The 1,153,149-nt window shown below is 35.6% G+C and overlaps 1 protein-coding gene and 1 long non-coding RNA gene across 2 annotated transcripts; one reads left to right on the forward strand and one right to left on the reverse strand.

Moving 5' to 3' along the window:
• Positions 1 to 97,159: 97,159 nt before the first annotated feature.
• LOC140251733 (uncharacterized) lies at positions 97,160 to 98,825 on the reverse strand. Its single transcript, XM_072335798.1, has one exon. It carries the CDS (start codon positions 98,681 to 98,683, stop codon positions 97,160 to 97,162), a length of 1,524 nt encoding a protein of 507 aa, XP_072191899.1. The 5' UTR covers positions 98,684 to 98,825.
• A 193,449-nt stretch (positions 98,826 to 292,274) lies between these two features.
• Positions 292,275 to 780,906, forward strand: LOC140252048 (uncharacterized). Its single transcript, XR_011903520.1, has 6 exons — positions 292,275 to 292,536; positions 344,351 to 344,467; positions 486,505 to 486,557; positions 616,338 to 616,404; positions 729,575 to 729,615; positions 780,749 to 780,906. It is a non-coding gene; the product is annotated as an uncharacterized lncRNA (long non-coding RNA).
• The last annotated feature ends 372,243 nt before the right edge of the window (positions 780,907 to 1,153,149 follow it).

Raw genomic sequence — 1,153,149 nt, forward strand, 5'->3', positions numbered from 1 at the left:
ATTAGGTACCTATGTACATCATAAATAAATAAAATGTAGAGGATGTGAAATTAGTGTTAATCTTTCTTCTCAGGGGCTGCTTGTCCATAAGTAAAAAGGACTTAAAGATGAATAATCAGTATCTGTAGTTTATTCAGAGCTGATGCTGTCAAATCTAGCAGGCCTAGTTTAAAAATACATGCATATACTATTTCATTTCTTTTCTATATAACTAACTCCTCCATTTAAATCATTTTACATAGTGTACTATTTCTAATTATTTTGCTACCACATAATCACAGAATTGTTGGAGTTGAAAGGGACCTCCAAAGATCATCTAGTCCAGCCCCATGCTAAAGCAGATTTTTTGGAGTAGGTTAAACAGGAAAGCATATGGGCAGGTTTTGAACACATCCAGAGAAAAAGACTCCACAGCTTCTCTGGGCAGCCCCTTCCAGTGCTTTGTCACTCTCAAAGTAAATAAGTTCTTTCTCCTGTTCAGATGAAATTTGCTGTGTTCCAGTTTGTGCCCACTGCTCCTTGTCCTGTTGCTGGTCGCTACTGCAAAGCACCTGCCACCATCCACTTGATACTTATGGACATTGATACCCCGCCCCTCGCCTCTCAGTCTTCTCTGCTCCAGACTGAACATTCCCAGGTCCTTCAGCCCTTCCCCAGAAGAGAGTGTGTAAGAAGTGTGATCCAGTTTAGGCTTAGGGAGAGAACATCCCTTCTTCTACCTAATATGGAACTGAAACAAAGCAAGAGCAGCTTTATGTTCATTGTGCTATTAAATATCTGTCAAAATACACACATATTGGGAAATCAATTTCTCTTCGAAGATATCTTATGTATTTAATATCTTTATGTCATATAGCATAGACAAACATGCTACCCATACTTACTGCTTGCCAACATCCTACAGTTGAACACTGAAATAAACAGATTCCAGGGTTTAAGTAAACATGAATACTTTTTGTTCTTCTGAATATACTTTACATTCTCTACCATTTATTTTTTCTTTCACACTTTTGAATGGTATATACAAATACTTGTGAAACTATTGTGGGGAAACATGATTGACTATCAGTTCCCAGCTTCTACATTGTGGCAGTCAGTTTAGAAGATGAACATCCCACCATACATCCTAAAAAAAACCAACAACACTAAAATATCTCTCTATATATCTGTTTCACTCCTGAAAGGGATGAAGATTTTTGTTTGCTTATGACAAGCTTCTGGAAGGACTTGCTGACATAAATGTCTTGATCAAATCTGTAGGAATGTCCATGTCTCAGAGAATTGCTGAAATACTTCATTGCTGGGATGAAGATAAGTAAAAGCTGCTGCAGATAGAGAAGAAAACTTCAGAAAGCTCTAGAGACAACTTTATGGTATCAATCTGTTATGGTAATACAGTTTTATGCAGAGATTTACTTGCTTCTTGTAGACTGAAATACCCTGTTTGCTTCTATCACAGTCTACCTTAGACTGTGTATTCTTTATTTAAGTACTGTTTTTGTCAGATGAACAGACAAACAGGCAAATGTAGTTATATATTTCAGAAGAACAAAGGTACTGGAATGATTAATTAGGAAAACAAACAAACAAAGCAGGAAAAATAAGACAAACCTTTTCCCAAGAAAAGGAAACATTTGTAATGGCTTCTCTAAGCATACTCCTTTATAATGTCAAATATTGCCTCCCCACAACCACCACCAACTTCGGAAATGCTGATCCACACATCTGAATGCTAAATTTTATTTCAAATTAGTCTTGTAAGAACAGCTGTATTTCTGAAGAAGAGGGACAGCTTAGAGTAAGTGTATTCATAAATGTAGGATGTAAGGACCTCATTAGTTATCTTCCTTAGTAATATTGTCACTTAATAGGAAAAGCAGCATACAGGGCATAATCCTGCCATTTTTTATTACAGACAAATTACCTCTTCTAAGAGAGGATGAAAACAATCACAGTTTCATTAATTAATAGCTTTCATTTAGAGAAGGAGATTAAATATTTCTGGAAGAACAAATTTCAGCATGTATTTCAATCATGTTGACTACCTACCTAAGACCATTTCTAGATAAAAAGGTATATTGGATAAGACAGTTTCACACTACCCATATCCTAGTTTCTTAGCCTTTTTTTAGGCACTGAAATTTAAATGAAAACTTACCATTTAAATTAGAACTGTTCCCTCTTCCTCCCCCTTATTTCTTTCTTTCAGTTCTCAATTTTGACTAGAATGCTCTAAGAGCAGCACTTAAACTAATTGCAATTTCTTGCTTTTGCTTCACCCACCCTTTTCACTTTTCACTTTGTATGTTCATATAAAAGGAAGGGTGACCTGCTTCCTCTGAAGGTGATGCTAATGCAGTTCAATAAATGGCAGGGAGAACAGGGTGACCTGAAATGGTCCAAGTCATATCAGAAAGGCGTTTCATTTTTTTTCTACTATGAAAGTGAGATTTTCCTTTAAGCATGTTTATTGAGCTGCAGTAGCATAATGTGAAAGTAACATAGACTTAAGCAAGATGACCTCATTTATCATTCTGGGGTCAGCTGAAGATCTCGGAAGCCATCCGAACACCAGTTAAAGAAATACAATTTCTCATGGAAGAAATTTCTTAATCCCTTTGGGATTGACTCTTCAAACTACAGCACAACTGCTGAAGGAAAAGCAAAGCTTTTATGTTCTCTCTCGGCGTTCAGCATTTGCACAGCACCTGTGCAGAAAGACAGTTGTAGTCTGAAGAAATGTTAACTGTGTTCAGCAATATGGAGAAAAACTCTACACCTGCTCTGATCTCATAGCTGCTAAAGAGGAGGAAAAGTGGGCACCACAGCAGGAAAACGTGTTTCACCAGACTATCTATCAGGATGATAAATTTTCAGAGGAGCACAGATGTTTGGTTACAAGTGTCTACACATAAATAATTCTAAAGGCCAGTATTTTTAGGCTTTTAGTTACTTCTGGTAGCCAAAATTATTCAAATGTGCTTAAGAACAGTATTTAGAAGTAAACGATGAGGGGGTAGACAAGACAGTCAGCAGCTAACATGGAAATGTGCCTAAGGGTTCAGAGCAAACAGTGCTTCTCACAACTGCTCCATGTCTCTGACCATATGTTGTTCATCTGTTCATCTCCCCAACCATTCATTTGGACTAGGATGGTGAACTGTGCCAAATAAGCTTCCAAGGGAGTTTTCTTTCAAAGATATAAAGGTGGAAGGTTGTATTATCTGAGCTAAAGTAATCTGACCTCTCCCCTCCAGGCACCTTTGAGTAAAAACAAGATGGAAAACTTCAACAAATGTTCTGTCTTTTTCAATCACTTTCTTGTCTGGCCCAATTCCTCATCCAGATAGTTTACTTCTATAGTCTCTCTAATTTTCTTTTCAAGGCTATTGTTTCACTGCCCAAATCACCAAGTGCTCATCTCTGTTAGCAAATTTCAAGTTAGACAAAGTTTTCTTGGTTTCTTCTACTCCTGGAAATCCTGCTGGTGTAGATCAGTCAGCACACAGCTGACATCCATTTTATAAGAACAGACAGAATTTTGTAGTTGCTACTAAGAAAAGATATTTCTAAGAATAGTTTATCATTAATTATTTTGAGGAAATATCCAGATGCTGTTTTAATTCATTTAATGGAGTCTCCTGGCTCAATTTTAAGTCGTTTTAATTCTTTTTAGTCTCATATCAGTTTCTTTTGACTATTTCTATATCTTTGATCATTTCCATTATTTATTGCATATTGATTCAACAGTAACATGAACACAGTCTGCTTTCCTGGTAAAAGGATCTCACTGCTAATACTAGCTTCACCTCTTCCAGTCCCAAAAACAAAGTACTTTTTTTCATCTAATGTACTTTTTTTCTTAACTGGGAAAATCGATCCTGCTAGTGAGGTATGTCTTTTGTGGATTCTTAATAAAACAAATAGCAAAGAATTCTGTTCACTTACATGCTGAATGCACAAAATACAGATGTTTCCTTAATCTGAAACTCACTTTTCCCCTTTTGTACTGCATCCCATTTTTTTTTTTTTTTAATTGTTATTATTTTTTTGTTGTTCTCTTCCCTCCTGAGGCCCAGCTTCACATGGGCATGGGCAGCATAGACAAGGCAGGACCTACGCCCAAGACCAGCTGGCTGGTTCCTCAGTGGTTTGCTCTCAAAGACACCAAAGACACCACTGGCTCAGGCACTGTTTCTGTCTCTAGCTGCTGAACCAGAATGCCAGAAAAGGTACTTCAGCTGTTTGCCCAGACTCTAAGGCAGCTAATGCCGATGTCTGCATCAGTGAAGTACACAACTATCCATTAGCAGAAACACATCACTGGGTGCTACCAGCACTTTAAGCATCATTTACCTCTGTACTGAGACAAAGGCAGATTCTTTAGTTTGGGGATTAGGCTCTTTCCATTACAGCAGGACAAGAGCCACCTAAACTCAATGTACAACTTTTTGTTGTCTGGTAAATAACAACATGTCCACAGAAATCATCTACTGTTTCTTTCTCCCAGTTTCTTTCTCTGGGCTTTTTACTGTTATAATTGTTGAGGTATTTATTATTTGAAGGAGTATTTACCAGCAGCAAAGCAACAAAAACCAGACTGTTTGTCTTTTACTATAGTTGCCTGGAGATCTTAGCAAAATGAATTCTTAATCATTTTGGAGATAAATGAAAGAGGGATTTTGAGTTCCTTTAGAAAGTATATAGAGTTTAGCTAGAATTAAAAGTATACCTTGTAAAATAATAATGTTATCACAGTCACAAGGCATGTTTTGTTCCTAATATTTCCTCAGCTACAGCTTTATGAGGAACAGTAAAGAATCAATAAAGCCTAAGCCAGTTTCAAATGTCAGGGTCTTTTTTTCCTATTTTAGTCACGTGTAGCATATAGAATGCATAGAACAGTATAACCCTTTTTGTTTTCAAACTGTTACCATCCTGATACCCCTCACCAATTTCCAGAAAAATAAGTCTGTTATGTTTACATGTTACCTCACAACATGGGTATCCAACCTTTTGGCTTTGTCTATTGAGAGAATAGGAATCATCTTGAGTTGCATGTAAAATATATATTATAACATACATACGTAACAAAGCTTTTAAAAAAAAAATAAATCATTTTTATTAGAATGTGAAAAACAGGATAACAAACAAGCATGAAAACATTGGTATATTTGACTGTTTTTGTTTTTTGTGAAATTAATACATTAATGTCTGGTTAGGTGGAGGCAGCTACAATTCTTTGAGAACTCTCAAGGCATTCATTAGAGATTTTTGATGAAGGATTACTTTTTCTGTGCTTCCTCCTTGAAAATGCTTGTTCACAAATATAAAAGCAACAACAGGGTTAAGATGTGATTGTGAAAATCATGGGCTATTTTTCTCTGTTAAGGTAGGTCTTATAAAGGTCTAGTGAAGAGTTACAATTAGTTTTTTTTCTTTGAATTGCACACCTGATGGCAGCTCTATACATTCTATTTGAAAATGTGCAGGTAATCTATTTATGTCAACTGAAAATGGAGTTGTGAATATTGCCAAAAATTGATGAAAACTATTCTCAAACCCCATGATCACAATGGAAAACATGGCTGCACATTTTTCACTGTTTACAGGACAGTGTTTAGCCAAAGATTCAAAATGCATGAAATTATTATTGAGCTTGCCATTATTTAAGTTTCATTTCAAATGCTGCTATTATCTGAAATGCTGTTTCTTCAGATCATCTGGCTACGTTATGGTGAGACAAAATGATTTTAGATTATTATTTTATTTATTATTTTAAAACATGGCTGACACAAAAAGTCAAGATACTGTTTAACAAACTTACAGTTTCTCCCCCAATCACATTTGCTACCACATACCACATATTTTTTACCATAGAGTCTGCTCTAGTTTTAACTTTTAAAAAAGATTTTGTTGAGATGATAGACTTTTTTTTCAGTTCCCCTATTTTGTCATTACAAAGAATTCCTTGATGCGCATCTAATTTGGCAGCACATTTTTGAAAACTGATGTAACTCCTTTACAAATCAAGCATACTGTCTTGATAAAAACAAAGAAAAACTCATCTGTCCATTTTTTGTTGAACACTCTTCCTTCATCCCTGATTTTTCTTTTTCTGAGTTCTGTTTCCTTCTGCGAAACCATAATGTAGGTTGTAATATTAGCACCCACAATTGCTGAATTTTTGTCAAGAAGCAGCACAAGCATATGCCACACAGACTACACATGGGGTTCAGTGTGACAGAGTGCATGAGACAGGTGTCAGAGGCAGAGTCAGCACACAGCATGCACTTCCCTTCCCCTGATTCCAGCCCACACAATGCCTACCACACACAGATGATCTGATAGTTACTGAGTGATGGGCACACACCCAGGGCAGTGCCACAGTCATGATCATGAAGGTCAAGGGGTGGCCACATGGCAAACTGTGCTGGGCTGCGCTTGGCCTGCAGGCTATGGGTTGGACATAACTGCCTTACAACAAAGTAATTCCCACTACCAATAACACAGTTTCCTATTACAAATAAATTCATAGTACATAAGAAAACAGTATACTTCTAAAATTATTCTATTTAAAATTTCATAGTGGCTTTGTTCAACTTGTTTTTCAAAGGAAATTATATTTAGTCCGTGATGAACTGGAATTAATCCTATGTTATTTGACTTTATGGCCTTAACATCAAGCTGTTTATTCCTTTTATTCCTTTCATAGATATTCAAAGGGTTACAGATGTGTTTTCTCTCCACTCTTGCATTCATACCAAAGCCTTCTCAACTCTTCATCTCTCCTTTCCTATTTCTCTCACATACTTTGCATCATTAATCTAGTATCACACACAAGCAGGCAAATTTGATGTGGGAAGCCAAACAGGAAAAACTGGACACCCTCAATCATTCTAGCTATATCCTATGCTTTGTGCGCTTTCCTTCTTAACAGGCCCCTGTGCCATGTCACACCATCTACTGCTCTTGGTGTGACTTCGTTACCATCATGCACAGGAAATATATCTGATATATATTTTTAAAATCAAAACCATATTAATTTTTTACAATAAAATCCATAGTTTGTCCTCCTCCTTATTATGTTTAAAAACAGCAAATCACCTCTTTTTCAGCTTCTTCTTCTTGCAAATGGCTTTACTCAACCATTTAAAAATAAAAAAACTCTTCTGGATAAGCACTGTGTCAGATGAAAGCCTTCCAAATTTAAATTACATTCTACTACTGTAGCACTTTTAGTATCTCTTATATATTCTTAAATTTTCAATGTTTGGATCAGATTTGAATATAGTTTTCACATTTGCATATTCAGATGGAAATTTATCTAATCGATTACATGATTCTTGTTGTAAAATGGGATATTAGCAGTAACATTTATTATTGGTATTGTATTAGTGTCTATTAGTACAATCAGGCTAAAGACCTCACAGAATTAATCAAGAAAAAGATAACTCCAATTTGACGAAAACCTAAGCAAGAATCCAGAAACACAGGTGTTTAGCTGAACATATTTTCACTTCTAAGATCAATTCTCATACTGTATTTGATAATCCACCTTCTGTATCCATATATTCCACACAAAACAGGGGAGCGATAAGGAATTTTCTTTCAGTTTTACCTTTTTAAACCAAAAAGGCACTGAACGGGAAAAAAACCTACAGGTTTTGTTGTTGTTGTTTGTTTGTTTTTGTATGTATTTTTACTAAAGCCCCAATAGAACAGCGGAGAACATGGCTTAAATAAGATGAGCAGGCATAATACTAGAAATAAAAAAGAGATCACGGACACTGAGTGTCTTCAGTGCTGTCTCAAAAGAATCTCTTGCCTGGTCCACTTCTACCTAGAAAGAGTCAAGGTACCTTCCAGACACTGCACAAGATAAGGTCTACAGTGCTTCCATATTTTAACTCCCTCTCTCACATAGATATCTAAAATGTCAATTGCTCTCAGACTTCAGTCCTCTTTTGGATGTCATTATCCAGTAAGCTCTGGACCTCTCCTTCCACCAACTGTTCTTTAGTCAGAACAGGAAATACACAAGATACTTAGCACATACTCAGACATTCAGTGTTCTTATTAATCCAGACACTTTTGTACAAAGCAAGCTAGCAGACATCTGGCAACACTAAGATATTTAACTTACCTGAAAAAAGAACTCTCATGAAACTACTCACAAAACAACCTCATACACAAGTTTTAATATTCTCTGTGTTACCCTTGACACTGCTTGAGGCAGATCATAAATGGAAGTTATATAAAATGATTTGCAGCTGTGAAAATTAGTTCACTGCACAATTTGCATAAAGTATTGTCCATGACATTCATTGAATATCACAGTAATAGTCATATGAAGGTGAACACCCATATGCTTGCAGGATCTAGGCCTAAAAATATAGGTCACCCAAGTCCCCTTGAGACTCCGTACCTTGCCATCTAATTAAAACAAAAGGGTTCTGAACCAAAACCATATCCTCCCCACCCCTACAACTAAGAAGATGATGGATTGGATTGTTTTGTTTTGGTTTATTTTACCATACAGGTTCTACCTGAATGTTGATTACAAGCAGCTAATTGCAGTGGGAGCAGGCCTTTACTTTTGTTTAGGGCTGGATAATCTTCAATCTTATTGCAGATCCCATCTGTATCCTCACCACAAAGTCTTTGTACAAACTACATCAGAATATGTCTTCATAGCTATTTTTAGACAGCAAGAAATTCCCACTTTTCCTTTGTTTTCCTGATCTGCTTCCCTAAATTGCTCTTTTTCTGATGGACATATATCTCTCTTAATGCTCTTCTTGCAATTTAAATAGTTTTCCCCCATTATTCTTCATGATATGATGATACATTGCAGCTCTGAAGCATCTTGGTGAGATGCAAAATGAAAACCAAGAACCTACAGCATCAAGTAAATAATTACTTCTTAAATCTTCATTCTTGGTTTATTACTTTGGAGGCATCAATTAAGCCTTTACTCTTTCTTTTAATCAGGATATTTATGCTGAAATTTAGGCAGTTTTATGTTCATATCTATAACTAATTCTAAATACCTCTAATTTCAAATTCCTCCAAGGATTTAATTTTATGTCTGTAGAAAAACTAATACTTCAATTAATAGATACTAAAAAGAGTTAAATACTTAGTGAAAAACAAAAACTATATGTGCAATACATTAGCAAGAGAAGAATGTTTGTCCACCAGCAAAAATATCATTACAGTGCCAGACTTTATGCTCAACCTTACAAAATTCTCTTCCACCCTCTCTGGCAGACGATGTACAGTGAAAAGTTCAATGCACTTCAGATTTGAAAGACAGTATGAAGAAGTGAAGGTACAAGTAGAAGCATCAGAATGTAGAATAAATATTGCTACATATCAGCAAACAAATGAGAGAATGTACCGCAAAAAATTTATGACAACAATCATAGAATAAAGAGAAAAATGCATCTTCAGCTGGAAATAAATCATTCTACAACATGAAGAGATCATAAAAACAAATATCAGGAAGCCGTGGAGACAGCAGAACCTCAAATTGTATCTACTGAACAATAATAAAAAGTGGAGCCCACAAAAGGTAGTGTACATTTCATACTTACAACAAATTGCTCTTACATGTACTTTTGTATCAGCAAAAAAGAAAAAAAAAAAAAAAAAAAGGCTTTTCTTTGCCTGAAAACTCCTGTGGGAATAATACAGGTATAGTTAATTAATTTGATGACAGTACTAATATTTTAAATTTGTTCTTGTTGCAGAGGAATTTAAGTGCAGTGAGAACAGTACCAAACCACTTATGGATATATTATTCAAAAATATCCCTACTAAGCAGGATGAGCACAACAGGAGAATGCAATTGATATTCTGCTGTTTCCAATCTGCAACACTCACCACATATCCAAAAGGATCAAGGCTCCTGCCCCTTCACTCCAGCTCAGACAGGATGGGCGGGGTTCTCCCAGTAAGCCAAAGTGCTCTCACTCCAGCTGCATCAACGCCTCATTCTGTGGTCTGGCCCCAGTGTTTCCTGGCTCCATCCCAGGCCCATCCTACTCCATAACAGGTTCATTTATGTGTTTCTCAGCTTTCCCAGCCTAATAAAAGGGGGTTACTCCTCTTATTTCTTAGTTTTCGTTATAAAATGTTGGAAGTTAATAACAGTTGTAACTATTCCTTCTTCATTTTTCAGATAAATATTAACTCTTCCAGTAAGGGCTGGACAATATTTTTATGATAGTCAAATATATAATGAAATATAAGTCAATGTTATGCTTGGCGGGGGCTTTACTTTCAGATAAGCTTCAGTCTGTGACAACTGTAGATTATACAGTGTGTTTTGTTCAAAGTTCACTGATTATTTTACATGAATGATGTCATAAAGATTAATCAACTAAATTTTTAAATGTTTATTTTTTTGTTTGTTCATTCTACCTTCTCTAGCTATATAATACAAAGGTTTGTTCATTGGTTTCTCCTCCAGTGTGCTCTGCCAAATTGTTTCTGGAGATTCAGAACTACTGCAGTTAACAGCCAATACAAGGATAGTTTTGAAAACTCTTTTATCTGGGTTATTAGTAAAAGGATGTATGGGAGATTGGTAATCACAGCCTGAACCTCTGATTAATCAGCTGAGGCAAGTATGGGGTCAGCTGTGGGAGCACAGGTGAGAGTGATGTAGCTGTGCTCCCGGAAGGGGTGGAGCTTGACTCCATCCCCTCTGAGACCTCATTTAAGGGCTGACTCCCACTGGAGCAGTATCTCTTGGAGATCGCTCACCAGGGAGGACTGCCTCAGCTGCTTCAGTCAAGGCACCACCGTTGGTGAGTTTTCCCTTTACTCATTCACTTATATACCTTCTGTACATTTTGTTTCCATCTGTACATTTAAAACCAATACATTTGGCGAGCCAGGCAGGAGCCTGCAAATATCGGAAAAAAAAAAATGTCTTTCCTATGGAATGTGTTTAGCTGGTTCAAGGGGGAGAAGATCACCCCCTTAGGGAAAATCCTCCCTGGACAAATACCAGGGTTTGAGGCGTCCCCATATTTTCAATTAGCGACGATTATCGAACAATGGGGGCCCTTACGGGTAACGGGCAATATGTCCCCTTACCATCTAACTGAATACTTTCAGGGGTTGCAAAAAGATATTTTGACAACCAAAGAAAGGCAAATGGCTGCATCCATGGCTGCTTGGCCTTTATTGAATGCTTTAAATCAGGCAGAGGTTAAATCAGATAAGATTGAACATGAAAATCAATTATTAAAAGCCCGCATTGAAAAATTGGAGGGCGAAATTAATCTATTAACGGGGAAAAATTCATCATTTTTTTCAAACACCCCCCAAATTAGATATATTACAATGGATGATAGTAAGGATCCTGAAACATCGGATCAAACTAAGGTCACTAAATCTGACCTAGAAGAGCCACTTAAGACGGACTTATTAGAAGTCCGTCCTATGGTAACTCAAAAAACAAAAAAAGTCCAGGAGCGACCAGCAGGGGTGCCTCCTGATCAATGGACCCCTGCTGACTCCTATTTACACGTAACAGCACGTCCATACACACCCACCGAACTTATGGATCTAGTACAGCGCTTCAGGCAAAGACCGAGGGAAAGTGTCCCAGCCTGGCTGCTACGATTATGGGACTCGGGAGCAGAAAGTGTAATAGTTAACGGCTCCGAGGTATCTAAGCTAGCAACAATAACAGTCCATCCTGCCCTGAGGCAGAGATTGTACTCAGGGTCCCAGTTCCCTGAAGAGAATCATTCAATCGTAGATTGGATAATGGCTGCCTGCCGTATGGTATGGTCAAATAAAACAGACATGCCAATACATACAGGAATGTGGTCTTCTATGGAAGACCTACAAAATTATATCCGGGAACTAGGCATGCGAGAGGCTGTCTATGAAGATGTATCTGTTAGTCCGGACATGGTGAAGTTTTCCGCGGGAATGAGGGACCTAATCTTACAACAGGCTCCCTCACATATGTATGGAACATTGGTTTCTATATTGAATCCTTTAGTGGCCGCAGAGGCAGCAGTCCAGCATGCTGCCCAATTGGTAGCGGACCTGGGGGAAACGGAGCGCCTGAGAACCAAGCGCAATATTAGAGTAATTGAAGATTCTGAAGTTTTTCCAATAGCCCGAGCCAGGAGATCGGCTCCACGAACCCCTCGGGCGGGACCCATTAGGGTGTCCCGAAAACAAATGTTTAATGATCTACTCCGAGCAGGTGTTCAATTTGCCAAAATTGATGGGCAGCCCAATCACGTTCTGCTTCAGTTGTGGAAACAGCTGAAGGATGAACAAAAATTTCAAAACCGCCCCAAAAGACCGGGGATAAGGCTTATAGAACGACGACCAACAACAGTTTGGAATCTAGAAGACTTTATCGTGCCAAATAGGAAAAAGAGGCCACCTCAGGTGCCTCGGGTCACAGTACCAGAGGCATCAGAGGTAAAAGACTTGAATCTGGCCCAGTTTATGGCGTGATGAGGGACGTCAGTCACCCTAGGGCCTCTAGACGGGACCGGAGGCCCTATGTGGAATTGACAATATATTGGTCCCGAGAAAATGTGCAGAAGGTTATGGCCCTCGTTGATACTGGGGCGGAAACATCTATAATATATGGAGACCCAACAAAATTCAGAGGGAACAAAGTAATGATTGGAGGCTTTGGGGGACAGACCGTTCCAGTCACCCAAACTTGGGTAAAATTGGGGGTCGGGCGCCTCCCACCACGGGAGTACAAGGTATCTATTGCTCCAATTCCGGAGTACATATTGGGAATTGATATCTTGTGGGGTCTGGCTCTCCACACAACAGTGGGAGAGTTCCGGTTGCGGCAGAGATGCATTAGTATCCGGGCAATTCAGACAATATTGAGAGGCCATGCAAAACATGAGCCTATTTGTCTGCCCAAGCCACGTCGGATTACTAATGTAAAACAGTACAGACTCCCAGGTGGGCAGGATGAAATAACAAAAACAGTGCAGGAATTAGAAAGAGTGGGTATTATAAGGCCTGCACATAGCCCGTACAACTCCCCAATATGGCCAGTGCGAAAATCGGATGGAACATGGAGGATGACAGTGGATTACAGGGAATTAAACAAGGTCACGCCGCCCGTTCATGCAGCCGTACCCAATATTGCCTCCCTAATGGACACACTAAGTAGAGAAATTAAAACGTATCACTGTGTCCTAGACTTAGCGAATGCATTCTTCAGTATTCCAATTAGTGAAGAATCACAAGACCAGTTTGCATTCACATGGGAAGGCAGGCAGTGGACTTTTCAGGTTCTGCCGCAAGGGTACGTGCATTCACCTACTTTTTGTCATAATTTGGTGGCGCGTGATCTGGCTAAGTGGCAGAAGCCACATAATGTAAATTTATATCATTATATTGATGACCTCCTGTTAACATCCGATTCATTAGAGGCGGTGAGACAAGCAGCAGATTTATTGATAGCTTATCTGCAGAAGAGAGGGTGGGCTATAAACCCACAGAAGGTGCAAGGTCCGGGGCTATCTGTAAAATTCCTGGGAGTAATTTGGTCCGGAAAAACCAAAGTACTACCCAGTGCAGTAGTGGATAAAGTCCAAGCGTTCCCAGTCCCTACAACATCGAAACAGCTACAAGAGTTCTTAGGTATATTGGGGTATTGGCGCTCCTTTATACCTCACTTAGCTCAGTTGTTGAGGCCATTGTATAAGCTTACCAAGAAGGGTCAATCGTGGAACTGGGGGAAGGTAGAACAAGATGCTTTCCAACAGGCAAAGCTGGCAGTTAAACAAGCCCAGGCATTGGGTATATTTGATCCGACCCTCCCAGCTGAACTAGACGTTCATGTTACCCAGGATGGTTTTGGCTGGGGCCTGTGGCAACGCCAGAGTTCTGTTCGAACCCCCATTGGATTCTGGTCTCAGGTTTGGCACGGAGCAGAAGAAAGATACAGCATGATTGAAAAACAGTTATTGGCTGCCTATTCAGCGTTACAAGCGGTAGAGCCAATAACGCAAACAGCAGAGGTTATAGTTAAAACTACATTACCGATCCAGGGGTGGGTAAGAGATCTAACTCACCTTCCTAAGACAGGGGTGGCCCAAGCACAGACGGTAGCACGATGGGTCGCCTATCTAAGTCAAAGAAGCAGCCTGTCTTCGTCTCCACTCAAGGAGGAATTACAGAAGATCCTAGGCCCAGTGACATATCGCAGTGATACGCCGAAAGAACCAATGGTCGCTCCACCAGAGAAGAGCCCTGTTCAGGAAGGAAGATATCCTATTCCTGAAGATGCCTGGTATACGGATGGGTCCAGCAGAGGCAACCCGAGCAAGTGGCGAGCTATAGCATACCATCCCTCTACTGAGACAATCTGGTTTGATGAGGGGGATGGTCAGAGCAGCCAATGGGCAGAATTACGAGCCGTGTGGATGGTTATAACTAAAGAACCTGGTGATGGCATCCTGAACATCTGTACGGATAGTTGGGCCGTGTACCGGGGGCTTACTCTGTGGATTACGCAGTGGGCTACCCAGGAATGGACTATCCACGCCCGACCGATCTGGGGGAAAGACATGTGGGTAGACATTTGGAATACAGTCAAACACAGGACGGTATGTGTCTACCATGTCTCTGGTCATCAACCCCTGCAGTCACCAGGAAACGATGAAGCGGACACACTGGCCCGAGTTCGATGGATTGGGAATTCACAATCCGAAAATATTGCCCGATGGTTACATCAGAAGCTACGGCATGCTGGACAAAAGATAATGTGGGCAGCTGCTAAAGCATGGGGGCTGCCTGTACAGCTATCTGATATCGTCCAAGCATGTCAGGACTGTGACGCTTGCTCGAAGATGAGACCAAGACCGTTGCCTGAAACAACATCCCACATTGCTAGAGGATATAGTCCTCTTCAGAGATGGCAGGTTGATTACATTGGGCCCCTCCCTCGGTCTGAGGGGGCGAGATATGCCCTGACCTGCGTTGATACTGTAAGTGGACTGCTGCAAGCCTATCCCGTACCAAAGGCAAATCAAGCATATACAATTAAGGCACTCACTAAACTGATGTCTGCATATGGGACACCTCAAGTCATCGAGAGCGACCAAGGGACTCACTTTACTGGAGCGATGATACAGCGCTGGGCAGAAGAGAACAACATTGAATGGCGATTCCATCTGCCATATAATCCAACAGGGGCAGGCCTTATTGAACGCTACAATGGTATTCTTAAGGCTGCCCTGAAGACAGACTCCCAGTCCCTGCAGGGGTGGACAAAAAGATTATACGAAACCCTGCGGGACTTGAACGAAAGACCTCGGGATGGCAGACCCAGTGCTCTGAAAATGTTACACACTATATGGGCCTCCCCTCTTAGGATTCAAATTACAGGTGCTGATAATGAGGTAAAACCGCAGGTTGGTAATGACAATAATCTTCTGCTCCCTGCCCCTGAGAATCTAAAACCAGGAATCCATAAGATAAATTGGCCCTGGAAGGTGCAAGTAGGACCCAAGTGGTGTGGCCTACTTGCACCTTGGGGGAGACTATTGGAGGTGGGAGGTTCAGTTACCCCCTCGGTGATAGGTACATGGCCTACTGACATCGTGGTCAATACTCCGGTCTTTATTGCTAAAGGGACACCCATCATGTCCCTATGGCAGATCAGGACTCCTCCTCTGGTGCCAGATATAGTTATACAGCCACAGATATCTGGCCAGAGAGTATGGTATCGGAGGCCGGGACATAATCCGGTGCGAGCAGAAGTATTGACCCAAGACAAGAATACGGCCTGTATCTTGCCCTGGAGGGCAGACCTTCCTCTCCTGGTACCCTTGAAACATCTGTATTACTCTCCCTAAGATTCTAAGCCTCTAGGACCATCAGAGAACAATTTGTGTGGACTGATGAAACGCAAATGGACCTGCACCTCGAGATGGCTTGTCTCCAGTAACATCTATCAAGCACTGGCCCACGGAAGATCGTGAATACCCATCCAATCATCATTTGAATAACATCAGCATTCGGTGCGACGGGAAATTGTATCAGCGTCGCGTTGGGTCTCTGTGATAAGGGAAAACTCACCTAATCATTGGTTCACGCTGTGAAGGGGTGGAGTGTATGGGAGATTGGTAATCACAGCCTGAACCTCTGATTAATCAGCTGAGGCAAGTATGGGGTCAGCTGTGGGAGCACAGGTGAGAGTGATGTAGCTGTGCTCCCGGAAGGGGTGGAGCTTGACTCCATCCCCTCTGAGACCTCATTTAAGGGCTGACTCCCACTGGAGCAGTATCTCTTGGAGATCGCTCACCAGGGAGGACTGCCTCAGCTGCTTCAGTCAAGGCACCACCGTTGGTGAGTTTTCCCTTTACTCATTCACTTATATACCTTCTGTACATTTTGTTTCCATCTGTACATTTAAAACCAATACAAAGGAGTAAATAAATTCATCTGATTTCATTTTAAATCCACACAGACATGTTAACTGAACCACAGAAATTATCAGATTCCTATTGACTTAAGAAAGCCTGTGAAGAAAGGATAAAGAGTAGAAGGGAAAAAGAGAGTATATATAGAACATAGAATTAAATGAAAATGACACAAAAGCAGAAAGGTTTTGGTTTTGACCTACTCCATTTTCCTTATTTGAAATGAGTTGTTTTGACATTTTAAAATGGACTTCTCTTCAGAATCGTATGAGATCAACTCGTCATCCATGTTAACATATCTTTGAGCTGCTGTGATGTTAAAGTCATTCTGATTGGATCACCTTCTTGAGATTTTATTAGTGGAAGTTCTTTCATGTGATATAATGTAAGATATCAGGGTAATGGAAACCCATCTCATTTCCTCTTAGGTCAGACATGCTGAGGAAGAGGAAAGGAAGTTATGTTTTATAATTCTGCTCATTCATTTTCAATGCTTTTTTAGAAAACATGTATCAAATACTACAGACTTACAGACTCACACTAATTTTGTATTGCTATTGCAACATGATGGAAAGCACAGTAATGACAGCAGAGCAGCAAGTTCCCAGGGTGCAGCAAATGAGAATTTGCTGAAATGCAACAGCTGCAAGCACAAAAATAAAGAAGCTGCTTACCTTCAGAAGGCCTCAAGTATGCAGGGATCTCCAGCAAGATACCTTTACCTCCACTGTCAGCCCTTAAATGAGGTTTGGGAAGAGCATTGTACCTGAGCTCCCATGGGCTGGCCCTACCTTCCTACCAGGTGCTCAGACACTGGTTCAAGCCACAACTACATTTCCACTACAGCTATCAAGCAGTCACATATGTTTTTCCCAGTTCCAGGCAAGTGGGCTCTCACATTCTCTCTAGCAAATAGGATTTTAAAAACTGAATACAAATTAAATTCAATTATTCTTTATGTTATTGCTAGTATTTGCGTTTCATTCAGCTCAGACCACTGCCATTTCACACTTCCTTAATGCTTAGCTTCAAACTGTATTCTCAGATGCTAATCCAATACTGCATTTTTAGCCTGACATTTCTCCATCTGGACCTTTTCACCCAAATTTCACAGGGTTTATCATTACCTTGGCTATTGAGAGTCAAGACGTTTGCATTTTTATGCTTCTCAGGCTCCTAAACAGACAAGTCACTAGCATCCTTTCAAACACTCTCTGCTCTTGCTTTGAGTTATCAAATGGAGCCTGGTGGCTTTTGACTCTTCTTGCTTTTCTTTTTTTCACTGCAGGTATTCTGGAAATTTGACTACAAACCACGACCACATACACTTGTTGGTGAAAAGGTTCTGTGATAAAATGTAAAGTGAACAAACAGGAGTATAAATTTGCTGAGCATACTGCCCTTGTATAATTTGGATTCTGAAGGATTTTTTGCAGAATGATCTTTGCAATAGGAACAGGATCCTGAGCAGGATTCACTCAGCTTAGTGTTTATATTCAGGATCTAACTGCCATATCCATGTTAAAGGAAGAATCCAGTCCTTCCATATTCATAATTGCTGAAATAATAAATGCCATCTCCTACCTCAGCAGCTTCACAAGACTAGCCCTGAGGATTTTGTTTGTTGATTTCTTTCCCTTCACAGCTTAAATTGTTCAGAAGATTCCACAGGAATTCATTAGCTGTTTTGGAATACCAAAAATGTATTTTTTAACGAATCTGCAATTCATTTAAAAAAGAATGTTACAATCTGGCTGTGAAGCTTGTGTTATATCTAGACTTTCAGAATCCTTGAATCTCATGTTTCATGATTGCATTTTCTTGTAAAAAATACATGATACCAGCTACCAGAAGAAGAAATAGGTGACTCAAATAAGAAAAACATAAAAAGTGGGGAAAAAAAGCAACAACAACCAGACAATATAATTTCATTTGTCTCTTCTTTTTATTTTCCCCCAGTATTTAATGATGTTTCTCACTGCTTATTTATAATTAAAAACAGTGGGAGAACAAGAAAATCAAAACAAAATATTCTACTACCATACTCAAAACCCAGAAAAAAATATGCATTGTGGTTGGTAATCTCCCAGGACAGTCATTTTAGCTTCACCAATATAAGTGTTTCTTCTTAGTTGGCCTTTATTCAGAAGGTAAAAGCTACACTACTTTATTAAAAGGACACTTTGAACTTGTTGTAAAGAGTAAATAACAAGAATCTAGGCACTGCATAAAAGAGAATGATGAGCTGTGACAATGGAAAGAAGAAATTTTATTTTCTGAACTAGAAGTCAAAATTCAAATTACAGAATCCTTAAAGCTGGAAGGGACCTTTAAAGGTCATCTCTTCTAACTCCCCTGCAATGAAAAGGGACATACATAGCTACATCAGGTTGCTCAGAGCTCCTCCAGTCTGACCTCGACTGTGTCCAGGGACAAGGCATCTACTGTATCTTTGGGTAATCTGTGCCAGCGCCTTACACCCTCACTGTGAAAGGCTTATTCCATGCATTGAATCTAAATCTACATAAATCTACTAATCTCCCCTGTTTTAGTTTGAAACCAATCCCCTCATCCTATCACTGCAGACCCTGCTGAAGTGTCCATCTCCTTCTTTCATGCAGCTCCCCTTTAAATACCGAAAGACAGTTCTCATGTCACCTCAGAGCCTTCTCTTCTCCCGGCTGAGATGTCAATGCTTCATTGACATACGCAGCATTTTTATAAAAGATGGTTGAAAATGTTTTCCAATATACTGCAGACTGACTGTCCAAATGACTGAAACTAGATTCATATTGAACTTGAATATAGATCAAATCTAAGAAAAAAGTTTCAGAAAAATAGCATACAGAGGTTTTCTTCAGCCTCGTAAAGTATCAATAGATATTTAAGGTTAAAGACAGCCTTGTTATTTCAGTGACAAAGTAGAGCACTGATTTGCAGAAAGTGATTGGCAAGCTCCTTGTACTGCTCAGTGTTGAATTCTATGAAATATCAAGTACATGGTGTCTTACAAGCCTTGAAAAGAAACAGCAAAATGTCCAGAAAAGAACACCTTCCCTTTAGACTTCAAAATTGCATTATATTTTATATTGAAATAGACACACAGGATATTTCTTCAACTTGACATCCAAATATTACATTCTAAATACTTCTAGTGTCACATTCTCTAAAATCCTTACTTATGTTTTCCAGAATAGGCCAGAATTTTCAAGAGGAATGCATATACCATTTTTAGAGAATATACAGTCTGTTCATTACTTTTAACAGACAGAAACAATTGTCATGAGTCCTTTATTAGAGTAAAACTATGCAAATGCATAAGACAGAAATCAAATATGCATTGCTAAAAATACAAATACTTAAGGCCAAACTAGGTCTTTGAAGATTTTCAGAGCAAGTAAAAAGAAGCCTGTTTCCCTCTTCATTCTGGTGAAGGCAAGAAATGGGGTCACTTCTTTGAATTTCACAGTTATCTTACACTTGGGTTTTTTAGTTATCTCAGGCAACTCACTTATATAATTTGACAGTTATGGGATAAACATTATTGTGAGAATGCTATTATTGTTAAGACAGTTCAGAAAAGTGGCTTGGCTTTGTTGTTGTTTGTGAAATAAGAGCATCACATACTCATTCTTAAAATGTGATAAAAAATAAGGTTTATTGCTTAATTTTATTTATTTGTTTGTTTGTTTGTTTTCTGTAATAATAACACCTCAATCTTCTTCTGCAGTCACAGTAGATCTAGCCTGTGGGGCAACAACAGAACTATAGGTGAAGGTAGAATATAGTTAAGGCAGCCACAAGGTGCTCAGTTTTTAAAGAGAAAAATATTAGCACTAGAGATGAACTTTTGTTCTTCTTGAAGAGAATAGAAGGAACAACTTCAGCTCATAAGAAACAGAAATGAAATCTAAAGATCTATTTGTAACAATTATCTTGGTATCAAAGAAAACCTTGGAAGCTGTCATTTGCTCTTTCTTTTCCCTCTGCTCTTTCTGTTAGTTTCTGACAAACAAGTTGTAGAAAAAGTGAGTACAAACATTGACTTTTGGTGATAATTAATTTCACAGAAGACATTTATTTTCATCAGATAATTTTTTGGTTGGTTGGTTGGTTTTAAAGAGTAGTTCGATAACACAGCTTGTTCAGCAGAGGAACATTTTTTTGCTAAAGGTAGCTTTTGAGTATCACTGAGAATGAGAGTCAATGGAAATAACAGAGTGACAATAAACAGTTGAATTGGTTCTTTACCAAATAAAACTAAAGCATTCATAAAAAATACCTCTATGTACAACAGAGCTCTAGAAGAAGAAAGGAATACTAGCCCTTTCAAATTCTTCATGATTAAACTTCATTCTTACTGACAATATACATATTGTGTGTTGCACAAAATAGCTCAAATAAATGAGTAAACTGAACAAAGTTTAAGATTCCATCACAAACACAGGCCAAACAATATCAGAAGACTAAATGCAGGATCTGATCAGAAAACTTTCTTGGGATAGTCTTATCCTTGCTGTGTATATTTGACAGAGCCAATGGCAGTAAAGAATAAACTGGCACATTCACAGGAAAACTGCTAGTTTTGCCCAAATAAAAGTCTAAGAAAGCTTTTAGGTGAACTAAACACTAAAAAAGTCTAGGAAATGAAAGAAAAACCTGCCTCTGGTTATTTGAATTCCTCAAAGGATATTACAAGGAGTAAAACAGAAGTACATATTTCACACAAGGGGGAAGTACTGAGTTTAAAAATTACTGGGAGTTTTCATTCTCTTCTCAAGGAAAAATCTCAAAAGCCTAGAAATCTGAATGAAAATCAAAGCAATTGGCTTAACTACTGAGGTAGACCACAGGTTCAGTTCTGCCTTCTTAACAAAGTGATAGTGCTTCTTAATATTAAAGATGGGCACATTTAAAAAACAAGCCTCTTGCAACTTAAACTATACAAGAGATGTCTGTCAACAGCTGGCCTGGATCCATAGCTAGTATTAGTTAATGTGCTTGTTCTAATTTACAGAAGCAGACACTGACTGTTATTAATTTTACTTATGAGCTGATTCTGAGCATCATCTAACTTCCTGACTTCTGACTGTAGCATAAACACATGAGGTTTCCTGCTCAGCCAGAAAAATTCCTGTTCAGTCCATGTACATGAACTTGGGTGCTCAGAGGCTGTTTGGAAAGTTCTGTCTGTTATGAAACACATAAATCTCAGATCGATGCTTTTTGTACCAGGGCAATATATATCATCTATGGTTGCCATTTAAATATTTTATTTTTATCCCCAATACCTGGATAAATCTGCTACCAGTACGTTTTCTCTAGATTGTTACAGATGATGTTGCAGCCTACCTTTAATGTTTTTTAAACCTTAACCTTAAAGTTCACTGATGCATGTGCTGGAAAATTGATATTAAGCTTGTTCACCCTTAAAAAGGCACTATCCTGATGATCTTTGTCATAAAGCAGAGGTCTGACTCTAAAGACCACCTGTAAAATTTTATAATATTGTATATGAAAATAGCCTTATCTATTAAAATAATTTCCCCACTTTGGTGGGGCTCTGCATGTATTCATGAACTACCCAGTCAAAACTAATTCCAAGTTCAAAACATAAAGCAATATGAGAGAAATGAAAATATACAAATATGCTTATAAATTATGGTTAATCTGAACATTTGTACTTTTAGTTATGTGATGTATAATTTACAGGAAACACAGACCAGGTTAAAGTATGTATTTAAAGTGCCTATTCAGAGAGAGTTTTAAGCTTATAAATATGAACAACAACAACAAAATGAAACAAACACAAAAAACACTGTCTTCTGGGTTTGCACTAATGAAACAGAAGAGTTGCGATATGCAGTAATGAGTATCAGAAGTAGAGAAGTCAGTGGAGCAGATTTCTGAGGGATTAAAGCTTTTCATGGTGTATGTATAAAGGAAGAGATTTATTAAAAAGAGTTGCTGAGGAACAAAAGGAAAAAATGCCTTTCTTTTGAAATACATTTTCCCTAGCCACCTTAAGAACAGTAACAGTAAATAGGAAAGCTAAGCAAAGAATTACTTTAGTATGTGCACTTGTAAAAAAGAAAAGAAGTGCAAAAAATCTGGCCAGCTGGTAAAAAGAAAAAAAGTAGAATTAATGTGCCTTTGTGTATCAGATTTGCAAGAATGCAAATACTGCAGCTTTTGGTCAGCTAGTTTAGAGATTAATTTCAAACAAGTGACTTTTTTTTTCCTTAAGGAAATGGATTAATAATAGACAGGTCATAAGTATGCAAACAGGGCTGATTCTGCCATAAAAGCAGAATAGGTTGCCAACTAGAGCAGCAAAATATCGAGGGCAGCAAAATTAATTGTGAACATAGTTTGTGGGTCTGCAGATTTTTTTCTGCATTGTCTCCAAATGTGTGTCTTTTTGACTTGTATGCTATTGAATGGGTCATCCAGTGGATCCAGTAAATTTGACATAAAATGGACATTTGAAACTGCAGAGATATTTTGAAAAAAGCCTCTGTATTATCATAAAATATATTAATGTGATAAATGTAACTTTTCTTGAAACACATAATTACCAAGAAGCCTGCAGATTTTTCCTTTCAAGTTTCCCTAAATTACCACCTAAAAGAACAAAGTTAAATGCAAGAGTTTCTTTCTTCTTTATAAAAGAACCTCAGATGATTTGTGGACAAAAACAAACAAACAAACAAACAAGCAAGCAAAAAGAGGCATACACAGGCACAGAAACAACACAGCAAAACAGATGACTTGATAGGATCTTTCACTTCTCAACTTGAAGTGCTGCTTCCTCCTCCCATTGGTGGAAAATGTTGGAATTCCACATGAAGTTAACTAAGTGGTACAGATGACATAAAGAAAAATGTGTAAAACTCAACTAAATGGACTTGAAATCAAAAAGCTGTTGTATTAAAAAATAATTAACAGAAACTTTAAGATCACTACGAACTCATACCACCATCCTTTACTATTTCTATGTGCTCTCTGTCTTTGAAAGAACAAGTCACATTTGTGCCTTTGCATTTAAACAGTCCTGAAAAACCTAAAGTTTAAAAGATATATGAACAGCACTTCATAAACTCTTTGCAAAGAATTCATACATAATCTGAAGGAAAACAGCTGTAAGGGAAACAATTTCTTTGTTTGCTTGTGAAAATTAAAGATGGAAGGGAATGAAGAACTTGGGAAGGAGGGAATGAAGGACTGAAAAACAGAAGGAGGAAGGAGTAGGGAGGAGAGAGCAAGAAAGGAAGGAAGGAAGGGAAGAAGGAATTGAATTTTGTGCAGAATAACTCAAAGTGGGGTGAAACGAAAAAATATGTCTGAGCAAAGAAAGAAACATTTCTACTTGTCAGGCAGACATGATGAGAGGATTGCAGAGTGAAGGCCAAGACATATTTGAAAAATTCTTGTATTTCCAATTGTTACTGTGGGGTTTAAGTTGGCAATGACATACTGTTTTGGTATAATAGCAGTCTGCTTTCATTGTGTTCAAGACTCAGCAGATATGTTAAATAAGTGTGTTAGGAACTATGTTTATTAAATAAATTTCAAAAACAAATTTTTTTTGTGCTACTTTATGATATCATTTATATAAGCCTTTACATCCACCAGTGTCTAAGGGTTTACTATAAAACCCAAGTGCCAGGATTTGGACATTTGGGCACTAAATAGACATAAAATGTCAGCCATGATATGATGATCATAATTAACTGATTAATAGTGCACAATAAATTACAATAGTAACTTTATCTGAATGAGGAAGTAATCACTTTACAGACTACAAGTTTAAATGCATATTGTGCAATGTTAATGTGACCAAAGTAAACAAATGGTGCATTTCAAAAACACATTTAATCCTTATACTTCCACATATAATTTTATGTCTTGCATAGTTTGAGGTGTATGAGGGCTGTTCTAAAGCTACTGCCTCTGATTTTCTTGGCCACGTTGTCAGAGGAGAATGTTGGTAGTATGACGGCACTGGTTGAACCAGAACTGGTGGGAACCTGTATTTCATAGCATGTTGATGCTATGTGACAGATGCCTGCAGAGGGACATTTTGACAGAATGGCATCTGACATGGAAGTGCATACAAAGCAAAGGTGTGTCACTGAATTATTCCATGCCAAAAAACATTACCAAATGACATTCATCAACATTTGATGAATGTCTATGGAAATGAAACAATGGAATTTTAGTACAGTGAAACTGTGGGTGGTGCATTTCAGCAGTGGGAACAGCAACTCTGAAAGGCAAGATACATTCTGGATAATCATGTACTGCTGACATATCATGAAATAAAGAAAGTCTCAATCAGTTCTTCTGTGTGAATTGGCTAATGATGGTGACTATGTTAAAAAAATAGTGCTTTGTAGCTGAAAGTTTGTTCTAACAAATGGTGTCATTATGCTATTTGTATCTGTTGTATTTTCCAGAGAAAAAAAGTAACAGGTATTACTTTCAGAGTGACAAGTGCATAATAAAAATAAAAGAGACTTCTAAAATACATGTGAAAATTCATTTTCAGCAGTTGATCAACACTGTTTTAAACTTCTAGCCTTCATTTATAAACTATGAAATGCTATATTTAAAAGGCTTAATTTTTGTACATCTATCTCTGCATTTGAGTAAGTTGTGGCAGTTTTATGTCAGTGAAGAGCCACAGTTTATCACATGCTAATAAAAGTAATGATTATTATTTCTCACAACTTTGTATTTAGCTCAAGACCAGTCTAAATATGGATGTGTGTTTATGTACACACATTCACTGGTATATAAAAGAATATATATCCATCTATAGGTAAAATGATCTTTGTTTTTTTTTAAATACATTACTATGTGGTAGACTACATCTTTCTAACAAAATATTACTGGCAAGCATTACTGGCTGTTTTTAATTTTCATACAATCTTATTTTCACTTTCCTCATCCACTCCTCATCCAAGATAAAAAAGTAAAATTGCCAGAGCACTGTAGTAAACGAGTTTTCTAAATCTTTTTTGGTACAATTATAATCTTTTATCACAAAGGAAAACTAATTCACTAGATAGCTCAAGTATGGGACTGATACTAGTAAATAATTGCCAATATAATGTTGAGGCTCTCCAGGAATTTCTACTGACCAATCAATATGAGTGAAACACCCATTAAATCATTAGCTACTCAGAGGAGCTGAGACTGTGACTCATTTGGAATGATTTATTTACTAACTCTATCCCATACAGAGGATTAGTAAGTTATTGAAGTCCATCAAATCATCACCAAAATCTTCATTTCCATACCAACAGCCTGATACTTTGCTTAAGAACAGACTATGCACCTGGTTTCCCACTTCTGTGCAGTTTGAATAAAAATTATCAGAACTTGCTATCTGGCTGATCATTATTTTTGGGGGGACTGATCTATCATTTCACCATCTGTAATGCCTATATTAGCTTTCTGTGTACCACAGAAAATTTGTCATTGAAGCCAGTGAATAAATTTTGGCAAAGTTTTATGTAACTGTTGGGACTCAACTTATAGCAATGGGAAATGGCCATGTGAGTACTGGAAGAATTCACCACAACAATGGCTCAGGTCTTACTTACTGTACTGGAACAGCTCTGAGAACCTGTTTGTGATTTAAAGACACTTGGAAGTTTAAAGGACAAAATTCACTGTTTTGGAGAAGAAAAAAAAAAAAAAAAAAAAAAAAAAAAAGGAAAACAATCAGTGAATCAGTGTGGGAGTAGATATAATTGATTTGGATGACAAGATGCATGCTGCAATTGTTATCCTGTACTGTGGCAATGGTAGCAGAAGCTCTGTAATTGAAAACTGAGTGGTGAGAAAATTGAAGGGTTTTCTCCAGTTCAGAAGAGGTTGCTATCACCTTAGGAACTGACAATTTCAGGCTTTTATATCTTCATGTTGCCAGATTAGCTGATTGAGAAAACTGTTGATATTTTTGTGATGCTATTTACCTCCATATCTTGGATATCAATGTAGAGCTAATTTTCATTGATTCGAGTTTCCAAATTCTGATAAGAACACTGATGTCTATAAGCTCATCTCTAATCCTTTGTCTGCTGCCTGAAAACCTTTCAGACAAATAAAACAAAAAAATGAGAAGCGATGTAAAAGCTGTTTTTTTCTTTCACATGAGTGTGTGAAATTAAAAAGAAAAACAGTTTTCCATTTATGTGAGGTTTCTTTGACAAATATATGAATCATGATTACCAATCAGTAATAATGAACAGCAAATACATGCATACATAATGTTATATGCACATGTATATAGGTGTTAATTTCATCAGGATCTTCAATACAAAACTCTGAAAGATTAAATGGAGCTACATTACTACAACCTAAGAGTTTGGAGAAAACATTTTGCAAGACACTACACAATGTCAGTCCTTTAATCTTTCAGATAAGGCGTGTGATTGGAACATATTTTTCCACCTTTCCATAAGTAGTACAGCTGTTTTTGCTCAGTGAGAAAAGCAGGAAAAGATGTAGGGCAGGAGGTGAGCCTAAGTTATATAAGGAATCAAATCACAGGCTGAGGACGTCTGAGCAAACCTTCATCCTACATGCTAGTTTCTTCATTTTTGCAGAACAATTTTTCTGTAAGTAAGTCATTTCCTCTGTTTTTGCAGCTGAACAGAATTCAAAATTAAGTTCAAGCAATGGAGAACTTTCTCTAACTCACAACTATGATCAATGAAAATGTGGTCAGATCTGCAGCCTGCAAGCAACAAATAAATTCAGGATTTAAATTGGTAGAACAATGTACAAACTAAACAAAGTCAAAGCTCTTCATCAAACTAAAATTTGGATATACTTTAAAAAATGCATCAAGGTAGAATGCAATTATCTCAGCAAGAGCAGAATCTGCTGCTTATCTTCCTATTCCTTTTCTTCTCTTTTCACTTCTACCACACATGGTGTTACCTAAAAGTAGTCTCAAGGAGGAGATCTGGTTGACAATCAGAATTTCTGCTCCCTGGAAGGTCAGCTACGATTTCAGCTTTCTACCACTTTCCTCACAGTTTAGCTCAGGAGAGGCTGGAGGAGAAGTGCTCCCACTGCTTTATTTAAACTACGGCCTTACTAAGGAAGATCTGCTGGACCTTTACAGTGGACTACTTCACAGTGGTTGTATGGTCATTATGACTGTTTCTAGACCCTGCCTAAGGGTATTTCTCTACCCAGCCATTTCTACAGATTCTTAAACTATTATCACAGTTTGCATGAACTCACTCACTGTATTCCCTGATTTTGATCCTGTCTCTTTATGATCTCTGTGCAGAAAACGAATTGGCTATAGTATACCTAGGTGTTACTAAATGTTACTTTAATGCCTTTTCCCTGATTGAGGACTATGTAGGAGATTCAGTGGGACTGCGGTCTGCTATGATACTCTTCTTTTTATGCTGTAAAAGACTCTCCCAGTTAAAGATGGCAATGTGTCTTAAAGTGCAAGATGAAGGCACTGTTGCTGCTCTTCTGGCTGACCTCACAACAATATGCATGCACGGACCTACCTATTGTGCAAGCATAAAAAAAACTTATATGATGGGAAACAAATAAAAGCTCTGGCTGTAAAAGTGCCAGAGGGACATGTTGATTGATCTGTGCACAAAGTCATATTGCTCAATGGGATATGTTTACCTTCGGAGTTTTCACAGGAATTAATAACTACAGACTGTTTTCTCTAACTTTCTGTGCTAGTAAATGTCAGAGAGCAGACCTGCCCAAATAATAGGCAAACTAATTAAAAAACTCATTTAAATGAAATATTTTATTTCCTTTTCTATTTTATAGTTGTTATATTAGAAGTGTAAGGCAAAATATCTCAGCTCTGTAATTGAAGGAGCTGTACGATCATCTGATATTAATCAGACTTGCAAAGATATTACTACATAACATTTATGAATAATCTTGAGATACGAACAAATATTTTCAGAATGCCTTTTAGCTGGTGAACGTTGAGTCCAGAATGTGTCATGATTAGCAAAGGATTAGCGATTAGATTAGCAAAGAGATCTGTGTGAGTATCTAGTACTGAAATAATATTAAGAAAACAGCAAAAACCTAAAATCATTTTCAATACCTGGAGAATCTTTCTCCATACATACTGGATCAATTTTGAGCTGTCTACTCTATAATAGGAAAAGTAATTTTTCTTTGTAAGAATACATCCCTGTCTGAAATTTGTCCTCATGTTCCTTCATTTCAAATATTAACAATAACACTTCAGTAAAGCTGTTTAAATTCTCCCACCAAAAACTCATGCACATCACAGATATTTGTGATGTAATCCAGTTGTGTCCTATTTGATCTTCTTTCTGCCTGTCCTTTTCAGTTTAATGGAATGATAAGGTTTCAAACATCAGGGAAGAGAAACAGATAACATAAAATATTGTATCTCATGACTTAATGTTACACTGATGTTGAATTCTACTGTTGTTTCATCATCTTTCTTTCAAAACTTATGCTCCCCTTTTTTCTCTCTTCTTCCTTTTCATCCTTAATGGCAGCACTTTGAGAGTAAAATTTTCATACGCACATAATTTGGAAGCGCATCTAAGACAGTGGTTGACATACAGCAGGAATGTGCACGTTAACTTTTACTTCTCAGTGGAAAAAAGAAATAGGAACCAATGAGAAATTCACACCACGTTTACTATTTCCAAAATGTTCCCCTTTGATTTAGCCACCTACAGAAATAATAATGTCTCTCTGGAAAGACCTGCTAGATTTAAAAGTTTCTTTCAAATCTCCTTGCAGTAGAAAAAAATGATGACATTAGAAAGAGAAGTTCCACACAGGAGAGCTTTGGTGCTGCACTGTTCTTGAAATGCCAAAGTGGATTCAATTCAGAAATTGGTCTAATCTATCCCTTTTTTTTTTTTTTTTTTTTTTTTTTTTTTTTTTTTTTTTTTTTGTAACTTGGTATATTTAATTTCAAAAATTGAAATAAGGGAGAAGTTTCTATTATTATTATTATTTATTATTTTTTTAATGAGGAACCCGTAACTTCTGCTGCATATGTGCTGTGCTTTAACCTGTCAGGCAGCTAAACACTACTAGCCTTTTGCTCATTTCCCCTGCTCCCAGTGGGATGGAATGAGAATTAGGAAAAAAAAACAAATAAAGGTAGAACTCATACTCAAATATAAAATCTATGTACTTGGACAGAAAATGAAGAGAGAAATAACAGTGATGATAATAATGTGTATGTGTATATATACTCTTTTTTTGTATGTATACACATGGCTGGGCATCAGTCAGCTTGCTGTGAACAATTGCTGCATGTATCTCTTTGTTTTGGTGTAAATGTATATATGTACGTATTTGTATGTATAACTATACATATGTGTATGTATAGATATGCATATAAATAAATATATACACAACTGGGAGCTTACTATGTAGAACTATAACTGGGAAATTCATACATCTTCTTGCCCAGAAGAATAACAAAAACAACCATTTTCAGGGAAAAAAAAAATAAAAAAAAATCAGTCATATTTTTGTATTGGTAAGGTTTAAAGGTGAACACTGTGGACACAAATCTGGGTGATGCAAAAGGGGTTGGGAGATGAGAGAAAGAGAGCAAAGATTCCTGTGCATATCTGAGATCTACTCATTTCTGGTTTACTTCATGCTGCTCTTTCCTCAATCTTAGCTACCACTTTATGTTTGCAGTGAATTGCTTCCTGATATTTAGATGGAACCTCTAGCATACCAGTTTGTGCCCACTGCCTCCTCTACCGACCACCACTGAAAAGAGCCTCTCTTCATCTACTCTGCATCCTCCCAGGGGATTAACAGACATTGGTGAGATCTTCCCCAAAGTCATCTCTTCTCCAGGCTGAACACTCTCAGAACTACTATCCTCTCCTCAGGGCACATTCCTGGCTTACATTTTTTGGTATCTGCTTTTAACCAAGACTTCCCAGTCCTTTTCTGTAAAGATACTTTAAGGTGGTTGTCCCCCAGCATCAGTGCCAGAGGCTGCTCCTCCCCAGGTGATGGACTCTGCACTTCTGAACTGACTGGAACATACAAATTACAGCACTGTATTACAAATCCTGTGTGAAATCTCATGACCCAGTAATTTTATTAATGAAACTAAACAGTCTTTTTAATGTCAATTTTTGCTTCTTTAGACTAAGGTGATTTTCCAGCATTATCCATCATTGCAAGACTTTTACCATTTGAAACAATAGTTCTGTTACAAGAAGCTTTGATTATTCTCACTTTTGTGCTTTTTAGCTTTTATTTTTCCTTCCAATGGTCTGTTGGCTATTATTACAGCTTACTCACCAGCAGACAAGAACAAATATATTAACAATGCAGAATCCATGGCAGGCAATGGAGATGGTGAATTAAGAAAACAAAGAAACAATTTTATTCCCAGTAAAGAAACATGCCTGCTTTATGAAAATCTTCCTTCATTACTAACAGTTACTTCAACTGTGTGAAACACCTGGAGTTTAGAGTAAATTGCTGACTTTTTCCATGTTGAGGCAGTCCCCCTTCTATCATGTTTTCCAGCTTATAAAATACATGATGCTGCTAGTGAAATAATAGTAAGTTTAATAAAAAGAGTTATTTCAATAAATATTTATTACTAGACAAACATAGTCTTATTTCTTCTGCTTAAGTTGATTGAAAGGTAGTGTGAACTTTTTTTTTCCCCATAAATTGCAACTGTAAAATAAAATATATATTTATATATATATATACACATATATTAAAAAAAAGGAATTCTGAAAGCTTTGTGATTACTATGTGTGGGTACTTGAAAGGAGGTTAAATTTAAGAAGAAACATTAAAGAAACACTATGTATAAAAACTGACGAATTAATGGTTTATACTAATGTCTGCCATAGCACAACAAAATACTGGCATTTATCTCTAATTTGCATAGAAATACACCAAACAAATCTATAAGTATTAGGTATGCTGACACTTTTCTCTGCCAAACAGTTATTTCTTCACTGACATATCAGAAACTTCATCTGTATTTACTGATGATAAGAAAGAATAATGGTTTCTACTAACACAGTGTAGCACCAAAACACTTTTTGATCATTTGCATTTTAGCAGTATTTTGCCTTCTCCCATCTCTCTCTACCTGTCCTCCCCAAAATTCTTAGATCCTTACATCTCTACATCCCTAAATCATACTTTGAAGATAATAACATATATTCTTTCACTCTCTTAAGACTGCTCCCCATTTCCTCAAGGGCTTGAGTTTAGTCTGTAAACTGCATGTCTTCTGCTTTCTACAGGTCAGTGACTCCAGATTAGCACTTGAATAAAAAAATTTCCAAACCAATAGGTCTTTCAAATGAATTGCAAACAAGGGTTGGAGGAAATTAATAAGACCTGGTAGATTTCGTATTTTAAAACAAATGAGATTTTAATTGAAACAGCAAACATTCCAATTCCACTTATGTCACAGCTTTACAGTATAACACATTAAAAACAGCAAAATAGCAGCTGTTTTGTCAACATTTATTCTTATTATTCTTTTTAATGTCTTTGTTAAAAGATAGCTATTTTAACAAAATTACTACGAGGTGAGTGTATGGTGCCATTCTGTATTCTAACGAAAACCATTAGCCAAAGTTCGGAATCATGTAGGTAAAAACATACAAAAAATGGCAGTTTCCTAAAAGGAGGAAATAAACAGCCAAATCCAATGTTTTCTGCTCCCGACTGAGTTTCCTATTAGGAAAAAACTCAGTGTCTGCCTGGCCTAAATCTCTGCCTATTTTCTATTATGTTCTTAATGTTTACTCATGCTACAACTAGCGAGCACTTCTCTCCTAGTTTTGGTCCATTGTATATTTTGCAGCTCCACAGTGTTTCCCAAAGGAACAAGTGAAATAATCATTCACATGTATCGTACCTCAGCTCTGCTTTTCTTCAGACAAGACCCTCCGGCTTCTTGGTGTCTGAAGAAAGTTAATCGAGGCTTATTGTGTTTAAATGGAGCTTTCTAACTGACACAAGTTTTCATCAAAAAGCACCATTTCATTAAACACCACATTCTCACCTTTGAAAGCCTATTCATGAGCTGACTCCCTGAAGCTTAGTGTGGTTACCATGTCTCCTGCTCTTGAGTTCAGGGATGGGCTTTCTGGAATGTCATTGCTCTAAGGCAGGCACCGGTATCCCAAATCACAGTGTAATTGATGCCCCATTCAGGCCGTGATCACTGCACACTTCGCAAAATTATTCAAGCACTGTAAGTCCCAGATACACCAGAGCTACTTCTTAACAACTATTTTGCTGAATTTGGCCAAGAACTCCCCTTCTTCCCCACCTACTTCTCTATCAAGAAAAGTTTAATTTAGTCCACAAGAGTACCCTTTAATTAAAGACAGGTTAGCTCAAATATGGCCACAGCAGATGCTGGTGTAAGTCCAAATTTGATTACGTCAGTAGATATATTTTATGTATTCCTGTGCTAGCAAAGATTAGCTTTGAACTATCTCTAACAAAGACAATTTATTCGTGCCTTTGAACATTCTCATGTCTAAATCCTTGCCATATTGCTTAATTCTAATTCTTCTGTAGACATGCATTTTGCACTTCTGCCACCCAGCTCTGATTGCAATTTTTTCTTATCATTTGCCAAGAACAGCTCTGATTCCCACACACAACCTTGCTTGGTCAGGACATTTAAGCCTGTTATTATTTCCATTTCAAAGCACCTTCAGCAAAGTAGCAGCAGCAGCAGCAATTCATCTCTTCACAGGATGCCATCTCTGTCTGTAATGACTGTTTCATCAGTGTCCAGGACAGAACATGTATAGCCCTGACCAGTGTTTTTCTTTCCTTCTTCCTTCACTTTCTACAGCTTTTCAAATTTTGCTCTCCAGATGAAATGTTGTTGGTAAACTACAGAAGCTTACTCATTTAAATTTGGTTTTCAATCATACAGAGATAATATGTATTATAATGTTTGGTACTAGCATGATTCTTTTTGTCTGCTAAATGAACAAACAAATTTTTCTGTTCAGATAATATTCTTCCCTTATAGACATTAACATCTCAAGATGATAATGCCAATAAACAGGTACAACCAAAAGGTTCAGGCATGCAAAGTAAAATATGTAATTATTTATTACTTTCAGCAGTCTGTTCACCTTCCTTGTAATGTGCTTTATAAAAATAATATTTATCATCCTGATGTTATGATATTCTATGTAATTATAAGTATTAACTGTAATTATATGTATTAATCATTATATTTTTATTTATGCATACGCACTTATTTCTAATTTAATTAATAGAGCTTTTGCATAATATACACAAGCACTAGGATATTAGTTTGTATGCTGTTATCACTATTGGTTTGCACTTGTTTGAGGGAATAAAAGTGCATTTCCTTCTCATAACATGTAGGTTACTCCAAAAGTAATACTTCCTTTTTATTTCCATGGAAACTGCAACAGATTCAAAGAGCAAAATAACACTATTTGATAGAGAAAATTCCCAGCTACAAAACACCACCAGAATATCTACTGCAACACCACCAACACCTGCCTCTGATTCCATGGGCCAACATACAAAAACAAGACATTACTTTTGGAGTATCCCTTGTACATTCCTTTGTTGGTTTTTTTTTTTTTTCCTTTGCAAAACTTGGTGTAACAGTTGAGTTTTTTTTTTTTTTTCATGCTACTGAATAAACAAAAGTGAAAATCCGATCACTGTGAATATATCCTATGACATCGGACTAGATGGTCTTTGTGGCATTTTCCAACTTTAGTGATTCTACAATATTGTGAACATAATAGTGAGGGTTAGATCAGCAATCTTTATTTTATGGTCTTACTGACTAATGCAGCAAATTTGTTTATCAAGGTCTTGAGTTTAATACCATAAAACCATCAATGACAATGCAATGACAATAACTCTTGTCAAGGGTTAATTGTATGCTTATTTTCTTTCCTAAAGCAGAAATGTTTCTTTGTTTATTGTTTTTATGGGAATAGATACTGTATTTTCTAAGTTTGTAAGGATTTACAAGGTACTTCAATGAAAAGAATGACAAAACTCTTTTTGAGGAAACAAAATTGATGGTTCTAGTCTCATGAGGATGCAGAAAAATCAAAGGATGTTCACATGGATGTGCTCAGAGCAACTATCTAATGCTAAAGGTCCTACTTTTCTCATCAAATTGTCAGGCCTGCATTTGCAAATGTCACCTTGTTAGAATATCACAGTTTGGAATTCTCATGGGATAATTAATCAACACATTTCAATGTAATTAGTCTTTACAATATGACATGTTAATGTATATTTATAATTGAAGTACTTGAACTACTGTCAGGTCAATGTGTGTCATTTACTATTCTTCACACCATTCATACGTTTTGAAAAAGACCATAGAAAAATGTCACTGTAGCGCAGAAAAAAACCCACATGATCACCAAAAAAAGCTTGTTAAGATAAACAACTGGAAGTATAATATAATATGATTTTTGCAGGCTTTCAAACTTCAAGCATCAGTTATAAGTATGTGTTGTGACTAATTTAATAGCTCTTTCAAAGAAAAACATAACCAGCAGTTTGTCCCAGTCGTTCCTGAGAACGATAAAACAGTTCAACAAAGAATCAATGTGTGTAGTACTACAGCAAGATCAATATGGGAGTCACTAATGAAATGTCATCATTTGCCAACAATTTTCAGGTACCGAAGATGCTTTAGTCATTTGTCATTTTAAATAATTTTAAATCTTTTACCTTTTAGTAAATATCAACATCTTTACTAATGACTATGAACAAAATCTTGCACCACTGAAGATCAATATATATCACTTGAGTTAAGTTCAGTGAGGCTAGATTTTCACTCCAGGTATGTGATATTTCACATATAGAGAAAATAAAGTATTTCAGACCATAAATTTGGGAACCTGAATATGTGCTATTGCTTTTGTATGATTTGTGCAACACCTAAATTGTTAAAACATTTTGTTTTAAAATATAATGCATTTTCATGTAATGCAATTACAAGAGGAAAATAGAGGAAGACAGTGGGAATTCACTATTATTTTATCTTCCTATTTTATCTTCCTTACCTAGAAAATTATGATGATTCTACAAACAAAAGAAATCTTACTAGAATCATGTGCCTGAGAATCTTCAAAGAGAAGTTACAGACATCATTTCATGAAATTATTTCTCTTTATGACTTGAAACGTGAGTTTCTTCCCAATATCTACTTAGACTGGATATAAGGAAGAAATCCTTTACTGCAAGTGGTGACACACTGGAAAAGTTGCCCTGAGAGGTTGTGGGTATCCCCTCCCCAGAAGCACTCAAGGCCACTCTGGATAGGGCTTTGAGCAACTTGGTGTAGTGGGGGTGTTCCTGCCTACAGTAGGGAGGTTGGAACGAGATGATCTTAAGGGTCCATTCCAACCCAAACCATTCTGTGATTCACTGATAAAATTATCTAAGTTATTCTAAAGAGAAAATAACATTTCATTTTGTTATGAGCTTAAATAATGCAGTTTGAATGAAGTTAAATCACTCAGTCATAAAAGTAAATATTTTAAAAGTTCTACTTAGAAGACTTTTTTCATTTATTTTACGTCTTTTTTCTTAATTCTTTATTTCTATTCAGAATTGCATTGTTGGCACATACTTTCACTGAAATATTATGAAAAGAAATATTGTTGCTGTAATGTCTCCCTCAGAAAGAAAAGAAATCAACATTATTTCTGTACAACTCTCACTTGATCTTGGGATTTGTATTACACATTTGGCAGCAGAGTTGTAACAGATGCCATCTGTAAGGTCTTGATCCTCGAATTTTGGAATTTATGCCTTTCCAAAACAATAAAACATTTGATTTGTCACTACAGAGACTTTTTGAAGCCAGTTTTTCAAGCAATAAACTGGATATTCTTTCTGATTCTGACATCCATCATCTCCATGAAAATCCTCTCCATTCTGTTTTTAAATAGTTTTGTGCTATAAATTTATACCAACCTTAATTTGTATTGATAATTTTTACATTAATTCCCAGGAAAACTGTTGAAACGCATACTGGAACTTCTTACTGTGGCACAGAATAAAGGCTTAGTTCCACTACCAATTATTTGTTTACTGTATGTTTTACTAATCTTTGTTCTAGAGCTTCTCCTACTTTACATGAACTTTGGTGATTGGCCACAGCACACTTTTAATCTATAGTTTTGTCTTCTAGGCCTGACTTGGACAGAAGTATAGATAAAATTCAACTCCTTGAGATTTTTAGACAGAGAATCTTGAAGATTGAAATGATTCTGTGTTTAATATGTGCCATGTATTAGAAGTTGGACAAAGATCTCATCAGTCAGTACTGCCACTTCCCCACATTTTCCATCCCTCTGGACCTGTCAGGCCTTATCACAAATTCATTCAGATTGGAATTTACATAGTGCTAAAATCCCCATTCCATGACTTTTTTTCCTCATCTGCAGTTAATTGTCCTCAAAAGAGATATCAAGTGTGTCGTTGACTTTAATTCTGTAAACCCTAATTATTATCAAATTGTGTTTTTTTGTTTGTTTGTTTTTTAAGTTGTTGTTGTTTTTAATATCAGTGGTTAAAAAGTCTACTATTGAAATATGAAAGTACATGTGTACATCTCCAAGTTCTATACTGTAGCCAGTACTCCATTAGAATTTCATAAGTATAGCATCCACTTTTTATCCTTGTAAAGACTGTACTTCAGGCCAGAAGAGAGTTTGTTATGAATCTCAAGTAATGGTAAGATTCCTCTGAGTAAGTTTCACTCAAAAATCTCAAAAAGTAGATGGTGGATCCTCACTGAATCAGTAATAAAACACACACTGACCTCAACTGGTGCAAGAAATGCACTATATCAGCTTTTAAAATCTATACATTACATATAGGAATCTGCATTTTCTGGAAAAAACCTCTCCCATTTTGTAGCACGTTTTAGGACCCACAGACATTCAGTACTGACTCTTGTCCTGAAATATATTCTGATAGCCAAGAGGTTGCCATGCAAAGCCTCCAGAACTACTAAACTACTAGAGAAACTTGACTATAACTTTCAAAAATGTTATAAATATTCTATACGCAGAAGAATACTTATATAATGTTTACAGCTCTGCATCATTCATAAATAATTTGAAGCCTAAGCAAAGCACAGGCACATTTCTTTAAACAGATATGACATATTTTCTCTTACGGTTTCTGGAGCTACTGTGTTACTGTATTGCCTTTATTTTCAACTTTAATTATCTTAAATGAAAAGTATGTATCTGATATAAGGAAAGACAAGTTTAATATCAAATTCACTCTCAAGGGTAGAGAGTGAACAGTAACAGCTCTGATCTTTGTAGAAAATGTAGTTCTTTAAGTGATATTACGAAAACCACTGCTACTTATATTTATTTGATCTTGGACTGTTACTCACCACAAGCTTCCACTGTTTCAGCATCCAGTCTCAAACATATTGTAAGCAGGGTTTGAATGAATTGGATATATTTGTTTGAAGTGAAGTTTTGCCAGCTTGTTTTCAAACTGCAGCTGGGTCAAAACATGTTGGCTTTCAAATAAGGGTTGAAGTGTCCACAGATTCTCCAAACCATGTCCAACACAAAGCAACAGCTGCTGAGTATATCTCCTAAACCACGGAGCAAGAGGCAATTAAGCCACCAAATTCCAGCCACTCAGCTGGAAAGTTAATGCACCAAAACTACATTAGTGTCCAAGCAAAAGAAAATCATCATGAAAAGGACTTTGATTATATTGTCATGTTGAGTTTATTTGATAGTAAGAAAAAAATAATAATAATCACAAGAGACTTCATAGTTTGACAAGGGTGGTTTTACAAAAAGAAAACACTGCTAATTTATGTCTCTACATATTTCTAGTTATATTATCTTTTTTATTTTTTTTTTAATTATTCAGCATTATAAAAAGAACTCAGCATTAATATTCTCAGCCAGAAATTCCCTGGAATTCATCTCCCATTTTTAGAATCAGAATAAGCAGCCTGTTTTGAGAAGACCTCAGCATACTAGATATCTAGCAATTTTGAAAAAGAAACAGACCATAAAAATTTAACCTATCAGAACACCGAATCATTTCAAAATATTTAAGCAGAGGATTATCTTCAAACAATTGGAAATCTGTCCCATCAATTTCAGAAGTCACTTATAAATACTTTGTACAGAAATCTAAGCTTATATTTCTATAATTAGGCTTAGAGTGTGGTTGACAGTGACAGTAAAAGCCTAGGTGAATAACATGCTTAATTATTTTTTTAATAGTTGGAGGAATGTAGGGAAGAACGGGAAAAAAGGAAAAAAGGAAGTTCATGAAATGAACCTGAAAGAAAACCTGTCCACTTGGGAATAAATGTTATCATGACATGTAGAGATGCAACAAGGAAGAGTAAGGCTCATTTGGAAATTAATCTGGCAGAGGTGGTAAAAGACAAGAAGTAAGGTTTGGAAATTTTGTTTTTATTGTGTGTGTGTGTGTGTGTGTCTGTCTGTATTTGAGTTTTTAAAATTACGTCAACAGTAAAAGGAGAACTAGGGAAAAAGTGGGTTTTCTACTGAATGCGATAAGTACTTCAGTAACAGGGGACATTGAGAATGTTGAGACACACATTCTTTGCTTCAGTCTTTACCGCAAAGACTGCCCCTTGGGAACCCCAAACTTCAGAGGTAAGAGAGAGATTCTGGGGAATGGAAGACTTCCCTTTACTTGAGCAGGATATTGTCAGAGAGCAACTAGACAAAAATCAACCAGCACAAATCCATGGTCCCCAATAGGATGCATCCATGTATGCTGAGGGAGTTGACAGAAGTGATGAACCAATCTCTATGTCTTGGTGAATGGGAAAGGTGCCTGAGGACTGGAGCCAATCCAGTCTTCAAAAATGGCATGAAGGAGGATCCAGGAAACTACAGGCCAGTCAGCCTTCAGCCTCATCTCCACCCCTGGAATAGTGATGGAACAACTTGTTTTGGATGCCGTCTCCAAGCAATTGGAAGATAAGTTGATAAGGAGAAGTCAATGTGGATTCAAGAGGAAATCTTTTTTGATCAGCTTGGTACCCTTCTAGTGTCATCACTAGCTGGGTAGATGAGGGGAGAGTAGTTGATTTTGTGTACCTTGATTTAGCAAGACTTTGACACTGTCTCCCATAATGTCCTTGTAGTGAAGCTTAGAAAATGTAGGATGAATGAGAGGATGATGAGGTGGATGGACAACTGGGTGACTGGCACAGCTCAGAGAGTTGTGATCAGTGGCACAGGGTCCAGCTGGAGGCTTGTAACTAGTGGAGTTCCCTGGGGGTCGGTGCTGGGCCTGGTCTCGTTCTACATCTGCATCTATGACCTGGGTGAAGGGATAGAGTCCCCTTTCATTGAGTTGGTAGGAGTGTCTGACCCACTGTAAGGCTGTGCTGCCATTCATCAAGACCCGGGCATCATTTTGGGCTGAGTTTCAATAACAGCAAGTGTAGGAGTCCTGCACCTGGGGACATATAACTGCATGCACTAGTACAGGTTATGGAACAACCTGCTGGAAGGGAGCTCTGCAGAGAAGGACCTACAGGTTCTGGTGGATGACAGGTTGTCCATGATCCAGCAGTACTGCCTTGTGGCCAATAAGGCTAAAAGTATCCTGGGATGCATTAAAATGGGTGTGACTGGCAGGCCAAGAAAGATGATTCTCCACATCTACTCTGCCCTAGAAAGGCCACATCTGGAATGTAATTTTCTCTTCCCAGTTCAAAAAAGACAAATCTCCTAAAAAGTGTCCAGCAGAGGACCGCAATGATGTTAAATGCCCTGTGGCATCTCCCATATGAGGGACAGCTGAGAGACTAGGGTCTGTTCAACCTAGACAAGACTGGGAGGAAATCAGATCAATATTTATAAACTTCCAAAATGCAGAAGGCAATTGGATAAGGTGAGGCTCTTTTCAGTGGTATGCAGTGATAGGACAAGGAGCAAAGGCCAAGAACAGAAACATAGGAAGTTCTACATAAATATGTAGAAGAACTTCTTTACAGTGAGGCTAACAAAGCACTGGAATAGGCTGCCCAGAGAAATTGTGGAGTCTCCTTCTTTGGAGATATTCAAGATCCATCTGGTCTCCTACCTGTGCGCTGTCTGGTTGCTACCTACTGGAGGGAACCTGATTCAGCAGCGGGGCTAGACTCAACAATCTCAAGAGGCTCCTAAGGGCGGGGGGGGGGGGGGGGAGCGGGAAACGAAATGAAGCTCTAATGAACATTGCTCCTGGAAGACAAGACTCATATCAGAATTTTATCCATAAGATATCTATTTAACTTAAAGATATCTATCTAGCTCCAGCTACAGTAGTTGAAAGGATCCACTATAGGAGAGTTTCCTAACATAAACAGATGATTCCTTCTTGAAAATGCCTCTTTCTCACTCCTAATTATAGAAGGGTCATTGGCTAGTAGACTGTATCAGCCAATTACTTTTCATCTGGTTGATATCACAGAAAAAAAAGCTAACTGTATATGCTAGTGGGCAGATTGCTCCTCTCTATTTCTTGGTCCGCAGAAGTCTACTGTTTTAAAGTGACCTATGATGGCTATATGAAAGCTGTTAATCAAGCCTGCATTAGTTTACTTCTTTGTACTCCACAGTACACGAAGAAGAACTAGTCTGAGTTGCCCAGACAGAATTATTAGACTGGGAATTTTGTCATGTGTGATAATGAATACAGCTAGAAGACAAATGTCTGATACCATTCTGCAGATATATTTGTCCTCCACAAAATGAGAAGTCTCCTGACCTTTCTATATCACTATTTTTCCTCATTTTGCTCTTTTGTAGGAACAAGTAGCATATATGAGCTCTAACAAAAATGATGCATTCTGCTATTTTCTGTTCTCAATCCTCATTTGATAAATCCAGTGTTCACCCATTAACTTTTTTTCCAAAGATCATACACAATGAGAAAATTATGGAGATTGTAGTATTTGAGTGGAATAGCTCCTACTGGTGGTTAATATAGAGTAATGTGAAAAAATAAAGGCAGAACAAAGGTACCTTTATATTGTATTTCTGCTTTTTTGTACAGAACTAAAATATTCTTTATTGCTCTTACTTGCCCCTTAAGATTCACTGTGCTTTGGAAATGGAATTACTCTCCCATCATTCCAACACTTCCACAATCATAACTGGAAAAACTGCAAATGGAATGAAAGGGAGAAACTGGAAGAAAATAAAAGTAATGCATTGTATACATTCTCATGTGTTATAAAAACCTTAGCTAAGCATTTTTTTAAAAAATTGAGTATTATTCTTAAAATTGCAGAACTTTTCTATGCAAAGGAGTCATTCTGCCAGGGGGAGATGTGCAATATTATACAACCTCTAGCTTCACTTGCTATGGTCAGCTGAAACTAAAAATTGCAAAAAGATGAAGTGCTCCATTAAATCCCTGTTTTATTGTATAAGTGCCCTTATGAAATTGTATAGCTATACAATAGCATTATATCAGACTAGAATTAAGGCTTACAACAGACGTTAAGCCACAGCATTACAGTGAGCAGATGTAAGGCTTATTTAAACCGGATTTTAAAGTGAAATATTTATGAACTGATTTAAATACTAATGAACAGGCACTCCTACAACTGTCAGGGCAGCAGAATGATAGATATGTTACGGAGAAATCTCTATGTCATATAACTGGCCATTTTTCAATACTCTTGGACGCATATTTCTTAATAATACAGGTAGAAGATTGTCAATGAACAAGGACAGGAGAGTTAATCGATTAGAAAAGTTTCCCTTCCTTTTCATCAGTGCCCCTATTTGCTTTTGCAGCCTTTTTCCACTGTTTCCTAGTTGCTCTCCCTTTTCTTTCTTTTTTTTTTTCTTTTTTTTTTTTTTTTTCCCCGCAGTACAGCTTATTCTTAGTTGTCATTGAAGCCACAGTTTTCTCATCCATGCTGCATGAATGTTAGTTTACTCAGTCTCCACTGGAACTTTTAACTTACAAGAAATCTACAGTGCAGTAGATAGGACAACTGCCTACTAATTACAAAACACAAGTTTTGCTATTTCTATGGACAATCCTCCAAAAAAAAAAAAAACAAAAAAAAAAAACCACACACACAAAAAAACAAACAAAAAACAAACAATAAAAAACCTTACACCTTTACAGCATCCTTGTAGTCCTTCATATTGTGTATCACACTACTTTATACATACGTAGGATGTTGCACTAAAAGCAGTCCTTTGGCACATTTCAATACTGCCTTATCACTAGCACTTAGCTCACTGAGTAACGATGTCTGACTCAAAGGCAAGTCACTTGGGACACCAAATAGGCTCAGTCCTACTTTTTACAAAGTTTGCAGGCAAACAGTTACTCTAGAGAGTGTTCAGAGATGGCCTGCGCCAGTATTCTCTCAGATGTAGTGCAAAGGACAATACTGGTGTAGCAGTAGAACTGCAAGAGCAATAGAAAGAATAAGAACAACCAATCAAGCAGTTCCACCACTAATCTAATCACTTATTACATTCCTTTATGTTTAAAGTGGATTAATAAAGCCAAAATTCCTTTTTGCCCTCTAACATTTTCACTTTTAATCTGACTGTTCTAACTAAATACAGAAGTGAAACATTTCACTTGCAAAAATAAGTAGATAAACAAATGTAATAGAGAGGATCATTAAATAGTGCACAATGATTGAGGGAAAAAAAATAATTAAGCTTTTTTTTTTTTTTTTTTTTTTTTTTTTTTTTTTTTTTCTTGCTGATACCTGGTGAACATTTTCTAGGTTCTAATTTAAGGATAATGATTCTTGAATTATTAAAATAATGTAGTTTTCTTTCAAATAAATGAATATAATTAAGGAATTAGGTAAATATTACAGTTGCTATTGAATATTTCTTCAATTCTGTAACACATCTTAGTAAAAGAAAGTAAGATATTGGTAAAAATAACTAAGTAAGCAAAAAGTTTATAAGTGTGCATGATCTGTCAAAAGTGCTAGCAAACTGATTTGAAAACTCCCAACTCACACCTGGTGTCAATGACAATATACTTTTTGATTCTGAATAATTTTTTTGTCATGTCCAGATCATTTTCCATCACAAAAATAGCTACTTTATTAAATAATGAATGGGTGTAGTTAAGAACATCATCATGAAGATAATTCTTAGTGATAGATACACTGAGAAAAGACTGTTAAGAAACCCAAGCACCTCCCTAAGAGGCAGGTAATATTCTTGCTTCATTAAGAGTACAAAAGTGCTTTAATTATTGGATTTGAAATGTTGAGCAAATTATATTTATATTGATCAGCACAGATTTTTAAACAGATTTTAAAACAGATTTTCATAGCATACAAGAACCTGTACACACTGTGTGCGGGTTGAGAACAGGATATCCTCTGAGCAGATGTAGTACTATCATCAAATTTTCCAACATGATGATACGTCTTCAGCAAACTCTCTCTTATTAATCTTATGAAATTAAATTTTTTGTTGTTGTTTTAATAGAATAAAGCGTCCTAAGATCAATAAAGATTTTTTGAAGTATTTTAATGGCACTGTGTAACGACTCACATCTCTATGCAATGAATGCATAATAGGTGCTGAATGAAACTGTAATATTTTGGCTTTATAATATAATATATAAATAATAAATATTTATAATAAATAATAAATTTATTAAATAATAATAAATTTATAATAAATAATAAATTTATAATAAATAATAAATATAATATAATATTTACAGGTATGAAACGAACTAAGCAATGGAAACAGAGCAACCAGTTTAGAAATTCTCAGATAGAGTTACTCCTATAAATCTTGACTTTGCCAATTATTCACTTCACTCCCACTCAGTTTTTTGTCACATTCTTAATAACTACTTTCTTTCCTGTAGGGACTGTGAAGATACTTGAGATTTAGCAGTTCCCTCTTTATCCAGAGAAAAAAGCCTAGCTAGACAGACCAAATCTGTGAAGGAATGAAACAGAAGAATCCAAAACATGCTGCAATCCTTTCCTTGGCTGTTGATCAAACTATCTCAACTGAATATAATTAAAGGAAATGTTTTTTCACAAGCATTTTAAAAATTACATACAAGTTCTGGGAGATTCAGATTCTTCTTGCATTTGTGAACATTTGCAGGCATTAATTTAATGAGTAATATTAGCATACAATATACTTTCCACATGCTATACTTCTGGTGTTTCTGATAGATGTTGGAAATGAATTAAACAATTTTTGTAATTTCTACCTGGCAGTAACGTTAAAGGCAAATTTTATCTCTTGTGCTTTACACTTCAGTATTCTAGTTTGTTAGGAAAATAATTTAACTTTTTATTATTTCATTATTCCAGTATTAGTTGACTATTATTCAACATAAATTTACACCAGTGCACAAACAAAACTGATATTATCTAACTTAATCCCAACTGAATTCAGTTCAAATTTTCTTCACTATTTCAGAAGTAGTAGAATAGGAACTGCTTTAACATCTGAGATTGGTGTGAATTACCATAATCCTGAATGCAGCTTTAACTCTGTCAAAGCAAAATATGTTGAGTACTTTCCCATTTTACAGTTTCGTGGTGAGGTGCCTCACTTGTCTGTCTCACTCTCCCTTATGGAAGGACATTAATAGGAATATCTAGCAAAAAGGGAAAATGATTTAGCTTTCCACATTAAGACTTCAAAGATTATTTCAAAGGTGAAATGTATATTAATCATGTGATTTCTTTTTTCATTTAAAATGCATCCTGAAATTATTTGTTTGAATGTATCTCAAATACTGAATACATATGGCCTTTGGAAATATGTCATAAACGACTTAATTTTTGTTGTTGTTTTTCACCCTATTTATCCTCTACAGACTGCTCTGCAGTGCCATTGGAAATCTCACGATTACCAGAAATGACAGGTCATAATCCTCAAGTCTGGTCAAATTATATTCAATAAAGGACTAGAAGGTTGAAAGAGGCAAAGAAAATTCAATCCAGTGAGCATAACTTTCTAGGTCATCCAAGTATTAGAGAGTCTTCTCAAAGCAGGACAACCTCCAATACAGTCCTAGTTTTAGAAAGATGTAATCATCAGTCATTAAGAATCCACTGCAGATGTGATCCTCTTTACTAGGGGACCATAAAGCATGGACAGTTTGCAGCCCATTTCAGATTCTACTCTTTTTCTCCAGAGATTTATTTTCTTGCTATTTCAGGTTGGATTTTGATCACTTTAAAATGTTGTGAGATAATCATATCAAGATTAAAAACCTGTCTTATTCACTTTGCTGTATATGTGTAATTTAACACTTTTCACCCTTCCCATGTTGATACTGGTGCCTACAGTAGAAACATACATCTTCTCCATTTTGTAATTTTCCAGAGCTTTCAGTTGTTCTGTGGTGCTGCTACTAACTGGTCCCCTTGCCTGCCAATACTCCATTCTATCAAACATCTTTTTCTGCCTACTTTCTGGTTTCCACTGACGGCTTCACTGAGACTATGGATCTTATTTCTGTAGTGTCTATCCTAGAAGATTCCTTCTTGTTGTAGATGTGGTAGAGATTTTTTAGAACTCTTCATGAGAGATTAGGGTTTTTAAAAAGTATATGCTCAAAAGCTTTATTGATGTTTATATCTGAAAATGTTTCAGATGTCTCTGTTAAAACTACAAGCATTGCACAACTCATATACTAACCCTAGGATAACATTTAAGGCGTGTAATTTTATTTTATTTTTTTAATGCTAGCTATAGCTCTCTTTTATTCCTAAGTATTAATTTCCTAATACTAGCATCATTTCATTCTTAACTCCTTCACTGACTAGCACACTGTGAAAGAGGTAGATTAACTGTCTTGTTTTCTCTATATCTTCTTCCTCACAATGGGATATTGGTGCTTAGTATGTGAGTAGTGAGATTTGTATCAACTTAACTGACTGAAAGCTTGCTTGGTCTGTTACTCTTCATAGATTGTTTAAAACTTTTCAGAGAGGTCACTGGTAGACATTTGCTTCTGGTTCTGCCTTTTTATTTAGTTATTAATTCATTATTTATTTATTTTCTAAGCCTATATACATTTTCATAAATTAATGGGAACTTAGTCCTATCAAAAGTTTCTTTGAAACAATCTGACTTTTTATTATTATTATTATTTATTTATTTATTTTTCTGTATGTTGACTTCAATTGTGAACTTAGTTTTTAGCTTTTATGGTCCTGGTCATCTGCTAAAGAGATTTAGGATATCCAGAAATTGAAATAAATTCTGTTGCAATTGCTAATGCCACAATCCATTTTATTTACCTTTCTTCCTCCATTGAACAGTTTTGTTTTCTTACTGCTGATTTTTGCAGTATTCTCTCACTGGTTTTACCATTTAAGACTCTTATTTTTCAAGCAGTGGCTACTTTCCACATTTTGGACATTAATGGGTTAGCTTATTGTGGTATATGTTTGCCTCTCCTTTGACTTGATTCCCATGGGGAATGTGTTAAGTGTTACATACATAACAAAACCACAATTGTTTGCTCTTCATTACTGCCTCTTCATCCACTCTCCAGAATGCTTGCTTATTTAATTAAAAGATTAACTTGACTATGAGAACAAAATTGGGTCTTTACACAGATTTCTGACCAGAGAAGGTTTATTTTTCTTCAGTTTTGAGCATGGACAGAGTTAGCTGGCACCTTATACCAAATAACGGGTGCAGGTGCTCTCTTTGTTTAATTGCTGAGGAATGTTCTTTTAATCATTTTCCTACTCAGTTTCACCTTCCTTTCTAAATAAAAATGGTAAAAATATACAAATGTTTGCTATCTCCATTTCAAGAGAAGATTTCAGTTTCTGGATAACATACTACATGCACTATGTACATAATAGTAAAATAAAAAATATCAGTTGTAAGAAGAAAGGTTTCTTTAGAAAAAGAGAACTGAAAAAGAACAAAACCAGCTACCATTCAAAAGATAATATAAAACCTTAACTGAAGAACTCAACAGGTTAGGCTTTTTTCATGAATAAGAAATAACAAGCCTCATAAACTTCTTACTTAGTATCACAAAGATATCTCAAATATTACAAATTGTTTTTTCTTAAAAACACCTGAAGTAAATATTTGCCCGTAAGAGACAAATTTAATTAGGGACTATTTTAAAAATGGCTTTTTATTGAAGAACTTGTTACAAGTAGAAACTTTTTATTGATTTTGTCTTTCTTAATGCTTTGCAAAATTGAACTGATTAACGTAATTTTACAGGCAGTTAAAAATAAGAAATGAAATAAGATTTGTTACAAAGCAGTAATCTATTCATAATGTAAAACTATATTTAAAGAGGTTACAAAGAGATTATATACATATATGAATTATTCACTGAAAACAATGTATCCTCTGAATTTGGCCTCAGAGTATGATTGCCAATTGTCATTTAGCAGTTATGAATTTCACTGAAGCACTCTGTTGGTGAAATCTGATGAATCTGATCTGAAATTATCGGATGAATTCTGCTTCAGAATATTTTTATACATGTAGATTATTTGTAAACTCCCTGATGCATTACTTTATTCAGATACTTGGTATACAGATTTAGTTACTTGGTTAGTGAGTAATTTTGCTTTGGTTACTTACAAATATCATTTTTTTGTACTTCATTTTTGCTGAACAACATTATAATTGGGAAATTTGGAATAAAGTTCAATCAATCCCTAATCAATGTGTCTGTAAATCTCATGGCAATTTCTTACCTTCTTTGCAATTTTTACTTTACTTTACTTTATTTTTAGTAGAATAAAAATAGCGTGACACAAGGCTGACAGCACTCAAAAACAGTGTAACTATAGTCAGGGTCAAGATGCCAGTCTTTTCCATAACATGAGAAGATGGGAAGTAATAGCTTTAATAGAGGAAAAAATACACACCATCTCAATTTAAAAAAAAAGGTACTGCAATAAAAATAAACAAACAAACAAATAAATAAATAAAAAGGAGAGAGAGAGATAGAGAATATTGAATACCACAAGCTATGTATGGGATTTTCTAGTGGGTTTGCAGCTGTCATCAGCTGTTATTTTGAAGCTGAAGTCTGGAAGAAGGGAAAAAGCATATACAAGCCTAATTATTTTCTTTCTATAAGGCATTTTCTTAAGGCGTTTTCTTTTTCAATTTGTTTTTGTAAAATTCATACATATTTACACCACTTACGTGACAGAGCTATCAGCTTTTGTCTCCATTTTTCTAGTAATGTGAATGCTTGTTCTCATGGTCAAGACAACAGTTGAAAAGCTAGACTTTTGAAATCCTAGAGCCTTTTTTTTCCTACTAACTTCATGAAGTATATGAATTAGATTCATTTTTCCCAATTTTATTATTCTACAGCTATCCTTTTGACACATTCGTTCATCACATACAGTTAAACTGCTTTCTTTAAAGAATATGCTTTTCTAGTCTTATTGTCATACCACCAGCAAATTGGAAGCTTGCTATGCTGTGCTAAGTGGTGATCAAATAACAGGATTTCACACATCAAGAATTCAATGGATGTATAAAACTTTTACTTTCTGTCACTATTCTCACTATTTTCTGTCAGTTACAAATGTTACATCCATTATTGGACTAGCTGAAGTACAGTAATTTTTTGTTTAGAACTTTATCTAAGTTTATGAATTAATTATTTATGTACTTTCGACGTGGTGTAGTCATGATACTCCTTGTCTCACTAAATGCTTTGCTGCCAGGCTGGTAAAGAAATTACTGATTAATATCATATGCAACATTTCACTTATTTACAAAAAGCACTTGTTTAACTGATCAGTCTCTATATTTGTCAACAGCTGTTAGCATAATGTCAAATTATTGACACAGCAGCTTTGTCTATTTGTCCTTAAAAAAAAAAAAAAAAAAAAAAAGAAGAAGAAATCCATTTTCTTCATAAATTTCCCCTCTTGTTGAAGTTCTACTCTAATTTTTACCATCATTCACAAAGCAGAAACTGTTTGATTGTATACATCGTGCCTCCTGATATTTGTACTTACCATTACAAGTGACCAGAAGATAAAGCCAAAAATAGTTATGTGCTAGACAGACATAATCAACACTGTGCTGATTTGTCATTAGTGTGTATATTTATGTTCCTATTACATATCTTCAGTCAAGTACATAATATTTTAAGAATTCAGATTTATTTCTTTTTAATGGCAAATAACTAAGTACAGTTATGCTCTCTCTCTATATACTCCAAAATAATAAGAGTGTTGCTTCCCAGACATTGACTTATGTTTGCTTTTAAATTCTTGCTGTTGCTGGGAGATTCACTAGTTTTGTTTTGTTCAGTTTGGTTTTTAAACTTAAAATTTCCAGGGTATTTTATAAGTACAGTTTTCTTACCAATGGTTTGTGGGTCAATGTACAATTACCTAAATTGTGCTGATTTTAGGAACTGGAGCATGAATAATTTCTGCATTCCTGTTTTCTTTATCCTACCAGTCCTGATTTTACTTTGTCTTCCTTCCCCTCTTTAACACATGCACAATGACCTGGTGCCGCAGCCACTGCAATTTGAATATTTAGATTTGTCAAACAGCATTTTCTAGCCACTGAACTGGATTTCTTACTGATGCACTTGCTCTATACAGGCATAACACAAAACTTGTGAAGTGTTTGCAGAAAATGTGTTTTTGCAGAAAAAGCATTTTGAGTCTCTAGCAGTCTTTACTTAAAAGCAGAAAATAAAATTAAGAAATTAAACTGCACCCATGCTTCACAGAAGACTGTGATTTTATGGCCATTTAGCATTTTTTAAACTTTTTATTTGTTTGTTTGTTTTTTTCTTGCCAAGTCTTTCCCTGAGCCACAGATGTCATTTCCTATTCAGCTGCTGCACTGTTTCTTCCAGACACCCTGCAGATCATATGGGTAACATTCCAACCCAAATTGGATCATTTGAGTAACTGATAACTTCTCAAAATCTGCTACTGTTTTCTTTGCATTCTTTACTTTACTCAGTCGTTGTTTTTTGTTGTTGTTTGTTTGTTTGTTTGTTTTTAATTTTCAACCTGAAGTTCACAGCCTTAATAAAGGCTAATAAATAATTCAGGTTTTAAAACCTTGTCTCAAAACAATTTTTATACCCAAAATGATAAATAACACCCAGTCCCGTACAGCCATTTCTACTTTGTTATTTCATGCAAGATGCCACAATACACTTTTATAGCTTTTGTATCTTATTTTCCTTGTCAAAAAAACTGAACATTAACATTTTAATGTTCATTTTAAAGGAAAACCTTTGAATTTCTCCCCTTCACAGTATTTAGAATTTGGAATCAATGGTACCTTTTCATATGGCCTGAAGACAATTTATTGGAAGCTTTTAAAACTCTCAGTGCTGTTTTCAATACAAATAAATAATTCAGTGTAGTAGAAAGGAAGTGATTGAAATATTGCTGGCCAAGGGCTTCCAATTATCTTGGGCAGGTTTGAAAACTGGACTTGTGCATACTACTTATCAATGAACCTTTAAATCTGGAGAAGTTTGATGTAATTAAAAACACTTTCGTAACTCAAAGGTTTGAATGTTTTACAGCACTGAATACAATAGGAAAGAGATCCCCAGCAGTACAAAACAAGGCCAGTCATGATGGTTTTGTCATGGTGTTTCACCAAATCCTACCTCTTCCCTTTCATACACACATATTTTTTCTCACAGCACTGCTGGAAGTATTCCCAGGTCTAAATTATATACTTACACTTATACATTTTTTTGCTTTTCCTTTTTTTTTTTTTTTTTTTTCCTTTTTTGTCTGCTGGAAATCCTGGAGGGTCTTTGAGAGAGAAAACAGCAGAACTTTGGGGAACTGAGAAACAGTAAACCTGTTTAAAGGACTTTCAGGAAATTCTGTGTCTCGGAAGACTTCTGTTGTTTTTCAGTAGCCTAAATTTATCACAATGGAATCTAATTTAATATAAACTAATTCCATAAAAAACATCCAATTTTAAAAAATATTTTAAACAAACCGATCTCTGCCCCATGAAAATTGTACTGTACTCCAGAATGCCACATAATATAAATTGTTTACATTCTACATTAGATTTTTAAATGTATTGTTGCAATACGAGCATTTTCTACTTGCATGCAATGTACATTAAAAAGATGAATGAATGCTTGTGAGTCATTTTGGCTTTCTGGTCATTGCTCTATAATATAGTATCTTTGAGAGTCAGGTGTTTCCTCTATCCTCCTTCTGTCAGGGCTTTGGATATTGGAGAATCCGTACTTTTATCTATTCATTTCTTTACTGCCATAGCAATCCCATTCCATATTGAAAATTGGTCTACTCTGAAGTTTAAATAGTGTTTTACAATTTTTATGGTTTCTGTATTCATAGCGAAAGCTAAGATTTATGATGCCCTGGAGAGACCACTTGGTTTCAGACCTTCAAAGACTACATTAAAAAAAATGGTGGTATCCCTGCAACTAATCAGGAATTCATTATGAAATATAAACTGTACAAGAAACATAACAGTGAATACAGATAAGGAAAATACATAGTATATTTAATTTGTGTTATGAATACGTATTGCATTTGTGGAAACTACACTTTCTGATCATAAAGCATTTTTAAATACTTGAGGTACTTCTGCCCGAACGTAACTCTCAAACTCATGTCAAGTATTCAAACCATTCTGCTTATATCACCATTCAGGAAGTTGCTAAACACCTCCAGGGTATTCATCAGCTGTCTTACAACAGAAATATTTGTTTTTTTCTTTTCTTTTTTTTTTTCTTTTCTCTTTCTCATGCTGACTACTCTTGATAACCTCCTTTTCTTCCAGTTGTCTGGAGATGGCATCCAGCACAAGCCGTTCTATCACCTTTCCAGGGTCAGAGGTGAGGAAGACTGGCCTATAATTACCTGGATCTTGCTTCTTGCCCTTTTTGAAGACTAGAGTGACACTGGCTATCCTCCAGTCTTCAGGTGCCTCCCCCATTCTCCAAGAACTCTCAAAGATGACAGAGAGCGGTTCAGCAACCACCTCTGCTGGCTCTCTCAGCACCCGTAGATGCACTCCATTGGGTCCCATGGATTTATGAACATTGATGTTGCCTAGGTGCTCACGGGCTACCTCTTCCCTGTTCCTTTTACTGTTAACATATTTTAAAAAGCCTTTTTTATTATCCTTTATCACTTTTGCCAGATTCGATTCCACATGGGCTTTAGCCTTCTTCATCACATCCCTGCAGGCCCAGACAACATTTCTATTTTTTTCCCAAGTGGTCAAACCCTTTTTCCAGAGTTCATGGACTTTTTCCTTCCCTTTGAGTTTGAGCAAGAGCTCCTTGCTCATCCATGCGGGTCTCCTGCCACCCTTTCCCAGTTTCTTGCTTACAGGGACACACTGATCCTGAGCTTGGAAAAAGACCTGTTTAAATACTGACCAGCTCTCACAGGCCCACTTACCTTCTAACACCCTAGCCCACAGGATAGTTCCAGGTAGGTCTCAGAAGAGACCTTGCCAGCCAGTCTTTCCTAAAAAGCACATAGCCCTCCATGACAACACTCCAGTCATGCGAGCTGTCCCACCACGTCTCCATGATTGCAATGAGATTATGGCCTAGTGACCACATGCAGATCTCCAACTCTCCCTGTTTATTTCCCATGCTGCATGCATTAGTGTACATCACTCAGTTGATACAGTACAGTTTATCTTTCTCCAGCAAAGACAGCTGCTCATGAAGCACTTTGATTAATATGACAACCCCGGACTGAGAGATTTCATATCTTGTATCCATTAAATTACAGGGCCATGTATCTGGAATACGTATCACCATATGAGGCTCACATCTAGGCTTTCAGCGCTGAATCTACAGATAGACAGTCAACAGGTGTACAAGTAGAAAAGACTGAGGCAAATGGTAAAAAAAAGGCCAAATCAGTTCAAACTGGGAAGTGTATTTGCAAAATAACTTCTTAAAGTTTAGAGAATAAGACTTGTAGATATCAAAAGAACAATCACAGAGAGAACAATTGGACAACATGCAGTGTTTTGGAAAGAGTAAGAATTGCATGGTTAGAGCAGAATCACTAGTAGCTCATAAGGGTTGTTGCACATCACTATAAAGTTTAATATGTATGTTTAACAATAATTTCTTACATTTCAGAGATATGGCTATATAATAACTTGCTATCACTGCTATACACTTGTGCAATGAATATTTATTCAATATCTTACTTTCCTAAATCTTTATGTCACTTCTTTATTATAAGATTAGAAACATATCTTGTTCAGATATATTCAAAGCACTGCAGCATTTGATACATGGACAGAGAATCAGTTGACACTACATATACACATCCTTTGGCCTAAATGAGCCCTGCAAAAGTCATATTGATCCTTCTTGTTAGAACATTGACTAAGACCTTAGTAAAAAGGCAGTTATGCTCATCAAAGTTGAGGTTCACAAGTGATCTTAAGATTACTCACAGTACAGAGAGAATCTAAAGAGAATACCTTTATTTTTTCAGTCTGATTTCTTCCGAAGGTATTGTTGTAAATCTTGGCAAAACAGTGTACTGTTTGAGAAACAAATCTGTGTTTTAAAACCTCTAATTAGCATCCTTGCCAAGACCTCATGTAATGATTATCAGATAAATTGTTCCAAGATGAGAGCAAAATAGTGATACAGAAACTGGTCATCCAGATTCTGTTCCTTGGTTTCATTCTGGTTTTCAGAGGCAATGTGAACCTCTTCTATACTCAATTATATACTGCAATTATTCTCATTGCTTCAGAAGGAAATCTGCTCACAAAGTACTAACACCACACCTGTAGGAAGTTATTCACCATTTCATTTAATTTACCAAAATAAAGTGCTATTTAGTCTCACTAACAGTAACGTGAATGGCAAACATGCAGTAATTAGGAAAGTGTGGGTCACTGCTGTCCCGAACATTTGTACATGGCTGTAACACAAAAGTATTTTTTCTGCAAGAAATAGAAGGGGACATGTTTGGTAATTTCACTTCTAAATGCTGGATGTAATCCACTGAAAAACCTACACAGTCCTAGGACTTCTGTGAACTACCCTTTCCTATTTATCAGAGATTTCCTATCTGAGAGTCTGCTAGTGCTTAAGAAGCATGAGAGAATCTCCAGAACAATGCACAGCTGAAACAAAACATGCAGACTAGCAGTAGAACATTTCAAAGGTTTTGATACCAACTACAAATGGAGCATGATTTTTTTTCCCGATTTGAGCCCTTACGTGGCTCAGAATTTCGCCCTGAAGTCCTATCCTGTTTTTTCCAACACATTTCTGAATATTTTAAATAGCTGCCATTCTTGTTACTGTTGCATGTTTACTGAATTTCTTTCAGTTCTCAATCATGTTTGAATTCAGATATTATGGCAAGAACAGATATTTTGTCATTTTAGAATATTCATACAGCCATTCAGCTGCTTGAGATGATGGTATCTTGTACTGCATGCCATGACACAACATTGCCTTAAAAGCAGTTACAGGAATTTTCACTTAGTGAAGATGTGCAGACTGTATTTCCTTGATTTCACTAAGCTGTTTCCTATTACTTATTGTACTCCCTTGACATCAATAAATTTCATAACAGTTTCTAGATTTCAACTATTACACTATCTAGATGGAACAGTAAATCAATAATGGATGAAATACAAATCATATCTAAATGTTGTAATATAGGGGTTTCAGTTTGTTTGTTTTGTTTTTGTTTTTGTTTTTTTTTTTTCCTTAAGGTGTCTCACTCAGTAATCACTGTAATATTTATTGGGGGTGGGAAAAAAAAAAAAAAAAAAAAAAAAAAAAAAAAAGCTGCAAAATCAATAATAAATTGCCATGAATATATGAAGATATTTTCATAAGCATAGAGAGCAGATGTGGGAAGAAAAAAGGTGCTGTTACTATGCATGTACTCATAGATCCTTATCTTTGAAAACACAATTAATTACTGTTCTTTGTACCCTGTTTTCTACATTTCCTTTGAAGCTCCCACTTTCAAAACCAGACAAAATTAGGTTATACCTTGTTGAAACAATAACAATAGGTGTTAACATTTGTATTCCAATAGATCTGGATATTTCATAGTTTTGCTTAGGATAAGTTTTTAATGTGATAATTTCTTATGTATTCATTTTAATGTTTTACTCAAAGGGAAGCAATAATTGAGTGGTAAACCTTGATATTACAGTCAACATGACTGTATTAAAATTAAATACTGGTATAGATGCAAAAAAAATACAAGCTCATTTCTGATTCTGTGTTCCATATTGTTCTCATTGGGAAAACAGGAAATAGGAATTTACAAGTAACAGATAATCTAGCCCTAGACTGCTTGCTGAAAGATGATACTCAAATGTAACTCTCTTTCCACAATTTCATATAACCATACTTTTAATTTTATTCAAAATACAACAATATCAAAAGAGATTTCGTAGTTAATTTAAGTTAGCGTTTGAATGAATATTTTTTTTCCCTTTCCTTCCTTTCCCTTTCCTTCCTTTCCCTCTCTAAAGTCTCTTTTCTTTCAATAATCTTCTTTAGACTGTACAGATGAAAGCTGACTGTCTTACCTGGCAAAGGAAGCTTGAAATATTTAAATATACATGTATATCCTACAAGTATCATGAAAAGAATCTGCTATTGCAAGCTGTTTTCTTCATGATATAATGTACCAAATGGCTTGCTGAAAAACTGGACAAATTCCAGTTGAACAGGCACTACTCAAATTGATAGTGACAGCTCATTTTGAAAAAAAAAAAAATGTTATTTTCAAGTGATTGATATGAACTCAAAGGGGTGTGAAGTACAGTGGTCATATTGTTCATGAGCTGCTGACAGTTTGAAACATCACTAATGCTGATTAGAAAGAAGCCAGGACACTGCAGTTTGCATTCACATTAAGCTTAGAGATCACATTAAATTATTTGCTTCATATGAACACTCAATACTCTAAGATATGCAAAATATATATATATATATAAATCAAATTTAAATGACCTTTGTATCCAGAAACTCAGTATCTATGAGGACAGTAGTGAGTGATAAAAAAGTAGTAGGAGATTATTAATGGATATTAATTGAATTGAGCAAGTGACCTTGATGATATTCAGTTCTCTAGTGAAATGCAGATTTGTTAAGAAAGAATAAAATTAGAAAAATAAACATTTGAAAATGGAACTCTAAAAAACTTGTGTACATTGTTCATTGTTCACTGTGCACACTTTACCTCTGCATAGTAAAGATGCTGTTTGAGAAAGCTTTTCTAGCATTTATTTACACATTCCATATTTCATCTATGCAAATGTTAATATTACTACAATTAATTTTTAAAAGCATATTTTCTATGCACTTTCTCAAATTACAGTGTTTTTAGAGACCACTAAAAGAAAGTAACCTCTTAAATATACCTTTATTTCTCAAATAGGCTCTGTAAACTGTCAGCATCAGGAAAGGTAGCTCCCATATCCATCCCACAGTGCCTACTGGGATTTCTCTGGCGGGAGGCCACTGTGGTGTACCCCTTCTGTTAGATGTTTCCTGCTTATTAAAACATAAGTACTATTACTTCACATTACCCACATATGCTCCAAAATAGGATGATAGTTTTAAAGTTGTCTGAAATTCAGGCTATTCCACACCTACACAACAGAGAGAGTCAAAAATACTCCTTTCTCCTATATGTCAATTTTGTTAGCTTTCAGTCAGTTAGAAAAGGAAAGACAGAGAAAATGAGTAGTACTCCAGGGTAAAAAAGACACTTTTTCCTCTCTAGAACCTGCAAATACAAACCAGTCCTCTAGAGTCAGACGACAAGCACAAAACCCCATCACCAGCTATTTACGGAATTCAGAAGGAGAATCACTATCTATCTTGTCTTCTTACATACCAAGTGGTGAAGGCAGACATCTTTCCATATATCCAACCTTCAAAAAAGACTAGTGCATTTTTAAGTCCAGAGATAAAATGAAGAAGTTCTAGGGTACAGGACAGTAAGCTTTCACTTTTTCTATATTAAAAAGGAATTTAATCCAGTGCAAGAAAATACAAAGAATTTCATGATATGATCAGTTTTGCATATTCTGACCACACAAAACTGTTTTTGTATGAACAGTTTTTATTTGTTCTGTTCCACAGTTATTCAACAGAACCAACCAGTGCAATAACCACCTTTTGAATGTCCCTATTTGAAATGCAAACTGTTTATCAACTTTACACTTACTAATACAGAAGAGCTTGGGTTATTTCTTTGTTTTGGTTTCGTTATGGAGCATGAAGCATGGATGTGAGACAAGGTACAAGCTGAAACTGATCAACAAATTCAGGCAAAGTATAAAGTATCACTGGTTAGAAATACTCATCTATAGGTTGAAATCAAGGGCTAACATAAAAGGATAGTAGGCAAGTTGTGTTGACCCAGTGAAAGTTTAACTATCATTTTCAGTATTTATGCAGTAAGTTTTCAGAATTACACAGGTAATATTGTTGCTGGAGTGTACTGCTATGGAGTATTGTTCAATGTGCAGTGTTATATTTTCCTTTTCAGTGCCAGAGATTTTACTATTTCTCTGTATATTATATAATTAAATGATTATTTTTTTAATGTTTTGCCATTGCATACACAGTGCATGAACACAAAATCTTAACTGAATTCCTTGATATAATAACCCTCATGTACAATTTAAGAGGAATGATGAGACACAGCAGTACCAGCTCTTATTAGTTTTGTACGCCTTCATTCTCCACTAATAAAAAGTTTTGAGTACACAATGACCTTCTACACCAATAGTTACATCTTCTATGAGTAGAAATTAATTTATTAATTTTATTACTTTAAAATTAAAAGCATATAGTTCTCTATGTCACTTCAGTCTGAACAGTATATCCAGTCTTGTGGAAAGGATATGATAGTAGCAGTAAAGCTTTTGTAAATTTAGTGGAGCAATATCTCTAAAAGCAGACAGTACAAAATTCTGGGATGGGAGCAAAGAAATTGTAAGTTCCTGTTTGATTCACTGCCAGCAGTAATAAAATCTGTCAGAAAGGCATTGTTGTACGTACTGCAAAGTCATAGATTTGTGGAGTGTTATCACTTCTCCACAAGATGAGATCTAAATATCAAAGAAATATGTAAAGCCATTGAAAAAACTCGGCTTTCCCCCTCAGGAAATAAACAGGAGCCATCATTTAATAACTGCCACAATATCTTTACAACAATGGAAAACAAGTAATGGTACAAAGCAGGTTGCTGCTCAGAGAATGGTTCACAGATGGCTAAACAAATGTTTAGATACCCCATATCCCACTGAACCTTTGGTTTAGTAACTGCTGTGCTATATATATATAAGTCAGATTTTTGCCACTAGTTTCTATCTAGGGTCCACAGTTATACATATCACTACAAAATGTGTATGGTTGTTCTACATTGTGTAAAGACACAAAGTATAATATTCGTAATGAAGTTTAGGAAATTAAGCTACCAGATGAATTTCTATAAGGCTTCTTGAATATAGTATAAATATGTATGCAAGTGTGCATTGTAGCTTCAGTCTATTGCATCTTTTCAAAAACATTTATCTTCAAAGAATATTTGATTATTTCTAAGAAGTTAACTTACATCTGCTAAGCAATACAGATTCTTTCCCCTTCTGCAGATTCTTTCACATTGCTTTCAGTAAGAATTTGTTCTGCATCCTTCTTCAGAACCGAATGAAAACACATAAAAGCTGAAACTAAAAACAGAAGACTACAAGAATGACTAGTAGCTAAATACAGCACAGCTACTTTTACTTGTTCCTGAAAAAGCAAGAAGGAAGCAACAGAAGTAAAAAAAAAAAAAAGAAAAAAAAAAAAAGAAAAAAAAAAAAAGAAAAAAAAATAGGAAACAACGTCATAACTTTTGTTTAGTCTTTTTGACTTTTGTATAGACTTGCAATAAAGAGGCAGCTGAAACCTCATTAATAATTCAAATTGTTCTTTGTGCCCTTTTCTGTTGGGTGTATATCTTGAATTGTGGGGGAGACAAATAATTTCACTATTTGAAGTCAAAAGAAATTTGCAAAAATATTGCTACTTTGTAAGATTCTAAAAAAGCATAGAATGGTTTGGATTGGGAGGGGCCTCAAAGATCATGAAGTTCCAATCCCCTTGCCGTAGGCAGAGCCATCAACCTCCAGATCTGGTACTAGGCCCAGGGCTCCATCCAACTTGTTCTTGTACACTTCCAGGGATGGGACATCCACAACCACTCTGGGCAGCCTGTGACAGCACCTCACCACTCTCTCTGTGAAGAACTTCCCCCTGACATCTAGTCTAAACCTCCCCTCCTTGAGCTTGAAACCATTCCTCCTTGTTCTATCAGTATCTACCCAAATAAAAAGTTGGTTCCTCTCCTTTTCTAATTCCCTTTTGAATACTGCAATGAGGTCTCCTTGCAGCCTTTCTCTTCTCCAGAGTGAACAAGCCCAGCTCCCTCTGCCTGTCTTCACAGGAGAGGAGCTGCGGACCTCTGATCATCTTCATGTCCCTCCTCTGGAGGAGGAGCTGGAGAGATGTGACTTACAAAAGCTGAAAAAAATACCCAGTAAATCTAGGTAATTCTATCAGGTCAAATCCTCTAACTAAAGTTTTGTGTAAGGATGTGAGAAACGCACCTAGTTCCACCCAGTTTGTTGTGTTTATCATTTTTCTTGGTGGTGGTGGTTGCTTTTCTGTAGTTTGTTTTGTTTTTTAGAAATATCGTTAGCTACATATTTTGTTCGGAGTTCAGTGCTTATTTGAGTATCTACTTTGAAAATCACGGTTCTCCAAGTATGGTGCTTTTAAAACATGGAATTATACAGCACTTTAACTGTCCTTGAGAATCTTTACCTGGTAAAGCTTGAAACTAAAGAAAAATCTCATGGACATTTAGACTGTATTTTTTCCTATTTAAGTGCTTTTAACACACTGAAGTCCTTTCTGTGGGTACTCAGCTATACACTGTTTTCCCTTTGACTTCAGCAATATTCAAAGGCACTTAAGATATGGTTATGTATGTATCTATACATAATCATAAGACTGCAATAAGCCATATTAGCATTCACAATACTTGAATAAGTCAATTTTCCACTTTGACTATTCAGAAACTACAGCTGCATGTAGCTCTCATCTGGAAAATTCCATGGTTTCCATTAAACCTACTCCTGTGTTTCCCAGTAGGATAGTAGATGGAGTGAACAAGCAATGTAAAGAAGCACTGAGTAAGAACATGCTAAATAAGCACACTGGAGACTACATTATTTAAAAAATAAATTAAATTAAATTAAAAAATTAACTAACCTTTTATATAAACCTTATCATCAAATGTACAGTGCGAGAAAATAACTTTTCTGTTAATCTACTATCTTTGCGCCCCATGCCCTCAACATAAATACAGTCTAGAAAGCTGAAATTGGTTTATTCTGTCCTAAATATGTAATATTTCTTTCTCCATGACCTTAGTCCTAAAAAAATCCTGAAATGAGTATGACAGTGTTTTATTACCATAAGTGATTAGGTAAGTCCCAATTTTTTTTCCCTCAGTTATAACAACTAATTAGAAGTAGCTAACATGCCTGCTGCAATTAATGCTCAATTTTCTACTTAATATTGTTGTTCCAAAGTTATCAGTCATGTCAAAATGTTGGTTATCAACCTGAAGTTCATAAAAACAATCTTCCAACTGAAAAGTTTTGCAAGTAGCAGCCAAATGTAATATTTGAAACCATATTTCAGGAAGCAGGAAAAGGGTACATATGGCACTGAGGGACATGGTTTAGTGAGCATGGTGGTTATGGGTGGACAGCTGGACTAGATGACCTTAGAGAACATTTCCAACATTAATGATTCTATAATTCTATGATTCTATAACTCTTTATTATAACAACTGGCTTAAAGATTATTTGTGCTTGAAAAATCTTTTAAAAGATTTGTGCTTTTATGGATTACTCCAAAATAGAGTGATAGACTGTCATCTGCTGTTCTGACATGTATTACCTAGGCTAATAAAAATATTTTTAATAACACAATACAACTAGCACATTTGCAGTGTATATCATTGCTAAATTAATTGATAAACACTAATGCAGTAAATGAATGGCCAAGTTTTAGACTATCTATCTACCATGTATATGTAATTTGCCTTAGCCTCTCTTGACTTTTGAAAACTTTGTTAGATCATTTCCTTTTCTAGGTTTTTGTCCCTCTGTATCACTAAGAAACCAAAGCACTAACAGCTGTGTGTCTCTGGGTTAGAAGTTTTTGTTGAAAGCTCAAGCTTGCAGACAGAGTTTAGATGAGATAAATTCTCTTGTTTCCCTCCCTAAACTCAGTTCTCTTCAGACCTGAAACAAGTTTTCTTCTCTTTTCAAACAACTTCTGTGTTGTGAAACCTTTTATGAAATGTGAGAGAACATAGATATACTTTATATTTCTTGTTCAGTTTTTCAGATAATGCTAGAGGTTGGCAATTAGGAAAATGACTTGACCAACCTGATAGGCTATTATGATGTCATCACCAACCAGGTAGATGAGGGGAGAGCAGTGGATATTGTGTACCATGACTTCAGTAAGGTTTTTGATATTGTCTCCCACAATATATTTGTAATGAAGCTTAGAAAGTGTGGGATAAATGAGAGGGTGATGAGGTGGATTGACAACTGGCTGACTGGCACAGCTCAGAGAGTTGTGATCAGTGGTGCATGGTCCAGATGAAGGCTTGTGACTAGTGGTGTCCCCCAGGGGTCAGTGCCGGTCCTGGTCTCATTCTACATCTGCATCTATGACCTGGGTGAAGGGATAGAGTCTACCCTCAACAAGTTTGCTGACAATACAAAGCTGGGAGGAGTGTCTGACACACTGTAAGGCTGTGCTGCCATTCAGTAAGAACTGGACAGGCTGGAGAGGTGGGCAAAGAGGAGCCCAATGAAGTTCAACAAGAGGAGGTTAGAGTCCTACACCTTTGAGGAACAACTACATGCACCAGTAGAGGTTAGGGAATGATCTACTGGACAGGAGTTCTGCAGAGGAGGATCTGGTGGTCCTGGTAGTCAAAAGATAGGTCACTGAGCCAGAAGCTTGCTCTTCTGATCAGGATCCTGGGATGCATAAAAATTATGTTAAAATTATGCACAGTCTGTATTTGTGGCTAGCAAATCATGAGAAGTGATCCTCCCTGCCTAAACTACCGTGGTGAGGCCACATCTGGAATATTGTGTTCATTACTGGGCTCCTCAGTTCAAAAAAGACAGGGATCTCCTATAAAGTGTCCAGTAGAGGACCACAAAAGCTGGACTACAATAACTATAAAGGGCCTGGAGCATTTTTTGCTCAAGGAAGGGCTAAAAGACTTAGGGCTATTCAGTCTAGAGAAGAGAAGCACAGCCTAGAACAGGATGCCCAGAAATTTGGTAGAGTCTTCTCTGGAGATATTCAAGACTTGTCTGGATACCTCCCTGTCTGACTTGCTGAAGGCAATGTTCTTTAGCAGAGGGACTGGACTTGATGATCTTTAGAGGTTTCTTCCCACCTCTACAACTCTGTGATTCTGTGATTCTGAAAAGACTAAAAGAATAAAGCATGTTAAGGAACATACTTATAAAATTAAGGAGTGGTAAACAACTTGAAAAATGAACATATGCACAAAACAGTGTCCTCGTGTTTGATGTCTCAGTGCATCAGAACGATTGGATTTTATGGTCACAGTAACTAAGATTTTGCAATATGGTTATTGACAAGAGAAAAAGAAAACAAGTAAGTCATGTTCTGTGATACTGTTCATATGAAATTGTATAGATACAACAAATATTCCTTCAAGGAGAATAAAATACACTTTAAAAGTTACTTTTATTCCCTAATGCCATCTCCTTTACTCAAAAATTTCAGTCTTTGGGAGCGTATACAAAGAAGTATGTTGAAAAGATATAAAATACAGAGTTAGTGGGTCTAGCAACAGTAATAAATATCAAAAATGTGAAAAGAATACATATACAATAGTTAGGAACTCAAGATGCAGTGAGTTCAACTATGATGGATAGACTTTTTTGAAAAGCTTTTCCATCTGAAAAAAAGGCAGCATCTTTTTAATAGAAGCATGCCAGATGATTTAGGAGAACATCCATTAGTCAATCTGATAACAGACACTGTAGTCTACTGCCTGTAATGCTATAGTGCCTAGATCTATCAAATAGTTTTGAATCATTTTTATAAGGAAGCTCAGTGGGCACTGAATTCCAGCAAGAGAAGGGGAAAGGAAGAAGACTGGAGATTGATGATGTGTATCATTCTGTTCTCTTAACGGATGATAGGGCCAATGTAGTTCCATTACGCCAGACTCAATGAACCAAGTTATGAATTAGCAAGTTGCTGTGTTAAGAAACAGTTATTTAGAACAGCATGTGTTAATCTATTATTTAAAAAAAATAAATAATAAGGCATATGTGAAGTGCCAGTACTACAGAGTAAATCATTGAGGCTCAACTGGCTGAAAGATGGAAGCAGAATCCTTGTTTATATTTAGGTACTCATCCAAGATGAAAGAACAAAAAGAATGTAAGCACAATCTGTCAATCAAGTGCTAGTCAAAAGTCAAATTAATCATAGTTTTGTTCTAGTAACTTCTGATTACCTACATGGAATATTTAGTAAAGCTGCAACCCCTACTCTGTTTTCTCTCGGTATTCCCTTCTTAGTATTAAAAAGGAGGAGAGAGAAAGTATTATCATCTTCCACAACCATTCTTAAAGGTCCCTGAACAATATCATTTAGAATTTGGTTTGTCTTATGTCTGTTTTATAGCTGTAAAACAACAGGTATAACAATACCTGTGAAAAAGATTCATAATGGAAAATTCTTCTAATTCATTCTGAGTGTGGGACAACCATATATATGATCATACACTTCTTGCTATTCTCTAGAAAATTAAGGAAAAGTCTTGCTTTAAATGTAATAAAATACAACCAAAGCTAAATTTTTCTTTAAAATATTTTAGTTCTTTGTGAAATTGCAAATCCTTGCAAAATATCGCAAAAATTTTCTCCTGATTATGGTGTTAAATCAAAGCTCCTCTCCTTGTAGAAGTTTAGTTCAATATTAATGCTAGCCTTACCATGGCATTTCAAAATTAAAAGCCCACATCATCTAACTATTGCTACATATATGACTTGTGTTGAAATGAATAAGCGCTCTACTTACACAACTGATGATATAATTAAGATTCCACATTTTTTTTTCTGTGCCTGCTGGTTAATTCTAAGATTAGTGTTCAGTTCAGTGCTGAGCTTCAAACAATGTTTCAATATCACACTGAAGAGAAATTGTTGGAGTCCTCAACATTAAATCAATAGGTCTTTTGTCTTGTTCAAATAATCAAGTTTCCCTCAGGCAAAACCCATGCTGATCCCCAGTGTGAAACTAGTTATATTTCTTGTGGACTTGGATATGACATGTTATCTAATAAATTATTGATACTATAGGTTATAAACACAAAGGAGATTATTTAATAAGAGTACAGATTTTTCCTGTCTTAGAGTTCAGTTTAAGGTAAATGGAAGAAATAAAAAAGAGCAATAAAAGGAAAAAAAAAACCAAAAAACTAGGTCAACTGGATTGTGGAAAATGACCTACAATATATGTAAGATATTAAATGCAAAGATGACTATTGTGCATGTAAATTAAAATATTTAGGAAATGAAATCAAGAAGAAAAGAGGGAGGAATGGAAGTAACTATGGCTAGAGACAAGCCCTCACAACATGAAATCTGGTGGAGACTGTCATAAGTAGTGCTTATTATGATCAATAATTTTGGAAGAGTCAGGCACTAGCAGAGCAAATAATTGCTTCAATTATGATTAAAAGAGGACTTCAGGGGCAACATACTAGATTATTCATATTATTGCTCTAAGTTCAAATCCAATTAAAAATTCAAGATTTTACAGAATTGCTTTCTCTGAACTCTGCTAAAACTGCATTATCTCTCAAGTTTTGTCATAAATATATATATTTATTGGAAGTCTGTAGTGGGTAATATAATACATTGTGAAGAGCAGAATATACTAAAGGGGGACTATCCATTAATAAATCGGAAGAAGTCTCAGGTAGAGAAGCATGGCAGAAAGGTGGTGTGAAATACTATTCCACTACATGGAGATGCTGGTGATCACAATCAGATGCCAATCCAGTAGAGGCAGGTAAAAGGCACAAATATTTTGCACATTCTGCAAACAGTAAAGGAGTTGCTACTTCAGTAATAGCTCCTTTGCATTCCTACAGCTTCCTACAGAAACTTGATGGAGTAGCAAATATACTAGATATTAACGTGTGGATCAAAACAAAGCTGTAGTCACGACACCCTTTAGAAATCTGTTGTGAGCACAAAGCAATCAATCATTTATAGCCAGCAAGTAAGAAAAGGCATTTAAATCCCAGTCATTTAAATCTTTTTTTTTTTTTTTTCAATAATTTAGGTGCTTTTTTTCCATTTCATCTTAAGACGATAACATTTCTTAGTAACTTGATAAACATTTACAACTCTTATTATGATTTAATAGAGGAACCTGGAACTGCAGGTCAGAGTTACATAGGATCAATAGTGCTATGTTGCAAAACAAAGTGCACTTCAGTATTTTATCCTATAACATTATGAAATTCTTCCCTTCTAACTCTTCACTTCAATCTTCATTTTTTTCAGTTTTCTTCACAAAAGACATCCTTTAATATCAGGTCATCTTTAATTGGCTTTGAAAGTGTATTCATACAGAATTTTCTCAGATAACCTTTAACAGTTTAAACGGATTAAATTTTAACGTCATTTATGTTGGAAAGGTGTTCAAAATATTATACTATTAAATATTTAATGACATCATTATGGAAAATTTAGCTATTTCCAAACCAGACTCAGGAGGCCAGGAGTATCACTGCACACTAGTTTTTCAACTGTTAAAGAGGTCTTCTGAGATTTGTACTCTTTTTCAAAATTTAATAATATGGTTTAAGTTGCTGCTAACTTTGCAAAATACTGTACTCTTGCACAGATGTGACTGTTAATTAAAAATTCTCTTGTGATTGTGAATAGGTTTCAGGGAGATGTTTTTGTTCGTGTTTGCATCATTTTAGAAAAACTGAGTATTCAAGCATTTGAGTATTCATAAACATAATACACCTAAAACACTACAGTCAGTCCTAACTACTGCACAGAATGATAAGAAAATCATATTTACATGTAAGTGCCGTCAGTGGCTCATATTGCTGTCACCAAAGGAATTTATCTATGGTTCTTGTCAATCAAGCAGTTCAGTAATAACACTTCCGTACAATTCTCGTAGAGTACCTATTTTTCAAAATATCTTCAGATATCAAGTGCCCGAACGAAAACAAAAAAACAAAACAAAACAAAACAAAACAAAACAAAACAAAGAAAGACAAAAGAAAAAGGAAAGTTTATTTTGTGAGTGAATGAAAGTGCTTTAAAGAAATCTTAAAATTTTCAAGAGGTTAAAAAAAAAAAAAAAAAAAAAAAAAGGCAGGTTATTATCAGAAATCAAAAGAAAAAGAAACACAGCTCAATTTCCCTTTAAGTGAAGAAACATTAAAAACATACTTCAGACTTGTGAATTAAAAATGTGTTGTCACATGAGTAATAGTAATCATAATAGAATATGGAAAGAAAAACCTTACATGTTATAGCAACTATTGGAGAAGAGAAACATGACAATACTTTCTTACTCTCAAGACAACATATCTTTTCAAAAGATTTTGAATTTTTTCAAAACATATCACAAAACAGGAATCCATTTGCTAGTTTCCTCATAATTCTGTTAAAGCATAACTCAAATGTAGTATTTGGAAAGCACATTATAGTATGTTTCATATATATATATATATATGAAAACATCATCTCTCTCTTTGTACAGCAATTGGACCTGAAAGTTTGTTTCTGTTGTTACCACCTCCTCAGTAAAATATCTGATTATTCTTTCTTCAGGGGTAAAGATTAACAAGGCAATAATGTGAGTATGCCACATCCCAGGGTAGGGGTGACCAGATTCTCAACTCCCCACCTGATTAGATTAAGGTGAAACTGAAAGTCAAGGTCCAAACACAATAATTGATTTTAATGAGAATCTCTGTGCTACAATTTTCCTAAAATACTGGCACTCTTACAATTATACTCATCAAAGCTATGCAGCTAAATTATGCTATTTTGTAAGAAATTGAAGTAAGCGTTGTGTTACTTAACAGCCTTAATAAAGAAAAAAGGTATTAAAAAGAGTGAGGCAGGCAGATAGGCAGAGAGAGATCACTGGTCTAGGTTCCAGTGTTGCTCCAAGAGGGGGTCCTGAGCCTATGAGAGTGCTTGTTGCACAGTTTCAAAATACTGAAGCTTCAAAACTCCCCAGAGCTTCTCTCAGAAATCCTTTTATGCCTGCTAATTTCTGTCATGTCTTCATCCTACAAATGAGTTTTGTCTGCCATAAACAAGTTTGCAGCCAAATCTTCTGCAGCAAAACAGGGGAATTTTGGACGGAACAAGGCCATCCTGTCTCCACAGGACTCCTTCATCCGAACAAGTCTCCAGCCTTCAGTTTGTTGTCATGGAAATGGTCTTATGTTTGAGAAAATTCCAAGCACACCACAGAGAATATGTTTTTCATTGGTCAGCAACTGAAGTGAATAATATTAAGGAGCTTGTTGCTTTTTTCCCTATGTAAGTAACTTGCACAAATGTCCATGTTATGCTACATATTTTTTTTACCAAAATAACCAGAAAATAAATGAAACATTTGGGGATTCACAGATAAAAAATGTTTAACTCAGAAGCTTCATTATCATATATGACAGTTTTCAGTTGTATAAGTGCACTAACAATTCAACAAAAATATTCAACTTTAAAATAACTTAAAATAATATGCTTGCAAAAGATAAAACAGTCTCATTAGGCACAACAATTCATTAGATTTAAATTCATTAGATACTTTCTGAGTATATAAACATAAAAATTTCCAGAAATGTCCTTTGTTCTGATGTAACTTCATAGAAGTAATATGCTTTCTTTCCCCTCTGTCTTTCTTGCAATATATGTACATGTTTCAAGATCTGAACTCAGGGGAAAAGTACTGATTTATGGATCCCAAAGAATGTGATGAGTATTTGTTGACAACAGTTCAAGACTTGGCCATTCCTTTGTTTTTAATTCAATTGATTAGAAAAGTACCAAAGTAAGAACATAAAGTCCCAACTTAGCAATTAATCAAGAACACATAAAGTGTGCTGAATAATTTTGAAGTCTTGTGATAGAAGACAAGAATGTAGTACTGAAAAGGGGAGAAATAAAGAAAGTAGGCCATGCTATTTCAGGCAACCAAAATTTGCCAATTCAGACAAATATACATAGTAATTTAAAATAAATAAATAAATAAAATAAAAATGGCAATGTTGATGTATAAAGCAGAAATATGGATTTGATATGTACCATCTATAAAGGTAATTAAGTGCTAAATGAGTCATCAACGATATACTTCTGGTAGTGTGCCAGACACTAGACTGTTAGTTACTATGGAAAAAAGTACTTACAAGGTTTAAGCATACAACAATAATAGAAATGTATAGGATTCCTGCTCATTCCTGCCCATACATCAAAAACTGATGAGGAAAACTCCTGACTCTATAACTGAACTGGGAAAAAATAAACAACAGGAAAGAAGTATATACAGCTGGCCAAGAGAGTAGCTTCTGAAGAAACTCTGCTTTGTTTGCCCTCTTGCCTAAGAAACACAGTAAGACAAAAATTTCTGCAGAGTGTAGTAAACAGTATGTTAGACTGAGCCCACTGTACTACAACATAAAAGTTTCAGTACCTTGCTACAGTTTTTGTTTTATTTATAAAAAATATTTCTGAGATTTAAATTATTAAAAGCAGTAGAAACAAATTCAAAGGCATTTCCTTTTGACATTTTGGATAGATACGAAAGTTCTGCAAATGTAAGAAAGGTAATACCACTTTTTGGATGGTGATTCTCAATTTTTTATCAAGTCCACAGGGAAAACTACAATTGCTCCCAGTCTGTTCTTCAGATATTGATATACTGTAATTACTGCACATCTCTATGCTAAAAAATAGGATGTGTAGAAAAAGACTGTGTCATCAGAATCCTTAAGCAAACAGTTTCATGAATGTTTTTCCAATAACAGTAGTGAGTCCTCAAAAAAAAAAAAAGGTAAGTATTTCAATTTATTTAGACGTGTCTTTAGATAAATGAAATAGATTCAACTTTATATAAGTAAAAATTCAGTAAAAATAATTTAAGTTTGATATTTTTCAAACATGTAAGATTATTTTAGCAATGATATTCTCAGTGAGGACTGAACCCTAACTTCAGCTCTTTTAGGTGGAAGAATCACACAATGTATCAGTCTACAAAGAATAGCATTATTACAGTTTGCTCACCACACAGGGCAGTACCATACTGGAAGGAACAGCTCTTTTGGGCTGACTGAAAACAGAGTAACAAAAGGTTGCCATTTGCCCCTGGAATATCCCGGGTTTGTGCTATTTCTTCATTGCACACATGCTACATCCCATGGAGGTGTTTGTCTCCCCGTGTTCCCGCAGAGCTTCCCTGAGAAGTACTATGGGCTTTTCCTTCATCCATCCTACTGGCTCAAAAGAGACACCTTTTCTTCCAGAGTTAATGGCTGAAAGTCACTAACTCCTGACACTCTGCCCTAGACACAGGTCTAGCTTCCAGACTCTAATTCTTCTCAACTTCATTCTGAAACTTTCTCAGATATTTCATGATGAAATTACAGGACTGTGTGCTAGAACTGAATACATAGTTCTGAGCCTAATTTAGTGAACTGCATATTCAAAATAAAATTGATATTGTGTGCTATTTAGCCAAAAGTAACTAGCTCATCCTTGATAACAACTATATTAGTTTCTGTGTATAGTTGATTATATTAGATGAGGAATGGGAAAGAAGAGGAAGAAAAGTACTACACTTTTGGGTATTCTCAATAACTGCTTGAGGAGGGAATTAAGCCACCCTATTTTATTGCTATATTGGGGAACAAAATCAAGGCTGTTTGAGAAATTTTCTCCATATTCAATGAAATAGGAAGATAGTCCTTCTCACTTCCTTGTTCACTACTGAATGAAAAACAGTTAAGGCCTTGACAAAAGTCACAGAAAAGGAACTTGAATGTGTTCTTCATGTTTCACTGTGTCTGTATCAATCCTATTTTTTCATCAGCTTGAATATAAACATTACTCCTCTTCCAGAAAGTATTGCCAGCTGACCTCTCACATTTAAAAGCCTAATGTATGGAAAACAGAATGATAACTACATACAAATAATCTTCTGTTTTACGGTGCCACACTTTTGAAACTGCTTGCCACTTTTACACAGCACAGCTCTTTCCTCAGAGCACATTTTGAAATAAAAACTCATTCCTCCTATAGTAAACTACAGGTCACTTCTTTTGTTTCAATTTTTTTCTTTTTTTTTTTTTCTTTTTTTTTTTTTTTTTCATACAACCAGGAACAAGGTCAAATTTTGTACACTACCAAAATCAATAGGAATCTTCCATTAGTTTTGATAGGATTCAGTCTCACCTTAAGTAATAAGCTGGAAATCTCCACTTTTTATGTTAATTAATTCAAAACTGCACAGTATCTATATGATTTACTTGCAACAGTACAAAAAGGGGGTGACAAACAATGTCCAAGTGGCAACATCTGAAATCGTTTGAAGATATGAACTGCATGAAGAGTAGAGTATAATTATAACATATGGTTACATAATATTTAAAAAATCTATTTATAGTTACATTTTTTAAAGTTTAACTAGAAATATCTACATGTAAAACTACAGAACCAAATATACTATACATGTGCTTAGTCCAAGTCATTTGTCAGTTTAAGACCTGAAGCTGGATTGAAACACATAATGAATACATAGCTAGGGTACAAAATGCATCTAAAGTGACATCATGAAGCACAGTTAATGGGATTGTCTTAGCTAAGGCTATCTGATAATATGATAATCTGTAATGAGATTACACAGAAATAATCTCTTTATAAAATAAATAAATGAATGATATATATCCACCATGCATGAACAGAGAACCAAAATGTGCTCAAACATTTTAAGGATTTCTCTAACCCTTTTAGGAGATAACTATTATGTATATAATTACATATTGTGTTAATAATGAAGGGGGGGGGAGGGGGGAGGAAGGGGGGGGTAGGGGGGGGAGGGAAGGAATATACAGGACAATATTCTGTTTTTGTGATTGGCATGTTTTTTGAGGAAAAAAGAAAAAGGCAAATAATTAGTTGCCTGAAAACTGCTTCTGTTTGGAGCACACTACTGTATACTACAGGTATGAGAATCAAATGGAATTCTAACATTTAGTACTGAAACTGCTGGGTTGGAGAATAAGGCCAAAGAAAAATGATTTGCCATCCCGCTGACTGAATGACGAGGAACGACTGGATGTTGTGTTGAGGGAAATGGTTTAGTGGGAGTTATTGGTATCAAATAAGTACACTGCAGCAAGATGTTGTATTGAGCTCTATCAGACACTGAGGTACATGGAAGCTGTAAAATGGAAGGTTAAAATAGAGGTAAGGAGGCATAGATGTAGATCATTAATGGTTTAAACCTTTGTTTGTATGCTGTTTGCAATTTTGGAAAACTTCTTCCAGCCACTTGCTTGTGATGCTATTTGAAACTGTACAGTTTAGGCTAGAGAATTTCAGGAAGGCTATAGTGGGAATTCTGTGAAGATACTGTTTATCTCATTGATAAGTCCAAGCAATCATTGGAAATGTGACAAAAAGTGTATCTCTGTAGAAGCATTCAATGATGCATTAATTATTGTAGAAAGAGAGCTCAGATGCCTTCATGCTGTAAATATCATCATGTGTCTTCAGTTTTGCCTTACTGAGCAAAATTTAATATCAATATTGTTTACCATGAGATAGCTGCAGAAGAACATTTCTGTCTTGCTGGGTAGTGTGAATTATCTGCTTAAGTCTCTCAGGCTGGCCCAGAAGTGTGTGGTAGCAGAGACATTTTCTGGTGATAGCAGAGGCATTTACTCAGGAAGTGAGCTATTTCTACTCCACATGAAGCACTTGAAATATCATTTAATTTGGCTTTGAAATACTTAAACCTAAGCATCGAAGTGGTCGGTATCACAGATTCAAAGTCAGAGATCTAACAGAATATTTTGGCTCCTAGGGCACAGAATTCCCTTTGGTCTCCATGCCTTTCCCACAGCTACAGCAGAACCCATGCTCTTTCCTAGTCAGACAGGGTTGCTAGCAGCAAGCAGGACTCCTGATATTTGGCATCATTCAAGGGCCTCTCGGTGTAAGTGTCATCACCTTGTCTTTGTAATAGCTTTATCTTATGCACTCTTGTCACTGCTTGATGAGAGAACGTTGTTTGGAATTATATAAAAATGGAAGTTTAAAAAAATCCCGAAGTGAAAGAGTAAGCAGTTATTAAAAGAAGCACAGGTCACAGTAGAAAAGAATATATAGGAGATAGATAGTGCCTTTTCAGTGTCCCAAGTTCCATAGAATTTGAGGTGTTCAGTCATTCTACAGGGCAGGCAGACTCCGAGATTTTATTCTTTTCATTCATCAAAGGGCTTTAGAATTTTGGTCACATTGGATTACCGTTTGAAACAATAGGTGAAGGACATCACTTTCACACACTGGAATTTGGTAAAGGAATATCAAAAGGAAATCAAAGCAGATTATACCTTGTAACAATGAAGTAAGTCCGATCATTACAATAGGAGCAGGCCCAAATTAAGTCATTTCAGACTAATTCCAGTCCCACCCTGTGGATAGATCGCCTGTCAGAACACATTAGGTCTGTTCCTGGAATATATCCTCTAGTTTAGTTTCTTCCAGAGTAACCCAATGAATGTGCTCTGAGGCTGTGAAACAAAGCACAGTAAATGGGATGGTGGGGACATATAACTGCACTCCTGATCTTAGTTAAAACATTACTGTAAGACATACCCCCAAGGACTACTGAGAAAAATAGTGAAGTTAGTTTATTTTCTGCTTTTAATGCTTTAGTACAAGAGAAAAAAAGCGCAGCATTACTTCTAGCACAGGAAAATGACTGACTCTGTCCTCCTCTGCAATTACAGGACTATTCTGAAGTCAGTTGAGCTGAAATGCTACATTAAGCAATTTCCTAAAGCTGATTCATAAGCCAATTTAGCATATGATTTTTTAAAAAGAATTGGTCAACAGTATTAATTTCAATTAAAGCAGAAAGATTAAGGACCAAGTCAGAATTTTTCACGCCTATAAAAGTAGGCTTAATATGACAGCGTGGAATCTTCTCTTAAATAGGGAAGGAAAGTATTAGGCACACACTACGTATTTCCAGGACCTATGGAATTAATAGGACTTGTCAGTTGTGACTTTGCAGATAGCATTTGAAGCAAGTGAGCATATTCTGGTCATATACTTATTCTATCTTAGGCAACAGGCTACAGATGTAGTGACACAGTAGAAAATAATAAGACCTCTCTGCCAGGCTTCTGGTTATCTAACAGTAAAATAATGGCAATCACAGTAAGGAACTTCTGCTTAATTGAGACTCCTCTATCCAAACTAACTCAGATTATTACAGAGGAAAGTAGTTGTCCAAATCTATTACCTCAATTTCTCTCTGATGTAAAAACAAACAAACAAAAAAACCCTTATATAAAAAATAAAATACATCCATTAACATCAAAACAATAAACAAATGGCTGTAAATGGTAATCAAGATGCCTTCTCTATTTGCCTGAGAAAATCCATGTTCAACCCTCACTATTGTGAAAGCCCCAAACTTTTGGTCCATCCAGGAATCATGTTGGATCAGATAAACTACAGACGCATTTGCACGTATTTGTAGCTACTTGTAAAGAGTTCCTTCACTTACAGACTGACTAGAAGCCTATCTGTATCTCATTTGTGAATGACTGCTAAAATGAAGCAGTAGTATAAAGCAAATATATGTCCTACAGCAACTGGCAACTACAGTAAGCTGGATGTCTTCTGAGCGTATAGAAAGCAACTGACATAGCTACAATTCTTTAGGATGAACTCATGCTGGTATGATAAGGTTTTAATTTTGCTTTAAGATATTTTTTCTTTGTGGAAACAGAAATCTGGAAAGCGGATTTATGTTATGGTATGCAATTTGACAGCTGGTAACCCTGCATTTCTTGAATATCAGAATAGTTTAGCAGTCACCTAAACAGATACTTTACTGTCCTTTTGCCTGCTAACGCTTTTTTACATCATCTGATAAAGATTTCCACCGTTCTGCATACCATAATATGTACTCACTGTTCTAAAAAAAATATATCATTTAATTGTATGAAAATAAGTTAATAAAATGGAAATCATTTATAAAAATCAGTGTAAGAAACTTGTTACTGAAAATATTATTTTCTGCTACAGTTACAAGCAGCAATCACACACTAAATATATTCTTATCAAGATGTTCAGCATTACAGGATGACTTCAGTCCATTGTGCCCACCTCTCTGGTGGGCTTACAAGTTGCTTTTGAATTGCTCTCCCAAATCTTGTCTAGGAATGCCTATATAAAACAGAAGGTCACCAGCAGGCTCAGCAGAGTAGGGTGCCAAGCCTTTATTTAAGATGTCAGCCATGCAGTGTGCCACCTAAAGAGGTCACCCCACTACTCTCTGAATTTTGAAAACACTTTTATGCTAGTTTATTCTCTTCAGCCCTCTTGGGGAAGACTGCCTCCCGCTGTAACAAGATTAAACTCATTCCATAACTGTCTGGACACTATCTTGGGATCTTGGCTGGCTTCTTGCCATCCTGAAACCAAGATGAAGCATCTGCCATGCATTATCCAGTCTTGGCATATGTATCCCTTAAGAAAGGATATTGTGACATAACCAGTGGAGCACAAAAGGACCTTACTGACTTAAGGACTCACAAGGCTATTGCCATCTGTTTATTAATTAGGTGCACTAGCTTCTGATTTTTACATATGGAATCAACCAGACAGTTGGTGGCTCATCTCTCCAGAATAAGGAAAACAGTTTTAAAAAAAAAAAAAAAAAAAAAAAAAAAAAAGAAATTAAATGTCCTTGTTTGAATTACTCAGTACTATATTTCCTTGTGTTTAAAATTCACATGATTATTCCATTCCTTTATTAAATGTATTGGATGAATCCTATGTTCTCCTGCTTCAAATTTGTATTTTGTGAGGGAACACTAATATAGGACAGATTGGAAGTTCCAGATTTCTTCCTCATAGTTTTTACGTTTTCTTCCAACATGACATGTTGGTGGGTTTTGTGTGTTTCTTTCAGTCAGGACCATAATTACTCTCCATGTAGAATGTCCCACTGAAATAAACCATGTAAAAAGCAATAAGTAAAAATTTCCTTTTGATATTTGAATATATGGTTATATATTACTTGGCTGCTTGTAAAATATGCCCAGTAAAATCCCAATTAATGTGTGTGTCTCTCTGGAACAGTGTACAGCAGACAAATGGTGCAAACAGTGCAAATTCTGGGGATTTTTACTAAAAAAATACATCTTCATTCATACAAATCTTTCCTAAATATAAATGCCTTGAATAGGTGTATAGTTTGCTCTATCTGAAATATTTACATTCTGTATCTTCTTTGTACTTTGCTTCTCTGTCCCTTGGAAAAGAGCATTCTCTACAGAATGAGTCTTGACTTCTATGTCTTTTTAGGTACACCCTTCAGTGGAACAAGGCAGCGGGAGATTACACATGGCTTTTCCTCTCTGTGTCCCCCTAGACCAGGCAAGATTCTCAAGTGGCAATAAGGCAGATGCATACTGAGTGTAGTTCTACTGACCCTAAGAGCCTAAGAATCTCCATATTTTTAAGTAGGAGAGTTCTTCATAGAGCACTAGATTGATAGATAAGATCCTGCTTTACAGTTGTATAATTTTCAAGCAAACAGCTCTTTCAATAAAACTATTTGTGCTCCTGACACAATAACAATGTGGGAAACAACTGGGGAAAAGAACATTGCCTGTTACTGTGGTAAATCCTAGCCAATTTCTTCAGCATTTTTAATTATTTAAATATAAAATGCATCATGACCTCTAAAACCAGAGTGTTTAAGATTTGAAAAGGTGTTTCTCAAATACCATACTATACTGTTTCAGGTAGGACAGACCGATCCATATTTCTATTTGCAGAATATCTTTATTTTCAAGATATGGAATAGTTCCATGGACACTGAAGCAGATCAGAAGGAAACTTGCAACATATTAAGTCTGAACTTTAAACCTCAATTGAAATGATGGAAATAATGGAATTATGCATGTAGATTTTATAGAGAGTTTTAAGCTTCAAAAACAATCTTTTATGGCATCACTTACAATACAGAAGTTGCTCCAGAGCATTAATGTCAGTTATCATGAGCCTATGTAAGTTAACATAATTACAGGAAGGGATGAGACAAATGAGGCAAAACTGGTAATAGAACTTTTTTTCCCCTGTAACCATTGTATGAAAATAAAGTAATCTAAGCTTAGGGAAAAAGGTATACTGCTAATTTATGAGCTGTCCAACATGAAGAAGTTTGTAACCAATAAAAGAAATAGTCAACATACACACTAATTTGGAAAAAATAAATTGCTAATAGAGAAAACAAATACAGTTTGTTTGGTTGGTTGGTTTTTTGTTATCTCCAGTGAAGGAGATAAACGTATCCCCAACAGATATGAATAATGTCTTTTGTTGCAAAATGGATGGATCTGAAATCCACGTAAAATATCAAAACTGGTGTTCTGGCATCAATACATTGAGATCTGAATAACAAATCCTTTCGGGATTAACTTTCAGACTGTGATTGCTCTATTTAGCAGTAAAAAAAATATCTTTTTCAGACGAAGGCTGCTGTACAAACTGCTTGTTCAACAGCTTCTTTGATATGCAGTGAAGCTGTACAGCATATCTTTAATAAAAAGCATAAATGTGGGTTGTTTGTTTGCTTGGGTTGTGGAGGAGACATAAAAGAATGTCTCCTTTAATCAGTGAGAAACTTTGTTTTGTAAAGTAACTTTTGCTCAGGCACTGTAAGGGATTGTGTACAGAGATTAAAGACCCATCACGTACAAAAGCAATAGTCTTAGGACTGTGCATTCCATTAAGGACACGTACTGACTTCTTGTAGTGAAGTTATCCACCTGCAGATGATGTTTTCACCAGCTGCATTTGACCATATACACCTTATCTACAACCCAACTATAAAACTCCCTTAGTGCTCAAAGATTATCACCTGCCTTAGACCTTCTCACAGATTTTTCTGTGTCAAATGCTCAAACTTTCCAGTCTTTAAATTACTGGGTGAAACAATCTTAACATCCAGCACAGATTAGTGGTTGAACAACAAAAAAAAGCTGTATATCCATAAAACAATATGTTTTGAGAATACTACTGTTATGAGGTTAGAGGTATATTCTGCATCAGAATATTCTTCAGACAAACTCAAATTATCTATTTCATTTGTAATTATTTATGAACTTATATAAATATTGGCAACTCCTTTGTTAAAAATACTTTCAAAATAGATCATGTATTAAATGTCATCACCTTATAGCACATTAATGACTCCAGACAAGCACATTTGCAAACCTACTGAATAAGGAAAGCAATTTTTTAAAGTTTATTGATTTGTCTAAAGTGTTAAATGACATAATGGCCATACACTAAAGCACTGAATAATTTAAATAAATCAATGTTTTCTGAATTTCATACAAGTAAAAACTATCCTGGGCTATAAAGCAAATCAATAAAATAAAAAAAAATAATAATAAAAAAAAAGAAAGTACTATATGATGACAAATGTATGGGCTGACAATAACTACAGCTAAAAACACATTTTGTCATTGTAACAAACAACTTCCAGTCACCACCTTATCTACATTATTCCCATGAGAAAACATGATACTACATAGCAATTGATCTTAGCGCTTAAATAACTTTTCATTTGAATGAAAACTCACTGAAGTATTAAATATAAACTTCTTTGAAACTATTATCATTTATGACTGGATATACAGTAGTTATATATATTTACTACTATAAGAGGTATTTCATATAGTTTATGGTTCCTAAACAGTGAAACAGACTACAGGTCTAAAGGAAGCATCATTTCTGGTCTGGAGTGCCTGCAGTAGCATTTCCTTTATGTAATTTTTTAGATTAAAAGGGCACATTTCACGTATTAGTATTTTAAATATATATATATATTGACAAAAATATATTCCTGATATATATATACATACATATATATATATTTTGTCAATCTTCTAGAAAGCTGATTTTTTTTTCTAAGAGTTAAAAAAATGAAAACAAACAAAAAAGTATTTATTTTAAAATTGTTTGTAGCATTTAAAATCAAAAACTGCTTTAATTAATTTAAAAAGTTCAGAGATAATAAATTTCTTAAGACAGCTGATGATACTTGTTACATTCACATTTATGAAACTATTACATTCTTTCTAAGTACAAAAGTTTAAAGGCAATTTCTGTTTATAAATTGCATAATACTGTAGAGATATGTAGAGATAAGTGGACTTTTAAATGTGTTCTACAAATATTATGGTGAACTTCTGAATACAGAGAAAAATGCTACCTTCCTTTAAGATCTACATCTGAAACCTGGAACAAATTTACTTTGGGAAAACATATGAAGAACTATCTTTCTGAGAGAAGGAATGAATGAAAAAGCCTTCAGTGGTAATATCACAAATGTGGTAATTTAAACAGCTGTATTTTATATATTTTTCATATATATATGAAAAAGGGGCTCCATTCCTCTAGTTACTTGTTTTCGTGTTGTGTTTTGTTTTGAAACTTGACGTGCATGTATATCGCATTTTTAAAATAGAGTTTGACTATATTGTCATTTGAGAATTATCTTGATTAACCAGCTATTAATGTCAGAGAATTTCCATCAAAAACACGTGTGTGGAATTGTCAGGAAAGCACATACCCTTGGAAACTGACTTCAGTGATGTACACTGAAATTTCCTATTCAAGTCAAAGTATTTAGTAACAGTAAAAGACTTGATACAGAAATTCAATATTAACAACATACAAAATAATTATATCTACTTTATATGCCCTGTGTCTATTTTAATGTTCCCACTACACAGAGAAGAGTCAATTCTACAAATGATTTTTATGACTACGATATAAAAGGGATTGGGTAGTTTTTTTTTATTTATGATGCACTTGTAAGTAATGAGGAAGAGAATCTTTCTTTTCTAAAAGAAAAACAAACACTGAAAAGGATAGCCTTTATAGTCTGGCTATAGCCAGAACAGAAATACATTCTGAGAGAGGTCTTTTTCAGAATGTACTGGATTCCTTTTTTAATTAAACCTCCATAACATTACCAATATCTTCGCTTTTCCCTAATTTGCTACATTAATGCAGTTGCTTGATTTCATGAATATACCATTTTGCTCTAAGACTAAGCTTGCAGGGGTGGTTAGTATTTCCTACAATTAATTTGCTATGTAGAGGCTGGAAATTGGCACACCAAGTAAAGGTTCCTGCTCTGTGTTAGGAAAAATAACCCCTTTTCATTTTTCTTCCATTTCCTAGATCAAATGGTTTTCCTCTGTATTTCAATTCAACTTCAGTAACAAGTCCTTCCTATTCTGATCTCTTAATTCTGTCTCATTTCAGTCCTCCTTCTTTTATGGAATACAGCCTCTGTAAAGGGCAGCAATAACATCCAGAGTAAATGCAGTGAGCAGTGCATGGCTAGATTACAGATACTCTATAGAACTATAAATGTAACTACAAAAGAGCAAGTAAAATTCCTCGTTTGTGTAAAGTTACCTGGATTCTCAGCCTTCTCACTGGCAATGAAGGTCCAAAGGGAGATTATGAAAAATAGGATGTGAGCATATTTGAAAATGTAACCCTTAAAAAAAGTAACCCTTCAGTGAAACATTGCTATATGTAAACATATGTAAATTTGCACTACTTTGCTGCTTATTCAAGATATTCCTGAATCTTAGCATTTTCCTTTCAGGATTTTCTCAGCCTGTTTCACCAAGGTTCACCTAGTTCTCAGATCCTTGAGTTGGATTTCATGATGAGACTATGCTGGGTTATGGTCATAAATCATCTATGGAAGAAATCTATTGATCATTACATTCATTCATTCATATTATATCATGTCAAATGTGGTCTATGAATTTGTGTTCACACAGCTGAGATTTGATCCAGGAAGTAATTTTGTCAGTTCTTCATTAACACTGGTGACATCAGTGACTGGTAACAAGAGTAGTACTCAACAGAAACTTTGAACATTTCAGCAGTTAGATGGGTTATCAAAAGATGGACTATCTAGGAAAACATTTTAGGCAAAATAAAACTAAAACTGGACACAGTAATTAGTTTTGAAAACAACCCATGGATGAAAAATGAAATTCTTGCTTAGAGAGTACATCTTTGTATTTTGTTTTCTTTACTTTTCAGCCTCTTATCATTGATGTAAGCTGTGAACATAGGATATTGAAACTACTGGAGGGTGCAAATCTTTAAAATGAAGAGTTAATTGGACCTCTGTAAGTATACAGAAGTTACAAGTAGCAGACAAAAACAGTGAGCTGAATAGAACACAATCATTATGGTGGTAAGCATTGCAGACTAAATGTAAAGGAAATTCATGTACAAAATTGTGACTATACCCTCGATAAATTATCAAGTGATATTCCCCATTCAAATGTCATTTGCTGCCATAAGCTGTAAATGACCGTAACAATGACTGTAAGTTCCTGTTGTCAGTAGTATGGAATGAAGTGAAATGGAATGGAATAGAGTAGAAGAGTTTGAAGGGATAGAGAACAGAAGAGCAGAAACAGAACAGAATAGAATAATAGTTGGAAGGGATATACAAAAATCATCAAGTGTAACTGCATGACCACTTTGTTGCTAACCAAAACCTAAAGCATATTATTATGGATATTATCCAAATGCCACTTGAACGCTGAAAGACATGCCATATCAACCACCTTGCTAGGAAGCCCTTTCCAGTGTTTGACTACTCTCATAATAGAGATTTTTTTTCCGTTCTGAACCTCCCCTGGCACAGCCTTGGGTTACCAGGGAGAAGAGATCAGCACCTAATTGTAAGCAGTAGTCACACACTGTTTTTGAAATCCAAAACTGAACTTAGTGATATCAAATGAGGTAAGAAGAAGGTAAACAGAAGAGCAAAAGAATTTTCTTAAGAAATTAAACCATTTAAGTACTATTGCCACAGTACTCTAGTATTTAGATTAGCTTCGAAGAAAGACTGTAAGGAAAACTATAACTATTAAATCAACTAAGGACATTAACATCATTAAAATCACAAAAACTTATTAAGATTCTCAAATTTATGTTGAAGGAAATAGGCATTTTTATGATTATCTTTCCATGAATAAAAGAGGAATAACTTATAACAGAAACAATTTTTACTGTCTTTATCTGCAAAAATTATTAAAACATCTTATCTATGAACTATCCTCCTTGGACATAAGTAGAGGATACATAGTTTTTCTATTCCTGCTCAAATATACTATTATAATCCTCAAGAAAGCAGTTCTGATACTTTTTTTAGTGTTAGATAATTATCAGAAGAATGTATGCAATATATAGTACATATGATTTATAGTTCTTTGACAAATCTATCAGTATAATTTAAGATAGGTTATTTTTTTGGCAATATTACATCCTTGAAAGATAAAACATACAGAATATTATCCTGCATGGCCACCAAAATAAAATAAATAAAATAAAATAAAATAAAATATGAATTTTTAAAATCATAATTAGCAAATTCTTCTTAAGATACCAAAACAAATTAATTTTGTATTTAATCATATTTAAATTTTATTCTTTCATTTTAAAAAATACTCGTCTCTTTTCAATAATTCTTCAATGAAAAAGTTCTGAAAATGTTAATGGCTCATTTAGTTTGTGGGCTATTATCAAATCAATTATACCAATAAAATAGTATTAATAATATTGACTTCCTTTTTTCATTTGACATATTAATTATGTATTTCTGAAGACCTCTGCAGGCAGCACTAAAACTTTTAGATGAGCTCTACAGTTATTTGAGTCTTCAGATGTCAAATTACATGTGCTCCTGAGTCACAGTAAATAAGCATGATAGCAATTCTGCCAGAAAATTTCAAAGCACGTATACCCAAATATATGTCTCCACAGCTAGTCATTCATGTGACTTTGAAACAATTTCAGGCAGTCCTCTTGGATGTTAATCTGGTTGCAGTTTTCACTGTAGGAAGTGGCCATTTTCTGGTAATGAAAACCAGTTGCAAAAATGAGCACTGAGGCTCACACACAAATCTGAAGAAATATGAATCTTTTCGCAACTAAGTATCCACTGCATTTTAGAGAGTTTCACATTTATTTTTCCTAATACAGTATAATTCATTAACTGATTTGACTTCTACGTTATGATCTTGGCCTTACAATTTAGTTGCACATTGAAATACATTATCTTTGTTTTTTAAACAGGAACTATAACACAAATACTATCAGAAGCTTTTGGCTTTGTTTTTCAAATATAATCCCCTTAAATGCTTATTATGTCTTGTTATGCATATCTAAATTTTTTCCTGCAGGTGATCGTGAAGACATTAAAGGCTCTCTGTTACCAGCTTAAAAGCCTTCTGGCTTGCTTTTTGTTTGTTCCCTTATACTTTCCCTACTTATGCCTCGACTCTTTACTAAAGTATTTTATGACAACATTATGAATATTTATTATGAGTTAGAAAAAGAATTGTAAATTATGTTCATTTACTTAATCTCTTTTCACTCCTCAGTTTTCTGCATCAAAAGTTGAATGTGTCCCTTAGGGTCTTCCATTCAATGATATTATTATCAAGAAGATAAATATGCAAGAGCATACCTAGGTACTTTTTAGTTGCCTTTATGTTTATAGATTCCTACCTGTTGGTAGTCAAATGATAAAGACAAGCTCAGTGATTAATTTTTCCACTGTGGTAATCACATTGATTTAGTTCATATTCATGACATTTCATATTGTTAGCAGTCAACGACCCCAAAGTAATACAGGAACAGTTTTGGCAATCCAAAGCACAACCCGACAATGCATTTACAACTGTGACTGTGTTCTTATTGTGCTGAGACTGAAATGTCAATTACGTTGGGAATGAGGGAATAGTGCATGTATGGGGGAAAAATAGCATATATGATTATACTCAAAAGCTAAGCTATTGTTATTGAAAATCAGCATTTCAACTACAGTGCATAAGGCCACTGAGAAGAATAAATAAATAATAAACATTGATAATTCAGAAACTACAGCACAACGTGTACTCAAAACATGTCAGATGCCCATAAAATGAACCCTAAGGGATTAATGAAGCACTGTGTTATCATTTATCCAAAGATTTGCAACTATAAATCACAGTGATGATGGTGATAGATCTGTTTTTCAGAAATAAACCTTCTAAGTGATGTTTTTAGTAGTTCAAAACACTAATATTCACTTCACTGTTTGGTTTTAAAGCCATGAGTCAAAGTCTCTGCTGCCTACAACTGTAGAGTAGGTACAGCTGATTTTTCAACATTTCACTATGGCTGCTGGTTGTGAGCTGAGTTCATGTTCTTAGATTTTGTGTACATTACACATCCATCTGTTCCTCCATCTGGCAAATAAAAATAAAAATAAATTAAAAAAAAAAAATAAAATCATAGGAATGCTTTCTAAACTCTTTTCACCACTGCACCAGTTGTTAGCTTCCTGCTGATAGCCGTGGTACAGACTTCCTTGGGTAATTATTTCAAGCAGAAAATAGCCAACCCACTTGTTCAAAAGTAATTACTAGTTCAATTAGCTATCCAGCAACAGGTAATCTTTTCTTAGGATGCAGAAACAGAAATGTTAAAATATTTGTGTAACTTTTATGTAAGTATTTAGATAGCATCTGTGTAACTTTATATCTGCATTAATTTTTGCAACTGAAACAAAAAGTAACACTAACAAAAAAAGATTCAAGCTAGAAAAGTAATTGTGAATGGTTATCAGAACTTTTCCAAGCCTTTTTTGTGGAAGCTTTAGCATTAAATCTGTGCTTTCGTTTCTTCATCGGTGACTTGAATGTGAGCAAACAGCAGAAATATATTAACAAACTGAATTATATTGGGAATTATTATTAAATCAATTAAAGGACAGTAATAGCAAGGACATGAATAATCTGTGAGCTTAATCAGAAGGTTGGAGTGAACATATTCGAAGTTAATGGAAATATGAACACTATTTATTGTCCGAATCTTTGTTAGCTAAGCTCTTTCTAGACCACAAAACCTTGTATTGTGATGCTGAACTGTTCCTATTTTATGTTCTTACAAAAAAACAAAGAGAAAGGATGTCATTTATTTGGATATTTTTCTATGGAAAAGCTTTACCAATAGAATGATCATGTCCCAGTCTCAAAGACAAGGACTTAGAAGGTTTCTCATTGATTTCAGCTATCTATGTTCTAGAAGAGAGGGTGAAGTCAAGATTCCCTGAAAAGCCATTGTCTGATCTGGATCGTCTCTCATACTTGGATTACCAGAAAAGTAGTATTTAGAATACCTTAATTGTCATCAATGAAAAACAAATCAGCATCAAATGAAATAGCTCAGCTACTGGGATATGTCCACACAATACTGCCACAATCTGGTATCACCACAGCACGATAGCTAGAAGACAGGTTTGTAACTATTAGTATGGAACAGCTGTTTTCAAGCCACACGGAGAAACTAACCACAAAGTCACATATTACTGAAGTAGATCCTGAAACCTTGAGATGGACACCTCTGCTAGTTTCTAATGCTTCAATTTCTGAAGAGAGAGAGCAGAAAAGGAGGCTGAGGTTCTGATGCAAGCTACCTGCTAGGAAGACAAAGAAATACCCTCCACAAGAACTAACAGTAGGCAATCAACTGCAAATGCACCATCTGAAGAACAAAACAGTCATAGAAAAGCATTGGCTAATTAATCCAGTGAAAAATAAAGCACAATCAGGATGGTATGACTGGGAGGAACTGTGAAAGTTGGCACACTGAAAGAGATTTATGGACGGTAATGCACAGCGAAGGTGAAAACAGACCTGATTTATCAACAGAAATAATAAAGTTGCACCTTATCAGTGGCTGCAGTTACCTACTTTTCTTCTTTGAACAGTTAATTCCCAGTAGATGCACCATGTTTGTCTAAATATTTCTATTTTTTGCATATTACCCTAAAGTAATATTACTGTCAGAATATAGGCTCCCGTAAGGCCTGGTCAAGACTAATACAGGAAGTCTTAAATGGTGGAAGCTTCATTTTTGGATGGTCTACCTGAATTACCAGTATATTTGGCTAAATAATTCACTATAATGAACAATGTGGTATCAACAGAGAGATGGCCTTACTAACCCAACAGGATTTCCCTGTTTCTGAAATCCACAGTTCTTTCTTCAGCACTTTTATATTTCAGAAAATATAAATAATTATTAAAATTATGAATATTCCACTCAGCTTTAAAAATACTTTTAAAATCTTAACCTTAGAAAAACTTACTATTATTTTACTGAGTTCCATGAATGTATCAGACAGAGTGATCATATCACTCTGATATGATGTTCTATGTGGCACAGAGAAAAATGCTTCGATCTGTGAAAGAATTCCACTTTGCAAAGCCATTTCTTCCTAAATACTATAAATCTTTTTTAGGCATTTTAGTTTTACATTTCAGTCATCAAGCAGTCAGTATTTCAAAACACTTTCCCGTGTCTTGGTGTCTTCGAATTCTTAATTTCTTTGTGATTATGCACTCTATAATAATTGCCTTTGTCTTATATAGAGTTCATATATATATAATGCATTTATATATGCAACAATACTCAATCTATAGTTACTACATGATTTGACATATGATATATACAAAGATCAATCAAACACTATCCCGTATTGCAAACATGCTTTTTGATTTTATATTTTTTTTACAGATGAGAAAATAGCCTACAAAACATAATTGAGACTTTTTTTTTTTTTTTTTTTTTTTTTTTCCTAGACCATTAAAAAAGTTTTTCACACAACTGCAAATAAGAGATAGAGACAGTAAATATTTGAATAATGAGTCTGGATCAAGCTGTCTCAAGCTTCCTATATATATAAAAACCATCCATATCCAAGGTGGTTAGGCATACAAATTATGTAAGTGTTCCTACAATGGCAAATCAGTCCTTTCTATAAGGTGAGAGATAGTTAATATGGACTTCCTACACATTTATAACACTTGATTCACACCTACCTAATGTGGAAAAAAAAAAAAAAAAAAAAAAAAAAAAAAGTTTTATTGATCATAGAATCATAGAATCATAGAATTACTCAGGTTGGAAAAGACCTTGAAGATCATCAAGTCCAACCGCAGCCTAACCAGTAGCCTATCTCTTAAAAAAAAAAAAAAAAAAAAAAAAAACAAAAAAAAAAAACACAAAACAGTACCACAACAACAAACCTCTGCTAAATCATATCCCTGAGTACCACATCCAAACGGCTCTTAAACACATCCAGGGATGGCGATTCAACCACCTCCTTGGGGAGCCCATTCCAGTACCTAACCACCCTTTCTGTAAAGAAGTTCTTCCTAATATCCAACCTAAACTTGCCCTGGTGCAGCTTGAGGCCATTTCCCCTCGTCCTGTCACAAGTCAGTAGTGAGAAGAGACCTGCCCCACTCTCACTGTAAGAACCTTTCAGGTACTGGAAGACAGCAATAAGGTCTCCCCTCAGCCTCCTCTTCCTCAGACTAAACAGCCCCAGCTTCCTTAGTCTCTCCTCATAGGGCTGATTCTCCAAGCCCTTAACGAGCCTCGTTGCCCTTCTCTGGACCTGCTCCAGTACCTCCATGTCCTTCTTGTGCTGAGGTGCCCAAAACTGGACACAGTACTCGAGGTGAGGCCTCACCAAAGCTGAGTACAGGGGCAGGATGACTTCCTTAGTCCTGCTCACCACACCATTCCTGATACAAGCCAGGATGCCATTGGCCTTCTTGGCCACCTGGGCACACTGCTGGCTCATATTCAGCCGACTGTCCATCAGCACACCAAGGTCCCTTTCCGTCTGGGAGCTTTCCAGCCACACCTCCCCAAGCCTGTAGGGTTGCCTGGGGTTGTTATGACCAAAATGCAGGACCCGACACTTGGCCCTGTTGAAACTCATTCCATTAACCTTGGCCCATCGATCAAGTCTGTCCAGGTCTCTCTGTAATACAGATCTTGATCTTGATAATACACTGATGCTTCTCTGAGCTGAAAAGTTATCTGAAATCTGAGTGCAGACCTGCCTATATGTTTGGCTGCAGTGTAATGTAAGCAAGTCTGGTTAAACTGAATAGTTTGGCTACAAGATGGATTTAACTACAGAAATACAGATTTACGTAAGATAGTCTAGTAGAAAGAACAGACTTTTAGCTTTGGTACCGATAACATCTAACCATGAGGAAAAAAGTTGAAAGTCAAAGCTAATTAATTCTCCATTTATAAAAAATATTATAATGGAATAAGAAGAGATTGTCATTACAATTTGATTGGGATTTTAAAACATAATTTTTAACTGATATATAAAGTTTGATATTGAACTTCTGGATTACCAAGGGTCATGAACGAAAAACAAATGTGCAGTTTACTGATGTAACCTTCTTACATTCTAAATCTTTCCACAGTATGAATACATGTGCATGAATATGTATTCAGAATATATGATTTAACTTATGTCATATATTAATCTCCATATATTTCCATGAATTTCTTACTCCGAAAATAGAGTAGGAAGAAGAAAGGCAAAAAATAAAATCATCCTTCAGATAATTAGAGCTTTCAAAGGAAACTGAGAAGGTGAGGTTGAAGAAAGAATATATTTGGAAACCAAAGAAATACTTGCAAGAGTTAAAACACAGATCCAATCTAAGGTTTCAGTCTGTTGCTTTCCTTCCTTGAAATATGTACAAACATATAAGGGAAGAGGCAAGGACTTTGACTGGTACACTAGTATTTAGATCTGGCTGAGAAACACCCCTGCACCCTAATAAATTTTCACTCATTTGAGCAATATGCAGTACCAAGAAGCTCTCTTTTGAGAGACATCTTTTGTTGCTAGGTTAACTGTCTTTTCCTCTGTAAGACTTCACTATGGAGTACTCTTTTCTGAAAACAGAAAAATCTGTAAAAATACTGTCTCACAAGCCACAATCTATTGTGGCTTTTTTAGCTGGCAGAGTCAAATTTGGATTTAAGTTACATCTGAAACTTTTCATGTCTTTAGTAATCTGTACCTATAGCTTTGCTTTTTGCCCTGCTGTTCCAGTGCATCTGGAGATTTAATTAACAATATTTCCAAAGCAGCACAGAATATGTACAAGAGTGTGTACACATGAGAGTGAATGAGTGAGCATGTATAACTACAATTTCAAATATTTATTTTTATCTTCACTTTGAACAAGTATCTTTCAAGAATACAGGAAAATATAATGCTACAGAAACCATTTTCATTATAATTCTTCCAAGAACAGACAATATTGGTGGCAACCATACTTTTAAATTTGCTTAATTGATCTAGCTTGGAATTAAGTTACTGTTTAACACAAATAGCAAACACCACGAAAACTCATCCATGCTTTCATGGTCTGGGTATTTTGCAACACAAATGACTGTTTTGCTATGTTTATTTCCAACTGTAAGGTGACTCCTTTGACCAGTTTTGCCTAAATCACCATATATCTTGCAGTAGCACAAATAGAAAATATCCCTGCCACAGTCCGTGCCCCAGGAAAAAATCAGTTTAAGTGAACAAACCATCTTCTTTCACAAACTAGTCAGCTCTTTTTCAGCTCTTCCTCCCTCTATTCCCACTACACTCAACTGTCTGTTTGGCTGCAGACTGTTTAGCGTGGAACATGGACTGGTGGACACTGCTCAGTACTTGTTAGCTTTGTAAAGTAACCTGAATTTTGTGAACAACCTCCATCAACAAACGCAACAACAAAACAAAACAAAAGAGACAACCATGGGCTCAGAATTTATTTTTCTCTCTGCAGATAATTTTGCCTTTGATTAGATAACTTCATTGTTAGCAACTATTTTACATTGCTTCTTAGAGTGTCAAACCTGAAGAAACAATAGTGCCTTTGTAGTTTCTAGATTCCATAAAGGGATTGAGGATTAAAGTTTACAGTACTAACGGTATGCAGGAGAAAAAGATACTTAACTTTTTTAAAGTGCCAATTTTCATTCAGAAGAAATGGTGAGACTGAGATATTTTGTAAAGTAGCATGTGTGGTAACTGGAGATAACTGCTCAAAATATGCAATATATTTAAATGGAGAACAGAAAAGAAATACTTCCTAATTGTTGGTGTCAGTGTACCATCTATTCAATAATTGCCATGTTCTTTCCTTTGGCAAATGCTATACATCATACAATCCACTCCCGTGAGGCTGTAATTGAACTCCATTAAAAAACAAACAAATAAAAGAAACCCCACAATAAATACAGCACTGAAATAAATACAAAATTGAGTAATTTGCACATTTGATCAATCAAACCTTGTTTTGTCTGTTTGAGTGTCTAATCTCAAAGTATATGTAATGATGTATAATTATCTTTCATTGGCTTGCTATAATGAAATTTACCAACAGTTGTCACTATACACGCTTTGTTGTGATGCCTGAAGTTTTAAACATTGCAGATGGCAAGAAGAGAATGTTTAAGAAAGTGTTTCTAGAAAAGTAGCTGCATTTAAAATACCATTCTAGCTTTACAGTACTGTTGAGATGACTTGACTGAAATGGTATTTTTTTTCCACCTTTAAAAGCATTCACAAATTCTATTTAATTGTATTGCTTTGTGCCTATCTTGCACAGAAAGATTACATTCCTTCTCAACAGGCTTACAATTATTAGTGATATGTGAGTGAATTGCCAGCCTGATGCATATTGTAAAGGACACAGTTCCTGCTCCAAAGGACAAAAAGCCTCAACATTGTATTGTGCCTTTTAAATAAGCTCTCCATGGAAAATTATCTGAGTGCACGTAGAAATGAAGCAAACCACCAATCAGATGACAGGTTCTGTGGAAGCAGCTCAGCTGGACCAGGGTCCCTCAGCTGGAAAGATTGTGCTTCAGATTTCTTCAGATCATGTGAAATGCTTCAAATGAACAACTGGGGAGAATACTGTAGGCAGTTCTTCCGCTGCACAGGCTAATTTAAGTAACCTCCATAGCAAGAAAACACTGTAAAACAATACACGTTGCTGCCTGCAGCTTAGGAGTCAGTCCTGCAGTTGGTTTGATCTTAGCTAACCTTTAGAAACATACTTTTAACTTCAATCACACTACAGCAATGTCCAGGCTGCCAAGAGTCTGTGGAATCCCCACCCTTTGAGCTCTTCAACACAACATACATAAAGCAAAGCTGTCCTGCCTTGTGCTGGCAGTACTCCAACTCCTAGATGCCCATTTCAAACATTTAAGGGATTCCAGAATCCCATATTATCTTCTACCTGCTGTGAATCACCAGTGTGGGTGGGGTTCCTTCAGTTTTTCAGCAAACAATTGCTGCTGAGAGCAGACAGAAAAATATTATTCTATTACCTGCCCTATATTTAATGCTTCTTGCCCACACCCCACAACCACATTAAACAAGAAACAAACAACAAAACAAAACAAAAAAAGTAGAACTATATATTTTTCCTAATGAATAGAGTGCTTTTACGCCAGTGGCTTTAAAGAGATTCAAAATAGTATCCAAGGAAGAATTCTGCAAAAAATGTTGAATCAAAACTATATTTATTTTGTAACCACAGCTTAGATAATTTTTTTCATTAGTGACAGTACTGCTTTATGATTTATTACACTGAAAGAGATATCCATTCTCTCTTTATAATGTCAGCACTGTAGGATTAAAAAAAAAAAATCTTACTCCTGCTTACAAAGATGTTTTCCTAAACACAGATAAATGCAATGTCTCCTTGACAGTACAGATGAAAATACAGAAGCTATACTTCAAACAGCTCTTAGAGCCATCTGAAAAGATTAGCAACTCTATCACTCTACACTCTTGGACATAATCATATTGAAGTCACATTGGCTAAAGTACATCTAATTGTGAAGGAAACAGGTGCAGATCTCACACAATTGCCACTGTTCTCAGTTATCCACCCACTTATTGCTTTATGGAAAAAAGAAAAAAGAAAGCTTTAAAAACAAATATTATAGCCACAACTGTAATTCATTCCATATCATAAAGGTAGTCTTAAAGTCAGACACTTCTCACTCACATACTCAAGATAATACATATATACCCACTTATATACCTACTTGTGCTCAGAAAAATCTGCTTCTAGTTGACACTGTTTAAATCATTAAGTCAATGAGAGCCTTAAGCAATTTTTAAAACACAACTATCAGATCTGTGATAAAAGAAAAAAATGTGTTCTTTGTATTCTTGTTTTTTTGCCTCTGTAAATTGATGGGCCCATTTGGATGCATTAGGTGTTCGCCGGACAGAAGAAGGAACTGCCTCAGATGAAGCTGAAGGTTTTGAGTGATGTTACAGATTTCATTGCTAGTCTGCAAGGTAGGAAAATAATTAGCTCTACCTCTAGTATTCTCTATTTTATTTCTTTTGTGATGTATAATGTAGTATATTTTATCTATCTGACAAGATTTAATATGAAATCTAAGCTAAGAGACAGCTGCATTCACACACAGGATCTACTGAATCCATTAACTATTTCTAATTAAAAATGCTGTCAAAGTTTTACTAGCATCATGTCACTTTGCTATTTATTATTCAACAATAACAGACTGAAAAAACACACTTCCACTTATAATTCTGTTGAGGTAGCATTTATAATTAGTATGTTATTTGAAAGTACATATTACAAACTGACAACACCTGGTAAATTAATGCAGGCTGATGTGGCACTGATAGCAGGATCAAGGTTATAGGTTTTGAAATAAATCCCTTACAAAGAATAAAAATAATATTGTGTAATCCATTTCAAAAATCAACTGCATCTTAATGCTTTTTGAACTTTGCAAGAATACTACCATGGCACAGCAGTGACGTCAAAAACAATTATACCAAAACTGTCAAAACCTGACAGATTTAATAATTTATCTTGTACTACTGCAACTTGTCTTTGTATGCAGATGCAGTACAAACCTCTGAAAGAGATAATGGATTGTTTCCATTTTTATCCAGAATTATTAAAATTTATATAACGACTCACTTCCAAATTTGGTTTATTATGAGCTAATTATATCAACATTTGGCATAAGCTAGTATGTTGTATAAATAATAATTTGGTAGTTAGCTGGAAAAGATGAGTAATTCATTCTCAGACCCAACTATGTTTTTTATGCTCAGCACTAGATAGAATTTGATTTATTGCCCTGAGAGTAAAAAACACTGTATTATGACAGCACTAGAGACCATTTTATGACCATACTTCACTGGTGAAATTTTAACATCAAATGAGAGGGAAGAAAAACAAACATTCATTTCCACCTGCTGGTATTAATGTTTACCTAACAACAATAAAAACTCACAACCATAGCTAAAAATAGAGGAACTTCTAGACATTCAAAGGTACACTATTTTTAAAGGTTATTTTTCAAGAAAAAACCCTCAATAAGTAGAAATACACTCAGCTGTGCTTGTTAGAATTACACTGTCACTTTTTGTGCAAGCTGCTCAATAGGAATCTCTTTATCCAGAGATCATTATCAGCATGAATACATGTTGTGAGTATAAGGTTAAAATAGTCCTTAACCTTTTTGGTCATTTAAATGTAAATATTGAATATGAAACCATACATACAATATAAAAGTTTCCACCAATAAATAAATAAGGAAATGAAGATACTTGTATTAAAACCTTGAAAGCTTGCCATTCTGTTAAAATTCTCTCCATTTACAAGATACCTCGGGGTTTCAATATTTTCAGTGTACTCTTATGAGTAATGGTACAGTGTACGATTTTTTAATGATTTAGTAGGAATCCAGAGAGACAGGAAAACAAAGGATGTAATTAGAGGTGGCAACTATCGATTAAAAACCCTTATCCAGTTCACTTAAAGAACAGAAAATGATAAATGACATGATTTTATCATTGGACAGAATGTCAAAAAATGGTGTTATTTCTCATATATCTCTACTGTGAAGTTCTCTGGAGAAGCACAATAGGCTATTTGAGGGCTGAAAAAGAGGAGGAATGATGTTAGTGGTGTTTCATAACAGAGATGTGGGAAGGTACAAAAACAGAGGAAACTAAAGGCACAGGGAAAAAATCCATCTGAATCTATGACCTTATCTATAATGAAACCTTAAATTATATTTTAATAAAATAAGGTAATCAATACATGGATTCATAAAGTTATTGATAAATATTTATTATTTTATCCCATTTTACAATTTTTCTAAGAAAGATATTCAGTTCCAAGAATACCAATCTCAATTATTTATTCTCACTGCCAAAATAAGAACTCAGGAGGTTATATTAATCTCTGACATAATACTAATGAATGCATTGAAATCACACGAGGTACGATTTTAGCTCATAATATTTGATGGATACCAAATTTTGGCAAACTAATTTCTCCTGAACATCATTATTTAAAAAGGGAGGGAGGGAGGGAGGGAGGCAGGAAGAGAGGAGAGGAGAGGAGAGGAGAGGAGAGGAGAGGAGAGGAGAGGAGAGGAGAGGAGAGGAGAGGAGAGGAGAGGAGAGGAGAGGAGAGGAGAGGAGAGGAGAGGAGAGGAATATCCATAAAAGAGGTGAATTGTAAATCTCATACTGAAGTGATTCATCTACAGATTAAATGACTGTCAAAATATTTCTCTGTCTAGCTTATTAATAATGAAATAATCTTTTTTTCTATTTTTTTTCTATTTTTTTTTTTTATTTTATTTTTTTTTTTTTTTTGCATTTATAACATAATAACCTCTTCTGCAGCACAAGAAATAATGTCAGAGCTGAGCACAACCTCTTTCATTTCCATCCTATTAAGTGCCAAGACCAGTTAGTCCATGGAACATACAAGGAAAAAGGAAAATCCACTCTTCTTTGGACTCTCACAGTTTAAAAAACAAAATGTAACATAAAAATATCAAACTTGTAGCCTCTATAGTATTAAATGGTGTTTTTTTTTTTCAATTAAATCAGCAATGCCCTGACAACTTTCAGTTTGGTTTTGCAGCTTGGCAGAAGAAGTCATTCTTCCATACTCTGCATCATATGTCACCCTTTACGTAGTTGTCTCGCTCCAATTAAGGAGTGAGGCAAGGTTCTTTTGATAAATTATGCTCGGCGTGAGATTAAGAAGAGAAGCATTCAAATGTTGATCCGACCAGTTTATTGGGAATAATAGACGGCTGAGGGGATGGGGAAGGGAGAGCGGCGGATACCAAAATTAGGGTGATGGGGAAGGGAAAGTGGGCGATAGGAAAGGCGGAAAAGGCAAGAATTACGGAAAGCGGGGAAAGTCACCTCCTGAACGCAGCAGCGTCCCGTTGCACGTCGTTTCGTTGGACCAGGAGGAACAAGCGCAGGGGAGAGCCGCAGCAGAGGGTCAGGCCGCAAGCAGCAGATCGGTGCAGCGCAGAGCGGGAGGTAGAAAGGGCAGCGAGGTATCGGGAGGCAGCGAGGTCTTACGGAGCAGGGTCTCGGGCAGCGAGGTCTCACGGAGCAGAGTCTCGAGCAGCAAGCCCAGGTGAATCCGTTGTCCGCCGTAGGAAGACGTTGGAGGAATCTGAAGCCAGATACCTAAGAGTTCTTCATGCATGCATCTTCTTCAGCATGCAGGCGTTCACGTAGTGAGGCATCTGATGTCAGACAACCTCCTTGTTCATGAAGAGAGGCATCTGATGTCAGAAAACCTCAACCCCCAAAATCCATGGTTTGTCCATGCTCTTTTTATCCTACTTCTTCCCAGCCTTCGGGACATTTCTGGAAGGCTTGGGTAAGAGTCCTGTGAATACCTCGGAGATGGCCCTCTTCCTTGAGATAGGCCCACACAAAAGACCACTTAAGGGCCATTCATCTGTATCTTATCTCCCTTTCGTAGCTCCCGGACTTGTCCATCTGTCATCTGTCTGTCATCTGTCACGTTCACCCTTAAACAAAGGGGGTCTGGAACCGTGGCTCTGACTTGCCTGGACTTGTCCTTCTGTGTGTCTCTGGAACCTTGGCCAGGCTTCCCTGAACTTGTCCATTTCAGCAGACTTTGAGACAGTAATGTAAAAAGCATGGCCTCTTACACCACCCCGTGACTCAAAGTTTGCTTAAAAAATGGACCACTGCTGATCCAGGATGGTGAGAGAAAGATAGTAAGCATGAGGGAAAAAGGAGAGGGCAGGGGAATTAAAATGTTTCATGCAATCATTACAAAGGATTTTTCCTGCTTGGTTACAAATGTTGCACGGATGTGCTCGACTTTCTCATCACTTGATGAGGTTACAAAATACATAGAAGATACAACATGTTGAATAAGTTGAACAAAACATGGTATCATACATGGAAGAAACAGTAGAGTTGCGACAACACACAATAGATAAACATGGTATCATACATGGAAGAAACAGTAGAGTTGCGACAACACAAATCATAAAAGTAATCCCAGAAACATACACATCTCTTGTCAAAACTCAGACACTTTCCAACAACTGTGTTTTGGATGGAACTCCTGAACTGATGTGTTACTGAAAAGCATCAGTGCAAAGGGTTTCATGATAAATTTTACTTTTGTGACCACATCTAAAAGATATTAGATGAGTCCCATTGCTCACTTCCCAATTCGTTAATAATTTGGAAACACCATGGAGGAGTTACATGCAAATCACAATCAGTTTAACCAAAAGGGGTGAAAGAAGGGGTCAGAAGGAATTATACCACTGTGCAGGAAGTACCAGAACGCCAGGATGATCTGAAAAAACAAAAATCTGAACCAAATTGTGAAGTTTTAACAGATCCAAGGACTGATATCAATCACAACCCACAACAAACCAAAACATAATATTATTGCTTCTAGCATGATCACATCTTCAATTTTTCTGTCACAAAACACAAATGGTAAAAATCAGCTATAAGCCATTCTGTTCAGTCAGTGTCCCACGGGAATCTTCTGAAAAATAAAACAAGACAACAACTTGCCCTTTTGGGGCTTTGTTAATACAATTAAAAAACGAGGGAACAATTCGGTGAGAATATATTTTACATTCCTCTTTTAGGGGTGTCCTTAGCCTTCCAAGGATTCTTGTTAAGGTATTTCATTAATGTTAGGGGAATTGTCCTCAGGTTAGCTGAGTCAATTGACACAGGCTGGCCAGTGTTTCCCTAGTTTATCAGCTTAACTGTATTGTGACTCACAGGGGTAGCTGGTAGGAGTGGTGAGGCCTTGGGACAGAAGGTGTTAAATGGAGAATCTTCTCCTTTTGTTGTGAGCTTTCTAACAAACATCCACCCTTCCCCCCCCCCCCCCCCCCCCTAGCTCACTTGAGGAGGGTGAAGGAATTAGTTTCCCAATTTCTCAGGTATCTCTTCTGTAACTGTGGGGGGGGGACACTAGGAACTGGGGTCTCAAGTTTAGTCGGCCAACTGGTCACCAGCATCTCGAGCCTATCTGTTGATAGTCCATTCATTAGATCTCGAGGAATACCCTTTTGCAGGCCCAGGGTCCATAGTCTATTACGTTTGTGAGCAATGTTTCGCCTACCTGTTCTTACTGGCAATGAAACCTTTTCCATTCTATTAAGTTTCGGGCTAGGTGGCCTAGGAGCAAGGGTGGCTGCTGCAAGCCTTACTCCCTTTGGCTCAAATTTACTGGTAGAAGCCACGGGCCCAAATTTCCTTTCATAATTAATCAACTCTTGGGCAACCTCCCCCCATGTCCATACCTTAAAACCAGACTGTAAAGAGCCTGAAGTACTAGCTCCTTCTAAAGCAGCTCGAGCTCTCTCTCCCTGGGACATGGCCTGTATTTTACCTTGTAACTGTATACCAATAGGTTTCAGCGATTCTGGAAGCCCCCTAATTAAAGGAGTCATCCTTTCAGGATCAACAGGCATCATCATGGGGGATTCGTGCCGTGGCTGCAATTTCCTGTCATACATCATTTGCAGACAGGCAGCCTTTTGAACACTTTCAACCAATTGATCCACTGTCCCATTAATAGCAAGAGGGTCTCCCCTTTCTAAAGGGTTGAGACCACCAGCCCAGTAAGCAGCCCTCTGTGTTAGGGACCAGGGAGCACGATTGTTGCCGGTAGTTAAAAATACTCCTGGCCCCCAATAACCCTCAGCCTCCTTTTCGGTTAGCATTATTTGGTCTCCACCAGTTAGACTGACTCTCCATACATACTCCGTTTCAGATTCTCTTGGAGACCGGCTAAAATCCTTTTTTAATTTAGCTAGTTCAGTAGCTGAGAAAGGGATTTCTTTAACATTCATTTGAGGATCAAGGTCCTCACCATTATCGAAGGTATATTCAGTTTTTATAAGAGGACGCAGAGGGGCTACTGGGGTTTCATTATCAAAGCTTTCTTTTGTTTCTCTCAATTCCTCCTGAGGATAGATTTTCTCTTGTGGTGCACTGTGGATAACAGTGTCATCCGTATCTTTATATGATAAAATTTCCTTAAAAGCCGTTTGTAACAACACCGAATTATGCTTTTCTCTATTCAGTTGTTCTTCTAGATTTCCAATTTGGTTTTGCAGAGCTTTTACGAGCTCCTGTGTTGCTTTAACCGTTTCTTGTAACGACTGTATTGTCTGGTTTTCCGCCTTAAGCTGCTGGTCTCGGAACTCCACGGCTGCTTTTAAAGCAGCACCGAGTACCGCACAAATAAATGATTTGCCTTTCCCAGCTCGGGTACGAGCCCCATGTTGCAAAACACAAATGCGGTCCGAAACAGCCTGCAAATTATGCCAATTTTCTCGTGCCCAGTCCAACCCTGTTAACGATGGCCTAGACGCATGCTTTTCTAGCAAATCAAACAACATATTTTCACCTTCCATAGCGAATATACTTTTACTCACTATCAAGACAACAAAATCTACAACGAAATCTACACTGAGGGAGGAGGTGACTCCTTATCTCCTCAGAGAGGCAAACACTTAGCAAAACAAAACCAGCAACTGCTCAAAACACTCCCTTACACAAAAGACCAAAAAGATTCAAATCAACACTTCCAAAGAAAGTGTAAACACCTCAATCGCTCCTGGCTATCCTGTCAGGCCACGAAGAAAAACTTCAACCTTCAACTTATAGGTTTCTCAAAAGTAATAAACTTCTTGGAGAAGCACACACGTCAAAAAATTACTTCCTCACTTCCCCAAGAGGCGCACACACAAAACTTTCAAATCCACCACAATGCAAAATAGTCTTCCCGGGGAGGCACACACATATAAACAAAAGCAAATAATCAAAATTAATTCATACGTCCCCGAGAGGTATACACGTAAGAGAGACAGCAACAAAGTTTCAGGATATGGAGCGGTCTTCCTGGAGAGGTGCTCACGTCAAAGAAAGTTATCAAATTTGTCGCTCCTTGCAACTCCAGGAGATATAGACAGAAAAGTTTTAGAGAAACTGGAAGAACAACACTCTCACGACGATTATCCTGCCGACTACGCCAATAAAAATGTCTCGCTCCAATTAAGGAGTGAGGCAAGGTTCTTTTGATAAATTATGCTCGGCGTGAGATTAAGAAGAGAAGCATTCAAATGTTGATCCGACCAGTTTATTGGGAATAATAGACGGCTGAGGGGATGGGGAAGGGAGAGCGGCGGATACCAAAATTAGGGTGATGGGGAAGGGAAAGTGGGCGATAGGAAAGGCGGAAAAGGCAAGAATTACGGAAAGCGGGGAAAGTCACCTCCTGAACGCAGCAGCGTCCCGTTGCACGTCGTTTCGTTGGACCAGGAGGAACAAGCGCAGGGGAGAGCCGCAGCAGAGGGTCAGGCCGCAAGCAGCAGATCGGTGCAGCGCAGAGCGGGAGGTAGAAAGGGCAGCGAGGTATCGGGAGGCAGCGAGGTCTTACGGAGCAGGGTCTCGGGCAGCGAGGTCTCACGGAGCAGAGTCTCGAGCAGCAAGCCCAGGTGAATCCGTTGTCCGCCGTAGGAAGACGTTGGAGGAATCTGAAGCCAGATACCTAAGAGTTCTTCATGCATGCATCTTCTTCAGCATGCAGGCGTTCACGTAGTGAGGCATCTGATGTCAGACAACCTCCTTGTTCATGAAGAGAGGCATCTGATGTCAGAAAACCTCAACCCCCAAAATCCATGGTTTGTCCATGCTCTTTTTATCCTACTTCTTCCCAGCCTTCGGGACATTTCTGGAAGGCTTGGGTAAGAGTCCTGTGAATACCTCGGAGATGGCCCTCTTCCTTGAGATAGGCCCACACAAAAGACCACTTAAGGGCCATTCATCTGTATCTTATCTCCCTTTCGTAGCTCCCGGACTTGTCCATCTGTCATCTGTCTGTCATCTGTCACGTTCACCCTTAAACAAAGGGGGTCTGGAACCGTGGCTCTGACTTGCCTGGACTTGTCCTTCTGTGTGTCTCTGGAACCTTGGCCAGGCTTCCCTGAACTTGTCCATTTCAGCAGACTTTGAGACAGTAATGTAAAAAGCATGGCCTCTTACAGTAGTTTATACACTTCTGTTTTTGTCCTGCTGGATCCTGTTCTTGAGTCTGTAGAAAGTGTAATCTGACTTCACAATCAACACATCTCATTATACTGACTCAGAAAATAGTTGGTAGCCGCACTACAGAAACTAATGGAGAAGTCAAAATATCTAACTTTAGCTTTACATGCTGGCAGGTTTTTGCACATAATTTCAGTGAAGTTATCAGTATTTCTATTACCCAGTTGTAAAATGGAGATAATAACATTTCTCTGCATCTTAATAGCAAAGTTATTAAGTCCTACCATCTTTTTTAAAAAAAAATACCTTAAGCAGTTTTGGATATTTGTGGGTTTTTTTAACAGCTAAATATCAGAGTGCAGGAAATCTTCCTAGCCTGTATATTCAGGGAGATACTTTTACAGCTGTGAAGAAGGCTCTATAAAGGGAGCATGTTAAGAACCAGTATTTACTGTACTTTTTAGCAAAAAAATTCAGCAAGATCTGGTCACTGTTTCTAAGTGTATAAGCATAACAATCAAGCATATTGAGCATATTGAGGGCTGGAGCATCTCTCTAATGATGAAGGGTTGAAGGGAGTTGGGATTGTCTAGCCTGGGGAGGAAGAAGGCCTCAGGGAGTCCACACTGCAACCTTCCAGTATTTGAGAGGAGCTTTCAAGCAAGAGAGGGACCAACTTTTATGCAGGTAGATATTGATAAGACAAAGTGGAATGGATTTAAACTGAAAGATTAGGTTAGATATTAGGAAGAAATTTTTTACTCAAGGAATGGTGAGGCACCAGCACAGGCTGCTCAGACAAATGATGGATGCCCCATGGTGCCATGCACACCTTTCCTCTGCTCCTCTGGGTGCTATGATCATTGATTTCATCCTCCATTCGGGAGTATGGAGGTTGCTACAGGTGGCCATCACCACTTCAAATACTTCAGAAATATGGTGTTTTTTTCCACTGATCTACAGCTTCACTTCTTTGTTCTCTTAATTATCCTGAAAACCAGTCTGATCCAGACCTGCATGTTCTAAGAAGTGATTATTATTGGACTATCTGCAGCACTGAGTCCCAGTGTCAAGCCTGTGCCCCATCTCCTATCATTCTGGGCCTGTACATTTATACAGTGTTTATACACTTTTGTGTTTCTGGGTTCCCTGCTTCGGACAATATAATACCAAACTTTCATGCAGTTTGTTTCCATAGTGGAATAACAAAGTGTTTCCTAAGATAAAAAGGATCTGGAAAGTAGACACCAGCAATAAAGACAATTTGAGAAAGTCATTTATAAACAATTCCTCACAAATGTATACTAAGCTGCTCAATATATCTGGATAAAATTTACTGCTGATCTAAATAAGAACAAATCTGTTAGTTTTACCCCATGTGTTGTGTTTTAAACTGGATAACACGGTTTCCTAGGACATTCATTCTTTAGCTATGAAAGTATGCAACAGTTGTAGTGTGACTTTTTATAGGACTGTGCTTCTTATTTTGTTTTAGTTGTGGGCTGATCCCTTGTTTTTATAATGGAACTCAGCTGTGAAGAAATGGCAGTAATGTCTCATTCCTGAAAAAATTCTGTTCCATCAGGGAATTTTATTATTTATTCAGTGCAATGTTTCTTTATTTTCTTTTTCATTGCTGAAGTACTTTTTCTCTGCTCTTGGACAGTTAGTCAGGTACATCCATACTGACAAATGGAGCGAGATACCTTTGTTTTTATCTCCTAAGAAATCCTGAAAATTAGGAAGTTTATTTTTAATCAAAATGAGTTTTAAACAGTCAAATCATCTTAAGGGTAACAGAGATATTTTTTGCTGAATCTTAAATGTGACCAGCACTAGAACACATGCTATTTGATGAAGCTTGGAACAGAAATGTTTTTGTCACAAAGTCTATTTACAGTTAGTAAGAAATGTGAAGGGTCAGTGTAGTCCTGAGATACTTTGCAAAAATCTGGTAAATACTCTAAACATTTTGAAGAGTCAGATCCCATCAATTTCAGTAAACTGTGCTTCAATATTAACAATTTTTACTTGCAACATATAGTCTAGATAGTATTGCTTTCTGTATTTCAGAAAGAGACAAAACATCATGGGTGTCCAACCTTTTGGCTTGCCTGGGCTGCACTGAGTAAGGAGGAATTGTCTTGGGCTGCATATACATAAGTAAGTTGGTTCAAAAGTAACGTCTCCAATTTATTTCCATGGAAATGGAAATAAATACAAAGAGCAAAATAATGCTATTTGATTTAGCAAATTCTAAGCTACAAAACAGTATTTTTCAACTCAGTCACCATTAGCTATGCATTTTCTCCAGCAATGAACAAGAGCCTGCGTGTCATGCTTGTAAAGATCAACACTAGCAGAGGTGACCCACTGTCGCCACTGCTGAAACACAACACCCACTGCCTCAGTGTGCTCACATCCACTCTTCAGTCTCCATAAATGTTCAGCAAGCATCAGTGAATGTCAGTGGGTGCCATTTTTTCCACATGGAGGAATTCAGTGACATATTTTTGCTTCATACGAGACATTTTGTCAGATTATCCCTCTGCTGCCATCTGTCATATTGCAACAAAACATAAAGGGATATTGGTGGGAAGGTCTGGTCTGCTGCCATACTACCAGCATCCACCTTTGACACTATAGGACAACATCGTAAAATAGAAGGCATACTTTCAGAGTAGCCATCAAATTATACAATATCATTAATACATAAATAACAAAACATATTAATTTTTAATATTTTTCTTTAAATGTTTTTTTAAAAGAGGGTAAGAAAACCATAAAAATAGTAGATTTTGCAATGTTGTTGTGAAAACAATACATCAGACTAGTTCAGTGGCAGTGGCTGGAATTCTTAGTGAGCCCTTGTAGGTGTTCATCAGAGATTTTTGATGAAATTTTACTCTTCCTGTGCTTCACCCTTTACAATGGTTGTTCACATGTGTGTGTATTAACAAGATTTAATGACATGAATAAGGTGTGACTGTGAAGCAAGAGATATTTCTCTCTGGTAAGAGAGGTCTTATGAATGTCTGGTAAAAAGCTACCATCCAGATTTTTGAGTTGAATATCAGATTCCAACTCTATTCATTCCATTTGAAGATTTGCAGGTAACATTTGTATATCAACTGGAAATGGTGTCACAAACATAAGCTGTTGGATTTTTTTGTCAATCCTGAAACCTACTGTCAAATTCCTTTATCAAACCTGAAAACACAGCTGTATTTACTTTGCTATTCAGAGCCCTGTTTATATCCAGTGTATCAAAGTGCATACAATTATTTGCAATCACTTGAGTTGGTACTGGCCAGCATTGCCCTCTCCATGCCCCAGTTTCTGTTATCAGAGCCTAAATAGCACACTGACAGTTTGGTTATTGCTGGGTTGGCCACATTTCCAGCCAGGTCAGGCTATAAGCTGGACATGCCTGGACAAAATGGGTACTGCAATGAAACCAAAGAACTGTGGAAAATTTAGCAAGTTATAAACTCTGAAAACAGGGCTTCTACCACAAAGAGTTGCCAAGATTTTTGCTGTTTTTTAATATAAAATATTCAATCTAAATTCAGCTTTAGTCTCTTCCTTCAAGTGTGAATTGGAAGGACTCATTGGTACCACTGTGCATCAAGCTGCCCTCTCACTTCCCCCAACCCCAGAAGAACAGCATGAGAAAACAAGATAAAAAATATCTCCCTCCTCTTCACACCTTTCCTCTGCTGCAGAATGAGGTCCCTCCCATAGGATACAGTCTCACAAACTGCTCCATTGTTCACAGGGTTCAGTCCTTCAGTTACAGACTGCTACAATATGGGTCCTACAGTTCATGCCAGAAAACCTTTTCCTGTCTGGGCTGCAGGTCCCTACAGGATGTATGCACTAGTTACATGGTAGGCTCCTCTGTGGCCACACATGGAAATCAGCTCCACGTAATGCCCATGGGCTGCAGGGGAATGGCCTCCTCCTCTGAAGGCCTCTCCTGGGCTGCAAGGCCAACTGTTCCACAGCTGGAGCATCTCCTGCCCTCCTTCTGCACTACTCCAGATGCCTGCATGGCTGCTTCTCTCACATACGCATTTTCTCAGTCCTGACTCACAGCTAATACGCAGTATTTTTTACCCTTTCTCACATATGTGATCACTGAGATGCCACCAGCTTCACTGATGAGGTCAACTTTGTCCAGCACTGGGTCCATTTTGGAGCTTACTGGAACCAGTAGCACCTGGTCTCTTCTCACAGAAACCCTCTGTACTACTGCAACAACTTTGTTTCAGAAACAAAACCTAAGCAAAAAGAAATACCTTCTGCTTAAAAAAACCCCTGAAAAATACTGAAAAAAAAGTTGGAAGATAAGAGTTCCTTACTTTTACCATAACGTAGTAAACTGTCCTAGGCATTAAAATGGAGTCGAGATTTCAAAGAACATCACGGATGTGTATAATTGACAGTTTTTTAGTATTATTAGCTTGGACTTTTCAGTTTGGATGCTCAAAGTTCCTCTCACAATGCAGTAAGGAGCAGGGTGGGAGAACTGAGTAGGCTTATAGCAGGGAGCTGAAATAAGAGATATAATCTGTCATGACATCTTCTGGTTTTGTGACAAAGAATCCTCCACACATTTTTTCTTCATGAGTGCTCCTTCAGGCCTATACAAGGTTTCTAAAGAACAGAAATCCAGAACATACACAGGATCTGTAATACTGTCATGTAGAATAAATTGAGCAGTCACTTTATAAAGGATGTAACACTATAATAGGATGTTATTTAACAGGACATCATTAAATGTTATAAACCATATCTTCAACATTTGACTGCCTCTTTAGAAGTATACAAGTAATTAATAAGACATAGTTTAATTAATGTGGCTCAGTGTTAGCAATTTACTCGTTTGCATTTAGGGGCATTCTAAATAATATATTAATGGCCCAAATTATCTTCTCAGGATTGCGTGGAGTTATGTTCTCATAAACCTGGAAGACCTTGATTGACCTGTCATTTTAACAACTAGTACTTACTGAAGTATATTATGTGCAGTTATAATTTTTGTTAATGCTTTCCACTGTCTACTCACAGAATTCTTGTGCAGTCCTAGATCTCTTTAACACAAAATATAATCTTGACCACACTCTGATCAAAGTGTATAAAGGAAAATATTGCAACCCCACTGAAGAAAAACTTTCTTCCACAAATTAAGCTCTGTGAAACCTAATTGTCTGTCCTTATAACTTCCTGTTTTCAGTGCCTCTTGTCAAACTCTGAGCAAATTTTTTCTATTGAGAACTGGTTGATAAATAAATAAATAAATAAATAAACAAATAAAGAGAGCTCTTCACAATAATGTTTCAGACTTCAATTTCATTTCCAAGATTTACCGTTGTTACTGTTAGGCTCATTTTAATGAGAGAGAAATGATACATTTGTTTCTACATGTAAAGGTTACTTTGGCCTCTGTATTTTTTCAGGAAGGCACAAGGACCAAATATCCATTCCTCTGTCTCTCTCAGAATCTTTTTATAATAGTTAGCAAGCATCACATAAACAGTCCATCATCTGTATTGATCCTGAACTGAACAAGTTTATTAACTAAATATTACACAATAGAATTTCAAAAAGACACTAGTGCTTTAGCATTTTCTGGAGCCCATTTTACAGGTAGCTTCATAAACAAAACCCACAGCTATATTGATCTGAACCTCACAAGAGTGAAATAAAAGAGGAGATGTGAACTTTTCTGAGATTTCTAGTAAAAAGACAGAGACGGACTAACTACTGAAGAAGTATTAGATGGATCCTGATACTGAATCTATCCACGACCAGAGTTTTAACCTTCCTCAACCTTTATAGTAACAAAGGAGGAACAGACAGAGAGACCATTACAGAAAGCAACTTGCCATCTCTGGAAATGAGATTATGTACTTTTTTAGTTCCAATAACATTTCTGGTCACACAGGTGGAAGATCTTGAAAATCCTTTCTAAAGGAGACTCTTAAAGTGTCCTTCTAACTTGATTTTGACTATTAAACTTTGCTCTAGTTTGAGCCAAAGAATTTGCAAATTAAATAATTTTAATAATAATATGGAATACAATTTGTTTTGGCCAAATTATTTTTTCAGGAGAAAATAGAACACTTCAGTGTTGCTAAACATTTGTAGATATTTTCAGGAATGCTTTATGTGAAAGTGAGTAAGGAAGAGGGAAGAAAACAACAAATTTCTTGGCACTGTTTAATAGAAAAAAATATTTCTCAATATTAAAAAAAAAGATTATTATCGGTATTATTTCTCAGAATTGGAAACATCAAAGTCAAAATGATCCTAAATCTAAGTGGGCTTTATGAAACATTTTCTTTAGCTGTGATCATTTTATTCAGAAAAAATAAATAAGAAATAAAAATAAGACTTTATGTTAGTTTGAAATTAGTATTTAAAGACACATGGAACTGCACTGAGCAGGATGCACAAAAAAACAGTGCAAAATTGATTTTTAGGAGTGATACTGTTCTCCTCTGAAACATGAGAACTATAGAAGGTATTGCCTCTCTATGTGCTCTAGTAGAAAATCATCTATTTTCTCCAGTAGGTTCTAAATTTCTATTTGAATTTGAGTGGGTTCATCTTCCTACTAGCTGTCATTGTTATGCCCTTTCCTGATTAATTAATTAATCTTTTATTTTCACCTTGTAGAAACATTTATGGACTGTAATCAAATCACCTCCTTATTTTGATAAGATAAATAGGTGAAGTGCTTTCAGTCCCTCCAGATCCATCAAACTAATGTCCATATGTCTCCCTATTTACCTTACTCATTCTTTTAATGGTAATCATCACAAATATACTTCAATATTAGCCTGATTGATACATCATATCTATAGTAAGTCAACACATGATAATATTTATGTGTAAATATATAAAGATAAAACCAAGTAATTGCTTTTCCACTGTCATTCCGTATTTATATGCCCACGGATTGCATTAGACAATACTGTTGCAACATGACAAAAAGTTTGGTGTTCTCACTGACTCCTACCTTCAGTTTATATATACTTCAACTGTATTGAAGTGCACTTTTGTTTGGTTGATTTTAATCAAAAAACTCCTCCGAGTTGGCCACTGACATGACTACGAACATCAGGTCCCAAATAAGGTCAATTATAGCCCAAAAACATCAAAAGAAAATTTCATACTTTTTTTCCTGACCACCTTCCTTTATATTCTGAACATATAATGTTAACCTCTGAGATGCCATGGACAATAATCCAAAGGAGTTACAGAAGTATACTTACACATAACTCAATTTGTGGGAAACGTAAAACTATTATTTCAGACTCTCTTCTGAATCTTGCTCACTGACATAATTTGCTGACATTTAAAATTACAAGCATAATTGACACTTTTTCCACAAAAGGATTTCAATTAAAAAATGCAGTAGGAGGGAGAGAAGAATCTCACTAGGAAGAGATAATATGAGCTGTAAAACCTTGGAACAATAGAATTCAATCTCAATAGAATTCTTTATTTAGAACATCTTCCCTCCTGTGTGAATACCTTTAAAATTTTGTTTAAATATTTCTCTCCAAATGAAATATATATATATATATATATATAGGCTCTGGATTGGGCCAAAATCAGTTTAGCCTATTGACACAAGGAAACTTATTCCTCTGGAACCTAATAATGCTTCTCAGATATGAATGTCAAATGCAATGCAGTTTGTAATTACCAATTTCCTTTTCTGGGATAACCACAGTTTTCAAGAATGTACATTTTCCATTAAAAAATAAGTATAATTCAATGTTGTTTTGTGATTTGCTGTAAATACAGGAACCTCACTGATGCCAAGGGTCTTCTGAGGGAAGCTCAGGACTAGTATAACTGACCTCTCATTCCTGAAAACATTCAGTGAAAAACATTCAGCCTATTTCTCTAAAGCTTTGTTTCCAAAAACACTGGGTTATGACCACAGTACTTATGCTTAGCTAAGTCTGTATGGAGAGGCACAAATAAATATACTTGGAATAAAGATTCTTTCATTATTAGCCAAGTCTACATCTCCCATAATATTTTGAACTGTTTTAAAATATGGTAATCATTTAATAGCAGGGCTTCCACATTTTGTAATCAGATTATCCTTCCTCATTCTTCTCTTTCTAGGATGAAACAACACTGTGTGTTAAGGAAATTTTCATTTAATCTTTGATACGTTTCTGTTTTTTTCACCACTATTTTACTTCTTTCTTCAGTAATTATGCGTTCTGTAATGTGTATTGTAGCTTTTTCCTTAGGAGAGAACACAAAAAGAAGCTATGATGAAGGTAAAGCAGTGGACCAAAGAAGTGTGAGATCAAATCTCACAGTTCCCTTGGGTGGAGAAGTATTTTCTGAAGTAATGTAAAATGAATAAAGTCAGGAGAGCAATATAATAGGTAGAAGGTTTATATAAATTTGATTTGCAGCATCTTTAAATAAAAATGGCAAGGAGCAGATATTCTGTGAGTTTTTTGGGAGGGAGTAATTTATAATAAATTTTATTATACCTGGTACTAAGACAATTAAAATTTCATTGTCCAACCTTTTTAGTTAAAGTGTTTGGCAGAATTTTCAGCAGGCACTGATAACTTGCTCTGCGAATAAACTAGCAAATAATATTTGTATCCATGTCTAGTAGATCCTTTAAATATAAAAGACAGGAAAGCCCACATCAGACTAGAAGATAACCCAATCCTAAATACTGCCAATATGTAATATCTAGGAAAAGGTTTAACAGGACATGCATGCAGTATTTCCCAGAATATTCTCTCAGCCTCCAGCAATTCGCAGCTCAGCAATTCTGAACAACGTCATTTTTTTTTTTTCTCTTGATAGACTCTTCTTGTGTAATTTTTAGCATCCACATGAAGCAGTTTTACAGCTCAATTACTTTTCTGAAGTGCTCCCTCCTGTTGCTAGTTGCATTAAGTACAGCCCAGTTCCTGTGTTGAAGAGTCAATAAACTGTACCTTCCTGTTCTCTTTTTCCATGGCTTTCATGACTTTCATGCCTCCCATGAGTCATCTGTTTCACCATTTGAATCTAAATCTATTTATTCAGTCCTCACAGGAATCTCCCTAAATTTGATGAATTCTATCTTTTTTCATATTTTTCTAATATGCCTCTGTTTTAGTTTGGTTCTGTTATTATTTCAGCCTCTTATTTGAAAGTGGCACACAAGTTGTGAATGTACGATGTTCTGCTTTCCATGTCCATCAAGATGTAACATTGCTTCAGTTTTTTTGGGTACTACTAAGAATAAAGCTTATATTTTCATATTTTCATGTTTCAGAACTTGACTATCAACCTATTTTACATGAGCTTCAATTAAAATTTGAAGTTCGTGGTCTTAATGAACCATGTAAATGAATAAAAAAACCGTAATGATAGCTTTTAGTTGTATAACATTCTATTACCAAGTGTTTAACATTCTTCCAACTTTCTTGATACTTAGTCTTTCGTTAATATATTTCAATCAATCTCAAGAAAAAAAAAAAAAAAAAAAAAAAAGGAAAAATTTAGCTGCATTAAATCACAAGACTATATTGTCTTCTGTTAACATGTTAACAGTAGAGTTCAACATCCCTCGTTTAAAAGGAAAGGAGGGGAGGGGAGATCACTGATTGTTTACCAACTTTAAAATGTTACTTTACAACTATGCATGTAGATTACGAAAAAAACTGCCAAAAGATTTACTACATAAAATCAGATTTTCTTCCCACTACGATTATTCTCAGATGTAAATATTTAGAGGTTACACAAACAGCTATTTCTTCAAGACACATTGCACAAACTTAGCTGAAAATATTCTCAAAAAGCTTTTTAGATTTTCATAACTATTTCATCATTGCAAAAAGAAATAACACTCTTTTCTATCTGATGTGACAGTTGTGGCACCTTAATTTAAAACCATAGGTTTATTCCTCAGTGTGATCATTGTGAAGAAGGCCAGAAGAAAATCCCACAGACAGAATAAACCACAAACAAAATGCTTAATCCGATACCTCTGGCTTCATCATTAATTACCTCTCAAGGGGCTGGGATGTCAATAGATAGTGATCTGGCATCTTGGAGTCTTTGCTGTTAAATGCATGATCAATACTAAATAGAATTTTAACTGCCCATGATTTAATTAGGAGTAGTTCCTTTTATTCTGTATACAATACCAGAATGCTACTCAACATTAAGTATGAGAGAAGATTACCATGTCAGTTGTACATTCACTACATTCTGAGACTTTGCAAAAAAAGATTGGGAAAGCAGCCTGTGTTTTTACACTTTTTCAATTGGCTATAATGTGCAAGGAGTCAATCTTCTCCTTCCCTTCACACTAAATTAATCTACAAATCTGCAAGTGCAGAAGATCCAAAACTACAGTTTTACATTCTAACTATTTGGCAGTTCCAAAAAAGCAGGTACTCTTAGTATTTTAAATAGCATCAATGAATTTGCTAGATAAATTTTCAACTGGAAATAACTGATCCCACACTCTCGAATATTCAGCCTATCCTTGTGCCCAAACAGGCACAGGAAAATAAAGTATTAACATTTTACTAACTGTAGAACATCAGGTTGGGTGGTTTGTTGTTTTTTTTACAAGTACATTTAAACAAGACACCTTGCTTGTCTTGTCAAATGGTTTACCTGAATTCTTAGCCTGCTTCTGTAGAAGAAAACACAACAGTTATAAAAGAGAAGGCTGTTATGACTTCAGAAAATTGACAAATTGCAGGGCTACAGAAAATAGAGATAAGCGTGTGAAGAATATGAAAGCAAGAGCACATTAACAAAGACTAATTACAGGAATAAGACGGCAGTGCAATTAATGATGGAAGAAAATAGAAGGGTTTGATATATGCATCTACTCTTTACTCAGAAGGAAAGAGCATGATGAATCCTCTCATCATGCAGTGAAGATAAAGGGCTTTCCAGTCCATTAATAAGCAAAGAGGTATAAAACAATATATACACGACGTAAACATTTCATGATGATGGAAATTTTCAATAAATCTTGGAATTACTAATTACTAATAATTACTTCCGTAGTAAACATGATTTTAAATACTCATCTTAGAATCAGATAAGTCAGTTAAGAAGTCTATTTTATTCAGTAATATAGAACGGAAGCCTAAGCTAATTTACTATACACAGAGGTCAAAAGAGAAGTAAGAGGAACCCTACCCACTGTGTCTTCCTGTTAGTGCTCCCTGAAGACAGCACAGGAATATACTGTCAGCTAGAGACATACTCTGCTCTTTAATTCTATGTGCTGTCCCTGCATGTAAAATTCTGAAGTTATTTTTATTGGTTGCTATTGAATATTTATAGAAAACAGCTGGTCTAATTCTATTGAGATTTTTCATAAGATTGTACGTCTCAATTCATCTGTCACATTCCCTGTAGAGCTGAAATACTAGCAACAAGCACTGAGCTCCATCTTGGTGGTTCTGGAGCACAAGGCACTATATTATTATTATGGTTTCAATAATATGTAGCGCCTGGGAGGGCTAGTTATCACCAACTACTTCAAAACAGAAAGAGGAACTCTTATTTTCCAGCATAACACCACAAGGAATTATTGTTTCTCTTTTTCCCAATTTGACAGGGATTTGAGTGACCTCTGTCTACAATTTCAGCACTATTATACAACAATAATAAAAACAAATAGAAAAATCACTATTCTTTATTAAATCATTAGTTAAAGGAAATACGTGATAGTTTCACACAAAAATTACTATTATTGTAATTTTCAGAGAAGACAAATCCTACTGCAGTACCACGAAGAACTACAATCTTTTAGAATGGTTTTCAGCAACATTAGAGAATCTAATGATTATTAAACTGCAGCAATCTCTTAGTATATAAACTTACATTTGTTCTGAGTGGGTCTTGGCATTTATCAGCTTTTAGCAACATTAATTCATTACTAACAAATGAATAATTCCTTGCTAATAAAATCGTTGATAGGAGCAAGAGCCTGGAAACCATCACTATTTTTGCCTAATTATTCTAATTCTGGAAGATCACAGCTTACCTTTTCCCTCACAGATATATGAGCTACACACTAGAAATATTATTCCTTTCAAGAAAACACCATTGCATACAGATTAACAGCCTGCCCTACAGGTCACAAATACCAACCATTACCACCTCAGGCAATTTTAAACAAAGTCAAGATTTACTGTTAGTCTAAGTTTAACCATAGAGACGTTAGCGTATTTATCACAATGATATTAAGTTCCACAGGTCTGATTGCCCAGTTATTCTGCTCACTCCCAACAGTGACACAAGGAAAACCAGTACAAGTAACCTTTCTAACACTGAATTCTAATTTTATTATCATTCATGATATTTGATGAAAGTGACTCATCCTGCACAAAGCATTCTGCAATACTCAGTAACATAAGACAACTTTACAGAGTTTGTTAGTTAATGCAGTAAGAGAGGATGGATGTCAACATTGCAATCTACAGAAAATTCCAAGAGTTTAAACTACAGAAGCAAATACTTGCTGAAATAATTACAACTAAACAAACCTGATGAAGAAGTAGTAGCCAATGCATGGCAGAAAAAAAACATGCAACTTACACTGCAATCTAACAAGAACTCTACTCACTTAGCTCAAGAAAACTTCTTAGAAACGCTGGAGTGTACTGCAAGTGTTTCGCTGAACAAAGTTGTCCCTAGTAATCAATAGAACCAAGTTAATAATAATGGACAAAAAGAAGGCCGAGGTATTAGGTGTTTTTTTGCCTGTCTTCATGGGCAACTACTCTACACAGAAGGAAGGTGGGAACTCTGGGAGCAACGACCCTGCTTTTGTAAGCAGAAATCAGGTTTAAAACTGCCTGAAGAACCTAAATGCCCATAGGTAAATGGGTTCCAGTGAGATATCAATCACCAAGCCACTCTCAATATTCAAAAAGCTATGGCAATCAGGTGAAGTCCCCAGTGATGGGAAAAAGGCAATAACACATTCATATTAAAAGAAGGGTAGAAAGGATGATCCAGGGAACTACTGACATTTCAGACTCACCTCTGTGCCAGGGGAGATCACAGAGCAGATAAGAAAAACAGCATGGCTTTACCAAGCACAAGGTCTTGCACTTGAGTAGTGGCAAACCTCGCTATCAATACAAGCTGAAAGCCAAATGCATACAGAACAGTCCTTACAAAAAAGACCCAGGGTACTGGTGGATGGGAAGAGGGATGAATCAGCAATTTGTCCTCACAGCCCAGAAAGCCAACCATATCCCAGGCTGCATCAACAGAAAAGTGTGGCCAGCAGGCCAAGGGTGCTGATCCTGCAGCTCTGCTTTGCAAGACGTCACCTGGAGTACTGTGCCCAGATGTGGAGTCCTCAGAACAAGAGAGACATGGACCTGTTGGAGCACATCCATAGAAGGGCCACAAAATTGACCCAAGGGATAGAACACTTCCCCTGCAAGGATAGGCTGAAAGAGCTAGGCCTGTTCAGTTTGGAGGCTATGAGATGACCTGGTTGCAGCCTTTCAGTATCTAAAGGGGGCTGTAAGAAAGAACTGATTCCTTAAGAGGGTCTGCTGCAATAGTAGGACAAAGAGAAATGGTTTCAAACTATGATAGATTTAGTTGGATATTGTAAAAAAAAAAAAAAAAAAAAAAAAAAAAAAAAATTATAAAAAAATTATAAGGGTGGTGAACTGGCACAGGTTGCATAGAGAGATGGTGGAAGCCCCATCCCTGGAGACACTCAAGTTCAGGCTCTGAGCACCTGACAGAGCTGTAAGTGCCCCTGTTCATTGCAGAGGAGTTTGACTAGATGGCCCTTGGGGATCCCTTCCAACTACAACAATTCTATGATTCTATGAAAGTTAGAAGAACTCAGTAGAGTTTAAATATATTAATGACATTTATGCCTGTGGATATGCATTCTTCTATTTTTCAGCACAGTCTGTTTGTTGGCAAAACTTTTGTAGTATTTCAAACACTTCTGATATTTAGAAAATGCTTCTTCTGCTGGATAGTACATGCAAAGACAGCTTTCCATATCCTTCATAAGCCGTAGCTGGAAATAACACTTTTCTGAACTGCAGCTGGTTTTGAAAAATACTGATAATAAAAGCTTGCTTCATTTTTAATGGACTGTGCATCTGGTTCAACAGTCTGGCAGCCCCTTAATTCTTCAAGACAGAAGCAGTTTGAGTTTTCCCTCTAATTAGAATTTTTGCATTTTGCTTATTTATTTTTTCTTATTTTATTTTGTCTGCGATGGCACTGAAATAAATGCAAACAATTCTTTGAAACAAGATGACGTAATACTTATCACTCTAAAGTGTACTTCTTCAAACGTTATTTTATAATAAATTATCAGAAGTTTAATAATGAAACGCTGGAAAAAACTAAATGTAGTTGAAGTATTAACATTTTTGTCACAAGTCAGGACCATACGTAGTGTCAAAACATTTTATTCATACTAAAAAAATAACACCTGTTAATTAGTGCAGTACAAGAAATTAACTCTCATACGGCACAAATAAGCTAAGTTTGCCAAAACACTTCCTTGTAGAGTTAACTAATAAAAATAAGCAGACAATATAAAAGTAGAAAGGAACACCATTAAACAGCATTTTTAAGTATCTATCACTTAATGTCTTTGTTGTTGATGTTATTTTGTTTTGTTTTTTGTTTGTTTTTTATACAAGTCTGCATTCGTAAAATTAAACAAGGGAAAAGAAATCATGAAAAAAAGTAAGTTTAAGTCAGAGACCTCAAAAGGGAAAGGACAATTTAGTTACAGGAACCACTTCTAGAGGTCTCTGTAGATGCTGACAGGATGGTTAGAACGGCAAAAAAGATACAAAGACTACAGAGACAAATAAAAACTATGCCACAGCAGAATACAACACTAAGAGCATGAAGGTATTGAGGGTATTATGATTTTACAGAACTTATAATCAAAATGGGAAACGATAAGAATTGATCAGGAAATATGGTGGAATTCCTAATAAAAGATATTTTTATTTTCAATGTCTACATCTACCAACACCAAAGCAGTTACTTGGTCTTATTGCAGATGCTCACAATAGAGTATAAAGAAAACAGGGAGTGACTGGATTATGTTGGAGTGGTAACACATCTGGGAGAGGTATATCTACAATGGACTGGAAAGTGTGTGATTTCAGGTTGTCGGAAATAACACCTTTATGTTTGAAGGTTTATTTCCATGTTTTAAATCTTTCTTCATCATTCCCTTTCTGTCGAAGTATCCAAGTGCTTGCTACACCACTGAGCATGGTAATGAGACGAGAATGGAAAAGGCCTCTATTTATTGACACGACACATTATAAAAATTGTTTTGTTCTGAAAAAGAGTTAAATTCCCACTGTGTGTACCACATAAACATAGATAAAAGTATAAGGTATTTTATGAAAAGGACAGATGGAAAGACTTAAGATATCTTTCTTGTTTTACTGCTGCAATCTTAGAATACTCTCAATACAAAAATCAATACAGTAATTTCAACAATAATCAGTAGCCAAATATTCTAACCTATAAATACAGTGCTACAGAAAATACTTTTTTCCTGCGCTGATTCCCACAAGTGAAATTGGGAAGTCCCACGGTAGCTTTTGCAAGCAATAAATCATAGTGGAAATAAGACTGTGAAAGATATAGAATTTTTCTAAATATTTCATGTTCTTCAACATAGAATGGCAAGTATTTAAGGATAACAGAAATTTGTCTGAATGAGAAGCTAAATGAGACTTTGCTAATTTAACAGATGCTCAAACAGAATTTGAATATATAAATACTTCATCTCTCACTTCAGCAAAGAACATCACTGACAGAACGATAAATGGAAGGATTTAAACTTTAAGAAAACTTATTCTGGAAATATTTGGAACCACCAACATTTAATGGAATAAGCTAGCGCACCTCATTTATATCTGCAAGGTATCTCAATATACATAAAAGTACAAGAAAATCCATATGTGGATTTCTCTCATGCTCACCCTTCCACTGTTCTTCTGCATCTTAAGTATGATAGTCTAGGAAAGTATGTACAATGAACTGTGACTATCCCAAGGCATGTACTAGGAAGGGTATAATGTTGATTGTATCCTTCTTCCTCATTTTTAACTTTCTTGTTCCATAGGCTTTCCTTTCTTCTTTTCTTAAAAATGGGAGCGATGCTTCCCTTTTTCCAGTCACTGAGAACTTCGCTTAACTTCACAGTACTGTATTATCTGAGAGAGTTCTTTTAACACAGAGCAAATAGCTGCTATTACTGTTTGTTGGCTAAAAAATACATAAAACTAGATATCCCACCACAAAGTTACATCTACATAAAATGAAGTCAGTAATAATGACTTGGTCATTGCTATTACAAGCTAAAATAAAACTCGAAATGACTCAAGGTAAGTCCTGGTGAGTTTGAAGCCTGTGGTGTTAGCTCAAATCCTGTAAGTCTGTTACAACTGCAAAACAATAATCCACGGGCTACAAGGCTATGCTTACACACTTGTCAAAAGCAAAGGCTGCTCACAGTGAAGAAGAAAACAAAAGAGAAACACCCGCAACCTTACTCTATTTAGAAGCCATTTCTTGGTTCTGAAAGTCTCACACCTAATGCTACACTGCATTACGCTCAGAAATGATTGTCAAAAATATTTTTTGGATAAAAAGCTTGTATTTCTCACGTCAGAAAACAACACTAAACTGACTGAAAAAGTTTTAGGCACATAGAAAGGTTTGTAACAGATGAACAATTGACACTGATATCTCATGCATTTCCTTGAAATGGACTTTCACATACATCACAGTAAACCCACAAAACTGGCTTTCTCTGCTGATCTCCTGTTGACATTTTATCGACACAGGACAAGATTTCAGAACTGCTGTGCTCCTGCTGTTTCTAAGTGATCCCTTCTTTGTATGCAGACAGAACAGAAACAATTAGAATGTAACCTTAACAAACATTCATAACAATGGCTTTTCACACTCATCATTGAAAAATTGGGGGAAATGCCCATCATAACTACAGCAATCACATTCCGGATTATTTAATGATTTGGGGTAGTGAAAGCCACATCCTTCCTCTGAAACATCTCAAATACATTTATCTGATAATAAACCTTGGTCTAACTTGCACAGAGAAGCCTGCAATCAAACGTATTTACCAAACTAACTCATTCAAACCTCAGAGAATTACTACTTAGAACTGTAAAACCCACCATACCTCTCTGTACCATTTATACATGTATGATACATTGATGTTCTGCCAATTACAGTGCATACCGGTTTAAATCTTTCATGATAATTTTAAAAGTAAAAGATGGAAATTAATGCTAAGTTTCTTCTTTGCAAAGGATGTATCAACATTTTCTGAACATGAAGAATCAGAGGAATACAAGAAGACAATGCAGTTTAATTCAGTTAGTGTCCACAGCAATGCATTTGTCATCTTTTTTCTCATAATAATAATTAAAAAAAAATGAAACAGCAACAAGAATTGATAAGTATGAACATAATCCAGGGTGGTTTTCCAAGTAAGAGTTAAAGGCAAAAAAATAAATACTAAAAGACATAAAACCTGAACTATATTTATCTGACAAAAACAATGAATTCACATAAGTATAGATAAAACATTACATATCTCTAGCTTTAGAAGTTGGCTTGAATTTAGTGGCGTTCTTTACCAAATCACTGTTTACTATTTTACAATTTCATGAAAATATTTTCCTATCAATAATTTTATGAGTAGAAATATAGAAGTAGTCTTATCTCAAAAATCTGCTATCTTGCAAATGCCGATGACAAAGTATTTATAGAATAATTCTACAGTGCTAGAAACTAAAATGCACAAAACTAGTATGCAATTTAAATAAAAAAATAGCAGACAGGTTTATATTGCCTCTATATTTTGACAAAACACAGTGACAGCTTTTAAGAACTGTGGTATACATATGCTCACTAAGGAGATGAGAAGGAACTGCATTGCCTGAAGAGCATTATAAGGAATTATAATGCAATTGCAAGGGGTAATAAGTTTTCTTTGGCCAAAGAACACGATGAATTAGTGACTTTCCTGATGGTTTTTGTTGTTGTTGTTTTGTTTTTAATATCAGGCCTTCACAAGGCTCTTCAACTCTATAAAGCAAACTTTGGAAGCTACACACCTTGGAGCACAGATGGCTGGAATTCTAAAATCATTAAGGTTAGAAAAGACAACAAAGATCATCTAGTCCAACTATCAGCTCATCACCGCCAAGCCCACTAAAACACGTCACCTTAGCACATCAATCCTAAACATGAAAAACTCCACCACTTCCCTGGGCAGCTCATTTCACCACCTCAGCACTCTTCAGGAGCAGTTTTTCATAACATCCAACCTGAATCATCCCTGATGTAAGTTGAGGCCATTTCCTCTAGTCTGATCACCATTACCTGGGAGAAGAGGCTGACCTCTACCTCAGTACAACCTCCTTTCAGGTAGTTGTAAAGAGTGATAAAGTTACTCCAGAAACTCTTCTTCAAAATAAATAATCCCAGTTCCCTCAGCCTCTCTTCCCCATAAGATTTGTGATCCAGACCATTTACAACTTTATTGCTCTTCTCTGGACACACTCCAGGGCTTCAGTATCTTTGTTGTAGTGAGGTGCCCAACAGTGAACACAGAACTTAAAGTGGAGTATTACTCCGAGTAAGAGGGACAATCACCTCCTTGCTTCTGCTGACTGCACTTACTTTGACATAAGCAAGGATCCACTGGCCTTTCTGACCACACTGTTGGCTCACGTTCAGATGACCATCAACTAAAACCCCCAGATTTCTACCACACAGCCTTCCAGCCACTCTTCCTCAAGCCTGTAAAAATGGACAGGGTTTTCACATCCAAAGTGCAGAAGCAGACACTTGTCTTGCTAAAGCTCACGCAATTGGCCTCAGCATATTTATCCAAACTATCCAGATCTCTCTGTAGGGCCTTCCTATCCTCAGGCAGATCAGCACTTCCTTCCAACTTGGCATTGTGTGCAAACTGACTTAGGGTGCATTCAGTCTCCTTGTCCAGATGAGGAAGAGCTATATTGGAAGAACTATATTAGGCAAGTCACCCCACACCAAGGGACACCACTTGTGACCAGATGTCAGCTGGATTTAACTTCATTCACCACCACACTACAGACCCCACCCTCAAGCCAGCTCTTTACAAGGCAAAGAGTATGCTTGCTGCCAGGTTCTCTGGGAAAATACTGTGTGAAACATAATAAATGGATTTATTGAAGTTTAGGTAGATTATGTCTGTAATCTTTAACTTTCTTTTTTTTCCCCCTTCAATAAAGAAGGAGAATGGGACTATCTTGATTTCAGCAACAACTTCTTTCATGGATGGGTGGCACCCTAAGTGCTTTTAAAAATATCTATACCTCTGCTTTGCACATGTATAAACACAGACTCGCATGCATCTGTGAACTTAAGAAGATCTGCAGTGAGAAGCAGTAATAAATCTTTCCCACAGTACTTGAGCAAAAAAAAAAAAAAAAAACAACACAAAAAAAACCCCACCAACCACCTAAAAATATGTACCATTGGGTGTTTTTGTTGTTGTTGTTGTTTGTTTATTTTTAATAATGTGGTTAAAAAGACTTACCAATCAGAAACTGTATTTTATTTCTGAAAGGTAAAACAGATATAACAGAATAAAACAGAATGAATCACTGAAGTGAAAATATGGTCAATCTCTAGTTTTGAATAAATAACTTTTTTTTGTGTGTGTGTAAAACATTTGATTACAGCTCCTGCTTTTTCACAGTTTTTTTTTCTTCAAAATGGAAAATGTTCTATGTGAAATTAATAACAAGTGCTGTCATAGATAAACAAGTGCCATCACATAAGCTAAATGAATCAAGCTGCTAAAATAACTGGTAAATAAGAAACCATTTGATCAAAAAGTCAAACAGGCTAGTATCAAAATCAGATAGAAAATTCAACAGTCTGCTTATCTGTTACAAGAAGATAATTATTTATGAAAATAAGAAATGTTCATTTTAGTAATTTCTACCTCAAGTACCTTGTCAACACAAATAGAAAGCAGCTTAGAAACATACCATGCATGTGCACTTGCATCGCAAGTATGACTCAATAAAGGAAAAAAAGAATTTGAAGTTAGGGACAATAATTCTCACATAACTACACAGTCTGCAGTAGAGAAGTTTTGGAAACTTTCATCTAAATGCTTATCTAGAAGGAGATAAAACATTTTTTGTCAAAATCTGCATTCTGTCATTCTACAGGTCATATGCAGAAACCTATCAAAGAGTGTTGTTTAGAGCTTGACTTTCTGCATATTCAAGGTTAAAAGAGAACTGAACTATTTATTTTAGAGTACAACTGGTTGTAATCTATTTTATTTTGGAAAAAACCTGAGCTACCAGAAGTTTGTTTTTGTTTTTTAAAAAATAAGGGAATGGTGGCAGAGGAAAAAGTCAACTAAGTCAGACTTAGTCAAGTTAGACCTGCAGTGCTAGCAATGAACTAATGAATTAATGCAGGTTTGATTTAAAAAAAAAAAAAAAAAAAAAAAAAAAAAAAGCACAAGACAATAACTGATGTAAAAACTAACTCAAGTTATTCTAACTAGTTAATCATAAATGGCTCAAAATTATTTTCAAAAGACCTACAATTTTTCATTAAATCATTTTTCCCCAAGGTCAGTCATTCTCATATTAATGATTTGACAGTCTCTAACCACAGAAACCAAAATTAGTGCTACTTATTTTATAAAGAATAATAATGATAACAATTTGGTTTCAGTATAAACCGAGACTCAAAGATAAGTTTCTGAAAAAGGAAGTGAACGTGCAATAAGTAACATGATACTGTAAGCTATCTAAGAAACTTAACCCACACAGTAAGAGCTAATAGGTCAAGTATTGCTAAGCTTAGTCAGGCGAGTAATGTCATCTATTTCAGTACAAGTCATACAAGGAGAATGATACAATTTGACCATCATGAAACCTTAAGCAATATCCGTAATAGAACAAATGTTTGACAGATGCTCACAAGAGCAATTATATATTCTGTAGATCATGTAGTATTTTTTTTTAATGACTAGAAAGCAGATACATTGATTTTTTTGTAGTCAGTCTACCTTTTTTTTTTTTTAATCCCAGTTGCTAAACTAACTTTAAAGAATGCACTGGAGTCACTTTTGTCAAGTTTCCCCTCTTTTCTCTTTCTTGAGCACTATACTTGCTTGCCACGGTAGACAGTGAGATAAACAGATCAGTCCTAAATTATTGTATGTTTGCTCCCTTATCCATGTTTGATGCCAGGTGTTTATTAAAGTATAACCTATAACAAACCCAAAAATATAATTCCAAGTATGTTTTCACCTCAGAACAGCCAGCCGTTTTATCTCTTGCAGTTTTTTAAATTAATCTCCCATAAATTTTGCTGCTGCTTGCCTCACTACAACTCCTTTCTTTTTGATAAAAAAACATGTTTAATCCTCTGACTGATATACCTGTAGTGAAGATTCTTGCTCTGAAATGTAAGATAAAGATGAGTTGTTTGGTTTGGGGAGGTTTTCTTTTTTTACTTTATTTTATTTTATTTTTAAACAGTGGTTCAGATGCCAGTGCCACGTTTTTTGCTGTTGAGTTACACCTGTTTTCGTCTAAAGGTACTCACCTAATGGTTCAATGACATTTAATTTCATTCCTATTTCTGTTCAGTTTGGTAGCATTTTTAACAGTATCATACTGCTTTAATTTCTGTAAAATTAGTTGCTGAGTATTTTAAAAACCTTTCAAATTCTGGAAAAAAGAATTTAAAGTAACTGCAGGAATATTCATTTAAAGATTGCCATCAAGCTCCCCAGGCATTATTATACAGCCACTTTTAAACCATGAGAAATGTTCTTCCTGGTCCATTTCAATTGCATTTTTCATTAGTGATAGTTCTTCAAAACCGAACAGGTTACAATAATATTCTGATGTGATAATTACTATTCATTCCAAATTTAAAGCAGTTGCTCAAAAAAATAGTGAAAACAAATTGGAACTGCAGGCATCATGCTTATCCTAGTCCTAAATTTCAGAAGCAAAATGCTAGGACAGGTTGGGTTGGTACTCCAGAGGTCAGACTGATATCTACATGGTCATTCACTCCCTAGATAAGCTTCATATATCTATCTCCAGTAAATGCTTTTTCCAGCTCAGGTAATCGTTTCTTTCTAGAATAAGGCATGCATTGCATTCTGTACTTATAAACAACAGCAACAAAATGAAACAATTTTGAAATCGGTACTTTCTAATATCTTAAGAGAATCAGCACAGCTGGACATATTTTATTTGATCCTTCTGTTTGAAGTAGTTCTTAACTAGCTCAAAAATTAAAGCTTTTAATGTGGTTTCTCTTATTTTTTTTTCTCATGATTTTTAACAGAACTCCACATTATTGTAGTACAAAACAGTAAGATGTATTATAATAGCAACTCAGCTTCTCACACTAATTCAATGTAAAGATTTCAAGTGATCTTATCTGCAAGTTCTTCAGGAAAAATATAATACGTTTATTCTTCTAACTTCTTTTTTAATACTCTGTCATAGGTGGAAGGTGTAATCTACAGAATACCTCTATTTTCCCATAAAGTAAAACTTAAAAGATGAAGTTCCCTGTAACAAGCATAGATAGTTCTCTTTTACCAAGAAGCCGTGACCTCGGAGAGATAAACATTAGTTCCATAAAGCAATTATTTTCTGACACCTCAGCCTGAATGTTTTCAATTCCCTCTTAAGCCTACATGTTTTGTCAGTGACAAGATGCCTAGTGCAAAACCAAATAGTTGTTTTTTATTCCCCGCATCTTTAGAAATATGCATATATTACGAAAACGCTGCCAGTTTTCATTCTAACAGATGCAACATTTTAGCCAACATCTAAAAGAAATACATACCTACACATACTGGAAACTTTTACATGTCTATTTTCCTAGTCCATGCTGAACCCAAACCGACATCAGTATTTTACAATCAATTCTCTTCTACTGCAATGAATTCACAACATCTGCTTATAAATTCAACATCCTTCTGTACTTCAGCTTATTAAGTTTTTGATAAGATGACTGTGATTACCAGTAGGTGTATTTACCCTAAAGTGTTAGCTGAAAACAGTCAGACACAGAAAACTTTGCAAGAACTCTGGGAACGGGATATGACTGAGAGAAATGTAATAATTCCTTTTTCTCTACATCTGTCTAAGCCTTGCTCATTAATAGCATGCTAGGATGGCACTAAGCTATGCTTTTGAAGTCTGAAGAGACAGCTGCCCAAGTTGCCACAGAACTTTGTGAGGCCAAAATATTCCCACTTAATGGACATTACCAGGTTGTTCAGAAGTTACTTTGTCAAGTAAGAGTATATGGAAACAGTCTGAATTGAATTTTATATTATCATAGCTCAATGCCTCCATACTTTTGTTCAACAGTAAGAGCCTTGATTATGAAAGAATTCACAACTATAACAAGGATGTTGGCATTCCAGATGAAAGAGGGTTTCTTCGTTTATCTATTTAAATCAGACTTTCAAAGTGCTTTGGAATTTGAATTTTCAGAGGAACAAGCTCTTAATAGCTGATAATCTGCTTAGTGATCATATACAACTTCACAGAACTGTACAGTCAGCTGAATTGGAAAGGTCCAGCTCCTCTGAGGTGAACAGGGACAGCCACAGCTCGATCAGCTGCTCAGAGTCCCTCCAGTCTGATCTTGAATGTCTCCTGGGACAGGCACCCACCATCATATCACCACCATAGGTCTGAGCAACCTATGCCAGTGTTTTACCACTCTTCCCTCTTTAGGTTTGAAACTACTCCCCCTTGCCATATCACATCAGAACCTGCTAAAGAGTCTGCCCTCTATTTTCTTTAGCCGACATTTAGGTACTGAAAGGCTGTAATCAGGCCTTCCCTTCTCCAGGTCAAAAAATAAAATAGCCATGTGGGGTATTCACTGATTGCAATAAATGATTCTTTTAAAGTAATGGATACTTATGTTAAAGGATTGAAATTATTAAGATAAAAACCTTCCTGCATCAGCTCAAGCAATGTCCTGACATGCCAATTACTGCATTTTGTATGCAACAAAAAAATATTTCCTGCACCCACGTTCCATAAAAATAAATAAAAACAAACATGAATAAGCATCAGGTAGTCATCAACAGGAGGAAGATTTAGATAAACTGCAGACAGATTAACGGGACTGGAGCCATAGGAGAGGGAAAAAAAAAAAAAAAAAAGAAAAAAAAAAAAAGAAAAGGTAGAGAAAAAGAAAACTGCAACATTCTGAACATGAATTATCTATAACTATCAAGTTTCTGTAACAGAGCAATAATTCTGCAAAATCCTTTATAGGTCCACAAGAACATTTTGTATTTATCTAATATAAACATATCTGCAAGGAGTAAATAAATATCTTGCAGTTGCTATGCTGCAGCTGTCCATGATCTATAATTGGATTAATAAATATATTCTTTCATGAATGATTAGTCACAAGTTGAAGTCACAGAGCTGAAACCCAGCTCCACAGCCACCCATAAAAACATTCTTACATTATTACTTACAGACAAAGTATTAAAAAGATGTCAGTTGGTTGTAAATTTCTATTTTATACATATTCATTTTACCACACATTAAATTTATTTTTCCCATTGTAAAACTAGATCTCACGACTTGAGAGAAAACAAAAAAAAAAAAAAACAACAAAAAAACAAAACAAAAAAACAAAAAAACAAAAAAAAAAGTATAAACATGATTAATAGGTTACTTATCTGCTTTTCAACCCAAATTTAAGACACTGGAATTATTTCTGTCTCATTGAAAAGAGCCTCATTTACTCCTCTCTCTCATTTACATTTTAATTTTTGTGACAACTTATGAAAGTCTTTTTTGCATATTTTTTCATAATGGATTTTTACTACTTGAGCTGGACAGAATCTGAGAATAGTGAAGATGAAAAGGTTATAACATATCAAAAAAAGTGTGTCAATAAAAATAATACTGGCTTCTTCAATGAATAATGAAAGCTGCTCCTGAATGCAGAGATTTATTTAAGGTTCTTTTTTACATTAAGAAAATTGTTTACAAATCCTCTGGTTAAAATATGATATTTTCTTTGTATTCAGTTTCATTTTAGAAACAATATCAGAATAGAATTTTTATTTCATTTTTATTTTATGTTTTATTCATTCTACATGGCCCTTTTTCCAAAATGATTTATTAAAATCTAATGGAAAAAGTGCAGTCTTTGACATAATGAGGTTGGTGGGAAGGTATCCTAATCTTTTCATTAGATGTTCAGAAAGAAGTTATTAAACAATTACAGAAGTTAGGAAGTACAGCATGAATATTTTTAATGTATTTATGGACAAGTGGACTTAGGTGTCTGACAAATGAGCAGACAGCCTTACTTTAGAGATGGACTTTTATATAATTACATGATAAGAACATGTCTGAAATAACAGCATCAAAAAAGATTCTATGATCATGGATGACCAGTTTAAGTTGCCAGTTTTGAGTTCATCAGTTGCTATCTTGAAATTACATCACAGGTGAGCCACTATCAGAACCTACTTTATTGATTACTTTTATTCTTTGCACCACAGCACACACATCTCAGCTCACAATCTATGACAAAAGGAAGTTGAGACACTTTTCTTGAAGACAAATACAGAAGAAATAAGAGATTTCATGCCTGCTGTTTTCTTAAGTTAGATAAGAATTTCAGCTGCCTAGGGCACATGGCACTTTAGCGGCCCGAGATGAACTGAAATGAAGTACTTTGATTAAGACATAGTTCACTGGTATGTCTTAGGAGTTTAAAACTGTGCATAAGCATCAAGGTGTGCAGACCAGTGACAGTGCCTCTGTAGACACAAACAATGAAAACATTTCAGAACTTTTCTTGGTTATTGCTAGTCTTCAATTGTTTTAAACTTCGAGCTCTAGTCTGGTCCTAATGACTACCAGGTCATTTGCAGCTAGCATTTGCCTCTGAAGCACAGTCCAGTAGTTTCATCCAAGACAAATCCAGTTCATATATTTCAAGACCACTTAATACAGACATCCTCCTCCTTCAAAGATATTTCTTTATTGTATGGTAGTTATAATGCAAGTCGTATGAATTAATAAGTACCAACTTCCAATTGTCCACTGCCTAAAAACACTACAAAGTTCATTACAAAATCAAGAGAAAAAGATTATTCAAAAAATGAAGGAAACACTTCTGACACTCATTTTTCTCAGCCTACAGAGTATCACCAAGCAATTGCCTAGTACAGATCAGTTAGAACAGAGTACACAGATTCTTTTGCTGAGGGCTGAAATGGAAATCTGTGCAGACTGTTAGGAAGGAATGGATACAAACAGTCTCACCAATGTCATGGACACCCTGCTTTATTTCCAAATTAAAACAAGAACTTTGGCTGGAACTTTCATGCCCGCTGAAGACAAAGAGACATGCTATCACTGCCTGACACATGCTAAGTCCCACTGAAAAATTATTCATCCTCCAGTACGTGCTTCTGCTTATGCTCAAACCTCTCCATGTTCTCCATGTATTACCAAATCTTATTCTCTTCCACTCTGTATTTTCTTTTGGACACCTGTTTTTCATGCCTCTCTGCTAAGAGTTCTCTGCCCAGTTTTTATTAGGAATTCTCCTTTTCTTCTGAGAGAGAGATTGGTCATCATGTCTAGCAATAACATTAGGGAAAGTGCAGCGAACTCATCATGCTTTCCCATGCCCCTTCCAGAAAGCTTAAAATGCTCAGGAAATACAGCAATTTTATGAAATTCTCTCTCACACACCCATTCAATGCATAAAACCTGCTAATATTTAAAGTGTATTAACAGCATATCTTTTTCTGTTGTTGGTATCAAGAAAAAATACTGGAAAATATCCAAATCCCTCCAAAATCTGAAGCTGCATACTTTCAAGGAAAGACTACTAGAAATAAATACATGAATAAATATTCCAAGATATCCTATGGGTTTTCCCTCTACCTCACTCTCAGAGATAATAACAGCTCAGTACCATATCCTGTAAATAAATAAAATTATTTATCCTGTGTGTTTAAGAATACAGAAGGAAATATTTACAGAAGTTTTACACTGTGACCACTAAGTCATAAGGTACATACAATCTGATTTTATAAAGCAAGCAGCTGAATAACTACAGACAGAGCATAACCCGCAGACCCCAAGTTGATCTTTTGAACCCCAGGTCTAATTTGATGCAACACAGCTGTGCGACCTTGGTTCAGTCCTACTGAGATGACTGCTGTTAAGCTATGAGAAGACACAAATGGAAACCACACAAAATAAGTAATAACAGAAAAGTAAGAAAAATTGTTCCGGTGACAACAGTTGTCAACTTAGCAAATCAAGAGGAAAAAAAACAGGGATGGAAAATACAGCCTTGCAGAGAAGCCAGGAAATTTGAACATGACAAATCTGCAAGATGAAAGGCCAGACCTTTTCCAGGATTAAGGGAGGTGACACTCTGACCCCTGATGGACCATTTATTGGCTAGCAGAATATATTCACAAGTATTAGGGCTCATGGGAACAGTGTTTAACATGGTACCATACTTACCAGCTATATGTATTAGCCACACATTACTGGTGTATTTTTTATACCCTCCTTGCACAGTGCCTCTGAATTGGGTGCCGAGAGAAGAGCATCCCAGTAGGAAGGGATACAGAGCTGATAGAGAAGGCTGATAGCCTTGGTCCTCTGGGCTGAAAGTTAAATGCTTCTGAAGGAGAATAATGAAACATATTAAGGACAGTTATGTTTTGGTAGATTTTCTTCAGCTGTGCATCGTAATACAGTGAATTTCCTCAGAGAAATTGCCAATGCCTATTGTCTTAAATTAAGACATACTGGAGAGACAATACAAAGGGAAAAAATATAAGTGTAAAAACAGGCTAAGCAGATTGAAGCATATCTGATAGAAGTTTTGCTAGAATGGAAAAAATCTTATAATCATTCTGTGTTGACTTGAGCTTGATTTAAATTCTTAAATTTCTAACATTCTTTATTGCTCTCTTGAAAGGGAGTCCCTCTGGATATTAACAAGTCATCATACAACCACATTTTCCTCTCTTGGTTTAAATATGGTAAGGCCCCATATCCTTTTCCTCTCCTAATTTAGGTATCAATCATTTAAATTGCACTTAAAAAATTAGTGGGTTTGTTTTATGACTGTCCTTTGTGATCCTAACAGAGATTATCTCCCAATCCTATAATTCTTTTCTTTATATTCAAGTTCTTTCCTGATACATTGCATTGTTTTCATAGGTCATGACAGTTTCAGCTCATTCAGTAAGAGAGGGTTCTACCATACTTTGATGTCTCATCACTTCTGAAACATCATCACATCAATAACATCAGTTAATTTAAAGAAAAATTAAAATAAAACAAGCCTCTTCTCCCCTAAGAGTTCCCTTAGATCACTGAAATCTGAAAAATCCATCCCTGGCTGAAGGATTTACCTTACCCTACCAATCTTAACACTCAGACAACATTGATTAAATCTTTTCAGTACTTAACTCTGGATACAAAGATCTTCACACATCTAACAATTACAGTTTCAACATCTTAGTTATAAAACTGAAGTGATCTTTATGCAAGAGTTGTGGGTAGGCACTGTATAAGAACTCATTGAAGGCATATTTTATTACAGTGCACTTAAAAGCCGCTTGAATTAAGATTCTGGAACTTCAGATCAAAAGTACACAAAAGCAGAAGAAGTGTTCTTAATAACAAAAAGCATCTGGATTTATTTTGTAAATTATTGCCTAAGAGATGAAACTTTGGAAAAAAAAATAAAAATGCAAGAAACTGGTTAAAAAGGAAGGTCCATTATGGGAAACAATTCTGTTAAGCAGGATGCATAGAGCCTGAATATTTCACAGTTCCAATATAATAATTTACTAGCAGCTGAAAGGAAAATACACACCAAATAGCCATGCGATAAAAAGAACAAGGTTAATAAAATTACTTTCTGGATTTACTATGCCAGAAATCATTCACATCAGGATAGCATAGGAAGAGTTAATGACTCTATGGTATTTTCTAACTACTCCTAATTTCGTCAATGTTGTTTTCATCAAGAGAATTGTAACGTAAAAGGCGCATTCAGTTAGGATACATGTTGGCAGTGCTTCTTACTGAAGAAATACTATTAACAGTTACATAATAAAAGCTCCCAATAATTAGTACAAAACAATTAGGAGGCACTTAAGGTTAACACTTACCTGGTCTGTATCTCCTCATTTTTAATTTGGCTTTCTACCAAAAATAATGTGTTTGACAAACATGGACTAATTATTTAAATGGAGAAGCTCCCTACAAATTGTGCCCTTTGGAAGTCAATTTAATTAATGCCAATTAAAATTCCTGACTGAAAACTATAATAGTCCTCCTATTTTATTTCACCTTTCTCACTAAAGCTTACAGTAGAAAATAAGCTAACATTAAGCAGCTGCTTAACGCCTCTTGGCAACTGTAGAATGTAAAGGCGTTCAGAGTACTTCAGCATGCCATCTGTGTGCATGCCTGCATTTGTGTGTATGTATGTGTATACATGCATCCCAAAATAAATAGTGTCTGGTCAGAGCTCCTGCCTATTAGATGACTTAAAAGTATAACAGTTAAAGAGGCCTTTATGACCATTACCTCCCTCCTTTCTTTATATTATAAAAAACATATTTTACCTGTGATGCAAGGACAGCTGCCTGCAAGAATCCCTGTATAACTTCTTTCTATTACTAGATTGTTACTGTTCATTTGGTTTTTGTTTGTTTTGAACATTAAAAATTAAAATAGCAGAAAAAATGTGGTAACTTCATGAGTTATAATCTTTGCTCCTCAGACCCTACTGATATAAGTGAGTCTAACAAGTGATTTCATAGACATGAGGAAGAATTTGAATTCTGGTGCTCTAAACTCTAAAACAAATAACATTATCACATTTACCAGGAAAAATGTACGTCTGGATAACCTTATTCTAGAATTATATGCAATAATCATTAATAAACATAATAAAGTATATATATGCTGAAACTTCACTTTTTCTCAGTTCATGTTATTGAACAATTACTGTAACTCATTATCTGTCTTCTTCATACAAGTCACTTCAACTATGTTAGTTATTAACAGCATACATGAAAATGCTTATAAATTAAGCTTGATCCATATTTAAAGTGATTTTTCTTGTCATAGCTATGTAGTTGTCCATACATGCAGGGAGAAGTAAATCACTATATGAATGTACAAAGTTAGATCTTTCATAGCACAGACCACAGATTTATCATTACAAACAAACAGAAACTAAATGGTATTTCCATATTTCTTTAATGTTAGTCTATTTTAACTTATTAAGCTATCTTATTTGTATTCTGGGAGAGTCAGAGCATATATTCATAAGCAAAAAGCATGTATATTGTACCCTACAAACAGAAGGCAGATGTTTGAAATTTCAAACAAGTAACAATCCTCCTCCAGTAGCAGTATTAGAAGTATTTGTCCACAGGCTTAAATAGTATTTACTTTTATTTAAAAAAAAATTGCATTTCTGCAAGATGTGGAATTTATGCAGCGTGTATATCAAGTCAGGTGGATTCCCTCCATTCAGGCTTCTCTTCTTTCTTGTCTTGGAAGTAAATAAGTGATTCATTCATCTTACCTAGACAATTATTGAAAGCACTTAAATTAGGTATACAAGACATCATCAGCTTCCTCCTCCTTTTTACTGGAAACAACTAATAGAGATCTATTAATCTATGAAACCAGTTGATTTCTGTATGTATTCCAACTTCTTTTCATTAATTACACAAGAAAACGGCTCTGCATGTAGTATAGCTATGCAGAAGTTATAGAACTTACTGAAACAAACCAACACCAAAGAGTCACTTCAGTGGAAAGAATAATAAAAAGATTATTTAAAAATGTACAGTGCTTTACATATATATACACACATAGCAATGTCCACAGATTATACTTAATCTTATGTGGACTTCGCACATTATTATACTTGAAGGGAAAAATATATGCAAAAATATACTTTTTGTCCTATTTGGGAAATTCCTGTGTTTTTGTTTCTATTTGAATAACACATTCTCTCCTGTGCCTGATGTCTGAGAAGTAACAATATGGAACTAAAGATTTTCTTCTTTCACCACGAAGATTAATGAGCTTGTCAACTACTAGATAGTATGCAAACTTTTCCGTAACAAAATTATCTACTATATTTTGTTATACAACCAAGAGAAGCAGCAATGGGGTCTCAGAATAAGAAAGAAGTGTAATAAGAACAGATGCATGTAGGCAGTCTTAGGTCAAATGACATTATAAACTTACATTACTAGTTCTGCTACTATCTCTGTTCGACAGGACAGTTGATAATTTTTTATAAATGTGTCCTTTCATGTGCATCCTGCACATTCTGCACCAGTTGTCACTTTTCTTTTAAATCATTTGGTATTTCACTCTTTGATATATAGTTTTTCAAGCCAACATACTGTCTCTTCACTCATAACCCCACAACTTCTCTACTCACTGGAACCCCATATGTCACCAAGTGTAGAACAGCCAGAACTCAGAACAGTGCTCAAAACCATGACTCAAAATATTAACAACTGTCAAGAGATCACTAGTTTCTCTTTTCCCAACTGATTTTAAAACATGCTTAAACATTATTTAACATATACCTAAAAAAGCTAAGTGAAATTAAATTACATTGCCATTTATTACCTTCTATTCTCCTTTGAAGCAATAACACTGATGTTGAATCCACTAGATTATAGAACTGGAAATACACTACAGAACTGCATGTAGGTGATCCAAGAAAAAAAAAAAAAGAGAGAAGGCGGTGGCATTTAGAGTATTAACTATGAGTCTAACAATCAGCTGTGAGTCTTGCATCATCACTAGCTACTCAAACAAAAAAAGATCATCACTTACAGAAGTTTTCTTACATAGTGTCCATCACCTCTGCAGTGAAATCATAAAAATATGAAGATGTTAACAAGCACTTTATCAGTAGCTGTAAATAATGATAAACCATGCTACCTTTTCTACCCAATGCAGGAACAATACTGGGTTGACCCTAATACCAGAGATGTTTTGGAAAAAATAATAATAATAATAATACTTTTTTTTAGAAATGTGATAGGACACTATCATTAACTTCAGCTTTTTCTGACACAGAAGGAAAATACAAGGACAAACAAAACAAATTAAGTGATGGAATTCCTTTCATATGCACACTTCCACAACACATTACTGTTCTTCACTCTTCATGTCCTATATTCTCTTATAAAATTGTTAGCCATAGGCTTAACTGCTCTCCTATTTTTCCTAACCTTCAAGATGTACAAGCACTCTTGTCATTTTTTTATTATCCACTCCTGTCCTTATGAGCCAAGTCCTGGCACATGTGCTTATTTTTATCACTGATTCTTTCCTGGCTTTAGACACATATATAGCAGCATAAATAGCATAATTATTTTTGCACTTGTGCAAAAAAAACTAAAAATTTGTGACAAAACCCTGCAGTTCAAACAATTGCTTCATTTCTTCATCTCTTTTCCCCTCCATCAAAACCTGTGAATGAGCAGCAAGAGAAGATAACATCAGCCTGTAACAGGGACTGAAGTACAGACTTCTAGAAAAAGCTAAGAAGAGTAAAAGAATAAAACCGGGACTCGAACGGAACTGCATTTTGAACACTGACAATTTTCTTGAGCTGTACTGAATAAACATACTGTGTACTGTTGTCAAATTCCTATGCACAAAATGTATAGGATTTTTTCTGATTAGACTCATTTCAGTAATCTAATTCACAGAGAAAGTAATAGCACCACATACCTTATGGAAAAGTTATCATGAATGCCTTAGTCTTGTGGAAAAAAGTATGGGCAATGGAATAAGCTAGATGAACAAGGCTGAAAAGGACAGTTACATAGGACAGTACTTTCATTATTTAACAAATAATTTTTTTCCCAAGCTCCATCCTCTCTTTTTTGATTCACATGAAACCTGTAAAAACACAATCTATGCATGACAGATCTATAGAATCTCAGATGCTAATTAAAGAATGTATATTTTTAGGAAAGTAATGGAAAAAAGTCTTTATGGTGGATTGCTGCAATTCAGTACACGAGATGAAGAACAATGAAGCAGCAGCCACCAATTAACATCTCAACACCTATCACACTCACACTATGAACAATAACATTAAGCTATTTAATTTACTTCCTATTCATAAAATTATTTTCATACTATAGATAATGGCCTCTGCAGGCTATTACTACAAATTTACCGTGAAATTTCAGATATTACAGTCTGTGGAAGTTATTTGTTCATGTATTCACAAAAGACCATAAATAAAGTGCAGAAAGGTATATGAGTCTTTCTGAAAATTACTTATACTTTTGTTTTTTCCTAATTCCCCCTCACCATACAGTGTTAATTTTACTTTGCATATTATCATTTTTTTAATATATCAGTGTAAAGTTGCTTTGTTTATCTGTCCTTAAAAAGGCAGACCTTTATTTTCTGTTTCCTAGTAAGGGAAATCTTAAAGCAAAATGACCCAGGTGGGCCTCTTTAGCACCACATTATCCCTAGTTCAGACATACCCATAAAGCCACCACCATGTTCACTGACTTTCTTGCTTTTGTGCTTGATAGATTTGGCTGTCACGCTTCTGAAACAGTTTCATTTATGTTTTATGCATGGCACCAAGTAATGCTTTCTTGCTGCAGCAGTGACTAACAGTTTATCAAATGTCAAGCTTGGTCTATGTCAATATCCCCCAAGTCTACTGCTCCTACAGCTGTCAATGGAGTAAGTTTTGACAATCTCATTTTACAAGAGTGCTGTAACACAGTAGCATTCTTGATTGTGCTACAATAGAACTTTATATAAAACATTATACAGATTTTTGTCTCCAGCGGTCTTGCCTGCAAAAACAACTACAGCTCCTCAAAAACCATTTTTAGAATGTAAATTAGCTATCATCTAGATGATCCATGGTAAGAAATTATGCTTCTTTTCTCAATGCTTTGGAAATCTCTTGGAAATCAAGTTCAGCAAGCCGCAGTAGTGCAGTTCTGCAGGATATCATTTGTCACTTCTATTGCTTCTATTAAGTTTAAAACAGACTTTTACTACTTTTCTATACATTCCTTCTGACGATGGGGCTGCTCGTAGTACACAAAGATACACAAAACTTTACATCATGTCTCCTTAACACAGTATTTATAGTTTGCCCTATATACATCATGTATGAGACTCCTCTGAAAGTACTGCCTCTTACTTTATGATGCTGGCCTATGCTGTCAGCGGTGGATGTTGGTAACATGGCAATAAGAGGTTGTACCTTCCTAGCAACACTGCCCTACATTTTGGTCCCTTGCAACATGTGGAAGCAGAGAGACAGTTTGACCAAATAGCATCTGGCACAGGAGTGTTTATGAAGAAAGGTGCATCACTGAATCCCTCTATGCAGAAAAAAAATGGCACACACTGACATTTATTGGCACTTCCTAAATGCTTACGGAAACCAAACAATGGACATGAGTACAGTGAGGCAGTGGGTGCTGCATTTCAGCAGGGGTTACATTGACAGTGGATCACCTTCTTTGATACAGATACTTACATGCTCAGCATGGAAGCTCTTGTTCATTATTAGTGAAAATGCCTAGATAGTGGTGGTAACTGTGCTAAAAAAAAAAAGTGTTTCATAGTTGAGAATGTGCTGTATTAAATAATGTTGTGCTCTTTGTAGCTGTTGTAGTTTCCATGGAAATAAGATAGAGGCATTACTTTTGGAGCAAAGTAAGTACTAAATTACACGTTATTGTGCTTTTTAAATATTAATTTCAACTAACTAAGAGCAAAGTCTTTTGAAACTTAATGAGTCCTCCCTTTTGTGAACATTGATTTCTACTAGAATTTGACTAAAAATGAGATATAATTCCTTGTGCCTTTATTTTGCATGTCATTATTTAGGTTCCCACCTTCTACAATGCTAACCTCTGGAGCACTGTGCTTGCCTTTGTTTCTTTCCAGGAAAAAGAAGCAAGGAGTCTTTGTAGAAAGCAAGAGGGATATAGTCACCACCATAGATACAGCGTGGTTTGTAGTTCAGTCATTGATCTTCAGTAGTGGTGGCTTGTCATGTCTTCTTGTTCTGTTGCTGAGTCAGCTCTCCTTGGAATGGCAGCTTCTGGCTCTGGGATCTCAGCAGAACTTCCTTTGTTCCCACCTTCCAGGCCTTGCCAGCAGATAAGAGGGAGCAGGGATGCCCACTTGCATCCTGTTTTTCACAAGACACAATTCTATCATTCCTCAGTTTCGCCAAACCAAGCTGGAGCTATTTAGTCACAGGCTAGATCTTCCACCAGTAAACATTCCTGAGCACTCTCTTCCAGTGACAAACAGCTCTGAAGGAGGGTGCTTTCAAATGCCCACAAAGTGATGTTGATTGTCACACCGCAGCACCCATCACTTGCCTCCTCCATAAATCAGTGAGAATCTTATCACAAGAAATACCTGGCTTTGAGCCAGAAAACAAAGAAGGGCTCTAACATCAAGTTTTAATGGAAGTGGGTGCAAATTTTCTTACAGAGTATCTTTAAGACAACTCAACAGATAAAACCTCCAAGAATTCAGTGCTCTCTCTTTCATAGAAGTCTTAAGGAGCACTAAAAATTTATTTATTTATTCCATAAACATATTCCCTTCCTTTTACACACATTGCACCTCTTTCCTAATACTGCTTCCATAAACTGTCAAATCTGTTTCTCTGTTAACTCCTGGCACAACCTGTTCAAACACAGGTGGGTGTTTTGGAAACTCAGCATTCTTTGGCAAGAAGCTCCATACAGCCATCAGTTATGCTGGGTGATAAACCATCTCCATTAGATAGTTTATACATTAATATACTGAACTCTAGTTCTTGTATTGAAAGCTGTGGTGAATGGCTGCTCTGTAGCCTGTCTTCTCCATGCTCCTGAATTTGCAGACTGCCCCGATGCTCAGTAGGTCTCATATTCCACAATGCAGACTCTTGTATGATAACAGTTCCATTATTGTGCAATCTCCCATAGAACATCAGTCTTTTCCATTTTTGTCACATGAACCCCAAAGTAAACAGAAAGGATATTACACTGTCATTAAGGTGTGAGCCAGTCACAAATCTATAGGCTGGAAAATGCATACTGATCAAATATGAGTTAACTGCTAACAGGTATTAGCTATGTTAAGCTACCATACACCAAGAGCCTATTTCAAATTTAACACTCAAAACATATCAGTGACCTTCCTGTTAGCTTTCCCCTATTTATAATTATCATCCTTGATCATTTACAATAAAGATACACAGCAAATTTTGCATTTCATTGAAATTTATGCCTCCTCCACCAAATTTTTTTCACAAGCCAGAAAGTTCAGGGTACCACTTGCTGAATTTTATCAACCCATTCCTTCAGATCATCAAGGTGATTGTTGTGGGTTGACTCTAAGTCAGCAGCATAGCACCCACACGTTCATTCTCATACTCTCAGTGGAATGGAGGAGGAAACTAGAAGAGCAGAAGTAAGAAAACTCATGGTTAAAGAGAAAAACAGCTTAAGTGAAGCAAATTGATGCAGAGAAAAAGAAAAAGTGAGAAATGATACAATCACACACCACTGTCCACAAGCAGGCCAGCCAGTCTCTGAGCAGTGACCATTTTGTTAGACAAGCACTTTTTACTTCATCTTTCTCTACTCCAGTTTTTACTCATATATTTAATATTCCTAACGAAAATCTGAAGTACCAGATACACATCAAGTTGTTAATTAGTGCCTATGCTCAGCCATGTTGTCAGTTTTCCACCTCAAAAAAGTCCAGACCATCTTCACAGTTTGGTTTGTAGAACATTATCTGGCATTGCTTTGCTCTTCCTTAGTTTACAGGGCCACTTCTCTTAGAGACTGAGATGAAGCTGATAAAGCTTGTATTTCCCTTTTCCTTCTTCAGAATGGGTGTGACATTTAATGCCTTCTAGTGTCAGTGGCATGCCAGATCCCCATGATATTTCCAAATTGACATAAAATAACACTGCAATGACATCAGCTACCATCTGCAGCAGCCTGGTTTGCACGTTTCTGAATTCCATTCAATTACCAGTCTTGTGTACGCCCAGTTTGCTTAAATGGTCCCTAAATCAATCTTCATCCTCTTCGACCAGGTGCCAAAAATTAAATATTAGTATATTTCAAGTGATATTCCTCTAAGCTTTTAAATGCTTTCTCACTTCCAGACAGTTTTGCGATCAAGAACTAAGAAAAATATTAATATATTTTCTACAACATAAGTATAATCTTCCTGTAAGAAAAATTAAGTACTGAAAGATATTATGCTGTATATAGCACTATCACCAACATCTGCATTAAAATCATATCCAGAAAAATCTGCTAATGAAAACGATTTGGTAAAACAACAGACCTCTTGAATGTCAAATATACTGAAACCCTAATAATCAGTGGGTTATAACCCTAATAACTTCTCAGCTCCAAAATATTAGAGTATCTGTTACCAGATGTGGTTCTGTTTATATTTAAGAAAAGTTCACATTTCAATCTGCTTAAAAGCAAATAAAGATTCTAGTTGTCGGCTCCATTCCACGCTCCACATGATTAGACACTATATCGATTGTTAAAAAATGGACACAGCATGTCAGCTTTCGGGTTTTTTTCCCCCCCAAAGAGCAGTTTATGCAGACTAGGGATGCAGTAATGCACTATTGATAATGGCTGTCCAATCCAATTTTTCTTCTTTATTACCTTTAGCAGATAATTTTCATGATGTGTAAGAGTAAAGTACGTTTGTCTTAGCATGCAATCTTATTAACCCAAGTGCTAAAACTAATCATAATTTACTTTTGGAGATCTCATTATAAATCTGTTTTGAACCTTTCAGCACTGTTTCAGCCTGCAGCTACATTGGTGATATTTCAGATCACAGCTTCCTCACTTCAAAGTAAACATTTGTAAGAGCAGGTAGAAATTCTCCATGAGGAGACAAAGATTGTTCTTCGGAAGAACATCATTACTTGGCAAATTGTCAGCAGACAAATGAAAATCTCAGAAGATGGAAAGCTAGCACGCTGCTGACACCGAATAGGAAGATGAAAAGTAAGGAGGATAACACAAAATTGTCGCTTGGTATAAAATGCCAGCAAGAGGCTGCAGCATTGTTTAAATTGACTGCTTCCACTTCAGCAGCACCCCTGTTGTGTCCATAAGACTAAGATGCCACAAGAAAAGCATGCACTGTTTTCTAGAGCACTGGATGTTTTTGTTCTATGTAAAAGGACTGAATTAGGAAAAATCCAAAACCAAAAGATAAAAAACACAAAAATGAAGCATTTTATTTTAGTCTACAGCACAGTACTTGCTCCCCTTATCAAGAAAAACAGAAAGTTCAGTTTTATTTCAGACTCAGTTCTGCCTATTCCTTCTTATATTTACTAAATGCCTTCTATATAAAAGCCATCAAATAGAGATAAATCAAGAGATAGATAAACACACAGGTATGCGGACAGAAAGATAACGAATAGCAAATACTGAGAACAGACACAGTGCTGTTTGTCATTGCATTAACGCAGTTGACATTGATTACTGGGAGTGCCAGAACAAAATATTTTCACAAATCTCACTCTTGATGGTAACATCAGCAAAACAGATGAAGGATGAAATAAACTCCCATTTTTGTAGTGAGGAAAAATATAAAGCATACACATTTATTCTGGCCAGGTCTGTGTCTGGTATTACTGTACCTGATCTACAGAAAACTAAGTACCTATCCTCCAATCACATTGGTTTGGTACAACTATGATAAACTCCGAATTCACATTTCACTGGTAAAGCATTTTATAAGAAAAAACATATGCACTACTAGTGTATGACATACAAGACTTGAATGAATAATGTCTGCCTAGAGACGAAATGTATACCAATTACTGTCAGTGTGAACTGGCATATGCACAGTTTTAATACCATACACTATGGTTGTGTAAATTAGTCAAATTGGTACTGGTGCTGATAAGAAACCTCTGAAATCATCTACCAACTGTCAACATCATCCATCCCTACTAAACCATGCCATCCCCCAGTGCTACATCTCCACATTTCTCGAACACCTCAGGAGATGGTGACTCCAACACCTCCCTGGGAAGCCTTTGCCAACGTTTAACTATTCTTTTGAGTGACAATCTTCCTCTACTATCCAACCTGAACTTCCCCTGGTGCATCTCCAGGCAATTCATATCTTTTACCAGTAACTGTAACCAGTGAGAAGAGGCCAACCCCCATCTCAGTACAACATCCTTTCAGGCAACTGTCAAGAGTGATAACGTCTCTCCTGAGTCTGCTCTTCTCCAGACTAAACAATCCCAGTTCCCTCAGCTAATCCTCCTAAGACTTGTTCTCCAGACCCTTCACAGCTTCACTGCTCTTCTCTAAACATGCTTCAAGGTCTCAATGTCTTTCTCATAGCGAAGGGCCAAACACTGAATGCAGTACTTGAGATGTGGTCTCACCAGTGCGAAGTACATGGGGGATAATCACCTCCTGCTGGCTGCACTATTGCCAATAAAAATCAGGATGCCATTGACCTTCCTAACAACCTGGGCACACTGCTGACTCAAGTTCAGCCAAGCAGTAACCAACACCTCAAGGTACATTTATTCCATACAGTCTTCCAGCTACTCTGTCCAAAACCTGTAGCAATTCACAGTGTTGTTGAGTTTGAAGTGCAGGACCTAACATTTCATTTCCCATAGGAAAGAAAAATAGGAACCGTCTCCCCTCTGTGTGTGTATATATATACACATATATATATACACACACAGGAACTGTCTTCTGACTACAGCAGAACCAAAATAAAACACCTTTTTCACCTATGAACAAAAAAATCTTTTGCTTGTTTTCGTATTTAAAAAAAATAAAAATCAAATACATTATTAAGGACCTAAAATGTTTTAAACAGTATGAATGTACTAACTTTTAGAAAAATTCAACAGACACGAAAGGATAAACATCACCTTGTAGTTGATTCACAGCAAACCTACTACACTACTAATTCTATTATGGGAGATGAAAGATGTTAATTTACTGCTGAAATGCACATTAGATTATAAAACAAAAAGATAAATCAGGTACTTAAAAATTCAGAAGCAAGTAGGAACGCTGAACAATTGCAAAGTAAAGAAAGGAAGTTCAGTAGCTTATCTACACATTAGAACAGAAACACTGAAGTTATGACTAAAACAAATGGTACCAACATTAGTTTGTAAGAGAACAAAACTGTTTCTTTTGGCTTACAAATCCAGCACTGTTTGGATTTTTTTATACACACAATTGTGCACAAATTACATTTTTGTACATCAATTTTGGCTTTAGTAGTCAAAAGTACTATGAAAACAGCATTCACAAAGTACACGGTTGGGATAAAGAGAATTTGAAGTTTGAAGATCAGCAGGCCTGTCTTCCACCCAAGCATTTTTAAATCATACACATAACTCCAGGCATAAACCATAATTCTAAAAACTAATATAACTACTCATTTTAAATTCATGTATAGTATTCTTACTGGGGATTAACTTAAACCTGCATATCTCCATGTTGAATGTATATGAACTTTCTTAAACAAGACTGAAACTGAGAGGGAATTGGCCTAATGGTGCAGTCCTGAACTTAGATTTTGCCCTGCAGTAACTTAATCAGGAGGAAATATGTTCACAGGTGGTCCTACACCACCCTTACTAGACCAGGTGATTACTGAATTACTCTTAATTTCTGACTGGCAAGTTCGCAAGCTTCCTTTCAATACAATGACTTTAAATCTTTGCAGCTCTCAGTTCTTAGACATGGAAGGCTCTGAGAAGCATGTTTTTTCCCCAAAACTGAACACAGATTTTAGGAAGTCTCTTGTTCCTGCTGCATTTCTTTGTTTTACTACTTCAGTTTCTTCCAGTCCATCACTGCATATACATGCCAGCATCTGAACAGCTTTAATCTGTAATTTCATCAAAAGAATATTGTTCCTTGAGCTGAATGATAGCTCTTCTATTTTTTTCTGGCTTTCAGACTGTAATCAGAAGTCATTAGTTACGTTTCAAGTCAAAATCCAATAAGGATACTTCTTGGCTCTGAATTGGTAACTTCTTCTTGCATCCTTGTGATGCTTGATTTTTATATATATTTCTTATAACACTACTGTTCCCACACACCCAGATTTATGTAAATATTTACCAGTGTATGCTCAGACAAATTGGAAAGAATCTAAATATTTACAGTTACAGTTAAAACACTCTGTGGGAATTAAATAATGTAATATAACAATGTTGCACAGGCTGGCCCAAGCAAGCAGAAAAGTACTGAGATCCTGAAAACTTCATGTGACATCTCGGCAATTAAAAGACTGAAGGATACGTGGGGAAAAAATCTGACAGAGAATGATGCAAGGAATCTATGACTAAGAAAGCATAAAGACAAACAGTATTTAAGAGCGTCCAGCATCTGAAAGAACTAAACACATCATGCCCAAGTAAACCTATGTGCAAATGTGATGTTGCGTTTAGAGTTATTAAAGATTAGGTATAGAAATGTCAGCAAAAAATATCATATACCAGTACTAGAAACAATCTCCTTCATGAAACACATTTGCATGTGTGTACATATATTTCTACATGCTCTTCTCAGCAAAATATAACCTCAGAACTTTACATGGTAAGAAGTGGGGCAAGGACTTCTCCTTGCAGAAGAATCTCAATGCCAAAAATCTATACAAAAATTACTCTGAAGCATTGTTTATCCAACAGAGAAGTTGAAATACTAAAAATAAAGCAATTATATATTTAAAATGTACCAAAACAGAGAAATGAGGCTCCAGAGGAGAAAACACAGAGGTTGATGGAACTACTGATATATTTTTAAGGTAATGGGTCCACCTTTGTTCAGCTAGTATACATCAATGCTACACTGATGTCATGCTATAAGTTAGTTTGTAATATTCTGCTACCAAAATATCAAGTGAAAAATCAAGAGTATGAAGAATAAGAGATATTAGATATAATACACTTCCCAATTTTTGATTCAGCACATCCTGCCTCACACTTTGTACACTACAGATAGCCTTACATGGAAGCATATAGCTACTTCTTTCTGAATTTCTTCATTTGTTCTTTTCCTTCTTGCAGTTCTTGCTGCAAGGAACATGCCATTTTAGGCTTATACACTAGATGCAAAATAGACCAATGTTTTGGACAAATCTGTGCATTATTCTCCACCACACACTCATTTTGTCTTTCAAAACATTATTGTTGTCTGCAGCATGAGCACAACAAAAGTTATAAGTACCATATAATTAAACTCAGAATTTTGTTCAGGCAAAAAAAAAAAAGCAAAAAAATATTCGGAGACACCTCCTATTGCTGTTATTGCTTGTAGAAATTCGGTGAAACAGATTTAAGGACATACTACAAAGTTACTCTATTTTCCCATTTAGATGTTTGCTCTCACTGTAATCCTCAAGATTATAATTCTACATAACATCTAAACATTAAAAACAAAAGACGACGACTAGATCCTAGATAGGAAAAATAAATAAATAAACCACTGATCCAAAATAGGACCAAAACTCCATACTGAATATGTATTAGTGACTGATTGTCATCTAAATCTTCATTTGAAGGTGCCTAAAATTGTCAGATACTCCATTCCTTGCTTTTTTCAGCAAGAGTATCAATAAAATCAGTAAAGGAAGGAAATCTTTATTGTTTTAAGTGCAAGCAGCTTATTCAGCTGAAATAAGTACATTTTTCAGAATGGTGAACTATGCCTCCTATTGTACTAAAGATCTTTAAGTAAAACAATGCAATAAGCCCTGCAGCAGAAAGGCCCAATAATGACCAGGACTATCACTGCACTCAAGGACTCCCAAGAAAAATAGCAACAATAAAACAAATCCTTTGATGGGTTGTAAATTAACTGGCAATCATCTCATTTGAGCACTTGCTTGGCCACTGAATTATACCAAGGTCTGCTGTGCTTGCAGTTTCTTCCCAGTACTAGAAAAAAATATAGTCTTTCAATTAAGGGTTTTTCTCCTGAAGTCTTTCACTCTCTAATCTTGTTGTCCAGAAATTCACTCAAACTCACTCAGTGACAACATCCTACCCACCCACACTACCTATTCACTACCCTTTCACAATTCCTGTGTTTCTCTTAGCAAAACTTAATTCATCAATCAGTTGTATCAGTAAAGTTTGCTAATGCTGAACATCAAAACATCTGTTCCCTTTGACTTCCTTGAAGAACTGCTGACCTATTTGACATTTATTTGATCACAGATCTAAGGAAAAATAATTTCTAGGCTTACATCTGCACTGCATCCTGATGCAAGCAAACTGAATTTTGCTGTACATCCTGTCATAGTCAATCAGAATTGATAGTCCATCTCCAGTGCATATATACTCAGCTTCTCGTACTGCCACTCAACATACTCAGTGAAATGATATACCCACAGAAAATTCACTGCTATAGACAAAGTATGGCTGAGTCTACCCAAACGGCACACACAGATGGCATTGAAATACCTAACACTGAAATTTTGTTGTGTTTGAAAGTAGTGATAAAACAAGAACACCACTTCTGTGAGAACTATTTTGTTCTATATGTTATTTTGTATAAGCATCTAGCCTTCAAGGTCTCTCAAAATATGATTTCCATCACCAGTACTATTTCCACATACTATACAGAAGATACACTCCTATTTATTTCATATTTTAACTAATTTGTTAAATTACATTATGACAGAGGCTAATGAGTCTCTTTCATAAAGAAAGCACAATTAAACATTTAAATTCCTCTGTAATGATTATAATGGAACTTGTAATCAATAGATACTATTGCCTAGACATGAGTTTGACCATAAAGATTAGTGACAAACTGATTGTTAATCTACTGTTCTTATGCTAAAAGACCAACAAAAATCTCTAGAAGCTAACTGCAGGAGATTATCTATTCTACATATTCAATCCAACAAAATAGATCTGTCAAAAATTTCTGACAAATTCCTTTCAAAAAAATCATTCGTGAAAGACATTCTTTCACCTTCTTTGAAAGCCATTTAGACCTTTATTTAACTAATGAAATACAATTTTTACCAGAAAAGTAAAACAAAATAAGCAACAAAATCATTTCCTTATGTTCTCTGCAGGAAAAACAGTAACCCTTCCTATTACAGTCTTCGAGACCACAGACTGCCCTGAGTTGCAAGTGATACACAGGAATCACTGAATCCAACTCCTGATTTCATACAGGACCATACAAAATTGAGAGGTATCAAAATGCATCTTGAATTCCAGCACTCCATGGCTGACCATTTAAGAATCTCCTCCTACCACTTAACATGACCCTCCCCTTATGTAGCTCCATACTGTTCCCTAAAGCCTTGTCCCTGTAAATGGTATCAGTGCTGTGCCTCATGAAGAAGCTGCAGGGCACAAAATCAACATCCTGAAAGAGCGTCATGTAAACTGTCTATTAAGAACTATCAGAGATACTGTTGAGCCATTAACTCTGTATCTTTCAATGACTTACTTGAAGTTCCAGGAAAGGCCTAGCTTCAATCTATATTTATAGACATATATAGCATATTCTAAAGTTAAATCACTCCTTTGTTAAAATTCACAGGCAAGGTAGAAAATGCCAGTCTACTCTACTTTACACTGCTCATCCCAAATGTATTTAGTTTCAGTGGGTGAATTCAGATTATTTTCTTTTCTGCTTCAAATAACGTTAATGCATCTGCTCACACAAAGCACGCCCTGCCCTGTGGATATATCATTAAAACAAGATAATTGTGTAAACACTAAAACTCAAATCTAAATCACATTGAAAGTTCCTGGCCACACTATATACAAGCTCCTTACAGGGATACAGAAGAAAAAAAAACTTCAAAGCATCACAGAAATTTATGCAGAACTCTAGATATCCATGAAAAGGAAATGCAGCCATCAGGGAACAGCGACAAAAATTTTTGCCTGCTAGAGGTTACTTATATACGGCAGGTACCTACTGTACTGTCCAGGATTCAAAGGCTCTGTGGCTACTTGTAGTCCTGTACTTTGTAACTAATTAATACTACAGGTTGCTCTGATCATGAAGTGAAGTCTTGCACATAAATGGAATTCAAACATCCAGGGGTTGAGTATAGGTCCTGTTGTTTATATTCGTACCAGAAGTGAAATGTTTCTAAAAGTTCCAATCTTTTCCAATTAGCTTCCAGTCTATGCCTCTAACTAATTTTGTGGCATTTATTTGTGACTATATTCATTCGTTAGATTTTAGAGGTTTTTGCCACTTTATAGTGCACATTCACTTTGCTTACTACTATTAAGAGCAGTTTTTTTAGAATGGATGCAGTCTTTCTTAGGATTACATTAAAGAAAAATCAAGAGTCATCTGCGGGGGGGAGAAATAAAAGCATTTTATTTGATTACCATTTTCAAGGAAGATGTAATTTGTTTTCCATTCGTTGCATTCATTCATTCAAGAACAAAATAGCAGTCTTGGAGAAATTAAAGACCATTTAGGTGTTCTTAACTGAAGAGCACTACCAGCTTGAAGAATCTGTCTTTCTTTTCAGATAGATGTATTCGCTGATAAGTAAATCAAAACTTCCATATTTGAAATAAGAAAGATATTAAAAATAACTCTTATCAGTAGAATACTAAGAAAATTGTCAGACACCTTTAAGCAGGCAACTAGTGTACAAGAGAGAAATCCATTCATCTTCAATAAGAAGGGGAGAAAATCATTCCCTCAGCCCTCTATATGGATTTTTTTTTCTTTGCTTCCTCAAAATGATGGAAAAGCATATAAGACTGCAATATAAAGTACATTTTATTTGATACAGTCCTTAGGCATATGTGGTCCTTCAGAATAAAAAAAAATACTTCCATATATTATCTAAAATGAAAACCTTGCCAGTCTGCAAATGTAACAAAAGAAAGGGATTTCAGTGCAATATGATAAGACATTACATTTTCCTTTTCCTAACATCTCGGCTTAAGTTTAGACTAATACACATGTAAGAGCTCTGCACTTTGGAAAAAAAAAAAAAAAGTATATAAACACAAGGACCACTGTTTGCAATGTTCTTATAAAATGTACCCTGTTCTCATAACTTTTGGAAAGAGAATGTATCATCAGAAGAATAATATTTAAGACATTTATTACACACTGTAAAGTAGTGCTTGACATTCTCCAAGGAAATGTAAAAAGAAAAGCTGTTAATCTGAAAGTCTCCCAACAGCAACATAGGAACTTGCCACTTTATTGTTTCTACTTAAAGCTCACAAAGTACACTGAGTTATAGCAGGGAACACCTTTGAACTTCAGTGCACACATAGCTAGTTCCCCTCTCACTCACCTCTAGCAATTTCCATTTAGAAATAGGAGCCCTGCCTTTATGGTATGACACTTCAAAACAGTGTGTAATTTAGCATCTTCAAACTTTCAGAAAAACAGGAACATACTCCAGACTTTACAGCTACTTGTGAAAAAGCAACACAAAACTTCAGTGCTAAATGATTCAACCATGGAAACAGCATTAAAAAATAAAAGCCATTCTCATACTCAAGCATGATGCTGAATTCATTTTACTCAGTTGTGCCTTCAATTTCTTGAACAGAAACCAGATCCCACTTTAAGCCAACCAGTTAACAACTTACATGAGGTCTTGATGAAAATGTAACACCGAACATTCTCTTTACTAGTAAGTAAACTTGAAATAGCACTTGATTCTGTGGAGAATGCTGTCAGCCCTGGAACCACTCTGTTGATGCAACAGAAATAGTCTCCAATTCCTTCCTTTCCAATTTGAATCTGGTTCCAAACTCAGACCTACCTGAGAAGTTAATCTGTTACATAATCTCATTTTTTCTAAGAATTATTACTCTCCATTCTATATGCAAGAAAAATTAGAGAGTAACCTTAATATTAGTATTCTTTTACAATCTATTTTGTCCAAAGTTCACGTATTACTTTTGAAAGCATGCAGATTCAGAATGAGTAAAATATTATTAACCAGTCATGACTAATAGTCCAAATTTTTTTATATGCTTCTACAACTCTTAGAAAATCCAGGCTTTGCCAATAAATTAAACAAACTGTACTTAAACTCATTTGTTCACAGTTGCTATTAGTAGCGGTGGAAGAAGCATTAGATTCTGTTCACATGCTTAGGCAGAAGATGCTTACCAGCTGTTTTTTCCTGTATACCATTTTGTCATACACTGTAAAATAAATACTACCAAAACAACTGACAGAACATGAGCTAGATGAGTGAGAACAAGAGATTTTTTTTTATTGAACTTCGAAAACTGACTTGTCTACTGTGATATATTCTGCTTCAACTTTATGATTAACTGAACTTGATTTGGTAAATCCAGTCTTACTATATTTAGAATATAAATACATCAAGATCACCATTATTAGGCTAGTTCCTTTTCAGGAAGATTAGAAATTAAGATTTATATATTAAATTTTGGTAATTGCTTTTTGTCAAATAAATACCACAGTGTGTTGACTATGAAAACATTTCAGAAATATTTTACAAATAGTACTAAATTCCTTAGTCTTATTTATGATGTTCATTTTATTTTTAGTTTACAAGTTTGTTCTATTTGGCTTGGCTCTTAACTATAGATGTAGAGGATTTTTTCTTTCAAAATGTGAGTTTTAATAGCTTCTGTGAATGAGAGAGAGAACATGAGAACAAGAGACTCTTGGAATCCACTAAAGGCACCTTTCTGGGTTAGTTTGGTGGGACAGATCCACCAAAAATGAGGCATTTCTGAACATGGTGGTCACTAAACGAGAGAAGATAAAAGTTGAGATTGGAAACAGTTTGGGCTGCAGTAACTGTGGTCTGGTGGAGTTTGTGATCCCAATGAACACTAGCCTGGCAAAGATTGAAACTAGGACTTTAAACATCAGGAGAGAAAACCTTCCATTTAAAGAATTATAGGACAAAAGCTCATGGGAAACTCTCCTTAGTGACAATGGTACAGAACAGAGCTGACAGCTTTTGAAGGATGCCTATCTGAGCTCTCCATCCCACAGAGTATGAAATCAGGCAAACAAGGCAGAAGACCATAATTCTGCAATTGTGGTATTTATGAATATATTAGGACAGGTTTGTCCTACACTCAGTCCATGTGTTGCTTGTGATCTTCAAGTTAAACACCTGGAGATAATTAAGCATATAGATACTGTAACAATCTATTTGTTATTTAATTGCTTTCAATTGTTCATGTAGAAATCAGGTTTCCAGACAGAAATAGTTCACTTTAAAATACCATTTTTGTGCTTTTCAATCACAAAAATGATGTGATTAAAAGGAGCAAGCAAGCTATTATCTACGTTTATTAAAGCAAAATCCATTTCAAGTGTATTCTAATTCCAAACCTTACTCTAAGAAGTAAGAGATTAAAGATATTTAAAATGTTAATACTTAATATATATTCCATCTACAGTACAATAAGTCTACACAATTTTGGTTACAAATGAAAGACATGGGGCAGAAGTCTGTATCATGATGGTAACCACTGAAATATTCTGGAATTTAAGCACATAGGTTAGCTTACTAAAAAAAAAAAAAAAAAAAAGTACTTTTTTTTAAAAAAGAGTAAAACTGTATTAGGCTTAATCGGATTGAAAAGTTCTTTTTATAACTGCTAGTGAACTAAGTTACTCCTTGTTTCCTTCTTTATCAGACATTAAGCCATCCTGAGATGAATTTCTACTTGTTGAAAAATCCCTTAAATATGCAGTTATTTTCAATATCTCTGTTGCTAAGCTCCAACTCATTTTAAATTGCTATTCTAAAAGTGTTCATGTTTTAACAATTACTTTTAGATATCTATTTTCCAGGATATACATTGTAACTGGAAGTAGTACCTTGGCCTATTAAAAACTGCTTCTATAATCACAAGTCACTTACGTTAAAACTCTGAATGAACTGACTTGCTTCTTGAGTACACTTTCTTAAGCATGAGATATAATGAATTATACAGCATTTCAGAGCTTGTAAACAATTCTTTCTTAATTCTAGTGAAAATTACAGTAAAATCTCCTGTAACATAACTGGTTCCAAAGAAATCGTTTAAATTATGTCATGTGCTGTTAAAGTAACAGTTCTCTGGGGACTATCTATGCTGACCAGATCTAAGACAGTTAAGCTTGTTTAGATCTGTTTTTTCAAGGGCTAGGCTGAATAGAAGTTATTTCATAAACGAATGCAGGAATGAAGTTAAGTTCCACTCATTACCAAGATGACATATGGAAAGTTTGTAGTAGATATATTTGACTTCTGATTAATGAAGACAGTTCAATTGTTGCTCTAGTACTGTCCTTTGCTGGGATCTTGCATCATCTTCAGAGAGAAAAGCATTAATAAAAGCCCACTGTACAATGTAAAAGAATGAAAGCAGAAGGAAACAAACGTCTTCTCTTCTGCCAGTCAAAATAAGAACTGCCACAACCACACTGGAGTAGGACATCTTACTTGATTCACAATCAACAAAAATGCAAGATAGTTCCATCCTAGTAACAACAGAAATATTCATTCAATGGAAAAAGTCCTACAGCAGGAGCACATCCACATCTTCACTTTGGGTGGAATGGGCTCTGTTGAAGTACAGCACATCTTTACTCACTTACTTAATCTGTAACTTCAGAGTCAGAAGCCTAATCCAAAAACTGGAAAGCAAGCCTTGTGTGACACTATAGACAACAGAACACCCTGCACAGCATAGGAAAGGATCTCCGATCAAGACAGTACAAAACAGAATCTCTGAGGGAGCATTTAATGATTATCGCTTAATACAAGATGCCTTGGTCTGCACTATCAAATTAAGCCTGCCTCAGAGACCAACTAGAAAATCACAACCTAACAAAAGTCTGGGCTACAAAAGATGGAAGGTTGCCAACCAGGGACGATTCTTGAAAATTCTTCTGAACCATTTGTGAAAATGTTGTGTTGTCATGTCACTAATGCTATTTAGTTTACTAATATACATGTAGCTTTTATTTCCTAGGAAAAGCATCATTCAGTACAACAGCTCCACATCTGACAACATGAAGTAGGAAGAAATTGACCACAAAATCAGTTTAACCTCATCCTCCGGAGAAATCTACATACAAACAGAAACCAAAGATTCAGAAGCTGACTTCCCTACAACTACACATGCATTACAGCTACAAAAGTCCACAGTAGAAGCATCAGGTCTAATACACATATCACAAATGTTATCATGCAATACTGCTTGCACAGGTACTTAAATAAGGAATTAAAACACTACCATGTTAGTTTAACTTTAGTGTAACACCAATCTGCTGTATAGTGCTTATTCTCCACAAGTCTAATCATTATATTTTCTTTCATACTTTATTTATGTAAACATTGTTACTGTTTTCACTTATTACTGCAGGATGAGCAAAGACTTGAAGAGCACAAACATTCGTTGCCACAAAAACTAAAAACAAATGGCAGAATGTTTCTGACACATTCCTTAATTCATATTCACAGCTTTTAGTCAACATGCAAAATTATGACACATCTGCCAACAAAGCTATACAAATCTTTTCTAAAAAAAAAAAATAAAATCTTACATATTTCACATCCTAGCCTTTGGGCAATTCTTAAAGTCCATCCATTTTGCACTGTATGTTTTGAAAGCCTCTAGTCATTAAAAAGCAGTAATTCTATTTTAAGTAAGTATTTCCATTTGGCTTAGAGATCAAACCATGTTTTTCTCATTTAGTTCATAACTCTAATCCATTCTTTTCCTGACTGATAAATGGATTCTCAGCAATTTGTAGCACTAGCTTTGTGGTCTAACCCAGCAGGTAGCTGAGTACCACACAGTCATTCACTCACATCCCCTCCCCATGGAATGGGGGAGAAAACCGTGAAAAAAAAAAACAAAAAAGCAAAGAACTCATGGGTTGAGATTAAAAAATACACATATTTTCTAAGACAGAAAAGGAAGAGAAAAGAAATAAATAGTAATTATTATAATATCATAAGTATTTACAAAACAAGTGATGCACAACACATTTACTTACCACCTGCTGACCAGTGACCAGCCATTCCCTGAGCAGTAGCTTCCCCCCTTGGCACTCCCTACAGCCTTTAAAGTATTTTGCATTATGTCACATGGTATGGAATATCCCTTTGGCCACATTAAGCCAGTTGTTCTGGTTCATTCCCTCCCAGATCCATGTTCCCCTAACTCCCTCCATGACCAGGCAACATAACATGGAAAACAGAAACATTCTTGGCTCTCTGCAGCACTGATCAGCAACAACTAAGACAGCACTGTGTTATCAACATTGTTTTTCTCCTAATACAGAGAACTGTACCAACCTGAAGAAAAAAAATTAGAAAATAAAAAAATCAACTCCCAAGCCAGAATAACAACATGCGCTGGTCTGCCTTCTTACACTTTCACTAAACATGACTATATCTTTTAGCTCCATACCTTAAATTAATACCAACCAATCATAACCATCAGAACTATAAACACAATTACAACCCTCTCTCTTTGCTGTCCTCCACCACCCTTTTCCAACCAGGAACTTTCTAATCACATAAATCAGGAAAACTTAACAGCAACATATCTATCCTAAGCAGCAAATACTCAGTACAGATTTTATTTACTCTCCTTAGTTCCAGTCTTTGCGATGCACATTACACAGTTATTTTGCTATTTAGAGCTCAAACAAACAAAAAAACAAAAGCATGCAGCAAAAAAAAGGCAACAACAGTGCCCTCTGATAAGACACAGGCACTACAGAACAATAACAAATAATAAGAAAAGTGGCTCACCCCTTCTGACAAGCAACAACAGATCAAGAGCAGTACTATTTATCCAGAAAGACACTGCCCATTCAGCTGCTGACCTTTAAATGACAGTGAGGATGGGTGGATATGGCTCCACTCCTGGTCAGTCTGGTGCACTGCTTGCACCTACCTGATCTCCCTGTGTTAGCCATGCCTTCTCACCTGGTGCTCAACCATCGGTTCAGGCTGTAACCTGGCAATTGCACTGCAAAAACAATGACAAACAGGAAAAAATGAGTACCTTTATCTAGGGAACATATACCTCACAATTCACAACTGATTTCCTTAAATCAGCACCTTTGTTATGAGACACCTACATCAAAATACATTTTTTGCTCTATAAATGTGTGAAATCAAAATCCTTTATGCGTTGAAAATCTCATGAGAAAACAGGTTCAGTGAGTGAGGCAGATCTTGTTTATTTTCAAAAATCTTGACTTATCAGCTGTCTAGCTGTTATGCTCAAGCACCCACAAGGTTGGATGAGGTTCTTCAGTACGTAGAAAAAAAGATCAGGCAGATTTGGCAGTGTGCAGTAATCAGAAACTTAGGTTTCCAAAATACTGTATATATTTTTGATGTTTTTATTTTTTTTTTAATTTTCAGGAGAGGATGTCTAGATTGTTCATTAACAAAAGTGAATGCGATAGATACTTCAATCAGTTAATATGACTCTAAAATGACTCTAAAGAAGAATAATGTTTGACCGCTGAAGAAACATACAAAAATATTTATTCCAAAGTAATTTAAACTGATTGGTTTTTCATTACAAACATTTCAAAATGGAAAAATATAACCATTGTATATAAAGTATAATAAGTGTCATCAGTCATCTTAGATCATAAGGAACTGGGCTAACTTTCAATAAATTGCAGTAATGGCAGTGCTTTGTTTTGGTTTGGGCTTTTTGGATATGAGTGGTGTGCATGATATTGCTCTCCTTGTAAATAACACAACAGTATGTTTTCTTAAAAATCATGGGGGGGAAAAAATATATGATCGCTTAATGAAAGATCAGGTGATACCCAGTAGAACAGGAAACAGAAAGTTGAAAAGCAAAGAAAAAAACAGCCCTGCAAAATAGAATATTTTCCTTTTGAAAAGCATCTTGCAACATTGAGCAAGATATTCTAGCATGCTCTGATAGTTCTTGACAATTCTAGTGAAGGAAAACAGGAAATATATTTTACCTGACTAGCACATATCTGCAAGCTACTACCGTTTACTTCATATTACTTCATCATGAATTTAAAAGCCCTAACTTTTCCTTGACTTTTTGTTCTGAAGTTCAGATAGTAGCTCATAACAGCGAAGTTTCATTTTGTTTAGTCAGTGCACATTTTAAATAAATGAAAATTATAAATCAGTATACTAAGAAAATTACCAAGATTCAATATACGGATTTTCTTTAAGTATAGAAAATCTCTGAAGTGTCCAGAGGAGCTTTCTAAAGGCTGAATTTTTTGCTTGGTTTTATGACAGAAAACATCACTGAGCTGAGACTGCTATTTTGAATGAGTTTGAATATTAGTTTGAAAGGATTCTGAAAACTGTTCATAGATACCATTCAAACTTTCTTTTTCTTTTTCTTTTTTTTTTTTTTTTTTTAAATAAACATTTGTTTCTTTTCAGTGTTAGATTTTTCTAACCTGGTGTTTTCACAGTGTCTCTACATGCTTTTTATGTCATGATCTCTGATGATTTCCAGTAAGAGAATTTAAGAATATTTGCTTTAAGAGAGATGAAATATAATCATCAGAAGAACTATGCAGGTTGCCTTGAAGTCTGTTCTCAGGTTTGTTTTGGTCTGCATTTGAAATTCAAGTTACTGTTTAAAAGATTTTATGTTCTTAGTTAACAAAATCATTTGTGCTAACGAAGTACTTCCTCTGATGTATTATTGGTCCCTAAGGCAACAGTTTCACAACACAGAGTATAACCAGGTCAAATATACCACTAGTTTTATGTTTCTATTGCTCTTAATTAATTTTTAATGTCTTTGTAATTGAAAAATATTTTTAAAGTTTTGTCACTTACATACATTAATTATAGTATAGATAAGCCCTGCTCCAAAAGCAATGCTTCCTATTTTATGATGTTGGCCCACAACACCAGAAGTGAATGTTGGTAGTATGGCAGCAGAGGCTGAACCTTCCCATCAACATTCCAATACGTATTGCTGCCATGTGACAGATGGCAGCAGAGGGGCAGTATGACAAAATAGTGCTTTACATAGAAGTCCTTATGAAGAAAGAGGCATCACTGAAATCCTTCATGCAGAAAAAAAAAAATGGCACTCATTGATATTCATCTACACTTTCTGAATGTTTATAGACATCAATCAAGTCAAGTGAGATGGTAGGTACCACCTTCAGCAGTGGTGACAGCAACAGTGGATCACCTCCACAGAAGCAGATGTATAAGAGTGCTGCATGCAGGCTCTTGCTTATCACTGGTGAAAAAACATAGCTAATGGTGGTGACCATCTTGAAAAAAAAAAAAATAGTGCTTTGTAACTGATAATTTGCTGTTTCAAATACTGTTGTTGTGCTGCTACATATCTGTTATTTTCCATGAAAATACCTAGGAGGCATTACTTTCAGAGCACCCTTCATAGATGTGGCACTGCAGTGCTCCTCTTCACTAACTGAAATTTAGGTAAGCCAAAAGTTCTGATGCTCTTGGTGTAATGCTTCGCTTTCTAGCAATCATTTATTGGATAAAATTTTTTAAAATAAATAAATTAACAAATTGTATGGGAAATCACAGCCTGAACCTCTGATTAATCAGCTGAGGCAAGAGCTGGGTCATCTATGGGAGCACAGGTGAGAGTAATTTAGCTGTGCTCCCGGAAGGGGTGGAGCTCAACTCCACCTCCTCTAAGACCTCATTTAAGGGTTGACCACCACTGAGGCAGCATCTCTTGGAGATTGCTCCCCAGTGGAGACTGCTCCAGCTTCTCCAGCCAAGGCATCAACATTGGTAAGTTTTCCTTTGCATATAACATTTGAATATTTACCAACATCTTTGTATTAGCCACCCCTTACACAAATAAAAATAAACTGTAAACCTTTAAAAAAGTTTAATAGAAACCATAAATAATATGTTTCATGTTGTGGCCCTGCTAGAAAAGAACTGTTCTGTAGTATTTGTTTAGCCAGTGGCTTGTTTAAAAAGAAAATTAAAAATGATTGCTTACCAAAGAATATACCAGCACTCTCATAACACTAATTTTCAAAATTGCTGTGAATGATCACCACAACTAATGGCTACATTAATTTAATTCAAGAACAAGAGTCTTCAAAGCTAAGATTCAGAAGGAACAGGAAGGCCAGTTAGAAGAAAAAATAAATAAATAACCATTCCTTGATTCATCTCATGGGTAAAATTACTCTAGCATCTGAATTAGGTATTGAATGCTAACAGCCAAGCACAAACCTGCCACCCACACATCTTCTTCTTTAATATAAATAATAAGATACTCAAGTGGACTGTTCCAAAAAAATATTTGTTTTGGCAATCATTATTTGGAATCAACGTGTGGCATTAATGTCATTGAAACCAGTGGCAAAAATTCTGAAAAGTAACTTACAAAGTTAGAATAGTTATTTTGAAGACTCAGAACGATTAGAACTATAATGCCTTTAGCATTTTGGGGACGAACAATAAACCATAAGTGTTTTTGGAAGATTAAATTATGAACATTTATTTCTGCCTGCCAACTTCACACAAGTCATTCTCTGAAATATCAGCTATTGGTCATTATAAATATGGTACTAAACAAGCTTCTGGTCTGTTTAGACATGGCACTAGTCATGTACCTTTGTCTTGTTGTCCTAAAGATAACAGTTCCAAAGAACAAATTGAAATAACCTTTTAAACTACTCATTCAAGTTAAACTTCACAAAATGGAGTATTGCACCTTTATATTAATCTATAATGATGTCAGTTTACTTACATCTTCAAAGTATGCACCTGCTTTTTATTTTTTTTATTGCCCTTTTCAAGGGCTTTCTTCTTTAAAGAGATATGTGATACGGAGTTCTGTCAATGTATCAAGCACAATAAGTCTATACAGAAAAAATGTGTTTGAGTGTTAGTTCTCTCTGGTCTACATTGTTTATAAGGAAAGACAGCTCATATATTGCTTGTTATTAATAACCAAGAGTGCTGAATAGCAAAGAAGAAAACTTTCCTCTCACAGAAACCTTTTATCTTGACTCAGCCTAAAGTTAATATACTATAGTCTCAGCTAATAGATGATCAAAGACATAACCCAGTGTGAGGATTAAAGAGAGTTCTGCTGTGACCATCTTCATATATTCTGCACAGCAAGGTATTAATGAAAGCAAAGATAAGTCCAAAAAGCCAATATTGATTTAAAAAATGAAACCGTCTTTTCATCTAAAATAGGTGAATATGACAAAATGTCACCACGCACTTGAGAAACAACAATGAGAAGATAACAGCAGGAAATTAATTAGTTTACAGAAAAAGTGAGAATTTATTGTATCAGGTACTGATTCAGGAATCCAACCCTAGTCAGCAAAATACTTTACTGTATGTTTAACTTGAAACATATTCATAAGTTCCATGAACTTGCTGGGTTATATCACACTCATTAAGTTTAATATTAAAGAACTGATTAAAGCTTAATACTGTTCTTGCTCAACTCAGTGGCTTTCAGTGTAAACTACAGAGGAACTAAACTGCTTGATCCTTGCTTGTAATTTCTCTTTAAAGCTAGTGTGCCTGTACTGTTTCTGCTTAGTCTTATTCCATTTTCTGTTGTTACCCAAATAATAAAGTATAACTGTAATATTTCATTCTTTTTATTTACATCTAAAAATTATGTTTTCAAATATATAGGAATATTACTGTCTGTTATTGTCTGTAGAAAGCACAGACACCAGACAGGATCACCAAGGAGTGATGGAGCACTGGAACAGGCTGCCCAGGGCAGTGGTGGAGTCTCCTCCTCTGGAGATATTCAAGACCTGCCTGGATGTCTACCTGTGCAATCTGGTGTAGTTAACCTGCTTTGGCAGGGGGGTTGGACTCTATGATCTCTAGAGGTCCCTTCAACCCCTATGATTCTGTGATTTATGCTTTACAAGTAGCACTGACTCTGTTCTTCTGTCACAGCAAACAAGACAAAATTTGAGGTTGTGAATTCCTCACTTCTGTGCAAAAAATGGTCTTTCATTATCACAGAAAAATAGACACGGACAACTGTTCTGAATTAGCCACTGCACTGGAAATCCTTATACATTGTAGTTTGGTTTTGATTATGTAGGTCACAAAACGAACTTGCATGTACTGTTTGTCAAAGATTTATACTCTTAAACAAATAAATAAAGTAGCTCTATTCACATGCAAATGGTAGCAAAAAAAAGCTTACAAAAAATATATCTTAAATTTTCAATTACACTTTTAATACAGAAGGGAAATAGAAATCTCAGGATGACTTTTATTTATGAATATATATGCAATGAGCACATTAGAATCAATATCCACTAGTGATAGACGTTAGTTACTCATCAAATATGAAAACTAATACTAACTGAGTACACCAAAGAACACGGTCATAAATTAGATGGCTATATCTCATACCATCTTTATTTTCAAAAGCCAGAGAAGGTCAAACTGGTTATAATAATAAACCTTTTTAAATTATGCCTTCTGTATGTTTTGAAAACCCCAGTGATGTGTCAAGTCTTCAGGCAAACATAAAACACAAAAGTATTCTGCCAGAGAAAACCTACTACAGACAAAACCTACTACTTCCTACTGGAATTTAATGTATATGCTTGAGTTTAATGTATATGCTTGAATTCCTTTCTCCACAAGGTAATACAGAAAAGAAAGCAGAGCACAACATGCTTATGTTTTGTGTACCAGGCTGCTTACAGACTGAGAATGGGACACTTGCTGACAGGAAAAGCAAGGTATCTTTTAGTTCAATAGGAATTCCTACAGTTTGTAAGCGTAAGGGTACTTAGTTCTATTTCTTGCCAAAACTAATTCTTAACAAACAAATCAATGTTTCCTTTGATTTGGTTGGTTACTTCACTGAAATTTCCACTTACTTTATCAACCATTGTGATTTCTATTTGTTATTCCATTTCAGGTTTTCATTTTCCTTCTTCCCTTCTTCTCTCACAAAGAAATAATAGCATCCATCAAAGGACTTTAGTAATCAGAGCAAGAAAAGCATGTAGAAGTACTTCATTTCTTTTGTTTCAGTTTTGAATAAAGATTTGGAGCTATATAATACAAGGCACCATGGGTATTTAATCCTTTATTTCAGAACTCTGATTTTTGTTTTTGTTTAGTTGTTTGTTTTTGTTTCCCACTATTTGTTTTTCTGAGACTTGTGTTCTGCTCACAGAAAAGCAAAAGTGCTTTTGACAGTGATACCAGGTAAAGCATTTACAGCAGGCCAATAGTCACATACAGCAAGAAGAATCAAACACATCCAGGTCAAACTCACCCAGCTTGCAACGGGGTTCTCTAGCTATACAGCACTCCTTCCCAGGGAGTAGCCTAGGTCCCAGAAATATTCTCCCTTTAGCATCTGGCCCTTACATGAGCCCAGGGAAACTCTGCTGTGGGTCCACCCCTTCTGATCATCTGTGGAATGCAGGAGCAAACAATTTGCCTGCCCTTCCTGTGCCAACCACACACCTACCCCAGGTGCTCAATCTCTGATCCAAACCCAGACCTAACAGTTCCCTTGTAGAACTGTGAAGTAAAACAGTGAACTTCACATGAAATGTCTTTCTGAAGTTGTAATAAACCTGAAATTTGTTCTCTATCTATTGATAGAGACATCCTAGTCTGCTCAACTAGCAGAATACATGTATTTTAGAAACTCTAATATATAATATAATAAGCCTATTATATTATAACTTGCATTAAATCTATTATATCATACACATGCTACCTGATATTTTTCAGAAAGTATTGTTCATACAATCCCTTCTATTTGAAGCTCTAAACAAGGAGATCCTTTCAGCATCCAAAGAAACACATTCAACATAGCAATGGGAGTCCTGAAGATAGCTTTTTCAGAAAACTTAGGTACTTGCATATGTTTCATTCTGCTTGTGAAAAATCTCCAAAGAACAAGAAAATTCTTACGAATTTTAATTCGACCCAAGTTATACCAGATGCAAGTCTTAATATTCTGCAATTCTTCAATACACTTTACAACTTCAGAGTAGAAGTCAAAGATTTCAAGACCTCTTAAGATACAACTGCAAAAAATTAGCTGACTGACTATGTCAATACAAACATTCTGAGGCTATGCCCTTCTGTGCCACAATATTATATAAAAGAGATTTACAATAAAAGTAACAAATCTATCAAATTCAGGGCAAGGAAAAGAACTTTCTGTCATAATCCTTTAAAAATAGTATTTTTCTATGTACGCTAACACTTATTTAATACAAATCTGTATGTGTGATTTCCAGGAGAACAGCATATCAGAGACAATTTTTATAGATTTTTAGTTAAGATGCTTTTTCTAAAAAAAAAAACAAACAAAAACCAACACCTGAAATTACCCTTCTATCATACCACACTTATGAAACCTCCATTTTTACAAAACTGAATAAAATGTATCTACCTGTCATTTATGATATGATGAAATCACTGAATATTTTATATGGTGTACGGCCTTTTCAAATTTCTAGGTTCTTGTAATGTTTACAGAGCTTTCCAGATATTTTTTATATACTTCTCCAGTGGCTTTGGAATAATGCAAATTAGAAGTAAAACATTACCTCTCAGAATGATTGTTTTGTCATCTGCCCTCTACTCTGAAACAGGTGACAAAACACAAAGAATGAAGCTGAAGAGTTTATGACTGTGTCCTCTTCTGCAGAATTCCCTTTTTTCCCCACATTGTTCTCTCATTCCTTTACCCTAAAAGATGGTTCTGGCTAACTATTTCCTCTTTGTATCTGTGAGAATAAAGGAATATCACATTGTGGCTGCATAAGAGAATAGCATTTAAAAAAATCCCACAAATAGTGACAGCTTAAGTAATTGATTCTTTGAATTCAAGAAGAAAAGAAATAGCAGGTGAATATTTGCAAATACTTATATCCTCGAATTATGGGAAATGTGAGCAATAAATAAGAAACTATGGCTATATGGAGCTTGAGAATTCAACCTTACATCCACCTCCCCAAGGTAGTACTAGCTATCCCTACATGGTAATAAGAACATAGGATGTGATTTGAAATTCTTGTGATGAAGATGCAAGGACAGATTATTTAGCTTAGTGTTTGTCTATATTTACAAATATTTCCCACTGCCCTACCTAAATCTCTTTTCAGAAAGTTAAATTCATCATTTCAAGTTCTTTCTGTTCCGAATGAAATAAAAAACAAAACAACAATAATCATATTTTCACTCCTTTTGAAGACTGCTATCATACCTATTCCCACACTTCTCTTCTGAAGTAACATAGCTACAGAAAAATGAAAAGTAATTTTGCAAAATTTAGTTTAGAGATAACTTGAGAAATTTGCCTTTTTCAACTACTAAATCTAAATCTTATAGAACTTCAGAACTAAAAGCCAAGAATAAGCATAAAAGAACTCTGATAAGAAATAACATTTTCAAAAGTCTCTGTAGTGTACTTGAAATTAAGTAAATGCACAAGTTTTTATTACATAAGATTACATAAACGGAGCAAGATGATGTTGAATTCCAGTGCATACACAGAAATTTCATAGCTGTCATCTGCATTTTTTTTCTGAAACTACTGTTAAATTTTATATTTAAGATCAAATATGTAATCAGATATGTTTTATAAAGTAGTCACTGTTAATACTTAAATAGCAAATTTTTATTATAATAACTGATAATTTTGTGGGTATGAAAAAAAAAAATTCTGGCACATACTAAATGCTGACAAATACTGCCTCTCTGACAAGGTAATCACAAAAACAAATATTACCTTACTTTTAAATTTGGCTGAAGATCATATTTGTATTATGGCCAATATTCAAAGCAGGGATTTATAAATTCTAATTCAAAATCCTTGTGATATTAAATATTTACTAAATGATACACATTTCTGTTGCATTCTGTGTTTAATTGACAAGAGTTACATCATTTTGAATATTTTGGAGTTAATTTGTCAGTTGGAAGACATTGTTGACTCAACTGGCTTTTTTCTAGACTATCAAGATGCAACTATCTTGAGATTCTACTTTAAAGAGCTATCTACTTGACTGTATATGCTGATCATTTACAGAGCAGCCTGTTGTACTGACAAAAACTCTCAATGAAGGAATTCAACTGAAGCATCCCTGAAATTATAAAAGCAATTCCTGTTTTCTAGAGACCTAAGGGGAAAAAAAAAAAAAAAAAAAAAAAAAAAAAAAAAAAAAAAAAAAAAAAAAAAGCTATTTTCCATGTACTAATGCATTTAAATTTAGAGAATATTCTTTTGCATTATCAACACTGTTCCAAGATTATCGAGGGCACTGGGTGGAGTCGCACTGACATGTGACTGATGAGGTGGAAGTATTAGTATGAGAGCCATTGAACACCATGAAGTTTCATAATACATCATCATTATGAAAACACCTGTGCTGAAGAACATTGTGCTGATGCACAGAAAATCTCTTCTCTGTGCTTGACAGAATTTTCATTTTGCCCTGACATGATTAGAGAGGTGGACAACAATGTCTGCCAGATAAAGTATATGGAAGCTACATAATAGCCTTCTATGCTGATAACACAGTGCAGATTTTCCTAGCAAATGTGAGGCTGAAGGAAATCGTTCCCCTCTTTGAAGTCACTGAACTGAAAAAGAGCCATTTCAGCAGGTATTTTTGAAGGATCCTTCAGTTCTAATCTTCTGTCTGTCTGCAAGATGAAAGGACTAAAGACATTCCAAAAAATAAAAGTTATTAATGAACTCAATGGGACAAAGCATATCTTCAGAAAGTTTGTCGATGAAACAAAGCTATGAATGATGGTTGATGTACCACATGGTTTTGCTTGAAGGATTCAACAGGCTGGAAATGAGCCACAAGGAACCTCAAAAATTCAAGAAAGGAAGACACAAAGCCTTGCAGCAGTGGAAGAATAATGGTATACACTAGTACAATTTAGGGGATTACTGGCTGTAAAACTGTATTTTAGAAAAAGACCTGCAAGTCCTAGCGTCCTGCTGGATACCAAGTTAAACATGAGCCAGCAATGTGCCCTCTTCACAGCCTTCCTCTGGACTCAGTCTATCAAGCCTGTATTTTCCTTGTCCTGAGACCCCAGATCTGGATGCACAACTCCAGCTGAAACCTCCTAGGGTGAAATCATTCCCTTCACTCTGCCAGCCACTCCTTTTTTGATGGAACTCAGGAAAAGACTGACTTTTACATGGATTTTACAAATTCATGTGATCTTAAACAAATTTTGTCTGCATCTATACATGTTAGTCATGCTGCCTTGAAAAGATTAGGTACTTTACTATTATCTCCAAAGCATATTCAACAAAAGACACACAAAGCATCTACACTAAGATATAAACAAGCAAATCCATTCTTCCAATTTTTTTATAGCTGAAGGTGCTAGACTTTCCCCTACTGGTTACTATGGAGATCACAGAACTACAATAGCATCTTGGATATTTTGATATTTGTAGTCTAGTGCCTGCACAGAGCACTATCTTGAAGATCATCTATTGTTTCAACATCTGAATATGATTATGCTTTACATTAAAATGTTATCTTATGGTCTGTGAAAGCATCTTCATAGATGTTGCATCTCCCTCATCTTGCATCAGTAAAAATGGCATACCTTAGAATGTTCAGAAAATAATTGGCAAAAATAATACCTTTCACAGAGTGTGAAACGCATATAGGTATAGAACATCCTTTCCTCAGTATCAGGATCTTATAGATCAGGAATAAGGCTCTCCCAGGTAAAGTACAGAGAACATTAATTCAGTTGCTGTTCTGTATTCAAGCAATTTTGATTCATGGACTGATTGGGAAAACACCAAAGGTTTATAGCTACTTAGTTCCTTTCTTAGTTCTTCCAATTTTGTCTTCAAAGGAGAATTTTTCAAATTAAGGATGCCATCTACAGATAACATTTAGTTTCATCAGATCTACATTTCAAATCAAAGCCTGGTGATGGAGAGCAAGGAGAAAGTTCTTCTATGAACATCTGAGAGATTTTTCAAGTTTGTTCCATCTTCTTCAAAAAATATCTATAGTTTACCACTCTCAGTGAACCCTTAACACTCTGAATTATGCCTAAGGGGCACACTGTGCAAAATAAATATAAAAGGATTTTTGATTAAGACCAAAGTTTCAAGATTTTGTAGGGAAAAAAAAAAAGATGGCACATAATTTGTAACTCATGTATTATATTACTATTAACATCAATTTGAGCAGACAAATTTCAGTATAAGTGTGCAGTGTCCTCTGAGTTATTCAAAGTTGCTATTCGGATACAGAATAGCAGAATTACTTAAGTAATGCTGAAATACTGAAGAAATAAGCAGCAGCTTATTACATTAGGGCAAATTTAACAAATTGGGTGTTTATTTTATAGACTTCTGAAGAGATTTTTTCAAAGGAGCATCTTTCCTAATATAAAAACTTAGTGAGATAGAAATGACTCATTAGGGAAACAGGCCATCATTTTTATTTCCATTTTTGTTTTATAGAATAAATTTCTAACTTTATGTAGAGATCAGTTCATTCTCGTGACATGTGTATATATAACATCTGTTATTTTTTCAGTGTTTCCAATGAAAGCAGCAGTCAAGTAACGAGTATAATTCAAATAATGGTCATTCAAATAATTATTTAAAATCTTTTAGTTAAAAAAAAAAAAAAAAACAACAAAAAAAACTATTTAAGTGAAACTTCTCAGTTGTGTGTGCTGTTTGGGGAAATACTTCAAATACTCGTAAAGCTCTTCAGATAGTATGTCATGGAGATTCAAGGGATTAACCACTTAAATAGCTACACAGAGGACAGAAACGTTATAGAGAGAGTAAAAAATATAATCCGTATTCTTTCTAAGCAGTTTTTGCTCCACTGGTTGGAGCATTTAGTTAAACAAATATTGTTGCTAAAAATCTGACCATTTTCTATCAAAGGCTGTTCCTTTTTAGGGGAGATCAACTGTGAGGGTTTTTGTTCTTTTTTTGTTTTTTCTCTTTTTGATCAGACATTTATTTCTATCTTTCTTATACTAGTAATGAAGCATACTCAGTATTTCAAATACGAGGTAATTTATCAGTCCTTAGAAATGTAATATGCCTAAACAAATGCTCAAAGTTTCCCTAATACCCTACTAATAGCACAGATGCTGAAAGAAATTTAGACACTTTGATAAAAATAGCTGTTTTTTCTCTTAACACTCAGTATCATGAAATCTCTCTTCCATTTGGAAATAAAAATCATGCCAGGGAGTCGAAGCTCCATTCTTTCGTTCTCTACCAGTCCTTAAGACTCTTTGTTTGAGACAAGACGTTGTACAGTAGTTAAGGTCTCATTCTGTAAGGCTCTGTTCTGTCTCAAACACAAGCCAACTTAATTCTTTAGAAGATGTGAAAGTACTGGAAGGAAGGAAGAGCAGAGTGGAATAAAGTAAAGAAAGATAAATAAGAATAATAAAATCTTATCTGTAACATCATTAGAAAATTATAATGCAACCAGATTTTTGCAGACCCAGGAGTTATAAAAGGATTTTGTTGTTATCTATAACAATTATTAATAATTTGAATATGAAGAGCTTATTAAAGTCAAGAATCTTCATGGGGATTTTATTGATAACTTTACTCTTTGGATAGCTATGAATCAGTAGCAGCTTCATTCCAATGTTTCTAAACTCCTCTGCCTCTTCTGTGCACTCGGTGAATGAAACATAATATCCATTTGGCATAACAGTTTTATTAAGTAACGTCCAACTGCATTTCAGAAAATCACTCTACAAAAATATTATCCTGGAATATTTGTGTGCCTCCTGTTGAATAGATCTTAGCACTTGAAATAGAACAGCACTAACTTTCCACTGCAACAATTGCTTCACATTATGTTTGCAATGTTAACAGTGCTAGTTATGATTGAAACTTAATTCAACATATGTTTTGTTTTAGTCTGCAGTATATTAACAGTAGAATAATAATTAAAAAATAAGTAGTGACCCTTATTAAAGAGATAGCTATAAAGTACTAAGTTTATAACTGTGTATTAAGTGATACAATAAAAAATTGAATGTTTTATTACAGACTTACAAAATTACTTTGTGCTCTGAATAAAGCCAAAGGCAAAAGAGAAAAATAAAAACACATCTTAAAAAAAAAGCATTTAAAAAATATATAAAAGGAACTCAATCATAATTGGTTTGTTCATTTTCCAAAATCTGAACAGACTTGGCAGATTTGCTCTCTAGTCCCAGTTGCCAACTGTATGGCAACGTTTTAGCTGTTGGCTTTGCCTCAGGAAAAATGCTTTAGCAGATAAGTCCATCTGAAAGTTTGTATTTTTCAGCTATCACTGCCTCTCTGTTTTTGTATCCATATAGGCAAGATCAAAAAAGTGTTTGGAGATTCAGTAATTAGAAGTTATTTCAGGGGTAATTTTTGAGCAATAAATTACCAGAAAGGTTCTTAAACAGTCTTTACTCTGAAACAACTCCTATAAAGGTGGAAAAATGAAAAAAATTTCTTGTTGAAAATAAAATAACACTGTCATCTAGCTAGACAGCCTTACTATGCCTCTTGACTATAAAACTTTACTGTAAGTTCCTAGAGAGTCCTAATTAATTGTGATGAAACACAATCAATGTCCCTTTACTTGAGAGCATTTTTGGTTGGTTGTTTTTTATTTTTATGAAAAATATATATGCTTTCAAGGAGGTCAATTTTCTTCATGAACTACTTAGTTTCTTCTGCCTGAGTTACTTGCACAAATAACATTTTCACATACGGGCAACGTAGATTTATCCAGTCACGTTGGAAAGGCTTTACTGATAACCAATTGTTTCACTTGATATTTATTCTCCCATAATTTCTCTCCCCTTGTTGGTTACCTTTCCTTATATGTTTAGATACAAAACAACTCATGCACAGCCTGTCTTTCCTTCAGAATTCATGTGACCAGTATTGTGGAGCCAGCATGACTGAAGCCCCTGAATGACAAAAACAGTATATGAGACTGAACATCACTCCTTAATGGTTACTTGATTTCTTTCTCTTTTAATGGAAAGGCACCTTGGCAAATTTACTTCAATTTGTGCTTTTTTAAGTCCTTATTTTTTTTCAATCATTTTAATAAATTGATTAAATTTTAGTTAGAGAACTTTGAAAACTATATGAAAGAAAATCTTTCCTTGACCTGTTTTTCTCTAAGCAGACTTACTTCCCATACTGCATTTCACTGTTATCACTGTCAACAAACACATAACTGAGTTTGGCCCAAGGAACACATGGGGTTTGTCATGCACTGCTTTGGCTGCTAGAAGCAAATCTTCATCTCTTGCTTGCTACAGCACTGACAAAGTAATGAGAGGAAGATGCCTCTGTGTCACCAACATCTAAAAGCTCATACAGCAGAGTGACTGAGACATGCTCCACAGTCAGAAGTTTCTCCTAGACCCTATAGAAAATTTAAAGCTGGGAAACCACCCTAACAAAACTGATAGTGAATAGTTCCAGATATGCTCCTGGGAGTTCTGCCCTGGAAATGCATCTCCATACTCATTAGAGCTCTGTGTTCTACAAGATTAAAAAAATATATTTTAAATGGTTTCTGGGTTTATTGTAGCTACAGAACACATGGAATTGTATTCACAAAACTATTATTATCTCTAGGTATCTAAACTTCTGCTTCTAGTGGTATACCTCAGGGTCATTGCCAATGCTTCCTAAATCTGTAATGCAAAATTTTTCACTGTTCATAAAAAGATGTGGAAGAAGTATCCTCCTCCTCCTTCATACTCCTTCCCTTTAGCTCTTCAAAGTGGTCTTATAACAGTGTTTTTTTTTTTCCACCTGATTCTGAGTCACAGCTAGATTCCTCATTTTTCTGCTCTTTGATAGGACATGTGGAGAGATGAGATTAGATACAGACAGGTATCTCTAAAATCTAGGTTACATTTACCTCTTCTCCATAAGATGAGCAGAGAACTACAGTTTACAAGGATGTGCATTTCTTAGCATTAATGCATTTTTCTGCAAACACGATCCACAGTAGCAGTTTTGGTCAGCTCTCTTTTGTATCTTTCTATGCTTTACTATAAGCCAAAAGCCTATGAAAGAATTTGCAAAAGTGAAAACTCTGAACGATGCCAGTCATGTAACTAAAATAGCATTAGTTCTTTGATAGAAGTTTACAGTCAGATTTGTCACAGTATGAAACTATTTAAACAGGAAAAAGGCTCATAAAGAAAAAAGTTCTCTACTGAAAAAAAAAAAGTTTTAAATCATACAGTTCAATTAAATCATAAAGCCAGAAATAGATCTAAATGATAAAATTTAGATCATATTTTTTGTGTATGTACTAGATCTCCAGGAGCTTTAATCCCATGTAATCTCAATACACTCCAAAGGGACTATATACATAATATACATAATATACATAAAAAAATGATAGCACTCTGCATCTTTAGCTGAGACTTTTCCATATTAAAATAGTCATCATTGTATTAGTGTATAATCTCTTATGAGGTGAGCCTCATAATTAAGACTTAATATAAGAAAAGGAGATTCACCTCTTCTTGAAATGAACAACAGCCAACACTGTATTCTGTGTCACTCTTGTTTCATTGTGATTTGATGTATCATAAGCCATGTCATGGAAATATTCTTGCAGCACTTATATGCAGCTTCTCAGGAAGATCATTTGGAAGCTATACCAAAGACCTACCTTACTTGGGGTATGCATGCTGTTGACTGATACAGGCTATATAGTTTGAATTTTCATCTGATGAAAATGTTTTCTTTAGACATAAAGTAACTTTGGCTCCAAGCAAATCATACCCTTTTATCTGCCCAAGAATCAATGATACATACAAAATTTTCTTTTCTTGACTTGGCAATAGACCTAAAGTCCTAATCTATAGCCAGAGGGTAGAGCTGGCAGTTGTACAAATTGGCGAAGAGCACTAATAGTTTATTTAGCTGTCTTTTCTGACATCTTCGTATATACGTATGTTTCTTCATTTTCAGAAAAGAAAATTCCTAGTTTTGTTTTCAATGACACAAATAATATTTCGATTCATATTATAGTAGTATATACCAAAAGAAGAACTGAAGCAATATAGTCGGTTCACTTGAATGAAATGCAGAGATATTCCTTTAGTTTATCTCTGGCACAGATTATTATGTTTAAGGAAAACCTATGAGAATTCAAAACAAGAGGAATTCTTAGGGTTATGTTTTCTTTCTAGAGCTCCTGTAATTCTCAGTGACAGAGATAAAAATTCTGTGTATATTGCTATGGGACAACATTTGCAAAACAGCTGACTAGGAAAGAGAGATGCTTTCTACTTATCAAAACTTAGTTTTTATTCATATGGGAGAAGGTGAGGAATTAAACACAGAATATTCATTTAAAAATAAAGGAAGAAAATTTCTACTCCCTCAAGTTATCTGTTGGATTTATATATATGTATACACACATATGTATATAAAAATGAAACAATGACAACAGGTTGGCATATAGAAAACAGCACTTAGAGATGAAAAAGAAAAACCACCAAAAAAATGGAAGCATAGGTGAAAACTGTCACTGAGAAATGAAGAAATTAAACACAGTGAAATATAAAGGAAAGATTTAGCTCACTGAAATTCAGAATTGATGTATGAAACAGGAAAAAACAAACAAACAAAAAACTACCACTTTTAAATATATCTGCTTAGATATCTCAACAGACAATAGAGTAGGATGATTAAAATGGTATGTTCCAAACAGACCCCTACAAGCTAAAGCTCAGTCTTTATTCTCTCTCTTATGCATCTATCCACAAACTAGGATATGGGAATGTTGTTTGTTTGTTCATATTAAAGAAATTAAATAGCAGAGACTACACTTTTCTATCTCCTTGGCATTCAGAAAGGGGCAACAAGGACAGAATGTGATATTATTTGCAAGAAGGAAAACAAGGGAGGAGACAGCCAGACAGTCATCATTAGGAAAAGCAGTGAGATTATTCTAAGGCATGGAATAGTTGCAAAATTACACTGGGGAAAAACAAACAAACAATACACAAGTCTTTGGCAATAAATGAGACTATAAATATCTGCTCACTAGTGAAGCCATAGTCTAGTTCTAAGTCTTATTAAACAAAATAAAAAGAATAGAAAACCAGATAAAACTTATTTAACCCTTTTGATATGTATTATTTTGTCTCTAGTTATGCCTGGGAAACTGTATCAAAGGCAAAGAGATGGACCATTATAGCTCTGACAGAAGATATAACAGCAAACCTGCCCACCCAGCCTATTTGTTCTGGTCTTGTTTTCTCACCAGATTCCTTTGAAAAGTCCGTTCCATTCAGTGCAATAAAAACTTTATAAAGATGCACATCTATCTCACTTCATTACATGCTGCTGCGAGGACTTCATAATAGCATGAATTAATTGACTTTTTATATAAACATTTGATGTTTTGCTTCAGAATGCAAATTTCAGGATACAGAATTGTACAGACATCTAAAAACACAATAAGAAGTGATATAAAAAGAAATCCACATACAGCTATCAGAGCAATGTGTTTTCTTTCCAACAGTAGGCTAATACAGGAAACTGCAATTGGTTTACCTTCTTTACCTTCTTCTGAAGCCCAAGAAATGGGCTTTGAAATATGTTTTCTGAGGTTAAGAAGTCTGAGAGATGACAGAACATCAGGGATTACTTCAAAGTGAAGACCCCTTCTAAGAGCCCCCTGTTAGCATTCATTTCTCATTAAAATGATGGATGTAAATGGCTTGAAAACACTGCATGAAATTCTGAAAAGCCTAGTTCTGTTTATCTTTTCATATGTACTTTAAATCACGCACACACAAAAAGAAACAACAAAAAAACAAAATAAACAAACAAAAAAAACCCAATTAAATCAAACTGATCACATCCTATTTCAAAATCTGTAATGTGGAATTAAAAGAATATATTCACCAATCATAGAAGAAAAAAATTATATGACAATAAGGGTCCCAAAGAAGGCGTGAACCTGAAGGCATCTCGACTCTTTTCTACTCAAGATATGCCATGCAAAGGAAAAGGATTTCAGGGAAGCAAGTATTTTGAAGGCTTGCTAGTAACATTGTTTAATATCTTCTAGGCTTTGCTGAAAATGCCTAAAGACTTAGATGTGTACTTAACACCTTCTTAACAGGTTAGACATAGGAATGGAAAACCGTTTTGCCATTAATTTCCTTCTCCAGTATAAATGGTAGAGAGAAAGGGAACCAAAACTCATTCCATTTCCAAATCACCCAAATGAATTCACTGTATCATGTGAGATCCTGTGGTTCTGAGTTCAGAGTGTACTGAAGAATCTTCACATCTTGACTGCGGTATAATTGAATTAATTTTTCTAGAACAGGACTTTTTACATGTAGAAAGCCAACTGAAAAAACACATTGAATGCTACAGATTACAAAAGTTGTTGTTAAATAAAATTAGGAAGGAAAACTGTTTTTTTTATGTAATTTAGATTTGCTTTGATTTTACTTTAAGCCATTTTTTCTTTTTTAAGACATTACAAGTAACTAAGTAAAAGATATACATTACATCTGCATAACTGCAGATTTCTCTCATAAAAACATGGCTATCTATTGATAAAACAATTTCAATGCACAGTCCCAAGTAGCTCATGGTATTTTTTGCCATCTGAAATGCGTAGTCATGCTGAGACCTTTGGGAACTAAGAGACAGAAACCTCAAGGCATCCTGAATTCAAGGCTTTTCAAATCTAACATACTCCAACGTTATTCCAGAAACGCTAAAAGAAATGACCTAACCCATTCTAAATATGCGCCTATGGCCCATTCTAAATTTTTAAGCATTACATAACATTCAGAGGAAAGAGTCCAAGAAGTCTGGTGCTTCTCTTTGGCACAGTACATTTGAGATTCAGGTAACCTAGTTTAAACAAGCAGCATGTTCAGGTACTGCCAATGATACCTGCATGGAATGGTTTCTTATTTGTCAATCTGTGCAATAATTGTCTTCTTTCCTACAATCATGCTTACTCAGTTCGCAAATTTATTCTTACATTTGTCAGAAATGCAGACAACAGCTGTATCTCAACTCTTTTTTTTTTTCCCATGAAAGTATCAGTTTAGATCTGATTACTACAAAACTCACTACTAAAATAAGATACAGTGCATTTATCTGTGTAGCTACATCACATACAGAATAGAAAAACAACCTGCAAATCTACTTATTTTACAGATGCAGCTCTGTCAAGCTTCTCTAACAAAACTTCAGCTTTCAATATATCTACAGTTCACAACGAATGTATAGATGGGGAGGATGCCCAGAAGTGTTTATCTGCCTGGGTGTAGGAAAGCCCTACAGAGGGTCCTGGACAGGCTGGATTGCTGAGCTGAAGCCAATGAGATGAGCTTCAACAAGACCAACTGCCAGGTCCTGCACTTTGGCCACAACAACCCCAGGCAACGGTACAAGCTTGGGGCAGAGTGGCTGGAAGACTGTGCAAAGGAAATGGACTTGAGGTTATTGGTCAATGCTTGGCTAAATAAGAGCAAGCAGTGTGCCCAGGTGGCCAAGAAGGCCAATGGCATCCTGGGTTGTATCAGAAATAGCAGGAGCAGGGAAGAAATTGTACCTCTGTACTCAACAGTGGTGAGGCTGCACCTCAAATACTGTGTTCAGTTCTGGGCCCCTCATTGCAAGAAAGACATTGAGGTCCTGGAGCCTGTCCAGAGGAGGGCTACGAAGCTGGTGAGGGGTCTGGAGCACAGACCTTATGAGGAGCGGCTGAGGAAGCTGGGATTGTACAGTCTGGAGAAGAAGAGGCTCAGGGGAGAACTTATTGCTCTCTATAACTACCTGAAGGGAGGTTGTAGTGAGCTGGGGGTCAGCCTCTTCTCTTGCGTAACTGGTGATAGGACTAGACGTAATGGCCTAAAGTTGCACCAAGGGAGATTCAGACTGGACGTCAAGAAATGCCTTTTCTGAAAGACTGGTCAGGCACTAGAATGGGCTGCCCAGGGAGGTGGTGGAGACAACAATCCTAGAAGCATTCAAGGAATGTTTACACACACTGTGTTGAGGGACATGGTTTAGTGAGAGCTGTTGGTGATGGGTGGACAGTTGGACTGGATGATCTTGTAGGTCTTTCCCAACTTTGGTGATTCTATGTTTCAAATGTATGTATCTGCTGTAGACTACCCAATCTGAAGGGGATTAACAAGGAAGATGGGTAATTTGATACTGCCATATATACTAGCTTTGAACAATAACGATGATTTCCAAAATTAAGTAGAGAAGGTAAGAATTCTAAAGATCTGGAAGAGGACACAGGCAAAAGTCAGAGTTGCAGAGTGTGATCAGACTAGCTAAATGCACATAAATATATTGTGGCAAATTACTAAACAATCTGCAGCACTTAGAGAACAATGAAATGCTAAGAATCAGTCATGATCTTTAAAACTGTGATGACTTAATTTCTGAGATTATTGGCTTACCGAATTATGGGAGTCAGATCTAATTAACAGCTCCCTTAACATCGCAGCATGATACAATATGACATGAAATTCCATAAGAAGAAAAGCAAAAATATGATCTAGATCAAATTCATTTCAAAGGGTTTAATGACTGCAAGAGCAGAAAAGGCATTATTGAGAAACATGTCTCAAACTGGACTGGCAAATCAGCAAGACTATCACAAACTTTACCCTTAGTTTTGTAACATGTTTTTAAGATACTGTGTAACAGTAAACTCAAAGCCTGCACTTATCAAGTACAGAGAAGAAGCCAAGCTTTGTAAGTCAGAGCAAAGGAGAGCGGTATTCAATTCTTGCCAATAACTTCTTGAAATGCACAGAAAGAAGTAAATAACATATCCTAAATACATTCTCTCAGAAAGAAAAGAAATGGACTACAAAACATGAAGTAACAGTTCAGTGAGAAAGTATCTGAGAGCACCATTTTAGCTCATTGCACATGCAGTAACAGCTGCATTATGCTAATAAAGAAGAAAAAAGTAAGGAATTCCGGATCTTTATGTGCATGAATATTAATATTTGAGTTTACTTCAGAGGTAAGATTCTGGCAAAAGTACACTGCAAAGTCCAGCCTTAGTTCAGAAAGATGTAGGCAGAGAAAGGAAACTGCTGAGAAGAACTTTAAAAAGGTGGTAGACCTTAGCAGAGTTCATTACAAAATAAAGTTTTAAAAAGCAATTGCTTCCTTGGAAGTGCTGTAAACAATTACGGGCCTATGAAACTGTGCATGCTATGTAACAGATCATTCAGAATTACTCAGAGTAAAATCCTTAGATTTTACTTTGATTCTAAAACAAAATGAATTTAATAATGGATAAAATAAATGATCTGCCTGTTTTAATATCCATTCCTTGTCAATCACACACCCTATGGAAACACAGTTCAAAATTAGCTCACTGTTCCCAGAGAGTTAGCAAAAATCATTAAAAAGCTGCTTTTTTTATTTTTAACTTAGTAGAATATTTATGATGCTTGAATTATAGCTCATTGAGACAAACATCAGCCAAACACTGACACTCATCCTGAAAGATCTCAAGAACTATTCATTATAAATAATCAAACTATTCATTGTAAATAGTAATCCATTACTTATTATTCAACCTAACTTACTGTTAATTAGATTTAAAGCTTTCTTTCTCTTGACTGACCAGCCAAATTTAGTGTTTTTGTTCAGGGACTAAACTTACACACATATAGACATTTTACCAAATATTTATATAAACTAGGCCAGAACTTACTCAAGTATTTTGACTTTTGGTTTATTCTTTTTCAAATTTTGTTTGTATTAACTGAAACATTTTATCATTTCTATTGCTTGTTACCACAAACTAATCATAACTCCCTGGGAATCAATAAAAGTGTTTTTAATAACACACATGATGTTTAAATATATACATGTGCACACATACTTAAAATGATCAAAATCAACAACATAGACAGTTCTGTATTCTTCATCATTCTGAAAATGGTAAGAACTGATACTTTTCCTGTTTGAACTTAGCAACAGTGGTAATAGTATATTAAGAAACATAAGGCCTACTTAGAACATCCATATTTTGTTTTGTAACTGCAAGCAGTTACCCAAAGATCAGGACAAAAGTCAGGCCAAACACACAGCATAATGTATTCTTTTCATTGTCATTCAGTCAGCCAGTTGTTACTTGTTTGAAGCCTGCTATCCAAAGTTCATTCACACACACGCAGCAGTTCCCCCACATGTTAGGAAAACGTGCTGTTCCAACAAGGCTGCTGAAGCACTCATATTGATTCACATTCCTTCCCTAAGTAATCACCTTTGTGAAAAACTCTTTTTTCCCTTACTTTTTCGACAAGGAGAAAGCTTAAAGATAAAGAAATAGTTTTCAGAGCATGCACAGAAATGAGTACATGCTTGCAGCAAAGTGTAAACCAAAGGAATTTTCAAGCCAAACGGTTCTGAAGAAATTTGTTTCTTCTTTAGGTGATACATACTCCTACTCTGTATTACAATGTTAACAGAAATTACACGTATATATCGATGATCCTCAAATTCTCAAGGAAATACAAAATCTGTACTCATTTTCATAATAAGCAGTAGATGTTATAGCTAAAATTCTACATTTGTCAGGTTTGCTAAGGTTGTCTGAGAAAGGAATGAGAGTCATAGAAATGGGTTTGACTCTGTTATATTTATGCTGATCCTTCAAGGAAAACTTCAAGAAAACAAAGTGACAAGAAATATAAAGTTTTCTCCATAAAATTCAAGCAATAAGTCAAGCTGCAACTGTCAGCATGTTGACTATAACAGCTGCATATCAGCGCAAGTGAAGCCTGAAGCCAGAAGCAAACATTCAAGATGATAAACAGTATTCTGGTTCACTGGCATGTACACAAACAGGGTACATACCTATAAGAGTGCTATTCTAACCCCTCAGCACAATTCCTTTCTGACATGCTGGACACCTTCTTTGCATTCTGAAAAATTCCATGGAAGACCTCCTTTACTGAGAGGACAGAAAAACACAAATGTAATGAAATAATGGGAAAACAACAACAACAGAACAAAACAGCAACAAAAGAAACAGCTTTTTCATTTACATACTCTATTTTTGTTTATCGAACTTGAAGATAACATCACTTATTGCAATGCCTTTAATAAAAACATACTATTTAATCTGTGCCAAGTTCTATAAATAGAAAGACCTGAAAAAATAACTATGAAGACACTTATTGAAATTATGAGAGCTGCTATACGAAAATAATTTGATATAGTACAAGAGCAGTATAAGAGCTTGTTCCATCTAAACTTATAATTACTTTTCCTCACCATAGCATGAATTGAACACTATATTCTGTCAGTAATGATAGATTTGTTTCTATTTCAGAAAGGATTTTATCAGAGGAAGTTTGCCTCTCCAAACCTCACACCAGACAGAAATGCTGCAGATACTTTCAGTTCCTTCCAGACTAATATATTACATATTTAGTAAATAACAAGACCAATATATGCATCACAGCATAATGACTGAAGAAGTCATTTTGATATGTTAAATCAGTGCAGAGAGGAAATCATCTGTTATTTAAACTATAAATTACTTTTTATGGTTTTTATTTATGTAGGCACTGCAAATGAGGTGAGTTTGAGTTAAAAAAAATCCATACTCTAGTAAAGACATACCAGAACTTCTGCAGGTTACGGCTCAGGCTTAGACAAAGATTTTGGATTTGATCCACATTTGCTCCCCAACCCCTAAAAAATAAAAGAAAAACTGTTTACTGCTTTGTAGCACCCTGTATACAGAAACTATAAATGGGCTGGTTAAACAGAACAGAACACACTCCTTATAGGTATACTAAATAAAAAACGGCAATTTGTGAAAAGAAGCTATTTAGCATTTGTGTCACTTTAGGCAAGGCAATGACATTTTTAAAAATTATGTCTGGCAATTTATGCATTTCCCTTCAAAAAGAGCTGTAATATAAAGCTTTCCTTTACATAGACATAAAATCTAAAATGTCACAGAAGGGGAGAAAAAATAGTCCTTTTCTACAATGTTTTGACAGCTTCAATCTTTAAACAGAATAGTCTCAATATCATTTGTATCATTTGCTGAAGTTATGAAAGAGAAAAAGCTAATTATTTAGAATATAACGACACAATGCCTGTATTTTTTAAGAGTTTTCTTCTGTTTTGAATGGGACACAGTATTAAAGGCAACTTCCCTCCACCCAAGTACTTCTTTAAGAAGCATGAACAAAAAATCTCATAACTACTTTATGTGAAAAGTAACAATTCATTTTTATATGATTTAATTTTCATAAAATTTTCTGGACTAAAATCAGTGTATTCAGTTACATATAAAAGAGAGTGAATGGCTGATAATCCGCAACATAGTAACAGATGTGTGTTATTTGTGGTCCATGTCAATGTACTCAAGCAGTCTACAAAAAACGATGAAGTTCTGCAGCAGAAAAAAAAAAAAAATCAATTATAAAACTCTGGTAAACAAATGAATAATTTGAGGTTGCCCTTCTCAATGCACACTGAACTGTTTTGATCAGGCAGCTGTAAGAAAACCTTTTTCTAAAGACAGATACACCTATGTTACATGACAAGGTATGTATCATTCAAGATTTTCTTGTTGAAATATAAAAGATACATTTGACTGCATTTGTGATCCTCTGTGTTTAATGACAAAAACAACATTAGCAGGTAGCAATGTATGGGACACACAGTACTGTTGTTTTGAAAGCCTCTTTGTACAGCAGATACAAATCAGATTATTACAAAGGTTATGCATTATTATTTTCTTTTGGGAGTCAAACCTTATTGAGTAACACATTAGAACGTAGCATGGAAATAATATGATCATTTGAAGAGGCAAAAAAAATGTCTTGCATGATGAAGACAAAAAAAAACACATTAACTATGTATTACCAATAGCAATTTATGGAAAAGATGTACATTTTTCTCGACTGATTTGAGGAATTTATATTGTTTCCTATTGTAGATAACAGCAAATGGCATGTTTCCTACCTACAGTACAAACACCACTGATTTTTTACAAGTAATATTTACAAAAAGCCTTCACTGCCTTGCCACAAAGCGTAAGTAATAGCAAGTGAATTAAATACTGCTTGTGTCCATTGTGTTCTTTTATTCCTCAGTCAATGATAGAACATAAAGTAATGTATCCTCAGGAGATGCAAAACTTCTAAACTGCTGAAAATTGAGCTATCACTGACAACACGCTACACTTTGGTTTTTTTCTGTCTTTAATAAATGACTTGGTTGTTTAACATATGTTAAATTATATGGCTACAATATATTCTATAAGGAAGACTGAAAAGCATTTTTAAAATGAAATTGTCAAATCATACAAATGTATTTGCCATGGCAAATATGGATACAAATATATATATATATTTAATATATATATTTGGGTATATATATATATATATTTATATAAATATATATATATATACCCAAAATATGGATATATAAGACAGTGAGAAGCATTAACCTCTGATGCAAGATCTACATTTAGAGTCTCTAAATAATAAATTATATCTGATCTGAACAGTTTCCAAGAAATTCTCATTGCTATGGTTGTGGGATATCAGTCATGAATTCTTTAACTTAAAATATTGAAGAAAAATATCTCTGAATAATATCAGATATTTACAACAGAAATATCAGAGAAGATGTATTTTTCCATGTAAGAGTATACAGCTTTGAGACTATTATCCCTCACTGTGAGATAATCATGAGCAGCAAAAGTGCAGCAGACTGACTTACACAAAACTGTTCTGTATCTCATGATAACAAATACTGAAATTGTAGTACATTTCCCATGCGGCTGGTGGAATAACATTTCAATGATATCTCACAGTTTTTAATCTCTTTTAACCAGGAATATGTGATGAATTTCCAGATTTAGCTTCTATTATTTAAGCATAAAACATAACAGGACACATTTGCAATTTATACACCCATATCTTTTTGTCCAAGCCGGCAGCAGGTCTGTTTTCCAGTGAGGTCTGGATTTTTACAAAACTTCTTTTATCAATTTCACAGCTGGGTTGGCTGAGGAACAGGGAGGTCAAACATCTTGTCAAAGCTTGCCTACTCTATTGGCCAGTTAGGACTGAAATTTGCTCTGGGCAATTGGTGCCTGTGTGGTTTCACTGAGCATTAGATAACTGGTACCCAGACATTCTGAGAAACCTGGATAAATACTTATGGATTCTAACAGGACACTTTGGTACTAATTACTTGCTACTCGCCCCTTTCTAACTCATTTAACTCCACTCTTACTGAGCTGTAATGCATACATGCATTGTCCATTGTGACAAAGATTTTTGTCAGAACTTCATTCCACAAAAGACTGACTCAAAATTAAATAATTTCCTTAGGAAATCATGTCAATTAAATAATAAAAAGGCATTAAATAATCTCTGAACTAACCTTTGGGAGATTATTAAAAAAAAAAAAAATTAAGAAGACACAATGTTAATTTCATAGATGTTTGAGAATCTTCTCAAATATTCAAACATTCATTCTGTTTTCTCGTAATAGTTATTGTATGAAAATGTATTATTACTACAAACTTTTCAGGGCAAACAAAAATATTTTGTACTGTATGAAACAGCATTTGCTCTGTTCTAAGCTAGCTATCCAGTCATATTACTTAGCGCCCTAATTCCAACAATCTGAAAAATACAGAACTGTTCTTTCTTTGCTCTTTGAGTTCTGATTTTACATATTCTGTCACGAATATTGTTTATGACTTTACATATTCTGTCTCGAATATTGTTTATGACTTTACATATTCTGTCACATCTTTAAAGTATCATTCCACTTTTTTCAATAATGTAAATGACAAAAAGAAAAGTATTTATAACTGAATTTATTGATTTCTTCTAATGGCACTTGGAAAAGCATCCATAGGTATATCTTTTGTTTTTATCTCCTTTAAGAGATTGCTAAGTCACGCAATTCATTCAGTTTATCTGGAATGGCCTTATTGCTCTTGGGCAGGCTTTTTATGATACGCTGAGATCTATTCACAACTCAGAGGATCACTCAGTTTAAATATTTGTTAATTTTCAAAATGAGTCACTCATTGATTCCCTTTTGCCCTATTATGCTGATGATTAATATTTATCTTCCTATTTGTGATTTCTTCTCTTTTGCATTTTTGTTACAAAATAGTCTTTACTAATACAACAACGAACTCTTTTCCTCAGAGGGTTTCTACTTCTTCCAGTGCTCCAGATGGGGCCTCAAAACAGCAAAATAGAGGACCATCACCTCCCTTTCCTTGCTGGCCACCTCTCTTTTGACGCAGCCCAGGATACCATTGGCATTCACTGTTGATTTATACCCAGCCTCTTATCCACCAGAACCCTCAAGTCCTTCTCAGCAGACCTGCTCTCCAGGAGCTCCAGTGTGTATCTAGGCAATCTAGGACTGCCTCAACCCAATACAACACTTAATATCACATTTCAAAGTCATAGTATGATTAGCTAAATGATGGTAAGGACTTAATATGGACAAGAAAAAACTTTTTATCTCATCAAGTTCATTCTGAGAAACAAATATTTTGGTCAAACTTTGATAAAATTGACTTACACAATTGATTAAGTATTTGCAAGTATAGAAGCTAGCAAAAAAAAATCTCCAATAATTGAAAACAAAAGATCAACTTTCTTACAGATTTTATACAAAAGTTTATATTTGAACTGTGATACTATCATTTGTCCTTGATTCACAAACACCTAACACTAAACAGAACATTAAAAATACAATATTCAGGCTCTTGTGCTTTTATTGATTCACTTTGTCACTGGCACTAATTGGACGAAGACTAGGCTCTCACACCTTTGCCCTGTGATGTCAACATAGCTAACAAATCCAAACAAATACATTAAAGATCTGTCACTGTCTACAAAATATATATCTTTTTTTTTTTTTTTTGCCCCAAATTTTGTATTATTGTAAATTTTAGCTGAGAAAAAAATTGAATCTTTCCTATACATTTGTGACAAATCATGTATTTGGGTTTTCATTTTTCAAACAAAGCAGAGAACTCTCCTTAGGAGCCTTTCTTTTGTTCTGAAGTACAGTGTAAACTCACACACTTATTTTTGTGACTGATGAAAAGTTGAAAAGTTACTTAAGATAAAAGGTGTATAGTTAAGCCAGAGAAATGCATGGAAATAAACATATCAAAAGCTAATATTTGCTTTGTTGAATCTGTAGAAGAGGAATAAGTTATAGGCTGCTGATGGTGGACAGAAAGACCAATTAGATGCCACACTCCAAATGAGTAAAAATATTGCAATATTAATTAAATTGTTAGGCTCAAATACTTTTAATATATGTGTAATTATTCTGTATATGACACATCAATCAAATTAATAGTAAAGTTGAATAATAAATTTTTAACACTTCTGAAAACAATTTTATGATTTGCTTTAAAAATCCCAGGAACAGGATTAACTATACTAGCCATAATGGCTTCAATCAAAGTCTCATTTAGTTGAGAATCCTGTGTCTGATTAAGTACATAGGAAGAGGCCTATGAGCATAAAGGGCTTGGAGGTGGTACTTCCCTGGGGTATTCAGGAGTGCTACCCTCAAGAGCTTTCAGCTTGGGGGCTGAGTCAGATGTGTAGCCTTTGTGTACAAAAATTTCTCATGACTTCATGCAAACTACTGGTAAGGAACTCTACACTTATAATTACATCCCTTATGAACAACTATCTACTCTTGCTTGTTACCAGCTAGCTTCGCTCAGTGTGTTGTAGTTCTTCAATTTAAAGAAATCAATAACAATTCAGTCTCTCTTAACCCTTTCCACAGTGCTTATGACTGAATAGTACCCGCCAGATTAGTCATTCCTGATACTCAGTTCCTTTGATCGTTCTTCCCTCTCTCATCAGATTTTTATTTATTTTTTTCAATTCTACGGTAGTTCTTCTTTTGTGGGTTGTTATTGTTTTTGTTTTTTTAAAGAATCACGTATATCAACAGTATTCAATATGTGAGCACTCTGTACATTTAAAAAGAGGTTCTGTTTAGTTTGCTATTTCCTAACAATTTCTAATTCCTCATATCCAATCATCTTATTAACATTGCTGAATATTCAGCTGTGGTTTTCATAGAATTATCCAAAAATTTTTTCATTAGTGAACTAACCTGCTCAGAGATTATTTACTAAAATGTTCATTCTTTCAAAGAATAGACAGTCAATCCCATTAACGTTCTTCATCATCAACCCTCAACTTTGGTTCTCAGTATCCAAATATATTTAGCAAATTTTGTCGTTCAACTTATTACTACAAAATTCCTCAGCATGTTTCAACAACACAGTTTTCAGCACTGATCCTTAGAAACCATACTGGTGATCAATCCATTATGAGAACAAACTGCACATTACTCTTCTCTAATTTTTGAATAAAGCACTTATCCACCCATTTATTTTATTGTCATAGATGCTTAATTTCTTAAAGAGATTTTTGGAAAGGAACTTAGTTAAAGGTCCTTCAGCAATCAAAACTGTATCAGTTTATCAGTTTGAACTTTTCTTGCCTTTTTCAAAGACAACAGCAGGAAAAAAAAAAAAAAATGCCTATCACATCTACTTTTTTGTACTGTCTTGATGTTGGCACCAGAATAATACTAAGGAGGTTCACGAGAGACTTTACTGCTCTCTACAATTCCCTGAATGGAGGCTGTAGTGAGGTAAAGGTCAGTCTCTTTTCCCAGGTAACAGTGATAGTACTAAAGTTGCCAAGGGAGATTCAGATTAGGTATTAGGAAACTAGCATCAGAAAGAGTGGTGAGGAACAGGTTGCCCAGGAAGGTGGTAGAATCACTCTCCCTGAAGGTTTTCAAGAAAAGGATAGATGTCACACTGAGTGACATGATCTAGAGTGTCACAGGCATGTACCAATGGCTGGTGATTTTATTGGTCTACTCAATCTTCATGATTCAATGAAATGAAAGGAGGAAACAGTTATGCTTTTACTGATTTTACTAACGTCTGTCCTCAAACACAGTACCAGGACCGTGGGACATGCAGGAGAAGATACTCCTTGGCAGCATAGGCAGTACATTCAAAGCAAGTGCTGCAGCAGGTTAGCTATTTAAAAGAGGGTAGGCTCTTTCTCTAATTGTATTTTAAAATAAATAATTTATCACCCATATTATCAAGAGAACACATAATACAATCCTACAATGTTTATCAATATAGAAGTTGTATACATTATCTAAATTCATCTTTTGCGTGACTTAAAATTTTTGAAAGGATTAAAATTGGATTGTTACACAAGAGTGAATGTCCTCCACTTCATCCTAGGAGCAAATACACTTGCTGGTGTTAAGTCTTTCCTTATTTTCTAATGCTTCACTAAATTCCTTATTTCTTCAGGGGACAAAGAATGAGACTGGTAAATTAGATGACAGCCCAAACCACCAAAATATTTGAAGGAATTACCCTTGACTATATGTTTTTTATTTTCAGTGAGTCTTTATCTTCACTTTCTGCAAGCATTCAATTGTTCAGAATTCACTAGGTACACTTTTGGCTTGACTGCTTGAGTATTTGCTGAACACAGATTTTAAACTGAACTTCTGATTATCAAATTTGTAGTCTGACTTCACACTGGGTTGGTTAGTTACCATGGATCACATGATATATGGATTTTGATTGCCTAGCATACATTTCTGACACCTATTACAATCAAACACAGTTTGAAATCTAAAGTTAGTCAAATACATGTGCTATTGCACAGAAGTTGGAGCTCAAAATGATGGTAATATTCATAATTCACAATTGAAATAACACACCATGACTTATTTGCTGAAGTTATTACAGAATAATGAATAAATTAAAGAAATGAATCTCTCAAAGAGAGGAAGCTGAGGCTCACACAATTATTTTTTCTGAATTACTTTTAATTCTCAACACACGATAATGTTTTAAGCCAATCAGGCAACAGAGAAAGAATTGACTACACACTACGCAGATAATATTCTGAATACTCCAAAGTGCAAAAGCAGAATGCAGAGATTGACAGCAAAACTACGGAAAATCATAATCATTCTTTGCCTCAAGCTACAGTGTAGATGTTTTAGTAATTATCTACCCTGTAGAGTTACTTTTTAGTGGGGGATGGAGAGCCTTTTCTACTCTTGTATACTTTCCAGAAATGTTTATCGTATGTGTAATTGGTTAGAAATATATGCATTTTGCAATTTTAGTTGATGCTGTGTAATGAGTGTGTAAATATTCCTTTCCCAGAATTGCCTCTTGTGGAACACAGACTGTAAGCACTGTAAATTCTGTTAACTATTTCTTGTCCCACATAGTACAGTGTGCATGTACTTCATATTATGCAAATAACTTCGTTCTTTTGAAATAAAATGGAAAATAAAAGTTCAATTATGAATTGCATCATCCTTTCCCTGAATCAAGCAGAGTAACCTAAATTAGATTCATTCTATCCACTACAAAATACCCACCAAGAATTCACTAAGCATTCAAAAAACAGTGTACCTGCTGTTGTTCCCTTCAATAGAAGCAGGGCAGGAGTTTGGGTTTGTTTGGTTTTTTTATTTGTATTTTATGCTACATTTTTTGAACAGCTAGCACCTTGATCAGTATCCATACAGACCTGTAGCTCTCTTTCAAGCTTACAGCTAAGGCCTGGAAAATGAAAGATATTTCACAGCTTGAACTGGGCCAATTTTTAACTGTAATTTTGATGACTAGTCAAAAACATAAAGCTTTAAAATAATTCATGCCCATACAAGTTTATACTGAGGCTACAGAGATGGCAGCTTCCTTACCCATAAAAATGATGTACAGCATCCTGTGGAGTTACTCAATCAGCTGTTTCCAGAGATCATATCTGCTACAGAGTATGGAAGATCTGGGAATCCCTTTCTAGGATAGGATGTCAGGTTTTGTGGAGCAGCACCAGCACATACAAAAATACTTGGTATGAAGACTATATTCCTTCAAACACATCAGGGAGAATTTTCAGCACAGTGCACTGAGATTTAGCCACTTCATTCTCATTAATGTTAATAGGAGTTGCATGGCTATATCCCAGTGGACTTAACTTTTAGCTGCTCCTTTCAGTTCACATCTGCATACCACCTGCTTATTCAAGGCAGTTTGGTTACTGGACTAGTTCACGAAAGGTGTAATAACAGGAGCTTGCACTGTAGTAATTGAATCGAGGCAGAAGACTCAGGAAATTAAACTTAAGACACTGAGAACCATATGCCAAGTGTAACGCAGTGCAACAGACAAGTTACAATAAATGCACATATTAGTGCCTTAAACACAAGTTATTATTTGAGGAAGTGACTAAAAATACTGTCTGTATATAGCAGCAGCGTAGGGAGATCTACTTTTCTGTGATGCTGGATAAATTATTTCATTTTTCCCTGCCCTGAGTTCCATAGATGGGAATGAGAAATAGAAACGTTTATTGTTAACTAAAACTCAACTGTTCTCAATCCAAAATAAGACATGGTGGACAAAGAGTAACGAATAGAAAGGTAGCCCTATTCAGCACGCAAAATACATCCTCTTAAAGAATGTAAAATACTTTTAATTTTTAACATAAAAAGAACATGCCATCAAGAGTTGCAAATACTTCTTAAACTTCAGAAGGAGCAGTAATGGAAAGTGATTAAAATGTTTATCTTGAGGCAGAACAATCTAGAGAAATCTAGAAATTAAAGAATTTAGAAGCAGCAGCAAGGACATATGTGGTCTCAAATGTGACCATAATAATTTTAGTTTTAGTCAGTTCAGCAATAATGTATCAAAAATAAGCACTACCACTACTGTCTGCTCTTTATGAAATAAAGAATATATATTCTTTATGAAATATAACTTTATGAAATAATCAAAGTTATCCAATGTTACAGTTTTTATTACGCTGCCTATAATTTTGATTGAGAAACCCTTCTGTCAGGATTTCAGGCTCTAAGCTGCAAAGCATTCCAATTCTTGTCTCTAATAATTCCTGAGCACCATGCAGAGTCTGATTCTTGAATATTAATAATTAATTTTTCAGCTTCCTTTGTTTCAGAGAAACTAAGTATTTAGAGAGCAATTGAGAACAGAATTTATGGTCTCACAGCAACCCCTAAGGCAGTAAGTACTGATTGTTAAAATATAGGTCTATTAAACAAACAAACAAATAAACCATCATTAATCCAATAGAGAATTCTAGAAAATCCTTCATCCTCGCTTTCTCCATTTTCTTAGGATGCATGGGAAATTTTGCTCAGCCTACCTCACATTGATTTTGAAATAGCTACAATATACTATTAAAAAAAAAAAATCACTAAATTAATTGGAATCTGATGAAGAAAAATATGCATGTTAACGCAGTTGTTACCAAGATTATTAAATCCTGTAAGTAACAGCTGAACTTGAACACAAACACAATGAACAAACAGTGGGAATCAGATACACTTCTGATTAATAATTAGAACAGAATACTGCCAAAGAAATTTTATGCAGACTTACAAAGCTATTACAAAAATTTTAACAGTTTGAACAGAAATTTAATCTCTCAGCTTTCTTAACTACTCCTCAGTTAAACTCCTTAAACTTCTAACTTCATTTACACAAATTCTGAACTGCTTCTGAACTTGCACTGGTACTAATTCACAATTCTGAAATAACTATTCAGCACGCTCCCTATTTGGCAGATATTGTGGGGTTTTGTTGCTGCTGTGTTTTTTGTTTGTGTTTTTCCAATAATCAGATAGATTCAGAACTGTAATTTTATGTGTTGTGGCGTTGCTAATTCTTAGAAGAAGACACCTAGAGTTGCTTAGATTTAGGATATAGAAGGTTATCAAACTATTCAGATTTTGTGACAAAATATCAGAGAGCTAGGAACTACCAAGAGAGCTTGAGGAAATTGAGAATTTCAACACTGCTGCAGAATCCACAGCATGCGTCAAGTTGTAAGGGTGGCTAATACAAAGATGCTAACAAAGATGATGGTAAATATACAAAGATTATAAGCAAAGGAAAACTCACCAGTAGTGATGCCTTAGCTTAGGAAGCTGGAGCAGTCTTCACTGAGGAATAATCTCCAAGAGATGCTGCCTCAGTGGGGGTCAGCCCTTAAATGAGGTCTTAGAGGAGGTGGAGTCAAGTTCCACCCCTTCCGGGAGCACACTCTCACCTGTGCTCCCACAGCTGACCCATCACTTGCCTCAGCTGATTAATCAGAGGTTCTGATTACCTAACTGTGATTACCGGTTTCCCATACACAAGTGCTTAGAGTCTATATAAAATATTTACAAGTTATATGGCCATACAGGATTTATCAACATCTCTGTGTTGAATATAGAATCATAGAATGGCTTGGGTTAGAAGGGACTTTAAAGACCATCCAGTTCCTACCCCTCTGCCATCCAGCCTAGCTACTACGAACACACTCGAAAGAGATATATTAGCCTCTTCTATTTACAATGTATTTCATAACATTCTGGACTTGCTGCCCAGAATTCACTGATGAAGGTAAGCTACAAAGAATTCTTTCAGGAACACAAGTTTTCTCACATAACACCAGTTGTTTTGTTTTGCCAACATTTGGTTTTCTATTTGTATTTTCTTTTGAATCTGTTTTTTACTTATCACAACAAGGGAGTGGAATAAGTAAGGGGCATTTAACCTTTCTTATCCCTTCTTAATCCTCACTGAAATGAAACAATCAATTTATCTTTGATATTCAGCATCAAGTTTTTTTCATCACATTCACCCTTCAATTGCATATGGGATATGTTACATGATAAATCTTGAAATGTTGATATCTTAATAGCATCAGAACCACCTTAATGCATTGTGTTAAAGTAAATTTTACATTTTGCTTGAAGATATATTCAGGACATTTCCCATCATACTAGCCCAAAAATACAGTGAAGCAAATGTGAACTAAAAAAAAAATAAAAATCAAAGAATCACAGAATGACCCAGGTTGGAATGGACCTCAAGGATCATGAAGCTCCACCTCCCCTGCCTGGAAGGGCCACCAAACTTCCATGTTTACTAGATCAGGTTGCCCAGGGCCCCATCCAACCTGGCCTTGATCACCTTCAGGGATGGGGCATCCACAACTTCCCTAGGCACCCTGTCCCAGGACCTCACCACTCTCCTAGTAAAGAACTTCCCCCTAACATCCCTCTTTCAACTTAAAACCATTTCCCCTTGTCCTAAAATGAAATATAAAATCGTGCATAACATAGACATGTTACAGTTTTAGGCCCAGACTATTAAAAAAACCTTATTTATCCATATCACTCTTTTTATAACATTCTGACTCTCATATTTAGCTCCATTAAAAACAAAAAAAAAAACCAACAAAAAAACAAAAAAACACAAAACCAACAAACAAACAAAAAAAAGAATTCCATGACAGAGATAATAAAGGGGATCACAATGCCACCTCTGTTTTCACTTGAATGAGAATTGAGAACACAAGTTCCTTTAGAAACATGTTGGAAAATAACAAAGTATGTATTGTGGCCGAGAGTCTATACATGTTTTGCTCTGATGTCTGTAAAGCATTTCCATACCTCCACCCAGTTTAAAGATCTGATTGTATTTTGAAGCAATGTCTTCGTTTAAGGTCAAGAAAAACCTTGAACATGTTAATCAAAGTGAATACTTATTGTCATATTTCAATTCTGACATTTAAAAGAAAGTCTTCATGCAAATGAGATATGTGACTGAATTACTAGAAAAGGCTATCAAATACTAAAAACAGTAGCACAATGAGCCCCATTGTATTGACAGAAGTTCTTCATGTGCCTCCTCTAAAGTGCAAATTAGACTTAGATTTGTGAACTTTGAAGTTGAGGAACCCTTGGATGTGTGCTCCTTATTGCATACTGATGTGTATAATAAAATAAAATTTAAACTATCCCATAAAACAAAACATGAAGCTGTTGTTCCCTGCGCTTGTAGGCTCCGAACTGAAGAGTTGGTAAATTCAACAATCTTGTCTGATTACTATTAAACTGACTTTTAAGACAAAACAAAGAAAACATTATTTGGTGATTTATTCTTAGTATTTGGCTTTGCTACTTTCCTCTGATCTGATTTAAAAGTAACACTTTCTTTAATTCACTGGTCATTCTTTCCTATTATTGAACTATTTTCTCAAACATATTTAACCTACAAAAAATTTAAGGGGGTGTTTAACTTGATGAAATTTGATTTGGAACCCATCTGTTGGATTTGCACCAATTCAGTCAATCAGTAGACAAGGGGAGAGCAGTGTAAATAGTCAATCTTGACTTCAATAAGGCTCTCAACACCGTATCTCATAGATCCTGGTAGAGAAGATGCTGATGCACAGGCTGGACGGGCAGACAGCTTGTGCTCACTGAAAACTACAAGAAAGACTAGTGATCAGTTGCTGGAGGCCAGCAAATAGTTGTGTATCCCAGGGGATAACAATGGCACCAGTCCTGTTTAACATCTTTATGTTAAATGAAAAAGGAGAGACAAAGGAGAAAAGGAAAGAAAAAAAATGGAAGGGGTTTGCCGCACGACCCGGCCGGCCCCGGGCCACGTGCTTCGGGAGAGGGGGAAGGGCAGAGAGTGAGCAGGTAGTTTTAACAAAGAGAAAACACAACGGCAACGATCTGAGGAGGATTCGGGAATTCACTGCATGTAACCAAATCAAACAAAATATGAGAGACAAGAGTACCTGAATTAGGAGTCAAACCACGACAGTGCGAGGGAAGCACGTGCTTTTCTCCTCAGCGAGCTGAGACTGCCAGAGACAGAGAGCGACTGGGGTCCGGTCCGGTCCGGTCCGGAGTCCCACCCCACTTCCTCCTTGTGCCAAGTCCTTCGGGAATGCCGCCCCTCCCCTCCGGGAACCCAAAATGTCGGTAACACGGAACCAGAACATTAACTCTTTAACTGCCATTGTTCTGCATGATGTTCTGATGTGGAACATCATCTTCTCTAACATCTGTGTACTAGCCACCTATACACCTTCCAAATTCAAAATGTTCCAAACTCAAAAAGGTTTTATACTTCCATTTATTTACCTTTCTTTTGCATCAGAGCAAATGAAAGGAGAAATAATTAGAACTATTATCTAGGGAAGTACTGGTAAAATATACTAAGGGTTGGAATTCGTTCAGTGAACTTATTTTTAAAGCCACATATAGACTTGGTTCCCAATCTTCACTATAAACAATAAGTAAAGGGATATAAAACTTTGTTTTCCAAGTCTCAGGTGAATTATTTAAGTACTGGAGTTTGGGTAAAAAGGTAGCAGTTATATTACATTTGTCATTTGTTAAGAGAAGTCTGACCAATTTTTTTTCTATTAGAATTTTATGAACTTGTGAATCTTCAGTAGGATTGTTAATGATAATATCCCAGTATCTCCCTTTCTGTCATCTAATCTGGCAGAGTGCTGAAAACTTCCCACTGAATGTTCTTGCTTCCCACAGCTGCCAGGGGTATGTGATAGCATGCAGCAGTTCACAGGTACACTCAGCATTATTACAACTTTGCAGGTCTAGCACCTAGGCCAATTTCAGACACAACACTGGAAAATAGAAACCAAACACTTATCTTTATGCACATTCAGGAAGATTTCCATAAACTGAAGTTCCTTCATGTTCCTAATTGCTCAGACCATTTATACTCAAGGAGGTAGCTTCCTTTGGTGCATAAGAACATCTTGTTGGTGCTTACTGCTAAAGAGAAGTGCTTGCATATGGAATGTAGAACAACACTGAAGAAGAATCTCATGGAAAACAGCTGGTTCAACTAAGAACTAATAACTAAGATCAAATTTTCTCCTAATGTTAATTCAAAGAGATTTATTATATTTTTTTATTATTTTTACTTTTTGATGAAGGTTCTATTAACAGGTAATACCGAATGCTAATTTTTGCTCTAATTAAATTGTGCTTTACTATACTTTAATGTAAGCTGCAAACTGTGGTCATATTATCAGTAATAAAATAATTCAAAGTTTGTATTTGGTAATATTTCATCTTACTAGAAATACTAGAAAATATCCAATAAAATTGCTGTCAGTTGCTTAAGAGCATTTGCTATGAAGATGCTTTGATTTTTTTTTTTTTTTTTTTTTTTTTTTTTTTTTTTTTTTTTTTACTTTAGGAATCATATTTATTAAACAGAAAACTCACTCCTTCAGGAATAAAAATAATTATTTATTAGCAACACATTAGTGACGTTTGGAAATAGATAACAGCACATGAAGAGAAAAGCTGGAAGAAGTTAAAAAGCAGATGACTCTGACTTAAGGCTAACCCTCTGTGTATACACTGTATTTTCAGACTAATAGCATTTAGTAGCTGTTGCTGCTATACCAACGGCACTTACTCCTGTTAAGACTTAACAAGTGGACTCTGTCTATTATAAAATCTGTTTTGACAGTAAACACTCAGATTTACACAAAATAGATTATGGTTAGTTAACAAAGAACTTTCTGGAAAGGCATTCATTGCATTTCCACATAAGTAATAGGAAAGTAACCAGAAGCAGAAATCTAGTATCTAGATATTCTAGTATCGTTAATATCATTTTTCCAGTAAAGCAGAAAAAATAAAAAATTAGCATATAAATTAAAAAAACACTAAAACAATCTAATTTTTACCAGTTTCAAGGAGTCTAAAAGAAAAAATTTTTTAAAAAATTTAAAAATAAATGTTATTGTATCCCAGATTTATAAAGGAGAGAGGTTCGTGCAAGATGAAAAGTATTTTCCACACACGAGGTATCTGTGAGAATTATATGTTAGGTTATTTGATAGTTCCACCTTTTAAAGTTAGGCATAGAACCCATTAAACTGTTTTTCACATAGATATATCAGCAGTGGAGGAATCAATGTCATATTTACTGGATCCATGTGAAGTATGAAGTAAATGGCTTGCCAAAGAGACCCAGCTGTAGTTTACACAGGTTCCAGTGTATAGTAAACTGACTGCTTAAAAAAATCTGAAGTACATTAAGAGTCGGTCAATTGTTACCCATGAAAATAAGGTGTAGTAGGAAAAGCATAATCTTTAACCTGCTTTTTCTCATATTTCCATTCCTTTCTGTAAAAGACAACCACACTTAATCTAAGCAGCACATCTGAAATAACTGCAGTTTTACATCAGTGATAAACAACTTCACTGCTTAAGGAACCAGGTAGAATTTTCTTATTTGCAGCATGAGATGTGATATTCACGTCGAACATATTCCGAGATAATTAGGTAAACTTAGAGATGATTCAACTGTTTCAGTACAAATCCAATGAATTTAATTTTAAAAATGACAGACTTTATTAGACTTTGTTATGCATCATCTCTACTGTCAAGTCAGAATGTAGTTTTTCACAGTTTTTACTGTGACATGTTAGTGGCAGCACACTATCATCTAGATCAAATGTTCCATACAGAAAAATAAAGAAAATATAACATTATAAGGTTATTTAAATCTTAAGACATTATTCTAGAAAAAAAAAAAAAAAAAAAAAACTAAATTGGGATGATTTTGACATTAATAATATGTGTAGGAGTTTAGAAAAAAATGTGCAGATTTTTAGTGATTAAGATTTTAATGAAAACAGAATTTTTCATAGGGGAAAATCCTAACTTTCTGACAAATAAATAAATAGAAATCCAAAAAGCTCCAGTGAGAACAACTTCAGTCTTGAATCCATAACCAATAGAGTACATGTTGTTTTACACACAAGGTAACATGAATTAATTAGCTGATGTAATATTATGACTAACAGATGGGATGCATTAAACAGTGCCAAAAACACTTCAGCAGCTCTTATTTAATACATTCACCTTTAGGAAAGTCATGAAGATTCAAGGATAATGTCATTACCTTTTGCTTTTATGTCTTCAAATGCCCTGCTTTGAAACTGATGTTAACTGTGAAAAAGATTTTACTCAGAGTATTGCCTTTATTTATTGAGTCTATCTGGAAAAATTGTGACATTGTATGAAAATATTGCTAAATCAGAAGAAAAATGCATGCATTAATGTACCACCCTAATTTGAATTTACATCTTTTTAAGAAAATCATTTTGCTGTTCATTTCAATCATAAATGTTGTAGAGTTAAATGCAAAAGAGAGCCCGAAAGGAAAAAACTTTAGATACCTATGCTTACTCTATTGCCACTTGAAGAAATTCCTTATACCTTTTAAACAACAGAATCTTATGTTTTTACTGGTAGTTATTACATATGGTCGAGGACGTGTAGCTGAGATTAAAGTGAACTTAAAAAGATGGAGTGAGCGCTGCAAGTAACTAGTTTTCTCAAGAGCTGAAGATAACAAGCTCCATGGATGATTTCCAAACATGCCTAGTGCAGTAAAATATTTATTAAAATGGATGATACAAACACTGAAATTTGAGAGAAGTGGAACTCTGAAACAGGCTGCAAGAACATTTCAATTTATGATCTTACCTAGTGACTGCTAGGAAAATCAAAGATATAAAACCTGGAAGTAGAAATCAGATATTTTCCTTCCAAACTGCAGCCTGTAGACTAAATGCACGTCCCTCCTAGGCTCCATTTTTCCAGCAATAATTTGCACATTTTCTTGTTGGGATTATTATTTTCTCTTTCTGGAAAACAGTAATAGTCTGAGCAATCACTCACACCTAAATTCCAGAACAGGTTCCTTGAATAACTGATCCATAATTTGAAATCTTCAAATTATCAACAAAAGTAACACAGTTCATATACAATGGCAGGAATTTAAGTCTAATTTAGGCCTTTGCACTTTAATTAAAGAGCCCTTATTTGTTCAGTTACAAGTATTTATATTGTATAGTTGTAATTTCAATTACATAAATTTATCATTACTCAAACACAAACTTTCCTCTGACCCCTCCTTCCTCTAGTGGTACACTTTCTCTTTCCATATCCGGTTTTAGTGTAAATAACCTGTCTAGGGGAAGAGAGTGTATAACTAACTAGTCATTCCACAAGATTATGTTATGCAAGATCAAACAGTCTCTTATTTCCCACCAATGCATTTCTTGTATCTATATATTTCTCTGGTGTAGGAATTTACAAAGGTTCAGGACTGAGCTAGGCACCTGTAGCTGCTGTAGATACATAAACATCAGAGTTTCCCAGGCGCAGAGAAGTCTAACATCAGACAAGGACAAGAATATTTTTAGCATATGCAGATGAAAATTTCCTGGAGAAAATTCTTGTAATTTTTCCTGTTTAAATCCTGCTGTAGGAAACTCAGATTTTGTTGGATCGACTCACAAATACATTCCTGATGAAGGTATGGGTGTTACATTCTGTATAACTGTTTACTGTATCCTGAATCTGAATTTGTATCAGCTTGTACTCTATTCATTTCCCTGGGTTACTGAAATCCAAAGATAACATCTGCTCTACAAAACTCTACTTATTTTACTTCGATGTCTCTTGAACATGATAAAAAGTATAGATTTAAATTTTTGTGTCCTTAAAAAACTGCTTTTTTGTTTAGACATGTCACAGAACTGCATGCATTTAATAAATTCTATTATGCTGATCTTTCTCATACAGTGGTTTAAAAAAAAAAAAACCTCAACAATATGATCTCCTCAAATGTTGGTTTCCTATAATCCATAAATGTTCATTAAATGCTCCACTTTTTGTTAATAAGCTTCACTTTGTTTTTCAGACAGGCAAGTATTCTCACTTCCTTATAACTATGTCAAAATCAGTATTCAAATTGGCTGAACGGCCTCATTAAATGTTATTTAGAAACCTCAAATCAGACAGAATCTAATGATGTACATGATTTCTTTTGCCATAAATAAATCCTTTATGCATAGTTTTGGATTTTAATCCTTTGATACTATATCCCATTAATAAGGACAAAATAGAGAATTTTAAGTGAGAGAAAAAGGGTGTCATTTGTAGTTCTTAATGGTGAAGAATATACACATTTTAAACTAAAAATTTTCTGTACAACCTCATTTTTTTATTAATGATTTAAATTGTCATGTGCATGATTAAAAAGTAAGGCAGATGATAATGACAATTATTTGTGAAATATCTTACACCTTTTTCTTAATGAAAAAGAATGTATAAATGCCTTGGAATGAAAGGCAGTGCAAGTCAGTAGCTCTCATAAATTCAGTGAAAGCCCCATTTCAAGTTCCTGTTGTAAACTAAGTCCTTATTTTAAAATCCTGAGGTCATATTAGTGCATTAAGAGGCAAAAGTTGGCCAGTTTTTCAGGATTTTATTGATTTGTATGAAAAGTAGGTCTGCACTTTATATACACATTGGAAGAAGACAGCTTGAGATGGAGAAAACTAGTGGAGTTTAATACAGGAACCTAAAAACAGCAGATTTGGTATCTCCTTGTGTTACTACCACTGAATACTTCATCGTCTGTAAGTTTGACTCATATTCAAAATGATCACTTCCCAGAATCTACTTTAATACAAGTTTTCTTGCAAGGATTTCTGGATTCTGGTTGCTGATTTCCTGTTTACTTTATGCATCTGGTTCCTTTCACTGCTTATTATAGCTAAAAAAATTACTACATCCTTCAGACATCAGAGACATGTAAGTCTGTTAATTTTATACATATAAGAATGATGCACAGGGAAATTAATGACATATCTAAAGACACATGGGAAGTATTTGCCTGATATCTTAAGCATCTTGTCACCAAAGTAAAATAATTACTAAAATTAGAACAGCCTAGGAGACATCACCAGTCAATCCAAAACTTGAAGTTTAATCCTGAAAGCTTTAAGACTGTATATTTTGACTACGTTATTCATAAAGCTCAGAAAGACAAGAATGTAACTTTAAAAGCTAATTCAGTGTTTCTAAGTCATATCACCCCAAATCAAGATGCCGAAATTGGATATTTCCTCTGTCTGAACCAGAGGGAAACCTTGATGTGAGGGAGTGTCAGCAAATGTCAGCCCTTACAAGCACAGCAGCTTCCAGGACACATCCCATCAGAAGAATGCCCTGAGGGAATCCATTTTTTTTTCTAAAACAACTCACTCCTTCTTCATGAAATGCCTTTGCTTCTCTCTTGTTTGCCCAATGAGTCTTGATTTTATTTATTGCTAAAGAAATCCTGCAGGAGAGAAGATAAGTGGACCTGCCTGCCTGCCTAGTGCCATTGTTAACCCAAGCTGGTGGAAAAAACAGCCCTGCAATTTTCCCTAGCAGTATCTTCACAGCACCAGTGGCTGAGATAGACACAATATTTTGCTGTCACACATCTCCGTAATTCAAGCGGTCTAACTAAAATATTAATTCTTTATGAGAGTTTTGCAACACTTAGCTGCCTGCCTTCTGCATCTTTTTCTTTGTGGACTCCTGGCATTCATCCTACAGCACAATTGAGTCCATAAAGATCAGCAGAGTCTAATTATAAGATTCACAAATGTATTTATTAGCAATAGAGTGAGGTTAATTTCTTGAGTATGTAGGTTAACAACTGGTTAGCTCCCTTTGCTAATGGCTGCACGAGCACACAATTACTCTTAGTAAGATTTAAGAATTCAATTCTACAATGGAAATCAGGGATTGGGCAGGCAGAGTAGCTCAGCAAGATATCAGACACAGCAGAAGCTTGGCTGCTCTCCACTCATGCTTGATACAAGGTAGCTGGGCCATCACCTCACCCTGAGGCAGAGTATCATGACCAAAGGCAGTCAGACATGACACTATAATGGCCAAAGGGCCAGTGAGAGGAGAGGTTAATGCAAGAAATCCACATGCCTAAGGAAAGGATCAGGGCAGGGAGAACTATACCTCCTGGGTACAGGCTGAGGGATTCAGCTGGGCTGAAATGGGGTCCTGGGCCTTTGGGAAGGCCTTAATTACTTTGAGAGAAATGTTGCTAATCTTTAAAGAAAATTAATGCATTTCCTTTAAATCCACTTCTAACTCCTCCCATTTGTTTCAGGTCTATAACTACAGTTTAACAAACCTACCTTGAAATATCCTTCAAAGGAAGTATTAACACAGACACCCAAAATGCTTTGTCATTAAATGTGACAGACATAATAAAATCACTGGGATTTAGGTATGTAAACTTCACATCTACTTTATGTTTACTTGAGTTTAGAGATGTAATGTAAATTTGAATCTTTGTAATCATCATAGAATTGCTCAGGTTGGAAAAGACCTTCTAATCTGTGAAGTATATACTGTTGGCTTAGTTATAGATAAGATGCATTTAGAAAAGTTACAGCCCATTTGTGAAGATGATTAAGTAAATAAAACACTGAAATATTTAATGAAAATAAAAGCCATGTATTTTATTGGATATAAGGAACACAGCACTGGCAGCGATATGAATAAGGGTTTAGATGGCAGACCTGCCTCTCCTACAGCACAGCGTAAAGCAGAAGGGATAAACTGTAGCTCTTAATTACCTCGTGCTTCTATTTTGCAAATAAATATATCAGTCTTTCAGGGAATTAGACAGGAATGATTGTTACTGAGAGAGCTTTCAGAAGGGGGCTACCTCAGGATCTGTTGCCTCCAATGGTATGTTTCAGGGTTCCTGTTTCTGATTCATAGTTTCCACTAAGGCTCCAGAAGAAAGTAAGATTTACATTTCCTTCAGAGTTCAAACTGCTGCTCTGGCACCTAGTTCCTCTTGCAAACACCAACTAAAGGAGTTTTCAAAGCAGGATTTGAGGAGACAAGACAAGCTTCCTGTTAATGAAGCAGGCAAGTCTTTAAATTCCATTGTCATGAGGGAATGTTTTAAATAAATGAAACTGGTTTCACTGAAACTCAGAACATCGCCTTCTCTTTGCAGTCACATTTAAAATGAGAAGTGGCTAACTGTATTTCTTTTTCACAATACCTTTAAGCATATGTATCAGAAAATGGATATATAATGAGTTTGAAAAATGAGTCACTAATTAGAATTATATCATTAGTAGTTATTCAAATGCATTTTTTCTTAATTGCAATATTGGTATTATAATTTCAACTATTAAATGAATGAGCCAGATTAATAAACATCTCCTTCTGTGTTTGGTATACCCATAATTTATTTTATCACGTTCTACTATCCTTGTGTAATGCAGTGCTTCCCTCTCTCTGTCTCTTTTATATAGACTGAATCATGAAGGCTGAATCAATTGTAATCAAACCATCCCAGACACTTGTAGAACATTCCAGGAACAATACCCGGTGACCCAGACAACCACATCTCATCTTAGGCCTTCAGTTTTTATATGTTTAGAATGTTGTGGGCTGTGGTATGCCAGCCCTCCCAAACAGCTGTGGCTTCTTGCTACATTAGCTAAATGTCATTTCAAAGAGAGCAGAGGAATACAAAAGGAAAGAAATTCAAGCAGTAGAGGAAAAAAAAAGAAAAACACAAATATTTTTAAAGCAATACAAAAGCTGAAAACTTCATTTTTATGGATTTCTGACTGCAGTTCTTCAAGATTTTAAAGTATTTTGACAGTTTGTCAAAGATAATGTTGTCCTTGAGGATTTGCCCTGCAATTTTATAGCTACTAGCGTCCCTTATTTACAACTGCATTAAGCAGGTCACCTGCTAGTAGCACAAATGGGTTTGAATGGTGCTGTTTAGTCATTCTTAATAAGAATGCTGGCTAGGAGATATGTGTTCCAAGGGAAAAAGAGAATATAGATGAATTTTGTACATTTCAGAATATGAAGCATGGAAACGTCAAGCTATCAATTAAATTCTCATAATTTCACAGGAAGGAATGATAGATTATCAGAAAAATCTATCATTCTGAAATTCTGATTTTGAAATCTCTAGTAGACTACTATGAGTTCACTGTGCTACAGACTGATTTTCTGGGAGAGGTGTGTTTGTGGGCCTGGGAGAGGTTTATCCCCATGTAGCACTGGGTTTTGAAAGGTTTGCATAGCGGTTTATGCTGGTACATGCTATATTATTCCTATGTAGTTGACATGACAGCCTCCTCTTTATAAAATAAAAGTGTATTATTGTAATAAATTATCTTTGATTGGCTTGGTCACTGTTTGTTTTTTACTATGTAGAAGTATGCAACCAGGTCATAATAATAAGTGGACACTTTCTAACTTGTTACTGAGGAACAGAATGCTAGAGACTGCCTGAGCTAAGTCAGCTGCACAGCAAGGGTACTGCAGTGCCTCCATTGCTCCAGCCCTTCTGTACAGGAAGGTACTCATAACTGAAAGGAGCAGAGTTACAGAGCAGTTCAATGGAAAGCTACAACATCTCTCAACTTCTTCACATAAACTGAGAAAGAAAGAAGGCGATGTGAAAGCACTTTTCTGTTACACCCACGTACATTTCTGGCAAGAAGCCTCAAATGGATGTCAGCATCACAAGCTTGTTCTAATGCACAGCACCAGCAAACTCCCTTCCCTGGGGAACATTGTCTTGAATAATGCAGTTTCCCCACCCCCCCACTGTCTACTGGTCTTTTCAGATCTAGAAATGTGCAATAAGCACTGTAGTTGCAATTCTTAACTTAATTGGCAGTCTTTCAAGTGCAATTATATCTAAAAGGCTGGCCTTTAATCTTGCCACATTGCTACTTAAAATGCCCAATTTTTTTTTAATACACTGACCATATTCACTCATTTTAAATATCACTCTGACAGCTCTATACAACAAAAATCACTGGGTTTGAGAAGTTCATTCAATAAATGGTTTGAACATTTAGAGTAATATAAAGTGGACATTTTCCCTGTAAAAACTGAAGTTGTTTGGTTCTTTCACCAAATTAGCATAAAGTCAAGGGAAATACAGAATTGAAAATATACTTTGTCCATGATCTTGCCCATTTTTGTAAACAGTTATTTATTTTCAGCAAACTTTAGTTTAGCAAGAAGTGAGAGATAATTTATTTCAAAGAACACTGTTGGTGGAGAGGTCTCCTTTTTTTTTTTTTTTTTTTTTTTCCACTTGTGGGTTAGCCACATAAAAGTTGGCAGCTATTCCTGATCTTGCAGCTGGTGGTATTCCCTGTATCTGGGCCAGATTAAGCATGATTACAGCATCCATGCTTCTTAAATCATGTTTGCATCGGGCATTATTTTCCTTAAGAAAAATAAAGTTGATTATTCTATTATTCTGTGACTTCTTGCTTTGTAATTGTTAAGTGTGTAAAAGCACAGTTCATAGGGAGTAAAAGATACTGAGATCACATATTATTTTATATTTCTAAAGAGATTTGTTGACATTGATGACATAATACCCTTAAAATGAGTTTTCTACTTGGTATTATTTAGGAAAATGATTGTATAGATAAGAAAGCATTTTGTATTAGAATAGCACATTATAGTAATAAAATGTAGTCAGATCAGAAAATGTTTGCAAACTTTTGATTTAAGGATGTATTCAAGAAAAAGAGAAGGTATCCCTGAATGTTTTTATTTCAAAGTAAACAGACCATCCTAAACATTCTGAAAACAGACAGACTCCAGAGAGCATTTTACATATTCAGCAACTGCTGTCATTGCCTCTGTAGCTATTCGATTCTGTTTAATCAATAATCTTCCATATTTATCTAAAAGCACCAGACCGAAGGTTACCCATAAAGAAATACAAGAATATTTGAATTGTAATTACTCAAAAATTTAAATGAAGAAAAGAGTTAATGAATCTTTTAAAAACCTGAAAACTTCAGTGTAGTTATAAACCCAGATCTACAAGCATATACCCAGTCTGGTTCTTTCCAGTACTGCCCAAAAATCACTGAAGTCACATCACTGAACAATTATAAATAAATAAATAATCACCTGACTATTATCATTCCTTTCCTGCCTTGGGAGATTCTTTTAATTAATAATGACAATAATCTCTGCTTCTGTGTAACTTTTTCTGTATGATTAATGAAGTGTTTCATAGGTTATTTCAGATATAATATATAGCAGTTACATATGGAAAAGTTAAAGATGTTACCTAGCACAATGTGAATAAAGATAAATATTAAGAGGCAGGAGTAATTTCCACTCCCAGGATTATGAGATGGGTCTAAAGCCATGTCTCCTAATGCTGTTTTCTACTTGCCTTTTCTCCTCTGGATTTTGGCCTTCAGTTGTTTTACTAATAGTTCTTTTTAACGTTTCCTTTCCATGATCACAGAGTCTAGAGAACATTCTTTTCTTTAGAGAGAGGAAAAGATAAATTTCTCACATAAAAACTCATCCCCAGAGACATAGACTTCAAGCAGAGCAACAAATAATTTGAGATTGAAACAAATCAAAACAAATAAAACAAAAAAACTAAACAGAAACAAACCAAAACATCCAGTCCATGAGAACTGAAAACAATTTTTTGTTTCCTTTTTTTCCTGGTTGTGACCTGCAAGAGACCTTTGCAGTTCTAGATGTGACTACAGAAGTAACTTCACTTTTGCAAACTACACACATTGCTTTTTCTTGAATTTTCTGGAATTTAATGAAGACTCGGAACAACTGAGCGCCTGTGCCATTTTTCAGGGGTGTAATTAAATGTTTCTGGACAACATATTAAGTTCCAGTTTCAAAAGATATCAACCTATATTTCTTCAGTTTTGCTCTTTTGACTTACTGGTACGTTTTTCTTCATCACAATGTTGTTTATATTGTACTTGTCACCAAAGCAGAATAGGGCAAATTAAATCCATAATAATTCACCAAAACTGTGAGTTCTATTTTAAGATTAAGAGCAGTTGGATCATTATAATAAAATATTTCCATGTTAAATTTATTGCCTAGGAAATGATTAAAATATTTTTGTAACGATATTAACACTTCTGACATATAGCACATAGAAATAATAAGTTAAAGGGAAGTTAAATTTAATAATGTTCTTCCCGAAAAAAGCTTCATAGCTTTGTGAGACCTTTGTTTAAAGAAGGCTTTTTAACATATTTTTTTTTCTTCAGAGTGTTTTCTGCCTAATTAAATTCACCTCTTCTGTAGTGTAAACAAAACACATGTAAATTCAGCAGGTTCATAACACTTTTGGTGGAATTGCTCAGCTTGACGATGCCCTTTGGCTTCAGTATTGTCTCTAGCCTTTCTATTATAAGTTCCTGTGAAATAAGAAACAGATAGCTTAATATTTTGGCCTCTAACTAAAGTTCGATGGAAACTACACAAGAGATCAAGCACAACTAAGCACTAATATAACTGCCTTCAAATAGCAGAAACAAATTGTCCTTCCTTCCATTGTAATACTTCTGTTTTATACTTCAGAGAAAGGCCAAAAAGAGATAAGGAATGATTGCTTCAATGACCATATAGATCAAATATGAACTTCAGCATATAAGTAAGTATGCATCTAAAGGACTGTGCTCTTTGATTTACACCTGGGCCCAGTGCTGTCATAAATATAAGGTCACTCTCTTTTTCGGTGTCTGAACAAGCCATTACTTTATACTTTATGAACTGTATGCTCTGTCTCTGTACTTTAGGGGATTAAACCTCATCTTCCACTGTTTCCTAAATAATTGATACATCGACATTATCACAACAGAACTCTTCCACAATAGTGTTTCCACTGCAGCCAGTCCACTTCCAATCCGTGCTTGCAAAATAGCGAGGTAGTTTCTAAACTACAGGCCATTTACCTTTTTAAATTAAAACTGTTTAAAAACAATGTACTCCAGATGAAAGCAGGACTGTCTGGTTTAAAAATAATAATAATAATAATAATAAAAAAATTAAAAATTTGTATATTATAAAAATTCAGAATTTCTTGACATATACATGTTTAACTTGATTTCACTTAGAAAAATATGTTGTATACAACAATAGTACAAAACTATGTACAAATTCTTTGTTCAGTATTTTAGTGATCTTTATTTAGGGATTTCATGATTATCATAGAATTGATTGAGTTGGAAAGGACCATTAAAGGTCACTCTGTTCAACCCCCTCTGTGATGAAAAGAGACACAACTTGATCAGGGTGTTCAGAGCTCAGGCGTTATATGTTCTCCATAATGACCTCAGATTACACATTATAATTTTAACCTCTATGAATGACACTATAAGGGAAATTTTAAAACTGAAATGATTTAGTGTGTTTAAAAGAGCATAAAATATGTTCTTACTGTCTGTACTGATAAGAATTCAAATACAGATTTAGCTTTTAACAATATGTACATGTATTTGTTTTTCCCTTTTATGTTAAAGGTTCTGTAGTAAAAATCAATCTGTAGAAGGATAATATATGTAGCAGCATCAATAACAGTAATTCCTGAACTCTGCTAAAGGCCAAACCACTGTAAAAATGGGATTTCATATTATACTTTCATCTTCTTTCAGATAAAAAACTATCAATTTAATTTCTGTTACACATGTATTATTTGTTATAGCTCTGCTGCATGAGCAATCTAAACTAGAATGGAATATATGTGCATATGCTGATAAACTATTTTATTGTGATTTAGTTGTAATTTATCTCATCCAACATAACAGGGAAATGTAGAATATTGGAGTATCTTCCAGATGTATCAGTAGCCAGAACTAGATTTGCCAAAAGCTCATATAATTCCAAATGCTTTTCCTTAAAACAATGATAACAACAGCAGCAACCTAATGCTTCCTAGACTGCTCTATTTTCACTTAGAAGGGTAAGGTGTATTATTAAACATCAGTGTTTTTAGCATGGAGTTATGCATACATGATTCAATCAAATAGGGAACCTCACTTTCTTGGGTGTTGCACAAATACACAGGGAAGATGAACTGTAACTTAAAATATGAAAATAATTAGGATATAATAAACATAGTTGGGATGTGATAAACCATTTTCCATTGCATTTGTTTTCTTCACAAAAATGTGAATTTATTTATTTAATCCTTAATAAAGAACTGTTTTTAATGACTGCATACTATCATGGAAGAAATTTGAGCTACTTTATGCCTACATGTAAAATGTAAAGTGGTTTTGCCATGCTTTTTCTGGACAATACAGTAACTATTTTGAATTACTTATTTTCAACTACTTATTTTCAACTAATTATTATTTTTAACTACTGTTGACATTAAGAGACATACACCATATAGTCTCAATACTTAGTATAAAAATACTGCTGCATCTCTGTTTCTGTGACCTATAGCAGATGTTCCTCACTATGCACACTTAAGTTAGCTTCTATATTAGAAAATATCAAAAGCCATTCTGTGCAGCTTTGTACCAAGACAATGGGATGAAGCATCAAGCACAGCAATCTGGGTCAGTCTGAATCATATTCTTTTCAATCATATTTATTTTCAAAATGAAAATTTCTACATCGATCCTGAAATAACATGTAGTCTGTTTGGTCATCCTGAATTACAGAAATGTTCAAAATGAGAAAAAAATAATTCAAAATAATAAGCTGTGTACAAATGATTGCCAGAAAGCTGAGAGGTGTACAAATGACATATAAGTGTATATAATTTTTCTTCCTCAAAAATATTCTCAATTTCAAAGCAATAACTCTTAGCAAACAATTCTGTGTCACAGAAAACAAGGTAGCCCAGACTTGCAAAGACCACCTTTCATTATGAAGGCTTGAACCACAGAAATTAAGAAAGGTAATTAGAATATCTGTCTTGGTATGTTGACTTTTATGTAGTGGACATCTTGAAGTCTTGTTGGAAATACATTAAAGAGCGAGATATTGTCATTTGTGGGAGCAAATTCCAAAAGAGTGATAGAACATTTCACAGGAGTGTTAAACACTCCAGCCAAGCTTGACAGTGTGCTCCACTGTCTTCAAACCAGTATGGGGTCTCTCTATACACAGTTTTCTGTTTGTAATCTGTTGATACATGCAGATGAGCTGATCAATACTCTCTTCATTTCATGATGTGAGAGTTGTGCATGCCTATCTGGAACACAGCTTGTCTTTCATATTTCTGTCACCACTTCTGAAATGCACCAACCACTGTCTCACTGTGCTCACATCCTCTGTTTAGTCTCTGTAAACATTTGGTAAAAGTCAATGAATGGCAATGAAGGCAACTTTTCCTCATAGAGGAATTCCAAAAAACACTTTTTCTTCATATGCACTTCCATGTCAGATGCTGTACTGTCAGACAGGTCTGCTGCCATCTGTCTCACAGTACCAAAATGTAATCAAATGTTGGTGGAAGGTTTCAACCTCTACTGCCGTAACACTTCATCTGATAGTATAATAAAATAGGATACATTGCTTTCAGAGCAGCCCTTGAATATAGCAAAATCATAAAATATCTGATCAAATTTGAGAGGAACAATATCAGAAAAGAGTACAGCACACAGAAAACTGACAATAAAGTGTCCTTTGCCAGCATGTGAAAATATATACTGTGGATAGTTCTCTGAAAATGTCACCTAAACATTTAGGAATTCATAAGAAATTGAAATAGAACGTCAGAACTATAGTGAAGAAGCTATAAGACGTTGTGGTACAGTCTTAGTACATGGTACCTTGACATGTAGAAGTCTTATGAAGTTATGGAAATTCTACATTAAAGCTATATATTAGAATTTGAGAAAGGCTAGGTGAGCAGAAAGAACAATTAAAGAACTTTTCTGATAGAATTCAAGCATCCCTCTCATTGACTGGAATTTGTGGGATCACACTGAATTTTGTTTTTCTTGTGATTTTTCCACAGGCAAACACAGCCATCCACTGTCTGGATAGATCTGAGCTCACAGAAAGCAAAATGTAAATAAAGATTCTTTTAGAGTAGCTGACATGTAGTTGAGTTTGTTGTTGCTCTTGCCAGGAAGGTAAGGCAGTTTCCTCAGCCTTTCCTTAGTCTAATCCAACAGTAGCAGCTAAATAGTTTAGCTCATTTTCTTTAATATACATAGACAGATTTTACTCCAGAGTCTATCTTACTAGACTTCCCTCTGTCTATAATACTCCTATCCCTATTAATACATTCAGAAAGATTTTCTATGCTAACAAAATATAAATTGAGCTAAGCTGTCTCTCTCCTTCATATAATGTTATGAACCCAATTAACCTTCCTTGCAAAAATGAGAAAAAAAAAATATATCTGAACATTAAATATTGTTTTAATTTGTTTCTGACTGGACACAGTAGTACTGCTAGTTTCAACAAGAAGACAACGCTTTGTTTTAATTGTGTAGGTATCCTGTTCCAAAAACAGCTGCTGAAGGACTGCTTCGAAAATTCAGTATTTTCATTTCAGACTTTTACAGGTATTCTAGTAATTCTCTTTATAGAATAATGATCCAGATGGCATCTTTCTCTAAAGAACGAAGCTTTTTCCTTTCAACCTCAATCCTGCTCATTTTTCTAATAACCAGAGTCATATATGAGGTAATCTACTGCCAGATTCCAGAAAAGGGATAAATTTTTGTTTAAATTATACTGAGAAATCTATGTTTATATTAATAGATCCAATTATATCTCCCATAATAGAATAAGTTTTAAAAATGGTATAACAATTATGATTCTTAAAACACCTGGAAACAAACTAACAAAAAATGGCCCCCTGGCAGCTGTAATATAAATTATACATTTATTTCTATAATTAGGGAAAAGTGCTAAGATTACAGTTGCTGGTTGGGTGGGAAACAGGTTCCTTTCATGTGTAGGAGAAAGGACTAGGCAAAAACTATGCCTGTGAATTTCCTACCACACAGCCTTCTCTCTGCTTGCTGCAGCTATTGACAGCTTGGAAGAAATAAAGCTTAACTGGGAAGGAGAAAAAGTCTCCTTATTGTCTTCTCCAACAGAATGTGCATATATTTTTGCAGACATTTTTAAGCATGTGGGAAGAGTATTTGGTTTATGGTTTTAAGGTCACCAAGCAAGTTTACGTTAAAACATATTTTTAAAAAAGAAATAAAGGTAAGAGATAAATTAAAATTGGAAAAAGGAATGTCAAACACACAAAAGAGTTCTAGAAAGACTATTCATAGAATAGCAGAGGAACCCTTAGAGCGGAAAAGACAGATTGGGAAATGGACATAAGACTGGCATACAGTAGAGAAGACCCCAGATAAACTGCCATCAGTTTGACAGGTCCTGTTTGCTCTGTTTGCTTAATTACACCTAACATATTTAAATCATGCATGTTTGACTGGACTTAACAGACTGCATAAGGATCTGGTTTTACTTGCAAAATTGGATAGAAGAATTTTAAATGCTTTAAAAGCTTGGGCTTTTCTGCTTATAAAAATGTGTTTATTTATTATCAGTCATTACAGACCTTCTGTATAACATCTGCTTCAGTTCAATGAAACACCCAAAAACTATGAATAGTTGCAGGGTTTTCAGCAGACCTATACTTTCAAGCTCAAGCTCAAGACATTTGCTGAGCTAAGGCACAAGAGCTCTAAATTCCTTAGATTAAAGGCAAACAAACAAAAATTGTTTTAAAATTATTTTTGCATTTAATGCTTTAAATTTTCAGTGGAATACACCAACTCTGAAAAGCACCACTCTCCTTAAAATCAAATTAACTTCTAAATGCACTGTAGCTGAGAATTGGTGAAATTTCAGGATATAATCGGAGCTTTTTGTCAATTTACTTTCTTTTAACTGTGTTGTTGTTGACTTTCATTTTCACTTAAAATACACTGAACCCAGTAAAAAGATTTCTTAGGTAGAGTGGTCAACTACAATTGTGCAGGCTGTACGTTATCTGACCTATTCATAAATTCCCTTGGGAAGATGAGCTGAGAAGTAAGTTTGTGTGGTTGTTTCACACCTGTAGCAAGCCATGCCATTCTCTCATTCTCCATTCTTAACAGAACAGAAAAGAATACAGTAAAAAGCCCTCGTGTTTGCCCCTGCTGCATTGTACGGTCCTTCCATTGTGATGCCATTCTTCCTCTCTCCCAGCTACTGTAGCACAGCAGTTTTCCCCTCATTCACTCTGCTCACCCATAGCATACCCAGTGTCACTCATGGCTCAGTTCTGGCAGTAATGGGTCCCTTTCAGAGCAGTGGGAGCTGGCTCTGATCTGACATGAGCCAGTACCAAGATCTGCTCATAGAGGCCACTCCTAGTTAAATTATGGCAAAACATGTCATACTGTTGAGTGACCTATCAGGAGATCCAGAGTTGATACATGATGGATGTGTGGAAGAAACAGAGCACCATGTGTAAAATTATAGAATTGTTTTGTCTGAAAGGGACTTTGGGAGGTCTTTATTTCAACCTTCTGCACAAAGCAAGACCAGAGGACAGCTATGAGAATAGTATCTCTGTATCCAGATCATCTGATGACTTTTGCTGTTTATTAAGCTACTCAAAACAGGATTAATTGTTCTGTTGTTCTTCTCAGAGTTCTAGGATTGTGCTTCTTTTTTCAGTGCTGTGTTATTCAAAATTACTGTATAAGTTCTATTGCCAAAAGGATCTGACACAACATCATAACTTTAAAGCAAGTATGCTGAAACATTTCATAATCCTAAATAGGATGTGTAGAATTTCATGCAATCACTTTCACATTTCCATTCAGATAGGTATATCTGTATTCTTAAAAAAAGAAAAAATATAATAATAAAGAAAAGATCATCATGCATTGTACCGAACAGCATAAAGCATACATTTACTCCTGTTTTAGTTCAATGAAACACTGCCATTAGTGCAAGCATTTCTTTTGAAAACACAAGAGCCAGTATGGATAATGTCTAAAATCCTTTTAGAGCTTAAATGTTAAAGTATTTTTAGAAAATCTAACCAGCTGAAATATCTGTAACTCAAGATTCATTAAAACAGAAGAGCTGACAAGGAGCTTTGATATGCCACAAAGAGTAGCTTTGCTCACACCATTACTGCTTTCAGCAAACATATTGTAGTTTCTAGCATCCTCAGTGCAATGTATGCCAATCAATGCCATTGGTAACTGTTTGCATTTATAAAATAAAAGTTAAGGTCACCTCAGCCTGTATATGAAAATGAGAGATATATGTGAAATGTAATAAATAGTTCAAAATGTGGATGAAATGTTGCTTGGCAACAGAACACTTGTCTAATGCTGGTGTGTCTGTGAGACTTATGCAGTTGTTAAAACAGTAACACTTAGAAGTAGGAGGGAAAGGATGGCAGTAACGATGATGAACATCTCTCTGATCATTATTTAAACATCCCATTCACAGCAGTTGCTACTTAAAAGAAAATACTTGTGGAAATACATCAGCTTTAAATCACAGTCTACTTCTTATGATGGCAGCTGCACTCCTGCCAGTTACTAAGGTGGACATTATTAGAATTCTATTATTTTCTAATTTTAGACTCATTTGCTAATTCAGTTCACAAAAATAACCCACAAATACTTGCTCCATTCGAACACAATGCATAGAATTTATCCCTTATACAAATGATCTAAAGATAAGAACACCATGCTATTTCTGTTGTTGTTCTGCACTTTATGTCAGAGTGAAAAAGCACAAATTACATTTAATTTTCAGTCAGGGAGTGAGAAATCACAGGTCATTTCTGAGGCGTTTGACCTATTGAAATATTTGTGTTAATAGGAGAAGGTGTGAAATGACCCTTACTGGGAATGAGCACTGGGAAAAGATCTGCTACAGGTCCAAATCAGCCTTGTTAGTATCCAAAAGAAAATATCTCAATGGACAGTTTAATTAATTCCAAACTGACTTAGAGTAGAAAGACTTTGGTATACATTTCTGTAAGACACTTTATCTACCTTGCCATCTAGAATTTAAGACAAAATTCTAGCCCTAGGGCATTGGGGTTACTGCCTATGTAGAACTGCTAAAATTACAATAGTTTCCTAAGACATACAATCTAAATATACCTCCATAATATACTGTGTACTCCTAACTGGCTATCTTAAAATAACTATGATCCAGTTTAATAAGGAAAGAAAATTCTGAACAATTTCTCTATTTAGAGTATTTTGATTCAGGTTTAAAAAAATCAAAGTTACTTTTGAGATGAGACTGTCTGTGGCTTTTGAGAAATGTTCAGCTTTAGAGCCCTAAAAATATCAGATGATAATGCATTCCTGTAGATGGTAAAAATATGCTTTGTATACCATAACATAAATTACAAGGTTGTTTATGCCTGTCACTGTTAGTAGAGTCAGGAGTGGTAACAGAAGTTCTCTATTTATTTAAGGAAATTTGCTTTGCATTTTTTCATATTTCTTCAGTATTTCTTCATGCCTATTTTAAATGTATTAATTAAGTAGAAAAAGCATTTAAATGCACTTCTGGAGAACTGAGCATTTTGGGGCTGAAATGGAAAAGCCTGTCTTATCTTACGCTACATCATAAACTATTTTGGAATTACACTTAGCTCAGATAAAGTATGGCAATACCCAGACACAGCAAGCTCAGTGAAAACTGAAATTCTGATTTCATCTCGGAGCTTCCTTCCTGTTATAGGCTCATATTCGCCAGTGTTCAGTATCATTTTGATGTATTGTAGGTACTTTGAGGCTTCAGTTGTTAAGTGGCCGCACGTTAGTGCGTGTATATGCAGCAGAAAGATCCAGTCACAGATTACACACATCAGTCACTCCAATAGCTTCCCTTCCAACATCAGTAGGGAAATGAAATCATCATGGGGAAAAGCAATAATCCGAGGGTACAGAAAATGTTCTACTCTAAATACAGAAGTTTCTTGTCATGTACACTGATCTCTTCTTTCATAGGAGGAACATTTACTTAGGTGTGTTACCCTCCCTCTTGGGGTCATTTGTCAGTCATTTCTAGCTCTGCCAGCAAGATATATACAGCTGAAAAGCAGAAAGCAGTTAATTATTGGCTGATGTACACGGAGATATCTAAGATTTAACAAGCTATTAGACTAAGTACTAATATGCACTCCAGCATGATAAGACAGCCAGAGCCTGTGCTGGCCAGGCAGGCACCAGCCAGGCAGGGAAAGGCCAGCCCCCAGAAGCAGATCCTTTTTCACTGACTCTTTTTTTTTTTTTTTTTTTCCTGCATGATTTTATGCTATCCTATGCTGATGTTTTTCCTCTTGAAACCTTGAGCTACTAAGGATCTGGTCCCAACAATCCCACTCTGGCTGCAGTTTTACCTCTCTTATCTTTCATACCTCTACTCTGCTGACCTCCTCCCAACTTAGCAGCTTCCCCAGAGGTCTGAAGCAAGGTTATGAAGCTGAGCCATATCCAAGCCAGACCTTCACAGGCAGCTGCACCCTGTGGAGAGTGTAAAGGCGCTTACAAAAGGGATCACAGAGAGAGATGGGTACAGGCGCATTTCAGTTCATGACCAAAGGAAGCAGCAAAAGCAGGCCTGACCTCGCAAAGCTGTTAAAATGGCATTGCTTTCCAAAGCCTGCTGACTCTAGTTTTATGCCCTCCAAATCCTCAAACAATCAGTGCTAACAGCACTCCTCACACTGGTGTCATCTGCCCTTGCACACATGCTGAATCCCTTTCAAATGTGAGGAAGCACCTCACTCAGAGGCACAAACACTAGGTTTCAGCATAGCTGATCTCTTACTTGATTCCATTATACCTGTCTCAAATACTGTCATATGTGCTGCAGTACCAGAGATTAAAGTCTGGGAAAGCACTGTTTCATTTCTTTCTCTTCATAGAAGAGAAAGTGTTTTTGTTTTCTACTCTCTTTGTGGCAAGGAAAGATAGTTTGGAAGAAATGAGATCTTTTGTCCGTTCACCTCTTTAGCCTCAAATAAGAAACAGGAAAAGGAACAAATATTTGTCTGTTGTTTTTTTGTTTGTTTGTTTGTTTGTTTGTTTGTTTTTTCTCTTTCTTTTGTCAGAGAGCCAGTCATCCCTGGAATGACTACATATCTCGAGCTGTTGCAAGCAACATAAACACAATCACATTTCTGATAGCTAGTGAAGGGGCAGCAGTTTATTATCCCCTAGTTATTTCCACAGTGTTCATTCTTGAAATCTTATGAAAGCATGAGGAATTTCCTAGAGGCTAGGTGAGCTGATCATTCTCCCTAAAATATCAACTATAAAACAAGCAGGTTGATACCGTTAGGTAATTTTGATGTTGATTCACTTCAGGTCAACACAGGTGAAAGATTTAGGTCTGCATCCTAGCTATATGTGCCTGTATGAGTTCTGGGAATCAAAATGCAACCCTAAGACTGAAGGAACTTTGTGCATATATTGCTTAGTTAAATTACATTGATTAGATAGGGAGCATTTTTGTTTGTCTGCAGGAGTATCTAAGATTACAAATGAAATACAACAGGCTTATTATCCTTCTGTAACTTATCATTTTCCATTTTCAGCAATGTCAGACAGTTCAGACAAAGAGGGTTCTGTAGACAGTACTTTCCCATAGGAAGACACAAACTTCAGTTCACGTGTTTAGCTCTTCCTATAGGCAATGAAATAATTATTGTATTACACTTTATTTTATGTCTGTGCAATTAGGGTTAGCTTGGACATGAGTAAGTGGTTATTGACCAAATCAATAGCTTCAGCAATGTTACAGTGCAGATAAAATAGTTGAGAGAATAAAATCAGTTGTTATATTAACCACTGGCAAAGGATGGTCATGCTATGCACTGAACTAACATTGCTTCATTAAGTTAGATTCAGATTAAGAAGTAGACAGGAAGAAAAGGAAGTTTGTTTTTTTAATTCGTCTTCCATTTCCTTTCCACACTTTAGATTAATTAGAATACACCACTAAAAGAGCCAGACAGTACAATTAAGTTTTACAGCAACCATATTAAATTCTTTAAAAACCGAGCTTCAACTTCCCCATAAATCCCAGGGGTAGTTACAATTAAATTAGGCTTTGTCATTGGAATAACAGAATGAGACACACAATCTGCCACACACTATCTGGTACAGGAACCCTGCTAATAAAGAGAGTGACCTAGCATATTCCTACTTCAAAAACAATGTATCAGTACAGCACTACTAATACATCTTAAAAAACTTCTCTACTGAGAGTGCATGTAAAAGTTATTTCGCGTTTCTTCTCCCTGTACTGAACTGAAGCAGAATCAAATAAGTGTTGTAGATGAATTATAGAATGGATTTCACCTCTTTTATCCTTCCACTTCTTGTCACATTTGTGAAATGGTCATTTCTTTCCACAGGTGTTAGGTGCTAAATAGAATCCTTGTAATTTCCTTTCTCTGATTTTCTGTTTTGATCTCATTGCAAAAAACCTATATTGTACTTTTAGTCAACAGCTCTTCATGAACACGACTTTTAGATTGTCACAGCCATTACAAAGACCTTATCAAATTAATAGCTTATAGAAAGAAGTATTTTAGAAACTTCGTAGGTGATTTTAGCTGTGTTTGTTTGTTTGTTTGTTTTTGGTTTTGTTTTCTGAGGGAATCTTCTGGTTGACCAACCTATATGAGACAAGCCAGTTTGCTTTGCCTTTTATAAAAGCCTGTGGTCTCCTTGAACTAAATTCATAAGGGTTCTGAAGTGTATCCTGGCACAGAAAAATACTTATAGGCAGGATCAAGCCAAAATGATGAGCTCAAGGCTGCCACTAGAATGCACTCTAAGTTCACATCAACTCCTACTTTCTTCTGGTGATTGGCTGACCTGGTGGTAGATCATTCTGTTTTCCTTCATATAAAAAGTGAGGAACCACTATTTTCTTTCAAAACGTAACCAGCAAAAGCAAACAAACAAACAAAAAACCATATATATATGGAGATTGTGCAGTCACATCACTCATCATTTCCAAAGGTGAAAAGGTAGAGCTTTTTCTTTGTCTGATATTTCACATCTCACAAGAGAGTAAGTAACCTGCCATTCGAGCTAAATTATTCAGATACAGAGAGGTTTGAGATGAGTACTCTTGTTATTCTATTAATGTTCAATTGATTAAGCTATTCAGTTAATATTAACTTAGGCACAGAAAGATCTGAATGAGATTTATGCATGAAATACCTTTGCTGACCTGCTTATCACAAGCAGGTCTGAGGTCTATCTCAGTATGCCCAGAAATAAAATTTGAAGCATCCGGACAAAGGCACAGTGACTTCTGCAGTGACTTCTAGCCTGAAAAAAGCAATAATTCTCTATTTGAAAAATGAAAAGAGAAGGAGATAGGAGAGAGAATTTTAATCTTGAACAAACTCCAAAAATAATATCAGGTATTGGAAGTGATGTTTAAGTAGCATTTAGACATTTGCATTCTGATAAATTTTGTTGTATTTTTGCTTGTGGGGTTTTTGTTTCATGGGCTTTAGTTTCTTTTGTTTTGTGAATTAGTAACATATAATCTTGTGACCTTGGAATGCTTCTGGCAAATGCTTTCCAAGCTTATGGCACTATTCAATTGTGAACATCCAGTACTAACAGAGTCCCTATTCTGCTGCCTTTCTAAACACTTTTCTTTTGTCTCCAGGTTATCAGAAAACAAACAAACAAACAACAACAAAAACCCACACTCAAATCCTGCATTTCATGGTAACATCAGTTTGCTATGCATGTTTCAGAAACAACCTCTTCTTGGAGCTGCTTTTGCCACTAGTGCAAAACAATATCAAGGCACAGCAAAAGTAAGTTACTTGCCTAAGAGATATTAATGTAAATTTCTCCAAAAGTGCTTACAAAAGGACATTTGTTTGCAATTTGGATCATAAATATTTTAAAGACAGTCTCTTGCAAAATAAGTTTTCCAGACTATCATTTCAGTGTGTGAAATGATAGCCAAACACAGCACAGATTCAGTGTTTGTTGTCTCACAATGACAATGTAGTCCTGATAGATGCAGATACCTGATTGCTGTCAGTGGAACAATGAGAGATTTTGTCACTGTGTTACATTGTCTACTTCCATAATTTCAAACACAAACAGTATGGCTTAGGTAGCTTTCCTTCTAATAAAACATCAGGATGAAGCACTGGTCAAGGCTATCAAAATTTAAAGAAACAGTGTATTTCAACTCCTGTATTGAAATTTGATTATGAATACTTGACATTTCGCAGATTATGGATTTTTATTTGAATAGTTGATATCTATTTTCCTTGAAATTATATTTAGCTTATGGCATCTGACACATCTCTCATGCTCTGCAATATCTATTTTCATTTCTGTAATCTCTACGACGAATGGCAATGTATGATCACCAGTACAGCACCTTCAAAAGTGTCATAAACAGGCACTTAGGAACTTAATGAAAGATTATACAATTTTCTAGTGGACAGAGTGCTTAACTCCATTAGTGTCATGGGTTGATTAAATAAGCCTACATCATGTTTCAAACACACTGCAACCTACTAAGTCAGCCCATTGGTTCTCAATACATCTTTACTTCTCTGTGGTCATAAAGATGCTGTGAAAATGTTTTTTGAGGTAGCCTCTAAGTGAGATGACTTATTGTGCTACAGTCAAGCCTAACACACCTTGTGGAAATAAAAGGGATTAAGACATACTAGTTCAGGTGTTTCTTGTATAGAAAATCACTGTAAAAGAACATCTTAACAGCACACTTTGGAGGTTTATTCTGAACAGGAAAGAAGAGGGCTCCATGAAGCAGCCAACTGCAGCAGAGTAAGTAATAAGCTAAATCTATATTCAGTCAGGTCTCTATTGTGGTAATATCTTCTTGTAACTTAGATATTTCTCACGAATGATAATATTACCAAGGATGAATTTGATCCCTAGCGTAACATCCATATAGATCCATCTAGCCAGCACATTTCAGGAGCATTTCTGATTATTCAGTTATTCAGTTTATTTCTAGCACCACACAGATGCTACACTAGGATCAAAAAAGAACTGAATGCTTCCAGCAGTATCTCCAGGTTTCATCACATGCTTGTACTGTTACTTATCATGGATTCCTGACAGCAATAAAAAAGCTGGTCACATCAGACATGCCAGACAGCAAAGACAGGAAGCTTGGCATAAATGCAATATTAAGTTTACTCAAAAAACACATTTCTTACATACATTACTTGAATTTTGTGTGGAGTAAAACTTTTAAGTTCCTCAGCTGCCTCTCTGTTGCAATTTTGCAAGCATCAGTGAAGCATTAACTTCTAAAATACATCAGGACTCTGTATCTATTCTGCTCAAAACAGAAACAGAATAAATCCTCTTGTTTTACCCAAATCAATTGCATTTTACTATCAACCTTCCACCATTATTCTATTATTTTTTTATATCTTCTCAGTAGTATCATTGGAATATATTTTTTTTCGTAAAGCTCTTTATTCTCACAGTGACAGAACCTGGATTTTGTGTTGGCTTAAACACCATTGCATAATTCACATAAACATATTTGCTGTATCTTTGATTTTCATTTAAAAAAAAAAAATTAATACTTACAAAGTGTACTAGGCTTGGCTGTGATGGAGTTAATTTGCCTTCAGAGCAACCCATATGGTGCTTCTTGCTTTTTCTTTTTCATTTATGACTAAAACATTGTTAAAAATACACCATTGTCATAGCTATTGCTGAGCAGTGCCTGCACAGCATCATGACCTTCTGCATTTCTCAGTCCCTGAAGCAAGGCTGGGAGTGCACAAGAAGCTGGGAGGGGATGCAGTTGGGTCAGCTGATCAAAACTGGCTACAGGGACTGTCCATGCCATTCTCAGCAATAGAACTTGGGGCGGTGATCAAGCAGATGATGGGTGCTTAGCTGCTGGCCAAGGTCAACCCACAAGCATCTTCAAACTAGAGCACAACCCTTTGTACCGTATTATGTAGTCCCATATTTCACAAGGGATGTTTGATAGAAAAATGTTATGCTTGGATTACATTAAAAGCTACCCCAAGCCCTGAAATTCTCAATTATGATGTGGTCGATATATCATTTCACACATTAAGAGCAGAAATGAAAAAAGTAGAAAATATAAAGGAAGATGAAGTAGGCATGGATTAGATACTCAGTACTGTCAAACTGAAATCTTACAATCCTTTATGTTAACGATAACAGCCAAATAGAGTTGAATGAAGCCAGTATTTCAGCTATGATATTTTCCATCTCTCACTCTTATAGTTCTATTCAAATACTATTAGAAGCAGACAAACAGGGAAAAATCTCACGTGTACTGATGCTAATTCCCAAATCCTGAAACAGTGAGTACAAGTAACAATCTCAGTTTTCACACACTGCACGTTGCACACATTGCAAGCTTGGCAATATTGGGATTTAGTAATACAAAGCTGAATGATATTGCCTGATACTTGAGAGAACACAGAAAAGTTCCTGATTAACTCAGTAGTCAAAGCAGAACTAGCATCAGAAAAGATCATTTTCATGTTATATTTAACTATAACTGTAAATAGTGTCTGAGGCAACTGAGAATGCTGTAAAGTACTTTCTTCAGCTGTGGAGGCTTCATTCTGCCTGCCCATTTTCCCAATGGCTTTTCTGGTTTTGTAACTGGAGGTGCACAAAATTAATGTGCTGCAAAGGCAGTAATGGTTTCAGGGAGACTTCTTTAGTTTATTATTTATAGTCTGCACTGTGGGCCAGGAGAGGGAAGGAAAGCGAGAACTTGCATACTAAAATCAATACAAATAATAATAGCCTCTTACAAGAGAAGCCTCAGGGGCTGAATATCTCTGGGTTCCTTTTTTTACATAAATGATCTCGGTGGATTATTGTTTCAATGTTTTGTGCTGTCACTCACAGTCAGCTAGCAGCTCTCTTTTTGTCCCATGGAAATCTTCTCACTTCTATGTGCCAAAATAAAACAAAATTACACAGCAGCAGGTAGCCCACTGTGGCTTCACAGAATGTCTTCAACAGAACAGCATTACAGCAGAAACAGTAATCCATGCTGTTCATAGGCTCTTTTTCGGATACACACCTTGTCAATCAATGCTGAATTGGCCAAATGTTTTCCTATATCATATTAAAATGTTCTTATACCAGAGCAGCTTGCGGCTGCGGGTCAATTATTTGTTGTGTTTTATTTTCACTTATTTTTAGTGAGCAAAACACACTGAATAACAAAAATATTCATTTGGGCCATAGGAACATTCATATTTGATGACGTTACTGTCAGTTTAATAGGAATATGCATCAAGATTATGCAGGATTCTGAATACCTAGATATTAGGTAAACCAAAGACATTCAGATAGCTCTGAATGTATGCATATAATGTATGCATATAATAATATTTAGTGCCTCCATTTTTCAATAGACATTTTATTTTGCCTGAGGACCCGACTTATTTATATTATTCTAATTAATACAGAGGAGAAATGATAAATTTTCAGAATTTTTGTCGCATTGGCACCACAGATTTATTTTCTTATTAGTAATCTCTGGGTAAATAATCAATGAGAATACTTTCAAATTCTTTTTAAAATTGTATGATTTTTACTGTTGTTTTCAGAAGGTACAAAATCTTGCTTAAATTAAATTACATCGCTTTTTAAAAAGTCTTTGATAACACCCAAAAGTAATTTATCCACTTATTTTATAGAATATACTACAGTCTCTGTATTTTCATATTTTTTTGCTACTATTGTAGGATATTTTGTACTGCTATTTTACTAAAACAATATTATTTGGTAACGAGTGGCATATTTTCATTGTGTCCCTTTAAGTTTGTTGTTCCCTTTCAAACCATTTTAGGAACATTTGAGGGAGGTTAATTAAGATGTCTGCATTTTCTGGATCTGAGAAAGAAGTTAAGCAGTTGGCATTTTGACCGATTTTTGAGAACTAAAATGTTGTTTCCTCTCTAGGGATATTTCCAAGGCAACTATTCAGCTCACCACAGAAGTTGTGGGCCATAGGCAACAACAGCAGTTTTATAAAACTACATAGAAGAAAATGGATGTAGAGGTTTCAACTCAAACCAGAAACTTCTCTGAAAGACCATTCAAATGACATCTTCCAGTATAAGCCACAAGTGCCTATTCACACAATGTTATTTCTTGGAGACTACAACAGTTAGAGAAATAGAAGGTATCAAAACCATGTGGATAGTTTGCTAGATCCTTAAAGCTGTATTAAGGCCTAGCTTTCACTGCAAGCAGCACCTTAAAAACATAAAAGTCTTAAAGCAGCAGAGGTCCTGAATCTGCTTTAACCACAAAGGTTAGGACAGCAAGAACTCCCATTTACTGGATTCTTTTTTTCTTTCAGCATATTTGATAATAGATTTAATAGTCATGGTAGACATCCTATAATGTGTATAATGTACAGTTAGTAATGCTGTCACAAACCTTTTCTCTCTACTGCAGTTTCTAATTTATGGTTATGTACTATGTCAAGTTATTGTTACTTATGTATTTGCCTGCATTTATGAGAAATCCAATTCATCATGTTCTGTTTAATACTATGGAAGTTGTGTGATTAAAGCAGTAAAAATTAATGCTGTTTTTCTTTGAAATAATGGCAATTTTGAAAGTGGAAAAAAATAACACTAATTCTCACAGAGATGTTTTCAGACAAGCTAAACCTCATGACTAGTACTGTAATTTAACTGAAGCACAAGCCAATTGCCTTTCTTCCCATTTAAAGCCTTTTGTTACATCTTTACAAACAATAAACATAGATTATTTTTTTTTTCTGGATATTCCTTACTCTTAAAACAAACAAACAAAAATTATACCAATTCACTTTATAGACTAAAGAATGGTGAAGCCTTTTTAAAATCCAGAATATTGCTAACCACCAACAAGAAGTACTTAATAAGAGGGGTTTTACAGCCAGTGTGAACCAGTGTCTAATTTATCAGTTGCACAAATGATCTGTGCAGAACACATACAAAGCAGGAAGAACCTCCATTTTCTCATCCCCCTGGAAAAGTGGGCCAGGACATTCCCTGGGCCTGGTTGCAGTTTCCAAGCCTTGGCTGGCACTCTGGTTTTACCTTCAGAACACCACTGGATATCTGTGGGCACATCTCCTACTGCCCAGAGCTGTTGCTTTCATTATTTGTGGGCTCTACATTAAATGGTTGGCATAAATTGCTGATGGCCACGTTGGTTTCATCAGCCCAGGATGTCTATTTTATTTTTCCCATGTCTAAAGCTGATAAGCTGTTCCTACTCAGTCTAATATCACCATCTAGCTTTCTATCTCAAATGCCTTAGAGAGATGTAAAGCTTTCAAAAGTTCATCTTTTGATGAGAACTTTTGGACAAGGCTTACCAGTAATGACTACCTGTGTTTCATTTACTCTCCCATTGCATCCCAGAATCATCTAATGTGTGAAGTGGAAAGACGTAGCTGAAGTATCACTTCCCTCACACTGCTTTCAGTTGAGTTAACACCACAAAAAGTCTGTTTCTAAGCTGGGGAATCATCTGAATAGTCTGAACTTATAAAACTGTTGGTCTTGAAGTTTGACAGATATGCTGGTTCTCTCTGTAGAATCACAGAATTGCACAGGTCGAAAGGGACCTCAAGAGATCATCAAGTCCAGCTCCCCTGCTGAAGCAGGTATCCTACAACAGATTGCACAGTTAAGCATACAGACAAGTCTCAAATACCTTCGTAGGAGACTCCACAACTTCTCTAGGCAGCCTAAATCTTTCCTATTGCAATTACTTGTGTCCCAATCTGCATCTTTCACAAATTAAAGCTTTATTTATGTAATTAGAGTGTTAATTAGTTCATGTGCTGTCTGTCTGTAAAAGAACAGTTAAAAGCATTGTGGTTTGCTGGCTGTGAATTTTGCAGTATACTTGAGTGCTGCATGACCTAACCGATTGCAACTGTTACTTTGCTTCTCCTTCATCTCCAGTGCTGTGTATAGGGTGAAGAAATAGCTGCTCGCTCGTATGATTTCAGTGGAGGTTGCTTGTAGAGACTGTTCCCTTGCTTTGCCTGATTCTGAGACTACTAAAGATTTTCAGGTGGAGTCTCACCTAAAGACATTGACTAGATACAACTATAAGGTACAGATTCTTCTGAAGGCTCTCTGCCACATTTACAGTACATTTCATAATAGACTGTGCTTAGTATACAATTCTATATTAATTTGTTTTTCCCTGCAAGCATTCATCAAGTGGTCAGATACCGGTTGTGAAATGTTTTAAGTAAAATGAAAACAGGTGCCACATGTGTTACACTCACTGAAAGAGTTAGGCTTTTTGGAATAATCAGCTCTTTAGGATGCTGTCCATCATGTGTAGGCTTCTCTTTCAGCCAGCATGCGCAGCACTGCAAGCACCCAGCTCTTCCAGGCTTGGAGTTCACTAATGCTTAATGAACTATGAACATATGAATGTTTTTTTGGCAAAAAAGAAAAAGGAATGCAGTACATTTTCTGCATCAGCAACCATCACTTTTCCATTTTCAGCACTCGATGAATGTAAAATATTTGTTATTTAGGACATTTCATGCTCTCTTGCTGACAACACAAGCAGTAATCACGTGCCAGTTTACACTCTACCAGAAGAAAGATGAGTAAATTTGCTCCCATAACTTCAGAAAGAGTATATTTTAAGTAGGGTGCAAAATAATTTCATGTCTTCTGTAAACAATTATCAAAATCTTTGAGATTTATGTCAGAGAGTTAAACAGAATGACTAGGATGCATCAAATGAGGTCACTTGGTAACCATATGCAGCCAGTTTTCTCTTGTGGGTTTTAGCTTCCACTTTTTCTGTGCAGATTACACATGAATGAAACTGAAGGTGTTCTCTGACCCCTCAGCCCCCACTTTTTCAGATATCTAAGAGATACTGAGCTCCTCACTACTAATAAAGTGAGCAGCATTCTCATTTAGTCAGTGTTTTGATTCTTAAGTTACACAAAGCACCTAACATGATGAACTTCTAATCTTAAGTAAAGATATTTATTAATATCCATAATTATTACTATCATTTTAAATTGATATGTTCAGTTCAACCAATGGTAGCTTAATACTCTATCTGTCTTTATATTCACTCATTATTCTTAATCCTTAAAACAGGTCATAAAGCCATAAAGCATGTGGGAGCAAAGAAATTAAATAAGTAATATGTTTTTTCTGAGCAGGATAATTATAAATCAAAACACTTAGATATATGTTTATAAGGTGGATTGATTGGATATCTCTCCAAAACATTCCAATAGCCTTGCTTTTTTTGAGTTGAATACAATTAGCATAATAAAAAGCACATAGTTTTGTTGCTGCACCATCTTATCTCCAAGTGTCAATAGCATTCATATCTAATTTGAGCCAGTCTGTAAAGCTATACACTGAATTCTTTCTAAATGATGAAATGTCACTTACCATGACACTGGAAGCCTGCTAACAAAGAACCTGTATAATGGTCCTTTCTTATTCAGCTCTCATCTTTTATGCCACTGAGTTCAGATGAAGCTGAATTCTAGGAGGCTCTGGAATTTGCAGCACTTAAAAAAACCACACAACAAAGTCAGCCATTCAGACAGTTGTTTAGATTTATATGTAGTCTGTTTGCTCAACCTTGCAAAGTTTGAAATTCACTTATGCTCGTAGAATGCTGTAGACAAACCGTTTAGAAATGTTTTTTAAACCCTTTCCAAGATTTCATCTACATATTTTTATCATATCCTATGTATCACGTTAAACTTAAGGAAGATAAATTACAGTAATGATCTACATTATTTCTTGAATGATTCTTTTTCCATGCTGTCATGTGTATATTGTTTAAGCAGTGCTTCTCTTAATGGAGCATTATCTAAATCACATAACACTTCTTAATGATAGAAAATTGAACTCATTCTTATGTTTGAAAAGTCTTTCAATTTATTAGCTACGGTAAAATTAAAATAGTTTAAAAACAATTGCATTCAAAAATATTTCCATTTTAATTCAGAATGTAACACAAAGCGTGCAAAGAATTCTAATTCTTGTCATTTAGCATTATTCTTTAGAGTTTCTTAAGCCACAAGCAGTCTTAAGAGTAATAACCTTTATTGACTAATGATCAGCTGTATTATTTCTGTGATCCCTCCCCTTCTACCAGCTCTATCTAGTCAGAAGCAGTAGCTAAATAACGTACCTCATCCATACCTCTAAATTTGAGAGATATGGATTTGAAGGGTGGATTACTAGTTGGATAAAGAATTTGTTGGAAGATAATGGCCAGAGGGTTGTGGTCAATGGCTCTCTGTTGAGGCGGAGCTTGGTAATGAACAGTGTCCCACAGGGTTCTGTCTTGGGCTAGTCTCTATCAATGACATAGATGATAGAATTCAACACACCCTCAGTAAGCTTGTTGATGACACCAGGCTGGGTGTTGCAGTTGATAGAGAAGAAGGAAGAGATGCCATCCAGACAGACCCTGAGAAACTCAAAAGGTGGGCCCCTGTGAATCTAATGACATTCACTACAGCAAAGTGCAAGGTTTTGCACTTGGGTTGAAGTAATCTCAGATATGAATACAAACTGGGAGAAGAAATGCTTGAGAGTAGTCATGCTGAGAAGGACTCAGGGGCTGTGGTTGATGAAAAACTTAACACGGGCCAGCACTGGACATATGCAGCCCAAAAGGCCAACAGTATCAGGGGTTCCATCAGAAGAGAGGTGGCCATTAGGATGAGGGAGGTGATTATTGCCCTCTACTCTGCACTCATGAGGCCTCAGCTGAGGACTATGTCCCAAGTCTCGTGTCCTCAACTCAGGAAAGATGAGGAGCTTTTGGAGAGGATCCAGAGGAAGGCCACAAATATGATCCAATGGCTGAAGCACTCGAAGAAGTCTATGAAGATAGACTGAAGGAACTGGATACGTTCAGCCTGGAGAAGAGAAGGCTGCAGGGAGACCTCATTTTGACATTTCAATACTGAAAGGAAATTTATAAATATGAGGGAAGTCTGATGACTGGACAAGGAGGAATGGTTTTAAACTACAGGAAGGAAGGAAGATTTAGATTAGATATCAGGGGAAGTTCTTTGCTTGAGAGAGTGGTGAGGTGCTGGAACAGGTTACCCAGAAGGGTTGTGGATGCTCTGTCTCTGGAAGTGTTTTAAGACCAGGATGATCCCTGGGCAATCTGATCTAGTACTTGATCCAGCAGCTGGCAACCCGGCCTGTGGTAGAAGGGTTGGAACTTGGCGATCCTTGAGGTCCCTTCCAATCCAAACCATTCTACGATTTTGTGATATGATAATACAAATTCTTCCATAACTTAAGGGGCAAATATCAGTACCACTATCTTCCGGAAGTCTAGCTTTCATTTTACTCCTTGCATTGAACATAATGAATCTTCTTGTAAAGAAAAAACAATAAGACTACCCTTTTTCTCAGCTATTTTTGTTTATCTAAACTTATCAAATATTTTATGGTGTTTTTGTTTTTTTTTTTTTCTCTGTTATAAAATTTTATCCAAGGAGAAAATATTTAATCTTTTTTGCTTGTGCATTTAAAACACTGAAGAAAATATTAATAGATACACATGTTCATGTAAATTTTCACTTCCTGAAATTCTTCAAGATATCCTAAGCCAAAGAATGCAACAGGCCAATCGCTGTATTTTATTAAGTCATAAGCATCAAGCTTTTAAATGTTATTTATAACAGATTAAAAAACAATTATCCATTTATATCAATCAGTATATCTAGTTCCAAAATGAAAGACAGCTGCTACAAATTCAGAATAACAATGTATGAGATTTTTTAGTGAGGAAAAAAAAAAAAAAAAAAAAAAAAAAAAAAAAAGTAGCCAAATAAAAATAATGAAATCTGTTTATAAACCACATTAAAGAGCATAAATTACATCAGACTTCTCAACTGTGAAATTAATCGGGACTTTACGGTTAGAATTTCTAATTTTTAGCAAAAATTTCAAGTAATCTAGTAGCAAGAGATCATCTTGATTTCAGCAAGATAATCAAGCAGAAATTGTCTTTAAGACTTTTCCTGTCCAAATGACATGTAAGCATAACAGAAATGTTATTTTCTTATTGAACTCATTGAAATTTATTCCATTTCATAAAACGCCATACTCTTACCTGATATCCCTCTGTTTTCCTACACTCTATAAGAATCAGTTCGTACTCCTTTCTTGATGTTGCTAGTTTGCAGTACAAAAGTATTTCCAAATGTTAGACTCTTCTATCCATTACACCATTTCAGCATATTACTCAAGTAAGCAGTCTGAAGATAAACTGTTCCCATCTCAAGATGACATGAGATAGAAGATGTAATCTTTCTTTGTGGAACTAAACTTCTGATTGTTTATTATTAATAATTATTATTATTTATTATTAATAAAATTCTGTAAGCATTCTAAAATTTTACATATGATCAATGAAACTTAACAGGTACTTGAGGAGATGAGGTGAGCTTGCTTTTAGAAGCTTAAAGCTTTAGTAGATTACTTGTACTCTATGAAGGTAAACTTAGTATTAGAGCAAGGGAGGACAAAGTATTCTAGCTTGGAGCACTGATAAAGGAAGATTTTCATTGGCATTATTATTAAAAGTTAGTGTCTTAAAAGTAAGATTGCTTAGCTTATCAGGATACTATATCCCTACATTCATAGGGGATTACTGTGAGGTGCTTGTTTCAGTGCATGGACCTGTGTACAAAAAGCAGCTTTTTATTCTTTGAGTCTACAGCCCTGTGTGTATTTTTATAGTACGTGTTGGTTTTTCCTTTTTAGAACCAATAAATTACTCATCTGAACTACCAAAGTATAAATATGATGACTTTTTGTCAGGCTTGACTATGATACTATTACAATGAATTATGGATTTAGTGGTTATCTGCTTTGGATGTAGTGCAATAAATCATGATCATTTATGATTGGTTCTGAACTTCATATTGGTTTTTCATATAGTCTGTCCTGCAAAAGCTAGATTCTTTAGAGTTATACTGTTCAAAATGTCAGAGTATTTCACGATAGCATCAGATTGATCTAAAATTCTTTGAAAAGCAGAGGCAAGATAAATAAAAAGAAATTCAAACATACTTGCAGACCTCTTTTCTATTCTGTATACAATTACAAAATAAGAACAACAACAACAAAAATCAGCATGAGCTCAAAATTCATAAATTATTGTTAAATGCAAGAGATAGTTTGATTAGGGGAAAAAAAAAAAAAGTTCTACTTGCAAATTGCCAGATATTTGCATCTACCAGCAATGTCCACATTACAAACAAACAAAAACAAAACAGACAAACCATCTTCAGGGCATATCTGAGTGCAGTTATCTTTCATATCACGAATGTACCCCAGAGGAGAAAAAATAAAAATAAAAATAAAAAAAAAGAAAGAAAAAGAAATCTTACCTTAATCTTACCTTCTTTACGCCCAGTCTGTCATCTTTTCCTTTATCCTCTGTATTATCCAGAAATTGTATCACTGGATTATGCACTGAGCCAGTCCCCCAGTGAAACTAAGATTTTACCTTAATTCTGTTTTATCCCGATTAATTATTCTGTCCTACTATCTACCTCTGAATGTTTACATTTTTTCTCCTGACCTTTTATATTACCTCTGTTTGGCAGGATGCATCTATCTTTGCTTGCTTTTCCTCTCTCTCACTTGTCTACCCCTTCCTGTATTATACTGTGTTTTATTATTTATTACCATAGAGAAGGAAAAGCCCAGTCCCAGTAACACTGAAGTTAGACTTGAGGGATTTGTCTGGTCACTTCATTTGATGAAAGAGAATTTTTTTTTAAACTTCTTATCCAACAGTAAGATATTCATAGTGAAAACTGTTGAGTAACATCTGTTATGAACTGAAAATAAGATAATTTTCTCAAAAGCACACCAATACCCCAGTAGAGTAAATCCTTGTATTTACTTGAAGTTTCATAGGACTTGGGATGCAGAAGTGTCTTCTTTCCCTCAGGGATGCATTTGCACAGGGAGAAAAGAAAACAGTTGTCTCCCTGTCTGTCATCTCAGAACTTGATAGAAAATTCACCACTTTTTGGCAGTAATATCCATCTCAGGTGTCTCTTGATGCCCTTCTTTTCAGATGGCACTGAGTTACTAAGTCACCATGACAGTCTTGTTGCATGCATCCATGTTTAATGCAGCTAACTGCACTGAATGCAGATTAGAAGTTTCTCATTTGCAGTTTATCCCTGCTTTATTGTTACTACTATAATTGTCATCAGTTATCAACGGAAGCATGTTATATGCAAGTTTTGCAAAGCAAGATTCTTTTAGTAAGGAAAAAGATTGGCCTTTCCCTCTGTTTCCTTCATTCCTTACTCACTGAATATACCTCTTTCCCATTTCCTGATTTTGTGTTAACATCCAAAAGTTTTTACACTCCAGGAATTGCCTGAGTAAAAGGTAGAAGAGGGAAGTAAAATTCTCATGAACTTTTCTAATACACATCCAGTTTTGTTTGTTTGTTTTCTACTGATTAAAGTTTACCCCCCAAGGAGCCACCTGGCTCAGAACTGGATGTTAAACAATAAATGCCTCTACTACTTTCTTACACATTAACAATTCTTTGTTAATATTCCATTGTTACAACAGAAATGCTCCTATGTGTTGCCTCTTGCCTTAACTTTCCTTACTTTTATAAGCTAGTAATGCTGCTTAGCCACTGCCCCCTACAACAGAGCAAAGGACAACTCTTTGAAACAAGGAGAGGAATAGCACTTGTACAGAAATGCATCAGCTTTAGCTAGGAGTTACAGACTGAGCAAAGAGAATTAGTATTTGCAGAGCTCATATACATTCTAGCTGCAAGCTAGGAACTTAGAAGACTGTTTTCCACCTGGAGCTGTTTCCTGGAGGGATCAAGCATAGGAAAAAAAGTACTAGTACAGTTAGGCACATTTTCCATTCTAACTCATTTCACTGCCAGCTACTTAAAACAAAACCACTAAGAAAACAATCTATACTGAAAGGAAAACTTGTATAAGCAGACTCCAGTCTCAGCAGGACAGTCAATACAACCATTGCCTCCAACCTGCAACTGATATCCAACTGCACTGTTTGTTAAGCTAAACCATCTGGCTGCAGGGAATACGCTCTGCTGAGAGATAGCTGAGGCTGGGAGCTTCTGCTTCCCAGTGGGCTTGAGTTTGCTACTTCCCAGCTGGAACACAAGCTCGCCAGAGACCCAGCTGCTGTTTGTCAGACACAGGCTAAGAAGCCATGTCAAATGCTCAGTGGGAGTGGATGAATCTACTGTAATTATCGGCAAGCTATTCAACCTCTCACCTGTGCAGGCTTGAAGTCAGATAATAGTTCAACATCCCTAGGTTCAAGCCTGGGGAATGCAATGTTTCTTTTAAAGAAGTAAGAGCCCAAAGTGTTATCAAGCAGTCTGGCTCATGTTTAGCTTATTCTACAGTACCTTCTCACCTGAGTCTGTGAATTCTTATTTTACTGGTTTGACTGGAAAAAGCAGGACTATTCTTCCACTTTCACAGTGTTTCTTTAATTTGACACAGTCTCTGGTATTTGACTCATCTTTGTCAGGCAGGTATGTCAAATAAGTGATTAGAAACATAGGTGATATTTACAAAGCATAATAACCACTTCTTATTTCTCTTCATGGGGCTATCTGACTTACCTCTATCTCACTTAATGAGCTGATTGATTTTTAGAGTTAGCTGTTTCATCTAAATCTGAAGCTAGAATGTACTTGTTTCATTTTTTTAAAAAAATCCTGTATAACCATTTACAGCATCCTTGTTTCTTCATCTGTATACAACAAACACTGCAACAGTTTCCCCAAAGTGGCACTTAAACATATGAGTTGATTTGTCTTGTGATTTTATTAGATTAATTTTTAAAGCTGACAATAATCTACTGTCAATAAATCCTTAGAAATTTGAGATTTTATGGTTCTGTTTGTATTACTAGGACCTCTGATTCCCAACCTGAGATTTTCCTGATGCATGTTGCCAAATACACAGCATCTGTACCTCTAATGGCCTCCAACAAACATTACCATCAAAAATTGCTTGCAGCTGACATCTGAGATTTACTGTGGGTAAAGAAAAGAGCTGAAAGACAGTTTTTTGCATTCTGTTGGCACCTGCAAAATATAACACATCTAAATCATGATATTCCCTTTGGAAGAAAACGTATATTCACAGTTCACAGACGCTATTGCGGTACTTTGGATTAGAGCTTAGAACTAGAAGAGCTTGTGGCGATGGGTATCCTGATTTCATGTAGTGCTAAAAGATGTTTGCTACCTCCTAAATAAATACAAATAATGAGATTCGTATAACACATAATTTTCATATGCTACTCTATGTTTTCACATACACTATGTTCATGTTTGCTAGCAGGTAGCCTAAGGAATGCAAACATGCCAAATGTACTTCGTCCCCAGCTATCGGCTCCTTTTACCAGCTTTTCTTTTTCTCTGTCTGACTGGAAAATTAAAAAAATATATATACAAACAACAGTTGACTACAAAAACAAAAAGCAACAAACAAAACCATCTTAATCCCATACGAGGACACAGAACACATTGTGATGATTATATAGTTAGCTGTGATACATGTGGAAACAAAGGAAATAATCCATGTCTAAATGGATTTCTGAGTAAACGTATCTTAAGGCCTGTAGGGGCTCTCTGTGGCACTACAGACTCACATTAAGAGCTTGGGCCAAGATTTCATCTTTTCTTTGCCTGCAAAGCCAATGCATGTGGGAAAGGTAATTTTTCCTTCCTTAAAAAAAGAGCTGGTCTTGCTTTTGGAAAAATGTCAAAACCTGAAAGCACACCTAAGCAGAGGACCATAAACATGAGCCAAAACAGCAGCAACCTTTCTTTCTAAGGATCTATTAGTTGTCAGTTAAAGTCTGTAACGTATGGCCAGTTCTTCAAAGGGCTCTGCTGATTTCAGAGATTTGTATATATTCCTAATAGCACCTGATGTGGAAGCTTAATTTTGCAAATTGGTGTCTGAAGATAAGTTCATTTTATGGGTGCAGTAAAAAGATTATATCAAACACATCCGGGAAATCATAAAGTTAAAAAATATACAATGAAATATAAACAGTAAAATCTACTATTTCATGCTGCTTTTAAATATATATATAAATGTGCATATAAGGGAAGAGTGATATACTCTAAACCATATTCCTGTAATGTATACAAATGTTATTGAACTCTGAAGGGTACAAAATTAGTCTGAAAAATCAAAGACTTTACAGAATACATTAATATTGGTTGTCAAAATATTAGTGTCCAGGAGCTTCCTGGCAAACTCTTTTCAACTCACCAGTCAACACTTCCCACTATACAGACAAACAGATTCTTGATGTTGAATTCAGAAGCACTAAAGCTAGGAAACATCCATGCTCTTTGCGTACCTTCAGTGCTGAAAGTTTATTGATCAATTTGTACTCAGCACCTCTTCTGATCTCTTAGTTGGAAATTGGTTCAAATAGAATGAGTAAGGACTAGGCAACAATTTCAGAGTAATTAATCTCTCCCAATACTGAATGGCAATGATACATTATGAACAAGACAGCATGTTCCTTGTCCCTGAGTCCTTCAGGGAAATATGAAATAGAAAATGTTTTGGAAATGAGCAGAGAAGGATTAGTGCCAGCAGAAGAAGTATGAAGGAAGCACTCTACTAAATAGACAGCTAGGGACAGGTCTCAGCATGTCAGCAGCAGCAGCAACGCTGCTTATTCTCTACATGCTACTAATACTGTGTTTTATTAGGATTCCACATCCAAGCTATTTTTTATAAAAAGAAAAGACTTCAGAACTCTTTAATGTTATGCCAGTGAGAACCGAAATCCTAGAGATACTGAGACACTGGATTCTAATGGATCAAACATCTGTGTAGGAGTACAGCACATTTAATGATTTGCACACATGCACACACAGGCAAATAATAATAATAATAAACACACACACACAAAAACATCCAAACAACCAACCAAACAACAACAACAACAACAACAAAAACAGAAACAAACAAACAGACAAAAAAATCCTAAAAAATAAAGACTTCCACTTTTGTGGCTGTTTTTCTTCAGTAAATGCATTTTTAAAAAATCGTGGAATAAACAGTAAATAATACAGTATACAAACTGCTAGTCATTTGGTGGTATTTTCTTAACTTGTCTTCTACTCCTGCACCAGTATGCTGCTAACCATACATTTTAGCTGACAGCTGTTACATTTAGTGAAGCCTGCTTGTGATTCCTTATTCATGTTCTCAAGCACCCTTAGAGATAAATTCCAGTGAAACTAAAAGATTCATCTGAAGGGTTGCTAAAATGGCATTAGATAATTTATGAATGCGTTGTAAATGTCTAGATATATCTGATGGCATATTATTATAATGCCCTTACAAATCTTATTAGATCCTATTTTGCTAGCAAGACTTCCAGCAAGTACAATTATCTTCATAGGAAAAAGTAAAAGCCAGATTATGACAGGAGAATCTCATTTGCTGGAAAATCTGACCAAATATCTGTTGCCCTTGGAGGACTGGAAAGATATTCTTGAGCTCAGAGCCACAAGAAGCTGCTTTACCTAGCTGAATTTGTACATGAAGGGAAGGAAGTCAGTCATATGAAACAAAACAAGCTATTTAAATCAGTGCTTACAGTGTAAAGTGGTGTGAAAAAGTTAATGTAATTTGTTTGCTTTATCTTTTTCAAACCTTTTCTTTCTTTTTCCATGAAATGTTTGTCTTTAGTCAATAAGTAGTATGGATAGGCTCTGTGAGAGAATCATGTATGCGCACAGAGTCCCATCTGGTCTTCTTGTCAGTGAAAGCCTGTAGAGTACAATTTTGTTGGTGTTCCCATGTTTATCATGCTTGTAAGGTAGGCATACGAGGTCTCTTTCAAGGACTGTAGACAATTTCAACATTCACAGGGCCCAGATTCATAATAACATCAATGTCTTCAGTGCCCAGGATAATCTCTGTGTGTATTCTTCCATACATGTCAGATCATGTTTATACAGATGTAGAGCTCATTTTCTGTCATCATCATAAATATGGATAAGCATATGACTCAGTTCACTCTTCAAACAAATGTTATCATGATTGCTTCCTGCATCTGTGCATGAATCACTGCCCTCAGTATTCCTTTACATTGGACACTGAAGACTAGAGTAGGTTTTAGTGTGGTTACTGAAGTCAGAATACAGAAACAAGACAGAAGTTCTGCAGAATCATGGATTTGGAATTTGCTGAATTGTGGTCCTGAAGGCAAGGAAACACAAGTGATGATGATGGAAGCCTCGGGGCTACAGCATAGGAAGTCACAATATGCATTTTCTGCAGGTCTATTTCTGTATAAATGTAGATTTGATATTATCACAAGATACTTACATGTCAACAAAACAGTAACAATAAATTAAGTAGTATATGCAGTTTTTAATGTTGGTGTGATACAGCTGTAAGACTCAAGAAGATATTCTTCTGGAGCAACATATTTCCATACATTCACACATGAAATTAATTGTATTTTAGAAATTATTTCAAAAATAATCTGTATTTGAAACTTTTACAAAAATTATCTTAGGGTACACTTAGGTGGTCTCAGTTTCCTCCTGAGAAATTCAATCTGTTGTAACAGAACCATTTTTAGTACTTCATAAATCCAACTTCTATCAAGTGTTTAAATGGTAACTGTACGAAAAGTATTTGTATAAATAACTTTGTACACCTTTATAAACAATTAAAAATATATATGTTTCAAAACACTTAATGGAGAAATATATTCATTTCCTATTGAAAATCTATGTAATTTTTACTAGTATTTGCTCCATTTTTTCTTTTAGTTGTTGTCACATCTTCCATCTGTGGCACAAGAAAGTTATTTCAGTTTAATTTAGGATACAGCTGTTGGCTGAGAATCTCTGTTCCCAGAAATATAGCTTAAAGAAGCACTGTTTGGTAAGTATTTGAATCATGGCAAAAACAGTGCATCAGATTCCACCTTTCACAGCCAAATAAAAATAATGATCTATATGGTTAATGTGGAATCATGAATAAACCAGTGTTGAATTACTTTGGAAATCATTCTGTTTAAAATCAATTGAAAGTTTAATGTACAGGGCAATCCTGCTAAAACCATCTCTCCAGGATCAATATGTAATCATTAATCAGCACCAGATCACATGCTGCAAAAAACTTTTATGGGGAAAAAAAATAAAAACAAAAACAAAAGAACAAAAAGAACAAATAACAAAAAACAAACAAACAAAAAACCAACAAAACAGACTTGTAATTTCATCAGAAAAGTATGCGTCTTTCAGATAAAAGCATGGAAAAGAAAAAAATCTAGGTTCCCTTTTGTCACACTCTAAATTCAAACAGCTTCCCTAACCCCACGGCATTAATTAAGGGGACATAATTCAAAATATAGTTTATTTTATTACACAGTACATGCATACCACACCTGGTAGAGTAGGATTATTTTATTCTTTTTTTATGCTACAGACAAAAGCATGATCTTTAAACGAAGGTAAACATGAGTTTCTACTGGCATAAACGTATTGCAGAGAGGTTTTGGATGCCCCATCCTTGGAAGTGCTCAGTGTCAAGTTGGATGGGATCCTGGGCAGCCTGATCTAGTGTGTGGGAACCAGCCCACAGCAGGAGGGTTAGAACAACATGATTTTTAAGGTTCTCTCCAACCTATGCCATTCTATGATTCTACAATTCTATGATTCCACGTCAGAAGTGCCTGCTCATATAAGATTCTATATCCATAAGAAATCTGGTGGAAAGAGCACTACTAGCCAAATAAATAATTTAGAAATTAGAATATCTAAACAAGCTGAAGTGTAGCTCTGGCACACTGAACATATTTAATATTTCTAGAACCAGATAGATAGATATGCATAGATTATTTCTGTTTAGAAATTAAATTGCCTGAAAAACTTCCATATGCTCTCTCATGAATGATAAAGAGTGTTGTGTTCTTTTTATTTCGATTCAAGCAAGTAAAAATAGCTATCTGTAAACATTTGTGAAGAATATTGTTACTATTTGCTCTGGAGACAGTCTGAAAGTAAAAGGATCAATTTTGTATTGATGTAGTCAGATGATGTCTAGTAACTACCATTTTTTTCAATGGCTACATAATAATCTGGTTCTACTGAGATCAGTATTTCTTTTCATTTTATCATGGAACCCTGTCTAATCATAAGATTATAAACCTGGCTGATTTTGATTATGTTGTGTAAGTGAACTATAGGTCATTATAGTGCCTACCGCAAATACATAGTTTGAAAAAAAAAATCATCTTAGGAAGAATGGATATTGCAGAGGCAATAAATGCATGGTAGGGAAATGCCTTCTCCTGCTCCTTAGAATTTCTGGATTTAAATAAATAAATAAATAAATAAATAAATAAAAAATTCTTCTGACTAAAGAAAGTCTGAAAAGACAGTAGGAAAATATAGAATAAATGCATTTTTTCTGCAACAAAAACAACAAGCAACTCGAAATGTAAACATTTTTAAACATTTTTGAAAATATATAAGGTATCTTTTCATTTTAATTATATTTCAAAACTCACAGCAATTTCTTGATAAGTTAACTCATTCAAAAATGCTGCAAAAGAACACCATGATTCAAAAAGAATAGTGCAATTAAAAAACAGTTTTCAAAAGAGAACAAAACCGACCCTTTCGCATTAAAAAGTTTTTAAATTAATTTGAATCCTGATGTAAAAAAATTGGGCACTGCATCATAACAGTTAATACATTGTAAAACATTAAATTGTTTCTTGATTTTTTATTTATTTTTATTTTTATTTTTATTTTTATTTTTAATAACTTGATTTTACTTTGAATTTATAACTGGTTCATTCGTGGTGGAAGTAGAAGGCTATGGTAACTAATAATTGAGAATGAACTTAAAATTGAAAAGTTCCAGTTAAATAATAGTGCATTTAGTGCTTGATAATGTGCTTGCTTTCTGAAAGATAAATCTAATTTTCTGAAAACACAGTGGACTGAATGAGACCATTTATTCACAGATCCACAGATGATTGAGTGGATGGACCATCAGGAAGTCATCTGAATAAACCTCCTTACCCTGCATTTTTGAGCTCCCCAGAGCAGGTAGTCCAGGACCAAGCCTTCAAAAGGCTTTTGAAGATCTCCAAGGAACTAACATTACTTTTAGAGATTTTGCAGATTTCCTCACTGAGGTCCTTATTTGGAAGAGTTGTCTCATGCCCAGTGGATTATAAAAGCTATCTTTGTTCACTTCTGCTCTTTGAAGAGGAATTGTGTTCCGTTAGACCATTTGTGTGAAGTTATTTTCCATTCCTCTGAACATGTATTACAACATGAACTCATCTTTCTTGAACATCAGTGATAATGATTGAATTGTAAATTGGCCAGAAATGGGAATGTTTGGATAACAAACTCTGACTTGAGCTTTTCACATAGATGTAACAATAGATGAACAGTTCTGAGAAAAAGAATAAAATCTGAGGCATTAGCTTTACAGATGGTGTACTACATATTACTAGCTGTTCTCTCTTCAGCTTTAGTGAGCACAGGAATATCTGAGTAATTAGTGGCAGACAACTTAGATGGTATAATGGTGTCAAAGATCACAGTTCTTTCCATTGGTTTAATAGTACATAAACGTATCACATGATCATATGGATGGCGAAGGCATCGGCACAGGATGGTACAAAATCTGCCAATAGCTCTAACAAGCTCAGCACAGGTGCTGTTAAGTTGCATATTGTTAAAGTAAAAAAAAGATAGTTAAAACTATTTAACTTTTTGACTTTCAAGCTGTTACAGATGATTAAATATAGTGTAGCAGTAGCTATAGGGCATGTAAAGATCATAAAAAGATGAAAGAGACATAGCGTGATAACCCAACAGTGCATCAGCAGTAATGGCAGAACAGTAATAGTCTGCACATTCTACATAGAGGTCTCTTGCTGCTCAATATCCTCTCTGTCACAGACTAGATTAATGAAACTGAGAACTTTATAAAGGTAGCACTTTGCTGCTAAAAAACTATTAACTATCTAATCTTTCCATGACACTAATGCTACCTTTTCATGCTGTAGATTTTTCCCTAGAATTCTTCATTTTCCGTGTACCTATGGAGATCTTTATTGTTATAAATTACTTGTGCTGTATACATGGTAATTTCACTTAATCCTTGCTACTTATTCATTTGTAGTTTGACATTTGAAAAAAAAAAAAAAAAAGAAAAAAAGAAAAAAAAAAAAGGAAAGGAAAGGAAAGGAAAGGAAAGGAAAGGAAAGGAAAGGAAAGGAAAGGAAAGGAAAGGAAAGGAAAGGAAAGGAAAGGAAAGGAAAGGAAAGGAAAGGAAAGGAAAGGAAAGGAAAGGAAAGGAAAGGAAAGGAAAGGAAAGGAAAGGAAAGGAAAGGAAAGGAAAGGAAAGGAAAGGAAAGGAAAGGAAAAAGAAAACGAGTCAAAGGAAAAGAAACAAAGAAACATGGGGACAGATACAGACATCTTTCACACTGTAGCTAGGGGGTTGCAGCCTATTTCTATGATTTAATTTGTATTTTCTGTATATTTATTTCTTCCTCATAATTTAAATTTAAGCAAAAACAATATTTTTCTGTAGGATTGCTTGAAAATTCTGACAGTAAAAAGAAAGTTAGAAGAAACTTGTTCATCTTTATTTTTCACTGCCATTAACCCCTATCCTTTCTCTCACCAGACTGTGGGCAAAGAAGTTATAAACTATGGAGAGAATGCTACTGTCCATGTCATATGGAATTGGTAATGTAGGATTTTAACAATATGAATACTTCTAGTAGATCAAATGGATGCTGGAAGAAATAGTAGTAAAATTCTCTATAATAACAATGCCTGAAGTACCAAAATGCAATTCTCTATGGGTAACCGGTAGTATTTTTCAGGATATGTGGTTGTTAAATATATAAACAATTACTTGTGATGAAAATGCCTGTAGGGCACAGACCACTGTTTAATCTTTACAAACCCACATGCGCTCCTAGAAATTTTGTCACATGGATGAAATCAACTGAAGTATATGATGCCACATCCTAGCAGTTTCTCCTATCCAAACTATTAAATTTGCCCATACATTGTGTAAAAGCCTTGTATTTACATTTTCTAGTTGCACCAAGGAAAAGGAACAAAAAGAATCTCACTGAGTCCTGACTGATTTTTGGATTTCAGCTTCAACTTGGATGATGGTATTAATCATAGTTTCTATTAACTATAGAATTCTAGTTTATAAAACACAAGAAGTTGCTATTAAGAAATTGAGATGAATATCCTTTATATACTTTAAAAAATAAAACTTTAAAAAACAAACAGAACAAACAAAAACAACACTGGAGCAACAAAATATTAGGGGATGGTGTAATGGAGTGTAATGAATTTACCCAGTACTAATCACATCTTCTTTAATCATTATTAGTTCTAATATGTTGCTGATGTTGTAAACAAAAACTGTTGAATTAATATGTTTAAAGTTCTGTAATACTTCTTCAAAATCTATGTCTGTTCATGGATGCTTATCCAAGCAGTCCTTTCAACAATAGTGGGATTACTAGTATAAAGGAACTGTAGAATCCACAATTTGCAATACAGGTCATAAATTTCTTGTATTATTAAATCTCACTAAATATAGAAGGCATTTGAAGGATTGACCTTCGGAATATAAGTAGAGAACCAGAACTGTCTTCCATGAAGTACTGAATGTCAGTGTTTTGGTTTCTCTTAATTGACTCCTGGAGTTTGCAGACTTTCTTCCACTTTTTTTTTTTTTTTTTTTTTTTTTTCCTGTTCAAATTGTACCTGTCAGAAACTTCTACACTTCCTGTGCTCTGTCCAGCATTCTCTATTACAGTATTTGACTTTCTTTGACTTTCTTATAAAAGCCTTGTTTACATATCTATTTTCTTAGGAAAACAAGTCTGTTCATTCCTCATTAGGACCCAGATATATTGTAAATTGCTTCAGCTTTGGGAAAAGGGAGAGGAAGTTTTGTGATTCAGAAATGCACTGTTGAATCCCTGAAGGGACTGCAGTCTTCATTTGTCCAAGCCCTTGTCACATCTCCTCTCCTCCATAATGTCACATTTTTTTAAACATCCTACAGCACTACCTACAAAATTGCTTCATTTTCTCAAGAAACCATAAGAATTGCATTGTTTCGGTGCTACTCTATCAGTTCCATCTTGAGCTCCTGCATTATCACTCTGTCTAGTTTAGCATAATAAACATAAATTACAGGATGGTTGGTTTTTGGACAGTATGAATAATTCTTGTTCAAAAACACATGGTAAAGATATTCCCCAATATATTGCCAGAATTTCTTCTATGAGGCAAGGGCTGCTAGCAAAAAATATTATTGCAACACACTCTGCCTGTAATTTTGAGTTTTGAGGCTGACAGAAACATCCACAAAGAAAAAAAAAGGTGTCCAAGGAATACAGCATTGTAGGAACAAGGAAATCAGAATAGCTGTACAGTTAGCTATACACTCCATAGGGATAAGTAGATTCACACCAATTGACTATTAATTTAGCCAATCATAAAGGAAAAATATAATTATAGGAAAATTAATGTTTACATCATTTTCAGTTTCACAAATTTAACACTATAACTTCTTTATCTAATACTGGAACTAGTTCTGAGAAATTGAGACATATGAAAGTATTAAGGGAACATGGTCAAAGCATTTAAGTGTTGCTCCTCAAAGTGAGTCACATCAACCAATAGTGATGTAAGGGCAATGTTATCTGGAAATAAAAAAATTCAGTCTGAAGTCAGTGTGTACAAATAGCAAACATACTTTAGATTCCAGACCTAGCTGTGTACATAACGGTGCCACTGTAAATATAAAAAATCTACTTTCAGACTGAGAGCAGTTATTGATGTTTGCTTTTTATGAGAAATGAAATTTCCCACAAATGTTTAAATGTGTGTTGTACATATTAGATTAGGTGGTTTTCACAGCTCCTTGATGGAAATTGGAATGCAACTAAGAAAGTAGCACAATAGCATTGTGGACAACACTTGAAGTACAAGAAATCCAAGTTTCAGTCTTTGTTCCCAGTCATGAAAACTGGGGACTTGAAGCAGACTCTCTCATACTGGAAAAGAGATCTTATTCCATTGGCTACTACAGAATTCATTATGATTTTGTGGGGAGAAAGAGTACAAGGATTTTTGGAAAGATTTTGAGTTTTACTTTGCATGAAAGTGACAAAATATAATTGCATGAAATTAACCTCAGAAGAGGTTTTTCACACACACACACACACACACACACACAAAATTTGTATTTTACCTTTTCTCCAGCCAATATTATTTCTAATTCAGACATAATAAAACAAAATGAGTCCCGTAAGTAATTCTAAGAATATATTAGTCTATATTTATGGAAATAAATTCATCATAAGGACTTGCAGCTTTCATTATTGCTCCTAGAAATCCATCTTTTGATATACAGAAAGCTGGGAGTCTCATTCATTTTTAGTCCACTCCTAATTTGTAGGAATGCATTGAGGCTGACATAGGATACTTTCAATGTGCCATAATTAAAATATTACTGAAGCACTATGGATGAGTAGTAGTATATTTAAGAGTGTGATGAGTTTCACACTCGAGAAGGTGTATATGGTTTTTTAAAAGTAAATTACAAATGAAGAACATCCTTCCAAAAATTACAATTTTTATATTTGCACAACTCTTTTTTTAACAAGTTAGAAAATAATTTGCCTTAGTTAAAGATATTTAGTATAATCTTGATATATTTTTAAAAATTATCTTAATAGATTTTCAGCTGCAAGTCTGTGCTATGGCAGCATCTCTCTCCTATTTTCCATCCCTCTTACATTCCATCCCTTTACATTACAGTTCCTGCTAACCCAGATTTTAGTCTGAAGAGGTGAAACTTTTCTGAAAGAATAGAGGGCAAACTGTCAACAAAAATAAATATTCCTAAGTAAGGATCAATAAAACAGAAGGTAAGTAATTCACAGAAATGTTTTCTTCCCTTCAGGGATAACTATTTACATATCGCATAATTACAATCAGTTGGAAATCATGTAATGCTTTTTCAACCGAGACTGAAGTCTGAAATTTTGGACTAATCAATATTCTACATCACTTATTTTTACCCGCTGTTCTATACTCAATTTAATACATTTCATTGTGAAGTAAACTGCAAAATGAACTTCCAGTTTAGTAGAAACCTGATCTAAGCTTGCCAGGGTAAAGGCTATCAACTGTAGAATGTGGAAGCTGGCCAGAAATAAACAGCGACTATCATTTTCATAAATGCTGCCTGCTTCACAGCCAAGAATGTCACCCTCTTCTCTTACAGCACCAAAGTTATCATTTTACTTAAAGTTTACTTTTCAGATTTATGTCCTTGCTGGCTTTTAACATGAAAATCTGTAGTTTATAGTCCTTTATAGAGAAATTTGATCAGTAAGTTGACAAGTAAGCAGACAAACAGCCTATTTGGACTGTGCAACTTTTATTATTGCTATTGTGCTAAATTTGCTTTATTGTATTTTAAAGTTACAAGGCTATCAACACAGAGCCATGAGATAACATCCTGCATTTCAAATATGTGTGTTGAGTGGTATGAATGTTGATTATATTTAGAATTCAAGGCTCTAAGGTTGGACCCATTTCTAGGGCTTTTGTTTGAGAACAAACATGCATATCGTATGAAAAATTCAAAATAAACAGTTACTATTTCATCAGCTGTCACAACAGTAAAGTATGATAGATATTTCACGCAGGAGGACACGCTGCTGCTGTGTGCTAACTGCTGATTACAGTCAGTTCTCCATTAGTTTTGTTTAGACAGAAATACCATTTTTGGTGTCAAAGTAGCTGGGTATGTGTTCACCTGAGGTGCTGGTGAAGCATTGCTGTGCAAGAGGAAAACTAGTTGTTATTGCGGATTGTTGGGGGGGAAATTAAAATCCCACGAAAAGTAAAGAGCTTGAAGAATACGTGCTGCAGTTTTGTTTGACAAGGGAGATTTGTCAAGCTGTCAATTGTACTGATTAACTTAACAACCCCGCAGTATCACTTTTTATCTATCCTTTTGAAGAATTTAAGTAGCATTTTAAACCACTACTTAAAGAGTTTACACAGAGGCAACTAGGAGGGGGCTTTGGGGGGTGGTGGTGGGGAAAGCAAAACCAGAACGTATTATTCAACATCGAAATTTTTACATAAATTTCTTGATGTTATTGTTGTTTTTCTTCAAAATTAAGAACTGCATAAACTTGCATTTAAACTGCACTCAAGCTGGTATGCTACAAAATTTAAAGATGAGATATAGGAAGATATAAATAGGTGGTGTTTTGAAAGTGGAAAGCAGACACCACAGAGCTTATTTATATTAGGCAATTATGTTTCTTATTACCTCTTCCTTTTGTTGCCAGATTGGCTGTTACTCCTCAGAGAATACATATAGGCACTGTATTTTCAAAACTGCCAGTTTGTTTCAGGGATAATGTCAAGGTACACAGAGTTTGAGCAACTGATATTATAATTCAACTGCTCAGTAAATGAAATATTTTATACCCATTTGATCTCAACATATTTATGCAAAAAATAGCCCATTGTTTCACTACTATGACTCCCAACAGTCACCTCAGTGTTTAAGACTGAAGGAAAATTGCAATTGCATTAAGCCAGTAGCAAACCCAGAAGCTGTCTTCTAAGAACCATCTGACATATGTTAATACCTGCAGACTAGTTGCTTTTGAGCTGGTGCAAACATCCATTTCTTACAGACAGGGAAGTATGGACAAATACAAATATTATAAAACTGGCCAGTGAGTGATCAAAGCTGTTATAGTTGCAATGCGCAGCCAGCCTTCGGTAATCTATGCACCCTCCAGCAATTACAATAGTAATCATGACAATAAGCAGAAAGGATTCACTCCAGAGAAGTGCCCCAAAGTTTTGACTTCTTGTGCCATTGAACTGCTTCCCAACAGGGAGGGGTCCCTAAAACACAAGGTCTGGGGTCGGCAAAGTATATAGGCATATATCTATCTACCTATATATATATATGTTCATTTCCAATGAAGTTAGTTCCCTAAAGTATTTTATGTCTGTGAAAATGAATGAGTTTCTTTCTGTTAAGGTCATACCTGAGAGGCAGACCAGTCTGCTGACTGGAGAAACAAGAATTAAGAAAATTCTTTGTCACTCCAATTTATCATATCTCAGACTTTTTCCAAGTTTTCAGAGTATATTCTCATTCAGCAAGAAGAAAACAATCATAGAATTACTTAAAAGGTTATAGCTTTAAGGGGTCTCTCAGCCTCAAGATTCCTTTGTGTCAGGCAACAGTATGCCTTCTAGTAAATATTTCACTAGCATGTTATATAAAATCTTATTTTTGTCATGAACAAAATACAATCTTAATTTCTCAGAAGAAATCCTAATTCTCTTGTTTATAATTCTGTCACTCAAAGAAAAAAAAAAAAAAAAAAAAGTTTTGTCTTGCTCTATTTTATGTAACAAATTACAATAACAAATACAGTTCCCTACTGATTTTTTCCCTCACTGTTTCCTCAATTCTTTTGTGCTTAAAATGCCTGTCAATACTTTTAACAGTTCCTTGTATCTCCAACAAGACTGGCCTTAGGCTGTAGCTTGACAAAGACACCCAGGATACCTCCATCACTTCATAGGTGGCAGCTGTCACCTTCCCAACACTCCCTTTGTTAGGAAAAGCATGTCGCTACTTGGTCTTCCTCTATCTGTCATAAAGTCACCCAGAATGCTTCAACATGGTTGTGTTACCCAGTGCAGTTCTTTCATGGCTTAGAAATAATATCAGAAGTGAGTCTTACAATCACACAACTTTGTTACTTAGGTTTCTGATACGTTTTCTATAAGCACTAAGTTTTAACTGCACAATCACTAACGTGGCACAAGACTATTTATATAAAGTGTGCAAAATGCAAGGTTTAAAAGGAAATAGCAAACAGCACTGTTATAGCAGTGGGAATAGGACTTACTTACACCAATGCTATCTCATTTTCCTCACAGCCACCATCACATGGATATCTTCATCTTCTCTTGTTGATAATAATTCAGCATAGCCACTTTATCCACCATTAAGAATTGAAGAAAAAGGTCCTGAATCATGGCAGTTTTGCAGACACATTGATCAATAATTTCTTGCCAAAGTTTTAAGGTACTAATCTGAAAAAAAATAAAAAAAATTAAAAATAAAAATAAAAATTAAGAAAATAAAACATATTGGGAAATGTTCTCTTCCTTACTAAAGCAATTCCTTTAACTGAAATGAGGGAGGTCATGTGAAAAAAAGAATATAGCCTTACATTTTTTTACCCCTACCTGTGTTACTATCAAAGATAGTGACGGGAGACAGGATGCTGCCCTCCAAACAGCTGAAATCTTTTCTGTATTTTCTTATTGACACTACAGCACTTAAACCTGGTGATATTTAACAGAGTAACTCTTTGGGATACACTTCAAACATAAAAGCATGACAAAGCTAAAGATCTTTAGACTCCAATCCGGAGATGTTGCCTCGAAGATTCTGGCTTTTATACTTTCAGTATTAGAAGTAAATTCATGACAGTTTATGTTTCAATGCCAGAGACTTTATTTTATTTTATTTTATTTTATTTTATTTTATTTTATTTTATTTTATTTTATTTTATTTTATTTTATTTTATTTTTATTGAAGAAGTTCATATTTGTCAGCACAGATCCTGAAGGCAATTTTGTTATTGACAAAGGGATGGGTTAATCTCCTTGAGTTTCCTTTCATCTCCTGAGCGATTATATCAACCAAACATGACTGTTTAGCCCATGCTGTCCTAAAATATCAAAACCCTTTATTGTTTCAGTTCAACTTAAAGTTCCACATTCTAATAACTTCTGACCTAAATCTTATTTTAGCTGAAGACCAAAGCTGAAACCCAGATCTCTGAGAATGTCGGAGGAGACTGAGTATAAATAATCCTGCGTCTTGCCCAAGTCCTCTGCATTCAGGCTTAAGATACGGTCACAGTTTCTGCAGCTTCTCTGTTTAGCAGTATCAAAAATTATTTGAGCTGTAGTGCAAGGAGGGTTTAATAAACTCTTCCTACAATAAGTAGGAGGGTGTTTTTAAGAAAGGAGGGAGAGTAAGTTTCCACAACTCAGAAAGTGAAAACAATTCAAAGCTGCTAAAATGATTTATACATACATGACTGTGCAATAAATGACATGAATTTATTCTATCTTATTTTTTAATTCCTGCTCTTCAACTGGAGTGCCAGACATTTGATGTAAGCATGGCCCATCAACAAAGGGACCTTCAGGGCCCAGTTCTGGACAGGGAGGTGTGGAGCAGCAGCCCTGAGGCAGGGCAGCTGTTAAGGGAACTATGTCCCATCAAGGGAAGGCAGAGGCAGCCTGTGGCAACAACCTAGGAATACAAGCATCAGTAGTGCTGCAGGGAGCAGTAGTCAGCAGGTAAGTAGAGGATGAGGGGTTGAGAAATTCAGATCCAGTTGAACTTGTGCATACAGACTTGTGTGTACGAAGTTGAGTTAACTGGAGAGGCATCAGCGTGGGCAGCATTAGTTCACACGCTTAATCCCCTTTAAGGGTAAGGGATAAAGTAAGCTTCAGAATTATGTGACATTTGGAATCCCCCTCCACATTTCCTCTTGTTTATTCCTATGTTCAAATGCAATGTGGAGTTGCCATTAAATGTCATATAAAACACTGGACAACACACTGCTTTGTGCTTCACTCTGCTACTGCTCTGCTATTATTTGTCCTCAATTCATTGCCTTGGCTTCATTTGTTAGTCACATGAATTTTGTAAATTACTTAAAAGCAATTAACCTCTACATCAGAATAGTATGCATCTAGCAATCAGCAATGAATACTCGAATAAGAATTATATATGCATTTGGGTAATATATACTCATACACCAGGTACTGGCATAGCACAAGGTCAAAGCCTCTAAACCATCAGTGATCTCGAAAAACAAAAACAAAAACAAAAAACCCACACATCTGCAAAGGTGGCATACATTTAATTTTACTGAATCCATCATCTCAGATTCAACTTAAAGAGGCAGCATAAAAAGGTCCCAGCTGCAGAGCTCTGCTCTTATTATTTGATTACAGCTTTCTTTCTTTGCAGGAAAATTCTTTACAGTGCTTCTCATCTCTAAAAGGGACTTCAAATTTTGGTTCAGTGGCTTAGAGAAGTTTGTGCCCTGCTAGACAGGTCTCCTCATGTTCTGGAAAATAGTCTAAGGACAGTGCATCATACTCAGAGGATTGTCTCTCTGAAAAAAAACCCAGAGTAAATAAAATCCACAATGAGAAATCCATATTTGTACATCTGTGCATTTGGTAAGCATAACGCTAAACTTGCTGATTTGATACCATGGGGCATGAGTAAAATCAAAGGCTTGCCAGTATAGTCTTTGCACATAACAGATTATACTAATTATCTTGTAGGGCCAATTATAAATTCTAAGTATTAACTCTTGTTCATCCCAGGTGGGAAAGATAAAACATTTTATGAAGAAAGAAGCAAGAATAAGTAGATTTCACAGAGGAGAAGCACTGGTTTTGTGACAATTATTATGTGCCTATAGCTCTGCATCCTCAGGTGGCTATGTATCCTCATAGAACTGAAAAACAAACCAAACCTGATGACATCATTCTATAGCTGATGGTTTTCAACAGACAAACTATACTTCTGTATGTTTTATTATGATGTGATGCTATCAGTACTGTGGGCTGCTGCAAAATCATCCCCTCAGTTATTATAAAAACCCTAGAAATCCTCATCACAACTTCAGATTCTTTTTCTTTTCCCCTTCTACATTACACTGGGTTACTAATAGAGTTAAAAAAAAAAAAAAAAAAAAAAAAAATCAAATTCCCCTTACTCCAAAAAACAGTCACCTGAACTGTCACATACTCCTCTCAACCGCAAAATGCTATGGGCACTGTGAGGGCACATGTGAGCAGACAGCAGGTACAATCTCTGGCCCAGACCCTTGGTCTTCAGCTTTACAGGTGAGTTACGAAACTCACACCAACCTGGAGCAGCCTGAGCATTGTTTCATTGTCTTTTTTAGAGTCAGGAGACAAAAAGCATGACTTGGGACTTCTCTGTCTCCAGGTCCTGTGTTTGCCCAAGACATGGATCACCTTCATTTACTATCTTGTTTCTGCTAGCTTCTTCTCTTAAGCCTTCCATTGTCTCTGATCTTGAAACCTCAAGCTGAAAACTATCTAAAAGCCGTGCCCTGAGCGCTCCTTTTCACATGGTTGAAAACAAACAAAACAAACAAACAAAAATAACAACAAAAACAAACAAACAAACAAAAAAACAGTTTGTTAGGCTAGTGATGTGGCTTGAGTGACCACAGGGTTTTCTTTGCTGCAGTATTGGTAGCATGGAAGGAAGAGAGGAAAATAGAAAGGCAGGAAAAGGAAATATTCAGAAGTGGAGAAAAACAACAAAGTCGTAGCAGTAAGACAGAGGAATTTTACATGGTGTAGAAAAAGGGAATAAGTCTTTACAGACTTGTAAAATTATGCATCTATATACTCCGCATTTACCATACTAGTCTTTTCAGTTGGCCTTGCTGACCTGCCCTATGGTTCTAATTTCTCATGCTGCCTGTATACTATAATGTCTTTAATTAGATACACTGAGGCCAAGGGCTAAGGCTTTTAAAGGATTAGACATTTATGTAGATAACGATAGCAACCAGAGTTGCATTAGATAAGATTAAACACTTTTTTTCTGAGGAGACATAAGCTTCATATTTTATGGAACAAGAGAAGTTCAACTGACAGAAAGAAGAAAACTTCCCAAAAGGCAAATTATTTCATAATTGTTCACTAAGGGATTCTTCTGCCTTCTTTAAAGCGTGATGCTAGGCTGCACCACAGATAAAATACCACACTCCAAGGATTCATGTTTGATCCTGTATTCCGAACACGAACCAAAAGTATTTTAACTAATACTAACTTATTTCAGTTCGTAATCTCTAAAAACTTTATGACTCTTCTTTTTTTCTTCTCACGCAACAGCTAATTAAAGCAGTAAGATCCATTGCCTGAAGCCTATTACTATTTCATTACCTAACAGTGTTACACAGGTAGTAATAATTAAAAAGTATAATCATAATATTAAATCTCATAGATGGTAATTCTACCCATAAACACAGGCATATAATTTGAGTTTTTAAACACATTTACCATAATAAAAAGTATTAGTAATAATTGTAGTGCATTTAAAGTGTGATTAATGTACATATTAATCATGTTTGTCATGTTAATTTTTGAAAAAAAATGGTAAAGGTCACCTCATTTTTCTCCTACCTTCTCTTCTTTCAGGAAACTTTTGATGGCATGTCATTCTCTGCACTGTCCAGACTTTATTCTTACATTGTGCTTAGCCTTACACTTTTTTATCCTAACTTATTTGAAGTGGACTGATAACATGAAGCCTAAGAAAGAAGGTCAGTTTTGGATATGTAATCTGGGCTGAGAAGGGTCCCAAGATGAATTATTTTTACTTCCAAATATCTGGTATGTGGTTGTGAAAACCATAATGTGGCAGTGTGTCACTTCTACCTTTGAACTGAGAAGCCAGATTTCTTACAAGATGAAAAATAATATTTTATTGTCTTCAACAAGGAAAAATTATCTATCTCAGTGAGTAAGCATGTTGGCTACCTGGACTATCCAGTTTCTCCATTTTGAAGAGTTCTGAATTCATGAAAAAAAAAAAAAAATAAAATCTTGATAGAAATTAATGCTGTTTTCCAATAAGATAAATGATGAAGGCTACATGGTGGAGCAAGTATCTGTAATAACATTTGTTCAAGAACTGAAGCTGAATTTAATGGATGAAAGGTCCACCTTCCCTTGTAAAGGCCTAAGAAGAGGGAAGAAACCATTAGAGATGCACTGCAACTAAGTCCATGCTGAGACAGGCACCCTGTGGATCCAAAACCTGACCCAATCCTTACACTTGACACAACCTCAGTCTCATCACTATGAACCTGTCTAGCAACCTCATCTTTTGGTTCACCCTGGTCACTGTCCTTTGGATCTACTCTTCTCACCTTGCTCAGGTAGCATCAGCTTTGCTGGTAAGGCCATTGCCATCACCTGCCTTGTTACAACTCTCAGCTCCTGGCACCTTGCCATTTGGAGCAGTGGGCCTTCACTTCTTCCTGACATCTAAACACACACACACACAAATCATGAGATTGCAGCTGGAATTGTCTAGGGCACCTGCTGAATGGGGAAGCTTTAGATTCCTCTCCAAACATAACCTAGTGCTTAACTTAAAATGTGCAAACCTTAACTGAAGAGGGAATACAGCTTAGGTCCCCTTGTCATGAAATTGTGTTTATTACAAGTTTGCAAACAAGTTCACCCTCTTCCTCCTCATTTTCTGTGTACCAGGAAATCTTTAATTATTCTCTAAAAAGTGTAATGGCTCAAATAACTGAAGAACATCCTATGACCTTGTTATCATAGGAGTTAGAATTGGCATACATGATAAGATCAGCAAATTCAAAACACTTCAGGCAAATATAAGGAACTAGAAGTGAATCATCTAACTACCTTTAGCTAAAATGGGAAGGAATCTCTCCTGTATCTTGGGATTAGTCTATAAGATGTTCTTTAAAAATACCCACTAGATTTGAATTGGCAGGCAGAAAGCCCAAAGCTATACTTATATTCCCAGTAAGATTTATCTTAGTAAGTCTTGACAGTGTTTCAGGCTTATGTATACAAGCTCAGGGCCAGCAATTTATTGACTGGGCAACTTTTTTTCAGACTAAAAAAACAAACAAAACAACAAAAACAACAAAACAGAAAAAAGAAAACCCAAAAAACAACGAAGAGACTAGTAATAGTCTTTAAGAATCTCCAGGGTGAGATAACAAATGAGGAGGACGTGTGGACATTTCACATGTTAACTTAGTAATTTCTAGGGGCAGACAGAAATTGCTTAATGCACTTCTATTTATGGTACACTTCAAAAAACTGCCTGCTGAGCTGTAAAAGAATTCTGAAACATGTAACTTTTGTTGTTCATTTTTGTTCTTCTGTAGAGGTACCAGAACAAGCAATTTACTTCAGAAAATGAATGCTGATATTTTAACACAACCAGCCAATAAAGCTAACAGTGCAAGAATTCTGATTAAAAAATAAAATAAAATAAAATCCTTGGAGTTGGAAATACAAAATTGTATTCATCAGAATTAAAATTTCTACAAAGTTTCTATAATTATTTTTGGTGACTGATGAAGGTTAATACTACTGACAGAAACTGTAAGATGATATTTTAGGTAGCTAGAATTTTATTAATTTATTAGTATGTTGAGGATTCGTCAATTAAGCATACTTAGTATTAGCATGGCTGTTACATTAAATAGCAAAGCTTCTTATCCAATTATGTTGCAGTGTACAACCCCACTTGTTCCTGCCAGAAGCTTTTGCTTCCTGCAGGGCATACGCTTCAAACAGCACCACCTATGTATTTCTGTTCACAATGGGAGAAAGGGTTTTGAAAAAAATAAGGTTTTCTTTACAGAAGAAAAACAAAAGGCTCTCTTTCCACACGTACTCTTTCAGAGTCATGGAAACTCTGCAGTCCTTGGGTAGGTTAAGATGAGTTTTGTCTTTACAACAAATTGGAGTGAGACAAGTTACTCCTGTTCCATTTTCTTTCCTTGTAGCCTACAATCTGCATTCCCAGGCCAGCCAATCGTATGAAGTTTTCTGCAACTATTAATGCTGGGTTTCTAACACAAAGAAGAATGATACAGAGTAGAAAAGTACATAAGTGCATTGAGTTTTGCTGAACATCAGTTTGCTTTGGAGCAAAAGGCTAGGCTTGAGGTTCAAAGAGATTACATACAATCAATCTCAAATTAAGGTCATAAGGGTACTAGGCAGCAAGCTGGAAGAAAGATTGGCAGGCTGAATGAAAGAGGGAATTAAATCAGCTTTTCAGTAAAAGGGAATTGCTACTTTGTGTTGAATAGTTAAGTAATAGAGAAGTGTGAAGGAAAATGAGAAAAAGGTGAGCCCAGAGTTCGGAGATCATCCAGAGCTAGGATCCTTCTTTCTCTGAGCTGATGGAAATACATTGTCTTCAGTAAGTAGAGACTTCAGGCTCCTACCAGTCAGGAACAGGGTCAAAATTGGGAAACAAAAGTTGACTTTTCACATAGCTCTGTCAGAGGCAGCTTTCACAAAGAATTGACTTCCCTAGATGACTAGAGAAAGGAAGTCTAGGAACTGTAAAGAGCAGCACCAAATCCCAGGCAAAAATATTTTTCATCCTTTCCTGCTTTAGACCATGCAATATGCTAGGATTTCCCTGTGAATAAAAGAATAGCCTCTTTTACACTTTTCTCACCAAAATATTTTTATTCTACGTAAAATATTTTTTTCTGATTATATTTCTTACTTTCATAGTGACCACAACAATTACAAATGAAGAAGAAAAAACATTCTATTGCCACTTCTCTCTCTTTTTTCTTTTATCAGATAATCCAGCCTGATATTCGACTACACCAAAAAAGGCAAACCACTACCAAACCAAATTACTCTGATGAGTATTAGGAATTATGTTGGGAATTTCAAATGAACCTAACACTTTTAGCAAGTCTTTGCATGTTTCTCTGTTCAGTGATTTGGTATACAGTACTTTCAAGAATGATTTGTACCAAGGAAATACTAGGGGCAAGAATATACTAGGGAGCAAGCCAGCTGGGCTCATTGTGAGGGCTTTAAACTGGAGCTGACGGTGGAAGGGTATGTATGACTGAGTGACAGAGAAGAGCCAGAGAATGCTGCAACTATAGGAAGAAGTAGGGAAAAAACTCGGATTTGTCCAGGAGGTCTGTGGAAGCACTCCTCTAGGAAGGTATTATGTCTGAAAGTCCACCTCAGGATCCTTTACATCGATGCACACAGCAAGAGAACCATAAGCAAGGGGAATTAGAAATGGTGTTGCACTTGGAAAACTATGATTTTATTGCTATCATGGAAACATGATGAGATTATTCATGTAAGTAAGTGGAACACCACCAAGAACTATAAGCTTTTCAGAAGGGATAGGCAAGGTAGGACGGGTGGGGCAGTTGCCCTCTGTGTTAAAGAGTGGATAGACTGCAAAGAACTCCCTTTGAAAAAGTCAGGAACAGGTGAAGAGCTTGTTGTCTACTTGGAATTGTGCAAGGCCTTTGTCATGGTCCATTACTACATCCTTATCTGTAAATTGGACAGATTTGGACTTGAAGGGTGGATTATTTGGTGGATAAGGAATTGGTTGGAAGGTTGCAGCCCAAGGGTTATGGTCAACAGCAACATGTTCAGGTGGAGGCTGGTAATGAGCAGTGTCCCACAGGAGTCTGTCTTTGATCTGTTACTCTTGAACATCTTTATCAGTGACATAGATGATTGCATTGAGTGCACCCTCACCAAGTTTGCTGATGACACCAAGCTGGGTGACGCAGTTGATAGAGAAAAAGGAAGAGATGCACCCACAGGAGCCTTGATAAACTCAAAAGGTGGGCCCTTGTGAATCTAATGAAGTTCAACAAGGTTTCACACTTGGTTTGAGGTAATCCCAGATATGTATGCAAACAAGGAGAAGAAATCCTTGAGAGCAGCCCTGCTGAGAGGTACTCAGGGGTACCCCGTGGTTGATGAAAAACTTAACAACAGCCAGCATTTTGTGCTTGCAGACCAAAAGGCCAGTGGTGTCCTGGGTTCCATTAGAAGAATGGCCTGCAGGATGAGGGAGGTGATTATCACCCTCTACTCTGCCCTCGTGAAGCCCCAGCTGAAATAGCGTGTCCAAGCATGGGGCTCTCAAAACAGGAAAGATGTGGAGCTTTTGGAGAGGGTCCAGAGGAGGGCCACAAACATGATTCAAAGTGTGGAGAACTGGAGAACTTTTTCTATGAAGATAGGCTGAAAGAACTGGGCTTGTTCAGCCTGGAGAAGAGAAGGCTGCAGATAGACCTTATTGTGACCTTTCAGTATTTAAAGGGAATTTACAAACATGAAAGAAATCAACCTTTTAGAGGGTTATGCATGATAGAACAAGGGGGAATTATTTAAACTAAAGGAAGGGAGATTTAGATTAGATGTTGGGGAAGTATTTTACTGAGTGGGAGGTAGGGCCCTGGCATGGGATGCCCAGAAGGGCTGTGGATGCTCTGTACTTGGAGGAGGGCCCTGGACAATCTGATCTAGTACTTAATCTAGAGGCTGACAACTCTGTGGAAGGAAAGCCATTCTATGATTCTGTCAAGTCAGCAATATATTTACAATTGCAAAAACTGCCTTAAGAGAGTCTCTGTCCAAGTGACAATCAGATCAGCCTATTAAATGTGTCTGAATTAGTAAAATAAACTGTACCAGCCAACAGTTCTACTCTCTTAACTAATAGCTAATCAATTTTGGATAACCAAACTTTCACAGTCCCATCTTTCTGAAGTTAGATTCTGCCATGATCAGCAATGTTCTATTTATTGACTACAAGCGATGCTCCATTTTATTTATGGAATGTCGTTGAAGAAAACCGCACTGCAAAGTATTGACAATGCTTACAGAAATACATGGATTCTAGGATGACCTTAAAAATGCAGTAGTGACATAACTGAAGACAAAAGCATCAAACCACAACCCATGACTTTTCAAACAATATTTGACAGAGAAACTTCAAAAAGTATTATATATGCAGATTAAAAAACACAAGGCCATTTTAAGGTTAGTGTCTACCCTGAGTAAGTTGAATTTACTGGACTACACGTGTGCTAAACTCGAAGTGTTCTAATTAACTTTTTAAATTTACCTGTGTGTGTATGATTGCGACACATCCCTTTGTAAAAATGTGTACACTTGTTTATAAACAGCAACAAAAAATAAAATAAAATAAAATGAGATGAGATGAAGTCCTTTTTTTCTTGTACTGGAGAAAAGCAGACTAAGAAAAGAAATCAAAGCTGACTCCAGTTAAATATTTACTAAAACACTTGTACCTTTTAATTTTCCTCTTCCATTTTATAAGGCTGACATCCTTCTGTCTAGAAAGAAAGAGCAAACTGATTTGTGCTTGTTACCTGTGCTAGCCAAAATACATAACCAATGGAGATAACTGCTGTTTAAAGTAGATTAAGATAATTAATTTCAAACTTGAAGTCAGGAATTTTGCTGATAAAATTCTGTATCTTTGTCTTTCAGCCATCTGTCTGTCCCTGAATCTGTTTGTACTGGCAAGCTGTTAGGGCTGTTCTGTGAGTTTTCCTACTCTTTAAGGAAATCTCTCTGGGAAGAACATATAGTATCCAATTATCTTTCATCTAACTCACACGTCACTACATCTAGAAAAGAAGAACTGGAATAAAAAGTCAAGTCACAACAGTTACATGAACCCAAAGATTTAGCTTTCTGCTGAACACATTTGTTCCCATTTAGTGTATGCCATGTGACATGTCTGATGATCACGAGACCTGAAAACTTGCTAGGAACACAATACCAACACATAGAGGAGTATGTATAGAGTATGCAGAGTATGTGTAAATAGATACTTTTTTTTTTTTTTTTTTTTTTTCTCCACAGCTTGATGGGAAGATACTTTTTTCTACCTGCCTTTTCAATTGCTGGTAATTTCCTACCTCTTTAAATGTCATGATCAATTATAGTCTGTTAAAAGTGCGGTTCTCATCCCTACTTCCAGTCCTGCCTTCTTATTTATCTTTTTCTACAAATATATTTTTCTTTTAGTCACGTATATTCTTAACTTTTCCCATTTTCCTCCTCTCACCTAGCAAGAAAAGCCTTAAGAACAGAACTGAACATTTCTATCTCATATATTGTCATAATATTCTCCTAGTAGCAAGCAGAGGATATGTTTACTCCTTTCCTTTTGTTTGAAGCACCTCCATGGTTTGCATATAAGAGACATAAAGGCCAGATCTGTTTTGTACAGGGAACATTCTAATTGAATTTAGCTGTGAGAGTCCAGTGAATCTCCTTTGACGCACTGGGCATGTTTTCACAATGGTAGGAAAAGATACTCTTCTGACCATACATGATTCAAAACTTTTAGAGAATACAGATGACAAAGATTCTTGACAAAAAAAAAAAAAAAAAAAAAAAAAAAGTTTTCATATTTCATTACTACTTTATGCCTAGTTAAATCAAATTTCTTTTCCCTGTTGTGCCTGGAAGAAAAAGATGAGTCATTTCAGCACATGAAAAGTACAACCAAATGAAAACAAATTCTTGCAAACAAAAACATGTTGAGAAGCCACCTTAAGAGTAATCATAGAATAATAGAATCCACAGAATTGCTTACTTTGGAGAGGACCTTAAGGATCATCCAGTTTCAACCCTCCTGACACAGACAAGGTTGACAATCATTTGATCAGGCTGCCCTGGTCCTATCTAACCTGGCCTCGAGCACCTCCAGAGATGCAGCTTACACAGTCTCTTTGAGCAACAAGTTCCAGCACCTCACCACTGTCTGAGTAAAAAATTTCTTCCTAACATCTAACCTATATCTCCCCTCTTTTAATTTAAAGTCATTCCCCTCTGTCCTATCACAATCAGACTGTATGAAAAGTTGGTCTCCCTCTTACTTGTAAGCTCCCTTCAAATACTGGAAGGTCACAATGATGTCTCGACACAGACTTCTCCAGGATGAACAAGCCTAACTCTTTCAACCCTTCTTCATAGGAGAGGTACTCCAGCCCTTTAAACATCTTTGTGGACCTGCTGCTCCAACAGCTTCACACCCTTCCCGTACTGATGGTCCCAGATTTGGACATTACTCCAGATGGGACATCCCAAAGACAGAATAGAGGAGGACAATCACCTCCCTCTTCCTGCTGGCCACACCTGTTTCCATTCAGCCCAGGACACAATTGGCCTTCTATGCTGCACTGCTGCCTCATGTCCAGATTTTAGTTATTCAGGACCCACAAGTCCCTCTCCACAGGGCTAGTCTCAATGAGTTCTTTTCCCAGTCTGCACTCATATCTGGGATTGCCTCCCAACAAGTGCAGCACCTTGCAATTGACCTCACTAAAACTCATTAGGTTCTCATGTGCCCACTTTTTGAGCCTTATTGAACCTGTCCACGTCTCTCTGGATGGCAACCCTCTTTTCTGTTGTGACAACTGCACCACTCAGCTTGGTGTCATCAGCAAACTTGCTGAGAGCGCACTGAATCCCACTGTCTATGTCACTGATAAAGATGTTAAAAAGCACCAGTCTCAAGATGGACCCTTGGGGGATGCCACTTGTTACTGGTCTCCACCTGGACATGGAGCTATTGGCCATTACTCTGGCTGTGACTTTCCAACCAATATTCACTAAAAAGACCAGCCTTCAAATCCATATGTCTCCAAATCCATAAATGCTTGTTATCCCACATGTGCAGAGAATTTCCATACAACTTTGACCATCTGCCCTGATCTCTTCCTCACATCCATCATCACTTTGCCACTCACATATATCTTATGTATATCTTAAAATATTATCTTCATATCAATAAAAGTCACAGACTACATCACAAAGGTTTACATATTGATACACAGATTGATAATGATTGGTTGATGGCTTAACTACTTTCATTATAGAACTCCTTATTTCAGTTACAAACCTTTAACATTTTTGTCCAGCTGTCCAGTGTAAACTATCAAGCTTGAACAATTTTCTTCAGATTACTCTATTCATGAGCATGAAGGAACCTGAAACTGTCAGTGCCTTCACTTCTAGTGAAAATGATTTGCCATTCATGTGCAGAAGCCCACCAAAAAAAAAAAAAAAAAATACCATGTGAAAAAAAAAAAAGTTCTTTGGCTGAGTTAGTACCAACTATTTATTTTAACAGAATACCTGAAATAGAACTAGTGTTAATTTTTCTATAGGAAACTACTGGCCTTCCATGGTATTTGATCATGAGAATAAAAAAAAATCCCTTCAGCTCTGATTACATATGCCTTCAAAAGCAGAAAGTTGTCTAATAGGAAAGTATATTTTTCAATAAGATTTCTTGCCTTAATAATATCCTCAATTCCTCTTATGGGAATAAGCAGTTAACTACCATTTTACTCAACTTTATCGCACTATTTCACTTCTTGTGGCAGTCATTTTCACTTTTACAGATACTATGAAGAATGCAGAAAAACAAAATGAAATTATTTTTGCACTGATTAGATGCCTTTTTCTTTCCTTTTAACTTTCTCTATAATTGTGTTCAATTCAATGAAAAATGAAACAGGCATTGTGACAATTATTGGTGTACCACACAGAAATCATGAAGATGAGGCTTCTCTGATTGTGTTGCAGAGTCCTCTGAAGTCAACAGTAAAAGTTCTATTAATTTTCACGGGGGTAGAACCTGATCCCAAGATCAGTGACTTGCGTGAGAAAATTATCAAGATTATACCACAACACTGCTACCTTGTGGTATGACAGAAACTAAAATCATTACTGCTTTTGTGACTTAACCCTGATTCCAATAACAGGGATGCCATATGTCACAAAATGCTAACACCTCAACTTACATTTAAATGTACAGCTCTCTTCCCAGTGTAAGTCTTTATATGATAATTAGTGGAAAACTACCCAGGTTAAAACTACAAAGTTTTAAAAGAAGATGCCAAATTACTTTTCCATTAAAGATTCAATTTATAAGGTATTCATTGTTAGAGATGCTAATTATCTTGCAAAAATTTGTAATGCTGATGTTAGGGAAAATGGATATAGTTTTCCATTAATAACCCGAACAGGTTTGGAACTAGTTTGTATATCACAGATAAAAATACCCTTCTCAACTCCACTATATTTATGTCTCATTAGTTTATGGTCTTAAAGCCCTCCAGGGATTGTCACTCACAAATCCACCTAATGTTTATGAGGTCTAGATTTTGCATTTGGATCTCTAATTTAGCCAACAGATATGGAAAATCGTATAGATAGAAAACTCCCTAGTGACTACAAAGCAATAGGTTTTAATAGAGAGGGCAGAAATAGTAAAAGCATAATGTTTAATATAAGCATAATGCTTAGCACATTAATGGTAAGCTAAGTGTATCACCTAGGAGGAAAGACATTCACTGTATTTCAGATAAGTATAATACTATCCCTTCCAGAATGGTTGGCTTCTAATGATAGACAGTTTAATATGGTTGCGTGTTAATGTCATCCAGTTTCTGTGGAAGAAGGTTTATTAATGGAGCATTTTCTACACAAGCATAGGCAAGTGAGGATCAGCTGCTTTCAGAAACGATAGCTCTAAACCTTGGGGACCTGTGGGCCAAAGTTCTCATAGGCTGCCACACACTCTAACAATACTCTGTATCTGGGGGTTGGAACTAGATAATCTTTAAAGTCCCTTCCAATCCAAGACATTCGATGATTCTATGGTTTATAAACACTATAAAAACAGCCCTGTCATAAATACATGACAATGGCAGGGTTCAACAACATAGCTCCCAAAATTACAGGCTGCATAGTGCAGTGAAAATACTGTGTGGTTAGTATTCTCCAAAGCTTATGTTAAATGTACATGAAACTAGCCTTTCCTTCCGTTTTCTACATCATTGCACATGCTGCAGTTGACAGATACAAAGACATAGAAAATTATTTGTCTTCTTAACTGTTATATTGGGCATATAGCCTCAAAACAACTACTGAGATACCTGTTAAGTAGAAGATATATATATTCTTTTCATCCAAAAAGAGAGCTGTGGCTCAAAAGAATACAAGTGAATAAAGCAAAGGTCTGAAAAACTGGACTGGAAATATGGATTTTTTCTGAAAGTAAAGATTTAGGGAAGAATATGAAGATATTTCTAAATAGATGGACTGGCAAGAGCAGCATCTTAACAGTGAATGCTAAATGAAAATTTCCAGTAGTCTCTACAAATGCTGAAACAATAATACAAATAATACATAACTCATGCCTATTTTGGCATTAACTGTATATATTATTTTCTGTATGAAAATAAGATTCAAACTAGAAGACCCCAGAGATTATGTTTTCTTTTTTAACTCAGTGTTATAAACTCCATTTTACCCCCAAAGATATAACTGAATAGATAAGATAGTTCCCGGATGAGTGATGAGTGAAGCTTTTTTTTATTATTATTTTTTTTTTAACAAGGATTCCAATTTTACTGGGATTGTTTTATTCACCTAGGAATTTTGAGGTGAAAATGATATGCCTGGTAAAAAGCAATGTATCACACTCACAGTTCAGCTCTGCGAACAAGACAGATACTCACATTATTGTTCTGCCTGCTCTGTGTTAAGATGAATTCAAATATAATATTACTGCCCTGATAAATATATCCTGAGTTACATAACATGCATAATATACACATCTGTACCATAATTCTTTCAAACTAATACTGAAGCCAGCAGATTAGGTATTTTATAAAAGTAATATTTGTAATAAAACTTGCTGGCACTAGCAACCTAAGAGCAGATGGGGTTTTGCAGAGAGTATATAATGATGATTCATTGCAGTTAGTACATCCAGATCCCCTAGATCTTCCTTCAGTTTAGTTCTTTCTTTGGTTTAAACAATGATTACCTGGCAACATAATTATTTGAACAGCCAAGCAAAAGCAATGTCAGCCATCTGCTAAACGATTAGCAGATATAAGCAAGCTTTATCTTTCAAAAGCAGATTCTTTCCTGCAATGCCACTTACTGATGTGAAATTAAATACCCGTAGTTAAAATGTTTCACTTGATATGTTCTCTATTGAGAAGCTGGCAAGTGATCCTTGACTGATAAAACACATTTCAGAAATGTATCAGCAGGGAAGAGAGGGAGACGATTTGATGATTAAAATACTGAACTGAGTCTGAGAGCCTGGGACAGGCACTGACAACCCCCTGTGTACCAGAGAACAGCGTCTCCCTCTGTCTTGGCTGCTCTGATATGGAATCAAGGAGCAGTGAAGAAAAAATTATGAATAATTGACAGATGCTTTAAACTTTGATAAATTACACTTTGCTGTGTTAATCCCACCGTACCACCTGATACAAATAAATAGGTCAGTTTCCTTTAATTAACTGCAATTACTTTTCTAGATAGGAACAGTAGAAGCCATATTTCAAACTATGGCAGCAAGCAAGAGTCCAATTGCCCTACATCCAGACCACTCCATTCTTGCATCTTGCCTTTGGGTGCTGAAACGGGGGAAAGATTTCTGCTGAGCCTCAGCTCCATCCATCCACAAGCTGTCAGGGACACTTCTTCAGCCCTCTCACCATAAGCAGCCTGCAAGAGATGCTGCCTGGTAGGTAAAACCAAAAGCAAACAGAAGCAAGGAGGACTTGGCATGTGTTATACAACCAATGCAACCCATGGTTTACACTGCCTCATCGTTATTGGTTTTCAACTCAATCACACTGTTGGTTCTCCAGTGCAATTTATGCATCTCTAATATCTAAAAAAGACACACAAAACAAACCAGAACTAGAAGGAAAATTTGAACTATATATTCTTTTTCTGAAAGAAAGGGAAGATACTACAAGTGGGTGCTCTGCAGATGCTCTGAAGATCTTAAGCAGATTTGTAAGCTACTGGGGCAATGTTCACAGCATCAGATGGCAGCATGAGAGCTTTCATAACTTTTTTCCCCAAATAAAATACTGCTAAATTCTTTCCCCACTTCATTTTTACTAGCCAGTTTAACAACAAGTTTGAATTTATTAAACAGTTCTTCAAGCTTGAGCTTGTTTTATGTGTAAAAATAAACACTGACTGGTATGAATACCACTTACCATTTTTCATATTTTAGGCACAGGGCATTAATAAAACTAAATTAAAAGGACTAAACTGGTTTATTAACGCTGATTTTGCTAGATTTAGAGGAAAAAGGAGTTTGTTACCAAATTAATACTGCATTACACTTTCCTGTTTCTGCTGCATTCCCCATGTCTCACTCTGTTTATCTCAGAGTATGAGCATACCCCTGAATTAAATGGAAAATCAATCACAGAAAGAATCACAAAAGATTTTATCTGAAGATACAAGGAATGTCTGTGACTTTACTGTGGTAGCAACATGTATAAAAAGGAAGATATCTACCTGGAGTCAAATGCAAAAAGCTTCATAGAATCATAGAATATCCTGAGATGGAAGAAATCCACAAAGACTGACAAGTCCAACTCTTGGCTCCACAGAGGACAACCCAAATATCAGACCACGAGACTGAGCATGTTATCCAGATGATTCTTGAACTCTGACAAGTTTAGCGCCATGACCTCTGCCCTAGGGAGCCTATTTCAGTGCCTGACCAGCCTGTTGGTGAAGAACCTTTTCCTGCTACCTATCCTGAACCTCCCCCGTCACAGCTTCATGCCGTTCCCTTGGGTTCTATTACTGTGGTCACCAGAGAAAGGAGATCAGCCTGTACTCCTATGTTCCCCACACGAGGAAGCTAAAGACTGTGATGAAGTCTCCCCTCATCCTCTTCCCTAGGCCAAATAAACCAAGGGACCTCTGCCTCTCTTCATGTGTCTTCTGATCCAGAACCTTCTTCATCTTTGTAGCGCTCTGTTGGAAACTCTCTAAGAGTTTTATGTAATTTTTTGCACTGTGGTGCCCAAAACTGCACACCATACTGAAGGTGAGGCCATGCCAGTGCAGTGTAGAGCAGGACAACCACTTCCCTTGACTGGCTCACAATTGCTGTGCTTCTAAATTATGTAAATTGAACTAAATTATGAAAGACGCTGTCAAAATAAGATTTTTCAAGTTACACTTTTATACCTGCTCTGTAAAATATTTCTTCTTCCTAGAAGGCATTTCCATGGGGACAGTCCAGCTGTACACTCTTATTTGTAGGAATGCTACACTCTTATTTGTAGGAATGCTCCACTCTAACTTAGCAAAAGATAACCAGAAGAGTATATCAAACTTGTTTATCATAGAGTAAAAATTTAAATTTCTTAAGTGTTAAAAAATAGGCATAATTGCTTTTAATTGATTATCATTTTCTTTCCAGGCTGAGAATATAAAATATAGTGTACATAGAATATACTTTTAATTCCTACAATAAAATCTGTAGAAACAACTTAAATACTCTGCTTGCAGAGAAATGTCTTTTCTATAGTAATAAACCTTAAAAATCCTCTTTGTTCAGTCTGCTTTGAGTACTTTTAGTAGTAAGCCTTTGTATTTACTAATAGGAAAATTTCCATACAAAAGCACCGGTAGAGCTGATCACAGACCAACACAGATTAAAAGCTTTACATTCAAGTATTTCAGAGTGTTATAACAATTTATTTAAAATAGCCTTTATATTTGGATTTGATAACAATGGCCACATTTCTCATTCTCTTGTGCTTTGTGATAAGAACCTGATGAGGCATTTTGGCTTGACGATTTGGATGATCCCTGTGTGCTAAGCAAAATCCAACCTTGCAGAGGAATACTGGAGTCTCTACAGGCCTTTCAGGCACTCAGTTTTATCTTCTCTCCAGTAGCAATTGCAAACCTTTCACTCTATTCAGCTAATGGAGACGTGTTCTTTGCTGTACGTAACGGCTGAGTTTAGAAACTGTAATACAAAATTTTGTTTCTGAGGAGATATGTTACAATTCGTGGCAGAAAAGTGAGTAGTAGCAAAAAGATAGCATCCTATTTCAAAAAATTATGTGTGCGGTACATAAAAGTCCATTAGAATGTTTGATTCTTCCTTTTCTCCTTTTGACAGATGCAATTTTCATCGAGAAAATGATCCCCTGAAGAAAAGAGATGGAGATGAATCCAGTGATTCAAGAAGGTTTAGGAAATGTCTTGTGCAATGGGAGTAATTCATATAGATGGGTCCTTAAGGAGAAATCTTTAAAAACATCCATATGTTTAGAAAGACATTATAAACACCTGTTATAACCAAAGTTGGAGATGCAGGAATTTTTTAAAGTTACAGCTTGTATTTTTGCCAAGAGAATTCCAGATCATTTCAGGTCACTCCTCATTGACACACATTTATAGCATCCACTTTGCACCAGGACTTTTGGGTAGGGAGATTTCCTTCTCAGTTACAAGACAAAGCCTGAACTTCACAGAAAGGAAAGTGAGTGCACTTGTGCTTGTGCTTTTTTTCCTCTCTACATCTTCATTTGTAACCTCACTCACAGCTTTGTGAAGCTTTAAGACACTTTAGATCAATCCCCTTGTGAATATACATGTACTAGTTTACTTATTCTAAAGCACTCAACAGCTGAGATACACAAGCAAGACAAAGTTTATACCTGCATGGAATCTACCATACAGAAGGAGCTTAACTCTCATTGATCAGTAACCATGAAGAATTTAAGTACCTTTTGCTTCAAGTCACATTAATTAAATTTTGATTTTAGTGAAATCATATGATACTGCATCAAAAATTCACATCATCTAAAATTCGCATCATCTTCTTTTAAGTCCACCAAGTACCTCCATCATTTTATCTTTCCTAACATCATTTTACATCAGGATTTTTAATGCCAGGTTTTAAGCAGAAAATGAAATAAGAGATTAATTACACAGTTGAATAGTTTAGATAGACAAGGTTGAACATGCAGACATTTCTTCAGCACACTATGATTTTATCTTTTATTTGTATTTTATTCTTACACTTTTAAGGAATTACATTGTCTGTAAAGTAGACAGAATTCCTAACATTGTAAGTTTTCAAAAATCAGCTGAGACAAACATCTGGCAGAAGTAAATTAGGTGTGGCTGACCTTGATTTGGAGGATGAGAGATCTATTGATTGAATAGCCACTTGGTGCTACTTGCTCAGTTTTTCTATGATTCTATGGAGAAAAGTTGAGAAGCAAACTTTAAGCAACTGCTTGCAGTCATAACACTACTTCTCTACATCTTCTGAAAAGCAGCTGTTCTGGTATCTGAATTACCATCATAAGGCACATGTTTTCAAGAAAACGTAATAAAAAAGTCATCAAAAGTCACACATAATACAAAGGTTTTCTCTGGGAAAACCTGTTCCCATTACTTAAGATATATTACTCTTTAGTGTGTGTATATTAAGGTGTTTATATTCATTGAATGTGAAATCTGTTTCTAATTCTGTGCCCAAAATACATTAAGAGAATGCTAAGTTTGCAAATACAACTTTAACTCTGTTTTCTTGACTATCTGCACATAAATACATAGTGAACGTTGAATAGATTATAAAGTGGCATTCTTCTATTTTCCACAGAGCCTCACCTTCAACCGACAGGTGCTCCAATCAACTGTTGCACCTCTTGTTATGTTCCTCATAAAGTAGAATAAAGTGATAAATAAATTACATCTTGAAATGTTTTAATGGCTATTCACATTTAACAATTTACTTGCCTGAACATCCTATTCTATTTAAATAAAATGTTAGTAATAAAATTAATCCTGATATAGCCAGTTTTCTTAACCACAGCAACTATTTAGTAGCCAGTAATGATCTTTGTGTACTGAAAGAGATTGTTTTAAAACTACTGCTAATAGCAAAAGATATCCAGCTGAGAAGATGACATAAAATTCCAGCAAATGGTAAGAAGATTTAAGTCTGTGACCTCATGGAATTTGGAGTCTAAGGAGGAAAGCCTCTGTGCTTATAGCACCAGTTTCTGTTTCTGGGTGGTTCACAGGACGTAAAAAAGAAAGACCTCAGCAGCTCTGCTCTATGTATGTGCCAACGACTTTCATCACACATTAAATTGTAAGCAAATAGGTTCTCTGATTCCATGCTTTATCTTTCTTCCACAGCTAGCAGCAACTTGAACAAATGTCACAAAAAGAAAGTTATACATAGGAGACAGGAAGGAAGAGAAGAGGGAAGGAGAAAGGGTATTGCTATTATTCGTCTTACAGTGTAAAAAAAAAAACAAACAACACCCTTTCTATTGTACAATGTATTAGGAATCATTTAAAATATTTTCAGTGATAAATAGATCCAAATAAAATGTTTCACTCTGTCAATAAGGAATGCAAGCATACTGCTGGTCCAGATTTAGTAACCAGTTTGCATCACAGAGACCATAAAAACAACAAAAAGCTCCTCTGGTTTGAATTTACTCCACAATGACTTGATCTTTAATAACCCACTATAGCTACTGGCCATTGTAGTACCAAAAATAAATTAAAAAAATAATAATAATAATAATAAAAGGAAACAGTGAACAGAGAATTTTTTGTTGTTGTTGAATTAATTGAAAACTGATCAATGAACAATGTAAATAATTGTCCAGAATTTTTCCCTCATTCACAGGAGTTTTCAACATTATCTTGTATATTAGTAAGATATAAGCAAACACTGCCTCACAATTAGTCTTCCAAAACACCTGATACTTCCAGACTCCTGTTTACTGCAGTGAACATGAAGCTACCAACATGACTTTGAGTAGGCCGAAATGCCTACATTTTGTTACCAGTATTATTTAAGATCACATAAAAAACAGCAAAGCATACATTTGCATTACTCTGTGCAAACCTTTGCTAATTTTCATTATAGCTTGAGTTAAATGCACATTTACAAAATAATTGCATTGGTTTTGTAGACGAAATATAACTTCTGACATTTTACAAAACCAGCAAAAGCATAGAACTGCTCAATGAGGTTTACTATTTCAGATACACCAGCTTTCTCTTCCAACTCCTATCCATGTTGGACTTTAAAAATCAACCTGAAAAAACTGTGTTCCGCTATAAAAGGTATTTACCTTAATTTGAACTAGCAATAATCCAAACTGTTGTTACATGAATTGTCACCAGGGATAACAAATACCTTAATGCCTGGGTAAATAAGTGGCATGCCAAAAGCATTTCCAAGAAATTAAATAATATGTTAGGAAAATGATGAAATTGAAAGTAAGTTTTTGGGTGTTGAAGTGTTTCTGGGTCCAATTTACAGTACGACTTTTAATTGTATTAAAATTCTTATTGACTTAAATTAGACACTGTGGAGTACTGCATGATAATGAAAGCAATGTGCTTTATTTTAGATATGTTGAATGAAATAAACTCTTTTTTGTAAGGAAAAATCTGTGTTCAGTAATGCATTGCTTCAGGCTAATCTTCAGTTGAAATGATGAAGTAATGGTGAAGCTGTGTGGTGCGGTTGACATGCCCGAGGGATCAGATGCCATTCAGAGAGACCTAGACAGACTGAACAGTGGGCCCAGGAGAACTTCATGAGGTTTAGCAAAGCAGAGTGCAAGATCTTGCACCTGAATAGTGGCAACCCTTGCAGGAGGATGTAACGATGGAGCACAGCCCTGCCAAAATGGACCTGGGGGTACTGGTGGATGGCAGCTGGACATGAGACAGCAATGTGCTCTCACAGCCCAGAAAGCCAACCGTAACCTGAACTGCACCAACAGAAGTGTGGCCAGCAGGTTGAAGGAGGTGATCCTGCCTCTCTGCTCTGTGTTGTGATACTTCACCTGGAGTACTGCATCCTGATGTGGAGTCTTTTGATCTGCTGGAGTGGGTCCAGAGGAGGGCCACAAAAATGAGACAGTAGAACACCTCTCTTATGAGAACAGGCTGGGAGAGCTGGGGTTGTGCATCCTGGAGAAGATAAGGCTCTGGGGAGAACTGAGGGTGGCCTTTCAGTATCTAAAGGGGGTTGTAAGAAGGAAGGGAACAGACTCTGCTGTGAAAGGACAAGGGCATTCAAACTAAAGGAGGGCAGGTTTAGACTGGATATAAGGAAAAGCTGTTTACAATAAGAGCAGCGAGGCACTGGCACAGGTTGACCAGAGAGGTGGTGGCTGCCCCATCCCAGGAGAAATACAAGATCTGGCTAGACCAGGCTCTAAGCAACATGATGGAGCTGTAGGCATCCTTGCTCACTGCAGGGGAGTTGGACTAGATGCCCTTTAAGAGTCTCTTCCAACTCAAACAATTCTATGATTCTATAAGAAACTAATTGCACTGTAAAAGAGCCAATGTTTGTTCTACTTTTGATTCAAAAAGAAATTTTCTTCCTAGATTGAAAGCTTTCCCAAGAGCCTGATTCCTCACCTAGTGATCTTTTTCTTAGAGGTTACCTGAGACACTCTGTCCTTGAAAAGGTAACAAAGCCAATATTTTTCTTATTAAAATAATAATAATAAAATAATAACAATAATAAAATTGATTTTGCTTTCCAGCTCTTTAGGTATCAGTGATTTTTTTGTATCATGTTAAAAAGCTCTTGTGGAAATTCTAATTCAGCTAGTACAATATCACATACAAAGAGTGTATAATCCATTATTTTCTGCCAAAGGGTATTTTGATTCCACTAAATGATGTAAGTTGTCTTTTAAACATTTCTGGATAGATTCTTCCACAAAATGTAAGAGATGGCTATAGATAAGCTTAAAAGTAGTGCATAAAGGAAATGGAAAAAAAACAAAACATTTAATTCTACTGTATGATTTTGAGGATAATGGGAAAAACTAACAGCTGTAACTGTGCTCCTGTTTTGTTTTTTTTTTGTTTGTTTGGTTTTTTTTTTGTTTTGTTTTTTGTTTTGTTTTTTTTTCATAGAGCAAAAGGAAATGGCAAAAAGTCACACAACCTCACTGGAGATTAAGAATAAATGTACCAAAATGGGGAGAAAGGCAAAGGCAAAATAATTCTGAAAGGTAAAACTCTAGATGACAGTCATCATAAAGTCAGTCAACTGTGAAGCCCCATTTCAGGTGTTAGAACTGAAAACAGCTACTATTGTACCTGTAATAAAGGCATTTCCTCATATAACCTCTTGATGCTTAATGGTGATTATTAGGATGGTAGATGAAGTAAGAGAAAGAGCAGGAGGCTACCTGGCCTTCAGCTACCTGGCCTTTAACAAGCCACTGGTTCTTCGGTGTATTGATAATCAGACTGGCATTGCAGGGGCATGTTCCCAGCACAAAAGGGTGGTCTCCTCAAGAAAAAGAAGTAGTCAGAAACTGATTTGACTTGATAGCCCAAATCACTTCCTGTTCCTTCAAGCCAGTGGTTTTTGTAGAACAACATAATATATTACAAACACATACTCCCTCTGTCAAGTGAATGCGGTTTATCTGCAGAAAGACTTTTCCAACTGTTATCTCAAAAATAATGAAGTGTAAAACTCTTGCCAAAAGAGTAGTTTTGTTTTCCTAGAATAGAATCACAGTTTACTCTGTTTTTCCAGGTAGGAAGAAAGAAACCACCTTCAGTCTTGTTTAAGAAGATGAGAGATGAGGAGGGAAGTGAAGCAGATTGACCAGTAGTATAATGAAGGCAATACAACTTCACTAAACTCAGACCAGAGTATTATTTAAACACACAAGGAAGACTGATGATCTGTTGTGATGGAACTAAGTGCTTGTGATCTTGAACTTCTATTTTTACCTGCTAAATTGAATGTAGAACTCTAACCCTTACATAAGTGAAGTAGTAGAAAATTTACAAATGACCAGGCAAGAGTAACTTTTGATGTAAGTTACAATGCTTTGATTTGGGGTGGGTGGATGTAACAACAGCTTGCATGCAAGCATATACTTCAGTGTCAAATGAAATAGAGACAGTATGAAGTGATACACAATTACTGGAAGTTACCCTGAGTGGTATAATTCAGTGTGAGAAACAATTAATCCATGTATTGCTAGATAGTGCTAATGTTTTGCTAAATATCAGAATGCTTCATCTTTTATTTACAAAGCCCAATAATGAGAACAGAAGCCAGTGCAATCACAAAGCAATCCACTTGGTGCAGTGTACACGGAGCAAACCAGGAAGCCAGCTCTCTATACTCCTACACCAAGAAAGGGTTCTCTTAAACAGGCAGATGAAATACTACTCATTCTTCAGAATTAAATCATATTTTTAAAATGCTGAAAATAAACTTATCCTCTATTCATTTCTTCATGTATTTGAAGTACATATCTCCTTCATACACATATACCAGGTTACATATATATAAGTAAATAAGTACAGCTCTGCATGTATATATATAATAGCAGATATCAATAAGATATATATAAATTTTATTCTAAATTCATATATATATATAAACTTTCAATGTTCTGGCTACAAACAGCTTTTGCTTACTATTTCTTCTTACCCTTTGCTATTGATATGCTGCCATGATTTAAAAACTAGTTTAATTTAATCACTTACAAGTGGCAGTGGTTGGAGAATTTGAGAACTGATTCATTTTTTTCCTTAATAAGTGATCTGCTCACGATGAATACAGAAAGCAGTCAAAAGCATTAAATTAGAGAAATATACATGCAAACTATGTAAAATTTTAAATGATGGATCAAAGCTTATTTCAAACCATTGATCTACATCCAAATATTGTTCTGAATAGAAATGATTTAATATAACTTTCAACCTGAGATTGAAAAACACTAGTGCATTCATGACCATCATCATATAGCAAATCACTCATAAAACAAGATGTGAACATAAATAACATGAAAATATAACAAATCTTGCTGTATAGAAAAATATTTTATTCATAATGCATAAAAATATGCATTTGTATGCTGAAATATACTAGTAGGTTGTATACACTGAAATATTCTAACACATTTATGATAAAAATTATTCAGCATACAATGTACTCATCATGTGGGGAAATGTATTCAAGCTGTTTACGAAAATTTCAGATTGATCTAGGCCATTGCAGTTTTCCAAGGAGAATGTCTTCATTTAAATATATGCATATATATATATGAATACTAGATTGCAAAACTGAATAATTCAATCAGGTATTAATATCTAGAGACGAATCCAGAACTTTCTAAATGTTCTATATTATCAACTCAATGCTGACTATGAATGCATTCCATCCACGAGGCAGCTTTGCTTTCGTAGTTAAATCATTTGTTAAATTTATGGGTATTAATTTATATTTATTGTTTTTTTTTTTTTCATGAAATGGCTTTTTATTATACAATCTATCATTTTTAACAACTTCCCTGATGGTTGTAAGGAGATTTACAAATAAGACAAATAAACATGAAATACTTGTTTCCATTTTGCACTTTTTCTGTAAGGCTTCAGAACCAAAGATTTGAGTGACATAAAGCAAATTCAAATCTATAGTATTCTCCAGTAATCTGAAAATGATACAGAGAAATAAAACTTTAAAAATTTTCCTCTCTTTTGTTTCAAGACCTCTCCATGGGGGAGATAAGACTTGAAGCTTCTCATTTTCTGAAGGAGAGGTGGACCAGGCTAGGAACAACTGTCCCTGTCAAATGTTAATTTCAGCTAACTATGTCTATTAGCTGTAAAGGTATGAAGAGACCCTAAAATAAACATTTCATCTCACTGTATTTATTTTAAAGTAATATTGATTTCAATTCTATTTTGACTTTAAGAATTTAGATTGGTTTTGATAGTTACCATTAACCAATTCTCTTGCCCATGAACTATTTTCTACCTTTTTGTTTTCACAATTCAGAACGACATGCAATTAAAGACTTACCTGCGATCTGCCTAGCTAAATCACTATCCAAGGTTTGTGATGGGTCACTTCAGCTACAGTGATTTGTTCTCCTTTCAGGATGCTTTTTTTTGGGTGTGTGAGTGTTTTTTTTAAGGGAAGAGAAGGGAATAAAAAGAACAAAGTATGTGTGCTTACACAGGAATATTCCTCTTTGAGTTTATTTGGGTATACAGGCAAGAGACAAATCACTGAAGATAAAAGACACAAAATACTAGGTTACTATGATAGAAAGGCATCGATAATTCTTTTCCAATTCTCACACCTTTCTCTAGACTCTATTAGAACAGGAGACTAGAACAAGTCATAGACTGTGCTTTCAAATTGCAGATTTTATTTTATGTTTGTTCAATAACCCGTTCCTAATTCTCTGTGTGAACAAATGCCTGTGAGATAGAAGTCTATATCCAGAAGTATTATTGGATAGCAAATAATGAGTGAGCATAGCCAAATGAGCAATAGTTTAAAAATGAACAGTATTCAGCAAAATTTCAGTTTTATCTCCTCTTTTGAATTCAAATAATTGTGGCACAAATAAAATAATTCTGTAATGTTCACAAGCTGATGGGAGAGAGTACTAGCCACGGAAGAAGTAGAAATTATACTGATTTCATATTGTAAAAGATGTTCGCTTAATAAGCCAGAAAACAGAATTTTCATATTGCAAAGAGGTTTATCTTTTAGTTAGAGAAAATGTTTGTTATTATCCTCTGGGTGGTATTCCTGTAGCTTTTGTTTTGATATTAAAGTTATTAAACTTGCCTTTTCTATTCTCATTACCAGAATTTTTTATGGGTAAATCCACTTAAGGAACCTATTGTGCTTTCTGATCAAAGTGGAAAATGAAGCCAGGTTATAATAAGCAATTTAATTTTTAATGAGCTAATCGAGGCCCAAGGTCATAACAAAGGGCATAAATCAACAACAACAATAAGCAAACAACAACAACATACCTAGCATGGAGCACTAATGACAGCACCTTGCACATGACCAGGGCAAGTTATTTGGCAGAGTACATCTAAGAGGTATCCCAGTTGTATTTATTTTTTATTTTCTTTCAGAACTCTACCTAAGTAAGGTGTAGCATATTAAATAATACAGAAGCACATAAAAATGCATGAGACTTGTTTTCTAAAAGAAACTTAGCTAGGATGTTTATTGAATTTAAATCTCCCAAGCTCAAATTTAAATGCTACAGCTACAAGCTGAGTGTTTAACCCTCTAATATCTCTAGTATATACTTAAAAGGTAGTTAACTGTTATTCTGGAGTGCAGTTCTGCCAGAATCCTGCATGTAAGTAACCTCCACTGAAGTCCTTGGGATTTGGCCTTTCAGTCTCTGGAAATAATAAATCAAATGTAAGTGGAATCTTTACATAAACACAGTGTCCTTGCTTTCTTTGCAGTTTGTAAATTAAGTCATCAAATTTTATTACTTTTGAATACTGGCTTGCTTAAGATCTTACTTAGCATATCCTTCAATTTTTACTAGTGGACTTTCTTACAGCTTTCTCTAGCAGTAGAAATGTTTATGATGCTAAGCCCTGAAGAAAGCACTTAATGCCAAAGGCACACATCATTTTACCCTGACAAAACTGCTATGTGTATTGTCAGTAATGTACTTATGAAACATACTGTCTCATTACGGGAATATAAAATTTGAAATTAAATTGCATATACCTTTACATGTAGTAGAACACAAGCAATAGAGAAGACACTGATGAGTTCTGCAGGTTCTACAGGTAGCTTATGGGTCAAGCCCAGTCACAAGATGGTTTCATCTGTTTCACTAGCAATTCCCTAGAGAACAGAAGCAACTGTTTGAACAGCTAATTGCTGCTGGCATGGCCAAGCAATTCATCACTGCACTGTCACTGCCTCTGCTCTCCCAGTGAGCAGGGAGAGGAAGGAAGTAAAAAGGACAGACATCTTTTGTGTTCTGCAAACCACTTCTGGTTGAAAACGACTTGTTTTCAAAAAGAAGGAGAAATGGTATCCCTGCAGAGTTCAAAAACAACTGCCCTTTCTTAGCGAAAGCAGCATGAACCACAGGACATACATGCCTAGGCTCACATCATCCCATAGAGCCCCGAGCTGCAATTTTTTTCAAGTCAAAAAGCAACAACTGAGTTCTGAAGGCAGAAACTGAGGTCTAGTCACTATGTTTCCTGTGATGACACTGACCCTTCTTAGAAAGGTCACACACTTCTTCAAAACAATTTTTTTAGTGAAACATATTCCAGTCCCTCCTCCTCAGCTGTTGAGAGAAGGGAGGAAGGGAGGGGAGGAGAGAAAACGTTGGAAAACATGGAGAATAGGTAAGACAGTAAAGCTGTTGAATCTATTGAATCTGGAAGGGGTATGGCTATCCATATCTCACCAGCAATCCAGTAATGAGATTGGAAGATTACTTCAATTCCCTTAATCTGAAGATGCACAGAAATGGACACACAGCTTCAAACCTCTTTGGGGAAAATAATCCAGATCAGACAGCTCTGGTATAATGCATAAATGCAGTCATTTTGCTGAAGATCTGTTAGAAAAGTCTTACAAAAGCTTTACAACTGCTATTTTAAAAGCTTCAAGAAAATTTAAAAGAATCAAAGTGAATCTTTTAATTAAATCACTTCTGAGTCAATAAATTGATTAATATTTAACACGCGAATCATACGTTTTTGTTTTTGTTTTTTTTTTTAAGTTTTAGTAGATATATTGGTGGGGTTTTTTTGTGTGTTTTATTTTTCTAGACTGTTCCAGACCAAATTGAAATTAAGATTTTGTTTTGTTTTTGTGAGGGAGGATAAATTTGAAGGAAAATTTCTCTCTCTCTTTTTTTTTTTTTTTCCCAAGTAGCCATATAACTACTGCAGAAATGCAGACTGATTCTTCAGTATAAAACTCTAAAAAGCAGTACACTACCTGCTGTTACTTTTTTCGTCTAATTCAATTCCTCTAACTTTTCCTGAGCTCTGTCAATTTGCAGAGGCTATTTCTCTGTTTTCAAGCGCTGTCATGAATTTTGGATTGTTGGCTGAAAACACAAACAGAAAAACAGCAGATGCAGAAAAAAAAAAAAAAAATGATGGCAGTATAATTACATGTAAGATAGTTGCCCAAGACAGTCTTGGGCATGGTGGAAGTAGATGTTCATTAACCTAGAATACAGTTGCACAAATGACATAGACAGTCTTTACATGAATACATAATTGCAGAAAGAACTCTGGAATGGCAGTAAATACAGAGAAATCAATACCATTCCCTAGAGCAAAGAAGCTCAAAAGTCAGCCTGTATTTGTAGTTATCAACATATCCAGCACAGTCACTGTACCAATATTAAAACTTTTTGAATGGCAAGAGAATTACACCTTGCATGCCATTATGACATATAAACTCAACACCTTTACTCAGTAAATCTGATAAATAGTGATGGAAGAGTAGAGAAAGTCCATAGTCTCAGTGCTAGCAGTGATAAAATTTTTTTGTAGCCTAAAACTTGTTGTCCCCTGTATTCCAAATTTGAAGATGATTTGTCTAATTTTTCAGTCTCATATTCTTTTACAATATCTTGACATTGAACCAATGTATGGCCTTGATTTCATAGTAAATTACATTTTAAGCAATGTGAAATCTACGTGGTCTTTCCACACTATATGAAAGCAAGAATCAATTTCACAGCAATTCAAAGGCACCAACAATGTCTACTACCTACAAGTAATCATGATGTAAACTGTGACAATTATTTTGGCATTTCTGTTCTCTGAAGCTAGGAACATCCCAGCATGTCCAAACTGAGCAATTCAATTTCTGCTTTTTTTGTAATCTGTCTTCCCAAAACTTCAATGAGGAGTTAGTAAGTCACACTACATATCTGACCTTTAGAGCCTTACTAATAGTATCAAGTCAAATTGCAGTCTTGCCTGGCTGACTGTTGACCTAACTAAAGGTTTTGACAATGTAAATTACAAGGGACTCCTAAAGCTTTTGCAGATATGTGAAAGCACTGCAAATTTTATCCCTGACACACTTAAGTCCTTTGTGATAAGGTGATGGCTAGACAGGTGGAAAATGGCAAGATCTCTTTAATATCATTAATAGTTTCCATACCATTTTTCATGTTGTCTCTGGTATGCAGATAGAAGCATTTAGTGCCACTGGCAGAACTGTATTCTTTCCTTTTCTTACAGATGCAGGTTGTTCAGTCTGCAGAGATGTGGCTGATTTCTTCATTAGTGAGCTTCTTTTTGCTGATGACTGTGAGCTGGTAGCTCACTCAGTCAATAACAATCGATTTGCTATTGATGACTTTCCTCATGTAACCCATCCCTCTACATTTTCTGTGTACTTAAAAGACAAGGGAAGCACCACACCAACCAAAACAGTGGCCCGACCTCCTGTCCTCACAGCTTTGCACTTAGCAAAATTTTCTCTATCTTGTTGAATGCCTACCTAGATGAACACCATCTAGATACAGACACAGTGCAAAACTGCTGCCATGTTGGCACTTTTAACATTTAATATATTATCACATTGACCATGTAGTCATGTGAATCAAAGTCCCAGGACATGCGCTAGGCTTTGCTTTTTATTTTTTGCTTTTTTTTTTTTTTCTTTTCTTCCTGTCAGACAACCGCAGATATGTGAGATATGACAGTTTATTCTCTCAGCATTGGAGACTCAGTTTTGCATGCAGTGCCTTTAGTATATCTGGAAAATTCAACGACAACATGCTTCTAAGAGTAGAATTCTTAAATAAAGACAAATACTGAAAACTAATGTCCTAATCTTCAAAATTTGGCTGTGATGATGATTACACAATATGGCCAAACTCTTAGATTTTTGTGATAATCTACTGATGTCTTCTTTCACAAATGTAAATGCAAACTGCAATAGCCTTTGAAATGTTAATGACGGTATAATCTGAGCATAAGAAGCCAGTTTATGGGACAGCAGATTTGAAATACTCTGCCTAGTTCTGACTAGCCTACAATGCCTTCTAAAGTTTCATAATGACATTTTGTATCAAGATAGGATTGAATAAATGTTCCTGCACTCACTGGGGAGACAAGAAAAAAGATACTGCTGGCCTATCAGTCAGCCTAATGTCCAGCACCACTTCTGGTGGAAGCACTGCACAGAAGCCTGGCCTGTGTCCTACTGGTGCATGTGTTCTCTTCTGCTACAATGACATCAACTCAGTTTACAGACAAGTGGGTGACAGCTTTTCTGTAGCAGCAGCCCATGGGCTTCTAGTGACCATCAACCAGATTCAGATTCCTAATCACCTGAGAAAGAAGCTCAAATCCATACAGAAGTGCAACATAATGTTCAGCATTTTTGTTGCAACTTTTTCTCTCCACAGACCAGCCCCTAAGTATTAAACCTTTCTCCAAAGGACAACTTGAGCTAATGAGCTCTGCCATACTGTATGTCCATCAGCTAGGCCATAACTGTCTCACCTGTCTCTTGAAATTAGTGGCTACAAAGCAAGAAGAAACGTTATGATTCCCTGAAAAATTAAAGATTTTATTTCACCTGGATTAACTAATTTATTTATTTATTTATTTATTTTTGAGGCATGTGAGAAAACTTCTGTACTCTGTTTTATAAAGATTTTACCACTTATACTTTCTGAGGAAGATCTCTATTTTTTTCCACATGTATTTCTTAACTCTTATGTGTGTTGCAATATTATCTGATGGCTGGATTTTATTTTATTATTATTTTTTTTAAGAAACTTGACATAAATTCTCTTTTATTATGTGAGTTGTCACATGAACTTATTGACTAAATGAAAACCTGCATTTGCAAGGGTCAAAGTTTGTGCTTCTAACTACAGCTTCAGTGGAGTAAATCCATTTAGAAAAACAGTATTCCTAAATAAAATTCCAGAGCACAAGATATTCATATGTTGATATTCTGAATATTAACTCTTCCACATTTAATTTTATATATCATACCAATGTCTATTTGTTCAGACCTCCAATTCCAGTACTTGCTGGACACTTCTCAAGTGTCATACTGGCTTTGAATACTGTTCTACAGCACTTGAGAATTTGCAAAACAATACATAAAGTGAAATCCAAAGGTGACACGTAAATTTCTTATATCTTTCATATTTAGACAGACTATCACTATTATTTCACAATCAGTGATATGACCAAGTAAGGAGAACATGGGAACAGTGTTGCACTCACTGTAGAACATTCATGCAAAGGCATGCAGGAAATCAATAGAAAATCCAGAAATATAATTCTTTGTTCATAGTTTCATGCCAGTTTTAAACACTTCTTTGGCATTACTTAGAAAAAAAAAGATTGCTGTATTCTTTAGTACATATTGACTATTGTTGACTACTTGTAGAAGACAAGGGAAAACACTTCCTCTACAGTTTGCATGAAATTGTATTAAACACTTGCAAGAGCATCACTGTGACAACAGGCTAAAGGCTGAAGTTGTCGTCACAGAACAGAGCCTCGTCTAGACAAGACAGCCGTGCTCAGTCCAGCACTTCCATTTGCTGTAGAAGTTTTGACCACAAACTTTTTTATGGGGAAAATTGATGACAAACTTACTGATGAACAAACTTTTTGATTGCAAACTTGTTGATAAGGAACCCCATAAATCTAGCATGCATAAAAGGATGTCTGAGAGAGGCTTGGAGGGTCTTTGAGACATGGATATTTTGGAACTTCTGGGCAACTGCTCTCACAGACTGAGGACCCCTTGTTAGATGGACCAGTGCTGGTACCTAAACAGGTGATCCTTTTCTGTATCCATCCATCTCCCCAAACTGTGCTCCATCTCTTTCTTTCCTTTTCCCTCATAAAAATGTTAAGTAACACAGTGCTTATTTTGATTTCTTATAAAGTCACATAGTTTAGCTGCACAGCTTAGTTGGATATAACTGTAAGAGTGCCAGTACTTTTAAGGTACTTGTAATACAGAGATTCTCATTAAAACTGATGATTGTGTTTGGATCTTGAGTGTCATTTTCACCTTAATTTAACCAGGGGGGATTTGTGAATCTGGTCACCCTCCCTCTCTTCATGGGAAAGACATGACACCACTTAATAAGTGGATTATAAAAATATGTCAAATGATGAGAAAATAATTAACCAAAAAAATGTCCTCCTATAGAACAGATTACCTCTTAAATGGCACAGTGAACAGAAATTAATTATTTAGTTATAATTTATGATATTTTTACATTTTTTTTAGGAAAGGAATAGTTTTCTTTATTAAGTCTATTCTGGTATACATCGACCAGCAATTCTTGTCAGATAAGACTGAAAAGTACAAATTTGAGTCTGTGCACTGACCATAATGTAATTAATAAAAATATGTTTTTTAAAATACATATTTATATAGTTCCTGTTTTCTAAAGTTAAGTTCAACTGACTTCAAGTTGATGGAAAAATTGCTTTCTGAATGTGAAGACAGACTCTCATTAAAATTAATTTCATGAAAGTGGTAATTTTCAAGTACATACAATCTTTGGAGAAAGTTTAATCTTCATTTTTCTGCATTACAGATCATCACATAGACAATGAAAGATTATGAAATACTTACCCAAAAAGAACAAAAAAAAGAATAACAACACAAACAAAAACACCATATCTAAGGAAACAACCTTCATTTATAGGCTCCAATCCTATTGCTAGCAGAATGCCTTTCTAGAAACAAACCCTAACTAAATATTCCACTTGAAAACACAAGATAAAAAAGCAATGGAAAGGCTTTTTATTTAATAAACACAAATTAAAATCACCTAGAAGACCTCACAACTATTTACTTGAAACTCAGATACATCTCAGGGAAAACCACTACATTCCAAGAGTTGTCTTTTATATATGTATTTTATATATTTTTTTATAATTTTGTTCTCCAACTATACATTTTAGGTTGGGGGTAAGTTTTCTTTTAGCAAAATGTTCCTTTTATTTTTCTCATTATTCTTGCAGGCAAAAGGTAACGCTTCACTGAAGGATGAACCGGATGAAAAAAAAGAAAAATAAGAAACTGGGGAAGAATCGACTCCATCCCAAAGGTAAGCTCTCTTATTCCCTTTTACTGAAGACAGTTTTATTACACTGGCACTTGCAGTACATGTTTCCTTCTTGAGGACCTGTTTCTCTCTCCCTGGCCTAGTCAGATTCTCTGAAGATTGTTGAAATTGTATTTCAATTAACAGCTATGAATTACAGTATTGCTCAACATTTGTAAAGAAATAGGGATATTTATGTAAGGAAAACTCAGGTACAACAGAGCATTTTGGAATGTTTTGATGTTGCCTAGGGATGTTCAGAAAAAAATAAAAATCCTTCCAACTCTTTGATGCTTTCTAGTAAGGAAGTAAGGGAATTAAATTGCCAGAGGAGAGGTATTTTAAAACACAGCCTTGATATTTAGGGACAAAAGAAATCATCTCCACAAATCAAGTGCGTAAATAAAAAAATCCCACTAAAACAGAAAAACAGAACCTAATAAAATCTTTCTTATAATCTACAACATGACACCTTCAGAAAGCAGACAAGCAAATTAAACAAACATGATCTTGCAATTTAATAATCCTCCAAATCTAAGAACAGTTGTGTATTTTTTTACAAAAGTTATTTCAAAATGTCTTTAATTTTCTTATTCAGTTTCTGTGCAAGCTCCAAAATTTGAACCATGAAAATGTTTTCTTTTCTTTTTTTTTTTGTTTTCTCTATTTTATAGTGATCTGTTCAAAATAATCTTTTACTCTCAGTCACTAAGAAGAAATAATGGTTAGCTGAAAAAACTTAGGGAAGCAGGAAATAATAAACTTCCTAATGAACTCACTTGAAGATCTATAGCTCCACCTAGAGAAAGAGCTAGGAGGAGGAAGGAAAGAAGGAGGAGGAGGAAGGAGGAGGAGGAAAAAGGTGTCTTCACACTTGCAAGTGCTGGTTTCAGCTCAACATATTTTTCTTCTAAAGTCGTGACATATTATGTAGTGTTCCCTGTTCTTTCAAAGAAGGAAGAAACAAACACCAATTCTGGTGGAAAATAAATCTTCCTCAGAAATCTCAAGTATGGTATCTAAATTCTAAACAGCTCTTAATGATGAGGTTCATTTGGAAAAACAATACTGAAAAAATAATATTGCAAAATATTTAAAACGAATTTTAAAGGTTTTAGTCAATAGCACTTTACCTATTGATTTTGATTTTTATATGACTTTGCCCTTTAGCCACTTTTAAAATGGAAAATTTAATATGTAAAATATAAACACTTGTTTTGACATAAAGATAAATTATCTAATTTCTGTAATCTATCTCAGCATTGGACCAATGAAGGAAAATACCTGGGAGGCAGACAACAGGTCTTTGAGGCAACATGCAACATTTTGAAAGTCAGAACACAAACAACCTTGATATGAGAAATAATGATGGCCTCTGCCAATTTATTAAATTGCATCTCCCTTCTACCTGTATAAGTTCATTGGTCTCAGTTAAGCTTGAGTTATTTCTTCCCTCAAGTTCTTATTACTTTTGCACAGATGGTCAGCTACTGACTATTTTGTCTCTTAACACAAACCCAGATATCAGTACACAGATTTAATACAAAGCCCTCATTTTTGCCATCTTGTAGAGGCATAAAATGTATTTTGCACTGGAAAACTCAGGTTCAGTCAGGTACTGAAGGGATTACAACTCCTGATTACAGTCTTAAAAAACAAAATGAAGAGTACAGAATGAATACATGAAATACGTCGAAGAGTATATAAAAGACCAATATGCAGGACATTTAGCAATAACCAGTGAATGAGGTAGCCTTAAAATGAATACACAGGTGATAAGTGATGGGATGGGGGAAGCGGGGGTGGGAATGTACATAAGCACAATTCATTATGCTGTACATCACCATCTGCAGTACTACTTTTTCCTTTTTTTCAATATGTGCTTTGGAATACATTTAAGAATTGGCTTAACAATACCATACAGTACTTAGCACTGCAGTACTCCCTATTGTCTTGGAGTACATCTTAGCTTTCCAATTTTAATTTTTTGTTCCTTTTGTTTATGGCAGAATTTGTCAGACTTCTACTTGGAGGAAAGGTGGCAAGGACAGAAGGGGATAAAAGCAATTAACTTAGTGAAATAAAATAATCAACATAATGCCAAACAGCTAGGGGTTTCTTATGTAGCTAAATCAGTACCAGTATCTGAGGGAGGAACTCCTATGCTATCTTTTGCTCCACTGCCTATAGTACTGATTGTACTAAAGATGTATCCCAGATGCTTTGTGCTCCATTGACACAAAGCAGTCATTCAGAACAGAGTACAGCAACTGGGAGAGACACATGAAATCTCTTTGATTTTTTATATAAATTCCCACTCTGATCATAATAGTACGTGTAGAACAATCACAGTTGTAATTACCTCTAAATCTATACCATTATTTTTGCTACTAACACGAATCTATTAACAAGCTTTCCCATTGCACTGTAAATAGGCATTACCGTTGAGCCTGCTTCTGTAGAACAATGTAAGCCAACAGGAGGACCAGTGCACAAAAACTTTTCACTAGCTGATCTCAATGACTTATAAAAACATTAATATGGGAGAAGCATGCCAATGCTGTGGATGAGATACAGACAACATTCTTGCAGTTTAAATATTATGTTTATCTGATGGATTTTGTAGTGACACAAGGAATCCTGAACTGGATTTGGAAATGTAACCTATTTATTTGAATATTAGCATGCTTTATCTCATATGACTGTTCTCAACAGCAAATCTATGACTTTGGATCAGCCAAAAGCTTTGGGCATATTTTAGATGAACTTTTGGCTTTGATATGTTAAAGTTCTTTGCAAAACAAAACAATAACAACAAAAAGAATTTTAAATAGAGAAAAATAAATAGGCATTTCAGAAGACCTTAAATCATTCTCATTCAAAGATCTTACTGTATGAATAATAGAATCAGAGAATCATAGAATGATAGAATGGCTTGTGTTGGAAGGGGCTTTAAAGATCATTCAGTTTCAAACCCCTGCTGTGGGCAGGGTTGCCATAAGTACAACTTTTCCTGCAATAAAATGATGGCAAGTGCGCCTAGAAAATGTCATTGTTATAAACAACTTATGAATTGCAAAATTCAGTACAATTAATTTATGCTCAAATAATATGCATAAATACTGACAACTTCTTGCACATTTCTCTGACTATAGAATGCTTGCACTGGTCTGAAAGCATGCACAGTTTTAGCAATTATTAATTCAACTCAGTTTGATACTATGAATGTTGAATTCCTTGATTCTAGGGAATATATCAAGTCTTAGACATTTCTCAAGGACAAGTCAGGACCCTTCATTATGGATGATATTAAATCAACATATTCCAGAACTAACACTATGATTACCAGAATTTCTACATTCATCTGAAGTTTTCTAAAATATTCTTTAATCCCTGTTCTTCTGTACATTAAATGCTATCCTATGAAAGCAGAACAGCACAAGATTATAAACAGACTAATGAAGGAGAGGTGAAAAAGGAATCATATTTATCCCATTAATGAGAAAAAAGTATGGAATTACTGATGTACAGGTATTTTTTCCTCACAAATATGAGACATGATTTAAATTGCACATGCTATTGAAATAGAAAATATCTCATAGGACTTCTTATTTAACAGGCAGATTTATTTATTTTTTTTCAAGTCTTCCACTAAAGCTTAAAAATATCAGTCCATCTGTGGACATTGAGGGATTAGATTTGCACATGAGATCTTAAGCTATCTAATGAATTTTACTACATGATACGGATAACATTACCTACCTAATACATGTAAACATGAATTTACCACACTTTTAACTTTTTTTTTTCCCATAGGAAAATTCTGAAGAGAAGCTTTGGGAAGAAAACTAAAAAACAAAAAAATAAAAACAAACAAACAAACAAACAAACCCAACACACTAAAATCTGTAGAATTTGAAATAGGTAACAAGAATTCTTCTGAGATCTCTTAGAAAAGCAATACTGAGGATGCTCCCCAGCTAGACCCATCCTACTTCATCTAAAGTAAATTTAGAAAATTATTGTTGTTTTTTTTTTAAATGAGAATATCTTAGAATCATAAGTAAATAAATATACCAATTCATATGATATAGGGGATAAATAATTTACCTTTGTTGGTGACAGACGCAGTCTTTCTTCTGTGTTACTGAACTCTTGTTCCCTAGCAGAATTCAAGATGTCTAGAAGGTAAAAATATAAGACATAAATTAGAAAGACTCCAAAGCAGACTACGAAAATTAAGTAGCCAAAGACATGCACAAATAATGAATAAAGATGAAAAGATAAGAAAGAACTGGTAGTGTGGTCTGAATTTTTAAAATGCTAACATTAGAAAAAGCAAGTAAATGCTTTTTTTTTTTTTTTTTTTTTTTTTTTTTTTTTTTTTTCCACTTTTCTCCAGAAGATGGAGAAGTCATGTACAAAGTTTCTAAACATCAGTAGTAAGGAAAGGCTGGAAAAAAACCCGATACATTGAAAAGCCATACTTCATTAGGCCTAAATACAGTTATCCATGACTTCTGCAGGAGCCCCGAAGTCATCTAGCTGAACTGTGAGTTTTATGCAGTAGTTAACTGAAAATGAGAAAGGCTGCAGGGTAGCAAATCTGCTTATACTATCCTAGCTACAACTCCAAAATCATGGATAACAGTTGTCAAAAACAATTACTTTGAAAGGGCATGATATAGGAAAATATTAAAAACCGGTTAAGATTTTGCTCTTGACAGTAAAACAAAGTACTCATGGGACAAGAGGAAAAGCTTTATCATAGATTAGGCCCTGGTTAATTGTAAAGAGAGGGAAAAGAGAAATTAAATCATCCGTTTTCATTATCTCCAGAGGATAGCATGTTAGTTAATGTGTTATTTACGATGTTTAGTCATGTAAAGGATCAAGAAGTCAGTAGCTGCAATACGCAGAGGACACAGAATTATATGAGCTGTAGTGTCAAGAGAACACAAAGTGGTATGTGAGTGCAGAAAATAAAAGAAATTCAGTGTTAAAGCATGAAGTAACATATGTTAGGAGCAATATTTTAAGCTACCTGCAAACAATGGATAGTAGTAATGGTTGTAATTATCTTTAGTGATTCAGCTGAGAAAAACAAATGCTACAGTTTATGGCTGGTGGCATATAAAGTTTTGCAAAACCAAGCATCACACAAAAGAAAAGCCAAACCACTCAAAGAAACAAAAGCAAACCCACAAACCCACCCATCTCTTTTAAAAGTAATGCAAAATAACATATCTATGTAGGTAATTCCAAAAGGAACAACTCCTATTTATTTCTGTGGAAAATACAACAGATACAAAGAGCACAATAACTCTCTTTGATAGAGCAAATTCTCAGCTACAAAACCTTATTTTTCAACATAGCCACCATCAGCTGTGCATTTTGGCCAGTGTGCTGCACTCCTCAAAACCTGCACCAGTGGAGGTGACCCTCTGTTTCACAATGCTTCACCACCCAACACCTCACTGTGTTAACATCTTTATCATTTTTCAGACTACCCCTCTGCTGCCATCTATTACACAAGAACAAAATTTACCACCAATATCTACTTCTGATGGGCCAACATAATAACACTTTTGGAGTAGCTCTTGTGTATTATATACATATATATAAATTTATAATGCTCTTACATGACATTCATCTCCCAGTATGTGAAATTCAGTTCTCATTATCCCTTCTTGAAAAAAGGAATTAGAACTATAGGTTGTGTAGTGAAACACTTTTTCGTATGGAGACTCGACAATCACTGAGTAAGAGGGCAGACAATGAAACCATACAGAATGACAGGTATCACTACACAGAGCAGCATTTCCAAAAATACTTGTGTGACATAAGCCTTTCAAGTTTCATTTTCAAAAACATTTATGGAACTTTAAAGCAAGATTTAAAATCGCTAATTATCTTTGGTGTTCTGGCAGATTATATGCAAGAAACCAGGTGCTTATACTTAGAAAGGACTGAGAGATGCAATAACATTTTAAGGCAACAAAACAGAAATACAGAGAGATTTTTATAAATGTACCTAATTTTACATAAATGTGTGAGTCTGAAGAAAGTGCATAATCAACCTATGTAATTCAATGCCATAAAATGTTATGGTAGAAAAGTAGGAACACGCATAATAGGATAAAAATAGTAAGGTATAGCTATGGATAATGATATTGGTCACAGTTACCTTAACAAAGGAAAAAAAAAAACTGCATGTCTACTTTGTAATCTAGTTAGTGGTGAGCTTGCACAAGCAAGCCAAATTGTCTGGCAAGTAAGAGTGGCAGCAACTCAGCAGACAACAAAGTCACATAGGTTCAGGGAAGGGGCAGAGGTAGCTTCTTTTCTCCTCAGCAAAGCAGCTTGTTTTCCCTCAGAGGTCACAACTAGAAATTCACTCTCCCAGCTGATAAACTATTTTACATGGAGTAAATTGGTCCGGAAGGCATTACCACAAGTCCATCATAACAGAACATTAAACATGGTAGGGATTTTTTTTTAACTTTCTCAGCAAGACTTCTGGCTGCTAAGGCTTGTGAAAAATACAAATGGCAAATTAATGTTTGAGGGCTGGAAATTCACAGATTATGATTGATTAGAAAACATATAAATAACCAAAGCATTACAGGCTGGCCATGAGAGCTTGATGTGAGATTTTATTCGGCTCAGTCAAAAGGACTGCCTGGGTCAGAACTCCTTTTTCACTAGTCATTGCAGACTGAGACAGATACAATGTTCAGATGGGTGGTCTGAAGAACAGAAATGTATAAAATGTCAGGAAAAGATATACTGATTGTAAAAAGGAAAGAAATCCAAGTGAGGCAACACAAACCATGATTATATATATAGCTAACAGGCATCCTTAGCTGTAGCAGCCGTATAAGTAGCCTCCTTCATGGTGAATTTACTATGAAAGTTTCCAATGTGACATTTCTTGCTGTTGGAAAATGAGAGTGAAAAAATTCTTATGATCTGGTCTAATACTGTATTTTTTTCTTTCATAATATTAAAAGGGAAGTTGTAATCCTATGAATCCTTACTCTAGAATTCCAAAATGTAATAAAGAACTGCTCAATTTAAAACTTTAACATATCCATAAAATAATTTAGTATCTAATTTAATATTAGAATATTTCATATCTACTTTAATGTAAGAATATATGGACATAACTTTGACCAGTTTTATATGCACGAATGGTTTAGAATCTTCTAAAATCTTTAGCAATTAACAAAGGGAATACTAGAAGGTGAAAGAGAAGTGTGAAATGAAAACACAAGTGTTATGTGTATTGGTACATGGAAAGTGTGTTACATGCAAATTTGGAATTAATGTTATCCAGAAACCTGAATCACATAAACGTATTTTAAATAATTACAATTATATAGTTAAAACTGACATTGATCAGAATATTCAAGAAAGAACTAGACTGATCAAAGGTCCTTACATTTGTCTTGTACTTAAATTTAAATGTTTTATTTGGTTAAAACAGAAAGTGAACCTGATGAAAAGATAGATAGGATTTTATTTGAGTACCTGAGGAATGTAGAATAGGTCATTATTTTTGGTAGTTTCCTGCAGTAGCTGATCTCACCATGAAAAATACTTATGGCATTAACACTTTAAAGAGTTCTGGTGGTGATGTCCAGAAGGAAGGATTATTATTCCTTTCTCTGATAGATTAAAATTTTCACTCACATCTGAATTTTCCTCCCTTATCAGCTAACTGATCTCTTTACTTATTTCATATTAGACATTTTCCCCATTTTACAAACAACTTGGTACTCTTCTCCATGGGTTTTCTGGTTTTTCATCATCATCTTATTGCATAAAATGTTGATACAGCATTCTTCTGTCCACTTTATCTACACAACTGAACAATTTAGTCACTCTTCTTCTTATCACTACTCATCTCTACATATACCAAGCAAAAATAAAAATCCTCTAAATGCAATATAGCAGTGTGTGGTGGTAGTTGTGGTACTGCATTAACTAATCTTTTTACAGCACTGAATTATCGGAAACGTGATTATTCTCAAGGGTAAAATCCCAGTTTTCCAAAGTGGGGCTTATCGACCTCATTTCCAAGCATACAGCTATCCACTTAGACATACAAAAGCATTTAGTCCTACCATCCAAACTTCTAACATTCTCAAGGAAAGAATTCACATTTATTTGACAAGACCTTATTTTACAAAATCCTTCTGCCTCAAATTCTAACAGTAATTCAAAGCTTTTGAGCCATTACGTTCTGAATCCCATCTTGCCATTCTATTAGCTTTTCCTTTATAACATGGATCATGTTGCGTGGGATTTCATTTTATTTAAACTTTATTTTTAGCTTTAATAAGACATTGACTATTCCCAGAAGTTTCTAGAGTATTCCAAGACAGTATACATCTACATTTGAATTCAGTTCATCTGAATCAGCTGTTTTACAAAATATTCAGTATAAATATACTGCTTAATGACTCCTTAGAAGCTAACTGCTTGGAAAATACTTCACAATCACTGTGGAATACTAGTACATTCTCTTACTTTTTCCAGGAACATTGTTAGAAATCTGATTTTCTTGAACTTTGAATGGTTCCGTTTTTATATGAGATATTCTTTCCTTCCTAATACAATACTATGTATATATATATTGTCCTTAACTGAGCCATGGCTTGTTCCTTCACCTCACTTCTATTACGTTTTACAGATTCTAATTCATATCAAATTATATTTGCTTCAGACTTTTTACGTTTCTTACTGACTTCTTCATACTGTCACCAAACCAAGATGGGCTTTTAGAAGTTGCTTCTCTCAATCTGGTTGCAGTGACTATTTGGCTAGTTATGAAGCTGATGCTTCTATAATTTACCTTTTAGTCACAACCATGCACCTACTTGCTCATTTATCTCCAAAGAATATGATTCACAACATGTTTGACTTCGAGAGATTATATTCCCTGAGCTATCAGTTCTCTACAGCATTGCTAAGGACTTTCCTCTGTTTACCATCACTTAGCACAATCATCTTAAAGCCTCTGGTCCCTCGGCAACTTTGATGTTCCATTGCAATGATTAATTCATCTTCATCTATCCCAATAAAGTCCAAAGTGGAATAAGTGCATGTATATCCAGCTGGATTCCCAGACTGGATTCCCAAATATTTCTGATTTAGAAGAGTAAATTTCTAATTGTTTCCCCTGACAGCTACCTGAATACCAAATTTCAGCTAAAAATACGAAGCATGCAAATAAATGTTTGCAGACAAGCAAGCTCCACTAACAGAAAAAGGATCAACAAGTAATGAAAAACAATGTGTTTTTAACATTATAAAACATTTGGAATATAGTGCCAAACCAGGTTTGTTTGTTTGTTTGTTTAATGTTTATTTCTCAGTATACATGAGACCTGTGTGCATATAGAATTGTGTAAATGGGATGTTCAGCAGCTACTGCTGCTGCAGGATCACACAGGCTGGAACACAAGAGACCAAAAGTTTGCTAAATATATTAGTTTCAGACCAAGAGTGCTGTGTGAACACAAGTGTAACAAGTGGCCTAATTCCTTGATACAAAAGCAGTAAGTACATTTGTTTCAGAAGAAAAAACAAATTAACATAAAATTTATGTCTACTTGAAACATCTATGTTTCTTTTCTACCTATAAATGTCAAATATCTATTATATCAAAATTCCAGTTGTGAACCATATAGCATCAGACAACTCATTTTAGCAGTTAAGCTCTCTTTCAGTTTGTTTGTTCAGGTATCTATTTCAGGCATCTCTACCATATGAGAGCTTTCATCTTTAAATGTTGCTTGTTAACATCCATTTTTACTACTACAGTGAGATAGCTTTTAGCGCAACTTCTGGATTTCATAAGTTCATAATCCTGTGAACCCTTGAAGTAGCGTTCCTGATCCCAGTGTGAGCTGCTAAAGAGATTCCAAAACTGTGTAAGAGCAGACAGACTGGACAAAAAGGCATTTGCTACAAAAGGAGACATCTAATGGTAGGCCAGCAGATAGTGATTCCCTTGAAAATTTGCCCCAACATTTGGCACTACATGGCTCAAAACAGACACTGAGTCAAAGGGATGCCGATGTGTTTAATGTGTTCATAGCATTTTTCATCCTGAAAATTATTATGTGCAGGTATACTGTCAACATTCACCACGTGAACTGTACTGTATTGTATGGACTAACTAGGAAAACACAGCAGAAGTCTCCCTTTGGGCTATTCCCCTATTCCAGAAAATTAGAAAATCATCTTCTCTTGGGTCTTTCTATCAGGTAATCTTTCCAAATGCAAGGCAGCTTTTATGTTTTGCCTACCCTGTTGTACAACTTCACGTTGTTATTTATGTGGTCAGCAAAAAACACCTGGATAGCAAATAAAAAGTACCACCTCTGAGAAGATTCTGTTATTCTGAACACTTGAACATTTGCGATACAAAATACCTGTAAAAGACAATGTAACTGTGAAACAAAACAAAACAAAACAAAACAAATCTAAGAGGAAAAAAACTGCAAGAGTTACAACTGCAGAGGGGTTGTAACCATTGATTCACTCCAAATCACAACAAGCACACCGCTCAAAGTCTGCAAAACATTCCTAAGTAGCTCTCTTCAGTTTCATCTTCTGCAGCAAGGCTCTTTACAGCAGCATCCACCAACCGATGCGCCAACACACACCACCCAGAAAACCCTTTGGTTCAGTTCTGCAACTCTGACTCAAGAACAGCTCTTTGCAAAAATGCTACTGAGAACCATGCCAGTTCCAACATGTGACCACAGAGAATGAGTATTCAAGCACACCCAAAACAGCTAAAAATGTACTCTTTTCAGATCCCCTTAGGACATATACAAAAAGATGCCAACATACCGATCTGATGAAGGCAAGGAAGCTCATCCTTGCTGCTGAAGGATGTGATACAGGTCTGCTCATATGTGAACATCTTAGAGTTTCAGTAATGACAACGATCTGTATAACATCCCTGTTCACACTCCACAAGATGCTGATCTTGAGTCACTAGAACAGACTCTGAACAATGTCCACTACCAAAGACAGCTGCTCTTTCTCTTTCTATCCAGAAGCCATCAACCTCACCTATGCTTGCATGTCTTCCTATCCTCCCCCAAATAATCTTGCCTTAACTTATTGGGAAATATAAACAGTTGTCAGGCTCTGGATTATTCAAACATAGTTACTTAATCTCAAAATAAAAAGCCTAATTCACAGGGAAGCAATTCACTGTTCTCCAATACAGCAGCAGGAGAGAATCCACATTTTCATAAAATCATAGAAACATAGAATGGCCTGGGTTGAAAAGGACCAGAATGATCATCCAGTTTCAACCCCTCCACCATGGGCAGGGTCACCAGCCACCAGACCAGGCTGCCCAGAGCCACATCCAGCCTGGCCTTGAATGCCTCCAGGGATGGGGCATCCACAACCTCCTTGGGCAACCTGTTCCAGTGCATCACCACCCTTTGTGTGAAAAACTTCCTCCTAATGTCTAACCTAAATGTCCCTTGTCTCAGCTTAAAACCATTCCCCCTTGACTTATTACTATTCACCCTTGTAAACTAACATTGCCCCTCCTGTATATATGCTCCCTTCATATACAGGAAGGCCACAATGAGGTCTCCCCAAAGCCTTCTCTTTTTCAAGCTAAACAAGCCCAATTCCCTCAACCCTTCTTCATAGAAGACGTGCTGCAGCCCTCTAATCATCTCAGTGGCCCTCAAAGGCCACATAGTTTTCTTTGCCATTTTTACGGTGGCTTTCTCCTCTTTCAGATCTACTTGTTGACATGCCTTTATTTGAAACACACAGCTTTAGTGCATGTTTCCAAATCAGCTGGAGATATTCATCTTTGCTTACAGAAAGTTGTGAACAGGTCAGACTGAAATCTTGAATAGCTATCAGATGGGCTAAGGTCAAGGCAACACTTTTCTTAGTGAGTCTGAAGAGGAGAGACTTCCTACCTTGTCTTGCCTTTGAAATGCTCACAGTAGGAAATTTTTCCAAAGCCTGTCTGGCTGAAAGAGCTATTCACCAAATCTTTATATAATTAGACAAGACTACATAATATACTGTTATGCACTTTAACATGCACTTGTATAGAACTCCCGATTCTTTATAACATACGCCAACATACAATTTCTGACACAATTTTCAAACTCAAACTGTTCAATATATATTCTTGCTAGTTTACCAAAGCTTTGCCTGACATATTTATAAATTGTGATCAAAAGCATTTCAGCTACCTGAAAAGAAATTGAAAAACGAAGTGGAAGCCTGTGTGTTCAGCTGTGGAAGAAAAAATCCATCTTTTTCTTTTATTATTTATTTGGAGAAAGCCTCCTCCAGCACAGATAAAATGGCTGGGGATGGAAAACACCATTTGTTTTGGAGAAACTTCTTCCTGATGAGCAGTGTCTCTTTCTATTTAAACAGAACTTTCTCAGCTTTGAATAATTTGAGCCAACATTTGAAAATATTAATGCCTATGTTTCATTTTCTACTGAGATTATTAGATGTATTTCTGAAGTTCAACATATTGCGGAGGATGTGCATCAGCAGCTACACGTAACATTACTACCTCATTAAAGCCCTTAGAAGTAGGCTTTTAGGAGTCCAGTCAGAACTCAGGGAGTAGAAAGACAGTAGAAGAAAGCAGATTTAAAGTTGTATTGGTTTTGGAGGGTGGCAGCGGGGGCTGCATTATTTTTTCATTTTGCAATCTCAATTTGAAACACCTTAAGAAACCAAAATGCCAAACATAAGATCACAAGGATTTAAATGATGAAAGAGGCCAAATGAAAGCAAGTAAACAACACACAATGAAGTTAAAAAAAACAACCCAACAAAACAAAGCATTATGGCTTTGCCTTTTCTTTCTTTTTCCTTTCACTTTGTGTTTTTATGCCCTTTTATGCCCTTTTTTTCCCCCTCGGTTTTCTTTATTGTTGCTATTTATTCTTTGCCTTCTTGCAAATTTCTCAGCTGTGACTCCACAACAGTGAATAATACTCCGCTGCCAAGACTCAAGTACGCAGCCAATATACTCAGTAGCCACCTAATTCCTCATTAGCTTGACTTTGTCAAAGTCCTGTTGAGTTGCATCCTCTGGCCTACTGAATTTATTTTGATGGAAGCAGATAGTCCTATGGGGGGTTTTGTTGTTCTTAGATAGTGCTTCCTATCCTTACTATCCACATAGTCTCAAATCAATCATAAATAAATTGCTTTTAATGGTACTTGAAACTGCTGAAATTTCAAGTGGTCATCTACCATAGAAGGATCAAACTGAATTTAACTGAAATCATCTGGGCTCTTTTCACTGGTTTTGACAGGTGTTAAAAACAGCCACCACAAGTAAAGCAGTAGCTTCAGTTATCTTCCCTACTTGAAAATACAGTAGTCCAGTTAAGGACACACTGTGCTCTTCTGAACCCTAACATTTTATGGATTAAAACAACACTCAGGCAGCCAACTATGTATGTATTGCTTAAATAACATTACATGAAGTTGGCGGCTTTCTTTCAGGCACGGACCACATCTGTCATTTGTATTTAGTTGACCTTGAAGTTCACTGGTTAGAGATGAAACTCACCTATTCAAAGAAAGCCCTTTAAAACACTCAAATAGAGAGATATTTAAAGTGCATTTCACTTTTTAATTTCCCACTGTACTACTTCCATCGAGAATGCGCTGTCTGAACCCAAAGGGATTTCTACGTCTAACTTTCATGCTTTTTGTTGCTACACGGCAGTGACCGCTAGATTGGCAAATAGAATAATTGCCTCTGAGAGACTTCTTTAAGCATGTTAAGAGCATGAACCTCGTTCTTTTTAAGTATCTTCTTAAATAAACGCTTCAAAACAAAGTCAACTATTGATCCAGTTCTTTGAATAAAAAGTTCTCCCAGTTTGACAATACGATTTACTACTGAAGACAAAACGTACATTAATCTTTCTAGTTTATTGTCTTCAGTTGACAAAGGTAGAATTACAGAGTTGCTGCACAAAGAAAGATTTGTACCCTCTGTTTGAAATGGCAAATCTACATAAATTCATTGACTGACTTGGGATAAAAGCAATCTGTACATTTCTACATCTTGTCACCTGAAGAGAAATGGGGATGCAATTTATGTTTTACTGCATAGTAATATTGCCAAATAACTATTCTCTAAGCACCTTTGCAGTTTCCTTGTTTCTCATAGTACTGTGAATTCTTTTTTTTTTTCTTTTTTCCCCTGGAAGTGAAAAAGAACGTGCAGAGTGTTTATGTACTGCTGGGGAAGAAGAGGGGTAGGAATTCTGTTCAGGAACAACAACCAAACAAAAACCCACATCAGGTTATCTAGGAGAGTTTATACCAACTTCAGGGATCACCCATTTCTGTCTTCTGCCACTGCGAAATCTAATTCGAACCTTAGTTTCCAGAGGGAAGAGATGGGAGAGAGGATCACAGGGTCGATATTCCACCTGTCACGTGTGTGTCCAGAGGGATAAAAACAGCCATTGTGGGACAGGAACGTTTGCTCCCCACTGATAGCTGCAGGGGGAAGCGAGGCTCAGACGGATGCTGCAGGAGCGCTGAAGGGAATCCTTCCTTAATGCAACCGTCGCAGCAGCCCTCGCTTATAGTCCCTTCCCTCGCGATAATCGCAGTGTGTGCAGGGCCCTAAGGAGTGGACAGGTGAGACCAGCTGTGCCGCTGGATTTGGGGGCCGGGAGTAAAAGGGAGTTCAATAAGAGAGGCGCTACAAAGGGCCAGTAGTCCGCAAAAGGTGAAACGAAGCTTGATCCGCACCAGTCACACACAAGCTGCAGCGAAGCGACGCGCACCAAGCACACTGCGGCTGGCGAGCCTGGATTCTCCTTGAAAGCCAGCTCGGCGCCGCGCTCTCCGGGAGCACGTATGCAGAAACACGCAGGGGCAGGGGCAGGCCATGCCCTGCCGTGCCCGCTTCTCGCTGCCGCACCGAACACCGGCCCGCTCTCCAGGCACCTCTCATTGACCCTCCCCGCCCGGCTCCACTGCCGAGCCCAGGCTCTGCGCCCTGCCGGGGGGCGGCCGGCTGAGCCTCACTCCCACTCTCTCCCGTGGCCCGGCCACGGCCCCGCACACCCCCGCCCCCGCTCCCGCCCCGCGCCCGCCTCCCCGCGGCGCGCCCGCCCCTGGCAGCCGGCTGCGGAGCGGTGGCCGGCGCGCTGCGCTGCGCGGAGCCGGTTCGGCTGCCAGTGGGGAGAGAAAGGCCGGGGAGGGAGGGGAGGAGTGAGGAAGAGGAGGGAAGGCGTGTGTGCGTGTGCGTGCAGGGGGAGGGTGGGGGGGGAAAAATCAAATAAATAAATAACCTCCGCACCAATAAGAGAGGCAGCCGCTGCCGAGCAGGCTGGGATCGGATGGGAGAGGTCTTTCCTTGGTCGTATTTGTTTGTTTGTGACTGGAGCCGCAAAGTTCGGAGCTGAACGTGTTGCTCGCCGCCAGCCGCCCCGCTCCACCTGCTCCGCTGAGGGGCTGCCGGCCCCTGCCCCTTCCCGCCCGCGGTGGGGCGGAGGGAGCGCGGGGCCGCGGCTCTGGCCGCCTGCCTTTCCTCCGCCAGCGCCGGAGCGGCGACGGCAGGTGAGTGAGTGCCTCGTCCGCACGTGTGCCCGCGCGGCGCGGGGCCGGCCCTGTGCTCGGCAGGAGCCGCTCGCGCGTCAAACTTTGTCTCCCGCAGCCCGGCTCGCCTTGGGCAGGAGGGCGAGCGTGCTCGGGGCTCGTCGGTTCTACGCGGGGGGCGGCGAGGTCCTGCTCCCTGCTAAGCCCTATTAGGCGCGGGGGCGAGCGCGAGCGCTGCTTCGCGCTGCTGCACGTTGCAGCCAAGTTTCGCCTCTCAGTGAGCCGCGCGGCCGCGCAACAGGCGGGGTCCTGCTGGGGGCAGCGGCGGGTCCCCGCGTCGGCGGGCGGACCGCACTCTCAAGGTAGCGGCCACATTTCTTTCGCCCTGCCCTCGGAGTCGCGCCTCTCAGGAAGCAAGGAGAGAAACTTACGTCTCGGGCGGGACCGGACGGGAGGTTCGTAACCCGGGAGATGCGCGGGGCGACCGCGGGGTGGGGGCCTGGCTGGTGGAGCCGTGCGGGGCGCTGCTCGGGGCTCCCACTACAGCCCCACGCGTGCGCTGCGGGTGTGCGGGGCTGCGGCTGCCCTCGGTCGCGCGGCTTTCCCTCGCGGCGGCCGTCATCGCGGTGCCCGCTACGTGCGGGGAAAGGCGGGATTCTGAGGGGAGCCCGTCTTTATTACTGTAGAACGTACAAAAGCGCGGTTGCTAAAATGCTTCGGTAGCAGTTAACAATTAAAAGATTAGTCCGGTGCTCTGCAGGCTAGCAAGGAGCAGACTGTACTAATTGGATAGTTAATGACATTTAAATAGGCTGGCTTTCTGAAAATGTAGCAAGTTGTACTCTTCCAGGGAAGTGAATAGGGGATGAGAATATTTAATAATTTATTGTGGCGATGGCGAGGCTTCCAAAAGGGCTGCAGCGGTGAAGTTGTTAGCGTGGCCGGCAGCACTGGGACGCACGTTGCGCACCCGGAATCCTTCCGCGTGTCCTTGCGCTGCCTGCCCGCTGCTGAGCGCCTCGGGGGCTGTGTGGAGCCGGAGCTAATGGGAGGCACACGTTGTACGTTTTGTCCAGCGAAGCGCTTTTGCATCTTGTATTGGCATCTTGTGTTTTACTGAACCGGTAAGTGAGGCACAGTTTCAGGGCACTTACCACTTAGGGCTGGAGTTTTATGTCACTTTCTACCTCTTATGCTGATTAGAAACTCGCTGCTCTGTGTGTTAAGGCTGGATCAGAGGTGGTGGAGCAGCCTGACTGACTGACTCTTGTCAGTCTCCACAAACTAAGCAGGGAATGTAGTATTTTTCTATAGCAATTGCATACTTGTTTAAACACTGCTCAGTACAGTGGTAAATCAATTTCTGCATGGTTAGACTTTCTTTTCCAAGCTCTTTGTTCTCAAATCTCTAATATTTCTTCCTAACTTGAAAATGTGCTGTGAGAAACTCGAGCAATAGCTGTGTGAACTTGTTGCATTTCTTTCATCTGAAAGTTTTCTCAATACAATGTGGAATGAAGTTGGTGTAACAAGAAGCAACCCAGTGTAATCTGATGGCCGCATTTTCCAGAGGAATGATTCCTGCTATCTGTAGCAAAGACATGTATTGAAGGAAAGTGCCGGTCATTGCATTAAATACGAGATTAAATGTAACAAGTCAAATAGGTTATGCTATTTGCAGAACTCATGTCGAGATTAGCACATTAGTCAAATTCTTAGGTACCTGTGGGCTCTTACATCTGTATACTTCTTCCTTCAGCTTTAGGTTTTGTTTTCTTTTGAAGTAAAAGAAAAAAAAAGTAAATAAAGTCCCAAACCACCAGTCCAACTATGTGCTTGGAGCATGTGCCTCCCGAGTCAGTGGAAATGCTGAGCTTCACACAAGTTATATTCACAACTGTAAAACAAGCCTGTTTCCATCTCACATCAGATGCTGCAGCTTTCACTGGGGAGTCTTTTTGTGTTGTATCCCAGCCTTCCTCTTTTTACTATTGCAGGTGCATTTCTCACGTACTTTATTCTTATATGTCAAAGTGTTCAGATATTTCTTCTGAACCTGAATTCAGTTCTATGCTTTCCCAAATGAGGGTTTCTAAAACTCAGGAATAATAGAATAATAGGACTTTTTTTTTTTTTTTTTTTTTTTTTTTTTTTTTTTTTTTTTTTTTCTCCCTTAGTTCCTGTAAAAGTGTTACCTTGAATTAGATGGAGTTTAATGTTAAGGTTGGATTTCCTCCAAAACAAATGTATGAGTTTCCTCCTCATGTGTTATCGAAGATTTACAAAACACTGATGTCTTGACATCTGTATTTGTGGAGTGTGTCTGGTACAATGTGGAGTATAAGAAAGTGTCAAAGAGGGTTTTTCTGGAGGAAAAAAAACCCACAACTATATATATTAAAAAATGGCTTTCCATAGCACAGTGCATTCTGGTGTAAAGCTGCTTTGGAAAGTTGCATTTGTATATTTTGTATATGTGTTCTGATGTGCATTTCTAAGACAGGTTTTACAGGAAGATGAACTGCTTGGAAAGCACTCTTAGTGAAACACAGATGCCTATTTTCTATGAAATCTCTGTATTTTTCCATGTCATCTTCTCAGCTCTTATTTGTAAATTACACAGGAAGATAACCCACCTTTACTGGGCATGTTCTTCTGCATTGCTTCCAGATTTGACCAGTTGAAGTGCTTCCTCTAAATATTTGCAGTACCGATGCTAAGCTCCATGTCCCTACTAGATTGGTTGTACTTTCCGCTGAAGATAGGTACCTCTTTATATGCAGTTGTGCTTTGCATTTCTAGCTATAGTATGTGTAGTGTCTACTAAAATCACAGCTCAATATGGATAAGAGTAAACTCTAACCTTGGGAAACCCTGAAGTTTCCCCGCTATGGGAGAGGAAAGGAAGAAGTTCTTAATTCCTGTATAATTACATTATCCATACTGCTTGTTAGGTAAAAGAATGTTGACTTCTGGGCAATTGCCTCTGTCCTAACATTAACATGGAGTGTGGTTGTCTCTGAAGCTATGGGACGCATTACGAGTCATTCCAATTAATGCAGGTATTTAGGAAACAGAGATGCAATATATTTTTTAAGATGAAGTAATAATACTAGTTGGAATCTGGCTTCTGGAAACCAGTACTTTAAAAAGTAAAACTACAATATGTTGGCTTCACAGATAGTGAAGGATTTTTTTTCTTTAAATTATAATACTATGTTACTATTATCAATACTATGTATTGATAGCAATTGAAGTTACAAATTAATACATTTTATAGACTTAGCAGAGTTGTGGTTTGGAAGTTATCAGAATGGTAAAAAGCATTACATTACACTTGCATTTGTGCGATGGAGATGTTTTCCTACAAGATGACTTGCAGCTCTGTTGTGTTGCAAATATTTTTGTACTTCTGAAACTGCATTCTTTCATTCAGGTCTGTAAATAAATAAAGTGTGATATGTGAACCTGTTCCTTTTGGATGACTATTTTAGCAGTTCAGTAACGGATTCTATAGGGCTGGTTTTTCATTGAGTTAGTCACACAGAGTAGACTGATTATAGTTTAGCACACATGTGCACTGATACGTATATAAACTCTTGCCTCTACAAGCTTTATAAATATCTGTGTTTTTATTTAATGTCTCAGTAAGTAAAGCAGATGGAGTTTCATAAGTAAGAAGGAATTTGTAGACATTCTTCTATAAGAAGTAGCAAGTGGAGACACCATCAGCATGGAATATTTGTAAATACTTTTCCTCTAGAAATGTGAATGAGTCGAAGATGATGGCAGCTTTATTATTTCAAGTAGCATCTCTAATCTTAAACTATTTCAGTACTGTACCTAAAGGCAGTCTGCCTGCGAGCACTGCTGAAATCTAGAACTCTTGAGAATGTCTCTTATAATAGCTGCTAAATGTTACCATCTTAATTAAGAGGTAATGTAAATGGTATCAAATGTTATGACAGCATAATGGTCTCCTGTTGAATATAAGTTTTGTGGCTTAGCAGACACACTTTCAGAAAACAAGCATATTTCAATACTGTTTGTTCAATAGGAACTGTTTTCACAAAAGCCTTAAATAATCCCCATAGAAATATATATATATATATATATTTTTTTTTTTCTTCTTCAGGGTTCTGTTACAGTACTCTAATAAAGAGCAGCATCTTCTTGCCTTTATTTGTTGAACGTGGGGTCATTTTCTAGAAATGTGTAGGGTCACACGTGTGGTGGTTCCCTACTTCAGTCATCGCACTGATATGTGGAACTTCTGCTAACTGCTTTTCCACTCCCTGTGGAGAAGGAAATGCAAGCAAGGTATTCCAGTATATGCTTTTGTGGCAGTTTGGTGTTGTTGAACGCAGGGTGCAGGCTTGCTGCCATCCCAGTGCATGTGATTTTGGCCTAATGTGGAGTATTTGGATTAAGAACATTTTGAATGTAAAAGAACAAGGTGGATTTCCCTTCTGATGGACATCTGTGATTATAGTTCCTTTATTTATTCACAAATCATTTTGTCTTTAAAGCTGTTAAAAAGCATGTTAATTCAATCACTAAAGAAATATGTAATAAATTGTTTTGGCTCAAGTAGTTGCTCCCACATTGATCTCTACCTTTTTATTTTAAATCTTTTCTCCCCTGGTACAGGGTAACATTGAGCTGTAGCCATAATGATGTTCAAAAGAACATCAGCCATTTTCAAGGGCAGAAAGCAGAGCACAGTGAGGGAAGGTGGGCAGCCAGCAAGGACTCAGACCAATTTTATCTGTGTCCTGAGCAAGTGAGGTAAGGAAGAAAGAGGAATGAGGCATGCGCTAATTGACAGTGTGCTGTGGTCCCTAGGTCACAGCAGGAGTGAAGGTTGTTGAAGTTTGGTGTGAGGCACTTCCATTATCTTCACAGCTAATTCCACTTTATGGCAGGCTGACCGTTATGTGTTTGATTTCAGATGAAAAGGTATTTGAACTGCTAACAACATTATCTGAAATTGCACTGATTTATGCAGTAACAACCATCAAACATTATGACTGATAAAACCCATTTTAGGCCCCGTTCTTGCAGGCTTTGCATACATGTTTAATCTCATGATGAGTTCTGCTGATATTTTTAGGTCTACAACCTGATATAACAAGAGATATAAAATGTAATCTTTTATTAGAAGTAAAGGCTGTTTAATGCTTTCTGGAAACTAGCAATTTGAATTTTGGTGGCTCTGTTTCTGGCAATGAGTCACCTCAGTACTAGTATATAATACACTTTCGGTTGTATACAAGCCCCTGCAGATCATTGGGGCAGACCTTGTTCTTGGACAGCAGAGATTACTAAACCTAATCTTACGTTATACTGAAATAAAAGACCACGTTCATGGGACGTCCAAATCCTATTGAGGTAATTTTAAAGTATTTCTATTTGATGCAGTGAAGGGGGTGAAACTGAAGGTTGAGAATCCAGATGGGTGAGCTGGTGGTCTAAGGGGAAATCAAGCTTTGGAGAAAAGATACAATAGCTGATGCAGATTAATCCTTTATTTGGTGTTTCAGCAGATCTGCTAATTTAGGGTGTGGGCAGAGGATAGCCTGTGAATTAGATACAGTGGATAAAAAGGTACTGTCCATTCTCTTAAAAACTACTGTTAATGTAATTGGATTTTTAGCTGCCTTTTAGATTAAACTGCATATGTGTTCCTGGTCTATTGCAGTAGGAAGTAAAATGTGCTCATTTGCAACTGCAAGACTAAACTAATTAATTTTACTTCATTTTGCAAAAGATTTATTATGGCTTGTGTGTCTCTGGGTAAAAAAGAATAGAATAGTAGATAGTTGTAAGATGCTCTAGAACAAGGATTTTAAAATTTTTAAATTTTATTTTATTTTTTTAAATAAAGATGGTAGGGCTTATTACCTCAATAGCTAGGACTAGCAACACTGAAGTGCAAATGGGATAAAGGTTAGGCTTTACCACTCTTCTTTAGACTTACTGGTAAACACTTACATAGCTTAGTGTGTATTCACTCTGAGATGCTTTTTGATTTTTTTTTTTTTTTTTTTTCTTGCAAAAATTAAGGAAGAAACCACAGGAAAAGAATAAGAGGAGATTGCATGGGATTGATTGGCAAACAAGCAACAGCTGTTAGAACAATCAAGGGGGATGGCAAGGAGTCCTTCAGTAGGAACTGAAGGAGTGAGGACTGGATTTGACATAACAAAGAGACAGAATGATGAGAAGAGGGGAAGTGGTTAAAGAAGGATTTAAAATACTATGTTGTCAGAAGTTCTAGTTAGAAAGGGATTAGCTAACAGGAGGCAGAATTTTTTTAAAAAGTAAATGAACAACCTCTTCTGAGTAAGAGATTTTGTATATAATGTTTTTCTCTTGAGGAGCTTGTGATGTACAGTTGTAGGAGTGTCTGAATCTCAAACGGTACGTGGACTCTTTGGGTTTGAGTCATGTCGGGGAGGACTACTCTCTATGCACAGGGCACACTTTGCTGCCTGGATGCGTCTTTGTCTTCCTGCAGGACAGGAAGAGCTTTTAGCAATTTCTGAAATCTCTCTACACTTGCTTCCTTTTTACAGACTTTCATCCTACTGTCTTTAGCTTTGTTTTCTTTACTTCTGTGCTTCAGGAACACGAGGATCTGAAGATAAAATTGACCTAAACTGAAAACTCCCTGAACCAGTAGAATTGACTGGGGCTGTGATCACACTCAATTTCACACTGCTGCCAGTGTAATGCTGAGTAATATTGTGAAGGATTCTGTCAATTTTTGATTCAGCTGCTAGTTGTCATAATGGTAAAGAATCACAGGGAGGTTCACTATCTTCAGTCAGTGATTGAGAAACTTTATTAGAGGAAAGAAAATTGGTATCTTCTTGAAGACTTTCTTTTTTGTCCTCATTATAGCACTTTCACATAGGATCTTTTCATTTATTGACTCTGCAGATAATTTTCAGAAACTGTAGATAGTATTGAAAGTCCTGGTTCCATACATATTTTTCTTGATGGTAAGGTTAAATTATTCCAGCTCTTTGGCAATTTTTTTCCACCCACAAAACCTTTTCAGCTCAACCATTTAGAGCACTATACAACCAGTTGTCATGTCCTGCTTGCAACTATCTTTGTCATACCATCTGTATCCTGGGACATCTTCTTCACTGGTTCTTTACACCAATCTAAACTGAATAATTGTGTGGCTAAATAAATAAATCTTTTTAACCATATTGAATCACCTTATTGCTCCAGAATAGCTTTGCTGGTGATATTGAGGATGGTGGAGTAAGGGCAGTATTGAACCTTTTAAGAGGAAAGAGGAGGTAAGATCTGTTCTAGCCAGCTTTGATGCCAGAATGAAGATATGGAAAACTTCTGCCTCATACTTTGTATAATTTGTATTCTCTAATCAGAAGGTTTAGTGATGCATTAATCTTTTTTGTATGTTGTAACAGCTAAAAACTCAGTTAGAGAGAAGGATGGGACTCCCTTGTGCTAGATGGCATGTGCATTTGATGTACAGATTGTTTTATCCTTGTAAAGGACATAAAATTTCACTGGTATGCACTTGCATGTGCATTACATCTAATAAAGTATGTGAGAATATATTTTCCTGTTTATAACTTTGGAAAAAGTAGTTGAAGTAAAGCAATGTAAAGATGAATACAATAATACTCTCAGTTGTCCATCTGCCATTCAACCAACTATTCTTTTCAAGGAATTTCATGGCCTTTATATCATATATTGATGTTTCCATATTGCTACTTACATACTGGAATGATTGGAATTAATTCTTTGCTAGTGGAGGTTTCTGTTGCTGTCCTTGTTTACTCAGAGCAACAATCACTTCTCCGAAGTCTTCTCTCTTGCTTTTCTATTTTGGTCTCATCTGTTTCTCAAGTGCAGCTGTATTTCTGCTATTACTGTATTTAGCTGCATTTACAGCTCCTGATTGACTTCACCGTGGTCAGTCCTGACTGCAGCCTCTAGAGCTTTGTGTGCAACTACCTTTTTCACCATTTTTCTGACTGCCTCCTTGCTCTGCATCTTCCTACAGAAATTCTTCACAAGGTATTTTGAGAGCCAAATCTGAGTCTCAGAAATGAGTTTTGTGAATAACTTGTAGCTGGGAAAAAAGCTTTGTTGTTGAATCTGTGTTGCAGCGCATCTTAAGTTTAGAGTAGAAAGAGGAAAGCACAAGGAGAAAATGCAGTAACTATATAGATTTTTAATCTTAAAAATGCAGTCTGTTGTCTGAAATTGCGTTTCTTAGTACACAAACTGGTCTGCTTAAGAGTTCCCAGCAGTTGTACTTGCTTGGAGGAAGTGTATTACTTGTGTTTGTTTTTTTGTTTCTTCATTTGTTTCTTTGTTTGAAGCCAGGGAAAGAAGTGTCAGCTGCATGGAAACCTTGTCTACTTACCCAGGGAACAGGTGTGGACATGATACATAGGTATAAGACTCTATTTTATCATTGCCATGGTAATCCATCTCTATCATACTTCTGGGAAGCTACTTCTAAGTTTAATGTCAATTTACATTTCAGGGAATACCTTGGTTTTACTTCTTCACTGTGGTGAAGATATTCTTGCTTATTAGATGACAGCAGTTTTGAAATGTCTGTCATGCTTGTAACATATCTACAGTGACAAAACCTACACGGGAAAATATAAGCTGTAGGAAATCATGCATATTGAGCAAGCAATTATTTCAGCCTTATTAAAACAAACAAACAAAACCCTTGGAAGTTACCGTGCTTTCCCAAACACTCCTTTGATGCCCCAAGCTTATGAATGACTGAGCACTTCTACACTGTAAAGCTTGCTGAGACTGAACTCTGAGGGGGACCCAGTACAGAAGCTGAGCTGTCATTAGAAAATGCTTTGTTTAAAAGCACTTCATAATCACTGCAGAAATACTGGTTAATAGGCATAAAACGTGTGTCATAGATAAAATGTTTCAGGACTTACAATTTAGATTGCTGCCATGAACTTCATTTACAAAACAAAACCCCTAAATTGTCATCATTTAGCGAAGTCAGTACTTTATTCCCTCTTCATGGAGCAATGTCAAACTCAGATGCCTGAATTCCAGATTAACTCTGTCTCCTAAATGGTTAAAGATATATTATGTAACACCTGCACTTTCTCTAACTGTCTATTATCTGATATAATCATCTTTGCAAAGAGATATGAAAATAACATGTGATACTGAAAGTAAAAAATTTTCTCCACTCTGCTTTCTGTGGTTTTGCTACTTTGAATTGCACTCTTCCTCAAAACTTTTTCTTTGCAAAACTGCTAGAACACACTTTTTATGCTATGGAAGATCCTCCAAGTTTAATTGGTTTTTTCTTTTGGTCACTGCTGTGAAAACAGTTAATTTCAAGTAACTTCTTACAAGATTTGACTGTAACTCACTGATAATCAAAGGTTATACATGATATGAGAGCTGTTAACATATACTGTACATTGGATATACTGCCTGCTGGTGCAAAGTGGTTGTAAACCTTTTCCCATTTGGCTTACATTCTATGTCTGCTCTTTTGAATTGTATGTCATGGTTAAAAAATAGAAATTCTTCAGTTTTACTTGTTAGTTTTCCATATCGTTGATATGAACAAAAAGTTTTTTTTTTAATAGGACGCAATTTTGCTAATATTCATGCATGTTCCAGCCAGAGTTTAAAAACAAATAAACAAAAAAACCTCAACATGTAAATGAGTACACATTTAAAAAATATAACAAAAATTCAACATCAGCTACCAGATCAGCCTAAAAATGCATCATTTTCTGAAGTCTGGTAAAACGTATTTAATAAATGGTATTATAATGAACAAACAAAAAAGGAAACATTATTTTCACCTCTTTAGGTAGCATGTCTGGTTTTGCTGTTAGAGCTAAGATTGTGTGGATCTTTTTTAGTACTGATTATTTCTTACGGCATATTTGAATAAATTCAATTTTAGATCCTTTCGATTTATTTGCTTTTTGTGCAAACAAATTTTTTGATTTTTGAGAATAATTGTTGGCTTTTCAGTAGAAAAAAAATGAAAATCCCTGTATTTGAAGATGGAAACTTGGAAAATAGTAGTGCCGTAGTTCTCCACTGAACAGGGACTATAAGGTGTACACTATTTAGAATGTAATACAGCTCGCTGAATAGAATAGAATTATAGAATCACAGAATCACCAAGAGCTGGGAAAAACCTCTGGGATCATCCAGTCCAACTGTCCACCTATCACCAATGTTTTCCACTAAACCATGTTCCTCAGTATGCCATCTAAATGTTTCTTGAACACTTCTAGGAACAGTGACTCCACCACCACCCTGGGCAGCCCATTCCAGTGCCTCACCACTCCCTCTGAGATAACTAATGTGTACTATCTCCTTTCTTTTGTTGGTTTTCTTATTGTTCTGTTTATCCTCCATATTTTATACTCCTGTAATAAACTGGTTTAAAAAAAAAAAAAAAAAAAGTAAATAATCAGGATCTTTAAATTGGTAGATAAAATAGAAAGGAGATCTTCATCTTTGATTTTCATCTCTGATTGATTTTTAAGGCTGAATGCAGAAAGTAGAGTATTAATTTCTTATTACTTCAGTGAATTTGGAGTCTTTACTCCTATTAAATCTTTATGCTTTAAATGTGTAGCTGGTGAGAAAAGTTATATTATCTGTGAATTTCACATTACACGCTCATTTTCTTTCTGTACACTTCTTGGGTAAATTACCTTTTGGACAGTATATAAAAAGCTGTGGAGAGAGTTTTACCAGTTTTCTTTCCATTGTTTGATGATTTGATATACAGAGGTCCAGCGGAAGCCTTGTTCTCTTTTACTGTGTGTTAAGAGAGCTAAATGTAACCTTTGTCACTGGCTCTGGAGAGCTCCTGTACGAAGTAATTTTCTACTAAATTGAAGGCTTCTCATAGTCAATAATCACTTTGTGATAGACATATATCTTATCTCGTAGCTCAATTATTATACTGAGGTGCTTTCCTGTGAAAAATTCTCTTTGGTAGGCCAGTTGTTTCATTGAAATCCAGCAATGTAGTGGATCAATTGTGTGATACACACATAAAATAAAACCTTATAGTCTGTAGTGAAGTGATGACTGGCTCTGTAGCTTCTGCAGTTTGTCACTGATTCACGCTCTATGGGTTAACGGTAAGAGACCTACTGTGTTGGCTTGGGAAGCTAATTTAATCTACTTTACAATCTGAATGGATTAATCTCTTGTTTACTATGTGCTTTTGTAGTGACATTCTTAATACTGCTTTACAAGACATTTTTCTTCCTGTCCTTTGCTTTTCCTATCTAATGTTAAGCTAAATCTATTGTGTGCCAGAGCTTAAGCTGAAGATGTGCATTCCTTGTATTTATGTTTTGTTGCCTGTGTTGGTCTGAATTTTTCTGGATTTGCCAAGGATGGTCAGGCACACATTTGAATTCAGTGCAATTGTGCAGAACAATCCAGTCTGCCTAGTTAGACTCTCCAGCTCTCTATGCTTTATGAGGAGACTGTTCCCTGGGCTAGACTACATGTTCACTGAAAGGATGCACTGAGCTGGTCAGTAGAAAATGATGAACAGCATCTTGCCCAAAATCTTACATCTCTTCTAGGTTTGAAATACTGAGTCAAGAGACGTCTCTCCATTCAGGAGCTGTAAATTTAATGTTCTTTTTCTAGGAGTAAACATGAAAGTGAAAGGAACTTACTGTTTCTATAACAGTAGAAAGTGATAGTGATTGCAGGGTGTGCTTGGTGCTTGGGGCACCTACATGGACAGCAGAAATGCCAGTCTTTCAGTCTGCTGCCTTCTGAAGGGATATAAATTAATGACTTCTGTGTCTCATAGAAACAGAAGGTTACATCATTGTATTACTTTGTGATAAATGATTTTGAGACAGAAATGGAAATAAGATCATTACTGTGTGATGTAGTGAATACGGAAGGAGTTCTTGGGTGTGTCACTAGGTCACTTCTGCTTTTCTTTTCTAACTCCCCTCCCTGCCCCCCCCAATTGGAATGTTATTGGGCAAACAGATTTTAATCCTGTGAGTAGAAAGTAGAATTTGGGTCTCAGCTCAGGATATCAAAGCTGTCTATGTATGTCTAGACATACAGGTATTCAGTGTCAGAACCGGATATAAAGACTCTGGCATTTAGTTGTTATTACTAAATGTCAGCTATTGTATAAGAAGTATAGCTTCAGAAGAAAGTTTACTGAATTATTTGAGCTGTCTTTTTATTATCACAACATTTTACACACTTTGTACGTGGGTCATTCTGAAAGTAATGCCTCCCATTTATTACTATGGAGAAATATAACAGGTACAAAGAGTACAATAACACTATTGGGAAAATTCTCAGCTACAAAGTACTGTTTTTCAACAGTCACAACCTTTAGCTGTGCATTTTCATCAGCCATGAACAAGAGCTTGCATTTCATCAGTCTGTACTACATTTTAAAATCTTTGTTGGGGGGAAATATTTCTGCTCTTAAGTTGTTCACAGTCGTAACACGTACAGCAGAGCAGAAGCGAGGATAACTTTTGTATTTAATATGACCAATTGCTCTATTACCACTAATTTTTTTTTATTAAACTAATATCCTTGGCTTTCTGCATCTGACTTTAGTGGGCTTTTTTTTTCTCATGGTGATAACATAGTTGTTGTCAATATTATCCCAGTGAGGAAAAGTGTAAATAGCCAGCTGTCTTCTTCTGTTCATTTTTCTCATTAAATATTCTTATGAATATTCATAAAATTCTTAGATTCATTCTTTATCCAACTGTTTTAGGTCATGAAAAATGTACTTACTTGTAAAGGGAGGTGGCATGGCAAAAGATTGGAATGCTAACTGTGCTGTGTTTCTGTGTGATATAAAAATCTGGACATTTGTATGTGCTTAAGCTTCAAATGGAAAGCAAGATGATTTTGTCTAATTACCAAAACAAGAAAGAAATTCATCTCATAACCCATAGCAAAAATGCTAAGTGCTGCTTATTTCTCTGTATAACAATAATGGGCTGAACCGTGCTTTTAAGATGAATGAGCATAGTCTTCATAAAATTCATTTGTCTCATTACAGCTGTACTTGTACAAAGTAAAATGATGACTTGCATTTGTGTACAGGTATTAAAGAAGGCTTGTGAGGCATCGTGGTGCTGTAACCAGAATTACAAATATTCATAAGGCCAGAGGAAGAGAACTTTAAAGAATCCAATTTAGAAGTTTGGAAAACTGTTTCTTTTGTAGTGTTTCAGGTTATGCACTTCTCATATGTGGGCATTACCTTTTGCAGGAGGACTTGGTTAAGGGGAAAGAAAAATCATGAAATACATTGAGCCTTCAACTGTTAACACTGAAAGTGTGTCAGCCAGTTTACTAGAAACTTGTGTATATTTCTCAAATGATGAGGGAGAGCTGAAGATACAGCAATCATTTCTTATAAGCAATAGACAGATAGATAAACTACAAAGTATTGAGTGTTAATGAGGCTGGTTATCATTCAATGGTGGCTTTTTTTTTTTTTTTTTTTTTTTTTTTTGGAGCATTTAAAAAGTGATAACAAGGTAGCTCTGCCACATGTTAACTGAAACTTAATAAATGGGGAATGTAAGTTCAGTTGCATTGTATAAGAAAGCATCAGTGAGTTTGTTGTAGGTTAACAAAACTAGAACTTTGGGAAATTCTGATGTATTTATAAGTGTGCATAGGGGTAGAAAGAAAACACTTGTCTTTTTAGGCTCACCTTTGCCATGGTTTTCTACATAGTATGATAGTATTTCTGGTGAATACACTGAAAATGTAAGGATTCAGAGCAATGATGTTTCTTGCTTCAAATGCATAATACAACTATTTTATAACATTGCTTCTATTGTTTAAATGTATAATATTAATAGCATTAATAACAGTATTATGTGTTATCTAATTGGCATTTTGCACTCATATCAATAATACTAATGGAAGTTATTGTGTATTTGTAAGTTATTAGCAGAATCTATGATGATTTCAGTATATTCCTATAATTAACTGTCTGATGACAAACCACTTTGACTAAATATCTAAATTTGTACTTGAAAATATTTGTCCTATCCATCATCATGCATATTGGTCTGAAGAGCTATTCAGTACTGGGGTGTACAGCTAAAGCAATTTCAAGGATGATGTAAACTAGGTGCAACAAAGGAAAGGATCTTTTAAGGTTATAGGACAGCAAGTTTACGTAAGTCTACACTCCACTTTGTGCACCAGTAGTAAGCTGGAGTGTATTTGGCAAGACTTCTGGGTGAGACAGACAGTTACTACAAGTGTGTACTAACTTGCTAGCGCAGGTATACTCAAGGAGTACTGAGTGGATCTGTTGCTAATAAAAGGTCTAGAAAACTAAAGAGGACAATGGAAAACCTGGCAGGATAACAATGACTCTGCTTATTTGTAAAGTGTTTTGTTTTATTTGTTTTGGTGGAATGGGGAGAAAGGAGTTGACTGAAAACTTTGTGGTACTATGTATACATACACACACACACACACACACACACACACACTTTTCCAACCTAGAGGAGAGGCTTAGACCCCAACAAAAGGGAGACAGACATAGTTCTCCAATAAGTAAAAAGTGTTTACAAAGAAAATGGAGGTGCTCTCCTCATGATGACACACCACTACAGAGCAAGGAAGACAGGCATGTGGCATTTCAGGGGAAGTTATGTCTGAGACTATGAGAATGAACTGTAGCTTGCCCAGAGGACTGTTGGCATTCCCCTTACAGGACACGAGCAGTTAGTTTCACAGGACCTTGGATTATTTGCTTTCAGCAGAATTCAGCAGAAGGTTGGATCTAGACCAGAGATCTCTTCCAACACCAGCTTTACTTATTGCAGAGTTGCAGTATGAAGTTGATGTGTTCCTTCATGTTGCCTAAAGGAAATGGAGGAAGCTGACCCCTTCATATAAAATTGGGAAAGTGCTGAATAGTAGAGAAGTTATTGAAAAGCAAATAGAAGAAATTCATCTTAATCATTGGCAAGTCATTGGCTGAACATGAGCCGACAGTGTGCCCAGCTGAAGGGTATCCTGGCTTGCATCAGAAACAGTGTTGCCAGCAGGAGCAGAGAGTTGATTGTCCCTGTGTACTCAGCACTGGTGAGACTGCATCTCGAGTACTGTGTCCAGATTTGGGCCCCTCACTGCAAGAAAGACATTGAGGCCCTGGAACGTGTTTGAAGGAGGGCAACAAAGCTGGTGAGGGGTCTGGAGCACAGGCTATATGAGGAGATGCTGAAGGAGCTGGGATTATTCAGCCTGGAGAAGAGGAGGCTCAGGTGTGACCTCATTGCTCTCTATAACATCCTGAAGGGAGGCTGTAGTGAGCTGGGGGTCACCCTCTTCTCTCGTGTCATTAGTGATAGGACTAGAGGGAATGGCTTCAAGCTGCAGCAGGGGAGATTCAGGCTGGACATTAGGAAATATGGAAAGGTTCTTACAGTGAGAGTGGGGCAGGTCTCTTCTCACTAGTGACAAATAACAGGACGAGGGGAAATGGCCTCAAGTTGCACCAGGGCAAGTTTAGGTTGGATATTATGAAGAACTTCTTTACAGAAAGGGTAGTTAAGTATTGGAATAGGCTTCCCAGGGAGGTGGTTGAATCGTCATCCCTGGATGTGTTTAAGGGCTGTTTGGATATGGTGCTCAGGGATGTGATTTAGCAGAGGGTTTTTAGAGTTAGGGTACTGGTTAGGCTGCAATTGGACTTGATGATCTTCAAGGTCTTTTCCAACCTGGGTAATTCTATGATTCTAATATTACTTTTCAGAAAGGGTGGTCAGGTACTGGAATGGACTGCCCAGGGAGGTGGTGGAGTCACAGACCCTGGAGGTGTTCAAGGAACGACTGGATGTTGTGTTGAGGGACATGGTTTAGTGGGAGCTATTGGTAATAGGTGAATTGTTGGACTAGATGATCTTTTAGGTCTTTTCCAACCTTGGTGATCCTATGGTTCTATGATCACTAGCACAATTTTTGATGATGCAAATTCAAAAATAAATGCTGGGTATAAGCAACATTTATGTGGTATATATATAACCTGTCATGCACACTTCTGCTGTTATCATTATTTGGGTAGTCTTTACATGGTTGTGGGGATGGAGGGTGATGTTTTTGATCATGTCAAATATGAGTTGCAGAAGAAGCAGAGGTAACAGATAAGTTTTTGTAATCTTCTCTGCAGGAAAAAGAAAAAAAAACAGTTTGTGTATTTTCATCAAATAATTAAGCAAGTGCATATGGAGTCTTGGAATCAGTATCTTCAGCCTTTGCTTTAAGCCAGCTTTTTAACTTTGAGCTTGCAACTACACAGAATACATAACTTGGAAAGACCGCTGTTTTCACTGTGGGTTACTGTAAGGAAAGAAGAAGATTGCTGAGCAAATTTGTGTGAACTGAATTTCTGTGACAGCTGAAATATGTTGCTGGGTTTTTTGTCTTGTTTTCACTAGTTCTGAGGTGTGACTTTGTAGGTGCTTTTGTGTAATGTTTATTTTTGTGGAAAAAAGTGTGAGGGTGTTTGAAGGTGAAAGGAATCCACTGGTTCTCTAGGGTGGTGTATGCTTTACTTGGTGTGGTGAGCAACTACACTCTTGGTGTATGATAGACTCTGGAGAAAACTCTTGGTAATGATGTCTGGATTTCTTTTTAGAAGGAAATTATAGGTCATAGAAGAAGGGAAGCCACAAGCAAACTAACCTGCATTAAGTTAGTGAGCAGGCAGTACAGAAGAATAGGGAGTGAGCTAACCTCACGGTGTGGATAGGATTATTTGGGGTGTTAGCATCTTTCCTGTTGTTTAGTCATATTCAGCCTTGTATGTAGAGACTACAAGCAGAAAATATATATAAACAAAAAGTAAGTTAATTGTGGTGGCGTTCACAAAGATGGGTAGGGTTAAACAAGCTACTTGGCTAAATGTTGTTATGCTCACCATGCTTGGTAAGTACCCCACAAGTCCCTCTTGCAGGTACAGCACAGTCAAAAGATCACACTTAACAGCTGCCTAGAATGTTTGCTTATTGTTGACTAGCTGCGTTTTTTCACAGACTCGATTGAAACCAATCACATTGGCAGTCCTACTGTCAAATCTCCCAGTGACTCAAGGACTCCCACCTAGATTAGCTGTTGTTTTCCCTTACGATTTCTTTTATCTTGAATCCTTGAACTGCTAACAATTCCATCTCAGCAATTCTACCATTGTAATTATGCTGTATGTTTCTGCAGGCTTTCTCACAGCACTTTGTTTAAACTTTTCAGTTTAAATCCTCAGAATACAGACAGCTGAGCGCTGGGGTCAGAGGGGTGTGTGGGGTGAGGTGGTTACAGATGGGGCTACAGAGAGAGAGGGTTATAGAGAGCACCTGAGATATAGAGTGATTAAAAATTACTGCAAGAATAATCTTACTACTTGAATTCAAATTGGAACTAAATGTAGTAATGAAATTATATGAACATGAAGGTCATTCTACCACAACATATCAGCAGAGCAGACCTTTTCTTTGACACCTGAAATATCAAAGGTATTATAATGTAGCAGATGTGTCACACATTTTGGAAGTAAACTTGGACATAGCATTGATTTTTTGAGTGGTGTGCAGCAGTTATACCAATTCTATATTTCATCTAATAAATTGTACTGAATTAGGCCACTTGCATTATTTTTGTTTTCCAACTGGTGAAATCTGATTTATTCCCTCTTCCTTGAATGGATTAACTTAGGATATAATTATGCATGATAATGTTTGGATATAATACATGAACAGGCATGATCCTTTCAGTTCTTTGCCCTAAAATTATTATTGAGTGGTTGACTGAAATTCATGCTTCTGTTGGCTATTTCTTAAGTAAATATTCTAGGTCATCTCATATTGAGAAAGGCTTAACTATTCACTCTCTATGTTGATTAATTGTTTAGAACATCAGCTTCATGTGGCCAGCAGGTTGAGGGGGGTGATCTTCCCCTCTGCTCTGGTGAGGCTATATCTGGGGTATTGTGTCCAGTTATGGGCTCTTCAGTTCAAAAAAGACAAGGAACTGCTGGAGAGTCTACAGAGGGCTACAAAGTTGACTGGGATCTGGAGCATCTCCCCGTATGAGGAAAACTGAGGGACCTGGGGCTGTTCAGCCTGGAGAAAACTGAGAAGGGATCTAATCAGTGCTTACAAATATACAGCAGGTGCCAAGTAGATGGGGCCCGGCTCTTTTCTTTGGTGCCCAGCAATGGAACAAGGGACAGTGGGCAGAAACTGTAACACAAATTTCCGTACTAATACCAGAAATAACTTCTTTACTGTCAGAGTAATGTAGCACTGGAACAGGCTGCCAGAGAGGTGGTGGAACTCCTCAGGAGATATTCAAGACTCCTCTGGATGCTTTCCTGTTTTACCTACTGTGGAGAACCTGCTTTAGCAGAGAGACAGGACTTGATTTCCAGAGGTTCCTTCCAATCCCTATCATTCTGTGATCCTGTATAATGGCATACAGATTTTACAAAGTTAGTGTGATGCATTAATCTGTTATGCTGATATATGTGCTGTTATATATGTATGCTGGTGAGCATATGTATATATCTGTACGTGCTTAAGCTGAAACTGCAATATACCGTTTTATATAATCTGTCATTATTCCTAAGAGTTGTCAACAGTTTCTGCAAGCAGTCAAAACTAGTAAAATCAAGCCATATGCTTTTACCAGCTTGTTCATAAATTCTGACACTCAGACCCTTTAGTCAGTAATGAGTTACATACTTCGTGAGCATATAATCAATGACTACTGAGTGGTTCTCATATAGAGCCAACTTGAGTGATTCCCATGATAGACTGTTACTGTATACGCCTTTGTCAGAACTCAGTTTTCTTTTGCCTCCTCCAACAGCTTAGAATCGTAAATCTGTAAAGCAGAGTGGGATGATCTAATGTCTTCTGCTTATGCCACACATATTTACTCTCCAAGTTCAGATACTACAATTCCTTTTTGGCAGAAACATCCTGAGGATGCATGCTTAATCCATCACAGTGAGAAAGTGGAGAAGTGTTTCCTGGGAGTTTGTGATCGGTACAGGCTGCATTAATATCCCTCAGTACCTGCTTCTCGGTATCTTCAGGAAGTTAGATGTCAAATTGTTAACAGAGCTGTGTATTACAGTCATTGAAGGGAAGCCTGAAGAAGACAGGCTGCTCGTCATATCTTGATAAACATAACAATTACAAGGAAAAAAAACAAAACAAAAAACTGGTCTCAAGCAACTTAACTAAAAGATTAGCTCTGGTGAGATTCAAATCAATAGTATCTCTGCTAGTTATGAAAAATTAAGCGACTGACTTCTGTTGTTTAATAGCATGTTGCAGAGGAGTTAGTTTTATAGGAAAGAGTGACAGTTTTGTATGCTATAGAAAAACAATAAAAGTTAATGATTTATTATAATAGTTCTTTAAAATAACCATGAAATCCAAGAGTACTGTTTGAAAATATGGTTCTGAAGATCTGGAGTTTTATATTTGTGAAGAAAAAGTGATCAGATGAAAAGAGAAAGGAATTTGACCCAATTAAATATTGATATGCATTGATTTGATTTTAGAGCTGGAAATATTTTTTAAATAGTAATGTTGTGAGTAAGAACACAGTTATAGAGATATACATGTGACTTGCCCCAAAAACTCTTTAGTTTTTTAGTGAGAATTCTGTAGAAATCTGAGTAGGTGGTGATAGTTGTTTTTTTTTTTTTTTTTCCTTTTTGCTTTCTAAGAATAAATCAGGAGCAAAGTAGACCAGCAAGCAGATCTGAAGAACTGAAGAATTGAATTAAACACCATATTCTCAAAAGGGTAACTGATAATAACCATCCAAAGGCTTGAAAAGCTAATGACTTTTGGGGTAATTCTATATTTAAGTACAGGAAAGCTGTGTAGGAAACTTGAAAAGCACAGTTTTGTAACAGTACTGAAGCAAATAATCAATACATCAATGACCATAATTATTTTTGAGTATTGCTAATGGACATGATGATTCCAGATAACTTGGTTTGAATTACAGCATGATGAATTAACCTCAGAGAATGATTGAGTTTAGCTCCAGCAATTTAATAGTGGCTTCTGGCATCACAGATGTAAGTGAAACAAGAATAATTATAAAATAATCAGATGCTTGTATAAAACTTGTTCGATCATTGGCTTTCTTTTATGCAAGGAAGTTCCTTGAGAACTTTATAGCTTGCGCAGCAGTTAACCTGCAGAGATGTCAGGTCATACGTACTTCAGCTTGGACTGTGGCACATCCTAACCATGCTTATGCTTCACTAACTCCAAAGTTGCCAGGGCTGTACTGACCTGGTATATCAGTGCAGTCTTTAGTAGCAGCTAATACTTTTTTTTTTTTTTTCCCTATTCCTGCTTTCCTGCTTTGGCCATGTGTACGAATGTAGACTGATGAAGTGCACAGGAAGGTTCAACTTTGTTGAAGTTTGACTCATGTATGGATTTTTTTTTTTTCTCATATCTGGCATGCTCTCAAAAAAAAAAAAAAAGAAACTTAGAAAAATCTCAATAAGAAGTGCTGTACAGTTACATAATGGACATAATGTGGGGCACAACTGGACTATTTTGATCTTTTCATATCAAAGTTATGATGGATACAGCTAAAACGTGGGATGTTTGATTATGGTAATCTAAGAGGTATTTTCAGTAAGAAATGTGCTTCTACCATCCAGAACTTATTTCTTTCCCTTCATCCTCTCCTGTTCTTCCTTCCTTTCCTTCCTTCTTTACCAGAATGTTGGCTTGCTCAAACAAATGACAATAAAGTTAGGATAAATCAGAGGAAATAATATTGTCTACTCATTTGATAATGTCAATCCAGACATCTGAGATTATTTTTCATGCATTCAGGCAGAGAAATCAATCAGCAGTTGCCAGTTTTTGCTGCCACAGTGCTTCATTTCCACCGCAGACTTTATTCTGCTAATAACACAAATGCAAATTGTTGCTTTATTTCTATTGTTTATAAGAAAGTAATAAAGTGAATGGAATATCAGTTTGAGTTTCCCGAAAGCTTGGAAGCTATTATTTTTTTTTTTCCTTACAGAAAAGTTTTTACCTTTTTTTTTTTTTTTTTTTTTTTTTTTTTTTTTTTTTAATATACCAATTAATTGAGTAGGAAGAAGTCTTACTGGTTTATCCATTGAAGGAGAAGAGATGACATTTATGACAAGTGATGGATACTTTTGTCTAATAAGAGAGTTTAGGAGGCATATGGAAGGGTTTTTTTATATACCTTATAGGAGTAAAACTTCTCATTGAAGAAGAAAGACAGGTGACAAATTTGATCAGTCTTTTGTAACCTTATATTCTGCAGAAAAGAATGGGAGGTGCCTAATATTTTCAGACTTCTTCATCTGAGGAGATATGTTTGAGTTGTGAATTGACATCACTCTTGCAAGTATTCTTTCTAGAGCTGTCAGATACAAAATCAAGATTTAAATCTTATAAAAGGCCAACACTATTCAAAGAAAGAAAACTGAAAAGTGCAAAAATATATGGAAGACAATGATAAAAAGCTTAAACATTTTGTGAAAATCTTCCCCAGAAAGCAGGATGTTTGTGCCTCTATTGACTTTAAGGTTTGCTTTGCAGCTGTATCATGGCCTATAGGTAGAATCACACTGTCTGGGGTGGTACAGTCCTCACCATTTACCAGAAAAACTACTACACTATTGTGCTTTGGGCTTTTCACCTTTTCTGCACCTCTCCTTCCCACTCGCAACTGATGAATTTGGGAAATGTGAAGGAAAGTTAAAGCTTTGTAAAGCAAATCATTCTATGATAAAGGCTTTAAACAAAATGGGCAAGAAAGAAAACCTCATCTTTTTTTCTAACAGCAAAAGTGGAATTGATTTGAGACTCCAACAATATATTTTAAAGTCATAGATATATTTAATTAGTTGATGTTTACAGCATTAGGAATGGAACATGACTGATATCATAGTTAGTCCTGCTGGGAGGATATATATTTTCTAAACTCTGATGTCTGAATCACTTCTAGACAGCTTTGTTTTTTACCTGTTTTGTTCTAAATGTATTGCCCATAATTTTGATGCATTTCTTAGTGGATTGGGTTTCTTTTGCCTATTAATTGTACACAGAGGAACTTTGCTTAGTAGTCACTATAATCTATAATACAAGATAACATTGCTAATAAATGCAACCTTGTCTCTGTAGGATTTTTAAAAAATATGTGCTGTGTCACTTTGGAAGCTTTGTTCTTCTACCTTTGGGAGTAAATTGCAAAGATCAGCCAGCAGAGCTTACTTTTTCAGAGGGTATAACTGGCACCGATAATGTACTGTAAACTGTAATTCTGTAGTGCCGTCAGGCTGCAGTCTGACAGGAATCTGTTGCGATCTAGTGACAAGGTTGTATATTTTCTCAATTAAGTGACCGATGTCTTTAGAAGGTGTCTTTGATTTTAATTTTCATTTTCTTTAAAGATGAAAATATTTTAGACTTTTCTAATGTAAAGTTGTGACCATATAATAATAGTATATAACATTTCTAATTTTTGTGGCAGATTCATGGTTTCATTGTGGCAAAGTTCATCTTGGTCTCCAACTAATAACCACACAGTTAAATTGGGCTTTCTTAAATAGAACAGGCTGCCTGTTTTACATACACGGGAATTGTGAGAAAGGTTAATTTTACTTAAAATGTTATTTCTTTATTTGGATTTATTTATGCTTGAGTAGACTATCCTCTATGTAGCGTAGGTGAAAATTTCACTTGAATATTCTGTCTTAATTATTCTCTTAATGGCTTTTGTACTTTGTGGTTAAAAAACAACAACAACAATAAAAATACACAACAACAACAACAAAAAAAAACGCCAGAAAAACAAGGAAGCTTTCTTTTAGTCACAAATAATATTCGAATTTGTTACAATGCACACTGGTTTATTATAGATTGCAAAGTTAAAAACATATAAAACTAATACATGAATTAATACTTTCTTAAATCTTTTTATTGCATGTTAAAAATAATAATAAAAACCAGTGACTGATACATGTTGGGACTCATAGAAACTATGTGATCAGTTCTTAATATTTGAGGAAATGAGTCACTTTTTTTTTTTTTTTCCCCCCTCCAATAACTCAGACAAAGTTAAACAGTGCAACAACCAACTGAACAAACCAGTTTACATTGAACTTCACAAGCGTTACTTTGACTTTTAGTGCCATAGTTCACATTAGCTCAATACCACAGCATTCTCTTAGGACCTGTTTATAGAATGTTTGTTATCAGCAGGAATTTTTTAGAAAGTTCTCAATTCCATTATCACTTTTTCTTAAAAAGTATTCTACTTCTTGAGTAATTTGATAGCATTGCTAGTGGGTTTGTCTCTCTCTGTGGCATCAAGATTTCTGAAAGGTCTTAAGCACCTTTTTGTAGGTTTTGCTGGATTTTAAAGCATTATTTTTAAGATGTTTCAGAAAGCTGTTTTTCTTTGAGTGTTCTTTTTTCTTTAGAATCTTTCTTTTTCATATGTATTCTTCTCTATGAAGCTAAGAAGCTTTTAAATGGAGAACTGCTGGAGTGCAAGTAATCCCAGTTCTCTATAATTGTTCTCAACTGTTTTTTGACACTCAGCATTAAGGTGAAGACAGAGCTTCTGTGTATCTTCTCAATATTTTGCCCTGCTCTGAAAAAAATTACTGAAGTCTGACCTGTGTGTCCTCCTGACACATACTTAATGTTAAATTTCTGGATGGCAGCTGCTCAAAAAATGAACAGCGAAGTCTAACAGGAAAGCATATGAAGTCAATAACTGCGACATTTATTGAATAAACTTTTGTTAAAAGGAATTGGCAAAGTTAGTAGTACTAGTAAGCACTGGTTGTAATGTGAGCAGACTCTAATTCTGGGGGTAAGTAATCTATTTTCTGATGGAAAAAGCATGGAATTGTAGTGGTTGAAAGGGACCTCTGGAGATCATCTAGTCCAGCATTTGTTTTAGTCTTCCCAAACCATCTAGTCAATTAGTGGATTTTTTTTTTTTTTTTTTTTTTTTTTAACTACACTAGGAAGGAAATTGTGTAACAATTTTATCAAGCTTCTCTGTTGCTTTGTGTGTAAATCTTAAGATGAATACTAAAAGTATCTCCATGTAAAATGTTCCATTTCAGAAAGAGATTTGTAGAATCAGAGAAGGCACCAAAATATCTTTTCTCTCAGGGTTTAATGGTCTTTTAAAAGGCCTTTTTTCTCTTGAAAGACCATTTTCCTTAACACTTAAGCCAAACAGGAAGGTGTAATATCAAGAAGAAAGTATTCTGATCTTAACTTAAATGTAAAAACAATGGAGAAAAAATAAGTATGCTCAGAACACTTATGTTGACTAATTTTTAGGTTACAGACTGCTGTCATATACTAGGGTAAGTCTGAATCTTAGTAGTTACTAATACAGTTGTTTATTATTTTTTTCTTAATTAAAGATAGTTTGGTTTTTGTTGTTGTTCATGTCACTTGTTGCTAAATTGACTTCTCTCTACAAGAGCAGAAGATTCTGCTTAATCTACAAGTTGTTTGATTAATTGTAGCTTCTTTGACTGATTTTATCAGTCCATCCCTTAAAATCATCTAATTTGAACTAAAAGGCCACTCTTACTCTAGGAATTGTATATCCATTAATAGCAGTTTGGTGTTCTGACTGGACTGCTTTTTGAGTGTCAGTAGTCACGCTAATGGAGTTACCATTTCTGTAGAGGTAATAGCCAGTCAAACATTTCTAGAAGCCTTGACAGCAGTATACTGCTGCTCTCATGGAGAATACTGTAGCTAGGTAATATGAGTCTTCCTATCAAGTATGCTTCAGCTTTGTTTATTTTCTGTCTCCAAGAAGTGATTTAAGAGAAAGTTTCAGTAGAGTGGAAATCATGACATGTAAAAGGAAAGGAGCTTGCTGATATTTCTGTGCACCAGTATTTGTAATAAATTATTAGTATGGTTTATAGGTGTACTAGCAAGCAACTTCCTGTTTGCATGTCATAATTCATGCACTCTCCTGTTCTGCAATTATAAAGAAGTTGGAACAGTATTTTCTTCCATTCCCAGAGATTTGTTATCTCCAGTCATCCATGTTGATATATATATATCTTACACTCCCTGAACAATATTCTGTATTCTTAGATTTTAAAGATGTAGAGGTCCTTCTGCTTCAGTTTTCATTTGCCTCGCTGTCTTGAAATCATTTATCTTTTGGAGTTCATATAGATAACGTCAGCAGCAGTCATTTCCAGGAGATTTGTACTGCAGCATAATAAATATCTGAATGTGTGATCATCTCCATATAATTTGTTGTACATGTTTTTTCTTTTTTTTTTTCCTTCAGTTACTATTCTCAGAAGTGTACTTTCACTCTCAGTCGACCTAACATTTTTCAGAGAAGGGGAAATACCGAAACAGTGCCTGTTTGACACTGAAGACCCCACTGCTGAATTGCAGTCGTGCACTTCAGAACTATTGAGGAAGAAAGTATGAAATCCAAAACAGAATCAAAAGCTTTAATGCTAAAACAAACAAACAAAAAAAGCAAACAACAACAACAAACTGCAAAACAAAAGCAATTGAAACAAACTTATACTGGAAAGGATGTAGGGGATACTATTAGAAAGTAGGGAAAATTGCAAGTTATGTGTGAGGCTTATGTGGATTGTGTTATCTTTGTAAAACTTCCACATCTTCACTACATTTTGACATGCTGAGGTATTTAATATATAAGTACCTTTCAGGATATTAATTGCAGTCATGATGTATTAATAAGCTGCCATATCTAGATTTTTTTATTTTTTTTTCTTACAGGTAAATGAGAATTCAGTTGAATATTTTTATATCATTCTGTGAAAGAATATAGTACTCTATCAAGTCAATATGCTCTGCTTGTTGCTAAACTTGACAGTAATTAGGATGATAAAGTAAAAATATCTTTGTGTTCTGCCAGTGATTATTAAATCATCTCACTTTTTTTTAACTTGAAAAGATTTAGGTTTGTTTACAGCTGTATAATAAACATGATATAAAATGCAAGCAATTTATATTGAGATGGCAGTTGGGCAGCTTGAAACTGTCTGTAATTTTTAATATGTAGTGTGCTTGAAACCTCTTTTGAACAAAAAAGAATCTATAAGAGTTTGCAGAGCTAAGATAGGAAGGCCACAATGTTTTATTTCCTAGTAGTATATTTGTTGTTTCCTGAAGACTGAAATAAATGTTATCCCCCCAGAACCTTTATTTGAGGCTAGAAACAAGAATTTGAAGAGTTGGTAGTGTTTCCTGTCTTGTGTAAATAGCTTAACATTTTCAAGCTGCAGTGAAGGAAGTTTTCACAAACCCATTTTCTGTCACTTTTCAATTAAAACCTTTATTGCTGACTGAGACAGGTGCAGACAGACAGATGTAAGCTTGTTTGCAAGCTCTGAGGTGGCTGGCTGCAAACTTGGTGTAGGTCCAAATGTGTAAAGCTACAGCAGCTGGGATTTTTGCCCACATATAAATATGGTGTGACCTCTCAAGGGACTCCTGAGGAGGACTCTGTATGGGAAAACAGAGCCAGCCTCTGGGGACTGCTCAAATGCAAAGGGCAGCTTGGAAGGCCTGGAGTGACTAGTCAGCGTGTAACTCAAATTGTCCATACATGGAAATGTGGGTTGATTATGAAAATGAAGTTTCTGTTGGATGCACTAGTGAACCTGGCCAGAATGTTGAAGGGGATAAAGCATAATCACATGCAGAACAATACAGAGGAGATTAGAGAGTTTTGAAGAAGAGCGAATTTCCAAGAAAAGTTTGTCAGTTAATTTGAAGGAATGTAATGCTAAAGAAATATGGGGGTTGAGTAATGGATTTCTTTTTTCTCTGCAGAGATCATAGTAAATACATTGCAGAAAATGAGAAGTAGGCCTCTTCTGGATCCTGTTGTATGCCCCAGGACTGCTTTGTATGTGATGGGCAATCTGTTTTGTCAAAATTTTGATATGCTTTCTGGTCTGCAGTCACTGTTCACATGTGGTATGAGTGATTGATTAAACAAAGCCATATATGAGAAGATGATTTTTTCCTGGGGAGAAGAAAAAAAACACACAAGGTTGTATGAGTTCCTGTAACAAGACCGCACAAGGTTACACTGATTCTTGCATACATTGTGGGTCTGTCATAAGGGAGTTTGGGATGTGAAATGGCTGTCTTTCAGGTGAAAGCAGGTTATGGAATGCCTGTTGAAGCTGAATAGGGGCAAAACTAATGTGATAGAGAGGTAGTTTTTGAATGACAGTTCTTACAGAAAATACTAATGAATGCTGTGAGTAATTACTGAGTATCTGCCAGCAGTTAGCATTAATGCAGGAAATCTGATATCTCCAACTTGATTTCACTAAGAGTGCTTGATCTTTAAAATGGACAAGTACTCTGCTAGTGTTAGTCTACATTAATATAGCCTCCATTTCTAGAAAACAAGTAAAGCAAATGAATCTTGGTCACAGTAGCTGAAATGCCTCTGAAATTTCAAAAAAACTTTGTTTTTCTCCCAGAAAAGTCTTCTTTCCTACGACTTGAAGTAAGATCTTCCTAGCTAAAGTCCAGGAAGCAGTTCTATAACCAGTCACTTCTGTTATGTGTATAGAAATTTAAGATGTTTTCTTAGGGCAGTTGATGTACATATCATAGGAATATTACTTAGGTAGTATGTTTGCTTTAATGCATTTCTCGTAAATATTTTTAATAATGTATGATATTATAGGTATGATATTATTGGTTTTACACACAATAAGAGAAAAAGTGTACCGTAAACAGCCTGAAATGCACAAATGTAGCTGAAAGCTATTCTTGATTAAATGCTTGAGGGAACATTCATTTCTCTGCATGCTTCTGTGAAATTATGTTTTTCTCTGGCACGTTCAGCTACTATTTGTACCTCCTCCCGCTGGCTCTTTTGGCTTTGGCAAGTAAAGAGACATACTGGATTGAAACACTTGTGCACGAGTTCCTAGAACAGGAATAGATTAGTATTGGTTCAATCTATGTAACGTAGGACCCAGGAAAACCAAGGAATACTTGTCTGATATTTCTGATTTAGTCAAAAGGAATTAAAATATGAAAGCAATCACTTTTGATGCATTTTCTGACAAGAAGTGATTGTCAGCTGTTATGTGATTCTGAGGGATATAATGCTCTTCTACAGTTCATTTAGAGAAAAACTTGAAGAATTTAATTAACAACTGTGACTGGGAAAGGCAAATAAGTTTTTGTCCTGCCACGACTTCCTGTTTTGGGGTACGATATTAATTCTGAAGAAGTCTGACTGTGCTATAGTGCTGTTGAATAGATGAGTTCTTTGATGATTTTATATTGCTTGTAGGTGATGAATCATATTTGACTAGTATCTGTCCATACCCTCCACTGTGCCCACTATGGTTAAAACAAAATTACTTTTGAGCAAAAAATATCCCTTTTAGGGAGGGGAATAAAAAAAAAGTGAAACAATGGAAAGTCATGCCATTGTGATACAGCAGGATGTGGAATGATTTTAAACCAGAACTTTTGGACAGTGTAAGACTGCATTCAAGATTTGATATTTCTTGACGGTATAATTATTTTTTTAAAATTATGACTAAGTCAAATAAGTGATATTTTATAATGTACAAGTAGTAGTATCTTCCTTTATCACATAAGGTTTATTCTTGCTTGTTTTCTGCAGAGGATGGGAGGCAGATTTTAAGGCAGAATGATATTTTTTATCATGTGGTGATGTGCTTCAGTACTCCAAATTTTACTGATTCTTTAGATTGTGTTAATCAGTTTTTTAATCTCTTAATAATCGTTAATCTTTAAGTGCCTTTGCTCAGAGAAGATAACAGTTGCTGACACAGTTATATCAGTCACAGAAATGGAAGGGCTGCTCTGAAAGTAGTGCCTCCTATCTTGTTATGGCCTGCAATGTCAGAGGTAGATGTTGATGGTACAGCAGTAGAGATTGAACCTTTCCACAAATATTCCATGACATTTTGTCGCTGTATGACAGGTGACAACGAAGGGACAATCTGCAAAATTGTCTGACGTGGAAGTGTGTATGAAGAAAGTGGTGTCACTGAATTCCTCAGTGAGGAAGCAATTGTCTCCACTGACATTAAACAATGTTTGCTGAAGGCTTATGGAGACCAGATATGAGCTCAGTGAGTTAGTGGGTGGTGCTTAGCAGCAGTGGTTCACTTCCACTGATGTACAAGGAGGAGGCACATGGGCCCTTGTTCATCAGTGGTAAAAATGCCCTGCTAATGGCAGTGAGCATGTTCAAAGAAGTGTTTTGTAGCTGAGCATTTCCTCTATTAATCGCTATTTTGTGCTCTTTATATGTATTGTGTTTTCTGTAGAAATAGGATAGGTAACTTTTGGAGTCAGTCGCTGTAAGTGACTGTCATGGTTTTATGATTTTTGGTTACTAGTATTCCACATCATAACATCATGTAGTGCACTGGGAGTTAAGGTGTTAATGCTTGGGTTCCGGATTTCTACCCAGAAGAGAAGAACTACTACATTCCCTAGGGGGCTTTGCAGTCAGAGAAGGAGATAAAACTCCAAGGTCACCTGATCGGGCTCTTCAGTTCTTCACACTCTTCTCCTTCACCTCTCCTCACTGCTGCCTGTCCTGACTTCGTGCATCACTCCAGTATTCCTGTAAGGCCTACAGCTTTCAGATACTCTCTCCTTATTAACTTCAGTTCTAATTATATTGTATTATAGTGTGTTATCTTGTTTTCCGATACTGTATTTAATAAATTAGTTTGTTTAACCTCAGATCGTTGCCACTGTTTTTAATTATTTTGGGGTCCCTTGTTTTTTGTTTTTTGTTTTTTTTCCAGAGACTCAGATTCTGCAAAATCCCTCTGGCCCTACGGGTCACGGAACTGGGCCGAACCAGCTCATAAGCCATTGACAGGGACAATCATTGGCTATAAAAAGTAATAAAAAATTGTCAAGGTAATTTGTTTATTCTAGAACTGAAGCTTGTTTTAGGCTGAGATTTCTTTTCTTAGCACTAATCTTTTGTTTGGGAATTGTATAATACACTACAAAATATATATAATTACATATCTACTTAAGAAGTACCCAACCAATTGAGACTGTCATGGAGTGGCCCAAACAATATAGAAAGAATTCTGTGAGTTTCTGGAAGCAATGGGATTCTTGATGACTTGCATTTCACAAATAATCTGCAGAGCTATTGGCATGTGCGGAAATGAAATTATTAGGGAAATGAAACTGTTGAATGAATCACCTACTATGCTGTGTTTAAGTGTCTGGTTCTGTTAAATGGAGAACTCTGAATGTTTCTAAAAATCTTAATGCTTTTTCAGTTTCCCTGAAGTTGTTTGTTGTGCTTGTGTGCATGGTAAGGAATGTAGTATTTTGTAGAAGTAAAGTTGAAAGTGAGTGGGGTGGAAGTTACCTATTTAATGTGTACTTCATATTCAGAAAAAGATATAATTTGACTGAAAATACTCCTACAAAGAAATGTAGACTTTCCAGTCTGTTTGTTTTTATAGATGGAATGATCCTTAGGGTAGGGTATTGTAGTAGCACTGAAATCTCCACAATTTTTTGCAAATGAGGATTTTTATAATGGCTAAAGAACAATACAAAATGAAAGTGTGGCCTGGAAATGAGGCAAGGGGACACATATTGTGCTAGGGATTGAAATTCAAGATCTTCTTTCACATGCTTAATATTATTGCAGCTACCTGGGTTTTGGGGATGCTTTTGTGGTATTGCTGTGTCAAACTGCAGAATCCAAAAGCCTTTTAATTTTCAACCATTGTCTCTATTCCCTGTAATAAAAAATGTAGGCGAGAGGATCACTTAAGTGGCAAACTCTTACATCAGTCTTATATTTAAAAAAAAAAAAGAAAAAAAAAAGATATCTGCTACACAAGTTAACTTTCATACAGTTCAGAAATCTAGCTGAGATCTCATGCATCTCAAATATAGTATTCAGCAGCAAAAGCACGGCTATTGCTGTTGTTTGAAACAAGAAAAACCAACAGAATTCAGGTTTACTGGTCTGATCTTTCAAGATATCAGTCTTCAGCAAAACTGACAGTAACATGTAATATAAAATTCACTGAATGACCCTACAGCACTCATTCTCCTGTCTGTGAATCAGACTTATTGCACACAAAATACAGCTCTAGTTGTCTTCAGTCTGTGCAGAATAAAAGCAACATTCAAATGATGCATTGTCAAATTATAGGCTGCTAAATTTTGTAACTAGTATGATGTGTACTGTGTACTTTTCTGTATGTTTAGTGTCATCCAAAATTATTCATGTATTTTTTGTTATGGTAAGCTCTGTCTCTCTTTGTTATATACAACATAGTGCTGAAAGGAAGCAAGAATATTTTGGTACTCTTAAAGTACAGTTGAATCTATCCAGTGATCAGCCTTACAGGAATCTGATGAAGGTACTGGACGAACTTAAACAGCTTTGTCTGTCAGACTTCCTAATGTGTGCTTTGTGAAGCTGCTCCTGCTAGTCTTCCACTGTGTACTTCAAAGGATATTGTTTTCTGTTTCTTAAAAAAAGACTACCATTGTAGGCCCAGATTTCAGGAGATTGAGTTTATTCTCTTCATGTTTCTGGTTTCCTTATATCTGAGCACAAACTGACATTTTACTGAAGTTAACTAAAGTTTTATGAAATTCAGCATTGCTGGGAATGTAATAGAATACTGAGGGAAATGTAAGCTCATGGGGTTTTTTGTTATTTTGATTTGTGGGTGGTTTTGGAGGGTTGAGAACTACTGTGTGGATTTCTGCCTACTGTCATGTACCTGTGCGAAATATATCTGGTACTTGTAAAATACTGTAAGTAAAATGGGAACAAGAAGAGTACATGTCAACTAATAAAACAGCAGTATCTAGAAAAATTAATTCATCAAAGGTTTTCAATAAAAATTGTTAATGGGAAAGGTGCCATTGTTCCCAGTAAGTGTTCATTGTTTGAATTACAAGGTTTTCAAAATTGTACTAATTTGATAAATAGTTTCTATGTCATAATAAACATTCTAGGGTACTATGCTACTATGATTAAAAAGAGTAATTTTTGCATTGGCATTTTTAACACTTTTGAGTTTGTGGTTTTATTCATTTCTTTTATCTCACAGTATTTTCATAGGTTGCTTGCTCAGTTTTAATGGGATTTTTTTTTTTTTTTTCATTGATCCCTTATCTACGTTCAAACAAACATGTATAGTTGTAAGCAGCAAACTTCTGCATTTTGTAATTTTCTGACATTTTCTGAAATTTTGGTTCTTCCAAATATAAGTTTTCTGTTGCATTTAATTCAGTGAGAGCTGATTTTAGTTAATAAACTTTAATGTCTTTCTATACTGTAGAGTGACCATACATCTAGTATAATTAAGTGGCATTACTGAAATTTTTAAGAGCTAGCTACACTGTAACAGTGATAATTTTTGATGTTATTGCTTATTCTCTAAAAAAAAAACTGAAACAGTCTATCCAATCTGTTTGAGGCTTACCTACATACTGCAATGGACCAAAATGGCAATATACTTTCTGCAAAAACATGCCTGTCAACTGCTTATAGAATTTGCAGTTTATCTTTCATTTAATTTTTTTTGTAAAATACTAAAGAATAAGGTAGGTAGATAATTGGTGGGAAAAGAAATATTTTGGTCAGAATATGTAACAGTCCATAATGATTTTTGGGCCTAGGGGTGTGATCAGGAGTCCAGGAAAGTACATCAGCATAGAAAGAAAAACTGTTAGGGCATGGAAAGCAATTAGGAACTTGGATACAAATGTTGCAGCCTGGGGAAGAACATTTGTCTTTCATGGTGGATTAAAACAGCTTCAGCCATTCACATAGCTCTATGTGCTGTCTGTGAATGTGGAAGCTAATTGCATATCACAAAGAAAATATACTGTGTACAGAAACAAAATACATAGGGTACTTAGAAACCAAGATAATAATACATGATATAATGTAAAATGTGGGGTTTCTTAGAATCTTTTCTTTCTACACTGTGAGAGTGCGTGCCCTTTTCCTGCATTTATTCTGCAGGTAAAATAGATCTGTATCTTTTTGTTATATATCGTTAATCATGAAAGCAAAATTTAAACATGTATTGTCTGTTTGCTGTCTTATTTTTTTGACCAGTTGTAAAATGTTGTGTAAATATTGGCAAGTGAATTGTGGACAATTGTGAGCATGCCAATTGGCATACTTTGCAGAATTTACTCAAATATATTCATTTATTAAAAAAATCAAGAATGTTTTTGAAATCAATGAAACCTGCATGAAGCTGTCTTCTACAATTGAAACGAAAGCATGGATTTTCCTTAAAGTAGTGGCAGTAAGTTGATTTAAAGAATGTACTTTAAATTATATTCCTAGATATCCTGTCTTATTTCAGAAAGACTATCCAGTCAAACAAAACATATTTCAAAAGATATTTCCTGATTATTGGGCAGCGAATACAATTGAAATAACTCAAACAAGGCGTTTACTGTATTTTTTTTAATTATGATGAAGACTCTAAAAAAAATAGGTATTAATAAAAAATTATAGTATTCTAAACTGATTTGCAATGCAGAACTTACTTTCTGTTTCCTGAAAATTTGGCCTGTGTTATTTCATCTTGAAACACCAAAATCAATAATCAGGTCTTGAAACCACAGCCACGTTTAAAATAAGAAAAACAGATTTTTAGATTTGATAGTTTATAATGCAATTGAAGTTTAAGCAGAATTTTTCAGTGACTGATATCTTGCTCAATTTTAGTAATGCTTTTGTAATTTGGAATTAAGTATGTATTCTAAATTAAAATCAGAACATGGTTCTAAAGTGAATTTATTTTTTGAATTTATTATAGAATTCTGATTAAGTAGATACAGAACTGAGTCCAAATATAGCTGAAATAATTTATTAACAATATTATTTTTACATTATTAGAATATGAACTTTACTGTATATGAACTTCTTTTTTATTGTATGAACTTAAAGAAAATATAGGCTGATAAAAGTAATATGAGATTATAGATCACATTTGTTTATATCCTGTTGTTATTGTATTTTGACTTTTGCCATTAGAATATGTTACTATACAATTAATTTATTTTGTGACCATTTCTTGAAATTTAGGAATAGTAGCACTGAGCTTTTTCTTCCAGTTTTCCACAGTTATTTGTGTGATCTAGAGAAAATATTAAAAAATAGGAGGCATTACGAATACTGTAATGCTTGAGTAATAGAAACACTTTGAAAATCACTATCTTTCTGAGAAGTAAATTCTATAATGTACTGGTGGACAGGTGCTTGGTATGGTTCTACTTAGATCAAGAGTCATCTTGGCTACCATCAGTAATGTCAGGCTTACAAATCTGGAGTTATTTCATGGAAGGAACAAGTTCTTAAAGGCTATTTTCCTTACTCTTCATAAACATATTAAAGAATTGTGAAGCTGTTGATGGTCTGATGTTGGAGCAATAGTTAGGGGCCCTAGTGCTTCTCTGGTTCTGCAACCTTCTGCCTATGTGCCTTATGGACCACTGGAGAGTGCTCAGGGTAGAGCTGTCCATGAGTAGGCACAGCTAATTTGGACTAGACAGGGTGAAAATAGCTGCACTGGGAGAGAGCTTTGAGAAGCTTTGTTGGGCATTGCTAGCTTTTGCTCATAATTTGCATTTAATTTCAGCTGCTTTTCCTTGGGCTGTGGTACAGGTGGGGTTGTGCTCAGCCTTTATTTTGCTGATCCCAACCTCACCTTGCTGATTTCACTTGAGATGTACTGCCTCAAGAGAAGAGTGTCCAGTAGGTCAAAGGAGCTGGTTGTCTCTTTCTGCTCTGCCCTCACAAGGCCTCATATGGAGTACCACAGAGTTTCCAGAATAGAAAATAATGTGGGGCTGTTGGAATGGGTCCAGAAGAGGGGCAAGAGGCTGGAGCACCTCTCCAGTGAAGAAAGGTTGAGGGAGTTGAGCTTGTTCAGCTTGGAGAAAAGAAGGCTCTGGGGAGACCTCATTGCAGCCTTCCAGTTTTGAAGGGAACTTACAAGCACGAGGAGAACTGATTTATTTATTTATTTATTTGAAACACAATCTAATAGTGTTGGGACAAAGGAGAATGGCTTTAAACCAGGTTTATCCAAACCGCAGGCCACATGCAACTCAGCAGTATGGCCCACCTCCTTCCATCAGGCCATCATGACATGCACCATTTAGCGGCCTGGCCCAGCCCAGGTGTGCAACCATTCCTCAGCTAGAAACAAACAGTGATGTCCTACTTACTCTGTCTGGGCTGAAACCAGGACAGGGGGAGGGTGTAATGCAGTGTCAAATGAAGTTATGGCAAATAATTTTATGCATTTTGATACATTGCTAAACACTATGAACAGTGAAAAATATTCAGCCGTGCTTTCCATTCTGATACAGGAATTTGATATTAAAAAAAGAATATCATCTCGGTATATTTGTCATTCCGTTTTCAGTTGATGTAAATATACCACCTGCCTTTTTTCAAATGGAACATGTAGAGTTGTAATAATATATTTGAGTCAGATGTTTGATCTTGACTATTTACTTTTGTAAGCCCTCTCATACTAGAGAAAAACATTTTTCACTTCACAGTCACGCCTTATTCATGTCATCGCTTTTTGGCAGTATGTACATTTGTGAACTGCTGTTTTCAAGGATGAGGTACAGAAAGAGTACAGTTTCATCAGAAAATCTCTTATGAACACCTTGAGAGATCACTAAGAATTGCAGCCACTACCGTTGAACCTGGGATTGAAACATTAGTTTTACAAAACCAGGGTCAAATTTCCTACTAGTTTCATGTTTTTGTTGTTCTCTTTAACATTTTTTGTCAAAAGAAAAGAAGATTAAAATAAGCATTATTACTTATATATTAACTGTATTATATGTTTGTCTCACTCCAATTTATAGGAGGGAGAGGACATTCTTTGGTATATGTATACCTGACATGAGATTAAGAAACAACTATTCAAATGTTGGTCCAGTCAGTTTATTACAAATCTTAATCAGAAAGACAGGGAAGGGGAGGATGGACATTATTATGAGTTAGGGTGATGGGGAAGGGAAGAAGGGTGATAGTAGAGATAGGAAAAAGAAGCAAGGCATCTTTGTAGGAAGCAAGAGAATGATAGTCACCACCAGTGTGGTTTGTAGTTCAGTCACTGATCTTCAGTAGTGGTGGGCCATCAAGTGTTCTTGTTCCATTGACAATAATGGTGACCACGGTGATGATTTTCAGTGGCAGTACAAACTTATTTGTAAGGCCAAAGTGGTCAAGTCAGCTCTCTTTGGAGTGGCAGCTTCTGGCCCTGAGATCTCAGCAGAACTTCCTTTGTTTCCATCTTCTGGGTCTTGCCAGCAGATAAGAGGAAGCAGGGATGCCCACCTGCATCCTGTTTTTCACAGGACACAATGGTATCATTCCCCAGTTTTCTGGTACCAGGCTGGAGTCTGGAGTCATAGGCCAGATCTTCCACCAGTAAACACTCTTGAGCACTCTCTTCTGGAGGCAAACAGCTCTGAAGGAGGGTGCTTTCATATGTCTGCAAAGTGATGCTGATTGTTACACAGTAGCACCCATCACTTGCCTCCTCCATAAATCAGTGAGAGTCTTATCACAAGAAGTACCTCAGGAAGCAAGCTTTGAGCCAGAAAACAAAGAAGGGCTCTTGCAATGTTTTACGTGGTCTTCTCTGAAAGTAATGTCTCCTGTTTTATGATGTTGGCCTGTGACACCAGAGATGGATATTGGTGGTATGGCAGTGGATGTTGAGCCTTTCCCCCAGTGTTCCATTCCATTTTGTTGCTGTATGGCAGATGACAGTAGAGTGGCAGCCTCACTAAATTGTGTCTGACATGGGTGTGTTTATGAAGAAAGGGATGTCATTGAATTCCTCCAAGTGGAAAAAATTTCCCCAGCTGGCATTCATTGACACTTGCTGAACATTTATGGAGACCAGACTGTAAATGTGAGTGCAGTGAGGTGGTACATGACAGTGGATCACCTCCTCTGGTGCATACTTGGAGTAGGGCATGCAGGCTGTTTTTCATTGCTGACAAAAATACATAGTTAATCCTGAAAAATAAGTTTTTGTAGCTGACAATTTGTTGTATAAAGTTGTGTTATTGGACTCTTCGTATTGGTTCTAGTTTCTGTGGAAATAAATAGGAGGGCTACCATGTTGAAAGGGGTCCTGGGTAGCCTGACTAGTGGATGGCAACTCTTCCCGTGAATCTTTAAGGTCCCCTCCAACCTAATCTGTTCTGTGATTCTATTTGAATTTAATTGGGTGTCCTGTTCTTAATACAAAGCTATATGGTAACACTCAATAACCTTTTCAGTAATGATAGCCTAGCATTAGCATCAAAACATCAAAGATTTGTTTAGGATTTACAACATAGTGATCTCTGTTTCAAGTTCACCTGCAATTTTCAGGTTCTGAACGAATGAATCAATTGAGTTGTGCTTCCTGAAACTTAAACACTGCCATACAATTTTTTTATGTAGCCGGGGAAAGCTAGAAACTGTGGCTCCTTAATATATATATATGTTTTTCATTCACTGCAATTGTTCTCTCTTACACTATAGGATAAAGGATAACTGGTTGGCATGGTTGTCTTCTCCTTATAACAGTGCTGTATAGTAGGGTGCTTATCTTTCTATTGTATATTTATCTAAGGGAGGAGGAGGCCAGTTTCTGTTCATTAGAAAGAACAGATAATACTCCCTACATACTAAAACTTCAGAACAGAAAAGGCAGCTTCCATTTTAGGTGAATGTAGGTTTTTTAAAGTGTTTCAGCTACTTTCAGCTATGTCAGGGCCTCTTCCAAAATTGCTTTAGAAGAACAAGGCTTTGAAATGCTCTAAGGATTTTAATACAGCTTTTAATAAATGAAAATAGCTATCGGTAATACATTAGTACATTATAGAACTCTCAAATTACTGCACCCAGAGTATGAGAAATCACAGTAGGAAATGATGATAAATGTGTTCAAAAACACAGTAAGAATCTGTTTGTTCTTGCCACGTTAACTTAGACTGAGAATAGCGTTACAGAGACAGAAACTCTTGCCTTGATTTTCAGGATATGGTGCTGAAACTGGGACTCCTAGTCACTTCATATTGTAATGAGCAATTGTGTCCGATGATACCACTTGTAAGTTGAAAAATCCTGGAGCCTGTGTGAAATGTATACATGTTGAGAGAATCTTTCTAGCTATGTATCAGCTTTTGTATACTACATGTTGTGGACAGTGTAAGGCAGTAAGGGTGCTAGGAATCAATAGCAATCAGCAAAAGGGAAAACTAGAGAAGGGGATGCTTCCCTGTTCATGCTGGCATCCCGATGTGTACCAAATTCAAGGCAACTCTGTAGAATCAAAGCTATGATATATTTATGTATTCTCTATAATTCTAAGTTTCTCATCAAAGATGATTTTACTGATGCTGGTTTGCATATTTTCATATGGACAGCAAGCATTCTCTCACGGACATCACTCTTGATTTTGGACACATGGGAAGAGAACACACTGAACCTTTACAAAATGCTGATTCTTCTGGTATAAGAAGCCTGGTAAACTACTTTAGAATATAGTAGTAATTAAGGGTAAAGACTGATAAATGACTGAGTAGCATTGTATCATCTGTTGCTATTTCATGCTACAGTACAGAAACATTCATATTGATTGCATTGTGTCATGTCAGTGATTAGATCCTAAAAACTGAAACCAAGTTGTTCCATATATGATACCTAATAAAAATCACAAATTCACAGCAATGTTTTTCCTATGTCCTGAATGAATGAGAATGAGACCCCTGAAAGAAAAAACAGCTCTTTTAAGCTAATTTTTCTTTCTCTATTTCTAAAGATTTCAGGTGGAGGAAGAAGTCCCAGAACAATCCTGTCTCTGAAAAAAATACAAAAACACAAGAATATAAAAATCCCTGAGAAGTGTGGTAGTATGCTTTTTATTTTTTTTTCAAAACCATACATTACATCTCCATCAGAAAAATTGGACATCTGGTGTGCAAAATGTTCTTTCCTACTTAACCTGCCAACTGTGGCAGACACTGTAGAAACTACTTGATTATGATGTCAAAGCGAAAGCACTTCGATATAAAGAGCATCTCATTTATGATCTCCTTTTTCATTTTGCAGGATCTCCTGCCAACTCTTAAAAAAAAAAAAAAAAAAAAAAAAAAAAAAAGCCTCTTTCAATAAGATTTGCCAATAGAAATATCAAATCTTCAAGTAACTCTTTCTCTCTGATAATATAAATCATGTCTCTTCTTAGGATATTTATGATGCCATTCACAGTTTGATGTTGGTTTGACCAGAAGTACACTAGCTGTTGTAGGGCTGAAGGAGAGGCTAAAGGCAAATAGAGATACTGCAAGTTCAGAGATAGAAGCCCGTCAAGCAAATTCAGAATATTTGAAGTACTCTTTGAGAACAGGCAATTTTCATGTTTCAAACATCAATTAGAGATGTAACTACTTTTATTGTGGATACGTTGATCTACTGTAACTAATATATGGTATGTGTGGGTGTCTTTCAAAGTTTGTCCTGTGTTCAGCACGTGAGTAGGAAAAATGTGTAAACATTCTGTTAATGTTTAGGTTAAGTGACAGAGCATAAAAATTGAACTAATATCCAGATTTGAATAATAAGTACACATTTCTACTTTTCACAATATAGTCAGGGAGAACTATACTGGAACAAAAATAATCACACCAAAATGTGGGCTCAAATGTCAGTAACATGTTTTGATAAGATACATGTTTTATCTAACTTATAACTTCGAAGATTATGAATGTCATAGAAAGTTAAGATTTGTTAGACAACATCTTGATTTCGGCCATGTGTGGATCTTTTGTTTTAACGTAGAAAAAAAAAAATTATACAGCTTTCATTCAGCATGTTAGAATTGAAGGAAGAATATCAGGCAGTTATTTTTCTGTAGCTGTTCATGCTTGTAACTAAGAATTTCCTATACTTAATGTATGGAGATGAAAGATCTGTGGTAAATGTATATTTGCCTTTAAATGTACTTTGTCAATCTGCTAATTTACATTCATGTTTTATACCGTATAAATGAAATTCTCCAATACAATATGTGCTTGAATGTGCGTGCTCTCTCTGAAATCACGATTTCCTCAAAATATAAAGAAAATTACTGGCTTATTTGGATTCATAGTTGTACATTACTTAGAGGGTAGCCATTAGTGTATGTTTAGGTTTCTTAGTCTATATGTTCTTACCAGTCATGTGTGTAGTTGATGACTAAAGTGAGTTTAATTATGACATTATTTTACATTAAAAAAAAAAAAAAAAAAGATACTAGAAACATTACGCATCTTCTTAATCAAATGTCTTCAAATGTTAAATAAGAATTTATTATCATGAGTGACTCATTTTGGAACTGCAATGTAATGAGAAAATACTTGCAGTATGCTTTATTTGGTTGGTTATTTTAATTTGGTCTGAACTTGTCACTGTACTTTGACTTTCATTTGGAAAATGTAATGTTTTAAGAGGAAGCTCTAGTATTCTCATTCAAGAAAACTCATGAGCATAGACAGACTTATTTCAGGTCCACAAGCAGAAGAGTCCATTTAATAAGTGGCACGCCTTGGCAAAACTGTGGGTTAATAGGACAGTTAGACATCGACAGTTTTTTAAAAGCAGTTGTTTATTCACTCTGCATATGGAATATTCACGTCTCTTTCACATCATTTATTTTACACTATCTGTGTTGCTCAATAACCTGGCTGTAGTGGTGACTGCTATTGTTTCGTGGTAAGTGAAAGTTAGATCAGTAACCCGTTATTTGAATACCTGTTGGGTAATTTTTGCTGAAAGTCTCAGGTTGCCTCTAACAGTTTTAATATTAAAACCAGTTATGAGAACTTCGTAGTTGCCTTAAACATTTTATGATTTAATTTTGTCTGTGATCTGTAAGTGCAGTATTATGATATATCCCATATATATTTTGTGTTATTTGTTGTCTAATAATACTTGCATACAGGACAGTTAGCTAAATTTTCACCTATTTTAGGTGTCTTTGAAATGCATAAGCAACCTATGATTTCATCACAAAATGTATTTATCTCTGGGCAGGCATAATCAATTTGGGGGAAATTCCAGAACTGATATGATGGCTTCTGCGGTCTACATGTACTGTGAATTTGTATGTACTACTGCAAACATTTTAAGTAATTCAAAAGGTAATCAATACTGCAGGAAAAAAAAGCCACACAGAATGTAAAGTCATTTCTTAAGTAAAGTATGCTATTGAGTACATGCCTGTCTTTTGTATCCTGTGATAAAATATATTCATTATAAATTAAAAGCTAAAATCATAAATTGCATCCCTTTAAAAAAATAATAATAATTTTAATTTTTGTTTTTTAATGAGCCTGTCTAGAGATCATTGTTGGTCAAAGAATGTGGAATTAAATGTTCTGTGATTTTTACATGTATAGTATATATTTAAGATACATTTAGGTACATCATCAATTGGGAATAACCACAACTGTTTGAATTCTCTGAACTGATATATGAGATGTTTGAAACATGAACTGTTGGATGAACTGTTTTGTGGGTGTGAGGAAAGGCTGAGAGAATTGGAGTCATTTAGTTTAGAGAAGGCTCTGTGAAGACTTTACTGCAGCCTTTCAATATTTCAAAGGGGCCTACAGGAAAAATGGAGAGAGAATCTGTATCAGAGAGTGTAGTGACAGAATAAGAGATAATGGTTTTAAACTAAATGAGCATAGATTTAGATTAGCAGGAAAATTTAGATTTAGATTTTTTTAGATAGATTTAGGAGGGTTTCTTGAAAGTGGTGGAACAGATTGCTCAGAGAATGTGTGGATACCCCATCCCTGGAAGTGTTCCATTCAGGCTGGATGGGACTTCAAGCAACCTGATCTAGCGGAAGGTGTCCCTGCTCATGACAGGGCAGTTGGGACTAGGTCTCTTCCAGTTCAAGCCATTCTGTGGTTCTGTGTTAATACTAGGACACTTGAGATCAATGTTAATAAGTACAGATAGTTTATTTAGATCTTTTGGGCAACTTATTTTTCATCAGGGAATGAAGTTTTTTCTTTTTTTTCTTTTTTTTTTTTTTTTTTCTTTTTTCCTATTAAGACTGAATCTTTTTTTATCCCCAGAGTATTTTAGTTGGTCTTCAAAATGTTAGTAATTTGAACGTGGTTTCTTTTGAAGCATTCCCATGGTGTTCTTATAGACATCCTGTATATGAGTCAATTGATCCTCTAGTGTAAAATTAACTAAACATTTACCTAGTGAAAAAAATTAGAAAATATTTTGATTTTACTTTTTTTAAGCACTTTTGAAAGTCTGTTAACTGCAGACAAATTTAGTTTTTTTGTAATTTGCATTTTCTTTCCAGTGTTTATGTACAAGCATTCCTACTCATATTAATGTAAAATCAAGATACTAGCTCAAGAAGTGTGATCTTATAGGTCAATAAATGGTATTATTTTAGGCAAGAATGTAATACTGTGAGTGAAGATAGGGATTTTCTCATAGTCAAAGCACTAATTACCAAAGTATGTTTTTATTTTTAGTGTATGTGCTGATTCAGATTTTCTTTGCAGCTATACATAGCCCAATGTGCACAAGTTTCCTGCAAAATCCCAATCAGGCAAACATGCTTGAATAGCAAAAATTCCGTGTTCCTAAAGAAAATTCTACCTCCTGTGACTGAGACAACTAACTTTGTAGCTAGTGTGAAAACTTGATAGGAATAGATTATAAAAAGAACAAAGATTCTTGTGATGACAGAGCATTGCACTAATCTATCACACCTGAAACTAATGATTAACTCCATACTTTATTGGATAACACTAATGAATTTTAGTATAGCTTCAAGACATAACAGATTTCTCATTTTTATAGCCACCAGCAGACTATATCTTAATGGCATTTTGAAAAAGAATGATAAAGGAGTTTTAAGAGTGGCTAAAATGGATTTCTTCACCCACATAGAAGCCTGGAGTCTATAGAGCTTATTAAAGCACATGAGAGAAGAGCCAAATGGCCATGAGTTTGTAAAGTCCTATATGATACAAAAACTTGTGATAAGATAGGGTGCATCAATTTTGCCCTTTAAAGCAAATTAGCCTCAAAGCTAAATTAGCTTGAAGAGAACATGCAGTAGACTATTTTCTTACATTTCTGGAGATAATACGGATCTTCCAAGCAACAGCTTCAATGCATATGCAGATCCATTCAGATTAATCAACTTGACTTACCTTTTGCTTTTCTCACCATAATATTTACTAATCAAGTTTGTTTAGATTTTCATTTTATGATCTCCTCTCAGCATGGCTCTGAGTACAAATAATCTATTCTTTTCAGCAAGTGAATTCTAGATTTGGGAGAAAAATAATAATTGTTTTCTTCCCATTCTCATTGATACGTATTGATAAGTATTATCCTTCTTACCTGTTCCAGTGACAAATTTTAGTTTAGCAAAATGGAATTGAAATAGACCAAAGCCTTTCATGTGTACACTGAACATTAAGACAGATATCTAGTGTGAACAGACACTGAAAACCACCGAAACACTGATCTAGTTACCCAAAATTATCTATGTTGATAATTTTTTAGATAGTTTAAACTGTTATGTCCATATGGAGTAATGTTTTTTATTGCTGGGGAACAGAACGTAAGATACGTTATCGTTGTTTTATTTTCTAGATTCTGTTTAAGCAGGGGAGTTTGAGGCAACTAAAAGCTGTGTATCTGTTAGTCACTTCACCAAAACACTGTCTTTTGTAATTTAATATTTTTAAAAATATAAATAAATTAGGAAAAAAAAAGTTACTAGTGGAGAAATGTACCAGCAATTAGAAGAAAATCTGTTAGATATTATTGACTGATACTCTAAACAGCGTAAACACGTCTGTGGAAAAATTTCATGTGAAGTTCATGCTGTGAATGACAAACTGTGATTGCGTGAATCAATGCTGCATTTTAAAAAGATTTGTGACATAGTATTTTATATTTAGATTGCTATATGTCTCATCAATTTCTGTATTATTCAAGTAGCGTTAGGCTGCTAACTCGGATACTTCTGTCTTTCCCTCCAGAAACTTACATACTGTTTCAAGTTTGTACAAAAGGTACCTAGATTTCACCTTCCAGCATTTGGAGGAGTATTGAAGCACAGTACTTTGTTTCAGTGTACTGGTCCATAAAGTCTCATGTTGTTTTAATAAAGCTTAGTGAAGTTTCAGCTAGCATTGACAATGATCTTGAACATTAAGGAAAATATATTAAATCTTGATCTAAAAATAGCAATAGAATGAGAGGCAATGGCCTCAAGTTTCACCAGGCATAGTTTAGATTGGATATCTGGAAAAATTTCTTCTTTGAAAGAGTAGTAAAACATTGGAACGTGCTGCTCAGGGAAGGGAGGTGGTGGAGTCAACATTCTTGGAGATGTTAAAGCAGTGTGGAGATGCAGCGTTGATGGGCATAGTGGTGATAAGTTGACCATTGGACTAGATAATCTTAGAGGTCTTTTCATACCTTAATGATTATATTTGTAAGGAATCCAAGTGCACATGGCAACTTGATAAAGCAAACACAAAGACCGAAGACCGATACCCTCCTAGCTGTAAACTCCATTCAGATAGTTGTAAAGAGCAATAACGTCTCCCCTGAGCCTCCTCCAGGCTGAACAGTTCCTGTTCCCTCATCTGCTCTTCATAAGATTTGTGCTTCAAACCCTTCACAGCTTCACTGACCTTCTTTGGATGTGGTCCAGCACCTGAAATAGTATAATATATTGAATATATTTTTTTTACATTTCTTAGAAGTCCAAGCTGGGAAAACAAACAAACAAACAAAACACCACTAACAAAGTAAACCTACCTCCTGACATTCCTCTTGTTTCAGTGTTTCAATTGTCTAAAGGGAGATTTTTGTCTCAATTTGTAACTTCAAAATGGGTATATTCAACAGATAGAAAAATGTAATTACTGTCCTTAAGATAATTTATCACCAAACTACATTTGTGACATCAGTCATTATGAGGTCTAATGCATGTAATTGGCAAATGTGTTTGCATCTCATACTTTATTCTAATTGACATCCACCATATTGCCAGTGACAGCTTTTCAGCCCAGATGAATGCTGTTTGCCAAGAGCTATTACTACTTTGCTGAGATAGTCGTACATGGATACATTATAGTAATGCAAAATTTTGCTATGTTTTTTACTGCTCAGGTGTCTAGGTTCACTACTTATGAATAGCAAGGCTTTGACATGCATCAGGTAGATTCTTGATGGTTTGATGATATGCCACTTTTGAAGGCTTATACAGTACATGAAAAGAGGACTGCTGAAATAGTGAAAGATTTGTGTGCTTTGAAGCACTGAATATAGTTCATGCAAGATGAAACTTTACAAATTACATCTCTGAAGAAAAATGTTTTACTAAAGAAGCTACCATTAGGCATTTTCTCTCTTGTAGTAATAAGATTCAATTTTGTCTTCAGTATTCTTGCAAGAGGACAATGAAATTTAATTTTATGAGTTAGTGAAGGCCATAAGAGACTGTCTAGAGACATTAAATAGTCAGCATACCTGCTGCAGTGACATCCTGTCAAGGTACAAATACTGACCTGTCAGTCCAAGTGGACTAAATCATAATGTACTGCTGTTCCCCATACATAAAGGTTTTGAGTAATAAAGGTAGAATTATTGTACCTCTAGAGATACCAGAATGTTTACCTTTAGTATCTTGGATATTATTAATTCATCCAAAAATCTTTAGAGGAAATGAAGTGTTAGTAAAACACAGTATTACTGCGTTGAAGTAGGTGCATAGTTCAGTTACGTTATAAAAAATACATTGAAGATATAAATGAATATTAAAACATAAAAGTTAATCATTTAACTAGTTTGTGTACACATTGGAACCTAAGCTATTATTGAAGTTCCTTGAACTCTAAAGACTGGCCATGGCAAAAATCAGACCAAATTTTAGGAAAAGATCAGAACAAAGCCTTATTTCATAGTTTAAAGGTGATAACAAGATTCAGAGATGTTTTAAGTTGTTGTTTTCTGATTTTATTGTTCTTTGCAACTATCAGTAACTAAGATTTCCCTTTCAGAAAAAAAAAAATAAAAATAATGAGTTTTGTTCAAATAACTCTTACAAATTCAATAGCTAAAAGACAAAATGCCATATGTGTAGTACTCTACTGTACTTTGGGTTCAGGTAGTAACAACTAAGAAAGCTACAGTCCACAAAGGAAAGAAGACACAATGAAAACATGTTTAGAGGAGATTCTCAGGTACAAAATACTATTTTTCAACTTAGTCACCACCATTAGCCAATTTGTTTTGATGAGCTGATCAAGACATTCTTCATTTTGTAGCATGGTAGCTGTGCATGGCCTTCTGGAACATGGCTTGTCTTTCATGTTGCTGTCACTCTGCTGAAGCACACCACCCACCATCTCACTCTTCTAACAATCCACTGTTTGGTCTCCATAAACATTCAGCAGGAGACAGTGAATGTCGGTGGGTGCTATTTTTTCGGCATGAAGGAATTCAATTCCACAGCTTTGTTTCTTTTGCACTTCCATGTCAGATGCCGTTTTCTTAATCTGCCCACCTGCTTCTAACTGTCACACTGTAACAAAATGTAATGGAACACTGATGGGAAGGTTCTGCCTTGTCTGCTATCCCACCAATATCTGCCTCTGATGTCATGGGCTAACATCATAAAACAGGAGGCATTACTTTCAGAGCAGGCCTCAAAATAAGATACTGATTAAGTTGCAGTTGATCTAACTCTCTTCTTAGGCAGTATGAATTGTATTATGAACTTGATATTTTCTTAATATCTAAGTATGATATACGTGGGTTTCCACAGGCAGTGTAGGATAATTTTGATCTTAGTAATGCAGACGACAAGAATGCAGTTGGCCTATGCTACACTGCTACGGCTACTGGCGTGTGTTCAACTTCTTCACTGGGAGCCCTGGGGCCTTTTCTGCAGAGCTGCTTTCCTGACACTTGGCTCCCAGCTTCTTGCCTCATTGCGTGGTGTGATTCCATCCCAGATGCACATCTTGTGGTTGTTTTTGTTCTACTCCAAGAAGTCATTGCATTTCTCTGGTCTGTTCAGGTTCCTCTGAATAATAGTCCTGCCATCCAGTGTGCTGACCACTCCTCCAGTTTGGTGCCACCTGCAAACTTGCTGAGTGCTCTCTGTCATCCAGATTGTTAATGAAGACCTTGAAGTACTGGCTTCCAGACAGAATTTGCACCACTGATCACTAGATTTTGAATCTGACAGTTTGGCTAGTTTTCTGTCCATCTCTTCATCTACTTGTCCAGCTTATTTCTTGCTAGTTAGCTGATAAGACTATGGGAGGGTGTGCCAAAGGATGCATTTAAATGCAGATACACCACATATGCTGCCTTCCCCATCTCAGCTATTCCTGTCACCTCATCACAGAGGTCATGGCAGTTTGTCAGGCTCTGTCAGTGAAAATAGATGGGGAAAATATGCATGGAGAATTTCAGCTTTTTTGCCTATCTCTTATTGCTGGGATCCATAACAACAGTATCCCCATCCTCTCTGTGGCTGTGCAATGTGGCTTAGTCCCAAGGGGCAGGCAGGAAGACCAGGGGCATTGGTAGGAGAGGTTTGTAAGAGCACATGTGGGGCCTATGGGAAGAGGAGCTGAGGAAAAGAATATCCTGCAGACATGGGAGAAGTGTGAAGTGAGTCTTCAGTCTCACTGAGATAATTTGGGGAATAGTAAAGGATAGGCAGGTAAAAAAGCAGCTTAACATTTTCATGTGGAAAGGGAGGTAAAAAAGGGAGTTTTAAAAAAAAAACTTGAGTTTAGGAAGAGAAGAATTTTTTTTCGCCTCAAGTTCTTCATTACTTGTTTATTTGTGAGCTTAGAGAAATACTTAGTAGAAACTCGAGTGTGTGCTGCTGGAAGATAGATAGAAAAAAATAGGAAAAAAGGGAGACCAGAATGAATAGATTATTTTCTGACAGAATTTTGATAGATATACCTTATCTAGTATGCTATTATTATGGAAGTAGTAGAATTAGAGGGCTGAACTACTTTTCTTAGGATCATTCATATTATATGCTATGGATGGGGTATAACAAAGTAGAGATGGCAACAAATTTATTAGAAAAAAAATCTACACATTAACACAGTCTTCTTGTCAGGGTTTTTCTCATTGTTTTTATTTGCCAAAGGAAGTACTACACCAGCACTTCTTTTAAGCAGAAGAATTTGTGGGGGACAAATGGACTTCTTTGCATTTGTTTTAAGCTTTATGTTATGGTTCTATGATTTTTGGTTACCAGTATTCCACATCATAACATCATGTAGTGCACTGGGAGTTAAAGTGTCAATCCTCCAGTTCCAGCTACCTGTCCAGAAGAGAAGAAGAACTACATTCCCCAGGGGGGCTCTGTGGTCAGAGGGGAGATAGAACTCCTGGCAAGGTCACCTGGTTGGGCCCTTCTCTTTGTTGCTCTTCTCTTTTGCCTCTTCTGTCTGCTGCCTGTCCCGACTATGCACATCACTTCAGTATTACTGTAAGGCCTACAGCTTTCAGATACTCTCTCATTGTATTTGATTTATTAGCTTCAGTTCTGATTATATTGCAGTATAGTGTGCTATCTTGCATTCCGATACCATATTTAGTAAATCCTATTCCACATTCCGTTAGTCTGTCTTATAAAAATACTTTATAGAAAGCAGTAGAAAATTTAGATCCTTATTCTAAATCTAGAAACCCTGAATCTAGGGTGATCAATACATAGGAAATTTATTCAGTAAATTTAGCTATCAAAACTAATTATTCAGAAAATTACATATATCTGTATACATATGTATTTTTTTTTAGAAAAATCAGTGCAATCCTCTAACTGCATGGAAACATCATCCAGAAACAAAGAATAGTCATTGTTCAGTCTTTGATTTTGTGCAGAGACAACTGTCTCTATGAATTATGAAGCCAGCAGATATGCATGCGTTGAAAAAAAACAACAACATAAATCTTTACAAGATGTATAGTAACAACTATGATAGCTTAAGGATGGTGAAATTTCAAAAGCTTAGAAAGGGATTGACAGCATGATGTGGAAAAATGTTCAAAGAACTGTATATATTTCTCTTTACATAATTTCCATGAGGGACCTTAAACTATCAGGCTGTTCTTTCTAAGTCCCTATAAGAGATGATGAGAATGCACAACAAACATAGATTTTAAAGGAACAAATAAAATTCACTCTATCTTTCTCAGAAATACTGCAGCAAGCCTGAAGGTATAGAAAAGAGATAATATAACTTGAATTTAGTAAACTTCAATTTTTATGATCTCAGAGAATTTATTTTACGCAGGTTAGGAAACTGGGGTCTAAATAAGACTGGTTTAAATTCAGCATGCAAGTTCTGAGAAAAAAAAAAGCATTTTCATATTTACTCGTAGAATCACAGAACCACAGAATCATAGTGGTTGGAGGAGACCCCTGGTAGCTGTCAAGTCCAACTCCTGGCAAATAGGTTCTCTAGAGTAGGTTACACAGGAAAGTGTCCAGGTGGGTTTTGCATATCTTCAGAGGAGACTCCATAGTCTCTCTGGACAGCTTGTTCCAGTGCTCTGTCACCCTCACAGTAAAAAGGTATTTTTTTCCTGTTCTAATGGAATGTTCCATGTTCCAGTTTGCACCTGGCATGGTCACTATTTTCCTTCTTTTTCCAGTAGCTCCGTGTCAGGGTTGGATGGTTTTTCATTGATATTCCACATCATTACATAACGCAGCTTATTGGGAGTCAATACTGTAGTTCCATGGACTGTCAATATTTCCTGGTCTCAAAAGAGAAGACTGAATTACAATTCCCAGAAGACTTTGTTTCCATTTCTTTTCATGACAACAGGCCAAAAAGTGATACTGGGCAAATAAATAAAGTTAAATTTTCATAAGAATCTATACTAGGTTTAGGCCCATACAACAATTTCATCAATAGTTTATACGACAGAATAGACAGTACTCTTGGTGCAATCAGAAGACATTGTTCAAGTTGAAAATGATTATAGTAAATTCTAGATACAGTGAAAAATATTAGACATATAATAGAGTTGTGAATGAGCAAAAGCACTAAGTAGGAGTTCTCAGCTGCAAAAATATTAGATGGGGAATCACCTTTAACACTACATGAAGGAATATGGGGACTGTATATTTGCCATGACATGCTGTTACATGTGTAGCCAGTTCCAGACTTTTTGCTGTCTTACATAAATGTTTGCCCTTCTTTCATATCAGCTACAGTACTGCTCAAGAGGTGTTAAAATGCCTGGCAGACATCCTTTGGCAAATCTGAAAACATTTCATGCAGCTATCACCCTTCATGAATTGAGGCATAGCATATTAATTTCTACCAAACCACTTACAGCGTTGATAATCTGTAGCAGATGCACAAAGGGTACTGTCTGAAACTGCTGAGCCTATATCCACAAATCTTTAGGAACCTGATATAAGCACCCAGTTGCCCATCTTATAGATCTGTCCTTTATTTTATTTTATTTTATTTTATTTTATTTTATTTTATTTTATTTTATTTTATTTTATTTTATTTTATTTTATTTTATTTTATTTTATTTTTTAAACAAAACAGCAAAAAAGAAAAAAACAGAATATACATACTTTTGATAGTTCATAAAATTCTTAAAGGCATAGATAGAAGATGTAACCAGGTTTGTTTAGCCTGTAAAATCAGAATTATGATGTTGTTACCAAGGAGATCAGCTTAAATGGTTACCTCTAATGTAGATATGACAAGAAGTAGTGGGTTTAATTTGCAGTAAAGCTTGAATGCAAGAGATGAGATAAAGAAAAGTAAGAATGATTAACTCCAGGACTGAGTTGTTCATCTGAAGTTTGTTTCAGCTTTGAAACCTCAAGCTTTGACTACATGCTTTGAAAGAGATGTTGAACTGGCATTTGTCATACTGGTTTAGAACTGAAGCAAGTTCCTGCTCAACCCTGCTTCCTGTAAGAAATGCTAGGAGATGTAAATATGGCCTCTTTATGCCTAACTCCTGTTACTTCTTAAGTCATTTTCTGTAAAATTCTGCCAACTATGTGAATAGTAATCAGAAGAAGAAACAGAAAGTGCTTCTTCTGTTTCTACTGAAAGAACATGTAGGAATCATGAATAAGCTCTACTGTTAAAATAAACATGACTACTGTTGATTTTACATGTTCCATATATTACAGTTTTTCTTCATGTTGAATGAAAATCTGATTGCACTTTTTTGGAAGGCTGTGTGATTTCACTTCGTGGTCATTACGTTTCTCTTCTTAGGCCACCAGATGGCTGTTTAGATGTGATAAACCCAAAATGCTCTTCTTGCCAGCTGGAAGACTGAAGGACTCAGGGGTCATTTGAGTGCTATATGAGGACAAAGTTTAAGCTTTTGTCTTCTGTAATGATAATCGAATATGGATAAATAATGGTGTGAACTTTGTAATACATTATTACTCAATGCATACTTTTTTGTTTGGTCTTTTATTTATTTATTTATTTTAATTTTACTGTATGTAATGATTAGAATTATAGTATTTTCCACATATGATTGTACTTACTCTGCACTGGTTATTCCCTAGGTTTATCTCCAGAAAAGCAGAACATTCATCATAGGACCAGAATACACTCTGGATTTTCTTCCCACGTGCAGACTACACGAAATGAAGTTTTAAATCCACTTACAACAACACCTTTTTGTAAGTAGATTCTGTCAGTTTGTTTAGTAGACTATCAGTGTGTTATTCAGTATTCAATGAAGAAAATGGCTAATTCAGTAGTTGACCTAAGAAACACTGCCATATATTTATGTGTGCACAAAATATTGAAGAAATAGAAGGATAAAAGCAGAGAGATCTTCTGACAGATCTCTCCCCGCTGCCTTTTCTTAAATTCAGATGGAGAAGTGAAAATTGAGAGTCAAATACTACTAGCCAGTTTTCACAAATGGTAATACTGCACTATATGCAGGAGCTGTATCAATGAAATCACAAGGCAACAAAAGGAAAAAGCAGAATTATGAAATTGAGGGGCTATACAGAGAACAATATTTACTTTGTCTTAATAATACTCTCCCTCCATTTCGCCAGCAATAGAATAACAACCAGTTATAATCTCTTCCATGTTTTGCATTCGTACTAGTAGATAGCACAGCTTAACAACATCAACACTAACAGATGTAGGAAACCTCTTATTATCAATCATTACTCTTAGTTATATTCATGACAGTTATATCAAGGGATAGAGAAAGAAAGGTAATTCAGCGATGGTCAGAAGGACAGTCGGAGAATTGGTTGTGACTGGTAAAGTGACTATTAAGTATTTTTAAAACTGAAATTCATCACACTAGTACAAGCTGAGACACAGACTTCGTTATTATTATGAAATAAATGGATATTTTTAAATACTTTGAATTCACAAAGCATCCAGGCATTTGAGCTTTCAGTTATTTGCAAGAGGTGTTTGAGTTGATGTACTTAGTTTCCTGGTTTCAGAGTTAGAAATCTCATGTATAAGAAAACATCATGGCAGTTTTATGATTTATTGACTAAAAAAAAACATTTTTACTGGTTTATTTGTTAGAACGTCATTTTTGTGTGGTTGAAATGTGTAGAGGTACAGTTGATGAGAGGACAATATACCTATGTTCTTTAGAAGTTTGACTTCTTGAAATCATTAAAAAGTGGACACTGATGTTAACTGGAACATTCACTATAAAGTAAGTAAAATATGGGTTAAAAAGAAAGAATTCTCATTGTATTGAGCATTTGAAACTTAGAGTCAAATAGATATGTTATTTTTGCTCTTTATTTTCTTCTACATAGTATGTCTGCATCTCTTGAAAAAGCTTTTGAAAATGCCTTTAGTCGTTTTCTATTTTTTTTTTTCTCTTAAAGTTGATTTTTCAGAGGAATCTAGGATTTCTGTTTGCCATCTGTTGTTTAACACTCTATTCATTTTTACCATATATAATGGATAGATTTTTCATCTTGGCTTCACAATTTGAAACTAGAAAGCAATGCTTAGATATGCAATCAGACAGTACAAGGATATGTATCAGCGTTAATTTGTTTTTATCTGCATTTGTTTATTTGAACTCTGTGCAAGGAGGGAGATTTTGAAATAAAGAGCAAGTTCTCTGTAGTATGGTGTGACAGCTTTTATGAAAATGAATGGTTGGATGAAGGAGAGTGACAACCTTGTAAGGTCTACATGTAATATCTACAGTGTAAGTTCAAACTATATTAGACAGTGGAGAATGCACAGGGAAGTAAAACATTTCACTTGCCACTATTACGGGAAAAGCTTTTGATATCTTAACACTTTCTTACATACTAAAAGCATTCAAACACCAGCTATGTATTTATTGGACTCAAAGCATCACGCGTATAAATTGCTGCTTCTAGTGGCTCGCGTGAGTGTCTGGATAAACACTGTTTGCATACTCTTTCTCCTTAGTCAAAAACTGATGACCTGGCTGAATGCTGATATTTTTTATAAATATGTGGAGATGTAGAAGGAGGAACTGAACTTCATATAATAGCTGAGTGCAGTCAAGTGAACAAAGTGTTTACCTATTTCATGCCCAACTTTCTGTTTATTGTGCTAGATATGTTTGTAATACTTTAGCATGTAGTAGTTTCTAATGGCAAAGATATTTTTAGCAGTGTCCATTTGTGTATATGAAATAATTGAAGTTCACACAATAACGCATAGTTCAATTTACATGAACGTGTAAACTGGCTCATTTATGAGTCACTTGAGCATGACTGGTGCAGTGGTATTCCACATATGACAGGAAACTTACAGTAACATTACAGATGCATAATAATATTGAAACAAATTGTCCAATACATTTATTTCTTTGACAAAAAGTGATCAATTTTAATTTGTCAAATTCTGTGCTGTTCTCTCTTTGTACTGAAAGTATACATATGAAAACAGACCGTGAAGTCTGGTGTTAAAATTTGATCTTTTGTCAGAGAAACAATTGGTGAGGTTAAATGATAGTCATTGTTAATCTTAAAGTGCAAGGTAGTGGGAACAAAAAAAAACGCTTTACGATGAGTTTTGTCAATCTGTATAATTTTTCAGTTAAGCAGTCATAAATCAAGGAATATTGTATTTTTTGAGGCTCATTAAAGAGACATTATACATTAGAACAGTGAGGAAGTCAGCGTAATGAAATGATGAATGCCTATAACTATCTGTATGTAAATGATGTGAGACAGATTTGCTGGTGCTACAGAGGAGAATAACAATCTATTTGACAGTTCCCTGTAGGTGCTACTTCTGGATACAAGTGACAGATGTTAAACGTAAACCTCTTCAGCAGCAAGCACTTATTAGCACTCAGTAGGGAAAAAATGGCAATATAGAATAAGACAAATAGCAGATAATGCCATTTAAATAACTTTGTTCTTGCAAAGCTTTATTGTCAATGTGAGGTTGGTTTTCTTGTTTGTTTTCATTGACAAAGATTAGGTATGTAAGAGAGCCTTTTGGGATGTTGGAAATTGTCATTTGAAACATTTAAGAAAATTCAGTTTCTGTGATGGCAATACTTGATAGAAAGTACACATATGTCTCATGAACAAACATTAAAAAAAAATCATCAAATTATGATTATTATATATGTTTTGTATCAGTATTGCGCTTATTTGCTGCCAGTACATATTTTATTAGAATTAATTTCAATTCTTGTTTCAATCTTTCTTCCCTGTGATACTGTAGAAGACTGTTGCCCTTCAGATCTATAATATTTGTTCTAAAAGGGCAGAAGCAGTTAATGATTCCAAGTACAGAATGGCAAATAAATTTTAGGCCATCTTATGTTTTTATCACTAGACTGTTTGTCTCAGGCCTATCCTGAGATGCTGCTCCTAGAAAGAGAAAATAGTAATATGTGTGAGATTCACATGTTATAATAATAAAAATCCTGAGAGACGAGAATTGAGTAGTTCAGGAGGCTATCAAAAACACTTGATTTATCTCGTATCTTACTTTGTAATAGATTTGGTTTGGGATTTATATTCTTTAAATCATGAATTGAGACACAAGAATTGATTTTTTTTCAAATTGTCAAAGCTTACTTTAAAGCTTTATTATTATTATTATTATTTTATTTTATTTATTTATTTATTTATTTTTAAGTAGCTTGTCCATAATGATTTATTTTTTTTTATTTTTTTTCCCCCATCTGCCAGACAAACTACTGCTGGAAAGAACAGAGACTGAACAGTTAAAAGCAATGTTATATCTACATGGTTAATTTCCATACTGCCTCATGTCTTTTAGTAATCTAAAATCTCTGACACTATTTGTGCTTTCTCTTTGTTATACTCTGTTAACTGTTAAGGCTACCTTGTGTTGCTTGCACTAAATCTCTTAGGAGCTTTGAATTTCACTGCACCACTGCAGTTTGTAATCTCCTTTCATGATGTTAAATTATCAGCCACATATGCACTGTGTCTGACTTACTGGACATATTTATTGTTCCCCTGCCTATTGTGCTTACTAATTTGTTTCTTTATTGCATTGCCTAGAGTTAGGGAATATTCACCTCCAGTTCTCTGAATTCTTAAAAGAATAGCTAAAGTTTGCTCTTCTGTACATTCTGCCATAACTTATCACCATTCCAGTTCAAATGTACTACCAGTTTAGCAACCTATTTTATCAAGAGGTTACTCTTCCGTAGTTCCTGATTAATGTTCACATAGAACAGCAGCAGGTTCAAGAATCTAGAATGTGAATAAAACTTCAGTGGTGGAAGGAGAGTAAAGACAAATTTAGGTCAGTATTTAAGCAGTACTCCGCAATCGCAGCTCCCTTTTCACACAGTTGATCTTAGATCGGATGTAATAACGGGTTCATAAGTCCAGGAAATGTATTTGTATTCTGTTAATCAAGCCATCTTAGATAAAGACAAGGCTTAAAACTATTGCACAATTTTATCTCCTTCTCTCTGCAGCACAATAGAATTGCAAACAAGAGGGAATTAGTTAGAGAAGAATGAACAGATTCTTTGCTTCATCTTCTGTTCTCAGATGTTCTGAAGTCCCTCTTACACCAGATGCCACAAGCTTTTTAAAAACTGCCTTGCATATCTGGTTGACCTGAAATGTTTTGAAGAAAGTGAAAACACCTGAAGCTGTGTTGACACTAAAAACAAAGGGAAAGAAGGAAGAAGAAAGCATTGTCTTTACTATATGTGCAGATAGAAAACAATTACCTTGGTGATATTAGGGTGTTCACAAAGGTTAATGAATAGTCTAGTATTTGTGAATGGGGAAGAGTTTCAAAGAGTTGCACTTCCCAAAGAAGAAAGGTGTGATGGAGATGAATTATTTGGCCTAGAAGAGCAGATACTAGAAAAGCATTTTCCTTTTCTATTTTATATTTTATAAGAAAACAGAGTGCCTTTGCTGGGAAGGCCTTATGGTGCTTTATCAGCACAGCCAGTACACAGTAGACTTATTTTAATTTCCTCTAAGCTCATTGCAATTTTGCAAAGTACAATACCTGCTTAAAGTTGGATTTTAGAGCAGTTAAGGAAGTTCATGAAGAAGTAATTCTACCTCTTCACAGAATTCAATTGGGAAAAAAAAAAAGAAAAGAAAAAAAAAAAAAAGGAAAAAAGGAAGATCTGCTTTGTCACCAGATTCTATTTGTCATAATCCTACCATGATTTCAGGAAGTTGATTTGCTGTTTCCATGGCAGATGGAAAAAAAATGGGTTTGTGCTATTTGTTAAAAAATAGTAGTAATATCTTCCTTGTATTCTATACAAACTCCTAAAAATATATCTCTATTGGATATTTGTATTCCGCACAATGGGAGAACCAGACGAGCTTTTTCCCTTCAACCACTTAGAGCTTCCAAGATGTAAGCATAGTTACTGAGATGACTGCATCAGAAATTAAATTGAGTCTGTTCTTCGGAGGTCATTTCTATAACATGATCCTGTATATTTCAATACGATGCTCCAAAAAAATCACCGAAAGCCAGACTTCTACTTGTGTCCTTATTTGTATGATTATAAGTCATGATCCTTACAAAGAATAGACTTAGAAATCAGAATTTGCTTCAGTCTGATTTCAGATTTTTTTTTTTCAATGTGCATTTTTAAAGCACAAAGACCATCTTTAAAAAAACTAAAAAAATTTAACTATAAAAAAAAGATAACTATATAAAAATTTTTGAAGTGGAATAAATCTGTGTTCAGGTGGTGCATTTAATTGTGTAGTTAGTAGGCACTGAGCCACACCTCCCAGAAGAAAGATAAAAATTATATTGCATAATTATTCTACGATATTGTCTGAACAGACAATAGGTAATATAAGAGTCTGAGGTAGAATGATGTGTAAGTCTTCTCTAGCATTACAAGTTGCTGGGAAAAAAAGGGGAAGTTAGAAATTTCATATTTTTTATGCTTAATTCATTACAACTTTAGCAAAATTGTCAGATTACAAGGTGTTTTTTTTGAAAATAAGCAATACAGTTCATATTTCAGATTTAAATACAACTAAGAACATACGATATATTTTATTTATATTTTATGACTAAATTTACACGATGCTTTAATGCTTATAAGTTACCCTCTTATTCTAAGCATATACTTTATAAACTCATGTATATATGTTATAGACTATATATTTTGCCTAAAAGGGCAGTAAGCACATACTCTATATACATGTCTATAAATACTGACTAAACATACACAATATAAATTAATACTTAATAATTTTTATTTGTATGAAAACAATTAACCACAGGTTAATAATTTACATTGTAATGTAATTGCCTCTAGTACTTGGAAAAAATTCCTTTGAAATAATTTACTGAACTTCTTTGTCTCATCAGAAAGTCTACTTAAATATAAATATTTCATTGCCTCATTACCTCTACTTAGTGTAAATAATAAATTAAGTACAAGAACATCTATGTAAACAATTGAGAAATAATTTCTTTCAAATTTTTTAAGTAAAATCATCAAAGAAATATTGTACTAAAGAAAATTAAAATGGCAATGCCTGTACATGCTAGGTTGAGAGTTTTATTGCGCTGTCATTACTTTTAAAATCAACTCATTGCTTGGTTTTACTAGAATATCTAAGTAATTTCTTTCAAAGCTTTACATTAGCCATCATTGCCTTTCTTCTTTTTCATTTGTTTTTGATTTAAAGCTGACTGCATATACATAGAAGTCTGATTTTATGCCTCTAACTTGTGACATCATCAATTGTAAAAAAAAAAAAAAAAAAAAAAAGTTGAAATCTCTTGAATGCTGTTTATTTTTCACTTAAAAATCCCTTTGCATAATGCAGTAATGATGTGCTGTAGGACTCATCTAACTATTTCAGCTTTATTTATTTGTTTTTTTAAGATCTGCATACCTTGTTTAAACAGTCTTCAATGATGGTAGTATGAGCTGAGTTCTGCTGTGTGAATGTTCCAGAAGAGTACATAATTAATAAGTTAATATTTTACATCACATAGCACTGTTTTACGCTACATAATAATTTTTTTTTTGAATATATATTTCTAGTAATCAAATATTGAAAAGAACTGTGATTTGCTGTTTATTGCAGTGAGAAAATTTTACTCAAATAATAACTTTCATTGACAAAACGGTTAAACAAGACCAAAGTGCTTATGGATTTTTTCAAGTATAAAAATTTACAGAAGTTTTACAAGCCATTTCCAGGAGATTGGGCCTCTCTGGCTTTTACAAAAAATAAAATAAAATAAAATAAAATAAAATAAAATAAAATAAAATAAAATTAAATAAAATAAAATAAAATAAAATAAAATAAAATAAAATAAAATAATAGAATTTTACTTCAACCAAGGCATTCAGACTGAGCCAAAGACTCAGTCTTTGTATGTGGTGTCAAAATAAAAAAATGGACAAAAAAAGGACAAAAAGATGGTCTTGTTTTTATATTAAACTGAAGAAGAAAAAAACATATGGAATCAGCAAAATATCCCACCTATGCATTGCTTTCACAGCCGAGGATGTCCTAAAATTTACACATTGGTGTAGAATAGAGCTGTGCTTGAACAGAAGGCTGTAAATTGTTCTTCAGTCCTTCTGATACACAAGTATAATTTTATGATAACAGTGAAAGGAGACTCATAAAGAATGGTTACTCCACTGATGCTTTCAAAATTTGATAGCAGCAGGAGCTACCATTGGTTTTCATTCTCAACCATTCATCAGTCTGTTCGTCATTTTCAGAAGCAAGCTATAGTTTTAGAATTTCATTGCCAAATAAGGATTGAAAGTCAAGGCCAGACTATGGAAAATATAGATATGGAAATAAGTGATAACATTATTTTAAGACTTTTAGGGATGTCAGGATATATAAATTTATATATAATTAGTAGTCTCAAACCATCTTCTGTTCTCCATTCTGAGATATGGCAGAATTTTTGCCAGAATGTCATTCTGGAAGTGAAGATAGACAAAAGCAGATTTATGACCGACATTGAAAATGTTGTGAACTGAGCAATAAGACTGCCATCTATTCTAAGTTTCCTCCTCTGCCTTAGAAAAATTTTTACATTCAAAATGGAAGCTAGATTATAGAGAAGATGGGAAGTAAATTTGGTACTAAATACAGGAATGCAGAATAAAGCAATGGAAAAATATGATGATGGACACCACTGAGTAGGGTGATGTATAAAAGAATACTTGAAAGAAAGAATGATAATTAGAGGATTTTTTATTTTTTTTTTCATCTTAACTTTTGAGACTGCCATAACCTGAGGCAAACTGTTTGACACTGCAAAGCAGAAGCAATTATCTATTTTACTGAAACAATTTCCACCTAAAGGAGATGGAAATTAGAAAATGGAAAGATGAAAAATCTGGCTTAGAAATACTGCATTATAGGGTATGTGTTTACAGGCTAGTATATCCAAATGATGCATCATTTTGTAGAGTTGCACAAATAACATAATCAAACATATAGATGTATGTATTTTTGTGTCCATTTATATGTATTTCTGTATAAATTTATTTCTGTAGATGGGTATATCAGGTATTGTACACATCACTGAAAACTGAGTTCCATTACCTGAAATTTCTCTGCCAAAAGTTTTATAAAGTGTTCCTCAATAACAATGCAGTTTGACATTACATTCAAGCAGTAAACCTGTAATAGTCCCTTTGCAGCATAAGTGCGTAGCCTAGAATAGCTCACCCTTTTTCCCCTTTTATCTACTGCACAAGGTATAGCTATGTTGAAGAAAAATGTAGGGTTTTTATTATTATTATTATTATTATTATTTTAAATTGACTGAGAAGGGTGGAAGTATGAAAGAAAAAGAAAAAATAGCTTAGATTAAAATGAAAAATACATCATTTAAGTTCTGAAAAGAATAAAATTAGCCCTTTTGTAGTCAAATAAGTTATATTTTACTCATTACAACTGATATGGTTGCACAAATTCTTTTAAGAATTGCAGTTTTATCTTTACAAGATTCTGGAGTAGTTGATTTACCTGATATCCCTGATAGCCAGTTTCTATTTTAGTAGCTTTATTACTATAGCAAGTAGCTGAAGAGAGCAGGCTTTCCTTTTCTGTCTGGGCAAATTTGAGTCTGCATTTTCCTCAAGAGTGATGATGAGGCTGCACATTTTTCTGGGCAGATGAATGTTGTAATAGTTTTCCTAAATCTTGTATTTTCCTACTGTTTTGGGAGACAGATTAGAAACCACAATTATGTATTAACACCAACATTAGTGTCTGTGTAATATATATCACCAGCTTTAATATCTGTCTATTTTTGAAAGTGACCTGGGAATGAAAAGGCTTTGACTTAACTTTCTTAGGATTACGACTGCCTTAAATGAAAGACTCATTTCTGACTCCCTCTGGATTGACTCCTGCTGGGGATGTAAGAATTTATGGATTGTTCTCCCTCTGCTCAGAAGAGCAAAACAAAACAGAAAATAAGAACCCAATCAGCATCATAAGTAACTGGGAAAGAAAAGACTGAAAGAATGTAATTTCCTTTCGGTCTTCTGAACTCTGCATCATCATTACAAGTTCTTGAAAATTGACTCACCTGTTTACTGATGGCTTTCCAGGGGTGACAATAATCTTAGATGAAATTTCTTTCCATGAAGTTCTTTATCACTGTCAGGTCACTGTGTCGTATTTTTATTGATGAACTGATAATATGTAAGACCTGCTGATGAGAAACACAGAAATGAATATTTCTAGATATGACAAAAGCTTATCAGTCCTTCCTTACAGACAGATTTTAACCTTTAGTACTTGCTCCATTTCTCAAGTTCATTTGTAGATCTTGCTTTCTTAAAAATTCTCTTCCAGCTCCTAAATATATTTGCTTATAGGAAAACTAGTAGAAAAAAGAAATCCTAATCCCTGCTTCATGGTCAAATCCTGGACTTAATGGCTTGTACAGCTATCTGTCAAAAATTGCTACACTCAACGGCCTCCTGTATAAAGATTCTAATGAAGATTTCAGTGTAAAAGTAGTGTATGACAGCTCTGATGATGTCTGTCACCTGGATTCCAGCAAAGAATTCATACCATTAAATTCTGGAAAAGAGGAGTGAAAAGGCAGTTAATATGACTAACATATTTTTGTGACCCATTTTAAGAGCAAATTAACTTTTTACCTGAGTTGGATACATACTTTCCATTCTATTCTGAAGAAATTAAAGTTTTATCCAAATTATTTTATTTCCCATTTGTGAATACTGTATGCAACTTGAACAAGAAATGCATCATCCACTCACAACAAATAACAATATTTAAATTAATAAATTGTTTATAATTATTTTCAGTGAATGAGCAGAGGTTAAGTCTACTCTTGAACATGCACACAAAACCTGATTAAATACATTCTAGAAATTGAAGTGGCATTTTAATCTAATGTCAGGAGTGGAGTATCTCAGTTCCCTACAATAGTCCTGAGAAAATAGTGAGCAAATGAGATTGAATAAGAACAAAAGTTCAAACTCAGTGTTAACCAGCAACTCTTCATACTTTCCCTTCATTGTTCCACTTAGTGGAACTGCATGGCTCTTGGTGCAGTCTCCACCAAGACAAAGTTTTCCTATTTCTTATTTATTTATTTTTTTAATTAGATTTTGTGAATTTGATTCTCATTTCTTCAGAATATTTCTCCAATGCACTCAGAATGAAATTTTCTGTCTTTCTTCTCCTTCTCTCTCTGATTTGCAATTAAGGAATTGTATAGTTAGTGTATATAATATGGTCAGTTTTATTGCCTGTGGATTTTAGTTTAAAATTTAGAGTATCTTTAGTTCAAAATTTAGTTCTTCAAACTTCCTCCTTTTCTCTATTCTCCTATTCCTTGATTTTATGGTATTTAGAATTATTTTTAAGACTTTTTTTTTCTTATATATTAAAATTATTAAAATGTCTTTAAATTTCACCCATTTCAAATAATAAAAGAAAACTTTAAATGAAAACAGAATATAGAAATAAGCATCACATTTATTTAAATAAAACAACAGACTAAGTGATTGGCACTGTAAAACTCTTGGACCAATGCTGACGTACAGGAATGTAATACATAACTTACTTTTCTGCCTGGCAATTGTCAAGGCAGGAGAATGGACCAAATTAATTTACTCGGATTCCCCTAGGCCTATTTTCTGTGGTTCATTTTAGTGTTCTTTTCAAGGGAGAATATAACATTATGTTTTAGATTTCTGCAACTAAGTGGGACTTTCTGAGTATAAAATTGAATTAATTTAATATAAGTAGATCAGGCATTTGCATTTCATTAAGGAATATATACTTTGCGATTTGAACTGCTGTAGCTAAATTTGTTTTGTACAGTATATAACGGTACACATACTATGTTAACGAACTTAAAGTAACAAGTATTGGGAACAGGTTAATATTTATTTTTTTTCCTAATAAGTTGTTTGGAAGTGTCAGTGAAGTAAAGAGTATTAGAGAGTTTGTAAGTGACAGACTGATGGTAAGATGGTATTGGCAGCAGTTGATTTGATGGTTTATCAGTTATACACAAACAACAAATGCCTCTATGTCCAGGTGCAGACTGGTAATAAGTGGTGTCCCCAGGGGTCTGCCTTGTGTCCATTACTCTGTAGCATCTTTATCAGTGATACAGATGGCACCAAGCTGAGTGTTGCAGTTGACACAGCAGAAGGAAGGGATACCATCCAGAGGAACCTTGGTAGAATGAAAAGGCAGGCCCATGTGAACCTATTGACGTTCACCAAAGCAAAGTGCAAGATTTCGCACTTGGGTCGAGGAAATCCCAGATCTATATACAAACTGGGAGAAGAACCTCTTGAGAATAGCCCTGCTGAGAAGGTCTCAGGAGTTGTGGTTGATGAAAAACTTAATATGAGCCAGCAGTGTGTACTTGCAGCCCAAAAGGTCAGTGGTGTCCTGGGGTCTATCAGAAGAGGGCTTGTGATGCTCCATCTGGAATACTGCGTCCAGGTTTAGCATCTTCAACACAGGAAAGATATGGAGCTGTAGAAGAGGGTCCAGAGATGGTCCATGAAGGTGACTGAAGGGCTAGAGCACTTCTCCTGTGAAGACTGAAAGAAGTCTGCTAGTTCAGACTGAAAAAGAAAAGGCTGTGGAGATGCCACATTGTATCCTCCCAGTATTTAAAGGGAGTTTATAAACATGAGGAAAATCACCTTTTTACATTGGTATGTAGTGATAGGACTAGGGTGAATGGTTTTAAATTAAAAGAAGAGAGATTTAGATTGGATGACAGGTGGAGTTTTGTATTGAGTGAGTGGTGAGGTGGTGAAATAGGTTGCCAAGAGAAGTTGTCTGTACTCAGTACCTGGAGGTGTTCAAAGCCAGGTTCGGTGGGGCCTTGGGCAATCTGATCTAGCACTTGATCTAGCAGCTGGCAACCCTGCCTGTTGGAGGAAGGTTGGAATTTGATGATCCTTGAGGTCCCTTCCAGCCAAAGCTATTCTGTGATTCTGGGAACACTTAGAAATCTGAAGATTTCAAACACTTCTTTCCATTCGAAGATAAATTGTTTCTTATTAGCAATTATCATATATTCATTTGCCATAAGTCATTAATAATCGAGTAGCATGTATGTATAAGATTTGAAATTGGGAAGTTAGGAAGGCTGTGTGTAATTCTAATGTACACAAGATCTTTTCACATGCATTTAATATAGTTGAGATATTTGCTTTTTTATCCCCCCAAAATAAGCCAAGCACATCCACATTCAGAACTACTCTACACACAGAAATACAGGGTATAGCTGTACAAATTTAAATACACATTCTCTGTGGCTGTAACTCTTACAGACTTGAGGGGAAAAGATGGTTATCAGCCATTTACACTGATTCCCTTATGACATATTTATAAATCACCTCTCTTCCAAAATGTGTTTGTATAAGGCAGTGAGTGTATAATTCATTTTCATGGTATCTTGAAGATTCAGATCAATCAAAAAAACCAACAGACAGACACCACAGTGTGTGGTGTCAAATTTAAAAAATTAATCATCAGATGAAGTAATTTACTGTGCAAAACCAAAAGCATGATAATGAAAGTTGTGGACTTATTACTTTTTGTTTACTTGCTGTTCATAGAAATAAAACCTAATTTTGTTGACCAGATAAACATTCTTACTTTTTCATGAGCTATTCATGAAAGTTCAACTTAGTTTTCATTTCTGATTTCTTCAAATATTTATTTTCTATTTTCTCCCTCAAGTGATATTTTCTCGGAAATGAGTGAGAGTTTAAATAAAGTTAAACTCTCTTTCTTGCCTTAAATTTTGCAAGTAAATATTTTATGAGTAGAAATAAAATTTGAGTGACTAGGACTGACGTAATCAGGTTTGCAGTATTAACACAATTCCATAAAATAAAGTATATTGATATTTTATTTACCCTTCTATAATACTAACTTTGATAACCTAGTGGGATGAAATAGGGTATGATTTCTAATCAGTCAGAATTAAGTCATGGAGTCTGTCCTTTGGAGAATGTTGACAGAATTCAGCAGGAAAAAATAAAGATTTAAATACATAGTATAAGCAGAGGAATTTGTCCTTTGTCCTTTTCAAGCACTCTCTTGTCTGGAATCTATTCTGAGAAAATGTTGAATTTTCATAATTTTTCAATGTTAATTAACTGCATTGATGGCTCCAGTACATTTGGTAAAAGTTACTGGAAGAGGGAATAGTTGAAATCAGTCTGAACTATTTCAATTTCATTACAAAGAATCCACACAGTTCTTATTTCAAAGTTAGAATCACGTTTGTTTTGGACCTGTATGATGCTGCTGCCAAAGCTGGGATTGCCTTCTGCTTAAATGTAGAAATAGTTTTTAACAGCTGTACTATATATAGCATTTTCCAAACTGACATTTTATTTTCAGTGGCACGTTGCTTCTCAGTTAGGATTTGTGGCCTATCCAGGGTGGTTCCCAGTACATCCAGTAATGAGCAACAAAACAAAGTTACCCTCACTGAAAAATTGAGCAGGCTTTTTAAACTTCTGCCCATCTTCAAAAAGGAGCTCCTGTTACCTGATTGATCAAACTTTGTTTTGTAGCTGAAGAATACATTACATATCTGAGCTTTTGTGTATGAGGCTAGCTAAGTGGCTTTTTAAGGAGCTTCTTCCTGCAGAATGGAATTTTGGGCACATCCACAGAGAAAATGCAGGTTTAATGTTGAGTGATTGCATATTCAGGTTGTCCTTCATTATCTATCACTTCCTTGTCATTTTGTGTTGAGTGATGACAGAGTTTAGTTGCAGACCTGTTACTCTGTTTTACAAGGAGTTTCTTGAGGGGCATGTTTGATATTTTAAAAATCAAAGAAATATACCCCAGAACCTTTTTCTTAAGAGATTGTGATTTTCTTGTGAGATGACCCCATCTTTGATACCGTTAGATCAAAATATATAATTCTTTTGATCTTAAGGATGAAAAAAGGGAATCTTGTTTTGTTCTTGACAAGTTTTTGTTTTGAACTTACTTTGTATTTACATAATACCTTAAATAAACTTTGGTTACGCTTATTTAGAATTTGATGATTCTGAGAAGAGAAAAAATATGGGAGATGTTTGCAACTGGTCATCTGTTTTTATTTGTAGTTTAGGGGAGCTGTTCGATCCATCTTGAACTGTTGATTGAGCACCTGGTGAAGGGGTGTGTCTGGCCCTGAGAACACGGGTGCATTGTTTGCTCATACAAGGGCCAGCCACTGAGGGGAGAGCATCTTTGGGACTTGGGACTTGGGACTTGGTCTGCTCTGCGAGGAGTGTTGCATGACCAGAGAGCCTTTTTGCCAGTTGTGTGAGTTCAGCTCTACTTTCTGTATATGACTATTAACTTATCATGAATACGTGGTATTACTAAGAACCCATTAGAAGGAATTTTGCTTCTTTGTGGGCAGAGTAGTAGTATTTGAGGTAAATGAGAGATAGTAGAGCAGTATCTAACACTCAGAAACTAGACCAACTGTTCTCTTTATGCTGCTTTAATAATGGAAAGCACTTCGTATTTTTATATGGTTTGTATGTGCAAGTTGTATAATTTGAAATGTCTGCCTGTTTTTCACAAGTGGGATTATGTATGTAATTTGTAAAGACTAGACACTGCTGCTTTAAAAACAGAACAGTAGTTGACCTGTCTGTATGCAATTGATTAGGATGTTAGCTGGTGAAAGATCTTTCAGATGTACTAGCTTATGTATATTCTCCTTCAGTTTATCTGTCTCACTTGATCAGAGGTCGAACTTGCTTAAATTTTTATTTGCTTTTCTGAAACTGTAATTTTTCATGGAAATGTATTATTTCTTTGGGTATTTTACTTGTACAAAGCATCCAAGATTAATCAGCACATGTGGAGTCTTAAGGAGAGAAAAGTTAAATTCCTATTGTTAACTCTCAACTCATGCATGAGCAGTGGAAGGATCGCATGGACTGCAGAACACCTGGCTCTTTTCAGTACTTATAGGATTGCTGCTGCATTCTGCTTGTACAACACTGATACATGTTTATATGTTAAATATCAGTTCAAAATTAATGAAAATGAAAATCTACAAATATAGTGCTCATGTGGTCATCTCAAAAAAATTCTTCCAATTAGATTTTACTGTCAAAGAAATTGAATCTGCTTTCAAAAGAACCAACAATCTAAAACAGTGAAATAAATCCTGGGTTGTGTAACATGCATTTAGTGTACTTCAGTGCATTGCCATATTTTATGATGTTTTATCTTTTACATGATGAATCTTTTGGCCTTATTTCATTAAAATGTAGTGTTTTCAGGGAAAACTATTTTTTTCCCTTATAGAGACCACTAGCACAGAACAGTTACAATGTGGGTGAAAGAACTATGTGTAGAATTTCTGTCCTTTGATTCAAAGAATGCTAAAATCATAAGGTTTTTTCCTCCCAGTGTGCGTGTAGAGTAGGAAAAGCATCGTGTTAATCTTGCCAAATTGCAAAAAGCACATTGCTACAAAATACTGCACACTGAGTGCCACAAAATATGTCATATTAATGATACGAGTATTTATGGAAAACTATTCAAAGTGTTTTTGCAACTTCTTTGACATAATATGTGAGCATAGTTTAGTGTTATTTTAAATGTATTCTTAGTTTTTTTCCCCCTTTTTTTACATTAGACGGCTGCTGGAAGCAAGAAGTTTACAGTCTACCTCAATCTTTCTGAATGCATTTTAGGTCACATTGTAACTAGGAAGCCAGATGTGCTAAATTATTATGGTGATATAAACCATATTGTTTCTGCTAGGTAAAAGGTAAATAAACATAAACTGAACCTCACCAGATGCATTAGGTCCAGGATAGATTAGATAATGTTGAGCAAATCATAGAGGAGTTTCAGAAATAATCCAGTGCAAAGCTACAGGCTTGGGAAAGAGTGGCTGTAAACCTTTGCAGTAAAAAAGGATCTGAGTGTATTAATCAACTATCCCTTGAACATAAGCAGCAGTGTGTCCGGGTGGCCAAGACCAATGGCGTCTTGGCTTGTATCAGAAATAGTGCAACCCAGAGGAACAGGAAGGTGACTGTCCCTCTGTGCTTGTCACTAGTGGCTTCAAGTTCTGTGTTTTGAGCCCCTCACTGCAAGAAAGATGTCAAGGCTCTGGAGCATGTCCAGATAAGGACAATGTTGCTGTGAAAGGATGAGAACATAAGTTTTGTGAAGAGTGGCTGAGGGAATGGGGATTGTTTCTCCTTGAGAACAGAAGGCTTGGGAAAACCATATTGCTCTCTACGACTGCCTGAAAGGAGGCTGTGGAGAAGTGGGGTTTGCCCTCTGCTCATGGGTAACTGTGGTAGAATGAGAGAAATGGTCACCAGTGGTGCAAGGGGAGGTTCAATTTGAATGTTAGGAAAAAATTTTCTGTCAAAGAGTGGTCAAGCACTAGTACATGCTGCCCAAGGAACTATTGGAGTCACTGTACTTGTAGGTGTTCAAGAAATGTGTAGATGTGGCACTTAGGGACATGGTTTAGTTGGGCAGTATTGATCATAGATGAATGTTTGGATTAGATGATCTTAAAGATCTTTTCCAACCTTTTCACATTCTGTCTTCTTACACTCTCTTTCAATGTGATAAATCTATCTTTTACTATCCCCTTTAACCTACAAAGGATTGTAGATTCTTTAAAATGTTGTTAGATAAAATCTGCTCTTACCTGCTCTTCAAGAAGCTTTTGTTATACCTTCTTTAACTGTCTAAATACTGTTTCCTTTGGGCTCTTTAATACAAGTTCAGCGTGAGAAAATTAGATAAGTAAAGTCTCACCTGTGGAGCATCCATACAGGCACCATTCACAAGGTTCTTCAGGTGAGGACTCTGAGACAGTGTTGTGGTTTATGTCTCATAGACAACTAAGCACCACGCTGTTTGCTCGTTATCTTGCTGTGGGAAGGAAGAAATCTAAAAACAAGAAAACTTATGGATTGAGATCAAGACATTTTTATAAATAAAGTAAAAGCTGCACATGCAAGAAAAAAAAAATCAAAGTTGGAAATTTTATTACTTCTCATCAGCTCTCAGATATTTAGCCATTTCTAGAGAAGCAAGGCTTCATCACAGATAATGATTTCTTGGAAAGACAAATGCTATGGTTCCAAATGTTCTCCCCTTTTCCTCTTTTCCACCAGATTTTGTTGCTGTACCTCAGGTCATGTAGTTATCCCTTTGGTCTGCTGGGGTCAGTTGTCCTGTCAGTGTTTCTCCTAACTTCCCATGCAGCGAGGTAGTGTGAACAACAGAAAAACTTTGATCCTTCATGAAATCTCAGCAACAACAAAAACAACAGTGTGGTATCAACACTATTTTCATTACAAATATAAACGCAGCGCCAGTATTATCTGCTAGATGATTTTAGATGGAATGTCTTTTTTAAAGACATATTTATGTTACAGGTTCAAGAAGGAAGAATATCTAAACTGTCATCTTTCTTTTTTTGTCTGTCAATCAACATGCACATAGTTGTGACCAGTGAACTCTTGTAATGACTGCCAATGGTTTTGGCAGCAGAACAAGTGAGGGACATGACACTGATAGTGTGTGAGGAGACAAAGGGAGGGAGAAGAAACAAGCATTTTGCCAGTAGGTTAAAGGGGATACTAAAGGATAGATTTATCACATTAGATGAGGGTGTGAGAAGACAGAATGCAAATCAAGTAGTAACTAGTTGTCTTATGGTTCATTTCTCTGTAGTGCTCTTAGATGCTTTTTTGTTTTGTTTTTTTTAAGGTCTTACATCTTGGTCTGAAAAAAATAATAATGCATTAAAGCAGTATCTTTCTGACTAAAACTTCATCAGGTTCATCAGGAGGACCACTTTTAAGATTCCACAAGATTTGTGCAGTCTTAATTTGGCTTTTAGAAACTCCAGTAAGTAGGATTCCTTTTTTGAAATTGTCAGTGTTTCACCAAAGTGAAGTATCTGACTGCTCTTGTCCACATAACTGAATTGTAGGAAAGCTTTTCTTGATCCACCTTCTAATATAAGTTACGAAGAAACTAAAAAAATCCTTAATAACCAGTTTTCAATGTATCCCTTTAATGTTGAAAAAATCTAGTATTCTTGATGTACTATACCAGATAGTGCATACTGGTTTTAAGATATATCTAATAATACTTGTTTATGGACATGATTGTATTAACATCTTCATCTGTTTTCCAACTATGTAAGCCTTCTAACATTTTCTTTTACTACTGTTTAAAAAAAAAAAAAAAAAGTTGCTATTTCTTACAGCTCTGAAGAATAAGTCCCTTTGGTATTTAAACTTCTCAAATAATCGTGATATTCTTCTAATCATGAAAAGAAGTGTTCTGATATTTTCACTCAGTTATGCCTTTAAGCCCATACGCACTAAAAATTCCAGGGCAGCTACTGTAGGTAGTAGGAAGTTTGTGTGCAGTGTTTGGGTTCTGATTGTACGCCTGCCACCATTCAGAGGCACTGTTTGCCTCTGAATGTGCTAGTTTGCAACACTGGCTAGAGTATGGACTAGACTTGTGAGATCTGAAAAGAACCATCTTCCACTGGTCAAGCATTTGTTGAGCTTTACTGCTTTTTCTTAGAAGGAATGGATAACTTGCCTGGTTTTTAGGGGCAGGATAATGTTTTAAAATTCACGACTCAGTGCATAACAGTTAATTTTCAAGCAACACCACCCATCTTGAGATTCATATTGCAAATTAATTCCTAATTGGACAGTCAGTGAATGTGTTTTTTTTAATATGCACCTAGTTAGACTTGTGAGCACTAATCAGAAGAATTCTAGAAATACAGACTGGCCAGCAAAAATATCCACATCTATGGTGCTATTCTGGGACAGTTGCTTTAGTTGGGCACAGGTTGTTGTGTTAGGAGGGGAAATTGCCCTGTTAATTTCTTTGTTCTGCAAAGGCCACTCACAGTATTGAAGCTTCAAGATGGCTCAAATGTCTGCATTAAAATGTCATACTCTACAGCATTTCTTACTATTTAGTTACTGGAAATGATTATGGAATAGAAAGGTTCCCAATGCACTTTATTGCAGAGCCATGAAAGTTGTTCAGATATAATATTATGTAAAATTGTAAGAAACTTTGGCTAGGAGCAAAAAATGAGACAGATGCAATATGCATAGATATTTTGTGTTTTGATAAGATAAAAACCCTGTCTGGTGAATGCACATGATATTGAACTAACTGCTGCCTAGTGAAGAAACATATGTTAACAGATACACATAAGGAATTTTCCAGTAAATTTGAAGTTTAATAATCCAGAAACATCCAAAAGACAACCATAAATGCCAGAAAATAAATAATATCAACAATCCAAAAAGAAGAATAGGGAACAGGAGGGAAAAAAACAAGAAGGAAAATCCATAAAAAGTGATGGATTCACAGATTACTTTGTATATCAGTTACTTACCTTAATATCTTTGTAGTCCTATACTGTTAGAAACATACATCTATTAAATAAGATTATTTTGATTGAAAACAAAGGAAGTCTGAGATTTGCTTAATCATTTTGCCTGTAGTACTTCCAATTCACTTGAGTTTCTTTTGCCTTTTTTTTTTTTTTTTTAACAGAATAACACTATTTTGTAATGATTAATGAAGTTCTGATTTAAAAATTATTTTGAAGAATACACATGTCCCTTAGCTCCAAGGATAAACAGCATACAGTAATAATAATGAGGTAATTCAAATCTCAGCTGGGTAATAACCTGTTGGCAGAAACTTTTAAAGTATGTATCCATCATCTATGAGTATTAACATGAACCAATTTATTTGAAGGATTGGTGGATACTGTTTCTTGATACTCATATTAGGGAGCTTAGAATATCTCCTAATGTTTTAGTTGTATTCTAGAGCATTTTCAGTTGATCTGAATAAAGTGCTTGAACTAGTACATTTGCTTATGTAATTCAATGGGGAAGCAGTATGACTTCAATAAGGAACTAATCGCTGTTTTCTTTTAGATGCTTTCTTGGCTTTTTAGATGAGTTCCAGTTGTTTTTGTTTCTAATACTAAGATGCGGGGGTTTATGGTAAAATATATAGACTTGATCGATGCCAAGGTTAATGGAATGAGTTTCAACAGGGCCAAATGTCGGGTCCTGCATTTTGGTCATAACAACCCCAGGCAACCCTACAGGCTTGGGGAGGTGTGGCTGGAAAGCTCCCAGACGGAAAGGGACCTTGGTGTGCTGATGGACAGTCGGCTGAATATGAGCCAGCAGTGTGCCCAGGTGGCCAAGAAGGCCAATGGCATCCTGGCTTGTATCAGGAATGGTGTGGTGAGCAGGACTAAGGAAGTCATCCTGCCCCTGTACTCAGCATTGGTGAGGCCTCACCTCGAGTACTGTGTCCAGTTTTGGGCACCTCAGCACAAGAAGGACATGGAGGTACTGGAGCAGGTCCAGAGAAGGGCAGCGAGGCTCGTTAAGGGCTTGGAGAATCAGCCCTATGAGGAGAGGCTAAAGAAGCTGGGGCTGTTTAGTCTGAGGAAGAGGAGGCTGAGGGGAGACCTTATTGCTGTCTTCCAGTACCTGAAAGGTTCTTACAGTGAGAGTGGGGCAGGTCTCTTCTCACTACTGACTTGTGACAGGACGAGGGGAAATGGCCTCAAGTTGCGCCAGGGCAAGTTTAGGTTGGATATTAGAAAGAACTTCTTTACAGAAAGGGTGGTTAGGTACTGGAATGGGCTCCCCAAGGAGGTGGTTGAATCGCCATCCCTGGATGTGTTTAAGAGCCGCTTGGATGTGGTACTCAGGGATATGATTTAGCAGAGGTTTGTTGTTGTGGTATTGTTTGTGGTTGTTTTTTAAGAGATAGGTTACTGGTTAGGCTGCGGTTGGACTTGATGATCTTCAAGGTCTTTTCCAACCTGAGTAATTCTATGATTCTACATAGGAGTGTTTTTTTTTATTAAATATAATTTGTCATTTTAAGCTTCCAAATCATTCTACAGTGTCTCTTGGCTTTGAGTACTGGTTAAAGTATACAGGAAATGCGTATAAATGTGTATATGGCATTAAAATGCTTGGATAATAATTTCCAAATTTGTTTTAGAACTATCAAAAGAGCATAGTTTTCTTATGGTAATTTGTTTAAATTTAGTCCGTAAATCAGGTATTCTACTATACAGGTATTTCATTATCTCTTTATCACTTCAAATCCAAGTATTTTGATGCTTTCGAGGTTATTTAAAACTAATCCTGAAAGGACTCTGTAGTGCAACACTTTCAGATACAGCTTGGGGAGCCATTAGGTCCATCTTGAACTGTTGATTGAGCACCTGGTGCCCAGGGAGCACTGGCAATTTGTTTGCACCTGTACGCCACTGGTGACCAAAAGGGATGGACCCATGGTATAGCCCTTCTGAGCTCGTATAAGGGCCAGTACTTTTTGAGAAGTGCTTTAGAGCCAGCAATTCCTCTCACAGGTTGGGTGAGCTTGACTATTTTTTCTGTATGTAATTATTGGCACGCTGTGAATATTTTACTTGGTATCATCAAGAACCTGTCAGAAGCAATTTTGCTTTGTTGTGGGCAGAACATGCGCTAAAGGAGTTTCTATACTCCAAGGCTTTTTTGGGAAAAGAAACTCAAATGTAGAAGTAGCTGTGATTAGGAAATGCATTAGTGATCAAAATTAAAATGCTGGTGTAGATGTACCTTAAAGGTGCTAGACGCCTTTGAGGCAGTTTATGTGTACATAAAAAATTGAAGGGTCAGTGAATGGGGAAACAAGTTACAAGACATAACTGGTAGTTTCTGGGATTACTGAGGGCATCTGAAGGACCTCTGAGTATATTGTGTGGGGAGTATTAATACATAGAGTGCTTGAAATGCAGTATACACGAATTCACAAAGCAAGCAGTGAAAAGTGATTCTCAAAGAGGGGATGTCATGATGTTTACCTTTATACCTTTTTCATTTACAGATAATGTTTCTTAACTCATTTGTATGCAGTCATTTGCATCTATTTTCAGTGCTATCCTGATATTTTGGGGTTTTGTTTTGTTTTGTTTTTGTTTTCTTTAGATGCATTCATTCTACCTTAGCCTATATTTCTTGTCAGTGGTCTATTATACTGAGGCTGATACTTCCATGTCCTTATCATTGTGAGGAAGGAGGTAAATCTTTTGTGGCCTTTTCTTGTCAGAGTGGATATGTCTGATGTGGCAACTTCACAGAAGCATAGTGCTTCTGTAACTGCAGAAGTTTTTCTGTCCTGATTAGTTTTATTTGTAGACAGCACTGACAAACTTGCAGTTTCTGTTCTGGTGAACTTAGATGAAACTGAACTGTTTTCCAGTTGATTTTTTTTCTAAACTGTAATGTAAGATAAGCCTAAAGTTTCCAAGTTAAAATTGTATAATAATTAAGCAGTTTAAGAAATACATACATGTTCTCTGATATTAATTTATTGTTTGAGGATGTGTAGGTTGTAATTGTAGTTGTCTTAATTGTGTATTGTTTCAGTCAGGCAATCCACAGACATATTAACCAGCTTTTAATGGTGCTTTTGCTATTTTTTAATTATTTTTTTATTGTGGCTTCATATCTGTGTTTATTTGGAAATAAAAGCATAGATGATGACATAAGCTATCAGGTTTTGTGTAAGATGTTGTTTCTAATAAGCCTTTCAAAAGAGGTTTTAACTCCTTCAAGTAAAGCCTGTAACTTTCTGAGCCAAAAGTTTTTTATTTTTATTTTTGGGCTTATTGATTACAGGATGAAAATGGTATCATTTCAGATATGTTGACATCAGGGAATATTGCCACTGATTTTAAGAGTAGGTTTTAGGATAGTTGAGTAGTAGGTGAATTCTTCATTTTTGTAACAATATTGACTTATTGTCAAGAATGACTGACACACTCATGTGCTTTTACAAATATGGTGACTTTTGTTTCTAGTTGTGTCATATCACAAGATGATGGGATTCTCATTTTTCTTTCCCATTATAGTTGCGAGTACTTTCTGAAATGTGTTCAACATACATTTTCCTGTTGATTTTATTCATGCAAGAATGTTTCCATGGAGACAGCACTGGAGTTCATTTCCGCCACAGTTCTAGCCAGTCATTTATCTGTAGTTCAGCACCACCACAAATCAACTTTTCTCCCTGTTGTGACAATCCTAAGGTGATTCATTTATGGGCTCTCTCTAGAGTTCATTTCTATGTTTGCACTTACATGCAAAGGAATAGCTTGCTGTTCCTTGATGAATAGTTCTGAAATGCCATTTGATTATAGGCTGAGATAATCTGTTTTGAGTATATCAATATAAAGAAATGTAGAAGTACTTCTGGGGAATAATTCTGAACCTATGTTGGCACGGAGATCCCAGGACACACTATTTCCTATTCCTTGCTCGATTCCTGACGTCACAGCAAAAAATAACAGCAATATTCTTAGTCAGTGTCATGCTGTGAGCCAGTATTGTAGAGTTGCTACAGAAAGAACTTGGCTTCTGGCCATAGGTACAGTGCTTAAGATTTCCAGCACAGGTTTGTCGCCCTAAGGCAAAGCAGTAGAAAGTGGTCAGAGCTTGCCTTCTGAAGAACATGTCAAACAAGCCCTGTTGCATTGTTGGTTATCAATATGCTACTTTGTCATGTGCTAGCAAGAATGTGGAGGCTGTTTCAGGAAAAAAAGCCTGCTGAAGTAATGTTTTCTATTTGTTATTTGTAAATATTAATAGTAATACTAATATATTATTACTAATAGTAATAATTAACAGTAATTATTCTTACTATATTTGAACATAGCTACAGTGTTTTACTAATGTAATTTGAGTTTCATTAACAGTGAAGTATTTCTAAAATAATGGAGCCGTGGCCATAGTATCTGATTAATCTTAAGAAAACAATAAAGGTAAACACAAATAACTTGATACAGAATTATAAAAGCATAAGAAATGCTTTATAGCAAAAGCTTGAGCAGGTAAGCAGGTGACTTATTCTCAAGCATTTTTAAGAAAGATCAAGTCAAAATAAACCCAATATGTTTTACTGGCTCTGTTGCTTAACAGTTACTAAATGAAGGTAGCTGCGAAAAAAATAAAAAGCTAGATAGGGAATTAAATCAGTCACAAAACAAAAATGAAAGATTTAATGAGCTTATGTCACCACTTACTGCCATCATTGTTGGATCCAAATATATTCTATTTGTGGTTGTAGAACATCCCTAAGACTTGGATTTTAATGGAAGTCCTGTGTATTGCTCAGGGATAATTAAGTTTTTTTTTCCTACTAAGGTCTCTCTAACTCCTCCATAATTATTATTAAGAATGTACTCTCTAGCTACTTTGAAGGAGTGTGGAAAGTAAACAGAATGTTGTAGGAAAAACAGTTAAATTATTTTGAACTGTTTTGAAAATAGTTTGTAAATATGTAGTAAAGGAGCTGCTAAGTTCTATGCTTACATTTTATTTTTCTGTTCTTATTTTCTTCTGAGTATGCACAAGTTACTTCTTGAAGGTTGTGGTACATTAAATTCAAATAAAAATACTGTATTTTGATTTCTTTAAGGTGTCTCCAGTGAACTTGGATCTTATCACCTTCTTAAGTTCTTAGGCATTTTATAACTGAGAAGGTCTCAGGTTATCTTTCCTGCCAATTTAAATGTTCAAAAGAAACTAAAAGGGTTTGCAGTCTGTCTTTCTGTGTAATTATATTATGATTTAAATTTCTTGATAATAGGCAGTATTAGTAGTCTGCATTTCTTGAGGCACTGATGTAAAGCATAACCCATCTTCCTTGTGTAAAATCTACTATTTGTCATGGTAATACGTCTAATTTTCTTTATAGTCTTTTGGAAATTGTTTTGAAGAAAAAATAGATGTATTGCATTCTTTCAAGGTTTAAATGAATAATCAGTGTAGAATACAATATTTAATACAGGTTTCAGATACTTTCTGTTTCTCTTAAGGTATACTAAGTAAATTCCATGCTTGTCATAATTTTCTGCTTTTTTTTTTTTTATTATTTCACACTATGCTGACAATAATGCCAGTGCTTGTTAAAATGCAACATGACATTTTTGTTCTAGAACTAGGGGAAAAAAAAACCTTTTATTCATTAATATGATTTTCATGCGATGTTCCTCAATTTATTTTTTTAAAGTGTTTGGATGGTCTTGAGCTATTTGTAAATGTGGTTCCTGCTTTACTTGAACTCTTTGATAGAGAAGTAGCCTTGCTGTGAAAAGTATAGTATTTGTTCCCTCAATAGAGGCTGAGGATGGAAAAAAAAATGTTCTAGACCATTCTGAATGAATGAAATGTTTAGCAGTGTTTGTCAAATGTTACATCCTGGGATAGTTGGGAAACACTAAGTTGAAATACATTTGAATTGGTTCTGTAAATTTACACAGTATTATCTTTTTGTAACTCACGTACACATCTTAAATACAGAGAATTAACCATCTTTAGAAGACTCTTAAATTATGTAGCCTGCATTAGGAATAACCTGTGGGCTCTGAGATTTTTAAATTGAACAGTAGATTTTGCAGATCAAATATCTGTTCTGTATATATCAGTTCTGCAGAATGCCTTTTTGTATGTGTACTTGAGTTGGTATAAAATACTTGCTTCTTCTACTAAAAGTCAATATCTTGTTAGTCTTGATTGGAAGGAGTACAAGTTGTTGGAAATATGGAATACTCTTTCCACACGCATTTGATATAAAGGGGGAGGTATTTCAAAAGCGAAATATAAATCTGAAAGGCTCTAGAGACACTGAATTCATATAATGGCATCATTTGAATTTGCCAGATTCTCAGATTGTTTTGTCCATTTAAAAACTAGCCATGAGAAACAAACCTTTTCCAATAAGCATGCATTTCATGCCTGTGTGATTCTTGATGTAATACATGAGTAGTTTCACTGCTATAAAATTTGAAATAGATGATTGTGTGTGATTGTATATTTTTGCTGGATTCAATTTTATTAAAGATGATATATCAAATAAATAACATTTAGATATATCAAATCTGAATATATTGAGGCTAAATGACAAGTTGCATTATAAAAGGTCAATATTCATAATAATTTCAATAATAGCCAAATGACAAGGGCAGGGTTGTAGTGGTGGGTAGTGTATTTTTCCCTTTTTGCTTTTCTTTGCCTACTTCCCATGAGTTTTAACCATCTCCAAGCCTCTTTGACACTTCTCACTTCAAAATTTTACTTCACAAATTTTTAAAAAAATTCATATACTAATAAGCAATCCATGTATTCATTGTTCTAGCAGTGTTTCTCTAGAGAGTATCTGAAAAGTTTTCTGATTGGTGCCAAATACTGCTTATTAAAATTTGTGTGTTACTTTTGCTATTTGATATAGATTGTATCAGCATCTCCCATTTAGTACAGTTAATTCTTATCCTTTGGGAAGAATAAATTTATTTAGTCCATTAAGTGTGTATAGAAGAAAAATAGCACTTAGCAGTGAAGACACTGTAGTGTCAAAAAATTCAGAATACACTTTGAAGAACTTTATTTTGTGGAGTTTACTGAAAGACTAGAGCAGATTGAATTCCTTATATGTATTCAAGGCATTCCTTCAAGAATACCCAACATCAAGCAGGAGATCAAGCTTATATTAAAAGCACTTTGTAAGAGTTACTTAACGTATATCTCATTTGGTCTTGTTACTTCTGTGAAGTGAATGTGGTGTAAGTTTTCAAAACTTCCTGCAGAGAGAGTGCTGTTACTACTGTACCAAAGAAGACCAAATTCCTAGTACGTTTGTGAGAATTACTGTCACAAAAACAGATACAAACTATGAAGCTATGCCTACTGACAACTCAGCTTGAAATTTCTTGCTGAAGTAAGAAACAGAAGATTGAAAAAGTTTCATCACTCCCCTTGTTATTTCTATTTGAACCATTGTATTAGAGTGAATTGCATCTGTGACAACAATGCAAATATTAAAACCTCACATATCATAGGCAAACTAACTTCTCATTTGCTTTACAAGTTTTGGAAATGCACATATATCTCATGGAAAAATGCTACCAAAAAGTTTAAGACAGGGAAAATATATTTTTTGAGAAAACGTTGATTTTTTTTGAATGTGTGGAAAAGTGTAGTGTGTATCTATATATTTTTTTGAGGTTGGGAACAATGTATTGATTTTATAACAGAAATAGTAAATTATTAACTGACCAAATGACACAGTTCTAGAGAGGTTTGTTATCTGTTTTTTTAGCTATTGGGAATTTCTAGAACTGCTTGTCAATTGGGAACAGACAGGGAATAACAGGAAAGAATGGCTTTTCGATATGACTGATGTTGTCCCATACTGCTGACCATCAACAATTACTATTCAGCCCTATGCTTTGCAGGGCTGTCCCTGCTCAAGGGGAATCCTTGTGGGGGGGATCCGGTTTCTGAATTATCTTGCAAAGAAAGAACAGTTTAGAACATCTAAAGCATGGGATTAAATTGCACTTTCCATTTCATTACATGCATGTCTAAGCAACAAATTACTAATGTTAAAATGCTAATGATAGCCATGTGTGTATTCTGCTGACACAAGTGCATTAAATGGGATCGATTCATTGACCCAACCAAAGGGTCCAAGTCACATTTTCAGTGTATCTTGTAGCATACTGAAAATGGGTTTTAGTTTGCATCAAGCCTTTTTCCTATATGTATCAGGAAATGTCTTAGTGGAGGGGATACTAATTCTATACAGTTTGTTTGTGAAAACAAAGACAAATTATCCAATTACTAAACATACACTTAGAGACAATACAAAGGAACATGCTGATTAATCTAACTGTATAGGGAGAAATCTTTTTCTCTTTAAAAGAGATCCTGAAACGAGCAGCATGGAGATAAGCATAGAAGTGAGCTAAATAAGTAAGAAAACTCGGTGTTCAACCTGAACATCGTTATAAAATGAATATTTTTCTAGTCAACTTGAAAAGATAATGTTCCAAACTACCAAATTCCTTTATTGTTTTTACATGATATATATTATTTTGTGGATTTTTTTTTTTTTTCTATTTGTGAAACTGAATGTAATACTGTACAGTTGACAGTTGAACAGAGGTTAAACCAGATGTTTCGTATGAAAGATTATCATGATGGAAAGATGATCAGTGATAAATGGGAAATACTAACCGATGTCAAAGACTTGCCATAAACTCAACACAGGAGCAATCTCCAGAGAAAGAGATCCTGCCTTAGTGGTAGTCAGCCCTTAAATGAGATCTGGGAGAGGTGGAGTCAAACTCTACCCCTTCCTGTATCACAGCTGAATTATCTTCACCTGTGCTCCCACAACTGACTCATTGCTTGCGTCAGGTGGTTAATCAGAGGTTCAGGCTGTGTTCAACAGTTTCCCATGCAAATACTTACTCAGATACTTTTGGCAAAAGTAATATTTATCAGAATTCCTCAGTAAGATTGCACATTCAGGCACTGGTCTTGGGCCAGTTCTGTAATGAAAGATTTGAAGGATTTTTCTTCCATTGGTTGTTCTGAGAAAACATGACTGAATACCAGTTCTAAATCACAGTTTTCTTAAACTAACAATGCAGTAAAGAAAGTTATCTGTCACCAACTAGCTAATATGCATCCAGCTATAATAAAGCATAAGAAATACGTTTTACACTCGCATAGTCAATTTTTAAAGTAGAATCCTTAGTGTTTCTAGTATCCTTTATATATATATATATATATATGTGTGTGTGTGTGTGTGTGTATATATATATGAGTGTAGCTTTTGATACGCAGAAGTAAAGGGGATTATGTAAAGACATAGTATTATGTAGCACCAGATACTTTTGAAAGTTCATTTAGAGTGTGGAATGTTTCCAGGGTTTGGGAACTGGCATATGTGCCCATTGTCCTGAAGAACCACAAGGAGGATACTTTTGGTAGATTTGTCCAGGTCTATAAAAGACAAGGACATTACTGGATGTAGAAAACAAGGGCAAATTATGCTTCATCAATTTGATAGTTTTGTGATTATTTCCTGGTGGGTAATGAGGGAGTGATGAATTTCACTTACTTCTAAGTAAAGGCTTTTGACTTGGTATCCTATAGCTGTGATGTCCTTTTAGTCAAATGGGAGAGAGAAGGACTGGAGGATCAGCTACTCAGGGTGTTGCCACGATGCATCACAAGTAGCTGGTTGTTTTCTAATGGTGTTGCTTGTTAGAAGAGCTTGTTACTGCTACCACTGTTATTTAATATCTTCATAAATACCCAAAGACTGAGATGAGCTGCAACCTCAGCAATGATGTCAACAAACTGAGGGATTTCCATTTGAACAAGTGTTTGGTAAGCTAGAGAAGTGAGCTGCACAAACATCTTTGAAGTCTGCGAAGGACAAATGCGGAATCAGTCACATGGAATTAAGTAACTGTGAAGCAGCACTAGCTAGGGTTGGACTGACAGGTTTGCAAAAACAGACCTTGAGTATCCTGGTGGACATGTGAACATAAGTCAGCAGGGCACATTTGCAGTTAGCTGCACACTGACTTGCATTTGGAGAATGTACTCTTCAGTTTGAAGGTGAATTATTCCCACCAATTCTATGTTTCTGAGTCTGTACTTGGAGGAATATGTCTAGATTTGGTCTCCCAAATTTCCAGTGGAGAATCTTGATGTGCTCGCCACTAGATCATATGCCATGACATGGATAATTTATTAAAAATTATAGTAATTAAAGCTTGCAGTAACAGATATATTACTGATATTACATTTTTGATACACTAATGACTTCTTAGAATTTAAATGCAGGAAAACACACATAGCTTTTAAAATAATTACTTGATTTTTCTCACAATTCTCTGATAAATTATTTCAGGGGAAAAAAATGGAATAAATTAATTTGAAATATTTGTAATGTAAAAGTTTGCTTTGAAATACAATTTTTAATAAATATGAACTCATAATCATGTTTCATAATGCTTTGCAGAAGTATCATGTAGCTAACATTGGAAATAAATTAATCTTTGTTAGGTATGTGTATGACTGAGTGCTGCAAACAAACCAGACTTCTGTTTCTCAGGACTTTTGATTTTAATTCATATCTGATTGGCATTTGCTCTTGGCAGTTATGATGGCATGAAAATGAATGCTTAAACATGCTGTGTATATGATAAGTTCTTTTCTCCTCAAAGGTGCTTCTGATTAGAGCATTTGGGTAGAAGAGATTTCAGAACTCAATAGTTCTTATGTCATTTAGTCCCCAGCTTCTTAAAATATATGATGAAAAAAACAGGAGAAACTGTCCAGGACTGGAAGAACACACTTTAGACTTTATACTTCGTACTTTCTTAATATATATATTAGAAAAATAGGGAGAAAATTTCCATATGCAAAATAGTGTTCGTAAAAGCAATAACTTTCATATTAGTTGCACTATTCATAAAATTGTTTCCATCCAGATGACAGTGATGGTGTCCTTCTTTGGAGTGATCTGATGGTGAGGTGGCATTTTTTAATATATTTGTGTAGTAGTATATGTCACAGGAACGTTAAATGCTTATTCATGCTGAATGGGTTATTTAATCTGGGGGTATTGCCTTTCCTTGCTATTATTAGTGAACTCTGATGTGATGTTGTCACTTAGTTATCATTTCATTGTAGCTCTGCTTTCAGTCATTGAGAATTGGCCTCTTTCCTTATGCAACATCAGCACAATCTATATATGCCCTTTGGAAAAATGCTTGCAGCTAAGTTAGATAAAAGAATCTAAACGGCAAAGATACAGAGGAAAAAAATAAGTAATAATATTAAAACAGTCATTAAATCTGTAGCGTTTAGCCTACATTCTTTGTTTGGCTCCTGTAAATGTAGTTACCAATAAATTCAAAAAGTGAGGATTTGTATGAATTCTGTACAAATGTTTGCACAGTAAATTAAGCATGGAGTTTTCTGTGCTAATGTATCACAAATACTTTTCCAGTCATTCTGTTAGTATATAGAAACAAAACAAATATTTTCCTGCTTGCATATTAATATTTATGAAGTACATAAAGAGTTTTCATAGATACAGTCAGATTTGTGCCTTCTACATATAGACATCTTCAATATATCAAAAGTGTTATTGTATGATTATAGGGATCACAAAAAAAAAGGAAATTAAAGGGAAGAGAATGGTGGCCTGTTTATCCAAGAAAAATATCATTTTGGAATGAGACCCTAATCAAGCAGTTGGTGGAAGGCAGAAGGCACATACATACGTTTTGTGCTGTAAGCCTATTGTAATTTCAGTGACTGATTATTACTATATTAGGGGAGTTTTATTTGTAACATCGAGTCTTCAGTATGATTTCTCAAGATTGTATGCAGTTTCACTTGAAAAATGCCTAGGCTAGTGTTTCTGTATCATTAAAGTTTTATAAACTGTTTATTGCTTGGAATTTTTGAGTGACTTGCTCTTTCTTTAATTGTTAAATTATAAAAGCAAAATGTTAGAAATCATCGAGGGAAGGAATAGAGAACACACCAGAAATCCACAGTAGACACTAGTGATGCCATATTTACTTCTGCAAAGCTGCGGTCACTGGTTTGGAGTGTTAAACATGTTCCTGGACTAATTAATCGGAAGGACTGTTCAGAGTTGTATAGTGTGTATCCAGACAATAGAATAGCACTTCATTCCCTTCTAGGAAGCTTCAGATTGAAGGAGATGGGGAAAAGCAGTAACTGTCACTGAAGTAAGTACTGTTCAAGACAGGATAAATGATCCTGTGACACTTTTAATGCTGAAAGTCGTTTAAAGGATAAAAAATCCAAAACGCGGAAGCTTTAATTGTTTAGAGAAAATTATTGCTACTTGGCTAAGAAAAGTAAAAAAAAAAACACGCTGTAATAAATGATAATGACCTCAGTTGGGTGCAAACAGTAGTGTGTTCTGTCACTTCCATCAATCTATGAGGCAATTTATTTCTAAGAGCATTAACTGTAGTATGTATAAAGCATAATAAGTGCTGTAAACTTTCTCAGTGTACTGTGAGATTCTGTTTGCTTCTACACAACTGGAATCTTTTCAGTGTCACTGAGTTTCAGAAGTCTTTAGCAGTAAACTAGTTCTTCATATATATATATATTTTATTGAGAAGTCAAAAATTATTCCATGGAACATTTACTGAAATTGTGATTTGGCTCCATTATTCTCAAATGATCCTACTGAGGTTGTGTAATTTTGAAAAATCTTAAACTGATAAGAAAGTATGACATTGGAAAATAGCACCAAGCATCTGAACTTGAGTAATGTAGTTGCATTGAAATTAAGGTTTTCAGTTCTGTTTTAAAATCATGCCACATTTAAGTCCTGTGCAGTCTAAACATTTTACTCTTTCACAAAATGTTGAATATATTATGGAGAAAAATTCTGATGTTCTGAGAAAACAATTTTCATAAGTACAATCCTGAGAGGTTTTGAAGACTTTATGCACTAATGTACGTTTTGTATCTGATGAGGTATTTAAGGTATACCATATTAATATACATGGAGAATCTTGTACTTTCTAAATGATGTTCTGTAAAAAATTGTTACCGATTTTGTTCACCTAGGCAAAATATTGAAACTTGGTGCTAGAGGAAGCAGGAAGTCTTTTCAATAAGGACTCCCAGTATTTTTCTCGCACCATAGCAAGGAAAAAGTTCTAAGAGAGTGTTGAAATGTTTATGCTCCTCTACTTCATTATGTACAGAAATTACTGTTTTAACAGGAGTAGCAAAATATGCAGGGAAGGTAAAGAATTAAAGAAAATGAAGTCTTTCACACAACGGTGATTCTTGTTCCTTGTGGCCACTTATGTTTAATGTGTGTTTTTAATTTGTGGTAGATTCCATCCCAGAACAGTATATAAACTGTATGAATGTTGAGGAAAAAAAAAAAAAAAAAAAAAAAAGATTGCTGTATTAGAGGCATTTCTCTCTGTTTGGATGTGTACTAAAACAGTCTGGTCATGTAAATAATGTGTAGAAATCACAAAGAGTTTTACTGCTAAACAAGAAAAACGAGCTATGTAAGCAATTGTGGAGGTCCACAGCATGAACTCACAAAATGTCATAGCCGTGAGGGGTGCCTCAAGAACAGGTGTGTCCAGGATAAGGGTTTTGTCTTGACATTATTGTTCATGATGTGCATAAATGATCTTGTGCGCATATATCATATGCTGGTGGAAATCTCAGTTTAGATTTTGTAGGTGCAAATTATAAATACATGTAATGTGTTACTTGAATTTGTGTTGAGAAAGTAATTCTTCTGGATGGTCTTTTATTCTTTTTGTTAAATTTGTAATATGGCTCAGCATTCTTGTTTGTTTAATAATGAAATTAAAACAGAAATATGTACAAAATCTTAAAAATCTGAGTTTATTATTTACTTCAGGAATTCAAATATAATTCCATTTTGCAAACATGCAAACAGTTTTCATCCTGACATCATGTGAGATTTTGTATTATAGACACTAGTTCAAAGGTTTTTTTTTTCTTTCTTTTTTTTTTTTTTTTTTTTTTTTTTTTTCCTTAAGTGTTAACAAGTTTTTCCCATTCAGCCCAGGTTCTTACATATGCAAACTCTATGAAGTAGTTGATGTGATTGTTTAGGGCTTAATCCAAATTGCATTGAGGTAATGTAATTTGTTGATAGAAGGTTTAGCTGAAAAATTTGCAACTAAATTAGAAAAATAATGCTTTTGAATGCTTCTGCTCATGGAAGATATATTTTCAGATGAGAAGAATGTAAATATCTGTATTTTCTCACTAGGTTAAAATTTTATAAGTATTTGGATTTTAAGCCAGTTCATGATCCTTAGCCAATGAAATCAATTACAAGCTTATACTTTAGAGAAATGCAATATGCATTTTTAGGTAGCTAAATGTAGAAAAATCCAGGCTAAGTTATTTTTACACATCACTGTGAGTTAAATCTTTGTATGTAGGTTTCAGGTCTGAGGAAGCTGAGTTAGTAGGTCTATCACATTTTCAAATTGTAGTGTAATACATAATTGTCTAAGAAAAATGACTTACTAATGTGCAGTTAAGCTTTTAGTAGGGAACAAATTTTCACATGGAAGTTTCAAGATTTAGGAGATAAGTGTTGTAATATAAAGAGCAAGTCTTGATTGTTATCCTCCTCATGATGTATTTCTCAGCAATTATAATGTTTGCATTAACTGAAATGAAAAATAAAAAGCAAGTTGAGGATGTATTTAAAGAAAAATAAAAATTACACGCTTGTTTTACTTCCTTTTGTATGTGTTGAAGAAAACATTTGACCACAGGATTTGTATTTACTTTGCATGCTCTCTGCTGTTGAACTGAAATGACCTTCTAAAAGCACAGGCAATTTAATGTACCATAGATTTTTTTTTTTCTCAGTGAAGAAGGCACCCTTAGGTTTTGGTTACTTATTTAAGCTATGGAGACCATTGTGCAGCTCTTCTTATCATGTATGTTATTTGTATTTTTTTATATCAGGAAAATAAATGCTGCAAACTGACCTTTCTACCCATACATCTTAAAGGTTTCCCCTCTAATTTGCACAGTTAGTTTTCTTTTCTGATGCTAATTCAGTGTATTGATAGAATTCAGTTAATTTTGATTTAAAAAAAAAAAAAACAACAAACAACAACAAAAAACATCCAGTAGCCCCTCCTTTCTTGTTTTGCCCTTCTGAACAGCTTGTAGGCATTGATACCTATGCTCCAGTTATGGGAATCATCCCACTAGGTTTCAGCGATGGCAACTATATTGTGGTATTGTAGTAGCACAATAGCTTCCAGCTCTTCTTACTTGTTTCCTAAGCTGTGCATTGGTGTAGAGGCACTGTAGCTGGTCTTGTCATCAGCTTAAATTATAACTCCCTACTTCGTTTTATTTTCCTTGATTTTTTCCCTGTTGCCTTCTCCTATTGCCCCAGTAGTCACTGCCTCATCATCTTAGGAGTTCATATGTGCTGCAGTGCTGCCAACAACTCTCAAGGCAGCAGGTCCTCCAAGACCCATACTAGCACCCTGTCTGTCTAGTGGAGCTGTGCCATCTGACACCTTATCATGGGAAGACTCACTATTGCCCCTATCCCATGTGTAAATGCAGAGGACATGTAAAGTCTGGTATGGTGGTGGTAGCACAGATACATACTTTTTATGAAGTCAAAAACTCAATTCTCTGTCTCAGTGAATTTCAGGAGGCTGTATATCTACCTTCAAGTTCTTTGTTTATGCACTTCCCATTGATTCATTTTTATTGTTTTTTTCTTTTATCCATATATTATCTGGATACTAAATATAAGGACAGAACTACAGTTTTTCATTACGTTTTATTATTTCCAATTCCTTATTTCAAGCTGTAGGAAAAAAAAAAAAAAAAAAAAAAGAGGGAAAATATTGTACAGTCAACATTGAAATAAATTTTCTACATACTGAATTGCATCTGTTTCCTTAAATCTTCCTCTCATTCAGTCAGAGTGAAATCTAACCTTGGATTTGTCTGCTTGCACTTTAGTACTTTGCAATACACAACTACAGAAACCTTAAGTTTTAGTTTGCTATTCCCTTTGCTGTTCTTCTCTGCAAGTTCTTTTTCTGGTTTGTTAGCTTGATTTTTGATTTTCAAACATTTGTGTTAACACTGAAATTATATTAATCTCTTAGAAGTTTATTTCTTGATTTTTGAAGTAACGAAGTGTTTCTCTTACTGAAGGAATTCTAGCATAAAATTCTTTATTTTTTTTTGCCTAAAGTGCATTTAGTGTTGCTGGCATGCATCAGTATACTAGGGGAAGTTATAGAGACAGAAAATACTTATTTATCCTAGTAGCTAAGGTCATCATGAACAACTAAATTATTATCTATTTATTATTTTTATTTTTTTTCTTAAAGGAAACATTGATTTTGTAAAATAAATAAATAAATAAATAAATAAATCTAGATGTAGCAGAATTCTTGTGGAAGGAATGAACTCCTCTTGTTCTTTGTGGTGTAGATCTTAAAGTATAGAGGATTTTTTTGCCACAGAGACATATGTAGGACTAGCATTCTGTCAGGACAGTTACTCAGTCTGTGCAGTTATGCTTGAGTTCTTATATGTTATTGGTTGTATATACAGAATACTTTCGTCTTAAGTCAGGAAGTGTTGAAATAAAAAATTTTGTTATTCTATTTTACTCCAAGATAAGCCAGAGCTGGTATTATAAATGGATTTTGAAAACTGTTAGGTGGGATGTGTTTTTAAAACCAATTTATGAGGCAAATAGCAAACAACTTCACATTTTACACTGAAGGACATGTGCTTTTGTATCACCTGAATGCAGATACATAAGACTTCTGTACTGAAAATTACACTGTGTAGTTATTTAGAATTTGCTGACTTTAAAGCTGGCATGGAAGGAAGAACAGTAATTAAATCTGTTATCCTCCCAAGGAGGGTAAGAGATACAGTGTATATAATCCTTTTATTGTATATGGAATGGAGAAATGTGGGCTTAAAAAAGATTAGTGAGTGAATGGTGAGTAAATGGAAGAACTGAAAGCATCAACTACTGTATTATAAATGATATTTGAATTTTTGATCAGAACCAATGTTTGCATTTTGATGTTGAGTTTGAAACTCTTACAAGAACAATTTTTTGAGTATTCACGCAGATGAAACTTAGAAAAAACAAATATTTATTTATTTTTTCACGTAGAAAGGTTCTGATTTTAACCATAATTTTATACTTGCTAATTCACCTTTGTATTATTAATTAGTGTATTTAAGCATGATAATTTTGATTCACTGATTTTTTTTTTTTAATTGCTATGTTCATTGTGCTCTTTTTCAAAAATTGTATTGTTCAAATATATGTATTCTTGAAATTACTGAAAGTTGCAACTCTTGTAAGAGAGAAACTGTAGATTCAGACTTGTTTTAACACAAAGGGAAAAAATAAATGTCTTTAAACCTGTTCTACATAGTTATTATAGATGCACAGTTTAAGTCATTGAATAATTGTTTTTTGAGAGTCCTTTTCAGTAAAAATTGCAGCGGGCTAATTTTGTGTATGAGTGGCTCAGCTTAATCTTCATCAGTGATGAGATTTTCATTCTGGGAACACTGCAAGTGAGAGTAGTTACCAGAAATTTCACTTTGCATGAATGCAAGGGAATTATAAGATGTGTACAGGCTCATTTAAGATCTTATACAAGATGTATACAAGCTCTTTTCTGGCTGGTGGAGCCAGGTTGGGTCACTTCAATGGAGAACTGTAGGGTCTTATAATTTGCCCATTACCAAACCAGATTTATGTGTCAGATTGAAATTTCTGTGCTGAATGAATCTTGCTGAGTTTACTGTGTTTCACTGTAGTATTTTTGAGAAGCACGTAGTGCAAGAATGCTAGAACATATTTGTAGACCATTGATGTATCTTGTGCATCTGTTTGAAACATTTAACATGGTAGGAACTGTTCATGAGCTGCAGTACAAAGTGAACAACCATTGAGTTGCATCAAGTCTTTTATTTAATATGTCCTAATAGTGCTGAGACTATGCTGGCACAGAAGAGTAATGACTCACAAACACCAGAGCAGGCTTTCAGAATCTGGCATGTATTGTCTTGCTTCAGGAATGGATATCGAGGTGGTACCTAATAAACAAAGTATACTTGGTTTCCTACCTGTTTCTTAAAAATGCACTTTAATCCACTCTGGAGGACAATAAGTGTTAGTTATTATGCATGATTTACTGAAACTACAGGTCAGGTTGTTGTGATGGTGTCCTAAGTCTTTGCTTTCAGACAGAAGAGCTTTCCTAACTGTCATACTGTGAGATGGTGTTGTATGGCTGCGAGTACTTTTTCTTACCAAGTTTAATAACATAAACCGTTTATATTAACATCTGTGTATGATACCTTGTTTACATGATAGGAATGTTAATACTGGCACTTAACATTTGTAATGATGTTTTTCTCCACAGTGGATGCCCTCCTTAATGACAAACCTTAATGCATATGAAGTAAAGTTTATTTTATTATTGGCAAAAAATACTGCTGTTCTGGATTTTTCTCCTTGAAGATTATCTCCACTCGTATAGTTAATTGCATCATAATTTCTACAATCTTCTATTTACCTGGGTAACGTTATATAATTGTTTCCTTGCTGTACTTCATAAAGTTCTTTTCCCGTGTTTAAGTGATGTTTAATTAACAGTATTTCCACCATTTACTTCACGCAAATAGTATTTTCTACCTATTTTCCCTGTCTCTTCATGTCCTTAGTATGTGCAGATGGGCAGTATTCTCTTGAATATTTGTATCCCATGAATCACTTTTTTTTCACTTTGATCTGTTTCAGCTGCATTTCTGAGTCACTCATGTTGACTTTTTTTGCACAAGACAACAAATACTGCTGTTGAAAACTTCTTTGCTCTTCAAGCATACAATATGCCTGTGTTTTTTTTTTCTGTTGTTGTTGTTTTGTTTTTTGTCTTTGTTTTTTCCTTATGCTTGATTATCTACAATGATCTTTTCATTGAATTTGGTTTCTTAGGAATGGTTTCTTCAGAATGCACCCACCCTCATTTGTGAGTTACTCACAGTTGGCTATGCACAGTTTATATTCTCCACTTGTCAATTGTTAAGTCTTGGTTTTCTCTCACAAGAACTTTTTTTCAAGGAGTCTTATCTGCAAAATAGATCTGCAGAAATTTTCTCCAATTTTTATATAACTCTTTTCTTTCTGAAGAAGCCTAATGCCAGTATTCTTCATAAAAGCAAGCTTGTTTCTCAGCTTTAGATTATTTACTTCACCCACTTTTATTTGCTGTTCTTTTTACTCCAGAGTCTCTTGATGCTGTATGCCTTGTATATGTTTTAACAAAAACAGCACTTCATAGTTTGTTTATCCTGTTAGATAAACCCTGCTTTGCGGTTGGTTTCAGTGAACAAAGATCTACATAAAACAGGCAGTTAAACAAGTTCAGGTATTTGCAGACTTCTAAAACAAACTTGATTCTTAGTAATGTGACTCAGTCCACATACTTACATGGATTCATAGAACACAGCAAAGTTTGCGTGCTTGAGTTACTCCTGGTATCCCTATTTGGAAACCTGAGCGCAAATTGCCTAGTAGGATCATTTCATGTAATGTAAAATCTGTAACAAAATGACTGAGAGTAGAGACTGTCTTTTTAGATGATAGAGAGAAGCTTTTTTTTCCTTTGTACAACTGGCTGTGTCTGTGCTTTGTCTCTAACTTAAGCTTTTCTCCTAGGAGCAGGAAGAGAAAATAAATAGCTTTTGAGTAGAGCAGCTTCTGAAAGGAGGTCTGGGCTAGGTCAGCTATTTACCTGAGTCATTGTTACTATGTAGCATTCACTTTTTCCTGCCTCGGTGTAGGTGGGCATTTTGTCGTAGTTCTGCTAAACTTTCCAGATTATTAAAGTGAGGGTGGGCTAAGAGCAGCTGGATGGCAATAAACTGCAATCAAAAGCAGGTTTTCTGTTGGAGCATAGTGATAGGAGGAGTGTGTAGCCAAAGTCAGATTGTATCCACAAGAACAGGCAGGAACATAAACAGAAGTAAACAAGTTATCATATTTAGATGCTTTCATGAGCTGTGATGCATTGAGTATTTTAAGTACAGTTTTCTTAATCTGAGTTAATTTTGGTGTTTTCAAATATCCATTGTTTTGAGAACCTTTAGAAGTTTGTTATTATTATAAAGAAGTGCTTCTGCAGAAATAATTTAATGCAGTTTTATTTTGTGAGGTGAAATTGTATGTTTTGGTATCCTTTTCTTCATATTTGAGAATGCACGGGCACAGATTTGTGGTCTGTACTGCAATATGCAACTGGATTGTTTTTCTGCTGAAATAAAATCTGAATTCTGCTGTGAAAACCAGATCAGATGTTTAGCAGGCTACGTTTAAATGTAAAAACTTGATCTATAATTAATATATATAGTTTATGGAACAAAGATTTTACAGAAATGACAGTATATAAATATAACTTTCTGTAAAGAAAAATAGACTTGCTTTTTTCTGCTATAGAGTTTGCATAACTTAAATATTCATGAAGCGCACTAGTTTCACAACAAATCAAATTTAATTAAATGATGCATTTCCACCACTTACAAAAGGTTTATTAAAGGTTTATTTGTTCATGCAAATTAAAGTGTTAGAGTAGAAATCCACATGAAACTTGGCACTAACAATTAAAAAAAAAATACTGGAAGATTTCTCACCTCACTGCAATACCTTGCCATGTTTAAGCTGCTCAGCTTGTCATTTAGAATCTTTAATGAAACCAGGGAGGAGGCTATTTATTTGCATAATAGGACATAATTTGCTGTGGTGCAGTTTTAATTATTTATAGACTGTCTAAAATATTTAAAATGGCATCACTAAGGAGCATGAAATGTTGGATAATGCCTTCATTTCACATTTCCTGCCGATTCCTTTATGGGTCAAGCATTTTATTTCTAATTAGCATATAAGCGTAGCAGCTTTGGAAACATAAGGAAAACAAATTTGTTTCAGTATATTTGCAACTTGAGCAATTCAAAACTGCCAGAGGTCATTGGGAACTATCAAAGGTGCAGAATGTGCCAGAGCGTACAGCCATTAGGAGAAAGATAAAGTAGAGGTGTGTAGGAAATCTACCTTGTGTGTAGTTTTACTCAAGTCCATCTTTATCATTTTTCCTGTCCCTTCTTTGAATATAATTTCCCGCACTGTTTGCCTGTTTCCTCATTATTAAAATGAATCATGTTATTCCTGTGATGAATAGAGCAAAGGAATACTGTTGGAAAAATAACAAGTTATTTATTGTTAGTTTTTATAGCTTGTTTTAATTCACTCCGAAATACTGCTGTATTTTGAGAGGTTTTACTCGCACAAGTATTGCAGACTACCTGCTGTTTCAATCCTCATTGCTGTGTTGACAGCAAGAACAAGAAGGACACATAGGACTTCTTGCTTTCAAGGAAATTAAATGCTGAGTTTATTTTCCTAGTGGTTTGAACTTTGATACAGATTTATATAGACTATCAGATGAAATTTAATCAATTGGGGGAAAAAAGGTAACTACCTGTTTTGTATTGCATCATGCAGTACAGTCCAAAATGATATGAAAAGCAATCATGTTGATGTTATACTATAGATTAGGGTGTTTTTTTGTTGGTTTTTTTTTTGTTTGTTTGTTTTTTCTCTCATGCATCCATGCTTATTTACTCTAAAGATCTGTGCATTCTATATAAGGAATCATGTTGGAAAAGCAATGATCTGTGTATGTGAGTTCTAAGGAGTCACGTTCTTTGTGCATCAGACAAGTCTGGAGGGTCATGAAATCAGTTTGTAGCAAAAAACTGCGTGGCTTAGAATGGTTCAGAATATTTTGCAGAAAAGTTCTGCAGTATGTAATGTTGCAGTTGGCTCTTCATTGTAGCCTGTGTAGATTCCTCTGCAGGGCTGCTGTGCCCTCAAGTTAGGCTGGTTTTGTTGAAAGCCTTCAGAGCAGGCACTCTCCTCCAGGTCATTAATGCAGATGTTGGGCAGCACAAGGCCTGCAGTAACTTAAGTGAATGCTGTATACTAGTATTGTAATTACCCGATTTTACAGGTTGTAGTGCTTTAGTTTGGATACAGCACCAAACAACCTACAACAGGGAGCTTGCTTTAGCAGGAGGGTTGAACTCAATGAACTCTTGAGATCCTTACCAACCCTTGCAATTCCCTGATTTTGTGAACTTAGTCCTACATAATTTGACCTAAATTACTTTTTCTACTTACTAAACTAAATCTGTAGGAAGTTCTAACAGCAATTTAATAATAATTGCCCCCCAGAAAAGTTTCTTCTTCTCAGAAACAAACAAACAAACAAAAACACCTAGAAAAACTAATGCTTTTAATCTAATATATGAAAATATGGGATGAGAAAACTGTAAGGACAGATATTCATTGTATGAAACTGCTGAGTATTTGATATAATCCAGAAATTTTAGTTTACAGAAAGATTGTAGAAGCCAGTTAAAGAAAATCTATTATTAAATCAATGACTTTAAACTTTGTCCATCTACCATTATAGACTTTCAGCCATTTCCAAACTTTAAAAATGTGTTAAAAAATAAAACAACAACAAAAACAAAAAAAACATCTCTATGTGCCTTTATCTCTGAAGCCTTGTGATGTAGCTTCCTGAGTGTGACAGTTGATCTTTGCTTTTTCCACCTGGAACTCTTTCTTTTTGGTCTTCCTGGCTTGCTTTCTTCAGTTTTCTAATGACTTAATTTAGGTCTGTGCAGTCTTCAGTAATTCATTATGTTTTACTATTATTTAGCTTCAAATGAAAGTTTTAAACTAGTTTTTATATTTAAAAACTATGCTTTTATCTGTTCTCTCCTGTTATCAGCTACCAGCTTTTTAGCTGCTTTCTGATGTTTCTTTGATCTTATTTGTCAAAGCAGAGCAGAAAAACATCCTTGATATGTCAGTTAGCATCAATTTTATGTGAAGCTTTTCAAGGTTCAGTTAAACTCGTTACATATTTAACAGATACCTCAGCAATTTTTGTAAGGGCTTCTAAACTTCCTTGAATTGCAAACTTGTCCTCTCAATTGCAGCTCCTTGTATAGTTTAAGGTATCACAATTTATGAGAATGAATGAGTCTGAATTTGTCTTTTTTTCTAGAGAAAAACATCAGCTTACTTTCCTGTTTTGTTTGCCCACAATTGCCCTTGAAAAGTAAAGTTATTGTTGAGGTAGCTTACACAGAGTTCACTTCGACTATATTCGCATGGGATGTCGTCTGCTATGTTATTTCTGTAATTTCAAAGAAATTTCATTGTCTTTCCACTTCAGTGAGATTCCTGGAAATGAGTGAACATTCTATTTGTTTCCAGTGTAAAGCTGTAAAATTTCATTCTTAATATCAAGCTTTTGAAAGGAATTTTTCCCATTTATTCTCAACACATTGATCCTTCAAAATCAGATTTTAGAATTACAGTGACCAGTGCCATGTGGTTTTGACTGTCTTAATTTGACTTGCATGTCTCAAAACAGTAGAGTATTTTGTTGGGAGTAGTTTTAAGAAAATGTGTTTCTGTGATAATTTCAGCATCTAAATAGTTTGCCTGGTTACTAGTTTTTATTACTGCTATCATTTATCAAAGAGAAATTTGCCTGAACAAATTGCCTACTTACAAGAGACAAAGGGACTATTCATTGCAGTTAGGCAGTTGACCCAAGTTTCCTAGTCTGCAGTAGTCAAGAACTATGAGGGCCAATGATATTCTTAGTGCAATTGCTGCAATGGATATGATTAATAAATTACACAAATTTAAGAAAAAATATATATCAGGCAATCAAATGTATTGTTCTGTACTTTTTTTCTCTTTAGTTGTACATATAGATATGCATACTCCAACTATTTGAATAGTATTTTAAATCTGGCTGTCAGTAAGTCATTATTTCTCTCTTTTAATAACAGATTTCTCTTAAAGTTTAGCTTGGCAGCTTATTTCTAATATTTATTCCTTGATAACAAATGTCATTATTTAAGTAGACCTCTGTCCAGACCACTGTTCTTTCTTTTCCTTCCAGAGGTACTGCTCTGCTATGCATCTCTTTCCTTAATGTGTTCTTTGGCCCAGAGACCACCTCTTTCTCTTATATAGAAACATATATAATATCTAAGGTGATTTTGACATGACTCAAAGAGGAGTCTGTTAGTTATGTAGTATGTTTGTGATAAACAAAAAAAGTGTGGAGACAGAATAAAATAATTTTAAATTAAATGCTGTTTTAGAAAATACTATTGCTTTATCTAATGCCACTAAGAAAATCTGGACATTGCTTAATAGTCAGAATTTGTCAAATAGTTACTGAAGCTACACTTTCTTCCTTAAAACTCATCATTCTCCATATCTGTTTCTTGTTGTTGTTATCCTTTTGCATTAGCCTGCATTGCGTGTCATTTTTGGTTGAATTCCCTATAAACATATGCAGGAATCTTGTATTTGTAAGATTACTGTGTAAATTTGTCCATTTGTCTCTCTCCTCTCCCATTTTTCTCCTAGTCTAGTGAATTTCTTTCTGGGGTTAGAAAAAGGCATTCTCTTGAAACTGAGATCTCAGTGAATAACTGTTTTTGCCAGCTTTGCAGAGGGGTACGAAATCTTTTTGGAGTCACAGCTCAATAGCCATTTACAAACCTTCTATTCAATAAAAGCATTTCTATACCTATTATTGTTTTGTAATTTTTTAGTTAATCAAAGTCATTTGTTTTTTGTCTATCACTCAGATATTGAGTAGATTAGTTTTTATCAGCAGTATTTATGTGAAATACGTTGAATAACTTAAACCTGTAGTAATGTAGTTTCATTGAATTTAGTTTACATTGCATATGTTAACAGTGATTCCCTATTTAAAAATGAGACTTAATTCCCCCTCCTCCAGTTTTACTCTACTGACACAGCGATGTTAAATTAAAAAAACACAAACAAGCACCAGAATGGATGCTTTAAAGCATAAAACATAATCTGAGTTTAGTTCCAAATTACTTGATTTTACTGAACTTGAAAAGAATTCTTTAGTCACATAGGAAATGGAGCAAGAATTTCAGTTGTACTATTGTGCTTTTGGCTTAATGTTAAGGAAATCAGAGAGCCAAGATGCTGAAGTTGGTATTATTAACATTCAGTGTGATTGTAGTGCATGTTTGCCTACCTGGATTACTGAGCTGGCATTTCCCATTTATTCTCTGTTCATGTAATTTTTCATCTGTTCTTCATAGATTTAGAGATCTTTTAACATAAATTAGTGCCACTATGATTAGTACTTGATTAGGTGAATGAAAATCAAGCGTCTTTGGCAATTATAGTTATCTTAAACATTGGAGAGCATTGCACAAACAGGATGATGATGACAAAAACTAATACTATAGCTATTTAGAAAGACTTTAGATTATCAACAGTAGATAAGTTATATATGACTAAAACACACTTTGGATTTCTCTTTCTTCTGTTTCATAAATGGAAAGGTAGTATACTGCATCTAAAATCATGGTCTGATATTCCAAGGATTATAAATCTCATTCTTTTTTCTTTATGTGGTTTAATTCTTATTCCAAAAAAAGTTACTTGTATTTTGTATATCACCTTAATAGTTCAGAAGCACTATGCTGCTTTCCATTTGAGTCTTTGGAATGGGACTTATATTTTCTTTTCATTAATGTAACTTCACTTATAGCAATTACTTCTGCTAGAACAGTTTAAAAAAAAAAAAAAAAAAAAAAGTTGGCTTTTTGGCGTTACTCTCCTTTTAACTGGTTTATTTCAAAAATAAATTACCTCATCTCCTTAAAATCATGTTTTAAAGTCTTCCTCCAAATGCACTTGGATTTTCATGAAATATTCAAAATTCTTATGTTAAAATTGTTTTTTCAGATCACATTCTAAGATTGAAAAGCTTTGGCAAGTGTTGGATTTTGTTTTATCTGAGCAGAACCATTAAAAAATCTGTTCAGTGTGTCAAAGTCCAAAAAGAGGGATGAACTACATCCTGAATTGCTTTGTTTTTATGAATTATAATTTGCTGCATGCGAGGGGATTATAGATTAAAAGCTTTCTCTGTCCAGAACTGTTTCTGTCAGTTGGTGAAGAAATGGCATAAGAAGCAAATCCAATATGGCATTACTTTGCATTCACATCCATTTTGAACTTTGCAAAGGGGCATAGAAGCATCGTGGATGAACTTACTTGGATCATATTTTGTGAGCAAGTTGTCTTTTGAGTTATATATATGCCAATTTCAGGAGCCTTTTTTGCTGTTATTTTCTCTTACAGTCTTTACTACTTGCATTAGTCACTTGTAATCTGGAAACTCTAGAAATCGTACTTATTTTTAAATTGTTCCATTTATCCCACCGATTCAAAAATTGCCTTTTCCCCTTCAAGGAAGAAAAGCAGATAAGAATCATTGCAAAAGAATCACAAACCTGTGCTGATACCATTGGATAACAACTGATTGATTACAGAAAATATTTTATTAGAAAACAGAGAAGGAAATTTACTAGAGCAGCATTTTTTTTCCTCACAAGAAAGACACGGTTGTCTAGATAATACACTTGGAAAATATAAAGTGATCTATACCTACTGTCCATCTCCAAAGCAGTTTAAGTACAACCATCCAAATGTTATGAACAATTTACCACAATTTTCTAAACAACTGTTGAGTAATTTTGTTTCCCTAAACTACTTAAAACAAGTTTTCCACTTATGGTTCTTTAAAAAAGTGATAGATATTTTCTTAATCTTCTAGTAGTCATATTTGTTATAATGATCTAAAACTTGGATCTGATAGTATAAATGCTATTTTGTACTCTTTTCTATTCCCTAACTCTTGAATTTTGTATTTCTAACACTTAAGATTTGTAAATATCTCTCTGTTCAAGAATTACTGTAGCTCTGCTATTCTGTGCTCAGAAAAATACCTTATGGTACATTTATGGCCTTCATATTATTAGCAGATTTCTGCAGTAAAACTTCTGTAATTTCATAAATATTGAAAAGCTGTGATGAGCAATAAAGAATCACATGAAGAAGAGAAATTACTGATATTCTCAGTGGATTACCTTTTAGAAAGCTCTTTTGAGGGAAGGGTGGCACCTGATGTAATTGTACCTCCTGAATAAATCATCAAAAGTAGATATAAATAATACGGAGAATAATGCAACGTTGCTATTATGAGGCACTCAAAAGTCACCAGTCCACTCTAAATTTTTTAAAATCTTGAAATTTATTGTAGTATATAGATGTTTTTTCTCTCTCTATTTATGTATTTATGTCTAAGCAGGAGAGAGAGTATCTTGAGGTTATGTTAATTGTAATTTGCATCCTGCTTTTGAAAATAGGCACACCGATGGGAGGGAAGTACTTGTAACGAAAGGTAATTTTTTGTAGTGCTGCATCCCCAAGGGTTTAGCCTTAGAACAAATACCATTGTTTTGCTATAATGCCATCAGAGTTCTAGGAATGAGAGCTTATTTTCTCATGTCTGTGAAGATGGGACTTTATTTGAATGCTCTAACAGGATCAGAACTGTGTATCGTGGTGAAGTTTCCTGAGCAGAGAAGCAACTTAGCTTTCAGACATAAATTAGTAAACTGAAGATTTGTACAATTCTGCTTCAATGGCACACTTAAAATACAACTATCAATTGTCTACAACAGGATTTTATCAATGTGAGAGAAATTCCTGTTTGGAAACAGTGGCTTTGAGAGTTTGGAGTTTAGAATTCATTACAAGTAGACTCTAAGGGGCTACTCCTGGTTATAGAGTGTTTGCGTAGTGAATGTAGTCACTGACATGTCTTGTTGCTGTCATTCCGTCTTTTGCTACCAGCTATCACGTTGTTCTCTGCATTGGATAAGCCCCCATGGGCTATTCATAGAAAGCACATAGCATCTTTCTGGCTTTCACATGCCATCCTGATTTTGGCAAGCTGCATCATAGGTATAGACAGGCATCAACTGACAGTCAGCAAAGATGGAAGATAAGCTGGCTGTGTATCCCCAAAGGGAAATGCATGGCACAGTTTCACTATATCATTGTGGGTCTCCTGCCTTTAATTCCTATCATGGCTCAACCTGGCCTCAGGGTAGAGAAGCTTGCCTCCATTGAAGCATCCTTGCTGTAAGTTGTGCTTGCTTGTGCTTCAGCGGTTTATAGCTACAGCTGTAAAAAATATGTTGTCAAATGGTGAGGTATGTACTGCTAACTTATCCCAGCAGGAAGGAGTGATTCTGCAGGCATAGTTTTTTATTTTTTTTTTATTTTTTTATTTTTTTTTATTTTTTTTATTTTTTAATGGATATTCAAGAAACAAAGAAATCAGGTGATTTCAGAATTCAGAATTAAGATTAGGCACCCTGAAGTACTTGTGAATCCCCATGGCATTGGCACAAATGATACGGATTCATGGGATGTCAGTCAATTTCCATGATGATCATGAAATACAAATTTGACAGAATACAGTCAATTTTACAATAGAATTTCAATAGTTTCTCAGTTTTAACCTCACAAAAATTTCTTACAACTTTCCTTTGCCTTCTTTTAGTGAATTATGCAAGTATATACTTCAGTTAGACTCATATTTAAGTGCTGTGGAGAATCACCAGCTTTCCTAAGCCCATGCTGATGGGTAAAAACTGGTATCTTTTTACTCCCAACTTTCATGTTTATGAATCTATAGCTTGTTACTGTTCAATAACCCCCTTTTGCCCCTGACCTCTCAACTTTCAATACTTGTTCTTTACTCCTATCTCATAGGTAATGTGCTATATATTTGTATACATCACCGCAAGGTTTTTATGTGTATGGGATACATCACATAACCAAGAGATGTAACTGTCTTATTAAACTAGATTTCCGGAAGAAATTTTTTAAGCAGTTTTTCTCATCTCATAGTTTCATTTCCTAGCAAAGAAAAATATTTTGTCAAAGCATTAGTGCATTGCATCTTTTCAGTTATTGTCTTATTATGAAGTATCAAAATGTTTTTTTTTTCTACTGAGAAGGAACTGTTTCATTTGTAATTCCATTAGGTTGCATTGTATAAGTCCAAATAGTCCACAGTTGATAGCAAATAAAGATCTTATTTAGATGTGTATTCTTTATGATCTGCAGCGCTGTATAACTGATGGCATAAAAACACAAAATGGTTCTCATAATACTTGAAAAATGTGATAAACATTAGAACTACTGAAGGAATGTAAGTTAATCTAAAAGCAATGAATGTGTATATGAAACAATAGGTGCAATATTTCAATTTTATTTTGTGCTTTTTAAAATATTTGTTATTTAGTATCTGTAAGAGAAGTCTAAAGTAGTATGGATGACAATGGTATGAGACAAGGATGAAATTATCTTTTTGTTGAAGTGATTAAAGTCATTTTATACTAATTGAATTTGTATTATTCTGTATCTTTTAAACATAATTTGTTCTTAATATTAGCTGATAAAGTTAGAGGATAATGACTCAAGGAAGTTTATTCAGAGTTCACTGACTGATTTTAAGAATCGTGGCTTGTGTGCTGTCTTATTAAGGAGGGCTTAACTAAACAAATCATAAGTGACTTGTAGCACTCATTTAAAATCAAGCTCTTTGCTAATTTCTTAGTGTGATCGTTCTTAAGATAAAGCAAGGAAATTTTTAATGATAATGAAAAGAAAACAGATTTGTATTTGATATTGCATTCACTGGAACATAGTCAACTACAAGTTTAATTTTGCTCTGTATCTTCATTTGTATTTAATCCTTCTGTCACTTTTTAGTGGGTTAAGTATTTATTTAAATTATATAATAACTAATATTTTGATTTAAAACCCTATGCTAATTCTCATTGTGAGGAAAATACACAGAGAGCTTTTAAGTCAAAAGTATTAGAATTATTATTGCCATTAAGTGACATGTTATTACTGGAACTACTAAATGGCTGCCATGATTATACATTTTGCACAAAGACATTCTTTCTTTACATGGACAATATTCTGTAGAGTAACATGGCAGAAAGTTTTGTTAGTATAGGTAGTTAATTGAAAAGAGTTTTTGCCAAGATTTACTGATGCTTATTAGGATAGTTAGGTTGTGTTGCTTCATTATTGAAGTTGCTTTCAGAAACATTACTATCCTCTGTACAAACAGCTTCATTAAAGTAACATGGCTGAACTGATAAATTGCAAGAATTAAACTTAGAAATAAATACTAATGCGATCTTACTTCAACTCTTTTGTGCATGTAAGACAGTTTTGTAAATGCAGAATTGTTTTTTTGTTTGTTTGTTTGTTTTGTTTTGCTTTTTTTTGCGTGTGTGTGTGTTCTTTTGGCTCTTTTTATGATCATATAAAATTTATATCTAAAATTGCGAATGTTACTTCATGAAAAAGTATTCAGTATTCAGTGTTGTTTTCTTTAATGCTTATTGCATGGTGACATTTCATTTTTGTTGTACAATATTGATGTATATATAAACATATATGTTGTATATAAAGAATGCTCAGAATCCAAAATATTTATTCCTTAATAGGGTAAGCATGGCAGTTATCAGTTGAGGACTGGAATGCTTCATGAATGTTTGTTACTCTGTAGTAAATATTAGAAAAGACATCACTTTAAAAGAGTGCTCTTTTCTATAAATGAGTGGAGAAAAGGGAAATAAAATGAAAAACTGTTCCCTAAAAGTCAAATAATTTGAAGTTTACAGATTTTGCTTTTTTCTTTCTTTCTTTATCATTTATTTATTTATTTTACTTTTTACTTTGCCTAATATTATTATATGGTTTTATTTTTTTTGTAGTGAAACTTCTGTTGACCATATTTTCCTTCCACTTGTACTGTTGTTTATCAAAACTCAATATCCCATGTATGAAGTGTACTTTATGTGCCCTGATGACAGGAAGTAAGGTGCTGAATCTTCACAAGTACAAATTGTGCACATGGTAAGATGGATGACTGTAGAGCTCATTCCTAATTATTTTCCAGTCTCTACTGATGAGACTCATAAAATCGGCTGAACATTCATTTTTCAGATAGCTAATGCTATGAAAGGATTTAAAACAATATTTCTGTCTTGTTCTAATCAATACTATATTTGTCCATTTGGCAGAGGGCTTGAACTACTATTAATTGCTTTGGTACAACAAGCAGATAATAAGTAATAGTTTTTAAAGTTCCTGAGGCCTGAGGCCCCCTTGAAAATTGAGTATGACCGACAGTTATGAACTGTGCATCTTGAAACAGTGTGCAATGGTATTTCTGCATTCTTCTGGAAACAGAGTCTTGGGATAATCTAGGCAGTTCAAGTTTAATCTTGCAGTTGTTGGCATAAACTGTCCTGGAAACAGAGTTCTTAGAGTATCTTATACATTCTTAAATATTATTTCTTCCTATACCTTATGCAGCAGTGCACTTATCAGAAAGGGATCACTAGACTTCAGCTTTACTAATCTGTAGATTATATTTTGAACTAAGATAATGACTTCAATTAAAAATATTGAACTATGTTTTCTATCTGAGCTTAGAAATGAAATGTTCCCTTTTAAGCATTGAGATAGAAATATGGTGTTTGCTGTTTTTTATTTTCCCATGTATGTGACTATTGATGTATCTCCTTAATTGGAGGATAAGTAAGGATAAGTATGCTAATGAATTTTCTTAAATTTGTTTTAATAAACGTATAGAAAATAGTATCTGTAAGATGCCCGTAGAATGCTCTGATACATAATGATCTACCACAGGTGGATAGAATAGAGTGTTTTTTCTTCTTGAAATACAAAATTAAAAACAAAGACCCACATATAAATAAAACCAAGAAGTTACATGCTCTACATATGTTTTAGTAAGGATATTGCAGGATGTTGGGTTTTTGTTGTTTTCAATTGTTTAGGACTTTTTAAACTTAATTTTTCTTCCTTTATTTATGTGAATTTTATAATGCACTGTAAAGCATCACAGGGTCATGGCATGAAGGATTCCCTAAGTAGTACTTTAATGTGTACTTTATTCCAGCTCAGTATTTTTCTCTTAGTTGGCTGGAGTAGTTATATGTGATCTGCTCTGACTCTGAAGTATTCATAGTGCTATAGGGAAAAGTCAGACAAGATGAAACCTCTCTGTAATGGTGCTTAAATTCTATAATATTTAGGGACGTATGCAAATTCCTTGACAGCTGAATTGGATTGTAAATGTAGATTAATGCTAGTTACTTTAAAGTGTGGATGGTACAGTGAAAAGAATCATATTTTTGATGTGTGGCTATGATATTTGTAGTAATTCTACTTCAATCCAGATATGGATTGCATGAAGTAAGCTACAGCGGAAAAAACAAACTACAAGTTTTAACAATGCAGCTAAGAGGATAAAATTTCATGCTACTGTATTAGGCAAACAGTACAAAGATCTGTGTGATTTTTAAAATCCATAATGTGGGAACATAAGGAGCCTCACTCCTGTAAGCAGTCTACAAGCAGTAGAAGGATCAAAGAAGAATCAAATTATTGTTTGAATTCACATTTCAGAAGATGAAGCTTATTTTAAATGCTGTGCAATAAATCTAATTTATGTGATCAATAAGATTTTTATTTAATGTGTTGATGATTGAAATATGTAAAAAACTATTACAAGTGGTCTTACTTGTGTCTCATGCCTTTTTAAGTAGCTCAAATAGCAAATGGTGCAACCTGTACACTTGCATTCACTTTTGTGTTAATGGTTTCTCGAATAGATACTGTGGGGCATAACAGGACATGTCTTGCATTAATAATATAAGGCATTTCTAATGCCCTATCTGTCATTTACTGTATAACATAATGCAAAATATTACAAAACTCTGGCGGGTAGTTAGTATCAGATAGTTGTTTGGATATTTGTCTTTGTGAAATACAGCATAAATAGGTTATTATGACCATTAGAAGTGTTAGAAGAACATAAGACCCTCAAGTCAAGCACTCCAAAATTAGAAAGTACTAAAGCTGGAGATGTTTTAGCAACTCTATTTAAGCTTCTTATGGTGCTTATCTGCTAGGACACATCTTTTGTTGTCAGAAAAGCTCTACTCAGTGAAGATTGAGAGATAGGGTAAAGGTGACATATACATCACTGAAACTCTGTGAGAGCTGCCACCCATAGCAATTTGAGATCATCCCTGGTGAAACTATGGAGATCTGAAGTAAAAATGAGGGACAGAAATAAACACTGATATTCACTTAATTTTTCAACATATCTTTTCAATCCTCAGGCAGCGCAAGGTTTCAGGCTTTTTCTAATGCGTGTGTGAAGAAATTTTTTCTTTAATAAAAAAAAATTGATTTTCAAATAGGCCATTTGAAGATGTCTCTATTATCTGAATGATTCAGGTTCTGTTAATTAATTTTACAGTGGTAATATTATTTCCAAATTACATCTGAATCTTATAGGCATAGCAATGAAAAATCACCAAGCAGTCATTACTTTTGGAGGCTCTGTAGAGAACTGGGACATTACTTCTTAGAGTTACTCCTGTTTTTATAGAACTACTTATACAAAGCACTGTTTTTTTTTTTTGTAGATATGAAAAGTCAGAAAATGCAAACAGTTAACAATCCAAAAATATTTTTGACACACCTCTACAGATTCCACTCTTCCTCCTCAGTGCTAGTTCATTCCATCCATCTCTGCTCTTTGGTGTTTGTACTCTGACAAACCTGTCAGAGATTGATCCTACAAATCCTATGATTCCAGTAAAACTTTGTCATACCACTGCTCTGGGATTTTTTTAACCTTTCCTCATCTGTTCTGTGATTTGCTGCTTAGATACTGTAACATACAGGATTTGATATTTTTATGGTATTTTAAAAGCCACAAGAAGCATCAGAAAAAGCTAATTCATCCTCTGTACATGTGGGAAATAGCATGCCTATCTTTTTCATTTGGATAGTATGTGTATTTCATCCACAGTTGGACTGCGTAGACAAAATCATTGAAGAATGTTGATGCCAAACGATGCGAAACTAACTACATCTATGGACTGTAACATTTGTAAACAGTGTCAGTGCAATAAATAGATGCACCATAGTACTAGGCCTTCTCAGATTAAAGTAATTCTTTTTTGTTTCTGGACATTAGAGAGCAACATTATATATTTTCCCATGTGTAAACTAAAATTTGTGAATAATGCCAGTGTTTTCTAATTTTTTTGTAGGAAAGCTGAAAACCAACAAAGTTCTAAGCAGTTGAAAACAGTCTTGAAATGTAGAGTGGTGACTCCCTATAGCACATAAACAGACTTGAAGATATATGTGTATTATAAATGCTATTAGATTGAAATAATCCGTTATCACTCATCATGTCAGTTACTATAGGAAGTGTGTTTTCTTTAGCAACTTGAAGAGCAAGCCAGAGCTGTCATGCTTCATACCTGCTTCCTTAAGTATATTTTTTCTTTTATATTCTACTTATGACTTAGAAGCTGTCAACCTGGATGCTGTTGTTCACTGAGTCTTTTAGTGGGATGTGATGTGTGGCTGTTACAGTCTCCACAAAATTTTTCAGTCAGTTTCCAGAAAGAAGAATTGGCATCAGCAAGTCTGGAGACGCTTAAAATTGTCTAGTCTGGCGTGGTATATTCTATTGACTGGTATTTTTGATCTTCGTTGCACTTAAGGAGAGTCAACCATGAACGTCTAATGTGCTAATTACATACTTATGAAGAATTAATTGCCTATTCAAACTGTATCACTTCTTCACTTTGAAGTAATTTTCCCAGAATTTAAGGCTTCTTTTAAAAAAGAAATTAATTACTAAAACTGAAAGTATTAAATTTAATTTTTTACCATGTATAATACCAGTTTCTAAGTATATTTATCTCTGTGACCAAAATGTCATTCATCATTTTGCTCAATTTCCTAAAGACTGAATATAGCAGTTAATTTTTTTGTGTCAGTGAGCTCTGTAAAATAGTTGTTTGTTGTAATTAACCTGTAACTTAACAGATTACTGTTTGTTTGGCCTCTTCTCTCATGTAACTAGTGATAGGAATAGTGGAAATGGCCTCAAATTGAACCAGGGGAGGTTCAAACTGGACATTAGGGAATACTACTTTTCCAAAGGAGTGGAATGGGCTGCTTGGGGAGGTGGTGGGGTCACTAATCCTGGAGGTGTTCAAGTAATGTTTGGACATCATGCTGAGGGACATGGTTTAGTGAGAGAGTGAGTGCTATTGGTGATAGGTGGATGGTTGGACTTGGATGATCTTGTAGGTCTTTTCCAACCTTGGTGATTCTGTGATTCTATAATTTATTTATTTATTTATTTATTTATTTTAAGGCTTTTCCTTCACTGAAATGCTCATTTCAGAGAGTCTTGTCTCAGTGTTAATCATGTAACTGAGTTGATTACAGCTGAGTTATCTATAATGTATATGGCCTAACTCATAGATCCTTAAGAGCTAGGTAGGATTTCTGCCACTGATGACTGCACTGATAGCTCTTTTAGTAATTTAGCACAAAATGTCCCAGGTTGGAAGAGACCTCAAAGATCATAAATCTCCAACCCCCCCACCACAGGCAGGGCCTCCAACCTCCACATTTAATACTAGACCAGGCTGCCCAGGGCCTCATTCAACCTGATATTGAACACCTCCAGGGATGGGGCATTCACAAATTCCTTGGGCAGCCTGTTTCATCACCCCACCACTCTCTTCATAAAGAAATTCTCCCTGATATCCAACCTAAATCATCTCCCTCAACATAAAACCATTTCCCTTTGTTCTTCTGTTATCTACCCTTCCAATGAGCTGACTCCCCTCCTGTTTATTGGCTCCCTTTCAGTACTGGAAGTCTGCAGTGAGGTCACTCTGCAGCCTTCTCTTCTCCAGGATGAACAAGCCCAACTCCCTCAGCCTGTCTTTATGAAGGAAGTGCTCCAGCCTTCTGATCATCTTTGTGGCCCTCCTCTGGACCCTGTGCAACAGCTCCCTGTCTTTCTTGTATTGGGGGCTCCAGACCTGGACATGGTACTCCAGATGGGTCCTCACAAGGGCAGACTAGAGAGAGACAATAACTTCCCCGTCCCTGCTGGCCACCCCTCTTCTGATGGAGCCCAGGATACCATTTGCTTTCTGAACTGCAGGACTACACTGCTGGCTCACGTTAAGTTTTTCATCCATCAGGACCCTCAGGTCCTTCCCTGCAGGGCTACTCTCAAGGAGTGTTCCTTCCAGTCTCTATATAAGCCTGGGATTCCTCTGGCCCAAGTGCAAAACCTTGCACTTTGCTGTATTGAACCTCATTCAATTCATCTGACCCCACCTTTCAAGTCTGTTGAGGTCCCTCTGAATGGCGTTCCTTCCTTCCACTGTGTCAATCACAGCAGTCAGCTTAGTGTCATCAGCAAACTTGCTGATTTTGTCATTGATGTTAAAGAAAACTGGTCCTGAGACAGATCTCTGGGGGACACTGCTTATTACTGGACTCCACCTGGACACAGAACAATTAATCACCACCCTTTGTCTATGGCCTTTCAACCAATTCTTTATCTATCGGGTGGTCTACCCATCAAATCCTCACCCCTCCAATTTGGAGGTAAGGATGTGGTTGGGAGCTATGTCCAAAGCCTTACCCAAGTTCAGCTAAATGACATCAGTCACCTTCCTTTTGCCCACCCATGCTGTCACTCCATCATAGAAAGCCACTAGATTGGTTAGGCATGACCTTAGTAAATTAGTAACTTCGAAGTTCAGTATCAACTGCTACTACTATTCAGTGCTCCAAAATCTGACCATTTACTTTTTGTGTATCCTAAGCTGTTACTACCCCTATCTGACACACACACACAAAATAAAAAATAAAAATAAAAAAATAATCTGCCTTCTCTTACCTCTCTCATTCATTCATTATTATAATTTAGGAATGTAAGACAGCAGATCAGGTTGTAGGGAAAAAGAGTGTACCATTCTTGAGTTGAGGCTTCAAGGAGTTCAAAGGCATCCCTTTATCATTAGTACATAAAATTAAGCTTTTCCTTCACTGAAGATGAGTAGGATGTCTTAGTGTAAGATGCCTGGATTTAGTTTTGGCTGAAACTTCTGTAAGTTCTGTAACTTCTACTTAATGCTTTTGTTTCTGATTGAGATTGAGTAGTCTGAGAGAAACTTGTTCACTTTTTCCCCTTCACGCTTATCAGAGCATATTTATTTCTGAAGTATGTGTACACCTAGGGTTTATTCAAAGGGTACATGCCACTCAGTCCCCAACCCTGGTTTCACTCCTCACCATCTGTATCTCCTGTGTTGTACCTTCTGCTTGGAACTTATCCTATGTGCTGTTTTTCTCAAAAGCCACCCTATCTTTAATGCTAACCAGAAATTCCAGTCCCCCTCACCGATGACAGAAGTTGCATATAGATTACTTTTCAAGGTAGTATGTAATAGGCCACAATACCTACTGCAGTATGCAGATGTGCACAAATAAGCAGCTGTGGGTCACAGTATGTCTTGGAATAAAGCCAGTGGTTTGCAAGCCACTTAGGTACAGGAGAAAGTATTACTGTCTGTCTTTTGAAATTGTCATACATTTGTTCATAAGTAAATGCCTTAAAGAACATTTTAAATACAGATGTCTTTTTGGTATTTGCTCTGTGTTTGAGAACTGTTGAGTCACAGCCTGAACATAGCCTGATTGGTCACCTGAGGCAAGCACTGAGTTGGCCCCCTGGGATCACAGGTGAAGGCAATTCATCTCATCTGTGTGACCAGAAGGGGTAGAACCTGGCTGTACGTCTCCTAGGCCCCATTTAAGGGCTGACTGCCACTGGGGAAGAAAAAAAGAGCATGGCCAGAAGATGGAGGGAGATCATCCTCCCCTCTCTCCTCTGCCTCAGTGATGCCATATTTAGACTACTATGTCCAGTCTGGGCGCTGCAGTTTAAAAAATACAGGGATCTCCTAAAAGGAGTCCTGTGGAGGGCCATAAAGATGATTAGAATTCTGGAGTGTCTCTTCTATGAGGAAGGGCTGAGTAACCTGGATCAGTGCAGCCTGGGGAAAAAAGACTGACATGGACATGATTAATGTTTATAAATATCTAAAGAGAGCTGGGAGGCAAAAGGATTGAGGCCTGGCTCTTCTTGGTTGTGTGTAGCAACAGAACGAGAAATAATGGCTAAAACTTAAATGAATGAAGTTCCATACAAATGTGTGGAAGAGCTTCTTTATGGTAGGGATGATAGAGCACTGAATAGGTTGCCCAGTGTGGTTGTGTAGTCTCCTTTGTGGAGATACTCAAGACCTTTCTAGACTCATACCAATCCGACCTATTGTAGGGAACCTGCTTTGGAAGGGGAATTGGACTTGATGATCGTTTGAGATCCCTTTCAATCCCTGCAATTATGTGGTTTATAAACATTTTTCTTTTAGAGCAATACTTGGGAGAGAGAGGTTGAATGCAGAAATGAAATAATGGAAGTTGAAAGGGCCCTCTGGGACCTTCTGACCCAATGCTCTGCTCAAGCAGGAACACTTGAATTTGCCTGTCCACGCCTGTGTCCAGGTGGCTTTTGAAGATCTCCAAGGAGACTCCACAGCCTCTTTGGGCAGTCTATGCTCCATCGCCTGCAATGCACAGAAGTGCTACTTGGTGTTCACAGGGAACTTCCTTGCTCCAGTTTCTGCCTGTTGCCTCTTGTCCTAGTGCTGAGCAGAGTCTGTCTGCTTTGGACCCTCCCTTCATATATATATGGATATTGGTGAGATTCCCCCTGAGCTTTCTCCTCTTCAGGCTGAACAGGCTGAACAGTCCTGTCTCTCTCATCTTTTTGGAGAAGGGTTAGTGCAGTACCTTCATCTTGATGGCCATATGCTGGACTCCTCATAGTGTGTTTTGTAGTGAGGAGGCTAGAACTGGATCCAGCATTCCAGATGTCATCTTTCTTGACATTCTTGCACTACCTTGCCCAATGCAACTTTTAAACTACTGTTAACCTTCTTAGTGATATGGACACACTGCTAATGGTTCAGCTAATTCAGAAATATTTATATTTTACTATTCAGAAATAGTTGAACATTGGGTGTATTTTATTTATTTAGGTGGGTAGTTAGGTAGGATTTTAATGGTTTGGATTATGTATGTCTAAGTTGCTCAGTTTTCTGTTTCTTAAATTCATTTAGCTCCCTCTGTTTCACTTTTTCCCTTGAGCTTATGTTGAGAGGAGCTGCTACTGTCTGGGATAATACCCACACACACATTATGAAGTTCACTTGGCTAAGGCTTTAGGCAGAGGGAAGTTCATTCTGCTTGTGCACTGAGCCATGAAGCCGCATGGCTGCAATTAACTTAGCAGTAAAATGAAGTATGATATCTTAGCTATCTTAGACTATGCATTGTGGTAACACTGTGTGATCTCTGTTGGCTAAGTGTTTGCACAACAAAGACTATAAAAAACCTGTTGGTGAACTGTGCTGTGTAAGGCACTGCAATCTTCTGCATCTGCTGACCATGCTGAACTGAGAGAGTTCACCGATGGGATTTTAATTTTAATTTAATTTTATTATTTTTAATAAATGTACCGGACTCTGTATCTGAAAACACACATAGCCATTGTGGATGCCCAGTGGATTTAATTGAACAAAACTGAACAGAAAAGATGGATGAGTCTTGAATCCACCTGCCTTTGGGATGGAAGGAATAGGTGAATGGTGTAGCAAACAAATTTCTTCTAAACTTAGTAGTACCATGCAGTTTCTTTGTTCTTTCTTGTTCTTTATATTCAGGGTTTTGAAATAAATTATGCTTGACTGTTCAATATTGAAGCTAGTCATCTTTCATGCACTAATTATTTTTAGAAGCTTTCCAAATGTTTTGTGTGATGTTTATTTGATTACGGGGTTTTTTTGTGGTTTTTTAGTCTGTTTGTTTGTTTGAAATGAAAAGGCTAACTTTGTCCTTTACTGGCTCTAATTAGGTTTGTGATAAAAAAGGTTTCTATCAGTAAGTAAGCAAGAATAAACATTCATTATTTCTAGTATGTGCATCCTCTGTGTGCCCTCTTTTGGTAGCAGAAATTGCTATCCTGAAGGCAACAATTGATTTAATAATGCATCTGGGATTTTGGTTTTAATTACTGATTAAAAAAACCCACCTAATAAAAGTATTGCACACGAAAAAAAGCCCTATGTGCTGACTACAGTACTGAGAGGTTCTCTAAACAGTGTCTGTTAGAGATCAGACAACTATGATAGAATATCTGATGGAGGATTGTATTCAGGTATCTTAATTAGTTACCCATCCTGTTTCATGTTCTTATGACTACATAAAACAAGAGGATCCTTGGTGTTGTTTTATATAAGAGATTAAATAAAGCCACAGTTGATTACTGTTTATAAATTGACCACACTCCAATTACACTGAAGGTTTGCAAATGGTAATGAATAGCTCATTGACTGTGTCTGTTTACTGTGCACTCTGCATTGATTTCTGGTTTGTTAGGACATTTCACGCATCAGCACTGGAACCACTAGACCTAGCATTCTCAGAGGAACCTGGAAGTGCTGTGGGTCAATAACTGAACCATATACCGTACATTCTCTACTTAGTTCAAATTAATCACTGTGGACCAATTTCAGTGCTAGTATAAGTGGATAGAACAGCATGACTTCCTTTTGATAAACTTTTATTGACAGACTAGAATATACTTTTAGAAATTTGTATCATATTTCAGTTAGAGTTTCTGAAAACATGTCTCTTCTTGTATTCTTAACACTACAGCAGATCCTTCAATTAATAACTCGTTACTTCAGCTATCATTTTGGATGAGAATGTAGAAATGAGTTTGTGCGGGAAGCTTCCTGGATACTTTTTTGCAGAAAAGTCCAGGAAAATCTCTCTTAATCTGGTGTTTCATTGTTAAAAACAGAACTGGTGATGCTGACCCAACTGGATGTTAGTATTGGACAAAACAAAACAATACCTTTGCGTGTTTGATATTTGTTAGTTCTTTGCATGGATAAGATATTTTCATACAAGATTTCATGGTATTGAGCTTCAATAATTTTGGTTGCTTGTTACAACTGTTTTAAGAGAGGGCATTCTCTAAAGGTGAGAATATATGCAATGTTCATTTGATTCTTCTTAGAAAAATTGTATACTGTGATCATTCTAATTGCCAATCAAATTACTTAGTTGTGTCATGCATCAGCAGCAAACATGATATTCAACACAAAGTTTTGAAAGGATTTTTGTGTTATTGATTTATAAAATGGTTTTCTGCTTATGGGAATATTCATTAACTTTTATCAGAAGTAACTGATAAAAACTGAGCATTTGTACAAAAATTAATGCTTCAAAGTTTGTAAAGAGAAGATAGTACGAGATGTTTTGTGTAATGAATGTAAACTTCTGTTTGACTTAGCTGTTCCAAACTCTTTATCTTAGATCATGGCCAAAAATACAGTCACTTACTGAATACTTATTTCAAGTTTATAACAAACTATTTTTTGTTGTGTTCTCTTTGGCTTTCAGCTCATGGTAGTGTGTGATTTCCAGAATTGGATCTTGAAGCTGCAGCATGCTACGTAGCTTGCAGTTTCCAGTGGGATGTCAGGCTTATTAGTTTCAAAAGGTAGTCCAGGCAAAGATTTGACATAGCTGAAAAAGCGTGTTGCCAGGACCAAGGCAGTGTACCAGTCATATGAACAGCTGTTCCAAAGGAACTATTTTCTTGTGTCAGATGACCTCTTTTTGTGTGTGTGTGTGCTGTCCTCTTGTATTATTACATAATTCATGTCATATTTCTCATTTTGTTCATTTCTCTCTTATATTTCTTCAGCTATTGGAAGCATTATTTGTTCAGTCTTTCCAGTGAGAGCCTGTGTGTAGGTTTACCTTATACTGTATTTTTATGAATGATTTCTGTGTTCCTATCATGTCTGTAAATGCAGTCTAAGTTCATATTTTCTTGTTACTACCCAGCTTTGTCATCTCAGCTACTCATTCCTTTCCTTACATAGCTTGAAAATTAAATGTGTCAAACAACATGCAGATATCAGCGCAGCTTTCTAACAGAACGCATTGCAAACTCCCATCCATTAGAAGGTGTATTTTTTACTTAGGCACAGAACATTGAAAGTAAATAATGGAATATAAAGAATATAAGGAAAGAAATTGTTACTACCATGGGAGAAAAATAAAGGAAGGATATACAGCTTACTGAAAAAAAGATTACAGATGCCTAGAAAACATAAGCATTGAGATGAAAAGTACTGAGAAAACCTGAAGCAAAGAAGAAGGGATTTTTAAAACATGTCACCAAGTTGAGAGAGACAGAATTCTGTACCTAGTAGGCTGCATGTTAGCTAAAGGGAAGTCATGGCAGTTAAATAGTTTATAAATTGTGACATAGATGCAACACAGTGAAATAGAGCTATGAGAGATGTTCAAACTTCAGTACAAATGAGGTGAATATAATGAATGATCAAAAGACTTTGTCATACTATTAACAAAAGTATATAAATCTATGAATAATGCAGGAAGGAAATCTAACAAACAGGGATATAAAGGTTACTTTTTCTTAAGATTATACTTAACAGAGTTTAGGTCCCTTACTATTCATAATTAATCATTAGTTCCTTCGATACTTTACTAAAAATGTTCAATTACTAGAAATATTCCTTTGTCATGTCTTTCTCATTGGATGTGTTGGTGATGTACTCAACATTTCCCATCTACTAATCACCCTAATTGTGTTTCTTTCCTCATTTATTTAGTCAGGTACAAAATTGCTAAGGGAATATTGCATGCTCATCCCTGATTTATGTAACAGCCTTCCATTTACATGAGAATTGCATCCATTTCCACTACCAGTAGGCTTTTGAATACTTCCTTAATAGCAGTTTGTGTGTACATACCTGTGTATGTGTATGTCTTCTACTAAATCCTGTTAAAAATCTTTCAACGTGATGCATTCTTAGTTTCTCACTAGCCTGATTTGTGATGTTTTCATTATTAATGTCATGATTCAGAAGGAGAGGAAAACTACCTTTAAGCAAAGGTTTTACTTTTCACATCGAGCCCCATTTTCTCATACAGTAAATTTTTCCTACATTTCTCATTTTGTTCATATCAATGGGAAAGATTTTATCACCAACTTAGTAAAAAATATATATAAATATATAAAGCCCAAATTAGTTAAGTGTTCTAAAGTTCTTCTGTAAAACAAATTATGTCGGAAGATATTATCTAGATGACAAGCCAGTCACTGAAGTGATGGAGACTTTTACAACTTTCAGCCTCTAAGTTTCAGGAGTTTGTTCAAGATAAGAGTTGAACAGTTTGTCATTCTTCCTTCTGTTCCAGTTTTTTGATGTTGAAATGTCTGAAGAATTTTTGTTTATGCCGTTTATTTTTGTGAGGTGCTGTCACAGTCTCCATTCAATTCAGAGCTTGCACTGGCAGCCTTCTGCTAGAATGTGGATTTATTCCTGTTGGTGGTACTTCTTTCATGCAGTGTGGCAGATTCCACTTGAATTTTTCACCAAGTGAAGTTCCAAGAGAATCACTATGAAAGGGCTGCCTTCGCTTGCTGGTGAGTCAGCCCAAAGTGGCAGGGGAACACTTCCAAGTGACTCACCAGATTGTTCTTAAAGGAGAAGGCTCAGATTCCTTCTGGGTTGCCTTAGTACAAAAGATGTATGGAATGAGACATCATGCCACATCAAATGAGACTTCAATACAAATTTAATCATTGAGTTTTATAAAAAGGCAGAACTGTGATTAAGTGCGATTTGAACAGATTTTCTGTATGACTATAGGAAGGTACTTGCATCATTTGCACGGTGGTCTCAGATGCTGGTACTATTCCTTTATTTTATGTTCTTCCCTGATGATGTTATGACAGGACTTTTTTTTTCAGGTGTTTTTCTTCTACTTTCTTATTTTGTCAAACCCTCTTATAATCTTAAGTGCTCTGCAGAAATAATTCTCCTGTTTAGTCTGGATCTCTGTGACATCTGTGAGACAGACCTTCATTTCAAGTTTCCTCCAACCTGTAGATTTCCCATGGCCAAAATTTTGTTTTCTTTCCTACTGAGCTGACTGCTGATGTCAAAGTTATAAACACAGACTTTTCTCTATTTCTAATTTTACACTTTACTTGACTGAATGACAATCGGGCATTTTAATGCTTCTCAAATAACGACGATCCCTGTAAACTATTCAAAATGGAAATGTACTTTACAGAGTATTGCAAAAGCAAACAGACAAACACACACAAAAAACCCGTTAGGAATCTGCAGCTACCATATAAAGGAAATCTGGTTATGAATTTGAATTGCCATTTTGCTGTTTTCTTAGATACTGATCGTACATTTGAATTTAGACTGACAATATGGACTGTACAGAAAAATTGAATGCTAGAAGATCTGGAGAAGTTCCTAACTCTTCAACATCATATGGAAGGCATGTGTGAAACACAGATTATTTTTCTGCATTTTTTTTTTTTTTTAAAAAAAGACACATCCCTTTGTTTTACTTGTAGATAATTTTTCATCAGGTTTTCCTTTTTTGTTATTTCTGAATCCCAGACCACCACTCGCAGATTATATATTACTGATCCCCCGAACTTAAAATAATACAGTAAAAATATTAGCATTATATACATTACATACACTTCTTTCCTTGAAAATGTCTTCCATGAATTACCTTGTTGGCAAGGCAGCAGAAGAAAGCATTTTTAAAATGATACATACAAAAAAATGTGTGTAATCTGATGTCATTTAAATGAATGATGAATGCTGCTGTGTTCTCTTTACTAGATTTAAGAGTGAATCCAGGTGCATTTCTTTGAATATTGCAATAAAATTAGGTAGTGCAATATAAAAATTAATTAATTTCCCATTTGGATATTAATTGGGTATTTATTTAACTGTCAAGCCATTCTTATTTGTTGAAATGCCGGTTTTTAATATATCTCATAATGTCTGCTGGAGGATGAAATTACTCACAAGAGAGGGCCCTCAGAGAAGGATCAATGTATTTATATTAATATAAATTGCCACTGATTAATGACTGCTGTAACCAATAAGGAATTAAATACTTACTGTATTCCTTTTTTGGAACCTAACCTTCCTGTCAATTCTGCAAATTAATAGTAAGAATAATATGTCAAGTACAGAAAGTAGCAGTAGTAACAGTCCAATCAATTGTTGCAGTGTTGGTTTTTTTTTTTGTTTGTTTGTTTTTGTTGTTGTTGTTGTTGTTGTTGTTGTTTTTTCCAAGGGAAGAACTACTATTTCGGAGATGATACTAAAATCAATTTATTATTATTATTATTATTATTTTTTACATAATATCGCTTTGTAGTACAGTGGGATGATATTGGTAGGAGGGGACCTCCAAAACTATCTAGTTCCAATCCCTCTTCTAAGGTTGCCACCCACTAGATCAGGCTGCCCAGGTCCCTATCCAACTTGACTTTCAAAAGTTCAAGTTGGGACTTCTCCAGTGACCCACTGCTCTCAGAGTGACAAATTTCTTGTGGGTCCTGATGGATGAAAAACTTAACATGAGACAGCAGTATAGTTCTGCAGCTCAGAAAGTAAATGGTATCTTGGGCTCCATTGGAAGAGGAGTGGCCAGTGGGACAGGGAGGCGATTGTCCCTCTCTAATCTGCCTTTGTGAGGCCCCATCTGGAGTACCATGTCCAGGTCTGGAGCCCCCAGTACAAGAAAGACAGGGAGCTGTTGCACAGGGTCCAGAGGAGGGCCACAAAGAAGGCTGGAGCACCTCCTCTACAAAGACATGCTGAGGGAGTTGTGCTTGTTCATCCTGGAGAAGAGAAGGCTGCAGGGTGACCTCATTGCAGCCTTCCAGTACTGAAAGAGAGCCTATAAATGGGAGGTTTTATGTTGAGGGAGGGAAGATTTAGGTTGGATATCAGGGAGAATTTCTTTATGAAGAGTGTTGGGAGGTGATGGAATAGGCTGCCCAGAGAATTTGTGGATGCCCCATCCTTGGAGGTGTTCAAGGCCAGGTTGGGTGGGGCCATGGGCAGCCTGATCTAGTGGAGGTTGGTGGCCCTGCCTGTTTGGTTATCCTCAAGGTCCCTTCCAACCAAAGGCATTTTATGATTCTTCCTTAGATCTATTCTAAATCTACCATATTTTAGTTTGAAACCATTCCCACTTGTGTCCTCTCTAAGCTAAATGACTCCAACTCCCACAGACAGTGTTCTGGACATTAAAAAAATATAAATAAATAAAAAATGAAGAAGCCTCATGTATAGCTAGCTGTGAGTCTGATTTTCATAGTTAATCATGAAGTGTACAAAATATGCTGTTGTTTGTTATAACTATACATGAATATCCCTGCAATGACAAATGTAACTGATGCTTGTATACCTGAGTTGGTAGCAGTTGAAAACTCAGCAAGAATATGTACTTAAGAACAAAAGTTAAGGAAACAAGTTTAAATACAATGAAAAACACAGAACACAAAGACATACTGTGTCCATCATGGAGTGAATAGTTTGACAACCACTTTTTAGCTTTCAGACTAGGAAGAAAGTCTAGAAGCTCTGAGCTAGAAATCCTATTTCTACTTTCAGTATGACAGAATTGTGAATAGGCAGTGTGTATTCTCTAGTGTGTATTTCTAGGCCAAATATTATGTTATTCTGAAACTCAAGATCCAGATAACTATTGCCTTATCTAATATCTTTTCTTGATTGAAGGTTGAGGAACAGAACTGTGGTCTGTATTGATGAAAGTGTGCTTGTATGAATGAAATTCTGTATTTGATAGTTCAAAGGACTATATCCTTAGAGGGTCAGATGTACTCCATAGCACACAATAATCCATTTTCACAGAAAAATTTTGTCTGAATGTCAAATTGATACGAGTCACAAGATATTGATAGATAAAGATTACCACTATGCAGCACAATAATAAGTATATGTCAGAGAGTATCCTGACAGAACACATTGCTTCATTCATCAGTAGGCAAGTTTTTCGGTTAACTAGTTTGGGAAGCAATACCCATTCATTCAGAAGTACTCTGAACAGACTCTTATTTATACAGCCTTTTGAAGTTTTTACTAGCTTCTGTTTCAAGATGAAATTTCATACATACCCTTATTTTATCCTCTGTGTTTTTGTGGTCAGTAAAAACAATGTGTAGTTTGGGCTTTTAGGGAATTTGGTTGCCGTCTTGGTGTGTTGATTGTCAGTTCACTTCAATATTATTTTCATGCAGTACTGCAGATTGTAGATGTGTTGCATTATTATTGGTTTGCCCTCATTGTGCATATATAATCAACCATATTCATAAAAACGTAGGAACAGTGACTATTATTTTAGCTCTTAGGGCTGTTATATTATTCTATGCAGTTACAGTAACTTCACATAAACGTGGTTGAGAGATCCCAGCAATGAAGATAATATCGTCTGTAGCTACCTAGTAAAACTTCTGGAGTATAACTGTGGTACACTCGTATCTAGATATTCTTGTCTCCATATTGCAGCTGAATCTATGATGCTTAGTGTATATAAGTTTCTCAGTGTAACACATGTATCTAATAACACAAATAAATAGTTAGACTTTTTTACTTTTTTTTTAATGAAAAAGGCTTAAATCTTATGATTAAACATCTTTCCTTAAACTGTTGTATGCATGAAAAACAGAGAATGGTGACAGGGTTGTGGAATCTTGCATCTGAAAGAAGACCAGAGTAACTTTTTTTTTTTTTTTTTTTTTTTTTTTTTTTTTTTTTTTTGTGCACTGCTTTACTTTAGGGAATATATTGCTACAATTTGTGTCTAATTGTGTATGTATTTAGTAAATATATAGGAAATGGCCAGTACTTAATTTGCACATTCTTAGGTGAAATAAAATAATTAAAGAAGCAGCAGCTAAGGTTTTTAGGTGCCTTTAAGTTACATTAGAAAAGAGTCTGTAACGAGGAGATCCCCTGGTCTGTGGAAAAAGAAGCAATGTGACAGTAAGTGGTCCTTTTTTTTTTTTTTTTTTTTTTTTTAATTTTATTTTATATTTAGGTACAAAATGATTTGCCATGATTTCATGAATATTTTACTACATGAAATGCTGTAATTGCAGATAAGGTGGAGACTGATGTCTTTAAACCAATTGAACTGAAAAGGTGGTTCAAAAGTATTCAGAAATTCAGCATTATTGATAGTTCAGGCTGAAACCACTGTTTCACATTCTGGTTTCTTGTTAGTCAGAGGAAGAGGTGTTAGAATCATAGAATCACTCTGGTTGGAAAAGAATTTAAAGATCATGGAGTCCAACCGTGACCTAACCATAGTACCCTAACTAACAGCCCTCCACTAAATCATGTACCTGAGCACCACAACCAAATGTTTTTTAAACACATCCAGGGATGGTGACTCAGGCACCTCCCTGGGGAATCTTCTTTTTTGACACGCAGCTTATTTTCACTTCTGGTATATATATTCTTGATTATTACTTTTTATTGGTGATATTGTCTTTTAAACATGCTTTAATGCAACTAAAGCAATTCTTACAGTTAAACTGAAGTAGTATTTTGTGATTATTATTTTTTTCCTGTGGATGCCTTTAGAAACACAGAAACACACAGACTGTATTAAAATCTTTCTTTATATTTGCTTAAACACCACCAGATACTTTGACTGTTATTTGTTAAACCTTGGTAAACTTGACTGATGTCTCTACCTTCTAGTCTAGAACTGTACTGAATAACAGACGTTGGTACTTTTAATTTCCATGTCTCTATTCCGTGTCCTTGCCTGATAATTGCTGTGGCATTATGTATGACATAAACTCAACCTTCTCATATTCAGAGTGGTAAAGTAACTTCAATCTGGTGGGTTTTTAATATTCCTGTTGTGTTGGAGTATCAGCCTTCATCACATGTTTACATCATGCTTATGTGCAGAAGGACATGCATATCTAGTAAGGTTTGCACTGAAATGACCGATGAATGAAGGAGAAAAGGTTTAGTTTGATTCTTTATCTTACACATCTCACGTGATTGAGATTGTGATGGACACAAAGTGATTTGTTCAGGTAATATCCACTGTTACGATTCTTAAGAAAATTGTCACCTACTGAAGGAGTGCCATTTCTCATGTCTCTTATTATGCATAATTAATTTCTAACTATTTTTTTCACAGACCTTATTGAAGTAAAATAAAAATAACTATACAGTTTCACAATTTAATAACCAAGGAAGGAGGGCTTTTGGGGAAACAAAACCAAGTTGAGTCTTAATAGGCCCTCTATTTCGGTTTATATCTGAATAACGATAAGAAGGAATAATACGCCAAATAAAAATAATCCCTTTCAAAAAATGTGAGCAGTAAGAAGCAAATTTTTATGGTGATGTAAAAATTTTGAAGACATTGAACATGTTAAAATACATTCATTATACATTCTACTGGTATTTGGCAACAAAAAATCACTTCCATAAATGAATAGAACAAGATTTATGAAATTAAACTGTATTAAGTGATTTCAACTACAAACTATAGTGTAGGTTCTGCCTGTATAGTTTTTGTGCTGCTAATTTTGTCCATTGAACTACTGCCACAATTTTTTTTTTTTTTATTTTTTTTTTTATTTTTAACCTTAGCAAGAAGTTTGGTTTTTGTGGCCTATGTAGATAGAATCATTGAAAACCATAACTGTAGAGGCACAAGAAGTTGTCCGAGTCCAATGAGGGAAATCTGTGGGGTGAGGCAGTAGAAGGAATATCAGATTAGTTATGTAAATGAAACTTAACAATGTCACAAGGTTCCATATATCATTATGACTAGAAGTCCAAAGTCCTACAGTCAGAAGTGTTTAACATTTATAGTAACTTAAACTGAATAATTATGTAGGCAAACTTAGTAATTCAGTGATAAGTCTTTCTTTCTTTCTGTGGTGTTTTGGATCTTCTGCTACCTGATTACTGGTTTTATCTGTGGTTAAAATCAAAAGTGGTAACTCAGTCTTGTGCTGGCCTTTGTTTTGTAATACATGACAAAGCCTGATTTGGCATGGTTTCTGAGGCCAGGACAGTTTTTGCTGTGGATTATGTGCATTTCACAAGTCAAGAAATTAAGGAAATCTGTACAGAGGTTGCTCAAATAGGTGGTGTAATTTCCCTCCTTCAGTGTCTTAAAAGCCATCTGGATTTGGACCTGAACAGCGTGTTCTGCATGGCCCTGCCTGACAGTGTGATCTGCAGAGATCTCTTCAATATTGTCTATTCTGTGATAAGTATCTGATTAGCACTAGTGATTTTCCATACATTTATGGAGAACTTTTCCCACCAGTATGTTATCGATTTATTTCAAAATCCTGCACAGGTTTTTGATCTCCTTCAATATTTAGCACTTGACCCCTTGTGTTATTTCACTGCCCTTTCTCAATGGTTATGGACTGTGAGCACCCCATACAGTATGTCCAAATTTTGTAGGAAAAAGATGAGAAATTCTGTCAATGAGATGTTTTGTTTGTGAAGATTGCTGTGTTTGCCAGTATTTGACTGCTGTATGTACCAAGCCTCAGATGGAGTCTTTGAAACCATGACCAACTGGGGATAAGTTAAAAGTTTACATAAGCAGACTGCAGATGATGCCTGAAATTAATATATTTACTTTATCATAGACATATACTTTTTTATTACTATCTTTTATGTAGTATAACATTTGCAGGCTAATCAAGAAGATCTCACTACACAGATGCTGCTAGAAATACACACCTGGCCCGTATCCCAAATGCCTTAAGAGATCCTGAGACTAGGCAGAGATTCTGCATGATGTAAAATTTTATGGAAAGCATTTTAAAAGTATGCCTTTAATACATATGAGCTATGTGACCTAGATCTGGGCTCTGAATAACCTGTTGTTTAACATAGTAAGTCCTTTGGACTTACTATAGAATGTGAGTCTGTAAGCAAGTAGACTTAAAAAAAGTAGTCTTTAAAAGCAAGAAGATCTGGCGCATCCCTTCAGTGGTGGATGTGCGTTGCCTTCCACCTCAGGGAAACAGCTGTTTCTGCTACTGAAGAGTACAATACTGCTGAGCAACTAGTCTATGCAAATATTGTTCTAGCAATTATTATTTAATGCCTACAGTGGTAAATACTTAGTCACCCTAAGCAGTGTCTTAACGTGAAGAGTGCTTGTAATTTGAGGTTCTATTGCAGCAATTACAAGTAAATAACTTATGGGACTCAGTAGAGCTACACAGCAAATCTTCTCTATGTCATCCAGTATTGTGAAGATCTGCAAATATTCTCATTTTTATTATTATATAAAGTCTAAGGGATTAGTGGTATGGTGCAGGTGTGACTAGAGACTCTGGTAGCCCCTGGTAAAACAAACATAGTACGCAGCCTATTAGAGACAAAAAGTTCATATGAATGGCCTGAATTTTTTATTTTTTTATTTTTTTTTTTTTTTTTTGCATATTGAAAGCTAAATTTTATTATGAATTGGAATCATAAGAAAACATAAAGATTGTGTATTGCTTTACACTTTCATGTAATTTCTGTTCAGTTGATGTAACATAACAGTCTCATCTAAAGTAGTTTTGCCTGTCATTCATCCCTCTAATACAAGAATCGATATTGTCTCGTAGTAAGGTCTAAAGGGTAACGTACATAAATTGTTCTTGGAATCTGAGATAGTGAATCTAGTTTTAATAGATTTTAATTGGTTTGGCGAGATGTTGGACTGATAAGAGAGGTGAAATCAGTAAAAATTCTGATTGAATAACAGTAAATTTCTGTTTCAATGCATTATAAGTGTCGCTAGTGGTTTTGTGTGTGAGAAGTTTTCTGACACTATCAAGAAACCACTGGGCAGTTGAACTAGGTGACCTTCAAGGGTCCCTTCCAATTGTAAGGATTCTATGATGTAGGATTTTCCTTTGCTGCTGTTTGTATTAGTTGTTAATATACAGATGGTGGCAAACGTACAGAAGGAATAAGTAAAGGAAAACTCACCAGTGGTGGTGCCTTGGCTGAAGAAGCTGGGGCAGTCCTCACTGGTGAGCAATCTCCAAGACATGCTGCCTCAGTGGGAGTCAGTCCTTAACTGAGGTCTCAGAAGGGATGGAGTCCAGCTCCACCCCTTCTGGGAGCACAGCTACATCACTCTCACCTGTGCTCCCAGAGCTGACCCCATACTTGCCTCAGCTGATTAATCAGAGGTTCAGGCTGTGATTACCAATCTCCCATGCAGCTGTTACAGTTGTTAATAAATTTGTTCTGTTGTTGAAAGTAACTTAGCTTTTGTACAACTGTTTGTAATTCATTTTGCTGACAACAGACTGATTTTTATTCAAGATTTCAAGATTCTAATAATACTGGCATTGCTTTTCATTAAAAATACCCTAGGTATTCATAATTTAATTTCTTGATTTTGTTGTTGTTGTTTTTGTTGTTTCTGCTTTGAGATTTTTTTTAATTTTTATTTTTATTTTTTTTTTGTCATGTTAAGGTCACTGTATGCAGCAAATTTTGAACGCCTTCTTCTTTTCTCAAATTGGTGGATCAAATTGGTTGGCTTTTCACTGAATACTGAATCATAGGGGAGGGGAGAAGATAGTATTACAAAAGACTGTATATTTTTGTAGAGAGTGTTGATTTTGTATGTGAGGGCTGCCCTTAAAGTAATGCCTCCTATGTTATTAAGTTAGCCATGAATTCAAAGGCAGATGTTGTTGGTATGGCCACAGATATTAAACCTTCCTGCCAGTATTCTGTTATGTGCTGTTGTCATGAGTCAAGTGGCAGCAGAAGTGCAGTCTGACAGAATGGCATCAGATATGAAAGTGCATGTGAAGCAAAGGTGTCCTTGAATTCCTCCATGAGGAAACAATGGCACCCACTGACATTTTTCAATGCTTTCTGAATGCTCCTGGTGACCAAACAGTGGGTGTGAATGCAGCAAGGTGGTGGATGGTGTGTTTCATCAGAGGTGACAGCAATATGGTAGGTGAGCCACGTTCCAGATGGTGGGTATGCACAATTTTCACATTACTAAATCTTAGATTGGTTTGTGTTGGAAGGGACCTCAACAATCATCAAGTTTCAACCCTTCTGTCAGAGGCAGACTTGCTAGCCACCAGGTCAAGTACTAGATCAGATTGTCCAATGAAGAGCATCTTGATCAGTTCATCCATGCACTTTGGCAGATTCTGTCCAGGGAAGTGTGTATGTAGCTGAATACTGGAAACAATGGTGGCAATGTTGGAATATGGGAGTCCCATGAATGTTCACACAGAAACAGAAAGAACACCATATGCAGGTCTGTCAGGGCAAATTGGGCAAACGGGGCTGAAGAAGACAGTTTCTGGGATTGCATCATTACCAGTGATGAGATGTGGTCACACCCATTATGAGTCAAAAACAGTCCAAGGAGTGGTAAAGTGAATTCTTCATTGAAGAGAAGATCCAAGATGCAGCCCTCTGCAGATAAACTGATTGTGCACTGAGTGGACAGAGTGATCTTCCTTGAGTTTCTGGACAATCACTGATAAACCGTCACCTCTGACCACTACATCATGACACTGGCTGAACTGTAGGCTCAAACTTCTAGAGTCAGGCCAGAGAAGACAATAACTTCTCTTGCAACACAATTATACCTGGTTTCATACCAGTTTGGAGACCATGGAGCATGTTGCCAATCTTGGCTGGACTCTCCTACTACCCCCACTGTGTAGTCCAGATTTGATTTCTGATGTTCTTTTTTTCAGGCCAGTGAGAGATGGCAACATTTTCCTTGAAGTGGCATGATTGTTGCAGCTGTGAAATGGGGGGTTACCTTCACTGGTGTAGTGTTTGATGAGTGTGACATGCAGGTTCTTGTTAATTGCTGGTGAAATTCCATAGCAAATGGTGCTGACTTCCTTGAAAAAAATAATGTTTTTAAAGCTGATAATAGTAGCTCCATCAAATAGTGCATTTTCCTCTTTGTATTAGTTGTAGTATCCATGGAAATAAAAAGGAGGTTTTACATTCAGAGTAAACTATGTAGCTTTATGTTATAGAAATCCTTCTCTCCTTTAGGCTATGCAATGAACACAAAGTATTTAAAAATAGAATATTCTTTAGTAAATACTGAAATGTTCAAGTTCAATCATAAGTAGTTTGTGATGTATTAATAAAAAAGAAATTTAATCTGGACTGTTAATTATATTGCTACATGTAATGGTACGCATTTATTCTTACGTAATTCGCAAATTCAATTGTCCAGAAGAAATGGCTGGTAACTATCAGCATGTTACTAATAAATGCACTATTGACATGATACTCTCAATTACCAAACATGGCCATAAATCTGTTTCTTAATGCAAATGTTGAAGGTTGTTACTGGTAAAGCAGTGAGTAGAGGCTGTTTAAACCATGGAAGCCTTTGTGCCAGAGGACTTTTTTTTTCCACTCTCCTAGGTACATGTAAGTCCTAGGATGAGTAACATATTGTATTTTTGAAGGACATATTTATAGTACACTAATTAAAATACCCATTAATACAATTTTTAATTACTAGAAAGTCAGTTAATGTAGATCTACCCAGATACCTCCAGATTTCATAGTTCAATTTGAAAATGCTTTTCACTGTGTGTAGATTTTTAAAGAAATGTCTTTCCCTAAAATATAAATAGAACACATTTATTGTGCGTCTCTGTTAAAACACTGCTTTAATTACTATGCAGAAGTTAATAAACAAACCTACCATATGCTGCCAAATTAGTCAAATGCCAGGGAAAGCTAAATAAAAACAAGGAGGCAAACTTTTAATTACACTCTCTGTAAACCTTTGGCAGTAAGTAATATTCTTTACTTGACATTTTTCTTCAGTGTGAAAGGGCAAAAAGTATGACCAAGCTAATCTGTCAAGTGACAGTAAGAGAACTTTCTAATGCAGAAAGAAGGAAAACACTGAGGTAAAAAAAAGAGATTGGAGTATAGAATAGTATTTTTATTTATGCTTACTTAAACATCTTTATAAACATCCAGATACCTGCAAGTGGTGATATTTTCTTTGACGACTGTTTACTGAGAAGACACTAATTCTAAACTTAAGTGTAATGAAGTTTTAAAATAAGTTTTTAATAAATCTGTGAAACAGAAAACCCACAACCTTCAATAAAACTGATTTATATATATATATATATATATATATATATATTCTAAAGTAATTTGAACACAGCAGCACATAGAAATATAGATAGATAAACTGATTTTGAAGAATACACTTTCTTAATCCCTTATTGGTCCAGAAGATACTAATTATATTCCAATATCACAGAATCACAGAATTGTAGGGGTTGGAAGGGACCTCTAGAGATCACTGAGTCCAACCCCCCTGCCAAAGCAGGCTCCCTACACCACAGTTCACCACCATTCACCAATATGAATGTTAGTATTATGGAGCGCTCAACAGAGTCAATACTTGTTTAAAAAGAATGTGTGAAAAAAAGAAACCATCTTAGTGTGATTATCTTCTCTCTCTTTTTGCTATAAGAGATAACTCGTAACTATCTGAAATAGCATGAGTGAGGTGAAAAGGTCTTCCACAAACCTATTGCCAACTCCTTACCGAATCTGATTCCGCAGGAGAGATGGAAAAATATTCCACAATGTTGCTAGATCAGTAATTAGGGTGTTCTCATAGGTGACCACAAACCCAGGTCCTTGCAGCAAACAACAGGAGTGAAGTAGATTTTCCATAGACATTAGGTTTTTTGATGTCTTTCTCCGTTGTTCAAGTTGACAAAAAACAGCTCATGCAATATGGTTAGAAGGTAACAGCTACATGCAGACTGTCTGTTGGGGGTGCTTTTGAGCACCTGCTTCTCTGGTTGTTCTAGAGATTGCTACAGAGAGTGACTCTGGTTGTTTCAGAGTTCCAGCACCGATGTAAGTTTACAAGTATAGCTTATGAGTTTATGCTTTTAAGTGCTGATTATTGTATTAGACTGAAGTTTATATTCTTGAGGTATTTACATCAGTGACATAAGTGCTGTTGATGCCAATGAAGTAAATTTGTCAGAGCATGGAGGGAAACAGACAAAATAAAAATGTTATTTGACAGAACAGATTCATACAACTGCATGTATTGTATTAGCAATATTCTTCTGTACAAGTGTGCAAGTTGCCTATCGACTCAATATGTAAAGGGTTAATAATTTTATTTGAAAGTTTCTCTCATATAGAGGTAATATCAACTATGAATTCTTAGAGCTTTATAGTATTAAAATACAAATTTTGCAGAAATTTGAATAATCTTTTGCGAAGAATAAGGCAACCCACCAGAAGTTCTCATAGTTTGATGGCTGAATGTCTTCCATAGAGTGAAGTCCCAAATATGGTGGTTGTTGTAACTTCATGTTTTTCACACTGATTCACAATGAAATAAGGATTTAGTTTAGTCCTGGTTATACTAAGTCAATGGAAACAAAGGCTCAATTAAAACTGAGTGATCCTACCTAGTATATGCAGTTGGGTTATTCCACATAGATTTAAGACTGAGTTCTCAAATAATGGAAAAAGTGTGCTTAAAGTAAGTAAACATCACTAATGTTTTTAACATTATTTTATGGAACAAACAAGTGGAGAGTAGTCTTTGTTGTCAAATAGTGATGTAAAGAATGAATAATAGGAGTTGTTTGCATGAATGCTTTTCAGTTGTTTCTATGTTACTTTGTTTGAAATGGAACAAAATTAATGCTCCTTCATTGCTGTCTGAAAAGACAGTAAGATTTTAAACAATACTGCAGCTGACTGAGCTGTTATCGTAATAGGGTATTCATCGAAGTCTTTGCAGATTCACAATGCAATGATTCTCAAGCTGAAATCATACTATTATTATGTAAAATTTTAATTCATGTTATATAAGAACTATATTGAAAGCACAGAAGTACTACTTTATTTATTTTTTTAATCACTGTCTGGATAATGGCTTGAAGACACATCATATAGTGCATATGTGTACTGTATCCTTTTCCGGTCTGTGATTTTACTAATACCTTTTAATTATTTTGTATTTGCTCAAAAAAAAAAAAAAAAATAAATAAAATTTTTTTTCATTCAACTTCAGTATGTGAGTTTATAGTTGGTATATATCCAAAGTTTTCTCTGCTGAACTGTTATGACTGAGTCCATTGGATTTACACTTAATGTTCTATATGGACTCTAAGGAGATAACTCGAAAATTATTTGCCAATTGCAAATGTGAGAAGGTAAAAGAAATCTTTATTTCCTAAGTATACTAGATTTTTAGAAGGGAATCTGAAGTGCTTCATTTCTTAAGTAGTCAAGAGAGATGCATGAGTTGAATATATGGGTGAGATTTCTCTGCTAAATATGTGTGTAATTGTTACTGATTTCCATGATAGTGTTCTGGATGAGCAGAAGGATTATTTGTGCATTGAGAAGACTGTGCTGAATCTGGAGTTCTCATAACCTTTTTTTAATTATCAGTGAAAATAATTTGATCACAACACATCAAGCATTTCTGCTTTCAGATGGAAATTCCCCTTCAGTACAGGTATCTCGGAAAAGCTTTTCTGTGTGCTGTATTTCATAATTATTAATTTTTTTGTTTTTTTACTAGTTGGCTTTCTCTTTGCTGTTACATACAGGACAGATTTATGCAATAGTGTTTCATTTTACAGAAGGTATTTTTGATATCAAATAGCAATGGTCACTATGAAAGAACATGGGCATAGTTTAGACCTCTTTGAAACTGATTTCAGAATCAAATCAGTGAATCTGATTTTTCAGATAAGTATGTATGCTTTCCTGTAGTTTAGCAGTCTGTGGTTACATTGTGTTATGTATAGGATCTGCATCTATCTAAATGTATTTTAAGTTGTGGTTTAAAATACAGTTTAATGTGCAATAAGAATGTTTGCTATCATTCTTGGCTTTAAGTACACACTTTGTGTCAATGATGCTTTGATACGATTATTACAATACTGCTTTTATTCCATGTGCTTTGAGCATTCCATATTTTGGACATCAGAATTCTGCAAGTGTTATTAAGGGATAATGTTTCACCAAGCCTACATTATATGTAACTTAATATAACTTATTTATATATTAATATTATCAATTTAGGTGTGTGTAAACAGTTGTTTTTAGATGTGTATTAGCTTTAAATTTTTTATTAGATAATTTTGAAAACGTACTGCTGGGCTGTACTCAGTATCTATTGAGTGTCACACTGTGCTGTGGCATTAGCTGGGAACCCTGCAGTGCATGAGAATGGAACCAGAATCATAAAGACAAGTATATTTTGTAGCTATATTGGCTAGTCACTGTTAGAGAGACATTTCCTAGGCTCAATTTGATTGTGCATTTTCTCAATATGTTAATATAGAAACAGAATTGTCAGTTTAACCAGCAATTCACTGTTATGATGATTAACAATTCTCACATCACTTTTTTTTGGAAAACATAAGATAAATTTGAGCCAAAAAAATCCTATTCTGAAATTTAAAGTTGATTACACTTACTCCTACATAATCAAATCTCACATACACAGCTAAATCATTAGTTACTTTACAAGAAATGACAATATCCCACTGTGGTTATATAGTGGTATAAGGATTATGTTTTAGCATGTAGTATTGAAAAACTACAAAACCTCCTGCAGATAATTTACTGGTTGCTTAAAAGTATGAAACAGCAATTTAGGACAGAAAACAAATTAGTTTCAGTCCTTCGTAACTCTACAGCATAAAGTAAAATGCAAAGTAAACAGACACAAAAAGACTACTGAACTGTGCGCTTATTTAAGATGTGTAACATCTTTTGGAGTATATCCAAAAGTTTGAGAATAGGATTTTAGCAGTGGGAGACTGTTTTTAACGGTGAAAACAGTGGTATCTATTTCAGAAGGGCTGCTTTATCTGCTTTTGTGGAATTTCTTATGTTATTGAAATTAGCATAACTTCAAAATATTCTCCTTCTGACTTCTTTACCCAGGAATAATGTTTCAAGAGAAACCTATCCCTGGTAAGTAACAGTAATGAATCAAGCTTACTGCAGATATGTAATGGTTCATGAGAGTGTATCATTGTAATTTTTAAGATTTTGCCTTTATTAGTTTGTTCAGTTTACCATCCCTGTGACAATGATAAAGTTTGGACTTGCAGATCACAGTTGTTTTTATTGTCTAGGAAGCTGTGAATTGGTGCCATAAAAATGTGCTTTTAAGTGTATGATATAGAATGACTTGTGAATCAATATTTACTAACCAGAAATCACCTATCTCTCCTTATAGCACATACAGCCATCTGTTTCTCAGCTATGCTTAGAGGTGTACCACACAGATGCGTGGAATAAGACCAATTTCTATAGGAGTGATGTTAAAAACAAGTATATTCTGTATTCTCAAGGGGATAAGTTTTGAATCTGAATATTATCTATCCAGACTCACCTTGATATCTTTCATTACCCCTTAATGAAAGGAAGTTGGTTTGCTTTTTCCTTTGATGCACAAAAGATTTTTTTACTTTACCTAATAATACAAGCAAAAAGAGTAGGAATTTTATCATGCAACTTCATTCATATTTCTATCCCATTGCATCATTGCAGTAAGAAATTAAAAATGCATATATTTATATAATTGCTGTAAAAATTACTGAATGAGAAGAATTATATATTACAGAATATCCAATTATTATTTGCTTCAATATTAGCTAAATTACAAAATAAACTAATTTCATTAGCAATCATTTAATGCAGAATAAGGTCAGTGAGCTTCTCGTGTTTCTGGAAAACACATGTCAAGAATCATATGTTAAAAAATCACTAAATAGCTTCTCTGACTTGTAATTGCAGGGATAAATGATTTACTTGAAGCTGCAAAATATATGTATTATTCATCAGCATTCTAATTCTCCATCTGTGTTGAGATATATTTGTGAGCTACCCTCATCAGGAGGCTGGAATTAAAATTAATGTACTTACACTCATTTATCCGTATTTTTCTTTTGTGAAACCGTGATACCATCATAGACACAGACTTCTTTTAGTTTAGATTGTAAAACGTAGAGACTTCCTAATCCAGATATGGTACTATACAGCTCTTTTAAATACACTATAATTTACTTTTATAAAATTACTATTTGGATACCTTATTTTGTATGATTTTTACAAGAGGTCATGAGATCAGACTGAAAGGCTAGATTTGCTGTTATGTTTTTTTTTTTTTTTTTTTCTTACACTTTTTCCTCATCTATTTTGTTAAATCTTTATCTAGCCTTCATTTTCATCAATGTCTCTTTCCTGATATGCATGCTTGCTTTGGGGTAGGTTTAAATATTGAATCTGTCTTTCTAATCTGAGGTATCTTTCTTTTGCCTGATGCATGGCACTCTTTATTCTTAAAGGACACCTTGCCTGTCTTTGGAGCAGAGCACTGCTTTTGGTTTCTTCAGAATTTTTGTTGGTGCTCTTAGTAGAACTGCAGAAACACACAAGGTTTTGTTATCTCCTTCCAACTTTTTGAAAAATTATTTTAAACCTTTATGAAACAGATGCACAACTGTGTTTCCCTTTTTAGTTTAACACAGTTTCTTACTGAGAATCCTCTACAGTATTTTTCACTTATTCTCATGTTGTCTGGGAGAGCATGGAAAAACCTGTTTTAGTAGGAAGAAACTGGAAGGCAAACAGCATCTCTTGGGATGAAAGAATGCATGCATGGTCTGTGTAGAAAATCTGTGTTATTGTACCATGAGAGATGTGTCTGGGCCTGCCTTTTGGTGTAGAGACATAGAAGTGTTTGTTTGTTTGTTCTGTTTTCATTTTTTTCTAGTAGCCAGTGATGCCAATTCTCAAACTGCCTTTTGGAGCCCTTGGCATCCTTAGACTTCTTTAAAGTTTCTCTGTACAACAATTTAGATGGTCTACTGCAAAAACAGTTTAGGGCTGTGAGAGTAACACAAGTACATTAGAAATATTGCTCTGACATAAAATGCAAAAACATTTATTTTCTCTACGTGTGATCTGTTTGATATTTCCAAATTGATTTCTGTACTGATTTCAGATTTCTGTATTGATTTCAGTTACCACAGAATATGATGGTTGCCATAAGTTTTAGTCTCTGTTGAATAGATACCTATTTTATGCAGAATTGGACTGACAAAATATGTCAGTTTTGAAGAGGAAACATCAAAGTTACTTTACCGTGGAATACTTAACAGTTAAACCTGTAAAGGTAATTTTAAATGTATGTCAAATAATGCCCCCAAAAATGCATCAGTAATGATTTCTGACGGAAATCAGGAGGGATTTCTGTTCATTGCCAGATGCTGTATGACAAAGATGAATTTGATATGACAACAGAAATCATTTAATGACTTCACTTACAACTTTTTTTCTGGACTGCACTTCTGCAGTTTTCCTTTTGCTTACTTTCTTTGCACAGTACAGACTTCTGCCAACCTGAATAAGAAGTCTGCACCTGAAACAGCTTTTCTAATTTCTCTGAAAGACATGGATAAATATCACAGTTTTAACAGTCACACCATGTAGGTGCATTCATGAAAGTGCAACAGGGTTGATAAGGATAGCTGAATTTGTACATACAATGATATACCATGGCTATTTCTGAGATTTGGGAGTGGGTATATCTGTTAATACTTCTCACATTCTGGCAATTCTTTGATGGCTTCTGCTGTCTCTGAACCACACCTTTTTTTTTTTTTTTTTTTTTTTTTTTTTTTTTTTTTTACTTTTTTGAATATGATCGATCTTGCAATACTGAGTCATACCAAGTAACCAAGTTCAGAGATGCTGTGGTTGGTATAGTTTTTCTGAGAGGAGTGGTTGGAAAAGGTTTAGGTATTATTAGAAGATTTAAAGTAAAATACTTTCCCACACAAGAGACTTGAGAGGTTATGGAAGACGAGTTTAGAAGAGATGATCAGCATATTCAGTGGACATCATTTCTTATTCTTTTAAATGTTACTTCTTGAAGAAACTGTTTTTTGCCCAGAGACGCTGTAGATGCCCCGTCCCTCGAGGTGATTGAGACCAGGTTGAATGCAGCCCTAGGCAGCCTGGTCCAGAACTAAATGTGGAGGTTGGTGGCCGTGCCTGTGACAGGGAGGCTGGAGCATGGAACTTGATGATCCTTGAGGTCCTCTCAAACCCAAGCCGTTCTATGATTCAGTGTAGTAAAATTCTATCAAAAGAAATAAGAAATTACTCTGAATGGTTCTACTGTCTAGGCACTATCTTTGTGGTCTTTCTAATCAACTCATAGAGACTGAATATCAGAGAAATAGGTCTAGGGCTCATAATTATGTCCACATGTTTAGCAATTTATTTTTTCTTTCATATTTAAGCTAAGTTTAAGTATATTTTATGTAGGGTTCATGACAGAATAAAACTTATTAGAATGAAGTTTTACGAATAGCAGAGTAGGCACCAGAAGAAAGATGGTGATTTCTTTGACCTTATATAAATGTGAAAAGTGTATCTTTGTACTGTTATGGTATTCAGTATTTTGAGGTTGTAGAATATTTGTTGTGAATGTACTTGGAATCTCATGTATAAATCACAGAATCACAGAATGACCCGGGTTGGAAGGGACCTCAAGGATCATGTAGTTCCAACCCCCCTGCCTAGCAGGGCCACCAAACATACACCTTTACTAGATCAGGTTGCCCAGATAAATGTCTTCTTTTCAGTGTTGACTGTGTGGTGGAGGGCTGACAGCCTCATGTCCCATCAACATTCTCTTTCAATTTTTTTGTAAATACTAATCTTGAGAAAGTCATAAAAGCTGATTTACTTTTTTCATGCTTTTAATCTGATGGGGGGAAATTGCACCACTTAGAATGTTTAGCGCAAAGCAGTTATCATACAGGAGAGGTCAAGCTGCTCAATACTCATCAGTTAGTGTTCAGCACTAAGATACTGCATGACTAACTGTGGAGTAGAATTTGATGTTTAATACAGAACTTTAGTAGGAGTCTCCTCTTACCAGGATGCTCATTTTGCTTTCCCCCTGGAAACTCATTTATTGATAGAGTAGTTAGAAGGTGTAGAAAATCACTTGAAGATTTAAACTCCTTTATTCCCTGAAAAGTTCATAAACTGGGGAAAAAATGAATTTGTTGATCTGTTGTTCAACAGTAATAACAGTATTTTTTTATTTTTATTTTTTGGCTCATCTGTGATGAAATTTTACATCCATAGGAGAGAGGAAAGTAGAAAATCTATGTCCTTTTAGTGGATGACTGACAAATATCTTTAGTACCCCTGTACTGCTTTCACATGTTACTAATGATATTAAGTGTAGGATATTTTGGGGAAAACAAAACAAAAAGAAACAAAACGAAAAACAAAACAAGTAAAAAACCCACTATATTGTAGAAGTAATGCCATTCTTTCCAGAGAGAAAATCTGCTCATGTAAGTTAAAGTAGTCAATAGCACACTGCTAAATTGATTAAGTTCTTCTAATTAAAAATTTTATAGAACAATATAACTAGGCCACACAGAGATAATAAAATAGTTCTTTCTCCACTTTAACAGTTCTTGCATTTCTTTTGAAGGAGTACAGTCACAGCATCCTCTTTTACTCAAAACCCGCAATTGTAATATAGCCAGCAGAACAACCACCTTACCTACTTCTTCTACCCTGAACGTAACCACAAATTAATATTTACCTCTTATTTCTTCGAGATCTGCTTTGTCATAATGTTAATGAAATAGATAAATTAGGCTTGTTGAGCAGCAGTGGCAGACAAAATGACAAATAGAAATACTACCATACTATCATATTACAGATAATCATATTATAGATATATTTTGTTACAGCAGGCTTCGTATAGCTTCCAGGTAAACAGTGTTTATAGCTACTTTTTAGTTTATAGCTACTGTATCTGCCTAATGGTTACTTTGCATTGCACATAAAGATCATATTCAATATACAAAGTTGGTCAGAGAACTTCAGAAATGTCTCAGTTATTTGTATTCCACTTCACTTCTTAGATGAATTGTAACTGGGATGTTGTTGGAATAGAGACCTGTTTTTACAATTTAAATATTTTAAGTAGAAAAATAACATTTAGATCAGGGACAAAATCAGTTGATAAACATACAGTTCATTTTATGTACACACCTTGAAACACACTATATAATGCTGTTAATAATCTTTTAGAACAGTCTTGGCTTTAAACTGTCTGTAATCTGTGAGCTTTAAATAAGACCTAATTCTCACCGTATGGATGAGGTAAAAATTGCTATTTATTTATTTTCAAAAATTAAGTAGATGGGATCTTGTTCCTTAGTAAGTTATGTGACAGTGTAATCAAGTAAATTTAGGATATGATTATGTCATATTCTGAACTACAGTTTCTACTTTTGTAAAGGTTTGTTCTCTAAATGTGTTTTGTAATTTTTTTTGTTATTATTATTATTTTTTTTTTCATCACTTTCCTACTTGTTTTGGTGTAGCCCTTAAATTTAAGGATGGTAAGATCCAAGGGGCACTACCTTAAGGAAACAAAACAAAGATAAGCAACAGTTGAGAGCAAAGTAGCAATTCACTGAAAAAAGACATAGCAAGAAATAGTTTGAGTAGTAAATAAACAAAGGAAAGTGTGAAAATCAGTGGAATGGTACAAGTGAATTGCAAAAATAAAATTAAGAAGTAAGGATGATAACATTTTCCCTGCATGGTATACATCAAGAGTAGCTTGCAGTCTGGAGCAGAGAAATGAAATTAAGCTGACAGTACTCAAATTATAATTTCTGTCATGACAGAAATGGAAAAGGATGGCAAGGCTGTCAGAGAATGAAATACAGAGTAAACCTCATGGACCTCCAATCTGGCCCATAGGTTAAGAGTGATATGAAAGACTTAAAGGGTAAAATTGATTATTTGTATATGACAGTAAGTCTAACCTAAAAAAGCCTTATCCATTTGAATCCTGAGTTTATTTTTCCTTCTTCCTCCCTTGGTAGTAACTTGTCCTCCAAAATCTGCCTAATTCTTTTTATCTTTAGAAGTTGGAAGTAGTTGGAAGTCCTCTGCACAAAACGTTTCACACCTTTTCATTTGACATTCTTCAGATATTTTTCCTTAAGTGCTGTTAATTTTGTACCTTTTTAAATTACTTTTCTTAGTTGTTAGTTTTGTTGGTTTGCATTTTTTTTTCATGCTGTTGTTAAACTATGCCAATACACTCACACATAAATATTCTTAGTAACTAGTTCATGAGATTTATAAATCACGAAACAGGTAAATTCTATCAGAAGAGGTGGTTTTTGGTAGTTGTTGTGGGTTTGTTTATTTGTTTTTCATTATAAATGAGGTACTTAATCATTACAAAGTAAACCTTTATCCTAGCATTTAATCACTGGGACAAGGCAGGAAAAAAGCTGTCTCAAGTTTTTGATTGGCTTTCCTCTGGGGCCAGCTTCTGAAAACTAGCAAGCATATGCAGTTGTAACTGATGCAACATAAATTCTGAAAAATGATGTTACTAATTACCATACCTTGAAACCTCAAACTGAGGAATGTTGACCAAATTGTTCCTTTAAGTTTATTAATGGCATAAGACATTGAATATATTTAAATTTCAAAAAGTGTGCGAGTTTGAAACTACTGCTTCTACTGCTGTACTGAGTCTGGAAATTACCCACTTCGGTTAATTATAACTTTGGTTATAAGCAAGAGCTTATAGGAAATAATTGGTAAGTTGTGAGCTATTCTTTGAAGATTTTTTTTAATAAACTGAACAGTCATTTCCCTATGTTTAGGAGATCAGTTGTGGGTAAGTTCTCTCCACATTAAGTACATTATTGAAGAATTGTTCTGTGTCTGTAATGTAAGTTGAGCTGTTTTGGAGTTAATGATGTCAAACCCAATCTGTTTTTTGACAATCTGTTGCAAATAATTTTCCTTCTGTCTAGTGTTCCCTTAAATTGTTTTTAATATTTTTTTCCATTGCAGTTACTGTTTTATTTTGACAGTAACACTGGTTTTATCCCCTGAGAGCTCATCTCTGAGAGAAAACACGTGTCACCTTCTAGTGTGTGACTTAGATACCAAAAGGAATTAGATTGCATTAGTATAGAACTTCATGCTTTCTTCTGAGCAGATGACTCAAATAGCATTACTTTGCCACAGTGTCCTTCAGAATCTTTCATGTTGAAAAATGTGGGAAGGAAGCATGTGCTATGTATGTCTCATATTACATGATCTTCTTACTTTGAATTCTGTAGGGATGACTGAAGCAATCAGTCTTCTTATAATATACTTCAGCTAAGACTCTTAAAAACTTAAGGAACATTTGTTGCAGTTAGTTGGTTCTGATTCATGCTGCAGGTTTCCATAACAAGCCTAATGGACCAGAACTGGGGTTCTGTGAATTTGCTATGGGACACAGGCCTTTGGCTTGGTACTAATAAAAGTGACATTACTGATTTTCCTAGGTCACTGCTTATAATAGAGCTTCTTTAGGTGTTTAGTATAAGTAAGAAGTGTATTGTTCTTGATTTTCATCTTCTTTTAGGGGTACAACAACTTGTAGAATGAAATTTCAAATAGGAAAGTAGTGCCAAAGCAAGTGTTAGAAATAGAATGAAAATGAGAACAGTGAGTGTTGACTCCAAGACAGATACGTAATAGGGGTGTAGTTCCATTCCACTGCTGTGAATATGTACTACAGCCACTGCAGATGGTGAAGCTAGACATCAACAACACAGACTGTGATTGTTTATTGCTGGACTTAAGTGGAGATGTAAATTTTTGGTTTTTTTTGAGCAATCCATTTGTGATTCTTTTTCAGTATTTCTTGCTGCTGTGAATATCATTTGTACAGATCCAACCATGGTCCTAATCTCCTCTCTGAATATTTTGAAGACCTTCAAAGATGCACGTGAATAAGAGGACAGCTTGGCAGCTATCTTTGTTTTGTAAAAATTGTGTACGTAAAAGACAATATGAAGTTTGGAGTTGAGGTTAATGTGACCAGCTGGGCTAGGTTTGATACAGGCTGTCCCCCTTGCTGTGCATTACATTCTAGGGCATGCCTGGATTCTACACAAAATACTTACTTTAATACTCCAGAGAAAATTCTTCATCATATTAATATGTTTCAAGTTCTGGGGTTAGGATTGCTGTCAATGAGCAGACAGAGGAACAGGATTCATTTTGCCTTAATCTAATACTTTATTCATTTATCCTTCCTAATTCAACATCTAGATATATAATGCTATACATTCATTAACTAAAAGTAGAATTTAGTAACTAGAGGAAAAAGAGTGTGTAATATTGCCTACAGACATCTTATTTACAAAGGAACTACATTTACATTACCAGGACACATACTACAGAAATTTCTAAATGAGCCTTTAAAAATGAGAATGCCGCTGATACCTCATTGCAAAATAACTCTACAGGAAGTGGAGGTGAACATTGTATCAGGATAAGGTTCAGTAATTTCTATTCCAGTCATTAAGAAAGGGAAAAAAATATTTATCTATGAAAATTTAATCACCATAACTTCCATTCAGAATAACATTCTAAGTAGATGTGTCATAAATAAGCAATAAATAACAATTTAAATGACAGTATTAGCACAAGTAGTACTGAGATGTCTACCGTCTCATCTTAATATATAGTTCTTTGCTATTTGACATTTAAATTTTCTGTAACTTTGCTCTCAAGTATAATACATTATGACCATTCTCATTAAAACCAGCTTTTCTTATGGCACTTACTGTATTGGACTCCTACAGATAACATAATGAGGGTAGAATGCATTTTGATTGAGTTACCACTAGGGAGAAATTTAATTTAATTAAACTGATCTTCATTAAAGTATTACATTGAAGTAAAGTAATTATAAAGGCATGTACAGTATTAGAGAATATCTTGCTGTTTAAAAGACAGAGAAGACTCCTTTAGGATGATAATAATTGAAAAAAAAAAAAAAAAAAAAAAAAAAGCTTAATTCCAGCAGTAATTGTCTCAAGACTTCTTAAGCATTCATACCTTTTAAAATAAGATGATACATATATACCACTTAAAGCTAGTGTTACTCTATTTATTTGCAATGTTAGCCAATCTTCCATAGAAAACAAAGTTCTATAAAAGGTCTATAGCCCCATTCTGATTTGTATAAACACCTACTAAAACTTCACCATAACAATGTGGGTGCTGAATATATTTGCATTTTGAAGTAGATAAAAGCACAAAGAAATCAGTTTTTTGAAGGTGAATTACTGTAGTCTTTTAGAATATACTTCATCACAAGTTCTCTTAAGGCGCATTCTCTGTTGTGCTTTCATTTTTCAACTACAAATACAGTTCAGCTTTTTCAGTGAGTCTATGAGGAGGTTAAGGCAGTTTTCATATAATTTATTAGTATTCTGTTTATTTGTCATCTGCCATCACCACTGTTCCTTTTTGTTTTAGGATTAATTGTTTTCATTTTCTCAGGCTCAATTTCCTTTAGTTTTGGCACGGTACCTTTTAATTTCCTTGGGCAACACTGTTGCCTGAATTTTGGACAAAACAGCATTTCTGAGAGAGAACAGTGGCAGTCCCAAGTTGTTGTCTTTGCTCCTTATTATTATGAAGGCAAGTAAAAGTTGTGAGGTGTAATTCTGGTTGCTGGTGAAAATATTTTTGCCCACCAGGTTTGAAATATTAATTCTCACGCATTTTAGTCTGTTGTCCAGTTACCAATACCATCTTTGAATGGGTACTTTTGCAGAACAAAGGTTGAATATGGCCTACTGGATATTGACTGAAATTAACTCAGGACGTATTAGCTCTGCCCTTTCTAGCCTTACCGTTCCTAACCTTGTGATCTATTGGCATTACAGTCTTTATTTGCCCTTTCTGTTTATGTCAGTACTTCAGTTGTTGAAGTAATGATCACCTAATGTTTTTATTCTATTAAATTCAAACCTTTCCTGTTTGTCTGTAGCTGGAAAGTGAATAGAACTGTATGTGTTTCTGGAGTGGAATATCTCTTTTCCATTTCCGTGAAGTATTCATTTCATTATGCCACCTAGATGTCCAATGGAATCAGCCTTCAATAATTAAAAAATAATAATCATCATGAAATCCTCTTTGACAGATTCTGTCAGGTAACTATTGCATATAAATATGAAGTCGCCACAGAACTCACAAGTTAATCAAATGCATGAACAATGTTACTTTAGGCTTACATAAATGAACAAGACTCCTTGAGATGTTTTGTTTTCCATTTTTAAAAAATTCTTCCTGATACTTTTTCTGGTATTTTTGATTATTATTATTATTATTATTAATTTATTTTTTCCCTCCTTTCTATTGAAAAACTGTAGTAGTTCAGTAACACAAAAATCAGTGTCAGGGTTCCATGATACAGTGATATTTATAACAACATTCTGCATTGTTTTTTTGTTTGTTTGTTTGCTTGTTTGTTTTTACAGGACTCTGTTGCAGACATTGTTGAACACTAGAAATATCATAAACAATTAAGTAGTAATTTATAAACAAATCAGATTTGTATCATACAGCTGAATACTATCCTTTTAAAATATAAACTGCATATCCAGTATTTTTTTCCTTGAAAACTTACAGAAACTACAATCTAGAGTGTTATATGTGTATATTCAATTTATATTGTGATGAACTTCGCACTTATGTTTCCCTTAGTATTAGAGGCAGTTTTGCTAGTTAGAAAATCATTGTCTTTGTAGGCTGTTTTCAGACAAAGATGAAAATTTTTTCTATCTCTGTTAGCAATGATGATATGTGCATATATATGTCTGCTTGTACATATCTTTGCATGTGTTGGAGGAATGATTTTTAGGACCTTTACTTGCTTTCTGCCACTTACGAACTTCCACTCCTGGCTTTTCACTGTCTTACAGTTTTCTGAAAATAAGATTTCAGTGCAATTTACAAAAATGAAAACCTCTGAAAAATCTGCAAATAAATTCACAGCTTTCAACTTTTTGCCCCTTTTGTGTTAATTCAATAGTAACATTTATTCGGGAATGGATAAGAGGCTTTTATACTGAGATGTATTTGCATTCAGATCTTAATTCAGTTACTCAGTTTGCTGTAAGAAGGTGAAAAACTGAACCCATAACCAGACAATCCCAATATTTTAATGAGTTATAACCAAACTAAACAGTTTCACTTATCTGAGAATAAAGGCAGATCTTAGACTTATTTCTGAGTTAAGCTAAGCTGCTGTTGAACTATTTTAGCGGAGTAGGGGCGTGAAAGGAAGTAGAGATGGACCTCTCAGGGCACAGAGAGTGCTCATTTCAGTGTTCTGTGGTTTCTTCTGCTTGAGAAGCCTGGAAAGTAGAGACAAAAGTTAGAAAAACCTGGGGGGGGGGGCTAGCTAGAATGTAGGAATATAAAGTTGGCTTAACATCTTCGGTGTCTCTCATTTCACATCTGTTCAAACAATCTCCTATAACAAACATGTAGAAGAGCTTCTTTAAGAATGACTGAACAGGCTGCCCAGGGGGGTTGTGGAGTCTCCTTCTCTGGAGATATTCAAGACCCATCTGGATGCCCACCTGTGTGACCTGGTGTAGGGAACCTGCTCTAGCAGAGGGTATGGACTCCATGAGGTCCCTTTCATCCCCTGTGATTCTGTAAAACCCACAGCGTGGGGACAATTATGACTCTGGAGATAAGCTCTTGTCTTCTTTCATGGTGTAATATATAGCTGACCTGTTTTATATGCTTTCAGAATAGGGTCTTTATATAAAAACATGAATATAAATAATGCAACCATAAGGCTTTCCCATGAGATATTTTTAATAAAAGAGCTCTGTATTAATTTATTCCATCATTTCTCCAATATAACATATGTTTATTCCTATCTGTTGTAAGTCTGAAGAATTTTTTTTTTTTTCTGTTGTAATAGCTTCTGAATTTAGCAGAGCTTAAATATAATCCAAACTTCACAAAATTAAAGGCAGAATTGGTTCTACTGATCTTTTTGCTAACTGCATCTTGTCAATCCAATTTCTGTCGCATATTTGACCTTCCTGCTTAGTCTAATAGGATGAGCTGGAGATTGTATTATAGTCTCATCAAGCAGCAATCATTCAAAATAGCACACTTTTTTCCTCTGCAGGATTCATTACCTTAAAACCCATTTGTTTTATTTTATATTCTACATGACTCTCCAACTGCCTAAAGGATTTACTGCATTCCATAAATAAGGTACTTTAAAAATGTTTCCTGATTGTAGAGTCTGATTCTTTCTTCATGGTCATCCAGTTTCTGTAGTAATATTGCAAGTCCTGTTGATTCTGTGGAGACAGACTGGGTATACAAAGCTATCTAAAAGTATGACTCTAAAGCACTGGCAGAGAGAACATCAGTGTGTAACTGTTAAATTCTGACTGCTGGGAGGGTGTGGCTGATCTGATATGGGGCTTATCACGGTGATGGTTCTTTGAAATTTATTATGTGTAATTTGTGGGTATCTGCACAGGGTACCTCTGGGGCTGGCACTTGGTGTCACTAACTCAGGCCTCCCTGGTCAACAGCACCTTGTGCTCCTGTTCTCTATTAGGATTGTGGAGATGGGCTTTGGGTGGGTTGATTGGCCTGGGAGAAGTCCCGTGGGTAGTTATTTGAGGTTTCCTCCCTTCCCCCTCCCCTCCACCCCCTTGTTGTTGTCTCTCCGTATTCCTTCATAAGAGGGCAGATCAGCTTTGTCACATAACAAAAAAATATATCTTGAATAAGACATAGCTTTTGTTGTATAAATTGCATTGCAGAGATATGTGTTTGCAGTATATAATAGGGTGAAGAGACACAAATGAACATGAGCTTCTCATAAACATGACAGAGTAACTTGATTTTGAATTAATGTGATCTAATTTGTGAGTTTCCTTTATTAAATTTTATCATGTGAATGTCTGATGGCTTTACTAGATCCAAAATATAACTGTTGCACATTGTGGACTTTTCTATTGAAAACAGAATAAGTCTTTCTGAACCCAGAACTAACACTGTCTACAAACCTCATGTCAAACCTACAGCAGTGCTGGGTTCATACTGAGGCTTTTGTTTAAGTCTGAAAGTCGTTCATCTGAACTAGATATCCTTATGAGCTGTTGTCATTAAGATCAGAGAACAAATATTATCTTGTACACACCAGTTCACACAAACATTCATTCTCTGACAAATAATGACTAGAAATTCCATCTGAAATTTAAATACCTTTCTACATCTTTATTTTTTCCTGCAGGATTTTCTGGCTATGGACTTCTAGAGCATATTTCCTGCTATCTCTGCTGGTCAGCATGATTTGTATTTATGCTGGCAAAGTTTTAATTACATAGGACAACACTTAGCATGGAAATCAGTGTTAACACTATGAAAACTAATAAAAAGCTCTCATACAAGTTATTTTAAAGTTCTGATAGTTTGTACGTGAACTGAACAAATGCCAGCTCACAAGATAAAACTTCTTAATCCAAACCAAAACAATGTTGATGTGGTCATCCTCTGTAGAAGAAGAGTGTATTGACAATCTATTCCAGTCTGAGGTAACCGAGTATGGTTGCCTTAGTGTATTTTCCCTTCTCTAGAAAATTCAGATGTATTCTTATCTTTGATTTTAGGCAATCCATAGAATTCTTGCTTACTACTTATGGTATCTGTATTCAAACTAAACTGTATTGGGAAAGTACTGAAACATGAGATGGAAAGAGCATAGCAGTTTCATTTTGTTAATAGATAGGAAAAAAATGCTGCCTTCAAAGAATTGCTGGTGCTTTGAATGGCTGCATTTAATAAACATTTGAATATGAGCTTTTCATGGTTGTGGTGGAGGAAGTGTTACATGACTTGTTGCTGCTCTTGTCCTTTGTCTTTCTTTCATTGTCTAAATCAAATTGCATTCTGCCTACAGATGTGCACAATATTTACTGAAAGTTTAGATCTGATGTACTGAAATTCTAAAGTGATCTGTAGAAAAAGCACAGCTATGCAGACATCCAACTGGAACTCAAAGGAAATTTGATTTTAAAAAATATTTTCAATTAAAAAAAAAAATCTATATGGACTTGTCCAGGACTTGGTAGGTGCCTGGTATCTTACATGTTACAGTAAAAATATAGATATGTTACTACATTTTATATGTAGGAATTTCACTTGAAGTACTATGATAAAACTATAGTAAAATGATTATTTCAATTAGATGTAGTTCATATTTAATTCCAGGAAAAAAACAATGACAACAAAAATGCAGAAAAGCAGCAACAGCAACAAAGTCTGAAGTATTCAGAGTACTATCATTCATATCTCTGCGGATCTTAATTCTTAAGCAGCAGCTGTGTTGCTCTCATTCTCCCATCTTTTTAAGACTTCTGAAAATGTCTCATAACAAACTAATGAGTCTGAAGGACCTGAGTACAAAGAGCTGATTTATGCATAGGAGTGGGATCCTACATATAAAGCCTAAACGGGAGAAGGGAGACAGGTCTCAGTCAAAATCTAGCCTTATGGTGTTTTGAACTCTCGCTTTTATTTCACATTACTGTCCCTTTGTCGCTTTTTTACTTCCTTCTTAGTGACATCACATTTTTCCTTGGCAGTTTCAGTGACTGCTTGTTTCCTCTTCCGTGTTGATGCAATCTGCCTTACATGCCTCACAGCTTGTTGCTTCAATTAACTTTTCAATGGACCCCCTGGCAGCTTGCATTGTTTCCCACTGCTGTTTCCTATCTCCCTGCTGTTTTTTATCACTTTGCTTGTATTCTGGTGATCACTAACTGGCTGCTTGGACTGTTGTTTGGAGCACTGGTGATTTCCCTGCTGATTTTGTCTCTTATTCCCTACAGATCTTTTCTTAAACTTGTATTTTGTTCTCTACCCAGTTTTTATAGTAGATTACTGACCTTGGGACTTTGTAAACCAAATTAAAGGTTCCTACCATTTATATGAAAGAGAAGTATTTCTCTTATAATTTTAAATATTAAAAAATGGTTATGTAGGACAAAAAGAAAATCAAAACAAATAGCCAACAAATTATTAATCTGTGGCTGTATTTTTTCCTGTGGTTCTTTTATTTCTTTTGTTTGTTAGCAGAAATTTTTAATTCATACGAAGTAAACTAAATAGAGAGTACTGTTAATAGTATTGTATTGCTTCTCTGTTTCTCTTTCATGCCTCATTAAGCTTCTGTCCTTGCTTGCAACCTTGCAGCATAAGATGTAGGAATGTTTTTTAGCATTTAGGATTTTTCAGATCTTTGTAGGGAGAGTTATGGTTTCAAGGGAAAGTCAGAATAGAATTTAGTGTAAGTCAAAGAACAGAAGTGATTTGTATGTGCAACGAGTATTTAAAATTAGTTATAACTTAAGTTTTGCCATGCTTCATCATGATTTAGAGCACGTTTCAGAAACACCTTCCTAGCTCCAAGAAAGCATTGTTCAGACAAGCAAAATAGTGCCTGGAAAAATCTGTTAATTGAGACATTTGAGGCCCTCTTCTTTCATGTGTTTAAGACTCAGCTCCTAAACAACGCCAATATGTTTTTTGGTGGGCCTCGTTTATTGATTCTTTTTCAAAACCTTATACAGTCTGCTAAATAGCCCCTAATCTTGATATAAGCTTCACAGCTAGATAGAGTGGTTTTAGAACTAGTTCAGCTCTTGCTTTTAAGTTTGGCTGCTTGTGTTTCCAAAGTCCTCACCTGGTGTCTGGTCAAAATAATGTCACATTTTCATTGATGAAATGGTGCTTCATAATTCCACCAGAAACTGCTCTCTCCCTACTACAGATGAAAAGGAAGGGAAAGGAAGGAAAAAGGAAAGGGAAAGAAAGGAAAAGCAAAAAGAATTGGAAAACAGAAACATTCACAGTGATTAATGATGGACTCCATTCATATACAGATGGAGGCATGCAGAATTGTACAATCTGCTTTAACATTCCTTCTAAGAAAAGCAATTTAGAGTCTATTTCTCTCAGGTATGTGGCAGCATACACTAAATAGAAGCCTGTTCTGTTTATTACCAAAGCATTTAGAATGAACAAGTGGATTCTCACAGGAAATAGTTTGAGAGGTATGAACTTCAAGACTTCATCTCAAGACACTTTAAAAGACTTCATTTGACAATATAATATACTTGTAACGTGCTAAGAGTATGTAACACTATGATATTTTTATTGCTGAGACATTAGGGACTGCTAAGGTATGTTGTTTTTCCAGTTGTATGAATCTAGATTGTCAGATCAGATTTAAATAAACAGCAGGTGATGGTTGTGGAGGTTTATGCTGGATATTAACATTGTATCAATACGAATACTGAGATGCTTTGCAATGTTACAGTGTTGCTGTATCCTTCTATCAGAAAAGTAATAAGTCCTCTAGTGCACTTCATTGTAAATATCTATTGTGAGAATTAAATCTTGAGCCAGTCAGGTGTAAGAACGGATTTTTCCGCTCTTCTTGTTCCCCATGCATCTGGAATGACTGCAATTTGAGTCTGAAAATCTTTGGTGAATGCAAATGGAAGGAATATAGAAATGTAATAGTGGATTCTGTAGAGTTTTCAGTCTCCTACGTCTTAAGTTGCTCCAAAAAAATGTGAATTAGCCTGTTTGTGGAGTTCTGTAGTGTAGATCAAATTTGCTAGTCTACCTGAAACTTCATTTGGATTGTATTGATCCACTGGCAGCCAGCATTTACAGAAATGTTTCTGAATTCTCTGATTACTATGTGGGAGGGTAAGTGTTGTGGTTTACTATGAGCAGGCAGCTCAGCACCACTCAGCCCACCTCTCTCTGCCCTTAGTGGGATAGAGGAGAGAATCGAGAGGTAAAAATGTGGTAACTCCTGGATTGAGATGAGGACAGTTAAATAAGAAAGACAATAAACAAACAAAAACATCAACAGGAAAATAATAATACAGAAGTTCTATGCAGTTGCTCACCACCTGCCAACTGATGCCCGGCTAAGTCCCCAAGAAGTGGGTATTTGCCCTGACCAACTCATCCTAGTTCTTCTGCTCAGTATGGTGCCATACAGGATGGGACAACTCCTCAATCTCCTTGATGAGTTCAGGTCAGCTGTCCTGGTTCTGTCTCCTCCCATCTCCTTGTGCACCCCAGCCCCTCACTACCAGGGCAGCATGAATGAGCTGAAGGTTACTTGGCTCCACACAGCAGTCCTCATCAGTAACTCCTCGTTGACCAGTAATCAGAGAGCAATAACAATATTATTCTCATCCCAAATTCAAAATACAGCACCACAACAGCCGCTATTAATAAAGATAACTCTATCCCAGCCAAAACTAGGTCTTAGCAAAAAGAAGGGCATGTAATTGCTGAGGCAGGACTAACCTGTGAACTGAAGAAAACTGACTGAGTATAAACAGCTGTGGTTTAGTTGTGGTTCTGTCAGTGGCACAACACATGAAGTTGTGAAATAGTTTCAAAGGGCTTCCTACAGTTCTAGCAAACACTGTTCTTAATCCCCCTCTGTCTCAGCTTTCCAATCTTGAAAATTAAAATATTTAATCCTCTTCATAAATCATGTTTGTATGAATATCTGTGTAGGCATAAAATAATTATTTTAAAGCTGGGCTCACAACTTAGTGACATACAGTTTATTCTTTTTTTAGAGGTTACTTTATAATAATGGGACTTAAGAGTATCTACCAAAAGGAAACTATGGCGTTCATCATTCTCATGTATGGTTTGTTTGACAGAGATGGTTTCCACTATCTTCTGTATTACCAGTAGGAATAAAGGTCCAGTATTTTACCATATATTTTGGATCAGTATTTGAAAATATAGTTAATACATAAAAACCAGGATGAAGTTAGTCTTAAGACTAATTATTTTAAGGTCAGCTAGGGCAGTTATGCATGTATTAAGAAAAAATGAGTTACCACCTCAAACTGGACTTGATGATTTTTGTATGCAGTTGTGAGACCCAGTGTTCCAGAAGGAGTTCAATTCTAATCTATTGTTGCCATTATTTCGTGGTTTGACTTCATGAATGGGAAACAGGGAAATTACTCAGAGCTAGCAGAAACTTATTTTCACGTTTATCTTATTTACATGTTTCTGTATCACTAACATCAATAATTCAGGTCTCAGTAAATTCACAGTAGTAAAAGCTGGAGGCTAACAATGCATTTTTTATATAATCTAACAATAGATGAATTGCAGCTAGTTTGCATCTATCTCTGGTAGCTGGTGTATGATGTTGCACTCAGCTAAACAGTTCTGCTGTCATTTTAGATTTCCATTAGTGCATTTTCACTGAGAAGCTTGCACGTTGGCAATGGTTCCTAGCTAAAACATATAAATATCAATGTGTTTCACGTACTATTTTTTGTTATTTTATTTTGTTATCTGTTCACGTTATTAATTACTTCCTAGACTCTGCTTTGATTTATACTTATTTGAAAGAAGCAGGAAATGCCAGAGTATACAAATCCACAATGCTGATAAGGTTTAGAACTCCGAGAACAGAAAAACTACTCAGAGCTCAGATTCATGAGTGCTTTTCCTGCCTGCATTCCATCTCTACTAATTTCTCTAGTGAAATTAGCGCTCCGTCTCATTGGAGTGGTTCCTACCAGTATTTGTTCTTTTTATCTATTGGATGTTAAAAGGGGAGACAGAACTTAAAGTAAGCAGACTTCTCCTTCAGCTTTGGGGACCAACAAGGCAACACGTAGTTTGAGCTTTGCTCAAGTTGTATTTGAGATTTTATTGTTCAGTTGTTTGATTTTATTTTTTTATTTTTATTTTTTATTTTTTTCCTGGAGCTCTAAAAATCAGATACTGACAGATCAGATTTATTGTGGACATCAGCTTGGGCTTCAATGTTCTGAACATTAACAAAGTTATGATGTTAATTGTTCAGATTGTGCTTTAACAATAACTGATAATAAACTTTGACTTAATCCAGGAAATAGGTGATGTTATTATGGATGTGCACCACTGCTGAATCTAAAGTTGGTAGTCTTACTGTACTAGCTAATTATGTTAGGCTGGGCATTAAATAAGGAAGAATATGGAAAGGGAGAATTACTGATTTTCTTCATGGAATGTCAAAAGACATGTGATAAGACTTTCTTACCAATTACACAAATGCTATTGAAGCAGCTTACACTGTGTCTTTTCTACAACAAACTCTTATATTTCTGTATTTTTTTTTCTTGTAAATTTGCCATTTTCATATGTAGCTTATAGAGTTAAAATCAATATTGAAATATTCTGATTGCGTGCATTATTTCATTAATCACAATAAATAAATAAAGGTTTAACAGAGTTCCAGTATACATCAAATAGGCTACAATTTGAACCTCAAATCATACTGTGTATTTTTATGTCATGGATTGTAATGAACAGGGTAGGATTTTAATATATACCTGTTTCAGCATAGATCCAATAAATTTAAAGGTTTATTGCACTAAATATATATTCTGTTTTATATATTGAAGGAAACTCGAGTGACTGAATAAGTGTTCATAAAGCAGATTTTAATATCAGAAGAACAGATCTCTTTATTTGCTTTTTTGCACTTAAGCATAGTGATGATTTGAGAAAGTGGTGATCATGTGGATAAAATTTACTGTCTAAGCATGAAAGTATAACTTGAAAATAGTACATATTTATTAACAAATAGTAAAAATTTGTTTAGAAACAGGTATAAATGCAGAAATAATTTTTAACTTAAATAGGAAAGTTTCAATTTGGAAGGAAGACAGCTGTATTCAGTCTGTAAACGTTGATATAATTGTAGAAAAGTTGCAGAACTCCTGATGGGTTTTTTATGTTTTATCATGGCTCTTCTGTCCTAGCAAGTATGCTGTTGTCAAATAATAGCCACTCACTCCAGGATTTCAGTCCTTTTCCCATGGCTGCAGAAAAAAGAACTAAACTTCTTGTTCTGTTTTCCATTATTTTGCTTTTATACTGTGGAGCAGCTGGTAAGATGTACCCCCTTACACTACTGGAACAGAAGATGCAAGCAGGTCCCACTTCTCTCAAAAAAGCCAAGCCCTCCACTAGCAAGGAAAAGGAATATCGTATAAAAAAAAGAATAAAATAAAATTAGAATTCCTTTATGTTTTTTCCTTGTAGGATAAATGAAAATAGAAGCTTGAAGAACAAAGGCATGACACTCAAGTTGTTATTTTGCTATAGCAAGAGCAGATGTTCAGATAACCTTAAGGAAAGATCAACTTAGTCACTTAAGAATTCTTTTCTCCGTGAAAGAGAAATTGTAGAGAAATTTCTTATTCCTCTTAGAGCTTCTATTTCTTCCAGTATCCTACTTCCCTACATATTCTGAGATAAAACTCAACTCTCAACCAAGTAGGAAACTTTTCTAACTCAACAGTTAGGATTTTCCCTTTCTTGAAAAGTGTTTTCTTGAGCACCATCTGCTTTCTCCAGGAGTCTCATTACTGTGGGAAAATGCTTCAGTCACTGAAGATGATACAAGTGTCTCATCAGGTCTAAGCTGAGCTGAAGATAGGCATTCAGCCTACAAGAGACAAGTTCTTTGTGCTTAAAAAGCAACAGCTATTTGAAAGCATCTGTTTTTCAAATATATATGTATTTCTGGCTTAGATACTGTAGCTGGAAAAGAGAATGTTAAAAAAAGAAATATCCAGTTATGTATTCTTGGAGTTTCAGTCATGCTACCATGGTGGATGCTACAGTAAAATCACAGAGTTTTATCTGAACAAATTTAATTTAATGTATTTCATCCACACAAATTACTATTTTCATGATCAGAATTGTGAGGAATGGAATCATTCTTGTAAGTAAATGATGGCACATTTTTTTATAAGGTCAGTGAAGTGATTTTAATAGGATCCCCATTCCTTCTCAGTTTAATACGTAGAAATGAAATTGCAGAAACTTGAGTATTTTTTCACAAAGTTATTTAAGTATGCACATCAGATTTTTTTATTTTTTTTTTTTCCATTCAAGAAATTCTCTATAATGATGCTTCTTATTCCTAAAACTTATAGACAGAAAAGAATAATTGTACAATATATAAGTAACAAATGGGGTATAATTGACGTTCTCTTAAACTTAGTTTTAATGGTGGAATTTCCAAGGACAGAGTGTTCTAGCTGCCATTAGAAACTGATGCAGGCAACCTCTCTTATACAGAGAGCAGTAGAAATGATTAACAAGAAACTTCTTCAAATACTAAAATACGTGAAGAACTAAACAGCTTGCTATGCAGTCCTGGGGCAGATTTTTGCAGTTTTGGTATGTAAAAAAAGGTATTGTATCAGCAGTTGTGGAATACGATTAGGATATATCAGATATTTAACATCCTTTGAGAGTATATTTTACTACACTGGTTCCAGATTTGTCTTTTGCCATAGTCATAGAATCATAGAATCATAGAATTACTCAGGTTGGAAAAGACCTTGAAGATCATCAAGTCCAACCGCAGCCTAACCAGTAGCCTATCTCTTAAAAAACAACCACAAAACAATACCACAACAACAAACCTCTTCTAAGTCATATCCCTGAGTACCACATCCAAGCGGCTCTTAAACACATCCAGGGATGGCGATTCAACCACCTCCTTGGGGAGCCCATTCCAGTACCTAACCACCCTTTCTGTAAAGAAGTTCTTTCTAATATCCAACCTAAACTTGCCCTGGCGCAACTTGAGGCCATTTCCCCTCGTCCTGTCACAAGTCAGTAGTGAGAATAGACCTGCCCCACTCTCACTGTAAGAACCTTTCAGGTACTGGAAGACAGCAATAAGGTCTCCCCTCAGCCTCCTCTTCCTCAGACTAAACAGCCCCAGCTTCCTTAGTCTCTCCTCATAGGGCTGATTCTCCAAGCCCTTCACGAGCCTCGTTGCCCTTCTCTGGACCTGCTCCAGTACCTCCATGTCCTTCTTGTGCTGAGGTGCCCAAAACTGGACACAGTACTCGAGGTGAGGCCTCACCAATGCTGAGTACAGGGGCAGGATGACTTCCTTAGTCCTGCTCACCACACCATTCCTGATACAAGCCAGGATGCCATTGGCCTTCTTGGCCACCTGGGCACACTGCTGGCTCATATTCAGCCGACTGTCCATCAGCACACCAAGGTCCCTTTCCGTCTGGGAGCTTTCCAGCCACACCTCCCCAAGCCTGTAGGATTGCCTGGGGTTGTTATGACCAAAATGCAGGACCCGACACTTGGCCCTGTTGAAACTCATTCCATTAACCTTGGCCCATCGATCAAGTCTATCCAGGTCTCTCTGTAGTGCCCTTCTCCCCTCAGGCAGATCAACACTCCCTCCCAGCTTAGTGTCGTCTGCGAACTTACTGAGGGTGCACTCAATCCCCTCATCCAAATCATCAATGAAGATGTTAAACAGAAGCGGCCCAAGCACCGAGCCCTGGGGGACGCCACTTGTGACCGGCCGCCAACTGGATTCCACTCCATTGACCACAACTCTCTGGGCCCGGCCATCCAACCAGTTCTTCACCCAGCGGAGCGTGCACCCATCCAAACCACGGGCAGCCAGCTTCTCTACCAGAATGTTATGGGGGACAGTGTCAAAGGCCTTACTGAAGTCCAGGTAGACCACGTCGACAGCCTTTCCCTCATCTACTAAGCGGGTCACCTTGTCATAGAATGAAATCAGGTTAGTCAGGCAGGATCTACCATTCATAAACCCATGCTGACTAGGCCCGATCCCATGGCTGACCTTTAGTTCGTCCATGATGATACCTGAGATTATCCTTTCCATAACCTTCCCAGGCACCGAGGTGAGACTGATGGGCCTGTAGCTGCCAGGATCATCTTTCCGGCCCTTTTTGAAGATAGGCGTCACATTTGCCAGTCTCCAATCCACCGGGACATCCCCAGTCAGCCAAGACTGCTGAAAAATTATGGATAGTGGTTTGGCAACCACATCCGCCAACTCCCTCAGAACTCTAGGGTGCAACCCGTCCGGCCCCATGGACTTATAAACATTCAGCTTTCTAAGTAGATCCAGGACCATCTCATCACGGATCACGCAAGGCTCTTTTGGTTCCCCCTTCCCGTCTACCAGTGTAGGGGGCTGCGTTCCCAGGGAGTTACAAGCATAACTATTGAAGACCGAGGCAAAGAAGGTATTAAGTACCTCAGCCTTGTCCCGATCCTCAGTGACCAAGTTGCCCTCAGAATCCAACAAGGGATGGGGATTTTCCTTAGCCTTCCTCTTGGTATTGATGTGTTTATAAAAACATTTACTATTCTCCTTAACCTTAGAAGCCAAGCTCAGTTCTAGCTGCGCCTTGGCCTTCCTAATTTTCTCCCTGCACAGCCTCACTACAAACCTGTAATCCTCATAAGTAGCTCCCCCATTCTTCCAGAGACCGTAAACTCTCTTTTTGTTCTTTAGATCAAGCCAAAGGTCTCTGGTCAGCCAGCCCCAAAGCTCTGAAATCCTTTTTCAGAGTCCTCATGGAAGTTCTGCCTACCTCATCACTACCAACTTGGAACATTAATAGGGGATAGTAGTCAGAGGGGTGGACTAGAGAAGGAAGCTTCATCCTTACATCCTTAACCCAGGCACCCGGGAGGCAGCAGACCTCTCTATGAACCAAGTCAGCTTGGTTCATCTTCCAAGGTGTAGTGTTCCCTTAGCTTAGTACACAGCTAAGTTTATATAGCTGAAGAAGGTGTTCACATATTCAGGAACTCAAAACTGTATCGTAAAATACTCATAGGTTACAACTGAGACAACTGATGTGTTGATGTCTCTATTCTGCCCATATGTATTTCAGAGCAGAGTAACAAAAAAATAAAAATAAAAATCCAATAGCAAGGTAGGTGAGACAAAAATGTCTCAGGAAGTTTCATCTGATCTGTTTTTGTCAAAACCATATTTTTCCAGTCCTATGAATTTTATTCTCATCTACCAGCTTTTGTGGGTACAGCTATATGTAATGCTTATCAAAGGAAATACTCTGTGTATATTGTTTTCTTCTAGTTTTACTAGCAAGCTGCTAAGACAAGCAGTCTGGATAATATTTCACAACAGATGAATTGAATATCCAGGGAGATTTTCCTGAGACATCCAGCATCCTGAATGGTTAGACCACTAGTTTGTGAAAAAAATAGTTTTTCTCCTTTTTTGTTTTTGACATATTTCTGCTTTCCTTGTAATCATTATAGCTGTGGTTTTTAGTTGTGGTTCACTTTTTTATTGTAATTAACTGACTTTTAAGTGGTATGAGAGCCAATATGTGATTGACAGTCTGACTTAAGAATAAAACAAAGGCACCCTGTGGTTTTGACTAAGGAGTGTGTCTCCATTGGTAGTAAGCTAATGAGAAGCTGTAAATGTGGAGCCTAAATAAATTCTAAGCCCTAGAGAATTGTAAGTGCACTAATATATTAACATTTATGTTTTGCTTTAGCCAGTGACTATTTTGTAGATATTTGTCTCTTTTTAATGCATTTTTTCATATGTGGCACAATGCAGTGTTTTTTTCTTGTGAGGTCCATTAGCTGGATCATTTCAAGCCCTATTGTTGAGTCACAGTAAGTATAAAAGCCAAAGTAACTGCAAGAAGTTCTGCATCAAGAAATGATAAGGAGCAGAGCTGAGGTCCATCCTAACTTCTGAAAGTGTAAAGCAGTTTATTTCCAGAAGTTTGGTTCCCACACACAAAAAAATCTTTGAAGTGAATCTTAGACCCAGTGAACATTAATCATGCTTATTATTTTTGTGTGTGAAAATTGCTAATACAGGGAAAAAACAGACTTGCTGTGTAGAGATTCCAATCTCTCTTAAATGACTGGGAGTTGAAAGATTAAAAAAAAAATATGTCCAATATATCCCATAAAACCACTCCTGTCCTACTGTAGTGTGAAAATGGCATGGTTGATAATAGCTAAATTGAAATGTGGCCCTTCTAACAGAAGTGAAATGAATATCTCTTTTTAAGAATTGTGAAAAATGTCATGAGCATGCAGATGTAATGGGAGGTAAAGACTGAGAGAGAGCATCAAAAGGTCATTGTAAATGGAATCTGTCACCTGGCCTTCATTATTGTAAATGTGAACACCATGTTAATTATTTTATAATTTTATGAGCTTAATATAATCCCAGTTACTAGTTTAATATATTCTTTACGGCTCCTGGCAGCCTGTTGCTTTGATAAACAAAAATGCAAGTCATCTTTATTTAAACAATCCATGAATGATAGCAAGTGAAATTAGTATTTATCACATATAAATACTGTGTTTATCACTAGATAGCCTCAAAACCATTGCAAATCATATAGTTGTCTTTCTGCAACCTACTGATATTATGAGTCTGTGTGGCATGAAGGCCTTTTCTGGGGTTCTGAATACAGATCCAGTGCATATTTTGTTAGGAACTTTGTAAAAGAGTTAATGAATGAGAATTAGATCTTACTGTAATACCTGCTGTTTGCATTAGCAAGTTATGAACTTTAAAGAACCAAAATGACAATGAAGCATCTGCTGCATCCATGTGTCCAAGAACTGGTCAGTTTATAACATTACAGGCAGTTTGAATTTTGCTGCAGTTGTTGCCTTATTTGTTGGAACTTTATTTTTACCTTGCATAGGGACATTATTGATCACAGGAAAAGCAGGTCGCTGCCTGGTGAGGAAAGGTGGAGGAGGAGCTGGGTAGTGCAGGGATTGTTGTCCTCCTTGCAGGTGTACACTACTTTCATGGTCACTATTTCATGCCTCCTAGTCCACTGTCAGTGGCCAAATTAGATTGTCCTTGCCACTGGTCATTCAGCTCCATTTTCTGGCCTGACTCTCTTCCTTGCCAGTTTGCAGATGTGCCCGAATCAGGAGCATTGGTAGTAGGAGCATGCTGAGGGAGGAGGATGGGAAATGAAACAAGTGTTGGTTTTGTGAGGACTAGGAAGAATGGTGGGAGGAAAGTAGATACTGTGTGGGAAGAGAGGAGTCTGTCAGTCTTCCAGCATCCTCTATTGCAGTTACAGTTAGGGGCACAGTGCTTGATAAGCTCTGTTGGATTTTTCAATCTGTTCCCTAGTTCCTTTTTCTCTTCCTCTGTTTCTCATTCACATTCATCTCCAGATCCTCAGCATCCTGCTTGCGGCTACTGTCAGCACAGCTTTCTCAACATCTGTACTCATCATGCCTTTCAGCAATCTTTCTCTTCCTTCCTTTACTCCTACTACGTATCCTAATGTATTGAATTCTGATTGCATGGGAACAGATATCAACTTGGAGGCCTTTCTGGATCTAGCTCTCTCCTACGTGTAGTTTCAGAAAAGAAATATTAAAAGCATTGATCTTATTTTCCCTCATGACCTCCCAGTGGCATACTTCGATGTGGTTTCTTTTTCCTTTGCTTTAATGAGAGTTTGTATCCATAGGGTAATGTGGTCAATAATCTGATTAGGTTAAAAATTAACTTTAAACAAAAAGGTAGCATCATCCTCCTGATGAGCCTCTCAGGCAGGAGAAGAATGTCTATTGTGGGTGCAGATGGAAATTCATAATGAAAGAAAGAAGGAAGTCTGTTTTGAAGTCAACTAAATTGAAGCCTTGATGTTATATTCTGTGAAATTATGCATAATAAAATGAAGAAAATGTAAATCCCACAGGAAGGTATTTGATAAATAAAGTCCTCCCCTCAGCTTTAAAATAACATGCACAGTAATATAATAACATCTGTAAATTACAGGGCTATAACTATTGCTGATTTCTTTTTCATAGGTGAAAGTTGGGAACAGATACCAGTACATACCATTATACCACTAGGAATCATAGTTTTACAGAATTGTAGAAGAAAATTTTAATGTTACTTTGAGTAATCTTTTTTGATGCCTGTTAAAAAATACAGCCAGGTTCAGAAAAGTCGAGCTTGCCTAGATTTGCAAGAGAATGCTAAAACCAATTGTACAGAAATATGGTATGTGATTCCAGAGTAAGTACCTTTGTGGTGTTGTGTTATCCATTTAGGATCAAAGCAAATGCTTATGAGATAGATGTCTTAATGATGTACATGCCAGCATACCCTTGGGTATGTCATATCTTGGAAAATAACAGAATACGTGTCAAGAGGAGAGACTGCTTTAAAAATAGTGATCTAAGTAATGCCTAATTAGTGTTGTGCTGCTGGCAACTGAAAATGCTGCAGACAAACATGCTTCTGACAATTTTGGCTACATTTTGTGCTTAGAATAATGGTATTTTTTTAATAGTGAAAAAAAAATACTACATAGCTAGATGTGATAGCAGAGCTCAAAGTGATCTAAACGATTATATTGTCTGTGTAATTATGTTTTTATACAGGTGACAAGACCTAGACTGAAAACTAAGGCAGAAAACAAATTTACATATTTTGCTTAATAAAAGCATTTTATGTTGTTGACATTTATATTACAATTCTTAATCTACTTTGCTGTTATAGTAGTTGAAATGTCTTTATGTCACTGCAGTTATAACAACGCAGTTGAAACTATAAATGTACTTTATCTGTCACTTGCAATGTAGATTTGAGTTGGAAGACACTTTTTCAAGTTTGAAGTTCTCCTCGTGAATGCACTCTTTGCCCATTTCTAGTCTTATTTGAAGCTTTTAACCTTTGAAGCTGCGCAACCCCACTTCTGATACCAATGCTCTTATTCTCTAAATTCCATTTTTTTTCCTGAAATTACATTCAAGTCTTTGAAGAAGAATAATGCTTTCCTGTGTTTGTGAAGAAGACAGATTCTCTCTGGTCTTGACATGCTTTTTCCAAAAAAAAACAACAACTTTTTTCCAACAAAGTGTGTCAAGCTATTTTGTCAACCTTTCCAAAGCCATCACCTTTTCTAGTTTTACACTTTCAGCTGCTGTTTGTGTCGAACACTTTGTCTTCAAACATGCACCTGAGAAAGTCACTTCCAGTGTTATTTGGATAGTCGTAACAGCAAAAATGCATTTACTTTTGTGTTGCTGTACATAATACAGTGGGATTTTAGAATAATTTTGTTTGAGTGTAGAAGACAGAAGCAGCAACCTCTGCCATTTGCCTGAGCAGTGGAGTCAGGGGCAGACTCCATACTTTGCGCAGGAACCACAGCAACTGCATAATCCAACTGATATTTATGCTGTGATGGGTAAATGAAGATTTTGTGGAACTGGAAAGGGGTGATGTAAAACTCCAGAGAAAATATAAAGAACTTGAAGAAATGTTAGAAAGTACCAGTGGAATAATATATTTTAAAGCTTAAAAAAAAAAAAAAGTTAAAAAAAAAAAAAAAAAAAGACATATGTTGACATTGATTGGATATAAGAAAATGATAATTGTCTTTAGGTGATGTGTGTCCAGAAATACTCTGTTTATGAGCAGAATTAGAATGTCTTGATTATGTAAAAGCTATTTTTGTATGTCTGATAATGAAATTTTGAATGCATTACACGCATCAGGATGATTCTTAAATCTTCATATCCATTCTACTTGACACAGACATTATCAGACTGCTTAATCAGATCCATTAGTTTTGAATTGAAATATGAATCAGCAGTTTTTATCAGTATGTCAAATTTTATTTTTGAGACTGATAATTATATCTTGCCAACGTCCATCATATCACCTCTTAATACTCTTATGAAGTCATCCCTCCTAAATTTGACTCATGAATCTTTTTTTTCTCCAGCTTCAGTAGTTCAATAAATCACCTTCTCATGATATATGATTCAGATCATATATCAGTTAACATTTTCTGTCTTTGCCTACAAAATTATGTTGTGTACAGTAGCAATATATAAAAATCTGTCTGAGTTGTTTGTGACACTGTGCACTACGGAACTAGATACATATACTACAGAGTGCATTCTGTGAAGCACCTAAGTGTTTGCACTTCATCTTGTTCCTTTCTTGACTGAGGTGATATTTCATACCGTTCTAGGTGACTGACATGCACCGAGCACCTTATCTTCTTGCTTGCTTATGCAGTTTGCATTTTCTTAACTGTACTGCTTTCTTTCCTGTAATTGCATGTGTTGCTATGTGTTTAATGTATAACAAAGTACAGAATTAACATTGCAAGTTTCAGGAAAAACAAAAATGCCTTGTTCCAACTTGTACGTGTTTAGCATTTTATTGTAATCTAAATACAATTTATTATTATTATTATTATTATTTTGCAAACTGCTGCAGAGCTGCATAATTATGTATCATTCCCAGACCATTTGCTCAGCATGCACTAATTGTCAAGACCAAAATAATGTACTTTGATTTTCAATAACGGTCTTATATTCAATAAGAGTAGAAGCTCTGACAGTAACAGGAAAGGAGAGTGGATGTGCTCATGGAGTTTGAAATCTTCTTTCAGCTAGATCTGTTGGATTCTGCTTTTCTAAATGCTCTGAACAAACCAACATCACAGTAAACATATTCATCAAAAATACAAGTCGGCTGCTGATTTTTTCCACAAATACTTCAGACATAACAGTAAGTCACAGAAGCACAAAGTCAAAATGCAAAAAATTACCTCATTAGGTCTATGCAAATATTTTGCTGTGAATAAGGTTTTGTTTGTTTTCAAGAATGCTCACTGTGTGATTGTTTTTACAATTACACATTTGTGAGGTTTCTCTTTGTACTTTTTTATGTTTTGGAGATTTGATTTACTCATGTATTTGAACTGATTAATTAATTGATTACAGATGTTTTTAGACTTGCTAAGGGTTGTTTTGGATAGGAAAAAAAAAATAAAATTGTTTCCTCTTAAACATAAATTTCTCACCAGATATTTTTAACAATGCTGTAAAAAGTGTGTTAATGCAAACATGGCATAAGAATAGAAAAGTAGGCACATAAACACGAGAGCTTCAGTAATTTTTAAAACACATTTGAAATTGTGTCTTTACATATTTTTTCCATCTATCAATCCACTGTTGATTGTTTTTTCCTTTCCTTGTATATCCCAGAAGTAGAACTGTGCATGTACTTGCTAGTTACAACTCCATTGATTGAAATATTGCCTTTTGTTCATAGGGTTTGTAATGCTGCGTCTGGAACTAGGAAGTTTCCTGCTATTATTAACTGCTTAGTATTACAGTGATAACTAATGTTCCAGATCTCTACTTTCTATTAATAATGTGTAGAATATTTTATTTGTTTATTTCACAGGCAAAGCATTCTTAAAAGCTACTCTGAAATTTACCTTTTTTTTTTTTTTTTTTTTTTTTTTTTTTTTTTTTTTCTTTCTTTCTTTCTTTTAAAGTCAACTATCTTGTTCTGCAGTTCACTGGTAGAACAGGGGATTTCTGATTCAGTAATTCTTCAGAAGCTCCACGCGGTATTTGCATCCATTGATCTTTTTGCAGGTCTGGTCTTGCTTTTTCTGAGATACTTTATAATAAATCCTGCACTTGAGACCTTCACATTTGAAAGCCTTGCTGAAGTCATTTTCACTTCATTTCTTTGATTGACTCACGTAGTTTTCTGCTCTTTAACATCAGTATTGTCCAGGTGGGTCTGCATATATTCACACTGGAAGCTAGCTAAATTAATTCCTTTATATGAAATTTCACTAGGGCAATAGTTCCTGCCCTGTCAAAACCTCATATTTATCTATGAATTTTCTGAACTTCAGAAACACGAATAGACTTGATGATGGCATTTTGTATTTCTTATGAGTTCTAAAGATTGAGTGAGAGAAATCAATTTAGCAAGACATTTCAATTTTTTAATCTATATTTATTCTTCCTGAACACTCTTTCTGTGGAGTTTTTTTTAACCATAATTCTGTTTTCTGTGAGATACATTTTCTGTGAAATACCTATACAGGAAGATGCTGGGTATCTAATGTTTTCCTAGTGTGTATTTAGAGATGGAAATAGATTTCAATTTGCACTCAGTTTTGTGGCTCCAAACAAGAGAAGATATCTTCTGTATATTTGTTATATGACACTCCATCAAATCCAAACCATCCTCTTGAATAATTTCCAGAGAACATCTTCTGCTTTTTAAATAGCTTTGGTTCAATCAACATGTGTCAGAAGACAGAACTCTAAATTTTCCTCAAGTGCAGCCTTTACTTGCCAGTGTGCTGAAAGGAGGCAAAAGGAGTTCATTTATCATCTTTGTAAATGTCCATCTGTTCCTCTGAAGTGACCCAAACCTACAGCGAATGAACACAGGTGTGTGTGAATGGTCAAAGAGTGTGATTAAACTGGGTATTCTTCATAAAAACATCATCTTCCTTTCTAGCTTATTTTGAAAGTGTGTCAGCAAAGAAAAGAAGCACATACACAAAAAACCTTTTAAATGTGCACTAGGGAATGAAATTTTTGCAGTTGTTACTCAGAGCAACTTACTGAAACTTACTAAAATGACAAAATTTTCAACATCTTCATCAGTGGCATCGAGTGCACCCTCAGAAAGTTTGCAGGTGACACCAAGCTGAGTGGTGTAGTCGATACACTGGAGGGAAGGGAAGCCATCCAGAGGGACCTTGACAGGCTGGAGAAATGGGCCCATGAGAACCTAATAGCATTCAACAAGGTGTGAGGTTCTGCACTTGGGTCAGGGCAATCCCAGGTATTTACATAAACTGGGGGAAGAACCACTTGCAGCCCTGTGCAGGACTTGAGGGTCCTGGTGGATGAGAAGCTGGACATGAGCCAGCAGTGTGCACTTGCAGCCTGGAAGGCCAACTGTGTTCTGGGCTGCATTAAAAGAGGAGTGGCCAGCAGGGACAGGGAGGTGATTGTCTCCCTCTACTCAGCTCTTGTGAGCCCCCATCTGGATCACTGTGTCCAGGCCTGGGGCACAGAGCACAGGAAAGAAACAGAGCTCTTGGAATGAGTCCAGAGAAGGCCCACTAAGATGATCAGAGGGCTGGAGCACCTCAACTAAGTGGAAAGGCTGAGGGAACTGGGCTTATTTATCTTGGAGAAGAGAAGGCTTTGGGAAGAAATCGTTGTGGCCTTCAATATTTGAAGGGAGCCTATGAACAGGGGGCAGAACGACGGTTTGTGAGGGTGCATGAACAAGGGGGAATGTTTTTAAACTAAAACGGGGAGGTTTAGGTTAGATATGTGGAGGAAGTTTTTCACTTGGAGGGTGGTGATGGATCCAGGCTGGATGTGGCTCTGGCCAGACTGGTCTGGTGATTGGCGATCCCATATAGATACAGTTGGGATGAAACTAGATGATCATTATGGTTGTTTTCAATGCAGGCCATTCTGTTCAGTATTTTTAATCTTCCACATCTTATATCTGAATGGTTGATGACATCTAAAGGTGTACATTATTGGTTTAGTTATATATACACTGCAAATATCTAGAATAGTTTTGCTCAAAGAGAGAATGAATTGCTTAACAGGAAGGAGGTTGGATTTTTTTTCTACTGCTGGGCTATGAGGCTACAGTGCTACAAAGCTGAGAGGGAGCAGGTAGCTCCAACTTGAAAGGGAAACTCCTTTGGAACTTAGAAGTGCTTCTGGGAATGAAAATGGCAATTCTGGCCTTAAATCAGTATGACACTTGGTGTAGCAGCATCCAAGCTTATGTTTACAGTTAAACATTCATTGAGTTAGGGCTTCAGCAGGTGGCACTATTCATTCAGGATAATTCAGTAGGAACTGGCAGTTTAAAACTCTTTTTTTCTCCTTTGGAAGAAGTACATACTTAAGTTTGATGGAGATTCTCAGAGCATCCCCAACTATGACACCAGGATAACTGGCTATGGGTCTGCTTTTTGTTGTCTGTGTTTGGAAACTGGCTGAATTCCACACTACAATGCTGCTGAATTTTGTATTGCCCTGATACTGAAACACCCTATTCTGTTAGTGACTGGAAAAAAAATAGCACTTTAAAAAGGGAGAGAACAAAATTGTTCTTAATTGTGTGCAGAATAGTTAAATCTATTTCAAAGGAATTATTTTAGGCATCATAGAGTTTCCCACTCAAAATACCGTAAACTCCAAATGTTTTCCATTTGTTTATATGTATATAGTAAGTTTGAAGAATGTTTATACACAACCAATCCTCACTTGACAAAAACAGATGAAACTGTAAAAATGCACCAAAATATAACAAAGAAGCTCTAAAATGAAAATGGCCTTTGCTTCATAGGAAACGTTTTAAATTTTAATTGGTTTTAAATGTAGATATGGGGTTTTGCCATGCACTGCCACACTCCCTCCTCCACTTTTGCTTTTTTTTTTTTTTTTTTTTTTTTTTTTTTTTTTTTTTTTCTGTTTTTCTTTAATTATAATAAGCTCTGCATATACTAAGTAGCCTGTTTGAAGAAGCCTTAAATATATTTCTTCATTTGAGCTTACACAACATGGATTGGAATAGAGGCATTTAGTATATTGACCTAATATTGAAATTCTGCAAGAACTTTGCAAGTCAGTAATTGCAATCTCTTTGTAAAGCATATGGTGCTGTATTGATCTGGGGCCCATCCCTAGCATCTAGTCAGGCATCTCAACCTCCTGATAACATCGACATTTGCAGCTGATAAAACGTGTTACAGAATGCATGGTTTCTGTCATGCTTCTCCCTTTTTGTTCACTAGTTTATTTGTGTGCTTCTCTACCATGTCTTGGGACACAGAGGAATGTGTCAGGGACAAAGCTGTTTGTTAAATCCTGCTCATTTACTTACAAAAATCTACTAGGCTGAAATGATACTGAATGCAAAAGATACTTAGTTTAAGATACACTATAGAGAACATCTGTAGAAGTGTATTTAATGCTTGAAATGCAGTACTAGAGCGTGAAAAGTAAATAGCCCAAAGATATTCTTGAATTTCATGCAATTAATTATATAAGGAGAAATAATGCACGTTTACTAGTATTTTAAATGCTTTTCAGTATTTCTCTGAATTCCTTTGTACAATTGTTTAATATTATCATGCTCCTGTTAATTTATATTTTAATGGTATATAGTATTATGATAAATGACCCAACTTCTCTGCAGCACCAGATTCTGCTATTTTCAGCAAATTTTATTGTTCTTTATTTTCTGCATGAATTTCCATAGCCGGAAGTCAAATGAAAATTGAAATAAATTGATTATTCAGAATATGTTTTAGAAAATATAATTGTACTGTATAAATGTATACTATATAAATAGGAATCATTCCCAAACTCCTAGAATGCAGTTCCCTTTCTTTTATTTATTCCCATTTTCTGAGCGTTCAAAAAAGTGAGATTCCTTCTGCCATGCCAGATCCCTCCATTAGCTGCTCTCTTCTTATGTGGTGGAAAAAAAGCAGATTTTCTGTGTTTTCCTCTGTGCTATCAGCATCCCTGCCTTTGTTTGAAATTCTTCTTCTAAATTTGTTTCTTTGGAAGACCTTTTGGAGCAGATAGGTTTTCTGTCCTCTGTAAGACAAATCTACTTCACTAAGAAGATTTTATAAACTTTCTGAGTCTTGATGGTACTTCAGCTTCAAAGTGGAAGTGTAACATTATGTAACTAATTGCCTATTCACCATTCTTTCGCCTATATACATAATAGAGCTTATGTAAGGATAATTGAAAAGTCAAAGTGGGAGCAAGTTGGGAGGAATTGTCTCTACTAGTGTCTTTCACAGTGCACTACTGCTGTGCGTCTAACTTTCACTATATCAGTCCTCTCTTAACTCTTAGTCTTCTTCACACTCTGTGTTCTGTCCAATTTCTCCAGTCTTCCTCTCCCCCTCCCGCCCCCCCCCCCCCCGCCCCCCCCCCCCGCCCCAAAGCTTCAAAAAGTTCTGTCCTGTCTGTGTACAAAACTGTGCATGAAGAGCCAATATTTACTTTGTTCCTTGCTCTGGGTTACCCAGGGTAAGGCAGGATGTTGTCTCTTCACCTGATTTGGTCAAAATCCACGCATATGGATTTTCCATGAAATCTATGAATGTAGGCATCTAGGAATTTCTATGAAAAAAGAAATATTAAATACACCACACTGAATCTGAATTTGTTTCTGACATCAGCTGGAAAGACAAATGGTACATTTAGCTCTGTGGTACTGCAGGTGTTTTGAGAACTTTGTTGTGTACATGTGGATAGGACAAAAAGGATGAAAGTAATGGGGAAAACATAAGAAGCAGCAGAGTACTGTACAGACAGGATCCAATTATTCTGCTGTAATGAACAGTATATGCATATTTCAGTGTTTGAAAGAATCACTCAGGATAATCCAACAGACATACTTTACATGAATTTATTTTAACAAGATTGAGGTTCTCTTGATTTACTTACGCTTTCATGACATAATGGGCTAACTAAGAAAATCCATGTTTAAACTTGCAAAGGTGTACAATTCATCCCTCAGCCTTGTTGAAATATTAATCTTATCTCACAGCTTTCACCTGAAAATGTATTTATTTAGGATTTCTATAGGATGGTAAACACATTGGGTTGGCTTTCACTGTTACTATTTCAAAAGTCAGCTTGTCTTATAGTATTTGGTACAAGTATTATTCCATATGTAAGGATTTACAGTAAGTAACTCATATTCTGAAGAAGTTTTTTGCAATTTTTTGATAAATGCTCTGAAATTTTATGCTGTGTCAGATCCTGTAGGAGCTGTTTTTTTTTTTTTTACCTGGAGAACATAAAAAAGGATGGCCACTAAAAAAAAAGGAAGTAGGAATATATGGGATTATGCATTTTGCATACTGTCAAAAGCCAAAGCTTTTATGCAATAATTCATGTTATATCAAAGCATTGCAGCAATATGATCATTAATATATATATATATATATATATATATATATATACACAGTATTTAAAGAAGCACCACAATCTAAACTAGAAAAAGAAGCTGCTTTGCTGCAAAACTCACTTATAGGATAAATGCATGTTTGAATTCACTTTTTAATATAAATTTAATTTTTATAGTAGATAAAATTGCCAGTAGCTTGGCAACTAAGTTATAACTGACCCACACACTTCTGTCACTTAGTTTCTGTGATATCAGAATGACTTCATATCCCTATTTTTTACTCATTTTGATATCTCTGTATCTGTGGTACAAAGATAATGTTTAAACCTCAGTAAATGGGCAGTATTTGCTTGTATTAGACAGTGTTCCCACAATATGATTAAAACAAAAAGGATATAAACAACAATTGTGTTTACTGGATGCATAATATTTTTTATTATTATTTTCATGCAGTTAGTCTTAACTTAATTGATAAAAAAAATAGCAGTTTTGAAAGAATTTGTACTCCCATATATAATAGTAGTCTAAAACCGTTTGAAAATATCATTCACTACTTCTGTTATAAAATTTTTTAAACACTTGTGTTGTAAATGTATTGGAGGCACTTCACGTGATGCCCTTGACATACATCACAGTGAAAAGCAGTTAAGAGTACATTAAACTAATACTCTTGATCAGTAGTTTTGTTTTAATTTATTGCTGCAGTATAAAACTGAAGAACAAACAAGGAGTCCTTCTCTGCAGGAAAGCAACACTGTTTTTCAGGTGACATTACAAGACTGAATAGAAGTGAATAGCTTCAAGGAAGAGGAACAACTAATGTTAATGAAGATGAAAGCAGTGAAATTGCAAAATGAAATTTAAGTGAAGTTTAACAAAAAGTATTGCAAAACTTAAATGACAAACATGCTTAAGTTTTTATGCATCACAGAAAGCCAAAACTCTGACAGTTTTGTGCAAATATATACATCAGTCTTTATTGTTCACCCAAGAATGTACAGATTGGTTTGGGAATTAGCTCTATCACTTCCATTGCTTGGAAATTCTCGACAGTGCTTTAAATCAGCAGCACTTCTATCCTTCTAAAATATTATTCCTTTGAATTGTGCATGAGTTAGAAGGATTTTTTTCCCCGTAGTTCCTTATTTTACTAACTAGGAAACATATAAATGGAACAAAGTCAGGGGATCAATTTAATAACTCACATATTTAGTTACACTGGTGTTCTTCCTCATTTGTATACCTTGGAGATGATAATATAGTTTGTTACAGGATTCTCACTGTATTACCTGACCAATTAAAAAAAAAAAAAGTTGCCTTGTACTACTCCTGAAATTCGGCTCACTTGTTAAGCTTCTCTATTTTAAAAAGCCCCAAGTGATCTTAGTGCTAGTCAAGCAGTGAAAGAGACTGCCAACCAACTAGAATGCTCCCTAATCCAAGATATGAATAGAATATTTGAGAGGAGAAGGGAGATTTATCCTATATTTGTTTTCTGATGTGTTCGTTACTGAGGATTCCTCATCTCCACTGTGTATAACAGAAGAGATGTCCATGACATCCTGTTATCAATAAATCCATATAATAACATGCATGTTAATTGGTATTAGTATTGGTATTATTATTATTGTGGAAGTTTGGTGGCCCTGCCAGGCAGGGGGTTTGGAACTTCATGATCCTTGAGGTCCCTTCCAACCCAGATCATTCTGTGATTCTGTGATTCTGATTCTGTGATTAGAATCTTATTCTAACTGAGCAGTGAATGAAAGAGAAATGGGACAGTGCTCATGACACATTAAGCTTAGTGTTCAACGTGTAGTGGTATGTTAAGCTTAAAAAGTTTTTCATAGCCCTACCACTAATTCTTTCTGACTAAAATAAATAATGCAATAAAACATCAGGATGTAAATATGCTTTAACCCAATAACTTGATTTTTCTCCTTATATGCATATTTTATCGTGTTTCATCGATTTTGCTTTTAAAGTAGACTGAGATGCTCAAAATACTGGAACAGTGGTTTGGGGTTTGTTTTTTATTTTCCATTTGTTTATTTGCTGCTTTAGTGATATGATTCTTATGAGGAGCAGTCAGAATTCCTAAATCTCTGCAGCTTACTCTCTTTCCAATTGTGTTTTGCACCTCTATTATGACAGCTTTATTTGTATGAAAGAAATAAGGTTTCTAATTAATTAACTACCTACACTAAAATATGTCCAAAAAAAGTATGTGTATATTTTACACAGAACTATAATCCCATAAGTGTGTTTTCCAGCATTCTTTACTAAAGCTTCTGGTTTGCTGATAGGAGAAACTTCTAGTAATTAACAGCTTGGGGAAAAAAAAAAATGACCACACAATCTGTTTCCATTTCTTACAGTCCAGGACATAAAGCCAGCAAACTGGACTTTCTTTAGTGCTTTTTTTGATATTCACATTGTGCTATGGAAGACTTCTCTTTATTATACCATAAAATTAAAATAAAGGTGGTTCAGATGGATTTAACTATCTGGAAACTTTAATTCATTTTAGAATTGCATTGAGTTATAAAAATAATGCAAGTCACCCATTCTTTTCCCGGTCACTGCAGTTTTAGGGAAAGTGACTTTCTTGCCTCCCATCCTGCCCCGAATTATTAATGGAACTTCTGAGACTTCTGTCTTGCTCGTGCAAGTTGTACAAGGTAAAAAAAAATTGTGACATAACTTGTAAGCATTTTCCTTTTGTGTAAAACTTAAGCAGATATTAGCAAAGGGAGTCTTCTTCACTATCAGCTGGCAGAAAACCCACAAATTATTCCCAGCTTTCTTCTGAGCCTTCCCTTTCCTCCATTTGTAACCACAAGCTATTAAGGAACTGGTTTCTCTGGGAAAAGTACTAGCAATGAACACCTGCCAAAGGGACAATCCCAAATTACCTTGTTAGACTCTAATCTCAACCTAAAATTAATTTAGATCTTAGACACTTAATAAATCTTTGCTTCAAACCATCTGTTTGTTGCTCCCAAACACCTAGGGGTATGCCTGCACTGCAAAAATAAAGGTCCCAAACTGTTTAACCTAGCACAGCTTTAGTGAGGAAGGTTTAGACCAGTGCTTTCCCTCAATGTGCAGGAGAGGAATTTACTGAACACTGAAGCTTGCTGTTCTCAGCCCTGAAACAAGTTGGTTGTAAGTACTAACAATAACCTGTATTTTCAGACAGTTCAGGTCTCCTGTAATTCCTATTTACCCTTCCTCCACCTCTTCCTTCAGTCATTCACAAGCTCATTTTCAGATACTACTGTAACAGTTCCAGGCTGTCCAGCAAACTTTCCTTTCTTGTACTGGTTTTAAAAAATGTTGTGTGTGCTGATTGGATATCCCAGTAACTTTCCAAACCTTCACCCACTGCAAAGTCTCACTGTGAAGTAACTCATGTTGTAACCCTGAGGCCGTTGTTTCAGAGGCCATGCTCTACCTTTGACAGGAATGTTCCACTGATTATTTCCCATATATATACATAGATGAACTTCTACATATGCATGTAAATCTTAAAAATAAAAGTGTCTGGGTAACAGCATATCTTTAAATTGTTTATGCATATATACCATCTTCTTACCCTTGCCCCACTTGAGAGGTAATTTATTCAAGTGACCTGGCCTCTTTTTTTAACTACAGAGAGACGAAACCTCAGCCAGAGGGTACCCTGTCATTAATCTCATGTGAGAGCTCAGTTCTGCTCAGCAGAAGAGAACAATATATAATGTGGGAATTCAACAGCCTCAGGGGCTCTGATGTTTGTCCCAAGAGCTGGCTTTCAGTATGACCCAGTAGTACCAGGAACACAGACTCAGCATTCTTTCTGAAGCCAGATGCACAAATTTAGAATATGTTTCTTTGCAGTTCATACAGAATTGTTCATAATTTTGCATCTTGCCTCAGATATTCTGTGAGAATCATAGGATGATATGATTGATTCAGAATAGGTTGTGCCCTATGTAACTGTTGTATCTTACTATGGACACAATATTTTTTATTTTCTTTTTTCTTTCCTTTTTTATTTTGACAACTTCTGAAGCATATATTTCTTTTTGTCCTAATTCTTTACAGTTTAGCACTTACTCGTGTCTTAATCCTTACAATAACTCTTACTATCCTAGCCTAACATGTAGGAGTTAACTCAAAGCTAGTTCTACTACTGAGCAACTACAGTGATCTTTATGTCAGCATAGCTTCAAAGAAAAAAATAGATTTGTCGCAGCTTCCATAGTTGAGGTTGTGGTTCAAAATTTGCACATAAGTACAGATTAGTAAGACCTTGTCTAGGAAATAATTCATGGATGTCAGGTTGGGAATGAAGCTGAAATGGCAGTGAAATTTCTTTCACTACTATTTTGAAAATGCCTGTGTGTCCTCCTACAAGAATTTCAAAGCTTTGCTGTAATGATCTTTGTTTTCTAATTGACAAAGCTGCAAGTTAACTGTAGTCAAAGGATATATTGTCTTTAGTGTAGAAAAAGATGAAAAATGAAAACCTGTCTCTAAAAGGCATGGTTCCCATAAAAGGAGTTTGTTATGTAATTAGTTTTTAATTCAGAGAGCACAAGCCCAGCCATCGCTGTTGCTGCTTCAGCTCCTGCTGTGTGCTTCTTATCAATGGGAGTGGTTTCAAACTCTACATTTCCATGTGTGACTTGTGTTTAGCTAGAAGTCTTAATAGGAATTAAATGAATATTTTAAATCTGTTTGTAGCTATGTCTTTGGCAAGATGAATTATTGCTTTCAGTACTTCTTAGGAGGAAACTAAGTAACTTAGAACTGCAAGAAGGCATTTTAGTATAAGAAAGAATTGCTGGGAAGAAATAAATGTGTTTTCCTGTAAATGAGAGGCGATTGGTAGTTAACTGGATAAACACTTTAGACTTAAATAATTTCACTTACGTTGTATTTGAAATGAATGTTTTAGGAGCAAAATAGTGACAACTATGAGCCATAAAAAAAAAGTAAATGCAATCTTGCAACATTTTGTTTTGTATCTGGCTTGCATTCTAGGTTTGATTGGATTTTCTTGAGCTGCTTTTTATCCAAAATTTTGTTTTTGTTTTTGTTTTTGTTTTTGTTTTTTTTCCTTTGTCAAAATGTATTAAAATATAGATATTATCAGTAATTGCATCCATGGTCACCACGTCTATTTGACATGGAAGACTTAACTAAAAAGAAAAATACCCCATGACTGGAACATGTAAGTTGTCATTGCTTTTTTATTTTGGAAAGGAGAGTTTACAAAGACTACACAGCTTGAACATGAATTGATTTTAAGGTGATGAGCGTTCTAAGTCTTCTCAGTTGTTTTTGCCGTTCATCAGCTTGTGATTCCTTTGCTTAGGATACTGTGACAAAATTGCCCGATGTTAGAAATATCCACACAGCAGTTTATTTAGTCAGATCGATAGTTAAAGCACAAAGGCTTTGTATGTCATACACAAGGAAAATGAATTTGGGTAGATTGTTTGCTAGATCATTTTGAATAGGAAACACATTTAGGAATATCAAACATTTCATAGGAATTTGATGAAGCAAGGAAACAAGATCTATGCATAACAATCCAAATTGGCTTGGATCTGAAATCTTTAACTACTAAAAAATTCTGTTAGTCATCCTGTGGATGAAGTGTTTCTTAAGTATGACTTTCTACTGTTTTCAGAATATACTTGTTTACTATGCAGAATTATGATTACCCAGGTTTTGCACCTGAATAAATATTTGGTAGTTTTTTTATGATAGTCCATTCACTGTGTCAATTAACTATATTTATATTTTATTACCATTTCACTTGCACTTTTTGACAGCTTGAAAATTTTTGCCAGCAGTTTGATGTTTCATTAGAAAAACTCTTCAGGGTACAGAATGATACTCTTAAATAAGAGAGCCATATCATTCTGACCTTATCAGGCTGCTGTGGACAAATTTTCTTCTACCAGCAATACGTGATACTTTTAATCTGATGTCTTTTATATTAAAATTCTGGTTATCTACTGGAAAAAGCAAAGCTGTCTAGCAATAAGAGACATTATACTAAATAAAAGTTTCCTGTTATTGTATAGCAAGTGTTGAAAGGCTAGCAAGATAACAGTTCTGATATCTTGAGCTGTCTTGCAGGTACTCTTATACATTTTTGAATTACCGATATGCCTCCTTACTCTTAAAACCAAGTCTGAGATCTGCATTAGATATGAGTCCTTTTCACTGAGTTGTACAGTGATAGCTCAGAAAGAGGAAGTGCAGGAAACACAGCGCTGGTCCTTGAATAGAAGAAAAAATGCACATCTGTGACTGTTAACACGAGGCACTTAATTGCAAGAGCAGTCTCAAATCAGTTGTTTTGTTTTCCTTGAAATGACCATTATATTGTATTGGTTTTATTTTAGTGTAGTTTAGAGAAATAAACATACATGTAAGATTTCTCAAGCTAATTTAAACAAATATTAGTATTATGTGTGTTTCTTTATTTTCATAATTCACCGTCAAAATGCTGAGTTTTTTTTTTTTTTTAACTATTATTCCTATTTTTTCACATATAAAACACTTTAAAGGCAGCGCTGATTCTAGTCATTTTATTGATTTAAGATACCTGCGTAAAAAAACATCAATATTTTGGATTTAACAGAATAAGAAGCATCAACACATCTAAATGACTTTATCTGTATTTTTCTGTATTTTTGATTCCTGTTTCCCTCCTTCCTGTTGATATCTTGTTAAAATTTTCTATTGCAGAAACTAGAGAGAGAACAAGAAATAGAACAGTGTTGTTTGCCGTAGTGTTAATCTGTAGTTGTAGCCAAAAGTTAAAGAGATGGAATAGTACATTCGATTATTTTCTGTGACTGGGCAAAACTTAGTGCAAATGAAAACCTTCAAAACAGATTTTACTTTCAATGTCATGCTACTGATTTCAGTTGTACTATACAAGCATGAAACACAGATGTAAATATTTCTTCTAAAGGACAGATTTAAACTCAGGTTACATCCAAGTCAGTGCCAAAATGTCCAGCAAGATGCTTGATTTCTTTTAACCAGTCCAAAGTACCATGCACGTTGTAGAATCTTTGTTGTTGATATACTGAAATTTCATTCAAGCTTAATTGGATTCAATTAAATTCCTGAAATATGCAAATAGAACAGTGCACCAATTTTAGAATTGAACTGACTTATTTTCCTGGATTTAGGCCATGGTTTCCTAGGACAATATTAAACATTAAAATTCTTAGGAACTGCAGAAACAGTGATGGACATTGTCTAATTTGTTAGAATACTGTGGATTCTGTTCTTCATACCTATACTGAGTGAATTTCATCTAATTATGTAGTATGTCACCCACACTTGGTGAAGTCAGAAGTGTTTTTAAAAGCAAAATGTGTAATAATCCTTGTAAGAATTTGATTTTTTGTGCTAGGCATTGGTTACTGTCAAATGAAAATTTGAAGTAGAAAATCACAAAATGGGGTTATGCAAATATAATATTTAAATAAATCTTTATTAGAGTAGAAACTCTTTTCTTTATATTCATCATAAGTACAACAGTGCTTACATGAAAAATCTAAAAAGGAGGTAAAATTGGTGTATGTATTATTAAACAGAAAACACAGAAATGTATATTCAGAAACATTCATTCAAAGCAACATTGTAAATATAATAAAAGACTGATATAGTACAGAAATTAATGCAGTGTGAGATTTAAAAAATACTTTTCTTTCTCCTTAATTAGAAGAAGAAAAATAATTATCTCTGTAATTTTTACATGGATTTTTTTACTATTAAGTATTTTCTTGTTTTTGGCAAGCTACCTGTATGTAATAAACATAATACTTTGATTATTACTGCATGAACAACTTTTAAGAACATAGTACCATGGTATTATGAAACTCATATTATTTCAATATGCTGTTTAAAAGTGGATTTCCCCATAAATTGAGTTCCATGACGTACCTGTAATAAATGTAAAAGTACTTCAGTAATCATTCTATTTGGCTCAGGAGAGCTCTGCTTGCTGGTTAGCTCACTCCTGAATCTCTCTCATACTTCTGAGATTCTAAATTTCTTACTAGGCAAATAATATTCAGTTGTACAAAACAGAAACTAAGTAGGAGAATTATCTCAGTTTGAAATTTTTGTCACACATTTATTTTTACATATAGAGGTTGATGTCAAACCAAGAAATACTGATGGGTTTTTTGTTGTTGTTTTTTCCATTTTAAGTTACCATTAATGAAAAAAACTGTGAACGTTTTACATGTAATTATAACAATCAGAGTCATAAAATGATCTTTGAGCTATACAATGGTTATTTGGTAATTTATTTTCCTGAGCAAGCTTTTTTCTTTTATTATCATAGTGGCTACCTGGGAATACTATGCAGGAGAAAGTGTGGCATTGCAGTAAGACAAGTGCTTCAATTCCATGCATAAAACAGGAAACCATCCTACAGCAGCATGCAATGAACCACAAGGACTGTTGTATTTACCATAGTGTATACTATGCTATCTTAAATCACTCTTTTCAATTAGGGAACTTCTGTGTCATTGAATGTTGAATGAAATTTTATCAAAGCAATTATTCCAGCCTTCAAGTAAGGCCATTTTACCTGCCTTTTACTAACAAAACCCTCATCTTTTAATGTATGACTCCAAAATAAGAAGTCTTGTCAGTGTAGGAACTTCAGTTCTTATAGTTTATTTCTTCATTTCTGCTAGATATTTTTTCCATACTTTGTGCCCTGCTTTCCTCTTTCAACAGTCTGTTACAAATGCTTATTTTTAATTTAGGTTAGAATCATTCAGCTGCAGTAGTGAAGATTCAAGCTCAAGACTAAACATCAGGCCAACTTTACATCCATAGATCCAAAATATTTCTGTCATTCAGAAAGATACCAGGTCGCCATTATCTGCTGCCAAACACATGTAAATGTTACAGATTGCACATAAATTTCCTGAAAATGTATTTAGGGCAAATTAATTCTGCCATTTCACGTAACAACATTGTAGGCTGTGTGAACTTATAGACACTGTGATTTTCAATAATTAGTAAAAAGTGTAAAAAGTGAAGAAAATCACGTGGTTCTGCAATTATATACAAGTTTTGCTTATCTTGAATATGCACGTTGATCATCAGATTATACAATAAGGAAAGGAATGGGCTACAAAAATTGTGGAAAAAAACTGAGTATAGTTAAGGCATGTGCGTTTGTGTTGTTAGTTTGTTCTGCCACAAGTATAAAAAAATGTGTCTCGCTACATTCATACATCATCTCTTACCTCACTTCTTTCTCTGTACTCTTTGTAAATCTTATCATTTCTCTGTTTTTTGTGGCTCCGAATTCTCCATCCAGCAATACTCCAGCTACCTGGGAACCCAATGAAGCTGAGGAGCCACTCAGACAGACAATCCTTAGGGATCACGAGTGATGCTGTGGCTCTGCAGATAAATGCTTCTATGTTGTTCTTCTGCAGCCATCTGCACTAGGGCTGGAACAGAAGGAGCAATAATTCCAACAGTGGAGAGCAGCAGGAATCTCTACCCACTGGTCCCCACTCCAAAACTGAGATACATTTTGCACAGATTGTCTTTCAAAAGCTTTGCATTTGCGAGGGCTAGCTGCTAGATTTAAGCTTTGTGGAAAATACTCAGAGATAAATGCAAACTTCATTTTTCATACAGATAAGAAAAAATAGATCTTGTCAAGCCCATTCTTTCTGAATGTTCTTTATCAGTCACCAATTCAATTCAACCTGATCAGCACTATGAAAACATGTATCTGAATTTTCAGGAAACAAAGACTTTCATATGGTAGGAGCTGTAACACTGGATCGTCTGTGCAGTTTTAGACAGCCTCAGGTGCAATATTGCCAGTTCTTGGGTACTTTTTATGATATTTGAAGATACACAGAAAAAATTATGCTTAAGAATATCCATAGATATTTTCCCATGTAATTGCTTTTGGATAGTTTTCATCAGTTTCATGAGGTGATTTAAGACTTATGCATAGAGTTAACTGCACAGAATGCAAAATAGCAGTTTAATAATAATGAGATTATGAGAGCAAATGTTGTTTTTAGAGTAACAGACTGCCCTTACAATCAGTTATGAGTGAGATGTTCAGACCATCTACCTCCTAGACAAACCCTATGATTAGGAAGGTTATGTTAATGATTGTGGAAGGTGCAATATTCTTTCATGAATCTCTGGATGTGGAAGAGTGTTTGTAGCATTACAGTGGCAGCACAAGTCAATCATTTTGAAAGTACTATTTTAGAAGCACTCCAGACTTCCAAAACAACTGGGCTCTGAGCTTTTTTTGTTGATTCATTATTGTTGTTGAAAATATGTGTTAAATACTGGACTAATAAATGAGTACTTTAAGCTGAAAGAGTAAGCTATAGTGAAGGTGCTGACCCTGGCCTGCATCCAGATACTCACCAAATAATCATTTACCCCAGCAAGTGAGAGAAGAGACTTGGAAGGGTAAAACAGAAAAATCAATGGGCGAAGATTAAGACAACTTAATATGTAAAGGAAGAAGGGAAAGAAAAAAGCAATCCATAGGCAATTGCTTACCACTTCTAACTAGCAATCTGACGTCCAGTCTCCATAATGACTACCTTGGGAAAGAATGCCGCTACCCTTTTATGAGATAAACCTTTAACATTTGATTCCAAGTCCAGTGAACTGCAAGGTACACTTGATTATCTCATTATTTCTGGCTGAGGTACTCAGACCACTGACTTCTAATCATGTAGGTTGCTCCAAAAGTAATGCTTCCTATTTATTTCCTTGGAAACTACAGCACATACAAAGAGTGCAGTAACACCTTTTTTTTTTTTTTTTTTTTTTTTTTTTTTTTTTTTTTTTTTTTTTTTTTAAATAGAGCAAATTCTCAACTACAAAACAGTATTTTTCAACACAGTCACCACTGTTAGCTGTACATTTTTGTCAGCAGTGAACAAGTGTTTGCATGCTGTGCAAAGTAAAAATCTGCACCAGTGGAGGTGACCCATTATAACTGTCACCACTATTCAAACACATCACCCGCCATCTCACTGCACTCACATCCACTGTTTGTTCTCCATATTCAACAAGATTCAATGAATGCCAGTGGGTGCTATTTTTTCTGCATAAAGAAATTCAGTGACTCAGCTTTGCTTCATACACACTTGCGTGTCAGACCCCATTTTGTTAGGCCACCCCTCTACTGCCATCTGTTGGACAGCAACAAAAATTAACAAAATATTGGTGGGAAGGTTCAACCTCTGCTGCCACCCCTACATCCACCTCTTGATTTTGTGGGCCAACATCACAAAATAGGAAGCATTAGTTTTGGAGCAGTCCTCTTATACAGTCTATATATTTCCTATAGACTCCTGTGCTCCCTTTGTTCTCTCCCTTGAATATATTGCTGTTTATTTCTTTTAGCATATTAGATATTAGTAAATTTCCATCAATGTATCAGACCATTTATTCATTTCAGCTCAAGTGTAAGCTCAAAGCAAATAGCTGACAACATGGAAATCCTGTTTGCTAACTGAAAAACTTTAAGATTCTTTCCATTTTTAAAAAAGGTTATAACAGATGACTTCAGTACAATATTTTCACTTTTTTTTTTTTTTTTTTTTTTGACCCAAGAGATGATTGAATTTCTGCAGATTTATTTCTACATAATCATTTTTCCTTTTTTGTGAAGAGAGAAAATCTTGCAATTCAAACGAATTAATAGGTATAACATTTACTAAATTGTCTTTGCTGCTCTGGATGTTATCCTTTTATGTTAACATGCAGTGACTGTTGTGAAATAGAGGTTAGAGCATTTGGACTTAGTTTGCTTTGCCTTTTATAGCCATTCAAACAATGTCAGTGAACACTGTGAAGATTACATGGAGCTATAAGAATGAGTGTGAAATCAGATTTTGACTCAAATTAATCACAGTATTAATAGAGTGAGACTAATTACCTTTGTAACGTAGCTGTATTTCCAGAATCGTATTAAAATGGATTTACAGTACCAAACCACACCTTTCTGGAGAGGAATCGTGCTGGGCACAAAGAATTCTTGATAGAATAATACAGTGTGCTACCTCTTAAATCTCCTGAAACCAGGCATGTGAGCAAGAGTTTTAAATGAAGGATGCCAGATTGTCTACTTAGGTTTGAGGTTATTATAAAAGGTATTTCTAAAACTACTTTACGAACTCATTCAGACTTCTCTTGTATTTATTTGGAATCCTGCACAACAGTTTTGAGTGCATGGGTCTAATCAGATAGACCCATCCATTTCTTTATAACCCAGTAGACATAGAAGAGGTCATGCAGAGACATCCCAGCCATTGGAGAGACTCTGTCATTCTTATCTTGGCCCAAAATTCAGCTTAGGAGTCATTTTTTGACCATCATAAACTGATGAAAACAGTAATGTAAAAGGGTTTCCTTTTTTACTTTTGAGACTTCTAATCAAGAATAATAGTTAAATGAAAATATCATATGTGTTAAGATGCAGAATGTTTTTTTAGGCTGAACTAGTTAACAGTGATAGAATTCCTTTTGGCTGAATCATTTCAAATTTTATTGTAAGAAAGAAGATTCCATTGACAAATATTGTAAAACAGAAAAGCTTGACATTTAGTCTTGGTCAGGTTTTGTTTCTGGAAGATCAAGTTCATGCAGCAGGGTAAATAGTGAAAAGCTATAGACTGCTGTCATACAATTCATAGGGCAGCAGTAAGTGTGCAGTGAGATGTATATTATTCTGTACAGAAGTCCAATCACAGTTATTCTTGATATCTTGATACATAGTCAAGATGTCTGGAAATTTCCATCCTTAAAAACTTGCAGAAAATTTCTGTTCTTAGAAACCTGCAGAAAAAGGTAGCATCCTAATATTTGGCAAGCTAATTCTAGCCTAAAACATTTTTGATACTAATAAAGCTGATATATTCTACTCTGTGCTGAAATGTAATTGGAAAAAAGTGAGGTGATATCAAAGGCATGATTGTGAATAGATGTGCAAATATCCCAAGATTCCTCATAGCTTTTAAATCATGGTGACTTAGCTTTCTAAACTGTGTGAACCTCAGAATTTCTCCTTTTCCTGGGCACATTCTTATCCATAGTTCTTGGCTCAAGTGTCTTGTTTTCTAGAGGAAAGAAACTCACATATGATCTTTTGAAGGTCATGGTTAGGGGGTCCTTGGCTATAGGACACAGTTATTATTATTCAGCCATATCTAAAATTTCCAGGATGTGAAAAGTATATATTTCACTATTGTAATCACTTTTACGAATTTTCAGCATGGAACAATGTCAGAAGTTATTCTTGTTCCTTCTTCCTTTCAGTGTGAAGCACTGCATGTTAGAATTTAATCCTTATGAATTTTTTCACAAGTTTCCACTTGAAACAAGTATTTTATGCTCACTCATTTCATTTCTGACTTGCCTTGTTGATTGAAATCTGTAATTGTAATTCCTGAGCACAGGTATACGCATCAACTTTCAGAAGGCTCACTTTCTAATCAGGCAGATCATCTGCAGGCTGTTGACCTAGATGATCTTTGTGAGTTCCAATATGAGCAACATGGAATGAGTAATCATAATATATTTTAAGTGGAGCTTTTATTTATTTATTTATTTATTTCCAGATTTGTGCTATCAAAATCTCATTGCATTTTAGTCATACCCTTCCCTTGTCCTCTTCTGAAATGTAGGAGATGAGGCAGTCAACATATTCAGGAACAGAAGCAAAGGGATATTTATTCTTTCATTACTTGGCAGCTGTGTCTACATTGTCTGTAAGGATCCTTGGAAAAAAGTCTGAAGAAGTCTGATGTGCTCTCTGATCTGTGCCAATGTGTATATATTCCCAGTGAGAAAACATTCTTGTATTGGCTGACCTAACCTAGTGCTTGATCCTCTTAGAAAAGCACCCAGCTTGACCACCCCAAGTGTGTGATGCTGCATCATCTCTAGGCTCAGTGTGAGACTTAGCCAAAGGGTGAATTTCAGTCTAAGATGTTTGAGTATAAGCAGCTTAGTGCTTCAGCAGTGACTTGGGCTGCAATTAAAATTCCTTACATATCTATATAGAGGGCCCTTATGTCTACAAAAAAGTAGCAAAGAGCAGCCTTCCAAAACAAACAGAAGCTAATTCTTGGAACATTTAAAGGGAAGCATATTCATGTCTATTCAAAGCCTTGAAGGAAGCCCATTGTTGTTGTTTTGTTCTTTTTTGATGTTGTTGTTGTTATTGTGTTTTTTTTTCCCCTGGATTTTCCTGAATTTCTGAGAGTTTTGTATGTGTTTGAGTTCTACTGCAACTTATACTGTTAAAATCCAGTTACAAGACATGTGGAATTATCTTTAATACGGATATATCAGTCTGTATCTATCCGGTTGTGAATGGATTATCTTGAGATCTTTGCCCTGCCCATGCCTTTAACCTATGAGTTCAGCAGAATCTCTTAGTCTGGTGCTTCCAGGGTCACATTTGGCTCAGCCTCAGAAAAAAATTTGATCAATCAGCATTGCAACTCTTCCTCTAGCTTTACCATGATCCACATCGTATTTTCTTTCACACTGCTGAAACTATAGTTTAGTAGTCAGGTTTGGGAATGTATAGATCTGAATTTTATCATATCCTTAATGTACTATCAGATCACAGGATTAATGATTAGAAACTACCACCAGCTTGTGACGGTGAAGCTTAACTGAAGGCAAGATGCCTCTGCTGAGAGGCCCTTAATGGTTCTTGCTTAAGATTGGCTTTGATGTTAGCTTTTGACAAAGGTTAAGCAGCTCCCAGCTAAGAGTATTCGCTGTTACATTCCACACTGTTAGGAGTTTTTTTCTTTCCTTGCTAGTGCAACTGCAGAGGAGAACACAGCTCTCTGACTTGAACATAAGCACCTTGCTGGAGTAAGAGAGAACACAGCAGACAGTAGACTGATCATCTACTAGTCAACCTGTGAGCAGACGTGGGAGTCAAAGATTGAAAATTTTGGTCAGCAGAGATTTTTCAGTACTCTTAAAAAGCTGCAGAGAACTTTCTAGTAATTCATGTGACTGATATTTTAATTAACTTTATGGATAACTCTATTTTTAAATACATCCAATGATGTTTTAACTACACAATTAGCAAAAAGAATGCTGCTCACTTTGTGAAGCACCATAGTGGAAGAAAAACATTAAAAACAGCTATCTATAACAACAAATTTAGATGCATCCCTAATGAGTTCAAGTGACAGTAAAGTTTAAATTTTAGTAATAATTCTACTGCTGTCAATAAGATGAAAACATTTGGGTAGATTTTTAGCATCCTACCTAGGTCTCCAGTGGACACAGCAGCAGAAATTAAGCCTAAGTAATTAATACTAACAGAAAAAAAAAATAATTGTTAAAAGCAATAATTGCCATCTGTTCTTGTCAGTATTATTAATGTGCATAGGATGGCCTTTATTACAAAATAGCTTACAACTGTAGCATTAACAAAATTTGTTTATTTCAAAGTAGCTGGACTTGCATTAAAGAAGTGAAAGTGGGCAAACACATTCAAAATGTTAACACAGCCTAATCGGGTTGGTGTATCAGCCAATTTATAATTAGTTTGCAGATTGCAAGGGATGCAGATCTCCCAGGATTCAAAATAAAATATCTAATACTTATGGATAGCATTATGAACCATTCTGCATCATAGCTTGATGTCCTTTAACCGGTATACTTGGGCTGGCAATGTAAATTTCAATTCCTACCTTTTGAGGAAAAATTATATCTCGTTTCAGTTTCCATAGTTACTGGCCTTCAGTTAATTTATTTGCTATGCCAAATTAAGTCTTTTATCAGTTTTGTAAATTTAGTGCTCTCTTTATTGCAAGATTTTTGTCTCATTTTTCTAGATTTTTTAGATTGTCTCATTTTTTCTACATTTTTCTTAATGCTGGTTGACAAAAAGATGCTTATTTTCAGTTTCTTTTCTTTTTTAATGTACTTTTCTCATCTGTGTTCTCAAGTTGTCATTAGATCCCTACATTGTCCTCAGTCACTTACAAATGTAGTAGCTACTTGGTGCACCTGAGAGGTGAGCAGCATTAAGAAAAAACAGTAGGTTTTCACAAGGTTAATGACAAATATTGCTTAGGTTAAAAAAATAAAAATAAAAATAAAAAAAATAGGTATTGTATTCAGTATTCCCTATAAGACCAAGAGAATGTGTTCTGTGATCTGATGGTGTGCTTATCATGTTTGACAGTAGAGAGACAGCCAGGGGGCTGATGGCCAACACTTGTATCTCACCGAATATCTATCACCTGTATAGCCACAGAAAAATGAGCATTTGTAGTTCTGTGGATAGTATGTTCTGGAACATTTTTATTGGCATAAGATTTAAAATAAAATTCCTCCTAGTTTGTGGAGAAATTAAATATACATGACGATTCAGGGTAGTATTTAAGCAAATGTATAGCTTTAGGCAAATATGTACACTGAGATTTGCTGGAAAATGATTGAAAACTTTCTGAACTGGGGCAATAGAAATTTATATCTTGAGGCATTTTTATCAAATTCAGATGGAAGTTCGGGAACCTGTTTATTTTAATGCCAATAGCTCAAAAGAAATGTTTTTAAACAGCTGGATCCGTCACAGACTGCCAAGTGCATCTTGAAAGAAACAGTGCTTAAACTCTCTTATGTGCTTTCCTATTTAAAATGTTTGGTATTCTCCTAGTACACTGGAGCCTTAATCTTTCAAATTGTTTGGCATAGGGAGATTACTTCCTGTTTCAATATATGTATACCAGGTTATGTATGTTTTTCTTTTTTATGATGATTCTCATAGGGCTATTCAATTGTGATTCATAAGGAGTAGTTTGATGAAGACTAAGTTGAAGTATGGGGTCTTATTAGGTTTAAAGCATCTGAAAGTAGCTTCAGATTTTAAAATGTACAGTTCAATATACAGAGAGGCCTATGAGCACAGATGCTCAATGCTTCTATAAATGCTTTCTATTTATGCATTAATTTCAGCCAAACATAGAAGGGCAAAGAGAAGTAGTGAAATTCCTCAGCTCAGTTATCAGAATCAGTGGATGTAAATGTTTTCCTAATGATGGCAAGGAATTAATATATTCCTCTTATATTTGTCAGCTTGAAAAACAGCAGTAATCACTGACAGCAGAGTTCATTATTCTTCAAGCTCTAACGTTAAAGCTGTAGCCAAGATCATTTCTGTGAAGAAAAACATGTGAAAGTAACTTCATTCTTTGATTCTAACTTCATCTTATTAAATTGTTCTGCACTCTGGATATCTTCTTACACCTGAATAAGAGGCTTTTCTTTTTTTCCAGTGCTGAAATAGCAACTAAAGTGGTTTGGTGTGGCTCTGATGTGATTCCCATCTGACACAGTGCTGTGAAAACAAAGCAGGTGCTTCTTGGTCCAATCTGTGATCTCTTAGGTTTTGTTTCTTACCCACTGTGTTTGTATCCCATTGCTAGGCATGAGATTTCATGGGTTTTGTTTGACAGTATTGGCCTCCAGAAGGATTCCAAGTCTTCATGTTTCTTTCGCTGAGCCCCTTGAAGATTATTGGATTTTGGCATAGATAAATTCACAGTAGAGTTTACCTTCAGTGCAATGTTAATGATGTCCTTATTGCCATCCTTCATATACAAAGTGTGCATAGGTGTCAGGAAACAGCCACTAGCAATGATGCTTCCAGCACTCTCATATTTGGATAGGAATATTCCAGCACTCTCATATTTTGATAGGAATATTCAGTTACATATCAAGTTTTAAACAAATTAATTTCTGGGATACCTAGAACAAAAACACAAATTTATAATGCTGCTGTGCGCCTCAATGTCTCATTTGTCACAAGAAAATGGTTTTAAATTATTTTAAAATATTTGTGAAGAATGCTTTATGTCAACTATAAACAACTTCTCTAGGCCACATTTCTGTAAGTATGTTTTCTCAGATGAACTCCTAGTTATTACACTGATAAAATTGATAGGAACCTGGAAGAACACAGTTGTGTTTTAAGTTAGTAATTGTAAGATCATAATAATTATAACATAGATGCATTGTAAGAAGAGCATAATCCTTTCAGGGTTTATTAATATCAGATATCAAGGGATGAAACAAGTTATTATATTTTACTTTTACTGAGGGTGTTCCATGACTATAAAATATTAAAGCCCAGAAGAAGTATTAGTAGTAGTTCTTGCCTATAAAAGCTGGCCAAGTAGTCTTCGTTATCACTTACGATCACAATCATGTTCACTTACATAAATCAACAAGATAAAAAAAAAAAAAAAAAAAAAAAAAAGTGCAAGGAAGGTTGAAAAAGTACAAATACATCGTTTCCATCACTAAAGAGTTGCTGATGAATTACTTTTTGCAGTGCAGATGTCAGTCTAGACTGATGGTTTAATTGATGCTAATTATAATGTTATTCATACAGGCTTTCCCCTTTAACATAGGATAATGAATACCTCCATGAATACCTGCAATAATTCTGTAATATGATGCTACATTATTTTCAAAGAAAAAAAAAAAAACAACAAACAAACAAACCCAAAAAAGCCCCAAACCATCGATGGCACTTCTAAGTGTCTGTACTTCATGATTTCATAAATCCATGTATTGAAAGACAGCATGACCAAAAAGTCCTTTCAGTGCTCTATCTAGGGTCTATTTAGCTGTATGTAAATGGAAACACCTAAGCTTGCTACTTGGGATTCTGTTATGAAGTTATTTCCCTAAAATCTCTGTTAACATATACAGTGCATCTGACATAAAGCTGTGGCATTTTTAGATTATCTGGTTCTGTTTGGAAGACCAGAAATATCATGAAATTGTCTTATGAGATTATCTATGTTTTTCTGAAATGAGGTATGTCTGAAACTGAAGCTTTTGTCACTTGGCTGAACTCAAAAACAGGAGACAGTTCTTGAATATTTTACCTTCTTAAATGAATGCTAATCCTGAATTGCACTAGATTAACAAAATATACTACGCCATTAATTATCAAACTGTTTCTTGTACTTAAGTATGCAAAGGCTAAAAAGACTTGCTTTTGTTATTTAGGCAATCTCTGGGAAGCTGCATAGTTGTTGGATGTCACTAACAAAAGTGAAAGAAAAGGATCTTTTTTTTTTTTTTTCTATTTACTAGAGCATGAAAATCTAATTGAAAGTTTCTATTTGGACTCTTTTGCTCCTGCTGTTCTGAACTGTCAATGGGGAAAATCCCCAAGAGGAGTCATCTCTGAAGACCACAGCAATTTTGTGTGTTGTCAGCTCATGCAGCTGTTCATTTTACATTAATTTTCTCTGTTATTCAAGAAGCTTTCAAATTAATGTAATCAATAACATTAATGACCTTTAAAAACAATGCAAGTACTAACAATGGAATTTTAAATATAGCAACCATCTGTATTAGATATTTAGCTGCTTATCAAACTAAAAGTATTTCCAAAAGTGTGGGCTGTAAGAGAGATATATTAAATTAATTATCTAAATAGTGAAAAACCAGGTGAATGGCAATAAAATAGTATGGCTGGTAATTTCTGTATTTCTTTCTCTTTACTTCTCCTTATACATAAATATATCCCCCTTATTATCAGCTTTATACTCTGGTACAAACATCCCCTGATGTTGATTTTGTATGTGTTATATATGAAAATATTTTGCAAGAGCTGAACTTAAAATTATCACTTCAGCTGCCATTCAAACAGACACAGAAATGCAATTTTATCTACACTGTGGACCCTCATGCTTCTGTTTCAGTTGTCTTTATGCAGCTGTCTTGATGACCACATGTACATGTAATTATAAATCTGCATTACACATAAGAAATAAAGCTTAGAGCAATTCTTCTTCCTGATTTCTTTCTTTTCTTCTTTTGAGTGTTGCCATTTCTGTCTCAGTCACTACTCTATACAAAGTACTATCAAATAATACAACTTCTCGAGGGAAACCTGGATGGGGGCAAAATAGGATATCAAATCCAAGAAATATCAGTTAGAGAAAGAATAAAGTAAAATGAATTATGTGTATATTTAGATTTTTCAAATTGACATATTCTTCACTGTCTTTTATTTCCATTATATACTCATACATATTACATTATATATTGAACATAATAACATCCAAAAGGGTAATTTCTCGCTCTGTGGAGTAGTGTGTGCTTTTTTCTTTTTTTTTTCTTTCTTTTTTCTCTCCTTTTTTCCATCGGAGCAAAATGATTTTTACATTTTATTTGACATGCAAACTTAGGAGATAGGAAAAACACCAAAAAAACCCATACCCTTCAATGGAAATTTGTTAGTTTTCTGTTATGCTTTTGGTAGTGTCAGTGTAAGAAAGTCTTGCTTTGTTGTGTTTTCTCCATTTTGAAACTCCTACAGGGAAAGGTCCTCACTATTAGTTACTATTGTACAACAGTGAAGTGACTGCTAGTGGTATGATCATAAGGTTTTTATGGATTGCAATTTTTTTTCTGCTGTTGGAGCACAATACACAGAAAATGCCTCCCATTCTCTCAGTTTTTTCAGTAAGGTGGACTGGTTTGGATAGTTTTCCTAAGTGTGTATGATAGTATTCACAAGCAGGTTTCTTGTACTTCTGTATTGAAAACTACGGAATGTTTCATATGTTGTATTTTTGTTTTCCATTTCATATGTAAAGCATTATCCAGGGGGAATTATCATTTAATTCTTCTGCTTTCCAGTTCCTACTTCATTTGAGTTGTAAGTCATCAGTGCACTTGGCAATTCTACAGCTAGTTTCTCAATCTTGGTAATTTATGTAGATTAGAAGCAATAAAGATCTGAGAACTGACTCCCCTGTGACCCTTTTCAACACTTTACTTTCTAATCACTTTACTTTAATCAGTTCTTTATCTGTTCCCATGTTTAACCTGAATCTTTCTTGCTTTCTGTTTAAGATGAAGACCATCATTTGAGACATTATCAAAGGCCTTATGGAAATCCAAATTACAGTGTTTGTACTATTATTATCAATTTTATTTCTAATCTTCTCAAAAATACAGAGTGGTTGGTTGTCAAGATCATAGTTTGAACATCTTACAGTGGTAAATGATATTTGCTTGAAAGTTTTGACAGTTGTTTCAGGTTTGTCAGCTTTAAATGTGTTGTATGCTATGCTGTAAGGCAAAGAAGTCCAACTTTTTGGCTTGCCTGGGCTGCACTGAGTGAAAAGGAATTGTCCTGAGCTGCATATGAAATATATAATACAGCTAATGCATATAAGTAGCAAAACTTAACTTCTTACCTTACACTTTTTATTTATTTATTTATTTTTAATTAAAACACATAAGAAGACAGCAACGGAAACTTAATTGGCCTGGGTTTTGTGAAAGTAGTGTATCAGTCTGGTTTGATGGAAACCTGGCTCGTTCTTAGTAAGTTTTCAAGGTGTCTGTCAGAGATTTTTGATAAAATTTTACTCTTCCTGTGCTTCATCCTTGACAGTAACTCTTCACAAATGTACATACTACCAAAAAGTGATGACATGAATAAGACGTGACTGTGAAGGGAGGGATATTTTTCTTTGGTATTGCAGTTTAACCCAGCAGGTGGCTCAGCATCACAGAATTGTTTGCTCACTCCCCAACTTCCCAGTGGGATGAAGGAGAGAATAAATAATAAAAAAAATTGATTATGCTGAGAGAAAACTTATTACTAAGAAAGAGAAAAGGATAATAAAATATAAATATATATATGTGTGTGTATGTATATAACAAGTGATGCATAGTCACTCATGACCTGCCAACTGATGCCCAGTTAGCCACTGAGTAACAGAAATGGAGCATGATGAACTCCAACTGCTTTCAAAACTTTCCGTATGCACAATGTCATATGCTTTGGGATATCTTTTTGTCCAGTTTAAGCCAATTGTCCTTACTGTGTAACCTCCCAGCTCCCTGGGCACCCTTCCTTTGTAGGGCAGTAGGAGAAACTGAGAAGACTAAAGTGTCCTTGGCTCTATACAGCATTGCTTAGCAACAACTGAAAACGTACATACGTGTATTAGCAACATTGTTTTTTTCTTCTACAACAAAAACATAGCATTATTCCAGACACTATGTAGAAAAACAACTCCAGCCCAGTTGAAACTGAGCTATCTGGTAACCTAGGTGTTATACAAGACTAGTAAAGAGGCATGAACAAATTTTTGAGTTGAATATCCAACAGCAACTCTGTCCATTCCATTTGAAAATTCACAGGTAATATATTTATGTCAACTGAAAATGGAATTGCAAATACACCAATAAAATGATGTGGGTTTTTTTTTGTTTTTTTTTTTTGTTTTTTTTTTTTTTTGGTTTTTTTGGTTTTTTTGTTTTTTTGTTTTTTTGTTTTTTTTTTTTTTTTTTGCTATCTTGTAACTAATTCTCAAATTCTAGTATAAGAATGGAAAACACGACTGCATATTTTTCTCTGTTCACAGAACTGCATTCAACCAATGCATCAAAATGTGTGAAGTTTTTTGCCATAACTGGATTTGGCACTGCATTGTACCCTCCCCATGTCTTGGCCTCAGCTCTGACAGTGCCAGTCACACACCAGTGTTTGCTTATTTCTGAGCACTGAGTGCATGTTTCCGAGTCACGGCAACAAGTGCATGACTGGGGAAAGGCCAAGCTTCTCAGCAAGTCAGAGCTACTGCCATGATGGTGCAGGGCAGGAGGGACCTCATACCAGGCTGGGCCAGGCCACATGTGGCATGCAGGACATGAGTTGGACATGGTGACATAAACTGTGAAATTCTAAGGCCAGTTCTCTCCACTTGTTTTGTTGTTAATCCACACTGTGTCACTCAGTGTGTGAGTGTACTTTCATATCTGTAAGGTGGCTGTGGTGGGGCAGGCAAAGCAGTTAGTAGTGATTGCTTTGCAATTTCAGCATGTACAATGCCAATTACTACCTTGTTGAAGGTTGCAAGAGAGCTGTGTGCCTTTGGTCCTAACAGGTCTGATGAGATTGATTATTGAGAGTTCAAGAAAAGAGCTACAAAGCTTTATTTCTTGTGCTCACTGCATTTGAGCAAATGCAGTAAGAAAGAAAAATGTTAGGCTTTATAGAAAACTTATCTACAGGAACTGAAGTAGACAAAGAGTAAAAAATATAATTGGAGTAGATTATCTGCTCTAATAAATATCTGTAAGAATAACAGTTTCCTTTTCCTTCCCTTCTCTCCCCTTTTCTTTTGCTTCCCTTTTCCATTTTCATTCCTTTTCCTCTCTTTTTTCTCTCCCTCCCTCCTCCTCACCACCCTCCCCTCTCATTCTCTGTAGGAAGGAGATAGATAGATCTGTTATTTAGTTTTACAGGTATTATTTTCTGATTTTAAAATTCTTTTGGCAGCTACCTTTATATTTTTTGTCACTTTTCATTATAGAGAAAATAAAGTCATTCCAGACGTTCAATGTTTGGATATATATATATATATATATATATATATATATAAAATCAGTATCTCACTGAACATTGAATGTTTGTTACCTTCTGTTTAGTCTAAATCTTGCCCAAAGACATTATCAAAATAAAATGAACTACCACTATTTATGTTGTTTTTCATTTCCAAGACTTTCGAAACGTAATCATATTTAGAATCATGTCTGATAGAATATGTGTCAGTTTTCATTTTTTACTGAGAAATGTTGGACAAAAATTAAGAAAGCTTATTAAAAAAAAAAAAAAAAAAAGGCTTAAAGTGAAAGGTAAAATTAAAAATATGTTCAGGCTTTTCAGTCTAGTGGTTAGTATCTGATCTCTCACAAAATGATCCTTCCGTTGGCAGCTGCAAAAACAGGTTTACTCTCATTAGTTCTGATTGAGTTGCTCAGACATGTTTGCCTATTAATCTCACCACAAATGTAACAGAACTAAATTGGCACTAATAAAAAAAATATATATATATTTTTTTCTGAAAAGATAAGTATAAATTTGAAGACAATGGTTATGTTTTTCCTTATTCTGGTTACAAATGAAAACTATTAGAAGAACAAATGTGCTAGGATTGCAAGATAGGTGTGGAAATCTGGATTTGGTGCCAGTTGCTGAAATGTTTTTGATAATTCTAAGTAAAAATAACTTTAAAATGGAAATGAATGCAGGATTCTAGATAGAATCTCTAGGTATCACTGGGGAAGTGTTAGAATGCAGTATATACAATTAACAGGTCCATACAATTTAATAAACGCTAAATTAAGAACACTGCCAGCATTCCCTTTCTTGTGTCCCACATCACATACCTAGAGCTTTCTGTTTCTCAGTTCTCTTTTTTAATGGATAAAAGTCAGACCCTATGATGCACTGGAAAGACTAATGATACACTGTAAATTTCAAGAAGCTGTGGTTCAGAAGCTTCTACTGAACAAATCTTTCACCTGCAGATACTTAAGTTCCTGGTTATCTATTGGGAACTGTCAGAAAATATCTTCTGAACTCAGCTGGTAGACATTGCGTATTACTGTACATACAATGAATGCAGTTAGGAAAAGTAATACAGAATGTTTTAACAGATTCTGAAATAATGCTTAAAAACTAGTAAAACAGAGGGATTCAGTAATGTTTCGGAAATATTTGCTCTGATACAGTTTGCAGTGAACGGCTACCATGGTAACATATTCAGAAGCCTTCAGATCTACAGTGGCCCTCAATTCTATGAACATCTATTTCAGTAGAGCAATGCTGGAATAGGATGTTTGCTACCCATAATTATAGCTATTAATCACTTTAGATAATACAAGGATGTGTCAAGTAACTCTCCATTTACCTATCAGCACATTCTTGTGTAATACATATACTGGTTTGGAACAGTTGTGTTTCTTTACAGTGAGAAAGGTAAAAGATTAGCCAATATTTACAATAAAAATATCCTTTCAGTTTACTATAAAAATAAACTCAGGGAACTCCAGAATGGAAGAACATCAATGACAATACAAAATAGTAAAAGACACAGCAGGCAGAAAGTCAAAAAGAGAAATTGAATTTACAGTGGTTTCAGTACAGTACTGACATGAATGACCAGTAGCCCTGTGAGATAATTGGCCATTTATTTTTTTGTTTAGTAAAAGGAAACTTCTATACTGAACAAGAAGTGCTAGAATGTGTGAAAACAAGGATGAAACAAGGTGTTTCAGAGTTTTTCCTTCAAATGCTTCTTCTCTTTTGAGCTGGTCATTTTGGGAAAGACTAAAGCTATTATCACAGGAGGGATTTATGGGAAAGGCTTGGGAATTTGTCTGATTAAGAAGGTGGCCAAAAAGAGAGGATAGATTTTTTTATTAAAAAGATCTTATTCCTATCGAATAGGAAAATGGACAAAAAGGGTTAATTTCTGGGGCTGTTTTCTAGCATATGTTTACATTCTATTTATTACTCTTCAGATTAACATACTTTGTTTTATCCCACACTCTTTCAAAAGACTGTCTTTGTTTACAGCTGAGCTACCTATTCTGCACTCCAGTTATTTGCTACTCAGAAGCCACTGCAGATGATCATTGCTTACATAAGATGAATTTGTAAGGCTGACTGATTTTAGTCAGTATACAAGTGAATAGTATTTTAAATACTAAATGTTGAAACTTTATGAAATATGCATGATCTGTAGATTTCTACATTTATGTTTATGCAGTCATTTACATTTCAGGGCTTGTAGGCAAAAGAAGAACCCCATATATGCTTTAGTTGTTGTTTTAAAATTACTTGCGTCGTTGGATCTTGGTTACTTAGTCAGCTTGGGGTAAATATGAAAACTTCCTTGATGCAATTTGCCTACACGGAACAAATGCTAACATTCATTCTGCTCTGGTGTTTGTACGTGTTCGAGGAGTCATCTGAGTATTTTCTTGTTATTCTGGAGGATTCAGTAACTGTGAACTATGTTATTAAATTGACAAAATGTAGAAATTCTTTGTATCGGGAATACTTGAAAAATAAGGCAGAAAAGTTATTTTGAGGGATAAACAGCTTGTAATACTGAATGTCTTGGTGGAAGGTGACTTCTTGAGCTTTCTGAACAGGGGCGGGGATCTGGAACATCTCTTCCCATGACTTCTCAATCAGTGAAAATTAAAATATTTCATATTTTTCTTATATTTCTTTGTATTTCACATCAAGGCTGACAGAGCGACACAGAGCAGTTTTGTAGATCTACTCTGTTTGTACTGCAACCTAATGCCTTTATTAGAAAGTTATTTTTCTTTTTCATGATTTTTTGTTAACTTATTTTCTAAAGAAGTTTTTAAATTAAAATCTATTGAACTGAAATATCATTTGTTTTATAGCGAGGCATCAAAGCTTTTACAAACCAGATCATTTTAAATAGCATGGGAAAGAGTGAAAAACTTCTGCCCTTCCCTGTCTTTATAAATATGACACTTGTATTTTCTTTCTCATCTACTTCATTTTTTTCTGCAGTGAAACTCTGGGAGCACTGTCAGTAAAACTTCTTTAGTAGCAGCAATAAAAGCATCTACTTTTTGCCAACAGACTCTTTGTTGAAAATTATGTTTCAAGGACAGAGTGAAACATTGTTTTTATACGCATTTGCGATCTTGGGGGTACTATTTCATGTTTTCCCATCAAAGACAAAAGGAAAGTTTCAGTTATCATTCCTGTAGTTTTGCAGTGATGAAAATAAATGGGAAACAATGGAAGCAGTGACGTGAGACAGTAAACTCAATGTGCTCTTCTCAAAAAGCTGCATTTATGGGACTTCCTCTCTATCAGAATATACTGCCAGAAGCTAAAAATTAACTGGAAACAAGGAGAGATTTCTAAGAAATATGTATTGAGTGATTATTATAGTCAAGAAAAGAATGAAAAATTAGTTCTCATGATCTCATCTGGAAATGAATGGAAATCTTCACCGTATGTCACTCCTATTCACTGCAAAACTAAATGGCAAACATGAATGATTAGTACAAGTCATTAACTGTTTCCTTGTAAGCACGATGGCATACTGTTATATGGATACTCAAATGTAGCATTTTTATGTATGTATTGTGATGAAGCCACTGAGTTTGTTGTGTAAGACATTGTTAAGTCAGAAAAGAAGTGTCCCCTGCTGGTGAGAACTTAAAATATAAGCACTTAACAATAGTGGATGAATAGAAAAGAACTAAAATACAGGAAAATGCTGGACAATGAAAATCTCTGTAGATGTAGTCACTAAGATTCCAGATACTGCAGAAAATTTTGTAGGTACCTCATAAAACAAGTACTGGTATATGCTTAGACTGCTAAAGGTGTTTTGCCCATGAATGTAAAAACAAGTGGGAGGCCAGCAGATAGGATCTATCTGAATCACACTGAGCATAATTTCTTGTATTCTTCTTTTGCAGAGCATACTGCGTTTCCCAAACCTTACAATTTCCTTGATGCAAATCATTGAAATATGCTGAGGGGAATGTAATTAACATTTATATATATATGTACATTTAACTAAGTAATGAAGGTGATTTACCCTGGCTGTCCATTCTGAGATATTGCTAATAATATTTTATCTTCTTTGTCACAGGTAAATATTCCATTTTAATATATTGCCAGAAAGAGCTGCAGAGCATTTCCAAGGTAAGGTCCTTAAAAATAAGGCTTCAAATGATCATTCCTTCTTGTTCCCAAGTTGGAAAAGAAAATGGGGAACATTAATTCTTTCTGACTACCTGGTTGATATCACTGGAGACTGTATGCTTTGTAGTCAAATAAAGTATCAATTACATTAATCAACATAGAGCTAGACTACTTGTTTGGGAAGCTGTGTTTACATTTAGAAGGAAAATGTTCACTTTTGTCTTCTTAGGATAAATAGGATTAATCTGATAGCTGCAGAAAAAACATCTTCAAGTATGAAAGTAAAATATTAAAAGCTTGTTATGTTTTGATCATGGTTCTTCCTCCTTCTGCAAGATTAGAAGGATACAGTTAAACTACTAGAAAATTTCAAATGCTTAGCAAAGGGTAAATTTTTCTTTAGAATGTGACAACTTATTATTCTTTCTTATGGATACAGCCTTAATTCTAGGAAATGTAATTTTGATTTCATTTTGAAGCACTTAATTAATTTTGCAAAACAATTTTTTAATTGAATCGTGCAGCATAACTCAATGCATATTGTTTTCTGTGGTTCTTCACTGTTCTGTAAGTACCTCTCCTGTAGCATGAATAACTGTTAATATGTGCCGTAATATCCTCCCTAAAGAGAATATTGCTGTGTTAGCAAATGGGATTCAAGGATATACTGAAATTGTTATTATTTGTAAGCCATCAAGTTAGAGTGGATATTATAGACATTGTGATCTAGGTTTGGGATTACTATCAAGAAAGACAGCAAAAACAATCATTTTATTGCTCCACTGGAAACTTTAGGAGCCTACTGTGTTTTCATGCGTGTGCTGATGGGGATAGGAGATCCTCTGTTAACTAACTGTTTGCCATAGTGTTCAATGTTGCTGTTTCATTTTCCAAAAACAACAAAAAGAAGTTTTCATAATTACGTCAACCTCCTAATTACAGACACTGATGGGGATAGGATTTTTTTTTTTTTCTGTATCTTCATGCAGGAGAAGTTCTGGGGATTCTGCCAAATGTGATCTGAGTACAGGGTTCTTTATAGAATAAAACTGGGTGGGTGGGATTTCCCTTGAGAGAAAATCCTAAGTAAGAAAATCAGTATGGATTACCTGTTCTGAGTGAGAAAGTCAGATATTCAACTTAGAAGACAGTGAGACCCAGAATGGGATGAGGACTTCAATTCTGGTACAGTGTCCCAGAAGAATGCCTGTAATGTTCAGTCTTTTGCTATTCTGGCTCCAGTGAGATTATCAATTTTTTATATTTTTAAGACTTTCATTTCAAAAACTCTTTTAGAAATCTCTATTTTCTTCTCAATTGAAATCCCAGAAACTGTCAGTGTGCTTCCTAACTTCCTATTTTTTTCACCTGTGATGCTTAGATTCTACAGAAAACTCCAGATATTCAGTAACCTACTGCACTTCATAAATCATGATGTAAATCGTAATGCTACAAAAAGGCTGCTTGTGAGTGTTTGTGTGTTTATAAGTATGGCAGACTTGTGTACCAAGTTTGGTCCTTTCTTCACTTTTTCTTTTCAGGCCTTGTATATACAGAAATATAATTGAATGAGGTAATTTGTTACTTTCCCAGGTACCTCTGATAGACTTTGGTCTTGTCAGTGTTCACTGATGGAAAATCTTTCAGTGAAAGTTCAAAAAAGAATGTTAAAAGTAAAAATATGAGATAATATTTCGAAACAAAAACAAAACAATCAAAACAAAAACAAAACAAACAAAAACAATAAAAAAAGAAAAAAGGAAAGGAGGAAGGAGAAAGAGGGGTAAGTGAGAGTGACATACTCCAAGGTCCTATTTGAATGCTACTGAGGATGGCCAGGAAAAACATCTCTGAAGGACATAAAGTATCAGAAGGAGAAAATACATGCCACATTTCTGACAGGTCCAGCTAACTATAGAAAAAAGCCCTATTCAGCAAAGAAGGTGAAGGGAAGAATAAAAATAATGACATTACAATCCTCCTGAGAGGTCTTGTTTTGTTTATTAAATAAGCTACTCTAGTAAGATAAGTAATAAGAACTGCTTAGTCTGGCAGTGTTAATTGATGCTGTCCTGGGAGTTTATTGTTATGTATTAGTCTTTTTGTCCTTTCATGTAAAGATGTCAGCACATCGTACCTGACAGGATGTGTTATATATTATAAATTATTCTAATTGGGATACAAAATTGCTATCAGTTCTTGCTACAGCATATATCTCAAGCTTGACTGTAATTTATACATGATATTAATTCTCAAGTATCAGGTTTGCCTTAGGGTGTATTTTTTAAATTAATATTATTTCTGTGAAGTAGACGAATGAAAAAGAACTGACATAAGGTATATTTATTCTTTTAAGTTATGTTTTGGTAATATGGATATATTTCCCCACACAAATACTAAAGAATACATGTACACGATATTTAAGTGACAGGAAGCAAGGACAAGAGGCAAGAGGAATAGAACCTTTCAAGCCTGTCATACGAGGTGCTTAAAACAGAGTTAAGCACAGTCTTGCGCTCTTCCTTGAACAAGGCTAGTATTGACAGCAGTGCTATAAAGCAAAGACAGGGACAGGAAAGGGCAAGTGTCACTCTATCTTTCATTTTATCAAGTGAGTACATAAAATAGAAGGATGGGCATATCTAGTAAAAGCAGTTATGTCAACCTGTATTTTCCTCTTCTGCAGTTCTGGGGAATACAAAGTCTCGTAGAAAATGTAAGGCAAAAGGAACAAATTTCAATGCAGTGAGTTATTTCACTGATGCTATTTTAATCCTGAGAACAATTATTTTGAAAGAAGATAGCTGACTATCCATCTGAATTCCATTAGCATAGTGAGGAAGTCTGTAGCCACTTCAATGTATAAAACAATTTGAGAAATATTTTTATTTTACATCTTCAAGTTATACTAGTGGATTTTTCTTCTGAAGTTCAGTAAAAAATTGTAAAATAAAAATAAATACTTGTATTAATCTTTTTTGTAGCCCAATTGAATAATCAAATGTGTTCTGTTCAGGGCCAAACTTTCTACATGGAACACTTCAAATATTGTTTTTACTGGCAAAATGGGATGGAAGTTTCTTGAGGATATATATGTGCTAAATACTTAATTATGACACAGCTTATTGCCTAAGTTTTTTTCTCCATAGAGACTCATCTATTAACTATTAGAACATTTAATTTATTGGCCAATTACTATCTGTGCATTAGACAGAATTAGGAATTCATGTATGTACCATACATTTTATTTAAAGCTTTATTTGCCAAGCAGAGTTGATTGCCATAGGGGAAAAAAAAATACTGTAAATTACTGTCCCACCACTGCCATTTTCAGTTATGTGACTAATTCTGTCTCTTTCCTTAAGACAGAAATAGCTGTTGTGATGGAGAAAAGATAAAGGATCTGTGGTTGAGCAAATTAGAATCTCTTGACAGAGTTATGTAGTGGGTTTCAAAGGACCAAACTGAGTTGGGAGCCCAGTTTCAGAAAAATCAATGTGACTTAGGAGATGATGTCATTTAGTAGACAAAAAGACTTGGGCAAGATCCATAAATGCACTTAGGCTTTACAATACCTAATATTCAGAGCATGCTGTAAGCACCTACGTTCTTCATATAGTGCACGAAAAGAGTTAAGCTCTTGAGAATGTGATACACAGTCAAAAACATATGGAGCAGAGAGTTACATATAGTTAGTCTTTAGGAAATCCTAGAGTATAGAGAAAATGAGTCAAATGACATGATTTATAATCCTCTCAGGGCTTAAACATAATGCTACCAAGTGACTCAGGGTGACCAAACCTCCTTCTTCTGTAGGAAATAGAACCGTGGTTACCTATTTTAAAAATTTAATAGGTGATTTTGCACTGGAGGGCACAATTAATATGCATTCTGTCCACTATACACAACAATCCTGTAACTGACTGTGTTAGAACCACTGCAGGTTGTATTAGTACCTTCTCACATGTTCTAGGAATATTACAAGATGCCATTTAAGATATTGTTTCATGAGCAGAATGATATATATATAATGAAGGACGTTGGAGCATTCAAGCTTTATTCCCTTTCTATGCCTAAGAAAACTGACATTGTCGCCTTCCATTGGGTGAAGACCATAATTATTACCAATGAATTAATTGAACAACAGAACTTCCCTCCATGCTGCTGAGTCTGACTCAGAGAGACAAAAGATAATTAGTTCTGGTTCTGTGGTTCAACATGGAAAATAGAGTATGGATCAGCTGTTATGTGTTTAACATATCATATATGTTAAGATTTGTTTTACATTAAATGGCACTTAATTCACTGATTAGGAGAGTGATATGGGACTTCCTCTGGTCTATCTTTGGACACTCAATTCTATTTAAATAGCCTAGATTTTCAAAGAATTCATTATTTTCTTTTCTTGTCATACATAGATGAAGACTGTAGATTCAGCATCATAACTCCAAAACATTTAAAATTGAATTGTTTATTGATTCACCCAGAGAGCAGAAATATTCAGTCTTTGGTCGCTCCTGTCTTCTGAACTGTACATGGTCTAGCTTTTAGGACTGTATAAAATTTTAAAAAATGCTATCTCATTCCTTGTCCTTGGAATGAGGGCATTTAGGATGAAAGTGACTTATTTATTTAATGCTTTTCAAAAATGGGAACAAATCCTGAATCAACTGCTCATTTTTCTTTTGAGGTCTTTGGGTTGGTTTTCATTGTTGTTTGTTTGTTTGATTGTTTATACTAGCAGCTGGATTTACATGAAGCCTCCACTGAGAAGCAGTGCTTAGCCATAGAAAGTATCTTGCCGACCTCACTTGCCCAACAGCAAGAAAAGACAGGAATCGTCTTTTTCCTTTTCATGTCAGCATTTGCCATGATAACTCAGAGATCAAAATTTAAATTCCTACAGTGCATCCATGGGAAACATGTAGCAGTCTCTGTCAGAAAGCGTAGTATTGTGCCTTCTGTTCTTGGAGTTTTGCTTATTTTGTCTCTCTGTCTCTGAATATTTATTTCACAGTTTAACCTTCTGGTTACGCAATTTTAAGATGCCGTATAATAGTTGCTAGCACAAAAGGCTTGAGAAAATGCCTGTCATATTATTGTTACACAATTTGTGAACTGTAGCTGTCGGTAATCCCAGAACACATTCAACACTGTATCAGGAATAAATGACAAGTAATTTTTATGAATGACAAGTATTCTTAATGGGAGATAATTTAACAATTTAAGTATGAACTCATTTAAAGGTATTGCATCCTACTCTAAATAAAACAAACAAAAACAGTCAAACAAGCAAATATTTGTATTATTCGTACCAAATACTGTAATACGCTCAAAGTTATTTATGTAGACATAATAGTACACTGAAGTGATGATGTTTACTTCTGCCACTCTCAAAATGGAGTTCAGAATTCTACTGCCAAAGCAGCACTATACATACATACATAATGCTTATCAATAGAGGTAATGAGGCATCTGAAATATGCGTAGCTGCATTTCAAAACCTCTACATTTTCCAGTTTATTTCTTCAACTTCTTTTTACAGAACAGAATTCTTCCTTGCAGCCCCAGTTTTGAGTGGATAAAAACAGCTAAGGGAGGGTTAATATGCATGGCTGCACATTTTTGTTATTGACATTTCATTCTTGTGATATCTTTCCTTATTTATTCTATCATGCACTTCAATTCAACAAAACAAATTAAACCTGAAAACATGTTTGTTCTTCTCTCTCCTTTTATTAGTACCTGAGGTCTTATTTTCAGAGCTGTGCATGGAAGTTTCAGAAACTGTATGACTAGATCACTGATGGTAGTAAGAATGACTCAAGGTTTTGCATATGTTCTATATAAATTGTCAGGAGTGCCTGTCAGGAGGAAATGGAGCCATAGTGCGTACCTGAAAGGGAAATAAAACCCCAAACAAAGCAAAGTAGTTATTTCCTTCTGAAGGGATCTACTTATTACATACTCAGAATGGGATGAAAATCCTCATTACATTGTCCAAATATGAGGAATATGAGGCTTGGCCTAACATGTTCTCTTTCTCTTTTAAGATTCTGCCTCTGTAACAACCCCACCATCACACACACACATAAAATTGTAGTATTAGTCATTCTAGCTGCTGACATACTCTTTCTTATGTCCTGGTACCCTAGTCATATTGAGCTAGGGTAAATATTGGGACTTAAGATTTGATCATCAAAGTGTCTAAACAATTACTGGTTTCATTATAGTTCAGCCAAGAACTGTTTTATGCTAATGTATTACATTGTCTTTCCTTCTAGTAGATAACGATTTCCAAGGAGGAGATGCCACAACCACTCTGGGCAGCCTCTGCTAGTACTCTGTCACCCTCACAGCACAGAAGTGCTTCCTGGTGTTCTGAGTGAACCTCTTGTGCTCCACTTGGTGCCTGTTGCCTTTTTTCCCGGCACTGCACACCCCTGAAGAGAGCATGGCTCTGTCCTCTTTACATCTGCCCTTCAGGTGTCTGTATGCACTGATGAGATCCCTCTGAGCCTCCTCAAAACAAGGCTGAACAGGCCCAGTTCTCTCAGCCTTTCCTCCCTGGAGAAATCCTCCAGCTCCTTCTTCATCTAAGTGGTCTTTCATGAGATTCTCTCCACTGTACCATGCTTTACTGGAGGGTCCATAACTAGAATCAGCATAGAATCATAGAATCACCAAGACTGAAAAAGACCTCTATCATCATCCATTCTGACTGTCCACCTAACACCAATAATTCCCACTAAAACATGTCCCTCAGTACAGTGCAGAAACTAGAAACAGCACTCCAGGTGTGGCCTCACTGACTTTCAGTGATGCTGAGTAGAGTGGAAGGATCACTTTTCTTCAGCCCTCCAGTAACACTTCACTTAATACAGCCAAGAATATACCCTTAGCCTTCTTAGCAGAAAAGACAAAAAGGCTGGTTTATGTTCAAATCAGTTTCAACCAGGATGCCCAGGTCCTTTTCTATAGAGGTGTTTTCCAGTGGTATGGTCCGCAGCACAGACTGGTGCAGGACTGTGCAGTTCCCCTTGTTTACCTTCATGAGGTTCTTATGGCCAATTTCTCCAGCATGTCCAAGTCTCCCTGGATGATAGCATGACCATTTGGTGTATCCATCACTCCTCCCAGTTATGTGTCACCAGCTGACTTGCTGAGTGTATACTCTGCTCCATCATCCAGATCATCAGTGATGATGCTGAACTGGACTGAATCTGGTATTGACCCTTGGACAATAATCACAGAATCACAGAATTGTAGGGGTTGGAAGGGACCTCTAGAGATCATCGAGTCCAACCCCCCTGCCAAAGCAGGCTCCCTACACTATGTCAACACAGGTAGGCGTCCAGGCGGGTCTTGAATATCTCCAGAGAAGGAGACTCCACCACCTCCCTGGGCAGCCTGTTCCAGTGCTCCGTGACCCTCAATATAATGCTAGTGACTAATCTCCAAGTTGTCTGTGCCACTGACTACTATTATCTGAGATGGGCATCCAATTTTAAATCCACTTCACTGCCACCCAGCCCTCATGCCATCAACTTCTCTATGAGGATCCTCTGAGGGGACGTGGTTGAAGGCCTTACTGATGTCCAAGAAGATATATCCGTTGCCCTCTCTGCATTCATCTGGCTTTTCATTTCATTGTGAAAGCTTATCAAGTTTCTCAAGCATTCTTTTCCCTTATTTTTCATTGATACAGTCTGATTATATCATGTACATTATATGCACATTATAAAGATTATTTCCTAGCTGTCTAAATGGCAAAGAAATAATTCCCTTATTTTTCTGACTGGTTTCAGTCAGATTTTGCATCACTTATGTTCCTATAATGGTCTTCATTTTTAACATTAAAAGCATGAGCTTCTCACAGCTGACACAACTTCACAGTCAAACTGACAGTTCTTCTCTTGCTTTAATACCAAGGCTTTGTATACAAGCTGAGGCTTTTTCTCTATAAGATTTTTCCCTTACAACATCACAATCAATTGGCTGTCTCCCAAGACCAGGTTGTGTGAGTTCTCCATCAGACTTTTGTACTAAGCCCTCTGCAGGTGTATTGGAAGCCAAAGGAACACACCCTGCATGTAAAGCAGAGAATTCGTTATCAGTTGGAATTTTAAAAAATTGATCAGTGTTATTATTACTCCACTTATGATAACAGTAACACTTCTAGTTCAAATTGCACGTGATTAAGACTAATAACCAAATCTTTTCAGTATCTAGTACTTTCTCTGGCAATACACTTACTTTTCCAGCGCTCCTGTGGCTCCTAAGCCCTGTGACTTTGTTCTGAAGGGAAGGGGTTATTGCCATCCCAGTCCTGTGCCAGAAATTTGAAGTTCATAGCACAGAAGTGTCTTCTTCTTTTTGCCAGAACAAATTATGTTTATGATTACTATTTCTTCTCTTCAGGGTCTATGTTGGGAGCATTATGTTTTTTTTAGTGTTCATATCTTTGATCTTTTGTCATTTGTTTGCAATAGTCACTGCATGTGTTTTTTCCACAAACACCGCACTCTTGCTTTTCATTCACCTTGTTACTCTTGACACTCCTACAAGGTTCTTGATAAACAGTAATTGACTGTTTGGGTTGTCTGTTACCCTCCGCTATTGTTCTCTGTGTGTACTTCAAGGATTCAGCAGTTATGTCCTTTCCAAGTCTGTATTTTAAAATCACAGGTCATAGTTTTACAAGTACTTAGTTATAAAAAAAACACCTTTATAACAATAGACCTCACAGAACAAAACTGCACTAAGCTAAGCAAATGCTAAATCAAAGTAGTTAACAGCAACTTGGTTACTCATAGTTTTGATTACAGGTAAACAAGCTAAAATAAGGCTCTTGGAAGGCTAAAGAAAGTCCAGACCAGGCCTGACAAGGCTACTGTGCTCAGCATATCCTAAAGCCTTCAGCTTGCTGTGGGAGCACTGTGCTGCAAGGCTGCAGTTACTTTGTGCTTTAGTTGATGAGGATTTAATATACTGACCATAAGGTGTTTTCCTGTGATTTTATTACATGTTGTAATCTGATTTTGCATTAGAGGAGTTAAAACTTTTTCAAGGCATGACAACATTCCTACTGCAGACTGAGTGCAGTTCTGCTGTGGCAAGATTTGATAGTCTAAACTGCTTCATCAATCTGTCATCTCCTCTGACCCCTTAGTTACATGACTTTGGCTTTAACTGACATTTTTTGCACATTTTTGTGTTATCAGTTCAGTGAAACCTGTCCCTAAGAAATGCAATCAAATAAAATTTGCTCATTCTTGTTTGGAAAATTCTTGTGATCATAAGACATTTGAATTTCGTGGTCCCAAAGTGATAATCTTCCCACTTAAAAGTGTATGCAATCTTAGCAGGGCAGCAGTGCTAGGAGGATGCTATTTTTATATTTTATGTTATTTTATAGGCTATTTTTTGCACTTTGGTAATTGCATAGTGAGTCTTGGATTATGCAGCATTCATCTAAAAAAAAAAAAAAAAAGGGTGTTTAAAAGTAAACTCCTACATTTATATTTGTGTGCCAGAATACCTACACTAGCATTTAGAAGTGCTAAGTGCTTAACATCTTCCAGTGAAATCAGTGAAAATTGCTGAATGTATCCTGCTAATAACAGTGGTATTGTTCTGGTATGGGAGAGTAACACAGTGCAGTGGTCTGTGTTTTTATCATCATCCAGACAAGCAATTGTTTCTGAGGTATTAAATGTATCACTGCTTTTTCCCAATTTCCTATTTTTAAACTAGAAGTAGTATTTACTAGTCCGATCTTTATGTATGATGTCTGGTGGAAAAAAAATATATATATATAAAGACAAGCTGCATTTTAACAGGGGTACTTATACTGTGTATTTGGGTTGATAACTCAATAAGGAATCAATTCCATTTTTCACAAATTTTAATTAAATTCTTCATGTAATTAGGATGGTTGGGTTTTGTTTCATTTTAATCCTTTTGCTTTTCCTTTCTCACTTTCGTTCATACCCATAAATACCTCTTTACTGGACCACGGTTGGAATTACACTGGAAGTTCAGCGCATTCTGCTGAGTGCAGGCTCTGCTTGGACAGAAACTGCAATGTTTTGACTGTTTAACTGGAGAAAAACTTACTTATATTTGAATGCTGATTATAAAGAAGTTAAGAAAAAGAAGTCGTAAGGAAAGTGTTGATGATAAAAAAAGCCTATATAGTTTCTGTGGATTTTTTTTTAATGTAAGCTTTTCTCTGAAAACTTAGCAGAGTATTGATGCTCTGATGTTTGTCAAAATACTATAATTCAAGAGTCTTCATCAGCATCATTTACAGATCTAATGTGCAGCATGGATTTTACTTTTAACTTTTTATCTCCAATATCTTTCTTGCTTTTGCCAGAGTTTTCACTAAGCTTGTATGTTGCCCAGTTTTTAAAAAAATATTTTATTGCTTCATTTATTTTTAAGTACAGAACATCAGAAAAAATGCTTTTTAACCAACTCTAAAGTATAGCATTTTTTAAGTTTCACAATAGCAGTTGAAATCAGCAGCATATTACAGTATGTACTAGAAGATGGAGCAAGGGTCGAGAACTTGCTTTGTGTTGTTGAATGCCCTCACTAGCAGGTTAAAGAACCATGCTATTTGGTGTGTTCTCTTTCTGGCCTGTCATGAACTGAAAAATGACACAACTTCAGAACTATAGGTATGCAAGATGAACCACCTTATACTGATTCAGGAAGAGGTACAGTTGTTTTCTGGACTTCCACAACACTTCTACATATATTAGAATCATAACATAGTAAAGTCATCTCCTGGGTTGGTGACTAACCCACCTTTCTGGGCATACCTGAATACAGGGGAACGATCACCTCTTTCTCCTGTTGGCTGCACTGTTTCTGTTTCAAGCCAGGATGCCTTTGGCTGTCTTGGCCACATTTAGCTGAGTGTCAAACAACACCTATCTAAGAAAAGTTGGCATTACTGCTGAGCAACAAGTTTGAGAAACCATAATGTAAATGAAAGATGATTTCTGGGTGGAATGGAAACTGAAGTGTATTTTTTAAGGCATATTTACAACCACGTTCTATAATATTCTTCCCTGGATTTTGCATTTGCTTACTTCTTTTTACAGGGTCATCCTTCTGGTTGCTTTATTTTAGTAAACAGAATTTGATCTTGATTTTAGTTTTTCAAAAACATATTTGTAAAGGGCTTGAGTATACTTACGAAAGAAATGTTCACCTGCTCTTGCTTTTCTGCTTTCTGATCAGCCACACATTTTTTCTGCCTCTTTCAAGAATCACATCAAATTAATACAATGTTTAAAAATAACATACCTGAGAACAGTATGGGATATTCTGAAATCAACAGATGGGGAATAGTCTCTTTTTCAGTTCAGGAAAGTTGCTATGATATGATCCACATGCCTGCCAATGTGAAAACTAAAGTGGATATAGATTAATGTTAAATAAAATATTTACATTTAACCATTTGCTTTCCTTTTTTTTTTTTTTTTTTTTTTTTTTTAATTTCATTATTTAAATTTATTTTCAGTCAAGCTCTCAGTGTGATACAAATTTCAAGAGAAGTTGTGTAACTTTTGGAAATGAATTTTTCAAGTAATCTTTATTTATTTTTGTATTTGAGTTTAAATCCTTCTCTTTTCTCCTTTTTTTTTTTTTTTTTTTTTTTTTTTTGTCCCTGAAATATTTCAGAACTACTTCTCTACTTCTCATATGCAAGGTGTTTCTGACAGAATTAGATGTCACTTTACGTATCTTTATGTGTTTACATAACTTGTACCACTGGAACCACTGAGCCTTATTTTCTTGAGGCTGAACAATCCCATCTTTCTTTTATGTCAGATGTTCCAGTCGCATAATCATCTTCATTGCCCTTCACTGATTTACACCAGTGTACCTACATTTCTCAGGTCTAGAGAGGCCAGACCTGAACATCGCCCTCCATGTGTGCTATCAGTAATGCTGAATACAGAAGAAGGATCACACTTCTTAGCCTGCTGGTAATTCTTTGACTGATGCTGCCCAACAGGCTGTTTCCTTAAGGGCCCCTCCACAGACCTGTTGCAAGTGCTGTCCATCCTAGTGTCCTGATCATTAATGAAGTCGTTAGAACAGCATTAGCCCCATGCTGACCCCCGAGGAGCACCACTAGTTACTGGCCTCCAGCTTTTTTCCGTGTTGTTGATTGAAAACCTTTGAGATCAGTTACCAGTTCACTGTCTATTTCTACACTGCTACCGGTCATCTGTCATTTCCTCCACCTCTTGTACGTTTTGTTTTCATGTATAAATGTCATGTATAAATTCATCTATACAGGCCTGTCTCCTTAGTGTTTCTGCTCATCAGACCATTCTTAAGCCCGGAGATCGTGATACTTCAAACAACTCTCCTGGAGTATATCTCATGAGATTCTCCCCAACAGGTCCCTGAACAAGCCAAAGTAATTTGGAGTCCAGGGCTGTAATTTTTTTTTTCCCCTAGTCTTCTTCTTTCAGGGAACTCCGTCATCTATTGGTCCCTGAAGCCACAGCTACACCCAACCTTCACATTCCTGACCAAGGAATGAGGGAACCAGCGGCGTGTCTCTGGTATGCAATATATGGCCCCAAACTGAAATAGAGCATTTAAAATTCCAGATTCTAGTCTTAATTCTTGAAAGATACGTTTATAGGATACTTGTAAATCCTATTTATTGGACATGAGGTACATATGCGCATTTTGTGGAAACCATTCACATAAAAATGCATTTTGAGCATGCACGTCTAAGACCAAACTACAGATATTTGGGTGTAGCATATTCACATATAGATCCTTACGGATGTTAAAAATCAGTATGCATCTAAAGTGAATATGTATCTGAATAAAATAAATTTTCACACTACATAAAATCAATGTTGTGATTTTGGAATGTACTGTAATCTTTTTGTTTTGCCTTAAGTCACATTTTAAAATAATGGACGCTCTTTAGACTAAAGTTGTTTTTATAGTTGAAGTCAGCCAGATTCTAAATACCTTTTTTTTTTTTTTCAATCCATCACTCCACCTCCAGTAATTTTCTTCAAAATAACAGACAAACAAAGCCATAAGTTTTTCAGACACTAAGAAAATACACAGTGCTTGGTGCTCCTTGTGTTGGCTTTACAGCAGCAGTTAATTAACAAATGCTATTCCCATAGCTAGTCTGCTATGTTTGATCTCCGTGTGCTGAGATATTTGACAAGATAGGTGCTATATCTAGCTTGAATTTTTTTTTTAATCAAAAACATCAATTCTAATGTCAGCTTACTCAAAACACAAGGGCTGAGGAGAGTCTAATATTTGCTAACTGGAAAAAGACAAAGAGAGTATTGGAAAAATGATTATTCTCAAGCTTCCAGTTACATACTACAATCAATGAAGGTTTAAAAAATAAATAAACAAGAGAGCTGGTGAGACATCTGTGTCGAAATACACTAATGCTCCAAATTGGTATGGATTTCACTGGGAAAAGTCATAACGCTATTTCATGCTCCAGGTATACTGAGTAAACTAGATCTACTCTTGCCCCTTCCCCCAGCAGAAGCATAAATATTCACTGATGTGAGAGAATATTAGGTAGGCATAGAAGGAAAATATATCCATATGTTTTCTCTTTTTTCAAATTGACAACTTGGTCATACTCTATTCCTTACAAACTATATCGTGTCTCTTTATTGATTAGTACTTAGTTCTTATTGTCTATTTCAGGGTCCAACTTTTTGACTAATACTCAAGTTAAGCTAAACCTGAAACATGTTGAGGAAGCAGGTGTCTTCTTTCTGATTTTTAAAAGGTTTTGGATATTTTGCCATTATATTTAGCAGCAAATATTGTTGATGATGATATTACCTCTGAGTTTAACTTTGATATTTTCAATTAATATGATGGGAAGAATATTAAGAGATTTTTAAGGAAACCTGTTCTATTAGAATTATCCACAACTGTACTAAAACATTTTGAACCTGGAAATGACAATAGAAAGCAAATTCATGTTTCTGAATTCCTACTTCATACACCATAATTTATTCGTAGGCTAGTAAGTTATGGATCTCTGCTGCCTGTAAAGAACTTATTGTTTAGAGTACTAAAATATATAAGAATTATTAGTATCATTTCTTTTTGTAATTTAGGAACTTCATGTGTAGGACTTGGGAATATTTTTGGTTGCCCTGAGATGGTTTTGTTTGTTTGTTTTTTTAAATTCCAATACTTGAACAACAAATCTTAAGGGCAGAGTTCTTCAAACCTCATTCTCATAAGGTATTAATTTATATGTCAGTCAAGACACAAAACACATTGGCTTTTTTAATTCACAGAAAGAACTCTGCTTATTCTGTAGATCTGTTTATAGATAGAAAACTGTCATGGGCTTAGTCAAAATAAAAAGATTAGAAAGGTAATTCAGAATCATCTGACCCACAATCTATAATATATAATTTACATTTACGAAGATGCACAACACAATTCCTCCTTCATGTCCATACAAATTAGGAGTCCGACGATCATCACTCCCCCTTCCCTTGTCCCGCTGTTTTCACTTTTAATACCAGTCAGGCACACAGCAGTTCTGTAACATACATATCATAAGCGTCGTGTAACTTGAGTGTGGTTGGCTGACAGTGATTGTAGAGCAGCAGTTTTCTGCAAACTAGTCTGGCGAATTTTTATGTAGCATTGTTATAATATATAAGCATATGGAACATCTGTGACATTACAGCGTATCTTCTGTAGCAGCAAGTCATTTTCCAAGGATTTATCTCTTCTACAAACTGCAATCTCTAATACTTTTCCTGTTGATGTTTTTCAAGGTTTTTGTACACATTTTGCAAAGTCTTTACCTGGGTGCTTCATTTTTATCCTACTTTACTTTGTTCAATACTGAATACCCTAAGACTGGTCAATTATAGGAATATCTTCATGTGAAATGCAGATTAAGAAAAGAAGTTAGAATTGGTTAAAATAAATAGAAAATAAGAAATGAAAAATCCCACAAAAATAGATATTCCTTAAATTATCCTCTGTATGGGTCTGTATCCCCAGAAGCTACTGAGTATTTCTGGAAGTAAGGCTGAAGGCACAAGGGGTTTTGTGGACTAGTCTAAGAAACCAGATCTTTTAAGTAGTATTGTTTAGCAAATTTAAAATGCACATCATAGAGCAGCATATTGCTAAGGCCTTTTATCTGTCTGTTTTCCAAACAGTATGCCCTCATTTTATAGACTGAGCCAAAACCAAATGAACAGAAGGTAACTCTGCCTAACTGCTCATTTAACTCCACTACATACTAATCAGCAAAATAAGTAATGTATTGTAAAACTGTAAAAAGGAAATATGCAAAAAAAAAGACCTGGTCTTTTTAACTTCAAAATTTAAATGGAGCTGCAGGCTTGCCAGCCTTTGAAAAGTTGTTTTGTGTAAGCTGGATGCCATAGTTAAGTGTCTCACATCTATGATCTCTCATAGAAGATACTGAGGTGAGTGAAAGCAGTTGGGAATATGTGCATTTGTGAACTCTACTTCCTACTTAAATGCACATGATTTTGCTGAGCAATTCATTTGTCCACATGTGCTATGCTAGGTTTTAAAAATACTTAGCTTGGAGCAGTTCTAACTGCTGGAGAATGTGGAACAGATTATTCTTACTTATCACCTGTTTTAATCTGGGTTGTTCATCAGGTAGCCTCTGTTCTTATTCACATTCTTATTTCTGTGTTTTTAGATGCCTAACTCTCTTGCAGAAAGAGATTACTGTGCATAAAGAGTTCACCTTTGAAAGAGTCAGTAGTGTGCTAGTATGACAGGTAATGAGGCAATTTGGCAGAACATCAGAAACTAATTGAGCTCAGCTCACATCAATGCAGCTTTTTCAACTGAGGCTCCCTTATAAAACAACCAGTAGAATTACATTAGACAATATGACATGTACAATTTTAATTGGAAGTTCTAATTTAAAATATTTAAAGCATGTTTAGAATAATTTGTGAATCTACACAGACACATCCTTATCTAATTAATTAAGTCTGTTCAGTGGATCGTATAATGACTGTCAGAAATACAAAGTATTAAAGTCTCTGCACATATAAATATTCAAGTTACATTCAAAGAGAAGGGATTTAGCTTTAGTAGGAAGAAGGTCTCACACCTGCACACCGGTAGGTAATATTAACATGGAATTTTAAATGTTAGTTATTAAAATATCTAAGTACTGTTAAAATACTATCGAACTTAGAAAGTTGGGTTTTGAATAGAACTTCAAAACATTTTAAAGTTCATTGAGTTAATTGTTAGGTATTTAATATTAATCTCTGACAATACTGTATGAGGTTACAAAAGCAACAGAAAAAAAATACAAAAAAGAAAGCATGCCTTGGATAAAATGTTAATATTTGTATAGCATTCAAATTTACTTAGCAAATCATTTGAATATTTGTCACATGTGATGTTTGCTTTTAACACTGGAATTGTAATTGCAAATCTGTTACATTTTCTATAATAAAGTCTCCTGTAAAATAGAATAGAAATTAAGTTTGTATATCTATGCAGCTAGCTGCTGTTTGATTCATATCCTTCGCATGGCTTTCTTGTTTTGATTCACTCCCACTGTTATTACTTACATATTCTTTGAGTTACTTTTTGGGTAGTACACATATGATAATATTTCCTGCTAAGTCATTCAAATCACAAATGAAAACATGGATATACTTAGAAACACATACCATAATATGATAGAAAACCTCTTTAGAAGGAAGAAGAAATATTCTCTGTTTTTATGTGACAAAAGCTGTTGCTTATGTGGCTGAATTGATTTTACCTCAAATTCATTGGTTACATCAGTGGTAATACAGAGCAGAGCCAAGGCATCCTGAGTCACAGCAATGCATCCTCTTTATTGGCTTACATTCTGTCTCATGTTCTTACTTTTTCTTTTTTTAACTTGTCTTTTGTGGAAAAAAAATAAATCACACAACATAATTTGTTGTACTTTGCAAGTCTGAAGCAGTCAGATTTCTTGTGAAAAGCAAAGAATGTTGCCTTAATCAAAATTAAATCTTCTTCTTGGTATTTGTTTTGTTTGTTTGTTTGTTTGTTGTATTCCTGAATATTTCTGGCTTTAAAACAATGCTGCTTCTTTAATTTGTGGTTTTGGTTTTGGATAGAGTTAATTTTCTTTGTAGAGGCCTGTGCGTTGCTGTGCTTTGGATTTTTGATTAGAGTAATGGACATAGCACACTGTAAGGATAGTTGCTGCAGAGCAGGACTGCACAGAGCCAAGGACGTTTCTTGTGCTGCCCTGCCAGGGAGGGGCTGAGGGAGCAGAAGGACCTGGGAGGGGACAGAACCAGGACAGCTGACCCAAACCAGACAAAGGGATGTCCCACAGTATGTGGTGTGATGTAGGGTTAAAAGAGAGGGGAAGGAAGATGTTAGGAGTAATGATAAATGTCTTCCCAATAAACCTCCATAGATGATGAGCCCTGCTTTCCTGCAAGTGTCTGGACTGCTGTTCAGAAGTGGCAAATGAATTCCATCCTTCACTTTGCTTGTGTGCTCAGGTTTTCCTTTACCTGGTCAACTCTTTTCCTCAACCCATGATTTCTGACAGGTCTACCTTTCTGATAAATAATTCTGGTGGACGGAATCGTCTTGTCTCAAAATCACAAAGCATTTGGAAAATGTGGAAACCACAGATGATTTTTTAATCACAAATGCTAGACAGTGAGAAGGCTGAATTTAATTGAGAGGAGTCATATATTCCTAACATTTCTGTGTACCTGTTCGTAATACCAGAGAAGAACTGCATCCTTACTTAAGGCTGGATGTGATATTACTATTTTCTCCCCATTTTATTTATGTAAATAAATTCATGAGCACTTATTATCAAGCCAGACAAATGTGCTACACTTGTTTTTATTAGCTCCCTTTATATTTTGATAACTATTTACTAGTGATGGCAACTATGAATATCAATACCTCTTTTTAAGAGCTGTCTCCATCCAATTTCCATGATTGACTTTCAGGGTTTGAATGACATGATCACTAAAAGACTGCCTAAAAACATTGGATTGGAATGATTATCTTCATCTTTCATGGTAACTCTGTCAGGTTGTCTGAGAATAACTGTGAAAGGAACGCAGGTCATTATTGAAATGAACATGATGTGTCCATAATGGTTCCCTTGAAGCTACTGCAGTTTATTTGGTCAATAATCTGTCATGGAAAAAAAAAAGGAATTCAATAGATTTTACTGTGAGACTGAACAAACCAAGTCTACTGTATTCCTGTATACTTTCAAATATAATACCTACTTTCCTCTTTAATTTTTCACATAAGTGTACTAAAAAACAAATAAAATAATGAAATTCTGAGGGAATGTTTGTATTCCTCTGATTCACCTTTGATCTTTTGAGGCCTTACAACGATATATGAGATATTCATCATAACATTTTGGAATAGAATAAAATGTAGGCCTTTCTGGTATGAGATCACTTTTCCTACTATAGAATGTCAATTGTTACAATAAATTTTATATACTTATCTAGTATTCAATCTTTTTTTTTCCTGCTGTTAATAACTAAATCTTTTTTATAACTGTTTGCAATACTTCTTTGTGGTTTAGTTGTAGTGTTTGTAAACTATTTTATTTAATGCTATTTTTAAGTTATAAGTAATTGTACATAAATATTTTTTTTTTCAACTGCTTAGCTTCAGACATATGAAATGATCACCGTAACCCACTAGGCTTATGTTCTACCAAATATAGGAGAGACTTGCTATTGTTGAACTCTCTATATTTATCCATTTCACCAATTAATCTGAAAAGTCCTGTTAAGTTTTCAACAGTTTGTATTTGACTGCATGAAGGCCACAATTAAAAATTCTGTGTCAATAATGTAATTGAGATTATACTCTAATTTCCATGTACAAATCACAAAGTAACAACTAAGATTTGCTAAACTGTTAAGTCTTTGAGTCCTATTAATTCTGGTGTGATTTTTTAGTTTTCACTAAAGCATTTCAACTACACCGGCTCAATCGGATCATGAATGCTTAAAAACATGTAGACCAGTACTGCAGATTAATGATAGTTGTAATATGGGTACACTGGTTTTGCAGCTAAGTCATTTTATGTTATAAAGCATAACGTGTGTCCAGTGAAGGATGACTTGTGTCAGCTAAATCTGTAGCCTGAAGCAACACTTGGTGGGTTATTAGGTTATTACTTTAATCTAGTTATTGCAGCCTTGAAGCATGCATTCATAAGCTGAGGGTAAAAATGTCAAAAGCACAGTTGAGACTGATCACTAACAATTTCTAGGAACAGCAGAGGGGTGCCCCATGTAATTTCTTCTGAAGTTGATCAAGTAAAATTGGAGTCATATTGACTGTGTGTTACTCTAATATTACTTATTTCTTAAAAATAACTTTTCTTTCTTTTGTGATAACTTCTTTAACTGGGTATTTACACACACACACAAATGTCATTGTCTTTCAAAGAACTAAAATTAGGAAAAGTTAGATTTGCTTTTACCATTTGTTCATTAAATGAATGCCAATGTTTACAGACTGATCTTACAGAGCAAGATGAATTCTTTAATACACTACTAACTAGCACTTAACAGCAAAAAACAAAAAAGTTAATTTTGTCAAAAACTCTAACTGTGTCTTTGATTACAAATACCTGAACTACAGCTTCCAGAAATGACAGACAGAATCACCAGCTGACTGAGGCTGGCAGGGGCGTCTGTGTCCTTCTGCTTTGGACCAGGATCCAGCAGGACTACCCACAGCAGCACACCAGGTCTGTGCTCAGGTGGCTTCTGAAGGTCCACTTTTCAGCCTCTCTGAGCAGTCAGTGTTGGTGCTCCATCAGCCACACAGCATAGAAGGGCTGCCTGGTGTTCAGAAGGAACCTCCTTTGCTCCTGTTTGTGCCCATTGCCTCTTGTCCTAGCACTGAGCACCACTGCAAACAAACTGACTTCATTTTATCGATACCCTCCCATTTATATAGACTGATGAGTTCCCCCTGAGCCTCCTTTGATCCATACTGAACAGTCCCAGCTCTCTCAGCATCTTTTGAGAGGAGTGATACTCCAATTCCTTTGTTACCTTTGTGGCCTTTTGCTGGACTTCTCCACATCTCTCTTGTTGGAACTGGATACAGCACTGCACACATAGACAGATCAGTGCTGATTACGATAATAGACAAAGGCTTAATAAAGGTACCTGAATTCCTGGGCCACTAAATACTGCTGCCCTTTACTGGGAACAGATGTATCATGGGACTATCTGTCCCACTGCAGATGGGAATGACCAACCTCTGAATTAATGGAACAGGCTTGAAAATAATTCTAAAGTTAATGTTTTTCAGCTTTTATTCAGCAACATAGTTCTATACACACATGAAAAGTCACATTAATGAATAGAATCAGAAATTGACTTATGAAATTTATGTTGCACAAGGCTTATCATTTAAAATATATTACTTGCAAAATCACAAGAAATACTGAAAAAAAGAGAAAATAGTGAAGGAGTTACTTCTGAAAGTAGTGTGATATAGTTGTCTTCAGGAATATCTTCATTTTCAATTTAGGAAAGCTGAAAAAATATTGACAGCGGGCTGACTATGCTGGCAAAATTTAAAGACCCACTATTGACATGTGTGTGTATATTTCTTAAATAGGATTTTTTTTTTTTTTAAGTACGCATTGCAGTGCCATTACAGAGGTTTTGGGAAAAGGTGTTTTTTATTGGCTTTTAATAGCCATTCTGTCTAGTAGTATTTATAAAGAGATTACAATGTGAGAGTTTTTACTGCAATGTACTACAATATAATATTGGCTTTAGTGTGTTTCATAGGCTAGAATAATTCTGTCTCATTCATATTTTAAAGTAATTATGTCAGTCTGTGTAAATATGTGTTTATTCATGATATGTAGGTTTATTCTCAACTTTCAGTAATTATTGTAAATAAATTTTCAATCTGTAGCTACATTCAAAATTCACTGCTGCCTACAAAATTATTTCATGATGTGCTCTTTATTATCAGCATCTGCAGCATTTTTCACACATGCAGATTACAGTATTTTCTTACTTATAATATGAAAGCAAGGAAGGTTGTATGTTTGCCTTGAACCGTCAGTGTCTCTTCTCCTTCTCTTCCACATGTGAGATCCGTATCCCATACCTTACTCCCTCCCTCAGATGAAGTCTGTTTTTCTCAAAGAAATGGACACCTATCTGATCTGGGTCTTTTACTGATCAACTTTTGGATCTGTAGCAGAAGCTGGAAAATATTGGAATACGTCTTTAAAAATACGAAGCAGAATTGTGAATCCAGTATATTTCCTGATAACTACCTGTTAATTGCCAGGGGTGTCACTTTGCTGCATGACCCGCTGAACTGACTGATGAAGGGCGAAAGCTTTGTGAACACAACCTGAAAACACATAAGCAGCAAATTGTCAACTATCCAGTGTTTCTTAAAAACCTGATTTGATGCTGGAAAACGGCATCAATCTCTTCATTATTTATCTTCTTCTCTGCCCCAAACACTGACCCTTATTTCCTATACACTTGTACAATTTATTTTATTTCATTCCATAAATGAAAGAGTTCCTTATTATAAAGGCTGTGAGATAGCTTGTCTTGCAATCTAGATGCTAGTGATGGATATCAAACGTAGTACAGGAAAGCAAAATGAAAGTCTCCTTTATTCATGATACAAACTGTATGCCTTCTACAAGCACGCAGAAGCATCTGGATAAGATTTGATATTGTTGCTGTAAAATCTTCTGGCATCACACCAATACTGGTTAAAAGTACAGTGACTTCAAAATAAAAGCCTTATTGTATGCCAAGTTTTAACATGACAAACAGAAGATATGTAAAAAATAGAATGGTTCCACACATGCTCCTTCACATAATTTTATACAACTGCTTAGATACAGATTCATAATACGTTTTCATTTACCTGCAGTCTCACACATTAGTATGTGTACATCACATAAGCAAGTATCTTCCTGGGCTTTATATTCCTAAAAAGAAATCTGTTTTAAGTAAGTGAGATTTGTAACTGAGTACTTGCTATTCAGCTGCTTTTAACATATCTTACATTTTTTATCAGGTTTGTAGTACAAGTTCTATGTTATTACTGCTTCCTTCAGTTACTGTTCTTCTTAGTTTGAATAATTGCACAGAAAAAAATGAAATCTGATATGTCACCTTCTAGCCAGGATTTCAAAATCTGCTTTAAATTTATGGAATTTTCAGGAATTATAGTTAAGCTTTAGCAACCACTGTGAGATCAATTGAAAATAAAACGTGAAGCTCAGGAAGACTGTATGAATGGGAGAATGTAATGGAAATTGGAAGGTTCCAAAATATGTAGATGTAAACTGAAAGATTTGTAGTGATTCCTTGGGACTTAATTAAGATTCCTCTTCTTTATCAAGGTTGACTTTTCATATTTATGCTGTTACAGTTCCTCAGTCTAATCTCTTTCTATATCAGGTACATGTAACAGGTACTGCCTCAGCTGGGAAGTTGCTTTATATGCTTGCTTTTCGAAAGATATTATTACAGCACTAGCAATTTACTTTTCTGATTGTAATATAGCTATATCTTCTCCCAGAGTACAGGTTTTCTCATGTGCAATTTGTTCTTCTCTGGACCAGATAAATCTATATAGTCCTACAGTATTTCCTAATGCTCAGAAGAAAATTTGAGCCCTAATACAAGGACATGTCAGTCTTGCAATAAGAGTGGACTCTAAACTTCGGTTTTTGTCTTTGTTCAGTACTCAGATATTACATAATTTAAAAAATATCAGTTTATCTACTTATTTTAATCTATATGAGGGGAAATTCTGAGAGCCAAGAATGGACACAGTTTAAAATTGTCCTTTATCTGCTATTTCTAACACATGAGATCTTTGTGCATTTGACATGTTTTGATAGTGGTCTGGAGTTAGTCATCATTTCAGCATTTCAGTTACAAAATTTGGAAACAGTCCAGGATTCAGATGCAGTTCAAAGCAATCCCATCTGTGATATATGTGCAATTGAAAAAGATTATTGTTACAAAAAAACAATAAAAAACATTTCTGTCAGTGCATTAAAAAAATAATAAAGTAAATGAACAAACAAAATGCATATATTTCAGAATGGCACTCTGATATTTGTACCAGCTTTTAGTAGAAGAATTAAGTTATGAAGCATTAATGGGTAGTAAGACATGAGGGAAATATACTCTTACCATAATATGAACAAGATCATGTGAAGGTCACCCATAAATGAAAAAACAGCATGTACTTTAATGAAGTGCAGTGGAAACTGCCCACAGATTTACTAACTATAGCAAAACAAATTAAATAATTTAACATCTCCCTGAGATTCTAGTAGCTATTTTTTTGTGATCTGAGTTCATCTGAGTGTCATCCTGGCCCAATCTTATTTTCATCACCACATTTACCTCCATGAAATCTCATCATGCCAGTTACTGCTCAACTGGGAATTTCCAGTTCCAGCTGAAAAGCAGTCAGAACCTCCTGTACATGGATATTTCATCTTAAATAAGTTTCACAGTTCATTCTGCAGCTACAATGTAAATAGCTTCATTTTGAAACATGAAGAACAGTATTAGACACAATCAACACTGCCATTGATCTACTGCACATACAGGCTAAGCAGTAAAATAGCCAAGTACTTCTTTAAAGAGTTATGACTTTCAAATTAGCTGTGAAGTTGACATAGTATTGTTAGTTGGAAGCTGAAAACATCAAGATGAGAATGAAAAGACTGATCCTCAGGATGTATTCCTTTATACCTTGTTTAACATGGTGATTATAGCTTAACTTCCACTTGTTCTTTGTTCTTGTTGGAAGTGGGAACTTTCACCCAAGGGTGAGAATGACTTTTCTGTGTTGTAAGTGAAGGGAAACTGGCCATTTGCCTTCCTTATCAAACTTAATCAGAAGTCTAATGCAATATATTGGGAATATATTTTTAAAGGTCATGTGGTTAATAGAAAATCATTTGTTGTTGTTGTTTTCTGTTTACTTTTCAGAGAAGCATTTAGAAATATGAAGCTCAAAATAATCCTATTAAAGTATTGCCAAGAATTAAAAGGTATAAATAGAGATTATTTAAAGACAAAAATGTTTTTTAAACTTCCACAGAAGTAATTGATTTGATCATTAAATCCTAACCCCTGCCTATGGAATCCTCTACAGCACGGAGTGTGCAATGCCTATGAAAGAGTTTTAGGGATAGCAGTGAGGCTTCTTATGTGTAGCAAATCCCAGATAAACAGTTTTTCATCACTGACTTCTAAAAAGCAGAGAGGCAAAAGGTTCTTTGATAATTTTGTTAGGGGGATTTTGTTTATTACTGCGCTCATGATGTGGGGAACAACTGAAAACAAAATTATTTTGCCTGTTTGTTTTTTGGGAGATGATGTCCCCAGAAATCCTGATTAAGAAACAGAGTAAAGATTAAAGGTTCAGAGTTTCAGTGTAAATTAAATCTTAAGCAAACCTTAAGAACTTGAGATATTTGAATTTATCCTACCATTTATCATCTCTTCTCAGTGAGACAGAAGATTTGAATTTATTTTGCAGTTCCAGCTCTTCAGAATCTGAATAATCCAATAATCAAACACTGAAAAGATCTTTAAAAGAAGCATCTACATGCATTGCAACTACTCAGCATTCATGCTGCAGTAGACCTCCAGGTTCTGAGAGAAGGAAAAGTGTTATTACGTTAGGAATGGTTCCAACACATGAAGATGAAAAAGCAATGTAAATTACAGTGTTCTAGTTTTTTATGTTCTAAAACACATCACCAAAAATAATTATTTGGGACTGCTCCTGTAGTTTACTGAAATCCTGGTTACTTCCATAACAACTTCAACAAGTTTTGTCTTTTTTAATATTTCAATAGCTGGGAAAATGTTTAGTCTATGTTAGCACAGCTCACCCTGAAATACAGAAAGATCCTTACCCTCAAATGTCAGGAAGAATCTTGGTCTACCAAAACAAAATGAAATTGGAAGCAACAACAGCAAGCTTCAGCTCAGGCAACTCTCATGAAGAGATTTTTATTACTCTGCCTAGGATGCAATGTTTTCAAAAGGGAGACAGGATTTGTAAATTAAGTGAAGGAATCACCATTGTATGTACAAAAACTATTCCCTCAGTTTTTTACTTTCCCTTGTCCACATTTATGATTAACTAAGCTCCCAAAGTCATTTATAGATCTCTGATGATATTCTTCTTGGTCTGTATGGCTGTTGGCAGTATTTTCCTTTTGATTTCACAGATTTGAAATTATGTGCATAACTAAAAGGAATGCTTACTTCAGTGAGACGTGGTTTGGAGATTAGTGGTACATTCAGTATAATTACTATTTGTAAAATATGTAATAGTAAAATGTTAATATTCATACTGTTCTAAAGATGTGAACACACTTGCACAGATATTTAACTGTTAGTCCTTTTGAGTATTATACCCAATAACTGGTTAGTGATAGCATTGGAAATCATTAGATATATGTGGATAATCAGTATCTGATAATTATCTTTCAATTCACTATGATTTTGAATTACTTATCTTTTATAGATTTCCAGTTTTCATTTTTAAATTCTCTAAAAGTTATTGTTACTAAAAAGAGTTTTATGTATCAATACATGTTATTAATTGGCCTCTCTAAAGCATAGAGAACAAAAAGAGAAGAAAAAACAAAACAAAACAAAACAAAACAAAAAACAAGAAAAAAGAAGGGAATGCTGCACTGTCAGGAATGCACTTAGAATGATAATTGTGGCAGCCTGAGCCAAGTAAGTACAATCCCAAAAGCTCTTGTAAAGCACAGCAGCTGAGCTCTCCCTTAGAAGCCAAGTTGAGGAAGCCTACCACAGCACAAGCTTCTCTTAGCGAGCATCAGAACCCCAGCAGCAGAGGCTGGATCCAGGGTGTATTTTGAGACTTCGTACAGTCCAATGCGATGAACAAGTTGCAGAAGTGCCACATGGTTTGGGAACTGCATTTGGAAGAATGCTGACAATCGCTATGCAGAAAGTAAAATATCTGAAATATTTATCTGAATTATAATCAGTCAAAGGCAGAACAAGACTGTTTACAACTGTAGCTTGCATTCAGCCAAATTACATTTGCAAATTAGTGTTTTGAAGCTTTAGACCTAAAAATAAAATAACTTAATGGGTTGAAATCATTTTTTCTAAGGAAAGATGTATCTATGCCAGCAGCTTGTATATGAAGTTACAGCCTGTTACAGCCCAATGCATTTTGAAATGACCGAGATATTAAATTCACAAACAAGGTTGTCAGACAACAAATCAAGCTGCAAATTAGCCTTCTAATCTTATAAGCTGGTTATGGCTGCCAAACTACGACTGACAATTGATTTGCTGTTTGCAGTCCAGCACAAAATGTCATATATTCTTTCTGATGAGAGTCAATGAGTGCATTAACTGTATAGCAGCCCATGTCCTCCTGACTCCACTGCAAATAGTCCTAAATTACTAGGATCATTATCTCTATGAATAAACCTACTAGTAGCAAAATACAATGCAGATTTATGTGTGACTTGGAAGAAATCTGTATTCTAGTTTCAGTAGGTATATGTAGTAGAGTTGTATAAGGTCATCCATCTTGCTAGCTTTCATGATTTAGAAAAGGAAATATTTTCAGGTAACTGCTAAGATGGAATGTCATGAATTATTAGTAGGTGGTGTGTTTATTTGTAGCATTGCCCTTTGTTGTTAACCTTAATTTTCTATCCAGTGCTTCTGATATGAGGTAAATTAACTTTTCATACAATGTATATGATTTTTCACTTGTTGCAGTCTTATTGTGTGCTGAGAAGGTTCAGGAATTTTTTCTGTAGTTGCATAGCTCAAAGGTTTGAAAGAAAAGAAGGAAACAACATCTATGCAAGGAAAACATTTGCTGGCCTAGTGACTGAAATGGACGTATAGCACTAGAAATCTTAGAAATTCTTTAATGAATGATGTGTGGGGAGTAATACCTGTTACCTGTCATGGAAAAAAAAGGCTATTAGGAAAATATTGCTTGGGAAGACTATGATAAACCTGTATCTTGTTCAGAAAGGGAAAGATCTTAGGTGATGGTAGTACAAATGTAGGAAAATATTCATTTGAATAATTATCTCTAGGGAGATTGTAGAAAACTGGGAAACATCAGCTTCTCCTTGAATTTCTACGTCACTGAATTTCCCATGAAATTTTATTGAATTTTCCAGTGGCAAAATTCTAAACTGAGAACTGTCTGTTAATAGAAGTTTGATAAGAAGTAGCTGAAGCTGAGCTGCAGATGTGTGTGTGGTGTATCAAGAGAAAACTTAAAAGCAGAAAAAATGTTGCCAGGATAAATCACACTAAAAATAATGAAGTTTTCTTTACAGATGTTCTAAGAATAAATTAACACTATCAAACTAGATTCCTGCACTCTGTAAAGTTAGTTTCACCTTGGAAATGGTTTTGGTTTTAGCTTAAGTTCTTAAATCTTAGCGATAATAGTTTATGAAAGGAGTCTTGATGCAACGTGTATCATAAACACTGTTATGATACTAATTGTTACAGAATAACCATTTGAGCAGAGACCTGGGAAGAATTACACGGTATCTGATATATAATAGGAATGAAAACACATATCCTGTTTACATAAATATTTGTCTTTTTTTTGCATCACATTTTCACTTTTAGTGTGTACAATTCTAATCTTTATATAATTTCATCCTACGTTTATAATTTTGATTTATATATCCAAACAACTTATTTTATATATAATTTCAATGAAAAATTAAGTTTGAATGCATCAATGTCTTTAAAATTTGTTTATATGTCACTACTGTTCTACCGATATTGTTGATGGATTAATATATTCTGTTGTTAGTTGTAACTATCTGCATCACTGTTTGGAACATAGACACTAGGGAACTGGAATATCTATTAGTCTTAGAATAATCAAGGGAAGTTTGAAGTTGTCAGATTAGTGAGTACGTAGCTTGCTTGGCAGACCATTTTACTTTAATTTTGTCAAGAATATGGGAACAGAGAAACCACACTAGTAATCTGAGGGTTCTAGATTTCATGCATCCTTATACACAGATATTCTGTAAGAAAAACTTGAGATAATCTTGGGAGAAAATCTTCCAGAATTCTAGAAGACAACAGAGATGGGAAATAAGGAACTATATTGCAAATATCAAAAGCAAATAATGGGTATCTGGTGAGATAATAGAACAGAGGTCATGCCATTGAAATGTACAAGAAATAGCAATGTTAGGACTCAGTAAGTGGCAGAAAAACGTGCTGTGTTTGCATGTAGAAACTTAATGCATCCACCTCCTGCTTCGGTTTGCAATAGGTTAGTCAATGAGGAAAATCATATTTGCCCTTGAAATTTACAGCTTAGGCATATCATAGAATCATAGAATCAGAGAATCACAAGGTTGGAAAGGACCTACATGATCATCTAGTCCAACCGTTCCTCCCATTACCATAGCTACAGCAAACCACTAAACCATATCTCTTAGCACCTGATCCAGACACCTCTTGAACACTGCCAGGGATGGTGACTCCACCACCTCTCCGGGCAGCCATTCCAGTGCCTGACCACTCTCTGAGAAAAAAAGTTCCTTCTTATGTCCAATCTAAACCTCTTCTGGTACAACTTGCAGCCATTTTCTCGGCTCCTGTTTTTTGCCTGGGAGAAGAGGCCAAGCCCCTCCTCATCACAACCTCCCTTCAGGAAATTGTAGAGTAGAATGACGTCTCCCCTGAGCCTCCTCTTCTCCAAATCTCTGTATAGTATTCACAAATGTTAATAATAACATTGGCTTAGGATTTTTTTCTTGATATACTGTAGATCTGGTAAAAACTCTTGTGATAGATAGGAAAAATGCTTAAACTGCTAAAAACAGCAGCTTTTCTTAAGTGTGTTACTATCTGGTTTTGTTTGCAGAATGGTGTATAAAGACTGTTTTATCAAAGTCCTGAGTCCCTTGTGAATTTCTGTTCATATGAAACATCCCCCCTACATTCACCTTTCCCTCAATAGGATTCTGGTGTTTCCTTGTTGACAGCAACACAGAAAGCCCAGTGGGCTCCTGTCTTCTTACAGTCCTTCCCAGAGCTAACCTGTAAGTCTGGGCTATTGCACTGCAGAATACCACAGTGTTTAAAAGTCATTTTCATGTGTTTTCTCCTCTCATTTATTTTACTGAAAGTACAACAAAAACAATTGTTCATTGTTTTGAACTCTGACTCTCGGTCCTTAATTTAGACCTTGCTTCTGCAAGCTACTCTGCATGAGCATATGTATTTTGCCTCTATATTGTACTTATATTATCTTAGACATAAAGAAAACACTGCTTTCTTTATTATTTTGTCACTAGCTGCTGCAAAGACTTTATTGAGCCCCTATATAAGCCACTGAGCCCATGTTCTACTTTTACACTGAGAATAGAAAAACATGTAATTGACAAACTAAGATTACAAAATAATTTGATATCGTTACTATCATATCACAACCATAATTAATCCATAGGGCCATATGATGCATTTTTTAACAAATCATTAAACATTATATATATATAATACATACAAAAGGGGGACCATACTGGGGTTGCTGAAGTAGTAGAGTAATTTTAGTACAAAGCAGGTTGTGTGGACAGAGGCCTGAAATGATGACTAGTGGATCATAGCTGAGGGCTGCCCAGGGGCACAGGCAGAGCTGGAAGCAGGCTCTCCTGCAGCTTCCCTGTGCAGGGTCTGGTAGCACAGAGCAAATCCAAAGCCACGGCCACATGCCGTGGGCAGATACCAATGCAAGCCCAGCAAGGCCTGGTGCTTCTTGGCTGACTGCAAACTACCCACACACTATCAGAAACAGGTGAACTCATTAGACTTTCTGAATTAAGGTTTTCCTCTGTATTAAGATAGAAATGCTGTGCTATGGAGTAGGACCTGCTTCTTTTCCTTCTCCAGGGCACAGCCTATATTTCAGCTGTTGGTAAGTGGATATTTCCTGTTCCTGCCTCTGTCTGTCACTAGGAGATCATAATAACCACCCTGGATTTTACCGATTGTTTTACTGCCAGAAGAAGAATACACCTGAAGTAGATTTTAAAGTGCATTAATCAAAACCTGTGTATTGCAGTTTTAGGGAGTGTAACAGTTTTCTGTGCAGGAGAAGAATAGCAGTAGGATATGGGGGAGACTTTCAGTATTTTGTCAGTTTTAGAAGATTGGTTTTGCATGTTTTCTGTAGAGAGGGCTGATCAAAAGGCAAGACATGACAAAAACATGAGCAAGCTTGAAATAGGGGAAGCATAGGAGTGAAAAGTAGAGTGAAAATAAAATTGCATGCTCTATTATTTATTATCATTCTCTAGCGGATGTTTTCTTTTGTATGAACATCTACCACACAGAAAAATTGTGATACTTTTTTTACTAAGTAAATCTGTCTAAAATAATGAAAGAAAAATGGCTTTGTTTTTGAGAGGCAAAATAGGTGTTTGATTATATGTGGTGTATGAAGTCAGTAGTGGATGTAATGGCAATATTTTGACTTATTTCAGCAAGCCTAGTGTTTCACTAATTGCGCGGCATTCCTGTGGCATAAACAAACCTGCCAATTACAAAAAAATATTTAATATAAATCTAAAACCAAAACTGTTCTGGATGATGAGAGTGCTGAGTGTTTATGTAGCATTTTCTGTGTTCACAATGAATGACTTGAGGTCAGAAAATATGTTTTATGAGAAAAGACATGAAAGAAAACCTTGTTGTAGATAAGAAAAGATGAAAGGGTGGCTAAAAAATAAAAAAGAAGTAGTTTTCAGATAAGTAAAGAGTTTCCGTAAAGAAGGTAATAAATTCTGTTTGTATTGGGAGTGAGATGAAACACAATGGTTGAGAATTGCAATACTGTTTTATCTAAGTAGCAGAGAAAACTTTCTTGTGTTGAGGACAGATAAGGTGGTGGATGGTTTAGAATCTCCACTGTGGGATATTTGTATGAAAGTTTAGTAGAATATTCCTCTGAAATATATTGTTTGGTCAAATGCTGTGGTGATGTTAAGAAACAAAATAAAAATCAATGTATGTTCAGGAGAAGTCCAAATTTTGTATCTCTTACTTTAGAAACTTTTCAGTCTCAGTGATATATAGATGCTTAAAAAGAAATGCTAGCAGGAATGGTTAGGGTATGATTAACCATCCACTCTCACAGAACAGATGGCTATCCAGCTATTTCATATCCATATCACAAGAATTTTATCTTGTAGGATGGTTATGTCTGATGTACCATTGTGTATACGTAGTTCTCATGTCACTTTGTTAATTCATCTAACCATTCTGCACCCAGTGGCACTATTTGATAGAGAGAGGCTGCATCTTGCAGCTTTTTAATATAAGCACACTTGATCTGACCTAGAAAACTGCTTGGTAACCTCCAGTTTAAGAGCAGTGACACAATGAAGAATAGCATCCTATAAAACGTGTATTGTTCATAATACTTTATGTGTTTCAAGAAACAATGCACTAGAGCTGAAAAACAATGGATGTGGGCTCCTTTTATGTTTGAGGTTTTATTGGAGACTTTACAACTCAGGCTCAGAAGAAAGACAGAGTATTTAAAATTTACAGTAACAGGAAAAATGGGACCAAACATAAAATGTAGTGGGAAAGAAATCTTCATACAATAGTTTTAAATTGAATATTAACTATTATAATAAATTATTTTTATAAAGTAAACTGTTTATTTGAAGTTAAAACTTGATAGAATTAAAATGGCATTAAAAAAATTGTTCCTTGAAAGTACCTTGAAAGCAAAATTACCTAGTTATGTGAAGTAAGTAAATAATGACAAATATTTACACTATATATATTCTTTTCTATCAAAATAGGACTAAACAGTAGAATTCAAAGAGTATCTTCTCAACAACAGTTTCTAAAACTTTGACCTTCACAGATCAAAATTACAAATTTCCCAATATGATGATCCTCTTCATCTTTTCATTACTGCTTACAGTAGAGAACAGTGCATAAAAAGAATTGTGATTAGGTATTTTCTGTAGTTGTGACATAATCAGAGAAGTGTCAGTTGCTCTTGAACTCTGTGTGTTTCTCTGATTGCTTTTGTCTTGACAGGTTTTGAGTGAAGTGTTCCTTCAATCCATACTGTTGTGGTATAGTTTTTCTGTTGCTTTTTCATTACTCACATTTGTAACTGTAATTGAATTTTTGTCTGAGCCAATCCTTGTGTTATTATAACAACCTTATTCTGATAGTAATTAGAAATAGCGAAGTACAAAAATGTTGCCTCTGGGATACTGTATGTGCAAAAAGTTTGTCTTAGTGGATTATTACAAACATGCAAAGAGTATTAGTAAAGAAACATTGCATGTAGTCCAGAGAGAACATCCACTAAAGAAACTCAAGCTGCCTTTGAAAAGTTAATCTGTAAAACATTTTTTTCCAATTTCTGTGTTTTAACCTTGCTCCATATTTTGTAGTTTAAAATGAAGAAAGAAAACAATGTGATTTGTCAAATCTATTTTGTAGTCATTGTCTCAGTTATGTTGTTGTGTCTGTCCTGGAGCAGAATGAAACCAAATCTTAAATGTATACACACGCACATTCATATTCCAGGATCATTAACTTGATTGCCTGTGAAAGGTGAAGAAGGCATAAACATGTAAACCAAAGTGCATCTTCAATGAATATGTTACATTTTAAATTAAATTGCATGATACTTTCCATGAGGGGAATTGTAGGGAAGGTACTCTTAAGCAATTGACTTGCATCTTACATGTTGTTAGTCAAGACAAAGTTTGTTGAGACCAGGCAAGTGATAGCCATTCCTCTCTTTTTTTGGAGGAATGTACAAACTTAATCTTCTCTTTGTATAGCAATATATATTTCAAGATAGAAGAGAACCCTCTCTGATTCTATACAAATCTTCAAGGGCAGAAATATGTACTTTAACTGCTTCTGCATCCCTTTTCCCATGCTGAAAAAACCCAGAATATGTACCAAAAGATATAACCATGTTCCTCATTGCTTTCCTGACAAGTGCTTCTTTTGATAACCAGCAAAATACTTGAAAAATTTGTGCTACATTACTTATTTAGTTACAATTTTTGGAATAAGAAAAAAAAAAAAAAAGAAAAAGAAAAAAAAAAAAAGAGTAAAGAATATGATGAAGTTGAGCAAATAGGTCTAATCTAGTTTCTGCTTTTATTGAATGAAGACTGTATGGTAATTTTTGTTTGAATTTTTATTCAACATTTTAAATCAGATTTACCTTCTTTAAGTTAGAGAATACTGTCCAAGGAATTGGTATATTCCCTCAAGAAAGAATGTTAGTTGTTCTGACTGAGTGGAAGAGTGTCGATCTCTGTAGTAAATCAAACTCAAATGACTGATAAAGTTCCACTTATCTTGAAAGTTGGTACTTACCTGTGATGATTATTTTTTAAAGTAAGGATCGTTGTAACTTCCCATAAGTAAAGGAAGGTTCAGAACAAAACAGCATATTCTTAAGTCAGTCTCCTGAGAATAGCTCTAATTCATACTTTGAATAATGGCTGCATTCTTATTTTTCAGTTAAGTTTGATGTTGTGTTTTAGTTTCATCATTATTAAGAAAGTCTCCCATTACTTAATTTTAAACTATTCTTGATGTACATATACAAATGAAAACAATATTGACAAAATTGCCAGTGCTCTATTTCATTTATTATCTTACTGTTACAGTGCTTTCTGCAATTTGTAATGCGCTTGAATAATTGTAATCTAGTGTAATGTGTGAATGGTTAATGTGAGAAATGCACAGTATTTTATGGACAATTCATTATGTCTATGCTATGATAGGTTACCTGCTTTTGCTATCTCTTGCTTGTACTTTGTCATATGACCATAAATTTTGTACTGGAGGAATAAAACAAACTTAAGCTCAGTAATAGAAGTAATGTGACCTGAATCACCATCACTGGAAGCCACACTTGGGTATAGAAAGTGGTATTAAAAGGAAAAGATTGTGCATTTCAAACATTGTGTTAATACTCAATAGCACTAACTAAAGTTTATGTATCTTCCTATTATTAAAATTTACTTCCTGAATATAAAATTAAAAGGAAAGTAACCATATCAAATAATACACCTTAAGTTAACTTTTTTTGTCAAGCTTCTTAATTCCTCATTAAAAGGTCCTTTTAAAAAACACTGTGCTTATCCAAAATATTTCATCAATCTTTTGAAAACTCCAGAAACCTCACTTTCAGGACAATTGCCTTTACCGATTCTTGGTTCTGTTCAGTCTGTGTTTATGCACAGAGTACATACACACCCTTGTACATGTTCATGCACAGAAATAATGTAATTGATAACAGAATATAGCAAAACTACACAAATACATTTTTTTTTTGTTGTTTTTTCTTTTAATGGCCAAACCAGTAGTTAAACTGGTCTTCTACTACATTTGTTTCTTGTTTCAACTTGTTTTCAAACTCTGCCCAGAACTGAGGAGGCAGAACATTAGTGTTACTTTCATTAAGATTTATCAGTTCTGTATCTGTAGTTATTGTACACTGTACCAAAAAATAGGGTAATTATTCTTGTCAAATGCATATGCTTGTGCTGTAGTATTTTGTTTTACTCTTCTGTGGCAGATTTTTTCAGTTGATTTTAGCTTCTGCCTTGCTCTTTTTACAGTTATGTGGCAGATAAATGGCATTTTTTAACTACTTGCTTTCTATGCTGGACATGAATTCTCATAGCAACTCATCTCATAGCAACTTTCTAAAAAAGGAAGTAGTGTTTTCATTCACAAATGAATGCAGTCACGGTCTTTTTTCTGATATGCATAGGCAGACATAAGCTGAATGGGGGACAAAAAAAAGAGAAGCCAACCTCCTCTCTCATATGTAAGAACTTTCTCATCTTGAATTCAGTATCAATCCATAACTTATCACAGTTCAGTTCTTCTCATTTTAGTCCTACAAACCTACATACTTCTAGTTTCTACTGCAGTCTTTCTAGTTTGCTAGAGCTAAATTTCATTTTCTAGGTTTAGAAAAGACTTGTCTTCATGTGTCTGCTTCCTGAGAACATGTATCTTCTCCAGAGAAGTAAAACTGGTGTGTGTTAAGCCATTTGACTCTGCTTTCTATGAAGATTTCCTAGTTTCTTTATTTTACCTTGTTTGCTATAAGCACATATATTGCTCTTAAGTTTCTCTTCTGATCCTGTTGAACTTCCTTATCCAGCCCTTAGAATCTGGCTTTCAGTGAGGCCTTGTTGTTTATAGCAATATTGATGTGCTGCCTGGAATCCAGGCAAAACTTACTGTGATCGCTACATTGTGGTAGTGTGCTTGATTGGCAGATGGAAAGATACAGCATTTATTTGCATTAGATGTTAGACTCACATTACATTTTTGAACCTAGAAATTTATTTATTAGTTAAATTATGAACAGCGTCAATTATTAAATATTATTTCCTTTCTTGCAGGGTCAGATTACCAAAGCTAGTAAATTGTGGGTGCATTTTTTTCATATTGTCTGTGTTCTTTCTTAATGTAAAGTCATTGTTGCTTATTAATTACTTTAGGTAGTGAGTGAAATGCAATTATTTGCTTTCAGAAGTATTTCATTAGTGAATCTGGATGCTTTTTCTTTTTAACTTTTGTTATAACTGGCTGTGAAACCTTACAACGTTATGAGATAAAATTTATTCAGTCCTTAGATACAAAATTATTACACAAGAAGACCATATGTTTCCAGGAAAGGGGACAATGCTGATGAATTGCAGAAATTATAATGTCTCGCTATTAGTAGAGCTCTGTTTTGATGGTCTCTTAAGATAGCCTTATGAAAATATTGCTGAAGCAGGAACCAGAAGTTTGACAGAGCTGATCAAACGGCAGCAACAATGAAATTGAAAGGAACCAGCATTTCATTTGCCTGCCCAAACCAGTCTGAACTATGCTCATATATCAGAGTCTATATACTATACACACACACACACACACACACACACACACACACACACTATCCATACATTTTTTTTTACCATCAGTAAGCATAACATTGTCGTGCAATTTCCAAATGTTGCTTGTTATAGGGAAAATCCCCTATAATCAAGTTATGGCACAGAATCAGCCCATTTCCAGGTCAGGAAGCCCTGATTTATTCTGTCTTGGATTTGTTACGTTGCTTTCTTAGTTTCCTGGTTAGTGAGACTAGACTGGAATATGAAAAGCTGTACTCAAGTAGACCTATATATCTTGCTTTGCTCATTTTGGTTTCTCTGGAATCTAACTGAATAAAGAGAGTTGGAAAGGAGAGCCCCACTGATGACTTGGCTGTTCCCTATCTGATCATTTTGTGTGCAGAGTTCAGGTTCACATCTATGGACAGCCCTTATCCTACATACTAGGGAAGTACTTAGGGATTGTGACAGTTAGTAAGAATTAATGGGTCTGGGGACAATTAAATTAAGCTAATTCTTTATATCCTTTATATCCTATCTCTGGTTTGAATTGGCCATGAATTTTGAATTTTTTTGTGTGTGTAATTTGATCCATGGGTCAAATATTCCTACTCTAAAATTCGTGCCTTACATTCAGCTTTCAACTCGGTCTTGTTAGACATCTTGGTTAAAACTATTTCTGCACAAGCCTGGAAAGCTTTATTATTATCAGCATATGGCAAGATAACTACAGTTGTGTTGCTTCTTAAGCCAACTTTGAATAAAGTTCAAAGAAATTGAATTAGTGAACAGCTAAGAGAGCAACACGATACTTTGGGAACATGCGGCCTTCCATCTGCCATGAAACATCTAAGCTGGTGTCACCAGAACACTTTGCCTCTTCTCCCATTCCTCCTTGCCCAGTGTTGTCGTTGTGACTGCATTGCCTGCCTTTGTGTTTCCAGGAAGACAATTTAATCTTGATAAGGTTAAAAGGCTTTTTGGGGTATGGACAATATTTATTTGTGTAAGTAGAAAGGCTCTGTATTTCTTAACAAGTTGAATGAATTAGTATTTATTGTTTGCTTTATTTATACTAAAGCATTTTTCTATCCTTCAGTTATTTTTGTGAGCTTTTTACAGCTTATCTAAATTTAAAATAATAACACTAGATTTGCATACAATATTGCTGTATGTGTCACAGTTTATTCATGTAATGATTGTCTAAACACATCCCCTTTTTCTATATTTTTTAAAAAATGCACTTTTTTGCTGCAGTTTGATGTACACTGATTTGCTTAAATATGAATTAGAAAATTACTGTTTTCCAGGGCACAGACACTTACTCTTTCATATGCATTTTTTGTAGATTGAGTTTTCTGACTGCCTTGCTAATTGCTTATTTTTCATAATTCATTTTCTTCCTTCTTTATTCCTCATCTATTCTGTTTCAAATGTACGTTCCAACAAATTATTGTTGAAAATTACAAATAGCATTGCCTAGGTCTAGTGGTTTAATTATGGTCTAATCCCACAACTCTGTGCTGAAGATGGAGCTCTCAGTGATGACATCTGATTTGACATCTGTCGGTTCTGAATTCATTCCATGCTCAGTGTTAATTTGTTTGTCTAGTATTAAGCTGTAACTCTACAAAGAACTCTTGTACAGTAGTTGGATATAGTTGGATTTATTATAAAGGTCTTTAATTTTATTTAAAAACAAACAACAACAAAACAAACAAACAAAAAACTAAAACAAAAAAGAACACCAGAACTTTAGATCAGATATTGTAACCTAATCTAATTAAGGATTATCTATAGTAAGCCTTCTTCTGGCCCTTTAGGATTCTGTATAATACATATTCCATTTATGAAATAGGACCTAGTAAAGCATGGTTATAACTTATCTGCCTTTCATTTTATTATTTGTACTGGTTTAAAAGAAAACTCCTAAATTTAAAGAAATTTAGCCTAAATTTAAAGAAAGGACACACAGCTCAGTTGTTTGGGGGGTTTAATTTGATGTTCTAACTGGTGTTTTGCTTTTATCCTTAGTATACAGTGAATCATTGATTTTTCTAAGACATAAAGTTCACAGAATTTGAACTATTCAAAAAATATATTCAAAAAACAATTGAAGTCCATATAAATACTTTTGCTAGAAATACTTTGGCACTTATCCATCTGGTGAAGAAGTTATTAGATAGAAAAAACAGCTGGTATGTGGAGGGCTTGAAGAGATCCTTCCACAATCAATATTCATTTACAAGCATCATCATGTTCAAGAATTTAGTGAGTGGTTTACGCATTTGCTGAAATGAAAGATCATGATTTATTTCTGTATATTGTGAAAATAGAAAAAGCTGTTCAATTTGCTCCATAAATTATTCAGTGCAAGTTAGTCATTCATAGCTACCAAAATGCTGTCTTCATATATTTTTTATATGTGAAGTCTGCAGGAGTAAAGTTATTTTGTAATTTCTGTAATTCTTTCAGCTGTATTAGAGTAACACTTCAAAGCGAAGTACTTAATTCTGCAGGAGAAGGAAACCTCTATTCTTCCGTCACCAGAAATTAAGAAAATTCATTCTAAATATACCATTTTCTTGAGGGAAATTATGGAGTGAAGAGAGCATGTCCACCAAGGCATGTTTGTTTAGCACAGTGCATCTCTTCACGTGACTTTTAAATAGGGACTTAAAATGGTCTATAGTTCTCTGAAAATCTAGGAACCAAGAAATTATTGGATAGTATGTAGAAAATACTGAAGTGAGTGTGATACCTCATCTGGGTAGTTTAGTTTATTGGTTCTCATTTCATAACATTGGAAATACTGTCAGTCATAGAGAAGAGATTTTGGATTGTTTAACATACCTTCCTCACCTTGTGAAATTTCCCAGTGTGACTTTGAACAATATTAAAAGAAAAGTGGTAGGGACAGTTGGGAATTAAGGACATCCATTGCCATCAAAGCAAGACGAATGCATAGGGTAGATTTCTGGTAAGGGAATTTAACTGCCACCAGAACTGAACTTCCAGGATGGAGGAGTCACATAGACTGAAAAAGTAGTTGACAGCAGTAATGCACTGTATGTCCCATAAACTCCTTGTGACTTATTAAGCACAGAACAACAAAAAAGTACATAAAAGATAAACAGAATAAAGTGGAAAGAAATGAACTGGAGCAGTTTACTTATCTTTGTGTGGAGATTGATCTTTTAGAGGAAACTAGGATGGACAAGAAGTGTTAGCAAGCAAGATGTTGGCAGTTTTTCTTTTATGTAGACAGAAATGATCCTGGATCACTTTCTTATAAAACAGAACTTGCACCAAAGGGTTTTCAAGAATCTTCATCTAATTAATGCCTGAGTTGCAAGGCTCGTCTATTTGCAAATAGAGAAACAGTGTTGCATAGAATATTCTCTCAGTGCTAGAGAACCTTTTTCATGCTATCAGTATGAAGTCTCCTGTGTTCAGTCTGTTCTGTCAAATTAGTAATAGAACAGTGACTATTTATTCTGTGACATATTAACCAAATAGTAACAATTTCTTGACAAATAGAAAAGGCTAGCAAGACAGAAGTTGTATGTGAAAAACAAAACAAAACAAGTCTTATTTTGGTTAGCATTTAAAATCTAAAATGTATGTGGTTGTTAAATAATCAAGAGTGTGCAGGTTTGGAGATATTCAAAATACACCTGAACAGGGCCTTTTGCATCCTGCTGACCGTACTTTGAGCATGGAGGTTGGGCTAGGCAATCTCTTACATTTCTGTTATCATTCTAGGGTTCCATTATTTGGTAATATAATCTCAAACTTTTGCTTTCACAGATATTCAAGACATTTTACACCATTTTCTGATGCAGTTCTCTTTTAATAATAGATTAAAAAAAAAAAAAAAAAAAAAAAAAAAAGATTGAAAAGCATTCTCTTTTCCCCCAGCAATCTTTAATAAGGTTGAGGGTTACTTTAAAAATTCCTTCCCTGACTTTCAGTGAAATCAGTAATGTGGGGATAATAGTGTGATGATACCAACTTACAAAATGCATGCTTAGATCTGAAGTAAAAAAGTCTGCTGTTAATAGCTAAACTATATTTTTTCCTTAACGTATAAAATACTGGAATTCCTCAGAGTTATTCCACATTAAAAATATTTTGCACATCTGTGTCTTCCTTCGATTGCCATTAATGCTTTTAAATGTTTGCTATTGTTGTACTTCTAGAACTTCTTTAAGAATAACACTATAAATGCAGATCATATTACAATACAATATTAAATAACTATTTGTGTATAGTCTCAGGAAAGGAATGGTCCTGCACCGTATGATAAAATGTGTTACTACAAATAGTTTCAATCAGGGGAGAGTAACTGGGGAAAAGTACATTAGTAGCTTGAATAAAAAAGCTGTTTGCAATCAGTTACAGCTGACTGCAACAAAAATTACTTTCTAGGGATCAAAGGAAATTAATGATTGACCAGTGTAACCAGAACATCTCACAGCGTGGTAAATATTTAATACCATGCTACTACTGCCCAAAACAATCTGAGGTTTGGCATATATCCACTAAGATAACTCATCGCTAATTAATTTGGCATGTCATTTTGTGTAAAATTAGTAATTAATACTAACCACTGTGCTCCATGGTGAACATTTTTCAGTTAAAGATTCAATCATAGTAGTTTCAAAAGCTTGGTGAAATAGTCTTTTTTTTTTTTTTTTTTTTTTTTTTTTTTTTTTTTTATTATTATTCTTAAAAGAGAACTTGCACAATGAGAAGGGTATTTCAGTCAGTAGGAAGGATATATCAAAGTTTATAGACCAAATTTATTTGAGGTTGTTCAAGGTCAATGATTTTTTTTTTCCCTCCACTTGCCTGAAATTATGAGTAATAGAACATGAATAAGTGGCGCACCAACTAAAATGAACTACATTGATGTGCTGCGTTTAGCTGTCTTTTAAGCTGTTGCACTCTCATTTAACAGGTGCCAAATTAAACTTGCATTCTTCACCATTTCAGAAGCAGCACTTACCCCTAGTTTTGCAAATTGGTATAAAGAAACTCCAGTCATTGTTACTCAGGATGCAGAAATCATGTGGTTATGGTAAGCAATGTAAACATTGGATTCAAGTAATAATAAGTAAAAAGAAATCAAGTAAAACTTGGAGTTTGCTTTGCAAAAGTAATATTGTTATATGAAAAAAGTAATTTTTTTTGGTCATTTTTTTCTCTGTCTTCCCAAAGTGAAGATCATAACTGTAGTAAAATACAATTTATTCTGAGCAATTGTGTGATTCCAAACCCCAGGCACTGAAATCCTGAAGTTAACTGGCCTAGAGAGTCATTGAAAGCTAGCATTAGTCCATGAAGGTCTGCAGTGAGCAGGAACAATCTTGCAGCAGAGAAGTCAGAGACAGGAAGATCACTAGTAATTAAATTAATAGCAGCAGGCCCAAGGCAATGTTTCTTCATCTTCTGTTTCTTTTATTGCCTCTCATTTTTCCTGTGATACTTCTTTCCTTTTTCTTATTACTAATTAATACTGTCTAACACTTTTTTTTTTCTGTCTTTTCCTTTTTTTTTTTTTTTTTTTTTTTTACCCTCCAATGGTTTTGTTTTCATATTAAGTGTAATTTCCCAGTCGACTTATCTCTCCTTTCACTTTCAGTGGTCCTTTCTTTCAGAATCTCCCTTCACAGTTACATCTTCCCATTACTTTCTGCTTTTTTTTTTTTTTTTTTTTTTTTTTTTTTCTCTTTTTACTATGTGGCTCATTTCCTCTTGCTAAATTTGATCAGTTTTCTGTCAAAAAAGACTTCTCCAGTACTTATGGTGTTTATTCCCCTTTACAATTGAATCATTTGAGTGCTTTTATTCAAAGGATTGTGATTTTTATTTCTTTTTTTTTTTTTTTCCCAATTCTACTGAAAAAAATTAATGGTTTCTTTTTCTTCACAACTATGCTATTCAGTCAGCTCCAAACAAACATTTTAGGATTGTAGCTACAATAAATGTCATCACAGCAGCTGACAGGGTGACAATAATAACATATAAAGTATGACTATTGTATAGTGGGCCTAAACCTTTTAGCGTAATTTTAAGTCATTTTAAAAACATCTAATACAGATATGCATTAATCTGTATTGAATTTTCCTCACCGGAGGCTATGTGGTACAGTGATATGCAATGGTTGTATGTGTTTAAACATAAGTACAATGCAAACTTCAATCTAAATATTTGTTAGAGGTCCTCCATGTTATCCCATTTAGACAGGCAATGTAGGCCAATGTATTTGAAAATGGAACTTCTCTCAAAGAATCAGTTTATGGGGCAAGGTTATCCACGATCTCTGATCACTGATCATCATTCTGCCTCCGGATTGTTTCTTTAAAATAGTAAATCAAGCTCAGCCCATGGTCTTCACTGCAGGGTTATCAGCAAGTGAAATGTTTTCTTGAATGGAACATCTCCACTTCCTCAAGTAGTAATGGTAGCACGGACTTTTTTTTTTTTTTTAATTATTATTATTATTAATTATTATTTTTAGAAAATGTCTTGTTCTTAGTACTGGATCTGGTTTTTAGTGTGTGCAAATCTTTTGTAAGGAGGATAACCTGGTCTTGGAGCCATGGGATACAGAACTTCTGTTACACCTGAAGTTTTAAGCAGGATTTTTTAAGGGAATGTAAACAAATATTCTGTATGCTTTCGTATCACAACTTGGACAGTAAACAACAGAGGGAACTTATATTATTTCTACTTTTATACTGCTGTCAGAATGCTTAGCACAGGAATATGATATTGTGAAGTGCAATCTTACACACTAAGGGACTAAGAAATTTCTGTTAGAACTTGTTATAGCCTTATCTTTGGGGGATATAAAGAAAGAAAAGAAAGACTTGGCTTTATGAGTTAGAGAATATCAATGAACAGCCCTGAAATGCAGTGAGTGCAAGATTTGAGAGGGTATTTCCACTTATTTCCACTAGCAACCAAAATAAATTTGTCCATTGAGGAAGAATATAAAGAAAAAAATACAACAGATATAAATGATTTTCAGTTAGAGATCAGGACTAAGTTTCAAATCTCTGAGAACTAGGTTCCCATGTAGTTCTGTAGGTAGAAATAAAAATGGACAGGTCAGTTAGATTTACAAGCCACAGTTGCCTGTGATAACAGAAGATAGGCTCAAATAAGGGAATGATCCCTTCAGCACTTCCTCCAGAACTAATGCAGTGACAGCCATTTACTAAAAATTAATCATACTTCCCTCCTCGCTATTCCCTGTTATTCACATCTTAGCTCATTCTTTGCAGTTAACTTTTGGAGACAGTCTCAGCAGTCTCAGAGATCTCTCTCAATTTTTTGAAGTCCTTTATATTGTGTCAGAAAATCAATGGACATATATTCCCTCAAAACTTAATAACACTCTTTACCACTTGGATGAGGTTAGTAAGAAGCAGTTTATTTTGTCTTGCTGCATCACTGAATGGTTTGCAACATTACTTCCTAGTTCCTGATAAAGCATGGAAATAAAGAGCCAAATTCTCATCTCTGTAATATAGAGTTCACTCAACCACAGCTTGAATTGCCAAAACTTTTTTTTTTCTTTCTTTTTTTTTTTTTTTTTTTTTTTTCAAAAGATATTTTATGCTTTGAACTTTGGGTGATTAACTGCATCACAGTAGATTAAGAGAGTACTTTATTCCTGACTAAGCTACATTTTCACTGAGGTTTTGTAATAAACAGGCAAGCTTTTCTTGACATAAGGCTAGATTTAGGTACTATGACAGTGTAAGTTTTGGGGAAAAAAAAATGCTTTCTGTAGCTTAAAATTGAGTTTACAAAAACATATCAAGAAAGAAACTTTTAAATCTACTTTCCAAGTGAATTAAATGGATTTATGCTGAGTTAATGAAATAGTTTGCAACTTAAGATTAACTTAAATACAAGTGCTAAAATAGACTGTTTTACCCAAAGAAATAAACTAATCTACTAGTACAGATGCTACAGAGTTGTAAATGAAAAGATATGAAAAAAGGACAATCTTAATTATTCAAACACAGAAAAAACTTATATTCTCCCTACATGCAAGTAAAACATTCTGAATAAAGTATTGAAGAATAAGTTATAAACAAACATCTTCTTCCATGAGGTTGCTATTCTTCATAAAAAGATCTAATCTGGAAAAACACTGTTGTGTTCCTTACCAACCATTACAGGAAACTTCTTGAATTCTAGAATGCTTGATAAGAACAACACAGCGCTAGAGCAGTTCTCATGGCTGTGAACCTTATGTATACTATTTATCCATGCTTTCTGTTATTTACACACTAACCCCAGCTAACACAGAACTTTTGTAACATTTTCTTGATGTTGATCATACATTGAGAGTCTCCATGATATAGAAAAAAATGATTTATCATAGGAGAGGCAGAATTTCCTGGTCAAATATTCCTAACATGTATTTCCTGTTGTCAAAAAAAAAAAAAAAAAAAAAAAAAAAAAAAATCTGAAAAATGTTCTTTGCTCATTTGTTAGTTCATTGTCTCTTACTTGTGTTTACACATGTCCCATAGCAACCACACCTGCATGCTTTACTTTGACTGTAGAGCAATTCTGAAGCAAACACTAACATAGCTATAGAGTTAACATACCATCCATCCCAAGTCATATTTCTGACACGGATCATTCTTTTTGGTGTTACCAACATCAACCATTAAGATGTAAAGATTCCCTGAAAGTAATAGCATTATATAAAAACAACACATTTTTACTGGGATAAGTGTCTCTTTCCCTTCCTCCTTCTGTGTCTCTGGAATGTATTAATTTCATATTTTCAATCTTGTCCTTCAAAATCACTAGTATATTTGTCTGTTTACAAAAATAAGGGTGACAGATCAAGGAGAAGTATTTGTGAAAAAGCAAGGAATTATTAGACTTTGATAAAATATGAAATTTTTATAGTGTTACAGCTTGCCGTAAGAAAGTAGCAAACAACAACAACAAAAAAAGGCATCTACAAATAACATGATTGAAACATATTATTTTGGCCTTATGTACTAACTGAAACAAATGGTTTAAGTCCTTTGCCTTTTACAATGGAAGTAACAGATGACAAAACATTTCTGACCTCACTGCATCTGCTACTTGCACCAAGAGGGAGGCATTTGGAAGAATGAAGTGGAAGCGAAAACTTACTCAGGCTGCTAATCTTACTAATCCTTCTATAAATATTTTATTCTGTACCATTGTGAGTGAAGGATAATTTATAGTCACTAATTTAGCATTTGTCACCACACATACCCAACATATGGCCTCAGTGAATGTTAAACAAGAGTCTTGAAATATGTAAAAACTTTATACACACAAGTATGTTCTTTATTTTATTCTTAACAGAAGAAAAACGATGGGTTTATTAAAGTTTTACTCATGACTACTCCTTGCCAAATCAACATAGATCAATTTGCAAGCTTTTATTTCAGGAAGGAAGTCACATGGAAATGAAGCCTTCTAAGCATAAAATAGAGTAAATCAATACCATCTCAACATGGAGGTCAAAAATGAATTAAATTGTACTGGTATGTAGATATAGCAACACAGGCATGACAACAGAACACTACATAGTAAGTATCACAGTTTTGACTGAAATAGCATACCAATATTTCCATTGTAGCTGAGTGACAGGAATATAGCCAGAGCCGAGCGAGGCTACCAGGTGGGGAAGGGTGGCAGACTTCATGATGGAGCAGCAGAAGGTGAGGTGGAGCCAGGACAGCTGTTCTGAATTAGTCCAAGGGTCACTCCAAACGATATGACATCATACAGAAGGCCATAAAGTTGGCTGGCTGGTAGTTTGTGTGTGACCTTGTCTTGCTAATAAGGTGGTGATTGGTGGGCAGTTATATTGTGAGCTTGGCATTAGTTAGCAAGTGGTGAGTCATTGTGTTGTGGAGATATGTAGTTGTCATTGCATTTTTGTTTTAGTTTTGCAATGATGTCTTAGTAATTAGTTACTTTGTCAACTCCATGTAGGTTGCTCCAAAAGTGGTGTCGTATATTTATTTCCATGGAAACTACAACAAAGTGTACACCACTATTTGACAGCAAGTACTCAGCTATAGAATAATGTTTTTTCAATGTAGTCATCACCATTATCTGTGCGCTTTTGCCAGTAATGACTAATAGCCTGCATATCATGCATATAAAAATCTGCACCAGTGGGGATGACCACTTACCTCACTGAACTACCGAACAATGTTTGGTCTCCATAAGCATTCAGCAAGTATCAATGAATATAAATGGGTGCAGTTTCTTTCTGCGTAGAGGAATTCAGTTTCACTCTGACTTCTACGTCAGATGCCATTCTGTTAAACTTCCCTCCGCTACTAGTTGTTGCACAGTGTAACATAGTATTGGTGGAAAATTTCAACCTCTGGTTCAGTCCCACCAATATTCATCTCTGACATCATGAGCCAACATAATAAAGTAGAAGGCATTACTTTCAGAACAGTCTTTGTATTTTGTTACTAATTCTCTTCCTCATCCTACAAGGAGGCAGTGAGCAAAAGGCTGTGTGGTATTTAGGTGCCTGCCAGGCTAAACATCAACACCAAGATGTTAAAATCTTGTATGTCTATGTCTGTAGACATTTTTAAAGTTGCGTACCTATATCCATAGCTACATTCCTGCCCATCTTTAAGTCTGGCCCATCTGAATCTGCAACTGAAGGGAGGTCCTTCATGATCGTCAACACTGATACCTCCAATAGAAGATTCTGATCACAATAAACTGATGCCAAGGTCTTCTCCATTGGCCTTGGAATGTGAAGAAGGTAAATTCTTCATTTTGACATATAAGTTTAATTGCACAGTTAAAAGCATAGTTTCTAGGACAACTGCCTTGGGAAGTGGGTTGTACTCACTGTTTTACCTGAGAGTAAAATGAAGAGCTAAAGAGCCGTTCTGACATTGGAATCATTCTTTCACGTTTGCCTTGAGAACAGGGCAGCACACTGTGCCCTTTGCTTCTGTTTATTTCAAAGCAGTGTTTGTAGGTTAAAGCAATATTCTCTAGGCTAAAAATGTTATTTTCATTTCTTAGAGAGGGAAAATACAAAATATATGCTCAATAATTAAAAGCTTTTGTATATACAATGATCAAACAGAGGAAAATGAGTAGGGAAAAATGGATCTATAGAGAAGTACAGCTGAACAGATATGAGGATCTTGCTGATCTTACTGAAAAAAACAAAAACAGGAACTCATACCCCACATTTAACATTTACTTCTGAAACCTTCCCTCACCTAGGAGGCATAAGTTTTCTCTTATAACTGCAAGATTTTACTTGAAAACTCAGCAATATCTTGCTGCTGTGTCAGGGAAGACCTCTCAGCTTCTACATCTTGCTGAGTTGTGGGAGTTGAATGACCTAGGGAGATCAATCTTTCCTGAATGGCATGACCTCCACTCTTCCTATGAGCTCAGAACTTAGACAGATCTTGCACTATACAATATTTTGCACTGACAGTGGCAGCTGGGTCACAGGTCAAGGAGGAAGGTTTCTTCTTTTTTAATTCTTTTTTTTTTTTTCTACATGCTTTCTATCTGTTACGTTAGCAGTAACAAGCCAGCTAATTTGGCATAACTTTTTCTAACTTCTGCACCAAGCTTCAAAGCCATCTATGGTACCACAGAGCTGTTGAATGTAAGCAGAAATGGGGAGCAGCTGAAGGAGAGAGCACTTCTGTTTTAAATGGAACTTGTGTTTGTAAGAGGTGGTGATATGGTATAAAATAAGCAAGTTAATAGTATTTATACATGTAAAGTAAATCCCTCATTTTTCTAAGTATGCCATCAAAGACTTAAAGCTTAATTATGTTGTTACTGTCACTAGTGTAAATAATGTTACTGTGTATTTGGGGGACAGTAAATGTTTGAGATGGTTCATGAGTCATGATACTACCAACTTTGTTAATGGTCCCAACTGTTCAACTACAAACCCTCTATAAGGATTTCTTGAAGAACATCTGTTTTACATTAAGATTTCAATATTTGATCAAGATATTGAATAGCAAAATTCATTTCTGTAAGGTACTGAGTATATATCTCCTTAATTAGCAAAATTCTAAGCCTTTTGTTTTAATGGATTTATTTCAGGAACTTAAATCCAGCATACAAGTCAGAGAGCACTGAAGGGACATTTTGCAAATATACCTTAGACTTAACTGTAAACTTTTTGAAATTGGGTCAGTGCACAGCATATCCAAAATTAAAAAGCAAACAAACAGTTGTGTGCAGAGATATAAGTAATATCTCTAGTTCTATTGACTTCAAAATATTTTTATAAGTATTGCTTCCATCTTGATTTGAATTTATTTCTTGTTCTCTGTGAAAGCTCTAAAATCTATTCTGAAGAAAAAATATATTGTTTAGCCAGATTTGCATGGGCCTAAACTCAAAATAAAACCGTGTGGAACCCAACTGGCTTCTAACAATGCAGCTACTATTTGTTAAAGTTGTTAGAATTAAGGATTTGTGTCTTATGTAATAGAGCTCCTATAGGCCTATGACATTTAGAAGTGTCTTGATGTAGATTGTAATGACTGCTAAAATAAAACCTGCAAGTGATAAATGAACAGGTTGCTACTGTGAAAGTGTTTAAAGGTTTAGAACTCCTACTGATAAAACTACCAGAGAGAGTTTGTAGAAAATTATTCTCTTCTCACCTTTAATTGCATTATTTAAGTTGAACCTTTTCCTCACTGAATGGAGTGCAAATAATAAAAACTTTTCATTTATTATGCAAAGTACTTTATAAACCAAATATAGAGACTATAAGTTAGGCTTACTTTATTGAATTAAATAACCAGTGATCTACGATGATGTTCATATTGGAAGGGAAAAGTAAAAATATCCAGTGATGTGTTAGGAGTTTCTGAAATGGATAAGATGCAAATACCTTCAGCAATATACTTCTAATTAATTTTTTTATAATACAGCAATAAGCATTTGCAGTGGAGAAGCAAAAGAGGACTATCCTGCAGAATGAACTGGCCAGAAAAAGGTATATTTGAAATTGGTTCCAATTACATCAGGAAAATAAGACTGAATCGTAATCTTTTTAAACCTAGTGGATATACGCAAATCAATTTAACTGTGTATCACATTTTTCAGATTTGTTGGTAGATGAACATCATTCCAGTAAGAATGCTTGGGTACAAGAAAATGAGATGCACTAGGTTTTGGATGGAGTGATGAAGCTTTCCTTGCCTGCAAAAGTGTAACAGTTTCTGTGACAGAAGGTTTATGACAACACCTTAGATATGCAGGCAAATTGATCTTGTAGATATTCCAGAACACTGCTGGCTTTTTCATTGGTTGTGGTTATTTCATTTTTTAATCTTTATCTAATGGTTATTTGAGCTAAAGGTAAAAGAATAAAGTGAAAAATAAATAGAAACACTTTTTTTTTTTTTTTTTTTTTCCTGCTGCTTATTTAATCCTGAAGGATAAACTGATAACAGAATACTTTATAGAGGAAAAGAAATTCTTATCAGACACAGAGTGGAAAAAAAATATTGCAGATTGGAACAATATATAGAAAATTCTCTATAAATTGATTAGTCTCACTTTTATGTGCCATAGCTTGCCCAGTAAAAATTCGCTTCAATTGATTTCTCTGCAAATGACATACAGTGATTTCTTTTAAGTTACTGCTTTTCAACGTCACTGTTGGTTTGTCTTCCATTATGTGAAGTACAATAAGCTCCAATTCTTGATCAAATTTTTTTCTGATCATAAAAATAGCCAGAGATATTTTTGGAGTGAGATACTTTTTGCCATCTAGATAAATTATGATAGTATGAAAGCAGAGAATGCTGCAGAATTAAATGTGCTCAAATAGAAATGTAGTATCAATCTCTTTTTATTACGAATAGCACCAGAAAAGGCCAATAACCTTGGAATCAAATGGTGCTAACTCTGAAATGAGCAAGATCAGGAAGCTGTGAAGTGTAACACTTTTTTCACTGATTTAGAAAATGGTTAAACATGGACATTCTGGTCATGTACTTTTCTTTAGTTGAGAGTTCAGTGCTACCTCTCTGCAGCTCTTCCCAGTTAAGCTCCCATGGTCCTAAAAGAGGTTAAAATTCCCAGGTTTTGCCAGAATTAGAAATGGGTGACACTGCTTATTTTCAAAACTTCTGAGACATCCATCTTCTAACTGTGCAGGTATCGTTTCATTCTGCTCTGTGATTTTAGTCCTAGTATATATGTTTCATCTATAAGTCAGCTTTATCAACCTTGGGATCTCCCAAATTACTTGTTCCCTGTAAATTTATTGGGTATTGGTAGAAAGCTAACTGTGTAGTTTGTTAAATTACATAAAGGGACAAACAGAATTAAGAAATTTCAATTGAGATGATTTTTGAAGAGATTCTTAAGACATGCAGAAATTCATATTTTTACATCCACTGAGGGCAAAAAAGAAGAAAACAGTGCTTTCTTTCTGGAGATTCTCACATTCTAGTGTGCTAACAGAATGTGCAAAGAGCTTAGCTCACAAGCCAAGGTTCAGGCCAAGCCCACAAGCCTGGCAATAAAATCTGTGCTGCCTCCCCTGCCAAGTGCCAGCTCATGCTGCTGGCCACAAAGCCCTGCTCTTGAAAGCCTTCTCTGGGAGTGAGTCTTGTTACTGGGGGCATAATGTGTTGGGTTGCTCACTGTGGCTGAGGGTGGATGGCCAAATGTGCCAATGAACTCTAATAGACTTTAATGCAATTTTAATGGGCTATTGTAACCTTTTAATGAGTTAGCAGAGCAACTGATATACATTTTTATTTCTATTTATTTATTTATTTTTGCCCATGTGTAGGCACTGATTTTGCTTTAGTAGTAATTGTGGAGTACCTAGAGGAACCAAAGCCAGTGCTTCATTTTTGCAGGCATTTCTTCCGTGTGTGTTTACAGAGTAAACAGGTATTTTTGTCTTGACAAAATGAACTCTTTTTAACAGAGGTTCAGCAAGCACTGCACAATATATGCAGAAAGTCATTTTTCAAATGCTTACCCATTTATTTTATTCAGTAGCCTTCTTTTAAAAGAAGGCCATTTAAGCCAGTTGTTGTATAAATAGAAGTTAAACAATGGAAAGAGGCTGTAAATCTTTTCTAGCTGGCTATGGATTTTTCCTGCTGAAAGAATGGCTGAGTGGGACATAGCTGGGGCAAATATTGTCATGAAACCTCCAGCAGCCTGCCCCCTGTGCCCCAGGCGCAATGCAGCTGCACCCCATGGGTACCTGGATGATGTAAACAGAGTCTTCAAAGCCATGCATATCTGAACTTCTCAGTGTTTGGGTAAGGCAGCCAGTCATGAGGGTCCAGGATTTCAGGTCACTATTACCTTAAAGCAGAAGAAATCACTGATCACACATTGTTTATGGCTTTGTAATACTTGCACTTATTTTTCCTTTCAGTATGACCTTTAGTGAGGAATTAGCAAGATGGTGAGTGTGGATAGCAAAGCTTCCAATCAGGGAGGAAGTAAGCTTACTGGAGTTCTAAGTTGCTGTGCTCCTGTACACTATGAAATTGTTTCTCATGAGAGAACCAGAAGGAATCTAAGTTGTTTTTTGCATGCTGATGTTGTCACTTGCGGGGGTTCTAACAAATCGTCTGATTTCTATAACTGAGTATTTCTGTGTGATTCAGTGTAATTGACAGTGCCAGAAACTAGCCCTGAGCAAATGAAATGCAACACAAAATCGGCTGTAAGCAAATTAATCACAGTCTAAGTGATAGAAAACTTACACTTCATTTCTTTTCCAGGATACATTTGTAACGGAAAAATAATTCTCTTTTCTCTCAAAAGACTGGGAAGGCTGTCAGGCGCTCTGGGGCAATGGAAATAAGTAGTCGATGCCTCCCGTAAATAAAGAGATGAAATGTTTGTATTTGTGAACAAAGGCCAAAGTAACCTCGTAAATTTGGCATACTAGGCTTTGACTCATGGGCTTACACCACAGACAAATGGGTCACTGCCCCTGCACGTCTCATGCAGGCGCTTACCTTAACATTCAGGACTGTAATTTAAGGCTGCCCCACTGGTACTGCCTTTGAAGACCATCTGTGTAAATGATTGTTCAGTGCTTATTGCCTGACAGCATAGCTGTTTAATTAATTATCTCTTTCTCAAGATTTGTATTAAGAATGAAGTCTCCTGGACTGTACACAATAGTGCCCCAGGGCTTGCTGTTCGGGAAAGGAATTTAGAAATGATTTTTAGCATAAACTATGTTTCATAAACTCCCTAGTCCTTACTTACTCATAAGTCAGCAATGTCTCTTTCTAATACATCCTACAAGTACATTTTGCTCTGTAAATGTCTTCGTTTAAGTTTTAGCAAATACAAATTATGGTTTTGTTAACTTAATTTTAAATCTGACAACTCTTTCACAAAACTGTTGAAAGCCCCTGGCCACTGACTGTTGGACTGCTATGTTCCTTCAGAACAAAAATGTACCTAAGTTGGTCATCAGAAATGTTTTCCAGAGGAAAACACAGAAGCCAAGCACGTGACACATACTGGTCTATGAAAGCCATACTTTCCAAGTTTAACACTCATTGTCCATAAATGTTGTATCTTTTTCTAAGGGGGCTGGATAGAGTACTGAGTGTCAGGAGATGTAAAAAAAAATGTTGCAAACAGTCTCCATCACTGTTGTTCTCTTGGGAAAATTGCTATTTTTTCCTGAGCTGCAAGCGCTTTTACACAGTCATGCAAAGCACAAGAGATTTTGTTCTTGATGAAAGCTTGAAAAGAATCATCTTTTCTGAAGGGCATGAATATTAGAACGGTTGCACCATTTTCTATAGTAAGTCACCTAGAGCTCTTCTTCACTTGGATTAATTCCCTTCCTCTTCAGTGCCTGTGCCCTTTGGATTATACTTATGGTTGGATGCTTCTGTACTAATAATGGATATCATTTTTCATGATACCATTATAAATCTTATTTTTTTTTTCAATTATTTGATATCTAATTACTGTATGAGTTCATGGTTTAATTGTTTTCTTTTTCTTTTAGAGACTCTGTACGTTTGGAGATTCTGTATGTTTCTCATACTTTAATAAGCTTATACACTAGTATCCAATGAAGAAAATCAATAGATATACCACTAACTTTAATACTGATAGTATAATTACTGTTATTATGGCCTCAAAATTCGCTCTGATAAGTTAATATTAGCTGGTCATGCTGTTATCTTTTGTCTGCATTTGCAAACTATGTACCATGCGTTATATGTCCAAAGCTGAAAGATCAGAGCAGATCTAGCATAAACTTAGCTATAGCTTCATCTTTCTTTCTGTTCTCACAGTTAAAACCGCATTTTTCCTCTTTCTTTCTTGTGTGGGATACAGTAGCTCTTCAAACTTCATTCTTTGGCTTCAATGTTGTTTTTTTTTTTTTTTTTTTTCACTCTGTCTAAACTAATCATATATGCTTAGAACTATGAAGTGCATCGGAATCACTTGTTATAAAAAAACAGCTTTCTAAATGCCTGTCTTTTGTGACAGGCGCATATTGCATGTATTTGCAAATTGAGGCAGGGTTGCAATTTCATTCAAACATCAAGAGAGTTTGAGACCTTTGGAGCTTTTAGCTCTTCCATTGTTCTTCTCAGGACTTCTCTTACTTATTTAATTCCTTAGTCAATTTGGCTTATCTTCAGTAATGAAAATGAGAGCATGATACAGAGCTGCATGTGGTGTCTTTAACCCTGCCAACTTTAACCCTGCCTGCCTTGCAGCTCCAAGTCCCTGTGGCCTCAGAAACCATAATATGTGGCATAGGTGGGGCTGCAGGGACTACTGCATAGCGGCCATAATTAGCCAGGTCATTCAGCTTGCTATTATCATGTTCAGTTTGATCCATTCGCAGATCATTGTTTTTAATACTTAACATTTCAATGCCAGAATATCCTTAGTTGTCAGTTAAACTGTGGGTTTAATGATAATTCTGTGTGTATGTGTTCATCCTGATAGGAGAGCATGAATTTCATTTCTATGGGATTGTTTCTTCTTTAAGCTAAGAAGCAGGATATTGTGAGAGTAAAATCAAATTCACTAATCCTTCTTTCCTTTTAAAACTGAGATATCTATCAAATTAGAAAATGTTGTGAAGGACTGGTATATACAAACCAAAAATCTGGAAACTGATCCACCTTTGGAATTAATGTTTTAATCAACTTCAAGATGTGAGCTGATATGAAAGATATTGAAAGACTGATACTTATGAGTCTGCTGCAACATCCTGAATAAGGAGCTAATTTAATGTAGTATTTAACTCCTTCAGTTCAGGTGCAGTAGGTCATCTTTATCATTGTACAAACATAATGAATCCTTCTGAATTTTGGTGGCAGAAGAGTTCTGTAGGCAGTCCTGTGCAGTGTTCAGTGAGTAATCTCAGAGTGATAAAAGCACAGCACGCAATCTGCAGGTCAGGATGCTCCAGCAAAGGCAAGTTTCTATAAATGATAAAAGCTCTCCTTGACCGAAGGGTACTTACAATGACTGAAATTCCTGTGTGGTCACAGATATGTTAAAACAATCTAAAGGTATTGCTTAACTTTAATTAAATTGAACTATTACAAAGGTTTAACATTCTGTGTTAGATTGTTTCATGCTTCTACAACTTTGTCTTTCTTTTTAGCAAGGTGCTTAAATGTGAATAAAGTTTGGGAATGGTCATATTAAACAAAACTCATATTTTTTCTTGGTGTATTTGCTTTTACTTCCTCCCAGAAGTAATATAAAATGTAGGGGGAAGTTTTGCTACTCTACTTTCTTTTTACTTAAAACTTTCATTTGAAAGTATATGGCATTTTACCCAGTAATTTGGGATTTGTTTCCTCTGGTGAGATTACTGGTACTATAATAAACTCATTAAAGGAATTACTTCCTGAGATGTACATCAGTAGGATTTTAACTTCACCTTCGTGAAGAATTTGATGTCATTATCAGATACTTTCATCACTGTCCTTCAAAAATACATTAATCTTAAAGTGTGCTATGACATCATGACTATCTGAAATGAGACTGCCAGTGTAATTCTGTATTAATTAAAGAAACAGCCATACATGATCAGAAACTTCATAATTTCTCTATGAAATGATGGTGATTGGGCATGAAAGAGGCTCAGGAAATTTTTTCTTTCTGTTAATAGAAGCAGTAAAGAAAGAAGCAGCTGTTAGGTTGAAATTAGATCTGATCAAAACACTGATGCTTTTAAACAAAAATAATAGTCTATGAGTTCAGAAGAATTGTTACATTACATGTCTCATTACTGTTACCTGTTTCCTCTGTTTACATATTTTTTTTTCTTCTGGATTATAGTATTGAAGTGCTTAAAATCTCTACAATTTCTTGAATCGCAGAGGAGAGGGGTGGTGGGGATGTGTAGTTTATAACTGAATTGACATTAGTTCCTTTTGGTAAAATGCTTTTTCTATCCAAGAATGTTTAAAAATCCCATCCAATCTGCATCAATACCTTTATAAGACTGTATACAGGAAGTTCTAATTATAAATCTTTATGTTAATAATGTCAATGTAGATTTAGATATGTGTTCTAGAAACTCACAGGTTAAAGAGCAGAATAACTGTAGTTGACTATGGGATTAAATAATCATAGCTATTAGTTCATATTAAACCTAGAGAAAAATTGTTTTCACTGTTAGAATTATTTAATCCTATCCACAGAAATCACAACTATTTGACTATAGAAAGAGCATGGATGAGAGAGAAGCTAAATATATCGCTGGTTAATATCACAGCGTGTAATTCAATCTGCTGTACTCCTAAGGCTCAAATCGATGACAGGCATGGCAGCCATAGAAAGTCAGGGTTAGTGTATGAAGAAAGCTGTTGTTAATACGCTGTGCATCAATCTCTTTGTAAAATCTATAATTTCCCTTCTGGCATCATGTAATACAAATAGGAGAATCATGCTTCAGTTGTTCTCTAGTATTTGATTATTGCTTATGGATATTGAAATAACATTTCTAGAGCTAACTTGCTGCTCATGGAAATACAAGTGGTGCAATCCCCTCCCTCGTCCTGCTGCCTTAGAAGAACACGTTAAATGTGTTCTTCTGTGCTGCAGTCAGTGTCATTACCAGAGGCATTAAGCTTGTTCTGAAAGGAGCCTGGTGGGCGCTGCAAGATATGATATGGTGTATGATCCAGGCATGCATGGGGCTCCTATATGGTGAGAAAGCAGTACACGTATGAGTGTGTACATACTGGCATGTAGAACACTTACATCTGAGGGTGAACAATAAAGCTTTGATACAGATCTGCTGTCACCCACCTGTCCTAATGCAAGGTGACTGTTGAGTGGCAGGTGGAATTTAGCACACAGCAAAGAGTTAACCACATTAAGAGAGAAAGCAACCTTCAGAGTGAATGGAAAGCTTAGACAGATTTGTAAGTTAGCCACATCTTAGCATCTTGTGGGGGAAACCCACTTGTGTCACGTACTTCATTCTGGGAAGCCTGAAAAATCTGTGACATCATTAGCAGCAAACAATAGCATAATGTAGTCTTTGCAGTAAGTCCTGCCTGAAACATTCAAAGTATCTTCTACTGAGGATATAAATCTAAAGTAGCTATCTCTCTTTCTAATGCCTTAGGTCTAAATATATTCTGTTTTCCATAGAGACCATCTATAATTTAAATGATTTACACTGTGCATAAAGAGTGTGAATTCTCCAAGTGTTCCTGCTTTTATTTCTCAAAGAAAGCCCTTGGAAAAAAACAACCTTCAACATGCCATCATTCAAGAAGCAGGTACAATCTCTGAAGTACTGCTTCACCTTAAAACTATCAACACAGGAACACATTTTGAAAACAACAAAGTGACTGCTGAGTATATGAACAATATTGAGATGGCAGTAGAAGATCAGTCACTTCTCCCAGATCTTTAATATCAAACCAAAGATGGAGTTTAACTGAGATTAAGGTTACCACAAATAACAAGATACAAACATTTGTATCTTCAAGTGGTGACAAAATCAGTTTGTGGGGGTTATATTTTATTTCAACACAGTGTTAGAGCAGTGTTTCCTCCTGGCAGTGTGCTGCTCTGATTTTTCTTGTCACTCTGGCTTTGGGGGATATTTTTCCCAGTATCTGTAATATAATCTCACTAATTGATACGAAATACACAGATGCTATACATTACTGACTTCCAGCTATAGATTCACTGCTGCGTGGGTGGAATAATGGAGCTGTAAGTACACCTCTGTTAAACACATATTATTGCCTTTTTTGGATGATTTTTGACCTTTTTCCACTCTCTTCTCTTTTCTCTTCAAAATACAACTGCATTAACAGCTGAGGTATAATTGCAACACTCCTATAAACTGAGAATTTTTACATCACAAATCAAATAATAGGATGAGTTATTACACAAAACATGATTTTTATTTTTGTCTTTTATTCTCCCATTCTTTTGGCTGCACGTTTTTATACTAATTGAAAGAATGTTCTGAGAACAGGCAGCTAAATATTTCGAAGTGTTCTGAGGTTTGAATTAAAATGAGGAGCAGCAATAATAAAATTGTTAGTGCTTGCAGAAGAAGTTAAGACCAGCTCATCTCCTGCTGCAAGACACAAACAGAATAAAATGTGATACAGACAATACCTTTCCTTACGTAGGAACAGATTAGCTCACACAGGAGTTAACTGGATCATGAGATGAAGCTTAACAGCTTCCGTGTTATGAGACTTCTATCCCTTTTTCTCCTCTGCTCACAACACCCTAAAAAAAGTAGTAGTTTACTTCCTAATGTACATTGCAGTGGGCCCTGTTTGTGTATGCTAGATTTCAGGAGTGATTTAGAAACAGCATTTAGAGATCTTTTGTTAACCAAGACATACATGTGGCAATACATATTTCTCTCTTTATCTTCCCCAAGAGTTTGTTAGACTGCATTTCTTAAAAGGTGTCTGTTCTGTTTTTCCCCTGGAAATGGTATGTACAGAAAATCATTTCCTACTAAAATGTATAGAAACAAATGTGATAAATACATGTGAACAAAGAATACTCTACCACTGTATGTGAGTGATTGCCTTTTACTATGCAACAAATGTGTTCTAACTTGAATTGGAGCTTTTTCTTTTGTCTCATTTCTCTTCTGATCCTACATATGCAAATGCTTACATTTTGACAGCTTTACTCTTTCCTATACATATGGTACATAAATCTGAGCAAAACTGGTGACACTTGCTTTTTCCACCAAGCAGAGATTATAATTGACTCAGAATTTGATTTCTTTTAGAAATAAAACATCCAAAGCATTCATTTGAAATGTACACAAAACATTTGTAGTTGGGCATGCAAAACAGAATATTGCTCAGGAGGATATGGGAACAATCGATGGTGCCATTTTTATTAAGTTTTAATTTATGAGGCCAAATTTTTTTAGTTGATATGTTTTAATTAAATGTTATCTGCAGGAGTTTTTTATTTTTTACAGGGGGAGATGAAGGGTTGTATTTTCAACCTTGTGCTGATCTGTGTTAGTTATTTAAATAAAACCGAAGGCAATTAGGTGATATCAGAATCAGTGCCATATAATTCAGAGCCAGTCAGTCATGTAAATGAGGGGCCTCCCTCACAGGTTAGGTCTTCAGTGCAAACATGTCAAGGATCTTGCTCATTATTCAGTGTTTGCCTGTTTTCATTCATTCCTAGCACTATTTTATCTAAGATTTTAGCTTTTTAATTTTCTGGGTCATATTTCAGCACTGCTTTTGCTTCCAAGCTATGAAATACAAAAATAATTGGACATTTTCATCTATCAAAGTATTTCATATTTATTTTTTACCTTAATCTATACTCTGCTATGATTTGTGACATCCAACCCATTTTCTTGTAATAATACAAAACTTTTCTCTTCCATGCCTGCCTTAAAAGAAGCAGACCAAGTTGGACTTCTTTCTCCTGTTAATCTTTAATACTCCACTATTGATATTTTTAGTCGAGATAGCTGCATTCATATCGTAATTCTTTCTTTTGAATAGCAACAATTTGTCTACTTGTCATGTATTTTCTCCATTCGTAATAGATTCCGTTATTTGTATGTATCTACTGAATAAGCTCACGTATCTATGACACTTTATAAGATCTGCTTTTAAAAACTTTCTTAAGATGCAGTGTATAGTACCTGTGTAGATACCCCACACATTATTGCAGGAATCTCTCAGGAAAATCTGAGTGATGTACTCCTTTCCTCATCTATTTGCTTCAAGGAAACAATTTCAAATGTAGGGTATGATCAGAATCTGTAGAATCTAATGAAAAAGCTCCTACTGATTTTAGTGTACTTGGATTTTTTTATAGTCTTTATGCCAAAGGAAGACAATGATCATTGTTTAGATGGAGCAAAACAATATCTGTGCTTTTATTTTTCCTATTAGCTTGTGGGCAGTTCTAACATAAGCTTAAAGATGTTTTATTTTTTCTTTTTTGCATTTTTCCCATTTACATGATGATGCTCTGTGTTTGCTTCCACTGCCTTTATAAAGTACTTAGCATGACATATGCCACCTAAATAAAGCCATTATTAACTGTCATGCTTTTACAAAAAGTATTTCTTTCTACTTAAAGACAAACGATGGAAAAGAATGTGAAGGTAGAAAAATGTGTTTTATGACACTAAATTCCTACTACTATCAATCACAGTAGTTTCATTGTATTTCATAAGTGAAAAGCTTTACATTGTCTTTAAGGTAATTAAGTGTTAAATCGTGGAGTGCAAGTTTACGCAAGATATTGAAATAAATGTGCACTATTCATTCCATATTCTGTAATACATCTCAGATTTTCTTACAATAGCTGTGCAGATGGGTGGGATTGCATTTTGGGACTCCTACATCTGGGAACACTGTGGGAAAACATAATTATGGGTAAATGGAGCACTTCTGAGCTACCAAAGATATTCTTAGAAAGATGAAGAATAAAGAGAGAGCCTATATTTAGTTCATTCAAATGAATTCTATGAAGTAAAATGATGCTTTGCAATTATACTTTTAAAATGTCTTTGAAAATGCCCTTGATTTTGAATTCTGCTCTTATTTAAAATTTCAGCGTCCAACATGGCACTTGATATCTTTACACTGCAATATATAAAAAAATAATTCCATTTTACATTTGTCAAACTTATAGAAGGTGTTCATAGTAAACAGTAGCAGTCACTTGAAATATCAAGGCTTTCAAAAGAATTCAAGCGTTCTGGAAAGACCTTTCAAAGTAAATGAAGTTTGTGCATTGGTCTTCAGTTTGTTTGGTATGAGATTCCTAGAATGTTTAGTGCTGCTGTTACAAAGACAGCTATCTTATATTTAGATCCTAATGGTAAAGTGTTTTCCTGGTACCTTAAAAACTGTCTGTCTTGAATGGGCATTTGCAGCTCTCGAAACACTGCTGGCAAAATGAAGTTATTATCATCTTTTTATTGCAAAACTATAGGTTTTCAATAATTAAAAAAAATAAATGAATAATGTATTTATGACACATGTTAGCAATAGCCCCAAATAATTTACAATTCCATTATAAATATTTTATAATATTTTTGTAATAGGCATTATAGATGCTAGTATATTGTCTATTAATTATAGATACAGCGAGAATCAATAATTATGCAAAGCTTATTCCAGTGCTTTGGGAAAAATGTTTTCATAATGGGTAGAAGTTGTAGATGTACTCGTAGAGGGGGAATTTATACTCATGGCTAAAAAGGCTGATGATATGTTTTATACTGTTTTGCATTTTCCATCTATAAGGTAGTAAATAATACTTTAGGGCGAACACTATTATTAATGGCTGTACCTATTACTTCACATAAATGCCTTTAGTTCTTTAAAGCACATTCAATATGTGTAACTATATAATTTGATATATACTATATAGACATATACTTGTAAGTAATGTGTAAATGAGTAGGAAGTTTTTATTTTATTTTATTTTAAAATAATGATATCTATTTATGCCAAATATGCAGAAATTAAAAAAAAAAATAAAAAATTAAAAAAAAAAAAATCTTTTCACATTTTCCAAGGGAAAAAATGTCCTAAATAGGTGGTTCTGAGATGTCTGCACCCCTCTGCTGGCAGCATTGGTGCCTGTCCCAGAGGTGCCTGCAGCAGCACATGGGCTGTCTGGAAGCCCCAAAAGCCTTGTCTGCAAGCCTTACACTTTTACTTGGTTGCTCTGAATGAGGCTGCCAGTAATTCTTGTATCCTGCGAATAAAGTCTTGTTGTAGTTTTAGGATGACAGTATCATTTGGCAAGTGCTCAGATCCCATCAAGGCCAAATGTGTTCCTATCCTACAGCAAATGTGAAAATCTAGTTTTCCATTTATTTTTCAATCACTCAAGCTTGAAGTCAAACAACTGCTGCCTTCTCAAATGTTTACTATCCAGGAACTTGTAGCTGAAGTAGTATTTACAGAGAGGATAACAAACTGTGTGGTTTAAATAAATTTGACTATGATTTATTAACTGTTTAAAACATTCTTGAGGGGAAAGAACCTTTTTTGCAACTGATACATAGTGTTATGCAAAGTATGTGACATTTGACAATGTAAGTTTTTCTATAAGCTTTTTTGTCTTCCTTCCTCTTTGTCAATTACACTCTATTAGCTCAAAAAAATCAGACTTTCACTGAGTTTTTTAATTCATTGCCTTCTGGTTTGTATTTTTATTTATTTATTTTTTCCTACAGTAAATGTGGCAGTGCAGTTATTGAAGTCAGCAGTTTCAGGGGAAACGCTGGTGAACTCATTAAGAGCACTGCCAGGTGCTGCCAACCCTGGGTGTCAGCCCACTGGATATCGAGATATAAATAACTGTGTGTAAAAATTGCAGGTGAACAAATTACCTATCTTAAGCAAAGCTAAGCCAGGGTCTTGCAGTGTGGTTTGCTGCTTAATGGTCTGCTATTCCAAATCAGGGGAGCATCTGCCTCTTCCTAGAAGATATGAATCAGATTAATGGCTGCCTCTTTACCAAAAAATTCTTCTGAAGGCATCTGTTCAAAATAGGCTATCCACTTATTTCTTCCTTTTTAATTGTTCCTCTCTGTAGCCAGACTAGTTACAACAAGTGGGATTCTATGACTACAGAATTCTTAAATCTTCTAACTTTTCAGTATTATTTCTTGTCGATTTTAGGATTCATCTACTTGAGAAAGTAGTAAGAAAAATGACAGCTAAGTGTTTATAGAGTAGGGAGGAGAGCAAGAAGAGTTTTTCTGATCCCTTTTACTCCTGAATCTGTATTTTGGAACTCAAAAGTGTAGGTACTAATGGTGACAGCCAGGGGACTAGAATTTAAATAAAGCAGATAGCCTGATAAGTTTTACCAAAAACGTCTTGAATACTACACCTTTGAATCTGAACATTATTTTATGTAGTAAATAATTTTTATTTACTGTGAGCCTTCTGCTTTTCTGCTCGAAGAATGGGATTTATTCCCCATATTTGTATTTTAGTCTTAGAAGTCCTAGTCTTACCTTGACTGGCAGAGCCCTGCCTTAGATGCAGTATGACAACACTGATTTTTCAGGAAGAGGAACATGTTTTAATTGCACTGAATGCTAGTCAAGTATGAGCCTTCTCAGCAGCTGTGACCTCAAAGCACACAGAACAGTGAGTGGCAGTCAGTAGAGTTTTGAACTTTGTGGAAAGGTGAAAGAAACTGTTGTTCAAATAGCCGATGATTCAGTTGGGTTATGAAACATCTGGCATAACACGCTACACTTAGCTATTCATGCAAATTGGAGAACAATCTCATCTCCATCCTGTCAGAGAAATATGTCTCCTTCAACAGAAAACATTCATGTGTGCTTGTGGGACTGTGGTCACACTTCATTAAAAGTCATGACAAATTGTTTTTCCAGAATTTGTTTCTGAAGTCCCATGATATTTAGCTTCTCTACCAAACTGAGTAAAAGAGTTATAGATCTTCTTTAGAGTCTTTGCAAATTGCTTTGGTATGCAGTATGCTCAGATAAGAAATTTGAAAACAGGTAAGTCTGATATGGATGCTGATATTGATTCTGGGTCAGGATAACCTCAGAAGGAACTCTGATCCCCACACTAATAGGGCTGCAATCAGCAGTGTGAGCTACCAGGAACAAAAAAAAGGTAAAACAGATTAGCTGTTGCAGTTTCAGTAAGAAATATTTATTCAAAGAATATGTATTAAATGAATAAAAGCAGTTTGATTTACTAGATGTTATTATCAGCAGTTCTCTTTAGAATGCAACTTGCTCTTTTCAGTGGTTGAAATTAATACAATACTCCTACCATTCAGTATACTTGCCTATCAGCAGATTTCATGTAGATCTTATCTACTAGTCATAGTGTTTGACTGTATTATCATTCTCTGTGGTTATTTTAGAAGTCTGGTCTTGGAAGGTGCTTAACCACATATATTCCTAATATATTCCTAGTTTTTAGTGATTCTTGTTTGAGTGACACCGTCAACTGTTTTTCACTCAGCTGTCATTTTGTTTCCCTTTTCTCTTTACCATTTACATTCCTTTTCTGCTTTTAAAATTTATTTATTTATTTAGAGGTCAAAAGTCATTTGGAATTTAGAGGAAATGTAAAAAAATTAAATTTAGGAGTCTGGAAGTTCTATTAGCAATAAACAAGGGAAAAGGCTCCAAACAGAGTTTAGAGATGGGATAAGTTCCCTGAATGGAGGTTCTGAGTCCAAACCAGTCGTCCAGTCGTGAATGTCTATTAGTAGTTGGCATTCAACATTTTCCATGGCTTGAAATGGGAAAATAATGTTGTACCACACTTTAAATTAGTTTATTTATTTTCAGAACCCTGAACATTAAAAACATAATAATTCCTCTCTGTGTGTTTGGAATTCCATTACAGCAAGTCTCACAATTTGTGATCATTAACAGGCAAACCTGTGAATTCACTATGTCACTGTCAGATGAGATGTTTCTACATTTCTATTTACTTGCAGTATTTTATGCCCCAAATGTAAAATATTGAATTTTACATTACAGCAAAACAAAAACAAAAACAAAACAAAAAAACAAAACAAAACAAAACAAAAAAAACCTCTTCCAGTACATCTTTTTAATATATTTATGTTTTACTTAATCACACACAAAAGAGAACACAACAAATATATGATGAAAGGGATAATGGACTATGCCCAATAAATAGAGACACCGAGTGGTTTCTTACTGTCCATTGCATACTGTCCATTCCTTTTAAAGGGACACCATTCTACTTGAATCCTGATAGTTACTGTACTTCCTCATGGAACAGGCTGATTTAACATCCAAAATTGAGGGGTTAGCACACGGTCTGTTGATCACAATTCTAAATGTATAGACCATGCCCTTAAGAATGCATTGCCAGATATTTTATTTGTAGTCCTAACTGCTTCTCGTGGGCAATTTCAGCTAATTAATATATGCTACTGCCTAGGGCTTTAGTTTCTTAAAAATAATACTGCCAGTGTGTTAAAGGAATGCTAATTCTGTAAATGCCCTACTTTGGGGGAAAAATGCATAAACTACTTTTGTATCCAAATATATACCGTAGTCTCAAAGCATGTGACTACTATTTCTTTTATCTGCCTGATTTACGGATGTTAGAGTGGGAAAATGTTATGTTTTTAACTTGTGTCACTTGTGTTGTGTTTTTAACTTGTGTCACTTTTAAAGATTAAACTGGATAGTGGGAAGTTAGGTGGATATATAAGAAACTTTAAAAAGTACAAAAAAAAAATAATCCATATTTTGGATTTGGAATAGAATCATGGAACGGTTTGGTTTGGAAAGAACCTCAAGGATCATGAGATTCCAACCCCTCTGCAACATGCAGGGTTGCCAACTGCTAGATCAAGTACTAGATTAGGTTGCCCACGGCCCATACAACATAGGCTTGAATACCTCCAGAGATAGGGCATCCACAGCCTCTCTGAACAGCTTGTTCTAGCACCTCATCACCCTGTCTATGGAAAAACTTCCCCCTGACATCTAATCTAAATCTTCCTTCTTTTAGTTTAAAACCATTCCCCCTTGTTCTGTCACTATCTACCCTTGTGAAATTTGATTTTCCTCCTGTTTTTACCTCCCTGTAAATATTGGAATGCCATAATGAGGTTTTCCCACAGCCTTATCTTTTCTTAAGCTCCTTCAGCCTGTCTAGCACCCCTGGAGAGGTTCTTCAGCAATTTGATCATCTTCATGGCCATGCTCTCCTCTCCAAAAGCTGCACATATTTTCTGGGTGAAGGGCACCAGGTCTGGATGCAACAATCCAGCTGGAGCCTCACAAGGGCAGAGTAAAGGGGGACAATCACCTGCCTTGCCCTGCTGGTTATCCTTCTTCTGATAGAGCTCAAGATACTGTTGATTTTTCAGGCTGCAAGGCACACACTGCTTGCTCATGTTTTTTCATCAATAACAACCTGAGTTCTTCTCAGCAGGGCTATTCTCAAGGATTTTTTTTTCTCCCAATCTGTTTACACATCAGAGATTGCCCCAGTTGAAGCACAAAACTTTACACTTTGCTTTGTTGAACCTCATTATGTTCTCAAGGGCCCACCTTTTGAGTTTATCAAGGTCCTTCTGGATTACATCCATTCTTTCTGCTTTACTGACTGCACCACTCATCTTGGTGTCATCAGCAAACTTACTGAGGGTGAATTCAATCCCATCATCTATGTCACTGATGGAGACATTAAAAAATTCCTGATCCCAAGAAGGACCCCCATGGGACACTGCTTGTCATCAGGCTCCTCACTGACATAGAACCATTGATCACAACCCTCTGGCTGCGACCTTCCAACCAATTCATTATCCACCAGACAGTCTACCCTTTATATCCATCTCTCTCCAATTTAGAGATAAAGATCAGATGAGGGACCATGTCAAAGGCCTTGCTGAAGTCAGGGTTGATGACATCAGTTGCCTTTCCTTTGTCTACCGGTGCCATCACTCCATAATAGAAGACCACCAGATTGATCAGGAATGATGTTACCCTGGTGAAGCCTCTTTTGGATCACCTGGTCATCCCTTATACATTTTAATATCCCTTCCGGAATAATCTATTCCACATTTGTTAAGGCACCGAGGCAAGGCTCACTGTCCTGTAGGGCAGTTCCCCCACCTTGCCTATCCATTCTAAAATGCTTATAGCCCTCAGTGATGGTATTCCAGTTATGCAGATCATCCTACTCTCTTACTGTGATAGTAACAAGATCATAGTTTTCCAAAGGTAGTGTCAGTTTCTAACTCACCTTGCTTATTCTTCCCTTGCTGCATGCATAGATATAGAGGTACTTCAGCTGGGCTTTCAGACATATTACCTTCCTAGAGGACCACTTCCACAAACCTCCTGGGCGAATCTGAGGTTTTCCCCTGCTGCTTCCTAAAGTGACAGCATTCTCTGTCCCTTCTCTGTCACTCAGCAGTACACCTCCATCCCCCAGCAACTCTAAAGCCCTGGTGATGAGCCCATTATGTCCATTAGCACAGTTCTGTGAATAGTTTAGATGTCATATAGGTTCCAATGAAGGGAAGGTAGTCAGTTATTTAAAAGCTCGTATGATGAATGTAACAAAAACAAAAAGTGTCACTTACCAGTCAGATTAATGGTATTGATCTTGATGATGCAGCAAAGATCATTACATGCTGACTTACCTATGATAGAGAAAGGGAATTTTCATCACCCCCACCAGGCTACCATGTCCTCCAGGTGTGGGAAATAACAGTTCTGTTACATCAGAACTGTTCTGTGTTGGGAGGTGACCTTATCACCTGCAGTTGTAGCTGTGACTATTGCACAAATAGTTTTAAAAATATTTTGGCCACACATGCATTAATTTTTAAGTTCTAATAGCAAAAGAGAAAACTGTTTCTATCACTTGTAACTTATTTAAAGCTAAAATTGCCATACAGTATTTAATTAGATTCATTATTGTGAGCAAAAAACATGTAAGATTGAAGTTCACAAATTAGCAGCTCAGCTTTGGCTGTCATCACTTGGTGTTATTGAAGATGGTACTACGAAATCTCCTCAGTAACGCCTCCATCTCTGTGTATTTGCAGCCTAAGCTTAGCAATGAAAGTTGCAAGCAAATAAAAGACAGTAAAATACTTGAAATAAGGGTTGTTTGTAGATCTGTGTCAGGTGTTATACACTGCAATGAAAAAAGTTGGTGGTATGTTGATAGTTTAACATCTGTGTTTTTTTAATTTCACACTATTTAATGAAAATAAACTTCTCTCTGTACTTGGTTTTCATTTCCATCCTTTTCTTTCTAATGTATCCATTCCTTTCTGTTTTGCTAGACAGCAAAGAGAGTTAAAATTAGGGATAATGCAGCATAGATTTTTCTCTCTTGAAAATATATTCTAAAAGATAGGATTAGGACGTTGTGTTTTAGATGCTCTCACCTATTTCTGAGAAGCCATTGAGATATTTTGGCTCAAAGAACTGTCATATACTGTGTTTGATATTTAGCTTGTGGTTCTAGAAATAGATGAGTTTAATATCTGCTTTTAATGAGGTGTTTTCCTTTCCATCTTTCTTTAAATATATATGGCTTAATAAACATGAATTTTCTAAGTCTACTTAAGTTTTAAAGCTAGAAAGTATGCACATGTTTACTGCAGATGAAGAGCCATGAACCTCTCCTTTCTTTTCTAACTGGCTATAGACATCTTGGGGGAGGTACAGTGAAGTTTCCAAAACCAGCAAATGTGCTCTCCCATGTCTTGTGCTCTTCTCAGAGCTCGGAGCATTCCCTGTGCTGCTGAAGGACAGGCTGGATCCATACCTTCCCTTACCACATGCAGCAGAGGTGCACGTGTAAAATTCAAAACTGCTTTTGTCCAAATTTTGACACAAATAACACTGTTCATGTTAATTGGTTATATACCAAAAAGTACAAAATTCTTGAGTCACATTTAATTCAAGTAACCTTCCTAATTCTTTAGGCTGCTATCTGTAGACACTACATGGTGCAGATTGTGATACGCCAGTACCTCATGCTGCTGTTAAATGTAAAGTAAGGGAATATCTCAGCTGCCAGAAAAATGTCGATATCCTGATGTGACATTCACAGTGCAGAGTCCTGTTTGAATTATTAAGCACCTATCTGCACTGTCAGCGACACTGTTTAAAATACTTGATAATTATAAGAACTACAAACCCTTAAACAAAGAATGAAATGATGTACATGTAAATTGTTCAGGGAGTTGCTACTTGCGGCTACAAAATGGGGCATATTTTGGAGTCAATCGTATAACAGCAGCATTAGAAAGGTACCATTGTTTTAGGAAAAGTTTACTTTTTAATCAGATCTTACAAAGCAATAATTACAAAGTGCTGCAAGTGCAGTCTGTGCATTTTTATGCTATTTGTTTGTCTTGGTCACTGATCCTTTAGCACAGTCACCCTGAGTTTGTAAATCTGCATGAGTTTTTGCTTTTCTGCAAATAGTGCTTGTTTTGAATTATACAATGCAACTTTTCATATGGAGGAAAATCTCTGCATCGGGTTTCTCCATATTGATTTTTGTTTAGACTTTCTTCAACACATGTAACAATTTATAATGCAATCACCAGACATTTTTACCTTAATTTGAGACAGTAAAAAACAAGCAAAGTACAAATTACTCAATAACAAAAAGCAAGGTGGTGTGGAACACAGAATGTACATAATGTTTTTTACATTTCAGTTACAAAAAAGTTATGTAAATCTCAAAAACAAAAGAACAGACTCTGGACTGTAAAAAGAGAATAACTTTGTTATTGTACAGTTCTGAAATTAGCTGAATTTAATAAAAAAGCTTTAAAAAGCTTCACAAATCTGCGGATCTGAGAAGAACTCTGATCCTTCTACTTCAAAATGATGGGCCTGGAGTGCTCAGTATGAAGGCAAAGCTTGCTGGCTGCTGGCAGTGGAAGTCCTTCCCAAGCTGCAGCAAGGCAGCAGAGGTGACTTTCTGCACACAGTTGTTGTGCATGAGTCTAATACTCATGAAAGGAACAGCAAAACGTGGTTATGACAAAGAAGTGATCAGTACAGGACATGGTGATATGTACAGAACTGGTTTCTGAGCAGTTACCTGTTTTCAAGATATTTTCTGGTTTTTAGAATGAGAATATTTGAAGAAGGAATAATACACTGCCGGAGAACTGCAGGAAAATGTGTTTGACGAAGGTAGAATATCAGATCATGTTCAGATCTGAATTCTCTTCAGATGCAGTTGGCACCCTAAAGTAACTTTCTTAGTTATTTGACTGCAAACTGTTGTTCATACAGGATTCCCTTATAGGGGAGTACAACTGTAGATAATAATTTAACAGTTCATTTAAGCATTATAGCTGAATGTCCCTGCTAAAACAAGGAATAATAATAAAGGTAACACTTAACCATCTTGTAATTAGACTATCTTTAAAATTGATGTATGAGTATTTGTATCATCGAGTTCAAATGTAAAACTTGCACTTATACTGTGAGAGATAAAGTCATTAGCACTTCTAGTTAAATTCTTACATCTCTGTAGGTAGCTGTTTACACTGATAAGCACCCAACAACTTTGCCATGTGTTAAGCAAAAGCAATTATGAATAGAAAAAAAATCCCCACTGCTTCCTTTGTAGAAGTTACTTCTGGCTGACTGTGTAAAAGCAACAGTTGGGTGATCACATATCATGACAATAAGTTTCATAGCCGTATTTTTTTCCTTCTCTCAACTAAGTTCAGGGGAAAAAAAGCAAACAAAAAACAAACAAAAAAAACCAATAGCAGGTTACCGTTTCAGGTTGTGTTTGCTGGTTGTTTTTTAATTTACTACAAAATTTATCTGCATGTGTTTAACAGGAAATACAATACTTTGAAACAGCCAGAAGAAAATAGGAATTGGTCTATCAGATAGCGGGAAAAAGTTAAGAAAGTTCAGGACAAAATGCATTTTTATCATGAGGATGGATGGATCAATTTGCAAATATGAAACTTTAATGATTACCCAAACTTTATCTGCATTTGAAATTTTCAAGTCATGCATTCTGGGTGAAAAAAAGCAACACAGAATTGTCATTATTATCTCTGAAAGCCAAGCAATGGCAATTATTGCAAATGTCAGGATGATAATGATTTAAATATGTTTACATAGTTTGAGTATATGTTGGAACTTGAAAAGTCTACAGGAGTCGTTGGTCTAATAATGCTGTGTTGCAAATAACAATAATCCTTGATTCTGCCTACTGAATATATCTAAGTGAGCCAAGAGTCCAGCAGCTTGATAACACTGCAGGATTTCACCTGTTTACAGGTGTGCAGCAGCTGGGGCAGACTAGGGCACAGCCCAGTGGGATTCCAGCACCTGGCACCTGGCTCGAGCAGGACTGCGCAGCTCCAGGAGCTGGGCAAGTGGCTGACCAGGCCTTTGCACAGAAAAACTGTGGTGAAAAGGGAGAAGTCTGATCTTCTGCATGTTCTTCAGCAGTGAGGGGTGTCAACAAGACAGATCCATTGTGCCTTTTTTTGTCACAGTTTAAAATCTGATGATACACTTAATGTGGACTGAGCTAGATGACCAAACAGGAGATACGTAAACTATCCATATGAATTGATGGGGAAAGTGGTTTCCATGAATCCTTCTTGGACTTGAATAGTAGCCTGCAGCTTGGTATTTGTGAAATTAGTATCCTTGCCTGAAAATCTTTCCAGGATTCAGATGGAGGTGGTCAAATCACTTTTTTTTTTTTTTTTAATATAAAATCTAATTCTATGTTTAGTGGCGCTAAGTGCAGAATTCAAGTGTCACAAGTGTCTCTTGCAGAGAGCAAAGAGCTAGCTGGGCTTGGCATCTTCATGATTAGGGTGAAAGTAGGAGCCCTGGTTTTCATTTTTGTTTATCTATTTTGCATTAAAGAGAAACTGAATAAAATGAGTCAGTAAGTAGAAAGAACAAGGGTCAAAATCTCTCCTGGGATTGAACTCATCACTAGACAGCCTGCAGTCATATTTCTTTCTCTTTCCTCCTGCTATTTCAACAACTTTGGATCTTTCAAAGCTTACACAGTTATAATTTTAGTACACAAGCAACTGCTTTGATACATTCATAGAATAATGAAGCCAACAAGGATCTCCATTCCATAGGTGTAGGTGCTCAGATAAGCTCGAATTAAATTTGATTTCTCAGGGCTATATCCTCTTCATTGTCAAACACTTCTAGGGAGACTCCACAACCTCTGCACAATCTCTTTTCCTTCATGATGAAACTGTTTTCTTCCTCATATCCAACTGGAATTTTCCTTGCTCCAATTTGACTATTGCTTTTCATTCTATCTCTGCATATAGAGAGAGAAGGGAAAAAAAAAAAAAAAGTAACAATATGTACAAAAAAAGCTTTAAAAAATTCTCATAGTGTGCAACTTTAAAAGTAAAGCTGTAACTGAGAAAAGCAATGGTATTAGAAATGCATGTGCCTTTGCATGTTATTTTAATAGCTGAAGTTGGAAGGGGGAAAAAGGTAGATTCCAGACATAACTGGCCATATATAAAAGAGTGGAGAAAATCCTGTGACTGCATTAAAATGCAGTTCTTATGCAGCATCAACACAGACTTCTACAGCTTGTCTCAGCAGCATCCAACCCCCAAACAAGAGCTTGGTTTGATTGGGATTCTCTTCTTACAGAGTTGATTTTTGGGTGCAGTTCTCCAAGCCAAGAGGTGTGGATTGAACACAGGGCAATTAACACCTTGCAAAGCTGTCAGGCTTTTTAAATTCTCAGTAAAAGAGAATGAATGAATTGGATAGGGTGATAATTCAAAACTCACTTTCCACTCATTTTCTAACACTTGATAATCCACTGATGCCAAACAAGATTAAATTAATGTGGGTTCAAAAGCCACAGGTTTGGTAGGCGAGAAGAATTCCTTTTAACAATTAGAGTAGAAGTGTGCATATTTTTATAAATGTTTTAAAGCAATAATCATTGTGGTGGATTTTTTCTTTAGGTTTAAAGTTGCTTATGATGTATATTTCCTAATTACTTCTAAGTAAAATTATGTAAAATTTAAAATTATGCATACAAAGAAATTAGCTTTTTTGAGGAAAAATTCCTAAGCAATCAGTTTCTTACTGTAATTTATCCAACAAAAATCCCATTACATTTAATTGACTTTAAAAACAAACAAACACACAAACAACAACAACAACAAAACAAGTTATGATCTCAAAATTCTGCTGGTATATTTGAATTACATTGATGCTAGTGTCATTCTTTTCCGAGGACAAAGAGTCTTCATACAGTCTATAGAAAGACAAAAAATCAAGCAGGGATTACTGCCACAATGTTTTCAGGAAAGAAAATTGAAATGTCCATCTGGCAACAAGCAATACCTTAGCCGGAGGATAAGGCTTCTGCTTTCTATTGCCTGTAGGTAGGTAATCCTTCTGCCTTGGGCAAACCAAGATTAGGGAGTCCATGCTCCAAGTTTCTTATACTTTTGCCATGTCCAGACCCTGTCAGGGAGGTGATGCCCCTGACACTCCAATGCATGGGGAGCACAAACTTCAGCCACTTTGGAAAAAACAGAGCTCTGAGACAGCCATGCAAAAGAAAAGCTTAGGAATATTCACTATTGTTGACAGTAGCTTTATATGAATATAAATCACTGTTTCCTCTGTAAGATACAGAGACACATAACTTACTGGGAATCCCTTATATCATCTCAATGTGGAAATAAAAAATAAAATGTAAGAACTGCTTTCAGCAGTTCCATGTGTGCAAGCAGAATGAGTGTATGTGAAGGTTTCATAAAAAGATACAACAGACAGCACAGATTCTTTCAAGTATGAGAAATAAAAGAGAGTATAAGTGAATGCAAGCACTAAAAATAGCTAGCTGATGTATCAACTGTATTGACTTTTAAGACAAGTGAGTAGAATTTGCTCGGGTTTAGAGACAACCTTCCCATAAGCACTTGTGAGCTCAGCACACGGGTTGGGAAACAGCCAACCAGACAGGCAGGTACTTTTCCAAGGAAGGACAGTAAGTGCAACACATACGTGTTCAGGGTGAGAATTCCTTGACTGGTTGGCAGAAATTGGTCAATCTTTTTAGGGGAATCAATTTTAAGGAAAAAAAGTTAAATTTGTAATTAACTTTGTTTTCTGTGAGTCAGTTTAGAGCTGGACTTGTGACATGTTATGTATTGATTTGTACATCTGAGCTGAAAAGCTACTGAATTTGTATTGCTTTCTCAGTAACGCTGTTTCTCATGAAAACATTTTATTTTTTCTATTTTGTCAACTGGAATTAAGAAGACAGATGTGTCAAATTATGAGATTCACTTCACCTGTATCTAGGAAGCTATAAACTGACATGGCACGTAGAATAACAGAAGTGCCTGCCTGAGATCTTACTCAAGAGAGGTTTCACCCAGAGAGGTTGTGGAGTCTCATTTGGAGATATTCATGCCTTGCCTGGATGCTTTCCTGTGTGACCTATTGTAGAGAACCTGCTTTGGAAAGTGGGTGGGCTAGATGTTATCCAAAGATCCCTTCCAATTTTTACAGTGCTGTGATTCTGTGAAAGACAGCCAGTAAGGGTGTTACCCAGGGCATCTCTTGAGACAGCAGCTGCTTGTGTGTTCAGCCTTAAACTAACAAAACAAGGAGAAAGGTCCTTGCTATCCTTTAATTGCCATCTAAATTAACTTGATTAGCTTCTCATCTGCTCTGCACACAGTTATGTCAACTCATCTACCTGTGGTACATCACTAAACCAGTGAATTAAGAAGGTAACTCAAGCCCATAGAGTAATGTAGGCCAGCATATGAAAAGTTCAATCTACCTGAGATAAATACAATTACAAAATAATGTAAAAGTTTTGAATTCTTAGCATGAGAAGGCTAAGTTAGCATGTAGATGTAGCAAGAACTTGGGAGCAGGTTATTAAAATTCATCCTATAGATCACTTGGTAGTATTTAGTAAGCCCTGTAACTGGCATTTAATTCTGTTGTTCTTTAAAATATATATATATATATATATATATATGTTTTGTAGAGAAGAGGAAGGAGAAATGTTTAATATTAATGCAAAACTCTTTGTAGCCTAAATTTCTATTTAATATTCCTAGATGTCTTGTGGAAGAGATCCTTTCTAAATGGTCAGACAAAATAAAAAAGATTAAAATTAGTAAGGGCAGCACAGTTGAAAATCATTAGAAAATTTGTTCCTATCAAAATGAATTCAGAATGTTTACAAAGAAAAAGACAGAAAGTCCTAGTATTACTCAGTAGTGTGTATGCATCTAGCAACTGACTTTCAGACTTTTGTGGGAGCACTACAACAATTTCTTCTGATCCTTGTGGATTAATGCAGCATTTGAGAGTACATGTACAAAACTTCGGAAGTTGTTGTTGCCAGACTGCTGTATTTGCTTTGCCAAAGCAAGCTTAAAGTAATGTTTCTGTTACTTTCTGCTTTTCTGGACAGTATTTCTGTCTGTGTGTCATCCTGCAATGAACATAGTCTTACTCCCTAGGCTATGAAGTCCATCAACTTACATATCCAAAGATATATATTTAATATTAACACTATATTTAGTAATATTTAGTGTACATGTATATTCAGATAATTTTTCATTGAGTTCTAAGAAGCTCAGTGTATCAAATTTAATGTTAAGTGGAAAAGGGAAAAAAACACCTTGAAATAACTTTTTCTGGCTTTTAAATATCACAAAATTAGAGATATAATACAAAATATCAAAATAATACAAATTTTAAACTGAGAGAATATTATTTTATCAGTATTATTATGTTTTCTGTTTTCATATTATTTTGTCTAAAATGTAATACCCATGCTTTAGATCTTAATTAAGTTGATGATTGTCCTCATAACTTTCTGACCTGTGCAGTCTAATTCTTGAAATCCAGAGACTATAATTGCAAGTGTTTATTTAAATTAGAGAAGATTTATTTGTTGGATTGACTGTACTGGATCTCCCTGTACATTATTCCCCATGTTGTCTTGCATACATTTTACCTGCTTTCCTGACTGGATCTGCATCCTGAACTTTTTGTAGTATTTCCAGCTAACTTAAAACAATAGAAATGCTTTGGGTAGATTATTCTCTTTTCTCTTCAAAATTAATCAACTTTAAAGATGCTCTACTACTAACTGTTTAGTGCACTTAACTTTTTTGTGTCTGAAGTTCTTTATGGTAAACTTCTTTTGAATTATTAAAACAAACTGTTAACAGAAAGAAACGAGATAAAGAACAGTTTGTCTAAATCATCCAATTTTGTCTTCTGATCATTTTATTTATGATGAGTTTAAATCCATTTACCACAAAATGCATGTATTCAATACCTTTTTGTTGTTGTTGTTGTTTTGCCTAATAGCAATATAATTCTGTAAGGACGTTCTCAGTCTTTTGTACATATATTTTTATTAGATAAATTGCTGTTCCCTAATATTGTAGTATGTCTTCAGAATTTATGTGTTTGGTGAATTTTGCTGAGTTTCCACATTTAAGCTTTCTTCCAGTTCTTTAAGTATTGCTTTTGTGTTTCCATTTTGCTTAAAATTAAACTCATCTTCCTCATTAAGAAAGAGAGAGAAGAAACAGTTACCAACTGCTGTGATGGGGCAGGGGAAATGGTTGAATATTTGCAAACCCATCATATTTACGGGATGGCTCTCTTAAAATGTATAGGCAAACACATGCAATAGTAATTTTTTACAGAGCATATACCCATATATAGCCTTATTAAAAACAGTTAAATCTAATTCTGCTTCTTGTTCCTCAGGGGAAAAAAAAGAAAAAAAAGAAAAAAAAAAAGAAAAAAAATATATATCTTCTTATAGAGGGCAGTCTCTGAAATGCAAACTCATATTATGTCTCTAGTTCTATTTAAATCAATAAGGATTATCTTATTTGATAAGTCTGCAAAGGAGACCAAAGTTATATTTAAGTTTAGAAACAGAGATCTCTTTTCTAGATAGAGACTTCTGTTTCGTTGGATATAACATGGGATATAACATAAACTTTTTTTTTTTTTTTTTTCTTTTCATTTTTACTGGAGTCTAATCATTGTGTGCAACAGATCAAAGATATTTTCAGCATCCTTGATGTATATTTCCTTTTGAATTACACAACTTCAGTGCATTTATTTGCGTTTTCAGTCACATTATGAGATGTATGTAACTCAGGGATAATTAGCAATAAAGAAACATTAAGTACCAGAAATATATCTTCTGAATAGTTCCTGGTGTTTTTTTTTTGTTTGTTTGTTTGTTTTGTTTTTGTTGTTGTTGTTGTTGTTGTTGCTGTTGTTGTTGTTGTTTGTTGTTGGTTTCTTTTTTCTTTCTTTCTTTTTTTCCTTTCCTTAGCTTGGAGGGTTAATTTTATGGCTTTGGAGCAATCATTATTTATCATCTCTTGGTTTACGGGAAAGAATTAGAGTTATTAGCTATTAAATTATCCATGAAAATTTGACACTACACTAGACCAAACAAACCCTGGGGCTTGCTGATTTTCCCAGTATGAAACATCTGTGACTTCTGCTAGAGAGAACTTAACATTGTCTAATTAGATTTCTAAGATTTATAACTCCCAAATACTCTATTATTAGAAACCTGAAAATTGGAGTAAAAGTTGAAACTTGCATTTACTGAAGATTATTTAAAACCTTTTTAACAGCCCTGTGTGTCGCCAAATACTACTAGTGTGTAATTGGAGAGGATTACCAGATAATGTATTATGGTCTAGAACAACAGGAGTTCAGAAAAAAAAACATGCTTTTTTCTACTAAGTTGCTGCTTTCCACTTCCATAATTAAGAATGCTTTATTGAAAATAATGCAGTAATTATATGTTCATTTTTAGATTCTATTTAAGTACAGTTTATATTTTTTCCTTCAGTCTGCTGAAGCAAAAAATCAAGTTTCCTTATTTCTTTTCTGCACTATTATCAATCATGGAGAGGGACAATCATAATTCAGCAGAATATAAGAAGTGGTTTTGTATCAGCTCTGATCTTGTCTAGCACGTAGGGAATTGTGCACTGCTCTATCTTTCTGCAGAGTCAGTGGTGCTTTTTAAAATGGTAATTTAGCTATTGCATTGCATCTTCAATCTTTGGATTCTGACAAAGTATTTAAGAAATTTTAATCTGTTAGCATAAAAATAGCATTATAGCATAGGCACTATTAATATCATTTAAAAAGTTTGGAAACACTATTGAGTTTGGAAAGTACTCAGTAGTTAGGAAGGTTCAGAACTGGAATTGCTCCTCCACTTACTTGTACTTCCTCTGTTTGGTTTACAGCAATCTTTAGTTACAGGATCCTTTTCTTATTAAGTACACAAAATAAATATTGTTTAGCTAATAAACGGCTTTTCAATATTTTGTCTTCCGCTCATTGTTCATTGCATTGTCCTGTATATTATTTACCGTAGTCTATTCAGTTCCTGCTCTTAAGAAGAAATGATTAATTTCCTCACAAGAGTTTTTCAGTGGTGCACATCTCTATATTATTTGACTTTTTCCACAAACACTAATTAATCTTCATTACACCCTTGTGGGCAAGGAGTGGAATTAGCTCCAGTTTGTAGAAAGGAAACTCATTTACTGGGAGGATAAGGTTACAAATCTCTGTAATATGGGTATACTTACTACTTAGTTTCTTTCCGTCCTCAGTATCACGTAATGCTTTATTCATTAATTTCAATCTCATTTGTGAGAAAGAAACATTTCTGCTAATGGGAACACATTGCTGCAAATCAGGTAATCAGGAAAAAAACAAACAAACAAACAACAACAACAAACAAACAAACAAAAACAATGCAGTATAAATTAGGAGATTTTTTTTTTCTCAGTTACTGGAATTTCTGGAAGAAAAATGACTTCCCTAGGATAGAATTCAGCATTGATACCCAGAAAACCTTTCTGCAAGACTTTGTTTAATTAGTTACTTATTTTCTCTTTCTACATCAAGTCAGACAGCGAACAACCTCCTTCATTGCTGTACTTTGATTCTGGGAGAGATGTCCTGGAGGAGCTGAAATGTTTAAGAAATACTGTAGGTGGTCTTGTAGTTAAGGAGCATGTCATAATTCATATAAGCAATAGTTAATTTTGTGCTGTCAACCAGAGCCTCAGACTAGGCTCTTGGCTTTAAGGTTTCCATAATATTCAGTCTACTACTAACTTCTGTATGTGTATGTTAAAAAAAAAGAAAATAATAATAATAATAATAATAATAATTAAAAAAAAAAATCCCAGGAAATCTACCACAGTTACATTATTGATGTGGCTGCAAATCCTGACTTGTTGATCTTTGGAAAGATTTGGGGGAGGTCTGAAGACACAGTGACAATGAACTCTTTTCAGATGTAAAACAAAATATTCCCATTTGTTAACTTGATTTCCATAAAAGCTTACGGTATGGACAAACTGTGTAAGAATTCTGGGGCCCTGAGAATCTTAACATAGATGTGTTCACATGGAGAATCTTAGCAGAAAATTAGTTGCTGTTTATTTAGGTACTTGTTTAAAAATATTGGGGCCGTAATTTAACTTTTATTTTATTTTTTGCATAGGCACAAATTAATCTGTGACCCTAGATCTCCTTTACAGGCCTGTCAGCCTAACCTCCATGCTGGGGAAGGTCATGGAGCAGATCATCTTGAGGGACATCACTTGGCATGTGCGAGACAAATGGGGGGTCAGGCCCAGACAGCATGGATTCATTAAATGCAGGTTCTGCTTGACCAACCTGATTTCTTTCTTGATTGAGTGTTCTGCCTCATTCTGCCTGATTCTGAGGATCAGAGGGGACCTCATTGCTTTCTACAACAGGCTGAAGGGAGGTTGTGATGAGGTGGGAGTCAGCCTCTTCTTTTGTGTAACTAGTGATAAGACTAGAAGGAATGGCCTCAAGTTGCACCAGGGAAGATTCAGATTGGATGTTAGGAATTACTTCTCCAAGAGAGAGGTAAGGTACTGGCATGGATTTCCTAGAGAGGTGGTAGAGTCACCACCTCAGGAGGTGTTAGAAAAGCATTTAGATGTTGTACCGAGACACATGGTTTAATGCGTAATATTGGTGATAGGTCAGTGATTGGACTGGGTGGATGATCTTGGAGGTCTTCTCAAACCCTGGTGATTCTGTGATTCTTTCAGTAAAAATGCAACTTTTTGAGTAAATATTTCCAACAATTCTAGGTTTGTTTGCTTGTTTTTTGTTGTTTGTTTTTTAAAGAAAGTTGTTCTGTAACTTTGCCAGTACCATATACTGAGTCTCTCATGCTGATTCATTGCTAGAGATGGTTTTAATTACACCTCGTTTTAAAACATAACACTTGTTCTTAAAGAACTAATCCTCTTTCACTTACAAAATGCTTTTGCCCAAATACGCTTCCCAATTTGATAGTTCACTATTCAGACCTTGTGTGTTGTAAATACAGTTGTTAATTAAAAAGATAAAATAAAATAAATAATAAATAAATAAATAACTTTTTTTGAATTCAGGTGTGTACAGGGTAAGTCCAAGGGTAAATCCAATGTAACAGTGGCCTTTGAAGTCTGGATCACACTTCCAGTACATGGGCATCTTTCCTGATTGTGTTAGAGATTTCCTGAGAGTACCTTACACTCAGACCTATGTATTCATTTCAGAATTCAGTTTCCAGGAGCTTTTGTAAGTATGCAGCTAGGAGGGAGAGTACATGTATGAGGTCTTTCACCGTAGAATCTCCAAGTTTCTAGCAGCTTTTATTTTGTGACCTATGCCAGTTCTGTTGCAGTTCAAGTCTGCACTAATGCACTCAGCTTGGGAAACAAACAGGAAGAGTTGGAAACCACTGTATTACTAGAAAACTGTGCTATAGTTGCTCTCAGAAACCTGTTAGGATAATTTCCACAGGTGGAGTGTGGCTGTTGACAGCTACAAGCTGTTCAGAAGGATCAGACAGAGAAGGGTGGGGTGCTATTCAGAGACACCTGGACAGGCTTGAGTAGTTGGTTTGTGTAAACCTCATGAGGTTCCACAAATTCAGCTGCAAGGTCTTGAACCTGAGTTTCACTAACTCCCATTATCAGTACAAGCTGAAAGTTGAAAGGATCAAGCCCTTCTGAAAAGGACCTGGGGCTACTGGTGGTTGGCAGCTGGACATAAGCCAGCCAGGACCCTCGCAGCCCAGAAAGCCAACTGTATCCTGGGCTGCACCAACAGAAGTGTGACCAGCAGGATGAAGGAGGTGATCCTGTACCTCTGCTCTTCTCTCTCAGAACTCACAAGAAGTGCTGTGTTGAGATAGGGATTGCTTAGCACAGGAGAGATGTGGACCTGTCAAAGCATGTCCAGAGGAGTGCTACGTGTATGGTCTAAGAGATGGAATGCCTCCCCTACAAAGATAGCCAAGAGGGCTGAGGCTGTTCAAGAACATTCTGGGGAGACCTGTGAGCAGCATTTTGGTATCTCAAGGGAGACTATAAAAAGGAAAGGGACAAATTATTTTGCTGTGTCTGTTGCGACAGGACAAGGGGAAATGATTTCAAACTAGGATGGGAGATTTAGATGGGATATAAGAAAAAGGTATTTTTATTATAGGGGTGGTGAAGCACTGGAACAAGTTGTCCAGAGAGGTGATGGATGCCCCATCCCTGGAGATATTTAAGGACAGGCTGGAGGGGCTGATCTATCAGTAGGTGTCCCTGTACAATGCAGAGTGCTTGATACGAACAGACATAATCATCTACTGAGTTTTTAAATTTGGCTTTATGATTATGTTTTAAGAAAGTAATTCAGCAAGAATATAACTTGCATTTGTTAATCAAAAACTGTTGCTGAACAGCTTTTGCAATGCGCATTACAGCAAAATAATCGAGACTTTATTTAAAATTAATCAGTGTGACTCATTGTCCTTGATCCTTGCATCCTTTGAGGACCTGTTAGTTAGACCACTTTTTTTTTAATTGCAAATCAAATTTATTTTTAAGAATAACTGATGTTCTGTTTGTTAGGAACTGCTAAATTATTAGCATCTTGATGCTGCCACCTTCAGGCACATAAGAGGGCAACAGGAAACAAAAATAGGTCCTTGCTTTTAACTAAAGCTGAACTTCTGCTATGAGTAGTGCGGGGATAAAGGATGCATATTGTTCATTGCTAATTGAATGGTATATATTTGTGTATATCTATATATAAATGCTTCAGCAGGTTCTGTAACTACTTAGTTTTTATGTGTTTATAGAAAGTATTGAAGAATCATGTAGTGACAAAGAAAACATTTGACCAAAAATTGATACTATTTATTGATACTATCAGACCAAAAGTCGATATATCAAGTATCATGTCAAGTAATCAGTAGCACTTGCTTAAGGAAGAGGGAAAACCCTAAATTATACTGCCCTAGGAAACTATAGCTTTATGACTCATGAATCAGGAGCCAGAGTGCATACCTTGAATGTTTTTCTTGTTTGTTTGTTTGTTTTTCCCATAAATTGGTCTACTTGATTTCAAAATCATGTTAACTGACAGCCTTTACCTTTCCAGCTTCTTGTTTTGTAGTCATTTCTGTAATTTGCATTGTCCTTTTTACCCATTTCTTTCCTTTCTGCTGAAGTGTGACTCTTTGGAAGTGGGAGAACAAAAGTCAAAGACACTTATGTTAATTTATATGAAGATGCAATGTTTTGTGCTTCCTTGTTTATTTCTTTTGTTATAGTTCCTGACTTTTTATTTCTTCTTACTCACTTACTAAGAAACATACCAAAACAATCTATAAAATTTCAAGATCTCATTCTGGAGTAATAATAGTCAGTTGATAGCCCATATTGACTTTTTCTTCCTTATGTTGCATTGCAATTCTATGGATTTAATTGAATATGTCATTTTACTGTTTCAATTATTGAGTGTTTTAAGTCACTTAACAGATGTCTCTTGTCCTTACTATCGTGTGTGATTTAAAATAATCACAGGCTTGTCCCCTCTCTAGTAGCTTCCTGGATCATTACGATCTGAGTATTTTGATCAGCATATATGAACATCCTGACATCTTGTGCAATTGCATTAGTAATCTTCTCTGTGATAACCATAATCTCTATTGCCAAACTTTCATCAAATTATGAGTCTATATAATGGACTCCTGTGTGACAATTGCCTGATTTCTTTAACAGTCTGTGCTTAATGGACCTCATCATATATTGTATGGAAAACAGATTAGCTGGGTCTTATGCCCACATGCTTGCTTGTTCTTTCAAGACATTCCAGTGGATCTGCAAAGAATGACATATTTCAAAAGTCTGCTCCTCTCCACACTACTTATCTAGCTGCCCACTAATCCTATAACAAAATTTGCACTAGCTTGTTTGGTGCAGATATTAATGTGATGGTCTGTAGTTCCTCACATCTTTCTTGAAGCTCTTTTAAAAATTCTCACCAGGTTTATTATTTACAAAGTCTCTTGTGTGGAGACAGTGTTAAATGAGAATTAACACACCATAATTAAGATATTTTCTGCCTTAGGTTCCTTTAAAATTCTTGGATAAACAAAGTCTGATGCTAATGATTTGCTACTGCTGCATAATTTCATGACCTCTTCTACTGGCACATCGTTTTATTTTTCTACCTTTTCTACATGTCCTCTATAAAAAGAGCTGCAGAGTGGGTAGCTCCCCAGACTGCTGGTGACCACAGATACTAAAGACTCATTTCACTGTTTTTGCTTTTTTTATACTTCAGCACTTTGTTAAACTTACAGGCACTGCAGTCAGCTTCCTGCTTCTGATGTGTTTTGAAAAGCATTTATTAGCAGATGTTTTTTGTGCTTTCTCCCTAAACTTTTTAATGACCTGCTTTATTTGCATTTCTTGACTTTGTATGCCTGAGCTTTTGGTCATCCCTGTTTTCCTCATTTAGACACAGCTTCACTTTCTCTTCTCATTTCTGATAGTTATTTTTCTTCTATATCTTTAACCATACAGTTTCTTTTTGATTCTTCCTCATTTCTTGGTGACTCTGTATATCTTTTCTAAGTCTTGAGAATTTTATTCCTATACATTTTTACAACATTTTTAAAGATTTATCTTTTGACTGTCTCTTTTTCCTCCTAAGTAAGTTCTCAACTTTTATTAGAGTACCTCTTTGGGAAAGGAAGGATCAAAATAATAGTAATAATAATAATTATTATTATTATTGTGCTTCTTTTTGCTCCTGCAAAAAATTTCACTGTATATGCACTATGATTACTGATAAAGAACATCTGGTCAATAGCAGCATAATATTCTGTCTTTCCTGTATAATCTGTACCCTTGAATTAATGTGCCATTGATTGCTATCTTTCCCTCCAGCCTCTGATCTGATTATTATGTCAATAGTCTTACTTAAGAATAGGCATTCTCATTCAATCATTTTTTATCTCACGCTTCATGATTATTATTGTTTCACTGTCCCCTGTTTCACTATCAGTGTGTTCTGATATATGAGTTATCTTATTTTTAGTTTGAGTATTTCCAATTGGGTAGTTGAGGGGAGTGCAGTGAATGTTGTATACCTTCACTTCAGCAATGATTTTGACACTGTCTCCTGTAACATCCTCATAGGTAAGTTTAGAATGTGTAGGACAGATGAGCAGACAGTGTGCCTGGCAGAGATCTGAGTGTTGTCATCAGTGATGCAGAGTTCAGTTGGAGGCCTGTAGCTAGCGGTGTTCCCCAGGGATTGGTAATAGATCCAGTTCTGTTCAACATCTTCAACAGTGACCTAGATGAAGATGCAAGAGCACTGGATAAAGCTGCCTATAGAGGCTGTGGTGTCTCCTCCTCTGATGGTATTCTGAATCCATCTGGACACTTTCCTGTGTAATCTACTGTAGGGAACCTGTTCTAGCAGAGGGGTGGGACTAGATCTCCAGGTCTCTTCCAAACCAATTCTGTTTCTGTGACTGAGCATGACAACTCAAACTTTCTTATTTCCAGTCTGTACCTCAAATAATAACATGATGATAGCAGCCGATAAGTTGTCATAAAAGCTGATGATGATCTAATTATAATATATACCTTGATGTTGTTTTACAACATCACTTCCTTGTCTGCCACATGATTGATTTTTTTGGACAGTGCTGTGATACTTTCTTTCATCTTTTAGAATAGGGAATTTTGTTTGGGAACTACGCTTAAAAAAAAAAATAATTAAAAAAAAAAAAAATCAACCTACTCTAAGGTTCAGGAGTGTTAACTAACAAATATAACTGTTTTCTTTCTCTCTTGAATTTATTATTGTTTCAGCAGTATGACTAAATAATAACAAATGGTATGACTGTTTATAAACAGATGTCACTGATTCTTTAATTTAGATGAATTAAATTCATAAAGTCTCCCCCTCCTGCCTGGCATGTCATAATATTGTTGTATGGGCTTTGTCTTTCTTTCTCTTTCCTTTTGGTCTCGTGATTTCATGCTGTACCTATAGTCCCTATGGAGAGAATTGATAAATTGGTTTGTTAACATAAAGTCATTTGTGAAGTTGAATGTGGTTAGATATAGGTCTTCTCAACATGTAGGAAGAATTTAATTAAAATGAAATTAAATTCTAAATTAAATTCCAGTAATAAATGGATGTTATCCAATATAATAAGCTATTCTCATAAGAAATTAGCACTGTCCAGTAAACTGATTTTAGGTCTTGAGTGTGAGATTTCTGGAAAATAATTATATGAAGGTAAAGTAAAGGAAACTAAGTTTAGGAGTTTTTAGGTGTCTTTCTGGAGTGTAAAATGTCATGATATATGTGCTGTTAATCAGAAATAGGGAATTCTTTTTCCACATTTTTTATTTGATGTTACTGAAATTTGTTATTTCTTTAAACCAAATTATATTAAAGTCATAGCTATAGAAAAAAAAATGCTGTCTATATAATTACAAGCTACACGTTTCTTATAAATATTTCATTGTATTTCTTTCCATTCTTGATTTTATTTGGAGCTTGCTGTTATTACATGCTAGTTTTGTTTGAAAGTAAAGATAAATTCACACATTTTATCCTTTGGAAATGAGTGAATTTTGCATTTTGCATTTAGGTTTATTATAGGTTATCATCAGCATGCTTTACTTCAAAGTCAAATTTTGTAGGAGTTAGGATGTCTATAGATTTGTCTCCTTGTAATGTATTAGAATATAAATAGCCATTTTCTTGTTCGCTTTCTGGATGAAGAGAACTGGACAGGGAGGTGGAGTCTCATGTCAGGCACATTTTAAGTCATACTTCTTTTGGTATGTAAAACATACTCTAATTTCATTTTACGTTTCCAGTGTGGAAATTCTACATAGGCAATATTAGCAGTTATAATTTCAAATAACACAAAGGTTTAAGAAAATCAGATTAATTGCTTCACTTTTTGCCCTAGAGTATTGTTTTGTCAGAAAAAGACAAAATACTTAAAATAATACTTAGAATAAGTCCTTTTCTGTATTATTACTAGTATATACTCAAATGCATTGTTTAAACTCATCATGTGTTTCATTGCATTGTATATTACAGTTAAAGACCTAGTTTTTAATGTTAAGAAAGTTATTACACGGGAATCTTCACTTCCTGTCCTTTATTTAAAATAATTTAAAAGCAAATCATTATTCTCTTATTTGCCTGCTTCATAAAAAGCAAACAAACAAACAAACAAACAAAAAGAAACAATACAGTGAACAGAAGTTTATATGAGTTTGTATGAATGTTTGCTTCATCAGTAGTGCATTTCCTACCTTCAGTAAATCTTTTTCTGTATGATAAAACAAGAATTGTAAAGCATCAGGCTATTTCTGTTCATCAAATGGAACATCTTCCAGAGATAACCCCAGAGAATTGGTTTAAAGCCAAGCTATTAAGCTGCCAGGTTAACTGATCTCTTTAAAGGAAGTAGTTTGATGGTTTTTCTCCAGATTCAAAGGACATCATTGCAGTTTATGACAGTAAGGAAAACACAAACACTGTGGGCTCAAAAACCTATTCTGCTAGAAAAGCTCCTTTGTAGATGCAATTTTTATATAGTCTCCTTTAATCTGTAGTAAGAAACAGCAGGTAGATGTTTGTGACCTGACCACTGATACCTGGCTGCGTATCACTGGAACCGTACAAAAGTAGGATGCAAAGTGTACTGCTTTATTGCTAAGAGTGGAATAGCCAGATTTAAACTTTGTCAGAAAAAGAAGACCATAACTAACTTTTAAACCAAAAGTTGTTTGAACACATTTCTCAAAACCTTCAAATCTTGCTGGTTTCATAGCAGTTGATGATTCTGGTGTCTGCAGTGATTTTTTGTTGGTAGTTATGTATTTAAATGTGTTGTTGTTTAACAGTTCTAAGATACTTCTTCCTTTTCAAGGTTTATAATAGCTTTTCTGTTTAAAAAGAAATAAAGAAATAAGTTCTGATAGAGAATTATGCTAAAATGGTGTCTTTCCATGCAAGTCCAGAAAGCTATAAGCTATACCACTATTGTTAAGAAAAGAAAGTACATGTGCATTTTAAGTAGATAAAAATAAATAAATAAATAAACAAATAAATAATACAATAAAATAAAATATATATTTTAAAATTTTCAATACTTTCTTTCAATTCTTATTAATTACTTTCAATATTTGTGGCACAATTACTCTTTATATCAAACACAAACCTTAAATGTAGATCAATTTCTATCTTCAAATTAGTGGTAAGTATAAAAGGTGATCTTTAAAAGATCAGGAATAATCTACCTTATAACCAGAATGAACCTTAAATGAACCTTAATTAAGAATATTAAACTGGCTCCTACTAGACACAGATATTGATCTAATTAATAGGAAGTGCATAGCTGAACGGAAAGATCTGGTAGAATAAATCCCCTCTTGTTGACACAATGTTGGCACAGAATTTCAGTGAGGGGGAAACTCTTAATAGTTTCTCTGATTTGTTCTCCCCACCTCCACCCCAGGTACTCTAATTTATGGTCAGATTGGCTGGTGTTGCATTCTGGTGTACAGATGGTACTTTTTTTTTTTTTTTTTTTTTTTTTTTTTTTTTCTTTGCCAAGAGTAGTTTAGCAAGAAAACCTAATCAAACAAATAGTATATATACTAATTATACATAGTATATTTGTATCAAAAATACTATATAGTATTATTTATAGTAAATTTTATAATACATTGTATTTGTATATAGTGCAGGATATATAATATTTTATATATTGTTTATTTGATACACTTGATGTGTTCTCAGTAGCTGAAGCTCTGCAGCACCAAGGCCGATATTTTAGAACAGACAAACAAACTGTGCTTACTGTTTCAAAATATATGACATCCAGTATCACTTGCAATCACAGATCCCTTTCAGTGGTTAAATTAATGATGATAAAACTTAATAAAATCTTTCTCAAAACATACATGCATTCAAGTGTTTGAACTAGCATTGATCAGGGTACATTTGTATTCTTTTCGTAGGTATTTTGCATTTATTCCTATGTTCTATTCCATTTTAGTGACTATCTTAAAGTTTCCTATCATATTGCATCATTTTACTTAAAGTAGAATTTAGAAATAATGCATTTATTAAAGAGAGGAAAAACTGAATAAGAAGCTTCCTGACATATAGTTTTAGTACCAGGCTCTGACAGGTGATTCTGACTCTGTCCTCATTTCACCTATTTTAATTCTCTTTGTTTCTCAGAAGTCATACACAGTTTGTTGACATGTCATAAAGCTGAACTTATCTGTATTTATGTTGTATGTTACACTAAGCTGGTATAGATATATTGGCCTAGAACAGATTAGACTAGTATCAGAAAAGGCATGATTTCTACTAGCCTTGTGAGCTGCAAATACATGTTTTAAATTCCATTTTAATTTATTTATCCTGGCTAATACAGTTTATTTCTGCAGTGTAAAAATATAAAATAAGAATAATTGTATCAGAATGAGTCCAAAATCAAAAGTTTTGGTGCTGAGTTTTCTTCCTCACATAGACTACTGTCTATGTATATATACATACAGGTCCTTAAAGAGTGAGGGTAAAAGTTCTTAGCGTGTTGTAAAAATAATTTCAATAGTATTTCCAAAAGCTAAACTGTATGTGTCAATTTCCTTCATCTGCAAGTCAGAGTTAGTTCAAGAGTTTTGAAGACTGCAGATCTTTAGGTAAGCATTTTAAAGTTCTGCAGATTTTATCCTGAATTTTGAACTGCTTAGCCAGGGGAGTGGAAGTTTGTATAAGTGTATATTTCAAAACAGCCTGAAGATTTTCATGAATCATATGTAGTTCTTATGTTTTTGAGACCATTAGGTAGCTCTTGAGAGAAGATGAATAGAAATTTTCACCAGGATTTCCTGATATATAAAAAAAAAAAAAAAAAAGAGAGAGAGAGAGAAAATTGTTACATTTTTCCTCTGATGTAAATCATAGCTACTTTAATTTCAGTGAAATTGCTCTAGTTCTACAAAAGAGAATATTTGACCAGTGGCTTATTCATCTGTTAACCAATGTGCATGTTATTCACGTTTTAGCTATTTATTGTAAAGACTGGAAGACTAAACTCCAACTAATATTGATTGGTGGATGTGTGTGTTCTTACAAGGCAGAAGATTAAAAAACATTATCTTTTAACAGTATTGCTTTTGTGAAAAGAAGAAGGTGAATTGTGCACTGACTTTTCTTGTTTGCTTGTTTGTTTGCTTCTGTGACTTTCATATTCCTATTTAGTTTTCCCACTTTATATTGGGTTAGGGAAGAGCAACTGATGTGATGGGTAGCACATACTTGCTTGAAAGTAAAAAGAACGAACATATATTTTTCAGCCAATATACATTTTAAAATAGCTCCAAAGTCTGTGAAATACTTTCAAAGATTTTGAGCATAATCACTTGGAACAGAAATTACTTCCTGCTCTTTCTCCAAGTTGGATTTGCCCGGAAAATTTTCTATGAAGATCTTGAAGCCTAATCAATACAAATAGCTAGGACTCCCTCCCTTTTCGGCTTGCTACCCTTTACTGCCTTCCTGTAGAAACTTCCTCAAAGCTGAGTGCTCAATATTACTGGAATTCTCATCCATAATAGGTTTTGGGTGATCTGCAGTGTAGCTGTAGATTTTCAGAAATCAATTGTGTTTTCTTTATGTTTTACAGTTGTATGGATTTGTCAGCTTTCATCTTTGATACCTTCTACTGATTGATATCCTACTTGCATTAAGATAACTCAATCCAGTGTGAGGTAATTCCACCCTTCAGTGAATACTTTGTCAATTCTGCTTTAAATAAGGCAAACAAAAAAACCTACAAATTCTTGTTGTAAAGACACAGCTCCTGCATGGAGTTTTTTGGCCATTTCAACGTTCCACATTGCTAATCTATAATAATGATAATAATAATGTTAGCACATCTGCAATCATTTCAATTTATTCATAGATAGATGTTACTGTCCACAAAGAAAACTTTAATGAACTCAGTTTGTTTACTCCTTCCTATCAAACTTCATGTCAGTCTCATGTGAAAGTTAAAAATATTTTTTCCATTTAGAGAGAACATCTATAAAATAAATATCAGTTGTAAAACTCCCTTCTAAAGGTAATTCTAGGGGATTCTTCTAAAAGAATCAATAGTTTGAGACCTACAAAACAGTGTATAATTTAACATGATATAGATCTTGAATATAAAATTAACTGTATATATAAATATGGAAATAATTCTTGTATTAACTATATCATAGATAAGTGGAACCAATAGATTTACTCTTAGTATATATTTTAAAACAAAATAAAAATTGCTTTTTTTTAATGACAATCTCAACCAAGTTACGGCTAGATTATTTTACAGCTTCCTTCAGGTCATTTGGTGTCTAGTCTTTCTGCTTTCTTGAGAAATGCACAGTGTTGTGTGCTTGAAGTATTTTTGTAGTTTACTAAATTGACATCAAATATGTAATATCTTGAAGACCAACCTTCTAAAATAGAGCTTACAATGTATTAGTAGGGCAGTATATGGAAGCTTAAATTGCATCTGTGCATGTATAAATAATTTGTAAATTAGGCAGTTCAATCTCCACTGTAAACCAGTTTGTTTTAAGGAACATTAAGAAGCTCTGTATTTCTACCTGAAATAGACACAAAAATATAAACAAGGCAACATCATAATTTATTATAATATGCTGAAGTATCATTATTTGAACATTTAAGTAAGTAAGAAATTGACAATAAGAGACTACTTTTCCTGTCCTTCCAATTACCTTAAAGTACAGATTTTGAATAGAATTCCCAAAGGTTTGAGGTTTTTTTTTCTGAACTGTTAAAATTACTTTGAAATACCTCCTTGGATGGTGCTGTGAATCAGTTTGAATTCCATAAATAGACTGATTTATTTATTTATTTATTTATTTTTACTGCATGGAAATGTAATGTAATGCACTTGCTGCTTGTTTCATAGTTTGGACTGTTTGTGAAAGAGAGGATGGTTAAACTCCTTCTCTTCTTCTGATAGGCATAGTAGACTTTGAAGGTTATTCATCTGTAGTCTGAACTGATTTGAATGGAAGCAGAAAATATGGGAGAGACAACCTTCCAGTTTCTTGTTCAGAGTGGTGCAAGCCAATGGAATCTCTAGTACACTTGCCAGTTTCTTCTTACATGATAGCTAAATGTTTGGGCAGCTCATCTCCTAGATACTTACAGACTCTTATGTGTATATTTACTTCTCTTTAATCTAGTCAGAATTTCCCTTGCTGCAACCTATGGCCTTTACATCTTGTCATTTCACTGTGTATTAAACAGACTTTGGCTTAACAACCTCTATAACCCTCCAGGAGATAGTTGAAAATGGCAGTTGGGGCCCTTTCTTATCTTTTCTGCATGCCAAACAAATAGAGGTTTCCTACACCATCTGCCCCAGCTCTTGACCAGGATGGTGGCTCTCCACTTGACTTAATTTGGTTTGGCAATCTCTTTTTTGTACCGGGGAACTAATACTTAACACAGTACAGCCTCATGAATACATTCTGGAGAGGAATAATCACTTCTATTTAGCTCTGCAAAATTAGAGAGAATTTGCTGTTATGTGTGGAAATGTCCTCTCATTCTTCTTAGCAGATCTGTTTCATCTTGATATAACAAAACTGAATTTCTGGATGTAACTCTCAAGTAGCTTCCCTCAATTTTTAAGTAAAGGTAATGATGGTGGTTTGTCAAATCCCAAAAAATATGAGGCTATTCCTTGTTGTATACAGTATACTTGTAGTATTTGCTTCTCTGGTATGACTGCACATTTTTCAGATGTTAGTTGATGTTCTTGATTAAAACTAGAAAATATGTCTTATCCACTTGGTGTATTCTAGTTAATCTTGGTTCTTGGAATTGTATCTCTGAGGCCGTTCATTATGGAGTAGATGTAATAGATAATTCTGAGGCAATTTCATATTGAACATAAATTCCTGGGGGAAAAAGTGCATATATAGAAAGAAAAAATTAAAATTACACATGAAAAACAACAACAACAACAACAACAACAAAAAACATTCCCACACGTAAACATACAGTTAGTGTAGTCTATTTTAGTATGTGTTGTCTACAGTTAAACAAGTTAGAAAGCAGAATGCAGAAAGTTCTGAGAGAAATAACTGAGGTGTATATCTAATTGTGAAAGATCAAATTGAAAATTAAGAAAAATGAATGTGAATGATCTGTTTGTGATCCAGGAAAAGTTTTGTAAATGAAGTTAAATTCTCTATTTATAATTCAGGAAGACATCTGTATTTCTTCTATTCATTTTTCACAACTTCTTGTACTTAGACTCTTACATTAAGAGCACCAATTCCTGATGTTTTATAACTAGATTTTCCACTATTATAATTTCTGTGGGTCCTGAGATTTCTCTTAACACCTGAACTCATAAATGCAAGAACATGCACTGTGTAGGGAACTGAACTGGCTTTTCATGAAGTGTCTCTAGAACTCTTCTACTTTTTTCTTTTAGTTCTTACCCTTATAAGATGCTTTTATGTGCTGTTTCTGTATCTCTACTTAAGAGTGGATTGCATACAAGAAATATGAGATATCATATGAGAATGACATACCCTATTTAATGTCATGTTCTTTTTTGTACTTGGAGTGGTGGTAGTGGAGTTGGTGGACTGCTACCTCTTAATAACCTCTACCTTTAGAATACTGCATAGCTAATGTATGTTTTTTGACTGATTTGAGAAATGCAGGTGATGATATAGCTCTGTATCATTTTCCTTTGGAAGAAAGCAACCTCTGATCTGGAAGGAGGATTGTGTGTGTATGTGTTCACACATGTGTGACACGTGCACTCATTCATATATTTCATGATGATTATATTTGTATTTTTTGAGGGCAGTTTTGTAAAGGTCTAGCTTAAGAAATAGGCAACAGATACCATTTTATTTTATTTTATTTTGCTGAAGAGCTGAAGTGGAAGAGGTGTGAATGACTTCTGTGGTTTGGTATGATTTGAAACTGTTTCAATGCAGAAAAAGGGGGAAAAATGGTTTTGTTTGTGTTTTTATTTGCTTGCAAGGAGAATTCAGAACTGAGAACAAAGCATTTGAGGTGGTAGGGGTTTTGATTGCTCCTCCTCTGCTCTTTTTCTTGTCTGTATAATTGCTATTTAGAAAAAGTCAGATCCATCACTGCTTTCCATCCAGCCACCTTTAAAAACAAGAGCTTCACAGATTATCTTTATGCAAATATGGGAGATAACCTCAGAAATTATCACTCTCTATTTTAAAATTAAAAAGAAAAAAAAAATCCTCATTTTTGCTTGTTTTGTTTCGAATTCCTTGCATTTGATTATTGTGATGAAATTGCTTGGCAGATTGAGTTTTTAGAAACTTACTGGAATAATCCAACCGGGATATTTTTTTAAGGGTGGCCTTCAACAGATGTTTTTTCACCTCTTATCTACAGGTAGAACCTGATAGCAGGTATTAGACTGTCAGCACATCTCTAAATTTACTTTGATGCAGGCTGGCAGAAGCAATAGGTACTGCAAAACTAATCTTTCCAATAACATATGTCTCCTGAAAGAGACGGGACTGTATGTATTAAAAATAGCTCGATTGAAGGGAAAAATATATTGACTAGGATTTTCTTATCTGATATTTACTTTTATCTACTGGCAGTCTTCCCTCTTCCTCTCTTCTCTAGTCCCACAAGGAATAAAATGAAGCCTGTGCTCCTGGTAGATCTACTTTTATATGTATATTTTAATCTTTTTATTTTATTTTATTTTTAATTATTATTAATAGTGTAAATACAATCCTTTGAAAAAGGAAGAAAAGCTCTGGTTTTGCTCTCCTCTTTCAGTTTTTCAGATGAAAAAGTGAGCTATACCTATTTTCGAACAATCAGACTTCCTTCCACCTCTCAATGAACTCATGTCCACCTTAGAAATAATACAGTGAATATTTCTATAAAACAAATACTTGACTGCACATGTTCCTTTAGTAACCCTATAAAATATGTAGTTTGGCTGCCAAATACTGTCATACTCATTGACTTTTTCTTGCTCATGAATAAAAATCCATTTTACATTGTATTTTTGAACAGAAGAACCTTGTGTCTGTATGTGAAAGGAAAGGATTTCGTGGATCAGGGATTTTATTTTAGCACCAAGAAAAAAACCAATTTATTGCCAATTAAACTTTTAACAGAACATTTAACTGATAAATAAGTAAACTAATAAAAGATTAATTAAAATTTAATTATGGAGTAAGTGCAATTTTAAATTATTGGGAGTACAGCACATTATTGAGTCTAGGAGTAATTCATTCTGTTATCTTTTGGTTTTGTAGTAGCCCAAGTTTTAAGCAAAATACTGCTGTATAACTGTTTCATGTCTCTTAGAGATGTTTCAAGTTTCTTATCCATCCAGATGCCTGAAGTCTCTGAAGATCTGTCTACTTCTCAGCATCTCTGATACATCCACGTTCTGGGCTGTTAGAAATCTGGGGATCATCTGTAGTAGGCAAACAGTTGCCCAGTCTTCCCTGAAGCTCTGCCTGTGTACCTCAGTACCTTCATCAAGGCCACTTACATTTCTTTTGTTTGTCAGATGGCCCTCAGCAGTACAGTTGAAATTTCCTTTTCCATCAAAGCTGAAAATATGCTAAGTAACATAAAACTGGCACTTCCTCTTTAAAAATTACTTCCCGATATTTTTTAACTGCATCTGTTGTATGCGGGTTTTGTTTGTTTGTTTATTTATTCAAATTAATTCAAATTCTAAACATTTCTGTAACAAAACACAGTTATATTTAGGGATGAGTACAAGAACATTTAAGTGACTTGTCATGAAACAGGAAAGAAAGAAACTCTCCTTTTTTTTTTTTTTTTTTTTTTTTTTTTTCCCTCACTTGCTTTCTTGCTTTTCAAGGTAAACATTCTCCTTTATCATGAAGAAATATTTCTTTTTTAGTGCAAGTGTCTGTCGTCTGTCTGACACAGGCGTTGACTATTACTTAAAAACTTTAGGAGGTAAAATTATGGAGATAAGATTGTTTCTCCAAAGTAGATTGCTTTTCCAAACTGGGAACAAAACTCAGAGAAAATGTTTTAGTGCGCATTTTCTCCTTTCTACATCCCTATTTTCTAGGATGAGATAAAAAAATATGTAAGAACATTATTCATGCTTCAGAGGAAGTCTGACTGAAAGCTGAGAATAAAAGCCAACCCATTCCTCAAGCACTGGCATTTGAGCATAGTTTTCTTAAAATGTCACCTTTTTATTGCAATCAGCATAAGTGTCAGTGTGTTATTCCAGTAGCCAAATAACTCTGACCACCATTTACCTTCATTGGAATTTGCTGAAGCCGTGAAAGGAATGCAAATTCATGGTGTCAAAACCAGAACAAGCAATTTGAAACTCTTTTCTCACCTTACTCATCTGGAAAAGGAACAATTTGTTGTATTAGCTTTGGAGAGAATATCTGTGTATGTTTAATTGTTTAGTTTGTCTTTGTGCTTGTGTAGAGATAAAGTTAGTAGCAAGCGAGGTCTGAAACTCCAGTTTCACCCATGTGTTAGCTCAATATCCAGAAATGACTCAGGAAAAACAGTCAAGGAAGGGTGCAGCACTGTCATGTCTTCACATTGCCCCTTTGCCAACCCATCGTGGGGAGCAGCCAACAGCGGGGTCCCACTGGCAGCTGATGACCTGTCCCATGATGGAGAGATGCGGTGATTTGATCCTGCATGTGCTGGCTGATGTTTTGAGAGAGTTTCAAGCTGAAGTTGAGCTCAGGTGACATGAGTTGCTTTGCTCAGGATCAGGCTATAATCACATGATAACTCCTGTGTCTTATCTCACCTGCTCAGAGTAACATCCTGGCATAAATCTTAGCAGAATCAAGAAGGTGAAAAACTACTTGTCATCAGTGTGTTCTCAGTTGTCAGAAGAGCAGGCTGGTTTAAGCTGGAATTGCTGCAATGTCATGTATTGCTTTCTGCATTTTGCCACACAAGAATCTGTCCCAGTGGCATCATCAGTCCTGGCAGCTGTACAGTACTGAATGCTAAGCTTTCCAAGAGGAGACCCAGGTTGGAGCAGAGGTATGTGGAGAACTTCAGTAGGTGGCCAGTGCTAATTGGTTGTATCTTGACTGTTTAGGGGATGAGAGAATGCACAAAAGAATTTTCCTGGAAATGGGAAGGGGAGAAGAGCAATCATGGCTGGAAAGTAAGAGATTGTATCCCTGGGTCCTGGGAAAGAGAATCCAAAGAAACTTAATTCAGAAGGGTATGGGTTTTATCACTCATGGCTGCAACATATGTGGTTTGTGGAAAATGGGAGAACTAGAAAACAGGACAAGGTCAGTAGTGTGTCGTGATGATTCTGTATACATAATCTATCTTAGCAATACTGTTCAATGGCATACAATATTGTGAATGTCTAGGGATGGTGAGTCCTTGAGTCTTTTATCCTCTGAATAATATGGTTTAAGATGAAGCTTGAAAGTTCAGTGCCTTCACTGAAAACTTTGTGGAGATGATTTATGTACAGCCTGTGAATGAAACAGAGGTAGACAGGGATTTTTCATCCCAAGGAATCATCTGTCATGGCATGGGTACCTGCAGGCAGGTTGTTTAGCTGGGATGTTTTTACATGCTTAAATCAGAGGAGAGATAACAATAGGCCTCACCACTTCAGTGAATATTTAGGATTTTACAAAATAGTAATTCAGTTTGTAAAATATTAGAAAGTTTCAAATATATTTGCTGTTATTAAATTAATACAAAAAATTAAGTATAGATCTAACAGCACTAAAAATACTTAAAATTGAGTTGTATGTTCAGCTAGTTATCTATTTCGATATGTAGATTAAATACTTTACTGTTCTGTTGTATCCTTTATTAAAATTATATTTTCCATTAATGAATCCAGTTGGGGTTCAGTCTGTCAGTCAATGTGCCACAGATACACCGTCAACTTCCTTGCTAATTTGTCCTTCACAGTAACAAAAAACAGATATAATACAGAGGCATGTTTGTAATGCCATGTAATGGAGTAGGGAAAAATTCTCACATTCAGGTGTCCTTTCAAGTCAGTCATATGTATTTGTTTTTGGCCCTCAAACCTTATTAATTTCTGATATTTGCAGTTTGTTAGCTGTCTCCTCAGAAAGTAGGTATTGGTGTTTGCAGAAAGTCCTTCTGCCCTCATTACTTACACTACACCAAAAAATCTAGTTCTGCTTTTCCCCCCCTCCTCTCCCTTCACAGTTCTTTAGAGCATGAAAAAGGAACACTTTAATGGACATTTTTTTGGCTCAATTGATGCAGCTATGTATTATTAGCCTACTGTAACTCTCAAAATTTTATGAGGCTTCACAGAGTAGCTGAACTGAACATAGGTTTTATGTTCCATACCTAACAGATCATGCAAGTTTCTGTCACTATCAGTTAGGACATGCTTGATCAAGTTCAGTCAGTCCACAAGTGATGAGATGTTTTTTCTTCACTGTCTGATACATCTTAACATCAGTAAGCAGATTATTAAGGGGTCTAGTTCAGAGTTTCAAAATACACAGTTACTGTTACCAAAGTTAGATCTAGTTAAGTAGGTGCCAATATTATGTTTTCATAAATTCACTTACATCTCAGAGGCTTTTTTTCAGGTGAATGTCTGTGTCTACCCATGCCTATCACAAAGCAGTGAATTATTGTAGTAATAATTGTAGACTGTAGTAATAGAATCTTATCCCCCTTGGAAATCTTTCTATCAACAAAATTACGGTAATTTGAACAATATTTGGAAAGGGGTTTTTCCCTGCAACTGCTTACATTTTCCTGCAGTTTTTACTTCTGATACTGATAGTAACGAACATATAAAGCCACTAAGGGCAACAGAAAACATCTTCCAGTCTTTCTGCGTTGTGTTTTTGTGAAAGTCATATTTCAGTTTTCTTATGATGAGCATTGTAGAATCCCCATGATCAGTTTGAGTCTAGCAAGGAAATGACTTGAAGTTACTCATGGAGTCCAGAATAAATACATTTGCAAACAAGAACTGCCATGCTTTATATCTACATTGTCATTTCCACCTGCTTGCCACCAAATATGCCATTGTTCCTAATGCTAATGCATCTGCTGACACCTGAAAGCCATTGTGACATTTGAAAATTGAAATGCTGGCATTGGGCTTATAATTACATTATAAGTACATTTTGCTTGTAATTTAAACAAATTTGATTGTGTATTTAACAAGAATTGCTACAAAATAAATGCATACGAGTCATCACACAAGAAAAGTATTGAATAAAAACATCCAATACAGACATAAGTACTATTCAGAATAAGAAGTGTTAGGTTATACATTAATACATTCCCTTGTTAAACATTAGTATTAAAATATGTATTCTTACAATGAATGTTTTAAGTAAAGCATGCTACAGAAATCCTGTGATGGAATTAATCATAAAAATGAAGCTAAGATTTGTGAAAGTAGTGTTCAGTATTGATGTATTGAAGAGGAAGCTGTTAATTTGTCTTGTAACAAATATACAGTGTTTATTCCACTGTTGCTACCATGAGCAGAGCATAGTGTCACAAAGGTGGATTCACATTTGCTGGATCCAACTTCACAGTCTCTCACCACTCCTAAAGCAGCAGAAGCAGTGCTTATTTTCAGAGAGGTTCCTAAAGGATCATTTACTAAGTATTGTCTTTGTTAACTTGATCTTTTGGTGTCTTTCCTAGTTGTATGGAATGATGTGTTCTTTCAGCTTAGCTTCTGTCCTCTAGTTAAGTGTGGATGGGTTCAAACTTCTGTACAAGCATTTTACATAGATCCAAACACCCGTGGTATGGGTGCTTAAAAAGGGAAGTGGATACAGGAGCTAAAATGACAAATTTAGAAAGGTACTAAAACGTAAAACACATGATGCAGCAAAACATCCTTCATAAATTCTCATATCTGACATGAATGGTCCCTTCAAGGCCAAATTCTGCTTCATGTCTGTTTCAACTAAATGCAGAACTTAAAGGATATGAAGTATGTTATAAATAAAAATGCTCATTCTCCTCTTTTATTTCTTAAGTTTTCCTTAGAGTTTCAATCCTCAGAAAGAGCAGAAGGATATCACTGAAGCATAGAAAGAGGGACCATAAAGCTTGTAAGTCAGCTTACAGTTGAGTTTTCAAGAAGGAATGTTAGGCAAATTAAATAGGCCTTGTGTATGGGAAACTGTTGATCACAGCCTGAACCTCTGATTGACCACCTGAGGCAAGCAATGAGTCAGCTGCAGGAGCACAGGTGAAGGTAGGCTCCACTCCTCCTAGATCCCATTTAAGGACTGGCTGCCACTGAGGAAAAGTTTCTTTCTCTGGAGATCAGTCCTTTGTGGTGTTTACTGTACACCATCAACATTCGTGAGCATTTCTGTTTATTATAGATTATCTTTCCATCACAATAATCTTTCTTAAAAGAAACATCTGTTTAAACCTCTTTTTACCTATTGATTGTACAACTGTACAGTCTTGCGTTTTTTTTTTTTTTTTTTTTTTTTTTTGTTTTTGTTTGTTTTCTCCATGAATAATTGCATTTATATTTTGTGTTTTATGGGATTTTTTCTGATTCTTAGCTATATTGCATTGGCGTTGGTTTTCTGAGTGATAGTTTAAGAGGGGACAAAATTACCCATCTGAGTTAACTGCAAGTTTTAGCAAACTATTGTTCTGTCTCTCCTTCTTTCTTCTCCCTAACTAGAACATTGTACCTCATTCTTTGCTCCTGCTCCATTGAAAAGAAATAATTCTCTTTTAACAGAAAAATTAGTTTATGGGTCATAAACTTCTAGTTACTGTTTAGTCTCCATAAATGCTCAGCAAGCATCAATGTCTGTCGGTGGGTGGAGTGCCATTTTTTCCATGTGGAGTAATTCAGTGACACACCTTTGCTTCATACACACTCCCATATTAGACTCCATTTTATCAAACTGCCACTCTGCTGCCATCTGCCACAGGGCAACAAAATCCAGTGGAATATTGTCAGGCAAGTTCAGCTTGTACTGCTAAACCCATATATCCATCATGGGTAATCATCATAAAATAGGAGACATTACTTTTGGAGCAACTAACAATATGTTAGTTAGTAAGAGTAGCTTTGTCTTGTTACCTACTTACATGCCTATCATTAGTAAAACATACAAAAGGGGAAAAAAAAAAACCAAACATTTTCATCTTGTTTAGCCATGTAACATTAGAATAGCAATGAACTGATTTGATATTAAAATTCAGCATAAGTGACCTTCCCAAATGTGTCAGATAACAGAAGGACTGAAAGCAGAATTGTGTCTTGAATATCTGGCTACTTGTGCATCAGTGGCAAACTACCTAAGGCAAGTCTGTTGAGGGGAAAAAAGAAACCTTAATACCCTTCAGCATTCATACCAAGTTACACCTTCTGTCACATCCATTTACATAAAATAAAACATCCCGTGAGACTCAGGAAACCTCCAACATATAAAACTTTGTTATCCTGTCCTATGTATTACTGCTAAGTGAAGTAGGAACAAGTAGTTGAGGTGTCTTAGTGAATAATAAGACCTCCCTTGTTTGCCTACAAAATGAATTGACAAACCATATTTAACTTTGCAAAGTACATAGTAATGATGCAGTAAACGCAAGGTGAAAATTAATTTTATCTAGACAAATGTATATTTTCTGGACGTTTTCATCAAGACTACAAAAGGAAACAATCATGAAAGAATTTTTAAAACTTAAGTGTAATTTTTAAAATCATATTTTAAGAAATTTTTTTGTAGTAATAAATTATGTTTCTTAGAAGGTTACATTAACAAGTTTACACATAAATGATAATCTCATCTTCCAGATAAGTAGTTTAATAGATAGCTTTCTTATTAATAACAAAGTGATACAATCAAATGAGGGGTAATTTCTATTATCTTTATAAATAGATAAGAAGTATATAGATGTGAAAGAAGCATTGATGTGGAAAATGTTAAAATAACAAATCTTATTAGAAGAAGAAATTTAGAAGTAACTTGCCAGGAGGGTAATGACCTCAATTAAGTTTTATGTGAAATTATAATTGGCGTTTTTAATAAAGGAATGCTGTTGCAAATTGCCTATTTGATATCGCAATATTACAGGACATCTTATTTCCTCTGGCTTGTATTTATATTAACTAAAAATCTTTGAGATTATCAAGCAAGATTCATAAGTTTTTGGAGTCTGCTCAGGTAAGTTTAAATCAACTTTCAGTAGGAGGAAAAGAAAAGAAAGAGTAAGTGGGGGAGTTGTCATAAAGTGATCCTTTTGTTCTTTTGACTAAAAAGCTGTTGATATTTGACACCTTGTTAGTCAAAACAGTCAGAATATTATTTTTTTAAGACATTGAGGCAAATTGGCAAATTTGATTGAGGTAGTTGTAAAAATAATGTTTGAGAAACTTCTAAAAATGATTTCAATTTCAGTGTGTATATATATACAAATATATATATAATGAAAATGTTTTCAATTTTCATTCTATTCATGTGTGAACTTCTAAATGCAAATTAACATGGTAACTTTGAACGAGTTCTGCTGTTGAGACTTATGTTGAGTTTAGGAAGTGTTGCCTATGGAGTCCTCCAAAATATGTCTCAGTACAATTTTTTCAACTATTTATTTTTGTATTATTGTGTTAAAATTCAGTCTAAATACACTGAATGCTACTAGGCCAGTACATATTTTAATTCTGAGGAAAGTATTGCCAAGAGAAAACTCATCCTAAATGGTCTCTCATTGTATAATATTTCTCCTTTGTTTACCTAAAATAGATGCAGAAGGGTTGCAGTTGCAACAAAAGATAGCAAGGGAATATTGGCTCTGAGTGACATAGCTAAAAATAAACTATAATACTTAGTGGATTATCTAATGGAAATTCTAAGTGAAAGGAAGTTGTGTCTGTAGCATTTGCAAATAAGCAGCTGCTGCCATTCACAATCTACCCCAATTACCTTCTGTTAATCTGGCACATCTTTAAAATGAAATACTGTGCATAATTCTTCATGGTTCAAAAACTGTAGACTTTTCTTCAGGTTCACTAAGAAAAGTCAGTATTACAAGTGACCTGTGTAATTGGATGTGAGTTATTTTAGAAACAGATTTCCACAGAGAAAATGAAAACTGATATCACAGGGAATCCTAAGCACTTCTTACAATTCTAAGCCAATATATAAATGTAAAGACAGGTAGTCTTGATATTGTTGGAAAAGAGATGAGTGTTCTTTTATAGTAAGATTATCATTTACATATTATCATATTTATGTAGATATATGCATAAACACTCTTGGGATATACTGTAATCTAAGAAATAAATTCTGCTGTAGTTATGAAGAAGAAATGTTTTATGGATGCGAGTAGACTACTGCATCATCAATGCACATTTCAGCAGTCCATTCTGGTGAAGAGCTGCTTTAACTACTTGGCAAATTTGGTGAGATGTGAATGTTTAAACCCCAAAATAAGGCAACCTAGAAATCCTATGCTACACTTAGCTTTGAAGATGCCTGAATTGATTTTGTGTCTACACTTTGGAAAGCAGAGTTCTTAATTTCTTTAAACTGAGGAACCTTGCTATCCATGAGACTAGCAATTAGTTCTCATAAAGCCCGATTTTAATCCAACCTAGAGTGACCTTATAAAGTCATGGAGAAATCAGTTGTAAAAGGGAGGAATGTGCAGATTCTGGAAGAACTGACACAAGATTTTGTAGCACTGTGGATGTTTTGAATTTGTCAAAAACAAAAACAAAAAAGCCCTACCAGCTGATGTCAGCCACCACAGGAGACTTACCAGTTTTTTTAGAGCAATGCATGTTGCTTTAACAATTCTGACTTCCCCAAAGAATCCTAACAGAGACTGCTGTAACTTGGAATCTCTCAAACATCTGAATGGTACCAAAAGACATTTCAAATTAAGAAAAGGCCAAAAATTGAAAGATGGAATTGTAATGGGTCAATTTATTGTGTCGTCATCATCAAATTTCACTTAACTTCCAGGTTGTCTGGGCTCTTTTTCTGCCTTCTACAAGAAAAGTAATATAATTGCACCTCTGTTTGCATTAGAATAATCTAATTTCCAAGTGGCTAAAGACCACAGTCAAAGTATTGTATCATAATAGCATAGTATGATTATCTCTTAGAAAAACATTGTAACAAAGACATTGCTACACTTCTAAAACAAATATAATTATTTCAAAATAAATAAACCTCACTTTCAAACATGCATAAAAAGCCCTAAACTATTGGCCTTTACAAGTAGGTAGTACAGAAGTATGTGAAACCACAAGCAGTTGCTTGTAGAATTTATTGCATATCATTGCAGTGTAGACATTTTATTACAAAGCTATAATGAGAAATACTGAATCAACCAAAGAAGTCCTGAATGCTGAACAGCTTCTGTAAAACCACCTCACTATGAAATGCTAAAGAAGAAATTATTGCTATGGCATATTTCTTTGCCAATAATATAATATAGAAATCAATACCTAGGAAGCAACTTCTAAATAAAGACTTGGAGATAGTATAAAATTATTCAAACCATAACAAATATGTTTTTCCGAGATACTGTTTCCATTAAGTGTTTAACTAAAGTCTGTAGATGTATTTCTATGTTATTTTTTTCTTTTCTTGTACTTTCTGATGCATACTTAGGAATTGTTGTGGTTTAACCCAGCAGGTAGCTAAACACCACTTAGCCTCTCACTCAGCCACAGTGAGTGAGCTCACCTCAGTAGGATGGGGGAGAATATTGGAGGGGGGGAAGGAGAGAAAGAAAGTAGAAATCACATGTTGAGATAAAAACTATTTACTAAGACAGAAAAGGCGATACACAGTGCAATTGCATCGCACCTACCAGCTGATACTCAACCAAGCAGTGTCAACCCCTCAACCAGCTCCCTTCAGTTTTGTAGTTTTTCACATAGTATGGAACAATTTGGGTCAGATGTCCTGGTTCTATCCCCTCCCTTCCTTACATCCCCCCACCCTCCTTTCTGGACAGTATGAGAAGATAAAAAACTAGAGAAGTGTTTGGCTCTGTACATCACTGTGCAGCAACAACTAAAGCACTGATGTGTTATCAACTTTGATTTTCTCTGAAACCCAAAACGCAGCTTCATACCAGACACTATGGAAAAAATGAAATAAAATAAAATAAAACCCAACATCTTTGTCTCAGCTGAAACCAGGATGGGAATTAAGTTTGAGACTTTTTTATAAGTTATTTGTGGTTGCTGTTTACTCAGTTGATGCTTCATTTCTTTATTTTTCTTGCAGATCTTTCAGTTTGCTTTAGGATTTCATCAGTCTTTTTCTCCTTCAATCTTTGAGCAGCTGTCCCCATCTCAACTACCTGAGTGCAACATTACCTTTCTTAGCTTTCATATCTGCTTTTTGTGGACTTTCTTAAAATTCTACCCAGTTGCAGAGTTTTCTCTGAGACAAGGTAATGCAGCTGGACTCTTATCAGTGTAACTTTGGATCAGTTAGATGCAGGAACCTCTTCAAGAGGGGCTAGAGTGAAACTTTTAAGTGATCCTTCATTTGGGAGAAAATAAGGGGGGGGGGGGGGGGGGGGAAGATATCTGTCTTGAAGAAGAGCCACAAACTCCACATTTTGTGTTACATTGGTCTTCAGACTTCATTCACATCATCTTAGAACTTCAGTTTATGTTAAGCTAAACACACTGTTATTTTCTAGTGCAATTTGATTTTCTGTTCATTGAGTCTTTTGCAAAAATCTGTCTTGTCTTTGTCACTTTTATAATCCTGGCCAGTACACACTGAAGTTGTTCATCCATCACAGTCAAAAGCTATCTTCATGAATCACATCTTGGTGCCAGTGATAATCACTTATTTTGTAGGAGACAAGAAATTGGATTGGCAGAATTTTCACTAACAATTTATCCTCTGAAAATCTGGATCATTCTCATCACGTTATAGAGTATGTTCCTAAACATATAGTTTCTTTAGAAAATAATGTTTTCTTTTTCATAAATAAATTGGATAAGATTTTCCTTTCAGACATGTATTAACATTAAAATAGCAAACTAGTCTCTGCAACTTTATGTACAGTATCCATACATTCAAGGGTAAGCCTATATGTACAGCTGTTTATAATATAATTATTTACAGTTTCATTAGAGTTAGATGACTTAGTGAAAGGGTAACAAAATCATGCCAGACATAACATTGAATCTGTGTTGAAAGTAGGGCCGACATGAGTGAGGAGAGTTGATTAGTTATGCTGTATTATGATACAAACCTATAAAAAAATCATTTGTAATACTGCTGTTTATATTCCAATAAAATTTAAAAGGTTCACATTAAGATCATCACCCTTCAGTGCTAAACCTTGTACAATCAGAGAATAATAATCATTGTTTACTAAAGAAGCTCTCAGTCCAAACAGATGAAAGTACATGAGGGAAAAGATTTAAATAATTTCCCCTCTCATAATTAGGATGATTGCTGAAGTATATTTCATGTCATTTCATTCATCTATGATTCCATGTAAGAGAAGAGTAAATTTGAGACAGGTAAAGGAACATATCAGCTTCTCCTGTTCTGTGTGAATGTGTCATTGGGCTGCTCCTTAACTACTTCCCTACTCCTGAAATTTGTAAGTTGTGGTCTGAGATTTGCCTCTGATTCTCAGAGAAATTGATGTTAGTGAATCAGCAGGGATAGAACAGAAGTAATTAAGTATACCTGATTATATTACTTGTCCTTAAAGCCTGATGTCGCTGTCATTTGATCTGATGACAGATTTCTACTGATTTCTACGAAGTCATATCAATGTCTAAAAATAAAGAATTGCTAGTGCAGGTTTCTATGTTTCTAGTACTGTCCCCTAGTTTTTCCAGGGTCACTTAAAAGAATGAATTAGTATTTACGTTTTGTCCTTTATTTTTTACACTGTCTAGTTAAGGCAACTCACAAGGATGAAATTTACTTATGCTTATGCTCATACTTCGCTTATTCCTTTTAGGAGCTGGAAGTGAGAACATCATTTCCTTTCATCTTTTCTGAAGAGATGTAAGGAAATGTATTTATTTTTACTTGAACTGATGACGTTTGAATGAAGTCTATCCATTCTGCTGAAAGATGATTCTTAATAATCCATCATATTGACTGTTACCTACCGTTTACATCTAGTTTCACATTCAATGTTATATGCAAACAAACAAATTCCAGAAAATTGTATTTTTCATTCTGTAACATTTTACATGGCTATTTTAAAGTATCTAGGGAAGGGAAAATAAGAAGTAGAGAGTGAAAATTAGTTTCCCTTTGAACCTATGGATATCAAGACCTTTTTTCAGGGCCTATGGAGATAGGGATTTTTTTTATTATTATTCTGTAACTGGTGCAGAGATATCAGGAAATAGATCACATTCCAGAGATTCACACATAATAGTGTTTTAGTGCTTATTCCACAGCAATTTTCAGATTCTCTCCTCTCCCTCCTACAAGATAAAAAACACATTGTTTGTTTTTTATAGTAGCGATGTTTAGAGAAGTTTCACAACTTAATTGGCAGAAGATGCTGACTTATACAGAAACATACACATATATTTCTTCTTCTCAAATGTTGGTATGAAATTGTGGACTTGAATGGAACCACTCACATAAAATGGTATTCTGATACATTGGTGAGGACCATAGTACTGCTTTTATTTCTGCTGTGCCCTAAAGCTGTGCTTAAATTTAGAAAAGGGAGAAGACAGAACCGTGTTGAAAGAGAGATTTTTTTGTTTGTTTGTTTTTTAAGTTAAATCAGAAGCAGCAAAAACATGGGAAATAGCTTACTGCTATAGTTATTCTTCAAATTGCTGCATATTAAATTGACGTTCACTGCTAGAATCCATGCCTGTGTCTGCTGAGGTACTGAATGAAATGTTTGAACAGAAGTAGCAATAAGTGAGCTGAAGTTAAGATATTTTATTTGAAGATATTGAAAAGTTCAGATGCATCTTTTTCCAACATTATTATATTATTTGACTATGGTGTATTCCAGGTATGTTGGTAAAAAAATAATGTGTTCTATAGAATTAGGTAGTAGCTTCACACCTGCAATCCAGTTAACTTTATCATATACAATTGTTCTGAGTAAAAAAAAAAAAAAAAAAAAAAAAAAAAAAAAAAAAAAAACCAACAAAAAAAGCCCTCAATTCATAAGAATTTGTGAACTTGAATATAGCACTAGTAAAGAAATTTCTGCCTTGCAATCTGCATGTAATTTTATAGAAGCTTGCAATTTTGAGTCAGATTTTGTTATCTGTAGTTTTTGTTCAAATTCTTTCTTTAAGCTAGATGAGTAGATGCCATTTTCTCTGCTCTCATCATAGTTTTCAGCATGTTAGTGCTACAGGCAAGATTTTATAAGTATTGCAGCCACTCTTAAAATAAGTGTCATTTCTTTGGATATCCTAAAAGATCCATGAATGTTAAAATGATTCATAAAACATAAATATAAACACACAGATGCATGAAATAGCACTTGCATGTTTTTCATTACTGCATTCTGTGATATTAACCAGTTGTATTGGTTTATGTAGTGCCATAAAACTACTGAACTGTGAGACACATGAAAAACAGTTTTAAAATGAGAAAGAATAATGCTTTAAGCTATATCTGGATGTAGACCTGGAGACCCATCAATAACCTGCAGTAAAATGAAATTATGCACACATTTGTATACACAGTATTTATTGGAACCAGTTTCTAGATGAGAGAAAAAAAGAAAATGGAAAGATCAATCTGATTTTCAACAAAGCATTTAGTGCTGTGACACATCATAATGCAAGTGTCTGCTGATATAAAATTAACATAAAAGTTAGAGTAACTGTAATACAGCTAAAAATTTGAGCAAAATAAAGGGCAAAACAACACTGTTGACTCTGGAGCATCCTGCAGTGAAGAGTGTTTCTAAGATTGAGATGGCCAATCATTGTTTCCATAGAGGATTGTGGCACTGAGGTAAAAGCAAGATAGTAACATTTGGTAATAGCCCGCTGTCCAGATCCAGACAATATGTGTTGGGGAACTACCTCATCTGCAACTTTGTAGACAAAGCAGCAGTGAGTCTGTAAGATTATCTAATACCAAAGGGCATGGAGGCATGTTTACAAAACATTTATATTTATTACAGAGTAGCACAAATTTACTACTAGCAAGAATACTATGATCAAAAGGATGAATATGTGTGTGTATTTAAAAAATCTAATACAGATATATTCTTGTTTCTAAGTAATAACTGATATTAAGGGTATAGCATGAATTAGTAGTAACAGCAATTAGATACAGTTGATGACACTTTGAGGTAAGAAAACCATTAATACAGCAGCAGATACGGTTAGAGAGTAATTAGAGGTTCAGCAAACTTAGCTGTAATATTATGACAGTGAGTTGACTTACTATGAATAACAGTAGTGTAACAGCAAACATCACAGATATTCTTATTAGACTATACTCATCATAGTTATATATGAAGGAAAGAGTACACAACCACACATGCAAAGACTATATATATTCATAAAATGACCAGCACAAAACACATCAAACCAATCCCAAAAGGACTGGCCAATGTCATACTGACCTCAAGAGGCTTCTTACTCAAAGAGAGAGGGAGACCAACCAACTTGCACCCCAGGGGTCTAACATCAGTCCCAGAAGGGGACAATGTAAGGAACTGAGTCTTATTTTGGTGATCCATGTCATGATTGTGGAGCACTGCAGAGTGGAGGAGTCAGCATCATGCTGCCACAGTTAATTCAGTGTTCTAGCAAAAATTCAACCTACTTCAAGTAACTGAAAGAAAGGATCATATACAGCACAGGATTCTTTCAAAAAAGCTCAACTTAGGAAAAATTATTAGTTAGATTAAGAGGGTGTAGGGCACCACCACAGGTAACCAAGTACCAACTGTTATATTGTCCTACTACTCTTCTGAGATTGTCAACAAATTACAGTGTATTTTCTTCAAATAAAACTTTCCACTTTCTCAGACAATCAGTTGTTCTTAAGTTTCTTGTTTTGCCTTTATCAAGGCAATCTTCAAGGATATCCTTTGTTGACAGGCTAAGTTCCCAGGCATGCAGACATGTTCTGTCAGCATTCAGAAGACATCTTATGTCAGAACTTTCTTAGCACAGACAGGTTATCTGTGTAACTTCTGTCACCCAGATCTGAGAATCTTCCTTGTTAAGGATGAGGTTCAACATGACATACAGGGATACCTGAATGATTTTAAGCTGCATCTGTTGTGACAGGATGAGGGGAAAATGGTTTCAAAGTACAAAAAAGCCAAACAAACAAACAAAAAAAAACACAGGTTGCCCATTGGGGCAATGGGTGCCCCATCCCTGCAGGCACAAGTTCAGGCTGGAACAGGGCACACTGAGCACCTGATGGAGCTGTAGGTGTCCATTGCATTGGAGTCAGATCAGATGGCATTTAAAGTTCCCTTCCAACTCAGATCATTCTATGATTCTATGCAAAGAGCATTCAATTTGGGGATACTTAGTAGTATTCTACAGTTTCGCATACCCATTAAAGAATTACTGCAGTTAAATAAGTATTGAACAGATGCATACAATAGAAAACAAGCTGTATTTTAAGCACACTTAACACATAAAGGCCTCCTTGTGGAGAAAAGTTCCAATTACAACAGATATGAGGGGCTGAACTAGTATTTCAACAGAGGATGTGGACACATCTTCAGCTACACCTAAGATGTGATTTGGTATCAGAGCTGTCTGATGAGATACTTTGCACTGCTCATTCCCCACTACAGCCAGACCTTATCTAACTAGTAAGGTCATACTGCAAATTGGTTTTCTTTCTCACCTGCAATTAGAGAATGCTGTTTATGTCTAATACATTCATCCCTGATTCTCAGATTACTGACTAATAGTCATTCCAAGCAAGACTGTTAAGAATATTCTGATAAAGGATTGAATAAATGCAAGTTACAGCTTGGTTACAAGCTGCAGTGAGACTGGAAGACTGATTTACAATTGCAGGAAATGGACCTTATGAATATTTGCTGTGAGAAAATTCCAAGTGAGCTGGAAACTAAGCTTGGTACTGAAAGTGATAGGGAGTACAGTGACTGAGTAGGCAGGGCTCTCAAGCAGCAACAATTTAGATCAAAAGTGAAAGCACTCATGTTCTCAAGAATGAAAAAGTATTTATAAGCCAAAATACAACAACACAGGCATGCTGCTTTCAGAATGAAGCAGTGTGATAGCATGCCGCACTAACTAATTGAGCTAGTGAGAACTGAAGGATCTGTGCCACACTAGGGAAGCATATTCATGCTCTGTAGAACAACAGAAAAGACACAATTCATTCTGATGCCAGCTTCCATCACCTTGTTACATTTTCAAAACAGCATTTTGTACTTCCTCGCATGGGACAGCTTTCCTATAGATATCCACACTACTGTTTACTTGACAATAAATTAGACAGCTGAAGCACAGACTAAAGGAATGCATTTGAACAGTTTCTTACTGCTTCCTCATACTTCATAGTTTGTCTTTAGCCTTATGCTTTGCCTTGTCGTATAAAAAGAATAACATAACTCAACCAGGTATTTTTGCTCCATACTAGTCTATGCTCTTGGCAAAAAATAGGGTTCTGTTTCACAATTTACAAGGAAAAAGCATGCTACTGGGTAAAAAGCATTCATAATCAGGCAGCTTAAACAAAAGCTTTTGATGTTTTATCCTAAATCTACTCTTCAGTTTATTACTTTTTTTATCCCATAGAATGTGGCAAAGTGCAGAATGTGTATTGAACAGTCATTCATAAATTCCTCTGTAGTTGACTATAAAAATCGTACTGATAAGAATTACATCAGACAAAAAAAAAAAAACAAACAAAAACCAACCAAACAAACACACACAGATGTTCATTCACTTACAATTTCATTATTTCTCCTTTTTTCTATTTGTCTTTTCCATTTTCTTAATTTGTTTTAATTAGGAATAAACCTAATCTTACTCTACTATTTTAAGCAACATGTAGAAGAAGCAGGTATCTAAAAATACACATTTGATGCTATAAATAGTGGAATCTCAATAGCATCCAGTTACCTTGGAATCTCCTATCATCATGGGATCTGGAGAGACTGGTATCTGCGGTCTTTGACAAATATTTACAGTGTTTAGTTTCTTCATCTTTAAGTGTTAATATATGTTTGTTTTTCTTGCCCCAAACAAATGCAGAGTAGGAATTATTTTAGGTACTTGTTGATATAATATTCAACAGTTTATTTTTTATCCACTCCCTTAGCTTTTCTGAGAATAAAATTGGCTCCTCTCCAAAGGACTGCACTTTGGGAATGAAAAGGAACATGCATCACTTAAGCCTCATTTAAGATTTAAAACAAATGCTTTAAATAGGATTTTAGATGAGTCATAATTACTATACAAGCTTTCTGCACATAAGTGAATGTGATTTACCTGCATATTTTACTCAGAATGTAATTACTTGCCAATCTATAACTCCTCAGTTCTGCTGTATCTATTTTTAGAATTAAATCATTATGTATCCGCTTCTTCCCACCACAGAGAGAACCTGTCCTGTGTTCTCCAGGGCTCTTGGAGAAGATCTGTAAAGACAGAAATTTTCCATAAGACATAATTTAGAATAACTTTTATACATGAACTGTTCCTTGAGAAATCCTGAAAGCAAGTGTTTTGGTTACTTAGTTATGCCACTAGGTTAAGTTTCTTTAATGGAAGCTTTCTTAGGAATCAGTATGTCAGAATCATGCAGCTGTCAAAACCTTCTCCTACAAAATGATCCATTCTTGCCCTCACCTGGAGATTTTTGTTTTTTTCTTTTTGAGTACTTGAGGAATAAACCTAATCTCATTCAGAATTTATAAAACTGATATAGTTTCCTAGTGACTGTATGCTTTAGTTGACCTAATTGCATTTTAACTTATTTTTCTTTTTATCTTCACTGCTCTTTTTGTCAAGCCATGCTGTTTTGCACATTCCACTTTGGACATTCTTGCCTCAGCTTTCTTCCCATTTCTCACCTCAATTTCTTCCTACAGAAACAGAAGTCATCAATATATTTTTGGACCGATTCTATCATTGTACAAAAGATAGATGAGTCTCTTAACTTCTATCATGTACTTTTCGTAACTTCTATTCTTTTAGTAGGTAGGTGGGAAAAACTTCTCCAGTTCCTGAGGTGGTCCTAAACATCCAATATAATAGCCATAATCCAGATTTTTCAAGATGCCTCATCTAAAACTATTCTTGTTCTCTTAACTATATTAGATACCCACATTTCTATTACCATATTATACTACAAATATATATAACCTTTTCTTCCTTAGGCAGGTCTCAAACAGATCCTTCTTGCTTCCCAGTTATCAGTTTTCATTACTCACATATTACTTCATGTCTAATCAATAAGTACATTGAATAATGTGGTTAGAAAAAGAAAATCAGAAACAAACAAAAATGCTTACCTATATAGGCTCACAGAAAAAACTCCATGAGGAACAATCTCCAAAAAGAGATCCTTCCTAAGTGGCAGTCAGCCCTTAAATGGGGTCTAGGAGAGGTGCAGCCAGGCTCCACCCCTTCTGGTCACACAGCTGAATTGTGTGTTCACCTGTGCTCCCACAGCTGACTCATTGCTCATCTCAGGTGATCAGTAAGAGGTTTAAACCATGATTCAGCAGTTCCCATACACTTCAGTAATGCCACTTTTTTTCAAAAACAACAATTTCCAACTGGGATGTTTTTTCCCCAGTTTCTGAAAGTATAAGTAATAGCACATTCATATCAGAAATTTTTTAAAAGGGTGACCTTACAACTGTGTGATTCCTCCTCCCTTCTGTTGCGAGCAAGACAGAAAGTATTACTTGCCAAGCTTCAGTTTTTGGTTGGGCAGTTGCCAACATGTGACTGGCTAAAATATGTTTATTTAATTGATTGCAATTTACTTTTTGTGATGTGCACCAAACTGTTCCTTGCATTTTCCTTGAGCAAAATTCCAAATATCTGAAAGCTACTGATAACTTCTAGCCAAATGAAGAAGTCTGTTTATATGGATTTTCTCTGCAGATGAATTGATTAATCAGAGAGCACAGCAATTCTGGTGGTAGATTGCTACAAATGAATGAAGTTAGTGAGTGAGTTATTCCAAGTCTATTAGGATATCCTGGAGAAGTCTTCATTAGCTAATACTTTACTTCAAAAGTATCACTTAAACTGTGCTTCTATTCTAGCATAATCAAAATGGATTCTGGGAAATCCTTACATTTCTATTTCAGTATTTCAGAAATGTAAAATAGCCACTGTTAATGAGCTACTAAAACTGTTGAAGAACTATGAAAAAAAAAATTAAACATGCAAGAAATAGGTCTAGTGCAAATATGCATATTCTTATATATTCTGAATTTTTTGCATTGACTTAAGGTAAGCTGCAAAGCATTCCCAGATAACTTTTATGCATCACTACATCATCAATATAATTAAAAGCTGTGTGTCAATACCTGATTACTAAAACCCAAATGTATCCTAAGACATTTAACAGTGTAATTGAATGGCATATTTCTCAAAGCAGTCAAAATATTCAAACAGACAGACATTTTAATCTGTCAGTAAGTTGAAGGGAATCTGTCAAGAATCCTTTGTCTTATCTTTATCTTTCCTGGTATTGTGCAGATGTTTACTTTCACATATAGCTTTGGATGAAGTTGTTGTCACTTCTCTTGGTTTACTTTTTTTCTTCTAAACTAACAAAATGTTTTTGTTGAAATCTTAGAGCACGTCTGCACCTTTTCCCTCTATGATCACTGAGAAAAAGGTGCAACCCTGCACCTTTCAGATCTTCATATCCAGGCACTGTGCAACACTTTGCAAGCTGGACATGAGTATTAGTAGAACACATGTAGACTACACTGAAAAGGCATGCGCAATTGACTTAATGCGTCTGACTAAATTAAATTCAGTGTTATATTTTTATGTCAAATGAACTTTGACTTATGGAGTTTCAGAATGTGCAAATTTGATGTTATTTTAATAATTGTTGAGTTACACTGAAAGATATGTTAATTTTGCCCAGTTTTCTACTTATATGGAGACTTCGGTGTTATAACATTTTCTCCTCTGGCAGTGATGTGTGGTAATGTTCTAATTAGGTCTATAACAGAATGTATTTCAACAAGAAATGGTGCTTTATAGGATTAAAAAAATATTGAAGAATGGAGAAATTCATCCATGTTATTCAGTCTTGAAGAGGAGGGAGACTTATTTTTTTAAAACTGTGAAACAATATATTCATCTTTAATGAGGTCTGACTCCCAGAAAAGGCAAATGCTGGCCATTCTAGTGCTTATGGTTCCTTCTGTTTGCAGCCCTTTGGGCTGTAAAAATTGGCCACATCAAATTTTATAGTATGATCTTGGAGCTATGGTCCTGACATTTTAAACTGCCAAAGAAGCTAGGCTAAGTTACTTATCAGTATGTTTTTTGTTTTTTTTTTTTTTTTGGAGAGAGAGGATGCTAGGTCTGTTCTACTGTTCTACTTTATGTTTTTTATTAGTGAATAAAGTGCATGTTTGCAGTATGCCCTAACTTAACATGACATTCTTTGGACCCAATATAATGCACTGGAGGGTTAAAGAGAATCATAGAGTCATAGAATCACCAAGATTCAAAGAGACCTCCAAAATCATATAGTCCAAATGTCCGCCAGTATTTCCCCACTAAACTATGTCCCTTGGTACACCATGCAAACATTCTTGAACATCTCCAGGGATGGTTACTCCACCACCTTCCTGGGCAGCACCTGAACACTGTTCCAGCACCTGAACACTCTTTCAGAGAAGAAATTTTAAACAAAGAAATTTATTATGAAGGAGGTTATTCAGTGGATATTTTTTTCAGTATAGCAATCCTTAAAGACCCAACAAGCAATCAAAGTTATTTGGTATTAATTTGCTTTGGCCTTTTTTCTTACCCATACTTGTCACTATTTATACACCTCTGGGGAGGTTCCCTTGCTCTCTTTGAAGCTCCAGTAAATAAGAGTGCTAGGAGTTCCTCACTGCTGTTATAATGAATTACAGCAGCCTGGCTCAGCGCTCCTCTCTGTTCTGGAGTCAGAGCAGTTCACATTACACTTCTTGCCTCACATTCCAAAAACCAATGAATGGCTGTGCAAATGTGGGGATGGAGGACAATGTTTTACATTTACCCAAACAGAAACAGCTTGTTTTGAAATAACATTTTCATTTAGGACATCGGCAGCATCCTTTGAATATGTCACAAATTGTTTCTGCAAATGCTTCTTTTGACTTCCATTATTTTCATTTTTCATCACTTCAGAAATATACAATCTCCCTTTCACCTTAGACCATAGCATAAGTTTTCTCAAAATCTGTTTGTCTCTGTTAATGATTTATCTTGAAGAAACATTATGTTTATGATTTATTTGTAAATGCTATTAGCTACAAGGAAGACACAAAAGTTGCAGCTCTCCTTTTCTCATAATTCAGTGACCAAACTCCTTTTTCTTTTTTTTCCTTGGGAATAGGTCTTATTATCAGTATGTGTATCTATTACGATTTATTTAAATAATAGTATAATCCTTAGCTCTGTCTGACTATTAACAATGTCCCATTTTTTATCCTCCATTATAGCTATATTCATACTGATGCTAATATTATTACACTACTTTAGCAATACTGTCAGTAAAATATTTCTCACTAATTGGATTTCCTTGAGAGAGTTTTAGATATACATTCTATGTTTCCGTATTTGGCACAAGATATGAAAACAAATATTCTAGAGGATGCCAGCAAAGGAGAGTTTATATTAGCTATATTTAAACATTTTAAGAGGAGGCTATTGATTGGTTACATATCCAGCTGCATTCTTCTTTTTTATTTCCTCTTATCTCAATCTTTAATCTGCCTCATTTTTCTAAATACTGCAAAGTAACTATATCACAAGAAACTGCCACTTAGAAAAATTACCTGGGGGCATTCTGACTTTCTGCTTGAGCTTTATTTTGTCATTTATTTCTATTAACAATCATTAAGCAATTTAATAATTATAAGCCTCATTAGCATTTTAATGAGACTAGTGGCCATTGCTAAGTGTAATTAAATTAGTTTTATTGTATGATATTTTGAAGCTGTGATTAAATCAAGTTTTACTGTGCTTTGAAGAACAAACCTATGGAGAGCCCTCTTCAATAACAGTCTTGTTAACTTATGGGGAGTCTGTAAAATAGACATATCCAGGAAAAAAAGGGAAAAATATTCCCTGCTGAGGTTAATCATAAAAGATGAAAAATCAAATGCTCCTGCTGCCATCAGCTCCAAGATTACCAATATATTCTTAGTGATAGTAGCAGGTCTGTTAAATAGCATTCATTGTAAATAGCTTTGTGGAATCTATTTTTAATTTTTAGAAATAACATCTAGATGCTGTGTTGAATTGTTCTTCATAAATCGAGGATAGAATTGTATAATGCTTACTCAGAGAAAACTCCTGTTGAGTTGAAATGAAATTTCACAACAGTAAGAACAGCAGGGTATATAAAAGCTAAGTATTACTGTTGTTTGTTGTTGTTATTACTACTATAGTTTACTGGAAGACACTGGGTAGTGATGAAAGGCAGAAGACTCTGACTCTGTATTACGACAGAGTCAGTAAAATTCAAGTGGTATTTGGTGGAATTTTTTGGTCAGAAAAGCCATGCAGAACAAAAAATAGGTATTTTTTTGTCTGTGCTCAGCCTCTCTCTGTGAAGTCTTAAGTACTGTCACTGTATTAGAACAGGTCAAAACCTGGATGGTTGCTTTTCCTTGCCAATTGATCAGGTGAGAACTGTCATCTATCTTCCACAAAATAGTCCTCTGCTTTTGTTAACATCATGATTACACTTGAATGCATTGCACCACTTAGCTGTACTCCAGTGAGCATAAAATTAATTAATACATGAGTTTGCATTTGATTATTATGGTATGAGATGTTAAGTGTATTTATGGCTGCATAACTTTTTGCCATTTTAAAACTATTTTGTCCAAGTTTTTTCAAACTTGAACTATTTGGGATTACATATTACATCCAATTGAAACATAAAATATGAGTAGGGCCCATGAACTAGTTTGTTCAAAAACAGCACTTTATTCTTGAATACCACTGCCTATGTATGGAACCGTACCCAGGAACCACAGCTAGTTTCCAAATTTATTAGTAGCCTAGAAAAGAAATCTGAAGGCCCTCCAGTACCATCTGGCCTAATTTTGTTTCTACTTTAATTACTGTGGTAAATAAAGAGAGAGAGAGAATAGATAGATAGATAGATAGATAGATAGATAGATAGATAGATAGATAGATAGATAGATATTCTTCTGCAATTTTAAGTTTAAATTTAGTTCAAATTGCAAATCTAAAGTTCTGAGCCAATCTTCTTTATAGATGGTAAGGGTTGGAACTTCATTTTTACCTTTTCCAGAAATAATCATATTTTTGAAGTGATTTTACAGTTTCAAGGATGAGAATATTGGGATTAAGAAATGGCTTGGATTCAAGTAGCCCACATACATATATGCTTTTACATGGTCTCAGTAAGAGTGATAATTTCTTTTGAGAGTAAGACAGCATTTAGGGTTGCACAGACTGAGAAATCCCAAGGGAAGTTGTCGTCAGATCAAATGACTGTAAGCTGTGGAAAAATGTAGCAACAAAATGACCAAGAAAATACTGTTTGATTGGTTTTAATATCAGGAATGCATATTCATTGGTACTTAAACTTATCTGCACTTTTAAGAAAGTCTACTTAGCATCTGAAAAGCTATTTATGCTGTGATAACTCACAGAATCACACAGGACTTCTTGCCAACAAGGCAAATGATTGAATAAACCATAGATCAACATTATTAGCAGCTACATTATATGCTGGGAGAAAGCTTCCCACTTATATTTGGATCATGGTTATGCAAAACAAAACAAACAAAACAAAACAACAACAACAAAACAGTTAACCTTTAAGTAGCCTTATGTGTTTGGAGGGTTTCATGCCAGCCTGGAAGAAACATTTCTGAAGTTTACCGCTTTAAGCCTAAATCCTAATTCTTTTCTTATTCCTCTCTACCCTGAGTCTTGTCATTCTTCTGTGTTTAAGTACTGAAGTGTTTCTGAATTCAGCTCACATATTTAGGATAAAACATAGCGCTCTATTTTTAGCTCCACTGTAACTTTTGATGAACTGCAATTCATCAAAATTAGGGATATTGCAGTAAGTAATTCTTTTATTGTCACTCGGCAATTCCAGCAGTATTTTTATAACAAAGTAAAAGTTCACAGTACATAAAACCAGTAAGAGTATCCTCAGTGACTGTGAGAAGAATATGAGAGAAGGAAAGACTTTATACTGTGAGAAAAAAAAAAAAAAAGGATCATTTATTACTGATGTCTGACATTGGAAGCCTGTTCCCAGAAAGGTATTTCTAGAACTTTCACTGGTGTTTAACAGCACAGGAACCATCTTGACTTCACTTGGGAGACTTCTCTGTGAGCCATCAGTGCTAGCTGCTGAGGGAATTCCTATTGTAAAGCCAAAATGTTTCTTCAAAAACAGTTTTTCTGCTTCTGTGTGTTACAGATAGAAGCAGGTTTAGGAATTCTATTCCCATGGTGGTTGTTTCATTCAAATACATGAAGAGGTAACTGTCTCAGCTTCTGTTTGCTATTGTTTGCTCTTAGACCTTGTTTTAACTGATACTGCTAGGATTACAGAAGGAAGTTTTGAAATACCCTCAAGAGAATAACGAGATAGTTGTGTTTGCTGATGAATAGCTTCACAGAGAATGTAATTATGCATTTTACAGGATAGCAATTTGTATACCACATAAAGCACATGTTTACTTGTGGGAATTGTGTGGTTTTGCTGTAATTATTAGAGCCTATTGATTGTCTTCCATTATGTTAATGTTTCCAAATTAAGCAATATGAAGCAATTTTCTGCCATGCTGTATCTCAGAAGCCTTAGGGATATTATCTGCAACTTTTACTGAAAGTCTAGAGGCCTTTGTGAATAGAAGTTATAATTCACTTCATTGTAAGTTTTTCTCCTGATTGTAATCAATGAACCTTATACCATAGAATATAAATGAAGTGACAAAGGAGGAAATAACCCTTCTGAGGTAGGAGAAGGGTAATGGTAAAAGGCACAATGAGCATTCAATTGACTTCTTCAGCAGAAATACTTCTGCCCTTTCTTTTGAAGACTGGCTACTTTCAGATAATCATAAGCTGTTTGCAGCTATGACCACTTTAGTAGAGAAGAATAATTTTAATGATGAGTCATTATTGTAATTGCTTTAGCATTTCTTGCACTAGTTAAGATAGCTTATTTCTGGCCATATAGTACCTTATTGGCTTTTGAAATACTGTATCGTCTGTTCAATTTTTGGAAAACTATCAAAGGAGAATAACTGAAAGTTGGGGTGGAAGCGCTAAAAGATCTCTGGCAATTATTTCCAAGATCAGCTTCAGACAAGTTGTCCTAATTTTACTTCTTCTAATCTTACTTCAGAAATGCACACTTTTTCTCTTTTCATTTCTACAAATTTCTTTTAGGCTAATTCCTGCCACTCACCATTCCTATTCTTTAGGTTCGTATCTTAATTTCTTTTTTTCTTTTATTTTCTTTTATTTTTTTCTTTTTCTTTTCTTTTCTTTCTTTTTTTCATTTATTTTCTTTTTTTCTTCATCTAATCCATTCTGATTTTTGCCAGTTCATTCTAACTCAACTTTTATTTTCTATCTAATGTACCTATCCTTTATTTCTTTTTGCTTCCTTGAATTGTTTTCTTCTATACCATCTTTGTGGGTTTTTGTTTGTTTTGTTTTGTTTTGTTTCTTCTTTTTTTTTTTTTTCTTTCTGTTACTCTTTTTTATTTTTTTCCCCTTCCGTTTTCATATATATTTCTGTGTTTCTTTCACATGATACCACCGATAAGAAAGTTGGAAGTACAGAATCTGAGGTCACAGCTATAATTATGTCTTTTCATTTCCTTATGTCTTAAAGTGCTGGGAAAAATAACAAAATGGAAATATTCAGATGCATGTGGATTATATAAGTGCCTCTACACAAATGTGAGGGCACATATTCCTTTTGAAATGGTAAAGAAATATCACAAACCAGTTCAGTGGTTCAGAGTGATGGACTTATCTGAACTGAATTGCAGTAGCCCAGCCCAGTACTAAATGAGCTATTTTTGACTAAAAATTCTAACACCCAAGTGAATAAGTATAGAAATTAATATAATTATTTTCACTGCATCTGAGGATGTTAGCTCGTGTGCTCAGGGTAAGAGGCTTGTTTCCCTCAGTTGCTTCCTTACCTGAGCTGAAAAGATAAGCATTTTCAGAAAGTTAAAAAATCAGAATAGATTTTCTATCTTAAATGTGTTTGCTAGCGGTTTTGGTCATCCTTTCTGATCTTTGCACTAAAATGGGCTGTATGCATTCATCATCAGTAATAAACAAAAAGGATGTCCTTATCAGATGTCCTATGTACGTATGGTTATTTAAACTCAGTGCTTAGGTATGTCTATACATCTTCAGTACCTTTAGTCTGTAATGTAAAGATTACATTGCACTTTGGTTTTGTGTTATTTCTGTAACACAGAACTGATCAGAGTGATGGAAACCCTTCTGGCCCCCTTGTGATAGATTTCATTTAATCTATGCAAAGCTGGATGAGTCATTTGGCTGGCTACTAAAATCCTAACTGTCGAGTAGACACCTAGTACCTAGTTGTCTCATTTGGTCTTCTTCTACATGAATCAACCTATTGCTTCTGTATCTTTGTATGAAAGCTGCTACATAATGTTTCTGAGCATGTGCATTTCTGTTCACATGATCAGCAAAGAAGCAAATTATTTATTTATTTATTTATTTTCATCTTATCAGAATCCTTTTGTTCTTTCACAACAGTACTAGGCCAAGTACCTGATAACCTACTTGATGTCGTTGTAGTTAGCTGATGTGTTGTGTCTGAGTCCAGGACTATATAGATAAATTGAAGGGCTCTTCAGACTTGACCTCTGTTTTTAAGAAGCTGATGTTCACTAGAAAGACTTTCAGAGTCTTTGAACATAAAAGTTCCTTTCAAGTTAATAATTAAGCCATTTAAAAATGAAGAGGTAGAATTCATTTAATCTAGCTTTTCATACCTTCTGGGAATGATAAATAGAGAGCCTTGAACAAAGATGCTTAATTCAAAAGGTGATGAGCATGAAGTAAAATAGTGCCATCTGGATTAGAGGAGGAATTTGTACAAGAGAATATTCAGCAAGCATTACTTCAAACAACTTACACCAAAGAAAAGAGACTATGGTAATATTTATAAATTATTATATGTAATCATGCTTTTCTTAGTAAAAGACAGTGACAATATTAATTCAGTCTTTTCTCCCAATATTTGCTAATATTTCAGTAAAAAATTACAGAAGGAAACAGAAAAATTGTGAAAGCAAGAAAAATTCTTAGTTTCAGATAAAAATTATTGATCTGAGTATCAAAAAATGACACTTGGCAGAAAAGCATAGATAACTGTCAAGGCAGTTTCAATTTGCATATTCTTTTTAAATTACAGAATTAAAAAAAAAAAAATTACATTTTGAATAAATGCAAATATGGCATTTAAAAAAATGACCTTTGCATTACTTTCTTCACTAATTACCTCCATAGCATTTCCACAGCATACTGTATAATTTCAAATCATTTTAGAAGGATGGAAAGTGGAACGTACATTCGTAAAGTTCAGTTATTAGTAATTTACTAACATCATTTTGTTTACTAAAATCATACATTATCTTGAAATTTTCCAAATTCACTTCACAAATTCTTCACGAGTTCGTCATGTGTTTATATTTTCATTTTTCTATTTTTTTCAGTCTCTTTGATACAAAAACAACTTACAAGGTTTTAAAAGCAAGCTTGTTATTACATTAATTTATGATTAAAGAGTTTAAAATAATGCAAACCATACTTTCTGTGTGGACAGCACGTATCTGAAGCTGATTCTTCATTTTCTCTGTTAGCAGAGCCCTCAATAAGTTGTCTTGTTTCATTTTGGATCCAAATATGAATGCACAGAGGCTATTCATATAGTAGCCAACTATGCCAATTTTCAGTCTCAGAAATCTCTGTATCAACAGCTTAGTGGTAGATAATAGTTGGTCGCAGGCTTCTGTTTTTGGCGTTGATATTCACTGTAAAGAGAGGTTTTCCTGATAGGTAGTTATGTTACTGTACTTGTGATCAATAATCATTAAACCATTAAAAATAATTTTAAATATCCTTCTTCATAACTGTATTAAACTGAATGTAAACATCTTAACTGTTTTACTAGAAGCATTTATATTTCAAAGGTAAATTCTTTCAGTTTGTACAGATTTAGAGCTTTCGAAATAAGGCTTTTGGATTAGAAAATAGAAACTGGAAAAATCCTAGGAAACACTCCAAATCTGCAACAGAATAAACGCCACTGACCTGATCCTTCTTCGTTACGAAAGGTCAGAATAGAAAAGATTAAATATTGAAACCTATTTAAGCATAAGTGAAAACTTACTGGAACCGATTTAAGAAATATTTGCCAAAGCTCCTCTGAAAAGCATGCACAGAGGAATTTTGAAAAATGAAATTAGCTTTGAAGAACAACACAAGTTGAATTTTTTGAGTGTGATGTACTGTTATCAAGTTGGGTAAGATTAATTTCCTGGGAAAAGCATAATGCAGTTAAGCAAGCAATGATGTGGTCAAAGAAACAAACATAGGTTATGTAGTAACAAATTTAAAACTGCTGTGTCTAGTAGTGTGTCAGCATCAGTGTGCAAATACTTTAAAAAAGCTGGTCACAAAATGGAGGAAGAATACTACCAGTGGCCAACTGTGTTTTGTCAGTCATGTTGTACTTCTAAACATCCTGTATCCAGAAATATTTAATATTTTCCTTGTTTTTTTTTTTGTTTTTTTTTTGTTTTTTTTTTTTTTTTTGTTTTTTTTTTGTGTTTTTTTTTTTTTTTTTCCTATTTAAATATCTTTCTTTGTTCAGTTGTAATATTTCTGGCATGTGTTATATGCGTATCTGCCCTTGTTATTGGTGTTAGAACAAAGACAAAAAAATACCTGTAGATAGTCAGAACTGTTTAAACAATGGGATGGCTGTTTTACAAATGTACAACCGTTTGAGCTGCATTTTTTTTTTTTTTTCTCCTGTCAGAGTGGCATTTGAAATTATGTTTCTTTTTCATCAAGATTAAATCTTAAATAGATTCTGAACCCAACCAATTTATGGAAAATATTTTTTGTTTTATTTTTGAGCTCACAGTGAGGAAAAGGTAGGAAGTCGGTTTCTCTGGATATTTCAGGAAAATGGAAAGAAAAAGAAAGAAAGAGAAAGAAGGAAAGAAGGGAAGAGGGAAAGAAGGAAAGAGGGAAAGAAAGAAAATCAGATACAGCTGCATACATGAGGAGCTGTGGGGAAGCAAAGCCTCAGCATTATTATTTTTTTTTTCCTTTTTTTTTTTTTTTTTTTCACCCTAACAGTTATAAAGTGTAGTCATAACTTTATAGGCTTCTAACATTGAATTTTGTCTTGGGGAAATATTAATGAAAGTCAGTTAACTCCCTTAATTTACAAGAGTATAGTAGATTTATGTGAACAAATCTGTATTTTTCTTTGAAGCATTACATGTGCATGTATGTAGTTGTCCAGGTTACTAAACACTTTTTTTTTTTTTTTTTTTTTTTTTTTCTTTACATCAGGGCTCTTATACTTTGTTTATAATTCCAGTAATTGTCTGCAATCACAGCTTTCCTACGTGTAAAGTAAAAGGGATCATCTTTTTAGTGTATGTGATGCGCTACGCTGTAACTGTCCCTGTCATTACTGTAATTCTTTCCTGACAATATATTTTCACTTTGTTTAATGGTAAGCCATGCTTCACATTATTGTTCACATTTTCTCAGAAAAACATCTGGAGATAGACATATAATGGTATTGCTCTGGTAATAATTATGTTAAATAACTGCAGAAATGAGATAGCACATAACTATTTATTATTATAATTCTGGTGCGATTGCACTCCAGTGAAGATTGGGGCTCTAATCTGCTATACAACAACAGACTAAGAATAAAAAATGATGAAAGGAGTAGGAGTGGAGGAGCAAAGGAAAGAGAAGTGATAGTGAGAGCAAACAGGTGATACCTGTTGGGGCTGATTGAGCTCAGCTGGGAAGACTGTGAGGGTGTAATGGGGCTTGCCGTTGAAGGCTTAGGGGATACGTCTGCCTGCTTGAAAGCCCTTGTAAACTTTCCATGGAAAAGCAGTTTATATTATGGTGAGTAACTTGAGATAAAATACTGGGCATGGCCACGAAGGAGAGTTGGAAATGGGGAAGAAGAGTTAAATGCTCTTACAATGCTTTATTCCACATTCCAGTAACTTTTTGATAATCAGTCCTGGTAGGCTATTAGGAAGAGCTAAATAATGAAAAATATGAGCTACTAGAGGCAGGTATGCTGCTGTGTCATTGACAGGAGCTGAAGGCTGTGCTCTTGTAACTTGAGCTGGGCGGTATTCCTACTTACTTAAGTAGCTATGAATGAAATATATTTCAGGAGTCCTTCCTGTGCTATGGGTGGCTTTGGGGCACAGAGTTCCCTTCTCCTAGGTAGAACATTGTATTCTACCACCATTTGCTTTTGCTTCTGACTCTCTTTAGTTCCCTCGTTACCAGTTTCTTTTTGGTCCTGTTTTCCTGCATCTTGTCTCATTCTTTTATCTCATTCTGTTCTCTTTATGTATCCCTCAAGGGGACTTTGTTAAGATAAGAAGAGGAGCTAAGTACTTTGCCAGTTCCCTTATAAAGGTTGTTTTGTTTTGTTTTGCTTTCCAAATTACAAGCAAATCAATTGTACTTGCTAAAACAAATTACCAAACCATATTTTCTCCTGTGACTTGCTTGTCCCCCTCTCCATATGGACTTGAACTGCAGATGTCTGTATGGAAGCTGCAGAATAAAGTCCATCTGGTGAAAGCCACTTGACCAACCAGTATTTCTCTCTTGGGAGGGAAATTGAATAGTTATACATGGGAAATGCATGGGAAAGCTAACTGTAAACAGGATTTTTAAAAGGCAGCTTCAATGAGAAATCTTAGACCTAACTGCGAACTGATGTTTAATCTGTGATTTTAGAAGTTAAACCAACTGGCAGTCATAGAAAACAGGATCACTCCAATTACTCCTTCTGTATATGAAAGCTTGCTTCAGGTTTTTCTTTTTAAAACAACTTTCCAAAGGCATAGGAAATGTCAGGTGCGTGAGAAGTGAAAGAGAAATTTCTTTGTATATTCTTTTTTGATGCTTCTAAAGGTGATCTTGTTTCTTCTCACTTCCTGCTAATTATTGCTAACTGTAATGCTGCTTCTTGTAACCCTATTTTAAATGACATACTATGGATCTCTGACCCATACAGTAGAATTTCTTTTCTTTTCTTTTTTTTTTTCTTTTCTTTTTTTTTTTTTTTTTTTTTTTTTTCCAAGTACTATTTATTTATTCATTGGTACTTTAAAAACTGTTTTAGAATAGCATTTGTTTTTCTTTTTTAAGCACATCTATTGCACTTTAATGTCTTTACTTTAGGAGCAAACAATATCTTTTTTATTTACTATCCCCAAAATCTTTGTATCTTCTAATAACTCTTTCCCACTGGGGGAAGGGGGGGTGGGGGTGGGGGGAGAAACAAACAAAAAAACAAACAAACAAAAAAACAAAACTGATGGAAATGTGAAAATGTGGAAAAAATGAGTCTAATTCCAGCTGTAAGTCATATATTCTTTATAGCAGAGGCAACTTAAGAAAGTGACAAAAGGGTGAGGCTATGTGCTACTGTTAATGCTGTGTTCATTGGTGCAGGGGAGTCTGGGATACTAATGTATCAGATTTTTAAAAAGCAACAACAAAATAACACAGAACACCACACCACCCAAACCAACCAAAAGACCACAGCCCCAGACAGGGCAAGGGTATGTTGGCACCACTTGATGGAAGGTGGTGTGGGTATCTGAGTCAGTGCCTGACTACTTGATATTTATGATTATCTACTGCAGTATAATGCAGTATGATTATATTACGCAAAGGCAGTACATCTGTCCTGCCAGTGCAATAGGTATGCAGTAATATAAGTCTTGCCTCTGAAGTGTAGGCTTTCTTAGGTGCAGATTTGTGTTGAGATTTCTATGTTAGTATAACTTTGGAAACAGTAAGCTTCATGACAGGCATTTCTCTGTAGTGCTCTGTGTTGTACAAAGCATGTTCTTACAGTCCAGGTCCTCTTCTATATACTTAGCTTCAAAAGTTATCTTTTTGGTTTCCTTGTTTCTGTTGCTTCTCCTCACTGATACATGTATTTATGAAAATGTTCAATAAATCTTCGCCCAGTCCCTTTAGTTTCTCTCTGTTCCTGAGACCGAGCTTTTGTGAATTAAGTAAGACTGAATGAGGTGCTCTGTTATTTCCATTGCCTTACTCAAAATAGTTGTTTTCAGAACCATGATCTTAAGTTCAGTTTCTTAGGTTTGTAGCACAAAAGTTAGCTATTCTACCTGAAGAATCTAATTTATCAAAAGTTCTATTTCCCTATTTTCTTTTTCAAACAAAGGGAGTAGTTTCTCTTTGCTTCAGAATTAAATGAATAGATCTAAAATATGAATGAAGCATGAGGGCCTTTATTGAGCCAGAAGCAGAAGGAAGTTTTCTTGTTGTTTTTCTATTACCCTTGCTTACACAGATGTAATAAATTGCTTGTGTGTAGTGAAAATGTTTCAAATCTCAACTGATTTCAGTAGAACTTTGATTGACTCATGTGCCCTTTTATTTTTACTCTGTTTTGAATTTTGTTTATCTTTAAATTGTTCCTCAAGGCATTTTTGTTTTTATTTTTTTGTCTGACTTTGTTTGTGAATACATTCTCACAGTTGTTATGAAGTCGTTCTCCCAGATCTGTTAAGTAACTCAGGACCTTAAGTGATTTATTTTTTGTAAACTATTGATTTCTAACTTTGAATTGACTTGAATGTGTTTATGCCTGCCCGATTTCATACATTTTATACCTGCCTCTTCAAGAACTAGTGTCTTTGTACTTTTTGACCATCAACTCAGTAAGATACCTCCTGTGTGTTCGTGCTAGCAGTGGGCATAAGGAACAGAGCTGATTATTCAGTGGTTGGGTGGTGTGTGCACCTTATACCCTGTCAGCACTTCACAGTAACAGGTTGCTGGCAGGGACTTGCTACTGCTTTGATTCATCTGCTGCCAGCTCTCTGCCTGGCACATGAAGCTGAAATGGATGTGTGCAGCACTGGCATGTTTGAGCCAAGTTGAAGGTGTGCTTGATAGGTAGAACAGTTCTCAGAGTGCTTGCTTGACAGTCTGCAGATTTGCTGCTGCCCTGGATGCTGCCCTTGTTATTAATGTGATTATGAGGGGAAATTAAATCATGTTAAGATAAAATGACATTTATTATAAGATATCAAAGATAGTTGAAAAGCTCATAAAATGTAAGAGGTCAGGAAATATTCTTGATATATTTAGGCTGAAGATCCCTCTTTCATCTGCAGCTGTCCCGCTTTCCCTCTTGGTCAAGAGCCAATCAAGAGGTCTGAGACAGTTTCCCCTATCAGTTTGTTCAAATCTCATGGATGAGTTCAGTTTTTTGGTTCAAGTTTTTTCCTTCTGTTAGTTTCTGTCACTGAAATGGTCAGACAATTCAGTGACAATAAACACTGCATCAAGGTTTGATTTTTTGTTGTTGTTTCTTTAGTTTTTTGTGTTCAAATATGTAGGGTAGCATGATCAGCTTTGCTTTGTCTGCCAGTGAATAAGTGCTTATTGTACCATTTCCACCAGTTGATGGCATTAAGCTGCACTTTGCATTCTAAGTAACCCCGCATATGGAAAACATGGTGATTCAGATGTTAAAAAAGAATAAATGTAACTCCCTAATAATTAGATATGGTGATGGTTAACTGCTTTGGTACACCTGATCTCCAAAATCTTCCTACAAATTTGACCGGCCTTCCTTTAATTTTTCCCTATTCCTGTTCAGCAGATTCAATTGTTAATAATTTTGAAAAGCAATTATTTGGGATGGTGTGGATGGTGGAAATGGGGAGTAGATACTTGTGATTTCTGTTTCTACGTTGTTTGTTTGCTTCTTTTGGGACAACTTATTTTGATTTGCCAGAAATTAAAAGCAATTGTGTGGGAACTTGTCCATTTTGTTGCTTTAATAATTAATGGTAGCTAATGAGTAATAGAGATAAAATATACAGATACCTTGCAGTGTAAAATGTGCACACTGTAAACTCAGGTTTGATATATGCAAGGGCTGCTGCAAAGGTAACGCCTCATCTTCTATAATGTTGACCCACAACATCAGTGGTAGATGTTGATATGGCAGTAGAGGTCAAACCTTCCCACCAGTATTCCATTACATGTAGTTATCATGTGACAGATGGCAGCAGAAGGGCAGTCTGACAGAATAACATCTGACATGGAAGTGCATGTGAAGCAGAGGTGTGTCACTGAATTCTTCCACTGAATTCTTCTTTTTCTTGGGGAAAAAAACGAACCCACTGACATTCACTGACACTTGCTAAACATTTATAGAGCCCAAACAGTGGATGTGAGCATGGTGAGGTGGCAGGTGGTGCATTTCAGCAGTGGTGAAATAAACAGTATGTCACATTTGCTGGTGCAAGTTAAGATGAGTACATAAATCAGGCTCTTGTTCATCGCTGGAGAAAATGCTTATCTAGTGGTGGTAACTGTGTTGAAATATATAGTGCTTTGTAGCTACAAATTTGCTCTGTCAAATAGTGTTATTGTACTCTTTGTATCTGTTGTAGTTTCAGTGGCAATAAATGGGAAGCATTACATTCCAGCCCTGAATTTAAACATCCCACAAATATATCAGTTGCTTTTTCTTGTGATGTTTTACCTTGACTTTTATCTAGGAATAAAGCAGACTGATTACAGTCTTTCTTCTTTAAACATAAATATCAATGAAATTTATGGAATATAATTGAGATGAAGTATATATTTTCCCTTCAATGTATCTTAAACATAGATATGCTCAGACTGTCAACCAACATTTTTGATGACTACCAGTAGTCAGGCATTGGAATGGGTTGCCCAGGGAGGTGGTCAAGTCACCAATCCTGGAGGTGTTCAAGGAACATTTGGGTGTTGTGCTGTGGTACATGGTTTAGTGAGAACTATTGGTGATTGGTGGATGGCTGGACTGGATAATCTCATAAGTCTTTTCCAACCTTGGTGATTCGGTGATTTTATTTATTTATTTATTTTTCCTAATGGGGGGAATAGATATAGATATTAGCTTAACTACTTTCATGAACCTTAAAGGCCTGATTTAATCAATGTTAAAAAAATCCATGTTGTTTACTATTTCATTTGATAAAATGTTCATTGTTTTGGTTTTCCATATATTTCTTTCTTCCATGTTCATGTCAAAATCAGAATATCTTGTTGTCAGTGAGGTTCTGTGCTATTTGTGTTATGTCTGAAGTGAAAATCAGTATTGGCAACTTGGCTTCAATGTTAAAGTATATGTATATGTTCAGCATATATCTCTATCTGGTCCAAATCTTTGATTTATTAGTATTGCTAGTAATGAGATAGTGTATCTCTATTATTATAATTTGTGTCTATTGCTGGAGTACTAGAGTGAATTAGGACTTGTTTTTCATTTTGTTAGATTTTTATTGGTGTGCATCCCCATTTTTTTTTTTTTTTTTTTTTTTTCCTGTGGTCCCAAGGTGGCATTTCTTAGCTCGTTCTGTGACAGCATCTCTATTAACACATAATTTCTTCTTGTCCTGCATTTGTGATTCCTAATTCATGGGGAAAAAACAAATCTTAGACATTATTATGGGTATATTTGTTATTTATGGTATAAAAAGACCTTATTAGCTGTTGCAGTTCAAAGCTTATTCTATATTATGTTAACGTATTTACATTGTTTTGACTTCTTAACAGGCAATAACTTCGAACACCAACTTCAAGCTTTCGTTGAGAGCGTAGATTCTATAGCAACAAAGCAACAGTAAGTTGTTTGTTTGTTTGTTTTGTCAACCATTTCTTTATGTTTGTTTTTAGTAATAGAAATCTTGGTGCTGTTTAACCTAAATGTGTTCTAGAGACGCAATACAACTGCCAACTATGGCTGATTCTGAAATGGTATAAAATAGTTCTTTCTCAGTGCATCTGATGGATTTTTAAATCAGATTTTTTCCTTCTGTGAAAGATAACAAAGTAGTAAGACTGAGTAAAGGATTGCTGTTTTGTTTATTTAAAATTTCTTATGCTTTCATTGAATGCCACAATTGTGTTTGTGAAATGATTCTTAAGTTATTACAGACAACTAGAAGTGAAAGAGGAAGCATTAATATACCTGGAGTTTTGCTATATTTTAGTGAGTAACAGGAAGCCCGAAAAGAAGGAAATTATTATATTATGACTGAAACAAGTGTCAGTATTGTGTAAGGCTAAATCAGGGTACTAAACTGACAAATGCTAAGCTATTTCTAGATTATTCAATGATTTTTTACAGTCAAGGATTGAAAATAGCATGGACTGGATGTTATTATCAGTCATTTTAATGATGTCTTCATTGTCTTGGGTTCTCTTTCTCTCAATGGCTTTCAACAGTTGTCCTACAAAACAACAAAATGCAAAAGTACTATCTGAATAATGACTCCTATCTTCTCTAAATGTATTTTAAGCACATACCTGTTGCACAATAGGATATAAAAGTAAAGACATGCCAGCTGCAGTGTTTATCACCGAGAGATTACTAGAGGATTTATATGTTTTTCATTGGCTTCTAGTTTGGCTTCAGTTGTCAACAGCCATTGAGGAAGGATTGTTGGAGGCAGACAGGCATGCTCATACTGAGTGGTGGTGTGTGACTGTATGTGGTGTTCATAGCTCCAGGATATCATAAAATGGGGCAACATCTGGGCAAGATCATAGGAGAGTAAGAACTGTAGTACTTGGAGGGGTCTGGAACAATCACTACCAGTACAGAACTGTGTTGTGAGAACTGTTCTTGGTAATTTGTTTTTAATTCAAGTCTCTGCATCGCTTTCCCTAAATTCACATCTACATATGTGAGTTACAAAAGTGGTTGTAGTAATCTTCCCCTTCCACAAGTAGTACTACAGGAAGTCAAGGGAAAACACTAGATGTTTGAATACTGAATATTCTTAAATCAACTCTGCTTTTGATTTGACATTTTTTTTAACACTAGAATCATGGGCAGATGTGCAATTCAGCATTTGAGGAGGCAGCTCTATAACCTTATCACTACCCACTTAATCTTTTTAAAGGCTTTTTCCTTTCTATGTTTTGTAGTGGTTTTGTTTGTTATTGCTAGTGGCCTGTTGTACTCAGTAGCAGGCAAGGTCTTCTGCAAGGGGCTGTATAAATCTTTGCATAAATGCAAATGGATTTTTTTCCTAATGATTGCAACCTGTTATCTTTTACTTTCTGTTGGTGTTGTGGGCTATGTAGAAAAATAGTTCTTTTGCAGAGTGCTGTGCTTTTGTTTTTAAGATAGGAAATGGAAATAAGCAGCTGGGTTGGGGGGAGGAGGAGCTGATCAGTGGGAACAGAATGGTTCACATTCGTAGATCCTAATCCAATCTGTGAGCAGGAGAAGAACTTAAAATATTTGCGTAGGTAAATTCACTATTTCTCATGTAAAGGAAAAAAAGAAAATGTGCAGGGAACATCAAACTTCACCAAAGATGCCATTCACTATTACTGTGTTATAGAGTTAATCACATGAACTCTTTATTTTGTCTCCATATCCTCTGTGTTCTTGTATTGGACTTTCAGGGCAAGGTAATGGGACTGCAAGTTGGCCTCTGTGAGCAGATCCCCGCGCTGCCCGTAGCAGAGTGGAGCCGGCTCGTGCAAGGGGACTCGCGGCTTCTAGAGCTGAGCCGTGAGCGAGGCCGCGTGAGCTGTGCAAAAGCAGACCTAAGGGAGGGCAAAGCGCTGTTCAACAGCTGCTGCAAGTGAAGCGGCCCTGTGGGCACGCGGGCAGTGCAGGAGGAGGGTGGGAGGTGCTCCGAGCGCGAAGCAGCTGTCCCTGCAGCCAGCAAAGGAGCGAGCCGCCTCCTGGTCGCCACGTGCGGCAACGGATGGGGACCCAGAGGGAGTGCAGCCCACGGAGAGCCCCGCAGGAGCAGCCCCGAGGGAAAGGGCCGGTGGAGTAACTGCCGCCCGTGAGGACCCACATGGAGCAGTGTTCTCTTGGAGGGCTGGATGAGAAGGTAGGAAAGGGTAGCCTGTTAGCAATAGGTAATAACTTCATCTTCCTTGTGCTCAGTATGCTTTTCCTGCGATGGTAATTGGTGAGCGATCTCCCTGCCTTTATCTTACCACTTGAGTTTGTTACCCTTCATTTTCTCTCCCTGCCATTTTGAGGAGGGGCAGTGAGAGCAGTTTGCTGCTGCCAACAGTGTTAAACTGCCGTGGTTCTGTACTCGTGGCTGTTCTGGTCTTTCCAGTGGTAGCCATTACTCTTTGTCTGGTCTGCACACCTGCTGGTTAATTCTGATCTATTCTTTTCCCTCTCTAGTTATGGTAAAAATGTGGTAAAAGTTTTCCGCTTTGTTAGTTTATCTTGAAAGTGAAGGGAAAAGATGATTTGTGTCAGATTTAGCTCCTTTTTTTTTTTTTTTGTTAATTATAGATTTGATTGCCAATAAGAAATCATAAATATTCCTGTTTCAAGTGTGAAGAGCTAACACTTATGAGTATCAAGGTGTTGATATGAATATGCTTCCCTTTTCATTTCAATCTTTTCCATCACAAGAATCTGGATAACTTATGACTGTCATGTTGCTACTGAAGGCCATTGTGTTCTGTCCACCTGAGTCACTCTCTGTTCATAGTGCCTCTACAAGCAAATAGCCCCATGTTACGGGTTGGTCTGGAGTGCCAAAATTCATGCCTGTAAGGGGAAAGTTACCATATTTAAATGCAGACTCTGTAAATTATGGTAAATTAAGTCCTTCTGGAGGCATCACTTCTAATTATTTTTCATCTGTAGGTGAAATAATGTTATCTAATTCATACAGAAGAGACTTTTGTACAGTAGTATGTGAAAAAGAACCTGTCAGACTATTCAACTAGATGAGCTACGAGGCAGGAGCACAATGTGTGTGGGTTTGGGGGTTTTCAGATTCTTTTTTTTGCATAAAAGAAGCTTTGTTAGCATGGAATCAAAATGATTATGATAGTCTGGGAGACATGCTTTCAAGGGTAACTTTCACAAATGAGGGTCATAACTAAAAGCTCTTCAGCTAGCACTGAACACATTAAACTGCAAGAACAAACAAAAAGCTGGCGTTGGCAGATCAAAGAAAATGAAAGCATAAAAGATACTCTTAGAAGATCAGTTGGCCTAAATATAAGAATTGTAGTAATATCTTTTCTGTCTTATTCTCTTCTGCTTTACTACTTTAATGTATACCTTGATTATTTTAGTCACTGGTATCGTTTCCTTCAAAAAGTTCCTCATTTACTGCCCAGAATTTAATGGGCAAGTGTTCAAGCCTGTAAGAAGAGACTTCCTTGTTTGAAAATAAAATGTTACCACTCTTAGGGGAAATTATTCAGTTCATGCTCTAGTGGGGAATAAAATTTTTAGTGGATTCTTTGAGTTTCCTCAGTTAACTCTAAAGGTAAGACAAACAGTGGTGTCTGTGCCCAGGGCTTAAAAGTGGGTAGGTGGCAGTGGGTGTATGTGTACGTATTAGCTATAGAAAGTGAGATGATATCTGCCTGTTTGCCAATAATGTATTTGTAAAGTTCAGTAATAATACGCGTGTCATGTAATCAGTAGTGTAAAAGGCTTACAGTTTTAGATACTTCTAGACGAGACAATGGCTGAAGACTGAATCCGATCTGTCAACTTGCAAGTCATGTATTACTTGTCTCCTTTCTCCCCTCCTTCCCCCCTCCCCCCCATCCCACATCTCCATTTCCTTATGGAAATATGGAAAAGCTATAATTCTTTCAAGTGGGCAGGGGGTGAATTAGAGACTGGATGTTCTTGTATCTCATTCTTCAGTAAGTCCTTGTCACTTTTCATTTAACTGAAAACAGTTCACTGAGTAAGTGAAGTAGTCCTGTGCATAAGCAATTCTCAGTAAAGTAAAAGGCTATCTTTGATAGTTCTGATGAATATACATGTTTAATTATCCATACGACTGGCTTTCTGCATGTGACTTGGTCTTGATGCCCCTTCATTAGGTATAAGTGTCCTCCATAATAAGATTGTCTTGGGCTTTGGCTATCAGAACTGCACTTCTCGTCACAAAGCAGACAAAGAGGCAGCACCTTAGAAACCTCAAGCCTGACAAGAGAGTCCACGTCTTGATCTCGTTTGAAGCTGAGCAGTTCTGGCATGGGAGCCCTTTACTAATTAGGGGAAGATGATGTGCTGTGTTATGAGGAACCTATCAAATAGTCTGAAACATCATTTATTTGGCTTTTATTCTAGGAAAAAGAGTGGAGTCAAGCACTGTGTTTGTGCCTCCGGTGGCGCAGTGGTAGAATTGCTGCTTGCAACACCAGAGGCCCGGGGTTCGAATCCCCCCTGTGGTGCAAGTGGCAGAAATGCTGCTCTGCTACACAGAAAGGCTCGAATCCCGGGAGTTGGACTCGATGATCTCTAAGGTCCCTTCCAACTCGCACGATACTGTGATACTGTGTGATACTGTAGAACTTTTTGTAGCCATTTAGAAAAGTTTGGATTAGTGACTAGAGTTTTAGTAGAGATAGTACAGAAAGGGAAGGAACTTCTGTTTAAACTTATTGTGTAAAAAGAAATCCATATTTTGAACGTTCCTGTTCACAGTTTCATGTATAAAAAGTGACTGGCTATTATGAATGAACGTATTCTGATTTAGCATAAAATGTCATCCTCTTCCAGACAGAAATGGAGACTGGAAAAATTAGTAGAAACTTTCAAAAGACATTGTTTTACAGAGTGCCATGGTTTGTGCCATAGAAACCACTACTGACTGCAAAATTGAGAGGAATGTGAATTGTATTGCATTCACATTATTAACTATAAAATGTAAAATTAACATCCATTTCTGCCTCCATTACACTACTCTGATTAGCATAAAAGAGACTTTGCCTTAAGAACTCAGAGGTAAGAAATGCATAAAAAAACATTTCTAGTTTAGGAAAGAATCAAAATGAGAATGTCTGGATGCTGGAAAAGCACTGAGGGAAGGATTATATGTTTGTTGTGTTCTCAGACTCTTCTCAGACCTTCGCTTTGGGCCATGTTTGGGGGGGAAAAAGCTGTTGTGTGGGTCAGACCTTTGGTATATTTACTGCATGAGAATATCACACCATTGTTTTTAAAAATAATAATTCCGAGTACTGTAGTAAAAAATACATTTTAATTGCTGCTTGCCTTGGAAGCTCTTTGTTTTGGAGTGGCAGTTATGGGAATCATACTACAGTTGTCGTTTCTAATGCTCAATCATTAGCAACAATATTAAATGGAGATTTTTATCTTCCTAGATGATTTGGCAGTGCTTTCCCTCAAGCATATTAATATGTGAATGCAGAGCAGACTGTGATTTTGTTTCACTTCTGCTAAGGTGGGAGTATTATTGTAGCCCTAATCTGGTGGAGTGTGCTTTACCCCCTTGCGCAGAAGGGTTTTTAATGGGTCATGAGGATAGGTAAGTCTATTACATTGAGGTACGAAGAAAAGTTGACTTAGCATCTCATGTTGCAGAGCACTAGGAGGGAAGTACAAAGCAGTGACTTTGCCTGCAGAGCTTGGAGCACTGTTCTGTACAGTGACCTCACCTTTGCTGCAATGCATGAGTAAATTCTCTGCAGTCACTGGAAGCTCAACAGTCCAACAAATGGACTCTTTTTTGAATGTACTCATAACTTTCCCCACAGTTAACAACAGGAAATGCTGCTCATATAGTAGTATTCACATGAATGTGTGATTGCCTTCTTCAGAGTATCTAGCATAATAATTTTAAAGCTAGGCTCAGCAAATACCTAATATGCAGTTCCAATGATTAGTATTACATATACCATGTGTCAGTGTAAATCAGTATAATGCTATATCAGCTCTTCAAAAAGTCTTCGTGATTATGAGGGCCACAGAGGGGAGAATAAAGTGTGGAGAAGGTAATTAGAATGACCTTACATTACTGAGCTGGTGAATGGTACTGGGTCATCGTCCAGAAGTAATGAAGTTTTTCTGTACGGTGTTGCTTATCAACAACATATGCATACAGATATCAGTGACAGTTAATTTGAATACCTGAATATGAACATTAATAACAAACTAAGTACTGCTTGAATTTTCCCAAAGCGTTACAGTTTTAGATGAGCTATTCACAAGCAATTTCCTTCTTGTTCTAATATTTCTTTTTATAGCTTTCAGTTTATGGCATAATCAAATTGCTTTTAGAATATTCCTTAATTATTGCTATACTAATAGGATTTATTTATTTCTTTGTTTAAATAGGCAGTCCTCCTGCTCTGACAATTAATGGCTAGGTTTGGAGTTATGCTGCATTAATTTGTTCATTGTTTAATGGTTCTATAAACAGCTTATAACTTTCTGTAATCTTAACTCTTCTACAGAGGTAGAACTAGATGCTGGTTCATCTTTGAAGCTGGCAATTTCTTAATGGATGCAGTCTGCATTTTTGTTTTTAGACTTGGGAAAATTAAGCAAAATAGATGTCTTAAAACAACTATTGGAAAACTAGGCTGTGAAGTGCTGACTTTCAACATATCTGTAAAGGTATAGAAATTCTAGCTGAGTATAGAAATTGTGTTTTCTTTTTTCACTTTTTCTGACACCGACTACTATTTTGGCTGTCGAAAACTAGTCTGAACTTTGTCAGAATATGCCAGGTTGTCTATAAGCAGCCTGCAGGGACACATCTTTAACTTGGGAGGCTTCATGTGCTGTAATGAGGCCATATCAACAGAGGATGAACTGATTTTAATGATTATATTATACCTCTTAGTCTTAGTGTTAACAATCAAGCTGCCTTTTGATCAAGATTCCCTTTGTGACTTACATTGAGATTTTTTTTTTAATAGTTTTTCTTTGACTTCTGCTTTCTGTGTATCTATTGAGTCACTTTTGAATATATTAATCTTCTAAATAATAGGTTTTGTCTAAAGTATCTTGTCTAAATTTGTCTGAAGGCATTTGTCTAAAGGAAAACTTATATGTTTTTGTGGTACACCTGTTTACTTGATTGCCTTGTCTGTTCAGTGCTTCATATGCTGACTAGTAAAATCACCTCTTTCTGATGGTTTAATAAGGCTATCAATGTGGAGAACAACTTTGTGGCTGATCAGTCATAAGGCAGAACATGGACAGAGATCAAAGGAGCGAACACTTTAAGTGCTTAGTAGATATAAAAGATTTCAGCAGCTCGATCTACTGGAGTTACAAAATGAAAAGAACAGAGCAGTGCAAAAAATGTCTCTTTCAATACTCAAGATTTAAGTATGTGAAAACATTTTCTCATTGTAATCTTCAAAATTTTTCATTAAAAGGGAAGTATGTAATTGCAAAGGAGAAATATTCATAAGAAGTTCCATGTATGCTTAATAATTTTTAAAAATTCCTGTGCGGAAAACTGCCTGCAGACTTGTGGAGTATTTCAGTGTGAAAGAACAGGAGTTGTCAGGAACAGAAAGCTTGTTTTGCTTTGCAGAATTAAGAGCTAATTGTCAGGCAGAGGGGATATGTTCTCAGTAGACAAAAATGTTGCTAAGGGCAGAATCTTCACCTCAAGTATATAGAAGTCTATAGAGGATTAATGTATGAAGCTGATAATTGGAGAAGTATTAACTGCTTCAGTGCTTATCAGAAGATAAACCAGAAAGATTTCTTTACAAAGGATTTAATTGCTGTCTGAGGATGACATTGTATTTCAGCATCCCAGTTTAAACAAGCTCCACTAATGGAATTAAAAAGCAAAAGAGTACCATATGCTCCTAGCATAAAGAGCTGGGTTAAATCTAAATGCTGAAATATGTTGGCAATGCTATGATCCTAAGAGCTGCAGTAGTTTATGAAGGAGTGAAAGGGTTAGCAAACTGCCTACCGCTTTTTTTTTTTTCTTTTTTTTTCTTTTTTTTTTTTCTCCCTACTTTAAAGAGTTCTTGAGGAATCAGTTTTGACCGTGTTCTAGATTTTATTTTAAATGACATGTTCACATAATGTTTATCATCCAGCTTAAAAGGTATAAAGGCTAACTGGGGAAAAAAGTCAAAGCAAACAGCAGAACAATGAGGATCCTTTCGTAGAGAATCAAGTAATTCTCTTCCGGTTGAAGTAAAAATAAAAAAAAAAAAATAATAAAATGCATGAATATTTCATTTTTACTATTGCAAATTGAACTACGTGTCCTCTGAAAGTCATGTTCAGTTTACCTGACTGGTCAAACTGAGTGCTGCCTGGAAGAAATTATCTTTCGTACACCTCTGGCCTATGAAGAGGGTGATGTTTACAACACAGCAAATATATGCTTGTTCTCAAGGTTGTAGAAACAAGTTTAGGCTTGATGGTTTGGTTGGGCAGTGAATTTATGGGTAAAAACTATTACAAGAAAGCAGGGAAATCTGAAGGGGCTGCACTTGTTAGTGGTTATCACCTCTTGACTTGACTTGTTTGTTTATGTGCTTGACCTGATGATACTCTGTGCTAGTTATTTCACCAGCTTAAATGATCACAGGGGCTCAAAGAGCAAAATAGAACTTAAATTTCTTCAGCTGTGTCTTGAACTCTGTTGTTGAAACATTCCTGAGTAGGATCTTTCTGTTTTTTTCAATCTCTTCTGTTGGATATTACGAAAACACTATATATGCATATTCTTGCAAGGGCTAGTGGATTAATTCTGAGATTTGTAATGGAAGAAAGATCTGTGTTGATATATTTGATTTTAGTTAATTAAATTTTGCTGAGCATATATGCAGAAAAATAATTCCCCAAATGACAAATTTCTTTTTTTCTTCGGTGTGTATAGACTTCTAATTTTACTTAGAACTGGAAAAAAAAAAAAAAAAAAAAAGACAAAACAGAAACCATGAAACAGAAGTTCCTTTACACTACTTAGATGTTTTCTTTAGAGCAGAGTTGGAAGGTAAAGTGGCTAAAATACAAATCAGATGTCTTTAAATGCCTGTCATACATTGAGGGTGCTGTTTCTGTTATGTGAAGAAGCTATAACAGATGTGTATTTTTTCAGCACGAGTCAAGCTGCAAAATTGATACCTGCACCTGTAATGATAGGAAAAAACATTTTCTCCTAAATTCAAATTACTTTAGGATGGGTATGATAAATGTTACTAGAAGGTTAGATGTCTTTCACTTAGGCTCTTTATTGCAATGGTGAAACTTACACACACACACACACACACACACACACACACATACATACATATATATATATATATATATTCTAGATTAGTATAATTTGTTATCTAAATCAGAATCTTGAGGGCTTTTCCTCTGGAACTTAGAAACTGTTTTTTCCTTTCTTTTTTCTTTTTTTTTTTTTCCCTTGATATTTAACCTCTAAAAGTCATCTGCACTCTATGCTTGTACTTCCACGTTAATGTCTCTCCCACAGAAATGATATGTGCTTTTGAACCCTTTAATTCTTTGTGTGATCCATTCAAGTATTTGCAGCAATTGATTTGTTTCACTATACTCAGAAGAGGGTTTTGCCACCTAGTACATTCAGCTAGGGAAGAGAAGAGGCAGTTTCCAGGATAATTCAAAACTGTGCTCAGATAGAAGTGGGAAACAAAAGAACAAAATGAAGTACGCCCCACTGCCACACACTCCTAAATAATTGTCTCAATTTTAAAGAATCTCACAAATAGTTTTTGTTTTAAAAAAAAAATCCGTGATTGCATGGAAGTAATAATAATGAACTGTAAGAATTAATACACCTTAAAGTACCTTAGTTTTTTCTTCCTTGTGTTTATTCTCTGTTCAGAATTACAGAATCCTACAGCTTCTTTCTGAAGGCTGTGAGGAATGCAACAGGAGGTACCACAAATAAAAACAAAACAAACAAACAAACAACAACAAAAAAAACCAAAAAGATTTGAAAAAAGCATGTTAGCTCCAGGTGAAACTGTTTTGATATGTAAAGAAGAAAAGCATGAAAGCAGCAACTATCTTTTCCCTTCAGTAAATTGATTACTATGTTCTCTGGCCTCAGCTGTGTAACGTTTTGAGATGAGTAAGACAGTATGTGTACAGAAAACTGTTGATCACAGCCTGAACCTCTGATTAACCACCTGAGGCAAGCAATGGGTCAGCTGCAGGAGCACAGGTGAAGATAATTCAGCTGTGCTACCAGAAGGGGTGGAGCTCTCATTTAAGTGCTGACTACCACTAAGTTAGCATCTCTTTATCTGGAGATTGCTCCTTTGTGGAGTTTACTGTGAACCTTCGTCATTGGTGAGCGTTTTCCATTTATCATTGATTATCTTTCTATCACGATAATCTTTCATATGAAACTTCTGTTTACCTATTGACTGTATAATTGTATAACTGTACAATTGTATAATTGGCCTACTTTGATTTTCAGCTACGCACATGTGTTAGTTGAGAAATACTGGGATGTACAGGAGGGTAATCTTTTCAGTTACAAAGACTGATATGATGGAAAATAGGAAACTAAAAGAGAGAGGAAAAATTGGATTTTCTGAAACCAAAGCAGACTATCATAATGTACTAGACAAAGTAGCTATCACATAGGCAAGAATGATCTAAGATTTACTTACATGTTTGTGTCAAGCCTGTTGAAGTAAGAATATGTAAGTAAGAACATGGAGGTGTTGCTAAATTGCAAGTATTGAAAGTGAGAACAATCAACATGTAAATTATTGAGCTGTCAGATTAGATGAAACTGAGTATTTTTGAAGTGATTCACATGTAGATTGTAATAAGAAGGCACAGATTCTGCATTAGTAAAAATCAAGTTCAAGTTAGTTCTTACAAGGAACAGTAAGAACTCTGTCATATCTTAGCTGTGCAGGAGTAGTGAATAGTTTAAAAAAATAACCTAATCAAAGTTCTAAAGAGGCAACCTTTTAAAAGACTATTTTCATACTTTTCATATTTTTTTATCTAGTCTTTAATCTGAACGGATTACTTATTATGGGTACAGTGTTAATATAGATATATGTATGGTATTAATAAAATTTTCAAGTGCTGCATTCACCTCTGCTTTTTTAGGTAAGAAACTAGATGGCAATTCTGACAAATTGTCGTCTTTTCAGTGTTTGAAATTGTCATTGTGTGAGTTGGAAGTGGCTTTTCACACATCTTAGAGCTGTTTTTTGATGTTTCCGCAAAAGTTGTTTGATTTGTTTTCAGTTTTTGTTCATTGTGAAGACTGATCCTAATAAGAAGCATTCTGGATGAGGTGCCTCTTCTTTATTCGACAAAGTACAGAATGTATTTTAATACCTGAGGGTTGATACTGTTGTATTCTCATTCAAAGGGGTTGCTTTGGAATTCTGCTTATAAGGCAGTGGTCACTTTATTTGGTAAAATAGGAAGGAAAAGAACAAAACAAAAGCCTTACATCCTTTATTTGAGGGTAGGGAGGAGGAAGGAAAGGAATGTACATTTTGTGAAGTACAGGACTTCTTCAGTGTTCTAGCCAATGCTTAACTGGGATGTGAACCAAACTATGTATGACAAATATTGTAGTTAATACAGTGGGTGTTGCTTATTGTGCAATATTGATCCTTAAAACTTTTAATCTTGTAAATGTTGTTTCCCATGCATTTCGCAGATGCATGCATCTGCATCTTCTATAGAAAACAAAGGATTTGAGGTTTTCTTAAGACTTCTTGAGTGCACTGGCAATAGCACATAGGGCCTTCTGCTTGAAAAATACAGTATTCTAGGAACTTGCAGGATGTTGGTATCATAGGGAATACTAGTAATTACTTGCAGACTAATTGTGGCTTTTGAGACTGTTATGGCCAACAGAACAAAGTGCTGCTACTGAATAATGAGTCAAGACAAGTTAAATAGTGTCAGCTGGATTTGGAAGAGATGGTCAGATTCCAAATTGGGATCACATTCTTTAAAATGGCCCTTGGGAAATTTATTTTTATCAAGCAACTGCTGTTATTTTGTGTTTTGTCTTTTGTGCAGATCCTTTTCAATGCATGGGCAAGAAAGTGTATGTAAAATATGCTTATTCTAAATGTAATATTAATGTATTCTATTTGAGAGTGATGTAATCTATTTGTTAACCACTCTAAAAATTAGAAAATAATTTCACTGTTAGAAAAGACTAAAATTGGTTTCTCATTTTAATATTCTTCATTAGTCCCTTACTCTGTGACTCCCAGATGAATTGTATTTTATTTTAAGAACTGGAGTGTATTCTTCTGATGAAGCTTGGGAATGAATTGGTTTTGTCTGTGTCTTGTCACTGATTTAAAATCACAGAACAGCAGGGGTTGGAAGGGACCTCAAGAGGCTGATTCCAAACTCCCTCATAAAACAGGTACCCTATAGTAGGTCTCACAGAAAGGAGTCTAGACTGGTCTTGAATATCTCCATAGACGGAGATTCCACAACCCCTCAGGGGTGCCTGTTCCAGTGCTCCATCACCCTTATTGTAAAGGTGTTCTCATGCATGTTTGTGCAGAACTTCGTGTGTTCAAGGTTTTGTCTATTACTCTTTGTCCTATCACTATGCACCTCTGAGAAGAGTCTGTCCTAATCATTTTGCCTCCCACCTTCCTTTAGATATTTATAAACATTAGTCAGATTCCCCTCAGTCTTCTTGCCAGGCTGAACAGACACAGCCTTTCTTCACACAGGAGGTGTCCCAGGCTTTGTCATTTTTATGGCCTTTTGCTGAACTCCTTCTAAGGGTTTCCTATCTTCTTTTGAATTGGGGAGCCCAGAACTAGACGCAGTAGTGTAAATGTGGTCTCACTAGGGCTGAGAATGGGGGAGGATCACCTTCCTCTATCTACTGGCCAGTTCTTTTTAGTGCACACCACGATACCATTGTTTTTTTTGGCCATGAGGACTGGTTCACGGCCAACCTGTTTGTTCACCAGAACACTCAAGTCCTTTTCTGCAGAGCTTCTCTCCAGCTGGTCCCCAAACTGTCCCAATGCACGTGGTTATTCCTCACCAGCTGCAGAACTCTATACTTGCTATTGTTAAACCTCATCAGGTTCCTTCCTGTCCAGGTCTTGCTGAATGGCAGCGTGGCCATGTGTCAGTCACTCCTCCCAGCTTTGTATCATCAGCAAATCTGATGACTCTATCTCCTCATCCAGCTCACTGATGAAGATGTAGAACAAGTTTGGACCCAGGCACGTTTTTTCCACATTAAATGGACCTTCTTTTTTCTTTCCAGTTTTTCTGTGAGTGCCTTGCTCATCCATGCAGGCCTCTTGCCACCTTTCCCTGCTTTCTTGACCATAGGGATGTGCTAATCTTGAACATGGAAAAAGTGATGTTTAAGTCTTATCAGATGTGGTAGCGTCATCTTAACATCTCCAGCATGTGCCTCTCTGGAGAGGTTATCTGGGTGTTGTCTGGTTATTATTAATAGTTACTGGGGGTTATCCAATCAAGTTCATCAGGCTGTCTTTTCTCCTACCCTGTGAGAAGTGCTTTTGTACTTTTGAAATGAAGTGCTGCTAAACTAGGCATTATATTCAAATGTTGTCTGGTCAGGCTTACTCTGTTTTTTAAGTGAACCTATGAAAAAAGTAGGAGCATTTAAGGCTAGTTCCTAGGGTTTATGGAACTTTTTAAAGGTCAGGGGTCTTTTCCTTTGAAATATACCACACTAGCAGTTTGTGTTGGGATTGCTTGTATAGTGTAAGCTTATTTGGGGAAGAATGTAATGAAAAAATAATTAATATATATATATATCTCATTGGTTGAGTCTTTTCTTAGCCTCAGGCTTGGCAAAATTGAATTTTGGTGTACATTATTTTTATTGCTGTAGGTCAAGAAAGCCCAGCAGTAAAGCAATTGCGTATAATCTTTACCTGTGAAATTATTTGTGGTGGGCATTGTTTTAACACAAATTAAAAGCCACAAGAAGTAAGCAGTGTAGTATCTGTGCAAACTGGCTTACCGGGAGCAAGCCACAGCTCACAGCGCTGTGCTCAAATTGTGGCGTGCTGTTTTGAGGCTGTGGTTCAACAGCAGTCTGAATCTAGCTTTAGGGCTCTTCCTTCTCATCAAGAACGTTGCACCTACATGATGGCAAGCACTGATCCATTACAAACATTCTGCAAACTCAATGTTTTTCCAGGAATTCTGACAAGTTAACATTATTGTCAGGCATTATGACAGATTAACTATTATCCATTCTTCTGTAGTTGTCATGTAACCTGTGTAGAGCATAAAGCTATCGCAGAGACTATACTGTGTGCGCTATTTAATTTAAGGAAAAAATGTAGTTGTGTTTTCATGTTTAATACAAATAAAACTTGTAGTGCTATTCTCAGTTCCAGTATTAACAGTTATGAACTAGAGTCTGAAGATTTTTTCTGTTGTCTCCTGACATGGTGTAGGCAAGATAACATTTTGCCAAAACTCTTCAGTGCATTGTTTACATATGTACACGGGATAAGTGTGTGGAGATAAAGGCTGATTCTTAGAAACTTGAATGGGAAAGAATGACTTTGCATCTTGCAGTCTTTATAATTTGTAACATTTCATGCTGTGCTTTGTGCTTACTACATCTACTCATTTTGTGTGCATAGAGTTCAGGCGTAGTTACAGAGAGGTAAAACTGTCTTTCAAGTTTGATTAGTAAATACTAGAATCTAAGTATATTTACTGCTGTCAATAGAAACTATAGGGAACCCAACACTTTTAGAGAAAAAAACCCATATTACCAATTAAGTATTGGGGAGAAAAACATTTTTGCATTACAATGGATTTGTTCTTCTGTCATTGCAATACAGCAGTGCTTGGCAAATACTCTGGAAATCAGTAAATAGGAAAAGCTAACCTTCTGATGATTAATTATGCTTGATTCCAAAGAAAATGATGCTTTCTTTCTGTTTGCATTCCATTTGTTAATATTGTCTGCGATATTGACACTGCAGTTGCAAAGCAGTGAGCTTTTTTTTTCCTACCTAAAATGATACAGAAATGTACAACATGTCACACTCGGGCTTTTTAAAAATATCAAGGCTGAGTTGAGCATGACCAGGTTAGATTTCAAGTTGTGATGAGATTTTGCCATTCAACATAGGTTACTGAATGGTTCTACTTGTAAAATTTGTACGTGAAGAATAGCCATGATCTAAATTGTATGCAAAGCCTGTAAAAGATGGTATATCAGAATAAATATTATCAGACAGTTAGCTCATAGATGTGGCGTTTTCTGATAATGCTCTGTGGAGGAGTCTGATTAAAATATAGATATCTAATTTTTTTGACTACAACAAAGGGAAGCATAGATCTTGGAGATAACTGAGATCTTGAGTTTCCCCACCTACCCAATTATTCTGCAACATCAGATACAATTTCAGGTATAAAAAAATTCTTCTACATGCACTCTCTTTATAGAAAGAAGTTGCTCCAAGGTGAAATCTGACCTCTGATGTATTTTTTTCTGCTTCGCTACTCTTCCTTTCCTCTCTAGAATAATTGTTGTCTATTATAATTTTAAACTTTATCATAGTTGCTTTGTTCTAATTTGGGGGCCAGGGACATAATGTCCCCAAATTGGTCAAATGAAATGTTTGGACAGCTCCTGAATGGCCTGTGGAATTATACGAACTGATTACTGCAGCTTTCTTGCAGTCATTTCCATCGTCTCAGTGCTTCTGTCTTCAATTTTCTATGGTTGAAAATGTGAGTGGAGTATTTCAGCAATATAAAATATGCAAACATAACACACAGGCACACAAGATGTGTGCAAGCTGAAATGCTTCTGTATTCTTACCTTGTTTGGGAAGCCACTGCTGCTATCTTTTGCATTTTAGCACTGGTAAGCATGCAAATCATAAAATTAGGAAGTTGAGTTAGTTTTTCTCACCTACATTACTTTATTAATCACGTGAAAAATCTAACTAGCAACTTTTTGCTTTACTAGTTTTTACCAAAGTCTGTAGGAAGGCATAGGGCATAGCAGTATACTGGTAGTGGAAAAGAGTCTCATGTGACATGGAGAACTGTCTTCAGTTAGCTAGACATTGAAAAATATGCATGTATATTCCATATATATGTTAGAGAAACTGTTGTACTTTGTGAGAGGCAGAAGTCTAGTAAGTCTATTTCTCATTTCCCTGGTGTATTTGGTTTGTGAAAAGCAAGAATGTTCAGTAAAGTAGAACAACTGGTGTTTCATGACCAAGTATGGGAGCTTCCAGGGGTTGTCACGTACAGTTTATGAAATATGAAATAAACATGAAATGAAGAAGAGGAAAAAAAAAATCTCAACAGAATAGCTGCTGTTATCATTTACAAACTATGAATAAAACAATAATTTATTTCAAGGCATTTTATGCCTTGACTTCTGCATTTGGTACTTCTTCTCAGCTGTAGGCAGGCTCCTGAGTCATCGGGGTGGAGCTGACACTGCCGGGCAGTTTAAACAGCCTGTAAACAGCCTGCAAACGTGTTGTTGTTGCTGGTCATTAACGTCAGCACCTGACAACAAGCTTTAAAGAGCCTCAAGGAGGGCGGAAGCTAGCTTCCGCCCACAGCTTACACCAGCGTGGTAGTCACTATCTCTGCTCATAGTAAGCTGTGCTTATAGGTAGTGGCTGAAGTAGCAGGGGCTGTAAGTATTAGCCTTTAGTTTTTCCTACGCTCTTCTTGCTGTTCTTGGGACTACAGTATAATCATGGTCTCCACCAGGAAGAGATCCTACTCTTCCAAAACTGTGGCAACACAGACAGAGGGCCAGGCCAGGAATGCCGCAGTTCAGGTTTCTGGCTGTGTGGAGTGCCTGGAGTTGTTGCTGCCTGGGGAGGGTGGCAGGGCCCCCACCTGCGTGAGATGTGAGCAGGTGGACGAGCTGCTAAGCCTGGTGGTGGAACTCAGGGAGGAAGTGCAGCGGCTAAGGGCCACCAGAGAACGTGGGAGTAAGAAGCAGGGTGAGGAGTATGGAAAAAACACCAGGAAGGTGGTGGACCCCCTGCCCTACCACAGGAGGACAATCCCTACCACTGAGGAGGGCTGGCAGAGAATTCCAACTCGCCGTCGTGGGTATCCCCCCTGCCTGCCTGCCCCGTGTCCACCACTCTCCCTGAGCAATAGGTTTCAGGCACTGGAAATCAATCAGGAGGTGAGTGGAGAGAGGGTGGAGGAACTACCTAAAAGGGAACCCCCTAAGCTGAGTAGGTCCTCGGATGGTGATGATGGTAGTACTCCTCAGTTGGTGGTGCCCCCCAAGTCCATCCATTCCTCACCCACCATTAGAACATCACCATCAAAGAAAAAACGACGGGTCATCGTTATTGGTGACTCTGCGCTGAAGGGAGCAGAAGGGCCAATATGTCGGCCAGACCCTCTACATAGAGAGGTCTGCTGCCTCCCGGGTGCCCGGGTTAAGGATGTAAGGATGAAGCTTCCTTCTCTAGTCCACCCCTCTGACTACTATCCCCTATTAATGTTCCAAGTTGGTAGTGATGAGGTAGGCAGAACTTCCATGAGGACTCTGAAAAAGGATTTCAGAGCTTTGGGGCGACAGATAAAGGGTTCGGGAGCACAAGTTGTGTTCAACTCTATCCCACCTGCTTCAGGGAAGAATGAGGGATTCAATATAATGGGCCAACAGATCAATACCTGGCTCCGAGCTTGGTGTGCCCGGCAGGGGTTTGGGTTTTTTGACCTTGGGTTCCACCGGTCAAAAGGGATCTTAAGGAGAGAATTGGGTAGGTTCATCCAGAGGGCTTTAAACTAGTTATGAAGGGGGGTGGGGCAGTAGCTGGGGTCACCAAAATGGAAACTACATGCAATGTCCCTGTGCTTGCAGGAGAGGGGTATGCTTCTAAACCCCTAAGGTCTTGGCCCTTGGTGAAGGAGGAGGATGACTTGCCTCCTTGTAGGAAAAACACGAGGGCTGGTGTTAAGCTGGTGGCTGTGGAAACGCCTAATAGTAGTCACAAGGCTATTAGGGCTGCTGCTGATCGCAAGGAGGCCAAGCTCAGGTGCCTTTATGCTAATGCACGCAGCATGGGTAATAAACAAGAGGAGCTGGAGGCCATTGTTTGTTCAGAAAATTTTGATATAGTTGCCGTCACTGAAACGTGGTGGAATGACTCCCACACATGGAGTGCAGTGATTGAGGGCTACCAACTTTTTAAAAAAAATAGGCTAGGTAGGAAAGGTGGTGGTGTAGCTCTCTATGTTAAAAAAGATTGTGAATGCGTGGAAATCAATAATGATGATGACAGGGTTGAAAGCTTATGGATCAGAATAAAAACCAAGGCCAACAATACCGATGTTATTGTGGGAGTTTGCTACAGGCCACCTACCCAGGATGATGAGGTGGATGAGATGCTTTATAGGCAATTGGGGGAGGTCTCAAGGTCACTCCCCCTCATTCTGGTGGGGGATTTCAACTTCCCAGACATCTGCTGGGATTACAATACAGCAGACAGGGAACAGTCTCGGAGGTTCCTAGAGTGTGTGGGAGATAACTTCCTGACACAGTTGGTGAAGGAGCCGACGAGGGGAAACAAAACTCTGGACCTGCTGTTTGTTAACAGAGATGGTCTGGTGAGGGATGTAAAGGTTGGAGGCCGTCTGGGACAAAGTGATCATGAAATGCTAGATTTCTCGATCCTTGTCGAACCGCGGAGGGGAGTCAGCAGAACTGCCACCTTGGACTTCCGGAGGGCGGACTTCAACCTCCTCAGGACTATGGTTGAGAGGGCCCCCTGGGGAGTATCTTTGGAGAGTGTGGGAGCCCAGGAAGGTTGGGAATACTTTAAGGAAATTGTCCTAAAGGCGCAGGAGCTGACTGTCCCAAAATCGCGAAAGATGAGCCGACGGGTGAGGAGGCCGGGCTGGCTGACCAGAGACCTTTGGCTTGATCTAAAGAACAAAAAGAGAGTTTACGGTCTCTGGAAGAATGGGGGAGCTACTTATGAGGATTACAGGTTTGTAGTGAGGCTGTGCAGGGAGAAAATTAGGAAGGCCAAGGCGCAGCTAGAACTGAGCTTGGCTTCTAAGGTTAAGGAGAATAGTAAATGTTTTTATAAACACATCAGTACCAAGAGGAAGGCTAAGGAAAATCCCCATCCCTTGTTGGATTCTGAGGGCAACTTGGTCACTGAGGATCGGGACAAGGCTGAGGTACTTAATACCTTCTTTGCCTCGGTCTTCAATAGTTATGCTTGTAACTCCCTGGGAACGCAGCCCCCTACACTGGTAGATGGGAAGGGGGAACCAAAAGAGCCTTGCGTGATCCGTGATGAGATGGTCCTGGATCTACTTAGAAAGCTGAATGTTTATAAGTCCATGGGGCCGGATGGGTTGCACCCTAGAGTTCTGAGGGAGTTGGCGGATGTGGTTGCCAAACCACTGTCCATAATTTTTCAGCAGTCTTGGCTGACTGGGGATGTCCCGGTGGATTGGAGACTGGCAAATGTGACGCCTATCTTCAAAAAGGGCCGGAAAGATGATCCTGGCAGCTACAGGCCCATCAGTCTCACCTCGGTGCCTGGGAAGGTTATGGAAAGGATAATCTCAGGTATCATCATGGACGAACTAAAGGTCAGCCATGGGATCGGGCCTAGTCAGCATGGGTTTATGAATGGTAGATCCTGCCTGACTAACCTGATTTCATTCTATGACAAGGTGACCCGCTTAGTAGATGAGGGAAAGGCTGTCGACGTGGTCTACCTGGACTTCAGTAAGGCCTTTGACACTGTCCCCCATAACATTCTGGTAGAGAAGCTGGCTGCCCGTGGTTTGGATGGGTGCACGCTCCGCTGGGTGAAGAACTGGTTGGATGGCCGGGCCCAGAGAGTTGTGGTCAATGGAGTGGAATCCAGTTGGCGGCCGGTCACAAGTGGCGTCCCCCAGGGCTCGGTGCTTGGGCCGCTTCTGTTTAACATCTTCATTGATGATTTGGATGAGGGGATTGAGTGCACCCTCAGTAAGTTCGCAGACGACACTAAGCTGGGAGGGAGTGTTGATCTGCCTGAGGGGAGAAGGGCACTACAGAGAGACCTGGATAGACTTGATCGATGGGCCAAGGTTAATGGAATGAGTTTCAACAGGGCCAAGTGTCGGGTCCTGCATTTTGGTCATAACAACCCCAGGCAATCCTACAGGCTTGGGGAGGTGTGGCTGGAAAGCTCCCAGACGGAAAGGGACCTTGGTGTGCTGATGGACAGTCGGCTGAATATGAGCCAGCAGTGTGCCCAGGTGGCCAAGAAGGCCAATGGCATCCTGGCTTGTATCAGGAATGGTGTGGTGAGCAGGACTAAGGAAGTCATCCTGCCCCTGTACTCAGCATTGGTGAGGCCTCACCTCGAGTACTGTGTCCAGTTTTGGGCACCTCAGCACAAGAAGGACATGGAGGTACTGGAGCAGGTCCAGAGAAGGGCAACGAGGCTTGTTAAGGGCTTGGAGAATCAGCCCTATGAGGAGAGACTAAGGAAGCTGGGGCTGTTTAGTCTGAGGAAGAGGAGGCTGAGGGGAGACCTTATTGCTGTCTTCCAGTACCTGAGAGGTTCTTACAGTGAGAGTGGGGCAGGTCTATTCTCACTACTGACTTGTGACAGGACGAGGGGAAATGGCCTCAAGTTGCGCCAGGGCAAGTTTAGGTTGGATATTAGAAAGAACTTCTTTACAGAAAGGGTGGTTAGGTACTGGAATGGGCTCCCCAAGGAGGTGGTTGAATCGCCATCCCTGGATGTGTTTAAGAGCCGCTTGGATGTGGTACTCAGGGATATGACTTAGAAGAGGTTTGTTGTTGTGGTATTGTTTTGTGGTTGTTTTTTAAGAGATAGGCTACTGGTTAGGCTGCGGTTGGACTTGATGATCTTCAAGGTCTTTTCCAACCTGAGTAATTCTATGATTCTATGATTCTAAAGCCAGAGAAAGTACTGATGATCACATGATAAGTTAGGATTTGACTGTACCCTTTTAAAAAATAGCCTTGAGAACTTTTCAAAGTGGTTTATGTTCTTGTTTAGACACACAAAAGGGTATATATTATTCAATAACAACAACAAAAGGCTTCCAGCGATGTAAGATAATTCATTCATAAATTTTTGCATGTATTTAAGGAAAAAAAGTCTCAACCTAAGGCAGCTGTAGGCATAAATACCTGGAAAAACAGTGGGCACAACTTGGAAATACTAGTTAAAAGAGTAATTGGACTATCTCACATTTCCCAGAGATGTTGTGGATGCCCCTTCCCTAGAGACATTCGTGACTGGGTTGGATGAGCCCTGGTCAGACTGACCTAGTGGCTATTCTAGCAGCTGGCAGCTCTGACAGCAATAGGGGCATTGGAACTTGATGATCCTTGAGGTCCCTTCCAATCCAAGCCATGCTATGAATCTCTGATCTCTTAGTTATCATGTTACTCATCAAATAAACATGTGCTTGTTAATACATCTTTTGCTTTCAATGGTGAAAGAAAAAAAATGGAGAAGTGCCTAAGAGAAATGAAGCAAAGAAGCATGTGTCAATAATTTTGCTACATAGTATTCTAGCATCTGTGGAGCTTAGAACTGCATGCTGCGTTCAAGGTGATGCTGCTACAAGGCTGAATATAAGATGAGAATCAATTCTTTTATCATTTTAGCAATACAGGAACTATTGATAGGAATGTGATATGTATTTTTCTTACTGTCATCTGTTGTTTACTGTGATGCTTCATCATTGTTGAAAAACAGAAGTTGCTAGTACTTGAATTCTAGCCTAATCAAGTCAGCTTGGACTTTTTTTCTCCTGCTTTTTACTGTTTTAATACTATTTTTTTTTTATTTTTGAAGGCTGTATTTTTCTTTAAAGCTTTTTTGGAATAGGCAATGAATGTTCTGCAATGCTTTTATACTCCAGGGATATTTTTCTGATGCTCTGCCTGATATTGTCTGTGTGTTATGTTCAGGTAATTTCTGTCTCAGATTATGAAGATGTTACGTTGCACCACTTTTCTGTGTTCAGGCTCAGGTCTTGTGGTCAAATTTTAGACACAGATTCTTTGATTTCTCCAGATAATCACTGCGTATACTATTGCTCAGTTTGGCAATATTGACAGTGTGTATGTCTGTGTAATCAAGAACCCTCTCTAGGGAAGTGGCTTGGAATTCTCTGTATTGAACTTTATGCATTATATACATATGTCCATTGCTCCGAAAGTAATGCCTACTCTTTATTTCTATGGAAGCTGTAGCAAAGAACACAGTGATGCCATTTGATAAAAGAAATTCTCAGTTAAAATGATAGCATTAAGCACAGTCCACCACCATTAACTGTGCATTTTTGCCAGTGATGAATGAGACGCTGTATGCTGTGTCCTTGCTAAATAAATAAATAAAAATGTATGGCCATCCATAATATGGCATGTCTTTACGTTGCTGTCACTACTGCTGAAATGCACCATTGCTCTGTTTGGCTTCCAGAAGCATTCCCCAAGCATCAGTGAACATCAACGGGTGCCATTTTTTCTTCATGAAGTAAATCAGTAACTCATCTTTGCTTTGTACATGCTCCTATGTCAGGCACCATTTTGTCAGGCTGCCTGTCTTCTGCCATGGGTTGCACAACAATGAAATTTAATTGTATATGCGCAGGAAGGGTCAGCCTCTATTGCCATAATATCAATATCTGTCTTTGACTTCTGGGTCAATGTTAATAAACGAAAATAATTCAAAAAATAGGAGGCAATACTTCTGAAACAGCCCTTGTAGTTTAAAAAATAAATCATCTTTGTTGTAAGAATGCAGGGTGATGTAAACGCTGTCCAGACATCCCACATCAAAAGATTTTGAAGGATAAGCATGATACAAAGTAATGATTCTGAATTGTTAAGAGGAGAAATAACCCAATACTGAACAGAAAAGGAGGTAAATACTTCTCCACAGTGACTAGTATTATGAAAATTGACATTTGTGAAAGTATTTGGTACCAGTGGTAGAATCTCAAGGTGACTTCCTTAACTTACCATTTTTCCTCATGTTCTTCCAAGTATTCACTGTATTAGGATATTTAAATATATATCATTGTCTACTTATAATGCAGCTGTCTCATTATGGCCTACACTATTTTTTTTCCGCAGTTTATTCCACTTTTCATGTGGGAATAGTTCAAGATACCTAAAAGTAGTATTCCCAAATCAAGTTGTTTTTCTTTGTTCCACAAAAATAAATAAATTAAAAAAATAAAATAAAATTCTTCAATTCTGTTTTTCTACAGCTGTACATAACATCTCATATTGGTTTGAGTTAGATTAGGGCAAATTGTATTACAAAATATGGATGAATGAACTTTATCAGTACAGCTTTGAATGTTTTTTATCAAGTACAAAGGTAGAGTGGCTTTTACTCCATTTCTGTTTATTTCCTGGAATTGTTAAGTTTTAGCCCTAGATGTTAGAAGTAGTACTGATTTGTGTTCAGAATATTCAGATAGCCTAGCAAAATTGCTTTTTGTAATCATCTACAAGACTGAAGCTTGTATTAAAACATGCTGTCTGTTTGTTTACTGGAGATTCATCAGGCCAGCTACAGATGCTAGTTCTACAAGATCTTCCCTAGAGTAGAGTTTTAATTAAAGCAACTCTTTTTACCCCAGCTGTCATTGCAGCCAGTATAAAAGGCAGAAAGCTTGTTTTTAGGAAAAAGCTTGAATGCTGAGCTTGTCCTAAAGTCTATAACCACAAAAATAAAATGAAACGTTGAATTTTCTACTTCTCAAATTCTTTTCTCCCTAGTCAGTTTGCAGTAACTTTGTCTCATTGAAGAAGTCATTTTAGCTTTAAAAACTACTTACTTCATACATTTTCAGTGTTCACAATTTGTGCTCAATTCTACTGGAGAATGTATTGTAGGAGAAATTTGGAAATTGGTTTAATGTAATCCTTGCTTTGCAAATAGCTGGAGCTGTACAGTGCCATTTGCGATGTGTTTTCCCCCTCTTGCCCCCATTACTTTTCACCTAGGGTAATATCTCTGAGTTTCACATTCTGAATCAAACCCTCCTTTAAGCTGGAAGATAGTTGAATATCAATGATGAAATGCAGTACAAAAAATGGAAGATAGCTTGCAAAAAAGAAAGTTTGGTAATTTGTTTATGAAATTCTAGTCCTTATTGTCCACTGCTACTATTATTTGGTAAAAAGAAGTAAAATAAATTGGCCTCTGGAAAAAGTTGACTTTTGCACCTCATCTGAACCAAACCTAGGCAACCCAAATATCTAAAACCCTTAAATCCCCAAATCCCACCTGATCTACCTCTCCTGCTGATGCTAGTCTTCTGCTTGTGTAGCTGCAGTAGAAACTAACTACAAGATGTGAGCTTGTCCTGAACAATATTTACTACAAAAATAGATTACTATATTTCTACTAAATATCTGTATTCTGTCATCTTCAACTCCTTTTAGTTGGTTACTCATCCTTCAAAAGCATGTTTCTAGTTATTCCACCATTATTTTATGGCTGTTTCAGAGCTTCATATGAACTTTAAGTAGTCTTTCCATCACTGTGGGATGTGGAGTATCGGTCTATCAAATGATTTTTTTTTTCTTCCCTTTTTTAGTGAGGTTGATTTTAAAGATCTTCCTGCTGTATGTTTCATTCTTATGTACCTGTCTTTCTATTTTACTGTCTGTATCTATAGCTCCTTTGTAACTGCTATTCCATGGCAGCGTACTTCTGCCTTCAATATTGAGATTCATAAATTGTGTAGGTAGGTGGGGGTTGAGTAAGTTTCCTTTCTCCCACTCACTCCAGGAAGTCTGGCATAATCCCTGTAACTAACACACCCCTAAATTACTGTCCAATGCATATTACTTCAGATTTTGAATACCAAAGATAGTTTAATTACTCATTAACAACATTTTAGATGAATGATTGTTATAAAGAAACTCAGAGCTGATAAAACTGCAGCCCTTATGTGGCTTTAGTATTCTTAGTACATCATGCTTAAATTTGCTGGAAGTTTATGCTTAGTAATATCTGGTTGAAAGATCTTCAGTACTTCAAGCAGAGATGTTTAGTGATACCAGCAGTGAGTTTACGACAACTTTTGGTGGATTATAATGTTAATATTTATGCAAAACTATTAAAAAAAAATAAAATAGTTCTGACTTGAAACATTATTAGTATTAACTATAAAACTTTGTATTTAGACAACTGAAATGTTTTAAATAGCAGTGATCCTGGTTTTCAGAGTTTGCTAATTGGTATGGAAACATTCCATGAGGATAATTTCAATAATTTATAGTTTTTGGTTCTTTTGTTTTTTGTTTTTCTTTTTAACATTTTTACCTCTACATATTTTTTACTTTGTAATTGAAATGCAACTTTCCAAGTACTTTGATTATACTTTATAGCTACATACATGAATGAGAGTTATGTTTCAGCATAGAAAACAGTAGCTTTATATAAAACTTCCTTTTAAGTAGGACAAAAGTCCACATTTCAAGATCAAAGTACAAAGCAGCCAGTCACTGTATAGCAAAATACTAAAACCTGAGCATTATATAAATGAAGTTGTCAGAACATGGAATATATAAGTTCTTATTTCATTACTAACATGACTTTTAAATTTTGTTTTTCACACTTTTGTCACAGTGCAGATAATCTGAGTAATACAGGAGCAATTCTAATATGTTTATGTCCTTAGTATTGCTTTCTGGGCAGATTTTGTTGTTTGGCTTTATGAGATTGTTCTATATACTTCTATATGGTAGTATTTTTGTATCTAGCACATTTTCCTAATGGATTTTTTCTTGGTTTCTACATATCATAGCATCATTTACCGTACTTGATCAACTTTACTACTTTCTGTCATAATATATATATATATATATATATAATAATAATAATAATAATTTGCTAATCATAATAATTTGCTACCTAACAGTAGCTATTTATGAAGACATAAACTGAGTCTCCTAAATACAGAAATCCAAGGCTGTGTCTGTGGAAGTCTCTGCATTTGTGTTTCAGGACAGATGAGGCATGCTCCTCATCAGACCTCACAGTTCATATCACCCAGGAATCAGCTGGGGTCTTAAACAAAGCTGAGCCAGTGGATGCCTTCCAGGGCATCAGAAAATCCCTGCAGCCTGTGCTGGATGTTCACCAGGCTCATCTGGCCTTGTAACCCATGAGGGCAGTGTGAATGAGGTCTCCTCAGCACCAGCTGTCAACACATTCTTCTGGAGTCTCTAACCCTATGCTTAGAGAGACAATGAGCATTTCTTTTCTCCCTCAGAGATTTCATAGAAAGGCTCCTTTCTTGGTTGAAATTAGAGGTCTTGGATCTCTCTTAATAAACTTACCATTATGGGGGATATAGTGTTGTTTTGATTTTCTTGAGGACACTGGCTTTGAATATAAGTATATATACATATGGCCATGTACCTTCTTGGAATGCCTTGTGGTGTCTTACTGTCCTGCTGTCATTAAACACTTTCAGGAAGCTGGGGTAAAAAGTTAATTTTCTTTAGCAGAGTCCTTGATGACTGAGCTTTAGGCTGGGTGTGGAGCAGGATTGGTTTGAAGGAGGGAATAGCAATGTTGGCCAGGAACACAGATGGTTGTGTGGGATTCATCAGTAGCTGGATCAGGTGGTGCAAATCTCTTCTCTGAACTTGGTTACCATTTCATTGGCTGCTTAATGTGAAATTCAGGAACTAGTCCACATGAAAGTGAATGGATCACAATTTGTGTTAGTGTTTTTTGTGTTTTTTTTGTTTGTTTGTTTGTTTGTTTGTCTTTTTTCCTAATCCTTTCTTAAAAAGCAAATACTGGCTTTACTTCACAGCTTTGATGGGAAAACTGTGATTAGTGTGATCAAAAAGGACTTCCTTTGTTACATTTAACCTAGAATGGTTAGGATTAGAGAGAGATTTGCATCATAGCAGTGGCAGGCAAGTGCACCAACATTGCTGTGTGAAAATGAATTGCCAGAGCCAATAACTATTGAAAGGGCGTAGCATCAATTGAATTTCATTTAGGAGTGGTTATAAAGCAAATTGATAGCAAGTGAACTCTGAAGAGTGCAGTTTCTGTTGAACTTATGTGGATCAGTGTAGCTGTAGTCTAGTTCCTGTAAAACTGTGGAGGTGCGCATGAGCAAGGGACTATGTTTCCTCTCTCAGGTTTGGCTCTATGCTTAGGCCAACTCCACGTGGCTGGAGATAATATTGCAAAGCAAAGCTCCCTGTTGTAGTTATCTTTGCTTTGTGTCCTTTGGCTGTTGGATCCTTTACTGGGCCATTCTCAGGCTGCCCATACAGTTCAAGTGCTGAGGAGGAAACGTGCCCAAAGTTCCCCTTTGCAGATGCTGAGTGTATCTGCTTATTGTAGCTTTTACTAATGCTGTAGTTGTTGGAGGCTGTCCTCGTGCTTGGCAGAAGAGGTGGCTGAGGAAGTCAAATCAGGCTTCGACCCCTACTCACTTACCATCTCTGTCCTGACAAGTATTCATGGTTCCTTTATACTTTTTTTGAGATAACTTTCTAAAATCTTATGGTAGCATCCTGGTTAGCGTTTAATGTGGCCGAGAGTTTCTTCTGGCATTATCCTGGGCTTTCCTAGGCAGTTCTGACTTATCCCTTCATGTACTGTTTACACTCATTTTCCTGCCATGCTAACTGCTGTTATCTAGATCAGGAGGGCACCTCTACAGCAGGGAACCATGTGATTTTGTATGTTTTATAGGCTTGGGATGAAGACTTATGATTTAATTACCCAAATACCAGGGAACTGGCTGAATTGTGAGCAGAGCAATAAAAGTAGGTGAGAGAGAGAGAGAAAAGAACAAGACCTCTATCTTTCAGAAATGGCATGATTTCTAGATAGCTTTTTTTTTTTTTTTTCTTTTTTTTTTTTTTTTTTTTTTTTTTTTCTCTCTTTAACTTTATTATGCCTTTGGGTACAAGTTGTCTCTGTGTCTCGCTACTTTATATATAATCTATGTTTTCAGAGTTTCACTTTTCTTGCAACTTAATTAAATAAATCTAGCTGTTTTGTTTTTTTGTTTTTTTTTTTTTCCCTTAGAGCTATTTGGTTATTTTGAAGTATTTCTTATATGGACGTTATTTAATATATGTGAGAAAGATTCTTTTCACTTTACGGGTGACCTTTGAATAAACTTGTTCCTTTTAGTTTTTCAGTAGTCTTTCAACCCATTCATCTTTACACAGAAAACCTCACATTCTTTTGTCAAAGAAACAAACAAAAACAAAACTGTGCATAACACCTATTTACTTGAAATGGAAGCACATAATGAGTCTTAATATTGTTGCAGCAGTAATCTTCTGAGGGTCTGGGCAGTTTTAATTGGAAGGTAGGGGAGGAGACAAAAAGGGTTTGCTTGCAGAAAGATAAATGATTGAGTTATGTTAGAAGTTAATTTAAATGTCCAGTCAACCTTAGTGAGTGTTACTAGTTCGTGGTAGAGAGAGGAGTAGTGCAAGGAAAAGTTACAGGGAATAGAATAAAAGTAGAGGGGAAATCTGGTTGATGTTTATAAGTATCTGAAAGGAGAAAAGAGGCAAAGAGCTGAGGCCAGGCTCCTTCTCGGTGCTGTGTAGTAATAGGACAAGGAACAATGGGCTAAAATATAAATGTAGGAAGTTCTGTACTAACATGTGGGAGAGCATTACAGTAAGGGTGTCAGAGTGCTGGAACAGGCTGTCCAGAGAGGTTGCAGTCTCTGTCAGTGGAGATATTCAAGATCTATCTGAACTCCTACCTGTGTGACCTATTGTAGGGAACCTGCTTTAACAGCAGAGTTGGACTCATTCAAAACCACATAAAATGTTTGTCTTGAAATTGTTCATTGTTTCTTTTTACTCACAAAAAAAAGTGAAACTTCAAGGAACATATAAATCAGCCTGGTGTCTGGATTTAATCAGAAGTGAACACTCCAAAGCTTCAAATTCATCTTAAAGTCCATTTTTAAGAAGGACAGAACTGTTCTCCTTCTGTTGCTTTGTACAGGAGAAGCACTATCACTAATTTTCTCTTTAAATCATTGCTATGTAGTATGCTCATTTTTAACTCACTCTGAGTGTTGTGGTGGGTGGTCTCTGGGAACATGATTACTGCTTTTCTTAAGGCTGTGGTGCCAATGCTGCCACAGTCAAGATGTTGTCCCACTTGTTCAAAAGTAATAAAATGTTGCGATAAAAGCACCTTTCTTCAAACACATCACAGTATTCTATTAGCCATGCAAAGGCAGTGAAAATGAGGCTAGTCTGTGTTCCATAAAAGGAAGATGAAAGCTATCTTTAGCTAAGTAGACTTAAAAGTAAGTTTGGTGCCATACATAGCATCCGTTGGTCTCCATCCTTTTTTTCCAACTTGCCAAGTATTTAGAACACAGGAAAATTAAGTTTTACATAGCAATTACAGTTAAGTGGCCGAAAGCTTAGCACAGGGTTCAAAGACATTACCATCCCTTATGCTTCTGTATCTGTTTAGCATAAATATATATATATATTTGCAGAACTTCAAAGGAAAAAGGTTTGTTTACAGTTTTTGTGGTGTTCAGGAAAATCTGTCTAATTGCAAGGCAACTCATCACATCACAGTCCTTTAAAATAAGGATAAATAAGAAAAAAATACTGACTATTTTTTAATAGTAAACCTTTACTTTCTTCCCAACAGATAAACATGTTTTCAAATGGGCTGGATTTTTCTGTCTTAATTTTTTCAGAAATGGATGAAGGCTCATATTAGTGTATAAAACTTCAAGATGAAAGATTAAAGTTTGTGAGTTATAATCACCTGCAGACAGGAGGTGGTGGGGGAAGGTCCAGATCTTCCTACTTCTGATGTGAATAATGCACAGAAGAAGTGGAATGACATGAGTTCTCTAGTAGTTGTATGTGTACGTGTAAACATAAATCATAATGACAAAGTAAATTGAAGGGATGAACTAAGAAGGAAATAGGTATTACTTGAAATCTAGATAATGAAGTATTTGATTGTATCTCTCAGTAGGAAGCATTTAAAATTGTAATGCATTTATTATATAAAAAACAATTGAATTTGAATGTATTTGGATAAGCAAACCTAGATTTGACAGTGAAACATTGAAGCAGAAAATGTTAATGAATTATTTCTCATTTATGGTAGCTAATGTGGCTTCTAAATGTTCTAATTCTTGTTTTTGGTATACATGTCTAATTATATTAGTTCTTATTTGTTTGTCTACACCTATTTCTCTTTAAGTTTTTGTATTTTTTTCCTTTTGTAATCTCATGGATTACAGTTTAGCACAAGTTTTAGAGGACATAGTTTATTATTGTGTTGTGATAGTTTTATATGAAACACATCTGAAATGTTCGACAGTTAAATCGATGGGAGTGGCATTCTTATTTGTATTATTCCTTTTGTTCTGTGAAATGAGTAACAATACAAAAAAATCTGGAAAGCATCTACCCAGCCGTCTCTGTCTAATTAAAGTGACTCTACGTTTACAGGTCCTGATAAACTTCATTAGGACATTTCTTAGTGCCAGCACCCCCGTTTTACTTCAGTGACTCGATTTACTATTTCAAAATGCATGAAGTTTTTCCACTTCTGTGCTACTTCTGGTCATTTGTTGAAGACAAGTGGAGTCACATTGCCCCCAGCAGGGAAAGTGCAGAACATGATTCCATTGTGTGCATATCAAAATGCAAGCATAGTGCTGGATTCAGGGATGTGACTTTGCAGAGTAATTTTGGGGGCCAAAAATAATTGTAACATGTAAACAATCTTCATTTATCACTTTTTCAGTAAACAAACTTATATGTTCCTTATCTGTTTGAAACTTACAGCTTATTTCAGTATGCACAGCAGCTATTTGCATAACTAGGCATAGAAAAAGTGATTGTTTTTTCTTTCTAAAACCTATTTTTAATATTGGATGAATGTATTCTGCTTTGTTTTTGTTTGTTTCTCCTGAGGCCTAGTTTGGTAGTGCTTCCACAGTATAAACAAAATTTCTTTTTGAAGAGTCTAGAATCTTTTAAACAGTATAGAAAAAGAAGATGTAATAAATAATTTTAAGAAACATTTTTAATTTAGAAGTCTTTAGGAAAAGATTGTGGAGATGAAATTTTAGTTACCTTTATTACTGCTGAATATACTCAGTGTTGTGTGTATAGCTTTGACCTCTTTATTCATTGCATTCTGTGGCCAAATTGATTTTATCCCATACTAGAATTCTATTCAGAATCAGAGTGCCATGAATAAAAAACTTCTTAAAAAACAAGTAAAGCATTGCATGATCTCTTCCATATTGAGAAATGTTATTTTTCAGTATCATTTTCTTTCCTGAAGATTTTAGCTCAGACAGAAAATTATACATCTAAAGAAGTCACTTGAAGTATAACTTGAAAAAATGGGATAAAATTTATGGGTGCAAATCTTAAGTAGGTAGCTGCCAAAGAACAGAAACTACCAGTTGAAACTGCAAGATTTATTACAGCTGGTGTACCTTGTTTGCACTTTGCTATATTTAAGATACTTGATATCAGATAAGGTATTTAAGATGAACCATGTCTTCCTTCTGATGTCGAATTAACTACAACTGTAAGTGAGACCAAATTTGCTTGGGTAACACCCTGGATCTACAAGCTAGATAGTTGTATAGAAAACATGCTGAGTTGTGCGGCATTTTGATGTCAGACACAGGTTGATTTCTTTATCCTATTTGTTTATGTTAAATGAGGGGAATAGCTTAGTCACTTCTGAGAATACAGCAAAGGGAAACTGCTGCTTGTGCATGTTTAAAAATTTGATGACACTTTCTTTGAGACTGTCTGTAGTCACTGTGATTTAGTAGGTACTTAAAACTTAGTACAGCACTGGGATTTGTGCCAGGTTGTGTGTCATGCCATTTTGTTGCTGTAAGCCTTTGGAAAGAAAATTGTATTTTGAACGTGTTCTGTAGATACGTTTCTGGGGCAGCAATGAGACTAACAAGCTTTCTGTGACTGAAAATACACATAAATCGTGTTGCTGAGAAGTCTGTGCATGCACTCTTCTGCCAGTCAGTGGTGGATGCTTCATTTTATCATGACATGGGTCAGCCAGGCCTTGTGTTATCCCTGAACACCCATATTACTAAAAAAAAAAAAAAAAAAAAAAAAAAAAGCGAATGCAAATTTTTTCCATTCAGTATTTATTACAATGTTTTTATACTGAACGTATACAAGAAACAGATGGGATGTCTTGAGAGAGCTCTTTCAAGGTCTCAGTGGCTTTCTTTAACTCTAGTCAAATCAAGAGTTTGGATTGTTTGATGCAGGAGTTAAAAGAAAATAGGATTGGAAAAGGGTGAAATAGGAACAGCCTATCTTGGAGGTAATCCAGGCAGAGGATTTTTTGCAAGTTAGAATACATTGATTGCTAAGCTGTACTGAGCTGTGTGTGGGGAAAGAAAGATTGCATCTATCTACTTAAACATCCGCATGAGGAGTTGCATGCATATTTTCATCAGGTTTATCCTCTGTGTATGATTTTTAGTCCTTGAACTCAATCTGTTGAATACCAATCTGTCATATGATTTAGGTGAGCTCAGTTGTTGATATAAGACACTGATTTTTCTATAAGGTTATTATCAGCCACAAGAGGGTAAATTATTCAGACCGTATACCATTATGGTTGGGTGCAATGTTAAAACTGTTTTTCTGCTGCTACTGAATAAACACAAGTTGCCAAGGAGGTTTAACTACGGAAAATATGAAAAGTCTGATACAAATTGGTTTTGTACAAAGTTTCAGACAAAAAAAAAAATAAAATAAAATAAAATTATCAGAAATGCAAAATTGGATGATTTTTAATATTATCTGGGAATGATAGAAAATCTGAAGTCTTTGCAATTAGTTAATGTTACCAGTTTATACATGCTAAAAGAGAAGCGGCATTCCACTGTGATATTTTTTCTATCTTCCTAGATAAGTGGACAAAATTACCCTAAGTTGACCTAATAGGTGACATTACCAGGTACTTAATGATGAACATTTGGAACTGTCTTATGAGCTTGTATAGCTGTAGACTTATTTTCTCCTAAGTCGTAAGTCAGTTATTTGGTTGCCAAAATGCAGAGACTGTTAATTCTGAATCTGTTTCATAGAAACAGAATAGAGAAAATTCCATAAGTGCACATAAACAAACAAACAAACAAACAAAACAAAACAAAAAAAAAAAAAAAAAAAAAAAGCCTTTCAGAGGAGGGATAAGGGGAAAGTGGGGATCACTACAAATACTTGAAAATAATTAAAATATATTGGGCAAAACTTGAGAAAAACTTGCTATCCATTTACAAAGTGTCAGGATAAAAAACACATTATTTGCAGAGTTCTAAACTTAAAGCAAGCAGGTAAAGTCTGTCATCTCATTTTCTAGACAGTAAAATCTAGCAGAGTGTAATTGTCTGAAGTGTTATTATTCTAAATTAGGAGATGTTACAATTGATTTCAGTCTCAGCAACTGTTATAAATATGATCACAAAAATGCAAATAGTTCCTATTTGATCCTGCAGAGGCTGCTGTCTGAATTTTGTTCAGAACTGATGCCCAAGAGAATTTTGCAAAATACTGAATTAGGCAAATAGTTGAGGTCAGGTTTGAGCATGCAGTTTTAACATCTCTTAATGAAGTCCAACACCTGGTGAACTTCATGATTTTTTGAATATTTCTGTCAGTTGTACTTTTGTTGTGGCATTCAAATATATTTCTTTTTCCCTAGAAATAAAATGTCCTTAAGAAGGAGGTAATGCAGCTTTACTAAGCATACTCAAATTCTCAAAATGCATTACAGAACCTGACAGTCTCCAGGTCAATTCATCTTTATTAAAATGTTTTTTGTGTGTGAATATTTTAAGAAATTACTCTTTTTGGAGCATCAGTAATTGCAGAAGAACAATTTCATTAGATGTTGATCATGCATTACCTATGAATTAAAACACTCCTGAACGCTGTTAGTTGTACAAACAATGTTCAGTCTTTTAATACTACTGAAAAGACTGATGTCTGAATAAGACAGTCTCCCGGTTCTTCCAGATTTCTTCATTCCATTTCATTCATTTGCACTCACTGCAATTTATTGCACAGTTAGGATGTTAAAAATAAAATAAATATCCCAAATATAGGAAAATTTTAGAGAGCTACCCTATTTTTATATGCCTTAAAAACAAACAAACAAACAACAAAAAAAAAACCAACATGTAATTGATACCAATACAGCTCGGTAGTAGACAGTTGGATTTGCATACCAATGGATTTGTGTACAGATAATTACTTTTATAGTTTATAAGCTTTTCCTGATCTCGGATGTTAAACAAGGAGTTGTTTGAGACCGTTCCTCTCAGGTTGGTTCTTATCACATACAATTCGAAGGCTTCTTATCAGATGGTATTCGTGGCCAGACTGTGGAGACAATTCCTCAAATGGAACACATCAGTGACTTATGTACATCTCCTTGAGGAATAAGGTTGCATGTTGTAAAAAGTGGACTTCATGGTTTGCTTTTGGATGAATGTTGTTCAGTGTGACATAAAAGCATTTATATATAAAATTAAGTGGAATCTTGGCTTTCCTCACCAAACCAAATTGTGCTGTAGTTGTCTCCACTTACACTGACCCTCAGCAACAGTGAAACTGCTTCATTATCTCTCTGCGTGTAAGTAGATTTGGCTGTTTAAATGTATGTATGCAGGATATGGTTTCCCCTATAGAGTTAAACAAGAAGTATGTTTTAAAAATTAATGCTGAACTATTAGTCTAGGGAACTTTAATATATAAACTCGTACCTAGAGGAATTTGGAAAGGAAATGATAGGGCAAAATACTGGAGCATATATTATTTACTGCAAATCACCTGTATAACTGAAAAGAAAAAGTAAGTTCATAAGTGCCCCATCCAGTCCATTCCCCCAGGCAGAAGCAACTATTGAAAAGCACTACAATTTTCTCAATATTTTTTTTTTCCCAATTAATTTCTTTTCATTTAAAAGGAATTGTGGTTTCTTAATGCTATATTCAGAATATTTCTCTCTGTCTCAGTCCCTGGGGGCTCCATTTAATGGGGAAGGATTCTAAAGTTTGACAGATGTCATAACAATATGCACAGTTAAATTTTAATACTCTGACTAGGTTTATTTGGTTAGGATAAAAGGATAAAATATTGCTACTCTTGAGAAAGACCAATTTGTATATCTAATGAATATTAGCAGATAATGCTAGACTTTCACCATAGGCTTGAAAAATATGGATTTAATGTAAACAGTGGTATAATAGTAACAACTATATAATTGCATCTCCAAGTTTAACTCTATGTAGTCACATTTTCTTTGTCTTTTATTTCTTTTCTACCTTTCTTCACCCCTGTAATGTTTTTTTAATGGTTTCTGTTTCTCCAACCTTTTCTAGTTATATGTACTCAAAAACTTTTTTTCCCCCCCACTTAGAAGAAATTTTATTGGATTGAAGTGGAAACAACATTTCTTTTGTAATTAGAAAACAGAAGCAGAACTGATTTTCTTAAGTTAGCTATTTAACCACGACTTCCGTCAGTGTTCACATTTGTTTCACTCAGGACAGTGAAGACAAGCTGTATTTGTCAGTCCTCCACAGCTAGAGGGAAACACCCTGGACTGCACAGAGCTCATGGCAGTAGCAGGGAGATGGGAGGAAACAACAACAACAAAATAATAATTATATATTATATATATATATATATTATATAATATATTTTATATATATATATAAAATTAAGCAAGGAAATCAGTTATATTAGAATAGCAGAGTGTTATTTCGCATTAGATGTTGCCTCACGTGGTTACTCTGAAAATCAGAGCCCTCCACTTTATCTATATAAGGAGACAGGAAAAAGATGCAGAGGTATTTCAATAAATGTATAGTATGTAGTGGCTTAGACACCATGTTCAGGACCACATTTTCTTTTCTTATGCTGGAAGAACATATTTTGAATATTTGAGTAAGTAGCATCTCCTGGCAATGGCAAACATTAGAGCAGGCTCTACTGGCAGAGCAAGTTTTGTTTTGTTTTAAATGGCCTGTTTGTTTGTTTGTTTTTGTTTGTTTGTTTTGTTTTTTTCCTGAATGCAAGCAAATAAAAATCTTTCTTTCCTAAACTTTTAAGTGAACTTTTAAACTTTAGAAAAGCAATTTGATTTATTTGTTTGCTTTGCTACTTTTCTGAAATACTGTTTAAGGATAGCTCTAAATCCATGCTATATTGTAGCAGATCTTTTCTTTAATGTTCATACATTTTGCATGCTATTTTAAATAGCTATTTTAAATCACTCAAGCAGAATATCAGTAAAAATACATAAAAGATTTGTTAGCTTCTTTTTCACTTGCTATATTTCACAGCAGTGGTGATTTGCCTGATTAAGAGATTAGTCTCTGAGAAGAGCATATTTGAATGAGAATGAACTCCAAACGCTCAGTGGTACCAAGTAGATTATTTTCCATGTGATGGAGGTGGTTCTAATTATTTGCACTTACTCTGATTGCTATATTGTGTTTTAGTGTTTGGATTACCGTATTATTAACATAAAACGTACTGCCGTGGTGTCAAAAATAGATTTTGTATTACATGAGGAAGAGCAGAGATGTGGTTGATGTGGAGAGGTAGTATGGGGATTTTTAAGGACCATATGAGTTATATTCTGGTTCTCAAAATGAAAGAGTTTACAGATTTCACTACAGTTTATCCACTGTAACTTACAGATCACTTTACAAGATACAAGATTGAAAACAAAGTTTCAGCAATTTTCTTAATGTAGGAAACTTTCTGTGCTCTCAGCATTTCATCAATCTCTAGAGCCTCTCTTACACTGTCACTTGTCTTTTTTGGTGCTGTCAATCAGAAAACAAGTAGCTACGTCAGCACAGCCCGGTGCCTGTGCTGATTGTGAGTAGGGTGTGGTTTCAGAGGTAATAGGGGAAGAGAATTCAGAGCAGAATAGCTTTGGAAATGTAGCATTAATCAGATGGCATCATGCAGTGTTGCCTTTATAAGATCCCTGCAAATTCATTCTGGAATACAGTCTCTGTGAAGCGGTTGGAAACCTTCAGGCACTGTGAGAAGTGCAGTTTCCTAGATGACATTACTACCTAGTACTGAGAAGTAGGTTGGAAGTGCATTGTGCCAAACTGAATGCACTTGGATCCAGTCTTCTCCAGCTAGTGGGCCTGCAGGGCTTGCTGCAGGAGTGGGGAAGCTTTACAATCTACATGTGTTGCTGAGGTTAGTCAGTATGTCCCACGCAGCTCAGAACACCCAGCTTACTGATCAGCATCTAACAGAGCAGATACGGCTCTTTTGCTTGTTTGGCTGTTTGTCTGTCTTTCCTTTGTCCTCGAAACCTCTTGTCTTATTCTTAATGTGTGTCGTGCTGTGGTTGATGAGTGAAAGTGTTATTATTTGATTTGATCAGTATTCTTCATGAAAGAGGTTTTATAAGAGAATATACTGAGACTTAATGGCTAATATAATTAGCCAATATAATTTTATGTGCATAAAATCTTAAGTAAAATGGCAGTTTGCAGACTTAATAGGGTATGTGGCAAGTTGGTGAGTAATAAATAAAGCCTAGTAATAAAACCTAATTAATTTCAAATGTGCAAATGCATTGGAGGAGTTAATCTGGCAAATAATCTTATTGTATTACTCTTATAATAATGAGAGTTTAATATCAAATTGCCCAGATGTGTAACTACTCATTTCTGACCAATTTATGGAAAAATTGTGTGCGTTATAGTACTGCAAGGAAATGTTTATGTATCTGAGCATCCAATGGTTTTCAAAGAGTTTCAAATTTGGAAATAACCAGGCATCTTCGAGTTGGCTTTGTATGAATACTTCTAGTTGCTTGGTAATCCTTGTTTCCTTGAAATTAATTTTTTAATTGAAAGAGCAACTTCTAGACCTTCATATTCATTAAGGCACAGTGTTTAACACTTGAGATCAGACTCCTTTCCTCCATACAGTAAATGTGCTCTGTTTGGACTTCAGCTGGTTTGGTTTGCATGATAAAGCACAGATGCATTCTAAGTAGAGCACGGAAAATGCTTGTCCCATTTCTTTCTGCAGCTGGCTTTACAGTTGCCTTTCCTTTAGGGAATTCTTCAAAAATATTCTAAATATTCAAAGAATTGACTCATTTGGGTTACTGCTTTCTATGTATGCTTCTATCACCATAAGAAAAGTTCTATTCTTCTGTACTGGTTAGTTTGAACATTTGAACATGGAGCACACAGGGAGGGAGAAACACACCACACCTTTTAGAAATAGATGTATTTTTGGAATAATAATTTGTTGAAAGCTTATTGGTTTATATTTTCAGAATGTTAACAAAATAAATGTGCATGTATGTTTTCTGATCTGTAGCACCTGACAAATTATTTTTCAAGGTTCTGCAATCATAAAACCTTTTATTACCTTTAAACACAAGTCTTCGATTTATTCTAATAAAGAAGATGCTAGTTAAATAAGGCGAATTGGCTACAGATATTAAGCCACATACTATTATCATTGGTAATTAGTCCTAGCAATGTTTATCCTTAATGTTCTTCTCAATACTGTATCACAGCTCCTGACTTCATGAACCCTGAGGCATAAAAATACTAGGCAAGTGGTACACATTCAGTGTTCAGGGAATTATTGTGTAACTTTTTTGTAATTTAAGAACTAGAACATTTGTAAGTGCTGCTTAAGCTGAGGTTTTAAAGAGTTTATAAAGTAGGACATTAAGATGAGCAGTACTAATATGGTATATGGTAACCCAAAAGATTGCATGTATTCACATCTTTGCAACATTTTCAGTTGCTGTGTGATGAAATGCTTTGGGTTTTATGCATCTCACATGTTTTTCTGCTTTTCCTTTATTGATAAATGTTGATAAAGATTGGCTTTGCAGAGCCAGGAAAATGGTGTGCAGAAAACAATACTAGGTATTTGAAAATCCTTCTTGTACGGGGTGTGCTTTAATGTGGTGAGCAGTGCTACTTTTTAGCTTCCTACTGGATATTGTGAAATGTGCTTGTTATTTTGCAGTATACTGAAGGAGTATTTTGTCTGATGGTTAGTTTTACCAAGCACTTAAACTATAATGCTGAATCTATAATAAATACTTTTTTATTAGTAATGTTTGCCCCGATTCAGAATTATCTCTCATTTCACAACTGCCCTTACCCCTTTTCGTTTAATTTTTAACGTTGGAGTTTGCTCCTTCAACTCTGTTCTGTAGCCAGAAACCAGGTGATTCCAATAAGAAGTAGTCTTGAAATTAGAGAACAGGTTTTTCTCGACAAATACGGGTCAATTTCATATTTTTTTGTAAATTAAATATTAGATTTTCTGGCAGTGTTTCCCCAATAGGGGATTGTAAAGCAGGCAGAATCTCACTGCAGTGAATTTGCTGCGCTGCTGTTAGCAGGCACATCAGCAGGTGGTGCTGGAATGCAGTGCAATAGTTGAGCCAGTGAGTTTTGTGCACACGGTAAAATAAAAATATTCTTAGAGTCTGTTTTTTTTCCTACTGCAGTTTTTATTCTTCAGATCTTTATGTTATGAAAGCATTAATTACAAATGCAGACGTTTGCAACATGTTCCCTGGTTTGTGACAAACAGGACAACACACAGGTGTATTCAGGCATACTTCTAAGAAGTGAATGAGATGTCTATGATTTCATTAACTGAGTAGTTAAAGAAATAGGGACAGTGAACCCATTCCTGTGTTGCTTGCCACGGATGCATCAAGAAGTTATACAGGGACACCAGCAGCACTATTCCTTCTCACTCTTAAGGAAGCATTTACACAGTGGAAATGACAGAGTAATGGTGCCATCTAGGGATTAATTTTCTTAGTGCTCTGTGGCTACACTTCCTTTGGCTGTGAGCAATGCTTTCAAAGACATTTTGCCAATTAATAGCATTTTCTGCCTTACATTCCTCTAATGAATGATAGATACTGAGAAGTGCCAATCCCATTTAGGAAAAAAAAAAAAAGAGGGAACTTTCTACTCAGTCTTGTCTTTTTTTTTTTTTTTTTTTTTTTTTTTTTTTTTTGGCCAAAGGCAGCTCAAGAGATAACTAGGAAAAGGAATTTGGAATGCTGTTGGCAAAACAGCATGTGTGTTTTGATAACAATGCTTAATTACATGATGGAGTGCTGTTTTCCCCTCTGTCTCATTCAATAATTTTGGTAATTAACATGAATATCGACTTTCTAGTACACCTTTTTACTGCCATTCTACCTTTAGCAAAAAACTCCCCAGCTGCAGTCCTACTGTCTTCAAGCCTTGTGTGGGGCTACTGCCTGAGTTTATATAGTCACTGGTTTTATGTGCAAACATTCTGTTCAGTGGTAAGAGACTGGTCTTGCTTTGGAGAATGTGAACATTGAGGGAAATACTGGGGGGTTGTCTAAGGTTTTGTCAGGTTTAATGACAGGAATGTGAACGTAGATAAGTACTGTCTTTTCTCAGATTAAGTTATGAATGGTGTTATGTGTTGTCCTATGTAATATAAAGCATGTAAGGAGTTTGCTTGACATAAGTCAAGACATGAAAAAGAAATTTTTGTGTTTCTACTGATATTAACTAAATTTCAGTATTGTTATTGCATGCCTAGTTTGCTTTATGAAGTGCATTGCTTACAGATGAGCAGATCTGTTTCTTATGGAGTGACTCTGACTGGCCAGTATAAGACAGTGCATGTGTTTACCTACTTTTGTTCTGTTTCAAATACTGTAGGTCTGGAAGGATAGAAGGCAACAGGCAGCCAATAATGAAAAGTAAGAGGCAACTTTGAGTTGTGTAGTTTGGATGGGTCCTGACTGGCACATCAAATAATCTAATGTACTTAACTGTTTCAGCATTTCCATTATCAGTCAGGATACCTTAAATATTGACTCTTGTGGGGTGGCAGCCAACAGATTTAAAAGTGCAAACTATTTCCAGGGAAATAAGTTTCCTTTAATGAGTTCAGAAGTTTAGCTGAACTGATGAACTGGACACTTTCTAGACTGCCCGTTCTGTTTCTATTTCCACGATTTTGAAAAGAATCCTAGTATTGTGTATTCTTTCTTGCACTCCGTTGCATCTCTTCTGCCCTCAGCAACTATTCTTACATGATGTTTGTTTTTGTCCTGTTACAAAACTACTTATTATATAAAATAGTTGACAATACCCTGAAAATTCAACCCACTTACTTCAATTAGGACTTCACTGCATGATTTGTGAATAAGTGCATTTTGCAAACTATTGGGCACACGAATAATACAGTAATGAACTTTTTCAGCTACTTTCAGGTGTGTTTTCATGGACAGCTGGGAGTTCTCTGATCTTCCTAAGATGAACATTAACATTATAAGATAATAAATAATAATACTTATTAATAAATAATAATTATAATAAATAAGATAAAACATTATTGAAGAAGTGTGAGGAGGAGAAAGCTTTTAAGTGGAGATAATGTAAGATTAGACATCCATAATTAAAATAGAATAGTGCAGTCTTTTAGAGAAGCTCTGTAATATATAGGTCTTTAGTAAAAAAATAAATAAAATGCTGGGTTTTCTATTCAGAGGAATTAATCGATTTAAACACTGCACTGACTTTCAAATTAATTTTATATGGATTACCATATCATATTTTTAAGCAAAAAAAAAAAAATAAAAAAAAATACACTGACATTAGAAGATTTTCTATCTCAAATCTTTAACTTCAGAATTGTTAAAAACAGCTGCACATTAACCACAGTTCTCATGAAACAAGTGTTACCTACTTTACCACTCTTGACCTTATCATATGGTAATTTTCTGGCTTTTACGATGTAATTTTTTAGGTTTTCAGATGTATTCCCAATTTCTTTCTAAGGTGCTTTTGCTGTCTTAAGTATTCTTTAAATGATGTACTTGTAGTACTTTTACTTTATATTTCATACGTTGATTGCTAGCTGAACTCTTGCCTTGATGTCTGAATAGTAAACAAAGCTATAAAAAGCTTTAGATTTAATTGCATCAGCTTCTAAAATCAGACAAGATTTTGTATTGAAGAGATTTTGAATCTTTAAAAACTATAGACAAGATTTTCATAAATTTAAAAGCAACTCGAATGCTATTTTTTTTAGATGCCCCCCATTGAAAAGTCTTTGGGTTACTGGTGATTTTCTTCCCCATGCTCTGCCAGCCTCATCAGCTCAGTACTTAATAGCTTTCATGGCTATCAAGAACCTTGAAGAAACACATTCGGCCTTCAAAAAAGTGAAATACAATGAAGTAACAACAATGGCTTCACTGGTCACATCTTCAGAGCCATTCATAGTCAGAATTTCTACCTATCCTAATGTTTTTCTAACTGTTTTCTTGAAATTCTTATATCGCATTTACTAAGTAAACTCTCCCACTGTATATCAGCATTTTCAATGAGACCAGCTACCTGTGTGGCAGCATTTTCTATGGGAAGCATAGAAACAAAATTGTGTATGTGGGAAGAGAATGCATGGAAATAACCTGCCTTCCTACTCATCACAGGGTTGATTGAAGTAGGTTGTGCAGTTGGATATTCACATACTTCTGAGGATGGATATTGTGCATTGTCTTTAGGGCCTGTGCCTGTCTCATGCTTCTCCTGTGCATCTCTGAGAAGAGCTTGGATTAAACTTCTCTGTTTCCTCCTTCTATGTAGTTTTAAACATCAGTAGAATCTTCTGTTAGCTTTCTTAAGGTTGGATGAGCTTGTTTCACTCAGCTTCTTGTATTTTATCCCCTTGGTCATCCTAATACCATATGGTTTCATTTCCTCCAGGATGTCTTTCTCATACTGGGCAGTCCATAACAGATCATAGTACTCAGTTGATAATATTCAGCAAGCTTGTGTCAAAGGAAAAAAAAGATTATGATCTGAAGTGACCTCAGAAACTCTATCATACCATAAAACATTTATATAAATGCTGAGAAGTTACAGTAAGTGATTCTTCTGTGAAGTTCAAAGTTTTGTGGGAGAATATCTTTTGAAAACCACAGCTTTAAAGAGAACTCAGAACTGTTCAATATAGGTGAAGAGAAAGAATAGCAGATTCTCCTTATATATACTTTGCTATTAGTCTGCTTTTTATCTGACTTCAGCTCCCAGCCATTGAACTTTGTTTTGTGTCTTTCTTCTAATACAGGAATTCTAAACTTTGTAGTTGGTTTTGTTATTTTTGTCAAAATTCTTTTGAGTTCTTCAGTGCACTTTTCAGAACTGCAAATTAAAAAATAGACATATATTCAAAGCATGTAGTTTAATTCTTTTTATTGAACTCAACGTGTGACAATGGATAAGAAATTAAGCAATAAAGGATTTAATTCAACTATTCTATTATAGACCTAGTTGGCATTTTAGGTGTCTAATGGTGAGGAATAGGTGTGAATTACTTTCAAAGCTTGCTTTCTTCTTGCTCATGTGCTACTTCCAATACTACTGCAGTATTAGCAGCCCTCTGTTTGTCAGCATTCATTTGGATCCTGTACTCTGGCTTATCAACTGTAGGCAAGGTACCTGGCTTCTACTTGAAGCTAATCCTCTCTCCTTGATCACTCATGATGAAACCAGAACACACAGGTGATCAATTTGTGGTATCAGTTCACTAGTTTTGTTTTTCAGACAAGTTCTTTAGTGTATTTTTTCATTTTGAATGTACCCTTGGGAAGTTTATTCTGCAAACATGCTCAGCTGCTCCATTGTTATATCCCCCTAAAAACTTTCTTCTGTGATGCTTACAGAAATGTGATAGTAGTTAGCCGTATGCCTGCTAAACCTGACATTTTGACTCAAATGTGCTCAGCTGGAGCAGGTTAGAGGTTACTCATACCCACAGCTCACCCTCTTGAAGCAGGATTTCTTGCTACCTTTTCTGACCTAAGAGCTACGCCTCCCAAATGAGCCAGAGTATTACAAGAGCTAGTTGCTTCATGGGATTAGAGTTCTAGAGAGAAAGAGGCTGCTCTTAAGAGTAAATTTTTGACAACTAAATTTCCCTTTCTTTGGAGGGAGTTTATAATTTCCCATTGGCTGTAGAGGAATTCAGAATAAGCCACCTCTTTTATTTTTAGGTGTTAAAGGTATTACAGTGCATATCCTAAGCTTGATACACTCTCCTGAACTGTATAATATTTTATTAACTCTTTCTTAACCTTTTGGTTGCTTGTAGAACATAGCTATTTCTAAAGTCAGTCATTGCTTACTGTGACTAGGAAAAATTCCGTGTGTCAGAATGCACTGTATGGGATGTCTGGGAGTTATTATAAAGTCATACAGAGGAAAAATGTTCAGTCCTAGGTGTTCCAAGGAACAGAAATGAAAAGTGGAAAAGTCAGGCATGAAATTGGCAGAAAAAGGGTGGGGGAGGGGATTTCAAAGTAGCAAACAGATGGAACCCAGATTTGGAGAGTTTCAACTCTCTGTCAATTATATCCAATGATATTTAGAACAACCACAGTAATTTACATGAAGTCTCAAATACTAGAAGGAAATCAGCTGTAAAAGTGCATGATTTCTTTTAATGCAATATGTCCAAGTTGGTAGGGAGTGGTGTCAAGGTATAATGCAAATTTATGAAACAGCTACACAGTTATTTTGAAGTGCTATTTGTGTTTAATGTAGTTCTATAACACTAGGCTCTTAAAATAATTAGGCTGAGGCACTTCATTGCAGATATGGACTTACTTTTGTTGCTGCGTCTGTTAATAAAAGCACAAGGAACAGGCATCAGATCGTGTCGAAGTCTGAGAAATTCTTCGATGTAGTGTGTGAGGAGACTGTCTGGTAAATGCTTTGAGTTTAAAGACTACTGATTTGTTACAGAATTTTTTCTCCTTGCAGCTTCTGTGAAATTATACTGTACAGGAAAACATATCTAAATAGTAGTTTTAGATACAAAGTATTTTCTCATTTTGAACATACTCTGCAGTCACACTCAGTATGACTACAATACTTTACATTCAAGTGTTTAACTTTAAAAACAAACAAACAAACAAAAAATAACATAGGCACAATGAACTAACCACAGTGAAAGAAAATAAATCTAATTATATTTACTAAGGAAATCCTAGTTAAAGAGTATCTCACACTTGTTAAAAAATAACAGCTACTTTAATATTGTTTCCAAAGAAGTACAGCACTTCAACTTGTAGTGCAGGTGATCATTTTTAGCAATTAAAGTATGCAGAGGTCTTTTATACACTTTTATTATATGCTCCTGAAATGAACTTTTCTTGCCATAGAGATTCTGGAAGAATAAAATACCTGCATAACAATAGAAAAGTGTGATTTACTTTATTGTAATTATTAAATCTTGAGCAGTTCCAACTGTTCAGTTGCCATAACGTATGTTCAGTGTTCCAGAATCCCTAAGATCTTGTAATTATCACCATGGACATGAGTGTGCAACTTCCTGCAAGTCAGGTATTGTTTGTGAATTTCTAACTTGCTCGTTCTCTTCGTACTGATATTCTCCTGACATACAGGAATGTTCAGTCTTGTACAGTTCTTCATTTCTAGATATCCATTTCCTTTTCAATTCTCAAAAACCCTTCATATGCAAGTCCATACATTCATTTGGGTGCTCAAGAGGACTGTGAGCTAGATTGACTCAGTTTTCCCTAGTTTTTCCTTCCTATTGTAATGGAGAAAATGCAGAAAAGCACTGAAATATTTCTTAGGCATAATTTTATAGCTGATTAATTCCTCTTTTTATAGTATTTGTCTGTTTGAGTGCAGATGAGGCATCCATTTTCTAATAATAAGAAAAACAGGCAAAGCTTTCAGATCTGTTCATGGTCAAGTTCCCGGGCTTGAAAAACCCTCTCATGGTACTCTGACACTTGGCAGCCTGTTTTAGTTCCTTGCTTTGGAACTTGCAGAAGTTCCTCCAGCCTTGCCCTGTGTATATAGGTAGGAATCATTCTTCTGCTTTCTCCTAGAATGCTTTCTTTCAGCAGAAATGTTTTTTACATTTATTTAGGAGCTAGAAGCAACATTCTCTGATGGCGGTGTTACGAAGAACACCTAAAGGAGAGGACTGTTGACTCTCAGGACTCTTATCAGAAATTTTCCTTTGAAGCAAAAAATCAAGGAAGTTAATTATCTCTAATTCAGCTGGGCCACGTTAAAATACTATCAACTTTTTGTACTGTGTATCAAACGTGCTAGAAATCCCTGTCGTTCCAACAAAGAAAGAAATTTAAAAATACTCAACTTACCAGTGCCAAGATTAAGGAATTCACTTTGAAGAAGTAGAGCGAGATGTTATTAACCACTAAATAGCGTTAGACCCATCACATTATATTTTTCATTTTTTTTAGCATATATTTTTCATTTTTTAGCATTTGTGAGAAAATACAAATCTGCAGCTGCTGTAGCACAGATAGGAAGAAAGGATGCAGCGCCCCCTAAAACAGTGACTTATAAGAAAAGCGGAATCATTTGTGGGTTTTATTTCTTTTCAAAAGGAGAAAAATGTTATTTCCTGACCAACTGTTAACAGAAATTCTATGAAAGAAGCAGAACCATTGTGCCTGTCCACTGGTAGTTCGCTTATAGAAGCAGCATGTTTTGTAGTCACTTGTTACTTCATTGTTATTGTCCACAGAAGTCCCTGACAGCCACTCACTCAGAGTGCACTATACAAAGGAGAAAATAAAGAAAGAAGTAACTGTATTAAATTTGTCTAGCCTTTAAATAAACTTGCCATTTTCCCTACAATCTGTCACAAAGTAATTGTTTTGCTATCTGGCTGTAGCAAATTTTAGCAGCAAGAAACTCATTATTTAAAGGGCTTTTAAATTTCACATTTTATCTCATTCAACAGTAATCTTTCAAATTCTGTTCCTTTATTCTGCGAATACCACGTACTAAATTGGTAGCAATGTGTGATTTCTCATTTGGGTTGATGTTCAATGCTGTAGTCCAACATGCTCTCCGTTTTGTTTCTGTGGTGTTTTTAGCACCGTATTCTTGAAGACTTCTAATTCAGATTGTCTCAGGGAGCCGAGTGTATCTCACTTAGGTACGGAGCTGTGCTGAACAGATAAATTTTGCACCGGAGTTTGAAATGTTTGATTTTAGCCTGTGCATGCTTTATCTCATTCTTTCAACAGGGAAGGAGGAAAATCTGTGTTGCTCTGGAATGAATCTGGACTACTGTATTTGAGGGTACCTGCATCAGGAAAATTGGCTAGGAGATTCATTCTTGTGTCATAGTTAAACAGTAGCCACCAACAACTTTGGTTTTTTTGGCACTTCCTGAGTCTTTAAATAAATCATGTAGTGATTTTAAGATGTGAATAGCATGATACGTATTATGTTCATCTGGAACAAATAAAAGTAGATAAAGCTTTAGGTTAATGTGTGGATATCTGTATAGAGCTGAAAAGTGCAAATCCCTTCTCTAGTATTTTGCACGCTTACAAAATGAGCCTAAGTCCACTTCTGCATCCATCTAGTACTCTTTCTGCATTGGTCTATTTTAGAATTGATGTATCTTAAGATATTAAAAGGAAATACCCCTGATTCCTAGGGTAACTGTCAGGATTTCTAGTGTCATGTTTATTTAAGGAAGTTGCATTTGTTAGAAACTTTCCTAGAGAGCTTCTGTAACTTCTGGTGATGGAAGGGAATTTATTTCATTGTACAGAGTAGTGTTGTTGGCACAATTTATTATAATAATTTATTACAATGCTGTATAGGTATTTTCTTTTCTGCAAAGCAGTTGAGCAACCTTGAAGTAGCTTACTGTGTTTCCTGTTAAACATTTGCACGACTAAGGATAACTTAAATGAAACTTCACCATTTTTTATCATCTCTATCTGTGTTGACAATGTTATTAGTATAACTTTACAACAAATACGCAAACCTTCTTAGCCAATATATTATCTAATAAGGACTCTTCTTGCATTGTTATTAGAGACTAGAGGGTTTTTTTCAGGTTCTGAGGGCTTCTTACCTTTTCTTATCATTAGTGGTGAGCCATCATCTCCATGACATAAAAAGATTTATTTCAAGATTTCGACCTTTTCCTCCTCTCTGCAATGGGTCTGTTTAAATACTTCAAATTAGTTCTGTGATAACCAACTCAGTTTGCAAAATGTACAACACATAAAGATATGAACGCATTTTGCAGCTGCTTAAGTCTATAAGAGGGTGTGTGGAACTCAGATTGTTGGTGCTCTTTAAGCAAAATGTACATCTGACCTTAGTTTAGGTGGAAAGCACTGATTTGATTTTATACTGATATTTTATTTTTTTTTCTGCGAAAATGTATTTTAAACAAATGATCTGATGTTATTGTAAGAACACGCTGACCAACCAGACCTCTTGGGGGTGACCTTGGGGACTGTGAAGGAACCGGCAAAGTGCTGGGATAACATGAATGCCCCAAATGAAAGGACAAATTAACATTCCAAGGCAACATCATGTTGAGGTTTAAAGCTATTAATCAAAAGTGATAACCTTGTGCCTTTTCTTCCTGGTTCAGAAAGATACTCCGTACACTGTGTACTTTGTGTGGTGAATGAAATTCAGAGCTCCTCTGTGGAAAGGAACCATTTTTATCCAGATTTATCTAAGCCATCTGCAGGAGTTTATTTGTCACCTTAATTAGTGAAAAACAGGCTATCAATAAAGCATAATATACTTAGAATCTAAACTAGTATGTACATCCTGCAAATGTTTAGATGCTCTATTAGGTGATTGTTCATATAGTTTATGATTAACCGATGTATATTTGAAAATGCATGTGTAATGAAGCTGTGAAACCTAAGGCAAAATATGCTGCAGCATCAGCCCTTCAAGGTGACTTTCTTTCACGCTTTGGTGCTTCTTGCATTTCCATTCGTCTATGTGCCATATCTCGCTTCATATCCAGCTGGATTACACAGAAATTGATCGTGATTTTTAAGATAGAGCCAAAACTCCCAGGAGATCGCCTTTATGCAAATAACATTCTCTGGAGGAGTGAATAGATGCTTAGAATAAAGGAAAAGTGGATAATTACCTGTTGGGTGGTAAATAATCATATGCCTAAAAGGCGACAGAAAAATGAGCACTGCGTGTGTTTGTCTTTGATATTTTTGCCTTTGATATAATTTAGAATTCTCGGTATAGTACTTAATATTTAGGGACAAAATGTCACTTTACAGGCAGAAGAACTTAATCCGGTTATATTTTCTTGCTCTGTTTTTCATCCTTGGTTTGTTTTTCGGATCTGTTTGTATATTGTATCTCTGTAAATGTGGATTTATGGTTTTGTTGTTTTTTTTTTTTTTTTTTTTTTTTTTTTTTTTTTTTTTTTTGGTTTGTTTTAAGTAAAACATATGTACTTCAAATTTAAGGTGGTGAGAGATTCAAAAATCCTGCCTGTCAGAAAGCATCTGTTTGGGTTTTGGTTTGCTTTTCCAAGAGGCGGAGCCAGTCACAAATAATTTTCATTTTGATCCTTAAAGAAAGAAAAATAGCGCATTATCAAATTAAAAATACCATATGATTACTGGCTTTTTTTTCTATTTAATGACAAAGTTGAGAAGTTTAAAATGGCTCTATAAATTTTTGTCCTTTGTAGAAGTACTCTGAGGATTTTTCTACACGTAAATCGTTTGCATTGTACTTGCATACCGTACATTTTTATTGTGAGATAGGGTTTCAAATAGATTCTGCTATATGTGTGACAATTTTAGCCTCAGTGGAAACACTGTTGCTCTCTCTGTGGACCATCACCTTCAAGTGACTGTGCCTGTGTGTATGGAGTAGCAATATTAGAAAGTGCAAATAGAAATGCAATTTCTGAGATGACTCGAATGATTTTAACAGGTTGCACTGGAAAACATAGGCAGTTGCTTGATACGTGTCTGTTTTGCTGTACACACCTAATACGTGTGTATGCATACATTCAAAGAGATAAGTATTTCTACTTGGATTATTTTCATTTTGGGTGGATTATTTCTGTGCTTGAAATTAAACAAGCATGTACTACTTGGCAGGATCAGAAGCCTGCCTGCTTCTTACAGAAGATTATTAGTAAAATATTTATGAAAACAAGTTTCAGTCATTTGGATAATTTCTCGACAAATCGGACTTACTTGTCTGTAGTTTTCTTAGGAAAGAAAAAATAAGTTTGTTATTTAAGAACTGTCATGCTTCATCTTTGGGATTCATGACTGCTCTTGTACCCTGCTTTCAGAATTACTGAAACACCAACTAAGTTATTGTGTCACATTATGAGCAACTGTCATGGTTTTGTGCTGTCAATATTCTACATCATGACATCATGTGCGGTATGAACTGTTTTGGTGGTATAAGAAAGTGTAACAGAGGGTATGTGGAAGTGTAACAGAGGGTATGTGGAAGTGTAACAAAGGGTATGTGGAAGTGTAACAGAGGGTATGTGGAAGTGTAACAAAGGGTATGTGGAAGTGTAACAGAGGGTATGTGGAAGTGTAATAGAGGGTATGTGGAAGTGTAACAGAGGGTATGCGGAAGTGTGGAAGGTTCATGCTCCAGATCTGTGGAATGGCAGCATCCCGAGTACTCAGCCCTTGGAGGAAACTACATATCCCAGGGGACAACGCGGCCAGAGATGAATCACCAGAGGAGGAGGACACACATATAATCTCGCTCCCAGGCTGGAACGTCCCTCTTTTCGCCCTGTCTTTCGCTTTGGAGCGCTCCATCCCTGCTGTCTCGCTCTATCAGCAACGTTCCAGCCTGTCGCCTAGAGATTGCAGTAGGCCCCCGGTTCTCCGGGACTCTTTTTCTCTCTTTCTTTTTTCTCTGCCTTGTTTGATATAGTAGTTGTAGTTATATTGTATCATATTGTGTCTCGTATTTAGTAAAATAATTTCTTTCCTTAGATTGCTGCCGTTGTTTTTGTTCATTTCTCCCCTTCTAGGGGCAGCAGCCTCTATCACGGATAAATCTAGATAACCCGATTACAGCAACTTTGGTTACCTTTCCTATAGACTGATATCATTTTTAAAGAAAATTAAGTGCAGTATAGTTTCTACCTTGCAAGGTATCAGAAATGGTATTAATTAGTTATATTACAGTTACCAGAGCACGAAAAGCAGAGATAGCTAGAGTAAAAATTGAACAGCTTTCTTTCTGTATGTCATCAGCTTGTGCAAATTTTTCTCCTGTTGATAAATGTTACATTATGGATAATTATATTCTACTAATGTGCTGTTCAATGTGAGAAGACTAACATAGCATGACCCTCACACTTCCAGTTCTTTTAGACCAGTTGAAACAAATGTCGGAAGGTACAAAGGTATCTTACTGATTGCATTGCTGACAGAAAAGAAAATTACAAATACGTTATGATAGATGACTTCTTTCATCCACAGTATCATGTGGCTGTAATGAAATGAGACACATAGGAATATATATATATTATTAATTTATTCTTCATAAATATTCACCAAGTATTCAAGGAAATTATTCATATGCAATAAAGGGAACTTCACAGACCTGCTTCACTGTGTGATTTAGATATGTGACAGGACCACCTTCTTTGACATGTGGCTAAAATCACATGTATCTGGGTCACTCAGCCCACTTGACATGTACCATATAATTCTTCAGAAGTTCTTTGAGCCCCATCAGAAAAGCTCACTTGTCCTCATTTCTGCAGTTCCACCCTTACTGTCTGATACCTGAAGTTCTATACGTACCTCTTAAAAGCATTCAGTCCCCATCTCTATTCTATTCCATTTGCCTTTCCTTTTTATCCATTTGCCTTTCCTTTTTTAATCACATCTTTGCTTACAAATGTTTGGACTATGAGAAATGTAGTTAAAAATAAGGATAAGGCGGTTCCTGCTTTCCAGACCTCCATTAGCTGATCTAAAAGGCTACAGCCTTGAAATCTATCTGCAGTGTTGTTGTTTGTCTATAGTACTTTTCACTGCTTTTTCTGTGAGGGAGAAAAAAAAAAAAAAAAAAAAAAAAAAAAAAAAAAAAAAAAAGTTTTAAGAGTTTTTTAAGTTTTTAATCCTTGTTTAGAGATTACTTTTAAAGAAGGTATTTTCTCCTATCTCAAGAGATGCTCCAATGTATCTCCTGCTAAAATGTATTTTAGAAAACATGTTGTTTGTAGAGATTGTAAATGCAAGGCTAATGCAGAAATTCAAACAATGATTGATATGCAGAATAATGCAATTGTAATGTATTTTAGTCAAACCTTGCTTTTAGGAGAGAAAAAGCAGTGTCTAAGCTTGATTTTTCTGAGCGTTTCTTATTTAAGCCTAGTCTTTCACTATTTGGTATTATGATTAAGGTAAAGTAATCTTTTGCCACTAAAAAGGTCATTCGTTAGTTTCTCAAATATCTTGTTACAAGGAGCATTAAGCTTATCCAATTTTTTAAATAATGCATAAGAATTTCATAGATAGTTTATCTACAAATTATATGTATTAACCAAAACTGGCCATTGTATAATGGGAAACATTAGGATCCCAGGCATGAAAAGTATTTATTGGTATTTTCAGTTTCAGACTGCAAAAGATTAGATTCAACAGCTGAGTTTCTGTATCTGGCAAATAAAGGTAATGTAGTTGAAGGAAAAAGAAAAAGCAAGCAGAAAGCTGAAATAAAAACTGAGTTAAGGACCAAGGAGGCACTCATGAATACCAAATAAAGAAACTTCTTTATACCTGGAGTAAAACTGCCTCATTTTGGACTTAGCAAGTGTTTTCCTTCCTGGATGTAATTACCAAAGGATAAATAAAAATCTGGTGTTTTATTTTTCAAGGGAAAAACAATCAAGCAAAACAAACAAACAAACCCTTTCTTACTTTTTATATGTATATATATAGACATCTATTTTTGTCTGGAAAGAAAGGCTTCTCCAAGATTACCAATGTTAAATCTTGTCCTTTGAAACATTGAATTTTTTTCTTAAGTATTACAAAATGTTCTCTCAAAGCTAGAGAGGCCTCTTTCAAAATACTTTTGAATAAAAAGCTGTTTGGTACTTAGTTGCTACTTGGAATCCAATGAAACATCATTCATTCATATTGAACCAACACCTTTTATTCCCTGTTTAGTTACATAAAGAGAGTTGTTTTTATTCTGGAAGAATAGTAGTTCTTTGCAGCAATTTCCTAAAATACTTTAACTCTGTCCTGTATCAAAAGGGAGTATCGTGACTTGGCAATGAGAGATTTAAACAGTGTCAAAAAATACAGTAAGTCTAATAGGAAGGAAAGTACCAGAAAAAAGCACAGAAATTAATTTAAAATTGCAGGTAAAACTAGTCAGCATCTTAAAATGGCTAAGAAAATAATACTCTGCTATAATACTTTAGCTATAAAATCCTTTCTTCTATATCTTCAAAATTGCAATCTCTATTATTTTGGGAAGAAATTGTAAGTGTAAACAATGAGAAGTTTAGAGTGTGTTGAGAGACATTTTGTCTTCTGTTTGGTTCTCTGTTAGGGCCTTGTACTTGCATTTTAGTTTATCAAGTATGCCATCTTTCTTCTGTAATGAAGGGATATCTTTAAATACTCTCAGGAAGTTCATTTCAGGTTTTAGAAAATGACTTTTAAAGTCCAGTTCTTTCTGCTTTTGTTTAATCAGGTGTTCTGCCACTATATTTCCTATCTTGCTGGCTTTGTACTTGTGTAGAAAATGAAGCTATTTCTGATTTTTGCTTCTCTTGATCTAATTTCTTAAGGTTTCTCTTAAAAACAGTTGGATTTTGATGAAATGCTTCTACACAATACTAATGAGAAAATAATGGTTATAAATAAATTCGGCTTCTATAGGTCCTATATAATTCTTTTTTCCTTTCACCTTCACAACTGATTAAGTGCCTGTTTATAACCACGTTGGGAGAACTGTGGGCAACTTGGATGTGTCTTGCATGCCAAAGGGAATCGACCTTTCCAAACTTAAGTCCATTACTTCTGCTAGACCCACTTTGGAGCTCTGGCGGCAGAACCAGAAATATAATTGGAGGGAGCAGAAGACAGTCCTCGTCCTGCCTGCTGTGGTGCCATGGTGGAGCTGATCCTTGCTGGTAGAGGGACTGTGGCAGTACTGGGAACAGCTCTGCAGTTCTTGATATCAAATGGTTAGCATGAGTTGTGAAAGGGGTGCATCTAAGGTGCTTCTTTGCTTTGCTTTCTGTGGCCATGCTGTGCGAGTGAGCTTATTAACAAGTTCTTTCATGGGAAGTTCAAAAGTGGCAGGAATTTGCCTGATGCATCTGGATGTTAAGAGAACAAACAGAACTACTGTATGCATAATATAAGCAGCCAGCAGATTCTGTCCTTGTTACATGAATGCTATTAAACACCAACTGGTTTTGTTATTTTGAAACTATTGTAGAAATTCTTGCATGTTCTTGTCTGCAGTTTCTTTTGTGTTCAGAGGTGAACATTCCTCCTCACTAACACCGTCCAGGGTTTTAAAATTTATTCTTACCAGAGGTCGCTAGGACTGTATAGCTGGAATAAACATAAAAAGAAGAAACTGATGAGGGGAAGTGCCTAGTGATTATAACAGTACATTGAAAATGGACAATAGTAATTAAGAAAGACCTTGCGGAAGGACAAAAACATCTATTTATTGCAGATAAGTATTCTGTAATTCTGGTGTATTTAAGGTAGTCTTTTAAGTAAGTTGGTTGACAGAGAGGTGGATTTGTATTGTTAGCTGCTGATACTTGGGTGCTTAGTTAAAAGCCAAGAAAGGCACAAGAATCCTGTAGCAAAATAACTGTAGACTTCTATGTAACAATATTTTTAACTCGTCTATTGAGGTACTCTGAGTTTTAAATGTGAGACTGCTGCATTTAGATGAATAAGACTTGTAGGTGAAATATTCCCACGTATGTTAGAATTTGCTGTTTCCTAACCCAAGTAATGCAGACAAATTGCTCATACAGATTATACAAGGGCATTTTCTGACAAGTTTTCCGATCAGCACTTGGGATAGATTTCTGTCTGAAAATCATATTTTTAAATATGTCCTTCTTCAACCTGTTAGAGTTTTTGGTCTTTTATCACTTTTTGAACATGTAATTTGAAACTCTATATTTACTGTAATTGAAGGCAGTGTCTTTCACTGTTAAAAAAGCTGACTCAGTGCATTCAGTCCGTCTCTTAAGCTTCCAGTGAGTAAATGGCAGGCTGCTTTACTTGAAGACTGAATCAATTTGTGTAGTTTGGCCTGCAGGAATTTTTAATAAATACTGCTACATAGATCACTCCAAAAGTAATACCTCTTCTGTATTTCTATGGAAACTACAGCAGATACAAAAAAAAAAAAAAAAAAAAAAAAAAAAAAAAAAAAAAAAAAAAAACAATAAGAACAAAAAAAAAAAAAAGCACAACACAATAACAGTACTTGATAGAACAAATTCTCGCCTACAAAACCCTATTTTTCACCAGTTACCACCATTAGCTGTGCCTTTCTGGCAGCAATAAACAAGAGCCTTCATACCACACTCATAAGAAATCCTTATGGTCATCCATAATGTGGCTTGTCTTTCATGTCGCATTTGCCACTACGGAAACACATCACCCATTGCCTCCACTGTTCAGTCTGCAGAAATGTTCAGCAAGTGTCAATGCCTGGCAGTGAGTGCAATTTTTCTATTTTCTTTTTTCTTTTTTTATTATTTTTTTATTTTTTTCATGAAGGAAGACAGTTCTAAGCCTTTGCTTCATATGTACTTCCATGTCAGTGACCATTCTGTTGGAGTTCCCCACTGCTTCCATCCGTCACATGGCAACAAGATGTTGCCACAGAGTATTGGTGGAAAAGTTCAACATCTGGTACCATCCCAGCAACATCTGCCTCTGATGTTAACGTCATAAAATAGGATGTATTACTTTTGGAGCAGCCCTCATATAATATAACAAGCATAGACATGGATCAAAGAGCATAGGCTGAATCAAGATGTATTTGTGATGGCCTGTTTTTCTAAACTGAGAAGGAAAAATGTGAAATAAATGTTTTTAGAAACATCACGCTTGCAAAATGATTATGTTGAGAGTAAGTGTATTGGCCTTAGAGATCTTACATATCATATTTTTTAAGTCTTAAGAAATCACAACTTTCCCATTTGTTATCTTTTTATATCATTACTGACAATGAGTGTAAATAACCAGTGAGAGATAACAACTTCGGGGCAGGGGGGGTGGAAGGCAGTAACAGCTTCCTTCATGTAGGCAAATAGTTACTACTTTTTCAGTCTTAGGGGGCAGTTTCATTTAAAATATAATCATAACAAATATGTGGAATAAATTGCTTTCAACTCTATAGTAGCTAATAAGCCCCCTTAACGCCATGACAGCACTTAAATCTAGAATAGATTTGAGTAAAGAAAATAAGATAGTGTTTTTTCCACCTTAGGAGATTTGGACAGGCTTTAGAAGTTCCCAACAGACGAAGGTGTTTTTGTGCTGATTGTTTTGTGATTATTTTGCTGCTGCGAATAATGCTGTGTTCTAATAAGAATTTTTGGATCAAATCCCTGCAGGCAGAAAACACGAGGAAACTCTCAGCAAGTAGTAAATTCAGTTACTGAATTCCCACATTACTGTTACTACACATATATTGATCTCATCTAAGCAGTTATATTTGCGTGTGTTTAGTGATGTAAATGCACTTTCATTTCATTTGGTGTCCCAGATAAGATGTTCTCTGTGTGCACCAAAGAACACTGAAGCGAATAGAGACCACCGACCTGATTTGGTGCAGATTTGCAATGAAATCTCTAAATTCTTCAGTAGTCAGAGGCTCTTTACAGGCACTTCCTTTTGCAAGCATCACCTTTTAGTATACAGTTTGCTCCTTGCAGGCAGATACATAGAAAGATACCCCCCCTCCCCTTTTTGGATTGAGAAAAATCCACACAGTTACGTATGTTTTGGGGTTATCTAAACTTGTGTTTTGTGTAGTCTTTGCTTTTCAGAAATTATCAGCTAGAAGGTAGGAGTTCGAGTTTTGTGTTCTAACCTTTTTTTTTTTTTTTTTTTTTTTTAATGTTTGGTCGTCGTTTTCATTCCAGAAATTCCCCCCAAATCCCTCATCAGTGAATATCAATTTCTGATAAGTAGACTGATTATTTCCAGCTGGTACAACAGACTTTAATCATTTTCCGTATATATTCATGACCAAAGCTTTTAGTGTTGAGATACAAATTATTGAAATGCCAAGCTCAATTACTTACTAATATTAGTAATCAACATCAAATAAATATCACATAAAGCTTGCATTACTCTTGGCAAAGAAAACAAAACAAAAAATAAATACAAGGGAAAAAAAGTCCCTGCCTAGAAAAACTTACTGCTAACAAAATGCAAAATGGATGTGACATGCATACAAAAAACTGACGTTTATGAGTAGGTATACCTGCTCATCTGAAGTGTGTGTAGCTATACGTGTATAGAGGATTTGTCATTCTTTTTGCAGTTTTGCTAATCTTACAGTTTTAGTTATCCATAGTTGTGTATAATAACTAGTAATGCAATTATGCTTCTATTTGTACTCGTGCTTGTGGCAGTGAGAGGTATTTTCCAAAGAATGTTGCATGAGGAGGATATAAACACAGAACAATCTTGAGGGCATCAGTTCTGCTTGTGATACGTGAAATGGGTCTGTGTGTTGTTTCCCTAGAGATATTCTCACAGGTGGTCAACATGCATTCTTGATAAATGTTTTTTCTTTTCAACCTCTTATTCTTCTCTGTACATCCCTGCATATATCTGTGTTTGCTTGCATGAGCTACACTTAATTCTCCAGTGTTAACAGTGGCATTCATAATCCTCAGAAGCAGAGTAATATGGTGATTCTCTTAAAGGGTTCTAATTCACAGCTTGACTTTGACATTAATGATTCCATTGTTTCTCTACAAATGTTTGAAATCTTGAATGATTTCTATTAATAGAAATTCCTAATCAGTTTCATTAGAATTGTCACCTTACTTCAAGTCACTGTCAAACCATCATGGTCCTTGCGTTTTTGTTTCCCATTCACTTGCAACTCTGACTCACTTTTCTCCTCTATTCCATGCTGAGTATGAGTTGCACCTCCAGAATGACATATTCAGTCCTCCCAATTTCTAAGTTAGTATAGACATATATTTAAAATAGTAGCACCCAATTTAAAAGTTATTTCTGGAATGGTATCTTTATGTCATTTTGTCCCCATATATTTAGTTTTCATCTCTGTTTCTTGTGTCTGTTCTTTGGAGTCCTCCTGCAGTAACCAGGAATGACTCTTTTAAACTTCGAGGTTTTACATTTCATATTTCTAACCTTGCTGTGTGCTGGGCTGGAGCCTGGGTGGTCAGCAGCATTCCATAGCTATGCATTTGTTGCTTGTGACTAGATGTGATTGCTGTTTGAGGTACTTACACTTGGCAAAGTCTTTCATTTCCCATCCTACATATAATAGCACCTGTATGGAGGACAACATAAGCTCTGATCTCATTGTGAGTTTCTGGAAGATATGGGGATATGAGCAGGCACTGCCTGTTTCACGTGCTTCTCTGTACTTGGGAGATCTATGGAAGATAAAGCTGATTTGTTCCAGCATATCAGTATGTGGTTTTGCAGGAAGCGCTAGAATTGCATCTCGAGTCACAAGGTATGTAATTTTGTGTGTATCATCAAACACAAGTTCTTCTATCTCTAGACTACAACCATGATTCTTTAGGGGGAGGCTCTGTTCCCCTGAACCTGCTGGGTTGACAGAACTGAAGCCTGTTGCAACAGTGCAGGCAAAGATATTCCAGGAACCATTTGGACTCATCCAGTAGGTTATCAGTATTAGCTGTGTGCTGGTAGCTTAGCATTCCTCTGTCATTTAGGATATTTCCTTTGGTCTCTTTTTCTACCATGTGTTTTTACTGTAGCTGCTTTGTGAAGTAGGATGATGCATTATAACTTAGAGTAACCTAATTCATGAACTGTCTTTAAATCTGTTGTTTATTGGAGCTATCTTTTAGCTAGCTAATTCCAATGATTACACAATTTTTTTTTATTATTTTTTTTTTAATTCCCCCCCCCCCCCAATATTTTTAGACATTCTGACATTATATAGTGTTACCAGAAATACCAGTAGGCTCTGTGTCAAGAACTAAGCTACAGTGTATTGGGTAGGACTGGTGCTTTGTGTAGAGAAAGAACATCTGGTTCCATACCTGTGCAAGGTGCAAGAAGAGCCTGTGCACCTGCTTGACACAGAACAGGCTGGTCAGCCCTCCCTACAGCTGTCACTGATTTCACTGTGTGAGTCTATGAATCAGACTGAACTTTTAGCACAACCTTGATTTTATGTGCAGTCTGTTGAGGGTAAATGTAGCAGATGGGATGGTGAAATTCAGTGTACACCAGCAGACTGAAAGTTAAATTGATTTCGGCCTCCTACTTCAGAATTGAAATGTTACAGCAGTCTGGCTAAGGATGAGCTCAGATTTGATGTTTATACTGGCAAGTCCAAATTCTGCCCCATCCACATAAACATGGCCTCTGTTACTATTAGGAATGGCATTGCCTATCTCTCTCCAGCCCACCACTCACTTGTTATTAGTTTGTCTGTTATATTCATTTATCTGTGGCTGCCTTTGCTCTGCTCCAAGGCTACCCCGAGGCATCCTTCTTCCAGGCTGTTTCAAGATGCCGTGACATAACCTCAAAGTGCAAAGTCTCGTGGCATCCAAGAACACAGCAGAAAGAGCTGTAGCAGACTGAATAAAACAGATAAACACTGCTCCAATTTTCCAAACTTTGGTGCCTTGGGCAAATACTGTTTGCTTTTCCATCATTCCCCTTCAGGGCCTGCTTTGAAGGAAACAGAGCTGTGTGGGCACTGACTTTGGAGGAGCGTTTCTGTGCATGTGTCAGGAGATTTGAAGATTTTTTTTGGTGATTAGAGGATTGATCTTAAAGCACTTCGAAAGCTGTGCATCTAACTCTGTGAAAATATTTGTAATTGGAGCAAGATGTTTGGCATAATACCAAGTGGAAGGTAGAGATGGTGCGTACACATTTTAGCCATGCTGTTGACCAAAATGCAGAACTTAGTTCTTGGATTACTAAGTTTTTTGATGTTGTTATGTTTTTGTTTGTTTAATAAATACATTGAAAATATATAAATGCATATTGAAATACATTAAAATAGTATATAATACACCAAATGAAAAACATAAAAATGCTAACAAACAAACAGAAAATGTGGCATCCCTGTGCTCAGTGACTGAGCTTTGCAATGCTTTGAAAGTGAGGAACTGACACACTACTTTGCTGGTTAAGTTACCTTCAGCACTAGACAAGTCTTTGCATCCATCCCACTCCTGCCTGCAGTTTCACCTATTTCTTACACTTGTGGACACTGTATCTCTATTAGCTGAAGCAGTCAACTGAACAAAAAAAGGAGAATGGAAAAAAAAAAAAAAAAAAAAAAAAAAAAAAAAAAAAAAAAAAACAGAGGAGAGGGAAAAGAAGGTGATGTTGAGGAAGGAGATAGTTTTTTTTTTTTGTTGTTGTTGTTTTGGTTTAGAATCCTAGACTGAGTCCAGTTCAGGAAAGAGTCAGTCCTCATGCAGAGTATGAAGCTCAGAAGATCTGCTGAGGTCACCTTTTGAACAACAGCTCTATATGTACCAGAATAATTAAATTGTGAATTCTACTCTAGATCGATTTTGTTGCATTGGGTATGCTTACAGCCTAGTCAGAGCACTAGCTGCTGTGGGCACCAGCAGGTGTACCTCAGAAAAATCTCAGATTTCCATTTAATCCATTTTACAATACTTTTTAAAGTGCTCAGTTCTCTTACTGCTTACTTCCTTAACAACACTCGCAGTGTTTATATTGAGAATGCTTAACACAAATTAATTCTTAATTTCTGCTGACCTGAAACAGGAAAATATATCCTGCCCTTGTCATGAAGTGCTTTTACATTGATGTTCCCAGAAAGAAGCTGAAATTTCTTTTGCCATTTATGAAGTCTGCAGTAAAAGGATGTTGTTTCATTCCAAGTAAACTGTGCATGGGGTTGCATAGTGCAAACAGCAACCTTGAGTGCTATTTGATATCGCAGCAAAAGATTTCTTTAGAGTACAAGGAGTCTTGTAAGTGATATCTTGCTAATGTATATTGCTAATGCTAGATTCCCTGTTAAGCCGGAGTAAGCAGAAAGGAAGTAAAAATGGCTGCTGAAGAGATTTTGGTATGAAATACAACTATAACATTTTGTCAGAATCCCATTTACTTTCAGCAATACGATCCACAATAGATAAACTTGCTGTCTGAAAATTAAATTCTGATCTGTGAAAAATTGTGTTTAAGGGACAGTTTGAAATGAAAGAAACAGGGGGATTAATTGCACATTTCAGAGATTCTAGAAGGAAGTAGATTTCATTCTTTTCTTATTCATGCTCTTTTCCCAAAGTAAGTTGATTTGACTAGTCAAGGCTTTGTGTTAAATAATACTCCAGAAATAATCCCATGGTTTTTCGGAGACATTTATCATTTAAAGCTTCTATGGGCTATTGCTGAAGCTATGTAGGTTTAGCACTCTTGAAATCAGGACGATAATTGCTGCATCCCTTTGTATTAGTGATACTATTTAGAAGTACTTAGAGAGATGTCTAAAAGGAAACTAAAAATTCAAGCATTTCTATGAAAAAACATAGTCCCCAGCTGTAACTCTCAGTCTGCAGTAGAAGTCACAGCAATATTAATTTTGGTTTGCTGCATTTTGTATATACACTTGTACAAAAATATATACAAGAATGCGTGATTCAAGCTGTGCAAATAATGGATTTTTGGTCCTGTTCCCAAGCAGTGTAAAAGGCCCAAAGAACCCTCAAAAGATTTATTCTTACTGGGCCCAATTTTTCTTCCAGAATTTATAGTGACTAGGGAAGTTGAAAGAAGCCTCTTTTAAATTAAAAAGTAGTATATGTGAGGGAAGTATTACTTGTCTGTCATTTAGAAAAAAAAAAAAAAAGAATAGTGTTTCTGAAAGTAGCAGAATGAATTATTTTAAAAGTAAAAAAAAAAAAAAAAGCAATTACAAATCAGTCAGCTCTGTTGAACCCAATAACTGAGGAAAAAAACACAAGACCTCAACTGTTGTACATTGACTGAAAACAAAGACATAAATAATAAGCAGTGTATTTTCATCAGGAATAATTCATACCAAATCAATTAACGTTGACTCTTTTAATGTGTTTTGTGGACTGAAAAGAAGCGGTGGCTGTCATGTATCTTAAATTTATTAAAGCTGTAGATATACTGTCTGAGATGATGTTCTTAAAAGCAAGCTAAGAGATGGTAGTTTAGATAAAACCAATGTAAGGTGGGCACCAACCAGCTTGGGAAACAAGGTGTTTTCAGAAAGGTTAGATAGTACCTGCCATCTACAAAGATAGTATCTGCCTTTAGAAGAGATGGAGATTACTAGATTGACTTTTTATAATCCTTTCTGGTTCAGTTTTCTGTTTGTGTATTGTCCTGTCATTTTGTGGTGCACTTATTTTTGTAATTAAAAATCAAAACAATCAAACAAACAAACAATTCTGTAAAGTCATTGAAATAACTAAAGAAATTAGAGCTGTTTTTCCATAGTTCATGAAAATGGAAAGCAAGGTTTTATCTCCAGGCAAGTTTAGACATAGTCAAGGTTTAACCTTCCTTCATCTTCACCTGCATTATAATTTGGTTCACTGGCTGCTATTTCAGTTTAAGATTTTCTCTGTAAGGCTAAGACAGAAGAAGGATAGGTCAAACATCACTAAATCATAGCACAAAAGGCAGACAGAAAATAGTACATTTTCATTTCACCAATAAGAAATGTATTTTAATGGAGAATACAATTCTACACACACCACTTACTTTATTTGTAGCAGTCAACTTAGTGTCTTTTTTCTTAGCTTCCAATTTCCTGAATGCTTTCAGTAATTAGGTGAATGTGCTCACCCTTTAGCCATCTTAGTTTCCAGGTGTTTTCAGCAAGGTGAAAGCTGTAACATATTTAGATAGGACCTTTCATTTTATTTGTCAGTTTTCATTTTCTTGGGATTTGATAATTTGTATTTTATTTATACATGTACTTTCCCAAGTACCGGGTATTTTGGGATTATCAAAATAAAGCTTTAAAATTTATTTTTGCAGCCAAAAATTCTGTTTCTTTTTTCTTTTATACGCTGTTTTGTTTTTTTGTCACTTATCGTTCTGCAGTGACATTCGCCACATCTCTGGAACATTCACAAATCACAATAGAAAGTCTAAGTGTTTTCATCGGGAAGTCTTCGTAAGATGTTACATTTTATACAGGAGCAGACAAAGAAAATGTATGAATTGCATCAGTTTGATTTTTAATTAGGAAGAATGTTAATTTCTCTTTCATTATTCATTTGAATGTTTTCATGGCATTTACTGTAGTGTGGGGCATATCTCAGAAATCTTGAACTGCTTGCCTGCTACAGCCCTACTATAGTCCTGACCATGAGATAAGTGTCCAAAGCAGTAAACTATATTAAAAAATAATAATAATAAAAAAAAAATAGAATGATGGAAAAGCAATTACTTGCTTTCAAACCTGCATAATATCATGGCCAGTACAGAGCACCTCTTGGCTTCTGCGACACTCTCCCCTCTTGTCTGGAAAACATTAAAAAGAAATCTAGATGAGCCCCAATGTTTAATTTTCCCCATGCTAAGTTTCAGACTTCTTCACAAAGAGATGCAGCTGCTGAGCGTTAGAAGAGAATATTAGATTTTTGATTGTCTGTGCTGAACAGCAGAGGTGCCAGGAATCCGTTTAGTGACCCTTTTGAACCTTCCTCACACTAAAGGTGTTCAAGCTCTCCCTTATGGCTGAAATGCACTTTTCACTATGCTTAGAGTTTATTTTCAGGGCTTTAATAGAGCAAGTGCCAGACATGGGATTGTTTTCCAGTTCTGTTTTATTTCAAATTAATTCGTCCAGTTAAAGCTGAATGCCTCTTCTTTTACACAAACAGGTGGAATTTGCTGCATACCTTTACCCATTGTTGGATGATCTGCACTTTGGACTCTAAAAACACTGTCCTAAAAGCTATTTCTAAAGAACAGCGTACTTGTGAATTTTACTTAGACGTCCTCTAGGTCAACAACACAGATTTAGCTGCAGGCTTTTATCCTAAGTAATCACTGCTTGTTAGCACTTTGTTAACATTTTCACCTCTTTGGTTCCTAAATTATGTAAGAAGAACTCTTATAGCTTTATAAATAGATTTTAATTTCCCTTGAATAGTTAAATATTATGAAAGTGAATATATTCTGTGCTAGTAGTTGAGATTCTGAAAGCAAATACGTGATTCTCAATCAAAATATAAGATTTAGGGCATTAGTCCTTCCAACATTATCAAAATAAGTAAATTAATGGCTTAACATTTACAGTTTTTTCTCCTTTTTTTTTTATTTCTTTTTCCTTTTTTTTTTTTTTTTTTTTCTTTAAATGTTATTTATTCATTTATTTATTTTTACCTATGGACTGCTATTATTTGACACCTTTAAACCCAGGAGACAAATAAGAATTAATACTAAAAACCTGCAGTCATTAAAAATATTTCTTATAAATTTGCAAAGCCTTTGTGAGCTGTTTTGTCTGCTAATAATAAGTATATAGGGTGTTTGTGTCAGATGAGGTAGTTTCCTAAATAGAAATCTATTAAACAGCATGAAATATGTATTCAGACCATTACCGTATCCCTGTATATGTAATAGAACTCACTGTTTACAGTAGATAGGCTTCAAACACCAATTCAGGATCTAGGAAACAGTTTTAAAACTGTTCTGCAGATGTGAACAGTGAGATTTCACATGAACTGAATCCCTCTTCTGAAATACAAATTGCAGTGAGTTGACTATTTGTCTTTATGAAGTGAACTCTAAGGCAAGGGAGCATTTCTTGGAGCAGCTAATCTTAAAGGTAAAAAATTTTTTTTGTAGCCTATTCACACATAACACATGAGAAAGGCATCTATGTTGAATACAGAGCTTCAAACCTGATGAATTCATCATGCATAAAATAACTTTGAGAAAATATTGCCTTGCTGTGATGAAATATTCTTAATACTGTCTGAACTCATTGGTGTATTTGAATTAAATAATTAAGTCCATCTGTTCTTCTATTATGATAACAATTATGTGAGCAAAAAGCATTAAATACCATTCTGGAAATAAATAAATAAATAAATGACAAGCTCCAAGTCTAACATGAAGAACATTGCATTCTCACCAAAATACTTCTAACACCATAATGATTTTGCTTGTTTTCATTTCTATAAATTTCTAATGTTTGCTAATCTTGATATTATGGTTGAATAGCAAAGGTTTGGTTTATTCATTGTTCCTGAAGCACTAAGTCTCTGAAAACCAAGTAATCGTGTTTTCCTATTGAGCAGTGAATTATTTGAAGGGTAATAGTAACTCTGTAAGTTGTATGAACCTGATCTTAATAACACTGACTTCAGGAGCCATTGGTATTGGTAAGAATTTTTCTGCAACATTGCTGTTTTACTATCTGTTGTGGCATTTTTAGGAAAGTTTCATAGGTTTTAGAGCTAGTGAGGAATACTAGGAATAGGAAAGAAAAGGATGTGGTGTTGAGTTATGCAGTCAGAACATGGGTGTGATGCTTAGAGAAGTTCTTTTGACCTTTCTGAAGATTGCTGTGTGCAAAAATTAAGCTCATACCTAGAACTTCATAATATGAAGCTCTTACATTGAGAGCCATATTGAAGCCTCTTGGTGTCTGGGGCAGGATGTCAATCTCTGCTTTCCTAGTGTGCACAGTGCAAGAGGTAAATAAGGTGTATTTTTCTGTTCCTACCAAGCAGAGTTGTCAGCTCAGGGACTGACCTGACGTTGTGCAGGAATTTGTTCCCAGAATAAATGAGTTTAGTGGCAGAAAAGCAAAGGCAATTTTCCTTGCTGTCCTTGCTGTGGCTCTATTTAGGTGTTAAGTTCTCTGAACCTAAATCTTTATTGTTCTGTTCTTGCTTATGGAATTTATCTCATATCATGAAGCGTGTGTGTGTTAGCCCTACAATAAAGGCAGTGTTTGATAAGGGATGTAAAAACAGCTGAAAAGATACAACAAAGAAAAGCCTTGGTACAACAGCAAGCATAGAAGCATAGTGGGAGAATGCTAGTTAGCAACTTTTTCTGGTTTAAAATATAATACCTCTTTCTGTTACTTGCTTTTATTTTACATTTAGGTAGGGAAGTCCCTCATTCATATGGAAAGTTATTAGAGAAAAGACATATGAAGTGAGGGCAAAGTACATGCTTTTTTTTTGTTTGAGGTGTATTATTCATGATGAAGTATTGTAAGTAGTTACGGACACAAAATCTCATCAAAGTTCATACTTAATCAAAAGTTAAAATGAGTAACTTTACAACTGTATCTTGGGGAAAAATAGTTTGTTTACATGGGAACACAGTGTATATTTAATTTGGGGGTAGCACATTTACTAGAGATACCTAACCCTACCAGAAGGTTTAAAGGAAGATTCTGCATCATAAAATGACATATATCTAATACAGCTGTTTAAAACTTTCCCAGCTGGTGAATCTCTCAGACTTACCAGCTATCTTAGATTTAGCAGCCTTAAAAGCTGTTTATTTCTGATGAAAAGGAAAACTGGAAAAAGCAAGCAAACCAGAAAAAAACAAACAAACAAAAAAGTGTCACAAGATGCTCAAACAGCACCATCTTCTGTGTAAATACAGTCTTATTGCTGACATTTTTTGTACACCTGTTTCCTATTAAAGTTAATGTTTCTTTAAAATAAAGCCAAGCTAAAAAGTGTGATATGCTGCTTTTCTTATTCTACTACAGGTAAATTTACTATGTGAAAGTCCCACTTGTGAGTTTCTGCCTAGTGTAAAAAGTATCTTTTATTACCACATGAAATCATATGTGTTTTATGTTCTCCACATTAGGACAGGAGCATTAGAACTGACAATGAAACAGTTTGAAATGCCATGAGGCATATAGTCACAGCAAGAGATAGGGAAAGTTAGGGAAAGTCCTTGTACGGTGAAGGTAAATACAGAATTCTTTTCTATCTCCACTGACTTTTGGGTCGCATTGTAGAAGATAATAGAAAACAATAAAGCGCTGTTAGCACAGTTCAACAGGAGAATAAGGGCCAAATCACAGTGAGTCACTATTTCCTGTTCAGATGAATTTTATTCTCACCAAAAGATAGAGTATTTAAAAACACACTATCATTTTATATTATACATGTATGTATAGTATATATATTTAATATAATTAATATAAGTACTATAAGTATTTTCATTTATAATTCTCATTATTAATAGAAATAATTTTATTATAACTGCTCTGTGGTATTTTCAGTGTATCAGTATGATAGAAGAAGTAGCTTCTCTTTTTAGATCTATTTTAAGCCTTTGAATATGTGGAAGTCACAAAGTAAAATGTGTGGTTTCTGATATCTGATGAATGTCCAGATGCATTTTCTCTAAAATCTTAGAAATCTTAATGAATGTGAACTATGATTATCTCAGGAGAATCTATTTAAAATTGGCTAAATATTGTATTTTAACAATCTGAATGTTTTCATTGGTTTAAAATGCATATTTATTTTATCGATAGCATTTCTGTGGTACATGAGAACATAACTATATTTAATTCAAAGATTAACATCACAATTAATCAATTTTTATTTAATGAATTATCCATTTTTCAAATTTTATATTGTAATAGATTCAGTTTAAATAAAGTCCCTTCTAATGTTATTCAGAGAAGTTTGTCTTACCCATGGTAAAAATGGATATTCTTTTTATCTGTTTCCTGCATTGTTTACAGCGTATCAGAAAATAAGTTTGGCTACACGCACACTCTTGATTGCCTGAATCAATCCAGTGAACAAAGCAATGCTAGGAGACATTTTTGAATACAGGAATACTGTCCCTATTATTGTCTTTTAAATTCTTCCCCACATATTAATCCACACAGTTGTACTAGTGTACAACTCAAAATTATTTCCAGCTTGTACTGGAACTTGAGTCAAGAACACCAGCATCCAACTGGAGAAACAGCCATGCAGAGAAATGCATATTGACCCAAATAAAAGTAGGTTGTAGTATGGCTTTTTCTGACAATTTAAGTTCAGCTGTCTTCGTACTTTTTATTTGTACATTTTTATCCTATGTTTATAAGCACCCGGTATATTTCATATTAGCAGTAACTTCAAAAGTGATTGCTATCAGAAATAGTATTTCTTCTTAGATACCCACAGGAGGCTAATGAATAGAAGTATCTCAGAGGGGCCAGTTTGAGTCTAATGATTGTTTTTCACCTTTATCAACATTCTAATTCTTCCAAGCTGAAGTAAGCCTCGTGCACCTCAAAGAGACAGCTCTCCACCTTCAAAGGGTGATTATTTCTTAGTTGAGCCTTCTATTTTTATATTATCAGTCTTTCCATCTGAATGAAGATTAGCATGTTGACTAGATTTGAATAATTTAAAAATGAGCAACTGGTAATAGTAACAAAAGATTCTGACTTTATCACCTTTAAAGCCAACTTGAAACAAACTATATATTAAATGAAATACTAGAAGAACTCTTAGTCTTCAGATCCATACAACCACTGATTTCTTTCCATTTTGCATTTGACTATTCAAATTGAGCCTATAATTTGAGACAGTAGTTTAGATGTAGACTTATTTTAAAAGTCTGATACATTTAGAAAATTCACTTTAATGATAGATAATCAGCAGCTCTTATCCACAGTAGCTGTTTTATTATCAGATTAATATCTAATTATGTCATGGTAATTTTAATGTATTAGTGATTTGGGAAGATTTTCACTGCTCAGGATCAGATCGCAGTCTTGTGAAGCAGGAATATTAACTTGCAAGTCAAGAGGAACTGATGATGAAATGTACTTGCGCTAAAAGGCGATATTTATTAGTGTAAGTCTGAATGTTAGCAGATAGCTGATTCATATTCTTTTCTTAACTTCTCTTGAAGTATGTATCATGGTTGACACTGAATAATTCTTGGTTTTCTGTCATCTTTTCCATCCGTGCAATGGTTATTTTTAATAGCTCATTCCCTTTAGCGGGTAGATGAAAGCCTTTGAAGTACCACACATAGTAGGCCTTTGAAAAGAAGGTGTTTTTCTACTTATTGTTCGGATATTTTTTTTGGAAGTATCTGAAGATACAGGTTCAAGACACAATCTTACAAGATATCTCAGTAAATTCCAGGTTAGAAGTTAAACAGCTATCAGAGTTTTCTTGCTTAAATAACATGCTAATGATATATGGCCATGTATAGACTACTGTCTATAAACTAATGCTTGTTCTTGTGAAACACTGCTTTTAGGTTGCAGTATAGCAAGCTGTACAGAACTCAGAAGAGTGAATAGAGAAGAAAATACATTTCCTCTCCTTGCTGTAGCATGGAAAATACTTCTGACATTTCATGTTTTGCTTCAGATATTTTCATAAATTAAGTTACTTCTGCTACCTAGAGAACTCTTAGTTGTTGTCTTGCTAACAGATGATAAGGTTTTTAGCTTTAGAGTACAGTGAATTTTTTTTCAATTTAATAAGAAATTCTGAATAAACAGAAACAAGTCATTACTTTCTACAAGTATGTAGAACATTAATCCATCTGATTTAGCATTTGTTGGCATAAGGTGTGGAAAAAAAGTTAATTAGCATAAAATATCTCCCTCACCACTGCCTTCAGGTAAAGCAACAAAAGAAGTACAAATGAGCTGAAGACTGCTTTATGATTAAATATTTTTTTCTGTTGATTGGATCTTTCCTAGGTTTGTTCATCTCTGAAATGAATGTATCCTCTTTTGCATCTTAGAAACAGGGATGGAAAAAATTAATCCTGAAAAATGGAGGAGAAAGTAAAATTGTAAACAGCCAGTCATTTCATTGGGTGAAACTGGAAAAGAGTGTAGAAGATACAAAACTAGAACTTCTTTATATGATTTACGCAAGCTCGTTTATTAGGCTTAGAAATCATCTCATTTTATAGTCTAGCAAGACAGCAGAGCAATATTCAGAGGTTCTGATATAAATGTAGGAGCAAAAATATATTTGCTTTAAGGCAAGTCTGCTGGATGGGAATAGCCATTACAGTCAACAATGAGGCAATGAATCTGTGCCTAAAGCAGTGCAGTAAGGCTTTTCATAACTTTTTGTATGCATAGTGAAGAGTAAATTTGCTGGAGCATCCACAGAGATTTAAATTAATTTCAGAAAGAAAATTATTACATTAATTTGTTTTCTACAAATATAATTTTGAATTAGTTATTCAGTATGGGTTTTCCCAGTTGCCTTTAATAAAATGATAGAGATGGGCTTACGGGGAGAATCTTAATTGTTCAGTATTCCATTTCTGTTTGACTCATTTTCAAACTTGGTTATTACTGTGAAATAGCTGAAGTAAATTAGTGTTTGTGAACTGTAGTGCCTGATTCTAAGCTTTTGCTTGGGCTTGTTAAAAGCGTAGTAAATGTTTAATAGTAGTAAAGCGTTTTTAAGTTTCTGTCAAAGCAGTGACCTCCACGGATCTCTGTTTTAGAAATAATTTCATGGTCAGTAATTTGTCTGTTCAATCTTTAGGGTGAAATTTATGTCTTTTGACCATAAGAGAATGTCTGTTAATCTAAAGCACTATGGGGCCACATGTTACTACAGTTACAAATACTAGTGGTTTCTATTTTGCACAGCATTTCTTTCTTACATTGTTTTAAAGGAAGACATCAGGATGACTATAAAAAAAGATCATATTTTATTAATAAATTTTACCTTAAGAACAGAATGGTGCAAACCACTGATAGAATAAACTCTAATTCTCTCAATAGATAAAAAGTTGTTTGCCTTATCAAAAACCAATGTGTTATTTTGTGCATTTTTTTAATATGTTTGTATGTTCAGACAATCATACATGGAAATAAGGGGACAGGCTGCACTTAAAGACAGGGAAAATCAAAATCAGTGTCATGTAGAGCTCAACTAAGCGTACCTGCTAATCCAGTATTGCATGCATAGCAATAAAATTTATTTATGACCTTGTAATTCATATAACAACTTTTCCTAATGCTACTGATTTCTGATAACAAAGTTATAAATTGAAGTTTATTCCAAACTAAGAGAATTATTTACTTATTGTTTAAGTTAATTGATTATTGATTAAAAACAAGTTATATTAATTAACTTTAATTAATAATTATTATTTTATTTTATTTTATTTTATTTTTTTAAATCTAGTATGACTGTTCAGAACATGACTGCTCCTCTAAGCTTACAGACTTTTGTCCAAAGATGCTAACTTTTTGTCCTGTCCCTTTGAGACTACCTTGGGCAGGAAATAATTTCTGTAGTTTGGAACCCAATTTCTCTCTTTCCAAAGTCCTCTCAAACTGAAGATATGAATTAAAAATGATTTGAACCTGAAAGTATTAAAAATGATTCCTTTTAAAATCTGTCACTATGTATTCTTAAACCAAATGATCTCAATAGGATGAATGAGATGCTTCAAACTTTTCATATAGTAAAATATAATTGAATTGCTGTACATGTCACTACCAGCCTTTGTTTTATAATGGAAGTGAGCCAGTCAATTTTTGTGTTTATTTCCACTGTCACCACCCCCCTTCTCTTCCCTCCGTTATGACATGATTACAGTATAATTCAGGGGTATAAAGCAGAGCACGTGTTCACTTCTCTGAATGTACACCTTTTTTTATTTTTATTTGCTAGAGCCATTGGTTCATTTTATTGTTTTTCCTTGTGATTCCAAAGCTGAATTCTGCCTTGAATGTGCGTACAGATGAGTCATTTCAGTTCTTTTGTGTCTTTGTACAGTGATTGCAGAGAGATTCTGTGAGAGAAACAAGAAAAACCTGGACAACAGAGATGTACTGGGCATCTTACATTGAGCTGTTCACTGTAACTGTAGTTTAGATAACAGATACATCAAACAAAAAAAAGGGATCCTAATAGAGTTAGTTATCTCAGCAACAACAAAACCCTCTCACAATCGAGTTTCTGGCACCTTTTAAAAATCTGTGATGAATCAAGAACAAAGGGCAGAGGTTTCAGAGACACTGTAACTAGAGAGAGGTAGATCACTTTTTAAGGATGTGCTCACAATGGGCTGACTTAAATAAACACTTTCAGTATCCAGTAACTATCTATCTCTAGGTACCCAAAAGCTTTTAAAAATGTCGTTTTTATGATAACCAAAGAAAACTTTGTAACCTATCTGTCTTGAGTCACTATAATATAAACCCTATGATCGGGATGTTCATAACTTAATAGTCTAAATCAATCATTTATTGGGCTAATCCATAACAACAGGTAAAGCATGTGGGCTGCTTGGCTAAGCACTAACAAAAGCTCCCAGCTCTGTGTGCGTGCGTCCTGGCTGGCTGCTATCTGTCAGGTGGGAAGAACTCTCAGCTTCTCTGGAACACAGCTGATTTTCAGTCCTGCTTGGTTGCGATTCTCTGCTTCAGGCTTTGCACTTGTTTATGTTTTTGGTTTTTGTTTGTTTGTTTTAGTTTGGTTTGTTTTTTTTCCTGGATCCTAGAGATGCTACTATTTTTTCCTTTTTTATTTTTTTTACTTTTTTACTTTTTAAGTTTTTTTTCTCACTACAACTACATTACTTGCTTCTGAAAGTTTGGCCTTCAGAATGTGACTATGATACACTGGTAGAGCACTGCAATGAATTTTCTTTTTGTGAATAACTGTCATTCCTCTCATCTCCATAATAATTGAATGTTAGCATTGCCTGTACTATTCCTGTTTGGAGACTAAACAGGATATTATTTTCTACAGCTCCCAGTCTGTTTCTTTTTGAGTGCTCGGTGTATTTAAAAAGATATAGTGCTTCTCTAACAATAGGTTAATTTTAAAAATCAAATTTTGGTATGTAATGATATGAAGCTAAGAAGTGCTGAGATTAACTTGTTCGTACTGCCATGATATTTACAACGCAAAGGATGTGTTGTTTATCTTGCATTTTGATTCTTTTGTTTGGGCGAGGGCTCTTAGTGTGTGTGTTAGCCTGGTTTTAAAGCTGAAATTCGGGCACAGATGACTATGGTATTATTTAAGTGCAATATAGTTTTAATTCCTACTGTCTGGATGTTAGCCAGGTAGGGAAACTTCTTTCCAGTGCAGCAGTACCAGGTGTGGCAGCAATTGGTGATTCTTAAGAATGCGTAACTTAAATGCACAAGGTTTTTAGTACTGTTCAATCCTGTTTATAAACCTTGCTGTAAAGTCTGTCAGATAAGATTCAATATTTGGAATTTTTATATGTATGTATATATTTTGAATTACTGGAGATCAAAAAAAAATATAGCAGTGCAGAATTTATACAGGGTATTTTCAGTGTGGTATTGTGAGTCTGACGTTTAAAAAATGGCTTTGATTGTTTCAATGAAATAGAAGATACACCATAATTTATTAAGTTGGATGTCAGCATGAATAAGATTGAGTCCAATTTATAAAATAGCTTATTGGATTTTTTATTTATTTATTTATTTTCCTGTTTCTTAGCTGTACTTTGTGTATGTTGTATTCCCTTTTTGTTCTTTTGTTCTGTAGTACAAATGAGATGCATCTAGGACAAATGTTGAAGATATTTGTGTACCATTTTATATAGACAACATGCGTACATGTGTCTGCAGGTTTCCAGGTGCAGAAATATGCTGTTACTTATGGTCTGTGGCATACTTTTTGGTAGTATTTGATATATATTTGATATATTCAATCTATTCAGAAGCATGAAAGCCCTATTTATTACTTCTATATTTTTGCATTGTATCATTTGGGATTAAATTTTTTAAGGGAGAGTTTGTCAGTGGGTTTTGGTTTTGCATTATTATTATTATTATTATTATTGGCATTCTGTCAAAGCATCTTAGGAATGTTGGTTGGAAACGGTCAGAATGCGGGGCAATCTGTCCAGCCTCCTTCTGGGAGTGGGACTATTGCCAACACTAGGCCAGATTTGCAATTATTTCATCTAGTCAAACCTAAAATACCTTTAATAGGGGAGACCTCACAACACACTGCTCTTACATCTTTCTGGTAAAGAGTTACAGAAGAAAGATTTCCTTATTTTCTTTTTGAATTGCCTGTCCCAAGCTGCTCCGGCTACTGTCCCTTTTTTCACCTATTTCTATCATGCTGAATTTGACTTAATTATGTATGTGACCTTGAAGTGCTCGTAGAAAACGTTTAGACTCTCCTTATCACGTGTTATAGGCCCCTTTCTGTTCCATATTCTCTACATCACTTTTGAGCTGTAGGTCCAGTTATTGCTGTAGGATTTGACCAGCATGTAATGGAGAAAGATAATTTTGCTTAATCTGCTGGTCATTTTCTTTCTAATATAGTTTTCAATGCTGCTTGCTTTGTTCAAAAAAGAGAAAAGTTTTGGCTTGTACTCAGTTTTGCAGTCACTAGATAACTCTTTCTGAGTTTTCTTTCCATGACTGTTTCTGTTCAGTCTCTTGCTTCATGGTCTGAGAAGATAATGTGATGCTCTTTTACCACGTGTGCAGAAACACTCATTTCTTGCAGAATTCCATCAGGCTTTTCTTCACTTGTGTCTTGAGAACCACTGATGATCGAAGTTCTGCCAGATGTCAGCCACTTTCCGTAATTTGATAGTGCTTGGAAATGTGCTCAAGGTACATTTTGGTTCATCATCCACGTTGCTTATGAACATACAAAACGATAATGCCTCTGCATGAACTGATGAGACACCGTACCCTTTTGCTTGCTGCCAAGTCCTTGGGAAGCTTGACATTCCAGCTGCTTTTTGATGCATCTTACAGTATCTTCCTCCAATTCTGATTTCCTCAACACTGAGTATGAATGCTTTAGCCACGATATTAAAAATCATAGTAAAGTCAATGAGTATTACTCATACAGATCTCCTGTCATCAATATAACCAGTCATTTCACCATAGAAGGCAGACAAGCTGGTGGTGTGTCTTCACCTTTGGCTAAATATATATTGACTGTTCCTAATTATCTTCTTGTCCCTCAGGATTAAATAGAACCCAAGAGGACATGCTTCATAATCCTTTGAGGGTCTGATTTCTCTGTTCAGAGCTGATAATAAATGCTCTGAACATATGCATCTGTAGAGCAATCATTCTCAAAATTAATATGTGGTACCTAGAAAATCCAGGTCCCATTGTAGTATTAGCATGTTATATTGCACGTAATAAGTTAGCCACCTTTGTATTGCTGATTGGTTGCACAAAGCAGAAAGATATGTTTATCCTTTCAAGGAAAGACCTAATAGTTTTGTTCCAGTCTCTGCAGTGGGGACTGATAAAGCCTAATTTCTGCTGCACATTTAAGGCAGATTATCAGATGGAATGTCACTACACAGGTAGGAAATAAAGCTCTCAAGAAAAGGGAATAAAACTGTTATCATAGAAAAGGTTACTATTGGTCTAATTACAATTCAAATCCAATAATGAACACCTTGTTCAATAATGTTTAATTCAAATCATGATGCTGAATATAGAATTACATATTGAGAGAATTCATTAGAAGTTTTAAAAGTAAGCTGAATAAATGTGCCTCAGAGAATGTATTAGATGAATCTATAAAAGTATTTAAATTAGATCTGTAAAGTATTATGAAAAATCCACAAGGGATGCACAATTAGACGAATAAGCTGTTCAAGGCCAGGAGCTATTGAACATTTATTGTACAGAGCTTCCTTGTATACTGTTTATGCAAAACAGACAGATGGGAAAAAAGTAACACTACAGAAAGTTTGGAAGAAACTGAGGAACAAGGGCTTGAGTAGTTAAAAATAAAAGTCAATTATGCCATAATTAGTTTTTTATTGTTTGCTTACACGTTACTCCTACATCACCGACATATTTAAATGTAAGGCAAGCAGTTTTTTCATGTACCCTTTTTTTTTTATTTCGTATTTGTTGACCTTTTGAGTTAGCCCATTTATCATTTCTTTTCCTTTTCACATACTTGTGTACTCTGACCTTTCCAAATGAGTGTTTAGTATATTTCCCTGTTATTGTTATAAATAACTTTATCGGGAGCATCAATATCTATAATAAGTGGTATTATGAGAAGACTGGATTCATTTTTGCATATTTAGTGTATCTGTTATTGAACGGTGCCAAAGTATGACACATCTAATCTTTTCCTTTTTCAGGGTTCTAGTGAATGTCTTGAGACTTCTTATTTTGTTCTCTCCCACTTTTCATACTCATACCTACTTAAAGGTACAGTTAGTATGCTATTTTGGTGTGTGTAGGCATACACAGTCAAATCTTAGTCTAGGTAACTCATGCTATGGCACAGGACTTCAGCTGTCTTTCAATACTGAGCATCCTTTGCAGGACAGCATGCTACCTAATCTACTATTCTCAGTTTTTGGGTGTGAGCCCACGAAGGAAAAGAGAAGTTTGTGTGTAACCCCAGGGACTCACACCTAACTGTAAAGAGACAAACCTTCTGTCCCTACCCCCATTTCTTTTCACACTTGTCCATCTTTTGCTTTCCGTGCTGCTGTAGCACATCATTGGAACTCAGAGACAAGAAATAGTATAATCATTAAAAATGTTACTGAATCTAACAGTGTTTCAAGTACAGAACAGCTGAAAATACCTCTGTTAAATTCTGAATCTCAAAGGTCTAAAATTGTTCCTACTTGTAAACATGTTTTGGCAATTGATTTTTCATGAGTTGTGCTGAATTTTCTAGTGGCTATTACCTAATAGTCTTGAAGCAAATTTAGTAGCATAGAATCTGTTCTTACTGATTAGTCATTGTTAACAGATTACCAATGAAACACATCTGGAAATTTTTCCTGGTCCAACTTGTCCTTTGGCTTCTCTGGCAGGATCAATTGTTCTAATCCCCAAATCCAGTCACTGTCTGTGGAGCTGCTCCTGCCCCCTTCCATGTGACAGAGGTAGCGATTCACCTGCCGCAGGAATCAGCAGCTTCCACTTAACCTCTGCTCAGCAGGATGAGCACCTGCTCACAGCATGGGGTAGTGCTGGGAAAATTATGAGCCTGTGAGCTTCTGTGTTAACAGTGATTAATATTTGGTATTACTGTTTCAATATGTAGGAGGCATTACTGCTATTGAAATGTGCCTTAACTCCAGCTGCTGTTCCCACAGAGATCACTCCCATTTAGGAGATGCTGTTACACAGCTTCTACTAAGAAAGGAATCGGAGGTACTTCTCAGGGTGTAGAGAACACAGCCAAAATTGTGTAGATGTTCTAAGAGAAAAAATGAAGGCAGGATTCTAATTCATGTAGTACTTTGTGAAACATGAGAAGTACTTTGTGAAACATGAGAAGTGCTTTGTGTCTTATGATACACATTCTCGGAATGGGGCTTAATGCTTGATTACCTTTGCAGAGGTTTAATTTTTGAGGTAGTCGATAGAAATCCTTACCTGAGTTTCAGGAATACAAACAAACAAAGATGACAAGAAAAAGTCATATTGCTCTTTGTTTTCATCATAACCACACATTTACCTTCACTAAAAGACATTGTTGCTCTTTCCTCAGTCGATTGTGTTTTATGTAAATGCATGATGGACCTGAAAAGTCTTGGACATTATTTCTGATATATCGTACATGTTATATTACTACCACTGATGCACTCCTCTACCATGTACAGTTGGTATGAACAGTTTGTAAACTATTTGTAGAAAGCAGAAGCCAAGCAAATATATCAGAGTTGTCTTTTTTTTTTTACCTTCTGCATAATCCTGTGAGCTCTCTGGTTATGATTTTAATGCCTGCACCAGGAAATACCAGAACTGGAAAAACATTGCAAAGCTCAAATTGTTTATCCTTATTACATCTGTGCAAAGATAGAATTATGATTCAACCAAGCTTCAAAATGATTTCACTAATTTGACAGATGTCTTAAGAGGGCTTTAGTTCAAGCGAAAATAAAACATTAATGGATATTTATGTTTTAATTGTAGTAAGTTACTACTGTTTTCTTTCCAGATCTGTGTCTTTTTTTCTAAATAACAAATGGAACTCTGTTCATATTTGCTCTTTTTTTTGTGTGTATGATTGCTTCTGCTACATAACAATAAAGTATTAATTCACTTTTTTGTTTCTTTTTCCAATTTTTGCCTTTTATCTCAATAGCTACAGGCAGTCTTTATCACCTCCTCTTGTTTCTTCATTCTTTGTTGATTTCATATTTGATAACCTTATAAGCAGTCATATACTCTTATTGTCTTGAATTTTCTGTTTTCACTAAAAAAGCATGATTTAAATGAAATATCTACCCACTTAAAGTAGTTAAAAACTCTTTAAGCTGATTCGCTCTTCCATATTTTGAAAACTAAGAAATAAAACCTACAAAAATCACTTTGAACCAGGTAGGTCATTTGAAAGCAGGATTGCTTTTATTTTAAAAAGGCTGCTGTTCAGAAGTTGTGAAACGCAATAGGCTGACTTTGCTTTTGCTCTGAACTTCCATTTCGGTTTTGCATGCAGATTGCAGTAATTTAGGAAGTTGTAACATGAAGAAATTACAATGAATGTGGTGTGGTTGTAATAAGTGAAAGCTGACAGTAGTGCTGTTAATGGCCACAGGAGATGAGGGCCAGACCTGCACCTGTGGTGCCCATTGACCGCAGCTTATGTGTGAGCAGGGCAGCATGGGTGATGGACAGTGTGCTGATTGCTACTTACTGAAGTGCCCTGGCTCCTTGATCTGACATGAATTTGTTTTCAGCACATGCTTCTGGAGAGCTGCCATGCTTCAGAAGCCGTTTCTTCCCCTTTTTGTAATGTACTCAGTGAAAGAACTCACAAGTTAAATAAATGTACTGAAAATGTACACATGCGCGACTTGGCTGATAAACTTCAGGCAGCCAAGAGGACAATTTCTAGGTACCCATTTAAGAGGGAAAGTAACTTGATGAAATTTAGTGCAATTTCCATATGTTGACACCTGAAGGAAAACACTTCCTATAGCCCTTTATTGCAATTTTATAAACCAGTGAACAGGAAGAGAAATTAGAGCCAAGAATGGGGAGGCGGACATTGCAAGTAATTTGAAACTCCTTAATTATCTTATTTTATACTGGAATAATAACTAGCAGAGGCTACTTAGTCAAAGAAGTATATTTTATCTGCTATTAGTTTATGGAGCATAAATACAGAGCGTACTGCTAGATTGCTCAATAGGGGGATTTACAACAAAGCCAGTCACCTTGCTGGCAGTGGAGCAGCTACTGGGAAGGGGAGAGGAATGCTGACTTCTGGATACTGGCCCAATCACATCTGTGTCATAGCCAAGGAAGTGCTCAGTTGTGCCTTAGCTTGCTCTGACTTGTCTTTAAATTCTTGGTGCAGCAACTGTTTGCTGTTTTGCATTTCACAATTGAATTTTACTCAAAGCCACAGTACCTTCTGCTTCCATAGTGGAAATATCATATCTCATAAAAACATCTTTTTGTAAGAAAAGTTATTAAAATTTAAGCTGCTGCAGTAGAAAGATCACCGCTAATTGTCTTTGTAATCCTTCTGCTACTGCTGCAGTTTTCAGCTATTTTAATTCTATTATGCACTGTTAGACATCAGGTGGCAAGTATGTGGACCCAGTTTTAAAATGATCATATTTAAAATTATTTTCATCTTCTCAGCCCATATTTCATGAGAACCAGAGAGGGAAGAAAAGGCAAATAGGCATGTTAAGCAGAAAGTATCCAAACTTTTCATTAAGCTTTCCTGGTGAAATAAGAAACTTGTTATGTAGCTTTAGGTGCTTGCAGGGCTTTATTTCAAAATGCTTTTCCACAGGGGAAAAACAAGAAGGTTAGAAACAAACAAAAAATCAACAAACAAAAAGAAATTAGGATAGGTTAAAAAATAATAAAAAAATAAACAGGAGAGGGAAAAAACCCAACCAAGCAAACAAAACCCAACGTAATAAATAAATAAGTAAATATGAGCAGCTTCACAGAGCAGCAGATTTCAGTGTTCTTCATTTCCAAACATATTAACTGCCAGTGAGATAAATTCTAAGAACGGTAAGGTTCTCTGGTTCTGTGGGTTCTTTGCCTTCTTCCCATGCAGACACACAAAGAGGCAGCTCACTGAAAGGGGTTAAGGTATGGGCTCTTCAAACGTTTTTTTTTTTTCTGAGATGAAACTTGGGACAGATTAACACAGATCTTAGTGGCTCCCTGTGTAAAACAGGTGTTCATCACTGAGTAATTTCCCTTGGTGATATGCAATATTACTACGATAAATACTGAATATACATACTTACAAGCACTACTTGCTGGTATGCTGTCTGTTAGTTAAATATCTCTGCTTAGTTCTAATGCCCCTGAAGCACGCTCTAGGAACTGTACTTTGTGACTTTTGTCATCATGTCATGTTGCAAGTGTTTTGCATATTTTGGCATCATATTTTCCTCCATCAGAGGTGCCTGGCTGCTGCATACTTAAACTGCAACTAGATTCTAGACAAAAACAATGCAATTCAGTTACTCCTCCTAATCATGTGGAATCTCTTCAAAGGTAACATTTTTTTCTTAAATAAGGAGCACTGAATTTTATTTCCTAATATGCTGCTTGTTGATGTAGGCATGACTCTTATAAACACAAAGAAGGAACAGGATAAAGTATCGTGATCAGTTTAATTCCAGTGCTGCATCCGGAATGTGCAGTGGCTTCATTCTAATGTTTACATTGTTATTTTGTATTAGTGTAACTCTAGTAAAGGGCTGAAATAGCTCTTCAGAAAGCACATTCATGTGTTAGGGCATGGAGCAGCATTTTTATTTTACATTATTATATGTAAACATGAGTTCATTATCTGGGCCCTTTCACAAAATGTATTGCACTTATCTTTAGATATACAGTTGATTTTTAAAGCATTCCTGTTAGATGATTGCAGAGTATCTGATTTTGGTTCATGTTAGCACTTTTACCCTAGCTACTTTTATTTTTAACTAAGCTGGAATGCAGTTTTATCATATTATCCCAGTGCTTTTATTTCTTACTGGCATCATAAGATTGCAGCTATTTATCTGTCCTAATTAGTGACACATAGAACTCATTGCAACTAAGCACAGACTGATAAGGTTACTGATCTTCTTTCTTGCTCATCTGTCTAACACCTGACATAAGGGCACCCATACTTAATAGACTGTGAAGATGTCAGATTACATCAGCATAAGGCAATTTTGTATAAATCATAATGTGTTTGCGACTAGAATATGCTTGCTTAAAATAGGATGAGCCTACAAAGCTGAGAATGGAGAACAGCTGTACTTGAAGTGGGTCCTAAATGTTAGTTTAGTGAATTAATACTATCTGCATTAACAGGCTGCGGGAAGAAAAATGTATCAGGGAACCCTGAAGACATACTGTCTCTCAGTTACGTCACAAGGCCAAGGGGAAAAATAATAATATCCCTTTGAAACTGATTGATCTCTTCTGACTTTGTTCTCTATGACACATTTTTTAGCCCTCTTAAAATAAGGTAGAACATTAGGTTTCAATTTTAAAGGGATGTTTTCTGATACTAAAACTGATAAGAATCATACAGTTTCTTTACTATCTGTAGCAGAGAATTCCTGCTAGACATAAAAATTCACATGCCTCTGGGTGAGGATCTGATTAGCCATCAAAATGTAGTTGGAAGTGGTCCTAAATGGCCTAAATGGTCCTAAATGAAGTGCGACAAAACCACGGCTGTGAATACCACCTCACCTCACCTGTCTTTCACCTACTGTTTAAAATAGGTGGATAATCTGGGCTCTTTCTCAAATGCACAGAGATAACCAAAGGTTTAAAGGGTCTAAATGGCATACTTGGTTTATTCAGTAATATTTACAAATATTCACAATTGATTCAAGTTGCAGGCTTATTCAGATGTGAGCAGAAGGAGGATATGAGCTGCACGAAGGCATTACAGCAATAGAATTCCCTTAATGATACTTCACCTTTCTAACGTGGTTGGCTAAATGATTTTTTAGCATGATGGAAAAAATGTATCTTTACCTTGGAAAAATGTGTAATGGACCAAGAGAATGGATTGTGAGCAAGCCTATTAAAATATCTGTGATGATAAGCATGTACAGACATGCAACAAAAGCATTTGATTTGAAGTTGAATTCTCAAAGAGAATGAACATGTTGAGACTCAAATGCATCCAGTTTTGTTGGTTGGTTGTTTTGTTTTCCGAAGAAAACGAGTCATGCACTGAAAGAAGAACCCACTAGCAGCCCTCTCTTCAATTTCAATTGAAGAGGTGTTTGGATTTTATAAAAATTCTTCTCACACCAATACTGCATACTTTTTTCAGCTGAAGCTTAGAAACCTTAAAAGAAATTAGGGTTTGAGTTGGCAGGGCTGTTTAAGCAAACATGCTGCTTGTTAGACTGGAAAACAGAGCCTTCAATTAAAGGCAGGAGAGATGACCAAATATTCTGAACTTTTTGTGCAGTGCAAACACTGCCTTATTAGAATGTGTAAAATTTATCTGCTCTTAAAATTTAGATCTTAGTACCTTTGCGTTATCAGGAGAAGCTGCACTTAGAGGTTTGCTGATGACCTAGAAGTGATGTGGACCTGCATGGTCCACTCGTTGCAGCAGGAGGCAGCTACAACCACTGCCTGCTTAATGGGAAGTGAGACATCTTTGTAACAGTACTATTTAGCTGCAAATATTTGTTGCAAAGGCTGAACTGCATGTCAGAGCCGCTGGGTAGACACCCTGAGCTGGCACTACCAAATCTGTCCATAAAGTAGAGAAACATTTGAAGAATCACAGGATCGTAGGGGTTGGAAGGGACCTCCAGAGATCATTGAGTCCAACCCCCCTGCCAAAGCAGGTTTCCTGCACCAGGTAGGGAAAATAAAAGAAACATTAGCCCTTATATGAAGCTGCTTATACTTCTTGACAACACACTAAGTTCTAATGATCTCTAGAGGTCCCTTCCAACCCCTACAATTCTGTGATGTGGAAGGCTGTTTCTGCTCCAGCTGAAAGTAGAAGCGTTACCTGGTATCTTTAGAGATTATGGTAATTTTTTAAATTATTTTAACAGTTACAGCAGCGTTCACATTCTGATAAGGTTGGTATACACTGCCTGTTTACATCAACACTTGTAGGTGGTGATGGATAAGAGAGCTTAACAAACTTGAAGCGATACCTTTGTGCTCAGAAAATTCAGGTAGCAGTCTTGTCCTGAGTGTAAATGACACGTCTCTTGTAGAGCAGGTACAATGATCCTCTATGTTTGCAGAGCAAGGGAAAGAAATATCTGTTATATGTAAAACAAAGGTCACTGGTGGTGCCCCTGTTTCTGGGTTACTCTGTGCTCCATTCATCCCTTAACAGCACCGTCTGATTGGTGAGGAGGGTCAGCATTTCTGTCTGTTGAGAAAGAAAAAGAGCGAATTTAGTCCAGACAGTTTGGAAGACAGTAGAAATTCTACACTGCTTTAACGTAACAACAGTGTATGGCAGTGGGCACAGCCAAACAAGTTTCCAATAGTTTTTCCTTTTTTCCAAACACAGTTAATGCTTCAAATGTATTTGAAGCAAAATATAATGTAGTTGCTGACCGGCAGTTTTATGACTTGAGTTGTTTTAAAGCCTAAGTGGCTTAGGGAAATGTTTTACAGAACATATAATCCATCCAGATAGAGTAAAGACTGGAAAAGTAGGTGATTCAAACCTAAAACATAGAAAACATTCTCATGACTTTGCACTTAAGCTGATGCTTAGTAATTTAACAGTTGTTATATATTGTTTATTGCCTATAACTAGATTTTGTGGAAGGTGGAAACAATTTTAGAAGTGCCATATTCAGAAACGTTGATTAATAATGTCCCGCATCTGCTGGTTAGAACAGCTGACATACAGATCGGCAGGTGGAAGAGCTGCTCAGCCAGGAGCAGTGCTGCTGCCCTGCCTTTTGTAATGGCTTAGCCTGCTATGCTGTAAATTTGTCTCTATCTGTCCTGTTGATTACTGTTTCTCTTATGAATTGATTCTAAATCACTTCAGTAATGCCTCTGTCTTTTTTTATTCTCTCACAGAAACCTGTGCACATTTAGAAAAAAAGAAGGCATTTGGGGAGGTTTTGCAACTTGCTTTTAATGAATGCTTTTGTGTTTGCTTTTAAGTATGAACCTAGTAATAAAGCAGTTTCTGATACAGCTATTCGTGGGCTCCTAGCTCCCAAATGCGAACAAAAGCACTGTCGATCTTACACCAATAATACGTACATACAAATTCTGTCCATTCTATTATAGATGTACGAGTATAAATATGTATTTCAGCCACCTTTTATATACTGATATACTCATTGCTAGGGTGGTGTGGGAGGAAATAATAAGTATGAAGTGGCTGATTTGAAGGCAGCACTGTAGGCAGCTGTTTGTATCTGTTCATCTCTGCATATCTACTGTGACTGAGACCGAAGTTTTTTTTGAAGAACTCTGCTGCGTGTTTGCTTTAGTGTTTTTTTTAAACTCCATGAAGACAGTGCTTAGTTGATTACAAAGGGTGCTAGGATGATTAATAGTAAATAATTGAGGACTGATAAGGGAGGTGAAAATGACCGGATCCCTACATTTATCTTTCATGGTTGTGAGGGAGCAGGCAGTGGAAGTTAGAAAGCCTTGACCGATTATGGTATTATCCATCTGATTATCTGACTTGAATACTTAGTTGGCCCATTTGTCTTTCTTATTGTCATTGTTATACATAAATAGATTTATAAACGCTCGTAAATCGTTTTGGTGAGGTAGCATACAAGTATTTAATTTAATTACATTGAAAAGTTTCATGGATTTGTATCAAATATTCAATATCTATATTGATTTTGTTTGAACAAGATCATATTTCATGTGCATTTTCAGTATTATATCTGAGGACAAAACAAGCTGGTTTTGCATGATTCTTGAAAATTAACAAACGAAGCTGCTACGTTACAGGCATCTCATTACACGTTCTTTTGCTGACAAATATATTCCAGATATAATGTAGAAACAATGCTTATTTTAGTGGTTGCTTTATTACAAACACAGTGGGTATTTAGATATAAGTATTAAAAGCTGTCTTATGGGCTGTAATCAAAAGACAGCCCAGCAGTGAGCGATGTGCTCCCTCTGACCAGACTTGGGAAGGATGGATGGCAGTGCTTGTAGGGAGCCCGGCCTCAGTCCATCAGATTTTCCTCTGAATGTAACTGAGAGACAAACACGATTAAGAGGAAATTGGAAAAGCTTAAGTTTAAACCTATTATCAGACTTTCCTCATTAGGAGCTGAATTGCTTGGGGATTTCCCGGGATGCGCGTAACCACAGAATTTAGGAGCTTCTAAGAAAAACAGAACACACTGCATTGCAAAGTCAGCAAAGTGCATTTTGGATGTATTTATTTCCCTTAATTCTTAGATTAAATTAGACTGCACTGGACTTTAAAGTGGTTACATTACATTGGTCTAAGTAAGATCTTTTACTTATTTATTTTATTCCAAATATTAAAACATATCTGAAAGAGATCATATATTGTGTGTGCATAAACCTCATGTCAGAAGTATTTTAAGTTTTGGCTCCAATCTGTCTAATCCTGAGCTTTGTAAACTGTTATTTCAGGTATGTTTTGGTGACATCATTATTATGATAGTAGGTTCTAGAATTTGAGGTCCAAACATTTTAATTACTAAATAAAGGGAAAAAAATAAGTGCTCCAAAAATTCTGGAACAGATTATAATTAGTTCTTGTTTTAAGTATAGAGGTGTAAGAAATAATGAGACAGAAGAATGATTAGCTTTCTGTAATAAAAATGTAATGTGTATTTATGTGGGGAACAAACAACACAATATTAAATAACTCTCTTGAAACACAGTTCCACTAGGAACACCTGGAAAAATGGGTGACTGCGTTTATCAGTTTAGAGAGTGTTTCTGGTGGAATAAGGAGACAAATTATGTAATTATCTATTTAGAAAATGGTTCAGGGAATTGATTAAAAGAATAATGCAGTTTGTTTATATCTCGATGTTTCTGTTTATTTTGATTAGATAATGAAGTTACTCAAATTCAGTGTAGCACATTGTGATTTGCTTACACATCTCTCATCATTTTGGGGCATGCGTACGCAAATGCGGGTAAATTTCAGGAAGATTTAGCAATTACAGCAATTTCCACAAGGTGGTGCTCAAGCAGTAAATTTCAATCTCATCATGTCATAATCTTCATGTTAAGGGGCTTGAATTTGAAAACATGGCTGTCAGACAGATGTTCTTGTCTTTGAAGCTCTATCTAAGTAAAGGTGGGTTTGATGATGTTTGAAAGCCTAGTAAATTTATTACGCAGTGGAGAAGTTACTTCTCCTTGCCCAAGAGACAGAAATGCCATTATGTTTTACTGCATAATGACATCTCTTTGTGTCCATTTTGACATGGAACTCAAAATCCTTTCCGTAGCTGTGTTTTTCTTGCTCTTCATACTCTGTCCACTTCTGTTTACGAGTAAAGAAACTTGCATGCATTACGAGATGATAACGGCTGCTCTAAGCAGAAGGCTGGAGAGTTCAATAAATTTAAATACATCTGTCACAGAGGAGTACACTGGACACTGTTTCGCTGATCATTCAACAGTAAATAAAAAATGCAGGCAGCACAATCATGCAAAGAGGCAGATGATGAGAGGGAATGGAAGTGACTATAAACAAAGCAGATGCTTTGGAATAAGTGTTCTTCCCAGTTCCATCAAGTGGAGCATCCTGAGCTGTTTTGCTTGCCCAAGTGCTGCATCTCTTTGTTGCTTTTTGTGTGCATGCATGTTGTTTGGTTTTGTTTTTTGTATCCACCGCAAGGCCCTTATTCATCTCCTCCTTAAAATTCTATAGGTCACTCATAATTCAAAGTTCACTGTGACTACTTCTGAAGAAGTGTCAATAATTAACATAGCAAGCTTTGTTGTTTTTGTTTCATTCTTAACCATCACATAGCAAGAATTATATCTGCAGTGAAAAGTTGTTTCTCCCAGTCCCTCATTTTTATTTTTATTTTTGATTCTTCATTGTTTGCTTAATTATTTTACTTTAAAATTGTTGCTATTTTTTCAATGTAAAAAATGAACAGAAATTCTACCAGACCTAGGAATGGCTTTACTTCTCCTGTGAACAGTGTTTCTGGCCAGCTGGTGTGATTGTAGAATAGACCTTATTCTCCTAGATTGTTATTTTTGTTTGTTTGTTTTTACTTTCAACAGTAGTCATGCATTGAAAATATATTGTACTCTTCCGCTCATTCTCTCTAATCTTGAGGATGTAAAATACAGGTTGTGTGCTCTTTTAAAAATAAAACTACTTTAGGGAGCAAAAGGGACTCTCCTAGTTACATTACTTTCTGGCAGCCGATCGAGCGGTAATCATCGTGTTTGAATAATCTTGAAGGGTCTGTGAATAAGGAAGTCTTCTGTACTTCGAGATGCAGCCAGATGGGAGTAAAGTGATGACAGATCTGTGAAAAGTGAATCAACCTTCCCCTTCTACTTTTATTTAGGTATTGCACATGGAGACCTCCTGCTCCTGCAAGGTATTTAGTCACCAAACTCCTACCCACATATGGTTGAGGATGTGAGTCCAAGATCATTGATGGTCTGTTCTATAGATTCTTGGGTCAGCCAACTAGAAAGAATACAATCATTTGCAAGATTCATTTCTACGTTCAGAATTTGAGCACTTTCATTCTTGGAAGCAATTTGCATCTCATATAGAGGGATATTACCCTATTACCAAATTACGTCTGCTTATTCATTGGATTTTTGTACAGGTACATTTAATAAGGGTTTACATTTTGGCTGAAAAAAAATCATTTCTCCTGGTGGTTAGTTTGGAAAACTCATTTCTTTTGCTTTTGTTCCCAATATTTTCTAACTTACAGTTGCATTGTCTGCCTGCTGACAAATAAAATTGCTTAACTGTTTAGCTACTGATCAATAAATGCTAGTAGTAAATATACTTTTATACCTTTGTAATATATTGTGAATAAGCCTTAAACATACCTTCCATGGATAACACTGCCTAATTTGTCCATAGCGTTTGACAGTATTAGGGGCTTGTTCATTCCTGTTAGTGAATGTGGTTGACACCTGGCACTCTGAAGTCCTGTGATTCCTTTTTTCTTTCTTGAGACATAGTAGTGGGAAATAAAATAAATTCTAAAATGCACTTTAATTCTAAATAATTAAGTTTGAAGGTCTTCTATTTACGTTTTTTCATGATCATTTTTGTTAATTTTTGCTGAGACTGCACACATGCATTTTGGTGGATGAGAGAGCAATCACAACTCATCTCTTCCGTATTTACTCATTCTGACTTCCAATTCCACCATACTGTATAAAGGTGAAATTGCAGTTTTCCCGCTGGTACTGTTAAATTGCTTCATTACAGTCTCCTTTGCATCTTTCAACATTTTAACAGCTTTACTGGTGTCTTTCATTCCTTATCCCTTGCTCTGCATAAACTGCCCTCACACTTGCTTCTGACCATTTTAACTTTGTGTATCTTTATTTCTTCCATCCTTTTCCAGTTTTGGCGCGTATCTGCCTTCACTATCACACCAATGGAAAACTAATTAAAATGCCTCATTGAAGTATATGCAGAGCTTACATGGCACCTGTCTCCTGGGGGTTCACAAAGGCTGTGTGTGCATATAGGCTTTATGCACGTCCCACCCTGCAAAAAAATTGTGACCCTGTTTCTATAATCTCAGACAGCTTTGGTACTCAGCTATTCACTCTGACTGCTGGCCATTTAACTATTATCTTTAACTCAGAATCAGTAAAACTTTTGCCTTTATTGCAGGTGAGAAAAGCTTAAAAGGGCGATCAATGATTTATTCTTAAGATGGGAGAAAACCAAAGCAAAATGAGCACAGAAACTTCATTTATTTCCCACTGTGGTCTGTAATTCATACTTCTGATTCACAAGGTATGAGTTGTGAATGTGTAAATTAGATGGAATAGAGAATACGATTGTCAGTGTGTATTTTTTTTTTCTCTAAAAGTCAGTTTAGTATCTATATTTCAGCTAATAAAACATGCTACTTGTTTTCATTTCATTACTTAGGGCTTATTTTTCAGTTAACAAAATGAAACTGAAGTGCTAAGAAAGTAGTTCGTAAAGCAGAAATTCGTTACAAAACACTTCTTTATAAAATATATCAGGTAAATTTGCAGAGTGAACAGAGCTGTAATTCAGGTAGGTGCTGTGAGTATTTGTCACTAATGTGTGCATGCAACCACCTCCAATGCCATGAGAGTTTCTTAGACGAGCCTGCATAAAACCAATGCTCTTAGAACTGAGGGGTGAATAAGGAAGATGACTTGCATGGTCTTTCAAATTCCCTGGGGGAATTTTGACAGTGGCTTGTCCTAGTGTGGTCTTCTTCTCACAGTGAGCTGATGTTAATGTTGCTGCAGGCAGCAAAGCAAGACATCTCTGCTTGCATCCCTATGATGGATAAGCGAGTGGGAATTTGGTGTTGGAGGACCAGGTGTGAGATCTCATTCCCATTCTCTGTATGCCTCCTGAAACTCTTGTCAGCAGTTGCTGACACTGCAGAAGCAGTCACTGTAGTACTTCATCTAGAAGGTGATTCAAGAGAACACAAGGCAACCCAAGGAAACATCTCCCATGTTTTCTCCACCTGTGAATTTTTCACAAGAGGGAAAGTTTATCCAGAGCTTTTAAGTGATGTCTTGCCCTGATCTCACTGTGCAAATGTGAATATCCTCTCACTGCTGTTTCTTTTATTCATTGCTTGAATTTTTGCAAGGAAAACACAAAAAAAAGTATTTTAAAAGTACTTTTTTTTTTTTCCTGTATTTTTATCATTCATTTGGTTTCTTATGCTTTTCTAAGAAGTGTTTATAAGGAATGGCTCTGCCCTTCTATTACTTCCTCTTGGAAGGGCATAAACCCCCTGAAACTTTAAAGACTGGATTAGTTTAAATTGCTTACCAGATAACAGCCTGTGTTCCTGACCCAAATATGTCATGATAACAAATATATCACACAAAGACGTGGCAAATCACAATCATTAACTGTTGTGCATGGCTCAAATAATTTATCCTTTTAACAGTTTTAAGACATCTGTGAGTTAGTATGAAAAATAAACTGGCTGAAACTGCTGGTTGTCAAACTGACAGATTGATCTTTACATTGTTGTCATTTTACTTATTTTTTTTTTACATTCACAGTTGTTCTCAGATAGCATTTGTGTGTCGTTCTACATTTAACTTTTACCTTTGTGTTTTCTCCCCTGTTCTTAATGGCTCTACTGCCTCCTTCAGAAATGACACAAAATTGCAGGCTCCCCACTGCTGAGAACTCCCCCTCAGCCCCTCCTAAAAGCACTCGGTGTATCACACTCCGCTCAATGCAAAGTCATGGAGCCTTTCCACATTTCTCTGTTTCCTTTCCTTCTTTTTTGTTTTTTTCCCTCTTTTCATTTTTGTTACAGGTTCTTACTACAAAAACCTCTTTCTAAAGCTATCGGCAATGTTGTTTGTCCACATAGCTCACTCAATGCAGACTGTCAGTTCTGTCCTATAAGCCACGTAAACATTGTTGCAAGACAGTTGTATGATCCAGACACTGTCTTTGGAGCTCAGAACATCTCAAGTTCACTTCTCAACTCCCCTCAGAACATCTACAGATTCAGTTTTGAATCCAAACACAACACTTTTAGTAGGTGGAAGGTTAGAGTCCCTGGATGATATCTGTTAGTCCACATGGTTGATAGCTCTCTAAAGGCTTCATTAGGATTTGCTGTTAACCTCAGAATATCATGCAGGGTAAGTTGACTGAAAACTGTATTTTATGCCTAAATAATTACTTAAAAAGGAACAACTTTGTATTCTTTCTAGAGAGCCATAATTATATTCCTTCTACTTGGAAGATTAGAAATGGTAATTCTATAAGTAGGTAGTCATTATTTTATCATTTACTATTAGCTATAATAATGTTAGTCATGATGAACTAATGTGGTATTAATATGGATTTCATATGTACTCTCTTAGGAATATAATTGTAATTTACCATTTTACTCCTATTCAGTCTTTTTGGAATGTTGCTGAATTAACAGATCCACTTAGCCTTAATCACTACTCCCCTCATTTTATATCAGTGACAACTTGTGCTTCTGAAGACCTAACCCTAATAAAACGGCTGTGGAAAGAAGAGTTTGCAAGACATTAAAAACAGAAGAGTTGATTTTTCTAACACTTATGCAGGAGGGATGGAATGAAAAGGAGCATGTTTAGCCAAAAACAGCTGGAATGACAGTGCTAGTTAGAATGGGAGCATCTTGTAGGGGTAGGTAGGAAGATCTGTGTGAAACAAACAAGGTGCTATTGAAGTAATATGAGAAATATACATCTTGTTTCTTATCTCACTGCATGGAAACTTATTTATTTATTTATTTGTTTTCTGTGGTTTCAATCCTTTCCAAATGGATTTGGTCCTTAAAAAAAATAAATACTTGTAATGAAATTTCAAAGTTTGAATGCACAGACAGGCGATCATTTCTGTATGGAAGAAACTCATCTTCCTCTTCAGCATTCAGCTTTATCACTACCTTATGATTAAGGCACTGCACTTTTGCATGAGATCTTCCTTTGATTTGTTTCATTCAGTTTTCCATAGCACAAGTTAAATTCATTTTGTTTTGATTTCATGTACAGTAACAACAAATGATGGTGGGTTTTGTTTGTTTGTTTGTTTGTTTTTTCTTGCAGTTTCATAATTTGCTAAGAGATAAAGGCATTTTAGTAAATTCAAGCTATGTTTCCATGAGAGCACGGAGAAGTGCCCTGGATTCCTAGTGTTGGGTAGAGGAGGTGACAGCGTGGGGTTTGCAGGATCTATGTTTATTTATTCAATTTGAATGAAGATTGCTGTTCATCATTTTTACACAACTTGAGAAGAGAAAACCCTGATGCATAATCCAGTAACCATTCAGAGAAAAAAAATGTTCTGTGTTTCAAATGGAAAAAGATAAATCTAAATGTATTCTTATTTCTTAGGGTGTCAGTGGTTCTTGTTTGTTGCAGGCTCATATATCACAGTATCAGTCTGCTCCAGTCTCCACTGAGCTATAAGAAATCTTCCATTGGTAGAATTTGTCTCGTTCTTCTCTGTAACTGTAACAAATTTACTAGGACCTGTCAAGGTGCTGAGATATTATAGATAGGAGAGCCTAAGTCACAGGTCTGAGCTCATTGTAAGATTTTGTAACATTGTTGTCTTTATTTCTGTTAAAATCTGAGTAAAATGCGTCATTTCTATTAGTAAGCAAGTATTACCAAAGTGAAAAGATAGGCATAGGATGGGTGGACAATATGCTGAGCTCATTGAACAGCAAAAACCTTAGTGTCAGGAATTCAAAGCCTGGTGACCAGTGATTCCTGTGTAATGTTTTTGGATCAGGGGGCAACATAATATTTGGCTACATTGACAGGACATTTAGCCAGGCATGTTGCAAAATGTCACACAGTTTTACAAGTGGAAGTACTCTAGTAGATTGTCAAGGAATGTGGTAAAAGCAACACCCAGAGTTCAGAAACCAGTGTTACTTGTCATTTTGAAGATTTTGATGGAGGTTATGGGATTAGTGCAGAAAACATAGTGCAAATTGCATAGTTTGTGCTGGAGTCCACGTGAGACAATTATAAGAACATTTTGGGGCTTTATAAACTTGTTTGTTTTTTTGTTTTTTTTTCCCAGTTCTTTCATAAATGTAATCAGTTTCAAGTTCTGGATGTTTTGCAGTTCAGACTTCCAAAGATGCTTTGTGATATGAAAGTATACATGATGCAGTTTTTCTAAGGCACTTTAGGGCACATCCGGTAAATGTTTAAGTGTGTACTGCAGTAGCTGTCATTATGCATCTGGTACTAAATATCAAAGTGTGGGACTGAAAATCCAGATTTTTTTTTCTTTTTGATTTTTTTTTTATTATTATTTATTTTTCTGTAAGGTGTGATTAGAACTTAAATGCATGAAAAAAATAAAATAAAATAAAATAAATCTCCAGGTGGAGTGAAGAGCTATCAAGAGTGAATGAGTGGGAAATTTTTAAACTTGGAGATTTCACCTGAGGGTTCAAAGAAATACATTTCTTTTTTTACATGTTTGGATCTTAGGTCTGTGTTTCTCTGCTTTGTTTTGTTTGTTGCTGCACCCCTGTTGTCCAGAGACATTCATAGTCAACACCCAACACTTCCATGAAACTAAGCTTTCCAGTACCTGACAACAGTATTTAAAATTACAGCATTTTTAATAAGTTTTCTCCTTTGGAAAAATAATGAGATACTGATGAGGGTAAGGATGTTATATTCTTTCCAGATGTTATTTGGTTTTGTCCTATAGCAACACATTAACAAGAACTGATCTGAGTGTAAATAGCAAACTAAGGTTTAGTGAAGAAACCTAAGTCAACATATCTTCAGGCTCTTGGAATCTCTGCATTAACTTAGTACTCAGAATACTCTTTTGAATCACTTATGTCATTATGAAAAGCTTATAAATATGTTACGCTGAGACCAAATTGCATTGTGAGTAAGAATCACAGTTGCCTTGTATTTTAGGAATACAACTGGCTTTGAAATAAAATTATTTGTGCTTAAATACTATGAAAATAAACATTCTATATCATTTGGTTCTGGCTACGCAAATATTGGTTGTCTCTAATCTAGCAGACTCTTGCTACAAAATTATTTAAGAAATATCATGATATTAATTTTTACTATGAATGGTTAGTAGCGTCTGTTACTTTGATTCAAAATGTAATTGCTACTACTCGTACAAGCCCATCTTTCTATTTTGTTTCTTTTTTTTTATTTCTTATTTTATTTTATTTTAATAAAAAGGATGAAAAAAGCTTGCCTTGGAATTCAGCAATAATTATCGTGTGATTTTATTCTAAAGGCTACCAATAAAAAGATTTTGAAATTAATCTTATCATTTAAACTACTTAAAAGAAGAAAGGATTGTAAGAGAGCTCATCATTAGCTGTATAGATGAAAAATGTAGTTCATAATGTCTAATCCTACTGTGGCTGGACATTAACTGAATATAGCACAGTAGTATATGATACGCTAACTGGAGTGAGGCATTTAGATACAACATCCTATCAGCAAGCTGAGAAATCTGAACTGCCTGCTGCTAGAATAAATAACCCGTTTGCTTCATATAAGCACGAGTAAGTTAATAGTAGAATTTATTGTGCCATGTCAAACCACTTTCGAGAGATTTATGTAACTTGAGTTTGTATTTTGTTGTGTTCACTGTATTTTTGTTTATCTTTTATTTTTTTATTTTTTTTTTCTTAACAGAAATTAGTCATAATAAAGACACAAAACTAATTAATCTCAGTCTTGGAACACAACTGCAAATATCTTAGAATATTTAATCATCTACATTCAAATGAAGTTTTGGTTTTAGGCTTATTGTTAAAAACAAAAACAACAACAACAACAAAAAAACACTCTATAAAAGAAACTATTGGCATACTTAATTAGTTGAGTTAGGATTTCATCAGTGCCTTTTCCACCTCGAGTATCAAGTGAAACAACACCTGGCTCTTTTCCCATAATCAATATAATCTCTTAAGAGTTCAGTTTCAAAATCAGCTGCAGAGAGTAACAATTAGTGGTTAGTAGTCTTGATAGATTTTATAAGAAGCAATTATGTCATTAACAAATTATAAAGTTATCAAGCTGTCTCATGGAGATAATATAGAAAAAAAAAAAAAGATTGTATAGAAAAAGAAACTTGTCTAGGAAAAAAATAAGATACGTGTCTGTTATGGGAAGAGTGTGTTATTAATTGAAGTGAGCTCTATGCAGTTCACCTTTAGAGCTGGGAGCCAGGTGCCATACCTAATAATGGATTTCAAAAGCAACATACAGAGATCTTATTTTGTTACCTAAGTGATGATTTAAGTACACTGTAGGAGTCCAGATTTCTCTCATAAAACCCCTACATAAATGTTGCCTGACAGTTACTATTTTTATTTACAAGCTGTTTGGACTTACAGAACCAGGCTCCTTCTGTGGAAAGTGGTAGGTGCTGAGCTGTGGGCTACTGAGCTGTGTTACACCAAACCATGTTTAGGCAGACTGGCCTTGGATGCCCAAAGGTTAACTAAAGAACACGAGGTTTCATACGTGTTTCCATTCCTGCTGGCACAGCTAATCTTGAAGGACATGGGGGTGTTAGTTGTCTGATGGAGAGGGGCACATCTTGCCTGAGGTCTTAGCAGGCTTTTCCTCTTCCATTTCCCAATTATCCGTAAATCTGTCCCCAGCCATCTGAAAACCAGCATATGATGCCCTCCAAGGAGATAGAATCTGTGGATTTAAGGCTTCCAGTTATTTTCTCTTCCGCTTTGAGTAATGCTCCAGCTGCTATCTAAAGGTCAGAACCTCCACGAAAGTGCAAGTGTTGTAAACGAAGAAAATAAGCTCCACGTGGTTCATTAAAAAAAGGGAGTGCAGGCATACAGTCATACAAGCATTTGAGAGCTTAGATTCCAAGGGAGTATGTCTCCCTAAAATCATGACTAGCAGTTTTAGGAATTAGGAGCATCAGATGACCTGGCCCTGGTGACACCCGCTGCACAAGCTCCTGGTGGTTCTTCAAATGGCTCTTCCCCTGTCATCACCATGTGCTGTTCTCTTGTGTTTTGTTCAAAAATGTTTTTAAATTGCATTTGTAGGCAGGTATCTATTAGACCAAGCATGCAAGAGTTAATGTTCCCTTCCTATTGAATTTAGTTCCCAATGTAATTATGGAAGTAGCTCTGAAACTAATGCCTCCTATTTTATTATGTTGCCCCATGTCATCAGAGGTGGGTGTTGGTGGTATGGCAGTATTCCATGGCCCATCAATATTCCATTACATGTTGTTGTCATATGAGAAATAGTGGTGGAGGAGCAGTATAGCACAATGGCATCTGACATGGAAGCGCACGTAAAGCAAAAGTATGTAATTTAATTCATCCATGCAGAAAAAGAATGGCACCCATTGACATTCATTGATGCCTGCTGAATGTTCCTGGAGACAAAACAGTGGATGTGACCAGAGTGAGGTGGTGGGTGGTGTGTTTCAGCAGTGGGGACAGCAACAGGGGGTCACCCCTGCTGGTGCAGATGTGTATGAGAAGGGAATGCAGGCTCTTGTTCCTTGCTGTTGAAAATGCCCTGGTAATGGAGGTATCTGTGTTGCAAAATAGTGTTTGTAGATGAGAATTTTCTCTATCAGATAGTGCCCTTATGCTCTTGGTGTAGGGAATGGGAATAAATAGGAGGCATGAGTGTTCAATCTTTGATCTTTCTGACCAGTTTGGTCTAGAGTTTTCTGCCCTAACATTTGGGCCAAATGGTTCATTTTGCCCATCAACAGACAAAGCCATATTTTGATCCAGAACATTTTTTTAATAATAATGATATTAATAATAGTAACAAAGGTTTCTTCACCTGATAGGGTATTAACTACAAAGTTATGTAAAACTACGCAACAAACTATCTCAGAGCACTGAAACATACTGTAGCTGGAGAAAAGATGTTTTTAATTCTACTTATAATAAACAGTGGAGTCAAGACATGATGCAATTTTACATACTAGAAGTTTGTTTCTAGAAACCCACACACTAAAGTTGGCATGGAACTAATGTGGGTACTACTGCACACAGATGAAAATGATAATAAAATTCAAAATGATACATAGTGTATAAATGAAATCTCAGAGAGGAATAGAAGTATTTTAATACAAAGGTACAGAAGAAGTGCAATTTCAGGTTGACTTTTCTGAAAGGATGCATTTGTTATCACTAATACATTTGAGCAGAAAGAACTGAAACTGCCTGGTTCACACAATTGATTGAGTACTGTGGGAACTTCATTCTTTACCACAGAGATCAAACTGATTGCAGATAAAGTTCTGCTAAATCATGGATGTATCATACTTTATATTGTAATCTAAGATATGTATGTGTCAGTTTAAAAAGAAAATAAGCTAGGATCTACAAGTAGAATCATGGTAAGAAACATATTAGAAGTCCTCCCTAAACATCTTATGAACAAACAGAGAAAAGTTCTATCTTGAAGATTTCTGCAGGCTGTCTTGAACACTGGATAAACTGCAGGTGCAAATCAGAGAGTAGCTGAATTGTTGATTCTGACTGCTTAGTATAATTTCAGAACTAATACACTTGGCTGTTGTATCTTTTTATCACAAGATGTACTACTCTCGAATGAAACAGAACAGAACAGGATTTAGTGTATTACCCTTCCTAGGGACTTGGCAGTACTTCTCATTCAGGTTCTGTGTGGTTCAAGGAGAGTGCTGGACTCCAAAGTTATTAAGGTATCCATGGCACAGTAGGATGCTCTGCTACTAAATTTTATTGTTCCTGATTCTGAAAGCTGGTGGTGTGCTGCTCTGAAGTGTGTGGTAGTGGGTGAAACAAGGTGTTCTTGAGTCTACTTAGGAGTAGTAGAATTCTGGATTTTCCAGAACCCAGATTCTGCACAAACAAGTTAATGTTTTGCAGTTTATTTTTATAGTCTTGTCATTCTCATGTGTGATGCTTTCATTTAATAGCTTCATTTCTTAATTTTTACTTAATGTGGCAGTACTGCGTACAAGAGCATATGGATTTACTTCCTAATTTTTTTATTGTTATTTTTATTTGTATTTATTTTTTTTTCCCCCTTCCTTTTGGAAATTTTATTTTTACTTCTTATTTTAAAGCATAAATACTACTGAATATTTTCAAGTAATGTTTTGCATATGTTCTCTAGTTATTGCAGATTATTCATTCAAACCAAATATATGCTAGAGCTAACATGCAGTAGAATAAGTATTTATATAATTGGAAGACTATTAAGTCTACTTAATCTTTATGAGTGACATCAATATGGACCCAATTAGCACAGTTTTCAGCCACTTCATAATTCAAAAGAATGTGATCATTAAGCTGGAAGCACATTTGACAGAAACTCCATAGTCATGAAGGTAAAAGCTTGCAAGATCACCCAGAAGGATGGAGAAGCTGTCATTCTTTCATCAGTGCTGTTGAATACTAATGTCAAGGTCAGAAGAGTGTAATTTTAGGCTGCCAAAATATTGTTGGATTTGATCTGCTAGCAGATGTTTAAAAGGGAAGTAGCAAGCTTAAAACACATATACACTTTCTATATGTGAGATAGAAAGTTTCAAATGCCACTGGAAATGTTCTGAATCATTTACTGCTTTCATTGGTACTTCAGTATGCATTTTTTAATTCTAATATTTTTCAAACATCATCCTCATTATCTTACATCATAAATTCTAACTTTATATACATGTTGCACATTCTCAATGCTATTTTAAATTTTGATATGTGTTCAATTAGTCACAATTACAGCAAAGACTGGATGCCAAAACATCCGAATACTAAATTTAGACATATAAAATTGGCATGAATAAGAAAACGGTATATTTGTGTTTGCCACACTTTTCATTTATGTGATTTAGTTATGCTAAAGGGGTATTCTTACTCCTGTCTTCAAGTAAGAACGTAATAAGATGGTAGAAACAAGATGGAGCTGAGATGTTCTCAGAGCTCTTTCTGGGACTTAAATGGATGAGATACAATGGTCTCAACTTTCAACAAGGCAAATTCCGAACAAATACTCAGAAAAATAATTTCATAGTGAAGATGCAACAGCATTGCAATTGGCTGACTAGGCAAGCTTTTGAACTTCCATCCATGTAGATATTTAGAAACTGGTTGAGTGGTTGTTAACAAAGTGGACTTCTTCTTCAACCTTAAAATAATCCAAGATTTTGTCATTTCTCTTCCGATACAATAGTTATTCATATTATCAATATAAAATTTTAAAAGGATTTAGAGTATCATTTTGAAAATACCAAGATTCTTTTATTCTATATCCCAACTTACAAAAAAGATACTTAGGAACCCGAGAGTTCTTTCACATCACCTTGTAGGAGGTTTGGCTTTAATTCCTAAATTTGCACTACTTCCTTGCGCTTACCTACCTTTCCTGTTAATCAGCAGCTTCACTTGCTCCTCTATCCAAACAGACAAGTTCCCAAATAGCTGTAGTATTTTAAGTCTTTGTGTAATTGTAACATAAATTTGGTTTCTCAACTTTCTTTTGAAACAGAAAAGTTTTAGAAAAACAAAAATGATACAGCAGTGCATTTTCGTATTGAGCAAGAAGTTTCAGAGTTCACTTTGGGGTTTATATTTAAGTGCTTTTTGGCTTTGATTGATTTTACATTACATGAATATGTCAATGAGCAGTGGCAAACAATACCTCAGTAGGATTGCTTTTCAGTTCCAGATACATCTTTGAAAGATGTCGAAAATGACATGTTTGCAGTAAAATATACATGGCCGGGTGAACTTTTCTGGTCTTATCTTGCGCCTCAGTAATTCTTAAGCAGAATTCCAAGTCTTTGTTCTGATAAACTAGACATCTTTCTAAAATACATTTATTAAAATGAAATATTCAAAGATTCCGAAGAGCAAGTATACATAGAGAGAATATATTCTTTTTCTCCTGTGCATGGTTAACTTTCATTCATATTAATGGGGTTATGAACATGCTTCAAGCAGAGAAGGCTATCATTTTTAAAATCTGTCTATTGAATATTTGGTTTGGTTAAATTTATGTTGTCTGTTTACTACAGTAGGGAAAAAATAGTTGCTGGAAGGTAATGCTTATTTTGAGTTTGAATCTTTTATGAATATAATTGTCTCTGAAATCACTAGTGAGCGTTTTGAGAGCCTTGAGAATATTTGAGAAAAGATAACTGTATGGCATTTTCATAATTAAAAACTCTTAATATGGCACAATTCCACTACCTGAGTTTTTGTTTATCTCTTTCTATGAGCCAGGCAGGTTCTTTTCTCCAAGATGAACAAGAAGAATTTATATAAATTCAAAACAAGTGTGCTGATCCTTGGGACATTTAAGGCATTATTGGCACTTAATTAAGAATATTTTTGTGTAAAGGGGCACTTTTATGAAAAAGCTAGTCAACTGTGAATAAGGGTTGAAAAGAGGCTGGTGTAATTCAGGATTTAAATTGTGAATGGTAATTGCACATGTGTAGTTTGAAATGGTCACAGAAGATAGCAGAGTGTTTTTTTTAATTTACATTGGCTGGTCATATTCACAATGATGAGTATATATTTTAAAACAGTTTTCAAAAGAGTTTGCATTCTTAAAAGGCTGTTTAGCTAAAACATCCTTATGCCTGGTGCCCATAATTTCTTTGAAAGCAAAAAAGTCTAAATGTTATTCCTTAAAGATGTGTGTTTTAGGATTTGAACATTTAAATATTAATGGTATTCTGATTATTGGGGAGGCATCAACATAATCATCAGTTACAAACTTTCTGTCAGAAATACACATTCTTCTCTGATTTTGGGGGTAATCTAGAAGTATGCCATTGCAGCATGGGTGATACTGCTTGCAAGTGCAATTACATGTTTAAATGAGTTGAGAGAGACGAAATCTATGACTCAGAGGACTTTGTTTTGTTGAAAATGTAGTGGAATTGCTGTATCCATATCCTTTCAATTCACAGTATCTTAATAGGTTTCTATAATTACTTTAAATTCCTTATTTTCTGCAGCAAAGCTTTATAGTACAAAGAAGCGACTTCATTCTAGCCTGGCACCACGCAGGGACTGTCTTTAATTCAAGGTTGCTAGCTATCAGGAATAGTGATAGTCCAGACCACGGATCTTCTTATTATAATATGAAAGTATCTCTCATTCATATGAATTCAGTGTTTTCATACTTAAGGGGATTATTAATTAGTTTCCCTCTGTACAGAATGCAAAATAATTAAGATGTATACAGTATTTGCCATGTAAATTCTGAAAGGTTCCAGAAGCTTCCATGCGGTTTTGGCAGTCTGTAAATGAATCCCTTTCACACTACTCTTGCTAGCAACCTGCTCATACATTTTAATAGTTAAAAACATTCTCTCGGACTCCATGGTGCATGTCTGAAATCCATGGCATACATGCAGTTCTTTTTGTGTATCTAGGCAGGGATACATGTGCACGTATTTCAATGTGTTTATAAACGCATTGAGTTGTAGTAGCTATAAACATAAATTTGAATTTCTTCAGCCCACCATTCTGTTCCCATTGGAAATATATACAAATTCTGCTGTCAGAAATTCTGTTTTTAGAGCTTAACTGGTATAGAAGCTTTTGACTGTTTCAGTTCGTTTTCAGTGATTCAGTCCCTCAATTACCTTCTTGAAAACATGAGGTGGCTGTACATTTGGATGATACACGCATAACCTTTTGGCACAGAAGACCTGATTGTGGCTGTTTATATATGGAACATAATCCTGATCAATCTCTGACACTTAAGTCTGTAGACTTTCCACTGCTTTGAAATGTAATGTCATAGCATTTGTATGTTTTCCATTCCCTTAAGGTTTCAATATGCTGCTATGCAGGAGAGAAAAAAATTAGTAATACCACTACAGACACTGTAATAGAAATAAATAAAGTAACAATTTGTAAACTCTTTTGAATAGATCTTTACATATGAATGCAGGAGTCTCTATTGATACGTATAACTTGAGTATAAATTAAGTAGGGATAATATTTATATGTTGTGTGTATTAACACAGTTATTTGATTTTATATATAACAGTTAAACTATAAGAACACAAACTCTCTTTCTCTTACAAATAACTAGACCACAGGAGACACCACTTAGTACAATATTTGAAGAGAAAACAAATTGCTTTAAATTTAAGAAGTTTTTTTTTTTTCCATTTGTGTGTTTGGGGAGCAGAGGTGTTATATTGATTTGTTTGTTTGCTTTTTTATGTAAATTTTACTTGAAAGGCTAAAAATCATTGATTGTTTTTTAAAACAACCAACTGCTGAATTTAGATGGCACAGTAGTTGGTAAAAAATCACTAGCTTGCCAGTGATTTTCCCCTTCTAGTTTGGGAGACAGGTAATACAGTTTCCTGGGAAATGTGACATTTGGAAAATGAACAGCAAGTACACAAACATCTGACCCGTTTAGAAGAATAGAAATTAACAAGGGGAAAAGAGATCAAAGGCAGAAGGGGATAGGAAAAATATTAATGTATTCTAATATCAGTATAATTTAAACTACAGCAACCCTGTGTAAGGTTTCCTCATCCCATTTAGAATCTGTTCAGTCTTTTCACTGAGGTACAAAACTGATTTTAAGCATAAAAGAGAAAGACCTTACTCATAAACCAATTATTTTCAATTTTGTTAGTATTTTTTTCTTAAGCTTTGTCTGAAATCCTGATTGAACTGACATGGAAGTTCGAGTAGAAATTTCAGTGGTTAGAATATTTCTGTCTTTGAAATATAAAGCAAGTGTCTAAGGAACATCTAATAATTTTGTCCAGCTGTGTGCCTCATCTGACATTTGTGGTTGATTTGGGAAGAGAATTTTATCTCCATTTTGCAAATGAAGAGTTGATATAACACGACACACAGCACATTTTTGTGTATTTTTGTCTCATAATTTCCCATTTATTTATTTATTTATTTGATGTCCATTAAGTACAAGATGAAGCATTATTTAAGGAAATATTGTGCATTTTTCTACCTTAGTAATGTGATTTCCAGGTACCAGCATTTAAAAAAAAAAAAATCCCATCTCCAGTGCAAAAATGGGATGACTTTACCATCTTTCCTTCTCTTCCTCCTTTCTTAACTCCCCTAGAACATCATCCCTCAAAAATCTACATTATGGTGATGATATCTAACCTAAAAATCCAAAATTACACTGTGTGAAATGTTACCTCACTCTTTTATGAAACTGTATAGGTAAAGTCCATGTGAAGACTCCCTAAATTGTACTGTAATATTTCTGTACTTGTCAGTAGTGTACTCTAAGACCCATTTACAAATAAGAAGTAAATAAAACACAATCAATTATCTGGAATCCTAGCTCTTAATTCTTTTTGTTCTACCAAATATTCTTGTTGCTAGTGGTTATGGGTACTGCTTAGGACCCAGCTGCATGGTATACAGATAAACTACTGTGAAATTGGTACAGTTAGTGTATCACACAAATGTGATTTAAAAACACGATAATGTGAATTTATAAGTTAAGCTTTGCTATAGTGTTGTTAGCAGAGAGTATGTACCAACTTTTGTCAGTTAGACAATGTATGCATAGCAAACAGGACACGATTCTGTACATTTGTAGGACACAAATTGTAGCCTGTAGTTCCAAAACTCTGCATTCCTTTTCTCAGTAAGGTATTTACTTGCAGGGACAGCTGTCCTTCACCTTTAGTTAAAATGAGCCAACAGGAGGTAACTCTGAAATAAGGCAAGTTGGAATAATCTACCACTAAATCTTTATTTTCTGCACTTAATTGTCACTTGTCATCAGTTTTAGAAATTCTGTACCAACTGAAAGAAAAAAATGCTAAGTGATTCATAGAGAGTTCTCTGAACTATTTGTTTCTCTTGATCCTTACAAATTCTTCCATTTCTGACTGTTGTTGTTTGTTCATGTGGTTGGTTTTTAATCTTCTGGAGCATCTTCAAGACTTGAATAAGGACATTGATGCAGAATTATGAAGAAAATACTGTCAAAGATTTTGGACATAAAATGTACGCATTAAATGCATGTTTGTAGTTATCACTAGGGGCATTATCAAGACTTTAAATTTTCTTTATTAGCAGATTAGAAAAAATCCTACAAAGGAAATGCATTCACCTTCACTATTAGATAAGTACAGCCTGTAGGTAATTGCTTGATTATTCACAGGAGAGTCTCGTTCATTCCTCATTTTGCTGTTGTTGGGGCACTCCCCAATTCTCCTCATATCCCATTCATGCTTTCTAAGGAAGGAGGAGGCCTGATACAGGCCTCATTATTGTCATCTCTGCTTGATCGTTTTGTATTCTTAATAGACTATTAGAATGCATTCTGTGGAGGCCATACTGACAGAACCATAAATTACACATAATACTTGTTTTATTTATTTAGCAGTGCTTCACATAGTGCCTTGTACTTTACTGTGTGCCGAGAATAAGATACTGCTTGCGACCAACAAAGCATGAATTCATTTAGTATTTAGTTGTTGAGACCTTTCTTTGTTTAAATAAATTTGTAGTGACTGTGACTGTAGACAGACCCTGAAGGTGCCAGCTACTGGCACAGTGTTATCCAATGAAAACATACACATCTCCTAATAGTTCTTACCTGCAATCGTTTCCAGAAACTCATTCTTTTAGATGGCACGATGTGCATTCACATGCAGTTTGTGAAAGCTGTGTCTTGCTGGTTGTCTAACCAGAAACAAAGGCTTACAGTTAATTTAGAAACAGTGAATTCAGTAGAAAATAACTAAATGGTTATATCCCATACTAGCTTTCGAGGTCTATTTTTCAGGCCTATTTCATTCAATGACAAAGCTATTAAATTAATCGGCTCTGTAGCAAGGGGAAAACCAATCTCACCTGAAACTGCCTCTCTCTTTTGCTGCAGGTACCTTAATCAAAGCACTTCCAGGCATTTTCTTTGTGTAATTCCACTTTGTATGTAATATATAAATATTAATTACTGATGTAATTAGAGCTCGGGTTCACTTTGCAAATGCTCCAACAAAGAGGGAATAGGATGATTTTTACTTTTTCTGTCTCACTGGGTATATTAATATTTATTAAAAGTAGTCAAAAGTTTCAAGAGAGATAGAAAGATATTTATCAACAATCTCCCTTATTATGGGAGCAAAGTTAAGAGAGTTTCTGGGAGACCAGGGCTTAAATAATTTTCAGGTAGAACAGACATGCCAAGTTGAGTTTTCCATACAGTAGATGATTGCATGAAAAACTGTATTACTAGGCAAAAAGAGCGAGAATCAGAATAGAATAATAGAATCCTTAGAGTTGGAATGTATCTTTAAAGGTCAGCTAGTCCAAATCTGCTGCAGTGAACAGGGACATTCACAGATCAGTCAGGTTGCCCAGTGTGTGATCCAACCTTGCCTTAAGAGTCTCCATGGATGGGGCATCCACCACAGCTGTGGGCAGTCTGTTCCAGTGCCTGACCACTCTCACTGTAAAAAGACTTTTTCCTTCTGTGCAACCTAATTTTACCTTCTTTAAGCTTAAAGCCATTTCCCCTTGATCTTTAACCAATGACCCTGCTAAACTGTAGGTCCACTTCTTTCCTCTAGCTCCCATTTAGATACTAAAAGGCTGCTATCAGGTCCCTCCCCATATCCTCTTTTGCAGGCTGCACAGCCCCAGCTCTTTCTGCCTCTCCTTGCAGGGAGGCATTCCATCCATTGGATCATTTTTGTGGCCCTTCTCTGGATGCACTCCAACAGGTCTGTGTCTCTGAAGAGGTCTATGGCTCTCAGATTATTGGTATCCTTTCCTCATTGTTTCTATGAATGGGAGCTATGCAAAGTTTTCCATGTCAATTAAAATAATGAGGAAAAATATGTTTGTTTGTAGTTCGGTGATGAAATATGTGGAAAATTGTTTGCACCATTCCCTAGCCTGGTTTCATTTTTTTCCAGTAAATATTGGCTTCCTGTGTTGTTTGCAGGGAAACAGCACAGCAAGAAACACAGAATTATTAAGCAGGAAAACTTAAGGTAACGGGTAACAGAAGGCATTAGGTATACAGATACAGCATGGGGAATTAGTGTCACAGCCTGCTAAAGGAGACTGATGGAGGGTGTCCTCTCAAGAGCACTGCCAGACTATTTTCGCAACAGAGTATCTCATCCCACAGCATCATTTAACATGACCAGTTATATTGATGGCAAACTGCACAAAACTGTTTCTTTTAAGTTTTTTTAGGCCAAGGTGAGATCAGGGTAATAGGAGAGGTTTACTGTAGTTTGGACCCTTATTATTTTTCTTTTGAGATATAGAACCTTGTATGGCCCTTAGAAAATGCTGAACACACAAGTATACTCTTGATCAACATGCAATAGGCTGAGGAAACTCAAAGAAGGAAGAAAGAAAATAAAGAACTTTTTTTGCATGTGATGCAATGTGTTATACCATTTTCTTTTATATATGCACAGTAACTGAAAAGCTGATTTCTGATAGCTTCTGGGTTAAATGCCTGGAGTAATAGCTGCAGCTAAGTCACAAACCTGGCAAAATCTCTCTCTTTGATATAAAGACCAATTTCCCCTACGAAATAACACTAATATTAATAAATAAATAAATAAATAAAGCTATGAGAAATTACTCAGGAGCGTTAAAAAAGCCTGGTTAAAGTCCTAGGGGAGAAAAAATAATAATAATAATAAATAAAAAAAAAATCAGTAAAGATGATTAATGATTATCAGCCGCAAAATAAGTGTTTTTAAGCTCTGTCAGCTTTGCTTTTCTAATGAGGACTTAACTGTTCCGACAGTAAAGCCTTCATCCGAGTTGTGTTTTGTATTTTGTGTAATCCATGCTTCTTACAGACACGGTTACCATCATCATAACCTTTCAGTTCTTGTGTTTTGGCATCTCACAGGTTTTGTATGCAAGTGTGAGTCTCAAGGGAAGTAAATTTAACTGAAATGCCCATCTGCAATTTAATGTGTGATGCAGAGCCATAGAACTTCTCTCAGACTTGGTTATTGTTGCAGAGAGAGCCTTTGTAATTACCAGGGGATTATGGCAGAATATGAAAGACCTTGAGAGTGGCTTTCTTGCAGATCAGGCATGTGTTCTACACAAGCTCTGAAACAATCAGCTAGAGTAGTGAAGCAGAAGTATATTAAAATTTGAAGAGTTCACTGAGAAGGTCCTGATAGATGCTCCTAATTAAAGAAATAAAAACCAACTTTAAAGAATGTAAAAGATTCTCTCGTCAGTAAGGGAAAAGGGGCCTTTTGAGGACTGGAAATAAGATGATAACACAAATATAGTGGATTCAGCCTTGTTTTTCTCTACGACTGAAATAATGAAAATTGGGTTTAATGGTACATAAATAAAAATAATTGAATGGAAACTAGTTGTAGTGGTACATTACCTGAATTAATATACAAGATTAAAAGACCAATAACCCAGAAACAATTTAGTTACTTTTCTGTTCTTACATAAATTAGTGAACAATTTTGAACAAGAACATGGTGCAGTATAGTGCCAAAACACTTATATTAACTTTGACAGTGATTTTTCCCTAATTATTTTTTAGTTATTAAGTATCATTTCATGAATTTCTATAAAACTTCACTTTTTTTTTTTTTTTTTTTTTTTTTTTTTTTCCTTTTTTTAATGCTGAGCTATGTATTTTTACTTTGTCCCTTTCCCTTTTAGAGCTCAAAACTGACAAAAGCAGTTCTGTATTTCGTAGTATTACGTGATGGAAGTAGGTCTGTGTCAGTCATATAGATGAGGTTAAATAGATGTTTTTACTCCGGATAATTTCACGTGTTTAATCCTGACCGTAGAGGATTCAGCGGTAACCAGTCTCCTTTATATGAATGCTGCATCAGCCCTTGGGATTTCTATTAATGAATTCTTTTCAGTGTAGCTGAAATTAAAGAAAATTAAGGTAAATTATCATTCAGTGCTGATCAAGTAAGAAAATCACTCAGCAGTTATGGAAAAATTACATCTCTATATTAAATTACCACAATTCTGAACCAAAAGATCTGTATAGTTACATTTTAAAATTATAGCTGCCATGTAGCTGTAGACATGCTTTACAGAAGTAGTTAGAGAATCTGGATTCTTTTTCCAGTTCACTTACTAATAGAATACAGTATATTCATTATATTATATACTTCTAAGTAACTTTTTTCCCCTATGCATCGAATTGTAACCCACTTAAAAGGGTGCTAAAAGCCATTTGGCCACATTTTTCATTTGTCAAAATTTTGTTATAGAATTGAATGGCAAAATTCTACAAATCCGCCAAGATATTCTTCATGTGAAAACACCTCCACTGGGTGTCTACCAGTACACAGTTAGAAATCAGTAAAATCTACAATTAAAAAGTTCCAGTAATATTGATACTTTAGTCTTAAAGTCCTAAGAATCACTGAATCATAGAATTGCCATGCTTGTTGGTGATGAGGAAGAACTGGCCTGGGATCGAATGTTTTTGAGTATATAACATTTATATAATCATCAAATTAAGTTATTGAAGAAATTATATTAAGGTGAAAATGTTTCTTTAATTAAAGCCATGTTATATTTCTAGCTTAACATTTCAGTTTTACTAGCCTTTTGCTGTTTAAACCCACTTTTTGTTTGAATGATTTACATCCAGTTAATTTGTCATTGATATCCCTAGAGCTTCTGAATGCTGTCAGAAAAACATGAAGATTTTAGGAGTGAAATAGTGACAGTGAAAGAAAAACAAGATTTGAATACCATAAATGAATTATGCCTTGTTCAAATTTAACAATATTCTATATCTAATCTTTGGGAAAGTGAATGAATTCTCAAGTCTAAGGTGATGGCTAGTAGTCACGACTTCAGATATTCTTTTCTGTTTCTCAGTATAATGATTTATTTCCTCATAAAACAGACTCAGCTGAGCTTGTAGGCAGTATATAATAAACTAAATATAAAATATTGCACTCAAATTGGAAGATTACAATCATGATATCATAGAAATTCAAAGCTTGTATTGCCAAATGAACTATACTGACTCAAAAAAACCCAGGCCCGGGACCATTCCTTTCTCATATGCTAAATAGTATGGCATGTGTACCATGCACAAGCTGAACCATTAACTTAATACAGCTTTCACTGTAATATCTCCTTCTTACTTCACTAGTTCTGAGAATCCCATTTATAATACAGAGCCTAAATGGCAGTCCATCCTAGGTCCATGGGGGTTATTAGTGACTATTGCAGACATTCATTAACAGAAAGCTATAACTTCATAGCCAAAATAAATAAATAAATAATTTAAAAAAAAAAAAAAAAAAAAAAAAAAAAAAGTAGGAAAGATCTTTGTGAATGAAAAAATCTTTAGTCTTGAATTTCAAGCCTACCATGAATGTGGGGAAAAATGGATTTTTACATCAATATCTGAATATATTTTTAGTGAATAAAAGAATTGCTGAAATTTAAAAAACACTGCCACACTCCCTGTCCATTTTTTTAAAAAATATTTATTATTATTATTATTATTATTATTATTATTATTATTATTATTATTATTATTATTATTTTTCAAAATGCAGATTGAATTTGGAATGCCTTCCATTTTTCTTCTTGGAAAAGATTCACTAAACTGTGGGGAGAAGACAACAACTGCTTCTCTTTTCCATCTTCCCCTCTCATGCACTTACCTCTCCCCCCACGAGGTTGAAGAACTCACCATATGTTCCTAATGCAGTAACTTGTATATATAGGAGGCTAGGTTTCAACTTCTTTCCCCTGACTGAGCTTTAAACCCTCATTTTCCACTTTCCAGGGGAATCACACAGCCAGTAGATGTTCTGCAGTGGTATGCTCTCACCTGAGCTGTTTGAACTGCTGCTTTGACCCCGCTGTGTGCCTCCCCAGTGAATGCTTTAACCGCCAGACCAAAGAGTCATTCTCGCTCTTTGACTTCGTATTTAAATAATCCATGCAGAACAGCTTTTCCATGGGGATCAGGAAAAGCCAATTACAGATTTCTCACTGGTTTAAGAACTCTTCTGGGAAAGTGAAAATGTGGGTTCAAGAACACCCGGACAAAGAGGGACTTGAACCCGATTGTCCCGCATTGTATATCAGATGAGGCCCTGACCACGGAGCTATTGAATAAATGAAGAGAGGGGGGATTCCCTTTACTTCCATGAATGATTTACAAAGAATGTGTAAACCTAATCTTTCATTTCCAGTCCTTTGGTTCTGCATTTAAATGGCTTCTGCAGAGTTTCCTGTATCTGTGGCAAGACTGACATTCTATACTGCTGGTTGGACAAAAATAATGTGTTTTTAAAACCAGTGAAACATAATTCTTCTCTACATTTATTTAATCCTTGTATATTCCCAGAATATTTCTCAGTCCATCCTTACTAAAATCAAAGTGTGTTTTTATTTGGCAGTGAATTGAAAATGTTGGTTAATTTGAGGGAGATGGAGTTAGGAACGGAAGAATAATTTCATAGTAACCATTGGGTTAAAGCATCTAACTGAAAAATTATTCACACACAAAGTTCTGCTGCATGTGCCTCCATTTTGCCTAACATTTCTTAATTCAAGAACCTGTATTGAACTAATGTGCTTTCATTAAAAGGAATTAGTAGAAGTTGCTAGCCACATGCCTGTGCTAATTTAGACTTTAGGCACAGCTCATCTATTGACCGCTTGTGAGCAGGTCCTTCAGTAGGAGTCTACAGATGCAGAAATAGTTGTTTAATGTTGCAGATGTGTCCAAAGTCACACAAAAAGTCTATTCATACCAGTTATGAAAGCCAGTCTTCCTGAAGCTTAATTCAGTGAATGATTGCCCTTCCTCTACAGGTGTAGTGAAGGAACAAGACTGGCTGTATGCCGTCCACTAACTAGACAGTGGTGTTGGGTTGTTTTTTTTTTTTTTTTTCCTGTTTCTGACTACATTTTATTAAATGCTAACAAAAATTTATTCTCATGTCTTCTTCTCATGCACGTCACTTCTCTCAAAATAATAAACAAACAAACAAACAAACAAACAAACAAACAAACCCATATTTTCTAAAAGACTTTCCAACCAGAAATTCAAAGGAGTTAGACATTTTTGCTGGAGAATCAGTTATCCTTGCCAGTGTCTTTGTTTTCTTTTCAAAAAGATATATGGTACACTGGATTCCTATGGTTCACTTTTCAAATAGAATAAAGAATCACAGATTCACCAGGGTTGGAAAAGTCCTCTGAGATCATCCAGTCCTACTGTCCACCTGCCTCCAATGTTTCCCCACTAAACCATGTCCATTAATACACCATCTAAATATTTCTTGAACATCTTCAGGGACAGTGTCTCCACCACCTCCCTTGGCAGCCCATTTCAGTATCTGACCACTCTTCTGGAGAAGTTTTTCCTAGTATCCAACCTAAATCTTCCATGATACAGCTTGAGGCCATTCCCTCTTATCCTATCACTAGTTACCTGGTAGAAGAAGCCAACCCCTACCTTGCCACAACCTTCTTTCTGGGAGTCATAGAGAGTAATAAAGTGTCCCCTGAGCATCCTCTTCACCAGACTAAACAATCCCAGTTCCCTCAGCCACTCCTCATAAGACTTGTGCTTCAAACCCCTCACGAGTTTTGTTGCAGTTCTCTGCACAAGTTTTGGGGCCTCGATGTCTTCCTGAGAGTGAGGGGTTCAAAACTGAACACAGCACTCGAGGTGCAGCCTCACCAGAGCTGAGTACAAGGAGAAGATCTCCTCCTGTTCCTTCTGGCTTCAGGTAGAAGCAAGGATGCCATTGGTCCTCCTGGCTAGCTGGGTTTACTGCTGTCTCAGGTTCAGCCAAGATTGTTGTCAATAAAGTATACTGAATTCTATTTTTAACTTGAAGACAGTTACTCTCACTGATTTTGGAACTTCCTTATTCTGTAGAACTAAAACCATATTCACTTCTAGATAGATTAGGATATTTCAGCAAATGTTTCGTTTTCAAAATTGAAAATATTTTCTGAACTGCACTGGTGAAAAGAGTTATAAAATGCAAATTATCTCCCTCCCTCCCTCCCTCCCTCCCTCCCTTCCCCACTTCCTCCATTCCCTTCCTTCCCTTCCTTTCTCTTTCTTTCACTCTCTCTTTCCCTCTCCCTCTCTCCCTCCCCCCCCTCACCATTCATCCACCTGTCTATCTGTCCATCTATAAGGGGTCCCTTCCTGCACTTGAAAACAATTAGAAAGTCTAATTCTATATTTGCAACCAAACAGTGAATTATTGATTCAGTCTCAAATCAGTAAATGGAAATATATGGCAAGTGCAACTTACAATAAAACTTGATCCTTCCAATGTTTGTTCTTCATAAAATGTATATGCTGTTGTAAAAATAATAGATTTTTCTATTTTTCTCTTGTTCCCTTATGTTCGATTTTTTTGTTTCTCCAAAAAATAAAAAAAATAAAATAAAATGGGGCAAAATCTACAATTGCCTGAAGCACAGCTATCTCTAGCAGGACTTAATCTTTCTATTAAGCATTCCCTGCCTGAGTGTCACACTGAGGCCACTTAAGTCACTTCAGCATCAGTCAGAGATGTTTAGAAACACTTCTTCTGAGTACTTTAATGGTTCATCAAGACCTAACCCTTTGAACATTGCTTTAAGGCATTTTGGCTCTGCTCTGAGTCACTGAAGCAAAATTGGAGCATCTGGATGCAGTGTCAGAATAGCCCACGCAGCTTCAGTGCAGCACCCAAGTGAATAATCTCAACATGGAATACAAACACTGCATTAGTGATTGCCGGAAGGCTTCAGTTCATCTTCCTCTGAAATACAATGCAAAAAAAGTGCAAGAAAAGTTGAAGGGTGATAGGCTTTTTTCTTTGTATCTCCTGTTATATGAACAAAGAATCAATCTATGTTTTGAAGGTTCATTAAGTGTTCGGCAGCGTTGCCCTACCAGTCCACCAATACCCTTTTTCCTGGACAAAGGAAGAAATGATTTTTCCAGTTTATGCCCTGTAAGACATTTGGATGCAAAATATCGTATCCAGTTGCTGATGTGTTAGCTGTGAATCAAAGTAGTGTAAGAAAAAAAGCATGATGTTGTTTTATTAACCTGTTAGAAATGTGCCATCTACCTATTATTTGTTGAGTTGTATATAAAACTTCATTATTTCCATGAGCTTTGTGAAATCATATCTCTTTCACTTTGTTATCTCTCACAGATGGCAACAAAATTGTATTCCGTTGGTTGAAGCTTTTTAAGGTAAATCTTTTTATTCCTTCTGTTGAAATCAACTTCACATGTTGCTTTCCTTAAACCACTAAAATGTTATTTCTTTGCTGTTGTTTCTTATGGACAAAACTGGGCTCTGATCCTACTTCTCTGAAAACTACTGCACAATTAATACTCTGTAAGAGCTCGTGAGACATCTGGTGTGTGGCTACAGATACAATCCCCAGGAAAGATTTATTTTGCCATAGGCAAGAATACCTTATGTGAGGCTTAGGCCAACAGGTCAAGAAATATAAATGCAGAAACATGCTAAACATACCACCTGGTATCAGGCTTTGCATGGAAATGCTGTACTCCAATGGGTGATCTGTAGAGTTCACAGCAGAATGAATACTGAAGAATAGAACTGGGTCACAACATGCATAGTCTGTTTCCTCGATACTTATTTTCTGAATAAGGGCTTTATGTGTAAATACAGTGCCTGAAACTAAATTCAAGCAAAACCATCAGATTGATATAAAGCTTTGTTATTTTTATATTTTTCAGATAATTCAGATGTGTTTGGTGTGTATATATGCATATGAAAACAATGTACAATAAGATAATTAGTGGTTCAATGGTACTAAAAAACTGCACCAACGACACGGCCTTATTATTCACATTGCTATTATACAAGCAATGCCAAAATATATTCGGGTTGGAAGATGTCAAGTAAATGGGTGACACTGTTTCTAGCTTGTCTAACTACGATTAATTTAGTTAGTATTCATTGTAATTACACTGATCATAATGAATCCATTTAGTATTAATGTGAACATTAGAGATCTTTTTAGGAACTCCATTATAATTCAGCAATAATTAATGTACATATTAAATGAAGTGTTACTACTCAATGCTATTATAAAGCCATGTTGTTTCATTTGAAAATCTTTAGAGCAGGTTGTGCTTGATCTGGGTGGTTTTTGACTGTTGCCAAAAGGTATTCTGCAATGGCAAAGGGCATTTCACACTGGGAGACTCTTGTTAACTTTTCTGAGAGATTCCATGTTTGCACTTGTCTACCGGTCCCCATATTACTTTGCATTTGAAGCGGGATACTTCATGGCCATGATAATGCAAAAAACATAATACTAAAAAAACCCTCAACAAACAATTTCTAATGTTTTAGACATTATCCAATAAAGGAGGTACTTGTTTTTAGAAGTAAATTGCAGTGCAGTACTTTGCTGACATGTTGATTGTGTATTAACCTACACTGACTACATATTATATATTTACTTATACAATGAGTATTCTTCCCCCATACCCTCCAAGTGTAATCCAAAACCGAGACACAATTATTTCTTTTATATCACATATTCAGAAAACATAGGTTCTTGAATGTCATTTATCATGCAGTTACACAAAAATAATGAATAGTACACATGGAAAAAATGGAAGAGTCACCCAGAATCATATGGCTGTGCATCTTTTCCATTGGCAAGGGGTATAAATATATTCCTAGAAAAAGTGAGAGTAATAATTACATAACACGTTTCCAGATCCTTTCCAGGCCTCCAACAATTTTAGCTAAAGAAATTTCAGCTAAGGTGATTTACGGAGATTAAAATGCTGTTGGTTTTCTCCTTGACTTATCTTTCCTTATAAACTATGTAAACTTTAAAATCATGTCTTTTGACACTAAGTTGCACAGGTCTACTGTTCTGTTCATCCTGTGCATTAAAAACAAAACAAAAAATCATTTTTATTATAGTTTTGTAAATCTACATTGGATTGGATAGATTTCAACTGGAAGAACAATAAACAGTTAATGCCCGTCTGCTCCCTCTGTGCCACCAGTGATTAGTGAGTGTCATCTCACAAATATCCATCCCTATTAGGAGGTCTTGTCAAGAGAAGCAACCTACTCCTTTATCTATACAGAAGATGTTGTTTACCCTCTTTTGGATTTGGTATGCTAGATATGGTTTTCACAGTGAGAGAGGGTTACACCATTTCAAAATGATTTCTCCTGCTTTTCAGTTTCTTACTGAATACCTGAACATTTGTGAAACTATTTATTGACTTAAATCTTTACACTAATTATAAGCTCCAGTGTTCTTTTTTCAACTTGTGCATCACTTTAAGTTTATTTACTTGACATTTAATCTGCCACTGTATTGCTCAGTCACTATTTGCTTGCACCACATTATACAGCTTCTAGCTTTTTGTACCTTTGCAATTTTAGGTGAGAGAGAATGCACCGGCACTAGTCAATAAGCTGTTCCATCTCTGAATTGCCTTACAACTCTTCAGTGAACATTATCTTATTCTAATGATTTGTGACTATTCATTTTCTCATCACTTCCTTTCTCCTTCAAGTGGATATTCCCACTGAGAGTTATTAGGATACATTATTACACAGCAAGCAATCTTTACCTGCAGTTTTACAAAATATGTCAATGTAATGCTAATTAATAAGAAGTCCACTAATCTATGAACTTCTGACTTCTCTTCTGCTGATATATTTGACCTTGGGCAAATCACTTAACCTCTGTGTTTCTTTATTGTTTCTCTTCTTAGAGTGCAAAAAAATGGAATTACCATTCTCTTTAAAACTGCTGAGCTTTATTGATTATGTATATGCTAGGTATTTTATTTGATTTTCACACTGAATCAAATTAAGGCTTTGAATAGGATAGCAGATATAATAGAATAACTTCTAAGTTAGGAAATGGTTAGTAGTATATTAGTATTAATAGTTGGAAACTATTTGGATCTGCCCTAAATTTAAAAGCAACTCTTTGATTACATCAGGAAAAATAAAACAAAAGCAAACATTTTTGTACATTAGATGCTGAATTTCCATACTTGATTTAGTGAATGTTCTTTTTATGATTAATGCATTTGTAAAAGTTTGTTCTCCTTAGCTTAGTCTGTCATGACTATATGTTGTATAAATGTATACATAGAAAATGAAGATTAATTTATATCTTGTATATTAATTACTCAGAAGTAATGAAAAGAAATTCCAATCTCGAATCATGGTGGTTTACAAAAGTTCAGTATGCTCATTACAAGTGCTGCTTCTTACTGAACAGCTGCCGCTTGTGAAATGTTAATGACATTGTTGCCCTTGTTGCTGTTGTAGTGTCCTTCCCTCTTCCTCAGACAAAATTCAGTCACCCAGTAGCTCTGATTCTGTGATTCTGGCTTCCTGCTTCTGAGCAGGTGAAACTGCAGCATTGAACTTTCAAGGTTCACCTTTCTTTAGCCATATCCAGGGCTCTGTGAAAGTCTTCTGCCAGTTCTTTTTTGTAGGCTATGGTAAGCACAGTGTTGTACACCTCAGTATTGTTGTATAGCATGCCAGCATAAGCATTTCCTTTTTATTTTTTTGTTTTTGTTTTAATAGTTGCTAGTACTATTATGAACATGTTTAGATGGATACTGAACTCCAGCAGCTTTGGTAAAAAATAAAAGGAAATACTCATTGAAAATACCTGCAGAAATAAGGTCACTTGTTACTAATACAGCTCTGCTTAATGTTCTCTGATCTTTTTTGGTCATGGTTTTGTGTTTTTTCTTTTTTTTGATGATGTATGTTCACTATTTTGTCCTTTGCAGCAAAGGATGAATTTTATCTTTCTAACTTTCACCAGAGATGGGGAAAAAAAAAAAAAAAAGAAAAAAGCATTTAAAAGTTTCCCTGACAAGATTAATGGCATTTCAATTTCTCGTGGGAAAAATATCAGTCTTCAGGAACAATGTTATTCATTGTGTTTAATGCAGAATTGGGTACATGCTGAATATGATTTGGCAGCACTAATCAAAGAGCAACTTGGACTCACTCCTGCTAGCATGGTTTGTACTAATCTAGATAGATTGTAGGTTGTTTCTCTTCCTTTTTGACTTCCCTTTCACCTTCCCTTCCATTTTTATTTATTTATTTATTTTCTTAATAAGAAGTTTTCACAGACAGGGTGTTAATAATTATTTTTCTTACATTTGTGCCAGTTAGAAGACCTAGGCTGCTGCTTCCATCTTGCCATCCCTTCTCCTTTCTTGCCCTTTCTTCCCCATTCTGTATCCCACACTGGTATGTTTCCACACATTGTCATTTTGTATCTCAGGTCATTAACGTTTGTTGTATTTTTTTATTTATTTATTTATTTTTTAATTTTAATCCAGTTTATTTCTTTATAACTTTTCAAGGTCTTCATTCTTAGTCCAGGTTTGTCCTTAATTTTTCAGTTAGATCATTCTCTCATTTTCTCTTTCATGTTAACAAGTAGGAAAGATGGAGAAGTGACTGTGTGGGAGTACTCATGAAGACTTTTTGTCACTGAAGTATATGAAATTATCTAGAAATCCAGATAAAAATCATCTTTAAACTGAGATTTGCTTAGCTCAATTGAATTCAAAGGCACTGGGAGACACTACATTTTCTATTTGGCATCCCAGCAAGGATCAAATTGCAAGTGAGCTGCATATTGTGTGCACTGTGCTCCAATGCTTAAGGGTTCTGTCCCTACTCTTTCACTTTAAGCATTTCTTTTCAAAATAAGTGTTTGGGCCTACCTCAGTAGAGGAATTTTAAAAATAAGTGCCTAAAGACACATCATCTAACATATACGTAATGCACCACATTTTAGCCCAGAGCCACTTTTTATTGTGTTGTTTAATATCTTTAAAAAATAGAATGTACAATGAAGACCTTTAACTATCTTTTACCATGGTTGCTTGCAGGCGCTGATATAATGATAATGTGACAGCTATGATTTTAGCAAGAGACACTTTTATTTCCTTGATAAGACAAGTGTTACACATACTGAAGAGCAGACGGATTTTTCTGGCCAGTGTCTCCTCATATTTGTGCCACTAGGGATTTGCTGACTACTCAAATTATCTTTCAGAGGTTAGCACATGTCTATCTTACACAGAAATATTTATCTTCCTTCCTGACGTTTCTCTAAATGATCTCGTTTTTAAAAATGAAACCAGACTTTATTGTTGTTATTAAGTGGCTACCTAACATTCTCCCCCAAAAATGGCTAGACCTTTATAATGCAAAACATCAATTTAGGATTGGCTTCCTTTCTATCAAATCAAATTCTGTTTCTTACAAAATGCATTCACAAATTGTAATAGTCCCTTCTCTGTCAGGAAAAAAGAAAAAGAAAAAAAAAAAGATTCTAATACTTAGAAGAAGGTCCATTGTATTTCATCAATGATTATGGTTAAAGCTTCTCTCATTTTTTATCTGTTACAGCAAGGTCCCCTTATACCTTTCTGAAAACTACAAACCATATTATATAATCTTCCATCCAGTCTCTCAGAAAATACAATATTCCACACCAAACTGATAGATAAAGTGTACTTTAATCCATACTTTCAGATCACTGTGCCAACTTAATTATTGTTCATTTGGTACATAATTTTGTATTCTTGAAATAATTAAGATTATTGTATGCCTTTGTCAGTCTAGTAATCTTTATTGCAGCAGTTTCATATAATCTCAACTTCTCTATAAGCAGTGTCTGCGTGGAAGACAAATAGCACATCTGATGCCTTTGAGGTTAAGAAGTGTAGATTTGCTTCTTGATCTGTGTGTTGTATTGGCGATGTATTTTGACCAAACCAAAAGTTACTTAAAGTTGTTTCTGGCTTGGGGAACAAAGTTTTCAGTTTTCTGATTTTCCTATAAATTTTCAATTCCTTAATCTAGTAGAATGAACTCCTGAATCTTACTTTGTTGTGTGCTGGTACATCCATCCGTTGTATTAACATGGTTCTTCTAAAAGCGTTCTGGTGTTTGGATGCCCAACAGAATTCAGTTATAGACCCATGGAAATGTTTGGAGCATTGTAGTTAAAAATCCCAAGATATTTACAGATAGAGCAGTCAATTAATAAAATTACTAGTAATTTATTAATGAAAGACTCCTTAAGAGGGAGCGTATACACTTAGTGAAGTAGTAATTATCTACTGTTGCCCTCTGTTGCACTCTAAGCCAGACAGAGTAAGAGAAGAAAAAGGATTAAATTTCATGACCATCAATGAAATACTTCTGATAAGCAGAAAAGAAGCAACTAGATTAATCGGATGAGGGAACATCTGTTAAACCTTACTGATCATGTTTTATTCAGACACTAAAATGTGAAACCATTAAAGAAATAACTGACTACATAATAAAAATAAAAGTTTTTTGTTACTGTGAAAAAAAATACATTTACATTAAACCTTCTGCAAAATGTGTTGATATATTTTGATGCAGAAGACAAACACAGTCTGAAGCTTGTGCCTTTCAGTTAAATACGTGTATGATGGACTTGTGATCTAAGTTGGTTTAGCTGCAGGTAGCAATTTTCCTGCTTCAGCTTTTTTCTTAATGAGTAAGGCTACTAGTCATAAAATAGTAAGAGAAAACACTCTAAATATTGTCTTAGATTGTTTTCCCTCGAGCTCTTCAGTATAAATTGCAATACCAGAAGTTGCTATAGTATGATTCATACCTAAAGGTGGCCAAATGCCAGAGCAGTTATTTGGCCCATCTAATTCCTGTGGTCATGTAGCTTTATCTACAAATAAATAGATAAGTAAGTAAACAAACACTCCCTGCCTATCACTGATTTGAAACGATAATGCTCAGCAAGTTTTATTTGACCTTAGTTCTCATTTACACTTCTTCCATCCTTTCTTTGTCTTGCTCCTTAGCAGTAAAGGTCATCTACAACAATTTGTTCTAGAGGTGAGGAACAAATGAATTTTGTAAAGCATTGTCAGCACCTGTGCAAATGTGTGCTCATACAAAACTTCACAGGAATCCAACTAGTTCATCATTTTTGATCTAGATATCATAACCCAAAGCTCTGCAAAACACATTGCCTCGTTAGTGTATCTTTATACTCATGTGTTTTGCCTGACTACAACAGGCAACTCTGATTTTGAAATTGAACATTTCCTTCTAGCAGTGATTCTGAGCCAGCAGAAGAGCCAGATGCCTGTAGGAAATTAAAGGACTCTTTTTCATTGAGTAGCCATGCTGGTGCAATTGTTAGCTCTACCATATCACAATATGATTATCTGTTGCCAGGGAATTAACTGCAATTGCTGAAATGAGACTAACCCTACTCATGTTACTACATGCTGCTGTTGTAAATACCATTTTGCTTAAAGAAATATGATAAGTGAATATAAGCAGCAATTTAGAAAGCAACTACTATGAAAAAGAAAAGAAAAGAAAAAAAAAAAAAGTAGTAAAATCATAGGTCCATGAAACAGTGTAACTCCTACTGATTTCATCCCAATCTTGCCAAGCTGATTCTGCAGAGCAATGGAATGCACTGTCTCAGGATACAGTTTTAAAGCAGTTGTTGCTGCTGCCATTATTAGAACAATTGAAGATGTAACATACTTTTCTTTTCAATGCATTTTAGCATTGTTGTTGCCTAGAATTCCTGAAATTTAGGTAATTCCTACGTAACACTACAGAATGATAAAAATAACATTTCATCCTTGTATTCAACTTTCCATTAATAAGAACTGTAACAATAGGGTAAGATTAGAGTTATTTTAATGCCATTAATGTGTAGGCAAAGTTATAGATTTTAAGGTAAAATGCATTAGATGGAGCTTTTCCTTGATAGAAGAATATCTTTAGTGTGGTCAGCTGCAGCGTTTCAAAATTCAGTGGAAAAATGACAAAAAAAATTGCCATCATTTATGAATGTGGAATTGCAGTACAGTTGTCAGTCCAAGTGTACTTGTATAAATGCAGGCTTAGGTCTTATATAAAAATTCCTTCATCCTCAAGTGCTTTGCCCAGCAATTTTTTATTCCCATCTCCAGATCCTCACTTTCTCCAGTCCATCTGCATGTGAGTTCTGCCCTCGCCCAAGCCTACCAACCGTCTTCTTTATGTCTGCCTCACCTATGTAGGATTGCCCATCCTTTCTTTTCTTTTGCCAGTGGGATCAAAGACATGATACAAAACATTCAATTTGGTTTCCATTTTAATTGAAATATTGTCTGCCTGAAGCCAATTTCAATTAATCTATGGGTACAGAATGTATTTAATTTTTTCTTATTTCCCATTGTGTATTCTGATTTAAATCTATCTGAAAACAACCCTCATGTTTTCAGTCCACACAATTTCTTAAAACGTATCGTCAGCGATATCAGAAATGTATTGTGTTGGTGTAAAAAGGCTCAGTATGTAATAAACATCATGACTCTTTCACAGGAACCACAGGAAAAGAAGAGGGCTGACTGCTGCTGTACTTTATAATTTCCAAGCAGGATATAAACTCCAGTCCTGCAGAGTTGTTAAATCTCACTTATCTTGGTTATTATAGGGTATTAGAATAGTAGAAGCTTCTGCATTCAGATATCCCCTGCAGGAAAATTCTCCACCAAATTTACACTAAAACCTAAACACTTTGAAATTATAGTTTAAAATAAAAATAAAAGTAAAAATAAAAATCTTATTATGCTGTATCATTTTATTATTATTATTAGTTGTTTTTTTTTTTTTTATAATATCCTAATGCAATATATCGCTTATTTTGCTAAGAGTCTTCTTTCAGTTGCAGACACTACTGATATTTCATGTTTCTTGTGATGTTACCTGCTTTTCACTGCCCTCGTGAAAGCTGACAAACAGAGAAGTCAATAGAGAATGCAGAAGAAATCTGAATCTGTAACTGATCTGTGCCTCTCTTTCTCTCTGAGTGAATGTTGTATCACATAATAAAGTTTAGTCCAGATCTCTGCAGTATAGCTTAGTATATCTGGGAATCTTCCAAATGGGAGAAAATAAAGAAGACTACTTAATGTAAAAGGACATTTTCTAGAAATGAAACAGCAAACAGCAGCACTGTAATTAAAAAACAACAACAGCACACACATAAGAACAACAAAGGAAAAAGCCCCCGCACATATAACTGCAGAACTGCGATAATCAAAACATACAATTATCTCAAAGTTCGGTGCGTCCGTCAGAGCTGCTTCAATACATCTGGCTTTTTGTGTTTAAAATATTGTGTACAGAAATGTTCGAGCCTGCAGAGTTTCCTTGTTTCTCAGAAGAAAGACTCTGCAGGAGAGACTTTCTGTCCTGTGGAGCTTATAGACTCTGCAGGATCTTTTGCTCAGTGACCCTAGTTTATCCACAATTCATTTATGTGACTGAATCTTATGTCTCCCAGATAAACGAGTTTCAGATCATTAAGGTTGTACTGTCCTTGTTAGCAAGAATGTATTATTGACCAGAGGAATGCCGTAATGTCCTTTTTTTCCAAAACATGGGGAAAGGAGAATCGGAGAATTTTTATCAGTTTTGTTTACAACTTGCTTATGAGCCATTTTTTATCCTGTCTCAAGAACAGGAATAAATTATGAATGAGGTCTCCCATCTCTGGACATGATTATTTTTTAATTATTATTCTCTTTGATCTTAAAGAATTTGCAGGCTTTTATGCAACATGGGGTAAAATTTGATGTCAGATAAGCCTTTCTAAGAAAATAATACAAGATAACCAGCAGTACCTGCTTTGCTGTGCAATCGTAATTATATAGAGGAGAAAATACAACACATAAAAGAGATGTCTTCTGTCTCATGCAGTCTATTACTGAAGTGAAAATATTTCAGACAGAAAAATGTCTAACAAAATCAATAGAAAGCTTTGTGGCATAGGAAAAAAGCACACCTTTTTCTTTCTTATTCTTTGGCATTGTTAACATCTTTGGCATATAATAGAAAGATGGTCATGTTATTTAAAACTGTTAAGATTAAAAAATCATGATCTCTCATTTCAGTTACAAATTGATTAATAAATTCTAAAAAAATAAAAAAATAAAAATCAATTTATTGTGAAATCCATCACATCGAAGATACATTAAGAAGCTGTATATCTTTAAGAAATATTCTGATCAATAGCATAATTTTATAGTATATTAAGCTCTGGTAATTTCTGAAAAGACTGTGTCTATTAAGTGAGCTTTCTGGTGAGCATCATAGTATAGCACACTGTCTGGACATTATAGCTCTACAATACGTAGAATGTACTCATTAATATGTAACAAAATTTGATTAACATCAAGTAAATAACTTGTGTAGAGATCATAAATCAGGCTTTGATTGATTACATGAAATCACATATGAATTTGAGTTCTGTAGCTGTCATCATCATTTTATTAGAATATGGAATTAGCTACTCATTCTGTTCTAAAAGTTGCTTAATTTTCACCATAGTAAGCAGCAAAGACACAGAGTTGCTTAAATAATCAAAAGGATTTTTGAATTCACCCATTTTCATTCGAAAAGTGGAAGGCAATACAGTCATGTTTGTGGTGATCACATGATGGCTACACAGATATTCACTAAGAGTATCTCTCCTTAATGTTCACCAATGCAATTTTAGCTTGATTATGCATATTCTATTTTCCCAAGTGTAGAAGATTGCATTCAGCTGTATTCCAAGTGTTGTGGTTCCAAGAAATGTTTGTATCCAGAATTATACACGTGAGAATTAAATTAGTGTACATAAATAACCATTTGCTTCTTTGAGAAATGCAGCACTCTGAGATTAGAGAAGCAAAAGGGCTACGCAAGATAAATCTGTAAAGGGAGATTTCATCTTATGCTCTTGGTCTATTCAGAGCTCAGGTTTCACTGTGGGTTTGGAGTGATACAGAACAGCAAATTTTCAAAGGTGTGATTTATTATCCTTGACTGAACAATCACTCCATTCTTCATCCGCAAACACTTCTTTCTTGACTTGTCCTACTTCATGTTAGTCAGTCTTCATTGTGAGCAGTACTAAATAATAGCAATTAGAGCATGTGAGCTGCTGCTATAGTTTCTAACCTTCTCGTGTATACACCATGAAAAATTCTCATTTCTTGCTTTTTCTCATCTTCCCCCTCCTCCCCCCATTTCTTGTAATGCAGTATTGTAAATACAATTTAACATCAATCAGCTTTTGTCATTGTAGTCTTTAACTTCTTGTCTTTCAAGAACAAAAATCTGGCACTGAATTTAGACGTGCCAGGAACTGTTCCTCAGTGTTTTTGTGACACAAGCAGCTTGGGGAGGGAAATGACAGAGTAAGATGTAATAATGAAAGAATAATAGAATCAGAAAGCAGATTGTCTCTTCAATTTGAGCTTTTCTTCTTTGTCCAAGATTAACTTTTTAATATGTTTTATAGAAGTGCTGTTGCCCAGCAGATGCTTTGCTCTTTCTGTCTCCAACTGGCATTTTCAACTTCAAAAAAGTCAACTCCCAGTCAAGTGCCAGGCTTTGGTATGCATATGCTAGTTCATCAGATGCGAAATGCTTCAAGACGGCATGTCAGTTTCCCATACGGTTCTGCTGAAACGTGGGAAGTCTGAAACTGTCCGGCCGCCTGTCAGCTCCAGGCAGTGCTGCTCAGCCACTGTGCTCTGGCACCTGGCTGCTCGCAGTGCCATGACAGGGGCTGTCCTGCAGCCTGACACCCAGTACTTTTGATTGTATCTTTAAGTGCAAGACCTGTTTTGAAGTTTACTGCACCTCCAACTATAACCTTTCAATCCTGGGCTTAGTCCTAGTGTGTGCAGTTGTTGATTGACCTTGCCACTCTCCAGTTTCACGTCTGTCCATGTTCCCAGCCAGCTGTTTTTATACCTTTAGCACAAGTAATCTGTATGCACCATAATATAACAAGGCTTATGCAGATGGTAATTACTGTGTTGCATGTGCAACAAATGAGAAGTAGGAGTAAGGAGTGACAACTGAAGTTTTCAGGTGCTTGTAAAGAGACCTACAAAATAAAGGGCGTATATACAACATTTCTGTGACTTCAAATGTTACTGTATTTTAGATTGACTAATGAAATTTATTTGATGTAATTGTGTAGGATGTGTCTCCCAAACTTATCAGTGTGAAACGTTCACACAAAGATGCAGGTATTCTCTCTCGCTTTGGATAGATATAACATATGGTTTTATACAGACCCACACACTCCCACCATGTACTATTATCAGATAAGAAGCTGCAAATTAAATTGAAATTGTTCTGAAGTATTTGCTACAGTCTGCAGGCTACCTCAGGGTGGGAGAGAATGCTGTCTCAGAAATCTCTGCAGAGGTCGAAACTTTGATTAAAGAAGACATTTGGGCTGAACAGAATCGGGATTGGCAGAAACTCCTTGATTTGACATTATAGTCGGAGAGAAGAAATTTGGATATCGTAGTGGGATATGGGATAATGAGAAGCCATATTAAGACCTTATTGCTTGTCATAGGGTTCAATGATTCTTTCCCCTTTTACTTTTTTTTTTTATTTTTTTTTTTAAACCCACAACCTATGGGAAACAGAGCAAAGGCTCTGCTTTGTTAAAATTCTCTCTTCAGAGGTATCCAAAACCCAGCAGTTTTCTTTCTCAGTCCTTTGCATCTGATGTGGTCTTTGCACCTCAGGCAGAAGCAGTATTTCTTTCCTGTTCCTATTTCTCCTTCATAAATTCTAATTCAGTGTTTTAACTTTTTAAACATTTGGGGGTTCTTTTTAAGCTGAAACATATTTCAAGACTTTGGAAAAAGTTTGTGCTTTTTTTCTGGTTAGTTCAGCTACTATCGGTTGCTTCGGAAGTAACCCTACAAATCTTAATCTTGTTTAAATATGTTTAATTGTACTGGGAATCATTTATCCTTGTATACAAGATAAAACAATTTCAGAATCACAGAATTGCAGGAGTTGGAAGGGACCCATCTAAGTCCAGCTTCTCTGCTCAAGCAGGTTCCCTACATTAGGTTACACAGGAAAGCATCCAGGTGGATTTTAAATATCTCCGGAGAAGGAGACTGCACAACCTCTTTGGGCAGCCTGTTCCAGTGCTCCATCATGCTCAAAGGAATAAATAAGTTATTTCTCTTTTTTGTATAGAACTTACTCAGATCCAGTTTGTGCCTGATGCCCCTTGTCCTGTTGCTGCAAAGTGCCTGGCCCCATCCACTTGACTTCTGCTCTTCAGTTGTTTATAAGCACTGATAAGATCCCTCCTCAGTCTTCAATTCTCCGGGCTATACTATGCTGTATAACTATTTAGATTTCCTTGGTAAATATTGCTAGTACATTCCCCCTTCCCAGAGTAAATTAAGTTTTCCTTTACGGTCTAATACAAATGTCTCTGGCCATGTATCTTGATTTCAGAAGAGGTTCTGAAATAGAGTATGGAATTCTAAAAAGGAATTGTGTATAGAAATCGTTTCATTTTTCAGCTTATAAATCGTTTGTAGTCACCTAAGCATTCAGTCTGTGAAGTGAAATGAAGATAGAAGATGTATCATGTATTCTACTATTTATTTTTTTTAATATATTGTGTGTTAACATACATAAAATTGAAATGATAATACAATTTGGTAGTCAGAGTGATCCATTATATTTTATTACCTGTGTGTCCAAAATGCCTTTTTAAAGTATTAACAAATTAAGGGCTCTTTTTCAAGAAATAAGCTCATCTGCATTCATCTCTTCCTCTTTGGGACATGTCTCAATTTAAGATGTGTATTATGGGCAATCCTAAAACCAAATATCCAAATTAATTAGTGGGTTATGATAGACTTTAATCTAACTATAGCTTCAAGGAGTTTTTTTAACCTATTTGTACTGTTGTTCCCCCCACACCCCACCCCATTCCCACCCCTCAGAAAGTCACTATTTTAAATATAGTGTTCAATTAAACTGACATCAGAAAAATCATGATATCTACATTTGTGGAAGTTTTCAACATGACTTCTATTCAAAATATTTGTCTTAGAAATATTGAAAATTAGAAATATATAATTACATGATGACTGGTGGTATTATGTCATATGTGTCCCACCATATGTTCTAACCCCCACTGCTATGGAGCTATAATACTTGCCCTTCTCAGACAGTCCCATACCACCACCAAGAAAAAGAAGCATGGTACAGTTCATCTGCAGTTTTTTTTCTCTGAAACAGTAGAATGAGTTCAGTTTAGGGACAGAAGAAGTGGGGAATTAGAAAACAAAATGGTGCAAAGGATAATAAAAATAAGTTTAATCAAGTCAGCTTTGCTGTCTCCCGCACGGACTTTTGTAATTGGTTTGTGAGTTAGCCACACTTTTGCAACTTTCTTTTATTTCTCAGTTTTAAAGCTGCACTGACAATGCAATAAAAGGAAACAAACAAAAAAGAAGCCCTTTCTGCTTATGGCAGGCTGGGCATATTTTCTGCTTTCTTGATTTTTAGAGGATTGATTGGTTAGTTAGTTGGCTGGTTGGCTTTTTGAGGAGGTGATTGTGTTACACTTGCTTATGCAATATTCCTATGTTGGTCCCGTGTAAAGACAGATGCAAATCTAAATGGACAGCTTCTGATGCAATAAGGAAAAACTGGTATATATCAATACAGTATTGTAAACCAAAGGAAATATGTAAATAATTGGTAATTCTGTTTTCAGTAATATTCTGATACTTAGAATATCAAATTTATGTTAGAACTGGAATTCATCACTAGACATAATATATCCTTGTTTTTTTGTTTTTTTGTTTTTTCATTTAGTGATGCTTTTTTCTTGCTTTGAAAAATGGTTACTAAAATGTATTCTGCTTACTCCAGTTTTTTTAAAATCAGTTTGTGAACAGGGGCTCTGTAAATTACCATAGCATTTAATACAAACGAGCAAGCACAAGGCAGCATTTAACTCAGGAATCAGTCAGGAAGTACTCGTAATGCCAATTCAATCTATTTAAAATCTCAGATTTCAGGACTTTTTAAGTATTTCTGCCAGTTTTAAATCTGCTCCTTATATTTCCCTGACTTGCCAAGATCAAGATGCAAAGGTCAGTTCTGTATAGGTTGCAGATGGAATGCTGTGCTAGTGGTAAAAATGTTGTTGGCTTTAGTAAGAATAAAACACACAGCATCACAGGAGAATTTTTTCCCAACTTAATTGCAATGAGTCAATAAATGTACAAAAGTGAAAGTCACCTCGAAGTCTTACATACAATTTTGACAACTGCTGCCAGAGTTTTGTGTGCTATTAAGAGGTAAGTAGTGATGGTTGAGGAACTATACTAAATACAAGTTTCTATTAAGCAAAGTCTGTTTATGCAGAATAAAAATATTAAATGAACACAAGTTAATTATATACAGCAGTTAATACCCTTGTGCCATTATTTCTCTGTTACAACAGTTTGTTTTTCTTACTTTGTTCAAAGATTGTGTGTGATCTAGTCTGAAAGAAAAACCAAGGGAGGGGAATTACTGCAAGCATACTGCAGAGATGACAAATGCTACTGGATCAGTTACAGGCTTTGGTACAGCTCTGCTGTGGGGAACCTGCAGAGGTATCGCAATCTTCTAATCAGAGGATAGGTCTTATGCTGAGATCATTTTATCACTGAGTGAAAGAAGAAAGGAGTGAAAAAGGACAAGTTTTAATTTCTGCACAGAATCTGCTCATATATATATGTATATATATATTATAGATATGTGTATATATCTTGGGATGAACCTAAAAGTCTTTAGTGGGCATTCCTTGTCATTGTGTATTACTTTAAGTTGGATTCACACAGTGCAACTTCCCCTATTTCTACATATTTTTGTTATTCTAATTAGATATATTGCTTATTTTGCAGTCTCTTACTTCAGTTGCACAGATTTAATTGTAAATTAGGATAATATGTTCTTAAATGTAATTTTTTTAATTATTATTTTTTTTTTTCAGTAGGTAAATTTTTCAGTGGGAAATTTTTATAACTGGAACGAAGGTCATAAATACAATTTTATATAGTTAAAGTACTGATAGCCACCTACCATTATTTTTAAGTAGCGTTTCTTCTCTATGTGTCAGAACCTGGTACAATGGAATTAGGTTCCCCAAAAGTCTCAATGAGGATATACTATCGTAGCATATTAAAAAGTTCCAAACAACAAAAGAAATACAAGACTAGTCCATGTTTTTAGTTCTCTACTAAATTGGTTTACACTGAATAGCATGATTACAGATTTATTTTCTTAAAAAGGAAACTCAGAAATGGGTGATGTAGGCTATGGAGGTGGAGATTTAGACTGTTCATACAATGGTTTACTCTGTGTCCTATTGTTTACAAGCTGGTTTCAGCTTTCAGCACATCTATTAATCACAAAGAAAATATAATAACTGAGAGTTCTAATGGTGTAGAATATTAGTTCTGCCAGTAGTCAAGAAAGAAGAATTAAAAACTGTGATAAGCTAGAATACTTCTAATGTTGGTTACCTCAGGTATGTGAGATAGAAAAGTAAATGGTGGTGGAGAATCTGTTTATTGCATCACAGTTGAGGCAAACGAGGTTCCTGAAATAAGATGAACATTAATTTTTTAGAGTCTCGTGAGGTGGTGGAACACATAAAATGCTCAGCATGAGCAGAGCTTTTGCAGAATGATTTAATCTTCCTGTCTCTGGAATAAGTGTCTGTGATCCTGAAATTAGAAGAGAAGACCTGCTTTGGCACAGTCTGAATTTGGTACAGTGAATAGTGTGTTCCATGTTTCTGTGGTAGTTTTAATTTTGTTACTCATATGGATAAAAACTACCTTCATTGTAAATAGCAATAGGAAAATGAATTCAGTGAAATGCAGACAAAAAACAGTAACTGTAAAACAACTCTTAGTGGAACAACAGAGGAAAATGATTTCACAGTGGCTACTGGAACAGCTACTGGAATTTGCATGATTATATTTAGAAAAGTAATCTTTTCCTAACTCCTGGAAGCACTGGTTTCTTACACGTAGTGTTGCTGCTGTCTGTGATGCAGGTTACTTTTCTTTGGTCCCAGCAGTTTAGAAGTTTTTCTTTCTTCATCTGGAAGTATATAGGCGTTGCTATATGCTTATGGTTCTCGTATGCCAAAGGCAATGCAGAACAGAATATGGAAAGATTCTAACAAACAAAATGTTTTATTTAGCAAATTTGTATGTGCAGTTCATGATGTGTCTCATGAATTTTGTCCATAACTGAAATATCTGCCACAGTAATTTTAAAAATTAAATTGCTCCATGTATATTGGAACCTTGATGGGAATTTTCCAAAGCATCTGCTGTTACAGAACTAATATTTGTTATTCAACAAATGTCAATCTTCCATGCAGGTCACTATTGAGCTGGTTCTGTACCCATGACTTTGGGTCCCAGTGCTGCTGAAGATAGATCTCCGATAAGATTTAAAGCTGAGGTCTTTGTATTGATCATTTGATTTTCAACCTTGAGGTGAAGGCACATGGGGAATGAGAGCAGTCTTTACAGAATGTTTCTCTGTCCCCATTTTTTGTGCAGTTGTCTGATGTTTCATCACAAGTACTAGAAAATTTGACTCCCTGATAATTCAAGATGCAACTGGAAGGTTTTCAAACAATATATTCTGAAATCAGCAATCTAAGTTTTATATATATGTGTGTGTGTGTAGCTATGTTTCAATAACTTAAGTTTAAAACTATATCTATATTTTTACATAATTCAAATTAGAGAATAAAAATCTTCTATCAAATACTTCTATCAAATACTTAGATTTTTCAAATAGTGGAGAAATGCGCTGTGCCTTACATTTCTAGTAGTTGTAGGTTTCCCAGTCCAAACCTAACAGGAAACCCTTCTGACCTTCTGGTTTGGCTTTTCGTTGTTGTTGTTGTTTTTCTTCTTAACCAGCTGTAAGGTTTTTTTTGTTGTTGTTTTTAAGTCTCTCAAATGTTATGTACTTTAGTTATTAGCATGCATCAAGGTATTTTCCTGACCTTCAAGGTTAGAATATTTTTGCTAACTATGTTTGTTGATACTATTTGTAAGTTTGGGTTCCTTGCACTGAAACTTTTAGGAATTATTCAGACCCACCAATGTAAAATCTTTTTTGTCTGTTCCTCTAATCCAGCCCCTAGAGCCCCTTTGTAATGACATCTTGCCTAATACATTGTAAGCCCATCGTTGTTGTTTCAAGAGTGCTGTATTTAGGCTAACAACTAATATAGAAATTGTATTTTGTAGCCCCCCTGGGAAATGGAGACTTGATAAGTATCCACCTAGTGCACTTCAAGCGCTAAATTAAAACAGAAGTAGAAACACAGGAAACACAGAATGATATTGTCAGTCTGAAAATCCACACCAGCTTAAAAATGCTAGTTGACAAGAATCCTGATCAACAGACTCATCTTAGGCCTCTTGGGGCCAATTTAGAAAAGGAAGAGTAGAGAAGATATCTTAAAACAATGTCTGCTAGCAGTGCTGTGCATGGTGTTGGCATTTCTATTAAAAACTGATACCTCCAGGGGGATCCAAAGTCTCAGTTAGACTGAGAGTGATGATATCTATATATATGTATAATAAAAAAAAAAAAGTGTGTGTGTTGGTGTGTTGCTGATTCCGCACTGAAGGGCCAGTTTTGTAGACATTTGGTCTGTTGTGTGTAAGCTAGCAGGATTACGTGTGTATTGTTAAATGCAAATTAAGCTAATTTTGTTTTAGTCTATTTAGTAGTTAGTTGATTCATTTAATATTGTGGTTTGTAAAATGTGATTTTTTTTACACCACAACCATTTGAGAACTCTAACCGAGATTTGTTCTGCAAGTACATATACCTTTGCTGGCATTGTATACTATGCTAAATTAGGTCTCAAAAGTGGCTACTGATCTCTCACACTTTTGTTTTCTTCAGCTTAAATGTACTAAAAGTGTATATTTAAGAAGTCAGTTTTAAGTAAGGAAATCACAATTTTTAATTTTTTTTAAAAAACACACAAAATAATGACAGGAAAAGTAAGAAAATCAGGATAATCCAATAGCCTTGATTATTTTACAACATTAAAAATATAATTAGAAAGTACACTAGTCTTAACTTCTAACATATTAATTCATGTTCGGTAATGTAACATAAAATGTCCTATAAAATATAAATGTGGGAATAGTAGACAACTTTTTTTATTTTTGTGTATATGAACAAACATATAAAGAGGAGCACATCTGTAAGAATTCAGTGTCTAAAAGAGAAGAAAATGCTGTTTGAGCAGTTACGACAATCCAACACAGCAGCAACAGCGGTATCCCAATATAAAGGAATCTCCAAAACTCACAGCATAACTGCCTGTGGATTTTGTCATGGAACCACATGCTGTTACTTGAAAAATACCTTCTACATTGCTGAAAAGTGGTGAGATGAAGTAGCAATTAAGAATAGCAGGATAGTTTTGTTCACCTGCATGGTTGGACATTTTCAATTTTTCTTCCTGTGTGAATGCACTGAAAATGATCATAACATGAGCTAAGAATGGTCTATTCAGTGTTGATTCTAGTTACTTTTTAGTGCTTTCTAACCATAAGTGTCTTTTCTAGTCCTCTTTTGGGTGAATATTCATTTTGTCTTTGCCTTACATTTCCCATACCAATTTTGGAAGGCTAGAATTACATGCAAGGTTTTTTCAAAGTAAAGTTTGGAGTTTTGTAAGATCTGCCATCTGTTTGCACATTAATGAAGATACTGTATGTGGCTCAGAAGAAATTCCTGATACTTGGGTCACCGTTTATCTTGGAGCATTGAACTGGGAAGTTTCACTTTATGTATGTTCTGTTTGTGTGGTCTTCTGCAAGTACCCCACTGGTTACTGCAGAAGGCAACATAGTTGTCTGTATAAACATTATTGTTTGTTTGTTTTTGTTTGTTTGTTTGTTTGTTTGTTTCCTGATAAATCCACCTGTTTGGGGGTGAGGGAGTGGGGAGGAAATCCTATTATCCAATCTGATATCATCATTTGGGCTTCTCTGTGCCCTGGATTACTGTGCTGTTCCTCAGCTCTTAGGTGTTCTTTAAAAACTTACTGGAAACTATAAGCATAGTTCCATTGTTGACTAAGTACTTGGCTGAACTGGAACATTGTCTTCTGATATGGTATTGTTGCAGAGCCAACACTGCTGACTGGTAAATGCCTAATTGACTACATGCACCTTTTGCTAGCAATTATCATGTCTTAAACTTTGCTGATGAAGAAAAAAAATACATGCTGGTTTCCCACTAAACACCCACGTGGTTATTGTGACTTTAGCTAGACCAGAAAGTCTGGCCCTTTACTTACCTGTCCTGATTTGTCATAGGAACAGACAGGTGCATACATGCAATATGAGTTTCTAAAGGCTGTTTCTTGTTCTTCTTTTTATTCTTTCCTTGCAGATGCAAGGTCTAGCTTTACTGTTGTTAGGACGATTGCTAAGCAGAGTTAAAAAGCTGAGTGGGTGCTCTACTTCTTCAACACAACAAGATTAAAACTATCTTGAGGATGCACCAATTACTGTAGTTCCTGTCTCCTAAAAGCTTGCTTTTCCTTTCTTCCTTCCTCCTTCCCTCCCTGCCTGACTTCCTCCCTCCCTTCCTCCTCCTTGCTTCCTTCCTTTCTTTCTTGGAAAAAATAAAATAATAAAAAAAAAAATCTGTAGATGAATTTAGTTGTTTCTGTATCTGTGTATTTAATTTAGTTATGGTTAGGATTTGGTTGGTTAGGATTTGGTATGGAATATAGATAATAAAATGTAGTTCACATAATCTGTAAGAAAGGATATTGTAGAACTGCATAAGAACTCTTGCTGATTGCAACAGGATCTCTCTCTTCAAGTAAGATAACTCTGAAACAGAGAAAAGGAACAGTATACTGGAGTTTCAGAACTTTGCACAAAATTTTGTGTCTTCTTCATGATATATTTTTCATCTGTGCAAATTCCTAGATGAGGAGTCCTTCTGTTGCTTTTTTCAGCTGGTATTGACACTGAGCTGGTATAATAGTCCTGAGAAACTCTGAGGGGATATGTTTCCACTGATATGAGCATTTGGCAGAAGCATTATGTAGAGGGGCTGAAATTTGATTGTGCAACCAGGGAAGATGAAGTTAGAGATCTTTCCCTATGACTCCAGTTGTCTGTGACATTAATCTTATCTTATTGATGCAAAGAGATAATTTTTACAAAATCCAGGTGTAGCAAGAACCAATTTAAATGGAACCCACAGCTATGTAGAATGAGGAATGGAGGGGATTAAATATCTCTGTAGTCATAATTCCAGAGGCTATATTGACAACAGTAAATATTACACAAATTACTGCTTGTTTGGAACAGCTTGATATATATAGATTACTGTGGAGAAAAAAGAAAAAAAAAAAAAAAATCACAAGCAGGATGAATGTGCACTTCATAACCTTTGTGAAGCTAATCTTCCTGAGTGCTCACTTGATTGCTCACTTGCATGAGGGTGTACATGTCTGCAGAATCAGTGCCAAACCTTAAAATTTATTTCAAATCTTTACATTATTTGAACACATAAAGGTTCACCCATTTGATTTTTTTATTAACTGAACATGTCTGTACTTTCATCCTTGTTCTGCTTTTTCTACACAACAATAATCAACTATAGTAAGCTGGAATATTGTCACAAAACAGTCTTAACCACAGACTTCTGTACCATAACACAAAATTGTTCCATTTTCTTTTTTTTTTGTAAGTTAGATTTGAAGGTGAAGTCTTACCTAATTGTCTTTTGTGCCTTGTCAAACTGTTTTGTTTTTGTAAGACTTGTATTTTTGCTCATTATGCCTTTTACAGACAGAAATCTAGATTAGAGGTGTTAGTGAGTGATTAGCCCATCTAAAAACATTAGCAATATTAAACTTCCAGACTTCAGAGTTTAAGATCAGTCTGCATCGGTGTTGTCATATATATACGTACATATGTACAAACACATATATATATGTAATGGTAGTTCTGAAAGAAATCCCTTTTATTTTATGATGTTGGTCCATAACGTCAAAGACAAATGTTGGTGGTATATCAGTAGAGACTGAACCTTCCCACCAATATTCCATTGTGTGTTATTGTCACGTAACAGTTGGCAGCACAGTTTCAGTCTGACAGAATGGTGTCTCACATGGAAGCGTGTGTGAAGAAACATGCCACCAAATTTCTACATGCGGAAACAACTGCATCCATTGACATCACTGACACTGAATGTTTGTAGAGACTAAACAGTAGATATGAGCACAGTATGGCAGTGGGATGTGCATTCTAGCAGTGGCAACAATGACACAGGGCCACCTCTACTGATACGTAGTTATTATAGTTGGAAAGATTAGGGTCTACCCCTTCTGGTCACACAGCTGAACTGTCTTCACCTGTGCTCCCACAGCTGACCAGTTATTTCCCCAGGTGATCAATCAGTGGTTCAGGCTGTAACTCAACAGTTCCAGTATGCTAGCACATGCTCTTGTTCCTTGCTGGTGAAAATGCAGAGCTAGTGGTCATAAGAGAAACTGTTCATCACAGCCTGAACTTCTGATTAACCATCTGAGTCAAGTGACGAGTCAGCTGTGGGAGCACAGGTGAAGGTAATTCAGCTATGCTTCTGGAAGGGGGGTGGAGCTTGATCCCATTTAAGGGCTGACCACCAGGTCGCATCTCTTTTTGAAGACTGCTCCTTTGTGGAGTTTTTGTGGTGAGCTTAAGCATTGGGGAGCATCCATTTCAACTGGGAGGCTCAGCACTGGTGAGTCTTTTCTTAGATATTCTCTGGCTATTTACTCTGTAGTTACAGCTATACACTTGTATTATTCTAACTATACAGTGGTGGTTGTGTTGTAAAATAGTGTTTTGTCACTGAGACTTTGCTCTATCAAGTAGTGTTGTTGTGTTCTTTGTATCTGTTGTAATTTCAGTGGAAATAATTTGGAAGCATCACATTTAAGCACCTAGATAGGAACATCTCTTTTACACAGGAACAACTCCTTAATTAGCTGTAATGGACTGATGAGGAAACAAACTGTATAAATATACCTTATCATGAAATAATCCACAGCATGAACATCATCATCATAGCTACTGGTGTGGTTGAATTTATCATCATCAGTTAGTACTCTGACAGAGTTTAGGGGATTTTTTTGTGCTAACTTGTCTAGCCTTTTCAGAAACAAAAGTGTAGCGTACATGAAAGAGCTTGACTAGGGCAGTGTATTTTTTAAGAGTTTAGGGGTGTTAAATTCATTATGTTGAATTTGAATGTCATGTGAAAGAACTAGTTCTGTCCACCTACAACTTAATGATTCCTGTTCAGAATAATGAATATTTCTTTCTGTCAGTTCTGTTTTCTTGTGTTGTTTCTTTTTTTGTTTGTTTGTTTTTCTCAGAAATATTAGGGGACTCATTTATGCAATAATGAAATATTATTTTATACTATTTTAATTATGCCAAAACCATATTTAAATCCTGCTATACTGAGGCTCAGCAAATCTTAGTTTATCCCCAGATGTGGTGTATGTGTTGGGACCATTCAAGTTTATGTGCTCTGTCAAAATTAAATAATGTTGTCTAGATTGGTTCACCTTGTGCAAACAATACAACTTATTGTATAATACATTGAAACAATTTATATTTTGATTGGATCAGTTCAGATTGCAGACTGATCTGCAGATGTTGGAAGGAATTGGTTGATGCAATTTTTTTTATCATAAATCTAAGGGGTAAGTAGAGAAAATATCCAAACAAACTCATTGGCATGCTACCTTTATAATGTTTGCCTAATTACCCTAAAAAGGCTGGTTGGCATTGCTCATGAACTGTGACTATTTAGTGCTTATGGGGAAAAGGTTTTTAGAAACAGTGCATGCTATCACACTCTAACCCAATGGGAATCAAATTTTCAGCACTTAAAATGAAAATCTTTAAGAAGATCTTTATTTTTTGTTGACACTTTATTTTTTTTAAAGTGCTTTCCTTCTTTGGGGTTGGACTTGATCTCTGGAGGTCCCTTCCAACCCCTGTGATTCTGTGATTCTCTGGGTCTTTCCTTCATGTAACATGAATCTATTATTCCTTCCTGTGCACTGATGTGTTAAGATCATGTTGACTTATGGGTGTACTCCACATAGTCTTCAGATATATTTTATTTCAGAAAAATAACACAGTTTTGAAAGTTCACTCAATATGCGGATGTGCGACATATACAGCTTGCTTTAGTTGTGCTTCTTTGAGGCAGCTCATTTATACTTTTTTAACCAGTTCTGCAGAAGAATGAGGAAACTTATATCAGAACCAGTTAGCAAAGTCATTGTTAGTCTCTTGCAATGTTAAAAGGAGTATTATATTCCACAGGTGGTATCTGAATAAGTATTTCCCTGAGGAAGGCTTTTAGGATGTTAATTTCTAGATTGAATTCTCAGAAATAACACTAAGTATTAATACACCATAATTACACATGGAATCTTAAGAAGAGCAGTTTGTACCTATATATGACTTTAGAAAAAACAAACAACAACAAAAATCAACTAAAATATAAGCACACAGTAAAATATTTGCCTTCAAGCACTACAACTTAATTAGTTATTAATCATCATAAAATGTTTTAGTTTTGAACTTAGTTCTGATTTTTAAACCAAATGTCTGTTAACAATTCAGTGGACCTCAGCAGCACTCCTCATGTTTTAAAAGTTAGTCATGGAGCACAGTGGTTTGCTCTTTAAGGGGCACAAATTCCTAGCAATACATATATCAAATGCTTAATGTTAACTGTCTGTATTTGTTGAATATCTGTTGAATATTCACAGACAGTTAAAAATAGCAGTAAGTAAGTCCAAATTCATGAAATTGAGTGATGTTTTCAACGCGTTGAGTCAACACTGAATGGTGGCAGAGGACTTACTATATTGTCTGCATCGTAAATATCTACACTTTCACTACACACTTTCAGTGTAGTGTGTTTGCAGTGTGTTTTACAATTGCCTCTGCTCTTGCATTTTTAAAATATTATTGACATTATAACATATATATTATTGCTATTATAAGACAAATGCTCTTAACATACTTTCATTTTGTTCTTATAAGTTTTTTTTCTATATTTTTCTACTGCAAATAGTTAAGCTAAATCTGTCTAATCTTATCTTTCCGTGATACAACTCTCATTGTTCTCACGTGAGAACACTTCCTTGACCTTATGGTAATCATAAACATGATCAAGTATTTGAGACGTTTTGTGGTGATATCATATGGTCAGCAGCAATATTTTAAACCTTTATAATATACATAACTTGTATTTTTAACAGTTTGTAAACCTAGATATTCTGGTTCTATTTTGCTATCAAAATTGGGTTGAAGATCTTGTTGGGAATGATGTAGATGTTCATGTTAACAGGACTTCCAAAAGTAAAAAGTACGAGAGTAAGAGGTGGGACAATTTAAAAACTGCAAAATCAAGCTGGGCTGTTCTGCAGCATTTTAGTGGCTGGTTTAATTAAACACTTTGCAAGCTGATGAAGAAAGAAGATGTTGTGTTTAACTACTATCTCAAAGCCTAATAAAATGATTATTTGTTGCTCTTGAAATATTTCTTTATACTTACTTTTTGGAGAGATTTATATTTAGAATGACTATCACCTGTGGTAGGCAACCACATGAAAACTTTTTCCTGTTTGAAGAAGTTTTGTATAATTTCTTAAGTGTTAATATGAGTAAACTCAGCTGAGCTGTACATAGCATTGTAAGTGATGGGTAGCATATAAAAAGCAGAACAGCAAGCAGGCATTTGAAATGGTTTGATAAACTTTGACTTCATAAAGCACACTGAATAGCCAATATAACTGAAACTGTATAAGGAAATTCTGCTGGCGCGATTGTATTTGGTCAAGAATCACAAGTATATGGGGCATACTTCTCCACACCTACAGTGAGGGAATGGAGCATTATTCTGCACAATTTCCTGCCAGTGGGAAAATGGAAGATGGGGTTGTCCCTGAAATGTGGTGTTGGTGAATGCAGTTGATTGTTTTCCCATATTTCACAATATGTGATCAGTAGGATTAAGTAGGGCAACTGCACCGTTCCCTTAAAGTGAAGTTAAAGTAGCCAGTCTGAGAAAATTACTACCAGCAAATAGAGCAGCAGGACAGTTTATGACTTTGTTCTGTCTGTTCTCTTAGCTTCCAGCCTTCTTTGCTGCCTCCTTTACAAAAACAAGGTGTTTTACTACTAGTATTCCTTCTAACTAACTGTATATAAAAGCAGCCTACTCTGGTGTTGCTAAGACTTGGAGCTAATCTAGAAATGTGTCATTGGTTTACTTGGAAAATACTTCCTGATTAGAGATTAGCCAGCAGTTGTCCAACAAAAGAAAGATGCTGCTTTCCCTGGCAGATAAACTAGCATAGAGTCTGTTTTTTCATTCATTTAAAAGTGGGAGATTAAAAACAACAATGGTGGTATATTTTGTTTCCTCTTTGAATACGCTGACAAATAGTAGTACTAGACTTCTGCTTATTAACTGAGTAAAGGAAATAAAATTTCTACTGTGCAGTCTTAGATACTTTTGTTATCACGCTGCATAACAGCAAAAACATCCAGATATTGTGTTTAATTTTACTGTGGCTTTTCATTCTGCTATGTATTGAAGTTAAAAAATGAGAAATCTAGATGAAACACGTCAAATAAAATTGCATGCAGTCATTCTTCCTTTCCTACTGGGAAAATGTTTTTATTATTATTATATTGTATACATTTTAAATTTATATACTGTACTATATGCTATATAATGCAATTTTTAAAGTGTATACAACTTATATATTTTTTTCCAAGTGAAGCAATTTTGCACAGTTGAAACCACTCCCTACATGATAGTAAAACTGTGGAGAGATTACCCTGTCATTACAGAAGTATTTCTCCAGTAAGAGGGAGAAGGGGGAATGGAGAGGTGAGAGAGAGGTGATGCTCCTGTTTAAATTCACTACTGTGTAGGTTACATTAGAAGTAAAAAGGTGACTCTGGAATTACTACTTTGTTTAAATAATGGGTATCCAATCTTTCGGCTTCCCTGGGTTGCACTGAGTAAAAGGAAGTTTTCTCTTGGGTTATATATAAAATATATAATATAGTTAATGTGTGTAAGTAACAAAATTCATTTTATTTTTTTATGATTTTGAATAAAACAAAAAATACAATGAGAGAAGCATCAAACTAGTTATGGAGTTATAAATATACAAAAAAAAATATTTTGAAATCTTGAAACCTGTTCTCATAGTTTTTTGTTTTATTTTGTTTTTTCAAATCAAAAAGCATGGCTGTATATTGTTAACTGTTCACAGCACTGAGTTTAGCCAATGTATCAAAATGCATGAAATTATTTGCCATAACTTGAGCTTGCCATAATTTAAATTTCATTTGGAATGCTGTTATTGTGTGAAACATATCACAAATAAGGTGATTTTCACCTTGAAGATACATGTTCTGGCACGCGTTTTCACTTTGATTCCATGAAGGATTTGATTTAATTTTTTGAATCATGAAGTGCCTTTCCTCACAGGCAAACACAGTGTTTTTAAGTTGAAATATTATTAGTTGTCACTGCATTTTACTCACCAAGTGGCACGTGGGCATATAATTTGTCATACATGCAGGTTTCAAGTCAACTAGAGTGTGTGCTGTTAGCACAAGAGCTGGCCTTATGGCACTGCACTGTGCTCTCCTCTCCACAGTGTTTTGTTGTCACCTATCAGTCAGCACTCAAGCTTTGCCCCATCAACCCATGAAAAATATTGTTAAAAATCACATAATAATGGTAAAATTTTACAGTCTGGTGTGGCTGCATTACTAGCTGACACATGTGGGATATGGGTTGTATATACCTGGCTTAAAAGGTATGTGTCGTGAGGCAAAACGGTATTCTCCAGGTTGTAGCATTTGTTTCAGTTCAGACAACTTATTTTTCTAAGAATTTAGGTGTAGTATTTGTGTGTTAAAGGTATGTAAATGAAGTTTGGTGTTGTGTGTTTTATTTCTTACTTAATTAACAGTGTCTTCCACAATTCTTTCTTTGATTTGCCAGAAGACAAGTTACTCCCTGTAGAAAATTACTGTAAAGGAATTACTCTGAGTGGTAAAATATGAACAGTTAACATCTTTATTTTATGCTACATCAGATTTCTGTTAACATTGCAGAAATGAAACAGTAGAGTACACAATGAAATACTGGTACTTACTGAAGCAGCAGTTGTATGAAATGAGGGTGTAGGATTTGTTTTGTTCTGGTGTTTTTGTTTGTTTCTTTTTTACCTTAGTCATTTACTTTTTACCTTAAATATAATTAAGTGTATCTTTTGTAGGTGTATGCAAGGTGTATACCCTATTTTTTAAAAATACAAACAAAAGATTGTCTGTATGCAGCAGTCAAAGCACACTCTAGTCTGACGTCCTGTCTCTAATAGTGGCCAGTCAAAAGTGTCTCAGAAAAATAAGAGCAGATCAGGCATAAAATGAAACCTTCTGGCATGTGGCAATCCACAGCTCAGGGATTTCCCAACCTGAAGGCTATATTTTGAAGGCTTTATTCCATGAATTTCTGATAGGCTTTCAAACCTCTGTAAAGTTTTGATTTCCATAACACAGTGATTTTTCTCAGTTTAGCTGTGACCTGTTTACACAAGTACATCATTTTTTTTTTTTCCTCTCCTTTGTCTTTTTTTTTTTTTTTTTTTAAACTTGATAGTTTAATCTGAAAAACAGTGAATATGAATATAATATTGATTTCCTAGGTTTCTGTTATGCTCCATCTCAGTTCCTGTTCTTCTAGGTAGAAGGGCCCTAACCTATTGAGTGAGTTCGCCTACTGAACTTATATTGTCTCCTCAGTGATCTTTCAGTGTTCTTTGGGTTTGATGTTTTTTTTGTTTCCCTTCTTTTTCCTACTAAGGAAGAACAAATTGTAAAATGTACTGAGGAGACATAATTTTGAATTGTACAGCTACTGGTTGTTTAGTCTTTGCTTTGGGGGTCATTTTCAGCTGATAATAAAATCTCAGGTCATAACGTGAAGGCTTTTAGGACAACCGAGTAACAGCTTTCAAATGGAAACAATATTTTGAAACCCTTCTTAAAAACACCTGTTTTTCTGATGGCTCCTGAACAATGCAGTGCTAGATATCTTGGAATCATAGAATCACCAAGGCTGGAGAAGACCTCTGAGGTCATTCAGTCCAACTGTCCACTTGTCAACATTTCCTCACTAAACCATGTCCCTCAGTACAACATCTAAATGTTTCTTGAACACCTCCTGAGATGGTGACTCTACCACCTCCCTGGAAAGCCCATTCCAGGAGATTTTCCTCTTCTTTAAATGCAGAAATACGTCCTGGAAAGTGACTGAAAGGAAGGGAGTTTAATCTTGAAGAGAGCACAAGACCATGAGCAGCAAATGTTGCTTTGAAATAAATCTCTTTAGAATAATGGAGAACTCATTACACACTTCTCTTTTTCCTTTTTGGCTTTTTATATTGAGTTCGACTTGTTATTTTACTTCTTTTACATTGGAGTTCCCTGATTTAAGAACTGTTCAAAACACTGGTTGAATCTTTAAGGATATGGCCCTTAAAGTTACACATGCCACGTAATATTAGAAAGCACTTGTGTTTCACAGTTTTGCCTCTAATTTTAACTTTTGTTCTATAGTGTATAACCTCATGTTCACTGTCTTTCAGGGCCTTAAGCCTTTCTGTGATTTATCAACTAAAAAGACCTTTTGAGAGTGTTCTGTGTTGCTGTCTATTCAGTAATGACTTCCCAAATTCTGTCTATAATGCATATTTATTGAGTGTACTGTCTTCTGTCTTTTGGCTATATGGGAATGTCACCTTTGTCTTCTCCTGGGTGGCTCAGCCAGGGCATGTATCACTCATTAATCAATAGACTGAGATCTGTTACTATATTGTGGGAATTTGTTATGCCATGTTATGGCAATAAAAGCCATTTGTTTATCCCATCTTTTGCTTACATTGTATTACATTTAAACAAGTCAAACAAATGTGGCTGTAAAACCTGATATGTGAAAGGATTCAGAACTAGTTAGTGATTTAGTTTTTACTTGTAGTATGTACAGGAAGCAAGCAAACAAAATACAGTAATCTGTTGAAGGAATGTCTTAAATAGTTTCATCTCATTATTCATAATCACCTACAAGCTTGGTAATGAGACAATTTAGTTGGAGTCAATAAACTCAAATTATTTAGTGCTGTTAACATCATCTTTGTCAGCAAGAACAATGTGGTTAGCCTCAAGCATAGCAGAAATCAATTTACTTTTCTGACCAGAAACATCAAAGTTTTGGTAGTAACTACTGGCAATTAAATATTACTTTCTGATATAATTCTGTAAATTTAAATACCTCAAACACCGTACCATCTCTAATTAGGTGAATCTTATATAGTTGTTTTTTTTTTGTTGTTGTTGTTTTGTTTTTTGTTTGTTTGTTTTCTTGTTTTTTTGAAAGACATGGCTGCTTTTTATTAGCTTATTATGTGTTAATTATTAAGTGGGAGTGGCTCACTTGGAATTGTTTACTCTCAGATTTGTTTGCTCTTTCACTGTCTGTAAGCTAGAGGAAATCTGGTGTTGCTTTTGTCAGGTTTGTTGCTTATGTTTAGGAAGGGTAGCTAGACAGGAACTGAGAGTGAAAATTGAAGTCTTAGGCCATTGTCATGAAATGAGTTACAGTGATGACTCAATAAACAAATTTTTAGCAAAATTAAGAGAAAAATCATTTTTGTTAAAATCTATGGCAAAAATCACAGTGGGATTCAGTTTCACCATAATATGGAAGTAGTGAAGCCAGTCTTGATTTTCACCTTACAGCTCAGGCTCTTGCCTTGGGACTTCATATTTTAATATTAAAAGTTGTGTTATTCTTTCGTTTATTAAACTGTTAAAGCAGGTATTGCAATGGCAATTTTTAACACTTTCCACCAGAAAGTGTCTATTTGTGCTGGGAACCAGTTCTGTTTAAGTTATTGGAAGAGTTATGTAGTATGTGGAGTTTCTTGTGAAAAATGGTTTTAAAATTTTCAATTTGTTCCCAATCTTAATAAGATTTTTTAATAGAATGAATTATGAATTATGCATTTTTGAATTATGAAAGGCAGTAATACTTTAAATCTCTTAGATGCCTTACACTACTGTATTAACATATGTAGCCCTCTCTTAACGCTTTTCTTTTTCCAAAAGAATGAAAATTTAAATATGAAGGTAGTTTTTTGCCTTTATTTTTCCCTATGCAACTTTCAGAAGGTCCCCTCGTTCTGCTTTTCATTCACACAAGACTCCTCCATATCATAAAACATCGCTAGGCTCTGAACAATTTTTAACTCCTTTGCAGTTTCCAGTAATGATTACTTGTCATGTGCAAAGTCATTTGTTTGATGTTTAGGATTAGAAAATATATTGTGAATTATAATTAAATCATGGCCATAGTTTGAGTGTGTTTTCCATGAGAAAGAAGAAATAAATTATGTTCTTATTTTGGAAAAAAAAAATAAATCTGATAAATCAGATATGGGTGGAGGAACTCAGGATATGTATTGCACATCTTTCTTTTCATCTCCCAGTTTCTTGGATATAGATAAAAATTCTTTGTGTTGAAATATTTTTTCACATTATTCTGGAATTGCTAGTACCTCTTGGATCATAAAAGTGCTTCAGGTTGAGCACGTTTTAGTGCTTGAGTAGAAAGTGGATTTCACTGACCACTGTGTATGTTTAATCTTCTCTTTTATGTAAATTTAGAAAGTCTTTGTTTTTTACCTCACTGTTACACTTTTCAGTGTTTATAATTTCTTTTTGGAACAGGAGTCATTCAAGTGTGTATATGATTATGCTACTTGTTATATTACTTTCTGGTTTCTCTACATTTTAGCATGAAGTGCTCAAATGAGAGGAAAAAATGAAAACATTAATGAGAAATCCCTTTCTGAGATATGTTTGAACCTGCCTCCCTAGTAGGGATGCTGTAAAGATACATCTACTAAGTGCAGGAATGTTCTTTTCCTGCAGAATTCCTTTCCAGTTTTCTTTGACTACTCAGTTAAATTCTTGACTTCTATTTTATTCTCTATTTCAAAGCCAATTGAGTGATTTTATACCTGTTTGTTGTGGTCAGTGTATCTTATAATGGACAGTATTCCTTTTCAGTATATGGTGTTCCACATAAGAAAACACCTTTGCATACACTGCTTATGCTGTATAATGTTGCTTCTTCTATGATTCTTTTGGGAGCCGGCTCACTCATTATATCTCTGTTTATTAAATAACAGAGTAGCAGAGATCATTGAATAAATAGAAATTGATTCTTTAGCCACCTCTACCTTCATAGTCAATGTAGCAGTGGGGAGAAAATAAACAAACAAACAAAAAAGCCAACTTGTATTAGTCATCAGGAATTGTGTTATTGCTTCTTACTCATTTTAGGAATATAAACAGTCTTATTCAGAGTAATGCCTCAGAACATTGGCTGTATTTTTTGTCTTCAATACAGATGAGACTGAGTCATTTCCTCATTTGTTATTTCCTATTTATAGTATAACTATGAGATAATGTCTAATCATTTCTAATTCTGTTGAAATATTATTATTTAATTTGTGTACTGTTGGTCATCCATGCCCTTAATCATGTAAGAAGCTCAGAAGAGGAAGAGGCCTAAATGATGTATGAGGCTAGTGTGTTATGTAAGGATGTGTGGTGGGAACAAACATCAGGTAAATGATGTCAGGCACAACATGAAGGTACTTTTTTTATTGAGGAAATCCAGATGTTCTGAAATACTTTGTTTTTCTTTATCAAAGGTGATGGACCATTAATGAACAAATGAAACTTTAAGCCAAAGGAATAGCAGTTGTGGTACAGATATTATGACATAATTAAATTGAAATACAAATTGTCAGATGATGTTAAGGAGGCCAAAACCATAAATGGGCTCAAACAGGGATTAGTTGAATTCCTGTCTTAGGAATTTATGAGCCTAGGGATTGGCAAAAGCTTGAGAGACAAACCAGAGAAGAATTCCTCTATTCATATTTCTATGAACATCAAATAATAATATCTACTGTCAGAAAAACTGGCCAATGTGAGACTCAGTTCAGACTCCCCTGTGTCCTTTTGAGAAGAATGCATAACAAATAGCGTAAAAACTAACTGCTGTGATACCAGGAAATATTTCCTTATCACTGTGACAGCTGACATACTAATGAGGGCCTCAGAATGGAGGTGAACTATCTGAAAAGACATCGCCCAAACCTTGAGTTTATTTTAGCATGAACAATACTTCCAATCACAACTAAAAATTGATAGTAAAGAGAATGTCCTCAGTTCTTAAGTATTTGTAACAGCATTACTGATCCCATGGTGTTTTAATTGCAGAAGACATAATTATTCACAGCAGTGATGTTGCTTTATCCAGAGAGCAGAACTGAAAAACTGACCAGTAGCTACAGACATTATTGTAGACTGGTGTTTCTCAAATATTGAAGAACAAGAAAAGATATGCAGATTTTCTCTGATATACAAATTGGTATTAAAAATGGTGGATGTGTCTTCTATTTTGAATGGAATAGTCAGATAAATTAATGCATTTCTTTAAGTTACACTAGATGAAGGTACCAAAGCATAAAGGTTAGGGCTAATGAGGATTCATGTTAAAATTTAGAAAACCCTTAGTGTTCACTGCAGGGCAGGAGAAACACACTGCCTTTCACATGAAATAACCTGACTGTGATTAAATATTACTTAATCTAAAATACATTTTGCTTTTTAGCAGCTTCATTTAGTAGCTGAGAAGGCATTACTGTTTTGCCCACAAAGCTAAGACTTATCTGTGCTTTCTACATCCTCTAAAATTTGTGAGAAAATTAGCAACAAAATTCCTGGCACACAGTTGAGTCCTCAGTCAGCTCCCTGCGCTGACAGTAACCAAGTTCACACATCTTCTGCCCTAGGAACCTATTAGATTTTTGAGATTTTTTAGGAAATTTAGTGTGTATACTTTGCTGTGTCTCTGACCATAAGTAATCATTTCCAAAATACAGAGTAATTGCTGTTTGAAAACTGATGGAAAGAAAGTCTACACCAGATTTTTTTTCTGATTTTTTTTCTGACATTGCTGATCTAAGTGACAGTTAAAATAAGAAGCTTAGTTATCTATTTAACATAAAAGAAAATAAAGCTGTAAATCTAATATAACTGTGGTTGAAGTTTTAGGGACACATACCTAATATTTCAGTCACTGAAAAATACCATGGGTTTAATTCTCCTAAGAATCATGTGGATTCTCACAGAGTATGTTATTTCTAACCAGAGGGAAGGGGGGTGAGGAGGAACTGTGACTTTGTCTCTAGTGTTATCTCAGACTGCTACAATGTAATTGCAACTTAGGAAGCAACTCTCCTCCATATGGAGGAGGTTATCTTGTTGAAGTTGGAGAAAAATACATTCTTCTTAGTTTTATACCTTGATAAGGATCAAAGGGTTTTAATTGTCAATAATATCTATCTTCTTTAATTCACTAAGCAATATCTGGTTTTGATTTCTCTATGTTCTTCTAGCAAAACACGTGGGGACCTGTGCAGTGTTTTACTGATAATATGTTGGATATGGAGCTTGTGGCCAGGGCAGTAAATCTGTGCATTTGTTTAATGTATTGTTCTGTAAAAGCTTGTTTGAGTTTAAACTTAAAGCAAATACATTGGGAAACTTCATTGTTTCAGGCTGAGACAAACAAAAAACTAAACAAACAAATACCAACTAGCTTAAGTGGTGCCTATTTGTTTCCATTTCTTTGGTTTTCAGCCTCTATTTTGTGAAGGATCTTAGATTTTCTGTACATCTCTGTCCCTCTGGAATTCATTAGCTCTAGCTCTAGAGTATAAAGGTGACAACTGAGATGTAGTAGAGTTTGTGTTACTCTCATTTTGAACTGAGATGTCCAATGAACACCTACAGACTCTGTAGGTATTAGTTTACTCTGTATGCTGTCTCAGAAGTGTAGCCTAATGATGTTTTTGATAGAATAAACATTTAGAAAAGAGTTGTATTGTATATATTCACAGTTCTGTAGGAACAAAGCAAATAGATCCTTAGAAACCAGTTTATTTTGAAATTAATATGTTGTGAATTTATTTAATTTCTTCAATTTTTTTTAGAAAACTGCTTCTCAGAATGTTCAGAGCCACACACTTGTTTATAGGTGAAGAGAAGACTGTTTCTCTTTCTATTTTTGATTTGAAAAGTTTATAATCCTAAAATGTAGCGGTGATATTGTCTGTGTAAATGTAAGTAATTTTATATATTAGTCATGTACATAGGGGAGAGTATGAGAGAGTTCTCAACAAGAATGTTATAGATCTTGTTACAAAAAAAATGTGCCAGCTTTGTTAGATGAAACCATTTCAGGCTTCTTTCATTACTTAAAGACAATGTTATGTCTTCACAGATCTTTTCAAGTTGGAATTGTTTTAGATGGTTGAAAAAAAGTTCCTATATTTGAAAAGATCAACTAAAAGAGATAGCGGGTCATAGAACTTCAGGGCAAACCCCAAGAGGGTTTTGATCCACAGTCCCTTAAGTTGCTGTACATTTATGTTTTTCATTCATACCAGCGCCTTCAAATACTTGCCAAGTTTAAAAAATATATATCTTTGTTTTATTTCACACTAAAGGTCTCATTCAGAGAGACACTGTAAAACGGTATATCTCCTTCATGTTGCTCTTCTTGGGAGTCAAGGAATAGTATGGCTTAATGAGGTACTGTATGGGTTATCAATAGGATTTTATGATGGACTTCAATAGCTTTACATCAGAAGCACACTTAAAAGACTTATAATGGGGCACTAACTCTTCATTTATTTCTTATGTCATTTTAAAAAAAAAAAAGTCAGTAATGATACAAAATGAAAAATACAGATTAACAAAAGTGAATTGTTGATAAAGTACTGTTTGTTTTGACTCATTTTGATTCCTGAATAAATCCAAGGATTAAATATATAGATATTTTTCTAATTCTTCAGAGCTAACAGATATTCTTACCAAACATCAAAATAACCTAAGTAGTGTAAGTGACAATTTTCAAAATAGGTAAGGAAAACAATTAAGAAAAGGCAAAACTAATTTTGGCTACATCTGGTTTAAACTGTGTGCAAATGAGCTATTGTGCAAATACAGCTATAGTAAAGCTACAGGATGGTTCAGTAAAAAATGTTCAGGCATCCTATGTTCAGGATACCAGTAGGATGATGTTTTCCCTGATATTTCAGTGCAGTTTAGCTATAGGAAAAACTGAAGTACAGCATAAACACATGAAAAACTTACAGTACTCAGACCAGATCAAAGCTCTGTCTTGCACAATATTGTGTTTGATCAATTATGAATACCTAGAGAATCATATGAAAACAGGACAAGTATGCACTGATAGCTCCCAGCCTACTCCTACGTAGGTGTCTGAATCTACTTACAAATCCATTGCCATCAATTTTTCCATAGATTGATCTTATTCACTCTCAGCTTAATTATTTGTGTGTGAAGATTTAATTCCTTTGGGTCTTTTGAACCTTTTACCCCCTAGTTTCATTTAATATCCCTTAATCTTTTTATTAGAAGAGATAGTGAATTAATAGTTGCCAAGTGACTTTCTCCATATCCCATACGAATTTCTAGATGTCTGTCAAGCAGATTCCAGCCTTAGATTTTGCAGGCTGACAAGTTTTAGGAAACCAATCTGTCTGATGCATTTCGATTACAGGGGATATGTGGTATCTGAATTGCAAATAGCACATGATAGTGATAGAGGCCATAAAGTCTAGCTTCAAAATGTTTAGCAATTCAGCATCTCAGACTTTCCGATTTGGATTAGTGCCAACTCAAAATATTTCTCCCTGATTAAAGTCGCATGTAATGATAATTTAGAGGAAATGACTCAAAATTACAATTTCCTGTGAAAGATTTCGTTTTGCAAACCATGATCTGGTGGAGAAAACAAGATGGCAAAAGTTACCAACTGGTTCTAGATTTAAAGAAAAAGATACAGAGATGATACTCTATGAGAAAGCTACTGAGAATTATGACAGACAGGTATATCTGCATTTGTAAGAAAAGAAGAACTGTGACAGGACCATTTAAGCTCTGTTCTGAATTTTGAGTAAGGATCAATATTAAAAAGAATTACTGCAACTTTACTTAGATATATCTTTCAATTTGTGTCCCTTTTATATATTATAAATAAATATATTAAAAGCTTAGATGGACCACTTCTAACCTACTAAGAAAGCATATTATTTCTCATAATATGCTGGCTCTAAAAGTTGATACTATCTCAGGAGAACACACATAGTATCATGCTTGGTGACTTCTTGAAATTTACTGTTTCTCTTGCTCTCATAAATCTTTTCAGAACAATTTGCACTTTTTCTACACAGTAATTGTTCTTAATCTAATAATGTATTTAATGATTAATGTAATTCACTGTTAGAAATATACTTGTATTTACAGTTTAAAAGACTATGTGATAGCATTTTGGGATGCATCTCATTCAGAGTAAATGAGAATTAAAATAATAACTGGCCATATATATTTAAATGTTATGGAAAGGTCATTGGAGCTGCTTAATCTGTCCTTATTTGTCTTAGTGATTGAGCAAACAAATTTAAAAGTAAATTTCATAATAGGTTGTGATTCCATTTCAGTGTAACAGTCTGTAGTAAATGGAACAGTTTGAAGGGGTTAGAAATTAACGGGAAAATGTTAGAGGTGAAGATTATGTTTTAAAAAAGAAAAAAAAAAAAGGCATGTTTTTAAAATGCTGTACATTCCCTTTCATACATAGAGTGTAAGTACCAAAAAGATAGAAGCACTGAATTTTAAAATAAATATCTGAATATTTTGTTAATCTCATCACAGAAAACTGTGAGATGAAAGTTCTCCTAATTTGCATGGATAACAGTATTAAATCAGTTCCCATGTATTGGTTAAGATTACATAGAATATTTTTAAAATCTGAGTTCATCAGCAAGAAGAGAAGAATCCAAATAGTACACATTCTGGCAAATACAAATGATTTTATAGTTGGCTAGAAGAACTCATGGGTGATCTCAGTCACGGAATAAACTGAGTTCCATGTGTTAAATGCTCTATGAAGCCATAATAAGGGATTGTGAGTTCATCTGTTGTACATCAAAGGTGTGTGATCAAGCACCATATTTGGAAAATAGCATCCCATAAATATCTTAAAAATTCTCATCTTTGGAAAATACTTTAAAATAGTACAGCTTCTCATACCAGAAATAACAAAGTTTTCTATGTAGCTGGTTGAATAATTTATATTGATCTGTTTAAATTTAATCTTTAATGTCCACAGAGTATTTAAGGAGATCTTAAATTGCTTGTATACACAAATATATATATATATATATATATATATTCCCCCCCCCTCTTGAAATATGCTTTTGTTCTGAACTGGAATGCAGTTGACTTGATTGAACGTATGTAAGCAGATTCTTACCCATCATTTAATGTATGAATGGTATATGACATAACCCAGCTTCTATATGTGTATAAATTATTCTGTTAAAATTGGAAATCATTTTTCATTGCTACTATGTGAAATAAATAAAAGGTTGATCAAGTTGTTTTAAATCCAGTCCTTGTTAGAGTTCTGTGTGTAAGTTGAATATATGGTTTCAAAAATAAATTGATTTTATGTTGAGATGTAATTCTTTCAATTATTCCTCAATGTTGTATTCTGAATAGGACTTGGTACTATCTTTCAGCTGTCTTTAATTCAGAACAGATTATCCAAACCAGCACAGGCTATTTTAATATACTAGTTATAGTCAGTTTAATAATATTATGTTAGTCTTCAATTATGTGTTGGCCAAAGAAAAAAAAAAACACAAAACCTTGTAATTTTACAGTAATTGATGTCATGTGAAATGACACAGAAGTGAGCTTACAAGAATATAAAGAAGTTCGGTAAGACCAAGTGCAAAGAGTTGGGGCAATCCTAGGTATGAATAGAGACTGGGAGATGAACTCCTGGTGAGCAGCCCTGCAGAGAAGTACTTGTGGGTCCTGATGGATGGAAGACTGGACATGAGGCAGCAGAATGCTCTCAGCCTTGAAGGACAATGGTATCGTGGGCTGCATCAACACAGGGGTGTTCAGCAGGGAGAGGGAGGAGATTGTCCCTCTCTACTCTGTCCTTGTGAAGCCCTACTTTTGGAGTCCTGGGTCCAAGCCTGGGGACTCCATTACGAAAGAATGTAGAGCTGCTAGAGTGGGTCCAGAGGAGGGCCACAAAGATGATCAGAAGGCTGGAGGTACTGACTTTTTACTCGGGTGGATAGTGATAGGACAAGGGGGAGTGGATTTAAACTGAAAGAGGATTTTTAGATTAGATGTTAGAAATTCTTCATTCAGAGGATGAAATAGGCTGCCCAGAGAAGTTGTGGATGCCACATCCCTAGAGGCATTGAAGGCCAGGCTCTGGGTTCCTGAGCAGTCTGATCTCACGGGAGCCAAGTCTGCCTATGGCAAGGGGGTTAGAACTAGGTGATTTTTGAGGTCTCTTCCAGCACAAGCCATTCAGTGATTCTGTGATTCTATGAAATAGACTCTTCCACTGGATATGGTGAGGTGAAAAGAAGGTTGAACTAAGAGGTAGCAGATCATCCTTTGCGCTTCTATGGAAGGGAACAAATTAGTTCAAATTAATGCAGTCATATTTATTGTCATATTAACAACAATGGAGAATATTGGAAGTAGAAAGATTACTTGTCAGTGGCAGTCACCAGCTACTGAATGACAGCATGCGACTTCTAGTGTTAAGACATGTAGTTAGTTGAAGTAAAAACTCAGGAATATTACCTGAAGAACAATTATATTCTAGGAAGATGATTGAAACAGACAATGTAGTTTGGTAGCTTTAATAAACTGTTCTGAATCTCTTGGCTTTGGTGCGAACATGCAGTACATGGTACACTGTGCCAAGCTGTAGTGCTACTGAAGAGCTGCTTCTGGAGCTGGAAACAGTATACTACCACAATAAGTGTTGTGCAACACAGCCCTTCTATTAATGAAGCTGATAATGAACCTAGATATCACAGTGGAAATATTTTGCTGTTTACAAAGCAATATCAAAAGACTACTGACATCATATAGCAGCTTTCTTGTTTCCTAGTTGTGACACTTCAAGTTCTTTTGAAGCAAGGTTGTGAGGTGTTTCTAATCAGAAATCATTAGTACACATTCTTCCAGGCTTCAGAGCTACAAATACCAAATTAGTTTTTCAAGTAAGACAGAAAACAAATAACATTTTAAATATTTCATAAATTCTACAATAGCTCAAAGATGAATACAGCATGTATGCATATTTGTTTGTTCATATAGGGCTTGTGTTCTTTTTCAGAAATTGACAGGGAATATGATGGAAGAATGATTCTATATGTACAGTAGTTATTTGGAATACTGCATAAAATGGCCTGTTCCATGGAAATGGCTCAATAGGATACTTCAGGTGTATTTTTAATTATGATTTCTTTTATAGCTTGTATGTAATTATTCCCACAGAGATGGCACTAAGTAAACACTCTTTCCCTTTCAAACCAGTGCATATTTTCCCAGCTGGAGACTAATACATATTAGGACACTTTACTGATATTTTGCCATTGGAAAAACATCTATTTATCTAAACTACTATCACCAGCATATTGATTCCCTAGCTTGCAGCATTTGTAGCCCTGTGCAACTGCGGAGCATGAGAAATTACAACACTAAACCCACAGTGAGAATCCTTATGGTCTTCAGGTTTCTATTTTTAAAAGTAATTGTAAACCATTTCATGTTAACTCTTAATAAATATTAAGCCCTGCATATTCTTAAAAACATTTTAATTCTTAGATCCAACAATTAAAACTAACACAGAAATTTGACTCTGGAAATTATTGAAATAACTCATGCTCCTGCATCCTTAAAATCAGCAATCCAGATTTAAAAAAAAATAAATAAAAAAATAATGAAAAATAAACAATTAACTACAAGAGATGTAGCAGACTGGAGTAATCTGTAATTCTACTTTGTATTTTATGAACATGTGCGAAGAGGGTATGCTGATGTTAAGTGAATCGTTTTTGAAATCACAAATTGCTTCTTGAGTATAATTGTCCCCATTTCCTGGCTGCTACGTGGTTACCAGATTAAGCTAACACTCTCACTTTACTCAGGTATGCTTCTATAGACAAATGACTCTCAGCACCTATCATTATTCTCAATGAACTATGGAGAGCACAGCTATTCAAATCCCATGACTAGGTAGCATCATCTAGACTAGAAAGAAAATTCACTTCTGGAAAATACCCAGCAATAAATTGAGAATTTTTATTTTAAAAAATAAAAAATAAATAAAACTTGTAAGGTTCCAGATTCCATAGTATGTACTGAACTGGAGGAAAAAAGGCAACATTTTAGAAAGATTCATAACAATAAGCTCTGATTCTCATACTACAGAGTAAATGAATGTTTTCCTGGTTTTATGCAGCAGAGGCATAGCACTGTGAGATGATGACAGAAATAGCATATATAATGAGCAAAGAATCGAGTTTGACAGCAGTTTAATGCTGTCTCATAGTTTATAGAGATAAGTTTAGTTATACATTTTACAAAATCATAGGTTATCATAATTGCTTAGATACAGTAAGAATGAAAAAATATGGAGAAGTTTCTTTGGAAATCGTTTTGTCAATAATTGTTCACAAGTATATGTACTGCCAAAAGGCAATGACAAGTATAAGGCACGATTGTGAAGCAAGAGCTATTTTTCTCTGGTAAGATAAGGATTGTGAGAATCTAATAGAGAGACATGACCAGTTTTTTCTTTGAGTTTAATATCTGATTGCAAATCCATAGATGCCATCTGAAAATCTACAAGTGTTGTAATATATGTAATATAAATGTAATCTAATGAAAATAGAGTTGCATTTTCTTTTTTTTCCTGAAACCTGTTCTCAAATTGATTTATCTAAACAAGAAGCATGGCTGAATAGTTTTTAACTGTTCACAGTGCTGTCTTCAGTCAATTTATCAAAATGCATGAAATTTTTTGCCATAACTTGAGCTTGCCATAGTTTTAATTTCATTTGGAATGCTGTTATTGTGCGAAACATGGCACGGATAAGGTGATTTTTACCTTGAAGATGTATGTTTAAGTCATTTTAACGAGCAGTCAAATCCAGCAAAAATGCTAAATGCCATTTTTCATCATCATGTTCTGGCCTATGTTTTCATTTTGATTCCAAGAAGGACTTGATTTAATTTTGAAAATCATAAAGTCTTAGCATTTTAACTCAACTGAGCCACCTTCCTGCAGAATATTAAACGCTGACCCTGTAGTCAGCATCCATAATTTTAAGGAACTCTGAGAACTGGTGATGATTCGGTTCCTTGGACTTTATGAAATTCACGGCTTTGATAACGATTTGCACAACATTATCAATTTGTAAAGATTTTGCACATAAATTTTCTTGATATGTGATGCATTGATACTTCATGAGACATGAGTTACTGGTGGTAATTGTGTTTTCATCTATTAATTTTATAAATCCCTCATTTTTACAAACCTTTGCCTGGGCACCATTGGTTGCTATATTAGATAAGCTGAGAAAGGTAAATGTAAATTGCTTTAATGTATTTTCTTACTTCTTTCTACAAATGAAGAGATTTAGTTGTTTGTTTGGTTGGTTCCAGTGGCACCAAAGAATCCATATCTCCAGTAACATTGTATTTGTAATCAATACCCGTAATGAAAATGGCAAATTGAGCTGTATCTGTAGCATCAGTAACTTCACCTATTGCCAAAGCATAACATTTGAACTTAGCAGCTTTACTCTCAAAATATTTTTCAGTTGATTTTCCTGTTTTTTCAGTTCACCTGGCTACAATCTGATAATATGACCTGATTTTAGAAAAATCTGGTTTTGTTTTTATTTGTTTGTTTGTTTGTTTTTTCCTTTATCATCTTGTCATCTGTCATACTTTCCATTGACTGCTTAGCAAACTCACCATCAGGATATGGTATAGTTTTCTTTTGCATTTGCATTTTTTTTTAACATTTGCTATCATGTGACTAGTTTTTATTATAGATCCTGTTTGAGTTTTAACTTCTTTAAAAATGTTTTTTTTAAGGTGAGAGACTTTTTTCAGTTCTGTTCTTTTGTCTTTAAGAAGCATTCCTTGATATGTGCCATTTGGCAGCTTGTTTCTGCATATAATATCTTTTGAAGTTGTAATCTTCTACAAGTGATGGAACGTCCTTGCAAAATAAGCACAGTACCATATTATTTGTTAGCACTGCACTGCGTCTCCCATGGGTCCCAGGTCTGAGCCAGGATGCTTGGGGGACAGAGCCACCATGATGGCATAGCAGCAGGTGGGTACAGGCCCACAGGAAGTGGAGCTGGGTCACAAGTTGGACATGCCTGAGTAATGCCCCCTTCATTGTAAACAGCTCCACTTGTAGTGTAGTCTTTCTCCAAACACTAGTCAGATTCTTCTTTACATTAGAATTCTCACTGTTCCTATCTTCGTTGTAACTCCCTGTGATGCTAATATCACAGAATGGTTTGGGTTGGGAGGAACTTTTAATAACATCAGATTCCAACTCTGCCATGGGCAGAGCTGCCTCCCACCACATCAGGCTGTCCAGGGACGTATTCAAGCTGGTTTTGAACTCCTTTGGGTAAAGGGCACAATCATACGAAAACTTTTAACAGGTTCTAGATAAATCTATCACATCTCTCTTTTATTTTAAAAAAAAAAAAAAAAAAAAAAAAAAAAAAAGAACAGCACCACTTTCAGGTTGCTTATTATGTCTGTTTGCCATCAGATAATCTGTGAAAATCTTGTTACTTATTATTTTCCCACGTCTTTAAACCTGTTCTACTTCAAAGTTTGTAGAGTTTAGAGGTGTTTTTTAATGTTATATTTTATTCCAAATAGTGTAAATAGATTTATAGTAGATTTTTCAATATGTTGCAGTTATGGAGGTATACAATTCCTTCTTATTAGCGTAGCATATTAACAGTATTAATTTAGGATCCATCCTACCATGTATTTCAGAAAAATAAATATATACTATAACTTTTCATGATGGCAGTCTGTTAAATCATACCCATCTAATATTCTTTACTTAGAAAGTTTTTCCTGATTTGGTCTGATTTCAATTGTATGAGAATGTAATTGGGGAAAAAAAATCACACAAGATGCAAAAGGAATGCATGACAGGAAGATCAGCTGTTATTCTGAGACTAGTTCTCTTACTCACTTCCACCTGTGCAGTGCATGATGAGTACAAAAGGCTCTGTAGAAAATCCACTCTGCATCTTGGTGGTCCCAGAAACCTTTCAAATCCTCAAAAGCAGAGTTCTGACTGAAAGCTGCACTCTGTATGTTTATTTTCAAAACTATTGCATATAGCGCAATATGGAATTATGTCAACCTTCTTACAGTTACAAAGTGTTAATAGATTGCACTTGCTGCAATAACATTTAGCATATAAACATGCCTAAAACAAAATGACAAAGTAAAATGAATGCCAAAATAATACCAGTGAGGATCACAATATATGAAATATATATGAAATTTCATATATTCATATATATATTTCATATATATATATATGAAATTGAACATGTTATTTTATGGAAATATTATACAAACTTTAAGTAATTATTAATAATACTGACAGGAAAACCTCACAGTGAAAACAGAAAGCTTTTTAAGACAATAAGATGAAATAATAAAAAAAATAAATAAGAACCCTATTTGTGCAAGTGATAATATTGTCAGTATATATATAGTGTTTGTAAATATTTTGTCTTTATATCACAGAAGGTATGTAAGTGCCACTGATAAACTACAAAGCAACTTTAAGATTAGTACATTTGTTTGCTTATTCTCTTGAATTAATATGGTTTTATGAGGAAGTTTCTAAACATCTTGCATTTGCTGAAATTTATGATCCTCTTGTTTCAAGAAACAGGAATAGTTACAGTGTAGTAACTTGAGGCAATATTTGAAAATATTGTTTTTTAGGAATTGGAATCCAGCTTCTGTGAATTACAAATTAACTGACATAAAATGACATTAGTAGAAGCAGTGTATGATCTATCAACTTTAGTTGTTTAAAATAAGGAAATTACATAGTTCTGAATTGAAATGAAAAACATTAATGTATTTACCAACTTGCAGTGATTCTTCACGCTAGTGTTTCTTGAAATACTGATATTAACAGTGCAGTAAAAAATGTAATCATTTAAAGAGGTGTTTCATTTTCTCTAAGTTTACTCCAGCCTTAATTCTGCCTGTGAAGATATTTCACAATTCTATATTTTTATTATGATCCTATTTACGTGAACACACAACACATCATTCTAACAGTATGCAGTAATCAACAAAACAAAGTTATTTCCTGGTGTAAAGTGTTTGCTTGTCATGACTATGTCAGGTTCCTGTTCTATTCTCCAGCACTGAATTTGACTGATACACTCTGCTATCACTGGTTTACTCTGTACTGTATAAAGGGGAAGCTACAAATGCAGTTTGTTTCAAAGAACTTTTAAATTCACATGGAAAAAAAGATGCCACATTTATGAACTTCTATGAAAAGCAATGGTTATTAACGTATTGATATATTTCTTTAATATAAGTCTGTATTATAAGTCTACCTTTTTGATGCATCTTTCTGTAAGATGGCTGCCTGAGTTAACTGAGCTTTGTAGAGAGATAATATCTTGAAAATTCTGGGGTTGAGATGGAGTGAGTTCCTTCTCACCACACAGACAAGCTCTGAGGGTGCAGCTGTTCTGCTCTATTGTTTTTCTTCACCCTTTTTGAAGGTTTTATGCCCCACCAGATCTATGAGATTTTAAATATAGTAAATAATCCTATCATCAAATATTAAGAGCTGGAAATAGCTTTTTAGCAAAGTTGGTTTCCTTTCCTTCCAAATGAGAAGTGAAACAAACGTATCTGTCAAACTATTCAACATTCTTATCCAAAGAGTGTCGTTTGCATCACTGGAGTGATACACAGTGCTTTTGCTTGATTAGAAACATTGTTTTTTGTCAAAGCTTTTTAAGAGTCTGACCGCCGACAGATCTCAGCCTTCTCTTCCCAGGGCTGAATAGCCCTGGGTCTCTCAGCCTTTCCTCATGTGGAAGATGCTCCAGGCCCCCAGTCATCTCTGTGGCCCTCTGCTGGGCTTACTTCAGCAGTTCACTGTCCTTCTTGGTCTGGGGAGCCCAGAACTGGACACAGTACACTGGATGTGGCCTCATTAGTGCAGAGCAGAGGGAAAGTCATCTCCTTGACCTGCTGACCATGTTCATTTTAATGAACCCCAGGACTCCACTACCCATCTTGGCAGCAAAGGCACACTGCTGACTCATGGCTGACCTGTTATCTACAGGACACTGAGATCTTTCTCCACAGAGCTCCCTTTCAGCAGGTCAGCCCTTAACCTGTATTGATGCATGCAAATCCCAATGAAAGCAACCTGTGCATTGAGATATGGGAATGAATTGCTTTGACATAGGCTTATGTTCTTCTGCCAAGTATTATCAATTCCTTTCTTTGCTTATGCATAGAGAAGCACATCAGGCTTGCTTGACTGTGTAATATGCACTCATGATTTTTTATTAGCTTAATAGGTCTTCTGAAAAGACTGCCAGAAAAAAAAAAAAATAATAATTATTCTCACTTTTAGTTAGTATCATTGGTAATTAATTTTAATATGCAGGCAGAATTACCAGAAAATTAGTATTTTTTTCCCTTGCCTACTCTAAACTTGGTTGTAAGTTCTTGAGCATAATAACTGGACTAAGTGCATGAAAATTGAACCAGATGGGTCTGTTTTACTCATTATTTACTTTCCTCATAACCATCTGTTAATCTCCATCAAAAAATATGGTAATTGAAATTTTCAAGCACTTCAGATAATTTTTAATATTCAGTATTGCTATGGAGAGGGTAAGACTGCTTAGACTCATGGGAGCCAGGAGGAGAAAGCAGCATGAAATAGTTCCTGGAACTTATTTTGAGCTATTTTATATCAACTACTGACTAAAGTCAGTCCTGATGTAAGGGACAGAACCCGTTAATAAGGTTAAGCATGCCCTTCAGTTCTTTACTTCTGCTTATACAGCTTGTCATATAGTTAACTTTGGAGAGGAAAGCGTTCCCCCCCTGTGCTCTGATGGGTCTGTTTTATCTTCAGTAAATCTAATATACAAAGTGATTTTTTGAAGTTACAGACTAGTTGATATAAGAGCACAGTGAAAAGTACATGAATAAGGTATTAATCTGCGTAATTCAGAATATGAATATTAAAGAGCATCATTGCATTTTCTAAAAATTTAGAATTCTGATGTATCCTGTCTTCATAAAGTGTTAGAAATAGAAGTGTAGCCCTTCTGAAAAGGACAGAGCAGCTGAATTTGGCATTGTACTTCATTTTGAACTTATAATTTGGGTTTACATTCACATAACTCCCTCTTCTGCCATCTTCTGAAATCGCAGTACTTTGGACCGAATTGTAAAGGCAACAACTGCCAACAGCTTTTATCTACAGAAGTCTGAATTATTTGATCAAAACTGTGTCTTGGAGGCATCTGCTATAGGTATCTCATTTATTTATTTTTTTACCAGAGTTAGTATTAGTTTAATGTCATATAAGAGATGACATCAATGTTTGTAAGCAGGAAATGTCTTTTAAAGGAATTGTTCTATGAAATTATTCATGTTAAACTGTTATGTGACAGTTGTATCAAGATACTTTTTTTTTGTCCAGTAAGGAAAATGTCTGAGGTCCCCAAGATTTATATGAGTGTATGAAATGTACAAGACTCTATAACTTGACTGTAATGATATCAGCATATGACTGGCTAATTTTGGATAATTTTGAGTTTATTGCATCTTACAATAATAATTGGAGTGTGGAAAGGAGAAGGCAATTGCTATGCATTTATTCCAATGTAAATGTGCTCCCCAAAGTTACAAAAATGACTTCAGCTGCTGATGCTTAGGAAAAAGAAATCAATAAAGGAAGTCAGACATAACAAATGAGAATATCAGGCCCAGTGACAGTAGACAGGAACCTGGGTGCCTTATATCTACACACCTTTCAATCAAGTAATCTGTGTATGGCAAGAGAATAAACTGAAGGCTCTCTGGCAGCCAAATAGACTTTGATCAGTTTTGTTCATAGATGTGACTCATATTTCAGTAGCCTCTTTTTTTCTCAGCCACTGATCTTCTCTAAACTTTGGAGTGAGTGCTCAGTGAACTTAAAGGAACCTTTACTCGTTCTGCAAACAGGTACTAAATACTCATGCTGAGCCACAGTATATATTTTTTTTCCTTAAACATCAGATGCAGTCTCTTTGTTACAGTTCTTTTTGTCATGTCCTTCACTTGCTACAGAGAAAAATTAAGTGAAAGATGAGTTGCTTCTTATAATCACATTGTTTTTCATTAACTCAATTTTACAGTAAAAATTGAAGTTACTAAATTTCTGTATATTTTTCTAATTTTTTTCTGATTTATATTTTTGTACTTTTTAAAACTATGCCTGTGGGTTTTGGGTTTGTTTATTGTTGATCTCGTGGTATAGTCCGCACAGTTGGAAATGGTAGATATTCTTTCATAAGTCACCTTAGTATGTCTAAAGGGGAGGCCAATACAAGTACTTTTTTTTTTTTTTTTTTTTTTTTTTTCCACATGGATGTTTCTTTGAGAAAAAAGGCATGATGGTGACTGCTTTATTTTTCTGTTTTTTGTAATGGCAGACTGCACCATAGTAGACAGCACTCTGGTAGAAACACACAACATAGCCTGATGCATGTTGTCTGCTGAGATGGGGTCTTGCTGGATCTGAGTGGGGATCATTATTGGTGTATTTTATCCTCCTCAGAGCACAATGGGTAGGCCGTGTGCAGTTTGTGAAAGTACTGTGTGCACAATATAAAAGTGAAGCTGTATATTGCTTAGTCTGGGTGTGATATGAATGCATGTGTGAATTTGAATGTCCAAAACCTGCTGAGAATAATGGTAGACAGCTGCAGACAATCAAGACAAAACTTCAAGCATTACTGGTACTCTCAATGCATTCTATATTACCTATCTAGCATGACCACTGCAGTAGGCTATTCCTTATGCTGTATCAGATTTTAGTCACAAAAAGAAAAAGAAATGGCATGATGAAAAGGTTACCGGGTCCTGGGACTGAGCGTCAGAACTATTGTTTGATAGCATAGTCAAGGACATAGTTGGCTGCCGCTAGATCTGCACTGGCCTTGTGTTTCCCTGTGGAGTAACCTGCTTGTACACTTCTGCCAGTCCCACACAGAGCATGTACAGTGCTCTTCTCTTTGCCTTCCCTTTTCCCCTGACCTCTGCTTCCAGGTATAAAAAGCAGCTGTACTGGCCTGGGTCTCCTAGAGGCATCATGACCATCAGAAGCAAGGTGCTACCCAGAAGTTATGGAAATGGCACTGCATTACTACACAGTCCATTCTGGTTTTAATGTGAAAAGTATTGTAGTAATTTGCCTTAAAACATCTTAATCTCCACTCTCCTTAGGGTGAATTCTTAAAAATAATACATCTTAAATGGTCATTGATAGCCAGAAGTACCAATTTAAAAACATAGTATGGTAAAACCAAATAAAAAAAAATGCGTGAACTGGGCCTTTTCTTGTTTTCTTTTTCTGAGGGATGTTAAATCACTCTAAAAGAGATTTTCATTAGCGTTGGGTTTAGAGTTTGAACTATCCAGGAAGTCTGCAACAGTGTTTTGTCTTCTGTCTTCTAGTTAATGCTGTGTGGTAATTCCTGGGATTGATATCCAACATGAGACTTTTTCGTTCATTTTTTATTAATTTTAAATTTCATTCTTGCTCTCTTCCTGGCAACATCAAAAATACCTTCTCAGAGTAATCATTGCAGTGTTTCACAGCAATGGCTGTGTTTTATGCATGATCAGATTCATAAGCCTTTGCAAAGCTGTGAATATTTACAGTGGTTTGGGTAGATGAATGGGACTTGCCAAGAAAATACACATCCTTCAAAAAACATATTCCTTAATTTCTTAGGAAATATATAAATAATGATTTTAAGAAACCAAGGATGCTTTCTGCTTTGTTCATATTTCAATAGTATACACCTCTTTGCTGTTTCCGTAATTAAATCTTCTGACATTTCAGAAAGCATAAATCCTGCTGAGATGTTTAAGTTTGGAGCAACCTTCTTGATGTACAAACAAATCAAATAAATAAAAGACACTTACCCAGGATCTTAACAAGCTGTTTTGCTCGTACCTTTGTAACGCAATTGAACGGTAAAGCGATATGGTCTATTCAAACTGTTCTAGCCTCGTTGTTCACTAGAACCTTCTTTTGAAATTCATTGCCTTCAATTACAGTTTTTTAAAGAATTTTAATTACGTGCCTGAAAAGAATAAAGATGCTCTAGGCTCCATTTGTTTATCGTGGAAGGCCTAAAAAAATGAGGACAGAGCTTCCCAGCTCATGCAGGGGTTGCAGAGAGAGAGAGATGACTTTTAATTCGACAAGTTCAGAGAGATTTCTTAGTTTGACGCGCACAGCAGGGGGTCTTTGAGCGCCTGGCAATACTTCAGCATTCTGAGCTTTGAAAGTCTTTCCCTGCAGCAGAAATTGTATCAAAAGCCAATGATAATATTCCCTGCAAGGTAAAGGACCCTATTGAAGATTTCTAGAGCTGTTTATTTATTCATCACAGTTTTTTCTTTTAGGACGTACCAGGCGTATAGGTAATAATTCACATGGATGCTAGAAAAATATAATAAATAAAAAAATAAATAGGAATCCCTCATTAATCCTTCAACTTTCCCTTCAGTTTTCCATGGGCCACGTGCATCTGTAAAATTTCCTATAATTCCCTGCCTCGTACCCTGCATAAAATCTTCACTTCAGATCTCGGTTTTTCCCTGTTTTTAACGGAATTGTCATTTCAGTCTGTTTTCTACCACCAACTGAGTACATAAGATGTTTATGGCCATTTCCTTCCGCTAAACCCTCAAAATGATTGATTAATTTTACAGAAGGATATTCAATTTCTTAGGGGTCTTTTTAAATCTTATTTTTAAAGTAGATTTGTGATAAAGTGTTTCAAAGCCAAGATTAAAGCCTTATTTATATTCCAGAGATCAGAGTTTTAACATTTTGGCATTACTTTTATTTGGAAAGTATGCACATATGTTTTTCTGTTTTTGTTTTGTTTTGTTGCTGCAGCAGAGCTGGGAATGTGAGACTACGACAACCTTTCCCTTGTGTAATGTCAATGTCGGCTATCACTTTGGCAGAATCAGCCAGCTCAGTGAAGACACGAAAACCCTCCTTCCCTCCTGTTTTTTCATCTGCTGGTGGCATTCAAAGTGACCTTCCCTTATAAATATTGGTGAGTGACCACATGGGGAAAGTAGTTGTTTGGTGCAGAGAAACTTGTTTCAAAAAGCTGTGTTGACCTAAGGATTCTTATTTTATTTTTATTTTTTTTTCAAAGTGTAACAGGAAAACACATGAACAGGTGCTTATTTTGCTTTTTTTTATTATTATTATTATTTTTAATAATAACTTCAGGTATTTAGCAACACAGCGTATTTCTCTAGCCTTGCAAGCATTTATAGAACAATAGCCTGTGCTACTTATTATAGCTCTAAGAAACAATCTCTTAGAAGGACTGTTTTTAAGACAGAGATTTCCTGTCAGCAAACAAGAACCTCTCATCTCTTCCTGTTGCTTTGTGTTGGCTAAATGGTCTGGGATGGTATAAATTTATTATAACCCCCCTGGTCTGGTAAGATGAGACTTTCCCTTGTGGAGGAATTAAGGAAGATAGCCAGAGGCTGCTTTCTGGGACCCTTCTGGTTTGGGAAGCATGCCTAGAGTGAAATCACAGCACTGCAGAAATTCTGATACCCATGGGGCAGTCCAGGAAAGCTGTGGTAATGGGAGTAGTTCCATAAAGCAGTCTAAATTACACACTTTGGTACTGAAAAAGTTCTCAGGTCATCTAAGGCTTTCTCAGCTGATTTATCCTTCTTGAGAGATCCAGTATGCCTGAAGAGATTTTTCAGTGTTGCAAGCAGATGTACAGATAGTGAAATAGCCACCCGTGGCTAAGGAATATTTACTGCACCATAACACAGAACACTACAAAGTACATACTCAGGTACAAGAAATATTTTATCTAGCTAGGAAGAGTTTGGAAGTTGTAAATACATGCAGGATGTACGACTGGAAATTTTTGAAGGATTACACATATTTAATCTAAAGACATTGCCATAAAAGTCACTTAGCTAGCTGCCATCCTGTATTATCTACATTACTGCAATTATCTCCTATTCATGCTGCAGTCAGACAACTGTGATGTATCATTTATGACTATATGATAAGTAATGTTTGATTTCTATATTTTTTTTCTTAACCACATGTGTACTTGAAGTCTGTCAATTTAAAGGATCTGAGAAGCTTCAAAAGAAATATTAATAGGAAAGTTATCATGGCACCAGCCTAACAAAATAATGCCTTTTCATCAAAGTACATATAGCGTATGTAGATCTCTTGGTGAAGAATGAGGAGTGGTACCATTTAGCAGTTTCTCAACTACGTATTAGAATTGTCACTGCTTTCCTTGACTTTGGAGTAGCTATCTCAGGGGACAGCATAGTGAAGAAAAGAATGAGGGCAAAAATTAATGAGATTTGCATAAATGCCCATGTTTTGTCAGTGTTCTTTCTTACTTTTTATATTAATTGTGTGCTGAAGTCTTCAATATTTGGAGGTTAGCATTTGGGTATGGAAACAAACAATGTCTTATTCTCAGGGATTTGACTTAGAATTTACTTAAGTCTTCATCCTGGTCATGGATCACTGTAGTAACAATTTCAGAAAATGAAGGCATAAATAAATATTCTATTTTGTAAATAGATTTTCTACAACTTTTTGTTTGGTAATATTGTGCCAGTCATAACCATGTTATACGATTTCTAGTTCAGTGATGTGTGATGGTAAGGTTACACACCATCTAGAAAACAGAGGGAGAGGAGAGTGAAAACATTCACCTTGGAGAAACACCTTCTTTAATTGTCTTTCCAATCTGAAGTTGTCTGTCAGAACATTTTTATGTTTTAACAGGATGTCCCATAGCTCTACAGTAGCTGTATAAAATAATCTTTTATCATATAGTGATATTTAGCACACATTGCAGTTTTCCTTAAAAAGGAACTATATACAGGCTAACAGTTAAAGACTCAACCTTCTTGTTTTCCATGTGAGATTCCAAGTACAGGTGTACAGATAGCATCACATTATAGTAAATTAAAGTAACATGTTTGCAAGTCTTATGAGAGCAACTCTTACACCAGTAATGGGTAGCTGGATGACCACAGCAGCTGCTCTGTTCTCACTAAGAGAGCATAGAAGCTTTGTAGAAACTAGAATGTTACCATTTCTCATTACTGGTAGATCAAAATGGTGGTTCTTTTTTATTTTGAGTGTACCTACAGCATTAGAAAGAAGTGACAAAGCATGCAAATAATATCTGGTACTTTGTTTTCCGGATTTAATTTCTTCTGTTTCAGTGAGGTCTGCCAGATGGTTCTAGATTCAGCAGTACACTGCTTCCATGCATTTTGCATATATTTGATATTTTATTCAAATTTGACATTTCAGAAAGAGTGAGGGGGCTTCTTCAAGAAAACTGAGAGGAAGAGAGAGAATCTAATTTATTAAATACTGCATATTTTTATATAATCATTTATTGAGCTAAGAGTAAAAATGGTATTATAATTTATGTTAAGAAGGTGGGATTCTTAGCTTTAACCTGTTGTGTTGAAATAGGATTAATCCAACTCTGATTATTTTATAGCTTTTTTTAAAAACCTCAACTATTTTTCAGGAGGTTGGTAAAAAGTAAAAAATCCAGTGTAAGCTCTAACACAGAAAGCTTAAAAGGCAAGTTTACCCCTTTGAAGCCTGTAGCTCTGAACTACAAATGAAGGCTTAATGAGGATACTTCCTTGCAGCTTGGTTCAAATATCGATTGATTGTGCACACTGCATTAACTTCCAGAAGTATAAACTTCTATTAGTCTTAAACAGTGTTTCTTTCCCCTAAGTAAAGGGTAGAACGATACTGCCATGAAGGAATGTCTGTTTCTCTTTTTATCTATAAGTTTGTTCTTCATTTTTATTTAATTTTCTTTACATTTGTAACCTCATAGAAATCTGATTTAAATGAAATGATGACACTCTTCTTTTTCAAATCAAGTCACACAAACTACAACTAGTAGAAAGATGGTACTAAAGGTAAGAAAGCCTGATTTGCTTTGCAAATCTTGTTTGCTTTGTACTGTAAGATCACTAATTTTAACTGCAGCCTCAACTTTCCTGTTCTTGTCTCTTATTACCCTCTTTGGCTGAGTGACAAAAGAGCTCTGCTTCAGCTCCAGGAGTGCTAAGCAGGCCAGCCAGCTCCTGTCAGAATGCCTGAATTCCACCTGCACCTGTATCCCCGGGGATGTTAATTTAGACCTCCATGCTTGAAACTTGTAGGGTCTTAATTATCTTTTAGACATCCTTTTACTGATTTGATTAACATTTGACAGTCACCCAGATGAAAAGTTACTGAGAAAAGGGAGACAGCCAGGACACATATACTGGGATTTTAGTCTTAGCTAAGGCTAAAACAAGCAGACATTGAAAAAGATCTGATGAGTGGTTGGGATGCATATACTTGTAGTGAAGATAAGAGGCAGCACAATAAAGATTTTTTTTTTTTTTTTTTCCATGAACATTTCTCTTAATTAAAATGCAAGTTTTGATGAACTGTACTTAAGACTAACTCCTTACTTGAACTTCTGTTTGTTCAAACAGCAGATAAAGCAATTCCTCTTCTCCCACTCTCTTTTTGAGGTTTTCAACTTAGAAAGCATATGAAAGGGAATTACTGATTTTGGCTTGAGAGTTTGATATGTATGTGTTCTTGTTACTTTGTGACAGTAATGCAGCAAATTTACCATGAGGTATTTTGTGATTATTCAGATAACTTATTACAAGAGAAGGATGGAAAAGATATTTCAGAAGTTCATTTTGGTTTCTGTTTTAGTGGGTTTCTCTTTCCTTGGATGCTATTTTTTGTTTTAGGGCACACAGCAAACTTCATTCTAATTTCTATTCGGGTTAAATGCATTTTAAGGAAGGGTTTATAATTGCCAAAATGGATTTGTAGATTTTATCTATGTAAGTACCACAGAAAATGGCACTGTTCAGCTTTCAAGCATCTGGTGTTTGGACTGGCATCCAATTCTGTAATTTGTGTTGTGAGCTAAGTGATGTGTTTCTGCACTTAGGCAGTCAGAGCTACTGGTCACTGGAAAATGTGGCAAAAAGAGATATGCTGTAAGTAGTATGTTCTTGGGTGTGAAGGGCAATTTTTGTCGAAGTAGGACTTTCAGCTATTAGAAGTAACTGTGGGAAAGGTTGTGAAGGCAAAGATGCCCATTTTCACATCTGCAGCTTATCTGTAGCTCTCTGACCTGTTGAAATGATAGATTTCTTGCCCCTGCTCAATCAGTCTGTGTCTGACTGCACTCAGATGCCTTCCCACGATGACTGTGGGGGAAGTTTCTGAATGAGTTCCATAGCTCCACCTCAAAACACAGCCTAGACATCAGTTGTATGGAAGTCTCCTATTTTTCTTGTTAGCAATGAGAAACTTCAGAAAATGAAAAGGAACAGTAGGGGAAGAAGCACAGCTGTGGCTTTGTGATTAGTGGATTCTCTGCCGAGAGGAAGCAGCAGCCCCAGTCCCAACTCTAAGGACTTCTCCAGCACTATATAGTAAATAGTCATAGAAATAAGCATGTTTCAGCTGAGGAGTGTGTTTTCTTATAAAGAAATAATAAATAATAGCATTTGTATCTGTTTCTGTATCTCACAGGTGCAAATCTGCAGAAACATATTTGCTATTGAAAGTTACTTTTTTTGTGAATTCTATCTGGTGGGGGAAAAAAAAAAAAAAAAAAAAAAAAAAAAAAGCTGTTATTTTAAATATCCTACATTATACTTTGTTACACATGAGATTTCAGGGAGACTGTTCTTTATTATTTCTCTTTCTGTCAGGTTTACAGCTTTTCTGTGTATGTTTTTCTATGATTGCTTTGCAAAAGTATGACTAAAACAAGTATCTTGATTGTATGAGGTTTAGCTAAAGAAAAAGCCTGCATTTAATCAGAGTGCTAGCAATGATCAGATTTGCTGTGAAGTAGCTCTGGTGAATCCTTGACTTAATGATGTTATCTTGATTTTGAATGTATGCTAGTAAGCCATACTGAAGGAGCAAATATTCAGGAAAAAAATGAATTCAGTTAATCCACTAAAAAGGCAGAATTTAAGGTTAGACATAGTTCTTTCATTACCAGTTAGTTGCTCTTATTCCTGGAACTTCTGCTTGATGATGCTGTTGCATTAGAGAAAACAAAACAAATAGAGCATCTGTCTTATTTTTGAATCATCAGTGACAGCACCAGATACCAAACTGAAGCTTTCCCAGCCAGCGAGAGGTACTGAGGCGCACGTTAGTTAGTTTCTTGCAAAACTATATTCAAGTGATCTAAAGCAAATATCAGAGATGAAGATAGCTTAAAATAATTATGTTCTTCTTTTGCAGTTCTAGTTAAACCATTTTCAGAGTTTTCATAGTTTGTAGTTTCATCCGTTTCTTGTGTATGTTGCAGTATTCTTTAACAGATTTTCCAATTCCAGCTCTAGAAATTGGCTATAGGATATGCTAGGATAAAGTAAGCTCTTACATCCATAGTAGACTGAATTGTCTATGTCTCTTTCTCTTTTGTGTCCACAGCAAGACATGCCACCAAAGTCCTTCTAACACTATTTCAAAGCAAGAATGCAAACATATCTCAAATTCTGGTTTGTTGTTGTTTTTGTTTGTTTTTTTGTTTTTGTGTTTGTTTTTCCTGTTCAAATTCTCCATTTGGCTGTTTTGGATTTGGCTTGTCTCAGTGTGGGTCAGCATGTTCAGACTCTGTGGGCCAATGTGAGAAGGAAATTCAGATAGACAATTTCTGACACAAAGGTTAATCAAGTGAGTTATGTTAATATACTGCTGAACTGAAGGATTCCTACAACATTTAAAAATAAAAGTTAAAAAACTGACATTCCCATTTCCAGTTCACTTTCTAATATACTCACGTAACAGGCAGGCTGCATTCATACTGAAGGTATTGTATTAGAAAAGAAAGTTAATGCTTAAGCTGGTGCGGTCTGACCTGCTAATCAGAAACGTGTAACGGTATAAATATTCTCTAGACTCATTATTTTCCCATGCCAGCATTTGATTTTTATCACAACTGATTTATATGCCAGCATGAAATTCTGAAACTAAATGTACTTAGCTTTCAATTGAGAAAGACAGCAAGAGAAAAATAAAATAAAAGAGGTCTTTAGGGATATATTAGCTATCAGTCTGGTTTACGATTTTCAGAAGTGGATATAGGTAATAGAAAAATTATTTCGGATATTCAAGAGGCTATGATTTATTTGTTTTCAGTTTAGAAAATCCACCGGTTTGCTTGAGAACTTTGAGAAAACAGCATTTTGTTTGGATATTTTTTTTTTTTAAATCACACAGTACTTCAGTGCATGTCACATTCATGGCAAACTGAGGTCCAAAGCCTGAAGCTGTCTTAATTCTGAAAAGAGTTTCATGCAGGTAAAATAATTTTTGAGACGTGGATGGTTATGAATGAGAGGCCTTTGCTCCACTGCAAAATGTCCTTACTCTGTTAAGGCAAAACTGTACCGGGAGAATACTGAGGTCAAACTAGCTTGAGGCATTGATAAATGCTAAGTTACCAGCAGCCGAACACTGGGAGAATTTATTTTCCCATCCAAGTGGTTCTTTGCTCTCTAACAAGAAAGAAACCAATTCAAATGAATGCACATCTCAAAAAACAGAAAAGAACAAAGAAATCCAACCACAGTTTTTCCTCTGAAAGACTCCCTCCCTCCTTAAGTGTTGTTTTTTTTTTTCTTTTTAACTGGCTAAATCTTACGATCACTTTTAAAGAGGAAATTAACTGTTAATATCCTGGGAAGTATTTGTGTTAAAGGTCATATTAAGCAAAAGGCAAGTATAGACTATCTGAGGATTCTGGAGGAGATGTTTAATGCAAATTTTTTTTTGAAAAAATGATATGTGTCACTGCAGGTCATCTCTGAATATTCTTGTTGGGGTTTCTCTGTTGGATATGCAATCTCAGCTAAATGTTTTGAAGAGGAGGAATCAAATAAATTGCCCTATTTTGGGTTTTTCTCATCTGTATACAGTTGTGCAGGTCTAGTAGACCTGAAAATTGCCCAGAGACAAACTTTTAAAAAATAGAGTGCTTTTGAGGCAGAAAATTGCTTTTCTGCAGTATAGTCTAAGGGACAGGATGTGACAGGAGGACAAGGAGTTGTCACTATGCAGTGATACTGTAAAGCATATCTTACATAGCAAAAAGGATCATTTGTCTCTTTTCATTTTAAACTACAAAAGATTTAATTGAAACAGCTGAAGATGTGCCCTAGACCAAGAAACCGGCATTATAGTTTACAATTAAAACTAGAAGCTCCCACTTTAAACTCCCTCTCCCCTGAAATATCTATTAAGTTATACAGTGTGTGTGAAATGTATGTCTGTCCACCACTTCAGAAGCCTTATTCTCAAAAGAGGAAATAAAAAAAAAAAAAAAGAAAAAAACAAAGTGAAAAAGCTCATTGTACATGCATGTCAAATATTAGAATGATTCTTGTAGTATAATAAGAAAAGAAAGTGCTTTGTGCTTTTGATTAGCCTCTTGATGTTTGAGAGTGTTTTTGTGTGGCTTAATTTTCCTTTTTATGGCAGTTTACACATATAAAACAAAATGAAGAGAGGAGTGGAAGGGGAAAGAAATGTGCCATTTATATACTAAGGATACGAGGCCTCCTTTGGGTCCATTATACATTAATGGGTCAGCTGAGATTTATTAGGATATGTGTATTAATCTTTATACACATTCGCATACTGTAATTGTTCCTTTGGTACTATAATGTGATTAGTTGTGAATTTGTGCAATATTAACAATAATATGGATTTCCATATTACAGAACAGTAATAATAAATGGTTATTAAAAATGCATCTGAAGTATGGGATGTGAAAGTACTTCCTAACTCTCAGTAATCCGATTATGTTCTGTTGTTTTTAAATACCAAAATGGTTAAGTCTTTACTGTAAAGTGAAATCTTGCATAAGATAAGCAGTAGTTCTGTCTTCTGCAGAATTGAATGAATGAGTCTCCAACTAAAAAAAAGGTTACTGCCTCTTTTTCTTTGAAAGTTGATTTGTATTTTTGCATTATTTCTGTTTAAAAGTATATTACAAAGTTGAATACAGGAAGGTAAGAGTAATGTCTTGTAATTAAGTTTTCATATGTGTATGATCTCCTATATTGTAGTGGAGTTCAGTATGGAAAGAACTGTCTAGGATTTCAGCTGCTTACCTTACTGACAATTCAGTATTGATAGCTTTATGATTCAGCACTGTGTAAGAACCAAGCACAAACTGATGTGAAGAAAGTAAACACAAATATAATTCAGAATCAAAATGAGAGCAGGAGAGATGTGACAGTCAGGTAATGATAGATTTTTGGAAGAGTTTTTCAGGTACTCAGTTTTCTACCACTGACTAATCTTTGGCACATAATGCCTTTTTGTAGCTCCCCATGCCCTTTTGCCAAGTGCAATTGCAGCAGAACTAGTGCATCTTCCCTCTTATAATAAGATTTGCTAGGGTGGTGTTCTCTTCAGATGTAGTAGGTGGAAACATCCCATTGCTTTTATATCTTGTGGTCCTTAGAAACCTGGAACCTATTTATGATGACTCGGTGTTAAACACCCTAAGGTATATTTTTCTCAAGTCTGTGTCTATGAGTCATAACAGATACTGGATTGTACACCTTCATATTGGAGTCAATGATCAAAAGTACACCAGTTACATGCTCTCTTCCTTTCTTCATGTCTGATGTACAGTCTGGTGCTCACAAGATTTAGTAACAATAGAATACAAAGAAAATTCAGCACATTGTCATAGGCTACATTACATATATGTCCTTTACAGTCTAACAATTCTGTAAGAGCTAATTCTTAGAAGTGTGTGAAATAGAAGAAGAAAGATATGAAGGAAATGGAAAAATAATATTTTTAGCCAAACACCCTCATTCAATAGTCATTCAATAATCAACTGCACAACTATTCAAGATATTAATATATAATATTAATATAGTAATATATATTAATATAATATAATATAATACTAACTGTTGGACTGGGTGATCTTTTAGGTCTTTTGGTGATTTATGATTCTATGACTTTCCCAGTTTTTCATCTAGATATAGGAACTACATGGAATTCCTGATTACAAAAGAGCTTACCAAAGTAGTAGTAAATCATGTTACTATCAGCATAATAACAAATAATTATCTTTCTATTATTATGGTTTTTCATTTTAACAGAAGGATGAAAAGAAGAGTTTCTTTCTAGCTTGTTGAGGTTGCTTTGTTCCTCTGGAGCTAGGAATTTCTTTACACACAATATTCAGAATAAGATTTTTGAATAAAAACTGTCTGTAGGAACACCAGTAGCTTGCTCCTGAAGAGCAATAAATTGTCAAGATTTTATTTGTATAACATTGGGATATTTTTTGCCTGCATCAGTTACAGTATTTTCATTGGCCTAACTTTATTTGTCCTCTGTTTGTCTGTTTATTCAGGCTTGATTTTTTTATTTGTTTTTTAGATTTTTATTTTTATCTGACTTCATTCTTTTTTTGAGTAAATCGATATTCTGTAGGTAATTAATATGTTGAATGTCACAAGCTTCAACATAGATTTCTTTAGCATTCCCCTGTTGCATCTCTCCTTATTGAGAAGGTTGACAACAAACCGATACTTCGGTTTTCTGTTTTACAACCAATTATTTATACTTCAGAGGCAGTTCATTCTTATTCTGTGATAGTCCAGTTTCTTTAATCTGTAGTCTTTTGAACCAAAACAGTTTGCTCTGCATTTTGGTCCAAGCTTGCTATTGCTATTAGGAATTGAAGCAGATGGTATCCTTCATATCAGACATGTTTATATGCTCACTGATGTCTTAGAAGAACAATTAGCACTGATTTTTCTTTCCCTTTCCTATGTTTTTGTTAATCCAGATGCCCAGGGTATAACTCCTACCATTTGCCACATAAACTTAAAATTCACTCTTAACTGAAAGTCTGAAGTTTTATGGATAGATTATACTTGGTAGTTGATAGTGGAAAAAAAAACTTTCTGTAGTGAATGTAGAAAATCACTCATTCTGGCCTCATTTTCTGTAAGTGTTCCATTTCCAACTTCACTGTGTGTTTGTCCTGCAAGGCCCTCCTGATAGAGAGTGCTCTTGATATGCATGGGATACAAAATAGATTATTTTTCAATCGCCTTTAAAAATGGTCCTTAGACTTAGTTTGACTTTTTATTATGTCAAATTTAATCCAATAATTTTATGATATCAATCCTGAATGAGTTTTCCCAAGCTCAAAAAAAAAAAAAAAAAAAAAAAAAAAAAAAAAAAAAAAGCCATTCAAAGATTTTTGGAATACCATTTTGTCAATATTTCCATTTTCTTTTCCAATACTCAGAAATCTGAAAAAATAAACAATGTTACGTAACTTAAGTATAGGATTTCTAGCTGATTTATTTTTTTATACAAAATATGGAAAACAGACACCTACCTTATCCCTAGTCTTAGTAATATGCAATTTCAGTAGAGCGACTTTTGTCATGCATTTTACATGAAGACGATGAGCATTCTATTGTATTCAAATGATTGTAGAATTGCTGTAAAATGACATACAGCAGGTGGGCCACTGTCATTTGTAGAACGTCTCTCTGAGCTGCAACTCGAGCTGTGAATATCTCTCATTGATTTACCATATTGCTTCTAGGCAAATACTCATTGCTTGCTTATCTATTCCACTTTATTTTGGTGCAATTTGATGCCTTATTTTCAATTCATATTTGGTCTGTCTTTTGCTTCTGCTTATTAATTTGTGGCTGCAAAAGGGAACAAGTAAAATACAGCCACAGAAAGTGTAGTTATGTGCTGTATTGTTTCAACAGCAAGTTGAGATAGTTTAGGCTCTGTGTTTCAAAGTGCCTTTTTTGTGGTTTGCTACTCACTTGAAGGATTTTTCTTTGAGTTTTGCTATAACCTCACTAAATGTTTTGTTTTTTCTTTGTTGTTTTTTGTTTGATTGTTTTTGGATATTACCTGTATCAGACAACTGACAGAAGGGTTGTAATCTCATTTTCAATATTTAAACTAATAATTGCTACCTCAAAATTTTAACAGTATCTTTGGAAAATGTGGGTAGCCAGTTAACAATAGAGATGCTTACATGTATTATGTATTAAACTACATTTATATAAATTAATCTCCGTTTGAGGAATAAGTATATATATATATATATATGCATTAGCAAATATATTGGAGAAATAGAATTAATATATGTTAATTTTCTTACCTAACTGGCATAATTAATATTGTTAAATAAAAATAATGTTATACAAAGTCAGCTTTACTGAGTTTCCAACAAAATTTTCATTATCTGTTTAATTTAGATTTTTACCTAGTTTAGGAAAGAGCATTTTGTGATAGGTAACATATTGTTTTAAAGAAAATTAAGTAGAAGATTAGAGTGGCCTGGGTTGAAGGAGACCTTAAAGATCATATGACTCTAAACCCCCTGCTGTGGACAGGGACGTTTCCACCAGATCTGGCTGCCAATTGTCTCATCCACCTGGCCTTGAAAACCTCCAGGGCTGGGTCATCCACAGCTTCTCTGGGTAACCTTTACAAGTGCCTCATCATTCTCAGATTAACACTTCAAGTAAATCTCTCCTATTTTAGTTTAAAACTGTTCCCCCTTGTTCTATCACTATCAGACTATGTAAAAAGTCAGTCCTAATCTTATTTATATGCTACCCATAAGTACTAGACAGTACTGGAATGAGGTCTCCCCAGAGTCTTCTCTTCTACAGACTGAACAACCCCAGCTTTTTTTTTGTAGGAGGTGCTCTTAGCCCTCTGATCATCCTTGTGGCCCTCCTCTTGACCCACTCCAAAAGCTCCACATCTTTCTTTTACTGGAGTCTCCAGAACTGGATGCAGTAGTCCTGACAAGGGCTCCCAAGGACAAAGCAGTAGGGGACAGTCACCTCCTCTGCCCTGCTTGCCACCCTTCTTTGATACAGCCCTGAATACTGTTGGCCTTTTAATCCACAAGTGCACATTTCTGGCTTGTGTTAAGTTTCTCACCTACCAGAACCTCCAAGTCCTTCTCCTCAGGGCTATTCTCAATGTATCCTTCTCTCAGTCTGTATGCATAACTATGATTGTGCCAACCCAAGCACAGCACCTTGCCCTTGGATTTGTTAAATCTGCTTAGATTCACTGGACCCACTTCTCAAGCTTGTCCAGATCCCTCAACATGATGTCCCTTCCTTCTGTTGCATCAACTGCACCGCTTGGCTGTGTTATCTGCAAACTTGGTGAGGCTGTGCACTACTGCACTACGTCATCAATAAAGTTATTAAAGATCCCCAGTGACAACACCACTCCTACCCTGTGTTATGTTGTAGCATTAATCACATTCCTGTCATATACTTGAAATACAAAAACTTAAACCAGAATTTATTTTTTCTATTTAAATTGCGGAACTTATTTCTCCAGAGGCTATGGAAGGATATTTTCAACTATCTGTGTCACAACACTTACTTTGACCTCAAGAAAGCCCTTAGGTTGGATTCCCTTGCTTGCAGGCTATAAATACTTCATAATATTTATAAACTATATAACTGGTCAGAATACATCTGAAATCAACCCTTCTTCTTTTCCCTTGGAGGGCCCCACTGGATGCTTTGTAAACACTGCAGAATGCATTGAGCTTAGGTCTCTGGTGGAACTCCACTCATTCATACTTATGCTTACAAAGAAATTCCAATTAATAAGCAAGGTTCAGAATGTTTTTCTGGATTGATCTTTGTTACTGAAAACTTTATTAATCTTCTATAATGTTAAGTAAGGATCATAGCAGTAGTATTTTTACATTTTGAACACATCTTCTCATTTGCTTACCAAATCCATTTCCCAGTGTTCTGGCAAGCTTTTTTATGTCAACTTGTCATTTCCTAGAGAAGGGAAGTGACATTTCTGAATAAAATTCAGAGTCTTAAGTCACATTCCTTTAGAGAAATAATTTTCAAGTTAACTGAGCTACACAAGGCCAAGACAGGTATTCTCCAGTAAGTGCGACAGACCTATGTATGTTATCTAACAGGGGCTAGAGTAATCCTTAAGGCTTCCATAAGCTGTTTCTCACGCTGCTGCAGCCCTGGAATAAATGTCAGTTAAGAGTAGTGGGGCTTATTGTATCCTTAGTTGCCCTAGGCCTGAAGGAAGCTTTAGTTGTATTAGGTAGTGTTACCAGGTACTACCAATTTCCTCTGATCTCAGAACACTCCAGCACATCACTTACACCTGACAAACAGACCTCATGTGCTAATGGTATTCACTGTGTGTGAGGACTTATGCATGATATCTATACCCTTTGGGACAGCACAGCCATGTTCAATTACTCCTAAAATTCACAGCAGTCACTTACTGCTGCGTGTGACACATAATTTATACAATGATCACATTTTCAAATGTGTGAACTTCCTTTCATGACAAAATTACAGTTCCTTAGTATTCTAACAACACTGTGAATGAGCCGATAACATAGCTAGAAAATTATCACATCTTATTTGTATAGTATTCTAATTTGAAATAGAGATTTCTGTTTTGTAAAGTGATGATGTTTTAATCTTTTTTTCCATTTCATGTTTCTCTCAGAGTTCAAAACAGGTTAAAGTTAGGCCAAACACTGCAAATTAGTAGTGTTTATATCTGACGTTTAAATCTGCGTGTGTGTCTGTATTCAGCAAATGAGTCAAACTGCAGCAGCTTTGCTGCAGAACTCCAGTCTGATCTGTGAGCACCTTTGGTAGAAGGGAAAATAAAAGGATTAAAATTCATCTATAGAAGTACATAGACATTTTCATTGTGCAAATCTTAATGTACTGCATTGTACACCTCAGCACTTTGGCATGCTGTTTAAACAAAAATTCTTGTTTTATCCACTTATTTTTGTTTTTTTATTAATCTTGCTTCACTACTTTTTTTCAGTTTTTGTTTTTTCTTTAATTACTTTGCTTTGAAAGCACTAACAGTTTCTGACCCCTGAAGAAACCAGACAGGGGCAGTATGGTTTGTCTGATGGATCAGATTTCTGAAGCAGTGGCCTACCACACAATGGAGGTTTAGGTAGTTAATTTCCAGGAGGCAGATGCACTTTGAGCATAACAATAAAGTAATCAGTGTATTCCATGCGATGAGATGCACTAATTTAGTTTTAAATATTTTTAGATATGTATCAAGGAAGCTTTATAGTGTTGTTTCTTTTCTATACCTGTTTTGTCAGTTGTCCTTTTACCTAATTGCCAGGCAGTTCTACCTGCTGTTAAAATAACATCAGTTTATGACTGAAAACTATATGATATCCTTCCAAGGTTGCATCAAAAAATCATTTTGTTTGCCAATAGGTCCTCAAGCACAGGTATGTTTAACTTTGTGGTTTTTTTTCAAACTTTTCCAAATAGTATAATTTATTCTTATAGCCCCTTGTGGCCTTCTAGCCCAATTTATTTTTTAAAGCGTTTATATTATTTATAGCAAGGAACAGACTGTAATGTATTTAGCAGAGAACTGTAGGCTCTCAGGGTGAACAAAAGAAAGATAAAATGTCTTAGGATTTTTCACCTTTTTTCTGTTAGAATAATATCTGACTCAGTGTGGAGACAACCTACACACAGACGTTCTCTACCCGCCAACCAGCCCAATGGAGCTTTCTTTTGACTCAGCTGGATACTGCTGCTGTTTTCAGATAGAGAATGATCCTCTTTGATTTTGTACTGTATGACTGGATAAAGAGCAGGGAGGGAGAGGTGAGGTACACAGTAACTATTTCGATGTCCTGTTTATAGTTTGGCCATAATCTTATGGATGCAATCAGAGTTTTCAGTTGATTACTAAGAAAAAAAGAATCACTTTAAATACTTCTAAAGTTATACTGAATTATACAAAAGTTCTTGAATAAAAATGACAATTAAAAAAAATTATTTTTCAAGTGTAATTTCAAACTGAGCAGAATCACAATTAACTTTCAATTTAGAAAATAGTAATTTGGACAATGCCTTTGTGAATGAAGTAGTTCATGTGTTCTCTATCAGTGATTTTCTGTGCAAATTATATAATCCTTGCAACACTCAGATTCCTTTATTCTGTATGGGATTATTGTTCTTTTTGTGCTTATAGGATCAGGATTTGAGTGTTTGTAGGGGCAGCTTATAGTCAGGCCGGATGAGGCTCTGGGCAACGTGGTAGAGCTGTACACATCTCTATTTATTGCAAGGGAATTAGACTAGATGGCTTTTAAAGATCCCTTCTAACTGAAAAGATTCTATGATTCTAAGATCACCGGGCTATAGGTTGTAGTACATATGTAGGCTGTATGTAAACCATTCAGTTTCTACAATAATGAAATTTCATTTCTTATCTGTCTGTACTGTTTCTATAGCCTGGCCAGTAGAAATGTGTAGATGAATGTTACTTTCAAGTTTTTGGGTACTGAAACAGACATGGGTAAATACAATTTTTGTATTAAGATAATTCTTTTTTCCAGTTCTTCTAGGAAAACGTAAAATATACACTCTTCATTCCAAAAAGAAATATTCCTTGGAACATTACAGAAAGATGGTATTTAATGGTCCACTGGTAGAAGTGGACTGCTTTTACTTTACGAGAGTGTTAAAATAGGAACTCTCAAGTGAGACTGTTCTCGTGTACCACTGTTGCATCCCTGTTTCATGAGTGTCTTTCGTGCAGAGCTAGACCCAGAAGCTTTTTTTATCGTGAGCATTTAGGGCCTTCAAATGCCAGTAGAAATAATGATAATATACATATTGCAGCCAAGAGTTCCTTTTGTCCTTTGTGCAACTCTTTTTCAGTGAATGTATTGTTCACTCCGGTATTGTACATTGTGCTAAAGATAGCAGAGTAAATACAACGGCCTAATGAGAAAGAAATGGTTAAATTTTTTCATAATGCCATCTTGATAAATATTTGAGTTTAAAAGGAAATCACAAATAAAACCAAAATCTATCAGGTGAGAAATTGACTATTTCAGTTATAGTCCACAGTTGCATGTACATGGATGATTTTGTTTCTTTCATTTATCTGATCCACCTGGAAAGGTGAATAGAAGACATTTCTTTTTCTGATTTTTGTGCAAAAGTATTGAGCTTTATACAATTCTTTAACCTACACATTCTTACAATGTTTTAAAAAGGAAATAATCTTTTTTTCTGATGGGAATCATTGGTGTAAAAGAAAAATAGGAAAGACAGTTTTATTTAAAAATGTACATTGTATTTGCTGTCTCTCAGCTCAGTATGACTATCCTTGAAACTATAGGAATGAAAAGAGCTGTCAATATTAATTATATTAAACGTACGTACACAGATCCCTTATGCTTTGCCATTACCAAAAGAAAGATATTTTTTCACAAAACAAGCACTTTGACTTTTCAAGGTGATCATCTGAATGAACCAACACAGAATTTTCATATCACGCCAATGGGAACTGTAATTAATTACTATTCAGTAAAAATCACAGATGCGGAAACTGAATTGATCTGAGACACAGTATATATTTCTCCTTCCATGCAGACTTCTATACAGTCTTTTTGCCATGCCATAGGAACATCTATCCCTTACCGGTATTTTGCTCTATGGTATAAGTACCAACTTCTTTCTAATCTTCTAATTAAGTTAAACTCAATCATTTAGATCCATACTTTAAATTTTCTGTCTCAGCTCTGAAACATGCAGTGCCCCCAAAAGCTGATATAGTTAACTGCATCAGCTAGAAGTGAGACGGATGTTTATCATTGACTTCTTGGCATGGAGAAGAGTTAAGAAAAGAATGTGTGATGTTAGTGGGTATGAGTATTAGTACTTCTACAGGTACTGCTTTTAGCATTTTAGATGTAACATTGATAAGTTCATAAACCAGCTTAATAGTAGTTGGCAACTGCACTTTTAATGGAGCTGTTTACAGAACCAGAACAATGCTTGAAGAATCAGAAAGAAAATTTTGCTTCAGTAATTTCAAGTGCCATAGGAATTTATATATGCACCATTTTAACTCTGTTAAATGAAGGTTAGTAAGTACACATGCTTTACTGCTGTAGTTCTACCCTGCAGTGCAAGAGTATTTTAACCAACAGAAGCATCAAAAATTCAATAATATTCCCATTACTGCAATTCATAGAGTCAATACAAAATAAAACCTCAAATGTTTAACTGTGAAGAAAATGGAATCACTCTGCTAAAAACTTTGCATTTCGTAATAAGTCTGAATAGGTATTATATCCAAATGCAATAGGAAATTTACCTTCAGGAGATATTTGCACTCACCAGACCAAAAACATTTCTTTTTCAGGCATTTGTGGGCACAGTTTGTTTATAACATCTGTTTTTTTTCCGGAGATGTTTGATACTTTCTAGTACTTGCATTTCTTTTTCTCTGGTTTTCCTTTCTGACAAGCACTTTCAACTTTCTATGTAACTTCTCTCTAACCAATGAACAGCTCTAAATTTATACATTTAAATTATTGAGTTGTGTTTAAAATCGTGACTTTGCAAACAAAAGTGAGCCCTCTTCTTATGACTGTTACACAAATTCATAATTTCCTGGTGACAAATGAGAATTGACGCTACAAACAGTATCTACAGTTTTGTGCATCGTTTTTTTTACCACTTTCTCTAATAGTAATTTTGTATTGGTTAATTTTTTCCTGTAAGACAACTGCTTGTGATCTTGAGGAGGACACTGAGCTTCACTGTGCTCCCAGTATTTGTTGAGAAGAACAATTTTTACTATAACAAGCCATCTTATTCTTGAAAAATTGTAAGACAAATAGTATGCATTCCCCTTTGTTACTAACATACAACCTGTTTGATGTTTCATGTTGTACAACTCAACCTGAAGCAATAGAAGATATGCAGTGAATTCCTTATCAGGCCACTATCATTTGTTTTGGGTTTTGTGTCATCTTTATAGTGCTTTTCACAATTCCACACATCTCTCTCCAAAATGGCTGTTGCTCTTTGCAATGGGGATCTGGTTCAGCCATGTTCTTTTATGTTGTGCCTCTTATGTAAGATCAGCTTTGGTAACTCTAACTGTATTTTACAGTACTTCTGAATGTAATACAGATGTTTTTTTGTAGCTTTTAGAAGTTATTTTTAAAAAGTAAATTAACAAATCATGAATATTGGCCTTTCTACAATCTGCTTATAAATCCCTTCTGTGTTGATAATTAAATTTACAACTATGATTTGTTAAATGTTGTTATGACAAGCTGGTGATGTGATATCTATAGGAAAACAATTCTGAATAAAATCAGGCAGTCAGATACTTAAAAAAAAAATGTGATTGGTTAAAACACACACAAAAAAATAAGAATTTCTTGAATGAAACAACTGTGAGGGCAAGTTAACTAAAGTATTGAGATCTTTTTTAAGTGTTTGCCTATGTCTAGACTCTCAGTAGCAGTATTCTAGAAGCATCGTGGCATTCTAATGTAGCCTATATACACGAGAGACCACTTGAGAGTCATGTATATTTGCATGCTTTCTACCCCATGAACATATCCCTGGCTTCATCTTAATCTCTCTCATCTCTTGGCCTGATCAGAACTTTTCCTCTTCATGTTCTTGAAGTTTGCTGTAGACCACTGTTTCTTTGTAGCACATTCATGATTCTGCATTAGCTATCTGTTTTCCTTCTTAGCCTTGCACATTTCTTCCTATCTTTTCTTTGAAACCAAACTGAATTCCTAGCTTCATACACACGCCTTTGATGCTGTGTATCTCTTTGAAGCTCATCCAAACCTGCTCCAGTTTCTTTGAAGGAATGAGGGAAACTAATGTTGTCTCGGCCCTTCCTCTTAACTCTGTCATGCCACCCTTGGAACAGATCATGAAGAAATGCTGGCATCTGGGACACTTCAAAAGGTGCAAAAACCTCCTCGCTTAAGTTACTGGCATGTGGAAAGAAGAAATATGGCATCAGATATTAAACTTAGCTTTCTTTCCTACCGGTACTCCCCTGGAGTTCTTCTGTGACCACAGAATTCCTCAGAAGGGAAGCCTCAGTGGGAACAAATGACATTTCCCCCCTCACGCGTACACAAATATTTATCATTTTATGTAAGTGTGCCCAAACTAAAAAATCACCAGTACCGATTCACAGAGTACCCTGACATCTTCCCTTCAGAGTCCTTAGTTGCTTATGAGGCTACTGCTTGATCATCCCTCAGCTGCTTTATATTTTGACCAAATCTGAAGTAAAAATAAAGTTGAGGAAATCATTCCCTATACTTTTCCCTAATGCACTAATTGTGTAACTTCTTGGAAAACAGCAGACTGCTATTGCTGAGAACCCCATGCATCTGTGATCTCAAGTGCAGGAAAGCTGCAAGCCCTTCCAGGAACAGTAGAGAAGATTTGATGCCTCCTTAAGCTTTCTTTGGAATCAACCTAGGAGGTAGCTAAGCACCATACAGTGGCTTGCTCACTCCCTCCATTCCCAGTGGGTTGGGGGGAGAATCGGGAAAAAAGCAAAACACAAAGTAGAACTCATGGGTTGAGATAAAACTATTTACTAAGATAGAGAAAATTAAAAGGATTATAGTTATAGTCCCAGCTGAACCTAAGACAGCATCTCACTTAGTATGCTCTATGACTTCTTTTTCCCTAATAGATCATAGTATTACCATAATGAGAATATCCGTGCTCTCCAGAAACCTGCATTGGTCATTTGGTTGAGTTGTATAGATTCCTATGAGACTATATCTGGAAGACTAGATAGACCAGGCCAGTAGAAAATACGTGCATTTTCTTTCTTTGTTGTCTGCAGTAAGCTTCTTGTACAGAAAGAAGCTGTGCCTATTTCTTTAGGGTAACTAAAGGTGTTGAAGTTTTGCTAATACAATTTATCATTGTTCTTCGTTGGAAATGGGTTTGCTAATGTAATAAATAAAAATAACAATTTAAATAAAATCATTTCAGGACTTCATCCTGCTAGACTTCAGGAAATATCTTGATTTTTTTTCCGGCTTTAAAGTAACCTTGGCTCTGAAGAAGGTGACTGCTTTGGGGTGCAACTGATGATTTTGACAACAGCGTGATCAGTAGTGGCAGCAGTTGCCTTCTGAAGACACTATAATTCCCAGGCAGGTGCACTAGCAATGCTGCAAACTATGGCTTCAATTAACAAAATCTTAAAAGTACACTGGAGTACTCTATCTTCTCTCTTAAGGCAGACACATTTACATTCTCTTTTCCATGTGTTCTCCATTATTTCAGTTTGCCTATCAATATGGCACCATATGTGGAAGCTTAATATATTTGATAATTGACTTTGTATACTATATCCCACAGCTACAGAATTCAGTTGTATGGACTTACAATCTTTTAGGTTTCTTTTCTGAGATCATTCTCACAATATCGACCTTGATACAGATGCACTTGTGATTTTGTTTACAGACCACAGAACAAAGCCCTTTAACAGATAAGGGGATTTTTACAACATCTACTCTACGTATATTTTCAAAAAAGTAATTTGTACTGAATTCCTGTTTCAACCTTAAGAATCTATGAGCTGTAACTGAAGTTCACTATTCCTTTTGCTTCCACAAGGGAGGCTGGTTTGCAACTCTCGCTCTGCGGGAGCTACCAGAGCTCAGTTTTCACATCAGAAATACCTGCAAATCATGCCAGGCTACTATTAGTTGGCCTATTGTCAGAAACGAACAATTCATGTCCTTTATCTTCGTATGTGACAACCTTTTGAATCTTTTGAATGCTCTCTTCTGCATTTATCTGTGAAAACAGTCTTTATGATCTCTCTCCTCTGCAACAAGTACAGCTGAGATTCAAGTTCTTACATTTAATTCCTTTGCACTGTTTTCCATGAGGACAAGTTGTAGGATCCAACAAAAACTTCAACCAAAAGAGAATTTTGACTTTCATGTATTGAAGGAAGTTAACTTGCCTGCCATCTTTCATGAACTTCACACTTCTTCTCTGGAAACAGATCTCCAAAAATTAGATGTTGTAATGAGGACGTGACCTTAAAAGTACAGTCTTTTTTCATCAGAAGCTGAAAGACCCAAGGAACTGCCAGTCCCCCTCAAAGACATCTGGTGTGTAAAAGAACACCATCAAAATCACTAAACCTTTTTTTCTTACAAAAGGTCCACTTGGATGCAATTCAAGCAGAAACAGTGGCTTTCCCATGAACTTTCTAGTATTTGACATTTGTTGTACAGCCACCTGGAGCTCCTTTCAAACTTTCACTAAATGTTATGCGCTTCCTGAAGTGTCTAGAAAAAAGACAGTCTTTGAGAAGTCCACCTCTGAGTCTTCACTTAACTAGAGAGTGTGAAGAACTCTTCCAGTTCACTGCAAGGAATACTACTTGAAGTCATTACCATTTGTGTTTACAGAGGAACAGTCACTTCACAAGATGAATTACTGCCATGAGAGTTTTAGTCTTCAAGATGATTGTGTGCATATTCAGAGTTCTCTCACTTGACTGTCCATTTCAAAATCCTGTCAGACTTCTTGGCAACACTATCTGAGAAAAAAGATTAGAAATATTGTGTGCTTCTTTTTATTGCTTTCTTGGTAGCACGTGGGGGAACAGGGCATGGGAATTGTTTTTATGGAAGTTGCTAAGGTAGAGTCCCTTATGACTGCAAATGCTAATGTATTGTAAACTAGAACATGAACTGATGTATAGATAATACCTCTTCAGAAAAGATTGCAGTGTTACCTGTCTTTGTATTGTATTGATTATTCCTCTCTATCAGTGCTATACGGTTGCTGCTAAGATTATGTATCTTCCCTCCTTAACAAAAAAGGATAATGCACTCTTATTTCACTTCAAATAAAAGTATGTAAAAAGTTGTATTTAATATATGCCCATAGAACAGACAAAACAGAATATTCTCAGCCCTCTATCTTTCCATGGTGTAGGTCAATTTACAGTCCCCAGAACATTTGGAAAAATATTTTGAAAAGATCTAGTGTCTTCTCATGTTAGGTAGATGTTAAAGGTGGTCCAGGGGAGGACCACAAAGATGATCAGAGAACTGAAGCACCTTTCCTATGAAGAAAGACTGAGAGCCAGGAGTGTTCAGTCTGGAAAACAGAAAGCTCTGGGGAGACTTCATTACCTTCCAGTACCTAAAGGGTGCTCATAAAAATAGAGATCAAATTTTACATGGACAGAAAGTGACAAGACAACAAATAGGACAATTAGATGGTGACATTTTTTTCCACACAAAGTAAATCTGAACAGGGCAATGAAATCTAGACAACTACTGATTTTTAAGTCAGTGGTTACTATATCTTTGCTCATCAAAATGAGTCAAATAGTGAATTCAGTGAAGTTGAAGAAGAAAATTTTGGCAACATATTTAATTTTCAGGAATTGTAATGATATTTCAGTCATTACTTCAAGATGTATGTTTCACAAATGTCTGCCAAAAGTGAAATCACTCATGATTATTTGCTTATTAGTATGGGTTCAAATTTTAGTTTTACAGGATAAAGCTTTAAAATGTCTCAGTGTTTATGTGTGTACTCTGATTATATTTGAATTCCCACTTAAATAGAATCTTGACCTTTGCATTTAATTATAACAACTCTTTTTTTTTTTTTTCCCCACTTTTTTTTTTTTGTTTTGTTTTTTGTTTTTGTTTTGTTTTGTTTGTTTGTGGTGGAGGTGGTGGTTTAAGTGTATGCATGGTTGATTTTTGTTCTGTTTTGGAATTTTAATAAATGATAAATGTGGGAAATTTAATTGTTTTTTATTATTGTTGTCTTTCTGACACATACAAAAAATTGATTTATGAACTTGCCTTTATGTTGCCATAAGTGATGACCTTGATTTAACATATTCATGACTAAATATCACTCTAAATTTTTGTTTCTTACTTTAGTCTAGTCAAGAGTAACACCTCTGCCACAGACAGAAGTCAACCATGCATTATCACAAATACAAGAAAATGCTATTTTTTTTCCTCATCATGTTACTGCTTTCATTCGAAGATGGTGAAATGTTCTTTCTTCTGGATTACATGCAAAGAGCAAAAATCCCTTTAATATTTAAACTTTTGACATTACTGTGCTTTCACTGGGAAAATATGTAAAGCTTTCTGCATATATCTATTCCTTTTTGTTGGTGATCATAAATAGCTTTTGTATGATTTGACAGCTCGAATATTCCCTCCTGAATTAGGTTCAGGCCATTTGTTGGGTAGCAAGGGGAAACTCATATGACAGATGCCTATGCTGGCAAGCCTAAAAAAGTTCTAACAGCATAGTAGTTACTCTTCAGGAATTACTCCTCTGATAACAAAAGTCTATTTCTACTCCTAGATAATTAAAAAACTACTAGCCTGGTTCTAAACTTATTTTGAAACAAGGTGTAATATAAAAAACATAGAAAAATACTTCTACTTCAGTATGAGTATTTAAAACTTTCCTTAGATACATGTAATTGAAAAAATAATTCTATACTTTCAAGACCATTTCTTCAAAAATGCAGTACTACAAAACATAAGGGTGTACTTTGCGGCTACTTACTAATGCAAATATTACACATTTCTGTTATTGTCTGTGCCTTTAGAAGTGTATTTCCAAGAAAATATAAATATGAAAGCCTCATCTCAAACTACCTGTAATAATAACATTTCTCTTGAACTGCCTGCAAAAATGAATATATATGTCAAACAGAGAGATATATTTAATCAAATATAATTTTGTTTGTGGTTGTAAATGGCTTTTAAGCATTTGACAGAGTTGTCCACCTGAAATTTTGTTTCTCTGTTAAAATGAGTATGCAAACATTTAAAATCAAATTTTCAGGAAAAACGCAAATGCTTGTACCAAATCCTTATTTGCTTTTTTTCCTCATGAATAGAAAGTAATTTTCTTCCTCATCTTTCCTACAATTGGAGAGCAAAAACTAATAAATGGACATTCCTTTTTGGACTTATTTGAAATTATTATCAATGTGTCAACGCACACAACATTCTTGTGCCTATAGCTGCAGCACTCCCTGATTCCATTGTTATCATGCTGGAGGCTAGACTGCGATTTGATACTGCAAGGTATCTGATAAAAGAACAAGCAGTGAAAATGGCTACGTGGCTAAAGCATCTGAAACTTTAAAAAGAGAGTAGGGTAGCCTGGGTCACATGAGTACTTTAGGAAAAAAACAAAAACAAAACAGGTTGCCTGGGAGATGGAGAGTAAGCTTCAGCAAGAGAAGGAACAAAGCCATAAGCATACGAAGTTTGACCGTATTAAATTACAACAAAACTGTCCATTCCTACTCTTATTTAGATACTTTGAGTAGATGACTGAGTAACTATAAAAAAGTCAGTGAAATTGTTTGCCTAAATATGGTGTTCAACATCTAACTTTAGATTTTATAATACTGACCATAGTTTGTCAGGATAGTGAATAATACAGAATTTTCAAGACAGTGGTAGATCTTTAGCGTGTGGAGTTCTATCTCCTGAGCTTTCAGCTGATTCTTCAGTTCCTGTCTTTTCACCTATGCTAGTGTAAGGTGGAATGATACAAAGATGATAACAGATATTCAAAAGGTTATTTATAAGGAAAAACTCACTGATATGGATGCCTTCACTGGGAAATGCTGATGTAATCTCCACCAGGGAGCAATCTCCAAAAAAGATGCTGCCTTAGTGGTGGTCAGCCCTTAAATGAGGTCTAGAGGAGGTGGAGTCAAGCTCCATCCCTTCCGGGAGCACAGCTCAATTACTCTCACCTGTGCTCCCACAGCTGACCCAACACTTGCCTCAGCTGATTAATCAGAGGTTCAGGCTGTGATTGCCAATTTCCCATACAGCTAGGGATCCTGAAGACCGAGAAGTTTAATAACAACCCTTAAAATTTTAAGTAGAAATGCATTTGTTTTTCTGTGTAAGATAAAATGATACATAAAGCATATAGATTTAATTTTTGATTCCTCAGCACTGAAGTAACAGACATGTTATGGTATTCTGCTATGGTGCCGTGACGTTTATCCATACTTAACCAAAGGATCTGCATCATGCTTTACTGTTTTAAACTTGCTTTAAGCTAGAAGGCTAGGTACTACTAACAGCACTACATATATTGTTGTGTACTCAGCTCACCTGTATGTAGGAACTCATCTGTTCTGTGCTCAGTTTCTGACAGTATTCATATTGTGTAAATGAAAAGGGTGCTGTATATATATATATTTTTTTTTCTATCATGAATTGATAATATATTCCCCAGCAGCATAGAATCACTATGCCTAAGTTTTTGGCGACTAAGCAAACTGTACCAGCCCATCCCCTTATCTTTCACAGTTAGTCTTCTTTAGGGCACACAAAAAAAACAGAATCAAGGAGAGTTCATCTTTAACATGCCATACATCCAAAATCTGTGATATCAGACTATTCTTTCATCTTAAATTTTCTCCATTGTTTTACAATACCCTATTCATTTATTTCAAGCACTATCTTGATTGGTTGTTTGATTATGGCAGGATGATGTTGGAATTAGGTCTTTTTTTTTTTTTTTTTTTTTTTTTTTTTTCCACTAGCTCCTGATATGTGCTAAGGCCTCTAACATGTTGATTCATTTCTTCCCTCTCACTATCCCCTTTCTTTGCCACCTTGTTCCATATTTTCTCATTCTCTTTGACTGAAGTACTTTGTCTGTGGACATTTGTGGAAGCAAAAACACATGTATTTTTATCACCAGGCTTTATGAGCTATTGCAACTATTTCTGATCTCATCAACTATTGATGACTTCAGAAGAGCTTATGAGTTCTACCTTTGCCAGAATTACAGAGCATTTATGTATACACAGTCAAAACCCATGCCAAAGACTGAGCGGCATAAGTAGCCTCTGAAAGAGTAAAGGAGAAATAAAAGTTCTTTGTATAGTTCTTCTGTTGCTATTTTTATTAAAGATATATCCATCAAAGAAAATACAGTAGAGATTTAGCTGTTGCTGCTTTCAGACAAACATTCAGATAAAAGGCAACATGGGATCATTTTCAGACAGTCAAGTTGAAATCAAAGAGAATTTTCAACAGGTTGGCAATCCCTATGTCTGAGTAAAACCTACAGCTCTGGCCTGATACAATCTGGAAAATGAAGTGTTTGAGGCTTCACAAGAAATTGAAACTAACTGTTTCATTTTATTTGAATAAGAAGGTTCCTCTATCTTGGTAAATCAGTCAGTAATGGTAGGGAAACTGTTAGGTGAGATCATGAACTGGTGACTAAACACCTGGTGAAAGGGCATGGCTGGCCCAGGGGCAACTTATTTGCAACTGTGCTCCACCAGGAGGGGTGGACCCAGGATGACTCCATCCTGAGCTCATATAAGGGCTAGCCACAAAAGAGAGAGTGTTTTTGGTATACGGGTTGCTTTGTGAGAAGGAGTGCTGTATATCTGGAGGTTTTCTTCACCGGTTGGACTCTTCTGTATGTAAGTAACTGTTGGTCTACTGTGAATATTTTGCCTGGTGTTGCTAAGAACCTATCAGAAGCAATTTGGCTTCTTTGCGAGCAAAACAGGAGTACTTTTGTTTTTTCCTACAAAGTCACATATCAACAGTGTTTTGTTTTGTTTTTTGGTTTTTGTTTTTGTTTTTTTTAACTGAATTGTGTGATCTTTCTGCTGTGTGACACTGCACATTAGGAGTGGTTTTAGTAAAAAAAAAAGAACAGTAGCTGCAGTTAGAAAATCATGCTTAATTGCATTCAGTTTGGCTTAATTTTCTTTTATACTTTGGAAAGAAGTAGTGAAAGGTTTGCTTTTATCCTATAGATTTGAAACCTTGCCATCAACTGAGTAGTAGTGACGTAATTTGTAGTGTATTGGAGGGTGAAGTGTTTTTGTAACTTTCACTAACATACTTAGTTGTGAGTTAATGGAATAATGGTTTTAAAGACTTGCTTACAGTTTAAGTCATTAAAAAATAAATAAACACAACTGTTATGGCAAAGTTTGGCTTTTAATAGGGGAAATCATGTGTATGTGTCTGGTTCTTTTTGCTGAATAGAGGTAATTTTAGCACAATCATAAACTTTGTGTTGCCCTTATGTTGTAACAAGTGTCATTTTTAAGTCCTAAATCATGTCATTTTTAAGTATCTATTTGTATTTAAAACTTTTAAACATTGCTTTGTATTTCTTAGGGCACTTCTTTTTTTAATTAAGGTAATTCAATCTAGATTTTAAAGATGACACTAAAAGGTATGTTTGGCATGGGATATGTGCATTATTTCAATCTTTGTTGAAAATAGAGACTGTTACCTCTGTTAATGAATGCTGAGTATAACTGATCCCTGTATCTAGGCAAAACCCTGTAATCTCTGTAGCCAGTGGATGTATTTGTAAAAACACATGTTGTAAGGTTGTCCTTCTTACATGCCAGCTTTTTGTATGCTGCCTTTTAAAAATCAAAGGAGGTTATCATCTGGTATTTGTCAAGCCTACGTTTTCTCTTGAAAGGCTGTACAAATCTTAATAGCTCACCTTGAGGCTTGGGGGGTGCAAAAATCTAGTAACCAATAGGAAATCCAGATTAGATCAAATTGAACAAAATATCTGCTGGACTTTACTTTGACTTCAGTATTCATTCAGAATAAGAAGGTAAAGTAATTGCCTTGTTGAGGACGCATGCAAAGCTCCAGTATATCCCAGTGCTAGGAACCTGCTTCAGGTGAGTAATTAAAACATCAAATTTCTGAACTGAGAAATAAAAGCTAAAATGAAAGTATTTCTTCACAAAGTTTAGTGTTCTTGCTTATATGTGGAAGCCAGATGCCTACTTCGCTTGTTATTCTACAAGCTTCAACTCGTTCCTCATACAGTGAAGGGGCTTCATACAGCAGTATGAGTCTTTACACATTTGTGTGCGGCTTTGTATACTGCAAGGACTGATTTATGCTCACATCTCTACAGTGAGGAAACTGTCTTCTCAGCATCTGTGCAAGGCAGTGGTTGTGATCTAGTGGTTGTGTAGGTTGAGACAGTGAAGTATACATCTTCAGAAAGAACAGTTCTGTTAAGCAGTAGGATTGTCTTTTGAATTCTTTCACTAAGAGAAATCCTAAAGATGTCACATGCAACAGGGTCTTGCTAGAAGGAAAAGTGCATCTCATCTACACTACCTTTGAGCCTGCATTTCACTGGATTTCTTTAAAGCAGCAATATATATTTTAAAGTCTTATTGAACCACAGGAAATAAAACAAAGGAAGTATTCCTTTCACTTTTCCATAATAATGTTTGCTAGTTTTGATGTGGTTTAGCTTAGGGATCTCGTGAACATCTGTACTTCATCCCTTGACTAATTTTACTTAACAAGTTATGATCTTAATAGTTGTTAATTAATAGATCATTCTTTCATCAAAATGGCAGCGCTGGTTGGTTAGTGTATCCTTAAAGCTGTGCCATACATAGTTGTTGTACCTGTCAGTGTTGTGGGGCCTTGCAAGGCCTTGGGATTTAGATCACTATAAAAATCAATATACGTGTTTTGTTTTTCTGTGTTTTAGTTCATAGCCTCAATGATCATTACTAAGTGCTTCTTCTGCATCTCAGTTGTCGTATACTGGTATCAATTTTCTGATAGGCCCAAGTGAATTATTATGGGGATGAAATTTGTCATCATTAGTTAATAAAATAAGGCTAGAGTTGTATTATGCCCTTTGATTATGTTGGAGATACCTTTCATTTATTAATGCAGGCTAATCAATCTAGTTAATACATTTTTGTGAATATTGTGATTATACGATAGAAATATTTCTTTCTATGTGTTGTGTTTGCAAGATTTCTATGTTCAATTGCAGGAACGTGGTTATAAAAATGCAATTATCTTGTCTCAAGTTATGTAGAAACATTTTTGAAATGACTATCCAGATTAACCACTGCAGAAGAACAAAAGCATTATTTGAATCAGCAAATGAGGCAATGGTTAGGATATGTAGGAGGGAATAAGTGAAGACTCCCAAAAATTTTAATGGCAGCTTATAATTTAATTAATGGCTTACTAGGCTGTAAAGATCCCACTACATTAGTGATGATATTATAACTAGCTCCATTTAGAAGAACCTAGAGAAAGGAGGGGGAGAAGGGGAGATCCCTAGGAGAAAGAAATCCAGATTTTGCTTCCTGGTTACTTATAAAGTGGAATGTCACCTGTACTTTCTACATGCAGAATGTTTCCATCTGTGCTCCAACAAATCATAGAATGGCCTGGGTTGGAAAGAACCATAACAATCATCTAGTTTCAGCCCCCCTGCATGTACAGGGTTACCAGTCACTAAGCCAAGCTGCCCAGAGTCACATCCAGCCTGGCCTTGAATGCCTCCAGGGATGGGGCACCTGCAACCTCTTGTATGACCTTTATAGATGGGACATAAAGGTGCGAGGCACCCTTGTGCTCTTTTCTAGAAACATTTCATTCTGCAGTCCAGAGTTTTTTGCTCCAGTTGAGGAAAGAGTGGGGACAAGTTTCTACTAGCCAACAGAAATAACTCAGTTTCAAAATCTTAAGCAAATTTTTATTTATTTATTTATTTTAAGCCAGGGGAAATTCTAACTGCTTATTGCTGCTATCTCTATTTACTGCTCTTGATGTTACGTAGACAATGAGGTATTTGTCATTGAATTTAAGAAGTGCAAGATTCAGAGTTTTTGGCTCAGTGTTTTCTAACAAACATACCACAATGAAAGTGACACAGTAACACCTTATTGGAGGTTCATAGAAGGCTTGTGATGTACTGAAGCAGCTTTCATTTCAAAAATAAGGATTTCTTAAGGGTGTAACATTTCATTGTTTGGGTTTTGTGGTTTTTTTGTTTGGTTGGTTTCTTTTTTTTTTTGGGGGGGGGGGGGGGGAGGGGAGGAGAATTTATAATGTCTCTTTATCACTGCTGAAAACCCAACTCTTGAAACTGCAGGCAGTAGGATACCTTAGGCAGCCAAGCATATAAAAATATGGTGCATGGAGGAATTTACTATTCTTGCTATTTAAAGACCTGTTTTTACAAGCTATTAGCTACTAGTGATCCCTAAGGAAAAATACAATTAAAACTTAATCATACCAAAGGCTGAGGTTCTTCTGATTCAGCGGACTTTTAGTCTTTGATATTTAGTAGTTTACTTGTAAATGTCTTAGTACTAAGAAAGCAAAATATATAAATTAGCTTCTGTTTGCAGCAACACTGTTTCTCCTAACTTGTGTGGTAAGTTTTGCACTGATGCATCGCTCTATCTTGTCTGTATCTGTAATACTTGCAGGAGCTACAATTGGCAGAATTACTTGAAGCAGAGCTATTATGCCTTTAAAAAAAAAATCCTTCAGTGAGACATCCCCATGCAATCTCCCATTCTCCTCAAACATTTGTACAGTAAAGTGTGGGAAACATGAGCATCTTTTAAAGTGTATTTGCATTCAGTTGTACAGGTAACTGCTTTTGTTGGTTATCTTGTTTTCAAACTTGAAAACTAAAGGCAGGTAACTTGAGACAGATCTTCCTAAAATAACTCATCTGATTTGAATTCAGAGCAGAAGAAATGTTTATTTTGAGGAATACAGTCTTTTTAGTGCAGTAGTGAGAAAATATCATAATTTAATCAGTGCTATGTTAATAGTTCAATTAATCATATTCTTTTTGCTCAAAGCTTTAGCAGAAAGATTCTTTGTGTTTCGTCTGTTGTGTGACTAAACTGCAGGATTCCTGTAAACAAACACAAACTCTTCAAGATTGTTCATTATAACGTTTTGGTCACAGGATACAGCTCTCCTTTCCCTGGGTAGGCTTTTTCTAGTCAACCTCTGAAGAGAACCTAGGGCAAACACTATTCCTGCTATTGCTTTGATCTTGCTGTAGAATAAAAAACCATACTATTTCTTTTCCAAATGAATAACACTATTTCAGTTCTCTTAGATACTGTCCGGAATTATGTTGCCTCTTGCCTTAGCAGATATATGATTACAGCAGTCACACCATTCTAATCTGAACTTTTGACCAAATTGTTATGGAATAAGTTCATTATTTAACTGTTGCTTATGACTGCTTACATTAAGAAAGGTAACAAATCTAGACATTTCACTTATTGTAAAAACAAATTGTGTTTCAAGCAAAGAAAAACCTTTTTACAGTAATCTGCAGTTTTGTTTTTGTTGTTGTTGTTTGTTTGTTTGTTTGTTTTCCTAATAGGGATATATCAAGTCTCATTTCAGCTTCTTTGCCTTGTTTCTTTAAATTCTAGTCTATTGATTTCACCCAACTTGAGTTTCCGTGTTTGGAATGAGCAAGTATAAACAGCCTTCTTCAGAATCAAAACATCTTCATTAAAGTCACTTTAAGGCATAACTCCTGTCATTGTCCAGGGTAGAAAAGGTTTATCTGATCACAAAATCAGAATGCCAGGGTTAGGTTTGGATTTTGTCAAGTAATCCATGAGCTTTCTAAAAACTAGAATTTACTGTGCTTTTTCAAGGCTGTTCAAAGAGGGAAGGTGGGGGGGGTGGGAGGGGGGAAGAAAAAGCTTTATTGCTATTTTTCATAGCGAGAGTTTAGAATAGCATCTTTACTGGCCACACTCTAGGAAGAAATACAATTAAAAGACTCAGAGAGAGTCTTTTACCTTTAGTAATTTTAATCAGTGATACATTTCCATAAACACATTTTTTTCTGTAAACAATTTGCAAGGGAATGTATTTCATGCTGTTTTAACATGCTGAGACGAACTTTATTCTGATACATTCAGGTCTTTTAAAACAACTGAAATAGGACCCATTCTGTGCTTGCTGGAGGGTGCCGTGTCACAAAGATTATAAAACTATAAACGACTGCATTTTCCCTATGACTGGCCTTGAGACATCTAAAATTACTTATTATTAGGCAGTTTGCAAATAACCCTTTCAAATCTTTCATCTCATTAAAGCTGTAGATAGTTGGTTACCATACAAGCTGTAGTTAGAGTTTAACTTAAATGACTGTCTTTAAAAAGAAAAAGAAATCTACTGGTATGAAAACATGGTTCTTGTAACTTTTTTTAAGTTCAATTTGAAATAGCTTCACTTCTTTGCATTTTCTAGGGTTACTTGCAGGTATATGATCACAGATCATCATATCAGGCTTTCCTATCAGACATGGAAACTTGTTTTCACTAATCAGTAGTCTCATGCTCCCCAGCTAAATGAGAACCGAATGGATGTTCTTATGTACAGAAAACCCTTCTGTCAAGGTTGATTTGATTTCCATCAGTGATATTTATAGTTATTCATCAAGATATTTTGCAACACAATTTCCTTATATAGCAGTTTGAGGACAAGAAATTCCTTGAAGTGAAAGATTAACTTAAAAATAAATAAATAAATAAAAATCTAAGGAATTGTATTCTTTCGTTAAAAATATGCCCCTATGAAAAATTTCAGCTCTAGTTAGCATATAAAAGGGTCTTTTTTATTATTATTATTATTGGTTTTTTTAACAGGAAAGGAACTGCTAGTTTCTTGCAGCATTTAAACATTCACATCTACACCTGAGTTACTGGATCTGTGGTTTCTACTGGGTGTTGTCTGCTGAACCCTTCAACAAAACAGATGCACCTTCATAAATATATATGCAACTAATTTTGTATTCCTGTATTGTTCAAGCCTGCTCTCCTATGGTCATGGTTTCAATGCAGAAGCTCCTCTTTATCAGAGTAGCTCTCATGTAAGTTATGCTTTTACCCTAAGAAACAATTTTACCTCCAAGACTCAGGCCAACAAAGAGAACAAGAAGTGGGACTAAGCTGCTAAATCAATTTAGTGACTCAAAACTACTTTCATTTGTTGAGAACCACCCTGTTTCATTTTAGTATTAGCATATTTCTATTCTCATTGTGTCAAACAATCATCAGGTGGAGGGGATTTGGAAATTCCAGTAATAATTGAGTGATTTAATAGCCCAAGTATAGTATATTCCCTGTAGTAGATTCAGTATGAAGAACATTGTTTCCTGGTTTGCAGTAACTTGCAAGATGAGTGAAATGTCTTTCTGCTTGCTCCTTTACCAAGGAACTTCAGCTTCTTCTGAAGATATTTTAGTAGGATCTAGTTTTATTTCATCATTTTTTATTCCAGTTTATGTCAGAGTTCAGTGTACTGTGACTTCAAATTATGAGAATTTTATCTCTTTAATTTATTCTTACCTACAGAAAATCATAGCAAGAAGATCATAGACTTTGGCTTTATTTATTGATATTCAGGTTCAGTCTCGTGTCCCAGCAACTGCATTGGGGCTACAGTGCTTCCACAGTTTTGTTCATATTTCTAGTAGATTAGCATCCTCTTTTACTGATGCAATAAACCAAGCTTTAGTGTCATTGATTCTTTCTTTATTTTTTTTTTTAGTTTATCTTCAGTGCTGTGAATCAGCGCTCATACATGGCACATGTGAATGGTTGGATTAGACAGGCAAGAAGACTAAACTAAACTAAAACTGGCTAAAACTGAATCAAGAATTTAATGGACAAGCTGTGGCATTCAGGTAGGCGGGAATGAATGCAAGGCTTTCTTATACTATGTTTTAGGTCATCCCTTCCTCTTGACCTATTTACGACCTTGTTCAGTCAAGTTTAATAAATAGTATATTGATCTTCCTTGGCTTCCAGTGATCCTTTGCTACAAAACTTTTTTGACCTGAAAACCAGCGTTTTATGAAATTTAGACTTTTTTTTATGCAGATACATGTAGCTGGTGAGGCTAAATGTTATGTCTTCCTGTTATTCTGGCTTCCAATAAACCAGCTGCAAGCACAATGTTTTCTGTTTCATTCAGGTTTATGCTATGAAACTATCCATAAACAAGCAGATTTCCTACCTTTTTAATCAAATCCACCACTTTCTCAACAGCTTTCCTTATCATACATGTTATCACACATCAATCTGTGCAGTTGTACACATAGAAATACATACATTCTCACATGGGATGTTCTAAAGAATCCATGGTTTTATATGAGGCAGTATAGCAAGTGGATCAGGAAATGATTTTTTTTTAAGTGAAAGAGAGACAAAAGAGGCACTTTTAAACTAATTATTGTTTTCTATGTTTTTTTTTTTGTTTTTGTTTTTTTGTAGCTGTCAATTAAAATGTATTTAAAAAAAAAAAAAAAGTTATTCCATAAGTAGTTAAAATGTTCTGTGAGTCAGTGCAACAAAACATCTCTTTCCCAGGCTGTCCAGTGTGATCTTCTGCTAGGATACTTATTCCTTATATGTATGTATATATATAGTCATTTTTATTAAGACGCTTTAATTTCATTTTCTATTAAGGTTGAGTTTCTGCCTTGTATTTTGTCTGTCTGGAGCTAGGTGGGAAATAAATGTATTTTAATTAGCATGATAATGTTATGTATGTACTTTTATAAACTTATGCAGAAATAAATCACAGGACTAAATTTACAACCGAGGAAAACTGAAAAATATCATTGTCATACAGATTATCCAGTTGCATTTCCCTATTAATGTAGACAAAAAGCAAGGACAGCAGTGTGAATTATTTCCTTTAATTTATTTTGGTCTGTGGCTGTATTTGATCAACAGTAGAGAAAATTTGGTAGGTAACGGCAGTCAGCCAGGAAATAACTTGAAAATCAAATTTTCTGACTTTTAACTGAATTGGCAACTTGGTCATTGTCATGGAACTGAGTAGGATCCACTAGGGCACAAGCAGCTTCACTTCAAAACAACCTGATTGGAATGATTTCTTTTGTCACATTACTAGATGTGACCTTGTGTCCCAGCGGATTGTCATGTTCTGTGTGACTGACTTCCTCCCTCTCCCTTTGCGCACGTGTGCATAGTTAGTGATTCTGTCTATTAGACCAACCAAGTAAACATTGTTTGCCTTTTGGGAGCAGAAAATGACAATGGCAGAGGACTGCAGTTGCTCCCTGTCACTTTTGGGGTGTTTTTGTTGTTGTTGTTTTGTTTTTTCCTGGTTTACTCCTAAGATTCTGTTTCATTTGATGGAAGAAAACATTTTTGTTTCCTCTGGAAGGAGGTACAATAAGGCAACAGTTAGAAAACTTCTTTTGGCAGGATCTATTTTACTTAGGATTGAAGTTATGAAGTTGAAATTTAAAAACAGTGAAATGGTCTTTGTTTCTATTTTTTGCCTATATGTGAATGCATTTCCTTAGTTCCTATAGTCGTTCTATGAGTTTTCCTTGAACCACAGGGATTCAGGTATGTAACTTTTGTCAGGGTTTTCCAACTGTTGTAATTTGCAAAATTCTTTTTCTGGTTGACATAATTGTGATCATAAATATACAAGAGTTCGTGCAGCTGCTATCACTACTTGCAGATGCCACAGTAGTGAATTTTGTGTTCAAATACTTGAAAAACTTTCACTGCTCTGTAATCTGTTAGTGGAAAACACAAAAAATAATTCCTAAGAATGTACTTAACAGAAGATTAGGAAAAGATTTTATTGGTAGCATAGGCTATCCTTCTGTACCTAAGCTTAAATCTTGTTTGTTCCCCTAAATGCTGTAGCCATATATGGATACATGACAGTAATTCTGTAGAAGCAAATGTTACTTTACCCACTTTTGTCCTTCTCTTTAGGATCTGCTAATCAACATTTATTTTCAATATTTAATTTTTTTCTTCCTTACACTACCTCTCTATGTAGAGGCCTCAGAATTTGTTGTCTTCATACTAGATTCACAACAAGTCCTGTTCTGTAAGCACTCTCAAATGCATTTTCTGGTTTTTGTATGAACAAAGTTCTTATTCAGTATTTGCCTTAAATGTTTCCACTTGCTTGGCTCCTAGCTTGTGCTTATTCATGTCAATTATAAACATTTAAATTGTGTGCACTATGCATTAAAATTTTCAGTCTTACAGTACTGACACAGAATTGTTAAATGCTAACATAACATGTATGGATCTCTAACATAAGCATGCACATCTACAAAGTGGTCAGATTGGATGTTTAAATACTTGTCCCTTTATGAACAACTTTCATAATTACCAGACTTCTAAATTTTAGGGGCTGTTTTCTTTGTGTTTTTAGGTAGTTGAAGATTAGTATATAAGATTTCAAATACTCTGAGGAGGAGAATGTAGTAAAGGTCCTACATGGAAAACATTCTTTTTGCAGGATTTTCCCACAATTTGTGTGTGTGTGTGTGGGGGGGGGGGAGGGGGGGATAAATGTAATAACATGTAAGTATAAATGCAGTACTTTTACAATACTCATATTGACAATATGGATTTCCTGGTTTCTAAGCCTTTCATGTCTGTTAGGAAATGGATGTGCCATGCAGTAATATACAAAACAGAATAATTATCAAAAGTAAGATAAAAGGTGCTAGAATTGATGTTGTGTTAATTGAAAGTAATATTTGGTTAAAGGCATTAGGAAAAACTAGGGTTGCTTTTTGATCTTCTAAAGAAAATAAAACGGCAACAATGAAGTTGCCATCAGAAAGTATACGGCTAGGGGAAAAGTTTAGATATCTTTGTTTGTTCCTAATATTTTCAATCAGAGTTCTGAATTGGCTATTCCAGTTGCTTGGTGAGCTTTTTTCCCCAAGATTACATAGGGAAGACATATTGATATTTACCAATATAAGCACAATTAGAGTATAAAAGGAATTAATGAATTAATGCCTCATTAGGATTTGGATATTTGAATAATTAGTCTAACTGACTCATAATGCTATAAAGAATAAAACAGTGGTAAATTATGTCTGAGCAGAGGGCATTGTTAATGCTAAGTGTGGCTTCTTTTTTTCCCCTTGGTATTGAAGCAGTTCAGCAGAAATTAAAAACTCTTATATAAATAAGGCTGGGATTAGTTTTTACCAATAGAATGGTGAAGTTGTGAGGGATATATTGATCATATTGCTTCAGGATATAAAATAATTGCCATTACAGGTGGGGAAAGAGGTCTGTCCCCCTCGTGGTACAGCAGAACTGTAGGTTTTTCTGTTTTAGGAGATACCAGTTATGGGTCACTGCCTGAAGCAAGGTGACAAATGGAATTGATAGGCCATCATATATTAAATAATCTGCACTATTCAGTGCAAAAGTAACTTTCAAAGTGAAGAAAACTCACAGTGACCTATTAATCAGTTTTTGTAGTTTGAGTTCTTTATCCTTGTCATGTTTTTTTGGTCTGCAGTAAGAGGAATAAAGCAAAATAACATAACTTATCATAAAAACAAAAATATGTGCCCAGATTTTAGATGTAAGTCTTATCAGAATTTTGTCTTATGAACATTTTTACTCAGAACTTGAATAGGAGTAAAGCAAAGCAGGAAATCACTTATTAAGAAGGATAGGAAGGAAGCTATCCTCTGCTGTCTATTCCCTTTTCCTTCTCTATGTATCCAAGAAGTAAATATTTCCACTTTGATTTTGTTTCTCAGTTGTGCCAGATGTACGAATAATAATTTCATATTCTGAAAGGTAAAGTGGACTGAAATGTTGTTATAAGCATAATTCTAGTGCCTGAAAATTAATTCTAAAATTAATACAGAGAAAAAGGACATAGCTATAATTTCTTCAGCATGATCAGTTTAGAAAAGAAATCATAAACTTTATATTTTAATATTTGATTACTGTCATGGCTGGACTACAAAAATTGCTTGAGACAATTTATGTATCTGTTTGAATGACTTTGAAAGTCATTTTATTTATTTATTTATATTATATATTTATTTATTGCCTTATGTAGCACCTAGTCGCAACATACTATTAAACAGTCCTGTTCCTACCATTTTACTTCACCTTTCCTCCTCTGGAGCTTATTTCTCAGTATTAAATTTTGGTGAGTCACGTGAAAATGAAGAGTGGAGTTATGATTTTGATTGGATTTCATAAGGAAGAAAATCAGGTTGAACTTTATGATGTCCTTATAGTGAGGTGTAGCAGTTGCCTAACAACGTTAAACCTATCCCACCAGTACTTCAATATTTGAACACACATATTTTAATGCCATTATTATGTATTAGAATGTAGGAAAGAAACTTGAATTTTGGTCTTTTTGCTTATACTATCTATAAATAATACCTGGTTATATAAACCTTTTTTACATTTCATCCATTAGACATAGAACAGTTATCAGTTAGCCTGGTAATTCTATATGTAGGCTGTCAGTGTTGTTTACTCAGATCTGTATGGGATTAGTTATGTTCAGGTGTATTTTAGAGTTTAGCACTTACTATGGTCACGTGAAGGAGCTGCTGATTATAGTCTGCAGAGAGATGTGTTATAGAACATCTAGTTTATTCCCTTTTGCTGTCACAGACTTACAGTATTTTATCAGTACCGCTGTGTAATTCTTGCTCCAGACTAATTAGTTGCTGGAACACAACTGAAAAGTGATGCTGTGCTTCTGAACAGAAGAGATTTTCTCCCCCTAAGAACAACAGTTGCTTTCTATCTTTCATCTGTTTTTGTGTCCCTGCTATCTACAGTTTTCTGGATCAATTGTGCATGGTGTCTAATGTGTGATTTCATATTGTTTTTCTTATGCCTGCTGGCTCATAACTCTTAATTGCCATTCAGTCAAAACATAAGCTTGCTAGTTACTGTAAATGGGTTTTCTTGCAGAAAACATTATCTGTGCAGTTCTTTTGTGTAAGAACTGATGAATCTACTCTGCACAGTATTATTTTAAAACTAACCAGGATCTGCTGTGGTCTGAGTTTTTTCGAAGCATGCTGAATGCCTTTGTTATTTCAATAGCTTTAGCAAATTTTGTTCCTTGTCAGAGAGGTGGTTTTAAAAATAGAAGAACTGAGGGAGCCACGGGTTATTGCAGACTGTTGGCCAAGCAGCCAAATATGCACGTGTTTCTTTAAAACACTATTTATCTAAACATTTCATTGTTGTTAACTAAACCAATGTTGAGCAGTTGTTGAGAAACATGTCACGCTGACCATAGAAACATTAGTACCACTAGGTGGGAATTCTATATTCTGTTTTGCAGATAGTGGCAGAGGTTTTTTTAAAAAACAAAAAAATAATAATAATAAAATGTTTTTTTCTATAACTTATAAAAACAAATAATGCAAATCACAGAATCACTGAGGTTGGAAAAGACCTAAAAGATCATCCAGTCCCACCATTGACCAATATTACTAATAGCTCCCACTAAACCATGTCCCTCAACACAACGTCCAATCATTCCTTGAACATCCCCAGGGTCGGTGACTCCACCACCTCCCTGAACAGTCCATTCCAGTGCCTCTTTTCCATATTTAACACTTCACAGAACGCCAGCACAAGACCAAAAATGACAGATCCTGAAACGCAGCTTTTTTGTTCTTATTAATTTCACAGTTATGAAAAGGTATGCTAGAAAAGCTCACTGACTGTGAGTGGACCTAAATCCAAGTTACATTCATTGCTTTCTAATCCAGTTGTTTTAACATACAGCATGAACAGTAGTTACCTTTGTACTGGTTTTACCCTAAAAAAATCTGAGAAGATAGCATCTCTGCACTGCAAATGTAGAATGAATGTACAGTTTGCAGAAATTGTGAACGGCAGATTTTCAGTCATCCATTTGAAACACTAAATGCTTATTGAAAACTGATAAGAAAGAAGGCTCAGTGAATGTAGTTGTATGAGATTAAAATCTGGTAGGCTTCTGTCATGTCTAGTGAGAAACTTGCATGGTATGCTTTCCCAATTTGGTGGTCAGTACTATAGTCTTAGGGCACGCTTTCAGTTTATAGATTTGGGAGCTAAGGGCTGGATAACTGCTCTTGCTTGGAATCCTTCCAGGTTACTAGGAGCTTGAAGTTGCTTTGCTCATTTCCCCTTTTCCTCGCTAAAGCACATGTTTGAGTTTAAATATGTGGTAGTCTTCATGCCCTTTGGAGGCATGAAATTTGGTTCACCAAAATGTCACCTCTTCATGTACTTATTTCACTTAACAGGTTAAATTCATCGAACTTAACTCAGTGTGTACCTTTTAAGTGTCCCCATCTACTGACCCACGTATTTCTTACCTACCTGTACAGCAGCAAACAGTCCTGAAAAAGTATTTAATTGCTATTTATGCTTGAGGCTCAATATAACTGAAACTGAATATGGCATTATATTCCCCCAAACCATATTTTTAAGACACTGCAGTGTCTAAAGCTTCACTGTTTAACAAAACTGTAAATTGCAACTATTTGGCCAGCTGACCATTGACAACAGCATTTTGGTATTTTAAATGCTTTTCATGTTTAGAAAAAGCACACAATAGAGCTTTAAAAAAGTCAAAACATTCCAAGGAATAAAGCTAGAATTCAAGTACATAGATCTTCCTCCAACCCTGGTGAAGTAACAGCATTAAACACTGACCAGACAGGCTGGCAGGGGTTTTGTGGCTATTTTTTTAAATTGTTTGAAAACAGAAGTGCTGAAGAACTAACAGGCTGACTGATGTTCTTACCCCTGCCATCAGAGTGGTTTCCATAATGCTTATCAACATAGTAATTGACACTTCATATACTACACTGTACTATGTGCTTTAAAAAAAAAAAAAAAAAAATTAAAAAAAAAACAACTATTAGGAATGTCAAGAAAGAGTGAGGGGAAATAATATAGTTGAGGCTGGCTGGTGATTCTGAGGAACTGCAGCAGCTTTAATATGTGAGTCATATAAGATGCTTTATGTTAGCATTTTAAAAACAGAAACCTAGAAGCAAACCAATGGATTTTCACTCCATTGACACAGAAGTATCAATTAACCCACATAAGCAAATCAGTCCTGCTGAAGAACAAGACTTGCCAAGTGAAGACAGAGGGAAATCAAAATTGACGGAACATGGGCATACTTAGCATTATTCTGGGTAACTGATATTTCAGTCAAATTATACCCAATGTCATTGCGGTTACCCAAGGGCTTTCATGAAATACTTTTTGAAAGTCAAAGACTAGTTTTGTTCCTTTAGCCTTCATTTTTACTACTTTTTTTATCTTGGAGGCATTCTTATGCTTGGTCAAGTAAATACTGTAGTGCTTATCTGACAGACATGGACATACAGGTGTGCTTACTTCAATAAAGTATGACTTAAAAATATTTAAACTTCATTAAAAACCCTTGAGGTGGCAATCCTAGAGCAGGTTAGACAGGTCAGGAAATGTCAGTGCTTGCAGGTAGGCAGATGGTTCTGGTTATGTCAAGAGCATCTGCAGACTTGATGCAGGCATATATGTGTATTGTCATTTTTATATATATACATATATATATATATATATATATATATAATTTCTTTCTCTGGCTCCCCTACTGCCCTCTGTGATGCACTGCTGGCTTCAAGATCTGTTCACTGATCTGTTTAAAGATATGAAGGGGAGTGCTTAGGGTGCCTGCATCTTCTTCTGTTTTTTAAGTCTTTGGCAAAAGCCATGACAATTGGGGATACTCATCTTTACCTTTATTAACATTCAGGTTCTGAGCAGAGGTGGGATAGACTTATAATGGACTTTGCCAGGCAAGCATCTTGCTCTAATTGTGCTCAGTAGTGGATAATTAGAAAAAGAATAAAAGTACTGAACTAGTTTCCTCAGCTTTCAGCAAAATACAGCTCAGAGGAAATTGTGAGCCAGAAGTTGTATGTGTGAATTCAGTAGCTTCAGACTGTTTTTCTTTCTCCATGCATTTGTATCAGGACCTATTGTTTTAAGTACACCTTTCTATGACATATAGATGTAGGGTGTACCAGTGGAAGCTTCTTTCCATCTTACTATGTCAGCTTACTTTCTCTGTTTGTAATTACATTTACAGTTCTTGTTTTAATGCATATTTATTAACTGTACCTTTTTATTTTGAGGTAAAAATGGAGCAAAAAAAGAACTGTTAGCATCTGGTAACCACACCTTGATTCATTCTAGCCCCCAGAGTCTTGGTATGGTGCATTAATTTTTCAGTTTGTAATTTGCCAGCTGCATTTAATGGAACCAATTTTCATTACATCTGTTCTATGGTTCAAAGAGCTCTTTAAGTTGCCAAAGGGGGCCAGCTTCACACAGATTTCAAGAGGGTGCTAATACACTGTATCTTGAGGTATTAGATAACTAGGGATGGTTTTATAGCAAACAGATTATTTTCAGAGGCAAATTCTATATTCATGCCTTACTACAAGTAGAATTCAAATTTAAACTGCCAAAGTTTCTTCCTCAGGAGCCATATTTTCTTTTGTCTTTTTCTTCATAATACTCACTGATTGCTAATCTTTTCAGTCATCAGTCTTTTTCTATATATTAGTGAAAGAAGGCATCACTACACATGTGAATACTGTTTTTCACCTGTAGGAAACCTTTTTCATGGAGTACTAAGAAATGCAAAGAATAATTCTATGTAGTTGTCAGCGCTAAGGCAGGCATTTTTTATACTGAAACAAGCTTGCATTACCAGAACAACTCTGCACACGTTGTGCATAATTTTAATCTTCATAAAATGTGTAGCAGCTCTATAGTATTAAATTCAAGTTTCCAATTGACAGCAACTTTCAATGAAAAGGTTTTTCCTCATGGGCTGAAGAAAATTTGAAATGTTCTACTACACTTTGAAGTTCTAAAGCATCAGCCATATGAGAATTATAAAGCATTAATCCCGAAGAGTTTCCACCTGACAGTCATGAAATAGCATACCTGTGTGAAAAGTGACTCAGTTTTACTTCCTCAGGCAATACTTTTCTTTTTTTTCTGCTGCTTCAGAAATATTATGTATCATGTCGTAGTGAGAAGATGGCCTTGGAATGACTAGATCCTTTTGAAATCACTGAAGTCTACAGTATCACTGTATTTATCTAAGACATTTCAATGACATTTAAGAAAGTTGTTTATACGGAAAGTTTCATTCTAGTTTGATAAGCTATGGGAAGGTTGCTCCAGAAAAGTAATCAAGAACTTACTTTGAATATATTGTTTTGAACACATTTTTTAAATGAAGATACAAAACATTTCTATAGAACACAAGAAGGAGCAACATTTTAGTAGAAAGAGTTCATAAATAATTTAAGAACATTATACACAAGGTGATATGTGTACAGTACTGCCTTACGTAGTAGTTGACTTATTTCTTCAGTATCAGTGGGACTGCACTTGGTGATTTGAGTCAGGATTGGAGCCTGAGACAACAGGTTTTAATTTCAGGAAATCTGTATTTTCTATGAAGTATTTCGGTGTTTTCCCAGAAGACAAAGCCACACATTTGCTGTGCCTCTTAGACTTCAGTAATAAGGTTGTTGTTCTGCTTCAAGTAATTATATTTGAAGATTCCAACTTTTTTTTTTTTCCCTCTTTATTACAAATATGTTGCATATAAATCTCATTAAGAGAAAATTCAGAGGATAATCTTGTCATTTGATTTGTATCAGATTCATTCACATCCCAGTCAGAAGTAAAGCAGGAAATGTGTATTCATGAGTACACAATAATGGAAAGAGTGCTAACACAGGTAGTTCAGTTTCAGCATTTTCAGCAATATGCTGAAGACAAGGGACTTGTCTCCCAGCACTAGAAAGATCAATCATGGGCTTGCTGTGTGGCCTCCACTTAGGCTTTATGTTGGTTGTTTATCTGTCTACATTTGGGGTACTAAAAATGCATTTCCTCTTTCCAGATAAGAGGGGAGAAAAAAAAAAATCTTCCAAGAATTCTGATCTTTAATCTTTAGTCTATTCTCATTGTATGAAAATACAAGAAAGGAACCTTAGCACTTATTATGTGCTCTGGCAAGCAGCAGGACAGTGACACTTCCCTAACTCCTATGTCACCCCACTTTGTTATATACTGAGTTAATGATCACATTTACATTTTCCAAAAGTAAAGACAAATCTTTGCAGTGACTGGTGCAGATTTTTGTCGTGTGAATTATGTGAATGGGAATTTTAATATGAATTACCCATTATGAGGTAGCATTGCAATGTTTGAAAGGCTGGGGGAGAGCTGAGGAGAGGGCTGAAAAAGGGACACTTGCTCCATTTCTGATGTATTTTGAATGTTAATGATACTTCTATAAAAACAAGTCATGTTTCCAAGGAACCAATTTCTATCAGTAAGACAAAGTTGTTGGTAGGTCTTTCTGGTTTGTCTGTTTTCAGATTCTGAATAAAGCCTGAGAACTTGGTAAGTTCTGACATCCCACCGTGTCCTGAGAACTGGCTTTACTGCCAAAAGGTGGCCTTATGAAACTCCAGCCAGTCTCTCACTGACTTTCTTTAATTTTTTGTCTCAGAACTGGTTTTGCTTTAGCCTCACAGGATCCCAGTTCAAACTTTTCATAAAATCCATAACAACTTTTTCAGCAGAGTAGAAGATTCCAGTCTACAGATAGAGGTCTGCTTATTGTCACATCGTAGGAAATAATGATAAATTTCTGCAGGAATATCTCAGCAAATCAAAACCTAACCTTAAACATTTGGTTTCAATGCAATTTTGCCTCTAATATTGATAGAGCATTGAGCTTTTTTCTTTATGAAAATAAGGATACAATTTGCTTTGCTGAAGAGTATATTATAGCATTAAATATTTGATATACTGTTAACTTGAATGTTTAGTAGTCTTGTTGTCAAAACAAGATAGGTGTAGAAAACTATGAGTATTTGTTCTGGGTAGGGCTACTTAGTTCTGGGAAGAAGTGTTCTGGATGAATAAGTAAACAGAGTAACTGAGGATAGGAAACACTACTAAGAATAGTGTTTAGAACATATGAAATATTTCTTCTTATTTATTGTGTATTTTTCTCTACTGGAGTCACCTAGGTTGTAGAAATATTCCTTGGTAATTTGAAGGAGAATAACTAATGTTACCCAGAAAGGACATGTCTAGTGAATATGTATTTCTCACTGTGTGCTTACGATCTAATGCCTCCTTAGGTGCTTTGTCTCTTTTCCAAAATGAGTAAGTTTAGAATATATGTAGTATTCTGAAATGCAGAGCTTGTTTTTAACAGTACAGTCCTGATCCTGCCCTAATTAGGGCATATTCCATGTACTGAATTTCTGTGGCCTATATTGATTTTTATTTTTTCTTAACATAACTCTTATGATCTAAATAAAGACCAAGGCCATTGTTCCCTCAAAATCCAGATGAGGAAAGGTGGAAAAAATAAGTAAAAATAACTCACATTGTTATCTGATGCTACTAATCAATCAAAACTTGCAACAGTTTCTATTGCTCTTACTGCATTTCTATCGCTAACTGGACTGAGTGGCATAATAAAAGGTACCAGAGGGCCTGCAGTATGGAGCCTGAATTTTGGGTTCTCCTTCTTCCTTTCTGCAGAAGTCAAAGCTAACTGCTAACCTGTGGTGGTATTTCCTTTTGCCTTTTCTTTTCCACTTGGCCACATCCATCATTCCATGCATGCAGCTATAGAGTGTTTTAAAGTGACAGGAATAACAAATTGTGACAGGAATGTGCTTACTTGCTGAAGTTTCTTTGTTTCATTTCAATCTTCTTTTCTGCATTGTTTCTTTGCTTTTGAGAAGATGCAATTGCTATCAGCTTGAAATTACCTGTGAATTAGGTTAGTGTGCTAAGTCATAGAATGGTTTGGGTTAGAGGGGACTGTAAAGATCATCTCGTCCTAACATTAGACATTGGCAAGGATGACAAGCACTAGGCCAGATTGTCCAGGGCCACATCCAGCTTCTTATACAGTCCATGATGCTGTCCATGTCCTTTTCAATGACATCCCTTCTTTGTTGTTGCATCAACTGCATCACTTGGCTATGTTATCTGCAAACTTTCTGAGAGCATGCTCAATCCCATAATCACTGATAATGATGTTAGAGAGCACTGGTTTTAAGGCAGAGCTTGGTGGGCATCACTCCTTAGTGGCTTTTGTCTGAACATAGTCTGACTGCAGCTCTCCAGATCTAGCCACCCAGCCAGTATCTACCAAGTAGTCCATCTTCTGAATCTATATTTCTCCTATTTAGAAATAAGGATGTTGCATAGGATCACCTCAGAGACTCCAGAATTTCAGGTAGATGACATTGGTTGATCTTTTCTTGTCTGTCAATGGCTCCTTCATAGGAGGCCATCAAATTCATCAGGTACAATGTGATGCCTTGGTGAAGCTATGCTGGCTGTCTTGAATCACTTCTTTGTTTCATGTGTATTAACAGAACTTCCAGAAGTATTTGCTCCTTGAGCTTTCCAGGCACTGAGGTGAGGCTCACCAGTCTGTGGTTCTCTGGATCTTCCATTCTGCCTTTCTTAAAAATGGGAATCATGTTTCCCTTTTTCTGGTCACTTTGACTGAAACAGATTTTGATTATGATGAATCACTAATTAGTGTATTGCAGCCTGATGTATCTTCAGATCATCGGTTTTTTATGCACATTTCTGAAAAAAATATGGCATCATCAGTATGCCAAATGATTCTGATTTTAGCCAGTCCAAGTAGAATTGACTTCAGGAAGTTTTACATGCATCCTCAAAGTTGGACTCTAAACCTTAATAAATTTATTTTCCTTTTAATGTATTTGAGAAAATTTTATTTTGCAGAATCTGTGTTATATAAATAAACATGTTATTGCTTTTACATTTTTCTAGTTTAGTTTTAAAGTTTAATTATACAAGCAAGTTTTAAGACTTTGGAAGCAAATACGCTATTCTTAAATGGTTTGCTTTTTCTTTCAGCAGAACTTACCTTCTGCTGAAATACCATTTGCTCTTCTGGTATTTCCTATAATGGCTAACTGCTTCAAAACTGCTAATGCTGATTGTTTTCAGCACAACAGGCTGAATTTCATTAGTCCTGCTATGTTTAAGGCATTTGAGTTTTCTAAATAGTCTTCAATCTACTTTCCTTCCCAGGACTTTCTTATGACTCCTTTCTCATTAAAGCCATTAGAAGAGTCTGTTATCTATTTTGATTTTTTTTTTTGTACTTTTTTTTTTTCTCAGTCCAAAGTGAAACAAAAGCTTTCTTTTGCAATTTTTTCTTCCATTTAATGAGTTGTTATCCTGTATTTCCTCTTGGCTTTCATTACGGCTCCTCTTGCTCCTTGTGGCCTGAATCCAATCTTGTCCTCTTTCATATCTTTCAGGACAAGTTCTTTTGTACCATGTTTGATACAATTGTCTGTCTTTAAACAATGTGCTCTTCTGAAAATAATGTTTGGTTACCTGTGTTTTTCCAACTTTAATTTGTTTCAAGTTGGTGGCTCCAATGTCTTGGAGCACAGCATAAGCTACAGTAGTGAAACCACAGAATGAGGTCCTTGGAGTAGGTTTTCTCCTTGCTTAAGATGAGGAAGTCACTGTTGCTGCTGCCATAACTAGTTGACTTTGTTCCCTTTGTGCACATAGACATTACTGAGAAAAAATATTTCAATCTAAGATGCATAGTAATTTTGTAAGGGGTTTTTTTTGTTGTTGTTGTTAATGTTCTAATAAATGATTTCAGATTTTTCATGATTGTATTTAAATGGAAATAACAGCAATCTTGATATGTTTTTAAGTTGTTAAGGCAGTAGAATCTAATCAGCTATACTTATGAATAAACAAGAAATAAATTTCTGCATAGTAACACTTTATGGATCCCTTAGACTTTCCGGGAGTTAAAAGTTTATGACAACTCAGAATTTGATCAATTAAAAATGAATTAGTTTACTGTTAATAGAGCTGATTAACATGGTATATGAATATGCTGAAACTAAAGAAATAATATTTAAATTATTGTTAAAACAATATATAATGTCCTACTTTGGTGCTTCATGTAAAGGTATTACCCTGCATTATTTTAGTTCTTTCAAATGTCTCATTAAGAGAATCCAATTTACCATTTTATTACTGCTTTGCAGAGCAAATTTTAACGAGTGAAATTTCACTAATGAATAAAATCCAGTTTCCAAAGAACTATTTTTCTTTCTGTGGAGACTGAGTGTATTTGTAATAGGCATGCTTAGGTGTGAAATTATCATTGCTCTTATAGCAACAATGATATTGTTACTGTTTGGTGTACATAGGAGGAAGGCTGTTATGAAAGTTGAATTACCCTTTTTCCTTCATTGAAAAGATCTTAATTATGTTGGATATTTGAAGAAACTGTAAAACTGATGGACTCCTGGCTTACAGAAGTAGTAGTGCCATGGTATATATCTTAGTTAAATAATCCATATTTGGGTATATTTATGTTAGCTGAGTATTCTCTAGTTATTTGGGCTCGATGCAATCCTGAAGGGAGTGTGAAGCTTACGTTCTTTATTACCGCCCTTTCTATTCTGACTCTGAGCATTTCAGTATATAGTTTGAGAGGTAATCTTGATGTGAGCTTTCTCAAACTGGTGTTGTTGTGGTGTTGTTGTTGTTGTGTTTGTTTGTTTTTCCTGTGAAAACATGCATATCTTTAGTTTGATAGGACTATACTCTGTCATTGAAGCAAGACAAACATTTATATAGTAGAAATGATAGGGGTGAGGAAAGGAAGTTGTTTTGCAACGTTTAGTAAGGAAGAAAATGCAAAACTCACTACTTCAGCCTAAGCCATTTAATTTCCTGTTTCTGTTTTTATTGCAGTGAGGAGTATTTAGGATCCTATGTAAGTGAGACTTGGTGAAAGTCTGTTGTAGACATTTGTCAATTACACAGATCTGAAGTTTTATTAACAGGGAGACCCTGACACATTCCAGTTAATTGTTTCCATTTGCTATAGTATTTCCTTGTAACTCATGACCAATGTAAATTATTTAGGCAGACGTCTCTTTGAACCAGTTTGTATACAGGGATGAGTATAAAATGTTTGAGAACTATAAAGTAGATCGCTGTTACACTCTGAATGTGTTAGGCAGCCAAATTGATCATATAACCTAGAAGGTATTCATTTTTATCATTAGCTTTAAAACATGAATTTCTAGGTTAATTGTAATTTTTGGTATTTTCAACTGTCAGTGCTAGCAATTAAATTTTCAATCTTATTTGCATTTTGGATTTTTCTTCTATTTTTTCTGATCTAAGTGCATTATTGTGGTATCATAACACCCTAGGCGATTAAACAGTATTTTAATAGACAAAAAGCCTGGATTGTTTTGTGATGGAACAGAAAAGTGGATAAGACAACTGAAACATCTTGCTAATTCTACTGTTTTTTACTGACATTTATATTTTTTTTTAAACTTAATCTCTTTGTACTTTGGAGATGGAAGTGAAGCAGATATAAATAGTGGGGTACACTGTAGGAACAAGAGGAAAAATAAAGAGCAAGGGGAACATCAAACACAGACTCACACATTATGTGGGGAGCTAAAGGGAGAAGAAGAATGACATGATATGACAAGACATCACCAAAAAAGTGGGAGAGCAAGAGAATGAGAGGAAGAGTGCTCAGTAACACCTCCGTATTCCCTACTTGTTAGCATCTGCTATCTGAGACTGAGACAGAAGGATATGCTCTACTACACTAAAACTCAAGGTCCTCTTCTAGGTAGAAACAAGAATCTGGAGCTAATGAAAGTATTCAGGAATGCAACTTTGTACTCTTATAGATTCTCCTTAGGGCATTTGTAAGTTCTCAATCAGTAGCATGTAGAATTTTATTTAAAAAAAAAAAAAAAAAAAAAAAAAAAGTTTGGGTAGATGTGCTTTCTGCCTGCTGAAGCTGCTCTCATTCCTTTAATGCTGCTGAAGTCTGTTGCTGTTGAGACCTGTTATCTTTGATCACCTACTTCGATCATTGCGGCTTATATGCCTGCAAGAGGTGCACTGTAAGGAATCTAGCTTTACTTGAGTAAATCTCTTCAGCTGCCATGGTAGGTGATAGGCCAACTGCCTGCATCTTATTGATACAAAATCAGTCTAAGTATCAGATCCTCAAAGCACAACATCCACATTCTCAGTTTTAAAAACTTAACAACAAATTTCCACAGTGCTGTTGTTCATTATTTCATTGAACAGTGCTGTCCTTTCTAAATTTTCTTGAGCAGTGTAAGTAGCACCATTTTAAACACATTCCTGTTCTCAAGTATTTATTTTTTTTATTATTATTTTTTCATTTGAATTTGGAGAAAAACATATAACCTTTAAAGATTTGTTCATTCCAGCATTTAGGAATGAAAATGAGCATTTGCCTTTTTTTGTTTTCTTTTCAGAAATAGATTTTTTTCATTTCAGCAGACTGTATCTAGCAGTTACATTAGAATAGATTTAGACCGCACAATCTCTGCAACAAAACACTGCCTGTTGTAAAAGTTATAAGATCTTAAAGGGAAGATGATCATTTTGAGGAACATACAATAAGAATACCTGTATGAAATTCACTAGTCATTAAGAGAATAATGGCTATGCATGTTTTCTGAATGCAGTCATTCAGTGTTGAGGGAAATCTTTATAAAGAAAATGGCCACACATAAAAAGTCCTTCTCTTACAAGCATAGACACTTAATTGACTGCTCTGATCATTAAAACAAATTAGACTACATTCTCCCCAACTCCCTGTGGAACTTTTATCTCAACAGAGAATTGTAAAACTATGCACTGTTGCAATACAAAACAGAAAGCTATGCTTCCTATATACTGTCTGTGCCTAAATGTACTTTTCCCCCCCTCTTGTCTTTGGCATGTCTTCCTTAAATGAGCATAGCTCAGCTATTTTTTTTTTTTATTTTTTTTTTCTGCCTCTATAACAGTTTGAAGTCTATTTCAGTTCTAAAACCTGTTTGAAGGTTTAATAAAATACTGTTTACTAAAATAGTAACTTTTTCATATTGTCTAGGAGCCATCTTTTGGGGTAGTGTTGTTTTCAGATACCTAATTTCTTCCACTTGATTAATTCTGTTATTTCACTTAATACTGTTTCTCTGCTCAAACCCTGTTACAGTAAATCAGCTTCACTCATGTTGGTGTCACAGGAAGGTTGATCAAGCAATTGTATTTTCTGCCATTTTAATTATTAGACTTGTAATCTTTGTACAGATTATTAAGATCACCTTTGACGAAATAACTTTTGATTATCTTCCTAGCTGCCATGTAAGTCTTTAAAGAGAAGGGCCTGAAGATCATTAATCTTCTACCAAATACAATCTACTGTGTTTGATTCCTTTTTTTCTAGTTAGCTCTTAAAAAGCTCTAACTGCTTCAAGTAAACTATTTTAACGTCTTTTATTTGAAAGATTGTTTTCCCAAAGTATACCTTGACTCTTCATTTTTACTGTGTAAATTCAATAAGGCTTACCCATGGACACAAAGAATATGCTTTTCTTTTTTTCATTTGTTTTTCCCCTTGCCTCTACATCTTGTTATTTTTCTAAGTTTGTGTGTTCTAAAAATGAGTTGTTTCAAAGGATTGCCATCATTCTTGTAGTTGTATTTGTAAAACTGGGCCCAGTAAGCACATGGGGTGACCTTAGAGCTGGATAGAAATGAAGATTCATTTCATGTATCTTGCAGGATATTTTCTGGCTATTCTAATTCTTTTTTGCAGATGAGCAAGTTGTTTGGCTCATGTTGAGTATATGATGTTCTGTGACCCCAGATTTTCTTCTGTAGAATTAACATAAAATAATCCCTGTCATGCAGTTGGTCATTCTTGTGTAAGTGGCGTATCATCAATCCAAAGTATTTGATCAACTTGATCTCTCACCATTGCTGCTCTGTGACACGGAAATAGCTTTCATTGTGAAGAGACGTGCTTAGCTTAATCTTTCCTCTTCAAATGTCTGTAGTAGTATAAAGGCATCACATCACCAGCTGCTGCTGTTTTGGTTTGGTTTGTTTGTTGTGTTTTGGTTTGTTTTGGAAGTTTTACAGATTGTTTTGGAAACTCTTGTAAAATTTGAAAATAATTCTTACTGAGTGTCAGAAATTCAGTGTTTTCTTATTCAAGGTTATGTATCGGTTTACATGTCTGTGTGTGTATATATTATATATATATATATAACTATATATATGCATACACATTGCCATTGTTTATAAGAGCCTTATCCTACTACAGTAATTTGAAGGAGGGGGGGAGGGGGAAGATGACAGCTTTACTAGGTTCTCAGATTCCTTAAAGGATTCTAAATATTAAGCATCAGCTTAATGTTTTTTTTTCTTCTCATTACAATTCCAGTTATTTTTGGTGGGGAAGCTTGTTAATTTAGTCCTCGGATTGCAGCTTGTAACCTTTATACAGTTTGTAATAAAATGCTAGACTATGTAACTAGAAATTAATTATAATAGGAAATGCACATGTAATATGCAAGACCAATAAACTATATGTATATGATTTTGTGGAAGTCATAATCTCAGGAACAGATGAATGGTCCTTTGCAGTGGCATAGTGATTTTCTTCTGATCAAAGTATTTTATTTAAGATTTGTTATGTTGCCTACATGAATAAGTAAATATTATCCTTCACGTTTCCCCTTTACATGAATTTTGTTTCATCACATCTCAATTAGATTTATTTTTAAAATTTTCATCAGGGAAGAGAATGGTATGCTTGAAATGCTTTAAGGGTATAACATTGTGTTTTAGCCAAATTGCACCTTTTAAGTAGTGGTGTTATGTTGGTTTTTGAGGACCTAAATTGATTTGTCCTGATTTGCAAGTACTTATTTTTGGTTATGGTTTGTTCTTAATTTTTCTTGAAGATAATCATTGCTTTCCCCAAATGCAAGGTATTCTGCATCAGCATTAGCTGATGAAGCAACAAAATTATAATTACTTTTAGAAGAATAGGGTTGAGGACATACCCATATGAACAGCAGATTAAAGCTATCTAGGCTGTATTAAATACACTGAAACATCGAGTCATTTACATTGGCCCTGGCAGCATTTCAGCATTTGGTTCCAGATTTGGAACATGACGATCTGGGCATGGATCTCCTGTTATCTCCCCACATTTGTCATTTTTTTTATTTTATTTTTTTTTTCCCCTCCCTGGTGTGTCCTGGAGTGAAAATGTGTTCACTCAAAGATTTGTTTGAAAACCCAGTGTTAAATATAGTAAAATGTTTGTTATGGTAGTTAAATAAAGAGTGCATGTGACACAGGCACGAAATATAGGAGGGATCTTTCTTTTCCACTTCCATTCCTGCTTTTCTGTTCTTTTTTTTTCCTTTCATGGCATGCAGATTGCAATCTTGTGCCCTTTCATTAGCTGTGGTATTTGTATAATCCTTTTCTGAGCCATTGAATGCTTTAAAAGGCATAAAATTATCCAGGTTGAGTTGTAGTGCTGTTTCAGTGAGTTGCATTTGCTTTTAGAGAGGTGCATTGCTAGCATGATAATGGGGCAAGTGGAATACAGGAACTTGAACTCCCATTATAAGAGAATGTAAGTTGTTCAGCTACTTTATTGGATCTTTCAGAGCCCTGATCTTACAAGCTGAAGAAGAATACTGGTTTTCCTTGTGAGTTCTGTTTTCCTTATCTCTGTAAGTTATTGTCTTCAAAATGATGATTGGTGAAAAGGCAGCTTTTATTGAACTTAGAAATCATTCATCCCTTATATACTGATGAAGATGTATTCTGTTGTCACAAACGAGATACTTTCATCAGATAGAGGAAGTCTTCAGCTGCATAGAATGACTAAACAGTGTAATACACGTTGCTCCTATTTGTGCAGTACAGTTTCCTTCTGGTAATGAAAGAAGATGCCATCTAGAAACACATTTGCACAGACTTATACTTGTCAGAGTAGAAATAGCTCAAAGTAGCATTTAATTTACATGGTATGACTAGAATGACTGTAAGAACAGAATGCTTCTGTACTTAGGAAGCAGAAATGCTGTCCTGGAGCAGAGCAAGGTAAGACATCAGCTAGAGAAATGGTTATTTCCCCTTTGATTTTTTTGTCAAGAATGAAAAAAAACATGGTTCTGTATGTTTTGGCTAAGGAGAGGTTTCGGTAAGGGATGACAGTAGTACAGTGGCTCTTTCCCTCATTTTCTGCTTGTTGGTAGGTTATTTCCTTTCTGTTTTTCAGCTATTTCTTTACTTTTTTTTTCCTCTCCCCTGGTTTTCATTCATTTGTTTGTATTTTTTTTTTTTTTATTTTTATTTTTTCCTAGTTGATTCCTGTAAGGCTAGTATTCTTGCTACATTTTTGTATTATTCTGACTTTTATGTTAATCTTGATTTCTGTTTTCAATTTCTTTTGGCCACATTTATAGGCTTCTGCAGCTAGCAGTTTCTATAGGCCTTTCTCTGACTGTTGAGTTCTTGATTTAAAAAGTATGTATTCCCTCCTATTCAACTACTATGTACACTTCACCATCAGAGACTTTGAGCAAAGAGGTTTTAATTCTTACTTTAAATGCTGCTGCAATTAAGATTTCAAAACTTATACATCACTTCTCACTGTCATAGCAAATGACTGTTCTGAAGTCTCACCCCCAAGGACTTGCTACATAGTAAGCATGATGCATGTCTGACACACGTCGATATTAATGGTAAATTTGATAATTAACTATTGTAATCAGTCAACTTACAGTGGGAAAGCCAATTGCTGGGATGTTCTATTAATCCACAGCAACCATTCTTAAGGAAGAAATTGTTCATAAGGAGAAATGCAAATATGTAATATAAAACTGTAGGTATTACTACATAGGAGAAATGTATAAGTTATTCATCAAAATGTATTTCATTTAAAAGGCTGTCCTTTATCCTGTAATAAAAATTACAATTCTTCACCAAACATCAAAGCAATAAAGTGCAGAATACAAGTACTGTAGATCAAAGAAGGTAAAAAGCATCTTTCAAAATAAGCACTTGACAGAAATAATGAATATTTGAACTTGAAGACTGAATTAGAGTATTGAGCAACTTGATGGCTACTGTCTTGCATTACTATATGATGGAGAGTTGTAGTTGTTTTGAATTTTTACACTCGAAGCACACTCTGCTAGAGTTGCTGCAAAAGTATTTTCCATCTCTAAAAATTAGTTGATATTCCTCAGATTTCTTCTTATGAAAAGCATCGTGAATTCATGAAGATAAGGTTTAGAAATGACTTCAGCTCTGGGAAAAATGGCAGTTTAAGGTGTAGCAGAAAACCTCAAGACTGCATTTAAAATAAATCATCATCCTTAGTTTTTGATTCAGAACAGTGAAAGCTTTCCATGGTATATTTCATACCTTGGCAATACATTTATTTTGTTTTCTCCTTGTAGGGCATATTCTCCAAGCCTTTCACAAGTTTTGTTGCCCCTTTTTGGACCTGTTCCAACACCTTATTGTTTTTTCTGTATTGAGGTGCCCAAAACTGAGCATGATACTTGAGGTGAGGCTTCACCTGTGCCAAGTACAGGGGCAGGATTACTTGTGTAGTCCTGCTCACCACATCATTCCTGATACAAGCCAGGATGCCCTTGGCCTTCTTGGCTACATGGGCACACTGCTGACTCATATTCAGCCAGTCGTCCATCAGCACGCCAATGTCCCTTTCCATCAGGCAGCTTTTGAGCCAGTCCTCCCTGAGCCTGTAGGGTTGCCTGGGGTTGTTGTGACTGAAATGCAGGATCTGATACTTGGTTATATTGAAACACATATGGTTTCCTTGGCCCATCAATCCAGTCAATCCAGGTCCCTTTGTGTAGTGCCTTTTTTCCCCTCTGGCAGTTCAACACTGCTTCCCAACATGGCAGACTTGCTGAGGGTACATTCAATTCCCTCATCAAGATCATTGATAAAGATAGGAGTGGTGCCAGTACTGAGCCCTGGGGTACACCGCTTGGGACTGGCTGCCAACTGGATTTAATTCTGCTGTTAACTCTGCTGACCGCAGCTATTTGTGCCCAGCCATCCAACCAGCATTTCACCTAGCAGAGTGGATGCCCATCTAAATCACAGGCAGCTAACATTTCGATAAGGATGTTGTGGAGAACAGTTTGAAACGGTTTACTGAAGTCTGGGTAGACCCCATTGACCATCTTACAAATGGTAAATCACATGTTTAAAAATTAAAAAAAAACAAAAACAAAAACACACACACGCAAAAAAACCAGTTTATTGTCTTTGTAGATGCATAACTTCTGTCACATAAATAGTCTGGGACTAGAAAGCAAACGTATCTGACAATTATTTTCCAGATAAGCAAAAGCAAGGGAAATCTTGCCTGCTACCAAAAAAAAAAGAAAGGAAAAAAACACAGCTTATCTTTAGGCTTTCAAGATTTGCTTTTATATTGAGAGGTCTATGACTTTTCCTTTCCCTTTTTCCTTTACACTTTTTTTCTTTTATTATGTGCTTGTAGAGTGTTTGTGCTAGAGCTCATAATGAAGCACTTTTGATCAACACTGAAAAGGTCTAATGGCTGAGTCCTTAAATACGAAACTTCTGATGAGAATAAACTTCAAGGTCTCAGAATGCACTTATCAGATCTACTCTAGGAATAAGTGTCAGGTCCCAGAGTAGATTGCATAAATCTTTGTGGTTGAGCTTGGTGAGTGCAAAGCTTAATACCCACAGGCTTGCAATCTTTTTGAAGGTGATTATAATTCTGCACCAGCTTTGCATCCAGGATAAAGGTTCCCCTTGAACACAAAGTATGTTACATGCTTGTGTGCCAGTGATCAAAATACCTGAAGGGTTGTCACTCCTGCACTTCTTTAACTTCCAAAATAATGTTAAAATGCTATATCTAATCAACTAAGCTGTAAATTCAATTACTGTAGATTGAAGGCATAGTTCTGGCTCATACAACAAAAACTAATTTCAGCATTTCTGCTGCTGTACTGTATTGCACAGCATAACTCAAGAGTTTTACCAAAGGCTCATATACAGTATGTTTAGGTTTTTTGGACTGTTTTCTTTTTTTTTTTTTAAATGTACATTGTGGTAAGGATTGGTCCCTGCAGATGAAAATATGAAATTTGATGTAGTGAATTAATGTAGGGGATAGATGTTCACCCATGCTTGCTTAGGATAAATTTACAACTGTACCATAAAGAGTGGGAGATTTTATTTGTTTTTGATAAGGATCAGTATTGTTTATTGATCTGATTGCTTTGATTCTCCATTTAAGTCACGGTTTCAAGCTTGCCAGTTTGACAATTCTACTGAAAAATATCCATTGTGATTTTTATTTGCTGTGAACTGTATGCTTTACTGAACTAATTATATCCAACCTCACACTAAATAATAAATATAACAGTGTATGTTATCATAACAGTTAATTTTAAAAGGTAGATTCTTTTTGAAACTGTACTCTGCACAATTAACATCATAAAAATGATTTTCTTTGATCAACTGAGTTTGGATATGATCTCAAATTTTATATCATGTACTACTGAAAATATCTTCCTGCTTTTAAAAGAGTACGTCATAAGTAATAAATTGAAAGGAATATAGAAGAAAATCACAGAATACTTCTAGCGCTTCTTTATCATTATTTTTCCTTTGATTATGAAGTTACCATCTAATTTACAAAGTTCAGTGATTCACATGAAGTCTTCCCATGTGAGCTTTAGATGACCTTTAAACTTTCCTGTTCTGCTTTTAAATTCTAAGTCTTCTGTAGTGAATACGATTTCTGGATCTGTAGGACTGGGGAAACTGAGTCAAAGTCATCTCTCATTTGAACGTTCATATGAATCTAAGTTATGCTTAGGAAGACCGTGAACAAACTCATTTTCAATAAGCATAGTAAATCTAACTGAAGTTTAAGTTTTTGCTGTTTCCTGCTTCTTTCCCTTTCCACTTACACATGCACGTACACATGCAAATATATACAACATGTATGATGCATATTTATGTCATGATGTACTCGAACTTCCTTGTAATTGTACCTTTACTATTGATGTCTAGATTTGGAAGGGAGGCTCACAGGAGAGTTATTGCTGAAGATGATTCAAAGCTCTTGTTCTTCAACCTGTCCCTAAAGCTTATGTAGAATATAAAATTGTAGCATGTGATGCCAGCGATAACAGTATTTGTATTTGAATTCCATTCGTGTTGCTGCAAGGAAGTTCCCCTGCAGTTTTTATTGTTTTTGAGTGCTGGGTTTATACATAAATGGTTGTTAACAATAGTTACAGCAGAATTACAGCGGTATAGCACTAGTCAAACTAGGGGCAGCATTGTGAGCACTGTTGTGGGGAAAAAAAAAAACAACACACACCTTCCGCTGAGTCTATTCAAACTTCCTACGTCTTGATAGTCATCTGCAGGTATGTCACACTGCCAAGCAAATTCATTTTGGTTTTCATCCTGATGGTCAGTATGGAATGAGTCAGTGATCAGAATCTTTCACTACCTCTGTTACCCTGAATTTCTCTGAGGTCTGGTAGGTACTGTCTCCTGGCCATATAATTTTCATTCGATAAAGTGAAAAGTATGGGCTATGTAAAAGAGGTAGGAGCTCAGTGTTTTGTTGCTTTGCGTGATTTAGGAATGGTATTGTACATGAGGTTTTTCTTTTAAACTTAAATGCTAGTGATTTAATAATTTCCCCTGCCTGCTCAGGGAGGACAGCAGCAGTTCAAGACACACAGTAGCAGAGCTGGAGCTGCTTGCTTTCTCTGAAGTAGGGAAAGAGGCATGTTTTCTAAAAGTAGCTGTCTTGCCTTAGTATATCTAAATTCTACCTGAACACTTTGGTTTGCCAAGTAGTTTTCTCTCTTAACAAGACCAGAATCTCATTTATTTCCCAAAGAATAGTATTCCACAGTGTTACTACTTCTGTTGTGACTTTGGATGCTGATATTTGTGGTGAAGCCTATTGCCAGTTTGACCAGGTTTCAAAGAGGCTGTCAAAATGTTAGGAAAAGAAGCAGCAGCAATGTGCCCTGAAACTGCTTTCCCTGTTGAAACCCTTGGCACTTTATGTACATCAGAAAGCTCATTGTATTATTTATTTTTATAAATATTTTTAAATCATCTGATCCGTTGAGAATGGCCATCAGTATCTTTTTTTTTTGTTTTTCCCTGGCTGGCAATGGTGTCAGTAAAAGCCTGCTGCATTTACAGCAAGTGACAAGTTCTTGACTGTCTGTAGCCAGCAAGGGGTGCTTACAAATGCAACAGTCAAACTCTTTTCCTAGGAGACTGTGCTTTTCCTTTGCAAGGGCCTTCCACTGACTTAGTGATCAGTTTGATATCTTGTTTCAGATTCGCTGTTTTGAGCAGGTACATTAGACAACATCAAACTAGGCCTTCTGTGAAAGCTTTTTAGGTATGAATATCCTTGACCTTCTGTGAGATGTTAGGGATGTGGTTCAGGTAGCATTTTTGTCGTGTTGTGAGGGGCAAAATGGTAGTTGAACTTAGAACTCCTGCTGGTTTTTGGAGCATCAGTAATGTTCCACTACTGAGACAAAAGCAGAGGAGAGGACAAGTGGGAATAAATCCCACTGCTTGTAGCTTCTTGCTCCTTAAAGCATTCAGGTAGTGGGGTGTTTTGTTTTGTTTTTTTCAAATAGAGTTTCTCTCATGTTTTTAAAGAACATCTTTGTTAGGCAAAATTCGCTGCTTTTTATTCCTCTTAGCTGATACCTTTTGGATAAGTGTTTTCTGTTACAATAATTGATGTTAGCAGTTCAAAGACTAAAATCCATAGAGTGCAGATCAAGAAAACTCATGCTGAATGACCTGTATATTGCCAAATTAACTCTTGTTTACCATAATCCTTAACTGCAATTACCTCCTATCTGACCACCTACTTCTTCCAGTTGCTATCTCTGAGAATTTGCCTGCCTTCTGTAACCTCCTAAATAGCACGCAATGAATGAAATAAGCTATTTTGGCTGAAGTGCTTATCTCAAAAGACACTTGACCGTTTGCGCTGGGCATCTAATACAGATCTGCTTAGTGATCCTTGTGCATATTCTAAGACTATTGTTTAAAAAGGAGACAGAATTTTTGACTGTTTTAACATAAGTCATCAGGACGAGTGTTTCCTCAGGGTATCACAAGTGATACACATTTCTTAAAATCTATAATTGGAGAAAATTGGTTCTTTTGTTGAGTGTGATCTACTGGTAAATACATACAAATAGATGTACTTAAATGTCTGTTGCAAACATTTGCTTTTTAGTACATTGAAGATTGCAGTTTAGGTGAATGTAATTCATATGGAAGAATCAGGACTGGAATCAAATGCCTTAGTTTATGTGGAATCTCTGGTGACTGTATTTGGTATTCACACTTTCTAGAGAGCAAAATATTTTTATGTAGCTGTTAGTAGCATTCTCACTTGAATTGAACTATAAAGTGTATAAAACCTTGTAACAATATGTTTTGATACTGGAAGGATGTCTCTTCTGTGACTTTTGTACATTCAGTCCACATCAAAAATAATCACTGTAACTGGAAATACTGATTCATATCTATATTCTCAACATACTTTACAATAACTGCATTGTTTATAAGGAAAATGAGCCCATCATATTTTCCAAGATTTTATTGTTGTTTAAAAAATATTCTAAAACTCCAGGCCACTGACATACAGTGATGAACGCTATCAATATGCTTAAGAGCTGAATTTGTAAGTAATTAATTGAGACATGCAGATGTGAGTAATGGAAAAAAAAAAAAAATCAATTATTAATACAGTTAAAAGAATAAGGCATAATGAATTTCTGAATGAGAGAGGTATGCTCTCTTCCACTTGGTGACTTAGGAGTAATGGGTGCTAGTGAGGGCATAAAAAATAGTCAGGAGCCAGCAACTCTAATAAACACGCAAGTCTGTGATTTCCTACAAGTTGATTTCTTGTGACAAGTTAAAAACATGACTGAATGTGGCAGACGTTGATAGTATCGATGAAGTGTGATCGTTGTGAACAGTTTCACGTGCTTCTGTAGCAGTACAGAAACACCAGACATAAAGGAATGTTCAGAATAATTAATGTATCAATCTGAAGGATCCTTCATATGTATCTCTGCTTCTTACTATCCAAAGCTGAGCATCCACACTTCATTCACTCTGATTAGTGTGATTCATTTCTTGGAGATTTGTAGAGCGAGCTTTGAATTAATTAGTGTATCTATAAAAAGATAGATCAAAATCTATCTATATATGTCAATGTCTGTAGATATAGGTAAAAAAATACAGTAGTTGTAAAGCTTTTCTCTGATATAGAATGAGTGCCTAGTGTGTTTTTGTTCGCGCAAAATATATATGGAAGAAGAAAGTGTCCATCACAGCCTGAGGTTTCCTGTTGTGGGTCTTTGGTGAAAGCAGAGGAAGCACAGTGTAATGGTAGGAATATACATATGAAAGTATTTTATCACTATCCCCAGAATTCAGTTTGTATCTGTCATCACTAACCTTTATGCACTAAGCATATGATCTCATCACATCCTGTTCTCTCCTGTCCTGTTTCTGTTTTCAAGGTATGTGATCTTTAAGGGCAGTTGAGTGTTTTTCTTTGAGGAGTGGGCATTGTTTTCTTTCTGGAAAATAATAGGAATATGCATTTAATGCTCATATGCACCATACGTTGGGAAATATGGGAGAAGGCAGAGGGCACCATTCTGTATTTGACTGAATGATGAGCTACCACTTGCCATGCAGTTGATGTTCAAAATGATTTTTGTGAGTTAACATGAATAAACTGTTATAAAATGTAAGAAAACTGGATACATTCAGCAGTTTGAACAAGAGCGATTAATTTTGCAAAGGAAACTGAAAGGTCTCAGACTTTGGAAGACAATCTATACTGAATACCTCAGAAGAATAATTATAAATTAATATGAAGTAAAATACCACTGTGGCTAGGAACCATGGAAATTACACCTGTGTATTTTCCAGTTTTTCAGGGCATTACCCATATTTTTAATAACACAGCTTCAAGAATGGACTTCTCAAATATCACTGCTTTCTACATATGAAAAAGCAAAATACAAAGCTACTGGCAGGTTTCTGCTCCAAGAAGCGCTGGAGAACTCTCCCATGTTTCCACTGGAGGTGTCCCACTTTGCAACAACTTCCTCAATAAGCCACACAGTCCGATTGTTCCGTGGTCATTTTCCACCATCTGATAACCTGATGTAAAAGTACTTTTTTACGTAACTGCTGCTAACTCTCAAACCTTCAGACCCAAAGCCTGCACTGGTGAAAAGTTCTATTCATTCAGATCTTTTTTGCCAATTTATTTTTGAAAGGTTTGCTAACATTTTCAAGGAAATATTTTAAAAATGTACCTGATGAGATTTCAGAGATTATTTTTATATCCCTGCACTGCAGTGTGATTAAGAAGAGATGTAAATCCTAGAGGCTGTAGGGATATAATCTTATTATGCCTTCTCTCTTAGCTCAGAAGAATGTGTATTGATTGTTTCCACATTAGCAACTCTAACTCCAGGACCATTAAAGGATTTATTTATATTCTTGAAATTTCATATTCCATTATATCCAAGCGGCAGCCACAGGCCCTCTAGACAGAGTCACTAAAGGTGATGCAGCAAATTTCAGTCAATAAGCAGCAGTTTCTTACACCATCAGAGGATTTTACTATTTGGAAGTCAATCAAACATTCTTAATATTGTTGAGTTGGAAGTACGCATGCTTCTTAGAAATGTGCTCTACTGTGATCACCTGGCAAAGATTTCACAGAATTTTCCTTGAAAATGAGCAATTAGCTAATCACAATGTGGAGCAGTTTTATTTAAGGAGATGAGAGATGTGGTTAAGTACTTGGAATAGATTTAAAACTGTATATATAAATATATATAAATATATATGTGTGTGTGTGTATGTATGTATGTGCATGTGAGTTGAAAGTGCAAGTGTATGTATCTACTATATACAGTGCTACTAGTATTGTATACCATTGAAACTGCTCTACACAACAGTGGTGTAATTGCTTATATAGCTTACATTATAGGGAGAAAATATTATTCATTTATTTGTTTTAGATGGTATGCCTTAAGTTCTTGTTATGCAAGTTGTAGTGATACAAATCATCTTTACCCTTGCGAAGAAATTATTAGTCAGAAAGACTAACAAGATCTCAGAGGATTGAGGCTTGCAGAGGGAAAACTCTACAAGGGAGAAATCTCCAACCAGAGATCCTTGCCTAGTGGCAGTCAGCCCTTAAATGGGGTGTAGGAGAGATACAGCCAGGCTCCAACCCCTTCTGGTCACACAGCTGAATTGCCTTCACCTGTGCTCCTAGGGCTGACCCAGTCTTTGCCTCAGGTGATCAATTAGTGGCTCAGGCTGTGGCTCAACAGTTCCCAAACAGAAATACATTAATTACTGCATTACAGACAAGTAGCGTAAGCTATTCTCTTTTGTGGAACCCTGAAACATACACTGTCCTCCTGTGGCTTTGTTTGTTGGTTTGTAGGATTCTTTGTGTGGTTTTGTGGGTTTTTATGCTTTGTTTTGTGGAAACAAGTTAATTTGCCATAGCTGTCCAAAACATAGTTATTTGCAGTAATAAGAATAAGTAGTAAGTACCTCAGGTAGCATTTAAATGGCATAGCCTGTAGAAGTATTTGAAACAGAAATGAATGTTGTAAGGATTTGCGGAACACCAGAGTGTATTGACACTAAAAATACATCTTTGCACTGAAACACTTTTATCTGGGGGAAAATTAACACAGAAGAGGATGACGTTTGGTGATTCACATTATGTGGGAGAACTGGAAGTGATATATTTAGCCAACATTATTAGGGTTTCTGTTCAAAATTAGTGACCAAAATGGTTTTATTAAGAAAGAGCTATTTTCTAATACAGAAGTCTCACAGATGTCTCTTTTTCATTAGAGATAATTGCATATGTGTTTTTCTGCATTAAATTTCAGATAGGAGATTTCAATGTAAATATAAAAAATTAATCAAACCTAACCTATTATGGAATTTGCTTGAGTCATTAGGAATAATGTTGAAAATATTAGATAAGAAATTTTCTGTAAATTAAACTGTCTGTAGTATTACTCGACTCGGTATATATTTTCATGTGGAATTGAGTTTGGAGAAGCATTTACCAATTTATTACTGAGGAAAACCCTTGTTGGCTTATTCAAGCAAGAAAATTACCCCCAAAGCCCACAAGATTTATAATGCTTAGAAAACAAAAAGGGAAAAAAAAAAAAAAATGCAACAAAAGGGCAATTCAAAACCTAATGAGACATTTTAGACCTCATTTACATCTCTAACCTGATGCATTTCTTCACAACGTTTTTTCTGACTAATTTGCATACTAAAAGCTTATTCTTCCCTAACTAAAATGATGAGCTTTCTTGAGCTGTGTTGACATTAACATTACTTTAAAAGCTATTTATATTCACTTTTAGAAGAGTACTAGTGTATTCTTACATTCATACCTCTATTAGAGGCTGATAATCTAAACAATACCTTTTTTCTTGAAACAGGATGTCTGTAAGCATAAGGCAGAGGTTTTATACATCAACCCTCCAAAACATGGTTATTTTTTTTTGCTGAGTGATCTCTTTTGCTAGACACATCTAATTTTTTGTATGTGCAATTAAATGCAAATTAAAAAAATAAGATAATCCAAGTATGTGGATAAGTGTCTTCTGATTGAATACGCTTGGTCTAGTTGGTAGCGTGTCTGTGAATTTCCACAAGGCTTTCAACAAAACCCGTGTCAAAAGCTTTTAGGGAAATTAAGCAGCCATGGCATAAGGAAGGTCCCTGCTTAGATAAGGAAAAGGCAGAAAGAAGCGTGCAAAGTATATGCCCTCTTTAATCAGTGAAGGAATTTGTAAATCTAAGGTTTCCTTCACAAAAGTTACCCATCCAATGGCCTATGTATGCCCTTACAAATATAAGGTGAGGGGATTGGCCTTCTATTTCCATTTGTGATTATATTTCAGGAATTGAAGAGAACGGCTGCTCCCTGTAAAACCTGTCATTTGGTGTTTTTAGATCTGGAATAAATAGGTGTAAGAAATGCTGCTAATATAAGGAGGAAAATGAATACATGTTTATTCTTCCTAACTGTGTATGATGTTTTTATCTGCTTCAAGGATTAGAATGTTTCACATTAACAACTTGGTTTTGAAGTTAGCAAAGGAAATACTTAACGCACACGAGAAATAATTTAAAACACAGACCATTTCATAAAGTCCTTAAAGTAAGCAGGAACGAGAGAAGTCATAGTAAAAAGAAGTTTTTGATGAAATTTACATGATCTCTAATAATAATAAAAAAGCTGTCTTAATTGGCAAAGAATCTCACTAAGGAAAAATCTCACAGAAAAATTAAAATGCACCCCTTTTCTACAGCAGCAGCATAGCTATGGTATGTTCATTACATCTTTGCATTGAGATGCACAAAAGTTATGTTTTAATGACCTAAGTAACAAAAAGATTGTACTTTTAGCAAAGTTTTGGTGCAAATAGGAATGGTGAACATTTTAAAACAGTGTAAAATGATAAATGTTATAAAATGCGTGTGTGGTGTGGACCTAAAATTCCCATCCAAGCATAAACTTTACAGAGGAAAGTGCTTCTTAGGATAAATGCTTACCTAAGAATTGTTAAATTTTTCATGCACAGCCCTGAAGCGAGAAATCTGTCACCTGAAATTATCTTATGCTTTGTGTGTTTTCACACTTTTGTTAACAGTGAACTGTTAATTGATATGCATGGGAGACACCATATAAAGCAAGATTTTGGGCCACTTGTTGCCACTGTCTGGATTAAAAACCCACACAGCTTCCTCTACCAACTGATAATACGTCATTTTTACTTGTAAGTTAGGTTTTTTTCCATGGTCTGAATACGTCAACATTTTTGGCCTTGCACACCACTTTTGCAGAAGTCAAACAAAGGAATGGAAATCTGAAAGGGTGTTCCTGAGTGTCCCCTGGAAATCAGTATCCGAACAGATGTGTTTAAATTGCCTTGTGCCATGTTTTGAAGCACCAAACTTCCAGTGTCCTTCATGAGAAGCCTTGAATTATCACAGGGAGAATTCCACGCTGCATACTAGATGTCTAAATATTAATTATCATAGTATTTAACTTTCAGACTTTGAAGTCCCTCCTAGCTATTTTGTTGATTAATGCTTATTGTTTAAAGAAAAATGTGATTTCCATCACTTGTAGTAAGAACAGTGTCTGCTGCTGGGTATTTTCTGAGGTCTTGTGGAGTGCAAGTACACCCTCTGTAGGGATTTTGAAAGCTTTCTGTCTTGATTGCCATGATGATGAACTTCTGTTTTTCTCCTGCTTTGTAAACCTTGCTGTCATAGTTATTTTCAGTAGTTCTTACTCCTTCTGTTTCTTTCCTCACCCTACTACATTTATGTTGGCGTACAGAACTCATGTTATTTTCTGCCCATATGGTCTTGGTGACTTAATCCATTTCTAAATTGTTGTACGTCAGTGCTGAGCTCTCAAATATTTCCTTGTGAAATTCCATCTGGAAATCAACGTCTCACCTCCTGTCTTCCTAATACCCTCTTATAGCAATTTTATAGATTCCTTGCCCCTTCTTAAATAATTTCTTTTACTTTGTCTCTTTCTGTAATGCTAGTAACTACTGCATTATCATCAGCATATGATTTATTTGAATTGTATGTTTAACAGTGACAATAACATTAGAAACTGAAATGATATTTCTTCCATTGTATTTCCCTTAAAATTGTAGTTATTACTGGAAGTTGGCTGACTGAGAGAGAACAATACTTTATCTTTTAGTATCCTTATTAATAAGAGAATCTATGTATTTGGGCAAATATAAGCACTTCCCATGTTTTTCGCAGTTCTGTCTCCAGTGCTTTTGACAGTAATTATTTCAGAATTTTCATGTTTAGAACAAATAATTATTGTAATATTGTGGTATATTAACTGCACAAAGTGTGATGCCTCAGAGACAAGCTCTCCCTCTAGAAAGAAATCAGATAAATTCAGTATTTAAAGATCGCAGTTGTACTCTTTTCAAGAATTCTGAAATACTTTAAAATTCTTCTTACTTCTGTTTTTTAACATTGTTTATCCTCTACCCATTTTTTACAGTAAATTGAATGTCAGCTAGATCACTGAAACTTATACACTTTTCATGGAATTTTTACTTATTTTGACGTGTGACAAAACTTACTTTATAGGTCTTGTGAACATGAGCTGCAGTAAGCATGGCCTTTTATTTGTGATTCTCCCTCTAATTGTTTTTGTTGCCTTTCAGTTTTTGTTTTTTTTGTTTGTTTGTTTGTTTTTCCTCGATGGTTTACTTTTAAAATCCATGATAGCTGATTTTTTATTTTTATTTTTTGTGTGTGTGTGTGTGTGTGTGTGTCTGTGATCCAGAAATGATACAAAAAAATATCTGGGGAAAATATCCACTCCAAAAGATTGTGATTTGTATGATTTTATTTGTTGACTTGTCATTTTCAAATGAATGATATGTGGTTATGTAAATACATATTTTCTATTTTTCATTTTTTTGAATTGTCAGTATTCTGAGCTATTAAAATGATGCAGTGATAAATTCTCATGCATAGTGCTTATCCCTCCTGCCTCTTCACTTTTGGGTTATGGCTGTGAGACCAGAACAGGTGACCCAGAGGAATGGCTCCTTCCTTTGTCAGCAGACAGTGCTTTGCTGTAAGCAGCTGTGGTTTGCAGGAGTCTGGGCAGGTATCCTAGTGTGTGACAAAGTGTGTGCACTGCCTACACTGCAATGGAAATGCCTCCTTGTCCCCATTGCCAACCCCAACCCTGGATAAATCGTGATCTGAAAATCTTAAAATATTTTTGTGGCTTTCTTTGAGTCTGGAGAAGACTTGAGTTAGCAGAAACATTCCTTATAGCCTTCTGATTCATGGATGATATGCTGACCTGTGAAACCTGTGAGCATCCAGCTTAAATGAATACTCTGCAACCTGTGAGAAATTATACTAAGAAATTCACAGCAGGATCAGTGCTGGGGGAATGCATGGATCTGTATTTCATTTAATCATATGTAAGTTCCTTGGCTGTAGATGAAGATTTTTCATGTCTTATAACCTTTATTTAACTTTTTTTTTTTAATTAGTATTTTAAATTATATTGATAACACAAGGAAAAAGATAGAAGTTTTTAAAGATAGATGATAATTGATGACTAAGCCTAATGTTAAGCATGAAAAATCTAATACTCCACAACCTGTGATCAGTATGACACAGAAAATAATCCTGACATTTTCATTCTTCCCAGTTTTAGCAGACTGATGGTACAATGCCATTTCTATAAGCAGGAGCAAAATGATGATGCACCAAACATTGCAGTAAGGAATTTATATCTTTGATGTGTTACCACACACACATATGCAAAATGTCCCAGTTGTGAGAAGATTAAGTACGGCAACCTAAGAGGAAGTTACTTTTGATATAATTAGCAATTTAACAAAAACAAACAAACAAACAAAAAAAAAAACACAACAAAATAGAGGGACTGAAGAATCTGCTGACTGACTGAAAATACATGTGGAAGGCTCAGGCAGTGATCGTCTCAGAATATCTACTTTCTTAATTCCCTTCTTATATACCACTTTCTTTTTCCCTTGCCCTGATTTGCCTTTTCTCTCCTGCTTTCCCTTTCCTGGGAAGCTATTTGTGACTGTGGAAGATTTCTGCTGCAGAGCTGCTAATGAAAATGTGATAATGCACTTTAGTGGTGAGTAGAAGCATGATTATTTTTTTAAAATCATAAAAATTCTGTCAGCCAACCAGAAAGAAAAGAACAACAGGACAACGTATTCAACTACATTTTTCCTTTAATTGCACCTGCATTCATGAATCTGTTTCAGATGATGTTAAATCAGAAAACTAAAAAAAATCCAGAAATTAGGGCCCCTAAATAGAATACCCAGAAATATAAACATCACCTTTGAAGCCAAATGCAGAAGTACATATATAGTGATTCAGAAAATCAAATGTTTTCTGGGAGGACAGAAGATAGGAGGACAGTAGAGTTCTACAGAAAGAAGCATGAGTGTTATTTTCCAAAATTCTCCTCCAAAAGCTACCTATTCTAGATGCCATTGGGTATTGAATAGCACCCGAGTATGGGTAAGTAAATAACCCACTTCCATTTATCTAACTCCTGATCCCCAGGATTCCTGACTTCTCCCACATCGTGAGATGTAGGCTGTTACATCTGGCTCTCCTATTTAAATGTACACATGATGCATGTTATAAATACCATCTTCTGTGGTGCAAAATAAAAGTTTTATGGACAGTTGCAAGCCATATGTTCTCAACGAGAAATCTTTTCCAGATGAACTTGTGAAGTCAGTTTGGCTTTTTATCAAAATTAGTATGTAGCTGCCAAATTTTACACAGCATTCAGCATTCGTTTTTGTCGCATCTCTAATTCTATGTCATATAAATCCTACTAACATTGAGTAGAAGAAAAAAATAATTCAGAAACCTTTTTTATAAGCACATTTATATTAAATGGTGTTAAAAAGTAAGATATCTTTACTGATATTTAAATTTGAACATCTGGGTTGCTGGAATAGTCAGAGTATTTGTGGAATCAGTCCTTTCTCATAACTTAGTGAAATTGGGTTTAGAAAATAACAGGTTACTGTTTGTTGGGTTGTTTTTTTTACTTCATCAAGTGACTTCTCTAGAAAGGAGAAAACCAGCTACATAGCATTATCTGCACAGATGTCAGATGGTCAAGGTTTTTGGTAATAGAATTTGATCTTGTAGTTGCTTACTTTATGTATGTGCGTAGTTACTAGACAACTATGTGTGCACACAGAGTTCAAGCCAAAAAATACCTGTTTGCAGAATTAGGGCCTCAGTGATGGAAACTTCCTTGTTCCATTGCTCTGCACTATGCAGTGAAAACTGTGTTATGGTGGGCAGAATCACGTGTTCTTTAATGGAATTGTTGTTACAAAGAAGCAGTATCCAACAGTGTGATTTGCATCATGCTGTGTGAGCCGCCTACACTTTTCAGCGGTTGGTTCTGTGTCTGTAATTTATTGCTCTAGAAACCATTATAATAATACAAGAAATGCTGCAGCAAGTGCAGAGGAAAGAACACATCACAGTTAGACTGTAATGACTATTTAGACTATTTAAACTCACTCAGCTTGTTTTACATTAGAAAAAACAAGTCCTTTTCAATTACTTATTTTATGCCTTTTATTTGGCTTCCTGGTTTCATTGTGGTTGAGATTAAATACACTATTACACATTTTAAGATAGGGCAGTTTCTATCATAAACTAAAATGTAAAACAAGACCTAAATATAGGATGTTAAAAGCAAAAATTTCTACCTTGCAGAAAAAAAATGACAGCAGATGTATAACTTTCTACCTAGTGAGTGGCCTAATGCTTATAAAAGCACTCCACAATATACTGAAAACTCTCCATGTGTTCACTATACAGTTTGTAGTTCTGGTCCTTTATAAACAATGGCATTTCAGATTTGACCATTATAGACTTTTTGCTCATTAGGTAGAAGGGATGTCATCAGAATGGCTTTTGTAGCACATTCTTTTCATTGGTGTACTGACCAGCAGGGGGCCAATATAGGAAAGAAATGCACTGACGATGCTAAGGATCCCTCAGAAGACCAAACTGGGACTTCCAGCTGGTGGTTCAATATCACCTTTTCTGTCTTGAATTAAGTATGGGGCATGGTCCATAATTTTTATCCTCTGAAATTTTTACCCCAATTCTTTCAGCACACAGATTGCTTCTGTCTGTGTGTAATCCAGCAGAAGGCAGAACAATTTTTGTCAATAACATTGTCCTCCTAACTCCCGTCTGATTAAATATATATATATATCAATCATTTGTAACTGCACACTTCTTTCGGAGATATCTAAACGCTTTCTTTGCCACAGAGAAGTTTCTCAATGGTTAATGTTTGTATAATGGAATGTTTTCAGTATTTTTTCTTCTCCTTTTCATTTGCTTTGACTCAGTCCTTTCTTCTCTCAGCTATTTGTCTCTGGTCTTAGTTCTCTGAAATTAATAATCTAGAGAGTAGCTGATAGTAGTATTTTGGTTTTAGAACTCCTTAAACTTTCCCCAAACTTCTCTGTACTGCTTTTATTTCTCACTAATTCCAATCCAGTGACCATTCATTTCCTATTTTCGTAAAGCTCATTTACAAATCCTAGACGCTATGCTCTTGGTGTCTTCAGTTACTGTTGTTATTTGTTCCCAGAGCTCTTTTCTGTCGCATCCTTTGTTTCTAGCCTGTTACTACCTTTCCTCAAGCTACTTCTGCATTTCATTCATATTTAATGTTTCCACAGTTCTAACATAAGTATAGTCACTTCCTTAACCTCCTAGCATAAGTGATTCCTTCTGCCTGAAATACTCATTTTGAAGCCACATACTACTTTGCTACCATATGCCTACCCTTTTCTTGTGGATTTTTAGCAGCCAATGTACATTTTCTTCCTTATCCTTTACCTGCCGTGTGAATTTATAAAAATATTCATGTTGGCTTAGCATTTGGTACAAAAGCCAGATACACAAAAGCATGGTGTACCACATAAGAGTGTATTTTAGCAAAATCCCATCTGAGACATAACTACATTTTTCTTAGGATGCTGATTTTGATATTTTTTCCTAGTCCGTTTCCTGTGTTATAGTTTACAGTAATGTGACAGATAGTAGTAACTGCTAGAACCAAACATAACTTATTTTTTCACTGATATAACCTGAAGGAAACAAAATGCTTAAATGTTAACGCGTTTTCACCACCTCAGTAAAGATCTCTTCAGAACACTAGGTCCAGACATGAAGAGACTGACCAACAAGGGTAAAATTACTTATGTCTTTATGTCTGTCTCTCATCTGTTCGTTACTTTATTTATTTTTGAGATTTGTTTATTTATTTATTTATTTATTTCCCAAAAGTGATTCCTTTTCTGAGAGGGGAGAAAAAAAAAAAAAAAAGAAAGAAAAAAGAAAACCATAGAACTCTACAGTTCATATATCAATTTTGAACATTAAAAAAGTAATAAATGAGAGATACAAAGCATGCATAAATCTGACTTTCAAATACAAAAAATACAGGTCTAGTGGTAACTTCTGATAATCTGACAGAATATATGGAAACTGAATCATTATTATCTAAGTTGAGAGAGTTCAGAAGTTTACTGACAATGTGTGTTCTGTATCCGAACAGTCTGATTTCACAATAAGCATTTTCCTTGTGAGCGGAGCACAAGTAAGCAGCACTTTTATTGCATTTTCCAGAAGTACTGGAAAAGTTCAAGAAGCTATAAAGTACAGAGAGAAGCAATAAAACAGCAATAAAATTGCTAATATTATCTATAATTGAAGAGATTAGCAGCCCACATTTTTATATTTGCTTTTGTTTTGTTTTTTTTTTTTTCACCAAAGCATTTGCTATTTATTTAGAAACTTACAACAGAAAGTATTACAATAAGACAGTGACATTTTAATTTTAGTATTTGTATTCTCTGCATATCATTATTTTTTAAGGCTCTCATAATGTACTTATGGTTTTGCTTAAAGTGTCACAGTGGAAATTTTTTATTTCCTTCTTTAAATCATTTACATATGCTTCATAAACAGATGCTCCAAACAAGTCTGTAATTTTTACAAGTTGTTTTATTGTCAAATGTATTACTTGAACAGATCTGGACTTTTGAGCTTTTGTTTTTTATGTAGTTAATTATTAAAATTATATTCTTTGAAATTGTTAAAATCAGAAGGCCTGGTATTTAGCAACGACATCTTACTTTGGAGATATCTTTGATGTTTTGCTTTTCTCTCCCCACATTGAGGAAAATACTTTTTCCTTCTGCAATACAATCAAGAACTGTGTTAGGTATTTTACATCAGAGTTAGCTGAGAAGTTCACATGTCGTTTGAGCCACTCTAAGGGTAGAAATTTTTGCATGGATCTGGCATTCACTACTCATTTTCTTAGACAGTTCTTAGTCAACCCATGAACTTTTCTTAAACATCAAAGCTTATTTCCAACTGGGCATTAAAATCAGTTTAAGCCGTAAAAGATCCTGCCTGATGTGGGGCACAATCTACACCATTTCTTGTACCTTATTGGACTTCTTTCCATTTCTCAATTTATTAAAAAAATGTGAAGCAAAATATATGCATTTGAATTTTCTCCTTATCTTTTACAGACTGCAAAAGATAAAAGTCTAATTACATAACTAGCTAATTGTCTATTAATGCAATGGATGCACTGTTTTAAGCCAAGTGTGTTTTTGTTTTTTTTTTTTTTTTGTCATTTACTCCATAGCATTTTGGAAATCTTTCTAATTTTTTGTACTACTTCAGAATGTTTTCTGCTTTTTGCCTTACTATTTTTACCCTTTGCTTGATGATTTAGTTACATTTGTTCATGTTTTGTTTGTTCTTGATCATTGCTTCAGTCCTCTCAAGCATTTTTGCTCAAACTGAAGACATTTTCAGATAACTGAAGCACACCGACACCTTCTGTATATTCACACAGTTCTTATTGCTTAGCCTTCAGTGTGCTGTACTGAGTGCGGTACACAGAGTTTGTGAACGTGTGGGAATTATGTCATCAGATGTCATTGTACAGAAGATCTTAAAAACAGCTATATTATCAAGGCAGAAGGCAGAGACCTACTGTGCACACCATCAGTAATTAGTAGGGCAGAAAGTAGTTGATGTTCAGTACCAACCAGTGTTGACAATCTTGCTTGAGAGCCTAAACATTTTAATGAAGAAGCAATAATAAGATAGATAAACAACAACAAAAACGCACCAAAACTGCAGTACCATCCAGTATTTGCTATGAGGATAAAAACTGTTTACAAAGGAGTACATGTAAATACTAAATATATTTCTAATTTATGGTACGCAATCCACCATCTTCACAGATGAATAAGCATGTTAATGGCCAAATGATATAAATCATACGAGACCACAGAGGCCACTGTTTCCTACCTTATCAGAATATTTTCATCTCTGTCCAAAACTTTAATTGCCAGTGTTTATCGTCAGCTGTTCACTGATGCTTTTTAAAATCCATTTTATGACAATCAGTAAACACTTTTTAAAAATTAATGGAGATCTCAGGGTAGGTCAGCTGGCTTTTGGCTGACCTTGACATGACTGACAACTGGCAGCTTATGTTATGTTTCTAGATCTAGCAGGAAGAGTAAGTGATCATTTAATTTCCATCATGATTTGTGGGGCCCAGATATTTTTGGACATTCCACTGAAAGAAGTTGTCAAACAGATGAGTTTTGATGTATTTATTTATTTATTTTCAGGTTTATTAAGGTGACAGTGCAATATGACTGTCTTTTAGGATATACTCATTTGGTGGGGGTTAAGTTTACCTATTAATAAGAAATACATTTATTTCACTGTTCTGCTAGGTTGTCAGTGCTTCCACTTATCCTTTTGGTAGGCAGCTTGATTTGATTTATTTATTTTTTTATTGACTCATTCTAAGAACTATTGTGAAATAATTGTTAGTTGCTCATGTCTACAAATACAATTATTGTCTCCAAGCATTAATAATTGCTCTGTGATTATGCAGCTGGCATCTGTCTTAACATCTTTTCCTCAACTTGCCTATCATGCTAATATTGTTAATTTGTGTAATGCAGCAGTGTTTAGTGATCTCTGCAAGTTTCAAGGTTTATTTCTGGTACGACTTCTCCAAAATCAGAGTGAGAGTAGTCCATACAGCAGAAAGCTTATACCAATGCTAAAAATACATCTGGCAGAGGATGTCTTGACTGAAATCACAAGCTAGTGAAATTACTATCTTAAATTTTACTGTTTAAAAAGTATGTGACCGGTTACCTGTTTGCCCATTATCTTCCAGTAGTTTTCCATGAACACTGTAGCAAATGAGTTCTAACAGCAATCTTATTTACTGCACGACAGTAACTTCATGTACTGTTTCTGTGAGGATGTCTCATATAGGGAGTTCAGTGGAAATTTATATCTGAGTGGTGAAACCCAAATGGACACCGGATGATAAAGCTTGTATAGGCATAAATAAGATAAAATTTTAAAAACCAGTAGAGAATTTTTAGCGATCACCAGAAATAAGGAATTGCAACTGGGGCAGAATGATGAATCAGGTCTTAGTAACATAATTTTCATTGACTGAGATCATTTAGTGTGAGGAAGTTTCCAGCTAGAAAAGATTTAAGAATTTGGATTGGACTGATAAGAAACATCAAACATACAACAATGCAAGAGGAAGGAGAGACAGGAAGTTAGAAAGAGAAATGGAAGACTTTTTTTAGGTTTGGGAAAGGTAAACCAACAAAACATGAGGAGTGAATTAATAACTGCTTTGAGGAAATGTGCTCAGTTTAACAGTAACAAAATAAAGCCTATCTGCTTTAGTTTCTGCCTAGTTCACAGATGAAAACTGTGGTGTTTATGGACCTAGTCCAACTTCCACTTCCAAGCAGCATCATTTAGACTTCATGTTATTGTTTTAATAATTCATATAGTAGTTATTAACATAACAGTTTATAATGCAACCTGCTGTCGAAAGATGAGGCTTAGCAATACTCTTTTAGAAAATAAGTTAGTTTCCAGTATCACAGTCCAGCAAATCTACACCATGTACACGATGCTCCTCTGTAAGCCTGTCATGGTTTTGCAATTTTGTAATTTTGCTATCAGTATTCCACATCATGACATGTTAAGCATAGATAATTTTGACAAATGTGCTGCACACAGAAAGAAGACTGAATGTCCCAGAGAACATCACGGACTTATATGTAATAACTAGCAGCCGTTACTCTGACTCTTTATCAAATTTTCATGTATCAATGATACAGGATGCAACAAAAAGCTTTTTTAAGTCAAGCTGGATTGTTATGTATCAAGGTGTGTGGGATCGTTGAGCTCCAGGAGGGTCACCAAAGCATCAGAGTCTGACTCTATTATATCTATTGGGTTAATCAGCTGTACATGAACTAGGAAAAGGCTTGTCATATCCCCATCTCTGCCTTCTTTCTGTATCTACTCAATGTGTAGATTACCTGAAGCATATTAGACTGAATACTGAAGAATACAGAGAGCTGAACATCTGAGATAGCTGGAGGAATGAATGAGGCATACTGGCCAAAGCAAGACAGTTGTATGGATGGCAGAGTTCAAGGAAAGAACAGGGTAGCGTTCATCATTATGTCAAGCTTCAGACAGTTGCAACCTATCATCAAGTATTTTTGTGTATATTGTGGTGTGTGGTAAAGAAAGACTGTAAACAGAATTTTTGAAGGATAAAATGGTATCTTCATAGGACATGGAAAACAACAGGGTGAAAAGAAGCTATATTTTACTGATTGCACAGAAAAAAATACTATGCAAAGGACACATTCTTCTGCATAACTGAAACTCAGATTCATTTTCTGGACTGAGCTCTGTCACGTCAAACATAGGTGACCTTCAGTAACTCTTTGCCACCCACTGTAGAAAATCTGGTATATTATAAAGATAGCAGCACTTTACAACTCCATTGAAGTTGTATGCTGTTTATTTATAACACACCTGTTTTAGTCTGGTGGAAATCTTTTCATTGGATGACTTCTTGGACATTACTCAACTAGTTTCAATTGTGGTAACCTGATGTTAACCACATCTTAGAGGGTATTTCTGTAGTTCTTATATAAAAACTACATCATTGTTCTAACACCAGTTACAAAGTTTTGGTAGAATCCTTCTTTTTTTGTTTTTATTTATAATACTGTTGTTGACCAGTGTCTACCTATCCTGGAGTGCTGTGCAAATAGTAATACAGTAAATAAAAACAGAGTGACTGGAATACTTGATTCTTTAATACTTGAAGAAATAAAACACCAACACTTTAAAGTAACCTTACTACAGAATGTCATTGTTTCTTCTAGAAGTGATGTTGAAATAGATCTTGAAAAGCCTCCATTACAACTTAATTCTCTTTATCATTAGAACTGCAGCCATCAGCTCTATATCACAGCCTGACAGATGATGATTTTAAAAGTCTTAGCACATTGGCATGTGGATTCACTGTGTGAGCGGAAGTAACTCATAAGGGGATAGTTCTGGCTAATCAAAGAAGAAAAGATGTAACAGCAATTCATGACATTTTCAAAACTAATTTGTTCTCGCACAAATAACCTACTAGTGGGGGAGGTGCTCTTTTAGTTAAGCTTCTGTAGTAAGATCTTGAGCTTTGTTTACAATAACTACATTTAAGGAGGTAATTTTGAAATGTCATGACACTAAAAAGTTCTGTTTATATACATTATATCTTTATTAGAGTATTCTGGCAGAATTATGAAAGAGTGCTTTCTGGCCTTAGCTGAACTTCAGAATACCTTGTACATTTTTCTTCATTGCTATGTATCTCATTTCCTCCACACTCAAAGCAGAAGCTTCAGTAGCTCAGGCACCTCAAGGTTCAGTTCTTCACTGAATGTCAGATGGATTTGATGACAGTCACCATAGTATAGCACATTCAAAAATCATGTGAAAATTTAAAATTATACAGCTTTTGGCTGAAAGAGATCCATTGACAGGATGGAGAATGTCCCTGCTACACAGCGCTGATATTCTATGACTAAATTATGTATTTAAGTATAAAATGGATAGAATGCAAAAGGTATCTAAATGATTGATGTAACACCTCTAAAATGAAAATGAGTTTTTCTTTTAACTAATGACTGAAAATCTCTTAAACCAAAAATGATTCACTTAAAATGTCATGGTATATAAATTCTAACAATAAATTCAACCTCAGATTAAATTTGAAATTGAAAGTCCACATGCTTTTCTGTTGCTAATGAAAAGAATCTACTTTTCATCTGAACAGTTGTAAATGGCAGTGAACTTTTGCTTCTTTTGCTGTTTGGCAGGGTAGCTCTAATTGTCTTTCACATCTTTCGTTTTTGGGCCTTGAGGTTAACTATTTTGTTTTAGTGGGAATGCAGAGATATTTAAGAATCTTTTCTCAGTGTGGTAGTGCAAGTTGGGATAGGAGAAGGCTTGGGTACTTGATTGGGAATACTATCCATTGACTAAATACATGAAGTATGAGTTAAGAAAAAAAAAATTCTTCATACTTGGAAGAGGGCTGTAGCATATTTTTCACCACTGAAGCATGTTTGATATGTGAGAAACATTAACAATGAGGAGAGCTTTAGGTCAGGATCACTCAGCATCATAGATGGCATTATCTTCTGATTTAGCTGGGCTGAAAACTGCTGAAAAATAATCCTTTTTGTGCCCTTGTCAGTGGCTTTGGCCTAGAGTAATAGCAAATCAGCTTTACCTGAGTCAGATAATCATTACAAAATGAATTTTTTTCTTAACACACAGAAATCATTGGGAGAAAAATAAATTTGATAGTTGTGATGAATATTATTTTAAGTTAAAGCTCACTGAGTTATAGAAAATACTAAATGCTGCTGGTAATTGAGCAACTCTCTGCAACTGTAAATTAGCTGCTCGACTTGAAAAAAAGGGCGATTACTGAAAGCACTTTCTCCCCCTAGAAAACTTGCTGCTCTCCTTTTCCTTAGCATTCACAAGGGGCATTCAGTTAATCATACTGAGGTCTCTCCCTTAGCGCTGCAGTAGCTGATTACCCAGCAGGAGGTGCAGTTCCAGCAGGGTAAGTCAGAATGGTGTTGGTCGTTCCCTAGGGAGGGACATCCTGTAAAAACACCAAGGTTGAGAACTGTCATATTCACAGCAGTAGGTGCATTTTCTTCAGAAATTAATGGAGCGAGCTGGGCAAAAATGTTTTTAAACTACATCTTCCCTAGAGTAAGATGCAAATTCAAAGCTCTTTTGAAGCACTGGAATGAAAGTTGAAGATAAGACTTTTTAGTTTTTGACATTGATGATATAGGCAACACTTGCACTGCGAATATTCAATTGAAATGGAGGATAAGTGGGGCAGATGTTATTCAAGCAGGTCCCAAATGCAGTCCTAACTATTTCAGAGCTGGCTTAACTAAGCTGCTTTTAATTATGTTTGCTGCAAAATACCTTCCTTCAGATTGTTATGAATTGATTAACAATGCTGTATGCTTTTCTTAAAACAAGGGTTTAAAGGAAACTTGCCATCCAGACTCCCATTCAACAAAAGCTGTTTTAAAAAGGAATGAAGCTTTGAGATACAGATTTTTTCTTTTTCAGCAGCAGTTAATTTTCTGCTCGGCAGCAAGCAAAGATTCTGGGCTGCTTTCTCTATTGTCGACAATGGAACACAAAGTGATTGATCTGTTTACAGAAAGATTTTACAGAAAAATTTTAAGGCACCTTTAAGCATCATGTTTGCTCTGTGTTCTTAAACAAAGGCATGGGAAGAGCCTGGTTTTGATACATGATTTATGCAAATTCCTTACTTCTAGAGCAAGATTAATTATCTAGGATTGACTCAGATTATGTAAGATGTTAATGACCCCATCTTGAGTTTCCTCTGGCACTTGTTCTCAGCTCATGTGGGTTTCCCATTTTGCTGTGTTCCAGCCCAGTGTCACATTTTTGCCCTTCTAGTTTGATTTCTGTGCAAGCTCTTACCCTGTGTCATCTACTGCAGTATTTTAAGAGCATGAATGGCCAGATTGAAGCCTGCCTTGCCTGACATACAAGAGACCTAAATAGGAGTGTTGGAAAAAAAAAAAAAAAAAAAAAAAAGAATATCTTCCTAATTATTTTCTTTAGCCTTCAGTAGTATCTAGCTTAAGGCATCCAGAAGCACTATCTATGTGCCACTATATCACACTACATGTACACTGTTTTCATTTCTTCTTCAGCCAATGGGCCCTTCTAACACAGAAAATCTACTCTCTAAAAGAAAATGTAAAATGTCACTGAAAGTGTGTGGAAATAAAAATTATCAAGACTATTCAGTTGCCATTTATGCAGATTTTTGTTGTCTCCATCCACTAATTGTTGTTGAGTCAATACTATTACAAAACTGACTCTATAGTTCAGTCAGTGACTAAAATCATTCTAGCATGATTTAAAGGTCACTCATATTCATCAAATATTACTCACAATATCACTTGTTTCCATTTCTATAGGAGCATTTTCATTTGTCTGTTTATTTAATATATATGTGTATCTGATAAACTGTAAAAAATGGTTTACTGTAAGGTATACTTTTAAATTGCTTGCATTTTATTTTATCTTTTATGTGTTTTTTCCATAGTAAAACATGTCACGTTGGTAGAAATCAGATATGCTGAATCTCAGATGGCAAATGTGAAAGGTGACATCAATTAGGAGTTTTGTGTCCCCAAACAATATATAACTAGTGGTATCATGTCTCCAGAAGTCAAGTGACAGGGCCTTCATTGTTCTTTGATAGCACCCAGTTGTTCATGAACATATGGGAAGGCTTATTCATAAAGTTTTCCTTTCCTTGTCATCTTAATTCTGCCAGATTGTAAATTATGCAGCTAGAGCAAATCAGAGTTAACTCTCTATTTCCAGGCATTCTGAGATTTCTTTCTGCTCTGTAGAGAAATTAACCTAAGAGGTTTCTAGGTACTCTTTGGACAGTTTCCTAAATAAATTTATTGCGTATTTCCAAAAATGTGCTTAAGGATACTTTAAAACCCAGAGTGAATTAACATGACATTGATATGTTGAAACAAAGAGATCTTAGAAGGTGAGAAATCTCAAGTACGTACTTGGCCCACTCACATGAAGGCACAAACCCAAAACAGAACTCTGGATAGAAAATTGACTGGGCTCTGACTTTCTCTATTTTGCAACGCAGACCTGACCCAAAATTTGCATTCTGCTTTCAGTTCTTTTAACACATTTCAATTTATTCTGATTTCAGTTGTACATTAAATTTTGTGTTTAAATCTTCACATATTACATATGTACATCAACACAGATCCTTGGGGTAAAGGAATACACCCTCCCCAGCACCAACACCCTTTACTATATTGCAGTGTTTAAATTTAGGTATTTGAGGCTCCCACTGGACAGCAAGTTATTAAAACATCTGCCTTTCCATAAGCCATTCTGTTCTTTGCCATTCCACATGTCCTTTTCTACTTCACCAGGCAAAATTGCCCAATCTAAATTTCAGCTCAAGTGTTTGATGGCTTTCACGCTGAGCTCAAACTGTTAGTGCTTCCCTGAGAGAATAGAATTGAAACGAGATTTAATCTAAAATAACAAAATAGAATAAAGGTTTTACATATAAATAAGTAATGCCCTGTATATTTTTATGCACACTTCTCTTTTCTAGATTTTGCATGTAGTGAAGTTAAATCTTAAAATGCGTAGATAACCCAAAGCTGACAGAAAAGAGCATCAGTTGGCTGTAGTCTCAATTAATGCCTATCCTAAAGTATATTATAATTCAAATTCATAGTTACTATAAAACGCATTGCAGAAAATAGTGTTTCTTTTGCTACCTTTGTCTCAGACTGCTGGGTGCTTGCTTGCTTTTCTTTTTCTAAAGCAGCACTACTATTAAATAGCTTTCCAAAGCCATTATGAACGTGCTGTCTTTCAGTATTTTCAGTAATGACTGTTGATTTCTTTACATGCTTTCTCTTCATGGAAGATTCTAATTTTTAGCTAGTCTTTTTTTGTTGTTTGTTTCTATAAAATGTAATCAGTTCACTTTGTAATGGTAAAAATAATGGTATAGCTGTTAGCAGTAGATATTTCAGTATTCCATTAGTGAATACTAAAAAAATCTGGACTCCTGCTCTGAAAAAAATATGGGATTGATTTTTACTGGTAAATAAAATCATGTGCATGTTAAATGAAACAAGCCTCAATCTTACTGTTGCCACCTGTCCATTTTTTCCACAACTAAATAAATGGCCATTAATCACAACTTCTCACATAACAGAAGGTTTGTTTTCTTATCCTTCCAGCAAAGAAGGTTTACTATGTACTAGTGTTAACAGAAGCATAACCAACAGGTTAAATGGAGTGATCGTTCATCTGTATTCATTTCTTGTAAGGCTGGAGCTGGAGTAGTGTCCAGTTCTGTACCCCCCCAACCCTCTCTGCATGAGACTAACAGAATTAGTATGGTGTATAATTGGAAACATGAAGTCAGGTTTTTCATCTTGTAAAAGAGAAGGCTTTACTTACTGTTCTCTGTCATCTCATGGTGGAATGCTTTCAGTTAACAATTCCTCCTTTTTAATCCCAGAATTCTCTTCTATACAGTATGAACAATTTCTCTCTCTCTCTCTCTTTTTTTTTTTTTTTTTTTTTTTTTTTTTTTTTTTTTGTGTGTGTGTGTGTGTTTGCACTGTACAGTAATAATTCTACTATTTGACACCTGTATATCATGTGTACTCCTACCATAATATGATGGCAAGGAACATCAGACATCCCACTAAGCAGTTATTTTGCTATCATGGGCATAATTTTAGGAGAGCAAATGTTTGCCCATGCTCTCTGTGTGACCTGATGACTGTGCATGTAGAAGCCCAAACCATTGCTTGCCAAACTTGCTGTATGTGCTCCATATCATTTTGACAAACGTGAGCCAAAATTGGTGTGCAAAAATGCCAGCCTTCCACTACTGAAAAACGGGATTCCTAACAGCTGTGACTTTAGGGAGAATAACAAAAATAAAATTTTCAAATTAATTTTGCTGTTCCTTAAGCCAAGATAAAATCATGAATTTTTCTCCATGCAACGTGGCAGAGCAGGTTTTCAAGAGGCTGAGACTTGTGAATGAGCTGCTCTTGAACTGACATGAAATTTTAAACTCTGTAAGATAAGAATCCAAACTCCAGCTAAAATTAACTGTCTAAAAGGAGTCTCCCATTTCCCCAGAGGACTGTTTTTAAAATCTGTCCTTTACAGGAAAAGAGCTCATAGAAGTATCTGTTAGCTACTCATTCTGAAGATCACCCTGTTTAAACATACATTTTTCATGGAAAACAAATTACATGAATCAGATTTTCTCAACAAACAACCTTAGAAAATGCCTTAGAATTTTCTGCAATCCTATAACTTCCTACCAGCACTTGAATACCAGAACTGAAAATGAGTAAAACCAGGTTTTCCATCTGTCACTTCTGTGACTCTGTACAGGTAACCATTTATTTCATCAGTCGTTAGTATTTGTCAAGCAAAGCCCTGTGCAAATAGATAGTTATCCCAGACATAAGGATTAAGCATGACATACTTTACAGCCAGGGACCCAGAGAAGAATCTCAACTGTGAATATCTTCTCCCACCTAAATTAAGCATTCAACATGAAGGTGGAAGGCTTGTTACCAAAAGGGCTATCCTTGTGATGCTTGACGGACAATTACAAAGTAATTCCATTTCCGTTCTACCCATTTCCTACATTTAGCAACAGGCTGTACAGGCCGTAAGTAATATAAACATACCACATTTTCTAATTTGGAAAGTGTCATGCATCATTTTTTCTTATCTACTTTGTGGCTTTTTGCAGCTTGGCCCATGGATCCCACTTGTGCAAATCTCCACACTTCAGTGAAACATCATTTGCTTTAGTCAGTAATGTAACATTCCACTAGGCTGGTTAAGATGAGCACACTCTGAGAATGGTTTGATTTTCCTAATATGAAATGCCTACACAGGGCAAATGTAGTGAATTACTTACTACCTTTGGCTACCATGCTCAGCTGTTGAAGCTGAGCTGAAGTATTACTACCTCTCTTGGTGACATGAAGTCATTAAAACACTTCTGTGGAGTTGAAGATATAATTTTAACATTCACGGGAGATACAAGTTTTAGAAAGTGTGGTACTGTCAGCTTATACATTATCAGACACTCAGCATGTGCTTGCAAACTGCACTAGCAGTCTTTACTTTGTGAGCCATGAGCAGATAGAAGACTTCATAAAACGTGTTCTGAAAAAGGAAGTAAATCCATGGCCATAGTAAAAAATCATAATTTTATTTCTCGTAAATATGAGAATAGTGGACGTTATTTATCAGTCTTTGCTAGTGTTGATTTTACGTTCCTCACTTATAAAGCACAAGAAAAGAAAAAAAAAAAAAATAGATAATTCTGTGATCTGTCTCATTTCTGAGCCTTCATGGCAATACGAAGTATATAATATTTGTTATTTATAACTCAGCTTCTTTTAATCTGCTGTCTGTTTTCCTTTCTGGGATAGCTGAACTGATGAGGAACAAAATGTAAAAAAATTAGGAGTTGTTTTGTTTAACTGTGAAAGGAAATGTTAAGGATATAAACTTTATTTTTGGTGCTGTATGTTAAAATAATGTAAGCAGATGAGTAAAAAGCTTGTAATAACTGTAAGTGGGAATATCAACACAGGCATTTTCTGTCTTTTCCCTTTACTATGTAACCTAGAATATTGCCCAATTTTATTAATATCCTGTGGATGTCCTCCTTTTTTGAAGCTGAATGAAAGTCCACAAACTTCCAATTATTTTCAGTTTCGCACTTGTTTGATTAGAGTGCTATTGTCTGTAATTTTTACCTTTTTTTTTTTGTTGTTGTTGAATCTTCAAAGCACACAATTCATGCATTGACAACAAGTTGTTTTGTGTTTTCTAGCTCTGCTTTTTTATTTTATTTTTTTTTATCCCTGCAAGTTATAACCTGATAACCTGATTTCATACTGTGCTTTAGCACAACAATGCAGCCATCAAACTAAAGCAACACAGTAAGTGGGCACATTAGCCATCATTTTATTTGATCACTTGGGAGAGATTAAATTTATTCATTTTCGGAACAGATAATGAAATATTTAAAACATTTTAGAGTAAATCATGGCAGCATTCCGAAGTTGTGACATTTGCTTTCCTGAAGCATTATACTGTGTACTGCACATACCAGACTCTCGTGCAGATGTTTGGGAAATTTCTGCAGTTTGTGGGCTTTTTTGGCTCATTTGCATTTTGTTTATCTAAAGTGAAATCCATTCAATTTTATTGAACTGTAATTCTGGTAATTTACAATATTTACATGCTGTGGTTAGATTGAAATCAGTCCTTAATTCAAATTCAATCTAAATTTACAGCATAGTAATTAGGGCTTTGTAACTGACACTAGGGGCCTATTGATTTAATGAAAAACTTAACCTTACAGTAAGTGTTTAATTAGTTGCTGCAGTAGATTCTGCGCTGTCCTAAATTGTGGACTTTAGAGAATTAGGTACTAATTTGAATTACATTACTATATAAAGATCAGAACTATTTTTTAAAAAGAGCATGTAGCCCTACAGATGAATTAATTTCTGTCTTTGAAAAAGATAACAGGAAAAGGCAGTAATGAAAGCAATTGCCTACCCTGCCTGAATTCAGGTAAAACCATGTTGACTGTCCTGAAAGTAACTGCATATGTTGGTAAAATATTGATCCAAGTGTTTAAAAAATAAATAAATAAAGTGAGATTTTTATTTATTTATTTATTTTCATGGAAAGTTTTCTTGATAAGATAAAACCTGAAATATTGTATATGACTATATATTGAATATGTCACCTTGAAGTCAAGATGTCTAACTATAAAAAATCATATTTATCTTCATAGCTGTACAGACATGTGACAGAAAATGCATGTAAACATCCATTTCATGCACAGAAAAAAATATTTTCATTTGCAAAATACTCAAACATATTAAGCAATTGCTGTATTTTTCCAGCACATAAAATCTCTCAATCTACCACAAGTTTGCAGGCTTAGAAAAAATGAGTTACCAGGAACAATGAGTGTTGCCTTCTTCTCATTTTTCCCTCTTAATTAGCATTATTCAGTATGTCTGTGGTATTCTCTATATCTGCTGTTACCTTTCTGCCTTGCAATACAACCAGTGGAGCAACTTATGAAACATAGCAGCTCCATGGCAGCTGTTGGACAGTAAGCACTGATCTCAGAGCCCTTGCACTAAGTTTACCCAATTTCTGCCAAGCAGTAAACCACTGTGGAGCAGTGGAGATGTAATAGCTTTCTGCCTGCTGCTCTGGTGTATGTTTCTTGTCTCTGGTTCCCATCAAATGTAATATCATAGCTAATACATACATTTTTAGTGAGCCATCAGTTTTATGTCCTGTATGGGAAACTGTTGATCACAGCCTGAACCTCTGATTAACTATCTGAGGCAAGTGATGAGTCAGCTGCGGGAGCACAGGTAAAGGTAATTCAGCTGTGCTACCAGAAGATAGATCTCATTTAAGGGCTGACCACCATTAGGTCAGGATCTCCTTCAGGATTTTGCCCTTGTGTAGAGTTTTACAGCGAGCCTCAACGTCTGTGAGCATCTGTCTTTACAGTGAGCCTCAACATTGGTGGCCATTTATCATTAACCTTATTTCTATTACATAACCTCTGTTTATCCATCAACTTTATAACTGTACAATTGTAACTGTACGTGTCCCTAGAAGATCATCTCAAATTAATGTGAATTATCTCCTGTTTTCACCATACAGTTGATTTTTCTGGAGAACAGGGATAACAGTCAGATGAGGTCTATTATATATCTATAATATGTCTTTTTAAGGTAATGGTCTGAAGTACACTTAAAGAAGTGAAATAAAATAAATAACAGCATTGGCTCATGGCACAGCCATGAAGTAATGTACAGGTATGATACTGAGGCACAGAGAGACAATATCTTCTTTCCAGTTTTGTATGCTGTTTGAAGCAATCTGGAACACATTTCATGGAATGTGAATATGAGAGTCAGAAGCAGTGAGGCTGGCAATCAAGGAGATGTACAATTCCTGTTTTTGTTCTTTTCCAGGAACTACATTTCTCTATGATTAGACCTCTCAACTGTTCTGTTTGGACAGCGTCTCTGTGGAGCCATTGTGCCAAGTAAGTCCTGGTATGAAATTCAATTTCAGTATATGTCTGAAAAACATACTTTCATGTAAAATTTATCTAAGTTCCTCATGTTTCATTATAATTTTTAACCATTTTACTGAATTTCAAGGATTTTTTTAGCTAACAATTTTCTTTTTGGTGTCCCAACTGTAAAGTCTTGTGAGGTACGTGGGAATTTTTGACCTGTCTGTCTTACTAGCTATGGATTTGGTGTCTTTCAAGTGTTCCTAATTCTGAAAGTGTTGGTATTCACATGTGAGATTTTTATACTATGGATCTGGGGAACCAGCTGTTTGGGTTTTTTGTTTACTAAGGAGGGAAAAGAAGTTATCATTGCTGTGTTACTTTTTCATTTTCTGGTGACAGAAAGCATAAGTAAAACATAGGCGGAAGAGAATAAGTGTTAATCTACCTCAACGTAACCTAAAAATAAATAATGCCTACTCCCACTTTATTCCTAATGAGCAAATATCTTTCAGAATGCATAAAAATACTTGAATAGTCTGCTTTCTTGTAGTCATTGGGGAAAACAAGAATGGATCTTGATGACAATCCCAGTCATGGTCTTTAAAGACTAAGATTATCCTGCTTCTATTTATTTATAGCATTTTATGAGAAAGATTGCCCAGTGTCACATCAAACACTTCCTGTAGTCAGAACAGCTGATAGCTGGCTTTTCTCTGGATTAGCATTACAATGGATTGACATACATCATCTCCCAACTACAGTTCTTAGGGTTAGAAGGCAATGTGCAGCTTCTAGGGCAGGTGAAAATCACAACTATAACAAGCAGATCAACTTTAAATCTTGTTATTTCAAGTAAAAGGTCATTTGTTTTTTCAAAGAAGGGATAAGGAATAGAACATCTGAAGATTTCTAACCTACCTCTAGCAGAATACTGTGCTACATGGGGGAAAAAAAGCAAAGCCTTGGAACAGAGCACAGGGAGATAGTATGTCTGTGATTGGATATGAATGGCCTGGCCTTTCATGGCTTGGCCTCCATCCCTGAGGGTGTTCAAGGCCAGGCTGGATGTGGCTCTGGGCAGCCTGGTCTAGTGGCAAGCAACCCTGCACACAGCAGGGGGTTTGAAACTAGATGATCATTATGGTCTTTTCAGCCCAGGCCATTCTATGATTCTTAAAACTGCAAAATAAAGTAGTCAGAAAGTGATAAAGAAATGCTGAAAAAGACCAAATAATGTAGTGAAACCTCAGGAGTTAATTTCATGGAGATCAATACTAGATAAGTCACCAGTTCCATCTGTAAATTTATTTTCTCATCTTGTTCTCAGTAATTGTCCTCTATTAGGACAATTTATTTTTTTTTCTTAGCATTATAGCATGGAGGTCCAACCTTTTGCCATGCCTGGGCCTCAATGACAGAAAAGCAGCTGGCTAGGGACAAAAATATACAATATGTAATGATGTATATAAGTAACAAAACTTTTATTAATTAAGACATGGAGAAAAAAAAAAAAAAAAGAAAGAAAAAAGAACAATGAAAACAGAACTAATGGGATAGGGATATTTGACCTTGTTTGTGTGAAACTAATGCATCCGTATGGTTCAATAGAATTGGTTGCAATTCTAAGTGAGTTCTCAAGGCTCTCATCAGAGATGATAAATATTTACTCTTCCTGTACTTCATTCTTAAGAATAGTTGTTCACAAATAGTGATAAAATAGTGCTAAAAAGCAATGACATGAATAAGACTTATGGCTAAACTCTCAATTTCAGGTTCCAAACCCATTTTTTGGGGCCCAGTGCCTCAGTTGGGAGTTCAGAGGGTCAGTCTCTGGATATTAATCCACACCGTAAGGTCCAGAACCTTCTTTTAAGGAACAAGATTAACTTTTTAGGGCAAAATCAATCTCCCAAACATCTAAACTCAGTTTTAGTTGCTAGAAAGCATACTAATGGTAGTCAGAGTCTCCATTTTACAGACCATAGCCTTGTTATTTAGCACTGAACCCTTATTTTCAGGGTCTAGAGCCTATCCTTGAGATCCAAAACCACTGTTTTGTCACCTGCAGCACAATTTTTCAAACCTGGAGTCTTATTTTTGGGTCCAAAGCATTACTTCTAGGGCACAGAGGCTCCTCTTGGGTGTCTGTGGCATTCTCTGATGGAACAAACTTCATTCTAGCGGCCAGTTCTCTTCTTGCCTAACAAGCACTACCCTTTGTGACGGCCCAAGGCCCTCATGAGATCACAGGGAGTGCCTAAAGGCATTTTTTGTTTATTCTGTCTCCCACTTGACTGGAATGGAAAATGCAGCCTTTATTGTCAGGGTATATGGTAAGTTCTTTATAGAAAACACAAATCAGTGTGTTATTATGAAATTCATAAATAAAGACACAAAGTCAACATTAAATGTATGCTTCTCAAGTTATATCTATCTGTAATATATATATTTATTTTTACCTATATATATAACATATGCAAAAAAAAAAAAAAAAAAAAAAAAAAGGAAAAAAAAAAAGAAAAAAAAGGGACTAGCAGAAGAAATGTTTGTGATTCCTCACTTCAGAGAAAACCAGATTTCTGGCATGACTCTCCATGGCTTTCTATGATTCATGCCATGACAGGATGCCCTGTGGTTTTGAAAGGTTAATCACAGAACAATACAGGTTGAAAGGAAGGGATCACTTCAGAGTTGTGTTGTCCCGCTGATTCTTAGGCTTTGTGGCTAAAGCTGTCCATTGTGTTGTGTTGTTGTTGTTTGTTCATACAAATTAAAAATGAATACACAATCGATCTGCATTGCAGAAGTACTTTATAATGGTTGTTATATATATATATATTTGATTGAAAACTAGCAAAGTGAGTATTTCTTCCTAAAACAAAATAATCCTCCTTCTTAAAATAATTCTCCTTCTTTTTCAATACTTTCAGTCATGTAAAGTGCAGTCAAAATAACAGGAGAAGGAAGGCACATAAGGTTGATGTAGTTGTTCCTCTGTGGTCTTTTTCTCAGGGTATTCATTCATATTTTGCAAAACCAATTCAGTTTTGTTCTCTTCCAGTTCAGAAGAGATCTAAGTAGATAAATGTTCATCCCGTATGAGTACCTGACTCTAGAGTTCACTAGTGTCAGTTGCTCTAGACCTTCACCTGTAGCTTTTATTCTTGCAGCTGGGTGGATGTGGACTGACTAGAGATGAAAACCTCTACTTCTGGCCTTCATGCCACTAAATATATGCAGCTATTCTATATAAAATATTATGAAATAAAATCAAAGAACCTCATCCTAGGCCATCCTAGTTACAAGCTAGGTATGAGCAGCCACTAAAGCTGTACTGAAATCTAACAAATAAGAAAGCGTAATTTGTTCCATTTCTGCTTAATTTCTGTACCAAGAGATTTTTTTTTTTCATATTCCCCAGTTTATTTACACGTCTTACATCCTGTCAAAACAGAAAAAATGTAGGAGAAACAAGGAAAAATGACTCTTCTATACACTTAGGTGGAGTTTCAAAACTTTTGGGCCATAGGGAAATTAGAATGTCAGCACTTTCCACTTCAGCTTCCATTTGTGCTGAATTCAAATACATTTCAATCCAATTCTCATTTGAAACTCGTCATGAAATATGTAATCTTAAAATTTTGTTCTCTTTTTTTTCTTTTCCCCAAAATATATTTTTTAGTTCTACCTTTTTTGCAAAGCCACTCTGCAGAGTCTTTCATATTTTAGCCTTTGAAACTCTACAGAAAAATTACATAAGGTTTTTGGGATTTTATTTGTTTTCACTTAGAATCTTACTACTGTCTGTGAAGTGAAGTGCCCTTGGTGTCACAATATTGTCTGTGTTCTTAACAACAACGCTCTATGACTGGTAGAAAGATTTTTTTTCCTTTATAAATGGATCATTTTGTTGTCATGAAATATAATTACAATAACAAACATTATGATAAAACTAGCATGCCCTTCTGCTACTGCCAGTCTTTCCTATATAAGTATACATCAGTGTGATAGGAGAATGAAAGGAAATGTGGTATGATCGGTTAAGAGAACTTGGATATGTAATTCATTGCTTGTTGTAGTTCCTTCTTATATTGAAGCAGTTCTTTTCTAATATATGAATTTTCTGCTTGTATCTGCATGTGGCATGTGAAAGACAAGGAGTATATAACAGTTTATCTTTAAACATAATGTTTTCTCAAGATTACATTATCTTAGGTAGTGTAAACCATTCTACTTTCTGCTTCAGTGGCACCAGAAATAACTGATCAAATAATAGGAGTGCTCTACCCTCCATTTTAGAATTTGCACCATTTCTGCGCAGTGCAGAATCAGCACATCTGGAATTTTGATTCACATAACAGGAAATGGTAGAAATATTGCAGACTAGCACACTATGGTATATGCTAATTACTTCTTTTTAACCTTTGTTTTTGCATTTCCCATAAATACCCTATATATATATATATACATATAAATACACTATAAATACACATGCATATGTCTTCTATATTCCCATACTGAAAAATACTGTTTTGCAGCTGCAATTTTTCTCTATCAAACAGCGTTATTGTTTTCTTTGTATCAGTTGTAGTTTCCATAGAAATAAATAGGAGGCATCAATTTCTGAGCAACTCATGTATATATGCTTTTAGTCAGCATGCTGTAAAACGAGTTGTTAATTTACTATTATCCGTTGTCTTTATGATAAATAGCCAAGCCATTGTTTAATTGCTTCTCAACTTTGAATCACCTGATTTGTGTTAGGTGAAACTGGTTAAACCCTTAAAAAGAATGACAGGTTATACTCAGTAGTATGGAATGTATTTATATTAAATTCTGATTTAAGCTAAGAGTCAGAATATATAGAATCCCACTACTAATTCTCTGTTTGAGACTCTAATCCTTGTATTTGCAAATCATTTAAACCAGCGTGATATAATAGTTAAAAGTGGCAGTATTTCTCCTTCCAGTTATTAAGCAGGGAAAAAAAAATAGTATTAAACTATAATAATTTGAAGGATTTAATCAATTTAACATGTCTTAATGTGATCTTTTCTGAAAGTACTACTTTATTAAAGGGCCGAACGTAACCACTTTTGCTGTTGAAAGGAATTGTATGGTGCAGAGCTGAGCATTACAATTAGCAATTCTCTAAATTACAGAATATTTGCCAATCCTAAGGTTATCTGATATACATGCTCCACAATTCGTTTCCATAAAAAAAGATACTGAGACTTTGAGGTCAGCTCCATTCTGAACACCAGCTTTTGTCCCAGCTGCTGAGGACTGAGGAGATGCAACAGAGCACATACAAATTGCCTGGCGAGCCAGTCAGCCAGGAGAGGTGTTCATGCATGCTCATTAAGTGTGGAATCACTCTAGCTAACTAGCTTTCCCCTCTTTGTAAACATAGGATGACTACAGCAGAAAAAATGCATGTATTTTTACTTATGTTTTGTGTTTGTCTGCTCTCCTGGTTTTATGGGAAACAACCTATGTGTCTTTTTCTTGTATTTGGTAGAGGGAATGCAAAGTACACTGGGATTTGTAGGGAGGTGGAAGGAGAAGGAGGGGGAGAAAACGTTGCTTGTTAGGATAAAGAATGCTAGAAAAGACAGTAAGGAAATTGCAGCAGTAAGACTGCTGGATGACCCAGCGTGGGTGACAGAAAGCCTGTGTACAGACTTGTGTCACCCATTTTGTAAAAATTGTGCCTTTTATCTGCATGGAGATTCTGTCTTCATGGAAATTCATTTCTGAAGAGGGAATAGAGTATTTTCATCATTACTTTGGAAATGTTCCCTTTCCATTTGTGTTCTAATTGCTTCTACTAGTTGTTTGTACTGCCAAGATACTGTTCTGTTCAAATCAACATGAATCTGCAAAGATCTGGAGCTGCTCATTTGCTCTGCATTGGAAAGAAACCTTGACAGCATTGTATGCTGTACTTAATCATAGAAAATTTGTGGGTTCCTTTTTACTATTTATACTGGCCTAAGATATTCGAGACTGCCTTTGTTTGGGAACCTTTCAAAACTAAAGTATTTCAACAGACATACTGTGTAACTCCAAACATTTAGTTTTTATCTCACAGTGCCTTGGTCTTTGATCTCTTTAATGAGGATGTTTCCTCTTGCTTCCTCTTAGCTTTTGTCATTCTTGTTTTCTGCGTCTGGATTTTTAGTGCTTTGGTGTAGGAACATCAGCTACCTGCATCAAAGTACAATATACATTTAGTATGGCACCCTGTATTGTTGATATAGTAGTGTGTTAACATAATTCTAACACTTAATAATTCTTAGGCACTTTGTTACTAAATAGATAATCTTTCCATACTTCAAAATATTTTTTCTAGATTTAATTAAGTAGAGATGAGAGCCCAGCACCGGACCCCTCATGGTGAAAATAGTGTGTAATTTTAATGCATCTGATGATTTGAATTGCTGCATGCTATGCTGCTTGCACACCTAAAATGGTTATTTTCTGGTTCAGGCTAAGGTGTAGCAAAAATTTCATCAGCATAATCATACTTGAAAAACATTGTCTATGCATGGCAGGATTCTCCTAACAGCTGAGCCAGAAAGAATTCTGCCATTGAAGAAACCAATTTCTTTATCCACCTTTCTCCAAAGATATCAAAGTCAGTGTCTTTTTCATGTAGAATACTTTGTGCAGTCCCAGAGGTACGCTGTTCTTAAAACCTCAGAGGTTTCTGATAAACATTCAGATAACAATAATCTTACTAAATTCATTTCATAATCAAATTAATCTGTGACCATCATTCCATTTCAGCTTGAAGAATGGCTGTGAGTATCATGATGCTGCATTGCTTAAATGTTATTGTGCTTGCTTGATTTATTGATGTAAATAACTGTCAGGATCTGTGAAGTTTTATGTTTTGTACAGATTTCATGTTTAGGTACATTTATAATTTGATCAATCAAGATTCAGATAAGTCAAGTCTCTTTTCTTGTGTATTCTTTCAATTATTAACTAAGAAAGAATGGACAGTTTTGTAAAAAACTCTTTCAGTAAGCACTGCTTTTCCATCTTTTGCTGAAAATGAGTCAGAAGTCCTGTAAACCACAAGTGTATTTATTGCTCACCTTTTAGTCATTTTCAGAGTGCTTTTAATCCCGTGTGTTGAAGAGGTGCTTGTGTAGCATACCCTACACCTGGAGCATGCTTCTGCTCCATCCCAAGACCTTATCACGTCTTCATTCAAGATATATTGTTCTGTATCTCAAGCAAGAACTTCGAGCAAACTTAATATCACACCAAATTTATACCTGCACCAACATTCATCATCTGCTTTCACTGTAGGAGATTCCAAACATTCCAAGTACACACTATTAGAAGGATGTCTCACCTACCTTGGTAGTGAGATTGCAAACCCAGTTCCAGAAAGACATGAAGGGACCCTGGTAAATGGAAATTGGAATTTATAATAGTGGTGAGAATGCACCAAACAAGTCTACGCATATTCTATATTGTTACAATACATAAGCTAGTTAAAAGTAGTGTGAAGATACTGTCAAGATTAGGGATTTTGGTCTGTCGTCCAGTTTCGTTTATCCAGAGATAAATTCTTCTAATTCTTCTGTATGCTGGACTCTTTCTTTAGCTTCTGTTTCCCTCTCCAAGAACCAAGGAAATAATTGTCTTTCATACCTGGTATAAGAATAACCCTATCTAGTTAGAAAAGCAGTGTCATGCAGAAAGTCCTGTGCAGTGCTTATAGTATTGAACTAAAATAAGTTTTGTCTGTTGAGAGTCTTCAGATGATTTAGCTGCTATATTCTCTAGCCAATTTTCAGTGCGCATATGCAAACTGAAAGTCCCAGGGACTAGTAATATGTCCAAATGTAGGCAGTTTTCAAAAAGTCAGAAAAATCCACTAGCACTTCCCTTTCAAATCTGAGTTGTCTGTTCCAGAGAATAGATTTCTGACATTAATTGTGTGTATTGCTGCTTGATGGTGATGTGAAACAAGGCAGGCTGTTTTTTGGTTTTGAGAAGGATCCTTAACAATGTGAAAGTGCTAGTTCACTAATAAATTAACATATTTCCTCAGAAGTCATTACTGAAATGATGATGATATTAGAAAGTTTTGAACTATGCAGAACTCAGTCATTGTTCAAATAAGGCAGTGCCAAGTAGAATAACATATAGCTGGGCCTCGAGACATGTTCTTTACCTCCTGGATATTAATGACAAGTGAGGATTCAGGAATCATGCATTTCCATTTACAGTATGTTCATCATTCTGAATGTGTTAAAGAAAGTGAAGGAAGGCAAATACTTATTAACTTTAATCGCTACTGCATGGCCAGACACTCTTGATTTGCGGTTCTGATTGATGTGTCTATCTCCATTCCTAAAATAGTTTTATTCATTGAGCCTTCCTTGGCAATCAAATCTCAGAAAAGTCTGGCATGTCAGCTGCAAGAGTCTAGTAGAGGCTATTTCTGCAAAGTAATTACAGGATGATTTCCTTTTTTCCCTTACAATATTCTGCATCCCTTGAGTTAGTCGGTACCACAGAAATAGTTTTCATTTTATGTACTGTGCTGTGTATGTTTAAGTTATGCTCTCTAGCTTTCACCCAAAATACAGAAGGAAAATTAGAAACTTATCATGGGAAATTTCATTTGCGAGTGTGAGAAGAACATTTTAAATATGTTGACCAGAAAATAGTGGCATTTTGAAGTGAACAACTCAGGCAGGAATGTCTGAAATGGCTTCTTTTACATCAGATCTCAAAGCTAACTAATATGGTGTACTGTTTTTGTTGTTGTTTTGTTTTTTCTTTTTCTTTGAAGATTTCTTAGATACACTTAAGTCTAAAATTCAAGAAAACTGTGTTCTTATTTCTCTTGAAAATTGGTGCAAGCATAACAAGAAAATCAATGATCAGTGGCACCAAAACATTTAAGGGGTTTTGCAGTAAGTGAATACCTATTCTGTGTGCTTCGATGTAGTTTACCTGTACCGTAACAAAGAATACTGTTTACTTGTTGCTATTGATGTTACTTCTGTGAGTAGTTACACTTACAGCATCCTAAATATGTATTTGTTTTTTGTGCTGTTTTCAAGAAGGACTCCCAAAGTCTCCATAAGTGTGCTGTAAGACACTGTGATCCTATATTCCTCTAATCTAAAGCCCAGATGAGAAAGCTCCCTGGACATACTGTGCTGAAGTTATATTTTATATGAAGTTACAAAAGCATTGGATCCAACTGGAACTCCCTTAATTTCCTGGGAGACAAGAACACCTGAAAACTGTTACTAGATAGTCTAGGAAATAAGTCAGGAGGTTTATAAATTAGAAGAATAATACTATTTTATTGGCACGCGTGATTTTCCAATTCAGCGTAGATTATTTTAGACAGGCTTTGGAGGCAAAACTGTTGTACCGTCCATGTATTAAATATCTTCTTTGCTACAAACAGATTCACTGCTGGCATTGTGACAGAAAGAGGAATTTCCCAATACTCCTTATTTCTTGGAAGTAATGTGTACATGTGAAGGAGAAAAGTTCCACTTGCATGAATACAGATGTTTTCCATGTGTACACTGTAGTTACCATGTGCAAGAAGAGCGAGGATAGATGCAGACAGTGTCCACTATAAAACTGTGATGGGTAAAATGGCAACCAATGGTTGCAGTCTGTTTTATTTAAGCCAAAAATATTCACAGGCAATTTGTGGAGAGCAGTAAACTGTAAATACTTCCTGGATATAAATATTCAATACTGACATTTTCCCTGTTATCTGGCAATGGGAGTCTACCATAGTTCTGTGGGGTTCAGAGCATATTGCTTTAGAAATAAGTTACTGCAGAGCTTCGGTAACCATATATCCCCAGGTTATTTTCATGCATTATATTGATACCCATAGTAATAGTGGTTATTTATAAGAGCTTGTACTTGCATATGTCATGTATCAACTGTTCTGGAGGAAGGAGCTTTAACAAAAAATGTGGTAGGCTTAAAAAAAAAAAAAAAAAAAAAAAAAAAAGAGAGAGAGAGAAAATTTCAATTCAGAACATCAATTAACACTGATTTGCTCAGGAATGTGTTTGAAAGTACATGCAATATTCACATGCCAAATGAATTCATTAAAGACCAGTGTGATTACAGTGAATGTCAAATGAATTAATAACAATGGGACCTTTAAGTGTTACCATTAATTTCACAGTGTGTTGCTGTTTTATACTTATGGGCTCTGAAGCTAAATGACGCTCTGCAGTTGCCCTAGTAGATTAATTTGTGCATTAATAATCTATGGGTGGGCTAGCAATCTGGTGGGTACTTACATTTCATTGACACTTGGATACTAAAGATCATCTTCATTTCCAGTTTTCAGTCAGGAAAGTCATTTTAGTTTAAAATAGACTTGCAGTATTTCTTCTCTTTTCGCTAAGAGTTCATAACGGTATGAAGTTTTTGTGTTTTAGGTCCACATTCCAAGTTGAGCTTTATTAAAGAACTAAACCCATCTGTGGTTTTTGTTTGTTTGTTTGTTTGTTTTCATTTTATTTGTCTATCTGTGCTCTAAAGGGGAAAAGTCTGAAAGCAAGACAGTCTAACCTGGTTATTTCTTAGGTGTTTTTTTGTTGTTGTTTTGTTTTTTTAAGACAGTAGAATGTTATTGATCTCAAACGTACATAGGGATCAGATTTGTGCATGTACAAACTCATACTACTGAACACGAAAATTGTACAGATGTCTAAAAACTCTCATTTATACTCTTGTGCAAAGGAAGTTTTGTTTCAGAACTAGAATGGCATATTCCCACTTCAGGAAAAGCAGGATAGAAAAATGTCATTTAATGATACCTTATCGGTGAATTGTACACAAACCTTATTAATTAGAAATCCACCACATAGATTTTATTTATTTAATTTATTTATTTATTGCAAATTTCCCAAACCAGGTGGTGTTTTATCTTCCAAATACAATGCACCAAATATTTTGGTGGATTTTTTACCTGTGAGGAGCCTGCTTTAACAGGAGGGCTGGACTTTATGATCTGCAGATGTCCTTTTCATCCCCTACAGTCATGTGGCTCTGTGATTCTGTGGTTGATGCATGTCAACTCCTTTTCTGATGGCAGTTACTCTTGTCAACTTGTAAAAGCCAGTATGTCCAGGAAGAAGCAGTACCATCAGCAGGGATGTCCACATCCCAGTGTAGCCACAAGGAGAAATACAATTTTCTCCAGAAGTTGTATTTCCTGTTCCCTTGCCCAGTTTAAGGGAATGTGTACTCTCTGTGCCTTAGCAGCATTCCTTTACCTGTCTTGTTCTGGAAAGAGGAATATCGGGCATGATTTTTCAGCTGTGCTAAACTGACTGGTATTATTAGATTCAGTAATAAAATAGTCAACACAGAGAATTTAAAAGTATTGTACTTAAACCATTTTTACTACAAATGCAATATCTGTGAAGCATGAAACAGGCCAAAAAAAAGCATTCCTCAAAAAACTTCTCATCTTTGAGAGACTTAACAAAAAATACTGACATTTTGACATTAAGCAATCTAGACATTCAAAATTGATACTATGAGCTTCAGGTGGTGCTTGTGTTTCTATGATATACCATTGTAGAACTTCTTTGAAAACCCATTTTATTAACATCTCTGACCTTCCTCTGAAGCTGTCCATTCATAAGATAGCTGAGCATCAACAGTTTTCTGATAGAAGCTGAGTGGAAGCAATAAAAACTGTTATTAATCTTATTATTAAATATAGTATCTATAATGAGAGTTTCCTTGATGAATTTTGGCTCTATTCATAGTGCCTCCTGCCTGTGTGTGACAGATGAATTTCTCTTGGCTTGGAAAAGCTCCTGTCTTGGTAGAAGAATCTCAAAGTCCAGTCTTTAGTTTGTCTTTGTGCTATTTCTTAATGCTCATTAAATAAAAACAGATGCACCCATGCTACAGAGATGCAGGAAAATGTTTTGATATTAAGGGGTGGGGGAATTGAGCTTTCCACCTGTTGTGTCATTTTATGCCACCTTCTTAACATTTGGATACAATATGCCTCCAGTCTCCTGGTTCATTAGCAGAATGTGTGTGCCCACACAGTCCCTACATCACTAACAGGGTGACAGGCTCTTTAAAAACTAAACATTGTTCTATACTTAATGAGAACACTCTCATCTTCTGCAGCTAGAGGAGTTCAGTCAATCCAAAGGTTTGCACTTAAGACTGAATATAGTCTTTTCTGTGCCTTCTCTTACACATCCTCCTGCATCTCAGCTACCTCAGTCTCTCTGTGCTCTTTCACTAATTAGAAACCTACCTAGTCAAATATCTGATGTACAGGTAATGAGTCAACCTATTTACTTGGGTTTCTCCTTTGCTAATTGGTATTAGCAATTGTTAACTCAGCTGTATTATCTAACTACTCAGAAAAATCTCTGGATTCACCTGTTAATGGTGATTCACTGTTTTTCGAGATTTCAAAGTAAACTATATTCTCTAAGTTTAAGCAATATTTTATAATCCAGCTTTCCCTAATAGTTAAAACTCTTCTGAAATTTAAGAAAGTGCATCACATGGCAAAAATCCATCATTTTCAATTTTTCTATGACTTTTCATAGAATCATAAAATCACCAAGGTTGGAAAAGACCTAAAAAATCATCCAATCCAATCGTTCACCTGTTTACAATAGCTCCCAATTTTCACTCAATACAAAACTTTCCAAGAAAAACCTTAACAAAGATAAATCCGAGGAGTTCTGTGTGGTATTAGAGATACCCTGCCTCAGCTGCATTCACGATAAATGCAAATATAACTTTGCAAAATTGTCCAGAACCCACTAAACACATTTTGGTAGTGGATACATCTCTTGTGCCATCAGTTTTCTTGTTTGGCTGTTACTACAAGCAACCACAAATCACAAGAACTGTTGAGACTGTACTTTTATCTCTGTTTCCTTTACTGAGCTTGTTTACCATTCACACCTACAAACTGATGCTCTTCCCACAATCTCAGATAGTGTTAGTATCCAGACTGGTATCCAACCCAAATGCTGTGCCAGCTTTATCCACTGAAGTGACACAGTTGCTTGCTTCTTTAGCAAATCTAATGCTCTGTAAAAATATAAGATTACTGTCTAGATTTATTTATTTATTTATTTATTTTCATATTTCTTTATGGAATAGAAAGTTTCAGTTGTGGTTAGTCCTGTCTACTGCAGTAAAGACACAAATCAAACCTTGGTTCTTATAGGTAGAATAGTTTATACCAATTGAGATCCCATTCAGGTATACTCTGCCTTTTAGAATAGATTTGACTATCTGCTGAAACAGAGGAACTCTTTCATGAATTTGGAGCCTGCAACAGACTTCATCTATTAGCTTCTTTTGTCAGTAGCAAATGCAGTTGTTTTTTTTTTTCCTATGCAATAAGGAGATGCTGTCTAGAAGAATTGAGATAATGGACTGTTCAAGTTTTAGCTGTATATTTTGCCATTGTACAGTTAGACACATATCTGCTTTTCTGTTACTTGTTCAATCATAAAATAGAAGAAGCTATATTATAAAATATAAGCTTTATATGGAGGAAAACAGCAGTTTATCAGCTGATCACATATGTTACATCGAAGGTACCTCACAGTACAACGTGGGGTCTTAGTTTTGGCCCTGTCCAGAGCAGAAGTATTTGACTCTTGTTTTCTGGGGTAGGTAGGGGAGGAGTATGTGAACAACAACTGGTGGATCAGAAGTGTGTGTGTATTCTAATCAGAGAGCTGAGCAGCACTCTAAAATATTCAGTTGTAGGCAGAGTTGTATCTGTGAATGTCTTTTGATAGAAAGGTGGCTACAGTGCTAAAAAGTCTGGCCATGAGTCATTATTCCTACTGCTTGTAGATTCATTAAATCACTGAAAGAGAAGAAGAAAGAAGAAGAGAGAGAAAGAAAAAGTAAAATGAAAAGAACAAAATAAAAGTAAAAAAGGGTTAAGGAAAAAGAAACTTCTCTTGCCTTGCAGCTAAGAACATTCTGTCATGTTACTGGTTAAAAAAAAAAAAAAAAAAAAAAAAAAAAAAAAAAAAAAAAAAAAAAAAAGCTAAATAGAATCAAATTTTGGCTAAGGATAAAATTAACTGAAGCATAAGAAAGTGCAACCTTTTTTTCTTAGCGGGCTCGAGAAGTGGACAAATTATCTCTTAAATCTTCTGGCATGAACTTCAGTTGACTTTTCCATGCATTTGACTACTGGATCCTTGCAGAGTGGATAAACTCAGTGTGATATGCATGTAGTTTTGTTCGCACTTAAAATAAAAACAATACTCAGTTACGGGGGGGAGAGAGATGATTAGCACAAAATCTTCTAAGAAAAGTAGGATATACAGAGTTTGAGTGAGTTTTCAAATCTTGCTTTCCCAAGCAACTGCCATGTGCCACAACTAATAGCATAAAGACACCATGAGTCAAGCCCCAGTACTGGGAGATTTAAATATGTTTGTGTATATATATATATATATATATACATACACACACACACATTTTTTTAATATTTATATATATATATAATTTTTATATTATATATATATATATATATATAATTTTATTTTTTAAAATTTTCCATTAAATTCTTCCATTTCCTCAGTTTCCCAGGCAGGATATAACAGTGGTAGAGTGCTCAGTAATGTGAGTTTAATTCTTTAGCCTTTTGCTTTGATGGTATTTTGTCATTAGGGTAAGTTCAGGTCAGGTTCTGATGAATCACAGCACTTTACCCTGTCCAGGAAGGCATTAAGCAGACTGACACAGGGCTGCACACTGACAAGGCGCATCCTTGCTGCCAGTGTTGATTCCAGTATTAAAAACAGTTGCCCGCCTGCTGCAGAGCAAGTATCATCATTAAAAGGTACTTAAACAAGCTGCCTCCCTCTCTCTCTCTCCACTAAACGTCCTAATGATATAAGGCTAACGGTTCTTTGGGATTGCTTTAAGCTGTGGGGTGGTAGAGTGCTTTATTCGCCTACTAGACTGCCAGACTTCAATTCCCACAGCCATCAGCTACAGCCTGGTTGTGAGCCTGCGCGCCAGCCAGCCCATACAGAAGCACTGTGTCAAATGGCTAAATAAATAAATAATGTGCAGGGCCTGGAGCCAAAAATACTCTCCCCTTTCACCGGGGAGAAAGGTAAGAGGAGAGGAAGCCTGCGCTCCGATGCTACTAATGCTAATAAAAATAAGCAAAGGGAGTAAGCTCTGCATGTTTGTCATCTAATATTACATCACAACAGCTCATGATGTGCTGTTAAATATGTCTGAAATCTCCTTATTTTTCTGAGCCTGTTTACCAGCGCTTCCCAACACAGATGGAACCCTTTCTTCCTGCACATATTAATTCATTTGTTATTTATGCACTTCTGATCTTTCTGACATTTTGTCCTTTGGCCTGCTACCAAGTCATTTTTTATACATGTTCTGAGAAAAGGTGGCCCTTGCCCTGCAGTGAGCCTCACAAATCCCTGACACACACATATGCATTTTTTATTGTTCTCACATGTTGCTTAACAGTCTGCATGATTCCTGCTTTACAGCACAGCAGATGGGTTCCTGCGTAGCGGTGAAGCAGATGAGATGTTCAAATCGATTGTTTTATCAACAATCAGTTGTACATAAAAATCATTTTAATGAGAGAAATTAATGGTGTTTGCAAACATGATGTTAATTAAAGAACATAGCTTGGGCTTCTTTTCCCTGCTTTTTCCCCCTGCACACAATTTTTGTTACCCATGACATCTTTCATTATTGACTCATGCCCCAAAGAAAAGGCGATTAAAATCTGCTTTTGTTTGATGTAGCTTTTATTGAAGAAAGAAATAGATCTTTCTGAAGCTTCCTGGTGAGATGAAAGTCTAATTATCTCCACAAATGAAAGGAAAAGCTTTAATTAGGCCTGTGCTGAATCTGTGCACTGTGAATTTGTGCATTGTGATGGATGGAGCCCACATCTCCTCAGTGACTGTAGCTGAAATAATGAAGAAGGAGAAGAGGTAACCTGCTCCCATGATTCAGCTGGCAGAGCAGACTTGGAGGTACACCTGTGTTGTGGGAGCGTGCCCAGAGCAGCTGCCACAGGCCATGTTTCTGTGCAGTGCATTCGGCTGTTTTACAGCCTCCTCCTGAGCTTTGATCTCTTTTCAGACAGCAGGGGTCCTAACAAATCAAGCTTTTCATGTTTCACTCAGTTTCACTCTCTTTTGCTTCACCATTCATACTCGAACTCCAAAGAGGACGGCTGAAATATTGTCTTTTTCTGAAGCAATTAATGATCAGCAGCAGACATGACTGAAGTGGGTATTGTGCCTTTTGCAAGGTATTTTAAAGTTGTCTGTAAGGTAATGGCTGAGAAAGAATCTGAATTGGTGTTTATGTATTTTGCCATGTAATTAATTCACTATTTGCGGTTTTTACAACCTTTGTGCACAACATTTAATTGGCCGTGCACTTCTTTGCTGTGTTACGATGTCTACACAGTTAGAAAAGGTGACATTCTAGGATAGTGTTTGGCTGCTAATGGCCCCCAGGGAGGAATCTGAATTATGACAAATAACACACCATCCCAGATTTTATAACATCTCTCATCTATTTTGACCGTGTTGCATGCAGCTTACTCTGTCTTCATGTAGTCCACCTGATATCAGGAAGGTCAAACCACTGCTTATTCACGTCACTTGCAGCCAGCATATTCTTCTTTGTAAGTCATAAAGCACCTTTGACATCAAGGGCAGTCAAAGAGATTACCTCTCCACCTTTCTGGACAGAATAGCAGTACAAACAGGGGAGAAGTAATTGAAGACAAAGTTAAATCAGCATGAGCAATCTAATCTCTTATTCTTTCTGTCAGTATATTGTGTTGCTTAGAATGCATTGTTTTAATTGTATACCCGTCCCTGGAATTGAGGAGCTTAGAAGCCAACTATAGAAACATGCAGAAATAGAAGGATGTGGGATAAATGGGAATGCATTTTCTGTAGATTTGTTTATTTAAGGAAAGAAGGCATCTGAAAGAAACAGCAATTCTGTATTTAAAAGCAAACATTCTGGAAAGTCCTTTGGTAGGTAGATACACAGCATCTGTAAGTCTTGAAATCGGTGAAAATTAATTCATTACACTTAATTCTGAGTAATTTAATGAAGTGATAATAAAATTTTAATTCAGTCTGCATGGAACAAAAGCATTAGAGTTCTCCTTCTAAGTGAAGCTTTATCTTCTCCTATTGCAAAAATTCCATACATTAACAAGTTATGTGCAACTTGAACTCTTACTATGTATATCTTGTTGTATGTTTAGAGACCTGGCATTTTCTTAGCCTAACATACCTAGATTTGTTCTTTTGGCTCCCCTCCCACCCTGCTGCATTTCACAGTTTCTTTGTGTAGATTTGTCTCCTTTGCTTATGCTTTTGTAAGTATCTCCCTGGTATTACTACTGAGTTCACAGAGCTGAAGTCAAAACCTGCATTATGCACTATTCTAATCCTTAGGCCATCAGTGCTGACATCCAAGTCTGGTGCCCTAGAATTACAGGGATGATGGTGAATGTATAAAGGTCCCAGAGCACAGTATAGGAGAAAAAAGCTGGGTGAAATGCTGCAGCACTGGAGCACAGGTCTGAGCTAGGGGGCACAGCCAGAGGGGAAACGAGGAGGCAGAGGAATTCTTGTTCGACTGCTGTGCGGAGATGAAGAGCAGATAGTAAATTAGGAACGAGCACTGTGAGAACACATCTGAATCAGACCCTCCAATTAACTGTTCTTTTTCCTTCTTTCAAGTTTGATTTCCTTTTAACCTTTTATTTTATTCTTTTGATCTCAGCATCTTTTTCTTTTTGTTCAAGTGAAGAGCAGTGGGTGCAATAAATTTTTTGTTGAGGAGCTGCTTTCATTGTCAGCTTCTCTTTCCAAACTTAGCAAGAGATGAGCAAAAACTGTTTGTGTATGCCATCACTTTGGTATAAGTCTGACCAAAATTTAACACCTAGGACAATGTGAGTGAGCCATGCCTGCATCAATTCCTTATCTCTACCTGCTTCTCCCTTGTGAGAGGTCGAAGTGCTTTACAGACTGTGTTTTTTTTTTAATATCCTGCATAGCATTTTTTGTGCAAAATCAAAATTACTATATGCCTCTATCTGAGAGTGTGGAGATGATCAGAAAAATCCCCATGAAGTACCACTGTGCAGACACATGGATTCTTTAATGTGGTTCTGTGTCAGTGATGTTAGTATATCACTGTATCTATATGTCCCAAAGGGAACACGTGGCTGCTCAGTTTTTCCCTAAGTTTAGAGCCACCCAGCCTTGTGAAGTAACTAGACCATCACTATCTTATAATTAGCACTATTATCATCCTTGTTGTATGATGACACCACTCAAAACCGTGAAAGGACTGTGGACAGAAAAGCATGTTAAAGAGATGTTGTTCTAATACATGTCTTGTTAAGTCTTAAAGAGATGTGAATTCCTGTAATGAGACACCAAGAATATATGAGTTTGGGTTTGTTGGTTTTGTTTTATTTTTGTTGTTGTTGTTTTTTCTGGGAGTGTTATTCACTGGCTTGTGTGGACTAAGATGCATACATGGCAACTGGATGTGATTCAACATTTATGATTTTCACATTTTCAGTGAGATAAAAACAGGCATACTCACTGTGAACACTTGCTAAGTCGTAGCTCTGCAGCATGTGAATAGGTGTTTGACTTTCCAACTGTATTTACAGAATGACAGAAATTGTTGAGATGGGAAGGGACTACTTGTTCCATCTGGTCCAACCCTCTTACTGGCGCAAGAGCACCCAGAGCAGGCTGCCCAGGCCAATGGTAATGTGGCTTTGGAAGATCTCCAAGGAGGAGACTCCGCAGCCTCTTTTGGCAGCCTATGCCAGAGGCTGGTCACCTGCAAAATAAATGAATATTTCTTGATATTCAGAGGGTACCTCCAGTGTTTGAATTTTTGCCTACTGTCTCATGTTCTTTCACTAGCCAATACTGGAAGAAGCCTGGGTTCATCTCCCTTGAGGTATTTATGTCAATATGATCATTCCCACACCCCCTCTTCTCCAGGTTAAACAGCCTTGAGCAGTTTTTCCTCACAGGAGGAATGTTCCTGCCACTTAATCCTCTTCATGGCTGGACTCTCTCTAGTATGTCCATGTCTCTCTTTCATAGGGGAGCCCAGAATTAGACCCATTACTCCAGATACAGCCTCACCAGTGCTGAGGAAGGGATCACCTCCCTCAGCATACTTGCAGTCACTTATCCCAGTTTTGTGTCATCATCAAATTTGCTGATGATATACTGCCTCCTTACCCAGGTCATTAATGAAGATATTAAATGGGACTAGACTCAGTAGTGACCCCTGGGGTACACCATTAGTAACGGTTCTCCAACTATGCATCAGTGATCGCTACCTTCTGGGCTAGGCTGTTCAGCTACTTTTTACCCAGCTGATGCATCAACAGCTTTACTTTGAAGATGTTATGGGACACTGTGTTGAAAGCCTTATGTGAGTGACTTATGTAGAATAATTTTAGGTACCATAATGAAGAGGTAACAATGCTGGTGCTTTTAAAAGGGCAGGAGTATCGTGAGAGAGAATTCAAAAAACAGAAGTATTTGTGATTGTCCAGACTCTGTTGGAAGCAAATGGGTATTGCGAAAATAGGAGCTGTGGCATTTTGAAGTGTCCCTAGTCTGATAACTGTAAGATTAAAATAGCAGTTTTCTGTTACTTCTCCAGCACACTGTTGATTTACTTACCCATTCTCTGAATGTTGTATTACACACAAGTTAATATTATTCAGTAGTTTATAAGTATGTATTAATATATAAATATTTTAGGGCATACGTATAAAATTTCTAGTGCAAGATGGAATGCTATGAAGTTATTCCTTTCATACTAAAAGAAAGAAGTATTAAATTGAAAGGGCAGAGAAATACAAGGAAAAAAAAATGCTGTGTATTTTTCTATGAAGTTTTTGTGTCCCATTTACACTTTATGCTCTGGCATTTTCCAGATTGCAGCATAGGTAGGCACATAAGAACATGGATCCAGAACTGCCGAAATTTAAGATTTTGTGAAGCTAAATCTGAGCGGTGGGAAACACACCATATTGAAGTTTCCAGAGATTTTTTTTTTTTTCTTCTGATAGTCACACTTCAAAGTGCTCCCATTTAAGGGTTTTCTAAAGAACCAGAAGGTACTCAATCTGGGATAGAAATGACTTCTTACTGAATTTTAAATAAATGCTATAGACTTAAACCTCATGTGATATTTTGGTTCTATTGTCAGAACTCTAAAATGCTGGATGTTCTTCTTCACAAGGAATTAGGCAAACTATTCTTTTAATTCAAAACTGCCATTACTCAAGAAAGCTTGGAGACAAATAAAAGATAACTCTTTACTAGAGAGCTATAAAACAATACTCTTACAAAAATGTATTATCTCTATTAAGAAAACCAAACAACGACATCGTTTCTTCACTGTACCATTCATAGAGCAAAAGAAGACCCTCAGTAAGATGCAATTGTTTTCACAAAGCTAACAGGTTTTGTAGGACTCCAAGTCTTGATAATGAGAAGTTCACTGACGTTCAGAAGTGAGTAGAATTTCAAAACAAATTCTAAATTTGGTCCCTGTGAATTTCCATCTTCCTGGAATCAGCCATTTTCTCTCATCTCCAAAAAACTGCCTCAGAATCTCCCAGTTGTTTTAAAAGTTTTACATAGCTCCTTTTACTTCAACTGCCTATTGTATCACAAATATCCATTTTATTGGAAAGAATGAATAGTGCACCTCTGTTCCACTGGTTGCAGCGTTCTTCAGTCTGGAACAAATAGAATCCACATTGCTCCTCATGTCACAATGATATTATGGAGAACTGTTTTCTTTCTCACAACCACCAGCTGCTGCATGTGAGCTGAAGGGCTTCTCAGAATTCCTTAACCTTATGTTTACTTTTCTGCAGCTCATTTTCATGCCTGATTTCCCAGAATTTGCTTAACATTTTCAGAAGGACGTCATTCACCCACTAGTTGTAGCTGGATTTGGATTCATAGCTCTTCTGAGAAAGTGATATGCTTCTCCATACACACCAACGCATGATATTGTCAGTAGAAAAGTCTTCTTCTCATCAAAATACGATGGAAGAACTGAGTGGTCCAATCCATCAAAAAGCCAAATTAAGGATGAACATTGTGGGTGCTCTTTCACAAAGATAGAAAATGGGACTAGCCATCTGGTAACTCTTGTGATTCTTTATAGACAAGCTTTTTGCTGGAGAGAAAGTAGCCGTCTTCAATAATCTCCCAAGGACTGGGGAGGGATGGTGGTGGTGTTTGTTTGCTTTAGTTTGCTTTAGCCTCCTACAGTGTGTCTCTGCTTTTCATGGAGAATGAGTGACTGCATTCTGAATGCCAGCAGAAAGTTACTGGAGGTTTCTACTTATCAAAACGATGCCCTGTTAAGGGAGCTGTTCCTTATTGTAGGCATGCATTCAGCAATGGGTCAGTTGTGGATATGACTGTTTTCCCAGTTGCAGCTGAACGTTTTTATGAATTTTAAATTGAGAAATATAAACACACCGTAACAAGTGGTTACTGTGAGCTGCTGAAGGTCATATTTGATATATTATGCAAATTCCAAACTCAAAAATGGAGACTATCAAATAATAATTAATTACATTTACACTTTGATTGCAGATTAAATCTCAGTTAAAAACAAAACACAAAAAGCAAAACTACATGTATTTGTATTACCTGATATGATTAGGCACTCTAGCAAATAGCCAACCTTAGAACTGCCTATTATGTCCTAGGAAACCTGTGGGAGAGCCTGACGTGTGTTTAGCAATCATGTTTTTATGTTCATTTAAAAAAAAAAAAAAAAAAAAAAAAGTCATTTTAAAACAATGTGGGAGGGGCAGCTCTTATCTTTAAGGCAACGGTTGGATAATTGACCTCCTTTGGCATTTAATTTCTCAAGCCTCTAGGAAGCTTAATTTTGAACATCAAAGAGGTACCTGTGGAAGAAACTGTTCCACACTGGTGAGTAAACAAATTAGAGTTAATAGGGTCATTAGCTTTTGTGGTAAAATTTCAAACTGGGTATTCCTCACTAAGGAATGAAAATGTCAATGTTTGTAAGTCTTCTAAAATATAATTAGACATGGAACCTGAAGACAAATGTTACGTATCTTATTAACAAACATCATTTTCCATACTTTGGCCATTATTTTATTAATATTAGAGAATCTTTTTTTTTTTTTTTTTTTTCCTGGTCCTGTGTATTGCTTCATAGACAATTAGAATATAACAAAAATATGATGCCACTGGGTGAATAAGACAATGTAAACATTAAGGCTGCTATATACGATAGAACATGCTAACTAATTACCTTTAAAGTAACAGCAATAGCTCTGTTTAAACCCTGGATCCCTATTCTAGCAGTATAAGAGAAAAAAAATATCCCAGCAACTTACATTTCCTCATTTAGATGATGATGGATGATCTACTCATCTCCACTTTCTTTCGGTTCTGTGGCTACATAAAGGGATAATTGCTGATTGAATTTGAAAAAGAGAATGCAGCAAATTCAATTCCTACATCCTCTCATTTCACTTCTTACACAATACTGAAGTCTTTTATTCAATTATCCTTGCATCCAGTGATAGAAATACTGCTTCCAATCTTCTACCGAACTCTAGTTGCTAGTCCTCCCACATTTCCACACGTTTTCCCACACCTTTACCTGCAGGGCTATGCACTTTCCTATACCTATTTCCCCTGAAATTCCAACTTCTAACCCTATGCAGCAGCAGCAAGCTCTCAGAGGGTAGACAGAGCAAACCTTCTTTTTCGCTTTCTAACTCTGGAAAATATTAAACTGTGTGGTTTATTCTGCTCATTATTCAATAGTCACTCAGTACTCAGCATTAGCTTGGTACTCAGCAATGGCTTCTTTTTAAAACATCAGATTGGTTGCTGTTATGAATGTCATAATTTGAACAGGAAGTAAAAATTCTCCATCAAGAAGTGATAATATCAGGTCAGTGTGTTTATATAATATGGACAGATGGGCATATAGACTAACTGGAGAGATCACAAATGCATTTAACATAGAAGGAAATAAAATATTTCCTAGATGTGCCAAAACAGAACTGCAGAAAGTATTTAGACTGGAAAACTGCAGATGGGCAAGCACAACCAGTGGTAAACCTCCTCCTCACTGTGAAAACTGATTTGTATCAGCAGGGTCTGAGTGAGAGCTACCGTGAATTCTACCAAAAATGGGAGGGTAGAGGAGAAGAGAAAGGCATTTTAAATAATTGATCATAGCTATATCTGTGGTTACAAGCACTGGATTTTTAAGTCATTAGTCTGAAGGAGCAAAGTCTTTAGAAAATAGTAACTATCCTCTCTGTATAAATTGTAATGAAGCTTAATATATATATGTGAGTGTGTGTGTGTTTTGTTGTTGTTTTTGTTTTGTTTTGTTTTTCCCATTTGGCTATCATAAATCATTTTGCTGTGATAATCTTGTGTAGTGGACTGAATTAATCTCCCATTCTCTCTCATGGTTTCTTTTTGCTTAAGCAATGACAATAAAACTAAAAAACAAAAAACACTTGTGATTTTATGTAATCTGAATCATGATTAAATGATGTTATGAAAAAAATCCTTGTCCATTAGAAGGGAGCTTTTTGCACTAGCCAAGTTGTTATGACTGAGGTTTTTGCAAAGTTATTCTGGTTACCTTTTGTTAATGGTTTCTAGCAGTAGCTTAAAATAAGAATCTTTAGTTTACTTCCTTAGTATTTGGTAGAGTTCAGCAAGTGTACATTTTCAAATAACTGTTAGTTTTATTTCAGCATCCCACAGTGTTTTTGGTTAAAATGTTACTATTTTTGCAGAATATTAATCTATTTCCTACTGTTATCCAGAGTGTTAGATAACTGTCCCCATTTTGACAACTTAACTGATTTTACTCACAGAGATGGCACAATATCTAATCAAGATCAAAAAAGCTGGGAACATATTCAGGTCTCCTGACACCTGATTCCTGTATGTGTATTGCACACAGATGTGTGATTCTTGTAGATGTGTGATTCTTGTATGTGTAAGGATAAGACTCATTTAACCCAGCTTTACCCATACAAAAGATTGTCATCTGTTCTTCCCCCTACAGTCAAGGCCGAGTGACACATACCTCCAAAGGACAAGTTATCCTATCACAGAACATCAATATTTAGAGGAAGTTTGACAAGATAAATCATTGTAAAAGATTATCTGACCTTACACTAGCCAGAGTATATGCTTCTTTACTGTTGTGTGAAAGTGCTTTGTGATTCAATATGTCTTATCCACAAATGCAGCAAGGGAACAAAACTGTTTCTTTTAGTATTCTCATTTATATGTTTTGATTGACATCTGGACTGTAAATTATTCTAAAGAAAAGCCTTCCAATCGTTATTTTAGAGTTTTTGAAACAATACTATTCATTTGGACATACTGGCATTACTACTTTTCAGACTTCCAGTAAAAGCAAGTAGAAACAGAATAAATTGGGTGATCTGCATACATTTATAAGATTCTTCTTAATTTTTATGTAATGTATTTGTTTAAAGCCCTTTGAAATCTTACTATTTATTAAGAAGTGAAAAGCTAGGAACAGGAAAATACTCATTTATTTGAAACCAAGCACAAAATAGTGTTTGCAGTGTAATACCTTTTAAATGGATTGACACACTCGCTATTTAATAGGTATTGGGCTTCACCAACACAGTACATATTTCTGATTATTCCTGAAGTATTCAACAAGAACTGAAGAGCAGGTGGAATTTAATTCAAGACCTCTTAAAATTTAATGCACAAAAGGACTTACTTATTTTTCCAACTTGTTGCAAACTGAAGAATATTTTAATCACATACACAGGTCAAGTAGAATAACAAGAAATGTAACTTTTTTAAAGTTATTAACATATTCCTAAATGTCTTTCATGGCTTTTTCTTTCTGTTCTGATGGAGATATATTTTTAATACTCATCTATGGGATTATGTCAGATCAGATTGCAAACTCTGTTCAGACAATGTGGAGAAAACATCCCATGTCTTCAAAACATCAGCAGCAGGATTTCCTGTTGGATATAATCAAGAGAGGTGGCCTTTTCCACCCTTGGAGAATAAAATGATAATGAAACAACAAAAACACAGAGAAAGCACAGTTCTTGTGGTTAAAGCCACGATTTTGAGTAGCAAATAAGGCTTATTTGTTGGAGGCTTGCCATAAAGCATCACTGACAGTAATAATAAAGTAAATAGATATAAACAGACACAGTAACACAGACATTCACCCAAATTTCTCACCTAGAACAGGAGTCCTGCAATTTGTTGAGTTTGTTCTTACAATTGGCTACACTTGGAAAACAAACAGCATGCCTGCAAAAGTATTATAAATGTCATCATTTGATGACTTGATTCAGTTGACATGCCTTGGAAAATTCTATGAAGGAAGCAACTGAAGTTCCAAAATTGAGCAGTTGTAAACAGCTGTGAGATTTGAAGTTTTGCTTAGTGCTGCTGCCTCTGTTGAGGCATGATGTGCATAACAGCATCTTACAAAGTCTGATGTGCTGTGTTAGCAGAAAGGGAAAAAAAAAAAAAAAAAAAAAAAAAATTACTGTGCTTTTACTTTTGTGGCTTTATAGTCTTATTTTTGACGTGTTTCTACCAGTAAGAAACTGTGGTCATAAATTCTCTATTACAGCTCCTAGTGTTAAGGCAAAATGTGAAGATCTACTGTAGAGCAGAATGACGAAGCACACAGCTCAAAAGGCATTAATGAAAGAGCAGCCACAACTAAATTTGTACATACTGAGTTAAAGGCAAATGTGAATCTGGCTACAATGGAATTTACTCCTTGGTAGAGTGATAGTTATGGTTAGCACAAAAAATCAAATGCAAGAGTTAAGCAATATTGCATAGACAGAGGACTATTTCTGAAAAGATGTGTGTGGTGAAAATGAATGAAATGTTAATTGTTTTCCCTTGTTTTGCTTTGTTAACAATATGAACACTCCAAAAGTTGCATTTCAAATGAACTTAAATCATTGCATTTTGATGCATTTTTAACATCAAACTAAACCTCTGGGCATCTTAGGAAGTTTAAAGGAAGTTGCAGTGTAAATTTGTATTTAAAAAAATCTAGTCATCACTAATTATCCGTTAAACCGATACATGCACATTTTCACACTTCAGTCTTCATTAACATGTTGGAAAGCAAATATGCCAGAGGATGTTCTGTGTGTGTTGTCATGTTTTACTCATGTCTCTCTGGAATTCTTAACAGCTCAAAAATAAGATTCTTCAATGGGAAGCGTATTCACAGTGTATGCCACTTTATCCAAGGCCTTTTATCCCAGTGCTTCAGATTCAATCAAAAGGCACAGTCTGAGTAGCCATGGGCCAAAGCAAGATTCATCTATTTAAGCCTGACCCCACTGATGTAGTGCTTGAGTGCCTCTACAGCACTCAGGCTATGTCCTGTAATAGTTACTGTGAATTCTGTTCACGTGTGTGTGTTTTAATGCAACAGCATTGCTTATAGCAGATGGGTTTTGTTTTGTTTTGTTTATTATGCTTTTCTATGAAAATCATAAAGGCACATCACTTACTACTATCGGCAACCATATCCCTTAGCATGAGAGATATCTTAGCCCATGTGAAAATGTGGTGGACATTTATCTAAGCCCTCTGATTAGATATCATTATGAAGCACCTGTGTTTGTGAAAGTTCACTGGAGTTCTGCAGTTCCCACTTGAGAGTTTTTGCTCTTGCATGTTGACTGCCATTTTCTCTTGAGCTATCAAACTGTAAAAAGCTGTGGATTTTCTTCTGGCATCTAGGTGGAATGAAGCCTTCTCTAGTGCTTCCTGGGTAACATAATAGAGATTTTCCAGTGCTAACAAGCTTTGTGATCACTCTGATACTGTAGCTTCTTCAGAGATGTTAGGAGAAAGAGGCAGACATTTGAGCTTTGGATACATGGGTTTTTTTGGATTACATACCTCACTCTAAAATGCTTCTCTTTACATAACTACAAATTCATGTTGCAAAAATAATGAACACCTAATGGTAAAAACTTTCCTACTCAGATTTTCTAGTTTTCTTGAATTTTGAAATTAAAATTGTATTCCATTAGGTGTGTTTCTTTTCTTCTACTTGACATCTCCAAACATAACCTCTGTCCAAATGTGTTATTTCCATTTTCTTTTCTCTTGTGATTCCCTAATCAAATTCATTAGATAGTCAAATCCTTTCTTTATCCCACTTACATTTAAAATCCATTGACAGATCAACCCAACAGAAGAAGTTGTGAATGTTTTGTCTATGCTCTGCATGGTATCTATTTTATTGATGGTATGGAAACACTTAAACAACATGACACTCTCTTTCCAGACACTGCTAAATTTACCAGGGACACTACTTTCCATTTTAAAAAATCTCTTGGGAAATAAGCTAACTCCATAGTTGACATGGTATACAAGATTAAGTAGTCAAACTGAATCTATGATTCTACTTCATGAAAGTAAAAACAGATTTCTCACGTTATCTATGTAACATAGCTCTGTGTCATTTCTCTTCCCTGCAACATACTGTTCACTCTGTAATGTAGCGAAGTAATAGGGGAGAAAGGACAAGGGGGCTAATTGCTTCTAAACTTAAGCATTAACTGTGTCCTGTGAAATCTGCAGTAGCAGCGAGTGTATTTCTAGCCTACAAGCATAAACAAAATATGATACTGTACTCATTCAGAATCTTTTATTCAAGTGTGCAATTCCAAACATCCTGTCACAGATGAGAACTGTGGAATGATTCTGTGAATGCCAAACTATTTCAAACGCTTCCTCGTGTGCTTCTGTATATGAGCATGAAATCACCTATTATATCTTCATTGGTCTGGGCTCTTAGTGACTTTTGGCTTAAAAGTTCTGGCTACTTGACAACCAACAAAACTCATCTAGACATGAGGTTTAAAGGGCTGAATTCAATTAGAGTAATTTGAATTTTCTGTGTTCTTTAATTCCAGAAAAATTACTGAACAGTTCCCCCAGTGTTTTGTGTCATTACCAGAGCTTTAGAAGCATGACATTTATTCACACTACCAGGTTATGGTAACTGAGCCCTTAGTAATTGGAAAAAAAATAAAACTAAGTCAAAATTTGGAGTAAGTTGATCTTTACTAATACACCACTTTGATTTCAAGTTGAACATCTGCAACTGTGGATTTTCAGCCCTAGGACTTCATGACAAGATGAAGACAAAAAATACAAAAAAGGGGTGAAGTGGAGAAAAGGGAGAAAAGGAAAAATATGATTTGAGCATTGATAACAATACAGATATTCAAAAGCACACTCATTAAATAGAACTGAGTAAGTTGTCCTACTTACAGCAATAATAACTGAGTTACTCAACTCAAGTGTGATTCATCTCTGTAAATTTCTTTTGATGTTTTTTTCCTAGCACATAAACTTCATAGAGGATGAATCAGCAATGTGATTAACACAATATGCTTCATCCACTAAATCTACAACATATATATTTTCTCAGCCTTGTATGAGTTTCAATATTAGCATTACAAATTCTTCATGTAAATAAATTTTCACTCAAACCCATACTGTAATTTGCCAGTCAATGTGGATTAAAAAATGTTTTCTCAGTATGCCTCTAAGATCTAACTTAGAAATATTTTTACCTCTTGAGGACAGTAGGCAATGAACTTTAATCTCACCAGGCTTACCAGGTGACAAAAAGATGTTGGTTTAAGTATATGGAATGAATGGGGAATGTCTGTATTCCCAGAAGAACTGGTCTGCTTATGTCATTCACTACTACAAAACCCCTAGCAAAGTTGGTCCCATGCTGGAAATCAAAAAATATGTCAGGACCTTGGTTGACTGGGCTGGAGGGACAGTAGTCTTCACTTATAAAAGCGGTCTCTTCAGGAGTGGAACACATTGTTTTGATACTGTATAATTTGCAGTTTTCCTCTTCACCTTGGAAAAGATTATTTCTATCTCTGAGCTGTCAATTTGGCATTTTTCATAAGAACAAAATCAGTTTTTAAAAAGTCAGGAAGTGGCTTTCTCTGTTTCTCTCATTTTGATTGATTATCTACGGTTCCATAGCACATTACATGATCACAGCAATGTTCTTTGGAGATATAATCATCAAAGAGTATTACTCAGCTGGGGAAGTACATGTGAGGGATATAAATAATGAAAGAGAACAGGGGGCCATTAAATATATTTTTTTTGTTGTTTTCTGTGCTTGGAGGCTTGTTTACATGGCAGGGGGTTTGCTGTTTAAAAAAATAAATAAATAAAAAAATCTCAAAATGTACCAAGCAGTCCATCTGTTCAGACTGGGAGCCCTGCAGATCTGGCAAACCTTAAAGGTTTATCAGTGTTCATTTTGGCTCTCAGAGGCGTGGGTATTCCCAGAGGCTCAAAAAGCTCTTGTTTATACGTTAGGAGATACACTTACAAAACCAGATGTTTAATTTTTAAAATTATATGGTCCTTGTAATCGAAGTCGTAGAGTGCGGGATGTTTTATAAAGTCTGTTTCTGTGTAGCACATCAAATGCATAAGGTTAGAACTGTTAATTAAAGATTGGTTTAGAGGAGAGAAGAGAGGAGGAAGCAAAGTGCTCAAACGTTTATGCCCATGACTTCTAACAGAGTTGAAAAGCATCTGATTGTGTATGGATAATTGCCGTGACTCAGTTTGGCAGACCCCTATTGTTATCAAAGTTGCAAGGCTACCTCTTAAACTGTTCAAACATGGGTCTCCAACGTTCATGTCAAGAAAGGCCAGCTGCTCTATTAGCATTTGTTGGCTGTTTGTTAAAAATGTATATCTTGTTTTCTGCCATTACTCTTGTGGGGTTTTTGAAGAAAAGTTAAACGATCTGAAGTGCTTGAGTCAGCTTGTATGTACCTGAGATGACTTTTATTTCTGTATAAAAGAAGCATCATTTGGAGTAATTCCAACAAAAATATGTGAGTCTTTTTTGCTCCATAGATCTTTACCATTCTTTCCATGTAAAGGGATCAAATTGTGTGCAAATATAATTGACTTAAGTGAAATAAGGAGATTTTAAGAGTGCGACTAAATGCAGCTGGGATCGGGATAAAGGCTGTTGTACAGACTACTGCTGTTTACGGTCAGATAATTTAGAAAGTTGGAAAGGTGCCCTTTAGGACACTTGATGGAAAAAAATATAATGTCTTGTGCTAAAGACTTAAAAAACTATTGAGAGAGAAGTTGAATGTGTATATCTGAATCTAGCTGTGTGGAACTCTGAGGGGATTAGGGCTATCATATTCAAAGCAAAACTATCAAGTTGGTAAAACTGGACTGGATTTGCCAACCTTTATTGGCTGAGAATACGTACACACAGTACACATGTACAGTTTTAGTGACCAAAATAGTATTAAATTGAATTTTTATTTTTGAATATCTTAAATTTCTTATACAGCAGGAAAATGATTCTAAATAATAAATGAAAACCCCAAGCTTTCCAATCAAGAGGAAAGAGGAGGAATGGAAGGAATGAGAAACCTTCTAATTTAGTATAGAGAAGTCTCTCATGGGGGAAGGGGGGGAGGGGCAGGGAGGAGGGGGGAAGAAAAAAAAATGCTCAGAACAGTTGTAGGCATAAACTGCCTTAAAAGGATGTAAACCATCTTATGTTCAGAAAGAATACAGGACAGGCAGTAAGGATTGAAATATTAAAAAAGCGAAGAGTAAAGGAGAGGAGGGGCACAGCCTAGGTCTTCTCAGTGAAGCAAATACAAAAACATGGTAATTAGTAGCCTGTCTGTGGGAAGGACCACCTGTGTACTTCCAGCTAAACTGAAACATTTTCTGAGGCTTTTTCGTTCTTCCACTCTTCTAATCCTAGCAGAAGGGGTTGTGAAACCAGAGTAGCAATTGACCCCTTAGAGGCCTTGTTGTCAATGTTAGAGGTTTAGGTCAAGAACCTGTGTCACAAGATGTGGTAGAATCCCAGTCAGATTTCCTCAACAATAGTATTTTGCCACTATTTCAGTTTAGTGCAGTATTATCATACGATGACAAAGAATGAAACAAGTGGTTTAGGAAAGTATTCATCTTCCTGGGTATGCCAGTGGGAAGAATGATGTTCCTCTTACCTTGATGTAAAAAGCAGCAAAATAACTAAATTTTGTTCATGCAGTACTTCTGTATGGGAAAACTTGACAATCCCCATTTCTTGATGGTAAGTGCATACAGTGGAAGACCCTACTGCTATAATAATTTGGCAAACTGCAGAAGGGATTAAAGAGCAGACTTTCAAGAGTTTACAATGCTATAGCTGAAAGAGCTGCACTCATCTAGTCTTTCTAGTACATTAAGCATTGTTCTCCTTATGAGTTCACTAACCTCAGCACGTTGCAAAAAACATTGTTTGCAGTTGTTTCCTTAATTTGTCCAGTGGATAGGAAATAAATGATTACATTTACTGCTGCATCAGAAGTATGAAGCTAAAGTGCATTAAACGTATTTATTTCTGTACCCAGAGAAATATACTTCTTTTCTTTAAAGAAGGGCAACAAAATGACTAAATGGCCCTACACATGGATGTAGGGATGGATGAATAATTGAAATCTTCTAGTATGTGGGCATCAATAGATTAATTTTTACTAAGATACTTATTTGCAGTTAAAATTCTGGGAAGTAATCCCTCATCAGCCATCAGTCACAGTAAAGGAAAGGGTTTTAGACTTTTGCTTCAAATTGTACTAACTGTGCTGAGCTCTATCTATCTTTCTTTATTGCTTTTCTTCAACTATATTCAAAACCAAACAAGGAATACTTACAGGCAATTAAAAAACCCTTTTTATAAAACTTGCAGTTTCCTAATTCAAACACCAGTTTATCAATTTTGAGACAACAACGAACTTTTAACTTCTTCATATGCTCTCTGAATAAAAAAAAAAAAAAAAGAACCAAAAACATTTCATCTTAAGCATAGCCTTTCATAACATGAAAGGGCAATCGATCTTCGGTGTCTGTTGATGCAAACAAGAAAAGATTGTTTTGAAATTTAGTATTCTTTAGAATCATTCAGTTTTGAGGTCTGTAGAACTTTACCAGTAAAGGTCATTAAAGTTATTAAATTACTGGAAAATATTTTGCTCTTAAATACGAGGATAACTCACAGTCTATTAAGTTCCTGGGTCTTTAATCTGGATCCAGTATTTTGAATGTTCCTACAACACTTATTTCTTTTGATGTCTTTGCCTTCTCTGTTTTGAAAGCCATTGTCTCATCCAAGTATGTAGATTTACATTGGCATAAGGATTTAGCCTACTCCAGTCAAGTTTAGCACCATTTTAGGCTCTGTTTTTTTTATGTACAGAACTAAAAATAAATAAGCGCACATTAAATACTATGAAACTCTACAACTGCAGCTGGACTCTGATGCTTAACATAGTAGAGAATAGAATGTAAAGACTGTGATTGCAAAGATTCAGTGTTATGGCAAAATAATAATAATAAGAATTGTCTTTATAGAATCACAGAACTTTTTGAGAGAGCTGCAAGGATTTCTTTTGCAATAATTTTGCTATTGAAACCAGTCACAACCAAGATCCAAGGTAGAAGCAGCCATACCAGTAGGATGGTACTGGCAATAGTCAGTGCTAATTGGAAACCTTGCTGGAACTTCAGTATAGAAATAAATAACTAGTGGCTGTAGTATCCCCTCACTCTTAAGTATAGTCCTTCTCTCATAAAAGAAAAAAGATGTTTTATTGTAATCTTATATAAAGGACTCCGCTGCTCTTGTATGTGCCCGTTGTCTGATTGATTATTTCTTTATTTCTGACTGAGAGAGACTTTATATCTGGTTTTATGAAACCTGTTGAAGATATTTTGATCTTACTGCCCTAGACACTTCTTCAGAATTGTAGCTTTGTTGTAATTTGATAAATCTCCTAGGATGGCTGAAACCTTCCCTTATATTTTCGCCCAACTTGCATTGTTTTGCCCAAGACCAACAAAATTTGAAGACTGTTGTCTTAGACTTCTTCCTGCTAATTATTGGGATCTCCTGACTCCGTATGGTAAAAGAAAAAGCATTTTGCATGTTTTGTTTTACCAGTCTTAAACTTGACCTGTCCAGGTTAGGGTGCTTTGTATATAGAATCTAGTGACTTATTTATTTTTTTATTCTGTTTTCTGTCTCTCTATTTACCATCACCTCCTCCAGATGCTAGATGGATATTTCCATCCTCATGTGAAAGAGTTCATTTCTGCTCTATTCTACTTGCACTATAAATTAACATAATTTTTTCAGTAGCAAGACTTGAGGAAGGAAAAAAGGGGCGGTTTGTCCAGTAGAGCAACAGCAAAGGAATAACAACTATAGAAAGAGGTTTTGTTTGTGCAGTAGCTATTCTGTGGTTATATGCAAAGATTATTTTTTCAGATAGAAAACTTGTATATGTGTATATACAGAAAAAGATAAGCTACATCAGTAGGGTTCGTGGCCACACAGAAACTAGGTATGCCATATGTGCTATTGTATTAGAACATTTGTACACTTGGATTAATAATGCATTGAGTACTAAAAGGTAAAGATGAAAGCCTCTTCAAAAGAGAATGAGGAAATAAATGTCATTACTCTTTGAATTTATTAAGAAACTATGATGAATGCAATATTCTTCACTTCAGAAACAAAAAAAAAAAAAGTCAAATAATTTATGGAAATCTCTGAAATAATAAATGTACATATTCCAAATTAGTGTTCTTAACTACACGTAATTATTCTTTGTATAGTTATCATCAATACATGTAGAGTAAGGTTAATAGCAATTATCAAAAAGTGGCAGATAAGAGCTAAACACACTTTACTATTCCAGACATGATCTGAAATAGGTTTTGAAAGGAAAGATGTGAAATTATCAACTACTACTAACAGAAACAAAAAAGGCAAACCTTATTACCACAATGTGTGGGTCCTTTTTTCAACCACCTAAGCTCACTTTAAATTATTCTTCCATTAACTCACTGTGCTGCCTACTTCTATCCCTTGCTGAGCAAACTTCAAGAGCTGTACCCAGCATGTGTCCTGTAGCTCAACACAGGAAGCACTTGGGTACTCTGTATTCATGGGGAGAAATGGGAGGAGGGAGAAAAGCCATCCGGGAAGGAAAAAAAAAAAGAAAGAAAGAAAGAAAGAAAATGAATGCACAGGAGCTGTTAGCTTTTCTGTATTAAACTGAGCGTGGAAGTGTTTTTCTTTATTATTAGATTTGTTACTTTGTTACTTATGTTTGTACTATTTGCATTGTTCTCAATTCCTTACCTACTGTTAATGGTTAATGCAATGTCCAATTCTAAATACAAAATGACTTTTTCCTTGTATGCACTTTATAACTTAATACATGGAAAATTTAGAGAAGAAAAAAAAACAGTTATTCATTGGAACAGGACAGAACCTTTCCACTGAGCAAAGCAGCAGCTTTGGCTTTACCCAGCCACCTTTATTTCCACTACATGGCCAATTCTTTTTTAGCATTGAAACCAAATTTCACAGCTTTCTTTTACTCAGCTAAGTTTCCCTGGGCAGTTATTTGACTGTTACATATTTCTTCATGGACTATGTACTTGATGTAACTTTCGTGACACACTCTATCTCCTCACAACCCACGCTGAAATGAAGATTTGAAATATTTATCTCTATACACGTTGTATTAATTTATAAGAAAACACAGGCTTTATGGCAAAAATACAGGCTGAGAGGAAGGGAAACAAAACTAAAACTATGTCAGTCTTTCTCCTTTCTCACTAAGAATATGAAGATTAAAACGTATGCAGCAGAAGCAGATGAAATTACATTCTATGACACTTTATAACTCTGAAGCAGGTATGTGATTGATTGCAGGGTGGCATAGCTGCTGGCATTTTTTTGTCTACAGTTTCTTAGATGAACTTCAAGTACATCAGTGACACATACAATGTTTCAGACACTTTGAGTGATTTCAAAGGTAATAATTTATGAGAGCTTTTGGAGCCAGTTATTGGGTTTGTCTCAGGAGAGATTGATTTATTATTTTTTTAATCTTCAGTTCTTCGTTGTATGATCTATTTATCTCATCTTATTTTGCTAGAAAACAAATACGTAGAAGTTTAATCAGAAGTGTCTGCTCTGACTGCATGTCATTATCTTGAAAAGATTGTATGCAATGATTGAACTTGCAAATGCCGGTACAGCAGCTGAGTCTAGAAAAAGGTGAAGAATATCTGGAACAGGATACTAAAAATAATATTTTAAAATTAGTTAAAACCCTTGAAAATAATAATAATAATAACGTTAACAACAAGGCTAGTACCTTATTTGTGAGACTGTAGTCACATCATGCTAGAACAGTCCAAAAAGCAAAAAGTCCCTGAACCTTCTCATATCTACATTGATGTAAGTCAGAAAAATCTGCACTGAAACTGGCCCCGTTTATCTACCATGTCCATAGTTGTCTCAGGAGGTTCAGTAGCTGAAATTAAATCAGATACAATTGTTGAGATACTACCAGATACTACCAAAAGTAGTAGCTGATGGAAAGCTGAATGTCTTTATCTGCCAAAATCCAGTGTTTGTGGAACACTGAATCAATTGACTGTGAAATTCTAAACGGGAATCGCGGTTCCATTGAAGGAAGGATGAAGGGAAGAAAAAGAAAATTTCTGAACTGCTGTTGTAAGTTGTTTCTGGATCACAATTAGGTCACTATGTAATGTATTAATTTCAAAGTAATTTAGAAATCAGGAATGCCCATCAGCATCTAATTATTTAATCAATAGATGAGAAAATATTAAGACATTAACAAAGATGTCTCATGTACTGCAGTTCAGGAACCTCTGAGAGAAAACCACATGGTAACTTTTTACCATTAAAGACACAGGTAACTACTGAAAATTACAGTGGACCTCTTTTCAAATAAGACACACTGGATAAAGAATTGCACTGTTGTGATTCATCACATATTTTTGACAGAGATTCCTTGATTTCTATGCACTCTATATGTGCAAATACTAACTTTCAATTACTTCAGTTTACCTGGAACTTAGTAAATGCAGTTTATTTTTAATATGGTGGTGGAAATTAAAGCACGTATGCCCAAGGAACATTGTAGATGTCTAAATAAAATATAACAGCCTGCAGAAATTGCTCTTGTTTCAGATGAACAAAATAATGCATCTGAATGGATGGATCAGATCATGCAACAAAAATTAGTTCTGAATGATTTCACTACTTAGACAGCTTGTATTAACTGTGAATTAATTCAAGATCTTATTTTATGTAGACTTTTAGCCTGTATTGTCCTTTTCTGTGTGAGTGGATATATACTGGATATCTCAAAATAGCCCAGGCTAGTGTCATGTAGAAGAAATATAAGCAACCTCTGAGTAAGCCACTATTAAACTTTGAGCTAATGCCTAGTAAGATTATCATATCTGGTCCATTAGCACTTAGTATAGTAGCAGTATAGCTTCCTTCATTAGGCAGTGAAGACCTGGTTGAGACTTCAGTCTTTTGCTCACAAGAACTATAGTTTTAAAGCTATTCTGGATAGGAATTTCATACATATGCATATATTTGATACATCTTTCAAATGTGCTATTTTGAGATAGTTTTTTTTTTTTTTTTTTTTTTTTTTTTTCTGGTTAATTCTAAAGCATTATCGTGTATTTGAACTTTGAAGATCTGCTTACCTGTGTATAATGTAAAACAGTCTTAGCTAATCAGGACAGTCATTGGCAACCTCTCTTTTCACATAAATGTTCTTTTTCTAAAAATATATTATTTACAGGAAAAAAAAAAAAAAAAAAAAAAAAAAAAAAAAAAAAAGACAATTGACATTTCTTGAATGCCCCCTCAGTAAAGGCCACTGTCTCCACTGAAACTGTTTGCTGTGTTTGCCACTGAAATTATTGCAGAAGAATCACATCTTCGAATCTTATATTGATTTTTATTATTTTATTATTATTATTATTATTTATTTCTTTGTTTTTGTTAGTAGTTTTGAAGTATACCTTTAAGATCTACTAAATTTAGTAGTCCCAGAAATCACAACAAAATCTTCCTCTAATAGTTGTCCCACGCTTGGTTTACAAAAGCTCCCTCACCTTTTTACCTCAACATCTGTGAATTTACGTAGCTGGTTGTTTTAGTCCTTGTGAAAAAGACATGCAAATGTTATATGTGGACCTTACACCTGTTATTGCAAATGTGTAATTTAAAAAAAAAAAAAAGAAAGAAAGAAAGAAAGAAAGAAAGAATCAAGAACACAAGCAAAGGTACTGAATAAAGTGCTATGAAAATATTCCACTTTGAAATTTCAGAATTTCTAAAATACAGATGACAAATGTACAAGCCATACTTAACACTGGATAGTGCTCTGCTCTTCGTACTAACATTCTTTTTGATCATGCTAATAATACACTATGAAGCATCACTCTGTTGGATGCAGTTAAAGCCTATTTAAGCCAAAGAAGCAACTTTCACTCTCCCAGGGGAAAATATCAGAATGTTTTTATTTTTACCTCAGTCACTCCAGAAAATTTCACGAGGGTTGATCTTAGCCACTGTTGCAAGGAAATTGCTGCCACCAATATGCCTGGAAAAATGGGAGAGAATGAATGAGTAAATATGTTGCTGAAATATACTGAATGATTCAGAATTAAATGCTTCAGGCTTACTTGAGCTTCAGTTGAAGAAGATTTATGCAAATCAGGCAGTTAACAGATACACTTGTCAGTAATCTTTGTAGAAAATGAAGATGAAAATAAATTCCACCCTACCTCCTCTTCCCGTTCTGTTCTCCCATTCCCAAGAGCTAATTTTCTGCCACACAGGCCACAACTTTTAGGTCTCAATTTTTTTCAATATTTCTATTCTCATAAAAAATTAATTTAATGACACTTTGTGCCATTAAGGCATCTGACTGCTTTTCCTTTATTTTGGCCTTTTAAAGTTGTGACTCTTAAAGATCTGCTTTTTTCCTTCTTTCTTTTTTTCTTTCTTTCTTTCTTTTCTTCCAAAAGAGAAACAATAATAGAAACACCCTACATATTCAGGGATAATAAATGTATTCATAAGAAATATGCTCAGAGTCTTTGGTGTTTTCCCATGCTGGATAAATAAGTTAAATGATTGAAAAATCTTCATTTTTGCAGCATCTTTGAATCTGAGCAAGAAGTGATCTGGATCTAATACTGTTAAGCTAACAACCTTCTTCTTTAGGCACTAAGAGGCAAATCAAGAAAAGAACCAAAGCACTAAAATAATGAGCCTTCCCATACTTAACTTGTAGTCCTTAGCAGAGCAATTAGATGAAACAGAAAAACAGTACAGAAAAATATATGTAGGTCACTCTGAAAATACTGCCTCTCTTTCTTTACATGGAAATTACAATGGATATAAAGAACACAATAACACTATTTGATAAAGCAAATTCTCAGCTACAAAATGTAATTTTTCACATCAGTTGCCACCATTAGCAGTGCATTTTTGCCAGCAGTGAACAAGAGTCTTCATGCCATGCTTATGAAAATATGCACTGACAGAGGAGACCCACTGTTTTACAACTATTAGGAAGGCATCATTGCTGAAATGTACCACCCACTGCCTCACAGTGCTCACACCCACTGTCTGGTCTCCATAAATATTCAGCAAGACTCAATGGATGCCATTTTTTTCCAAATAGAGGAAATCAGTGATAGGCCTTTGCTTCACACACACTTCAATGTCAGATGCTGTTCTGTCAAACTGCTCCACTGCTGCCATCTTCCACCCAGCAACAAAATGTGATGGAATGTTGGTGGGAAGATTTAGCCTCTACTGCCGTATCACCAACCACTATCAGTCTCTTGTGCCATGAATGAACACAATAAAACAGGAGACATTACTTTTGGAGCAGTCCTGGAATCTCCTTGTTCACTGCAGCCAATTTCTATTGCTCAATATAATTGTGTGAATTTCATAAACAATTCAGGCACCATCTTTATGGGCACTGGCTTCTATTTTTCTTCACCCTTATATTGCTAGTGGGAGGCTATTCCAGATCTGCACTGTTAGGCTTTTAATCCCCAGCCTAATTTTATTCGTGGTCAATTTATAACACTTTTCTTCTGCCAACTGTACTCTTTAGGTTAAGTGGTCCTTCTCTTTTCATGACATATAATTCTTTTCCAAACATCATTAGTTTTAGAAAGTGATTATTTCTTCTTAACCACTATTCATCTTCATAACCATTATTTTGCTGACTTAGAAAGGATGAGCACTTTGACTCTTATTTTTTTATGAAATACAGTCTAGTATTCTAATTATTTTACATCACCTGTTCAAGCTTGGTTTCCTCTCTGTTCCATTTGAATGTATCTTGTATTCCCTATGCAGAATGTTAAATGTCATCAAACAGGTTTCACAAATATTGAATGGAGTGCCATCAGAAGTCATTATGCAAAGTGGCTATCTATCTTTGGAAACCAAGTGATGATTTCTAATGTTTGTGGATCCTATTTGAAAGAAAGTGCTATAATTCTAATTCTGCTAAACGTGGCATTGTGTAGGACTCTAAAAATTCAGTTTGGAGATAGGAGACTCGGCTCAGAATATGCAGCCTTTAAGTTTGTCTTTGAAAGTTAGTGCCTGTGACCATTGTTTCAAAAAATAAACCAACCCTAACTTATCTGAAAAATTGCTATTAGGCAGAGGGTAGTTTTAAATCAGTTAAAAGACTGAATGTAGTATTTCTCATTAAACGATGTATGAAGTTTTATCATCAGCTTTAGAAAGCTGTAATAGGGGAAGGCAGCCTAAGGTAGGATAAATTAAACAGTTGAGTAGAAATGTTAATTAAGCAGCTACAAGGAAGAAGAGAAGAATTATTTCTTAATCCTCCACAGTAACCTGTGATATTTCATTGCTCTAATGCAAGCAATGAGCACAGAAGCAAAGTTTTGTGGAAAAGCAAGTAAACACAATCATGTTGCTTACTGGCTAAAAACAGTGAAGGTGGGTCAGAGTAGCTATTTTGGTAGCTCTCATTACCATCTTTAAAAACAGGAACACAAAAACATTACTGTAGGTACACTTTAAGGTTTATAGCTTCAAAGTAGTTTTCAGAAACTTATTACACAGTCACGAGATCTGAAGTCCAGTGATGGTTCTGGAACAACCAAATTCTGTCTTTAGACCTGAGATTGTTATTTATAATGCATGTTCTTAAAAGCCAATAGCTTTCTTCCCCTTATTTGCAGGTAAACATGAACTTAAATCTTTTATAGTGGTAAAACCGAATCTCAGTATTTCAGATCATAGTTGACATTCCATTCTTCTAGATCATCATTTAAAGGTCAAATGTCAAATTTCCAAAGCTTCTATATTTAGAGGCCTAGTCATAACATGGAAGTGACGATAGCTGAAAATGGTCAAATGTTTTAGATTTAATTTTCTGTCCAGTATTCTTACTTCCTAGAAATTGAGAGTAAAAGCAGGAATTTGGAATTTTTTTCAAGGCTTAAGTTCTGTATGGAACCTCAATAATTAGAAAACTTCCTGAGGAGATGATAGATATAGGACTGAGTATTCCACTCTCTGAATAATGCTGCTGTTGCCTTGCCTAAGATATTCTGTTGTGCATAAATATTGATTAACTCAGAGAGAATGTGGAAGTGTGAGGTATAAAAATCTGTTCTAGTGGCTCAAGTTTCTGTAGAGTGAAGGAAGTTTGCAAGTTTTGTTATAAGAATCGTTTGTCTTTTATCGAGTGATGAATAATTGTTTAATGAAATTTTCTTAACCAGTTATTGTAGGAAAAAGGACTTGAGTGGCAGAGCCGATAAGCTGGAAATGCATTCTCATTTTAACTTTTCTCTGTCAACACAGTCTTTGATTATCCTGCATACACTGTAATTGTTACTGCAGAAAGGATGAAGAGTGCACAGATAGAATAGGAGACTGATGATGATCTCAGCTTACATGATGAAGGTTTGATAACTCTTTGGCAAAAGACAGAATATCCTGTATCCTCTTCCAGCATGAGCTATTAAATAAAAAACAATGTGAGGAGATCATCCATTTACATTTAGAAGTAAACTCAATATATACTCAATATATTGATCAAGAACTTGATCCTGCAGCTATAATCAGGATGCACAGTTAGCATTCTTTTTTCTTTAGGGATACTGAATGTCTGAATACTGACTACATGAGACTGATGCCACTTTAGAACTGCTTGTTTTTATAAATGGAAAAAATACATCGAGTTACCAAGGAACACCTCTGATACTGAAAAGTGAGACTCCCAGGTTTAATGTTTTGGTAGCAGAGCTTCTAAGTTTGTAATTTTAGGCTCAGATGACTTACCTTATCCGTATCTGAGTGGAAATGTGGTGTCTGTGATTCTTAACCAGCACCAAGAGCAGGGTTAAAACCTGAGTATACATTTTGAATGATGTAAACTGTCTCTGCAGCATTACTTATTGCTATTTTTTGTTTTTGATTTTTAATATGCTAATTAAATTATACCAGCTAATGAATTTTTTAAACATAGATGATTTTTCAATCCTGAATATCGTTCTTAAGTCTTTTTGCAATGTTTTGAGAAGACCAAATAAGAACATACAATTCTGGACTTCCGAAAGTTTTTCAGTTTATAAGGTTTATGCGGAGATCTCTTTCTCCCTTGATTTTTTTTTTTCCCAAGGGTTTATCAAAAACCATCTATCATCTCAAAACATGAAATCTTCTCATTAGTTAAAAAAAGAAAACAACAAAAAAAAAACCAAAAACCTGAGAACAATATATTAACTGCTATGTTTTTAATATGATCTTTTTAACCAGTTTACATATGACTAGTAATGAGTAAATATACAATCAAACAAACAATTAAAGAATAATATAAATAATATAAAGAAGTATTTAAGAATACATACAGAGAACATGACATCAGAATTCAGAAGTGAACACTTGAAAAAATATAGCAAGTCAAAAGCTGAGATGACTGGAAGGAACATAGGTAAAATAGGGACTGAAAAGAAACAAGAACCAGAAATATATATATATATATATATATATTTTGTTAATGAACTGAAAATAGGAATTGTTAGACTTGTGTGTTTGTTTTTGTAAAAGTCAACAAATAAAGGAAATGTGAGTGATAGACAAGATTAAGATCACTTAAAAAGCAGTGATTTAGATGAGTGATAACAGAAGTGATGATCCAAATGAAGAGTAAAAGAGAATGGAAGAGTAGGAAAGCATTGCAGGAAGAGCAAAATGCAGCATTGAGGATGGCAGTGAAGATGTAAGCCTAATAGATCATAGGAACAGAAAATGCCAATTTGACAGACACAAACTAGGTAATGAGAAATGATCAGCTTTGTGGCATTTCCAGATTTGAACCTTTTACAAAATAGAAATGTGAAATTCATGATTTATTTATTTATTTATTTATTTATTGAGATAGTGCTTGTATTTACAAAATTAAACAATTCAGAATTCTGTTTTGTTGTCATGAAAAATAGAATGTGGAAGAGTCTTACTGGTGCTGAAGAAACCAGATTTCATCTTCTCATCTTATTTAAATGTAAAATTTGCTAAATTATTTGTAAATCGTCTGGAATAGGGGAGCAAATATAAAAGCTATTATTTTGTTTTAATTAGTCCCACAGAGGTTATCATATCAATAAAATGGACTTTTTTGGAAAATTAAGCAAGAGAACAGTCTCAAACACTGCACTTCTCATTCGTCGTACAGTTTTATTTTTAGTGTCTTTATTGTCACAACTGAGTTTGCGACCAATTAGCACCATCTGGAACAGAGCCTGTGCACAGCCCTGCAAAAGGCAGGGATCAAGCCTAGTGAGCAACAAGGACAAACTGTACCAGCATTGGCTTCCTCTGTTGTTGTACATTCCTGCAGTATTACCCCACCTTGGCACCTTTAAACACTCCTGTGTGTAAACACATGCCCTCAGTTTCATAATAGCAGAGCAGAGATACAGCCTTCACATATGCTTTGAGCCATAAGACTAAGCGCTGTAGTAGTTATGTTGTAGGCTCACATGAGCGTGATGCAGGACCCCAGTGTGATCCAGGAACACAGGCACTTCGAATGCAGGTAGGCAATGTTAATGTGCCTGAGAGTGCTCACTGGCCCCGTTTTATTTAAGACAGTCCCTTACCTTTCAAAGACTTGGTTAGATAGAGCCTCCAAAGTGGCAATAATTTCCAAACCTGCTGTTTATATGTGTAAGTCTTCTGTGACTTCTTGGAGTGAAATTGGAGTGAAATTGCACTACATCTGAGGAGGTTCAGGATTTGGATTAACATCTGGGAAAAATGTGTGTGAAAGATCAGTTCCATAAGTGCTTCTTAGAGGCAACAGACAAATATGAAAATCCTTCTCTCAACGCTGAATATGACTATAGAGCCAAAAATATGTCAAGATACTCTAGCCTAAAAACAGAGCAGAAATAGAATATAGATTTGAACTTGTAAAGAACAAAATGAGCAGATGTTCTGTCAACAAACTGATCACTGTACAACAAAATTTAAAACAAATGAAACCAATACAGTGATGACATTTTTACACAAATTAGTTTTTCTTCAAGCTGTAGTTAGAGACAGTTCCTCTGAGCATCGTTTTGTTATAAAGTTTATTTTAAAAAAATAAAATAAAATAAAATAAAATAAAATAAAATAAAATAAAATAAAATAAAATAAAATAAAATAAAATAAAATAAAATAAAATAAAATAAAATAAAATAAAATAGGTAAAAGAAACATTTTGGGTGTAGTACTAAATTTAAGTTTTGTTTGGAAGCAGACAGGCTCTTTTCTGCAATTGTATTGCCTTCTGTTGCTTCTTAGGTTAATTAGTTATTTTTATACTTAGTAGGTACATCATTATCAAACAAAGTAGTCATCTAAATTTCTCCAAGATCTGTAGGAGTTAAATGTACAGTGTGGGCTGAGAATTGTTGTTTCATCCCTTTCTACTGAATTTTCAGAATGTCAGTTCTGTCATCATTTAGTAAGTCTTCCACAACACTCCGCAGCTTGGAAGAACTCATTTTAGTCTACCCCATAAATTCTGTATCTGCTTCTTTAGATTATCAGTATGAATATGCAGAGGGCCAGCTGCAGAATTTTAAGGAGTATCAGCATGATTCCACAAGGCTTTTTAACACGATCAGTTCTTGTGTTGTTTTTTTTCTAAAACAAGGAAGCTTTTTAGATTCTCACAGGTAACAGCTGCTTTAGAAGGAACATTTAGTGGTTATTTACCTGCACACAGAAGATTCACTTGGCATAACCCACATCTGATTGAACTCGGTGGGTTCAGTCAAAAATCTTGTATTGACATTTTTCATCATTTTAAATCATCAGGATCTTTTCTTTTAGTTATTATCTTTGAATTGTAGAGTAGACTGGCCCTTGCATACTATTTACCAGTCTTCTTTGTGGATGGACACAGCAGATATCACCCAGTCTGTCTCCAAAATGAGAATTTGACAATGCTTTTGACCAAGAACAATCAACTTAGGTATCTGATTAAGGCAGTGCAACAATTAATGAACAAACCAAATTTGATATGTCAGCTACATATGCACTGAATAGAAAAAATCAAACTCTCATGGTTTGTAACAGCTTATATGCTGAGGAATATACATAGAAATATCAGATGGAAAACACACCAGGGCATCCACGGTCTTCTTAGCCCATATTCCAGTGCACTGTTGAGAAATTTTACTCCTTCTTGAAACTGCTTGATTCTTCAGCCAAAATTTAAAACTTTATAGGATTACTTTATCACCAGCAGGTGAAATAAATCCATTCAGGAAGGAGTGGGGTGAAGTTAAAATTACATTGATTAAAAACATCAGAGGTATTTATTGAAAAGAGATGCTGCATACCCTGTTAAAGAAGCCAACCTTATTCCTAAGATTTTCACATCTTTACAAGGTGGACATTAAAAATCAGCTTTTTGAACTCAAAATAATGTAAAATGAACATCCATAAGTGTTCAGTAAACATTAACTTTTTGATGGTTATAGCTATGGTAGTTAAGGAGGGGTTTATTACTGTGCAGATGTTCAGAGATCTCACAGTTAACTTCAATCAACAGTTTTAAGACCTATGTCTTTAATTTAGTCTGTTTTTATAAACTATTGTTTCAAATACTGCTTATTTACAGAAAATGATGCACTTTTTTGTTGAAGTATGTTTTGCAGTTTCATATCTTGAACAGGGTCTTTTTTTAACTTTTAGGACCTGATATTTTAAAATACATTCTCTAGAAATTTCGACAGTCAGAATTTACTATAATACTTAAATAAAGGATAAGGAGCTTCATAATATTTTTACTACAGTATAACTTCTGTTTTTATATTTTTTCTTTGTATTATGGTGGTACTTATCTGCTCTTTGTAGAATCCTTGTGTGAACAGTTTGAACAATCCGTATGTTGACAGCCGTAAAAGTTTATCAAAATGAATATCAGTATAGAACAAAACCAAAAGCCTTTTAGAAAATATTCCCTTTGAAACAGTCAGAGATCCAGGCTTTTATAGAAAACTCCCAGTTCTGCAGAGAGTGCATAAAAGGTGGAGCTCTGCCAGAGCTATTGCTGTATTCTTGTGTTGAAATTAAGGGATGCTGGAAATGGAAAGGGAGCACAAAGGAAGACTTATTCCAGTGCACTGGTTTTATGAATACAGTGTAAAATAATGTTTTTCTTGACATATCCGTATCATTTTAACAGTCAGATTAGGTGATGTTGCCAAGTGGGCTGTCCTTTGTGTTGTCACTGCATGTTTTTTTTAAAGTAATTAGCTCATCTGTCCCTTTTATACTAAGTAACTGTGTCTTTCATATAAACCCTAAAATAGATCCAGACCCAAGAAATCCTGTGTAGTTCAGTAGAGGGAGCACACCAACTAGAAAGATCCGCTGAAGATTGCTGTTGCTTTAAGTGAAGCTTAAGAGATTTTCTAACTATGTAAGGCTAGACGAAGTATGGCTGCATGTTCATTTTGCACTTTGATGAATTGGTGCTGTAATGTTTTCATGTTGTTAAGCTCATACTTAATTCCCCATCACATGCTTGCCACAGCAATATGAGGATAAAATAAATGAATAAATAAAATAAAATAAAATAAAATAAAAGGAAGAAGGCTGCTAGTGATTTTTACCTATTGTTCATGATACAAATTTATATGCCATGCTTTATTTGCTACTAAACTCAGAGCAGCAGTGAGGCAATGAGTTATACTCTGTCCTCTAGTAGATAAAGAAATGTCAGTTGATCAAATGTTCATGAAGCTTCCATAAACTGGAGGTATCTGTCCAATAACAACACTGCAAAGCATGCACATGCTGGATTGAAACCTTGTCTCAGTGACAGCTCTTAAGCAGGAACACCTCTCTGCCTCTGTTTTTTTCTAACAGCAGGCACCAAAACCAAAACAAAATAAAACAAAAACACTCCCAGAAAGCTTCCCTTCTCTTAGGCTGTGTTTTGCTAAAACATTCAAGTAGCAGCTTAGGATACAGCTCTGCAGGTTGGCCCGTTTCTTCCCACCATGCTGCTGCCAAGCTGACAGCATGCATGAGTCTGCTTACCTCAGCACCGGAGGAGCAAGCATGAGGTCCAAGCCTGACCCACAGCCGCTGCTCCAGCCCAGCCTGCATTGCCCCCCAGTTGGCTCTGTTGCTTTCCTCAGGGAGAGCTGCTCGTGGGCTGTGGCTGCGGCAGAATTTCTGGTGGCTGATATTTATACAGCAAAATAGAGACAAAAATATTTTCAGCTATGGGGTCCAGCAGCATGTCCCTTCCATGTTCTCCCAAGCCTGGCAGCAAGGGCCACAAGGCAGCCCTGGAGGAACAGGCCGCAGCTCTGGCTTCACTGCTTGTGGAAAACCTCATGGAACCAAGAATGACTTTGCAGGAATATCTTATGAAGAAATTTACTAGTGAAGAGAGTAAGGTAAAAATTTATCATCAGTGCATGCCAGAGGAGATTCTCATTAGAGTACTGTAGTTATGGAAAATAATTTCTTTCCCCCTTGGAAGAAATATAGGGATGAGCACATGTGTCTGATCAGTGGTCATTACATTACGGCTAGATAATTTGTAGTAGAAAGCTTCATGGCTTTAGTTGCAGGCACTCTGTCAAAATTTTACAGTATCCCCAAATCACAGATTATATCTAAATACCCAAAAATCATAGTGTGTCTCAGTCCAGCTTCTGTTCAACTTTAGGTCTCTGGCACCTAAAATCTTAATTCACAGATTCAGTTCTGTATTCTTGAAGGTCAGTGGTCCTCTGACCAAATTTTGCAAAATTAGTTTTTCATTTATTTCTGTTAAATGCAGAAAATATGTTACTTTCTCTTTTGTGTTAGTATTGAAAATGCTATCAAATTATAGAGTTTTTCATAAGACTGGGTATAGGTCATTTTAGTATAGTACGTTTGAGTGATACAGAAAAGTTTAAAGAAGTGTGATATCACATCTAGTTTAGCTTTGAGTGACCAATTTCTCATTTATGAACACAGTCCAAAAGTCAGCAGCTGTCATATTATTCAGCAGGAAACTACAAGCAAATTTGTGCCCATATTCCTGCTTCTCTTTTTTTCTTTTTTCTTTTTTTCCCTTGGCACGGAAAAAATAGAAAAGGGATGTGAACCAAAAGTAGAACTGAAAGGGAGTGTGAGAATTCTAGTGGTGATCCTCTCCTCTCTATCATAATCCACAGCTAGGAACAGGGCAGGGAAATGCACTGCTATGAGTCAAATCCAAAAATCTCTGAATACTGATGGTTATGAAATGAAAACTTTTGCTGTTGTATTTCACAGATTTTGTTTGTTTGTTTGATTGGTTGTTTTGTTGTTGTTGTTTGTTTGTTTGTTTTGCAATTTTTTGTTCAATAGTTTGCATATTTACTGTTTGACAGTCAGCATCTTACCTGGAAAAAATCATTATAGAGAATGTGACAAAAGGAACAGTGTTAATTTGCATTAGATCTTTCTCCCCCGGTGTCCTACTTGTGGTTCAAAACAGTGATGTAGCAAAGAACTTACCTCATTTTTTACCCCATGCATCTTGCTTTTCATTCATTTCACAAAACAAAACAGAACAAAACAAAACAAATATCTGCAAGCATTAATGCTTGCAGCTTCTGAAAGAAGCAAATGAGATGGTATTGCACAGTAGTTTAGGTGGCAACTCCCAGCTGAAGGTAACATGAACTACTTTATTACAAGGCCTATTTTAACCCATTTAAGCTTCCAAGGGCAAGGAAAAGTACAGTTAAGCTGTTATTTCTCATTATTAGTCTTAGATCAATGTTAGACTATTTTGGAAAGGTCAAAGAAAATAAGGGGAGTCATTTTTGAATGATGATATTATGAAAAATTTACATTTCAGTTTTATGAAAGTGTTGCGACCTTTTTTTGCTCTCCTGTAACTCGAAAAGAATTTGGTGTTAAAAGTTCAAGCTTGTCATGCAGTTAATCCTTGATGAGAACAAGTGCATGTGGCGTGTCTGAACAGATCTGATTCAAAAACAAAAGTTACCTTAGATCTAATTTGTTAACTCTTTCATCTTCAGCAGTCCATCTGGAAGTAGCTCCAGATGACTGCATATAGCATCCATAACAGGCATGAGTGATTTTCTTCATCTTCACCAGTAATTTTGTTCTATCCTTTTCTGAGTTTAAAATGAGACGGGAAAGGAAATAATGTTGTGTTTGCTTTGTGTATTGTCACATGCCAAATAATTTAGTCATATTTTACACATTTGATGTTCACAGTATTTTCCAATTATGATATACATTTACCAGAGTACTTTTTGAGATGTTTTCAAATAAGAATTAGGATTATACCAAATCAAAAGATCATTTTCTTCCTCCTCAAAGCATACCTAGACATATAACTTATTCTAATCTGTGTCAACATAAGAATATATGAGAAAATATTGAACCTGGAATAGGACTGTGGATTCACATGAACCATATCTGTTCTTTAAAAAGTGGCATTTTCAGATTGCCAGTGGCAGAGCTGGCTTTTGTTTTGGTCATTGCACCTTGGAATATTTGCTTACGTGCTGCTCAAAAATCCCATCATGAACATGAAGGGAGTTTCTTTTCTATATGTTCACAAATTAAAGAGCAGAGATGTTATATGGATCCTGTTAATGAATCCAAACTAGTTTTTCATTTCTAAATTTAGAAAAAAAGTAATCTGACAGACTTTTAAGGAAAGAGAAAGCCAACATACCCTTTTGCGTATATGCTTTTCTCTTGGATGACCACTTGTTCTCTTGTTAGATTTCATTCACTTATCTTGAGTCTGTGAGGTGGCATGTGCTATTAGATTGGCATCCTCAATCTAATGGGTTCCCATAGAACCATTCTGGTGGGAGAGCAATTCTTTAGTCCACATTTGTTTCACGTCATTTTTTTCCAAACCCAGTGTCCCCAGCATAGTGCTGTCTTTCCTCACTGACTTCCTTGGTAGAAAAAAAAAGTAGCAGTTTGTGTGACTGAACTATGGTGATCTTCCAACGGATATGAGAAAAAGGAATGCAAAGCACGAGGGAACCTTGGAGTGCCATTGCAAGTGCTTGCTATCAGTATTGTAACGAAGTCATTCAATATTGTTCTTTTTTGGCAGGAAAGTAAATGGCAGAATAATACCTTTGAATATGTGTTCCTAAAGTAAACCATGGCATGGACTTGTAAATATCTTCAGGTTAAAAAAAAAGATACCAAATTAATGAAATATGCTGACCTAATTCATATCACGGAACAGTTTGACATAATAATTTCTTCATCAGGACTGTAAGAATATAAGCTTAGAATGAATATTGTGGAGTACACTAACTACAGTACATTGAAAAAGAAACAACGTCTGTTGTTTCTTTTGCTGGTCAGCACTGTTCCCATTTATTTGCACTGATTATTTTTATATGAATAAAAAATAAATAGTGCTGCAATATCAATAGTTATTCCTAAATGCTCAAGTGTGCAATAAATGTAACCATTCCTTTTAAATTTAAATTAGTTACTTGATATAAATCAACAAAACTCAGTGGCAAATGCTGACAACTTCATGCATAATGCTGTAAAGAGAATGATTTCTGAAATATTTACTGCATCTGTAATTTTTTTTTTACATGCTGGCAGAAGAAATACCTACTGAGTAGCCCATACATGTATATTTTGTCTATTTTAATTTGCAACTTTTTAATCCTTAGAGCAGCTCTCTTTTTCTTCCAGTAGACTAAATAAGAAATCTATGATTACTTACAGAGTCCTTAACAATGGGAGACTCTATTAAGCATGCAGAGAAAACAAATGCAGCCCATGAATTTAATTCTAGTTTTCATTATCTTTTATTTGTGTATCACACCCTAAAGCTGTCGATTGTATTCTCATACTCATCTTTTCAGCAGAGTGTTTGGAAGCAGAGGGGAATTCACAGACCAACTCAGTTGTTACTTCATTTTATGTGAGAAGAATTCCCTATAATTTTAAAATGAGAATGTCTTAGGTTACTAATATATTTTTTAGAACATTTTTCACTCTGGGAAGGTCCTTGTTACTGACCGTTAATTAGTAGATTATTATTAAATACAGTAAGTATTTTATGTGTGGCAAAATACCATTAGACTGAGAAATCTCAGTAACAACTGAACCTACTACAGTGTAATGTCTCAGATATCATAAGGAAATATTCCTTGTTAGCATGGTGGTGTATTTGGCCTCTGTTCACCCTCTTACAAACCATTAAGAACCCTTTTTTCCCCTCCTTTATATGGTCTCCTTCTTACATTATTTTTCCTCTGTTTGTTTACCCAAGAGATAGCTTGGCATAGATGCAGCATCTGGCTTTTCTGAGGTCCTGCTTTTTACGTTTTTAAGCTGGATTGACTGAAGCAAAGGGAAGCTGAATGACTTGCCTGAGGTTGGCTCAGTGGGGATTAGAACCAAGAATCCTCTTGCCCACAGCTGTTTGCTCTGAAGAGTAAATCTCCTTGCTTTCACATTACCTCAGCAAACCAAAGGGGTATAGTTCATATTTAGTTTATTTTATGATTTATTTCTAATAGTTTTGATTCCTTTTTCTTTCTTTTTCCTGTTTTTGTTTGGGTTTTCTGAGGTAATTTTTCCTATCCTAACCTCTTTTGGAGACATAAATCCTATTATAGGGTTCTTATTTCAGCTAGCGTTTATCTCTTCAAGGAATATGATACATCATGACATTAACAAATCAGTTTTCTTTTATTATACCTTCATATATAGTTATGAATGGTTTTGTCAGTGCTCAGATCTTACATGGTGTGGCCAAATGTCAGGAAAAGGAGGATACCCAAGAAATATGATTTTCCATAACCTAAATGACACATTATGGTAAGTGTGACCATGTGCATATACATGCACACATACACACATCTAAATGGATACATTTATGTGAGCGTATGCCTTTGCACCCCTGCAATCCTACAGCATGTTGCTTTTTGAAACTTAGTTTTAGGTATTAAGCAGAGATTATGCTGGATGTTAAAAGAGAAGACTCCAATACAAAACTTGTTCCCCTGATACCAAGACACAGGGCTTGCAGCCAATGGAACAGTTCTTAGGGTTTACTTGTGATGATTCAATGTGTTACAGGGTTTCCAGCATTTCCCTGTAGCAGAGCCTTCTCCCTTGCTAAGAAACTCCCCAGTGCTGGGAGTGTACTTATAAAAATGTGTGGTTTTTACGTGCTATATAAGAATCTAGAGCCAAAGCTGTGGTAGAGAGAATTTTTCACAGATCTTTCAAGCCATATTTTTTCCAGTGATGTTATAGTCACAGTTGTTTTTCCAATTCTGAATGCATAATTAAAGTGAAGTTTTCAGATCTGGTGGTGGAAGACACACTGGCCTTGAGGGATTAGTAATTATGAAGAGATTCCTAATCTATTATACATGATGGTAGGATGAGGTGAAAATGAGGAGCAAAAGCTGAAGGACATCAACCTAAAGTCAAAGGGGAACAGGGAAGTGCACAAGGTCAGACTGTGCAGTGTAAGAGTTCCTTGCCATCTCAAACAAAAAATATATTAGTGGTATATAGAATAAAATAAGGCATTTTCTACTTTTCTTCTTCCCTTTTTTTGCCATAAACATAGAAGAGTTTCTTTGTTGAGAAGACTTGTGTGCCCCCAGTGGCGCAGTGGTTTAAGCTGCTGCCTGCGGCACTGGAGGGCCCGGGTTCGAATCCCCCCCCTGTGGCGCACGGGTAGAAGTGCCTCTTCGCTACACAGGGGGCTCGAAATCCGGGAGTTGGACTCGATGATCTCTAAGGTCCCTTCCAACTCGCACGATACTATGATACTTGTTCTCCTGAACGGAGGATGAAAAGTGTGTATCATATTACATGTTAGTCATATTTTTTTATGCATCAATCCATAAGTGGGCTATGCAGCTAGGAAGAGGGGGAAATTTGTGTTAACTTGATAGCTTAAGGAGAACAAAGCTGTATTTGTGTCAACTTTGGAAGTGAACCTCTCAGCAGCCCTGAACAGTGCCTATTCCTGGGTGCCATCACATTGCAAAATCTAGAAGTACCTTCCAGCTAGTTGGGCCTGATATGTTGCCTGGCTATATCTTGTTCCCATATGACAGACCAACAGACAAACTTTTTGCCCTGGGAACATGTTTTACATGAAAATGAAAGACCCGTTCATAGGCTCACTGGAAACTGAAGAACACTTTTGAATTTCCTTTTGTATGATTTGTAAGGATTGTAGGCCCTAGAAGAATTTCACTCATACTGCATTGAGTCAGGAAATCCCTCATGCAGTTCCTGAGACTTGTTTGAGATATAAAGAAACATTCCCAATGATTTTCTAGGTCAATAAGAAATTTCTTAACCGAAGAAAGGAAACAGTGTAGGAACATGTCTAATTGGTAAATAATTTAGTAAATTATCATCATTCTGACCAATTCAAGTCTACTCCATCTTGTGAGGCTTAAGGGAGACCAGATGGTGGGTAGTGAATTGGAAGTTATCCAAAATTGCTTTTGAGTTAATTGATATAGTGGAGGGGAGATCTCTGGAGAAGTATATATCCCCAGGTAGTTGATTGCCTTGGAATTCCAACAGAGAAGAAATGTGTCAAAAATGAGAAGGGAAACATAAGTTATGGAGCAGTTATATCTAAGACTTGGACCAGTTAATTCCATGCTTGAAAAAATAAAATAAAAATGAATAACTGTTATAAAGAAGGAACAAGTGATTGTGTTAGAACTTAATTGTGGAAATAGCTTATTTACCTTCTGTATGCCATGTATTTACATGTTACATCTGTGGTATGTTAGTGTATAGAAGTAGAATATTTCTTTTTAACTCGAACCTGTAAATTTTCATCAAAATGGCAATGGTGTAGCTGCTAACCATACATTGTTACATTCTGCTAAATGAGAGTGTCCATGTACTAAATTGGAACTCTCAGCGGAGGTTGTTTAAGATCTATATAAAATAGATCAAATGAAACTGGAAAAGTAATTGATAGCTACAGCGAAACTGAAAGTGAATATAAAACTTAAAATTGCAGTGAATCAGGGCTTACATGATGAACGTTCACTCCTCTCCGAGGCCTTCTAATTGAGTGCCTTCAGACAGCGCACTTGATGAGCAAGGAATCCACTTCAGCCACATATCTGACATCATGATGAATCCTTAACAGACACAGAGTATCTTTGGTGACTTACCTTAGTTTGGTTTTTACTTTTCCTCTGTTCCTTTGCCTTTTTCCTTTTTTTTTTTTTTTTTTTTTTTTTCCCCTCCCCCCATATCTTTCAGTTTCTTTACCTCTCTCTCACCCTTGTTCTCTCTTTCATTCTCTTTCCCATTTTTCTTTCTTCCTCTGTTTTACTTTTCTCCTTTTACTTTCTTTACCAAGGCATCTTGTTCCTGTTCCTCTCGTTCTCTCTTTTTTTCTCTCATTTTCTTGTTACTGTTACTCTTTCTCATTTTTGTTTCAGTTCTTCTTTCAATTGTATGCATTTTTTTTTCCCTTTTTTTCCTCCTCCAAGTTATATTACACTTAATCATATTTATCTAGTTCTTAATGAGATGAATCTTTCAAAAATTCCATTGATTTTATTTTGGAACTGTTTCAGCTAGCAGACTTACCATTTTCCATGGTTTTATTTCATGTGATCTATCTCAATCTTTTTACTGTACATACCATTAAAAGAGCGTTCTTTGTGACCTTTTTCTTTGGGGTTAATAAAGAATGCAGTTTCATAAGCTTGATTCAATTTCCTTTGTGTGAGCATGCTGAATAAGTGACCATTATAGTATTTGTCTGGTTTTCCATGCTACAGTATGCAGTTACCGACCTTTTATATGAATGACCACATCTGGTGTGCATTTGGCCACGTAAGGTGAGACAAAAGCAAAATAGATTTTCCTTAGCATTAAATCAAATTTCCACACAATGCACTCCCTAATGTGGATCTCAAATGTATCAGGTCATATATTATTTAGTTGCATTGCATTTTGTGCTTTTTTTAATTCCATCCCACATATCCAGTTTTAATAAATGCATGAGTAGATGCAATATTTGAGCATTATATCTTAGAAATTCAACACTTTCAACAGATTCTTCAGACTTCAAAGAATTTAATATTAGTATCGTAAAAGGTCTTTTGAAGAATAATACTGGAACATAAGAAAAATGACTGCTTGAGTGTGCCCCATCATTTTGAAAGTGTTTTATTGCTTTAATTTCCTGTCTTACTAAAGTAACAAGCAGAATAATAGAAGATATACTGTAAGAGAGTTTGCAATTTATTAGAAGGCTTGAGCTGGTTGAAGACTTTATGTGATGTGAAAAAGAAAACCTCTGTTTAGCTGAAAAATGGAGACAAGCTAAAGAAAGACATTAATGTTGCAGCAGCTTTAAATGGAGTACTGTCTTTGACTACTAAGTTGTCTCCACAAGCCCACTATGTTTAAATGGGATAAATCTATAAGTATAGGGCTCATTTGGTGCTTGTTGCCTGTAGATAAGCTCCTGAAAAATCATATGTCATTTCATCCATGACTTGTACGTAAGTTGTTGTTGCTGTTTGGATTTCATAGAACATTGCAGCTGCATTGATCCATAATGTGAATTTTCATTTATATATTATAGTTCTACTGTATGACTAAATTTAATTCAATCTGGTATAGACGAAGGCTAAACTATGCTAGGCTTTCAAAGTAACTTTTACCTGTCTTAATGTTTGTAACATAAATGTTGGAAATTCACCCATCAAAGGAAATGGTAAAAATACAGTTATCCATTTTGAAAGCATAGAAATGACAGATGAGAAAGTTACTAACCTGTAAAATATTATGTAAGATTACTTCATAAGTAAAGCACTCCTTTCCCTAGAAGGAGCAGTAGACTATCCAGTAGCTTCTTACAGTGTATGTAGGCAGATACTCAGGCATCAATCTGTATGCTTATGATGGAAGTTACATATTTATCAGTGCAGAGCAAGAAGTGCGAGAATCACAAGGGCTTCTTAATCCCACCACTGTTCTGCTGCTGAAGGATTACTAAACAGCTGGTTGCAACAGATTGCTTGGTATTTTCAGAAAACAAAATAAAGTGTATAATAATGTGTGTCCAATCCCTTTGAAACAACAGAAAGAACACTCTAGGATGAGATTTTGTTGATAATTCTGTTTTAATGGATTGCAGGTTGTGTGAATTTGATTGTTTCTTGTATTTGGGAGTTACTGAACAATACTGTTCTGCTTTTCAGCTGAGGCCCTCCTTGCAATGTTGTGAGAAGGGAAAATAGTGTGAATTCATATAATAGAAATCTAACTGTAAAAGCTCATATGTTTAACTAACATATTGGACTCCTAGAGGCTCAAGTACAAGCAAAGGCTCAAATATTACTGGTGTCCTCAGTTATCTGAGTAAGTCTTTCAAAGAATAATGATTTGCAAGCCTTATTGCTAACTGAAGCGCAAAAGATTTCCTCTGGGCTTGCCACAGACAATCCTCAGGCACATTAGAGGAGTCAACTAGAGTTAGTTCAAAGTGAATTGCTCCATTTTAATCACAGTGACTTTAGCTTCTCAGTCAATATGCCATAGTGGCATATTGTCAGTGTGTTTTATTTTTAAATGACAAGTTTGGTCACTTTATTTTAAGGTATATTTTAGAGTGTTTATGAGATTTATAGATTCAACAGCTCTTCAAAGAGACTCTTGCTTTGCAACACTGAAATTTTGTATTGCTCTTATTTCATCACCTTGAGGCAGTTCTTAGTTAAAATACATGGAGATGCTTTACAGCTGAATGAGTTCTTAGTATGATATATAACCAATTATGCAGCTATAACGAGTTCAAATTTTAAAAACCAAATACAAAATGTTGCACTAAGGATTACTAAAGACTAGCGTTACACTCTCTTCACTTATTTGGAAATAGGAAACAGGTATGTAACGGTAGTCTGCACAAATATTACTGTCGTTAAGTTAAAAAATTCAGCTATTTGATTACTTTAATACTTTAGCTAATTAACTCTGAAACCTTGGAGGGTTTCAGGCATTCTCTAAAGTCAGTGTCAATTTTCTATATACTCAGATCACTTCCTAAAAGCTAAGTTTTTCAGGGTACCAAATAATAATTAATGAACAAAAACTACCATTCATTTCCCTGTCAGTTTTGGTTTGTTTGTTTGTTTGTTTTTTTTCCCTCAGCTTATCTGAGCGATGCTGCTGTTGTTTTTATATCTTAGAGTGTAACTGATAAATGTACACTTTGTCTACCAGGGAATCTGCTGGTTTGTTGTTTGGTTGTTTTTTTTTTTTTTCATAATTTCTCAAGAGTTTTAAGAACCTTCTTCAAGGCACATGGAACTAGATGCAGAATCCTTCCTATTTCTGGACCTGACTGAGTTTTGTAAGGAGTAAAGGAACAGGCTCCTCTGTAGTAAAATCGCTTCTGTATGTTTTGTTAATACAGGTTGCAGAATTACTGATGATGATGATCTTTCCCCTTAGACTTTCCTGTATTTATGTCTCTCGTCCAATAACCACAGGGATCATTGAGGTGTATTTTATCTTCATTTCAGCCCTCCTGATATTGTTTCAGCCCAAAGGGGAAATCAAATGAGATATAGAAGATGCTAACTCACACAACTCTCAGGTCATTAACAACTAATTAGAAACAGCTTAGAGATCTCAATCATCCTTTAGGTAAGATGTGAGAGGGGGATCAGATTTAACATCTTCACTTCCCTTTATTTTTTCTAGACAGTGGTCAAGCATACGACAGTTTTGACTTACATTCTCTTCTTGTTTGGGGGCAACATAATAGGTGAAGTGCCAGAACATACTGATATGGTAAAAGAATTATTCTAAACTTTTAGACTGAGGTCTTTCCAATATGATTTGGTTTACTGTTGAAGATTTGCTGAGTACATTTCTAAAATTACCTACAGTACTACTTAGTCTTGCAATTTTATGTATGTGAAAAGGAAGGGCAATAGTGAATTCTACAAAATTTGTAAATCAGGATAATCTCAGGTGTTACAGCTAAAGGCTGTAATGTGAAATATCTTTCTTTTCCTGGAGAATGGATGGTTTTGTGGCAATATAGCTAGCATAGATCTACAGCATGCATGTTTTGCCTCCCAAATGCGCCAGGGTTTTAGACCTCTCCATGCTCATCTGAAGCTCTGCCATCATGTTATGTTTCCAGTAGGATTTTAGGGACTATGTTATACTTTCACATAAACTCTGTGTACTGTTGAAAGGCTGTGGGAAGCAAAGGCACTTTCCTGCTCATACTCCCTAAATCATACAGCTCCTTGTGCTTAGGATTACTATGGGGAAAACTACTGACTCCAAATGCCAATCCCTGGCAAAAGGTGCAAACCTGATAGATTGAACTATCCTGAAAACAAAACCAAAAAAAAAAAAAAAAAAAAAAAAAAAAAAAAAAAAAACTAATAATACAACTTGCAATAAACTTTTATTTTGGACAAAGTGATCCTTTTTTAGAGCAGCATTGCTTATAGTCATAAATGTGTTCACCTAGTTCTGCTTCATTTAGGAGCCCGTGAAATAGAATTGGTCCTCCGTGGTGAGGCACCAACTGGTATTACAGCTAGCCAGTGCCAGCATGCTAGGGAACCGCAGAGTAGATCATATTCCAGGTTTGTTCCATCAGTAGATGTGGAACTCTTATATGAGGACTGATAGTACTGGGATGAAAAGCATAACAGATTTAGGAAACCAATTAACTCTTCTTATATCTTTTCATACACATATGTAAATTGTATTTAAATTTTCATGGCTCAGTTTCTTCTGTTGACCTACAATAATTTCTGGAGCATCCCTCACCTTTTTTTCTTAGACAACTTCATTCATTATTTGCCTTTTGCTTCTATGACTCATCTTTCAACTACAGAAGATGTCTTTTAGAAAATCATGAGATTTTTCACTTACTCTCCACCACAAGCAGCATTTGCCTTCATACATCATAATTTCTCTTAATGCAAATTTTCTATATCTCCAGAAGTTCTTTCCTTTCTGCACAGTTAGGAAAAAGCTAGTTTCCTTCCTAAGCCTTTAGGAGGCTTATTGTTTCACTGTTAAGAACAGTTGGAAATGTTAACAGTTCTCTTATGCATTTAGGCTGAAGAAGATGTGTTGCAACATATTCTTGCAGCAGCTGCAACTGTCAGTAGTTGATCCATGCTAAGAGAGAACAAGCTTTCATGGTCTGCATGCAGACTGATTCCCTAAATCATCCTAAGATTTTTTTTTAATGCATTTGTTGTTAAGAATTAATGAATTCTCATGCTGAGGTGCATGTCATCCAGCATTCTCCAACAATAAAACAATTTAGAGGTCTTAGAGAAAGGTACATTACTTTGTTTGCATAACAGATACAAAAGTTTTTTCAATTCTTAGAGGTTATTTTCAATATATTTTGCATTTCTTGATGTATTATGGGGGGATTTTCACAAACACCCTTAATGTGACTTATGGAAATATACATAAGATCTGATAGGTCTAATCCTATTATCTTAAGGTTATCTACAAAATAATAATATGGAAATATTATTTAAATTAATAAAAAAAAATTAATAGGAAAAAAATGCTTTTAAAGCTTCTTGCCAGTACTTTCAGGTAGTAATAACAGTGCCATTTTTATTTTGTTTTGACTGTCAAGGTAGTAATCATGAAGTCAAGAAGTGAATGTAATAAAAAGTTAAACATGGATGATTCGGAGAATATGAAAAAGTACCTCATACACAATTCTGAAGTAAATGGAACATTTACAGGCATTTGCTGTACATCTGTTGAACTGTATGTCATACAGCATGTTTGGAAAACATTAAAACTATTTCCGCCACGTTTTCCATTGTCTGACTTGATGTTGGTCCCTCATACCCAAAGTAATAAAGAGTACATTTCTGGCCAGCACGTTGCTTATGAACAAGTATTGTTTTAGGAATGACTTTAAGCTTCCTAATTTAAATGTAACATGGAACCAAATACAACATAGCTGTCTTCTTGTTTCCTCAGTCACTTCACTGTGGGAAAATATGAAGAAACATTTTGCAGCAATCTTGGGAATACAACAGATGTGCCAAGGCAGACTCTGCAAAAAGCCAGCACAATCCAGCATAGAGCACCAGTTTGACCATGTAGACTTAACTATACAACAGCTGCACAAAAAGGACTGGTGTATTTGCATAGATTTGCATAGCTCTCACAGGCTCCACAAATTGAATGGTCTGAAAAAAATAACCAACAAGTAGTTGATAAGAGAGAATTGGTCTCACCTAAATTTAAGAAGGATGAGGAAAATGAGAATGAAGTTAACCTGGGAATCCTTACCCAGCAAGGAAGAGCTCTTCAAGAACACATGGGCATCAAACTGAGGATAAAATTTGGTATGGCTTTAATTGAGAAAAGCTTTGCCAGAATAAGCTTTTTTATTTTATTTTATTTTTTCTTTTTTTCTTCCAAGAGAAGTGTTTTGTTTGTTTTTTAATAAGGCAAATGTGATAGATATGATCTGTAGGGACTTCAGCACAACACTTGATGTATTACCTCATTGGAAACTGTTAGGAAAGATGAAGACGATGGGGATCAGTACAAAACCAACACAGTGGTAAAGAGCTGACTAACAAAAACTCATTTGTGCTGCAAAGCAGAGCTACGAGCTTTCAGGGAAATTACTCTTTATTTTTTTTTTAGGATTAATGACACTGTATGGATAGTTATTCTTCAGACTAATATGTCCTTCCTGTATAGTTCATAACTAGGTATTACATTATACTACTAATAATTTTTGTTTTTCCATCACGTTAGCATAATGCTTCTTATGTGTAGGTTTCTATTGTTCCCAGTGCTGTAGGTCACTTTGATGCTATTAATCCTTTTTCTTTTGTCAGTGAGAGAAGTAGTGTAGAAATACATGATACTATTTCTTCACAGAAAAAAAAAAAAAAAAAAAAAAAAAAGTTTTATTACTTTTTTTTTTTTTTTTTTTTTTTTTCATTTTATGTATATGATTGTTTGTTTTGGAAACCTTATTTTAGTATGAGGTTCTCTATGTGATGGCCTGAGCAGCCAAGAGCTATTTTGAACTCAGGTCAAATGGAGTGTATCTTTCCATCTTTCCTCTTCTAGCTTCCTTTGGCCATCTCCCTCCACAGACCAGGCCAGGATCAGCAGGAATGAGTAATTAGGAAACAGGGAGTCTGGAGTTTTCAGAACTTATTAAATAACGATACATTTATGATAGCTACTGTGGGCTTAACTCATACTGATGGGATTGGATTCAAAACCAGCCACAGTCACATTGTCTTGAGAAAGGAAGCACATGGGTGCTTCCTGTCCCTCTTCTGTCTGTAGTGAATTGCAGTCCTGCCCTCAGATGGAGGACCATCCAATTTCTTGAAACTCCCAGGCTGATGGGTACACTGCTAAACTTCTTTGTTACTGTGTTGTTGAACAGCAAATGATCTGTGATTGTTGGATTGTAGAAAGGGAGCATGAGGTAGGAGTTCTGTCAGACAGCAACTGGGAGACAAAATTGTAGGAATGCTGAGTTTCTGAACATGCGTTTCTTGAAAAGACAGATGAGCAGAGAATTACACAAATCAAAATTACACCCTTCTTTTTCTTTTTTAATTTTACAGTTTGCTATACCATGTCACAAATCTGATAACAGAAGAAATCATACCCCATAATGATTAGGAAAAAGCAGGTTTCTGAGCTGAGGCCAAAATACAGGGTCATCATAATGTGGTGAGTTGTTGGTCAGTTGGGTTAGATGAGGAGATACAAGAATTATGAAGCACTAATAACATAATTTGCTTCTCTTCTGGGAGTATTTTGAATGGAAGAAGTGATAAATATCCTGTTCTTGAGATAAGTAATTCATGCCTCTAATTTGAGGAGAGTATTCTGGACTGCAAACATTTTCTGCTATGTGAGCATACAGCTGAAGTTGCCAGCAAGAATTTAGAAGTGTGTGGCCGTTGCCTTCCTGATGAATTACTCTTTAAGTGTTTCAAGAGACTTTACAAACCTAACCTAGACACTAATTTTGCAGTCCTGCTATTAAAAGCCTAACAGTGTCACACAGGATCTTTATCTCAGGGCCCTTTGGTCATTTAGAAGTTTTCTATGTTATGTTTCTGCTGATTTTTTTCAAGCTTTTTTCTAGTGCCTATAAGTAGCTGCCTAAAGTCGCTAGTTGGTCTTCATGACATACGAAGCATTAAAATTTATTGAGTTACCTTCTTTTTTTTGTTTTTTTTCCCCTGCTATCAGTCATACTTAATTTCAAAAAATGCACCTTGTGTGGACCTATCTTTCCTACAATCAGCTGTTCTGTGTCATACATCACCGCCCATAAGAGTTGTGATCTGAGATTTTAAGGCGTGAGAATTTTGACTTGGATGCAAATGAACTTTTTGCCTAGAGAATTACAAAAATTGGACTTTTACTAAATACCTTTGGGGTCAAACTATGCTATAATACTGTCCAAAGACATTAAAACATGGAAAATTAAATAGTGTAAACAGAAAACCTTAAAATATCCATTGGTAAGTGAAATAAAGATTAAGTTAATCTCCAAGCTAATAAAATACTGTCACATCACAATGACCTGACAATTAGATTTGCTGAAAAACTAACATTTTTTAAAGGTAAGATCAATAGATTAGATTGTAGATACAGAAGAGCTGTAGGAACAGTTCCGTTTACCTGCAAATCTGTCAAAGCAGGTCATTACTTCTGACTCCATTCTGAATTTTCTTTCGTATATTTCACAAAATGATTTATGTTATGATTAGCTCTTACCTTAGAAAGTGTGGATTTCCACTACTGAGCAACTAGTTCATGCTGTTTGTTAGGATCTAACTTTTGCATATCTAAGGTGGGTGGTGTATTCTATTTTTGTCTTACCATATTTATTCCTTGAGAACTTGTTGATTTTTTTTTTTTTTTTTCCTGCTTTTAATACCTGTTCCAGTGCTATTAACAAGACTTCAAATAGACCTGTGTTTCTGTCTCTGGTACTTTATTTGTTGAAATAATTCAAGAGAAAGCTATATTGCCAGTTAATCAGATGGCCTCCAGAGGATTTCTCCACATTCCCAGACCTTTTTTTCAGATTTTACTTATTTCAGACTTCTGAACTCATCATCATCCCATATTTTTCCGTCCCCTTTTCAAAATGACTTAATGGAGTTTGCACCTTTTTCCCTCTTCCTCCTTTAGGAACTTTAGGAACTCATTTTGACATTCTATTTTGACATTCACCAGTTTTAGAAATTCCCAATCAAGCCAATAGCACTGTTTTCATTATTGCATTAAGACAAAATTATGATTGTGCTATAAGTTTTCATATTTCCAAGGTATTGGTGTACCCAAAGGGGGTACTTGTTTGTATTGTTTTCATATGAGATGGGAAAAGAGGATTCTTTCATGTCATGCACTTTTTTTGGTGTTAGAAAACAATCACAGTTGTGTTTGATTATCCACCCTTGCCACTGAAGGGTGGATAATCCACAGCCAAAAAGCATATATAGTCTGTCATGTTGCTCCTACCAAATCCTGAATTGTAGGAGTGCCTGGCTAATGTGCTCTGTTCAGGTTCATAGCCATTGCTGGATTTGATATTTATGATTTTTTAACCTGAACCCCTCCTACAATCTGTGTCACAGATTATGCTTGGTTTCTGATCTTTCCTAAACTTGATCTTGTGTTTCCTTCAGATTATGAAAGATTGGTGCGCTCAGAAAAAGTGAAAGAAAAATTATGTGGGTTACAACTTCAAAAACTGGACTTACTGACTTGAGGTTTTTTTATTGGCACTCTGCTGCTGCCACTCATTACGGTTGGAACTAAAGTTCCTATACTTCAGAAGATTTGGAGACTGTCAAACATAGCATCCATTCTTTCTGAATCTCCTGGATGCTTGTTTCCAACATAGAGATGATCATTTTAGAAAATCAAAAATTTTGTCTGTCTCCTCATAATTTCCTTGTCCTCTTGGTGTCCAGGTCCAATTTAATATCCAGTATCAGTTCAACAAACTGATAGGGATAGGCTACATTTCTTTGTGAAAACTAGCATTTAGCATGGCCTCCAGAAGTTGGTGGTCTTCAAGTTCTGATGATTCATGCTTGTTTTTTTGTTTGTTTCTATATGGACATCAAGATTTTGTTTTCTGAGAGGTGCCCTTTGTAAACTTATACGGTGCATAAGAGAGAAATCTCTTTTGAGATTACATGACCATAGAAGCACATCATGTCATCAGTTTTCTTCAGTATGTTGTATTGAACTTGCTGGTGTCCCATATCTGAAGAAATACAGATTTTAATTTTGTTTCACAGGAAACCATGAAATATTCTTTCAATCTTAGGTTAATGTGCAGACAAGCTGTTCATCTGTAGTAAATGACATGTAACTTCCATTAAAATTATAGTCATTTCTTAATTTGGATACTTTCCTAATGGCTTTTATTAATATGGTATCATTTGATTCTCACAGAACAGTGTCATTATGGTTGTTCTAGTCTTTTGCTTACTATAAGTATTTTGAATTTTTGGTATGTATAATTTTCCTTAGCTGACTAAGCCATTAAAGGGCAAACATTTATTATTAAATATTAAATTCATTTAGCCTTATCTCTGTAGGAGGAAATCTAGAATTTTATGAGCAAAAAAGTTTGTAAGATGAAAACAGGACAATGTTATTTTTCAAAGCATCAATGAAATACCTGCTATGTTATAGATACACAAAACGGTAATGTCTTGTATCTCATCTCCTACTTCAGTGGTGTATCTCATCTCCTACTTCAGTGGTATCTGAAAACACTGGAAGGAGTTAAATACATTTAGGTGCAGAGGAAGAGACAGAGATGCACAGATGCAGGAAGCTAATTTTTCCCCTTCCAGAGTTGTGCTCTTAAATTGAGAGTCTGTAACTCCATAAGAGCTATCTCTGTAATTTAAGGGTTTTATTTTCCTGTTGATACACCTGGGGTTTTCCACAGGTATGCCACATGATGAGTGTTGGGTCATGATACATCACTTTAAAGCCTCCTAGACATCAAGAGGAAGATGGATGCCTATTGTCGAAGGGAAACACGTTAGACAACTGCTCCCCAGGGCTCTAGTGTTCATAGTAATTGTTAAATCATTTACATTGTACATTAGAAGGAGCAATATAGCTACAGAAAATGGCTCATGTATCTGCTGCTTTGTATTTACAATGGAATGATGGTAACTAACAAGTTAGACAGGTGCTGATAAAAGATATGCACTTTTATAAATAATATTATGATACTGAACCATTTCTGAATCTAGTACAAATTCTCAGAAAAATACAGTGAAATCCATTTCCAAACTTAACTCAGCTTTAGTATAATTGGTGTGAAAATGCAACCTTTTAAGTAGATGCTGTAACATTTCTTTCCCCTTAAATTCTTATTCAGTCGTTTAGATTTATTGTATAGTCTCTTCATTCTTTAGAAACACAATAGGGACATAATTCATGTTTCATAAAATGTACAAGGTTGCAATTTCTAATCAGTGTCTTAAGAGCTTATTCTGGGTAAGAGCTAATACAGTTTTAAGGAAACAGAGAAATTAACTACCATGATAATATTGCCAAGTGTAAAATTATTTATATACAAGCAATTAGCTTTATTAATTTTGATTTATACGGGGTTTTTCTCTTGGAAATGCATTACTTAAGTACAATTATGAAATGGTGATTTGTGGTTCTATTCTGCCACTCTGGCATTTGTTTTAAATGTTTTGATTTTGCTCAGCTGTGTTGAATAGTGTAGCAGGTACGGAGAGGGACTCCTTTCTGTCTTACCTTCCTTACTACCAGTAGGCCCAAAGGATCTAGGAGAAATGCAGAAGAGAGTGTTCTGCATCTCATGGCAGGAGTCTCATGCAGTGTTGGAACAAAGGATTTGTAGTTTAGGCTGGAGCTACCTAGAAAGAAAGCAGCTGCAGTAGGAGGTTTGGGGTTAAAGACAATGGAAAATAGAATTCCCTAAGATATTATCTACTAGTGAGGGACAAATGAATGTAGAAATCATAATTCCATCCCAAATTAATGCAAACTGAATATAATTGGTTTGAATGAGCTGAAGTGGAATGCAGAGTTGTTTTTTTCACAGCAAAAACACAGGAATCAAAGGTTTTTACTGTGACCTTGAAACTGTAAATCCAAATCCAAATCAGAGAAGTGAAATTATGGAGGTAATGCAGTTTGTCGTCTACATTTCCACCTGCTCAGTCATTTCTGCAATATTCTTTCTTTCTTCCTTTCCTTCTTTCTTCCTTTCTTTCTTGCTTTCTTTTTTTTCGTTCGTTTGTTCGTTCATTGGTTTCTTTTTTTATATATCAATGCATACTCTTTATGTTCTTTAATTTCTACAAGTTCAGACCATTGGGCTGTAAAGTTCCATCTATTCCTATTATCTGTGCTGACAGTAGAGGACAGTCACTAATTTATAGGATAAGTTCTCACCAAGCTGTTATATCTCAAGAATAATGTGCTAATGCCTTTGTTTAAATCTGTGGAACTGCAATCATCTGTTTAGGTGCAGTGTCCCAGTACTACAAGTAACTTTATATGAATTCAGGCATCTGTTTTCACAAAGTAATTTCCAGGATCGGATCCAAAACTGTTGAAACATGACTTAAGAAACATTAGTAGCTGTTGCATTTGTCATAAATACCATGTTTTCAACACCTTGCAGAACTCACACAAAAGCGTGTTCCCTGTCCTGAGATTGCCCTTCAGGTAGAATTGTGTTCATAATCACATACCTTCTGTCCTCGTAGCATCTAGATACTTGTCTTGTCTGGAGCTGCCATGTCCCTGTATGGAGGGCAGAATAACAAGTGTGTAGAAAAGATTTTATTTCCATGCAGTTTCCAAGCCTCGTTCTCATAATTCTAAAAGAGTCTGTATAATAAATACATGAACAGCCAGAGACAATAGTATTCCCAGTCTACAAAGCTGAACAAATAAGCAGTTCTCCTTCCTCTAAAGAAACACTTTGAAACATTTGTGTATTGACTTTTCTAAACCTCAAGCAGTGCTACAGCCATCTAGGCCTGATGTAGTAGGACAGGCACTTGAATCTGAAAAAAAAATAGCAAATGAGTGATTTTTTCATGATAATAAAATTATTTTTATTTTCCTAGGAAATTTTCATTCTTGGTAGTTTAATTTAAAAGATAAATCATTTGATTCAGGAAAAGTGAAAAAAGTTTAATTTTCAAAGCAATCTGCTAGCAAGATAAGGAGCGCAAACAGGTTTCTCCTGCACATTTTGGTATTTCCGTGATACTCTGAAACTAATGCAGAATTTACTAATCTCAGAAATGATCATTGGACTGCAGAAAATGGTCTACTTTTCAGAAAGATTTCAGGAACTCTTGCTGATCTTCTGCCACTATCACTTAGTAAGAACTAAAATATTTAATTGCTTATTTTATTTAGCTTTTACCAGGATAAAAAACTCTTCCCATCAGAATGTGCATGCCAGTTTGTATTATGAATGATGCACATGACTGATAAGGGTCAAGCAATTTATAAATTGACGGTTAAAAGTGAAATGTGAAACAAACTGTCAAAAACACAAGCTGAAGTGAGTTGAATCTTCACCTGCCAAGGTTGGATGCAATGAATTTTAAGTAGCATTTCAGTATTATGTTAAGAGCTGTTCTCTGTTTTTGTTTTATTACAAGCTGGAAGCTGGTGTGCTTTTATCTTTCTTGAAATTGTTAGTCATAAGATAGCATGGACCTGGCCCTCTAGCCTCATCCTTTTATTGCCTTCTTTACAAATTCATTCTATTTAGCACAAGCTAAAAGGGCAGATGCATTATCTGGGAAGTTTTCCAGATTCAAGGTACTTAACACTGAATACATGTGATGTAAGAATTGTGGGTTCTTGTTAGCCTATCATAAACATGCATCTATGCTGAGTATGCATTCTGAGTCCATGCATGATGGCATGCAGCTTGGCCTACTTCTCATTCATCTAGTTCCTGATCTAATGAGGGGGGTTATTTATTTAATTATTTATTTACAAAACTAACATCATTATTTAGGCTTAAGCTTGCATATTTTCTATTAAACAGTGCTGCTGTGGAGTAGGCTTATGGGTGATTACAAGATCATCTGTAGTCATCATTACAATATCACTGTCCAGTTCTGGGCTCCCCAGTACAAAAAAGACAGGGATCTCTTGGAAAGAGTCCAGTGGAGGGCCACGAAGATGGTGAAGGGCCAGGAGCATCTCCCCTATGAAGAAAGGCTAAGTGAACTGGGTCTGATTAGCCTTAAGAAAAGAAGACTGAGAGGGGACCTGATCCAGGTCTATAAATATCTGAGGTGTGGGGGGCAAAGTGTTGAGGCCAGACTCTTTTCAGCAGTGTATGGATACAGGACAAGGAGAAACGGCCAGAAACTGGAGCATAGGAAGTTCTGCACAAATGTACGCAAGAACTTCTTTATGGTGAGGGTGACGGAGCACTGGAACAGACTGCCCAGGGGGGTTATGGAGTCTCCTTCTCTGGAGATATTCAAGACCCACCTGGACGTCTACCTGTGTGACCTGGTGTAGGGAACTTGCTTTGGCAGGGGGGTTGGACTTGATCTCTGGAGGTCCCTTCCAACCCCTACAATTCTGCGATTCTGTGATCTTGAATTCTGAATATATTGCTAGAATATAGTGCTCTCTGTCTTCTAGCATCTCAATAGCTGTTGAAAAATAAGTTGAGAAAGGAAATATTTCCAATCACATGCATGACCTGAAGTTATTCTTTAACTGTTCTTCAGAAGGAAAGGAGATTCAAAAGCATCCAGGTCTGGATGACTAACAGAATAGAAATAAATTGAAATAATATCACTGATTCAGTAACTGAAATGAGGAATTTAAGATGTATTCATGATCTAGAGGTGACCACTGATCTTACAAATGGGATTTTGAAGTAGGGCTAATTAGCACACCTTATGTTCACCCTATGTGTATTTTATAATGATATTTTTGAGGTTCTTTGGAAATTCTAAAGAAATTGTTTAGGGTACTTTATATATATATATATACATAGTTTTGTGCTATTGGCAGTAATTCAGTGGATGTGAATACAAGGAACAGATTGTGTACAAAGTTCTGATGATACCAAATGTAAAGACAAGAAAGATTTACTTTTAAAGATGTTGTGAGGTCAAGCTGAGGAAAGTGGGTTTGTGAAGGCTAAAGAAGAGATGGACTTAACGAAATCTAGCCACCTGTTGGTATCTACAGGATAGTTAATATGTGGGAAGATAGATCCAGGCTCCACACAGAAGACAGATCATAAAGTGAAGCAGGATAGGTGCTGACCAGTTAAAAGCTAGTTTCTTCTACAATAATAATTCAGTTTTTCACCCAGAGGGGGCAATGGGAACTCTTTCTCAAGGCTCATATGGACAAAATCCTGAGCATCTGGGTGTCATACCTGGGCTGGCCCCACTTTGAGCAGGAGACTGGAATGGGGACATCCTGAGCTCCTTCCACAATTAAATGATGCTCTGATCCTGTGGTGCTTGAAAGTCTGGGGACATAATAAAGGCAAGAAGAGATGCAACAGTTCAGGTCTTCAGAGGCTCAGTTCATCATTCCATCAATAGAAGTTATTGTTTTGTATACAAAATAATCTGTAAGTGGCTAGAAGCTGTTTCTATACTGAATTTTTAATGTTTGCACATTTGAGAAAAAGATTTTCCTATTCTGCTGTGCATAATATAATGTATTTATTTAAATATGGAGGATTTTACCGTGCTCTTTGCTTCCTTCGTGTGTGATGATTCACCTGATTAAGAAATGAAGATAAATTTTTGATTTAGGTGCAGATCAACATTCAAAATGAACACTAAAAATTCTGTAATTGACTTAAATATAAGTGTTCTATTTATAGTAATTTAGGTTTATTATCTTTTGGTGGAATTCTTTTTTAATAACCACTGGAGAGAAATCTGGTATAAAATATCTCAAAGCCAGCACTTCTTTCTGTGCCATAAGAACATCTGAAATTACCTCATTTTCCTAATTCTGTAACTTGCTGTCATAGATTGTAATGGGAATTAAAGATCGTTAAGAGTTTAAATTATTATTGCCATTAAGACTATCTCATCCTTCATTTTCGTTGTCTCTGAGTACTTTCAGGACCTTTTTCTACTGTATGTTGCCTTGTATTCAGTGTGTATACCTACCTTGTGTCCTGAGGGGGAATGGAAAAGGGAAGGCTGTACAGAGCTTCCGTAGCCCTCCCCATAACCTCTATATCACCATGAACACCCACCAGATTCCTTGCAAAATCTTTTCTGCTTCCATTTCCACATGTTTGCTGCAGCATTCATTGTGGTTTCTACTGATGCCAGGCTTGCTTTTCCTTTGACGTTTGCAAAGTACCTGGCAAACAGCAAAATGCCGTCAGGCAACATAAGAAAACAATAGTTGGAAATGCATTTCTTCCTATCTAAAATACTTTCAGTGCAACATAGTTTTTAAAAATTATTTTGTTTAATGAAATGTGACATTTTATCTATGTATTTCAGAGTAAAATGAGGAGAGAGCTGTAAGGGTTTTTGTTCAGGATAAAAATTTAACTTCAGACTTCAGATGCACTATTAAATTAAAATATAACCATGGGTCTTTCTCTATAATGTTGGCCATTTAAAAAAAAATAAAAAAATACATAAATTCATAATGAAAATTGGTTGGCAGATCTCTCTCTCTATATATATATATATATAATGCAGAACACCTTTATAGTAGTAATTGTCATTTAGACTTATTTGTGACTCATTCTGAGTAGGGTCAATACAGTTTCTTAGTGCATTAGATTGTGAAATAGGGAGGAGGAAAAGCAAATGTTAATTTGAAATAACTATCAGAGGTTCACTTAATGCAAATAATGGAAATTTCCTGACATGCTGATTATTCTCCACTTCCAAGTGAAACCCATTTCACAGGAGTGCAGAAGAAATTCCTAAGAGGAAAAAAAAAATAAAATAAAATAAAAAAATCTTTACAAGCACTGTATGCAAATAAATGTGGTGTTCCAGACATGAAAAAGGTGAGTTTTTGGAAAATAAAAACACCCAATAAAAATATCCATTGTTTTCATGACCACTTTTAGTTTGAGGAAGTTTTTTATAATTTTTTTTTTTTTTAAGTAAGCTCTATCGGTCCATGCCATGCTTTGAGTTAGCACTTAAAAGTGAATGAATTACAGCTAAGCAAAATAATTCTTCTACAAATCTTTTTTGTTTTATAGTATGACACAAGCTGAAGGCATCTGCCACATAATGATTTTCTCAGCTATTATTTTACCTTCTTGTCTCTTCCTTCTTCCAATTTTTAATTTTTCTCCACTACTCAGATATTACACAGTCTTTCAGTAAGCATACACAACTGTGAGTACTTTAAGCATTTCACGTATACTCTGGATGGAAGTCTGCTAGCAGTTTGACAGCTTGGATTTGTCTCCACGAAGAAATAGTGTATTTGTTCTGAACTACAAAGCAGGGTGTGCAATTACACCATCATATGCCCGAATAATTTACTTTTTTGCTCTGTTTAACTGTGAACTTTTTTAGTGTGAGAACAACCATATACCTTTTTGCTTTTTTAATATCATTGGTGTTCCTGTTTAAGTGGGACAGTGTGTTGAGACACTAAGTTAGTCACTTGAGACTGTTTTATATCTTGACTCATAAGAGATCACTGTTGTCATGAGACATCAGATAGCTGCAATAAAGAGAGAAGTGGATGTAAGGCCTCAGCAGGCAGATGAGCACTTCCAGAATAATCCTCAAGTATATTAATTTTCCCATTGACCTACAGGGAACTATTAGTATGGAAGTGTATTTCTACACGTTTTCTCCTGTTATTGCCTGATTATTTCATATTGTTATTACAGTTTAAAACTTGTATTTTATGTCTGGTTTTCTGTTTTTAAAGAATTGTTTTCTTCATCTTGTCATTACCTTTACCATCTCCATAGAGATTCCCAGAGCAACTGAGGTCTCCTTAAGCAGCCCTATTTCTTTGTGGTAGAGCCAAGAAAGCATGGGAAAGGTTTACATGTTTTGTTTTTGTTTTTGTCTTTTAAATCATGCGGCTCAGAGCAATAGTTAAACTCAGTAAAAAATCATTTGAATTGATTTTCAATCAATAGAGTAGAATTTATCTTCCTTTCTTTAGCGAGACAAGGCACCGCAAATTCCTAAGTAAATTTCAGGGAGCTTCAGAGTCCATTTCTGTCATCATTCATATAATCTATATACATGGGCTACAATGAGGAACAGATTATGTGAGATAGACTTATTATTTTGTCAGCTATTCTTTAAATGACAGCTTGTGCCTCTTGGTGTTGTCATGGGCATCCTGAATCTAAATAAATGATCCTATGCTCTGGTTTTGTGGCTATTAGAAGCTACCTGGTCTTTCTGATTATTTATAGAGGCTGCAGACAAATGTACTCAACCCTTTTACAATCCGAAGTTGAAAACAGACAACTTGACTGTCTTTCTTAGTAGAAGAGAGGAAAAGTTGTAATCAGAGAAGAATGGAGTACACTCTTGGAAACAATCTAAAACAAAATGATGCTTGTTGACATTGGTTGATTTACAGTGTATAGACATAAAAAATAATTTTACCTTTTCATGCACCTTACATCCGATCTTCTCATTTGCATTGTATAAATTCAGTAGTAAAAACAGTAGTTTTTAGCTATAGCAGGAAAAAAATTGCGTGTGGTTGCTTTGTTTCTGGAGATGCTCCTCATGAGGTCATAGTGCTTGTTACTGGCATGGCGTGAAGAAGCTCATAGTAATTGCATGGGCAATTCATGAAGGTTAGAGGGAGGTTTAAGACTAGGAGGGACGCATTCCGAAAATGTGTCACAGGATAACATGGCAGCCTTGGGAGCAGGGAATCATCAACTGCTGAGTGCATTTTCCATTATAAGCTTGCTTTCAATTCACCTGCAGTTTCCTTGAGGAAGTGTGTGAATGGTACCTGTATGGCCTGAAATGATAAAACTAACAGAATTTAAAAAGTATCAAAAATTATAAATCAAGTCCACAAATTACTTTCTTTTAGTAGTATTTAACTGTCTCATTTATAAACATTTTATACTGGCCTAGATGGAAATAAAGATTTTATTTCTTCCCTAACTGTCAAAAAGGATCCTATGGAATGCTTCCTCTTAACAAGATCACATTTATTTATTTTTTTCAATTTATTTGCTTATAACAAAAGCTAAAGTAATTTTTAATTTAATATAGGGAGAATATTCATAATTACACAGCATGGATCTCAAAGCTGCAGTATATTTCCCAGACACTGTGTATTCAGTGGAGTCTGCACCTGGAAATGATGTCCACTGTCAGCTCTTTTACATGCACCTAGCATCACTCTAGCCCTATTTCTGCAGGGCTATGGAAATAGTGGATGTGAAGAGATGAGCTAGTGGGATTGCAGATGTATTGCCACGTTGAGATTCATCCCTGTCTAATTGTGAGACGTGCTGTGAATCTGCTGGTGGAAGGGGTACCTTCATACTTCTAACAGGTCTCTGTGGTTGTGGAGCTTTGTGAAGCATTCTACCTACCAGTCAGAGGCAAATGAAGCAATGCTCACTAATTGGCAACATCTTGTAACTGTCCCAGCACAAGCACAGGAGGAGATGGCATAAAAAGACATGCAGCAAGCAATATTTTATGTGTATTTATATAAGAAGTCTTTACATGATTCATTTTGAATATTTTAATCCTAGAGTTGGAGGTTGTGTGGCACATGCATTTCTAATTGGGAGTTTATCTAGAGATTACTCAGTTCTTGAGCCAGCATGAGTAGATGCAGATGGCTTTTGCTTTTGGAGAAGACAGCTCTTGAAAGGTTGCACTCGTGTATACTGTAATTTTCCTGTGTTGAATAAGCTTAGATGTCTACTTAAAGATATACCTGAACAAATAGCTTTTGTAGACAGCACTGTATAATTTTTATGCTGCTGTTAATTAAAGGAATAATACAGGAATGATTGCTAGCTGTGAGAGGCTGCAAAGAAACACATCTGTCTTTTGACTTGCTGTTAAACTTTTTTCAGGTTAATCAGTAATGCATTAAATTGCAAGTTGACATGAAATCAGAACATTTCTCCTATAAAAATCCTACTAAAAAACAAAACAAAACAAACAAACAAACAAAACCACAAGCACAAAGCATAACTTTTACAGCAACACCAGTGGCCAGAGACAGACGCGCACTGAATTTTATGACTGTGCTTCCCAGAGCTTTGGGTGCCAGTTGGTGAATGCTTTCCAAACAGCTATATGTGAATCACACAGGGCAAAGCAAAGCCATTCTGAGACTGTTTTTATAAAAGAAGCCAACGTTACAGAAATGTGCTTTCAACTTCTTGTTCTAATTGGGAACATTCTAATCCAAGGCTGAAGAGCAAAGCTCATTGCAGAGTTAATTGCTCTTATGTAATAACTAATATCTGTCAGTAACACACACTGCAAAGCACTGGCAGGTTCTGAAAACAGTTTGGTCCCTTTGCCCCTTCTTTCTTTGTTGTTCTGTTTACTGTGCCCAGTTAATGTGCTCTTGTGCCATAATAATCTCTAGCTAAATGGTAATTGCTCTATTGACAGCACTACTGTACATTTTTGACACATCATTATTCATACTTAACCACTTGACCTGGAATAAATGTTAAAGCAATTACTACTGAGAGCTTTTCTATGAGAAAATTGAGGCAAAGTTTAAAGATAATCAAAATGCAAAGCTGATCATGATAGCAACTGGAAAAATGGCAAATCCTATTAAACAGATTTTTATTAGCCAAGTTGATGCCAGTAGATATTATCTGGTAATTTAGTCTTATTAAAAAGAAAATAAAGCAGCTAATTGTTTACAATTCTGGAACTTATTCCAGCTTGCAATTTGCGACTGAAATTAAGCTTTATGTGGCTCATCTATTTTGTCACATTGAAATATGAAAATCATTTGGTACAAAGCACATCTGCTCAGTCCTTTCTGTCTTACTGGTAAATCCTCATTCGGTGTGCTTCATACCTGTTGAGGCGTTGCATTCATGCATGGAGCATCAACATTTTGGCTCTTCCAAACCTTGAAAAGTCTTAAAAGTCTTTAAAATTCCTCCTTAATATTTTTCCTCCTTTGTACGTACCTCTGACAACTGTAAAAAATGTGTGAGTGTAATCTGGTGTTTACTTGGAGCCTCCAGAGGGAATTTGGAAATGGAGAGGGACAAAGTTATTGCTATGTAGCCGTGTGGAAATTGTCCAAATCTCCCAGACCAACGTTTTATTTTGATAGTTAATTGCATATTTGCTCTAGCTGCGTTTGTATTCTAAAAGAAAAGCTAAACGTTCTGCAGTTTAGTTGTTTAAAAAGTGGCATTTACACTTTTCTCAAATCATTCTGCAGGCCCCAATTGCGGCACAATGCCTGCAGTACAGTGCTTACAGTAAAAGCTGTAATTATAAAAGAATGCCAGAAGACATCAAGAAAGCCTTAAAGGGATAGCGTAAGCTTTTACTGCCCCCATCTGAACTATGAGCCTTGCCTGAAAACCACCATTAGGATGCAGAATCCTGATTGTTGATATGTCACTATTGCTGTCATGGGAGAAGTGTTATAAGGGCCAGAATCTTGCAGCGGTTTCTGTATTAATGAAGCTTTTCCACACTTAATGAAAGCAAAGAAAGATTGTGTGTGTGTGTGTGTGGTTTTTTTTTTGTAGGGTTTTTTTTTTTTTTTAATTAATAAAATATTAAAACCAGGGGAGGAAATCTTCTCTCTTCATGCTGATCCACATTCAGCACAGCAATAAGGACTTCCACAGCAGTGCTTTATCAGGCAGATAAATCCTTTTTTTTTTTTTTTTTTTTTTTTTTTGTAAAACTCTCTCAACTCCCTATTAACTGCTCTGTGTCTATCAAACTGATAAAGCATTTTTCAGAGGGCATTTAATAGCTTAATTCTCAAACTTTTCAGTTCACATCATCATTTCTGATTAGTTACAGAGGAGCTTTTACAGGGAGAGCATAAGCACCACCAATTGTCTAATCAATTTCCAAAAGCTGCTAGGCAGACTGTGCTTGTCTGGGTTTCTCTTCCTCCTCTTGCTGCTGTGATTTCTATTCATAGCTAAGAAAACTTTTAATAATACTTTGTTTGGAATATTCTTAAACATAGATTTATTGTTAACAGTAATAAGTTTTGTCATTAACCCTTCATCCTTCTAATGTTAAGTTACTTTGGAATTCTCTGTTTGACTTCTCATGTTTTATTGGGATATTTGCCTTTCTATGCACCAGAATTTAAGTGCTGCAAAGCTTTTCCACGAAATAAAACCTTTTGTTTGGTTGATTCTTGCATATATGTTTCCAGTATTTTGATTCCTACCTACTTTGTGTCCTTTCCTATTTGTTTTATATGCATAATTCATTAAGCATTGCTTTTCTTTATAACTGTGGCCGCACAGACTCAAAGCCCTGTTGTGTGCTTTTGCTTTTTGTTTTTTAAAGATCAAGCATCTTTTTAGCTCAACAAACACCAATTCAGAATTTTAATACATGTCTTGTACAGTGGTAGCTGATCGTGTCATAATTTCCGAAGTGCATTTTCATTAATTCAGATGCTCTTCCATAAAGGCCACATTTTGCTGCTAACTGAAAGACTGCATAGTCTATAGAACAGCAAACAATTAGTAACTTTATTTCAGCAGAGATATATATATACATGAATTCATTTCTTTTCATTTTTAATAAAACTCTTCTCCTTCCTCTTCTTTCTACCAAATGCCTCACAGTATTTAGCATGCATTCTTGAGGCAGGGCAAAGGAAAGACAACTATGGCTTGCATATCCCGTTGTTGCCTGGCAGTCAGTTTTTCAGCAGCGAGGACCGTAAAGGTAAAGAGATTCATTACTCTTGCTAGGCTTCATCAACTGAGAGAAGAAACAAGATCCCCTATGACATCCTGAGATTTCTGAATAGCAAGGTGATATAGGTCTGTGGAGTTATTCAGCTTTTGAGTTTTTATTCTTCCATTTGTGCTGTGGAGGAGTGACAAAAATCCTGTTGGAATTTTTTGTTTAGGTTTTTCTGGGAAGAAAGGAGATAGGAGGAAAGGAGGACTGTAAAAACTCAAACTAACACAGGAATTCAAAATTTGAGGGATTTAAGGACGTCAGCAACATTCACCAAATTATACAGTTGTAATAATTTATTAACACTGGAAATAGCCAGATACATAACTGCTATTGAGACACTGTACCTGTGCCAAAAAAAAGTTCTTAGATTGTTCATAATGCCGTCTTGGCAATTCATATTTATTTAATATGCTTTGGGGGAAATTTTGTACCATGTGAGAAGTTGCTACAATATTAGAATGGCAAATAAAGAGAAGAGGCAATTTCTCAGTCTTAGAGAACAGTCTGTTGAAACACATTAACACTACTGTGTTAACAGGGATCCTGCTGCTTTTAGCAATGATTGTTTGGAAGACAGTAGGAGAGAATCATGAAGACAGGGAAATCAGCTTCCCCTACAAAGGGAATGAAAGCAGGACGTGCTGTAGCTAACATCGCTTAACGTTCCTAAATTGTACTCAGTAACAGGTGTTGCAAATTTCAAATATCATTTTTTATTATACACGTAAGGTTCAATAAAACAATTTTCTAACATCCTTAAAAGCTTGGAAATCACTTGTGAACAAGAAGGTGAATGTAGATAAATATCTTACCTAAGGTGTATTTACAACTGTAGGAAATAAAATAAATAAAGGCATTCATTTATTTATGCAGTTTTCATTTTATTGTGAGACTGGCAGTATCATCATTCTTCAGTATGTCTTTCCAGCTTGATTATTTGGATGAATTTGTATTCAAGTCAACTGCATGCCTTTCTGTGTATCTTAGATCTGATCTATTCCACATGTCAGGAAATGTTCTAGGTATCAGTGAACAGAACCTTCTAGTTCAGTAAATGAGGAAAAGAAGAAAAGAAGGAAAAGAGGTCACAGATGTGAGTCTCTGCTTCTAGTTTAGCAGAGCCATATCGTTAAGTGCTTCTGATGTTCTGAGTGCTTCAGAGCACTCAGTAGCACTTTCCATGGCTTCTCAACATAGCAGCAATCAGTTTTCCCCATCTTCTGAATAGATTTTTGTCATGCTGAAGAAAAAGTAGTGTCAGTAGTGGGACACCAACTCTATATATAGCATAATTGAAAGCAGGAAGAAGATGGGAGTTCTGTGGAATGTACAACAGAAGATAATACAACTTTCTGCTTCCTGGATGTGTGAAGGAGCAAGCAAACTGGGGGCAGAGAGGAGTGGAAGTAAAGACAGGGAGTGAGGGGCAGACTGACCCCATGGCATTACAGAGGGATCTCAGCAGTGTACACAGGTGGCAGATAATGGACTGTGTAGTGGCTGTCATGGGGTGAGACAGAAATGTGGACCACAGTAGGGGGTGGATCTCATGGAGTACCTCTGGGAATGTAGGCTAGTGTCTCTGGCTGAGTTGGGTAAACACAGGACATACAGGCAACCTATGGTAGACAGATCCAAATAAAGTTCTTCCCATCTGCAGAGCACATTCTTCTGCCTTGTTTAAACTGTGTGTTTATATTTGTGCACAAGGTTTTAAGTTAGAAAAATAAGCCCTCAAAAGAGAGTGTATTTTTTTTTACCCTATCATTGGTAGGGTAAAAAATGTAATTTGGACCCATAGTGTCACCAACTTACATGGAACTTGCACTAGAAACAGAAAAACTCTGAAGTGTAAGCAATGTACCCCAAGATAGATGGATTTTAGTACTATTATTTTTTTTTCCAGAGGGAATTTTGAATCCATGTCCTCCTATCATAAAAATTTCAGAGCTAGTATTATTCTGAGGTATAAAACCTGGATCTAGACCAATCAGAGTGCAAATAACATTCTTCTGGTTTTCATGCTGTTTAAAGGTTAAAATGAGCCATTTTTTTCATAACAAGTAGATGAAATTTCAGAAGCGAGGCAGCACTTTTCAGCGACAATAAGGTCAGTGTTACAAACATAATCATTTTACGCTTTATTTTTTTTTTCTTATGAAAATGCAGACCGTTCCAGAAGAAGGAAACCCAATTTTCTTTACTTTCCAGTAATGTTGGAACTGTTATTAGAGTAGGTGTTATACCGGCATTTTGCATTCATTGGCTTTTTACTTTGTGAATAACACAGTTTAGTTGGAGTGATACAAAAATGCTGAGTTGGATGTAGTTGTCAGAAAACAAACACATGACATTTGCTGGTGTGAGCACAGGAAAATATTGTCTTGCCTGGACTTGCTAGAGGGCCCTGCAATAGGCTCTTCTTACCTGTGCAACTAACTTTGAAGAACTGTCTAATGCATTACAGATAGTCTGAGCTTATTTGTTATTGTTATTTTTTCTAACAGTATAATTACAAATGTGCTTCAGAAAATGCCATTCTCAGTTATTGAGGCCAGACTCTGAAAATCAAGATGGAAAACTACCAAATGGCTTGCTGTGCAGTTGGCAACCAGAATAAGGCACCTTGAACCAATACCATGTTTTTAAATTTAGATACTGAGTAAGTGATTGGCTGAATACTGAAGATGGCAGAGTTGGAAACCTCCACATGCACAGTTCCAATTCTGCATGGATTGATTTCCATCGCTTTGCTCGATTGCCAAGAGAAATGCCAAAAACTTGGAGAGGTACCTGCAGATTAGACCTTCAGCCCTTTAATTTTTAAGGACAACAGTAAGAAGAAAGAAATCAACAGAAGATTTTTAAATAAACCTCGCTCCACTCTTTGGCTTCTGCATCTCTGTATGGCTTTGATGCTTCTGAGTCTGTTGCTTATTAACTAAAACAGAACATGGCATTTTTTTAACATAAAATTTGTGGACAGCTAAAAGCTCTGTGTGAGCTGATGTATGAGTGTTCTAATTCTAGTAAACTGTCTGAATATATAGATTTATACAATTTTAATGAAGGAAGCATTGTGCACTTTCAGTTAACAAGCAAGTATTTTTAATGAGTGTAGGTAAATACATATATGAAGGTTAGGGGTGGAAGTGGTTCCTAAGTTTTCTCTTAATTTCAGCATCGTGACAGCAACTGAAGAAAGCAACCAATTTGTTGCCATGTTTTCTTTCCCGATGGTTCAAGATTATTAGTGGCCCAAACTACAAAGTGATAGTGATACATTAATCCCCTCTGAGTAGGAAGGAGATCTATAATGTAATTTAAGAGCCGTGTACTTTAGTCCCATTTTCAATTGATTGATCCTGTTGTTCTTATCACGAACAATGACAAGTGTTGAAAGTATAAAGAATTTGTGTAATTAGAGATAAATTAATCAGGATACATTTTCTTTCTTTGAAATACCAGCAGTGATAGAGTCTTGCTTTGTTACATCACTGGTATGGTTTTCAGCAGAAATATGGGGCGGAGGTATTGATTGGAGTTCATTTTAGAACATTAAATGCTGTGTGTACTAGTTCAGCCCTCAGCACTGATTTGGAAATAAAAACGCAACGCAGAGTCCGATTGAGAAAAGCAGTGCCTCATTTGTCAGTTGTGTCACCTGCTACACATCAGAAGTAGTTTCTGTAATGTCTGTGAAGTTCCAGCAAGTAAAAAGGTAATATAAATGAGATCAAGACTAGCTCTATTGTATGTAATGTAAGAAGAGCACAGAATTTAAACGACGGATTTATGCCAGAGCTGCCCTAGGGCGAGTAAGTAGTGCATTAATAATGCAGTGTTTATTTTGAAATATTTTATTACAATTTTACTAAAATTATTAAAATAGCAGCAGGAAAAAAGAAGCCAATACTACACATGTTCAGCATTTTGGAGAAGTTATTTTTACAATAAGATTCTTGGCAGACTGTATAATTTCTTTTAGTACTTCACCTGTGACACTATAAATAATACATATTTATTTAAGTAGAGCTATTATACACCACTATTTCTGTTGTACATAATTTATAGGCAGTGATCTCCTAACATGTGTAGGCAATGTTCTCTATGAAAATGAATGTTCAGAATACAATAATTCTAAAGGAATGAAGCAGTTACTTAAACTGGATTGAACTGAGCTGCATTTTGGAGGCTTAAATTGGTGACTACTTTTTTAAAGAAGAGTATTAACTCTTCTTTAAAAATGGCAGATGGTGAACTTCATTGGTACAATACTGTTATTGAAAAAATTAGTGTGAAACATCAAAGAATGAAAATACTACTGCTTAAAAGTGTATTTACCACTGCAATTTCAGAAATATTGTATGTGTTCCAAAAGATGTCTACGTGTCTAGCTAGGAATAAGTCTGTACAGAACTTGCAGAATATTTTAGCCACTGTGCAACCCATAGGTGCTATATATGTTGACATTCAAAAAGGCAGAGAGTTCATCTTGAGACAATGGAGGAGACTTTGGGCTTCAAATCTGCTCTAACATTCTAATCTCACTCATGTCCTTTTTTTTTTTTTTTTTTTTTTTTTTCCTGGGGCAATTTGGAAATCAATTTGCATAAGGAACAAAATCCAACATTCCATGTACAAATGTCTTAACACATAGCTGTCTGTTCAACAGACTATCTTTTTCCATTCCATCCTGAAGCTTACTATATTATTAGCAAAGTAAAAGTCATTGTCCTGGGCACAAGACATCAGAAAGGAAAAGTGGAATTTCTGTTCCGTCATTATATTTTTCCCTTACCCAGAGGCATGCTGTTGTTTGTTTTTTTTCTTTCAGCTCGAAAGTGTGATGCATATTGTTAACTATGTTAGTTTTCTGATGTCTGCAATACAGTATATAGGAGACTTCCCTTTAAAGTAGCAGCTGTGTTTTGCCAGTTTCAGCGTCAGAATAGCATCAAGTTCTGGGTGCAATCTTTTTCTCTTCAGTGGGACTGAACTGTGTGTTATTCATTAAGGGACTGATCCAAAGTACTCTGAAGTCAAGTGAAAGTTTCCCATTGAATGTCAGTTTTGGCTCAGGCTCCAATGGCTGTTTTATATCCTTTCGTTAGGAGGATTAAAATGTACTCTTTCATTAGTTAAGTGCAAACTGAATTTCAAATGAGTCAGAATATATTGAAAGTAAAACTGTCAAATCGTTGGTATTGATTTAGACACTGTTAAACAGGGGCAGCACTAACACGTAAGGGTTTATTCTTTGTTCTAACTTGCTTATAACCCCCATTGATGATAATGGGAATTACAGGCATGTCCAGAAGAGAATGTGCCCTTTGTAAGTTCCGTCTAAGCCATAGATTAAGGAGACACAGTTCTGTGGCAGTTCAAATACTTTCTGTGGGCAGGGTAAACTTTCAGTAGAGCCCCAGTCCATGGCAGATCTTGGAAGGTAGACCTTTCAGAAAGAAATGTACCTCAAAGGTGTCGCCTTGCATTTTCTCATCTGACAAAGAGATCCTGCCGAGAGTTGTGCCAGGAGATCAGCGTATTTCCACCAGAAGTGTGCAGCCAGAAAAACTAATACACAGTGCAGACAGACCCGAGTGGCGGTAAGAATTGCCAATGTTGTAACAAGGAAAGGGTTATGGTAGGGAAAAAAAACAACATGTAAGTGTAATTGGTTCAGATTATTTTTCTATATATTAGTGACATATAGATCAGAGACAAAAGGTATAGTCATAATGAGTTCTTAAAAATAGCATAGTGACTTCCTTAAAGACTTTGGGTCTGTTGGAGTGGGTCCAGAAGAGGGCCACTAAGATGATCAGAAGGCTGGGGCACCTCTTCTGTGACAAAAGGTTGAGGATGCTGGCCTCGTTTAGCTTGGAGATGAGAAGGCTCCAAAGAGACCTCATCATGACTTTCCAGTACTAGAATGGAGCATATAAACTGGAAGGAGATTGACTTCTTGCATGGTCTGATAGTGATATGACAAGGGGGAATGACTTAAAACTAAAAAAAAAAAAAAAAGGAGATTTATATGAGATGTTAGGAGGAAGCTCTTTACTTGGGAGGTGGTGAGGCTCTGGCACCAGCTGTCCAGAGAGCTGTGGGTTCCCCATCCCTGGAGGCATTCAAGGCCAGGTTGGGTGGAGCCCTTGACAACCTGGTCTAGTGGCAGGCAGCCATGGCACAGGGACTGGACCTAGGGGATCTTCAAGGTCCCTTCCAACTTACGCCATTGTATGATTCCATTATTCCATGATATTCCGCTGCAGTTATTGAGGAAATTCACTTCAGAAGTAACATACAGGTATAGCTTAATGTTACACCAGTCATTTAATTCCCCAACTAGTGTGCTTGCTACCCATATCAGAATAGAATTTTGTTTTTATATTTACAAGCCTTTTTGTTTTGTACATTGCTGTTCAAAGAAGAAATGCAGAAATTGGTGGATATTTGGAGGGAAGAGAAAGGTAAGAAAGGGAGCTTGGTGTTGCTTTTAGGAGTGGGCAAGCTAAACCAAATGTACATGGTGAGATGTAAAATAAAATAACCACCTTAAAAATGTTCCTGATATATTTGTTGAACCTATGTATATTAGGTAAATGCCTTCATTTTGTTGAGTAATTTTTTTACAAATGGAAATGTGATTAGCAGGCAGTCCTGAATTCATATTACTGCTAGAAAGGTGCTGTACATGACAATAATAGCAATATGCGAGTTAGATGGGAACTAACTTCACACCCTGATGAGTACTCATAAGTCCACAAATCAAGCTGATCTTCCTACCCATCTCAAAAAACACTTACCTGGCAAGTGTGCTTGCACTTGCACATACCCATTTCTCTCATTAGTTCTGTAGTTTATGGTTTCCAAATCATTAAGTCTAATAATAGCAATACAGAGCTTGTCTTTCTCTAAATGTAACACAGATGCTGTTCCTGGAGAAAAAGTATTTTCTTGCACTAATGGGGCTGTTCTGTGACATGTCACTTACATCATAGTCTGACGTAAGTCTGTCCATCACCATTTGCATGCCTTTCTCTACTGCTGACAGCAACTAACAGTCGTCTGAAACGCAGTGGGTGCAAGCTGGTGGCACATACCACACTCATTTAGCAGTGCCCACAAGAGATGATCAGAGTGTGTGACATTAAAGTATCAAATGTCTGCACATCCACTTGCATTCTTACTACTCTGTAGGCACTTGAGGTAGAGGGCTGCTGGGGAAGGTGGGGAAAGCAGACCTGCTGATCTCCACGGGTGTTATTTCCTCTAGCTGTTTAGGTCTGTCTTCGGAAATTCTTCCTATGCTAGTGGTAGTGTCATTTTCACTTAACCTCATTCCTCAGCCTGTAGATTTGGGGTTTGATTCAGTGTTTGTTTCTGTCTCAGTCTAAGCAAAGACAAAATAACTGCTGACCCTAAGTTTAATGTCTAATTCCTTCCCTCATCTGCTGCCTGCAGCTGGGGATGCCAGGACTTGTTTGGCACTTCTCTGTTCTTAAAACTACCTTGAGTGTGGAAGGGGAAAAAAAAAAAAAAGAAAAAAGAAAAATAGGTAGGACCAGAAAACTGTTGATTCTTACTTGTGCCTCAGAAGTGCACTTGCTTCTGTTATTTTTCCAGGAAGAATAAGAAGCAAGAAATAAGTGTTGCAAGAAGTACTCTTCTCCTAATCTTAGGATGAAAGAGTGTTGAATGAAGATCCACTGTCTCCTGAGACAGTGCTGTGAAGAGTACATTATATAAAATGGCTCCCTAAACTCTTTTTTTCATACTTTTAAAACCAACATGCTGAGAGCACTCAGTGGTTAGTAACTGGTGTCATTGTCCCTGCGGAGCTTCTCATCTCCATGCCCACATACTTAGGGTCCCTTTCAGCCCAGATGGAGGCCCTTGGTCACTTCTCCAGTAGTGCCACACATCTGCCTGCCGTGGTCATGGCCCTATGCTCTCATATTTCTTGTGCTTACCTCAGACGCATCTTACTTCATTCTCCTGGCCAATGCTTCCTGGCCTTGCTGCAGCCATCTCAGTATCCTGCCTGCCTGCCTGCCTGCCTCCAGCCATGGTGAGGTGAAGGACCAGCTACTGCTGATTCTGTACTCCCTTCTGCTGAGCTTTTTGAGTCTGTCTTGGGAAATAAGTGATGAAAGCCGATTATCTGCATATTCTATTTGAAGAAAACAGTTTTGAAGAAATCAAAATCTGGTAGACAATCTCGTCATATGTGTTCAATTTCTGAACTCTGTAACCTTGAATGCTGTACTAATATTCAGTCTGACACTCTTTACAATGTAAAGACTTTAGTAAGAGCTATTCTTCCTTCAGATTGCTGAATTACATAACATTACAAACAAATGTTCTCTCTTACTGTCCCACCTGGACATGGAACCCATTATAGAGTGTCACACCAGACCAGATACTACCAATATTCTGTTAATATGTAAAAAGAACTCACACAGCTATCCTGAAGGTTTTATATCTCAACAGGCTCTAAATAACAAGATCATGTTATTTGGCAGAAAGGTTCACCAAACTTCATGTTATCTTTTTCTTTTAAACTAAAGAATCGACTAATATCTAATGGAATGAAACAGAGATGGTCCATGAGTCTATCATGGCTGCAGTCTAGGGATAGCTCTTGTATTTGAAGGAATATCCATGGGTCTTTCTGGAAACCATTATATTTTCATTATGCTGCAGCAAATTTATTTATACATAAAATGTACCCACTACTTAAAGAAAATATATCAATGAATGAAACCAATTTTGGAAGTGCTCGTGACAGGTGTGGAAGTTGACCGATCCATTATCAGTGAATTGAGAAGCAAGGTGAAATGTATCTCTGAAAATGCAGCTGTCTGCATTTTGTGATCATACTCTCTGCATTAATTTAGAGAAGAAAAAAAGAAAACAAAGCAAAACAAAATAACCAACACTGAATTTTTAGAAATTCACTTGTATTTTACAGAACGTTTTGTTATCTCTTTTGTTAAGAGGTGGAACATATAATGCAAAGCGTAATTCTAATCCTGCATTTCCCTATATGTTAACGGGTGTTTTTCAGATGAGGTTTAACTTTAAAAACATAGTTTCAAGGGAATTATTGACATTTGTCTGACTTGACATGACATTTTAGTGATTTATAGTTTTTGTTTTGGAGACAAATGAAAATCAACCAAGTAGAATGAATCACTTTGCATATTCTTCTGAGTCACTGTGTCCCTTGCTGTGTGAGGCCAAACTAGTTTTACTGCTCTTTGCAGTAAACAATAAAGAACAATAAAGACTACTGTTAGAAACAGGCTTCTGAACTTCAGTGATGCCAAGTGGGGAAATGTCTCAAATACCAGAAACACTGTGCAAAAATCTTAGCAGCACAACTCCAGATGTCCATCATTGTTCTGCTAAAAATGTTCACCACACTGATTTGTTTTTACTGTAATTAAATTATGTTTAGAGCTTGTTTTTCCCCCTATTTCCAGTATACATATAATTGAAACAGAGATGCTCTTACTTCTTATAATGTGACAATTCTTCAGAGTACATACATAAAGCATCATCTGATTTGTAATAGAACTTGTTTGGCAATACCTCTTCCATAATATCTTGCTGGACCTGAAAGAAAAAAAAAAAAAAAAAAAAAAAAAAAAAAAAAAAAAAAAAAAAAAAAAGAAGTACGCTGCCAACATAATTATCCTTTATTTCCTGATGAAATGATTTTTAAAAGAGAGATGACATATTCTGTAAGTTTTCAGTTGTGAAAATAATGATATCACCCACTTACAATAAGATCCTTATTTGAATTTCTTATTAACTAATGTCTCTGTGTTGAGAGAAAAATACACTAATACAGCTCTTCTGTTCATCCAAGTGGAACTATTATTGAATAACACCCTTGCAACAAAGATATTAACAGTATTTGTTGTGAGTTTCTAGTTTTTAAATTCAATTAGGTTTGACATTTTGTCTTTATCTACTTTGGCTTTTCTGGTTAATATTAAGTATCAAGAGTTAAGTATTTCCTTAATCACTTTTCCTCTGCAAGAAAGTTGAACAGTTACATATACTGATAACTCATATTCCTTTTATATGATAACAAATCAGTGTTACTTGAACATTTACACTATTTACTTATTTATTTGTAGAAAGGAAATACCCAGTCAAAGCAAATAGTCAGAAAGTGAAGATAGTGACATTTGTCTTCCTCACTACAATGATTTTGATCTTTTTGGCCTTTATTTTCTTTTTCATAAAATTCTCTTGGAATTCTTTTGAATTAAAAATAAATATACATATATATTTCACGACAACTATTTCCCCTGTTTTCCGATCCCCTGTTTTCACAGAACAGTGCTAAGTAAGGAGAAAACCAAGACTTTCACTGTGTGTCACCAGTCATCTGTCTGTTATACAAGCATGAAGTGATCAGATAAATTCCTCTTGTGGGAGGGACCAAGCAGCAAGACACAGATTTAATAGCCAAATGGCAGAGATCTCACAAGCTAGGTCAACAAGTGCCTGACTCTACTGTGCAGCTTGTCTTAACAGTCCAATTAATACAAGTAGAATTTCAGGATCTTTTTCTCAAATGGATTAGAAATACAAATTCTTTTCCCTTTTGCATGTTACTGAGCCCCCCCCTCCCAAATGAATTATTTTCTCCAGAGATGAACCAACTGATATGCTGTATCAAAAAAAAAAAAAAAAAAAAAAAAAAAAAAAAAAAAAAAAAAAGGAAGAAAAAGAATGAAAAAAGAACTTGTTCAGTACCAGTGCTTAGGGGTTTACTTATAGGTGTCATTGTGTCTCACATCCCTGCTGTGAAAATCAGCATGCATTTGAATGTGCATCTTGACCCATAAATGTCACCCTGGTCCACTGAGCATCTTGACTTCAACATTTCCTGTTGTAAAATGGACAATGGGATAACACTTTTTTTTTCTGAAGGAGGACCTGTGACAATGTGTGCATGTGTGCAGTGAGGAGAAACTGCGGCACTCGGGATTTGAAAGCATGTCATCAGCCACTGAGCGGGAGATCACAGGAGAACGAAGTTGCTGGACAGTTTTTGAAAAACACAAGGATTATCATTTTTGTTTCCAAGCCACTTCTCCTTTTCACAGCTCTGAATCCTTCTTGGCCTCTCTCCATCAGTGGCTCAATGATGTGCCCCACAGTAGGTTGCATTCTGTTCTGTGGTAGACGAAGCTGACTTTGAACAATGAAATAAGACTGCTTGCATTCCTGTATAAACGTTGTTTATGTTGCTAGCCATTTCTTAATTGCATACATTTTGTAGTATAAAGCATCTTAACATTATGCACAGAATCTGAAACTGCATGAGGTGAAAACAAAATTACATGAAGCAGAAAGGTTGTGATTGAATACAGACCCAAGTCTTTAACCTAAAATTGGTAGTATCCTATATGTGTGTACAAGCAAGATTTTGCATCTGCTGTTCCACTGAATCAGAACTTAAAAAAAATCATGGCAAGTAGGTGGTTTTGCTGTATTTTTTCCAGCTAGTGGTTTCTTTTTTCCTTTTTTTTTTTCTTTTTTTTTTCTTTTTTTTTTTTTCCTTTTTTTCTTTTTTTTCCTGAGGAATGCCCTGAAAGATTCAGTTTTACCACTTCCTGATGATTTCATTTTCTTTGAGGAAAAAATTCTACTTTTAATTCCTTATGTTTTCTATCCCAGAGGACATTTTCAAGACTACTTAGGTTTCTTAGGACATTTCATTGTCACCAGAAATGAAGCACATATTAATCAGGTTGCCATCCTCAGTCCTTCAGCTTCAAGCCAAACTGCATAACTCTATTCATGTAGGAGGTAGAACTTTGTGCATACCTATGTGGAATTTAGGACTTCAGAATTTTAAAATCATTAGGTGCTTTTAACAGTATTTGTACATGTTCCTGAAGTCATGGGCAGAGAACACTACTGATTTAAATGTCCATAAGCATACTTTAAGAAGCTGCAGTTTGCTATGACTTGAATTTTAAGGTTAAGTTATGCAATAAAAGGTTGTTATCTCTTCAAGATGATTTACCATTATTTTTTGGTCATCACTGCTCAAATACCAATTTTTACCCCACTGCATCAAAGGAATATAGATGGTACTCTTTCTCACAAAGAACAATCAAGAAGCTCAGAATACATTTGTTTGTTTGTTTGTTTTCATTCAAATGGAGTAATTTTAAAAATACCATAGGGGCATTCCCATTTTTTGCAAATGTCTCTATGTGTATAAATACCAACCTGAGTTTATCCTGAATATATTTTCTTGCACTAAAAAGTTAGATTAAATGACTTCAAGAGGGACCTTTCTGCAATGGTCAGTATATGTGGAGGATGCTTGTGAACACAGAGGAAACCTAAACTACGAAGAAATGCATCATAACTACAAGTTTTGATATTTTCTCAAATGTGTGTAATGGAGCAGCAATATCTGAGTCTTGGTGTAATGTACAACAACCCGGTGGAAGCCCTGATTGAAATATCATCTCTTGTCATTATCTGAAATTTGAAGATTAACCCTATAACATTATGCACGGAGACATTTCCACAGATAGTTATTCTCAAAAGCAGTATTGAAGTGTTTGATAGATCTCATTAAAGCACTTTGATCCATTCCTTCTATTCAGAAGGTTAAGAAACAGTTCAGTGCAGACAGAATGGAATATCAGGGAAACAAGGGTACTACTGGTTATGGCTGCTTGGAAAAAAAACATTGCATACTCAACAGGGGAAGCAGAAAGATTTAGTTAAATTGGATGCAAAGCTTTTAATTTCTGTTTCTAAGGATATTTGTTTGAGAATATTTGTCATTATGTGTGTGCATTCAGTGAAATTCTGATATTCATTTAAAGAATACTACTCATTTAAATTCAAAGGAATTAATCAGAAAAAGGAAGTCAAAATGTCTCTGAAAGGGAAACAATTTACCACTAAGCTGCAGAACAGAAGTAGCATAAATCATGGAAAAAAAAAAAAAAAAAGGCTTGAGTTTTATATGCTGTATAAAAAACATCTTTTTATGGATTGGCAGTTATTGGACTGAATGATTAAACTATTTAGCCATGGCTTAGTGTATTTTTACAATTAGTTAGTTTGCACCTGATTACTTCAAAGAAGTTAATTAAAGTGACAGCAGAGGGCTGTAGACACTTTTGTTAATTGTAACAATTCTGAACTTTAAAAATCCATTCAAAAGAACTTACATCTTGTGCTCATTCTGTTAATAGCATAAAAGCTATAAGCTACTCACTGCAAATTTTCTTTTCCTCATAGTTTTGCCTATTGACTGCGTGCATCCCTAAATGTGACCAGTGAAATACTCAATCTGAGAAAGCAGATGCCAAATTCTACAAGAAAATACTTGTATTTGACACAAATACTGTCCACAAATAAGTTTCAAGCTTCTGGTTAGTATTGAACAAAAATGCAAGTCTCCAGCAGATTGTAACTAAGCTATAGTTTGCATACAGTGGTGTCTTAAAATACATAAACATTCTGCAGTGGTTAGTTTGTGTACAGTGGATTGTATACTTGTATTGAGTCCTAATAAGGAGTTTGTATTCCATAAACATGACTATCTTTTTGAAATACTATTTGCACTTTTATTTTTCCTTGTTGATTTGATAGGATGACTGTGTTGTCTTAGATATAATATTGCAGGGGATTACTTATTACGAAAAAGTTTTCTATCAGAATAAAAGCCTTCAAATCCACTGTAGCTGTGGAACATGAAACAGAAATAGCGTACTTTTAAAAATACATCTAACACACACATTTTATGTGCAATTAACTATACTTAGTACTCCAAGCTCAATTCATTCTCTTTTAAGTTTTACTTCAAAACAACTTCATTGGTTTTAAGTGACTAAATTGAAGCTTTTTAGTGTTTCCTGCAATCTCCCAAAACAGAAATAAAATCAGTTTTAATTTATTTTATTTGCTAACACTGTGGATATAATTATTGCTGCAGAGTCTTTTTAATTGTTTTCAACTAGGTGCTTGTCTTTAAGTTGCAATAGACTTCTAATTCTACATTGTTGATATTCCCCTGTTAATTTTGACAAAGCATCATAAATCCAGGTATTTAGGCTTATTGAATTTTGAAATGAGGTGATTAGTTGCAGCATGGATGAATGAACTGATGCAAAGCAAAATGAATTTTATGATTTACTGTCATCTACAAGTTCCATTGGACCCATTATGTGCAAATTGTAAAATGTATTAAGAGGTAAGTTATCACAGTTATAATCAACAATGTAGAATTTTCTCAAATAAAAGTATTCAAGCAGTCCTCCAGAAAGAGTAACTGTTGAGTAAGTGTTTATTATACGCAGTTAGTTTTTATTATAGATCAAGATTTTCCACTCCAGCATTTCAGTATACAAAAAAAAAAATAAAATAGAAAAGTACCTTCATTATAGTTTGTTTTCAGTTAATTCTGTACGTCAAAGGAGACGTATTTAGGAATAAATGGTACTTTTAAAGTTTTTACTTAAAGTCTATCATTGTTTTTAGTTAAGGTAACAACAAGATATCGTGATGTATGCCTTGCTTTCTGGTCACTGGTATTTCTAGAGGATTGGTACTTTTAGTTACTAGGTTTGAAAGGAAAGGGATTTGAAAAATTTTACTGTGTAGTAGTAAATGTTAATATATGTGCAAGTATGAACTAGAATATAGATGTGTTGTGCTTCTATTTCCAAACATAGACTTTGGTTGAATTATTTAAAAAGACTCAGATTCTAGGTCTATATTCGGAAATCCAAGTTTGAAAGTTGGATGGATATCCTGAACTCCTTTGCAGTTTTCTAGATGCTTACTTTTAATTTTAGGCAGAGTGTGAACCTAAAGGACTTCCAGAGATAAGAGTCCCAAGAGCTGTTTCTCACCATTTGAATTACAATTCAGAGGCCAGAACTTCCTCCAAAACTAGAACATATTTCCAAAGGCCTCTAGGCAGGCAGATTATGAGAATCCTGTGCTGGCAACTGGAGTTGGGTCAGTGAAACGTAAAGCTCTGCCTGTTCTTTTGATTGCCCGGGTTCCTGTCTGCCCTGTGGAGAGAGATACAAGAGTTCTATGCTTTCTTCCTCTGAACCCTGGGCTGATGCCAAAGTCAGGGTAAATCATTCATAATGCTCAGCCTCCCTTTTTTTCCTACAAACAAACCAATTCTAGATACATTTTTAATAGTATGTCTACTTTTAGTCTCATTAAACAGTAAAAACATCAGAATCTTAGTGTGCAACATTTGCTAATGAATTTCCCCAAATGTTTTATAAGTATTTATGGGAAATGTTCTAATTTTTTATTATTTTTTTTTAATTTTATTTTTAATGTTTTTTGTTGGGTAGTAATCCCATTTGACTTTTCACAGGCTAATGGAAAAGATTTGTTCTAATTTGCAGTAAACATAGTGCTTATAAATATGCCTTTGTATTTATACTAAAGTTAATTTTTTTTTTTTTTTTTGGTTGAACCGTTTGGTTTTGTTGCATGAAGATTAATATTCCACCCTTGCTATCAGTAATATTTGTAACTCTAAATTTTCTTTCTTGCTTTGTTTAGTACTGTGTTGTAATATTGTCTTGATACATCTTCCAAGCAAATGTAGTAATGAATGGATGCATAGTGAACACTGGAATTAGCATGTTCAGGGTCTTACATTCATTGTTGTCTGGTATGAAGGATAATTACAGGGTGGTCTTCCTACCTATAAGGTACCTGTAAGGTACTTACAGTTCTTTGTTACTGGAAGCAGACAGGAACAGGTTCTTAACAGAACTGCGATACAAATACCACCTTTGTTCTACACAGTGGCTACTTCTCTTATCGTTGAGATGAATGGAAATAAATTATTCCAATCTTTCTGGAAGGGATCAGTGCTGTAGCCTCAGATCTGGGCCTTTCACATACTCTGTTTAATTGCTGCTGCTTTACATATAATTGGCTGGGAATCTGTTCCATTCCCATACTGGCAATTTGTGGAGACATCACAGACAATGGCAAGGTTATTCCTCTTTGCTGATGAGAGAAGACTCTTGAGAGTATAGTACATATAAGATAATGACATTTTCTATAGTTTGGGAAATTTTATTGAATTTTTTTTTCCTGATTTTGTCCTAATTTTTACAAATGAAGTCCTCTGAAATTGAAGTATAGAACATAAATGCATACACGTGCTGGTAGAAGAAACCTACAAGTATGTACACACTAATACAATAGTGTTCTGTTGGAAGTGGCTCAAGTCATTTACTTGACCTGGTGTTACATATTAATTAATGTTTAGATTTCTTAAAGATCTGTAGCAAGATAGATAATTTTATCAATTTAAGAAAGGTGAATCTAAGTGAAAGAACAGAAAACTCTCCCTGATAGTTCCCCAGGGTACAAAAATTTATTTACAGGTTTGGAAATAGTTTGAATAATCTTGAAACTGTTTTCTTCCTGCTGTGTGCTTTTCATGTCTATGTGGCTGTTTTTTTTATGTTTGTTTGTTTTTTCCAACCATCTGTAACTTCAAGGTAAGATTTCAGATTTGCATTCTCTTTTCATTGGATCCCATTTACCTGTGTTAATGAGTGCTACAGCTGTAACACAGAATGTGTTGAACCTTACTACTGGTTAGGCTAGTGGTTTATTTTGCAGAGATTTACCTTAAGGTTTCCCTCACATTTGCACTGATTTGCTACAATGCTAGTTCTATGGCAACATAGAAACTTTAAAAATTTCAGGTCTCGTAACAACTTTACCCACCTTTCCAGCAAACTGCAGGCTATTGAGCCATTCTGTTGTCTGGTGTGTAAATGAGAGGCAGTTATTACAGCTTCTGAGCAACAGCTCAGGAATTAGTTGGGTATGCAGTCATAGAAGCATAGAGTCACCAAGGTTGGAAGAGACCTCTAAGATCATCCAGTCTAACCATCCACCTGTCACCAGTATTTCCCACTATGCCATGTTCCTGAGTACAACATATAAAAGTTTCTTGAACACAAGATTTGTCCCTTAAAAGTCTGGCAATTTGTCTTATCCACATTTAGGCTCTTAATTATATATGTGCAAGGAATACGTGCTCCAGTAAGATTTCTGGGATTGTATTCTAAAAACCTCAACAGCAAACATTGGCATCTTTTGGTTCTTTTACTCAGCCTTTATTTCAAAGGTGAAGACTGTATCGTTATATTTAATTGGCTACCTGCAGCTTGTTAGTGGCAGTATCATTAAGTAATACTGGAGCATTTGTAGTGGCTAATCTTTCAAGCTTTTAGCATTCACGTTGACCTCGTTAAAAGTAGCAAAGGTCAGGCTTCAGTTCAACAGAGTTACCCGCTCACCAAGGAGACTAGCATAGCAAAGTAATCTCTGTGTGTCACTTTTCATTAATCATGCCACTTTCCTCGTTGTGAAATTCCAGCAGATAATTGTTACTAAATGCGATTTGCAACACCCTGTGCTGTGGTTGAAGGACCAGAAATAGGCAAACAGATAAAAACATTGTTTAGCTTGCAGGCAGCAAGTGTTTGCTATTCAAAGGTACATCATGCATAAACATTGATTTAGCCATGAGCTGACACTTATAAAGCATTTGCTGTTTCAAGAAAGCCCTGTGGTCAGGCTAAGTAATAGCCAAGGGCAAGTACTTTTACCTGCGTAGCAAGGTTAGATTCTATATAAATTGTCTGATCCTGAAATAAATCAGTTTTCATAATGTTAAGCTGCTTCAGCATTGCCACAGGTCACAACAAAGTACACAAAATGAATCGCTTGCATGTATGGTAGGAATTGTGTTCCCATGTAAGTTCATCTATGATTATATTGAATAAATATTTCATCAGGAGTACAGTTCACAAGGAATTTACTGGTTTTCCTTTATCTAAGAACTTCCTTGAGTGCATCTCCTCTATGCTATGATGTCTGCAGAATGAATTTATTTTGATTTCCATCTACACCTTGTACACTTCAGTGAAACATGAACGGGTTTAGAAGTAATGAGTGTAATTCCATGGAAATGAATGTTTACAACTTTGTCACTTTGTCCGAAGATGTACTGTTTGTCACCAACCAGCTAAATTCTACCTTGCCACACAAAGGCAGCTGCTAGAATATTTACAGCTTGCTCTGGTTCTGGTTCTCCTTAGCAAAAGGCAGGATTTGATTGCTAGTTATGAAATGGGATTTTATTTTATTTTATTTTATATTATTTTATTTTATTTTATTTTTTTCTGCAAAATCTTCATCTTAATGATCTGTCAGTACAGAGAATTTAATACAACAGAAAAGGGAACTGTGGTTTTAGTGTGGAAGTTTTAGCTCCATTGCCTCCATTGCAGAACAACTTCAAGCAGAATCCAAGACCCTACTGAGAGACCAGTGTTCAGTAAATAAGAATTTACAGCAGTACAGTTAAAATACAACAATAAATACAACAGGTTTCAAAGATAATTGGGATTGTGTACATTTCTTTTTAAATGAGATAGAAAAACACCACCATCCTTGGATTCTTATGTTGAAATGTAAAGTTTCAGTAATGTGCAGTCATTTTTTATTAGTGAAGGAAACTGTGCCACAATTCAGATAAAGCAGCAGAATCAATAATGAAAAAAATAAAATAAAATAAAATAAAAATGTGTAAACTAAATTTGAAGAACATGTCATGAAGGAATGGCAAAAATTACTTAGGGTCTAAGAAAAGCTTATGTGATGAATGATTATGAAAAGTCTTCATTTAAATGATAAATAGGGTCAGTATGTACAGTGTGATCATTTGCATTGCAGATGGCAAATAACAGTGCCAGATCATACATTGTGCCGGTGTATACTACTTTTGACTTGAGTCTGATTTAATCTGAGCAATTAGAATCAGCAGTAGAATTAAACAAATCTTAAGTCATAGAGCTATAACACAAAAATATTGCCTGACATTAATAATTCAGAGATAAAATAGCCTTCTAGAACTGTGTGGAATGTGGCTTACTCATTATGAGATTCCTAAATGTGATAAGTATTTTCACTTGAGGTGATTTTGCTGGCATTCCCTAGGTGCATTATATTCTGTAAACTGTCCTTTTTCTAGCACTGGGCCGTGGCAAAATGCAAGCTGTTTCAGGCTTCCTGAGCCAGATGTGTCTGTTCTGCATCTAGTAACCCTTGCCTAACCGCTTATTTTAAATGCTGAACATGTTGCCTGATAACTTTGGTTTATGCACTCTGGTTGTTGGGGTTGTTTTTGTCAGAAAAGAAGTTGGACAATTAATGTCTATCCATGCATCTAAGCTTCTATCACATTTTCCCCCTCAGTCATCTCTGTTACAGCCTGAGAAGTCCTGGCTTATTTAGTCACTTCTTGTACAGCAGCATTCTTTCTTGAACAGTGTCCAAATGTGATACTGTTGCTGTATTTAATTCCAACTTAAGTGCCATCTGCTAGCAGAATATTCTCTGCCAACATCTCTTCTAGTACTTAATAAGAATGGTAGTACTTTCTAAAAACTAAGAACTGGTTCTTAGGTACTGTGTGGTAAATGTTTCTTGGTTCCTCCATCTGGTAAATTCTCTGTTTTTCAAAAGGTTTCTTCATTGCAACCGTACCTAGGGCCAGTGACCCTAAATAGCAGAGGTGGTCTACAGATACACTGATACAACCTTGGTCCTTGTACTTAACGCTGACAGCTGGCGGAATCATGACAAAACTAAATTGAATTAAGATCTACAAGTAACTGAATCAACTCAAAACTTGTTTTAAAGAGTGAATTGCTCCTTGCTATTCCTTTAAGAAAGACAGTGCTAGTTTGCACTGAACTTTCAAAAGCTTGGAAAATCAACCCCCAATCTTCACTGTTTTTTTCTTAAGTTTGAAAAAATGAATTGATAAAAATTGCATCCTCTTCTTCATGGCCTTTGTGAGCACATTCTGAATAGAACTTGGATTTGCTTTCCTCCAAGTCTCAGATTTTAAAGGTAAGACCTAGAGAAGGAAGCTCTGGCTGCAAAATAATGGGTTAAAAATGTTATTTCACAGTTAGTAAGTGCTCCTATTTTTGATTCAGCAATTTGAAGGCAGAAATAGCTTTCTTCATTAAGTAGTATCTGTTTCAAATGAGAACACTCATGGTCAGCTTTGGGATTTTCTATAGTGATTACTAGGAAATATATATCTCTGTCAAATCTTAATAGTCATATTTATTTTAGTGGGGAAATCTTGTGAAATATTCTGTTTTGTTGCTCTGTAAAATGGCTGCACTGTTTTTGTATGTTGGGTAGAACTTTAAGATTGTTGGAGCCTAATGGCCCTCAATTAAAAGGCAGCATACATTGACAACCCTTAGCTGTATTATTTCAGCTATTCCCCAGGGCTATGGAATTACTGCAACTTCTCATTTATTCTAGTTTGATAACTACTAGGTACATGAACTTTTAATGGCAAGTGCTCTGTAAATTATTGCCAGACAGCGAAAACCTTCATACCTTGATTCATCTCCAAATGTATGAGTCTGCAATAATACAAGGGTGTGTTTGATGCTAAGAATATGTTTAATTACTTGGAAAAAAATAGAAAAAGGAAAAAAACAAAAAACAAAACCACAAGCTTTCTGTTAGTTCTAGAGATACAGTCATTCTAGAAAAGGCAACTGAACGATGAAAACTGTTTCTATGACACAAGTGCATACAAAATTACTGTTTGTGATAAAACCACAAAGAATTGCGTTATGGAAGAAGGTATTTAATAAACTAAATAAAATAAAAGAACTGACATAGATTTGCACAGGAATAATATTTTAAAAATTAAGTATTTGTTGTGTATGAATCTGGAAACACGGAGTAGTGTTATTATATAAAAGAAATATCCACTGAACCTGTACCTGGGTACATGATTTATTTAGACTATTTATTGCCATCCTTTGCAAACTCATTTGTGGTTTTGTTTCTCTTGTGAATAGTGAGATTATCAATAGCTTGTAGAAATAAATAATGTAGCCAGTCAGGAAAATGAATAGCTGTTATTTATCCAAGATCTCACTTCAGCTATAGAACTATAGAAGGTATACTGCTTTACCAACTACTATAATTACTTTAATTATACTGTAAATAAAACAGAACTTGCAGATCTAGTTTTTCTTTCAGATTTCTCTAAGGGCTGTAATGATTTAGGGAGCTTACACTCTACTGTAGTAGCAAAATGTATTTTATTCATTTAAAGCTTATTAAAAAGACAACTGCAGATGTTTAAAGCTGTACTTTATAAACACCAAAACTAAACATAAGTAGCTTTTCATCAGCAAACAATATAAATGTATGTAAAACTTTATTTTCCCACAAAACGAAATCTGTTTTCTATAATGTTGCTTTCAGTCTTGGATTATTAACACACGTTCTTGCTAACTTGAGGGATAAAGAGATGTGGCTTGTTTAGCCATTTCTGATACTGTGACTTAGAACTTTGATTTGATTCTGATCCCTTCACATACATCATGTGTTCAGGGATGTGCTGAATTTGAATCTGGAGGCTGCCTTCTGACTTCTAAGTAAATAGGAATTTATGCGGGCACCAGCATTCTTGTAATTATTTTCTTGAAAAATACACAAAAATAATCTAAAAAGTAAGCATTTATGCAAATATATTTCTGTAGAAAATGTTTAGCTCTGTAAACTACAGACTTGAAAAGGGGTTTTATTCTTCTAGTAGTTGTGGTAGCAGCTTTGGGTAAGACACCAACACCTATGAAAGCCTTCCTTAGAAAAGTATCCAAAAGGTGACTTGGGAGACTGCAGTATTCACCCTATTCCACTGCTTTCAGATTCTCTGATTAGGTAATGAGGATTATATGTTGACAGCAGATCCTGTCTCTGAAAACTGCAAGGATTAAGACTTCTTGATTTGTGGTTCCTCTATTGATCTTTGCTCATTTTTAGTTTGCTCCTGTTCGTTATCTCTGCTTTCTTGCAAGAGTAACATCTCATTTTAAGGAGTTTCCTCCTGGAACTTGCAAAGCATTTTGTAACAACTATGGAATGTGAATGGTTCTTTCTCCACAGCCTATCACCACATTCACTCTGCCATTCTTTCTTTCTTTTTTTTTTTTTTTTTTTTTTTTTTTTTTTTTGTGCTTCTCAGTCTTTGAGGCATCAAAGCATTCACCTTTTTCATATTATCCTCTCCTGTGCATTCTGGCCATCTCTTAATAGAAAGATACTTGTTGTATAGCTACCTAAGCAGTCAATCACAGCTTGTTAAACATTACCCTGGTGTTTTCACTCCTGAAGGGATTTCCCAGTCATTCTTCTAGGTACATTTAATTCACCTGTGCATCACAGTCTTAAATCAAAATAGTACCTTAGGATATGCTTTCTGCCTAAGAATTGGAAATTCCTTAATGAGATTTTTCTTTTTAATGAAGTTTGAGATCCCTAATGGCTTTGGTATATATATATTCCAAAAAATAGCTAGTTTCTGTCATCTCGTCTATGACAATTAAAGTCCTACCACAGCAGATGATAAAATATACTATCAACATAAGCTTCCTTTGTTTCCCTTCTTCTTTACATTGGTAGATTTTTATTTTTATTTTTTAACATAAAAGGCTTATTATCTATTATATTCTTTCATGAACATGCTATTAGAAGATATACTTTCACATAACCAAAAACTGCTTTGTAATGAACAAAGTCCAGCTTTATTATATGTAGATACAGTGCTTTGTAGAAGATGGAAAGGGCCACAGTTGTGCATGTGTTCGACATTTTCTTTGTCCTTCATCTCTTTCCAGTTTATTTTTTATTTTTTTTCACAAAGCACACTTAGACATAGTAAGCATCTTATTTTATCTTTAAAGATCCTAGCAGTGTCCTCTCTCACTGGTATAATTATATCCTTACACAAGGGAAAACATTTTAATGTACAGTTTATCACAAGAGACATCAACCGACTTATTCATATTGGAACATGAGTAAATTAGCCTTGTGCTTTCCATATGAATAGTGCTGTCACAGGATATAAATATAAAATAGAAATAAATGCCTTATGCACTGAAATCTTATTGGACTCAAACAAGTATTCTAATTGTGCAGGTAAAAAGAACTGCTGTAACAAGGGGCCTTGGTGCCCGTAGGCAAGACTTTGATTCTGTACCTTTCCGTCTTGTAACACTCTGCACAGAATATCCTTGTAGTCTTTCTCACTACAATTTAAAAGACCTCTAATAATTAAAAAAGACAAGAATAGTATCACCTTAGTTACTATTGTAGGACAGAATCTATTACTGTGGATATCAGTTAAAATAAGCTTAAGAATTAAGTGGACAATGCTAAAGTAAAGTAGCTGCTCTTGAACAACTAACCTAAAATAATTAAAGAATGGAATATCTAATGGCTACCAAAATGGTGTTTTGATATATAAATCTAGTCTTTGATAAATTAAATAGATGACTTCATTTACAGACTATGTGTTATCAAAGCCACATCAAACCTACAGCAAGTAGCCTCTTGATTTCATCTCATCAACCGATACAAAAACTAGTCTGCAGGGCAAATTTTGAATATTAACTGCACTGCGCAATGCACTTTGAACTATTCTCCTTTACAAGGATGAGATTACATGCATTCATCTTGGCCCTGGTATCCTGGTGGTATGCGCAGCAAGAAGGCAACCCTGGCAGAATTTTGATTTGTTCATGAATTTGTAGCTATCAGGTTAGTTTCATAATACTTAAATATTATGCTGCTTTAAAAAGCAAGATATCAGAATTCTATCCATCAGATAACTCTCAAATCAGTGTGACGTCCTGTTAACTTCAGTGATGCCAAACAGATATTGTACAGAGCAGTAAGCGGGTCTCTGCTCAAAGTGGAATCTGACATGTTAGAGCTACACTGACTACTAAGTAAAAGCCTCTTTGTGTTTTACTGGTACCACATAGCATCAGTTCTCAAAGGTATAAGTGATTTTAAAATACCCTTAATTTTTTTTTTTTTTTGCTCTTATGCAGCTTCATAGAAGATGGTAAGAGTCAGGGAGTTTTATTTTTATAGCTTTAATTGGAGGATCAAAACTTACAGAAAATGTACAAGGTTTTATTCAGAGTGAATAAAAACAACTAAAAATGAATTATGATTGCACCTGCGACTTCTAGAAGCTGAGTGTTCAGAAGCACACTTTACAATGTAAATAGCAGTTACTCATGCTCTCTGTTCACCGTGTTTGTGAGATACAACTCAACTCTGTCCACTGTTGCATGTGAAACAGCATACAACCTGTGTTTAATTCTGAGTGGCATTTAATTCTGAGAGCATAAGAACAGCCTGCCTAGGAGAGTCTGGCTCCACTGGTATCACTGGTTCTTTGTTGTATTTATTCCTTTTCTATACATGTTAAGCTCTTTTCTTATGATTTTTTATTATTTTTTTTTTAATATACAGTTTATTTTATGCACATCCAACACGTCATCTTTTGTTTTTCTTTTAAATTATGTGATTAATATCAATTTGTTAATGTTTAACATGTAAGATCACAAATACACGTTGTATTTTCAAAAGCTACAAAGCCTTTGTTTCTATATTGCACAGATCAAATTCCAAAGGAAGCTCTGCAAGATCCACGTAGCATTCAGTTGCTTTTGTAGTCATATCAGGATTCTAGGTGTTATTGCGAAGGGTTTTGTGAAATTCTGTTTTGTACAAACAGATACAAGAAAAGCATTTAAATGTCTGGTAAATCAATAGACATTTTCTTTCTCAGAAAATCCTATGCTTCTCTTGTTGTTGCTTCTACTCTTAATTATAAAAAAAAAAAAAAAAAAAAAAAAAAAAGGGCACAAAGTTCAAATTATTCAGAGCAAACAGGAATGTCATTATGGTTTTACCCAACTGTGAAGTTTCCCCATCACTTGCACTTACCCTCTCTTTCATTATAATGAAAATAATTGAAGTCATTATTTAGTTAAGAAAGGGAGCAACCAGAAATAAAACATCTTTTTGCATAGCCTCATTTTATGTAGTAATTAAGAGTGCCTATCCAATCTGGAGTCACTAGAATTAAGGGAATTCAGAACCAGAAAATAAATTGGAAGTTACTGTATTGTTATGAGGTGTGAGTTTTATTGCACAAACTATTTGCAATTTTTTATTCATATTTGAACTTCTGTTTACATCCAGCACCTGAAATAAAGATGTAAGAATTACTTACTGTGCTAAAACTATATATTTATTCATAAAATTATTTTAGAGTATATTTTTGATTGTCCTAATATGTTCCATTGCCTGTATACCAAAAGATCATTACAACCTACTGCTTATTTCAGAATTCAATCTCTTCGATTTTGTTGACTTGACAGCAAAACATGAACTATCTCTGTTTCCTTCCACCTTCCGTTCTTGTCTTCTCTGAGTATCAGCGGCACCTGCCTATCCATGTGCAATCTAGTGAAGAATTCAATCTTCCCTTTTACCTACCTCACAGATAAAAATTAGAGAATTTTAAGCACATAGCTAGGGTTAAAAGGAGCAAGAGTTAGAAATCTGATGCATTTTACACGACTAAGCCAGCTGTGAGAAATACAATTCAAGCAATGTACAGTATCCTCTAGAAATTCTATGATAGGGTCTATAATTCATTTCTACATATAGTCTAATTAATTACAAAAAAGTTCTCCTGATAACATTCACTTTGCTTAGCACATTGACCTAACAGATGGCAGCACCCTTCACTTAGTAATCCTCATTCATGCCTTGCTTAGCCAGGAGAAGGAACAGCAAAATCAGTATATGATCATTCAGAAATAGAATATATCAAAGCAAAGACTGTCAAAAGAATTTCATTTCTGAGAGTTTGCTTTTACAACTGTAACAACACTCCTTGAATATAGCTTGAGTTTAGTGCAAGCATTTCCTATTTTTATAAGGTAGGGAAGTGTGTGAAGTTGATTAGAGAAGTTGTTGTGTGGTCTGTTTTGTTACCTGTGCTCATATTTGTTTTGACAGAAAGAGGCAGAAATAAGGAGCAGCTTGGCTTCACTTCTTAGATTTGCAATAAAAGATACAGGATGACATAGTGTTGTAGTCATGCTTTATTTCACCCCAGCTGTCAGAAGAGAATCTCTGTGAATTATTTTGGTATTTGTGCCCTTTGTCAACATGTTTCTATGCTTTGGTATATTGCAAACAGCAATCGGTAATTTACCCTTGCCATTTTTAGCCAATTGAAGACAGCAAAATACAAACATTAAAACAATAGCATTTAATAGTAATTATAAAAATGTGGACTTAGTTATGACTTTAATTTCTGCTGAGTTGCTAGCTAACCATACGGTTAACTTCAGAGTCAATCGAGAATTTCCTTGGACTCTACCTAATTGGGTGGCATATGATTTAAGTATATGAAGTGTGATAAATACAAGCTGTCTTGATGAAGATGTCTGTTTACTTAGTGACTGACTGAGACAAACTGTAGTAACAAATAAGTCTATAGATATTTGTACTTACAAATCAAGCCAGGCTATTAGAATTAGCAACAGAAAGTTTAGCATGGGTGTCACTCTCATTAGTTATGTATAATGAGCAGAAGCACGGTGTCATGCACACTGCAAGACATTATCACAGTTGCTGTGAGCCATAGGGTAAGGGCAATGAAAGTAAATATTCTTTATTTCATTATTGCTTTACACTTCTAACTGATACAGATAGAAAGCTAATATTTCATGTTTTTAGGTGTTGTGTTTTTGTTGTTGTTGTTGTTTTGTTTTGTTTTTAATTTTATCTTTCTATGTGCCATAATGCTGGTGTTGTTTTGTTTTTGTCAGCCTGAGCACCCAGCTAGGCTATTTTTAGTTGGGTTCTCAGAGGAGACATGATATTTAATCCCAGTGATCAGTATGAACAGCTACTCCTGCAGATCATTCCTTGGCTGAAAGTGCAGCTTCAGCATCATCATGCAGCTCACATTTTGAAAATTCTTGATCTCAACCAGATGTTTTAACTACACAGTGTAGACATAGAGAAACAGACCAAAGCAATGTGTGAAAAAGAAAACTTTTTTCCTACCAGTGTGAGATGGTTGAGTGAGATGGATGGGTGAGATTTGCAACAGAGATGATAGTGATGTAATCCTTAATCACGAGTGATAAAGTTGAGGTAGCCAGAACCAGAAGCGTAGTACTGGATTTACAAAGGCGAAGATAGAACTGTAAAACTGACTGCTGCTTTCAGCCTGAAAATTTCTGTAAGGTTTGATTGTCGACAATTTTGTCCACTTTTTCAAGCCTTTAGGTAAATCTTTCCTACGAAGCATTGATGCTACAAAGACATAGGGTTCAGTTTGGCTTTCAGCCATTACCATGTTTATAAATTACAGGAATTAAGCAAAGCATACTTTTAGTTGTTGAAGTAATTAAGAACACACTGACAGTGAAATACTGCATCCAACTTTTGTGGAGTTCATATGTTTGACTAACAGAAAGTAGCAACAACTTTGCTCAAATGTTTTGGGTTTCATTATTGCTGATGAAGGGAATATTCTGTGGTTCATCAGCTACCTAAATAACTTCCCTCTGCAGTAATGGGGGGGGGAGGGGGAGGCAGCATGAATGTAAGGGCAGTGCTCCAGAAGCAGAGGATGTGAGTCAAGGACTCTACACAACAGCACAGAAAGACTGCTGTGGCCTTGTTCAGCTCCTTCCTAATTGTAAAGCAGGAGATGGAATGTTACTTGTTTCCCATTGATTCAGGTTTAATGTCTTTGCGTGGTTAAAGTACGTCCTTAAATCTAAGGTGTGATTTAAGTTTGAAGACACCGTGTTTACACTGTAGGTTAGCTCATCTGGATTCTGCTAGTTAGAACATGATCTCTGTCCGTTCCTCTGTGGGGAGGAGCTGCTGAAGGTTAGCCGCAGAAAGTCTCCTCTTACACAAGTCGGGACAGGAGGGGTCAGGCAAAGAGCCACCATCTGTGATGCTGTGGTATTTAGCCCCAAATGTGGCAACCCACAAAAAGATGGTGTTGCAGACAAATGTGATCAATATGCTAAGTTATTGGAAATGAACAATTCACAGAAAGGGTCGTTTTATTCAATTTATAATTGAGTACACAGCAATCTTATGATTGAAGATAAAATGGCTGCCACATAAGGTTTCTTGTGGTGAAGTGGAGTTACTATGAAGAACAGATAACAGACGAATCTTTCTCAGAGTCCCAAATATGTCCTGCTTGTTGATACCCTATCTGAAGAAAGGATTTTAAGGTTGTCAGCAGAGAGGTCATAAAGAAAAATCAACAGAACTGAATTTAATTCCAGTACTGGTTTTGCTTATCCACACTATAGACTATCAGCGCAGTACATAATACATCTCCATCTACCTATCTGCTTCCCAGAAAAGTAATTACACATGGAGGTTGTTTTCCCATTAGGACTTTAGGGTGCACACCAAGGGTGCACTATATTAAAGACAGCTCAAAGGGATAGAAGTAAAAAAGTGGATTTAATGATTATTCAGATTTCAGGAAAAAAAACATTCTTAACATACCTTTGTGTTCTACAGCAGAATAGGCTGACTAGGGCAAGGCTGTGTTTCAGTCTGTATTCAGTCCATTCAGTTATAACTCAGTTTTTCTCCCACAGATGACCCATGATTACTTGAGTCCACATAAGTGCACTTAATCTTAAGGCTTGAGTATATATTAGGCTGGCAAGAAAAAGGAGAGGGCAAATGAGGCATTTTATGTGAACTTAACATTTGTTGAGTAGTTTGTTATTTTTTTGCAGTATTACTTGTTCAGATACGGTCTCTGTTTTAAATAATTTCTCTAAAAAGAACTAAATGATATCCAGGCATTGGTGGTTGGACTGCTGATTTGAATTGTAAAAGGAAAACCTCTACCACAACTACTATATGTAGCATTTTAACTGCCATTTGTTATTATTTTTTTAATGCTCTATATCATCATTTATAAATCAACCAAAATACCCTCAATATTCAACCAACATTTTTTTGCATGCATGTTCACTGTGATACTGCCTCTAATTATAACTCACAAACTATTTCCTACTAAGTCAATGTTATATAAGCACTTTCTGTAACCTTAGATAAATGTGTAGCAGCTATTGAGGACAGTATTTCTCCAGATGGTTTGATCATGACAGATAACCTTATTTATTGTTGTGACAGTACAGGGGCACACTGCACCTGTGATCCTTCCCCCAGTCTGTCTTGCAGGATTGTCTTTCAAGCAGGAGACCCTGCCAATGCTTTTTTAGGATCGAATCCAGGCATTCACCTAACTTTAGACTGCGTCAGTGTATCACATCACCTCCCTGCTCATATTCTGATCCCAGTTTCAGTCAGTTGTGCATCTTTAATGCGTTCTCTACAAGTGTTGCTTCAGATAGAATATGTCCTATTACATTTGCTGTCTTTTTACTGTCTTAGTCTTGATCCTATACCTTTTTTTTTTTTTTTTTTTTTTTTTTTTTTTTTTTTTTTTTTTTTTAAGTTAGGGTGAACCTCTTACTTTAAAGGCCCAATTTTAAATTTTGGTGCCTTGATGACACCTTATTTTTATTATTTTTTAAGGCTTTGTGGAAAAGGAAAGATTAAAAGAAAGATTAAATCTACGCATGTAGCTTAAAGTTACAAAGATCTTTTCCAGGTAAAGAACTGTTTTATCTGTTACCTGTCACATTACAGGTATAGAAAAGGTTGAAAATTTTGAAGTATATAATAGGTTCTCTTCCCAGTTCAGTGGAACATAGTGGCATAGCTATTTACAAGAAAGCCTAGAACATTATTTGCTCAAATTTAGGCAATCCATTACTTCAGCTATAATCTTATGACTTTTCTGTTCAACATTGTAGCCCTCTTGTTCGCTCTCCTACAGTCTTTTCCAGTGCTTGCTTGCTCTCTTACCTCCCACATGATATTTATTAATAGGTTTATGCCTTCTTGATCTTAGCACTTCAAAGAGAAAAACAAGCCTGTTAGTCAGACAGATAGACATTTTTCAATTATTAGTTCTCCTTATTCTCTCTTAATAAGTCTTGGCATTTTTATGTTATATATAGAATACACACAGAACACAAAATAACCATAAGGTACAAAGGAAATCTCCTTTATCCACACAATTTACAAATGATTATATGATAATACATAAGAATTTTACCATAATATCCCTTACAATATTAAATAGTTGAGAAATGAGGAAATTATCAAAAAGCAACTAGAACTTCCCAGTCCTGTATTGTAATTTGTATTTTCTCATTACGCTTATGATATGTCTCTTGTGTTTGTATGAAATAAGAAATAGTGATTAAGAAGTTGAAAGAAATTTGTCAGCTTAAAAGGCTCATTGGGTAGCAAAATGAGGCAGCAAAATGCTGAAATCAAAGTTATCGCATACAGGTGCACCCTGATTTGAGACATTTTTCTCTTACTCATTAGTCAGCAGTGGTTGTTGTCTTTGCAGTAGAAAACAGTGTGGTCTGGCTGTCTGATTAATAACTTCCATCCTCAATTTGGGTCCTGCTGACTACAATGGAATCATTTTCAAAGTGACTCCAATGTTGTATGATAAATGGATTTCAGTAAGAGATTTTGATGTGTAGATAATGCTGCCCGTGGAGCATTTCCTTTAAATTATGAAATTTAATTTATTTAATTTTAATTTAATTTATGAAATTTCCTTTAATTTTTTATTTTTAATAATACTTCTATATTTTGTAAGAATATATTGTTTCATACTTTATATTTTACAGTGATTTATATACTTAATTTTTTTGGCATAAATGTTTATATGAGATCACTACTGTTTCAGAAGCAGCTGATGAAGATTATGAATGTTAATATGGGTTAAAGGCATATATTATCTCCATCCCATGCATGAGCATATTAAAATTCAACTTTTAGTTTAGATTCTAACTGTTTCCGTATTGTCACCATTTTGGCGTCTCATCCACTTCCAAGGAATGGATGATGGACTGTGCCCCTCATATTCCAAGCCCATGGTCTGTTTCCAGATTGAATGACCTGTTTGCATGTCATATGCTTTGTAGCACCTACTGAACCCACCCACCTAAGAGTACTTCTCATAGAAAAATTCTAGAAATGTTACAGATTTGTTAGTTAGCCTTTAATCACAGGAATAATACACTGATGGTGGGAAGTGGATCACATGTTTATTATTACTCTGGTCTCCATTAGAGGGGCACTAATTAGTCAGATAGGCAGGATGCAGTGAACTCATATAGAGCAATGCATTGTTTATTTGTTTGCTTTTCCCTAAAAAGAAGAAAATATTGAGCAGGTAAGAGAGAATAAATAGTCTTAAATATCAACAGGAAAATATTTGACTTTTTAATTTTTGGGGGTATTTTTTAGTCCACTGCATTGTGAAGTGGTAGGCCATTGACCAGTATCAGTAGGGATCAGGAGTACTCCACAATACTGTTCATCAGCATTTGACTAATGAAAGTCTTCCAAAAGCTGGGAATATCTCCTTAGAATTTTGTCTGCAAATTTAGATGTTAATGTTACATTTGACTTAATTAATAAGCACCTCTGAAAAATCAGATACAGATGAATGGAAATCCTTGGTTGAAAGGCCACAAAGTGTGGTGATCAATGAGTCTATGTCCAGGTAAAGACTGGTAACAAGTGTTGTCCCCTAAGGGACTACCTTGGGGCCAGTGCTCTTCAGCATCTTTATCAGTGACATAATGATTTAATTGAGTGCACCCTCAGCAAGTTTACTGATGACACCAAGCTGAGTGCTGCAATTGTGTATAGGAAACTGGTAATCACAGCCTGAACGTCTGATTAATGAGCTGAGGCAAGTGTCAGGTCAGCTGTGGGAGCAGAGATGAGAGTAATTCAGCTGTGCTTCTGGAAGGGGTGGAGCTTGACTCCACCTCTCCTAGACTGACCACCACTAAGGCAGCATCTCTTTGAGACTGCTCCTTCGTGGAGGTTGGATAGCCAGCCTCAGCATTTACCTGCCAGACTGAAGGCATCCATATTGGTGAGTTTTTCCTATAGATAACCTTTTAGATATCTATCGCCGTCTTTCTTGTAGCATTACCTTCTTTTGTATTGTCTCACCTTACAAGTTGACAGAGCAGAAAGAAAGGGATGCCATTCAGAGGGACCTAAACTGATTTGAAAGGTGGGCTTAGGTGAATCAAATGGTGTTCAACACAGCAAAGTACAAGGTTTTGCACTTCAGCTGGGGGAATCCCAGGCATTTATACTACTGAAAGGAGCAGTTCTTGAGAGTAGCCCTGCAGAGAAGGACCTGGAGGTCCTAATGGATGAAAAACTTAAGATGAGCCAACAGTGTGGTCTTGCAGATTGGGAAGCAAATGGTATCCTGAGTTCTGTCAGTGGAGAGGTGGCCCGCAGAGAGATGGATGTGATTGTTCCCTTCTACTCAGGTTTTGTGGGGCCCCATCTGGAGTGCTGCGTCCAGGCCTGGGGCTCCCAATACAAGAAAAACAGAGAGCTGTCAGAGGGGGTCCAAAAGAGGGCCACAAAGGACTGGAGCACCTCCCCTATGAAGACAGGCTGAGGGAGCTAGGCTTGTTCAACCTGGAGAAGAGAAGAATGCGGGGTGGCCTTGCTGCAGCCTTCCAGTACCTAAAGAGAGCCAACAAATAGGAGGAAAGCCAACTCTTTGAAAGTGTAGATAACAACTAAACAAGGGGAAATGCTTTTAAGTTGAAGGAGGGAAGATTTAGGTTGGTTATCAGGGAGAGGTTCTTTACCAAGAGAATGGTGAGGTGATGGAAAAGGCTGCCCAGAGAGGTGGTAGATTTACCATCCCTGGAAGTGTTTGAGGCCAGTTTGGATGGGGCCTTGGGCAGCTTGGTCTAGTATTAGATATGGAGATTGGTGGCCCTGCCTGTGGCAGGGGGACTGGAGCTTGATGGTTCTTGAGGTCCCTTCCAACCTGAGCCATTCTCTGATTCAATGAAATTAAAATTCAGCATTTGCCAATATGTCCAAACTACTAGCCTTGGTGCCCCACATTCCTTTCTAAGCAGAAAAATGGAAACTTTTTTTTTCTTTCTCTGTTGACCACAGAGAAAACATTGGATGAGACTTTGAACATTTAGACTTTTTAACTTAAAGAGTTTAAAGATGAATAGGTGTGAGGGAGCTGTTGGGTTCTGGCTTGAGCTGGTGATTAAGCACCTGGTGAAGAACTGTGGCTGGCCAAGGGAGCACAAGCAAATTGCACCTGTGCTCAACAGGTGACCAGAAGTAGTAGTCCCAGGGTGGGGTGGAGCCCCCCTGGGCTCATATAAGCATCAGCCACTGAAGGGAGAGACATTTTGGGACTTGGGCTGCTTCCTGCAGAGTGGTGTAGAGCCTGAGATTTCCTTTACTAGCTGGGTGAGTTGGAGTCTTCTTTTTGTAGTTGATTATTGATCTACTTGTGAGTTATTTACCTGTTCTTGCTAAGAACTTGTAGTGATTTTTTGCCTCTTCATAAGCGGAATACCAGGAGTGTCTTGTTTCTGATTGTCTGCGCAATATCATTTAATTGCCACAGTCTTCTGTGCAAAGAAACATTTTGGAATTGCCATTTCTGATTTTGCATGTTCTTGTGGATCAGTCTATCCTTAGAAGCTGTATTAATGATAACATGTGGTATCCTGTGGCTTTCAGTAAGTTTTGTGTCAAGTGCTTATAGTACAACTGTGTTGACATTCTGCCAGGCTCTTGGTGAGAGCTGATTATTAGAAGTCTTGTTACTGAATATGGGTTGCTTTCAGGCAGGTCACAAATCTCAGTCACAGTTCAGTGGATCATCCAGTTTTTTGTTGTCTGAGTTAGCCTTCTTATGGCTGGTTTCCAAAGCGCTAGGCTGGTGTGCAGGTTTGGAAAGAGCAGTAGGAGAGCTGGGAAACAGGGAGGTTAAGAAGTGTGGACAGGCAGTCCTCTGGCTCACTTCTTGGTTTTGTCCCTTGTGTCTAACAGCAAACAAACTGTTATGAAATTCATGTTATTGTTTGAAAGAATTAAGGTTTTCTATCTGCTCTGGAATGTAGTGTGCCTGTTATTTCTGCTGTCATCTTCAAGAGAAGCAGTTGATGAGAAATGTGCTAAGTATGAGTAGTAGGAGATAGCAGCTGCTTTCCTTCAGCTGAGAGAATACAAGTGACTAACTATGATAAATTCATTTTTCTTTCTGTTTAGAAATATTCATCATAAATCAGCCTGTATTAAATGTAGCCTTTCAGAAACCTATCATTTTGTAGACCAAAATGGTTGTTCACAGAAGTAGATATTAGATCTAATAATATGCATATATCCATAGCATTAGGATATATTCTGTGTGGTACTGCAATACCTCAGAAACAATTCACAATATAAATACTGGAACTTTAAAACTGAGTTTCAGTTACAGCATTCAAAAGAATGTATTGCTGTGTCCTACCATCATATTTAATTGTTTTATATTCCATTTATTTGCTGAAGTTGTCTACTGAAGACTGTGAAGCGTGCTTGAATGCTTCTATATATATAGAAAATAGCTCACGATTGGAGAAATCCATAAGAAAGCATTAACAAGATATATTAAAAACATTAATTACATTAACATTCATGAATTATCAAAGGCAATAATGTATCATTGCCCATATTTTGCTGAATGTCTTTAAAAGACCAGCTGCTCTCACTGTAGTGTTATTTCCATCACGTATGTATTAGTTTCATCACATGTTGTTTTCTTCTAAATAGCAATTAAAACAATTTACCTGTAACAGCTATGGGTTCTTTTTGTTTGGTATTTGGTTGTGTTTTGTTGTTGCTGCTTCTGTATTTGCTGTTGTTTTTTGTTATCTGTCAGGTATGTTGATTAGGAAGGAAACTTATCACTTATGTCTCTCAATTTACCAATATTTACCAATACCTCCATAACAGACTATGAAATATAGTAGCAATGAAGGTCTTAACACTTATTCTATTATTCTAGAATGCTCAGTAAATCTCTTTCTCCTTTTAACATGGTTTCACTTTCTGCTCTATTTTCTCTGCAGTAGACTTATTTACAATAATTAATTATATCGTGTAATGTTTATGTTAGTTTCTGTCCTCTGTTAACGGTAGTATTTGCAGTGCTGAAATACAGTTTTGCATTTTGTCTGTTCTATTTCCATAGGGGAATTAAGCCTTTTATTATTTTCTCTCTAATCCTTCATAGAGAAGTCTGTTTTTTTGTTGTTTTTTTTTTTTTGGTATTTCATTAATTCTTTGTACTTCTTATTTCACCCATTAACAAAAAAGTTTCACCTTGTTCTCTAGAATGTAAACTTATTTGGTAAATTTTATGCTTTTCATACCTGAGTTATGAGCTGACATGTTTATTTTTGAGACCAGCTTTATAAACTTGTTTTCTTTTCTCTAATTTATAAATGGAATATAATTAATTATTTATACGTTATTTCCCTAGAGTGTCCTCAGCAGACTATTTGATGGTTCTCAGCTAAATCATTCCACAAGCAAGGCTCTCTCAGGCAGCCGACACTAGTTAGCCCACCTAGTTTTTAAGCTCTTCTGAGCCTTGACATATTGAAGGCCAGCCAACAACTGCCTATGTATTGTATCACTCAGGGAATTACTCTGATGCACTGCACAAGTCCATTCATGTCTTTTTGCAAGTTTGCACTGTTTTGCCTATTGCATCTGCAGTCAGATTGTGTTAATAATTTGTCAGGAGCCTACTAATACTGTTGGCCTTCATTCAATGTGGCTAAGATTTGTAGCATACACGTGACATTTCAGCATTTATGCAGTCTTTCAGGCAGGCTTATGCACATTGAAAGTTCTTTCATATTGTGAAGTTAAGTGAAAGCCAGAGAATTGTGCAATTGTGCCCTTTACATTGTTACTAATAATGTCCTATTACTTTTTTTTTTTTGCTTGTATGTCAACTGTTAGGTCATGGCTGGAATCAGTGATGGAGCAGCTGGTGAAGGGGTGTAGCGAGCTCTGGGAGCACAGGTGGAAGCAATTCACCTGTGTGACTAGAAGGGGTGGACCATGGCTCCATCTCTCCTTAACCTCATTTAGAGGCCGGCAGCCATGGGGGAAGGGTCTGATCTCTATTTAGAGTTTGTCTTCTTTGGATGGTAGAGTGAGCCCTGATCCTTGGATAGGAGTAATTGACTTCATCTTAATTACTGGATTGTGACCTCTGTCTTTATGGGGTGATCAATACCAGGTACAGAAGAGGAAATCCTAGTAAAGGGCAAGCATTTGCATGCTCTCCCTCAACTCAGGCCATCTGTTTTGGAGGTGGGGATAGACAGGATAGCTAGTGGACTAAAAGCAGTGTGGATGGTTAAAACCCAGGAACCAGGTGATGGTGCATTGTGCATCTGCATGGATAGCTCAGTGGGAAGCTTCACGGGGGAAGTATCTGATCTCTACTTAGAGTTTGCCTTCTTTGGAGGGTAGAGTGAGCCCTGATTCTTGGACAGGAATAATTGATTTCTTCTTAATTACCGGATTGTAACCACTACCTTTCTTGGGTGATCTGAAACTGGTTTAAAGCTGCTTTATCTGCTATCGCCTATCCTTATATTGCTAAAGAATTAGTTTTATATGTATGACATACTGTCTTCTAGACTCTAATTAAAACTTATTTTTGTTCCTTAGGTGGAATGACTACTCTGCTGAGATGAGCTCTTAATTAATGCACAGAGATCCTGAAAGTCCCACCTCTCACCAGTAATGATTGACATCCAAGGATACATAAATTACACTAATTGAGCTTTCTATTTCTACATTTTTCTGCAGCCAACTCATCAGAAAAGGTAGGTGAACAGACCAGCATAAGATAAGTTATTTTGCTGTCATCTGTATTTTTCTGAGGGGGAAAATCTTGCAGAGCTAGTGTACATTTATTACCATGGGTGCCAACTCCTTTCTTCAGTGTTTAGGTTTCCCTTAACATGAAAATTACTATTTTTTTTTATTATTATTATTATTCAGTCACATGCACCTGAATAATCACACAGTATGCACTACTGAAAAGAAAATGTGCTTTTCAAATTATCAAAGAGCACTAAGGATCCCAAATAGCATTGCATGGGAACATGTTCTTTATAAATCAAAGTTATTTGGTATTAAAACAAGGTATTTAGCTGTTTCTAAGTAGTATTTTATCTGTGAATGTTTTCTTAATTTCGACCTATAATTTGAAGCACAGTTCGCATAGTATTAGGTTTTTGTTTTGTTTTTTTTCCATAGGTTTCAATATAGTACTTTATTAATAAAATTTCCCTTAATTTAAATATATTATTGTGGAATTACTGACATATTGAAGTCACTGAATACTGACTTCTGAGATGAAGTCCACTGAAATTAAAAGACACTGATAAGAAAACAATGGATTGAGAGGAACCAAGAAAAGGTGATAGTATATATCTGAGCATATTTGGCAGAGGAATTCAATTGCAAATGTGACATATGAAGTATTAGAAGCAGTCATAGGAAAAAGCTAGAAATAAGGCTAAACATATGTCTGTAGAAGGATTTCTCTAGGGTTTAAACAGTAATCCAGGGTTTAATGGCAATTTATTCTGTCTTCGGAATCAGCTTTTAGCTGAATTGTTGTTGGAGTGTCTAGATAACTTTCGAACAGTCTAAAATTATTCCTTGCTTATAATATGCATCTCTGATTACAATAAATAGTGAAAACTGAGCTCTTGAAATAAGCATCAGACTTTCAAGTCCAGATTCAGTGTTTATATTTTGCATTTACTTTGTATCTATACTGTTTTCTAGAAATGTGAATTGAATGCATTAAATGTGTGTAAAAAGTTTAAAATAATCTCTCTGAAATATGTTTAAGATTCTGTGAGCAAGTCTACAGTTTAGTTGATGTTTAGAGGAATTACGCCTCCTTGGCAAATAATCATATTGGGTAAGATTATATACTTTTTGACATATCTGTAACTCTGGAGTGGAAACAGCTATATGTTTCCACCTAGATGAAAAGTGAATAGATTTATGGGGGGAGGAAATGTAAACAGATATGTATGTGTTGTTTGGAGACTGTGTAACTTCTGAGATGTTTGAAACTTGGCCTGCTCAGAACACTGTGAGGGATAATTTAACTCTATACTTACCACAGGAAAAAATATACCTGCCTACCAAGCTCCTAAAGTCTTTGAAACTGGGTAGTTTTGATGTGGAGAGTAAAGACCTACGTTGAAGAGAGTGAGGTTTGGTTTGTGTTTGTTTTTTTTATGTGGTAGTAACCAGGTAGAGTCGCCTACTGCTGCTTCTGAAAAAGAGTGCCAGATAAGCATGAGATATAATGTTGTTCCTAGACTGGTGTGTGTTCAAAAACTGCTGGCAACATTGTGCACAGTTCCAGTAGAAACTTCTGGCTGATCTGTTTCTTCTTTAAAACTTTTCGTCCTTTGTTTAAGGTCTGATTAGACTCTGAATTGTCCAGGCTAAGGTGGAGCACAAAGTGAATTATATTTTAAGTGAGGAAATTCAGAAAAAAGCTACATGGAGAGGGTTTGTAAATCAGTCTGTGTCCTACAAGGTGCCTTCACAGGTCAGGTTGTTCTTCATTGTACAGTTGCTTCCCTTGGCTTTCCCAGATAGGATGAGCAATGTACTCCCTTCTCAGCCCTTCCAGAAAAAGTCCTAATAAAGGAGTACCCTCAGTTTTGCAGTGCCCTCTTTTTCTTCAAGATTTTGAAAATGTTTATTTCCTACAGAAGTCTACCAAAGAAAACAAGCTGGAATATGGTAGCAGAGTGACTTAGACCAGACATAAATATATGAATTCAAAAGGAATCAATATTTAAATACAGAGTTAGAGGTACAGAGAAAGAATTAGATCATAGAATCATAGAATTACCCAGGTCAGAAAAGACCTTGAAGATCATCAAGTCCAACTGCAGCCTAATCAGTCCCCTAACTCTAAAAACCCTCCACTAAATCATATCCCTGAGTACCACATCCCAATGGCTCTTAAACACATCCAGGGATGGCAATTCAACCACCTCCCTGGGGAGCCTATTCCAGTACCTAACTACCCTTTCTGTAAAGAAGTTCTTCTTAATATCCAACCTAAACTTGCCCTGGTGCAACTTGAGGCCATTTCCCCTCATTCTGTCACTTGTCACTAGTGAGAAGGGACTTGCCCCACTCTCACTGTAAGAACCTTTCAGGTACTGGAAGAGGGCGATAAGGTCTCCCGTCAGCCTCCTCTTCCCCAGACTAAACAGCCCCAGCTTCCTTAGCCTCTCCTCATAGGGCTGATTCTATAAGCCCTTTACGAGCCTTGTTGCCCTTCTCTGGACCTGCTCCATGTCTTTCCTAATATTTTGTGTTAATGCCAACAGTGTCACTAATTGATGAGTAATCCTTAGTCCACATAACATGGTTATGCTAACATCTCTGGGAAGTTTGTTCTAAACTAACCTTTCTCGTGACATAATTCTTGGGACACAGTAATCTGGAAGAATATGCACTCTAATTTGCTACTTGGAGTAAGTGCAGGTGTTTAAAACTCTAGCAGTTTGTTATGTACAAAATGTATGGGCTTTTTAAGGAGAGTGGAGTTGATGTTTAGGTGCAGAGTCACAAAACTGGAGGTGGATTACTTTATGCTTCTGTATGATGTCATCCAGCCAGTAACCTGATAGGCTCTAACTTTATTATCATGTTTCCAGAACTTGTGTGTTTTTGTGTGTATCAAATGTTTCAGGGTGCTGTAATTTTCATTAAGCTGTATCTGCCCAGGTATTTATTACCAGAAAATATGTTCAGAGTATTGACAACTGTTTTAAACTATAGTTAAATGTATCTTGAAGTGATCAGGAAGAACACTTCTAGCTATAGCACCAGCTTTAAAGATAGTAACAAATGTCAAATCAACAGACAACAATTATAGTCACGATCATAGAGTTGTTTGGGTTGGGACATGTTCTGCCCCCTTTTCTGTGGGCAAGAACCACTCTCACTGGACCAGGTTGCTCAAAGTCCCATCCAGCACCTCCAATATATACCTCTTGCTTATATGACTGAATTAGACGTTGATGATAGGCATTTCATTTTGAAATGTTGTGACAATAAATGATTCTCAGGATTACATTGTAAAGCCTGCTCTCCTTTAGCTTTTGGAAACAGTGAAATAACAGAACATCAGTCAAGTTAATAAAGTGCACCTTTATTACATATTCTACATCTGTACATACGCTGCCAGCATATGATCAAAGACTGCAGCTGTTTCAGTTATATCACAGTCACTTCATAGGCATAGCAGAGAGTTCTAGGGACAGCCCAGTCACCTTGCAGATGTACAGAGTTTGGTGCAACCTTAATAAATAGTACATTTTATGCTATATGAAGCTTGTAGTACATCAATCAGGTATAATGTATATGATTTCTGCCTTTGTCCTTCTTAAAATGTGTTGCCTTTCTCTTAATAAATCCAGGCTTTTTTTCCCCACACAGTTTCAGAATTCTGTGGTTGCATATTTTAATTTTGAACTCTACTTGCCAAAAGTAAAGGATTATTAATAGCCAAAATGGCTGTGTTTTATCTCACACTCTCAGGCTGTGTGGAGGCATTAATAGAATAATAAATATTAATTAAAATAATTATATTGTAAGCTGGAATGTTGAAGCATGTTTTTATAGCTGGTAACATGTTTTGTATTTCATTTGGTGGACTTCCACTTCATGTAAGTCAATAAGATTTTTACATTAACTATTACTAAACTGGAATTTCACTTAATAGTCTGGTATGTTTTTACTAATTATTGATTGCTTTCTGTATTATTGAGTTTCAACCTGAGAAACATCAAAGAGTGATAGATCCTAGTAAATGAATGAGTTCTGAAAAGCATGTTGTGAGTTGGTTAATGTTTAGCACAGGGCGTTTAACTGCTATATTGCAACAACTGCTACTCAGCTTGTCTTAAGTCCCGTTTTGTTTGTGTTTTTGTTTGGTGTTGTTTTGTTTTTATTTTTTTAGTTTCACCTTATCATTTAACACGAAGAGTATAAATTTACCACTTGGCTAAGTAGTATAACAAATATATAAGCAGCCAATTAATTAGATCTGAATCCTAGTAGTCATGCAAGGAGTGATTGCTAAAGCAAAATGACACACACAAAACAGCAGTTTGTTCAAGGTACAGCTTTAACAAAAAATACAACTATAATTCTTAAGTGCTTGTTCTGTACATGTTTTTCACACTTAACAGATAAAGGAAGAATTGTGTGCATTTGTTCTGATAATTTTCAGGGCATGTACAGAAAAGAATAGATAGTAACACTAAAGTATGTTAGGTGGGATAATAATCTATTATGGTAACAGTCAAATTGCTTGTCATGTCATGAAGGGTTATGCTTTAATTAAGCAATAAGGCATGACAGGGTGTGAATTACAATGTAATAATTCTTGTCTAGTTTGTTGTTAGGCAAGAGGCCAAAGGCCTAGTGCCACTAAATGCTGTGGGAATGAATTGTTAAGCTGTAATTTAAACAGCACTATATCATATTACAATAATTGTGAAAATATTACATTTCAAAAGGAGAAAAAGTTACAAATTATAATTTTTCTAAATGTAACTACTCCCATATTAAAATATTTTGTTGCAGATGCTGTTAAGAAGAAGAGATTTTTCTATTTATTATTGTACTTATATGACAAATTCCAAAGATGATTGTTCTGGGGAGATCTGAAGGATGCTATTATCTTTTCTAAAATATACAGGAGGCATGCAGGCTTGAGGAATTTGGAACAAATTTTCTCTAAAATCTTTCTTTTCACTGGACAGAATCAATGCGCAGTAATTAAAGTCAAAGCTTTGTGAAACTTCTCTTTCCTGGAAGCGTTGCACTTACTGGAGGCTTTATTATCTCTTTACATTTTGAAAGCATAATTTTTCTTTCTATTCTTTATTATTGGCACCTTTCCTGAAGGCACCTCACTTATAAAGCCCTTCAAATTCATCTCTTAGACCAATTGTTGAAAAAACATATTGCATTTTCTATGATTTTTTTTTTTTCCTTAAATATCAAAGGAGAAGTTGATAGGAGGGGGACAAAAACACAGGAATGTGAGGACTCCTGTTATATTTCTTTGCTACAAAGCATTAAATCAGTAATACTGTAATTGGTAACAATGTTAAAAACAAGAACTCGTGAATTCTGAATTTTTTTCTGTGTTTTCATTGCTTCTTTGATATATGTGTATTGTTATCTGTGGGCCAACGTCATAAAAGTTATTACTGTCAAGGCAGCGCTTGCATACATGATGTCAGAGGTGGATGATATGGCATTAGTGATTGAATGTTCCCAGCAGTATTTTATTGCATTTTATTACCACGTGGCAGATGGAAGCAGAGGGGACAACCTGACAAAATGGTGTCTGAAGTGGAAGTGTGGGTGAAGTAAAGGTGTGTCACTGAAGTCCTTTATGTGGGGGAACGAAAAATAGCACCCACCGTTGTTCACTGAGACTTGTTGTATGTTTCTGGAAACCAAACAGTAGATGCAAGCACAGTGAGTGGTGTATTTCAGCAATGATGGTAGTGAGTCACCTTCTCTGATGTAGGTTTGTACAAAAGTGGCGTGTGGGCTCTTATTCATTGCTGGTGAAAATGCCATGCTAAGGCTGGTGACTCTGAAAAATAGTATTTTGTAGCTGAGAATTCTCTCTATCAAATAGTGCTGTTGTATTATTTGTCTGTTGTAGTTTCTGTGGAAATAAATAGGAGGCATTACTTTCAGAGCAATCGACATTTCTGTTGATAAGATATATTCATACGTTACATATACATACAGTTTATCTTACAAATAGATATATATAATAAAAGCTATATATAATAAAACTTAGGGTAGCAAAACCTATGTAGTTAACTTTCCTGAAGTATGATGATTATCTCTACTAAGAAATCATACAGTATTGTTCTCTTTGCAAAGTTATCTAAATTTACATGTCTAGAGTAATGCTCAACATACTCCATACCTTAACTGAGATATGTACAATTTCCTTTTTGATATTAATTAGAAGCATCATCCATTGATACTTACATACTTTATTGGCCAGGACAAGGTGTTCTGAATGAAAGTTCTCTATTATAGTGTTCTAGAGGAGTAGATTAAAATATTGAGTTTTTTTCATGATTTTTCCATTGCTTTTGTGGTAGTGATGTAAACCAGTTTCATTTTCATGTTCAATATAAAGAAGACTATTGTCTAATTTACTACTGAAAATCAGATATGGAATCAATTTGCATATTGTTTTTCCTGTGCTTAGTTGATTGAATTTATTTTCCCAAGTAAAATCATAATTTTCTTGTTGACTTAATCACACTACAGTTATTACACTTATCTGGTATAGTAGTATTGACTGTGGTTATATTAACGAATAATGTTTAACACTTATATCATTTATTCTGTACAACAAAATAACATCTTGAGTAGTAGTAATAATAGATCTCATGTAAGAAGAGAGTTACTGTTCAGGTCAGTACATGAACAAAGGGATTTTCTTCTGTAACACTTGAAGCAAATTTTCCTTCAAAGGATTCTTTGTACCCTAAGAAGTCTGTCACATGACAGAGTTCACAGGGGGAAACAATTGGTTTAATTTCCACAACAGTTAAGTAGCTTCCTCTTCATTCTAAGCACAGTTCACTTAAAATAAAATGTATTGCACTTCTGCTATGGTTTGACACAGTTACCTTAGGAATTTGCGTTTGATTTCATAGCGATTAAGAGGGCATTTCAACATGTTGGCTTTCGGGAAACACTGGTCTTTAATCTGAAACTGCAGTCTGGATTGGTGTTCACACTAGATTACTCACCATTAAAACATTTCTAATGCCTGTAGCTCTAACGAACTGTTTGATGTTTTTACTTGTTCCATTTTTTTTTTTTATAATAAACAAATTTGTGTAAGTACTGCATAACTTTTGGGAAGAAAAAAGTGATAAACTATTGAGGGCCAAGGATAAAAAACTGCCAGTTGAGACTTCTCAGTTTTTCAAAATAGAAGTGCTTTTGAGATTTGATTAGCAATGACATATTACACGACAAAAGAAGAAAAAGGATTTAGAAATGGAAACTAAAAATAGTTGCGTAGTAATTTAATAACCTGGCAGATTTTATTCCATCTGTTAGGAAGAGTTGGAAAGCCATTTCCTGCTGCCACTCACACCGCAGAAGCTTCAGAGTTCAGAGATGGAATCAAATACCTGATGTGAAAATCTGCTATTATGATTCATATCCAAAGATTCATATCAATATCCTTGCCTAGAATATCGCACAGGGTTATTTAAAAAAGATGAAGTGAAGCTAAAAGTTCTGGATTATTATCTGTCTTATTGTTGATATCACATCTTGGGGTGAAAAACTGACTGGAAATATTCTTCCCTTGTGATTTAAAAAAAAAAAAAACAAACAAAAAAAAACAAAAAAAAACATTTTGTGTTACTGGACAACTTGAGAAAGTTTTGGGTTTGTTTTTTTTTTTTTTTTTTTTTTTTTTTTTTTAAATAGGGCGTCTGGTATTCAGATTCAGATTAAGGGTGACAGGACAGTATTATTTTGATCTGTCCTTTGTGGTCACCCATAGCTGAGAAGCAGACTGGGGGAAGGCAGAGCATTGCCTCATATTAGGTGGACAGAAGGTGTGGAGGGGAGCATGTGGTGTAACCTTTATTTGAGGAAGTGACCTTCCTTCTCACCTTAAATTAGTACTGACTTGTGCTGTGTTCTAACAGTGGGTTAGGTGGATCAACTCACATGTATCTGTTTGTACCCAGTTTGGTAGCTAGAATCTTCATTATTCCTAGATGTTATTTCACAATTGCCTGATAGAGAACAAGATGACGTTTGTCCTTACGAACAGAAAATTTGTTAAGCTCCTGGTGATGTAAATCTAAACGGCAGTATCAAATGGTAAAGCTGCTCTGTACTTTGGAAGGAAGAATGTAGATGGAATTGGACATGGGTGAGTGGTAGAATGTACCTTTAGTGCTATAAATCCTTGGAAAGAGAGATGTCTCCTTAGCATTTGGTCATTCAGGAACAGAATTCCAAGAGAACACTGAAACTTCACTGTAAACTTGACAGTGTTTGTTTTTTTTCTAAACTGACCAGAAGAAACCAAGATAAGTGTATATCTATCTAAAAATGTACAACTAATCCAGCTGTTAGATTAAATCTTCATGAAAAATAAAATGGTTATGTAATGTACTTGCCATCCATTCTCACATACTCAGATGCTTTTTGCAAGTTCTAAAAACCTCTGTTGCAGGATGTTTTTATTTCACCTGAAATCACCTGTTAGGAAAACAATTAAAATAGCTTTAATCATAATACAAAGAAATAATGATAAGTACAGCAGGGTTGTTTGTTTGTTTTTTTGTTGTTATTGTTTGTTTGTTCTCCGTTTAGTTTTGATGCAGTTTTGTTTCTTATTTTGAAGGACCATTTTCAGGTACATGATAGAAGCAGCATGATTTTTACTTTTTTATTCAGTTCTGAGCCTGTAGGGAGAGGCTGCTTAGCATCACATCAAGCACTGGTTCTACAAGATGGACATTAGCATAGATGTTTTCATAACTGGTCTTGAGCCCTGGATTTAAGTCTTTTTGCTGCATTATTAATCCACTATGCTGTCTGCTCTGTCAGGATGTCCTTGTGTTCTACCCACTCCATGCAAAGCACATGTGATATTTACAAATACTGATCAATTAGAATGGTGTCTATGGTGCTCATATGCATATGAAACTCTCTCATGGAAAGTATCATGCTAACATTGTTTATTTGTTACTTAAGATCAGTCTGCTGGAGTAATTAAAATTTAATAGTACTGGATTACTGTGCTAAAGCTAGACTAATGGTGGGTTAATATGTTTTCATATTGAAATCAATTTTTTTGTCCCAGTGAATAGGTTTTGGACATAATGAGACCAGCTCAAGCAAACCAACTTGTTAATGTCTAAAATCTTGTCTCTATGCTGTTTGGTCTGCTGAAGAAGGATGTCTAACTAGCTTCAAGCAAAAGGATGCAAAGTGTTGACCTGTGTGCCTTTTAGACTTCAGGTAGAACATAGCAGTCTCAAAAAAAAATACATTCTTAAAACTAGCATGAAGACACAGTTTTCCATATGGAACAGCAAAGTTCATAAGTTCATACAGAGTTTCATTATACAGATCAGATACAAGTGAAGGTTTAATTAATGGGTGCTGATTTGTAGCAAAAGGGCTTAAGTTCGACCTCTTCTTTATACTGGGCTTGTTTTAAGCATTCCTCCCCTTACCCTTTGACCCAGCATTAGCATTTGGACAGGTAAAGCATTTGATGCAATGTTTACTTCATTTTAGTGTAACCTAATGGACATCAAACATGGCTCTTTTTTTTTTTTTTTTTTTTTTTTTTAATATATATATATGTATCTGTATTATACCAGAGATTTATAGGAAGAGGTAAGAGGTGAGAAATGTGGAAACAAAAAAAAAAAATCCTCTAGCCTTGGAGGAAAATAAATGCTTTAATACTCCTAACAACGCTAAAGCTATGCCAGTTTAAAAGTGATCTCAAGCACTGCATTTTGTATTATTTAGCTAATCTCTCTCATTCCTTTTAACCATCTATCAGACAATTGATCGGATCAAACCAGATCTTAGCCTTTTCATTTAAAGCAAGGATTTTTACATCTGTGACTGCGCTGTACACCTCAAGGTGGCCTGAACAGCCAGTAGGAGTAATAGGAGTGATTAAACCTTGTCACAGGGGGTTAGATGTGGTGCTTTCTTCCCACATGACAGGCTGTGACCGTCAAACAGCACTGAAGCAGAACAAACGATGGTGGCAGTTTGCTGCAAGCAGTGCTACTGTCAGAACTCCTGCTAGAAAGCTAAATGCAAGATAGTCAGTCCAGGGAAGTTCCAAACAGTCCATGCAAATTTTGGTTTCAGAAATTTCCATGCAAATAAGTAGTGACATGCATTAACTGTGGAGTGATTGTGTTGTTATGTGAATGACTGTCCACTGTCTCATGATGGCCATGAACAATTTGTGAGTGACGCTGTTGATCAATTTACATCCGTGTTTAGCTGTTCCTGTTATGTGAAATCTGCCTTGTTTTCAGAGAGCTGGCTTTCTAATATAATTAGAATGAAGGCTGTCATGGCTCTTTAAGGACTGCATGTGTTTGTCGGCCTGAATAACTACATATAGGATGCTTTGAAAACTACATGCTTGACCGAGACTGGTATAAATTGCATGCTCAGACATATACAAGCTTTACTTTCTTAAAGTGAACTGTATTATGGAGGCTTCAAAACAGTGAATTTAGGATTTTTAGCCTTAAAAGGAAAAAATGAAGAAAACAACCCAAAATTCAGTCTTTTTCAAATATAGAATCCCAGATTTTTCTAACACAGCATGCTTTGAATATTTACAGAAGAAAACTAAACATATTAGTAGCCCACATGAGAGAGTGCATAATAGGAATTTTTATTACATTTTAGACTGATTTTATAGGGGTTTCAAACCCGAAGGAAGGGCAATAGTGTGAATCAGTGTGTGTGTAGCCAAAGCACTAGAGGAGTCTAGAAAAACATTCCAAAGAATCTTTGTGAAACAAATAGTCAATATAGATGAGAATGTTTTCATTATTCAAATATACTTCCTTCGTAACTGAAGAAAAGTTATACTTACATTCCATAATGCTTTCACATAAATAATAAAACTAATAAGTAATCATGAATAAATTCTGCCTTGAAATTCTCAAGTTGTGGTTTATGTAGCATTAGGTTAGATAGAATTGTCTCATTTGGCTGTGGATTGTAAAGGAATTAAAGCTTAAAGGAATTTAGTTGAGGGTGCATTGTTAATGTCCCTTTCAGTGGAACTAAGTTCTTCCCTTTATACTTTATTTAAAATTAGTCCTCAGTTGTATCTTTTCCATTTAGTTATTATTTTAACAATAGTCTTCCTTATTTATTTAGTTTTACAAGTCTTTCCTAAAAAGATGGTTAGCAGTGAGCTTTTAAAAACTTTTTTTTTTGCACACTTTTTTTTTCCCTGCTCCTTCTGTATACAAGAGGCATAGAGTTGTACATGTGCTGTCCTATTCTCACATATATTCACGCATTGTGGCTACACTATCAGGGGTGTCTGTTTCAATTTTAAAATGAATGAAGAGAAATCTTGTCTTATTAAGAGAAGAATCACTGAAGCTTGCCTTAGATGTGATCATGCGCATCCATTCTTCTGCATATTCTGCTTAAACTACTGGGCATGTTGCCTTCTGGCAGCTCCTGGTTTGTGCTTCTCCGTTATACCCCAACCAGCAGTAGCTGCAATAACACCGACTGAAATACTGATGTGACACTCTGGTCTTTCAGTGCAGGGCATTTGTCTTAACTTTTTTTCTTTTTGGTGAATTATGTAGGGTTTGTCACAGAAGAGAAGTCTGTGCTGAACTCAGAGCTCAGTTGCTGCCCTTTCCCCAGTCCTTTAGCGCCTTGTTTTTTGTTTGTTTGCTTTTTTTTTCACCGATGGAAGCTGAGACACGCTGGGAGGGAAGGATTTGTAGGCAAAAACTATATAGGGAGCATTGTTTCCATCTGGTGAATGTTGTGTGGTTCGCCAGAGAAAAGCTCAGGTCCATCTGTCTTTTCTGGGGATGTCAGAAGAAGATGCTCTCTAATAAATATTATTGATGTTGTGGGCAGCATGGGGAGTGGTTATAAGAAGTGCAACTACCACCAAGCAGTTGTAAATTAGAAGTTGCCCTTAGAAAGCTATTTCAAATGCTGGAGTCTTTTCCTTTTGCTTCTTTTCCCAGATTTTTGCAGACCTCAAAAAGGTTGTCTAGTGGTTGACGTAATGCAGTCCAAGTGTATTGCTGAGCTCGGACTTTGCCTCAGAAATCAGAATGAGCTTACAAGAAAGCTACCTTAAATTCAAAAATATTAATACCAACCTCGATGAGATGAATCTGTTTGCTTTATAATTTCTCTTCATGAAATTGTCACCCAAAATATATGATTAGGCAGAGAAAACAGCTATAAAATGTTTGATTAAAGGAGATATCTTCTTGAAGAGCGATACAGAGTATCCTCCTGGAGCAGCGTTAATTTCTATAAAACGCTGTAGGTTTTAAACCAAAAATCTACAGGAGGTGATGTCAGTATCAGTTTTAAATGGTTTTCAATTAGTAAATTTCAGTTAATAAAAGTGGCAGTGGTTTTGTGTGGAGTAATCATGTTTAGAAAGCCCCTCAGCAGTTTCTTTGAAGTAAGTCATTAAAGTTGTGATTTAGATGTCCTGTCTTGCTTACCCTCCACACAAGCAGTTAATACAAAGCATTCCATTCTATTGTTACGAAAGAAAAAATATTTTTTTTAAAAGAGCTGTAAATTAGGTTGTGCTGAAAGCATCCATTTTCTTGCCTCCATCACTGCCATCTCCCACTGTTTTCTTTGATATATGATTTGCAGACTACTATTATTATTTATGTGTTTTACAATTACTACGAATGACACCTCCCCTTCCTCAGCCCTAAGCCACAAATCTGAAATGAATAAATGCTGTTTATTGTGACAGTCTGCCTTTTGTCTGTGGAACAATGACAAACTACACCACTGACAGCTAGTTGCTGTTTTTAACTACTGCTCTCAAGCTCAGGCTTCAAGTGCTCTTCAGAATGTGACAATAGAAAGTCTTGAATAAAATAAGTGAAAATTTATTGTGTTTGTTTAGCATGCTGCTACACTATTATCCAATACCTTGAGTAAACAAGAAGTATAAATGATGTAAGCACTATAGTTCTCAGCACGTTGTTAAGATTTATATAACTGCGCTTATTTCAGAATTAATGTATTAACGCCTTTTAGTGTTAATCATTTTGTGTTATTCGTATAGAGGATTGCCTTTTAGCTGGAGTGAAGTGAGCAAGAAGGAATAACGGAGTGCTTTTAATTATTTGTGAAATGTAAGAACATTTCTATTCACTCTGCCTGATCTCTTCAGCAGAGCTATGGGAGCTTGCAACGACTTGATCTGTGTGAAATTTAAGATCATCTTCTGACCTGCAGCTAACAGGTTTTTAAGTAATGGCAGAAAGCCTTGTTTAAGATCTAATTGTACTTAGCAGAGAAGTTTTTGTAAGTAACTCGGTTCTTCAAATTTAACTGCGCCCCAGCTTCTACGTAAATGCAAACTTATGTAAATATGCTCAGGGATTTATTTGGTGTCATTTTCCGTAAATCAGAATTTCCATGTGAACATATCTTTTCTTCTTGAAACCAGGTGTTCTTATTTAAAATGCCACATCTTCCCTGACACATACTTGCTGCACATATGTGCATGCACATACATGCAACACTTCAATTATTGGCATATAATTTTGTGGTTCATTTAATAGTGGCAGAACCATGTCTAGTGTTAAATTAAGCCTTTACTCAGTGCATAAAGCTATGCATGTTCTATATCTGATTCAGAAGATTTTCTTACTTTGTTTTATATTATAGCATCATACAGCAGTTTTAATATTCCTGAGTTTATTTGTGGTTCTGTAATATTTTCTTCCCTTTTTCTTAACAAATATGAAAAACAACAAAGAGAATATGAGCAAATTTTGGACCTGCAAAGGCACTGAGAGCTTGTAAAAAATATATATTTCTAAACAAAGTCTCACTTGGAACCTCAGGTAATTTCATACATTAAAATCTGCAGTTACTTTTTTAATGCAAATATCAAATGAATAATTTGTCTTCTCTTCTTGGACTGCCTGTGTCTCCTTACCGTATTTTTTTTTTCCTCCTTTCATTTTCCCTTTGATGTCTCCAGTTCGTTTCTGAGACTTTCTGTCTTTCTCCTTGCAGAAACACCTGAATACATTCTCCGTATACTTTTCTGTCTGTTCAACAAATTTATTACTTCTGTTTTTATTTTCAAATACAAAGCCATGTAGGGAGCAGGGTAGCTTCAGAGTGCACTGATTCTTGCTCTTGCAGCAGTCATTCCTCCAGGACTGTAATTTTAATAACAATGCCCGGAGAAAACCCTAGAAGAAAACCTGTGAAGAAACGTAATCTCTTGTATCTCTTTCTATAGTGTATAAAGATAACATAAATAGATACTACACTCATCTATGGATCCATAGATAAAGTAAAGTGATATCCTTCTATGTTTTGAAGAGTTGGGAGTAATTTTTGAGAGTTAAATAATACTGATGTATAGTCCAGCAATATAATCCTGCAAATTTTAATCCATCTTACAGGTAGAACAACTTGGATGTATTTTGTGTGGATAGCAAGTTAGAGTTGCACTGAAGTTCTTATCCCAAAGGCACAGTGAGCACTAAACTCAAGAGAAAATATCTTCTAACACCATCTTTCTAGCTTTCTAGGTTTTAAGGTGTTGAGCAGCATGAAATTAATGAATTACGCAACATAAATGCATGAAATCATGAATGGACATATACAATCAGTAAGGAAAACCATTTTTACATTCTCTCTAATGCAGAACATTTCATCATCTTGTATTGACTCTTGGCTGCCTAAATAAGTATCTATTTGAGTAAACAGCCTTGTGCACATTCATACATCTGGTGTATCCTTTCTGAAGATACAAACTATGGTTTAGGTATTTCATATAATACCTAGGTGATGGTCATTATCTTGAAGTAATAAATAATTTGCCATCAGTGGTGTTTTTCAAACATTACGGAGTTCTTGTAGAATGTAGAGATTGGTCAAGCTTTCAGCTAAACTTCTAAATTGTTTGTTTGCTTGTTTTTTTAATTTCTCTGTGAATTTTAGCGAGTTAATTTAGGAAAGTTTCCTAAGGAGTTATTTTTCAAATATTATAACTGATATAATTATTGATAGTTGAAAATAAGAGGGGAAAAAACAAAACAAAACACATTTTCAAGAGAAGAGTGGATTCTGGCAAATTCATAGTACAAAGCATGTAGCAACAACTGCCTGTGATATCCAAGAATAAAACCTAATGAACTAAAGTTCAGGATTAAATAGGTGTTTACTGATATTTGAATGTATATAGATTGACAAATAGCAAGGTCAGTAAAGACTATGTAACAGTTACTTCACTGATTGTTAATGTTGAGATAAGGCCTCTCACTTGCTGGGAACTGTCACCTATAACAAAAACTCCAAAAAGCAAGTAGTTTGGCTACCAATTATTTGTCTTAAGCATTCTTCAGGAGTGAAACAGTGAATTATAATTACCAGGCTTTAGTTCTCTGGTGTACTTTTACACGTTATAAGCTATGTAGATATGACAGGTTTATATGAACATAAAACTTAATGAGTTATAATGATCTGATTACTTTTGCTATTTCTTAAACCAGTAGAGAACATACAGTTTCACATGTACAATAGGTTTAATTTAGATTTAAACATGCTTCAGTAGTGAAGCTGCTATTCAACAAAAGTAATGTCTGTGAAACTGCTTACTCAGGGTAGATGCAGTTACTTGCAAAATAGCAGTTCAAGGGGATCCTTCCTCGAAAGCAGAAAGAGAGCTGAATCTCTTTCCTAGTACTCTTGCTCTGTCCTTCTAGCTCAAAAAGCCAAAGCTATTCAGCCATCCTCATCTTCTCTGTTCCCTTCTAGTTTAATTCACTACACTACTGGACTGCATGGTATCAATGAATGAATCCTATCTCGAGTGACAATAAATTTATTGAAAAATAGGAATATGTTGCCATTTTGGCAATCTAGATTTGGTATTCTAATCTAACAGAAAAGCTTTTGTGCACTTACATTGACTCTTAGTCACCCAAAGAAAATCCTCATTTGCGAGAGCAGTACTGTGTCAATCATATAATACAGTGATGTGTATGCTGCAGTTTGAAAATATGAAGCATATTTTCAGTTTTAATTTTTTTCTCTTTTGTAAGTTTTCTTGGACAATGGACTCACAAGAGGTGTAAATTAGGAGAAGTAACAAGGGAATTGTGTAGAAAACAAAACAGTCCATTAATTCAGACCTCCTGTGCCAATATGCCAATAACCATAAAATCATTTTCTTAAACTAGTTATTTGAAACTTACTTTTAGGAAGACTGTGTTGGTTCACAGTTTCTCTGAGTATTTTATTTATTTTATTTTTCTGATATCATGAATATTCTTTGAGTGCTGACCTGTGCTTTTCATTTATAGATTTTACTGAGACCTTAGTATGCCAGTCGATAGCAAACAACAGCAGAAGAAAGGTAGATGCAGGATTTGACCTTTGACTACCAGACAGGCTGATTTTGCTGCAACATTGTTTTGGGTATCCTGTTAAGACTTCATCAAAAATGTGAAAAATGTTTTCTGAACTGAATATAACTGTAATTAACATAGTCGTCAATGTGATATTAAAAGAGATGTCTCTTCCATCTATCCTAGTGTGAATGAGTTACTACATGAAATCCAAACTAGCACAGCAAAACAAAAATATATTACTGCCAGAAAAAATGGAGAGAAAAAAAAAAAAAGGAATCAAAAAACATAGAAGTCTTATAAAGTTTGCGAAGCACCTATTGCTTCCAGTTAATTTTACATGTTGATTATCAGAAGCTATTGCCTGGACAAACCACAAAGTTCATAAGCCTTCCTGTTCAGTTCACTGTTTGATATGACAATGTATGGAGCATATATAATTTTTATTAACTTTGCTGTTGTTTGTTCTGTCTTTCCGAAGTGTGTCTTATTGCTAACTACCTGGTTTATGTTACTCAATGTGAAAATAGGTCACTAAATACTCCTGAAGGTTTTTAAAATAATTTCCTTCTATTGGCAAGGCAATGTTTCCTGCATCTCTGCTAGAAAGAAAAAAATAAAAAGCAAAGTCCATGTGTGGTCATTAAAAACTGAACCTAAGAAGATGCATATTAAGGAAGCATGATAGAAATATTTATCTACAGATAATCTTTTTTTGATTAGTTTTTCATCTGCATAAGAAACCACAAAATACCCATGGCTTATTTTTGCATTCCAGTACTGTCCTCAGTACTCGGGTGTTCTCCAAGCACAGGAGCAGCATAGAATTCCCAATGCAAAGAGATTTACAGATAAAAAATGAGGGATAAGAAGATTAGAACTAAAATATATGCCAATTTTGTAGACTATATAATGAAATCCCTATTAATATGTAACCTTGACTAAAAAGTTTCAGCATGGATCTCTCAGTCTTTGCAGAGGATTTGAAAAATCTTTTTGGAGTAATTACATAAATATGCAAAGGAAATCTCTTAGCTTGCCCATGTTATCCAGCAGAAGCTTACTGAAAATGACAAAAGAAAAGTCTGGAAGAAAGCTAATAATTGCATCTCTCCAGAATATGTACTAGACCTGTTGCTATACCTAAGAGGAGGGAGTATTTTACTTAGGCAGAAATATTTGCCAGTAATTAACAATCTATATGCACTATTGAAGAGTAAGGAGCGTTGTGAAGACCAACAAAAGAACCTGGCACATCTAGAGAATATATGTTCAGTTGTGACTGCTGAATCTTGTCCTCCCTGAGTGGGAAACAGTGGACGCTGCAGAGAACAAATTACGGTCTCCTTTATGTACTGGGGAATTCTCAGGACAAAGATCTAGGCATCACTGCAGACAGCTCAATGGAGACATCTGCTTAAAATGTATCAGAGGTCAAAAATTGAATAATATTTAGGCTGTGTAGGGAATATTATGGAAAATATTACGACGTTACATAAATTGATGTACATCCTTACCTTGACTGTTAAATTCCATTTTGGTCAACTCTTCTGTGAAATTGATATAGAGGGGGAAAACGAAGGTTAAACAAGGGCATACATATTTTCCATATTTTTACCTTTAGCTTAGAAGAGAACAAAGTATAAAGAAATGCATTGTTCTGAATAGTAATCAAAATATCAACTAGATGTTCTCCTTTGTTCATTCCTAGTAGAAATCAACTAAAGACACATGTCTTTATGAAATGCAAGTCTTGTCCTTAGCACATACCAACTTTTGTTGCTTTAAAAGTAAGACTTTTGATAGAGCATTTAATTAAATCCTACACATCTGGAGATAAGAATTGGGTATTTATTACAAGCAGAGAAGTACAGATAAAACTGGAAAACTTTGTTTTGAAACGTAATGTCATCATCTGTTGTGTCTTAGAAATACATCATTCCTTTATGGTTTTAGTCAAACTGGAGAGTCAGAGGTTTTTTTTCCTAAGTAACATACTGATATTTTTCACAGTTAAACAAAAGCCTGTTGTCTGTTATTGTTTCTTTTTCCAAAGTCATGACATCATTCAGGTTTCAGTGGAAGAAAAAGAAGAAGAAAAAAATAATTATTATTATTAAGTATTCTACTGTATTTTAAAAGAAACTACCAGCTAAGTGGGAAACCTTTTCTCAAGTAAGGCTTGGATGTATGTTTTCTGTAAGCAACAAAAGCTTTTAAAGAGGCAGAAGCAGGTGGAGATTAACTCTTTAGGATACTTATCATTTATTCACTCTGCATGCTGAGTGGGAATACTTTAAAGATTGTGATGGCTGATCCTTGTCAGTTAAGAATGGACTAAAAGACAAAACCAGTAGTCAAATGATCTTGTCGAGCTTTTTTCCAAATATGATTTCAAAGCACTATAATACCATTAGCTAACAGTAATTTGAGCTGTTTAGTAAGTGTGCTCACATCTCACTTCTGTAGAGTGAAGACCTTAGAATCAGTAGGAATGCATGTTAGTTACCATAATGGCTGTTTAAATAAAGGATAAACATTATCAAATGATTTATTATGATGTGGTAAAAGGAGAGAAGATATATTTAGTGGGGAATAGAATCACAATTATCTGGGCAATTGAACATCAGAACATAAAGCTGTGAATAAATGAAAAAGACTCAGGGGCCATCTTTCCATTTCCATTGGTTTTCTTTATTTCTGTTTTTCCATTGTCTCCCTCCGTATTTCTCCCACTTATTTTCTGGAGTTATGTATTTGGTCTTACAACAAACAAGAATAATTACTGATTCATCTTAATTTATTTCATACATTATTGTGAAATACGTGAAACACGTGAAACGGTTACTTTAGTACTTCTACATATAGTGCTCATTATTGTTTGATTCATTGTTTCTTACTTTCATGTACTTTGTTTAATAGACTCTTCTCTTCATCTTCTCTCTGGGAAAAAAATAGTACAATAAAAAGAGTAAAATCTAAATATGACTTAGTTCCTAATGTTTACATTGTAGATTTCTACTGAAGATATTTCTTGCCAAATGTAAATACATACCAGAAAGATAAGTTTAGGTGTATTGTCCTGAAGTATTGGAAAAATGTAGGGGAGATGAGGGATGCTGTCAACTTTCTGGCAAACCTTTATTCTAAACATAGTGAATTAAGTTAGATGGCCGTAAGTTAATCATTAGACATTATTTGAATACAGCAACTGCAGTAATCCTTAAACATCAGAAACTGAAGTGGGCTAAGTTTCATTGCAAGCAAAAGACAAAGCCACTGCAGTTTCATTTCTGAAGTTGAGTATGGATATCTATAAAAATTGGTGAAGGATTATTGGCTTAGTTACATAATTATGTTGATATTTGAATCAGTCTCTTTTTCCTTTGAATATTGCTGTAAAGCAATAAACATAGATAAGGGGGCAAGCAGAAGTATAGACACTCTCTGCATGATAATGACTTCCTTTTTCTCATTGTAAGACAAAAGAATCAATAAATTATTCAATGTGTTATGGTACTTCAGCTATTAAATATGAGTAAAAATTATTGTATATGGTCTTAATTTGAGGAACTGAGATTCTCTGTATAATCAACTTAGATGCCTCACTAAATTCAAAAAGGCTTAAATTCGCAGTACAACTCTTGCCAGTCAAATACAGAAGGAGATCAAAAACTGATGTCTTAGTCCTGATAAAGCCCATCTTGACTAACACCAGCTGTGCTATCTTCCTTCTGTTCTCTGATAATCCCCATAAAACTTCACTGCTTCACTTAGTACTGTTGACAGTTTGCAGACCCATATTTGCAAGAATTATCCTACTGATTGTTTTATTTGATGACATGATAACTGATTGACCACGGAATCTAAAGCGTTAAAACTCTAAAATATAAAGCATAGTCGATTCAAACGCATATTGAAAATGAAATTGTTGTTTTTGTCCACACAACTCTTTATTTAATTCTTTCAAAACTCTTTTATTTTTTCTGACATTCTGATTTTAAAATGATGGGTTTAAAACTGCGCTAAACATAATCTCTAGTTACTGTTGACAGGGAAGAGATTTCATTACCGTCACAGCATATATTGCTTGCTTTCTACCCAAATACAGAATGAAACTATTTCCTGAATAGTTCTAATATTTTAATTCTTAAAAGTCAGATAGCCATAGGTGTTTGTTGTTTGTTTTTTTTAACCATGTATCTTTTCATCTTTATTTAAATCTAATTATCAATTTTTCCAAATTAATAATAACGCTCTCATTTTAAATTGATTTTTCCTAGTGTGCTTGTCTTATAGCAGGTTTCAAATTCATGAAGTGCTTCCTACTAAAGAACCCCAACATTTATATTTTTCATCTGGACTTGCATTTAGCATGTGAAAATGAAACACTAGCAAAATGGAGTAATGCAGTCTGTGTTTTATCACTTACATGGCATGGAGAATGGTCATCTACCTACATGTAAGATAATTTTTAGGAGACTAATTTATGCTTTAAAACTTCTATTGTTTTAGTATGAATTTCACAGAGTGCAGGCAAGCAGAGAAATATCTTCAAAGTAACCAAGATTTTTTCTCAAAGTAGTGGAATAGAGTTTATTGAAGATTAAAAAAATTCAAATATATTAGAAGTGACTCCATGTGATAGAAATCTACTAAAGAATTACATGAAAGTGATAGGAGAAATACCTATAACGTGTAAGATTAAGCTGAAAAAGAAGTTGAACCTCCAGCTCCCATTTATTTTACAGTTCCATGATCTCACTTTGCTGGTCACAGGCTATGTTGCTCTTGCACATGGGGCTGGGAGCCTTGTATGGTATATCCTCCTCCCCTCCTTGATATGTCTGTGCATTATCAGAGTAGAAATATACACACACTACTCTGCATAATACAAGGCAGTAATATTTAACACAGAGCTCCTGTGACTTACACAAACTACTCATTTCTTGTTAATGTGGAAACAGCAGAACGTCTCTAGAGGGTTGTCCAACCTTATAATGAGAGCCCTGTATTATGCACAGCTCTGCAGCCTCAGAAGTGGCCATGGATTCGTCCCCTGCTGTGAAATTTGGCTGCTGCCTGAGGCCCTGTGGAAATCATGTTTCTTGCTGTGCCCAACCACGTGCTAGCCTCCCTGCTGAGAAAAGGAAGGAAATTCGCTGAACTGCGTTCATCTCTTTCCCTCACTGAGACAGTGAGAAAGGCATCTGCAGGGCAGTATTTCCTTCCAATTTTTTTCTTCTGAAGAGGGAAGTAGGAAGGTGTCTGTATATTCCTGAGGATGTGCTGATTATCAGTGAAGAACTTGGTATCAGGAGGACAGCTACACTAGCAGGCACTAGAAACTCAGTAACTATCAACACACTGAAAAGGGGGTGGAAGGAAACTTTGAATATTCTCTGCTCTTCAAGAGGTGCCGAGATTAGTGCAGGAGTAAAAAGGAGAGTTGTAATTGTAAGTGTAATGACCTGCCAAAATCAGTGGAACAGTAATAATCACGTGACTTTGTATATTTTGTCTATAAAATCTCATCTACTTGATGCCTTTGCCCTCGCTTTTCACTTGTGAGATGAGGGTTCTGAGAGCCAGTGAAATGTAAGGGACCATATTCTGAGGAAATACTTGGAAAAATTTAGTGTTTAAAAACACAAATGAGCTATACACTCTAAAAATTGTGTGACAAAGAGCATTTTATATGCTGCAGAGCTGAAGTCTTTAGAAAATGACAGGCAAATAAGATAACTTACAGTTTCCCCCTCTGTGTACAATCAGAGGTCTTGATCTTAAAGAGAAAGTGTGTTTCAATTTGGTTCAGAGGCTGGAATAACAGTTAACTTAGAAAGAAAACAGTAGTGTTAGGAGAGTATAAGTAGGAAATGTTCTTGAGAACACAATTGATAGAGAGAAAAGGCAATCTTGTTTGTTCTGTGTTTCTTTAACTCTGATATTACATATTAAAAGTCAGTAAGAGTCTAGTTTGCGTGAATAGTAAGTGTGTTGATGTTAGTAGACCTGTTAGAGTATATCATGATTTGAATTAGTTGGAAGAAAGATAAAACATTGCTGATAATGCCAATAGCAATGTTTTAATAAGCTAAGGAAAGGTAAATTATGCATTCTGGCAAAAGATGTGGTTTTTCATTTTTCATTCATTCAGCTGTGCTGCAAAGTAGGGAAAAGCATGCACCAAAACTGCAAAGAGCATGACAGTAGTCTACTGCCGGAAAGCAATTCTTCTCAAATGAGGAGACTCGATTTGTTGTGGTGGGAGAAAACAAGGTACTACTGAGATAGGCATTAAAGAGATGTGAGCTGAGAATTATCTCAGACAGATAGGCTGGAGTGAGGGGATCACAAGATGATAATGCAGAAGTCAAAGATGCTTCTCAGTGATTTCAGTAAGTGGGAGGATTGTCTTAGGGACATTATAAAGAAACAGAATCAAGGAAAAAAACTTGATATGTAGCTCTTACCAGAAATTAGAGAGGATAGCAATGTAATAAGAAGAAGTCAGAAAGAAAAGAAAGGGGGGGGGGGAGGGGGGGAGGAATTTAGTTTTAGAAATGCTGACTTATTTTTTTTATATTGAGCCACACATTTAGTACTCAGAAATGTCTAGTACTGTCTGTATTATATATATATATATATATGTGGTTGCAGTATGGGTGCTTTCAGAAATAGTGTTTTCTTTGTTTCTTTTGAGAACTACCAGTAGAGCAGAAAAAAATATGTAAGCCATAAAAGTATTACATTTTCAGATTAGTTTGTTACAATGCATATATGTACATGCATGTACTATTATGGCCATTTTAGGAAGAATATTATATTCTTAATGATGCTGCAGATATGGCGTATGACCTAGTTCCAGGCTGTTGAGTGATAACATTTGTGTGAATCCTATAGGATTCTGTATTGTGCTTGTAGTAAGGAGCTACTAGAAATTGTTTTGCTCCTGCCAGACTGCTGGGAGCTTAAAAAACAAAACAAAAAAAAAAAAAAAAAAAAAAAAAAAAAAAAATCAAAAAACAAAAAAAAAAAAAAAACTGAGCTGCAATTTACTTCACGTTATAATAACAGTTGAAGTGGAATATAGAGTATATACAATCAAACTGTTTTTGAAAGCCATGATATTTTTTGGCTTGTATGAGATGATAAATTATATATTTCCATTCTTGTTATTTTTTCAAATCAAATGATGATATGAAATTATTATTTAGATTTAAGAATTTGTAATCAACAAGATTAGCTTTTGTCCTGAGACAGGAAGAGAAAATGTGCACTCTTTAATAGTTTTTGTGTCGTGATTCTGAATGGATGAGGCAAATGGAAAGTGGACACAAAGAGTGCAGCTTACATAGAATAGCCAATTGCCTCAAATACAGAGCTTAAAATATAAAGGAAAACTGCTCTGTTTGGCATTTGCATGAAAGGAGGCAAAAGCCACTTCTAAGTGTTGCTGAAATCCAGTAATTCTAGAGTGTATTTATTCACTTAATATTCGGTATTCTGATTTTCTTTTACCTCCCTAGAGTCTACTTCATTTAGATCACATGAACAGAAACACCCAACACCTTCTTCATTAGCACTTAAAACAGTGCATGTTTCATCACACCGTTGTCATCTCAGCTGCAGTATCTGGATTATATTTTCTCATTCTTTAAATTAAGTGTTACAGATGAATACTGACTTCAAATACTACAGTAGCTTTTTTTTTTTTTCTACTTATTTAATATGTATTACTGTTATGTTAGCTTTGTTTGGCTAGTTATAAACTCATCTGTAAAATTATTTACGGCAGTAACATCCCCAGTGAATGTTTGTTATCTCAGGGGATTCAGAGAGGTTCAGTTCAACTGCGTAAGACACCAGGTGAAAGGCATTGTGTCATTGTGAACCCCATGTTTTCAAAGCATTCCATTTCAAATTTTGGAGAGAAATGAAGAACATTCTAAGTAACAGCATAGGCAGATATTATGCTCTTTATCCGTGACTTTGGGAATAAATTGCAGTGTGGGAAAAGTGGCTGAAAATATGGATAAAAGTCGAATGCTGGATTACTGTAGACCCTGTCAAAATAAATGGGAGAATATTTTTTAGTATGTAATTAAATGTCAAGATTTGTGAGTTAATGGAATTTCTGTAGTCACATCAAGGTCAGACGAGCAATTACTGTTTATGAATTATCTGAAATCTTGTATAGCCTCTTCTAGCTAGTCTTAGAGCATCTATTTATATTAGACATCTTTGCCATTTCTGATGTTTCTCCCCCATCGTTTCTGTTAACAGCAGTGTGGTGCATTTTGTCAATTCTGTACTTGTTTGCAAAACCTTCTTTTATTTCACTGAAGAGCTTGCAATTAGCCCACTTCTCCCTATTGAGAAGCATCTTTGTAATAACAGCTTTCCTGGCAGAGCTTTTGTTAGGCAGATTTTAAAATCAAGAGTCTACAGAGGTTGGGAAAAATCCAATCATACAAAAGTTCAGCAAATCCCTTTCAAGGTCATATCATTTAAGATTACGTAGATTTTCCACTTCAGGAAACATTAGAGTTCAGCATTTATAGGGACAAATTCAGAGGGCTAGAATTAATGAAATAAACCAATTCCTAACTGAAATTATTTGCTAAAGTGAAATAAAAGTCTTTTTTTTTTTTTTTTTTTTTTTTTTTTTTCATTTTTAATGGGGTTACCTTTCTCCCCCATGTAGCTGCTTGTATCACTTTCTTTGAAGTCGATGGTAGTGTTTGCTCTGACAGCCATTGGGTGTGGGAAGTATAAGGCTATAGCAAGCATCTCCATAGCATAATCCGACCAGGCACTGTTGGTCACTGATCCAGCTGCATGCAGCAGCTTAATAGTCAAAGGGCATGGTAATTCCCTCCTTCTGTCTTTTCTTTCTTCCAAGGCAAAATCTTCACCTGGTGTTTTTGATTCATGCATTCTAATTATGATGGCTGCCATCATCAGCCCTGTGGGTGACACCAGAAATTCTCTGAGCCAGCAGCTTGTTAAGCGACCATGTCAGCCTGATTTTAGGGCCCATTTTGCAGTTCACCGCAGGCCTATCTAAAAGCATCAGGAGTCTCGTCTAGCAGGACAGACTCATTGTCTTTCTAAATGTCTCCTTCTGATAAGCAGATCCAAATATGGTTCATTCACTGTGGATTTGAAGGCACAGTAGGGAACTTGGCTCACATAGTGGATACAACAAAATGCTTAATATTTTCACTTGGTATAGAGCTAAAGAACCCAATTTTCAATTCCAGGATAAAAAACATTTACTCCCTGACTATGATCAAGAGTTCGAAATTTAAATCAGAAGTCTTGGAAAGCTATTCTAACTCTCAAAGGAGCAGGCTTTCCCATACTTAGTACAAAGAAGAAAATCCTGTGTTTGAGTCACATGGAATTCACACGATGACCAGAAATGTTCTTTGTTGCCTAAAGATATTGAAGAAAATTTTCTTTGAATCATTTTGTGTAAAGAATGTGATGCTAGTGGCTGTGAGGTTACTAACAGCCACGTGAATACTGCAGTCTGATCTGCCTTGCAAACATTATTTGTTTTTGAATAAGTGCTACAAATGCTTTACTACTACATATATTTCTTTTTAATGTTTTGGCTGACCCAAGCTTTGGCAGTAGAAGGCAATGAATATCTTTCAGCTGCAGGAAATGAGAATTTTACAGAAAGTATACTAATGCGGCTCTCTGTATTTAACTGCTTCTCTGATCTGCAAACTATTCATTCTTTCAGATGGAAACATGGCTAATTTTTCTCAAACTATGTAGGCATTTTGTCATCAGAATTAATAGGAATTATAAACATCAGTTAAGAATAAAGTGTGTTTTCCATTTCATGCTAATAAGTGTATTTGAGACTGCATTGAAACATGGCTGTATTGAAGTGCTGCAGCTTAGTTCATCTAAGAATTAGTAAAGATAGATATAAAAACAAGAAGCAGCACATCCTGGTAGCTTAAATCAACAACTCTAATATCAACTTCACACAGTTTTTGTTCTGTGAGAACAAAATCGGTTACTTACAATGAGGTATAGAAAAGTGCCTATCTTGCAGAATTATCAGTTTGAACCAGTATGCATATGGGATGAGCTAATTTAAGAACTCCACAGGAAATTAGAGTGGGTCTTTTATTATCAACATCCATTTCCTAAATACTGTGTTGCTTTTGGCTTATATTCCATTGACCTATAATAATGATACTGGAGATTTATTTCATCCCTTTGTAAGTTGGCAAACTGGCAGCCATGCCTTTCTGTAAGCTCACTTGGGAAGATAACTGAAAAGCCCATTATTTGCAGAAAAATCTAGTAATTTGTAGCCTGTGTTCCCCTTAGTGATTGTGCTTTCATGTGTAACATGCTGTTGAAAAACTTATTCCCACTTACAGATTCTCAAAGGTTTTACAGGAAGAGGCCATTTCCAATATATGTTATAATTGTGCCTTGGTGAACGTGTGTCTCTTTCCATTTTTGAAGTGTGTGTTTTCTAAAGCAAACAAGGAACTGTGGCAAACCTATTCTTGTGGCTGCACAAGACAAAAAATAAAAATAAAAGAGAAAAAAAGATACAAACTCAATTGTGATACTTGGAGTCACTGTTCACAAAACGTATAGCTATCCCAAAATATTACATTTAACTGAACAGGCAGTATTTCTTATTTCTGTTCTCTTTGTTTTTCATCCATTTTTCTCATTTGTATGTGGACATTTTTTATCGTGTAAAAACCTGAGTTACAGCACAGTGTGAAAGTTGTGCAAAGTTCAGTGTGAAACTAAGAAAGATAGAAAGCTATGTAGACTTGAAATGATGCCTAGATATCTAAAATTATCAAAAGTAAACCAGATTATTGAGGAAAGTAATGCTATAAGATATTTTATGGGATATGGCAGCAGGATAAGGATTCATGTCCATTGCTGTGGCATAGAAGTGTCTGTGAAGAATAGTGTTGCATTTGCACCTGCTAATGTGGTTTGTTAACTCACAGCTTATTTGAATTATGGTAATTCTGGTCTAAACAGGGCCTAACAGAGCAAAAAAACTTGAGTCCAATATATTTTTCCTGTTTTGATTGTCTTGACATATAAGACATCTCTCTTCTGCTTCTGAAAACACTTTGTATCATCATAAATATTTTCATGTTGGAATTGAGTATGTTAGCTCACAACCCCAAGATGAGTCAGATAAAATACTTCAGCACTGAGATTTATGGGTAGAGCAAGTAACTTGATGAACACTTGACAGAGGTGTCCTTCATCCTAATAAAAAGAGCAAACAACACAGTGATTATAAATCACATTTGTTCTTGATATGTTCAAATTCCTAAAACGTATATAGACAAGTCTAGTATTTTTCTATATAGCTTAATAGGAAATATTGGTTATGATTTCAGTACTAGTGGGCAAGCCTTGCATGCTGTCAATCAAAGTATCCTGTCTGGACTTTGTTATCTCCTTCCATTCTTTCCAGCAGGCTGCAGGCTGCTTTCAGGTTTCAGAAGATATAAGCCTTTCCTTTAAAAATAACCAGGAGCTTAGCAATGAATAGTACTGCTGCCTCAATTCCTTCCATTATAAAGTCCTGCCTAATGCTTTTCACTTTACTTTTCATTTCCTTTGTAGTGCTGAGATCTGGGAAAATTAACATCTATGGTGCTTCGCATTCGATCATATATTTGAGACTTGCAGCTTGCAGCATTCTCACATGATCTCTGCTATTAGTGAATGTAAAAACAGCTTCTACCCATCTCCCTCTTCCTATTTGCTGAACTAATAGATTAGTGGGAAAGATTTTCCATGCATAATGTGAAGAAATAGCTGCTTAGCTCAAGGATTTTTTGGTTTACCATAGGTCAGGGGAGAGGATGAGAATCCAGAAATTTTGTTATTTTTCCTTTACAACTTTCTGCCTGGACTTACTTCTCTAATATTATCCTCTTTCTGGTGAAGGTGCTGGGTGTAGACTGTTAGTTTCTTCTCTAGTCTGATCATAATGAAGTGGACAGCAAAATGCATGGCTGATTGCAAGTATGTAAGCACTGTATAGGAAAACTGGAACAGAAACTAATGTGGCTCATTCATTCAGGTACTGGTCAGTCATTGAAAGTTCTCTGTTACATCAGACTGTTAAACTTAAGGCTAATAAGGAAGTATTAATGGAGATACTGAAGGACATCTCCATGGAAGCTTGATGGGTCTCTCACAAGAGAAAAACTCATCTCTTTTCTCTTCATTGCATTTTGGTGCTGATAACCACTCTTCCAAGCTGAGAGGAAAATGGTTTAGATCTGACTTTTAAGTTAGAGATGGTTTAGCAACTTTCCTGAGCAATCAGCTGCTGAATGTGTTGTCTTCAAGTCCTAAAACTGGTATTTGTAGTAGGTATATATCAAATAACATTTCAAAATATTCACAATAATGTTAGATATATTACTTGCAGTGAGAAAGGACCAAATAAATCTGACCTTTCCAAACACAGAGCTCATTAAAAAGCAACTCATCAAAGATGTAAATGTAACAGCATTACTTAGTTCTTTTTCTGAGTAGCATCAATTACGCAAACCTTATACTGGTAGCTATAATCCTCAAGGCTGGGTCTTATTAACAAAGCAAGTGAAAGCCTGATGATTCTAAAGCAAAAAAGCAAATAAATACATGTTGCCATATTCTGCAATAAAGTAATAAGCAGTTTAGAGTAAATGTGATTGGCATAAAATGATCTTAGAAGTAATGTCAAATACACTCATGAAACAGCTTATTGATGTCAAATTAGCAAAATAGGATATCTTTTCAGCAAATTTATCTACTGTTTAAATTAGAGTTAGGATGACAGATATGGAAACAATTTATTCATTTCAAAATTGAATTATGTCCTAACTGGTGACCAAATAGCAATATTTATGTAATCAAAGCATGATCATTGTTTGGCAATTACTTTTTAAAACTTACATAAAATCAAATGGATAATATTTGTACAATTGGAATAGCTGTGTGAGCAATTGGAAAGCTTATGCAGTTGTCCAAGGTGGTAAAGAACCAGGAAGAGTTTGGCATATCAAATAATCATAATACATATTAATGAAAATACTTACCATTTTGTAGAACTATTTACAAGAAATCATGTATTTATACTTTACATCTCAAACTAGAGAATCAACTTGAAAGAAACAGTGAAACAGGAAGTCACTGAAATTAGAATGTAAAATGACCATAGCAGTTCAGACAGTATTTCCATCTAACCTAGTCATGATGATGTAGGCATGATAGTCATCAGCAGTTGTCGCCATGCATGCTTACAGGCTGGAGAGCTATGCAGACATATAATACTTCCTCTAACATTATCTCGGGTACCAACTGTTTCAGGCTTAGAATCACAGGAAGATGGGTATAGATGTTACTGATGGATCTTTCTTCTCTCTCTCTACTTTTGAATCCACATAGACTTTAAATATTTATGGCCTTCCTTGGCAAGGAGCTCCACAAATATCTTCTCCTTTTGTTTGGAATTTAGCTATCAGTTTCATTACTACTTCCTGCTCATGGTATTGTAAGAGAGAATGAATGCCCCCTATCCACCATCTCAACCCTTCTTTTGATTTTGTGGACTTCAGAAATCCACATTAATACACCTGTTAACACGGATGGTCATTGGTCTATGTTATTCTTCTTCATAAAGCAGTCTTTTTGTGCTTTTATATGCATTTTTGTACCACTATCCTGATTGCTTTGAAGATTTTTGAATCTGGGAGTTAGACATAGTATTCAAGACATGTCAAAGCAGTTTGCTAAGGGTACAATGAAAATGGTACAGTGGTGATCAGTGTGTTTATGTTATGTTCCTGATACTTAACTTACTTACAGACTGCTGCGGGGTCCTAATGTAGCCTTCAATAATGGATTTTTCTTAAAAACTATATGGAATTCAACATTCATTCTCTCATCTAGACCACACTGTACCTCTTGATCATGCATATGCTTCATAATTCTCCCAGAAAGCATGACTGCATTTTAAGGAAGGCAAAATTTGTCTTTCTAAAGAATAATATGTCCTAAGAACTTATTTATTAGTTCTTCATCAGACATTTACTCATGATACCGTTCATCAGAATCTTTATTTGTCAAGCACAGACATCAAGCTTTCAGCTATGCAGTTCCTCAGTTTTCCCCTCACTTCCTCCTATCCTCTGGCACTAAGGTAGATTTAAGAAAAGGCTCTTTTTTTCTTTTTCTTTTTTTTTTTTTTTTTTTTTTTTACCATCACTAATAGTATAAATATAAAAAATGGTACACCATCACTAAGCACAGGCAGTTCATCTCTGGTTCTAAGAAAACCTGGGTGCGTACCATCTAGTCCTGGGTGTTTGCTTCCATTCATTTTTGTCAGTGTATTCTATAAGTTCTCCAGTTTCTTGAACATCATATCATCATATGATTTTCTGTCAGATAGGGGTTTGGAAAGGGCCCTTCCTAGTTTCTTCCACGATTAATGCAGGAAAGGATTTAGTTTCCCTGGAACAACCTGAGCTTGTCTGAGAAATCCTTATGTATTCCCCTCATCAACTGACACTACAGAATCTCCAGCATCTTTCTCTTGATAAATGACAAAGAAGATCTGTTATTGCTACTTATTTATTTTACTAGTTGTTCTTCAGACTTTTTTTCGTAGACTTTTTGGTGAAGCTTTTAGATTTAATCTGCCAGAGTTTGTTGTTCTTTCCATTTCTTCATTTGAATAGGATCTCAAATTCGTGAACAGCACTCCCTTCCTTGTAATAACCTCCTTAACCTTTTTTTGATTAGTAATATACACCTATTTTGTTTCTTTCTTTCAATGTGGTGTCTTTAAATCATTTTTATACTATTCTTTCCATGCTGTCTGCAGAGATTTGAGTCTCTTAGTTGCTCTCTGTAGCTTCTTTTCAATAAATGCCCTCATATTTATTCCTGATATGTCTGGAAAACATAGTTCTTGAAATCTTCAAGATTAAGAAGGATACTGTCTCACAGTGGGAAGCATATATTGGACATATTGCAGCATCATTTTCCATAATTTATGCTGACTGCAGTTATAACAGGTGTTATTTTTATTTTTCAATTCTCTAACGGGAGAAATATTTTAGTCTGTACCAGAATAAATTTGTTTCCCACAAAAGCATTCCTGATTTTTGTCTTTAACTAGAAAGTTTACAGTCTGATCCATTACTTCAGTGAAAGATCCCAATAACAGAAAAATATCAGAATAGTTCATGCAGCATGTTGTCTAACAAAGGGAGCATTTCACTTCTCCAGGTGAGATGTTTTAGTTGTAATAGTGTACACATGCTGTCTTGACACCAGGGCAGCCATTCCTTCCTTCGTTGTTAAATTATGGCACAAACATTTCTCATCGATTTCAATTTTACAGCCATTTCAAGGCTCGGCTTTGGCCCCATGGTTTCACTGTGCCTGTACAATTGAGGAGAATAGTTTCTGTGATGGGTACTATTATGGTCATTGTGATCCTGCAAGGTGGATTTGAAGGTTCTACTGAAGGTGGGCCAGATGCATAAATGCCTGTGGTCCTTTGACTGATGCTGACAGATTTTTGTGAACTTCAGAGATGTGAAGAATATGCTGCTTTCCTGGTTCCATGCTGACTATGAAAGCTATGAAAAGATTTACACCACTGCTATAAGGTTGATACCTAATTTCAAGAGGCTGGTTATGTGCAGAGGTGTTTTGCATCGGACTGCCTGAGTTTCTGACATCAAATAATCAACCTCTGATTGTTTGAAATCAAGAGTTAAGTGGAATTTTTCCACTATTGTCGCTTCTTTGGTAGGATTATTTGATTGTGTGCTTTTGGCCCACAGAACTGAAATTCATTTAATGTATTTTTTCAAGATACCCATAAACTGCAAGTTCATGAAACCTGTTTCAAAGAGCAGGAACTTCTGTTTCTCCTTCTCCAAGTAGTATTGGTTGAAGAGTTAAGAAATATATATATCTCTTTTTAGCATACTGAAGGTATGCCATTCTTATAGCTTTCTGTCTGCATGGGTCACTGCCGAAGGCAGCATAATTGACTAGAAGAACTGGTGGTGTGGTCTTACTTGTTATAATTTTGGAACAAAATGTAAAATTTATGCATACAAAATTCTAGCAGCTGAATACTTGTGTCAGTTGTCTATTTTTTTTTATTTTTTTATTTTATCTTTCAAACTGCTGCCAACGTTTTTCTGTAAAGATAGTAATTGTTATCTGTAGTGTTCTCTGTGTTGCCTGTATATATAACTTTTAGTTCTCCATAATCATCTTGCAGAATATAGGCACATGAAGCCATAAGTGGTCACAGTTTGTTCTGCCAGGGATGATCATACCTATCATTAATAGTTTAATTCTGTCTGGAAAGTACAGGATTTAACTCAGGTCCAAATGAGAAAGTTGCTAACCTCTAGTAGAAATACTTCTATTGGACATGGAAAGAGTTATCATTCTCTGTATGTCTTCAATTAATTAACTAAAGTCCTGCTTACAGTTCCAGTGTGAGCTTGTTGGGCTCTATAGCATTTGCTTTGTTCACTCCAGCAGTAAATCCTCCACTTTCTTTCTAGACAACAGGGAATGGGTAATATTCCTCAAATTAAACTCATCTATGCCTGTAAAAGCAGGTGGGTAAACATACATTCAGATCTATAGCTTTACATGAACTCCCCAAAGAACTGCTGTTATTAGGTTGCATTTTCTTTCTGGAGTCCTCTGTCTGCACTCTAAATTCAGAGCTCTTTTTTTTTTTCCCCTTCCCTGCTGTATTAGTCACTTTGTCTACAGTTGTCTACCTAACCAGTTCGCTATATTCGTAGACTAAATTATATGATCTACATGAGTAGTTCTGAAAAACTCCTTGGTCCGATTCCAGAAAAACAAATGGGAAAAAAAAAAAAAAAAAAAAAAAAAAAAAAAAAAAAAAAAGTCATATTATGTTTCAATTGGGAATGCTGTATGACTTTCTGGGGAAACTTTATTAATAAAAAAGAAAAAGAGACGTAGTTAGAAATATCTTCTATAACCTTTCAAATAGCCGCTTATTTGGTCTTTGGAACAGAGAGCTTTGCGCTACATTACTACAGGCTTTCTCAGAGTTTTCTCACATTCAGGCTGTGAATACCCATGGCCTGACTGCCTACATGTGTGCAGATATGCCATGAACTTGTCTCTTTCCTCCATCTTTTGCTGTCCTTCTTTTTTTCTCTTTGAAGATCAGACTATCCGCTTTTTTAAAATGAAGCATGAAATTCTCATTCTCGCTTAATCATTGAAAAAAGTGTACTGGGAATTTACAAATATAATATATAATAACTGTTGTGAGACTCATTTTTTCACTTAGCATTTCTAATTCCTATTAACCCTGTTAATGTTAATTGCAAGAGCAGGTATTCCTTTCTTTCATACACATGAATATATCCATGCTTAACTTCTTGTGAGCATAGTTATTTGCTGCTCTCTAAACAGACTTTGGTATTAAGCTGCTTTCCATACAGTGCATTTTCTAGGTCACTGAGACCTCATTAGATAGTTCAGAACTGTGTTTGCAGATTCCTAATACTTGTAAGCCTGAAGAAAGTATTCTGTCCAAATGCTGAGAAACAACCTCTAAGCTTCATTGAAATGGCATGTAGTTTGTTGACATTTTTCATTACGCATCAGTTTATCAGTAAAGCTGAGGAAAATGTCTAGCCAGAATATTTATGACTTTACTTAAAAATAAAATCCCCAGATTATGACATTTTTCAGAAGGATTTGAAGTAGAGCACTGCAACTCAAAGTGAATACACTCTTAGACTGTTCATTAACTTTGTTGTTGTTGTTGTTTGAGTTTTATTTATTTATAAAATCATCTATGACTTTTGATCAGTGAATTGCATGTTAGAAACATGTTAGATTATAAATCCGAGTTATAAGCTTATTTTGGGTGAAGTGGCAGTTTTTTCGCACTATGTTTGCCCAAAATGTGCTCTTACAAAGATGATGACATTTATGTAATTTTTGGGAGGCAACTTGATGGCTGAACAACAAAGAGAGACTATAGATTACTTTATGAATATATATAGTCCCTCTACACTTGCAACTACAGCATGTTTTCTATATTCGGGTTTTAAGCGAAGATGAAAAGGGATTAAACAGGGAGTCCCTGTAGCCATTCAACAGAGCTGGGTATTGTGTGCTCAAGAATGGCACCAGAAAACCCCATGGGGAAGTGACAGGATGAGGCTAGGAAATCTTTGTGACTAACAGCGTACAAAAAACGTTATTTTACTTCCTCATGTAAACAGGTTCAAATTATCCATAGTGTAGCATTTCCCCTGGGAGCCACCTAAATATTTTAACAAGAGAATTGTAGAAAAAGGACAGAAAATTTACTGTGACTTCTAATGTCCAACTACAGATAAAAACTGATCACAATTCTGTTGGTATCAGAGGTTTGTAGGTAACGATTTCTAAGTTTTGGCATGATACTGAAAACATAGCACATTGTAGTAGGTTCTTGTGTTTTAGAGGCAGTCCATAGTAAAATTACAGTGTTATCTCTTCATAGCACTGACTTTCATATGTGTATGTAAATATAGAACAGATAATATTTATAATAATCTCGTACCATGGAAGAACAGAGCATACATACAATGTCACTGCTAAATGTTCTCCATTCATTTTGACACATAATTGTTTTTTTGATTACATAACATTAAGGTATTTTGGAAGCATGTAGTGCTAATTCACAGTTGTGTTTAGAGTATAGCTCTGCCTCATCAGCTGTAATTGAACTCATCAGAATGCTAATTTAAATCACATAAATTTATAGGAATGAAAATACATATGAAAAAGTATATATATAATATTTACGTTCTCAATATGGACAGAGAAATTTCTGTATTGCAAGTGCTCTTTTATAAAAGTTTGTGTTTGGAAATACATTGCCCATTAAAAGCAATTTGATCACCCAGTGCCGATTTGGAGCAAAATGCCTGTGATAAGCACTTGGTAGTACTTGCAAATTCATATATGTCTCAAGAAGGAATGCTGGATATTCTGGAGGTGAATTACTGGTGGAATATTGCCATAATTCTGGATGCACATTTCTCTGAGCTTAGGAGAAGTTGGAATCATATCCAAATTCTGGGTGTGTACGTCTTATATGAATATAAAATGCACAGGCTCTATAGAAAGGAAAAAAATGCTTTTGTAAACACAAATGGAAATCTCTATGAATCTCATCTTGGTTACACACAAGGGGGGTGTATTCTCCACTGAAGTCTAATGGGATGTGCATCGAGGGGAGAATAATATGCGCCATTGCCTTGTTCACTAACAGGTGAAGGGTAATATAGATGAAATTGGAGAACTAATGGGCAAGACAGTCTACATTAGCATATACAAGGCAATTCCACATTTTGCAGCAAAGTAAAAGCAAAGTAGTAGCATAAACCAAGGAAAGATTAAGTCTAAGACCTGCTGTCGATGTGATGAAAACAACTTGACATTTGAGTCTTTCAAGTGCTGGTTTATCACATGAGTGGCTCAAATGATTACTTTCTCTGTAGAGTCTAACATAAAGACAGAACCTGAAGGATCTTCACACCGTATCAGGTACAGTGCAAAAGAAATGATGAACTGTGTGAATTTGGAGATATAGCGTGAAGTTGTGGCTGTTTTGCACATTTCTAGTAAGAGATAGAAGAAAGTCACCTGTCTAAAAAGCAGGAGATTTTAAAAATGTTGTTTGTTGCTGATAGATCAATTGGCTGATTGTCAATTAATCAATTTTTAAAACCTCAATCAGTTCAAGCTCTTAAAATTAAAGTGTGATCTAAGAATCTTTCAGTTTTCTGACTACATGTCATGCTGGCGGGTTAATTTACAGGTACATATCAGATTGTTAGTCTCTTCAGCATCATGCAGGATAGCTGACACTGCTGCTGCAGGGGAGGAGAGGCAGGTTACCGTGAACAGGTAGGGATGATTTAGGTGAAAGAGCCTTTAGCCACTCCCAGCAATTGCTTCACATTCAGAACTATTGTTTGTAGTCACTTGGAAAGCATTCCTATTAGCCACAGAAAGAAATAGCAGTTTATTGTTGTTTTTTAACAGAGTCATCACATATGTCAGCGACTGTTTGCTGCTGAGAGTTCCAGAGATCAGTACATAATACACTCTGCCTCTTGCTACAATATAAATGTAAAGCATTTTTCCACTCCTCCATTTGAGGACAAATGCTCCTAAATGTGGTAATTGAAACACATACCATATGATGTTTTAAATGTGTTTCTGAAACTTTTTAATATTGTGAATGGATCTTTGATATCTGCCATCTGGAGAAAAACATTTTCTTATCTGTGTTTCTTTTTTTAGCTGTTTTTTTTTTTTTGTTGTTTTTGTTTTTTTTTTTTTGATTGTTGTTGTTGTTTTTCCCAAAAGATTTGCAAAACTGCTGGCCAAAGATAGTTAGGCACTAAAGTCAAAACAACCTCAAAATACACTCGTAACTATGTAAAGAAAATATAATATAGAGTTCTAAATAGGAAACAAACATAGATAACGCCAGTTTTACTACTGAAAACCGTTAGCTCCAGAAAGAAGAGGATCTTTAATGTAATTCTGATTTGTTCACAGTGTAGCTATGAAAGATAGTCACAAAGCTTTGCACTGGTTATTAGAAATAACAGGAAAATACCAGCATGGGGTTTTAGTATTCAGTTATAAACTAAATGCAGTTCAGTCCTTTTCTCCTGCAGGAGTGTGCACACATATGGAATTATCCATTTTATGTTTGCCCTCTAATAATTTATTATATTTTCTAAAGATCTCCTCTAGAGGCAACAAGAAAAAAAGAAATGTTCCTCAGTTGGACCAAAATGCTTATTGTGGTCACTGAATCATTGCTGTTCTCTATGACTCCATAGAGCCATTAATCCTCTATGGAAGTGGGTGACAGCTGTATGTGTGATCTAAAATGTTGATCTGTATACTGGCAAAGCCCACATGTTACATAATCATAATTCACACACATACATCTCTTGGTTACAGGAGGTCTGTTCTATAACTGCACTTCTGCATGCATTTTAAGAATTATTTAAAATCAAATTATTTTGCAACATGAATTTTCAAGAAAACAAAGTACTGATTCAAACAAGATTTAAATGTATGTAGATCTTACTGGATTACCATTAAAATGCTTTTAGTGAAATGGAAGGGATATCTAAGAAGCAGATGTGAGTTTCAACCCTGTTTTGAACAAATGCAAATTTCCTTTTTTTTCCTTATTTTTTCCAACTAACTTGATAAAATTGCTGTTGCTTAAGCTGTGGTAACCATATTCTTGCAACAAAATCTCACTAAAAATGTGCATGTGTGTGATTATATCTGTTATTAATTGGTTGGTTTTATTTATTTATTATTGCACAAAGTTGTATGAGGATTGTTGTTTTGGGTAGTGTTTGTATTCTGTTTAAATTTTAGGCAATGAAAATATTGTATCAAATGTAGGTTATGAAGAAAGGCTGTAATCTATATTCTGCACTCTTGCTAGCAGGCAAAGATATCACTGGGAAGTAATGCTGTGGAACAAACCTGAACAATTGTTTTGCTCTGTAATACAGATCTGAAAGAGATGAAGATAAAAATTCGGTGTGCCAGGGAAAGCTTGCAGAAACACTGAAGCTCCCAAATTGTATTTTGTTTTTGGCTAAGCATTGTGGCAATACATTTGTTAGTGCTCATTTGGAGGACAACATACATTTGTGCACCTATTCATTTCTTCTCTGTGCACATATCCAAACCACCTTCATAGGAACTACTGAAGGGGATAGAATGGTATTCCCAGATTATCCCTTAATGCAGAGAAGAAATAATAAGTCTTTCAGACCTGTTTGATTTTAACTCCCTGATTGCAGCACCCATCTACTTTGACTGGTACTAGTACCAATCCTAGTAAGCCTGCTGTGCATACAGTAAATTAAACTTGCACAAGAAAAAGCAAGTTGTTATCACTGTGCCTCATGAAGGTTATATTGGAGAGAATCCACAGTAGCTTCAGCCGAGGTTTTTGTTTCTGTTTTTTTTTGTATTGACTGGCCGACATCCCTGTAGGCTGGCTACAGTACAAAAGTTCCACCTATTTCCACACAATTCAGATTAGAAGCAGCAGGCCCAATCATGATGAGCAGCATGGGGCCTCTCAGGCAGGAGCTGCTACAGGTACCATCTTTCCATGTTGTTTTCCTGCTCTCAGAACTGGTAGTACCTTTTTGTCAAAAGAAATTTGATAATCTAAAGAGGCTGAAAAAACATACATCTATTTAGTAACGGATAGTGTTTTACTTCCTTTCTGTAAGTGTTCCAGGCTGAACAATTATACTAAATATAGTTGTGTTTGCTTCGCATGCATTCCTGTGGCACTGTCGACAAGTGGAACAAGATGATCTGTATTTCTAGGGAATTTTCTGGTTTCTTTAAGCTACTATAACCCCTTACATCTTGTATGTATGCAGAACAGCAGACACATTCTACTGTGTTCAGTGAATTTGTGTCAAACACAAATTATACCATAGCTTTGCATTCCATGCTACTGAAGGAGCTCATATTTAATAAAGGTAGTTAATAAACATGGCACACAAATTTCAGTAAAAAAAAGGATTAGGTGTTTTACTTTTAGCTAAGTAATTACAAAATAAATAAATAAATAAATAAATAAATAAAAATCAGGATAGAATCGTCAGAATTAACAATCTTGGTCTTGGATTCTGGAATGACTGTGATAAATACAGCTTTTTATGGGCGAAAATTGCACAGAGACCTGTCTTTGTGCAATTCATTGTAGGATAGCAGCTATAATCATTTATTGAATATATAGTAGGACAGGCTGTATTGGGCTTTGGGCTTCCTGATCTATAAGGAGGTGTCCCTGCCTAGAGCAGGGGGTTGGAACTAGATGATTTTAAAGGTCCCTTCCAACCTAAACCATTCCATGATTCGTTAATCATACTGATATCACACAAAGTATTTTCATAGGTGTGCTTTTAATAGCTTTTTCTTGATGTCTAAAGACAGATGTAGGTCCTGTTGGATTGCCAAATCTTTAGCTTCCTGCTGTTGAGCCCAGTTCGCTACTATCATTAGCATCCATGTCACATAATCCCTTTCATTTGGATGGACAGAAAGTTGGTGACAAATCCCTCCAGTACCATGCTCAGTCAGCACAGGCAGGGGCAGAAGTCTCTGCCAGCTGGGCCAAGCCCTGGTCAGGTTAGCCAAGGCAGCCAACTCTGGTCATCCTCTATAGAAGCACTTCTAGCAACCCCACAGACATACTGTGTGTATTGGAAAATATTTAATATAAAGAAAACATAATTATTGCTCTCACTGCTTGTCCAATTTTGCTATAAAAGTCAAACACTGATTCTGGTGAAAGGAAATAAGACATTTGACAAGACTGCTTTTGCTGTTCTTTACTAGCATATCTAGTTTACACACTTTGATTTACACACTTTGATTATATGAAACCAAACTTATGGGAATAATGGGAATATTTATCATACAGAATTAGAACTCTCTGCATGTTGTCAGCTCTATTCCTCTGTGGCTGGAGGCCTCTCCCTTCACTGCCTTCCACCACTTGCTGTCATGCACACTTAATGTGAATAACTGAATGCATTCTTATTAAGAACTTTGTATATATGATTTTTTTTTATTATTATTATTATTTTTTTTTTTTTTGCTTAGTGTAAAGTTGAATTATCAAGGAATGCCAAAGTTGTTGGAAAATTCTACTTGGTATTTCCCACAGCAAATTTCTGTTAGGAAATTCTGAGCAGATAGTGTGGGAACTCACTGAAACAAACTAGTGTGTGAATCATATCAATCGATGAAGTGAGGGTACTAAACTGGAAGGATTTTCTTGACATCAGCATGTATTTCGTAAGTAGAATTTAGCATATTTGTTTATAGGTGCTCTTTATAGATGGGTTTTTGAAAATTTCTTACACTTGGTATTCCTGTCAAAGAAGGTTTTAAAATCAAATCTTCACGAGACAGTAACAGAATGTCTATTTTATGCAAATAGTCACATAAATTTAACCACCCTTACTTTAAAATAGACATGGATATACGTATAAGGAGACACTGAACAGACACAACAAATGGATTACATCCATCAGCGGTGTAAAAATCATGCCACTGCACATTTTTTATGTAAGAAAAAGACAGCAGTTTTCTTTGCAGGTAATTTAGTTTTTTCAAATCGTAGATTTTCATTTTTCCTTCATCTTTGTTGTTTTTCCATCTTGGAGACAGAACAACCTCTATCAGCGAAAACTCCAGACTGTTAAAACAGATGTACTAACTTGCCAAAGCAAATTCTGTCACACTGTATAGAAAGTATTGTATACAGTTTTTATTACATGACAACACATATAGTATCTGAATATGTTATGCCAATTAATCACTCTTCGTGGAATATTGCTGTACTTTCCATTTCTGGAATTTCTGCATTGCAAATTAAAAAAATTAGTCAAATCTTACTCTGGCCAGCTTCTAAAACAGAGTTAATAAGAATGCTTGGCTGTAAATTATATCTACTGCTATATGTTTTCTATAAATGTTAAGTGATGCTGCTTTTTATTTTAGAGCCATATGGAAAAGGGGAATACTTTAAAAAAATATATTGAGTGGAAAAAATACAATAAGAACTAAAATAGCCACATTGCAGAAAAAGATATTTACATGTTAGGATCAAAAAACAAAATAGGAACTTTATCACATCACAATTCTTTGATGGGGTAAAAATCACTTATAATTCTTCCATTTAAATAAATGTTTTCATGTTAAGCCAGTCTGGAGTGGAATTGCTTTAAAAGATTAAGAAACTAGAAAAAGTTGTATATTCATAGTGCAGAACATCAAAGCTTATTTACTATAAGTCTAGAAGATACCAATTTCTGAACCCACATTATTTGGCTCTTTGTTGTTTTATTAATCCTTTAGAAAGTAAAGTTAGCATTTTCATTTTTTACATTAAACTAGAAAGAGATGCTCCCCAAGAAAGCAACCAACTGGAAATTATCACTAAAATGTAGTATGGGAAACAGGGGAAAGGTAGGAGAAAGAACATGGAAATTCTAATTAGTCTTCTTTAAATTATTAAATAGTGTTTCTCATCAATCAGTGTAAATGTTGAACAATGTTGTATAATGACACTGCAAAATGATCACAGCAATAACAGAATCAGAGAGATTAATGTTTTGAATGTGTGAAACCCTTAAGAAAGCTGATAAATAGAGAAGGAGAAAACAGTTATCACAAATTAAAAACACAAGACAGAAACTTGAACAAGATTCAAAGGTCGATTTAAAGCATGTTTTTAAGGAACTCTTTACTATATTTCTCATCCCACACAGAAAGAATTATCTTACAACTTCTTTTGTAATGTTTTACACATCTTCCTGAATATTAGTAGAAATGTCATATCCTGCTTGTATTTCAATAAGCCAGGAAAATAATAGCAAGGGTGGGGGGAAAATTCTATAATCAAATGAAGAAAAAGCATAGCTTTAATGTAGTATTTATGAAGGTCCAGTAGTAGGCAGATGATTAGTACAAGAAAAATATTGAGCATGATAATATGGACTTGAATATGTGTGTAAACTTATCTCAACTATCTCACCCTTCTTCACTATGTTAGGGACATCCTTATAGTACTTCCAGTTTTTTCAACTAATTGTTGATTTCATGGTAATATTATAGAAATGTAAGGTACTGCTTCCATGAAATAAAGCCACTGCTTACTGTGACTGTTGTGGCTTAAGCTCTTTCTCTTTTCTATGATCAAGTCTGACATTCTCTCACCTAGCCAGAACTACAGTTGAAACAACTCCTTTCTTCCTCTGCTATTGCTGTTTGGCAATGTTTGAAACTAATAAAATTAGATAAGTACTGGAGAGCCTAGTAAGTATAACTCGTAATCCTTACCACTATTAATAACTTCTGGTAGTTTTTATCTGGATAAAATAGCATGTGGATAACATGCTAGTAAGTCATATTAAAAGCAGTTAAGAAAATGGTGCCCAGTGTAAAGGAAATCTGATACTTTTAAGTTTAAATAAATGTGCTAACACCAAAAACATATGTCAGTGGTCTTGCATAGCCACCAGTGTTCAAGGTTAATTGAGACTGCAAGTATTTTTGTCATCTGAGTAACAGTCCTTGCAAGGTTCAATGTCAACAAACCTCACAAACTCTCTCATCCATAGCCTCATTTTATTGCTGTGAAATCTGACAGAGGCTTTTCTTTAAACATATTCCTAAACCAAGCAAGAACTATGTAGAGCAGAGAATGACTAAGTTGTGTTCCTCCATACCCTGTTACTCAGTATATCTGTGCAGTATGATGATGAAGTTCCCAACAGCATTTGTGCTGCATAAAATATATCTGTGGAGTGGAAAACGCACCTTGAGGTTCCAACATTCCATCTGCCTGAAGGATCCTCATAAATAATGCAGTGTGTTTGAAAGGACAATTTAAATAGTTTGTCTTCAGTTTCCTTAATCTTCAATGTTATTCTTTCTGCTTCTCGATCATCCCAATGAGCAAATCATTCTTTTTTTTTTTTTTTTTTTTTACTTAGATCACATGTCTCAGGATATACACAATTTCTCTATTTCTCTATTTCTGTTGTCCGTAGAGTCACTGCTGAAGGACAGAAGGTTTCCAAGGTGGAGAAGAAAAAAAATATACTTTTAATTTTAGTTAGAGGTTCAATTTCAGACTTTTCAGCTGTGACCACAGTCTTTTAATGGAAGTTATATGCACACATCGAAGAAAATAGATGCTTAGATATCCGTTTTGATTGGCTGAATCTCTTTAAATAATTTATATACCACTGTAATCACAATATTTCTTGTCTGATGAGCTTATATACTTGATTCAGTGATGGGGAAAAAAACCAATAGGCTAAGCTGTTGATAGTAACTCCCAGGGAAAATATTCTATACTAAAGGATTGCTACTCTTAAGTATTGGAAATCTTGAAATGTTACAAAAATTGGAATTATAAACCCACTGAAGGAAACTATTGCATGTAATCACCATAGTCTTTTTCTCACAGCTTGACTCTATGACAGTTTGATGGGTTTATTGCAGTTGGCATGGATTGCTTTGGCTGAACTAAATGGCAGCTATCGCACATGCCCTTGATTGTGCTCATATTAATCAGTGGTTTTTGAAGTGATGGCTTTTGCGTGTTTTTGAAGAATGGTGCATTTTAAAAACCGGTATATTGATGCATTTTAAAATAAAGGTATTACAGTAAAACCTAGATTTTCACAATGAAATCCTACTGGGAAATATCTACTTCTTTCTTAACACAGGAGCAAAGATTAGGCTATTTCTTCATTACAGTAGTAGGAGTCTTTGCTGTTTTTTACAAAGTTATTCATAAGACCTTCTTATTTTAAGTATAAATTATGTTGATCAAATCTGGAGATCCTTAGCACAAAAGCAGAGACTTATAGCAACTAAAACATACTGACTTAGATGACAGTTACACAGAGACTGTGGTGATATTTAAAAGCCCTGGAATGACACAGGCAAAGTCCATATAGCAAAAGAAGTATTTATTGAAGTACTTGTTCTTCATTCAGTTTTGATCAGAACTTCTGCTGACAGATAGGGAGAAGGCAGATAAATAGAACTTAGATACTTCCCAATGGTAACTATTATATATAGCAACTACGAAAACGAAGGGTTCCTTTCAGCTTCTTCTTATGAGTCAAATTCACTCAATGCTGTTTTCTGTTGTCTAGTGGGTGTATTGGTTGTTAATATACAGATGGTAGCAAAGATAGTAACAAATGTACAGAAGTAATAAGCAAAGGAAAACTCACCAGTGGTGGTGCCATAGCTGAAGAAGCTGGGGCAGTCCTCACTGGAGAGCAATCTCCAAGAGATGCTGCCTCAGTGGGAGTCAGCCCTTAAATGAGGTCTCAGAGGAGGTGGAGTCGAGCTCCACCCCTTCTGGGAGCACAGCTACATCACTCTCACCTGTGCTCCCACAGCTGACCCCACACTTGCCTCAGCTGATTAATCAGAGGTTCAGGCTGTGATTACCAATCTCCCATACAAGTGGGTGGTGTATGTAGTACCTCACAAAACAAGAGCAATATGATTAACCATCAGTTACATTAATTTCTCCCTGAAAATCTACCGTTTATATATGTATTAGTAAATACTAATATTTACATATAAAGCATTAGGGATCTGAAGGTTTGCATTAAGTACAGTATATAATGCTGGAAAAATTGTATTGCATTGTTACCGTCTTGCTGTAGCAAAGTGTCAAAATGGGCCTTAAATGTTTAGTTCAGTCTTGTTTAAATGTATCAGGTTATGTAGCATATTCTTCTTGGGAAAACAAACAAACAAAACAAAAACAACAAAAAACGTCTCAATATAGTGCAATATCTTATTCAGCAATCAGCCTCCTTGAGTCTTGGCAGTGGTAGGGCAAGGTGTTTCTGTACCTGTAAGCATCAATCAAACAATGTCATTAACATCTTGTTCCCTTTTGCTTTAAAACCACCTTTGAACATGTTTGTTTCTCTTCAGGAACTTCATGCAGGGATTAATTATGTTAAATGTCTCAATTATTTTTCCTGAACTGTCCTTCTTTCTGGAATCACCGGTGTATTATGGCCTGTGCCATTTGCAGCCCACTTATGGATTTTTCCCTAGTGATAGCCCCTTTCTTCTATTAGAGCACAAGAGGTAAAAGGAGTTATAGCTTTGCTTGCAACTTCCTCAGCCATTCCTCTGTCTATATAGATAAATCAAGGCAGTTGTCATTCCATTCTTTTTCTTATATATTCTTATCTGCAAGAATCTTTGTTGAAGATGTGTATCATGGGAGACTGGCCTAACGCTCCTCTGAGTTACAATTAGCCTTTAGTTACAATTTAAATATGCAGTTGTATGGGATATGCAATTAGATTTTGATCTCTCCAGTGCTTGAATACTTTTCCTTCTCTGAAATCCCTCTAATTTGCAAAAAACTTAACCTACAATGGAACTAATCTCTTTGCTCATGTCATTAGAATAATTCCAAATCTCTGAAGATAAGTCAAAATGCAGTGTCCGTCCTAGCACTGCTGACTGTTCACCAGCTTATCTGTGAGTCAATGTCCCTTGCTACTGAGGAGAATTGGTTACATTCTCCCTCACTAGAGGTCAAATCAAAGTGAGTTTTGTTAATTACTGCTCAGTATCAGAGCTGACAGTGGTAAAAATTAAACTGCCAGACAGAATCTAAGAACAAGACAGAATAAGTAGTGAGCAACTGTCAATGGCAATTATGTCTAGGTTACAGCATCCATTTTATTAAAGGTTTTGGAGAAACCAGGGCAGGTCTTTAAGGGTTCAAAGATGATAATTACCTTTTTCCTCCTCTCCCTCCTCACCCCTGGGAGATTTGGCTTATTTTACCTTCCTTTTCACCTTCCGGTAAATTTTTCCAGCTTTCACTGAATCCTCTATAAAATCAACTGAGACCATTGCTAATGTCTCTGATATGTCTTTCTCATATTTGAAATGAAAGTGGAAAGATTCTTCCACATTGTGGACCATCACTACAACCCCTTTTGTCTCTGTTGAGACATAGCTGTAAAACTGTCTTCATGTATAATCAGGTGAACTGGAATCCCTCCAGGAGAAAGAAAGCCCCAACCTACTTAAGTGCAGGTTGCGTATTGTTAGTGGGATTTGTAATGTTGTGTCAGCAGAAAATATCAACAAGAAATGGGTGCTACATGCTGCAGTATCAGCAGACACCTTTCCCTTAGGAAATACACACACACACACACACACACACACACACACACACACATATATATAATCTATTGTTTGTATTTTTTCTCCTTTGTTATTGTTAATCAATAATGTTTATGTTGTCTGATTTGAAATCTTCCAGTCCAAGAGATCACCACTGCCTTCTGTAGTGTGTTCCACACTGCAGTGTATCTCCGTATAGGAGATGTGCTTTCTTTCTCTTCAGCCGTTGCCATCGGGCTGTGGACTGCAAGGTTGTTACTTTACCCTCACTCCCAAGTTGTTTGCATAAAAAGTAAAGAACTTCAAAAAGAAGTTTCAACACTATCTGCAGAATTGTAACACTTTTTCTGGCTTATATATTTTTATATGAAAATATGAAACCAGACCTTATCCATTACAAGCTTATTAACATATTCTGAATGGTACATCAATATTTTAAAATTCCATCATAGTACTTCCTTCAATCTGCCCAAAATGTTGCTTTTGTCAGTAGTTTCTCTTGCTTTTCCCTTTCTATCACCTTTCTCCTTCATATGCTTCACTAGTTTCTTGTTTATGCCTATGATTATTCTTCCAAGTTTTGACATTGAAGTTCAGTCAACTCCAAATTATTTGTTTATCTGAGTTGCAGATTGACCATATCAGAGACAAAATATTGTTTCCTTGCCTAGTTGGTTCTGGATCAGCAGAGCATTGTTAAGTGAAAGCACACGGTCACAGCACCCTAAATGCAATGCTGCTAAAAAGCCAGCACAGGTGGATTTGGTTCCTGGAGCATGGTAGACTGCCAGGTAGTGCAGGAATAAGCAATGGTCTTGTCAGGTTTATAAAATCCAGTTCAGTGTTGTTCATACTGAACGTTGGCTGGCTTTAATAACATTTGTTTGCCTTGCTTCTACCATTCCCAGTATTTTTCTAAATCTTTCTATTTATTCGGGTTATTTCAGTTCTGAAAATAGAAAACAAATCAAAACAAAACAAAACAAAAAAAACAACTTTCTCCTCTAATTCTTTGTAGTTCTTTTTCATTTATATCTTCTTTACTTCTGAGCTATATATTCAGCTATGTTTATATTGCATTTTTATTCTGCCACGCTCTCTCCTATATGTCTTTCTCTTTTTTCAGCCTTTGTCAGGAAGGTCTCACCAACATCTCACATTTAAGCTCTTCAGTATGCTGTCTTTGTCTAATAAGATTGTAAGTATTATGGTCAGGAGGATCTCGTCATTTATGCTTGTAAAGCACATTCTGACTTCCAGTATTTTATGTTTAATAAAATACTCCATCTTTTGCCCTATCTCTCCTGAAGGAAAGACTATAAAGACAGAACAAATACAGATCAGGCATTCTCTGTAGATTTATACCTACTCCTGTAAAGTACATCATGCTTGTTAAACTTTTTCTTCTCCTGTTTTCTATTTTATTATTCATTTTACTTTTTGGATTTCTTTGAAACCAGATGCAAAATTTAATCCAACATAGATCAAAATCTTCAAACCGAAACACTGTCCCACTGCATTCTGTGTTTATTTTCTTAATTTTAGAAGTGCTGACATTTAGTTAATTGTTCTGTTCTGATTTCCTAGCAGTATCCATTTGGACATACATTCACCGATCATCATAGATTAACTTATCAGACTGTCCCAAATTTCAGCTTTGATTATAGTAGTGAATTAACGCAATAGTAGTATAGTAAAAAGTGGTGCGGTTTGTTGTTTTTTCATACGATACCTGATAACTAGAGAACATTTGGTATGATGCATTATTATGATCATTCATTTTTCATAAAATCACCAAAGAAATCAGAGTACAGACAATTAAAACCTTCCAGCTGTGTATCTTCTGAATACAATGTCCTTACTAGTTTTCTGTGAACTGATTTGTATATAGCGTAATGACTTTTCATGTTGGACATATTTACAGTTCTTAGCTTAATTTCACACATCTAGATTTCAGGAGAATCATTATTGTCATGATGATTACAATTCTTATGGTAATAAGTGGCTCCAGCATACCATTAACGATGGTCAGTCAGCTACTTCTAATAACCAAAACATTTCCAAGTTGCTTGTTACAAATTTAAAAGATGTCCTGAAATGTGTTCTCTGTAGTTTATAGCCAGTTGAAACTGGCAAGTTTAATAATCCATTGCCAACATTATTTAATAATAAAAAGGGATGTCTTGATTGCCACCCATGTTGCGTGTTGTATTTGCTCATTATCTGTAGCCATCGGTGTCAAACAAGTGACATGGTAAAAAGAGTGATACCATCTGAATATATTCTGTTTTGACACTGCAGTTAAGTGCAAAGACATGATCCATTGAACAAATGTGGGCATCTGTATGGCACTTAGCTCTAGAAACCAGACAGATTGCCTCTGATTTGCCAGTTTGGAAATGGCATAGCTTAGCAGGAAATTAGAGTTTTGTTATGATTATTGTGTAGTGAACTGCTTAATTCACTTCCTAATTGACAGGTTGTTATGTCCACAAAAGCTAATGCCAAAATTGGCACTCTAATTTGCACTATTGCTAGAAACAGTGAACAGAATGTACAGGCAGTGCTGTTGTCTTACCATCACAAATAGTTCAATCACAACAATTATATATGCTGGTGGGAAATTGGGCTAGCTTTTTCAATCACGAACAACACTAGGCTCAGGTTTTGAGGGCTGTACATTTGATGCCTTTCACCATAATTAATTAGGTTATAAATAGGGAAGACATTAGAAGTATGATTTGTCATACTTAATTGCCATATGTTTGGATGTACCAAGTACATATCTTGAGTTCCCAAAAAGCTGACATTTTTGTCTATATTCATAATCTTCACAGCTTTCCCAGTGCTTAAAGACTGTTTTGAAGTATAGTACAGCATACATTTTTTTATTATTACATATATTAATGTGTGAAATATGAGAAAATGCATTACCTATACTACTCTATATACACTTTAGCTATAGCAGAACATCGTATATGCTAGAATGTGTTGCCAATTTGGGGCCCTCTCATTTAATTAAGCAAGGGATTATGTTACTTTATTACTAGATTTGTGTAGCACCATTACAGAGTGAATAAACAAAGCAGATATGGAAGTGAGATTTTTCATATGCTTGCAATATTTTCATTGGTGGAGTCTAACTGTTTGGAACAAAAATAGTTTGGGATTTGAGAAGAAGAAGCTCTTTCACATATAAAATAGTCTCAGGATTCCATTCTTCCTAAATAACAAATTGAGTGCTAGACTTAATTTGTTATTTGTTGTTTTTACCCCCATGGGTTCTTTTTAGTACTTGACTGTCCAGATTTATTTCACTACCACAATTTTGGATTTGTGGTGATCCAGTAACTATTGATAACATGCCTGTGATTAAAACTACTGCAAAGGAAAGAAAAAGCAAAGTAAGTAGAAATGACTGAGTAACAAAATGTGTTTTTTAGCCACTGGTATTGGACATTTTAAGTGTGTTATGAAATTGCACTAAAACGTGTAGAAAATGCAAAGTAATGTGTCTAACCTTACTGGTCCTTTTGGTGTTTGCCTTTCAAGAACCTGAACTATAGATCTTTCAGTTTTCTATTCCTTTACTATTTCACCTACTCTGGGTTGCAATGCAGGATTTAGTAAGCATGCTTTTCTGGGAAATCTCTCATAACTGAGCTACTGAGAATGAAGACTTGTAGAAGTCTGAGGAAACTGGTGGATCAGAATTACATTTTTGTTCAATTATCTGAAATGATGATTTTTAAACATTATGAATGAACTGGATGAGTTGCCATGCACTTCCTCCAAAGAAAGAGGATGGTCCTTGTTTAGATGTATTTTCAACTACTACTTAAGAAAAACTATCTATCTCCTATGCTTAGTGTTTGAATGTTGGCCTTAATGGTACACCTACTGATTATTACTTGTGAGGTTTGCAGAAGGAAGAGGCGATGAGTTAGTAAATCAGGATCTCTATTTTAGTTTGTCTCATTTATATTTTAATTCAGAATGAGCTCACAATATTCAAAAAAGATTATACCTGTACCTAAGTACATGACACTGATTCTCAGGCTTAGGACACACAGGAGCGGTGGCTTCAGCATGACTTCTGGAGGGCCCTTGCTTTTTCTGAGTAAAGCAGTTTGGCTACAGTGTATTTTCAACCATCCTGGATGAAACTTTGATTTTCCAGACTTTTTTTTTTTTTTTTTTTTTTTTTTTTTATTTTTTTTTACCCCGTGTGTAGTGAAGGAAGAAAAGGATGTAAAGACTACATAATGTTACTGGTAGCTCACTGCTCTATTGAAGACAAGTAGGATTGTCCAGTATAAAGCACTTAGTACCTTATCTGGCAGGATTATTCCAGTTCCTTCTTCCCCTTCATCCCACATGACAAACAACCGCATCGTTCTGGATCCCCAGTACAATTTTGGCCCCTCATTTGCTAATTCTAGTCTCTCTGTCTCCTTATGCCCAGCAGCATTCTCTTGCTTTCACTTTCCAACTGCTCTATTCCAGTCTCAGTGTCAGCTCTCTCATTTTAATGTAGTTATTTATTTGATGAGAGGAATAGGGAATATATTATTTTTGCAAGTCTGTGGGGTGTTTTTTCATTCAAATATCATTAACTAAGGTGCCAATTTTTGATGTAGCCTCTTATGAAAATGTTAGCATCCTTGTTACACTTGTAATATTGCACAGTGTGATAGGAAGTTCATCCCGGAGGATGAACAGCTGAATACTGGCATTAAAGAGAAACACTGCAGAAAGGGAATACTTTTCATTAATTCATAGTTGTTTAATGCAAAATCTAGGAGGCAGGGAAATTGTGAAATTGTGCTTTGCTGACACCCAGGAAGAAAATAGGTCTTTTTTTTTTTTTTTTTTTTTTTTTTTTTTGCTTAGGTTGTAAAAGAATTGGAGCAGCTAAAAATAAGAATCAGTTACATTTGAAAAAAATAGCCTTACTGTTGCTGAGTAGATTAATAGCTATCAGACAGTGCAGTTCTGATCCACAGTTTGAGGAGCACAAATGCTGTTTACAGTTAGGCTATAAAAAATCAGTTTGTTTTGACTAGTAGAGAGGTCAGAGCTGAACAAAGCAAACATTAAACTTGCATAATATCTATGTTAAGTTATTACCACTCTTTTTCTTGTATAGGTTGTGTAGATATTTATATTTCATGTCCAATAGTGTAAGTTGCACATGCTGTATCTCATTTTGGCAGTATCAACAGTATAGATAAGCAGCCTCACCTGAATTACTGTGATAAGAAATTTGTTTTGTTTGAGTTGGAGCCTTTTACCTGAACGGGAATATGACTGTAGTGTTGTAATTCTGCATTTGCTTCCCTGAAGTCACAAGCTACTTGCTGAGTTGTAGCATAAAGCTTTAGTACAGTAAGCTTCCTGTGAGGTACCTCTAGGATGTTCAGAAGAAAAAGAAACAGGATCTATATGAATTTGGGACTCTTCCCTTTGGGTAATACACTGGATGTGGCATTTTAAGTGTTAGGACTGATTAAACAGTGTCCCACAGCCACGACCCTGTGCTCCCTAAGTCAGCCTGCCCTTACAACACTGAGTGTCTTGGGATGACAGACTTCCTACCCTACAGTTGTGTCTTTGATACACTGTCAAGCAGCTGCCTTGCTGTTGAGTTAATTGTGGCTTCGGGTTTATTGATGACATGATGAGGCATGTTTAGGAGCAATCCAGACACAAACTAGTAATACAAGAAGCATATGCCATTCAATGATTCAAATTTCAACAACAAAATGACCTATCTACACACTTTCCCATTTCACATGTACATAGTTTTTCTGCAGCAAAACATTCATGTTCATGATTTGTCATTTCATGGCTTTGCATATTTGTAACACCCAAGGATTTTAAGTAGAACTTCTTGTAATGACCTGTCTTTCAATGGACTCTGCAGAAATATCATAGCCATTGAATTCAGTACCGGCTTCAGGTACTAGTTCCACTGCCTGCTACTTTTACCTTTTCTGGTTTAAGTTCATAAACCATAACCTCAAGTGTAGTTTAAATCAGTCTTTTTCTGGAAGTTCATAAATATGTATTTGATGCAAGGGATAGACCAGAACTCACTCCCAAGATGCTCTTCGGGCTAAGTGGGATCTCCTTAGGAACTGCTTCAAAGATCAATTCCTCTTCTCCATAAAAAATAAGTTTAAATTGTCTTCTATGAGCCTGCTGTTAGCAATTGTACTGTTACATTATGTATGATTCTTTGACTGCTCATTGCTTCAGCAAACTGCACAGTGCTCCATTAGTGATTTTCAATTTCATGCTAAGCTTTGCAATTTATTAGCATTGTTTAGGCTAATGTACTATTATTTTGCATATTTTATATCATATTTCATTTGCTATTCATATGACCTAACAGTTAAGTATCGGGGATCAATAAGCCCTCTAAGTGTTTGCATATTCATATGAGTACAGTCACACAGAGAAATGACTCGGGCAGCCCAAGACACAGCCGATTAGGTCCAAGTTAAATGTTTTAGGGATTTTCAGTTTTCTCTCCAGTTTGCCAATAGATTTGTCTGTAGGTTTCTGAAGGATGACATAATGGCCAGGTTCACTTATCCATGAAAATAATTTGTTTTGGTAATGGTCTCCTAATTTTAGATACCTGAGCAGTGATAATGTGAATTCATTATGTGTTTATAAATACCAAGATTACATTAAGTTTCTATATCAGCTATTTCCAAGATGCAGGCACGTATTTTTAAATGAATTCACTTCATGCAATTTAGAGTCCCATTTCTTAAAATAAGGAAGTTTATAAAGCAGAAGTACTACAAAGAGAGATTTCTGAGTGCATTAATAAAGTGGTTTGGAAAATACATCTGTTAACATTTGTATATTTGTATTGATAAGACATTATTACAAACAAGAACAATGTTAATCACCTGATGGTTCATTACAGATGAAGAATTGGACTAAAATTTGGAATTTTCTCGAGGATGAGGATCCAGGCACTAATGACTTGTGTGGATCCAGACTCAGTAGACTATGGTATAATTAACATTTCAGAGAGTTATATTCCTGTTATCTTTTTGAACACTTGTCTTTCGTATGAAATCTAGCTTATATCGTTTTTCAACACAGAACCAAAGATATAAGAAATTTTGGAAAAGACAAGATATGTATTCGTTAATTAGCTCTAGGTAACCTCAGAAGGTTCTACTGCTTTACATGATTAAGATATTACATTTCAACTGCTAAAAATTCATCAGAGGATTTCTAGTCATACTCAGCAAAGAAAAAAGTAAAAGACTAGTTTCAAACAGAAACTTCACGTTTGCTTCATAATTTCATCATCTACATAACATATAAGTTATTTTTTGTTAAAATTTTAAAATCTTGAGAGCTGCCTTGAGTACTTTTCATATTTAAAATCTCTGCACTCACAATGGAAATAAGATATATTTACTTGAACGTATTTACCTTCAACCGAATTCACTACTGTTCACTGACCTCCAGAGCTATGTTACAAAGGAAAGCTTCACATGGTCTGAAGCCCAAGAATTGCAGGGAGGCAGATTGAGTTCCTCCATGGAATCAACAGCAGATTCCTGGTTGGGGATTCGGGGTCCTCTGTACTGCCAGCTGTGAATAGCCCAGACCGCCCCAGAAGTGAGATCTGAAGATTCAGAAGTATAAGACATGTTTCCAGGTGACAGAAAAAAAGGCTTTTGCTTGTGATTCAGTTAAGAAGTGTGCAAGAACAATACATGTATACACAGAACTGTCTCAGGACAGTCATGTGTATACACACACATATTCACACACAACATACAGCTGTAGAGATACACAGATAGATAAGCCCAGTATCTTCAAAGCTGTAATGTGAAAACATATGTTCTTTAGTTATTAATCTATAGACAATGTACTGGATTACTTTCCTGCCCCTTATATTTCCTGTAGTTGTATATTGGAATCCAACTGGCATGTGATGACATCAGTGATAAGACCTCTAACTTTCCTTTTTTCCCATCTTTCTCTCAGTCAGAGCTTCTTGGCATGGCAGTGACTTCTTTCTCTGTCAACATATGGAGAAGTTAGAGCTCTTTTCTAAGCTCTCCTCTCTGACACACATAACTTTCACTTTACCCATCTGTATTTCCAGTGATCACTCATAAACACCCAGGACATTTTCTTCCCAGGCCAATGTGTGGAGACTAGGGATGTGAAGAAATTTCCACCTAATCTAGCTGTTTCTAGTGTTGCCAAGTGCCAAAACGCAGTCAAGGCATCTAATGAAAAAAAAAAAAACATTATTTCCCAAGGGCATTTTTTTTCATGGTATCGTCTAAACTGAAGATAAGCTAATGATTGTGAAACAGCATAATTAAAATAGAAATGAAGTTCCAATTTACAAAACATTTATTTTCATACTTCCTCAAAATGTAGGAACGGCTTTAGCAGCAAGTGCTGAGGCTTTGTCAAAATCCATAAAATGTTATAACTGGTAAGGCTATCACAATAATTGTATTTGCAATAAATTCTCGGGTTAGACAGGGCATAGCTAAATGTGTCAATATTTGGAGATCTGTGCAGATCTGCAGTGATTAAACATCTGCTTTAAAGGATTAGTTTGATCTTTTTTTTTTTTTTTTTTTTTTTTTTTTTCTTTCCCTTTTGCTGAAAATTATACACGTGTGTATAATGGTGGGTCAAGCACATACAGACTATTAAGAATGAAAAAGTAATGCAGGCGTCTGTGCTGAGAGATAAATGGTTGTGGTTCACAGCACTAACAATCTCTGCTGATGCAGCTGGTGGAGATCGTAAACCCCATGATGAAAATATCTCCATATCCATATTATGATGCTCTAAAGCACTGCAGGCACAGATGGCAGAACTTGTAAGTTCTCTCAGAAACATAGTTATGGTTCACAACATTTTCAGATTCTTCTGAAAGAGCAAGTATAGCTTGTAAGCCCTGAGGAGAAGTTGATGGCACTTATAAACTATGCCAGTTCAGGTGGCAGACCTCGTAGACATTGGGAGAAAAAATAACTGTGATTCACAATGCCTGTCAGTGAAGTGCAAAGCTCTGATGACGCAGTCAGCAAAGCAGAGTTTTGGCATGTTTATTTCAGGATGGCATATGAAAAAAGAAAAGGAGGAGGGAAAAAGAAGGAAAAGGAAAGGGGGAAAAAAGCAGAGGGGGAGGGAATGGGGAAAAAAAGAAAAAAGGAAAAAAACCCAGGTATTAAAGTGCCTTATATTTCTAGTTAGCCATCTCAAGAAGATTAAAAATTAAATCTGTCTTCCTAGAACTCACCTGTCATTTGTTCTTGTATCTTTAACAGTATGTTCACTATAAAACTTTACCAAAGAAAAGAGAAAGTTTTACTGCATTATGCAAAATGGAGCTACATAAGATGTGAATGAAAAAACAGTGCCCTGTAATTAAGTATTCTCATTTGAATACCTTGTTTAGAGAGAAATATGTTGTGATGTGAACATCTCTGGGGAAAAAAATGTCCATACCAAAGCCCATTCATTTGTTCCAGAATTTATTCAGAAGCCTACTATTGACTTCACTATGAACTGAATAGGATGTGTAATGAGATGACCTACGAATTTAAGTACCCATAATTTTTCTTTCTTCCATATAGTCATTTCATCTTTGGGAACAGCTCTATAATCATTTCCTTTTTAATTATTGAGGTAATATTCTGATGTGAATAGATACTTAAAACTGTAGTGATAAAGATGAGTAACTGAGTCACTAGTAATTGCTGGTGTGTTGAGCAAGTTCAGAGGACTACTGAAGACTGAAATGTGTAAAAACCACTGGAAAAAAAAGCAGGGCAGAGCCTCTGAGACATGCAGTATTGCTCTGCCAACCAGACTATACTGCTTGAGTGTTACCCAAGAGCAGATGCCTACCAGTTGGAAGCACAGAGGCAGGAACTGTTGTATGTGATGTGAGAAGAGTCATTTCAATACTCTAGTCTTCTTGAGTACCTAGAGAGATGTGAACATTAAGTAGCTGGGTCTTAGCAAGTGTGGCATTGTTAATCTCCATGCTAAAATAAGTCGATGCTTATTTTAATAAGAATATTTGTAAAATATACATAATACATTTTATGAGTTCCTATTATTTAAGATACACATAATTGGTTTTGTGGATTGTCCTATTTAACTTTGCCCTTCAGTTAATAAGGCACAAGCAGATGTAAAGTAAATTTTGCTGGTTTTCTTTTGTGTGTGAACTTAGCACATTACAAATGCTTTTTTGTGGCTAAGAAAGCACTGAAAATAACAAAAGCACTTTCAGTCACTTTTTAAAATAAACAGAAGGGTCACTTGCCATAATTTATTAATCATTGAAAAATAATTCGGGGGGGTGGGGGGTGGAAGGAGGAAGAAACATTATCTTTTGGTGGAAAATATCAAAGTTTGTAAATGTAAACCATAAGTTATACTTAGATTTATTGCTACAATGCCACAGTGCTGAAATTAAGAGCAAAGGAAAGAGAATCATTTACATGTTCAAAATGAATTTCGACATTTTAAATAAAATCTTCCTGTCAGAAAACTGAACATTTTAAAAGATGGAAATGAAAAATTACCAGCAGGTAGAAAACAATTCCAAATTTCTTAATGAAGTTATTTTCTATATGAGATGAAAATATTCTTCTATTTTCTCAACACAGACACAACCTCCATTATTGTTATGCAGCTTACACGGTGTTAGAAAGATATCATAAGAGTTAGGATGTATTTCATCATTCTATCTTCAGGTTTGCTGCACTATTTATGAAAAATTAAGTGAAAATGTGGCAGACGCTTGATTGATAAGGCCTTGCGTATTTGTATTCTGGGGATGGGATTATGTCTGTGTTTGCAGGTAGCAAATATATAAAGCACATCCTGGTCTACACTTGTGTCTGCCATAAAGGAAGGCAACAGAATAACCTCCTTGCCCCTTCTGACAGAAAACTATTTTCACAGTAAATATGCATCTAAAAGCTGTGCCTCTCTGGATTTCTCTAAAAGATGTTCGGAGCATTGGTATTGTTCTTTTGTATAACATATGCAAAAACAAGGCTGAGGGAGATTTCTTAGTCCTTTTCTCTGTGACAATAAAACTCAAATGCAGCACAGAATTATTGAAGCAGTTTGGAAAGGAATTAACTAGAAGAGTAAGAATTTAATCTCTGTTATTTTAGCTACTAATGCATAACCTGAATGAACTGATAGTGGGCTAAATGCATTAGTGGCATTTAAATATATTCTTGTCCTATGCTTATACTTCAGGTTTTGCTCTCAAACAAATATCGCTTTTCATTCATTTTCCGAAATACACTTTTATTCTTTAATTTCTACTCTTCAATAAAATGTCTTCATATATTGTTTTCATATAAATCTATAATATTGTTAAGAGCTAGAGAAAAATAAAAAGCTCCTTGGATTCCCATCTTTCCAGTAAAATATCTTCACATATTGTTTTCATATGAATGTGCTGTTTTAAGGGCCAATGCCTAAAAAAAAAACAAAAAAAAAAAAACAACTCTGTTCTTATTTCCCAAGGCAGTGTTCAGGATTTCATGAAAATTTCAGTTGAGATAATACATAATACTACTGAAGTATAGCTCAAATACAAATTAATATATTTCTGTAAAAAACGTGAGCATATTGAGTAAATATAATTTTCCTTTTCTCATATATGTGGAAATTGAGGTCCAACAAGGTTAACTGGCATGCGCAATGCATAGTCAAAATATTTAAGTCAAATTGTTGCAACGTATTTCCAAGCATTCCTTTGATGCTCCAGGGGAAATACTTGTAAATGGAAATGCCTCTTGTTACTGAGTCCTCTTCCTATGATAGTCACTACCCTCAACTCTAAAAGATCTCCAGGGGAAAAGATTAATTAGGTTTCAATTATGCTGCAGAAAAATGTACTTTACATACTTACAGTCTGAAAAGCATTGTGGTGTTTCTCTAATGTGTTTAAAAATTCAAAAATATTTTTAAAAGCCACTTAAAAAGTCAAGCCAAACTCAGGCTAATGGAACATGGTGTCATCCTTGAAAGTGATTTATTTGCTATTCTTCCAGTCCTCACAGTACGCAGATATTATCTGAATTTTCTGTGAATGATTTTTGAAATTTTTCAAGTACATTGATCAAATTTGTTGATAGATGAAGAGGATTATTTCTGCAGCTGTGCACGTGGCTTGTAAAAAGAAATAAGCTTCCAAGCATAGATTGTTAGGAAAGTGTTCTCCTATTATTTTTGGATCTGTATATAAAGTTCTTCTGTACGTCATCACTGTATTAGCACTTGCATTTTCTCAAAACACCAGGTATTTCGGTATTGTTCTCAGAAAAGAAAATGGACTTTGAGCATCTCAAGTATATATTATGTTAGCTGGAACAATCCAGTTTTATGATGTTAAAAAAAAAAAAAAAAAAAAAAAAAAGACAATGAAAATCTTTTTTTAATATGGTGGGATTACAGTTTATCAGTATAAAATATTATTGGGGTAAAAAACAAAGGTGTTTGGAGATTACATTTAAATATTTTCTTGTACATCTTAAGTAAAAGCACATGTGAAATATGAGAAACTAGATTTTTTTTAAGGTTATCTCAATGAAAAAAAAATGACTATTCCAGTTGAAAAATACAGAATTGAGATACATTTGCATGGAGTTTCATTTTATTTATCAATGAAGAATGCACATAGAGTTTACAAGCATGACTTAGCATCTGTGTTTTAATCTGATCTTCTTCATACTTCTCCACGGGGCTTGGCTGAACTGTGTGTGAAGGTATCTTCCTAGAAAACCAACTCTTCCCAACAAACAGACATTTATTTCTCAGTTCTTGTTGTGGCTCGAAGCCATTCTCCTTCAACAGTTTCATGTCTGCATTATTTACCTTACCCCAGGGCTTGCATCAAGCTCTCCCTGTTCATCTGATATGCCTGACATTATTGGAATCTGAAATTATTGTTCAAGTGACAGTGCTGAAGTTCAAAACCTCTCAGTCTCTGAGAGAGGTCAACACACTGATATGTAAAACCAGTGTGGAGACATTGAGTGTTTTTGATTTGTTTTAAGTAGGTCTCTAATCTCTGCAGATAATGAGTGTGCATTTGTCACAGAAATTTGTTTCCAGCCTAGATCACAAGACGTTAGACAAGAATTTTGTTCTGTTATAAAGAAGAGAAAGACATTTATTATGCCTTTATTAAATCCTAAGCTTGTTTACTTTTAGAATAGTTAGCAGCGGATGCCTGGTTCATTTCCAAGCAGCCTGAAATTGTAGCCAGATAAAGTGTAATCATTAGTAGAAAAATGCAGCCTTTTTTTTTTTTTTTTTTTTTTTTTTTTTTTTAAACAAAAAGACTGTGTTCAATTTCATTATCAATAACTGCATCCCAGAGGGGGCTGAGTAATCCCACTGCTAACTGAAACAGTAAGTGGAAGGCCAGAAGGAATGGTTGCACGATGCAAACACCCTCCCTGAGAGAGGCAGTTTTCTTGGGGCATTTAGGACCTTTGGGTTATGTAGTTCATTACCTGGAGCTCTAAAATAGAGCTCACCCAATTCCAACAGGCATTTATGAAGGCTTTCTAAGAGCTTAAAAGTGAAAGCAGTACAACTTTTTTTTACTGTAGACTTGAGTGAAAAATATTGCACCATTGGCATCACTGAAGACCAACTGCAGCTCTTCCAATTATAGAAAAACTGAAAAACATCATTCACAGTTTTCATGAAAATGACCCCCCAAATAATCTATCGAAGTTTGATGCCATTGTTAGCAGCGTTGAGCAGTTTTCTGTCCCTAGCACAGCAAACTACTTATTTTTATTGCGTCAATATAGAAATTTCCTACTTAATGCTTGGAGAGCTCACATTTGCTCTGTCTCACTACAGGAAATGGAGCTGACCCTTCCTGCCCCCATCCCCCTGAGTGTGCCCTGCTACTAAAATGCCTTCCACATGACACGTCCCCATATTGCACAGTACCTGGTTCACTCTTCTAACCGCTGATGTTTCTCTGGATATTCTGTAGACTACTAGCACGCATGAATCCCATACAAAATTAAGATGATAAAAAGCATTCTTTTATGCAGCTAAATTTGATTACTGCAATACAATTTTTGGAGCATTGCTGCACGCACTCCTGTACATGAAGCTGTGCACTGCTGGCCAGCACGCTAGCTTAATCTCTCTCTCCTGAAATATAGGAACTGAGATCCATTTATGTCTTTTGGAATCTGGAGGCAGAGAGAAAACAGTAGCGTGACACTGTATATTAAAGTCACTGTGATTGTACACACAGCATCCTCCCTTCAGGATGACCAGCTGACTTTTCTTAGCATTCAGGCTACTTACATGTCTTGTATAGTAAGACAGAAAAATGTAACTGAATATATGGAAGAGGAGAAAGAAGATTTGACAATAGGATAGATATACTGTGTGTCTGTTTATCTACAGTTATTACACAATTATTATCTGTTACTCCAGGGACTTTTAAAAACTAAATCACAGTTGTAGATTTAAGGAAATAGTTGTTTAAAACCTTCAAGGTATTACGGAAATTGTAGAAAAATCTTGTTTCAGCCAGAAAACATTCAAGAAAGTTGCTTTGTCATGGCTGTCTATTTTCCTGTTGCTTTAGGGCCAGAAGAAGGGTTTACATCTTTGTAATTTAGATTTTATGTCAAAGTTTTTGAAATAGTGCATTGGAATTGTGCCCACAGAACAGTATATATTTTGTTGAAATGGGACAGCTCAGAAACTACAGATCAAAGGAAGATGTTCTTCCTTATCTGAAATATGAACCTGCCATTTGGAAACTGAAAACGGAAAAGAGGGAAAGAGAATTCTGGTGATGACGTGAGGTCTACAGGGCCATTGTTAGAATATCTTTAATACTGTGTCTGGGTCAGTGGAACCACCTCTTATTGCAAAAGACATTCCTCAAAACCAAATGCCATAAAAATTCTTCAGAAAACAAAGACAGGTGTTCAGTCCATCTGCTTTAGGCATCTAATTTAAGGTGTATGTGCAAGTTAGGCTCACTGAGCCTTCTCCATAGTGGGGAGAGGGAGGCTTCTCTAGAGCTGCCTGAAGCGTCACGCTCTGTGCTACACTGTGCCACAGCCTGGCTCCTTGCATGAGCTGCCTGCAGAACTTGGCACCAAAGTTAGAAACCCAGCATTCAATGCATAAATTAAACGGTATGAATACAAAAAAAAAAAAAAAAAAAAAAAAAAAAAAGACTCAGTGTCTTAGTTTGCATGTTGTACATGTAGATATGTTAGCCTTTTAATTACATCTGACATAATGGTAACTGTGTTGATCTGGAGTTCATTTTGTCATTGCTGTTCTGTACAGAAAAAGACATATCATTAAAGCACGTTTTTCAAACACAACATACTTTTGAATATAGTGCCTTTCCATTGTGCTAGCAGAATAAGAAACAAACCAAAAATCATGGAGCTATTGTTGATATTTAACAACACAAAGAGGGTAATATACATTTTTAATGGGTCTAGTAGAGTTAATATGAGCTTTTTTGACAGATTGCTTTACCCAGCAAGTTATTTTGTTCCAGAGCATACTGGCAAATTATTCTGAACCATCTGATAGGAAAACTTTCATTTAAATGTTCCAGGGATAAAATTGTCACCTTTTTCTAGGGAAAAAAATCTTTGTAAAAAAATGTTCTATTACAGTCCTAGTTGATTTTTATTTGATTAGAACTACCTTATTGATTATTTTACTGTTGGAGGCATTTATAAATGTTCTTAGAAATACATTTTAAAATCACAGCTTGTGCTTCTCTCCCTCAGTTACCCAGGCTGCGTGACATCAGGAACACTACATTGATAAATTGCTGATGGCATGATGATTATGGAAATGGTCATCGACTTATCATCAGTCACAATTTATTTTGAATCAGTGTTCACTGTTTGCAGCAGAAAAAGTTTTATCAAAAGCCTTGTTGAGCATCATCTGCAATGCATGAATGAAAGCACTGATAGACCATGTGGCCTCAGGCAGCCCAGAGTAGTCGGAAGATCACTGGGTTACCACATACTCATAGGAAAACCATTGGCAAAACACGTTAATTTAAAAACCAGCAAATGTGCCAAATGCAAAATCTCTCTCTAGACACAGAGAATCTCTTTTTCTTCCTACTCAATTGGCAATAAATGATAGTGTATGAATCTAATTTGCTATTAAATTGCAAGTAAATTGTTGCTGAATCATGACATAATGGTCTTTTATATCTCTAAAACAATTTTTGTAGCAGGAAATACAATTTGTACATTTTTTGCAGAGACAATGTAGTGTTTCATTATTTCTTTCCAACACATTTAATAATTGTAGTAATTTTAGGTAAGTGAAGCCCAAGTAAATGACTCCCAGTGGTATTATTGCTTACTATTTTTCTAATTTCTAGTTCTTCACCATTTGCAAAGGATTATCTACATATGAAGCTATGATTAAATACCCTATGTAAAGATTTTTCTTTTAAATGTGGGGAGGGGAGCCTTGAGACCTCATTTTCTTCATATTTATCAGTGAATAATGCTTGAATTCAGCTGCTCTGGACCCTCTCCAGCTGATCTTCAGAATTAGCTTTGATGAAAAACAACTTGTTATTTCAAAGAAGAAGATTCTATCTCACTTTAACTGGCATCAAAATCCCTGCTTCTTTAGTAGTTTATATGAGTACAAAGGTAAACAAGATGGCCAGAAAAAAAAAAACACAGGTGATAAAGTTGCTACTTTGCTCAGAACTTTTCCAGCTGTGCAGCAATGCATCTTTCCTATGTGCTTAGTATAAAATAGACACGGAAAAGACACATGGGCAAAAAGATGAACTAGTGAGGAGAAACATATAGAATGCGAAACCAAGTCACTAAGAATTAAGAGAAAACCAACACATACAACACAATATTGGTCTTATTCACAAACAGTTTGCCAGTGAATGTAAATCACGTTCATATTCTGTGTGTTTATTATTAAAAAAGAAAATCATGGATTTATTTAAATTTTACTTAGTAATACTAATTACTTAGAATTTATTGCAAAATGTTGTTTTGTTGTTTTTTTTTTTTTTACTACAGTTGTTCTTAAATCAACAACAACAACAAAAAAAAAAACTAAATTAAGCAGTTTTCTTGGAGCGAAGATTGGTAAGAAGTTTATCCATTCACTTTCTTCTCAACATTTTGGTATTATGTCATAAGTAATGAATTTTCATTTCATATGTACCTTCAGGTTGAGTCTGCATTGGTAACGTTTTTATTGAGTTGGTAGAGATATTTTGAAATTATGACTTCTTTATTTAAATGTTTCTTTGAATTTCCCTACCAAAAAGTACAAGTTATAATCGAATTATCTTGTTTAGAAATCTGGAGATGTAGCTCTTTTCTGAAAAGTTCACTATTGATATCTGTGTAGTCAGAAGGTTTGAACATAAGAATATATTGAGAAGAAAATGTAGTTTCTTTTCTTCATATATCTCTCACCCTTTTCTGACCTCTGATTTGACTTCATGGCTAACCTGCTGTCTGACTGTTTGGGAGGAAACAGTTCATTATAGCATTCACCAGTATAAACAGTCGTAAGCTATCTGCATCATTATGCTGGGAACAAAAAAACTGTAATCATCAAAAATTATATCCATTCAAGTCCAAGCTTTTCCTCTTCGGAAGTATCTGAGAATGTGTGTCACAAGTTCTGATAACAAAGTATGGAGTGGAAGAATGGAGTAGATTCTGTTTGGTTTTGTGCTTGTGTGGAACACAAATATATGTCTCCTTTTCTATGGGGAAGCTCATAGTGTGCTTAGGAAGAACTCAGCTCTAGCTTAAATATTCACTAGCACAAGTTACACTTAGAGAACAGAAAAATAATGCCAATCAGAAAGGAAAATGCTTTAAAATTTAGATAATAGCCCTATTCATTTCAGGGTCTATATTGACTTCTACATTTTAATAATGACATTCTTAGAGATCACTGAGTGGTTATTTTTGTTTCCAGCCTGTTAGAAATTGTCTCTTCCTGCCAGATGCAGAAGAAGACATCCTCATTCAAATTGCATTATTGAATATCACTGTATCAGGAGCTTAGTGTGTAGGCATCAATAAATAGAGAATAGATTTGAGCATTTCTCTGTTTCATCTATGCATTTAAGGCCCATGCTTCCAATGCCAATCTACAGCTTTGATATTCAAAGTAATCTTGAAAACAATTAATGGATTAATTCTTAGCTAAATTGTGAGAATGAATTTCGATTGTATGTAACACCATTCTTGTTGCGTTCCTGTAAGACAAAACAGATTATTAAATCCAAAGTGAGAACAGAGTCCACAGTCAAGGAGATTTTTCTATAAAAGAGCAAAGATCTGGATAACAGCAGATGTGTCTAGAGCTCTATGAACATCATTGAAAAGATATTCCTACCATAAACACTGATGTGATATACTAACAGCTCTTTTCACCTAATAAATCCCTGCTAAATAAATAAATACATACATACATACATAAAAAAGGGAGCCTTTAAGGAACTGGAGGAAATTCAGGAGACCCTTAGCAACCCACTAGGGACTTGGTTGTCACTATTCATTTAATGTAGAAGGAACTCACTTATTTCAGTAGCTCTCTTTAAAAGAGATGATTTACCTGTTTTTTCAGTGATATATTATCAGTTGCAATAAATATTGACGAGGCTTAAATTGTAGCCTATTATTCTTCCATGAAAGGGGAAAATGTTAATTAGGTATTACAAAGAGCGTGTCCTTTACAGAGGAAACTATAATAGTGTTTTCCCAAAGTAAAAAGTATATATAATCATGCCATTGCTTGTATTCCTTTAAATTTGCACGTGTCTTATTTAATGTCATTAAAAGAAGTAAAGGAGACAGAAGGCTAAGAAAGAAGAAAGTCCTTGATCACAGAGGACACAAACATTTGGCTACTGGTGCAGTATTTCTGGTTTTGTAAACACAGACAGAAAAAGAAACAGCAGATCTCACAACACTCTTATAAACAACAATACCATGACTCAAAAACATGATGAGAAGATTCCACAGAAATAGATGACTTACACAAAAGCTTTGCCTTCTTATTCTAAACCTTTGCTCACAGTCAAAATCCCATCCTTTGCCATTGTGTGGTCTGGTGTGCATATCTTATAGGACAGTTCTGTTGTGAATGTATATTTGCTTTTGTAATGAGAAATGATGTTTAAGGTGGTCTTCTCATTGTCAGTGGTTAGAAGACCTCAGGAAGGAGGATGCCCAAAAATGAACTTTAGAGTAGGTGGGATACTGTGGCATGTCAAATGGAGTATGCAGAAAACAGCATGGGAACTTCTTTCTTACTGAGTTTTTTGAATTTGGTGAAAAATGAACATTTTTGGTAGATTAAGTATACCTATTTAAGTCTTTCTAGAGACCTCTTGTTGACCTGAATGAAATGTGAGTCAAGTCTTGAAAAACTTATTTTACTTGGAAGTACCCAGTGATTTCCTGCATTCTAGCCATTCCCCAGACAACTTAGAAATTGAGCAGCTGCACTTTATTAGTCCTTTCACTCTGGTATTCTGACTAGACCCAGAAAAAGCTTTTCAGTGGTGCAGTCCAGGGGTAATCATAAATAGATGATTCAAGCAAGAGACTACAAAGAGATCTTTAGGCACAATGTCATTATTATAAAAAGAAGAATAGAAAGCATTCTTGCAGATGAAGTGTGCAAAAGCAGTGTAGGTTAAGGGAGAACCCAGGACTGTAGTCTTCTCTGAGGGCCTCTATATTAAGGCTTCTGTTTATATCAGGAGGGTGCTTGAGTTAAATCTCTTCATCAGTCTCACCTGCTGTTAAGATTTAGGTCATGGTCAGCAGCTATTCACAATGACTGGAGTGGATTAAAACAAATCTGTAAGGTGCACTAAAGTGCTTCCGGGGCAGCCATCTGTAATAGGCACTCAGTTCATGGAACCAGTCTACAGCAACTTCTGAGATCTGCCTCTTCCATGAAATGTCTAATACAGACATTATGCCTTGAGCACCAACAGTTTGAATTTGCAGTTTTCCTCCTATTGGTTGGCTTTAATTGCTGAAGATCCACATAGTCTTTAACAGCAGCTGAAGCAATGCTCCCCTAATACATACAGTAATAGATTTCTTTGGCTACTTGGAATTGCCTCCTACATCAGTGAGCACAATATCTACTTCTCTGGATCAAGTTTCTGCCACATGGCTTTCAGCCATCACGCAGTTCAAAACAAACATCAGTGAAAGATGTCTAGGGAAGGGAAGAGTATGTGAGTCAAGTAATGTGCAGAATGCTACAAGAGTATGAAGCATAATGCTCCCTATCCACAATAAAGAGTAGTTTTGTAAAACTGAGTAAAGCTTGGGTAAAAAATTTCATCCCATTTGCTACAAGCTTAAAATATCACTGTGATACAGATTTTGTTTGTTTGTTTGTTTTTGTTTAATTTGAATATATTTGTCAGTAGCATGGTTCTGTTAACCATGTCTGAATTATGAAGCTATCTCATAAATGAATCATCTGTGCAATGTAATAATGTCTGATTTGATCAGAGTGTGAGTGAAAACTTTTTGTTGACTTTCAAGGCTTTGCAATGTCACTTAGATTGTTTATCTGCTAATATAAATATGTGAACTGAAGCAATACTAGACATTAAATAAGGATAGTTGAAGTTCAGAAATCCAGAAAGTGGTATGAACTATTTAGAATACACATCACAGCAAATACTAGTCTCCATACAAGATTAAATGTATTTATTACATGTGATAACCATTTACTATCACATGCATTTAGACTTTTATAATGAAATCTCATTATTCTTTTTCAAAGATTGTGAACTCTCCTCTGGAGATCCATCTGGATGTTCTCCTGTGCAACCTATCATAGGGAACCTGCTTTAGCATTACAGCATGTGTTCAAGTATAAAAAAACAGGAAGCAACCATCAGAAATCATAGCACAGCATACCATCCTCTATGGACATCATTTGTTACGTGGCTATTGTCAGGTATTTGCATACCTGAGTGGATGCAGCTGTCTGAATTTCACCTGGTAGGTTACAAGCAATCATTCTTAACGAGCAATCTGACCAACCCGTCAGCCACTTAGCTGCATGATTAGCAGCAACAACCACCAGGCTCAAATTTCAGGAGTAATAAAAAGCAACTCAAACTCCCACACAGATAACTGGAAAAATTAAAATAGTCTTTCTGTTCCTCAGTCAGCTTATTTTCTATCCTTGCAAATATGAGTCAGATGGCTTAGCCAAGAGTACTTTATTGAAAGGAGAAACAAAAAGAACAGCAGGGAAACTCTGCAACATACAATATCTAATTACTTTGTCCCCTGCCATGGAACCATAACTGCTTACTCCTTAGTTTGGTTCCTTGGTGAAGTAAGTTCTGGGCCAGCTGGCTGCTTCCTGCAGGAAACCTCTCTCACTGTTATAGTTCACAACTTGGTCCCCTATCCAGCTGGGTACTAAGTCCTTACCTGAGATACTGATGATCTTGCTAGCTATGCTGTTCTGCTTTGCATGTGAGCAGATTCTGTTAATTCTCATAAATAAATAAATAAATAAAAGCCATGAGTAATGACTCATTTGCAGAAGACTTCTTAAAACAGACTCTTCTGCTCATCCTTCTTCCCTTGTTTTTCAAGTCTTTTGCCTTTCAACTTTGGGAGCTGCTCCTCTCAGGCTTACTAAGGCTTAGTTGGTGAGATACTTATGCACTGTTACGATCATAATAACCTTCCTTCTTCATTTTTATATGCATTTCATCAAACCGTTACTGGTAAACTTAATGTTTCAGGTTCAGCTTTATTTATTTTCCTTTCCTTCCTGTCACTGAAAGGAAAGTTTTCTTCTGCACAGTAGATCTTGAAGTTCCTTTTAATTTTTCATACTGCAAGATGAAAATATCTGATTTTACTGTCTTGGCTTAAAAAAAAAACACAAAAAAACAAAAAAAAAAAACTGCAGTGATTGAAAAAAGCAGTTTACGTTCCAATAATGAAGCCATTTAATACATATACGTCAAACACTATGATTATACGCTGTGGCAAAACATATTTCCATTGTATACAACCAAATAATAATTAATATTTTACTGCTGAAAGATGAATTTGAATGATGTAAGGATCATTAGAATGATACTTTAATAACCGAAAAGGGAGTGTTGTTATTTTGAAAGGAGGAAAGTATCTGCCAAATTCCAGGAGTGAGTATTGTCCTTATCAAGAACTATTGACAGCAAATCTAGCAGCCTTTCTGGGAAGACAGTTGAGGACATCCGAATAAAGAAGCAGCAATATTTGCTATCACTTCATGTTGCAACAAAGCCTCTCTTGGGTGCATGACCTCTTAAAACTGCTAACTCATGCAGCCCTCTATTTTTTACTTTTTTTTTTTTCCAAAGGGGTTCGTATACACCTAATCGCCAGAATGCTTCATGCAACATGGCAAGGTTGGAACGACTACCTGTAGTATATTAAAAGGCCTTTTAAGCAAAGTGACTTTGCAAAACAGAGCTCATCACATGACTGTTAAGGTACAGTCTGCTTGCTTCAACTCCCAGTGTAAATGTAATGTTTGAGATTGATTTGGGCACAATGCCACTGCTTAATTTACTTTGGCTTGATTTATATTTTTTTTCACCTTTCTTCTAGCTTCACCCTTTGTTTAGCAAAAGGAAGTATTTAACACAGTAGCTCGCCCTTCAGAAGGGGAAGATAAACTGAATTGTCAGAGAAGCGTTTTCAGTTCACATGTTGCACAGCTATACGGCGTTTCTTCAGACACTGATAATGAGAAACAGGCAATTCAGTGGCAAATACAACTGAGGGATTTGCAGTAGCAGGAGGTTTCTGAAATGCATATGATTGTAAATGGGTATTGAGATAATGCATTTTACTGGGTGATAACTCTGTTCATTTAGCTGGGTAGTGTTTTGTAAGGCTTCTAAGTTTTTATAAGGTTTTAAGTATTTTATGAGGTTTTCAGATACTGCAAACTTCCATGTAAAATTCATAGTAAAACGATTTCTATGAGGCAGTGATGCCTTCTAGGTCTGTTTATCAGAACATTTTAGTTAGACTTTTACAAAGGAGTCTTTTTGTTTTCACATAATTTTCAGGTTGTCATGCTAGGCATTATGTATGTATGAGTGTCTTTGTTTTTCAGCTGACTTCAGAGGTTTAAATACCTTTTGAGGATTCATCTACCTGTGGCTTACTCTATAAAATATATAGCCTTAGATAGAAACAAAATATATTTTGAACAGTATCATTAGTATTCGCTTACTGTTAGTGGAATACTTAAAGTTTTTAAAAATTAATAAACAGTACATTCAAAAGATCCTGAGATAAAGTACCTACTAAATATATTACAAATATCACTGTTGCCTGCTTTGATTGTCAGGTTTGAATTTCCCAGTGCAAAAAAACAGTTGATAATGTAACATTTTTTTCTGGGTAGGTTGTAAACAAAGCCTTGCTAATACTATTGTGATCGTATGTGTCAAATAGAACCTTTTCCACCCTCCAAGAATAATAGTTTAATAGTCTTTAGAGCCATATAATTTTGTCCAGAGCTATTAGTGGCACTTTATGTCATATAGTCATCAAATGTATTTCTATGAAAGAGAAAAGAATAAATATTTCATGGTTACAGCTTTTGAAGAACACTCTGTCTTTCAATCTTGGGGCAGTCTTTCAACATATGTGCCAATCAGAAGTCTTTAGCAGATGCAAAATGCATCTTGTCTCCTTGTCAGTGAAGAATGTAAAGATCGCAGGATGTATCTGAAATATTCATCACATAGACAAAAATCTGAGCAGCATGAGGAATCACTGAGCCCAGTAATCATTACTTACCCGTTTATTCTTATCTCCTCATAACTGGCCCAAAAAAGGTGAGGAGTGACTAGTCACAGTATCTTGGTTATGCCCTATATCTTGACTCTATTTATCATTGTGACCTCACACTTCTCACCTTACTGCTTTCCTAGCTCTGGTTATGGTAGTAAGATACCTCTGAATGAAATAATGCTTACTTTTTCTTCTAGTTGCAAGCTTTCTCAGTTGTTTCTACTTGTATTTACTTATTCTCTCTAAATAACTGTCTTTTTAGCACGTATCTGGTAGAAGAATGTTGCTGATGCTTGCTTTATTCAGACTTTATTCATGGTTTAAAGTAGGATGGATTGCTGCAGACTGTTAGAGTAGATCATACACGGTCTTTTCCTGTTATTCTAGCACTCAGTTAAAGCAGAGGCTGATATAATCAATTGTAACTCCAGTGTAGTAGTATCTAGTCAAATCAAATCTACTTTTGGCCTGTTACCATGTGAGAGGTTTTCTGTGCACCATGCCCTTTGAATGAACCTGTGACCTTCTGCTGCAATCTGTGCTAGCCACTCCATCACAGGGCACTGCTGGAAGCTATTAAATCTTGTGTTGCTTTATCTCAGTTAAATGTGGTTAAGTGAAAGGACATTACTTTAACTGGCTGCTTTTGGCAATGGAATTTTGCAAAGCACTGGTTCACAGCATTTCAGCCCTAACACCGCATTCTGAAAAGTTGGGAAAATTGAAGCTTTGGAAAGAATTAAACCTTTGATTAAATGCATTAGTTTTTTTCAAAAAGAAAAGAAAGGCTGAGTTCTCTTTCTGTACTCCAATTTCTTCACTTGTAATGGTATTTTAATGTCTTTTTTAGGTCTATTCATGTTCTTTAGAATATGAAATTTCTTCATAGAGGTGAAAGCAATGCATTTTTAACAAAAACATTGTTCATTCTATTATATTACCGATTTATCATTGCTAAGACAATGATACAGAAGCATGGGAAACTGGAAATCTAAAAAGAATGCTGAAACATCTTTAATGAAAACTACCCATGAAAAATGAACCACTGAGATCATAGATTGTAGGGAAATTATGTACATGTGGAAACAGTGACATATTCAGATTTCTAAATTGTTTTTCTGAACTCTGATTTACCAACTGAAGGCAGACAAGCTTCTCTAGCTTTTTTGGGTTTGTTTGTTTGTTTTCATTTAAAAGCAGAAACTATGAAGTCCCAGAAGTTTGTCAGAAATACGGCAAAGTCAGGTCTTAAGGTTTTTTTTTCATCGCATACCTGTTTGTCTGCAGGTAAAATGAAAACCTACAAACACTTTGCCTCATCACTTCTGTGCTTTCCAGAAGTATTCTTAGCTTAGTGTTTGTTTAGTTTAATTGAAAACTGGAAGATTTGGAATACTTGGTTAAGAACAGCTACCCACTGACTGCAATTTTCTGCAGATACTTAGAGATTTCTATGGGTAGGTGTGAATTTCTGTTGAGACTGTTGAAAGCAAAGGGATAGGATAACAAGGAAGCGATAGGTAAGACAGCTGTTGTGAAAATCTCATTATACACTCCATGTCACCCCCATCGGTAGGTCCACATTACCTATCCTATGTCTATGCCCAGTCCTCCCTTTTTCAGATTCAAAAGCCCCTGCTAAGTCACTCAGCTGCCAGCAGGTAGCAGTGGAAGTAGATTTCTGTGCCGCTTGGTCTCGTTGGGCATAACGCCCAACCTGCAGAAGTAACGCTGTGTGCTAACTTCCAGCAATTTACGGTTTTACAGCTTTCCTGCTATGATAATTTTCCTTCGTGATATTTGAAAACCTGTAACAGCCATTTGTGGCTGTAACCTAATATGCCATCAAAGAAAATATTCCTGTGCTTGGTTAAGCGAAGCTACATGGTGTAGCGCATTTATTGGAAATGCATTAATATCCATGTTGAATTTAAATGGGGTGATTAGCTTTGCTAATATCTGGTTCTTTAATATCTAAAATTCTTATTAGGCACTGCTACTGTTGAACCCAGTGGAGATGAAATAGGAGTTTGTTTGTTAGGAAACAAAAAGTACTATTCAAGAGGTTCTTTTCCTTTATGGGAAATAAGACACTTTAAAAAAGTAACTGAACATTGCTGACTATAGATGCATTAAATTTTATACTTATTTACAAGCCTTAAATGATCCCTTTAGTGTTTCATCACAGTCCATGAATGCCTCACTACACGGTTTAATAACACAAGTAAGCTCTGAAGAAGTGATTCTGTATTTTCCTTATTGATTTAAGCAGGAATGACACTAATTGGTTCTTGGTTAAATGTTTTAACACTGGAAAAAAAATTTAAAAAAAAAAAAAAAAAAAAAAACTTCTGTTCCTATTTGAGAGAAAATGTTTCTGATCACTGCATCACCCTTGATCTCTGGCAAAAAAAAAAAATAAATAATAATAGTAATAAATCCAATCACCATGCTTTCCCTCTGCTTGGTTTCTAGTTTGGCTACCTAATGAAATGAGATGGATCTGTACTACTCCAGGAGTCTGTCTATCTGTCAGTCTAGTCTCAAAGTAGAAAAAGTCCCTTGCATTTAGTGCTAAGCAGTGTCCACTCTTGGTACTCTTACTCATCTACTATATTTTGGGAGTAATACATTATTATTCTGTTTGGGTCAGTGAGAGAGGAAAAATGCTGCGTGGATTGATTTGATGTTAATCTCTGGATGGAAAGCTCAAAAAGACCAAACAGCTGATCTCGTGATCTTGGAGTTTCTCAGTGTAAATTACTAAAACTAAATTCAGCATCTTCCGTTATTTATCACAGAAGCGCAGAGCTAGAAGAACCTGAAGAAGTCCTCTAGCCCACGCTGTTTTCCAAGAGTCAGCTAAATCTTTGTCATTGATAGACATCTTCATAGTTGACCTGTATTGCAGCAAACTCTATGATATTCCCATGCAGTCAGTTGCTAATCTTTTCCAATAGAATTTCTCTTCTCCTAATGCCAGAACAAACCCCTTCTTACTGCAGTTTAACTGCATTGTATCTAGTTCTATTCATTTTATGCTATGAAGAATAGGGTTTCTTTTCCCCTGCTAGGAAGAGCATTTTCTGTTTAGAAAACCTCAGTTCAGTTTTCCTCCTCCCTTTCTATTTATTATATATATATATAAAATATATATATATATTAACTAAAAAATGTCTATCTTATCCATCTTTGCTGGTAGATCATACATTCTAGATCAGTATTTGTATTCTGAAGTATTTCCAATTAGATTCCTTTACTTTGTGTAGGGCATTTAACACACTTGAGTGATCTTGAATTCTGAACAGATCATAAGTAAAATATCTGGTATCTTGTCTGTCATACAGTTGTTCATATATCCCAGTTCTGTCATTTGCCTTTTTCACATAGTAAGGTTGTTGGTATTTTCATTGCTAACTCATCGCTTTCAGCCTTATCTCTGAACACCTTTTGTGAATAATTATGACACATTAATTGATCTCCGTCCATATTTGTGCAGTGGAGTATACCTACCTGTCTGTAATACTTCTTACCTGTCCTTATTGCAGTCATTCTATTTTTTCCAGCCCACTCTTCAATCTATAAGACGTATAACTGAATTTTAATCCTGCTCCCCAAGGTACTTACAATCCTTCCAGCTTTGCGGTGTCTTCAGATTTATTTAATAAGCCCACTCTCTTTTCCTTTACTGAACAGCACTGGACTTAGAATCAAGAGGTTGAAACTAAGTAGACTGGACTATTCTTCCTTTTTAAAAATAGCAATCCATTTGCTCTTTCTCAGTCTTCCTGCATCTCATCTGTCCTCCATAATTTTTCAAAGACCTCTAAGCCTTCTGAGCCTACTTAATCAGCTAAGTCCCCTAAGATGAATGAAGTTTATCACCACAGATGATCTGAGAATATCTATGTTATTTAAGTACTATGTAACCTTTCCTCTTCCTATTACATAGTGAGATCTTATCTCTTTTTGCTGGTATTAATTGTTTGCTTTCACTTGATCTTTTAGTGAAAGCTAATGCAAAAGAGGTATTAAATTGTTTCAGTTTGTACTATGTTATGTCTCTACAGATTACCCTTCTTGTTGTGTAACAAACCAATGTTTTCCTTTGTTTTCCTTATATAAACACATAACAGGAAGAAATCTGAGTTACCATTTCCAGGCAAACTGCAGGCATAGTCATTACATATAGGCATCCATTGTGAGATCACAGTTGCTGGATTACCTTCTCCCACTCTTCCTGTTGAAAGGCTGTTTCAAAGCTTGATGACTGTGATAGCCTGAACCTTCTACATTCCTGTCAAAATTTGCTTTATACTCCATCATACTGGTGGCTTGCAATTGCCCTGTGCTTGATTGATTTATCCAGGAAAGTTCTTGTTTTGCCATCTGACAGCCTTATGGCAGAAATTTTTGTTCTAGCACCTAAGTAAATTTAGCCTCAAAAGAATGTTTTAAAGCACTGTCATCTCTCATATTAAGAATGAATATGCAACAGGTGATTGTATTAAAAGTCTATTGACTGTTAACAGTAGATCAATTATTAACAAATGAAATAAGTTTAAAACTAATTTTAATATTTTTCTGCAGGTTTCATTAATACAGATATCCTTTATTCAGTCTTTTGTGGGTCAGATTCTTAGCTTTTATCCATGAAATGCCTCTTTAAATAATGATTCAACAATTTTGTTTAATCTAACCTTGAGAGTGTATTGTCAAAAAATACAATTAACTTATAGTGTAGGATGTTCAGACCTAGGTTATTGACGTAGGAGGTTATATTCTTCACATATAGTAGAGATCAAGGGGAAGCACTGAAAATGAGCCTATTACTTGCAAAAATTGCTAACAGACTACTTTGTGATTTTTTGAAGAGCTTCATATTTTCACAAATGGGTAGACTTGGGCACCTCAGTGAAGAGTAGAAGATCACTTTTACAAAAAAAGCATTTCAAAAACCGTGTTTCGCTCCTTAAAAATAAAGTCCACGTTGGCATGCAGGGATTAAAGCCTCATGCTGTTTCAGAGCAAAGTAATGGCTAAATGATACCATTACCTGCAGTAAAATTAAATTGACCTGTGTTACCAATTTGCTGGCTACTGGGATGAAACAACATTATTTGCTCTAACATTTTCTTTTAACAGCTAAGAAATCATTGGCAAAACAGTATTATTATTTTTTTCTCAGCATATTGGTTGCTACAAGTTGTAATGCAGTAACATGTGAAAAATGCAGAAACAACAATAATCTCAATTTTTTATTAATAACAAATTTTGAGAACTGTTCAATTACAAATGTAATAAATGTGCGTTTGCTTCCACCTTCCTGGCTGCTTCTACTCTGTGATTCTGCTGTGGCTTAGGAAGGCATCCATCCAGCCTTCTCCCCCAGCACTGCTCAGGTATTTCAGGTACACCAGGGATCTGAGAAGCCCACTGGAGCTGAAGTGGGATTTGCAGCCCACTGGAGCATGCAGGGGCATTTTCTCCTGTTCCAGGGCTGGCAAGTCATGTTAGCTTCTGAGGAGGGAAGGCCAGATCCTTTTCTTATTTTTCTGTTTAAGCAGCAGAAAGGCAAAAGAAATGAAATTGCAGCTGGCTCTTAAGAATTCGAGGAAGCCTCCTGTTCTATATTTCAAGTCATTATATCTGGAAGTGGAACTATAAATCTAACTGAAGTAATTCCAGATAAAAGCAAAATTAAAAGATGAATTTGAAAACCTAGAGACTGCTCCTATTTCTCATTTTTTAAATCATATGGTCTAGAATTCCATTCAGCTTCAGCTAAGTGCATGTCACAGTGCCAAAAAAACTTCAAGCGATAATTTGTAAAAGCCACTTGCTATAAAAGAAATACTGTGCATGAATGAACAATGTTTATAAAACTGTAGTAACTCAGCCAAGTCAAAACAGATTTACAACGCAGAAAGTCAGGAACGTTTGTAACTTATGTGTCAAATTATGGATTAAAAGGAAAAAAAAAAAAAAAGGAAAAAAAAAAAAAAACAAAAAAAAAACAAAAAAACCTTTTCCCAGTGGAATTCTACATCTACTCAAAGACTGATCCAAAGCATCTAAGTGCAATAAATATGCATTTCTCCCCTCATTTTCGTGTTCTTGAAAAGTATTCTTTTTTAACAAAACAAAAAGACTGATTTGTCACAGATGTTTTGGATTTTCTAAAGGTTCTCTGGCAACAAAATGTACCAAATCAGTTGTTCAAGACTGTCGTAGATTTTTTAATTATTATTGATTCATGTTTAGAAGATAGGATGTAACTGGAATTTTTCAGGTCTAGTAAGTTATCTGAGTCATGTTTTTGTTTGTTTTTTTCCAAAGACTTTGGGGAAATGGTTTCCTCTCATAAACAGAGAAAGGACAAAGGTTAGAAGCTTGAGTGTGGTGTGCTTCTCACCTCAGTCTGAGAATAGATTGTAATGGCAAAAAAAGCAAAGGTGACAATGAACTAATTGTCATATTAGTGACAGGCAGGCCACTTCAGATTTTGTATATCTACAAGCATTAATCATATATGTCTGTTTAAAAGTTCTCTTTGTGTGAAGTTGTTTTGTTTCAAAGTGTGCTATTTTAACAGCATACCATCTTCTTAGCATATGGTTCCTCCAGGTAGCTAGCAAAAAGTAACAGAAGGCAGTATTTGATTTATTGTGGGTTTGATTATAATTGGAATGAGACTTAAATGGCATTACTTTTCTCATGTATGGTTGTGAGGCAGTGCTGGAAGGAACATATCTGGCTTAGAATTTGGTGTGACTGGTTGGAGAGCAATCTGGTTGGTCAGCAAAATGCCGACGTTCAAGTGTGTTTTACCATGGGTTGCAGGGATGGATGTGGCATCAGAGATTGACAGAGCACAAAGATCCAGAGTATTCAAGTCTGAGAAAAATTCTCAATCTTACAGCTAGTATCTGCAAAGCGTATTTTTAAAAGTTTGTGTGTAGTAAGTTATATATCAATTAACTCTGTTATTCTGGTCTAGCAATCCAGTTTTTCATGAAAATTTTATCAACAGTCATCTTTTGAGTTTTTATTTTTTGGTTTTTATTACTTCTTATGGTAAAACTGAATGCCTCATAATAAAAGATTTGCTTCCTGTAACCCTGAAAGTGGGCTATTACAAGAAGCAGTGTCCTTGGGCAATTTTGGAATAAAAAAAATAAATCAGCAGTGTGAAAACTTTAGTTGAAAGAACATATGTTTTCAAGGACTTCCTCAGTCATGCTGTTTCCTTTTCAAGGTAAACTGGTGTATTCTGACTCCCTAGGTTGTGGTACTGCAACATTAGAAAAACCTTTTGTGGTGGGCATCTGTTCAGCTGTAGGTCATACACCTGGAAGGTATTCTAGACTCCAAACACAAACACATCAAGTAATTATTCCTTTACAATTTGACTCCGTATTAATCTGTTTAATATAGTTGCCAATAACTTTTTTTGTTATTTCAACTTGCTCCTGGCAATTCTGCTCTAAAGATGTGTTCATATTTATATTCCCAAGGAGAAGAGTTTATTAGATTGAAAACAGTGAAGAAGTTGATTTTATTTAGATATATTTTAAGAAGTTGAAAGCAGTATGGTTTACAAACTGCAATGATTATCACAGTTTACTCCCCAAGTGTGAAATACTTATCATTGAGTATAAGCATTAAATATTGTTATTTAATTAAAAAAGGAGAAATTATTTAAAAAAAAAACAACAACTTCCTTTATAGCAAAAATTTTTTTTTTTTTTTTAAATAAGGAATCAAAATACAGACTTAAAGTGCAGCCCCATTGCCTGTTCCTTGCAGCATTTCCTTCCTATAGCTATTGCTTTAGGCTTGCCCTTCGAAGAAAGATTTGAGAGCAGAAAGGCTTTAAATAAAAAAGAAAAATGAATTATCTTCTTTTAATTTGTAAACTTATGTCAACAGAACATGAAAATGAATAAGTAGTTTGAAATGCCCTACAATGCTTATTTTATTCAATTACATGTTTTTCATAGCTGTTGTCTTTTCTTAAATGAGGAGCATATACAGCAGATTAATTAAGTCTGTTATGGTTTGTATTTGTGTGTCAGCTATGTCAGTTTCAGAAACTGAATTTCACAGGTTTTAAATTAACGTTCTGCACAGTTTCTCAATGTATACAGTCTGTAAATGTAAAGCCTGTATGCAAACAAACAAACAAACAAGCAAACAAAAACACAGTAAGCCATATTAGCCCTGAATTTATTTATAAATATTATTTTCAATTCTTCCTTCATTCCCAAACTCAGAGTCACAAAGACATTCCCATTCTGTTGTATTATGGGGGCCTTTTCATTTTGGTTATTGGTGGTGGTGGTTTGTTTTATATTTGACATTCTTCTCAGGATTGGACTTAGGCTGAATGCAATTTTCAGTGACAGAGAGATTGCTCCCATGAGCCAACAACATAAAAGAAATCTGGAAACCAGAAATAAATGGAGTTACTCCCCAGAAGTACTTTGACTAGTCAGCATGCTGAATATTCTTTGAAAACCTTACTGCACTTTCTCATACCATCTTCTGCAATAAAATCTGGTTGAATGGTTTATGTTTAGTCGGTAGTTTTGACTGCTGCCTACCAATAGTAGTGCATGGCGTTCTATATTACTTCACATTGTAGGCATAATGTGACATGACACATCCTAATGTTAAAGGCATGCAGTAATAACAAGCTACTGCAACACAGACAGGGAAACCACCTACATGAATATAATCAGGCAGATGCAAACTTACTCTGCCCAGTCTTAAAGTGACGGGACATGAGCCAGCTCTAGTCTGGAAACCACATAAATGTGTTAGCGTGGAGATTTCAGCAGGAGATGAAGGGGCTGCAAATCAGAACCATCTTTTGTCCATCAGGATTGGGGTGAGGCTAATCAAACTTAGCGCTGCAAACATGTTGCTGTCATTACTGTTTCTGTATGTAGTTATTTTCATTACTGGCATGCAGTCTGTATTTTCTGTTCATGTTTATCAGGTTCCTTATTCCATGTTTTAAACCAGATACCTAATGAAAATCCTGTTTTACATAGTTTTCTCTCCAGCTTTGTATTTTAAAGGCTATAAAGCCTTGTGAATGACATTATGAAAAAGAGTACAGACTCTTGCCCGTCTTTTCAACATCATCATAATCTTTGCACCAGCTCTTGCATGCTAAAGAATAGTAATAATAATAATAAAAGAAAATAAGAGTAGTGTGCCAAGTGGCATTCTCTATAAATACATTTTAAAATATGAACATTACTTTCAAATTTGCTGTATGAACAGTACAGTAAAATATAAAGTTAGCAATTCTTGTGGCTGTTTACTACTTTTGATTCCTCTCACTTCCATCTCTGCTGACTATTTCAAAGAGCAGATCAAACCTACATATCCTTGTGGCTGTAGTATTTTCTCCTCTACCTCTCCTTCACCTATATCAAATGCTCTATCTTATCCTTTAAAGACTCCACTTGTCCCAGTATTTTCAGGTACCATTGCCTTTTAACATTATGTAGACACAGGTGAACCTTTTCCACTCTCTTCAGTTTCTTTCTTTTTCTGTTCTCCACATTATAATAATGGTCTGAGCAAAAGGAGAGGAAAATCTTGGATACTTCTGTCAGTATTCTGCCTCACACAATACCCTTTTGACTCTCCCCTTTTTACTCTTGCCTTTTGTTGGTTGCTCACTCGGTGGTATTTTCTTCACCCTTATTTCAGAGGATAGAAAGAGTGTACCTGTTTCACTGTTTGCCCTATTCTCTGTTCCTTCTGGAGATTCACAAACATTTCCATTCCCTTAAACTCAGCTAATTTTGCATTTTTCTGCCTCATTTTCTGTCATCCTTAAATTGCCAAAAGGCTAGCTCCTCATTCATTCCCTGTCTCCACAGATGTGAACACCACTCTGATACACTATCCACTCAGTCAGGTTTATAAGCTGGCTCTTAGTCCTCTCTTTGAGATGTACACTATCCAGTCTACCAAGGACAAAGTCTTCTGTTAATAGACAGATAACCAAGAGACATTTGCCTTACTAATTGGCAGGTGATAAACCCTTAGAAGATATAGCAAACAAGATTTGCAAAGGCAGTTCTTCCCAGTTCTGAGCTTCTAAGAAGTTCGTATGTCAGTGGCCCTTGCTGGTTCCTAGGATGTTTGCATCCATGAGTGGCAGAGGTTCCTTCCAAAAATTTGGTCCCTCCCCCCCCCCCCCCCCCCCCCTTTTTTTCTTTTAAGAGGAGTCTGCAAGCTGAGTAAAAGAATAATCCCTATATATTTTCATCCTCTCTAGAACCATGTAAAAAATTCTAGTTTACGCTCTTCCACTCAGAAAATATAGAGGCCAGTTTTTGGCATTGGGTTCACTGGTATATAATGAAGTTAACTGAGTTAAAGCAAAGTTAAGTCAAGTGCAGTAGTGAATAAGCACAGATAAGAGGATAGATATGTTTGCAATTGGAGCATTTGGTTGCCTTTGGTTTGTGTTCAATTGAATCTTTGAACAAGAATATAACATTGTTTAATGTAGGAATTTTAAAATCCTGAATACTTGTCTTACTTTTAACTGGTTCAGTTCTTTTCCTTTCTTTTTTTTTTTTTTTTATTTTTTTTTCAGAGTTTGTTTTCATTTCATAGGGTGTTGTTACATGGATTTATAAAGATATATTCAGAGATTATCAATGCAGTTGAAATAAAACACTGTGTTGGGGCACAGCTGCTCTATGTGTATAATAGACAGTTAATTGATTTTTTTTTCACCTATAGGAAACACACAGTGCAATAAAATGCCTGTAGACTAAACATGGTTCTTAGAAATCAGAAAGAAAATAAGAATCAATCCCATCCATTCCAACTGTGGCTTAGAGAGACAATTTTGCAAAGTTCTTAAGGCTGTCTTTTAACACCGTGGGTCTCCTGGTTGTGTTGCTTAGACTCCCTGCAATCATGCTCTCGTTTACAGGCCCGACATGACTGATTTCACCAGAAAAGTTATCCATTATCGGATGGCAGGAGATAAACCCATCAAAAGGTGTAACGAACAAATAAGAACTTATTTGAAGAGTGGCATTATCCTATCTCTATCAGGAAGTGTGAGCAAATAGCCAAGAGTTTATCGTATTTATGAAGAGGAAGGCTATTTGGAAGAAGGTGGTTTTGGTTTGTGTTTTTTTTTTCTTCTTTTGCTGTTGTCTCTTTAATCTGGAGCTGCAGCAGCGGATATGCTGTTTTATAAATGGTAAGCTTTATCAGGAATACAGTAAAGCGTTTTACCGAGTTATCCTCTTTGTATCAGTGACATGAAGCTGGAAGAGTGGAAATTCTTTTCCCCTCTACTTTCCAATAACACCTGCCAGTATTTGAAGGCACACATAGATAAATATAAAAAAATAAAAATAGACAAATAAAGCACACGTACATGTTAGGCAAAGTATTTACCTTCATTTTTAATGTATGTTTTATTACAAGACACAAATATTTTTGCCATTGTCTTGAGTTGGAAGGGACCTCAAGGAGGATCAAGTTCCAACCCCCCTGCCACAGGCAGGGCTGCTAGATCCCATGCTAGACCAGGTTGCCTAGGGTTCCAAGCAACCTGGCCTGTAGTACCTCCAGGGATGGAGATTATAGCAGAGTTCCAGAAATAACAGCTGAATAACATTTAAGCTTTCTGTTTAAAATACTTGAAAATACTCTGGTTTTAATCCAGACAGATTCAAGAAATTATTTTATTACCTGTTTATTATTTCAGCAAAGTTTATGGTGAAAACCCCATAAACGAAGCGCTCTCCTTTACCACTAGTTATGGTATACTTATCATAAAATCATCTTCTCATTTTCTACTTGATATTTATATACCTTGCCTTGTCCCTGTGATAATCCTGTTAATATATTTTATGGTTAAATCGTTATGATCCTTATGCCTATTTTGAATAGTCCACATACATGGCCTTTAAATAAGAGTTGATGGTGCAGTCAGCAGGAGTTTCTTTATGTTTGTGTGACTACAGAACAAGATGAAGTCTGGAATGTGGGGGCTTCAAAGGAGTCCCTGTATGTTCCAAGGATACCTGCAGTTCTTCTCTCTGAATTGCAGGACTAGTTTTGCTGTGGTTGTTTCGGAAATCCAGGACATTCTTGATAGGCAGTACACATGTACATGTAACTGAATGACCTTCAGCTTATGAACATGGCCTTAGAAAGTGTATCTGCTTCTATTACAAGGCCTTTGCAGAGTTTTGATCATGTTTGTTAATCACTGAGTCATTATGTCTCCTGTTTGCATAGTCTGCTGTAATGTGGAGGAAGTGGAAAAAACACCTCAACCCTCAAGGCATGGGTGCTTCAGTTGTGAAGAAGAAGGGGGTTCTAGAACAAACGACTGCTCTTCTTTCTGCTGGGCAGTTCCCCAGACCAAGAAGACAGCATAGTCATATTTCTGAGGCTGATAACGAGCACTGCAGTTTGTGTTCATGAGAGGTCCAAAGAAGGGCAACAAAACTTGTGAAGGACTTCGAGAATGTGACATATGAGGATTGACTGATGGAACTGGGGCTGTTTAGTCCAGGGAAGAGGAGGCTGAGGATAGACCTTATTGGTCTCTTACCAGTACCTGAAAGGTGCTTGCAGTGAGAGTGGGGTTGGTCTCTTCTCACTGGTGACAGGTGACAGGACGAGGATAAATAGCCTCAAGTTGCACCAGGGGAGGTTTGGGTTGGATATCAGGAAACACTTCTTTACAGAAAGGGTTATTAAGCACTGGAACAGGCTCCCCAGGGAGGTGGTTGAGTCACCATTCCTGGATGTGTTTAAAAACCATTTGGGTGTGGTGCTCAGGGACATGATTTAGTGGTGAGTTGTTAAGAGTTAGGGTGGCAAGGTTAAATTGTGGTTGTACTTGATGATCTCCAAGGTCTTTTCCAACTTGAGCAATTCTATGATTCTATGGTAAATGAAGTTATAGCTAATTATAATAATGCTTAGTGGCCCTTCAACGTTCTGCCAGCTGAGACAGGAAAAATGAAAACAGTAACCAGAAAAATGTAGGCAGTTTACTTCTAGGCTTCCCCAGAAATGTCTGTGGAAGACTGTCCGGAAGAGCACTCCTACTACACCTCTCTAGTCAAGGTTACACTTGTAGCAGCACGCAGGTTTCGCACTGAAGCAACAATTCAAAGTCTCTGCCAGTCTGGCAGGGGTTAGAATGCATTTCATTTGAGGAAACTCAAAGCAAGAGATGTGAGTGAAACACAGCTCACAGCGCAGGTGGTGACTGCAGCTATCACTGTGTTCAGTTTGTGGCGAGTTAGTATGAGATGTAGCCTTGCTGAACGCTGATCTCTCCACTGAAACTAGGAACATCACAGCTTGTAGAAAATTGCAAATACTGATATTCTTCTGTGCGAATGTATCGACTATCAGTACCTGGCAGAGTAATTTCTCACCACCATCTCCTGGATAGAGTAGATCATTCAATATCAGCATCAGTGAGCTGTAAATGCTATGGTAGACTATTAAAACTAGTGAAAAAGTCTGATATTTTCACCTAGTATTCATGTTATTTCTACACCTCACTTTCTCTACTTGGCCAAGTCAAATTTTCCATGGTCTTATCTGTAAGAACTTAAATTTCATAAAATTGTAATAGCTGAATCAGTCGTGTTTTGGAAGAAATCTAAGTCAAATATACTCACAGCAGAAATGCTTGAGAAAAGTGTGTGTAATTTGTTGTCATGGAGCTGTACTTCATTTGTTGTCAGGGAGCCATCTTCACTCCACTCCTCATTTACCTGGTACTTATTCAGAAGTAGCATGTCTGTTTTGAAATACTATGAAGGAACTTTATTCCTTGATTTATCTAATCACCTGTAGTTAAACATAGCTTAGAAAATAAGTTACAGAACCACAAAGACTTTAAGAGATTTGATTACTACAGTAACTTATTCAAACAAAAACCTATATCTTAGTGGCTCCCAAAACAAAGTAAATTAGATTTATAAATAACATGTACGTATTATATAACCTTATGCAGTAACTTTAATATTATGTATGTAATACATGTTTTGCTACGTTATGTCTGATGGGTTAGTCGAAAGTAGAGTTGTGAGGGACAAGTCTGTTTAAATTCTGCAGACAGTTTGCATTGTACTGAAGGACATGTTTTTTTGAGAACTTAAGCATAATGAAAACTGTAGGTTTGGTGCTTTTCATACTATCCGTGAGATGGATGCGGGGGAAAAGAAAAATCCATGAACCATAGCTAGAGATGCTACAAAACAGGTAGGGAAAATTTTACTGCGAAATGAAGATCATTTCAAGTTATTTGTATAGATGAGATCTGTACAGCAATAGAAAGTGTTTGATAGCTTGTGGTGGAACACAGAATGTTTAAAAGGATAACCTTGCGCAAACCTTTTAAGATCCTATCTCGCAACTTTCTTAGTCTTTTAGTGATCATGGCTTTACACTTTGTTACACTGTGTGCCATAAGGATTCTTCATGTACTTGAAATTTCAGCCAATATTTTATTTTACAAAGAGAAAATAATGTGTACAAATAAATGAAGCTCTCCCAGTTATCTGTTCTCTCTATCTATTCAACAAGTGAAACACATAGAATCATAGAATTGTTTGTGTCAGAAGGGACTTTTAAGATAATCCAGTTCCAAGCCCCCTGCTCTATTCAGGGACACTGCTTACTAGACCAGGTTGCTTGAAGCCCCATCCAAGCCTGGCCTTGAATGCTTCTGGGGAGGGGCATCCACAACCTCACTGGGCAACCTGTTCCAGTGTCTCACCACCCTCACAGTAAAGAGTTTCTTTCAAATATCTAGTCTAAATTTATCCTCTTCCAATTTTAAACCATTTCCCCTTGTCCTATCCCTACATGCCCTTATAAAAAGTCCCTCCCCAGCTTTCCTGTAGACCCCTATGAGTACTGGAAGGTAACTATAAGGTACCCCCACACCATTCTCCAGGCTGAAGAGCCCCAACTTTCTCAGCCTGTCCCCATACAGGGTCTGTGCTTCTGCCCTCTGGTCATCTTTGTGGCCCCTCTCTGGATTCACTCCAACACTCCATGTCCTTCTTGTGGAGCCCCAGTAACTCAAAGTAGTGTCTCATGAGAGCAGAGTAGAGGGGCAGAGTTACCTCCCTCGACCTACTAGTCATGCTTCTCTTGATGCAACCCCAAATATATGTAAATCTCACCAGTAAGGCAGTAGGTCTTAGAGATGGATGGGGCTTCTTCTGTGTCTAACTGCATAATCGACTGTTTCAGTTAGATACCCACATAAACATACACCATCTTTTTCCGAAAGGAAAAACAAAAAATAAAAAGAAAAGAAGAAAACAGTATTTGAAGGGATATAGTTAAACTGAAATCCTGTTGCTATCTGGAAAATGTCTGACAAGTGGAAACAGTGCCTAACTATTTAATACTGAAGTGAAGAGGTGAAAATAACTGCACCCAATCATGTCAGTTACCTGAAGATGAATAAGTGAGAGATTGAGATTCTCTTCCTGCAGTGCCACCAATTTATAACGATGGTAGGTTTAGCTGAAACAATAACAGGCTTTTAGAAAGGCGAGAGAAGTGTGGCTTTGTTTGTTGAGATCGTTTTAAATTCATTGAGGAATACTCAAGTCTGAAGGTATGCTTCACTGGCTATTGTGTGGATCATTATCTGTCTCAGGGATATTCGGAGAACCCAAGCACTAATCCCAAGGAAATACCATTGTTTTTTACTTAACAATTTGAATTAAGTCTCATAACTGTCTAGTAACCAACTTTTTCCCCATAAGGACTTTCTGCCTTCTCAATACATACGTATGAAGTCCCTGACATTTGTGTGTGAATAATGGATTTCTGTACCAACATGCCTAGATTTATCCCACACTCACTGGATTCTGGCCAGGAATATTTTCCATTCCTGTAGGTGCTGAAGATATTTTTTAATAGTGTGCATCATAGAGAGGGCATCATTTCTATTCTAGTGTCCTGCAATTTAAAGTATAAAGCTTAAGATAAATAAACACATGCATGGAGCGACATAAGAATGCTGTGCACTGTATCTAGATCCTGTGACTTCCACAGTTTACCAATTAAATAATTTAATACTGAAATTTTAGACTGGGCAATATTTTCTTTGGTTAAGACAGCGGTTTTCTGATTAATGTTTTTAATTTTACGCAATGTCTAATACACAGGATAATAAAAGTGACAGTTCAGCTTATAGTGAGTTAAGGATGTTTCTGAGAATACACAAGAGGTTTTTTAGAGACTTCCAAAGTTTATGTTTACAGAACAGAAGCTCACAAATTAACCCAAATACGTTTTGCTCGTATTTTACTGTGTTAGCATAATTCTCATTTTAATACTCTCAGCTCCGTGTCTTTGAATAGTGCTTGTACTTGTAAGGTTGTATTCTAGTTAAAATAGTAAGATAACAGTGGAAGAATAAAATTGTATTTGCAATTGACTGCAGGGATAATGAGGAGGAAAGTAATACATGCAGCCTTGTTAACTATATGATTTCAAGGAAGTTAATAGGAAAAATAACATGAAGAACGTAAGGAGCTCATCATACATGCCACTATTTTAAACTCCCGTAACTTTGGTGTTATGTCAGCAGTGCTGTCCTTCACACACAGACATCAACTGTCCCTGCTTGGAGCTGGTTTACACCTTTCCCTTCCAATCCATTCGTTGGTCCATAATTGATGCAGAGGATTTCTGGTCACGTGGAGAACAGCGTTGTTCTCAAGTATTAATCACAGCCTTTGTGTCCATTCAATTCCAAGCAAGTGAACTGAATCTCCTGCAATACAAAGAAGTCTCTTAAAACCAGTTGTCCAGTAAAATTGCTGTTTAATACAGTTAGGTTTACAAAACCAGCTTTTCTGATGTTCGTCCTGTCTCAGCAGAGTTCACAAACAATGTCAGGAAACAATAGCCAGTGCCAGTGGAGGCTGCACTTTGTGCAAGAAGGGTGGATGGCAGCCTCCATCCCTGTGCAGAGGTAAACATAAATAAACACCCACTGTGTTTTTTCTATTTTCTCTGGCTGACCTCCACTGTTGTAGCTGAGCCTTCCTCTTGTGGTGTTTGCCAGGTTATATAAAAAAAGATGTGCCTCCTGGCTGAAATGATGAAACTTAAAGCCTGTTCTCAGGCTGTAGAAGCCTGATGGATGTGAAACAGCTGGCGGTCTGTGGCTGGGCTCCGAAAGGAAGTCAGATAGATGCAATTTGTGCTATGCTTAAAAGTAAAAGATGATTTTTTTCTGCTTTAGACTTATGCATAGAAATCTGCACAATGTAATTTTGCTGATTCAAATATTTTTAAGAACATGTATAGAGGTGACTTATTGGAGTGGAACATTGAAATTAAGTATTTCCTGGTAAATCGAACTGTCATAGAAAAGGGGCAATATATAGAAAAAGTATAATATTTTTACCTTTTCAATATCTTACATTTGAGGTAGCCTATGTTGCAAATAACTGAGGCACGCAGATTTCACCAGGGGAAAAAAAAAAAAGAGAGAGAGAGAGAAAGTTGAAAGAAAGTTATGGGGGAAAGAAAATAAAAGTACAATTTTGATAGGAAGAAGAGAGCAACTGGAAGTTTCTCAGGCAGCCAAGAATGGTGACAGAGGGTGAGGTTGCAAAAGCAATCATTGAAGTGTCGTCACTGACAACAGACAGCAGGCACAAAAGCCAAGAGAAAATAAGTGTTTAGATGCCAAAGATACAAGTGACATAGTACTGGCTGCTGGTTTAGCTAACAAGTGATAAAGCGTTTTCTTGTAAGATTGATTTCATTGAAGAAAGGAAGCAAGAGAAGCTTATCTGGGGTATACTAGAAATAAAAAGCTTAGTCAACTTTAAGGGCAGCTAAAATGATTGATGAATTAAGTGGGGCATAGGTAAGTTATTTCTTAGGTAGGGTGACTATTGATAGCAAAGAGAAAATTACCATTTACTGACTCAGAGATCATGGAAGAAAAAAAGAAGAAAATTAATGTTAATTTATTCTGAGAATATTTAAGAATATTCAGATGAGCAACAGGAAGGTTAGAAATATGGAGTACTTGACCAATATATGTACATCCCTGGACATAGAAAACTGTGACTAGGTAAGATCAGGGATCTGCTAAAATCATGTCCAAAATTATCTACTTTGCTCAAAGGACACAAAAACATGCAGATATAATTTCTTAGAAATCAACAGAGAGCATCTTAATGAGCTTGTAAATAGAAGGTTGCTTAGAAGTGTTGAGACAGGAAAGAGAGTAGCAGAAACTTGAGAATACTGACACCAAAGCCCAGTAAAGTGACCTTATTTTTTTTCTAGTCAGAATATAATTGTGATTTAACACCAATGAAATTGATAAATGGAGATTTACAATGAATTTTGTGTCAGTTATAGACAGAGCTAGAGCTGAATATTTATTCAGTACATTCAAATAGGTGAGTTCTGCATGTGTGTTTATATTTAGCAAATTTAATTAAGGGCTGATATTTAAATAGGCATTACATCAGACCATAGTTAAAATCATTCATGCCTCAAAGCTTTTAAAGCATTTACATATCGATTTAGAGTACAGCTACAGAATATTCTTTGTCAGAATATTCTTAAAAATAGAACTGTATTAAAAGTTAAAGATTATCTTTAAAGTATAATGTGCTTGTTCTTTATTGTTCAGTCAGCACAAATTGACTGATAAATAGTCACGTTCATTCATAGTCGCATAATCTCAAAAAGTGCTGTAACCCACACACACATTAAAGGACCTGTGGATCCCACATGGAGATACAAAGTACTGCTTACATTCATGATCTGCGATATCTTTTTGGCCAGGTCTAATCCTGTAGAAATTTCAGCTCACTGAAATTCTCAAGTTTGATCTTGCATTTATTCATAATAATCTCACTTTTTTTGGATATGAGAAGTTTGTCAATCTTCAAACGTAATAATTATCCCTATTTCCCTTGAAAAATGTAATCCAATAGGCAAATGTGAGTGCAACCACATCTGATGTTCAGCAGTCATTCTGTGACTTTCACGGTAGCTTCCTCTGGATAACTACATTTAAGTTGACTTCTATCAATGTTTTTCTCAGGAGCTTGCCCAGTTTCATACAGGGGACACACCCGGAAAGACTTAATAGAGTCACCCTTACCAGTGGGAAAGAAACTCTGGTGGGATGAATGCATTTTCTGTCTTTAAAAGCATGACACTGGATTTAGGATTGTCCAGCAGTGTTTTTATCTTGTGGTTTGCATGTGTCATCATGCTGCATATTTTCAAGGGGATGTGAGTAGGGCCTGCTTCTTCTGTCTAGCTGTCTGACTTTGTGAAACATGTAGGGGTATCTTGAGAGCTCTGTCTTTCAGTCAGACTGGGTGGAAGTTGGCAGCAAATTCTGAAGTTAACAGTTGGGCACTAGAAGAAAAGTATATAAATAGCATAATCAGAAACAAACAAACAAACAAACAAAAAACCCACATTCCTTACTATTTATTTCATGAGCACATAATTCATAAATTTGTGTAGCATATATTTGAGTACATTTATATGATCTCTTCTTTCTTAATGGAAAATAAATTATCTTCAATGTTATCTGTAGCCCAGCTGTTCTTTGCATGTGGTGTTTATAGTATTATCTTTACTTTTAAGTGTTGCATTTGTTTTATGCAATGAAACACAAAATGGTGTATTCCCAGTTTTCTAGCTCCATAGGTATCACATAACTGAAAATATGCAGGAACTACTAGATCCTTACGTACCTTTATATGTATCTTTCAGGAATTATCTAAAGTATAGCTTATATATGCTTTTCTAAAATGCTAAAATGAATGTTATTCAGGATAGCTTAAATAACTGAAGAAATCTGCCCATCTGCAGGACAGTATAAATGGCAGAGTCTGAAGTGTTCCTTCCTGCTACTCGTTCTTTCCAGCATCCCATTGCACACTTGAGACATTCTAAGGGACATGAAGCAGAGTAGCAGGGGACTTTATATTCCCAGAAGTCTTGGGAAGATTGAGCAGAGAGCAGTGCTGTGAACTCCAAAGGGAAAGGCTAATCAGTATGCTAAAATATATAATATGAAATTCAGCTGAAAATGTTTCATCTAAAAAGGTATATTAATGATTTGTGTACATGTAAAGTGTGGGCAGTTTAAACACAGGCTAACAGGTTGAATGTTGATTGCTGGGAATACAGAACACATTCTCATTTATATTGTTTGATTGAGAATCAGTATTACTTTGTCTATAATTGCCATAATTAATCACTTTGTTAAAATTTGCCATGAATGTACTGTTTGCAAATAGATCTATTCTAATAGCATGTGATTATGTTATTTGCTCAGTTGCTAATTGCCTTTAACATAAATTTAACTATAAAAATAATAATATTATTTTGAAGATTATTGAGAGAAAATAGAAAAATAATAATTTGTTAAACTTTTTGTACCATTTAGAATTTTGATTTTATGGCTTGATGGATTGGTAAAGATGTTAAAATGGTAGATTATGTCTTTGTAAATGATAAGGGAAGAATTCTCATGTTTTTATATATACTTGAGCGTATTTCAGAGGTTTGTTGCCAATTAAATTGTAGTGTATGAAGGGACAGCATAAAAGTTAGTTTATGAAACAAAAAGTCCTGTTAAAAATATCAATAAATCTTAGTCTTACCACTTCAGAAATATCATCTTTGTTGTCCTGAAGCTAAAGGAAGGAAGGCTCCAACCTTGGCATGACACCACTTACTAATACAATGCTTGTTTACAACAATATTGGATTCATGCTTGTACCTTTTCTGGTGAATGGGTCTTGCTGCAGGTGTAGGGAATACAAAACCCTAAATAGTTTTTCAGTACAACCGTGTGAAATGAAAGACATTGTATGGTTTCATCTAGACATATAACTTAGAACGTAATTTATAACACTGTGATTGTAGGAAGAACCAAGAAATACTCAAAGCGGTAGAAAATCATAACATCAAAATATGGTTCATTTTGCTGAAATCTGCTGTCTCTAGAAACTGTGTTTCATAATCAGGTAGTTATAAACCAATACATACTTGTGTATGTATATATATGCATATATGTAGGTGTACATTTTGAGACATACAAGGTGGAATAAGCAGAGTCTCTCTGGTCTAGATTTAAGCTGCTGTGTATCAGTAATTAGTTTGCATTACTTACATGTTTTAGTTATTACTACGAAGGGATGTGGCAAGAGATCCAGTCAGCAATGTCATCTGTTTTTGAATAGCTCAAAAGTACCAAAAACATGTGTATATACTTTAATAAATAAATAAATGAGAGCAATGCTAATTGGAGAAAATAGTTTAATGGACTTATAAATGGATAAGAACAAACTGTTCCTCAAAGATGATTGCAGCTCACTTAGGATTCAGAATGCTGTCCCATTTTCATTCTCAGTATGAATTGAGATTCTATTGTAGAGTACATAAATGATTTTCTTTGGCTTTTTAAAAGGCAGTGTGTATTAATATTTTAAACTGAAGTAATTGCTTCTTGTTCAGCAATGGGTTTCATTTATGAGTGTTTATCCTTGGCAAATGGAAAGTATGGTTAATCTAAGTTAAAAATGAGTTCTTTAAATAGCTCTAATTACATTCTGTTTATATTTGTACATTTTAGACACTTAAGATTTAATCGGTAGCAGTTCTAAGAAACCATAATGTTTATTAGCTGGTTTTAAATTATTGTTATGGACGTGGTTCATTGAGGAAATAAATGGTGATTTGTCTACTATAATGCATAGTAAATAAAAGATGGGCCAACACTGAACAGAGAAATTATATATTTTATCATTTGACTTTTATATTAGAAACATACAGATAGAAAGAATATGCTGGGAAAAAAAAAAAAAAAAAAAAAGAAAAAAAGAAGAAACAGATTCCATTTCTCATTTCACTTGAACAGATTCTTAGGAATTGTGTGTGTCTGCTTGTTTAAATCAAAACTTTTGACTTTATTTTCCATCAGTCTTAATGGTTAGTAGTTAGATACTGGCACTTTTTTTAAAGCTTTTAACTGTGTGTTCCCAGTCATACCTTGTAAACTAGATTTACATCATCAACTGAAATTACTATTAGGCATTATATACCATGGAAGGGATTAGGTATAAAATTACTACTGAAGCCTCTATTTTATTATCTTGTATGAACACCAGGACAGGAAAGAAAACGAGTTCTTAGATAACCAGATTTTTATTTTTTTTTCTTTTATTTGCAAAGAACTGCTCAACAACAGTCGAAGGACATAACACCAAGTGTAGAGTACAACAAAATGCTAATCTCAAATATTTGTTTACATAGACCTGTCTAGTTATCTTTAAGGGGTGACTCCAAACTAATTATCTTGGGTTGGTTGTTAATGATATTTAATGGGACCCCTATTAAGAATAAACTATCGAAATATTTTTAAATGTGCTAATTTACAGTGCAAAACTGCAACATATTGAATGTTGAAAGGCAGAAAAAAGAATCAGTTATTTCAGCTAACAAGAAATGATCACAAAATGAAAATTATACTGGCATAATGTATCTCTAGGTGCTCAGTGTAGTGATTGACTGTTCAGGGTAATATTGCAACCAAAATCAACTTTGAACAAGATTCCCTGGTTGGCTTCGCAGTGTCACGTGATTTCTGGAAATAGGCTAGAAAGAGCCTATTTTTCTGTGTGTTTGCATGGCAGTTCTCTGAAATGTTGTGTCTGGGTTTATCTGGGCATCCTGGTAAGAAATGTTTGACATGCTCTACATTATACCTGGAAGACAGAGGTGAGTAGGGAGGATATGCCAGCTCTGGATCTGCACATTTCTTCCGCAGGGGGATCTTTCGCAGTTATTGGAGCTATATTTGTCAATTTTAACAAGATTTAAAAGATATAGGTGTTTTTGTTTGTTTGTTTTGTTTTAATGTAACTGATTATAAATCTAAAGAAGGAAGTGGTAACGTATATTTGTTTAATGTTTTCAACTCAGCTTTTGTAGAAACAGTCTTGCAGATGTCTTTGGCACTTGTTTCTGTCTGCTTTCCCCCTTCAGTAACGCAGTAACTTTGAAGCATAATGGTTTCAACCAAATTTGACAGGGTCTAGAGGTCCCAGAAATAATTATGTTCATACAAGCTCCATGAAAAGAGAATGTGTATAACCTCTGAGTGCCCTTTTAGGGAGAAAACAAGTGACTGGAAATCAATCTCTGTTAGACTCTGGAGAATCCATATGGGAAGAAAACCATTGGACACATCCTAAGAGTAGGAAAACCTCTGCTATTTCACCTCCTTAAGCACCTAAATCAAACACAGGTCACATACATGTGGAAAAACAATTCATAGTTTGTTTGGACTTCAATGTTAATACTTTAGGAACATTTAGAGGGATTGAATATATGTGAATAGATTTTAAGAAGTAATTATTAATTCTAAGCTATTTGTTGATTATATTGAAAGCATTTTGTGAAACGCCCAACTTTCACAATCTGTGGAGATTCTTCTTCCACTGCAGTGCTGTGTTCAGATTTTAAATGAAATAGCTCTTCTCCTTGTCAAGCTTATTTGATCCAAAAAATTAACAAGGTTTAATAAAACTTCACTTTGAATTAGTTGATTAAAGCTGTGTCTGTTAAAGTATGTGATTTCCCTCTGCAGTTCAGATAATCTTTTCTTATCTGATCTGGAGTTGTTCAAGGCCTTATGGAGATTTCTAAGTAACTAGTAGAATAAAAAATTAATTTACACAAATCTGTTTTCCTTTCATTTCCCATAATAAAGTGGTAAAATTCTGATTATAAAGTAGGATTTGCCTTTGTATATGTGAGTAATCTTGATTTTATTACTGGAAGTTGACTGTGGTCTGGAATTGTCTTCTGTTAAAAGAAGTGCTCCCAGAAGGTTAAATAATGCAACTTTAGATATTTGTGGCTTCTTTGTTTTTTTTTTTCTCTCAGAGAAGATTAATAAAACACAATATTATGGAAATGGTCAGGGTGTGTCCTCTTGTAAAGAGAGATTTTTTGCTTACAACAAAGAAGAAAATTTGGTCAGGGTTCCTTTACAAAGCTGGTTATCTGTACTACAGTTGGAAGAGCTTAGCTTTGTTCTTAAATAAATACTCCTGGAATATGAGTACATTGTGTATGCTTGGTAAATTTGCTGAATCTGTATGCCAACTATGTAAAACAGATGCCAACATCTCCCATTCATGAATGTCTTAGCCTTGCTCAAGCCTTACTTAGAAGTGCATTTCCTCCTACCTTAGAATTCAGAATTTTTTTCCATTATAGTGAAAATAAAAATTTCCAACTTTAAAGAAAGAAATGGAATTTGAGAGATTTGACCCACAGGAAGCATCCCCTTGCTAAGGTTAGACCCTAGCCAATGGATTGCTGGAGGCTAACTGGGTTCCCTGTGTTCATGCTCTTCCAGAAGTGCCAGGTTTTAGATACTGCTGGAGGCAAAGCACTGGGCTACTTCAAGCATTGATTTTATAATATGTGTTGTGGTCAGTGTCTCTAAGTCTGTCTTTTTAAATTTTGCTTCCTGTATGAGTCTAATTAGGTATATTCCAGACCTGCTTACAGAAGATTCAGTCAGAAGTAAGCCTAGTGGAAATGCCTTAATTTTCTAGTTGGCTTTAGGTCATGTTCCACATATTGGTGATAGTTGTTTTTACCAACACAGACAATGTACAGTTTTCAAAGCCTTAGAAGAAGCATAAAAGTCACTTGTGCTGTATTCTCATTTTGCCAGGAAAGGTGATAAAGGAATGATTATGATTGAAGTTCTTATCTCTAGGGAAACATACATGGGGACAAGGAAATTTCCCGAATCCTCTGAAAATATTGTAGAGAGGTGCCACTGCACTTTCTTTAGGGAGGCATGTTAGTGGCCTTGTGGAAAAAGGAGAAGTGTAAAAAAGAATTAAAGCTGAGACACGTATGCCATTCTGGTTAATATCTGTAAAAATCCTGCATGTATGCAAAATAAACAGACATGAACTAAACAATTTCTACATCTAAAATATTCTGTCTCTCTGTGTTTATAGCTAATATGTATTAAATCTTATCTAGACAGGGATATACTTTAAATTGTAATTGCATTACTCTCCTTTATATTTACATTTTAGAACAAATTCTGTGTACCAAAGGTACAGACTAACAAATAGATTCTGTATTGACACACGTGATGACACTTTCCTGTGCTGATGTGCATCTCCAGCCCTCCTTGAAAGTTGCATTAGCCTACTATAGATTTTGCACAGAAAATCAAATAGATTCAAATTTATTCATATGCCCTATGAATCTGGTGATGTTTTCCTCTTTTATTTTGCAAACATGACATTTGCTTTCCAGTCCCCCAGCTTGAATAGATTTTGCAGTTTGAGGAAAAAAAAGAGAGGAAAATGATAGCAACCCTTAACGCTTCTTTGAATTCTTTTTTTCCACTTTTCATTTGCCCTATGCCATAGAGTCATTCATCACTGAGATTAGAAATTACTGAAAACTCTTCATTTTGACTGAATGGACTCTTCTATGTCAGAGTTATTTACCTTTTAAACTAGTTAATTGCATCCAGTTATTATTCCTCATCATATTTTCCTGCATTCTTAAAATTTGGAGTGAAGAATGTTCTAAGACAAAGACTTATTTTCAGCATTCTAGAAAGCTGCTCGTATAGCATGTCAATAACATCACAGCAGGCAGAGGTCCTGTATGATTCGACCATTCAAGATAACCTTTTTTCATATGTGATTAATTCCAGCACCCATTTAATCCAGCACATTATGGTGGTCAATTGGGGACATCTGTGCTGATGAAAATGACTTTTGATTGTACCTAGATGGCTTTTACATGCAGTACTCCATGCCGGTTCACTTTCCAGTTCAAAGTGAGATAAAATCAAATCCATTTGATTCTTTTTTTCCTAGCTAGCTAATCAGCCCTTACATGCCCTATATTGAATTATCTGGCTTGTAATCTCTGGACTAGGAATATACATATATAACTGACATATATCGCTTTTAAAAATTGAATAGTGGCATTTTTATGTTATTACTTTTCCAATGGTATTAAGGTGTTATCTCTGCAGTAATAAGTCATCCATTGTGTTGATAGCAGCTCACATTTACCTGTACAGGTGCTCTGGCTGGAGAATTTAGTAGCTTCTGTATTCCTCTCTTCCTAAACTCTGAAATTCACTTTTCAAGTTGATTTCCAGTGTGCTTACCATTTTGTTGTGAATTGAATTGCTATCATGATCAAAAGTTGGATGGTAGAATGACTGTTAGGATTAAGTCTTGGGTGACTACCTGATAGAATGTTGCATTCCATCTTAACAGATAGGTTCAGCAGATAGCACTCTTGTGCAAAGATAAGAAAGGAAGAAGAGAAAATGGAGAGAACTTTATGATAACTATTTAACATATGTTTGTAAGGTTACTTTACTTTTTATTTAATAGATTTTACAGTTAAAAATCATGAAAATATGAACACTCAGGTTTGGGGGGAAAGCTGAACGTTTTCTGAGCATTTTCTCATTGCTCAGAAAAATTTGTTAGGTAATTTTTTTTTTCTTTAACTGATATTAGTGGGTTGAAAGTTGTATAGGTGGACAATATACAGATGATAGCAAAGATGGTAACAAATACACAAAGGTAAAAAGCAAAAGAGAAACTCACCAGTGGTGATGCCTTAGCTGAGGAAACTGGGGCAGTCTTCACTGAAGAGCAATCTCCAAGAGATACTGCCTCAGTGAGGGTCAGCCTTTAAATGAGGTCTCAGAGGAGGTGGAGTCGAGCTCCACCCCTTCCGGGAGCACAGCTAAATTATTCTCACCTGTTCTCCCACAGCTGACCCCACACTTGCCTCAGCTGATTAATCAGAGGTTCAGGCTGTGATTACCAATCTCCCATACATAAGTCTATAATAAAAAGTAAGAATTCATTGAAAATTATGATTAATTGTTCTTTCCAGGTGTTGTGCACATATACATTGTCTTATGGTAAATTAAGATGCCAGTATCTAGATTGCAGTTGTTGATGATAAATTAATATATCTAAATTTTATTGTGTCTTACATGAATACAAAAATAGATAATATCTGGAATCTCTTCACATTCCTGATTTTGTTTTTCATACTCTCAAATCTACCTCTTAAGGTTATCAGGAAAGAAGTTGCATGGGAAACTGGTAATCACAGTCTGAACCTCTAATTAATCAGCTGAGGCAAGTGTTGGGTCAGCTGTGGAAGCACAGGTGAGGGTAATTCAGCTGTGCTTCCGGAAGGGGTAGAGTTTGACGCCACTTCTTCTAGACTTTATTTAAGGGCTGACAACAACTAAGGCAACATCTCTTTGAGGTCACTCTTCTGTGGAGATTGCCTCAGCATTTTCTAACCAGACTGAAGGTTTCTGTACTGGTGAGTTTTTCCTCTGGATAACCTTTTGGATATTTATCATTCTCCTTCTTGTATTATTGCTATCTTTGTATTATTTTCACATTATGGAAGTTAGAACAGGAATTCTAGGTGCTATCACTGCAGTCTGTACAATATCACTTAGATATGCTGTGTGTACTAGTAGAGTTCAGCACATAAGGCAAATGTAATATAGTTCTCAATTACTGATCAGATTTCTGCAGTTGTGAAAAGCAGAATTGCTCTAAATAAAAATATGAACATTCTCATTGAAAGGCAACCTATTAACCATAATGGAAAAAGGGGAGTCACTCCTTAAAAAAAAAAAGAAAGTGCAAAAGGAAGAAAAAGAAAGGCATGGATTTAGTTCAGAATACTTTTTAAAAGCTGCGTATTCCTTAAGTAGTCAAAAAATTTACATGTATTAGATACTGTTTTGTACTGTGAAATCTTGTTAGAAAACAACACTCTCTGCAGTGAATCTGCAACAGGCTGGAAAGCATTTTAAATTATTGTTTTTTTAAAATAGGAGAATGCAACAGCATGCCCAACTTTCTTTTTCAGATGACCATACATTTGTTTCAATCATAGCATTTAAGAACAAGAAAAAAACATTTAGCAGTCCTGTTACTTATGGTCAGTGCTTAAGCTGTGATCAGGAAACACCTTTGCCTTCAGTTCATCTTAGTGAATAACTAGATGACTTCCATGAACAGGAGACAGAGAAATATGGCTAGTTTGTTTTTGTACCTTGGAATTTGAATGTAAAGAATGATATGAGGAATTTCCAAGAACAATGTGGGCCTCCCTCTGAATTTCTTTGAATCTCCAATTGCACTCTTTCTAGGTTTTACCCATCATATACCTTGGAGTGGGTTTGAACAAATTCTTAAGTCAATCTCTAAGCAATCTGAAAGCCAAAAAGAACACCTCTTCATTGATCACCTCAGTGGCTTCACAAGCCATTGTCTAATTAGCCTTGTGATTAACTCAATGGTTTTTTTTCCTGGCTAAAACAATTCAACAGGCATTGGTTGTATTTCGGCAGTAAAAATATTGCCCAATGTCAAGCTTCTAATTTCACTGTCTGGTTTGCTGGTACCACTTCTTAATTGTCAATGACAATTATGTCTTATGACATCATCTTAAGATGATGAAAAGTATCTAATAAGATGCTGGCTTAAGGGCTAGGAAATGTTCAGCCTTCTAAATTTTGGTCTCATTTGGAACCTGGGCATCAAGAAAATTCAAGGAAAGTAAGCTATTTAAAGAAAATATCAACTTTTATTTTAAAGACATTATGTGATGCATATGTAGAAAGCAATGTAATGCAGACACAATATTGAAGACTCGTATGCTAGATTGTATGGAATTCATGCATTTTAGGACTATGTGGGTAACAGTGAAAACAAAAACAAAAGGCAGAGTAGATGTTCAGGTTTGAAATTGAAAATTAACTCCCAAGAATGCTAATAGGAAAAAAAGCTATAAAGGTCAGGTTTTTTGTTTGGTTGGTTTTGGTTTTTTTTTTGTTGTTGTTTTGTTTTTTTGTTGTTGTTTTTTTTTTTTTTTTGCTAAGTGCAGAAAGTAAGTTTTAAAAGAGTTTACATCTGCGGATCAGAATTTTTATCATGAAAATAGGCTATATGCCAGATGAACATAGTTCAGAAATCTTATTTTACCACCAATACAGAGTTATTCTAATTCATAATCACATTTAAGTTATCCCACTGTAATTAATAAACCTCAAAGACAATTTGAAGTTATTCAGGTCAGAAACCAGATCTGTTTTGCGGCTGGTCTGCAACAGCTGTCTGTTTGAAAGTATTTCTTCTGTTGGTCTTTTTCCCTATGGTGTTTCTTGGTCATCTTATTTTCTTTTACTATAATTAAGGTAATCTGGATAATTCCTCCCAACAGTTGTCCCTGGTATTTTCAAAGTAATAACAGGTATTGCCTTTTTCCATTTCTTCATATAGCTGTATATTGATTCTTACGTTATCTGAAGTGCAGTAATGGATAAAGGACTTCTAAAAGGCTGTAGAGTAATGAGAGGTCCCCAGACCTGTATCTTTCTGTTGCTTCTCTCAAAAGATAAATTCTTCACCAAGACTGGGGATTTGCCTTGGTGAGAGTGAACATTTTTTAGCTATCTCCTCTCTGCAGTCCATCACCTGAAATCAACATTTTGCTTTCTTAATCTCTGCTCTTCAAGACTTTCCCTTCAGGATATTGGCTTTCTCTGTCTCAGACTAAACTCTCCTGTTCTGTCTCCTGAACACTGACTTAGCCATTAGCCATACGTTATGATTTACCATAATCATTCAGTGCACATTAAATGTTCAGACACAGAATGTATCTCACAGACAAGTCAGGTTTAAACAGCACATTAAATAATATTGTTTCTACACAATGAAATTGTCTTCACTTTTTACTAATGGCACTGTAGACAACACAGTGCAAGTTAACAGGCCAACTAATCTGTTTCTCTGAGTTTTTTTTTAAAACATAGCGTGTCTGTTATTATAAAATGAATAACAAATTTTTGTTCCAAAAATTAAAATCAAGTCATCCATTTCACAAAACGTATCACAGGGGGTTTGGATTCAATTACCATTTTCTTTAATCTAAAACCGTAAGTTTGTCAAAAACTGAAGTATCTGTGTGATTATAGATTTCCATTATCTGTGCAACTGTGGATGTTCTCCTGGATGGTTTCATTTCATATAAATAGAATTATGTTTGTATGGTCAACCTCAGCCTTGTGTAATCTGAGAAGAACAGAAAGTTAAAATAATGCATGATTATTATCTTTGAACATTCAAAATGAATTTATTTTCTTTTGTTGGGCATTTGTCCACTGAAAGTCTCAAGTGAGGAAAAGCTATTTAGTCTACTGCCACTTACATAACTTTTTGTTTAATACTGAGATTGATAATTAAAAAACTAGGAAGAACACGTCACCTTCACATCAGACACCTCTCCTTTGTCCTTCCTATACTTCAGTCCCTTGTGCTTTGTATTGCTTCTTCAATCAAAGCAAAGGGATCTTCCCTTGCTCAGGTGTCTCCTGACCCTAGCACTTGCCACACTTCCTTAAAACATGTTTTCACAAGGCTGCCATATGCCTCTGAGATGCTTCAGCATGTGTTGGGGCAGTATTTTCCATGGAAGGGCTGGGTACATGGCTGCCTCTGGCCGCTAAGAAAATAATTAGAATGGTGATCTTCATAAGTCTGGTTTTACTTAGAATGTTTTTGTAATTTTAAGTCTTAAGTCATTTATATTTCCAAATCCATATGTATGTCTCTCACAAGATACAGAAGTCAGATTTATGTTTCCATTATCCCTCACCTCATTGACTAACATAGCAAGTCAAGCATATTAACTATTTCCTGTTGTTTACTTGTTCTGCTACCTGGTGGGTTAACAAACATGGGATCTGTATTTGTATTACCTCTGTGGTTCTGTAGACTTTATCACAGTCACTGCTTAATGATGTTTTCACACATCATTCGTTGTTTAAACGATTGAGACAAACACAGTATTTAAATATGGCATGACACGCTTTTCCCCAAGGCAAGGCTGTGCCTGTGGACCCATGCTATCAGGATTTTGGTTTACAAGTGACACATAAAGTAGTGTAATAGCTGCTGTGCTGCTATTAAAAGAGGTTGTCTTCTTAAATTATTGTTTTGTGTTGTAAAAAGCACACTTTTTAGTTGATTTCTTGTTTGGCAGCTGTTCATAATGTTTTTAACTATGGCTTCCATCAAGCCAGCTGCAATTCTATCATTTCCACACCTCCAGGTTAATATATTCTCCTTCTGATCCTTGTGGGGTATCCTACTGCAATATAATAATTCCAGCGGCTGGTTAGCAAGACAGGAAGAGAGGCAGACCTTATCCAATATGCAAATAAATATTTTCCTTGTTAGTTGATCAGTACAAACAGTAATCACAATATGAAAGCCTAGCTGGCTGCATAGATTAACATTGTGAATATATTCTTTAACCTTAATCAGGCTATTTAGTACCATTCATGTTGTTTGGGACCAAAGAGAGGTCTGGTTCTCCTGACAGGTTTTCTTTGAGGTGGGTCAGTATGATGTGTAAGGTTCCACTTTGTTTGTGCCCAAAAGCCAGGCTGTTGCAAGACTTCTCAAAACTGAAGAAGTATATAGAAAGCAATTGTGTATTTTGCACTTATTTATTCTACTGTAATATTAAAATATAGCAGCTAAGCCTCTTTAAAGACTTTAGAAAATACTATTTTAAATAATATCTCTAATACACTGTCATTCTTTCTTCCATTGATACTCTGCATGCATCTACATTCAACATGAATGATGTACTGGGGAGTTGTTTGTGTTTTTATCTTTTTGCCATATTGCACAAAATCAGAGTTTATAATCCAGAGGGTTTGGTCTACAGTCTTGCACAATGTCCTTATCTGCTGCTAGGTTTGCCTTTAAGCATGCATTCTTTATATAAAGCTACTGTGGCAAAAGGTAGACCAAGAACTGCAGAATTGTGGTGAGATATGTGCATTTAATTTTGCATTATATATTAAGAATAACAAAACCTTTCAGGTTACTTTTTGGTATCTTTTTGAATGCCTGATTATTTATTAAAACTCAAATTTTACTTTCTTTTTAGTTCAAATAGAAAAATGTCAGTGCAGCAAGTTAAATGTCTTAATATATCACCACACTTTTGACACTGATTTTGAGTGTGGACACTGTAAACTGAAACAGTAATGAACCACTTTTAACATCAAAACAACTCAAGCACATTTACATCGTGCCTCCATGTTACAATGAAATAATTTCCCTCAAAAAACTGAACTCTCTAAAGCCACTGAGCCCAGTGGTGCTCTGTTGTTTAGTTCTTTGGATTTTTGGTGAGAAGGAATAGGTGATGTGACTGATTCATTTCTAGAGACAGCAACAGTATCATTTATTGTCCACTCCAAATGAAATTTATGCAATAATTAAAAATCAGCAATTCAGGGTAATTTAAAAATGGCTTCCTAAGGATGAGCTTCAGTATTTTGCCATGCAGTTTCATTTATAAAAATAACTGCTGAAAGTTGATTTCAAGTAGATTTTAAAACTGCTTTTGCCTTGCGTTTACAGTAAGTTTTATGTTATTTTCTGTGTGTGTAGAAATCCTTGAGTAGAGTACAAGCCTTTTCTGAAACTCAGTTTGATCTTTGATTAGTGGGGATAGGAGGATGGAAGGAGGCAATTTCATTTGGATGATTTTTATAAAATTCAACAGTGCAGTCATAAAACGAACAAAAATCAATTTTTGTTGTGTTTATTTGTCAGCATTTTTATTATGTATTGCTTCAGTTTTCTCGTTTAAATGAATTATAAAAACTGCAAAACATAAAGTGTAGGACAAGGAGCTTTGCCCAGCATTGTCTAGTGTTCAGACTGTAAAGTAGGAATCATGATCTGAATGAGTGCCTAAGGTGGTAAGAAGCTTTGGAATAGAAAACTGGTATCATGGTCAAACAGAAAGGAGAGCTGTGACAGCCACAGAGCAGTTTTAGAGCACAGGTTTTTGAACACTTTGAACTGAGTTCAGCACAGTATCAGTAATTATCAAGTCTGGCAGTAGTCACCACTCCTTTCAGTTCTAGACATACTGTTGTGCAAGGCAAGTACAATGTCTCACTACTGCTTGTTTTAAGCGTTTTTTTCTTGAAAGGAGTTTGTGACACGTGTCTCTTACTGGACACAAACTTGTGTTCTTTATTTTCTCTCCCTCTTCCCCACACAGGATACATCCTTCCCCTTTGAGAAGGATAATTTATGAGGAAATCTATGAATGGATGTTAAGGGTGGTTTGTGTCTTTTATTCTTGTAGCACATGCTATTATGTGCTGTGCTTTATTGGTCCTCCTCAGCCGCACTGGATATTCTGAGATGTACAGCCTTTTTTCCAGAAAGCCTGAAGGGTTTGAAAAGTGGAAGCCTAAAGGTGTGAAGGAACCAAGGCAGGCAGTGTAGTCAGTGTAACTAGAAATGCTGGAGAGGCAGAAAAAAAATAATGAGGAAAGATGTCAGTTGCTAAAGAAAACTTTCTCCTGCCATCCTCCCCAGGTGAGGTAGTGAATCCTTTCATGTTACCTGCAAAGATGAATTCTAAATATTTGGCATATTAGGATGTGAACAGATATGTCACAGAAAGTAATCAGAGGAAATAGAAAATGTGCAGTCATTGCATATGCTTTTGCACCACTTCCATTGTTAAGGCCAACGAAGACCTGCAGAAAGATCTAGATCAGTAAACTATAGAGGAAAGCAAGGAAGCAAGGTTTATTATTGAATAATTTATCATACACAACTACTAGGCACGAGGGGGCAAGCCTTTTCACTGGTAGCTAATAGATAAGCTATTGTGTATTGTGTAAAAAGAAGAACCACATTTGTGAGAGCCGTTGGTTCTTTCCCATTCTCCATTTTTCCTTAGAAAATTAAGGACAGCCATATACGTTGAAATGGTTAGAAAATATGTTGCTTTAAAAACACGGAAGCCTTGAAGTCACTAAAAGCAGGTTGTCAAACCTCTCAAGCTTGATGAGAAACTGAACCACTGACAGCAGGTCCTGGTGGTTAAGCGACAATTTTGGTTTTTTTATGTGTTTCAGTTCTTCAGAAGTTTTTAGAACTGCAAATCTGCTTATTTCTTGCTATGAGAAAGTGAAACAAACTTGTTCTTCAGTATCATTTTCATGATAATAAGGAATGATTATTGTAGTGCGACCTACAACTGACCAGTATTTTCTGTAAATTCTTTAGTTCAGCAGTTAATTTGATGAAACTAAATTTTAATTCTGGAGTAGATTCTAATGCTCTTTTTTCAGAGTATGTTCAGAACTTCAAGTATCCCAGTCGGTTTTAGGTTCCTCCAGGAAGCTGTAGGTCAGTTATACAGCAAGGTGCAAGCAGGACACAAGCTGAGAGTATGAGATTCCTACTGAGAACCATACGTGTCCCTCACTCTGAACCTAGTCTACCACACTGTGAAAAATTAATAAGAAATGTTGTTTCTTTGAAATAGGATTCAAGTGTTGGTATCTCTGGTTACTACATAAGAGCTTTGTAAAGAGATTAGAAATCACACAAAGTCAGTAGAGTTGTGCACAAAGGGACACATAGATATGATTGTTTTTCAGTGTTGTCAGTGCCTGTTTTCGAAAGGACAGTTCTTGATTTGAAATACGTTGTGGCAATTTATGAAATAAGGAAATGCCTTCATAGTTTATTATAGACTGTGTCAAGTATATCTATCAGTGAGACTTGTACAGTAAGCATTTCTGTAGATCTAGGTTCATCATAGCCTCAGTATCGTAAATGCCCATAGTATAGTCAGCAAACGATCATATCCTGTTTGGGTTTCAAGCTGCCCTTTAGTACTGAGAGGGCAGAGACCCTCTAGATCATAATTGATTCATGGGTGACTTTTTGTTCCTTGGAATTCTTGGCTTAATTGCAGAAAAAAAGAACTCCTGTTAGTATTGTCCAACCTTCTGTACAGTATCAGCATGAACTTCCAAAATAATTAAGACTGACTGAGGTAATTAGAGTGAAACCACTAGCAGGGGAACTGTTTGGTCCTGGCTTGAAGTGGTGATTGAGCACATGGTGAAGGGCTGTGGCTGGTCAGGGAGCACAGGCAAATTGTTTGCACCTGTGCTGACCAGGTGACCAGAAGGGGTGGACACAGGGTAGCCCACCCCTGGACTCATATAAGGGCCAGGCACTGGAGAGAAAGTAGCACCAGGGCCTGAGCTGCTTTCTGAGAGTGAGTGTTGCATAGTTACAGAGCCCCTTTTCCAGTTGGGTGCATTGGATGCTCTTTCATGTATATAATTATTGGTGTACCCATGAATGCTTTGCCTAGTATCGTGTGGAACCTGTCAGATGCAATTTTGCTTCTTCATGTGGAGAACACCACTGAAAACAGCCTACTGTCTCTTCCTCTGCTGCACTGGAGTTAATCACTCTTCTGAGGAAACTGGTTTAATGAAAATACTGAAAGCAAGTGAATCATTGGAGACTTCTTGCATTCTAATTCTACTCACATCTTCCTCTTGTCAAGTGGACTTTTATTTCAAGGGTGATTAAACTGAAATTGTGTTGGGGTGGACACTTAAGAACAGAAGTAATTTGAACCCTTTTCTTAAGTTCCCATTTTGTCCCTTCCAAAAACTCATCTTGGGAGATCTGTTTACAATAAGAAATACCCCATCTTGTACAACTGAAAGGAGAGTGTTCTTCCATGAAAAAGAAAGGGGTTTGGTGTGCATTATTTCTCAATGGAAAAATTAAAAAAAAAAAAAAAAGGGGGGGGGGGGGAAGGAAGACATTGACTGTCCTGGAGCCTTGATATCTTGAATATGTTCTTTTCAGAGTCACATTAAATTTTTAGGTCTTAATCTGGTATTCTGGTTGCACAGCCCATTATCGGGGTAGAATTGTGCCCTTATGTCTTTCTGTATTATTAAGACGCTGGTTGATCCGCTGTTCCTTGAGGACAACATCAAAATCTGATGATTTAGTTAAAATCCATTTTTACCTACAAAAAATCTATCTCATGCCCAACTGAGAGTTCACAGAAATATGATTAGACTCTGGTAGTCAAGAACTTGATATTGTCCAAAGAAACTGCAAACATCAAATATGATCAGCAGATTTCAGATGAAGATTAATTTCGCTGAGAATACTACATGAACAGAGGTGAGGAGAATCCTATCAGTGAGCTCAGTGAATTGGTAAGAGTGAAGCCTGTGTATTAGAAGGTTTGACTTATGGGTGGTAGAGGCCAAGTTCTTCTTGGTGGTGCATAGCAATAGGACAAGGACTAATGGCCTAAAACTCAAACATAGGAAGTTCTGTACAAACATGCAGAAGATCTTCTTTATGGTAAGGGTGACAGAGCACTGGATCAGGCTGCCCAGAGAGTTTGTGGAATTTCCTTCTATTGAGATTGATGAGACCTGTCTGGATGCCAACCTGTGCAACCTTTTGTAGGCAACCTGCTGTAGCAGGGGGTTGGACTTGATGGTCTCTTGAGGTCCCTTCCAACCCCAGCAATATGGTGACTGTGATTCTGTCTGGTGAACTTCCTTCAAAAGACCCCATGTTTTTGTTCCTAAAAAGTAAGACATTTTAAATCTAACAGGCTTAGACAATCAAACTAAAGAAGTGGAACATGCTGTCACAGTGTTTCCTCTGCCATTGTCAGCTGTGGTGATTTTAGACTATTAGATATGACTTTTGACGCTGTGAAGAGTTGTATTGCAGCAAATAACTGTACATCCACATAGTGTATTTTCAGCACTTACGTACTTTAGTCCTTGTAAGAGCCATCACTTATGCTAGCAGGTAGTGCTGAAGATTGGTTACTTGCACTGCTATTAGGGAAGCATCGCCTTTCCAAAAGTGCATTGCAAAGTCTGCAGTTGTAGTTTAATATAACTTTCCTACCACCTTAGGAATGTAAAAATAAACACTACTTATTCATGTTCTTTTTACATATTTAATATTGTGGGAGAAGGTTTTGCAACAAATGGAGCAAACTGTTTAAAATGATACCACCGTTTTTGAGCAGTTTTTATGCCTTTACGCTAACTTAATGAATTATCTAACAGCAGAAAACATTTTATGACTCCCAGTTGTTTCCTGTGTGTGCACTTACTTAAAGTCAAGTTGCAAATTAATTGATTCTGGTAATCTCAACTTAGGATTTTATAACAGGAAGCATATTGCTGCATGTGACACATTTTGTCATGGTAGGCAGCCTCTCCTCCGAACAGGTTCAGAACCAACTAAGCATGGAAACTTTTTTTCCATGAAATAATGAGAAATAGTTGCAAGAATGATGTTTGCTAAGGAGTGGAGAAAGTTTTGCAATGTCTGTAGTATCTTCTTGTAAGAAGAAAGCATTTTCCAGACAACCAGGATTTCTCTATGTATGTGATTATTGTTCAGGAAAAATTTGGCATCGATGTCTGTCGATAACTTTCAGAAATTATGTATATTTTCATTGGTGTTTGATTGCCCAGTTTCTTTTGCTAGTGAGAGTCGTCGTGTAGAAAATAACTTCTTGTTAGTTATACCTACTTCCCTGTGAATGTTATTCCAATAGAGTATTTAGCCATAAGGATACAGAAGTCTCACCAGGAGGAAGACATGACAGAGCACAAAGTTCTAGCTATGTATGTATCCAATTATCTGCATATATTATCTGTAGCTACTCACTATTTTAAAATAAGTGGATCAACAGTGTGTTTTCTTTAAGAATGGAATAACTCGTACTGCCAGTTTGTGGCTACACATTGGCTTCTGTACCAAGCAAGACACAAGTATGCTATGTAATGAAAGGTCAAAGTGAGCTGGAATTTGAGGTATTTTTATAGTTAGTACAGAATCTGTTATTATAGATTATTGTAAATGTACACTCTTATTATTTTTGTGGTATGCTGGAACATACGCAATACAATTGAAGACAGTCTCTTTGGCAACGAAGTAGGACTATACTGCACGAAGATAATAACTTAAATTAAAAATTGTTTTGTTTCCATTTTCCAGCGCATCTTCTGAGCTTTCTGTCTAAATTTGAAGCTGGCTAGCAAATAGAGTTAAGTGAAATTTTTTGTAGCATTAGGAACTTTCTCATTGTGGACTGACTGCTTTCAATTAAATGAGGTAGGAAGAACTAAAAGTTATATGTAAAAGTTGTGTTTTTGTTTTTGCTGTTTTGTGGTTTTTTTTTTTTGTTTTTTTGTTTTTTTTTTTTCAAATATGAGACCTACGCAGCAAACTGTAAGTGTTTAACAGGTGTATGTTTGAGAAGGAATAATTTATTCTATTTAGATAAGAGGAGCTACATATCTGTTCATTATGATTATTGTTGTCTTTTTTTTTTTGACATTGTTGTAAGCATAGAAATGAGAAAATGTCCTTGAAAAAAATGTTACGACTCAATATACAACAACTGTGTTGTATTGTGCCCTTTTCCACTGTCTTATGTGAATAGCAGGAGAAACCTAGGAGAATCATAGATCTAAAAACACTGATTTCTTTTTTTCTGTTGTGTTCATATGATGATATTCATTTTAGAAGGAGATGATTTCCTTTTTCTGTTGCATTCATGTTAATAAAACTCAATGTATTTCCACCTGTTCCATCTACATTCAGTGAGAACTCTGGTGATCATGTATAGTTTGTGTTTTAAAATCTTCCAAGTGATGAAATTTGAAATTCTAGAATTCATTTTTCTATCTTCGTAATCAATAGCAATAAGACTTCAAGCTAACGATTTGGATCAGTCAGGACTGACGCTTTAGAACAGAAATGCAATGCCTAGCTTTATTCCTGCAGTCCCTACTATTCATTTTGTTAACTGGAATTGCTTTTGTACTTCAGTTGGTCTTAGTGGCATATTGCCAGGGACAATCAAGAGGATTAAGAATGAGAATGTGGGTTTGCAACACAGCTGTAGATTTGTGCTGAAGTGAGGTTGGCTGTGAAGATTTGAGTTTATATTACCTTGTATTGTCTTTTTTTCCCCTCTCTTAAAAGAAAATATTCCAAGATAAACAGAGTACAGAACTGAGCCCACATGAAATACCACTGTTCTGTTGTTCTGGAGGTGATACCTTTTTGCCAAACTGGCTCACCTCTCATTCAAATGTAAGTCCTCTTCTTGCAGGCACCATCCTGTTGCACAGACCAGAGGAATAGCAGTGCATGAACTGACAAACTGAAAATCCAGGCATGTCAGTTGTGACTCGTATGACATCATTTGGATATTCTTTTAGGGTTGTTTGTGATCTGTTTTTTTTGTTTGTTTTTTTTTTGTTTGTTTGTGTGTTTGTTTTTTAAGAGAAGATTGCTTTAATCAGCCAACTTCCTGCTTATTTCCCAAAATCTTTTTGATGAGCTCTGCAGCCAACAGAATCCTGCATTTGCAGGATGCTGTGACATACTGAAGCATTTTTAAATACCTTTTTAAGACTATTTTTTCTAGTTACAGTATTCTATTTTCATAAGATAAGAAAACAACTGAAAATCTCAAATATAAGGCTGTAAGATTCTCATTCTCTTACTATAATGATATTTATTTTTTTTATAAAAGACTCTAAGTGCTTTAAATAATGATTTTTATTAAAGCTTAAGAATGAAATGGGAAGCGCTGATATTTATCCATAATGGGTGTACACTGTTTTAGAAATATTGCTCTTCGATATTGTTATGAGTGAATGGCTAGTTTTCTCCAGAGGGCAGGTTTAGCGTTGTTTGTGAGCTCAGTGGAAGTGAAGCAGAATTGACAAAACACTGCTTTAAGATTTTAGTATAAATCCTTTCCTGAGCAGTGCCATTGGCTGAAGTGGTTCCTTTGCTGTCTTGCAATCTGTCCTCGGCAACAGAGTAGAGTATATGCAAAATGCTGATAGCAGTACAAGTGCTTATTGGAGTTGCTAGGCTTCTGTATTTATTTACACAGATGTAATTAAACAGTGTACAACACAGAGGAGAATTAAGTTCTGTGACCTTAACAGCAAATTTGGTTTATGCTGATGTAACTAATTTTAAGTGATGAAAGGCCAATAGAAACTATATGAGGAAAAATGTAAGTTCGTATTTGCTTTGAATAGTCTTTAGCAAGCTTTTAGTAGCATAAAGGATTCAACAGAAAAAGAATGTTAATAGAATATAAATTTGATTAATCATACCATTAGGAAACCTTAAAAAGAACACAATTACAGCATTTTTAAGGAAAATGTAAAGAAGTTGTATCTGTTATCATATGCATGGAAATGAAGTTTCATAGTAGTAAGGCTTTCAGCAGCACACTAAGATTGCTCAGGTTACCTCCCCTGATACTGAGATAACTGTATCAGCAGAGCTACTCAAAATTCCTGATGGTTGATGCTTATGTGCCTCATAACTTCATCAGTTTGTAATCAGCTGTGGCTTTCATTCAGTTCTGAGCCTTGTTCTTTCTGTCGCTCACTTTGGATGCAATGGCTGTGTCAAGAATTCCTATTTTACATTGGTTCTGTTTGAGGAAACTGCTTGTAGGGGCCATCTCTTCTGTCACTAAATGTGTTAATGAAGCACAATGTTATTCTTCCCAAGGTGTTTTTTTTTCTTTTTGGGTTGTTTTTTTTTGTTGTTGTTTGTTGGGTTTTTTTGCTTTGTTTTGTGTTTTTGTCCTCTGAAACCTGAGCAAAGATTCTGAGATAAAATGTGAATGCTGATGCATTTTGTCCGTAACTGTATGATTCTCTTAGAATGCTGTACGCACTGTTGAATATTGCCAACACATGACAAGTATCAGAAGAGGCTTAGCTGGATTTCAGCTACAAAGCATGCATTAACTACAGGTCACAGAATAAACATAGATATAGGGAAAACTTTCCAAAGGAAAACATGAAAATTAACATAGAAAAGCATATTTCAATTTTGATACAGCCCACCTTAACCCTCTCAGTGCTTCCTTACAAAATCAGTTTCTCACAATGGCGTGGAGCTATTTCAAGTCCTTCAAGTGATCTTAACAATGCAACTTGTACACAACAGCACCCCTGTTTGTTAGAGTTGTGCAGTAATGGGCATTTCTGTATGTGTTCTGTTAGATATAGAGAACATGCAACAAGAAAAGGGAATATGAAGCACTACTGGGACTTGTTAGCCCTTACAGAATGCATATGCACGGCACATCTCAAGTGTTAAATTCTCACTGGTATCTATTGTCCTAGGCAGAATATTAAGCTAAAAAGGCTGTAAAAATCACTCAGTTACACTCAACAGTTTTTCTTTAGTACAAAAACAGTACTGGAATTTATTTTAGAAAACAGGAAAAAAAGAATTCATTTTTACTCTTAAAATCTTCACCATTGCTCTGAGGTTATGCATGATATTTTCCTCTTTACAAAGTGAAACTAGGTGGTCTTTTCTGCAGAACTTGTTCTGTTCAAGGTGTATCAAAAATACAGATACATGCATGCAGCCTGGAAGCAGATACCTGTTCTTTTTAGGTTTATTTTTATTTCTTTTATTAGTGAGGGCTTTGGTCTGTTAGAAAGACAACTTAGAAATCTGAACTTCAAAAGATTCATAGTGTGAGCAGATACAGAGTATATCATGAATCATGGAGAAAGGCAGGAGTGGAAGGGGGAAATCTCAAGGAGAGTTCTAAAAACTGCTTGATGTTAAACATATATATATCATGCTTAAGGTTGAGCCTTAGGGGAGCTGGAATTTTAAGTCAGGATCCAGAAATTCTGTTTTCCTTTTATTGTGACTCTTGGGTGTGGTTATAACATTTTTCTGCATAGGAATAAGTGATGTTACAGATGGGTAAAAATGTAAGTGGTGGGTTAAAGTTAAACTTAATCCAGCCTCTTAGGAAGATGAGGGCTGAACTGACTCTAGCGTGTCAACTGCACCACTCAGCTTGGTGTTGTCTCCAAACTCATTGAGGATGCACTCAAACTACCTGTTCATATCTCCTAAAAAGATGTTAATTAACAAGTGGCCATCAGGGATTGGTTATCAGTCTCCATTTGGACATTTAGCCATTGACTCTGAGTGCAAGCATCTGGCCAATTCCATATCCAGTGAGTGGTTCATCCATGAAATTCATTTTTCTCCAATTTGGTGACCAAGATGGTATGCAGGACTATGTCAAATGATTTGCACAAGTGCAGGTGGATGATGTCAGATGCTGAAGAATAGACATCTCTTAGGCTACTCCATTTCCTATCTCTATATGGCTTATTATACTCATTATGTTATTATTTCAAGAGAAGGTAGAAATACAGAAGTGTGTACAGTTCCCTGTATTGTAGGGTCCATCTATTTCTTCTCTCAGAAGAATTTTTTTCTTCTAATTGACCACAGGCAGTGTTATTGCTTTCTCTTAGAACAGTGAAAGCCAGGGAGCCATAGCTGCTGATGTGAGATGGATTGCATTTCCCTTTTACAACAACTTTCACAAATTACCTGCTCTCCATAGAATCTCTCTGGATTTTTAGAAATCTCTCATACGCAGTTATTCTGTTTAGAATTAACAAGCAGTTCTGCGTAAAAGCTGCTTTTGCATTAGTGTAACAAATGCAGAATCAAAACTGATTCCAAGCTATCATTTATTTAGGCTTTTTTTTCTTTTTTTCAGCATTAGCACCTTTAATTAATACATTGATTGTGGTATTCCTAACAATTTTCCTTCATTATTGAGAAGTGCAGTGGAAGTGCTGAAGTTCAAAAGTAAATATCCTTTTTACATATTGTTTGCACATTTCTACTTTAATATTATGTGTAATATTACTGAGAAAAGAGTAAATTTAAAGAAATAAGAATGAAATCCAGTGACCCTTAAAGAACTAACGATAGAAATGCTGTAATAAAGACACTAGAGACTGGACTATGACGTGTTCTTAAGTTTCTCTATACAGTTGTAGGCAAACCTCTTTGTCTTTATTTCTAGAAGACTTCAGAAAACAGAGGTACTAATTACTGTTTTGTTCTTGGTGTTTACTTAACCAAGCTTACCAGCTACACTGGTGGGGGGGAAAAAGAAAAACACCCGTTTTTCCATCATCTCCAGGCTTGTTATTCTTACACTAGCTTTCCTTGCTTTCCAATTGCAGAAGACAAATATAGGTCCTGCAGGTCTACCAGCTGCAGAAAAAAAGAAGTTTGTCTCCCTCTTTCCAGGAGGCCAGTTTGTCAACAATTTTAATCACTTTACAACCCACAGTATGCCATTAGTTGGGGAATGGAACATAGATCTGAATTAAATAAAATGCCACTCATAGTCAGAAGTCCTCTGGAGCTGTTACCATTACAATAAGTTATTTTTATTACTGCTTGAAAGTATTGATTTATGAGCACACAATAAATCTAAAGAATATGCACATTTATAACAGAAGACAGAAGTATGAGGAAAAAAAGAAATATAAATTCCTTCATGTTCTATTTTTTTAGAATAGACAAGAAATAAAAGAAAATAGGTACTGTAGAAGTGAAGTGATGGGTGTAGTAACTACCAGTAAAGACAACAACTTCATATAAAAACAATGGTATTTAGGCTCTTAACTGCTAAATCACATTTAAAGACAAACCAAGTATCCTTTGTCTTTCACACAGCTTAAGAGAAATCTTCTGAATAGTTTCTGCTTGGTTCTATCCTTAAACCCTAGTGCTTTGTTAGCATAGAACTTAGTCCCAGCTGCACATCATGGTGAATTCTGATTTACACTCAACTATGTTAGCTCTGCTCTTTTAGCAGTAGCCTGAATAACTATTGGTTTTACATGGTGTTATAATTAGAAAAATTGGCATGGATGGAATGGTGCTACAATGAGAAAGATTGGTGCAGGTGAGATGATACTACAAAAGGAAAGGTGCTCATCCCTCTCTGAAGATCTAGGTTTACTTGAAGGACTCCACAAGGGAGGGACCAACAACCAGAGACCCTTCCCCAGTGGCAGTCAGTCCCTAAATGGGGTCTAAGAGAGGTGCAGTCAGGCTCCACTCCTTCCAGTCTCACAGGTGAACTGTCTTCAGATGTGCTCCCAGGGCTGATGCCATCCTTTCCCCAGGAGATCAGGCAGGACAGGCAGTGACTCAGCATGTATGTTCCCATACACATAGAAATTAAGAAAACCATATATTCATTACTGACCAGATGTGAACAAATGCTTAGCATGCATTTTAACTGTATGAGGCAGGTCCTCTATTAGTGATGCACTGGTGCTGCTGTTCCCATTTTACAAGTCAGAAAAATGAAATGCAAAACGTGTAAGTTATTAAAGCATTTGTTAGCAGGACACAGCTGTTCTTTATGGTAGTTGTTAGTAGGGGATGCTACTTGATTTCTACCAGATTTTCTGGTGATAATTATAGTATAAAAGGCTGACCTAGCATGCTGAGTAGATAATTTATCACTTCAAGGTGGAAATATAGATTTTTCTTTGCCATTGTTTTTCAACAGTTCTCTTTCATACAAACATATAACTAACCTCTTATTTGTGGACCGTTTCGCTTCTCAGTGGGAAAATAGGTGAACTTCCAAATACTTTTTCATTTTTAACAGTTCAGAAATAAATATTGTGTATTCACAACAGTGAAATGAAAAGATTGAAATTTTATTATTAAAAACAATGAATAGTAGTTGCTTAGGTATCCTAAAACATGTAACTTTGATTAAATGAGTTGTCTTAATATGTTAAAAATTAAACAAAAAAATCTAAAGAAAATTTTGAAGAAAATGAAGTCCCAATCTGTATTTCTAATGTTTGTAGAACACAAATGTGAGTTCTTCATGTCTTCCAGTTTTTGGGGGGATAAAAAAAAGAAAAAAAAAAAAAAAAAAAAAGGAAAAAAAAAAAAAGCATTTTGGGAAACTCTTTGCTACTGTGCTACTGATATTGACAGTTTTAGAGGAAATAATTTGGTTCCGGTGCTGTGCTTTTAGCCTGATGCTCTTTCCCTGACATTGGTAAAATTCTTTGCCAAATACCACGAAGTTTTGAGTGCAGCTGAAGCCTTTGATGGTTTTAGTGGGAATTAAGTAGTGCCACAGTCCTTAGGCTGGCTTACAGCCCAGGGTGAGTTTCACATTTGATGGCAACAGCTGTGCATCTATCAGGTTTCTGAAATGTGCAAGGAGGGCAGAACAGGGTGTTGCGGCCCACAAGCAGCTGATGAGAGCTGGGGAGGCTGAACGGCTTCATGAGAAGTAGGGCTACTGAGTAACAAGCACCAGTTGGATTTTTCTGTTTGTTTCTGACTCTTGGCCCTCCTCATTCAGGAAGCTTCGGAGCTTTCCTGCTTTTCTTTTTTGGAGCTTTTGGAGGGCACATTTCTGCTGTGTAGACAACCTTTGTTAAAGCTATAGAATTATGAGCTCGGCTGCTTGTTTCTTTTTTGCTCTTAGTATCTATCTGGCTAGCTTCTATTAGCTGGTGACTGCCAGCAGGTGGTCATCTTTTGGGGTTTTGAAAGAACTCGTTATGAGAAAATATCTTTGTAAATAATAATATATTTTTTAAAATGTATATGCTGACATATTTTGAATATTAGAAAATCAAGAAATTACATCTCTGAAGCAATAAACACACATTTTAAGTTATGCTGGGATTGTCTGCCTCACAGAAGATACGTCATCTCTTGCTCTTAGGTGGATATTTAGCTTAATAATTTTAAATTCTTGTCTCTGCTCTTTAAAAGGTTCCTAGAAAATGCACCATTAACAAAGCTAAGATTTTTTTTACTGCTTGCTAGAGTATTTAAAAATAAGGCAAAGGGAGCAATGTTTTTGAATGCTGAATGTAATTGATATTGAATAAAGTTTTCTTTACATGTGGATACTGAGGGACCTAGTGATCCAGCCAAGAAAAGGCACAATCAAGTTTATCTGCTGCTTTCAGGGTAGTCAAGGTTTGGGTTTACCTCTGTGAACTGCAGTAATCAGTAAAATGTGAACGACAGCTAATGAGTACATCTCCGATTCTTCTCAGTGGCTCACACCCTCTCAATACTAGCAATATAATCTAACTCTATCCCAGGGATGGAAGGAAGGGGGAGGTGTTGGTGCTGCTCCACGTTACTCCCTCTCACTGTGAAGTAAGCAGAGGCTGCATCTTTTGCTGTGTTGTCTTCTACACCTCGTCTTTAGTTGCAAGTAAACTCAGGAGACCCCATCTGGTTTCTGAGGTAGAGAAATTGAAAGCATAGGGAGGAAAGCAAAGCAGAATTTGGCACCACATGGCTGTAGCAAGTCTGCAAAATAGCATGAATATTTCTTTCATGTACTAATCCCTATTTCAAACAGGAGTGAACTCTTTTTCTTTAAATTAAAATATATATATATGTGTGTGTGTGTGTGTGTATGTGTATATATATATATATATATATATATATACTGGAATCAAGGCGCCTTCCTGAAAAAATTGCTCTAGTTTCTATGTGAAAAAGAAAGCTGTATCTGTATTGCAGTTAATATCTCTATAAAAGGAAGTTGTCTGTGAATTCCACTGTCTCACCCTTTGTGTGCTGGAAATCAAAAACTCAATGAAGTGTAGTAGTACCCCACTGTTTTAAGGCATCTCAGATGCAGACTTAGTCATTCCTGAACTCCTCTTTCTTTCCTGGTAAAGTGTTTCAGATTGACCTTTAAGGTCAGCTGACCCACATTTCTGTATATAGTTCTTTTCTGTCATGTCTTATGATATTATCACTGGGACATTTTGACTGCCAGTAAAATACTCCTTGTGGCCACTCCACATTTTTTTCTCACTCTCACCCCCTTCCTTTTTCTCTGATCCTCACAAAGTATCTTGGGCTCCCTTTAATCCTTTCTCAGTTTTCTGAACTCTATTTTGATCTTTCACCAGCTCCCTTGTGCCATTCCCATTCTGTCAGCTCCCCTAGAGAACATTTTGCTCTTGCTCTCATACTTTCCCTCCTCCTTGCTTTGTTATTCCTTTGCTTTCACGTAATGTACCTGATGTCTCCCTGTGTTGTGTTTTTTTTCCAATGAGCACCATCAGTTCTGCTCTGTGGACATTTTCTGTGGGTACATATCAGAAGAGGCATTTATCCAAGAGCCATATATTTGATCAAGACCTAATTAATTAATTTAGGTTGCAAAAGTGAATTTCCTGCCATCTTGTTTTTTGTTCTATTTATGATTATATCACTTCTACGTAGAAACTGGAAGTAAAAACTAAAAATCTTGAATCACTTAAAATTGTGTCAGTACAGAATGGGTGAAACTTTGGACTTCAGGTTTTCAGGTTTCTATTTTCCAGGACAAAAACTGGTTTTTGATTAAAACATAATATTTTGAATTTAACTTTCTGCTTAGAATGACTGAAAATGTGTTTTGTTTTTGAATTCTGTCTTCAGTGCCAATCTTGACATATGAGAGCTGCTCTGAAAGCAGTGCCTCCTGGTTTACGATGTTGGCTCACGATATCAAAGACCGATGTTGGTGGTAGGACAGTAGAGGTCAAACTTTCCCACCAATATTCCATTACATGTTGTTGCCGTGTGACAAATGGCAGAAGAGGGTCAGTCTGACAGAATGGTGTGTGACAAGGAAGTGCGTATGAAGCAAAGGTGTGTCATTGAATTCCTTCATGTGGAAAGAAATGATACCCACTGACATTCATTGATGCTTGCTGAAATTTCTGGAGACAGAACAGTGGGTGTGAGCACAGTAAGACAGTGGGTGGTGCATTTTGGCAGTGGTGGCAGTTGCAGTGAGTCACCTCTCCCGGTACAGATTGTGAGCATGGTGTGCAGGTTTCTGTTTGTTGCTGGTGATTATGCACATCTGCTGGTAGTGGCAAAATAGTATTTGTCAGCTGAGAATTTGCTCTATCAATTTGTATTATTATGGTCTTTGTATCTGTTGTAGGATTCAAAGGATGCATTACTTTTGGAGTGATCAACATAAATGCAGACAAGAAAAACTGTCTGACTGATTACACTGATGGAATTTGGTCACTTACGGGAAAATGCTAGAGTTTCTGTGGCTTGGAATACCAAAATATTTACTCAGAGAAACATGATTCTGATAGAGAATTTTCTCAATGGCTGCTTGATTGATAAAGTGATGGTTCATAAAAATACTTGAAAAGTAAAAAATATTGATGCTACTATTCAACAAAACTATTAGGTATTCTACTGAAATGCAGGAGGGATGAATAGGGAGTGGAGGTTGAGAACTGAACTGAAAGACAAAATGAGGGAAACGTTCTTGGACTTGGGATGGAAGATAAAGAGAACAGTCTTTATGAATGCATTGTTATGTACAAGATCATGGATAAACAATCTCCAGTTCTTCATAATAAGCATAAGTGACAACAAAACAGGATTTGAATTTCTCAGTTTTGATTCTTGTCACTCTGTTATTTCAGCTTTGCAATGTCTTGTAGTGTTGGGTTTGTCCTTTTTTGGTTATAAAAATGATTGGAAATGTATTTGTTTTAGGTATCCCGCTCCAGTAGTTTTAATCTAACTAACTTCCCCATTGTCTAGCTTCATACATTCTTGAACACTGCAATTTTATTTTATTTTATTTTTTCCCCTATCTTTTGTCTGGTCTTGAAATGTAGTATATTATCTTTTGTCTTAATGTGCTCTGTAGTGTCATCTGTGATCTCAAATCCAGGCCTAAATTTACAAATGTATGCTTCATTTCTAGTGCATGTTACCTCCATATTTTGCAAATCCACCTTTTAAGTGAACTCTAACATGAAGTTTCAAGTAGTGAAAGTTTGAAGTTTTCCAAGTGGTGGTATAGAGAACTGTGATACCAAATGATTCAGATAAACACCAATCTAATGGTACAAGTAGCCTCTAACAAATAGTTTTATTGTGCTCTTTGTGTCTGCTGTAGTTTCCGTGGAAAAAAAAAAAATATGAGGCTTTACTTTCAGATCAACCTATTTATAAACTGATCTGTGGGCATTTATATACAGTGTCTTAAGGCAAAATTGTGTTTGTTTACAGAGAAAAAAAACAAACCTGATGGATGCCAGTCCTGGACATACTGGGACTGAGACACTTTAAATGCAAATAGAAGCACTGAATATTTAAATAACTTTAAATACCCCATTTCTTTCAGTTTCCTGACAATGAAATATTACCAGAAAAAGTTGCTTTTGCAGTATTCAGCATTCATTGGATTCATGCAAGTCTTAAAGCTTTTTCTGCTCTTAGAGGTACTAGAAATATCAAGATCCATGCTACATTTTGACTGTAGGTAGTGAAAAATGTGGAATATTTGGAATATCTGCAAATTATTATTAGACGATGTTACTAATATTGCAAAAAGCCCAAAAATGTGTATTTTTTATTTTTAAATATTTTTAATTTCATCTGGTTTGAGATTCAAACATAACCTTTAGATATTTTTGGCTTTCAGACATTCCAGTGTTATTCATCTTATTGTTCCTTTCCTAATTTTTAAGAAAAGTAACTACATCTATTCCTTAATGTCTAAAAATGAGAATTCTGCCTCATTTTTCATTTGCAAAGAGCACAACTTAAACCATTAGGGCTCTAAAAGACCAGTTCTAAGTCCTCAGGCTTGATTTGCGTGATGCAGAGAAGTGAAAGTGGTGATGGATACCCAGCCCCTGTATTGAGTTCATTGTCTTTGAAGCTAATGCACGGAACTCTCAACTCACAGTTATTAATAACCCCTAGCCACGTGATCGGTGAGGGGGTATTATCTTATCAGTGACCCAAAAACTGGTATGTTTTGCCTTTTTTTTTCTTTTAGTAGCCTATTCTGTTAAGTATGCTTGCAAAGTCTTGATGCTTGTCTAGAATTGTACGTGGCTGCTAGTGTTTTAAGTAGGCTTTAAAGTAGTTGGAAAAGGAGTAATAGATGAATTATCCCATTAGTGCCACTGAGGTTATTGCTAGTTCACAAATATTGAAACTAGCCCTGATTGAGATAAATGAATTTCTCATAATTTAATAATGCAAATCACACAAACAGTGAAGACCTGCAATCACTGACAATAGAGTGATATGAATTTTAGCACAGAACTTAAATTCAATAACATTATTTTCCTCTGGATTTCAAAAAATGACATTGCTAAATATTTCTTCAGTTTTGATTTTGCATTACTTCACTTACTTTATGTGTTTTTAAATCTTTGTGCCAAGTTGTTCTATCAGTCAGCCCTATGTCACTAGCCATGAGTTGCTTTTAAGTTGAATGCCAAAGCAGTGTCAACATTCTGTTTTAAGTATTCTGCAATTCCAGTTGGTGCACTATTTATATGAATTAATGTCACTTAGTCCTTCCTTGGGTTCTCTAATATCATGTTGCTTATTGGAGATTGAGGTTGCTTCTCATTGGAAGACTGTACAGTAACTGTTTCTTTTAGGAATATTTAGTAAATACTGGTACATCTAAAATAAAAGTCAGAAACTGATTTTTGTAGACATGTCCATAAGGCTGAAATAATAGGTGAAAAAAAAAAACTTGAGAGGACAAAAATCAGTGTTTTTATAACCTGTGTGTCTAAGCTGGTAAAGTAGATTGTTTTGAATACAGAGTAAATGACCCTCTATGTCCAAACTTCTACTGTGTGGCTTCATTAAAGTACATAAATTACTAAAACTGTCAGAGATGGCATTAAGTACTCAATAAAAGTAGACTTAATGTAATTAATAGCAATTAAAATTACACTTTTATGATGTCAGCCACCAGTACTGTGAAGACATAATTGTCTGTAAGGACTTCTGTACCATATTTATCCTCTAAAACTGTCCAATTTATGTGAAAAATGCCAAAAACATATCCCAAATGGGTACCATTATCTTCTTGGATTTTTAAAAGTGATCTGTCTTTATCCAGCCTGTGCACATTAAGCTAATTTACTTTAATTAGTTTTTTCCTCATTATCTTAATAGGCATGTTGATAAGGATTTCTTTTTGTGGTGGCAGTGGTTTCTTCTTTTCTTTTCCTGACTACAGATGTTAAAACTTTACTCCTTAAGTGTCTTTTTAAGAGATTGCTGACTTGAATCCTGTACTTGACACTTCCTTGTTCATATGCCCTCTTCCATCCAGTTGTCAGTTACAAATGTAGTGAATGGCAGTAACTTCAGTGTTTTTTAGAGATGTGAAGCAGCTGTGCTTTGGTTAGTTAATTGGTAGTTAAACAGGAAAGAATGACATTTTCATCTGTGCTGTAATAAGGGAGTTTACTGTGGTCATAATAAATTAAGTAATTCCTAGTACAGTCACTTATGTCTCTAATAGGCACATAATAGAATATCCTTGAAAAAATGCCAGATTTTTCATGCTATATTAACTATTTGAAATAATTATATAACCAGTATATTGATGTCTGACTCTTAAGTTCTAAGCTGAACCTTTTAACTTAAATATGTACAGTTAAGAGCTACACCTTGCTTTGTAATTGATACAGAGAGACAAGCTCCTAGGTTAGGTCTTTGGAATTTCCATGGGAGGCATATAAATCATTCTGCTGACTACGTAATTGAGTTTCTGGTCTGTCTTTGCTGAGCTACTTGTCACTTAGAAAATTCATCAGAAGAGCTTACTCTCTATATTCTGCATTCTCTTCTGAAATGTCCTCTGTTGATTGGGAAAAGTTGGTAAAGGTCTGTCCAGTGTCTTGAATGCAGCTCTGCTTTTAAATTCTGCTTTTAAATTCATATTATATATTATATTAATATTACATATTATAAATTCTGCTTTTAAATTCATATTATGAAATGTGAGATGTCAAGCAATTAGAATTGTTTTATCAAATTGAAGTGGACATTGCTCCTTGCTTTTGCAATTGCATTTTGGTTATAGTACGAGTAGTTTGTTTACACTAAGCTAGACATTAAAAAGAAAAATTAGTATTTAATTTTTGTTACAGATGGAGAGCTCACTTTTAAACCATGTTTTTTTTTTCTTAGTGTTGATAACCCAAAAAGATGCAGATGGTACAAATAGTGATACATAGATAAGCAAGTACTGTTTTAAAACTCAGAAACAGTCATGTATGTGTTTTAAAGTTATGCAAATCTATAGATCTGTAAAATTGTTCAGGATTCTTCAGAGGTTGGGATGATAATGGCACTTTATATTTCTAGCAGAAACAGCTTTTGTTTATGATCTTGTGTTGTCTCTGCAACTTCATCCCGTTTCTATTAGACCAGGCCCCAAGGTCATCCCTTGCTTCCTGTACGAGGCAACAGTCCTCCTCTGCTTACCTTGTGTCATCAAAAAATGTTGTCAGCATCCTCCTACTATTTGTCTGCCAAGATCAGTAATGAAAATATTAAATAACATCACTCAAAATTCAGGCTCTGAGAAACTCTTTGTCTGGCTTTGAGCATTACCAGCATGTATCTCACCTTCATCAATTCCTTACCTATCTAACCTCTCTTATCTTTAGCTTAGCTAATGTGGCATTGCATCAGTTTACTAATGAAGATGGATGAGAGCTAATGTATCTGTTATACACAGAGAGAAAACAGGCATTTTTCAGAAGCATGGCTTGCTTTTGACACAGAAGTTGCAAACACATTGAGTCAGATTTGTTGGAGATGTCTGAAGAGCGAGTGCAAGAACAGAAGTATTTTGGGGCGATACTTCCCTGTGTAAACCCTCCCAGCACCTGGAAATCTATGGCTTGAGGTCTTGTTATGTCGGAGAGCAAGTAATGGCTATTATGTTGCATAGGTATGAAGGAATGCTCTAGGTTTTTTAAATTACCATGCCCAGCTGTTAATTCGCTCTCTGGTGTAGAAGCTCATCAGAGGTGATGGTTGAATTATATGTTTCTGATGAAATCCCCCAATTTTTATTTTTTTTTTCTAGTGAGGGAGGACACAATGCAGTACATCTTAAAGTTATCTTTTATTAACAACATTGAGACAAGGCAAATTACAGTAATGTAAAATCGCAACCTTGGCGCTGCAATTTTAGGCACTTGGTATAGAATAAGTAAACTTTATTTGCTCGCTTTTTTTATATGTCTCTTTTGTTTGTTTTTAAAAGTTGTGAAGCTGTCACATTTTCAAAACTTCTCAGCAAGTTGTATGTATGTATGTTGTATGTTTGTACGCAGTTTATCTGCCCAGATCTTTCAGAGTAGTAGAAAAGCTTCTATTAACGTCAGTGGAGAATCAAACTGATAATGGAAGTGTGATATTTTTCAGAAAGGAGAATTTGAATGACTCACCATGTCATTTATGTCACAACTCAATCATTGTTTTCTTTTAAAACTATTACAAGTCTAAATGTACATTGAAGATTCATACAGCAATTGAGTTCTTATTTTATTCTTACATCCTTCTGTTGTGTGTTGGTGTTGGGTTTGTTTTTTGTTTGTGAGTTAAAAAAATAAAAATAATAATTAAAAAAAAAAAAAGAAACAGGAACTAGGAAAACAAGGCATGTAAGGAGAAGCTGAGGCCCCTTGGTTTGTTCAGCCCAGAGCAGATGAGGGTGCGGGGAGGCTTTATGGCTGCCTACAGTTCCTCACAGGGGACAGTGACAGGACCCAAAAGAACGGCATGGAGCTGTGACAGGAAAGGTCAGGTGAGGATAAGAGAAGGTTCTTCACTAGAGGTTGCTGGGCATGGTACAGACTCCACAGGGCAGTGGTCATGGCCCCCAATCTGCTGGAGTTTAAGCATTCCATTTTATGTGCTCCTCTGTGAAGCTAGGAGTTGGACTCAGAGATCCTTGAGATTCCCTTTCAGTATATTCTATGAGTCTAAATTACCTGCAAGAGGAAAACCATAAGGTATAGAAAATCTTTTAATGGGGTTTCACTGTCTACTATAATGTAGTTCATTGATGGTGCAAGGATTACTTCGAGTTAATAGAAACTGCCTCATTGACTGTAATTGTTTTGTTAGCAGTATATGTTGTGTATACCTTAGTGCACAGACAGCTGTGCTGGGTTTATAGTTCTGTAATGTGCATCACCACTAAAGACCTTATCTAAAAATCCTTTGAAACATCGTTGTTTTCCCACCTTAAAGCTGAACTAGTTAATCATGATTAAAACCCAGAGGCATTAATATGTTGAAGTAAATGAAGATGGTCACTGGTGCAAACCACAAGGCAAGTGAAGACTGCAGTCTATCTTATGTGGCAGTTGCTGTTGATTTTTGCATTTTTCTCTTCTGATGGATCATACATGCATAACTTGCTGTCAGTTTCCTCTAATTATCGTAGATCATCCTCATGATTTGCCACTTGTAACCTAATATATTATGATAGCTGAAGTAATACGTTCTGGTTATAATTGGTTGCCCACTAGTGATGTGGGTAATGGATCTCTCCTGTGAAACACAAACAGTAACTAGACTCACAGCATGTAGGTAAGTTAAGTACCCATGCTACCCAGGAATCAGCAGGTATTCTTCATGACTTAGTCTCCAGACATATTTTCTGGAAGCTCAGCATATCTCTAATTGCAATTATATTTTGTGTCCATCTTGCCTCAGATCCTAGAAAAGAGGTTTCTGTGCATAAATATTTAAATATGAAAGTAAAAGGTGATACCTAGCATATTTCTGCAGGCTGAAGGAAACATATCTGGCAGAATTTATTTATTTTTTTCACAGAATTCCCATTTCTATGAATGGAGTTTCTTTCAAAGATAATTCATGTCCCAAACTGTAAAATCAAATCTTAAAACTGGAAACTATGAGTCACATTTTGATGTGGCAAGTCTTCATATAGTATGTTTCGTTCAGCGTAATCAATAGCATTAATAAATCAGTGCATTGACTGAATTCCAAAAGGATGGTAGGCTCTCACACAATAAATTGATTTTTGTTTTCTCTGTGTGAACACAGAAACACTGTAGTTAAGTGCACAGTTGGCGTAATATTGACTTTTTTTCCTGATATTTAGTCACTGAGTGGTCAAGGTTGACAAGGGCAATTATAACCCACCAGTGTGTATCAGTAGCTGTATTTCTCTAGGGCGCTTGTTTTCCCCAAAACGCTTCTTGTTCTTTAAGGCCTACTCTATTTTCATTTCCTCTAAAAACTTCCAAAATCAACCAGAGACAAAATTTATATCCCCTCAAAGTACTATTAAAGAGCTTGTTCAAAAATATGTATGCTTGCAGCAAATGTTTGCAGATCAGCTTAAGTTTTTTAAATACTCGGTTTGGTTTCTTTCAGTAAATCCAGTTATGGCTGTTGCAGAGCAAACCGTCAAAACCTTTAAAGTCTTAGCCCCTCTTTTCTTATCCTAACTGTTTTACACCTTTCTAAAAAGACTTCAAAAAAGAAAAGTGCAAAGAACATTGCATCCAAAACCACATGCTGGTTTAGCCTGAGGTGGTTATCTTTAGTTTTAGTCATCATGGTCCAATTTGACTTTGCATATTTGAAAACTAACTTAGAATTGGTTATTACTTTTCTCATATCCATTGGAGAAAATCTTTGAAAGGAATAAATTGCATTCTATTCAATTCATTTTTATTTATTTGAGTCTCTTTGTGACTTCAAAAATATATAACACAGAAACAGTTTTCACTGAATTTTCTGCTCTAATTACAACTTACTAATATTAACTTGATCGTATACAAGACAGAGATTATATTTTCACGTAACTTACAAAGTTGTTGGAAATATATAGCACATAAATTATTTGGAGGATATCTGCAGTGAGCTTTTAAGGATTTCTTGTGTTGGAATTAATTATATTTAATTGATATTATTAAGAATAGGTAAGTAGATAACAAAGAGAAAACGGATAAATGAGACTATTTTTAGGGTTTTGGGAGGGAAACAGGAGAGTCTGACATTTTAGGATAGCATTCCATCATTTGACTAAACTTCTGTATGTTCCAATGTCTGATTAAGACATGGAAACAAAAAAATCTGTGTACTCTTATCAGTGAATATGTTTTGTTTGTTTGCAGCTGGGATGAGAGGGCAAACCTGCTTACTGAATGTTGCTGGCTTGGGCTGGAATTAGAATTGTAAAGGTCTTGGAGTTGCAGAACATTCATTTTCAGCATCTTGTTGGCTCTTGTTAAAGTACTGCTTTTGATGGGCCGGAATTTAATCTCAAAACTGATTAAAATAGTAATTATTTGATTCATCAGTGAAGAAATAGAGTTCCTTTAAAGGCTAGACTCCATTTAATTAACAATAATTTGAGACTTCAGTCAGTACAGATCTGAATACTAACATTATTTAACAACTGACTTTCAAATACGTTAGGTTTCTCTGGGAACTGACGGAATTTATCTTGCTCAGCACTCAGGAGCAGTCTACAGTGGAAAGCTCTTTGCCACATCATTCAGAGCAAATTGGCTGTCCTCAGCTTTATGTGGGTGTTCACCACGATGTAAGCACACATAATCAAGGGATGATAGGAAAAAAGAAACCTGTTAAAAATAGTTTGTGCAAAAAGAAAAACAATAACAATGTAACTCAGATAAAATAAATGCATAGTTATATCTTTATATTCCTAAAATTGTCTTCATAACAACAGTCATATTTTGCCTTTTCAAAAAGGTTTATATTGATACTTCTCTATGTACAGCCTTGATAAATATTGTGCATTTTTCATACTAATTGTATTCCATGAAGACAGAAAAAAAATATTATTCTGTGCAAGGAATGAATTTGTGTTGTAAAGATAGGGCATACTGTTGGTTTATACTTTGTTGAAAAGTGAACAGTAGTGCAGAAAGCTGTTGTAGTCTTGATCACAGTAATTTAAGGAATTAAGTATTCCAGTCCTTTTAAACTCTTATCTTTACCTGTTTTTGTTATGTTCTTTACTCTTTGTTTCTATGAACAAAATTCTTAGGGACAGTTAGTTTTTCTGCTTGTTTTTGATAGCAATCTTTGTGTAGAATAAAGCGTCATGAAACTGAAAAAGTTGTTTAGTAGGGGTGAACATGAGATCAGTAGAACCATTAATTATAGCATGCAATTCCTGCTTACAAATAGTCTAATCAAGGCCAGGTTTGCTATGAAATGGGATGAATAGTGCTCCAATTATTACACATTTTGAACATATGTTATGCATTTTATCACAGAGATTACTGATCTTTAAAGCTACTTGTTGCTTTTCCTATGATACCAATTATTTTAAGCACATATGACAAGTAACTGGCATCTTTATAGCTGTGTGGTTGCATCTCAGCAGGTTTTACCAGTAGTACTGTGCACATGAAAATAATATGTAAAGAATCTGTTCAAAGGAAAATGATATCATTGCCACAGAAAGCACAAGAAAAAATTTGGGGGGGGGGAGGGGTAAGGGGGAAAGTTGCTTTGGAAGCATAAGTCCATGGTTTCTAAGCAATGATATTTTAACATTAAAATGTTGCATTTTTAAGTGCTCTTTCAAATTTTTTTTGTTCCAACTTCCTATGAGGAGCTCTAGTATTGGCTATGCCTCACTCCTGATAATCAGGTGAATTAGCAGCATGTTGAGGTTCTGTGGATACTGTGCACATGCTGCAGTTAAATATTTTAAAGAGTGCTTATGTAAAAGGTGATAAATCTGTACTGTTAAGTGACAGTTGTATTTTACAGTTGCACTGTTGAGCTTTACTGTGATGAAGTTAGGGCCACAAAGATGGTGAAGGGCCTAGAGCATCTCCCCTATGAGGAGAGACTAAGTGAACTGGGTCTGTTTAGCCTTGAGAAAAGAAGATTGAGAGGGGATTTGATCCAGGTTTATAAATACCTGAGGTGTGGGGGCCATAGTGGCGAGGCTGGTCTCTTTTCAGTAGTGCGTGGGGACAGGACTAGGGGTAATGGGCTGAAACTTCAGCATAGGAAGTTCCGCACGAATGTGCACAAGAACTTCTTTACAGTGAGGGTCACAGAGCACTGGAACAGGCTGCCTAGGGAGGTGGTGGAATCTCCTTCTCTGGAGATATTCAAGACCCACCTGGACGCCGAGCTGTGCGACATGGTGTAGGGAACCTGCTTTGGCAGGGGGGTTGGACTCGATGATCTCTAGAGGTCCCTTCCAAACCCTACAATTCTGTGATTCTGTGAAGTTGTAAAATACTGTGTTTGTATAGTGTGTAATCTTTGTCACATAAGCAGTTATGCATAGACCAGTTACTTATATAGTTACAGTTAAAATATAGTTATTTATACCACTATAAAACTATACATAAGAATACTGATGTATAAAAATACAGTTCTACCTATAGGTAGATTAAAAAAAAAAACAAAAACTATTTTTTTAAAAATTATAGTATTTCACTTTTTAAATGAGTGGTAGTCAAGTGGATTTACTTGGGACCGAGAAGTCTGTTCTCACTGTCACTTTCAGTTGTAGATAGTTGCATACACCAACTGTGGTCATTTCAAAAATTTCTCTTGCTGGTTCTTTGGATCTTTGGGATGTGGTAGTGGATCACTGCTTACAGTGGCAGTCTATGAAGTCCATTCTTTCATTTTGAATGAGCCTAGTCTTGTTTGTTTTCCACTGCACCAGATCTCTTGGCAGCTTCTAATTCATTTGTTACCATTCACTTTGGATCAATTCTGCAAATGATCTAACTCGGTGAACAAGTAAATAAAAATGCCCTGCATGGTCTTTGACTCAGGACTCTTTTGAGCTGTGCTTAGGAATGTTGCTCAAGTACAGTCTTCAAAAGAGTACAATTCACCTAAGTAGCCAGGGTGCGTCTCTGAGTTGATGGTATATATCTATTCCTGTCCAATCTCTTCAGTATAAATTCTACTGAAATCATGTTTGGAGGGTGTAGTTCTGCAAGAAGCTACTTGTCTGGTTTATTTCTATATCACCAATAGCCATTTGTCTACTACGTACAGTATCTGCTTTAAGTTTTGCTAGCTCCTTGTCAATGCGCAAACACTGGATTCATTGCTACTTAGTTTTCAACAGTTCTTTCCAGCAAAGGTGGAGAGAAGGTGGAGAGAACAGGTTTCCATGAAAAGAAGTTACCTACCAATTTTTCCTATCCCAAAATACAACTAAGCAGGGAATAAAATTCCCTGTCAGTGTCCTGTAACAGAAATCTGTTTTTTGGCATGAAAGCTATTTTTTCCCAATTCAAATCAAAAAGTCATTTCTCATGGACATTAACTTGGAAATATAATAAATCATGTTCCAAGTACACACAACTTTAAAATTGAAAGAGGAGTAGAATGTACTGGATCATTTCAATGTTTTATCTGGCAGGCAGCAATTAAGTTTTGTCACATTTTGGGGTCACCTATACCTCAAGTATAAGTGGTGTCTTTCTCTGCTATGTTTTCCATTTTCTCTGTTAGATGAATGGCTATGTAAATATTTCACTGATTTTGTGGGATGCTGAAAAAAATAAATCAGTTTCTCTGGTGCACCTGGAAGCAGATTCAGTTTTCTAAATGTATGTCTCTTGCCCTCAAGAGATTTTGGACCTATGGGAAACCAAAAACCTCCTGGAAAGGCAGCTCAGCCCAGGAAACCTTGTTGTCACCATGTTGTTTGGGCTGGGGCTGTCATAAATGACTTTTCAGTGTCAGCTTTCAGAAAATAGTTGGGACCAGTTAGAGGAAATTCTAATTTTCTTGTTGCAGATTGACAACTTGTACATCCTAATAACACTAATTTACCCCGTTCTTAAATCAGTAGTACTTTTCAAGGTGCTAATATTCTTATGCCAGATCTGTAAGAGTTTGGGCATGAGATGAACTACTTAAAATTAAGCTTTTGAAATTTCAAATCTCTTGTTCACAGCCCCTCCCCTGAATTTTAGATTTTCTCTTAAAAGGAACAGGCTGAAATGATCAGACTCATTCCAGTGAAATTGTGCAGTTCCATATCTGAGCAGATGTGGGATGAGCCTCTGTTGTTGTTTATTAGTCTTTCACTGGCATCTATTTTCAGTTCTCCTTCCCAAGCTTCTCAGGGCTGCACTCTTTGATCATGCTCCAGTAAATTATGATCAGAGCATCAAAGGGAGTTAAGTATGTTGACAGTGTACGTCGCTTAGCTTGACATTCGAGTGTGCCATGCTAGAAGTATATTCCAAAGTATGACTGGACTGAATTGGCATTGATAGGCACCTAGAAAATGAAATGGCAGTGTGAAGAATTTTGGGCACAGGGTCTTCTAAACCTAGAAATAAGAAATATTGAAGAGAGAGTAGTTATAAGAATTCCTGCTTGACTGAAATTTGTGAAGTCATCACTTAGAATTCATTAGCCCACCCTCCAGCAGGGGAAGATAAAATTCCTGCAACTTAAAATGCATGTAGAAAACATAAGGATGGAACTAAAGATAATTATCATAGGTCTTTACATGTCAGCATTTCAGATTTGCCTTCCAGCTTGTCTTGGTTTCAGAATTCCTGAAGTAGGCTACATATGATCCATTAGTGCATGGCATGGATTCTGATTACACAAATATGGATGATTGGGTACTCAGGAAATCAGATACAAGCCTAGTTACTTTGTGTTTGGTTTTGTACATAGAACTAAAAGATAAAATGCAAATACTATAGAACTGGGGCTTCTGTATGAACCAGCGGATGATGACCTCCAATTAAGCAAAAAGTAGCCCTGCACAGTCACATAATTTTCATTTTCTCCAATTTAAACTGAGATTTGTACTCACAAAAGATGAGAGTAAGTAATATGAAATGCCTCTAAGTAGAATTTCCTTGTATTTTAGTGATATAAAATCCAGATTTTCAAATGGTATAGATCAGTGACTTGACAAGCAGTCACTGTGCATTATTAAAGCATTGTTAGTATTGAGGCTTTGTTTTTCTCACATTATTTACCCCACAATTCCTATGTTTATTTTTTAGTGTAGAAGTTTATTTATTTTTTATATTGACTGTACAGTCAGGCTATTTCTTTATTCTATGTCTATATTGAGTTTTTCTTCTGTTACACTCCAATGCCCAAGTTTAGGGAGACTTTTGTCAGTGCAAAAGTTTGCACTGAAATTTACTGTCTGGGTTCATATTGCAGATACGGTAGGAAATGTCTTTTGTCGCTCATGTAGAACCTGGGTGCACAGATCCAATATCTACCCACTTGTTTGCAGTATGTAGAGCATCAGTATTATGACTTAATGTAGAGTGTGCACTTGTTTACACTTGTTTCCCCAGAAGCTAAAAATAGTGTGCTAATAATATTTCTTAATCTCTGCCTATCAGAAGTTTGAGGCCAGTATTAGGAATGACTTTTCTGGTGCTGTGCCCATTAGTTGCATTGTACTGACACTACTACTTCTGATTCTTTGATTAATATCTACCTTTAAAACAAGAAAAAGGAAAAAATCCTTTACACTTCACCTTGAAAGAAAATATATATATACAGTAAGTGCTCATTCACACTGCTTTTTTTTTTTTTTTTTTTTTTTTTTTTTTTTTAATTCTGGAAGTTCAGTGAAACAGAAGCAAAGCATTTTGTGATGGAAAAAGTATTTACATAAGTACATGAAGTGTGCATTTCTTCATATTCTGTTGTCGTTGTCACGTGAAGTTTCAGCATTACTGAAAGGTCAAATAAAAAAACTTATAGGCTGTTTGTTTGGATCCCTGTTTGGAGAGAAGTTATAGATGTAGTAGTTGTGGAGTTTGAGACAGTAGGGTGTGAATGTAACTAGAATGTTAGAAATAAAAGAATGAAGCATGATTTTCAGATGCTGTCATTGTAGGGAAAGGTTTTGTTCCATATATCCCCTTGATTTATCAATGCTTACTTTTTTTGTATGTGGAATACTCCAAATTCACTGCAAGCTTGTAATGTGAAAGAAAAAATGCTTTCTGAAAATAGCCCTTTTTATATATTCTAAATGCTATTGGTTATGTTTTTCTTTATAAAAACAATCAGTATCATTCCCGTATATTTCATTCATATTACTTTTGAGTACATAGGTTTTTAAAAGCTATGGGAGGACAATTTATCATGTTTGCTGATACATAATACATCAATGAAATTGCTAAGGTGCCATTGAAAACTCATTGTCTGTGCTAAAGCTAGGAAGACCTATATCTTAAATTTTATGTTAAATGCTCAGGACACCTGATCAGTTTTCCACAGTAGTAGAAAGGAAAGAACCTCTTCATATGTGAAACAAAAGGAGTAGAATGAACATGGATGCCCAAAACAACAGTTTTAGATCTAGTAATCAATGTGCAATCAAAATTTCCGTGCGATCTAAACAAATAAATGTGTCATGTCAGTCTAGCAGCTGCTATACTAAGTACTGTAAGAGCTGCATCTCACTTGTAGATGCTAAGACACATAAACAATTAAGAAATGCATTCTTTATCACTGGTCAAAGAGGGGAAAAACATACAGAGAAAAAAAAATAATATTCTGCTTTGAAAGTTCCTGTGGCATTTTGTAATAATAACTGAACAATTTTTTTAAAATGCATGATGACCTTATTCATCATAATCTATTCTATTTGCAGATACCTGGCTGAGATCCACCAGCATAACACCAGATAGAAAGCTGAAGGTAGGATGAAACATCTGATGGCCTCATTATGTAATGGGATCCATGTATTGCATTGGTGATTTTTAGATGACACACGGTTATCTAGCTGACAGAATAGAGCATAACTACAAAATTACAAGAGGCCAGTATGTGCTCGGTATGCAATGCCCTATTGACTTAACCCTTTCTCAATAATTTATGCTGTTGTATCTAATTTACTATTGTTGCAATAACAGCATAGGTCAAAATAAAAAAAAAAAAAATAAATAGGATAAATGGGTGTAGTGTTAACTTTAACTTACATGAGTATTTTGTCCAGGAAAAAAAGATTTAGCTTGATAAAGTTTTCTTTCTCTATGCTTTACCCTGTTACCAGTCAGTCTTATCAAGAGTATAACATAATTGAATGAATAATGAAATTCTCAAAAAGAGCTTTTAACTCTCTTGTGAGAGTTCTCCTCTTTAGATTACAAATGGCATTTTCAAGTTATTATCCAGGACCTAAATTCAAATGAAAGCATGTCAGGAGAGTCCCGTATCTCTGTAATGGTAGTTGTTGTGTTTGTATTTGGCAGTGCTGTGGTTGTAACCAAGTATTACTCAGTCTGATCAGTACTTGCGTAGCAACTGAATTTAATCAATTTGATACCTGTTTATTTGTTTCTTCAGTTATAGCTGAGTGATTTTTTTCTCAGTGGCATCTAAAGTCAGATCATTTAGTATGATCATTTAGTATGTGAGCATCAAAAAAAGGTTTTGTGTAAAACCGTATTTCGCATCTTGTGACACCAAATGGGAAATGTGTTCTTCTGTATGGCTACAAAAGGTTTTAGTACAGCTATCAAATGCATGTTCTGCTCATTAATGTTTGTACAGTATCCTGCCTTAAAAGAGCTACAGTTTCCTAGAGCAAGTCATTCAGAATTCGACTACACTCTTCAAGTTTAATGGGTTGAGCTCTTTGAGTTTCCTACCTCCTCCTGATTGATGGTTTGTTTCTTCTTTTAATACAAAATTCAGTAAAATTTCCCACAGTGAAAATGGTCTTTTAATTATAAAACACCAGCGTGTGGGAGTGATTCAATTTACACATCAGAAAAGTTCAGTTACTTGACCATAATTTTTGTGCTGATCATTTACAGACCACAGATTCTTCTTTTTCTTTTTCTTTTTTTTCTTTTTTTTTAACTCTCTCCCCTTCTCCCTTGTAAAAGAATAAAAGTCTCAGTAACCTGGGAAAGGCTTTAGATATTGTATCACATCGTCATTGGGACTGGACTCCATTATCAGGTGTTTTTTTTACCAGCTTTTCCTCTTTTTCGTCTTCTAACTGTGTTGTCATATTTAATTTAAACGTGTTCTGCAATTGCTGAGTAATGCAGTTTTTTCTTGACTCTGACAAAGGAACGGCATCAGTAGGGTAGAGTAAGTGATCTCATTTGTGGAACTGTGAGCATCAGAGGTATTGGCTAAAAGGTGTATACTTGCAGTTCTAGTGTTGCACACAATGTAAGTGACTTCTATAACCTCTTTTCAGCACCCTGCTCCAGCTTTTAATCTAATCTCTAGGAGGGGATAACATGGCTTTGTCTTAAGAAATCAATAAGTAATGAGAGTTATTAATGCTGAAAGAATTGCCTGGGTGAACTGGGAAGTTTTAGTGTACTTTCTCTGTGCAATATTAATCTTTATCATCTCATTTTCAGTACACAACTTAAGACTTGCACTGGTTCGTATAGAAGCTTCTAGTAACAGATAATTGTCAGACAATAAAAAATTAGAATACTATTTAATGGATCTTAAATACAAGTATTTATAAATATGCTCTTATATATTTTTTCTAATCAAATGCAGTTTGTGAACCTATCTGAGATTTATCAGATTATTCTCTCTAGAATAAAGAAAGTAATTGTAGTTCATAGGGAAATATATATATAATTTATTCAAAGTTTTACATGTAAACTTAACATTCAGCTGACTATATGAATGCTATGGAAATACACTTCTGCTATTTCTTTGAATCTTGAGAATGGAGTTCAGTCTGTTTTTCACTTTAGTTTTAAGTTTTTGTAGTATCTGCACCTGCTGCTGATTGGATATGCTTTTATGTAGAAACAGAAATATATTCCCAGATCGGACTTAGGATCTGAAACTAACATTTGCTCGTAAAACTAACCAATATGAAATGTTACCTTCCATTGCCCATTTAGTCATCACAGCATATAACTATACCTCTGTTATTTAACAATATTGAATTGCCCCTACTGCAGCTTTTTGCTGTTACCTATACCTTCCTGGGCTCATGTCAGTAAAAGGAGCAATTCAAAGTGCGACGGATAGAAATGTTTAAGACCAGAAAATGCAGTAAGCATTTTTTCCAGGTACTGTTTAAGGTTTATACAGGCATGCATCTCAATATTAAAGTGCACTCGACATTTATTTCCAGGAGCTAATGTTTAAAATTCTGTATGATCTCTGAATAAGAACAGATGTATGCCTATCACCTGACTGGTATGTTCTGCTATGTTAATGTTCACATACATGATCTCACAACTTGAGCTGTTCTGGGAGGACAGATTAGGGCCAAGATTCTCCTCTCTTAGCAGAATGCCACAGTGTTCTGCTTTGCTTGTCAGGAGAAATTTCTCTGTCTTGAGCATTGTTGGCCACTAGGAATTTAGTGTCCCCATCATGTACAGCCTCTTTAAAGCCCCTTTTTTTGAGATGTGTTTATTTAGGAATTCAATGTCTGAAGTCAATTAGTACAATACGTGTTAGTTTCTAGTTTGTTATCTTCATAATCAGCATTATACTTTTAATGGGATGTGGTTGGAGCTGTTTGAATAGAAATGAACTCCATTTTATCAGACTGTTACGCAGTTTCCAAGCATATCTACCTTAATCTGTTTAACAGCGGCATAAATGAAGAGATGCCTTCTTTGTAAACCTTAGGTGTCTTCAGGTGGAAAGTAACTGCTAAAACATTATTTTGCCACATGAACAAGATCCTGAGTCTCCTGGGATTCCAACAGAAAGTGGAAGTTAGCCTTACTCTTGAGCCCCAGTGCAACCTGCTAGCATGTGTACAGCATGAGATGGGCTTTAGAGCTCAGGCTTTGTTTCATCTAGGTAAAGCTGACATTACATATCAAGGGATTCAGTATGAAATATTCTGGGTGTTCTGGAAAAATATATAAGCATTCCTGTCCCGGAGGGATGAAAACTTACCTTTGTCCTTAGGAACAATTGGTGTGTTTATTGGTTGGATTCTCCTATGGACTATCTGTGGGCAAAATTAGGGACTGTCTTTTGGAGAAGCAGAGCAATGGGAAACACTCTGTGCCTAGAGAGGTGCAACGTCTGTAGTGTCCAGGATTTTCAGTGCTAACTATTAAGACACAGTATTATAGAACTTGCTGGTAGTTCTGGAGTTTTTTGGCATTTACAGGTATGTTGTTTGCTACAGGGTAAGAGAATAAATATAATAAATATAAATTCTAGAGGATGCTGTCATTTCTGGTCTGTAAAGTTTTATGCTAACTTGATATTAGAAAAATAGTGTTTTACTTCCTGTGTAGAAACCCAGTTTCTTTTTCCAAGAAAAATATTCAGTATGACATAGAAATTGGGTTTTCTCAGATATTATGGATATAACTGAACTGGTAAGGTTGTGTTTTTGAATAGTGCATTAGATGAAGAAGAGCAGGGAGTTCTTTAAAGGATCCTTTTGTTCCCCATGTTGGTGTGTACTGTTTGTCACTCACATGCCAAAATAGAAGGGGAAATAAAAATATAAGATTTTATTTGTTTTTTGAGCACATTATTAAATGCTGTTGACAGTTTCTCTCGTGCAGCATGACAATGACATGTCTAGAAGGAGTACAGTGGATGCTTTGGGTTGCCATGAGTTTTGCAGCCTTTTCATTTTAAGATGCTCAATTATTCTTGAACCACTGCACTGTTGTTTCAAAGAACATTTTGTTACTTCCCTTCAAAAACCCTTTCTCATGGTTTATAAGGGTTCTTTGAACTACTTTTTAAGGCAAACTTGTGGTAGAGTTTGTACCATGATTTTTGTACTTAGTCTTTTGAATCCAGCTAACCTGAATAGCCCAAAGGAGATAAATCATGAAGCATAGAAATCAGGAAAATGCAAAGCTGGTACTTGAAGCTGAACCAAAAGCGAGTGTAACTCAATTTGTCAGCGAGAATTTCCAGTGAGAGAACAAAGAACTTGATTTTTATTCTTTTTAACATTCTGTCTTTTTTTATGAGAAAGCTGTGATTTGTACACTTTCTGTGTACAATAAGAATCAACATTTGAGTGGCAGATTTTTGCTGGGTCTGTGTAGATTTAACTACGTGTATAAGAAGGGATGTGATTTCCTGAAAGGAAGATTTGACCTCGAGATCTACTGTGATGTGCTTTCAAAGAGGTTTTAGAGACATTTCCTTTAATGAATAGGGATATTTTAATGCATTCACTTCTGAGCAGATGGCAAACTGGTCTCAGATTCAATTGTCATCCAAATCCTTTTCTCCAGCATATGACAGGTACCAAGAAGATGCAGTGATCTGGCTCATTGTGCTTCGGGATACTGTGCAAATCATATTTTTGCACAGAACTCATTTTAATACTGTAGTAGGACAGAGAAAGATGAACAAACTCTATACGAGTGTCAATAAGATGGTAATTGACCTGATCATCATTTAATGGGGGGAAAAAAGGCCAGGTCATTTGGATGATACAAGCCAACGAACCAGGTAGAACTCATTAGAAAACTGGGATCTGATTGATTATACATAGACTTTCAGAGAATTGTTTAGTAGTATATAAATTAATGGTAAGTACCAAAGTGTGCATGCAGAAAACAGATGTAGGTTTCATGCTTCATGTTAAAATTTTAATTCCATTGATAATGGCTGTGTCAGAGACTATAAAAGCAACATAAAATATATGTTTCATTTTTTACTTGGTATCAATCACGTGGGTTGTGCTGTTTAATATAAACATAGAGATCCTCAGCAGGCTCCTGCTGAATTTTGGAGAAGTCTCCAACAATTACAGCTCCATCTGTGTAAAGCTGACTGTGAAGCCTGAGATGTACCACATACGATTCAGTCCCAGTTTGTTTTTTTAACAACAGTTTGTTTTTTGATGTGTGGTATTTCACATCTCTTTTGCCAGAATCAATACTAACTATGCTGTGTATTTGTGTATTTAAAAAGAAAAAAAAAAAAAAAAAGTTTTTCTCTAATCTGCTCGTAAACAATTGACAAAGATACTTAAGTGTTTAATTATTGAAATTGAACCTGATGTAAGAGGCATGCAAGAGGCAGTGCAAGGTACCTTACACAAATATTTAAAAGATAACAATGTCTTAATGCAGGAACACTAGGTGAGGCCTTACAAGTATTACTGTTGCTGACTACATATTTATAGTGGGGGAAAAAAAGCCTAATCTCAGCTGTAAGTGCTGAGAATTACATGTCATTTTCCTTAGGGCAATAAGTGTTCTTTTGTCTGTCTAGATTTTTCTATATGTTTTGCACATTAATTTCTAACAGTGCTGTTCTGTGTCACTAAAATATCAAAATCTAATCAGTCAGATGGCAGTATACGGAAAAAAATAGAAATCCATAGCAAAGATTAGTGATGTCTAAAAGTGGTTTATGGGTCCTAGTGGGATTCCTTCTTTTTTAACAACAAAGTGCAAAGTAAAAGAATATGCACAGCTTACTTTGTCTTCGTACTTCTTTTGATCTGAAAGAACAATCAGATAAGGCTGATTTCTGAAGACAGTTCAGAATGAACATATTTCAGTTGCCCCCAGTGATAACCATCATTGTCAACAGGAGGCATTGCAGGTACTGACACTAGAGCCCTAAATGTTCAGATACTGAACATTTTATCTTTTATTTTAAAAACTACTGCTGGGAACTCTCTTTATAGAATGCAATGGATGATGAGTATTTAGAAGAAGAATGAACCCTGAAGGAGAATAAAGCACAAGCCTCAGAGGTTGTCAGTGAGCACCAGAAGGACAGAAAAATTTAAGGTTAAAGTGGAGAATTTTGTACACACAAAAAAAACCTGAAGATGTGGAAAGTGGTAGGACTCACAGGCTACAAAAACAAAAGAATTTAGTGGTCCTGGACATAGTATGCATTTGTCCAGTTCAGTGAATCACTTTGCACTCTGTTAGGTTTCAGGAAAAGTAGTACTTTTTCTTAGGAAATGCTTAAAATTAGAAAATATTGGGATGCTAATAAGAAAACATGAGATACCTGGATTAATGTAGTGCATAGCTAACATTCTTAATCTATGGAATTCTAATAAATGCCACTAGTCCCTTTAATTCACAACCTTTTGCTCTAAAATTCTGAAGAAAATATTCATTTTTTTGCACATTGTGATGAGTTATACTTTACATGACTCTTGTGAATTGTAAACCTATTTAAGCATGCTTTAGTGTATTGAGAAAGCAGATTGCTTACAAATGTATATACAAACATTTTTCAGATGTAAAGGTATTTATGTCCTGAACACTGTGCAACACTGATGGTCCTCTTTAAAGCTGGTAATTACTATATTTATGATTGTCTAAGTTAGTAACTGCTAGCTTAATGCACTGCAAAGCTAGCATAAAGTATACTACTATTGCTCTTAATATTGCATCAAGGATAACTAATTTTGAATGAAAAGATGTAAATGAATTCATAATCGGAAGTTCTTAGTGCACTTATTGCTATCGCTGCAGTTTAAAAATGTGCCTGGAAAAATGCAAATTATTTCTTGTCTAGCCCCCCTTCAAATAGTTTGTTCTGGGCACCATTCACAGACATTTAAACACAGTGACTGCTGTCCTCATTTTACAACATTATCATTTCTGTTTTCTTGTGTTTAGGATGCAGTTCTTGAAGTCTTTTTCTTGTGTTCATAAATGAGTCAGAGATGGTCAGTATCTGCTCTTAAAGATCGTGAATAATAGGAGCTCCATGGCTGTACATGTGCCCCTAGCATCTGATCAGGCTTGAATATCAGGTGGTGCTGGTGTAACAAATGAGTATTGATGAGTCGATAATCAGATCTGTGCTTTTGAAGGTCCTAGACTCTGAGGAGGCCCATAAAGGTCTTTTCTTTCTCCACTACAGTATGTTGCATTTTTCCTTGACACTTCAACCAGTTTCTATTTGTGTGAGGAGTGCATGAGTTTTTAAAACACGTGCAGTATGTCTCTTCATCTTGGCTATAACTTCAGGCACTCAATCAATAAAATCACTTTGGCTTACTGTATTTTGCTAAATATTTTCTACATAGATATATAAAGGCAATTGGAAAGCTATGTAAAACTCATGTATTGCAAATATCCGTAAAATATAAGATAGACACCCTGTTACATTGAGTTTATTTTGTGATGGTGAAATGCATACCAAACACAGAGGCACTTAAACTATAAATCCAATGAGAATGTCCTCTTTAAACAAACGTGATTTTTAGCCAGCTGGACTCTTCAGAACTTTGATTTGTGTATATTGGGCAGATAAACATGACCATCACTCTGGAGTCCTTGTCTATCAAACATGTACCATTAGGTAATTGTAGATTGAAACCATACTGCCAGCTTGCATGAAACTGGAGAGCTCCATCTTACATTTAAAGTAGGTAGAACAAAAACCTGATGCAGAAGACAGAAATATTTTTCCCATATGTTTTCCCCAAGAAATATAAAAGCTCTCTTTATACTTCATGTAGCAAGCTTTTGTCAATGACACTGATCTAAAAGACCACCTTGCCGACTTTTGTTTCACGATGACTGGAAAAACCTACACGTCGCTTTTATTTTTTTATGTAAAGCCACACAGTGTTGACAGATTCTGTAGTCCTTCTATGACAGGACAGTATGAAAACCTTTCCGTGCCTACCAAAGAAATCATTGGGGTTAAATGACAGGGCTCTACCAGTGATTTTTCTGTCACAGAGAACTGTAAATTGCAGCCTGTCTCCAGGATGGTATTTAGACACATTCTGAGATTAATGGTTTTGCATAGACACTTTGGACTTCAAATGATTTTGAGATAAGCTCCATCAAGAAGCTTCTACCAGTCTGAACTCAACTGAAAGTGCTTTGTATTTAAGTGACGTTTATACAAAACTTTGTTGATACAAAACAGACAGTGTTATAAAATGAAATGACATCTCTTGTGTTCCATACTACAGAAAATTTTCACATCCAGCTTAACTCTTTGTGACAGATTTTATTTTTCTTATATAGTATTTCTTAACAGTTTTCAATAACAGACAGCAATGAAATGTATGTAAACCGTATTTACATGATTGAAAAGCCTGTACTTTTCTCTTGAAGGAACATAGCTGGCAAGGAATGTCAGTATCCTAAGTGAGAGAAAGGGAAAGAAATTTTACCCTAATTAAGGTGTAAGAGCCTAAGAAAGCATCTCAGTTTGGGAATGTGCTAAGTCATTCACTTTTCCAAACTTCAGCACGTGATTTCTGTTCTGCAGTAATAAATGAGATAATGCAGGAATAGTGACAGAACAAATATAATAATTAGGCTTTTTTTGATGTAATTGAAAGACAAGTGTTTAACAAAAAATAAAACATTTTACATGCTTTTTACATATATTCATTAGTTGCCTGAATTTAAATATATTAAAAAAAAAAAAAAAAAAAAAAAAAAGAGAAAAGAAAAGGAAGAAAATACCTATATTATTATCAATCAGTTTTCAGACCTTGTGAACATGTACTGAAAATTGTATGGTTTCTGGAGAATTTTGCATGGGCAGATGCAATAGCCGTGTCGGAACCATGTTAGAACCTAGAAAGAGTGTGAAATGCTGTGTCTTTACTACCTGTAACCCATATGTTATTGCACGTAAGGGCTGGGAGGGACAATCACTTTTTACTGACCAAATGCACCCCAGATAGTCTGGCACCTTGTGGCCTCCTTGTAGGCTGCAAACTGGAATCAGAATTTTCCTTTCAGGGCACACCAGAGTGGTTCTCTGTTCACCTTAGCATTGATGCCTATTTTTTTTACCTCGAGTTTCAGGGTTTTATCATGCAATACAAGAAGAATTAAAAGGTCTTTTCAGGGTGAAAGAAAAAAAAAATAGCAGAACTTGTTATTTTACAAATGATGTACTTAGAATTTTTCAGACATTTATAGAAGCATCTTCATGATTTTTTAATTTCAGTGTTTAAGTTCTACATACAATATTTGTGAATCTTGCTTGTAGCCTTTGAGGCTGAAACATTGATTGTGATATACAGAAGACTAAGGTGAAAACAGAGATGGATTTGAACAGCAGGTCACAAGTTTATGAACTTAATGTAACCCAACAGTAAGTGGTTTCTGAGCAGGGAGCTACAAGACTCCTTCCATAAAATACCATAGCAAATGTAGTGTCTTCAGTCAACCTGAATGTGATTGGAACAGACCCTGCACCTCCCGCAGGTAAAGAAGGTACAAACTGGCCACTATCACTAACAGAGCTTTCACATCTGAAATTTGAAGGGTCAGAGTCCACCAGGAGAATGCATGAAAATTCCCACTTCTGGTAGCAAACCAACTGAGGCTCTACTCACATCTCAGACTGCTAGTGGCTTATTAGCAACCATATTCTTTAGAAGCCATTAAAATAAAGTGTCTGTGCTTCAGTGATGTTGAACATGCCGTTTTGACAGAGAGGTGAGGCCATCTTTCAGGAGCCAGTTTCGTGTTACTCAGTGTGCTGGATTCCCTCCTTCTGAAATTGAATTGTTATAATGAGGCAGACTGCTACTGTTTTCAGTCACCAAATGCTGGATAGACATGCAAGAATTTAAAAATAAATAAAAGGCAACCCGAGACCCCATGTTAGACATTAGTGTCAAAAGTGCTTCCATTATAATAGTTAAACTTGTATGTTTTAAGACAGGTATGGAATACAGTTGCCAATTTTTTAAGAGCCAGAGCCAAGGTTTATAAAAAATAGGATAAACAAATAAACGTATGTAGAAAGCCTATTCTAAATGTAATTAGTACATGCCACTTGCAAATGTCAGCAGTTATTTTTAGTGGAGAGCATTTGTAAGATCTGGCAGAGAGCTCTTGAAATGTCAGGAGGATAAGAGGAAGTGTAGCACAAGCCAGATACGTATACTAATGTGTTAGAGGCTTGCAATAGTGAGTCCATCCTTTCTCCTTTTTCTTTTTTCGAAAGTCAAGATGGAGCTGTCTTGAAGCCAGCCTCAAGGATCTATCATAGTTCCCTTTCTTTGTCATAGGTATTGAGTGGACTCAACAAAATGACTTGAATTTTGGAAAGAAGCTCTAGTTACATATAGCCTGAAGAAACAGGCTTTTTCTCCCTCTCTCCTTGCTCACAAACATATAGATAATGTTAAAAAGTATACTGCACTCAACTTTGAGAAAGGTGTGTTACACTTACGTAGTTTCCTTTTTGATAAATTAATCAGCAAAGTAGGAAGTATATGTACTATTACATATACATATACATATGAATAAGCCTCATTGGAAATAATAGAGGGAAAGAGCAGTTCTTTAACAGTGCCATTCACAAGTTCATTAACTGCTGTTCAATTCTGTTATCATATCACTTGACACAGAAATAAATGTAAACTTGTCATACTCTGTGTACTCTTTTTTCACAGTGGAAGGTGGATTGGGTTCGTATAAAGCAATACTTCATGTATATCCTTCTCATGCACATTGGTATTTTTCTCCTCTTTCATTAATAACCTTAATTATATGTTCCTGCTTCTGTGTAACTAGGAAATATATTGAGTCTTTACTGGTGCAGAACTATGTATCTATTAGAATTTCATTCTTTAACGTGTTTTTTTTTTTTTTCTTTTGTATGGGAATAATGCTTTTATCTTAATAAGCATTTGGCACATGGATTTAATGTCTCTAAGTCCACGAACAGTGTTTTCGCTCAGAAGTTTGTAGGGTTTTTGTATATTGGTTGTTGGATTTCTAGCTCACATTGTAAAGTTCTGTGTTGTACACGCTGATCAGCACTGGTGTCTTTGCATCAGAACTCAGTCCCATTGAAATAATACAATTTTGAGGTCCCCTTGGGAGCACCCCAAATTTTGGCTTCAGTAGGAAAAGAAAGCCTACTCTATCTTTCCTATTGTCTACTTGTTGGACAGAGGAAGTATGTTTCTATGGAGCTAACTAGCTTTGAATAATTTTAGAGATGTTAAATACTTTATTGCTTCCTTGGTTTGTAGAAAATGGTAGGAGATTATCACTTATCAAACCGTGATGTCCTAGTAAATAAATCAGAGGAGATGAATTAAGGGGGATAAGTGACAGAAAGTGATAGAAGGCATCACATGGTGTTCGCACAAGCACAGAATTTGTTCTCCAAATAGTGCTAGCCTGGAATGTTTCTATTTGCCTTCCCATTTTGAGTACTGAGTATGTCATGATTGCAAAATACAAATTTTTGCAAGATAGGCTTCTGTGGTGTGAATATGAGTGTGTTGTGTTATGACAAACTGAGAGGCTTAGAGATAAGAATTTCTTCTTTTTCTGCCCAGTGTATCTTTCGTGGTTTAACTCAAGTTATAAACAGAACTTACCAATAAAGATATACAATATCTTTATTATCTTTATAATATATATATGTAATGTGTACATAGTAATAAAAAATATATAATAATAAAGAATCAGTAGCAATCTGAACAAAATAGATTGTTATCCAGGATAGAAAAGTTCCTGGAGTCATTATTAATAGCCAAGTTCTCAGAATTTTTAGAGTGCCACGTTACAATTTAGCAGATTGGTTTTCAAGGCACTTGGCCAGCAGCTGATCTTTGAACCTAATAGAACAATAACGTTGCTGTTGCATTCGTATCTCAGCACAGTGGGTATACATTGCCGACAAGCAGAATACTTGGCTTTTCTTCTCAGGGAGTTCTGACGCTGCTAATAACTTGGTAACAAAACAATTAAATATGTATGTAGTGGTATTTAGCTTGTCAAGCAAAAGACGCACAGGATCATTTGAACTCCCAAAAAAATCAGGATTGTAAAAGTGTCTGAGAATGCGTTTGTTCAACCCACTTGCCTACTGTGGCTACTCATAGCAGTCTTTATCACAGTTCTATTTTTGTTGATTTTGAGGAACTGGAAAAATTTTGTTCAAGAAAATGTAATAGACAGTACACTGGTTCCTTCTAAGATGTCAAATACCTACTTTATTATAGTGAGAAAGTGACAGTCAATTTAAAACAGAATTTATTGGGAACATTAAGAGCTGGAAGGGCTCTGGCTAATCACTGTAATGTCCCCAACAAATGGTAAATGAAAGCATGAGGAAATTGAGTTAACGCAAGTTAAAAGTTCACATACTTACTGAATTATATTAAAAAAAAAAAAAAAAAAAAAAAAAAAAAAAAAAAAAACTATGACCTAATTAAATTATTCGAACCTGTTCATTTCAGTCTGTCCTCTTATAGTTGTGAATACATATGATAGTATTTTCTTTGATGCGTAACAGTTGACAGGTTTAGCATACATCAGACAAAAAGCCAATGAACGAGATCAAAGGATGAATTATTTATTAATGTGCAATATTCGGAATAGTTGTATTTAATGATTAGGAGAGTTTTGCATTGGATCTTGTTTATATCATTCATATTTGTAATTAAAAAAAAGTCAGAGTTGTCCCAGCTACAGCATGTGGATAAAATTTGCATGTTGCTTTGCTCTTTTCTTTATAGAGTTTGTAGGGGAAAATCTAGAGAGACTGAAGTAGGAAGCAATGCCTGTGTGGCCATAGATATGTACTGCAGCTATGTTAATAACACCTTGTATAATTGTGAAAGGCATATTAATGGTTTATGCTCAATTGGTCTACTTCACAAAGGCCATTTTTATGTCTAGATTTTATTGTAATTTATAACATCTAAAATAATGGTTTTGGAGTTTGTGTTATCTCACTGAAATAATCTTTCAATTATTTTTTTCATCTTTAACTTAAAAGAATAGAAATATTTTACTAGTATAACTGACAAATTTCCTACAATCCCTCTTAGAGTTTCAAGGGTTATTGAAAATACAGTGGTTAAGGAAATGTAGAGTTTTACTTTCTGCTTTCTGCATAAGAATTTGTTTTTGAAAACAACAGGTGGAGCTTCATGTATTTATGAGAACTTTGATTTGGTCGTCAGATAGCATTAGGCATAGGCCGCAGATTTCTCACTTTGAGCAGCTCAGGGGACCATTTCAGGATAAAAAAACAATCTGGATAGCAAACAGCGGAAATATTTGCAATTTGAAACCTTCTCAATTTTATACACTTGCTAGCTTTGTGTCACTGAAATGAATAAAATCACAGGGATTCCATGGAGGATACTACTCATTGCTTTGGCTAGCCCTGCAGTACAGAACCACTATCTGAATACCTTTTCCTGGAAAAGTAAATATTAGCACTGTACCAGAGTTCTCCTTGCCGCCTCACACAACAATGTATGAGGGGAGTTATTGGTGGCAGAGAAAATAGACGGTTTTCAGCTTTGGCAAAAATAGGTGATGATGCGTCTGTCTGTAAGTAGAGAACAAAATGTCATTTTAGCAGTTGTCAAGATTTGATGGATCCCACCTGAAGTTTTAAATTTTATTTCATCTTAAGAATGAATTCTTCTCCCTAGATGTTGCTTAGAAGAACAGTTACTTTTTGGAGAGAAATGTCATGTCACACCTTAGTTTCTAAGTGCTTGTGAGAAAATTGTGTTCAATTGAACACAAACAGAACTTTTTTTTCCCACTGTCAGAAAAATAAGTCCTTTATGAAATAAGAGGTCCTGTCCACTTCTGTTTAGTATTTAGAAGTGTTTGACTATAAAAAGAAAGAAAAATGCAGCATTGATTGATTTTATTGCTGACATGAAGATTAGAGTCAAGAAATGATGTCAGTTTGGCTTAAGTAAAGGGTGAAAATTCACAAAAGCCAAGAATGGCTTGGGTTGGAAGAGGATCATCAAGTTCCAACCCTGCTGCCTCAGGCAGAGCTGCCAGCCGCTAGATCAAATACTAGGTCAGATTGCCTAGGGCCTATCCAAACTGGCCTTAAACACCTCCACAGATGGGGTATCCATAACTTCTCTGGGCAACTTGTTCCAGCACTACATCACCTTTTCTGTGAAAATTTTCCCCCTGACATCTAATCTAAATCTTTCCTCCTTTAGTTTAAAACTGTTCTCCCTTGTTCTAATCAGTATGTACCTATGGAAAACTTGATTTCCCTCCTGTTTTGAATCTCACTATATGTATTGGATGGCTTTCATAAGGTTTCTCTATAGCCTTCTCTTCTGCAGTCTTAACAAGCCCATCTCCCTAAGCCTCCTTTCATAGAAGAGGTGGTTCAACCCTCTGCTAATCTTAGCAGCCCTCCTCTGGACCCTCTCCCAAAGCTTTTCACTAAAGATTACTTTATCACTAGGATTTTGGTAAAAGAAAATAAAATAATGCATTATCCTTTTCTTTTTCTCCAAATATTTCATACTTTTGTATTTCCCTATTGAAGATTCTTAGATTTAAGTTGTCAGAGGTAGTTTGAAAGATGCAATAGTGACTTGTCTGTATAGCAAAGACCAGTTAGTTTTACTGCTGCTGTGCATACCCAGCAGCCACCCACAGTGCCACCACCAGCCTTTACAAATGCCAGACTTTGACATGTGCATGCGACTTGAAGCCAGCTGCAGGAAAGCCTCTGACAGTGGATATGGGTTTACTTCCTGTAAATGCTGAACCATCTTTATTTAAATTGAAACATTTGTACATATTTTGCCTCCTTAAATTGATAAAATCTCACCAGTTTCTCAATCAAATGTGAGTGGAAGATAAAAGTCTCTGGAAACATAGACCAGCTTAAGAAGCCCATTACAGTTCACCAAGGTAAAAAACCCTAGAGTAACTTTCAAATCATGAGGTATAAAAGCACAAAGATCTGTTCAAGAGAAGGATGTTTTTTCTTTTCCATTCAGTCTGAATGCAAGGGGCTGTTCCCAATGAATGAAAAAGAGAAATGAATTACATGTTACAATTCTGAAGTGCGTTCTAAAATTCCAGCATCTGTAACAGGTAATCTGATTCCTTTCACTTCAGCTGCAAGCTGCAAGCCCTCGGTGAGGAATGCCACATCTCTCACAGTCCTTATCCACCTCCCTGTTTAATTCACCGCTGGTGAAAATTCCATTGAAACAGATGCTCTTGCACTGATGTAAAGCTGGTCTATTGCACCAAAATAACAGGCTCTACAACTCAAAAATCCTTATGTGGCTCTCGAGTGAAAATAATTACTGCTTTTTGAAACATTTTGAAAAAGATGTTTGGGGCGATTTTGATGGGATTTCTTGAGTTCTTCTAACTTGCTGCCTTTTCCTTTAGAACATCCAGGAGCTGGTCTGAATACCTTTCCCTCCTACCTCACTGGCATATGTGCTATAAATCTTTGCACTTTCATCGCATTGTGCAATTGCTTTTGCTCTTGTGAATCCCACATAATACAGAAAAAAATGTTTTCTAATATATAGCTTATATTAAAGCAATAGGATATAGTATGTCACGTTTCTTATGAGTAAATTCTAATAATGGCTTACATAAAAATGAGACTATCTCTTTCTCTTAGCTTTGAATTTAAAAAGTATTGCAGTATCTATAAGTATCTCTAATGGCTGCATAGACATTCATCATACTAAATTGATTTGCCATGCCTGAACAAGCTTGAACAATATGAAATTTTAAAGATATTGCTGTAAAACCCATTCTTTAATTTTACTAAAATAATGAAAAGCATATTTTACTTTAGTTTACAAAACATTGAAATGCTAATTCATACGAATTGTTTATATTCTTCACATATATTGTATTGTTGTATGTGGTATTAAAAGCTGTTCCTCTTTTCTTTTTTCACTTTCAGTTGTTCCTATTCTGTTGTGCAGTAGGAATTTCTAAAACGCAAGGACTTGCTGTAATTTTACCAAAGAAGTTTCTAGTCATTACCATCAGCTTATACTTTCTGCTAAAAGACTGTGGGTTACTGTGCATTGTCTAGCATGAGTTAAATAAGAATATTTCCTGTCAAGCAGCAATAGAGAAATAAGTTGCGGTTTCAAAGTACAGGACCTGGTGTGTTCAGATCATGGATTAAGTTAAAATAAGAAAACTACGTAACAAACCTGAGGTAGGCCCCTGCTGCTAGTAAATAAAAAGAAAAGTAACATAAGTAGAACCAAGCGAACAGAATTCTTCCTTGTAGTTCATAAATCACTGTATTTTGTTATTTATGAAAATCAAGTTATAGCAAACCACAAATACTGCTTATTAATTTTCAGTTTGCAATTTAGTCACCTTTCTGCACCCTTGTGTTATCCGAAATTCAATGTTCAAGTTTCTCTTTATGTTTCCATTTTTCTCAGCAGCAGAACTTTTCATTCATGGCATTTGGCTAGTAAATTCAATTAGCTAGCTGTAGTGACAGGACTGCAGCGCATTGTGTAATCTGTCTTCTTTACAAAGACAAGAATTCAGTCTGAGATGCTGATCTGCACGAATTTTCCTGACAGGTGTATATACTTCTGCAGCTTTGAATAGGTATTCTTGTGAGCATTTGTGTAACTAAACCCATAATAAATAAACTGGAAGCTTTTTAAGTGTGGGAACTGTATTACTGCTATCTAAATGAATTTTATTTTTGTTTTAAATATATCAATGGCTTTTAAAATGAATTTAGTAAATATCAGGTTTATGCCATCACTTTCACACCATGAAGCCTGAAGACATGTTACTGAAACAATGTTCCTTGTTGTCAAGAAGAGTGATGCTCAAAGCAGAATTATAATGTTTGTGAGTTTACTTAATCCTTAGTAATGAATACATGTGCCTTTAAGCAGAAGGGCTCTTTGTCCTACAAGTTCTTAGGATGTACTAAACCACTATGGTGTAGCTGAAGATGAAATTAATATTAATGATGAATGGAAGCTGAGTTTGGTGATGCTCATTCTTTCCCCAGCCCCCTACAAGCAAAATCCATTAGTATAGATAGATCAGCACTAAAAAACAGGAAGGACAGAACAGCTCTCAGTGCAGGGACACTTTTTGCATGACCTTTGATTTGATAAGCTTGTGCTTGGTCATTGTGACGCCTGGAGTTGACCTATGCAGATGTTAACTCTGATGGAGCCATAGAGAAATATTATCGGTGCTTTATGTGCAACTTCAGTGTTTCAAACTGCTGAGCTTTAGTGGAAGGAAGCAGTAAGCTTTTCTGCTTCTGTGTCATAACACTGATTACAAATGGGTTTCATTGAGGGATTGTAAATATAAATCTATTGAAAATAGATTAAGAAAAAGGTGCACTTTATTGCTTTTTATTAAAAATTAGTGCTTTTAATATGCTGTGTTATTCATAACAGACTGAGGATCCAACTCATTTCTGGGCATCCACCAGAAGAATGAATTTTGATTCTTAAGGCTCGACATAGTCCCAACAGATTTTGACATCTGAAGAATTATTCATCTCCAGATCAAGTTTGTGCCTCTAAACACTGAGAAATTGCTTAGGGATTAAAAACACTGAGAATGCTAAATTCTCAGTGCACTGCAGGTCTGCTGAGAACGCTGATGCATGAGTTTCGAGAGCTGCAGACATTTCAAAATAATCTTATTTCAGATAACAAGTTGGGTTGTTGATGTTTTGTTTTTTTTTGTTGTTGTTGTTGTTTGTTTGTTTTAAGACTAAATATATTGTTGTTTTAATCCACTTAAGGATTAGACAAGTGTGGCTTTTAGTATAGCTGCTTTGTCTGCTGTTCTTTAAATCTTGTATCTGGATACATGGCCAGGCAAAGAAGATGTAAGTGATTAGCCATGTCCCAAATATAGTGATAAAAGCATTCTTGTATTTTGCAGTGTGACATAAGTGTAAATGACCACACTACTGTATAGCCAGTATATTAATTCTGCAAATCACAGTTGCCACTTGTAGCTTGCAAAGCAGCTAACAGATTTAAAAGAATTCTGGAGTGATGCAGTTACCATTTTTTAAGTGATTTTAAAATGATCTTTCTTCAAAGATCCAGGCAGAGTGCAGTGAGCCGAACAGCAGGGCCAAGCATGACCTCCTGACTCAATGCTCAGTGCACCAGCCCCTCTCCCTTCCCAGAACTGTTTCAGGTGTACAACCACTCTAACAATATTGAATGCATGCATTTCTGTTTGTGCTCTTTTGAGCACGTGCTTTTCATGTACAGCCATCAATAATGTTGCATTTTTGCAGCCTGAAAAAGGTATCTGTGTCTTTATTCAACATAGAAACGTACACAATATTGGTCTGAGATTGAATGGCCTTTGAAAATGCTGTGCTCCAATGTATTCCCAAGTTTTCCAGGAACTGCATTCGTGGTTTCATCTCAGTTCTCACCTGAGACGCCTTTTACTTCCAGCACTGCTGAGTCTCCTCCCTGACAAGTGTCACAGCCTCTCCTGTTCCCAGCACTAATATTCTTGGTTATTGTGGGGAAATATGGACGTGATCATCATCATCCAGATTGCAGTGAAAACTTCAACTGTGACCTTCTGGGTCACAGGGGAAGAATCCTACTCTGTTAGTAACAATGAATCTGTCGCTAGGCAATATAGCTGGGCTCTGAAATTTCCTTGTGTGTATTCTCATCTTATACATAATTAATGTCACTTTTTAAATCCAGTCTTGCTTCCCATCCTTTTTTTGCCAGTACTTCTGTTTACTTTGGTATCCGTTCTCTAGCTGTCTGCTCTAGCTAGTTGGTGGATTCTGCTGTTTGGAAACTCAACTTCCCCCACTTTGCTCTGCTGCTCCTGGAGCATCACCTTTGAGGTGATGAACCTGTTTTGGCAGGGGGGTTGGACTCAATGATCTCTAGAGGTCCCTTCCAACCCCTCCAATTCTGTGATTCTGTGATTCTGTGAGGTGGCAGGAATGGCAGTGCTCTTGTCTATTGGGCCTACAAGAGCTGGGCTAAATATTTTCCAAATGGAAAGACTTATTGATAACTTTATTAATAATCTTTTAGGGGTGAATCTGATTTGGATTTCAAAAAGCTGACTTCAGATCTAAAGGAAAGAATTGAAATGTCATTAATGTTAATGAAGTGAGAATCAGATGAAGTTGTGTATGCTGTATGACTTTCCATTCTATTCCTATCTGCTGAAAAACCTACGCATGCTGTAGAGCTGAATATATACATCAAACAAAAAGAAGTTCTTTGTTAATTTTAAGGTATTTCAAATTAAAACCATGTTAACTTCAGGAACTCTACATCAAGAGAAGAACTTCTCAATATTTCTCTCTGAACTGTTTCTTTTATCTGCAATCTGCTCACTTTTATGACCAAAAAAATTAATCAGCAATTCAGTCAATCACATCTAGATGGTATTTTGTGAGTTACATGGCAGGAACATGAGTGCAAAGTTTCATTCAGAATGCCTTAAGAAAGGTTATTCTTCACAAAGTGTTTTGTGATGAATCTAAACCTCACTACTGTCTTGTTCTCAGTGAGAGTATCAGATGTTACCGTAGTAATTTAGAGGCCTGAAATGTTTTAGGCAAATATTGGCAGAGAGAAAAGGAAGAACACTGGAAGTAGTCAAAAGGAGTGTAAAGCAGCTCTGGTCTCTTTCAGTTTGTCTTATTTTGATTTCCTTGGGAATGCAAAAGGTAGAGACTCTACTTAACCATAAATTTATGCTTAGCAAAGTTATTCGTTAATGGAAAGCAGGCAAGGGCTACTGGGCTCTCTGGCCTCAGAGAGATCCATGCCAGCAATGAAGGAAGTTCACGTCTCACAGCCACTCTCCAAATATTCTCCATGAGAAAGTTGTTTCCCTGGTACTTTATAAGCATTGTTTTACAATGAGCAATGTAATGATGTAGAAGTATAACATCCGCTGACTGGTTTGTAATCTTCACAGATACAGAAAACATCAAAAATGTTAATAGGTTTTATAACTTCTTTCTTGTCTCTAACCTCATTCCTTATTCTACAAAACACAAATCCTTTTTCTTCTCTTTGCATTATTTATTTATTTATTTATTTATTTTAGTAACTGCAGCCATTTATCATCTTCTAAGCTGAAAAAGACAGTTGTCTTTCAGTGAAAGTGCATCGCGGGTTCTTTGAATGAGGACATGTCAATGGTAGTACAGCTGTCCCACCACAGTGATGTCACCTTGGTAACATGCTTAGTTTCCATCAGACATAGATCATTTTTCATTCCTGAACCTAGCTTTGGCTAGTTTTTGAATGCAGTCCAATGTGGCATGAGACCAGCTCTATCTCCATTTAAGTTAAATCTATAGTTCTCCTGATGCCTCCAGTTTGTTTTGTTGTCATACCTCAGCTAAATCATTCAAGTACTGCTGTGGTCTTATTTGAAAAGAAGATCTGTTTCCAGAATTACTCTTTTTAGTTGAGCTCACACATCTAATGATGTTTTCTGAGTCTAGTAAGGGCCTTTTAGTTCAGTAGGAACTTTCAATATTTTAGTCATGGTCTAAAACCTACTTCAGTCTGCCTAATGCTACAAGGAATAGACATAGCGAAATAAGGGTCTTGGTATGTAAAAGGTTGGAGGACTGCATTAATGAACATGTGTTTAGTGTACAGCAATACAGTATTTCTTAAATGGGAAATTAGTGGTGCATTATAGGAGGCCTGATTAAAAGAAAGAAAGAAAGTCACTAGATTTTTCTTACTGAAAAGTGATGCAGAGCAAATACCAAATGACTTCTCCCAGATCAGCCTTTTTAAGAACCTACCGAAAGGTGAGAGCTAGTACATCCATGCTCTTATTTTTAACTGCAGGGATTAGATGTTACTCCAGGCATGTAGCTGAAGTGTTTTGACTCCACATAGAGTATTCTTGGGGAAAGGGTAGGAAATGCAAAGGTAATTGCTGAGAAAAACTGCACAGATGATTTTATATAACAGGGAAAATACACTGCTCTTTTCTGACCTCAGCCAAGGGTGAATTTTTTGCTCGACAACTATTGATTCTTTTCATAAACAAAGATTAAAACTGCATCTGCAAAGAGGTCCGGTTCAGATTGGCATCTTTGTGTGAGGAAAGAGCTCCTATTTCACATACCCTGGGCAATTTTTTTATTTTTTTTTTTCTGATTCAGAGAGATAGTGTAGGCTCTGAAACTTGAATCTTTTGCATATAACCTGCAAATGCATTTCAAGCAACTTTTTTGCAATAAATGAGAGCAGTAACAAGCAAATGACTGAATATTTGTAACAAAAAAAAGTGGTAATACCAGCAAAACAAATACATCAGGCATCCTGAGATATTAATGGAAGACTCTAAATGTTTTTCCAAAAAGCGTCTTTTGCAGTCTATGTTATAAGCTGAGATCTTTCCTGTTTGAATCATGTAAATCACAGTGTTTTCAGATGAAAATAATAATAATAATAATACTGATTTTAAAGCTAAGGAGGATCTTTGGAATGGCATTTAACTATCATACACAAGTCACAAGAGTTGTAAATATTCCTTCTTACTTGCAGCTCTTTAAGTAATTACACTCAAAGGAAATCCAGTTTTGTAGCAGATGAGCACTAAAAGGTGTTTTCATTGCAGTCCCTACTTGGTTGAGCTATGCACCTTTTTTTTGTTTCTCACATTGGAAAGAACTTTGCATTTTGTTTGACACTCAGTGATATAAAGATAGCCATGTTTCAGATGGTGAGCCAGGTTTTTAGAGCTTACCTCTTCAGACTGTTTCCAAAATGCACTTCACCATGTTCAACAGCACTGGTAATAATCTAAAGGGTGAGAACATTATTATATGGAATTGTTAATGTATGGATACCTTTCTTTTTTTTTTTTGTCTAAATGGCAATGGATGTTGACAGCATATGACATTTCAGTAACTTTTTACTTAATATGTATTTATGATGACCTATCTTGTAGAAATAAGAAATGGGAAAAGGACTTCATGCGGATTTGAATATATATATTACAAGAGAAGCACGACAATGAAGTGAAGATTTTGTTGTGAATTTTAATAAGCATTGGTTTGCCTTGGGTGTGCAACTTAAACCTTTAAGGAAGTTTCCTGGAACATAATCTGTTTTGCATACATACCAAGAAGAGTTCCAAAACTTCTCATCATGTCCATCTGCAAAACTCTGGTACCGTTGTGATGTCAACTTAACATTAGTTCCCCATCAGTGCAGTGTTAGACAAGATTTAATAACCCAAAGCACTTGAAAATGATAGCCTCAAGTCAAATTCAGTCACAGTGAGATGCATTCTACTCTGTTTTACATTCATGTGAAATTAATTGTTGGATAATTGTTATTAGGCAAAAACAAAAAACAAACAAACAGACAAAAACCCAGTTTCTAGCATGAATGCTGACACTGCTTTAATTATAGTATCATAAATGCAGCATGTGCAACAAGATAAACCAGAGGAGATCAGACATTCCCATTAGAGCTTAGCTGTGTACCAGATACAGGGACGGATGGAGAGGTGGATAAGTACGTAGGTAGATAAGAGTAAAAGAATATATATTATTAAATTAAATACACGTGCTAACGAAGCAGGGAAAGCATATGCATTTAACAGCTGTTCATTTTTCATTCACATGATTGTGTAAACACACAGCATAATGGTACCTGACAAAGAGCTAAGAGGAAGGTTAACATCCAATGCGAGGTGGAGTGTTTAATGGATGAACTTAAAAGCAGATAACAATACAGCATCCCATGTATACTTTCATAATTGTGCGTTCCTCCAGAGATAATGGATATCATTATCAGCGGCGCCTGTCCTAAGAAACTTGGCAAGGTTATGATTGTTTGTTACAGCTTTGGTTATATTAACATACACATTAATATTTATAAATATTTGATGTCATGTTAATTTTTCATATAAGATGATTTATGTAATGCTGCTGTGCCCTGTTAGAGGGCATTTGCAGTGTGCTTCAGAAGGAAACGGAATTGATGCATGTTCTTTAAGAGGACTTGCCTGCGTATTGCAGTGCTCACAGTGCATTATTCTGAAGAATAGCGATTTAAAGATAAATTATCTGAATTGCAGATATACTCCATTAACATTTTAAATAAAACATAAAGAAAAGACCACAGTTAAAATAGGATAATATTAGCGTGTGTGTTTTTTCCCTCTAAATAGCAAGAAATATAGTGTTAAACTCCTTGGTTTGACCTACATTCCAAGACCTTTTTGTTACATTGGGGAAAATGAGTAATTACTTTCATGACCTAGTTGTAGAAATTTGGGGGGAAATATTACAACAGCTTTCCAAGTAGTTACTGAGGGTGGAATAGTTATAATTATTGATGTATATACATTACTTTCGTATACCTTTTGATGAAGGAGCTTTCTACATAGTTTACTATAAATCCAACCACAGAGAAACATAAAACTTAGCATATCATGAAATAGTAAATATGACTCCGAGCTTAGATGAAAAATGGTGGAGATCTAAATAACTGTCATTCAGCTTCATTATTTATCACTAATAATTGGAAAGCAATTGCTGATCATTGGGGTTTGTGAATTAGTGAATAGGCAAGCAAACACAATGCACTAATTGCAAAGTGTTGTTTATTTGAAAAATGTAGTTTAGTTTGAATCGCTTGTAATGCTTCATATTTGCACAAAAACCTCTTATGGTGTATTTTGCACTGTGGCACATTGCTTGCTAAATCTTTGGGAAATAGGCAAGACTACTTTTTGTGCATTACTGCAGACCTGCAAGTGGAAAATAAGTAGCTTTTAGTGTAGCAGTATAGCATCTTGTCTATAATACAAATGTATTCTTCTGTAGAGTGGTACACTATTAATCCATTCTTTTTGCTTTTTTTTCCACGGATTGTGAAGCAAAACTTAAGGAATAAACTGTCACTGGCTCTGTCTCAGACTTCATGCATTATGTCAGACCACTTCTGTGCAAGATATTTCTCTAATTTTATTGTCTGTGTTACATGTCTACTAGTTACACACATGTTTTTATCTAGTTTTAATCTAGACTTCTTCGTAGCTGCTAGAGAGGCTGTGATCCTAGAAAGCTGCTCATCCCTTCTTAAGTGTCTAACCGAACTAGAAATTATTGGTTATGTCTTTCCATTCTCTGAGTGAAAACTAGGTAATAAAACTCAGACTGCTGTGTGAAAAAAAGTTTTTGTGATGATGCAGATGAGCTTTTAGAATTGGGGGTGTGCAGAAAATTGTGTTGCTCCACTAGCACACAGAAGCAGTCGGTTCTGAGACCGGCCAGTCCCAAGGCTCCTGTACAAACATGCTGGCTCTTTTCCCACTGGAATGTTTCCTGACCCAATGGCACTGACTTTGTTATTTGTCTGCCAGCTCCTAACAGCTGGGGAGTGGTTGTTGCAGCTTAATTAATCGCAAACTTATAGTCAAGTTTAATATCTTGTGGTCAACAATGTAACTGATTGAAGCACAGCCCATAACAGCAGTATACAGGTCCATTTCCCTGGAAAAGTAATGACTATGAATTGCAAAGATTTATTTGGATACAGATTCTGTAAAAACAAAAACAACTTTACACATTCTGGATTGAATTCTCATAAAAATATATTATCCATGGAACTTCTCTGGCAAATATTTTACATGGCCTGTACTTTTAGTCGGGTGTCATTCAGGGTTGCTGAATTTCTGGCTAGCCTTGGTTACCCAAACACCCACCTTTAGTTGCTGCGAAGTCTTTGGGCTTAAGTCAGCTTTTTTTACTTTTGATGGCTGTTGGGATTTCACATGATTTCATAGATGTGAGTAAACACTGTCTCTTGACTTTGGGGCATCTGCTTTTAAGATGTTCCCTCCACTGGTCCTATGAGATACAAGTGTGCTTTTTAAAAGTGTATCTGCTTACTGACTGCGTGATTAGACTTGAGTTAAACTTAGGATCTCTAAAATCATTGCCACAAAATTGGATCAGAGCAATGAGTGTTGTGTAAGAACCTATACTATGGACCAGCTGCTCTAAGCACAAGGACTAGAGAATGAAGTATACAAGGATTTAGGCTACTGCTTCTTAAGTCGTCTTTTCAATTTTCAGTACCAAATGAGAATTTCATCAGAGTTAACTACCGTGGAAGGGGAGGGTGAGGAGAAATTACATAGAATCTCTGAGTTGGAACATGATTAAGTAGCCGTACAATGTGGTAACTGAAACGACAGAGCACATTAATAGGGCTTCACTGTAGGAAATACCAGTATGGGCAGCAGATGCTGACAGTGAAAAGAAATGGCGAAGTTCTACAAAATGTGAGCGCCTATTGTCTCATGAAAATCCTAGCATAAATGTGATAGTTTTTAATGAGCAGGTTAATTTTATGCGGGATTTTAACAAATAAATGTTTATTAGCCCAACTATGTTTTGATAATATTATTGGGAGTATATTTCAGATAAAATGCAAATAGAAGGCAAAGTCGAGACAGATATTTCCACTTTTTTATTGCACCCGAACCCACAGTTGTTCTTAGTCACATATTTTATTGATGGTAACTTAACGTTTCACTGGAAAGAATATGTATGAGCAACGCTTTCTATCAGCTTTCATTGCCCAAGTTGTGAGAAATTCAGATAAACAAATATCATATAATGACAAGTATACAAATAATTAGAGGCAAAAATTCTAAGTAAATCTTGAGTTTTATTAATACTGAATGGAGGCACTCACAATATATGTTTGTATGGCTTAGAGCCTTTTAAGGTTCTGAGTGCTTAATGTTTGCATAAAGGGTGGCTGTAGCTGTGCACTGGCAATGAGAGGAATCAAGGAAAGATGATCTATACATATTTAGCTATGAGAGCATGTAGAAGCAAGTATCCTGAAATGAACGTGCCTTGAAGTAAGCCGGCAACCAGTTAACTGCTCATCGAAGGCTTAGAAAATTCATACAGTTCATACGTATCAAGAGAATTTATTGAGACAACCTTTTTCCATGGCTTTCTTTCCTGACATGTCACTGGGAAGGAGGTAGAATAGCCAAGACTAGGTAAAAGTAGAAGAGGCAGCATGTTCTGGAGAAAAGAAGGCAACATTAGCAGTTGAGATGATGCTATCAGAGTGCTTATTCCATAAGGTAGAGGTTGCTAACGAGTGGCACAGGCAGCAGGGTATTTTCTCAGGAAGAAATGTCCTCTTGAGAACCAACCTGACCAAAGAATGATCTGGAACCAATCCTTACTTAACTAAAGTTAAGAAGAAGTCCTAGAGTATCTGCGAGAACCTATGTCAACAGATCAAGTGCTGGTTGAAGAACTGAATGATGCAATTATAGTAAAAAATAGCAATACTTTTTTTAAAGCAAGGAGTGATTTTAAATATTCATTTTAATAAAATATTCTTGTAAATAGAAATACTGCAATTGCTTGTACTCAGTACAAATCAAAGTAAAATAAAATGCAAGTAAAATATTTAACATTTCATTATAAAATGGTAATATATAGTTTAAAAATACACAAGCACAAGTTATTAATGCATTGATGGAAAGGCATCCAGCTGTAAGTGACATTTCTACACAACAGAACAACAAAGAAAGGTGACTAATTCCTTCCCATTGACTTTGAAGGGAAGAAAAAAAAAATGGAGTAGGAAAGACATCCAGTAGAGCTTTTTCAAGGTAAATAACAAATGTAAATCTTTACACTGCTCAACTTTTTAATAGAGTGTTCTTGAGTGTGTGTTGTTTTTTTTTTTTGTTTTTTTTTTTTGTTTTTTTTTAAAGCTGTTGCTAGAAAATTGGGTAATGAGGATAAAGTGAAATCAGTAAAGTCATGCTATTTAATTGTAGTATAAGCTTGAAATTCTCAGCTAACTCTTCTGTCTCTAATTTCTTTTGAGCTGACTTTTTAAAAAATTCTGTGTTTATCAGTCTAAGAAACAGGTTTTCTAACAAATAGTGGATATTATTCAGATTCTTGTTTTTTTGCCTGATAATTACATTTTTACAAGCCATACTACATAGAGTGTGGAAATTCATGTGTTAGTGGGGGGGAGCAGAGTTTTAACAGCCTTCCAAATAGTGTGAAAATCAGTCTGTGGGTTAGTCACGACAAGAAGCACTTCCTCTGATCCCTTCAATTACTTGTGCATAGATCTGTACGACAAGTGCTTGACATCCTGGGTAACCACGGCTAATCAAAGGAAGTCCCATAATGAAACTGAAAGCCTCCCATTTCAGTTCCTTCACACAGCTGTAACTGTAATGGCAAAGTAACAATCTAGCCACTTAAAACTGTTTCCTGTGTTTGGCACAAATGAGGAAGGAGGATCGGGAGAATAAAAAATAAGAGCACAAGAGAAGAAGGTCAGTGATTCACATTTTCTACAATCAGCTGCTAGTGTTTTGAACAATTGGTTATACACGTTTATTCTTGTTTTACAACCTCATATGCACTGTTGTTATTTTTCCTTTTGTTCACTTGGCTGTTGCTCCAGACACTTCCCCAATGATACAGAAAATGTTTCCTTTTATCTTCTAATTCTTATCCGTTGCAGAAAGAGACTGAGGAGCATTGCAACTGTCAGCCATGTGAGCATGCAGCATGTTCTCCTGGAAGTTTATGTCGAAGTAGTAAGAGTGCATCAGTTACATCAGGTCTTTGAGATGATAATTTATGTGATAGTTTGTTGAGCTAAGTTACCACGTGGTTTTTAGAGAAGGTATGAAGTGCTATCAGGAAAGCAGAGCAGTCTCACAGCTATCCTTCTGCTCTGCCCTCAATGCTTGGCACAGCTACGTGAGAACACAGTCTAAATAGAAGCATTAAAACCAACTATTTTTGATTATGATGTTCAAAAAAATCTGACTCCCTGGAGCAGTTTCTTTTCATTTCACTGAGATTCCAGTTCGTGAATGAGTCCTTCTTCTGAAAATATCATCTGAACTAAGCATTTCCTACTTAAAAATTACAGGAATTTCATTCCAGTCATTCTGTCTGGTTTCTGAAAGCACACTTGATGATGAGTGATGGACTTCACAATAAAAAGGTTTTTCTTTTCCCATTGTAGTCTGTCTGCTGTTCGCAGCACAGTCACATTTTTCTTTGTCGATGCCCACACATCTCCTGTGGGCAATTAATGTGCAAAACTGAAAGGAAAATATTGTATGTGCAAGGGTATTGAGAAAAACTTGAAGGCGGACAAGCTGTGAAAAAGCTCAGAGATTAAGGAAGGTTGAGTTTGGGACAGATGTGTGTGTACTGGAGGAGAGGGTGTAACCAAAGGGAGCTAGCAGAGTGCTCAGTGATCTCATTGTACAGTCACACAGAACAAAGGAAGAGAAAGAGAGGGCTGCTTCAAGCGGCACCACACCAGATACGTGGAGGGGGTTAAAGAGAAAGGAGCAGGGATGGGGAATCTGTTTGCTAATGCAGACCTTTCTTTCATGTCAAAATGATCAGTCTTGTTTCACTTCCAGTCACTTAACTTTTTTTAGCGTCTTGCCTTCAAGTGTTACTTCTCTTAAAAGGACATCTCAGAACTGGAAGTTGATGTTACTTATTTTATTTACTATCCAGTGTATTCAAAACTGAAGCATTGCACTTTCAAAATGACTTCTAAAAAAACAAACAAACAAACAAAAAAACAGATATCCACTATTTAATAACTTTTTCATATAAAAGAAACTGATATCTTAAACAGAATAGGAGATAAGAGGTATTTTCCTTCCCAGTAATCCTCAGAGAAACTATCTAGCAATGGTACAAATGTATTAGTAGGTAAGGATCTATCAATCAAAGGGTAAAATGTATTCTGGAGACAGCATGTTTTTCCTTGCAACACATTTCAGGGTTTTGTGATCTTTTGTTTGGAAACTATAAGAGGAAAGCTGAAGCAGTGCTAGAATTTGAAAACTATGTTCTACAAGCAAGAAAGTAGCAAAGTATGTGATGTCCATTAAGCACTACTTCTGTGGTGGTGATTCGTCATTGAATTGAACCATCTGAGGCAAATTTTCACTCATACAACTTCCTCTCGAAGAATGGCCTCCCATAAAGCTGAACACAGAGCTGTACTGAATGTTTTTTCTTTAAAATCCTCCTCCTTTAGTTAAAGATATGAGTATGGCCTTGCAGTGAATAATCAGGTTAAGGATGGTTTGGGAGCCTTGCTCATCACCTGAATCACAGAATCACAGAATTATCAAGGTTGGAAAAGACCTAAAAGATCGTCCAGTCCAACTATCACCAATACTTCTCAGCTAAATCATATCCCTATGAAAAACTGAATGATTTGTTTGCCTCTGCCCCAGAGGTTTTCATACAAATTCTGGGCAAGGCCTCAAGCCTACTTGTCCCTGGTTGGCTTTTCTTCTATGGTAGGAATTCATTAGAAACACTGTCAGTGCTTCATGGTGCAGTGCCCTCCATCCTTGGCATGCTTGTGTATTCCAGATCGGGCACTTCGAATTTTAGAACTTCAATTCTGAGTCTCAATGGGCTTATTTACAGTGTGAAATAAGGAGGAGCCATTCCCCCAGTAACATGGAAACGCCTGTGACAGAATTAATAATGTCCTTATTCAGTGCATCATTCTAGTGGCATGCAGTAAGGAAGATAGGGCAAATTCTGTAGATTGTGAGAGACAAAAAAAAAAAAAAAAAAAAAAAAAAAAAAAAAAAAAAAAGCACAGTGATTAACTGCTTTCCCTTTAAATAAGGCTGTTTGCTAGAAAAGCTAACCATTTAAACACTGAAGATGGCATCCCTGCATCAAACAGCAGGATACTGAATCACAGTTACATGGCAGCCTTGATTATTGGTGACATTCACTAATTTTTGATGGTTTGATGTAGCAACTTCATTGCTTTTTGCTATCACTTTTCATTTTAATATGTAACAATAAGTATATGCATTAAAATAATCTGATTTTTACAAGAGGATTAACACATGCAAAGTAGTACTTACAGAAAACATAGAAAAATGAGAAATACTATCAGCATAGACATGGAAGCTATTATCTAATTACAAAAGGAAGTGGTGTGTGAATTTGATTATTGCCAATGTTGTTACTTATTTGTATTGCCGTGCCTTCTACGAGCACTCAGACTGCAAGAGCTTTCAGACTTGCTGCATTAGACGTAGCCTAAATGGAAAAGACCTTTCCTGCTTCCAGAGAACTTACTGTCTAAGCATAAAACAGAAACACCACAGCAGTGCAGCTAATGGTGGCACACTGAAGTGGTCAGCACAATAGAAGTGACCTCAGCACAATCACAAATGCTGTCTGAGATCACAGGAAAGAACATCTCCAAGAAGAAGCTAGGAAACAAGTGAGATAGTTCTGTGATTTATTTTTTTTCTACCAAGGATTTCTTCCAAGTGTCAGAGAAATCATGGAAAAAAAGCTCAGAGATGCATTTCAAAACTTAAGAATTGGCAAGAGCGGTTGGCATCATATGTGAGCCTGCCATGGGTGTTGAGCTTCTGACAGTAAGGAAGAGATGACTGGCAGGATGGGAAAGGGCAATGGGAGAATCCTGAAAACGAAGGCAAGGAGTTGAAGTTCCACAACAGAGCGGAGAGAGGCTGCCAGAAGTACATGGCATCACCCTGCTGCCTGCAGTGGCCAAAGTGGCAGCCTGTAAAAACCAAACATTTGCAGAGTGCTCTGAAAAGATATAAGCCACACACAAGTAAATCAAGATATACATATGTATATTTTACTTTCTATGGCAGAATTCCTTTTGACAGACATAGTAAGGTTATTGTTCCGTGATTATTTTGAGAACTATTTATTTTATAATGGAAAAATATAAATGCAAGTGGGACTCTAATTTTGCCAACGCGTGAGCAATAGAACACTGCTGCTGCTGCTGCTTTATGATTTTCTGTTTCTTTATCATTAGTGAATAAACACAAAAGCTGTATTTTCAAAGTGTGAATATAAAGGGAGTTTCACTAGTTTTCTTCTGCTGAGTGTTTCAGAAAGAGGAATCGTGGCTCTGTGTTTCAGAAAGCTTCCAAAAAGATCTATATTGTAAAATGAAACTGTTCAGAAGTAGTTCCTCTTCTGTTTCACCTTGTTCTAAGTCCTGTCCCCAGAATGATGGGTCAGCTTTTCTTTGAGTCAGCAAATGTTAGAGTTGATATTAATGCTGAACTGGGATTTAAGTTTCCTAAGATCAGAACCTTTTGTCTGGATTCAGTATTTTGCTATGAAATCAGTGGTCTGATGAGAATTCTAGCTTTTAAAAAATCTCACTGTTATTCACATCATATTGTAAGTTTAGATGAATACACTATTTCAGGTCTAGTTTTGATCAGACATAATTCAGGAGAGGTAATGAAGAATCAGACATGCTGTGTGCAATTATGCTGCCATGAAATCAGTAACACAAATGTGGCACTGATGCAGCTGAGAATTAAAAAGTGAAGATAATAAAAGTGAAAGTGATTTTATTTTGTTTTTCATCCTATGTTCCATTTCAGTTCTCTGTATTTTAATTTTAATTTTTATTATTATTTTTTGGGGGGTGGAGGGGGAGAGGGGGAGGCGGAGAACAAAAAACTTGTGTATCCAGAAGCTGTGGGTGTTTCAGTAATCACCTTATCTAATACACACAGTATTCAATGTATGGCTGATTGAAAACAAAAACAGAAGGCTGAATGCATATGATGGAAAGGACTACAGCAGTCCAAATTGATGTCAGTGCCAAATTTGTCTCTCTCCACTGTTGGAGATTGTCCAGTGCTGAGGTAAGATGTGTGAAAAGTACAGGGTTCCACTCAAGCTGCTACATTTTTGCACACACGTACTAAGGCACATTGTTCCAAAGAAAAGGCGAATATAATAGACTCCAAATTTAGGTCACTCTTAGTTCCTGAAATGAATTATGTTCAGAACTTCCATTTGAGGGTGGAATTATCTGTTACAGGATTATTTTTGTGTGTAATTATCACTGAAGACATTTGGAGTTTTCCATATACATCTTCTTGTGATTTAAGAAACCTATAAATAACTATAAATTCAATTTATATTGTTACAGTTAAAAAATAAAAACAAAACCAACAAATTGTAACATGTTATGATCTTTCCTCAAGCCGGAAAAATAAGTGCATTTGAAAAGAAAAGCACTGGAAATATGGAACAAGAATAATTTGTATACCTTGTATCATAAGTTTTATGTTTTGTGAGTGGGTTTTTTTGGTGTTTGTTTTTTTGTGTATTTTTTTTTTCAGTTTGAATTCAGTGAAGTTGATATAAAAGCGACAATATTAGCATCTGTGATAACATTTCTGATTGCTTGGTTCGTGTATCTGAGTGCTTGCTTTCTGTGTCCCTTCCTTGTTTTCCCTAAATGGAAATCTCTCTAGAGAAGAACAACTTTCTGCATTGTAATTCTTGTAACTTTTCAAAAGATGATGCATGATTGTTCCCTCTTCCCCAGGTTGATGCAGTACATTAGAAGAACTCTTAATTATAGTTGTTGTGGCAGGATGGTCTTGTCAATAGTTTAAAAGGGAATTTCTACCTAGTAAGCTGCTAGTTACTGTGCTTTCTTTCATCTTCATGTCTGAGAACCTGAACAGTATCACGGCTGTAGAGCTGGCATACTCTTTTACATTTGGTCCATGTAATCATTACTTCTACAGAAAACTCACATTTTCACAGAAGAACTGTACATCTTCACAGTCCCTCTGTTCTACATTTCTCTCCCTGCTAGTGAAGATTGTCTTGAACTTTCAGAAAAGCAGCAAAGAGATACTCTGTCACTATTGTTTCAGCCAACAAAAGCTGGGCAGTTGTATTCAATCTGTATTATTACTTCCCTTGTTGCTTTGGTCTCTGGTCTAATAGTTCCCAGGTTGTTCAGCTCCACGAGGAGTGCCCCTGAAGTCTGGAGGAAAGGAAAACATACAGCTCTCTTCTACACTAGCATCTTTCTTCTTCCCAGATTCCTCCATCAGCAGATTGATCTGCTTTTCAGAAAAGGAAAGAGGACCCCTAAGTCATTAACAGCATGTGGGGCTCCACATATGATTATACTAATGTACACAGCTTAGTACCATACCAATATGGGAAATTAGCATTTTCAACTCATGCTGTTTCTTTCATGCAAGAACCTTGGTTTGAATGCCTATCAGCCTCCACTTTCAACAAACAAAATTTTAAAAAAGATTCTTTCACTAAGAAGTTGCATTCCATTGCCATGGAAACCCATGATAACCCTACAAGTAGGGTTTATATAGGAAACAATATGTAAAAACACCAATCCAAAACCAACTGGACTTGTGTATCTTGTTCTTTAATAAGACTGCACGATGCTGAAGCTATCTTACTCTAAATGAGGTCTTCTGAGAATACAAAAGAAGCAGGGATTGTAAAAAGCAGTTATATTCTTTGATTATCTTCTGTCATTGGAAATAGGAATCAGGCTTCCAAATACACTGTTCCTTCATCAGGCTTCCCCACCAGGTATGTCAGGGAAGCATTTCCATAAAAAATTAAAATATCTCTTAACAAAAAAGGTGAATATATGTATGTTTATTCACTTCAGTTTCATAAAGAAGCATTGGAATATCCAAAGCTTTTGTGAAACTGGTGGAAACAAGCACTCCATCTTGAGGCTAGAACGATCTAAGAACGTTGTGAGTTAAACCGATATGAAGTTCTGTAGTATGTGTGTGTGTACGCAGAGGCTTTAGCCCCATGGTGAACGTAGCACACACCTTTTTTAGCTTATTAAACCAGCTCTTCTGAGACAACTTTTGTGATTGCAAGCCTCCCAGCCACTTCAAAGAGATGCTGTTTTAAAAAGTATCAAAGTCATGCTGGAAATAAAGCTCTATCCTCTGAACAGAGAACAGCACCTATCCCGAGGTCCTAAAGAAAGTAACCGGCAGAGTATTGTATGCAGTAAGCAATATTTAGGGCAGGACAGGTACTTAGTTTAGCGTTTGCAGTCCCATTGCATGCCAAGGCCTTGTAACTGTCTGAAGGAGATTGCCTTCTGTCAAATAGAAATCAGCTCTTGCTGCTGGCTCTGCCTGCCACACTGCCTATCAGAAACCAGGAACACCGCTTACCATGCACCTACATGACCACAACACAAAGTATTCTTTACTCTCACAGAGACGTAAGCAAACCAAATTTTGAAAGGTTGTTTATGATTTTCCTTTAGAAGGAGCATGGCATACACATGAACTCTTATGAGTAGTAATTATTATTATTATTATTATTTTCTGTAGAGTATATGCTTTACTCAAAATACCCTAGCTTCTGCAGTGACACTCATTTAGAACAGTCTGCTCACCTCCGTCAGGACTTTACTGTTTGCTGTATGTATCAATAAAACCAATGAGCCACAGCATCGCCTGCTTTCATTTCTGGAAGACAAGGCACCAGCATGAGTTTGTAATATAAATGCTTTTTTGTTATTAACAACACATACATTAGGGAAGATATTTGGGGATCTCGTGGTGCAGCTTTTCTCTGCTAGGGCAAAAAGATTAGACTGAAATTTTCTATTTGCAGGAAAGACCGTATCACCCAATTTCCCTGTAAATATCCTCAGCCACTATTTATTCTTAGGCTTCTACAATTATGCCATATATGATTTGATTATTGGGGTTGGCAGAACCATGGCTAATGGAATCAGTATCATGGCTACAGCAAGCTTTGTGCATTCTCACTGCCAGTTTTCTGCATAACTACACTTATGTCACTCAAGCTGCACAGGGGTACTCTAACAATTAATTGTAAACCAGGGGGAAACTTTTAATGGACCTCTTCTTGAGATCTTGTGTTAAAAAAAGAAAAGTTCCCATGAGTGAAGTATAAGTTAGCTTTTCCAGGGGGAAAAAAGGAATGAATTACATTTCTCTTCTTGTCCTTTAAATGAATAGCGTAGTTTGGGTGAAATTATCGGGCAATTGCATGCCTTTTATGCAGATAATGCTATTTGATGAAAGCGGTGTTTTGATCTGCTGAGGATAATACAGATCCAGGGTTGGATTCATTGGTGAGAGTAAAGCTGTCTTCTGTGATAACTTCATCTCAGCATGAGGTCAGACGGGGAAAACTGGGATGGGGGATTAAAAAATGACACAGTCGGAGCAGTATTCAGTTCCCTGCTGTGCTCCTGGCTGCACACTATAGCTTATGTTTCTGATCTGTTATGGTATTGTCTGCCTTTCTCTCCCAGAGCAGAAAGAGATTGCTTAAAACTTTTCTTTTTTCAGCTAGAGGGATTAGTTCGGTGCAGCTTTTTTAATTAAAGAAACTGTATCTTTTTCAGTGTAATTTAAGGCTGTACAAGAAGGCCATCAGCAATCGTAACTTAGCGCCGTTACCTGCCACAAAGCCGAGCCATTCCTTTTGCGCTCTGGGCAAGACAGCAACAGCCAGAGTTCAGAGGGTTAAAAATTGATTGTTGGCCCCTCGATTGGAAGAATCCAGTTGGCCGTTATCTCCCAAAAGTTTTCAGTCAGCTTTGCTGTTAGTTTATCTGGGCTTTCTTAAAAAACATCTCCGTGATATCAGGAAAGGGGTGAAAAAAATAGTCTGCTATGTGAAAATAGACCTAAGCGTTGTTTTCTCCTCTAAAAAATATAAAAATACCCTCGAGTGTAAAAATGGCAACTATTGGAAATGCCTGTGAGAAACAAGCAACTTCTTTAGATCCACATTTAGTTTTCCTCTAATGATTCTCAAAAAATATTACCGGTACCTTTATTAATTGGGAGTAGTGTGTTAATCATTTGCAGGTGTTCATGATATGTAGCAATGGCCAGTGTTTGCATCTGCAGACATAGACATTTGTGCATATATGTATATATCTAGATATGTACGCCTGGACACATCTCTATAGATGCATATATGAACATACACACATACACACACTCACTTATATATGTATTTTTTCAGCTCTGAGAGTTGAATTTACAGCTCCATTTATCCAAGATTAATGGCTAAAACCTTCAAATGTTTCAAATAAGGCCCATATGGTGATCACTTTACAAAGCATACAGGGACTGTGCTTAGGTTGCAACATACACATTTCCAACTAAATTCCATGCCAGATCAATTAGAAACAGTTCTCCTGAGCAGACAGGAACAAACACAGATTGTTACCACTATACTGCCTGACTGAACTCTTATCTTCCAGGAATGAAAGCACTCATCTTGAATATGACATATTTTACTAGCAACAGTCTAAGGAAGTTTTAAAAGCAATAATATTTTAATGAAGTCTCAGTTTAGATGCATCAGACAGAGCAGGTAACACCCAAGCTACCAAACCAAAACAGCAGATCACTGTCCCTCGTTAGAGCTCTGAGTTGGTTGTGCATTTCCCAGGCTGCATTTATTAGTGGTGTCTTCTGCTTGGAGGAGTTCATGGCAGGGAGAGGGGAAGAGAAAAGAAACAGACAGCAGAAAAGTGCACTTGGTGTGTGCTTTCCTCATTCTGTGTGTTTGTCCTTTTTCCCCCCTTCAGATAATCCTTTTCTGTGGATTTCCTTTATTTTTGCAGTTAATTGGTGGAATTATTACAGTGATTTTATTCTATATATTTTTTTATCTTCATATTTCTTTCAGCCAGAAAGCTAGAAAGAGGGAGGAAAAATTAATTATGAAGTTTCTTTGAAACAAGGCCTTTTTCTCCTTACAGAAATCATACATTCTGAATAAATGTGACTCTCTTTTATGGAAACCTCTACACATGCACATAAGTTTTGTGTCATGCCTGCTGAGTCGCTGTCGGTGCCTGCGCTCCTTTTGTCCCTGGGGCACATGGGTGGGCACCCCAATGTGTGCTGGGGGGGAAGTGCTGTATGGGCAACCTCACGTCTTCTCAGCCTCGGGTACTGACTCATGGTGGTGGCAATAATGGCTTCTCGTGCTGGCTGCTGCTCATGAGCACAGGGTGATTGAGATGACGTGCAGGGTTTTAAGGCCGTGAGTTTAGCTCAGCCCGTAGTTCCTAATGCAATCCTAACCGCACAGGAATGCCTTTTCGGTGTTCCAAATCACATGCACACTCCTTCAGGTTCTTTTGTGGGAGCCTAGTGAAGAGGGTCAGCAGTCGGTGCGGCTCAAGTGCGGCATTTTCACCAAGGGTCAGCCTCGCAGATAGCTTTGTTTTATGCAGTGGAACACAAACTAATGTAGCGGAAAAGCCTGACCCCCATTTAAAGGTTGATTTGTATGATAATCAGTACATTTAGTGGCTTCAAAATGAATGTGTGTAAGGCCCTATCTTGCTTTAATTAAGGTAATTAAGACATATTTCCCTCTGCAGACAGCTATTTAATTTTATGGCTTCGTCGGTGATCAGATTCGAGTGTTTGTTCTACGATTTTACCACAATCGAGTGCTCCAGCCACCGCCTTTCTCGCTCTGCTCCCGGCAGCCCGGCACGCTGCTGGGAAACCGGGCAGGTGGCACCGCCCGAAGCTTCCCCTGTCTGACGGGGGGGAATTTGGGGCAGGGTTCAGGGCAGGGCGCACGGCCTGGCACCCTCCTTCCGCACTACTGCGCTGTGCGGGGTAGCGAGGGGCTCGGCCGAGAGGGATGGTGAGAGGGGACGGCCCGGTGCGGGCTTTGGGGAGCTCGGTGTTGGCACCCCGAGAGGCGGCAACGGGACCGGAGGTTGTTTCTCCGTATATTCGTTGTGGATTAAGGACGTTTGGCAACGGGGCGGCTTTGGGACGCGCCGCTTTCGGACGGGCGAACGTGACCTCAGGCGCGCAGCACCGCGGGCACCGTGCGGGCACTCCTCGGGAGCGCGGGGAGGGTGCGTTCAGAACGCTTTCAGAAGTTTGGAAGGAGTGCGGACGTCCCGAATTGGCCCTATTTTGGTGCTCCCGGTAGGCGAGCGCGGGAGCAGCACCTTCGCTCTCCTCAAAGGCTTCCCGGGTGTCAGCGAGAAACAAAAAACCCAGGTCGCCAGGGCTTGCACGTGTACTTTTCGTGTTTTCCTGGCCGACACGAAGCGCGTTGGCAGCCCAGAGGAGTGAGGAAGGGCAGCGCGGTGCTTTGGGATGGGATGGGTGGTGTAGGGCGGCACCGCCCGCACCGCTCCGCACGGCCGCGGACCGCCCGGACCGGGTGGGTGTGGAGAAGTGTTTGCCATGTTTATACCATTCCATGTTTATGCGGGGGGCTTCGGACGAGTGAGGAGTGACGACGCAGTTCTCCTGTTTGGAACGCGGTGACCCGTCTGAAGCGTCTGTATTCAGGGCAGTGAAAAGTTCTGTTCGGTCCCCGGAGGAGCGGATCGAGCCGGGTCACGCGAGTGGCAAAACGAGTGCAAAACGAACCTCCGTGTTTGCGTCTGCAAAATGTAACTTTCGGTTTCGTGTTAGAAGGCCAAAAAAGCAGCAAAACCGCACGTGTAGCCGTAGCTCTCCCAGGTGCGCTTTACTTAGCAGAAACGCAACTTTGTACGCTCTGCGAGTACAGTTGCAGCGTGTGGCTCAGCACAGGGCTGCGATGCGCCGCCTTTCCCCGCCGTGTTTTGCGCCGAATAGTTCCGCTCACTTCACAGCTATACCCGAGGAGACCCTCCGCCGTGTGCGGTGTTTGAAGCGGAGGCGGCCCCGGGGCCCACCTGCGCCGGGCGGGGAGGCACTGCTGCCCCGCTGTTGTCGGTGTCCCCAGGAAAAGCCTTTCCGAGAGCGCTTCTTCTGTGTAACTAGAAGCAGTAACTCGGTGGTAGCACCGCTTTTCCGTTAGAAAACACCCGTAGCGTTTCCCGTGCGCTCAGCCTTATGAATTACACTTAGAGGTGTCGGATACATTTGCGATCGCACTCGATGCAGAACGGGGCTTTGCAACCTGGGCGATTTCTTTTAACGTTTGCAGTCGGTGAGGCGCCGGTGGGCATCCCCAGGAGCCAGAGTGCCGGGGCCGCCCCAGGGCGAGGGTGTTCTCGGGAGCGGGTTCAGAGAGCGGCGGGGGTTCCCCGAGAGCCTCTGGGACTCCGCGGCCCCGCCTGACTTCGGGACTCGGAGCGCTCGGCCAGGCAGGACCCGCGGAGCGTGACGGGGAAGGGAGAGCAACGGGAACGGGGCAGCGGCCTCGGGGAGGTGACAGAAGCGAGCGCGTGGCGTGTGAAAAGTTAAGGGTCCGCTCCGGGCCGGGGGCCGCCGGGTGGGGGTAAAGGCGAGCGGCGGCGGTTCCGGGCCCCGCCTGGGCCGGGCGTCGTTGGGGCGGGGGCCGCGTCTCGCTTCCCCGGGCCGTGCTCCCACGCGTGCGGATGGGGAGATGAGACGGGCGCCCGCCCCGCGCCCGCTGCCTCGGCTGCCGGGAGGGAAGGCGCGATGCAGCCGGGCAAGTTCATCAGCGCCTGCAATCGGCGGCCCCCGAGCCGCCCTCACCGGGTCGGTGGGGCTCGAGGAGCCGCTCATCGGAGGCGGACGGGCGGCCCCGGGCTTTGATCGCGCCCGGCG

This window comes from Excalfactoria chinensis, chromosome 4 (assembly GCF_039878825.1).
Source record: "Excalfactoria chinensis isolate bCotChi1 chromosome 4, bCotChi1.hap2, whole genome shotgun sequence".
Classification (NCBI taxonomy): Eukaryota; Metazoa; Chordata; class Aves; order Galliformes; family Phasianidae; genus Excalfactoria; species Excalfactoria chinensis.

Excerpts from the sequence above, each read along its gene's own strand:
- LOC140251733 (XM_072335798.1), bottom strand. The coding sequence starts at position 98,683 with ATGGAAGGTGAAAATATGTTGTTTGATTTGCTAGAAAAGCATGCGTCT.